The following is a 1,136,409-nucleotide window of genomic DNA, read 5'->3' on the forward strand; positions in this document are numbered from 1 at the left end:
CAACTGTAAATTGAAGTTCATTACAGGCATATTTTATTGCACTTTGCAGATATTGTTTTTGTTGTTGTTTTGTTTTTTTTTTTTTACAAACTGAAAAGGTTTTTGGCAACCCTGCATCAAGCAAGTCTTCAGTAACATTTTTCCAACAGCAGGTGCTCACTTGTGTCTCTGTGTCACATTTTGGTAATTGCCACAATATTTCAAGCGTTTTCATTATTATTATATCTATTATGGTGATCTGTGACCAATGATCTTTGATGTTACTATGTATAACTCTTTTGGGGTGCCACAAACTGCATCCATATAAGACATGAACTTAATCAATAAATGTGCATGTTCTGACTGCTTCACTCACTGGCCATTCCCCCATCTCTCTTCTACTACTTGGGCCTCCCTATTTCCTGAGACACAACAATACTGAATTTAGGCCAATTAATAATCCTACAATGGCCATTAAAGTGTTCAAGTGAAAGGAAGAGTCGCATGTCTTTTGCTATAAATTAAAAGCTAGCAATGATTAAGCTAAGTGGGGAAGGCATGTTAAAAGCTGAGATGGGCCAAAAGCTAGGCCTCTTGTACCAACAGCCAAGGTGTCAATGCAAAGGAAATGTTCTTGAAGGAAATTAAAAGCGCTACTCAAGTGAACATATAAATGATAATAAGATGAAACAGCCATATTGCTGATATGAAGAAAGTTTTAGTAATCTGGACAGAAGACCAAACGAGCCACAGCAATCCCTTAAGCCAAAGCCTCATCTAGAGCAATTCTATGAAGGCTGAGAGGTGAGGAAGCTGCAGAAGAAAAGTCTGAAGCTATCAATAGTTGATTCATGAGGTTTAAGTACAGAAACCAATTCCATAACATAAAAGTGCTTCTTATGGATGAGCAAAGAAAGTGACTTCTTGAGATGAAATCTACTCCTGCTGAAGATGCTGTGAACACTGCTGAAATGACAAGTGAAGCAACAAGTTACTGATGCAGAACCTGCAGCAAATTATCCAGAAGCTCTAGCCAAGATAATTGATGAAGGTGGCTACACTAAACAACAGATTTTCAATGTAGATGAAACAGCCTTATACTGGAGGAAGATACCATCTAGGACTTTCATAGCCAGAGAGGAGAAGTCAATCCCTGGTTTCAAAGGACAGGCTGACTTGTGTTAGGGGCTAATGTACCTGGTGATTTTAAGTTGAAGCCAATACCTAATTACCATTTCAAAAATTCTAGTGTCCTTAAAAATTATTCTAAATCTACTCTGCCTGAGCTCTATAAATGGAACAAAGACTGGATGACAGTTTACAACATGGTTTACTGAATATCTTAAGTTCACCACTGAGGCCTGAAATCAGCAAAAAAAAAAAAAAAAAAAAAAAAAAAATTACTTTCAAAATATTACTGCTCATTGACAAAGCATCTAGTTACCAAAGAGCTCTGATGGAGATGTACAATGACATTAATGTTGTTTTCATGCCTACTAACACATCATCCATTCTGCAGCCCACAGATCAAGGAATAATTTCAACTTTCAAAGTCTAAGTATTTAAGGAATATATTTTGTAAGCTATAGCCGCCATAGATAGTGATTCCTCTGATAGATGTGGGCAAAGTAAATTGAAAATCTTTTGGAAAAGATTCATCATTCTAGTGCCATTAAGATCATTTGTGGTTCATGGGAAAAGCTCAAAGTATCAACATTGACAGAAGTTTGGAAGAAACTGATTCCAATCTTTGTGGATGACTTTGAGGGGTTCAGGACTTCAGTGGAGGAAGTAACTGCAGATGGAATGGAAACAGCAAGAGAACAGAATTAGAAGTGGAGTCTGGAGATACGACTGAATCGCTGCCATCTCATAAAAAAAAAAAAAAAAAAAAAAAAAAAAAACTAATGGAAGAGGAGTTGCTTCTTATGGATGAGCAAAGAAAGTGGCTTCTTGAGAGGAAATCTACTCCCGCTGAAGTTGCTGTGAACATCGTTGAAATGATAACAAAGGATTTAGAATATGACATAAACTTAGCTGACAAAGCAGCAGCAGAGTTTGTGAGGAATGACTCCAATTTTGAAAGTTCTCCTGTGGGCAAAATGCTATCAAACAGCATTGCGTGCTACAGAGAAATCTTTCATGAAATGAAGACTTTCATCTATGAGGCAAACATCATTATTGTCTATTTTAAGAAACTGTCACAGTCCTCTCTCAACTTCAGCAACCACCACCCCGATCAGTCAGCAATCATCAATATCGAGGCAAGACCCTCTACCAACAAAAAGTTTACGACTCATTGAATGCTCAGGTGATTGTCAGCATTTTTTAGCAATCAAGTATTTTTAAAATTAAGGTATGTACATATAATTTTTTAGACATAGTGTTATTGCACACTTAATAGACCTAGTATAAACATAACTTTTATATGCACTGGAAAAACAAAAAATTCATGTGACTTGCATTATGGTGATATTTGCTTTATTGTGATGGTCTGGAACCAAACTTGCAGTAACTCCGAGGTATGCCTGTGTAATAAAATATCATCTGGAAATAGGAAGATAATGGACTTTCTCATCTCTAAAGCAAGAAGGCATGTGTCCAAATAATCCAAAAGTGGTTTCAAATTACTTAGATACAGGTTAAATTCAAGGAGGGCCACGGTTTGGCTGTTTTATGCTTAATATGCTTTCTAATCTGTGTGAACACCAGTTTATTGATCTGGACTTTCTAGGTCATGCAGAAGTCTGATTTTAAATGAACTGGGATTCTATAATGAACTCATACAACTAAACCTCAAACTACTTCTTGTCTTCAAAATCAAAGCTTGAGAGATCACTTGAAGCCACAAACATTTTTTTAAAACAAAGTTTATTTTTCTAATTATAAAATAGATGTACATTATCAACAATTTAGAAAATAAAGAAAAAATTAGATCATTTTTTTCTCCAACTTTTAATTTTGAAAAATTTCAAATTGACAGAATACAGACATGCAGGCAAAGGATTCTGCCAGTTACTAAGGCTGAGCCACAAATTTACTCAAAAGGGAAAAACAGCAAGTTATATAATTCATAGTGCCCATAAGGGGAAAAACACATTAGTTCCTAAAGTGTATCGTAACATCTGGCTCAGAGAGAAAATTCTCTTCTGTTCATCTTAAGAACACAAAGTAATGCCACACATACAACAGCAATAACCCTACAGCAAAAGCACTTGTGAGTTCTGTAAGCTACTGTCTCTAGAATCCCTCAATTTAGACAGAGGGTATGTGGTGTGAGAGGTGAGCAGCCTGGGAGTTGAGAGCATGTACTTTAGAGCCCAAGTACCTGGGTTTGAGTCCTGGTTCTCTCATTTATTGTATGACCTTGAGTAAATTACTTAACCTTTCTGGGCCTTAGTTTCCAGATGTATTAAATGCTGTGATTAACAGTATCACTTAAATGAAAGGGATGCTATGAGGCTTATAGGAATTAATGCCCATAATATATGTAGAGCAGTACCTGGCACACAGTTAGCATCATAATTATTACAGTAAATGCTAAGAGAAAGGTGTGCACATGATGCTAACAGTACAGAAGAAGGGCACTTAAACCTGCTGAGGAACACCTGAGGGAAGGTTTCCAGGCGACAGGATGCTTATGCTGAGTCTGAATCTTGGCCTACTACTTAACTACTGTAATGATCTTGGCTAAACGTCTTAAGCTTTGTCATTGTAAATTTTGTATCCTCTTCTGCTAAAACAGGTATATAATGTCAGTTGTTGATACAATAAGCTAATGTTTGTGATATTAAGTGAGACAATATATAAGGATTAGATGAGCAAATGTAACAAAGTATGGCAAATACAATAATAAATATTAGTTTCTTCTTGGATCTGGTGGAAAAGTAAATAAATTACTCTTGCATTAAATGTTTACTTATGTCCACTTCTTCCCAACTAATTATTTAGTTTAGAAAGAATTGTATGTAAATATTCATTCAGATTTCAACAAAACTACCTGGGAGAACTGTTAAGTGATCAGTTTAGCACAACTCCTTTGTCTTTTACATTCCCAAGGAAATGTTTTGGCCTGCTGTAATGTCCATTTTTTGAGGCACACTGTACCTATCTGATGGAATAGGTAAGTACACCACTTTGATTTCCATTAGGCAGAACTAAATGCTCCCTCACTGTAGTCCCATTTCACTTTATAAAGAATTCTATTATAGTTCCTTTAATTTATATCTTGCTTTATTTCAAGAAGTACTTATAGAATCTAGTTAGATATTTATATGTTTATCTCCCTTCCTAAATTTTTTTTTTTAATAATTGTGTTGTATCCATAGTCTCTGGACAGAAATTGACACATAGTATACTGACTCTCAATGTTTGGTGAAATGAACTGAGTAGAATTTGAAGTGTGCTATTATAAGCAAATGAATTTAATATAAAATTGGGGGATTATCTAGGAATTAATGTGAAAATGATAGACTCTCAGCCTGATCCTCTCCTTTGACAATGAAAACACGGAAGCCTAGGAAAGTTTAGTGATTTGCCTTAGGTTATCTAGCTAGTTAATGGCCAGAGCCAAGACTAAAATCTCAAACTCCCATCAACCAGTTCAGAAAACAATCTACTATATTGGCCTGCCTTTCAAATCCCAGCCATTTGCCCTCTATCTCCACTATATCATAGAAGGAGCTACTCTTGGTCACCAATCACTTTTATTGCTAAATCCAGTCAGTGCTTTTCAGCCCTTGATATATTTGACTCTGCTGACTCCCTCGCCATCTAGACATTTTTTCCTACCTTGGTTTTAGAGGCATTACACTCAGTTCTCCTTTTATCTCCCTGTCCACTCTTCCTGAGACTTCTTTGTGGGCTTCTGCTCATCTGCCTAGGGTTTTATCTTTGGTCCTGTTTATTATTTTTCTGTATTTTCTCCCTGCTTTATTTCATTCATGCTTATAGCTTAAATGACCAATTACAGGCTAATGTCTTCCAAATCTATTTTAACTCAGACTTCTCTCCTCATTCACAGAACTGTGTAATTTGATTGCTTATTGGACATTTCCGCCTGGATGTGGAGGTTCCCTCTATCAAGTCACATTCACGTTGTTGTATCTTTGAGTGATCCTAATAAATTGTACTTTTCTTTTCCACAGATAAAAAGAGAATGCAGCTGGAGACTAGATACCACTTTTACTACCTACTATATTAGTTTCAAATTACCACAAACTTACTGGCTTAAGACAACACAAATTTATTATCTTAGAGTTCTGACTGTCAGAAGTCCTAAAATCAACATGTTGGCAGGACTGCATTCCTTCTGGGGGGCTTTAGGAAAGAATCTGTTTCCTTGATTTTTCCAGCTTCTAGAGGCCTCCTGCCTTCTGTGGCTCTATCTTCAAGGCCAGCAGTGTAGCATCTTCAAATCTCTCTTTCTCTCTGACCTCTGCTTCCATCATCACATCTCCTTCTCTGACTCTGATGTTCAGCCTCTCTGTTATATAAGAATCCTTATGACTACACTGTACCCACCCAAACAGTCCAGGATAATTTTCCCACCTGCTAGGTCCCTTTTGCCATGTAAGGCAACATATTCACAGGTTCTAGAGATTAGGACGTGGACATTTTGGGGGCCCATTATTTGGTTTATCACAACTGACAAAGTTAGTATTGAATATTACTGCAGACAGAGAACTTCCTAATGTCAAACTCTGGAATTAAACAGGCTTTGTCACTGTATCACCCTGGATCAGGAATCCTCATCTCGACCCCCAGGCTCTGCTCGTAGAGAAGCAGAAGAAAACACCACAACAGTTCCCCGAAGGCAGCTTTCTTCTGAGAGAAAAAGACGGGGAATGGCTACATGTATCTAGTTTCTCCTTTTAAATTCACCAGTCAGGAAGTCACTCCTCCCTAGAGAGTTGGGTGCAGGTACTGGTGGGAGGTCAGGAGTATTATACTAATGGATGTTGTTCAATATGGAAGACGACGTCTTGAGTGGAGAAGTGTTTCCCCATCAAAGATACCCACATTTGAACTAATCATCACACCTCACAAATCTGATCATCCTTCTAGAAATGTCACCACCACCATCTATAACTTACATAAGAAACCTACAAATAACCTAGACTCATCTTTGTTCCCAACTTGCTAAATGTTACCACCATATACCTCAACACCCATACTAGAAACCTGGCCTACTCATTTAACTCCCACTTAGTGATGGCAATTCTACCACCCCAACAGCCCTCAGATCCCCTCCTCAACATTCTACTGTCAATGCCTTGGTTAAGGCTCTTATCAATTTTTGTCTGGAGTACTGCAATGGCTCAAAACTGATCTCCTTGCCTAAAGCTTTTATATTCGTGTCCATTTTCACTTCTGTGTCTTTATTCATGAAGCTTTCCTTGCCTGGAAATATCTTCTCAATTACTCCTCCACAGACACATCCCGGACCTCCAGCTTGCCCTAGCCTCAAGAAGAACTGACTAAGATCAGTCAGCGCCAGATTTGAACCCAGCTTTCTCTGACTCCAAAGTCCATGCTCTGAACTACTCTTGTCGAATGCCTTCTCTTATAATAAAGATACTTTAAAGTCTAATGGGCTTTTTAACGTACAAGGCACGTTTGCAAGACGGGATTATTCCCACATAAAAAAATTAGGAAACTGTCAGGGTTATTGGGCGATTTGCCTAATACCGTTGATGATAAATGCCAGGGTGGATCCGAATATCCAAATTCAAGGCTCTGTCCATCACACCCTGCTGCTAAATTAAGGATCATCTCTTAATGTATTAGCGAGTAACTTTAAAGGCGCACTCAGCCTCTCCTGGTCCCTCTCTTTTGATAAATTTCCTGCGTTTTGAGGAAGTTGCCGAAGGGGTCCCCGCCTGTCTGGATGAGGCTTCTGCTCTCTCCGGCACAGGCGACCTGGAACATCGCGGTGGCGATCACGGTGGAGACCTTCCCATCCGCAGTGACGCACACTGGTGGCGCCATACAGTGACGCGTGGTGACGAGACTTACCCGGAGGCAGGTCCCGGCAGGTTACGACACTCGAGGGCCCCCAGCTCAGGAGGGGCCAGCGGGTCTGGCCGGGGGCGAAAAACCGCAGAACATCGCCCAGCAGAACTTCCACCATCTAAACCCTCAGACCCTGCCGGCCCACGGTCGAGTGGTTGCTAAGTGACGCCAGTGCGCAGAAGCCGTGCGCGGCCACGGCGGTGTGCGTGAGAGCGGGCGCGCGCCGCGGCGGTGGCAGTGGCGGCGGCGACGACGACAGCGGCCGAGGGGGCGGTGGCTACGACTGGGGTGCTGAGCAGGCGGAAGAGACATCTGCGCCGGCGGCTAGGTCTCAGAGGAACTTAGTTGGGGTGAGTAGCTGGGGGTCTCGCAGGGGTGGTAGGAACTGACCGCACCTGCCACCCGGGCCCGCGATGCGGGGACGCGCGCCTGCAGCGTACCCGCGCGCGCTGCTCCACGCCCCTCTGCCGCTTTTTTGGGGGGGCGAGGAGGGAACGAGGACCGGGGCTGACGAGGGTCAGTTTCTGAGCCGGGCGCTCTCGGAAGCTGTAGCGAGGGGCCAGGGAAGATTCTGCCATCCTGGGTGGAGGGGAGGGAGTAAGGTTTGGGGGCTTTAGGGTGGCTTTGCCAGGCCCCCGACCAGAAGTTCGAATTGGGAGAAACCCGAATTCTTAGCAGAACCTAGCATCCTGCCCAAGACGTGGTTGCCCTGGACCGAGAGGAGGCGGAACGAGGGACATCGGGGTTCGGGTTCGGAAAGTTGGGGACTGTTGGGGCCTTCATCCTGGCTGAGCTCGGAGCAGAATCTGGTTGTTATGGAGAGAGTTGTGAATCAGTGCGTGCCTGCAGCGTTAGACACGCCCACGACCTGGGGAAGGCGATCTGTCAGTACAGATAGGCGGCCAACCTGTTGCCTAGTTTCCAACTTCACATGTATGTGCACGTGCTTAATGCACGCATAAAACTTTGTGTCACAGTGTTGCTACAGATTTTGAGGCCAAGGGACCGATATCCATCCTCATTTCTTACTTCCTCGTAGACTCGTCTGCTGTTTTATTTCTTGGAATTACTTGTGCTTTTGTCATTTTTAGGGCAAAGTGAAGTATGCAAGTTCTTTCCTCTTTCTTCCTCAAAGTAGTATAGATTTGCTTTTCGTTAGTCAGAAAATACAGATTATGTTCAACATGTGGGCTGGAAAATGATGATCATAGAAGCCTGGGTGTAAAGGTTCTGCAAGCCATCATCTCTACTCAGTGTACTGGACTCCATCATAGATAGATGTGTGGTGGTTGTAATTGCTATCCTCGCGAGGGAAGTGTTGGAGATAGGGAAGAAACCAGTCTTCTCATTTTCTGTTGATTGAGGCAACAAAGAGTGTACTGAAACTTAAGCATGATTTATGCAAGAAAATTGGAGAAAATAACTTCTAAGTTTTTATTCTGCTCTAAAATTCTGTAATTTAGTTTCATAATGAAGAATCTGTAAAATATGTTCCTAGGTTCTTACATCTTGGAACCATTAATAACTCTGCTTTGTAACGCTTAGATTTATTGAAATTCAGTGTCTCTTTCTGGACTATCGCAGCTGTGAGTACAGGAATCACATCTGTTTTTTTTTTTCACTGTTGTATCCCCAGTACCTAGAAAAGTGCTTGGCACAGAGTAGGCATTCAGTAGATATTGGTTATGTATCACTGTGCACAAATGGTATATCCATGTAGAAAGCATTTAGTTCAGTCCTTTATGTACTTAAATAAACGTGTTCCTTCTCTCCAGTATTCTGCTAGATGTGGGAGGATTGTAGGATTACAAATGACATAGAATACCTGACTTTTTTCCTCTTGGGACAAACAGTCTGGCTAGGAGAAACAAGCATACCTATATAAAAGAATTATGAAACCATGTAAGGTGATATGTAAACAAATGTCAAACTGTGAGGGCTATAAATGCAGTGGAAATTCAGAAAAAAATAATTGTGTTAGCTGAGTTAGAGAATTCTTTGGAAGAAGTAAGATTTGAACTGGTCTTTGAAAGAAGTGCAAAATTTGAAATAGAGAAGAGATAAATCATATGTTGAGAAAATGGTGTGAATTTGGCCCTTGGGGGTTGTACTGAAGGACACTTATCTATCAGGTGATTGGAGCAAAAGGTCTCTGATAGGGCAGTTTTGGAGAGATAAGTTTAGCAAGTTGGGAAGGGAAAGTGTTAAGGATTAACACAGGCTTCTCAGCATCCCACTCATAACAAAGATGGACCTCCATTCAGGGTGCGATGGGGTTTGCTCTACTCAGAGTAAAGTCTTAGATAAGAATAAGTGTTATCTTTATTTAAAATTAAAGGATATTTTAGTTGAACCAGGATCAAGCTGTTGTGTACTTTTGATTTCAACTGCTGATTGGAATAAATGCCTCACTAATGTGCAAGTATCTTATGTATTTTGTCAACAGTGCATGTCCTAGTTTCTAAAATCTACCAGATGTGCATGGGCCATTCTATTGGAAATTTATTGAACTGATGTCCCAAAGCAGTCAACCAACCACAGCTCAGTGACACAGATTTGTTGGGATTAATCTCTTATAGCAGCCTATGAGGTTTGTTGTTACTACTGACCCTGTAACAAATACAAATAATGCTATTGGGGAAGAAGTGTATCCGAAGAAGGGTACTCAAACATATTGACAGAGATTTGAGGATAATGAAAATGCTGCTGCTAAATTTTTAACTTTTGGTTTGTATTTATAACATCTTATGTGACAATTATTTTGGTGCGTAAACCTGAAATTGAATTGCTTACCTAAGACATTTAGCAATGTTGCATTATTTAACAATTCAGCAAATATTTTTCGGGAGCTGGTGATGGCTAGGAACTGCATTGGGTGCTGGGAAGAAGGTGAATAAGACACAGTATACCACTTGAGGTACTAAGTGTTCATCAGAGGAGACAAACCACTAACCAGTATGTGTTCTGATAAGAGTTCATCACTTTTGGAATGGACAAATTGCTGTGGGAGTAGATCACTTTGCTTGGGGAAAAATGGATAGAGTCAGGGGAAGGTTTGAAGAGAAGAGAATGGAACTTAACCCTGAGTTTTGCCACATCGTAAAGGGGAAGAAAGAGCATTCCAGGCAGAGGGAACAGCATAAAATGGGGTCTTGGAAAACCTTGAGCTGTTTCTTGTAGGCTTGTTGCATAACAGAAGTGACAAGGCAGGAAAGGTTTGGTTGGAGTTAAATTATGAGGGTGTCTTCTGTACTATTCTAAAATGTTTTAGACTCCTCTCCCCTGTCCTCCCCCATCCCCAAATAGGCAATGGAGAGCTGTGGAAGGTAGAATAATGAGATCAGAAAGTTAATGTGCAGAATGCATTACAGTGGAGAGACCAGCTAGGAGAGCGATATTGGGAGCCTGAAGAGGGACAGTGGGAGTGGATGGATTATAGAGATACTTTAGATGTTAAACTTTCTAAATTTTATGACCAGCTAGAAATGAGAGAGAGTTAGAAGTCAAAGATGGCATGTCTAACTTGAGTAACGGTATTACGATGACATTAAATTAGAAAATATGGGAAGAGGAACAGGTTTGCAGTGGAGGTAAGAAATAATAGCATGTTAACGTTAAGGTATAAATGGAGAGATAACTAGGCAATTGGAAATTCTACTCCAGGATTTGTAAGAGGAGCAGGAACAATTGTTATATAGGTGACAGCTGAGGCTATGACAGCAGTGCCATTCTAGTAGATAAGTCAGTATAGTGGTTAACATCGTGGGCTTTAGAGTCAGGAAGGCCTGAGGGCAAATCTCTGTTATGCCACTTATTGGCTTGGTGACCTTGGGCAAGTTATTTAACATCTCTCAGCCTCAGCTTCTTCTGAAAAGTGGGGTTAGTAATACTTGAAAGAATTGTTGTGGCGATTAAGTTAGATAGTATGTGTACAGTGATTAGCACAATGCCTAGTTTATAAATGCTAAATAAATGGCAGCTGTTGAACCTGCTTTTCCTCTCTTTCAGTTCCTTATCCTGGTGAATGGTACATTATTCATCCTTTCATCTAGGTCAACTGAACTTCTCACTCCCACCCTCATATTCTAACTCTTGAACATCCCTCATATCCATTTTCTCTTCTCCATTACTACTTCATTTAAATCCTCATGATTTCTTGCCTGGATGATTGCATTAGACTTCCTAACTATGGAGCAGTGGTTTTCAGACAGCACTAGCATCACCTAGGAACTTGTTTGAAATGGAAATTCTCGGGCCCCCGACCTACTGAATCAGAAACTGGGAGTAGGTCCCAACAGTCTGTTTTACCAAGCTCTCCAGGTGATTCTGATACATGTAATGTTTGAGAAGCATGAACATGGAGTATGTAAAATTGTAAAAGGAAAATATGTCAACACTTGGAGGTTTTAAAGAAATTAGTGGTTACCAACTTGGAGAAAGAAGTGAACAAGCTATGGAAAACAGTAACAGTTTAACCAAGCTGATCCAAGCACAGGTACCCCAGAAAAGGGAGAAAACTCGTTTCTTTCCCTCTTTGTCTTAGTATTTTGTCCTTCATAATCTTTGGCCCAGGATCCCAGAACTCAGACTGCTGTTCTCTCCTTCCTGAGTTCCAGCCAGCATAGAGAATGTCTATATCTTTTTATACTTTTACTTCTGTTGTCAGACATAATAGATATGCGAACAAGTGCATGGAATATAAACCTCCAGCTTAATGGATTATTTTAAAGTAACTTCCAAGTTCTTACTGCTCAGGTTAAGAAATGAAACCCCATCAAGTATCCGGAAGCCCATCAAGTGCCCCTTTCTAATCACAGCCCCGCTCCTAAATGTAACCACTGTCCTGACTTTTATAGCATTATTCCCTTACATTTTTTTTCTTTCTAAATTTTATCCCCTAAGTGTACACTGAAAAACTTATAGTTTACTTTGCTTATTTTTAAACTTCATCTAAATGGAATCATAAGTATGTATTCTTAGTATTAGACTTTTTAAGCTTAATTTATTTGTGAGGTTTATCCATCCTATTACATACAGCTTATGTTCATTTTCATTGTTATGTCATATTCCTTTTTATGAATATGCAGTTTATCTATCCTTTCTACTGTTAATGGCCATTTGGGTTCTTTCTGGGTTTCTGTTTTTTGTTTTTGAACTGTTACATTCTGGTACATTCCTGTTGTTGCACATGAGCACATTTTTCTGTAGGGTGTATACCCAGGAGTAGAGTTGCTGGATCATATAGTATGCAGATAATATCAAACTGTTTTCCAAAGTAGTTGAACCAATAAAACATTTCTATTTATTGTTGAAACTTTTTATTATCAGTTGAATGTCACTCATATTTATCAAGCCTGCTAATAAACATCCTGTAGTTTCCTGTATATCTCTTAAGTAAGTTCTAGAGATGAAAGGCAGCCTAACGAAGAAATCCGTGTTGTAACGTCTCATCTAACTTCACCTGGAAACCTTTTAATCATATAGAAAAATCATTTTTTTTAAGGAGCTAATATGTAAATGTGGTACAAAATTCAAAATAAGTCTCCCTCTCATCCCTTCATCACTGACATCTAGTTTCTCCTCTTGGAAGCAGCCACTGTTACTATTGATTCATTAATTTATTCAACAAGTACTTATTGAGTGCCTCTAAAATGCCAGTGTTTGGGGACACAGGGGTGAACAAAATAGGCTAAGATCTGCCTTCATGGATCTTCCATTATAATGGAGGAGATTAAAAGTAATGAAGTTTCTTGTATATTTTTCAGAAATACTCTGTTTATACTACATATTCTTATATTCTTTTTTTATTGAAGAAGTTGTAGGTTTACAGAACAATCATGCATAAAATACAGGATTCCCATATACCACCCACCACCAATACCTTGCATGGTGTGGAGCATTTGTTAAATTGTCGGGAGTATATTTTTAATTTTTATAATTATGCTATTAAAGTCCATGGTTTAACTTATGGTTCACTGTTTGTGAAGTGTAGTTCCATGGATTAAAAAAAAAAATTATTGTTACCATATATGCAATCTAACAGTTCCCCTTTTAATCATATTCAGATATATATTTCAGTGCTGTTACTTGTATTCACAATGTTGTGTTGCCATCACCACCATCAATTACTGAAACATTCCAAATAGGACCCCTGCACTTTTAAATCTCAACTTCCCATTTCCTATGCCCACCCCATGCCTTGGTAACCTATATTCTAGATTCTGACTCTATGAGTTTGTTTATTCAAATTGTTTCAAAACAGTAAGATCATACAATATTTGTCCTTTATATATATATTTTATTGAGATTGTTCACATACCATACAACTATTCAAAGATCCAAAGTGTACAGTCAGTTGCCCATGATACCATCATACAGCTGTGCATCCATCAATGCAATTAATTTTTTTTTCAATTTTTAGAACATTTTCATTACTCCAGAAAAGAAATGAAGACAAAAAAAGGAAACTCAAATCCTTCCATACCCCTAACCATGCCCCCCTCCATTATTGATTCATAGTTTTGGTATAGTACATTTGTTAGTGTTGATGAAAAAATGTTAAAATACTACTAACTGTAGTATATAGTTTGCAATAGATATATATTTTTTTCCTATATGCCTCTCTATTATTAACTTCTAGTTATAGTATCATACATTTGTTATAGTTCTTGAGAGAGATTTCTGGTATTTGTATAGTTAATCACATACATTGTCCACCACAAGATTCACTGTTTTGTACATTCCCATCTTTTAACCTCCAACTTTCCTTCTGGTGACATACGTTACTCTGAGCTTACCGTTTCCACCACCTTCACACACCCGTCAGCACTGTTAGTTATTCTCACAACATGCTGCCATCACCCCTGTCCATTTCCAAACATTTAAGTTCACCCTAGTTGAATATTCTGCTCATAATAAGCAACTGCTCCCTTCTTTAGCCTCGTTCTATATCCTGGTAACTTATATTTCATGTCTATGAGTTTACATATTGTAAGTAGTTCATATCAGTGAGACCCTACAATATTTGCCTTTATGTGTCTGTCTTATTTCACTCAATATAGTGCCCTCAAGGTTTCTTCATCAATCCGTTTGTTTTAAAATGTTTTTTTCACACACCATGTATTCTGTCCTAAGTAAACAATCGTTGGTTCCCTGTATAGTCATGTATTTATGTATTCAGCACTATTGCCACTATCTATAAAAGGACATCTCCATTTCTTCCACAAAGAAGGAGGAAGAGTCAAAGGCAGAGAGACAAAAGAAAAAGAAAAGAAAAAGAGAGAGAGAGAGAAAACAAAACAAAACAAAACAAAAAAACCAAAACAAAACTTGACAGCTAGAAAGCAACAAAAGGAAAGATAGCATTAACCTAAAGTAGAGTAAAGAGTCAGACAACATTACCAATGCCAGGAGTCACATATCCTTCCTCCATTCCCCACTGCCCCCTTATACATTTAGCTTTGGTATATTGCCTTTGTTATATTAAAGGAAACATAATACAATGTTTCCGTAAATTATAGTGTCTAGTTTGCATTGACTGTATTTTCCCCCAGTCCCACCCTATTTTTAACACGTTGCAATGCTGACATTCATTTGTTCTTCCTCATGTAAAAACATATTTGTGCCTTTTATTACAATTGTTGAGCCCGCTAGGTTTCCTGAGTTACACAGTCCCAGCCTTTATCTTTCGTCTTTTGTTCTGGTGTCCCACATGGTCCCAACCTTCCTCTTTGAACCATATTCACAGTCATCTTTGTTCAGTGTACTTACTTGCTGTGCTACTATCTCCCAAAATTGTTTTCCAAACCTCTCACTCCTGTCTTTTCCTTTCTGTGAGCAGTGCTTCCTTTATTGTTTCCTGTAGAGCAGGTATCTTGTTCACAAACTCTGTCATTGTCTGTCCGAGAATATTTAAGCTCTCCCTCATATTTGAAGGATAGTTTTGCCAGATATAGGATTCTTGGTTGGTGGTTTTTCTCTTTCAGTATCTTAAATATATCACCCCAGTTCCTTCTTGCCTCCATGGTTTCTATTGAGAAATCCGCACATAGGTGTTAAAAATGTATGATGGATCGCTTTTCTCTTGCTGCTTTCAGGATTCTCTCTTTATCTTTGACATTTGATAATCTGATTATTAAGTGTCTTGGCGTAGAGCTATTCAGATTTATTCTGTTTGGGGTACGCTCTGCTTCTTGGATCCATAATTTTATGTCTTTCATAAGATATGGGAAATTTCCATTGAGTATTTCCTCTATTTTTGCTTCTTCTCCCTTTCTCTTCCCTTCTCTTTCTGGGACACTGTTTTAGTTTGCTAATGCTGCCGGAATGCAAAACACCAGAGACGGATTGGCTTTTATAAAGGGGGTTTATTCGGTTACACAGTTACAGTCTTAGGCCATAAAGTGTCCAAGGTAACACATCAGCAATAGGGTACCTTCACTAGAGGATGGCCAATGGTGTCCAGAAGACCTCTGTTAGCTGGGAAGGCATGTGGCTGGCATCTGCTTCAAAGTTCTGGTTTCAAAATGGCTTTCTCCCAGGACATTCCTCTCTAGGCTGCAGTTCCTCAAAAATGTCACTCTTAGTTGCACTTGGGGTATTTGTCCTCTCTTAGCTTCTCCAGAGCTAGAGTCTCTTTTCAATGGCTGTCTTCAAAATGTCTCTCATCTGCAGCTCCTGTGCTTTCTTCAAAGTGTCCCTCTTGGCTGTGTCAGCTCACTTATATGGCTCCAGTAATTTAATTTAGACCCATCCTGAATGGGCAGGGCAACACCTCCATGGAAATTATCCAGTTAGAGTCATCACCCACAGTTGGGTTGGGCACATGTCCATGCAAACAACCCAATCCAAACATTCCAACTTAATCCCCACTAATATGTCTGCCCCCCAAGACTGCATCAAAGAACATGGCTTTTTCTAGGGGACATTATACATTCAAACCAGCACATTCCGCCCCCTAGACTCCAGAAAAACATATTCTTTCCAAATACAAAATACATTCATCCCATCACAGTATCACAATAATGTAAATCATTTCAGTAACAATAGTTAAGTATAAGATCCCATCAAAATCAATTATAGGCGTGGTCAGACCTAAGGCATAATTTTCCTTTAGCTGTGGATCTGTGAACTTAGAACAAGTTATGTGCTTCCAATATTCAAAGGAGGGACATTCATAGGATAAACATTCCCATTGCCATAAGGAGAAACTGAAAGGAAAACAGGGTTCACAGGACCAAAACGGTTCCTAAAACCTGCAGGACAAACTCCATTAGATTTCAAAGTCTGAGAGTCACTTACAGAATGATGTTGCATCCTTGGGGCTTGAGAGAGTGGGAGTCTAACCCTTCCCAAGGGCCTTCTCAGCAGCCATTTCCTCTCCAAATGCTGAGGTGAGTTCTCCAACATATCCACATTTTGGGGAGACTACCTTCTTGGCCCCACCCTCCTCAAACATTGGGGCAGCACCTGGATTCTCTTCCATCTCCGGGGCACACACTCAACCCGTTCAGGACAGTGTGGTGGCAGCCAGGCTCTCCCCAATTCCCTGGGAATGTGCTCCACCCTCTTTGGGACCTGGGGTGGCAAAACTCTTCCAGAGCATCGAGGCAGAATGCCCACCCTCGACCTCTGGGGCAAACTCACCCTTTCCATGCGTGTGGGCCACTCCACTCTCCCAGCCCAAGGCCTCTTGACTCCAGACTTCAATCTCCATGGCTCTGTCTTTGAAGACATTTTTCCTTCAATTTGTTCCTTGTCTGTCTCCTCCAGTCCAGACCGGCAATGCCTCTGTCTGTAAAGATCTTGCAAAAATTCTGTTGGCTTCACATGAAGCACACGGGGGTCAAAGCCATCAGACAATAGGACTTTCTACAAATCCTTTCTGCTTAACTCCTTTTCCAATCTTGGCTTGTATTGAAATGGTGGCTGGGTTCCATGTTTGGTTACATACTCATTTTGGGCTGTAGCTTCTGGGATTCCACTTCCTGGAAGCCCATAATTTTCCAAGCCATCAGCTTCTGGTTTCTTTGAACCCAAGAGTTCAGTTCTAAGTTTATCTCTCTCTGCTTGCATTTTACTATAAGCTGCAAGGAGAAGCCAGGGTACATCCTCCACATTACTCCGGAGATCTCCTCAGCTAAGTATTCCACGTTGTCGCTTTCAAATTCTTCCTTCCATCTGACACCAGAACTCAATTTTGCCAAATTCTGCCACTTTAAAACAAGGATCATCTTTCTTCCAGTTCACAACAACACATTCATCATTTCTGTTCAAGACCTCATCAGAAGTGTTTTTATAGTCCATATTTCCACAGTCTCTTCAAAGCAGTTTAGGCCTTTTCTGTCAAGCTCCTCACAATTCTTCCAGAATCTTCCCCATATCCATTTAAAAAGCCATTCCAACATGTTTGGTATTTGCAAACTCAGCAGCACAAGCACCCCACTTCTCTGGTACCAAAATCTGTTCTAGTTTGCTAATGCTGCTGGAATGCAAAACACCAGAAATGGATTGGCTTTTATAAAGGGGGTTTATTTGGTTACACAGATATAGGTTTAAGGCCATAAAGTGTCCAAGGTAACACATCAGCAATTGAATACCTTCACTGGAGGATGGCCAATGGTGTCCAGAAAACCTCTGTTAGCTGGGAAGGCACATGGCTGGCATCTGCTCCAAGTTCTGGTTTCAAAATACTTTCTCCCGGGACGTTCCTCTCTAGGCCACAGCTCCTCTTCAAAATGTTACTCTCGGTTGCTCTTGGAGCATTTGTCCTCTCTTAGCTTCTCTGGAGCAAGAGTCTGCTTTCAGTGGCCGTCTTCAGAATGTCTCTCATCTGTAGCTTCTGTGCATTCTTCAAAGTGTCCCTCATGGCTATAGCAAGCTTTGCTCCTTCTGTCTTAGCTTATGTAGTACTCCAGTAAACTAAACAAGGCCCATGCTGAATGGGCGGGGCCACACCTCCAATCATAGTCACACCCACAGTTGGGTGGGTCGCATCTCCATGGAAACACCCAAAGAACTATGATCTAATCAACACTGATACGTTTGCCTGCACAAGATGACATCAAAGATAATGGTGTTTGGGGGGATATAATACATTCAAACTGGCACAGACACCAATGACATGTACATTCTTGCTTTTCATTTTGTCCTTAAGTTCCTGGAAATGTTGCTTGTATTTTTCCATTCTTTTCTCTATCTGTTCTTTTGTGATAGGCTTTCAGGTGCCTTGTTCTCCAGTTCCCCTGTGTTTTCTTCTGCCTCTTGAGATCTGCTGTTGTAGGTTTCTATTGTGTCTTTCATCTCTTGTGTTGTGCCTTTCATTTCCATAGATTCTGCCAGTTGGTTTCTTGAACTTTTGATTTCTACCTTATGTACGCTCAGTGTTTTCATTATACGGTTCATCTCTTTCACCATATCTTCCATAAACTTTTTGAATTGACTTATTGTTAGTTGTTTCAGTTCCTGTATCTCAGTTGAAGTGTAAGTTTGTTCCTTTGACTGGGCCATAACTTCGTTTTTCTAAGTGTAGGTTGTAGTTTTCTGTTGTCTAGGCATGGTTTCCTTGGTTTCCCCAGTCAGGTTTTCCCAGACCAGAACGGGCTGAGGTCCCAGAAGGAAGAAATATTCATTATGCTGTTTCCCTGAGGGTGTGTCTTAGAAGATTGGTACACCCTGTGATGCCTCAGGTCACTGTGCTTTTCTGCCCAGCAGGTGGTGCCTTCCAGCCTGTAACTCCAGACTGTTGTAAGGAGGTGTGGCCCATGGCTGCTTTCCCCCAGGCTCTGGGGTCTGATTCTGAATGGAAGGCAGGTAGTAGAGCTGGGCCCCACCCCTTTCCTCTTAGGGAAGATAATCCCCCTAGGGAGTGGTCATTAGTATTTGAATAGACTCTGCCTGTGCTATGCCCACCCTTGTCTGGGTCAGAGTGCTGGGAACTGAAAATGGCTGAGGCTTTCTCTCCTGAGCTGAAACAGGGACAGAAAGCCCCCTTCAGGGCCAGCCCATGTCCACCCCCGAGCTTTCCAAGGTCAGTCATCACCCAAAGCCTCTGTCTGCTTGTTGGGGATTCATAGCGAGCAGTCCACACTTGTTAATTAAAACCCCAGTTGGAGCTCAGCTCAGCTGTATTCGCTTGCTGGGAGAGAGCTTCTCTCTAGCACCATGAGGTTTTGCAGCTCGGGCTGTGGGGGGAGGGAGCTCCTGGCTTGGATCTGCGGTTTTTACTTACAGATTTTATGCTGTGATCTCAGGCATTCCTCCCAATTCAGGTTGGTGTATGATGAGCAGATGGTTACATTTGTCCCTCAGCAGTCGTTCCAGATTATTTACTAGTTGTTCCTGGTTGTTAGTTAGTTGTTCTGGGGGGACTAACTGATTCCACTCCGCTCTATGCTGCCATCTTAGATCACCTCAATATTTGTCCTTTTGTGTCTGGCTTATTTCACTCAGCATGATGTCCTCAGGGTTCATCCATGTTGTCACATGTATCAGGACTTCATTTCTTTTTACAGCTGAATAGTATTCTGTTGTATGTGCGTATCAGATTTTATCCATTCATCTATTGGCAGACACTTGGGTTGCTTCCATCTTTTGGCAATTGTAATTAACACTGATACGAACATCAGTGTGCAAATAGCTATTTAAGCACCTGCTTTCAGTTCTTTTGGGTAAATACCTAGTAGTGGGATTGCAGGATCATATGGTAGTTCTATATTTAGCTTTCTGAGGAACCACCAAATTGTCTTTCACAGCAGCTGCACCATTTTACATTGCCACCAGCAATGAATGAGTGTTCCTATTTCTTCACATTCTCTCCAACACTTATTTTCCATATTTTTAATAGCAGCCATTCTAATGGATATTAAATGGTATCTTGTGGTTTTTATGTACATTTCCCTGATGGTTAATGATGTTGAGCATCTCTTCATGTGCTTTCGGACTATTTGTTTATCTTCTTTGGAAAGATGTCTGTTCAAGTCTTTTGCCTATTTTTAAATTGGGTTATTTGTCTTTTCATTGTTAAGGTGAAAGATTTCTTTATGTATTCTGGATATTAATCCTTTACTGGATGTGTGGTTTACAAATATTTTCTCCCATTATGTAGGTTGCTGTTTCACTTTCATGATAAAGTCTTTTTAGGAACAAAAGTTTTTAATTTTGATAGGTCCCATTTATCTATATTTTCTTTTGTTGTTTGTGCTTTGGGTGTAAAGTCTAAGAAACCATTGCCTAACACAAGGTCCTGAAGATGCATCCCTAAGTTTTCTTCTAGAAAGTTGATAGTTCTAGCTCTTATATTTAGGTCTTGGTTCCATTTTGAGTTGATTTTTGTGTAATGATATAAGGTAGGGGTCCTCCTTCTTTCTCTCAGCACCACTTGTTGAAGACACTGTTCTTTTCCAATTGAGTGGGCTTTGCCATTTTGTCAAAAATTAGTTGGCCATAAATGTGAGGGTTGATTTCTGAGCTCTTAATTTGATTCCATTGGTCAATATGTCTGTCCTTGTGCCAGTAGCATGCTGTTTTGATTACTGTGGCTTTAAAATAAGTTTTAATATATGGAAGAGTTTTAGTTTGCTAAGCTTCTGAAAGCAGATATCATAAAATACATTGACTTTAATATGGAAATTTATTAGCTTACAAGCTTACAGTAGAGAAGCCATGGAAATGTCCAAATCTAGGCATCATAAAGATGATGCTTTCTTCCTGAAGACTGGCTGCCAGTGATCCTGGACAGATCTTCTGTCAGTGGCAAGGCATATCGTGGCATCTGTTGATCTCTCCCTTTTCTTCTGGGTTTTGTTGCTTTCAGCTTCTTGCTTCTGTGGTTTTCTTTTTGTCTGAATTTCAATTGTCTTGTAAAGGACTCCAGTAAGATTAAGACACACTCTGAATGAAGTGAGTCACACCTTAACTTAAGATCCTGTTCACCCAAAGATCCTACTTAAAATGGGTCCATACCTGCAAGAATGGATTAACTTTAAAAACATACTTTTCTGGGGTACATACAGCTTTAAACCACCACACTCCTCCCTCTGGACTGCCAAAAGACATGTTCTTTCCATGTGCAAAATAAATTCATTCCATCACAAAATCTGAAAAGTCTTGACTTTTTCAGTAACAATATTTAGTACAAAGTCTCATCAAGATCGGTTATAGGTGTGGTCTGTCCTGGGGCACATTTCCACATAGCTATGGACCTGTGAAACTTAGAGAACAAGTTATCTGCTTCCAATATACAAAGGAGGTACATTCATAGGATAAACATTCCCATTTCCTTAGGGATAAATTAGAAGGAAAATGGGTCACAGGTCCCAAACAATTCCAAAATACTGCAGGGCATACTTGATTGGATTTCGGTAAGTCTAAGAGCCATCTATGGAACCATGTTTTCTCCTCTAGGCCTGATGGAGCGGCAGCCTCAGCCTTTGCAAGTGCTTGCACAGTGTCCATGGTCTCCCTGAATACTGGGATGAAGGCTCAAACATCTTCAAGCTTTGGGATGATGACCAGACTCTAGGCTCCACCCTTGTCAATCATTGGGGTAGCAGCCAACCTCTCCACAGTCCCCCAGGCCTTTGAGAAAACAGAGGTAGTGACACTGTTCCTGAACAACAGGATGGAAGGCCCTCCCTCTCCCAGTGCCGGGGCTTAGTCACCCTTTCCACATACATGGGTGGGTCTGCTGTCTTGGCTTGAGGAGGTGTCTTTGGTCCAGACCTCAGCTTCCATGGTTCTGCCTTTGAAATGATTTTTCTTTCAGTCTGTCCCTTTTCTGTCCCTTTTAGTCCCAGGAGGCACTGGTTTATGCAGATGTCATAAAAAAAACTTGTCAGTTTCATGTAGTACACGGGTCCAAGCCATAAGACAAAAGAACTTTCCACAAATCTTTTCTGGATAATGGCATTTTCAGTCTTCACTTGCACTGAAATGGCTGACTGGATCCATGTCCAGTTAAACCCTTACATGGAGCACTGTTCTCTGGGCACTCACTTTCCGGAAGCTCAGAATTTTCCAAACCATCAATTTCTGATTTCTTTTTGCCCAGAAGTTTAATTCTCAGTGTATACGGTTCTTCTCACATTTTTCTGTAAGCTGCAAGGAGAAACCAGGCTGCATTTTCCACATTTAGCTTGGAAGTCTCCTCGGCTAAATATCCAAGCTCATCTTTCAAATTCTCCCCTCCATCTGACATCAGAACTCAGTTTTGCCAAGTTCTCTGTCATTTAAAACATGGTCATCTTTCTTCCAGTTTGCAATGACACATTCATCATTTCTGTCCAGGGCCTCATTGAAAGTGTCTTTAGTGTCCGTATTTCTACCAACAGTCTTTTCAAAGTAATCTAAGCCTTTTCTATCAAACAGTGCACTATTCTTCAACCTCTCCCCATTACCCAATTTCAGAGTGTTTCCACATTTTTGGTATTTGCAATAGCAGCACCCCACTCTTCTGGTACCAGAATTTGTTGTAGTTTCCTAGGTTTCTCAAAGCAGATACCATGAAATTGGTTCGGCTTAAATAGTGGGGATTTACTCACTTACAGTTTTGAGGCTGGGAAAATGTCCAAATCAAGGTATCATTAAGGCGATGCTTTCTTTCTCAAGATTGGCTGCTGATGATCCATGTCTCTCTCCTCTGACACATGGAAGCATCTGTTGTCTCTCCCTTCTCTTTCAGGTTTCCTTGCTTTCAGCTTCTTGGTTCTGTGGCTTTCTTTCTCTCTGAATTCATTCCATTTATAAAGGACTCTAGTAAGAGGATCCTAAATGAGGTGGGTCATATCTGAACTGAAGTATCCTCATCACAAGATTCTGCTTACAATGGGTTCACTCCCACGGGAAGGGATTAAATTTAAGAACATGTTTTTCTGGGGTACATACAGCTTCAAACCACCACACTACTGTACTTACTGAATTACATCTTGCTTTTTTCTCATTTCTTGGAGACTGTTCCAGATCAGTACATAATGATCTGCTTCATTCTTTCTCTTTCTAAAAATTTTAATTGTAGAATATATTGAACACAAAATATCCCATTTGAACCACTTCCATGTGTACAATTCAGTGATATTACAGTCACAATATTGTGCTACCCTAACCACTATCTATTACCAAAACTTTTATCATCAAACAGAAACTGTTCCTAGTAAGCAGTATCTCCCATTCTTTCCCCACTCCACTGTAGCCTGTAATTTACTTTCTGTCTCTATGAATTTGCATATTTTAGGTATTTCATGTAAGTATAATCAAATAATATTTGTCCTTTTGTATCTGACTTATTTCAATCAACAAGATGTCTTCAGGGTTCATCAGTGTTGTAGCATGTATCAGAACTGAATTCCTTGTTACAGCTGAATAATATTTCCTTGCATGTATACCATATAACACATTTTGTTTATCCATTCATCTGTTGATGGACACTTTAGTGGCTTCCACCCTCATTCTCTTTTAACATTTGCATAGAATTCTATTGTCTGGATGTGTCAGGAATAATTGTAAGATTTTGAAATGGACACTGAAGATTATTGAATTCCTGTCTGGTGCACTTTTCCAGAGTATCTATATCTTTTATTGTTTTGGAGCTCTTTTATAACTCTATAAGTTGTAGAAAACTGATAGTAATATAGGTGATTCTTTTCCAAAATGCAAATTAATTTTGTCCATTGGAGTGCAGTCAATTATTGACCTGTGGATATTGACCACTTTTATATCTATTTGTAAATTCATTTCAACATCCCAGATTATCTGTAAATATGTGTGTATGTGTGTGTGTTTGTGTGTTGTTTGAATTCTTCTTGAACTGATTGTTAACATTTGTTTACTGGTTGCGTCAGTAATGAATTAAATAAGATCTTTGACATGTTTATTTTATATTTGTATGAGTCATGATTTTACTAGTTTTTTTAAAAAATTATCTTTTAACAGATATAAGTCCCATTTTGATGTACATCTCATTTCTTTGTAAAGTAGCTCATACAGTTTTAGACTATTTTAATCTCTAGAAAGACAGTGCTATCATAAAACTGTGCTTTGTGACCCTTAATCAATGAGATTAATGATGAGACAGTTTTGATAATTAATCCATCAAACATTGTGACACATCCCCTAACCCCCAAAGATTTTATTGTCCAATACAGGAGTAGAAATATCAGATGAAGAGTAGCAGGAATACTGGGGAATGCAAGGGAAAAATAAGTTTGTTCCCCCAAGGGTGGGAAAGAACTGCATGGATGTTCTCACATCATCTGCTTTATCTCTTAGGCCCCTGTCTGTGCTAGCTGAAGTAGAAATGCTTATCTCTATTTTTGGGAAGCTGGATCTGGTGTTCTTGTTTTATGCTGGCTGTGGAACTCTTAGTTTTCTTACTGAGATTTGCAGGTCAGGCCTTGGGGACTTGGGAATTCCATGAGTTAGCAGAGTCATTTCTCTGTTCTTACAAGTGGTGGCATTAGCAAGAGAGTATGGTGGCATCGCATAGTGGGTGTGGGGGTGATGTTAGTGGTTATATTCTAAAATCTGGACAAAATATAAAAATCAAGAACTGTTAGAATTACTTTAGAAGATCCTTTAATGCCCACAAAGTACCATATCATGGTTTTCTGAATACGGGCATGTCTCAAGATAGGCCAGTTTGGAATGTGAGAATTTAGTTTAACTGGCAGTTTTTATTTGACATTTCTCATTTTGCTTATGAGCATTTCTTCACCTCCTAAGTGACACCATTACCAGGCATTTCTGGGCAGGCCTCAAAAGCATCACTATGAAGCCATCTTTCCAGTTACTTAAATTGGTGGTTTGCAGAAATTCTCTCAGATAGTCTTAGTTGGCTGTTTTGTAATAGTAATATCTTATGTGTCATTTGCATTGCTTTTGCTTATTCTCTTGCTGTCTTTACTGTTTATGCTGCACCCCCCCCCAAAGGTTTAATTATCTCAGTGTTACCATATGCATACTTTGTTAACTACTAAAGTAATTGTATGTCATTTATTTCAATGGTAATTACATTCATTTGACTAGGAAAAATCAGCCAATGAGAGGTTTTAAGGAAAGGTTGATGCTTCTAAGGCGGGATGCCACTGTTCTATCTCTACCGCTTTAATTAATTCTTCGTGCCTCCACCTATTTATCAGTGAGAAACTCCTAAAATCACTCACACCTTCTATTTCAGACTTTATTGCAGCTGGGAGCATATAGTCATTTAGGGGAATGGTGGGTAGCTCCCACTATTTCTAACTCCACTTTCCATATAAATAGTTGAATTCACATAAGTTGAAGTTGAATATGATGTAAGAGTAGACTATGGTAGGAATTGATCTGATTCAAGTAGAATTGGGGAGGTGATGGCTACTCAGCCAGATGAAGGGCTTCCCTTTCATCCATGCAAACATGCATTGACCTCCTGTTATGTGTTAGGTTATATTAAGGTGCTTTGGGTACAAAGAATAATGTATGGTCCCTGCCCTCAAATAACTTGCAATCTAATGGGGGAGGCAGATTTAAAGGTAGATGCTTGTAAAATCATGTGGTAAGTGCTGTGATAGAAATATATTTAGAAGACAATTAGCTAAGAATTTATATGCCATGAATACTTAGCTGTCTAATACTTCTGAGGAGACAGCTTACTAAGTTCTGATGTTCAGGGAAGGTTTCCTGGAAAAGGTGACACCTCACTAGCCCTGACAAATAAATAGGCATTAACTATGCAGGGGGTAAACAGAATATGTATTTTAAGCAGAAAGATGGCAAGGTATGTCAGGCTAAGTGACTAAGTAATTTGGTGTCTCTGGAGCATAAAATGAGAGGCATGGAATGCCTAGAGAAGAGGCTAGAATGCTAAGTAAGAGTCTGTTTGAGGAGGGTTGTATATGACCTGTTGATGAACTTGTATACCAACTTAATGATAATGATCATTACTTACTACCTTCTGTTAAGCACTTACTATATGCCAGGAGCTGTATTAAGTGCAGTATAGGTTTTATTTTATCTAATCACAGCACTCTGGGACATTAACAAAGGAGAATATGAAGGTGCAGAGAAGTTGATAATGTGTTCAAGCCATGCCTAATGAGTACAGAGGGCAGATTCCAAAGTGCAGAGGTCTGTCTGGCTCTAGAGCCTTTATAATTGGGTAATCACTTAAAAAAAAAAAAAAGCATTAAACGGGAATAGCATGATTGCATTTTCATTTTAGATTGATTATTCTGCAGGCTAAGTTGGCATGGAATTCAGGAGAACAAAATGGAAGGCAGGGAGATAGCTGGCAAGCTGTTGAAGTAGTCCAGGTAAGAGATGATTAAGGTCTGAACTAGAAAAGAAATTTGTAGAATAGGTGTAGGAGGGATGAATTAGAGGAATAGTTAAGAGATGAAATCAGAAGATCTAAGTAATTGATTACATATGGTGGGGTCAGGAAAAGGAAGGTGGTAAGGGAGACATACAGGGTTTTAGCATAGATTATTAAATGGTGGTACCATTAATTGAGATAAAAGTACACTGGAGGAATAGATACATTAAGAGATTAGCTTGGTACTGGGTGTGTTGGTTTGAGGTGCCAGTGGAGAGGAATCATACTGCAGGTGTATGAATCTGGAATCTGCACATATGAATCTGAAATTCAGAGGAAGGTTCTGGGGTAGAGATAGAAATTTGGTGGTTATTAGGTGGTAAGTGAAACCAAGAGACTAGATAAATGCCTCACCAACTAAGGCATAACCCTGGGGAGCATGAAGGAAGACATTAGTGAAAGAAGAGACCCATAGAGGAAAAAGAACCAGAAGAGGGCAGTGTCACAGAGGCCAAGGGAGTAGAGAGTTTCAAGAAGGTCATGTTCAAGAATAGCACATGCTGCAGAGAGATTCAGGAAGGGAAGAATGGAAAAGTGACCATTAGGTATTCCAATTAAGAGGTCATCGATAACCTTGGTAAGAGTAGGTTCAGTGGAGTGGTGGGTTGATAGTCAGACTTCAGTAGACCGAGGAGTGAATTGGAGGTTAGAAAAAGGAGGCCAGGAGTATAATCTTATAAAATGTTTGAATAAAAACTAGATCAGAGATTAGAAGGTATGTGTGAAGCACACATGTTGAACAACTGGCGCTATACTCGGTATACTCTCAACCATTGAGAAGCCGGTTTGGGTTCAGTCCAATAAGTTGAAAGTCCTTGAAACCTTTGGGGAGTACAGACGCAGCTCATGAGATGGAGTCAGCTGCTTCCTCTGTAGCTTCCAGGTGAGACCTGTTCCCAAATGGAGTATAATTTGCTATAGTTTATTGCCAATGCAATATGCGTGTCATACAGGCGTTACCAAAGTGCGTTATCCTAAATAATATTTTGGCAAAAACATGAAGTGATGGTGGAGATTAGTGGACGAAATCTTGGGAAGGAAAACATGGTTATAAATTGACTGGTAAGTGTTAGGCACTGTACTATATATCCTGCTGTGTATTCTATTTTATTTTATTTTATCCCCCAAACCACCCTATTGTGGGGAGGGGTCTTATTCCCATTTTCTAAATGAGGAAATAGATTCTATAGTCTTTAAGTAGCAGAGCTGCAGCTGAAATCCAGGTCCATCTGATCTCAAAGCCTGTATGAGGAAATAGATTCTATAGTCTTTAAGTAGCAGAGCTGCAGCTGAAATCCAGGTCCATCTGATCTCAAAGCCTGTATGTTTTTTCTGTTCTACCATGACTGTCCCTCCTTTTCTTATTCCAGGTGCTGCCACTGAAAGGCTGTGCCCTTGGATAAGTCTCCCAGTTTCCTCATCTGTAAAAAGATGTAGTTGTGATCCTTAAGTCCTTTCTAGCTCTAGGGTGCTAGGGGTTTGTGAATTAGTACTAAATATATTTGAGCATTAAAAAAAAAGACTATTCAGGGAATTTACCCCCTCCTGATGTATTAATAACTTAATAGTAATATTGTTAGGTTGTCCAGACTAAATAATTTATTTTCCCATCACAAACTGAGTACCTGTGCCAGTTTGAGTGTATTGTGTCCCCCAGATGCCATTATCTTTGTAGTCTTGTGTGGGGCAGAAGTTTTGGTGATGGTTGGATTTGCTTGGAATGTGCCCCACCCAGCTGTGGGCAATGATTCTGATGAGATGTTCCCATGGAGGCGTGGCCCCGCCCATTCAGGGTGGGCCCTTATCGGTGGAGCTATATAAATGAGCTGACTCGGGGGGAAGAGAGTGCAGCTGGGAGTGATGTTTTGAAGAGAAGCAAGCTTGCTAGAGAGGAACGTCCTGGGAGAAAGCCGTTTTGAGGCCGGAGAAAGCCGTTTTGAGGCCGGAGCTTTGGAGCAGATGCCAGCTGCCTTCATAGCTAACAGAGGTTTTCCGGAGGCCATTGGCCATCCTCCGGTGAGGGTACACGATTGCTGATGTGTTGCCTTGGACGCTTTGTGGCCTTAAGACTGTAACTGTGTAGCGAAATAAATCCCTGTTTTATAAAAGCCAATCCATCTCTGGTGTTTTGCATTCTCCAGCATTAGCAAACTAGGACAGATTTTGGTACCAGAGAAGTGGGGTGCTTTTGCTGCTGAGTTTGCAAATACCAAATATGTTGGAACAGCTTTTTAAATGGATAAGGGGAAGATTCTGGAAGAATTGGGACGAGCTTGATAGAAAAGGCCAAAACTGCTTTAAAGAGACTGTTTATGGAAATATGGACTCTAAAGATACTTCTGATGAGGACTTGAGCAGAAATGATGAATGTGTTGTTGCAAACTGGAAGAAAGGCGATCCTTGTTTTAAAGTGGCAGAGAATTTGGCAAAATTGAGTCCTGGTGTCAGATTGAAGGAAGAATTTAAAAGTGACAACCTGGAATACTTAGCTGAGGAAATCTCCAGACTACATGTGGAAGATATACCCTGGCTTCTCCTTGCAGCTTATAGTAAAATGCGAGCAGAGAGAGATAAACTTAGAACTGAACTCTTGGGTTCCAAGAAACCAGAAACTGATGGCTTGGAAAATTACGAGATTCCAGGGGGTGGAATCCCAGAAGCTACAGCCCAACGTGAGGATGTAACCAAACATGGAACCCAGCCACCATTTCAGTACAAGCCAGGATTGGAGATGGAATTATCCAGAAAGGATTTGTGGAAAGTCCTATTGTCTGATGGCTTTGACCCCTGCATGCTTCATGCAAAGCCAACAGAATTTTTGCGAGATCTTTATAGACAGAGCCATTGCCGGTCTGGACTGGAGGAGACAGACAAGGAAAAAATTAAAGGAAAAATCTCTTCAAAGACAGAGCCATGGAGGTTGAGGTCTGGAGTCAAGAGGTTTGGGGCTGGGAGAGTGGAGCAGCCCACATGCATGGAAAGGGTGAGTTTGCCCTGGAGGTCGAGGGCGGGCTTTCCGCCTCGATGCTCTGGAAGAGTTTTGCCACCTCAGGTCCCAAAGAGGGTGGAGCACATTTCCAGGGAATTGGGGAGAGCCTGGCTGCCACCACACTGTTCTGAAGGGGTTGAGCGTGTGACCCGGAGATGGAAGGGAATCCGGGAGCTGCCCCGATGTTTGAGGAGGGTGGGGCCGAGAAGGTGGTCTCCCCAATGTGTGGAAATGTTGGAGCACTCACCTAAGTGTTTGGAGAGGAACGGGCTGCAGAAAAGGCCCTTGGGAAGGGTTAGGCTCCCACTCCCTCAAGCCCCAAGGATGCAACATTGTTCTGTAAATGACTCTCGGACTTTGAAATCTAATGGACTTTGTCCTGTGGGTTTTAGGAACTGTTTTGCTCCTGTTAACCCTGTTTTCCTTACTGTTTCTCCTTATGGCAATGGAAATGTTTATCCTATGAATGTCTCTCCTTTGTATATTGGAAGCACATAACTTGTTCTAGGTTCACAGATCCACAGCTAGAGGGGAATTATGCCTTAGAACTGACCAAGCCTAAACTGATTTTGATGGGATTTTGTACTTAACTTTTGTTACTGAAATGATTTAAGTTTTTGTGATATTGTGATGGAATGAATATATTTTGTATTTGGAAAGATAATGTCATTTTGGGTTCCAGGGGGTGGAATGTGCCAGTTTGAGTGTATTGTGTCCCCCAGATGCCATTATCTTTGTAGTCTTATGTGGGGCAGAAGTTTTGGTGATGGTTGGATTTGCTTGGAATGTGCCCCACCCAGCTGTGGGCAATGATTCTGATGAGATGTTCCCATGGAGGCGTGGCCCCGCCCATTCAGGGTGGGCCCTTATCGGTGGAGCTATATAAATGAGCTGACTCGGGGGGAAGAGAGTGCAGCTGGGAGTGATGTTTTGAAGAGAAGCAAGCTTGCTAGAGAGGAACGTCCTGGGAGAAAGCCGTTTTGAGGCCGGAGCTTTGGAGCAGATGCCAGCTGCCTTCATAGCTAACAGAGGTTTTCCGGAGGCCATTGGCCATCCTCCGGTGAGGGTACACGATTGCTGATGTGTTGCCTTGGACGCTTTGTGGCCTTAAGACTGTAACTGTGTAGCGAAATAAATCCCCGTTTTATAAAAGCCAATCCATCTCTGGTGTTTTGCATTCTCCAGCATTAGCAAACTAGGACAGTACCCATTATATATGTGGCCCCTAGAAAGCTACTATAAAATAAATCAAGTGAAAATAGGCTCAGTGACAGGCTCTCCATCAATTGTTACTGGCCCTGGGCACATGGGCAAATAGTGCCTGCAAGCTTGTGATGACTTTAAAGTGTGTTATTGGTTAAGTGCTAAGTATTTTTATTAATTTAGGAAGTACTTTGGCATGTGGTCTATAAAAACTACATTATTATATTATCAGAAATTTTGATAAAGGCAACAAAATGTGTTTACTATGGCCAGCTTCACAGCCGAGGTGAAATATTTCATAGCATTTATAATGAGCCACTAGATGATGGTGATTTTCTGTTCACATCTGAAAAAAAATCAGAGTTGGGAAATGAATTAGAAGCTTTAAAGGTCTATTTAATTGTGAAATTAATTTCAAGGTACAATGTCATGTGCCCAGTGAGTACTTAATTAATAATTGAGGAGGAAGAGGAAAAAAGGAAATTGTGAGGCTTTCAAACCTTCTGAAGTCCATTTTGGAAAAAGGTTGGAATAAAAATATAATGCTAATGTGACTTTCAAAGACATGTTTTACAACATCATGTATAAAGGAACAAAATTAGCAAATACTAGGCATTTTAAGAGTAAATATTCTCCCAAATTGGAGTTGATGTATTTTAGGTACACTGATCCTGGAAAGCAGAGGTTCTCAACGGATGTGGAATCTCCCTTTGGTGGGCATGATAAAAATTTGTAGGGGCATTTTTGTCTTCTGCTGTGGTTGTTGAGATACATATTATTTTACTATAAATTCTTTTCTTTTTCTTTTTCTATTATAGCTTCTGTATTAATTTTTTAAAATTTAGTGGTTTATAAATCTATGAATTTTATTTCAGAATAGTAGGGGACAATATTTATTAAAATATTTTTAACAAAACAAAAATATTTTATAACAAAATATTTGTTATAAAATGTGGGCATCGGATCTGATAGGGTTGATATGTAGTAAACTACCATAAACTTACCTTCTAAAACAATATCCATTCATTATCTCACAATTTCTGTAGGTCAGAAGTCTAGGCACAGTATAACTGTGTTCGCTGTTCCAGTCTCACCAGGATGAAATCCAGATATTGGCTAGGGCTATGATCTCATGTGAGGCACCTAGCTCACTGGTTGTTGACACAGTTCTTACTGTCACTTGGTGGTGGTCACTGTCTGTTCCTAGAGGCCACCCTTAGCTCCTAGCCACAGGGCTCTCTCACAACATAGCAGCTTTCTTCTTTCAAGACAGTGGGAGAAATTTACTCTGGTATGCTACAACAGAGTCTGTAATCTAACCTAATCACAGAGTGGCTATCCCATCATATTTATGGGTGCTGCCCCCATAAAGGGGGAAGGATTATGTAGGATGTGTACCCTAGGGGTTGGGAACTGTGAGGGCCTTTTTAGAGTTCTGCCTATCAAAGCCTCTATTATCAAATCTTTGTACCGATATCTCTTTACTATGTCAATGGAGTTCAGTTATTTGAAACAGAATACCACTAGCTATTTTCATACAGGTATTGAGTGCCTACTATATATCAGGTACTTTTTGAAGCACTGAGGATTCAGAGGTGAACAGGACAGAATCCGTGCTCCCATGGAGGTTACCTTGTAGTGATAAGTACAGGGACAAAAATAAAATGGAATAGATGGTTGGAAATGGGGTGGGAGTGGGTGTTCTTTTAGGGTGGTGGAGGAGCAGAGCCCTGAATGGGGAGGATCCAGCAGTGTGGAGGTCTGGGAACAAAGCATTCCAGTAGAAGAAAGGTGTATATAAGGACCCTGAGTTAGGTATACGCTTGACTGAGTTTAGGAACAGCAAGGCCAGTGTGGCTGCAGCAGAATTTGTGAGGAGAGAGTGGTAGGAGGTTTGTTTAGGGAGGTGGTTAGAGGATTACATGTACAAAGCCCTATAAACCTTGGTGAAGACTGATGTTTATTCATAGTGAGATATGGCGGCATTGAGGGTTTAAAGCAAAGGAATAAATGATCCGATTTATGCTTTCAGAAGATCTTTGTGGAGAAATGGCCTATAATGGGGGGTGGGGTGGATATGTTAACTACAAACAGAAGAATTTTGGGATGGAAAAAGAACACAGTCATATGAGTGCATTTGATAAAGGACCCTGGTTAGACTGAAGTCAAGAAAAGCTGCTCTACCTAAGTTGTACATGAAGGATGGAAGGTGAAAAGAGGAGGGGTGGTTACAGCAAGGGGACATCTATGTCAAGACCAGTAGCATAAAGGAGCTTGTCAAGTGCCAGGGACCTAAAAAAGACCGATGGCTAGTACATGTTAGGGGAAATGACTGTGGAGTTAGGCAAGGGTCAGATTCCATAGGCCTTGAAGGCCCAGTTAAATATTTTTACTTTACATTAACTGCTGTGAGAAGCTACTGAAAGATGATGATGATGATGCTGATGATTAGAGGAATTGTAGGTTTACAGAAAAATCACGCCATGTTTGCATATATCTGCTCCCATTAATATTTTGCTTTGGTGTGGTACCTTTGTTACAGTTGATGAGAGAATATTATAATTGTACTATTAACTATAGTCCATATATACTGTAGACTAGGTTTCACTGTGTTGTATAGTCTTATGGTTTTTTTTTTTTTTTAATTCTAGTAACATTTATACAATGGTTGTACTACCATCACCACTATCCATTAATAAAACTTTTCTGTCACTCCAAACAGAAATTCTGTGCCAAATAAGCATTCCTCCCCATTTCCTACCCCTACCCCAGCACCTGGTAACCTCTATTCTACTCTGTAACTCTGTAAATTTTCTTACTCTAAATTATTTCGTATCACTGAAGGATTTAAAGTAAGGGTAAGAGTCATGGAGGGAGGAGTTGAGAGAAATGGTTCCTAATCAATTTTATGATCTGACAAATTCAGTCTGGCTGTTGTGTAGAGGATGGTTTTGGAGGGGGGCCATAGTGGAAGCAGGGAGATCAGTTAGGAGTTGTGTGATGGGTCCAAGTGAGAGGTGAGGTGGTGTGGACTAGAATGCTGGCACAGAATTTGTGAAGACATAAATCCATTTGAGAGCTAGCTTAGAAGGTAAAATCAAAAGGATTTTCTGATGAATCAAGTATGAGAGGTGAGGTAGAGGGAGATGGCATTCTGGCTTCCACAACTGGATTGATGGCAGGCTCATTCGCTGATCTGGGAACACTGCGTGAGGAGAGGCTTGGGCTGGGTGGAGGGGGATGCAGATAGAGAGTATGAATTGAGTTTTGAGGTTCCTTGGGTTTTGAGATAACCAAATGGACATGTAAAGCAGGCAGTGGGATATAGGGCCCCAGAATTCAGACAAGATGTCTGTTAATAGCCATATACTGGACAGTGTATTAGGTGCTGGAGATGGAAAGATGAGAAAGATGTTAATCAGCATTTATTAAAAGCCTACTGGCACTGTGTCATGGTTATTGTGCTCAGCAAGCTTGTGAGCTTACATGCTTACGTACCAACTAGTAGCAGAGACAAGTCAGTAACAAAATCATAATATAGTCTAATGAGGCAGTGATGGAGGGAAGCAGAAAGTGATTCAAGAACATATAAAAGGGGCACGGCGTAGATATGCAGCATAAGGGCTGGAATCCTATTCTGAGCCTGGAAAGAAGAGGCAAAATTAGCCAGACAAGAGGCATGCAAGAATTTCCAGTAGTAAAAGTTCTGGAGGTGTGAGAGGAGATGATGATATTTCAGAAATGCCAGCATCTCCATATCCCTGGCTTTTACTATAGGTTGAACAAGTGGGAATGTCCAAGTCAGTAGCAGCATCTGTGCTTCGGTTGGATATTTTTATGGGGATGGGGTCAGGGAAGGACTCGATAGAGCCATTCTCGCTCTGTAATCCTTTTGAAAGGAGGCAAGAAGAGTATTAATCTCTCTAAGGGACATGAAAGAAAGAACAAACTGCCCCTTCTCATTTATAAATGAGATTACCAGTGACCAAAGAGGACAGTTGACTTGCTGATAGGAGAAGCAGGACCCAAGTTTTCCAGAGTCCAGGCTAAGATTCTTTACACTGCTACAGGAGTGACAGCACTCAACTGGATATTCCCACCTTCTCTCTGACAAGTATTAATATAGAAAGAGAATGTGGGAGAGAGCTCAGAGAAGCTAAGATACGTAATCCAGAGTTTGACCCCAAGAGAAGCTAAGACAGAAGCCCAGAGACTTTTTGGAGAAAGCCACTGAAACCAGAAGCTAAACTTGGAGAGGACCAACAGACCCTGGCCATGTGCCTTCCCATGTGACAGAGGAACCCCAGATGCCATCTGCCTTTCTTCAAAGAAGACACAGACAAAACACCTAGAAAAAAGGCAGAAATGGAGCATTGTGGTCAAATTCCTGATTGGTATCACCCTATTGTTCAGTGGAGTCACCATTATAGTGTTTGTCATCTTTGAAGTCCCGTGCCCTAGTCAATGCCTGGGACCCAGAGAACTGTGCCAATGCCAAAAGTTGTGGAGAAGAAAAAGGAAGGAAGCCAGCATGGAAACCCAGCAACCTGGGGCAGCTGAATCCCATCCTGGCTCTCCGCCTCAGAAGGAAAGTGTTCTCTGTGGGATTGACATCATTTGCTTGAAGAAAATGGGGTTAATAGATAAATGCTGAGAAAGAGAGAGAGGTGTTTCAGTTATGAAACAAATGTGGGTAATCAGTGTGTCAGAAAATATGCAGGTATTTGATGTTTTTCCAACATTAGTCCAGCCGTATCACAATAGAATGCTTAATGAAAATACATATTTCTGGGTCCAAGTATGCTGAATCACAATGTCCTGAGTAGGACCAGGAATCTTATTTTTAAGATTTTTAACAACCTTCATAAGTAAAGGTGGATTTACTATTAAATTAACTAAGCTTAAACTTCAGGGCTAATGGGACCACTCCAAGGCATTGTATCCAATTTTGTATTTTTCATATTTGTATGATTTTTCTCAAAATGTGTTCCCCCAAAGTGTAAGAGCTTCAGAACCTACAACATATGTATCCATCCCTGCCCCTAGGTTACTCCTATGTACAATGAAGTGTAGAAACCATTGCATTTGAACGCAGTTTGAAGACTCAGAAAACAATTTAATTCTTCCCTGACCTTGGATTATCTGATGGAATTATAATTAATAATACTCTATGGTTTCTAAAATAGACACTACCCCACTAACTAAGCATACCTGTATTAAGTCCAGTTTTCCCACAAAGAGTGGACTTAACCTTTGAGTACTAGAAACTAATGTCTTCTCTCATTCTCTAAAACATCTCCAATACTTCTAAAATTAAGAAGGTCTCAAAGATTATCTAGTCTAGGTTGGAAAATTCCTGGCACACATGCTACCACTCTTTAATCATATCTCTACTGTATATATCAATAATCAAGTACAGCACTCTTTCCACCCAGGCATGGAGTCAGAATCTTTCTCCAGGCACACACTATCAACTTATTTGGCGTCTTTGCTCTAGGTTAAGATTTTCTGTAATCCTATTCTAATATTGGATGATGAGCCCATGTATATGAGAATGATTTTATCATAAGATTCAGTTTTTTATTCTTTATTCTAATCAACAGTATCATTTCTATTGAACATTGGAAGAAATAGGTGTGAATGTCCTCTGGCAAAAGCAACCATTTGGGTAATTACAAATGCCAGTACTACTGTATTGTATTTTTTTGGTATGTACCTGCACTTTTTATTCCCTGCAGGTGCTAAAATGCAAATGCATAAAAATTAATGATAAATCTATGGTTTGGGACATACAGTGTACAAATATACTTTGTAACAAGTGCACAAAAAGGTGGGAGGACACAATGGTATAAGAATAGTATACATGTATGATATTGCAGTCAAGTTGGTATCAAATCAGATATGATTGTTATATATTTAGGGTGTTAAACTTTAACCCCATGGTAATGACAAGAAAAATATATGAAAAATACATCCAGATGGAAATGAGAGTGGTTCAGTATGGTAGAATACAAAAAATCAAATAATTTGAACATAGGCATTGATGGAAGAATTGAGGGACAATGAAGATATAAGACTTACAGTCTAAGTAGCAAAATGGGAGAAGAAAATCCTCCAATATCAGTAGTGACTTTAAATGTAACTTTAAAAGTGACTGCCAGTCAAAAGGCAGAGATTGGCAGAAAGATTAAAAAAAAAAAAAAAAAAAAGCATGACCCAACTATATGTTGCTTATAAGAGACTCATCTTAAATACAGAGACATAAGTAGGTTGAAAGTGAAGGGATGGAAAAAAATATACCATGCAAGTATCAACCAAAATAGAGCTGGGGTAGCTATACTGGTAGCAGAGAAAATAAACGTTAAGTCAAAAATTGTTATGAGGGACAAAGGCAGTCATGATATACTTAATAAAGTGATCAATTCAACAAGAAGACATAACAATTATAAATATATATGCACCTTATACAAAGAAATCCTACAACTCAATGACAATAGTACAGACAGCCCAATTATAAAATGGGCAAAAGATATGAAAAGACAGTTCTCTGAAGAGGAAATACAAATGGCCAAGAAACACATGAAAAAATGTTCAGCTTCACTAGCTATTAGAGAGATGCAAATTAAGACCACAATGAGATACCATCTAACACCGGTTAGAATGGCTGCCATTAAACAAACAGGAAACTACAAATGCTGGAGGGGATGTGGAGAAATTGGAACTGTTATTCATTGCTGGTGGGACTGTATAATGGTTCAGCCACTCTGGAAGTCAGTCTGGCAGTTCCTTAGAAAACTAGATATAGAGCTACCATTCGATCCAGCGATTGCACTTCTCGGTATATACCCGGAAGATCGGAAAGCAGTGACACGAACAGATATCTGCACGCCAATGTTCATAGCAGCATTATTCACAATTGCCAAGAGATGGAAACAACCCAAATGTCCTTCAACAGATGAGTGGATAAATAAAATGTGGTATATACACACGATGGAATACTATGCGGCAGTAAGAAGGAACGATCTCGTGAAACATATGACAACATGGATGAACCTTGAAGACATAATGCTGAGCGAAATAAGCCAGGCACAAAAAGAGAAATATTATATGCTACCACTAATGTGAACTTTGAAAAATGTAAAACAAATGGTTTATAATGTAGAATGTAGGGGAACTAGCAGTAGAGAGCAATTAAGGAAGGGGGAACAATAATCCAAGAAGAACAGATAAGCTATTTAACGTTCTGGGGATGCCCAGAAATGCCTACGGTCTGTTAATTTCTGATGGATATAGTAGGAACAAGTTCACAGAAATGTTGCTATATTATGTAACTTTCTTGGGGTAAAGTAGGAACATGTTGGAAGTTAAGGAGTTATCTTAGGTTAGTTGTCTTTTTCTTAGTCCCTTGTTATGGTCTCTTTGAAATGTTCTTTTATTGTATGTTTGTTTTCTTTTTGACTTTTTTTTTCATACAGTTGATTTAAAAAAGAAGGGAAAGTTAAAAAAAAAAAAAAAAAAGAAAAACAAGAAAAAAAAAAAGATGTAGTGCCCCCTTGAGGAGCCTGTGGAGAATGCAGGGGTATTCGCCTACCCCACCTGCATGGTTGCTAACATGACCACAGACATAGGGGACTGGTGGTTTGATGGGTTGAGCCCTCTACCATAAGTTTTACCCTTGGGAAGACAGTTGCTGCAAAGGAGAGGCTAGGCCTCTCTATATTTGTGCCTAAGAGTCTCCTCCTGAATGCCTCTTTGTTGCTCAGATGTGGCCCTCTCTCTCTGGCTAAGCCAACTTGAAAGGTGAAATCATTGCTCTCCCCCCTACGTGGGATCAGACACCCAGGGGAGTGAATCTCCCTGGCAACGTGGAATATGACTCCCGGGGAGGAATGTAGACCTGGCATCGTGGGACAGAGAACATCTTCTTGACCAAAAGGGGGATGTGAAAGGAAATGAAATAAGCTTCAGTGGCAGAGAGATTCCAAAACAAGCTGAGGGGTCACTCTGGTGGGCACTCTTACGCACACTTTAGACAACCCTTTTTAGGTTCTAAAGAATTGGGGTAGCTGGTGGTGGATACCTGAAACTATCAAACTACAACTCAGAACCCATGAACCTCGAAGACAGTTGTATAAAAATGTAGCTTATGAGGGGTGACAATGGGATTGGGAAAGCCATAAGGACCACACTCCACTTTGTCTAGTTTATGGATGGATGTGTAGAAAAATAGGGGAAGGAAACAAACAGACAAAGGTACCCAGTGTTCTTTTTTACTTCAATTGCTCTTTTTCACTCTAATTATTATTCTTGTTATTTTTGTGTGTGTGCTAATGAAGGTGTCAGGGATTGATTTAGGTGATGAATGTACAACTATGTAATGGTACTGTAAACAATCGAAGGTACGATTTGCTTTGTATGACTGCATGGTGTGTGAATATATCTCAATAAAATGATGATAAAAAAAAGGGTGGGATGGGGTGGATGATTTGGGTGTTCTTTTTTATTTTTACTTTTTATTCTTTTTCTGATTCTTTCTGGTATAAGAAAAATGTTCAAAAATAGATTGGGGTGATGAATGCACAACTATATTATGGTACTGTGAACAGTTGATTGTACACCATGGTTGATTGTATGGTATGTGAATATATCTCAATAAAACTGAATTTAAAAAAAAATATATATATATATATATATATGCACCTAACAGCAGAGCCCCAAAATATCTGAAGCAAATACTGACAGATTTGAAGGGAGAAATTGATAGTTCTACGTTAATAGTAGGAGACAAATAGTAATCAAAACAGAAAGTATGGTTGTGAAAACCTTGTGACTGACACTCCCTGCATCCAGTGTATGGACATATGCGTAATAAAATAAAGACAAATATAAATAAATAATAGGAGGGTAGGGGATATGGAATGTTTTGGGTGTTCTTTTTTTATTTTTTATTTTTTTTTGGAGTAATGACAATGTTCTAAAATTAATGGTGATGAATGTACAACTATATGATGATACTGTGATCCATTGATTGTATACTTTGGATGGATTATATGGTGTATGAATATATCTCAATAAAATTGCATTTATAAAATAAAAATTAAAAAAGAAAAGAAAGAAAGAGAATGTCCTGGAAGTGCCCAGAGTGCTGCTGTTGAGTAATGCAGCTCTCCACATGAGCTATGTCTTTGTTGGCTGATCTACCCTAATGTTAGTTCCCTAGCTGTATGGTAAAGTGGCCCTGTCCCTTAAAGGGTCTTCTCTCTTGGATGTGAAGGGAGCATTCCTTGAACTGCTTATGTTTATACCCGCTCTCCATATTTCCTTCCTACCCACTTGTGTCTTTGGCCATTTCTTTATCATATGCTAGTAGTGAGGAAGAGGAGGAGCAGGAGAGGTAGGAGGAGGAGGAGTGATACTAGTGGTGAATGTTTATAGAGCATTTATTATGTGCCAGGCACCATACTAATTACTTTACCTCATTTAATTCTACCAACAGCCTTCTGAAGTAGCATTTTATTATTAACATTTTATGGAAGAGAAAACTGAGGCTTAGAAAGAGGTTAAACAATGTTTTAAAGGTTACACAGATAGTAAATAGTGGTGTCAAGATTTGAACTCAGACTGTTTGACTTTGGATATTGCAGTCTTAACTATTACTCTGTACTGTCATTCCTAAGATAATCTTCTGAAGAAGAACTGACCAAAAAAATGCAGTGTGAACTAGAAATGCCAGCCATGTGTATAATTTAAATTTTTCTAGTAGCCATGCTAAAAGGAAAAGTTAAAAGAACCAGGTGAAATTAAGTGAATAATATAATTTATTAAGCCCAAGATATCTAAAATATTATCATTTGGACAACTACTCAATATAAAAAAAATCAGTGAGATGATTTGCTAAGTGTTTGAAAGGCGGTGTGTATTTTATACATGCAGCATATCTCATTTAGACTAGCCACATTTCAACTGCTCAATAGCCACAGGTGGCTAGTAGCTACTGTTTTAGCTTTTGAAGCTCCAAAGGGACAGGAGAGTGGATAAAAAATTCTGATGCTGCATTCTATTCTTTAGTTAGCCAGGGAGGAGGAAAAACAAAAAAAAATGAAACACAACCCTGCTGAAAATCAACAGATGAGGCAATTGAAAGGGAAGAAGGTAATATACTACTAATTCCTGGGTCTCACCCAGTGATTGCTCGGCTCTCCTTAGTCCTGACTTGAAGGGTGTTGTGGGCAGGGAGAGTGGTGGTGGGGTGGTGGGGTGGTGGGGTGGTGGAAAAGAATTTGCTCTCCTGTTGCCCTGCAAGTAGTAAGGTACCTTTTTTCTTCTCAAATTGAAACTATGTATTCCCAGATTGTTACTCATGGTGGATAGTTTCCATAGTACTTCCATTCCTTAAAGCACTGTGGGAAAAAAGTAGACATTTGTGGGCTGGCCACCAGATATTGAACATTGTTTCTATAGAAAATACTTCCAAATTCTAAGGTTTATAAATAACTTATTTTTGGAGAATCATCTCTTTATTAATAGTGGAAGGATAAGATTGGAGAAGTAGTAGTAATTTGCATTATAATCTTTAAATTACATCTGTAACAGCTCAAGGAGGAGAGTCATTAATTTTTTTAGTTGGTTTTTAGGAATCATGTTCATCATCAGTTACTTTCTTCCCCTGTAGCTAGACTTGTAGTAAGCCTTCACCAGTTGGTTGGTGAACTGATTATTAGTTAAGAGGAAATATCCCTAGAAGTGAGCTATGTGAATCATTTCCTTCATGAACTTACATTCTTAAACTCTTGCTTCCCTCTTTTTTTTTTTCTTTTTTTTTATTGAAATATATTCATATACCATTCAGTCATCCAAAGTGTTAACAGTTGTTCACAGTATCATCATATAGTTGTGCATTCATCACCACAATCGATTTTTGAACATTTTCATTACTCCAAAAAATAAAAAAGAATAAAAATAAAAGTATAAAGAATACCCAAAACATCCCATACCCCTCGTTCCCCATGTTATTCATTTACTTTTCATCCTAATTTTTCTACTCATTTGTCCATACACTGGGTAAAGGAAGTGTGAGCCATAAGGTTTTCACAATCATGCAGTCACACCATATCAGCTATATAGTTATACTCTTGCCTTCAAGAATCAAGGATACTGGATTGCAGTTCAACAGTTTCATATATTTCCTTCTAATTATTCTAATAAACTAAAAACTAAAAAGGGTATCTATATAACACATAAGATTTATCTCCAGAATGAGCTCTCAAATCCATTTGAAATCTCTCAGCCACTGAAACTTTATTTTGTTTCATTTTTCTTCCCCCTTTTGGTCCAGACGGTTTTCTCAATCACACGATGCAGGGTCCAGGCTCATCTCCTGGAGTCATGTCCCATGTTGCCAGGGAGATTTATACCCCTGGGAGTCATGTCACATGTAGGGGAGAGGGCAGTGAGTTTACCTGCTGAGTTGGCTTAGAGAAAGAGGCCACGTCTATTCCCTACCCTACCCCAGTCTGTGGTAACCTATATTCTAGATTCTGACTCTTATGATTTTGCTTCTTCTAATTATTTTATATCAGTGAGATCATATAATATTTTTCCTTTTGTGTGACTTATTTCACTCAACTTAATGTCTTCAAGGCTCATCCATGCTGCCACATGGATTTCAGGACAGAACACCAAGAAAGGTTCTGCATAATAATTAAGTGGTTTTGTAGGTTTAAAAATATTTGAAAAAATGAGAAACATTATGCAATGTGTGATAAGGGAGTATAATCTTGCTTATTGGCAAAGTGAAAATTAGGAAATCAAATACCTGCTAAGTATTAGGGAGAGGGGGAACTTTTTAATGAAAGCATTTGATTATGAATAATTGAGAGATTTTTCAAGATGGTCACATTTTTTAGTGAATTTTTTTATTGTGAACTTTAACATGTATATATAACAATGATAATTTTCAGAGTACGATTTAACAAATAGCAAATTTCAAAGAATGTTGTGGGTTATAGTTCCACAGTTTCAGTTATTTTCATTATTGTAAAATATAAGATACATACAGAAAGGTGTTAACTTTCAAAATACAGCTCAACAAGCAGTTATATAGGTAATTTCAAAAATTGTTATGGGTTACAGTTCCACAGTTTCAGTTCTTTCCTTATTGTGAAATTTGGGATATATACAGAAAGGTGCTAACTTTCAAAGCACAATTCAACAAATAGCTATGGAACAAATTTCAAAGAATGTTATAGGTTATTGTTCCATCATTTCAGTTATTTCCTTCTAGCTATTCTAATACCCTAGCATCTGAAATATATATATATATATATATATATATATATATATATATATATATATATGTATATAAAGTTTCAGTGTCCCTAATCCTTTATTAAATCCTGTCTTGTCTGTTGCTACCCCTTTCTCTTGTTAATCACTTTCTCGATCTTTAGGGGTGTCTAGGCAGTTCACATGTATTTTTACAATCAATTCCTGAGAATGACATGGAGTTCCACCTTTGTGTCCCCAACCTATACTTAGATCATTTCACTTCAATATCATATTGGTTTATTAAATGCTGTTCCTGTGGAACAACAGGGAGAAAGACTTAATCACTGCCCTCTAGGAATTTGCATTTTTGATGTATTTAGCTAATTATTAAAATTCTTTTATTAACTAAAATTCTATCCACATCAATATTCACTCATTTCTCCTTACTTTGCTTCTCAGTAAAGTGCAGCAAGTCAGATGTCATCTATGATGGTGTTTTCATCCTTTTTTTAAAAAAAAATTGCCTCCTTTTAATAAACATAAATATCTCATCACCTGTTAATAGTTTCTACTTAAAATATTTTTGAAATGTTGTTTATATAAAAGATAAATCAATTCTTGTTTTGAAAGAAGGAAACACTTCAGAAATGCATTGAGTTTAAACATAAAACTTCTCAACTTCATTCCCTATCTTCTCACTCCCATTCCCTCCCTAGAGGTTACTGTTGTTAAGTTTGGCATGTTCTTTCAGTCCTTTTTATGTATATGTGTAAATATGTGTATATTTACTTAATTAGTTCAATAAATATTTAAGTCCTTCCTGTGTTCTAGGCATACAAACACACATTTTGATTTACTGTGTTTTTTTTTTTTTTTTTTTTTTTGATTTACTGTGTTTTGAAGCTATTTCCAGGCTAGGTCATTCTTTTTAATGGCTATGTTACATGGATGCAGATGCAACGTACCTTATATCCATATTAATGGACATTTAGCCCCCCCCCCCAGCTTTTTGCTATTAGAAGTAGTCCTGAAATGAATAACCTTATATATTCCTAGAAGCAGAATAGCTGGTTCATAGGAAATGTGTATATAAAAATTTGACAGATTCTGCTGAACTGACCTCCAAATAGCTGAACAAGTTTATACTTCTAACATTGTATGAAATGTTGTTTCCTACTTATGATTTAGTTACAGAGTTTTAGAGCCTAAAGGGACCACAAAATCAACACCCTCACCCCACCCCTTTTCCAAGGTGGAAACAGTCTCAGGAACTTGAAATGATTTGTTCCAAAGTCATGTTCCAAAATTTCTCAGTCTCTAATTTTTGTTTCATTGGAGGCATCTTAGTGTAGACACATTGTATAATTTAACAGAGCTACACTGTGGCTTCGAGATTCTACAACGGTGTTTATCTGTTGTCTCCTCTTCTCTGTTGTCACTCAAGACAGACTTCCAAAACGTCTCACATTTTCCGTTACTGCCACTGAGTCTCCTGCCCTTGTCATCTTGTCTGCATGGGACATCTTTAATTTAATATCTTGCAAAAACCACCTTCTTCCATTATTTAAGACCCACCTTCCACAAGGTAAAAGGGATAACTTTAGATTTACCCATGGGTATACAGCAAAGGGAGTGTTTAATGAATTTTGTTTCCTCATCAACAGCTGATTCTACCGTTTGCCGAGTAGAACATAAACTTCTTCATTTATAAATTCTGAGAAGGAAATAGACTGCAGTTATTTGTCCTGAACAGCATATCTGTTCCATTTGATCATTTTATGTTCATCAGATAGTGTGAGGCTCTTTCAATTGCATGAAATCCAACTTAATAACATTAAAACATTTATTAATCCAATTTATATTTTCTCTTAGAAATGACTTTCAGAGAGTATTCTGCTTTTGAAGTATAAATATGTTATCTTTTTCTTGCAATCATATATTTATTCCTTAGATGCCTTCATTCTTGGCTTGTTTCTCTTATAAAGGTGTGGTCCTAGTATCTTTTCCTTGATGGGCTATGAGAATTTGTTGAGTGACATCCCGAGTTGGTGCTATAGGTGAGTTGGTCACATATGAAGATTGTGACTCTAGGTAAAGAATCAACTGATAAAATTCTAAGGAACCAAAGATCAGCCTTGATGCATATTTCGATCAGGATAAGGGAGATGGCATTCAATATTAGATGCGAATTAAATTCAGTCCTTAAATGTTGTTCAGAATTGTGAAGATAGCAATCTAATCATAAGCTCATCAATTATTCATTAGCATCTTGGGGGTATTAGTAAACAGAATACAGAAGATACTTCCACTACCCGCTAGAGTTTTTGTTCTGAAACAGAAGAAAGCTTACATTATTCTCTTTTTTATGGGTTTTATTCTCCCACTGTGTAAGTGAAGTATACATGTACACCAGAAGAGGGTGAAAGTTGGGTCACATATTTGCCTATTCCTGGGGCTTTGTGGAAGATTGGTGTTAAGATTAAGTTTGAAACGTGAAACGGTGATAGTTTTACAGGAAAAGTCAGTTTTCCTAATCTTAAGAGACTTGGACTTCTTGGAGAAACTATTTTTGCCTAAATTTTCTTGGTCCTAAAGTGAAAGTTATTTGCTTGACATGTGCATGTTTGTTCCCTTATTTTCTTACAGATACATCATAGATTTGGATTTGGAAAGAAATATTGATTAATTCAGTGGTCCCTTTTAGCTGAGCCGGTCAGTGGCTGTAGTTTTAGAGAGTAACTCCTAGATTCCATGAGAATAATTATCTCTGAGTATTTTTTTTTTTCATTGCAGTAGAGAATGGTATGTTGGAGGAAAAAAGAATGATGCTCATATAACTAAAAGGGGAGAGATTGTATTGGGGTAGCGGGGGACAAAAAGACTAGTATAATTTGTGAACATTCCCTTTAGATTATGTTCTGGAATGGCAACAAATAAACACATAAATCAGGATTTGGGGTGGACTAATTTCTCAGAGTTGCTCTTTTTTTTATTTCACAATTCCATAGAAAACAGTTAAGGTATAAAGGTTTGACAAACTGCATCAAAGTATGCACAGTAGAACATTTTTATAATATTCTGCAAATGAAAAGCCAGTTTCCTTTAGCAGAGACAATAATGCAATGTTCACAGTAGTTTTGCTACAAAGAAATTAAATTGCTGCAATTTATGATTCCACTGCTTTAATGGGAACTCATGCTATAATAACCTTTATTAATTAGGAAAATACCGTAATCTGGGCAAGAATATTACAGATCCATTAGTTGCCAACAAAGATATTAAACAGAAATGGCTTGTCCTACTTTTTCAGATATTATTACTACGAATAACCTCTGCACTTGTCAGGACTTTTCCATTGTGTTTTGGCTCTAGTCACATATATTTTTTTCTTCCCACCATGTAGTTCATGCAATTTTCAGTTGTCTTGGGACCATTAAGGCTGAGAGACTGGAAAGGGTTGGTTATGTAAACTGAGATTGCTGCTTCTTAGATTTACAGTCTGTCACTTGTCATTCTCAAATGGTCATTCTATTTTATAGAGGATTTCCTGAGGACTTCTGGAGTAAGGGTGAGGTGAAAGGACTAGAATGAACTTTTGTGTTCCTAGTGGTATGCTCTGTGGTGAACTCAACATTTCATGGTTGGGTAAAGGAGGTTGAAACAGCAAAGTGAGCGGAGATGGTACGGCCAGTGGGAGGTAGAAGAAAAACCTGGAAATTCATGTTATGGAAATAGAACAGCAGTTCAAGAAGGAGGAGTGTTCAGTAGTGTTGAATGCTGCTGAGGGCTCAAGAAAGATGAGTATTGAAAAAGATTTGCTGGATTTAGCAGGAACTGTTTTAGTGGGGTCATAGGGCTGGAACCAGATTGGTGTTGTCTAATGTGCAAGTAGAGTTAAGTATATGGAAATATGGAATATAGACACTTAAACTTTTGAAATGGTTGACTATGAAAGGAATGAGAGGGATAAAATGATAGGTGGGGAGGTGGTGAGTGATTGGATGGGAGTTGTTTATTTTATTAGTAGGACAGACTTTATCATTTGTAAAAGGAATCCAGGGTTTCCTATGAAGACAAATAATGGGGTGAATACAGATGTAAATAGGTTTGAATGTTTCTCTTGGGAATAAGGAGGGTTCCTATGTGATAGCAACTTTTTTTTTTTTTTTTTTTTTTCTGTCACGTGTGAAACTGAGGTCTTCTACTGAGACTGAGGGAATTGAAGACAGTTTGGAGCTTTGACGAGATTGGAGGTGATTTGAAGTAGTCATTTTGCAGAGTGAATAAAGAAACACAGTGCCAGGCTTTGTTGAGGGGTACATGTGATGTGGGTAATCATTAATTCAGAGAGTAATTAAGCTTGGTTGATTGGGTATAGATAGGAAAAAATCAGATGGTTGGTTCTTCCAAGGTTAGGATTTTCCAGAGGAGTATAAAGAAAACAGAAGGGCCATGGAGTTTAGGATATTGGCAAGAGAGTTACTGAAAAGATGTACTGTGAAATCTAAACTGGCTAAAGAGGGCCATGAAGAAATGAGCATATTGATGGATTAAGAGAAAGTTGAAAACTAGTGTCTTAGAGGAACCCAGTGAGGTTTAAGACCATTTTAAAGGAAGTAGTTGAATAAGCAAACTAGAAGGAAAGGAAGTTTTGTCCAGAGAGTGGAATATTTGAATGAGTGATTTTGGAAGTGGAGCAGTTATAGGTAATGACGAAGTCCAACATGTGCCAGGGATTGGGTGATAACACTGGAGTGGTAGAGGTCTTGAAGGATGAAGAAGATAAGGAACTGAGAGGCTCTGATGTATGGCTTCTAGCCTACGTGGATAGTGAGGTCATCTAGAATAGTATAGGGTTCAGGGGTGGGGAAGAGGAACATAAGCTAATTTAGTTTATTTTACTCTATGGAATCTCAACAGAAAAGAGAGGCACCTTCAAATTAGGATAATGTGAGGAGAGTTTATTTACAAAGGGGCTCCTTAGGTGTACGTGTGTGTGTAAGAGAACTACAAAAGGTAGTTAACCTGGAGCTAGGAGCAGCCGAGTTGTTATTACCCCTTGGCCTGAAGACATAGGACAAGGAGTGGTTACTAGAACCAGGAGAGAGAGCATTCTATCAAGTTGGTTGCCTCATGTGGAGCAGTGCATTCAGTTGAGAGATACTACCAATCCAAGGGAGGGAGGAAGGGAGAAAGAAACACCTTGACCTCAGTATCCTACCTCCTCTTAGTCTGCTACTGGTGCTTTTGGTTGGCCAAACCCAACTGTAAACCAAGAAGCCCTGAGCCTGGTTTCTGTAGTCTATTCAGGTCAGTCTCAACATTTTACTACAATAACAGGCCAAAGTTGCAGGCAGATCTTAGGAGGCACCGGGCTGTACGAGCAAATAAGAGCTAAGAGACTGGGGGCGGGGAGGGGCTTGTGGGGTGGTGGTTGTGGCTGGATGAGGTAGATCTAAACTGGGTATACATCAGAACATGGATGAATGGATGATTAAAATATGATAAGTCTTTGTACCTGATCCTTTCCTGAAGCGTAAGCAGGGAGAAGAAAGAAACTTCAGTTATTTCGGGGAACTTTAAAACGTAATAGAGTTAAGCTTACTTGGGTCATTTGATTTTTATTTTGTTCTAGGACAGCTGATTTGATTGCTTTTGTTTACAGGTATTCAGGAAAGGTTGTTTTAATTAGAGATTGGATCCAGAAGCACTGAAGAAGGCTTGAATTGAATAGAAAAGAAAAATGAAACAACAAATTAAAAATTGGGCTTTTTTTTTTTTTGGCCTGGGGAGTCTTAGATATTTGGTGATTGAATAATAAAGAAGTAGCTTCTCCTAGCCATCAAAGAATTAGATGTCATTGCCAAATTGATCCTGGAGCATTACCTGGTCTAGGAGAACATTTCTCAGAAGATGGCTTAAGGTCTCTGGTGGACCCTGATAAAAAAAATACTGTTAAATGACAGGCGATCTCATAATCTTTCATTTATATATATCCTTTGGCAACTTACTAATAATCAAGTGTTGCATTAAAGATGTGCAAATTGTGGCATTAATAATTCCATAGTAGGATGACACTACAGTTTATAAAGGATTACAGTTTATAAGAGATTCTGATTCAGCATTTTACCAAGAAATGCTTCTGTGCAATGTGTAACAGCATTGTAAAGCTCCTGTTCCACATATGAACTTGAATAAATTAGAACTATTGTAGATTTTTGGAAGGATATATGCCATCAGTATTGTATTGAGTTGGCTGTACTTTTCTGTTGTTTCTTTTTTTTTCATTATTCAAGAATTACTCAAGTAATTCAAGAATTACTCTTAGTTTGGCCTCATCATTATCAGTTTAATTTATTATAGGTTGTTCAGTTAACCTATAGTGTGTATGTATTTGTATTTGTATCAACAGTGTTCTTGGTCTGTGATTTTTTAGTAACTAAACTTTAACTGTGTTGCATCTCAAATATGAATTATTTGACCCATATTACTAAAGCAATATATAGATGTAATCACCAAAAAGTTGACTTGAAAAGTGGCACCACATTCTTTTGAGAAGTGGCATGTTTTACCTGGTCTGAATGGGCATGTTATGAATATTGGAGAACTGCTGGTTTAAGGAGCTAGTTGGTGGGTCTAGGAGTCATTCAGCAGCATTTCTGGTTTCTTCCACATCACTAAAGTATAGCTCTTAGAAGTGGGACCTTCGTAGACCTTGGTTCGAATCTGCTATTACTGACTGTGTTCTTGGACAAGTTACCTAATTTGTCTGTGCCTCAATTTCCTGTCTGTAAAATGGGGTTAAAAACAGTACTTACCTCATCCAGTTCTGTGAATATTAAATAAGATGATGTGTGTAAAGTGGTTAAGACTGTGCCTGGTATGTCGTAAGTCCTCAATAAATAGTCGTCAGTCTTAAAAGTTGAGAAGTACTTTCTGTGTCCCTATTGCAAAATGGCTAATTTGCCATCAGATTGTAATTTTGCTTTAAGCTTGTTTTGGGGTTAAAAATTCAACAAATATTTATCCAACAAATTTTTGAATGCCTTTTGTGTGTCAGGCCCTGTTGTAGGACTGGAGATACAGCAGTGAACAAGACAAATGAGACAGAGAGTTTACATTTTATTGGAGAGAGACAATAACCAAGTAAATAAGTGGTACAGGGTTAATACATGAACAAGATAATTGCAGATAATGATAAAAGATTTAAAGAAAAAAAAACCCAATTTGATTGGATAGAGAGTGATTGGGTATTAGTGGGGGAGGGGGCCTGCTTTTTATTGGAGATCAGAGAAGACCTCTCTGAGAAGGTAACATTTGACCTATTAGCTGAATGACAAGGAGGAGCTAATCATATGGAGATCTGGTGGCAGTCTCCCATACTCAAGGAATGGCTAAACTGAAGGCCCTGATTCAGGAACAAGTTCCACATATTGGAGGATAGGAAGACTGCAGTTTGGTTGTAGTGCTGTGAGAGAGGGGGCAATTGGTGTGAAAGGAGATCAGAGAGGTAAGCAGAGGCCAGATCCCATAGAGCCTTGCAGGCCATGAAAAAGTTTATCGGGTTATAAGTGATATGAGATGGGAAGTTATCAGAAGATTTTAAGCAGAATGATGTGACTTGATTTGTGTCCTTTAAAAAATTAGTCTGGTTGCTGGGTACAAAATGGATTGTAGTGGGATAAGAAAAGATGAAGGGAAACCAGGTTAGTGCCATCATCTAAGAAGCTAGACAAGATTGAATAGTGATGCTGGAGAGAAGGAGATGGATTTGGGATATTTGTTGGAAGAAGGTTGACAAGATTTGCTAATGAAATGAATGTGAAAGCTGAGGGAAAGAGAATGTGAGTTCCATGTGAGTTGGATTTGATTGGTTTTGTTCATGGTTCCATTCGTAGTGCCTAGAATATTGTGGCACTTAATCAATGCGTAATAAATATTTGTTGAGCAAATAAATTAAAGGTGCTGTCTAGGTTTTTGGCTTGAGTAACCGGGTATATGTTGGTGAAATTTACTATGATAGAGAATGTTATGGGAAGGAGCAGATTTTGGAAATGGGAATCAAGTTATATTTGGCTGTATTAAGTTTGCAGTGACATTAGGCATTTCAAGTAAGTAGGTGGTTGGATGAATGAGTATCTGGCTTGAGGGAGAGATCAAGGCTAGGAACTGTTAGCATTTGAATTGATTTTGAAGGTATGTGACCGGATAAGATCTGTTAGGGAGAGAGTGAGAATAGAGAAGAAGGCTTCTGATGATCCCTGGGGCACCCCTACATTTAGGGGTCCAGTGAAGGAGAGGAACCTGCAAGGGAGACTTGGGGAGGAGTGGTGTGTGCAAGTGGGAGGAAAACCAGGAGTGAAGTATCACAAAATCTCAGAGACCAGGTTTAAGAAAGAGAGACAGAAGCTTGATTGGAGTTAGATGAGAAGAAAATGAGGAATGAGGAATGAGGAAATGGAGATAGCAGCTACAGACAAGTCTTTCAAGGTGTTTCGTCAGGAAGTAGACAGAGACTGGGATAATAGCTGTTCAGAGACCTGGATCAAGGGAAGTGTGTGTGTGTGTGTGTGTGTGTGTAAGATAGACTATTTTAGCATATATTTGTATACTAATAGGATTGATCTTGTAGAAAGGGAGACATGGATCGTGCAGGCTAGAGAGGGTACAATTGCAGGATGGAGTACTTGAGAAAGTGAGAGAAGAATGGTTTCAAGCAACAGAAAAGGGTGACCTTTGAGAAAAGAAGGGACACATTATCCATTGTAATCACAGGTGTAGCAGAGATTTTCATGGCATTCCCATTTCCTCATTATGTCCTCTTCCCCATATTACTTTGGGTAATTTTGGAATCTCACTTAATCCCACTTATCTAGACATAATGTTTTTTGTTTGTTTGTTTTTTGTTGTTTCTCTTTTTTTTAGACATAATGTTTTGATTGGACACTTGAAGAGTTTAAAAATAAAAGGAAAAAAAAAGAGCCTGTACCTGCAATGTATGTCTGTTTTTATATAAGCTATATATTTGTGGCTGGAAGAACAAGTGTTTCTTCATTGGAATGTAGCGCATGTCTTTTGCTACTTATTAAGAAAACTCAAAGATGATACTAAGCATTTATTATTAAGTTTGGTGTAATTTTGTTAATTCTTGGTTTTGAGAATTACCTAACTTTAAGCATCACTTTAAACCTATAATTTTTTTTCTATGTGCTCTAAATGCTTAGTGTTTAAAAAAAATGTCTTCCTGTGTTTTATTTTATTGGCTAATGTGTCAAGGCACAGTATATACAAATATGAGGTTCATTGTTAATAATAGTGTATGTTTCAGATCTTGATTATTTCAAACTTGGGGGTCACCTTACAAAATCTGATTATTAGGAATAGAGTTGTCATATTGGCCGTTTTCTTATTGTTTGCTTATGTTGGCATTGTTACATTATCTTCAATCAGTGGTCTCCTTGCAGGAAACTTTTTAATCTACTTATTTTGTGAGTGATAATTAAGTTAAAACTATCAAGTTCTAACATTTGGAAAATTCACTCATGCAGGCACATGTAAGCCCGATACTTCTATGAACAGGTGAGAGGATGTTACCTTCAGCCCTGCCTCTTCATGGAATTCTTACTCTTCTCTCATGACACCCATTTACCTTATGAAACAAGTTACTGTTTTTGACATGCAGATCATGAGAGGTAGCCTGTATCTTTCCACATGTTAAATATTAGTAAAGCTTATTTTTTTTCTTATTTTTCTAGGTTAAAAATAAATATCAGTAGAAGTGTTAATGTTTTCTTCACAAATCTCTATGGTTGTTTTGCACTCTCCCTGGGATCTGAGCATCCCGTTTTGGAGAGCAAGTAGCCACTTATTTGAATAATAATTCTTATTCTGATACAAGAATATAACTGATAATTTTCTGAATTCTAGTTCATTTAATATTCTGTTTAGCATAGTTATAGTTGTTTTGGTATAGAATTTATGGAAGATAAGCGTATTTGACTTTATAAAAATTGTAAGAATTAGAGCTTACTAGCTATAGAATTGCCATTATTTGTCATCTAGTCCAGCCTTCCTCAGTTGACAATGAGTTCCTTGGTGTTGAGACTTTTTTTTATTAGTCGTAGTGGTTTTGTCACCCAGAACTGGATCTGTATTGTACAGAGAGCTCAATAAATCATTTGTTGAATTAATTGTATACAGATTCAAAAGCTAGTTTGTCTCTTGGCGAAGAAGTGGAGAATCAATGTGCTGATTGATGAGTGGAATTACATATACTCTCAATAAAGAGATCTTGGCAATTATTTTTGTTATGATACTGTTCTTTAGTGTTTAAAGCTGAACATATCTGAAAACATTTATTTATAAATATAGTATCATAGAATATGAGAAGATTTTGGAGCTGGGCTGGATGTTAACAATTATTTAATTTTTCCCAAACAAGGACATTTCAGGAATCCTGTCAGACTAGAAAATGTCTGTGAACTCCAGTCATGTTTCTCACTATAGCACTTTACTGCCTGTGTGATAATTACTCTTCTGCAAGGTTTAGAATTGAATTTGCAGAATATCAGAATCAAGGTTACACCTACCAGTGTGGTCAGTTTATTCAAACTTTTGGATGACAAGGGTAGAGTATATTTCAAAAGAAGTGAGGTATCCTTCTTGTGAGGAAATGGAATGAGATTTTTTTGAGAGTGTTTAAGATGCAGACAAGGCATCATTTATTTTCCCAAGTAATATTAATTTAAAGTATAAGGCATGCTACTTCAAATTACACACCACCTGGGTACCAAGAGCTGAAAGAAATTGCTAAACCATATGCTTGTAAATGCCATCTCTTTCCTCAAGAGAATGATCATTTATATTTTGTAATTAAAGAGCAGAAGGTCTAGTTTTCCCATAAGGCCCTTTAGTCAAGAAATACACAGAGCAGAGGGGTTTTCCCAGAGGAGATTTATACAGTGTTCAAGGACTTGTTGGCATCTCCACCTTGTGAACTTTGCTCTTTTGTCGATTTCCTGATTAAGCTCTGGAGAATAAATTTTAATTCTAAAAATTGTTTAAGACCATGTTAAAGTTTGTAAACAGTTCTGCTAGAAGTGAGCCTTAAGTAAATAAATTGATATTTAGGTCAACTTGGTTTTTTTCCTCCTTAAGTGGCAATCATACTATTATAGCAACATGAACTACGTATGGTGCTCTCACTTTATTGATGGACAGTGTTTTTTTTTTTGGTTAGAATAAACAGGCTTGAGTTTCTTACTGCATAATAAACAGTCAATAACCCTGAAGATTTTAGTGCTCCTGCTTTATTCATTTTTTGATTTTTGGTACATTCAAATACATGAAAGCTAACCAACCAAGAAAAATAATATACTTTCTACACCTTCATCACTGGTAAATAAGTCCACATGAGGTCTTGGAACCTCAACTAATATTTGTATATGGTACCATGAAAGGGATCATTGGGTATTCCTTCTCTCTCTAAGAGTAAGCCCTTGTCTTCTTACTCTTTTCCTTTCTCCCATTTTGAAGAAACAGCTTGAGTGGATAGATAACTCTTGTCCTGTCCTGAGGAAACAAACAGAAAGTTGAGACTCTCTGGGAATGTCAGAAATACCACATCTCAGGGCACTTTGTCTGCATTTGAGAAAATCTGCTTTACTTCTAGAAGAGGTCAGACTGAAAATCTCTAAGGTGAAGATCTTTAGTTGGGATGTATCAGTTAGAGTGTCCTAGTAGACCACACCACCCAGGTATATGATATTCATTATTTTTTGTCTGTCTTAATGTAATGAACTTTTTGTCCTTGCTGTCAAGTTAGTTAATTTTTATCGGTGGAGATAATATATAGTCCCTCTGCTTACCTTTCTGTCTTTGTCACTAAATCAGGTATTACTGATTGTGGCAAATTTAAAACACTTGTTCGCATACACCAACTAATTCATTTTGTAATTTTAGTGGAAAAACTTATTGAAATATTTGTTTATAGTTTTATTAGAAATAAAACAGGGCTATTATAAAAATTTAAAACATTACAGAAATACATAGTGCACTATTTAAGATTTTCAATCCATTTGGTTAGCCCTTTTAATTTTGCATATATTTCTGCTTAAACGTTTATTGTTTATTTATTTATTTAAACAAAATGGGATCTTACTATAATACTGTTTTGCAGCTTGCCTTTTTGCATGTAAAGACATGTATTTAAGATATTTTTCAGTGTCTAACTTTATCTAATAAGGTATCTAACTTTATTCTTTAATCACCATATAATATTCCATTGTGTGAATGTACCATTATGTGACCAATTCCCTTTAATTTGCGCATTTAGGTTGTTTCCAATTCTTTACTATTAGAGAAAGTGCTGAAGCTGATATCCATATGTATTTAGCTTTTTACTCTTGTATGAATATCCAGCTGTTCTGGTTTGCTAATGCTGCTGTTATGCAAAATACCAGAAATGGATTGGCTTTTATAAAGGGGATTTATTTGATTACAAATTTACAGTTCTGAGTGTCCAAACTAAGGCATCAACAAGAGGATACCCTTCACTGAAGAATGGCTAATGGCGTCTGGAACACCTCTGTCATCTGGGAAGGCGCATGCTTTCCTGCTGTTCCTTTGTGCCTGGGTTGTGTTTCAAAATGGTGTTCTCCAAAATGTCTCTGGGTTTCTTAGTTTAGCACCTCCAAACCTCCTCCTCTCTGCATCTCCAAGCATCTCCAAGTGTCAGCAAACATCTATTGGGGCATTTTGTCCTCTCTGCTCTCTGTGAGCTCCCTTTAAAGGACTCCAGTAATCTAATTAAGACCCACCCTGAATGGGCAGGGTCCACACCTCTACGGAAATAATTCAGTCAGAGGTTCCACCTTAATCAACAGTCTAAGCAGAGTGCCTCCACAAGATTGCGTTAAAGAATATGGCTTTTTGGGTGACATAATAAATCCAAATCGATACACCAGCTTACTTTTTTTCAGAATGGCTAGCCAATATCTTTTATTGAAAAATTCATATTTTCCCTCACTGAGTTGAAATGCTATATATATACTGAGTTTCTTTGTAAACTTGGGTTTATTTCTGTCCTAATATGTTCAAAGGATCTGTCTATTGTGACCTTGCTTTAGTTACTGTAATTTATAATTTGTTTTCATATCCAATAAGGCAGCCCCTTTCATATTGCTCTTCTTTTTCAGTTTATACTGGATAGCATATTTATTCTTGCAGTTGAACTTCCTTATCCTAATTTACTTAAAAAAAATTCTGTGGTGATAGTGATCAACATTACTTCTAATTCCTGGATTAGAATTTTGTTTCTCGGCTTAAAAAACACTCGTGATAAATATAAAACATTGACTTCTCACTCTCAATTTTCTAATATATATGTCCCTTTGACAGATCAGTGTATCTCTACCAAGAATGTTTATTGATTTTTGCTTTCTGAGGTTTTTTGTTACTAAGATTTTTTGTTTGAAATATAAAGTACAATAGAATATCAAATAAGCTTTTTTGTATTGATTTTTCAGTGTATTAGGGAGAATTGATTGCTTTACAATATTGAGTATCCCCAAATAACATGTATCTCTTCACTTAATTTTCTTAAGTCCTTCAATAGAGTTTTATGATTTCCTTTACATGTCCCATGAGTTTATTCCTAGGTATTGCATGTGTTTTCCAATTACAGAGTATAAATCTTGTCCTTCATATTCTCTAGCTGGTTGTTCTTGGCTTGGAAGAATGCTGTATATTTTCATATAATTATTTTATGTGGTTACGTTAGTGAACCTCCCTTATTTTATCTAATTTTTTTTTCAGTTGATTTTCATGTGGACAGATTATCTATAAATAGTGATTATTTTGTCTCTGTTTCTTAATCTATCTACCTTTAATTTGATTTTATTAATTTCATTGTCTTTTATTTCTGAAAAACGTTAATAGTTTTAAGAGTGGATATTCTTGTCTTATTTCTGAATTTTCTAGGAATGTTTCTGTGTTTTATGATTAACTAGATGCTTACAGTTAGGGTGTGTATATGTGCATATCAAGTTAAGGAAGTATTGTATTTCTATTCAATTAAAACTTTTTTAAAAACTTAGTAATAAATTTTTAAAAGGTATTTTAGTTTTTATTAAGATAATTATATGATTTTTTATCTCCTTTGATCTGTTAATTCAATGAATTAATTATTTTTCCTCAATAGTTCTCTGTCCTTCATGGAATTGACCCCACTTTTTTTGGTTATGAATCCTTCTGCTTAATTCTGTTTTCCAACCTTTTCATATAGGATTTTTGCATTTTTTGGGTGTGTGTGTGTGTGTGTGTGTGCAGCCACATCTTGGTCTCAGGATCACACTGGCTTCATAAGAAGAACTGGAAAACTTTACTTCTTACTATATATACAGGAACAGTTTAAATAACATTGGAATTATCTGATTTTTGATATTTTAAAGAAATCTGTCCATAAAATTGTTTGGATCTAGCATATTGGGTTATCAGGGGTCAGGAATGTGTTCAGACAGGTGAGGTGGGTTACTTTCTCAGTATCCCTTTGTTCTACCCAAATCTAAGATGAAATAAGTACATCAGATTGGTGGGTTTTTAGACTCTTTGTTTTCAGTGCTTTTGCTAGTGTTATTAGGTCCTCTGATTATTTCTGAAGCTATGCAGAAAAGAGTTAACATAGCAGGCTTGAACTGCTGTTTTTGGCAAGTCCAGTTTGTAAGATTGGCCCTTGGCTGGCTTCTGGGAACTTAGATTTCAGGAGGGTTCCCACCATTAACTGATAAGAGTGCCTTATTGTTCCTAAACTGTTTGTACAAACAATACAGTTTATGCTGAACACCTGCTTTCCTTATGGAAGTGTAGAGTTCGGGCATGTGCCAGGCAGAGGATGCCTACATGACCAGTCCCCAATAAAAACCCTGGGCATTGAGCTCTAACAGACTTTCCTGGTTGGCAACATTTCACATTTATTTTCACAACTCGTTGCTGGGGGAATTAAGTTTGTCCTATGTGACTGCATTGGTAGAGAGCCCTTGAAAGCTTGTGCCTTGTTTCCCCCGGACTTTGCCCCATGTGCTTTTTCCCTTTGCTGCTTTTCTTTATATTCTCTTGCTGTAATAAATCATAGCTATGAGTTCAATTAACTATATGCTGAGGCCTTTGAGTCCTCCTAGAAAATTATTGAACCTGGAGCTGGTCTTGGGGACTCCTGCCTGGCACAGCACCTGTAGAGTTTTGACTTTTGAATGGACTGAGCAGCTTTCAAAACTTTTCTTTTCTCAGAAAGTTCTTTTCCTGTAACAAGCTCAGTTACCACAACTTTTCTAACCAAACAAATAATACCTACTTTTAGTAAAAGGAATAGGAAACATTGTGATTTCAAATTGGGAAGTGATGGAGTGAATACTTTCTCAGCTTGTTATAGGTTGTGTCTTTATAATTTAAGTATAATTAAGTAAAATTTCATCTCATGGGAGATTCTCCTATGGACTAGAAGCTCCTGTGAGAACATGGACCTGGCTTATCTTGTTCTACATATATTCCCAGCTTTTGGCACAGTGCCTGGCTCGTTGTAGGTTCTCGATAAATATTTTAAATGAATGAACACAAAAAATGAATTTCAGTGTAAATTATTCTTTGATGATGTGCCTTGGAGGGTTGTTTTTTTTTTGTTTTTTTTTTTTTCCTACAGTTAATTATTCTTTGATATTCTATTTCAGGGTTTTGAAATCACATTGCTTGATGTTTTACTCTCTCCTGTGATTAGGTTATCTTTTTTTTTTTTTATCTTCATTTTATTGAGATATGTTCACATACCATGCAGTCATACAAAACAAATTGTACATTCGATTGTTCACAGTACCATTACGTAGTTGTACATTCATCACCTAAATCAATCCCTGACACCTTCATTAGCACACACACAAAAATAACAAGAATAATAATTAAAGTAAATAAGAGCAATTGAAGTAAAAAAGAACACTGGGTACCTTTGTCTGTTTGTTTGTTTCCTTCCCCTATTTTTCTACTCATCCATCCATAAACTAGACAAAGGGGAGTGTGGTCCTTTTATGGCTTTCCCAATCCCATTGTCACCCCTCATAAGCTACATTTTTATACAATTGTCTTCGAGATTCATGGGTTCTGGGTTGTAGCCCGATAGTTTCAGGTATCCACCACCAGCTACCCCAATTCTTTAGAACCCAAAAAGGGTTGTCTAAATTGTGCATAAGAGTGCCCACCAGAGTGACCTCTCGGCTCCCTTTGGAATCTCTCTGCTACTGAAGCTTATTTCATTTCCTTTCACATCCCCCTTTTGGTCAAGAAGGCATTCTCCGTCCCACGATGCCAGGTCTACATTTCTCCCCGGGAGTCACACTCCACGTTGCCAGGGAGATTCACTCCCCTGGGTGTCTGATCCCACGTAGGGGGGCAGGGCAGTGACTTCACCTTTCAAGTTGGCTTAGCTAGAGAGAGAGGGCCACATCTGAGCAACAAAGAGGCACTTGGGAGGAGGCTCTTAGGCACAATTATAGGGAGGCCTAGCCTCTCCTTTGCAGCAACCGTCTTCCCAAGGGTAAAACCTACGGTAGAGGGCTCAACCCATCAAACCACCAGTTCCCTATGTCTGTGGTCATGTTAGCAACCATTGAGGTGGGGTAGGCCAATACCCCTGCATTCTCCACAGGCTCCTCAAGGGGGCACTACATATTTTTTTCCTTTTTTTTGTTTTCTTTTTTTTTTTAACCTTTTCTTCCTTTTTAAATCAACTGTATGGAAAAAAAAAAATTAAAAAAACAAAAAAACAAAAAAAAAACAAAAAAGAAAAACATACAATAAAAGAACATTTCAAAGAGACCATAACAAGGGAGTAAGAAAAAGACAACTAACCTAAGATAACCGCTTTACTTCCAACCTGTTCCTACTTTACCCCAAGAAAGTTACATAATATAGCAACATTTCTGTGAACTTGTTCCTACTATATCCATCAGAAATTAACAGACCATAATCATTCCTGGGCATCCCCAGAACGTTAAATAGCAAGCATATCTGTTCTTCTTGGATTACTGTTCCCCCTTCCTTAATTGCTCTCTATTGCTAGTTCCCCTACATTCTACATTATAAACCATTCGTTTTACATTTTTCAAAGTTCACATTAGTGGTAGCATATAATATTTCTCTTTCTGTGCCTGGCTTATTTCGCTCAGCATTATGTCTTCAAGGTTCATCCGTGTTGTCATATGTTTCACGAGGTCATTCCTTCTTACTGCCATGTAGTATTCCATCGTGTGTATATACCACATTTTATTTATCCACTCATCTGTTGAAGGACATTTGGGTTGTTTCCATCTCTTGGCAATTGTGAATAATGCTGCTATGAACATTGGCGTGCAGGTATCTGTTTGTGTCACTGCTTTCCGATCTTCCGGGTATATACCAAGAAGTGCAATCGCTGGATCAAATGGTAACTTTATTTCTAGTTTTCTAAGGAACTGCCAGACTGACTTCCAGAGTGGCTGAACCATTATACAGTCCCACCAACAATGAATAAGAGTTCCAATTTCTCCACATCCCCTCCAGCATTTGTAGTTTCCTGTTTGTTTAATGGCAGCCACTCTAACCGGTGTTAGATGGTATCTCATTGTGGTCTTAATTTGCATCTCTCTAATAGCTAGTGAAGCTGAACATTTTTTCATGTGTTTCTTGGCCATTTGTATTTCGTCTTCAGAGAACTGTCTCTTCATATCTTTTGCCTATTTAATAATTGGGCTGTCTGTACTATTGTCACTGAGTTGTAGAATTTCTTTATATATGCAAGATATCAGTCTTTTGTCAGATACATGGTTTCCAAAAATTTTTTCCCATTGAGTTGGCTGCCTCTTTACCATTTTGAGAAATTCCTTTGAGGTGCAGAAACTTCTAAGCTTGAGGAGTTCCCATTTATCTATTTTTTCTTTTGTTGCTTGTGCTTTGGGTGTAAAGTCTAGGAAGTGGCTGCCTAACACAAGGTCTTGAAGATGTTTTCCTACATTATCTTCTAGGAGTTTTATGGTACTTTCTTTTATATTCAGATCTTTTGTCCATTTTGAGTTAATTTTTGTGTAGGGTTTGAGGTAGGGGTCCTCTTTCATTCTTTTGGATATGGATATCCAACTCTCCCAGCCCCATTTGTTGAATAGAGCATTATGACTCAGTTCAGTGACTTTGGGGGCCTTATCAAAGATCAGTCGGCCATAGATCGGAGGGTCTATCTCTGAATTCTCAATTCGATTCCATTGATCTATATGTCTATCTTTGTGCCAGTACCATGCTGTTTTGGCAACTGTGGCTTTATAATAAGCTTCAAAGTCAGGGAGTGTAAGTCCTCCCACTTCGTTTTTCTTTTTTAGAGTGTCTTTAGCAATTCGAGGCATCTTCCCTTTCCAAATAAATTTGATAACTAGCTTTTCCAAGTCTGCAAAGTAGGTTGTTGGAATTTTGATTGGGATTGCATTGAATCTGTAGATGAGCTTGGGTAGAATTGACATCTTAATGACATTTAGCCTTCCTATCCATGAACATGGAATATTTTTCCATCTTTTAAGATCCCCTTCTATTTCTTTTAGTAGAGTTACATAGTTTTCTTTGTATAGGTCTTTTACATCTTTGGTTAAGTTGATTCCTAGGTACTTGATTTTTTTAGTTGCTATTGAAAATGGTATCTTTTTCTTGAGTGTCTCTTCAGTTTGTTCATTTCTAGCATATAGAAACATTACTGACTTATGTGCATTAATCTTGTATCCTGCTGCTTTGCTAAATTTGTTTATTACCTCTAGTAGCTGTATCGTCGATTTCTCAGGGTTTTCCAGATATAAGATCATATCATCTGCAAACAATGACAGTTTTACTTCTTCTTTTCCAATTTGGATGCCTTTTATTTCTTTGTCTTGCCAGATTGCCCTGGCTAGTACTTCCAGCACAATGTTGAGTAACAGTGGTGACAGCGGACATCCTTGTCTTGTTCCTGATCTTAGAGGGAAGGCTTTCAGTCTCTCACCATTGAGTACTATGCTGGCTGTGGGTTTTTCATATATGCTCTTTATCATATTGAGTAAGTTTCCTTCAATTCCTACCTTTTGAAGTGTTTTTATCAAAAACGGATGTTGGATTTTGTCAAATGCTTTTTCAGCATCTATTGAGATGATCATTTGATTTTTCCCTTTTGAATTTTTAATGTGTTGTAATACATTGATTTTCTTATATTGAACCATCCTTGCATGCCTGGAATGAACCCCACTTGGTCATGGTGTATGATTTTTTTAATGTGTCTTTGGATTCGATTTGCAAGTATTTTGTTGAGGATTTTTGCATCTATATTCATTAGGGAGATTGGCCGGTAGTTTTCCTTTTTTGTAGCATCTTTGCCTGGTTTTGGTATTAGATTGATATTAGCTTCATAAAATGAGTTAGGTAGTATTCCATTTTCTTCAATGTTTTGAAAGAGTTTGAGTAAGATTGGTGTCAGTTCTTTCTGGAAAGTTTGGTAGAATTCCCCTGTGAAGCCATCTGGCCCTGGGCATTTATTTGTGGGAAGATTTTTGATGACTGATTGGATCTCTTTGCTTGTGATGGGTTGATTGATGTCTTCTATTTCTTCTCTGGTCAGTCTAGGTTGTTCATATGTTTCCAGGAAATTGTCCATTTCTTCTACATTATCCAGTTTGTTGCCATACAGTTGTTCATAGTATCCTCTTATAATTTTTTAAATTTCTTCAGGATGTGCAGTTATGTCACCTTTTTCATTCATTATTTTGTTTATATGGGTCTTCTCTCTTTTTGATTTTGTCAGTCTAGCTAGGGGCTTGTCAATCTTGTTGATCTTCTCAAAGAACCAACTTTTGGTGATATTTATCCTCTCTATTGTTTTTTTGTTCTCTATGTCATTTATTTCTGCTTTAATCCTTGTTATTTCTTTTCTTGTACTTGGTTTAGGATTGGTTTGCTGTTCATTTTCTAGCTTCTTCAGTTGATCCGTTAGTTCTTTGATTTTGGCTCTTTCTTCCTTTTTAATATATGCGTTTAGTGCTATAAACTTCCCCCTTAGCACTGCTTTTGCTGCATCCATAGGTTTTGGTATGTTGTGTTCTCATTTTCATTCGTCTCTATATATTTAGCAATTTCTCTTGCTATTTCTTCTTTAACCCACTGATTGTTTAGGAGTGTGTTGTTTAACCTCCAGGTATTTGTGAATTTTCTAAGTCTCTGATGGTTATTGACTTCTAATTGTATTGCATTGTGGTCAGAGAATGTGCTTTGAATAATTTCAATGTTTTTAAATTTACTGAGGCTTGTTTTATGTCCCAGCATATGATCTATTCTGGAGAAAGTTCCGTGAGCACTAGAAAAGTATGTGTATCCTGGTGATTTGGGATGTAATGTTCTGTATATGTCTGTTAAATCTAATTCATTTATCAGATTGTTTAGGTTTTCAATTTCCTTATTGGTCCTCTGTCTGGTTGATCTATCTATAGGAGAGAGTGATGTATTGAAGTCTCCCACAATTATTGTGGAAACATCAATTGCTTCCTTTAGTTTTGCCAGTGTTTCTCTCATGTATTTTGTGGCACCTTGATTGGGTGCATAGACATTTACGATTGTTATTTCTTCTTGTTGAATTGCCCCTTTTATTAGTATGAAGTGGCCTTCTTTGTCTCTCAAAACATCCCTGCATTTAAAGTCTATTTTATCTGAGATTAATATTGCTACACCTGCTTTCTTTTGGCTGTAGCTTGCATGAAATATTTTTTTCCATCCTTTCACTTTCAATTTCTTTGTGTCCCTGTGTCTAAGATGAGTCTCTTGTATGCAACATATTGATGGTTCATTTTTTTTGATCCATTCTGCGAATCTATATCTTTTAATTGGGGAGTTTAATCCATTTACATTCAACGTTATAACCGTGAAGGCATTTCTTGAATCAGCCATCTTATCCTTTGGTTTATGTTTGTCATATATATTTTTCCCCTCTCTCTATTAATATCCTGTATTCTACCCTTACCGAATCTCTTTAGTACTGAACCTTTCTCCAAGTCTCTCTGTCCTTTCTTTGTTTCTCTGTCTGTAGGGCTCCCTTGAGTATCTCCAGTAGAGCAGGTCTCTTGTTAGCAAATTCTCTCAGCATTTGTTTGTCTGTGAAAAATTTAAGCTCTCCCTCAAATTTGAAGGAGAGCTTTGCTGGATAAAGTATTCTTGGCTGGAAATTTTTCTCACTCAGAATTTTATGTATATCGTGCCACTGCCTTCTTGCCTCCATGGTGGCTGCTGAGTAGTCACTACTTAGTCTTATGCTGTTTCCTTTGTATGTGGTGAATTGCTTTTCTCTTGCTGCTTTCAGAACTTGCTCCTTCTCTTCCGTGTTTGACAGTGTGATCGGAATATGTCTTGGAGTGGGTTTATTTGGATTTATTCTATTTGGAGTTCGCTGAGCATTTATGATTTGTGTATTTATGTTGTTTAGAAGATTTGGGAAGTTTTCCCCAACAATTTCTTTGAATACTCTTCCTAGACCTTTACCCTTTTCTTCGCCTTCTGGGACACCAATGAGTCTTATATTAGGACGTTTATATCATCTATCATATCCCTGAGGTCCATTTCGATTTTTTCAATTTTTTTCCCCATTCTTTCTTTTATGCTTTCATTTTCCATTCTGTCATCTTCCAGGTCACTGATTCGTTGTTCATCTTCCTCTAGTCTTGTACTATGAGTGTCCAGAATGTTTTTAATTTGTTCAACAGTTTCTTTAATTTCCATAAGATCATCCATTTTTTTATTTAGTCTTGCAATTTCTTCTTTATGCTCTTCTAGGGTCTTCTTGATATCCTTTGTATTCTGTACTATGGTCTCATTGTTCATCTTTAGTTCTTTGAGTAGCTGCTCTAGGTGCTGTGTCTCCTCTGATCTTTTGATTTGGGTGCTTGGGCTTGGGTTATCCATATTGTCTGGTTTTTTCATATGCTTTATAATTTTCTGTTGTTTTTGGCCTCTTGGCATTTGCTGAACTTGATAGGGTTCTTTTAGGATGTGTAGACCAATTGAAGTCCTTATCTCTAATTTATCAGATCTACAGCTTTGTGGAGTACACTTTCTCTAACTAACCAGCAGGTGGCGCCCACAAGCCACCTGTTCTCCACAAGCCAGTTCTCCCCTGCTTTGCCTTTATGGTGAGTGGGGGAGTGAGTCTTGTGGGGTCCAATTGGTGTACCAAGCTTGCGTGTGTAGTTGGTGTTGCCTGCCCTGTATATGGGGTGTGTTTCTGGGCAGTCAGGGAGTGGGGGTGGCTCTAACAATCAAATCTCCCTGGTGATCCTGGAGTTTTAAAGCTGCTGCAATAGTCTAATCCTTCAGTTCAGTCCTGCCACAGTTTGTCTCTGCCACTGACCCACAAGTCCTTGGTATTGGTGTATGGCTCCTGAGACTTGCGAGTGGGTCCCTCTTCCAGGCCGTGCACCCACTGGCCCTCTGTTCAGGAATGACTGTGTTATGTCACAGGTGAGTGCCATCCCCCCAGGGTGGTTCTGGGCTCCTGGGCTGTGTAGGGAGGCTCCCAGTCTGCTGAAATGATGGCTGAATGGGGCTTTGTTAATTCACACTGCTCCACCTTCCCAACTCTGGGACAATCAGCTGAGGTTGCAGGGAAGGCTAACGTCCACGCCCAGTTTTGTGGAGTGTGCCTGTTATTTGAAGCACTTCTGTCACACTGGGTTGTGTGGGGCAGCTCTGGGCTATGGGTCTGGCGATGGGCAGGAGTGTTTCCTGTCCACCAGGATGGTGGCTGTGAGCGGACACCCCCCTTTTCTTGGGAAGTTGTGGTGTTTAGTGAAATTTCTCAGCCACTGGATTATTGCCTTTTGTCTCAGAGCTCTCTTAGTTCTGCTCTTGTCTTGACCTGCCCAAATTGCAAGTCTTTGAAGCTTTCTGTATTGGGCTTCTTAGAGTAATTGTTTTAGAAAAAGAAAAAAGGATTAAAAAAAAAAAAAAAAGGGCCCTCCTCACAGATCTAATGGGTTATTGAAATGCTAAGAGACAAAGCAATTAGGGCCATTAAGGAAAGGTCCACAGGGCAGAGAGATCAGCTTTTCTTCGGGATTTGCATATGAGCCTCAGGGCCTGAGTTCTGCCCTTCCCCTTTCTATGTTCACCAGAACTCCAAAAATCCTCCGCTTGTATTTTGGAGTTTTTCGTGGTGTTTTTTTCTATGTCTGTCTCCTCTCTGCTGGGCTGGCTGCTCTCAGATTCTCTGGTGTCTGGTCTCAGTCTATCTATGGTTGGAGTCTGGATCAGTAGAATGAGTTTCTGATAAGGGCTGCCACTGCAGTTCTCCCTTCTCCTTCCCGTTGCTGACAGCCCCTCCTCCCAAGGGACTGAGCCTGGCAGGGAGGGGCGCGGGTCCCCTGGCCACAAAAACGTACAGATTTCGCTGATCTCAGCAGTCCCACATTTTCATGAGTGTTGTATGAAGTATGCCCAAAGTCAGATTGCTCTGTGGTGTCCAGTCCACGCAGTTCCTGGCTTTCTACCTACTTTCCTGGAGGAGTAACTAAAACATAGAGCTCACCAGTCCGCCATCTTGCCCCGCCTCCCTTGGAGGGTTTTTAAAAAAAAATTTTCCCCCTTTTTATAGGTGACTAAGAGCTAACTCTAAAGTTTCTGTGGTATTAATTTTGGAATTACTGGCAATTATGACATTCATAAAGAAAATGAAATGTATTTCATGTAATAATTATTTTAGTCATTTATTGCTACATAAAGTTCCCTAAAACTTACTGACTTTAAATAACTATTTCATATTTCATACAATTCTGTGGGTCAGGAATTTGGATAGGACCTGGTGGGGATGGCTTGTATCTGTACTGTGTGATGTCTCCTAGGGTTGGAGTATCGTCATGTATATGGTCCTTCAACTAGGAAGCACAAATGGCAGGGATTGGGTTGGGATGGCTTTGACTGGAATCAGTATCCCTGGGGCCTTGGTTCTCAGTGTCATCTGGCTACCTTGATTCTTCTCCGTGCAATTTTGGGGCCTCTCTCTCTCCTTGTTACCTCTCTAGCATAGTCAGTGGCAACTCAGAGTACAAAAACAGAAGCTGCCAAACCTTCTTAAGGCTTAGTCTCAGAACCTTTTTTCTGTTGGTTAAAGTGATCCCAGGTCCAGCCCAGTTTCAAGGGAAGAAGAAGTAGATTCCATTTCTCAATGAGGAGGTGTCGTGTGTTTACAGGGAGGGAAGGAATTGATATAAAGCTATATTTTTGTTTTATAACTGAAGCATCTTGAATTCATATGACAGGCCAAAACAGAGATTTTAAAAGGTACTGTCAGAATTATAAAATATAATTTAAAAAATTAGCAACTATGACATTTTACAGGTATGTAAACAATCTAATAGAAGGTTGAAAATTTGTCAGAGATCACATATGTAGTTAATGACAGAATGAGTTTTAAAGCTGAGGAAACTAGTCAATAAAGTTTCACTCCGTGAACTTTAAAAATTTTTACTAATTTTATTGTTTATTGAATTAAAATTTGTGATTTAAAAATTAACTTTATTGATGTATGGTTTCTAAAACATGCCCCCCTTTTTTTTAAAGCAAGTAGGTGGTCTCCAGACTGTCAATTTGTAGATAAGCTAGCCCATCAGCAAAAATACTAATTTTCTGCATACAAGCTATGACATTGTTAACTTCATTAGCATTATTTGCCTCTTTGTAATACAGATGCATTATAGAATGACATCCTAAATGAATTTTCTCAGTGGATATTTTGTTTGTATACTTGTGCACCTGAATAAGGGATGTGAGCCTACAATAACTAGAGCCTAAATCATTGGCTCTTTTCCAGGGCTGCTCATTAGAATAATCTTGGAATGGCTTGAAAGATACCCATGCCTGGGCCCAATCCCAGACCAATTAAATCAGAATTTCTGGTGGGTGGGACTCAAGCATCTTTTCTTCTTTTTTTTTAAGTTCTCCATGTGATTCTAATGTGTAGCAAGCTTGTGTAGAAACACTGGTCTTCTGAAAGTTATTTCTATATGCCAATGAAAATATATTTTTTTCATACTAAGTGGCTGTTTTAAAATTTATCTGGAAATATTCTCTTTATGTTTCCAATTGGAAAAACATAAAATGTAAATTTAGCTAAATGAAACTGTAGGTGCTGAGAAATGAAGGTCTTGAGAACCTTCATAATCTTTATAGCCTTTAAAATGTAGTATTTATGTATATGATGTATCAGTTGAAGAAATCTAAATTTCCCTTCTGAGCTAGTTAACAAAAAATCAGTCATTATTTATTAAGTTATTTAGCCATTGATTTGTTTTTTTTTTTTTTGAAATAAATTCAAACTTATAGGAACAATTGCAAAAACAATACAAAACCCATACACAGAACTGACCCCCCCGATACCCCAATCCACCAACTTTAACATGCTGTCACACCGCTATTTCTTTCCCTCCCTGTCATCCATCATCTATTGCTCTGTCTTCTGAACATATGAGAGCTAGCTGCACCCATCCTTGAGCAAACACTGTAATTCACATATACAATTCCCATGAACAAGAAAATTCTTTTATGCAATCCCATTAAACGTGGCTAAGAAGTACAAGAGATTCAACATTGATACAAAGCTTACATTCTATATTTCCTTTTTTTTTTTTTTTTTCCCCCTTATGTCTCAACTGTATCCCTTTGAGCCTCCTGTCCTCCATCCTCAGATCCCATCCAGGGTCATCCTTGGCATTCAATTGTCATCTATTTAGATGGTCTTTTTTTTTTTTTTTTTTTTTCTCAATTGTGGAAACGTATATACAGCCTAAATCTTCCCATTCCACCCCTCCCTAGCATTCCATTGGTGGGATTAATCACATTTAGAATGTTGTAATGCTCTCTCTTTCCCACCATCCATTACTAGAAATTTCCCTTCACCTCAAACAGCAACCTTACACTCATTTCTTAACTCCCCATTGCCCCTTCCCCCATGTCTCTTAACTCATACTCTTCTTTTCATCTCTATGGTCATATTCTCTGATAATTTCTTTGTGTTTACTGTGGGGCTTAAAGTTAATCTCTTAAATCCCTAACAATCTTGTTTTTCTTTGATACAAACTTAACTTCAATAGGACATATAAACTATGTTCCTATACTCCTCCATTCCCCCACCTTTATATAGTTCTTGTCAAAAATCACATATTTTACATTGAGTTCAAAACCACTGATTTGTCATTAGAGTTTGTGTATTTTATATCATGTAGGAAGTAAATAGTGGAGTTACAATTCAAAAATTATTGACTTCTATTTGTGTTCCATTGTGGTTGGAGAATGTGCTTTGAATATGTTCAATTTTTTTTTTTTAATTTATTGAGGCTTGCTTTATGTCCCAGCATATGGTCCATTCTGGAGAAAGATCTGTGATCACTAGAGAAAAATGAGTGTCCTGGTGATTTGGGATGTAAGGTTCTCTATATGTCTGTTAAAATTCTCTATATCTCTTTCTCCTTTCTTTGTTTCTCTGTCAGTAGTGCTCCCTTTAGTATCTGAAGTAGGGCAGGTCTTTTATTGGCAAACTCTCTCAGCATTTGTTTGTCTGTGAAAAATGTAAGCTCTCCCTCAAATTTGAAGGAGAGTTTTGCTGGATAAAGTATTCTTGGTTGGAAATTTTTCTCTCTCAGAATTTTAACTATGTCATACCACTGCCTTCTTGCCTCCATGGTGGCTGCTGAGTAGTCACAACTTACTCTTATGTTGTTTCCTTTGTATGTGGTGAATTGCTTTTCTCTTGCTGCTTTCAGAACTTGCTCCTTCTCTTCAGTACTTGACAGTCTGATCAGAATATCTCTTGGAGTGGGTTTATTTAGATTTGTCCTATTTGGAGTTCACTGGGCATTTATGCTTTGTGTATTTATATTGTGTAGAAGGTTGGGGAAGGTTTCCCCAACAATTTTTTTGAATACTCTTTCTAGACCTTTACTCTTCTTTTCCCCTTCAGGGACACCAATGAGTCTTAAATTTGAACGTTTTATTTTGTCTATCGTATCCCTGAGATCCACTTCGATTTTTTCAATTTTTTTCTCCATTCTTTCTTTTGTTCTTTCATTTTCTGTTCTGTGGACTTCTAGGACACTGAGTCGTTGTTCAACTTCCTCTAATCTTGTATTACAAGTATCCAGGGTCTTTTTAATTTGGCCAACAGTTTCTTTTATTTCCATAAGATCTTCTGTTTTTTTTTTTACTTTTGCAGCGTCTTCTTTATGTTCTTCTAGGGACTTCTCTATGTCCCTTATATCCTGTTCCATGGTCTTCTTCATTTCCTTTATGTCCTTTGCCATGGTTTCATTCCTCAATTGAAGTTCTTTGATTAATTGTGCCAAGTACTGTGTCTCTTCTGATATTTTGATTTGGGTGTTTGGGATTGGATTCTCCATATCATCTGATTTTATCATACGCATTAAGATTTTCTGTTGTTTTTGGCCTCTTGACATTTGCTTTGCTTGATAGGGTTCTTTCAAGTTGTAAAAAAAAAATACCAATCTAATTTTTCAGAAATACAAGTTGGCGGCATACGCTTTCTCCAACTAACCAGCAGATGGTGTCTGCAAGTCACCTATACCCCTCGAGTTAGTTCTCCTCAACTTCATCCTTGTGGTATGTGGGGAAATGATTCTTGTGGGGTTTAGTTGGTGAGCTCAGTTTGGGTGTGTTGCTGGAGCCGTCCGCCCTGAATGTGCGGCGTGCGTCCAGGTGGCTAGGGAGGCAGGGCAGCTTTAATATTCATACCCCCCAGGTGTTCCTGGAGATTCAAGGCTGCTGCAAGAGTCTAAGCCTTCATTTCAGTTCTGCCCCAGACCCTCTGTCACTGACCCACAAACCACTGGCATTGACGTAGCGTCCCTGGGTTTTCTGAGCAGACCCCCCTTCTCAGCTGTGATCTTCCAGGACCCGGAAGACTGTACTACGTCACAAGTGTGCGCCGTCCCTCAAGGGAAGCCCGGGGCTGCCGGGCCGTGCAGGGGTGCTCTCAGCCTGATGCAAAGATGGCTGAATGGGACCTCTCAAGCCCCTGCCCCCAGACACACAGTTCCTCCTTTCCAGCTCCAGGACAATTGGCGTGGCTCTGGGCTGTGGGTACAGCCCCGGGCAGGAGTGTCTCCAGCCCACAGGGGAGCCAGCTGCAAGCAGCGGGGTTTCTTTCTCCTTGTGGCTCCCCCTCTGCTCCCCTAGCCCTGAGGGAATCTGCAATGGTCTATTCTCCATGCCAGACACTGAGAGGCCAGCTCAGCCCACTCCTGCTGTGCTTCACTGTGAGGTTCCCACTGTTGGAACTTCAGCCGCTCCTGGGTTTTTCCCTTTTTTTTTTTTTTAAAGAAAGAACCAGTCTGTCTCCAAATGCCAACCCCCGGCTTCCCCACACTGCAACGTGGCCACAGGTCTTTCAACCAGCTTACTCACTCGTTTCAGAATGCAGACTCCCAGTTTCACCAAGGGTACAGCCCCTGTGGTTCTAGCAGACCTTGTCTAGCTGGTGCATCACTGAAACCAGTATTCTGGGTCACCTTCTGTTTTTTATCTAGTATTTTTCTTGAAGATATTTTTTTGCCCTGTGTCACCTAGCCGCCATCTTAGGTTCTCCCCTGATTTGAGTTTTACCCGTGATCTGGATAAAAGTTTAAGAGGATGTTGTACCAGAGAATATATTCACTGGTATGCGTATTGTATCCTTTCAGCTAGGATAAGTATCTTTTGTTTAGAGTCACATACCATTATTTATATTGGATAGTGTTGTGAGAATTTGGATTGAAGAAAAATGGGATTTTTTTTTTCATTTTTATTGAGATTGTTCAGATACCATACAATTATCCAAAGATCCAAAGTGTACAATCACTTGCCCCTGGGTACCCTCATACAGCTGTGCATCCATCACACTTAATTTTTGTTCAATTTTTAGAAACTTTTCATTACTCCAGACAAGAAATAAAGTGAAAGATGAAAAAAGAAAAAAAGAAAAGGAAACTCTAATCCTCCCCTATCCCTAACCAACCCCCCCTCAATTGTTGACTCATAGTATGGCTATAGTACATTTGTTACTGTTTATGAAAAAATGTTGAAATGCTACTAACTGTAGTATATAGTTTGTAATAAGTATATAGTTCTTCCCTATATGCCCCTCTATTATTAACTTCTAATTGTATTGTCATACATTTGTTCCGGTTCATGGAAGTAATTTCTAGTATTTGTACAGTTGATCATGGACATTGCCCACCATAGGATTCAGTTTTATACATTCCCATCTTTTGACCTCCAACTTTCCTTCTGGTGACATATATGACTCTTAGCTTCCCCTTTCCACCTCATTCACACACCATTCGGCGCTGTTAGTTATTCTCACATCTTGCTACCCACACCCCTGTTCATTTCCAAACATTTAAGTTCATCCTAATTGAACATTCTGCTCATACTAAACAACCACTCCCCATTCATAAGCCTTGTCCTATATCTTGGTACCTTATGTTTCATGTCTATGAGTTTACATATTATAATTAGTTCCTATCAGTGAGACCCTGCAATAATTGTCCTTATGTGTCTGGCTTATTTCACTCAGTATATTGCCCTCGAGGTTTTGTCATCAACCCAAGAAAAATGGGATTTTGAAACAAATACCAGTAGCTTTCAGAATTTCATAACTGACATAGAAAGTAACCATGTTATTTTGAATATCAAATTTGGTGACTTTTCAGTTTGCTAATGCTGCCACAATGTGATATACCAGAATTGGTTGGCTTTTACCTTGGGGTTTTATTAACTTACAACTTACAGTTCTTAGGCCATGAAAATGTCCAAATTAAGGCCTTTACAGGATGATAACTGGACTCTGAAGAAAGGCTGCTGGCATCTGGGACACATGGGAAGACACATGGCTGGCATCTGCTGGTCCTTTGCTCCTGGATTTTGTTTCCTTCAGCTCTGGTTTCAGTCGCTTCCTCTCTGGGTCCTCTCTTAGCTCCTCTGGGGCCTTTCTTTCTGAGCTCTTTCCAAGCTTTTCTGAGTGTTTCTCTCTGAGCTCTCTAGGCTTTTTCTGTCTTTTATCTTCATATAGGACTCCAGTAAATGTTTAAGACCAACCTTGAATTTGGTGGGTCACATGTCAATTGAAACAACATAATCAAAAGGTCCTAACCACAAGAGGTCTGCACCTACAGGAACAGATTAAAGTAATATGGCCTTTTCTGAGGTACATAGCAGCTTCAAACCAGCACAGTAACCCAGCCAGAAACCAAAAAAAATTTAGTCCTGTTCTTTGTCTAGAGTAAGTCGATCTTTAATCATATATTAGACCAAGGGTCTATGGCTTGTGGGCCAAATCCAACTCTTTTCTATAGTTTTTTTGGAATGCGGCCATGCTCATTTATTTACTTATTGTCTTATTTATTTACTTATTTGTGCTTCAGTGTCAGAGTTGAGTCGTTGTGACAGAGGCCATATGCCTTCAAAGCCTAAAATATTTTGTTTGACCCTTTGAAAGTTTGCATCTCCTTTGTTAGGTTGCTCCATCGCGCATTATTTGCTGTACCACACATTGGACTATTGTATCGCTCATTATTTGCTGAGATGCCTGAATAGAAATGATCTTCTTAAGCTGAATTTGATCTTTAATCCACAGCTGACCAGAGATAATTCAGTTTTTAGGACTTTCAAATGGAGGCTGCAGTTGAGGGAGAGGGATTTGTTTTAGCAATAAGGGGGTGTGTTGCTAGCCCTCTGATGCTCCTCTGCTAGGTGATCAGGAGTTTGTTCACCTGTCTGGGGCAGCTCATCTTCTCTGTTTCCCTACATCACAGTCCTTGCTGTTGCTTTCTCTGTTGAGGGTAGCATGAACATGGGATAACAGGTAACTGGGGCAGACAGCTGGGGAACTAGACCCATGAGGAGATTTCACTGCAGTCATTGGGGAGAAAGACAGTTTTCCACTCACCTTGCTAATAATGGAACTGGATGTGGAAGTTTAAAGCTAAGGAGCTGCTCAGCCTTTAATCCTGGTCCAAGTGAAGACTTCAAGAAGTTGTGGTGGTCCAGAGGAGAGGGGATATCCTGGCTCATTTCCCCCTAGTCTGGTGCATCAGATGGGTGGCTGGCTCACCTCTGAGCCAACAGCCACCTCCCCACCTGGGGTACCTGAATGCCAGTAAAGGCTCTCATCCACTTGCTGGGTCACCTACACTGGAAAAGCAGTACCTGCAATTAGGGATTTAGAAATATTAAAATTTTTAACTTTCTAAGATCATAACTCTTTTGTAACATGTAAAGCTATTAATCAACTTTTATCCCTTTGATTTTCAAGTTATTTTTATGACTCCAGAAGATTATATAGTTTCTATAAAATATTTAAGATGATTTTTGACCAAACCCTATAAAACTATTTGAATTCTGCTGATTATTTAGTTTATCCTGTTTGTAATTTAGGTCTAACTCTATTGCTGAGTGACTTTTTAACTGGGTGTATTTGTACCAAATATATACATATTTAATAATAGATATATTAAGTATATCTTTGCTGGAAGAGGGGCTCTTGTGGTTGTTGATGTTATGTTCACTTTTTTGAGGTACCGAGGAACAAGTGGCCTGTATTTGGGTGCAATTTTCTAGTTTGTGGTGACTCGGGTGCTCAATTAGAGTTAATGGAAGCAGGTTAAATTGTGTCCCAGAATAAATGGGTTAATAAAGTTTCCATTGATGAAATATCTCTCATGATTTTTTTAAGCACTTCAAATTTTTTGTCTAGCTATGTTTATGGTATGTGATTTCTAAGTGTACTCCTTTTCCCCCACTAACTCTCATCTCTTCTTTATATAATAGATCAGTGACTATCATCTATACTACAAGATGAGTAACAGCCACCCTCTTCGACCCTTTACTGCCGTGGGGGAAATTGATCATGTACACATTTTGTCTGAACATATTGGTGCCTTGTTGATTGGGGAAGAATATGGTGACGTCACATTTGTTGTGGAAAAGAAACGCTTTCCTGCTCACAGGGTAATTTTAGCAGCCAGGTGCCAGTATTTTCGGTAAGTGTGTAATACATTTTTCAAGATTCAAGTCGCTTGTAGAAAATACTGCATTTTTTTTACTCTATGAAAAATATTTAACCATGCATAATGACAAATCCTAGGAATCCTTCAACTTAATAACATCTGTAAGACTTTTTGTTGTTTTTTGAGAATGACCTTTTCCATCAGGAGCTATCTTAGAATTATAGCACTAGACAGTGCCCAATCAACCATTTTTCAGGGTTTGGAGATACTTCTCTGGCTGAGTCTTTGTTGGCCCCACCTTCTCCTTACAGCTGATGACTATTGAGAGTTAAACTGATTTATTGGGCTGATTGGCTTCTTCTTGTATAAGTAGACTTACCTCTGAATTTACTAATGATGAACTTGTATACCTGTTGGTTTCAAATTACTGAGGTCTGGGACCTGTAGATAACCTAGCACATCTCTCTAAAGCATGAAGTTTGGCTATCCCAAATTAAAGGAGACAGTATTGAATGAGTTATATTAGTGCTAAGCCTAAACAAATATTTATGTATTTGATGTCAAAATCCTTCTTATATGCAGCTATTGTTTGTTACTCAAACCCTTAATTTCCAGAGTTGTAAATATTAAATCCACCTCTAATTACTAACTTCAAAAAAGTCATTGTAGGAACAGATATATAATGCAGTATTTCCCATGAATTATTCTACAGTTTAACTGAAATTAATTAAAAGGGATCTTCACTGAATTATTGATTAAATGGTAATTAATCCTTGATAATAGACCTTTTTCTGTGTATAAGGATGAGGATGGTTCAGAGTTGCTGATTTGCCCAGAGAAACTTGGTATCTAAAAAAGGAAATGCCGATAGCTCTGAGAAAATTTCAGTTACCTTCTAGTGAAACTACAGTCTGGTTTTTATGATCAAAATTAACCAAGACAGCAAACAGCTATACTTAGAATCACACACATTGTAGTCAAGTGTGTCTTTTGGAAATATTTACTCTTTAGCTAGAACTCTTAAGAGTACCTTTAAAACATTTCTTTCCGTTCCATCTTCTATGAATAGAATGTCACTGTAGATGATACCAGGAGTTTAGAAGAGAGAGAAGTTTGAGAGTTGTACCTAATGCTCCTCTCCTATTCTGCCCCCACCGCCCCCAGTCTTGATGTAGTCATTATTTGTTACCAACCTTCTGTCCTGTGTACACTTTCCTTTTCATGTTTCTTTTCCTTTTCTTACTTTTGGTCTACTTATTACTATAAAGTATTTTTTAATGTCCACCCTTTATTAAGTCAGAACTTCTTAGCCTTTTTAATATTTGTTAATATTTTATACCTTGCTCTCTCTCAAAAAGAATTTGAGACAACCTTGTGTGACTATCTTCTAGATGGTCAGTATATTCTTAAAAGAAACTCAAATCTACTTTATCTTTTTATTAATCTGAATCCTTTAGAAATTTTGTTATCCTGAGTGAATGGAATAAACTCCCCTCCCTTATTGACCTTGTTTTTGATGTCTCTGTGGATAGTACACTGTTGAATCTTTTTAATCTTTGGTGGCTTGCTAGGCTAAACTTAGAGTCATTACCAATGCTATTTTAGACAGATTCTCATTGTTGACACTGTTCTCCTGTAAAAGAACATTAACCGTCAGCAGTTGAGAGGCCTGATTAAGTGCTGCCATAAGAGCATATCAGTTCCCAGATAAGGACAACCTAAATGTACAGAAGGGAACTTTTCACACTAAATATCAAGCCTCTTTCCTTGAGTCCATGTCACAGTTGGGGATTCACATTTGGTGTTCTAGGGGAACATCATCAAAACAACTTTTAAATTGAGAATCTAGATAAAGACTGTGGATCATCCTGAAGTGAGAGTTAAGTCTTGTTGAGGACTTCCCAGGGAGGAGTTCTTTAATTTAGTAATTTTAAGGTCATGGTTGGATGCTCTTTGGATTAATGAAAACCTTCAAGGGTGGTTTTAGGCAGCGCATAACCCAGTGAAAGAGATACGCTCAGAATATTCGTGAATCTTTTCCCAATAAGTTTCAACTGTTTTCTTAAGGCAAGCAAGAATGCTGTGTTCTGGGGGAGGTTGGGTGAAGTTCCAGGTAGAGATGGAGAGAACCTCTGAAATGCCAGTCCTGCTCTGAAAATTTCAGGAACAGAGGGAGTCTTTTATTGCTCTCTTACTCTCTTGTTTTCACTTTTGCATGTTTTCTTTCTCACTCTTTACTCGTGCATCCCTTTTCTGCAGTCTTTCCTTCCCTGTCCTTCTCTGCACAACACTTTCCAAAAGGGCTGGAGGTTTAATTGGTTCATTTTATTCCTCTTAGAGTAATACAGATAAAAATTCAAATTCATTATCAGACTGTATTGTATAGTTTTCATTTTATTGAAAAATACTGAAAGACAATGAAAGGTCAAAAATCACCCATAATCCCATCACCAATTTCAGTTTTGATTTTTAAAGTAACAGATGAAAGTCTTTCCCTGGTAACCATATAATTCTATTCCCCAGAGGCAGCAACTGTTGACAGTTTGATATGACTTTTGCTTGATTTTTCTAGATTTAAGCAGATGTGTCTGTATATACCTATATTTACATGTGTATAAGTTTGTGACTGGATACTTTTTTGAGGCAATACATTTGGATCTGCTTCTTGACTTACTCACTTACTATATCATGGACATTTTTCCAAGACAGCACATGTTGATCTCCCTTGATGTTTTTAATGGCTGTATAGCATGTGTGTGTTACAATTTTATCAACCATGTTCCTGTTGAAGGACATTTGGAGTTTTTCCTAGTGTTTCAATATATATTCTTGTATATTTGTCTTTACCTTGCTATATTATTTTTGTAGACTTGACTCATAAAAATGGAATTGCTGATTTAAAGGGTATAAACATTTTAAATTTGAATAGATATTGCTAAGTTAGTTTCCAAAAAAGGTACCCACTTGCATTCTCAACACAGTACATAGGAGTACCTGTTTTTCCCATCGCTTTTTTCATTACTTTTTAATTTCTGCCAATCTGACAAGGGAGAATGACATCACTGGTATTTCACTTTGTTTGATTATATCTTTTCCTATGGAGTTTTAATTTTTAAACTGCTTTACTGACCTTTAACATCTTTTTATTGTTTTTACCTCTTCCTCTCAAAAGAGATCACTTTAATCTTTCTATTTAGTTTATTGCGTCTTGAGCTCTCAGAATACCTCATTAGTCCATTTGTTGATAGAGGCAATTCAAAGTAGTTTTTAAATGGCTTCTCTTGCTTTCTTGAGAGGACCATTTAAAATCATTAACTTTGCATTTCTTCACCTCGCTCTTTGTGTCATTGAAGAAATATGTTTGTATAATGTTGACAACTGTTATTTCATGTATTTTATAGGAAATCCTATTTGAGTTTTTTCTCATGTGTTTATTCTCTGATGTGCAGAGCATTACTGTATGGTGGAATGCGAGAGTCTCAGCCTGAAGCAGAAATCCCTCTTCAAGACACTACTGCAGAAGCATTCACAATGCTACTTAAGTACATCTACACTGGGCGAGCAACACTGACAGATGAGAAGGAGGAGGTGCTGCTGGACTTTTTAAGCCTGGCTCATAAATATGGATTTCCAGAGCTGGAGGATTCTACCTCTGAGTATCTCTGCACCATACTTAACATTCAGAATGTCTGTATGACTTTTGATGTTGCCAGTCTCTACTCACTTCCCAAGTTAACTTGTATGTGCTGCATGTTTATGGACAGAAATGCTCAGGAGGTGCTCTCAAGTGAAGGCTTCCTCTCCCTTTCTAAGGTGTGTCATTGCCTACAAGTAATTTACAGTCATGCATTGTTTTATTTATACATATACAGTAAAAATATAGCAGTAGACTTAGAGTAAAAAAGGAAAAATCATTGGTATAGAAAAGGTTTTCTGGTCTAGCCCACCTGCCTCTAGCTACTGGAACTCTAGATCACATAAGAAAGAGACAGATTGTTTCTATTTTTTCATAAAGTGCTTTTGGTAAGTTTTACATGCAAAAGAGCCTGTGTTGCTGGGTAATTGTTTATTATATGATGACACTCAAATAGGGTCCTTTGTAGTATTGCATATGGCTTCTGGTTTTGTATTTCTCTGGTGGAATGTGCAATTAATACCTCCCTATAGTAAGAGGGAAAATTCATAAAGTAAATCTGATGTGTCATTGGATGTCTTTAAGTCCTTGATTTTTTGGTACCTCAGAATTCACTAGTATATGGTGTTTTACACTGTACAGTAGCTAGAGTGAAACTATTTTGCAAAAATCTTTCTCTCAACCCTACATGCTCCTCCTTTCTTTTCTGTGCTCCTCCTAGGACCTGGACATTGCCAAAGAGGAAATCTATTGGTTTGAATATGAACTGTAATTATTATTATCCTACTTATTTTTTAGTTATGTATGGTAACATATATATTAAACATAACATTTTGTTTTGACTATTTTTTAAGTGTACATTTCAATGACATTACATTTACAATGTTGCTCTACTGTCACTGCTATCCAATATGGAACTTTTAATCTCTCCACACAGAAACTCTGTACTTGCTAAGCAGTAATGACCCTATCTTTAGCCACCGGTAACCGCTAATCTACTGTCTGCTTTCTGTGAATTTGTTTATTATAGATATTTCATATAAGTGGAATCATACAGTAGTTGGTCTTTTCTCTCTGGCTTATTTCACTTGGCATAATGTTTACAAGGTTTGTCCATGTTGTAACATGTATCAGAACTTCATTACATTGTGTGTGTGTGTGTGTGTGTGTGTGTGTGTGTGTGTGTATCACATTTTGTTTATCAGTTCATCTGTTGATAGATATGCTTGGATTGTTTCTACCTTTTGGCTCTTGTGGATAATGCTGCTGTGAACACTGGTGTGCAAGAATCTGTTTGAGTCCCTTCCTTCATTTCTTTTAGGTGTATACCTAGGAGTGGAATTGCCAAGTCATATGTAATTCTATGTATAACTTTTTGAGGAACTGCCAAACTGTTTTCCACCCTTAATTTTTAAGGGCAGGGGTCTTGGAGGTGTTGCTGGAGGACGGCATGGGGATCTGAGAACCAAAATTATGGCAGTGCTGTGATATAGAGGAACAAAAGATTTTGAATTTTAAATGATGGATATATGTTACTGACTCACAAATTTAAACCCCCATGAAGTACCCTTATGTATTGACAGCTCTTCACTTTACCATTGTCTTCTAACTGTTTTATTAAACATGGGAGCAAATGTGTTTGGAAAGACTAGATGTTTGATATAATGGTACAAGATGTCTGGGCAGGAAAGAAAGGTGCTACCGTCCTTTCTTGTTATTCCCACAGCCCTAACAGGCAGGAGAGTATATGGCACAAAGAATAAGGAAAGGAGAGGGTCAAAAAGAGTTAATTGTCTCAATTTAAGGGATACCTGCAGTTCAGTAAATATCCAGTTCTGATGGATCATGTGTGTGGTTGTGTACCATAGTAACTGGAATTTTTCCTTTCTCCTTTTTCAGACAGCACTTTTAAACATCGTATTAAGAGATTCGTTTGCAGCTCCTGAGAAAGATATTTTCCTTGCATTGTTAGACTGGTGTAAGCACAATTCAAAGGAGAATCATGCTGAAATCATGCAGGCTGTGCGTTTACCTCTGATGAGCCTCACTGAACTCCTGAATGTTGTGAGGCCTTCAGGACTGTTGTCTCCTGATGCCATTCTGGATGCTATTAAAGTACGATCAGAGAGCCGGGATATGGACCTTAATTATAGAGGCATGCTCAGTAAGTATCTATAAATCCTAAACCTTCCCAGAAGTTTTGTTGCATCTGAAACCAATTTCAACTACAGAACTCTAGCTACAAGACTATAGTGCAGATATACATGGTATGTATAGCTAAATGAACATATAGCTCTACTTCTTTTGGAATGCCTTTCCCTGTCATTCTCCTGTTAATTCCTCCTGAGATTAGCCTTTGTAGACCCCCAGATAGGTATTTCTTGCCATTCATAGACCAATTTCTCCAGCTGTTCTCTGGAATATCAGAAATAGATACTTTTCTGAAATCTTCTAATACCTTTCCTTTCTTCCTTCCTCACTTCCTTCCTTCCTCCTTCCCTCCCTCAAATCCGTACTGAATACATGCTGTGTACTTATTATTATTTTAGGTATCATGGACATGGATATTCTAATAACAACAATAATAGATAATACTTATGTAGCATTTCTTATGCTTATGTGGTAGTTTTGCTTAAAATATAAAAATAATAATTAAAACTTATAAAGTGCTTTCTGTGTTTCAAGCAATCTCCTACATGTTCATTTTATTCTTTCAACAAGGCTTTGAGGCAGGTACTATTATTGACTTTGTTTTACAAGTGAGGAAACTGAAGCACAGAGAGGTTAAGTAAATTGCTGAGAGTTACATGGAAAGATGTGGAACTGAGAGTCGAGCCCATGTAGTTAGGCTCTAGAGGCCATGTAATTAATCATGAAATTATACTGCATAAGTTCAAATCATAATCTCTGCTTTGATCCTTTTAATTTTGTGGAGATAGGATATACTCCCATGAAAAATTAAATGGGACAGAGTTCAAGTTGGGTACATGGCTGTAGAATTTCAGAAGAGGAGTGGTTTGGAATGATTGAGAGTAATTTCATTGAGGTTATGAAGCTTGAGGTGAGCCTTAGCATTTGATTTGGGTGGTATCAGGGTGGGGTGCATTTCAGATGGGAATACTGGTGAGGTTAATATACAGAAGTTAGGGTATTTGAGGAACTATGAATAGAAGACCATGACTAGAGTAGAAGGCTTGTCTTGGTTAATAGCAAAGAAAGTTGGTAAAAGTCAACTCATGCTAAATCATGGGAGTCTTTAAAAGCTAGATTGGATGCTCCCTTATATACAGTGGGAAGCTGATTTTGGAGAAGGGGAATAGCATGAGTGTGGTGGTGATTTTGAAATATTTGGAATAGGGAAAAACTAAATTCAGGAAGACCAGTGAGGAGGTTATTTAATCAGTGCACAATTGATAGAGCCTCAGACTTGAGTGGTGGCAGAGAAAGTGGAAAATATTGAGTGTTTACAAGAGATATTATGGGAAAAAAAGGATTAGAGATTTAAATGTTGGGATTAAGTTTAGGAAGAAGTTGTCATTTTTTATTAAATTTAAGAAACAAATTCTAAAACACAATATTAACTTTAGCTATCACTAAGAGAGGGAAAAATATTGCCAATTAAACACCATTATATCTACATTCCAATTTCAGAAATGTTAAAATTTGGAATTAATGAAATATAGCAGTTCTTTGGAGAAGATGCTGAGTTGTTTTTAGGTTTATTGACTCTGAGGGATAATGGGACATCCACGTTCAAAGTTCTGTTTCTTGCTAGTCATTTACCTGACTGATCTCTTCCTTGACCATGGCTTCAGACACTCTCTTGACATGCAGATTGATCTTAAATAAATGTTTTTAGCCTAGACTTTTCTCCTGACTCACCAGATCTAGAGTTCTATTTATTGGGCAGAGAAGAAAAAGCATGGTTTTTTGGAACCAAACAGATTGGATTTCGAATCCTAAATTCGTTACCTGCTAGTTGTATGTCTGGGTATAAAATTACTTAAAAAATTTTAACTTTAGTTTTCTTTCTATAAAATAGGAATAGTAATACCAGTCTCATGAAGATAAAGTGAAATAATGTACCAAATAATGTGTAAACTCAATACACGAAGCCATTTTAACATCATATTATCATTATTGATGTGTTCTTTCTCATCTGTGTACATCCATTGTAGGAATCATCACTTTGATCACATTGCTTTAAATATTTTTAAAATAATTTACTTGTCTTTGGTCCTTGAAAGCAGAGATGATCTTTGTACGCCTTATTGATCTTTGTATCCTCAATATTTAACACATTGAATACCAATAACATGTAACAGTTACTTCATGAATGAATGAAAGGAGAAATGTCTGCTAGAAAGTGGAAGCATGTTATTGATGTTTACGAAGTAGTTAAAGCTGGTACTAAAAGAGTTGAAACCTGGGCTAGAGTGAAGAGTAAGAAGAAAAGAAGCTCAGAGTTTGAGATTTGGAGAAGACATATTGCCAGGGAGCTGAAAGTAGAGAAGGAAAAATCAGATAGGAAGACAACTGGGATGGAGTAAACTTATAGAGGCCAACAAAGGAGAGAGTTTTTTATTGTGGGGGTGCTTAATGGTATTTAATGATTCTGAGAGGTCAAGGAAAATGAGAATTGAGAGGAGACTTTTGGATATAAATTGTAGTGAGTTGGTGAGTCATCTGGACAGAAACCTGCCTGCGCAAGGATTTAGGTCATGAATTTATCTTTGAAAAGATAGTAGATACAATGTCTTGACCATCTGATTTGTGAGTTTGGGATGAAAGGTGGTAGAGAAATAAATAGTGTAGTTGCTGGAGGGAACAACATGGTTGGGAGAGATCCAGGAAGAGATTGGAGATGCTAGAGAACAGGGTAGTTGAGGGTCGGCTGGTACAAAAAGTTGGAGTATGGAATGAGGAGAGGTAACAAGGTTAGTAATATAATTATAGACTTTAAAAATCCTCTTTGTCAGAGCCTCTCTTATATAAGCTCATGTTTTTTTTCTTCCCTTCTTACCCTGTATTTGGTTTGAGGTGCCGGTAGGTAGGGCCCTAGAACTGGATTTGTTGTAGGGATAGGCTTGGGACATTGCTATAGGAGTGAGGAGATGCTTTGGATACTTCACATAGTTACTGGTAGCTTGGAGTTGATCAGCTGGTCAGTGTAGGTGTCAGACCATGAGATTACTTGTGAAAGGGTGCAATTAACCAATTGATGCATTCTATTAAATAAATAGAATGAGGGTCTCTTTCAGCTCTAAACTTACTGTGACTATTGCTCATAAATGTTAAGTTCTTTATTTTGGAATAATTCAGTGGGAGCCCAAGGAAGAGATTTTAGAAATGTTTGGGATCTTTTATGTAACTTCTGAACTTGAGTAATGGTTAAATAGCAGGCTGTTTTTTTTTTCTATCTTTTTACTTATATGAGTAGTAAAATCAATAATAGCAAATAATAAAGAAGCAAATAATTTTTCTATCAGATCCTAAAACATAGGTTAATTATTTTCTAAGTAAATGTTATATAAACATATATATCATTTTCTTTTATCAAATTCCTTAACTGTTAGGAAAAAAAATGTCTGACAATTTGGAAGTATACCTGGGCTGGTAATATGGAAAGTTTGGCCTGCTCATTTTGAAATTATTGACAGAATTTGTTTGTTCTTCCTTGGGTGTAGGTTTTGTGCATCTGGGAACTTTTCATGAAATGTATAGAGGTTTTATCTTGGGATTAGGGACCTGAACAAAAATGCTTTTTCTCTGAGTTAGTTATCATAGGTTACTGGAAGGTTTAATTCTTCTAGCTGCATTTTTTGGGGGCCATAACCAAATTAGAGATTTTTTCTTCTTTAAAAAAATGAGGATCCAGAGGATGTTTTTGGCTTACCAGTGATTGATAGTTTTTCTGGAAAGATGGTTTAAACTAGTTTTCTCTACATATAATGATGAGTATTTGGTTGTACAACTGGGAAAAGGGAATTAACTTTTTTCTCTAATTATTTTTTGCCTTGGAATATCTGCACTACTTATACTCAGCTGATTCTCTTAAAGTTTACTTTTGCCTTAACAGTGGAGATACTTCTGCCTTCAAAGAAGTGTTTTCTTTATTCATGCTGAGATGTACTTTGTTTTGTGTATGTCAGGTTTTTAGACTTTGGGAAAAAGAACAGTATTTTCTTAAGTCTTGATGTTTATAGTAAGGAGCACATCACAAGTTCTATCCTTAAGATTTCTGTATTAAGTAAAAGTCAATTTGTATATAGGAACAGTAAGTTAAATTATTGCTTAATGTATAAGAGAGAGAGTGAGAGTGTGTGTATGTGTGTTTTAAATCTCTCCTGTTTACACTATTCCTATTTCCATAGTTTTCATTATTTCAAGCTGAGGGAGCTTGCCATTGTGCTATTATAAAGTCTGAGCTTTTTGAGGACTGTAATTGTGGCTCTTCAGCCTTGTTTTCCCAGCACCTAGCGCTGTGTCCAAATTTATGTTTTTACAATAAATTACTGAATGAATCTATCCCTTATCTCTAAACTAGAATTTAAAGTTTATCTCCCTTACCACGTTTCGGTTTGCTAAAGCTGCCGAAATGCAATATACCAGAAATGAATTGGCTTTATAAAGGGGATTTATTAGGTTATAAATTTACAGTTCTAAGGCCATAAAAGTGTCCAAACTAAGGCATCAACAAGAGGATATCTTCACTGAAGAAAGGCTGATGGTGTCCAGAACACTTCTGTCAGCTGGAAAGGCATGGGGCTGGCGTCTGTTGGTCCTTTGCTCCCAGGTTGCATTGCTTTCAGCTTCTGACCCCAGCGGTTTTCTCTTTAAGCATCTGTGGGGTTCTCACTTAGCTTCTCTGGGTTAAAACTCTGGGCTTCATCTTTTAGCTTAGCATTTCCAAACGTCTTTCTTTCTGCATCTCCACGTGTCTGGGTCTGTGTCGGCTCTGAGCTCTCTCTCTCCCTGAGCTCTCTTAAGGACTCCAGTAACCTAATTAAGACCTACCTTGAATGGATGGGGACACATCTCCGTGGAAATAATCTAATCAAAAGGTCCAACTCACAGTTAGGTGGGTCACATCTCCATGGAAACACCCTAGTCAAAAGATTCCACCCACATAAAGGATGATCCTGACTATGTTTTAAAACTTCACCTTCCAGGTGAGACCAAGGGAAAAGATGTTTATTTCATGCAGGATCTAGATTTCCTAAACAATTTAACTTGTACAGTTTGTTCAAATACCATAATTACATGGAACTTTGAATAGGAAATGAGACCTGGCAGGTTTGTATAGGTTAGTATAAAACAGCAACACATCCCGAAGTAATTTGGGCAGAGAATAAAAATATATATGCAGGTCCCCCCTGAGGAGCCGGGGGAAAATGCGGAAGTGTTGGACTTCGTCTCACCTGGATTGTTGTTGTTCTCACAAATATTGAGGACTGGCAGTTTGGTATACCGAGCCCTCTATCTTGGTGCTTGCCATTATGCTCATTACTGCAAAGGAGAGGCTAAACCTATAATCATGCCTGAGAGTCTCCCCCTGAGTACCTCTTTGGTGAACAAATGTGGCGCTCTCCCTCTAGCTAAGCCAACTCGGCAGGTGATCTCACTGCCCTCCCTACTACGTGGGACCTGACGCCCAGGGGTGTAAGTTTCCCTGGCAAGGCAGGATATGACTTCTGGGGATGAATCTGGACCTGACATCGTGGGATTGAGAACATCTTCTTGACCAAAAGGGGGATGTGAAATGAAACAAAATAAAGTTTCAGTGGCCGAGAGATTCCAGATGGAGTCGAGAGGTCACTCTGGTGGGCACTCTTATGTACTATGTAGATAATCTTTTTTAGGTTTTAGTAAATTGAAATAGCTAGAAGTAAATACCTGAAACTATCAAACTACAATCCAGTGGCCTTGACTCTTGAAGACGATTGTATAACTATGTAGCTTACAAGGGGTGACAGTGTGATTGTGAAAGCCTTGTGGATCATACCCCCCTTATCTAGTGTATGGATGGATGAGTAGAAAAATGGGGATAAAAACTAAATGAAAAATAGGGTGGGATGAGGGGCATGATTTCGGTGTTCTTTTTTACTTTTATTTTTTATTCTTATTTTTACTATTTCTGGTACAAGGAAAATGTTCAAAAAATAGATTGGGGTGATGAATGCACAACTATTTGATGGTACTGTGAACAGTTGAGTGTACACCACAGATGATTGTATGATATGTGAATATATCTCAATAAAACTGAATTAAAAAAAAGATCCCACCTACAGTAGGTCTGCCCCCACAAGAGTGGATTAAAAGAACAAAGTCTTTATGGCATACGTAACAGATTCAAACCAGCACAGCACATCACATCACACTAATAACAACAATGAACCTTTAATGCTTATAAAAACCTCTGACTTCTATTACTGTTGTATCTTCCCAAGTGTAGTTTAAGTCATGATGGGGGGAAGGGGTAGTCTTCATCTGTTTTTGTTTCTGTCAGATGGTAAAATCCTTGAGGGCTGAGTCCAGCACAGTGCCCAGTGCATAGTAGGCAGCTTAGGAATTCTTTTTAAATAAGTAGAATAAAGGTCCCTTTCAGCTCTAATACGTTTTCTTTCCATAATTTTTATAAATAACTTTCATTAAGTTACCGAGTGATATCAGTGCCTAAGTTGGAACGAAAATTGTGGTTTTAGTGCTCCTGCATAGGCCAGTGCTCTTCCATAGGTTTCCCTGACTGGGTTATTTTTTATTTCCATTGTGTGTGTTTGTGTGCCAGTACCATCAAATGTGGAAAGGAGGCTTGGAAACAGGGATGTTGGGGGAGGTTAAGACAAGACAGGAGCTGTTGAGAAAGTCATTTGTAAGGCCATGGTTGTTGTGGAGTATTCATAGGAAGGGAGGAGGACCCATGCATTCTTCAGGGAAGACAGAATGGACAGAAGATGATTTAGGTGAAAGAATTGAGTAATGAGATTGCGGTTGACAGAGAACTAAGTCTGAATCCAAATGATCCATCAGAGGTGAATGACCATCTCAGCTTAGATGTAATAGAGAATCTGGTAAAGTATGATTAAGAACATAAAGCAATTAGAAAAGAGCACAAGATAGTTAACCCAGCATCACTCAGATTTTGACACCATATAGCTAGGGGCAAGTTCTGCCCTAATTCTCCTTAGTTTTTCTTTCTAATAATCAGCTTGTTTCATTCTAGCTGTAGCCCTTCAAAGCTGATTCTTTTTTTCTTAATGTTTGTAAAATGCATCAAAGATTGCAATTGTGAAAAGAAGTGTTATTAAGTTCTCTACTGTCTTGTTTAATCCCTACCACCCTGTTTTTCTGAGAGCTCTTTTCTCTACTGATCAGCAAATATAGATTCTAAGAATATTTATGGTTTGAATTATTTTATTATAACTGGAATCATCACATGATCACTTTTCCTATTAAATTCATCACTTAAACTATTTTTCTCCAGTGAGATATTCAGATTATAGCTACCATGTGAGAATTTCCGCTTTCTGAAGTGGAATGTTCTCCATTTTGAAGTAAAAGATACTCTTTGGGAATCTATATCAAAAACAGAAAAATTCTTAAGTACTTTTGAAATAAATTGCAGAAGACTTAGATATGTGTTAGAAATTTCATTTCCAATTTAGACTTCAGTTACAATCATTTGAAACTCTTGTGCCTAATACCTTATTGCTACATTGATAAATGTTGAGAGAGAATCAAAGAATGGCATCAGTTTCTAAATCTGAAAGTGCAGTGTTTCCCTTTTGGCTTGGTGCTGGGCTAGTGGTATCAGAACTGGAGGAGCTGGCTTCAGTGATCAGCAGTATCAGACTTTGGAATCTCATGTTTTGTACCCAGCAATAAGGAACAAATGTTTACTTTTACCAAGTAGTTCTATATCACTGATATCTGAAAAACAGATTTGAAGCTAATCTCTGTAATGGCTTTTGTTTGTTTTCCTGTAAAGTGCTTCACCTCTAGACTGAGGTGTCACGAGAACAGGGCCTATCTCTGTCTAATTCACTGAGGTATTCCTGATGCTTCACACAGTACCTGGTGTAGAATGAGTCTTTAGGAAATGTCTGTGACTGAATGAGTGCTTTATATTTACACAGTACTTTAGCATTTCTTGTTTGTAGTATAATCTTTACAATAACCCTGTAAAGTGGGTTGGGCCAAGTATTATTATTTTTAGATGAGGAACTGATTCAGAGAGACTAAGAAGCCTCACCTAGGGGTAGTGAGTGGTAGAGCCTGAGTCTCAAACTTAGGTCTTTTCCCTTTAAGTCTAACATTATTTTTCACAATATCTGATTGGCTGTTTCTTTTCTGTGGGTCTTAGGCAACCATAGAGGAAATGGGATAGGAAGAAAGGAAAGATACAGTCATACCATCGGAAACCCCTGAGAAGTGTGGTGGCAGAGCAGGGCTCCTGAAACAGACTGCCTGGGTTCTAATCTCCACTCTGCTACTTGCTGGTTGTGTGACCATGGGCCAGTGAGTCCATCTAACCTGTCTCTGCCTCCACTTCCCAGCAGCTAAATGGATATAATAGTAGTACTTAACTCAAAGGATTGTTATGAAGAGTAAAATGAAAGGAATTAATATTTGTAAAATGCTTAGAGCAATGTCCTACACATACTATGCATGATTTAAGGTTTTCTAAATAAATGAACAAGTAAATATGAAGAATATGGATGATTATCACCATCTAATAGAACTTAGGAAGTTATGTATCTTTAGCACTTAGCCTTCTGGTAAGCATAGCTTTCATTCCACTGCTGAGTTGCCTGAGTCTTTTTCTAGTTAGCCCCCACCCCCAATATTTTTCAGCTGCATTTATTGTCCTCTTCTGGAGCCACTTTCATTCCCTTTCTTCATTTGAAATTTTTTAAAAACCCACATTTTCCAAGAATTGTGCAGTGATGACTCACTTACCAGCCTTTCCATGCAAGCCCAAATTTAGCTCACACTTGCCTCTATTCAAATCACATAACCAAGGTGTATATGAACTGTTAGAATTAAATATTTACTTACAGTCTCTAAATTGGCTTAGTACTCTTATTGTGTGCTTTTTCATAAATATTTCACAACAATAATGGCTGGCTTTCTTTAGAACTTGCTATGTGCATTACAAACATCTCATTTAATCCTTAAAAACAAAACAAAATAGAACAGCAGGTGAGAGATAGGTACTGCCCTATTGAGGAAATTGTGGTTCAGAGATGATAATTTCCCCAAAGTGATACAGCTGGTCCAGACATGGAGCCATTGTTTAAACTCTGACTCTGAAGCTCGAGCTCTTAACATCTGCTTTATGCTGCCTCTCGTCTCTCCATAGAGAGTATCAGTTTTAGAGTGTCAGTACCTGGAGTACATGTTCCATATATGTGAAGCATACTTTGCATAGAGGACTTCAGAGTCCCAGGAACAAATGGAACTTAGTAAGTCTATTTGATATTGGAAAGGGGAGGAGGGTTAATATTAACCATATTATTGATTTTGATGACAGACTGAATTTTCATTTTTAAAAATTCTAAAGTGAGGTAAAAGTAAATCTTTTAAACACATCATTGTTTTTTAGCTAGATTGATTCAGCATGTCCATATATGACTAACAGCTATGCTATATTGGAATCTTTCTTTTTCTGTTGTTTTATCATATGTCTGACCTGTCTATTTTGGTTTATATGGTGTCCTAAGTCCAGATAGCAGGTACAGGTCATCTTATATATTACTTTTGCCTAGTAGATATAAATAAAAGCTGCTAATAGAGTGAACTCAGCAGAGCTGATTTGTTTGTTCTAGAACATGTTTTTGTAGCATTACTAATTTTTTCTTTATAACATCAGTCCCAGGTACTTTGTGGCCATGATAGTGATATTAAATTTAGACTTTGGATGGTGTCTTAATCCTCATAGACATTCCGTATCTCTATCTCCATAGATCTGTCTCTGCCATTTTTAGATTAAATGCAGATACTGGAATCACCAAGAATGTTAACTTTTTATCTTTTCCCAAAAAATATAGACTCATCTCAAAGTAACCACTAACCTTGTCTTTTCTGTTTTTTAACTGTAGTACCAGAAGAAAACATTGCAACTATGAAGTATGGAGCCCAGGTTGTAAAAGGGGAGTTGAAGTCTGCATTATTAGATGGTGATACTCAAAATTATGATTTGGATCACGGATTTTCTAGGCACCCAATTGATGATGACTGCCGTTCTGGCATTGAAATTAAGTTAGGTCAGCCATCTATTATCAATCACATACGGATACTCCTGTGGGACCGGGATAGCCGGTGAGTTATTAGCATGACTTAGAGAGAAACTGACATTCTGTTTGATTGAAGTGATCTAACTTCGTGGTCATCTACTTTGGTTTTTACATATTTTGATGGTTTATTTGTTTGTGATCACTTTGCTGTTTTTCTCTTCAAGTTAAGTTCTGGGGCAAGAGTTAAAGGCCATTTTTCTTTAAAAAAAACTTTTTTTTCCTGTTTATGAAAGTAATGAATATGTGTTCATTTTGGAAAGGATGGGAAATATAGAAAAGTACAAAGGAGAAAATAAATGTTACTAGTAATCTTACTCATTATTTCCTATGTATATGTCTAACCAGTCTTTGTTATGCATAATACACACTCACAACAGAAACCTGCACCCACATACTTTTACAAAATAGAGATTAACTGTATAAAAAGGTAGCTTCACTTTTTAATTAATGCATTGTGAACTTTTTACCCTGAAATGTTACTTTGAATAGCTGTCTGGTATCCTACCATATGGATTACCTTTATTTATTTACTTGATTCCTTACTTTTAGATGTTATTATAACTTTTTAATACATTTTATCTTATAGATGAAGAAAAAGTTGTTTTTTAATGTATGGATAAATATTATCCTCAAAACAAAAAGAAATTTTTAGGAATACTTGGTGAACTTCAGCCTGGGAACCCACCCAGTTTAACAATGGCTTCAGGATTCTGCTCTCCTGCAGCCACTGTGATACTTTCACCCACTGCAGCTTCTAGAGTACAGTGATGATGGCAGAAGAAGTAGAGCAGTATGGGCCATAAAGACCTCTCTCTCATTACTGCTTATTGTTAGACTAAACTCTGCATACCCTGAAACTGGTGTATAGGGCTTCCTAGACCCAACTTATGCCTCTCTGGGACGGAGCATGAAGGACTTAATAGTAATGATGACGATACCCTGCACATCTTACAGAACAGTGCATTTCTTTTGTTAGCACAACTGACCACCACCCTGGCTTTTTTGGCCACTTGAGCCGAGGTAGGAGGGAGGCTTTATGAAATGGGAGCCAGTGTTTCCCATGTGCGTGGATGTTTGAGGGCCCCAGGTTATCTCTACTTGTTTCTTTTTGATTAAGAATGTATTTCCTGATTTCTATCTTCTTGAATATAATTTGATGTTTTATTGGCAAAATGGGGCTTATTCACATAATGTAATTTCCAAGAGTCTCTGATTAATAATAGCTGAATAATACTACTTATATAGCACTTTTCGCTTTTATATGCTAGACAGTGTTTGAATACATATATTCACTTAATAATGAAGTTATTATTTGAAAAAAGTTTAGTTTTTTTTTCAAACTGAAAGCAGTTATCATCATTTCCATGATGTTAAATATTTATAGGCCACTTTGTTTTAGTATGCACTTTACATTCATGGGACTTAACACTTCCACATAATGTTCTTTTCTCACAGAAGTTGTTATTCTAAGCAAAGGTGAAAAATTCAGAATCTTAAACCAAAAGGATTCTGACATGTGTTTTTAAATTATATCCTACATTACTGATAACCCAGAGAGGTTCAATAAAAGGTTATAACCAGTTTGAGACTGAGCGATAAAATGAATGGGAGTGAGGAGACAGGAAAAATGAGGGGGTGACACAAAATAAGCTGACCTTTCTGGCCACAACTGTTGTTTGCAGGCTGACATTTATGGTCACCTAAATCTTCGGAGATTGTTCCTGTTGATATTACAGTTCAAGTAATAACTGCATCTCAAATTTAAATTTGGTTTATGACAGGGGAATATGGGTTTGTTTAGTATGGGACCAGCATGTAATGGTCCAGGGCAGCTGACTAGGGGAGGATGATAGGCTATTTTCATTACTGCCAGATTATTAGCTGGCAAATTTTAAGTTGTACGCAAAAGTAACTTATATTATCTCTTCACCCATGTCATTTATTTTCCTGCAGGCTGCATGTATATATGGGGTGTTAGGAGACTGGAGGGAGCAAGAGTAAGCTAGCCTTTGTGGGGAATCATTCTGAGTTGGTTTTCCTCCTGAGAAGGATAGGGCTGAGCACCCAGGCCAGGGAAAATAGAGGGAAAAAGCACATTGCCTACATCTCTGTCTTCTGTTCTTTCTCAGTCATGGCTTTATTAATCTGTTAATGAGGTATGAGAGAAGCATCCTGGCCCTGTTTGAAAAGGAATAAAGGTCTTGCATACCTGATATGTGCCAAGCACTGTGCTAGACCCTGGGGATCTGATGCTAAGTATGGCCTTGTTCTTGTTCTTAAGCAGCTTATCGTTTAGTTTAAGGGAGAGAGATAATGCTGAGAGATAAGCTTGATACATTGAGGTGAATGCTACAATGGAGAAATTCAGCTTTCATTGTTATCAGAATTTGATTAATAAGCAAAACTGTAATTAGGGAATTTTATATTTTTGTACCTTTTAATGCTTTATTAAAGTATAACTTTGTATTATTTTAATATGGTAATTTTTCTGCTTTTTCACTTTCCATTCAAAGGTCTTATTCATACTTCATTGAAGTGTCTATGGATGAACTTGATTGGATCAGAGTGATTGATCATTCACAATATCTGTGTCGCTCTTGGCAAAAGTTATATTTTCCAGCCCGTGTCTGCAGGTTAGTTCTTATGGATACTACTAAATGATTTTTATTTTTATATAAGGAGATTTGAACTTTGAGAAACAGTGCACTTTTCTATCTCATGGAAAAAGAGTTTCTCATGGTATCAGTTGCCAAATATTTCTCAACTGAAAAAGTTAGGGAAGATTTGGAAAATTATGGTGGTTAATATTTAGTGTTCCACAGTGTATTGTGGAACTATTGATCCAAAATATTTTATGCCATATTTATGTAGTAGACATGTAAACGTATAAGAAAGAAACAGGGAACACTTGAGAATTGGAAAGGCTTTTCCATATTCCATGCTATACCTTGAAAACAGAATTATTGTTAGAGGGTGCATTCTTCTCATGAAAGCCAGGGGAGATGTTTCTGGAGGCTTTCCTGGAGGTTCTCAGGGCCAGGAGAAAATTTTTGGTTACTGGTATGTATGTTCTGGATATACGTGCTCTTTCTTTAGGTCAGTGGTTATTGAATGGGGTTTCACAGAGTAGTTGTTTTGAGTGGATTTGGGGTTGGGACAACGGAGGCTGTACTGGTGGGGCTCCAGACTCATACCCTCCCTTCAATCAGAGCCCCTTAGCTTTTATTGTTGTTATATGTTGCGGACCCATGTAAGATTGTTTTTTAAAAGTGCTGAAAAGCTACTGTTCTGATATTTCATTCTTCCTTTAGATATAAGCCATCTTTTTAACTTTCCTTTTGAAATTCTGCAAAACCTATATGAATTTATGAATTTGGGAGCTGGGAAAGGTAATTAAAGGCCTCTGAAATTCTTTTGTCTTAATCTTCCTCCTGGATGATGGATTTTGGCTTTTCACATGTGTTTTGTATCTTTGAGACCTGGAGGCACTCAGCTCATGTAACTTCCATGACCCCTATGGTGCTTCACCTGCAGCCTACACTTGTTTTCAGATGTCACCTCAGTTTCATTCTGCTTACAGAGGAGAACTCACAGGAGGCCCCTAGAAACTGCTCTCAAGTATTCTTTACCTTAAAGTCAAGAGATCAAGGACAGAAAGTGATCGGTTCATTTAGACACATGTGTTGGGGAGAGAAGGGAAGGGATGTGGTGGGTGTAAATCAGGGAGAACGGTTCTTGACTCATGACTCCAACTGGCCTACAATTGTGGCTGATTTGGAGAGATGGGGATGTTCTACACACTTCCTGTCTTGGTCAGAAGTCACCCTTCTTGTTACACTGGTGATCTGACAGGAAAAGGGTGAATTCTTACCCCCACCCCAGAAACTTCACAATACCTTTCAGCCTGTGGTACAGTAAAGAATGTCGCCTACATTTTTTTATTATGGGTATTACTGGACTCAATATTGTTACCCAGGGATCCTCTTGTGTGAAAATGAAGAAAATCAATTTCATTTTTCCAAAGAGGGACTAAAGTGTCTCAGGTCTTGCAGTTGCACTTTTATCAGAGGAATTTTGAATGGATTAAAATGAGAGAGCCAGGGAACTGAGTGAAGATTCTGCATCTCAGAGCTGCGTAGGGATACTTCTAGAGTGACAGAGGGGCCCTGACTTGGAAAAGAAAATTGAGTCTGCATCGACTCCAGTTATTATGGTTATTGCGGGTTAAAAAATGAAGCAGCATAACAACCAAAGCTCTGATGTGGAGTGACAGACTATGTTGTTTGTATTTAATTTGAAACAATAGAAACATGCCTCCCAGAACAAATCACCATGAATGTAACACCAGCAGGACAGGGTCTATGTACTTTATTAACCTGAAAGCACCAGTTGTGTGGAGGGAGATGAGTGCTCACAGTCACGATCTCTGGTTTTTAGAAAATATACTTTCCCCTCATTTATTAATGGGCATTATTTTTACTCCCTTATTTTTTCTCTCCTTTCTAGCCTTGTCTTTGTTGGTATAGCTTGTACATGTTGTAGAGCCTGACTGTATTCATGATGCTAGTTTTTGTCTTGGGATAGCGAGCTCCCAACTCTAGTCCAGAAAAATTGAGCAAAGATGGTATTAGAAATAGTGATGAATAAGAAAAGAAAGTATTCTTGATATCCATATTAGTAAGGATTTTAAAAAATTTATAACCACTTTAGCTTATTATATTGGTTACTACATTCCTTCATAAACTCTGCCTTTTGTAAAAGGTTGGAATTTTGATAATATTTTGAAAGGTAACTTAGAACAAATCTGTATTGATTTTCTATGGATGTCTTATACTTGCTAGTTCTTATCTTCACAATCATTTATTGACTACCTAAACAATGTTCTAAATGCACTTCTTTCAAGAACTTCACTGGACACATAAAAATTCTTTATTTTCTTAGCACCTAAGTGTTCAGTTTGCATTGTGTTAGTTAATTTGCACATTTGGATGTCACCTTTGTTCTTCAGTATCCTTTATGTGTTTGTCTTGCCTCTGAAACCAAAATTACGAACTCTTGGAGGCAAAGAATATGGATTCGAATCTTTTAGTATTCTTGGGCTATGGCTATGATCTTATATGCAGTAGGTACTCTATAAATGTTAGCACAGGTTTCAAGATGTCAAGGCATTGCCTGAATAATGAAGAGATTGATTTAACATTAATATGTACATATATTCAATGATACCTTTTATCAGTATACTTACTGGAAAACTCTTTGGAGTGGTAAATGGTTCCCTACAGTTTGCAAAGGTTACTTCCTGTTTTTACTTCAAGAAATTGAATTTTGAGGTTAATCTTGAAGGATATGGGAGTCATATTTTGAGGGAAGATTATATATGATATTTTCACAAAAGAAGATATACTCTATGAATTGGGGAATATGAGATTTTCTACCCTTCTCTCTGAGTCTAGGCTAAATTGCTTGTATATCAACATTGTATAGTAGAAAAACCACAGGCTATGGAGTAGGATAGAGATAGAGCTCTTCTCAGATTCTGGTTTCACCTCTTACTTACACTGTGATCTCAGTAAAGTTGTATCTCTCTTAGCCCTCATTTCTGTAACAGTGAGGGACAGGAATAACAAAATCCCCTCCTTGAGGTTTGCTATGAATGTTAAATGACATTATGTATATACAAGTACTGAGCACAGTGCCTGGTCTAAAGTAGAGACTCAGCAAATTGCAGTTTTTATTATTTTATTCTAATTTCTGAGTCTCTCTACTGGTCTTTGACCTTCAGAGAAAGAGAGTCATCCCTGCCCACCTCTATGGCCATGGCAACTCACTAGGAGGAAGCTGGCTGGTCCTTGCCCTAGAACCTACTCTTTTTGGTGCTTTCCATGTTGCCAATCCATACATAGCAATCTGAAACATGCCTGGAATGCTTTTCTTTATCTTAATAACCTGCTCATTTGTATGTTTCCAGATATGTATGGAAGTTACGTATCTTGTGGAATGTAACTCAGTCAGCATCTCACCTTGCCAAAGTACCCGGCATTATCTGGTGGCAATAAGGATACCGTCAGGCTTCAGAACAAGAGTAGTTGTTCCAGTCATCACTGTGAATGAGGGGAAATGATCTGCCCTGCCTTTCTGGGCTCTCTTTAGGAATTCATTGTAGGTTAACTGGGAACTGCTCTGTGTAGCCAAAGGCTTATAACAATAACTGTCCTCCACTCCCATCCTCTAACTAGGGTGTTCTAGTCTGCTAATGCTGCTGGAATGCAAAACACCAGAAATAGATTGGCTTTTATAAAAGGGGGTTTATTTGGTTACAGAGTTATAGTCTTAAGGCCATAAAGTGTCCAAGGTAATGTATCAACAACTGAGTACCTTCACTGGCAGATGGCCAATGGTGTCTGGAAAACCTCTGTTAGCTGGGAAGGCACGTGGCTGGCATCTGCTCCAAAGTTCTGGGTTCAAAATGGCTTTCTCCCAGGATGTTCCTTTTTAGGCTGCAGTTCCTCAAAAATGTCACTCTCAGTTGCTCTTGGGGCGTTTGTCCTCTCTTTGCTTCTCTGGAGCACAAGTCCGCTTTCAATGGCCGTCTTCAAACTGAATCTCATTTGCAGCTACTCTCTCAGCTTCTGTGCGTTCTTCAAAGTGTCCCTCTTGTCTGTAGCTCCTCTTCAAAATGTCACTCTCAGCTGCACTGAGTTCTTTCTGTTTGTCAGCTCATTTATATGGCTCCAGTGATTTAATTTAGACCCACCCTGAATGGTGGGGTAACACTTCCATGGAAATTATCCAGTCAGGTTAATCAACCACAGTTGGGTGAGTCACATCTCCATGGAAACAGTCAAAGAATTACAATCTAATCAACACTGATACATCTGCCCACACAAGATTACATCAAAGATAATGGCATTTTGGGGGACGTAATACATTCAAACCAGCACATAGGTATAAGGAAAAGTGATGTAGATTTCTTTACAATCTTTCACATGCCCTTAGAACCATGTTATGCCTTCTCAACCTTTTCTTTCTCAGGAAAGGCAATTTCTGCCTTACTCATAAACTCTGTTCCTCTGATTGTCTTGGCTCTCTAGCAAGCTTTTTCCAAGTTCTTTTCACAGCTATCTTCAAGTTCTTTCCACAACTTTCTGAGATATGGTGGATCCTAGATCTGAACAGAAGACACCAGTAAAGCATGGTCAATATAGAGTGCCTTGGGGGGTGTTTTAGACTCTGAGGGGTAGCGGTCTAACATCCTGGCTGTTTTTTCAAAATCGTGCTGGTAATTTGGCAGCCATATAATGTTGCTGACATATGAGAAGCTTGAAAACATGGGTGTGAGTTGGGTAGATGTGTATTTAGAGTCGGCTTATGACTGGTAGTTGGAACCATGTGTATGATCTTGGTGTAAAATCCAGGAGTTGAAGGAAAGGAATAGTGGGGCTAAAAGCAAAATCCTTAAGCATATGGCTATTGAGATAGGGAAGAAAGGCGTGGCAGAGGTATTTACTTCAGGGCCAGTCAGAGATGAGAGAATTTAGAGGAGCAGAGTTTACTGAAGACAGAGCCAGAAGGGGCTTTTAGAAGGGTGTGACTTGAATTACAATATGGGAAAGGAGGAATAAATTCAGTTAACACAAAGCTGAGCTTTTTTCTTTCCTTTTGTTTTTAGTTATGAAAATGGAAAAATGGTATTTTCTTCATCAAATTATAATGTAGTACATATTTTAAATATGGTTAAAGGTTGCCCTCTGGAAAGATTGTACCCAGTTTCTACCAGAAGCACATATAAATACCCCTTTCTCCCAACCCCCACCAGTGCAGGCTTTTGTCAACATTTTGCCAATCTGATTTATGATTTCTAAAAGAATGATGTCTTATTTTAATTTAAATTTCTTTGATTATCAGTGGAGTAGAGCATCTTGTAATATTGGTGATTTGTTATTTCTTACTTATGAAAAGCCTGTTTTTGTCCTCTGCATATTTTTTTTTTTTTTTTTTTTTTTTTGGCTTTTACAAGGGGGATTTATTAACTTACAAGTGTATAATTCTAAGCCTGAGAAAATGTCCAAATTAAGGCATCAATGGGACAATACCTTCTTTGAAGAAAGGCTACTGGTGATCTGGGACCCCTCTGTCACATGGCCAGGATGTCTGCTGGTCCCTCTCTCCAGGATTTTGCTGCCTTCAGCTTCTGGCTTTAGTGACTTCCTCTCTCAGCTTCTCTAGGTGTTTCTTTCTTCACTTCTATTCTTCTCTGCATATTTTTGTTTTTCTTTTTGGCTTGTGAGAACTTTATATAAATATATTGATATATATTTATATTAAGCCATTATCCTTTTGCCTGTCATGTATTGTGCAATTTGTTAGTAGTTGTTAATGATAAGGCACCTTTTGCCATAGAATTTTGCTTTTTAAAAAATGTAGTTAATGCCCTCCCCCCTACGTGGGATCAGACACCCAGGGAAGTGAATCTCCCTGGCAACGTGGAATATGACTCCCAGGGAGGAATGTAGACCTGGCACCGTGGGACGGAGAACATCTTCTTGACCAAAAGGGGGATGTGAAAGGAAATGAAATAAGCTTCAGTGGCAGAGAGATTCCAAAAGGAGCCGAGAGGTCACTCTGGTGGGCACTCTTATGCACACTTTAGACAACCCTTTTTAGGTTCTAAAGAATTGGGGTAGCTGGTGGTGGATACCTGAAACTATCAAACTACAACCCAGAACCCATGAATCTCGAAGACAGTTGTATAAAAATGTAGCTTATGAGGGGTGACAATGGGATTGGGAAAGCCATAAGGACCAAACACCACTTTGTCTAGTTTATGGATGGATGTGTAGAAAAGTAGGGGAGGGAAACAGACAGACAAAGGTACCCAGTGTTCTTTTTTACTTCAATTGCTCTTTTTCACTCTAATTATTATTCTTGTTATTTTTGTGTGTGTGCTAATGAAGGTGACAGGGATTGATTTAGGTGATGAATGTACAACTATGTAATGGTACTGTAAACAATCGAAAGTACAATTTGTTTTGTATGACTGCGTGGTATGTGAATATATCTCAATAAAATGATGATTTAAAAAAAAAAAAAAAAAAATGTAGTTAAACCTGTCAACCTTTTTTTTTAATGAGTTTTGATTTGGTATTATGAGGTCGTCCTCACTCCAACATTAAATAATTTCATATATTTTTCTACTACTTGTATTAATTTTTATATCTAAATATTTAATCCACGCAGAATATTTTTTGTATGTATTTTGAGGTAGGGATAATCAGCTGATTAAGATTTAAAGATCTTTTCTTCCTCAGTAATGTGAATGGTCATATTTGTCATATGCTAAATTCTAGCATATACTCTACTTTGTTTCATTAATTTCTGTGACTGTTGCTGAAAGTATCTTAATTATTGTAGTTTCCTGTCCTTTTTCTTATTTTCTTAGAATGAAAAATTGTAATGTGCCAAATACACCATGGAAAAAAAAAAGCATTATAGAGCATCTGCCAACTTGTCTTCTGTTGTCAATGGTCACATCAGAGGCCCTAAGTGATAAATATCTCACTAAGATGGTTTTGCTTTCAGTTTCAACAAGAAAGTTTGGCATATTTGACTACATAAGGAATACATTTTCTTCAGCTACTCACTTGTTTGTTCATTCAATATTTGCTCATTCAACATATAAGCACCTACTTTGTGCTAGGCACCACTTCATACTGAGGATGTAACACTGTAGAAGTCTGCTAAGAATACATTAGGTAATTTAAAGTGTTGTGAAGATGGTACTATAAAAGTCACTGGGGTTAGGGGAGGGGGGTGGTTATTTTAAATAGGAAGGTCAGAGAAGGCCAGAGAGGGGCAGTAGGTGTTTTCAGCTAAGATGAAGGGAATGACTTTTTCTTGTCATTGTTGTAGATAGTCTGGTTTTCTTTGGTGTACATTGAATGCCATACAGAAGTAGCTGGTCCATTATAGAGGCCTCATATGATGAATACTAAAACTGTACTGTTTTTGGTATAGGACACTTTAATCTTTTTTATTGCTGCCCTATATTCCAGGTACACGCTATTCCATCTCTGCTGACGTTAGATGCAGTATAATTTTGTTTTGCACCCATCCTCATTAGATTATAGTACCCATACAGTACTGTTGATCTGCAAGACAAACACATGAGCAAATGAGCATTGTTATTTATGGAAGCATTCTTTCCCTACCATATTAGCATTGTATAAATGCTTGTATATCTTCTTTCTTTTCTCTTTTGTTTATTCCCCCATAACTGGGCATTAATACATTTATTTACTTTTAAAGGCAGGCACTTTTGCATTATTCAGCAGTTCACTAGGATGTTTTAGAGTTTTAGATACAATTGTGCTGAGCCTTTGCTTTCTTTATATGATTGGAGAGCTTCTGAATTCAAGAAATGCTTTATTCAGATATAAAAGAAACAGGAGTAATTTCACTTTAAAAAATAATCATTTTAATTCACAGCTTAGTTTGATTGTCGACCTACAACTTTGATATCATAATCGAACTAGCATAGAGCAACCCTACGAAAGAGGAACATTTTCTTCTAAGAATGCAAGGCAAAATGTGGCCACATGGTGTCACTAAATTATAACAGTTTTACTTGGGCCAAAGAGAATTTAAAATTGCTTTTTTTATAAAATCATATTTAAATATAATTTGTCCCGAAGGCTATGATTTGTGAAATAACATGTGAAACTAGTTATACCCTTTAAGTCTTTCTACTGATAGGGAGCATTAAGTATAGCTAGAGTTCGTAGACGTACATTCAGGTACTAGTTGGCTCTTGTATATGGGATACTGTAGTGCAGGGATTCCATTTTGGACAAATAAGTAAGTTTTTTTTGCCCTCTTTTGGAATTTTGAAATAAATAGAAGAGTAATCTCAAAGAAGATAGATTCATTAACTATAATGAATCAGGGAAAGGAGGAATGAGGATGAAGAGAGACAGGGTCATAGGACCTCAAGAGGGATAGAGGACAAACACATTTTTTGAGCATCTGTTTTGGGCCAAGTACATGTAATTACCTTACATGATTCTCACAGTAGCTCCATGGGAGAAATACCACTATCTTAATTTTACAAATGAGGAAATGGAGTGTTTGAGAAGCTAAATTTGCAGTCAGGTCTGCTTGACTCCACAGTCGACATCACAGTCTTCCACTGCTTTTTCGGGATGTGATGTAAAGGAATAGCTCTGCTTTAGAGTAGGAGGAGGCATGGAGCCTGGATGAAGCTCCTGCTGCCTCCTTGGGTGGTGCATCCTCCAGGAATGCTCTAAGAGAGGGTCCGGTGTGGCCAAACTCTCCTTGTGCTGGTCACAGCCCCCTGGACAACAAGTATATGCATATTAATGTTGATGATGGTAGTAAGCTTTTGGGGGAGTTTTCGTTTCCTAAAACGCTCCAAAGGCAGTTTGCTTTACTAGGTGTATTTTGTCAGTTTGTCAATAGAGCTTTGAATTCTCCTGCCCCTTATCTCGATAAGATCAATTGAGACTTTATTATTATAGAGTGAACCTAATGTCCTTAACTCCTGGCTTGTTTTGCTTCACCTGTGTTTAGAAATAAATTCCATTAGGTATGGAATGTCTCTTCACAAACTCTCTTCACATCTTGAATTGATTTGTTTTGGGTTTTTTTTTTTTTTTTAGTTGAAAAATGTTCTATTTATCATTTTCACCTAGAATCTTCTTATTAGGCAAAAAAATAAAAAATAAAAAAATCACTATGTTTTTATATTTGGTAAGACCTTTGAGACGTAACTGTACTTGTTAGTCAGTTGAATCCAGGCTTCTTTGTTTTATTTTGTTTTGTTTAAAGAATAATAACATGTTGAGCTTATTTTGTGTTTAGTTGGATGATTGGGGCATGAGAAAATAGAACAGGGTGTCCTTTTCCTTTGCATTTTGTTTTATAATTTTAGAATATAAATTAGTGTCTTTTAATAAGCCTGTTGCATGAGATGATGTTAATAACCCTAATGACCTGTTATTATTACCACAACAGCTATTGTCTGTTTCTCATTTTGGAAGGATAAAAACCTCTATTTGGTTCTGCTCACAGTTGCCTCCCAAGCAGTTAGATCCAGGATTAAGTTCAGATAGTACCTCCCTAGTTATCATTGAACATCTTTTTTCTCATGCCTCTCTTATTCTCAATATCAGTTTGTTATTTATTAGATTTATTCATTTAGGCATTGATTCAACAAACATGTATTTAATACCAGCAATATTATAGGCATAAAAGGATGAGGACCTTCTAAAAATTAAGTAAAGTATGATAGATGCAATAATAAAGATATGTATATATATATATAAGAAGTGAGAAAACACAATTATGGGGATCCTGTTGAAAGGAGGATTTGAACTGACTTTTAAAGAACCACAGAGTTGAGCAGGTAAAATAAGGGAGAAAAGGTATTCCGTGTATATAGGACACTTGCCAAAGGCAGACTCTCTTTTGGACTTGGCCAAATCTAAACCCTTCCCTTAAGGTTCTTCATCATTGGGTCCTTCTGCTTTTCTAGCTTCATCCTTTGTTCTCACACACACACAAAAATGTCCTTTTGGTCTCACCAATCAAAATTATCTGTTTACCATCTACTTACCCATACCTCCCACCTGTGTCCCTAAGCTCAGTGAATGTACATAAATGACAATCTTCTCTCTTCATGTTACCTTTTGTAACTGTGCCAGGTGTCTGGGACTTACAGGTACTTGGTTTTTGTTAGAGCTGTGATTTTTTTTTTTTTTAACTTCCCAAGAAGTGAAGAAAAAGTCCCTCTTTTGGAGCCAGGATTTGAACCAGTGTGTTTTTGCTTCGAAAAATATATTTTAATAGGTACTTTATTCTTGGGTACACACTGCCTGTGAGGAAATTAATGTTAGCATCAGTTTTCCTGTTTGAGATCTCTTTTTGGAATTTCTGTTTTGACATTCAACTCTCCTCGTTCTTGTTTATGGATTTTAGGAAATTCTGAACCCAGAAGCCAGGTTCCAAACTATTGGGCATGAGATGGTGGGTCTATCAAGTAAACAACAAGGAAGGGATAGAATAGAAGGCCAGGTGAGTCTCTGGACTCTGTGGATTCCTGAGTGTGAGCCAGGGGCCACCAGTATGGGGAATGGGGACAAAAACAAGCTATAGAATGGAGGAATTAATGGAACTGATGGGGAAAAGTTTCTGGGACCACCAGCCCAGCTTCCAGAGTGAATAAAAGTACAAACAAGGCAATAAAACTTCATTGACTTTTCTTTTTGGAAAATAAAGATGGAGGGACAGCTAGTCTTGCAGATTAAAAACAGCAACAACAACAAAAACAAACAAACTTGGACACAGATTTATTTGTGAATTGCAGTCATTTTCTAATCCTGTTTTCTTTGGAAGTGGTAATCTAAAGAGGATAATGGTTAAGTGGCTAATAATTCTCTCAGTAGTGTTAGGCTGGTAAACATTCAAATTTCATTCCACACTGCCTAGCAGTGGTTGCTCTGAGCTTTTATAGGATATACAGTTTGAATCACCCAACATTGCCATTTGTTATGTATCATGTATGCTTCCCTAATTATTTTGTGGTTCCTGGACCTTACTTTATATTCCTTTTTTTAAAAATGCAATTTTATTGAAATATACTCACACACCATATAATTCATCCAAAGTCTACAATCAGTGGCTCACAGTATCATCATATAGTTGTGCATTCGTCACCACAACCAATTTAGAACATTGTCATTGCTTCAAAAAAAATAATAAAAATTGAAAAACACCCATAACATCCCATACCCCTTAACCCCCTCTATTATTTATATATTTTTAGTCTTTATTTTATTACTTGCTGCCCATACACTGGATCTAGGGAGTGTCAGTCACAAAGTTTTCACAATCACATAGTCACATGATAAAAGCTATATAGTTATACAGTCATCATCAAGAATCAAGGCTACAGCATTACAGTTCAACAGTTTCAGGTATTTCCTTCTATCTATTCTAATACAGTAGAAACTTAAAGGAATATCTATTTAATGCATAAGAATAACTTCCAGAATGACCTCTCAACCCTATTTGAAATCTCTTAGCCCCTGAAACTTTGTTTTGTTTTATTTCTTTTCCCCCTTTTGGTCAAAAAAGCATCCCCAATCCCACAATGCCAGGGCCAGGCTCATCCCTGAGAGTCATATCCCACGTTGCCAGGGAGACTTACACCCCTGGGAGTTATGTCCCACATAGTAGGGAGAGTAGTGAGTTAATTTGCAGAGTCATCTCAGAGAGGCCATATCTGAGCAGCAAAAGAGGTTCTCTGGGTGTGACTCTTAGGCATAATTAAAAGGAGGCTTAATTTTGCTATTGGAGAGATTAAGTTTCATAAGGGCAAGCCTCTAAATCAAGGGCTGGCTTATTAAAATGGGAGTTCCTTTTGCTTACAAGAATAGCAGGAATTCCCCAGGTGGGGGAGTTTCATATTTCCACATTTTCCCCCAGATCCTCAAGGGAACTTTGCAAACACTTTTTGATTTTCTGCCCAAAATATTGTGGGATATTTTAGGGTATTACATTAGCTTTTAAAGAATAACAAGATTTCATTCCCTATTCTAGATTCCATGTAATTATGTTGTTTAAATAATCTGACCAGACAGGTTAAATTAGATAGTGTGCCACAGAAAATACAAATTTTGTACCAAATAAACTTCTCACACTGAAGTTGGAGCTTTAAAATACAGTCAATATCATCCTTTACCATATATTCTAATTTACCTTAGTCCTAACCTTTACCTACCTAGATATATAGAGTTCATTCATATCTCTAATTGAAGTCTGATCTTTTTTTCAGCTTCTTTAACATTTCCTATATGGAGTAGTGCTGACTTTCAGAGCTGCAGAACTCTAACTCTGAGTCTCAGGTGTCTCACAGATATCCAGATTTCCAGGGAACTACCAGGCTGTACACAAAGAGCACAGCATCTCAGAATTTAGAAATAGCAGTTAAAACTCAGGAATAGATGTGACTGCTGTAAGAGCTTACAATCTAGGAACCTTTACAATAAGCCTGTTGAACATTTGTTCTCCCTAATCATCTGTTGCCCAGTTTTACTTTATATTCCTTTGATAGTAGTTGCTCATCAGATATCTTGTTGAATCTCTTTAGTGTGCTCACATCCTTGAATGCAGGTGTCTGGATAGTAATAAATTTTTTTCTGGAAAAATCCTTTTAACACTGCTATTTTATTTCCAGTATCAGAAGGAGATACTAGGAAATAAGATTTTATAATATTTCTATCCACAAAAAATATGTTTAAAGAGAACTGTGTGTTCAAGTCTGATGGTTAATAAAATCATTAGAGCTCTCGGTGATCATTACAAACAATACAAGTTCCCTAGATCTGTGGATGCAAGGTTAGCTCAGGGGAGAGTGAGCTAGAAGTGAAACCAGATTGTTGACTGCCAGAAATTCTGGGCAGAGTGCCAGACTTGGTTCACCTTCTAAAAGCTTGTCTCCCTGTATGAAAATAGAGGGCTTGATCCGTGCAATGAATGGTGGTAGAACAAATGGTAGGATTTCCTTTAACCCAGAGTGCTTCACTGATGCAAGGAAAGGTGGGAGAAGTGATCAGCATGGACTGGTGGCTCTGACCTCATTTAAGAACTATAATATTTTCTTGAGCAGCTTATTTCATTATGTTTCAAATTATAATTTCATAAGTTAATAATTGTTCTTTCAAATAATGTAGGTCATATATACATGAATATGTTCTGCCTGATAGAAAGCTATAGGTTTAATTTCTAATAGTCATAGAAATTCTAGGCACATTATGAAACAATTAGGATGTCACAGCTGTTTTAGTTCATTTCACCCTGCAAAAGAAATGTGATGCAGACTAAAATGATCAGTAATTATGTATTTTGAAAGCTAAACCTCCAGTTATAGAATGCTAATTTACACGTTAGATACTGATAAAACTATAGTATGCTATGAGTTTCAAAGTTAATGTTATCTCCTGCATAAGACTATGAAAGATAATCTGTGCCAAAAGACATTTTTTCCCTCTTTGAAATCGTTTGCATTACCCATTGTAATTTTGGAGTTTCAAATCAATAGTAATGAAAAACTGCTTGATATTTTTCTAAAGAAAAAAATTAGAAGTAATGTTAGAGGGAGTAGGGTTTAGGAGGGTTTCATTTTTTTCCTGTTGATCAGTGCCTACCATCTGTGATCCACTTAATGTTGTAGAAGCATGCATGCATTTCCCAGCTCTGAACAGATGATGTTCATGGTTTGTTGAGATATATGTGTATTCTGGATATGTGTGTGTGTGTATATACCTACAGTGCTTAAAATCACAGTTGAAGTGTAAAACAGATAATGAGTCTCCATTTTGGGCTAATCTGCATATTCAGCTCTTGTACACAAAACAAAAGACTACAATGACACTGATTTCCTTTTTTACTTCAGAATCCACACTAACCAGCTGTCAACAAATATTTTGATTAAACACTTTTCTTTATTGGGGAACTTTGGGGCGTATTCTTAGTATAAACATATTGTTTTCAAGGGACATATTTTCAGTATGATTCATGGATGCATCACACCGGTAAGCTGTCATGCACACAAAAATATTTTTTTCTGTAAATTTGCTCTTTAGCTTTGACTCTCTAGGGCCAAAATAGGGTTAAGAACAGAATATTCCAACTCAGGCTATTTGCCTGAAATTATGTAGTAAATAGATAAGCTTACATTAAGAAAAATGAAAAATTTAAAGTACAGATTCATAAACTTCGTTTTTCTAAGAAATTTTTAAAGATTTAACCAGTTCTTCTAATACATTTAAAATATGATTTGACTGCAGAAATTTTGTCAGTATTTTGATATATATTCATTAAATTGTTTGTGTAATCATATATATGCATATTATTTACAAAAATGGTATCAAACTATTTTGAAACCTTAAATATATATTTTTATATTCATTGTAGATGTGGTTCCATGTCACTACATAAAAATCTGCCTTATTCTTTTTAAAAATTAACACAGTATTCTAAATATACTATTGTTTATCTAACAAGCTCCCCTTTAGGATGTTTCCAGTTTTGCTGGAACAGAATAGTTTTTGCACACTGCTTTTCTCTTTACATGAGCAGAGTCAAGGGTATGATTGTCTTAAAATGTGAAACATTGCTTAACGGCCCTCCAAAAATATTGTACCAGTTTATTCCCACTAGTAGTTTCCCATTTCCCATATCTTTGTCAACAATGGGCATTATTATTTTTCATCTTTGTCAAACTAATAAGCAAACCATGATCTCTTGTTTGTTTTATTGTGGAGATTTTTTATTATTTGTGAAGTTGAACAACTGCACATTTGTTTACTGATAGGTATCCACATTTTCATCGAAAAGATGAAATTTGAATTGGCCTGAAAGGATGGGTAAAGTTTTGGCTAGGTAATTTTAGAGAGGTTTTCAAGTGAAGTCATAGGAACAGTGATTCTTAACTGGGAGCAATCCTGGTCCCCCAGGGGATATTTTATAATGTCTTGAGTCATTTTTGGTTGCACAGCCGGGGGTAGTGGGGTTGGGCATGAGGAATGTGCGACTGTCATCTGGTGGATCAAGGCTAGGGATGCTACCAAACATTCTATAATGCACAGGACAGTCCCCACAACAAGAATTATCCCACCCGAAATGTCAGTAGTGCTGAAGTTGAGAATCCCTGTTCTAAGAGAAGGTTGCAGTAATTCCATATGTTAAGAGGGCTTCAATTAGGGTGTCTGGTTAAAATGGAGAAAGAGAATTCTAGTTAAACTTGATGACTGACTAAACATGGAGGAAAAACTAAGAAGGTGAGTCAGATCTTCAAACTTTGGAACGTAGGTGGCTGGGAGATGGGGTGACATTGGTGGACAGAAGTTGTAAGGGAGCCAATTTGAGCTAGTTGAAGAATTATTACGTAAAGAATTAATGAAGGCACTCTTTGCTTGGCTTTTTATGTTTTGGCTTTTTATTTATTGAGATTTATATTTTATGGTTGGTTCCAGGATTGTGGTGGATTGTGGGTTACAAACTGGTACCAAACAGTTGGTCTCAAGCAGTCTCCTCTTCTGAATATTCTTCTCTGATCTCCACTTCTGAAATCTGGTCCATTCATTTAGCAAACTGAAATACATTTCCTTCAGGAAATCTTCCTTGATTTACCAAATGAAATCAAAGTGTTCTTTATTTAGTCAACAAATATTTACTGAGTGCCTGCCACATGACAGGATACTGTGCTAGGTACTATAGCTACAATGGAGTGCTTAAAACACACATCCCCTGTCCTTGTAGAGTTTAGTGGAAGAGCCAGATATTAAACAGTTATAGGTAGATGAAGAATTATAAGCTGTGATAAATGCAAAGAAGGAAAAGCACAAGTGGATATTAAAGGTACAACAGAGAAATACAGTTTAAACTGGGAGAGTCAGGGAAGGTCTTTTAGAAAATTTATATGTAAGTAGAGACCTAAATGATAATTAGGAGTTAGGTAGGCAAAGACAAAAGAGGCAAGCATTTGGAGCAGAGGCAGATGGAGAAGCTTTGAGGAAAGAAGAAACTTGGCCTACTTAAGAAAATGAAGACAGTGTGGTCGGAGAGTGGTGGCAAGGTAGAGGGGGGAGAGATAGATAAGGACCAGGTTGTTCAGGGTTTTAGGAGGCCATGTTAAAGAGCTTGTAGTCTGTGGCAAGCGTATTAAAGAAAGGTGGGACACTAGCTTTTTACAAGATCTTGATCTTGTCTCTTTTATGGGGAATGGATTGAGGTGGGTGGGAGTGGAAGCAGGGAGACCAGTGGAAGGCCTCTGCTGTATAGTTCAGGAGAAGTGTTGTGGTTGCTTGTGTAAGGATGTGGCAATGTAGTTAGACAAAAATGGATAGATTTGAGATGTGTTCTCCAGCTTATGTTATGAGACTCTAAAAGAGAGCTGTTAGATATATAAGCTTGGAGCTGAAAAAAAGAGATTTCAGGTGGAGATCTCAGGTGTTGTCATAGAGCATGATATTTGAAGCCATGAGAGTTGAGGAGATCCAAAAGAGAGCGTGTGTAGTAAAGTGTAGAGGAGGAAGAAAAGAGAACCTAGAACTGAGTTCAAGGTGCTCCAAAATCTGATCAGGTAGAAGAGCAGGAGCTGATAAATGAAATGGGGAAGGAGCAGCCAGCAAGAGAAGGACAATTAGTAAAGTCTGGTTTCAAGAAGGAGGTCAGCCACACCAGCTGAAAGATCAAGTAGATGAGATGAGGAATGGAAAGTATCCATTGGTCCTGGGAATATAGAATACATGGTCACCTTGGCAGTAGCAATTTCACTGACATGGTAGTTGGTGGGAGCCAGGCTAGAGTGGATTAAAGAAATAAATGTGTAATTTATAGTCAAATTAAAAATGTATGCATACATTGTTCCAGCAATCCTCCTTTTCGTAAAATTCATGCAAAGGAAATACGTAGTGAGGATGCTTGTTGCGGCATTGTTTGGACATCAAAAAAACTGTAAACTACCGAAGTGCCCATCAATAATGGATTTAATATTAAAAATGAATTAGTTGTATCCATATGAATTGCCCTAGGAGAGATTTCCATAAAAATTATATGAAAAACACATGTTGCAGATAGGGTGTTAATTCCAATGCTACTTTTGTCAACAAACAAAACAACCATATATATGTGTATAAATATTTGTATAGACTTATATGAGCATAGAGAAAAGTGTGGAAGGATACACATCAAATTGTTATTATTGAATCCTTCAGGAAAATGAACGAGGTGAGGAAATGGAGAAAGAATAGAAAACTCTTTTAAGAAAGTTTGCTGTGAAGGGTAATAAAGATACACGGTAGAAGCTGGAAGTGGATGTGGTATAGCTTTTTTAAAATAACAGGAATTAAAATATGCTTAAATGATAATTAGAAGGACCCAGGAGAGAGCAGTTAAAGAGGGAAAGGAAGGGATAACCAGTGGAATGAAAGACACCTTCATTTTGTGTAACAGGAGAGAAGAAAGAGAGGACAAATACAGTGTTAGATTGCGAATGCTAGTGTGATGGCTTCTGTTTTCTTTAAGATGTATGAAAATTATCAACTGAGAGTGAGACAGAAGTTGGGAGGTTTGATTAGAGTGGGAAAGGTAGGAAATATTTGTTGCAAATAATGGGAGAGTGACCTTACTAGGGAAACTGTAGCATGCCAGGCAGGGTTAATTGTCCATTTAGATTGATACATGTGGATTCATAGTGATTCCATCTGCCATGTTATGTCTGTGGTAAAATTTAGTTGCTTAGGTTAATGCTTAGAGAAGAAAGTTGGATTCAGCCAGGGTAGAATTTGGCTAGTCCAGTGCGAGAGAACATGAGGACAAGAAAGTGGAGAGTATTTGCAGAGACTCAAGAAGCAAAGTCTAGAGATAATGGCTACTGGGATAAAACTTTTCCTCCTTCTGAATATCAGTCCCCACACCTCCAAATCTTGTTTACCTTCTGACTTTGGTTTATGTTGGCACCATTGCATCTACCACCACTATTTAAAAATGCATGTAAAGAGCAGCTGTTTTGACCTGATTATTAACTGTAATCAAACTGTAGCTATTTTCTGGTGTTTTCTTGTAGCTCTTGAAAACAGAGGTCCTGGGGCTTATCTTTAGGTGTGAAAACCTGAGTGTGTGCCTAGAATCTAGAAAGAAATCAAACTAAAAAATAAGTGGCAGGTTTAGTTGAATCTGAGAATATGATTCATTGGTACTTACTGCCATTTTCCACATCCTACCTAGAATGTATTAAGGATGGTTCAGTGTTTATAGACTTTTCAGTTGTTTGGTCAATTGAGAAATTATTTCGAACATTGTCATTGAAGAGTACTCATTATTTGACTATTACACCATTGATTTTATCAGTTTTTTATTTATGTTGTCATCTTAGAGAAGACATGACCAATAGATATGACATCTTCAGAACAGGCCTTAGGAATGTGTTTTATTGCTGTCATAATGTGTTTTAAAATACACTCTACAAAATCTGTGTCTGAAGGAATCTAGCTCATATCTTGATCTTTGGAGGCTTTTTCTTTTTTAAATACAAACCATTGATGATGTTTTCTAAAAGGCAGTGTTTTGGTTTGCTAAAGCTGCTGGATTGCAATATACCAGAAATGGATTGACTTTTACAGTGGGGGTTTATTAGTTCACAAATTTACAGTTCTAGGGCCATGAAGATATCCCAATTAAGGCATAACAGGACAATACCTTCTCTAAAGAAAGGCCGATGGCATCTGGGGTTCCTCTGTTACATGGGAAGGCACATGCCCAGGGTCTGCTGGTCCTCCCCCGGATTTAGCTTATGGTTTCTGTGGCTTTCTCCAAAATGTCTCTGGGCTTCTGTCTTAGCTTCTCTTGTGGGTCCTTCTTGCTTGTCCTAAGCATTTCTGAGTTCCCTTCAAAATGCCTCTGCCTTTTATCCTCTCATAGAGGACTCCAGCAAGGAGATTAAGATCCACCTTCAATGGGCAGGGTCACATGTCCATGGAAAAGACCTAATCAGAAGTTCCCACCCATAGTAGGCCTGCCCCCAAGACTGGATTAAAAGAATATAGGCTCCTCTGGGGTACATGATAGATTCAAACCAGCACAGGCAGTATCTTTGGGGTGTGGGTAATAAGGATGGGCACCTTCACAGTACCAGATGCTTTTACATAAATTATTTTTTTTGTTCTTAAAACATCCCCCTTTTGGTCAAGAAGATGTTCTCCGTCCCACGATGCCAGGTCTACATTCCTCCCCGGGAGTCATATTCCACGTTGCCAGGGAGATTCACTCCCCTGGGTGTCTGATCCCACGTAGGGGCGAGGGCAGTGATTTCACCTTTCAAGTTGGCTTAGCTAGAGAGAGAGGGCCACATCTGAGCAACAAAGAGGCATTTGGGAGGAGGCTCTTAGGCACAATTATAGGGAGGCTTAGCCTCTCCTTTGCAGCAACCATCTTCCCAAGGGTAAAACCTACGGTAGAGGGCTCAACCCATCAAACCACCAGTCCCCTATGTCTGTGGTCATGTTAGCACCCATCGAGGTGGGGTAGGCCAATACCCCTGCATTCTCCACAGGCTCCTCAAGGGGGCACTACATATTTTTTTCCTTGATTTTCTTCTTTCTTTGTTCTTTTATTGTATTTTTTTTTCATACAGTTGATTTAAAAAAGAAAAAAAAGTTAAAAGAAAAAAAGGGAAAAAAAATATGTAGTGCCCCCTTGAGGAGCTGGTGGAGAATGCAGGGGTGTTGGGCTTCCCCACCACAGTGGTTGCTAACATGACCACAGACATAGGGGACTAGTGGTTTGATGGGTTGAGCCCTCTACCATAGGTTTTACCCTTGGGAAGACGGTTGCTGCAAAGGAGAGGCTAGGCCTCCCTATGGTTGTGCCTAAGAGCCTCCTCCCAAATGCCTCTTTGTTGCTCAGATGTGGCCCTCTCTCTCTACCTAAGCCAACTTGAAAGGTGAAATCACTGCCCTCGCCCCTACGTGGGATCAGACACCCAGGGGAGTGAATCTCCCTGGCAACGTGGAATATGACTCCCGGGGAGGAATGTAGACCTGGCATCGTGGGACGGAGAACATCTTCTTGACCCAAAGGGGGATGTGAAAGGAAATGAAATAAGCTTGAGTGGCAGAGAGATTCCAACAGGAGCCGAGAGGTCACTCTGGTGGGCACTCTTAACGCACAATTTAGACAACCCTTTTTAGGTTCTAAAGAATTGGGGTAGCTGGTGGTGGATACCTGAAACTATCAAACTACAACCCAGAACCCATGAATCTCGAAGACAATTGTATAAAAATGTAGCTTATGAGGGGTGACAATGGGATTGGGAAAGCCATAAGGACCACACTCCACTTTGTCTAGTTTATGGATGGATGAGTAGAAAAATAGGGGAAGGAAACAAACAAACAAAGAGACAAAGGTACCCAGTGTTCTTTTTTACTTCAATTGCTCTTTTTCACTTTAATTATTATTATTGTTATTTTTGGGTGTGTGGTAATGAAGGTGTCGGATTGATTTAGGTGATGAATGTACAACTATGTAATGGTACTGTGAACAATCGAATGTACAATTTGTTTTGTATGACTGCGTGGTATGTGAATATATCTCAATAAAATGAAGATTAAAAAAAAAGTCAAAAAAAACAAAAAACAAAAAACAACTCTGGGAGGTAGGTATTCATTATTATCATTTTACAGAGTCTCAGAAAGGTTATGTAATTTGCCCAAGATCTCAAAGCCAGAAAGATCTAAGATACTAATCCAGATATGTCTGGCTTCAAGGCCTGTTATATCATACTGTTTCGCTGAGAAAGAATGCATTCACATATCTAAAGAGCTTCTTCCCTCTTATTTATAAGGTTTGACAGATAGATGCTTGGGTCTAGGACCTTGTTGTTTGGAAGCTTTGTTTATAATACTGGCTTTATCAAAGGATTCTGACAAAGTCTGCAGAATGATATCCTAATACCTTCTTTCTTTTGCGGTTCATAAGAGATTTTTAGAGGCTCTCCTTTTTGTTTTGGAGGCTTACATGCTATCATAATGTCTGAAAGGAGGAGGAAAATTATTGTTTCTTAACTAAGGTGTGGTTTATAGCCCAGGTAATGCCCACAATGTGCCAGGCACTTTGAATATTTCATTTGGTCCTTACCTGGGAGGTCAGCATTATTGTCCAACTACTGTATTCACAGATGAGGAAACTGAGGCTGAGAGAGAATAATGAATTTATAATGACACAGCTAGAACAGAATAGCTGGGATTGAAGCCAGGTCTGTTTAAATCTAAAGGTTTATTTTTGAACACACAATGCTGTCTTTTCCATCTCTGTTTATTATCTTTTTTTTTTTTTTTGGTGAGGTTTCAGAGATATAAATTGTTTTATTTTAGACCTTGGAGTTCTGAAGTCATAGCTTTTACTTCAGGGTCATCAAATACATATGTGCACGTAAACTCAACACACAAACTTTATAGAACAGGGATATTATCCATGTGATGGTTAATTTCATGTGTCATCTTGGCAAGGTTATGAGTGTCCAGTTTCTTTGTCAAGGAAATGCTTGCCTGATTATTACCATGAGGTTATTTTATGGATATAAATCATTAGTCAGTTGATTGCATATATGGCTGATTATACCTAAAATCAACAAAGGAGATTGCTTTCAGCAGTGAAAGAAGTCTTGTCTAATCAGTTGAAGGCTTAAAGGGAGAACTGATGATGTCAGCAGTCAGAAAGAAAAATTTCTGTCTCTACTTCAGCCAGCTTCTCCTGTGTAATTCATCAAAACCTTCACTGGAGTTTCTAACTTGCGGCCTGCCCTATGGAATTCGTACTTGTCAGTCTCCATGTTTGTGTGAGCCAATTCCTATAAGAAATCTCTGATATACATACATATGTAAATATATGTATATAGATCCTATCTGTTTTGTTGCTCTGGGGAATTCTGAGTAATACAGTCCATGTGCTATATATTTTTGATCTTTTAAAAACATTTAGTAACCTTGGGAGGTCTGGATTCTGACAACTGCCAGATGCACATTTGGATGCTTAAATTAATCAGTCAAGATATTAATGGTATGGCTAGTGAATGGTGCCAGATTAAAATCATTTCCATTATCAAAGAGTGAGAAACATGCTAGGTATCATTTTATTCAGTCTACTTATACTATGATAGTGCATGCAGACATGCAATATTAAAATATAGAATGTCAGAAAATGCTTCTAGTCCCCTGAGAAACTTTTCTGGTTCCTGCAGACAGAAGCATTTCTGTGATGACTGTGGCCTTTCATATATGGGTTCCTTTGTTACCTGCATGTCTTGCATTTGCATAAAGAAGCAGAAGTCATAATATAAAAATGCTCACTAATGAACTGTCCACATGTAAAATTAGTACCCCTTCAAACATTCATCCGTGATGACTACTGTCCCTCCCTATCCCTTTAGTTATAGGGTTGCACTGGTTGTTGGGCAGATGTAAAATAACTGTATCCAATTGCAAAGTCAAATAGCAGATTTTGCAAAAATACAGGAAATAAAGATTTCATGAAGTCAAGAAAAGTGATGTTGAAGAACTGTAGACTCACTTGCAAAACCTTGGCAAATGAAGTTCTGATAGAGGTAGACCACAGAATGATTGAAGAAGAGAAAATCCACCAAAGTGATGACATTAAAGGCATTTCGAAAGAAGGGTCTGACTATTAAACTATTAAGGGAAAATTGATGATGTCTGGGTATTTTTGTGGTAATATCCTTCACTATAATTATGCTGGGAAGGTTAGTCAGGAAATGTTAGAAAAACTAAACTAATAATTGCTTATTATTATTATTACTACTACTATTTTTGTTAGCACATAGTTGCGTTTATTTAAATTTTGTTAAATAGAAGATAAAAAACTTATATTTGATCTCTGATTTTTAAAAACATAATAAAACACTTTTTTTCCCACAATCACAGTGAAGTTTTTGTCTCTATTTTAAATGAATTTGCTTTAAATGTCCTTTTTCAGATAACTATTATCCTTGAATATTGAGACTCTCTTGTAATGGTTTATATGCTTGTCTTTATATTTATCTATGTCTTGCCTCTTCAGTTATACTGTTGTAACTGGAGAGGAATAGAACCTTTATGAACAATAGTCTCTTCTACAAGAATGGTTAACCAACAGACTACACTTTTAATTTTGGAGAAAGGACTTCAGGTCACTCATTAAATCTGCTTCATACAAATAAAACTAGGCTAGTTTGGGGATGTTCAAGGGGAATAAAATCATATTGTTTTTTAACACTTTGCTTCTATTCAGTAGCAAGGCCCATGTTTTTGATGTTACTCAGATTCCAAGATGAATACATTTTGGAGCTTCCTTATCCATTTGAAAAGAAAAATGTGTTTGTAACTTTACCAGCCCTACTTTGGCCAGCTGGTGGACTTGGCAGGCTCAGTTGTAATAGCAAGAGTGGAGTCTAATTTACCCTGCTGGCTGCTCTCAAGACAGCAAAGGTTCTGGAAGCCCCGTGTCATCTGAGGATGACATTCCTTTTTGGAATTTTCTTTTAAAAGTCTTGGAGTCTGTGGAATACCCCAAGATAGTGGTGGTGTCAGAAATCAGTCCTTTATTGCTTTTAAAACCTGTGTAAAGACCATCAGTTGAAAGTATAATGCATAGTTGATGATTTTCTAGTAACTTGCAGCAGATATGCAAGCTTTGCTCCAAGCAAGTATCAGAAGATTGTTTTTTTTTGAAACCTGCACAGTAAATGTATACCTTAAAGCCATTTTCCAAATTGAGCTCATTCATTATGACCTCCATTTACATTCTTCCCTTAAACTTAAGCCAGAATATTTATCTGTGCTATTTAAGTAGCAGCATGTTAGTTAAGTGCTTGATTTAAAGTAGCTGCCATTTCAATTTATTTTTCTTTTATTGGAAAAGTTCATTCCTCTGAGAGGGGTTGAGTTTATCATTGTGTGGTTTAGATAAGTCCCTTGATCTGGGGACAAAACATTTATGTGATTTGTGGAGTTGTCTATAGCACCTGTGTGACATGCATGTCATGAATCTCTTAGTAGTTGTGAGATTGCTTTTCACTGAAAAATGTGATGTGTGACTGGCTCCTTCTCCTCCATTTTATGGCAAATTATGTAGCTCATATATCATGCTAATCATAAATCTTAATTTATATTTGTCCAAGGTATTTCAGTCTGAGATTCACCTTCTTAGAAACTGAAAAGGTTCAATTCCATATGGTTTTTTTGTATCAGTATGATTAAGAATGTATTTTTGTTTAATGGTACCATCTGTTCATTATTTTTTAAAAAAAGATAAATACATTGATATATCTACTTGTATTTTTTTCCTTTTAACCTCCATCTAATTAGCTTTAAAGAGTATAAACCTCTTAGATTGGATTATTTAGAAAAATTTTAGAAGGTTAAAAATTGTATGTATTAAAGCAATATGCTTGTCAAGGACAGATTTTAGCCATCTTTTTTCCCCACATATACCTTACATTAAAATTTCAGAAAACTTGTTGAATTGAAGCAAAGTTATCTGTAACCATGGTGTTTTATGTTATATTGTAAAACTATGGAAATATATTATCCAGTTGGACTTAGAGTCAGCAGACTGAACAATTGATGATTTCTTGTTTGTAGTCCAGTGCCTATTCCAGTATTGGCGATTGATGACTATTGATTCAGCTAATTAATTAATTAATTGGATCCTGAGATAATTTAATCTGATCACTAAATGAGATTTAAGAATAGCAATGTAATCTTTATTTTAATAAAGTATTATAATCTTGCTAGAATAGGACTTGGATAAAATTTAATTTATGCTAAGTTTAGAGTACTTATAAGGGTTAGGAAATCTTACCAAAAACATGATTTATTTTTTCTTGTATTATTTAAACCTCTATCTAGTTTTGCTTTTTTGTTGTTGTTGTTATTCTTTCTTTTGAAGCTCACAGATAACATTTTTCCTGCCTAAGTTCTCTCATTTAACACCTTTAAAAATCTGGGATTGGATATTCCTTTTCATTTATTCATTGAGCATATATTTAGTGGGTCAGGCACTATGCTAGGCATTGGGCAGTCAAGGGCAAGCAAACAATGAGTTCCATTCTCATGGAGTTTATAGACGAGTCGGGGAGCCAGATAATCAAGCAAGCATTCAGATTAATGTAAAATTCTAACTGAAAAGTGTTATGGAAAAGAGATACACAGAGAGATTTGACAGCCTTGGGTATGGGGGTGAGGGTGTGAGACGCAAAGCAAGTTTCTAAAGTCTCTTCCCCACAGTGCTGCCATGCAGGTTTGCATCTTGGACATGTCTGTCTCTCATTGCCCAATCTTGTTGGTTCCGTTCCCCTCCAGGATTTCCCCTGGAACTTCCAAGTTCTCTCTCATTAGACAGACCAGCTCTGCTATCCCCAAGTCCTTTCCTCAAATTAATTAATTTCTATAAAACACTCAATGCTTCTGCCAAAATTTCACTCCCAGATAAGGAAATTATTCTAAGCCATACATTGGCAATGCCGTTCATTTATTTTTTTTTTCATTTATTCTTTCATCAAATATTTATTGAGTGCCTGTTATGTGCAAGTTGCTCTTCTATGGGTTGGGGATATAACGCTCACAGAATTTACAGTTCAGTGGGGGCTGCATGCCAAGGCATATCAGAGGTTTCAGAAAAACAAAGAGCACTCAGTTAACTCTACTTAGGAGACAGTTGGGCTTATGAATAGCAAAAATATTTTTCTGTCAGATATGAAAGGCATATCACACGTATCATAGAGGCATCAGAATGAAACACACCAAAAACTCTGACTTTCAATTAAAACACATCCTTATGTTTTGTTGTAAAGTAAAATTTTAAAAGTTATATGTAGTTTAATTTTCCATACTTCTAATCACCAACTTTGTTAGGTAATATATAAATTATTTTTTCTTTATTTATGTGTAAACATAATTCTTTTAAAGAAGACTTTACTAGATTTGTTGTTTGATCATTTCTGACCAATCAAAATCTAAAGGAAATTAGGCAACTGCTCGGTTTGCTAATGCTGCCGTTATGCAAAATACCAGAAATGGATTGGCTTTTATAAAGGGGGTTTATTTGGTTACAAAGTTACAGTCTTAAGACCATAAAGTGTCCAAGGTAAGGCATCAACAATAGGGTACCTTCACTGAAGGATGGCCATTGATGTCCAGAAAACCTCTGTTAGCTCAGAAGGCACGTGGCTGGAGTCCGATTGCTCCCAGGTTGCATTTCAAAATGGCGTTCTCCAAAATGTGGCTTTTGGGGTGCTTTATCCTCTCTTAGCTACAGCTCCTCTTCAAAATGTCACTCTCAGTTGCTTTGAGGTCCTTCTGTCTGTGAATTCCTTTATACGACTTCAGTGATCCAGTTAATACCCACCCTGAATGGGCGGGGTAACACCTCCATGGAAACAATCAAAGAATTCCAATCTAATCAACACTAATACATCTGCCCCCACAAGATTGCATCAAAGAACACGGTGTTTTGGGGGACATAATACATCCAAACTGGCACAGCAATTTTGTTATAATTGGAAAGGTTTTTACATTCCTCGTTTCTCTGAATTCTCTATGTTAGTAAATTCTCAGTTTGTTTGCTATTATATATTTTTATAGGCAGATAGGCTGTATTAAAATCATTAACCTACTTTAATCTAAAGACATACTTCCTTGATAAGACAAATGACTTTTTCCAGAGGGATCATTTGGTGTGAGTGGTGGAAGGGGTAAGCCTATATATCAGAAAATTTGCCACTTAAGACGACTAAACTAGTAAACATATTTTGTTGAATGTCTGCCATGTGTCCAGTTCTAAGAAAAGTATATAAATCCACTGTACCAGACTCTCCTAATCCCAATGGTTTAGTAAATCATTTAGCTAGATTTCTAATGGAAAGTCTTGCCACTGTTTCCATTTCTTCAAGGAGGAAGGATTATTTCTGTTGACTTTCATGTCAGACAGCATCCTACATTATCTAAAATCTTTAAAAAATATTTTTTTCCTTGATCTTTTGGAGAGACCATTTGTTCTACCCCTCAATTAATATTAGGGACAATGGTGCAAGGTATGTCTAGTTTTTCCTTTTCCAACATTCAAAATGTCAGCCTTAAAGGTGTTAGAATTAAGATAAGTCTAGCAGAGAAGGGAATGCTTTCTTCTTTGGTCTTTTTCGGTGACTGGCTTACCCCCTCCAAATCTATTCAATACTGGGTGAAAATTATAGCTCCTTCAGCACCATCTTTGCATTAATTTTACTTTCAAATTGACATACCATGGTGTGGTGAGCCTCTTTGCCTTTTGCCCTCTTCATTTTCATGAAGCTTAGTTTCTGATGGCTTTTTCTAATATGTTAGCATTATGCTACTAATCTAATTGGCTAGAGTCTAAGCCATTAGACTGTATTTACCAGTGAGTAAGTTTGGTGGGTATTAAATAATCATGCAACCTTGGAATATTCTCTCTCTCATTTCCTTTATCTTGGGGATTGGGCCAGCCTTGCCTTCTTATTTTTCCTCTTTAGAGTTTGCTGCCTCCATGAAATAAACAAGTTCTGTCATCACTTTCTCTCTCTTGACTGCTTTTATACTTCCTCCTTCCATGTAGTCAGCATAGTAAGTTGATTCAGAACACTTTTAGCAACCCCAGGTGTTCATCCTATGATCATATTCTCATTTTCTCTAAACACAAGCCTAATTGTGCTAGGCACTGCTTCAGATTCCTGTACTGTTTGGTTAGCCTGAAGGAGAAATTTCAAGATACAGAATTTGAAAGGAAAGATAGAGGCCCTAGTTACATCTTGATCCTAAGCTCTAATCCAGCTGTACTAGATTCCTGCTTTGTGGCATTGGGTGCTGAACCACTGAACCAACTAATGATATGGTGGTACTTTGATTTTTATTCAACTTTATATAATATATATATATGTGAATGTATACATATATATGTAATTATATTTTTAAATGTTTGTATATATATAAACTGTCTAGGGAACCTATGAGGAGGGGGGTAAATTGTAGTGCAGGAATTCCTGGGTCTTCAATTACAACACTATCAAAATCCCTAATAATTTCTACATTTTAGGCATTTCTAGAATCCACCCTCCCTTCCTTCTTCTCCTTTCCCTAAATCTTGCCTTCAGCATCTCTAGCTTGGACCTCACTAATCTCTCTGCCCTTCTTTAATCCATTCTGCACACTGCTGTCAGAGTCATCTTCCAAAAATGCAAACTAATCATCTGTTTCCCTGTGTAAAACCTTTCAGTGGTTTCTCCTTGTCTATACCGTGAAACCCAAGCTCTGTAGCACAGATGCAATACAGTGTAATGGTTAAGTCTTCAGTTCTAGGAAGTCTGACTTTTAAAATTTGACCTTAATTTACTAGTTGAGTGACTTCAGCCATGTCACTTAACCTCTTTTGCCTCAGTTTTCACACTTGTTAAATGGAGATAATAGTGGCTTCTTTGTAGGACGAGAAGGATTGTTACGAGGATTGAATTGCTTAAAAATAGTGTAAAGGTCTTTAATGAGCTCCTGGCACATACTTAGTAAGTGTTAGGCCTGTCTACTTTGCTTATCTCACTTCCTAAAGCTCCAGCAAAACCAAAGTGAAATCTTAAGCTCCAACTAAATCAAACTGCTTATAGCTTCCAAAGGTTTACACTATGCCAGTTCATTATTCTATGTCTTTAAACATGATAGGCCGTTGCTTGGAATGCCTCTCATCCCACCTGATCTGTCTTTCGCATAGCCTGAGCATCACCTTCCCTATGATGATTTCCTAGTCAATCTGAATGACCATTCTTTTAACAAATATTTATTGAGTATTGTATGCATTGAGGATTCAGCAGAGGACAGATTATGCAATAATGTCTGTCTTAATGGAAATTATGTTCTAATGGGGAGAGACAGGCAGACAGACAATAAACAAAACAAATAAAGCAAGGATGAGAGATTAGGGTATTTATGGGGTGGGGTTTGCATTTTTGAATAGTTTTACACAAGGCCTCCATATAAAGGTGACATCCGAGTAACGACCTGAAGAAGATTAGGGGAGATGCCCATGTGGGGAAAGAGTGTTCCAGGCTGAGAGACTAGAAATTAGCCCTGACCTGGGAATGTGACTGGTATGCTCTTGGAACAGTGAGGAAGCCACTAGGTTTGGAGCAGAAGGGAGGATAGTATAAGGCAATCTCAGAGCAGAAATTGGGGACATATTGCATAGAGCTTGATTGAGTGAGATGGGGAGCCAGTGGGGGGTTTTGAGTAGAGGAACCATGTGGGCAGACACAGTCTAGTGTATTTTAGAATAATTCAGATAAAAGATGGTGGTGGCTTGAACCAGAGTAGAAACTGTGGAGGTGGGGAAAATGCTTTGGATTCTGGATGTATTTAGAAGGTAGAGCCAGGAGCATTTACTGATGATTTGATATGGGGTAAGAAGGAAAGAAAGGAATTAAGGACTATGCCAAGGCTTTTGGCCTGAACAACTTAAAGGATGGAATTGCTGTGAACTGAGGTAAGGAGGACTGTGAAAAGTAGGTTTTGGAGTAGCTCAGTTTTAACATTTTAAATTTGAGATGCCTTTTGTTTGTCTGGGAGGAGGAGATGTTGAAGGGGGGTTGAATATATGTCTGGAGTCCAGGGGAGAAGTCTAGGCTAGATGTATACATTTAGGAGTTATCAGCATAATATGCTTTTTAAAGCTGCGAGAGTGGATGAGATCACCTGTGTTAATAGGTTGACAATAGGAGGAGGATCTGTCCCGCAGGACTGAGAAGGAGCTGCTAGTGAGGCAGGATCAAAGTCAAATGAGGAGGGAGCTTGGAATCCAAGGTATGAAGTGTTTCAGCAGGATGGAGTGATCAACTGTGGCATGCTGTTGAGAGGTCAAGAAAGATGAGGGCCAATAATTGACAATTGGATTTGGCAATATGGCAATCCCAAATGCCCTTTAGAAGCAGTTTTAGAGTGATGGGGGTGAAAGCCTGATTGGAGTGGGTTCAAAAGAGTAGAGAGGAGAAGAATTGGAAACAGCTTGTATAGACAACTTTTTTGAGAAGTTTATGAAAGAAAGGAAAGAAGTAGGATGGTGGTTCCCTAGTTTCTGGAGATTTAGTCACACAGTCACCTCTGATATCAGTTGTGTGAGAAAATTTATTTTTGGAGCAACCCTGTTATTACCACTATGATTTTTTTCTCTCCTGACAGCTATCATTTGGGGTTGCTTCCCTCCTTTACTCTGATAATGCCCAAGTTAAGACCCACTGAAATCTTCCTTTCTTTCTGATCCTCAAATAGGAAGCAGAAATACTGAGTCAGCCTCTGGGTACAAAGATGTTCCCCTCCAGAGCTGGTTAACAGAAGTGTCAGTTTGGAAGCATGACATTTCCTAAGACTTGGGCCCATGCTGTGTGCACAAAGAAGAATAACTAATATTAATTGAGTGCTTCTTCTGTGCCAATACAGTGCTGAGTGCTTTCCAAGCATTATCCATTTAACCTTAATAGCTGCTTGGGGTGATACAACTTCATAAAGAAAATATCACAGGTAAATAACTGAGGTTTGTAACAACCTTCTTAGCATTGTGATTTATCTTATCAACTTTGATTGCTCATTGGAATACCCAGGGATGTTTTATGAAGATCTGGAAGTACCAGGTACATTTATGGGACTAGGTGCAAAGACATTAAAAGAGTCGTATTGTTGGGTTACTTTTAAAAAATATTGTGAACATCTGTTTGAAAAGATAACCTTCATTTTTTTTTTAAATTGAGAGGTTAGATTTTAGAAAAAACACCCCAATCCATTGAAAATCTTCCCAAAGATCTTAAATCCTAGAATTTGTAGGTCCCTTGTACCCATGGGTTCTGTTGTTCCTGATCATAACCCTTTCTGCAGTTATTGATTTTTCCTGATTCCTTTTCTGTCTGTCTGGCCATATCCATTTCTTTATGGATTTATTGCTCATCTTTTTAGCTTTCTCTCTTTAAAAGAATACTATGTCAAACTTTTATCCCTTCTGTCAGATTACAACAATTTAAAGGTAGATTGTGCTCCTGGCCTAAATTTGTTGACAATGACCCTTAACAATATTTGAATTATAGTGTGGCTTTCAGGTAAACATCTTAGTGCACTGTTTTTTTCTAATGTATGAACCTTACTTCTTTACTTGTTTACATATCTCTAGGGAAAGATAAATGCCTGAGTTGAGCAAAAAAGGAAATTTTGCTTTGAAATTCCTCTGTTTCTTTTTTTCAAGATGCCGTCTGGGAATGCACTATTTAAAAATTTTGAACTTGGTAGGCACATTTTCATTTTTAAAAAAGAGGAAAAATGACTTTAAAAAATATGTTGGCAAAACCTGAAGAGAAAGATCTAAAAAAAGAAGTTAGCCTGACAAGAGAACTGGAAGAAATGATTACCGATGATTTCAATTTTCAGTGAATTACAAAGCATACGTAATAGGCTTCGAAGAGAGACGATTCCTATAGTATACTTCATGCTGCCTTCATAGATAAGTGTGTAAATGAAAAGGAAATGAATTGTTTCGGCCTGGCAAATCTATACCGTTTTGGTGGAGTGAAAATGAGTGAAATTGAAATAATTCTATCACTCCTTACTGAAAATAAAACATAAATGTTTTTGATATATGTCTAAAGCTATGCATAGGTTTGCTGTGAAGAAACAATTTTGAATCAGAGGTAACTAAATAAGTATCAAAAATAAGGGTATAATAGTGTTTTGTATAATTTACATGGCAAAATTTGAAATATTACATGTGGCTAGCAATAATTTTTAACTCCTTAGAACCTCACAGATTTTTCACAATGAGGAAGAAACTTCATTCATGTATTCATTTAACAAATATTTATTGAAAGCCTACAACAGCCAGGTTTATTAATAAAGCAGGAAATGCCCCTACCATTACAAAGCTTATATTCTAGAAGAGGGGCCAGATAATAAATAATCACATAGATAATTATATCATTTTACTTATCATGTGATAAGTGCCATGAAGGAAAAGTTTAGGGTTCTTTGAGAAGTCCTCCCTGAGAAAATAATGTTTAAGCTGAGATCTGAGGAATGACTGACCGGGAGTCAGGGAGTGGAAAAGGGGTATGGGGAGAAGGAACAGCAGGTACAAAGTCCCAAGGCTTTTAGCAGGTTTGCATTTTTTAAAGATCACTGTGTGTATCAGTTAGGAATGCATTTGGGTACAAATCACAGGAAACCCTATTAGCCAAAGCTTAAATAATTAGAGGTGGGCAGACTGGTACAGAGGCACAACATGCCTTTTAGGAGCAGACTATTTCTGACTTTCCACTCCAATATCCTTAGTATGTTGGTTTTCTGTCCTCATGCTTATCTCTGCAGGTCACCAAATGGCTGCTCCACCTCTAGCCCCTTGAAAGTATTTCAAGGCAGGATAAAGGAGGATTAGTAGGAAGATGCAGCACCCATATCAGGAAAGAAAAAGCTTAAAGGCTAGAATTTTGATGTCAACCTACATTCCTTTTCCTCATACACCATATGTGATCTATCAGCAAATCCTGTTGGCACTACCTTAAAATATATACAGAATTGGAACCACTTCTCACCGTATCCATTGCTACTACCCTTATCCAAGCCACCACCATTTTCCAGATTATTGCAGGGGCCTAATCCCTAATCCCTTGTCTCTCTGCTTCCACCCTTGCACCCCCAAAAAAAGTCTATTTTATTGAGACATAATTCACATACCATAAATTCACCCTTTTAAAGTGTACAACTTAGTGGTTTTTATGTATTCACAAGGTTGTGCAGTCATCCCCACTATTTAATTCCTTAGGGTATTCCTTTTTAAACATAAGGCAGAACTTTCTCTCAGAACCTTTCAGTGGCTCCTCATCTCACTAAAGGTAAAAGCCTAAGTTCTTGAGCGGTCTGAAAGGCCATATATGATCTCTCTCCCCAAAACCTCTTGGACCTCATTTCCTACAACCCTGCCCTCCTTACTCGGCTTCATTCACGTTGGCCTCCTTGCCATTCTACCACAGACAAGCTCCTACTTTGGGGCCTATGCGTTGCTGTTTTCTCTACTTGGAACGCTATTATTTTTCTGTGTCTTCTTCCCTTACCTCCTTCCATTTCCCTTAAACGTCATACTTCCAGTGGGAGCTTTCCTGACTACCCTATTTAAAATTGAAGCCCCCCCCCCCCATACCAGCTGACACACTTTCATACCCACTTTGTTTACTCCATTCCTCCTTTTTGCTAGTCTTTATCACCCTCCAGGTCTGGAGCTTGGAAAACAGGTCTTAATTAGAGATATAAATTGAAGTTACTGACATATAAGTGAGTGGAAACTATGGTAGTAGATGAGATCAACTAGCGTAAGGGTTGAGAGAGTAGAAAAGAGGGCCCTGTGTCCAGCTTTACAGACATATCTCTACTCTCTTGATAACCATATCTGCTCTTTTCCGTATATATTCTCTCTCTCTAAACTTGTGGGTTAACCATGTAGTTAAGTTTATGTTTCCTACCGGAGAAAATAAATATTATTTTATCTTTTTAGTAAGTGTGCCTGTGATACTAGAAACCTCAGGATTTCTAATTTATAAGTTACTCATATACAGCTAGAAACAATGGCTTGTTTTATACGGAACTTTCTAGAAGCAGCGGAAGAAAGCAGGGTATTAACCAATTGTGAGTAAAGATTTCAGGGTGTTCATAGTTTTTCTCTGTGTACATGTGCCAGTTACAAAGTTCCCTCCTATTTGAATTTTTCAATCCTTCCTGTCCTCCCTCCACCCTTCTTTCCTTCTTTCCTTCCTTCCCCAAATATTTGAGCACCTACTTTAATGCAAGGCACTGTGTAGCCTCTGGTGATATAATAGTAGGCAATCAAACAAACATTCTTGTTCATTTTCACTAATAATATATGTTCAAAAAGTCTATTATTCTGGCATCCATTTTGTAATTTTTAATGTTTTTTATTGGAGTGGTGGTGGTGGGAAGATTAAAAATAAAAATCAGAATAATAGAAAAATATGCCTTTCACTTTAGGAGTCTTTCACCTGAAACTACCAGAAATATTGTCATGAAGTTTCTATTTACTCTGTCACCTTTGTCCACCAGTAAGATGGCTATTGTGTTTTTTTGACTGTGCTTCTGATCAAGCTGTGAATATATGTGAAAGAGAAGGACCCTGCTCAGTACAGATCACATGAAGGTGATGCTGTTTGCAAAGTATTACCACTTGAGCATTTGGCATCATAGACACAGCATGGAATATGCCACAGCTCTGCTTTGCTTTGGAGTTAAATTCAGAGTAATGGTCTTATTTTAAAATTATATATATATATATATGTACACACACAAACTTAAACCTTTAGGCATCTTAATACTCTCTTCCAGTGAGGCACCCGGAGTGCACTGAGGCTTTTTTGCTAGTTGGCCCAAGTCTTTGGTGTCCAGAGACAGCAGTGTTTTCTTGAGATAGACTTTATTTTATAAATCTTTATAAAGTTGGCCTTTTGGGTTGACCTTCAGATATAAGATTTACTGCTTTTGTTTAGTGCATAAAAAAAGAACAAAAAGCTAATCTGAACAGAGCCAGTCTTTTCTTTTTGTTCGAATTTTGTATCTGCTTTTATACCATGTGAGTGCCTGGAGGCATCTTAGGACGGACGTGATTTTATAAGTCTTAAAAAATAAATGCTTTATGGGTTTGGGATTTGTAAATGTATAATACGCTGTAAGTCAGATGGTCCGTTTTAATACAACAAGGTTTATTATAGTTCAAACCAGTTTCTCAAAAATATACTCCTGGATTACTACTTAATCCATAAAATGGGCCCCCACTGTGGAGTATTTCATGTTCATTTATTATACCTCCAACATGTGTATTATTACTTAGCACTTACTAAATGCCAGAAATTTTGGGATCACTGAAGAAAATCAGAAGATGGAACTTGACCTAGGCTAAAAAGTTGTTAGATGGTCTGGCACAGGGGTAAGGTAGAAGAAAAGATCTTGCTTTCTATGTGCCTTTTTTTGGTGACTGTGCCCTAGTGTATCTTTGATTCTTAAACTATTTCAGTTCTGTTAAATTTGGAGGATATTTAAAAATGCTCATGATCCATGTGTTCTGTTCATTATAGGTATTAATAAAGAACCTTAATTTTTAAGAGGAAAAGCACAAATAACATCAGCTTCATACCTGTTATTCTCTGAGAAGCCTTTAAGATTGTAATCCAACCACCTTGGGTTTTTTTAGAAATATTTATTTCCTTTAGCTTGTAAACTCTACTAGGGCACAAAAATTTTCTTTAGTTGCATCTGTATGAGTCTAATTCCATTTAGAGCCTAATATAGAATCTTGTTTTAAAATACTTTATTGTTAGTACTTGTAGTCAGATCTCATTTATCTCTTATGAGTGATATGCTTTCCATTCTATTTGTGGGGATTTTTTTACCTAGTTAGATTGATCCAACTACTGGTTTTGCTTCCGTCATTTGGCTTGCACCCAGGTAACACAATTTATTTTTCTTCTTATCCCAAGAAAAAGATAATCAAATAAATCTCTTTTAAAAATTAATAGACATTTCAAAGCCAACTAGAAGTGATTTGCTGGCTGTTTTTGATCATCTATGGTTCTGCATTCAGTTAATATAAATAATCAAAAGTTGGCTATGGCACAGTATAATTCTTGAACAGAACAGTGGTCATCTGGTTATAAATATTTTCACATCCAGCTATTTCTCCTAGAGAAATACAGGCACCAAAGTCTTCGATTCTTGACTTGATTCCTACCCATCTTGGAAATCAGTGTTAACTCAGAGTTCATTTGGTTGGAGGAATAAATACATTTAAGTAAGGTTGATGTTGGTAATATTGGGTTGAACCTTGCTAAGTTCAAATCTACAAAGATTAGTTAATGTTATGTTAAGATGACATTAGTTGGTTATTTGTTAAATGTGGTATAATGATCAAAAATTTGAAAAACAAGGTGCTGTAGACAGTATATTTAGATTTAAAAAAAACTGATCTAGATAATAATTTTGAGCATCGAAATTACCCCTGCTTGTATATAAGAAATGTTCAAAGAAAATTATATAGATAACACTCACGACTCATAAAATGTGTTTGGATTTCAGAGTTAAAATCAAATGTATACTTTTATCATTCCTCCCATCCTTCCCACTCCCATTTGCTTTTTATTGCTAGTTTTGACAATGCATATGTTCCTCAGAAATCCCTTAATTTCCCCAGAGTAATTTACAGTTTTTATCTCTTGGGTTTAATACTATGGACTCAACCATTACTTTTTTTAACCTTAAAAAACTGATAAATTCCTTGGCATCAAGTATATAGGAATAGATTCGTATTGGGTAATTTTTTCTGCCTGATTGATATCTCAGGATTAAGAATTTTCAAAGAGTATGGATTCTAATATGCAGTCCTAGTGCTTAATTTTTATCAGTATCTGTATTAGTAATGGTACAGATTAAGCTATCGCATCAAGGAGATCCAGTGGCATTGACAAAAATAGATCTTTTTCTCCCACTTAACAGTCTAGGGCCAGTAGGCAAACTCTCCCTCACAACCTAATGCAGGGATTCATACTGGCAAGATGAGTGACTTCCATAGGTCCTCTTGTTGACTCCATGATAATGGAGTAGTGCATGCCCAACATATTAACACCTAGGCTTGGAAGTGTTATATAGCACTTACTCTCACATTTATTGGTGAGAACTTAGCCATTTGGCCACACCTACCAACAGGGGAGGCTGGGAAGTGTAGTCTCAAGTTGGGTAGCCATGTGCTAGCTAAAATTTACTGAAGAAGAAGGGAGAAAAAATTCTGAAGGGCAGCTAGCAATCTGCCTCTCCATCGTATATCTAATGTTTTCTTGTGTATAACATAAAAGTCATAAACATTTTGTGAGAACTTCAGAGACAAAATGAAGCACTTCCCTAAAACTCTCCTCCATCCCCACCTCTCAAAAAGAAATTATGAAAGAGTTATGCTTGCCCTTGTTTTTAAATGGGAGATTAACCCAATATATTAGATCTGTAAAATCAGCAGAAATTGAGAAAATTGCTCCCTGCCCTGCAAGAATCTGTATTTATTTACATATCCAAAAAATATGTCAATCAGAAGGCCTATTGGCCACTTCTGAAAGGATAGTGAAAGGAAATTCACTGAGATAAATTCTGGAAGAGTATATCCAAGCACTTTAAAAGGAAGTGTTTTTTTCTTGTCTCAATAGCAAGGCCACTGTAGCTGATGCATTTGTTCATTTGAATCATCTTAACTCTTTTTTGGATTACAGACTCCACAGGCATCCTCCTGATCCTCATGCAGTTCTCTGTACACAGAGAAAATGTACTGATCATACAAACCATAATTATTTCTGATACCTGTGAAAGTGGTTTCTCATGTTAAAGAAAAAAAAAGTAGTTGGGAATCATGGTGATGTATTCCTTCCTTCCCTGGGAAGTTAGCTTCTGATTATGATTTTGACTTCTCTTAGAGTACCTTAACTAGAGGGATAGACGGTGCTGATCATGCTAGCATGTATGTGTACTTTCACCCATGTGACAAAATATTTTTATTATAAATTAATAAATGATTCTAGTGCTTACGTTACTTAGGATGAGTCCATCTCTCAGGTCTTGGCAACCTGGGCATGAGGGCCAGATTGAGCTGACTTTCTCTTTAGCTGACTTTTCTGATTTAGCTGAATCAGAGAGCCAGAGCAAGAAAGGGAGGAAGAGGCAGACAGAGCATGTGAGAAGGAGAATGGGAATGAATGAGAATGAGAATGAGTTACTTTGATCGCTGTTGACTTCTTTATTTTGGATTTTGAAAAACTTAGGTAGAGGGCAAAGACTACCTATTTGTAGTTGTATTTTATAATGTTCATTAAGCAAGGATGCCTTTAAGAAGTAACTACATTTGTTGCTTAAATACTGCCAAAATGAATATCAGCTCTGCCAAAACTGAAACCAGTTTCTAAATGCATAGAACCACATAATCTCATGTTATTTAGTCAATGTGTACATTTTTCAGAGGACTCATAATATTGGATTTATTAGAATGCAGATCTGCATAAAAATTGCGTTCTACAGGAGATAGTGTAAATGATTTTGTGGTCAAGGTAGCTCATTCATTTATTAAATAAGCACTGATCTAATTCTTGCTATGTGCTCTCTGTTCTAATACTAATCCATTTCTCTACTTTCAGGCAAGACTACTTAATTTTTCCTGGGCACTTTTTATTCCTAGGGATTCTAAGGAGAAGAGAAATTGCATCTCACAACATTTCATAATATATAACCATTAAAATATTTGTTGCTGATATTCCATGTAAATTATTTGTAGTTATGTTCTGTCATCTAAAGTGGAAACATAGGTGATGACCAGCTTTCTTTAAATAAACCTCCTGTACTTGGAAATGATTTGAAATCACCTCCCAGATTTTTAAAATATTGGCTAGATACTCTTATTTCTGTCACTTAAAAATAATGTTTATTTAATAAATATATAGACTAATATTTGTTGATAGTTATTAGTAGCTTTGGAGAAATCAAAGTAGTTTAAGGTTCATTCCCTGCTTTCTAAGAAATTAATCTAGTTGGAGAGAAAAGATACAAGTATGTCATGTTATCTCATAATTGAGGAGGTTTCTTAAAGCAGCTAACTGTCGAATTATATAGCCACAAATGCTAAAGGATTCTGGACAGGGCAAGAGAACGCAGCAGTTTAAGAGCACAGAGTTTGGAGTCACACTGTGTGGCTGTGAATCATGTTCCTCTCACGACTGGGCAGTTACTTTTTTGCACCTCAGTTTCCTCATCTGTTAAATACAGGTATTACTAGTGCCCACCTCATAACATTGTTGTGAGATTTAGATTAAATTAGTTAATACATGTAAAGTGCTTAAAACAGTGCCTGGTACACAGTAAGCAACATGTGGGAATATTAATAGTACCAGAAAGGGGTAAAACACATTGTAGATTAAAATGCTGTTGGATGACTTCATGAGGGATTAAGCTGAATTTTGAGGGATGTATAGAATTTGAATAATCTTAGAGGAGGAAGATACCAGTCCAGGCGAAGCAGGGAGACTCAAGAAGGTAATGAGCAAACTGATAAGCTTGGGACAGGGTTGTCTGAAACATGAGCATTTGAAGGGTGGACAGAAAGCCAGACTTAGACCCAACTCTCAGAGATGTTCAATGCCATTGTCAGTTTACATTTAATCTTTATAGATGGTAGGATAAAAGCTTAGTTTTAATTTTTAGGTGAGGTAGTTTGCTAGATTAGTGGAGACAGGTGATAAGATTTGTGGCATCATGACTAGTTAGGATGTTACACCTGTGATCTGAATTGGATGGTACAGTAAAAATGGAGAGAAAGGTATCTGCAAGAGGCATTGTTATGGGAAATTGAAAGGATTTGCCTGCCTCTATGTTTGTCCTCCTGAGTATACAATTTCCCCTCATTTGATATCTTTAACTACAGAGGGAAAATCAGAATAGAGATCAGTTTGTGGGTGGAATATAAGATTTTTCAAACCTGCTTAGATTGAAAGAACAGTTGGAAATGCTGGGCAGACAGTTGGAAATGAAGGACTGAAAATCGGGAGAGATGTCAGGGATGGAGCTAGAGATATGACAGTCATCTTCTTAGAGCTAATATTTGAAGCCATGGGAAGAGTCAAGGTCTTCAAGAGAGAATAGGGAAGAGCATGGGCGTATTACTTGAGGAACATCTGCTTTGGGGGAATGTGACAAACAGTCAAAATATTGGGAGCAGAACCAAGATGGTGTTAACAGTACTTACGTTAAAGAAGAGTTTACAAGTAAAGTGCAGGGTTAGACACTGCAGAGAATGAGGCCTAAAAAAGTTGTTGGTTTTGGCAATAATGAGCCCATTAGTAATCTTGGTAAGAGAAGTTGCAGCCGAGTACAGGAAACCAAAACCGGATTGTGGGACTTTCATTTGAGAAGTATGGATGTGAAAGAAAGAAGAAATGTAGGATGGCTCCAGTAAATTCAAATTTAGATTTTTTTTAAAAATGATAGGCATGTACATTTTCAGGCATAGGGAAAGAAGCCAGTGGAGAGGGAGAAATTAAAGATTTGGGAGAGAGAGGTGGAATGAACTGGCAAGGAGATAGAGCAAATGGGAGGGATAAGTTGGAACCTGCAGATTTAGCCTCAGAAAGGAGGAGGCCACCTCTCTTGGGCAACTGGAATGGCTTCTTGTGCCTGGGACTGTGCTGTACACCTCACAGGTATTTGGAAATACAACTGAAAGGAAGGAGGCAGACTAAGTGTAAAAGACAGATATTGGAAGTAGAGAGGGAGTGCAAATGAGTGGGTTAATACCTGCTAAGTTAAATTTTGTTATTAAGGTACAAAGCAAGATAATCAGACAAGGTGTTGATGAGGATGTAATGATGATGGTTAACATCTACCGTTTGTCAAGCACCAGTCTAAGTGTTTTATATATGTTATCTCATTATTCTTCAAACTAATCTATAAGGTAAGTACTATTTCTCTCATGTATAGATGGAGAAATTAAGGCAAGAAAGATTAACTAATTTGCCCCAAATCATTACAGGGGCATAGTGGTGACTGGAACTGAGGTAGTCTGAATTCACAGGTTATCCTCTTAAGGATTGGGCTACTGCTTCTCAGGCACCAGGGAACAAATGGAAGATTTAGAATATGGTGGGAATGGTGCCTGGGAAGCAAGCCATAAGAAATTAAAAAAAAAATCTTTAATAGCAGTGACTTTTTAAAAGGTGACTTCTTTTTTGATTATTCTATAAGTAATGCATACTTACTGAAGAAAACTTAGGAAATAAAAGTATAAATTTTAAACGAAATCATCCTAAGCCCACGGATCATCAATATTGAGAATTTTGTATATTTTCATGTAATTTTTTCTATTTTTTCTTTTTACAAAATTGTGTGTATATATGTATGTATATGTTTTATATATAGCACATATATAACATTTGTAATATAGAATATTAATATATAATTTACACACATACATATACATACATAGTTCTATGAGAGTTTCATTTAAAATTTTATCAAGACTGTTACGTATTGCCATCTAAAATATACCATAACATTTTTGCTATTTCTTTTTTGTTGAACAATCAGGTGTTTTCTAGATTTTGCTCTTATGAATAATGCTACAGTGGCCATCTTTCTTTGTCTACAATGATTATAATTACCTTGGGCTAGTATATTAGTAAGGATTCTGGTTGTAAGCGATAGAAATCCACTTTGAACTATCTTAGGTGAAAAACAGAAATTTTCGGCTTATGTAACTATTGAAACGGCAGGGTTGCAGCTGGGCCTCAAGGGTAGTTGGAGCCAGAGGCAATTCAGATACTTCAAAACCCTTCCATTCCTCGTTCCTAGTTCTTTCTGCATGTTTGTTTTCTGAAACAAGTTTCCTCCATACCCTGCGGAACATGGCCATGGATAGCTCCTGACTCATAGCTCACAGCATTGCTATCAGAGTGGGACTGCAACTTGCTTCTACCCCCACCCCACCCCCAACATTTTATTATGAAAAAATTTCAAACAGAAAGCTATGGTGAAAGAATTTTAGTGACTACCCATTCCCTTTACTATCTAAGTATGTTACCACTGCTTTATCACGTATCTATCCATCTATCTATCCCTCTATCCCTCAGTGCATCTTTTAAAAATACATTTCAAACTAAATTGCAGACATAAGTGGACTTTCCTCTAAATATTTTAGCATGTATATCAATTTAGAGCTCAGTATTTTTTTCTTTCGATGTAAAATTTACATACAAAGAAATGAACAGATCTTAAGTATACATTTGCTGAATTTTGACAGGTTCGTAAACTTGTGAAACCCAGTCCCTTATGAAGCTCACTTTTTATGATCCCAAGTTAAAAAATCCCAGGAAATGTCTCTGGCTAGCCAACTTTGGGTCCAGTGCTCATTCTTGAGCTCACATAGTTGGAGTGAAGGAAACAGCATTTCCCATAAACAGGAGGATGCTCTACTGGACAAACAGAGTTATAGAGACCTGAAGGAGAGAGCTTCCAGGAAGTTGAATTACACTAATTGAATTTGGTCTGCATGCCTTTCTGGTCTACAAAAAGCATGTGTATTAGTTTCATCTCCTTTAGAAAGCCACCTCTAATGTTCCACACTGATGATTTCTTTATTCCATGTGCCAGTACTTCAACGTTTTTTTCTTTAATTGATATATCACTTTTTATTCTCAGCTTGTTTTATATGTCTTTAAAAGATAGATTATAAGTTCTTGAGGGCAAAGATCGGGTCTTTTAAAATCTGACCTTAACCCTTATACAGTGGGACGTGATGGTAGGTGTAGGTACTTAAACGCTTCTCCAACCAACAAGATGTATGTATCAGTTAAGGTGCTTTTAGTAAATCGTAACTAAAAGAGATGTAAATAATAAGGAAGTATGCTTTCTTACATAAAATTCCAGAATTTGTCCTAGTTTTGGAGTTTGTTAATTTGGTGGCTTAGTGCCATTGTCAAGGACCCAGGATTTCTATAATTAGGCTCTGCCCTCATTAGTATATCAGCTTTGCCCTCAGGCTGGTTCCTTTCATGGTCGCTAGATGACTGTTACAGGTGCAGGCATCACACCTCGATGCAATGACGTTTCCTCCTTTCTATCCCTCAAAAGAGCTAGGAAACCTTGCCCAGAAACCTCCTAATAGACCTCCATATATCATTGACTAGAACTGGTTGAAATGATCAATCCCAAATCACTGGTGATGACAGTGGAACCATGGTGATTACTGATTTATCTCTGGATAGGGAATCCCTCCCCTTTCCACATGTAAAAGGAGTAGACATTAATAAAATCAGTACTCTACCAGTAAAAGAGAAAGAAGAAATATTTTTAGGGAACAGATAGTGCCTGTTACACAGCATTATTCTTAAGGAAAACACCTGATCTTGTCCTCTGAAGTTGTTGTTGTGGGCTACATTTAAGAAATTCTATATTTGACTCTTGTTGCTGCCTGAATGCTTTCTCACTTGGTAACATTTGATACTGTGTTGGTTCTGGTCTTTTAGGTTTTAGGTGCTTAATATTTCTTCTACCTGTTTCCAGGATTTATCAGTCTTTGATTCCTATTGTATTTTGAAAATGTGCATTTTAATAGTTTCTTCTTAATATCATCTGGAATCAATTCCTCTAAACCTAGTGTCTAGGGTCTCTGGAAAACAGAGCCTGAGGCAAAGATTAAGATGCTTTATTTGGGAGGTGCAGGTCTAGGTCCATAAGGGTAAGGGAAAAGGAAAGATGCAAAGAAATCAATTTGATGTATTATAAAGCTAGCTTTTGTGTCACAACAAGCTGTGAAGACCCATCACTCAACAAGGATATTCACTTGCCTGCAAGATTTCTCTGAAAGGTTTCAAGGAGGTACTACACTTGGAGTCATCCTTGGAAAAGAAGGAAAGGAGGGAATTTATCTGTCTGGTTTCTTCCTGTTTTAGTTGATCCCTCCTGTTCCTAGTTGTTCAAGGTTTACCCCATGGGGTGCTAATTCCTCTGCACTCCCAACCTGTATCATCCAGATCCATTGTGTCTACTCTGGACACTAGATTCCATGCACTGCAGTATGGTGCTTCATCCAAGTCCAAAAGTGATTTGGATGGGACACCAAATGAGGAAGAGACAGAGAGAGATGTAGGTGGTTTTAGGTGTCTGAGAGCATGTACAAGGTTTGTGTCAAGTACATTTAAGAAGGTTGATGTTGAACTTTTTGAAAGTATCATTACTTGGTATTTAATTATTGGGAAAACATTAGTTTCAGAAAGTAAGCCAGCTACTGCTTGTTGTTATCCAATGTGTTAAAGTTTAAGATAATCACCTTACGAAATGTACTTTTCTCTGGTCTAGGAATCCCTTATAAGAAGTGTTGGCAGTGTTCCAGAGCTCACAAATCATGTTGGTTTTTGTGGATCTGGGTCAACATCTGCTCTGTCTTAGTCATCCTGAAATATGACCAAGGCTGAGTAGAGTGGCTCTGGGCACCCTTATATTGTCCAGGCTCACCAAGTTTATCAGGATTGATGGGCTCTTTGGAACTCCGGATACTTGGAAATCCTCTGAGTATTGGCTTTGAATTCTGAAAGTACTTACAATGCCAGCTTCCTTTCAAAAAGAGCAATTTTTGCTTATACAGAGTGCAAAGAGAAAATTGCTTTGAAATGGTGGCAAAACAGACACAATCTGTTGGAATGAAGGAAATAATGCCTTCTTTGCCTTCCTCAAATGTGTCTTCATTTTCTTGTGTTAAGTGTCTTTTTTTTTTTTTTCCATTGTGTACTTTGCTCTGATCACTATGACTGCTTAATAGATATTACAGAGTAATGGTAGCTGTTTTTGTGTGGGAGATTAAAGGATGAGCACGTAAGAGGCGAATGTTAATTGGGTACATCTAATATGCCTAAGGAGACTTCCTGCTTCTATGTTGTCATAGGAACTGAGGCAGAGCATTCGGGCATTCCCTGTGTCACCAGCCAAGAGCTCTTGTCTTGTTTTGAATTGCCTTCAGCAGGCAGCACTGGCATAACAGAGTGGGGGGCCGTGTTGTCCTTCTAGCTGCATTGGAGGCATGAGGATTCTTTGCCATTCTCTGGTTTGTGTTATTCAGATTTTTGGAAGTGTTCTAAAAGAATCTGTGTTCTTTCACTGAACTTTAGTTATGGGAATTAACCTAGGGACATAAAGTCACATTAGTTCCATTCTATTGGTGTTCAAACACACAGTTCTGCGTCTATCTGGTTAGTTGAGCCCTTCTCCCTATTTTTCTTTTCTTTTCTTTTCTTTTTTTTTTTTAGTTCAGGGAATGGCTGAATGTAATTTTATTTAAGGTAACCTTGAAAATAAAGACTGTCTGTCCCCTTCCTTTTCCTAGTCCAGTGAAGATGATCACCTTTCTCTTCCACTCACCTTGGGCTCTTGTCGTTACCTGCCCTGAGCTGTGAGGCTACTTATAGGGCTAATTTGAGTTGAGATCTTTTCTCCTTTATGAGGCTCTACTTATGAGCTAGAATCATAAAAATTCAAGAATTGTGCCAAATTTTCTTTTGTTGATGACTGTGATTTAGCCTGTTATGTAACTGTAATGTATAATTTACACATCCTGAAGATCATCAGTCTCTGTACAGAATGACTATATTTAACCCTCACTTCTTTTGGAAAAAGAGAACATTACCAATTATCTTTTAAACTGTATTTGTGAGACAATGAACATTGATCCACCCTCTTTCTTCATTTTTAATTTTTGGTGTGTCAAGTGGTACTTTATGATTTATTCCATGCTTTTCTTGTGTAAAAATCTCAGAGGAGAAAGAGAGACTTTAGTAGCTGATGATGACTAGATCTTGAGGCCTCCAGTTGCTTATATTGTCTAAACCAAGAGCAGTAGACATAATGTCTCTGACATCCCTATTAATGTGCAGGTCCAGGGAGAGCAAAAAGGTAAATCTCTTTCCACTGTTACCTTTGGTTGCAGAACGGGAGTGGAGGGAGAGGATATTGAAATAAATTATTTAATGGTAAACAGGTAAATATGCTTAGAATAAGAGAGTAATGTTTTCTTTTTCTATACTGCAATGCTAGTGGTTCTGTGTGATTTGAAGAGTTTTTGAGAAAGAAAATGGTTTGTGTTCATGTTCTCATATCTTAACCCTCCCTTTTTTAAGTCAACTCCAGTTTTAAGCTCAAATTCTACAATCATGTCTTTTAAACATATTCACTTATTTACCATCCAGTATTTTTTTCTCATTGCCCTGCCCGAGGCTTTGTTTATATGAAGTTGTCATTGTATAGGCAATGATGACTATGTTCATCATATAGGAAATATTCCCTAAAAAAAGAAAGTCTTGAATAAGAAAATGATATTCTCATTAAATCAGCTCTTTAAGAGTAGGTGGGAGGAATTGCTATCAGTCTAATGGACTTAATAGTTCATATACAAAGTCTGTGGAATAGAAGTATTATTCTGCAGCTGAGTAACTGTAGATTAATTCATCTTCAGACAGAATTGCGGAAGCATCTGTAATACTGGAAAATTACTTTTCTTTCCTTTTTTCAGGCACAACTGGACTAAATGTATTTCCCAAATACTTTAGAATTAAATTATATCCACCTAAGTAGGTTTACTAAAAATTAATATGAAAATTTGAAATAAGATATTAATACTAGGTTCTTCTTGGCTACATTCACTCTGGTGCCAATCTGTTTGGAAGAGCTTCAGTGTTGAAAGGTAACTAGAGGTCACTTGTAGAAGTGCTTTCTTTGTTAGGTGGTTCTCTAATAGCTGGTGGTTGTCCATTTTAGTTTTTAGTTGGGTGAAGTAGTCCTTTTAAAGGGGGAGTTTTAAGGTGGATGGTGAAGTCAGACAGTTATGCTTCTCTTCAAACTCTCCCTTTGTCCCTTGGAAAACGTTTTTATTTTATTCCACCCACTGACAGCATATCATGGAGCCCTCCTTCTTTTGTCAGAAAAGGCCAGCCATTCCCTTTCCCCTCTCTGCCTTAATCTTTAATATATGGTTAGTTCTGGGTGTGTGTAGGGGCTCCCAGGACATGTGAGAATTTTATGAGTGACATTCTACACCAGAGGCTAAGACTGTTCATGTTTCATTCTCCTATAAACTGCATATTCCATTCATGCTTCATACCTGCAGGATATTCAATTATGGGTAGCATAGACTGTTTGAAGGATCTTCAGGAAATAAAAAGTAAAATAATAATAATAATAGTGACAACAATAATATTAACAACCACAACTCTGTTTTTCAGAAATGAAAAAATGCAGAAGAAATTGGGCTTTTTATAAAGTTAAAACTAAAAGTATAGATCCATATTAGAAACAACAACAGTGCCATGTGTTTCTGTAGAGCATGGCAGTTTACAAAGCACTTTTTGCACACTGCACCTGAGTTTAGTGTGGCCTTATGTGATAGCAGGAGGGTGGATTGGTTGGATTCCTGTGGGTTTCTTTAGCCTTAAAATCTCTGGAACTAAACCTTCACACCAGCAATTTTAATTGGCATTTTTGCTGCATTGTATTATTAGACGGGTTGAATAGTCAGAGTCTGCTATTGGTGGCAGCTCTTCTTCTTCATGTTTAATTCTTTCCCTCCTCTGCTTCTCTCATCACTGTCACTTTCCAGTTTGAAAACTAGAGCATATGTAGCCATCTTTATTTACTTTTGTTCTATGCTAGCATTTGCCTTCTACTAAATGAGGTTGTCCTTTATGAGACAGCTGGCAATTTGTATCTACAGTCAAGGCTGATATACTGCATTTTGGAACCTGAGGTTTGTTAGTAAGGCTACAGAAATAAAACTATCCATCTGGGTGAGCACCACACGTGCTGGTGGACTACTGACAATCCTCCCAACCCCCTCCCCACACACCCAAAAAAAAACCTACCACCTGAACATGTCTAGACAAGGCATTCATTGGTACTTCTGCGTGTCTACCCCACCTTTCCTGATAGTTTTACAAATCAATAGTGGACTTTGAGAATAGTTATAAATAGATGTGTATGTGCATGCATGTCTGTGCCTTCTTATTAATCTCTTTCTCTAAAGCAGAATCATTTCTTGGGTTCATTTTTATCAGCAATATCCCTAATTTGATTTTAATATCAGCACAAGGAGCTGGATTGTTGAAAGCATCGTGGAACTTTTTAGCCAAGAATGGGTAAACTTCTTAAAATGTGTTTTAATTAAATAAACCTTATAGGATAAATTCTGTAAGCTAGATAAACCCTAGCATTCCCTGGAGCCTAATGGGATCCATGGTTAACACATTATATTTGGACTATATGGTCCAACCTAATTAAGAACCACTGTACTTACTAACAACAACTTTTTAACTTGGGTCTTGTTACACATTTGTTAATGTTGGTTATTTTTAGACTACATATATTTAAACACCTTATTGTTTTTATATTTTTTGTATCATAATGTTAAACTTTAACATTAGGCTACATGGAAATACCTAGGTCTCTACCACAAAATTCTATCAGTTTGGTAGTTAAACATCTTTATATAAAGAATAATTTATATGTGGCTTGATTTTTAAAATCCGATCCTTCTGAGTTAAAAGAGTGGTGACAATATTTCCTGAAATGTACCAAATTATAAAATAATTTTGGTTGTTAAATAAGAAGTTTCAATTGCTGAGTGTCTCTAAAAGGGTTCTTTGTTTCTTTTATGAAGGGTTAGGCAAAGTCGTTTACCTCCCAGCAACACAGTCTGTTCTGTTATGGAAGCTTATAAAGATTTTACAGAGTATGTTATGTAAAGGTGTTAAAGAAAAATTCAGTTCCGTTCAGTAAGCCAGCTCTCACCCTGTGCTAGGCATTGGAGTTACAGTGGTGAGTGAGCCCACATCTCTATTCTTAAACAGCTCACAGTTTACTGGAAGAGTGATTTTTACGCAGGTCATCTCAGTTATGACACCTAATTGACATTCGCTGAATGGTGTTTGGAATGCACATGTTCCATGGGCATCCATGATTAAATGGTGGTGCAAAGCATACCATCCCTTCCCTTCTTTAAAACTTAGTGGCAATTTTTTGTTGCCCCTGGATTATGTTCAGAATTCCCATTCTGAGCTTTGAAGAGTGCCCTAGACCATTCATTTCATTTCCCTTTCCTCTAATTGCACACATCTAAGGTTCTGTATTGAAGTTTTTTTCTGGAAGTGCACCTTAGGTTTGGAATGTCCTTCCTGTCACCTATCCAATCAATCTTTACTCTTTACCCCTCTGTGTGAAACTTTTCCAGATCTATGAGAGAAAAGTGGATGGTTTCCCCTCATACTTTGAATTGTGCATGATGAATATGCAACAGGCTATCAGTTAATCATTATAATTTAGATGGGATTCAAATGACACTAAAGGAATTTACAACATACTATAGGAGCAGACCACAGAGGAGGAAATGATTAATTTTCAGAGAATTCAGAGAATGTTTTATAAAGAAGATAATATTTATCTAGATCTTGAAGGTTGAGTAGGAGTTTTCCAGGTGGGATGGTTATCTCAGGCAGAAGGAACAGAATTACATGAAAATTTATGGTGTCATGAAAGAACATGACATGTTTAGAGAATGTAGCTGGACTGTAGGGTATGTACATTTATTTGTTGGTACTGGTGCTGGGAGACAGTGCCACCAATAGGATTTGTACAAAAAGCTGTGAAATGCAAAAGGCAAACCCATGTGATTCTTTTCATATGTTGTGTACTTGTACATTACCAGGTGAGTTTAGGTACTTGATAAATATTTTTTGATGAAACATGTGAAGCAAGGGGCGGCTGTTACTTTGATCTGGAGAGGAAAATGTGAATAATCCTTTAAGAACCATATTCTTTCATTGTTTATTCATTCAACAAATATATAATGAGGCCGCTGAACTCAGGGCAACGAGGGAAACATAAAGATGTTTCTCTCCTGTTTGTGCAATACCTCTTCCCCAAATTCAGGTTTTTATTAGTTTTTTTCTTTTGAGAAGTGTTAATTCTGTGCCATTTTATTATGTTTTATGCTTGCTACTAAAGCACTGTGTAGTTATTACTCTCTCTGAAAGTTTTGGAACCATTTTAACCCACTCCACTGCTTTGTTTCAGGATTTCTCACTCTTCATTTTGAGGAGGAGTCTGACATTTTTCTGTGTATTGTGCCTTTCTAGCCAGTATTTATACGGCCAAGAAGGTGTAGCGTGCAGTATTATAGATGTGAAAACTGATTGAGTCTGAATCTTTTAGTCCTAACAGATCTTAGCTGCCATTCTTTACTTATGGTATGATGCAAAGTGAACATAGTTTAAATGTAGCAAAGAAAAACTAAATAAAATTGAAAGCAAATAGAAGCTTTATTCTTAAAGATTGTACTCTTGGTAATATGTCCTTTTATATCAAATGTGGAAGAATATTCAAACCTATTCTTGAAGTGTATTTTAAATTCGTTCTTTCTTTTCCCTTCCCTTCCCACCCACTGCCCTCTTTCTTCTTTCCTTCATTATGTATTTATTGAGTAACTTCCATGTGTCAGCATTTTGTTGGGTATAGGATTACAACAGTAAACATTCTTGATCCTTGTCCTCAGGGAGAGTACAATAGTTAATTTCAATGGAGGCATCAGTTATACCTGTGAGCTTTTAAAAACATAGATCTATGCTAGGGTTCCTGCTGTAAAGATTCTGATTCAGTGGGTCTGAGGTGGGAGATAGTATTACCCAACAAGTTAATAGGCAATTACAATTCTCAATAGTCGGGCTATAGGGTAGTTTGTGAACATAAAGGAGGAGCATCTAGTGTTAGCTTTGAAAGATCAAGGTTAGTGGAGGGGTGGGGAGGTTATGGATGCGGAGTGGAAGGCAAAAGCTTACTCTGGGCTTTGAGAATGACATGTATGGACTGCAAGAAGAGAGAACATGAGGAATTGATAATTTATTGTGGTTGGAGCATAGAGGAACAGGCAAGGAATAGTGAGAGGTGAGACTGGAGAGGCAAGCAGGATCTACATCGTTTGGATCTTTGTGAGCCAGGTCAAGAAATTTTATCTTGAAGACAATTGGAAACATTGAAGGGTTTTAAGCAGTGGAATGATAAAAGATACAGTATGTTTTCATGTAATCACTCCTAATGCTCTATGGAGAATGCTTTGAGTGAGACAAGAATAAAATTTAAAGACTTTTGCAAGAAGTGGCAGTAGCTTGAATCAAGGTAGAGGCAGTGAAGAGGAAGAGAAGTGGACAATTTTAATAAATACTTAGAATATACTGGACTTGGTTAAAAGTAGATGTGTGTAGGGGTGTGTGAGGGACATGACTGTATCAAAGACAATGCTTAGGTTTCTGGCTTGGGCTAATGAGATGGATAGAGATACCATTCACTGCTTTGGAGACACAGGTAAAGGGACAGATTTGGCATGGAAAGCTTACAAATTCAGTTTAAATGTTGAATTTGAGGTGTCAGTGGAACATCCAAGCAGAGATATTAGCTGAGTAGTTGGGCAAATGGTCTGCAGTAGGGAAGTAGATTTGGGAGACATTTACATAAATAGTAACTGAGACTATATGAGTAGATAAGAGGACTCTGTATGTGAAAGAGAGAGGAAAGACTGGGATAGAACCCTTAGGCACACCAACATTTTAGAAAGGAGGAGAAAAGGGGGGAGCTTAGAAAGAGACTTAGAATGAGAGGTTAAGACAGGAGGAAAATCAAGAGGATAAATTCTTATATAAAGGAAGAGAACTTTTTTAAGAAGGAAGGGATCACTCATGGGTTAAATGTCATAAAGAATTCAGTAAGAAATGCCCATTTGCTTTAACAACAACAAGGATGTTGTTAAGGACAGAGGGAAAAGCAGCTGCATGGTTTGGAGAGAAGTAGCTTTAAGGGTGAGTATGAGGTAAAATAATATATTCAAGAGTAGACAGTTGTTTTAAGAAGTTTGTGACAACAGCGAGAAGATGGTTGAGTTGTAACTGGAGGTGGAGGGGCTGAGGGAGAATTTTTGAAATAGGAGAAATTTGACTGTTCAGAAGGACCCTCTGTGAGCCAGACTCAACTATATGCTGAGAATAGATCCTGGTCCTCATGGATCTTTATTCTGGTGGAAGAGCTACTTAATAAATAGCAAACAAATAAAAGTAATTTGAAGTTCTATGAAGGAAATAAGCAGGATTCTGGGGCCAAGAATAGTGTAGTCAGTGAAGGCTTCTTTGAGGAGGTGTCATTTTAAATTGAAATCTGAAGAATGTGAAGGAGGAGAGTTGTAAAGGGCCTGGGAAAGAGTATTTCATGCACAGAGAACATCAGATGCATAGGTCCTGGTATGGAAAGGAGCGTGTATTGTAGGAACTAGCAGGAACAGAGGGGTTTTGTGGCTGGAGTGAGGTGATTTGGGGAGAGTGGTATTAGATATGCTGGAGAGGTAGACAGTAATGAAATCAGTTGGGCCAGGTAGGCCATGGTATTAGTTTATATTTTGTTCAAGAACAGTGGAAACCATTGGAAGTTTTTAAGCAGAAGAATGACACAATCTTATTTAAGTTCCAAGAAAGTCAGTATGACTGCTTTGTGGAGAATACATTAGAAATGGAAGTGGGCAAGAAGAGAAGCAGGGAGATTAGTTAGAACCAGTGGTTGCTTAGATTAGAGTAGTCCCATTAGAGGTAGAGAGACGAGGATGGATAGTGAAATATATTGTGAAAATAGAATCAGCATGATTTGGTTGGCCATTGTCTGAGGGGTCAAGGGACATGGAATAGGGAAAGTTGGCTTTACAGTATCTGGTTTTAGTATCTACATAAATGGTGACATCATTTACTGAGGTGGGAAAAACTGGGACGGATCCAGATTTTCCGTGTGGGGCATGCCTGGGGCACAACATGCAGAATGGAGTTCACATTCTATATATGCTAAAATTGAGTTGCAGAAGAGATTTTAAGTTGGTCATTGAATGTAAATATGTGGAGGTCAGAAGGGAGGTTTGGTTTGTAGATAGACATACAATTTTTTGGCATATTGATGTGTGTAAAGCTATGAGAATGGATGAAGTCACTTGAGAAGAGCATGCCGGACAAAGCCCTGAGGGGATGTCAGTGTTTAAAAGTCAGGAAGTAGACACAGAGCTTACAAAGAAAACTGAGAAAGCAGCTAATGAGGAAGGAAGAAACCCATGAGAAAGTGGTATCATAGAAGCTGAGAGAAGGGTGTTTAAGGAATAAATGGCGTAAGCAACTCTACACTGAATGCTTCTAATGAGAACATGTGTTTGGCCTCATCTGAAAAGCATTTTCAGTGTTGTGGTGGGAACAGAAGGCAACAGGTCAAAGGAGGCGAAGAAGTAGAGTTAACATCATGAAAACCCTGTCAGTTGCACTGGTATAGATCTAGCTCATTTTTACAAGGGCCATGTGTGATGGTCCATGGTGTGGTTCTATTCAGCCTTTCACTAGTGATGAGCATTTACTTTGTTTTCATTTTTGCCACTGAAAATAGTACTGTAATGAACATTTCTGTGTATTTTGCATGTGTGTGTGTATGTGTATCCATCTTTACACACTGGTGAATGTATTTATATAGGAGAGATTCTAGGAATGGGATTACTGGGTTGAAGGATATATGTATTTTATGTAATTTTAGTTGGTGTTGCTGATTACGTTCCCAAAAGGCTGTAACAATTCACATTTCACCATTAGTTTATGAGGGATTGATGCAGGAGGAAAGGGTTTCGCTGAAAGTACAAAATACTTGAATAAGTAAAGGACACGCTGGGGGATTGGACTTTGATAGCAGGTTGGAGGCTTTCTGCATTATAATTGGGGTGGGGGCAATTGAGGAAAAGATTTTAGAGGCCTGTAGTTTTGTAACTTTTAGTGGTAGTAACGTGAGAAAGTTCTATATAGTGAAATAAGATGAAATCATCAGTTGAAAAGGAGGAAGTCGGGTCAAAGTATAAAATGGTTCTCAGAAAGTAGAAAAGAGAGTATAGTAGGATTACTGGGCTGTGTTGAATTTAAAAGGAAGTCTCTACCTATGTACAGTTACTTGGATTTGTCCATAGAGAAGGAGGGTAATTGAGGTCACCTAGGGCTGGAGTTCACAAGGGAAATATGATGAAGAGAGAGGGACAAGGGAAGTAAGGGTACTCTGCAATGATTATGCAATAAACCATGGAATCTAAGCTGAATAGAGGAGGAACATGAGGACAGAAAGGAATTGTGACATTGTGGTGGGATCATTAGATGAGAAGCCTCAATGAGGAGGAAGAATTTTAGCAGTGGGGGTACTAAAGCACATGAACAGGAAAGATGAGAAGGAATGTTGGAGAGTGGGATGTTTGAATTTAGAATTTTGGGTGGGTATGATTTCCTTAGCTAGTCAAGGAATTGTCCATAGAGTTGGATCACTGAGTTGTAGTGTAAGAAAGGGTCCCTGGAGATGAGCATATCAGGGACCTGGGAGGCCAAGTCTGCAGAGTGTACATTATCATTGTCATGTGATGACAGGAGCAGGAGGAGAGGGGAACTGTAAGCTAAGGGTACAAGTTTTCAGTTTGGTGAAATGAATGTGAAACTGGTAGATAATGATTGGGAGGTGGTGGAGCTTGAGCTTCAAAAGAGCAGGAAGATTTGCAGGCAGAAGAGGGGGAAGAAGTGGTTTGGAGTAGTGATGGGGAGCAAGGATGGTTGTCTCTCCTACCTCCGACCCTGGAGTTTCTGAGCCATTGAGAGAAAAAGACAGTCACTTCTTCAGAGGGCTGCTAGGGATGCATGTTTAAATGCTAGTGATAAGGAACCAAGACAGAGGGGAGGGTCTCGGGGAGTGGGGACAGACGACTGTAGATCCTTAAAGGAGAGATTAACCTTCGCCTCCTCCTGGTGGGAAAAGGAGGTATGGCAAACCTGTCTGTGATTTGGGTAGCCAGAGGCTGGTGTTCCTCCTCTTCTGTGCAGAAGACAAAAACAGCTACTGAGAGTAAGGCCATAGGGGTCTGGGTAAGAAATATGAAAGGAATGGAGGGGGCTTGAAATAGCTGTGGAGAATGGTAGTGACACATAGAAGAACTGTCAGGATATGATGAGGGCTCAGCTGAGATTGGAGATCCTTGAAGGTGTAAACTCCCTTCCTTCCCTTCCCATTATGTATGTAATCTCTCTTTTTCTTTATTCCACTAGGCTGGATTAATTGCTTTATCATCTGTGTTTCCATAGTATTAAACACCTACTTTTTCTAGCACTTACCACATTGTATTACAGTGATTTCGCTGTTTCTTCTTTTGGAGTATGAGTTCCTGGACACTGTGGCTTATGTCTCATTCATATATCGTCTCTTCAAGATCACCTAGAGTAATGACTGGAACATAACAGCCACTCAGTTAATGTTCATTGAATTGAATCCAATTAAACGAGCCTAGTCATTTTATTTTCTAATAGTTCTTTTCATTGATCTGGTGCCATATATTCTAAACAACTTATTGGTTTCTGTGGGTGCAGTATGCCCAGGAAGGGCAAGCCAATTTATTTCCATGCTATGCAAGAGCAGGGCCTATGCAGAAGACTAAGATACCCCACTCATGTCTACAAACTTGACATTAATTAGTTTGCCTTGGGAATTTCTGTCACCAGAATGTTTATTTGCCTTGTTATTGACCTATTATCATTTGGCATAAGGGCTTTCTTTGAGAATATGGTGAATACCCATATTCCTCTGAGCTTTCTTCCCCCAGCAGTCTTTTTCTTCAGAGTACATGGTACTGTGCTGTGTGATCTGAAAGCTGTAGGAGGCTGGACACTGACGAGAGTTTTTCTTATAAAAAGAACCCAGCAAGCAAAATTGAAAAGTCAGCGTGCTTCTAAAATGTTGGAAATGTTATACGAACATGAAGACCATACAACCATGGAGAAGTATTAATTTGTCCATTAATGTATTCATATTGTTTTGTAGGTAGTAATATGAAGGTACATTAGGTATTATTCATATTCCATGTCAGCACCACAGCTTTGAAAGGAGGCTTCCTTAGATTCCCTGTAAGGTGGAATTGTAGAATCTAATGCTAGAAGGGACCAAAGAGAGCTCTGATTCAGTCACCCAGTCCAATATTTGAATCTCTTCTACAGCAACCCTACCACATAGGTGTCCAGCATCTTTTTATATATTTCAGGGCTCAGCAGAGTTCCTGAGAACAGAAACCAGATTCTACCTTGATACTAGGACATTGCAGAGATTGCTATCCCTATAACAGTGGTTCTCAAAACTTTTTGTTCTCATGAGCCCTTAACACTTGGAAAAATTATTGAGGACCCTAAAGAGCTTTTGTTTATGTGGGTTTTACTTGTTGCTATTTTTTTGTTAATTAATTAAAAGATACAATAATAAACCCATAAAATGTTAGTTAAAAATAATTATTTTTTTCCCCAAACAAAATAAATTTAGAGAGGGAAGACAATCTCCTTAATGTCTGATACAGTAAGTAGAAGGCAGGTGGATTCTCGTATCTGTTTCTGCATTCCATCTGTTGTGATATCACAGGTCATGTAGCTTCTTGAAAACTCAACTGTATAAATGTTGGATAATAAGAGTGAAAAGGGCAAATAATTTCTTAGAATTATTATGAAAATAGTTTTGACCTCACAGGCCCCTTAAAAGTGTCTCAGGGATACATAGGAGTCCCCAGACCACACTTTGAGAACTACTTTTCTATAAGACACCAAAAGACGGGATGAATTGGTGAAGTAAACTGCTAAGGAGTGGAATGAAAGAAAGAAAAGATGCAAAAGTGGGCAAGTATGGTCAATAAATATGGAGTACCCACCATAATGTGCTAACATATACATAAAGTTCAATTGCTAAGCACTGAAAATATTAACACTCAAATCAGTTCCCTGTCTTCTTCAGTATGAGGACTCATTTTGACATTAAAATTGCTTCAGAGCTCTAAATTCACAGTTTTACTTACAGTATCCATTAATTGAGAAAATGACAAAAATCTATTCTGAATTTAACTGTGGTTTTAAATAAATTTACCTTTTATTCACTGCAATAGTATCTGGACATTAGGGAATGAATATCATGTCTCTGTTTTATGCAGGCAGTGCTTGGTGCCCATGGGGATTTATAGAACCCTTGCAAATAATTCTGTGCCTTGGCCTGTGTAACCTCCCTACCACATGTGACCCACAGGCTGGGAACTATGGTTCTATGTGTGATTTTTTTTTTTTTTTCCTTCAGAAGTCATTTGTCAGTTTTTCTCAGCATCGCTAAAGGTATTCAGTCTTTGAAGTTGTTTGGGGGTTGTTTTTAAGCCATTGTGACTCATGGTGCCTTCAACTGAGATAGCAAGATATTATAAAGAAAAGCCAAAGATTAATGTATGTGCTCCTGGACCTCCTGGTTCTCTTCACTTGTACTTCTCTTGCCAAGAACAATGGATGGGCACTTGGAGATTGAGCACATGTCGCCTTCACTATGAGATGTAGCTGAGAGTTAATGGGAGAGAATTGTATTGAGAGAGTTAATATTGAGTTAGAGAAAAGTGGAAGTGTGGTAAAAGTGCAAGGGGAGGAGTGAGAAATTAAATGGTATCTTTTTAGAAGTCTGCCTTATTGCAGTCTGCATTGCTCCTTGGGGATTTTTCTACGGAGTACAAGAAAATCAGCAAGCACTTCTTAAAAACCCAGATGAAATTACTGCCATAAATTTTAATTTTTTTCTCATGGTATAAAACCCTTAATTTAGATGGGGAGGGTTTATTACCAGTGTTTTCTTGGCATGGCTAAGTTCAATTAATTTCAGATGACAAGCTCCAGCACAGTACCCCCCCGCCCCTTCCCAATATGGGGAAACAACAATTTGTTATTGGTTTGCCTTTGGCTCTGGAGATCTCATTAAGGACCTGAGAAAGGAATTCTATCTCTCTTTCTTTGACACCTTTCTGTTTTCTGCTAGATTCAGACCATCTGCATTGTCACATGGATAGTATGTGCCTCTGTGAGGGAAGATTAGCAGATGAAAGTGATGATGTTTATACCTTTTAAATATTGATTTGAAATGACTATTTCAAATTAAGAAATCATTACTACAGAATTCAGCTAAGATACGGAACTCATCTTAAGAGACGAAGTCTCTGAAAAGGATGTGGGCACATTTAGACAGGAAAACTTATTTAGCTGTTCTGACAGTTCATATGTAACATACCTGGTTGTTTGAAAGCAGGAACAAGATGTTAACAGAATGTCGTGTTTACTCACACTCCTAAGATGTAACATGCTGTTCCTTCAAGTTGTTGTTCCTATCGGTATACTGTGAGCATATCTTGCAAACAAGGGAAATAATCTATGGTGTTTTGTTTTGTTTTCCTCTGCGTGGTAATATAGAATCCATTATAGTGTGAATAAAAGGAGTCGCAAGAGATTCATTACTGTTTGTGAATTGTACTGTCTGTGGCTTTCTGCATGTGATTCTTTATTTTACTTACAAAGCAGATATAAAAATTAGAATTGAGGTGATAGAGAATATATATTGCATAAATAAGCAGTTCAAACAATAAGTTCTACCATTATAACAAATAAATACCCTACTTCAGGGGTTGGAGATTAGAATCCTGTAACATTAAATGCTTGACAATTAATTAGCTATTGCCTATAAAGTTCCCGAGATGACAAGTTACTTAAATACTATTATTAGGAGTAGCTGGATTAGTAATAATAATGTTTAAATGCCATTGGCAACAATGAGGAGATTTAAAAAATAAAGATAAATGTGTGTGATCATAGTCAAAGTGATTTGTGTGCTGAATGCAGAGCAGGCGGTCCTTGTGCGCAGTTGTTTTCTGAGACTGCAGTGGGGGAAAGTGAAGCAGCATTTGGCATAGTGTTCTGAGGAGGATGAAACAAAAGTGCTTAATTTTTAAATATTTTTTCTCTGCTTTTTGTATATTGCTTAACCCTTTGTCAAAATAGTGTTCACTTAGCATAATTAAAGAGAAAATAAGAAAGCTGACAGAAAATATTTTCGGCAAAAGGCCAAATATAAAAGATAAACCTCTAGCAGTTGCTGACAGGCATTGTTTAGACTTCAAATATGCTAGAATATTCATTGGTGTGTTTTTCTAAAAAGTCACATAATTAATGTGTTGGAATTTCACTAGATTTTACAGATTTTTGTTCTGTAGAGTTGATATTTTTAGGGTCCCCATCCATTTTGTGAAAAAGTCAACATGGAATCAGTAACTGGCTCAGTATCAATAATGGAGGGAACTTACCAAAGTCCATGGTAAATGTGGATCCTTATGGAAAGTGAAGCTTGAAAGAGTGGAGCTTTTTGAGCTTTATAATAAAGGAATTTAAAAATAGGATGGTGTGCCAAAGCATTCGTGCTCCTCACAGATTTCCCATGTGTCCTCTTTCTGTGAATGTGGAATGTGGATGACAGAATAGTTTGGGGAGTGTGACTTGTTGGTGATACCTCATATGAGTTCTGGAGAAACCTTGTTCTAGAAATACCGGGATAGGTTGAATTTGGCTTTAAATATTTTATGCAGGTGCCTCAGGCAGTCAAATTCATTCAGTATACTACTTTTATAAATAATGAGATTTCTGTCTCTGATATTTTGTTGGGAATCACTCGAATGTGTGTCTTGCTAGAGATTTTAGAAAGTAATTTTATAGTTTGTGTTTCTATAAAGCCAACAAACAATGTTGAGACTAAGAGGCACCTCAGCCTTAAATCCAGTCATCTTCAGCATGCTTAACAAACGTTATTCTTACTATTAACCTACCTGGGTTGGTTGCTTGCAGTTTGACTCTAAACCAGCTGAAGACTTGAAAAAATTACCTTTAGTGGTGCCTGAGACTTGAGAGAATAACTAGATCTGACACCTTGGCTTGCTTTAATAGTTGCTCAGCCTGGTGGTTGGAGTTTTGTTGCAACAAGATTTAGAAATCCTCTGGCATACAATGATTTTCATTGTAACTGCTCTAGTTGTAAGGGGTAGCCATCTGTATTAATAACAGTTCTTTCTTGATAAATACTTTATTCTTTTTTCTTCTCCTCTACCCTCTCCTAGACTTGCTTTTCCTCTCTCCTTCCTACTGCACCCCCATCTTTCTTCTCGTATACATGAACTGAGGAACTTGAAGAAAGAGCTCCATACTCCTGCCACGTGTGGGGTCCAGAATCCCAATCTTTTGACGAGCTAACCAGCTGTAACACTGTACTTAGGAAACCTTTTACTTAATGTAGCATCTTTTGTGAACGGTGAGATGATAAAAGAGGGAGTATAATTTGGGGGGAGAAAAAAGAGCTCATATTCTTGAGAGCTACCTTAGAGAATATAAATCACAGATTAACATGAAGTTCAGGTAGTACTTTATCTAGAAATTGTATGTGACAACAATGAGAGGGGGTATATTTTTTGAGAAATACATTGTTTTTATTTGGTACAGTTGCATATTCATTTCTAACAGACTGCGTCTTAAAAAGATTGGACTTTTATTATAGAATCTATGAATATTCAGAGTCACCCAAACCATACTTTACTTTATGTATCTAGACACTTCTGTGAGATGTGCCCTAGTTGCTAGAAGATCCTAGTTCTATATTATGGTATACTTTTTGAGAAAAAGGTATTTCCCCTATTGATGAGGGGAGGGAGGTATGCTGGTGCTTTTGCTGCCCAGGTTGAAAGTTACCACCCTCAGGGTAATTTTGGAGGGTGTGTGTGTGTGACCAGGCCCTACCCATTTTGGGATCTGGCATCAGCTCTCTTAAGCTTTTAGGCAGTTGTTTAGGACACTGACGCAGCAAGGGACAGCATGATGGCTTTTGCCACTAGTAAGTCACCAGGGTACTTGGCAAGCTGGCAAAAGCCTAGAAGCCTTATCCATTTGCATTTTAATTGACATGACCATTAGCCTAAAGCCTGAATTTTAAAAGTTGTCCCATGAGTCCTTTATCCCTGTCTGCCCCCTCATTTTCTTGAAGCTGATTTGCATTAAAAAAAAGTGTTTTCAACATTTTAAAACTCATGCCCTTTTGATAAGCTTAGAAACCTTACACATCCTTTAATATTATTTAGAACATCGATATAAAGGTAAAGATTGCAACAAAAGAATCAAGGCTGCGACACTCTCAGAAGCATGCTTTTTTTACTTCAGTCATGAGAGATTAATGTGAAAGTGGGGTCTACTGGCTTGTCACAGCATTTTTCCTGTTCCTGCTAGTGTCAGAGCACAGCATAGGGCACTTTCACATCAAGCTGCTTTGTTTTCATGGTCACAAGGGCAGGAAGTGCTTTGCAAATATATATTTTATTGTAATTCTGAAAACGCATTTTCAGACTACACAAGCTCCCACCCCCAAAAACCATTTTGGTGTGACTCCCATACCTCACTGCTTTAAATACTTAACTATGAAGAGAGAAACAGATGAAAGTAATTAAGATTGGATAAGTAAGACATTCTTATTCGTGAGCACATCATGTCACTCTGCCACTGTCCCCAGGGGGTCGTCTGAGTTATTGCTCCTCCTCTTTACTGTCCTCACTCTCCAAATCTACATTCATGGTCATTTGGGCCCTGCCCTCCAGTCTTAATTGGACAAAAATAAGCCAGCATCACTGATTCCCATCACAGGAATAATTCTGCTTTGTAGACCTGTGTGGTACCTTAAGTAATAAAATAATGTATGGAAAGGCTTGGTGCAGTGTGTATCATGTGAAGCACAAAACAAGTGCTAGGCCGGTTCATTTCCTTTCCTTTCCAGAATCCACATGCTTCTGTTTCCAGAATCATCTTTGCGTCTTCTAATATGTGATAGTAAAAAGAGACAGGATTTTCATCAGTGAAATTCTAGTGGGTTTTATTGATTAATCCATGTGACTCCATATCTCCTAAATCAGGTTTCAATCCTCCCTCTGATGAGAATAGGTCCTCTGCATTCTTTCAGTGGTAGGAATAGGTCAGGAAGACAACTAATATTCCTTGAGGGTCTCCTATGTGAATGCCAGGCACAGGGGCCAAGTATTTTATATACATCATTACACTGAATCCTTGTAACATTCCCATGAGGTGGCAACCATTCTCTCCATTTCATAGATGAAAAAACAAAGGCACAGAGTTGTCATTTGCCTAAATTGCTTGTAGTGGTGGAGTCAAGATTCACACCCAGGTGTAACTAAAGGGCTTCCTTGGTTCCAGTGAATGAAAGGAATGATCCTTTCAAACATACTCAGGCTTTTCTGTTCTTTTGGTAGGCAGCAGAGTTTAAAAAAAAAAAAAAAAAAAAGTTAGATAATCGTTTATTCTTTTGAAAATAACTACCTTATTCTATCTAGTGTTTGTTTGGTGTAGGATCTGGAGCAATGCTTTCACACCTTGAAGTTTTTATTGAGTAGAAAACCAAGAATATAACCATTTGACCCTATTTTCACTTACTAGAAATAGAATTATGACTGGTTCCCTATTCATATGAGAAATCAAGATATTTTCAAGAACAGAGGTATTATAGATTGGTTTAAGAGAGCTTTTTGATAACCCATAAGAGTAAATAGCTTTCCCTACTTCTTGAGAATAATATTTGGAGCTCTTAACATTGGATCCATTTTAATAGGAGTTGTAGTGATGAAAAAATAATGTACATACAATGAATCTTCTTTACTGTTATCTTATAAACAAAATGTTCCCATATAGAAAAAAATGAATAAAAGTTATTTCTGTAATTTTGAACTTGCCATGTGTGCTTACCATGTGTATACAGGCAAAATAGTTTCATTTTTATAATCTCATTCTAGAGTTTAGATTTTTAACACTTAAAAATTAGTAATTACCATCATCCTGGACTTACAGAGAAGAATTCAGTCATCATTGCAACTGTGTCTATGTAAGGTTTTGTTATTGTTGTTGTGTTTTCTTTTTTTACTCTCCAGATCATTTCTTAGGAGAAACAAATCAGAATTGAATTAAAAAAATCTAAATTTGGTGAGGGAAATTTGGCACTGGAAGAGGATCTGATGTTGAAAATATGTGCTGAAATAAACCATTGTAATATTTTTTAAAAAAGGTGGGCATGGGGTTAGATGAATTACTATCATTCTATATGAAAAGACAATTTGCTACTCTGGCCTTTGGAAATTGCATTTTGAACCTTTGGGCACTTGAGGGCACTGTGCTACTGTACAGCACGTGTTCAAGTCAGAAGTCCTCAAATCTCTTCATTGGTTCTTCTCACTAAAAAGATAAAGGATTTATATTCTTGTAATGCCAAATCAGTTCATACTTAACATTCAGCCTTTAACTGTAGAAACTAGTGTGAATGACAGTAATGGCTTCATTTCAAGTTATTTAAATGTTTAATGCTGTGTAATTTACTAAAATATGTGTAATCCTTTATTTAACTAGATGAAAATAATATAATGTTAACATTGTTTTAGCATTAATTAATGTGGCTAATTAAAGTTAAAAACACTAAAACCAACTTTCCTGTTTTGTTGCATGATTAGACTGTGGAGAGGTGTCCCTCTGGCCCCGGCTGGTCTTGGTTCAGTACTCATTTCCCCTCAGCCCTGATCACTGCCCCACACAGATCCACCCTCTCCCTGCTATTTTTGTAGTTAATTTGATTTCAGTATACTGACAGCTATTATTGGTAGCAAAACTGATCAACTGTAGATCCTTATTGTAATGTCTTTGCAATACATTACAATAAGAACTTCCTAAAGTTTTAAAATTTGTTATTCCAGAATGAATGTAACAATGACTGAAGTCACTAAATTGCTATAAATGTATAAAAAGAGAGAGAAAAGATGGAAGTCCATGTTGACATCACTAGTCCTGGCAGTCTGTAAGTCCTCATTTTCAGTAGGAAAAGGTGGAACCTCAGGAGTCCTGTATTAAGACCCCATCAGCACAGCTATTGTTATCATTGACTCACAATGATAATAAAAAACAAAACCAAAGCCCGTGCTGTTTTCAAAAGCTTTAGTCGGTCTTCTAAGTCCAACCAAGTAACGCATCTCTCCTTGTACCGCTGTGATGTGTTATATTAAAACTGCCCATTACAATTGTCTTTTTGTAGTCATAAATAATTCTTTCTTTTTAAACATTGCTCCTCCGGAGTGCCAAAGAAAGGAACATTTTCACCCATTGTAATTGTTGATAATATTCTAAACTCTATGGAAGTTTTGTCCATAATGTGGACAATAATTTAAGGGTTAAAGATGCAAAATATTTCATTGTTTTTATATTAAATTTTAGATTAAAATTATTGCCTTAATTAAAAAAAAAATCTACAAACAGAATGTGTCAGTTCCTTTTTATAGTATTTTATATCATGATGTAATCTTTATATGTAGTGGCACTATTTTATTTTGTGGATAAATTCTTAAATTGAAAGTTTAAATTTAATTTCATTAGCAAAATGCAATCATTATTTTTTAGCATGCTGGCTCTGGTTTATTTGTTTATCAACAAATTTTTAAAAGAATTTGTATATAATATTTGTACCACACCATAATTTTCCTCATCATAAATTTAAACATATTTTGATTTTCACACGTTAGTTATCTCATTTGTGTTAAACAAAATAATTGAAATCAAAAATTATGCTCATTCTTAAAATATATGCCATATAGCACTTTTAGGAGATGAAGTTATGAAATTCATGAATGACAGAGTGATTCAAGTTTAAAAATCATTATTTTAGTTGTTTTATTCTTCTCTTCTAAATCTATGAATAACAGGAATGCCCAGCACTTTGCAAAGAGTCTGTCTTTCCATTTGACATTTGATCCTTGTAAACACTGTATTAGAGACTGAGTGCAAATATTATCCCTATTTTATAGTGAAGAAAACAGAGGTTTGGGAAGATTGAAAATACTTTTCCAAGATCACAGAAATAGTCTGCGGTAAAGCTGGGGCTGAATTCCAGTTTCTTGGCCCCTAGTCAGTTCTCTTTCCTCCAGCATCCTTTGTCCTTCATATATTCAAGGTGCAGTCCTGAAGGGGTGCTGTTGAATCCCTGCAGGGAGTCAATGAGCAGAACAAGGAAAGACCTTTGAGCATCAGGGCTGGTCTTTATTTACCTGTGTATTATAGACTTACTTCAGGTGTTCAGACATGTTACCTTGTGTCATTTTTCTCATCTCTAAAATGAGATCTGCTTAGCCTATTTCCAGTTTTATCCAAGGCGAAGGAAAAAAATAATGGAGTTTTAATTTATGGAGAAGTTAGATCCTGAGGATAAAAGCTATTTGCAGTGTCATTATCTTCTTTGGTTCTAGAAAGGTAGGGTGGCTCTTTTTCTCTTTACATGAAAGTCTTTAAACAGGTTTGAAAAATAAAGTATTGGAAGTAATCAGGTAGAAGAAGCATGTTGTGTCTCCCTCACAGAAACCCAGGGCTATGTGACTTTATTCTTAACACACCGTGTTGGACCAGGAGGAGGACTAAGGATTTGTTTTTCTTCTTTCATTGCTTCCTTGCTTTGCCATTTCTTGTCACTGGAGAATGAGGTCTTTTGTTGTTGTTGTTAATGTATTTGTTGCTGTGTGATAATAAGATAGGCTGATTTCTTTAAGAGATGCAGAGTTATCAGTGTTTGACTGCTAAGCTTAAATTAAAACATAAATTAGAACACAACATTTCCTAAAGATATTTTATGTTTAATCAGTGCTCAGATGAAAAAGATAACTACTAAAGTAGTAATAAAATGAAGAAAATGAACAGGTGTTCTTAATATTATGCAAGAAAAAATAATTACTTGTTAAATATACATAAATAAATACTAGTCAGGGATGATAAGGTAAGGGCTTTAGCTCATTAATGTGATTTCTCATGATACTGTGCAATCTGGACTTGGAATTTTGTTGGTGGCACCCACAATACAATGCTAATATTCCTTAACCAATGGTTTGCCTTTCTTGCTGGCATCTTATGATTTCAGAGCATTTATTAATATTTCACATTAAAGTATTTGCATATATTTCACATGAACAGAAGACATCATTTCCATATCTGCTATAACTCTGTCAGTCTGTTCTTGAGACCATTGGCTGTCATATGCTTGAGATTCACTGTCTTTTGCCACTTTTTGTCTCTGTATCTGCCTTCGAAGGACTCACTTTCCACGTGAGGACCCTCGTAACAGCTTTTCCCCTTCCCCTCAAAACTTCCACCATTGTTTCTCATCCAAATCCCCTTTTAGGTTTTTTTGTTCTGATTTTTATGCTCATATCCAACACTTACAATCTCCCAACTATTCAGAGGAAACCATGCTAAGGTTACCTGGTACCTTCCCTGGGAACAATCTGTGGACTACTGTTGAGCCCTTTTTCAGCTTTGGTTCTCTGTTGCCTTTGACCCTACAGATCCTGCTGATGTAGTTGAAATGGATTTATATAACTCAAATGTTAAAAAAATTACAAGTTCTGTCGTCTCAGACACTGTTGTTCCATTTCTCACCTTCACTCTTCTCATTGACAGGTCTCTCTGAGGTTGTAGATTCTAACTGACCTTGCTAGTAACTGGTACTAATAGCTAGAACTAACATCTGGTACTGAGTTTCCTTCTTTTAACTGTCAAATCAGAATGAGCCTTATAACTGGATGTGGGTTTAGAGATTGTAGTGTCCACATATCTTATTTTGTAGATGAGGTATGTGGTGCCCAGAAAGACTGTATGATTTGCCCAGCAATCTGGGAGCAGGTGAGCCTCACTTCAGGCCTCCAGGCTCTTAGTCCTTCCGATAGCATTTCCATTCCATCTGGCCACCACTGAGCAGAACCTCTTTTGGCTCTGCAGATTTGGGGGCCTTACAGTGGCTGCTTTTTAGAGACTGTCTCCAGCTCCAACAGGTCATCCCTACATGGCTCCACATCAGCATTGGGCTACTACTCATCTATCAAAATCTCAAACGACAGTCAGGAGCAAAAGACTGCTTTCAGGAGACTCGGGCAAGATGGCGGCATAGAGAGGAGTGGAAGCTAAGTAGTCCCCCTGGAACAACTACAAAAAACCAGGAACAACTAGTAAATAATACAGAATAACTGTGGGGGGACAAACGAGACCATCCACTCATCATACACCAACCTGAATTGGTAGGAATGCCCGAGAACACAGCATAAAATCTGTAAGTAAAACCTGCGGAACCAAGTCCTGAGACCCCCTCCCCCATAGCCCGAGCTGCAAAGCCTCATGGTGCCAGAGAGAAGCTCTCTCCCAGCAAGTGAATATAGCTCAGCTGAGCTCCAACTGGGGTTTTAAGTAGCGAGTGTGAACTGCTCACTATAGGTACGCATCCCCAAAAACAGAGGCTTTGGGTGATGACTGACCTGGGAGAGCCAGAGGGTCACCTTGGACTGGGTCTGAAGGAGACTATCTGTTTCTTTTTCGGCTCAGTGGAGAAAGCCCCAGTCATTTTCAGTTTCCAGGGCTGTGACTTGGGGAAGGGTGGAGACAGCACAAGCAGAGAGCGAGACCATTGAAATGCTAATGACCTCCACCTGGGGGGTCTGTCTTCTCTAGGAGGAAAGGGGTGGGGCCCTTTCCATTCAGAACCAGACCCCAGAGCCTGGGGGAACACCGCCATATCTCCTCACACCAGTCAAGAATTATAGGCTAACAGGTGCCACCTGCTGGGCAGAAAAGCACAGTGACCTGAGGCATCAAAAGGTGGAGCAATTTTCTAAAACACACCCGCAGGGAAACCAGGTACTGAATATTTCTTCCCTCTGGGACCTGAGCCTGTACTGGTCTGGGAAAACCTGATTTGGATAACCAAGGAAACCATGCCTAGACAACAGAAAATTAAAACCTACACTAAGAAAAACAAAGTTATGGCCCAGTCAAAGGAACAAACGTACACTTCAACTGAGATACAGGAATTTAAACAACTAATGCTAAATCAGTTCAAAAAGTTTAGAGAAGATATTGCAAAAGAGATAGAGGCTGTAAAGGAAGCACTGGACATGTATACGGCAGAAATCAAAAGTTCAAAAAAACAACTAGAAGAATCTGTGGAAATGAAAGGCACAACACAAGAGATGAAAGACACAATGGAAACATACAACAGCAGATCTCAAGAGGCAGAAGAAAACACCCAGGAACTGGAGAACAAAACACCTGAAAGCCTACACGCAAAGGAGCAGATGGAGAAAAGAATGAAAAAATATGAGCAACGTCTCCGGGAACTCAAGGATGAAACAAAGTACAATAATGTACGTATCATTGGTGTCCCAGAAGGAGAAGAGAAGGGAAAGGGGGCAGAAGCAATAATAGAGGAAATAATTAATGAAAATTTCCCGTCTCTTATGAAAGACATAAAATTACAGATCCAAGAAGCGCAGCGTACTCCAAACAGAAGAGATATGAATAGGCCTATGCCAAGACACTTAATAATCAGATTATCAAATGTCAAAGACAAAGAGAGAATCCTGAAAGCAGCAAGAGAAAAGCGATCCATTACATACAAAGGAAGCTTCATAAGACTATGTGCGGATCTCTCAGCAGAAACCATGGAGGCAAGAAGGAAGTGGTGTGATATATTTAAGATACTGAAAGGGAAAAACCGCCAACCAAGAATCCTGTATCCAGCAAAGCTGTCCTTCAAATATGAGGGAGATCTCAAAATATTTTCTGACAAACAGACAATGAGAGACTTTGTGAACAAGACACCTGTCCTACAGGAAATACTAAAGGGAGCACTACAGGGTGATAGAAGACAAGAGTGCGTGGTTTGGAACACAATTTTGGGAGATGGTAGCACAACAATGTAAGTACACTGAACAAAGGTAACGATGAATACGGTTGAGAGAGGAAGGTGGGGAGCATGTGAGACACCACAAGAAAGGAGGAAAGATAAAGACTGGGACTGTGTAACTTGGTGAAATCCAGAGTATTCAACAATTGTGATAAAATGTACAAATATGTTCTTTTACGAGGGAGAACAAGCAAATGTCAACGTTGCAAGGTGTTAAAAAATGGGGAGGCATTGGGAGAGGGATGCAATCAGCATAAACTAGAGACTGTAACTAATAGAATCATTGTATTATGCTTCGTTTAATGTAACAAAGGGGATATACCAAGGTGAATGCAGATAAGAGGGGGGGATAGGGGAGGCATGTTGGACACTTGACATTGGTGGTATTGTCTGATTCTTCTACTTTGATTTAAGGTTATTTTTCCTTTTGCTGCTTCCTAGCTGTCATTTTTTTTTTTTCCTCTTTCTTTTGCCTCCCTACCTTCTTTGACTCTCCCTCCTGCCTTGTGGAAGAAATGTAGATGCTCTTATATAGATAGTGGTGAAGGTGGTGAACACATAAATGTATGACCATGCAGAAAACTATCGATTATTTACTTGGGATGGAATGTATGGTGAGTGAACAAAACCATATTAAAAAAATAAATGGGTTGATGACAAAACCTCGAGGGCAATATACTGAGTGAAATAAGCCAGACACATTAGGACAATTATTACAGGGTCTCACTGACAGGAACTAATTATAATATGTAAACTCATAGACATGAAATATAAGGTACCAAGATATAGGATGAGGCTTAAGAATGGGGAGTGGTTGCTTAATATGAGGAGAATGTTGAATTAGGATGAACTCAAATGTTTGGAAATGAACAGGGGTGTTGGTAACAAGATGTGAGAATAACTAACAGCGCCGAATGGCGTGTGAATGAGGTGGAAAGGGGAAACTCAGAGTCATATATGTCACCAGAAGGAAAGTTGGAGGTCAAAAGATGGGAATGTATAAAACTGAATCCTATGGTGGGCAATGTCCATGATCAACTGTACAAATACTAGAAATCGCTTCCATGAACCAGAACAAATGTATGACAGTACAATTAGAAGTTAATAATAGAGGGGCATATAGGGAAGAACTATATACCTATTACAAACTATATACTACAGTTAGTAGTATTTCAACATTTTTTCATAAACAGTAACAAATGTACTATATCAATACTACAAGTCAACAATTGAGGGGGGTTGGTTAGGGATAGTGGAGGATTAGAGTTTCCTTTTCTTTTTTCTGAGGGTACCCAGGGGCAAGTGATTGTACACTTTGGATCTTTGGATAATTGTATGGTATCTGAACAATCTCAATAAAAATGAAAAAAAAAAAAAATCTTAAACAAGAAAGGCAGGAAATTCAACTAGATAGAAATGTTACTTTTCTGGAATCAGAAACAAGTTTAAAAAATATTAAAAGACAGATGGCAAAGTGGGAAAATACAATATTTTTGATAGAAAAAAGGTTAAAATCTTGACTATTTGATTCTTATAAATCAAAAAGGAAAAGATGAACACCTCAGAAGAAAAATGGGAGTAGGACATGAAGGAACAATTCACAAAAGACGACATAAATAAGTGCCCATGTGAAGAAAGGATCAACCTCATTGTGAAACAAAGAGAAACAGTTTTGTGCTTATCAAATGTGAAAATATTTTAAGCAGTGATGGTGGTCAGTGTTGGTGAGGGCAGGGTGAAATATTCTCCATTACATGCTGTTCCTGGAAGGATTAGTTAACGGAAATTACGATACACACAACAATGGAATTGTATAACTATAAAAGATGTTTTAGGAGACTTTTATGTGATACAGAAATGCTCACTACAAGTTAAGTGCAAAAGAAAGGATACTAAACTAAGCAATAATCTAATTTTTAAAATGACATATGTGTATACAATTTTTTTGAAAAGAAAACTGTTAGGAAATATACCAAATGTTAAAAATGTTTTTGTGATTGAATGGAGGGATTATGAATGATTATTTACTTCTTAAAATTTTTGCATATTCTATAATGAATATGTACTACTTTTGAAGGAGAAAAAATAAACATTATTAACAAAAAGAAACAAATTAAAAAAATGTTTATAATAGTATTAGGACCTCACTGTCAGCCCTCACATTCTTCGCAGAGCTGCTATTTCTTGTCTGACCTTTAAAAAAAGCTGTCTGTGGCGCTTAGGTTTGCAGAGCATGTCTCTAGTATGGTAAAGGCCACATGGCACAGTGAGAATAGTCCTGGCCTAGGAGCTGGAGACTTGCCTGTGCTGTGCTCACACACTGTGGCCTGAGGAAGTCACTGCCACTCCCCTGGGTGTTTTTCATTTACAAAGTAAGGGCATTGGTCTAGAGTTTCTCCAGGGTCCCTTGAAGCTCGAAAATTGGGTAATTCCGCTTTTCCCCCAAACTCTTTAACATCTTGCTTTCCTTTTTTATGACCCCTAATATCTCATTGACCCTGTGTTGGGAGACCAGAACGACTTTTAAAATTTGATTCCAGGAAGTTTGTTGTCCATGATAAAGAAAATATCCCTATGGACACTTTTGAAAAACCTTTAGGTAGTTGCTATTTCCAACCTGGAATTTTATCCTTTAATTGCAGTGATTTCTTATTTTCTTCGTCCATTTTTAAGTTTGAGACCAGGAGTAGGCAAACTTTTTTGGTAAATGTTTTAGGCCTTGTGGGCCACATAGAGTCTGTTGCTTTTTTCTTTCTTTCTTCTTTTCCTTAAAAAATCCGTTAAAAAATGTAAAATCCATTCTTACTCACAGGCCATATGCAGACTGTAGTTTGCTGACCCCTATTCAAAATCTTAGAGGAACAAGAAATTATTTTCTTATGACTGGTGATACTTGCACAATTGATTTCTTTTCTTACATTTCTAAGACAGGTCTTCAGACTATAAATAAAATAGTCTGTCAGGATGGCAGATGGAAGTTTATATAATGGGTAACCAAAAGCATATTATTTTGTCAGTTTGCCAAATGTCCATATAACCAAAAGTTTAAAGATGGAATCTGCATTCAAAGACTATCATATGCTGTCCTTTACTCCTGGAAATTTTTAGAATCCTAGATTTGGGTGAAAACTCATACTTTCAGCAGAGTTACATCCAGTGCTTTAAACGCTCCCTTCTAAACACAGTGGTTACAAGCATAGGTTTTAGAGGCAAAAAGACCTGGGTGTTTGGTCCCAGCCTGTTCATTTATCAACTGTGTGGCTTTTTCAAGTTAATTAGTCACATATCTTTAAAATGAGGATAATAGTACCTATCTCAGAAGATTGCTATGACTATCAAACGAGATCAGGCTTGTAAAACACTGAGCACAGCTCTTGGCACACTGTAGGCATTCAGCTGATGTAAGATTATTATTATTATCCCTTTTTTGTTTTAAAAGGATATTCAGTACTCTTTCTCAGGAATTGTTTATAACCTCAAACAATAGACAATCCCAGCAAGTGTTTTCATAACTCTAAACCACTTCTCATCTACTTAGAACTTATACCCAAGCTATTGAAATGAAGTAGTAGTCCATTTCTTTTTATTGTATCCTCATTAGCCATAAAAACCAACTAATGATGACCCTCTGAAGAATGAAAATAAGACAGTTCTCCACTAACTTCAGATTATATATTCTAGTTCCATTAACCTTGTGTCATGGGTCTGATTTCCCTATGCGCTAGTTATTTTTATTTCTCACCTTTACCTTTCCCATGTCCTTATGCAGCTGAAGAGCAAAGAGCTGAACATAGTATCCTAAACAACGATTTCATCATTATTTCATACATCCATTCAATAAATATTTGCAGAACACCTCTAAGATGCTAAGTACTGTGCCTGGAGCTGGACATACAGCAGAGAAAAAGGCCTAGTAGGAGAGAGAAAAATGAGATGTAAATGAATAAATAAGATGTTTGCTGGTAGTGTTTTGAAGAAATTGGAATGGGGTAATGAGCTAGCAGGTGATTAAGCACATGGAAGGGGCACTTTAGCAGGATGTTCAGAGAAGCCCTCTCTGAGGAAGTCAGTTGAGCTGAGACTTGAAGTTGGGCATGCAGAGTGCTAAGTAAAGCATGGTCCAGGCTAGTGAACAACCAGGCTAAAAGCTGTGAAGTGGGAACTAGCTTGGGATATGAGAGGTAAAAAAGGAAGGACATATGTATCAGAAATATGGTGATTGGATAGCCTGTGGGGTGTGGAGAGGGAGGTATGGCTAGAAATGAGGGTGGAGATGTAGGCTGGAGCCTTATCCTACAGGCTTTTGTAGTGTGGAATTTATTCTAAGGACAATGGGAAGCCATTGGAAGGTTTTAAGCAGAGAATGAAAAAAATAAATAAATAGAACAGTTTATATTTTTGAAAGCTGTCTCTCTCTCTGTGAGGAGAATGGACTGTAGGGTAGCTGAGAAGTCAGATCGGTAAGGAAAAGCAAGTAGAAAAGACTAGGAAGGAGCCACAAGTGAGATAGGAAGAAAAGGAGAGAATTGTCGTAGAAGCATAATGAAGACAGACTTTCCAAGTGGGAAGAGGAGAGATGGGAATAGATAGTAGATGCTACGGAGAGGTCAAGATAGGTAATAAAAGAAAATTGACTAATGAATCTAGCAGGATGGAGCTTATTGTTGATTTTGCTAAGGACATTTCAGGGGACTTGTAGGAAAAGTGAATGGGAGGTAAGGAAGTAAGAATAACGATAAACACTGAAGACAAAAGGCGAATCACTGGGAAAGGGAGCAGAGAAATGATGACGTGGCTAGAGGCGGACTCGGGGTCAAGGGAGGATGATATTAAGGTATGCTTGTAAGTGAATTGAAATGCTCCGGTAGGGAGAAGGAGTTTGATAATGCAGGAGGGTGGAAAATTGTGGGGATAAGTCTGTGATTATGGGAGTGGGACCAGGATCCCCAGCTGAAGTGGGAGATTGGCTTTGAGTAAGGACAAGCTTGCTTGTTCCCTTTAACAGGAGAAAAGGCAGAGTATGTAGAACGGATGCATATGGATAGGTTGGTTGAGGCAAAAGTGAAAGCTTTACATTCATGTTCACAATCCTTGTATTTTGCTGGGTCTTTGTGATGTATATTGGCCCTCTAGTTCCCTTTTTTTTTTTCTTTCCATTTTACTGATTTATTTGTGCAATTTATTTTTTCTCCCTAGCCAGGACATGTATCTCAGATAGAGATCTGTTTACAAGTCTGTCTCCCCCACTAAACTGGCATCTCTTCAAGAAGAGTGCTTATCTTTATATCTGCAGACACAGCTCAGTATTTGGCAAGAACTGAGTTGAAGACATGGCAGCTACATTAGTTCAAAGGACTCATAATAGCTACACAAACATGCAGTAGAAAGGAAAGTAATTTGAAAGCATGAATAAAATTAAGTATTTATATTAGTTAGAAGACTTAGTATGATTTCTCTTTTTTAAGTTGAAGGAATTGTTGCTGTTCACCAGAGCTAAGGAGTTGCTAAGGATAAAAAAGGGATCACCTCATTACTACTTTGAAGACGTGGGATTTTAACAGCCCCTTTGAATAGGGAAGAGTCAGTGCTTAACAAGCTATAATGGGAAAGCACATTTCTAGTTTCAAGGGAAAGTGAGAAACCAGTGTGTACAGGAAAGGCAAATCCCAGCATGGTCCACTTGCTTGTAGGAATCTCGGAGCAGCAGAGGAGGTAGAGTGTTCAGGGCAAGGCTTGGGCTGAAGTGGAGTGGGAACAACTTTATAGAATGCTTAATTTTGGTTTGCATAGCTCTTTCCCAAATGCTTTCTACTTGGATTGGGAAAAAAAAAACACACAACAAAACAAAGTAGTCACTTTCCCCTTCAACATCATACAGCATATCTTAAATGAAACATGGCTTTCTGAGTTACAAGCTGCCCCTGGCAAAGAGGCTGGTTATATGAGCATAACCTCAATACATACCTTGAAATTAATGTTCCATGGGCATTCCAGATTTGTTTGACGTACTATAAATTATATTCAATCCAACTGTCCTTTTAACTGCCTGCGTTAAGTATCACAAAATCAGTTATCCTGAAAGGAACCCTCTGAATAAAGAAGCTTTTATGCCTGTATAACTCCTTTCTGCATGACCCCAGGTCACTGCTGCTGATATTGGGGTCTTCCTCTCTCACTTTTCACTCTTGCCTTTGGATGGATGGCAGGTCTCCATACCAAGATTTCTTTTCTCTCTTCTGTCATGTGCTGGTGAATGGTACTGGCATTCCCAGTGGGCTCAGCACTGACCTCTCCATCATGTCTCTCCCCTTCCCGGAGGCCTAAGGGATACAAACTGAAGAAAGGTCACAGTCAGAGTGGTCCACCCGCCAGAGTTCATTTTCTCCAGACTCATTAAAATGCTCCCTTCATCCTTTCCCCAGATTTTTACGTTTTGAAATGCTTTCCACTGTGAGCCTCATTTTACTTTATATAAGGCTGACAACCTAACATCCCGCCACGTATCAACTGGAAATACAGTTCTGCATTCACTGTGCTGTGCCGTCTTGCTAAGTTTCATCTTTGTTACTCAGCTCTCATTCAGAAAGGAATTAATTTGAATTACATGATGCAATGGTTGTCTCCTTGAAGAAAGCTAGATTCTTCCATACCTTGGGAAGGTATCTATTTGAGTCTACTTGAGTCTTCCAGGTTATGTTCCATTCTCTTCTCTCTTCTTCCCCTTTCTCATCATCATATTGTCCCCTTAGGTTAGCATTAAATCTTCCTATTTTGCTGCTTCTTACTCAGTGGGATTTCCAACGGCCTATTACTTCTATGTTCACTCCCTTTTACCTGAGCAAAGCTGATACAGTAGAAAGGCATTTTTGAGTTTAAACATAAAGTTACTGCAGTAAGAGAAGAGGGTTTTTACATCACTGATGGTGCCCAGGGATTAGCTTACTTCCCCGGAAGGATTTTGAACAGAGCTCAGATTTATACCCATATATCTTACTGTAGATGCATTGTCTCTCCTGTATGATGGCTATTTGAGATCTACCAACAGTATAATCTGTTCAGAAAGCACCAAATCTTGGCTATGCATCCTAAAGCTGGCACTGGAATCACCTGCTCAGAGGAAGAAGAGATTTAGGGCAGGTGGGGAGTAAATTAGAATAGGCAAATTATCAGACTTCTGTATAGATGGATCTCAGAGTACACTGCCATTCCATAAATGAGTTTGTTGGGGTTTCTGGCCTGTTCTGAACCTTAATTCCAAGTGAAACTGGAGCTTTTTACCTTTGTACTATTTTGCATGGAGACAGTATCAGGGCATCATTTATAGAACTGATTTCCTGAAAGAAGGTCGATGTTTCCAGTCCATGCTTATTTTATTTTATTTTGTTTTATTTTAAAAGGTATCTCATGGTTTTGGTTTGCATTTTCCTAATGGCTAGTGATGTATGTTGAACATCTTTTCATGTGCTTTTTGGCCATTTGTAAATCTTCTTTGGAGAAATGTTTATTCAAGCCTTTGGTTCGTTTTTTAATTGGGTTACTTGTCTTTTTGTTGTTGAATTGTAGGAGTTCTTTGTGTGTTCTGGGTATTAGACCCTTACTAGATTTATGATGTCCAAATGTTTTCTCCTATTCTGTGGGTTGTCATTTCGTTTTCTTGATAAAACCTTTAAGGCACAAGTTTTTAATTTTGTTGTAGTCCCGTTTATCAATTGCAGTGTTAGCTAATCAGTACCTTCAGTATAGAACTGTAAGCTCTAATTCAGGGCCACTTTTTTCATCTTGGACATTGTAAAATTTTATTGCAAATTCCTTTCACTGATTTTCTTGCCATTGTTTGGAATCTTAAAACCCATTATAACCTTATCCTTCCAGAAGTAAGTTTTCTCTTCATTAAAGATGATTTCCTGTACATGTCTTTTGTTCTTCAGTAGTCAACTAACCTGCTTGAGGATATTTAAATTGGCAGGGTTGGGGGTGGGTGGGTGGAGGGGAAGGTTTATCTATGCAGATAGACCATGAAATGTATAACCTTATACATCAGATAAGGTTACATCAGATAACAGGTTAATCTAGGTTGTTTCATTGGACTATGGTGTTCTACTTATATTCAGTATTATGATACTTTTCTTGGTCTGTGTTTTATAAAATGTTGTTAATTGTGGTATAATTGACATTTAATAGGTTTTTTCTTTTTAATTTTGAAATAGTGTGCAGGCATGTCCCTAACTTAGAAACCAGTAATACGGTTCTTTGGTCAACCCATAAAAGCCTACCAATTTCCAACACAGCTGGTAGAAAAGTGGCTGAAACATAGGGCTGCCTCAGCCAGATCTGGTTGGCTTTTGTGGGCTGACCGGGAAATTTAACTTCCACCCATCACATTGTTGCTGTAAGAAATACATTCCAGGTTGGGTCTTGGGTCTTTGAACATGTTCTCCCCATGGTGGCCACTTGCTACCTTGCAAAATCAAAGCCCCCTCTCTCCACCACTAAACTACGATTGTAAGAGGGGAGAGGGGCAGAAAAGTTTATAGGACATTCCCTAGGTTAGGTGTGATTTTACTAATATCCATGTCAACTTTACTTTGGTATAAATGCTCTGTCAATTTAATAACATTAAAAGCTTTAAATTAAAACTATACATGCTATCTATGTGCTATTTTGAATCAGTAAATAAGCTTATGCTTGCCAGTTTTATGTACAATTATCAGTTATATGAAACTGACTTTTGACCATTTTTTGCACTGTTTCCTATCTGTTTTTATAAAGTCTTATGTAGATATTGGTATTAGTTGTGCATTGTTTATGTTCTCACTGCCCTTGTTATTGCTGTAAAATGTTTTATATGTACTTTTACAGATGTGAGGTCTTTATTGTAACCTTTATTGTAAAAAAAATCCTTAGATTTCCTTGTGCAGTAAACCATTTTTTACAGAGAAAAAAAATTAAGGAACAGTCTTGCTTTGGAGACTTCAGGGTGTATGTGAGGAGATAGCTGACACACAAATTGCAAATTGTAATTTCTTTTCTTGCTCGTGCTTTTGGTATAAAGTGTAAGGAACCACTGTCTAACACAAGACCATGAAGATGTTTTCTTATGGGAATTATATAGTTTTGGTTCTTACATTTAAGTCTTTGATCCATTTTGAGTTAGTTTTGTATATGGTGTGAGGTACGGTCCACCTTCATTCTTTTGCATATGACTATCCAGTTTTCTCAGCACCATTTGTTGAAGAGACTGTCCTTTCCCTATTGAGTGGCCTTGGTACCCTTGTCAAAAATCAATTGACCATACCATCCTGGTAGGCCTCCTTTGCCATTTACATTTTTTTTATTCTTTTCCCCCAAAAGCTGTGTGCAGGTAATTCCATGTGCCGTTGTTGAAAAAAACAAAAAACAAAAAACTACTTTTTAGACTGGTGCTGGTGTAAGTAGCCGCTTTTCTCTCTTGGGTGTATATTTTTACATTTTTTGTTTGTTTGGTTTTTTGAATTAATGCCAAAAAGGAAAAGCATTATAATTTATAAACTTAATTATGTCTTATGTCTTATTAGCTTAGTAGTTGGAACCACTTAGTCTTTAGGTGCAAGACTGTTGTTATAGTACTAAGAAAAAAATGTGGTATGTGTTGTGAGACTGTACATGGTTTAAAAAAATAGCAATATGCAATAAAGAGACAAATTCATTGGGTGTAAAAAAAAATCAGTTGGTCGTAGGTGTGAGGGTTTATTTCTGAACTCTCAGTTCGAGTCCACCCTGCTTAATTTAAATGGGAGGCTAATGCAGAGTATGTGAATCCATTAATGCCCACATGACAGACAGGATTTTTGGAAGCCTCATCTACACTTTCACAAAAGCTCCTAATAAAAGTCTTATAAGAATACATGCAGGTCTTCTACTTTACTGCAGGAATGATAGAAATCAGCTACCATTTACTGAATGCCAACAAAGGGCAAGAACTCTGCTAGATATTGGATATACATTGTCTCATCCCTGAAGAAACCCTACAGGGGAAGGCATTACTACCCCCATTTATAGATGAAGAGGCCAAGTATCAAAAACCTTGTGCAGAGTCAAACAGCTGTTAAGAGATAGGTCATGGTTTCAAAACTACACTTATCTTGTTCTAAAAATTCTGTTCTTTCCTCTCTTTCCTCTACTCCAAATGGTATTTCTCAGACAAATCTTGCCTTTTTCTCTTCTGTTTCCCTTAGCATTTCATAGAAAGGAGAATTCATTTAAAGATTTTAGTATATCTTTATCATAATTTAGGACTTAGTTGTGGAAATGAAAATTCTTGTTCTGGAGTGTGTTGATAGAGCACTAACAGCATCTATCAGTGTGGCTTGCTGGCCCAGTCACACAGAACTGGGCCACTGTATTATCTGGTAATAGCAGTGATTCACACCTGGGCCTGGATTTTTAAATGTTGAAAAAAAATGGAATAAATGGCATATTCTTTTTCTCCACCTATTGGAATTATTTTGCTATTACACTGTTAATCACTGCCTCACATTTGCCATGTAACCAATTTATATTTTGCTAACATTAGGGATAATGTTTTTATGTTTTCTCCTACAGTGTAGATTATCAGATAAACTTAAATAGGAAGGTCAATGCTGGGTTTACCTGGATTTAATAACATTGTGTGGGTGGGTAGTGGTCCAGGTGGGGAGCTGGTTGGACTGTGTGTCTGAAGTCCTGTCACATTGATATGTTCCACATTCTGTCCCTTGTTGGCCTCTACTCGCCTTTCATTGCGTGTTTGGAAACCTTATAGCCAGAGCAAAAGCCCAGGGAAATCTCTACTCTTGCATTTGTGGTTGAGTTCTTATGGTTTCTGTCTCATAACAAAATAGTTTATAAAAGACATTTCAAGCTTTTTTGAGAACCCCTGAGACTTCCTTTGTCTTCGCCTTGAAGCTAGGATAATTGAACTATTATCTATAGTCTATTTCAGGAGCACTTCTTCAGGTAGAATGTGATACTATTTGGGATGTTCGGATAGACCAAAGGGAACATAACTTGTAGCTCTTCCTGGAGCTATAATTTTGGTTCTATACATGAAAACAAAATGGAATTTCAGCACAAAAAAAGCACACCAAGGCAACTTGATCATTATCCAAAAGCAGCCCTTCTTGTAATTTCCAAAGTCTCCTCTGGTTTTCAGTCTGATGGTTATTCATGCCCTTCTTCAAGGAAAATGGGATTCCTTAGTCCCTTCCTGAGGTTGCCAGAATAGATTCACACTGAGTTTGAGGGCAAGTGAAGTAGGTCAGAGCCCATGCCAAAGCCAAGAATCCACATTTCTTATCTCCTTTAGTCTTCTGCTTTGTCTACCTGTCCATATTTCTTTGTGAAGACAGACTGAAGATGGCCCTCTGAGAAGAGCATGGGAAGGAATAAGGTCAGATTCAATGATGCAGAAAAGAGAGAAAGTGTTTGTAGATGAAGAAAGAAAATTGGTGCCATCCTCGTTGCCAGCCATACAAAACTCAAAAAAACAAAAAACAAAAAAACCCAAAAAAAACAGGGAGACAGGATAGGGATAGTCAAATCATACTAATAAACCTATTTGTCAACCATCCACATGCCCAGAGAAGCCTAAAGATCCATAAATGGAAGTGTCAGATGATGTATGTGGGTATATTAATATGACATTCAAATCAATAAAGTAAAAATGAAATATTTTAAAGGTGGTAAGGCTCATGAGAACACAGTACTTACAAATATATAACCTTTGTCTGCATGCAGCCTTCTCCCTCACATATACACACACAAGTAGAAACTGGTAGTAAAATTTGAACCTTTGACCCCTCCCTGGTAGAAAGCAGTAAGCATTTGAGATAACAGAGTGGAAACAGTATGTATTGCTCATATGCTAGTTCCTCTTAGGCACTTGCTGTTTTCATTTGCTAAAGCTGCCGGAATGCAGTATACCAGAAATGGATTGGCTTTTACAATGGGGATTTATTAATTTAAAATTTACAGTTCTAAGGCCATGAAATGTCCCAGTTAAGTCATCAACAGGATGATACCTGGACTCTGAAGACAGGCTGCTGGCATCTGGGACACCTCTGTCACATGGGAAGGTACATGGCAACATCTTCTGGTCCTTCTCTCTTGGGTTCTAGTTTCAATGGCTCTCTCAGCTCCTCTAGGGGCTTTTTCACTCAGCTCTCTCCAAACTTCTCTGGGCATTTCTCTCTGAGCTCTCTGGGCTTTTTCTGTCTTTTATCCTCATAAAGGACTCCAGTAAAGGATTAAGACCTACCTTGAATTGGGTGGGTCACATCTCAATTGAAATAACCTAATCAGAAGGTCTCACCCACAATGGTTCTGCACCCATAAGAATGGATTAAGAGAACATGGCATTTTCTAGGGTACATAACAGCTTCAAACCAGCACACTTGCATATCCTTTTTTTTTTTTCTTGTTCAGTGATGTTTATTGCAGCACCTTTCAAATAGCAAAAAATTGAGGACAACCTAAATGTGCATCAGTTGGGAAATGGCTGAATGAACTATGGTGTAACCATGATATGGAATAGCTTTATAGCTTCCTCTACCCACTTTTTGTTTTAATGACATAGATTTTCTTGTACTTAACATGGAAAAATATAGTGATTAAGGTCACAGGCTCTGTAGAGTATCTGCCTGAGTTCACATACTGGTGCTATGGCCTTGAGCAAGTTACTTAACCTCTTTGATCCTCAGTTTCCCCATCCATAACGTGGGTGATCATAAGAGAATCTACCTCATAGGATTGCTGTGAGGATTAAATAGTACAGGTAAAGTGCGTAGAACTATGCTGGCACATGGTAAGCCTCTACAAATGTTATTAATGGTATTATTATGGAAAGAACTCCCAGACATTATATTAAGTGGAAAAGGCAAGTTACGGAAAAATACATATAGCAAATTATCACATGTATACAAAATGTTAGACATGATCAGGTCTTTTCCCTATGGAGAAGAAAACTCCTCCCTCTATCCTGCATTCCCTGCCATGCTTCTAGAAGAAAATAGTTTCTTTTATACCTCTTTATCCTAGGGACTGTGGATAGTGGGATAGTGATAATAATAAAAATACCTAACATTTATTAAGCCAGAACCCATGCTAAGCTCGTTTCATGGATTCTTTCAATTATTCTTCCCAACAAACCTATAGGGTAGGTGCTACGATTGCCTCCATTTATAGATAGGGAAAATGAGCTCAGAGACCTTAGGTTTAGAGCTAGCAAGTAAGCAGTGGAGCCAGAATTCATACCCAGGCAGTTAGAACTCCCATAATCCTTTACCCAGATTCACCAAAATTTTAAAAATGTTTATTATGGTTAACATATATACAACAAGAGATTTCCCATTTTAAACTACTTTCATGTGTACAATTCATGGATACTAATTACAGTCAGAATTTTGTACTACTGTCATCACCATCCATTATCAAAAATTTTCATCACTCTACACAGAAACTCTGTACCCACTAAGCAGTAACTCTCCATTCCCTCTACACCCCAGCCCCTGATAACTACGAATCTACTTTCTGTCTCTAGGGAATGTGCTTATTCTGGATATTTCATATGAGTGAAATCATACAATATTTGTCCTTTTGTGTCTGGCTTGTTTCACACAACATGATGTCTTCAAGGTTCATTCAAGTTGCATGTATCAGAATCTCATTCCTTTTTATATCTGAGTAATATTCTATGGTATGTATTACCACTTTGTTTTTTCATTCAAAACAAACTGGATTGCTTCCACCTTTTGGCTGTTGTGAATAATGCCACATGAACATTGATATACAAATAGCTGTACGAATCCTTGTTTTCATGTCTTTTAGGTATTTACCTAGAAGTGGAATTGGTAGCTTATATGGTAGTTCTATATCTAGCTTTCTGAGAAATTGCCATACTGTTTTCCACAACAACTGCACCCTTTTACATTCCCACTAGCAATGAGAATAGTGTGAGGGTCCCTATTTCTCTGCTAGTGCTTGTTATTTTTCATTTTTTAATAATAGTCATCCTAGTGGGTATGAAGTGGTCTCTCACTGTGGTTTTTGATTTGCATTTCCCCAGTGACTAATGATGCTATATATCTTTTCATGTGCTTATTGGCCATTCATATCTTACACATACTTTTTGTCCCACCCAATCCTGCGCAGCATCCCTGTACAACAGGGATATTCTCATTTTTATAGATGAAAAAACTGAAATTCAGAGAGGTTGCACTGTTAAAAAAAAAAAAAAAAATTGGTGGGGTAAGATTTCAAAAGCAGGTGTGCCTGAGTCCCTGACCCTGTGTGGATTCTTTTTCCACTGAACCATACTGCCTCATCAGAGACCCACTGATGTCTTTACTTGACGTATTGGTAGCATCTTTGTTTGGCTTTGAGTCACGTTAGTGATTCCTAAATGTCTCCAGGATAAGAGGACTTCCTTTAGAGGCTTTACAAAAAACAAATATCACCAGTTAGTATTGCTTTCATCCTCACTTTCTTAACTATAATCAGCATTGATTCTTTCTTATTCCCTGGTAGCATTAAGTTATGGTAACATTAGAGTGACAGAAAATCAAATCGGCAAATATAGCAACGCTCAGTTGATCAGTAAAATGTGAGAATTGGCAACGGTTAAGGTAGTAGGTCTTACCTAAAAAGTATGGGCAGAAATACAAAGCACAGGCTTTAAAAGCATTTTAGATAAAGGTAACTTTGCTAAAAAGCTGTTTTTAGGAATAAAGGAAAATATAATCTTGCTTCTGAGCATCTTATTATAAACATGATTCTGCCCCAGGTATGTCCTAAAGACGAGAGTTTGCTCTTCTAAAATAAGCCACAACTATTTTATTTTAATTCACACATTACATCTGTCACGCAGTAGGTTCAAAGTAAAGTCTAGTTGAACTGAATCAATCTTAATCCTTAATAAAGTTTCCCACGTTTTAGCTAATTCATTTTGCTTCTGTCCTTTTACCTCTGGATTGCTTTGCTTTCCTCTGATTTTGGCTATCATCCCTAGTGATTAGAGAAAGAGTACAGATTAAGATGTCTCTTTGCCTTTGCTCAACTTCTGCCTCAGTGGTGTTCATGCATTTCAGGAGCTCTTCCATTTTAGGAAAGGCATCTGTCATTGTCATGTATCCCCTGGACCTCAGCCTTTATTAATCATCTTCAAAACACCACCCATCCAGGTGTCACCTCGCTGAAGCCTGGATGTCATTGGCAGACTCCTCATATGGTTGCTGCTGCCCCCGCTCCCCATGCACATTTAAAAAAATCAGTTAAGAGTCTCTATTTAAAAGCTCCAAGGGAAAATTAGGTGGAGTAATAACATTTTCACATGATTATTTGCCATATTGGCATTGAGGTAGAGAAATCTGTTAGAAAAACTGCTCTTTTCCCATGTGTCCATATTGAATAATGTAGAGCTGGATATGTTGTCTCTATTCTGAAACTGTCATGTGTTGTAATAACTGGTTTGACACTTATTATCTTTTTTAATGCAAAGAGGAAATTGTCAGAGTTCCCAGCAGTAAAATAGATCCTTTGTTATTTGAATTATTTTCACTTGAAAAGTATTTCCTACCCCTCTTTGCCTTGATAAAACTGAAGTTTATGTGGTAAAAGACAGTGGCATGACATGAAATGCCAGAATTTGAACAGTATCAGAGTAGAGCAGGATTCAAATGAATCATTAATTGGTATTTTTTAGAACCAATGTTTATAAACAAAACTGCCAACTCAAATCACAGCCTAACTTCATAGGATCTTGGTGTTTTATCAGAATAATTAATCATCTGTGATTTTAATATGTCTTCTTGGAGTTGTTAAAAGCATTATGAGCACGTATCACACACTCTGACTTCCCTCAGACTTGCATTCATTCATTCTAGGGGTGTATGGAGGGGAAGATGTAGCTCACAAGTACACTGAATTAGGCTTTTAATTTTATATAATGGGGAGGAATTTGTGATCAGATTATTCTTGCCTGTGTGCTGTGCTGCCTTGAAAACAGTTTTTAAAGTGCCTAATGGTTAAGTTTGAAACCTACTTTCATCTACTTTCAATGAACCTTTGATATTCAACAGTTAGATTACATAGAGTGAAAAAGACAATGGCAGTCCTATTCAGGAAATCTAATGGGCATTTCCAAATTTACTTGCCAGCTTGCATTCTTTGAAGAGTTAGGAAGAAGGGCTCCCAGAGTAGCTGCCATTGGTTGGACTTGTGATAAAACCAATGAATCTGGAGCCATCGTGTTTGCAGGCTGGCTTTGCCACTGCCACTGCCATCCTAACAATCCTCAGAGAGTCTCTCTGGACCTTAGGAACCCAGTTTTCTCTTTTATTGATTTCAGGAGTTGGGCTAGACTCTATCTCAGTTCTCTTCCCTGCCTTAATTAACTGTTTGTGATTCAAAGTGGGAAGTATGGCAGCAGCTTTTGGCCAAAAAATAGACAGGGCCCAGGAGATCCCAGCCAAATACCCCTATATTGGAATAACTTCTTCATTCTGAGCAGTCAATAAATATTAATTAAATCCCTGTATAAAAAATGCTTTACTTGGTACTGTGGGGTAGGACACAAAGGGGGAAAAATCATAGTTAATTTGATAGAGAAGATGAGACTCAAAGGCACAGAAAGGAAATTGATGAGTCAAGGCAGTGTATGCTATGCCAGATGAGTGCTTTGAGTAGTAAATGTTGAGAACAGGAATTGGAATGCTCCAGGAGGCCCTCACAAGACTCAACGCTACAGAGCAGTCGTAAACGATATGTAGGCAATGGCACAGGTCCGTGGGAAACAGGGCCTCACAGACTTCTGGGCAAGGATTGGGAGGGAAATATGGAACTAGGCTGAAGAAGGGTTTTCCTTTTAAATGGAACCATTACTGGAACATTTTTTTTTCTGAGAATAAAATATTATTGTAGAAAAATTGGAAAATAGAAAAACATGTTGAGAAAGAAAAAATCACTTTTAACCTCACAATCCATAGGTAACTGTTGTGATACTTTAATCTATTTCTTTTTGGTCATAATGTACATTCTTTTTAGAAATGATCTTGAAATCATATTTTATATGTGTCATATCCTTTTTTTTCCTTTAATTTCTATTGTGTTCCCTTACATTATAAAATATTCTTTGAAAACATTTTTCAAATCTGTGTAATATTTCATTAAGTAAAGTTACCATAATTTGACTTTTCCTATATTGAATGCACATAGTTTATTTCAGTTTTGCTATTATGAATAATGCTGTGTGTGATGGTTAGGTTTATGTGTCAATTTGGCCTGGTGATGGTGCCCAGTTGTCTGGTCAAAAAAGCACTGGCCTAACCTTACTGCAAGGATATTTGTGGCTAGTTAATAAACCAGAAGGCTGGTTTATTAAATCATCAGTCAATTGACTGCACCTGTGACTGATTACATCAACGAAGGGTGTGTCTTCCACAATGAGAGAATTCAATCAGCTGGATTTAATCCAATCAGTTGAAGACTTTTAAGGGAGAAAGGGAGAACCTTCATTTCTTCTTCGGCTAGCCAGCGTCTCCTGAGGAGTTCCTCGAACACCTTCATTGGAGTTGCCAGTTCGCTGCCTGCCCTACAGAATTTGGACTTGTGCATCCCCAAGTTGTGTGAGACACTTTTATAAAATGTCATATTTACAGATATCTCTTGTTGGTTTTGTTTCCCTAGAGAACTCTAACTAATACACTGTGATTGATATGTTTGTATATAAATTTTTGTTTACGTGTCTGATTGAGATTTCAAAATATTTTACTTCTACTTCATATAGAATTTAAAGTGTCATTTAAGGAATTTGAACTTTAAGTTATAAGCATTAGATAACATCTAAATTTTATCATGACTGACTAAAAATTTGACTCTAGAAAATAAATATAATTAATATATCAGTTGGACTGAAGGAAAACCCTGGAGGACATCTCTATGTTGGGAGAGGTAGGAGCAACATGAAAGAAGAGCTGCAACTCTTCTTTTCTTTTCTTTTCCCCCTTAACTAATCCCTCAACTAGTTTCCACTCTTGTTCCTCCCCAATTTCCACCCCAGCAGCCATTGTGTTCTTTTTAAGACATAAATCAAATCATGCACATAACCTTTTAGGCTTCTTCTTATACCCAGGATAAAACCCAACTCCTCCATATGTTCTACAGAGATCACTTTAATACCATTTATTATCTCCAGCTTTCTGCCCTTTTTTGCACTTCTTAAATATGCCAAGTTCTTTCCTACCCTCAATTTCCTACGTGTTTCCTCTCTCCCTAGAATACTCTTGCCCCAGTCTTCACCTGGCTACCTCATACTTATCCTTTAGTGTCCGCTTGAATGTCATTACCTGAGAAAAGCCTTTGTGACCAGCATTACCCTTATCTTAATTAAGTATCCCTTCATACTTTCTCTCATAGAACCCCAGTCCTTTTCCTTGAAACATTTATCACATTTGTAATTATACCTTTCTTTGTATATGTATTTAATGTCTATCTCCCCCACTATACTGTTAAGCTCCATTAGTACAGGAACCATGACTGGATTGTTCACTCATGCCCAGAACCTATCACTGTCCTTGTCATATGGTAGGGGTAAAAGAATAAATGAAAGATAAATAAAAGAGACATAATCCCATTCTTTTTAGTGTTTATAATCCTGTTGAGTTTCCATATTGGTTTGGAGAGTAAGAGAGGAGGAGGAATCAGAAATGATGAATGAAGGCTTTTACTTAGATGGTTGGTAGGATAATGATGTAATTGACAGAAATGGTTAGGCTAGGAGGTAAGTCAGCAGGACAGAAATCATGAGTCCAATTTTAGGCATGTGGAATTTAAGGATGAAAGTGGGAGAATCCGTTGGAAATATCCAGTAAGCCAATACCAATCTCTTGCTTTAACAAAACACAGTCCTAATCCAAACTTCTTCATTTTTTATTTTGGGACATTATTCTTGAATCAAAGAAAGAACTCATACTTTTTAGAATGAGGCCTTGGAGCTTTTTTTTTTTTTAGAATATTACATTTACCCTTCTGAATTGCAGATGAAGAAATAAAAAGAATAAAGCTAGTATTTTATTTTCACTTGAAGACACTGCATTCTGCTCTTTCCTTTACTGAGCCCTGACACCTCCCTATTCTGTTTGGAGTGAAAATGAATTGGAACTTTTCTTTGCTTCCCAACCCCAACCCCCATCACCATCAACCCCTACTTCAATTAATTTTGGGAAACTATCTAAATCACAAATTTGGGGAGCTTCTGTAGTGTTTTCACATATTTCTTGGAATCTAACCGTAAGTATCAGGCTTTCTGCATTAGATTTTGAATATAGTTTTTCAAGTTTTGATATTTTGCAGAAGTGGAAAGACAAATTCTAATTGGAAGCTGATTTTTTTCCAAGAAATAATAGAAATATTCTGTGCTCTGTGAAATGTAAGTAATGCAAGAGTGGACTTGATTATGACTTGAGCATGATTATAGATCTTAGAAAGCCAAACCTAGATATAAGCTCATCTTTTCACATTGTAGGCCTTGCATATTTTTAGAAAATGAATGAAAATCTGAACCAAAACCTGATCTCATATAGATGCCTTTTGGCCTTGTATCTATAGAAGTTATAAAATTTTATCCCTGGCCTGACTGGTTATTTTTACTTGTTTTCAAGATTTAGGTTACCTTTGATATGTTAGTAAGGTCCCAGGTGGAGTTCATGCATAAGTTTTAAAAAGTTGTAAAAACCAAGGAGTTGTCTTTTGCTGCTTGGGCACCTTTCTTTGACAGTGCTGAGCTCTCCTTTTCAGTAACTGACTCAGCCTGACACAGTTGTACTTGCTGCTTAACACTCTGTAAAATGTTATTTAAATATTTCTAACTTATTGTTTCATGCTGGGTTTTATGGAACATAAATTTCTATTTAGTCCACTAATTTACAGTAGACGTTTGTTACTAATATCACTGCAGGCTCCATTCATCTAAAAATATTGCTCATAACCTATGCTAAAAATATGTTATATATTTGCACTGTATGTAAACAGTGTTGTGTTTTATTAGTGTGCGGTGCTTTGTCTATGGAAATGTTGGTTTTGCAGCATATATTTAGAGGGAATAGGGACACAAGTAGAGTGGAAAGAGTACAGAAAAGTGAATTCCCTGCAGGATGGGATTTATGGAATTTTCAGCACCCTTTGCAGAAAATCTGCATAGAATGCCCACATTTTCTACAAAGGCAGAGTAGAATCCTTCAGAATGTTGTAGGCAGCTCAGTTATTTCATGCATTCTTCATATTTCTAACTGGGCTATAGAGAATTGAAACTGTAAATAGATTCATCTTGAAAGAGGCTGTCATTATTGCTTTAATGACCATGTTTTTACTTTAAAAAATAGTTATTAAATGGATCAGAAGTAACATAAGTTGGATCTTCTCTAGACAAAACAGTTAACATTTAAAGGATTTCCATGTATATCATTGCCATAGTTTTGATAGTTAGGAAACATAATCTAAGGAATGACATTTTGTTTTCTTTTTCTAAGTGACCTTGAACTTGAGATGATTTAGAGGATGAAAGGTTTAAGATTTAGAAAAAGTTTCTTTGGGTCATTTAGAGTGACCCTCAGTTACTACAAGTCACTTAGTCTGGGTACCTGAAAGTATTCAATTCTGAGTTTTAATCCTGTCCTTCGACAGTATAAATAAAGGAAAGAAAATAGATAAATTGTGACTTAATCCTTAGTTATGCAGGTTATCTGTGTTCATGTGGTCCCAATAAGTTTGATTCCTGGGTGAGGCAAGCTGTGTGTCATCTCCTGGCTTTCACAGGAGCATCACTTCTGGGCACCACCTGGTGAATTGAAAGGTGGTACTTACTGACCAGTGGAAGAGAAGATTGTGCCTCAACAATAGACTGATTTAATTTGCCAATTCAGCTACCCAGAGCTATCATTTTCAAGGGTATGTTGAGATTTGATAACCATGTTCATAATTTTAAAAACCTATGATTTATTTTAAATGCATATGCAGAAAATTAAGGCCATTGGTTCTGCTGCAAAAGTAGTGATGCTATGGTAAGTTTACCATCCTGTATTTGCATGGTTCCCCAGAGCTCCAAAAGCCATCATCTGTGATGAAGATTTTTACAAACAACTCCCAAAGAATTTTAATGTGGCAAATGAATCTTAGAAAACTCCTTTCTTTCTAATTTATTACATAGTTCAGTGCATGTTAAAGAAGCAGCAGTGACTCATATAATTAAATGTGATTTTTAAGGCCTTTGGGGTGGCACTTTGCAGTTGGTACTCAGAAGCATTTTGCTTGGCCTGTGGACTGAGGCAGGAGGTCTTCCAAAGCTCATCTCCTCTGAAAAGCAGACCAAGTGTGCAAGGGTGCTTTATAGTAGTTAGATGCTGATAATGTTTTTGTTATAATCTTGTTCTACATAGGCACAAACTCCCCCAGCTCTTCTCTTCTTAGTTGTCTTTTACTTTGAAACTTCAAAAATGTTCATATTAAAATCATAAAGTATTTTTCAACTGTTGACTATTAGTTCATTAGGACAAATGGAACAGAATTTAAGTAACAAAGGTTAAACAGGCCCTTTTCCTGAGTTCACAATAAAATGACCTCTCCATTATCAACATTTACGGACCACGGTTGTCCTTCCATCTGAATTTGACCAGATAATGCCTAGCCCTGCACTGGGCATGTTGATAAATGTGTAAATTGTACTGCATTTCAAGGCCAGATTCTCCACTTTGTCATTTTCCCTCCTCCCCTGGTTATTTCTTCTGTTCGTATAGAAAGGAAAACAAAGCCCATTTAACAAGTGCAAAGCACACAGTCTGCAGAGGCCTTAAAGATTACTGCCAACAAAACATATTTATGTCTTTAATAAGGAATTGGAATTTACCACTCACTAAATAAATTTTCTCTCTTTTTTCTCTGTTCTTTCTCTTTGGAAATTATCAGTGTTGGGTGAAACAGTTTCGTCTGCAGGATATCACATTAATGTCTTGTTTTCTGGGGAAATATTTTATAGTATTTCCTGCTGATAATGAAATTTTGAGGCAATTCTAAATTCTGGTGTATGTTGGCAGTTTTGATTTAAATATTAAAATATATTTAAATTGTATGTATGACTTCTAAGGGTCTAAAGAATAGAAGAGTATATCACATAATTAATGCAAGTGGGTGTGAGAATTTGTTGAAAGGGCAAAGATGTGGCTGTGTATTATAAGTTATATACTGTATTTTAAGGTGAAAATTGAGTGATCATTTGTAGAATCCAAATAAGAGTTACTCAGATGAAATGCCTGTGCTGCCTTACAATGGGCCTCTAATAAAGCCTCTTAAAAGACTAGATTATGATACCGCATATCAGGCAGAGTATTTTAAAAGTAGACTCCTAGCTCTCCCTTTTCCATATTCCTCAGTATACATGGCCAAGCAGGTTTCAAAGACCTTATTTGGAATTGAGTGATCTGGAATCATTGTTGAAATTCAGTGACATACAGTTAGCTGGGCCATCCACTACTTTTGTCTCATTCAGAATATTTGCTTGTTAGCTGCTCAACCAACATTTCTGAATGAGCTTCTTTTATGGGGGTGGGGGGGGGTAGTTTGCAACTTTAGATTTCTGTGAAGGAAAGTAGGCCTGATAAATTAATGTTTTATTTTCTTATTGAGGAAAGGAATTATTTTCTTGATTTTTTTCAAACTTTGATAATCTTCTGAGTCCCAAATCCATCCTCTTGTATCTCCTACACATTCAAAGTTAAATATTTTGGTTGATATTAGGGGTGAGACAAGGGTAAGATTTGCTCAGAAAGAGGGAGTCATATAACCTTTGAGGAGGAATATGGAAGCTATATTTCTACCTTTAACTGTTCTTTTATTATATGCATATCTATATTGTGATTTATTCATTGGCTCATTTGCCAGATGTTTGAATTATCTTTTCTGGGCCTCTCCATATAGCAGAGGGTTCAGTATCTTTTCAGTTGAATTTCAAAGCACTATTCTAGGGAAGTTAGGAAGTTACAGAGGAGAATAAAACATGATCCCTGCCTTCAAGGGGCTTATAATTTGATAAGTGCTAAGTAACTCTAATAAAGTAGTACATATTAAGTGAGAGAAGAGAACTACAAAATGCTCTGGGAGTTTAGAGGAATGAAACCAGTAATTTGCAGTAATAGTCAGGGAAGGTGTTTGAAAAAAATATTTACAGTAGGCCTTAAAAGATTTCTCTTGATACATAAGGCAGAGAAATGTATTCCTGGCAAAAGTTGTAGGGGTGGGAAATGACAACTGCATTAGTTTGACTGAAATATAAGGAATATGTAGGGGGGATAGTAGGAAATAAGGTTGATACATAGGTTGGGGTCAGACTATGGAGGGCTTTGAGTGCAAGGGGGTTGAATTTCCGTGGCAACTGTTCCTGAAGATTGAAAATCAAGAACCTACCCAGTCAGAACTGTGCTTTAGCAAGATGCACTGGGAAGCCATGAATAGAGGAGATTGGAATGAGAGTAGAGGATACAGAGAAATTGGAACTGAGAAAGCCTGTTTGGAATTAACTGTAGAAAACTATGGTTAATACACTTAAGTTCAGTTTATTTTATGTCAGTTGTACTTCAATAAAGTTATTTAAAGAATAACAAACTAAACCAGGATAATGAAGTTTGAACTTTGGAGTATAAAGGAAAGGTCAGCTTTGAAAGGCATTTTGGATATAGAATCTATGGATTTTTGGCAATTGTGATTAAGTAGAGGGGAATGGATAATGATGAAGTAGGAGTCAAAGATGATCAAGATTTTAAGCTTGGGTACTTTAGGAGAGTTGTGGAGCCAGAACAGAAATAGAGAAGTCAAGAAGAGGGAGGAGAGGTGGGGAGTGTTTGGGTGTTTTTTTTTACTTTTATTTCTTATTCTTATTCTGATTCTTTCTGGTGGAAGGAAAATGTTCAAAATAGGTTGGGGTGATGGATGCACAACTATATGATGGTATTATGAACAGTTGATTGTACACCATGGATGATTGTATAGTATGTGAATATATCTCAAAAAAACTGAATTTAATTTAAGAAAAAAAAAGAGGGAGGAGAAGGCTTCTTTGATAAGCTGAGTAATTTTTTGGACACTTTGAAACTGAAATTCCAACAAGACATCACAGTAGCTTTGTCCAGGAGGCATGCGAAAATGTGGAGTGGTGTTGCTTAGAGAAGGTTAGGTTTTCAGTTGGCCCTTGCACAAACTGAAGTTATGTGTATGGATGAAGAAATTGCCTAGGAATTCCTTGTAACTCTAATTTTCTGTGACCTGAGTTAAACTATCCCTAGCATTCTTGGGAGTATGGCCTGATACTCTGTTGTAAGGGTGGAGATAGTTTCCTGGATTTCCACACTGGATTTATACCTGAAGTATTTGTATAAAGAGATACTAACATTTAGAGTTGCAAAATTCAGAAAACGAAGTGTTGTATTTTTCATGTGAAAATGACAGGTATCTTCTTCCCTACATGTAAGGAAGAAACTTTGAGGAAAAGAAGGGCCTGACAGTTACTGGAAACCAAAACTGAAAGGGACAAAAGTAGAATGAGATCCTTTTCCATGACATGCACTCTCTGTGGGCTTGGGAAATGATCTTAATAACTTTTACTACTTCTGTAACCCTTTTTCTTTTTCTTATCTTATCTTTTCTTTCTTTTTTTTTACTCATGACCTCAAATAGGAAAAGCTGTCATTTGCATTTGGTTTAATCAACTCTTTCCTTAGCACATTCTAATGTAAATGTTCCCTGATACTGACTGAATGGCTCCTGTGTGTATTTTGGCTGTGCATAGATTTGTTGCTGCTGTTGCTCTTGAAATTTGGTGCTTTTATTTACCATTAATAAAGCTCATTTGGGCCTGAGGGGTATTCCAGATTCCAAATATTTTTTAGTTTTCTTAAAAATGTGATTTAAAATGTCAAAATTTTAAACGAGTGGCAGATATTTATTTCTAGCTTTATTCGTTCAGGGTCACCAGTCTTTGTTTTGGATATTTGCACTGTTTTAAACTCTTACCTCTGTCTTTGACTTTTCTACCTTGATTTTTGTGTTTTTAAAATATTAAGCCATTTATGGGTACAGTGCATACCCCAAATTAAAATATTTTATCAATTTTTACAACTAAACTATCCTTATAAAGAAATATTTTGATATTTTAGTTCAAAGTTCACTATCACAAATGAAACAAAAACCCACTTGGCCTTCTTCAAGAAGGAAAAATAAGTGTGGCACTCAGAATTTTAATCATCCTGTGAGGAGTTATCACTTCAGATTCTACAGATATTGAAAGAACAAAAGAATATTATGAACAACTTTATGCTAATCAATTAGGCAACTTAGATGAAATGGACAAATTTGTTGAAAGATAAAAACTACCTAAGCTCACTCAAGAAAAAATAAATAACCTGAATAGCCATATATCTACTTCAAAAAAAAAAAAAAAAAAAAATCACATTTACAGCTAAGAACCTTTCCACAAAGAAATCCCAGACCCAGAAGGCTTCATTGATGAACCAACCCTACCACATATTTAAGGAAGAATAGAATTGATTCTATACAAACTCTTCCAGAAAAATTGAAAGGGAAGGAGTATTCCTAATTCATTCTATAAGGCCAGCATTACCCTGATACCAAAATCAGACAAAGAAATTACAGAAAAAGAAAACTAGAGACAATATCCTTCATGGAACATATGAAAAAATTTTAAACATAATTTTAGCAAATTGAGTTATACAATCCCTAAAAAGGATAATACATCATAATCAGTTGGGGTTTGTCCAAGAGTTGCAAGGCTGGTATAACATTCAAAAATTAATCAGTATAACTCATCATATTGATGTACTAAAAAAGAAAAATCATGTGCTCATCTCAATAGATGCAAAAAACCATGCTACAAAATCTGACATTCAATCCTGGAATAAATATGCAGCAAAGTAAGAATAGAGAGAAACTTCCTCAACCTGATAAAGGGCATCTCTGAAAAGCCTACATCTAACATTATACTTAATGGTGAAACACTAACTGCTTTCCCCTTAATATCAGGGATAAGTCATTTCACTCATAACTGCCATTCAGCGTTGCAGTGGAAGCTCTGGCTAGTGCAATAAGGCAGGGAAAAGAAATAAAAGACATCCAAACTGGAAATGAAGCTTCTTTCATTCTTAGTCAACGTCATCATCTTTGTAGTATATTCAGAGGAATCTACAGAAAAGCTACTAGAACTAATGAATATGTTTAGCAGCATTGCAGGATACAAAATCAATATACAAAAATCAATTGTACTGCTGTATACTGGCCACAGACAATCAGCAATTGAAATTTTTAAAAATAATACCATTTACAGCATCAGAATATATGATGTAGGGAGAAATCTGATAAAAGATGTGTAAGAGACTGAAAACTACAAAACCATGCTGCGAGAAATTAAAGAAGGCCTAAATTGGAGAGATACACTGTGTTTATGGCTTGGAAGATTCATTATTGTTAGGATGTCAGTTTTCCCCCAGTTGATCTAAAGATTCAACACCCCCCCTCCAAAAAAAAAAACACAGAAAGCTATAGGCTAATATCCCTCACAGAACATGTGAAAAAAATTCTTAACAAAAAATTTTAAATCCCTGCAGGCATTTTTGAAGAAATGGACAAGCTGATTCTAAAATTCCCATGGAAACACAAAGAACCTCTGGATTGGTCAGCAGTTTTATTGAGATATAGTCACATACTATACAATCCATCCAAAGTGTACAATCAGTGAGTGGGTCACAGTATCTTCACATAGTTGTGCATTCTTCACCACAACCAATTTTAGAATAGCACTACCTAATTTTAAGATATAAAGCTACTTTAATCAAGACAGTGTAGTATCAGTATAAAAATGGGCAGGTAGATCCATGGAACAGAATAGGGTGTCTGGAAGTAGTCCCATACTTACGGATAATTGACTTTTGATAGAGGTGGAAAGGCAATTCAGTGGAGAAAGGAAAGTCTTTTCAACAAATGATGCTGGAACAAATGGATATCCACATGCAAAAAAAATGAACTTCAATCTATACTTTGTACCATAGATAAAATTTGGCTCAAAATGGATAATTCACCTAATATTTAGCTAAACTGTAAAAAATTATAAAACTAGAAGAAAACATAAGAGAAAACTTTTGTGACCTTGGCTTAGGCAAAGATTTTTTTAGATGTACCATCAAAAGCATGATTCATGAAAGAAAAAATTATAAATTGGACTTCATCAGATTAAAAACTTCTAAAGACACTGTTAAGAAATAAAAAATATAAGTCACAGACTGGGGGAAAATGCTTGCAAAACTTATGTTTGATGAAGGACTTATATTCAGAATATATAAAGAATTCTTAACAAATCAATAACAACAAAAAACAACAGTAAAAAATTAAAGGGGCAAAAAATTTCAGCAGATACTTAGCCTATAAAAATGGCAAATAAGCACATGAAAAGATGTTCAACATCATTAGTCATCAGGGAAATGCAAATTAAACCCAAAATAAGATACTTCTACATACCTATTTGATTAGCTAAAATTAAAAATTAACCATACCAAGTGTTGACAAGGATATGGAAGAACTATAACTCTCATACTCAGCTGGTGGAAATGAAAAATGGTATAATCTCTTTGGCAATTTCTTAAAAAGTTAATCACACATCTCCATATGATCTAGCTATTCCACTCCTAGATATTTACCAAGAAAAATGAAGAATGCAAGACTTATACATGAATGATCATGGAAGCTTCACTTGCAATACCAAAAACTGGAAACAGCACAAATATCCATCAACAAATTAATGAATAAATGGATTGTGATTTATCTATGTAATGAATGCTACTCAGCAAGAATGAACTATTGATACCTGCAACAGCATGGATGAACCTCAGAATAATTGTGTTGATTGAAATAACCAAGCAAAAAGAGTATGCTATACTGTATTACTGATTTACATAAAATTTTAGAAAATTCAAAGTATAGTGCAGAAAGCACTTAAGATTGGAGATAAGGGTGGCAGGTGGAGAGAGATGGGAAGGAAGGTTTACAAAGGGGCATGAGAAAACTTTTGGGGGGTGATAGGTTCATATATCTTAATTGTAGTGTTGGTTTCATATGTCAAAAATGATTAAATTGTACACTTCAAAATGTGCAGTTTATTTCAGTGAAACTTCAATCAAGTCATTAAAAACAAACAAAACCCACTTTACCGTCTTTAAGAAGGGAAATTTTAACCTTGGAAGAGTTTTCCAGAATTCAAGGGTTGGTCTGAGTTGTCTGAGCTTTTTGTGATGGAGACATTGAGGTCTGTGGCTCTCAAGCTTACTGTATCATTCCTTCAAGCCAGAGGATGAACAAGAGTGAGGGTGAAAACGCTAGTCATGACTAGGAAGGTGATTTTCTAAAGCACGATATTTAATTGCTTTTATAGTTAGGTGACAGAATTAAAGATTTCATGAATTATTGTTATCCAGCTTTTTAAAATGTCATGACTGTGAATTGGTAACAAATTCCATTGGTGACTATCTATATGATATTTGAAGAAATTATTCTTTTTATTTATTATAAATTTACTAGGTATTAGTTTAGAGTGTACCATAGTTTTTATATTGCACTAATAAATTCTTTTTTCTTTTCTCTTGGAAGGGGAAATAAATATGCAACTGCAGCATGCATAAATATGTTCAGAATAATGTTACCAACCAAAAAACAAATAGCAGTGTGTTGTCAGCTTCCTGCATAGAAATGGCATAAGTGGCAGATTGGTTTTATCATTTCTTGAATCCAACTGTTTGATGATTGCTGTGATATTACTAAGTTGGTAAAGAAAAGAAAAATACAAAGTTTAAATACAAAGAGAAACTCATGTAGAAATAAGATCTTTTGTATTTTTTTTACTGTATAAGATTTAAATGCAGAACCTTGGAAATTAAGTATTGTAACCAAGAAGTCTGTTAACTTATGTGTTAATGTGTAAGAAACAGATTCTCTCTCTGAAATATTTTTATTAGCATTGATTTGCCACTCTATTAAATAGACTTGTTTTGCTAGAATTTTCTAGGAAAATATCCATATCATAAGCTAGTTTGAGATGGTCCTCCAAAGAAGATGAAACAAATGAAAGAACACAAAGCTAAAACTCTGTTCAAGGAATGATGCAAACCAATTCAGGAGGTAATGATAAGAAATAAAAAAAGCTTAAAAAAAAAAGTCAAAGACTTCATGTTGACTTCTACTTTGAAAGGATTGGCCTATGCAAATAATTAGACTTGCAAATTAAGTGTATATTTGTGCAGTATGAGAGGTGTTCTTTGACCAAAAATTAGTCCCTAAACTTATCTCCTCCATAATTATAAACATGATTTTCTGTAATTATGAACAAACTATCAAAGCCTGTTATCCATGATAGGCTAAGCTGTGCTGTAACAACAACAAAAAACAAAATCTCAGTAATTTATCATAACGAAAGTCTGTTCCTGGTTCATACACATCTGTGATAGTTTGGGGACTTAGGCCAGTGGAAGCTCTGCTACCTTATAGCTATGCCATCTGGAGGATGTGGCCTCCTTGGTCCAGTGCAGCAGGGGGAGGTAGTATTGGAGAATCACTCACTAGCATTTAAATTCTTCACAATGAAAGTGTGATGTGTTCTTTCACAGCCCATTGGCCAGGACCAAAAACAAGGCTCCACCTAATTGCAAGATAGCTATAAAAGTAGGGGGGAGCCCATGGACTAAAAAAGTGGAAGAAAAGGGAATCCTCAGAAAAGTTCTGGGTGAAAACTGACTTCTTTTATTTACAAAGAAATATTTTAATTTGCTGTTTTGAAGAGCTCACCTTTTGTTTGAAATATTAGTTGCCCATCGTGGACACTAAAATCCGGCACTGGAAGCTTCTTGTCTGGGACTACAATCTCTTCAGAGTTGCACATCTTCACCACTCCAGTAGCTTTGGACATTTTGATGTCATCTTCCCTCACACCCCATACTTCTGTGAGTTCTACAAGCACTTATTGAGCTCTCATTAAGTATCGGGCACCACCTGGACTTACTAGATGTGGATTTGAAAATACGTGATTTGTGCACTTGAAGAAGTTATAGTCCAGTTGAGGGAGAGAGAAATTTATTAACTGATATTTCAGTATAGTATTGGAGTGCTTAAGAGCTTGATTCCGAACCCCCTGCTTTTCTCCACCTATACTCTTCTTTCTCATCCCTGTATATGCTTCTAGCTCTTAAATTTCTCTCTCTCTTCCAAGTCTCCCCAGCTATTTGAAATCTCTACTCAGATATCTCATAGGCATCTTAAACTTCGCATATTCAAATGGAACTCTTGATTTTCACTCCTCCAGTCTGTTCTTCTCTGTCCCAGAAAATGACACTATTATTTACCCCATTTTCTTAGACCCCAAATCTAGGTCATCCTGATCTTCCCCTTTCCTTACCCTCTCCATTTCAGCTCATCAGAGAATCCTATTGAATCAAACTCTAAAGTACATCTTGAATCTGTCCACTGAAGTTCATTTGCACTGATACCATTCATCATTTCTTGCCTGGGCTACAGTAGCCTCCTAACTGATATTCTCTCCAGTATTTCTTCTTGTGGAGCCAGACAAATCTTCGTAAAGAAGAATGAGTTACTCTCCTTCCTTAAAATTCATCAATGGCATCTGACCTCCAAACTCCTCAAAGGCTTGCAAGACTTTTTGGTCCCCTGCCTCTGCTTCTCCATCCTTTTCACATATTTCCTTCTGCCTCCCTCGCTAAGTTCCAACCACAATGGCCTACCCTCTCTTCTTTGAACTTGTCATTAGGGAAATCAAATTAAAGCCATGATGAGATATCAAAACCACTGAGATCCCCACACTTATTAGAATGGCTAAAAATAAATAAATAAAAACAAAACTGATTAGGAGCATCTGGAATTCTCATACATTACTGGTAGGAATGCAAAATGGTACAGCCATTTTAGAAAACAGTTTGTCAGTTTCTTATAAGTATACACTTACATTTGACCTAGCCATACTATTCTTAGGTATTTACCTTACAGAAATGAAAACTTAAGTTTGCACACAAACTTGAATAAGATTGTTTATAGCAACATTATTAATAAGTGACAAAAACTGTACTCCTTCCATTGGTAAATGGATGAACAAACTGTGGCACATCTATATTGTGGACTACTACTCAGCAATAAAATGGAATGGGCCACAGCATGGATGAATTTCAAATGTATTATGATAAGTGAAAGAAGCAGTTTTCAAAAAGCTGTATGATTGGATTTGTCATTATGTTTAAAAGCAAAACTAAAGCAATGGAAAACAGATCAGTGGTTGCCAGAAGTTAAGGATGGGGAGAGAATTTGACTGCAAAGAGACAGTACAAGGGTGTGTTTTGGGATGATAGAACTGTTCTGTGAATGAGTACATTTGTCACTCATAGAACTGTGTACCAAAAAGAGTGAATTTAACTGTATGTAAACTTTAAAAATAGACTTCCAGTGAAAAAGGTCATGGGCAGTGTTTTGTATGTATTAGGTAAAAACCTTGATTCTGTATTTTTGTTTCATCATATATTGCATTCCTACAGCAATGTATGAGAATTCCAGATTCTCCAGATCTGGTGATTGTGCTATCAGGCCAGCAGAATTCAGTTTTTATTCTTCTTCCTAGAAAAGAAGTATCTGGTTACAGGAAGTGTTGGTTTCCCTTGGGCAACCCAGATGACAATTGCATTCTTTATGCTGATAATGCTATATTGAGTCTCCTCATTTTTAAAATTAGTTTGAACGAGGTTTTATTTTCTTATCATGAACTTGCATTATTATTTCTACTATTTAATTTTAAATATGCTTTTAAAATGTACTTGTAAAAACATATTTTTTAAACTGGCGCTTTCTCAAGACCTAGCACTCCAAATGTGAACTTTAAACTCTTTACCCTCAAAAATAATTAGACTAATAAGGTATATAATAAAGTGTTTTCCCCTGCTTTTTAATACATTGTGCTCATCTCTAATAAAACAGCTGCATCCACCAGAGGACATGAACAGTGAGTTAACATTTCTCAGGCAGTGTTTTGTATTCTAACTTCATTATATTTTGTCGCATTCCATTGTGCAAGTGTTAGGTTAATTATTTGAAACCCAGAGCTGCTTGCTTGAAGAATTTTCATTTTGAAGTACATCAGAGTCATTATTCACTACACCTTTTGATCGCCTTTGAAAAACCTCCCAGCATTTATTTTTCTGTTATCTCGCTTAACAAAAGGGGACCATTTTTTGTCCTGCCAGTATGTGACCTGTTGTATTTAGCTCTGTTTCATGTGTGTATAGAATACAGGGTTGGATTTGGAATGTATCCTAAACATTCCTGCACCATTTGAAACTCATCCCATTTTCTGATGTGTTATTCCAAAAAGCATCTTGCTTTATTTATGTAGCAGTTACTGCTGTTGTAGCATTTTAATTCCTTCTGTCGTCTTCCCTTTCCATTTGGGATGATATGCAATATGGGGCGGGGGCGGGGGGAGGGGACATTTGATGTTCCTGTAGATATCATAAGACAATGTTGAAGAGCTAAGTAGGGAATATTCTTCATATGGAATCTGTCCAGTTAACAGGCTATCCTTAATCACAGGGGTGGTACTATAGCTACATCCCCATCTACCTCATAACATTTCTTTTAAAACTTGTCATTTAAAAACTATAAAACCAAATATTTAAAAGCACTCTGAATGTTTACTTTGCTGAGCCTTACTGTTGATTGTTGCTTTATGGAATGCTGTAGAGGAATCCATTGTTAATCATGTCCTAACCCTATAAAATATGTAACAAGCTGCTGAACAGAATGATAACAGCAGACAGATAACAAGAGTTTTATTTGAATTCATGCAAATGTAGAGGTTTCCCAGAAAGCCATTTTTAAAGTATGAGCTCCATTTTGAAAATAAAACAAAGAATAGCGCCTTGGAGTAGAAATCTGTAATGAAACCCATAATAGCTGAAAGAGTACAATAAATTCTTCAGGGAGAGCTTTCCATTTTCTGTTCTTTTTCAAATTCTAATACTAAACTCTATTAGTAGTCAGTATAAAATAATGAGACATGAAACCCTGCTGGTGTAAAACTATTACTACTCTGTTACTTCGCATAAATTTTCACTCAAATGATTGTCTGTGGTCTTCTTATGAAGGACCTGTTATACGCTTTCCAGCTAAACAGATGAGACCTATTAACCATCTCCTTTGAATGAATGGTTCCGGAATTTGCAGGCATTGCACTTTTTACAAGTTGGAAAAAAAAAGAGAGATAGCATGCAAGGAACATGAGTATTTACTCCAATCAGAGATTATTTATTCTTATGTGACTTGAAGTCCTTTCAATCAGTTTTAGTGTCATGTTAAGGAAAGGCAGAAAGGCATTATTTTTAAGATAAGTGGTTATCTTCCTATATCTAGGTCACATAGTTGTTTTACTTTCAATAATTATAACAAGAAATTTATCATTTCCTCCCCTACAAATTCTGATCTTGGCCTTGTCTTTCCTGTTTCGGTTTATGGTACCCTTTTTTTTTCTCTTGGTTACACAGGTTTGTAATTTAAGTCAGCTTTGATTCTTTTTCTCTTACTTCATATATTTATGCAGTTGCCATGTTCTTTTTTTTTTATTATTAAATTCAGTTTTATTGAAATACATTCACACACCATACAATCATCCATGATACACAATCCACTGTCCACAGTATGATAACATAGTTATGCGTTCATCACCACAATCTATCTCTGAACATTTTCCTTACATCAGAAAGAACCAGAACAAGAATGAAAAATAAAAGTGAAAAAAGAACACCCAAATCATCCCCCCATCCCACCCCATTTGTCCTTTAGTTTTTATCCCCATTCCTCCACTCATCCATACACTAGCTAAAGGGGGTGTGATCCACAAGGTCTTCACAATCACACTGTCACCCCTTGTAATCTACATTATTATATAATTGTCTTCAGGAGTCCAGACTGCTGGGTTGGAGTTTGGTAGCTTCAGGTATTTACTTCTAGCTGTTCCAATACATTAAAGCCTAAGAGGTGTTATCTATATAGTGCATAAGAATGTCCACCAGAGTGACCTCTCGACTCCATTTGGAATCTCTCAGCTACTGAAACTATTTAGTCTCATTTTGCATCCCCCTTTTGGTCAAGAAGATACTCTCAGTCCCACGATGCCAGGTCCACATTCATCCCTGGGAGTCATACTCTGCGTTGCCAGGGAGATTTACACCCCTGGGGGTCGGGTCCCACGTAGGGGGGAGGGCAGCGAGTTCACCTGTCAAGATGGCTCAGTTAGAGAGAGAGAGGGCCACATCTGAGCAACAAAGAGGTACTCAGGGGGAGACTCTTAGGCACCATTACATACAACTTTAGACTCTCCTTTGTGGTAATGAGCCTCATAAGGGCAAGTCCCATGCTCGAGGGCTCAGCACATCAAACTGCCAGTCCCGATGCTCGTGACAACATCAACACCAGTCCAGGTGAGGATGTCCAACACATCCGCACCTTCCCCCAGATCCTCGGGGCTGGGGAGGGGGAGGCTGTAAATATATTTTTTATTGTCTGCCCAAATTACTCTAGGATGTGTCACTGTTTCACTCCAGCCTATGCAAACCTACCGTATCTCACTTCCTATTCAAAGTTCCATGCAATTGTGGTGTCTGAACAAATCGACTGTAGAGTTGCACCGTTTAGAGAATTTAGATCCTGTACCAAATAGATATCTATTCCCTTGGTCTCATATGAAAGTTGAAGTTTTAAAACACAATCAGTTTCAACCTTTATCCTTTAGCCTGGCTTGCCCTGGTCTTAACCAGACCTGCTTCATTCATATCACTAATTGAAGTTTGGGCTCTTTTTCAGCTTTTTTTTTTCTTTTTTTTTTTTTTGACAGTGGCTGTATGCACTAATACTGACATTCATATCTGCTGAGCTCTAGCTCTGAGTTTCAGGTGTCTCAGAGATATGCATTGTTTCAGAGACCAATCAGGTTATACGCTAGGGGATCAGCATCTCAAAGTTTAGAGATAGGCCTTACAATTCAGCGATAGAGTTAACTGCTGTAAGAGCTTACAATCTAGGGACTATTACAATTATTGTGTCCACGTTAGGCTATGTTCTAAGATTCAATTCTGAGTTTACACATTGTAGTTAGTCCATATTGGTGAGGCATCATCCCTCTCACCATGTTTTCTCCAACACTTTTACTCCTATATATATATTTTCCTACAATTTTATAGAGTTATATTCACATACCATACATTTATCCACAGTGTACAATCAGTTGTTTGTGGTATCATCATAAAGTTGTACATTTATCACCACAATCACAGTTGCCATGTTCTTTTGATTTATCTTTTTAAATGTCTCTTAAATCCATCTCTTTTTCCATTCTCATTACCTGCATCCTAGATGAGGCCATTATGGCCTCATGCCTAAATTATTACATCTCTGGTTTCCCATTCTCCATATGATTTCTTTCCATTCCATCCTGTACACCACCACCTAATTTACCTAGCTAAAATATAACTTTTCTTAAATTTTACCAATTTGAAAGTTTGGAAGTGATTGCAATAATAACTGAAGCTATTAGTGTTATGAAGAGACAGCCTAGTGCAAGTAGTGCATTGGCTTTGGAACCAAATAGACACGGATCGGAATCCCAGATTAATCCCCTGGTAGAGGTATGACTTTACAAGAGTGAGTTACTTTACCTTTTTGAGTCTCAGGTTCCTCATCTGAAATAGTTGTTACGAGGAGTGATCACAATATGTAAAGTCCCTAGCTTAGCGGGTTCACTATTATTATTTTTTTATAGTATAGGACAAAATGGAGAAAGGGAACAAAGTAGAGAATGGAACCAGGGGCAGTGCCCCCAATTAGAAAGCTTAAGGAAAAAGAGCCCTGCTACACTGGCAGATGCTTCTAAGAGAATGAGAGTTTTAAAGCATTTGTATTTCCTGTAATGTTTATACTCTTTATATGTCTAGGTCATCTCTCTTCAAATAGACAATAGTTTTGAATACAGGAACTAGACTTCTTTGCAGGCCCAAGGATCAAATGCCATTTGTTTTGATGGTTAGGAATTTAATGCTGATTTTCCAGATGATAGTCTCATATACAGCAATAGGTGCCAGATAGAAATGAAAAAGAAGGATGAATGTAAGAGAAATTATCAAGGATGAATCAAGAGAACCTGGCAACAAATGCCAGGAGTAAATTATGATAAGAAAATTGAGGCAGAGAGTGGTAGACCTTTTATTTGATAAACTTAGGGTGAAAAGAAGGAATAAAGTGAGGCAAAAGATGGGAAGCAACAGGGATAAGGAAGGCTTTTTTTCCACAGGATGGAGACATAAAATATTTAACAGAGAGAAAGGAACTAATGTTGAGGATTAGGGTGGAAGAGAGGACCACTGTGAGTGGGAAGGACAGATGATACTGTTATATTCTTACGTGGCACTTGGGCTGCTTTTTGCCGCTGTTTTCTTCGTGTGTGGTCACCATCCCATGTACTGTAGAGGAAATGGAGCTTGCCACTCATTTGCCTCTTTCCACAGCTCTTGATCATTGTAATCTTTGAGGAATCTGGGTTAAACTGCCATTTGCAGAACATTTTTGATATATGCCTTTAAGGGTAGTGGGAGTTAAAAGAAGTGATGGTGGGCACTAGATGATTTGTAGTCTGGTAAAATGCCTTAGTGCCTGAAAACTCAGGAAGAAAATGGCCATTACTCAGTTTAATTCAAAGTTTATCAGATGTTCTCATCTGTGCTAGGACCACAATGATTAGATGTGAGCACCTGCCTTCAAAAAGCTTATGCTAAGTAAAGGTATAGTCTGGTGAGAGAGCACAAAATATCCACAATAAAAGATATTCAACAATTATTTCTTAAATTTATAATACAGTGTGTGCCAATTTCTGTGCTAGGCATCAGGGATACAGTCGGGGCATGGACACAGACCCTCCCCTCAAACTGTTTAGAGTCTACAAGTATTTATTATTAATTCCATTTTGCAATAACAAGTTCCACTGGTGTAGTAAAAAGTAGCCATACAGGGGTTAAGTGTACTGAAGGATCACATGTGGTTAGAAAACCAGGAAAGACATCATTTATCATTTATCTTAACTGGATCTTGAAGGGGTAGATAGACCTTCAACAGGCAGAGACAGGATTAGTGAAACTTGACTGAGGTTGTTCTCAGAGGCAACAAAAAATAGGGAAACTATTTGGACAGCCTAAGTGATATTAGAGAATGAGTGGAAATGAAACTTCAGAGGCCACCTAATCTAGTTCTCAAGCTCAAGTGAATATTAGAATCACCTGGGGAGCTTGTTTAAAATGCAGATCCCAGGCACTTCCCTTTTCTGAGTCATGAAACCTAGATGGTCCAGCAACTTGCATTATTTTCTGAACTTAGGTTTTGAATAAGCACCTTGAGTGGTTCTAATTCAGTTTGTAGTTGAGCTCTGTTTAGAGAAACATTGATTTGGTCCAAAACATTCAGTCACTATCTAAACCCCTTTATAAGCATCTCTGGTAAGTGGTTGTCTACCCTTTGCTCTGTCTTTGGAGGCAGTATTCTGTCTTTGAATAGCCCTCCTGGTTAGGAAGTTTTTTCCTAGTTACTGAGCTGAAATTTCTCTGTCTAGTGTAGCCATCAATTTGCCTCCCCCTTTGAGGCCACAATAACAGGTCTTTTCCCATGTGGCAGCCCTTCCAATATTAGAAGGCCTCTCCTGTAGGCTGAATACATCAAAGTCCTCATTTGGATTGGTTTTGAATTCTTTACCTGTCCTAGATATTCGCCGCTGAATGCAGTCCAGTTTTTCTGTGAGCTTTGTAAAGTGTAGCACCCAGAACCAAACACTGTTACTGCAAGGTCTCTGAATTGTGCATGAATAGTACCCAGGTGAGCCATGTCATTTTATCAATTATTTCCTCATATGGTCCTCATAAATATTATAATGGAAACATGAGGACAAAGGCTTGTTTAGAATAACCTTTTATTTAGAGATTATATGCCACTGAAAAGAGAAAGGGACAGTAGCTGGCTTGTAGTGTGCTTGGTAGTTGTCAGACATTAAGTTTTGGGATGGAATAGAATGAAGTAGAATACTTTCCTTATTCTCCCTTCTTCCCTGTTAGGGCTTTCTTGCTCCCCTCCCCTGCTCTCTCTTCCTTTTCTTTACTTATTAGGAATTTTGCATGTTTCACGACAAAGCAGTTATCTGCTTTTGTCTCGTTCTTGATACTTAAAAGTAGGGTGAAACATAATACAGTCCAGGAAAGTTTTGGTGTTGGAGGGGGAACTTTGACAGGCAAGCAGAGCAAAGTTGGCCATTTCCATCCCTTGACACATCATGATTGTTATAGCAAGTTCTTAGGCTTAGGCTCTGAGGTTAAGTTAACCAAAACTGCAGCAGAATAAGATGAATTTAAATCATCAGTTGCTTTTGTGGAGGGTTATGTAAATCTAGGTCTCTAGGTCTGTTTTAAAGTTATTGAACCAGGACCTAAAAATTTTCTTGCAGGCTCCTTTCCTCCTGTCGCTACAGTTTTAACTCAGTTTTTGCATCCTGCTGACTTGTTTGACTTTACCCTCAGACAAGCTGAAATATCAGTTGTTTCAAGATGGGGTGCTTTTCCAACATGATAGCTAAAACCATATCCTATATCTTTCCTCCAGAAAACGGACTGGTGGGTAAGGAAAAGGAGAGGAAAGAGAAAGTATTTTCTCCTTTTCCTGAGGCACTCTATAATAATTTTTCTTGTTTTATAATCCTAGTTACTCAGAAAAGATGTTTAATAATTAACTCTTTTGTGTCAAAGTTCAGTATGACTGGGCAAAGTCTGTACTCTAGCATCCTTGAAGTTTTCCACTTTCCTGCTCTTAGCAACATGCTAACTTTGTTGATGACTGTTATCGTTCTTGTTTCTTCTCCCATTGGTGTTTTTTTCCTAGAATAAGGATACCATTCGGCCTTACATGAACCCAGTCACAGTTTCCAAATATTAAAAACATTTAAGGTTATTTTTTACTTTGTTGAATGATTTGCTACATTTTTTGTTTGTTGCTTGTTACGTGGGGGAATTGAAAAATTCCTTGAGCCTCTTCCTATCTCTCTGATCCCAAAATTGACAGCTGAATTGTAACAAATTCCTATATACATTGACTCAAATTCTGTATCTTTAGTTGATGGGTTATACATCCTTTCATGAATGTTGACAAGGGAAGAGTTATTGTTAATTTTTTAAAACTAAGGAGTTTTTGAGGTCATTCCTTGCTTTCTAATTAACCAGGAGCATAGGAATTTTTGCCTGCCCTGGTTTAATTTGTCAAGATTTGTGTGCAGAGTTTGACTTTAGGATTTTGCTGTATGTGTTGGAGAGATTAATTCTACTCTGCCTAGCTATTTAGTATAGTGTAGTGAGCAGCTGCTTCCATCTCAAACAAACCTGAGTTCAGCTATATGACCTTGAGTAAGATACTTCTCTAAGCCTCAATTTCCTTATCTATAGAATATAGTTAATACTAGGCCTTGCCTCATATAATTACTGCTGGAACTAAATGAAATTCTAACTGTGAAGATTTTGCTCAATGTCTAGCATAGAGTTAGCACTCAGGGTTCAGTGGTGAACAAGACCATTCCATGAAAATATAGTTCACTTACATCTGTGATGGAGACAGACACTAAATAAATCCTTATAAAAATAGTTAGCTAATTATGATTACCTGTGTGATCTAAGAAAAGTACAGGGTGCATTTAAAGAGGTAGGGACTTCTCTATAGAGCATTGTGATGGTTTATGCTGCCTGAGTGTGTTCTGCTTTCAGCTAGAAAAATACTTTTCTGCTAGAAAGGAGACAAGTTCACTATTATTTGAGCCATGTGAGTGGACCCCTCACTGTTCTCGTTTTTTTATTCATTCTAATATGCTTTACCCTTGGGTTCAGTGAGAACTTTCTAGGGAGGACTAGGAAAGCCTTTGTCAAGATGTGTGTGTGGGTGAGTGGGGCGAGCGGATAGGGTTTGGAATTGCATTTTAGGTGTTTAAGATACTCTTCCAAGTACCTTCTAGAACTGAGTTTGTTTGTTGTTGTTGTTTTCCTTTCCTTCTCTTCATCAGTGCTTTGCATGGTTTTCCTTATATAGGATCTCAGTAAATTTTTATTAAGGAAGAGATAGGCACATGGAAATGTGTATGGGAAAAATCTACATGTTGCATACTGGGGACTATAATTAATAGGAATACCTTACTAGTGCTACACAAATATTAGGGACAGATAATTAAGGGCTGACAAGAGCTACTAGATGTTTTGGATCATGAGAATTGTTTAAAATGGAGAGTGATGAGGATTGTACAAATAAGTGATGATAATGTGAGATATGGTTGGATTATCACAGACATAACATATGTTATGTGAACTTAGGAACCCCCTACTTAAAAAAAAGAGAGAGAGAGTGAGAGAGAGATCTCTTGTCCCTCGCCCCTTATCCATCTTGCCAGATTATATGGTAACAGTATTTATATAAGTAACTTCTGGAACTGTAAATTTCATGCATTCATCTCAAGATCTGCTGATATTTTTTACTTCAACATGTAGTCATTCATTTATTTTTCTTTATCTATTCAAGTGTCTGCATTAATGAAGAAACCATTGATGCTACAAATATCCCAAAAAGAGGGTTTAAAATATTGTCTATTTTAAGAGGCTTTTCACAGATGGATAGACAGCAGAATCTCCAATGTGTTTTGAATTTATAATACTAAAAAGTAATCAAATGATACTACAAAGAATGACTTCAAGGAGCCAAGCTAGATCCCTCCTAAAACTCACTATCAGCTGACACATCTTACATTACATTTATACCTAACTGGTCAGGCAGTATCTTTCCTGGTAGACTTTCACTTCCTCTAGCCTTTTCTTGACCTCTTCAGCTTGACTGCTGGTCAAGTATGGGGACAGTCTATATATGGATTTAGGACCAAGAGTCCTATCCACGTTTCTTCTCCTGTGGATCATTTGAGAAGGCAATAGCCTGCAGATAGCATATCAGTCAGGATAGGTTAGGTTATATTGTAGTAACAAACAACTCCAAAATCTTAGTGCTTGTTTCATGTTCATACAGCATGTTCAGTGAGAGTTGGCAGGGGGCCTTTCTTAATTGTAGTCACCCTGGCTGATGGAGGCGCCATCTCATTACATGCTGCCATAATCACAGATGTGGGGAGAGAGTTCCAGAGGGTCTCACTCCAGCAATTAAACATTCCAATCCAGACATAATTCATGTCATTTCTGTTTACAACTCACATGGCCCCACCCAGCCACAAGAGGAATAGGAAACTCAATCTTTTGTATGTCCAGAGGAAGAGGACTGTGTATGGATATCAGTGAGTAGAAATAATGACTACAATTAGGAATGATTGAATGAATCTTCATTTAGTTATTGAAAAGTTTTCCTTTGTGTGTGTGGTTAGCTTTCAGTACCGTATTTGACAAGCCAGACTGTTTCTTTAAAGCTGTTTTAACATTTAAATTATGGCATACAGATTATACAAAATCTAGTCATAATAACAATGGCTAACACCAACATGTCACCTACTCTGTGTGAGGCCCTTTCTAAGCATTTTACATATTTTAATTAATTTAATCCTCACAACAATCCTGTAAAGAAGGTACCATTTTTATCCCATTTTATAGATGAGGAATCTGAAGCATAGAAAGGTTAAATAAGAAGCCCCGAATCACATGACTAGTAAGTAACAAAGCCACAACTTTAACTCAGGCAGTCTGGCTCCAGAGTCCAAACTCTTAACCACTAGGCTAGTTTTTAACCATATGGTACTCTAAAATTCTCACAGAACATTTTCTTCAGATAATTGATATCTTAAATAATTGTTCTATGTGCCATAAACAAGACTCCTAGGACTAGAATGGGAGAATTGAGCTTTTGGGTAGGGGGTTGGACTAGGTGACCAAGAAATTTCCTTTCAGCCATATGATTCTTTGGTGGTTCTGGAGCAAGTAAATCTGGAAATTTACTGTAGTGAATAAGAAAAACATAGTCCATGCTGTCATGGAGCTTTTAGTTACTGTGAAGTAGACAGTTACTGAGGGAAAGCACAAAAAGTCCAAAGGAAGCCTATAGCTGGGGGATTTAACCTCTTCTAGAAGGTCAGCAAAGACTCCTTGAGAGAGTGTCATTGGAGCTGAGACAGACAAGACCTAGAGAAAGACATTGCAGGTGCAAGGTAGGGCATGTGCAAAGAAGGCCCAGAGCTGAGTAAGTGGTGGCCATGTGAGGAACTGGAAGAAGTCTGGTATTAGCAGAGAACAAAGACCAGAGGCAGGAATGAATTAAGCCACAGGGAGGCAGACCATAGAAACAGGGAACTATTAAGCAGGGGAATGACAGGAGCAGACTTGGATGTTTAAAAGACATTGGCAAGATTCAGAATTTATTAGAGGGGAACAAGAGTGGATCAGAAGACTAGTAAGGAGACTGTTACCTTAATACTGGAGAGAGATGCTAGTTAGGGGAAGAGGGTGGTGACAGCAGGGATGGGAAATGTAAATAGATTTGACAGATTTTGAAGGAAGCCTGGTTAGGACTTGATGATTAATTGTATGTGTATATGGGGAGGGGAGTGGTAAAGAGAGAGAAGGAGAGAGAGATCAAGGTCAATAGCCTCATTTCTGGCTTGGGCAGCTGAGTACTATTCTCCACAATGAAGCAGAACGGTAGAGAAGCTGATTTGGAGGGTAAAATGAGGAGGTAGAGTGTGTGCCCCCTGTAGTGGGAAATAGGAGTGGACATGCTAAGACAGGGGCAAAGTGAGATAGGGATAGGGTATGCATTATTATATGCATGTGAAAGCACAGGAAAGAAGCAAAGGGGAATAGCTAGGTAGTGACACATCTAATAGGACAGGATTTGAGGCAGGAGAATGTTGAGCCACGAGAAAAACACTTTCTCATCCCTTCACTTAGAAGCAGGACCAACCTAAACTAATTTAAGGTGTTTATGTATTTACTTTTCTGGTCATAGACAGTATTTGTAGATAATGTCAGGGTTTCAGTCTCTGTTGATATCACTCACAGGAGTCTAAATTCTTTATCTCTGAGTCTGTATTAATGTACTGTCCAGTCTTATTTGGGAAATTGTTCGTGTGGTCTTTTGTATCGCAAAGTCATACCACCATGATATATTTGTTTGCCAAGTAACTGTTTGCTGGACAAACAAAGCTGAAATTGGGATGATTCTGTCTATCCAGCTTGACCTCCTTACAATGTTCTTTTTTTTAAAAAAAAAAAAAAAAAGCCTTGATTCACCATCACAGGTGGGACTGTTCTACATTACTTTCTCCAACTTCCCATCTTCATAAGAGAGGGTCATCTGTTGCTAAGCAGAGCAAATAGGGTGAAGCTTCTGATGGCATCATATTAGTTGGCTTCTTTGTGTTTCTTCTTTCTCTCTAGGTATTCAGTGCTTTTGTCTTTATTTTGTATGTAGATACAACAAGACTCTGTTAATATATGAATTCAGATCTATTATCTTCTAAATCTTGTCCCCATGAAATAATGGTTGAGACTAACAAAAATCTGCTTCCCAATACCAGCATTATGGAAGCACTAGACTAGCTGTAGATGATTCTCTTTTGTCATGGTTTTGCCTGCCCCTTATGTTAGGAACTTTTGGCCTCTCTGGGGAATTTGGGGGAGGAAGGCTTCATGCTTAAGAGAGTAGCTCTAGAACCATTCTGTCTGTGTTATTTTCCAACTCTGTATTTTGGGCTTTGTAACTATGTACCTTTAACATTTGTTTTGCCATGTATAAAATTGGGCTGCTGATACCTACTTCATAGGTTGTTGTCAGGAATAATGAGATAATATATGTGAAACACTTAAAATTTAACACCTGGCACATAGTAAAAGCTCAATAAATGTTACTATTATTGCCTTCCTTTTATCTCTCATGATCAAGGTAAAGGGTTTTCCCTCTCTATAACTTTCTGTAGCATCTAATACAGGATTCAGTATTTAGAAATCTTCTGCAACTCTCTGTCTCCCCCTCCCCCAAATATTGTGGGAATTCACAGAGAAGTGGCAAGGGGCTAGATGCATTTAAAAGAACCATTATTGGTGGGGAAAGAAGATGGCGGCATAGAGAGGAGTGAAAGCTAATTTGTCCCCCTGGAACAACTAATAAACAACCAGGAACAACTAGTAAATAATTTGGGATAATTGTGGGGGGACAGACGTGATTGTCCACCCATCATACACCAACCTGAATTGGGATAAATGCCTGAGATTGCAGCATAAAATCTGTAAGTAAAAACTGTGGATCCAAGCTGGGAGCCCCCTCCCCCCATGGCCCGAACTGCAAAACCTTGTGGTGCTATCCCAGCGAGTGAATGTAGGTCAGCTGAGCTCCAGCTGGGGTTTTAATTAACAAATGTGGTCTGCTCAATATAAGCTATGAATCCCCAACAAGCAGACAGAGGCTTTTGGTGACAACTGACTTTGGAGAGCCAGAGGGTGGCCATGGACTGGCCCTAAAGGGGGCTTTCTGTCCGTGTTTCGGCTCAGTTTGAGAAAGCTACAGCCATTTTCAGTTCCCAGTATTCTGACCCAGACAAGGGTGGAGATAGCACAGGCATAGAGTCTATTCAAATGCTAATGACCTCTCCCCAGGGGGGTTATTTTCCCTAAGAGGAGGAAGGTGGTGCTACTCTCTACTGCCTGCCTTCCATTCAGAACCAGAACCCAGAGCCTGGAGGAAAACAGCCATGGGCCACAACTCCTTACACCAGTCTGGAGTCACAGGCTGACAGGTGCCACCGGCCAGGCAGAAAAGCACAGTGACTTCAGGCCTCACAGGGTAGACCAATCTTACAAGATATCCTCAGGGAAACAGGATACTATTCCCTCCTTCCAAGACCTGAGCCCATTCTGGTCTGGGAAAACCTGATTGGGGTAACCAGGGAAACCAGATGCCTAGACGATAGAAAACTACAATCTATGCTAAGAAAAATGAAGTTATTGCCCAGTCAAAGAAACAAACTTACACTTCAACTGAGATACAGGAATTTAAACAACTAATACTAAATGAATTAAAAAAGTTTAGGGAAGATATGGCAAAAGAGATTAAGCATATGATGAAAACACTGGGCGTACATAAGGTAGAAATCGAAAGTTCGAGAAAACAACTGGCAGAATCTATGGAAATGAAAGGCACAACACGAGATGAAAGACGTAGTGGAGATATACAACAGCAGATCTCAAAAGGCAGAAGAAAACACTCAGGAACTGGAGAACAAGGCAACTGAAAGCCTACACACATAAGAACAGATAGAAAAAATAATGGAAAAATATGAGCAATGTCTCCGGGAACTTAAGGACAAAACGAAATGCAGGAATATACATGTCATTGGTGTCCCAGAAGGAGAAGAGAAGGAAAAAGGGGCAGAAGCAATAATAGAGGAAATAATCAATGAAAATTTCCCATCTCTTAAGAAAGACATAAAATTACGGATCCAAGAAGTGCAGCATACCCCAAACAGAATAGATCTGAGTAGGCCTACACCAAGACACTTAATAATCAGATTATCAAACGTCAAAGATAAAGAAAGAATCCTGAAAGCAGCAAGAGAAAAGCGATCCATCACTTTCAAAGGAAGCTTGATAAGACTATGTGCAGATTTCTCTATAGAAACCATGGAGACATGCAGGAAGTGGGATGATATGTTTAAAATACTGAAAGAGAAAAACCACCAACCAAGAATACTATATCCAGCAAAACTGTCCTTCAAATATGAGGGAGAGCTTAAAATATTCTCTGACAAACAGACAATGACAGAGTTTGTGAACAAGATACCTGCTCTACAGCATACACTAAAGGAAGCACTGCAGACAGAAAAGAAAAGACAGGAGTAAGAGGTTTGGAAAACAGTTTTGGGAGATAGTAGCACAGCAATGTAAATACACTGAACAAAGATGACTGTGTGCATGGTTGAAAGAGGAAGGTTAGGACCATGTGAGACACCAGAATGAAAGACGAAAGATAAAAGACTGGGACTCTAACTCAGTGAAACCTAGGGTGCTTAATGATTGTAATAAAAGGTACAAGTGTGTTTTTACATGAGGTAGAATAAATGAATGTCAGCATTGCAAGGTGTTAAAAATAGGGTGGGAGTGGGGAGAAAATACAATCAATACAAACTGGAGACTGTAATTAACAGAAACATTGTATTATGCTTCCTTTAATATAACAAAGGCTATATACCAAAGCTAAATGCATATGATGTGGGATACATTGGGGAAGGGGAAGGGACTCCTGGCATTGGTGATGTTGTCTGACTCTTTATTCTACTTTAGTTTAATGGTGTCTTTCCTTTTGTTGCTTTCTAGCTATCATGTTTTTATTTTCTCTCTTTCTTTTTTCTTTTCCTTTTGTTCCTCTACCTTCTTTGACTCTTCTTCCTTCTTTATGGAAGAAATGGAGATATTCTGATATAGATAGTGGCGATGGTGCTGAATACGTAAATACGTGACTATACAGGGAACCAATGATTGTTTACTTAGGACGAAATGTATGGTGTGTGAACAAAACTGTCTTAAAAAAAAATGGGTTGATGAAGAAGCCTTGAGTACACTATATTGAGTGAAATAAGACAGACACAGAAGGACAAATATTGCAAGGTCTCAATGATATGAACTTATTATAATACGTAAACTCATAGACATGAAATGTAAGTTACCAGGATGTAGAACGAGGCTAAAGAATGGGGAGTGGTTGCTTATTAGAAGCAGAGTGTTCAACTAGGGTGAACTTAAACGTTTGGAAATGGACAGAGGTGATGGTAGCACAGTGTGAGAATAACTAACAGTGCTGAATGGTGTGTGAAGGTGGTGGAAAGGGTAAGCTCAGAGTCATGTATGTCACCAGAAGGAAAGTTGGAAATTAAAATATGGGAATGTATAAAACAGTGAGTCTTGTGGTGGTAATTGTCCAATATTAGAAATCTCTCTCATGAACTAAAACAAATGTATGACACTATAACTAGACATTAATAATAGAGGGGCATATAGGAAAAAATATATATACCTCTTGCAAACTATGTACTACAGTTAGTAGTAGTATTTTAACATTCTTTCATCAACAGGAACAAATATACTATACCAAAACTATGAATCAATAATAGGGCAGGGGGTGGTTAGAGGTGTGGGAGGATTTGAGTTTCTTTTTTTTTTTTTTGTCTTTATTTCTTTTCTGGAGTAATGAAAATGTTCTAAAAATTGAAAAAAAAGTTAATTGTGGTGAGGGATGCACACCATGGGCAATTGATTGTACATTTTGGATCTTTGGATAATTGTAGGGTTTGTGAACAATCTCAATAAAAAATTAAAAAAAATAAAAAATAAAAAAAGAACCACTATTACCAAGAGAAGTGAACACCAGCCTCTAAACAGGCTTCTTTTGAGTTGTGGGCTACCCAGGCTGGGTTGTGCAGCACTTCCTTGCTCAGGAGGCTTCTCTCTTACCTTAGTGTTAGCTCTGAGTTCTATACAGTAGTGATATTTACCCTTGGGGTTATGGACCTTTTCATTGACAGCTTCTCTTCTCCAAAGGATTTGCCTGGGAATCATGTGATAAAGTGGATATTTTCCTATAGGGAAAATATAAGTGTAAATTACTTTCCTAACTTGGGACTCAGTATCAAATAAATTCCACCTTTGATCAACACTAAGTCGGAAAAGTAAAGACACAGCAAGTAAAACATCTTTAGGTCCTTAAAATTGTTAAAAGTCACATCATATTAAGATTGTAAGGGACTTAGAATGACTGGTCTAACCCACTCATTTAATAGATAATAAAAGAGGCCCAGAGGTGCTAAACAGTTTCTACAACTTATACATATAGTTAAAGGGACACCTAGGATTAGAATCCAGATCACTTGACTCCCTGACCAATGTCCTACTACTTTATTATTTTATCTCTTCTTTAAAAGTTTTAATAAAACATGCTGTGCTGGTTTGAGTCTATTATGTCCCCCACAAAAACCATGTTCTTTAATGTAATCTTTAGTCTTTTGATTTGGGTGGAACCTTTGATTGAGTATTTCCATGGAGATTTGACTCACCCAACTGTGGATGAGATATTTGATTAAATTATTTCCATGGAGGTGTGGACCTTGCCCATTCAGGGTGGGTCTTGATTATTTCACTGGAGTACTTAAGAGAGCTCAAGAGCTGACACAGATGCTGACACTTGGAGATGCAGACAGAAGGATGTTTGGAGATGCTAAGCTAAGAGGTGAAGCCCAGAGTTTGCCCCAGAGAAGCTAAGAGAAGACATCCCAGATGCTTAGAGAGAAACACCCTTTGAGAATAAGCAAGAATGCACAGGAGCTGAAAGAGAGAAGCTAAGAGAGTCAGAAGCCCGGAGATGTTTTGGAGAAAGCCATTTTGAAACCAGAACCCAGGAGCAGAGGACCAGCACATGCCTTCTCAGCTGGCAGAGAGGTTATGGACACTGTTGGCCTTTCTTCAGTGAAGGTATCCTCATGTTGATGCCTTAGTTTGGACACTTTTATGGCCTTTGAACTGTAAATTTGTGACCTAATAAATCCCCTTCATAAAAGCCAATTCATTTCTGGTATTTTGCATAATGGCAGCTTTAGCAAACTGAAACATATGCATAGTATATATGGTACAGAAGACCCTAATGTAGTGGACATTCATATTATGTCATAAATTTGACAAACCTAAAAGTAATGTTAGCTATAATATACATTAAACACTTAATACTTAAGTAATACAATTTGAAAGGGACTTAATGGGAAGAATTTGGAGAGCTTGTCTCAGAAAGTTTGGAACTGCCTAGAAATGTTAAGAAAGTTGTCCAAAAGTTGTCCTTTTTTCTCTTAAATCTACTTCAAACAGGCTTCTTCTTATACCACACTGTCAAACTGCTCCTGTCAACATCACCTATTTCCACATTGCCAAATCGAGTGCTCTCTTCTTATCCTGATCTTACTTGACCTATCAGCAGTGTTTGATTGAGGTGATCATACCCTCCTCCTTGAAACACTGCATTTACTTGATCTCCAGGACACCCCTCTCTTCTAGTTTTCCTCCTCCCTCCCTGACTGCTCCTATTTAGTGTGTTTTGTGATTTCTTCCTTATCTCCCTAACCTCTAAAATTGAAGTGCCCTTGACTCTGTCCATGACCCCTGTTCTTGGTGATCTCATCTAGTCTCAGAGTCTCTAAACCATGTCTATGCTGAAGACTCCCAAATTTATATATCCAGCCCGGACGTCTCCCTTGAACTCCAGATTCATAAATTCAACTGCCTACTCGACACCTTTACTTGAATGTCTAATAGGCATCGACGCTTAATATAACCAGAACCATTCTCCTGAGCTAGCGTCTAAAATCCCCCTCTGCCTGCGATCTTCCATAGTTTGGTAAATGGCAACACCTTTCTTTTGCTCAGGCCAGAAACCTTGGCATTGTCTTTCTGTCATAGCCCTCTTCTAGTCTGTCATTAAGTCCCTTTAGTTCTACCTTCAGAATATTTCCAGAACATGATCTTTTCTCACCATCTCAAGAACTCCCATCCTGATGTAATCCCTCCTTATTTCTTGCCTGGATTATTATAATAACCTACCAATCAAGTATCTTAGTTTCCTAGCTGCTAATTTCCATTCAGATGGGTTGGTATCACAATAAGAAATTAACTGGCTGAAATTAATTTCCTCTCCTCCTTCGGGTCTTTGCTCCTGTGTCCTTGTCTCAGTAAGACTCCCTGACTACACTATTTTAAAAATTACCAAAAATTACTAAATGCCTATTTTTCTTCTCTTTCTTTTCTGTTTTTTCTCTGTAGCATTGATCATCACATGACATATAGATGTTACTAATTTATTTCATCATACTTAATTTGTTTATTGTCTCTCTCTTTCCTCACTAAAATGAAGCTCTGTGCCTGACACACGATAAGTGCTCAATAAAAGTACTTGACAGATTGAACTCTTACTAGTCCTTTGTAGTTTTCAACGGAAAGGGATCTGTTCATCTCATTGAGGCGTGAATGAAAGGTTTATTTTGTACGAGTGTTTCTATTTGAAAATGTCAAATTGGTAGACACAGGAGATGTTTTGAGTAGTAATTTTTGCTTGTTCTCTTATGAACTCATACCCTGTGTCATCATTCCCATACCCCAGGCAGAATAATTGGAGTTATCTACTTGCCATCTTAGTTTTGAAAATCTGTTAGCTCCCAGTCTGTACTTTGTATAGTGATCATCATCTCTCCCCTTCAACTGTTTCTCTGCTGGCCAAGCATACACTGAGCATTCAAAGTATGTGAAAATAGTTTTTAATGTACTAAATTGACATACAGATTTAAGACCGTAGTAGCATTCTTAAAGCCAGATCCTTTTACAAATGTTTCACAACTTCAAAATCAGTACTGTCGATGTAGGTGAAAATGTCCTCCCTTCTCCCTTTTGTCTTCCCATCCACTACCCAGAGAAATGGCTTAACTGCTGGATTTTTCAAACCTTAAACCCAGAGGTCCCCGTTTGAACATCGTCCCCTACTTGAAGTTGTATTCTTGGTTAATCCTCTACATTTCGATATGCTCTTTTTCCCTTAATTATTATTAATGAAACCATCTTCTGTATGTGAACTTTGTACTGAGCTGAAAGAGTAGAATCTTTCACATTGCAAGCACTGCAAAGTAAGACAGATATGGCTGGGATATCAGATTAAAGATGATTGCTTCAGAAAACATGCGGAACGAGTATTACAGTTTTCACAGTCCTTCTCAAGATGTCATTCTTTTTCAAAGAAATAACAATAAACCCAGAAAAAGAACAGGTTTTTTTTCCACACTTCTTCTCTTCAGTGAATAGAAGTAAAAATTAAGAAAAATGAGAAAATGACATGAATCCAAATAAATTTGCATCTTTCTCAATTTCTTTTTCTCCAAGCTATTGTGAACTTAAAGTCCTGCAGTTTAATAAACCCCAGAGCCATAGAGGACAGGGGTAAAAGGAGTGACCAGGTGCTGTGAGCCTCCCATGGTGGCCCTGGGACACCAGGGCATGTCCAGGAGAGCTGTACCATTAGTATCCCTGTTGCCCCGCTTACTTTGTGTCATGTTGACCTTCCAATCCTAAACATATACTGGGTGCTCATAGTTGACTCTGCATTCATGTATTCATATTCCTTAAGTCTTGGATTTGTTGTAATTTGTAGTAATTAAATGTTTGACATACATTATCACCAACCCAGCCCTTATTTTGTTTTGTTTTGCTGCTTTTGAAAAAAAAAAAAAAAAACTTTTTATTTTTAAATATTTTGAAACTCACTGAATAGTTACAAAAATAATGCACATACCGTATCCAAAACTCCAACATACCCCCCTTCCGCAGAGACCCAGACCCACCAATTTTAAAATTTTGCCACATTTGCCATTCCTCCCTCCCTTTTTCTTCCTCCCTTCCTCCCTCCCTCCCTCCATCTATCTATCTATAGATGTTTCACAGCTTCAAAGTCAGTGCTGTCAATGTAGGTGAAAATGTCCTCCCGAATCCATTCTCCCTTTTCTCTTCCCATCCACTACCCAGAGAAGAGGCTTGACTGCTGGATTTTTCAGACCTTAAATACAGAGGTTTGAACATTTTCCATCTTCTGAACACTTGAGTATATGTTTTATACATCATGCTACCTGAACACTTAATACTACCATGTACATTTCCTAAGAACAAGGTTATCCACGAATGTAACCACCTTAAGTGCAGTTATCAACTTCAAGAAATTTTACATTGATATAAAACTTACAGTCTATACTCCAATTTTTTTCATATGTACCACTAATATCCCTTTGAGCCTTTTTTCCTCTTTTGCTAGATCCCACTCTGGATCATGTATCACCTTAAAATGTCATTGCCTCTTTAGTTGCCCTTTCTCCCTACCTCCCTTCGTAACATATATACACCATAAACTTCTCCATCTCAACCATTCCCAATCATACTATTCAATAGGATTAACCACGTTCACAATATTGCAGTACCCTCACCACCTTCTATTTCCAAAACTTTCCTTTCTTTCCAAACAGAAACCCTATACCCATTATGCATTAACTCCCCATTCTCCCTGCCCCTGGCCTCTGGCAATCTGTACTCTAATTTTTGTCTCCATGAGCTTGCTTATTTTCTCATTTTCTTTGTAGTTACTATGGGGCTTAAATTTAACATCCTATATCTATAACAATCTCATTTGCTTTCATACCAGCTTAACTTCAGTAGTATACATACACTATGTTCTTATTCCCCTCCATCCCCACACTTTTATATAGTTCTTGTTACAGATTACATATTTATACATTAAGAGTCCTAAACCTCTGATTTATCATTATATTTTATGCATTTGCCTTTTAGATTCTGTAGGAAGTGAAAAATGGAGTTATGTACAAAAATCCAATAGCATTGGTACTTACGTTTACTCATGTCATTACCCTCACCAGCAGTCTTTATTTATTCATGTGGCTTTGATTTATTGTCTATTGTCTTGTCTTTTCAACCTACAGTACTCTCTTTAGTATGTCTTGTTGTAGGGCAAGTCTGGTGGTGACAGAGTCCCTTCAGCTTTTGTTTATTTGGGAACATTTTAATCTCTCTCTTATTTTTGAAAGACTTGTTTTGCCAGATATAGAATTCTTGGTTGGCAGTTTTTGGCTTTCATCACTTTAAAAATGTCATCCCAACCACCTTCTTGGCCCTATGGTTTCCGATGAAAAATTGGCACTTAATCTTATCAAGACTCCTTTGAATGTGACTTGTTGCTTGTCTCTTGTGGCTTTCATAATTCTTTCTTTATCTTTGGCATTTGACAGTTTGATTATAATATGCTGCCTCATGGGCCTATTAGGGTTTATTCTGTTTGGAGTTTGTTGAACCTTTTGGATGTATATATTCATGTCTTCCATTAAATTTGGGAATATTTTAGCCATTATTTCTTTGACTATTCTCTCTGCCCCTTTCTCTCCTCCTCCTTCTTGGACTCCCACAATGCATATGTTGGTACACTTAATGTTGTCCCACTGATCCTCAGGCTCTGTTTAGTTTTCTTCATTCTTTCCTCTTTCTTACCCTCAGACTGAATGGTTTCAGTTGTCTTATCTTCAGGTTCTCTGAATCTTTCTTTTGATAGCTCTGATCTGCTGCTGAATCCCTGTAGGGAATTTTACGATTCTCTTACTGTGGTCTTCAGCTCTGTTTGGCTCCTTTTCATAATTCCCATCTCCCTATTCTCTTTGTGTTCATGCCATCATTCTCCTGATTTCCTTTAGTTATTTGTCTATATTTTCCTTTAGCTCCTTGAGCATATTTAGGACCATTTTATAAAAAGTCTCTGTCTGGTATATTGTGCATCTGGTCTTCCTTGATGGTTTCTAAGGCTTTAATTTTCTCCTTCTCATGGGCTATCGCTTCCTGTTTCTTTGTCTGTTTTGTACTCTTTTGTTGAAACTTGGAAATTTTGATATATTCATGTATTATCACTGGAATTTAGACTCTGAGGTGTCTGTTCCTTAAACTTAATCCAGCTGGTATTATGACAGAGCTTTCCTTGAATGCCTGGAGCTAACAAAAAAAAAAAAAAAGAGAGAGAGAGAGAGGCAGCAGCAGCAGCAGGTAAAAAAGAAAGCATCTTTCCCAGTCTTTTCAGATTGCCTTGTAAGTACTCTCCTTCAGGGCTTATCCATACAGTGAGTAGGAATTAGCCCTGGGCCAAAAAATAGGGGCCTACTTGGTCCTTTCTGTGTATGTGTCTTGTTTTGGGCATGTGCACGTGTGGCTCTAGGAACTCCCCTGTTTATACAGTTCTAAATGTCCCCTCTACCGTAGCAAACAGTTTCCTCATGGTCCTGGTCACTGCATTGTATGTCGTACAGCCAGGAATCCCTTAGTGCAGGCAGCAGAACTTGACTGCTCTCCCACAGCATCCTATAGGAGAACTCAGAGAGCTGCCTTCTACAGGCAGGGCAACTGCTGTGATGCCAAGTCCCTCAGGCCACTACCAGACAGATTGGGCCAAACATACATGCTCCCAGTATGTGCACAAGGGCCACTTTGCTACGTCTGGAACTGGGACCAGGGATCACGCACTGGGAGTGTGGGCCTTCTCCACGATGAGCCGATGACGGGTCGGGTGGGGCTAGCCAGGGTGCAGGAGATTGTGCCACTTTTAAAAATAGCCCTTTTCTTGATTCAGCACTCGCCCTGTTACTGCAGTCCTTTAACTTCTTTCTGCAGGTTTGAGATGTTTCAGCCAGTCCCTGTTGTTTGTTCTAAGCTTCTGTGGTGGAATGGAGCCCTGAAGCATCTTATTCTGCCATCTTGTTCCCTCAACTCTTTTTGATACCACATTTGATTCTGCATCTTTGGGAAGATAAGGAAAAACTGGCTTGCTTTAGGTATCATAGAAAGTCAGGGGAAAATCTGGGTACTTGAAGAGTAATGTACATATTCCTGTGACTACAACTGCCATCACTGCTGACTTGTACATTATGGTACTTCCTGTTTACAGATACTGAGAGGGTTTCACTCTGTGACTTAAATAATGTTGACAGCAGAGTCCAACAGTCAGAGATTTTGGTTCTTACTGAGGAAAAAGCCTAGGGCTAGGGAGCTCCAGTAAGGCATCCAAACCTGCCCCCCATGACAATCATTTTAAAAGGAAAAACTCCATGAGAGAGAATGTTGGTGTTAACATATATCCAAATTAGAATTTGGGAGGATATTTTTGCTTCTTTAGTTTCATTTGGAGAAGATTATTCAGCTTTTACTTGTAATATGGGACAATAAAACCTTTGGAGGGAAGTGAATGGGTGATTTGGATTTAAGACTGGAAATTGGAATGTCTCTTTTTTGGTGTTCCCCACTGTACTGCTTATTATGGCTATGGACAGTTATCGTCACCTCTTTGCTTCATTTTTTTCCTTCATTGAAATGGCACTTCTATTTATCTACTTATTGTTACCAGGCAGAGATTCTGTGTAACTTTCAGTTTCAAGATACTTAAGTGAGTTATGACATTTAATGATTTTGCTCAAAATTGTTAACTTTATACTCAAAAAGTTAATGTTGAACATCTCCTTAGATCTATGGCTATACCAAAATACTCTTATACCTCAGTCTATTATTAGAAAGATAGAGTCTGTGGAGAACTTCAGCTCTAAATGTTGATTGTCTTTTGTGTGTTCTAGCTACATTTTTAAGAGTAAATCTTTTATTGTGCTTTTTTGTAAGGTTAAATTTTAGTAGTCATCTGTGTCTCATGCTTGTGAATGGCTAAGAGGAAAACTGTGTACACCATGAGGTGATAGCATTTCTCTGGGCTAACAGTGAGCCAAAAGAACTTATCCACTTAGTTGAGACAAAATAATTCAAACCTATGTTAAGCAGTGTATACATTCCTAGAACTTTTGGGATACAGAAGGAATAAAAACCTTATTTCCTATTCTGTAAAAGTTCTACATGGAGAGATAAAAATGTACATACAGGAAACAAGTAAAACAAAATTTAGTGTATAATCACAAACTTTCTGAGTGTCAGATTACTGGGGAGAGAGCATAAGAGAAAGCTATTTGAATTTGGATTCACTCATTCAACAAGTACTGATTGAGCGCTAGGCACTGTTCCAATCCCTGAGCATACAGCAGTCAACCCAAGAGATATGGTTCCTGTTGTTGTGAGCTTTTATTTTATGGTAGAGTAAGGAGAAACAATAAATAGACAATTAAATAAGCATGGCACTTTTAGATATGAGTACAAGATGAAAATAAAACATTGTAGATGGATGGGCAACTTAAAATTGGGTAGTAAAAGAAAGTGAAATTTGCGCTGAGGCTTAAATAACATGAAGGAATCGTCCATGTAAAAATCTCAGAGGGAAGCATTCCAGGGAGAGGGAGTACTCTGTGAAGGCCACAAGGCTGGAATGAGCTTGGTGTCTTCAAGGACCAGAAGGAAAGCCATTAGCCAGAATGAGGTGAGGCTGGAGATATTGCCAGGAGACCAATAAGGTAGGCATACCCCTGTAGGCTACGTCAGGGACTTTGGATTGTATTTCAAGTGAAATGGGATGCCATCTGAAGATTTTAAACAACTTTTAAAAACTTATTTTAAAATTTTACTCTTGTTACAAAGGAGATGTAAACAGATGAGTAGAAGGAGAAAGACTAGTAATGGTGCAGAGGAGAAGTGATGGTGGCTGGGCTTTGGGTGTTAGTAGAAGACATAGAAATCTGTGGTCAGATTTAGGATATATTCAGCATTTGCTGATTAAGTAGATATAGAGAGGGGAGGAGAGAAAGTTTTGGTTTGGACAAGAGAGTGTGTGCTGGTGAGGAAGAGCATGAGAAGGAGCAAGTTTGAGGGCTAGGAATCAAGAGTTTCAGTTTTGTTTTGTCCATGTTATGATGTTGAAATGCATAGTTTTGAGTATTACTAGCTGGGCATTATTTCAGTTTCCTCATTTGTAATGTGGGGATGCTAATAGTTCCTGTTCCGGTTTGCTATTCTACCAGAATGCAAAATACCAGAGATGGATTGGCTTTTATAAAGGGGGTTTATTTGGTCACAAAGTTACAGTCTTAAGGCCATAAAATGTCCAAGGTAAGGCATCAGTAGAGTACCTTCTCTGAAGGATGGGCCATTGGCGTCTGGAAAACCTCTGTTATCTCAGAAGGCACGTGGCTGGCATCTGCTTACTCCCAGATTGCGTTTCAAAATGGCATTCTCCAAAATGTCAGTTTCAGCTTCCAGTGGCCATCTTCAAAATGTGTCTCAGCTGCAGCTACTCTCTCAGCTCCTGTGCATTCTTCAAAGTGTCCCTCTTGGCTATAGCAAGCTTGCTCCTTCTGTCTGAGCTTAGTAAGCGAATCAAGGTCCCATGCTGAATGGGTGGGGCCACACCTCCATGGAAATTATCCAATCAGAGTTATCACCCACAGCTGGGTGGGACACTTATCCATGGAAACAATCAAAGAATTACAATCTAATCAACACTAATATGTCTGCCCACACAAGATTGCATCAAAGATAATGGCGTTTTGGGGGACATAATACATTCAAACCTGCACAGTACCTATGCCATAAATTTGACGTGAAAATGAAATGATTTAATACCCCTGAAGTATTTAGTAAGTTCTCAGTAAATTTTTGCTTTTGCTGCGGCTACTGTTGTAGTTAATATTATTATTTTATCAGTATTTGTAGTAATAGCAGAATATATCTAAGGAAGATGTTGAATAGACAATGGAATATGTAAGTCTGGAGCTCAAGAGAGAACTCAGACTGGAGATCAACCTTGGTAGTTATTAGTATGTAGGTGGATATTTAAAAGCATAGGACTAGGTGAGATAGCCCATGGAGAGAATAGAGAGAGAAGAGAAAAGGAGCAAGGACTGAGCAATAGGGCCCACCAACATTTAAAGGTCTGGAAGAAGAGCCAGAGCCAGCAGAGAAGAACTGAGAAGATGCTGTCAGGGGACAGGAAGGAAACCTGAAGGATGTGGCATCATGGAAGCAAAGTGTAGAGAGTGGTACAAGACTGAAGTTGACCATATCAAATGATGCTGAGAAGAGCAAGAAGAAGACAGACCTGACCATTGGATTTGACAAAGGGTAAATTGACACAAGAGCCATTTTAGTGGAGTGGTGATGGGAATGAAAGCTTGTTGGAGTGATGGAGGGATGGGGGGGTGGGAGAGGGTATGTTTTTTGAAGATTATTTTAATATGAGAGTATTAAGACTTGTTTATATGCTAATGGGAATGCTTCAGTAGAGGGGGGAGAATTTTATGATACAAGAAAGGGGATAATTGTAAGAACAAAGTCCTTGAATAAGCAAGAAAGGATAGGATCCAGAATAGACTTCTTTTGTTATTGTTGTTAGAAAAATCATGCAGAAAATAGAGAGTTCCCATATACCTGCCCCTATTATTAACATTTTGTGTCAGTGTGGTAGCTTTGTTACATTTGTTGAGAGAATATTATTGTAATTGTCCATTAACTATAATCCATAGTTTACATTAAGGTTCACTTTGGTGTGTACTGTCCTATAGTTTTTCTTTCTTTTTTTTTTTTTAGCTTTCTAGCACCTATTTATCACCTAACATTCTCCTTTTAACCACATTCAGATACATAATTCAGTGGTGTTGATTACATTCACAGTGTGCTACATCACCACTATCCATTACCAAAACTTTTCCATCACCCCAAAGAGAAACCCTGTACCAATAAGCATTAACTCCCCATTCTCTATCCCTGTCTCCACCCCCTGCACCCTCACTCCCCAACCACCAGTCCTGGTAACCTGTTTTCTAGTTTGTGTCTCTATGAATTTACTTACTCTAATTATTTCAAATAAATGAGATTATATAATATTTGTCCTTTTGTGTCTGGCTCATTTCACTCCACATGATGTCTTCAGGGTTCATCCATGTTGTTACATGTATCAGAATTTTGTTCCTTTTAACAGCTGAATAATATTCTGTTGTAGGAATATACCATATTTTGTTTATCCATTCATCTATTGATGGAGACTTAGGTTGCTTCCATCTTTTCGCAATTGTGAATAATGCTACTATGAACACTGGTATGCAAATATCTGTTCAAGTCCCTACTTTCAATTCTTTTGAGTATATACCCAGAAGTGGAATTTCTGGGTCATATGATAATCCTATACTTAATTTTCTGAGGAACTGCCAAACTGTCTTCCACACCGGCTGCACCATTTTACATTCCCACCAATAAACAAGTGTTCCTATTTCTCCACATCCTCTCTAACACTTATTTTTGTTTTTTGAACAATAGCCATTCTAGTAGGTGTGAATGGTATCCCTTTATGGTTTTGATTTACATTCCCCAAATAGCTAATTATGTTAAGCTTCTTTGCATGTGCTTTTTGGCCATTTGTATATCTGCTTTAGTGACATGCCCAGTTGAGAAATCAAAGATGACTTACATAAATGGAAGGATATTCCATGCTCATGGATTGGAAGAGTAAATATTGTCAAGATGTCAGTTCTACTCAAAGTGATTTACAGATTCAGTGCAATTCTAATCAAAATTCCAGCAGTCTTCCTTGCAAAAATGGAAAAGCCAATCATCAAATTGATTGACTGAATAGCAAAAGCCATCTTAAAAAAGAAGAATGAAGTTGGAGGACTCACATTTCCTGATTTTAAAACTTACCGCAGAGCTACAGTTGTCAAAACAGCATGGTACTGGCACAAGGACACATTTATAGACCAGTGGAATTGAATTGAGAGTTCAGAAGTAGACCCTCACATCTTTGGCCTACAGATTTTTCACAAGGGTACCAAGACCACTCAATGGGGAAAGAGTAGTCTCTTCAACAAATGGTGCTAGGAAAACTGGATATCCATTTGCAAAAGAATGAAGGGTGACCCCTATCCCATACCATATGCAAAATTAGCTCCAATTTTGGATCAAAGACTTAAATATAAGAACCAAGACTATAAAACTCCTTGAAGAATATGTTGGGAAGCAGCTACAGGACCTTGTGTTAGGCAGTGCTTTCTTAGGCTTTACATCCAAAGTACCAGCAACAAAAGCAAAAATAGATAAATGGTACTTCATCCAAATTAAAAATTTTTGTGCATCAAAGGACTTCATCATGAAAGTAAAAAGAAAATCTACAGACTGGGAGAAAATAATAGGAAATCATATATATGATAAGGGTTTAATATCCAGAATTTATAAAGAAATCTTATCACTCAATAGCAGAAAGACAAACAACTCAATTTTTAAAATGGGCAGAATAGGCTTTGAAGGGGGAGCAGGGACACTTATTTCCATTGTAAATGGAGGGAAGGCAGCATATATGCCCAGCTACAGGTAAAATGGTGGGTTTGTTGAGGGAATTATGGTAATTTTTGATAATTGCATCCTCTTTTTAAAATGAAGTATAGGTGAAGTCATCAGAGAGTAAGGCATAGGAAAGAGGACTTAAGGTATTCATGGTAAGTTGAGGATCTTGAAAAAATGCTATAGGGAGTAAAATTGATTTTTTAACAATTTAAAAAATTTAAAGCTACATTCTTAAGGGAAAAAAAGGCGGGTCGGGAGATAGTCGTCACCTAGGAAAGATGAGCCAATATTATTAATTGTCATTGATAAAACAAAATTATTAAACTCCTGCCTTACTTAATTTTTCCCAGTAAGGCGTTTAACCTTCAAACAGGAAAGGTAAAGACAAACATTGTTGCAGAAGAATTAAAGCCCAGAGTGGATAAGAATGTAAAAGGGAGAGTAAAGGAATACCTGCTGCTTTAAATTAATTCTCATCTCTAGGTTCTGCTAAATAACATCCCTGGGGCCCAAAGAGCTTTCACATCTGATTTTGGAATTTTCATTTTCACCATGATTTCTGGCCAGAAAGCTAAATACCATATATGATTTTTTTGTTTCCCAAACAGGGGAAATTTTATATGCAGAAGTCAGTAGGCTTGGCTTTTATCCCTGCCAAAATTTTAGAACCAGCAATTAGCCTAATGGTTTACGAACATTTAGAAAAAAATATATAACACTAGTAGCCAATTTGAGTTCTCCTAAAATAAGTTAGTTATTCCCAAGTAAATAGATTTTTTTTTTTGTTTTAGGACTTTGGTGTTGGAAAATCAGAACAATGCTGTACATGTAGTGTATCTTGATTTCAGCAAAATGTTTGATGGAGTTTCTTTCTTATGACAGTTTTGTAGATAAGGGGAAGGGTGGACTAACATTTAAGTACTTCTGTGCACAGGGTACTTGATAATATGATGAAATTAAATTCATTACTGGCTGTTGAATCAGTAACCCCTGTAAGGTAAGGTCTTTAGTGGGTATCACAAGATTCTGTTCTTAACTTTGTTCTGACCAACAGTCTTTTCAGAAACCTAGAAATAAACATAATGAGCAAGTGGAGAGAACTATTGCAGTAGATGATGAGTTAAATGAAAAATTATTTCAATAACTGTGTAAGCTATATTATTTTACAATAATTTGAGAACCGTCTCATTCATTGATTTTTATTGAGAGTGTGTGTGTCAAATACTGTTCTTGGTGTTAGGAATACATGAGAAAACAGAGAAATAAGTCATGATCCCTTTAAGTCTCCTAACTAATTGCAGTCATATCATAGCAAGTGTTAACATAGAGATGCATACAAAAGTCTTTAGGTTCATAAAGGAAAGTGTCAGTTCAACCAGAGTATGCTGTTACATGTGGTGCTGCTTTGTCTTTCATGTTTCCAACTCCTGCAGAAATATCATCACTTCAGGCTCTTCTACCCCTTTTTAAAAAGTCTAATATGAAGCACCTCTTGATGTTTAAATATCGAGGATGTATTTCATTAACCTTTCACCCAGTTCTGCCTCACCCTCATCCCCACCACTCCAGACTAAGCATCCTTCCAGAACCTCTAACCTTGGGAATGTCTGTTCTTTGTTCCTCATACTTTTGAAGGGCCCTGGTTACCTTTTTTTTTTATGCAAATATAGAAAAGTACCATCACTTATGCAAATGTTCAGCATTAACACTTCCTAGTGCCTAGAAGCAATGTTCCCTCGAACATTACACTGCTCAAAAGTAACAAACTATGAAGGTTAATCTTGTAATCAAATAAAACTTACTCTAGTTAACCCAACACACGTCCTAAAGTACCTCATCATTATTGTGCTGCACTGTAATTAGTCAAATAGAGAATAGTTGAACTAAGAGAATGCAGTTAGTATTTCTTTTATACATTTCTTTTGTACAGTGGAAATTGATTTTTGTGGGTTTTCTCTTCATTTTGTTAGCTCTGTTAACTATAATTATCTTTATCTTGACTGTTTTTCTTGAGACCGTATGATTTAATCTTTTATCTTACACTCATAAACACACACACAGATACTTTGAGACACAGGTTAGAAAAACTTGAGCTGCTGGATTCCCTCTTCTCCTTTCCAAGGAGGTATCTTTTCTGTGCTTGGGTAACCCTTATAGTATATGCTTGCTCTTGCTCCCCTGCTGTGGGGTTTTCTCAACTCCCATTGTACAATGGAATCATCTGGGGAGCTTTAAAAAATGCCTAAATCCTACCTCCCAGAGATTCTGACTTAATTGGCCTGGGGTGGTCTTAACATCAGTATTTTTTTTGCAAACTCCTTAGATAATTTCAACATGCAGTCAGGAAGTAGCACAACTGCACATAAGGGATGGAGGTACAGCATTTCTTGGCAATTTGTCTGGGTAAGGACAATGTGAGTGTTCTAGTTTGCTAATGCTGCCAGAATGCAAAACACCAGAAATGGATTGGCTTTTATAAAGGGGGTTTATTTAGTTATACAGTTACAGTCTTAAGGCCATGAAGTGTCCAAGAATTGGGTACCTTCACTGGAGGATGGCCAACAGTGTCTGGAAAACCTTTGTTAGCTGGGAAGGCACGTGGCTGGCATCTGCTGCAAGTTCTGATTTCAAAATGGCTTTCTTCCAGGACATTCCTCTCTGGGCCACAGCTCCTCTCCACAATGTCGCTCTCAGTTGCTCTTGGGGTGTTTGTCCTCTCTTAGCTTCTCTGGAGCAAGAGTCTACTTTCAACGGTCATCTTCAAACTCTCATCTGCAGCTACTCTCTCAGCTTCTGTGCATTCTTCAAAGTGTCCCTCTTGGCTGTAGTAAGCTCACTCCTTCTATCTGAGCTTATGTAGTGCTCCAGTAATTTAATTCATACCCACCCTGAATGGGTGGGGCAACAGCTCCATGGAAATTATCCAACCAAAGGTCTTGTCCACAGTTGATTGAATCATATCTCCATGGAAACACCCAAAGGATTCCAAAATCTAATTAACACCAGATTGCATCAAAGATAATGGCGTTTTGGGGGACATAATACATCGAACTGGTGTAGTGAGCATCAAGGTGTTTAGGGGCAGAGAGGGCCTGCTGACTTGGGGTGCAGGGTGGAGAGCATAGAGTGTCAACCTTGGAATTTGTGGAGACAGGGAATTGAAACTTCATTCAGTTATTTAAGGGAGTGTTGGAGGCTGATTTGTTCTGTCTCTTAGTACCTGGTCAAACATTCATCATTATTTCCAGCAACCCCAAGGAATAGTCTTCAAATAGCTCTAGACAGCCTCTCCTCTCCTTCTGGGAGTCCATCCTGATCCTTCTTAAAAAGTCACCAAGAATTCTATCATATTTAGCTTCTGGACTGGACTTACCATTAAGTATGGCATGATTTTGTGGGGCAAACTGGAACCCTCTCTCCCATTCCCCACCTTGGATACACCTAACACATAGAATACTAGAGCTTGAAAGGAATCCTAAGTCAACTCTCTCATTTTTAGATGGAACATCAAAACCTGTAGAACTTAAGCATGCAGCCCAATGTCACACTAATGTTATAAATGCTACAGCCAGAATGAAAACCACCTTCTCTTGGCCACAAGTTCATTGACTTTTCTAACACAACATACTGTCTCTTAATATATTCTTCTGAATATTTCCAGTACAGTAAAATCCTCCATTTTTTGAACATAAATTTATCTTTTGGAAACTGTTTTAACTCATTTAGGATTGTCATGGAGCCAGTCATTGGATGATATTATATTATTTATATTTGACACAGAATTTCTCAGTTACTTCAGAATTTCTTCCTTATAAACTGAATCAAGAGTTTTACATTGTGGGAAAGAAGATGGCAGCATAGAGAGGAGTGGATGTTAGTTAGAAACAACTGGAAAATAATCTGGAATAACTGTGGGGGGACAAATGTGACCGTCTACTCATTATACTCCAGCCTGAATTGGGAGGAATGCCCGAGATCACAGCTTAAAATCTGTAAGTAAAAACTGTGGACCCGAGCCGGGAGCCTCCTTTCCCCACAGCCCAAACTGCAAAGCCTCGTGGTGCTAGAGAGCATGTCTCTCCCAAACTGCAAACCTTGCTGTGCTAGAGAGCAGCCCTCTCTGAGCAAGCGAATATAGCTCAGCTGAGCTTCAGCTGGGGTTTTAATTAGCACATGTGGACTGCTCAATAAAAGCTATGAATCCCCAACAAGCAGACAGAGGCTTTTGGTGAGGACTGACCTTGGAGAGCTGGAGGATCTCTCTGGAAGGGAGGCGGAGCCCAGAGGACCAGGTGCTGTCTCTGGCTGACAGGTAAAACTGAGGGGGGCTCCAGACTGACCCTGAGGGGGGGGTCTTTCTGTCCCTTTCTTGGCTCAGTGGAGACAGCTTCAGCCATTTTCAGTTCCCAGCACTCATATCCAGACAAGGGTGGAGACAGCAGAGTCAGAGACAATACAAATGCAAATGACCTCTCCCCAGGGGGTATATTTTCCCTAAGAGGAGAGAGGCAGTGCCAAGCTCTACTACCCACCTTCCACTCAGAACCAGACTGCAGAGCCTGGGGGAAAACAGCCACGGGCCACACCTCCTTACACCAGTCTGGAGCTACAGGCTCTCAGGTGCCACCTGCTGGGCAGAAAAGCACAGTGACTCGAGGCCTCACAGGGTGCATCAATCTTCTAAAACACCCTCAGAGAGACCTGAAACTATTGTCTCCTTTCAAGACTTGAGCCCATTCTGTTCTAGGAAAACCTGATTGGGGTAATCAAGGAGGCCAGATGCCTAGACAACAGAAAACTACAACCTACACTAGAAGGGGTTGAAGTTATGGCCCAGTCAAAGGAGCAAACTTACACTTCAACTGAGATACAGGAATTTAAGCAACTAGTGCTGGATCAATTCAGAAAGTTTAGGGAAGATATGGCAAAAGAGATGAAATGTATAAGGAAAACAATGGGCATACATAAGGTAGAAATCAAAAGTTCGAGAAAACAACTGACAGAATCTATGGAAATGAAAGTCACAACACACGAGATGAAGGACACAATGGAGACATACAATAGCAGATCTCAACAGGCAGAGGAAAACACTCAGGAACTGGAGAACAAATGAAAGCCTACACACAACAGATAGAGAAAAGAATGGAAAAATAAGAGCAACGTCTCCGGGAACTTAAGGACAAAATGAAATGCAAGAATATATATGTCATTGGTGTCCCAGGAGGAGAAGAGAAGGGAAAGGGGGCAGAAGCAATAAGAGAGGAAATAATCAATGAAAATTTCCCATCTCCTAAGAAAGACATAAAATTACTATCCAAGAAGCGCAGCGTACCCCAAACAGAATAGATCTGAATAGGCCTATGCCGAGACACTTAATAATCATATTATCAAACGTCAAAGATAAAGAGAGAATCCTGAAAGCAGCAAGAGAAAAGCGATTCATCACATACAAAGGAAGCTTGATAAGACTATGTGCAGATTTCTCAGTAGAATCCATGGAGGCAAGAAGGAAGTGGGGTGATATGTTTAAGATACTGAAAGAGAAAAACTACCAACCAAGAATCCTATATCCAGCAAAACTATCCTTCAAATATGAGGGAGAGCTTAAAATATTCTCTGACAAACAGACAATGACAGAGTTTGTGAACAAGATACCTGCTACCTTACAGGAAACACTAAAAGAAGCACTGCAGACCAAAAGGAAAAGACAGGAGTAAGAGGTTTGGAACAGAATTTTGGGAGATAGTAGCACAGCAATGTAAGTACACTGAACAAAGTTGGCTGTGAGTATGGTTGAAAGAGGAAGGTTGGGGTGTGTGGGACACCAGAAGGAAAGAAGAAAGATAAAGACTGGGACTGTATAACTCAGTGAAACCTAGGGTACTCAAGGATTGTGATGAGAGGTACAAATATGTTTTTACATGTGGTAGAACAAATGAATGTCAGCATTGCAAGGTGTTAAAAATGGGATGGGATTGGGGGGAAAATGCAATCAATGCAAACTAGAGACTACAGTTAACAGAAACATTATATTATGCTTCCTTTAATATAACAAAGGCAATATGCCAAAGCTAAATGCATTTGAGAGGGGGGTTTCATAGGGGAAGGGTATGGGACTCCTGGCATTGGTGATGTCTGACTCTTTCTTCTACTTTGGTTTAATGCTGTTTTTCCTTTTGTGGCTTCCTAGCTGTCATGTTTTATTTTTTTTTTTTTCTTCTCTTTCTTTTTTTCTTTTTCTCCTGTCTCTCTACCTTCTTTGACTCTTCTTCCTCCTTTGTAGAAGAAATGGAGATGTCCTTATACAGATAGTGGTGTTGGCGGTGAATACATAAATATGTGACTACAGGAAACCATCTCTTGTTTGCTTAGAATGGAATGTATGGTGTGTTAACAAAACAGTCTAAAAAAATGGGTTGATGAAGAAACCTTGAGGTCACTATATTGAGTGAAATAAGATAAGTACATAAGGACAAATATTGCAGAGTCTTACTGATATGAACTAATTATAATATGTAAACTCATAGACATGAAATGTAAGTTGTCAGGATATAGAACGAGGCTAAAGAATGGGGAGTGGTTGCTTATTTGAGCAGAATACTCACTAGGGTGAACTTAAATGTTTGGAAATGAACAGAGGTGATGGTAGCACATTGTGAGAATAACTAACAGTGCTGAGTGGTATGTGAATGTGGTGGAAAGGGTAAGCTCATACTCATGTATGTCACCAGAAGGAAAGTTGGAGGTTAAACAATGGGAATGTATAAAATAGTGAATCTTGTGGTGGACAATGTCCATGATTAACTGTACAAATATTAGAAATATCTCTCATGAACTAGAACAAATATATGACACTATAACTAGAAGTTAATAATAGAGGGGCATATAGGAAAAAATATATACCTATTGCAAAGTGTATACTACAGTTAGTAGTATTTTGACATACTTTCATCAACAGTAACAAATGTACTATACCAAAACTGAATCAATAATGAAAGGGGTGTGGTTAGGGATATGGGAGGATTTGAGTTTCCTTTTTTGCGTGTGTCTTTATTTCTTTTCTGGAGTAATGAAAATGTTCTAAAAATTGAAAAAAAAATTTGACTGTGGTGAAGGATGCACAGCTGTATTATGGTACCATGGGCAAGTGATTGTGCACTTTGGATCTTTGGATAATTATATGGTATGTAGACAATCTCAATTTAAAAAATGGAAAAAAAAAAGAGTTAAGCTGTGCTTTGAATTTTGAATGGACTGTGCCATCTGCTTGCTGCTTGATGTTCCTTTAAAAGACAACAATTTTCCTTCCACAATTAGAGGTAAAGCCTTAAGATGCAAATACCTCTGGGACATAACCTCTCGAAACTCATTTCACAGTAAATTGTAATTATTCAATGAGTGAGTATAAAACTGGTACTAATCACCATCACATATTTAATTCCTGTTCGGTACCTGGCTCCTTAGAGGATTTGCATACTTTTATCTCCAGTAATTCATATATAAAGTCAAAGGTCAGTATTATTATTTCCATTTCATGGATAAGGAAACCAGGTTTCTGAAAGGTAACTTGCCCAAGGGCATGTACCAGTAAGTATAATAGCTGAATATGGCATGGTTCCTCTCATGAACTATTTTAAAAATATAGTTATTTATCCATATTAAACCAGTAGGACTGGATTGAAGTTTTAGGATTCCAAAAACCTTTTAAACCATTTTGTTATCTGCGTTATCATTTTTTATTATATAATTTGACTACAGAATCCAATAATTTGACTTGGCAGATTTAAAGTTCTGTTGCCATTTTGGCTTTAACTGCCTAAACAAAAAGGAGGGGTTTATTAATTCTGACCTGTTTGGTATTAAGAGTGTGTCCCCTTGTCATCTCATAATAATATAAAAAGAGACTGGTAGATTTTGATAAAATTAGTTAGAGTCCTAAAGGATATCAAGACAAAAAGTGGGCAGGTCATGACATCCAAAAAAGGTTTTCAAATGGGCATATTCTCAGTGATCACCTGGAGTGAGTTTTATTGTTAACAGAAGATCTGGTCTTAGAATATCAGATCCCTGTTCAACAGGTGAGGGTCCCACATCCTTATTTCATTGAGAGCATTGCTGTCATCCCTGTCAGACCTTACATTTTCTTTTGTTAAGAAATATTATGAAATGCCCCTAACAATACTGAAGTAAAATTCATAGAAAATATAACCTACCCTCACATGTAATTTTTAAAAAAATATTAATATAACCCCAGTGGGTTTTAGGCAGAATATAATAAGCCAATTCTCAAATTTATAGATAAAGAAGTGTAAAAGGGCAAGAATAGCCAAGTCATTTATAAAATAGAAGAATATGAGGGGAAGACTTGTTCCACTAGCTATCAAGACTTATCAGGAGGAACACATGAGGGACTTGTGAGGTGTTGGGTAGGAGTTTATTTTAAAATTTGCTAAGTTGTACCTTTATACTTGATCCATTTTTTTCTGGGTTTGTTATATTGCAAAAAAGGGAGGTTGAATAAATCAATATAATGCTCTAGCTGTGTTTTAGTTTCCTAGGCTGCTCAAACAATAACATGAAATGGGGCTGGTTAAACAATGGGAACTTATTCACTCATGGTTTGGGCTGGGAAAAAGTCCAAATCAAGATGCCATTAAGGTGATGCTTTCTTCTCAAAGACTGTGGTGTTCTGGGGCTGGCTGCCAGCAATCCTTGGCTCCTTTCTCACATGGTAAGGTACTTGGCAGCATCTCCTGGTCTTTCCCTTCTCTTCTCGGTTCTGTCCTTGTCCAGCCTCTTATTTCCTGTGGCTTTTCTCTCTATTTGAATTTTACTCCACTTATAAAGGACTCCAGTAATAGGATTGAGATCTATCCTTATTGAGGTGGGCCATACCTTAGCTGAAGTAACCTCATCAAAAAGGTCCTACTCACAATGGGTTCACACCCACAGCAATGGATTAAATTTAAGAACATGCTTTTCTGAGGTACGTACACTTTTAAACCACCATGCTGTGACATAAAGTAGAAATAAAAGGAAAGGATTAGACTAGAAGACAAATGCACTGCCATGTATTTCCAGAATGCCCTCTAGGGTGTGACCATCACCCTTGGAAAACTCTTGATTTAGAAAATTAATTTGGTAGGTAGATTTTTACAATTGTGCTTGATGGTGCTGGTTTTTTGTTAACAAATTGGAGAGGTTTTTTTTTTTTTTTTTAAAGTTGTCCTAAAGCCTTCATGCTACATTCTGAGCCTGTTTTTGCTGATCCTTAATGGAAACTAAGAGCAACTGATCATTATTTTCATAGGCAGATATGCAGATTTTTGAGCAAGCTTTCTGTATTTTATATTTGTACTCTGTTTATTTTCCTTCTTTGCTTCTTTTACATTATAGATGTACTATTTTGTACTTGTAATTAATGAACTTAATTAATTGTATTCTAAACATTTGTCTATTTTTAGCTTTGATAAGAACTTTTAGCATTTGGTTAATGCCTTGCAGTTTGGTGTTATCGCAGAATTCAGCAGAGCTTGCTTCTGATCCATTTACCTGTCATGGATGAAAATGTTAAATATATAGCACTGTTATGACTGGTCATATTACTATGAATCATTTATATTCTCTGCTCTATGTACCTTCATTCTGAGGCCATAAGCAGAAGAGGACATCTTTGGCATGAGCTGTCCCATCTGTAAAGCCGCAGCCCAGGACAAATACATGTAGAAAGGAAAACTGAAGTCAAGTTTTAAAACAGTCAAGTTCTTAAAGGATAAGAATGAAATTTAAAAACAAAAGTGTTCAAAAACAAATGAATACAAATAGTCTTGCCTTCTAATACTATAAATGTTTTTTAAAACATTTTTATTATTAAATACACTTTAAGCCATAAAAGAAGATAGAATTTTTAAAGTTTCATCCAATCTTGTCACTGTGACATTAAAAATTTTTTTTATCTTAGTCGAGTTATATATAAAGGCTTTAAAATTTTTTGTGCTTTTCTTCTTCTTACTTAACATTATTTTTTAAACATTTTCCAGGTAGCCATCACAGGTACCAATTTTTAGCCAGTGATTGAGCATAGAACCCTGCCCAACATAAGCATTTGATTGTCATCGTGTTTTCTACTGGTCCTTGGGTGCACAGTAACTCTTATAAAGTGATTACAGAAAAATACTCTTGCAGTCATATAAGTTCCTGGATGTTCTCACCATAGTGATGATGCAGAATAGCGTTCATTTTAGTGGGTTTATTAGTCCTAGTCTTCTAAATTGCTGTAGTCTTCTACTTGTAGGTTAATTAAAAGCCTAAAAGTTTAAAATTTTTTCAGTTTTATTTATGTGTCAGACAAATGAGTTGTTGACAGTGGTTTTTTAAGAATTTATAGATTTATAAGTACCTTGGGATAGATCAGTTTTGACTATTTAGGTCTAGTTTAACCTACTTGAATTTCCTTTGTTGTTGGGCACTTAGTTTGTAGAGAAGGAATATTGCTTTGAGCACCATAAAAAGTGTTAAAATATTTTCTCTTAATATTTTTAAACCAATATGTTTTAGAGTCTTCCAATATTAACATTTTTTTTATCTTTTTGGACTAGATCATACTCATTGTTTTAGTCACAGTAAATTTGAAATTTCAAACCAAATAAAAGGGATTGATCAGAGGGGCTCATAAATTGATGTCCAAACAATATTGAATTATAAGTACTGCTTTCTTTTGGAATAGCTCTATTGAGAAATAATTCACATACCATACAATTCACACATTAAAAGTATTCAGGTTAGTGGTTTTTAGTACATTCAAAAAGTACGATCATCACCTCAGTTAATTTTAGAACAGTTTCATCTCCCCAAAAAGCCTGCCCTTTAGCTTTCACCTACCAAACTCCCCATCCCCACCGTCCTCAGCTCTAGGTACCACTAATCTTTCTGTCTCTATAGATTTGTCTATTCTGAACATTTCATATAAATGGAATCTTATAATATGTGGTATTTTGTGACTGGTTTCTTTCACTTAGCATAGTGTTTCCAAGGTTCCTCCATGTTGTAGTATATAGCAGTATTTCATTCCTTCTTGTGGCCAAATAATATTGTATTGTATGGATGTACCACATTTTGTTTGCCTATTCATCAGTTGAAAGTAGGATTCTTCAAAAGCTTGAAATCTCTGACTTTAGAACTGATGGGGCTTACTTGGTAATATGAATGGAGGTTTTGCTCATAACCAACCCCCAGAGAGGATAATCAGTACATGGAGAGAGTATCCTAACCTTTTTTTTTTATAGCCCTTCCTGGGATCAGAGATTGCAGGCAAAAAATTAAATCTACCTACAACCTCCGAAAATAGAATCCCCTTGGAACATCTGAATGGTGGGAGGGGGAGCAGAGGATGTAGGCCTCTACATCAAGAAGGTATAATCTCAGACCTTAAGTAAAAAGACAGAGCCACTGTATAAAAAGATTATAAAATATATACATTAAAAGAGTTAACTAGCAGTATTCCTAAATAAAGGTAAATTTCATGCTTGAAATTCATCTGTTTATTTTCCTTAAGTGCAAACATGCAGCTATTTTATAATGGGCTTAGTCATTGTTGGCCTACCTTGCTTACAAACAGCATTTATCATATTCATATCCTCTTGTCCATGCATTCTCATCAGGTGGGTGAAAATTGGTTCTTGGGGTAAAAAAGAGCTTATGCTTTTTATGAATAAAGCACAGATGTATATTGACAGATATACAATATGGTATACAAACTTCATTTGGGGGCAATTAGGGAAAAAATGTCTAAAAGTGTTCCTTAGGGAATGATAATGAAAAAAAAGGTTGAGGAATACTGCCTTAAGGAGGAAAAATCACTGCTCTAGAGGCACCTGGGAAATTTCAAACTCCGTTTGGGGATTTTCCTAAGGATACCCTATAGGGAGCAGGAAATTCACTTGCTCACTCATTCATACTCATATAACCATACACTCTCCTCTCCTACCCCTTTTTTCCTTCTTTAGTTGGAGGGAGGGGCTAGAAATGGGGAGGAAAAATGGACCAGAATACACTTGGGTAGATAGTCCAGACTGTCTGATTTCTAAAAGGACAACCTTACATACCATTAGGCCAATTTCTGCAACTGGGCCTTCACACATTTACATGTGTGGTTGTGCAACCCTAAACACATTTCTCCCTTTACTTAGAGTCAGAAAGAGTGATTTTGCATAATTTATTTCCCTTGGAAGGCGCATCTCATGCCAACAGTTTTGTTTCATCAAGATGCTTTATATGTTTCCCTTAAATTTTCAGTGCAGTTAAATCTGACTCTTTATGAGCCATAAGCAAAGACATAAATGATAATAGAAAAAATGTTCTTCAATTATAGGAAGCAAGGAATCTAGGGTACATTGTTCAGCTATTTTCTTTTCCTGTGGTAGAAAGCTGGTAACAAATGACTTTAAAATGGTTTTCCTTTTTTTTTTTTTTTTTTAAGCTTCCCCTTTGGGAAAAAGTTAAGCTGTAGTGATCACTTACCCAAAACAAATGTTACTCATATTATGCAAAAATGAAGAATCAACTAAGCTGATATTCAGACACTTACTTGTTTAACAAATGTTTGGATTCCAATTATATGTTAGAACCTTATTAGGTATTGGGCCACAGAAGTGAGTAAGACAAAGCCTCACCCTCAAGGAGGTTACATTCTAGGTGGGGGAAATGGATTAAAAACAATCAACATTTATAGTTCCATGAGATAACTATAACAATAGACAGTGCACCTGGAAACATAAGAGATAGAAGAGGACACCTAATTCAGCCAAATGGAGCTAATTCAAGTTCTAATCATAAAAGCTATACTTACAGATGGATGAGGTGCTTGGGCAAAGGGTGGAACCAGGGTAACTCAGAGCGAAAGCGGGTAAGAGAACATAGCTCCTAAGTCTTTGACAGACCAGTTATTTGGTACCCTTTCTAGAAATATTGTTTAATATTACCCAAGGACTGTAGAGGAGAAGGACCGAGCCTTCTGGTGATTGTGTTCCAAATTGTAGAGCCTCTCCAGCCATGCTCTGTGGTTGAATGCATGGTGTCTTAGATAGCAATTCAACAGCTGTCTGTGCCACTCAAGCATACCTCTTGGGACCTTCACTGCATCCCACCCCACCCATATCCCAGTGACTTATCAAAAGTGTTTTCCTCTAATCTCATACAGTGCTGGAATTCTGTTAAGTGTAGTTTTCCTCCATCACTTTACATTTCTAATAGTGCTTAGTGCCTCAACAATGTTTCAGAGCTAATCAAATGGTTCTGACCAATCTCTTTGTTTCTGATAGGGCCTTATAGGCTTTCCTGGGATGTTTGAACTTTATCCTGAAGTCAGTAGCCTTTGAGTATGAGCAGGGAAGGGATGCTGTTTTTTTTGTTTGGTTGGTTGGTTTTTTTTTTTTTGTTTTTTTTTTTGAGGTCTCCTCTGCTGGACCACAAGGATGGGCAGTCAATGGATAGGAATGAAGTTGGGTAAGGATGTCATACTAAAGACAGAAAAAATAAACTAGGAAACCAAATCATAGTCTAGACAAAATAGGATGAGGTTGTTGTGGTAAAGGGGATGAAGAATTTGATTTGAAAGTTATTTAGGAGATAAATGCAGCCTTTCTTAGAGAATAACTAAAAGTAAAGGCTAACTCCCAGCCTTGGGTGTTATATTAGTTTCCTATTGCTATGGTAACAAATTACCTCAAATTTAGTGGCTTAACACACAAATGTATTATCTTACAGTTCTAGAAGTCAGTAGTCTGAAATGGGTCTCACTGGGCTAAAATCAAGGTGTCAGTGGAGCTATGTTGCTGGAGTCGGTAGGGGAGAAACCATTTTCCTGCCTTTTCCAGCTTCTAGAGGCTGTCCCCATTCCTTGCCTCATGGCCCCCTTCCATGTTCAAAGCCAGCAATAACCAGCTGAATCTTTCTTACATTGTATGACTTTGATACTCTCTGTCTCCTTCTTCTACATTTAAGTACTCTTGTGATTGTGTGGGGCTCACCTATATACTACAGGACAATCTTCCCATCTCTAAGTCAACTAATTAGCAATCTTAATTCCAGCTGTAATCTAACCATTTGCCATGTGACTTAACATATTCACGGGTTCCAGGGTTAGGATGTGGACATCTTTGGGGGACTGTTATTCTACCTACCACAGGAACCTAGATAGATAGTGGTGCTATTTGCTAAAATAGAAAAGGAGGGAGAACAGTTTGAGGTGGGGGCATTGACACAAAGATTTCTATTTTAGTTTTTTGGAGTTAAAGTGCCTGTGAAACTTTCCAGGGGAGATGTCTTAGGCAGTTGAAAATGTGGGTCTGGAGCTTAGTAATTATTAATTTGGCTGTTGTTTTATGGGTAGCAGCTGAAGTCATGATTATGGATGAAATTGTCTAGGATGGGTACATAAAGTAAAAAGAGAAAGTCAGGGTGACACCTGGATAACATCCATGTTTAAGGGACAGAATAAAAGAAGAGGACCATGTATAAAAGAAAACAATACTGATGAAGAGCATAGAAAGAGGCAGGAAGAATAAAAGTAGAGAATGTCATGGAAGAATGGGGTAGCCAGTCACATTAAGAGTGCACAGCATTAAGTGGGACTGAAAAATATCTGAACAGGTCCAGGTGGATAGAAGACTGATGGCAGCATGGAGGAATAAATGGGAAGAGAGAACATGGAGATCAATGGGAAGAGAAAGAGAGAAAGGGCAGTGGCCAGAGGAAGGATATAGGTTTGAGAAAATGGTGGCTTTTGTTTGCTTGTTTGTTTTAATAAATGGTTGGGAAAAGATGATGAATTCACATCAGCAGGGCCCTGTGACTTGCATTCTCCATTATTCAAAAAATTAGTAAAACTTATTGATAGCACCACTATTAGCTATTATTTTTGAGATGCCATGGAGCATAAAAGACAACTATGAAAAGTAGAGAATAGCTTCTGGATGACCCCAGTAATTATGGATGTCTTCCTATTCCAGATAGCAGGGAGGATATTACTTGCAACATATCATCAAGCAATCCACTTAAAATAAGCACCTTGACAAGCATGAGGCACTGAATAGCAATGACTCTATTTTTACAAATGGCAAATTTTACCAGTTCTTTAGTCTCTTTTAGTGATAGACCATGAACAAAAAGAGAAAATAGTAAATGCTAACACCTGAACATTGGTGAAACTTTTGGGGGTATTCTGAATCGTACAAATGTTTAGTGCACATCTAACTGGCATAGTAGCTGCAAAAACAGTAATTGTAGCTTCATCTTGTAAGTGCTATCTTTCTGCCAGGCATTGTGCAGAACACATTACGTAGTTCAAATCGTTTAATCTTCACAACAACCCCAAGTCGATACTATTACATAATGAGGGAATTATGTCCCTTTTTGATCTCTTAATTTTGAAAAGTGATGAGTAACTAACTGGCTCTGTAGAGAACAACAACCCAGGTGATTAAGTGGTTAGAAAACCAATTTAAATCAGAGCTCTGAAGCTGGAGGTCTAAAGAGGGGCATTTTTATTTGGCCAGTACAATATAAGGATCTCTGAGTTAATTGCCAGCTCTTAAAAATTAGGAAATTTCACGTAAAAATCCAAATCATTGACTGCTCTTGAAGAATACGAAACTTTGTCAACACTACATCCACATTCACCCATGGCTGCAGTGGGTGTAAGCCTGTGTTCTCCAGTATGCTGAGGTCCTCTACCCATGCCCCCCGCCACTTGGGCATTTATTAAGCACTCCTGGTTTAAGTCATGTGGCTGGAGAAGAGTCTAACTTTGGGAAAGGATGCTTTTCAAAAGAGGGATATTATACTTTTCCATGAAAGACTAGTTAAGAAAAAAGAAGGAAGGGAGGAATGAGAGAAAGAGGAAGGGAGGATGACATGCCAGGGAGGGAACTTAATTTGCAAATAAGAGTTTGGTAGGAAGAACTTATTTCCTAAGGGTTAGGCAGTTGATAGCAGGGCCACACATTGAACAACTCCAGTAAGCACTGCTTTTTAGTCCATGTGAAAGTCACTCCCTTGGGTTGTACATATCTATCATACACAACTCTATGCACAAGCCGGTTTGGGAATTTCTAAAGCAGGTTACAAAATTTCCAACTGAATTTTTTTATACAGCCCAAATGGCTACTGGCTCCATAGTTCCCTGTCAGTAAGTAACAAGCCCCTCTCTCAAATGCCTTCTACTTCCTACCTAAGAGGGCCTGTTTCCCCACAACTTTGCCTACAGAGTATGTTTTTCAAGCTTTTAGGTTTTTGTAGATCTAGTAAGTGAGAGATCTTCATTTCTCTTATCAGGAAAGAAGTTGAACGTATTTTCAAATGTTTTTAGGACACTTGGCAATTCCTTTTTCTGTGAACTCTGCTCAATTCTCTCTCCCATTTTTCTGTCTGGGCTTTAGTTCTCTATTTTTAGGAATAATTAATATGTGATAGAAGTTGCATATTTTTTTTTCTCGGTTTGTTATTTGTGCTCTTGTTTTGCTTCTGGAATTTTTTACTCTGTAGAATTTTATTTGTTTTATATGTAGCCAAATTTACCAGTCTTTTCCCTTTTTGCATCTGGATTTTGAGTCATTTAGGAAAGGTTTTACCATTCTCAGAATATAGAGGAATTTACCTATGTTTTCCTAGTACTTTTTTTTCTTTTTTTTTTACATTTAAATCCTTGATTCACTTCAAGTTTATCATTTATGGTGTGAATAATGGATCCAATTTTACCTTTTTCCATATGGCTATCCAGTTAACCCAACACAGCTTATTAAAAATTTAGTTCATCTTTTCAAACCCTGATTTGAGATGTTGTATGTACGTCAGCATCATATATACATTGTGTAATAAATTTTCATATGCAGTTGGGTCTGTTCTTGGATTTTCTACTCTGTTTCATTGAGCTATAGGGTCATGAGCCAATACCACATTATTTTATTTATAGAGGTTTTGTAATTTGTTGCAATATCTGCTCTTCTTTTTCAGGATTTTTCTGGCTGCTCTTGCTTGATTGCCCTTCCAAATGAATCTTATAATCAACTTATCTTAAGACATAAAACTGGTGGTACTTTTATTGAGATGATATTAAGTTTAAAATTAGGGAATAGTGACATCCTATGATGTTGAGTCTTCCTCTTCAAGAAGATAGTATGCTTTCCATTTGTTCAAGTCTACTTTTATGCCATGTTCTTTCTTATGGATGTTACCCTTCAGTTTTGGTCAGGTTGAATTTAAAGAGTTGGTAAGGGTATCCAAGTAGAACTACCTAGCCAGCAGTCAGAATGTGGGGCAAGAAGTCACGACAGAGAGAGGTGAGACTGGAGATATATGCTGGGGACCATTTTCATTAATAATATACTATTTCATGCAATACCGTTTTCCTGGTTGCATATTTGGTATCTTTAAGTTAGTCATTCAATAGCATTTTCTAAAGAATCCCTCATTGAAGACATTTAATTCATAGTTGATATATGACTAGGTAACATTTTCATGTTTTCTTATCAGTGAAAATAATAATTTAGTGCTATTTGTTTTTAAATTGTGTAGCAGAATTCTTCAGTTTCATTGAATAAAAAAATTGTTTTTCAGGTTGTTTCAATGACTAAATTTTTTTATTCTAATTCTAAGATAAAAGAAGGATGTTTTGGACTTTATCAACTACATAAAAATATTCAAATAAAAACCCTTGATATTGTTTAAGCATCATTTTCTTAGAGCAAAGGAAGTGACTGTGTTTTTAAATGAAAACTCATTGATGGCTGTAGCCCAGAAAATGTAATGGTTTAGCGTCAGAACTTAATAACTAAAGAATTGGATTCACCATAAGGAGATGACTAGACGAAATAGTTTAAATTATGCCTTGCTTTTGGTGTTATACTTAGGAAATCACACATGGATGCAGCCACCCATAAGGGCACATATTCTAGATAGTGCCTTTTCAAGAAATCCTTAATCAGGAAATTAAACAAAGTTTATGAAAGCCTATTTTTCTATATTTTAGAAATATTTTTATAGATTTGAAAATAAGAATTAAAAATACAAAAACTGGCAAAAGCTACTATCTTATGCATTATCTTCTATTTCAAACGAGGTAACAGGTATTAAACCTTTATAGACCACCTCAGGAAAGTGATGCTATGGTGGTACAGACTAAGCTTGTTTAAGAAATTTAGGTAATTCACTTTAAATTGTAGACCACTAACCATTTCTCCACTGGAGAGTTATTTAGGTGAGGCAGTTAGAAGGGAAGGAGGAAGGGGGAAATGACCCTAAAACCCATAACAAGAAGTTCCTTTTGGTATTAGCACCACTAGACCTCACTCCGGTGGGCACCCAACAAGAACCAGTGAAAGGTGCAACTTGTCAGTCCCTCATTAGCATAACCAAAAGGGGAGGGGCCCGTCCAAGTCCTTGTAATACAGGAATCCCAACCCGGTGAGTGCTTCTCCTTCCTTGAGAAATGCCTTTGCTCATTCTTTTCTAGCATATACTTTTGCTACGCATTAAACTTTTCTTGGCTTTACACACTGACTAGTCCTTGAATTCTTTCCTGTGACTAAGTCAAGAACCCTCATAGTGTCCATCCCTGGTTGAGGTCTCTACCTCTCCGAGAACTCCCAGGGGCCTACGGCGTCATAGGTGTCTATGTATCTATTTTTCTGTAACACCAGTACCTGCAGTAATACTTAAAGTTCATACCTGCTTTGGGCTCTGTGTGTATTGAGAATGGACTTGGGGGAAGATGGTAGGAATGCTACTACCTTTCACCTTAGTTTCAGAGAAAGAGGGGCAAAGACAATTTATTTGGAAGTTTTATTGGGAAAACTTGAGAAATAATAAAAGCATGTTGCCTTTTCTTTGCTTAAATCTCTTTTTTCTCATCCATTCTACACAGCAGCTGTTTTCTTTGGAGTATTAATAGCTTATGTGTTGAATGGTTTTCCAGGGATTCTTCTTGTTAAGCCAATATGCAAACAAAATGATCTTAACTATATTTCTTGACACGGGGCTAACATGGATATAGTAGTCTTAGAATTATTCCAACTCAGGCAGAAGGAAAGCAAACTTTGGTGGGTCCATTTCCCTATCCACATTGCCAAGTTTGTATTAGTCAGTCTTGAAGGCATTTAACCTTTGGTCATTAGAATAAGAGGGCAAAAGGAAAAAGAGCCTTAGATAATCATTGGATAAAAGAAAAAAGCTGGAAAAAGAGATGGGGTATTGCAGTGTCACTCAGACTACTTCACAACTTTCAACTAAACAGTGCCCCATGCGAAGAGAAAGATGCCCAGGTGGCAGTGACAGAAGTTGGCTGCTAATCCTGTCTCATGGGGCCACTGCAGGGAATGTTCACTCGCTGCTTAGGTGCCACGATTTCGATTTTGTCCTTCATGTGGGAATAAGTGAAAAGCTTACTTTCAGGTTATATAATAACTGTTTCATTGGGACCGCTTTTCTGAAAATAAATCACTTATCTCCAAAAAAAAAAAGCAGCAAGCAGCTTTCCTTTGATCGTACATCAGAGTCAACCCATTCAGATCCTTGAACACAAGGGTGCTTCAGTCGATCTGCATGGGTAGACAAGCATTAGTCATTTGTTAGTTTTCTAATTTGTTAGTCTTCTAATTTTATCAGTTTTCGTAATTTATTTGCATAGTTTTTATCTGGGTTTTCTATTGATCATCTTTGTAGTCCTGAACATAAGAAAACATTGTGAAAATAACCTGAAAAATGAAGCGTTGTTTTACTTCTTGTTGAAAACAACCCTTTGATTAATTTTATTCTGCTTATTTCCTTAAATTTAACCTTTAACTATTTTAAAAATTACATACCTTTTTCTATGTTAGAACTGAAGTCTACTATGTTGAGGAAATGACTTTAAATGAATGACTAGAATTCTTCAAAGCTCTAGCCACACTACACAAGAGGATTCTGCAGTTTGCACATGGGAGAACTGTGGCTAGTTTGCTCTTAGTCCTGATTCAGGTATAGTCAGGCTTATGCATAGGCTCATTATCAGAAAGGGTAAACATACTTGATAATTAATTGTTATTGAACATGAAATTTCAAAGAACCAAAACTCAAAATTGATTCCCCACGAAAGAGCTTCCTTTCTTATTACTTTGAAATGATCTTTCAATTTGCACTCATTCTAAAAGCTGCCATTTGAATTGGACTGGGAACAAATGTTCAAATTTACTGAAACTAACTCATGGCTTAATCTCTGGCAGTTTCATTTTATTATGTGGTCAACAGATGTGTCACAGGTTGGATTCAAAATGAAGATAAAAGTTTAAAAAGTTAAACTGTGGTCATCAAATAATTTTTCAGACCTGTAGGAAAATAACATTTAAAATCTGTTTGTAAAATACTCAGCTGCAACACAGATTTTTATTCCTTTCTTTCCTTGTTCACTCCATCTCCTCCCTACCACTCCTTCACTACCAGCCCCTGCCCAATTATGTGTGTGCATTCATTTGCAAAAGGCTATCGAGTAGTGAAAACAGAATAAGGAATTTGGATTCTCAGATTGGTTACTTAGCTTCCATGGACAAGATGATAGAAGTACTTTTCCTACCTCCCTCACCAGGGCTATTGATTTCAAATGAAACAAAATATTTAGAAACTTTAATTCCCCTAATGTCATCATTCTTACTGAGATCACATATCCAGGATCTGCCCTTTCATCTTCTGACACTATTTTGGGAGGTAGAGGTATCAGAAAACTATTTTCCCAATCCTTCTACCATCACTGGACTCCCTGGAATTGGGAATGCCAAGTCCTTACTGTAAGAAAATTTAATTCCTTATTCTAAGAGGTCTTTTCAAGTGCCTGTGCTAACAAGGAATTTAATGGAGTGATAATGTATATATATTCCCATACAGTGTGATTTGGAACTTGCTTAAACTTGCTGATAGTAAGGGAATTTGGAGACTTTTATCAATTCTCAGGCTGTAGATCAAAATTCTCAATAGTACTTACAACATGGCAAGGAATTTTGCCTATGGCCTTCGCTGATGCTTCTTAAAGTTACCCTTTTTTAAGACTCTAAAATGTTAGAACTGTTAGAGCTATGTAGGGCTGTGATTTCTAAGAAGGTGCTTGATCCCCTTCCCACAGAGTTGCAAACTACCTCTTTCCTTATCTTCCCCAACTACTTACCTAAGGCCCTATGAATGCTTGTTGAATCTAAGCTCAGGTTCTGGCTTCAGAAGCCTATTATCTAGCCCATTTTGAAGGTTAGCTTACTAGTAAATCTCTCTGCTGGTCCCGTAGCTCTTTGAAATTCTCGACACTATTATTTAGCTCTGAAACACTCACACTTTACCACCTCCACCAACATCTTTGCAAAGCTCTTACTCTCTCAGAGACTATTTCCCACTACCATTAGTTCTTTTCTTAAAAAAAAAAAAAAAAAAAAAAAAATTATTTACTGAGGTGAAATTCACATAACATAAAATTAATCATTTTAAAGTGAACAAAGTCAGTGGCATTTAGTATTTTCAATATGTTATACAACCACCACCTCTAATTCCAAAACATTTCTGTCACTCCAAAATAAAACCACATATCCATTAAATAGCAATTTCTCCCCATTTCCCCAACCCATAGCCCCTGGCAACCGCCAGTCTGCATTCTAGTTCTACAGACTTATCTATTCCGGATATTTCTTATAAATGGAATTATCATAGAATATGTGACCTTTTGTGTCTGGCTTCTTTCACTTAGCATGAGGTTTGGCAGTTCATCCACATTATAGCATATATCAGTACTTCATTCTTTTTATGACTGAATAGTATTCCATTGTATTTATATACTGCAATTTGTTTCTCCAGTGTTCTGTTGGTGGACATTTGGGCTGTTTCCACTTTTTGACTTTTGTAAATGGTGCTGCTAGGAACATGCATGTACACGTATTTTTGAATCCCAGTCTTCGGTTCTTTGGGGTATTTATCTAGGAGTGGAATTGCAGGGTCATATGGTACTTCTGTGTTTAACTCTTTGCAGAACTGCCAGACTGTTTTCCACAGTGGCTGTGCCATTTTATATTCCTACCACCGCAGAGATTTTTTTTTAATTTAATTTTTAACTGTTACATACCCCCAACATGTAGACTATTCTAGGTGCTGAATTGTTCAGCATCTTAAAAATCACTAGAGTATTTATGATTAATATGTAAACTCAAATAGGTTTTATGATTGCTTTTACTGATGATTGCATTAACGTCTACTTATTTGGGGATATTTGGTTTTTTAGAGAGGTTGGAACAAATCTGGATAAAATAATTTTTACGGTGTAGTCATAAAACAATATATCATTTGCACTGGGAATGCAACATTGCTGTGTTTTGCCTTTTTTTTGAGAAAGGCTTCAAGTATTTAATGCCTTTTTTAAAAAAATAAAATGATTAATATGTGTTTTTACAGGAGATTATTTCTCATTATAGCTTCAATATTGGAATAGAGATTAAGTTTCTGAATTTGAATCTGATTTTTCAGACTTTTAATTTCTGTAAGATTTTCTGTGCTGATGCAGGGTTGCTGTTTTTAGGTCATGGCTATTTGACTTCTCTAGAAGCTATTCTTTTACTAAGTGACTGACAGGAATCATTACTCTCTATGGCAAGAAACCAGAAGTTGGCAGGAGCCCTACAATGACTGTCCAATTGGATTTATTTTTTTTAACCGTGGTGCCAGTTTCCAAATTATCCTCAGTTATAGGGCATCTGTTTTCTTAAAAAGGTTCAAAGAGGGTGATATACATACAGTGACAGCCCTGCCCAAGTCAGTTGTGAAGGGACAGGCCCTTCCTCAGGCACAGACTTTCTATTTAGCACTCTGGACAGAAGCCAGAGATCACAGTACCTTGTTAAAATTGCACAAGTCAAAGCCACAACCATCAGGCAATATTTGTATTTGCTCCTGAAACTCTCACATTGTGACTTTGATTCCTACTGATTGTTTAGAGGTACAAATCTGACAAGGATCACTTTGTAAAGATTGACAATAAGCACTAAAAGTCTCAGTGATTATAGCAATATTTTTTTGTCTCAACTGCTTCCTACTATGAATTTAAAACATAGAAAAGGACCATGTCTCTAATCTCAAGAGATTTCTGAATTTGTCTCTTTTCTGAGAGAATTGAGTAGAAAGTGTTTCAAGTAGAGGCCACTCTGGAGCTCAGATCTACCATTTCACCTGAGGTAAAACAGTCCTGCTTTTATCCCCTGCTTTGCTGTCCAGAGCCAATTTGATAATAACAAGCCCAGAATGAAACACATCTGTTTATTTTCCCTTATCTGCTGGTAACAACTAGAAATGCTTTTGCTTGCTTGAGCTTTGCCTCCCCAGAATCTTGGTGTTTGTTTTGAATTTTGTTTTTTGGCAGAATGAGAGCCCGTGCATGCCAGGCAGGCTCAGGGATGTGTGTTTAGCAGTTTGGGGTTTTGTTTTCTATTTTTATTGACTGGCTTTCAGATTTAAATGTCTGACTCTTCTATTGTCCTAGCTGTGCTGTCAGTAATGAATGCGTCCTCTATTTTGGAACCATGCTGGATAAAATGAAATTTGTCTATCTTATTCCTTTATCAGGTGAATTTACCCAACTGGGCCTACTACCATTTAAAAATATTGTTCAAAAGACTCTCAAAATTGTCCTTTGTTAAATGAAGCATATTTGTACTCTAAGTCTCCTAAGGGGAGAAAACAAGCTAGTGCTCTAAAGGAATGGATTTATATTAGCTGCCCTTTTTTTGACTTTTAAAAATTGAGATATAATTTATATATCAGAAATTTCATAATTTCTAAGTATACTGTTGAGAGCTTTTTAGTATATTCATAATGTTTTGCAACCATCATCATCATTATTTAATTCCGGAACATTTTCATCATCCCGAAAAGAAACCCTATATATCCAGAAGCGCAGTCACTCTCTATCCCTCCTCCCCCAGCCCCTGGCAACCACTTATCTACTTTATAACTCTGCATATTTGCCTGTTCTGAACATTTCGTATCAATGAAATTATGCAATATGTGGCCTTTTGTGTCTGGCTTCTGATACTTGCATAATGTTTTCAAGGTTCTCACATATTGTAGCATGCATCAATACTTCACTCCTTTTTATGGTTGAATAATAGTCCATTGTACGTACATACCACATTTTGTTTATCGATTCATCAGTTGACATATGTTTAGATTATTTCCTTTTTTTGGCTATTATGAAAAACGCTGCTATAAACATTTGTGTATGAGTTTTTGAGTGGACATATGTTTTTAATTCTCTTGATTATATACCTAGAAATAGGATTGCTAGGTCATTTGATAACTCTATGTTTATCTTTTCAAGTAATCGCCAAACTGTTTTGCAATGTGGCTATACCATTTTACATTGCCATAAGCAATGTGTGGTGGTTCCAGTTTTTCTACATCTTGGCCAACATTGTTATTGTCCATATTTGTTATAGCCCTCCTAATGGGTATGAAATAACATCTCATTGTGATTTTGATTTGCATTTACCTGTTGGATAATGAAATTGAGCATTTTTCACATGCTTATTGGCCATTTTTGTATCTTCTCTGGAGCAGTGTCTATTGAGATCCTTTGCCCATTTTTTCATTGGGTTATTTATTCCTAGGTAGTTTATTCTTTTTTGATACTACTGTAAATGGAATTATTTTAAGTCCATATGTAGTTTGTTCATTGCTAATGTATAGAAATACAACTGATTTTTGTATATTGATTATATTAGCTACTTTTAAGAATGTCTTCTTAATCCAATATCCAAATATCCAAGAATATTGGAACCAATTGATAAAGAAGATTGTAGTCTTCCTTGGGATTCTTTTAAAGAAGACAATATGTACACTAATATTTATTGAGCACTTTTGTGTCATGCACTAAGTTACATGTGTTAAATGATTCATAATTATTCTACCCTGGAAGTCAGGCAATAAATTAAATAACATAGAAATATTTTCTATTCTCTAATTCTAGGCTCTTATATGGCTTGATCATTTTACTTTGTACAATGGTGATTCTCTTCTTCTCTGAGAAATTTTAATTTCAAAGAGTTCTTCAGCAAAACTGTGTTCATGGATTGGAAGAGGTTATGTCTGATAGCCTCCATTTTCTAAATGAAGTAGGCAGAAGGATCACCTCGAGAGTGAATGGGGCAGGAGTTGGATGGAATGCTTTGGAGAGAGGTAAAGATTTACAGCAGTTCCATGATGAAGAGAAGCCTGAAGAAAAAAAGAATTGTTGAACACTCTAATGGCTTTGCAAAATTTGGTATAACTCGGGGATGTAATCATGTGGTTTTTCTCACTTATCTGGTAGTAATTCACATTTTTATAATACACTTAATAATTTACACAATGCTTTCACATAGACTGTCTTATTCTGTCCTCCAGCAGTCTTGTGAACCAGAGATGCCTAGATGCTTTGTCACATCTTGATTTGTCTTTTGTTCTTTCTCATTTTTCTGACTTAGTATCTTAGTTTCCTAGGCTGCTCAAGCTAATATCATGCAATGGGTTGGGTTAAACAATGGACATTTATTAGCTTATGGTTTTAAGGCTAAAGGAGAGTCCAATCAAGGCTTCATCAAGATGTTGCTTTCTTCTTGAAGACCAGCCTTCTAGGGCTGGCTGCTGGCGATATTTGGTCCTTGGCTTGTCACATGGCAAGGCACATGGCAGCGTTTCCTGGTCTCTCTGTTCTCTTCCAGATGTTCAGTTTCTTGCTTCTTGTGGCTTTCTGTCTGTCTGAATGTCACTCTGCTTATAAAGGACTACGGTAATAGGATTAAGACCCATCCTGATTGAGATGGGCTGTACCTTCTTAACTGAGGAACCTCATCATAAGGTCTTTTACTTACAATGGGTTCACACCCACAAGAATGGATTAAATTTAAGAACATGTTTTTCTGGGGTGCATACAGTTTCAAATCACCACACTGAGAAAGTAGTCATTCATTGTACAAGTATTTATTTAGTATCTCCTATGTGCCGGGCACTATAAATTCAACAGCAAATAAAATAAACACAGTGCTGCCCTCTCCAAAATTAGAATCTAGTTGTGGAAGCAGACAAGTAAACAAGCAATTATAGTACAGTATAGTAAGTATTATGATGGAAATACAGGGTTTTATGAGACTACATAAGAAGGATACTGTATCAGTTAGAACTAAGTTTGGTTGCATATAACAGAAAACCCTAATGGCTTAGACACTCATGGTTGGCTTAGACACATCAAGGTTGCCTCCTTGTCCAAGATGGCTGCTGGAACTCCTGCTGTCATGACAGAATTCCAGACAGCAGGAAAGAAGAAGGGAAGAAGTGCAAAAGAGTGCATTCACTTCCTAGCTGAGATAGCTCCTTTTAAGGAACCTTCCTGGTGGTTTCACACGAACTTTCTGCTTGCATCTCTTTGGTCAGAACATAGTCAAATAGCTACACCTAGCTGTAGGGGAGTTTAGGAAATGTAGTTTTCATTCCCGGCAGCTGTGTGTCCAGGCAGCTTTTTTTCAGGGGGAAAAAAGTTCACTCTGTTACTAAGGAAGAAGACAAGAATAAATTCTGGGATAGTCAGCTAGCAATCTCTGTCATAGATAACCAAACCCATCTAGGGTAGATGATGAGCATATTCAGGGACTTAAAATTCTTTACTACTCGGTAGTAGCTTTATTTTACTGACAAGTAAGCTAATGCTCAGATTAAGTTTCCCATGATTCACACAGTTGAGTAGGTAGCATAGCAGTAACTTGAGTCTTCTTACTCCCAAATCTGGTATTCTTCTCTTACATCATTGCCTTTTATATGAATTTGTGTGTGTGTGGTATTTGTAGTTCAACAAATAGACAATTTTAAGATATAGAGCCTTACTTTCTGATATTCTAAATATTCTAAATCTTGATAGCATTAGATGCGTTATTTATACATCTAGAAAGATTAAGAAGTCAGTGCAATTTAGATGTGGTCCAGTGAAAAGCTTTTTATAATGGGTCTAATTTAGTTTTGATTCAGAAACTCAGTTGGCTTTTGAAACACAGTCATTTCTCAGTTTTTTGCAAAGTGTTTGCAAATTCTTCCCACTATAGGACGTGCTATTATATCATAATGAATACTGGTGAAAGTGATTCCTGAACTCCATTTTTTTTTTTTTTTTTAATCATCATTTTATTGAGATATATTCACATACCACGCAGTCATACAAAACAAATTGTACTTTCGATTGTTTACAGTACCATTACATAGTTGTACATTCATCACCTAAATCAATCCCTGACACCTTCATTAGCACACACACAAAAATAACAAGAATAATAATTAGAGTGAAAAAGAGCAATTGAAGTAAAAAAGAACACTAGGTACCTTTGTCTGTTTGTTTGCTTCCCCTACTTTTCTACACATCGATCCATAAACTAGACAAAGTGGAGTTTGGTCCTTATGGCATTCCCAATCCCACTGTCACCCCTCATAAGCTACATTTTTATACAACTGTCTTCGAGATTCATGGGTTCTGGGTTGTAGTTTAATAGTTTCAGGTATCCACCACCAGCTACCCCAATTCTTTAGAACCTAAAAAAGGTTGTCTAAAGTGTGCGTAAGAGTGCCCACCAGAGTGATCTCTCGGCTCGTTTTGGAATCTCTCTGCCACTGAAGCTTATTTCATTTCCTTTCACATCCCCCTTTTGGTCAAGAAGATGTTCTCCATCCCACGATGCCGGGTCTACATTCCTCCCCGGGAGTCATATTCCACGTTGCCAGGGAGATTCACTTCCCTGGGTGTCTGATCCCACGTAGGGGGGAGGGCAGTGATTTCACCTTTCAAGTTGGCTTAGCCAGAGAGAGAGGGCCACATCTGAGCAACAAAGAGGCATTCAGGAGGAGACTCTTAGGCACAAATACAGGGAGGCCTAGCCTCTCCTTTGCAGCAACCGTCTTCCCAAGGGTAAAACTTATGGTAGAGGTCTCAACCCATCAAACCACCAGTCCCCTATGTCTGTGGTCATGTTAGCAACCATGGAGGTGGGGTAGGCGAATACCCCTGCATTCTCCACAGGCTCCTCAAGGGGGCACTACATCGTTTTTTTTTTTTTTTTTTTTTCCTTGTTTGTCTTTTTTCTTTTTTTTTTTTTTTAACTTTCCCTTCTTTTTTCAAATCAACTGTATGAAAAAAAAAGTCAAAAAGAAAACAAACATACAATAAAAGAACATTTCAAAGAGACCATAGCAAGGGAGTAAGAAAAAGACAACTAACCTAAGATAACTGCTTAACTTCCAACATGTTCCTACTTTACCCCAAGAAAGTTACATACTATAGCAACATTTCAGTGAACTTGTTCCTACTACATCCATCAGAAATTAACAGACCATAGTCATTTCTGGGCATCCCCAGAACGTTAAATAGCTTATCTGTTCTTCTTGGATTATTGTTCCCCCTTCCTTAATTGCTCTCTACTGCTAGTTCCCCTACATTCTACATTATAAACCATTTGTTTTACATTTTTCAAAGTTCACATTAGTGGTAGCATATAATATTTCTCTTTTTGTGCCTGGCTTATTTCGCTCAGCATTATGTCTTCAAGGTTCATCCATGTTGTCATATGTTTCACCAGATCATTCCTTCTTACTGCCGCGTAGTATTCCATCGTGTGTATATACCACATTTTATTTATCCACTCATCTGTTGATGGACATTTGGGTTGTTTCCATCTCTTGGCAATTGTGAATAATGCTGCTATGAACATTGGCGTGCAGATATCTGTTCGTGTCACTGCTTTCCGATCTTCCGGGTATATCCCGAGAAGTGCAATCGCTGGATCGAATGGTAGCTCTATCTCTACTTTTCTAAGGAACTGCCAGACTGACTTCCAGAGTGGCTGAACCATTATACAGTCCCACCAACAATGAATAAGAGTTCCAATTTCTCCACATCCCCTCCAGCATTTGTAGTTTCCTATTTGTTTAATGGCAGCCATTCTAACCGGTGTTAGATGGTATCTCATTGTGGTCTTAATTTGCATCTCTCTAATAGCTAGTGAAGCTGAACATTTTTTCATGTGTTTCTTGGCCATTTGTATTTCCTCTTCAGAGAACTGTCTTTTCATATCTTTTGCCCATTTTATAATTGGGCTGTCTGTACTATTGTCATTGAGTTGTAGGATTTCTTTGTATATGCAAGATATCAGTCTTTTGTCAGATACATGGTTTCCAAAAATTTTTTCCCATTGAGTTGGCTGCCTCTTTACCTTTTTGAGAAATTCCTTTGAGGTGCAGAAACTTCTAAGCTTGAGGAGTTCCCATTTATCTATTTTCTCTTTTGTTGCTTCTGCTTTGGGTGTAAAGTCTAGGAAGTGGCCTCCTAATACAAGGTCTTGAAGATGTTTTCCTACATTATCTTCTAGGAGTTTTATGGTACTTTCTTTTATATTGAGATCTTTGGTCCATTTTGAGTTAATTTTTGTGTAGGGGGTGAGGTAGGGGTCCTCTTTCCTTCTTTTGGATATGGATATCCAACTCTCCCAGCCCCATTTGTTGAAAAGACCATTATGGCTCAGTTCGGTGACTTTGGGGGCCTTATCAAAGATCAGTCGGCCATAGATCTGAGGGTCTATCTCTGAATTCTCAATTCGATTCCATTGATCTATATGTCTATCTTTGTGCCAGTACCATGCTGTTTTGGCAACTGTGGCTTTATAATAAGCTTCAAAGTCAGGGAGTGTAAGTCCTCCCACTTCGTTTTTCTTTTTTAAAGTGTCTTTAGCAATTCGAGGCATCTTCCCTTTCCAAATAAATTTGATAACTAGCTTTTCCAAGTCTGCAAAGTAGGTTGTTGGAATTTTGATTGGGATTGCATTGAATCTGTAGATGAGTTTGGGTAGAATTGACATCTTAATGACATTTAGCCTTCCTATCCATGAACATGGAATATTTTTCCATCTTTTAAGGTCCCCTTCTATTTCTTTTAGTAGAGTTATGTAGTTTTCTTTGTATAGGTCTTTTACATCTTTGGTTAAGTTTATTCCTAGGTACTTGATTTTTTTAGTTGCTATTGAAAATGGTATCTTTTTCTTGAGTGTCTCTTCAGTTTGTTCATTTCTAGCATATAGAAACATTACTGACTTATGTGCATTAATCTTGTATCCCGCTACTTTGCTAAATTTGTTTATTAGCTCTAGTAGGTGTATCGTTGATTTCTCAGGGTTTTCTAGATATAAGATCATATCATCTGCAAACAATGACAGTTTTACTTCTTCTTTTCCAATTTGGATGCCTTTTATTTCTTTGTCTTGCCGGATTGCCCTGGCTAGCACTTCCAGCACAATGTTGAATAACAGTGGTGACAGCGGGCATCCTTGTCTTGTTCCTGATCTTAGAGGGAAGGCTTTCAGTCTCTCACCATTGAGTACTATGCTGGCTGTGGGTTTTTCATATATGCTCTTTATCATGTTGAGGAAGTTTCCTTCAATTCCTACCTTTTGAAGTGTTTTTATCAAAAACGGATGTTGGATTTTGTCAAATGCTTTTTCAGCATCTATTGAGATGATCAATTGATTTTTCCCTTTCGAGTTTTTAATGTGTTGTAATACATTGATTGTTTTTCTTATGTTGAACCATCCTTGCATGCCTGGAATGAACCCCACTTGGTCATGGTGTATGATTTTTTTAATGTGTCTTTGGATTCGATTTGCAAGTATTTTGTTGAGGATTTTTGCATCTATATTCATTAGGGAGATTGGCCGGTAGTTTTCCTTTTTTGTAGCATCTTTGCCTGGTTTTGGTATTAGATTGATGTTAGCTTCATAAAATGAATTAGGTAGTGTTCCATTTTTTTCAATGTTTTGAAAGAGTTTGAGTAAGATTGGTGTCAGTTCTTTCTGGAAAGTTTGGTAGAATTCCCCTGTGAAGCCATCTGGCCCTGGGCATTTATTTGTGGGAAGATTTTTGATGACTGATTGGATCTCTTTGCTTGTGATGGGTTGGTTGAGGTCTTCTATTTCTTCTCTGGTCAGTCTAGGTTGTTCATATGTTTCCAGGAAATTGTCCATTTCTTCTACATTATCCAGTTTGTTGCCATACAGTTGTTCATAATATCCTCTTATAATTTTTTTAATTTCTTCAGGATCTGCAGTTATGTCACCTTTTTCATTCATTATTTTGTTTATATGGGTCTTCTCTCTTTTTGATTTTGTCAGTCTAGCTAGGGGCTTGTCAATCTTGTTGATCTTCTCAAAGAACCAACTTTTGGTGATATTTATCCTTTCTATTGTTTTTTTGTTCTCTATGTCATTTATTTCTGCTTTAATCCTTGTTATTTCTTTTCTTGTACTTGGTTTAGGATTGGTTTGCTGTTCATTTTCTAGCTTCTTCAGTTGATCCATTAGTTCTTTGATTTTGGCTCTTTCTTCCTTTTTAATATATGCGTTTAGTGCTATAAATTTCCCCCTTAGCACTGCTTTTGCTGCATCCCATAGGTTTTGGTATGTTGTGTTCTCATTTTCATTCGTCTCTATATATTTAGCAATTTCTCTTGCTATTTCTTCTTTAACCCACTGATTGTTTAGGAGTGTGTTGTTTAACCTCCAGGTATTTGTGAATTTTCTAAGTCTCTGATGGTTATTGACTTCTAATTGTATTCCATTGTGGTCAGAGAATGTGCTTTGAATAATTTCAATCTTTTTAAATTTATTGAGGCTTGTTTTATGTCCCAGCATATGATCTATTCTGGAGAAAGTTCCGTGAGCACTAGAAAAGTATGTGTATCCTGTTGATTTGGGATGTAATGTCCTGTAGATGTCTGTTAAATCTAATTCATTTATCAGATTGTTTAGGTTTTCAATTTCCTTATTGGTCTTCTGTCTGGTTGATCTATCTATAGGAGAGAGTGATGTGTTGAAGTCTCCCACAATTATTGTGGAAACATCAATTGCTTCCTTTAGTTTTGCCAATGTTTCTCTCATGTATTTTGTGGCACCTTGATTGGGTGCATAGACATTTACGATTGTTATTTCTTCTTGCTGAATTGCCCCTTTTATTAGTATGTAGTGGCCTTCTTTGTCTCTCAAAACATCCCTGCATTTGAAGTCTATTTTATCTGAGATTAATATTGCTACACCTGCTTTCTTTTGGCTGTAGCTTGCATGAAATATTTTTTTCCATCCTTTCACTTTCAGTTTCTTTGTGTCCCTGTGTCTAAGATGAGTCTCTTGTATGCAACATATTGATGGTTCATTTTTTTTGATCCATTCTGCGAATCTATATCTTTTAATTGGGGAGTTTAATCCATTTACATTCAACGTTAAAACCGTGAAGGCATTTCTTGAATCGGCCATCTTATCCTTTGGATTATGTTTGCCATAGTTTTCCCTCTCTCTATTAATATCCTTTATTGTACCCATACCGAATTTCTTTAGTACTGAACCTTTCTCCAAGTCTCTCTGTCCTGTCTTTGTTTCTCTGTCTGTAGGGCTCCCTTTAGTATCTCCAGTAGGGCAGGTCTCTTGTTAGCAAATTCTCTCAGCATTTCTTTGTCTGTGAAAAATTTAAGCTCTCCCTCAAATTTGAAGGAGAGCTTTGCTGGATAAAGTATTCTTGGCTGGAAATTCCTCTCACTCAGAATTTTAAATATATCGTGCCACTGCCTTCTCGCCTCCATGGTGGCTGCTGAGTAGTCACTACTTAGTCTTATGCTGTTTCCTTTGTATGTGGTGAATTGCTTTTCTCTTGCTGCTTTCAGAACTTGCTCCTTCTCTTCTATGTTTGACAGTGTGATCAGTATATGTCTCGGAGTGGGTTTTTTTGGATTTATTCTATTTGGAGTTCGCTGAGCATTTATGATTTGTGTATTTATGTTGTTTAGAAGATTTGGGAAGTTTTCCCCAACAATTTCTTTGAATACTCTTCCTAGACCTTTACCCTTTTCTTCCCCTTCTGGGACACCAATGAGTCTTATATTCGGACGTTTCATATTATCTATCATATCCCTGAGGTCCATTTCGAGTTTTTCAATTTTTTTCCCCATTCTTTCTTTTATGTTTTCATTTTCCATTCTGTCATCTTCCAGGTCACTGATTCGTTGTTCAACTTCCTCTAGTCTTGTACTATGAGTGTCCAGAATCTTTTTAATTTGGTCAACAGTTTCTTTAATTTCCATAAGATCATCCATTTTTTTATTTAGTCTTGCAATGTCTTCTTTATGCTCTTCTAGGGTCTTCTTGATTTCCTTCATATCCCGTACTAGGGTCTCATTGTTCATCTTTAGTTCTTTGAGTAGCTGCTCTAGGTGTGTCTCTTCTGGTCTTTTGATTTGGGTGCTTGGGCTTGGGTTATCCATATCGTCTGGTTTTTTCATATGCTTTATAATTTTCTGTTGTTTTTGGCCTCGTGGCATTTGCTGACCTTGATAGGGTTCTTTTAGGGTTTGTAGACCAGTTGAAGTCCTTATCTCTAATTTATCAGATCTACAGCTTCGTGGAGTACACTTTCTCTAACTAACCAGCAGGTGGCGTCCACGAGCCACCTGTTCTCCACAAGCCAGATCTCCCCTGCTTAGCCTTTTTGGTGAGTGGGGGAGTGAGTCTTGTGGGGCCCAATTGGTGTCCCAAGCTTGCGTGTGTAGTTGGTGTTGCCTGCCCTGTATGTGGGGCGTGTTTCTGGGCAGTCGGGGAGGGGGGGTGGCCCTAACAATCAAATCTCCCTGATGATCCTAGAGTTTTAAAGCTACTGCAATAGTCTAATCCTTCAGTTCAGTCCTGCCACAGTTTGTCTCTGCCACTGACCCACAAGTCTTTGGTATTGGCGTATGGCTCCTGAGACTTGCAAGTGGGCCCCTCTTCCAGGCTGTGCACCCCGGGTCCTCTGTTGAGGGATGACTGTGCTATGTCGCAGGTGAGTGCCGTCCCCCCAGGGCAGTTCTGGGCTGCTGGGCTGTGTTGGGAGGCTCCCAGTCTGCTCAAATGATGGCTGAATGGGGCTCTGTTAATTCACACTGCTCCCCCTTCCCAGCTCTGGGACATTCAGCTGAGTTTGCAGGGAAGGCTAATGTCCACGCCCAGTTTTGTGGTGTGTGCCTGTTATTTGAAGCACTTCCGTCACACTGGGTTGTCTGGGGCAGCTCTGGGCTATGGGGCTGGCGATGGGCAGGAGTGTTTCCTGTCCACCAGGATGGTGGCTGTGAGCGGACACCCCCCTTTTCTTGGGAAGTTGTGTTGTTTAGTGAATTTTCTCAGCCACTGGATTATTGCCTTTTGTCTCAGAGCTCTCTTAGTTCTGCTCTTGACTTGACGTGCCCAAATTTCAATTCTTTGAAGCTTTCTGTATTGAGCTTCTTAGAGTAATTGTTTTAGAAAAAGCAAAAAGGATTTAAAAAAAAAAAAAAAAAAAAACCGGCCCTCCTCAGAGATCTAATGGGTTATTGAAATGCTAATAGACAAAGCAACCAGGGCCATTAAGGAAAAGTGCCCAGGGCAGAGAGATCAGCCTTGCTTCGGGATTTGCATATGCGCCTCAAGGCCTGATCTCCGCCCTTCCCCTTTCTGTGTTCACCAGAATTCCAAAAATCCTCTGCTTTTATTTTGGAGTTTTTCGTGTTGTTTTTTTTCTATGCCTGTCTCCTCTCTGCTGGGCTGGCTGCTCTCAGAGTCTCTGGTGTCTGGCCTCAGTCTATCTATGGTTGGAGTTTGAATCAGTAGAATGAGTTTCCGGTAAGAGCAGCCACTGCAATTCTCCCTTCTCCTTCCTGGAGCTGACAGCCCCTCCTCCCCCGGGACTGAGCCTGGCAGGGAGGGGCGTGGGTCCCCTGGCCGCAAAAACTTACAGATTTCGCTGATCTCAGCAGTTCCACGTTTTCATGAGTGTTGTATGAAGTATGCCCAAAGACAGATTGCTCTGTGGTGTCCAGTCCACGCAGTTCCTGGCTTTTTACCTACTTTCCTGGAGGAGTAACTAAAACATACAGCTCACCAGTCTGCCATCTTGCCCCGCCCTCCATTTATTTTTAAAACAAACCTTTCCCTAGAAAAAAATAAATGTTTCCCCAGTGTTGTGATATGTTTCATCCTAGAAAACTGATGGTGGAATGAAAGTAGTGTGATAACAAAGAAAAGGCTCTGAACAGATAAGCAGGGAATATGTGACCCTGGACAAGTCCCTCTCCCTGCCATAGAATAAAGTAAGATAACTTTTTTTTTAAAGGGGAAAGAGATAAGAAAATAAATGAGGGAAAAAATGTAAAGTGCTTAGACTTGTGCAGTTGAAATAAACAGATAATGTTAAACTCTATTTCAGCCATAGCTTGCTTTTCTTTTCCTTGTTGTTGTAATTAACTTGCTTGGTGGTTTCCTTTTCCCGACCTGTGTACCCATATAGGGAGGGTAAATGGGCATTGAAATCACTAAAAGCTGAAGAGCAGGTGGATGGAGGATGATTAAAAGGCCAAGGGTAGATCATTGCTTGATAATCAGCGTGTGACTTTTATTGTCCCTATAGGACAGTATAGAGGGTATTTACTTCTTTCTTTGTGGACATTTTTTCCTGAAAATGTGATAGGTTGCTGCAAAATGCACATTGTTTCCTTTGGCATGGCCTCATATTCCTAACATTTAGGTGTGCCATGCATATAATTACCTAAGAGTTGAGTGAAAAAGAGAGAAGGGAAGGGAGGAGAAGAGAGAGGAGTAAAGGAGAGAGACTTGTGAAACTGGCATGAGTACAATTTTATACTTTTCTCACCAATCATTTATCACAGACTGTTTAAATTTTAAGGCCTAGAGAAGTCATCTAGTCCAGTGGTTTTCAGATTGTGCTTCATGGAACCCAGTGATATATCATGATGAAGCGGATAGAGACTCCTTAGAGAAGGATGTACCTTAAAGAAAGTTATAAAGATTAAATGAGATCATGTCCCTCCTACTTAAAACCTTTCAGAGTGCCTCTCTTCCTATGGCATAAAGCCCAAAGTCCTTACATTACAATAACAAAGCCCTTCATGATCTGCCCACTCGGAGCCCATTCTGTGCCCACTCAGTTTCTTCTGTTCAATTCTTCATACTTTACATTCCAACAGTACCAGATTCTGGCCCCTTCCCTGAACTTGCCAAGCTGTTTCACAGCTCTCTGTATTTGTACTTCATGCTGCTTCCTCTCTTTGTTTACCCAGCAAACAACCTTGCTCCAGTTACAGTTATCTCCAAACTAATAGCCACCCAGCCTTTTCCCATCACTGTCTTGATTCTAGTTTATTTTCTGTGTAATACCATCATGATCTAAAACGATGTCATTAATGTATTTGTTTATTTGTGTCTTCTGCTTCCCTCACTCTGCATACTCTCCCTGGACAATCGATCTGTTGGGCTCACGTGGCATCAGTCAATCCCAGATCTTCATCTCCTGCCTGGATCTTTCTCCTGCACTTCTCAGCAGCACACTGAAGTGACCACTGCATGACTTCAGTAGGGTGGTACATAAACACCTCAAATTCCCAACAAAATGCCTCAAGCCAGCTAAACCTACCCAACAAGTTCCTCTTCCTATGTTCTCATCTCAGTGAATGATACCTAGTCGCCTTATCAAGAAAGCTGGGCGTCATATTTCATTCGTCTCCCTACCTTAGCCAGTCATTTCAGTTTTGATGATTCTTCCTTCTTAAATTCCTTCTAGGACATCCTCTTCTCTACATCTCTATTGCAGCAACTAGTTGCCCTTTTTCTTGTCTAAATTACTATCTTAGTCCAGCTCCTCTAGAATAGCACTGTCCAATAAAAATATTTATGATTTTAATAAATTTTCTAGTAGCCATGTTAAAAAAAAGTAATAAGAAGCAGGTGACATGAATTTTAATAATCTATTTTATGTAAACCAATATATCCAAAATATCATTTTAACATGTAATCAACATAAAAACATATTAAGTGGGTATTTACAATTTTTCTTTTAATACTATATCTCCTAAATCCAGTATGTATTTTACACTTACAGCATATCTCCATTTGGACCAGCCACATTTCTACATCTGAGTAGGCATCTGTGCCTAGTTGGCCACCACATTTGGCATCAAAGCTATAGAATTGAGACAAGGATTAAAGTGATAACATTTTCTTTGGCAAGTTCCAAGCCAGTGGTGAGGGTAAAGGAAAAATGTGTTGCAGTACATTCCCACCTCACAGCCACTGCAAAGACATCAGCAGGCACAGCTCCTTCCCATCTTCTGTTTCCCTTTGATCATGGGGAGCTCTGTCTTCCTACAACTCTTTCACAACTATACAGAAAGACTATGACATTTTATCCATGTCTCCAAGTAAACGAATGACTCATCAGGGTTAAATCAGAAATTTCAAGGAGAATGAGGGAATCTTAGAGACATACTAGGTTTACATCCAATATGCTGATTGAGCCTTTTGACTCTGGTTTTCTCTCTCTCTCCAGTACATTTTTCACACAGTAGCCAGATGTTCTTTCTAAAATGCAAACCTGATTCTATCTTTCCTGTATTTCGAAACCGCCAATGACTCCCCTTTGTTCTCAGGATAAAGTTCAACCTCTCTATAGTTCAAAGCTTTGCTTGATGTGACCCTGCCTACGTCCCCAGCTTCTTGACTCAACTACCTCCCTCCCATCTTGAATGCTATGTGTGTTTGTTATCTATTGCTGCATAACAAATTACACCAAAAGCTTAAAACCAATAGCTTAAAACAGCAATAAACATCTGTTATCTCACAGTTTCTGTGGGATAGGAATTTAGGAGTGGCTTAACTGGGTAGTTCTGGCTTGAAGTCTTTTAAAGGGTCAACCAAGCTATAGTCATCTGAAGGCTTGCGTTGGCCTGAGGGACTCACTTTTTAACTGAAAGCCTTTCTTGGCAGAGGCCTAATTTTCTCTTCTTACTGGTCTCTCTAGAGGCTGCTGGAGTGTCCTCACAGCATGATGGCTGGCTTCCTCAGAGCAAGTGATCCCAGAGGGAGCAAGGCATAGGCCACAATGTTTTCCTAATGACCTAGCCTCAGAAGCCACACATTGTCATTTCCACAATATCCTACTGTTTACAAAGGTTAGCCCTTTGTAACCAATAGGATATTGGTAAGGGAGGGAACTACACAATGGCATGAATAACAGAAGACAGTTATTGGAGGCTATCATGGAGACTGGTACCACAGTATGAAGCATCTATAGAAGTTCTTTAAGCCTCTTTGATATCCCCTCACCAGCCTTTCGGCATTTCCACATTTGTTCTCTCATACCACAGAATAATTCTCTTTCTTTCTTCTCTTCTCTTCGCTTTCCTTTCTAACTCTTATTTATCCTTCATGTTTCAATTTGGACATCACTTATTGTGAGAAGTATTCTTTCAACATGCATAATCCTCCCCCAACCACCACCAGCCGTGACACCCTTACTCCATGATACCAGAATACCTTATTTTTCCCTTATCAGCAGCCCTTAACACATTTGATTATAATTGCCTGTTTCCTGGCCTATCTCCCCCATGAGACTATCAGTTCATAAGAGCAGGGACCAGGTCTTTCTGGCTCATTTGTTGTATCCTTATTGCCAAGCCAGTGCTTGGCAGCATATTGCAGGTTCTCAATAAATAGTTGTTGGAAAGATGAACGATTCAATCTTTCAGTGATTGGTGAATGATTGACCAGACATTTTGTCTCCCACTAGACTATGAACTCTCAGAAACAGTGTCCTGGTCTTTCTGTATTTCCCAAGGCATAACATAGTACCCAGCAATAATAGACCCCTAAAATAAATATCACTTTCTCCTTCCTTCTCTTCCTCCCTGCTCTTTTTTTTTTTTTTTTTTTAATTATATTTTCTATTTATTTCATTAACAAGTGCATAGTACAAGCCCTTTATCCCAATCCAAGTACTCGGTAAAAGATCAACAATAAACCCTGGATGACACAGACATGATTTGTTTGGCATGATTAAACATTTAAAAACAGCAGTTAACATTTGGTACATCATATGACCACTTTTGCTTTTAACAAAGTAATCAGACATGGTAAAAAATACTTTATGATTTTTCATTTAGAAATATTTTAATGCTAAGACTAAAACTACTATTGCAACAACAAAAATTTAATCCATTAACTGTAAACTCTTCAATTTTCCCTCTTCAGGTTGCTGTGTTGTGTGTTAAGCTGAGCTAGTCAAATTTTAGCACGATATTCATTTAGACTGACAGGCTTTCATTTAGAGTGATAGACTTCCAAAGTTTCTTTAAAAATATAAGATATCTATAATTCGATAAATACTATCATATCACGTACTACAAAGACACGAAAAGTAACATGGAATAGGTGTACTCTAAAATATGACTTACTGACCATAGGATTGTGGTTAGATAGAAATATGATAAAATTTTTTACTAAAAACATTTCCAGTGTTACCTTTTTCCATATGGAAAGCAAAAGAAAAAAAAATACTTTGCAGAAAAGAACACTGAATGATTCAAAAGCAAAATAAGCTCTCAATGGCATTTGTGGAATGTTTAAGAGCCAAAGGTGATTTTAAAATGTGGAGCTTTATCTTTTTTTTCCAGGTTATTTTTAAAGGATTTTTGCCACAGTTGAGGTGAATGTTTACAAAGCCAAGTAATGATTTAATAGTGTTCTCAATACAAAAGCAACATGTAGAAACTTTATGTGCAGCACACTGTCTTTTCAGAAATGCAGAGAAATTTTACAAGCAAAAAAACAAGACAGCTATGATAAGAACTTTTATCACTAATTAGGTAGATGGTCCATATAAGAAAAGGCTAAAATCCTAGAAGTAATTTCAATTAAGTGTATGTGACAGAAATGAAAGACTAGAAATAAGAATCCAGATTTCCAGGTATCTAGTGAACACTAGACATTCTGTTTTCAAGATACAGCTAGCTATTCCTTAAGCCAAAACCAATTCTCAATTATCTGTGAGCCATAAAACCCCAGTGTATACATCAGTATTTCTGCCAGGGATTGACTCTCAGGCAGCTTAGAGAACAGACTATTAGGTTATAAGGGCAAGCGTTCAAAGTTCAGTGGGCAGGAGCAGAAAAAGGAAATGCTATTGGATTTTTCTCCATCTTAAGTTCCTGCCCTTTCTGCTTTAAACACTTTACCAGTATAGAGCTGGGAAGGCTTCCAGTAGGTCACAGCAAGAGGAAAAACCTTTCATCTGTGATGTTCTGTTCATTTACCAGGACCTGTTACCCTTCTATTAGCACAGTTGAGAGTTGGTGATATTATTTCAAGAAGTTGAGCACAAAGCCAAGATGCACAAGGAGGAATGCAAGCAGTTAATATTGGATTATGTACTGAAATGATGCCCTTATGTTTGTGGCCTAGAATGTAATCATAGTGAAGGAAAAAAACCTCCATGAGTGTTACAACTGTATCAAAGACTCTATTAAAACGGTACAATGATATAAAGAAGTTTATTCAATTCATACAAGTAATGTTTCAGACCTGTACAATGAAAAGCTAGACTGAGCTAGGGGGAAAAAATCCTTATATTGATAACAAAATATTTTCTAGCCCACGTAAGTAACCTGCGATCACTTGCTAGGAAAAACTTCCATGGCCACACAGGTCATGCAGATGTTTTCTATGGTAATTGTATTAACTTTTTTTTTTTCAAACTGAGCAAAACAATGCAACTTTTATTTTTTCTTGTATTTCAAAACTACTTATGTTAATTCTTCTTCCCATCTCAATCCATCCCATTACCAAGACAGAAATGAGATAAGGAATGAGAAAAAGAGCCTTGATTGTTTCTCATTTTCCTCCTTTTCCCTTAGAGAAAACTAATAATTAATTTTAAAAAATGTTAAAGTCAGAAGGATAACGAGATTCAAAATTTTTCTTGAAAATAAAAAGAATAAATAAGTAAATGGGCATTCAGATGTCAATAATCAAACAACCCCCCAATACAGCTTTAAGGTAATTTCATTTTTTTTTCTTTTTAATTTTTATTGGGATTGTTCAGATACCATACAATTATCCAAAGATCCAAAGTATACAACCAGTTGCCCCTGGTACCCTCATACAGCTGTGCATCCATCAGTGCACTTAATTTTTGTTCAATTTTTAGAAACTTTTCATTACTCCAGACAAGAAATAAAGTGAGAGATGAAAAAAGAAAAAGAAAAAGAAAAAAAAAAAAAAAAAGAAAAGGGAACTTGAATCCTCCCATATCCCTAACCAACCCCCCTCAATCATTGACTCGTAGTGTTGGTATAGAACATTTGTTACTGTTTATGAAAGAATGTTGAAGTACTACTAACTGTAGTATATAGTTTGCAATAGGTATATATTTCTTCCATATATGTCCCTCTATTATTAACTTCTAATTGTATTGTCTTATATGTTCTGGTTCATGGAAGAGTTTTCTAATATTTGTACAGTTAATCATGGACATTGCCCACCATAGGATTCAGTTTTATACATTCCCATCTTTTGACCTCCAGCTTTCCTTCTGGTGACATATATGACTCTGAGCTTCCCCTTTCCACCTCATTCACACACCATTCGGCACTGTTAGCTATTCTCACATCTTGCTACTGACACCTCTGTTCATTTCCAAACATTTAAGTTCATCTTAGTTGAACATGCTGCTCATACTAAGCAACTGCTCCCCATTCTTAAGCCTTGTCCTATATTTTGATATAAAGTAATTTCATTTTAACAGGGAAGTGTTAGAATAGAAAAGAAGCTTCCTGAGAGACACTCGTTTTAACAATAGATTATAGCTTAAATTATTATTGTATCAATTTTACCTAGCAATGGCAGAGTTAATTTTTTTCTTCCTTTCATGAACCCTTATAAGGCTAAAGTACAGTGGTTCATAAATGTCATATAATGGGCTGGTAAACATCTACCGTATTGATCCATCATGTTTATTTAAAGTTTTCTTAACATTAGACACTTTTTAGTGGGTGTAAAAAACTTAGTAAACAACCATTTCATTTCTTCTCTTATCCTAGTCACAGAAGCCAGTTATAATAAATGATACAGATTTCAGCTGTAATTTATGAAATATTCAAGAGCTGCCACAGTCCCAAGAACAAGAGAAAACTTGAACCCACAAATAAACCATCAAGATAAATGTAAATACAGTATAGTTTTAATTTTCATTCATTCTATCTCAGACAACTCCAAGTAACTATAAATACCTTATGCAAGAAAGTAATTTTTAAACCTATCAAAACTATTTGAAATATTTAAATTCAGAGATCTCAAATTTCCTTCAGTCAGGCCAGAAATCATCCCAAAAATTATGATCACAGTTACAAATAGAATGAATGGAATGTTTATATTTAGGACAACCAAAAAAAGCCCCATGTAACTTTTTATAAATATCGTTTACTCAAATATACTGTAAATAGGAATGGTGATAACACAGGGAGCAAAAATAAGCTTGCAATTGAAATTTCTATAAGCTCATGAAAACAATACCATCTCATACTGTAAATGCAAAAGGAAAAACAGTTATAATGGGGTTAACAGTACTCTAGTCATCTTTGTTCATTTGGTCGTGCAAAGTGTTTAATTATTTTCACTTCCCATATCACAAAGTTAGTCCACAGGAGGGGGTGGTGGATCTTGTCCATTATAAGGGCCCTTTGGCTTTCCACGTAGGTTGGATCCTCTTAGATTAGGAGGTCTCAGTAAGAACAAGGTCACTGCAATAACCACCCAGACCATTAAGCTCATAGTAATACTGATGCCATTATCCCCAGAAGGTCCTGGTAATTCCTGAAGACATTCTGTGTCTGTGCAGTAGGACTGGGACTGCCTCAACAGATTGATCAGCCTTCTCATCGCATGTTCATAAGAGCAAATACACTCACAGGGATCAAATCCGCCTTCTGCCATGATTACTCAGCTTGATTTAACTTGACTGTTAAAATCTGCCCAGACAACAACTGATGGGGCAGGGAGATTGGGGACTGGGGCCAAGGCTCGACAGAAAGACGGCTTGGAGCCTCCAGAACGCTGTGGCCATTCCAGATGCCACTGCCACTGCTGCTGCTTCTTGGAGCTGCCTGCTCTGTTTTTGTTTTTGTTTTTTTAATCACTTTTTTTAATGCAGTTTTATTGAGATATATTCACACAGCATAGAAACCATCCAAAATATACAATCATTGGTTCACAGTATCATCACATAGTTGTGCATACACCACGATCAAATTTAGAGTGTTTTCATTACTCCAGAAAAGAAATAAAAATAAAAAAGAAAACCCTAATCCTCCCATACTCCTTATTCCCTCCCCTCATATTATTGACCCATAATATTGGTGTGGTACATTTGTTACTGTTGATGAAAGAATATTAAAATATTACTGTTAACTATAGTCCATAGTTGGCAATAAGTATGTTTTTTCCCCATATACCCCTTGTTCCAGTTTACTAATGCTGCCGTTATGCAAAATACCAGAAATGGATTGACTTTTATAAAGGGTATTTATTAAGTTACAAATTTACAGTTCTAAGGCCATAAAAGTGTCCAAACTAAGGCATCAACAAGAAGATACCTTCACTGAGAAAGGCTGATGGCATCTAGAACACCTCTGTCAGCTAGGAAGGCCTGTGGCTGGCATCTGCTTGTCCTTTGCTCCTGGGTTGCATTTCAAGATGGCTTTCTCCAAAATGTCTCTGGGCTTCTGTCTCTCTTAGCTTCTCTCTCTCAGCTGTGCATCCTTGCTTGTTCTCCCAGGGCATTTCTCTCTTAAGTGTCTAGGGATCCTCTCTTAGCTTCTCTGGGGCAAACTCTGGGCTTCATCTCTTAGCTTCATATCTCCAAACATTTTTCTGTCTGCATCTCCAAGTGTCTGGGTCTGTGTCGGCCCCTGAGCCCACTTAAGGACTCCAGTAAACTAATCAAGACCCACCTTGAATGGGCAGGGTCACGCCTCCATGGAAATAATCTAATCAAAAGGTCTCACCCACAGTTCGGTGGGTCATATCTCAATGGAAACAACCTAATCAAAAGATCCCACCCATAATAAGTATGTACTCACATGATTAGATTAAAAGAACTTGGCTTTTGTGGGGGACATAATAGATTCAAATTAGCACACCCTTCTATTATTAACTCCTTATGATAGTGTTGTGCACCTGTTCTAGTTCATGAAAGAACTTTTTTATATTTGTACAGTTAACCATGGACATTGTCCACCACAAGATTCACTGTGTTATACATTCCCATGTTTTAACCTTCAGCTTTCCTTCTGAAGACATACACGACTCTAAACTTCCCCTTTCCACCACACTACTCCCTGCTCTTTTTAATGGACTAAAGATTCCAGCGATTCAACATCTTTATGGGTCTCATTAGTTGTAAATCTGATTATTTATGAAAGTTCACCTCTCGATTGTTTCTTATTGTTAAACATAGCTGGCATTCCCCTTTAAGTCAACATTGAAATAAGATTTCAAATAATTTATATTTTTGATGATAGGGCTTAATAACCCTGGCACTGTTCATTTTATATTAAGTGAGTGCCTTGAAGGGTAAAGTGGTGAATGGTTAATAAATTTAACATATCAATAAGTGCTTTTTCCTGAGTAACTAACTATGGCCATGTTACAGGTTGTGTGAGAAATGAATACTTTTCCTTGGAGCTTGATTTTGTTAACACAAGGAATTACTTACCAGCATGTAAGTTGAAATAAGTTATTTCTGTTTCCAGATTATATATTTAGGAGAAAATTGACATACTCCTGTGGCATTCAATTGATTTTAAGGCCAGTTCTCTTCAGTACTCTGTCAGCCATGTAAAAAGGCAGCAAGTGAAAAGGAGGCTTGTTGTCAACAGAACTGGCCCTGCCTCCTCCTCTCAGGGGTCAATTACAATTTCTTCTCAGAATATGCTGGGATGAAAGCAATAAGGGGATAAATAAAACATGGCTATGTATTCCCACTCTTCTAATTCCTTTCAAAAAATAGTCTTATTTTATATTTTTTCTTTATTTTTTTTTATACCTTGTAAGTTACCTGTACATTTCTTTTGAAGTTTGTTTTGTTTTGTTTTGTTTTTGTTTTTCCAAATTCCCTGAGAGGTTTATGAGCTTAGGAATCGAAGAGAACTACATTCAAATTCTGGCTGTTCCCTCTTCCTGGCTATGTGTCTTTGGAAAAGTTATGTTATATCTCTGGATCTTATTTTTTTTTTTTTAGTGTGTAGAATGAGAATAAAAATGACCCCATCATAAGGTTGTTGTCAGACTCAGTAAGATACTGTGCGTAAAGTGCCTGGTGTGGTCTGTGGCATATAGTAGATGCTCAATTGAGGTTAGGTAGGTAACCCCTGGTATGGTTCTCTGGCTGCTAAAGCAAATACCATGCAATGGGTTGGCTTAAACAATGGGAATTTATTACCTCATGGTTTTGAGGATAGGAAAAGTCCAAATCACAGGGTCATCAAAGCAATGCTTCCTTCCTAAAAACTGGTGTTCTGGAGCTGGCAGCCAGTGAGCCTTGGTCCTGGGCTCCTCTTTCACATGACAATGCACATAACAGCCTCTCCCATCCTCTCCCTTCTCTTCTAGGTTCTGTTGACCTTCAGCTTCTTGCTTCCCATGACTTTCTCACTATCAGAATTTCATTCTGTTTATAAAGGACTCCAGTAATAGGATTAAGATCCGTCCTGATTGAGTTGGGCCACATCTTAATTGAACTAATTTCATCATAAGGCCCTACTTAAAATGGGTCCATACTCACGGAAATGGATTGAGTTTAAGAACATGTGTTTAGCTCCAAACCACCACAACCCCTTTTCCTAGGCTGTTTTGCTTATCTTGAAAAGGAGTTTGCGCTGTATCTGGTGGTGATCAGAGTCATTACCCCAGGAATGGGTCACCATCAGTTCTGGAAGAGAGGTAGTTTTCCTGGGCCATCTGATGAAACCCCTAGTATGCTCCTTCTTAGTTCACTTTTCTTCCCAACTAACCAGAGTAGTGTGATCTGAATATATTGTGTTTTTTCTTTGTGTGTTTTCCTTTCTCTCCTTCCTTGGATTCTTTGTCCCTCTTGGCCCTGTTTTCTTCTTCCTTCCTTCAGTGGTGACTGGTATTTTTAGATCCTTGCTTGCTTCCTTTTGCTAGTACCACCAAGACTAGTTCCTTACCCCACTTCCCTTTCCTGTGCTGCAGAGTTAAGACTCTGGGAGAAGGATCTTCCTTTGCTCCTAAGACTCATAGCAGGGATTCGCTCCCTGGGCTTTACTTGGTGCCCTGCCAAGAAGTGGCTATTTGGATGATGTGTCCTCCTTTTTCTTAATAGGATCTTCGGTAAGATCTGTCTGGGAAGAATGTAATGGGCCCCCACAAATAGACTATCTTGGGGTATCCAGATCTTGAGTTGAGTGTTAAAACAGGTCTGTGTCAAAAGTGATGAATACTTTTTGTGGATTTTGAGCAAGTTGCCGATCGATCAGCTGCTATTTAATGAGAAAGAGGCACTGTAAGAGGAGCAAAAGCCCAGCTGCCTGTTCGGGAGCCACCTGCCTTTTCTCTTTACTTCATTTTCTTGCTAATGAAGGAACCAATTGGTTTAGAGCGATCAATGCTGACCTATTAGGATCAGACATTGTTTTGGCATTGCCAAGGCAATTAATTCAGCAGGGTTAGGATTAGAGAGAAAGGCGGTGAAAAAAGAGAAACAAGAAACTTCTTATTCAGAAACAACAATTCTGGTGTTAGAGGTATAAAAAGGATTAGTTAAAAAAAGAATTAATCATTAGAGCATTTTCTTTCTTTGTAAAATGACAAAAAGATTTGTTGACATTAGTTCATAGATTTAGGGAGATGGAAAGCTCTGCTTCACAGATCTGACTTAAGGTGTACACTTTTTTTATTGTCCTTTTTTTCCTATTTAAAGCTGTGACTTAGCCAAATAGCCTTCTTTAAGAGCTGTGTATTGTATAATAGGTACTATGACCTGTATGTGCTAGATTTTCCAAAGCAGCTCTGATTTAAAATATCCTGGCCCCTCATCACTTCTTTAATGAATGAAGACTTGTCAGAGAGGATAGTATGGAAAAACCTTGAGAGTAGGATTCATAGGCTAATCATCTTTACATGTACCCCTCCCCCTAATGCCTTTGGCCCAGCCTGGTGCCTTCCATGTAGATGCTCAGTAAATATTTGACTGACGAACTGACTGACTGCCTAACTGACTGAATAAGAGTTTGAATGAATCGAGCCTTTAAAAATGGGTAGGCACTAAATAAATAAATAAATAAATAAATAAATAAATAAATAAGTAGGCATTACTAGGTATATACTTGGAAGAACTGTAAGCAGGGGCACGAATAGACGTCTACGCACTGATGTTTGCGGCAGCGTTATTTATGATTGCCAAAGAATGGAGGCAGCCCAAGTGTCCATCATTGTTGAGTAGAAGGGCAAACTGTGGTGTACACATATGATGGAATATTGTGCAGCTGTGGGAGGCAACAAAGTCATGATGCATGCAATGATATGGATGGACCTTGAGGATATTATGTTGAGCAAAATAAGCCAGAAACAGAAGGACAAATATTGTATGATCTCACTGTTATGAACTAACCGTAATGAGCAAATTCGGAGTTAAATTTGAGAGCATAGGTTATCAGGAGATAGAAAGAGGGTGGAGATTGGGCATTTGAGGCTTAAGGTTGATTGTAAAGTTCAGAAATGGGTAACAATACTGTGTGATGGTAGCATGATATTGTAAGTGTAAGTAACAAAGCTGATTGTGAGTATAGTTGAAACAGGAAGCTGGGGTCATGTATGTCACTAGAAGGAAAGCTAGAGGATGAAAACTGGGACTGTATAACTTAAGTGAAACTTAAGAGTGGACAATGACGGTGGTTAATTGTACAAACATGGGAAACTAGAACAAACATACATCACTATTACAAGGTGTGAATATGAGTGCATAAGGGAAGAAATGCAATTAATGCAAACTAAGGATTGTAATTAACAGTAACATTGTAATATTATTTCATTAAATGTAACAAAGGTATACTAAAGTTGAAGTTCAATAATAATGGGACATAGGGGTAAGGGATATTTTGTTTGTTTTGTTTATTTGTTTAGCAAAAGAAATGAGAATGTTGTCATGAAAAAAAATGGGTGGGATTTGAAGACTTGTTATTCCAGTGTTAGGGAAACAGCAGGAACAAGGATATAAAATCAGGAATGAGTAGGGTAAGTTAGAGAGACCATATGGTCTTTCTAGGGTGTAAGGTATGTACTAAAGCAGAAGTTCCCAGACTTTTGGACTTCACAGACTGCTACAGTTTCCAAAAATAATTTTGCTAGGTAAAGATGTTGACTGTCACTGTTGTTCCATAATAGCAAAACGTAGAGTAGAAATAATTTTGGCAAAAAAGAACACTTCTTTAAATTGATTGTATCTTGCCATATTAAAAAAAAAAATCTGTGTAGTTCTTTCAGTTCTGTACCATGAAGAACTGTTGACACTGACACAGGCACTGGCCTCCAATGACTTGGTCCTTGTGTAGTGCCTCCCTTCAGAGTTGTCACTAAATTTGCCTTTCATGAACTGCTAATGATGTGCCAAGGAAATGACTGAAGTGTTGCCTTTGCCACCTCTTTGTGGTAAGAGTGGAGGCATGCCTCAGTTTAAACAGTGGTGACAGTGTCATTGATACTCTCCATGTTCCTCAGAGTTATATAATGTCCTTGATTTTGAGATGGTATATAAATAGACATCCATGTCTGGTTGATCTTTATCTCCTACTAGTCTCCTGTGCTTTGGGACTTGATTTGATTTATATGATTACATAAATAGTACTCCTTTTTTCTTGTCCATGAAGAGCTAAGTGTCTTGAAAAGGTGCTATTTTTATTTCAGAATGCTCTCTGGGGCTTTCATTGGACAACTGTCCCTGAAATTGCCAGAAAATTTTACACCAGTAGTCTCACAACTTTTTCATTAAGCACCCCATTAATAAAATAATTTCACACATAAAAAGCTGATTAACATCATTTGTCATTAGGGAAATGCAAATCAAAATCACAATAAGGTAACCACATCACACCCTGTGGGATGGCTATAATCAAAGTCTGGTAACTAGTGTTGGCAATGATGTGGAGAATCAGAACCCTCAGATATTGCTGGTGGTAATATCAAGTGGTGAGCCATGTTGAAAAACAGTATGGTAGTTCCTCAAACAGTTAAACATAGACCCATCAGTTCTACTCCTAGGTATATAGTCAAGAGAAATAAAACCATACATTCACACAAAAACTTGTACATGAATGTTTATGGCAGCATTATTCTTAATAGGCCAAAGATGGAAATAATCCAAATGTCCATCACCTGATGAATGGGTAAAACAAAATGTGGTGTGTCCTTACAATACAGTATTATTTGGCCATAAGCAGGAAAGAAGCACTGATACATGCTAAAACATGGATGAACCTTGAAAGCATTATTCTAAATGGAAGAAGCCAGTTGCAAAAAACCGTGTATTATATGTTTCCATTTATATGAAACATCTAGAATAGGCAAGCATATAGAAACAGAAAGTAGGTTGGTGGTTGGTTGGGGCTGAAGAGGTGGGGAATAGAGGGGTGCTAGCTAAAGGGTACATAGTTTCTTTCTGAGGTGATGAAAATGTTCTAAAATTAATTGTTGTCATTGTTCTATTCAAAACCATTGAAATGTATACTTTGAATGGGTGAATTGTATGGTGTGTGAATTATATCTCAATAAAGCTGTTACAAAAAAATTTCGAGTAGGCACCTCTGATATATTTATTTATTTATAAATTATGTACATATACTCCTGCGTTATTATGTACATTATAAAACATACAAAAACAGATACTTTAAAAGGGTACAATAAAAGTAATGGCAATAGAAATTCTAGTCTTTTCTTTTTGTAACCACGAATCAGAATCTTGTCAACCTCTGGGGCACATGCATCCCACTTTGGGAACCACTCTTTTTCACCACATGATAGAGATTAATGTGTGAGACAAACTTGTTTAGGAAGGCTAGGTTTCCCAAGTTCAAAGAGCCTGATCCAACTGCACTGTGAAAATCTCTGGGAGTGTCTCTACATCTCAAGAAGAATGAACACCTTTTGTACTCTTATAGCTAGCCCAGTACAGTCTAAGATTTGTGATGACACCAGCAGAAAGATATTTCCAACCACTTCATTATACCATCAAAAAAAAGTTTGAGTGGCATATGACTACAATCAATGATGACTCTGTAACCTCATATTTCATAATTACTACCAGAATATATTCAATATGTAAGTGAGACTCTGCAGAGAGAGAAAGGAAAAATCCTATTCCCAACTGCATGATATAAAGCTGTATTTTTATTAAGAGCTTTGATTGACAATATAAATCATAAATCACCAGCATGAAGCTTGAGGCACCAGAAGCCAGTAAGAAAATATTACCTATAAAATGTACCATTCTGATATAGTTTCATATTAATAGTGCCCAAGATTTGAAAATAATCATATGCCAAATTACAGAATATATTATTTTATTCAGTATTTACTTTTTTCAAGTGAGTTAGTCTGCTTGATCCTTGAGCATCATTTCTTTTCACGTCAGCTGACACTGATCAGTATGAGTATTTCTGCATTTGAATAATTGGTTCTGGGAAGAGGTGGTGAATAATTACAGCGTATTTTTCATAAAATCTCTGTATACTATGAAACCACTTTAAAGCACAGTTGGTTGTAAATTAATGTGAATGCCTCATGACATCTAGCAAGGTGCTCTAACTGTAGTGCAACTGTTTAATACATGTTTATTGGTGGTGATATTGATATCGAAGGGTTAAAGGGAGAGTATTTTGAAATTTCCTGGCTCTATTTGAAGTGTACCAAGAACATGATATTGCATTTGCTTGTTTTTTTGGTGCAGTAATGTATCATTAGCAATTTATTGTGGTGTATCAAGCCATGAAACAAACCACATCTTGAGCATATATATTTCTCTGGCAGATAAAGGTGCAGATTTTATGTAATGAGTTAAAGGAAATGAAACTTGCCCAGCAAGGGTAAGCAGAAAGAAATTTGGCCCTAGATATAATATATGTCTTTAAAACGTGGTGAAAATAAATTTAAAAGATTCTTTATTAAATCCTCACCTGTATTAATTAATCTCTAGGCTATCAATTATCACAGATTTCCTGCTAGTTAAAGTCATTTAAAAGATCAGGCAGAGAGTTTGATACATTACATAGTCCTAAAAATAAATTATAATTGTAATCTTGCCATTTTCCCCCTTTGTTTAACAAGCTCTTTTGCTAGTATAAAACCTGTGATCTAACACAACTCAGATTTCATTCTTGGGAAAGGACAAGACAATGCATGATAAAACACAATTTATGTAACCTCTTTAAAAATGTAGCTTTTATGATGACATTTTAATATTTCAGAAGTCATGAAGGTTTAAGTTAAGTTCCAGTTTAAATTATTCTCAGGTTTTTGGTATCAGTATTTATTAGAAATGGAGTCATTTCAAGGTTGAAGTTTAGAAACAGAATAGGTGTTTTATGCATATACTAAAAACTCCTCAGGCCAAAGGATTGATGGGAACTGCCATTTTGACACACTTCATTTGGAAGGGACCATGTCAAATCTCTAAATACACTGAATTCAATTGGTATATTCCTTTTTGGTAAATATGTGCTCTGGTGATACAGTGAAGAGAAAGAGAAAAGTTAATACACCATGTGCAGAAAATACACAGATAGCTCACTATTGCACAGCACCTTTTCCCCCTTCTCAGTGAAAAACATAAAGTTTTAAAACTAATCAAAATCATTATAAAAGTCTAGGTAGGATGTAATCATAACAGCTAATACAGGTATTAAGTTATACCATCTTTTTTTTTTTCTTTTCTTACAAAACAAAACATACCAGCCCCTACTCTTGGAGAGCTGACATTGCTGTCATCGTATGAGTCAAATAGGAGAGAGCCCTGGTTACCATCAGCACGGGCTGGCTTTAGCCAATTGAACTGTGAACTTCAAAGCAGTTTTACTGAAGTACACTTTTTGTCAGGGGTAGTTTTACTGGAAACATTTTCTTGGCACAAAGTGCACATCTGAACAGTTAAACCCAAATATGCTAACAGATGTCTCTTGAGCAAGAGCATCATAAAACCAGATTTTACTTAAGTGAGGGAAATAGTTTTTCTGTCATTTTTTATTTTTCACTTGGAGATTACATTTCACTTTAGACGATAGCCCTATGGGCTGTGATTAGAAAGGGTATGTGAGAAGATAGAATTGGTACATCCTGTCAGTATGAGGTGAGCACATGCATTTCAAATCAAAGCAATGCTGCCTAGTTCTGAGAACATGGAATGCTAATGAAATGGTCCGTTATTTTACTCTCTTGGTTTTCAGGCCTCTTCCTACTACAGATGTCTGACACATTGTGAATTTGCTCTTCTCCTTTATTATTCTACATGAACGTATTTGGCATCTGAGCAAGTCCTTCTCCCAAGATTTTATTGGAATAGCTTATCCATTGGCTGATTTCTTTAGGCACAGATGGAACAAAATGAATGATACAGTTTTAGAAGGTTTCTCTCAAGTCCATATGTGATATCTTGTGGTCATTACTCATAATCTCTGCCACACTGACCAGCTCCTGAGTAATGCATATTAGGTACATAATCCTTTCATATGGCTTCTGTCTTATAATTCCAGATTTAATGTAATCTCTCCCTACAAATTTGCAAAGATTTTCATTCAAAAACAGTAGCTGAAAAAGAAGCATGATTTGATTAATTTGAATTTCCTAGGTAAAGTAAATGTCCAAGAGAAAATTCTTAATAGCTTTTTTATTAGTTCTATCTATAAGTATCCTTTCTTACTACACATTATAGAGTTGCATCAAATACATGATTCGGCCAACTGGAATATTGAAGCCAAAAATATCACCAATATAGAATGGACTTTTGGGAAACAAGAAAAAAGTAGTAGTAGTCAGGATTTCAAAATTTGATTTGATGCAAGAATTCTCAGCACCATCACTTGCTAAATTGATTCTGTGAACACTATATTGCACATTTGTGATATTAGACATTCACTTTCAGCTGCACTGTGAGGAAGAGCAAGATATTTGGGGACAACTCATTTTTTTCTCTAATCCTATATTCCTTTCTCCATTCTTTAGGTATTTTTTCCATGTAAATTGACAATTATTGATCATAGCTATTGTATGCTATTTTGGAGTTTTTCCTTCTTAGGAAATTCTGAGATGACAAAGTTGACATTCTAACTTATCTTCACATGATGTGAAGATTTCTCAAATAGAATTGCTTCTTGGAATCATAGCCTAAATGGAATGAAATAACTAGAATGAAAGTTACAGTTCTTTTTGTTTGTTATGAATAATAGTAGACAAAAATAATGCTAAAAAGATTGGAATTATGATATTATTTAATCTCTAATAGTCTGCCTGGTATTATTTTTATTTTATAGGCATATGTTATTTAAAAAGTATATAATATTCTTCCTAAGGTATCTAGCAAATCCATTGTACTCTTCATATTTGCTCTGTTAATCAGTCTTTCTGTGTTTTTGATCTTTCCAATTTTTGACAATTAATTTTGTACATAAAATTTATAATTTTCGCACAATGATCATTATCATTATAGCATTTTACTCTTGCAATAATAATTACATATTCAAACTTAAGCTGACTACGAAAATTTCAGCATCAAAAGTAAATAAGGAAAAAAAGTACATGAAAGGTTTGCACCAAGGTGCAACTAGGAAGCTTACCTTTATTTGAAAGTGAATAAAATTGTTAGTAAGTCCCAATGCATACCTTGTTCATATTATTGTGTTGTTATGCTGATTAGATATGATGGAAACCTATGTGATCTCATGATCACTGATGATGATTATGTTCAGGGATGCCAGAAGTGACACTGAAGAAGACCTTAGGTTTTTCAGCCTTCCAAAGACAGATGGAAACCAAATCTTAGATAGCTGAGGTCAAAGCCATTCTGGGAGTCATATCCCATGTAGGAGAAGAGTGTAGTAAGTTTATTTGCAGAGTTGGCCTGAAGAGAGAGGCCATATATGAGCAACACCTCTCTGGAAGTGACTCTTAGGCATAATTACATGCAGGCCTAGCTTTGTCAATGCAGAAATGAGTTTCGTTAAGGCAAGCTTCAAGAATGAGGGCTTGGCTTGATCAATTTTGAGTCCCTAGTGCCTGAGAGAATACTGGGAATTCTCCAGGTGGGGAATTTTAATGGTTCCACATTTTTCCTCACTCCCTCAAGTAGAGTCTGTAAATTCTTTTTTATTTTCTTTCAAAAATACTCTGGAAGGTATCCAGGTTTTACATTAACCTGTACAGAATAATAGGATCTCATTCCCTATTCTAGGTTCCATGTATTTGGGTTATTTAAATAAACTGACCAGACAGTTAAATTAGATGGTGAACTTGGCATCATGGAATTGAAAATGCCTTCTTTACCAAAAGGGGGGAAAGATATTGAACAAAATAAAAGTTTCAGTGGCTGCAAGATTTCAAGTAGAGTCAAGAGGTCATTTTGGAGGTTACTCTTATGCAACCTGTAGCAGATATTGCAAATTACCCCAGTATGTGAAGCCCCAACCAGCAGTATTCTTGAAAACCCTAGGGAGTGCCCTGGACTTTATCTAAGTTTCTATAAAAGTTTTTCTTAGTAAGTTTACTTTTTTAGAAACTTAAGGCCTCCAGATTGATCCTATGTCAGATAAGCCCTGAAACAGAGAGGTACCGGTTTCTCCAAGAACATCAACCAGTTTCATGCCTCTACCCCATAAGGTCAACACCCCTTTCCAGCACAGTTAAAATGGTCATTGCTCAGATATCCCTGAAGATTGAGAGAAAGATAAATTAGAGGAAGGAAGTGTAACTGAGAAATTTGAACTTAACAAATGACTGCGAATACTGACTCATTATATAGATATTTATTTTAGTTTCTAGTGTTTTGGAATAGCCAGAAAGAAATACCTGAAGTTGTTGTAGCCTTGATCTTTGATAATGATTGTCTAACTATACAGAAAAAAAAAGTTGCCCATGTTTGTAAGGCTCTACTTCTGAATGTTTTGTTCTGTTCCACTGATCTATATATCTATCTCTGTCAATACTGCACTGTTTTAGTTAAAGTTCCTCTATTGTAAGTCTTAAAATTGGATAGAGTGCAATACTAGAGATACATAAGAGAGAGGGGTAAAGAGTATGGGATGTTTGGGGTCTTCTTTTTCTTTTTATTTATTTTTCTGGAGTAATGCACATGTTCTAAAAATGATCCTGGTGATGAATACACAAATATGTGATGATACTGTGAACCATTGATGCTTTGGATGGATTGTATGGTGTGTCAATATGCCTCAATAAAATTACGTTAAAAAAAAAAAAGCCAAACTTGGGTATACCCCTACACTAGCAGTGGACAGGACTTGGTTTTCCTTTGTTCAGATTCATGCTAAAAGAATCCTGAATATTTAGGCTTGATGTAGAGCAAGTGTGTTTTTGTCATTATATTCCATGAAGATGAGACAAAATTCCCGTTGGAGCCTGGAAATCTTTTATCCTGGGACTGTTTTTCTATTGAATTGCCACCGTATGCAAGCATTATCTTCCTGTGAAGTTTAGGTCATTTAGGAGTTATCAAATATACCCCAATCAAACTGTTTTCCAGTCTTCTGGGACCTGAAAGCCCTGTGGTTTTCCTTATCAACTGTGGGACTGTTAGGAAATACTGCTAATGAATACCTTCTAATATGTGCCTTTTGGAGACGGGTTATTCCAGTTTGTAAATGCTAACTGATCTAACTTTTGTGTGAGGTAAACAGACCTTTGTTGGCAGGATGCATTTTGCATATCTAGAAGAACCATTTGCCAAAGGCCTAGGCTCAAAAAAAAGATGCAAAGGGATTTGTATCTGACAGCAGTCTTTGTCTCTTTTAATACCATTTTACTGAATTCTTCATAAAGTGAAAAACTATTCAGTAAGTCTAAAGATATACAAATTAGGCCTAGAGAATCAGGTGTATTTGATGTTATGGCAGAGAAGCAGTAAAACTTATATTATGCAATGTGCTTCATTTCTATATAGCCTAATTCACAGTATCACAAGATATTTTACAAAATCAATTGCAAGCTTAAAAGAAAACGGAAACTTTTAAGGTGAGATTTAAGGACACTTATCTTGCAACTGAATCAGTCACTTCATCTTATGTGTTGCCATTAAAGTTAGTTTTAAAGGGTTTCCCATTGAGTCCTATGCTGTCTGCCTGCCAAAGGGGAGTATTGTTTGTGTGAAGAGGGGCGTCATGTTCCTGTGCAGCTTACCAGTTGCACAGTACAAAAGGTGCTGTCCCTGCTACAGCTCACTCAGTCATCCCTGGACTTGGCAAAATTCTACCCAAAGTTCATGATGTGATTTATCTTCTCCGTTATCAACCCATACCTTCAGATGGATACCAACTTCTTTGTCATTGTCACCTTTGTACCTTCTGATTTTATTGCAGTCCCTCTGCTATCACTAATTAGTGTCATGTGTACACATGTGTGTATATGAGTTTTTTCCCAAAACATTTAATATAAGACTCATTCTTGAATTTTTTAAAAAGAAAACCTCTTTAAACTAAAAATATCCCTTTAAAAGTTTCTTAAAAACAGCATTACCTAAACTTTAAAATTCTTTTGAAATCTAGCATACATAAATTTAGGAGATCAAACATTAACAGTACTTTTGGCATCTTTACAATATTGAATATTCCTATCTGCAAACATGGTGCATCTCTTCATTTATTTTAGTCTTCTTTACTGTTGCTCAATAAAATTTTATAACTTTCCCTATGTCTTGCACATCTTTTGTTAGTTTTTTTCCTGGGTAACTTGTATTTTAGTTGCTATTGTAAACAATATCTTTTAATTCAAAGTATTTCTCCCATTATTTTACAAAATATGTCACAATGCAATTGACTTTTAGATTTTGATCTTGTAGCTGGCAACTTTCTAAACTCTGTTATTTATAATAATTATTTGTAGATTCTTTGGGGTTTTTTATGTAGATAATAATTTCATCTGTTTCATTTCCCCCTCCCCCCCTTCTTTTACCCTGATGGTAGGACCTCAGGATAATATTGAACAGAAGAAGTGATGATGGCCATCCTTCTCATGTCTTTTTTTAAAGGGAATGCTTCTTTCATTTTAGCATTCAAAAAGACACTTGCGCTAGGATTTTGATAGATGTTCTTTATCAGGTTTAGGAAATTGCCTTAAATCCCTGGGTTGCTAAGAGTTTTTAACATTTTTTAATAGTGGTTAAATTTTATCATCTGCTTTTTTGGAGCTATTGAGATGATCATATGGTTTATCTGAATTAAAGTTAATGTAGTTAATTACATTATAGTATTTTCTAATGTTGCACATGCCTGGCATTTCTGGAATAAACCTCATGTGGTCATGATGAATTATCTGCTTTATACATTATTGAATTGGTTTTGTTAAAATTTTAAGAGTTTTGCATCTGTATTTATGAGTAAGGTCAACTAAAATTTTCTTGTACTTTTCTTGTCTGATTTTCTTTTTGAGTTTATATTGGCCTCATTAAATGTGTGACAAGTATTACCACTTGTTCTATACCCTGTAGGAACTTCTGTAATTTTAAAATTATCTGTTTCTCCCATGTTTGATAGAACTCAGTTATTGGGCCTGCTGTGAAGACTATTAACTACTGGTTAAATATCTTAATACTTATAGGTCTATTCTGATTTTCCATATCTTGATGAGTCAGTTTTGTAATTTATTTATTTCTGGAAATGTATCCATTTTAACTAGGTCTTCAAATTGGTTGGCTTAAAGTTTTGATAATAATTTAATATCTTTTGAATCTCTTTAACATCTATAATTATATCCTCTCTCTTTCTTATGCCTAATATCATTGACTTTTCCCTTCACTCTTCCATCTTGCTTGAATTTTGTCAGTCAGCCTTTTCAAAGAACCAACTTCAGCTTTCTTGATTCTCTATACTGTATCATTGTTTTCTATTCCAGTGTTTTCTGCTCTTATCCTTATTATTGCTTCTTTTTACTTTCTACCACTGTTGTTTTACTAATTTCTTGGTTGAATGTCTCATTCAGTAATTTTCAGTCTTCTTTTCTAATATAAGCATTTGAGGCTATAAATTTCATACCAAGAACCACATTAGCTATAGCCCACAAGTTTTAAAGTCTTTGTCTAATAAGTCCAAGGTCTTGGTTTCCCCTGGACAGTTTCTATTAATTACTGGTTTTTTTTCTTTACATCCCTTGTAAATTTTTGTTGAAAACTGGACATTTTGAATATTATAAGGTGGCCATTCTGGAAATCAGATTCTCCCTCTTCCCTAGGGTTTGTTGCTACTGCTTGTTAGGGGTTGTTGTTGCTTGATTGTTTAGTGACTTTTCTAAATTATTTTTGTCAAGTCTGTGTTCTTTGTCATGTATAGCCACTGAAGTCCATCGGCTTAGTTGTCAGCTAGTTTTTTTTTTAACAGAGTTTCATTTAATGCCTGAAGCCAAAAGCATAACTTAAAAAAAGAAAAAAGAAAAGAAAGAAAAAAGGGGACGGAAAAAAATTCTCCCAGTCTTGGCAGATTGACTCTCTATTGAAGCTCTGCTTCAATGGTTAGCATAATGTTTACAGTCTGCCTTAGTCTTCACTTCCTTCTTGCAAGCCATTGGTGAGGGCCAGGCAAAGGTGAAATAATCAGGTCTTTTCATACTTTTCTGCTCATGCATCCAACCCTGGGCATGTGTGTGACCTTTGCAATTTCCTGGTATACAGGGGAGTTTTAAAAAGTCCTTATTCCCCTATGTTATTTCTTTTCAACTTCTTTCCAGGCATTTTTTTTTTAATACAATTTTATTGAGATGTAGTCACACACCATATAATCCATCCAAAGTATATAATCAGTGGCTCACAGTATCATCATATAGGTGTGCATTCATCACCACCATCAATTTAAAAATGTTTGCATTATTCCAAAATAAAGAAAAAAATGAAAATAAAAAAGAACACCCAAAACATCCCATACCCCTTACCCCCCCCATTATTTATATATTTTTTATCATCATTTTATTACTCATTTGCTGATACACTGGGTGTTCTAGTTTGCTAATGCTGCGGAATGCAAAACACCAGAGATGGATAGGCTTTTATAAAACGGGGGTTTATTTCGCTACACAGTTACAGTCTTAAGGCCACAAAGCATCCAAGGTAACACCTCAGCAATCAGGTACCTTCACCGGAGGATGGCCAATGGCGTCTGGAAAACCCCTGCTAGCTAGGAAGGCAGCTGGCGTCTGCTCCAAAGCTCTGGCCTCAAAATGGCTTTCTCCCAGGATGTTCCTCTCTAGCAGGCTTGCTCCTCTTCAGAACATCACTCACAGCTGCACTCAGTTCCCTCTCTTTGAGTCAGCTCATTTATATAGCTCCACTGATCAAGGCCCACCCTGAATGGGCAGGGCCATGCCTCCATGGGAACATCTCATCAGAATTATAACCCACAGCTGGGTGGGGCACACTCCAAGCAAATCTAACCAGCATCAAAACATCTCCTCCACAAAACCACAAAGATAATGGCATTTGGGGGACACAATACATTCAAACCGGCACACTGGGTAACAGGAGTGTCAGTCACAAGGTTTTCATAATCACATGATCACATGATAAAAGCTACATAGTTATACAGTCATCATCAAGAACCAAGTCTACTGGATTACAGTTCAATAGATTCAAGCATTTCCTTCTAGCTATTCTAATGCACAAGAAACTAAAAAGGAATATCTATATAATGCAAAAGAATAATCTCCAGAATGACTTCTCAACTCTATTTGAAATCTCTCAGCCACTGAAACTTTATTTTGTTTCATTTCTTCTCCCCTTTTGGTCAAGAAGGCATTTTCAATCTCATGATGCCAGGTCCAGGCTCATCCCTGGGAATCATGTCCCATGTTGCCAGGGAGACTTACAACCCTGGGAGTCATGTCCCACGTAGTGGGGAGGGTAGTGAGTTTATTTGCTTATTTGGCTGAGAGAAAGAGGCCACATTTGAGCAACAAAAGAGGTTCTAGGGGTGACTGTTAGGCGTAATTATAAGTAGATTTAGCTTCTCCTTTGCAGGAATAAGTTTCATAAGGGCAAGCCCCAATTTCCCAGGCTTTTTGATCTTTTGTTCCAGTGTTGACCCTAGACCTAGACTGCTGTGGCCAATAATTGTGCCTTTAAATGTTTTCAGCAAAAGCCACCAGGAAGTTGCCCCAGTCCTGGAATGCTCCAAATCAGGTGAAACAAAGGTAAGCCTTTGCACTGGTCCTTCAGGGTGCTGCCATCAGGTCAAAACCCACAACCACAGTTCTTTGAACCCAAGGTCCATTTTGCCACTTCTGGCATTAGAAACCTGCCCCAGGAGTGTGAGCTGATATATTCATGACTGCCACTGGTTGGAGTGTGGGAGACGGTAGGCAGGCAAAGCAGTAACTTCTTTTCTTCACCAAGCCTTTCTGTGGTCATGTAAAATTTTGAGTAGGTTCCAGAGTTCTGCAAAAATTGACTCTGACAGTTTTTGCAGAAGTTCATTTGTTGATTTCATGGAGGGACCAATTGATGTCATCCCACAAATTTTAGTGTTATTTTCATTGTTTTTCTCATCTAAATATTTTCTAATTTCCATTTCTTATTTCTTTTGTTTTTCATGGATTATTTAAAAGTACATTTAACTTGCAAACTTATGTTTTTTTTAAATATACTTTTTTTTAACCATAATACATTTCTTTGTTTCTTTTTATCTGTTTTGAGGCCAGTTTAGCAAATAGAGGAAGGGGGAAAATTCATAAGCCAGAATTCTATCAGAAGAGCATGATGATCAGGAAACAGTATTCTAATCATTTAATTTACTTTTGAGGTGTGTATGTGTGTGGTTGTTATTGTTTTCCAGTCAAATTTTGTGGTCAGAGAAAATGATTTATGTGACAGTGATCCTTTAAAAGGTATTGAAACATGCTTGCCTAGAATGTAATTTAAAAACATACAGGGGGAGAGATCTAAGATGGCGGCATAGAGAGGAGTGGAAGCTAAGTAGTCCACCTGGAACAACTAAAAAGAAAACCAGAAACAACTAGTATATAATCCAGAATAACTGCAGGAGGACAGATGTGAACGTCCAATCATCATACACCAACCTGATTTGGGAGGAATACCGAAGATCATAGCACAAAATCTGTAAGTAAGAACTGCGGATCCAAATCGGGAGACCCCTCCCCCATAGCCCAAGTTACAAAGCCTCGTAGTGCCAGAGAGAATCTTTCTCCCAGCAAGCGAATATAGCTCAGCTGAGCTCCAACTGGGGTTTTAATTAGTGAGTGTGAACTGCTCACTCTGAGTTGTGAATCCCCAACAAGTAGACAGAGGCTTTGGGTGATGACTAACCTTGGAAGGCCGGAGGGTCTCCTCGGACTAGCTCTGTTCCTTTTTCAACTCAGTGGAGAAAGCCTCGGCCATTTTGAGTTCCCAGTTCTGTGACCCAGACAAGGGTGTGGCACAGGCAGAGAGAGACCATTGAAATGCTAATAACCTCCTCCTAAGGCATCCATCTTCTCTAAAGAGGAAAGGGGTGGGGCCCAGCTTTACTGCCTGCCTTTCATTCAGAACTTACACCAGTCAAGAATTATAGGCTAATCTTTGCATCAGGCAGACAGCGTCCCTGCACGGCCTGGCGGCCCGGGGCTTAGCTTGAGGGACGACGTGCACAGCCTTCCCTCAGCAGAGGTCCTGGAAGATCACAGCTGAGATGAGGGGCCCGCTTGGAAAACCCAGGAACACTATGTCAATGCCAGTGGTATGTGGGTCAGTGACAGAAAATCTGGGGCAAAACTGAAATGAAGGCTTAGACTCTTGCTGCAGCCTTGAATCTCCGGGAACCTGGGGGATTTGAATATTAAAGCTGCCCTTCCTCTCTGGCCACCCATACACACGCCCCACATTCAGGGCAGACGGCTCCAGCAACACACCCAAACTGAGTTCTCCAACTGAACCCCACAAGAATCACTTCCCCACACACCGCGGGGACAAGGTGGAGAACTGACTTGAGGGATATAGGTGACTCACAAATGCCATCTGCTGGTTAGTTAGAGAAAGTGTACACCAACAAACTGTGTTTCTGAAAAATTAGATTGGTATCTTTTTTTTTACTACTTGAAAGAACCCCATCAAGCAAAGCAAATGTCAAGAGGCCAAAAACAACAGAAAATCTTAATGCATATGATAAAATCAGACAATATGGAGAATCCAACTCCAAACTCCCAAATCAAAATATCGGAAGAAACACAGTACTTAGCAAAATTAATCAAAGAACTACAATCAAGGAATGAAAACATGGCAAAGGATTTAAAGGACATCAAGAAGACCATGGCCCAGGATATAAGCGACATAAAGAAGACCCTAGAAGAGCATAAAGAAGACATTGCAAGAGTAAATAAAAAAATAGAAGATCTCATGGAAATAAAAGAAACTGTTGGCCAATTTAAAAAGACTCTGGATATTCACAATACAAGATTAGAGGAAGTTGAACAACGTCTCAGTGTCCTAGAAGTCCACAGAACAGAAAATGAAAGAACAGAAGAAAGAATGGAGAAAAAAATCAAAAAAATTGAAATGGATCTCAGTGATACAATAGATAAAATAAAACATCCAAACGTAAAACTCATTGGTGTCCCAGAAGGGGAAGAGAAGGGTAAAGGTCTAGAAAGAGTATTCAAAGAAATTGTTGGGGAAAACTTCCCCAACCTTGTACACAATATAAATACACAAAGCAGAAATGACCAGCGAACTCCAAATAGGATAAATCCAAATAAACCCACTCCGAGACATATTCTGATCAGACTCTCAAATACTGAAGAGAAGGAGCAAGTTCTGAAAGCAGCAAGAGAAAAGCAATTCACCACATACAAAGGAAACAACAGAAGACTAAGTAGTGACTACTCAGCGGCCACCATGGAGGTGAGAAGGCAGTGGCATGACATATTTAAAATTCTGAGAGAGAAAAATTTCCAACCAAGGATACTTTATCCAGCCAAACTCTCCTTCAGATTCGAGGGAGAGCTTAAATTTTTCACAGACAAACAAATGCTGAGAGACTTTGCCAATAAAAGACCTGCCCTACTTCAGATTCTAAAGGGAGCCCTACCAACACAGAAACAAAGAAAGGAGAAAGAGATATAGAGAATTTTAACAGACATATATACTACCTTACATCCCAAATCACCAGGACACTCATTTTTCTCTAGTGATCACGGATCTTTCTCCAGAAGGGACCATAAGCTGGGATATAAAACAAGCCTCAAGAAATTAAAAAAAAAAAAAATAAAATTGAATATACTCAAAGCACATTCTCCAACCACAATGGAATACAAATAGAAGTCAATAATTTTTGAACTGTAACTCCACTATTTACTTCCTACATGATATAAATTACATGAACTCTAATGACAAATCAGTGGTTTTGAACTCAGTGTAAAATATGTAATTATAGACAACTATATAAAGGTGGGGGAATGAAGGAGTATAGGAACATAGTTTATGTGTCCTATTGAAGTGAAGGTGGTATAAAAAAAAAAGATTGATATGGATTTAAGAGGTTAATTTTAACCCCCACAGCAAACACAAAGAAATTATCAGAGAATATAACCATAGAGATGAAATGTAGAGTTTGGGTTAAGAGAAATGGGGGAAGGGGCAATGGGGAGTTAAGAAAAGAGTGTGGAGTTGCTGTTTGAGGTGAAGGGAAATTTCTAGTAATGGATGGTGGGAAAGAGCATTACAACATTCTAAATGTAATTAATTCCACTAATGGAAGGCGAGGGAGGGGGTGGAATGGGAAGATTTAGGCAGTATATATGTTTCCACAACTGAAAAAAAAAAAAAAAGTCTAAATAGATGACAATTGAATGCCAAGGATGAACTTGGATGGGATTGGAGGATAGAGGACAGGTGGCTCAAAGGGACACAGTTGAGACATAAGGTAAAGGAAATATAGAATGTAAGCTTTGTATCATTGTTGAATCTCTTGTATTTTGTAGCAGCGCTTAATGGGATTGCATAAAAGAATGTTCTTGTTCATGGGAAGTGTATACGTGAATTATAGTGTATGTTCATGCAGCTAGCTCTCATATGTTCAGAAGACAGAGCAATAGATGATGGATGATAGATAGGGAGGGAGGGAAAGAAATAGCGATGTGACAGCATGTTAAAGTTGGTGGATTGAGCTATTGGGGGAGGGGGGGTCAGGGTATGATGGAATTCTTTGTATGGGGTTAGTACTGTTTTTGCAACTGTTCTATAACTTTGAATTTATTTCAAAATAAAAAGAATTAATAAAAAATAAAAAAAACAAAAAAAACATGCATATATAAATATATATATATATATATATATATATCTCCAGTATACATATATAAATATATATCCTTTGCATGCTTGAAAGGAATATGTATTTTCCAGTTATTGGAAACATTATTCTCTTCATATCCATGTTATTTTAATTGTGTTGTTCATATAGTCTATATTTTTTCTGACTTTTGGCCTGGTTCGTCAGTTGCTGAATAGTACTAATTTTAACAGAGGGCTGTTACAATCTGCCACAGATAATGGACATTTTTTCATAATTTGTCACTTTTGCTTTTTACATTTCAAAGCTATGTTATTAGATTCATCGTGTGAAATTTTTATTTCTGGTAAAATTAATCTTTTATCAGTATCTAGTTATTGTTTTTCTTCAGTAATGATTTTGTTATAATGTCTGTTTTGTCTGTTATTATTTTAACGTTTGTATATATGCCTGATATTTCTTTTTCCATACCTTTAGTTTCAAGATATCTTTGTCCTTTGTTTCTTAGAACAATATATCATTGGAATTTATTTTTTTCAGTTTGGCTATCTTTGTCTTGTAAACTACAGAATTTAATTTATCTACATTGATTATGATGCCTAATACATTTGCTCCATTTCTACTGTATTATTTTCTACTATTTGACCCATTATTTCCTTTTAAATGTTTTCTTTTATCCTTTCTTGCCTTCTCTTATATTGATTTTTGTTGTTGTTTTAATTTTGTTTTTTTCCCATACCAGTTTGGAATTTACATATTTTGTTTACATTTTAGTTATTGCACTTAGTTTAATTTATTAGTCTGAGGTTAGTCCAAATCCTTACCCTCTTTTTAGACTCTGTAAGGACCTTAGAATACATTTATCTCCCATCACCTCTGATCTGACTTATGTGCTGTTCTTTTCCATGATTTTATGTATATCTTGATTTTTAACTGCATAAATTTATGACAATATTATTGTTCTACACAGTAAATGTGTGTTTAGTATTATCCACAAATATTTCGTATTCTTGACTCACCGTTCCTTCCTGCATTCAGATCTTCCTTTTGGGATTATTGTGCTTCTTCCTGAAGTATATCTTTTAAAACATATTGTATTAGGAATCTGTTGGTAATGAATTCTTTTTGTTTTTGTTTTTCTTTTCTTTTCTTTCTTTTCTTTCTTTCTTTTTTTTTTTTGTCTTTCACCCTATTCTTGAAAATATTTTCATTTGGTATAAGTTTACAATTTTTTTAAATCAAAGTTCTACGTCCATGTAATCGCATCTCAATCTCCCAATCTTTATTTTGATTTTTAAATTTCTTCTATCCTGTTCTTAATTATCCTTCTTTTAAAAATTGTCTTAAAGTTTTCTTTAGAGTTTTTTCCCTCCAAATTGCTTTTTTTCTGCTTTTTGTTTGTTTGTTTTTGCTTCTCTCTTCTATTTTAGAGCCTTTTCTCAGAAATGCTTGGTAATCTTTGATTGTTCTCTTGTCAATAACAGTAGAAGACTAACAAACTCATTGAAAGCTTTGAACATGACTTTGTGCTTCACTGTAGAGCAGTGGTTCTTAACCATGGCTGCACATTAGACTCATCTAGGGAGCTTTTAAAATTCCCACCTCTTGGGCCACACTCAAGACTAATTAAATCAGACTTGGAAGTGGAACCCAGCTATCAGTAGTTTTTAAAACTTCCCGGGTGATTCTCATGGGAAGCCAGTTTTGCCAGCCATTACTGTAGGGTGCCCTGGGCAAGCCATGTGTTACAGAATCACAGGCGTCAGTATTTTACAGTTTTTTCTCCCATAGGCTAGTCAGATTCCCCAGAGAGGAATCCTCTGCTTGGAGCATAAAAGCTTAGCTGCCAGTGTTCTAGGATCTGAGTAGGGGAAGAAGATTGGGTATCTTAGCATTCCTCTGTCAGTATGTATGTGTATGGTCACTTAATCCCTTCAGGTCAGTAAGATACCCATGCCTTCTCCTCCTAGGTCAACTTCCAGTTCAAAGACTGTTTTACATTCTCTGAAGGATAAGCCTCTACATTTTCTGCTGGGATAGGAGATGAGTTTACCTAAGGGATTGAAATTCAAATACACTTAACTGCTTAATCATTTAATAGCTTTCACCCCATTCTCATCTATCCTTCACCTCCAGTCTAAAAGGCATCAAGGGCTGCTGTTTTCTGAGACTTTTCAAGATTCTGCAACCTAACTTAGACTGATTCTCACCTACCCCCATTACTAATTAGGCATCAGCTTTCTTAGGTATGCTAACCCAGTAGCCATTTGTCCATCTGCTTTCTAGCTTCCAAAATTTTATCTTTTCTCCTTTTGTTCCAGTCTTTTTGGCTGTAACTATTTTTTTAAATCTTTTTTTTTTTTAAAAATGTGATTTTGGAGGGATTCCATTTTTGGTCAATGTTTCTTTTCCCTTCAGCTCTTTGGTATTATTTCACTGTCTTCCATGAAGTCAGCTGTCAGTCTTGTTGTATAATAAGCTTCTGTAGATATAATCTGTTTTTTTCCCCTCTGGCTGCTCTTTAGATCTGCTTCTTGGCTTTGATGCTCTGCAATTTCACTATTGTGTTTAGGTATGGACTTTTTTTTATTCTTTTTTGGTTTTCTTTGTGATTTCTGAATCTGAGGATTGGTGTCAACAGTTGTTCTGGGAAAATGCACAGCTATTATCTCATGAAATAGTGTCTCTGTTTCATTTTTTATATTTGTTCTTTTAGAACCTTGATTAGATGTATGTTCAATTCCCTGACTTCATTCTTCATATCTCTTAATCTTTCTTTCATATTTTCCATTTCTTTGTGTCTCTGCATGGCATTCTGGGTAATTTATTTTTGTCTTCTATTTATTAGTTCGTTCCAACTGTCTTTGACCTTTTGGTTAACTCACTAGTTAGATTTTAATTGAAATTACAGTTTTGTTTCTATGAGTACTGTGTGGACTTTTCCTTATATATGCTTTGTCAACTTTGTTAGTCTTGTATTGCACTATCAAAATTTCAATCTCCTCTTTACTTCTTTAAATCTATGAAGCATATTCGTTTGTATTCTGTATCTGATAATTCTAGTATCTGCAGTATTTTCTGGTTTGATTCTGCAATTTGTTATTTCTGCTGACTTGCACTCATTGTGGCTTGTTTCCTCACATTTTTAGTGATTCGTTTTATTGTGAGTTCATGTTCCTTGGAATTTTGTGTGTGGGGGGTGGATTATCTGAGGCTTGTATGTGTGTTTCTCCATGTGATTTGGTTAGATTCTGTCAGGCACCAGAGGACAGACTGAAGAGCATTTAAAAGTTTAAAAAACCCAAAATTAAAAATTATTTCATGTTTTTCAGGCTAACCAGATAGTATGGATTCTGGCCTTAAACCTGAATGAGTATGGAATTCTCAAATGAATTTTTTTTTCTTTTCTTTTTCATGTATATTTTTGTCCTGTTCCATTCAGAGTCAAGCTCAAGTTAAAAAAGTCTGTCTCCTTTTACAAGGCAGATTTTTTTTTTTTTTTAAGTCAACCACCTTGGGGATTCTGGACTTTGTTCAGAGGTCTGTAATGCAGCATTCTACCCTGCTCAGATCACAGGACTTTTCTCCTTCCCCCATGTATGCATGCAGCCTGTTAAAATCCAGGTTACTACCAGGGATCCACAAATGACCTCAAGATAGGGTGACCATATATCTTGATGTGCCTCCAAAAATATGGGTTTGTCACAGTTTAATTACTCATATTCAAAAGTGTCCTGGTTTGGGTTATAAATTATTTGGTACCCCTACCTCAGGGCACATACCTGTTCCATAACTTACTCATCCCTGAGGAGTGGTTCTTTTTCAAAGATTTTTGCTCCGAATTATTTCCTGTACTTTACGGTCAGCTTTAAAATTATGTTTTTTTAGATGCTTCTCATGAGGAGGGGTTTCTCTGCACATATAATCAGCTATATTGCTGGAAATGGAAGTCCTGCCTTTATCTTTTTAAGATTTTTTCCAAGGAGTCAGAAGATTTATTTTTTAGGTAGAACTTGCTGTACTCCTACCCTATACCACCCTATTATATATTAATAACAATTTTCCTTCGCAAATAGTGTAACGAAATTCCCGGAAAAGGCCAGATGTGTATATATGAGTGTATGTGTGTGGGTATGTGTGTTAAAACTAATAGAAGATGTGTATATATGAGTGTATGTGTGTGGGTATGTGTGTTAAAACTAATAGAAGATGTGTATATATGAGTGTATGTGTGTGGGTATGTGTGGTGTGCATGTGTCCTTGATTTTATGAAACCCAGAATGAAATGCACAGTGAATTGAGAAACGAAAAGCCAAAGTAGAGGTTACATCTTATTCCACATCTTTGGACAATAGATTGCTTTGGCCTGAATTCTAAGAGTCGTTTACCATCATTGGTTTCTGATATTCTTAAAGGGTGTCATAATAAATAATGTCTCTCCCTTCATCCCTAAATAGAGAGGATGATTTCATTAGGTTGTAATTATTTCCAAGGCTACTAGTTCTAGCCCCGGAAAAGCTTGCTTGCTGTGCCTGACATGGTTTCTTTGGAGAAGAACATATTAGACAGCAGTATATAGTTACATACTAAAAAAAGGAATAGGAAAGCAATATGTAAAGTGTTTACTTTTCATTTACCTACATATCAAAATGACTAGCAAAAAGTTCAACCAAAAATTTATGTACTTTCTGAACAGAAAAGTATAGTTGTAAAATAAAAATATTAAATTTAGATAAGTGAACTGGTGAAATATTGGAGCCATCATCCATCAACTCAGGAAATTGGTTTAGTTAAAGCCAAACTTGAACTTATCTCTGCCTCAGAAAGTAGCCTTTGGGTGGGGGAGGGAGGTTGTCACTGAAACAATAATACTCTTAAAGAAAATTATGACATAGTATATTTAGATGGCAGTCATTGTGATTCTAATTATTCAGTCTGCTAAAAGTACTGGATAGCTTTTTATGATTATCACCACTCCACACTCCAAGAAGGACAAATATAAGGTAATAAGCCTACAGAAGTATTGAGTAGCCACAGTGGATAGACTGGATAAAATGAATGATATCAGAATACATTATTAGCTTGTCTCCAATTTTCTTTGTACACAATTGCAGTAAAATTTGATGTGCATTGCAGGGTGTTAGGAGGTTTCTTAGTGGTTAGTGATTTACATAATGATTTTCCTTTTATCAGCAAGTTAATACAGCCCTTGTTTCTGGATTTAGAATAATTTTGTTAGAGCTTTCATGCTATTTAATGTAAATATCCATCTGCATGCATGCCTTCATCATTTTAGATGTGTGCATTTTATACATTAACCTCCAAATATGGTATTTATGTAGATTGTGGAAAGGTTCTGGTATTTAGGATAAATTTTTACCCCTTAATTTCATTCTCATTTTTCCTCTCTTCCCTGTTTCCTAACATACCAGAAAATACTACTAAAACAACAACAAACAAACAAAAAACCAAAAGCCCTCTTATTCCTTCAACATTATTTGTAGAGAGCAGCCCTTAGTCAGCCCTTAGCCCATACAAACAGTATGTACTTAACGTGTGATTTTTCTTCTAAACTCATTCCCTCTGAGCTTTTCTTCACATGCATTGCTTTCCATCAATTATCTTCCCTTTCTATAACATCTTACTTTCATAAAGAAAAAAAAAAGCCATGTGGGGAACTTTTCCTTTGTGGCTTCCCATGCTCATTAAGCACCAAGGTATAAATTGGAATTTGCTTTTTGCCCCAAATTTTGGGTATATCTTCTGGTTGTATTGAATGAGACATATAAGATTGCAGGCTTGGCTTTATTTTGCTGTCATAGTTACCTCTGCACTTTTTTTTGTTGGCTCAAGGTTAATTGCTTTGGAAAAGCTTTTACGCTAAGTCCACATTTACATTTTTAGTAATAAACTGATGTCCAAGACATACTACTTGTATTTTCTAAGAACCAGAGTTACTGCGTATATGTGTGTCCATTCCAAGTAAGCATGACAGAATTTTCCAATTTGACCTTTCCTATAGACCTTGTCTTCCTTGAAGAAGTCTGTTCAATAATTCAAATTGTTAAATTCTTCTGAGCAAGGAAAGTTCTGATAATCTTGCCCGAGTTCAAATATCTGGTAGCCCTTGAGGCAGTGGTTAGTGGTACTAGAAAACCATCTTGAAGACACTGTAACCAGCCTCAGTTCTCTCACTTTAGCTGCATACCAACTTCGTATCCTCTGTAGTTCCTAGATGCAGTGATTGGCATTTGGTGCTGCTTGAACTTGCCTGGATGATTGTAAGCACCTTCAGGATACAGACTTTCTAACTTAGACTAAAACTTCTTAATGCCAAGCCCCTAGCACAATAGTATGTATTTTATGATTGTTCAGTAAATATGTGATGCTAATAAAAAGCAGTATGCAAACAGTTGTTAGCTTTTTCACAGTTCCTGTTGAACATAATTTTGACCAAGTTAATGTTTTATTATTACATTGATGTTCAGTGCTTTGCACTTTGAGAAAGAGCTCATGTGGACAGCTCAACAGTATTTCTTCCATTAACTTTCCTGGTAATTACGAGTCCTGGTACATCCTTCCTGACTTTTACAGTGCTGGTTTTAACCGGGGACTTAGACGCCTGTATATGGAAGGAATATTGAGAAGTGATTCAGTCCATACTGATGCCTAAAGACTGCCTGTGTTTTTTGGACATTGTGTTCCAAAGATCACTAAAATGTCGCTGCTAACTGAATTGCTTTCCTTGTCATTGTAGACGGGAGAAAAAGCCAATGACACTTTTCTAAGACACAGTAGGTATATCCATAGGTCTATCAGTGCTTTCAGAGCCACATAAAAGGTATTGATTTATGCTGATTTCTATGCAGGGTTAGTTCTCTCTGTAGGTCTCTATTGTGTGTGGAGAGGGGAGGGGATATGTCTGCATGCATGCAGAACCTTTTTTTTTTTTTTTCCAAAAGAATTTGTTTTAAATCAAAAGCATTACATTAATTGGTTCATTCATTCTGTTAATTATGCTAAAAATAAGAAGTCTCAGGAAAACAGTTCAAAACATAAAATAACTTATTTGATTTTCAAATAACAGTATTTATGGTTATCTAGAAATTTCTGAGTATTAATAAATCTAGCTCTGGAGTTTACAAAGTATCACTTTTCTATGCTAACTCCTTTACCCTATGTAGTTTGAATCTTGGCAATTTAAAAGCTTATTTTTTAGAATGTTCTGAAACATACTAGTCAGTGAAGCAGAGTTAAATGTTGTTTACCTTGATATCTGTATATTCCTTTTCCAGTTTTGATTCTTAATGATATTAACTTTGAAAACTTGAATGTTAAACCAATATTAACAAATTTGTCTATTACTCCCAACACTACTTATAGCAAAATGATTTCTGAAGTGTGTATTTTATGGTCTCATTAAAAAGGAAACTATTACAATAAGTTTCCTTCAATATATATTGGGTATATAAGTAATGTACTAATAATATGGGAACTAAAGAAATGATTTAATCATGAGTACTAAATTCAATGAACTTAAAATCTATTAATCCAGGTCCAATAGAGAGAAATAGATCATTGCACCAGAATAACCTGTCCAAAAAGCAACAGACAGACATGAATAGTTTATAAGTAATTATATATAATACTACCTGAATGTATGGTCAGTCTGTTAATCAGGGCTTAATCAGGAACTTCTTGAATACTAAGTAATTTCATCATGGTGTCAGGGCATCACTGGAAATAGAAAAACAACACATTTTACTCTTTTTATCTTTTGTGGATATGTGGCTCCTGGGGAGAGTAGTCACCAGGGACCAATACCATGGTCCTTGTAAAATGGTGGTCCCTATTCTTGGTGCTGGTCTCCACACAGACAGCCAGTAGCCCTCAAGCTTCAGAAAAGCTATTAGGAGATCTAAGTCTACCTGCTCCCCCCAAAGAAAAAGACACGTACAACACACATGCACATGTTGCAGGACACACGGAAAAACCTAGAGATTGTGGTGGAGAAAAACATGGAGAAAGAAACAGGTGAGGAGTTTTCATAGAGTCTGTCAGATCTTTGCTATACTTTCTTCATGGCAAGTATAAGATTCTGTGGCTAGAGGGGAAGGCTTTGGGAAATACAGAAATCATGTCAATTTGGGGAAAGTTGTTAGAAAGGAAGACTGGAAGGAGGCTCTTTTGGTCTGCATGCAGAGTACAGAGGGGAAGGCCAGGTAGTCTGAGCAGTATGTTCTAGGATTTTGTAGCATTGGATGGGTGGGCCATGATCTTAATGCTGAAAATGCTAAGAATGTATCCCCTAAAAAGGAAATCAAACATAGAAAAATGATAAATTAGTCATTCCAGAAAATATTGATGAGAAGGGTTTTATCCTTTTCTGCTTTGTACTTTGAACTATTATTTTTTTCTTGAAAGATCTATGGATTGATGGAACAGGATTTTCTTCTAGCTGCAGTAGCACTGCTTGATTTTTTAAAAATGGGTTATATCAGTCCACAACAATCGACTATAACCCCAACTCACAGCTGCAGAAGTAGCCTGAGGAAATAACAAATTAGTGTACCTCTTCATACTGTGATTAGTCTTAGTGTCGTTTAATAATGAGTATGACTATGCATGGTGAGAGAATAAACTGGCAGTTTTTACAAAGATATGATCTCTAGGGAACTTTGGTAATATTTAAATTTTATTCACTTTAGATTTTGGGTTATATGTAAGCTGAAGCTATGGCTGAAAATTCTGTTTCAAGACCCAGACACCCTTGTTTCACTGTTGACACTTGTGACTGGTGGCCCAACAGATAGTGAATGGTGTGCATTGCATGATTCCCATGGGGAGGACGTCTAATTGAGATGCTGTATTAATGTTGTTGTTATGGATAAAATCAAATTTTGTTTTATATTTATATTGTCCAAAACTATGTATAAATCTCCCCTTTGGTTATATAAAAATTAGAAATTGACATTGAGGCCATAAAAGGTTCAAGGATTTTTAAATTTTATTAATTTTCACAATTGTAATTGCAAGTTCGATATTGATAAAACAGTTTGGAGACATTAAAGAAGAACAGCTATATCATATTTACTAGATTAACCATGGGTACATGCCTTATTTTGTGAGCTTACCTTGTTTACATTATTTTCAATATGCTGGTGTGCAGATTACAGAAAGATTGGGAAGCTGAGAGATTTATTATTTACAGAAGGTGGACAGTAGAGTCTATTGCTCTAGGAAAACACAAAGCTCAGAGCAGCCTGTTCAACATTAATGAATCATGGTGATAGCAGTGACCTTGAGAAGTCATCTGTCTCATTCTCCCCGTGCTTCTGCACAAGGCTGTGTCTCACACACACCCTGGGCAGAAAGGGTCTGTCATGTGCTGGGCAAGATCCCGAAAAGGAGGGCCCACAATCTCCCCCAGTCCTCCTGGCCAGTGATCATCTGGTAATCCTAAGTGTTCTTAATCTATCACAATCACACTGATTTTATTCCTTGCTGCCTGATTATTAGAACACTTTCAGAGTTAACTTTCCTTGCCTTTTGGAAAGATTGCCACGGTTAAACTCTAAGAAAATAAAAGGTCTCATCTGTGTGCGGTCGCAGTTGATTCATCTGAGGGGGGGGGGGGGGCGGCCGGTTGCTGAACCCTCGGCTATCGGCGTTGCTTGGAGGGTACCGGCGGCGGGGGCTCTTTCCCGGAGGCGAGGGCGAGGCGGGGGACTTGGCCAGGTCCCCGGCGGGAGGCGTGCAAGGTGTGGAGGGCGGCGAGAAGGGAAAGATAAGACACTCTTCCTCCAGTAAGGGTAGAACAAAAGGACTTTTATTCCGGGGTGAGCACAGGTTATATGGGCTGGCATAGAGGGCGGGGGTTGTTACAAGCCAATGCTGAGGGGATAAAGGCTAGGATTGGTTCTGAGAGGGTGCGGAGGTTAGGATTGGTTCTAAGAGGGCACGGAGGTTGTTCCAAAAGGTGCAGGAGTTGCTCTGGCAACGGTGTCTGGCAACAATGTATGCGCACTGGTGGTGATGGGAGTTGCATTGGCAACGGGGAGTGTACGGGCAAGATAAGGAAGTGGGGGAAAGGGCGGTTGGGGGAAGGGCAGTTTCCTCCGGCAAGCCTCCCCCACCGGTGGTATTTTGGGTGAGGAAATGGGGCCTGCCTTCGACCTCGCTTCCTTAGGTCCGGGGGGCTGTGGAGGACACTGACCGCCCGTACCCACTACCCTCCCTAGGGGTTGCGCAGGTCCCCTAGCCCAGACCTGGTAAGTCGAGGTATATGCTCAGTAACCCGCAATTCCCCTTTCTTTTCTAATTTAAAGGAAGAGGCTTACCGGAGAAGTCCGCTAAGGGTGAGGGAAGGGGGAGGTCGGGGAAGGGAAAAAGGGGTTGACGGTGGCTCAGCGAGGCTGGAGCTCAGTGTTGGTGTGGTGCTCGGGCGCTCGACAAGGGCTTTGCTGCAGCGGGCTGGGCGAAGGTGAGGGGTTTAAAGTTCAGGGGTTCAGAGAAGCTGGAACTCGAGGCGAGAGCGATGTTCAGGTGATTGAGAAGGGCCTCGCGGTCGGCGGGTTGACCGGTGGCGTTGAGGTCGCGGAGGGTTGGTTGTCATCTCGGAGTGGGGAGCGTCAGAGGTGGCGAGTCGCTGATACTGGATTTGCACGAACGAGGAAAAAATGGCATCCGTTTGTTTCCTTACAAGCTGGACAATTCTGCGGATGAGGCAGGGTCCTAAGGTGAGAGCTAGAATAATCATTAGTAGAGGGCCGAGGAGAGGGAGGAGGTATGGGAGGAGGGGGGTAAAGATGTGGGACCAATAGCTGGTGGCTTTACGGTCTTTTTTGCGTTGTTCCAGTCCCTCTCGGACCTTCTTTAGGCTGTCCTCGGCGAGACCTGTGGAATTGGCATATACACAGCACTCTTCTCCTAGGGCGGCGCAGAGGGCTCCTTCTTTGAGGAGGAGAAGGTCGAGACCTCGGCGGTTTTGGAGCACTACCTCAGAGAGGGAATTGACAGAATCTTTTAGATGGGAAATAGCGTTTTGTAGGTGACGAATGTCCTCGTCAACAGCCGCCCTGAGGTGAGTTAGGGCGGAGCCTTGACTGGCTAGTGCAGCGATTCCGGTGCCAGCGCCGGCAAGACCTAGGAGGGAGGCAATTGTGAGGGCGGTGATGGGCTCTCGCTTTTGCAGAAGGGCAGGAACTGCAGTTTTTTCCAGACGGAGGAAGAAGTCTTCTTCGCTGTGGTATAAGACCCTAGGGATAAGGACAATTAGGAGGCAAGTTTCTTTAAATTCACTGATGATATTTGTGCTGAGACAGGGGGTAAGTCCTGTAGAGGAGCAGAGCCATTGGGAGGAGTTATGAGGAATGAGAAATTTTGCCGAGCTGCTGGGAGATGAGTAGCTGGCACAGGCAGTGAGGTCGGGAGAGTTACTGGAGCGAGGGCGGACGCACTTTCCTGTATAGGAGACTGAATGAAAGGTCAGGGGGACGGCAGAGGTATTCCAATTGCATTCCAAGGGGCTGTCCTCTGTGTTTTCTGAAAAGGAGAGGTTGGAGGCAACGGGCTCGTACAGGGAGGAGGCGGTGGAGAGGCAGAGCCAGCAGGAGGAGGTAATATTGGGGTTGGAGGAGTTTACTGAGGTGAAGGCTGCTTGAATGAGGCTGAGGAGGGGAGAGGAATAACGAGAGGGGGGTAGAGGAGGCTGGGGTGGTGGGGTTTGCGATATAGCTGAGGTGCGGCTGGTTGGAGCTGAGGTGCGGCTGGAGGGTTGTGGAAAAAGAGGGTTTACTCGGACTGGGGTCTAGGCCCAGGTGTACTGTTGTCATCTGGTGCGTCACGCTGCGGAGCTGGCGGCGTTCTCGTCTCGTTGGACGCGTGGTTGCTGGTGGCGGGCCGGATTGCCCTTCCTGGGATCCATATTGGTTGTGCTGCATCATCTGGGAAAACACAAGCAAACCCGCGCCCCTGGACGAGAAGTGGGGAGGGACCTTTCCAGGTATTATTCTCCGGGTCCTTCCAGTAAACCATCGGGGCCTGGGTGGGCCTATACGAGGGCCCCCAATGTTTATGTAGGGGCGAAAGCCCTTCCTTATTGAATGTGAGTAGATTAAGGTGAATAAGGGCTGATATAACAAGGTCCCCTGGAGTTGCCTGGGGGAGCATTGCCCTTTCTTTTTCAATTTGTATTTTTAAGCGGCGATGGACTGCTTCCACAATGGCTTGCCCCTGTGGATTATAGGGGATGTTGAAATGATGGGTGATGTTATATAACTGAAGAAAAGCCGGAAAGGAGGCACCGCGATAGGCAGGCCCATTGTTCGTTTTTAGGTTCCAGGGGACTCCCATGAAGAGAATTCCTTGTCTCAGGGCCTTGATACAGTGTTTGGCCGTTTCCCCGGCGAGGGGGAGCGCATAACACATAGCTGAAAAGGTGTCAATTATTACATGTACATACTTAAGGTGCCCAAAGGACGGAACATGAGTTACATCCATTTGCCATCTAGAATTTGGTTTTAGGCCTCGTGGGTTGACTCCCTGAGGTTGCAGGGGGCCAAGCAGCGCAAAGGGCGCACAAGTTGTACAATTGCGGACAAGATGTTTACAGGTGTCTAGGGGAAGGCTACATAGATGATGCAATGACGTAGCCGAAAAGTGAAATTTAGAATGCAATAATTTAGCCTGGTTAACAGCGTCCCCCGGAGGGGCCGCTGTGTGAGTTAGCATAGCTTGGGTAGTTTGAGCTGAGACTGCTTGGTCTACTATACTGTTGCCATTAGCCAAGGGCCCCGGAAGGCCTGAGTGACTACGAATGTGGCCAATGAACCAAGGATCCTGTCGATGCTCCAGGATGCTTCTGAGGTTAGAAAGTGCTTTATTAATGGCCGAGTCTCCCGGGGAAAAAGGTGGAAAATGCAAGGACTCGGCAGACCTGATACGTGTAGAGGCTGTTAGTGAAAATGTTCACTGGGTGGTTGCAGTGGGCGTTTAGCGCGTATGACACCGCCAGAATTTCCCCCACTTGGACTGAATGAAGGTTGACATAACTGAATAGGCGGGGTTCTGGATGGTCCTGCGAATAAGAGAGGAAGGCGAAACGGGTTTTGGAGGCGTCAGTAAAGACGGTAGTGGCACCCGGAATGGGTGCAGAGGAGGGGAAAGGATGGAAGGGGCTGCGGAAGGGAAGCTTGGTGAGTCCCTGTAACAGCCGATGGCTGGGATAGTGGCAGCTGAATTCCCCTTGAAATCCTTCTAAAAGGATTTGCATGTCCGGGTTGTCACGTATAAGCAGGCGGGTTTGGCCTGTGTCTAGGGGCCAAACAATTTTTTCTGGCGGCTCTCCGAATACATGAACAGCCAAGGTAACTAGATCTGAAGCTAGGCTGATCCAGAGCCGCACTGCAGGGCAAATCTTCCTAAGTCGACTTTTAGCGGGATGCGCCCAAAGTAGAGGGCCCTCCTGCCACAGGCAGCCCATAGGTGTGCCGGGCGTAGGGAGGATGAGTGCTATAAGATTGCCCTCTTTAGTGCTGAACCTGTTGAGACAGCAGGCAGCGAGTGCCTTGTTAATTGCGGCAATGGCTTCCTTTGCCTCCTGGGTGAGCTTAATGCGCCGGGAGATTGCTAGCGGCGGGGCTTCGGGGACACTCAGTAGCATAAAGAGTGGTTGTAGCTGTGCTGTGGTGATCGGCAACGCAGAGCGGAGCCAATTGATCTGACCGCAGAGCTGTTGAAGCTCAGTGATAGTGACCCGGTTCGGTATGTCTAGCTGGGGAGCGGACGGAGCAATGGTTTTATCAATACTAAACCTTAAGAAGGCTAATGGTGGCACAATTTGAACTTTATCGGGTTGAATCGTAAGGCCGAGGTTAGCTAAATTAGTAGTAAGGTCTTTTAGGATTAGAGGAAGAGCCTCGGCGTCTTTAGAGGCCACTAAGATGTCATCCATGTAATGGATGAGCATGGCCCGCTTTCACAGGGGGGCCACTGCGTGATCAACATACATCTGGCAGATGGCCGGACTGTTACGCATCCCTTGAGGGAGGACTTTCCATTGGTACTTGCTAGTTGCGCCCGCGTGGTTTGGGACGGGGACTGTAAAGGTAAAGCGCGGGCGATCTCGCTCATGTAGCGGGATGGAAAAGAAACAGTCTTTGATGTCAATAGTGGCTACATGATAGTGAGCCGGGATGGCTATTGGATGGGGAAGGCCAGGCTGCGGGGAACCCATGGGAAGAATATGCTTATTGATTTCCCGCAAATCATTGAGGAGCCTAAATTTCCCTGTGGTTTTTTTATGAATAACAAATACTGGCGAATTATTGGGACTAGTAGAAGGTTCTATGTGGCCAGCATCCAATTGTTCTTGTACAAGGGCTTGGAGTACTACCAATTTATGCGTGGGAAGGGGCCACTGCTCCACCCATATAGGTTTCTCAGTATCCCACTGTAGAGGAACGGGTGCTGGAGGTGTTAAACGAGCAGTGGCGCTCATTATTGGGGGGGGCTGCGTGGTAAGCACTGCCCCAGAGGCGGCGAGGATGTCACGGTCCCATAAAATTTGGTCTATGGTGTGTAGAAATAACGGGCGGAAGGTACCTGAGTGGCCTTCTCCATCCTCCCACTTAATGGGTCTTATGGCCTGAAGAGAAGTAGAGGTACCAGTGGCTCCTACTACCGAGGGACCATCAAGAACCATGCACATGGTGGTATACTGAGCGGGCATGCAAGAGACTTCTGCCCCTGAATCGAGCGTGCCTGTGTACCATTGCCCCTCTATTCTTAACTTACGAGTAGGTTTTTCTGGAATGATGGGGACTGTCCAGAGAAGCGTTTTACTGCCGGTGAAGTGATTAGTTTTATTAGAACCGGCCGGCACGCTGCCTCTTAGGGGCGGGGCTGAGGCTTGCCCCACTTGGAGTTTAAAGCTTGCTCAGTGCTCTGGCGCTGACTGCCATCAGGGCACCAGGGATAGCAGAATTTTTTTAAATCTTTCTCGTTAAGGTCTCTGTGGCTGCTTTTGCAATCGCGCGCCCAGTGATAACCACGTTGGCAGCGCGGGCATGGAGTGGGAGGGGGGCGCCCATTGCGTTGCATGGGAGGCGGGCGTTTGACCTCTGTATTGGGGCACTCCTGGGCAAAATGACCGCTCTGCCCGCACTTAAAACAACCGGTGGTGGCGGCTAAGGTGGCAGTGACAGCGCCAGAGACAGCCTGGGCTAGGGACGCGGCAGCTGGGTCAAAGGCGCTGCAAGCGAGAACCCAGTCGTTTAGACTTTTTTCCCGCAATGGGAGAATGGCTTGCTTATAGGGGGGGTTAGTCCCTTCTAGAATGAGTTTCCGGGTGAGCGCTAGCTGGGCTTGGGGGTTAGTAACTTTTCTAGCACAGGCCTCTTCAACCCTGGAAACGAAGGTGGCAAAGGGTTCGTTTGGCTCCTGGAGGAGCTTGGTAAATTTGTCAGGTCGACGGGCAGAGCAGTTGGCAAACGCGCGTAAGGCGATGCCTCTGAGGACAGTCCAGAAGGTAGCAGGGACATTAATATAAGCAGACGCACTTAGAAACGCTCCAGTGCCCAAATAGGCTTCGGGGGGATGATAGACTCCAATGGCTGCGTTTTGCTCACTTTGCTTAGCTGCTTCCGCCTGGAAGTGAGCACGCCAGTTAACAAACTGACCGGGGTTAAGAATGGAACGGGCAAGCGAGGCCCAGTCTTGGGGGATGCAATAGTCCATGCCGAGATCCTGCAGTATTTGGGAAGCGTATGGGCTACCTAACCCGTCCTCCTTGACGGCCCTGCGAAGCTGCTTGATAGTATCTGAGTCAATGGGATACCAGTCATACGGTTTCTGTGGTGTGGGGGTAAGGTTAAGAGGAAAGCAGCGAAAAGCACGAGAGAAAGGAGGACGCGCTTGTAGAGGGCTTGGCGCGGGAGTGGGGGTAGGGGGAGCGTTGCCCCAAGGGTTGCCTTGAGGTGTAGAAGGCAGCCAGGGGTTGTTAGTCGGCAGGGTGGGAGGAGCGGCGGCAGTTGCCGGTAGCGGCTCCGAGGGGGAGCTTGTCGAAGGGGAAGGCGGAAATGGGAGGCCCCAAGCGTCGCAAGATGGCGGCGCGGTAGGCGTGGCCAAGACACAAGATGGCGGACCAGCCCCGCCCTGTGAAAGGGCGGGGTTCAAGGCACAAGATGGTGGACTAGCTCCGCCCCACGAAAGGGCAGGGCCCAAGGCACAAGATGGCGGACTAGCTCCGCCCTGTGAAAGGGCGGGGTAAAGCGCATGCGGTTTCCGGCAGGGCTTAGGGCTGATGTCATCACTAGAGCACTTCCTCCCCTCGATGGAAGAAGAAGGAGGAAGTTCGCCATCTTGGAGCAGTCTGGGGGGGCGGTTGCAAAGAGGCACAGGGCGCCAAACAAAGAAACAAAGACACAAAGGACTACAGCAAAGTAATGGAGGGGAAGAGGGAGAGCTACTGGAGGAAGAGTGTCAGGAGGAATGGGGGACATAGAAGAAAAGGACGAGAGGCAGCCGGGATAATTGGGGAAGGGAGGAGCGGCTCCGGAGCGGCGAGGGAGAGGCGGCCCCTGACACGGAGCGGCGAGGGAGGAGCGGCTCCGGGAGCAGCGAGGGAGAGGCGGCCCTTACCTTGCAGGCGAGGAGAAGGGAAGCTGGAGAGGCGTCCGGGCGAGCGGGTGGTTTTACTGGACCGCTGCGTGGAGAGGACTTTTAATTCCAGGGGCCCCACGTTGGGCGCCAGTTGCGGTCGCAGTTGATTCGTCTGAGGGGGGGGGGGCGGCCGGTTGCTGAACCCTCGGCTATCGGCGTTGCTTGGAGGGTACCGGCGGCAGGGGCTCTTTCCCGGAGGCGAGGGCGAGGCGGGGGACTTGGCCAGGTCCCCGGCGGGAGGCGTGCAAGGTGTGGAGGGCGGCGAGAAGGGAAAGATAAGACACTCTTCCTCCAGTAAGGGTAGAACAAAAGGACTTTTATTCCGGGGTGAGCACAGGTTATATGGGCTGGCATAGAGGGCGGGGGTTGTTACAAGCCAATGCTGAGGGGATAAAGGCTAGGATTGGTTCTGAGAGGGTGCGGAGGTTAGGATTGGTTCTAAGAGGGCACGGAGGTTGTTCCAAAAGGTGCAGGAGTTGCTCTGGCAACGGTGTCTGGCAACAATGTATGCGCACTGGTGGTGATGGGAGTTGCATTGGCAACGGGGAGTGTACGGGCAAGATAAGGAAATGGGGAAAAGGGCGGTTGGGGGAAGGGCGGTTTCCTCCGGCAAGCCTCCCCCACCAGTGGTATTTTGGGTGAGGAAATGGGGCCTGCCTTCGACCTCGCTTCCTTAGGTCCAGGGGGCTGTGGAGGACACTGACCGCCCGTACCCACTACCCTCCCTAGGAGTTGCGCAGGTCCCCTAGCCCAGACCTGGTAAGTCGAGGTATATGCTCAGTAACCCGCATCTGTGCACAGTATACAGAATGGTAAATTGTCCCAGGCATACTGGATCTCCTTTCAGTAAACTGATACTGCTGAGATCCATTAAAGCAGTGGGGGGCTGCCAAGTATTCACACCCTAGACTCATCAGGTTGCTTTTTTGCTGACCACTCCATCAGTCAGCAAGAACAATGCGATAAGTCTTGGATGATAACCGTGATTCTGTTGCAGACACAAAATGGATCACAGTAGAGAAGAAAAAATGTTTCAGATGAGAAAAATAAATGCCAGAAGCAAGTCCTTTTAGATTAGAGCAGGTCCTTTCTGATCCAAGAGAGTCTCGTTCCCTATATGGAAACTGGAAGAAAAAATATTTTTTAAAAATGTCCCACACCACCAGGTTCTCAACCTCAGACACCTGCAAGTCTGCAGAACATCCCAGGGAAACCCTTGACTCCATGGCATAAAGGCAAATTTCAGTACTTGCTTAATAGAGTAGAAACATTTGTTGCAATAAAATGCAGATCTGCTGTTAGTGTGAATTTATTGTGCTGCTAAAGCATCTTTATTATTTCCTATAAAATACAATTTGATTTAAAAATAACTGGTCCTATGACACTTACAAGGTTGAATCTGATGGGATGTCCATTTCAGATGAATAGCCCTATAAATAATTTATGCATTTTGTCACTTGTGTGTGAATTCTCTTAGATCTGCAGTAATTAGCAGTAAGTTCTGGAGTAAACTAGAGAGTGAAAGTACCAGAAAGTCATGTAGGTTAGTGAGTTGTATTGATTAGTTAAAATAATTCTATAGTAACGACCATGAGAAAGAGGCCAGTGTTTTTCCAGGTCTGATTAATAGCAGGTTTAATTCATAAGCCTTAAAGCCCAGAGCAAAGATTTATTTGTTTTCAATCCTGTTTTATGTTTTTTGGAGCATTGAAGCTTGGATAGTTTATTTAAATGAGGTACATTTATGACTTTTAATATGATTGCTCTCCAATTTACACAGAAAGTAATATATTATACTCAAAGAGGCAGAATGAGTGAGTAGTACTGGCTGTGAAACAAAAGATGACAGTCTGGATTCCATACTGGATACCACTTCCCCATAAAGCTGATATAATCAAGTCCTTTATATTGCAAGGAACAGAAATCTGCTCAGATCAGCTGAAACAAATAAGGGATTTTCAATTAGGATACAGGAATAATAAGTGGAACCATGGAGAGGACTGTGGTCAGGCCTTATTAGAGGCCAGAATAGGGACTGAAAAGTGGTCATGAGCTGATGTTACTTTTGCTGTCCTTCCAGGGCTGTACTCCTGCTCTCACCACTGCTTCCACCTGCAAACAGACTGTTACCTTCAGTGAGAACACCTAGCCAACCATGGTTGCTTTCATGTTGGAATTAATATCACTTCCCAATTCAAGAAATACAAACTGACTAGCCAAAATCCTCATTCCTAATTCCAAATTCCTGGAAATAGATTACCATTGGCCCAACTTGGTCAGGTACCCAAAGGAGTATGGCCAAGAGGACAATGTTACCCAAGCACTAGAAGAGCAGCAGAGCTAAAGCTCCAGTGTAACCCAAGGTGTTTCTTGTTATACCTCCTCCTTTTTCACCTCTCTTCTTCCTTGAGTGTTACAAACATTTTTAGAGTAACTACTTTGCAAGGTGCAGAAGGGGAGAAAAGGTGCAGGAGTTGTTTCAGGCAGAGGAAACAGCAGGAATGTGAAACTGTACAATATGCTGAGTGAACTGCACACAGTTTGATAGTAAAGCATCGAGTGGAGAATGGGAATGGCATGAAAATGAGACTCCAGGGGATGGTGATTTGGAGACTGTGTTAGGAATGTAGGACTTTATCTTGAAGGCCTTTTAGTTATTTGTGTTTTAGAGGATTGGTCATCAAAGGATTTTAAGCAGAAACTGAGAGATTTTGTATTCTCAGAAGTGTACTTGGACAGAAGTTTGAAGAATGGGTTGGAGAGAGGAGGGCTAGAGGAGAGGGAGAGATATTTGACTGTATCAAATGGGAGATGATAAGGGCCTGAACTAAGTGGAAGAAGGACAAATTTGAGAAATATTAAGGAGATACAATGGACCGGACTTGTTGATTGGATGTGAAGTGAGGAGAAAGGAATCAAAGAAAATCCAAATTCCTGTTTGGATAACTGGGAAGTTATGATGGCATGAACTGAGTTGGAATCCAGAAGCAGGTTTGAGTGGAAGCTGATGAGTTAGATTTGGACAAATTGAGGTTGAAGTACCTGTGGGACAGCTAAATGGCTGTGTCTAGCACCTTAAGCATCTGAGTCTGAGACTTGAAAGTCAATCCTCAGGCTATGATTGGGATTCAAGAAAACTTAGATGGTAGTTAGAGGAATGAAAATGTCTGTAGTCACCACAGGAGATGCTTTGACTGGGGTCCATAGATGGGCTCCAGAACTTCCAGTGAATGCTGTAGTTACATATAAAATTTTATAGAGCTTGCATTCTCCTTGTTGGTGATATTACCCCCCTAGGGGGCAAAAATTCATTTGTGGGTGTCGGTGGAAAAAACTCTTGCATTTTTTATGTATAAAGTACAGATATACCTGTAGTTCATTAACAGATATTCAATATGTCTTTGGTATTAAAATTTCATTTAAGGGGGCAGTAGATGAGCAGTGGGTTCTCATCTATTTTACTATCAGTGTCTAAAAGCTGAGGGAAAACAGAATCTATAGTTTTTATAGCTCATGTTAATATTGCTATACTAAAACTTTCCTCCTTTCTATTATTGCATCACCATCACCACCACCATCCACACACGTATCTACATACACCTTTTGAAAAGTTACATTATAGTGAGTTTAGTTTACTGAGGATACAGGGAGTAAAAAGAACAGAAACTGAAAACACTGCACTTTTCAATAAGGGTTTTGCTTTTTATTTTTTGCCATTTCTGGTACAAGATGATGCACACAATAGCTGTTACAATTTTCTAGAGGTAGCTCAATTTTTAACCAATCTTCCACATTAATAGATGTGTTTAGCTGTCCTGTCTGCTGACAGATAAAGAAAATACAATTTGTGGTCTGGGGGAACTAGAAGCTTCCAGGAATTGTACTCCCTTGGGCCTCTTCTCCACCTCCTCTTCTAGAGCTAATACTGTGTGCAAGACACCAGATCTAAATGAAGAGTAGCTTTACAGAATTCAGAGTGGATATGGTCCTGTCCTAGAGGAGCTTTTCTTTCCCCCCAAAGTAAAAACAGCAATTTATTTCAAGGCAAGCTTTTGCTGCAGTGTAATTGTCAGAAATCATGCTCTGAGTCCTTCTTCTAAAGAAAACCTTAAGTGTCTATTAAGGCTGCCACTTATACTGTGTAATGTACTATGCCTATTTCTAATTGTAATTCTTTTATAAGTTGCTTATGAAAAAAGATGGGCAAATTAACCAAATTTTACTAACCTTTCCATTATTTTATTTTAATATAAATTATTGGCCACTGTTGGGGCCAGAGCTGAGAGCAGCAGGTTTTGGAAGGGGAAAGCAAGATCAGCAAGTTTCTTACCACTGTGGTTCATTAAGTAAGAAATTGTTTATCTGCATTAACCCTTATTTTAAAGTGTTCACATTTTTAAGCATATGTGGGTGAGGGTTTTCGTAGAATAAGTGTGTCTACTTATGCACTTCAAGAAAAACATCTCAGCCCTCAGAACCTGTATTCATCTTGAAGCCTTCTTAGCAAATGGAGGTATCATCAGACCTCTGCTGTTAGGACATTGAAAGCATACTTTCTGTGCTTGCCTAACCTAACCAAGAACCAACTGCTGCCAAATTGCAATAGCAACAATACAGGAATGTTAGAAAAAACTGAGCATAAATCATTGGAAGGAAAGATCATTCTTCTTTCCACTCCTAGTTAATAGTCATGAGGCTCAAAGTCTTCTTTTTTCAGTCCTCCAAAAAGGCCCCTTAAGAGAGATCACCATTCATTTATCATTCTTTTCCACTTTCCTTCAGGGCATCAATCACAATTTTGTGCTTGAAAATGTTTAGAAACATTTCTGTGTTTAGCAGCTTCCAAAATATTTAAGTACATCTTTTGGTCTTAATTCATAAACCAACAATTTTGTTTTGTTAAGGAAGATCAGGCCTGTTTTACATAGTACTCTTTGGATCTGTCCAGTAATGAAGTGTACAGTATATACATGCTTTGTGTGACGTGCTTTGGGGACAGCTTTTCTTTCCAGAACCCGCTACGTATGTCAACTGACTGGCACCTGCAGTGCTGGGGAAATGGAGTGGTTCTTGGTGTTTCTATATAGCTGTCAGAATTAACCTGTAGACAGGAAAAGATTTTCCTTGAAAGGAAGCTGGGGAAACTACAGAGCAATGCCTGCAAATCATTCTAAGGATGCACTCATGCCACCATGGAGGGGAAGGAAGGGGTTACTTTTTGCAACTAGAACTGTGATCTTATTTTCTAAACAAGTGAAAATCAGAGTCAGTGCTTTTAAAAAATATTTAACTTACAAGTTCTTTACATTTTGATAAATCAACCATGTCCACTTATAAAGCATATCATACTCTTTTAATTCTGAAGAATTAAAAGCTGGCATTTTCTCACCCTTAAGCACTAGAGAACCAGATAGTTTAAGGAAGCTAAGAGCTGAAGTTCAATGCCATCTCTTCCTTTTGAGTGAGAAGTATCCAGTTAAGACAGAAATAAAAATCTGTGTTCTATTGTTCCTTCTGAACCTTGTTTCTGGAAATCTGCAATTGTCTAATTTGTGAACAGTCTTCCCATTTTTCTAAATACAGAAATTATTTTTTCCGTACTTTATGCTCAAATTACTCATTATGCAGCATACAAAAATGTTATAGATTGACTTGGCCAGAAGATTTGTAGAGTCAATTGTAGTAGCCTGTCACTCTTGCTAGTATAGTTAGCATAATTATAAGTGTGTCAGGTTTTCATTTTGTTTCAGTTCAGTTCTCATAGCCATGCCAATTAGATCAGGTCCATGGCCTGGGACTTTTGAACAAATGCAAGTTTAAGTTTAAAAAAAGAACCCTACTACTATTCTGTCCTGGCCATTCAGTTATAATATGTTGAAACATATGTCCCTTGCTGTTCAAGTGGGCTCAGAGCATAGCTCTTCATTTCCAAGCTTGTGAACTTGAACAAGTTAAACACTGCAATTGTGCTTCAGTTTATTCATCTGTAAAACGGCGATAGTGGTAGCACCTACCTCATAGGTTATGAGGATTTAATGAAATAAAACATAGAAAGTGCTTAGCATAGTGTCTGGCATAGACCAAGCACTCAATAAAGTTAACTTCTTTACTTGTCATATTATGACTACTTTTGCTTGTCATATTATCATAATGTTAGCATTTTGAGCCATTCAACATTAGCTTTGAGGTTAAAGTGTTTCGATTTAGCACATTGCTGAAAACATCATTGGAAGCTGGATTCTCACAGTCTTCCTCAAGTACTTTGGAATTTCTCTTGTCATAGGATTCAGATATGCTAGGGTTTGTTTCATTTACACAAAAGCAGTACCTTGTTGAATGATGTTAAGGACTTTCTGGGGGACGTCTTGAAGAAAAGAAAATCTTACTCCTCTCAAAATCTACAGGACCTTGTCTCATTCATCAGCCTATTTGACCTAGTTTTTCTCTAGTCTCTGTAGGTCAGTATTTTCCATTTCATCCTGTTAGAAGAGCTGAAAAAGAGTAAAGTTAAAGGATTTGCTTTTGGTTACCTTGGTATAATAGCAGAACTAGGTACAAAATCATTTTAACTGCTATTTGTGGATGTGATTTATTATATAAAGTCTTTCCACAGCTAAGGTAACATGCCATATCACATCAGCTGCTAAGGTCAGGCAAAGGAATATTGCAGTTTTTTATCTTGTGGATTAAATCACTTAAATGTTATTTCTAGACATTTTATCATAAATATTTAAAGCAAATAACCAATTTCCACTTAATCATAAAGCACAACTCTTGCTAGTCAAAGCATTTGCATGGAAAATTACACATCACTTTAATGTATTTTCTATCTGTTTTTGTGTCCCTATAAAAATAACAAACCACAGATGGATGATGACATCATCACTGAACCAAAGAAGGAAGAAAAGGAAATCATTTTCTGAGCTGGAGATTTAAACTATTCCCTGTCAGGTTATCTTAGGGTTTGTATTTAATACTAAATACAATATTTAATATTGTGCTTAATATTTTGGGAGGGAGTGCCTGTGTATAGAGTCACCTGCAAAACCAAGGACTGTTGACACTCATTCCTGCAAAATGAGCCCCAAATTTAAACAGTGTCCTCCAGATGTCCCTTGGCACCAATGAATGTGTGATTATTTTTAATGCTACATTGGGTTCTTTAGTTCATCCCATTCAGCTCCATTGCATATTCTCTAATGTTGTGTCCAATTTTAAATGACTTGAGTGATAGCTCTTCCATCTTTTACCTGGCCAGTGTAACCCCTGAGTACCCAGGATTCATAAGCCCCTATTCCCCTATGACAGCCCTACTGCAGCAGAACTGAGAAAGGGGTGGCAGAGCTCACAAGATTTTAACTGCTGCCTAATAGGCTATAGCAACCTGGACATTTTAATAAGGGGGCATTTAAAATTAGCATTATTATTCCAGAAGATGTTTTCACACTACAGTAAAAATCATGCTGAGAAAATGTCTGATATGCAACCAAATTTCACCATTTTCTTAATTTTTTCCCACTATTGCTAGTAGTGTACCACTCAAGCCATTTTGTTTTTTCTCTTTTTACTTTTCTGATTACCTAAATAATTTTTCCTCATCCCTTTGCCAATAGAATTGGAATGTATTACATGTAGACTTTTCAGAGTTACTCTTTTTAAAGTACTTGTTGATTAATCCCATAGAGGTAGGCAATATACACCTTCTCATAGCAGCAATCAGGATAGTTTTGATTTTTAAACATTTTTCCTTCTTCTCTTGGATCATTTAGTTCTATCATTTCTGGGCCACTCTCTCTTATTACTAAGACTCCCATGAGTGAAAGCCGGATTTCACTCTTCTTCTTCTAGAGGGGAATTTTTACCTCTCCTATGTGATGATATTTGAGTAACTCAGCCATCATATCCCATGGTTATTTAATTCTGTTGTATTTATAAGAAATTCTCCAACCTGCTGATGGTTGTCACTTAGAAACCTTACTGGTGGTGTTTTCCTTTACTCTCTTCTATACTCATCAAATCCTGCTGCCTCATTCCTGAAGCTGTACATTGTGATGTTATCCCCACAAGTATATGGCTACCTTATAAAATTGATTTTTTTTAAAGAAACACTTTCTAACTGAGATTTTTTAAAAATTATTGAGATGAAATTCATATAACATAAAATTATACATTTTATACATATACAATAATGTCTAGATGAATTATACCAAAATGCCTGTGAGTAGCTGTTTGGGGGTAGCAGGATTATGAAATTTCTTTTTGTAGTTTCTACTTCTCTGAACTTTTCAACTCATCTACAGTATGCCAATATGTAAAATACTTTGATAACAATAAAAAAATTAACCATTTTAAAGTGAAAAATTCATTTCATTCACAAAGTTAAGCAAAGACCATCTCTATCTAATTTCAAAACATGTCCATCACCTCAAAAGGAAACCGCATAGCAACTATAATATGCCAATTCTGTTGACATATTATATTTACGTATACTCTGAGGAAACATACTCCATTTCTTCTTCCCCCTTGCCCCTGAGAGCCACCAATATGCTTTGTCTCTGTGGATTTACCTAGTCTAGATATTTCATATAAATGGATTCATACAATCTGTGACTTTTTCTGTCTGGCTTTTTTCATTTAGCATAATGTTTTGGAGGTTCACCCCCAATATAGCATGTATCAGTACTTCATTCCTTTTTATGGCTGAATATACCACAATTTGTTTACCCATTCATCCATTGGTGGGCATCTGGGTGGTTTCTGCCTTTTGACTATTGTGAGTAATGCTGCGATGAACTTGCATGTATGTGTATTTGTTTGAGTACCTATTTTCAGTTATTTTGGTTATATACCTAGGAGTGGAATTCCAGGGTCATATGGTAATTCTCTGTTTAGCTCTGCAAAACCATCAAATTGTTTTCCACCATGGCTGAAACATTTTATATTGCCACCAGCAATGTACTAGGGTCTTGTTTCTCCACATCTTAACCAAACAATTGTTATTTTCTGTTTTGTGTGTGATTGTGTTTGTGTTTTAAAACTATTATAGCCATCTTAATCGAGGTGAAGTGGTATCTGTGGTTTCTGTTTGCATTTCCCTAATATCTAATGATGTTGAGTATCTTTACATGTGTTTTTTGGCCATTTGTATATCCTTTTTTGTGAAATATCTATTCAAATCTGTGCCCATGTTTTAATTAGGTTGTTTGTTTTTTTGTTGTTGAGGTATATGAATTCTTTTCAAGTTCTGGATAATAGATCTTTATCCAATATATGATTTGCAAATGTTTTCTCCCATTCTGTAGGTTTCCTTTTCACTTTCTTGATACACAAATGTTTTTTACTTTTGATCAAGTCCAATTTATGTATTTTTTCTTTTGTTACTCGTACTTTTTTAAAAATTAAATTCAGTTTTATTGAAATATATTCACATACCATACAGTCATCTGTGGCGTACAGTCATCTGTTGACAGTACCATCATATAGTTGTGCCTTCATCACCCCAATCTATTTTTTAACGTTTTCCTTACATTGGGATGAATCAGAATAAGAATAAAAAATAACAGTAAAAAAGAACACCCAAATCATCCCCCCATCCCACCCTATTTTTCATTTAGTTTTTGTCCCCATTTTTCTACTCATCCATCCATACACTAGATAAAGGGAGAGTGATCCACAAAGCTTTCACAAACACACTGTCACCCCTTGTAATCAAGATTGTTATATAATCGCCTTCAGGAGTCCAGACTATTGGATTAGAGTTTGATAGTTTCATGTATTTACTTTTAGCTATTTCAGTACATTAAAATCTACGAGGTGTTATCTATATAGTGCATAAGAATGTCCACCAGAGTGATCTTGCGACTCCATTTGAAATCTCTCAGCCACTGAAACTTTATTTCGTTTTATTTGGCATCCCCCTTTTGGTCAAGAAGATATTCTCAATCAAGATTCATTCCCAGGAGTCATATCATGCATTTCCAGGGAGATTTACACCCCTGGGAGTCAGGTCCCATGTAGGGGGGAGGGCAGTGAGTTCACCTGCCGAGGTGGCTTAGTTAAAGTGAGAGAGAGGGCCACATCTGATGTTTCTCATACTTTTTGATATCAAATCTAAGAATCTATTGCCAAATCCAAGCTTATGAATGTTTATGTTTTTCTTCTTTATGGTTTTAGCTCTTACATTTAGGTCATTATATTTAACTCTATATTTAGTGTGATCCATTTTTTTTTTCATATATATATATGTGGTGTGAGGTAGGGCTCCAAATTCATTCTTTTATATGTGGAAATCCAGTTATCCCAGCACCATTTGTTAAAAAGACTGTTCCTTCCTATTGAATAGTCTTGGCACCCTTATTGAAAAGCAGTTGGCCCTTGATGTATGACTTTATTTCTGGATTCTTAATTCTATTCCGTTGTTCTATATGTCTGTCCTTATCCCAGTTTCACACCGTTTTGATTAATATAGCTTTGTAGTAAGTTTTGAAATTGGGAAGTGTGAGTTCTCAAATTTGTTTTTCTTTGTCAGTATTGTTTTGGCTATTAAATGAGATCTATATGTAATAAGCCACTGCTGGAAAAATCTTTGTCTTTGTTCTATGAGAGTAAATTTATACTCCTTCAAGGAATAATTTCAGATAACTATTGTTTGTTTTGATGAATTTTAATATGTTAAAATTCTTAAATTCTTAAAAGTAGTTTTTATAATGAGTACCCTTTTTTATCCACATTGATTCGTTCATTCAGCAAACATTTGAGTGTATTCAATGGACTGGACACATACTGTATACTCTGAACAGGAAAATACAAGGTATGTTCTCTGCTTTCAGAGAGATCAGAGTCCAGTAGGAGAGGCAGCAAAGTGGACATATAATTATCATACAGTGTGAGACACACTATAATAGAAGTTATATGAGTACTGATGAGGGAGAAAAGAATACTTCTTGAGATGAATCCATACTCACAGGAAATTACATAAGGTATATGACATTTGAGCTGACCTTTACAGGGGAAGTAAGGCTTCACAAATAGAGTAAGGAGCAGAAACAACGTGAATAAGTCATGGACATCTAAAAGTGTGTTGTAGAATGATCCATGATTCAAACAGAGGACATATGATAGAAACACCTAGTAATAGAGCCAGAAAAGTAAGCAGAGGTCCGGTGAAAAAGTAATCAGCAGTCCAGTAATCCAAGAGAACACTAACCCCAAAGTAATTAATCTTTGCTTTTGGACTGTGTGTTTTTAATTACCTATAACTGTAGGTGTTCGTTATGATTTAGACTAATGATTCCCATCCCTGGCTGCACATTAGAATCTCTGCATCATTCCAATTAAATCAAAATCTCTAAGGGTAGGGCATAGGGATTCATAAGTTTTAAAGTTCCACAGGTGATTCCAGGGGCAGCCAGGATTGAAACCATTGATCCAGACTGTCTCCATACTTCACCACGTTATGGAGGCATCCAAGGAGGCACTGACTCATTACTGTTGGAAGGAGTGCCCTTAGAACCCACTCTACCCTTAGACTGGTTGGAAGCAGCAGCCTCTATTCTCTACTCACTGGTTCTTCCCCTGCAGCATTTAAACTTGCTCAAATCACTTCTATTTATTAATATATATTTTTTTAAATCCTTCTCTTGACTTTTTTTTTATTTTTTATTTTGAAATAAATTCAAAGTTATATGAATAGTTGGAAAAACAATACTAGCCCCATACACAGAATTCCATCATACCCTGACCCCCCTCCCCTGATAGCTCAATCCACCAACTTTAACATACTGTCACATTGCTATTTCTTTCCCTCCCTCCCTATCATCCATCATCTGTTGCTCTGTCTTCTGAACATATGAGAGCTAGCTGCACACATCCTTGAACATACACTATAATTCACGTATACGCTTCCCATGAACAGGAACATTCTTTTATGCAATCCCATTAAGCGCAGCTAAGAAGTACAATAGATTCAACAATGATACAAAGCTTACATTCTATATTTCCTTTTCCTTATGTCTCAGCTGTGTCCCTTTGGGCCACCTGTCCTCTATCCTCCAGTCCCATCCAAGTTCATCCTTAGCATTCAATTGTCATCTAGTTAGACTGTCTTTTTTTTTTTTTTCAGTTGTGGAAACATATATACAGCCTAAATCTTCCCATTCCACTCCCTCCCTAGCCTTTCATTAGTGGGATTAATCACGTTTAGAATGTTGTAATGCTCTTTCCAACCATCCATTACTAGAAATTTCCCTTCACCTCAAACAGCAACCCTACACTCATTTCTTAACTCCCCATTGCCCCTTCCCCCATTTCTCTTAACCCAAACTCTACTTTTCATCTCTATGGTTATATTCTCTGATAATTTCTTTGTGTTTACTGTGGGGCTTAAAATTAACCTCTTAAATCCATATCAATCTTGTTTTTCTTTGATACCACCTTCACTTCAAAAGGACACATAAACTATGTTCCTATACTCCTTCATTCCCCCACCTTTATATAGTTGTCTAAAATTACATATTTTACATTGAGTTCAGAACCACTGATTTTTCCTTAGAGTTTGTGTATTTTATATCATGTAGGAAGTAAATAGTGGAATTACAGTTCAAAAATTGTTGACTCCTATTCGTATTCCATTGTGGTTGGAGAATGTGCTTTGAGTATATTCAATTTTTTTTTTTTTTTTTTCTTGAGACTTGGTTTTATGTCCCAGCTTATGGTCCCTTCTGGAGAAAGATCTGTGATCACTAGAGAAAAATGAATGCCTGGTGATTTGGGATGTAAGGTACTATACATGTCTGTTAAAATTCTCTGTATCTCTTTCTCCTTTCCCTGTCTCTCTGCCGGCAGGGCTCCCTTTAGAATCTGAAGTAGGGCAGGTCTTTCATCGGCAAAGTCTCAGCATTTGTTTGTCTGTGAAAAATTTAAGCTCTCCCTCGAATCTGAAGGAGAGTTTTGCTGGATAAAGTATTCTTGGTTGGAAATTTTTCTCTCTCAGAATTTTAAATATGTCATGCCACTGCCTTCTCACCTCCATGGTGGCCGCTGAGTAGTCACTACTTAGTCTTCTGTTGTTTCCTTTGTATGTGGTGAATTGCTTTTCTCTTGCTGCTTTCAGAACTTGCTCCTTCTCTTCAGTATTTGAGAGTCTGATCAGAATATGTCTCGGAGTGGGTTTATTTGGATTTATTCTATTTGCAGTTCGCTGGTCATTTCTGCTTTGTGTATTTATATTGTCTAGAAGGTTGGGGAAGTTTTCCCCAACAATTTCTTTGAATACTCTTTCTAGACCTTTACCCTTCTCTTCCCCTTCTGGGATACCAATGAGTCTTAAGTTTGGACGTTTTATTTTATCTATTGTATCCCTGAGATCCATTTTGATTTTTTTTTTTCTCCATTCTTTCTTTTGTTCTTTCATTTTCTGTTCTGTGGGCTTCTAGGACACTGAGATGTTGTTCAGCTTCCTCTAATCTTGTATTGTGAATATCCAGAGTCTTTTTAACTTGGCCAACAGTTTCTTTTATTTCCATAAGATCTTCTAATTTTTTATTTACTCTTGCAATGTCTTCTTTATGCTCTTCTAGGATCTTCTTTATGTCACTTATATCCTGGGCCATGGTCTTCTTGATGTCCTTTAAATCCTTTGCCATGTTTTCGTTCCTTGATTGTACTTCTTTGATTAATTTTGTTAGGTACAGTGTATCTTCCGATATTTTGATTTGGGAGTTTGGAGTTGGATTCTCCATATCGTCTGGTTTTATCATATGCATTAAGATTTTCTGTTTTTTTTGGCCTCTTGGCATTTGTTTTGCTTGATAGGGTTCTTTCAAGTTGTAAAGAAAAAGGGATATCGATCTAATTTTTCAGGAACACAGTTTGGTGACATTCACTTTCTCTAACCAGCAGATGGCGTCTGTGAGTCACCTATATCCCTCAAGTCAGTTCTCAACCTCGTTCCCGTGGTGTGTGGGGAATGATTCTTGTGGGTTCAGTTGGAGACCTCAGTTTGGGTGTGCTGCTGGAGCCGTCCGCCCTGAATGTGGGGCATGAGTATGGGTGGCCAGGGAGGAAGGGCAGTTTTAGTGTTCAAATCCCCCAGGTTCCCAGAGATTCAAGGCTGCTGCAAGAGTCTAAGCCTTCATTTAAGTTCAGCCCCAGACCCTCTCTCTCGCTGATCCACAAACCACCGGACTTGGCATAGCGTCCCTGGGTTCTCCAAGTGGATCCCTCCTCCCAGCCATGCTCCTCCAGGAGCTCAGCTGAGGGAATGCTGTGCTACGTCACCAGTGCACGCCATCCCTCAAGGGAAGCCCCAGGCCGCTGGGCCATGCGGCAGCACGCTCTCAGCCTGAGGCAAAAATGGCCAAACGGGGTGTCTCAGCCCCCTCCTCCTCGCACAGTTCCTCCTCCCCAGCTCCGGGACAATTGGCAGGGCTCTGGGCTGTGGACACGGCACTGGGCAGGAGTTTATGCAGCCCTCCGGGGGGGCCAGCTGCTAGCTGCAGGGTTTCTTTCTGCTTCCGGCTCTCCCCTGTTCCCCCGGACCCACGGGTATCTGCTGCAGGCTATCTTCCCGGCCAGACACCGAGAGGCTGGCCCAGCCCCCTCTTGCTGTGTTTTACTGCGTGGTTCCCACAGTCGCAGCAGCTGGAGCTGCTCCTGGGTTTTTCCCCCCTTTTTTTTTTTTTTTTGAAAAGAGCCAGCCGGTCTCCAAACGCTGAACCCTGGCTTCCCCAGCCTGCTGCGCGGCTGCGGGTCTTCCAGCCAGCTTACTCACTCATTTCAGAATGCTAACTCCCGGTTTCACCAAGTATATGGCCCCTCTGGAGCTAGGAGCCCTCATCCAGCTGGCGCATCGCTGTAACCGGTATTCTAGGTCATTTTCTGGTTTTTAGCTAGTGTTTTTCACGGAGGCGTTTTTTTTCGTCCTGTCTCAGCTAGCCATCTTAGTTTCTTCTCTCTTGACTTTATACTCTCCCTCTAGCTATCATCCTGTGGTTCTCTTCATAGCTGCCCTATTTGCAGTTTCACTTTCTGCTCCAGTACAGCTCCATTTTCCCCACATTGCCCAAAGTCCTAGCCTTTAGGGTCTCACATTCCCAGATTTTGCACATTCTACTTTTCTGTCTGGATTTTCCTTCCCCACACATTTTTTCCTGGCATCCCTTCACTTATCCATCAGTAATCAGCAATGACATCTGAAAAGCCTTTCCTGGTCCTCCCGGTCTTAGTTATCTGCCATTCTTATATGCTACCACATTAATTTGTATATAATTTTTATAACAACATTTATCAATATTTGTTACAATTACCTGTCTGTATTAAAAGAGTGGGACTCTTAGTGCAATTGACTTACTCATATTTATTTCCATATCTAGTGCCTAGCAGTGTTTGGTATATAGTAGTTGCTTAATTTTAAAAATGCTGAATAAATTATGTTAAAAATATTAATTCACCATTTTTGAGCAACTCCTATATGTTAGCTACCATTTATTGAGCACTCTATATGTGACTGGTGAACTACTGAAGCCTTGATGTTCATATTTTAGTTTTCCAGCTGCTAAAACAAATACCATACATTGGGTTGGCTTAAATAAATGGAATTTATTGGCTCACAGTTTTGAGGCTAGGATAAGTTCCAAAATTGAGGCATCAGTGAGGTGATGCTTTCTCCCCAGTGACTGTGGCATTCTGTGGCTGGCTGCTCATGATCCTTGGAATTCCTTGGCTTTTCTGTCACATGGCAGGGCACATGGTGTCATCTTCTCTTTCTCTTCAGGTTCTGTTGACTTCCAGCTTCTGGCTGCTCCCCATGGCTTCTCCTCTTTTGTGTCTCATTTCTTTTGCTTATAAGGACTTAAGCCTTATTGGATTAAGGCCCACCCTCATTCAGTTTGGGCACACCTGAACTAATAACACCATGAAAGGTCCTGTTTACAAATGGACCACACCCACAGTACCAGGTGTTGGGACCTGAACATGCCTTTTGTGGGGGACATGATTCAGTCCCCAATGGCACATATTGTTTAATCCTATAACCACCACCACCCACATTAGGTACTATTATTTCTCCCTTTACAGATGAGGAAACTAAGGCTTAGAGAAATTAAGTGAATAAAGGCTTAGAGAAATTAAGTGAATAAATTAAAACTAAGTTGCTCTTTTCCAGTATCTTTCCCAAATTGGTATTTCACACTTAATCTAAATTGGGGGGTGGAGAGGGACTTCTTTCATTTAGGATGTAAAAATTTGAAAGTATAAAATATAGTCATTCAGGTATATTTATCTTGCATATTGGCAGCATTACCAGTTGTCTCTGGTGTTTGCAAGTGACTTTTTTTTTTTAGTCTAACATTAATTTTGCTAGCCTTCTGATGAAAATAGAGAGCCAGCAATTCATTCTATTTGATAATTAAATGAGACCAAAATGATTAAAATCCACAGCACCACCACCCCCAATTCCCAACTCTCTTTCCCCACCAGAGAACCTCTTAAACCAATAGTTTGAACATCCTCCCTAGAAAATCTGCTCGTATAAAGAAAATTGGTTAGTTCGACTTTCCCTCCTCCTTTCCTTTCTCCTGCTCCCTGCTAATGAGCAGTAAAGTGGCGTAATGACTGGTACAAGAGGAAGGGGAGACCGAGTAAAGAGCCTGAATAATCCACATACTGAAATATCAGCCCCTGTGTAATTGATTTTTTTTTTTTTTTGCTTCCTTCTTTCCACCGTTCAGCATTTTAAAGTTATTGAGGGATGCACTAGTTTATACAGGCACTGAGATGAGCCATGTTTTCAGTTTCTGCCATGATCATTTTTATTAAACAGTGTGTGCTACCAGGCCTGTGATTCTAACAGGACTCCAGAAAGGACTCTTGGAGAATTCCAAATGGCACAGTTCCCTCTCCCACTGAGAGTCAAACACAGAGTGGCCTTTTAATGCCCTTGTCTGTTGGACTGTACTTGATATAGGCTGAAGAGCGGCTATGGGGCAGGAGTGGCGCTGGAGGGTAAGGAAGGTGCTGAGAGGAAAATGAATGTAGTCCAGCTTCACATAGGCCCAGAACGGGAACTGGCTGCTAGCGGCCTAGGGTGACCAACTGTCCTGGTTTGCCCGAGACTGAGAGGGTTCGTGGCCTGTGCGTCTTTCCGTGCTAAACCCTGGACAGTCCTGGCAAACATGGATGGTCGGTCACCCCATGTGCTGTGCTTAACTCTCCTTAGCTTAACAAAAAGGTCGCAATCAGTTTTGAAATCATTTCCTATTGTCTTAAATCCTGTCTGACTCATTGAATGGCCCAGGATAACAAACAAACCAAAAACCTGAGAGTTTCTTTGGAGTAAGTAGTAAAATTGAATGGACCCTTGTTGAAAGCTTTCTTTCTACTCTGCCTTCATCTTGCCCTCCACTTGTCTGATTTAGAACCTTTGGCTGGCCTGCTCCCCCATGCCTATGAGGTATTTCTCCGTTCCTCCTGCCCCTCTATTTTTTTCTTTTCTTTTTTTTTTTTTTTTGCTGCGTCTGCTACTGCTGCAATAACTCCAAGGATTAAAGAGGATGTACAGTATGTACTTTCTCCTACTTCGGCACTAGCTTTCCATGGCTCTGCTTAGATGCAGCTGGCTGAGCTGGGGCTTTAGGAAGCCTCCAGGGGACCCACAGCTGAATCTATCAGGTCTGGCACAGCAGCTGTTATCTGAACCAACTGGGTTATACCGACAGCAGCAAAAGAAGAGTGCAGTGTGAGTGTGCAGGAAGAACACCAGACAAGCCTGTCTCTGCTCCAGAGGGTCTAAATCACCCATCTGCATGTGGAGCATGCTGATTGTTCTGAACAGAGCTGGAAGGGGAGGAGACGGCGTTTTTCCACAGACATCAAGATAAACAGAGCAGCCAATGCTGCCTCTGCAGCTGATTCAGTGTGAGGATGAGCTAAATTATTTTATTTTTACTCAGTGGGAACTAATGCCCACTCCCCTTTCTTTTGGAGAGAGGGAGACTGTAGCTAACAAAATCACTAGATGATTTGAATCTTTCTGCAGAATGATGGTAATTTATGGGATTGTCTAGACACATCTCTGTTTGTATATTTAATCAGTGAAAAACTCATCCAGAAGATAAAATAACTACATAATCTGAGACAACTGTGTGAAGACCAGGTTGAAGGAATGGGACAAGGAGGGGGATAGAAGAGCAGCAACAAGGTACTGAAGATGGAGAAGGAAATTAAGAAGAAAGGTTATTATCTCCTGTATTATTGTACCAAGCCAGACCATTGTAGAGGTTGTATCCTTGTGGTCTTTGCAGCTTGGAAGACCCAAGGTCTCAGACTCAGTGAGTACGTCCAGTAAAGATCTCTGCTTGAACCTTTATCCTTTCAGGAATAACCTACAGGGACAGATGGACTCTTGTGAAAAATTGTTAAGATTCAGGTAAAGATGGCAGATTGAACCCACAATGATTCTCACTACATTCAGAACAAAACCACTCTAAAATGACAGTAAAGGGATTTTCTTTTTGGCACAAAACCCACAAGGATAAAGAAAATGGGAGAGGAGGCAAAAACATGGGACAGGTAGCTGTAAAGCACCTGACTATATGATAATGATTTAATAGGCCCAAGAAAATGGGATCCTAAGCCACAGAATTTTCAAAAGCTTAGGAATTAGAGGCACCAGGCACTTCTAAAGCTGTGATGAATGAGGTGGGGAGAAAGGGGCTACAATGAAGAGGATTGGTTAACTGTGTGTTTATGAAAAAATTAAGAGCTCTGGGTCCTGTCCCCCACGTCACTCAACTTAGACTTCTTCTCTCCCACCCTAATGGAAAACTGGAAGTTTATTCTCGAATGAAGGTAAAACAAAGAGTCTCTAAACTGGGAGATACTATGTGCAGTTGAAGAAAGTAATACCAAACCACAGTAGGATTAAATGTTCAGATTCTGAGATCTACCTCTCAGTACTTATGCCCCCCCCCAACAACAACAACACACAGGCATCCCTGCCCTGTTTTGCCCCTTATGTTCTAGAACTCTGGAGTCGACCCATATTTTTCATGCACAGAACTAGAAAATCTTCCTAGGTAATCTGACCAGCCTAAGAAAAAAGAGGAAAGATTGTAAAAGTGGGGGTTTCCTGAGAGTTGACCCAAAGTGAAACTAAAAGCCTCACTGTATGCTCAGTTTCCAATCATATTTCTAGTTTTTTTCCCAATAACCTTCTTGATGACTAGTTTCTCTGGAAACTAACATAAAACATAAAGACCGAAACAATAGGAGAAAAAAACTATATAGGGAGAGGAAAACATTTTAAAACAATCATTGCTATCTTCAGAGGGATTAGAGCAAGTATAGCAATCCTAGACCAAGAAGATGATGCTATAAAAAAGGAATAATCAGAGAACAAAAAGAATAGTTGGAAATTTATGTTATAGCAGAAAGTAAAAACTCAGTAGAAAGCATAGATGATAAAGTTAAGTAACTCTTCCAGAAGTTATGACAAAATGACAAAACAGTGGCAAATAGAGAAAATATAAAGTTACAGATCAAGATAAGGAGGTCCAGAAAATGTTCAAAAATTGATTAGGGTGATGAATGCATAGCTATATGATGGTACTGTGAACAGTTGATTGTACACCATGGATGATTATATGGTATATGAATATATCTCAATTAAAATGAATTTTTTAAAAAAAGATAAGGAAGTCCAATGTCCAAAACTAAAGTTTCATAAAGAAAGAATAAAGAAAATCTAGGGGAATAAATCACTAACAATTATTCAAGAAAATTTACCAAAACTCAAGTACACGGATTTCCAGATTGTAAGGGCTTTGGAGTATGCAGTCCAGTGGAATAAAGTAGACTCACAGCAAGGGACATCATCTTTTCAGAATACCAGGAATGTAGAGAAAATCTGCATACTTCCATATCAGGACATGGTAAAAAATAAATAAATAAAGAAGATCACATGCCAAGTCAAGTATAATGGCAACGCATTTGAAGTTCTGAAGGAAAACTATTTCTAAATTAAAACTCTATACCCAGCCAAACTACCCATCAAATATTGAGACTGATAAGATATGTTACAAGAGACAAGGTCTTAAGAATTTAACCTCCCAGATTCCTTTTCTAAGGATGTTGGGAGATGTACTCCCCCAAAATGAGAATAAATCAAGAAGGAAGAAAGCATGAGATACAGGAGAGAGATGAAGGGAATCCCTAAAATGATGGTGAAGGGAGATCCTCAGCCTTAGAGGGCAACCAGACTTGATTGAAGCCAGACAGCCTGGAAAAACTGTTTCAAGAAGAATTTGCTGGGCTTGATGTATCTGAATGTCTCAAGAGGAGTGTTAGTCAATTAATGGAGAGTTGCAGTGGGGGTGAATAGTGTTGAGCTCTTACAAAACTAAGCAAAACAAAAGTAAAGACTATTTTTAACTTTAGGAAAAACAAGTTTTAAAAAAATGTATAAGAAAGGAAAATACTGTGTGGCTTAGTTTTGACTCACGTTTACATAATAGTAAAATAAATACTGAACAGAGTTACAATGCAAACTAAATGGGGGGGGGGATGGGAAGGTGCATGTAAAGAGAGGGGAGAGCTAAATCCTTGTCTTCCATGGTAGTAGATTGGTAGATAAGGGCTAAAACTGATATATCAAGAAATGCATTTGAAGCATGTTAATTTTAGATGTGAGAGAAATCCTAAAATAATGAACTAAAAGAGGTGAAAATAGTTGCCTCTGGAGAGGGGAGGAAATGGAACATGGTGGTGGTGGGGGGGCTGTTTTTTCATAATAAAACTTATTATCAAATAAATAAGACTATTTGACTTTTAAATAATATACATATGTGACTGTGATATTTTTCTAAAATGTAAAAGAAAAAAACAAAATAATTAAGCCACTTTTGTTTGTTTTTGCCGAAGAGGCCAAATACCACAGCAGTGGTAGTGGCTGTTGGTAATACAAAGAAATAAAGTAATAAAAGAGAATCTTCTCTTACAAAGTACACATTTTACTTTATGTCTGTTCCACTCATAAGTTTTTCTTTTCTTGAATTTCTGAAACAAGGGTAAGGATTGACATTTTCTCTCTGATTACTGCTTAGCACTAATGCCCTACCAGTAAAGTCTAGGTCGTGAACAGTTGAGCTCTCAAGAAGTTTGGGGAGGAGAAGAAACAACAGCAACAACAAAAATAAACTTTGCCCAGCTATTCTGCCGCCTAAGCTGCTTGATGCAAATCCACCAGAAATATGGACTGGGGACAGGCTTCAAAACTGAACTTCAGTAGTGCATAGGGCTCTTGACCCATAAGGTTTGGGTATAGGGAAATGTCTTTTAAACTGATTGGGCAGGCTGTTAGGTTTGAACCTGTCCCATGTCTGCCCAGCCCCTACTATAAGCTGTAGACTCTGCATACCACCAATTATGTCACTTGGAACAGCTTGCTTTTTTTTTTCCCCCTCTTGTGTCAGTTCTAACACGTGGACAGAGTTTAGCAGTAAAATCTCTTACACCAGTAATGCTGAAATTAGTGATCCTTCATAAACTATTTGAAAACTTGAATATAGGCTTCTGCTGTGAAATCAGTCATACACTACCAGCTTTAACAATCCCTGAGATAGTGTGTCATACTTATCCATAACAGATTTGGCACCCAGGACAAAGATACTTGTCTTCTTTCTCCTTTGTTATTGCTTCTATTTCCTGTGCTGTGGGTAGTGAGTTTCTATAGCAATGTTATTATTTACTTTAACCTGGTTGGTAACTTTGTACATAGTAATACTGATGCTTGAATTATATGCTAAGTAAATCTCTGGATCTTTTTTTTTTTTTTTTTTTTAAATCCATTCTCTAGTAGATGTCTAGAATTTCCCAAAGGGAAAAAGAGGATTCATGAAATTTTCCGTGAGCATTGAAGCAGTCTGGGGATAATACATGACATTTATATGTGAAACCTTTATGGGCTGGGCTTGTTTTCCCCAAATACATTTCAGTTAATTCTCTGAGGAGCTGTTAACCAAAATCTAGATTTCTTTATATAGCTTGCAATTAAAAGAGAGGCTTTGAGGGCCAAACTGAATTTCCAGCTTAACGATCAAGCTATATTACTATTTAATTGGTTGATTGGCAAGTTATGAGTTTTCCATTAAAGGAAATAATGCATGAAAGTTTCTCAGATTGTACCAGTAGTTATTTGAGTTTGTTCATGTTATACCTGTTGTTATTTGAGTTTGTTTAGATTATACAGTTTCCAAATTAGTTCTGGGACTGACTGTTCCAGAGATGATGGAGAAAAAGTGCACAAATGCTTGTCTCAGAGTTTTGAATACCTGCCCCACTGTTGTCTGGGGCAATGGAAATGGACTCCTAGGTCATGTGAACACCCTCTCTGAAGATTTGCAGTTGCCTAGAATAAAATTTGTTACCAGCTGAAGAATATTCCATTGTGTATATATACCACATTTTATTTTTTCATTCATCAGTTGATGGACATTTGGGTTGTTTCCATCTTTTGGCAAATTGTGAATAATGTCACTATGAACCTTAGTGTGAAAATATCTGTTTGAGTTCTTGGTTTCAATTCTTTTACCTATATACCTAGCAGTGGGATTGCTGGGTCATATGATAGTTCTATACTTAGCTTTCTGAGGAACCGCCAAACTGTCTTCCACAGTGGCTGCACCATTTTACATTGCTACCAGTAATGAATGTGTGTTCCCGTTTCTGCACATCCTCTTCAACAGTTGTTATTTTCCATTTCTTTTAAATGCAGCCGTTCTAATGGGTGTGAAATGGTATTTCATTGTGGTTTTGATTTGCATTTCCCTGATGGCTAATGATGTTGAACATCTTTTCAGGTGCTTTCTGGCCATTTGTATATCTTCTTTGTAGAGATGTCTGTACAAGTTTTTTTGCCCATTTTTAAATTGGGTTGCTTGTTTTTTTGTTGTTAAGTTGAAGAATTTTTTATATATATATTGGATATTAATCCGTTATCGGGTATGTGGTTTCCAAATATTTTCTCCCATTGTGTAAGTTGTCTTTTTACTTTCATGATAAAGTCCTTTAGGAAAAAAAAGTTTTAATTTTGATGAGGTCCCATTTATCTATTTTTTCTTTTATTGCTTGTGGTTTTTAATGGTTAAGACACCATTGCCTACACAAGGTCCTGAAGATTCTTCCCTACTTTTTCTTCTAGGAGTTTGATAGTTTTAGCTGTTATATTTAGGTCTTTAATCCATTTTGAGTTGATTTTTATGTGGTTTGAGGTATATGGTTTGAGGTAGGGGTCCTCCTCCTTTTTTTTTTTTTTTTTTTTTTTTTTTTTTTCCACAATTGGAGAGCCAATTTTCCCAACACCATTTGTTGAACATAGTATTCTTTTCTAATTGGCTGGTCTTTGCCACCTTGTCAAAAATCAGTTGGCCATACTCTCTCTCTAGCTAAGCCACCTCGGCAGGTGAACTCACTGCCCTCCCCCTATGTGGGACCTGACTCCCAGGGTTGGAAATCTCCCTGGCAACGCAGGCATATGACTGCCGGGGATGAATCTGAACCCGGCATCATGGGGTTGAGAACACCTTCTTTACCAAAAGGAGGATGCAGAATGAACTGAAGTGAAGCTTTGGTGGCTGAGAGATTTCAAATGGAGTCAAGAGGTCACTGTGGTGGACATTCTTTACACACTATGTAGATAACCCTCTTTAGGTTTTGATGTGTTGGAGTGGCTAGAAGTAAATACCTGAAACTATCAAACTCCAACCCAGTAGCCTTGACTCTTAAAGACAGTTGTATAGCTTACAGGGGGTGTAATGTAGCTTACAGGGGGTGATGGTGTGATTGTGAAAACTTTGTGGATCACACTCCCTTTGTCCAGTGTGTGGATGGATAGGTGGAAAAATGGGGCCAAAACTAAATGAAAAATAGGGTGGGATGGGGGGATGATTTGGGTGTTCTTTTTTACTTTTATTTTTTATTCTTGTTCTGATTCTTTCTGGTGTAGGGAAAATATTCGGGGATAGATTGAGGTGATGAGTGCATAGCTATGTGGTGGTGCTGTGAACAGTTGATTGTGCACCGTGGATGATTGTTTGGTATGTGAATATATCTCAATAAAACTGAATTTAAAAAAAATCAGTTGGCCATAAATGTGAGGGTTGACTTCTAGCTCTCAATTCTATTCCATTTGTCTATATGTCTGTCCTTATGCATGCTGTTTTGATTACTGTGGCTTTGTAATAAGTTTTAAGATCAGGAAGGGTAAGTTTTCTAACTTCATTCTTGTTTTCAAAGATGGCTTTAGCTATTCAAGGCCCCTTACCCTTCCCATATAAATTTGGTGATTGTCTTTTCCATTTCTGCAAAGAAGGTTGTTAGAATTTTTATTGGGATTGCATTGAATCTGTAAATTGCTTTGAGTAGAATTGACACCTTAATGATATTTAGTCTTCTAATCCACACATACAGAATATCCTTCCATTTATTTAGGTCTTCTTTAATTTCTTTTCGCCATGTTTTGTAGTTTTCTGTGTACAAGTCCTTTGCAACCTTGGTTAGATTTATTCCTAGATACGTGATTCTTTTAGTTGCTATTGTAAATGGAGTTTTTTTTTTTTTTTTCTTTCTTTATTTCCTTCTCAGATTGTTCATTGCTTGTGTATAGAAATATTACTGATTTGGGGGTGTGTCTTTTACCCCACCAGTTTGCTTAATTCGTTTATTAGCTCTAGGAGCTTTGTTGTGGATTTTTCAAGATTTTCTGTACATAGTGTTATAGTATCTGCATATAGGGAAAGTTTTACTTCTTCCTTTCAAATATGGATGCCTTTTCTTTCTTTCTTTCTTTTTTTTTTTTTTTTGCCTAATTGCTCTGGCAAGAATTTCCATTACAATGTTGAATAACAGTGGTGACATTGGGCATCCTTGTCTTGTTCCTAATCTCAGAGGGAAAGCTTTCAATCTTTCACTGTTAAGTAGGATGTTAGCTGTGGACTTTTCATATATGCCCTTCCTCATGTTGAAGAAGTTTCCTTCTATTACTAATGTTCTAAGTGTTTTTATCAAGAGAGGATGCTGTGTTTTGTCATATGCCTTTTCTGCATCAGTTGAGATGACCATGTGATTTTTCCCCTTCATTCTGTTAAAGTGGTTTATTACAGTAATTGATTTTCTTATGTTAAATCAACCTTACATACCAGGGATAAATCCCACTTGCTCATGGTGTATAATTTTTTTAATATGCTATTGGATTCTGTTTGCTAGTATTTTGCTGAGGATTTTTGCATGTATATTTATAAGACATATTGATGTGTAATTTTCTTTTCTTATGATATCTTTATCTGGCTTTGATGTCTATATCATTTATCCTCACTCTAATATTTATTATTCCCTTCCTTCTGCTTACCTTGGATTTAGTTTGCTCTTCTTTTTCTAGTTCTTTCAGTTTTGAGGTAAGGTCTCTGATTTGAAATCCTTCTCCTTTTTTAATGTAAGCATTTAGACCTATGACTTGCCCTCTCAGCACTGCCTTTTCTGTATCCCATAAATTTTGTGATGTTGTAGTTTCATTTTCATTCACCTCAAGATATTCCCTAATTTTGCTTCTGTTTTCCTCTTTAACCCATTGGTTGTTTAAGAGTAGTTGTTTAATTTCCACATATTTTAAAAATTTCCATTTCTCCCTCTGTTGTTGATTTCTAGCTTCAGTCCATTGTGGTTGGAGAATACACATTGTATGATTTCAATATTTTTAAATTTATTGATAATTGTTTTGTGACCCAACATATGGTCAATCCTGGAAAATGATCCATCTGCACTCAAAAAGAATGTGTATTCTGTTTTCATTTGGTTCAGTGTTCTATATATGTCTTTAGGTCTACTTGGTTTAGTGTATCATTCAAGTCCTTTACTTCCTCATTGATCTTCTGACTAGATGTTCTTTACATTACTGAGAGTGGCATGTTAAAGTTTCCCATAATTAAGGTAGAACCATCAATTTCTGCCTTCAAATCTGTCAGTATTTGCTTCATATATTTGAGGGGCTCTGCTTGGGTTACATCTTCCCATTGAATTGCCTCCTTTATCAATATGTAATGTCCATCTTTGTCCCTCGTAACTATTTTTTACTTCAAGTCTATTTTTTTTTAATCATCATTTTATTGAGATATATTCACATACCACGCAGTCATACAAAACAAATTGTACTTTCGATTGTTTACAGTACCATTACATAGTTGTACATTCATCACCTAAATCAATCCCTGACACCTTCATTAGCACACACACAAAAATAACAAGAATAATAATTAGAGTGAAAAAGAGCAATTGAAGTAAAAAAGAACACTGGGTACCTTTGTCTGTTTGTTTCCTTCCCCTACTTTTCTACACATCCATCCATAAACTAGACAAAGTGGAGTTTGGTCCTTATGGCATTCCCAATCCCATTGTCACCCCTCATAAGCTACATTTTTATACAACTGTCTTCGAGATTCATGGGTTCTGGGTTGTAGTTTAATAGTTTCAGGTATCCACCACCAGCTACCCCAATTCTTTAGAACCTAAAAAAGGTTGTCTAAAGTGTGCGTAAGAGTGCCCACCAGAGTGATCTCTTGGCTTGTTTTGGAATCTCTCTGCCACTGAAGCTTATTTCATTTCCTTTCACATCCCCCTTTTGGTCAAGAAGATGTTCTCCATCCCACGATGCCGGGTCTACATTCCTCCCCGGGAGTCATATTCCACGTTGCCAGGGAGATTCACTTCCCTGGGTGTCTGATCCCACGTAGCGGGGAGGGCAGTGATTTCACCTTTCAAGTTGGCTTAGCCAGAGAGAGAGGGCCACATCTGAGCAACAAAGAGGCATTCAGGAGGAGACTCTTAGGCACAAATACAGGGAGGCCTAGCCTCTCCTTTGCAGCAACCGTCTTCCCAAGGGTAAAACTTATGGTAGAGGGCTCAACCCATCAAACCACCAGTCCCCTATGTCTGTGGTCATGTTAGCAACCATGGAGGTGGGGTAGGCGAATACCCCTGCATTCTCCACAGGCTCCTCAAGGGGGCACTACATCTTTTTTTTTTTTTTTCCTTGTTTGTCTTTTTTCTTTTTTTTTTTTTTTTAACTTTCCCTTCTTTTTTAAATCAACTGTATGAAAAAAAAAGTTAAAAGAAAACAAACATACAATAAAAGAACATTTCAAAGAGACCATAACAAGGGAGTAAGAAAAAGACAACTAACCTAAGATTACTGCTTAACTTCCAACATGTTCCTACTTTACCCCAAGAAAGTTACATAATATAGCAACATTTCAGTGAACTTGTTCCTACTACATCCATCAGAAATTAACAGACCATAGTCATTTCTGGGCATCCCCAGAACGTTAAATAGCTTATCTGTTCTTCTTGGATTATTGTTCCCCCTTCCTTAATTGCTCTCTACTGCTAGTTCCCCTACATTCTACATTATAAACCATTTGTTTTACATTTTTCAAAGTTCACATTAGTGGTAGCATATAATATTTCTCTTTTTGTGCCTGGCTTATTTCGCTCAGCATTATGTCTTCAAGGTTCATCCATGTTGTCATATGTTTCACCAGCTCGTTCCTTCTTACTGCCGCGTAGTATTCCATTGTGTGTATATACCACATTTTATTTATCCACTCATCTGTTGAAGGACATTTGGGTTGTTTCCATCTCTTGGCAATTGTGAATAATGCTGCTGTGAACATTGGCGTGCAGATATCTGTTCGTGTCACTGCTTTCCGATCTTCCGGGTATATACCGAGAAGTGCAATCGCTGGATCGAATGGTAGCTCTATATCTAGTTTTCTAAGGAACCGCCAGACTGACTTCCAGAGTGGCTGAACCATTATACAGTCCCACCAACAATGAATAAGAGTTCAAATTTCTCCACATCCCCTCCAGCATTTGTAGTTTCCTGTTTGTTTAATGGCAGCCATTCTAACCGGTGTTAGATGGTATCTCATTGTGGTCTTAATTTGCATCTCTCTAATAGCTAGTGAAGCTGAACATTTTTTCATGTGTTTCTTGGCCATTTGTATTTCCTCTTCAGAGAACTGTCTTTTCATATCTTTTGCCCATTTTATAATTGGGCTGTCTGTACTATTGTCATTGAGTTGTAGGATTTCTTTGTATATGCAAGATATCAGTCTTTTGTCAGCTACATGGTTTCCAAAAATTTTTTCCCATTGAGTTGGCTGCCTCTTTACCTTTTTGAGAAATTCCTTTGAGGTGCAGAAACTTCTAAGCTTGAGGAGTTCCCATTTATCTATTTTCTCTTTTGTTGCTTGTGCTTTGGGTGTAAAGTCTAGGAAGTGGCCTCCTAATACAAGGTCTTGAAGATGTTTTCCTACATTATCTTCTAGGAGTTTTATGGTACTTTCTTTTATATTGAGATCTTTGGTCCATTTTGAGTTAATTTTTGTGTAGGGGGTGAGGTAGGGGTCCTCTTTCATTCTTTTGGATATGGATATCCAACTCTCCCAGCCCCATTTGTTGAAAAGACCATTATGGCTCAGTTCGGTGACTTTGGGGGCCTTATCAAAGATCAGTCGGCCATAGATCTGAGGGTCTATCTCTGAATTCTCAATTCGATTCCATTGATCTATATGTCTATCTTTGTGCCAGTACCATGCTGTTTTGGCAACTGTGGCTTTATAATAAGCTTCAAAGTCAGGGAGTGTAAGTCCTCCCACTTCGTTTTTCTTTTTTAGAGTGTCTTTAGCAATTCGAGGCATCTTCCCTTTCCAAATAAATTTGATAACTAGCTTTTCCAAGTCTGCAAAGTAGGTTGTTGGAATTTTGATTGGGATTGCATTGAATCTGTAGATGAGTTTGGGTAGAATTGACATCTTAATGACATTTAGCCTTCCTATCCATGAACATGGAATATTTTTCCATCTTTTAAGGTCCCCTTCTATTTCTTTTAGTAGAGTTATGTAGTTTTCTTTGTATAGGTCTTTTACATCTTTGGTTAAGTTGATTCCTAGGTACTTGATTTTTTTAGTTGCTATTGAAAATGGTATCTTTTTCTTGAGTGTCTCTTCAGTTTGTTCATTTCTAGCATATAGAAACATTACTGACTTATGTGCATTAACCTTGTATCCCGCTACTTTGCTAAATTTGTTTATTAGCTCTAGTAGGTGTATCGTTGATTTCTCAGGGTTTTCTAGATATAAGATCATATCATCTGCAAACAATGACAGTTTTACTTCTTCTTTTCCAATTTGGATGCCTTTTATTTCTTTGTCTTGCCGGATTGCCCTGGCTAGCACTTCCAGCACAATGTTGAATAACAGTGGTGACAGCGGGCATCCTTGTCTTGTTCCTGATCTTAGAGGGAAGGCTTTCAGTCTCTCACCATTGAGTACTATGCTGGCTGTGGGTTTTTCATATATGCTCTTTATCATGTTGAGGAAGTTTCCTTCAATTCCTACCTTTTGAAGTGTTTTTATCAAAAAGGGATGTTGGATTTTGTCAAATGCTTTTTCAGCATCTATTGAGATGATCAATTGATTTTTCCCTTTCGAGTTTTTAATGTGTTGTAATACATTGATTGTTTTTCTTATGTTGAACCATCCTTGCATGCCTGGAATGAACCCCACTTGGTCATGGTGTATGATTTTTTTAATGTGTCTTTGGATTCGATTTGCAAGTATTTTGTTGAGGATTTTTGCATCTATATTCATTAGAGAGATTGGCCGGTAGTTTTCCTTTTTTGTAGCATCTTTGCCTGGTTTTGGTATTAGATTGATGTTAGCTTCATAAAATGAGTTAGGTAGTGTTCCATTTTTTTCAATGTTTTGAAAGAGTTTGAGTAAGATTGGTGTCAGTTCTTTCTGGAAAGTTTGGTAGAATTCCCCTGTGAAGCCATCTGGCCCTGGGCATTTATTTGTGGGAAGATTTTTGATGACTGATTGGATCTCTTTGCTTGTGATGGGTTGGTTGAGGTCTTCTATTTCTTCTCTGGTCAGTCTAGGTTGTTCATATGTTTCCAGGAAATTGTCCATTTCTTCTACATTATCCAGTTTGTTGCCATACAGTTGTTCATAATATCCTCTTATAATTTTTTTAATTTCTTCAGGATCTGCAGTTATGTCACCTTTTTCATTCATTATTTTGTTTATATGGGTCTTCTCTCTTTTTGATTTTGTCAGTCTAGCTAGGGGCTTGTCAATCTTGTTGATCTTCTCAAAGAACCAACTTTTGGTGATATTTATCCTTTCTATTGTTTTTTTGTTCTCTATGTCATTTATTTCTGCTTTAATCCTTGTTATTTCTTTTCTTGTACTTGGTTTAGGATTGGTTTGCTGTTCATTTTCTAGCTTCTTCAGTTGATCCATTAGTTCTTTGATTTTGGCTCTTTCTTCCTTTTTAATATATGCGTTTAGTGCTATAAATTTCCCCCTTAGCACTGCTTTTGCTGCATCCCATAGGTTTTGGTATGTTGTGTTCTCATTTTCATTCGTCTCTATATATTTAGCAATTTCTCTTGCTATTTCTTCTTTAACCCACTGATTGTTTAGGAGTGTGTTGTTTAACCTCCAGGTATTTGTGAATTTTCTAAGTCTCTGATGGTTATTGACTTCTAATTGTATTCCATTGTGGTCAGAGAATGTGCTTTGAATAATTTCAATCTTTTTAAATTTATTGAGGCTTGTTTTATGTCCCAGCATATGATCTATTCTGGAGAAAGTTCCGTGAGCACTAGAAAAGTATGTGTATCCTGGTGATTTGGGATGTAATGTCCTGTATATGTCTGTTAAATCTAATTCATTTATCAGATTGTTTAGGTTTTCAATTTCCTTATTGGTCTTCTGTCTGGTTGATCTATCTATAGGAGAGAGTGATGTGTTGAAGTCTCCCACAATTATTGTGGAAACATCAATTGCTTCCTTTAGTTTTGCCAGTGTTTCTCTCATGTATTTTGTGGCACCTTGATTGGGTGCATAGACATTTACGATTGTTATTTCTTCTTGCTGAATTGCCCCTTTTATTAGTAGGTAGTGGCCTTCTTTGTCTCTCGAAACATCCCTGCATTTGAAGTCTATTTTATCTGAGATTAATATTGCTACACCTGCTTTCTTTTGGCTGTAGCTTGCATGAAATATTTTTTTCCCATCCTTTCACTTTCAGTTTCTTTGTGTCCCTGTGTCTAAGATGAGTCTCTTGTATGCAACATATTGATGGTTCATTTTTTTTGATCCATTCTGCGAATCTATATCTTTTAATTGGGGAGTTTAATCCATTTACATTCAACGTTAAAACCGTGAAGGCATTTCTTGAATCAGCCATCTTATCCTTTGGTTTATGTTTGCCATATTTTTCCCTCTCTCTATTAATATCCTTTATTGTACCCATACCGAATCTCTTTAGTACTGAACCTTTCTCCAAGTCTCTCTGTCCTGTCTTTGTTTCTCTGTCTGTATGGCTCCGTTTAGTATCTCCAGTAGGGCAGGTCTCTTGTTAGCAAATTCTCTCAGCATTTCTTTGTCTGTGAAAAATTTAAGCTCTCCCTCAAATTTGAAGGAGAGCTTTGCTGGATAAAGTATTCTTGGCTGGAAATTCCTCTCACTCAGAATTTTAAATATATCGTGCCACTGCCTTCTTGCCTCCATGGTGGCTGCTGAGTAGTCACTACTTAGTCTTATGCTGTTTCCTTTGTATGTGGTGAATTGCTTTTCTCTTGCTGCTTTCAGAACTTGCTCCTTCTCTTCTATGTTTGACAGTGTGATCAGTATATGTCTCGGAGTGGGTTTTTTTTGGATTTATTCTATTTGGAGTTCGCTGAGCATTTATGATTTGTGTATTTATGTTGTTTAGAAGATTTGGGAAGTTTTCCCCAACAATTTCTTTGAATACTCTTCCTAGACCTTTACCCTTTTCTTCCCCTTCTGGGACACCAATGAGTCTTATATTTGGACGTTTCATATTATCTATCATATCCCTGAGGTCCATTTCGAGTTTTTCAATTTTTTCCCCCATTCTTTCTTTTATGCTTTCATTTTCCATTCTGTCATCTTCCAGGTCACTGATTCGTTGTTCAACTTCCTCTAGTCTTGTACTATGAGTGTCCAGAATCTTTTTAATTTGGTCAACAGTTTCTTTAATTTCCATAAGATCATACATTTTTTTATTTAGTCTTGCAATGTCTTCTTTATGCTCTTCTAGGGTCTTCTTGATTTCCTTTATATCCCGTACTATGGTCTCATTGTTCATCTTTAGTTCTTTGAGTAGCTGCTCTAGGTGCTGTGTCTCTTCTGGTCTTTTGATTTGGGTGCTTGGGCTTGGGTTATCCATATCGTCTGGTTTTTTCATATGCTTTATAATTTTCTGTTGTTTTTGGCCTCGTGGGATTTGCTGAACTTGATAGGGTTCTTTTAGGGTTTGTAGACCTATTGAAGTCCTTATCTCTAATTTATCAGATCTACAGCTTCGTGGAGTACACTTTCTCTAACTAACCAGCAGGTGGCGTCCACGAGCCACCTGTTCTCCACAAGCCAGTTCTCCCCTGCTTAGCCTTTTTGGTGAGTGGGGGAGTGAGTCTTGTTGGGCCCAATTGGTGTACCAAGCTTGCGTGTGTAGTTGGTGTTGCCTGCCCTGTATGTGGGGCATGTTTCTGGGCAGTCGGGGAGGGGGGGTGGCCCTAACAATCAAATCTCCCTGATGATCCTAGAGTTTTAAAGCTGCTGCAATAGTCTAATCCTTCAGTTCAGTCCTGCCACAGTTTGTCTCTGCCACTGACCCACAAGTCTTTGGTATTGGCGTATGGCTCCTGAGACTTGCAAGTGGGCCCCTCTTCCAGGCTGTGCACCCCGGGTCTTCTGTTGAGGGATGACTGTGCTATGTCACAGGTGAGTGCCGTCCCCCCAGGGCAGTTCTGGGCTGCTGGGCTGTGTAGGGAGGCTCCCAGTCTGCTCAAATGATGGCTGAATGGGGCTTTGTTAATTCACACTGCTCCACCTTCCCAGCTCTGGGACATTCAGCTGAGGTTGCAGGGAAGGCTAATGTCCACGCCCAGTTTTATGGTGTGTGCCTGTTATTTGAAGCACTTCCGTCACACTGGGTTGTCTGGGGCAGCTCTGGGCTATGGGGCTGGCGATGGGCAGGAGTGTTTCCTGTCCACCAGGATGGTGGCTGTGAGCGGACACCCCCCTTTTCTTGGGAAGTTGTGTTGTTTAGTGAATTTTCTCAGCCACTGGATTATTGCCTTTTGTCTCAGAGCTCTCTTAGTTCTGCTCTTGACTTGACGTGCCCAAATTGCAATTCTTTGAAGCTTTCTGTATTGGGCTTCTTAGAGTAATTGTTTTAGAAAAAGAAAAAAGGATTTAAAAAAAAAAAAAAAAAAAAAAAACGGCCCTCCTCAGAGATCTAATGGGTTATTGAAATGCTAATAGACAAAGCAACCAGGGCCATTAAGGAAAGGTCCACAGGGCAGAGAGATCAGCTTTGCTTCGGGATTTGCATATGCGCCTCAATGCCTGAGCTCCGCCCTTCCCCTTTCTGTGTTCACCAGAACTCCAAAAATCCTCTGCTTTTATTTTGGAGTTTTTCGTGTTGTTTTTTTTCTATGCCTGTCTCCTCTCTGCTGGGCTGGCTGCTCTCAGAGTCTCTGGTGTCTGGTCTCAGTCTATCTATGGTTGGAGTTTGAATCAGTAGAATGAGTTTCCGATAAGAGCAGCCACTGCAGTTCTCCCTTCTCCTTCCCGGAGCTGACAGCCCCTCCTCCCCCGGGACTGAGCCTGGCAGGGAGGGGCGCGGGTCCCCTGGCCGCAAAAACTTACAGATTTCGCTGATCTCAGCAGTTCCACGTTTTCATGAGTGTTGTATGAAGTATGCCCAAAGACAGATTACTCTGTGGTGTCCAGTCCACGCAGTTCCTGGCTTTTTACCTACTTTCCTGGAGGAGTAACTAAAACTTACAGCTCACCAGTCTGCCATCTTGCCCCGCCTCCACTTCAAGTCTATTTTATCCGATGCCAGTATAGCTACTCAAACTCTCGGTTACTGCTTGCAGACAGCATATAGTTGGGTCATGCTTTTTTATCCATTCTGCCAGTCTCTTCCTTTTGACTGGAGAAACTAATCCATTTACATTTAAAGTCATTACTGATAATACCAGACTTTCTTCTGCCGTTTTGCTATTTAGCCTTTATGTGTTTTATACCTTTTTTGTCTCTCACTTCTTTTAAAGCCTACTTGTATATTTATTTGTTTTCTTGTGTTGTACTATTTTGAGTGCCTTTTCATTTCTATCTGGTAATGTTTTTCTTATATTTTCCTTATGATTACCATGGGGTTAAAATTTAGCGTCCTAAATGTATAACAATTATATTTGGTTTGATACCAACTTAACTTCAGTAGCATTCACATATACTTTTTTTATATTTCCTCTGTCCCCCCACTGTTTTCTTTGTACTTGTTACCACTTATATCTTTGTACATTATATGCCCCCAAACCTAGATTTATCATTATTTTTATGCATTTGCATTTTAGCACCTGTAGGAAGTAAGAAGTGGAGTTACATACCTAACAATACAATACGATAATACTGGCATTTATAATTACCCAAATGGTTACCTTTACCACAGATCTTTATTTCTTTATGCTGCTTTGAACCACTTATACCCACTCATTTTTCATTATATATCCTCTACCTCTCATTTTCTCTATATATAATCCCTTCACAATTACAGTCTGAAGAAAAGCAAAGTTAAAAAGAAAACTAAACCATGAAATAAGTCATTTTTTTCTGTGAATTCAAATCAGTTCCTCTTTCCAGATCCTAAGAGTCCATTAATTAGATTTTTGCATATGTCTTATTCAGTATCTATAAGCAGTTGTACTTATATACTACTCTTTATCTATGTTCCTAGAAAGTGCTAGTTGTGCCTTCCCATTTGGCCCTTTTATTCTTTCAGGTGGAGATTTTATAACATTATACTCCAGTTTAGCAAGTGTGTCCATAAAGTTCTGCTTTAAGTAGGTTAGCTACCAACCAGTGGATGTTTTTTTGATTTTTTTAATTCATTGTCTATTTTCCCAACTGAAATGTAAGTTCCATGGATACCATTCAATCCCTTATCACCAGCACCCAGCATCAGTAGCTGTCACGAAGTAAGTGCTCAGTTAGTATTTGTTGAATTAGTGATCAATTGTGCATGGAAAGGGGGAGGGCTGGGGAAAACAGTTATTTCTCTTTTAGCCTGGTTTGTTTTCTTTTGGACGTTGAAGCAAGAGCAGCTCACAGGGAGGTCTTTTAATATTCATATTACTAAATTCAATGTTTTAAAGTTACACTACCATATGTAAATAGGTAATGAGCTATCAAGTAACTTTTCCTCCCCACTACTAACAATGAGGAGACTGAGAATGAGAGAAATCAAGGAACTTGCCCCCAGTTTTATATCTAATGCTTTGTGAAGCTCTGTCCAGACTTAGGTCTTTCTTTTGACTCATTTCTGTTGAGTTCAAAAGAACTCAAGTTTCTTTGGTTCATTTCTGTCAAGAACCATATAGCTTGATGTGTTTTAGCCTTGTCTTCCCTGCACTATAACCTTCTCTGGATCAAGGTTTATGTCCTGCCTTTCTGGAACTTTCCTCACAGTGCTTAGCACAATTTCCTTTCCCAAGTAGGCATTTGGTAAATCTTGATTAGTAACTGATTAACCCATTATACCTACTAAGGCTATTGACTGGTAAATGTACAACCAGGAAATTTAAATGAATTAAATAAATTTTAGAGCTTATATAATTTTTGTATGGTTTATATAAATATTATAATTAAGTCTTTTTGTGATATCAATTCCAAATATAATTTCATAAGTTGAAGGCATATTATTATGGCAGTTTTTAGCCCATATTTGAAACAGAAAAATATCCTACTGTTCAACATTCACTTTTCCCTCAAATAAAAAACAACACAAATATTTATGTCTAATGTTGGAATGGCTTTCTGTGAATTCTATTTTGGGTAGCATTGGGTTATTATGCATTAGTAATTATTTACCCATCTTTTCCCCTCCACAAACTTGTTTCTCTGAAATACACGATGACTTCTCCTTTCGTTTGCCCTTCAGATTGAATAGTGCAGGTGCTGGAAAGTGAGTACTCCCTCTGCAGGGCTAACGGTCAGGCAGCATTGGGGCTGTTCATTGAGACAGTGGCCCCTAGTTAGTCTAACTCTGCACACAGTATTTAACCTTTTAATAATTCTTCCGCTCCCAAATAAGCAAATGCTGCTGGGGCCCTTTGCTGAAGTCAGTAGAGGAGAATCTATGGCACCACAGATCAACCAGAGGGAAGGTTTTCTAAGAGTAACAAATCTTTTCTGTTGCAACATGCTTTTTAGAGAAGCTTTTTGTCATTCTGGCAGTAAACTGTTTTCCACTTGCTGCCTTAGCAACAAGACCTGAAGTCACTCCCCTTCTAGTCTGGGGTTTGATTGTAAGAACACTAACATTGTACTGGAACCAGAGGAAAATATCCTACCGGGGAAGCCTGCAGACACTATCTGCTACTTGGGTTAGAAAATTATTTATGTACATTCTTAGTATCCCCTTGGGGAAAGGTCAAATAGGAAATTGTGAATCCAAACCCCAGGTGGCCCCATGTCTGTAGTGAATGCTATTGCTAAAGTTCTTGTTAGGTGACTGCCTCTGGCCACAGCAAAGAATAGTTTTTCTCTTTAAATTTCTCTATGGCTACCTCTCAGGAAGAGCAAAAATATTGAGGATCTCTGCTTGTGCACCAGTCTTATGGTAACTATAATTTTTCAAGATTCTTTATTTAACCCAAAAATATAAAGTTCAATTTGAGAATAAAATTTTGTTTACCAAAGAATATGATTCTGATGGATTTTGGCGTTAGTTGTACCCTTGAGAGCTCATTTAAATATTTCTTACTCTTTGATTTTATCTTATAGTAGAATCTTTTCAAAAACTTTTACAAAAGTTAACTGGTCACATAACTGGAGGCAAAGGTATGGATTACCTATAACCACAAGTAAGCTTGTAATTTGCCAGAACTAAAGACTAGTGAGTACCAGGGGGTTAAAATGTGAATATACAAGTGGCTGTTTTTCTGAATTTTCTTTAATATATTAAAAATGTATTATATGTGACTTAGAAATAAAATATGGTAGCATCTTGACAAGAAATGGTGGAAAAATAGGTTAAGAATCAGGATTTGTACCTTCCCAGAACAATCAGGGAATGCAGTGAAATCTGCAAAGCATAATCTCTAGATCATAGCACTATGATGCCTCTCTATAAGGAAATGCTATTTTTTCTTAAGTTAAAATTCCAAACTTCCAGGGTTTGCACAAAAATGAAACTTCTGTTGAGTATGGCCCTGACCACTCTACCTGGACTTCCCTTTCTCCTCCTTGCTACTTATGATGCCTCTGCCAAGGAAGAAAGCTTGGGGCGGCGGGTGAAGGGCAAAGATATGGGCAAAAGATTCTTTCCTTGTTACCTCATGCATAGTTGAGACAGGTCAAAAACATTTTATAAATACTAGAGGCTTAAAACAGGAAATACCATAGTGCCAGGTAATCTACATTCAGAATATGGATTGCTTTCTTTGGACCACAGTGTCTTTACTGTGGTGCCCTAAGAGGAAGGATGAGACCCTGCATGGGTCCTCTGAAGTCTGTCAAAAAGTGAAAAAGAAAAAAAAACTTTCCCAAAGTGACACAGCTAATAAGTGATGGGGCCGGTCTACACACCTGGTTCTGTTGGATTCTAAAACCTATGACCTTCCATAATTCTATAGTACCTTTCCATTTTAGAGGGCTAGCCTTGGAGAGTTTAGGTTTTATTTTATTAAAGAAGATGGTCTCTTTTCACACAAGATTATTGCTCCTAGAAACTTCTGTATTAAAACATCCTCTTCTGAACAGTGTTCAGGAACCAGTCTTTGCCAGCAGCAAGAAGACAGCTAACATAGGGAAGAGAGGAGAATGTGGGAAACAGGCTATAACTAGGGCTCATCCTCATCAGAAATGGCCAGTCTGTTGCCTATCTGCCTTCCTCAGCACTGTTTAAGTTTTAATTATCTTCCAACTGTCTGAGCTGCTGTTGGGGACCTCAGAGAGAACAGAGGATATCTGTTGTATTTTTCAGCAGTGTCCCTTTCTACACACTGATGAAGTCACTAACTGGCACTGACTGCCATTATTATCAGATTAAATCCAAGTCTATGCATTTGAGAGGTGATGCTGAAAAGGAAAAGTATTAATAATAATAATAAATCTTAAGCTTTGCCTCTTATTCAAAATCTCCTGTGACAGAGACAATATGATATCTATTTCTCCTATTCAGGTGTTGTGACCAAGAATCAGGTTTGCTTTGTTTTGCAAAAGGTAGAGAAGACTCTCCTCTGTTCCCATCCCTTGGATTTTCAGTAGCTTGGGTAGTAATATCTTCTACCTCTGATATGTTCCATTTTGAGCTCCATCAAGAAAATATGCTCATAATCATTGGTGGTACCTGTGCTGCCTCCCTCCTTCCAGACAGTGCTCACGGGTCGGGACATTCCTTCCCCTGAGCTGGACAAGGCCTCTGAATTCTTAACCCAGAGCTCCAGGCTGCCACCAGACATCCATGTTGGGACATTAGTTGAAGCCTATCTGCCATTTCTGATCTAGATTTTTGGTACAGCAAAGAGGCCAGGCTATCTACATCTTGGCTTGAGAAAACGGAACTTCTTTCTTTTGACTTTGTTTACCATTTTTTTCAATGTATATTTGAGTAAGGACTTTATGCCATTTTTATACATTATGCTGTAATTTTGTGGAGACTTAGAACGTATTATAGAAATAGGATAATTAGACTTGTTTTGAGCATTACATACAACAGGCTATTCAAGATGTGTGATACACAGTGGGGAATTGCTAATTTGACCTCAGGATTATGCAGCACAGATAACATTATCTTCATTTATTTAGAGTTTCTTTATCTGGAGGCCTCTCTCAGTGCTTTTACAACCATATATATTATCTTGTTTGTTATCACAAACACTAGCATGAGGCTTTAAAATTCCGGTATTCCAGTACAACTTATTTTCAATTGCTTAGAATTTGGGGGTAGGGTCTTTATTTGTGCACATTTCTTCCATTCCTGATATTTTTACCAGGGTAAAATTTGGGAAATGATGTTATCGAAACTTGAAAAGCCGAGTTCCATATTGTGTTTAAAAAAGAAAGAAAGGCAGGAAAGAATAAGAGACGGAGGGAAGGAGGGATCATTACTGCATCCTCTTATGTCAGCTGGGCTATTAACCTGAAGAGCAGAAAACAGGGAAAGGCCCTTCAGTCACTCCCTGACCCCTCTACCCTTCACAGCAGCCTGAGAGCTGTCTCTCCTTTGGTAGACACTCGACCTAGAGAATGAGAAAATGATCTGATCAAATTCCACCAAACCGCATTCCCTCCATTCCCTCCAAGGTTGCAGACAGCAACATTCTGGCTGTCATTGCCACGTGTAGTTGAAAATGCTATGCTGGTTGAGTTCCTGTGGGTTTAAGGAAATTGACAAAATTAGATTCAGGCCAAGCTGCCAGGTTTAACACACCCCTTCCCTTCCAGAAAGCACCAGGGAGATTGTCACCACCAATAGTAAAGGACAACACAATCTGTTCTACCCAGATCATTAAGATCTTATTTTAAATGACTCCCCTTGCCCAAACTGAATAAAATCAGCACCTTTTCTTTGCCTTGTGGGCACAAGAGAACAGATCGTGGCCAACTTCCTGCCTAACCAGAGGGCTTTGGTGAGTCCAGCAGTTTTCTGGTCTCTCCACATAAGAAGAGTGGGTTTGAGCACACTGAACAGCCAGTCCAGGAGATTGCATTAATATTGGTTATGAAGATGAGTGATCAGCTCATGTCAAGGAGGAGATGGCTAAATGAAGTGCACAGGGAATGCCATGAGATTCAGGCTTGAAGAAGCAGGAGAGAAAGCAGCCCATAATATAAAAACCCCCAATATAGTCTCCTTAATGTGAATTTTTAAAATCAGCGTTTACATTGTTAACTTGGAGTGATGAGAAATGTAAGGAAATTACCAAGTTAGTGAACAGAGATTAACACAGAAGTAAAATTATATCATCTAAGTCAAAGGATGTTTTACACAGCAGAGGGAGGATATTACTAAAACCTTGCCCAGTCTGTCTCTCCTAATTGAAATCTGTTCATTTAATATGCCCCATCCTTCAGTGTGCATAGTTCATAATTTTGGAGAGTGTTATTAGTTAATCTAGTTATTATTCCTGGTTCTTCCTTTGAATTCCAGTAAGATGGTGTGTGGCACATTTCCTGTGGAATTTTGTAATGCCTCAGAAGAGTGAGTTTGTCTGTTCATTAACCTGTGACCTGTCAGGTCCCTTTGGAGAATGAAAGGGGCAAGTCGCTCCAAGGTTAATGCTTATTTGTCGGAGGTACAGCCTCCAGGGAGATAAAAAGAGTAAAAGGTCGAGATGCTCAAGACCTGCCTGGTGAGACTCTGTGCTGTGTGCAGATGCCAGATCCGTGTGGCGAGGAGGGAGGCTGCAGAGCAGGCTGGGTCATCTCCACAGATCACTTCCTCTGGTCAGGAGAAGGCTTCCCAGCAGTCAAGTGGGTGACTGGCGTAAGTATATAGGGTTAACTTCCTAACAAAGATTTAGGAACAACACTAAAGTAAAATAAACTGTGGAGTGGTTGTTCAGTAGTTTCTGAGGATTTTTTTTTTTTTGAACAAGAAAGCAATATTGATTTCATGGTTTGTCTCCAATAGATGAAATCTTTCATTGAGTTGAAAAGCATTTGATTTTATGTGTGTATGTGCAGATGTGTACAGGAACATTCCTAACCACAAGGTGAGGGTGGAAGCTGTTTGTTACTCTCTAGTATAAATGTCTCATGGACATATAATTATACTGACATTCAGGGACTGAACAGTGCCTGGTTTGATTTTCTAGGTAAATCACATCTAAGTTCTACTTAACTCCCCGGAAAGTGGCATCTCCCTAATTTTGTTGTAATTCTTCTAGGCTCAGTTGCAGCTATTCCTCAGGAACAAATACAGGGTCTGAAATCAAGGTCAAAGTTTCTTTTAGTCCATGACTTAGTACACTGTAGGTTTAAAATACATGGTGTATTTTATTCTTTTATCCTTGGATTGGTTGGGATGGAAGCTCATTTTCTTCATTAGATTTTCTTTACTTTTCACCCACAGATATATTCGAATAGTTGGGACTCACAACACAGTGAACAAGATTTTTCACATCGTGGCTTTTGAATGTATGTTTACAAACAAAACCTTTACTCTCGAGGAGGGGCTGATAGGTAAGTATTACAATATATTTTTGTATATATAATTAGCTATTTTATCTTCAAACCTTTTGTTTTTCCATCAGCTCATTGTAATTCATCTTATAACCAGTTTTGACTAAGAACTCTGATTGACTTGAATGCCTTAGGCTGAGTGACACAGGGGATGATTTATATTTTTATAAGTAGTCAAAATAATAATTCCAGTAAGCGTAAAAGAGTACAAGCATTTTGCTAGTAGTTAAGAATTGAAAATATTTTAGTGATTCATTCAGTCTTGCCCCATGGGGAATGCTTGTGGTAGTTGGGCAAAGCCTTTTCTTCCAGAGGTTTTTCTATATTTAATGATAGGTAAGATCAGGGAGGAAGTCTGTATAATATTGATCCAATGCTCATGCTTTCCAAGGCTGTGTCTGTATTTTGGGTTTTGATTTGATATGGTTTGCTCAGTTGTGAGAGTGTGTTCTTTTCATGGACTCATCAGTCCATATTTGCTCTGTTTAGCCAAGTTCACCTCAGGAAAGTGGCTGAAAATAATTTAAGTAAGACCAGAGTGACTGAATTGTCATTGCAGAAGTCAGTTTAAATATTGCCTGGGAAACACTTTCTAATGTCTTGAAAGATGATTCTTGATTTTGGTTTATTTGTTTGTTTTGTTTGCTTTTGTGATGTTCTATTTTTTATTTTTGTTTTTGCTAATGTTTAGCCTGAGTATTGTGTACCACCCATCCCAGACCTTGACTTACTAGTTATCTTGGGTGGCTTTTCTCACCCAGACTGCTCATTCCTCTTCTCTTTTTCCCAGGCCCACAGGTTTTTACCCACCTTCTACAAAGATCATAGACTAAGTAGATCCTTAAATCTGACTTTACTGCAGCTTCCTTTGTTAGGGACTCCAGATGTTCAGCTGTGGGGGGATAGGATGCCCTTTTCATGCTCAACCTAAAATAGAATTCTGTGTCTCTACAAAGGGACTTGTTTCTCCTCTCCTTTTCAAGTCCTGTTTGTTCTGGTACACATAAAATATTGACACATAAAAATGTGGTAATGACTAGAATGGGAAAGATGAATGTAACTTGCAGTTGTTTACAAATTTTTTGAATGGCTAGAAGGCTAAGTTTCCTCATACCTGCTCAGTTCTAAACATTATCCTTTACTTAGGGAAATTTAGGAGAGTAATATTAATAAAGTATCAGGAGAAATCATTCTAATGTATAGAAAGCTTTTAAAGCTCAACTAAAATACATACTTTGGTTTTAACTTTTGTTATGGATATAATTTTTAATATTAAATATAAATGTTAATCATTTTTGTGACTTTTACATAATTTGGAAGTTAAGAATGCTGAAGCATTACCTGATACCATCAAGTTTTTTAATTCTGTAGGATCTATAGGATTATTGGATGGAGGGGTATGGGAAGAGCATGCCTTTTCACCTGCTGCCCAGGTTCTTCTGTAACCTTAGGCCTTGCTGTATAAATGATTTTGTAGCTGGAAAACTGTTTCTGAGGATCTCAGAAACTAACCACCTTCCTATTCATAAAGTATGTAACATTTGGCTGCTCATTTCAGCATTCTGGAACATAGTGCATAGAAGGCACCATCTACTTAAATCACTTCCCCCTCCTCATTGGAAGAACGGTCTTGTGAAAACTGTAATTATCAAAGAAACAAGCCTATCTTGCATGAAAGTCCATTACAGGAATGAAACTCAGGATTAGTTTCAGTGAGGGATGTTGTTGTTGGTCTGCATGTTTTGTCCAAACTGAACTAGTCAGCATTATCACAAGCCAAGATAGTCTGGGACACGTCAGGGAATGAAAGAAGATTGCAGAGATACAAGAAGTGTTTTTGGTGTCTGCTCAAACACTTTTCCTCCAGCCCTTTTCTGTAATGCTCACAATTTTGACTGCAAATAGCATCACATCATCTTCCTGTCATCATCCCTCAACCAAATGGGAACAGTAGTGCAGGTAGTCAGTTATGTGTAGGCACTTGCCAGCAGATGGCCTGTGGTGGGATCTCTTCTGGCCCTCCTGGAAACTGTCTTCACAGCTCAGAGCTCCCCCATGCTGTGGGCAGATAGAGAGGTGGTGTGAGTAGTAAAGGAGCACAGGGGGCTTTCATTATCCTCTATCAGAAATTGCAGCTCTGCTCAGGTTAAAGGGGAGTTTGAAAGCTTGAACTGACCCACAAAGCTATAGCAATGGCCAGCTTTCCATCTTAGGTGCTTTACAGTTGCCCCCAGACCTTCAGGCAGCCTACAGAAACCACCCTGAAAGGGGTGGATACCTGTTTCCCCTGTTTCCCATTCATTCCTGTATCCTGTCAAATATATACTACCTGCTTGAGAACCACTGATATAAACTCCAGATTTTCATGAAAGGAAAAAGAAACTTAAATAATATCATCATGAATAAATAGTAGCCTATCAAGCCTACTTTTCTGATTTTACATATTCAGAACTCCTTTCTTTCACAGTTCCTGATCTTCCTTTCCCAGTTCAGGCTACTCTATTTATTCTCCTTCTAGGCCTTAAAAAATTATTTGAAAATATTTGTATTTTTTTAATTGGAAAAGTTGTGGGTTTATAGACCACTCACACATCAAATATAGGATTCCCATATGCCACCCTATTATTAATACCTTGCTTTAGTGTGGTATATCTGTTACAATTAATGAAAGCACGTTCTTATAATTGTATTATTAACTACAGTCCGTGGTTTAACCTAGGGTTCACTGTGGTGTGCAGTTGCATAGATTTAAAATTTTTTTTTGTTCTAACATTTTTAACCTAACATTTTCCCTTTTAACTATATTCAAATCTAATTCCTTGCTATTAATTATGTTCACAATGTGCTACCATTACCACCATCCATCACCAAAACTTTTCCATCATTCCAAATAGAAACTCTACATTTTAAGACTTAATATGCCTATCTTTGTGCCAGTACCATCCTGTTTTGATTACTGTTGCTTTGTAATAAGTTCTAAGATTGAGAAACGTGAGTCCTCCAACATTTTTCTTCTTTTTCAGGATGGCTTTGGCTATTCAGGGCCCCTTACCCTTCTGTATAAATTTTATGATTGGCTTTTCCATTCCTGAAAAGAAAGTTTTTGGAATTTTTATTTGGATTGCATTGAATCTGTAAATCACTTCAGGTAGAATTGACATCTTAACAATATTTAGTCTTCCAGTTCATGAACACAGAATATCCTTCCATTTATTTATGTCTTCTTTAATGTCTTTTCATGCAATTGTTTGTCACTTTCTATGTGTAAGCCCTTTACATGTTTGGTGAGATTTATTCCTGGATATGTGATTCTTTAGTTGCTATTGTAAATAGAATTTTTTCCTTGATTTCTTCTTCAGATTGTTCGTTATTAGTGTATAGAAACACTACTGGGTTTTGGATGTTGATCTTGGACCCCACCACTTTGCTCAAGTCATTTATTACCTCTAGGAACACTGTCTCAGATTTTTGAGGATTTTCTGTACATAGGATCATGTCATCTGCAAATAGGTAGTTATACTTCTTCCTTTCCAATTTGGATGTCTTTTATTTCTTTCTCTTGCCTAATTGCTCTGGCTAGAACTTACAGTACAGTGTTGAATAACGATGGTGACAGTGGGGCATCCTTGTTTTGTTCCTAATCTTAGAGAAATCTTAGAACTCTCTTACTCACCATTGATTATAATGTTAGCTGTGGGTGTTTCATGTATGCCCCTTGTCATGTTGAGGAAGTTTCCTTCTCTTCCTATCTTTCAAAGTGTTTTTATCAAAAAGGGGTGCTGGATTTATCAAATGCCTTTTCTGCATAAATTGAGATGATCATGTGGGTTTTTTCCCCCTTCGTTCTGTTAATGTGGTATATTACATTAATTGGTTTTTCTTATGTTGAACCACTGTTGCATACCTGGAATGAAACCAACCTGATCAGCGTGTGTAATTCTTTTAATGTATTGTTGGATTTGATTTGCAAGTATTTTGTTGAGGATTTTTGCATTTATATTCGTAAGAGTTATTGGTTTGTAATTTTCTCTTCTTGTAGTTTCTTTATCTGGCTTTGCCATTAGGGTGATGTTTTCTTCATAGAATGAGTTAGGTAGTGTTCCCTCATCTTCAACTTTTTGGAAGAGGTTGAGCAGGGTTGGTATTAATTGTTCTTGGAATGATTGGCAGAATTCATCTGTGAAGCCATTTGGTCCTGGGCTTTTCTTTGTTGGGAGGTTTTAGATTACTGATTCAATCTCTTTACTTGTAATTGGTCTGTTGAGGCCTTCTTTTTATTCTAGAATCAGTGTAGGTTGTTTGTGTGTTTCTAGGAATTGGTCCATTTCATTTAGTTTGTCTAATTTGTTGGCATATAGTTGTTCATAATATCCCTGTGGGGTCAGTAGTAATGTCCCCCCTCTCATTTCTGATTTTATTTATTTGCCTCTTCTCTCCTTTTTTCTTTGTCAGTCCAGCTAAGGGATCCAACTTTTGGTTTTGTTAATTCTCTTTATTGATTTTTATTCTCAATCTCATTTATTTCTGCTCTTTCTTTTTTTTTTTTTTTTTTTTTAAATTTCTGTCCTTTTTTTTTTGCTTTGGGATTAATTTGCTGTTCTTTTTCTCGTTCCTCCAGGTATGCAGTTAGGTCTTTGATTTTAGCTCGTTCTTCTTTTGTAATGTAGGCATTTAGGGTATAAACTTCCCTCTCAGCACTACCTTTGCTGCATCCCATAAGTTTTGATGTAGTGTTCTTGTTTTCATTCATCTCGAGATATTTACTGATTTATTTTGCAATTTTTTCTTTGACCCACTGATTATTTAGGAGTGTATTGTTTAACTTCCCATGTATTTGTGAATTTTCCAGTTCCCTGCTTGTTGTTGATTTCCAGCTTCATTCCACTGTGGTCAGAGTAAGTGCTTTATATAATTTCAGTCTTTTAGAATTTATTTAGACTCATTTTGCGACCCAACATGTAGTCTATCCAGGAGAGTGATCCAGGGACCTTGAGAAGATTGTATATCCTGCTGTTTTGGAGTTCAGTGTTCTGGATATGTCTGTTAGCTCTAGTTCATTTATCATATTATTCAAGTTCTCTGTATCCTTACTGATTCTCTGTCTAGATATTCTGTCTGTTGATGAGAATAGTGTATCGAAGTCTCCAACTGTTATGGTAGAGGTGTCTGTTTCTCTCTTCAGTGTTGCCAGTGTTTGCCTCATGTATTTTGGGGCATCCTGGTTAGATGCATAAATATTTATCATTGTTATTTCTTCTTGATTGATTGCCCCTTCTATTACTATATAATGTCCTTCTTTGAATCATAACATTTTTTCACTTAAAGTTTATTTTGTCTAATATTAGTATAGCTATGCCAGCTCTTTTTTGGTTACTGTTTGTGTGGAATATCTTTTTCCAACCTTTCACTTTTAACCTATTTTATACATTCTGTCAATCTGTCTTTTGACTGGGGTATTTAATCCACTAACATTCAATGTTATTACTGTAAAGGCAGTACTTAACTTCAATCATTTTATCCTTTCATTTTCACAAGTCATATCTTATCTTTGTCTCTCTTTTTACCTTTTTAGTTACCCTTACTGACAATCTTCATTTCTACACTGTCCTCCAAGTCTCTCTCTCCTGTCTTTTCCTTTCAGCCTGCAAAACTTTCTTTAATATTTCTTGTAGGGGGCAGGTCTCTTGTTGATGAATTCTCTGTTTCTGTTCATGTATGAATATTTCAAACCTACCCTCATTTTTGAAGGACAGTGCTCTAGTTTGCTAATGCTGCCAGAATGCAAAACACCAGAGATGGACTGGCTTTTATAAAAGGGGGTTTATTTGATTACACAGTTACAGTCTTAAGGCCATAAAATGTCCAAGGTAACACATCAGCAATCGAGTACCTTCACTGGAGGATGGCCAACGGTGTCTGGAAAACCTCTGTTAGTTGGGAAGGCACGTGGCTGGTATCTGCTCCAAAGTTCTGGTTTCAAAACGGCTTTCTCCCAGGATGTTCCTCTCTAGGCTGCAGTTCCTCAAAACTGTCACTCTTAGTTGCACTTGAAGTATTTGTCCTCTCTTAGCTTCTCTGGAGCAAGAGTCTGCTTTCAATGGCCATCTTCAAAATGTCTCTCATCTGCAGCTCCTGTGCTTTCTTCAAAGTGTCCCTCTTGGCTGTAGCTGCTTGCTCCTTCTCTCTGATCTTATAGAGTGCTCCAGTAATTTAATTCAGACCCACCCTGAATGGGCGAGTCAACACCTCCATGGAAATTATCCAATCAAAGTCATCACCCACAGTTGGGTGGGGCATATCTCCATGGAAACACTCAAAGAATTACGATCTAATTAACACTGACAGGTCTGCCCACACAAGATTACATCAAAGATTATGGAGTTTGGGGGGGGACATAATACATTCAAACTGGCACAGACAGTTTTGCCAGATAAAGAATTCTTAGCTGGCAGTTTTTCTCTTTCAGTGCCATAAATATATCTTACCACAGCCTTCTGACCTCCATGATTTCTGATGAGAAATCAGCATTTAATCTTACTGTGGTTCCCTTGTATGTGAAGAATCGCTTTTCTCTTGCTGCTTTCAGAATTCTCTCTTTATCTTTGGCAGTTGATATTCTGATTAGTATGTGTCTCAGAGTAGGCCTATAGGGTTTATTCTGTTTCGAATTTATTGCACTGCTTAGACATGTATATTTGTATCTTTGGGTCATCATTTCTTCCAATATTCTTTCCCTTTTCCCTTCTGTTCTCCTTCTGGAACACCCTTGACATGTGTATTTGTGCATTTTGTGTTGTCATTCAACTCCCTGAGACCCTACTCAACTTTTTCCATTCTTTTCTCTACCTGTTCTTCTGTCTGTAAGATTGCGATTGTCCTATCATATAGTTCACTGATTCTTCTGCCTCTTCAAATCAGCTGTTGTATGCCTCTAGTGTATTTTCATCTCTTCTATTGTGCCTTTCATTCCCATAAATTCTGTTATGTTTCTTTTCATACTTTCAAATTGTTCTTTATGCTCTCCCGGTGTCTTTTTAATATCCTTTATCTCTTTAACCATGTTTTCCTTCATATCTTTGAATTGTTTTGGGAGATTTGATTAAACATCTTTAGTTGTTCCAAATTCTGTGTCTCCTCTAAAATTTTAATTTATTCCTTTGATTGGGCTATATCTTCCTGTTTGTTAGTATGGCTTGTAATTTTTTGCTGTTATCTAGGCATCTGATTATCCTGGTGATTTTTCTGTGAAGATCAGTTTCTCTCTTCTTGCTTGGGGTTTTATTATTGATTGACTTTGTGTTAAGGCTCTTCTTTGACACTTGATTCAACTTATTCTAGACCATTTGAATTGCCCATTTTTAACTGATGGTTTTTTTTCCAGCTCTTCTTCATCTTATTCTTGCCTTGAGTATGCAGTACAGTTTTTAAGATTGCACTGTGCAATTGTTTCATTGCCAGGAAAAGCTTCGTTTCCTTTGTACCTTCTCTGGGAATCTTGATCTTTTTTGTTTGTTTTTGTTTTACATATATATATATATATATTTTTTTTTTTTTTTAATTAAAAAAATTTTTTTTTTACTCTCCTTTCATTGCGCTTAGCTTCTTTTGTCTGGAGGACAAATTCTGGGAGAATGATTAACCTGGAGAAGACTTTCCCAAGTCAGTATTTCCCACCCAAAATAGGGTCAGGATCCCATGAAGGGATGTAGAGCTGTTCCAAAGAGCTGTGGGGAAAGGGTCAGGAAAGACACCAAAAAGTCTTTTTGATGGTTCCCTGAAGCTGCACTGTCCTAACCTGTCCAGCAGATGGCACTCTTTAGCAAACTGTTCTTTGCAGCCCTAAACATGTCCTGCATCTTTAAACCTCCACTACCTTCGCTCTGTCAGGCAGGTGGGGGATGGGTTGGAACAATGGCTGTCCTCAGAGCTAGATCCCCAGTGATCCAAAGCAGCTGTTCATGATCAGCAATTGACCCGTGCCCGCTCTGGATCTTGGTGAGGCAGATTTTTATGTCCCTTTTTGACACCAGCAAGCTATACCAAGAGTTGGATCCCACTGCTGCTGGCCATGAGAGTGGGGTTGGTTAACCAGTAACCACAGCAGAGAGAGTAATTTACCAATACTTACTGTGGTTTACCAGCCTCTTCCTCCTGCTCTTGCCTGGATGCTGTACCATGTTGTACTGGATTCCAGAGTTTCGAATTGGTTGATTATGGTAGTTGTTGCCTGTTTAATAGTTGGTCTGACAGAAGGACTGATTCCTGGGGCTTCTTATTCTACCATCTTCCCACAGTTCCTCTCTGTATTATTTTTTTTAAATCAGATTTTAATGTTATTACTTAAGGTGTATAATGATGCCGGAGAATAACATAAATAAAAATAACCACATCAGCCTCTGGTTTTGCATTTTTGTTGACAGTATATCACTCTTCATGCTGCTTAATGTGCTCAGAATCACAGAGAAGCTTTGGAGTCCTTCAGGTTCATATGTCCATGGAAATAAGCTCCAGTTTGACCACAAGACCCAGAGCCGGGCTTCAGATTTTACCCACAGCACTTTTTCCACCTTAGTTGCTTCTGCCCTGCCCCCCACAGTCACTTTGCAGTTGGTGGTTGCTTCTGGATTTTGTTGTGATGTATTCTCTCCTTGGAGAGTTGCCGATGATGATGGCTTCCTCTGGTGGGAGGCATTTGTAGGAAATCCTAACCCATCTTAGTGAATTGTAGAAAGAATAATTAGATGTGACTGGTATTTTATAGGCATTTAACCTCTCCAAAATGTGTTTGCTTTGCCTTGGGACTCCACTTTGTGGTATATACATAGTATTTGCCAAGTCCTTCCACTTTTAATAATTGCAAAAATCCTTCTTTTCATTTAATCTTGTGTTTAAATTTACCTCTTTGAATACCATACTGGTTATTTACATAGAGAAAATAGTACCCATCACGCTGTTTAAAGAACTGTCAACTCATAGACAACCTAGTTTTATCTGTATATGACCTACTTCCTCCCATCAGAGTATTTTGAAGCTAATCCCAGACATTTTATCATTTCATCCATAAATATATCAATATGTATTGCTAAAAATAAGACCTCTTTTTTGTAGCTATAATACCATTAAAATACTCCCAAACTTGAACAGTAATTCATTAACGGTCAGTGTTCAAATATCTAATCAGTGTTCATATTTCCCTAATTGGCTCCAAGTTTGGAGTGAGTATGTGTGTTTTTTGCAGATTGTTTAAATCAGATTCAGATAAGCTCCATACTTTGCAAATATTGCCATGACCCTTAAATCTCCTTAAACCTATAGGTTTCCATCCTTGTGTTTCTCTATCTCTGTCTCTCTTTTTCTCTCACTCTCTCTAATTACAATTTATTTGTTCAAGAAACTGAGTTGTTTTCCCTGTAGGGTTTCTTACAGTTTGAATTTTGGTGATTGAATCCTTGAGGTAGCATTTAACATGTTCCTCTTTTGTATTTCTTGTAACTTGGTTATTAGATGCTTAATCTGATTCAAGTTGTTTTTTTGTAAGAATGCTTCATAGGTGGTGTTATGTGTGTCTGTCAAGAAGCACAGAAAATCTCTGGAGACTCTCTCTTTTGGATGTTCACATCCATAGATTGTTTCCTAGATCCGTTATTTTATTTGGAATTACAAAATGGTGATATATTAATTCTGTCATTCCTTCTTCATTTAGTAGCTCGAAAATTTCCTGCATCATATGATATAATGAACATTTGACTGGCCTTTGTCCTCAGTTTCTACAGAATCAACCTCTTAATCCTTGAAATTTCCTGTGATAGGAGTGTCTTTTGTTCTTCACGGTGGGCCCAGTACCAAACCTGAGAGTTACAGGACAGGGCCAGTCACAACTTCAGTCTTAAGGTAGGGGACTGGCCTCACCAGAGAGACCGACCGTTTGATTAGAATGTTGGGGCATTAAGCTATGTCACGTCAGCCCATGTTAGCCCACATCAGTCCACCTCCCCAACATTTGGAGATTGATTTGGAGTTTGGAGTTTGGGTTTGGAGATTAAATTTAACCACATGGGCATAATTCTATCAGTCATGCCTACATAATGAGACTCCGTGTAATGTCAGGACACTCAAAGAGCCTGTGAGCTTCCATGATTGATACGAAACATGTCTGTGCCAGAAAGGTGATGCTTTCTGACTCCACGTGGAGTGAACATGGAAGCTTGTGTTTGAGATTCTCCCTGACCTCACCCTGTACATCTCTTCTTTTGGCTCCTTATTTTTATCCTTTTACTATAAATAAACTATAATTCTAAATATAGCATTTTCTGTGAGTTCTGTGATTTGTTTTAGCCAATTATCAAACCCAAGAGGGTGGTGGGACCCCCCTAAATTTTGTAACCAGTTTGTCAGAAAAGTAGTGGCCTGGCCTCCCAACCTTGCAACTGGTAACTGAAGGACAATCTTGTAGAGGATTGTACCTTTAACCTGCAGAGTCTGGCCTAACTCCGGGTATTAAGAGTCAGGATTGAATTGATTGAGTTACTGCAGTATTTGCAGTTGGTGTCAGAAGCTGGTGTGGAAATTGCAGAGTTATTGATAACCTTTACAACCTTCAACATGTATTTTATAATCTTTTGATGTAATTTGTCTAGGAAAAGCAGTCTCAGTGAAGATTTCTTTCCTTTATTTACCAGTTTTCAAAATAAAGGCTTGGTTCTCTAGAATCCTGCAAAGGTGACCAATGAGTTTGGTTTGTAGATTTCATTTTGGGGGCGTTGGGGCGGGGGGAGTATGCATCATTATGAATTCATCGGTTTGACACATTTGACATCTTGTAATCACTTGCAGTTCTAACTACTGATATTCAAATTGTCCCCATCTTTAGCTAGTAGGAACCTTTTCATATTGGCTTTTCAGTTCTTTTTGACATGACCTCAGTAGTCTTCAATAGTTCTTTGTTTACTGGCATGATCAGGTGTGCGAGGTTCATCTCGTATATTTCCTGCCATTGATCTGGAATCGTACTTTCTTCAAGTAGCCCTGGTTCCATTTAAAGGGACATGACATTTGGAAATAAATAATCTTTGTGACTGGGTTGGTCACTGTTTCTAGGATTTTCAGTGAATAAAACTAGGAAATATGTACTCATATATTTAATTTATTTTGTATATCATGTATTTAACAGATAAAATATTGTATGAGTCCATGCTGACACTTGTAATTCAAATTCAGTTCTATAAGTTTTGTTTAATCTTTCAATCTTTCATCTCCTTTTTCTTCACTAAAAATCTTGTTTCCCAGTGATGCAACACAATGATTCATTTGTTGTATCTGGTAGTACATTCAAAATAGCCTCAGAATAACAGTACCAATGCTACCATGAATCATATGATTACTGAAAATAGTCTAAGGTTATTTTTTCTATTTTCTTGGGGTCTTTAGGACATATTCCACCAGAGATGAGCAGTAAAATTACTGTTTTTTAAAGTCATTCAAATAATTATCTCTGTATGGTTTTGCCACCAATTCAGTATACAGTTAGGTTCATTTGTTGCATTTTGATTTCAATTTTTAGAGATTATTTTTAAAAATTTTTAGTTTTATAATTATGTAAAATATATACATGGTTCCAAAAGAACTATATTCAGATTGTATCCCCCCCAATCTTCTTAAATAATTGGCAGTATATTTTACATTATATATTCATTTCTTCACCTTGCTTTTTTGTTCCAACACTTAGCTATACAGAGAAATATTATTCTTTTTTACAGCTGCATGGTACTTATTAGTCTAGATATACCATACTTTATTCAACCATTTCTATACTGATGAATCATTTGGGTTGGTTTTGGTCTTACGCTGTTACAAATAGTACTGTTGCCTTGTGCACAATTCTTTTCCTCCTTTTTGCCAATAGGTCTTTGGGATGGATTCCTAGAAGAGGGATTGCATGGTCAAGGGGTAAATGCACGTATAATTTTGCTACATATTGCCAAATTCACCTCCATAGAGATTTTTATTCCTACTGGCAATATATGATAATGCCTTGCCGATGGACCATATTGTCAAACTTGTGAATTTTTGCAAATTTATTGAGAAATGGTGTCTCACTGTTATTTTAACTCAACTTCTCTTATTATGAGAGAAGTTTAGTATCTTTTCATATGTTTAAGGATCATTTACATGTCTTTTTTTTTTTTTCTTTAAGTAGCTCCTCTCTTATGAGTCTGCTACATTGAGAATATGCCTTTAGTAAACCTTGGTGGAGCAGTAAACACTTTTAACACTGACGTGCGAATGTAGCCTTTAGTGTGACAATACTAGACAGTAGTCTAGTGTCCCTTCTTAAAGTCTACTTATTCTTCCGGCAAACATAAGCTCTCATAAGTCCCTCTCCATCCTTACCCATAGCTTTACTTCTCTACTTAAGAGACAGTAACTAGAGCATGGAGCGTGAGGCTCAAAGATCAAGGTTCTTTAACCCTTTCAAAGAATGGGAAGAAGATTCCATTATCAGCTTTAGGCCTTTAAGTGTTACTTCTTTGTCTGCCAGGAAGATTGGTGGCCTTTTTGTTCTAATTTCTTATTAGTAATTGATCTAGGGCAACTGAAGTAGGCAGCAGTAAGCATAGGAATTCTGTGTTGGCGAATCTGTGGTAACCCTTACTGCTGTGTCCTCCACTGAAACTGCTGTTTGAGCAGGAGCCCTGGATCCCATATTCATCTGCTGCTGCTGTTACCTGCAATACCACCAGGAACAGATAGAAAAGAAAACTGCTTTGTTTCTTCTTCCCATCTTCCAGTCTCCCACCAGTTTCTTCTGTTGGTAGAATCTCACCAGGAGGCAAGCTGGCAAGGGGGATCTGGGAGTGTAGTTTGGAGAGTTTTAACCTCTAAGATACACTATAGAGCAAGGGAGGGCATGGAGCTGAAAGCAGACAGATGACCAGTACAAAGGCAGAAAGATAGGTAATGTGAAAGGGGCTCCTGCCATGGGGAAACTTCACATCTGATTCAAGGTTGCTGGATAAGCAAATTGGCAAAACATGGAAGTATGTGGACAGGAGAGCAATACACTAAGGCACAAACAAAGTGGGGGGAAGGTTAAAAGTTTAGATGGACTATGAAGGAACCCATTGTATTTTCCTACCTGGTGAAATAAGGCTTAATGAAGAATGATGTTTTGAGCTGGCCTTGAAGCATTCAGTAAATATTATAGAACATTACAAAAGTACTAATTTAGATAGCAATAAAAATGGATGACACTTGCTCCCTTAGGAGGAGCTGGAGGGAGGAAATAGAAATAGAAATATGGTTGCTTTGTCATTTAAAAGTATTTTGAAATTGTAATAATATGTTAGAATTTTGTAAAACTTCTCAGAAAGTAAACAGAGTTGGAAATCTGAGCTGTGAAGAACTTCTGGCTGGCATCCACTAAAGTAGGGATATAATGTGACTGTGCTTGTTAAAGAAACAAACTTGCTGCCTTTGTAAGAAGGGCCCTGAAGGCCTTAATGCATGCAACTTCCTAAGACACTCCTGGTGAGTCTGGACTAGTCTAGACCAGGAGAGTATGCTTTTCCAGACCTATTTCTCTAACTAGATGTTAAGACTGGATCTAATTGTCAGTGACGTTTAGTTTCTTTATTCACTGTAAATTATTTGGCATTAAGCAGACTTGTACTAAGAGGCTGCCAAGTGTATGTTAGGCACTGGGGATAGAAAGATACATGCGTGTAGTTTCTGCCTTGAAGGATCGAATGGGCTAATGGAGGAGAAAGTCACTTAAACAGAAGGTGACAATTCAGTAAAATAAGTTGTGTGTTGGGGGGATTTCAGCAGATGCCGTAGGGATGTTGGAACAGGGAGTCTTACCTCAGTTGGGGGAATGGTATCAGGAACGGTTTCCCAATGGAGGTGATGAATGGGCCAGTAATTAAGGAGGGGGATGCTGGAGGGTCAGGAGAGAATCACAGAAATGGTATGTGCAAGGCTTATCTCGCACTCCAAAGCCAGTGACCCTTCCAGTGGACCAAGTTGCATCTAGTAAAGGTACTGGAGCCAGAGTTATAGGTATTTTTAGTTGCTTACTCTTCTGTTTCCTCCCTGGAGAAGATTAAGCTTTATTTTCTCCCAAGATCTTAAAGAGTTCAACAGAATTCAAGTAAATACCTTATAATAATGCATACATGAATATAATACAATTGATGTGTGATTGTTTGGCTCCCACTCTAGGGAGCCCCTGTTGTCAAACTAGAAAAGGCTACAGTTCTTATGTGGACTATAGGTTGGTGGAATAGTTAGAAAGTGACTTGCTCACAATTGTTTGAGATTCCCAGTTTACTGTGTGGTTAGTTGTGTACATTTAAGTTTAACTATTCTTTATGCTTTTTTTTTTTTTTTGAGAGTAAAGCTGAAAAATGTTTTTACTACTTTCAATAATGCATCCCTATATTTAATGTTATTGAATTTTTTGGACCTTGCTTACAAATTCTATGCCCTCCCCATTATGACAGGGATATACGAATATAGTTATGTGTGTTTATGTATATCTAGGCAAATGTAAATGTGCACAGCTTATTTTTAAATGGGGCATCTTGAAGTATATCCGCAATATTATATGATAGTAATGCTTTCTCACAAACCATGGTTCTGCCTCAAACTGGCATAATGAATAGCCAGGTTGTAAATGGCAAAATCTGACACATACTGTAGAAAAGATATTCTGGTGGTCAAGGGGATGTAAAATCTAATTTTCTTGGTCCAGTCTCTAATCCAGTAACCCCCAATCCTCCAACCCAAAGCCTGCTAGGTAAATTTTTAATTTATTATTTTTAATACATTCACATGATTCAAAAATAAAATATATATATGAATATATAACATAAATACTATTATTATGTATCCTTGAAGATATATCTTATATATCCTTGAAGAGTTTGATATATGCATATACGAATACAAATATACATGCTTATTTAAACTTTTTATTAAAAAATATCACATTCACACGTTCCATATCTTTTTTCAATTAACAATGTTTCTTGGAGATCTTTCCTTATCAGTGCATACAGAGCTTTCTCCTTTTCTTCATGTGTTCAGTATTCCATTGAATGCAAGTACCATAACTTATTTAACCAATCCTCTTTGCTGGACATGTAGGTGTTTCCAGTCTTCTTCTGTGTATCAGTAACCGTTCTGTGATGATCCATTGTATAAATAGTGAGGTTTAATTAGAGGCAGTTCTAACAAAGCCTAAAACAAAAACCCATACCCATATGACCCCCAGGGCCAGCTACATATTTTGTGGGACCCAGTGCAAAATGAAAACATAGGATCTCTTGTTCAAAATGCAGGGGAAAATGCCAGTAAGGGTTCTAACATATAAGCTTTTTTCTTCCTTTCTCTTGACTTGGCCTGGTGTTTTTTATTTGCTATTTAATGTCATTCTAAGAAGAAAAAATTCAATTTTTAAATTATTAGCATGGATTTTACCATTCATCTTTATATTAGGCAATGGCAGTTTAAAATGCAAATATAAGAGCATTTATCTCATATGCAGAATCATCAAAATTACACAGTTTTCACTTTGTAGCTCATTCATATATAGTATTTCACTCTTACCAGGGGAGTGGGAAATGCTGCAAGAAACTAACTCAACTGTTTTATTTCACTTCTTGATACACCTATACTCTACCAGTATGCTCTAGCTTTGGTTTACTGAATAAGTAAGGAAGGATTAAAAAGAAAAGGAACCATGGGTTGTTCTGTCTTTCCTTTTTCTTCTATGCCATCATTTTCAGCATAAGATGTTGGCTAATACAGGGAAATAACGTAAGTTTAAAAGGGTATGATATAATTCCCTGGTCATTCGTGTTTTTTAGAACACCATTGCATTCCTCCTGCAAAACAAGTTCTGATTTGAATGGCAAGTGTGGCTTCTCCAGGCTGTCAGCCCCTTGCTTACTCTGTCATGGACATAACACGGTTACCTTATACTTGCTTTGAGTCTCATTCAACTCCCACACATTGTGGGTCCACTGGAATTCTGTGCTTCTGGGCATTGTGAATGCTATTTGCAAATTGGGGGTGGAGGGCGGGGTGGGCAGCAAGAGGTGGAGGACACAAATATTTTGCATCTCTCCTCTGCTCACAGCTTGCTCCATTGTCCTGTTGGGCTTTACTTGCAGAACATGAGTTCAAGGATAAAATTCTTAAGAATTTTAATACAAGAACAACAAGATATGAAACCAAGGGCATGTCTCTTCTAAGTGTAGGGCCCTGTGTGACTACACAGGTAATATGCCCATGAAGCATGATCAGATTACCAAGTTCTATGGGAAAACTTCAAATAGTGAAGATGTTGGTTCTTCCTATCTTAATCTACAAATTTAACGCAGGACTACTCTGAATCCTATGTGTGGGTGTATGTTTTAACTTTGACTAATTTATTTTTAAAAATTTCCCAGGAGAATAAATAAATGGAAACCCCCCCCCCCCCAAAAAAAAAAGAGTAAAGAAAGAAAGAAAATGAAATGACGGGCCTCGTACCACCAGGTATTGAAATTGGCACTACCTACCAAAGTAGTACTACACACCAAAGTAGTATGATATTAATGCAGAAATTAACTGCAGAGTCTAAACTCTGATTTAGATCCAAATATATGTAAGACTATAGTGCAAGATGAAGATGACATTTCACATCATTTGAGAACGAAAAATAATACAGCAAGCAAATGGTGCTGAGATAGTTGACAATTGAAACCAATTATATGAGATTCTTTCCTCATACTGCATACCAAAATAGTTTCCTGTTAAAGAGTTAGATTTTAAAATGTTACTCCAAAAGAACTGTAGAGAACTATTAATTAGTCTTTATCTGTTCTGAAGGTAGGGAATGATTCCCTCAGCATAAAAGCATAGGCAGAAACCATAAACAGAATTCAAAGGTGTTTGACAAACTGATAAAAAAATAATTGCAACGTACATGACAATGAGTTACTGTTTTTAATATATATGTAGTACTTGCAAATACAAATGGATCCCCAGTAGAAAATGTATACAAACAGCAATTTATTTTAAAAAAAAAAGAGAAGAAAAGAAACAACTAGTCAGGAAACTTGGAAAGAGTTTTGCCTCATTAATCGGAGAAACACAAATTGAAACAAGATACCAGTTTTTTACCTATTTTGTTGGCAAATATTTTTAATTTTAAATTTTTTATTTCACGAGTAATTCAACAGTAATACTTGTCAAAAAATAAATAATATGGAAGCACATACAGTCAAATAAAATGTTGCTGTTTTAACTTGCATTAGCCTAGTTATTATTAAAATAGAATGTCTTCTTTCTCGATGTTTTCTTAGCCCATTCTGTTTTTTATCAGTTATCTTATTTTTTGCCAGATTTTCTTTCCAATTGCTTGCCATTTTTATTATTAATTTGTAAATTATGGTTATTCTTTCTTTAATCTCTTCTCCCAGGCTGTTAGTTACCTTTTTCGTTTTTCCAATCTGTCTCACATGAGGAAATAGCTTTTTTATTTTTTAATTTTTATTTTGAAATAAATTCAAACTTACAGTAATAGTTGCAAAAATAATACAAACCCCATACACAGAACTCCACCATACCCCAACCTCCTTCCACCGATACCCTAATCTACCAACTTTAATATTTTGTCACTTTACCATTTCTTTCTTTCCCTCCCTCCCTGTCTGTCATCCATCATCTATTGCTCTGTCTTCTGAACATATGAGAGCAAGTTGTACACATCCTTGAACAAATAATATATTTCACATATACATTTCCTATGAACAAGAATATTCATTTATGTAATCACATTAAGTGTAGTTAAGAAATTCAAGAAATTTAACATTGATATAAAGCCTACGTTCTATATTTCATTTTTTTCTTATATCCCAATTGTGTCCTTTTGAGCCTTTTCTCCTCTATTCTTGGATCTCATCCAGGATCATCTATGGCATTTAATTGTCATTATCTATTTAGACTCTCTTTTTTTTTTCAATTGTGGAAACATATATATAGCATAAATCTTCCCATTCTAACCCCTCCCAGGCATTCCATTTAGTAGGGATTAATCACATTCACAATGTTGCATTGCCATCACCTTCCCACCATCCATTACTAGAAATTTCCCTTCACCCCAAACAGAAACCCTACATTCATTTCTTATTAACTCCCCATTGCCCTTTCCCCCACTTCTTGTAACCCATACTCTTCATCTCTATGATCATATTCTCTGATACTTTCTTTGTGTTTACCGTGGGGCTTAAATTTAACATCTTAAGTCTATAGTAATCTTGTTTTCTTTGATACCAACTTAACTTCAATAGGACACATAAACTCTGTTCCTGTACTCCTCCGTTCCCCCACCTTTATGTAGTTCTTGTCAAAAATTACATATTTTACATTGAGTTCAAAACCACTGATTTATCATTACACTTTATGTATTTTAGATCCTGTAGGAAGTAAAAAGTGGAGTTACAAATAAAAAATACAGTAGTATTGGTATTTATATTTACCATATGCTCTTTACTGGAAATCTTTATTTCTTCGTATGGTTTCAGTCAATTGTTTAGTGTCTCTTCCTTTCAGCCTGCACAATTCCCTTTAGCATTTCTTATAGGATTGATCTACTGGTGATGAAGTCCCTCAGCTTTTGATTATTCAGGAATGTTTTCATCTCCTCCTCATTTTTAACCTCCAGGTATTTGGGAATTTTCTAAGTCTCTGATGAATATTGACTTCTATATGTATTCCATTGGGATCAGAGAATGTGCTTTGAATAATTTCAATTTTTTTAAATTTATTGAGGCTTGTTTTATGTCCCAGCCTATGGTCTATTCTGGAGAAAGTTCCGTGATCACTAGAGAAGAATGTGTATCCTGGTGATTTGAGTTGTATGTTCTATATATCTGTTAAATTTCTCTCTCTCTCTCTCTCTTTTCTTTGTTTCTCTGTCAGTAGGGCTCCCTTTAGTATCTGAAGTAGGGCAGGTCTTTTATTAGCAAAATCTCTCAGCATTTGTTTGTCTGTGAAAAATTTAAGCTCTCTCTCAAATTTGAAGGAAAGTTTTGCTGGATAAAGAATTCTTGGTTGAAAATTTTTCTCTCTCAAGATTTTAAATATGTTATGCCACTGCCTTCTCGCCTCCATGGTGGCCGCTGAATAGTCACTACTTAGTCTTATATTGTTTCCTTCATATGTGATGAATTGCTTTTCTCTTGCTGCTTTCAGAACTTGCTCCTTCTCTTCAGTATTTGACAGTCTGATCAGAATATGTCTTGGAGTGGGTTTATTTACATTTATTCTATTTGGAGTTCACTGGGCAGTTATGCTTTGTGTATTTATATTGTTTAGAAGGTTTGGGAAGTTTTCCCAACAATTCTTTGAATACTCTTTCTAGACCTTTTTACCCTTCTCTTCCCCTTCTGGGACACCAATGAGTCTTATATTTGGATGTTTTATTTTATCTATCATATCCCTGAGATCCATTTTGATTTTTTCCCCATTCTTTCTTTTGTTATTTCGTTTTCCGTTCTGTGGTTCTCGAGATTGCTGAGACATTGTTCACCTTCCTCTAATCTTGTGCTATGAGTATCCAGAATCTTTTTAATTTGGTCATCAGTTTCTTTTATTTCCATAAGATCTTCTATTTTTTTATTTACTCTTGCAATTTCTTTTTTATGCTCTTCTAGGGTCTTCTTCATGTCCTTTATATCCTGTGCCATGCTCTTCATGTCCTTTATATCCTGTGCCATGCTCTCGTTGTTTGTCTTTAGTTCTTTGATTAATTGCTCCAAGTATTGTGTATCCTCTGATCTTTTGATTTGGGTATTTGGGTTTGGGTTATCCATATCGTCTGGTTTTTCCATATGCTTTAAAATTTTTCTGTTGTTTTTGGGCTCTTGGCATTTGCTTTACTTGAGAGGGATCTTCTAGGATATGAAGGATTATTCAAACACCAGTTTCTAATTTGTCAGATCCACAGCTTGGTGGAGTACACTTTCTCTAACTAACCAGCAGATGGCATCTGTGAGTCACTTATTCCCTTCAAGTCAGTTCTCCCCAACTTTGTCTTTGTGTTGTGTGGGGTCTGGTTCTTATGGGGTCCAATTGGTGCACCAAGTTTGGGTGTGTTGTTGGTGCTGCCCGCCCTGAATGTGGGGCGTGTGTCTGAGCAGTTAGGGAGGTAGGGCAGCTTTAATAATCAAACCTCCCAGGTGTTCCAGGAGATTTAAGGCTGTTGCAAGAGTCTAAACCTTCATTTTAGTCTGGCCACAGATTGTGTCTGCCACTGACCCACAAGTCCTTGGTATTGGCATAGGGTCCCTGGGTTTTCCAGGTGGGTTCCTCTTCCCAGCTGTGCCCTTCTAGGGCCTTTGCTGAGGGAAGGCTGTACTACATCACAAGTGTGCGCCATCCCTCAAGGGAAGCCCTGGGCTGCCGGGCCGTGCAGGGGCGTTCCCAGGCTGCTGTGAAGATGGCTGAATGCGGCATGTTAATTTCCCCTTTTTCACACAGCTCTGCCTTCCCAGCTTTGGGACAATTAGCTGTGGGTGCACGAAAGGCTATTGTCCATGCCCGATATTGTGGTGTGTGCGCGGTGTTGCTGGAAACACTTCCCGTCACACTGGGTCCCTTGGTGCGGCTCTGGGCTGTGGCTCTAGAGCCGGGCAGGTGTGTTCCCAGCCCGCGGGGAAGATGGCTGCAAGGGGGCATGGTTTTTTCCCCCTTTTGACTCAACTCTGCCCTCCTTGCTCCAAGACAACTAGCAGTGGGGCGGTGGGTGTGTGAAAGGCTATCTTCCATGCCAGATATTGAGGCGTTTGCACAGCCCCTTCCTGCTGTGCTTCACTGTGTGGTTCTCGCTGCCATATCTGCAGTCGCTTTTGGGTTTTTTTAAAAAAAGAACTAGTCTGCCTCCAAATGCCAACCCACAGTTTCCCCACACCGCAGTGTGGCTGCTGAACATTCAGCCAACTTACTCACTCATTTCAGAACGCAGACTCCCGGTTTCACCAAGTGCACAGTCCCTGTGGATTTAGCAGACCTTGTCCGGTTGGTGCATCGCTGGAACTGGTGTTCTGGGTCACTTTCTGGCCTCTATCTAGTATTTTTCATGGAGGTGTTTTTTTGCCCTGTCTTTCCTAGCCACCATCTTAGTTTCTCCCTGTTAGTTACCTTTCAGCTTTGTTTATGGTATTTTTGTTGTACAGAAATTTTTCATTTAGTCATGTCAGTTATTTCTTTTCTTTGCTTCTACGTTTTGTGACTTGCTTGGAAACTTCCCACCCAGCACAAAATTTAAAATTTACTTTATGTTTGGTCTGAGATAGGAGTTTTACTTAATTTTTTTCTAAAAATACACGGCCAATTGTCTTGAAATTCTTTATTCAATTATTTCATCCTTTCCCTCACTGATTTAAACTGTTATATATCATGGATTTAATCTTTTCCAGCTTCTGTATCACATTATTTATTTTGTGTGTGTGTCATATCATTTAAATCACTACAGCTTTATAATCTATTTTGCTATCTAGGACTGCAGATACCCACATAGTTATTCTTCTAAATTTTCTAGACTATTCTTTCAAATATTCTTTTCCAGTGAACTCGAAAATCAGCTTGTCACATTTCATTTTAAAATCCTGTTGACAAAGATGCTTTAAATAACAATACTTAGTATTGATGAGGCTAGCAGGAAGCGGTCAGTCTCAAACACTGCTGTAAGTACAAGTTTTCACGATGGTTGTTTGACAATATGTATTAAGAATCTTAAAAATACCTTTTAATCTACTACTTCCGTCTTTAGTAATTTAACCTAAAGAAACACTCAGAGAGCAATAGCACTTTTTCTTCATGAATGTTCAGCATGTTATTATTTATGATAGCAAAAAAGGGAAGGGACTGAAAATATCCAGTGATAGGGGCCTAATGGAGTAAATTATGGCAAATTCACACATCAAAATTTCTGTGTAGTCGTTCATAAGAAAATGCCCATAATTTACTGTGTGGTATGAGTAGTCAGATAGCATCTTTATAGCCAGGGGGTTATCCCGTTTTTTTTTTAATTAAAAATTATGTATATGTTTATATATGCACATAAAAAAGCTATGAAGAAGAACATTAAAATTTTAACAGAGGCTTTGTGGATGGTGGAATTACTAGTGATTTTTACTTTTTCAGTTGTATGTTTTCTGCATTTTATATATTTTCTTCAGTGGACATAAGTTACTTTATATTAAAAAAAAATTAGATCTTTTTCAAATACAGGTGTTTCTACATTGCCTGACTGTCCTAAGTGAGAGATAAGGTGGAGAGGGCAGGAGCAGCAGCTGTGCCCTCATGTGCTTCAGCACTCCATTAGCTCCCCAGTTCAGCCCACTAAATTAAGAAAAGTTTTACTTCCAGGTTAGGTAGAGGAGTTTCTTCATGAAATACAGTTATTCACCTGATGATTCCATTGAATAAACCAAGAGCCTTGGGGTATCTGGATGAAAGATGAGAGACACAAAAGAATATGTATACTGTATAATTCTATTTATAAACAGTTCTAGAAAGTGCAAACTGATCTATAGTGACAGAAGCAGATCCATGGTTGTCTGGGACCAGAAGTGAATAGAAAAAGGGATTACTAAGGAGCATGATGGAACTTTGGGAGGTGGATGGAAAGGTTCATTATCATGCTTATGGTGATGGTTTCACAAGTATATACATATGTCAAAACTCATCAAATTGTATGCTTTAAATATATGCAGTTTACCGTATGCCAACTATGTCTCAAGAAAGATGTTATAAAATGGGAGGTGTGGGGGGGGGCAAGACTGAAAAGAAAGATTCGAATAACCTTTGGGGCATTACAATATTATACATTTATTAAAATAGTGATTTAGGGGCTATGATTTTGTGAATTGAATGAACCTTTTAAGATTTGGTGACTGTATGAGCAGACTGATATATGAAACATTTGGGAGGAGGCCCTTAACCTGATAGCCCCTTCCAGTCTCATGATCCAGTATAATAGGGCTTGGGGTCATCACTGATTTGAATGAAATGAAGTGATTGTTTGATAGTGGATGCCTGGTAGGTGAGCCAGTCTGGGATGCAGCAATCTTTTTGAGTTTTATTGGCTCATTAATATTGTGAAGAGAGGTATGTTTCTTTTATAGCTGCATTAGATACTTACCTTTTTAAAGATAGGAATCAGTACAGTGCTACAAGACAAAATGTACTTCAAAATCCCAACATTATCTTTGGTAAAATTATCATAAAAACTACCTAGTTCTCAAGCAGGGAATTATTTCAATTCTCCCCTTGTAATGACAGGAAATGGTTGTCGGGGAGGTTGTTTTCCATGAAGCTGTGATGAAATCAACTAAAATGGTAATAAAATGGAGTGTAAAAGTAAGGGACTCAAGTGAGATGTAAAAGTGCTGCAGAAGGTGTTAAAACATTCGAATTGGAACCTTCAGGAAATTATTCTGTAAAATATCAAATATGAATCGATTGAGTTCACTGTCAGCAGTGAAGGTAGGTCCCATGGCAGAGGAGGTGGGCCTTCCCCCTCCACCCCAGGTGGGCAACTACCATTTTGCCAAGGAGCCAGAAGACAGAGAAATGATCTTTGGTGGCACGTAACAGTTTAGGAAAGGGCTTAGAGCCCTATTTATTTTCCCTTTTTGCCCAAGCCAGGAAACTAGTCCCCTTGGGAGCCTTATCATACTTTTTTCAAATGATCCTTTGATATATTATTGTTCAGTAAATGCCTGTTATAAAAAAATTGGAAGCATACCACAGAAACCCTCAGTGAGCTGTGGAAGCATACTAAAATATTCATGATCAAAGATTTTTATATTATGGGAATAATTTTTATTTTGATATTATATTCCAAATGACAGATCTGTCCCCTTTTGCCACCCCTGCTGCTACTGCCAAAGTACATGTCAATACCATCTCTCCTGCACTGGTGACATAATTTGTCTACTCACTGTTCTCTCTGTTTGTCCACTCACTATTCTCTTGGCCTTCTCTTAAGCTCTTTTAATTGTTCTCCGCACTCCAGCCAGAGTAATCCTCCTTTCTCAGAATCACTCAAAGGCTTTCTGCTGTTTTTTTTTCTTTGTTTGTTTTTTTTAATTAAATTCAGTTTTATTGAAATATATTCACATACCATAAAATCATCCATGGTGTGCAATCAGCTGTTCACAGTATCATCAGATAGTTATGCATTCATCACTCCAATCTATTTTTGAACAATTTTCCTTACATCAGAAAGAATCAGAATAAAAAATAAAAGTAAAAAAGAACGTCAAAATCATCCCCCCCATCCCACCCTATTTTTCATTTAGGTTTTGTCCCCATTTTTCTACTCATCCATCCATACACTGGATAAACGGAGTGTGATCCACAAGGTTTTCACAATCACACTGTCTGTCACCTGTTGTAAGCTACATTGTTATACAATCGTTTTCAAGAGTCAGGGCCACTGGGTTGCAGTTTGATAGTTTTGGGTATTTACTTCTAGCTATTCCAATACATTAAAACCTAAAATGGGTTATCTATATAGTGCATAAGAATGTCCACCAGAGTGACCTCTCGACTCCATTTGAAATCTCTCAGCCACTGATACTCTATTTCGTTTCATTTCGCATCCCCCTCTTGGTCAAGAAGATGTTATCAATCCCATGGTGCCGGGTCCAGATGCATCCCGGGAGTCATATCCTGCGTTGCCAGAGAGATTTACACCCCTGGGAGTCAGGTCCCACGTAGGGGGGAGGGCAGTGAGTTCACCTGCTGAGGTGGCTTAACTAGAGGGAGATTTCCACTGTTTTTAAAATAAAGTTCAAAGTCTTCACTGTGGTCCTCAAGGCCCAGCATGGTCTTGTGCCTGCATACTTGCCTCATCTTATACTAATATCCACCTAGCTTTTTTGGTTAGGACCACCAGGCCTTCTTGCAGTTCCTAGAATGTACTGTGCATTGAGGGCTTTGCTTTTGCTGTTCTGGAATGCCCCCTACCCTTGCCTCATCCTTACTCTCACCTTATCACACTCCACCCCCTTTGTCTAGATAACCTCCTGGTGAGCCTTTAAATGTCACTCCTTCAGAAAAGCCTTCCCTGACCTCTCCTCCCAGTCTAGGTCAAGTTTCTTCGCATGATACTCATAGATCTGGGTTCTTTTCCTTCAGAGCTCTTAATTTCATTTGTAACTATGCACTTATTAGCATGGTTTCATTATAGAAGCCATGGAAACAGGGGGGTTGCATCTGTTTTGTTCACTGCACTTGGAATCCTGACATCCCATACCTGTTTACTGAATGAATGAATGAATGAATGACTAAATGAATGAAATAATGTGTTGCATTCTGAGAACCAGATGTTCAAGCCAGTTTCTGATTCACATTCTGCTGTTGATTTACTGTGTAATAGATAAGATACAACCTCTTTGAGCCTCACCTTTCCCATCTATAAAAAGAAAAAACTAACCTAATAATCTATTTGTTTGTTTTTATAAATAAATATCCCTTAGGTGTAGAGAATTGTATTAATCATATATCTAAGGTCACGGTACACTCCGAGTCTCAATCTCAGTGCTAGAAAGAAATTAGAACATGTGACATTGCTATTCAGATATCTCCCGTTCTTGTTAGTAGTGCATATTACTTTAAAGTATAATAGTAATTTTCATATCATATTGTTTTTATTTTGCAATTGGCCTGGAATACAGTACCCACAGAGAAGATTATTTGTCAGACAGTAACTACCTGGCATGCAGTGTACATAATGGCGGTTAAACTGACATCCAGAGACTGACAAACAACCTATAAAAGCTAAAAGGCATGATTTCTTGTGGTTGATAGGTTATAATAATTTTATGTCTCAGTGTTTTACTTATGTGACATTTTGTGTAATAAACAATTAACTGCCTGCTTTTGACATTTGAAAGTTAATGTGAAGAGAGTTATAAAACAGGCACTGTAAACATCACCTCCCAAATTGAAGTGGTAAATGGCTCTCAGCCTCCGAGAGGGTAAGACCTAATTATTCCTCACAGTGCACTCTGTACCCTTTTCCTACTGGCTTGTGTTTCATTGTCTTTGATAAACAAGATAATTGATATAAATGAAAGTGATCCTGTGAAACGGTTCCCCAATTGCAGATTCTCATCCTGGAGGTATAATTTTCCTTCTGGCACATTACTGTTAATCTTTAAATGGGTAGGTTGCTTAATATGCCTTCCACAAGAAGACTTATTGAGTCACCCCTTCTCAGAGCTGACAAAAACATTGAGTGTAACTAGGACACATGAAGAGATGACTAATGGTCGCATTAATGCGCAAGAGTGTGGATTTTTGAATGGGAGGTTTCAAGTTGGAAATACAAGAAAAGTGTCTTGGAGATAGAGATGCACTCCCCTTCAGGAAGAGGACAAAGGCAGTGATTGTGTGGTGAAAAGGAAGGTCTTGCCACATTCTACTTTCTCCTCTCCTTCCCCATTCCCAGCTCTTACAGCCAAAGCATTTTAAACAAGGAAGCCTTAATTTGCTTCCTTCTTGTTCGGTGGAAAAGGGCTAGGGCTTTGCAGAACTGCCATACCTTAGTCCTAATAGTACTCAGCATCCTCGATCCTCTCTAGGAGGGTTCTCTTCAGAGAAAATGTCAAGGACATTTTAAGTTTGCACCCAGTTGGGAAGGCTGGGTTGAAATCATTGGCAGTCTGCTTTGAAGAACCTGTTTCTCTTTATATGTAAGTTACAGCTAAGAAGAAAGAATACACAAGAAAGTGGGTGAAGACTAGAAGAGTATAAAATGGCATTTTCATGACTTCCCTCAGGGGAGTGTCACGCTACCTAGCACTTGGCATCACAGTGGTTAAAAAAAGTGATAATTGTTAATCATTTACTTATCTAGGGGACTCTAATAGTTATAAAGTCTAATCTAAACACATGGCAAGGAAAGACATAGTGAAATGTGATTTCTCCCAAGACAGTTCTTTCTGTCAGTGTTATCACACAGCCTTTCAAAGATCCAGCAAGCTAAGAGTGGTTTGCTGACCAGTTTAATGTCATCTCTTCACTGAAGGGATGAGCTGCCTCCCTCCCCCTCGCCCACTCTTGAAAGGTTAGCCTTTCTTCAGAAGAGTACAGGTTTTTCCAGCAACATCTGTCAGCTTGGCAACGAGTACACCCTAAGGAAATTATGAACATTTGAAGACCATCTGAATACTGTAGGGAACTTTCGTCTCTCTCTTCCTCTCCCTCCCTCCCTCCCACCCTCCCTCTCTTACCTCTTCTCCCTCCTGCCTTCCCCCAAGAAGGAATAGGACAGTGACATGGCATTTACCACGGTCAGTTTCATGGATAAATTATAAGCCCATTTGTGTCTGTGATTTTTTAAAAAATGTGTTTTGATTTGTTCGTTCCATTTTGATAGCTCAGGAAGCTCCAAAGCAGTGTGACTGTACTAGAAGGCAGGCTGTGGGCAGACCTCTTTGTGTAATGAAAAGAGACCCCTAGCGACTGTACTGTTAGCACAAAGGCTTCTTTGGTCTAATGACTCAGATGATCTTGATCTGATTCAGTAGATCAGAAATTGCTGTCCCCAGCAAGTATCGACCAGAAGGAACTGCTTTCTCTGTTAATCTGAAACTGCCAGCTGCATATTACACTTGCAGGTGCTCATAGTTTTCTGCAAGTCAGTAGAGTTGTTTTTTGTTCTTCCTTTCCTTGCCCCTATCCTTTTACAGTTGCAAGGTAGCCGGTGAGAAAAAAAGTCTTCTATCTTTGTGTCCCACCCAGATATCTGAAAAGCTGCTCCCACCTACCCACTTCACATGAAGAAAAACCTGGGTCTTCATAGCTGGAGAAGGTTTCTCTGAAAATCTCAATATTCTGTCAATGTTCATAAGGAGGTAGGAAGAAGAAGGGATTATTCTCTTTATTTTACATGCCAAGAAACTGAGTCATGGGGAAGTTAAATAGCTTGCTCGATACTGCCTAGTAAATCAATGACAGAACTGAGGTCAGTTCTTGGGTGCCTGCTTTCCAGTCCACTACCTTGTCCAGTGGTCTTTAGAGCTGGAGGCAGGAGGGGGAGAGTGAACATTTCCCCCCTCAGAATTAGAATTTGTAGACATGATGGAAAAAGAGCTAGAACTCAGAAATACAATACTTCTTAAACAACAGATATGAAACTATTTATAATAAAGTACCATTTAAAAATACTTATATCCATTTTTCATTTCCCAAAACACTAAGTGTAAACCATCAAAAGAATAATTAATTGAAAATAGTAGCAAAAGATTCTTTTAATTACCCTTTATTGTATTTTAGATGGGACTTTTCTCATCAAACTCGATAAGTCTATTGAAAACAGCATGATTCTACTTCATCAGTCTAGATTAACTTCAGTCTTCAGAAGGTAGTGTAAATTGTATGTTTTTGCTGAGCTTTTTTTCTAACTACAATCACTTCAGAAGTATGAGTAGAGTTGTTCCATACAGCTACTTGTTGGAAGGCTCTGGCTGTCCGTCTTTGAAGCTGGGTAGCCAAATTTCCCCAGGTACCCCGAATTCACCCCTCAGGAGGCACCACCTCCATCACACACAGGAGATTATTTGACTCACCCTCTGCCAGGGACCGGTTCCACGGAGTGTGAACATGCTCAGGGAGGCGGGCTTTTTCCCTCAGGCATCCCGTGTGGTTTGGTTAAGGATCTCACTCTGCCATGCCACTCTTCAGATGTTAAGATTCATCTTGACCTATATGTTTCTTCTAAAGTCTAGTTTTGCTTCCTTGAGATCCTTAGGGAGTCCTTCCTTCTCACACCACTCAAATAGGATGATTTGTGGGGGCTAGCACACAGGGAAATTTGGTGTCATCTCTAACCTTCTCCTTTCTGCTCCAAAGGCTGTGGCAGGAAGATGCTACCAAAGTGCAGTTGTGCGAGCATATTCACCACCCACAGATCTGATTGAGACATTTTCTGTCCAGTGTACACAGCTCCATTTAATGTGTGGACACCTCACTATCAATACTGCTTTTAGTAAAAACTCCAATTTTATAGTTATTGATGCATTTTAAAGAAATATTATTCAAGGTCTTAAGACTCAAGGGTTATCCATGATCCCAGAATCAATCTGACTTAACATCATTAAAGATTGGTTCAGATGCTTCCAGCTTAAAAAAGAAAAGAAAAAAAGAAAAAAAAAAAAACTTCCTTGCAAAAAAATATTAAATAAATCCACTACTTCTTTAGTGGTACTTTTAACAGCCTTTTACACATATTTTGTTCTATGTGAAACATGAATAAGAAATATCCCTGAAATTACGGTGACTTCTCTGCTGTAGGGTCACAAAATTTTTGTGGCCTAAACTGACAAGACCTTTAAGACAGTAGAGTGGAACAAAAATAACTCTGTTGATTTCAAACCTCTTTCAGGACATAATGGAAAAATAAATCCATGTAAAACTCTTAGGATTCTGCTGATAGAAAAAGATGCTCTGTACATCATAACTTTTTCCTTTTTTGAGTTTCCAAAATTTGTAAACCCAGTTTCAGTGACCGTATGTTAGGTTTTTGTTTTTTGTTTTTTGTTTTTTCTCTCCTGTATTAACATGAATTTGTCAGTATGTGTTTAGGGGATAGTTGTAGTGTCTCTTTCTCTGAGAAAAGAAAAAGAAAAGAAAAAAGAGAAAAGAAAAAAATCACCTCATTGAGATATTGTCTGTTGGTTCAAACACAGATATCTTTTTTCTTAAACCTGGAAATGCCTTGTCCTAAGTTTCAAGGCTTGCCTACGGTGAATCCTTCATTTATACATTGCAGTGGTTACTGCTATTAAACATCTGATCTTAATTGTTTGACGCCTTTTTGAATTGAAGGTTTTCTCAGCTAAAACCTCCAGCATTCCAACTGCAGTATTGCTGAGCTACATATAAGAGGGTAATCCACATAGTTAGTTCTGGGAAATGCTTTCCTTCAAAGGCCCTAGTGTAAGGCAAAGAAGTCACTGATCCTGATGAACTTTCTAGAAAGAGGGCCATTTCCTTTGAAGTTGTTTCGGAGCTGTAGCTTCATGAGGTTTGCCTATATTTGGAAGGGGAGAGAACAAGCACTGGAAGTTTGGGAAAGCGTGAGCTTTTGCTATCACTGGCTAAATAGAGCCCAGTGTGATTGTCAAAGTCTCAGGTGGGGTATGATTTGGACAACCTTGGTGATACCAGAATTGGAGTAGAACAGAAATGTTCAGAACCCTGAGATTAATATGAATTAAAACAGACGATAAACTAAAAGCAAAGAAAGAAAGAAAAGAAGCCCAGGGGAAAAGGTCAGCATTCAAAAGACATGGTCTGTTTTCTGTGTTGGGTTTCCCCAGTAGGGACAGAGAGGTGGTCATGACTGAACCCTTCGGAATTCTATTAGGAAGCAGCCCTCATACAGAGGTTGGAACTGGGGAAAGCTTTTGGGAAGGAATAGTTTAAAAGTTGTATTCATATATAGTCGATGGGTTTTCTTCAATGATGTGATGTAATATAAGACTGAAAAGTGATTTTTCTACTTACCTGATAGATAAAACTAGGAATTAATGTAACTTTGTGCCTATGTTATATAATACATTCTTGCAGCTTTTTGATAGTTTCCATGAAAGATGGGCTTGTGCTCTAATTAGCTATTGTTCTTTTACAGCTGTTAAGATCTAACAGCTGTGGGTATTTTTTTTCCTTTAGAATGACTTGACAGAGATTGGATTGCAATTGGGTTGGAAGCTTGCCTGGTAAGTAGCAAGCTCACATGTAGGCCTGGGGTTAGTCCCTAAAGTGCTTCTTTCTTTTAAAACAAACAAACAAAAAATAAATAAAACAGCTGTGTAGGTCTTTGGGAGAATATCCAGGTTTGATCTTAAGTTAATAGTCCTAACTGTCTTTGTGAAGGCAATACTGTTTCTCTTTGAAAATCTTGGCAATAAAGAAGAAAGTGCTCCAACAGTTAATAGTAATAATTTAGTAGATAATAGTTTAGTAGTAATAGTTTAAGTGGACTTAACCACTGTGCTGTTAGAACCACTGTGCTGTTAGAAACCAATTTTGTGATTAAAAACAACCAGGGAAGCATTGAAGAAAGCCCAAAACAAGCACACTCAGTTTTGAAGATGCCAGTCCTCTGTAAGTGCTAAGTGTCATTTCATTTTTAAAAATCTGCTTCAAGTGGTTTTTTTCCCTACCTCTCAAAGGTGATCTCTGGAGACATTTAAATAACATGTCAGTCTTATCTTTAAGTATAGCTGGTACAGGTGGCCCTCAGGTCATGTCCTAGTGAAGTAATACCATCTTTTTAAAAATGTATTGTTCCTGAATTAAATTTACTGGTAAGTTATTGGCCACTTCTGGTATAGCATAAGAATGGAGGAACGGAGAGCAGTAAAATTGTTTTCGGATCACTTTTTTTTTGCAGTTCCCACAGTTTGAGTCATCTCAATGATCATATACTTGCAAAATGTATACACTGTGTTAACATGCAACTTTTGCATTCAGAAGCAGCAAATTAGATTTGTCTGAGCAGAACTGCTATGTGCACAGAGGGGAAAAAGTAATTTCTGCCCAGGCAGTTTCCCTTTGCCTTTTGCTCATAGCACATGCCGTTTAATAGGTATGTGGTTGAAGAATAGCAAATGAAAACCAGAAAAAGACAGACGTGAGATGCTGGCAGTATGCTTTTGTAAACAAAGTGACACAAATTGGGGTAGAAATTCCAGTGGGATAAGAGAGGAAACTCTGGAAGACTGGAAATACAGCATAAAGCTGAGTCCCATCCAGATGGTGTTTTTAATAAATTTATCAGATGCATATGAAAGACCATAATGAACATTCAAAATGGGGAGTGGCCCAGTCCCTATGGGGAGTAAAACAGTATGGCACCTTCTGTGCATTGTAGTCAGTTAAAATCACTTTCTAATTTTTCCCAGTGAAAAGACCACAGAAATTATTCAAACCGTTGAGCAATTATTAGACAGTCCAATTAGGCATGTTTGTGTTTCTAGGAAAAAGAATTAATAACTGAATTATTTCCTGCTGAAATGAAGAAAGTGGCCTATATGTGTTAGCAAACCCAGTGGTGACATTTAGGACAAACCTCTTCCATCAGAACTCCTGAAATGTGACTAAAGCAGATAGATATAAGATAGCTTTTTATGTTCTTTAAAGTCCCATTGTCATCTATATTCTCTACCCTCCTCTGTCCCCCCAAATGGTTTCTCTGTCAAAAAATATTTTAGTCCACCATGAGTGACCAAACTTTGTATAAGTGGTACATACTTTTAGCAAGAAGTTCAGAGAGTAGAGGTTGTATGCAGTGCTTATGTAGCAGCTCTTTTGCTGTGGGCATATTTGTTTTCTTTTTAATGTTTAGGTCAAGACCCAGAGATTGATCATATTTTAGTTTTCCAAGAAAACTTTTCACCAAGAAAGCAATTTTTTTTCTGCTTTATTCAGTACTTCTAGATTCTCCAGCTTTTGGTAAGGAACTGTTCTAAGCAAGGTTACATGTCACAACCTGCAGAGGCATCATTTTCCAGCTCTGACTCATTTATTAATTCAGCAGATATTTATTGAGCACCTGCTATGTACTAGGCCATTTCTTGGTGACAGGAATACTGCAGTGAACAAAAGAAACAAAAGTTCCTACCTTCATTAAACTCACATTCTAAATCTCTCATTGCTTGTTTAGATCAGATTGAAATACTGATTTGGATATTAAGAATTGACACAGTACTGGAATAATTTTCTCATCTTCTTATTTACAGAAAGTCATTTGATCCATTGGGTTTGTGTCCAGGTCTCTGTCTTCTCTTCTTTCTGCTTGTTGGTATCATTTGATCAGTATAGGAATTGACTGATAGGAAATACTTAGAATAAGCAAACTTACGGAGTCAGAATCTAGAATATAGGTTACCAGAGGATGGGGTGGGGGTTGGGAATAGGGGGTTAAAGCTTTAAATGCACAGTTTCTATTTGGGACAATGGAAGAGTTTTGGTAGTAGATGGTGGGGATGGTAGCATAACATTGTGAATGTAATTAAAAGCATGGAATTATATATTTGAATGTGGTTAAAAGAGAAAATTTTAGGTCGTATAAAAAAAATCAGAATGAAAATTGAGAAAGGTGATAATCTTTTGACATTGCATCTTATTAGTAGAGTTCTAGAAAAGGCTATTCCTTGAAAGGAAGTTTGGGATTTGGGGTGGATTTCACTGTTATAGTACATCTCTGTGCATGTGTGGTGTGTGTGTGTGCATACCATGTGTGGATATGTGCTAGGGCAACCTTTGTAGATCCAGACTTGGAATAATAAATATTAATGAACAATACGTCAAGATTAAAGTAAAAACCATGCTATGCTTTTCTTCAGCACATAGATATAATATTCCTTATGAAGAAGGCTAAATGCTTTAATGTAGCAAATATTTTAGACTACCTCAAGACTCCATTGAGTCAGAGGGTGATATTACTAGGGCAGTTTTACTTAGAGAAAATGTTAGCAACTGAAATAATTGCCTTTAATAAACCTTTTTGTAAAGTTGTTCGTAGAAAAGGAATTGTGAGCACTTATCCCAGCCTTGTTTGCCGAGGAGGTTGGAACCCTATCATTAATGATTTTGTGATAGTCTCTTATGATGCTATGTTGCACTAAATGACCGCTAGTTAAAACCAAATTCTCTAAGGATAAAGCTGTGAAGATGTAAGATAGCTTAGGTAGAAATTGACAAACTCAGCAAGAGTCAACAAAGAAACCTTTTAAGACCAGTAGATGCTACAGAGGCTATCAGTGTCAAAAATAATCATAAAATGTTTTATCCTTTCAGAGGACTACCATCTTTCTGGTTTTCATAAAAACAATGCTAAAAATTTGTGAAAACTTATAAAAAACCCCAGCATTCCATATATGCAAAAGAACCTAAATAACAAATAGGTGAAGTTTGGAGAGTAATACTAAAATGAACACTTGCCTGCCCACCGCCAAGCTTTAAGAAAGAGAACATTACCAAACCTTTGAAGCATTTTGTATTTCTCCCCCTAGTTGCATCCTGCTATCTTGCTACCCAGAAGTAACCACTAACCTGAATTTTGTGTTTACTGCTCCTTAGCTTTCCTTTATGTTTTTCACCACACATGTATGTATCATTAAACAATATAAATGGTATCATAATTATATATTTTTCTGTGACTTGATTTGCTTACCCAACTGTCTTTATGAGATTGGTCCTCATTGATACATATATATAGCCCTAGTTTATTTTCAAAACTGTATATTTTTTGTTTAGTAATGAAATAAATAAAAAATCAGTGAACAAGGTAAACAGCAGATTAAACATACCTAAAGAGAATTAATAAACACAAATAATGATCTTAAGAAATTACCCAGAATGCTTCAATGAGAGATAAAGAAAAAACTAAAGGAAGATTAAGATAAATGGAGGATGGAATGAAAATGAGTCTAAAAGGAATTCTAGTAGGAGTGAAGACAGAGAATGAGGGAGAATTAATAGTCAAAGAAGCAATAGCCAACATTTTCTAGAACTGATGAAAGCTGTAAATCCTCACATTCAGGAATCTTAGTCTCTGAGCAGGATGAATTTAGATATATCATAGTAAAATTGCCTAACACCCATGCCAAGGAGAAAAACCTTAAAATTAACTGGAGAGAAAAAACAATCACAACACATGCTACAATATAGATGAACCTTGAAGATGTCATGTTGAATAAAATAAGCCAGATACAAAAGGACAAATACTATATTATGGCACTTACAGGAAATATGCATATTCATGAAGTCAGAAACTAGAATACAGGTTACCAGGTCCAAGTTGGGGAGGGGAATGGGGAGTTAATTTTAATTGATATGGCGTTTCTGTTTGGGGTGGTGGAAGAGTTTTGGCAATGGATGATGGGGATGTAGGCACAACTTTGGGTATGTAATTAACACCATTGAACTGTGTATTCAAAAGGGGGAAAAAAGGAAATTTTGGATTGTATATAAATTACCACACACACACACAAACCCCTAGAACTGTATAACATAATGAGTGAACTCTAATGTAAACAGTGTGCTAGAGTTAATAGCATAATTATAATAATGTTGTTTCCTGAATTGTAACAAAGGAATCACACTAATGCAAAATGTTAATAATAGGGAAAACTGTGTGTGAGAGAGGAGGGGGATCTCTGTACTTCCTGTATGTCTCTGTAACCTACAACTGCTCTAATAAAAAATAATAATAAACAATCACAACAGTTAGTGGTATAGCAGACTTTAGCAGATATAACAGTAGAGGCCAGAAGACTATGGAATAATATCTTTTAAGTGCTTTAGAAAATTAACTTTTAACTTTGAATTCTCTACACAATTACATTATTTTTCGAGAGTGGTGGCAAAATAAAGATACTTTCAGACAAAGACTTTTCTGATTACAAACAAATGTGTCTTCGAAATAAGGACATTGAACCAAGAAGAAAGGAGAATATTTATTTATTTATTTATTTATTTATTTATTTATTTATTTATAAAGTAAGGATGAACCATAAAACTCCTATAAGAAATGTAGGGAGACATCTTCAAGATCTAGTGATAAGCAGTATTTTCTTAGATTTTACACCCAAAGCACAAGCAAAGAAAGGAAAAAATGGGTAAATGGGAACTCTTTAAAATCAAATACTTCAGTGCTTGTGACTTTGTCAAAAGGGTGAAAAGGCAACCAACTCAGTGGGAGAAAATATTTGGTAACCACATATATGATAGGGGTTTGATATCCAGAATATATAAAGACTCCTACAACTCAACAAAAAAGACAACGAACCCAGTTTAAAAATAGGTGAAAGACATGAATAGACATTTTTCCGAAGAAGAAGTACAAATGGTTAAAAAGCACATGAAAAGATGTTCACCTTCACTAGCTCTTAGGGAAATGCAAATCAAAACCACGATGAGATATCATCTCACGCCTACTAGAATGGCTGCTGTTAAACAAACAGGGAACTACAAGGATTGGAGAGGATGTGGAGAATTAGGAACACTCTTTCACTCCTTATGGGAATGTAAAATGGTACAGCTGCTGTGGAGGATGGTTTGGCAGTTCCTCAGAAGCTAAGTATAGAGTTGCCTTATGACCCAACAATCCGGCTACTCAGGATTTCAGAAGATCTGAAAGCAACGACACAAACAGACATTTGCACACTGATGGTCATAGTGGCATTATTCAAAATTGCCAAGAAGATGGAAACAACCCAAGTGTCCATCAACTGTGAATGGATAAACAAAATGTGGTTTATACATCCAACGGAATATTATTCAGCAGTGAGAAGGAATGAAGTCCTGCAGCATGCAACAACATGAGTGAATCTGGAGGACATTATGTTAAGTGAAGTAAGTCAGACACAAAAGGGCAAATATTGTATAATCTCACTGACATGAACTAATTATAATATGTAAACTTATAAACATAAAATATAGAGTATAGATTACCAGGATATAGAATGAGACTACAGAATGAGGAATAGTTGCTTAATCTGTGCAGAATGTTTTACTCGGTTGAACTTAAAAGTTTGGGAATGGACAGAGGTGATAGTAGAACATTAATGTGAGAATAATTAATAGTGTTGAATGGTGTGTGAATATGGTAGAAAGGGCAAGTTTAGAGTCATGTATGTCACCAAAGGAAAGTTGGAGGTTAAAATATGGGAACGTATAACACAGTGAATTTTGTGGTGGACAATGTCCATGATTAACCATATAGATAATAAAAAGGTCTGCAATGAAATAGAACAAATGTATGACACTATTTTTATAAGAAGTTAATAATAGAGGGGCATATGGAAAAAATGTACCTATTGCAAACTATGGACTATAGTTAACAGTAATATTTTAATAATCATTCCTCAGTGGTAACAAATGTACTACACCAATACTATATGTCAATAATGGGGTGGGAGCTAATGGGTGTGGAAGAATTTGGGTTTCCTTTTTATTTTTATTTCTTTTATGGAGTAATGAAAATGTGCTAAAATCAATCATGGGGTTTATACACAACTATGTAATGATACTGTGAGCCAGTGATTGTATACTTCAGATGGTTTATATGTTATGTGAAGATATGTCAATCAAATGTCATTAAAATTTTTTTTAAATAGACTAGAGTCAATTTAAGGTAAGGAATATAAGGTAAAATGTAAGAGAATATCTTTTTTCTTAGGAAATGAAATGAAAGCATTATGTGTTCAAGGAGCATGATGTATACGAAGTAGATAGGTAGATCGATGGATTAATAGATGATAGATACAGAAAATGTGTCAAAATGTTAAAACTGGTGGATCTGGGTATGGGGGGGTATACTGGAGTTCACTCTATAGGTTTTATATTATTTTTGCAGCCATTCTGTGAATTTGAAATTATTTCAAAATAAAAAGTTTAAGGAAAAAAAGTAATGGTGAACAAACAAAATTGGTGAATGCAAATAAATAAGTCTTGACTGTTTGAAATAATAATAATGATAACTGATTTAGAGAATGTAAAACAAGGTGTAATTAAAATGTTAGATAACAATATCAAATAAGATAGGAGGTGATTGTATTAAAAAATGTTGTCTTTAATTGGAAATATGTAATTTTTAATTTTAGACCATGTTAAGTCTGGTGTACATGTAGAAGAGTAAAAGAGTACAGATAGAATATATATTTCCACATCAACTCAAAAGTGGTGGGATAGCCAGTGGTGGGAAAAAAGGAAACTGTCAGTCTGTTAAAAAACAGGAGCAAGGTGAAAAGAGAAGTGGGGAAAGCAGCAAAGAAAACACTTGTAAATAGAAAGTAAAAATTAATCCAAATATATTAGTAATAACAACTAATGTAAGTTGGATAAATCTACCAATTAAAAGACAGAAGACACTGAAGTTTTAAAATTTTGGTTATATGTCATTTACAAGAGACCAGACAAATGAAAAGTAGAGTGACACTAAGGAAACAGCTTATTGAAATAATTATTTGAATATCAGACAATATACCCTTTAGGGTAAAGACATTTTTAGGGATAAAGAAGGACACTACATAATGGTAAAAGAGTCACTCCACCAGGAAGATATAATAATTCTAAAATGATACATATGAAATGGCATCATTTCAAACCAGATAAAGCAAAAATAGAATTATAGTGAGAAATTAACAAATCTACAATAATAGTGGAAGATTTTAACAAATCTCTCCCATAGTGAGTAGGTATATAAGTGATTTGAATAACACAGTTATAAAAGTTCGATATGATAAACATATATAGAACCATACATTCCCAAACTAGTACACGTCTTCAGGCACATGTAAAATATTAATAAAAAATTGACCATGTACTAAGTCCCAGAAAAAATCAGTATCATACAGACCATACTTTTTAAAATCTACATTGCAATATAATTAAAAAACAGTAACAAAAAGATAACTTAAAAAGCTGTATTTGGAAAGTTAAAAATATACTTCTACATAATTTATGGGTCAAATAAAAGAAATTATAATGAAATTTAAAAATATTTAGAAGTCATCAACTTTTAAAATACTATATATCAGACAAACCCAAATTGAAGGATATTATAGACACTAAAGATCAAAACTTGAGAATAAAGTTAAAGTAGACTTACAGATAAAAACATTAGCTTTAAACCATTTATTAGAAAAGGAGGATTAAGTATTTGCTTCAAGTAGTTAGGAGAAAAAAAGAGTAAAGCCAAGGAATAAAAGGAAGAAAATAAAAAGAAGAGCAGAATTTAGTGCAATAGGAAATAAAAGAAAATCAACAAAACCAGAAGTTTTGGTTTTGAAAACACTAATAAAATAGACAAACCTGTATAAGACTGATCAAGAAAGAAAGAAAAGGCACAAATGAACAATATTTGGAATGAAAAAGAGGACATAAGGACATACTGTGAAAAATCTTATGCCAGTATATTGGAAGATTAAACAGAATGAAAAAATTCCTGGAAAGTGCCAAGAATATCTAAGACAATTTTGAAAAAGAAGAAAAAAGGGAGGTGTTCACTTTATCAGATTTTAAGATAACTGAAAAATTACAGTAATAGAACAGCATGATAAAGGCACACCACTAGGAAAATCAATCAGTGAAACAATGCAGATTTTTTTAAAAGATGCAAATACATATATGAAAACTTTACATGTGGCTAAAGTAACAAATTAGTGGGGGAAAGGATGGACTTGTTCTTTAAATGGTCCTGGGGAAATTGGCCATCCTTATGAATAAGAGATGAAACTAAAACTCTGTCTCACAGTAATGCAAAAATAAATTCTAAATAGATTAAAGGATGAAACAGGAAAAGCAAAATTTGAGAACTTTTAGAGGAAAATAAATTTTTGTGTGTGTGAGGTCAGAGTAGGAAAGAATTTAGCAACACAGGGAAAGCACAAATCATTAAAGAAAAGATTAACTATTTCAGCTGAATACATTGACCAACAAAGGATTGGCACCCAGAATATTTAAAGAACTCCTACAAATAAATTAGAAAGACAGTAGAAAAATGGGCAAAAGATAAGGATAGGCAGTTTCTTCTTTTCAGAAGGAAGATGGAGAATGGTTCCAAAGGAAAAAAAGAAAGAAAAAAAATGTTCAACTTCACCCAACAAGAAAATGAAAACTAAAACCCGCTTGAGATACCTTTCACACTCATCTGTCTGACATTTCCAGCAGTTGGTGAGGATGTGGAGCAGTGACATGGGAGTGTAAATTTTTACAACTGCTTTGATGAATAATTTGGCAATATTTAGGAAAGTTGAAGATAACTAGTAACTAGTAGCCATGAGTGTAATTCCATATCTCTATCTATCTATCTATCTCTCTGCCCCCAGACCCCCCCCGCCCACCTCTCCTTTAAGAAACTGTTACCAATAGATGATTAAGACTGGGACTGTATAACGTGGCAAAAACTGGAGTGGCCAATGACTGTTACTAAATATACAAATATAAAAATGGTTTTGCATGTGGGAAAGCAAATAAATGTCAACCATGTAGAAATTTGAAAAGGGGATGGTATTCAGGAAAAAACATAATCAAAGCAAACTGGAGTCTATGGTCAACAGTAACATTGTAATATACCTCCTTTAAATGTAACAAAGGCAATATGCCAATGCTAAATGTATATGAGGGGGATATAGGGAAGGAATATGGGATTCTTGGTAGTGGTGTTATTTGCTGTCCTTACTAGTGTATTGTATGTATGACATGTTATTTTTCTTTTGATCATTTTTTTCTTATTGCTAAAAAAAGAAAACAATTTTTCTTGTAGTAATCAGTATGTTCAAGTGCTGATTGTGGTGATAAATGTACAACTTTATGATGATACCATGAAAAACTGATTGTACACTGTGGATAAATGTATGGTATGAGAATATAACTCTATAAAATTGTAGGAAAAAATATATATAGGAGTAAAATTGTTGGAGAAAACATGGTGAGAGGGATGATGCCTCACCAATATGGACTAACTACAATGTGTAAACTCAGAATTGAATCTTAGAACATAGCCTAACGTGGACATAATAATTGTAATAGTCCCTAGATTGTAAGCTCTTACAGCAGTTAACTCTATCCCTGAATTGTAATGCCTGTCTCTAAACTTTGAGATGCTGATCCGCTAGCATATAACTTGATTGGTCTCTGGAACAATGCATATCTCTGAGACACCTGAAACTCAGAGCTAGAGCTCAGCAGATATGAATGTCAGTATTAGTGCATACAGCCACTGTCAAAAAAAAAAAAAAAAAAAAAAAAAGCTGAAAAAGAGCCCAGACTTCAATTAGTGATATAAATGAAGCAGATCTGGTTAAGACCAGGGCAAGCCAGGCCAAAGGGTAAAGGTTGAAACTGATTGTGTTTTAAAACTTCAACTTCCATATGAGACCAAGGGAATAGATATCTATTTGGTACAGGATCTAAATTTTCTAAATGGTACAACTCTACAGTCGATTTGTTCAAACACCACAATTGCATGGAACTTTGAATAGGAAGTGAGATACGGTAGGTTAGTATTGGCTGGAGTGAAACAGTGACACATCCCAGAGTAATTTGGGCAGATAATAAAAAATATATTTACAGCCTCCCCTCCCCAGCCCCGAGGATCTGGGGGAAGGTGCGGATGTGTTGGACATCCTCACCTGGACTGGTGTTGATGTTGTCACAAACATTGGGACTGGCGGTTTGATGTGCTGAGCCCTTGAGCATGGGACTTGCCCTTATGAAGCTCATTACCACAAAGGAGAGTCTAAACTTGCATGTAATGGTGCCTAAGAGCCTCCCCCTGAGTACCTCTTTGTTGCTCAGATGTGGCCCTCTCTCTCTCTAACTGAGCCATCTTGACAGGTGAACTCGCTGCCCTCCCCCCTACGTGGGACCCGACTCCCAGGGGTGTAAATCTCCCTGGCAATGCAGAATATGACTCCTGGGGATGAATGTGGACCCGGCATCGTGGGACTGAGAGTATCTTCTTGACCAAAAGGGGGATGCAAAATGAGACGAAATAGTTTCAGTGGCTGAGAGATTTCAAATGGAGTCGAGAGGTCACTCTGGTGGACATTGTTATGCACTATATAGATAACACCTCTTAGGCTTTAATGTATTGGAATAGCTAGAAGTAAATACCTGAAACTACCAAATTCCAACCCAGCAGTCTGGACTTCTGAAGACAATTATATAATAATGTAGATTACAAGGGGTGACAGTGTGATTGTGAAGACCTTGTGCATCACACCCACTTTATCTAGTGTATGGATGAGTAGAAAAATGGGGATAAAAACTAAAGGACAAATGGGATGGGACAGGGGGATGATTTGGGTGTTCTTTTTTCACTTTTATTTTTTATCCTTGTTCTGGTTCTTTCTGATGTAAGGAAAATGTTCAGAGATAGATTGTGGTGATGAACGCATAACTATGTTATCATATTGTGGACAGTGGATTATATACCATGGATGATTGTATGGTGTGTGAATGTATTTCAATAAAACTGAATTTAATTTAAAAAAAAAAGAAACTGTTACCCATGTACATAAGAAGATATGTGTGAGAATGTCTGTAGCACATTTGCAACAGCAAAGCAGAAAAAAATGGTAACAATCTAATCTAAATGTCCCTCAGGGCACTATATATATAACTTTTGGTATATCGTACCTGGAAATACGTTATGTGACTGAACTAGATTTGTCTGTCTATTGAATATTCCTTCACCTTGGTTTAATATTTGTGGTAGATGTTCATATTGTTCACCAGATGTTTCATGGCTTTTGCCCAGCACTTTTCCCAGCACATAGTGGAATTGCAACTTTCCCACCCCCTTTGAAATTAGGTAGGACCATGTGACTTGCCCTGGTCAATAAAATGTGAGCAAAATGATGTGTGTTACTTTTGGGGGAGAGTTTTAAGAGCCAGTGCCCAGCTCCCTCTCTTCCCACTGCTGCAGTGATTGTGGAAGCTCATGTCAATGTCTGTCCCCTGGGTCGGTCGTTAAGTGATACAAGGAGCAGAGCTGCTTACCTATCGTCACTGAATACGTAGAGTAAGCGAAAAATTGTGTGTGCTTTGTTAAGCCACTAAGAGAATCAGGGGCTGTTTCTGCAGCATAAATTATCCTACAGTATTTTTTAATGTCTCAACTCTGTTTACGTACACCTTGTGCCACTTCCTTAAGTTCTCTCTCCCAAATCATGGAATACTTCCCTATTCCGTAACAAGAGAGAGAGATACCATAACTTGCCCTCTAAATATAGTACTTTCATCTGTCTGTTTCTAAAGTCATGGGAAACTTCTCTCTGAGCTCCTTCTCTGCCAGGAGACTGTCGTTAGAGTTTATTTCCCCAGTGTTTTTGCTTGTTGCTTTGGAATTAAGCTTCGGAGTCAAGAGATTCAAGACCAAAAGGTCTGTCCATCCTCCCTCCCTCCCTCTCTTCCTTTCTTCCCTCCTTGTTGACTTCTTTCCTCATGTGCAGAAAGCAGAACGATTAGTGAAGTTATATAACAAGGGCTCAAGTACAGGCATGTCCAACTTTGGAAAATAAATTCATTGCTTGGAAGATGCAAATAAGATTTTTTCCTTCATATTGGATCTTACTTATGTTTTTACAGACCTTCATTATAAAGTTAGAAATGTTTTGGCATGGATGGTAGTATTGCTCACCTTCTCCCTTTCAGAGTATAATGTTATACTGAAAAGAACAGGTCTATATATATAGTGAGAAATTGTCTCCATCGCCCTATCTGTTTTTAGATTAAGCAACCATAAACTACAGATTTTGAATGTAAGTAGCTAGGGTTAATTTTAGATTTGGGCTAAATAGTTTAAATATCTGAAGAAAACCCCAGTACTAGTAAGTAAACAGAAGAGGTCCCTGGGGACTTAAAAGGCTCTCACCTTTTATCATTCTCTTCTCATTGTTTAGAGAATCTACATCATTTTTTGACAGCCATGATTTTGTGGAAGCCCTTGACTCTTATAAATGAGCAGCTTGGTATGGGCTTGAAGTATAGAGAAAGACTCAGAATTAAAACAGAGCTGGTGTTCAAAATATAGCAGTTAATGAACAAAGGGAAGCGCATATGCATTGAAATGCATATAATAGTCAACCAAAATAAAAAAAAAGGAAGGAAATTAGTTATGGCTTAGGGCCACAGTGTATTTTGAAAAGGAATTGGTACCATATCCTAAGTTACTTTCCTGCTTTATGAATTCTAGAATACTAAATTTATGTTACTTTAAGCAAATTTTCTGAATAGCAATGTAGTAAATATTAGTAAATATGTATTGTACAGTTTAGAGAATGCCAGTAGAATAACTGCCTATGTACCCATCACCTAGCTTAAGATACAAAACGAGACCAGTACTTTTTTTTTTAATATGTGTGTTGTCATTTTTTTTAAATTCAGTTTTATTGCGATATATTCACATACCATACAGTCATCCATGGTGTACAATCAACTGTTCACAGTACCATCATATAGTTGTGCATTCATCACCCCAATCTATTTTTGAACGTTTTCCTTACACTCGAAATAATCAGAATCAGAATAAAAAAATAAAAAGAAAAAAAGAACACCTAAATCACAACCCCCCCCCACACATCTCACCCTATTTTTCATTTAGGTTTTGTCCCCATTTTTCTACTCATCCATCCATACTTTGGATAAAGGGAGTGCAAACCATAGGGTTTTCACAATCGCACTGTCACCCCTTGTAAGCTACATTGTTTTACAATAGTCTTCAAGAGTCAAGGTACTGGGTTGGAGTTTGGTAGTTTCAGGTATTTACTTCTAGCTATTCCAATATATTAAAACCTAAAAAGTGTTATCTATATAGTGCGTAAGAATATCCACTGGAGTGACCTCTCAACTCCATTTGTACTCTCTCTTCCACTGAAGCTTTATTTCCTTTCATTTCGCATCCCCCTTTTGGTCAAGAAGATATTCTCAATTCCGCGATGCGGGGTCCAGATTCATCCCCGGGAGTCATATCCTGCATTGCCAGGGAGATTTACACCCCTGGGAGTCAGGTCCCACGTAGGGGAGAGGGCAGCGAGATCACCTGCCAAGGTGGCTTATTTAGAGAGAGGGGGCCACATCTGAGTAACAAAGAGGCACTCGGGGGGAGACTCTTAGGCACAATTATAAGCAGGTTTAGCCTCTCCTTGCAGCAACAAGCTTCACAGGGGCCAGCCCCAAGACAGAGGGCTCAGCATATCAAGCCATCAGTCCCCAATGTTTGTGAGAACATCAGCAACAATCCAGGTGAGGAAGTCCAACACCTCTGCATTCTCCCCCAGCTCTTCAGGGGGGCCCCGAATATATATTTTTATTCTCCACCCAAATTACTTTAAGATGTCTTGCTATTTCATTCTAATCTATACAGACCTACTATAGCTCACTTCCTAGTCAAAGTTCCATGTAATTGTGATGTTTGAACAAACTGACTGTAGAAGTTATATTGTTAGAAAATACAGATCCTACACCAAATAAACATCTCTTCCCTTGGTCTCACAGGGAAGTCAAAGTTTGAACAGAGTCAGTTTCAACCTTTACCCTTTGGCCCCATTTGCTCTAGTCTTAACCAGATCCGCTTTATTCATATCTCTAATTGAAGTCTGGGCTCTATTTCAGCCTTTTTTTTTTTTTTTTTTTTTTTTGACAGTTGCTGTATGCGTTGATACTGATACTCATATCTGCCGAGCTTTAGCTCTGAGTTTCAGGTGTAACACAGATACCCAATGTTCCAGAGACCAATCAGGTTATACATTAAGGGTTCAACATCTCAGAGTTGGAGATAGCCATTAGAATTCAGGAATAGATTTGACTGCTGTAACATTGTAGTTAGTCCATATTGGTGAGACATTGTAGTGTTTGCCTTGGTTTCTGGCATACGTCACTGAACATGCTGTCTTCAGGATCCATTCATCTCATTGCGTGTCTCACAGCTTCACACCTTCTCGTAGTTGCTCAATATTCCATTGCATGCATACACCACAGTTCACCATTCTGTTCCTCACTCAGTGTACCCTTAGGTCACTTCCACCCATTGCAAATCATGAATACTGCCTCTATAAACACCAGTATGCAAATGTCCATTCATGTCTCTGCTCTTGGATCTTCCAAATACATACCCCATAATGAGGTTGCAGGACCTTATGGCCCCACATACTTAACTTCTTATGGAGCCACCTCAGTGACCTCCAGAAAGGCTATACCATTCTGCCTCCTTGTCAACAGTAAATAGATACATCCCTCTCTCCATCTTTTCTCCAGCACTTTTACCTCTATTTATATTTTTTCTTACAATTTTATAGAGATATATTCACCTAACATCCAACCATCCACAGTGTACATCAGTTGTTCACGGCATCATCACATAGTTGTATATTTATCACCACAGTCAGCACTTAAACATATTATTATGAAAAAAAATTTTTTTCAGTGAATAATAAAAAAGATAATAAAAAGAAAAATAAAAGTGTCATATAGTATAATAGTAAAGACAGAAAACACCACCACCACCAAGAGTCCCACATCCCTCCCCCATATCACCCTCTCATACACATTTAACTTTGATACATTGCCTTTGTTATGTTTAATGGAAGCGTATTGGAATGTTACTGTTGACCATGCACTCCAGTTTGCTTTGATTATGTTTTTTCCCAAATACCATCCATTTTTCAACACTCTGCATGTTTGACATTCATTTGTTCTCCCGCATGTGAGAACATTTTTATATTTGTACACTTAGTAACAGTCAGTGGCCACTCCAGTTTTTGCCAAGTTATACTGTCCCAGTCTTCATCATCTATCTTTACCTCTGGTGTCATATATTCCCCTATCCCACCTCTTTCAACTTTACTCACGGACATCTTTGTTTTGTGTACTTACAGTATTGTGCTACCATTACACAGTGTTATGCTATCTATTTCTGGAGCTATACAGTCAATCCTGCTGAACATTTCTGTAATCTTTCAGCATCAAATGCCTGATCTCTACCCTCTTTCTATCTCCTGGTAGCCTGTGTTATCAGCTTTTAACTCTCATAGTTTGCTCATTAATGTTAGTTCTTATTAGTGAGCCCATACAGTATTTGTCCTTTTGTTTCTGGCTGACTTCACTCAACATAATGTCCTCAAGGTTCATCCACATTATTATATGTTCCATGTCTTTGTTCTGTCTTACAGCTGCATAATATTCCATCATGTGTATATACCATAGTTTGTTTATCCACTCGTCCGTTGATGGACATTTATGCTGCTTCCATCTCTTGGCAATTGTGAATAATGCTGCAATAAACATCGGTTTACAAATGTCCATTTGTGTCTTAGCTTTCAGTTCCTTTGAGTATATACCTAGCAATGGAATAGCTGGGTCATATGGCAAATCTATACTTAGCTTCCTGAGGAACCTCCACACTGCCTTCCAGAGTGGTTGCACCATTCACATTCCCACCAGCGATGAATAAATGTGCCTTTTTCTCCACATCCTCTCCAGCACTTGTAATTTTCTGTTTTTTTGGATAATGGCTGTTCTGGTAGGTGTGAGATGGTATCTCTTTGTGGTTTTGATTTGCGTTTCCCTAATAGTCAGTGAAGTTGGACATTTTTTCATGTTTTTGGGCCATTTATATTTCCTCTTCAGAAAAGTGTCTGTCCATGTCTTTTGCCCATTTTTTAATTGGGTTGTGTGTCTTTCTGTTGTTGAGTTGTAGGATTGCTTTATATATTCGGGATATTAAACCTTTATCTGATATGTGGTTTCCAAATATTGTCTCCCATTGTGTAGGCTGCCTTTTTACTTTTCCAACAAAGTCCTTTGATGTACAAAAGTGTTTGATTTTGAGGAGATCCCATTTGTCTGTTTGTTCTTTGGTTACTTGCGCTTTGGGTGTAAGGTCTAGGAAACCACTCCTATCACAAGATCTTTAAGATAGTTCCCTGTGTTTTCTTCTAAGAGTCTTATGGTCTTAGTGCTTATGTTTAGGTCTTTGATCCAATTAGAGTTAATTTTTGTATAAGGTGTGAGGTGGGAGTCCTCTTTCATTCTTTTGGAAATGGATATCCAGTTCTCCAAACACCATTTATTGAAGAGGCTGCTCTGTTCCAGTTGATTTGGCTTGACTGCCTTATCAAAGATCAATTGTCCGTAGATGTGAGAGTCTCTTTCTAAACACTCAGTTCAATTCCATTGGTTGGTATATCTGTCCTTATGCCAGTACCATGCTGTTTTGAGCATTGTAGCTTTGTAATAGGCTTCAAAGTCAGGTAGTGTGATACTTCCCACTTGTTCCTCTTTCTCAAGATATTTTTGGCTATTCGGGGCACCTTGCCCTTCCAAATAAATTTGGTTATTGGTTTTTCTATTTCTGCAAAGTAAGTTGTTGGGATTTTAATTGGTATTGCATTGAATCTATGTATCAGTTTAGGTAGAGTTGACATCTGAATTATATTTAGTCTTCCAATCCATGAACACAGTATGTTCTTCCATTTTTTTAGGTCCTGTTTGATTTCTTTTAGCAGTTTCTTATAATTTTCTTTGTATAGGTCTTTTGTGGCCTTCGTTAAGTTTATTCCTAAATACTTGATTCTTTTGGTTGCTATTGTAAATGGAATTTTTTTTTAAATTTCTGCCTCTTGTTGCACATTACTTGTGTATAACAACACTACAGATTTTTGCATGTTGATCTTGTAGCCTGCCACTTTGCTGTGTTCATTGATTAGCTCTGATAGCTTTGCTGTAGATTTTTCTGGATTTTCTACATATAGAATCATGTCATCTGCAAACAGTGAAAGTTTTACCTCTTCCTTTACAATTTGGGTGCCTTTTATTTCTTTTTCTTGCCTGATTGCTCTAGCTAGAACTTCCAGCACAATGTTAAATAACAATGGTGACAGTGGGCATCCCTGTCTTGTTCCAGATCTTAGAGGGAAAGCTTTCAGTCTCTCCCCATTGAGTACAATGTTAGCTGTGGGTTTTTCCTATATTGCCTTTATCATATTGAGAAAATTCCCTTCTATTCCTATCCTTTGAAGTGTTTTCATCAAGAAAGGATGTTAAATTTTGTCAAGTGCCTTTTCTGCATTGATCGAGATGATCATGTGGTTCTTTTGCTTTGATTTATTGATGTGATATATTACATTAATTGATTTTCTTATGTTGAACCAGCCTTGCATACCTGGAATAAACCCCACTTAAGACCAGTACTTTTGAAGCCCCCAGAGGGAGATTTCATGTCTCATCTCCGCAGACAGAACCGTAGTACATTTGGTGCAGTAATTCCATGGGATTCCTTTTTAGGTTTTGTGTTTTTTTTTTTTACATTTATATATCCCTAAACAAAGTGTATTTTTAGTTTTGCCCTTTTTTAAACTTTGTGTAAATTAAGTCATACTCTTTATGTTTTTCTGTACCTTCCTTTTTTCCCTCAACATATTTTTGAGATTCAGTTGCATTAGCTGTTATTCATTTATCTCAATTGCTACATAATTTCCCAATGTAATAATATTCCACAATATCTTTATCTGTACTATACTTTATGGGGTGTCATATTTCTTTATAATAAAATGCATTAAGGTTAATTGCTACATGTGGCTTGATTTGCTCTAACTTTAGGTTCAACCTTTTTAAAATTATTACTTAGCTATTTGGCATGGAAAATATATTCACGTCTTAAGATAATCAAAATGTTCTAATTTCCCTTTTATTGTTGAATTGAGATAGTGATTAATTTTGTTCTAAGCATACTATGGGGATATATTTGGCTTCTCTTATCCTGATGTTAAACTTTGTGTTGGGATTCACAGTTCCCATGGAGAATGTTGCAACAATTGCTGATTGTGCCAGTGTGATTGAAGGCGTCAGTCGGAGTCGAAACGCTTTGCTGAATGGAGACACCAAGAATTATGATTGGGATTCTGGCTACACGTGTCACCAGCTAGGAAGTGGTGCAATTGTGGTTCAACTGGCACAACCATACATGATCGGGTCAATACGGTAAGAAGATCCCTTTTCATTCATTACTTTTAGAATGGAAGACATAACTGCAAATTATATCTTGGTAATATGATGATCCCAATAACTTCAGCAATGAAACTGCACATATTCTTTGCTTTAGACACCATTAGAGGAGGAGAGAAAGAGAGGCAAAGAGACATAGGAAGCTCATTTGGATTTTCCAGTGGGGAGCTCATCAAAATTGGACTTGTGGAGGGACTAAATTACAAGCCTTTCTCTATATATGGCTTACCACCTTCCAAAGTCTCCATTGGATTGGTTAGAGGCTTACAGGATAAGTCAAGAGAGGTTTTATGGAATGAAAATTCCTTTTCAACATTAATAAATGGCTTTATATAAGAACCAAACAGATCTGAACATGAAACCTGGTTCTAAAAGATCTTCTTATTGATCTTTATGGCTTAGTTTTTGTTTGTTTTGTTTTAAGATTGGAACTTTAACCCAATGTTGCTTGATTTATAGGATTATATAATTTTTAAATGTATTACTGGTAGTGACATTCCCTAGAGGATATACTTTTAGTTCAAAACAGCAGCTGGGTCTTGAGTACACTGATTTTGTTGTTGTTGTTGTTGTTGTTGTTTAAAGGTTCTAAGAAGGCTTCTGAAGGGCTAATGTTAAAAAAAAAAGACAAAAACCTTAGCCTGCCAGGGATAGAGGTGTTGGAAGTATATGGCTGCCTTCCCCTCATCATGCTTGACCATATTTGCTTTGTTGCTTCCTGTTCTGATTTTAAATAGTCAGTATGTATACAGAAAGAAGTAGCAGAAAATATAAGATAATACTATTCCTATAAAAGAGTTTATTGATATTTAGGCTAATGACCACAGAGCTTAATACTGCTTGCTGGTTCCCTAGGACACCCTGAGGAGTTGATACTGAATTTCTTGAAGAATTCAGACTGTGGAAGTTTTCATTTAAATTATCAACCCCTTTTCTTAAAGGGCTGTATTGCAGGCCAAGAATCACAGGCAACAAATCACAGCCAGAGAAGCCTTGAGTTCATTCTGCAGACTAGACAACTCACTGTGTTTAGGAAAGGGGAAGAGAGAAGCCGTAATCAGTCTGGACAAGCTACCTGTACAGATAAACTTACACCAAATAGTGCGTGCAGACACACACACACACCCCTTTCCTTTTTCTGAACTGCATGCTTTAATTAAAGCACTCATAAACCATCTATTTAATAAGCCATTCTAACATTTTTGTCATAGGTGGTAAAAAATTTATCTGCATATTATGATCTATCCCTCTTTGTGTTAAAAATCTGGTGAACAGTTTTCCTTCTTTTGTCTTTTGACACTCCTTATAGTCCCCACAACTTCTTGAAGATTACCAATCGTGTCTCTGAGATTACATCTACAATTTCTTTCAGCAGGCTTTGGGGTGTAACTCATCTGAGCCAGGAGACTTGAAATCATTTAAATTGACTAGATACTCTATTTCACTTCACCTATTTGGGTCTTCAGTTTTCTCTTTATTATGTTTGTTCTGCTGTTTCTAATTTGAAGACCAGTCTTCTTACCAATGAAGATGGAAGCAAACTGGCAACTCTATAGCTCTGCCCACTCTCTTTTAATATTTCCTATATTCTGTCTGCTCATGTGGGCTTCTACACCCCCCCACCCCCACCACTAAATGGTGTTCCTCAAACCAAGATGTCTGAAATGGAATTCCATTATCTTCCCCCTCTCCTGTCTAAATTGCCTCACTTTATGATTCCCCCATCTCATTTAGTCATACCACCTGGGCCAAAAACAACAACAATTCCTAAATTCCTTCCTTTCCCTCACCTCCCCCGTTAACCAGTCAGCCATAAAGTTCTGTCAGTACCACTTCCTAAATGTCTCACAAATCCAGCCCCTTTCCTCTATCCCCACTGCTATTACCATAGTTTCACCTTTGTGGTTTCTCTTTTCTAACTGATCTTCCAGACTGCAATCTGTCCCTTCCTTCCCCACCTCCATCCTCCACACTGTTACCACAAATCTGGTGAGGTCAAGCCTCTTCCTCATAGGATTCATGGCTACTGCTTGCCTCCAGGAGAAAGTTTAGAGTTAGCCATTTACAAAGGATTTGTCTATAAATCCTTGTGTCCTGCTTGTCCTCCCCCTCCTCATGCCAGCCACACAAACACATACTCCGTCCAGCCTATGCAGTTACTTAGAGTTTTGCACATGGGCCGCTCCCACTTTTACCCCCATACCTTTAAATCTTTGAATGTGTTGTTCTCCTTGCTTATGTCTCTCACTACCCTACTCACTATCCCCCTTTTCACCTGGTTCTTATTCCCCGTGCAAGACTCCACTCCTTTGGGTATCCTTCCCTCGTCCTCCATCATCTCCCAGGCTGATTTAGACAACCCTGTATGTAATGCCTATCAGAGCATTTATCACACTTGTATTATAATTGTTTACATGCTGCCTCTTCCCAGCTTCACCTGATATGTAAAGCCTGTGGCAACTCAGAATAAGCTTCCCTTGGCCAACTGACTGTGGAGATGAAGTGGTCTGTCAAAATAGAAGGGGAAATTATAGTGGCTACAGTTTAAGATCTAGAATTTTAGATCCAGCAGGGACCTCATGAGGTTGTTGCCAAGGTGACAACTCAGAAAGAGACCAACAGGCTGTTCGTGTGGCAAGGCCACATTAGCGTCTTACTCTACCCAAAAATCAGAGATGTTGAATCCGACTCCAGAATAAAAGGTGTCATTGGGGCTTAAAGCAAGGGAGAATAGTAGCCATTTGGTTTTCTTTGAATGAGGAATGAAAATGGTTCCCCCACACAATTTTTCTTTTCCTGACTCAGAGGGGAGATGATGAGCATGAACACAACCTAAGGCAGAAATATGTATCTCAGCACAGTGTGACGCCTTCAGCTTCCTTAAGCCCAGCTATTGTTTTTGTGATTAAAAAAAAAAAAAATCCATGCAATTGAAGCCCCTGTGTAACTGGCTGAGTGTTCAAAGAGACACGTTTCTGTGAAACTAACATTATGTTGTCAGGAACTGCATTTGCCTCTTCTGTGACATGATTAAGAGGAAAGGGAGAGAGATTTCTTAAACACCAATGGCTGTGGATGATGCTGGATAGCTTGGCAGGCTGTGGTTAGCAGCAGCTGATGTGCCCAGATAGACATTTATTGATAGGAAACTAGATCAGTGGCACCTCTTCATGGGGATGGGTAATTGACCAATGACATGTTGATTAGTCGGTGACATTTGACCTGCAGCTTCTATTGCTTGTGATGACTGACTTGCTTTCCTAGTCACTGAATCTGAAGAAGCCCAGTGATTCTGAATCGACACCTAGAGGGAGAGCATTACAGAGACGAGTGACTAACACATTTCGGAGAGCATTACGGAGACGAGTGACTAACACATTTCCCAGCCAAGGGGGAGGAGATGTAGACAATCTGGAAACTCTTCCTCTTTCCCTGTCTGAGGTGGGGTCTAATCATGTGGAGTACTGGTTTTTAAAAATCAGGTTTCTTTGTAGTTGGTGACTACAAAAGCAAACATTTCAAACATGAACTGATTTATCTTGGTCATTGCATTCTTTATTCCTAAAAGAAGACATAATTGTTTAGTGGATGGGGGTTTCTTTTGTTGGTCTGTTTTGTTTTCATCCCCAGAAATCATTTCTTCCTTTCCTGAGAGTTACCTGCAGCTGGATAGGTGAGCAGAACCTTCTTTCTTGACAAAAAATGCTGGATCGGAATCGTAGCCAGCAGGAGCCTAATCCTCCTTGTGTGTGTGGTGCCAAAGCCCTCATAGTGTCCTGTATCCTGGAGAAGCTGGGCTTGGAACATGATCTCCGACTCCCCCACTCCCTCTCCTACCCCCCATTTTCTTTCATCCATTCAACAAATATTTACTGAGCCTTTTACTCGGTGCCAAGCACTGTTCTAGGCACTGGGGATACAGCAGTGAATAAACAAAACAACAATTGGTGCCCTCGTGGGACTGACATTTTAGTCTGGGAGATAAACAGTAAACAGTATTTGTAAGATATTTTGATGTGCTATGGGAAAAAATAAATCAAGGAGGGAAGACTGGGGCTGGAGAAACAATACAATTTTAGATTGTGTCATCAGGGAAGGTTTCACTAGAAAGGTGACTTTCGAGCAGAGCCTGAAGGATGGGAAGAGCAGGCCATTCAGGAACCTGGGGGATGAGCCTCACGGGCAGAGTTCCAAGGCCCTGAGGTGGGAGTGTGCCTGGCAGGTTGCAGACACAGCGAGGGGACCAGTGTGGTGGGGGCGGAGTGAAGGAGGGCCAAGTAAGGGGCATGGCCAGAGAGGCAACTTTGAGAGGTGACAGACCTGAGATGTTTTGTTATTGTCTCTATATTCAATCATCAGTTCCCCCAAACCGTCCTCCCCCTCACCACAACCCTCATCCCGGTGTTTCTTTAGCGCCATAGAGGAGAGTTTTCTTTCCTGAGGGTAGGGTACTGGTGCAGGAAGGAGGAATGGGGATGGGGGAGCCAACATGCCTTTAGAAGCCACCTTCTCTCTGCTCCTGACCTGACTTGATCCATCCAGCCCCTGGAAAAGAAACAGCAGGAAACACCTTAGTCCTTGCAGATTAATAGGAAACTCGCCATCTTTTGCTTTTTTTTCTTTTACCAGAGCAGGCAGCATAACTGGGAAACAAGGAGTTTGTTCTTGTTGTTGCTATTTTTACAGGTACAGCAAAAGTTATTTATTTTATTTGAGAGAAACTACCTGGAATGTGCCTTAAAAGTGGGTAGTTGAGTGGAATATGACTCCCGGGGAGGAATGTAGACCCGGCATCGTGGGATGGAGAACATCTTCTTGACCAAAAGGGGGATGTGAAAGGAAATGAAATAAGCTTCAGTGGCAGAGAGATTCCAAAACGAGCCGAGAGATCACTCTGGTGGGCACTCTTACGCACACTTTAGACAACCTTTTTTAGGTTCTAAAGAATTGGGGTAGCTGGTGGTGGATACCTGAAACTATTAAACTACAACCCAGAACCCATGAATCTCGAAGACAGTTGTATAAAAATGTAGCTTATGAGGGGTGACAGTGGGATTGGGAATGCCATAAGGACCAAACTCCACTTTGTCTAGTTTATGGATGGATGTGTAGAAAAGTAGGGGAAGCAAACAAACAGATAAAGGTACCCAGTGTTCTTTTTTACTTCAATTGCTCTTTTTCACTCTAATTATTATTCTTGTTATTTTTGTGTGTGTGCTAATGAAGGTGTCAGGGATTGATTTAGGTGATGAATGTACAACTATGTAATGGTACTGTAAACAATCGAAAGTACAATTTGTTTTGTATGACTGCGTGGTATGTGAATATATCTCAATAAAATGATGATTAAAAAAAAAAAGTGGGTAGTTGAATAGCAATTATATCATTTTTATGCCATTTTGATTTAAATAACAAGAAATCTTTAGAGGCCTGACCACATAAAAAGACCAGGGTAGAGTCATAATAACTAGCCAAATTTACCTAATGTCTTCGTTTGTAGTCTCTCTGTCGCCTTAGTTTAGGACTTACTATCATTCTACTTGCTAATCACAATATCCTTTTAAGTGTTTTCAGGTTAGTATGAAAAATCAAATATGCTATGCTTTAAGTGTGCCTGTCACCCAGTCTTTTTCAGCTAATAAATGACAGCACTTTGTTGAATCCCTAATTATAAGATAATCAATTAGATTAACTTTTTTATATTAGCTTGAAAATGATGGTTTTGTAATTGATATGTGCAGTATTGTAAATAAAATACCCATAATGCTTTAACTAACAAACCTAATTGTAAATAAGTCAGCCGTCCAAAGATGAATCAGTGCAGATATGATACGGCTAATTAAACCCATAGTCTCTCTGGGTGTGATGAGGCTTGAGTTAATGACGCAAAAATATTTTGAATTCCTCCTCTGGAAAACATATGAATACAATATGTTAGAACAAAATGGGTTTTACTCCAAAGTATGTTCTTGATGTGTATCCATAATCTCTTTAATGTGTAGATATGAAGCTCTTTTTATTTTACAGTAGAAAAAGAACAATTCTACCACTTAAAAAAGTTAATGTGGCACAGAATTCCTGAACTGCAAATCAGTTTGTCTTGCAGTTATTAAACAGAAAAAAAGGAAGCAATAGTAAGTTTATTCTTAAAAAACAAACATAAAAAAAAAAAGAATTAGATATGCCACTGTGGTCCTTAGTCATCCCAGCATATTTTTCTTTCTCTGGGAGCTGTCAAGCCCAGGCCGGGTTAGTTGCTCTTTCACCATTTTGTGGCTACAACCAACTCAAGATTGTCTCTTCAGTGTGTAAATTACCAAGCTCCTTTTTGACGGCTATTTTTCCTTCTTCCTGCTGCTTACCACCCTGCTAAACTATTGTTCATCCACTTCCTTCCCAAAGGATAGGCACAGAAAAGGAAGAGGAATCACAAACCGTTCAATTTTGTTTCCTATTTAATAGCTCTAAAGGAAGATTTCATCAATAAGGGTGGGGAAATGAATTGAAGCTAATGACTCAAAGGGTTTTTTGTAATTGTTTGAGTATTTTTTACATCTGGGCTGCCTTCAATCTCTGGTAGAACTACAGATAATCTCAGGTTAAAGATAGTGATTTTGCAGTATTGAGCTGGATTTAGGTCTTTGCAGAGGTTTCCAGGTGCTAGTACAAGATTCTACTCTATGAGTACTCAATAAACACTCATTGACTGAACTGACAACATAGTATGTTTGTGCAACTAAAGGGAGTTCTATCTATCAACTAAATTGAAGGTTATATTTGTTCAGTGTGTCTGATCTAAGCATATGTGAGGAAACTGTTAAAGATCTTGGCATCCCCATCAAATGACTGAGATTAAGCTCTGGAGTTAGACGCTGACAGTAACAGAGATGGGGTGCTTGCCTCACGTGTTCCGTGCCACTTCCATTTCATTCTGTCTGAGTGCTGCACAGGCAAGCAGTACATCTATTTACATTAAGAAAGCCTTCTTTTCAATCTAAAGAGCCAGAAATTCCTTTTTACTGTCTAAAGAATACAGCAAACATCTAAATATATGACTCCTCTGGCTTGGATTAAGATTGCCTATAATTCTAGTCAAAATCGGAAAGATATTTTACAAAATTTGCTGCACATCATATCATGCTGAGTGTCTTCTGTCACAGCCCTGAGCCAAGGAATTCTTCCTTGTCTCATGGATCCATGATTTATTTACTAAGTGTTGTTTCTCTTTTGAGCCTATCTGCATCACACTGAAGTTTTCTCTTATCACCCTCAGACCTCAGAGCTCTGGTTCCCAGAAAAATCGTAGAATAAAAAATCCATATCCTTTGTTTCCAGTAGACCCTGGAGTCTGAGCTGTGTGAATGCTAAAGGGGCCAGAAATCCTGGAGCCTAGAAACAGATAGCAGAGTTGGGGGGCATGGTAAATACGCTGCAGCCAGTTTCATCCTAGGGGTATTTCAAGACCAGAAAGTATTGCTATGGCAACTAAATTGTGTGTTAAAAATACAGGAGAGGTGCTAGAATTCAGATGTTCTTCAGAAAAACAGGAAAGATTAAATGCCAAAAAAAAAAAAGAAAGAAGGAGAGAAAAAAATTTGTTCATGTGTTTGTGTGTGTGATTTACCTCACATGTCAACCATTTATTTTTCCTGAGTGATTGGGGAACTTGGCAACTAGTCATCATAAAATATAGCTGGATACATGAAAAGAAAAATCCTTGTCACTTTCAAAGATTAACTCACCATGAAGGCATTTTTACATAGAAGATCAGCCTCATTTGACCCAGTATTTCACACACAAAAGTATATACTTAGTGATTATCCATAATTGTTATATAAGAACACTCTAAAACAAATACTCAATTCACCAATAGTGATTTAAACAATAATTTTAAAAATCAGAGTCATTCACCTTGGAAGCGCAAATGAATGGAACGCATCAGCCTACTCTGGTTTTTACTTTGGCAAATGTTTTACACACTGCTGCCCCCGGGGTAGGCCAAAACAAGGTCTGAGAAATGTAGCTGTTCTCATGAAGGCTAAAAGAAGCATTGTACTTTCAGCAAAGTGACTGAAATATCTACAACTTTGGTACATCAAATTGCTTTAATATGTCTTTTGAGTATTAAGTGAATAAAGTTATTCTGAAAACTGATTAAAAATCAGTCATTTAAATTTAATCCTTGAATTAAGCCAAAGCAATAATCTACTTTTGAAAATCTTCAGATTCCCCAGCTACCCTTAAATCAGAGATATTTTTTCCCCTGGGAGCCCAATTTTATTATCTTTTTAAGGTGCTTTTGGTACATCTTAGTAGCACCTGATATCTATCTGTCTGTCTGTCTCTCTCCCTCTTTTTCTCTCTTTAAGATTCTCCCTTAATAAACTGGTAATCACAGGCACTTGACCAATACATTCTTGTATATCTAGTTAAGAGCAAGCAGTAGCACTGAGATCAAGAAAACACTCTTCTGCCTCCCCTTTACGCCCATCCCCTCCATCCACTTCCGTTTCTGCATCCTTCCTCTAGAAAAAATGTTTATGATGACCGGCTAGCTGATGCCCCTCAAGGACTTCTTTCAGCCACTTGACACTTAGGGGCTTAGCTCTAGCTGAGGAATCATTTTTTTTCTGCTGTGCTGCCTCTTTCCACAATGTATCAGATTCAGTAGAAGGCGTATTGGTTACATAGCTAAATGCCAAGTATGCTTTTACTTCTCCCTGAGTTGTCTTTCCTTGTAGCTGATAAGACCTAATGGTAAGGATCCTCTTTAGTTTTACCTTAATGATGCCTGAAACCCTGTCCCTCAATGATTATGCCATTACCAACCTTGCCACATTATTCTTTTCCTGTAACCAAATACCAGTCAAGACTGTTGAGATTTTCCATACAGTGACTAATGGTCCTTTTAGTTGCCACATCTTACAGTAGTTCTGGGGCTTTTATTGCTCCCACTATCTTAATTTCAGAAATAAAGAAAGAAAAGTATAATTTGAGTTCCTTCTTTTGCTCTCCACCATGAACACACCGATGGAACCAGCTTAAATTCCAGCTCCAAGGATTCCAAGTTATAGCATGATCCTACAGAGCCTCCTATGGACTTAAACCCACCTTTTTTTCCTAAAGCCATTGATTATAGAAACTTTTGTTAAATGCTGCAACTAAGACATGACAACATAACTCTTATTTTTGTTACCAGCACTCATTTGCTCCACAGGAAACTATCAAAGTTGCATTTGACTGCAAATAAACAAAAGGCCTGACTAAGAAAGACGTTTTCTACGGTTTTATTTTATTTTATTTTTTTGGTCTCACATAACAAAAAGTCCACAGGTGGGTGGTTGTCAATATTGGTTTTGCAATTCAGTGCAGTTCAGAGCTCTGCAATTTTCTTGGTCTTTTCCACATGTATTTCTTCCTCAGAGTAACAAGATGGCTGCTACAGCTCTACCATGTCTGCATTTTAGGCAGGAAGAAGGGAGAAGGGCAAAGAGGTAAAAGGGTTAAGAGCCCTGCCAGCTATGTCTGTCCCTTTCTATTAGGAAAAGCCAAAGCTACACTCAAAATTCTACCCAGCAGACTTCCACTCACAATTATTAGGGAGATCCACGTCATACAGTCACCCCTAGCAAGGTTGGCTGAGAAATTGAGGGCTGTGGTAAGGGTTTGGGCCAGCCAGCCAACAGCATCTGCTACAGTGCCCTCCTTTTTGTTTGACATTTCACATCTGCTTTAGAATTTTTATAGATTTCCATATTTCATTTACATTCCATTTATTCTTAAATGATACCCTTTAAGCCTACAGCAATGTGATATATTTTATGTTATTCTCAGCTTCAAAAATGTTCAGTAAATAAATCTATGTCTGCTTATTGAGCCATTCTGACCCCAAATGGGAGGTATTACTGATTATATGTGTTTGATTTCTTATTCATGAAATTTAGTTCTTTGAAAAAATCTGTAGGTTTCTGTCACAACCTGTTACCTAGCATTTAAGTTGTTGGTATTCTGTAACTAGTCTTCTGTGCTTTACCAGAACAGTGATAATCGATGTGCAGAAGGAATTTAAGAGTCGGGGAAAGATTTGAAGTACCTTCTGACAGATCAAAGACAGAATAAATTTTATCTGATATACTTTTACTATAGTTAAGTTTATCACACGAATTCTTTTAAAATTGGCAAACCATATGGACCACCTGTTAACCAGAATTATTTGATAAACCAAAGTATCTCATTACCTACCAGGTTATAGAGAGTTGGCTATTCTTCTATACTTATAAAATCCCAATATCAGAAGCTTCACTACATATCCATATTATTTTGTAGTAGCAGATTAATTATGTCAAAGGCCAGCTAGAAATAACATTCTCAGTCCTTAAGATCTGCAGTTAAAACAATCATGTCTATCTGCCCTTAAGTGAAATGACATAAAAAGACCTCTACATTTCAAAGGGATATTGGCCAATGACATTTTCATATCACCTCCAGTCTTTTCCTCCTTTAAGTTCTTGTATAATGTGGTGTTTTGTTTTGTAGTATTAACAGTGAGCATTTCCAGCAAGAGCTTTTGGGACACTTGAAATGAGACAGTGATTTGAAGGGTGGGTAATTATAATAATAGCATGACTTTAAACCTTGGGAGAAGAAATTCAAATACTCTCTGCTTTTCCTTCCAGCATTTCTTTGTGCTTTCCACTACTTCCATTTTCACTTCTCCCCAAAATGGTAGCATGGTCAAAGCATTTAGTTCTTCTCCAAGGGAGATGTTGAGCAGTTTGGTCATTTTGCAGGACTCAGAGTGGCCACAGTTCAGTGGAATCAGCTCTCATGTCTCTTTTCTCCCACTCGGCCCTAAGTGGCACGGACCAAGACCACAAATGCTTAGGAGGAAACCCTGCCAGATTTCTTCCCTCCTCAGTCCTACCTTTCCCCCCATCTATCCCCTCCTCTTCTTTCTTCTGTCCTTCCAGAAAGCAGACCCATCCTTTTCTCTCCTTGAACATTCTCACTTCCTCTTTTATCTTTTGGAGCAGGAGGCTAAGGTTATTGTCTCAGCCCAGGGCCAGCTCAGTGCTTGGCACTAGGAGGGGACAATATGTTCTCCCATAGTCACTGTGTTTCTCTTGCACTGGAATGTGCATTGAATTCAGCCTTCCTTAAATTATACTGGAAAAACCAGGTAAGTTTTAGGTGTTGGAGAAGTGATAGAGTAGGTCTCTTGGCTTGCTTTGGTCTGATGCTGTTAATGCATTACCAGTTTGGAATAAGGGAGTGCCCCGTATGCTATGGCCTTTTGCATTATGGTTTTGAATTAAAAATTCTGCTAGTAATAAAGGGTCCTTTTGCTTCTTATTTTCTGGGATTTTCTTCAGGATATACTTATCTCAAGAGCCTTGTGAGAAGATGGTTGTGATCTAGAGTGATATACCTTGGGTATTCCTAAGTCCCTTCAGCATATACCATCTATATACACAATATCCCCTGATTTTTAATGCAAGCCCTCATCGTTCCTTTTCTTGATGTCTAACTCCTCTGTATTCACTTCTTCCATAAGTTCAAAAATTAATAAAGCACATATTATCATGTACTGTCTTCACTGGAAAGTACATAGTAATCTTGCTAGATACAAAAAAGCATTAGCTGTAGAGAATTGTTTGAGACTTGGTGGCAACCAGAAAACCAGTATTTGTTGATTTGGTCTTCCTGGTACAATAGGAAAATGGTTTTGTGATTATTTTGTTCACTATAGTAAGAGTTTAGCTATACATGTTAGACTCAGAGCCAAGTAGAGAATTCCTGAAGGAGGTTAGTTGGAACTATTTGGGAGGAAAATGTTACAAAGAGTCATTCATATAAAATTAAAGCTTAATTTTAGGATCACTTAAATTTTAGAATTTTAGAATCACTTAAAAATTCTAAATGAGTAGTTCTCCTAAAATGCCAAGTACTATGAGGTTTTTTTTTTCCTTCTGAGAGTTTTATGGGTTTTTTTTTTTACTTTTATTATTTTTTTATTCTATTTTGAAATAAATTCAAAATTATAGGAACAGTTGCAAAAACAATACTAACCCCATACACAGAATTCCATCATACCCTGACCCCCCTCCCCCGATAGCTCAATCCACCAACTTTAACATGCTGTCACATCGCTATTTCTTTCCCTCCCTCCCTATCATCCATCATCTATTGCTCTGTCTTCTGAACATATGAGAGTTAGCTGCGCACATTCTTGAACATACACTATAATTCACGTATACACTTCCCATGAACAAGAACATTCTTTTATGCAATTCCATTAATCGCAGCTAAGAAGTACAAGAGATTCAACAATGATACGAAGCTTACATTCTATATTTCCTTTTCCTTATGTCTCAGCTGTGTCCCTTTGAGCCACCTGTCCTCTATCCTCCAATCCCATCCAAGTTCATCCTTGGCATTCAATTGTCATCTTGTTAGACTGTCCTTTTTTTTTTTTTTTTTTTTTTTTTAATTTTCAGTTGTGGAAACATATATACAGCCTTAATCTTCCCATTCCACCCCCTCCCTAGCCTTCCATTAGTGGGATTAATCACATTTAGAATGTTGTAATGCTCTTTCCCACCATCCATTACTAGAAATTTCCCTTCACCTCAAACAGCAACCCTACACTCATTTCTTAACTCCCCATTGCCCCTTCCCCCATTTCTCTTAATCCAAACTCTACTTTTCGTCTCTATGGTTATATTCTCTGATAATTTCTTTGTGTTTACTGTGGGGCTTAAAATTAACCTCTTAAATTCATATCAATTTTGTTTTTCTTTGATACCACCTTCACTTCAATAGGACACATAAACTATGTTCCTATACTCCTTCATTCCCCCACCTTTATATAGTTGTCTAAAATTACATATTTTACATTGAGTTCAAAACCACTGATTTGTCATTAGAGTTTGTGTATTTTATATCCTGTAGGAAGTAAATAGTGGAGTTACAGTTCAAAAATTATTGAGTTCTATTTGTATTCCATTGTGGTTGGAGAATGTGCTTTGAATATATTCAATTTTTTTTTTTTTCAATTTCTTGAGGCTTGTTTTATGTCCCAGCTTACGGTCCCTTCTGGAGAAAGATCTGTGATCACTAGAGAAAAATGAGTGTCCTGGTGATTTGAAATGTAAGGTACTATATATGTCTGTTAAAATTCTCTTTATCTCTTTCTCCTTTCTTTGTTTCTCTGTTGGTAGGACTCCCTTTAGAATCTGAAGTAGGGCAGGTCTTTTATTGGCAAAGTCTCTCAGCATTTGTTTGTCTGTGAAAAATTTAAGCTCTCCCTCAAATTTGAAGGACAGTTTTGCTGGATAAAGTATTCTTGGTTGGAAATTTTTCTCTCTCAGAATTTTAAATATGTCATGCCACTGCCTTCTCACCTCCATGGTGGCCGCTGAGTAGTCATAACTTAGTCTTATGTTGCTTCCTTTGTATGTGGTGAATTGCTTTTCTCTCGCTGCTTTCAGAACTTGCTCCTTCTCTTCAGTATTTGAGAGTCTGATCAGAATATGTCTCAGAGTGGGTCTATTTGGATTTATTCTATTTGGAGTTTGCTGGTCATTTCTGCTTTGTGTATTTATATTGTGTAGACGGTTGGGGAAGTTTTCCCCAACAATTTCTTTGAATACTCTTTCTAGACCTTCACCCTTCTCTTCCCCTGCTGGGACACCAATGAGTCTTAAGGTTGGACGTTATTTTATCTATGGTATCCCTGAGATCCATTTTGATTTTTTTGATTTTTTTCTCCATTCTTTCTTTTGTTCTTTCATTTTCTGTTCTGTGGGCTTCTAGAACACTGAGATGTTGTTCAGCTTCCTCTAGTCTTGTATTGTGAATATCCAGAGTCTTTTTAATTTGGCCAACAGTTTCTTTAATTTCCATAAGATCTTCTATTTTTTTATTTACTCTTGCAATGTCTTCTTTATGCTCTTCGAGGGTCTTCTTTATGTCACTTATATCCTGGGCCATGGTCTTCTTGATGTCCTTTAAATCCTTTGCCATGTTTTCGTTCCTCGATTGTAGTTCTTTGATTAATTGTGCGAGGTACTGTGTTTCTTCCGATATCTTGATTTGTGTGTTTGGAGTTGGATTCTCCATATCGTCTGATTTTATCATATGCATTAAGATTTTCTGTTGTTTTTGGCCTCTTGGCATTTGTTTTGCTTGATAGGGTTCTTTCAAGTTGTTAAAAAAAAAAAAAAAGGATGTCGATCTAATTTTTCAGAAACACAGTTTGGTGACATACACTTGCTCTAACTAACCAGCAGATGGCATCTGTGAGTCACCTGTATCCCTCAAGTCAGTTCTCAACCTTGTTCCCGTGGTGTGTGGGGAAATGATTCTTGTGGGGTTCAGTTGGAGACCTCAGTTTGGGTGTGTTGCTGGAGCCATCCGCCCTGAATGTGGGGCATGTGTACAGGCGGCCAGGGAGGAAGGGCGGTTTTAATATTCAAATCCCTCAGGTTCCTGGAGATTCAAGGCTGTCGCAAGAGTCTAAACCTTCATTTCAGTTCAGCCTCAGACCCTCTCTCTCGCTGACCCACAAACCACCAGGCTTGGCGTAGCATCCCTGGGTTCTCCGAGCGAGTCCCCCTGCCCAGCCGCGATCCTCCAGGAGCTCAGCTGAGGGAATGCCGTGCTGTGTCACCAGTGCGCACCGTCCCTCAAGGGAAGCCCTGGGCTGCCGGGCCGTGGCGGCGCACTCTCAGCCTGAAGCAAAAATGGCTGAACAGGGCATCTCAACCCCCTCCTCCTCGCACAGTTCCTCCTTCCCAGCTCCGGGACAACTGGCGGGGCTCTGGACTGTGGGCACGGCCCCGGGCAGGAGTTTATCCAGCCCTCTGGGGAACCAGCTGCTAGCCACGGGATTTCTTTCTGCTTCCGGCTCTCCCCTCCGTTCCCCCGTCCCCAAGGGTATCTGCAGCAGGCTATCTTCCCAGCCAGACATGGAGAGGCTGGCCCAGCCCCCTTTTGCTGTGTTTTACTGCATGGTTCCCACTATTGCAGCTGCAGCCGCTCCTGGGTTTTTCCCTTTTTTTTTTTTTGTAAAAGAGCCAGCCGGTCTCCAAATGCCAAACCCTGGCTTCCCCAGACTGTTGTGCAGCTGTGGGTCTTCCAGCCGGCTTACTCACTCGTTTCAGAATGCAGACTCCCAGTTTCACCAAGTATGCGGCCCCTCTGGAACTAGGAGACCTCGTCCAGCTGGCGCATCGCTGTAACCGGTATTCTGGGTCACTTTCTGGTTTTTAGCTAGTGTTTTTCACGGAGGTGTTTTTTCACCCTGTCTCACCTAGCCACCATCTTAGTTTCTCCACTATGAGGTTTTTAATTGTTCTGTGGTCATATACTGCCCTGGCCAGCTATCTTGTAAAATGTTTTTTTATAATCACAATAGACAGAGTTGGAGAGATGGCAAGAGGATAGATCCATACAAATCCATTTTTTTCCTGGTGACCAGTAAACACTGTCTGCCTATCAGTGTGATTTAGTCTGTGGTGTTATCTTCCTTTATAACTGATGTATTATAATTCTGCTGTCATATTAGCTGCCTTATCAATGACTATATGGCCTTTTTTATGGCTGTATTGTTTACTGACTTTAAAAGTCTCTATAACTTCTTCACCCTACCCTGTTACTGCCATCCCCTTTAGTAGTGATCTGGGACGTGGAGGTCAGTGACTATCCTATTTGCACATGTCTTCAATCCGAGAGTCTAACCCCTGAGCACTTCATCAGTTCAGAGAATAGGATGGGTTTGGAGATGGTTTTCATTTTTAATTGGAGTATTTTTCTTTTGGGTCCCATTCCCTTTCTAGCTCTTCCACTCCTAGGGGAAATACCATAATTTGGGGTGAAAGGCAAGCTAAGAATTGTCAGTACAGTTGTCACAGAAACAAAGATGGGACTATAACTATAGCAGAATCTAAAAACTCCATTTGGAATTTGCTACGTGAAAATCTGTAGAAACACATTCAACAGAAGAGAGAGATTTTAGACATTTCTAGGCTAAGCTCAGCCCTAGTTTAAACCTTACCTTTATTTCTTACCTTGGTGCTGTAACACTTTACTGCTCAGTAAGAGCAACTTTCATTTCTGTCTGTACCAGGGGTCAGCAAAGTTTTTCTGTAAAGAGCCAGCTGTAAATATTTTAGGCTTTGCAGGCCAAAGTCTCTGGTGCAGCTACTCAACTCTGCCAAATGAGCATGACTGAATTCCAATAAAACTTTATTTACAACAACAGACAGCAATGGGGCATGGTTTATCAATCCTGATCTATTGCTCCTTTCCACACTCCAGTCTGTATACATTTTCGAAAGTGAAGAGTTAAGGAAATCTAATTTGCCTTTCACAGTTCCAGAAAATGTAATTGAATAATACTTGTAGGCCTGTTACTAAAAGATGGTATTGAAAATCAGCATTTCGTTTGGGGACAAGATACATACCATGACCTAGTGGTTTTTCCTAAAGTGTTTTCTGGTGGATGAGCCTCGGGGGCTGCCATAAGGAGTGGCCAGTAGGAAGTCCTAACAAATGGTGCTTCAGCCCCGAATTCTGACCTCAAATAGAGCAGGTCTACTTTTATCTGTTAAATATGAGGCTCTTGTAAGATGTTGTTTGTAAAAAGGGTTCTGCTATTAAAGAACACACTGGTTTACATTTTTTGCAGTTACTGATGCCTTTTCATAATGGACACTTTATAAGAAGTACCGTGTATTGCTTTGTAATTAATAGGAAAAAAACAGGTGAAATGTTTAAAAAGGAACTACAAATCAGCTAAATTAAAATTCATGTCCCTTTGTTTCTCTACTTCACTCCCCCTATCATACCCCCTTTAACAGATTATAACTCTGAGGGTATAAGGTACAAAGCAAGACAGAGGCAGAGTCCTGTTTCTCATATGATGCCGCTGCTGGTCATTACACCACATTACCTTGAAATGTCCTTGTGACCTTCGGAAGCTGAAGGAGTCTTTGGAGCCCCTACTGGTTTGATAACCTCATCCATCAGAATGTCACTGAAGCCTCAACATTTTCTTCTTCACCTGCTCATGTTCCCTCTTCCCTTGGCTCCACTCTTGAATGCCCCCAAGCTATTAGGGTCTGAGCTGTGCTTGAAGTTGGAACAGTTCTAGGAGTGGCTCCCTGGAGGTTACCTCAGGGAGGTTTCCCAGCCCCTGACACCCAAACATTGGCTCTCTCAATAGTGTTGGCTACAAGTCTTAGATGTAACCCAGACAGGCTGTTCTGGTTCCTGAAGAAGGTGCCATTAGGCAAGTCCTCTTCTGTACATCAGTATAAAGCTCGGTGTTGGCTCTTGGGGATTCAGTGCCAGAGTGGGAGGATTCAGAGAAATCTGAGTTCTTACCCAGCTTGGGCATGATTCCTTCCCTGGCTTGTGAAAATTCATAATCTTTTCTGTCTGTACCTTTCAGAATGTGAATTAAAGCAGAGGGGTGTAGTGTGTGTGTGTGTGTGTGTGTGTGTGTGTGTGTGTGTGCGTGTGCGTGTACACGTTGGATTCCTGCATGGAGGCAGGATGCCCATGTAGATTTATCAGCCAAAATAAGGACATAAAAAGGAGTCCCAGCACATGGGGTAATGGGCATAGGGGAGATAAATGTTGTTTTTCTTGATAGAGAAGGGAGAGCCAGCTGAACAAAAGAAACCGTTTAATTCACAGAGTGAAGTATTCTAATGAAGTCTTATTTTGTACCTCTCATTCTGTACTGAGTTGATGTGGAAAGGTCTAGCCTGCAGCAGTGCCTTAGCCAGATACGAGTGATTTATTCATCACTGCCTCCTTCACTCAGATTTTCTCCTTTCAGCCATCCAATATCCATCACCAGAAAGCCTAGTTTCTGTATAGGAGTTTACCCTGGTAGCTGGCCTGGAATACATTTTGAAGGATTAGTGTACATGGCATGGAGACTGGCCCCCGTGCCCAGCACGCTCTGGTGAATATTCATGTCGGCACCTGAGAGGGTTGTTTCTGAAAAGGCAGCTTGGGCAGAATGTGTTCCAAAGAGGGAGTGTTTTTCTCTTGCCTGACAATCCTACAGCCAAACAAATGTGGGAGGAAGGGGAAGCTACTCTGCAATTGTGAGTATTCATGAGACGGAAACTGCATCCTCACATATTCTGCAGCAGTGGGGAGAATTATGACCCTCCAGGGAGAATAGTATAGGTGATTCCAGAAGGAAAAAAAAAAAAGGCAACTTCCTATTTAGCCTTTGGTCCTATAACCCACACAAGTTTAGTTTAATTATGGCCATTTAGCAGTTAGGAAAGTTAAGAGTTATTAATGTTCAGCTGAAAACGTTTGAATTAAAACTTGTGATCTCAGCTTTGAAGACCTGGATCAAGAAAACTGTATTGAATGGCCAGTGATCAAAAGAATTCCATTGAAAAACATAATTAGCCATTTTTCCCTCTGTTACCAAAAGTTACATAAAACCTTGCTTTTTTCACTTGCTTTGCACCATTCTTCAAAAGATTTATCACACAGTTACATATTAAATTGATTAATTATCTTTAATTTATAAGAACTTATCATAGTTAGGATTTTCACCTTTTATATTTGTGGTGAAAATGTTGCTATAATTATTCTCAATGTTGTCTTTATTTTAAAGGTAAGCTATGTATTATATGGAGGATTAGGATTTGTCAGTCACTTTACACTTCAAATAGAATAATCTACTCCAAGAGTCTAAATTTTATGGCACTTGCAATTTATTATAGTTTTATTTTTCTGTTTTAGAGGTTGATTGTTATGTGAAAGCCTTCATAGAAGAATTTCCTGAAGCAAGATCATTGGAGAAGGGACGAAATTTAACACCAGGTAGATAACAAACAGACAGACGGATAGACTAAATTTCATGTACAAGAATGCAAGGGAAGGAGGCAGTAACTCAGTAAAGAGAGAACCCAAAGAAGGAATGAGCGATAGGTAGCACAGATCGTACTGCTGAAGGAGGATGAGGTCTGAATTGGATGGGTAAATGTGTTAGAATCATTTTCAGCAAGAGTTGAGGACTTTGTAGATTGTGCCCTGTGGGGAAAAGAAGATGATTCAAAGCTGGAGCAAAAGTTGAAACCCAGATCTGATTTGGGTGAAAAGGTCAGGCCTATAAGAAAGAGAAGGAGGTGTAGGAAAATCATACTGGCTGTGTTAAGAGAGACCGGAGAAGAGATTTGGTAGGAACAAAAATAGAGATTACGCGATTGAATAGGAAGAGTTTTGCCTTGTAGTTCATCCCTGCTGGAATGTTCTCTTGCCTGTAACATTCAGAGTTGAGCCTTCTCACCTTGTTTTGCCCTTCCATTCTCTCCCTTTTTCATCAGGTTGATAGAATACAAAGATCTGCCTGTAGCTAAATTGTGAATTCTCCCACAGTCACAGATTCCTATGAAACTTGACCCAGGGGAATAGAAGGGAACTGTGGAGCTTATTAAATTTCTCTTTGGCTCTGCTTCTTGGTGCTTTGTAGGCTGTGTGCATGTGGGCACATATTGGTATGTGGTCAAAGGAGGAGCAGGAGAATAAACTCAAGAAGAAATGGTGGTCAAAGTTGATTCATTTCATAAATTATCAAAATCATGTGTGAGACGGGGTTGGAAGACTAGCTGGATAGTATTTTTGGATTGAAGCGTAGTTGAGTCTACGGAGCATAAAGATGCTGTACTGGGATGAGCTACCTGGGTTTTGTGAGACAGGTGGTCCCCTCTCCACTTTACATCATCTTCTCTTGTTCTGCTCCCCATGTCTCCCTCAGTTCAACTCAGTAGAGTTAGTTTATGGTGTGTAAGGCATTGTGCTGGGGCCATGAGGAATACCAAGACCCTCAGCCCATGGTCCCTGCACTCTGCTTGGTCAGGGTGGCCCCTTCTTACTGAACTTGATCTTGAAAGCTGAAGGAACGGATCACTGGAGGGTCTTAGGCAGGGAACCTGCAGCCAGGTGACTTTACTCCCCCAACCTATTTGATGAAGGCCCACATTGGGGCCATTTTGTTCTGTTGGAGTCATAAATGTATATAAATGTATTTAGAGACCCAAGAAGTAAAATTCCTAACCCTGAGCTTATCTATTAGTGACCTCTGAGCTCTTTAACACATCTTCTCACCCTCCTTATAATTTCATAAAATTGGGGGAAACAGAAAAGCTCATGCAAATGCATATTGCTATCTGCTGTTAACAGAAGAAAGAAATTCTGGTCTTTTTCTAATCACAGCAACCCCTAATTGCATTCCTAGCAAATGAAGCTGAAAGTGAGCTGGGCTTGATACCTAAGGAGCTAAGCCCTGTGGTCTGGGCAGGACCTCACCATTTCTGCTTCTTACGCATCCTTTACTGATCCTGCTGGCAAGGGCCGGTCTCACTGATTGTGTGTACGCATCATGGTGAGGGAGCTGCTGAGATCAAGGAAGATAGCCTTGCTGCGGAGAGGGGAATTGATGATGCCAAATTTAAACACAGGGAAAGATCAGTAAAACCTGGCATACCTGCTTTGTGTGTCACTGCTGAAAAGGTCCGTAAGATAATGAGACTTTACCTTTTAAAATATAACAAGACCATTTGAATGGTTCCCAATATTTTTGATGCCAACATTTTGCTTAAGGTAGGGGCTATATTGGAAAGAGTCACCTTGAAAAATATAAGAAAGCTGCTTTTCTTCTGAAAGGCTCTTTGGCCTGGACAAAATTTTCTCATACATCTACATCAAATGCATAAAATGAAAGAATTTTCATCAAATTCAACTGCATAATATGAAATCTAGATTATAAACTGGGCCAAAACTTATTTGTTAAAAAAGCATATGCCAAGTGATTGAATAATCTGTAAAAGATTGCTTGGGCAGTGAGTGCTTAGCCCAAGTAAGAAGATTTGGTAAGTAACTTAGAAAAATAAATTTGCATTGAAAGCAGGAAATGTACTGATTATAAATTGTTGTTTTTTTTTTTTTTCCAAATGTGATAATGTATGCAAGAACATTTGGAAACAGTAAGGTCTTGTGAATGTGAGATAGGATTATGACTAGTTGTTCACCATTCATTCCATACTTGGTGTTTATCGAATATTGTGCCAACACCCATGCCATTTGGTACCATGGTGTTAGCTTTTATGTGATCACATAAAACTTGAAATGAAAAACTTGATCCCTTTAAGGAGTGAAAAGATGGCCTCAGTTAACTGTTAAAAGTTGATAGTTTTGTATTGTCTCAAAGTTTTGGAAAGTTTTGTCCTATCCAGCTGACCATAGTTTATCCTGCAGGCATGTTCTCCATGGACATATTTTCACATTCAGATAACTTACCTGGATTATATTGTACCAAATGTGATGAAGAGAGAAAACACCTCTTTTTCTTCATGCCCCCTTTCTCAATAAGGCAGCCTACACAGTGGAGCTCAAGTTTATACCTTGCCATCTTCTTACTTTTTTTCCACCTTATGTTTTAGTGACTGAATACGGAACCTACACATTCCAGACAACTGAGAGCTTGAGCTTGCCTTTTCCCTGGTCAGCTGGAAAAGAGTATTGTTAACCAGTGCCATTGTTTCTTCCCTCTTAGGGAAATCACCCTCTATGTCCTAGATATGGGAGATTAACAAATATCAGACAGTATGTATACTTTCTGATGTCCTCTAACATATTTCTCAAGAACCCATTCCATCTGGTGAGCAGCCTGTATTTCCCTGCTGGAAGAAGGCTGGCATTCCTTTGTGCTGAAAGGTTATGGCCCACTTAGAGGAAGGGCTCCTGTGGTGGCAGCTCCTTGGGAGATCTCATGTCTGGAATCTTCAGGGCAGCCACCTGGTCCACTTTACAACCTAAATAAAACAATGTTACCTGATTCCAGTCTCCTGCTGAGCAACTCATTTTGCGCTTGCAGTTCTTAGTTTGACCTTGCTTCTGACCTGAGAATGAAGCTACGTAATTGAACCCTGTGACAGCTGGTGATAAGCATCCTTCTCATCTGGGAAAATCCCAGTTTCTCACCAGTGAAGTTGTTTCTCTAAAGCTGTATTAATTCCTTCTGGCTGCTGTTAGGGTCCCTCCTGCCTCCTGATAGCTGAGATTAGAACATAGCCTCTAACATGTTGTTTGTCTTTCTGCTCCTCATTTAGCAAAGTGAGAACTGGACAGGCACAGAAATCTCCCTTCCTGACCCCAACTTCTTACCTTTCTTCCTCACATTCATGTCTATCAAGTCTGTTCCTTTGCTTCATGACCCTTGCTCCTTCCTCTCTATTCCGAGAGTTAGTCAGCCCCTCTCTGAACCCACTTAACTTCTCACCAGCCTACAACTGGCCAAGAAGGGGCCCCTTCTTGCTCCCAAGGTGTCCCTGCTGTGGAGAGTTGTGAACTATGCTGATTGTTTCATCTCTGCATGGCCCCCTCCCAGCAGCTGAGCAGGTCCCATTGAGCCTATTCCAAGGCCTGTTTTGTCTTTCCATCCCCACATTGCATTACTGCCACTCTCAGCTTCTAGGAAGAATCTTCTTTCATATGTGAACAAAAAGATTGCCTTCCAGAATGGGCTCCCTCACCATCCCTGTTCTCCACCTCACTGTTTCTCTGGTCCTGTAACTATCACATTGCCATTGCCGTCCTTACTCATCATCGTTCTAGCTACTCTTTGTTGAGTGCCTTCTCTGTCTCATGCTGCTAGGAGCTTGTTGTAGGCCCTTTTGCTCCAAGTGGCAGAAGCCAAGTAAATATGGCTTCAGCCATAAATAGTGACTTTATCGAAATAATTGAGAGACTTCTGACAGAACACTAGGGCAGAAACTCTGGTGGCCCTAGTCTGATGAGACTGAAACCAGAGGTTAGAATCCTGTCAGGGTCCCAGGCAGTCCTCTCTAGGGCCACACCATCTGTCTTTTCTGCTTCTTACTACAGGTGACTTCCGTTGCTACTTTGCGCCTATCATGAAAGAGGATATGTCCAGAAAGCCTATATTTCATCATCTCATTTTAAATGAACAGGGCCAATTAAGCTGGACGCACTCATAATTCTAAGTGTTTGAGACAAAAATCTGATCAGCCCAGCATGGAACATGTGTTTTCCTTGAATGCACTCAGGTCTGCAGGACAGAGAGCAGGAATCTCCCACCTCCACTTTGAGAATAGGCCAAGAAACAGTTCTCAAATGGTGTTACTGTGTAATGGACAGAGACTCCAAGAAAACCTCTACTGCATATGTTGTCGCAGAGAATTATAAGATGTTAGAACTGGAAGAGCCCTTAGAAATCATCAAATCGAGACCTTTAATTTCACGAGGGATGTAACAGGTACAAGTAAATTAAGTGACTTGCCTAATGTCACTCAGTAGGGTCTCAGTAAATATTTGTGAACTGTTGAATGGAAGAACAATTATTTCTGAAGAGCTGAAAGATTTTTAACACCGAACAGTCTATACAAATTTTTGAGGTCAACAGTATCTTTGATTTGACTGAGATATTAGAAATGGATTTGATAATAAATTATTACTATATTACTAATATCCTGGCAGTTGGTCTTCCTTTAGTTGTCTGTTTTCACCCAAATGAGAAAGCAGTTAGTCACAGCAGCAGTTGTGGCCCCAGGCCTTCCAGTGGAGTCTCCCACAAACCATGGACAGTTAGAAACCAGCAAAACAGACACTTACTCCTGGTCTAAAAGGCACCGTTCAGTGGAGAAGCTGTTGATCTCAACTGTTAAGCCTCGGCCATTGTTCACAATCCAGCACAGAATTAATCCCTTAAGAAAGGGATGAGAAAAATGCCATTCAGCACAACATAGTTTGTCATCGCATGCATAATGCAGACTTTCCAATTAGAATGCTACAATTTGGAAACTTTCTTCACAGACTGATGAGAGAGCAATTATTTTAGAGAAGGGAAAACAGTCCACAGGGTTTGCCTCAAGTCACTTCTGACTCAAGCCACATAGATGAGAGTTTTGAAAACATATTTGCTATTGAATTTTGTATCAAAACACCAGCAAGGAGAGCAATTAGTTGCTGTAAACCGAACCCCTGGTAATCAATGGTATGCAGCCAGCCAGAGCATTTATGGAAGATGTAAGCAAAATCACATCTGCTAATCAATTTTAAAATATCAACACTTCACTGCTTCTAAGGGAAACTCCACAATGAGGGTAAGGGAAGATGGAGGAGACAACATCACCAGGCATTTCGTGCAGGGTTCATTAGGTAGAGGGGTTTGTGGCAACAACCAAACACAGACTGGCTCTGCATCACTAGATCTTGGCCAGCAGCTTCCTTTATTCAGCCCCTTTTGAGAATGGCTTCTGATGTACTGATGGAGGTGTGGAGGTGTGGAAGTCAGAGGGAGTGCATCTGTCCTGGGCAAGCTCACTGGGCAAACATTCCCAGCCAGGCTGAAAATCATAAATATCCCTGTGCTGTTGCAGGTGCAAAGACATAGGAACATGCTTTGCTGACACAGAAAGAAGTGAAGGAATTGGTGGGTTTTTTGGTTGCACCTGATTAGAACAAAATTCTTCTCTGGGGGCAAGGGAGGTGGGGAGAAGATTGAACCAGTTTTTTCTTTAGTTTCCTTCAGTGGCACTTGCTTTTCCTAGTTGCACCAACAAAGGGATTTTCATTCCAGCCTATCTAAATTCCAAGCAAATATGCATCCTGGCACATAAATTAGAATCCCTCTTAAAAACACTGAAGTGTTGGTGAGTCTGAGCCCTAGGCTTGATAACTTGAGATCTATCAGTGTCCCTTTTCCACTCAGGAGTCACCACGATCCCACATTTCAATGCCCTGGGGGCCCTTAAGAAGAAAAATAAAGAGGAAATGTCTCAACCAGTATGCATACTTGGCTGCTAGTCAGAAATAAATTCAGGCCAGGAGAAATTATTGAGGTAAAGATCAATAGACTAAGCTAATAAAAATTAATATCTTCAGCATGCAAACTATGATAGACAGTGGATTAATATCCTTTAACATAGAGGGCATTTTGTAAGTCATTAACAAAAGAATAAATATACTAGGAGAAAATAAATGAAATGTTCACATTCAATGATGAATAAAAGACTTCAAATTACAGCAATGAGATTTATTTCATCTGTCAAATTGGTATTATTTTTAAAGATGGTACACAGTATTGGTGATGCACAGAAACAGGCATTCTTATACTGATGGTGGTCTGAGTATAAAATGGTACAGACTTTTGTGGAGGCAATGGTGTACAACTATTTGGCAATGCATATCAAAGCCAAACAATGTTTATATGTTCTGCTCCAGAAGGACATGTAAACTTTCTAAACTTTAGAAACTTTATAAAGCAGTAGTCATAGAGTTAGCTTAAGAATGTTCATCGCAGAGTTCGTAATAATGAAAGATTATTAACTACCTACATTTCCAATAATAAGAGATTGATTAAATAAATTAAGGGACATTCATACAGTGAAATACTGTGAAAAACATTTGATGATACAAAAAGACATTCATAATAGATACTAATCAAAAGAAGCAAGTTACAAACCATGCACCTATATATGTGTTTACAAAATTACTAGTATAGGTGATTTTCATTTTAAAATAATAATTTGTGTTAAAACAAATTGGTTGACTATATAGAATTAACTACTATAAAGTATGATGTGCACAACTTTACAAATTCTTTTAGTATCTTATCACTCCAAGAATCTCTACTAGAGTGTTTATGATACTCATTATTGGTCTTCCTCTTTCATCTTCTCCTTATCACAGATCTTCAGGGAATTATTTTTCCATGAAATATTTTGAGATATAGTAGAGTTCTATCCCAAAAGGGATTGTTTATTTTCATTTGGATACGCTGGTAGAAACAATAATTCATGATTATCCAGAAGGAAAAAGGGGTCTGAGAAACCTGGCTCTCTACAAATAATCCAAAATCCTGTTGGGGGAAGAGCCTCAACATTGTTTCACAACACACCTGCTACCAGACCTGTTAAACGAAGAGAATAGTTAAGTTTTTCCTGGTTTTAATCTATTCTGGGAGAGTTATGAATAATTTCAGCCCAGAACATATACAGAACATATACCATGAACAAAGCCCACATGTTTGAAGTAGAATTTTGAAAAAGATAAAGAGCAAAGGTCTTTCTCAGAAGGCTTATAATCAAACTGACAGCAAGCCCATAGCACAAGCAAAAAATACATTTTTGAAAGTCACTCATAATAAGTATAAATTAGCATAGGATAACTGCATAATAATGCTGAAAGGCTCTAGAATAATAAAGAAATGACTAATGAGGGAAGTGATTCACTTTCTTGTCAAGCAAGCTGGTATAATCTAAGAATATTATTATTGAACACTAAAAAACAATAGGGCAGAATCCTGTCTGTTCATTCAGAGCAGTTTGAGAGATTAAATACTCAGTGAATAAAAGGACAGGTGTACTCTACTTATGCTTTCCAAAAACTTTTAGCAATTCTCTCTATTCTGCTCTACTTAAATGATGAATCTTCAAAATATTAGGTATTGTGGGTTTAGTCACTGAAAGCAAACAAGATTACAGTTGAAAACAAAGGAACAAAGGGTAAGAGGATAGGGGAACACAGGGTGGCATAGGTGTATAGGTGATACTAACTTGAACTTGTGCAAAGGATTTTCATTGATAACAATTGCAAGATTAAGAGAAAATAATACAAACTACTTTTATGGAGCAATAGGTTACAGGCTGTAAATTATGGCCAAGGTCATGAACTGGGAGTAAAGGAAACATTTGGCAGAGCAAGTACATGAATGGGCTCTGGGTCAGGATACCAGAGTTGGAATCTTATGTCTGCCACTCATTAGTTGAATGAGTTTAAGCAAGTTACTTAATAGCTTTAAGTTTAACCTTCTCATCTGTAATTTTCTGGGAATTATAGTGCTCCCTAAGAGGAGACTTGGACTTAATAAGATAAATTATATAGAGTACTTAACACAGGGCCTGGTACACAGTGAGCATTAAAAAAAAATGTGGACCACCATCATCATTGTATCTGCTCAGCAAACATTCATTTGAATGTCGGATCTGTGTGAGACACAATGCCAAGTACTGGCTGTATTAAGATCAAGAAACACATAGGCACTGCCTTCACAGAGTTCACTATCTATTCTAGCAGATGTAGGAAGCAAGTGCTCACAGCCAACTATAAAACAATAACATAGTTATCTGGTATGGGAAGGACTTCAGAGGCTGAAATCATAGTATACAGTGACTTGTCTTCCCTGTGGCCTTGTCAGAAGTAAAGCACTGGCGTATTTAAATCACAAGTCTGATCCTGTATTACAGTGCTTAGATTTATTATTATTATTAAAATTGAAGGATAATATACCTATAGTGCACAAATCTTAAATGTATAGCTCAATGAATATTTACATGTGTTTATACCCATGTAATTGCTACACAGACCAAAATTAGAACATTTTCAGCATCCTCATACCACTTCCCAATCAATACCTCCCTCAGCAGTAACCGCTATTCGTATTCCTTCACCATAGATAAATTTGTCTGTTTTTAACTTCATGATGGAATCATACAGTCAATGCTTAGGTTCTTATCTGGGCAGCAAAAGGGGAGAAGAACAGCATCAAAGAAAAGGATCAAGGTAATAAATCCCTAATAATGAATAAGAAAGTTTGAGTAATGAATATATGTTTACCTGTATATCCAAATCAAATCATCTTACCAAAGTTACGTAAAAATTCTGGTGAAAATGAAAAGGAGCCAAAAACATGATGATAAAGGTCGTGGGACATGTAGTTATCACCAGTAGAAAGCACAGATTCCCCTATGAACAGTGGGCCCAAGGATGGTACCTTTGGTGAGCCCAGCCAACTGGAGATGAGAGCCAGAAGAATCAGGTATAAGGATTTGGAGACAGAGGGTGCCTGGGATTGGGTGACTTGTGAAATAAGCACCTAAAGAAACAAGCCTCCCACTGCAGCCTAACACCACCTGTCCTTTGTACCCTTCTTGGGGATTCACTTTCGTTGTCTGGTACTAGAAGTGTTGTGGGACAAAGAAGGCAAGTGGGAGAAGTAGAGTAGGTAAGAGTCACTCAAATCTACAGCCTCATGAAACAGCCAGTTGGAACATTTTACAGCATTCTTATGTTTTTCTCTTTGGTCAGGTTATTACTTTGGGACTGTGATGATCGAAGCTATAGCTACTACATTGAGGTTTCTACCAACCAGCAGCAGTGGACCATGGTGGCTGACAGAACTAAAGTCTCCTGCAAGTAAGTTACTTCCTTTCAGGAACTTATCCCAGTTGAAAAGACAAAGTCTTTCCTATGGCTTCAGAAGATTCCAGTAAATATTCATGCAATCACCAAATTATATATTTGGAGGTTGAAAATACAGTCTTATGATCTTTTCCTTTCAGTTTTGACTATTATTTAGTTGAGAATGTACTTCATGTGACCAAACAAGCTTTCCCTATCTCGTGGTTTGAACTTGAACTTGAACTTTTGAAAATGACCTCTGTACCTAAGCATGGGAAAAAGATGCTTTCCTTATATGGTCCTCTCTTGGGCAACCTCCCCTGAATCCCACACTACCCTTTACGACTTTTCTCTTCCTTAGAGAAATCTGCTTAAGTGATACATACTGTAGTAGTTATTCTAGGACTCTATCCTACTTCCCACTCTCAGGTAATTCTCAGAATTAGCTTTAAATATTTATCTCATCTCAGTGGTTAGCCAATCTGTTACCTAAATTAAGGAAATGCTTTGTGCCTTAGATTCTCTACAAGCAAGCAGAGACAGTTAATGCATATGGCATTGGGCCTCTGGTTGAGCTCACCTTGTTACAGGGGAAGCTAGGAGGAAGATTCTGTGGGTTCTGACCGGCTTAGGATGATGATATATGAAAAGAGCTCTGTGTCTTTTGTGTAGAGCTAGATTCTCTGGTGGGCAAGATTATAGCAAATAGCCAAGATTTCTTAATAGCGTTGATGGTGGCTTGTTTAATGCAATGTCTGGCACCATCAACAGAAGGAGCCACCTACTATTAGTATAGTAATTATCATTTGGCATATTTATATTGGTTAAGATAAAATTAGCTGCTGGAACAAATAAGCCCCAACATTTCAGTGGCTTAACATAATAGCTTATCTCTCAGTCATGTAACAGTCTAGCATGGGTATTCCTGGTTATTAGGAGGCTCTTATCTACAGGTAGATAGGAACCGGAACCCGGGCATCTTCTTTTCTGTGATTCTGCCATTGCCTGGGACCTCTCCTTCTCATCATCTGCAACCAGCTGGCAGATGGGAAAGAACATGGTGAAAGTGTACCTGCTTCTGAAAAGCCTCAGCCTGGGTTTGGTGCACATCCCTTCCACTCACATTCCACTGGAAATAACTAGTTATGTTGTCACACGTAGATGCTAGCAGGGCTGGAAAATGGATACTCCCTGGCTGGGAAGCTGCTTCCCAGTGGAGCACAAATCTTATGGCCATTTCTGCCTTAGCATGTAAGAAAACTAACAATTATTCAGTAACTAGTATTTTAGTAGTTTTACATATTTTATCTCATTTTGTCTTGAATATAAAACACCTTGTGGGATATTATACTCGTTATATAAAACAGAAAATGATACTCAGGTTAAGTATCTTTTTTAAGGAGCAGAGTAAGATTTAAACCAAGGGCTCTTTCCCCTGTATAGGCATGCCTCATTTTATTGTGCTGCACTTTATTGTGCTTCGCAGATACTGCTTTCCTTTTTTTTTTTTCAGTGCCATTTTTTTCGACAGCATGTGCTCGCTTTGTGTTTCTTGTCGCTTTGTGTTTCTCTGTCACATTTTGATAATTCTCTCAATACTTCATACTCTTTAATTATTATTATATCTGTTATGGTTATCTGTGATCAGTGATCTTTTATGTTACTATTGTAATTGTGTTGGGGCACTACGAACTACACCCATATAAGACAGCAAACTTAATCGATACATGTATGTGTTCTGACCGCTCTGCCAACTAGTCATTCCCCCATCTCTCTCCTGCTCCTCAGGCCTCCCTATTCCCTGAGAGGCAACAATATTGAAATTGAGCCAATTAATAACCTTACAATGGCCTCTAAGTGTTCAAGTAAAAGGAAGAGTCGCATGTCTCTCACTTTAACTCCAAAGCTAGAAATGATTCAGCCTACTGAGGAAGGCATGTCAAAAGCTGAGATAGGCTGGGCTGGGCCTCTTACGCCAAACAGTGAGCCAAGTTGTGAATGCAAAGGAGGAGTTCTTGAAGGAAATTAAAAGTGCTACTCCAGAGAACACATGGATGATAAGAATGTGAAACAGCCTTATTGCCGATATGGAGTAAATTTGAGTGGTCTGGATAGAAGATCAAACCAGCCACAACATTCCATTAAGCCAAAGCCTAATCCAGAACAAGGCCCTAACTCTTCAATTCTATGAAGGCTGAGAGAGGTGAGGAAGCTACAGAAGAAAATTTTGAAGCTAGCAATGGTTGGTTCATGAGGTTTAAGGAAAGAAGCTGTCTCCACAGAATAAAAGTGAAGTGGCAAGGGCTGATGTAGAAATTGCAGCTAGTTCTCCAGAATATCTAACTGAGATAACCGATGAAGGTAGCTACACTAAACCAGATTCTCGAGGTAGACACAATAGCCTTATGTTGGAAGAAGATGCCATCTAGGTCTTTCATAGCAGAAAGGGGAAGTCAATGCCTGGCTTCCAAGCCTCAAAGAACAGACTGATTCTCTTGTTCAGGGCTAATGCAGCTGGTGACTTTAAGTTGAAGCCATTTGCTCATTTGCCATTCCAAAAATCCGAGGGCCTTAAGAATTTTGTTAAATCTGCTCTGCCTGTGCTCTCTAAATGGAACAACAAAGCCTAGATGACAGCACATCTGTTTATAACATGGTTTACTGAATATTTTAAGCCTACTGTTAACACCTACTGCTCAGAGAAAAAGATTTCTTTAAAAAATATTACTGCTAACTGACAATGCACTCAAGAGCTCTGATGGAGATGTACAAGATTAATGTTGTTTTCATGCCTGCTAACTCAACATCCATTCTACAGCCCATGAATCAAGGAGTAATTTCAACTTTCAAGTCTTATTATTTAAGAAAGATATTTCATAAGGCTATAGCTGCCATAGTGATTCCTCTGATAGATTCTGATAGATCTGGGCAAAGTCAACTGGAAAATCCTTTTTTGAAAAGATTCACCATTCTAGATGCCATTAAGAATATTTGTGATTCATGGGAGGAAATCAGAATATCAAGATTTTTAACGAGTTTGGAAGAGATTGATTCCAACCCTCATGGATGACTTTGAAGGGTTTAAGACTTCAGAGAAGGAAGTAACTGCAGATGTGGTAGAAATAGCAAGAGAACTAGAATTAAAAGTGGAGCTTGAAGATGTGACTGAATTGCTGCAACTTCATGATAAAACTTGAACAGATGAGTTGCTTCTTATAGATAAGCAAAGAAAGTATTTTCTTGAGATGAAATCTACTCCTAGTGAAGATGCTGTGAACATTGTTGAAATGACAACAAAGGATTTGGAATATTACATAAATATAGTTGATAAAGCAGTGGCAGGGTTTGAGAAGATTGACTCCAATTTTGAAAGACATTCTGCTGTGGGTAAAATGCTGTCAAACAACTTCACATGCTACAGAGAAATCTTTTGTGAAAGGAAGAGTCCATTGATGCTACAAACTTCATTGTTGTCTTTGTTTAAGAAATTGCCACAGCCACCCCAACTTCAGCTACCACCACCCTGATCAATCAGCAGCCATCAGCATCGAGGCAAGACCCTCCAAGGGCAAAAAGATTACGACTTGCTGAAGGCTCAGGTGATTGTTAGTATTTTTTTAAATAAAGGTATGTACATAGTTTGCTTAGACATAATGCTATTGCACACTTAATAGACTACAGTATAGTGTAAACATAACTTTTATATGCACTGGGAAACCAAAAATTTTGTGCAACTTGCTTTTTTATGATGTTCACTTTATTTTGGTGGTCTGGAACTGATCCTGCAGTATCTCCATGGTGTGTCTGTACCACATTACCTCCTAGCATCCAATGCATTGCTAAAGAAGGCTAAACCACGCTAGAGGATGAAGAGGGGAAAATGAAGGGCTAACTTATTTCCAAGTTCCTGGGATACTTTTTATACAATAGGAAGGCCTTCACAGCCCATAAACAGCCACCCATTTGTCTTTCCAGAGTCTTTTCTTGGGTATACATCTCACACACCCTCTGCTTCCTCAGAGTTCATTATCTCTTACACATATTACTGTTCCCCACCACCCATCTTTTCTGTCATTTCATATGTATGAACTGGATTGTAAACTCCTTCAAGAAAAGACTGGATCCTCCTTGTCTCTTTTATTTTCCCTCTGTTGAAGGTGCTGTACAGTGTGGGTTTTTAACAAGAGCTGGTTGACTAACTATTGACATATAATAATGACTTTGCATTTAGTTAAATGAGTTTTTTTTCTCTATTAAAAAACCCATTCAGTCATGGATCCTCTTCCAGGTGATTAAGTCATCAATACCTTTTTTCCCCTCTTTTTAATTTTTGTTTCTTTTAACTGGTAGATTTAAATAATTTGTGTGTTTTTAACTTTGTATTTTAGCACTTAGATGTTGTAGCAGTGTTTTACAAATTAATAAATATAACACATTAGAAGTACAAGAAGGCAAGTAAGTGCCTGTTAATCTCTAAGAATCAATGGAACAAAATGTTATGATTTCGTGTTTACAGGAATAACCTGAATATGTCATGCCCCCCATTTTCTAGATAGGTCTTGAGAAATATAATAGAAGATATGCAGATGATAAAAGAAGAACACTTTTCTTTTTTAACTAATATACTGCAGAGCAGACCACAAGAGAGAATTCTATTAACTTTGAGAATTGTTGCCTGTTCTTTATTGAAATAAAGTATGTGAGTCATATTATAAATGAAATTATGTAGGCTCTTTAAAGAGCACAGCTCTGCCTCTTGACAGCATTCTACCTAACCAAGACATCAGAGGACAGATTCTTGCTGTCCTCTGAAAAAGCTCTAGGGAATGAGATTTTCTGGTGTCTCCCTGTAAATCTGCTCCAGCGGAGGGATGTTTTCCTTTATATCTATCCTGAGTCCTGAGCTATTGTTGGAGCGTCTTTTGTTTTACCTTCAGAGAAAAGGGTAATTTTCTATTGTAGATAACCCTGTTGTTTTATTTATTCATTTAAAAAAATCTTTTTGCCTCTCTTTATGCACATAAAGTAATCCTGTATCCTTTACCCATAGTTAAAAAGATGTCACTTGAAATAAACTATGTGGATACTGTTTTTATATTAAAAAAAAAAAGACCTCACTTTACAATCATGCTTTTTTAATATGAAAGTAAAACATGCAAATGGAAAATTAATTTAGGCAATACAGGAAGACATGTAATTCAAAGTAAAATATTACCTTCCTATCTTTGTTCCACTCCTTTGAGATTACTACTTTTGACTTTTTGTTTTAGTTTTCCTAAACTTCTCAACTATAAATAATATTTTATGCCTTTATTAATTTATCAACTTTACTAACTCTTTGCATAAGGAATTTAGCTCACTTAATCATTCCCATTGTTTGCTTTTTTTTTTCTTTTGGTTCTTTTATTTACCTTTACAAATGAACAATTTTTCATTTAATTTTTGATACTTCTTTTGTGGCCAGTATTTATTTATTTATTATTATTATTTTTTTTTTAAAGCAATAGCTTTTTTTTTACTTCATCAAAAACTAAAAAAAAAATTCAAACAAAACAAAGGATTAAGAAAAACAGATAACCTAAAATAACTGCATTGCTTCCAACATGTCCCTACCATACCCCAAGAAAATTAACAGACCTTAACAAAACAAAGAAATAAGAAAAACAAATAACCTAAAACAACCACATTGCTTCCAACATGGTCCTACCATACCCAAGAAAGTTTGCAGACCATAATCATTCCTGAGCATTCCCATAACATTATTACCCTTAGTGGCTTATCTGTTCTTATTGGATTATCATTACTCCTTCACTAGTTGATGTCTATCTCTATGTCCCCTACATTCTACAATGTAAAATATTTATTTTACATTTTCCACAGAGTTTACATTTAGTGGTAACATACAATATCTCTCTTTTTGTGTCTGGCTTTCTTCACTCAGCATTATGTCTTCAAGGTTAATCCATGTTGTCATATGTTTCATGACCTCGTTCTTTTTTTACTGCTGCATAGTATTCCATCGTGTGTATATGCCACATTTTGTTTATCCACTCGTTTGTTGAAGGACATTTGGGTTGTTTCCATCTTTTGGCAATTGTGAATAATGCCGCTATGAACATTGGTGTGCAAACACCTGTTTGAGTCACTGCTTTCAGATCTTCTGGGTATATACCGAGAAGTGAAATTGCTGGATTGAAGGGTAACTCGATATCTAGTTTCCTAAGGAACCACCAGACTGTCTTCCAGAGTGACTGTACTATTATACAGCCCCACCAACAATGAATAAGAGTTCCAATTTCTCCACATCCTCTCCAGCATTTGTAGTTTCCTGTTTGTTTAATGGCAGACATTCTAATTGGTGTGAGAGATCTCATTGTGGTTTTAATTTGCATCTCCCTAATAGCTAGTGAAGCTGAACATTTTTTCATGTATTTTTTGGCCATTTGTATTTCCTCTTCAGAGAACTGTCTTTTCATATCTTTTGCCCATTTTATAATTTGGCTGTCTGTATTATTGTCGTTGAGTTGTTGTGGTCAGTATTTCTTGATTTCTACTATGTTAGTGAAGAAATTACCACTCCTTACCTTCTCCTCTATCTTTGTCCTTTCTTCTTCCCATCTTCTGTTAGCTGTCCCACTACATTGCCATTGTTAAGATTTATGATACTTCTGTTCAGTTCTGTGACTTATAATTGCTTTTTTCATGCGTTAATTATAAATCGATCTTGAAAAGGGAAACCACTTAGAACTTATTATAATATTATGGTTATATAAACATTGTTTACTCCAGATTCAATAATTTGTTGGCTCTGAAGTGAAGGAAATGTTATTCCATGTCACTAAACTTGTACCCCACTTCAAAGAATTGTGCAGTGTCAGATCCAAATACATTAGATTTTCTCATCAGTACTCAAAATCATTCCACACATTAAATAGCTTTGTATTAGCCAGCTTTTGGGGTTTCCCAGAATTATTAGTTGCCTCTTATTCCCGTTAGAGAAGTGTCTAAAGAATCCTGTTGGTTCATTGATTAATATGGAACAGACTGCTCCCAAGGTCTACTCTATAGCTGGGTTCCTAAAATTTGTTTTTCTTTCCTGTCTAGGTTGGTTCCATTATTTCTTGGATTTCTTTTTCTTTTTTATGGGATATAGCTAAAAAGTTAACAAAATCCTTTCTCTTTGTGTGAGAAATTGATTTCAGGCTGTTACCTTTATAGACCTGTTCTCTTCTCAGCTGTGCTTTAGGCAACATGGCTTATGGTAAAATTTGGTAAATTGCATATGGCCTGGACGGATTATTAATAAACTGTAAATGCCTGGTGGGACACCATAGCTTTGGACTTCCCTAAGTACAATGACTTCTGTAACTGGTCATGTTCCTTGTGAAGACTCTAAAAGCTATGCTTATGGAGCTGTTACAAGAAATATTAGTTTCTTTTTGGGATGTCTGGCTTCTAAGCCAGAATGACTTCACACCTGCCAGTGTGTGAGTCTTGTATGCTCACATAATAGCTGTCACCTAGGGAGCAAAAAGAGTAGCTTCTGAATGGTTATATAGACTGCTGTAAGAACTCCCACTGAGGAGAAATGCCTGATGGGTGAATCTGAAACAAAGTATGGCTTAGTTGGGTCTTTTGAGTTTGAACACTTAGTTAAAAAGATCCCTGGTGGGCATTGCACAGAGTAAATCTCTAAGGGATTTTTTTTTTTCAGAAAAGGTTTGTAGAATGCAATTTTACAGAATTCTTACATGTCTGAGTCATAGTTTGGCTGTAGAATTCAGTTACTTCAGAATTTTTTAAGGTTGGATCTAGATCTAGTGTCTCTGATGAGAAGTCTAATATTGATCTGTTTCTTATTCTTTGTAATCATTTATTTTTCTCTATAGAAGCCTTTAGGATCTTCTCTTCATCTTTGGTGGTCTAAACTTTCCCAAAGGTATAGCTAGGAGGAGTGGATTTTTTTTTTTTTTTTTTTTGTCCTGCTCGATTTGTTTCACTATGAAAATCTGCCCAGTTCCCCTCATATTTGTGAATGAGTAATATTTCATCTGCCTCCCACTTTCTAGAAATTCACCAAAATCTGTGATTTGTTAATGTCCTTCCCTCCAGTTTGCAAGACTTAATAAATGGATTCCCCTTTGTACATGTTTGATGTCACATCAGTAGTTACCAGGAAAGGAGAGAGGTAAATATGCTTACAGCATCTGCCATCTTGAACTTGAATTCCCGAAAACACTACTGTATGGGCTGACTGGTAGTCAGCTATTGATAATCTTCACTGACCCTCAAGTCATTTTCCATTCCTTCCTTGAGCCTTCCTGTGCTTCTTCTATGTTATATAGCTATCTTATTTCCTTCCAGACTATACTTCCTAGTGTATTGATCTCTTCCTATTCATTTTTTGAACCATTTCTTCATTTTGCAGGGTCTCATTGAATAATGATGTTAGTGAACTTGACCATCATCTGTCCAAGATTGTGCCCTTGGCAAACATTTTGACAAATGCAAATGATAAGATATAAAAAATTGGATGATACTGCAAATTTTATTTTTCCACTTGAGAACTCTTTGGTCATAATCTAGAACCTAGTATTTTTGGCTTTTAGCTTCTGATTTTCTCACAACTTTCTATGTGCCAGCCAGATATATCATCCAGATTCCCTTCTGAATAAGTTTTTTCTCCAACCTAAGTATTTGTTTCAAAAGGCATTGGGAAAAAAAAAAAAAAAAGACATTGCAAAGTATTTTTAATAACTTAAGAAAATGCTTATATAATACAATTTTTAAAAGCAGGATACAAAATTTTAGAAGTATTATCACAAGTACGAAAAATGTTAAGGAAGAAGGAAATATGCCAAAATGTTAATACTAGTTGCTTTTGTGTTGTAGAGTTATGGAAATATTTTCTCATTTTCTACATTTTTCACCAATTTACTTGCATTCCTTTTAAAATAGGAAAGAAAACTATTTGAAAAGTTTTCTTTCTTGCTGCAGCCATAAATATCTTGTGGATGTTTGTCCTTGCCATTATTTGCTGGCAGAATGGCATGGTTTACTCACTGCCAACAATAAATCAAAGAAATTAAATAAGTGCTGTACATAGCAATATCCCAGTAGCTTTTCAAAACCTTGATGCCACTTACCCCAAACACAAATTGCATTTCCTTGAAAAGGACACCTGAGCTACATTTTCCTTGTACCTTCTCCCCCAGGGCCCCTTAAAGCTCTATAGCACTTATTCATTTTGCCTTCCCCCAGGACCTCAAAAGTCCTTTTCCATCTGGATTTCCTATCTCAGAGCATCCTGGCCTACTTGAGAGCTTGGATCACCACCTTGGAGCAGGGAATTTCTAAAGCATTCCAACTTTAAAAAGGTTCTCTCCATGCCTTCCCTGAGAAGCACTTTGACAATCTCCATGTCTCCTGAAGAGGCCTCTGTGGGGTCACCTGTCTGCTCCCTGGTCTTCAGCCTGGCTGTATTCATACCTGAGAAGCGCTGTGTGCCCCCTTGCTGAATATAGTGTCATTTAATCCTGGATAAGGACAGTGTTCTACTCTGAGGTCTGTTTCTGTAATTGGTGCTATTTTTTCACCAGGAGTCTTAGAATGAGGACATGTATCTTATTTCTAAGTGCTGCAGTGGCTGAGGACAACAGGATAAATTAAAGGTGGAGAGTTACAGCCTCAGTAAACTCTTCCAAAGTATAGCAAGATTGAAAAATGGGACATTTAAACCTAGACAATTTACTTTGCCTCTGATTCTGTGCATCTTCTTTGCCATTGTTAAGTGATAAGGTTGAGAAAGCTTTCTTTCTGCTGGCATTGTTTCTTAACCTGACACTTAACAAAACTAAAACCTTGGGTCAGTCACAGGGCTTGAGATCACTAATGTGATGTACCAGAAATAAAGTGGGGTTCAAAGGAGGAAATTTATTCACCATTAATACTATTGAAGGTGAAGTTCATATGTAGTGTCAAGTTTTAGTTTCCAGGGAAGGATTGTAGCTCTTGAATGTCCCATAGATCCTGTATCAAAAAAAACTTACTATTTCTTGCAGTTCTGCTTAGGTAACATACCATGCTGCTGTCCTCAGACTTCCCTTTCCTGTGAGGTTGGAGGAACATGCTTGCTTGTTCCGTCTCAAAGTGTGAGCCAATTAGTAGGCTCTGGTTGTGTAATTGTCACTTTTTAAATGCCCAATGATTTTATTTTTCTCTTTTCATATTTAATTCCATTTTTCTACATGGCATTTGACAGTAATGGAAAAACCAGCCGTGTTCTTTCCTGTTTTATTTTTTTAAGGGCAAACGTTGGTGTTAAGTTTGTCAAGAGTTTTAGAATTTGAATGATAAAGAAACATGTACCTGTAAGAGGAATGGCAAAAAAGAAACAGAAAAAAGTAACAGAATTCAAATAACACACACACACATGCACACACACAAAGGGGTCAAGTCTGATAAAGGCAGATCCCTGTGTTAATGATGAGATATCAGAGTTTTCCCAGTAGAAGGCTTCTATATGTTGGGCCAGACTTGGAGACAACTATTAACTCAAACTGCTCTTTATGGGGCTGTGAAGTACCATGAGTAAATGAATATTCTGGAGTAGAAAACTTCAATTGGGAATCAGTTGTATCTTTTGTATTGAAGAAAGTTTTTAATGCAAAAATGTGCCCCTATGGTGGAAGCCATGTGTAAAGTAGATTTTGATACTAAGAATGTGAACTGAGTTCTAAATTTATCAAGTATCAGCAGGTTCTGTAGACCACCAGTGGAAATGGCTCCTCTCTACCCAGAACATTTGACAGATGCAGAAGCTGGAAGAAAATGAAGTCCCTGTGAGTAGTAAATGATCAGGAGAGAGCAGCTCCCATTTCCCTCTTCCTTGCTTAACCCAGGCACCAAGTTACTCTGTGAGCATAACAACTTTTTCTACGGCTATTATTGAAAAAAAAAAAAAAAAAAGAAGCAGCGGCATACCTCAATAAAACTTTCTCAGTGAAGTATGTGAGCACACTTAAACTGCACATGGTCAGAAAGATTTTTCTTTTATGGAAACAACTTTCATATTAATGTCATATTCCAATGACATAAATCTGTGAAGATCACACTAGTCTAACTACAGTCATCTCTCTCCCTCTCTACCCAACTCTAACTGGCCTCTCCATATTCTCTCTGTACTCTCCCTCAAAAGTTTACTTTCCCTGCTATAGCCAGAGTGCCATTTTTCAGGCACAGCCCTGGTATTTTCCCTGCTTAGAGTCCTTCACTGGCTTCTCTTTGCTCTCTGGATAAAGACCAGAATTCTTAATATGACCTAGAGTGTCCTATACAATTTGGGCCCCTCCTGCCTCTGCAGACTTATCTTGTATCTCTCTCCCCGTGCTCTCCATTTTCACATCACCCTGTCTTTCTCTCATTTGCCACCATGCATTATGCTCCGTTCCCTCAAAGAGCCTTTGTCCATGCTTTGGCCTCTGTCTGGTTAACCCTATGGTCCTTGAGTTCTCAGCTCAAGGGCCACTTTCTTAGGAAAGTCTGGCCTGACTCCCTTCTCAATCAGATCCCTTTATTATTTCCTCTCATAGAACCAAACTTCTCATCTTCACAGCCCATATTGCAGTTTGTAATGCCTCATCCTTAGTGTGGTTATTAAATTACTGTCATTCCTCCTCTACTAGACTGAAGTCCCATGAGAGCAGGGATTCAGTCTGTTGTCTGTAGTAGCCTAGCAAGTACCTAGAACTTTAACAGGTGCTCAGGATCTACTTGTTGTCTGAATGAATGGATGGATAGGTGCAATCACTGTCTCCAGTCATGCATACATATTGGCTTCATTTGTTATGCTTCTGTTTGTTCTAGAGCTTTCATCATCACTGGAGTCAATCAGGAAGTCTGTTCATCCTAGCTCAGATTTTGTCACATGGAGCAAGGAAGAGTTTGTGAGAGAGAGAAAAAGAGGTGACCTGGATGACCCAATCCTTGTGCACTAGGAATATATCTTCCCAAGTTCCCTTTATTCATCCATTATAGATTTGTCATCCTTGATTCATTTGAAGCTTTAGTCCATAGTTTTGGATTTATTCATTGCCAGAGGTTCTGTCTTTCCTGGTCTTTGTATCTGTCCTTGCCCCTCAAGGTGTAATGACTTTGATTCCCCAGTAGCAGTTTATCATTTAAGGCTGGTTTCTGGCTGGAAGTCCATTACCTTTATTTTTAACACTCTTTGAGAGTAAAGTTTCCTTTATGGAGGGGCCAAGTGCTATAAAAACTGTTTGCCAGCTGTGCCCCTTTCACTTCGGAAACTGATTTGATTTAAAATCCCAAGTTTGTCAGGTTAATATGTTTCCATTGCTTCTCTGAATTTTCAAAGTAGAAGATTAAAAAAAAAAATCTGGCCTTAATCTTTGGTGGGGAACTCTAAACCACTTGCCAAGGCATTCCCTGTGCCTCTCCTAGTAGGGCAGAGTCTGTCCAGCAGAACAGCTCTCACTGTGGATTTCTGGTACTCTGAATTCCTCCCTCAGTCTCAGGCTGGCTGCAGGAGTCTGGCTCCAGCACTGTCCCGAGAGGTACTCAGTGGGCATCTCTTAACCACGACCAAGCCTTGACTGACTTGTCTGAAATGGGCATGGCTGATCAAGCATTGCAGACATGGGACCTGCCCCTCAGGCAGCCTCTAGAGGGTGTCACATAACCTGAAGGTAGGTAAGTAAACAGAAGACTTAGAGCCAGAATGATGATTGTCATAGCAATCCATTTTTAAAAACGAATAGTCAGCATGAGCATCTGCAAAAAATGAAGGCAAAACTTACTTGTTGATCAGTGAACAGAGGCAGCAGGAAGGAGAGACATTGTGGTTTAGATCATGTCTTCCTAAAGTGACCTGCCTCAGTTTACCAAAATTACAGCGAAGAGTCAGCAGCCGGTCTCTGGTCTCTAATGAGAAGTATCCTGCTCTCTTTCAGTCTGTCCCAATTACTATTGTCAAATGAGGTCATGCTTTAAATCAGCTAATTATCTCTATTCCCACTGGCTCATCTTTAAATCTCTACCCATTCTATCTTCCCTTCCAGACACAGCTAAATGCTCTATGAGTTCTTCCTTGATTTTTCTCCACCCAAATACAAGTGACTACTCCTTTGTCTTTATGCCCACTGTGATTTGTTTACATATAATTCAATTACATTCACTGTTTCTTGGGTCTTTTTCAGAGATGGGAAGAAATAAGAGGCTAGGCTGCCAGCAGGCCTGTTTTTAAAAATCTAGACATTTTTTTCAAGGTACACTGGGACTTACCCCTTGGAAGAATGAGGCCAGATTGTCCCCGAATAGCCTCTAGCAGGTAGTGGGTGTGTAACCACATGCACAGCCCAAACAACTTTGATTCAATTAATACTTGAGTCGAGCGGCCCTAGTTGGTGGAACCTCATGCTACTTTTGAAGAGAAAATACCAAGGAGACAGGAAGGCATTTTTCCCCACAAGGAATTTTTAGGTAACGCACAACCTCTAAACATTTGGGAACCTTTACACAAGAGGTATAAAATACAAACTAGGATCCTAGAATCATAAAGTTCTATAACCTGAAGTGTCTTGGAAATCATAGTTCAGGCCCCTCATTTCACAGATGAGAACAAATTCTCCAGCAGGAAGATCAACTGCCTTTCTCAAGCTCTCATCTAATGGCAGGGCCCAGATGAGAACCCCAGTCTCCTGATTCTGAGTCCCCTTTTCCCAGAATCCTTCCTGGTCTGTAATAGTATAATGAAAAGTTGACATATAAGTGCTATAAGAGTATAGACAAGACTAGAATGTGGCATGGAGTTAATTAGAGACATTTTTCTGAAAAGATGCATTTTGAACCTGGCCACCTGCTACTGGTCCACATCATAACTGGGAAAACTGGTAATTTTTCAACCAAAGAAACCTATGAACTTCAGATTTAAAAATCACACAGAGGTACAGGTCAGAAATAGACTCACCTTCCAGAAGGTATGATGAAGTCTTTGGATTTCAGAGAAATCCAGTTATATTTTAATATAATTTCCTACCTTGCTATCACTATTACTTTCTCCACAGAATATTAATTTGTCCAGGCTTTTAGAAATATAATAACTCATACTTTAAAAATTGGTTTTAAAAGTACGGCCTCTACATCAGTGGTAAGTCTGGATTCTCTAGGGGTTCATTATCCAGGTTGTAGAGTATATTAGCCTCTGTTTTTCTTCCTTTTAAAAAAATCATTATGCTGTTCATTAGACCATTTATTAGACTATTTCCTTCCACCAGAAAAGACATGCATGTGTGTGTGTGTGTGTTTCTGTTTTAAACCCAAGATCCAGAAAACAATATTTTCTCCCCAGTTGACATTTTCTTCTCGCAATCCCTTGAAATGGAATGTAAGTGAATTTTACATGGTGTTGTAAATTATGTCCTGAGTATCAGCAGTAAACATTTCTTACAAAGTTTTAAAGTGTAGTTTCAGAGTGGTGATCATCTGGAATTGCACACATTTACCAGCTGCTTTAAAGGAAGTTACTGAGTGCTTTCTGCTCATACACTTTTCAACTTTTTATCCAAATTTATACAGCAGTACCATGCTGATGTAATAAACAAACCAAGACAGGAATGTTCATACTCTTAGTAATGTGGCCTTAGCAATCCTGATCTGAAAAGGGTGGTGAGAGAGAAACTATGTTCATCCTTCTGCCTCCAGGCAGAGTTGAACATTAAAATTGTCGCAGAGAACTCGTGGTTTTTCTTCTGGTAAAGAAGACTTGCTTCCTCATGTCTGGTCCTCAGAGCCTTTAGTGTAAGTTTCTGATGTGTGGGTGATGCTCAGGGAAAGGAGGACAGTGCTTATCTGTACTGTTGCTTTTGGATGAGAGTAACTTGTTTATACTGTTCTTTTTCCTTCTTTATTCTCTAGGAAGTTACTGAGCTCTCTGTAGGATTTGGAGTGGATATATAGGCTTAATAGAAATTCTGGCTGCTGGCACTTTGAAATGGATAGTCTTTTCTCCAGGATATACTGTCGGTAAGGGAAGGAGGGGCTCATGGAAGCGTGTTTGTTTCACATTTCTTAATCTTCTGAATTCATTTTTGTTTGTTTCACATTTCTTAATCTTCTGAATTCATTTTTTTTAAATTAAAACAAAAACCCAAGCCTATGCTAATCTAGTGTTGAGATCACAGATTAAAGTAACAAGGGGCCATAACCCCCAAGTTCAAGTTCTTACAATACCATTGAGTCCCTCACATGGCAGCCTCTGCCTGTTTAAAGGTGCTTTGGGTAGGCTAACTGAAATCCCCAAGTGGCACAGAGATGTTATTACACTGCCCTGTGAGGAAGGGAGCTGCATGTCCTATGTGTTCACTGGCTGGGGCTATCAGTCAAGTTTTTAGTAACACATGACATATACTGTGCATCTGCAATTACAAATGCATTCATTTTTGGATTTCTAGTCTGATTTCAAATTTATACCTTCACATTGCACTAACTAACATCAATATTAGTTATGTGATAAATATTCTCAGGAGATGAGAAGGAAACACAGGGCACAGTCTTCCAAGCCTTTCGTATTTTGAGGATAGAAATACTGATACTCTCAGGCACAATTTTCTCCTTTAGTCACTTTCTTAATTAAGTTTTTCATTCAAATATTGATTCATTGCCCTGCCAGGAACCAGTTTGTGGGGCACAGACCTACATTAACTAAAAAATGTGTTGTTCATCCATTCATTCGTTTAGCAGACATGTGAGCAACTGCTCTGTGTCAGGTGCTATGCTGGGCACTTCCCCACTTGCATGAGCTCACTAGTTAAGCTTTTCCCGTCGACCCAGGGCCAGTTGTAACTAAGGGGACTTGATCCATATATAAATTGAGACAACTATGGATTCTGATATGCTGGACCAAATCGTCTCTGAGTGAATCAGTAGGGATAACAATTATGGAAGCAAACAGCTTGCTAAATTTGGAAGCACACTTTACTTAAATGGGAGGAGGCTTGGCCTTGATGGATAAATCTCCCTTCAGCCTGCTGGAGGCAAGATCAAGCGTGCCTTTGGGCTCGGAAGATCTTCCTGGAGATGGCTGGATTGCAGCCTGCACACTCATCAGTCAACTTCTTTATTACCTTTTGTGTTGGAAACAATAACCTCAGCCTTAGAGAGGCTTAGTGAATTGATTGTGTTTTGTTGCATTCCTGTGGCGGTATCCTGGCCACCCTCCCTGATGATAAGTGTGATGTGCAGTTTGTAATGAGCACTTGCAGTTTCTATAAACTGTGTAATACTATATAAAAAGCAGTAATTTTCCACTTATCCTTGATAATGGGAGGTTTCTGCTTAGCTTTTATCGATAGCCAAAATGTGGGGGTTTTTTTGTTTTTGTTTTTTTTTTCTTTCTCCTCCTCTCACCAATATGATGACTTTTCAGAGATATATTTGTTTTTCACAAGATAGTTAGACAAGCAGTTTCCAGAGTTTGTCTAAAATGTTTAATGGCTAATTTTGCCTTAAAGAAAAGTCAAAGTCAAATAAAATGGGTCTAAAGTAGCCATTTATAATAAAAGAACTATATTTATTCTTAAGCTCTTTTTAGCTGTCTCCTTGCTGTGCTTTTCCTCAAGGGATTAGTATCTTGAAGCTTAGCTCGATAGCTTGGATGATAAAACTGCCAGGATCTCAAGTTATTGTTTTAAATTTCCTATAAAAGATTATATCTTAAGTATAAAGTGAACTCGCCCTAGATGGATATAGAACACCTTGGGATATTCATTATGAAATCATTGGCACAATGAAAAATACCCCATAAGGATACAAATAACTCTGGATTTTATACTTAGTAAAATTTATTTTCAAGTGTGGTCACGCTGATTTCTTCTCTTTCACAATAGACTTAATAAAGATTCTCTGAACTAGATCCAGAATTTTCCTCACCTCCGCCCCTAAAAAAAACAATTCGATGTTTTTGCTTTCTCATCAGATTGTCTTTCCCCCTTTCCAGGACATGCCTTGAGCTGTCTATTCATTCTTCCATTTCTGAAGGCCTCTTGATAACCACTTACCCTTAGCAGTCAACTAGCAGCTGTTGACTTTGGGCTATCACAAAGTCTCATGAATCATGATGATGGGAGCCTGGTACTTCCATGATTGCTGGACACTGACGTTTATCTGCCACAGAGCCAGCCTTCCCACAGACTTCCTCCCTGGCACTTCAGTGCCTCTGATGTGCTACAACCAGGGTTTTAGTGAACTATGGCATTTAAAGTGGTGCAGAAGTTGTTTGAGCCGACCTCACATCTAAGAGATGACTTTGCTTTTTTTGGCATGAAAGGTTGGATTTGTTCATCATAATGATAGATTGAGCTCTGTGGGTGGAGCTCTGTGTAGGGTTATGAAGAAAAGACAAGACAGACTCCTTGCTATCAGGGAGCCGGTTGTCAGGTTTGAAAACAAGATATATGCTTCAAAAAAAGACTCTCGCATCAGCTGACTGTTTCTAAGCAATCTGGAGTCGAATGATTGCTTTCTGTGTCTACTTAAAAATTCTTCCACATCGCAAAAGGACAAGTATTCATTTTATGAAAACAGTTTATCAGATTCAAAAGGAAAGTAAGTCACACCTTTACAAAGTTAGACTGCTGGTCAGTGAGGCATGATGAATATGTGCTTGGGTGGAGACAGGTTTCCCATGGACCCTAGCATTTACAGTGTTGTCTAAGAAAGTGCTTCCCATACATTTGACACATCATCTTTTTGTGGCCCTTTGTTTCCCAGATCCAAATCTGGATACACCGTCTCAATTACTCTGGGGTTTTGGGAGCTATTGTTTCTTCTTCCTCCAGCATTTTCCATTGAAAATGCTATTCTGTGTGTAGAACTGAATCCACTCTACACACGAAATGCTCTGACCAAGGTAGAAGCAGATTTTTAATCAAATGCCAATGGGACAACCCATTTGCTTATAAAATCTCCAGAATCTCAGTATCAGTGGTGCCCTCATTTTCCAGTTTACTGGGATTTGATTTCTAGCCCAGCATTGTTGTCTTTTGGGTTTACTTAAATCATTTAATGAATTTAGGATATATAGTTCTTGTGGTTCTTGCAATTAGGAATTTCACATAATCTCCTGCTATTGATATAACATTGCATGTTGGCAGATAGTTATAATCAGAATGAGGGCCTTTCCTTCAAAGCTGAAGTTGTAGGCCTTATGTTTGATTTGGGTGTTATTGTTTCACCTCTGTTAGGATATTGAGTATTTAGATTTCAAGTTTGGGGGTTGCTTTCCAAATTGTTTGAAATGATGTCACAGACCAATGTTCTTCTTTAGAAATGATTTGTTAATTTCACTGCAATCAAAAATAAAGTGGGGCGGGCGGGGGTGGCCATGGAAGAATTCAGTATTCTGTTTTCAAAGAAGGGACCTAAAAATCTATACCAGAGTTTCCAATTCCTGTTCTCTATTTCGTTTGGGAAGGGGGCTGAAGAGGAAAATCATATAACAGAGATAAGAGATGGGGAAGAGGATGTGGTGGAGTGATGTAAAAGCCATTGTTGCCATAGTTATTTTTATTATTTTGTTAACGGAGACACTCCTTTCCTATATAAAAACATCTAACTTAACATTTTGTTGAGAAATAAGGATTCTGTCTAGAAAGAGTTCAAAAGTCTCAGGTTCCTGACTCTGAAGTCCTGCTCCATGCAGCACTGTTACCCAAATGACGAGGTCTGTCCTTTTTCCCTCAGGCCAGGTATTTTTCAGTATCATTATGTCCGATGAGTCTGTGGATAGAACTGTACTTCAGTGTCTTTGCTTTCTTGGTAATCCTGTGTATTTTATTTTGTGCATTTGTAAAGGCTATTCTGAGAAGATCCAGATTCACGGAGATCCGTGAACAAAAAAAGGAAAGATTTAAGAGTCAGATTAATACTCATTTAATAAAACCTTTGGCTAAAGCAGACATTTCTGTAAAAATAGGAAGTATCAGTTATGGATGCCTTTGTTATTGTGTTATTCCCTTACCTGGTTTCTAGTTGATTTCCTGTGACCTTTTCCATCTGGCTTGCACCAATAGTCTGGGCCGTTTGCGCTAAAATGAGTACGTCAGGCTCATGTCATGACCTCTCCATGTTAAACCTTGAAATGTGGTGATCGCATTTGTCACACGTCAGCCCGCAGTGTAGGAGCCAAATGGAGTTAATGGTGAAACCCAAACCCTCCTCACCAGGCTAAGATTTCAGAATCATTTCTCTCCTTAGAGCTGCTTTTGGGCTTCATTCTGCAAGCTTGTTCTAAAAGACCAGGGCTGGAGAGATGTGGCCAGCCCTCAGCTTCCCTTTAGCTTCTTGTTCCAGCCCTTGGGTCCTGCCTACTTTTTTCAGGACTCCCTTTTTGCCAGCAGGAGAATACAGTATCTCCCTGTAGGAAGCATGCGCAGACCTTTATCCATTCAGTCAACCCATTTTTATGAAGTACCTACTATGAGGTCAGTTTGTATCAGGAAAATGTCTGCCTGACCACAAAATTAAAGAGCCCATGGGAGCAGGCTGCCCTGGGTGACTGCCAAGAGTGGAAAGGGCAGGCTCACTGTGGAAGAACTGCAAATCCCCTGTGGTTCAGCAGGAGTTGACTGTGCATCTCCTGTGTTCAAGGTGCTTACCTAACAGAATTTCAGAGCTGTGGAAGTCTTGGTCCCACCCCAGAAAAGTATGGACTAGTTGATAAGAAAAAGCATACACATAAAGTAGAAATCCACATAGGAATTGTTTATGTTTAATGTAAAATTATTTGATCTTAGCCTGTATATTAGAGATTACGTTCTTGAAGTATGTACCAGTATCTTGCCACCAGAAAGAAAAGTATGAAATACAGCAGCATTAACTGCACATCAATGAAGTAAAACAAGTAAAATCAGGAGGCCTTGATACTGCCACTGACTGACTGGGCATCCTTGGATTGGTCCTTTATTTTCCCTGTGCCTCTGTCACCCCATTTGTAAAATGTCATTCCTATAACAAGGCTTGATACTAGGTTCTGAGAGGGTATTTTTATTAAAATATTACAGTGTAATGTTATGTTACCAATGAAAACGTTCCATAGGTCAAACATAAAATATAAGAGATTTACCTCTAACCTCCTTCTAATGTTTATGTACCATGGTTCTAATGTGCTAGATAGCATGTTAGCTAGAGAGATGTACAGATACCCACATATATGTATGCTATATATGTAAAATATATATGTAAGCTTTTAACTCTTACACATGAGATAAAACCAGCCTCTATACCTGCTTCTCTCCATCTCTTTGACCTCTTAAAACTACTGTTAACTGTCATGTACTGGGTCCAAGCAGATACAGGATGATAACTGTACCCCCAGAAAGAAGCATGCTACCTTAGATATTCTAATTAGGAAACTAAAAAAGAAGAAAGAAAGAAAGGAGAGGGGGGAGGGAGGAGAAAAACTGAAATATATTGAACACCTTGAGCATCCTGAGGATGAAGCCTATAACATACATAGTTATAAATTTGAAAGAAAAAGTCTTATAGAACAACAAGTTAAGATGCTAAAGCACAAGGATAGATTATTTTGTATTTAAAGAAGGATCAGGAAGTTAGCCTTTTCCTTCTAAGATTACAAAGTGCATATCTCATGACTGGAAGCCTTTTCCTAATGAAATATTAACATCCATTAGATGTTGGCATTAAGAATGTTGCATTACGAATGTCTTAGCATTTGTGTTTTTAGCATGGACACAGTAGTATCAGTTAAAATAATTAGCCCTAGTCTGTAATCTAAAAACCTTATCTCTTTACTCTTACTTTTTTAGAAGGCAGATGTTTTAAAACTGATTTGAAAATCAAATTTGCCCTTCAGTGATTTCATTTGGAAGAAACAGAGAAGTAAACATTATAAAGAAGGCCTTTTGGCACATTATGCATGCAAATGTGGTAGCTGATTTCAGGTTCACAAGTGGAGGTGGATGACTGTTCTGGTTGAGAAAGGTTAAGTTGTTAAATGAATACAAAGGTCATCGACCCTCAGATTGTGCTCTCCTGTCATTTAGTAGCAGAGCTATTGCTTCATGTTAAATTCTCCCTGACAAAAGGTAAAAATTGAAAGGCTCTGGCAGGCACAAGGAGGCCATAATAACTGTGCTTTGGCTGTATTTAAAGAGTGAGTCCGTAATACACTTTTATTGAGTCTTTGCTCTCTCTAAACCTGTGCTGGATGCAGTAGAATTGGGGTGGAGGGCCGGGGGGAGGTTCCAGAAAGGATGTTATGTACTTTCCAGAATACTACATTGAGGTTGAGAATCTGAAGGCCATAGTCACAGAAATTAAATGTTTGCTATAAAGAATCTCTCTGATATATTTTATTTTCAAGTTTGTCGAATATCCCCTTAAGGGTCAGAGACCACGTCTTGTTCATCTTTGAATCACCAAACCTCAGCACAGAGCCTGAAATGTGGTAGAAGCTTAAAAATGACTTTGTGGACAAATGAATGAATGAGATTACATATGAGTGAATGGTTATATTTTGGAGACAATTTATTTCATTTTTAAATAGAATTATGATAGATTTTCTCAGATTTATAGTGAGTTAGGTAAAGGTTATTACTATAGAAGAGCAGAAAATGAGATTTAAACTAATCCAAGCCAAATTCTTGATGTCTGTCCTGAAGATTAAAAACTTGAGCCCTCTTCTAGAGGTTCCTAAAAGAAGAAGTGTCCCTCCAAGGAGGTGTGACTACCCTGCCTAAAATTTGAATTAAAAACCCATTTGGTGGACTAGTACTTTCCTTCTCCCTCAATTCTCACACCCTTCCTTTCCAACCTGATCCTGGCACAATGGCTCCCACAAAGAAGGGTGGTGAGAGGAAGAACTGTTTTTGCCATTGATGAGGTGGTGACCAGAGAGTACACCCTCAACATTCCACACACACATCCATGGAATGGGCTTCAAAAAGTGTGCCCATTAGGCACTCAAGGAGATGCAGAAATTTGCCATGAAATGTGTAATGACACCAGGCTAAACAGAGTTTGTCTGGGCCCAAGAAATAGGGAAAGTCCCATATTATATCTATGTATTGTTGTCCAGAAAATGTAATGTGGATGAAGAGTCGCCAAATAAGCTCTATACATTAGTTATCCATGTGCCTGTCACCACTTTCAAAAACCTACATAGAGTCAATGTGGATGAAAGCTAACAGCTGATTATTAAAAAAAATTGTAAAATAACAATAACAAAAACCCAGTTTGTTGTTCTGGCCAATAAATATATGGAATATTGCTTGGCATCATTAGCCACTAGGGAAATGCAAGTCAAAACCACAATGAGATACCATCTAACACCCACTAGAATAGCTATTATTAAAAATAAACAACCAACTATATAGACAGATAGATAGATGGGTAGATAAAGAGTACTAGTGAGGATTTGGAGAAATAGGAACTTCAGTACATTATTATACATGGTGTGGCCATTGTGGAAGACAGTTTGGCAGTTCCTCAAAAAGTTAAACAGAGAACTACCACATGACCTAGCAATCTCCCCCTCAATATACCCAAAAGAATTGCGAGCAGGGAGACTCAACCAGATATTTGTACACCAATGTTCATAGCAGCATTATTCATAGTAGCCAAAAACTGGAATCAGCCCAAGTGCCAGCAGATGAATGGATAAGCAAAATGTGGTATATAAATACAATGTAATATTATTCAGCCATAAAAAGGAGTGAAGTTCTGAAGCATGGTACTACATGCATAAACTTTGAAGACATCACGTTGAGTGAGATTAGTTAGACACACAGATATTGTATGATTCCACTTACATGAAATAACTAGAAAATACAAATTAATAGAGACAGAAAGCAGAATGCAGGTTACCAGGGGCAGTGGGAAGGGGAATGAGGAATTAATGCATAGTGGGTAAGTAGTTTCTGTTTGGGGTGATAGGAAGGTTCTGGTAATGGATGGTGGTAAGAGTAACACAACATTGTGAATGTTATTAATCCTACTGAATTGTATACTTGGGAGTGGTTGAGATGGGAATGTTTATGTTGTATATATGCTTCCACAATTAAAAAAAGAGAAAGACTAAAGAACAATGGCAATTAAATGCAGTACATGATTGTGGATTGGATCTAATAATGGAGGAGAAATGCCCAAAAGTACGTAATTGAGACATAAGAAAAAATTGGAATGTAGACTGTAAGCTTTCAATGTTACATTCTTGAACTTGATAACTGTACTTTAAGATGGTTACGTAAGTGAATATCCTTTGTCTTAGGAAATGTACATGGAAATATTTGATGTTCAAGGAGCATGATGTATACAACCTACTCTCAGATGTTTAGGGAATAGATTGATGGATGTATGGACAGAGGGATAGATGGACGAGCTGTGGGAAGGCAGGCAGATAAATAGATGGATAGAATGATATGGCAAATGTGGCAAAATGTTAAAAGTTGATGGATCTGGGTGTTTTGGAGTTCTCTGCATGGGTTTTTGTACTGTTTTTGCAACTATCCTGTAAGTTTTCAAAGTGAAAAACGAAAACAAAGAAGAAAACAGTTGGCCTAGCTCCTCTCCTCAGTGGGTGGATTCATGAAATGGACGGTTCCCAGGGCAAGCAGAGCATCTTCCAGGAATGGCTTGCTGCCTTGGGCTGGATTCAGCCTGGGCTTTAGGAGGAAGCCTGACCTCTTTATGTGATATCAGTCCTTTATCCAGAAAGGCTCATTTAAAGAGGCTTCATTAAATGAACTGCAGCTAAAAAGTCTAAAGACAATCCTGAACCTTTTGGGAAGAGCATTATGCTACGCTACCTTTCTTGTATCTTTTATCTGTTTTCTGTTTGAGGTTTCTTAGGGAATGTGAGGAAACTTTTCTGGGCCCTTCTCGCCTAGTTTCTACACCCCTTTCCTGTTTGTTCCATTCAGATTGGGTGAGAGGCTTGTTGCATTTGGAGCTCATATTCCTTCACTGTTGGCTCCTTGGAGTGTACTCATGCACCTGGGCAGGCAAGATTGCTGTCGCCTCTGGTTTTGAACTGCTGCTGATGGATGGCTCACAGACTTTTTCTTACTACATCTAACTAAAGCCATTTATGTATCTCTAATCACTGGAGGTTATAAAAGGGCGATGGTTGGACAACGTTGTGCATATAATTAACATCACTGAATTGTACACTTAAAAATGGTAGCAAAGGGATATTTTGTGTTAATAAAAGTTTTAATTAAAAGCCAGAGGGAACTTCACAACAAGTATTTGAGCACCCTCTGGATGTGAGGCACTGAGCCCGTCACACATTTGTACTGTTCCCTTGATTGGGTTGAGGATTCAGCTGAACTCTCTCCTGTGTCCTGGAAAGTGATTTTCTACCTCCCAGGCCTTCCTGGGAAGCCTTTGGTAGGCAAGACGCTGAGCAGCCTGTTAATAAATGAACAATAATGTCAGATTTCACAAAAATAGTAAGAGTTCCTCTCTGGCTTTCCTAAAATCCTAACCATTCAGGAAAGAAAAGGAGGAGGGAGAGTTTGGGGGTGCCTGCCAGATGCATGGATGAGGAAGTAGAAACTATGCTCTGTGTCTCTCAGGATCTGGAGTGTATAGAGAGATGGTGAAGAATACCTCACATGGTTTCCTTTAAGATTGAGTCACTCTGGGGAGTATGCTCCAAGAGAGGTGACACCAGTCTTCTCCATGTTACCCTTGTCTATGAAAGGTGCCCCCATCACCCAGGGACAGTGGCAGCCTGTGGGGTACTTTAATTCCAGAGAGAGGGGATCAGTAAACCTCTGTGGCTAGCTTCACAAGATGACCCATAGTATCTCCTAACAAGAAGCTGTCTTACAGACCCCTCAGACTCAATTCTTCCTAATCCCCTTCTCCTCCACCACATGCACAAGTTAATGCCTTTTTCTGTATTCACATCTGTTGGGGACTGAATTGTGTACCCCATTTTGCACATGTTCTTGGTCTTGGTCCATGTTATGATGGGTGTGGACCCACTGTAAATAACATCTCTTTGGGATGTTACTTCAGTTAAGTTGTGACCTGACTGAATCAGGTCAGGCTTTAGTCTGGATTACTGAAGTCCTTTACAAGCAGAGTGAGAGTCAGGCAGAGAGAGAAGCCATGGGAAGCAGCAAAAAGTTGGAAATCACCAGAACCCAGAAGAAAAAGAAGATGCCACTCTGTGCATTACTATATGACAGAAAAGCCAAGGACGAGGGATCACCAGCAGCCAGCCCCAGAATGCCACAGTCTTCTGGGAGAAAGCACTGTCTTGCTGACATCTTTACTTTGGACTTCTCCTAGCTTCAAAACCATGAGCCAATAAGTTCCTGTTGTTTAAGCCAACCCATTATGGTATTTTAGCAGGTAGGAAACTAAAGCAACATCCAGTCATCTAGTCATTCTCAACAGTTTTCCTCCATTATTTAATTCCAGTCATTTTGCTTCTGTCCTCTCCACTGCTCCTGCCTTCAGTCTCTGTTCCTTGGATTACTATGATTAACTCTCAGCTGGTCTCCCTTCAGCCTCTTCCTCTACCTCCAGTCTCTCTTCCATTCTGCCTCTAGCGTTAGTTATAAATCAGACGTATTATGTACACAGTCCAGATACCTCAGCCTGCCATGCAAGGTCTTAGACACAGTCCAGCTTCAAGCTCTGTATCTACCACATCTCTTCTTGCTTTTGTATCTGCTTTCACTATTGTGGATTACTTTTTCTCAGGATACAGACTCTGCTTTCTCATCTTTGTGAACTAATGCCCCCACGTAGAATACTGGTCTCTGTTGTCCATCCCACTCTCTGCCTCTTCTCTGACTGGTGAATTCTAGGTCATCCTTTAAGCCCAACTCTAATGTCACCTTCTCTATGAATATCATCCTGACCTCTGTAGAATAAACTTGGAATAGCTGGAATTCCCAACTCAGGCTAAATATGGAGAAGACCTTCTGATCATCCCTGATCCTTCTAGAACCTGGACTCATGGACTTGGAGGGCTTTTCAGGGCCTGGATAAAGGACAAAACCACTTATAGTTTCAAGATAGGGGAAGCATTTCAATTGCACATCTCTTCTCTGGTGATCAATTACACACCTCTTTTCTGGGGGCAAAGTTGGAATTGGTTCTGTTTGTTCACCACTATATTCCTGCTGTTTGGTTTGAAGCTCAGTGCATATTAATGTGCATGAGTGATGGTGAGCCAAGAGATCATCTGTTTCCTAATCCAGAACTTCAGATTCACAACTGGAACTTGAGGAATTCATGAATAACAATCAGTAAAAAGAAACTGTAGGACCTAGCAATTCTACTTCCAGGTATATACCCAAGAGAGATGAAAACATATGTCCTCACAAAAACTTGTACATGAATGTTCATAGTAACATTATTTATAATAACCAAAATTGGAAACATCCCAAATGCCCATCAACTGATGAGTGGATAAACAAAATATGGTATATCCATACAATGGAATTTTATTTGGCAGTAAAAAGAAATTAAGTACTGATGCAAGCCATGATATGGATGAACCTTGAAAACATTATGCCAAGTGAGAGAAGTCAGACACAAAAGGCCACATAGTGTATGATTCCATTTATATGAAAAGTCCAGAATAGACAAATCCATAGAGAGAGAAAGTAGATCATTGGTTTTCTAGGGCTGAGGGAGGTTGGGGGAAATGGGGAGACTAGTGGGTAGAATGGTTTCAGTTTGAGGGGATGAAGATATTCTAAACTTGGTGAGTGATGGTTATACAACTCTGTAAGTATACTAAAAAATTGAATTGTACACTTTAAAATGGTGAATTTTATGGTACAATATATGAATTATATCCTTATAAAGCTGTTATTTAAAAAAAAGAAATGAAAAATGAAACTATGGGGCATTGCCAGACCAGGGCTGAGAAGGACTCTCCATGTCAGGGACCAGGAACAGCTCTGTGCAATAGAAAGTTATTTTGTCCTGTTTTGTTAATATTTTGTGACTGCTCCAGATTACAGACCCTCTGCAGCTTCTGGCTCACAGAAGAGCCCCATTGCTACTGGTGGTGTTCTTAGCTGTTGAGGAAGAGGCTAGGCTAAAACTTTTCTCTTCACTACGTTTGCTCTGTCTTTTCCTTACGATTCCTTTGAGAGAGAGGAAGAGAGACATGGTTAACAGATTGACTTTTCTCTTCTCCCTTGTTTCCTTCCCTTACCTCACCTATTCCTCATTTCTCATGGCTCTCTCTCCACAATTGTGTGGCTGGACCAGGGATTTAATGCATTTTTGATTGATTGGTAAAATATACATAATATAAAAATAATTTAAATCATTTTGAGTGTACAATTGTGACATTAAGTATGTTGAAAATGTTGTGTAACTTTCATTAAGCAATAACCTGCCATGCTCCCTTCCCTCCGTCCCCTCAGAACTACTATTCTGCTTTCTGTCTCAGAATTTTCATATTCTAAGTATGTCATATAAGAGAAATCATACAATATTTGTCCTTTTATGTCTGGATAATTTCACTCTACATTATTTTAATTCCAAGTCCAAAAATTTACATTTACATTTCCAAATCCAAAAATTTCCTTCTGGGGATTTTGAATGACGGGAGGGGGGCAAAACAGACCAGAATGTCCTACTGTCATGTAGTAAAAAGAATGGTCCTGTCTTCCTCATGTGTGGCCAGGCTGCAGCAGGCCGTTGGGAGCCACTGCAGGCTCCAGGGAGTCAGCTCAGTGCATTGGGGTTGATGAGCTGCTGGGCCCTTGATGGGCGCTTCCATCCCCTTTCATAGCCCACTTTATGTGCTCACCACTAGGTCAACAGCATGAGTTCTTACTGTAAATAGAGACTTACACTGAGCATTGTAATGAGATTTTAAGTCAATAAAATTCTGATTTTGAGTCAGAATAGCTCATGTCCTTATTGTTAAAATGTTCATAAGTAAAAGTTAAATGTAGAAGTTAAAGACATTTGCATGAATTTGACCTAATTGAGCCACAGCTCTCAAATATATCTCCTTTAATATGAAAACAATCTAATATTGTAGCCACAAAGCTGCATTTTAGCTGCTAGTTCTGCTCTAGCATCATGGAGCTCTGTTATAGGTCCGTGGATTTTAAGTAGTTTGTCCAGGTTTTCCCACATCATGTATTTTTACTACCAATTATTGTCTGACCTAACTCGATGCTGGTAATTCAGTTTGATTCTTTGATGACACCATAAAATGTTGATAACAAAGTATTTCATAATAATGGTATAAGAATGGAAACAATATCCATTTTAATAATGCAAGTGAAGTCATAGCAAATATATTTGATTTCTCCTGATTCTATATTGCTCATCGTTGCTCATTTATGAGCAAATAATAATTGAGCACCTACTAAGTGTCAGGTACTGAGGCTATACTATTTAATAAGGCAGGCAAGATCCCTACTTTAAATCAAGTTTACTTCCTAGAAATAGACAGTAACAGAATAGATAAATAAGAACACTTCAACTATGATATGAAAACAAAAAAGGCTAGTAGGTAGAGGGTGATTAGTTTGTGATGTATATGAAGCAACTGCTTTAGCTTACAAAGACTTCTCTGAGGAAGTAACATTTGAGCTGAGGTAAGTGATAGAAGCCAGTCTTACTAAGGCTTAGGGAAAAAGTTTCAGGAAGAGTTAACTGCCATTGAAAAGGCCCTGTGTGCGCAGAACAGAAAGATGGTTAGTGCTGCTGAGGTTTGGTGAAGGAGGCAGAGAGTGGTACAAGATGAGACAGAGAGGCCAGTAGATCTCAGATTATATATCACCTTTAGGTCGTGGTAAGGTGTGTGAATTTTGTTCCAAGAGCAATAGAAGTTATTGGAGTGTTTTAAGCAAGGAAGTTGTATGAACTGATTCTGCTTTGTAAAGAACACTCCAACTTCTCCTTGGAGAATGAATTGTAGGGGATTAATATGGAACTGGGAGATCATTAAGGAGGCTCCTGCTATAGCTAAGAGATGACAGGGACTTGGACTAGGATGGTGACAGTGGAGATGGTGAGGAGTGGTTGTCTGTGAACTGAGTTGGGGGCCAGGGTAGGGCTAGGGAGGGCAGCGGGAGGAGGAGAGAGGTCTTGATACTACCTGCCTGGCTTTGTACTTGGTCCTGGAAATAGCAACATTTTGACATTGTTATTAATGGCCTGAAAGAAAACGTAGAAGGCATGCTTCTCAAGTTTCTGGATGAGAACAAAACTAGGAGGAGTAACTAATGTGATAGATGACAGACATGAGATTCAAAATGATCTCTCCAGTCTCTAATGTGGGACCAAAACCAACAGGATGGGATTTAATGGGAATAAATGTGGTATGCTCCATTTAGGTTCAGAAAATCAATTGTACAAGGATAAGATGGGGGCAGTCAAGCTTGAAACAAGTTTATGTGAAAAAGAGCTGTGGTTTTAGTTGACCACAATTCAATACAACCTAATAGCTAGGATGGGACTGCTACAAATCTTGGGCAGTCTTAATCTACACTGGTTTCATAGGGTCCATATGCCCATGTGAACTTCCTTTTGTGCTCTGTATTGGTCAGGCCATGTGTGGGCTCGTGTCCATACTTCAAGAGATACATTGAAGGTGACCAAATAGAGTTCAGGAGGCTGGGGGTGGAGGTGGGGGTGATTAAAGGAACTAGGAATAAAACAAGACCCAGGTAAGATAATACCAAGATAATGGGGTCATGATATTTTTTTTAAATATGTGTGGAGCTGTCTTGTGCAGAAGACCCTAAGTCTGTTAGCTCCAGAGATTGGCACTAATAAATGTTTTATTCATACTTTCAATACACATTAATGAGCACCTACTTGGTACCAGTTACCATAAAAAATGGTCCCTAAACTTATGGTCCATATATATAATAAATAATATATGATATGTATATAATAGATAATATATATGCTGCTATAGAAGTTTGTACTGAGTACAGTGAGAACACAGTGCAGGGAGTGACCATTCTACCTGAGAAGGTTTGAGAAAGGCCTCACCACTTATGCTGAGCTTTGAAAGATGAATAGGTGTTGGTCAGGACATGGGTTGGGTAAGGAAGGCATTTGAAGGCTCTTCAGGCAGAAAGAGCAGCATGTGCAAAGACATGGAGGAGTGAAACACCTTGGTACATTAGGATAACTAAGCATAATTTGACATGACTGGAGAGCTGGTGGGAGGTCCAGGGACCATCCATTCTTGGTTTCAGGGTGAGGAGAATTTGTCCAACAGTGTGTCCTGGGCAGCTCATGAGATATAGTGTGCCAAAGAGGAAGGGGCAGGAAGGAAGGCTAGAGGGGCAAACTGGGACCAGATAGTAGAAATCCCTCCATGCTATGTCAGGAAGTTTAACCTTCTTTAGGCAGGGAAGAGGAGTGATAAAGCTGTGCTTTATATAGTTAGATTGTTCTGGCAATGATAAGTAGGATGAATTGGTGGTTAGAGATTAGAGACAGGAAAACTAGGGAGAAGTTGTAGCTGAGAGGTAATGAGGGTCTAATCTAAAGCCAGGGCAATTGGAATATAAAGTATTTCCAGGTGAGACACCAAAGTGGGTGGCCCGCTACTAGGAGGGTAGGAGAAACTCGGTATAACTCTGGGGACAGATAGATGAGTTGAGTAGGGGCAACCCAGCTGCAGGCTGAACAGTGGAAGGCAAAATGATCAGAGATAGAGGGGTTTCTTCTGAGGAAAGTACCACATGTCATTCAGGAAGTGCCAATTGCAACAGAATCCACTGATCTCAAGTCTTCTGCTAATTAGAGCACAAGGTGACTGCATTCTCAGCATGGAAAGACTGGCAGCCCCACACTAGTTTTCTCCATTATACTCTCACTCAGAGCTCTGTCAGCAGTGCAATCAGCAAGCGCTAAGGAAAACATTACCTCTTTTTATCTTCAACATGGAACTGCAACTTTCTGAAGACATCTTTTTGGCCTGTTGTGAAGCACTCTTGAACCTATTTTTCAACCAGCTAACTCAGCCTGTGAATTGGGCCAGCTAGCCCTACTTGTCTTGGCTGCCTTCTGCTGTTGGATCACTCTCCTTCCCTGCCACATCAGAGCAGAGGGGACAAGGACAGTAACCTGACATGTTTATCTGGGGCTTGGTAGCATTCAGCCAAACTTCATTGTGTGGCTCTTTATTCTTCAGCTATTTTTGAGAGGCTCATTGTTCAGGCTTTCAAGAATCCTTCGGTTAAAATCTGAGAATTTTGAAGCCAAGATATGAAAGAGTGTAAGCTATGAACCACATAAGAAATATGTGCCCTTTAAGCAACGTTAAGTGACAGCACTAATGACTACAGCCAAGACTTCAAAATACAAACCCCAAACACAGAAATTTCATGTGGAGAGAAATCAGAACCCCAGAATTGTCTGAAAACTTAAAGAAAGGACATGTCCACCCCTCTTCTCTAGATGATGTTCTGCATCTCCTTGCAGCATAGCATTGGATTTCTGTTAGTGACTATTAAATGACTTTGCAGTGGGGGCAACTTGAAACACACCCTGGATGAGAAAGCCACTCCAGGACACATTTGTTAAGTAACAGGTAACCCTCACACTGCCCAGATCTCTGTCTGTCTCAGCTGAGAACTCTTGGGTTAAACTGTGGTTATAAAGTCAAAGGCTTCCAAAGCAGACCTCCTGCTTTTGGGTGTTTGTTTTATTCAGGGATGCTCTGTCAGCTGCAGGCCTACCTTTGATGGGCCACAGCAGTATTTTTCATGTCTACCTAGTGTTTTAATGTTTTTGAGAAACAGTGGTTAATTGGATCCCGATGGTACCACAATTGGATTTAGAAGCCTCATGTCAGGAAAGGTAACTCTGACTCTGTGTGTGTTTGTATACATTTGAGCTCACTCTTGAATAAGCACCTTGAGATTTAAGTGTTTTTTTGGCCCAGATTTCAGGTTTGAGGGGTTTAATACTAGTTTTTCCAAAGTAAAAATCTTGGCATCACCCCTAGATTCTTAACCCATCTCCTCACCCACTCTTTTGTTGTATGTGTTGTTCTGGGGCCAGTGGGAGCTGCATAGCCAGATTGGTCTTGATCAGTGTCTAATCCACATTCTTGGATCAGCCATGAACCTCTACCATCTTGTTGACTGCTTTATGCCCTCCAGTCCATTTTTGCTAACTCTCCTTTTGCATGGTTGCAGCAGCAGCAAGAATCTCCCTCACATCTCACTGAGCTCTGCTTAGTCACTATGAAGGCTTCCGAGTGTCTACCACTTCCGTTGTTCCATCCTGGGAAGGGTGGCCATGCTTTGAACTGTGCAGTCCAACCACCTTGGCAAGTGATGAGCATTTTATTAGTTCTCCACAAAACAGATGGATTTGCACTCTCAGTCCCCTTTCTGAAACCAGAGGAAACCTATTCCAAGTATCCTGAAAAAGCCTAACCAACATTCCTCTGGATGGAGCAGATTGTAGATTAGGGCAGGTGTTTTTCTAAGTGAATAGTCAAGGCACAGAAGTAGCCAAGTACTTTGGGAGCAAAACAGACTAGTGTGCCTTAGGATTTGGGGCCCAGGAAATAGAAGCTAATCCACATCTAGTCTTTAGCCTCATATTCTGACCTAATGTTCTGTCCTAACTCGTTGAGCACTACTGTTGTTAGTCTTTTCTTTATGTGTGTGTCATTTCTTCCTCAAGGGAATTGGTGCACAAGGAATTAATTTCTAAGTGGCAAAACTATACAATATGTCATTTCACACCCATTCAAATGGCTGCTGTTAATAAAACAGAAAATAACAAGTGTTGGAGAAGAGGCAGGGAAATCAGAACACTCATTCATTGCTGGTGGCGATGTAAAATGGTGCAGCTGCTCTGAAAGACAGTCTGGCAGTTCCTCAGAAAGCTAAGTATGGAATTACTGTATGACCTAGCAATCTCACTACTAAATATATACCCCAAAAGAATTGAAAGCAGGGACTTGACCAGATATTTGCACACTGATATTCATAGCAGTGTTATTTACAATTGCCAAAAGATGGAAGCAGCTCAAGTGCCCATCAACTGATGAATGGATACATAAAATATAGATTATATGTAAAATGGAATATTTTTCAGCCCTAAAAGGGAATGAAGTCATGATACATGTGACAACATGGATGAACCTTGAAGACATCATGTTGAGTGAAATAAACCAGACACAAAAGGACAAATATTATATGATCTCACTGTTTTGAAACAATTAGAATAAGCAAACTCATACAGAATCTGGAATATAGGTTATCAGGGGATGGGTTGGGGATAGGAAATGGAAAGTTAAGGCTTAAAATGTAGATGGCTCCTTTTTGGAATGATGGAAATGTTTTGGTAATGGATGGTGGTGATGATAATACAACATTTTTAATGCAATTAACAGTACTGAAATATATATCTGAATATGATTAAAAGGGAAAATGTTAGATTGCATATATGATAACAATAAAAAAATTTTAAAAACCCATACAATGTAAGACATCATTAGATCTCTTCAACTAAAGAGTAGGTACCTTGCAGTCACAGATTGTACCTGATGCTTCTTTGTACCCTCATAGGTAATCCCTAGTAATGCTGTCCCCCTAGGAGGTTCCCAATGACTGTTTATTGATGGATTCATTGGCCTGTGCTTTTCTCCATTCCAGGTAATTACCCGACTCAACTGCAGCCTTGTTCTTCCTCTGAAGGGTGATTTGATCATGGCTTCATATGCCAGGAGGATTAGGTCCTTCTTTTATAGAAGTTTCTCTGCTTCCTTTTCCTTCTTGTGACAATTTCTGAATGGGCAAAATTCTCCAGGTTATTGCAGTATACATCAGACTAAAATACCCAACTGCATCACCCACTCCTCAAAGCTTCTCCTTTTCTAATGGAGATGATCATTTGATTTGAGAGGTCAAAGTAATTTATCGGAGATCACAAAGTTAGAAAGAGGCAAAAACAAACTTAAACTGACACCAAAGCCCATGAGTATTGTTCACTTCTAGAAAAAGCCCCCATCCTGAGTTTCACATCTATATATTCACCTGCCTAGATGACATATCCACTTATACATTTCATAGACATCTCAAATTGAATGTGTCTATAAAAGAACGAATTCTTGAACTTCTATCTGAAAACTGGTTCCCCCATCCCAGGTATCCCCACTTCTACTGACCTCATCACCCACCCAATATCTTAAACCAAAAATTCTCGAGTCATCTTGACTTCATCCCTTCTTTTCTCCCTTCCCCCACCCATATCCAACCCCTCTCCTAGTCCTACCTCCCACCTTTTGATTCTCATCAAAAATAGGTCTCAAATCCACCTACTTCTCTCTGCCTCCATTGCCACCACCCTAACCTCACCCAGCCCTAACACCACCTCTTATCTGCACTACTGCAATCGTCTCCTGACTGGTTTTCCACTTCCACTTGACTCCCACCACTCCATCTTCCTTCCAGCAGCCAGCGAGATCTTTTAAAATGTAAGTCAGCCCTCTTAATGTTCTCCCATTTCACTGGGTATGAAACCGCATCAACTCCTTGCCACCTTGTGAGGAGGCACCATGTGGTCTGGCCCTGCCTCCGTCCCTAGCTCCATTGCTCACTACTCACCCCTGGGTGGCACACACTGTCCTTTTTTCAGTTATCTGATGAGCTACTTCCCATCTCAGAGCCTTAGAGCTTTCATATGTGTTGATCTTTCTCTTTGGCTGGCTGATGACTGTTCATCCTTCAGACATCAGTTTAAATGACCCTTTCCAACCAGTTTATAGTTGGCTTCTCCTGCTGTTCTCTCTCATATCACTGTGTACTTTTTTTTTAAACACCTGTCATAATTTGTAATGGTATATTTATTTGTGTTTACCTATTTATGTTATGTATTTCTCACTAGATTTTTAAGTTCTGTGAAAGTAGGGACCATGTCTGCTTCATTCATATCTCCATTCCAACACTCATATTATTGCCTGGTACATATTGATATGTTTTGATTCGCTAAAGAAATGGTTCCCCAGGAGGAAATTAGAAATTAGGTAAGTTTAGGGCCAGACAATGTCCCTGTCCTCATAGATCTTACCAACAGGAAGCCATTGGCTTTCACCTTCAAGTTCTGCTGCACTCGTTTCCAGACACGTCCTTGTGCCTTCTGCCTCTTCCCATTACCTGTGAATTTGCTGGTGACTTGGTTCAAATGACAGTCTCAGAGCCTCTGTGCCACATCACTGGCAAGAGGTGGCCATTATCTTAGCTGATTTGTTCCTGTTCCATTTGTGCATGGTGTTGTAAGACAATATGGGAACGAATGCCAAGGTTGCCCTGGGAGGGACCCAGAGAGAAAGCATGGCCTGTCCCAGCTTTCTGTTCATGGGATGATGTGTGCTTCTCTCATAGGGGAGCTCTCTAAGCTCCCAGGTGCCAGCAAGAATTCCATCAGAGATTAGTTACCTTTAACTAAATGTGATTTTCTGACCCACTTTATGGATTTACCCTAATTATATTGTGGAAACGCAGTATCACGTTTCATTGTTACCTTGACACTACAACTTCATTCTGAATGACCAAGCCATGTTTACATTACAAAGCAATGTAAACACCACCGAAATAAACTCTGAAATAAACTCTGTGTTAAGCTGTAGGTTTGTAATGGGTGATATTTGGATAACTCTGATTAAATATAAAATATGAAAATCGGTGTTGGGAAAAAAGTCAGTTCTGTGCTTGAACCAGCTACATTCTAGTCTTTGGCTCAATAATGGATTATCTGGAGTTCTCTTTCTTGGAGATCTTGGTCTTAAATAAACTTTTTCTGTTTTGTTTTTACCTTTCTTATATGCTACTCCCTTCCCCTGTTCAGACCTTCCAGTAGACAGAACTTCTCCATTTCTCTGTTTACACCTTGTGTGTGCTGTGGTTGGTAATCTCTAAAAGGCTTTGTTTGAGGTTTTTAAGTATTTTTTAGTCCAATATTGGATTTGCCCCAAGGATCCTATTCCTCCAAGCAGTGGCATTGGATTTGGACAATTCTTTTCTTTCTCATCACTGTGAGATGGCCCATGTCCAAAAGTATACTCATGGCCACACCCAAGATAGGAATATTGCTCAGAAGGCCAGGAGTTTGCCAGCTGAGCCAGACAGATAATTCCAAGAAGAGGAATGACAGCATAGAAAAAGAGGAGACTAAAATAAATCTTATTACTGAGTAAGTAAGAATTCATACCTCAGAATTTCAAAGAATCTCCAATCACTCCAAAAGATTGTAGGAAGAAATAAGCCCAGGGTAGGAAATTCCAAAGCTAGATGAGAAATCGAGAGAGTTTGGGGATGATGTAGTGCTGGATGTAACTGATTAAAAAAGGGAATTAACAAAAACAAAGGAAGAAGAAGATAATGTTTGGCAAAAGTGATAAAACTGAGCAGGACTAGTGTGACAAGGGTGAGAGCAGACCTGCGAATGGATGAGGAATTAGATAGGAAGGAAGAAGACTGAATATCAAAATTCAGAATTCCTGTGTGGGAAAACCTTCCACGTTTAGAAGGACGATTATTTGGTGCTGTAGTTCTTGGGATTCATTCTTTTTTTTTTTTTTCCCTTTTTTTTTTTTAAATTCAGTTTTATTGAGATATATTCACATACCATACAGTCATTCATGGTGTACAATCAACTGTTCACTGTACCATCATATAGTTGTGCATTCATCACCCCAATCTATTTGTTTGAACAGTTTCCTTGTACCAGAAAAAGTAAAAATAAGAATAAAAAATAAAAGTAAAAAAGAACACCCAAATCATCCCCCCATCCCACCCTATTTTTCGTTAGTTTTTGTCCCCATTTTTCAACTCATGCATCCATACACTGGATAAAGGGAGTGCGATCCACAAGGTTTTCACAATCACACTGTCACCCCTTGTAATCTGCATTGTTATACAAATCATCTTCAAGAGTCAAGGCTACTGGGTTGGAGTTTGGTAGTTTCAGGTATTTACTTCTAGCTATTCCAATACATTAAAACCTAAAAAGTGTTATCTATATAGTGCATAAGAATGTCCACCAGAGTGACTCCATTTGAAATCTCTCAGCCACTGAAGCTTTATTTCACTTCATTTTGCATCCCCCTTTTGGTCAAGAAGATGTTCTCTGTCCCGGCCCGCGGGACTTTCAGCCGAGGCTCTAACTCCTGCTAGGGAAGAATGGTATAGGACAAGAGACACGAAGAATGATAGCAAGACAGGTTTCTGATCAAGCTGCAAAACTTTATTGAAGAGGCAGGGTATATATGCCCTGGAGGGAGAGGGGGTGGCTAATAAGGACAGGTAGCGGTCTGGGATTGGTGATTGCTGTTGCTAGGGTGGATGGCCAATGGGTGGCTACTGTTTAGGCGCGAACTAGCTACTGCTTAGGCGGGAACTACTGTTACTTCCTTGAAGAAGGCTAATTATAGCTTAAGCTGTTCTTGCATCAGCCCTGGCGGCCATGTTGCATGTTACCGGTATCGCTGAAGGTGAATATTATATATGCTACCTTAATTGTCCCCAACAGTTCTCGATCCCACAATGCTGGGTCCAGATTCAACCCTGGGAGTCATATCCTGTGTTGCCAGGGAGATTTGCACCCCTGGGAGTCAGGTCCCACGTGGGGAGAAGGCAGTGAGATCACCTGCCTAGGTGGCTTAGCTAGAGAGAGAGAGAGAGAGGGACACATCTGAGCAACAAAGAGGCACTCGGGGGGATACTCTTAGGCACAATTATAAGCAGGTTTAGCCTCTCCTTTGCAGTAACGAGTTTCATAGGTGCAGCCCCAAGATGGAGGGCTCAGCATGTCAAGCCATCAGTCCTTCTTGGGACTGATTCTTAGCATGCTGTTAAATTGTTTGTTTTGAAAATCTGCAGCTCTTCCCTCAAACTCAAAATTAGAACTTCATTTCTGCTGGTTTACCACATCAGATCTTTAAAAAAGAAAACACGTACACACAACTAGCAAAGGAAAAATAAGCAAAGAAAGCAAGGGGAGGAAAGCTAGAATGGAACACTGGAAAGAGCACGTGTGGCCACACGCCTGTTCACGTGTTTGGAAGGTGTGGAGGTGTAAATGTGTATTTTACATGTCTACCTGTCTTCCTTTACATTTGATATATGTGGGTATTTCTATTTTTGAAAGACGGAGATGAGTGTTATATATTCTTCACCTGGAACTTTTACATGTTCAGGGTGGTGTCCCACTGTATTAAATAATACATCTCATTTTGTCCATTATTAAAATCAGGCTTTTTTGTTAAGTAAATAAACTGAATGAATTCTCAATGCTAATTTAGCCCTTTCTCCCTTTATCAGTGTGACTTTTGAGCATTTTTATTAACACTTTTTAGCGGTAGTGGTACAGTTGAGTGGCTAAGAGCCCTGTTTTTTAAACAAACCTTATATTTATATCAGATGCGTCTGATTCATAGTATATGCTCAGCCGGGCTTTTACCTTCTCTGGGCTTCGTTTCTTCTTCCAAACAAGTAATTGCTCCAGCTCCTTCCTACTCTCTAGGGATATTTGAAAGGTAAATGGGACCACATCTCTGACGGCATTGCCTGTTCTTTGGAGGAGATTTGCAATATTGTTATTAGGTTGTTTTTATTGTTTTCTTCCAAATTGCACCCCATTTGATGCTGGTGGCACCCAGTGTCTGGCTGTGCTTTCACTGATACAATGGTTTAAATGCAGTGGCCTGTCGTGGCTGAGCTCCGTGTGCACTGTGACGTGTGGTGTGGGCAGGAATTTAGCAGTGCTTTTGGCCTGCATTATCTGAGCCCCCGGGACACTGGGTTGTCTGAAACTGGAGAGAATTGGTGGCAGTGGCTTCCGGGGAAGGGGTGGCTTTGGAGTGGAGGTGGCCAGGTGATTACAGGAAGGCAGGTAGGTGCTGATTTACCTTTTTTCCAGTTTATTTTCTTTTGGGAGGTGGTGTTTCAATTTACTGCATTCCTTGGAGGTTTGACATGTCAATTAGATGTTATCGACAGTAATAGAGGGGCAGTTGCTGTAAATGTGAAGTTTTTACTGGTAGGCCATGAAATGACACCCCAAGGGACTGTAACAGAGTGGCGTGATAAAAATCATGTTACCTGCACACAGGCAGAGGGACTGATTAATAGGGAAGGATGATTCTGTCTCCTGCACTAAAATGTTATTTATTCATTTGCTGTCAATCAAACCTTCTGTTCTAATTGGCTGAAATATGAAATCATCAAGATCTGCTCATAAACCAGGTTAAGGTAGGAAGAAAAGCAGTGCTAAATCACAATCAGCAGCTTGTTTATTTACTGCATTACTGCATCCATATGACCTTGGAAAGCCTCTCTACCCTTTGGTTGCAGTAACAGCCCTGAGCACAGGATTCCCGCATGGGTGGAGGGAGCTGGAGGGAGGTGTTTGCCATGCCTGGTGGCGTGGCCGGAATGTGAAGAAGGCATTGATAAGCTTGGTATGACATTGCCTTAGCATATTTAGACCACTGCTGCTGTTTTTGCTGCATTTCTTAATGCATGGCTCTTATATTGCCCAGCACTTGTAAAAAGAATAATTCTTTTTGAAATGACAAATGTATTTCCACACTAACAGTTTTATCAAGATGTCACCAAATATAGACATGATTAAATCACATTTTAAAGGCAGACTTCTCAGTGTGATAAATCTGCGTTATCAAGTCTCATTTCTGAAATGAATCATGCATTGTAAAACTTTATGAGAGTTGAGTAAAAGATCCCTTGTTGGCCAGTACAAGTGTATATTGTCAAACTACGCAGAAAGGACAGCTTCAAATTGCAGTGAAAACACTGATAGGGTTACACCCCTTTCTTAGGAGCAGTATTTCAAGTGCAGGCTACAATTGGGTGGTAAGGAGCTTTTCTTGCTGCCAAAACAGTTTATTCAGAGAAAGCCAAGAGTAAACTCCCATTCAAAGAAGGGTCTTTTTACTTAGCTTAGAGCTGTGAGAACAAAGCTTGCTCTTCAGTGGTACTGGTAAAGGTTAGTACCACAGAGCTGTGGTGCTGAGGAAGGAGGGGCCATTCCCTGACAGGGTGTACTCCCTGACTAGGATAATTTCCCCGCCACACATACTACCTCCTGCCCCATGCTCACAGATGCCCACCTCCCACCCCAGGGAGGCAAAACACTTCAGCCTAATAAGTGGGCTGCTTTTTTTATAATCTTGATTTTTAATAAATTTGCTCCCTAGGTTTTTTATTTGAGGACTTTAAGCATAGGCAACCACACCAACTCATGAATCTGATATACATATATAAAATAAATTAGCCAAAGAGGATCTATCTAATTGCTGGCTCTTTGCAGAGCATCTCTTTGAGGTAAGATGGCATAAACGGCCGAATGCCTTCCTGGTGTTTGAAATTATTTGAATTTTTGTATTTATTTTACGTCATTACCAGGAATGAAGTAAGAGCCAGTTCCTAGGACCCAAGTACACAACCAGAGCAGCATCCAGAGCAAGGCTCACCAACTGCGGGGTTATTTCCTGTTTCCCCTTACCAGGGACGAAATTGAACCTGGGTCTCCGGGTAGAGGCAGCCTGCGACGGGGGAAGGTCGAATGAGTCCTGGAACAAGTAGGAAATCCTCAGGGACATGAGTGGTGCCCAGGGTGAATACCTTCCATTTAGTGCTAGAGTTAGAGTTAACAGAGTGCTTTCATGGTCCTCACCTCATTTGACCTTTACAGCTACCTACAGGATAGGCGTTTTGCAGAAATGAAACAAAAACTCTAGAGATCAAGTGACTTGTCCAAGGGCACACACCTAGTGAGTAGCAGAAACTGGGCCAAAACACAGATGACATGCTTTCTGGTCCTCTGGATTCCTGTCTCCACCGCTCCTCTCCCATAGTGGTCATCTGAGACCGGCACACCTCTCCACTGGAACAGAATAGCTGTATTTGGAATCTTCCTGCCAGCAGTATCATCTCCACATCAGTGCCTCATCCTCACTGCCACTAAAATTATCTTCCTAAGTCTTCTTGATTCCCTTGTTCTAAAGGAATCATCCCTGATTTTTCTGACTTGCTGCCTTCTACCTAGTGGGTCACAGGCTTGTCCTGTTTGTTACAGCATAGAACAGCGGTTCTCAAAGTGTGGTCCCTGGGCCAACAGCATCACCTGGGAACTTGTTAGAAATGCAGATTCTCAGGCCTAATTCCAGACCTTCCGACTCAGGAACTCTGGGGGTTGGGCCTAGCAGTCTGTGTTGAACCTGTCCTCCAGGCCATGCTGATGTGCTCAAGTTTGAGCTCCTTGGGAATAGAGCATCAGAATTTGTTTCAGGCTCACTTTTGAACACAGATCTCCCATGTAGCCCTGGATTAGAGCATCACCTCTGTTCTCTCTGGAAGGTGGTACTGTCTTCTTCCCTGACTATAAAGGTGTTAGTGACAGCCACAGAGCAGTTTGTTGTATACTGGGGTTCTGTTATGAGGACCACTGAGAATTTCACTGTGATGGCAAATTCTTCAGATGCTGTCACCAGCTGCTAAGCACTCCTATATTAGAGGGAAATAATAGACCTTTAGGAGTATGGGCCATAAACCTGCCATGATACATGCAGAAAAACAACTTATCCAGGCACAGGGGAGTTCCATCATCTAAGATCTTCAGAGGGAACCTAGGGTCCCCAAATGCCCACATTTCTGTAGAATACATAATACTGCATCTAACTAGACTTACCTCACTGCAATAAGAGGTGCTAGACCAGGACTGTCAGCAGTGCTCTGCAGAGCCTATGCCAGTACTCTGGTTCCCAAATCACCTGCCAACCATGATGTTTTGACCCAAAGTTGACAACGATGATCTTTCCCACAGAGTTTATAAAATTGAAGGTGATATAAAACTAAAATGGAGATCCTAATGACTTAGCCATTCTTCCATTAGAGTAAAGCCCCAGTCACATGCTGAGTCAACAAACTGTACAATGTCCAAGTTACAGTCTCAGTTTAGAGTGGTTTTCCTTCATGATGTGTTGTCACAACCTGAAGAAATGGTTCCAAAAGACATGTCATCTTTAGTTATAGACTAGAACAATGGTTCTTAACAAGGGATTTAAAACAGGTGACAACTGACATGAGGCCCCTAACCCTAGGGCAAGGGATGGAATTGTTAGTAGTGGTGGTGGTGGTAGTGATAGTTTGTATGTGTGTTTTTAAAAAAACTAATCTCTAGTTTAAAGGCTCCTCAGTGCAGAGTTACAGATCTAGAGTTCTGCTATCTTGATGGGGAAAACAAAACAAAACAAAAACAGCTGAATGATAGAACAGCTGAAATTTCATCCTTTTCTACATCTCACACCCCACAGTCCTTCAGACTGCCTGGCAGAACACCAGTGCACTGCTGATGGCAGCAGGGCCATAACAAAGGGAAAAATCATGTAGCGTGTAGCAACTTTAGGAAAACCTACTTTGTACTCTCACACACTTGGTTGAACTTTTCAAAAATATTGAATAAACAACCTGCCAGCTGTGGTTTCCAACAGCTCTATTTGGCAACCTTTGACAGAAAGCTAATGGGCAGGTGCAACGTCCTCTAGCACTAACAGGGCCTTCGTTAGAGGCCTGTGAGGGGCTGAGCACTTTCCAGAGCCCGGAGTGTGGTTTCTGTCCCCTGGGGCTATTCTTTCTGCCATGGTAAACTGCTGGCCTAGTGAGCCCAGAGGCAGACAAGAAGCCTGCCCATACTTCTCTGTCACTCTGAGGGTTTTTATGTTCCGATCTCCAGGAACACAAATAATGTTCTTTCTAAGCTGCTCCAAAATACAAGTGATAGAAAATATCATGGAAAAGGTGAATTGCCAGACAGTAAGCCCTCATGACCGAGAGCTTATTCATAAAATGATGACAAATTTATTGCACACATTCACTGCTTGACTTTCTGAGATTAATAGCTGATCTATCCGATTTTAAAGCCTGACAATGGAATCAGAAGGAGTTACTGGTCAGTTTTCACTCCCAGCTCCTCCATCCAGCAACCCCCCACACCAAGAAATAATACAGGAAAATAAGCTGATTTAGCTTCAGCAGCAGCCTTACAGTACTTTACTGCAGGAGATTTTCAGGTGCCAAGGATAACTTTTAACCTTGTTGAATGCAATTTGACTTCTTGACATCTGCCTTCAACTCTGCAAAACCCTCGGGGCAGATGACCAGGGTGAACAACTAGGGGTAGATTGAAACACAACCTGAAAGGAAGTCACATTTTCCTGCTGTTTCCTGGCTTCTTGCTTGCTGTAAAGTAGTAAAGTCATTGTTTGATGTCTTAGCCTTGGGGCCATGAACCAGATTCAAAGCAGTTGTTAAGAAATACATGGCATCAAATCTGGGGCACACAAACACACATACATTAGAAGCCTAGGTTCACAAACTATGGGTAAGAAGCTCTGGGGTTGCTGACCTGAGAGGAATGAGGATTCTTCACAAAGAATGCACCTGTGCCTCCCATACAGCCTCTTTCTCCCTGTTTTTGTTCCTATGACTAATTAAAATGACCTGATGATTCCTCCACTAGCCATACCTCCAGCCTCTCCCAGTGCCCATTACCTTTACCTGTCTTGGCATCTGAGTTTTGTGTCATAAATTATTTAAATTATTTCACTTCCTTTACGGATTGAACACATGCGCTTGTTGTCACCTGCCCTGTCCGCCTTGCTTTGTGAGCTTGGTGAGCCTCCTGCCACCCCTGTCCTTCCTGCCCTGTGGCGCCAGCCTGGTGCCGAGCAGCACCCTGGCCAGAAGCCCTGAGGTGTTGCGCAGAAGCAGAGTTCCTTGAAGGAAGCTGGTTCCTGGTCTGCCTCTGGGCCAGCCACTGCAAGATCAGGGGAAAGGGCCAGAGAGTAACTAGATACTAGGAGATGATGATGTTTCGTGAAACCCAGCCGTGAAGAGTGAGGGGCCTGCAAGAAAACACAGTCCTTAGTAAGTCCTAACAGAGGGCTGGGCCAACAAGGTGGGCCCAGAAAGCCATTGACACCAAGGTGGGTGGTGAGGGGGTGGGGTTTAAAAGAAGTGCTTGAAATGAGGAAGAAACGGTCTTTTTAAAATTTACCTTTATTGACAGAAAATGTCCCAAAAGGGAAATTGTTACATGCAAAGTACTTCCAGAAATCAGCTTGTAGATCATTCACTGTCTTGAGTGTTCCTATCGAGTGCAGTGTTTTAATTGTGTTGAATGTGGCAGTTAATGCAAATTCTGGAAAGGGCCTTTATGGGGCCTGCCTTTTTATTACAGAACTCCTATTCAGAGATTCCTGTGCGTTAAATGGCTCTAGGCTAATTTTGGGTGGCCCCACATTAAGAGTGATAGTTTTCATCATAGAGAAACATTTTTTTGGACTCTGGAGATTTTTAAAGCTCCTCCAGTGCCCCCAATTTCTTTTCTGTTCAGCTGCAAATACCAGTCCCTTAATGGCTGAGGAGGAAGACTCTATTTTTAAAGTTTATACTGAACATCTCCCCGGTGTTAGGTGCTGAATGGACCTGGCATGTCATCAGAACTGGAATACCCGCAGGGGCTTTGTGTAATTTTTAGGTATGAAATTGGTTAGGTTTGATTCACAGAACGTTCGGTGGTCTTTCTGGAAGGCTACTTGCTTGCTTAGCTGTGTGTGCTGTCGTCCATTTCTGAGGTCAGGGCCAGGTTTTGTCGTGCATTGGCTTTTGGCATACATTTTCATAAAAGCAAGCTTTTTTCCTAAAACCTGAAATTCAGGGGGCATTTAGTCCTCATTGTGTTCTAGGTCCTTGGTATTTAAAACACCAGGAAATGAAATTGCCAAGTTCTTAACATTTGAAAATTGGCTTCTGCACATGCCTAGTCCTCACATTTTCAGCATGCATCTCTGAGGTAGTGTGCCTCCTGGGGAGAAAAGGAGGTGGTATTGGACAGTCATGTGGAACCAAAGAGGAGGAGTCTCTGTCTTTGGAGGTGACGGTCTTGTCAGAGTGAGCCTGTTCTTACAGACTGAAGGGAGTCACTTAGTCATTAAATCAAAAATTCTGTTGAGCATCGTGCTTGCTGGGGACAAGGAATCCTCTGGGTAATGGCAAACTGAGTTTGCCCTCTCCCCTCACCAGCCTCCAGAGGCTGCCTGTTGTCAGAGAGTGGGCTGAGCTGCTGGCTCTTCCATTGCTATTAAGTGGAGACCTAGACCCAGGTTATAATTGTGTTTCAGGCAAATATCTGCAAAATTCCCAAACTCCTGGACTAGGCACTGAGAGATCAAAAGTGGAAACATCCCTAATGAACAACACAGAGGAAATCAAGGTATTTTGGAGACTGTGCAGGGCCGTATCCCATAGCTTCCTTCACCCCTTCTCAAACCCTGCACTCCTACCACGGGCCTAGCCTATAGTAGCCCAGTCTGCTCTGAATTGGAACGCCACAACCTGTGAGGCCACAGCACGATGGGCCCTTCAGCATTGACGTGTCCAGTGCAGTGGTCCAGACCCTTGTGCCCAGCTGCCGTCACTGAGGGAGGTGAACCCACACCCCATGCCATAAACTGAGAGCCCTTGCTCTGAAGTCATCTTGTTGAGGCTTCTTCCACTCTCCTTGGCTCTGAGGGAGGCTTGGGCCTGCACTCTTCTCTGACCTCACCAACGCAGGGCTCCACAGCCTCCCCTCCTCACCAAGTGGAGTGATTTGATTCCTCTGGTGGGCCAAGAGGTTACTACCTGGTTGCCAGGATTGATGAGTTGCTGGCTTCCCTTGTGCACATCAGTCAGTTGGGGGCCCCAGTCACGTCAGAAGGGTCAGCTGGTTCACTCACAAGGTGGTAGCAAAATGTTGGTGTAGACACTCTGCCTAGTCTGGTCTGAGAGTTTATTTCCAGGGACAGCTAGGAATTTTGACTTTCCAAACAAGTGGCAACAAAAGTCCCTTTATTTGTTAACAACAGAAACAAACCCCCTGTTCAACTTCTTCCTGCCTATTCCACGCTAGTGCAGGGACTCCTTGGTGGTATTTATTCTTCAAGGAAAAAAGGGAAGGATTTTTGTCTCTGATATGGTCCTAGACCATCTGAGTAATTAATTTTGTTTGAAGAGGATGAATCATCTTCAGCCAGTGGATGATCTTCAATATCAGACAAGATGGAGCCAAAGTGTACTTTTTTATAGAGTAAAATTCCTATTTACTGGAGCTTTTGAGAGTGCCAAGGACATGGACAGAACCTGGGGAATTTGGGGGTGCGGGTTCCCCAGCCTGCCATCTCCAGACTCTACCCTGTGAAATGGCTTGTTGAGAGAGCTGTTAGGTTAGGGACTCAGACGGCAGGTGGCCCGGTTGGTGTTTGGGAGGGTCTTTAGGGACCCCAGACAGCGTGCAGCAGCATTCGTGAGACTCACTTTCCCTCAGAAGAGCCCTGGGTTTCTCTCTGGTATCAGATGGTCTCTTGGAGGAGGCAGATAATAGGTGAGGGTAAAGGTCATTAATTATAAGATCCAAGTGTGACAGAAACCCTATTAGAATGAGCACAGCTCTTTAGAAGACTTACCAGACATTTAGAGCTATTTCAACAGAGCTTAAATTTGTGAGGGAAACTATTAAACCTTGTAAGAGATAAATGCCAGAGCAAGAAGGGGCTTTATAGACACTAATTTGATTGGGCCTCCCTTGTTTCTACACCACACAAAAGCTCTTGCCCAGCTGCAGACCTACATACACACACACCAAACCAACTCCCACTACCAGCTGTGTGCAAACATAAATACACAGACAGGAAGAAACATGAATTCTCTCTTTTTTTGCCCGATACTCAAAACCATCGCACTTCTAGCACAGCTGTTGCTACAGGAGAGGGAAAAGCACTTGGCCCTGGAGTCTGTTTATGTGTTTGAGCCGAGAAAGCGATTTTTGTTGCAAGGAGCTCTAAATGAGACAGACAGAGTCAGAGAATAAGAGAGAGAGAGATAATTATCTAAATTATGTTCGTGCTATTATCGAAGACGAATATAGTTAAAATGTAATTAAATATGACTGGCTAGCAGGATGTAAGCCAAGCTTTAGAATGCTAATCATCAATTACTGCATCCCCTTAGGGGAATCAAGGAGCTCTATACGGCAAGAGTGGGAGCAGGGAGCTTGGGGATGAGAGGACTGAGGGAGGTGCGGAGCATTAAAGCAGCCCCCCCTTCTCCTTCTGTCTCCCCCACATACTTATTCAAACCCTCAGCGAATCTCCCCGGGACAGATCCCTTTCTCAAGCTGCCACAGGGGTTAGACACTTTCAGCTCAACTCATACGAGGTGCAGGCGGGAGGGTCCTGACCTTCTCTTTGAGAGGAAACTCCTGTAAAAGGGAAAATTATGCTGTGAGCTGGGAAGATAAAACACAAGGCCAGCCCATATTAGAGCAATAAATGCATGTTCATTTGCTCTGCCAGAAAGTGTAAAATACCCACCTAGATCCGGAGATCACCCAGACAGGGATGTACTAGGGGGATTGAGGAGGGGAGGCTACTCTGGACTGTAGTTAGGACAGAAGACGACACATGTTCCCCCCAGTCCATCTGCAGCCCAACTCTGGCTGCACTTTGGAAACACCTGAGGAGTTTAAGAAGTCCTCATGCCGGGGCTCCACCCCCAGAGATTGTGAGATTCGTGGCCTGGGCATTGGAATTTTTTAAAGCTCCACAGACAATTCTGATGTGCTGCCAGTGTTGAGAACCACTGGTCTAGCTAGAACTAGACTTCTCTTAACCATAGCCAAAGGGAAGGCAGTGGCAGCAACTGCAGGCTGGATCAGCTGTTCCGGCCTTCCATGCACCTCGGCCGTACCCTTCTCAAGGCATGAGGGCCAAGAAGGAAGCAGTGGAAGAATACTTTAAAGCATAATTTGTGTATCAGTTCGGGTGTTTGATCCCCAAAGAATTTTTTAAGGTTGGGGGATTCCTGTGTAGGGGATTCCTGTATAAAAAGATTAAAATTTTAAATCATTCCATTTTAACGCCCATGAGCCCTGTCTGGGCTGGGCTAGGAATGTGGTCACCTCCTTGGATGAGGGAGTGAGCGAAGCAGGCCAGAGCAGGCTCCAGGAAGTGATGGAGATCACCAGAAGCTAGAGGGCCTGGGTCTGTAGCCTTCTCCTTGGTTCTAGCTAGCAGTGCCTTAAAGGAAAGGGGGTCCAAGGACACTAGATCTTCTGATATTCAAGAGAAGCCAGAAATCTACATTTTTACATGAAACATCCAAATTTTTAAATGGCAGTAACTCAAATTAAAAAAAAATAATAAACCAGCAAAATACGTCTCTGAGCCTTCCATTTGCAACCTTTGATCTCCATAAGCATTCAGTGGTACATGACCAAATGATTACTAATACTCATGGCCCCTACCAAGCTGTTTTCCTACTGTCTCCAGTATGCAGTAGGTTAGACAACCCTGGCGCCATTTTTCCTAAGCCTGGCACACGGAGGCCTCTCAATGAACAGTTGTTGAATGGACAGACAGGGTGAATGGAGCAAGCCCAGAATTCCCTGTAAGTCAGGGCAGTGAGGCAGCTATAAAATCCAGTTCATCCTGCAGAACAAAAGAACTTATTCCTGGCTTGTCAGATTAGACACTGAGACCTGCATGCCTAGGCTTCAGTTTAGACTGCATCAGAGATCTGGGGGCAAGGGAGCTTTTGGGAAGGGCACAAACAGTGTCTCTGCCAACCGTGTCTGCTGCATGGGACACCCTCTCTAGCTCAGCCTCCAGGCAAGTGAGGGGGAGTCCCAGAGTGTGGCAGACTGAAAGCCAGACCAGGAGGGACAAGCAGAGCCCAGCTGAAGAGCTGTTACAACCCAGCGTGGTGGAAGACACCCTCTTCCTCGCACCCCGGTCCATAGATCATCTTTAGCTATGATTAAAACAATGAATGTGGTCCTTGGACCATCACAACAAGGAGGCAGACAATGAGAACAGCATGCTTCAAGGGCCAGCAGGCGGCTGCGGTGTCAGCGTGAGAGGTGCACTCATAAAGAACTGTCAAGAGGGATCGTCAGGCAAGTCTCAGTGCTCACTCAAGGCCTTTAATACCTGACACGTCTCAGTGCCACACAGCTCAGAAAGGGCGCCACCGTCACTGCTGTAAGCTCAATTGACAGGGGACTGCCTTTATTATTTCCTCCCTTTTCAGGAATCTTTTCCAAAGGTTCATGTCTGCCTTTTAGTCCTGCTCCCAAAGACTGAATAAATATGTCCCCCACGTGCCCTTTCCAGTCCTAGACACCACAGGTCTCTCTCCCTTTCTTGGCTCTGCTTACTTGCTTGCTTTTTTTAAACTTTAAAGGTTTTTGGGTTTGTTTGTTTGTTTTTTCCATTTTTATCAAAGTTGTATATGTGCATAGTTTTAAAAGTCAAGGAGAATCACAAGGCTGGTAATGAAAAGAAGCGCCCCCCTGCTTCACCCTGCCCTATCCCAAGTCCCCCTCCCCACTGGCAACCACTGTCTTTTTTTAAAAAATAATAAATATTTTGAAAAGATAATGTATCAAAAATAACATATTCCATATGGTGTAAAAATTGAAAGCTATAAATAGATATAGAAATGTCTCCCTCCAACCTTCGTCATACTTCTTCCTTCAGATATTTTATGCGTAAAGAAATGTGTGTGTATTCTCCTTCTGTTTTCTTCCTTTTTTTACATACAGATTTTTCTATACCTTGGAGTCTCCTGAGTCTCTCTCTCTCTGACAACTGCATAGTCTTTTATCACAGAGAGAGGGATATCCCATAATTTACTTAACCAGTCCCCTAGAGAGGAGCATTAGGTTGTTTCTATTCTTTTGCTGTTTGAACCATTCTGCAATGCAACCCTTGTTCCTGCTGCTTTCCCGTGCTGTGAGTATATTGTAAGCTAAATTAGTATAGGAGGAATTGCTGGTTCTAAGGGGGTATACATTTAAAATTTTGCTAGTTAGGGAGTATGTCAGTTTACACACCCTCCAGCAGTGTGTGAAAGTGTCATGTCCCCTTACCATGTCCAAAATAACCTGTGAGCAAACTTTTAGATCTTGAGGCAAACACATTGTCTTTATCTTCATATTTCAAAACCATATGCTTATCTGCTATTTCTTATTTCCATTACTAAATTATTAGGTGACTATTTTTCTTTGAGTCAGTATTTATTGTTGGCATTATCATGACTATATCAGTACTTTTCAGCACTAAGCCATGTATATACTGTGATTACCTTTCTTTTTACTATCATTTGTTTTTCCTGGAGATAAAAATTATTTAGTTTTCTATATACTTTTCATTCATTTAATTTTCTATGTGCTTATCACTAATTCTTCCCACTAACTTTTGTCAATGCCACCCAAATTCTCTAACATCTGGTAAATCAGTTTCTTTTTTTCCTTTGAGACATCCTTCTTGGAGCTGCCAGCCCCCTTCTCCAATCCAGACTGGTTGCTTTCTAGGCCTTTTGCACAGTTGTCATCCCGGATCTCTTCTCATCATCCTGGAATTCTCCTTGTCTTTACTCTGTATCAGACCCTCTGTTTTCTGGATCTCACAATTTCCTTTTTCTTAGTTTAGTTTCTATTTTTGGTGGAGGACATTTTCTGATAGTTGCCTTTGAATGCATGGAGGTAAATTTTTTACGGTTTTTGCCTGAATGAAAGTTTCTTTATTTTGCCCTCACCTGGTTGGTAGTTTGGCTGGGTATAGTACTCCAGGTAGAAACTAATTTTTCCCTCAGAGTTCGTAAGGAAGTGCTCCATTATCTTCTAGCTTCCATGGTTGCTTTTGAAAAATCTGAGGTCTTTCATATCTTTGTGTTGAACTGCTTCCCTACCCACTCACCCACCCCCTCAGAAGCATTTAAGATCTTCTCGATTTTCTCAATAATATGTTTTGGTGGGGGTCTTCTCTCATTTACTGTGCTGGGCACTCAGTGGGCCCTTTAATGTGGAAACTTGTATTCTTCATATCTGGGAAACTTACCGTGCAACTTTGGTAATTTCCTAGCTCGTGTTTTCTCTGCTCTTTCTTTCTGGAACATCTATTAATTGGATATTGGGCCTTCTAGTTTGAGCCTCTAATTCCCTTACCCTTTTTCTTCTATTTTCTATCTTTGTCTTTTTGTTTGACATTCTGGGAAATATCTTCAACTTAAACTTCTAGCTCTTTTGCTGAATTTTAAACTTTAGCTCTCATAATTTTAATTTCCAAGAGTTCTTTCTTGTTATCCAATATTCTTTTTTATATCTTCTTATTTTGAGGGTGTAATAATACTTTCTTTTGCCTCTCTGAAGATAGTATACTTTTGTTTTTTCCTTTCCTGAAGTTGTATTCTGCTTACTGAATTATATTTATTTTCTCTGAGTTATTTTTCTTTTCTACTTGCTTTTGGTCTCTGTCTTTCATGTTAGAAGCTTACTTGGGCATCCCTTCACTGACTATTCACCTTTAAATGTTGGCATTAAGAAAACTGGCTGAAAGCTCTTTGTACATAGCCGGGTTTATGGGCTTCACTGAAGGTTATCAGGAAAGGATTAGGCCGTTTCATTGGGAACCCTGACTACTCCTGATCCAGCCACCCTGGCTGGCTTCTGTTCCTTCTCACTGTATCAGCACGGCCTGTGTCCCCCATTCATGTGGGTCTTAGCTCAGCTGTCACTTTACCAGAGAGGCCCTCTTTAAATCTGTTTTCTAAAGAAACATGTTCCTCTCTCTCTACTTACACTGCTTTATTTTTCTTCATAGCCCTTCTTTCAATCTGATAAGTGTGCTTAGTTTGTCTCTCCCACTAGAACATAAGTTTCCTGAGGGGAAGGACTTTGTTCTCTGCTCTGTCCTCAGGATCTAAAACAAGTCTATTCCATGGTAGGCACTTGAGAAATATTTATGAAAGGACAGAGGGAGGGATAAAAAAAAAAAAACAGATCAGTATCTCTAGGTTTTTTCTCTAGGGCTGGTCAGATTCTCCAGCGATTGGCAGCCTCTGATCTCCTGCCTGGGAGTTGAGGCTGGAGCACAGTGGTCTGAAAGCTGAGGGAGGAAGCCACTGAGAGTCTCACCATCTGAGTTATTCACTTCCATGTAATCCCTCTGCTCTCAGCCCTTGCAGTATCCCCTACTCCTCTGGGCTTGGTGCCCCCAGAATCTAGAGATTCTCTAGTTCTACTTCTTCTCCAGAATGAAATCCATGTCCCCTGCCAAAGTGGAAGAGGACTAGCCCCTGGCTGCCCAGGAAGAAGGGGAGGGGATTTGGGGAGTCTACCAGCTCCTTTTACCTGCTTTCCACCAGTCTTCTTAGTTCAGCCCTCTGCAAACCCCCACCTTCAGAGGTAGCTGGTGACTCAAGGCCCTGAGCCTTTCTAGGGATCTGCAGTATAAATCTGCTTGCTTCCTCTTTGTATGCTCTCTGCAGTGTGGATACAGAAATGACAACATCTCTTCATCCTTTCTCTTTGTTTTGTGGTTATATGTATATGTGTTTATGTGTATACATATATAATGTTTAATATGAAACATATATTACATTTCTTTACTGCCTTTTTAATGGCGGGAGCACATATTAACCCACCCATGTTTAAATGTCAATCTAGCCCTGGCCAAATACTTTGTAGTCTCCATCTCCAGGGTTCAAGAGGTCTGGTACAGAAAGGTTCTGGCCTTTCTGTTCTCTATATAGCACTTGCGGTGGTCACATAGTTTCTGGAGCTGAAAAGACCGGGCATCCTCAACATTGGATCCATATCCCTCCCCAGCAGGGAGAGGCTTAGGATGGAAAGCTGTTCTCAGCTGAGCTCTGTTGTCTTCCTTTCTCCCTTCATGCTTAGGGCCTGTGTGGTGGTCTTTGTCAATTCAGAGCCACTTTGCAAACCTGCCCAAACAAATGGCGATTGCACACCACCTTCCTCCCCCACCCAGGGCTGCTGTCCTATCTTCTATTGGCATAGACAAAAGACACAATCGACCTAAGCCAGCAGCGCCACCAAGCAAATCAACATCCCCTCTGTGCAACTAACTCCACCTTTTTGCTAATTTTTACATTTGCAGTTTAGTTAAGTCCACCTCCAACAAATTATTTCTCACATAATTAGACACTGTTTTAACCTCCTTCTTCTCTTTTCTGTTTATTTCAATAAGTGTTTAAAATACAGAAAAGAATAAGAAGGAATATAACATTCACTCACATATTTACCCTCTGGAATTGACCCTAGTTAATATTTTTCCTATACACTTAAAAGTCTTTTTATTTTAATCAAAGAAACACAACAGTTAATGTTTGAAGTCTCCTTTGTTCCCAGCACCTGTTCCATTCCTCTCCCTCCCCCCAGAGACAACCACTGTCATAAATTTAGCATTTATCCTTCCAGAACATAGTTTAAATATTTTACAAGCATACATGTTTTCATGAATAACACGTGTACTGTTCTGTGTGTATACATAGTCCTCCATTGTGTATCTTGTCCTGTGACTTGCTTTAGCAGCCTTATTTTTTTGTTTTGTTTTGTTTGTTTTTTTATCTTTCTCCATATTGATCTTTGAGGAGAGAGAGAGCAACTGCTGGGCCTCTTCTTTTTTCTAGTTTACCATATGTGTACATCAAAAGATACCCTCAACATATAATTATGGTAGCCAGCAGCTACCGTGCTTTTACCATGTGCCAAGTTGTGTTTTCTCATTTAATCCTCACAATCCTAAAAGGGAAGTGCTAAGCTTTTCTCACCCCCATTTCACATGGGAACCTGAGACCCGGGGCTATCATTTGCCAGAGGTCAGCTCGTGATCCACATGTGTATGTGATCCCCATGTTTCTGGCCACTGTGCTCTCCCCAGTCATAACAGAAACATATAAGTGAGGTGTTAGTGATATTCTAGGACTCAGGCAAATGGAAACCCGTGTGACAGTGAATACTTAGTGCCCCAGCCTCCAAATCATTTGACAGTTCCTCGCTGTGCCTGTTGGTGGAAAAAGCACAAACTAACAGTCATTAAATGTGGCTTCTGTTGTTGACTACACCTGGAAGCTCTGGGATGTTTCACAAATTGCCTGTGTTCTCTCTGCCACAATTTCCTCAACTCTGCAATGGGACTGGAATCGACTCCCTACCTTACCTGACAGATTGTGTGTGGAACCAAATGAGATAGATCAGGATTGTGAAGCACTTTGTAAACCACACAGTGGCCCACAAATGGAAGAGGCTTTTAGGATGACAAGTCGTGGCCCACTGTTTTACTCTCCTTATTAACAGACCACCTACCATGCTCCAGCTACAGTGCCATGATTTTATATGCATCTTCAGTCCTTAAGCAGCAGCTTGAGAGAGATTGTTTTAAATCTCTTGTTTTTCTGATTTGTTTAATTACTACTATGGCAACAGCATGATTTTTTTCTTCCTTTCTTTTAATTTCACATATATAGCATTTCAGCCTCATTATGGGTTAAATTGAGTTTTATGGGGGAGCAGAGCTTGGAACCCAGCCAAAATTTATAGCTTTAATTCTCTTGAAGAATTGTTTCCAAGCTTCAGCCAACCAATTGTGAGGGAAGTTCTGGAGCATCAGTTGTAAGTGGGGGCTGCTGTACTGTTTGCATTGTTCACTAATTGGCTCGTAGATGGAGAGCTCATCTCCCCATTGAGATTATAGACTTCTGAAGGGTGAAGGGTGGCACCACATCTTGCTTGGATCTCCCATTTGCAGCAGGTGCCAGGCTTGTATGTATATTCCACAAATACCTGTTTAATTCCTTCAAAGTTCAGCAGCCCATTGACCTCAACGAAGTGGCTGCTGATGGGAGTGCCTTGGTTGCCCCTGGAAACCTCTACCTTAGTAAGTCATCCAGCGGCAGGTTTGAAGGCACCTGGAGATGATGTGGTCCAGCTTCCTCCTCTCCCAGGTGAGGCCCAGAGAGGCACAGGTCTTGCCTGGGTTCAACCGGCTGAGTGGTAATAGTGGTAACTACAATAACAGTTCATTTTTTTAGCACTTAGTATGTGTCAGCACTGTTACAGGTGTTTTACATTTGTTAATCTATACAAAAAAATTTAGTTATTTTTATTATTCCCATTTTACAGATGAGGAGACTGAGGCCCGGAGAGGTTAAGCAACTTGCCAGAGTCACACAGTTGGTAAAAGTGGCAAAACTGAGAGTCAAACCCAGGCAGCATGGCTCCAGAGCCCATGCTGTCAGCCACTGTGCAAACCGCACCCAGTCAGTGAAACAGCAGGATTAAAGCCTGTTGTCTTGGCTGTCATCCCAGTGTAGCAGTCCTAGAATCCAGTGATCCCCACAACACAGCAGGAAACAGTTTGTATAATAATATCCTAGTGCTGGCATTTTCATTGCTTCATCTCATATGATCTGTATTAAATCCTTGGATGGTAGGCAAGATAGGTAGCTTTTTAAAATGCTTATATAGACATCATACTAAATTCAAACAGTACAGAAAAGCACAAAAGTAAATAAATGTCTTTTGAAATTCTTCCACTCAACACTAAAATCTCTGTCAACATTTTGGCAAAGGTTCTTAGAGACATCTCTCTCCCAGTACATATTTACAGGTGACATAATTGGGCCCTATCCGGGTGTATTTCTCTACCAAGGAAGGTGGTGGTATACCTGCCGGCAGTGGACAGTGAAGGGGGCACACCTCAGGAGAGGGCACTGAGAAGCGCAGTGCAGGGCCAGCGAGTGCCAGGACTGGGGCTTAGATCCTGAGTGCGGTGTTTTGGTTGTGTTTTGTTTTGTTTTGTTTTGTTTTATTAAGCTCTCGGAGCAAAGCACCCATTTGTCTTTTGGCACCCATTGCTCGTCCTGGCTCATCCTGGCTCTGAGCTGACTGGGCTGCCAGGCCTCTGATGCTCCATTTTCTTTCCAGCAAGTTTGGCCTCCTGAAGAAGAGGTTCTAGATACTTGGGGAGTCGGAACATTTATTGTGGCTACTGATGAAGCTCAACAGAAATGGCCATGAGCTTTTGCATAGACTGTGTGACGGTGGTGGTTTCCTGGCTGTGTGAAATCTCTCCTGAGGCTGAGCCCCTGGAGGGTGCCCAGTGATTGCAGATGTGGTTGGTGCCCCTGCCACCTCATCATTTCTCCCTCGAGCAGCACTTAGAGCTGTTTTCAGGAAGGTCAGGGCAAATGGAATCTGATATCTGGGGAGGGAGAGATAGATGTTCATTATCTTGTTCCAACCAACTTTCCTTCATCCTGATACTTCAGTCTGAGGGTTGGTATCCAGTTTTGCTGAAAATGAAATCATATATTCCAACTCTCAGGCTGCGTTAGTGAAAATGAACTCTAATGTGATTAGATATTAATGCCATATAATGGAAGATTGGTATTAAATTGAGACCTTCTGATCTTATTACCTCACAAATGCTCCCTCCTGCTTGGGCGCCACACTGCCAGCCCTGCGTCCCCAAGCGGGCTTGAGCTCCCTGTGGAAGGCCTGGGCTGGGGATGGCAGGAGAGGAGCAGAGGGGGAGGTGGCGAGAGAGTGAAATGAAAGATGGGAGTGTGGGGTTCAGGCCCCAGCTTTGCGCAGGACATCCCCCAGTGAGGACCTCACATCCTCTGCTGCCTTGAGTCTCCTAATTCAGGGGCCCCCTGCGCTTCAGAGCTGCGAGTGTGGTGTTGCAGAATGTGCGCTTACGAGTATACATTTTTACCTTTATGTCCAGAATCACTTAAAGACTTGTTTTTTTTTGTTTATTTGTTTTTGTTGTTTGTTTGTTTTTTGGACAGGCATCAGGCTAGAAAGCTAAGAAGAGCAAAATCTTTGAACTATATCTCTTCCACTACCCCCCTCTTCACTCCAAACCTCTTTGTGACTTGAACCTAATGATTGTCTCTGGGTGTTGTCACTTATTATTTCTGTTTCCCTTTCCTGGAAGGGGCCTGAGCAGTGGGCTGTGGACGAGGCCAGCTTTGTGTGTGCTTTGGCTTCTGGTGGGAGCAGAGCTGGGCCTGCTGCACACACAGTGTGAACCCCGGCGGGAGACAGCTCCCCGCACTCCCCTACCTGCTGGAGGCAGGACGGGGTCTGTCCTCAGTTACCCGCTTAGCCTGGACGTGGTATCCAGGTCTGTGGAAGCCCCCGGGGCCTTGAGGACTCCCCCGGCCCACAGGCTATGTTTCATCCCACAGACCCAGGGTGCTTGGGTGGGTCTGGGCAGAAAACCATCCCCACAGGAAAAATGGGCCGAGAGCGCAGGCTCCATGGGTGCTCAGATGGCCTCGCCCTTGTGAAGGAATAATAGCATTTTAATAAAGGGAGTGATTTTTCTTATTCTCTTTCCGGAAAACTGCCTTCAGAGGCACAGAGTTTGCACAAAGGCTGGTAACGAGTTTTTAATGACCTTAAGGGGACTGGTGTCCAGCAGCAGCGGTGACTTGCTCTCAGTGGGGGGTACATCGAGAGAGAGAAGATGGAACACCTGAAACCAAAGGGGGAAAAACAAACCACAAATGCATATATTTTCTTTGGTAGCATTGCTTGGTAATTAGACAATTACAGGAAACAGCTTCCCAGCAGCTGGCATTTCACTGTGTGAGCGGAGGAGGGATGGCAGCAACTGTGAACTCCTCACATTTATTATAGAAAATATTATTGGAGTTTACAGTCGCGGGTGCCGTGCACTCCTCCGGCGCATCCTGATGAGCTGCTGAGCAGTAAACCAAGAGTGGCGCCCCTCCTCGCAGGGCTGCTTTAGGGCCTGCTCCGCCGGGTTTTAAATGAGCCAGCCCAGCCCGTGCCCATCGACGAGGAATCACCTTTAAAACATTTGGGGCTGCTCTGGAGCCCGCTAGTGACTGGCTGGTCCTGGAACAGACCGTGTGGGTGGGTGTATCTGGAAGCAGGAGAGGGAGGGACACAGCCTGTGGGGAAACAGCCTCTCCTTCCCAGGGTGTTACCACTTGCAGGGGGCACAGGGAAGGGCTGGGCTCTAGGCCTGGAGACCCTGGGGTGCAGGCCACAGTGAGTGGACCCCGCTTCTCCAAAGGCAGCCCCCCCAGCCCTGCCCAGCCCACCTTCCTGCCCTACTTCCAGAGCTCCTCCTGCAGAAGCCCCCGTACACACGTCCCCTGGGTGATGTCGTTCATTCGTCCCCACGGCCCTCATGCGGGGGGGGGGGGGTGGTTGTTTTATAGATGAGAAAATGTATTTTATGCACTCTAGGCAACCCTGATTACTTTTGTATTTAGCCACACTCTTGTCAATGTGAAGCTAGTCTGAACTTTGTGCTGGTTCATTGAGGGCTTTATAAGAATCTGAAGTCACTCTCAGGCAGGTGGGAGTGCCTTCTCTGTGAGCGTGTAGGCTCCTACATGGGGACTCTGGATATTTCCTGTCTCCCTCAGTCACCTCTGGGGAGAACCTGGCTCCCACCCCGTCCCTCCAGGGTACCTCCCCAGCTGTGTCCCTGGGGCAGGGGGCCCCCTCCTCAGTGAACACAGCTCCCCAGGGCTGCGCTGTCAGCGGGGGCTGTACTGCTAACCTGCAAACGGTTGTGCTTCCCTCACAGGTCCTGGCAATCGGTGACTTTTCAAAGACAGCCTGCCTCCTTCATCCGCGTCGTTGGAACACACAACACAGCAAATGAGGTAAGGCTCTCCTTTGAGAAGAGTTGCTGTGGTATTTCATGAAGTACAGGTAAATGCTACATCCCGAGTTAAGTGGAACTTTGTTTGACCTGCTAATGGTCTGTTGTTCAGACAGCTTGCTACAGAAGAAAGTCCTGCTCTTGCACAGTGGGGATATCATTATCATTTCTGGATGTTTCTTCACTAGCGAATGAAAGCCAACCCTTACTGCTTTGCTCATTCCTACCAGCCTCTCTATGGAATCAGAGACCACGGAGACCTTGAGAGGTCAAGCTCCCTGCCCCTCGTCCCTTTGGCAGAGTCCCAGCCCTCCCAGATGAAGCTGTTTCCAAGGTTCCTCAGCCCTCTGGGTGTGCTGTGTAAGGACCCAGCCCACAGGTGTGGCTGTGCTGCATGGTGGGTGGTGGGCTCCGTCTGCCCAGGCACAATCCTGGGCCAGCCTGCACGTAACTATGTGAGGGAGCCACCTCCTCCCAGGCCCAGCTCCCCAGGGCAGCAGTCAGCCGACTGCACAGTGTTGTTGGTACAAGTTCCTTCACCTTGGGTTTCAACAAGGGAATCGGGGGAGGCATTTTCCCAGCTCTGTTGGTAGCACGTGTGAGACCAGGCACCCAGGGGCAGGGCGGCTGTCACGGGAGCTGCTCAGTCCTCACACGTCGCCGTGCTGCTGTCTGAGGGACAGAAATGGCTCTGAGGGAACGCACTGGGTTCTTGTGGATCAGAAAAGGGAAGAGGAGAGAAACCGAGTTTACTGTCCAGACCAGGACACCTTTGCGTGGGAAGGAGGGTGCTGCTAGTCACTGCCCAGGACTGTGCCAGGCAAGCCTGGACGCGCCGTCCCCTGGACAGCCCCGACCCGCACTAGGCTCACAGAAGCCTCTCAGGGTCCATGCCCATCATTTAAGGCAAGAATAGCATCTGCTTCAATTTTGAGTTTTAAAAAAAATCAATCCATTAGTTATTTGCCTTTTTTGTTCTTCCAGTAGCTCTTGAGTAAGCACTAGTGGTGCAGGGCTGGAGAGGCGTGGATGGCCATGCTTGGACTTAGCTCATCTCTCTCTGGCTTGTGTAGTGTCACACTCTGTGCCCCTGAAGGACCACTGGTTCAATACAGGAGACGCAAGGAGCAGTAAGGGTGAAATTCAACAGGCAAATGAGAAGCATAAAAACAGTAACAATTTCATGATCTTTCTCAGCTGTGCAGGGCCTGCTCTGTGGACGGGTGCTCAAAGCACTGCAGGGGGCCCCGCACCAGGGAGGGGGCCCTGCACTTGGGATTTAATGCTCTGTGATCACCATCTTGAAGTTCTTAATAATTTTGTCTTTGAAGTGCATTTTATAAGTGAAGCCCCATGTGGTTTCCGCTCCTGCCACCACCTCCTTGCTTCCTGGGACAGGCTCTCAGTCACCCACTCCCAGACCCCTGGTGCCCCCGCCCTGCCTGGCCTCCCGTTCTCACCCTCCCCACCAGCCGGGGCCCGCGTACTGGGGAGGAAGGTGTGGAGTGTGCACCCCCGTGCCAAGTCTTGGGCCTCAGGAGCATCTGCACCTGCCTGGGGAGTATACCTGTGCTGAGGGAGCAGCACCTTAAGTTGCAAATAAAAAGCACCATGACAAGTCGAGAGAGTGTGGGAGAAGGGGACAGGTTTTTTCCTGCTTTTTAACGGGAGCTCCACAGGTTCAGTTCGCACCGGGCCCTGCACGTTCTGTAGCTGGCCCTGGAGTCATATGTGTATTTGTCTGATCAGAATTTTTGGAACATAGCCAGGTATTTCTGGTGTTGATCAGATTTTACCAAGTGAAAATTTTGTAATGATTTATATTTATTTGCCTCTTTATTTAGAATAAAAATGAGCCACACCCACAATGTGTTTCTTGAAGAGATTTTCTTAAACAGAAGCCTGAAACTTTTTCTCTTATCTCCTCATTTCAAAACAAACCTGAAAATTGTAAAAGTAAACCAACTGATTCTTTTAAAGGACAAAATTCAAGAATTCTAAACATCAGGGCATAAAAGCATTTTTTCTTTTTCTTTTTTTTGATTATGAAATGTAAGTACATTTAAATCGGCATTTTAGTATACATTTCATCTCCAAACCAAACAGCCTATTTTTTTATTTTGCCAATAAATTCCAATTGTTCCTACCACTTAAACTACCTTTAATTAATTATATATGTACTACTTACTAAATTGGAAAACAATTAAAATTTATCTTTATATAATATATTGAGCTAAAATTTAATATCTATCATTTATAGTCAATTATTTCTTTTATAATGCATCAAAAAAAGATTGTTGTTTTTTAAAATTTCTAAATGGGATTCTGAAATTGTTTATTACAACAAAAGTAATTCTTGAGTCAGAGAAGGTTGAGATGTGCTGCAGTGAGTGTGTTCGGGCCCTGCTCCCAGGCCTACTCTCATTCCCAGCCCCCAGTGACCAAATGATGAAAGGAAGAGATCCGACATTTTATTTCAAAAGCTATTTTAGACATAGACTAATTTCCCACTATGGAACTTTAAAGCTGGAGTGCAAGGTCTCTCTCTCCCTGACAAGTTTCCCAAAAATGTCCTCAAGGAGCCCCAGCCACTGTGGTGGAGATCGGACCAGCCAGATTGACTGGCTTGGCTCGTAGGTCACTGATTAACTGGTGATCTGTTGCATTTGGCTGACTAGCAACTTGATCAGCTGCCTTACTGGATCAGTTATTCATCAGGCATTTTAAAAAGCCCCAATGTAGTGTTGTCAACTGGGAAACATCTTAAATTGTAAGATAAATAATGAACAGCATTATAAGGCAAGATCCATAAACCATATAATTCTCAGAGCATACAAGAAGGCATAAAAAGTTGAATTTCACTGGATGTGAAGAATGTAGCCACCCTGCAAAGAGAATGTTCTTTACTGCAGATTGTAACGGGTCCCAGCACATCATTTGGAAAAAGCAGCATCACCTGTCTTAGCGTGTGGTGTGTGTGCACTGTGGAAATGTACAGCACAGTGTAGGGGGTGGAGGGACAGGGGTCACGTTATGGGAAGGAGGGTGACTCGGATGTGTTGGGCAGAACTCCTGGGGAGGCAGCTCTTGAGAACCGTGGTAGGACAGAGCGCAGGGTGCTTGCCACTTCGTGTGTAGGTGGCAGCCAGAGAAAGGAGCTGGGGCTGAGAGTCAGGAAACCAAGACAGCTGGCAAGTCATAAGACACTCCCCAGGAGCCAGAACTGTGTGTCAGGAACAGGGGTCAGGACACCTGTTCCTCACAAAAGGAGGAGGGCAGGGTGGAGAGCATGGCTGGCAGGGGGATCCCTCAGGCTTTCCCTGCTTGCCCAGGGACATTAGTAGCCTTCATGTTAGTCAGAGTCAGGGCCTGTTTCCCTTTGGCTACTGAATGTTAGCATACCCAGAGACCTTTTGCTAATTTCTAGAAGCATGGAGGAAATTGGTTTTTAGCATGGAAAGGTGAAAATGTCTGTGTATATAACAGCAATAGAAATTTGGATGAATGAACTCTTTAGTCACACCTCCCAGGTAAGACTTGTCTGCAGGTGCTGGCCCAACAGTAGAAGGGAGGTTAGAGCGGATGAGAGTGGGGAAAGTTGGCTTAGAGGGGCTTCTGCGAGTTTGAAGAAGGCTTCAGGGGAGTTAGTGGCTGCTCTATTTTGGCAAAAGGTGGAAAGTAGCTTGGACGGTGTGTGAGCAGCCAGAGCTGCGGAATATTGAGAGCCTTTAGTGAGTCGCCGCGCCAGCAGCCAAGTGAATTGACAGCTATGCAGCCGTGGCAGTGAGAAACAGCCCCGACCTTCAAGCATCCTGGCAGACATCCCTGCTGCTCTTTGAATAGCAGAGGGTGGGAAACAAGGCAACAAACGAAAGCAGGGCCTCCCAAGCTTAACAGATTCAGGTTTCTTTCCCACTGTAGCTATGTATCTTTCTTCAGTCTGCCAGGCAACCCTGCATCTAAAAGGCTCAGCAGCTGTGCTGCATGTTAATTTTCCCCGCTTCTCTCTGATTTGGGCCAGCTCTCAGGTGATGGCTGCCTCGGCGGTCTGTGGAGGTTCAGATTTCTTGATCACCTGCTTCGGCACGCTTCTCATTTCCTGCGGCGTTTCATCCCTCTCCTCTGGGAAGCGGATGTCTGCTGCTGGCATCTGTCTCTCATCTTCCTCTATGAGCACCTCAGCAATGAATTCATTTAATTTTTTAGCTACGATTACAACTTCTGTCAATAAATTCCCCTCATGCTTACCTCTTAAAGACCCCATCACTTCCTTCAGTGACCTCCAGCTCCTCGTGTACCTGGCATCCTCCTTACCGTTTATCTTAACTTCTTAAGAACATTTTCCTTTCGTTTCCCACCAGTGTGTGTTTTGTCATTCTGGATCCCTCCTCTCTTTGCTCAGTGGGCTCCCCTGTGCTTGGCGTGATTTTCACACGTCTCATGTTTCTCTCCTTTACCCTTGGACACTTTTTCACATCCTCTCCCTGCCCACTCACAGGACTTGCTTTGTCTTCCTCTCATGCTTATCACTAGATGGCAGACATAGTCAGTTTGTCTTTAAGCACATCCAGCCTCGCGTCTTGCTCTCCTTCAATTGTTTGCATTCATCTCATGCTCCCCAGTGCCTTAGCCAAAGAGGTCCATCTCCAGGGCTCCTTCCTCCGTCTCTCTGTGGTGGTCACAGTGGCCGACTTAGCTCACTTGTGGTGGTTCTGTCGTGGTGGCTCCCTGAGCCCCTGTGAGGCAGACACTGCTCCCCTTTCTAAGCTGCTCTTGCCTGAAAAGGGTTAGAAATGGCCTCGTCGACAAGACTGCAGATGTCAGCCACTTTATTTCCCTGCCGGATCTTAACTTTCGACTCCATGACTGTGCTGCCCAGCTGTTCTGGTTCTGATGCGGCCTCTCGCATGCACTTGTCTGCGTGTTCCCTCATCACCTGTTATTTTTTCACACCAGTAGCATCCTGGGCCTTCGTTACTTTGCTAAGATAATTAACAAAAATAAACACACACCTAAACCCTTGAAGAATTCAAGTTGGTCTAAATGAGACCATGTCTGTGGACTTATGAAAATCAGTGCTATTAAAAGAAATAAAAGTTGTGCTTGCTTCTTTTTATGGTTTTTATGAAAACCTGGGTTTGAGGGAAAGTTCTGGAATGGTTTTTCAGTGGGCACGGAGCTCAGGGGCAGAAGCAGTCCCAGGTTTAAAAAGGACTTTAGAAAAATGAACTGTCTGCAATATGGAAAGACCGGGTCCTGCTCATGAAAACCTGCATTAAAGTTTTTGCCAAGTCAATGACACAGACCAAGAATGGCATCGACAGTCTGTAGGCAGCTCTCAGGACTGCATTTTACTTACTGAATTTATGTAGTTGAGAAGAGGCTGCATCTTACTTGTGGTTGTATCCCCTGCGCCTGGCATGGTGCTGGCACCTTTGAGTATGGACTACTTGCTGGCTGAATGAATGAACCATTCAGTCTGTCCATCCATCCCTCCCTAGTCAGTCAATCAAGTGAATAAAGGACAAGATTTAATAAAATAACTTTTCATCATGGAGAGACCATGGCATTCCAAGGCAGAGCTACTGTAATCTATTCAAGAGTTTCTTAAGCCAGAACCCAGAGGGTTTTGAAAATGGAAAAGCATGTTTACCATATGTCTCAGCGTCTCCTAGCTGCGGACCCTTATAATAACAACTTACTGTTATAAATGATAATAGCAGCTAATATTTGCTGAGCACTTCCTGTATGTCAGGCCCTATTCTAAGTCTTTATTATGCCATTTACTCCTCACATATGAAGTAGGTTCTACTCTTACCCTTATTTTAAAGATGAGGAAACTCAATACCAAGTGTTGGCGAAGAGGTGGAGCAATGGGCGGCTCTCATCGTCTGCTGCGGAAGTATAACCCGACACGGTCCCTTTGGAGACAGGTGGCATTTTCTGCAGACACCTGCACATGTCTGCCCCACGATGAAGCACTTCCACCCCCGTGTGTTCCCTGAAGACACTCTCGCAGGAGGCCAGGCTGCAGGAGCGGGAATGTCCACAGCAGCACTGCCCATAACAGACCCAGACGGGAAGCCCACACCAGTCCATCCACAGGGACGGAGCAGCAAAGCGCGAGGGCATCCCACGCACACCACGGTCAGCACGGACAGATGCCAGAGCACGCTGAAGGATCGGAGCCAGACGCAAAGGAACACAGAGTAGATTCCAGAACAGGCAAAACTAAACTGTGATGTTTAAGGATGCATACAAGAGTGGTAAACTACTAAAAAATGAAACAAAACAAAAAGCAAGGGAATGCTTATGATTAAAGCCAGAGCGGTAGTTTCCGAGGGGTGGGTGTCAGGTCGGGAAGAGACCATAGAGGGGCACCGGCACCGGCCGTGTTCCTGGTTTACGTGGGTGTCGGCTTTTTAATTATTCAGCAAGTTGTACATTTATATTTTATGTACCTTTTAGTGTATAGTTTTCACAATAAAAATGTGGTTTTTTTTGAGTAAAAAGGAAAAAATAATGAAACAGAAGCTGAGAGACATTAATTTGCCCTAGGCCAGTTCACTGTTGAATGGCAGAGCTGGGATTTGAATGCAGGCAAACGGGGCTCTTATCTTCCAGGCTGCTATGGAAGACATAGTAAATAGTAACACCACAGATTTCAGCCCAGTTCCACCCTGGCCCAGTCATCTGAGTCAGACCTTGAGGAGCAGATGGTTCCTGTGGGCTTCGTGCACTGGCCCGTGCTCGATGCTGAGAGAGAAGCCAAGGCCAGTCCCTTCCCTTCAAGGCACTGCAGCTCCACTGCCTGATGGGAATCAGCCCACATGAAAAGAGATTCAACTGTATGTAACATTTCGAATAGCTGTGCCAAATCGATCGTAGAGACATAAGTGCAGTGGAGTGAACAGAAGCGGCACGTGATGTGGATGGATGCAGGGGCTGGGCCCAGCAAGAGAGCGCAAGCTTTCCTCATCTACAAAATGGATCAAATGATCCTGGACTCTTGGGATTGGGCAGAGATTAATGAGTTGATGTTGTGGAGGTTTGGGGGTGGGGGGTTGCAGATCACGGTGCACACCTGATACTTGCCGAGTTGGGAATAGTAATTGGCCCCTGTGTTTGCCTCAGGAGGGTGTGCGCAGCCTGCACCAGCAGGACAGAAAGTCTCCAAGTGGCTGCTTGAGCTGCCCTCCAGGACCACTCAGTGCGGGGCCCGGAGTGAAACAGAATTTATTTACAGGCTTCTGGCAGGCCAGTGAGTGGCTGTGGGCTCCTAGTGCCATCCTCGTTCCCATAGCAACATGTGGCTCTAGTGAAAGAAAAAAACAGGGGAAAAGACTCTGTAAAAACTAAATAAATACTCATTCCTGGCATGGTGATAATTATTTCCCAGGTTTGCTCCCTCAGGCCAGATCACACCCTCTGGTTCCCTGAGGATTTTCCCTGCAGCATCCTCTGGAGGATCATCATCCAAGCCCAGAATATGCACCTCAAGGCTGTCAAATGCTGGCTCCCAAGGCCCAGAACTCCCTGTCAGTTACAGTTAGCTCCAGGGATGAAGCACATCTCCAGGGGCAGAGCCACAGAGAGAAACAGCAAACGGGGAGGCATGGCCTCCGTCTGAGAGCTCATCAGAGGAGGAGAGGGACACAGTCCCAGTCTCAGAGCTCCCACTTTTACTGGGAGAGAGAACCCCACCGTGCAGGGGTTTCCCATCCCAGGATTGGGAATGGGAGACACATAAATAAAACCTTCACAAGAAGTTAAATAACTGCAATGATCCTGGTTTCACATGGCACCACAGATGACCCATGTAGTATTCATGAGGCAGAGGTAGCATTCACAGGGGGCAGGACTAGGTCCTAGGCCCTGGAGAAGGTAAACACAGGAGCAGCAGGGACCTGGGACCTGGGGACAGTTGTGCCTGCAGGCAGCCTGCCCTCTTCTCCGTGTGTAGTAACAGTCCTAGCAGGACGCTTTGCTCTGGGGCCTCCACTGCCCTGAAGTGCTCGAGGGCAGAGACCACCACGTGGTTCATCTTTGCGTCCCCAGCAGCACCCAGCCCAGCGCCTGGCATACAGTAGCACCTCCATAAATCAGACCAAGGACCAGAGCTTTGGTGCAGGGTTTTGAAGGAAGTCACCTCTCAGGACTCACTTGTGACAACCCAGATTTGGGGAACAAGGGAGAACTGAAGATGGCACCAGGACTGTAAACTCCATGTCCTTGGAGATGGGTAGAACTGGTGATGGTTAGGAAAAAGTCTGGAGTATTTATTTGCAAGAAAATATAGGCCAGGCAGGAGGAAAGCTGAATTATCCAAGCTTATGGATTTCAGGGTTACATAAGCAGATAGTGATCAAGGCCAAGTGCCTCCGAAGAGTCAGGCAATTGGGAAGAAGGGGTGAAAGGCTCTAGAAGTAAGCTCTGAGGTAGAGCCATAATGCATGCAGCAGCGAGGTGGGGAATGAATGGAGGAGGACGGAGAAGTGAGCTGAAGGATGAGTCGGGCCTCGTCACGTGCAGACCAGAAGCCCCAGCCGGGGAGGCAGGCGGCCTCGGCATTGGTGCCAGCTTCACCCCCAAACAGCCGTGCGACCCCCCAGCAAATCACTTACCTCCCAGCTCTCAGGATATTTGTTTTAAAATAAGGAGAATAAACTAAAACTTCCCAGTGAGACAGGAAAAAAGCAGGAAAATATTTAATTTGTCACCTAATTGTAAAAGAAGATCTTTTTATGGGCATCTTTATGCTTAACTGTCTATTATGAAGGATTTTATTGGAAAGAAGAGAGGGAAAGTGACACCACATTGAGCACAAGTCATTGTTTCAAACACTCCCCAATCTTTATACCTGTTTTACTGGAGCGGCACCAAGCAGCTGGCTGGGAGAAGCATCCACGGAACCTGAGCAGGGGCGCCCAGGAGCCGTCGAGCAGGGAAAGGAACAGAAATGTCCAGCTGTTGAGGATAATCGCAGACGGTGTCCCATTGCTAAACTCGTCAAGACACAGCACACACCCACTGAGCCTGGACGAAGTGAAGAAATAGCCAGGGCAGCCGGGCCACACGGGTACTGCGGGGAGAGCAGGGCCACAGCCAGGCTCGCTTGGTGCCTGTCCAGTGGGGAAGGGGCATTGGGTAAAGCCACACCCTTCAGTAGGGGAGATTCAGGCACCCCAGAAATCTTGAAACGGAAACATTTTTCCTTTGTGTGTTTCTTTCTTTTTTTGAATAACTGAAAGATACCTTTTATTCTAGGGCCAAATTAAAATGAGAGTGTGACTCACTCTCTGGATTTCTGGAGTGCACACATAAAAAGCAGCAGTCAGGAATTCCAGCGCTGTCTGGGGTGATACACAGCAGAAAGGCTGTTTTTCCAGAACCTCCCAGGCAATGATGGTTCAGTTATTTTGGGGTACTGGACCTACATGGATATGAGAAAGTGAAAGTGAAATTGTATTTGACGTTGGAAAGTTAAAAACTTGCCATATATAATCACTTTTACCAGGAAACTTACTTCTGTCCCTACTAGGGGTAAGTACTTGTAGAAGACTATTTGGCTATCATATCGTCCCTACAGTAATACTGAAAAATTATTGCTGAAAATTGGGAACTGTCGCCCTGGCTTCCTTACCTGAAAACAATGTTTCAGGCTGTTCGGATGCACATATATTAAAACCTTGGTTTATAAAAAGGAACATTTTCCTGGAAGCAGTCCTTGTTTTTAAGGAAACACAAATACAACATTTCCGTAGTCTGTGGATGAACTGTTAACTCTTTGCTCCTGAGATGAACATAAGAGAGATGTTAATTGTCCCCATTGTCGGGACCAGTTAATATGTATTGAACACTGAGTGGGTGTGTGATGCTACCACACCAGACACTGTGAACGAAAAACAGGAACTCTTCGGAGCCATATGATTTAGAAGCCATGTCTTTGTGTCTAACTCACGGGCAGATCAGTGAGAGGTGGGCATCTATTCTATAAAGATGCGTCACCTTGTAAATGTAAGTTGAAAGCTTGGCTGAGAATTCCTGTTTGTATTGGTTGGCACAGAAGCAGTTGGTGAAAATTAGGAGAAACCAGGAAAGCAAGGTAAAGTCATTGATCAACATTTATTAAATTTTCCCAATTTCTGGTACAATTCGTGGTGGACTCTCATGCCAACTTGGGAAAATTAGCAGAGGCTGCTGCTTTTAAAAACCTTGAAGATAGTCGAGCAAATAGTGCTTGGGGAATCCTTCTAATGAGAGGTGGCAGCAGCAGCCAGCTGAGGCATTAGGCTGATCATGGAAAAAAGGCTGGCATGTTTGCTTGTGTCCTTTCCAGGGATCAGGGAGAAAAGAACATCCCAGACTGTCTCAAACATGTCAAACATTATGGCTCCCAGAGAGGAAAGGCAAAGTGACAATAAACAGCAGCTACAAAAAAGGACACCCGGATTGTGAATAAGGCTGCATGGGATTTGTGTACACGACAACACTCCAAATTAGCCAGTTCCTCTCGGGGGAAAGATCCAGAGGCCATTGAAGATGGTTGAGCGAAGGTGCCCCTTTGTGAGCAGTGGCAATCAAACCAGCTAATGGGATACATGATTGCTGAAAAGGGGAAGGGAAAATGAGGCGGCGACTGTGGTAATGGTTTTGCATAAATCAGCGGTACGTCTCTGCCCTGTATGCCTCTTTCACTTTTGGTCACATCCTTTCCGAGGAGTATTGCAGTCTTGGGAAGATTCTGAGGAAAGAAATTGAATTACCCAAGCTTCTGAGCAAACAGGAAACTCTGGGCTTGGCTGTTTCAACTAGAGCCAAGGTAGACAAGGGAAGTGGGCTGATGAGCTTGGAGGTGTGGTGGGGCAAATTCGTTACACTTCCAGATGGCCACACTCCCCTGGGGTGTTGATAATGTGTACAAGCAAAATGAGCCAGTGACATTCCCCAGTTTCTATGTGAAAAGAGCAGAGACATCACCCTTACACACCTCTCCAAGGGTTGGAAGGCAACTTCAAGCCAGTCCCAACAACATGGCACCAGGGAAGGAGCCAGATTCCCCAAGACAGGCTCGCTTCTCACCCGTGATCCAGAACAGTGTCATGCCCATCTACAGGCCCCTCTCTGGATGCCCTTTTGCAGCCTCAGGTACTGTTCTAGTTTGCTAATGCTGCTGGAATACAAAACACCAGAGATGGACTGGCTTTTATAAAAGGGGGTTTATTTGGTTGCACAGTTACAGTCTTAAGGCAATAAAGTGTCCAAGGTAACACATCAACAATCGGGTACCTTCACTGGAGGATGGCCAATGATGTCTGGAAAACCTTTGTTAGCTGGGAAGGCACGTGGCTGGCGTCTGCTCCAAAGTTCTGGTTTCAAAATGGCTTTCTCCCAGGATGTTCCTCTCTAGGCTGCAGTTCCTCAACGGCTGTCTTCAAACTGTCTCTCATCTGCAGCTCCTGTGCATTCCTTCAAAGAGTCCCTCTTGACTGTGACTCTTCTTCAAAACATCACTCACAGCTGCACTGAGTTCCTTCTGTATGTCAGCTCATTTACATGGCTCCAAGTGACTCAACTTAGACCCACCTCAAATGGGCGGAGCACCACCTCCATGGAATTATCCAGAGTCATCACCCACAGCTGAGTGGGCACATTCCAAAGAAACACTCAAAGAATTACAATCTAATCAACACTGATAATGTCTGCCCACACAAGATTACATCAAAGATAATGGCGTTTGGGGGACACAATATATTCAAACTGCCACAGGTACATTTGCAAGTGCCCTGGGTCCCAAGCAGAGAAATCCTAGCCTTGCACATGATGACAATGGTGAGGTACTAACAACAATGGTATTTATTAAGCGCTTGCTATGGTTCAGAAACCGGGCTACATGCTGGCTTTGCATTATTGCCATGTTAGGTTCAAGATGGGTGTGCTTGGATTCTCAGTGAGATGATTGAGCCGGGCACTGTTCTATGAAGGGGTGACGCCAGGAGGGAGCTACCAGGGCCCAGACCTTTACCTGGAAGTCTTCCCTGTGTCCCCTCTGCTGGGAAGACCACTCCTCACCCTGTCTGTGTCTCAACTCTTCAAGCCCAGGTTATGTGTACCTTCTTCTCTGTAGCTTCCCCTAACATCTCCCATCCAGACAAAATTAATGTATCACACACCTCAGACATAGTGCTGACCACAGGCTGTTATATAATTATGAGGGATGGAATGCCTGTGAAGCAGGCGTTGGGATACCGTGGAAGTTGGAAAGTGTCCCGGCTTCAGAGCTGATGAGCCCTGAAGTTGGATCCCAGCTTCACCATTCTCTGGCCCCAGGCAAGCCCTTTTCTCCATCTGTTGAAAAGCAAATACCAACATGTGCACACACAGCACCCAGCACAGCGCCTGGCTTTTGGGGTGTGTCAGTAGCTGCAGCTGGCCCCTGCTCGGCTGTGAGGTCCAGACAGTGGGGACCGTGTGGTAAACACACCTGGCAAATATTTGTACTCGGTGAGTTTGCTGATGTTAAAACAAGCAAACAAACAAACAACAGAAACAGTGCAAGGCCCTATGAGGAATCCTTGGCAGAAGTGCAGGGCCCTGGGTGGGACTTCGTGGCTGCAGCTGAGTCACCCGTGCCCGGAGCCCACGTGGACCCTACTTCCACCACCTTCCTGTAACCCACAGTCTGTCTGCCTCCCTTTCTTCCCAAGAATCCTTAGAGTCCTGGTGGATCCTTTTCTTCATCAGTCTTGATCAAGTCTGTTATCAAGTTCTGTTGTCTTTTTCTTTAAAAATGACGCCTTCACATTTATTCCATACTGCTAACAGTTTTAACTAAGAGATTTCAAGGTTTTAATAGTTTATCTTCTTCTTCTTTCTTTAGACATTTGTATTATTTGTATTTGTCACCACAAGCACATGACCTTTGGTAGTAATTTTTAATTTAAGAAAGAATAATTTTTAAGAGTGTCTTCTGTCCCGACATCCCGGCTCCCTGCCCTGTCCTGGCCCTCACCGCTCCCCACGGGGGCCTGGCCTCTGGCCTCTGGCCCTTCCCCAGCTCACCTTTCTTTGCCATCACTCTTTGGCTTGAGAATCTACAGGGTCCTCCCCTCTTTCCTTCTACAGCAAGTCCTCACTCTTGTCTGGCCCCTTCTTGCCTGGCAGCCTCACCCTTCCAGACTTGGCTTGGCATCTCCTCCCCAGAAAGCACCCCCTCCTCCGTCCCTCACGGCTCCCTGAATACCCGGAACCCTTTGGCATGTGCCACGCTGTCCATTTATGTGACTGCTGACCTCACGGGATGTTGGGCAGGGAGGGTTGCCAGAACCTTGCACTTGGGGCCTGTAGGAGGTGCCTGGTAAATGTTTGTGGAATGAATGAATGAATGAATGAATGAGGGCATCGTGCATGCACGCGTGGAGGTAACTCAGAACTTGAACCCTCCTCACACAGTCAGCCTCTTGTCCCCAGTTCCTCTGCCGATGCCTACTGCCTGCCTTTCCCAACTTCCACGGCCCTGGGCTGCACCCTGCACAGCCGACTCACTCTGACACCCAGTGTGTGCTCCGTCCCATCACTGACTCCAGGCCTCACCCAGTTTTCTCTCTGAAAAACACTCCTGTTCCACTAGAATCTTCACCACAGTTTGTGACTTACAGTTAACTGTTTCCTGTGTGTTGCCTTAGAATCTGCCAAGTCTTCTTGGCTCTTTGGAGATGCTTAGAGAACTCACATTAAATTTAGTTGGTCCTTGGGACTTCGGGGTCACAGATGGAAGCCCAGCTCCAAGCCACAGGACGCCAGGTCCTTGGTGTTGTCACTGTGCCCTGGCCACAGCTCCTTCCCCTCTCCCTGGAGCCACGGAGGAAGCTCAGGCAGGCAGTTAGCAGCCGCGACTTCCAGGGCTTCCAGTTTTGCCTTAACTTAGATGGAAAACTCTGCCATGATTTCCGTGGTGTCAGGGAGAATAATATTTATGATTTCTCCAGAAGTATCCATAGAAGAACATGGGAAACAACCAGGTGAGAGTCAGTCAGTATCGTTGGGTGTGTTGGAATTGCCAGCCAGTTGCATTGTTCTTTAAAAACAGATTGGTTGATGGGCTGAAGAGGGCTGGATGGTTAACACCATCTGTTCTAGTTTGCTAATGCTGCGGAATGCAAAACACCAGAGGATTGGCTTTTATAAAAAGGGGGTTTATTTGGCTACACAGTTACAGTCTTAAGGCCATAAAGTGTCGAAGGTAACATATCAGTAATCGGGTACCTTCACTGGAGGATGGCCAATGGCGTCCAGAAAACCTCTGTTAGCTGGGAAGGCACGTGGCTGGCGTCTGCTCCAAAGTTCTGGTTTCAAAATGGCTTTCTCCCAGGACGTTCCTCTCTAGCAAGCTTGCTCCTCTTCAAAACGTCACTCACAGCTGCACTCAGTTACTTCTCTCTGAGTCAGCTCATTTATATGGTTCCACTGATCAAGGCCCACCCTGAATGGGTGGGGCCATGCCTCCATGGGAGTATCCCACCAGAGTCACCTCCCACAGCTGGGTGGGGCGCATTCCAAAGAGACACTCAAAGAAATCTAATCGAAACTGATAACGTCTGCCCACACAAGATTACATCAAAGATAATGGCCTTTGGGGGACACAATACATGCAAACTGACATACATACAAAAGCAAGTTAGAGAAGAGATGAGTTCAGGCTGGAAGTGGGAATAACAGTGGGAATGAAAACAAGAGGAGGCACCAGTCAGGTCAGCGAACACTTTTCTGTGGCCTGAGTGTATCTTCCCAGCTTCTTACCAGCCCAGTCTGAGCCAAAATCCCCCTCTGCCTGCCCGGGGCACGACCTCGGGGCCCTTCCTTAGGTCAGAGGCAAGTTCTGAAAAACAAGCCACTTGTCGACACCTGACCACACTGAGGTCTTTTTAACTTTACTTTTCAATCCAGGATTTTTATTGATTCGTTTATTGTTGTGAAGAATCTAAGAGGGGGAAAGGATGACAGACTTGGTCCTTGATTCAGATCGGAACTGATGGGTCACTTGACAGGGGTGGGGGCCGAGGGGCCCAGGGGAGGGGCCTCCTGGAGGCTGGAAGAGCTGGGTAGAAATTATGGGGACAGAAGAATGAACCTTGCAAGAGCAAAGGGAGAGAAAAAACATTCAATACAGGAGGGGGAAAGCTTGAGAAAGGGTAATAAGAAGTAGGACAAATGTAAGTCAATTCAGGGTTTAGTATCAATCTGGGGCTCTGAGGAGCGGCCTCCCGAGATATTGACAGGGAAAGAGGAGAGCAGGATTACACAAATAACCGATTAAAGAACATGATAGGGCAGGATAAAGAGCTCAAGTGTCAAGAACGAGGAAAGGTGGCAGTAAAATCCAGCATGTTCTGAAAATTCTTTGTTCAAAGAAGATGGAGACACGGGCAGTGGGAACAAAGAATGACTTTGGGCCATACTGAGAAAGAGAATAGAATATTCAGTTATAGGAAGTTTGGGGGAATCTTGAGTGAAGGAAGTGGAGTTGTGTTTTCTTGGGCTTGCCCTGGCCACTTAGCAAAAGCCTGCCAGGCACGCCTGCCTGTGGGGGTCCTGAGTGACCCCATCCTGGAGAAAGGGGCACTGCTGCCGCTGTGAGCAGCACACGCCCAGAGCTTGGAAAGAGGAGGGTTCATGAAGCAAAATAAACTAAATGGTTAACCCACCAGAAGATGTTTTTTTGTTTTGTTTTGTTTTGTTTTTTACTTAAAAAGCTCAAAAAAATGTTAAGCTGATAGAGAAAAGGAGATTAACTGTGGCCACTTAGAAGGATTTTCAAATTTACCATTTGGCTTAGGTCAGAGCCAATGGCCCAGGTGGTTTTTTAATCTCTACCAAAAGCCTCCCGTCTAACCGCGCCCCTTCAGGACACAGGTAAGTGCCTGCGGACAGGCCCCAAGAGGCAGATTTCCTATAAAAAGAAGGGAGGAAGGAAAGGAAAATGAAGGCTCTGCAGGGGGCTGACAGTGCTACAGCTGCGGCCCTGACGCCTGTGGCAGCAAGAGGTCCCAGGAAGCCTCGGAGGCGGGGGTGGCGCCCAGCCCCTGGCTGCAAGGAGAGGCAGCAGCTCACTCAGGCTGATGGCCCCCGCCAGAGTGGAAGAGGGTGGGCCGGGAAAATGCATGGTCTCAGTTAGTCTTCATATTAGAGTTTGAAATGTGAAATTTGAAACAGTGGTAGATAAATGAACAGAAGTGGGAATACGGGAAAAACAGTGTTGCAGGAAGGTAAGCATGGAATTTATACTTGAAATATAATTCCAAAGTTGTTACTGCATTTGTCGTCTTCTCTGTGAGCTTGATTCTGAAGTAGAAGGGGGTACGTGCATGTGTATGTGGGTGGGGGTGGAGGAGTGGGCTCCTCTGGAAGAAAGCAAGCCAGCACCTCCACCCCCAGGGGCTCCCGGCCACAGCCGCAGCCGCAGCCGCACCCCTGAGCCACCGCCGCCTGGTCTTCCTCCAGGAGAGTGGTGGGTGGCCAGAGGCCCACACCTGGGAACAGACTCACCAAACATGAGCAAGTCAAAGCCCTGGCCAGCGGGCCCCTCCCCAGGGGAGCGCCGGGGAGGCCAGGGGAGGCCAGCAGAGTGTCCCAGGAGCACAGGCTGCTCCGCAGAAAGGACCAGAGGCCCCTGCCTTGTGGCGCTGAGCATGGCCATGCTCCGGGGCAGCGTGGCCTGCTGTGCTCATCCACTCAGGCTCCTTCCCAAGCCCATCACTACAGATCAGTTACATGCTTGTGATTTAACCTCAGCATTTAACCCAAGTTCAGTGATGGTTTTGCAACATGTTACTTCATCTTACTTACAATCTAGGGCCTTTGACTAATTTAGGAGAGGTCCCGAGAACAAAGGGAGAAGGCCCTGGGACAAGGCACATTGTCTGGAGAGCCCAGCTCTGCTGGGGTGCTCAGAATCCAGCCCTCCTGGTCACTGGTGGTCACCTGGTCCCCCACCCACTCCCTCCCAGTTTCTGTCACATCACCGACCCAGCACACCCGTTTCTCTGAGACCATCTTGCACCATCAGAGCCCTCAGGAACCGAAGCCCACCCTAAATCCACTCCAGCAGAGGCCCATCTGCTCTCTCTCTGCCGCCAACCTTATGACCTTAGCCCGTGCTGGAGCTTCACCCTCTCGCTGGAATCCACCAATGCCAGGCCTCTCCAGAGCCCACAGTCAGCCTGTGCAGCCGCCCCCCAGCCAACATGTCTCAGCCTGCAGCTCTTGAGCTCTCTTGGATTTGCCCCACTTCTTTACACTGCACCTCTAGCCAAGGTCCATATAATTTTCTCTTTGAGCACGTCATGCAGCATTACTTCCTCTTGGTCTCTGTGGCCATCCTGTCAAGGCTGTCAGCCCCTCTCCCACATGACAGTGTTGGCCTAAGTTGATCGCCTCCATCCAGGGCCCTCTGTCCCCAATTCCCCTGGCATCTTCTTGCCAGATTAATTTCCCCAGGAGCCTGCTACCACCCATTCATGCCAGCGCCGTGGGGCCAGGATCTTAGTTGTTCATCTGATGTGCAGGCGGGGGAGCAATTGGGGGGAGCACTCGCATCGTTTAGTGAATGAGCAGATCCTTTGTGCTCCTGCCCAAAGCCCTCACTGGCCCCCTCCACTGGCCTGCCCTTTTCTCCTGGCTCTCAGACCCACTCCCAGCTCCTTGCTTTGTTGGTGTTGTGCCCCTCCCCCCTCCTCAGACCCAGTCTTTCGGCCCCAGGGTCTTCTCTTCTATTATTCCTCTTGCCTGGGACACTTCTTTAACCCCAAAATGTCCTCCCTTCAAACATTTTTTGTTTGCATAGCCCCTAAAAGAGCTTTGAGGAAAAAAACTTAATCCTTTGAACATTTTAAGTTGAGATGTAAAATTTTTCATAAGTTTAAGTACAATTTTTTTTAATATGACATGACAAAAGAAAATAAACATTTTACAAGGTGGAAGAAGATAAGAATTGACTAATTATTAGAAATAAATTTTATGACATGTTTTGGTGAAATAGATTTTAACTACTTCATTGAATACGGCACACCAAAACTTAAAGTAACTATGGAACAATTTTGTCCACAGGTTTTAGACAGTGTATCTTGCAAATTTTTGATAATTCTGGAACAATTATAAAGAATCCACATCATTTCTACAGTTAAAAAAAAGAAATTAAAGAGATAACAATTAAATGTAATACATGATACTGGATAGGATCTAAGAATGGAGAGGATAAGGCTCAAAAGGACATTATTGCAACATAAAAAAATTGGAATATAGACTGTAAGCTTTATACCAATGTTAAATTTCTTGTACTTGATAACTGCACTTAAGATGGTTATGTAAGTGAATATCCTTGTCTGTAGGAAGTGTACATGGAAGTATTAGGTGCCCAAGGAGTATGATGTGTGCAACTTGCTCTCAAATGTTCAGAAGATAGATAGATACATAGATAGATAGATAGATAGATAGATAGATAGATAGAGGATAGAATGATATGACAGAGGTGGCAAAATCTTCAAGTTGGTGGACCTCGGTGTCTGGGAGGGATGGTATGTTGGAATTCTCTGTATAGGGTTCGTATTATTCTTGCAACTGTTCTGTAAGTTTGAAATTATCTCAAAATAAAAAGTTAAAAAAAAAATCAGCATCAATCATCCACTCCAGGTATTCTCAATTCAGAACCTCTCACTCTGGCCCAAGCCTCACGCTAACGGAAGTGTGTAAAATACAGGCCAGCGAACCATTTTGGGTGGGCCCCAGATCTTGGCATGAGGGAGTCTGTATGCTCCAGAGCCACACACTGTGGCAAAAGGGGGAGACGGGTGAGGCATCTTCCTTTTGTGAAGTGGGAGGAGGCTGTTGTGAATTCAGGCATGTTCTTGGACTGAAAATACAGAAAATACAGAATTTGAGGATCTGGAAGTCGATTCCCTTAGAACTGCCAGCTCCTTGGAAAGATGTGCACACCCCAGACAGACCACCCCTGCAGAGGATGTGATTCTCCCATCAAAGAACTGACAGGCACCCAGCTTGAGGGAGCACCGGGCTGTTACTCAGCAGGGGGGGGCTCCCCATGTGTGCACCGGGAGGGGTGTGGACCGGGTCCCTGAAATCCTGCCTCCAACACAGGCTTCGATGAGCCCTTCTCTTCTGAACCCCCACAGCTCACAGCTCAACAGTCACCTTCTGTTTGGTGCCATGCGTGTTAGTCTCACCTCCCCCAGCCATATGGGGTGTTCCTAAGGTCAGGGCCAGGGCTTGCCCATATTTGCTGCTTCTGGTCAGTGTTGGGCTATATCTGCCTGGTGGCAGCACTGTACTGAGCGTCCACATTTACCTGGCTGGGGGCAGGGTGGGGATGCCTCCTCCAGGCTGGTCCGAGCTGTATTTGGTTGCAGGCCCCGCCCCAGCACTGCTGCCCAGTGGGGTCTAGGAGGACCCTGAGGGCCAGAGGGAGGAAAGTAACCCTCAGGAGCTCCTTTTCCTTCCTCCTTCCTGACCTGAGCGCACAGGAAGGCTGGAAGGGAGCTCTTTTGGACCCCGTTGACAAGCCTGGGTCCTTGAGGGAACATTTTTAAGATGTTCCTCTCCTGGGGTAATACCCTGTTGTCTTTTTAAAAATACAAAACAGCTTTATTGAGAAATAACTCACATAGCATACAATTCACCCATTTAAAGCATACAATGTTGTTTAGTATATTCATAGAATTGTGCAACCATCACCACAGTCATTCCCTGTTGACTCTTACCCCAACTGCCAAATGGAAAAATAAAATCTTAAAGAAAAAAAATGTCCATGGGATAAAAATAACAAAAAATAGAATAATCCAGTGAGAACATTTCACAGGAATCCATGTCATGTTATCTGTAACTTTCAGCTTATCATCCCATCTATCTTTATTCTGACTGATCAAAAATGTTTACAACCTTCTAGATGCCATGACAGGCAGGGAGGGGACGCGGGAGGGACTTTCTCTCGTGTGGTACCCCCACCCCAAAGCAGGGCCAGACAGTGTCCTCTAACGCGTGGCAGCTCCTGGGTCGCACGCTGACCTGTTGTCACTCACTGGGTCTCCTCCTTCTCTCCCAGGTGTTCCACTGTGTCCACTTTGAGTGTCCGGAGCAGCAGAGCGGCCAGAAGGAGGAAAATGGCGAGGAATTAGGGGACCCCACACTGGCCGGTCAGCCGCTCGACCCACGTGCCCTGCAGGCCCCCAGCGGCAGCTCATTTCCACCCAGCCCAGCGTCCTCCTCGCGCCCCCCAGGCCGGCAGCACCAATAAAGGAGGCGGCAGATGTGGAGGGACTTGGGTGGACCCCATGGCAGCAGGATGTTGTGTTTTTCTTGAGCAGGGATCTTTGTTGGCCACCCTCTCCCCCCACTTCCAGAGTGGAGCAGGCCTGGCTGAGAGAAACAGACACAGAACAGGTTTTCTCCCAAGGACAGAAAGGGACTGCTTCGTTCTCCTCCATTTGTTCAAATCAGGCTGGTCTCCAGGGGGAGAAAATGGGTCTTCAGTCTTCATCAAGTCCACCATTAACACCCTACCTCTCTAATCTAACCCAGGCCAAGGGAGCAGAAGGAAGTAATAGGCCCGCGCTGGAATACAAAAGTGGCCTGTGAACACTAGCATGGAAGGAGATACATTAGGCCTTTATTACCAGGAGGCTCCCTTTAGGAAATGGGTTTCGGTAGAGTGTTTACTTTTATGGAACATATTGCCCTGGCAACTAAATGATTTTTTATTTCTTTTAGTTATTCTCCATTTGCTGAATCATAGGTGTTCCAGGTCTTTTTGAAATGCTCAAATGGCAAATCACTTGTTTTAATCCCTTTTGACGCTGTAATTCTTCCTTCGCTGTGAGCGGTTAAGCATGGGGTAGAGGGTGGCTGCTAAACGAGACACAGATGCAGCTCATCATGGCACCTGGTCTGACACAGAAACTCCTGTGAGGAAGTTCAGCAAAACACACAAGCAAATCAGTCTGTGGACACTGGAGTTAATAATCACTCGAGTTGCTGAGTTATTAACCTGTCATTCTTGAAATGTATCCAGAATGGGCAGGTGCTTTTAAGTTTGGGAGGCTGATGAGGAAATCCTTAGGCCACCTGCTAAGTCACTGTTCAGAAGTAGGTGGATACAGGTGTTTGCAGTTCACTGCCCGGGCACCGCCCTTGTCCACCCCAGGCAGAGCAGGGCCTCCCCCCGCGCAGGTCGCGGGTGCGAAGTGGGCCTTACGGGTCGCTGGGTTTTCTCTCGGACCATGGTACTTAACTGGGGATTGAAAAACATGCAGTTATAAGAAGCTTTTCTCCTACTCATCATCAAAATGATCTCATTTGACTATTGTAGCTTGATGTGGCTCTGTTTTTATCTCCTTAGTAATTTCCATTCCGGTATCAGCTACCCTTTGTAACTTAATCAGATTACTGTCTGCATTTTTTGCTTATCTCTTGACTTCTCCCACTGCCCTAATCAGCCTTCCTGAGCCTTCCTGAGCCTTCCTGAGCGGCACAGCAGCTGCTAGTCATTGTTGCTGGAGTATCTGCTTGGAGAGAAGTCATTTCGAGACTCTGCCAGTCATATGACCCCACTTAGAGGAGGGGTGTGGGGTTAGGGAGCTCTCTTTCTGGTGTCTTAAAAACATCAGTTGGGGGTGTTGAAGGAGCCAGTGGGTCAGCTAGCCGTGCTCCACCAGTATTGAAATAGGAGGATAGTAGGGTAGGAGCAGTTTCATGACATGGGAAAACAGGTCAGCAGAAGCAGAGGGTCCCCAAGGCAGAGACATGGATTGTGCCAGGGGCAGAGAAGCCACTGGGTCCCAGCAGTGGTGGTCTGGACGGAGGCCAGCAGTTCTCACTGCCGATTCCCGTCACCTCGGCGAGGCCTGTGTCTGGCCCCTCTCCGCCCACTCCTGGGCCCAGCCCCTGATCTCCATTCACTTTCCTGTTGTTTGGTGCATGTGGAGCCCTGAGGAGGTGCCAGGCGGTTCAGAACATGAGACTCCTCAGCAAACGGTGCTGCTGCTCCCCCACGGTGCTGGCCGCCCCCTGCCTGGGCTCCTGCCTCCACCGCCCCAGGTGCCAGTTCGCACAGGCACTTCCCGTCCACTCAGCACTGCATCAACAGTGCATCCACTGCCTAGATGGGGGACAGAAGTCACCCAGAGAAGTCACTTCAAGAGTGGAGTCCAAAGATTTTGAAAGTATCTACATAAGGGCCTCTTTTGAAACATTAACCTGTCCAGAGAGAAGCCCCTGGGCCTGGACTTGAGGAAATGGGAGGTGGGCCAGTAAAGAAGCTAGATGGGAAGAGATGATGCCACCAGGCCTGTCAGCCCCACAAGCCACATACGGCCCTCCCAGGCAGGGGTGAAATGCGGGGTCAGCGGCTGGCTTTCACGCTTTCACATCTGAAGGAAGCATCAAGACCAGCTCTGCGCTGGAGTTGGATGGCGTCCTCCTCCCTCCCCTTTCCCTGTGAATTTTCTTTAGTTTATGCACCTTCCAGATCTCTGCCCTGATGTCTGGCCTGAGAAAATGGGGTTTCTCTCCCTTCCTCTCCTCCAGCTTTCTAGATGTCATTTATCAGATAAAACAAAAAGAACAGGAAAATAGGGCAGTGATCAAAACAAATGTCAGCGTGGAGGGCTGAGGGCAGGGGTCTTGCACCATGGGCTTTCCCGTGCCCCTCCCCCAGCACAGCTGTGGGCAGCGCTGCCCTCCTGGCCATCCGGCCGTCCCAACCCTGCTGGGTGCCCTGGGGCGGCCTCCCCTGGCTAGAAGTCACTCGGCGAAACCTGGTGTGGTTACCTCCGGTTCCGAGACCCTGGCTGCTCCTGCAGAGGACTTCTTCCCCGGGGCCACGTGAACTGGGTGGGACCAACAGAGCTAAAGGTGAGTGCAGGTAAGACGGGCTGGCAGGCAGCCAGGGGGCCACTGTGTGGCGAGGGGGGGGAGACAGGGGACCACCTCCCACTACTGGAACAGCCCTGGGGGTGACACAGTGAAGACCCAGCCCCTGCTCATGGATGGTCTGCTCTGAGGTGAGGCCTGTGTCCCCTGGCCCTCCAGGTGAAACACCTGTGTAACCACCACCATGGTCAAGACACAGAGCAGTGCCAGAGCCCCCGCCCTTCACTTCAGAGCAGGTTGGGAGAGTGGAAAGAAAACTTGACTGGTCAGGGCTTTTGTGAAAAACCTTCAAAGTCACCTTCCAGCATCTCCTGGGCAAAGCCAGGGGAGGCCACCCTGCCCACGGCAACCCTAAAAGGTGGGGCTGGCTGCCGAGCACTTTGGACTTGAAACAGCCATAAGAACAAAATGCCCCCCCCCCCACACACACACATAGGTTTCCCCTATTCTCTGTGCTTTTTCTGTTTTTCTTCTGATTTTAGTTAGAACTGCGAGCCCATGATGGATGTGGAACTCTTCTCAATTGCTCTTTTAAATTGTCACTTTTTTAATCTTATTAAATGAAGTGTCAATTCCCGGCAAATACATTAAAAGTCTTTCATTCCTAGAAGAGTTGAGAAAAGAAATTATTTTCAGCAGAGTTGGGATGTGTTTGTTAGACTGATTCCTCAAACAAAAAAAAAAAATGAGTTTTCGAATTGTGCAAAAAATTGCTCAGTAGTTAAGCTGTCACCCCAGTTGTCACACTGCTCTGCAAACGGCTCCAACCCAGTCAACTTCACCTTTTTTTTTAATTTAGAAGATAACAAAATTGTAATGCCAGAGGGGAAAAAAAGGAAGGTATAATCTACGATAAAAAGCAGAGCATCCTTTGTGCCAAGGCCACTTGGTAATAAAGAAATGGCACATTCCCCATCATGGACTTCAATTAAAGGAAAGAAAGGTGTCAAAAAGAGGAAAAGAAAATTAAATTTGTCTCCTTCCAGGAGTTTTTCCTCGTTAGGGTTTGCTTTTCAGTGTTATTTTAATCTTGTCTTCTGTGCGGGTGGCAACTTCCTCTGATGCAGTGGTGGACAGATTAGCAGGCCAGGCAGCTGTGGCTGTAGCAGGCCTAGGCCATGCTCCATTTATTTTTGCGGCTGCAGCCATCGATTCTGTATATCTATCCTGACAACAGTTCCAGCAGGAGTTCAGTACTCATTAGTGGCCCTAGGAATTTAAAATGCAGTTCGTGGTTCTGAACCACCATGGTTTTTATTATTATAATATTAAATTAAAAGTCATCCTGTGCCTGGTGTTTGCTCAGGAGTTTCTGGAAGAGGGGAAGGAACAAGGTTTGGATGGCAAGCAGGTTAACTAGAGCTGTTCCCATTTCTCCTTGAAGTTGATCCATTCATACCTGGATCATGGATCATGAGGTCCTGGCTGTTCAGAGAAGTGATAAAGGTGACCAGAAGGGTTTGACTGTGAGGTGGACCAGCTTCCAATTGTATCCCAGCCCCACCCAGAGCAGGGTTTTGGGGGGCTGAGAGAGGCCTTGGCGATTCTGCTGCTTCCCACTTGGCTGGCACGAGAAGCTGAGACACCGGGCCCTCCCAAGCTCCTGGGCTTCACCCCTGCAGACATGGGAAATTGCTCAGATGACTGGAGCGCCCCCATCCTGTGCCTATGAGGGCAGCTCCAAAGACTTTCTGCTGGTCTAATGCAGCTGGGACCTCTTGCCTCCATTGTATGGGTGCAGATTGTGTGGGGGCAGGTGCATAGAAAAGCCTGGAAGAGCCCCCAGATGATTCTGCTCTAGCACACCTACACCCCCACTTGTTTAAAAATCGCTATTCTGTCTTTAGTCTTTTTTTTTTTTTTTTTTTTTTTTTTTAAGTATAAAAGTCACACCTGCTCATGGACTAATGCTCCAACCTAGCAGGGGGGCAGAGTTTCCTCTGAGTCACTCCTGACATGGAGCCTGGGTGGTGGTAGTGGCTTCCTCTGTGGCTCGGCCATCATGCCTGGCCCCTCCTCACCCTGCAGGAGGACCCCAGCTCCAGGGCCCCATGCCCACCTCTGCCTGACACCCCGGCCTCTCCCAGGGCGCCCAGCACACTCCCAGCCAAGCCAGGCCATAAAGGGGCCCAACCGCCCTGTCAGGTTACTTTCTTTTAAAGAACTGTAATATTCCCCCAGAGGCCTCATGGCCTAGAGACTCACAATCATCCTCCTGTAATTTATGATAAATGTCTTGGAGCATTTACATTTGCATCCGTTGAGTATTTATAGCCCTGGAGCAGAGAGGGTGGAGGAGGCAGGACCAGAGCCCCACATCTGTCTCCCTGTGGTCTCTGCTGGGCAGAGGACCTCAGGGTTCTTCCCAGAGGCCGTCACTGCAGCTCTGACAGCTGAAGAATGCCACCTTTGGAAGCCAGTGAACAAATGGTCTGTCCTACCTGGAGCAGAGGCCCCATGGACCCCAGCGCAGAGAGCCATGCTGCCTTGTGGCCTGGGTTTCCATGGACACTGGAACTTCGTGACATAGACTATTACATTCTGCCCTTCTGGTCACCAAATACTTAGCCTCCTCCTCTCCACATGAGCCCCAGAGGGGTATGGCCCCGGGATACTGAGAGCACGAGTCCTGCGTAGCTTCAGGTTAGATCCTGCCCCGACAAGGCTGGCAGCCCCAGCCTGTCCAAGGTCGCCTGTCTTTGGGGGAAGCTGGCATCTGCTTACTGCCTGGGAGGCAGGGGCCGGCTTGTCCTCCACCGGTCCCCCCAGAGTTCCTGGGTTTATCAGCTCCACCTCCTCCCACCAGGGTCTGATGGTGGGGACAGCGCCCCAGCCCTGGCTTTTACAGGCCATGTTTCCCGTACCTGCCCAAGCCAACGATCTTTCCGGGCCCCTTACCACTGCCACAGCTACCTGAAGGGTGGTTGGGGCAGGGCACTGGATGGTGAGTGCTGAGAAGTGGCCTGTAGGAGATGAGAGCTGGGAGGACACAGCCCCACTGACCAGGCTAGGACCACTCAGGCCTTCTCCAAGTGCAAAATGAATCAATGCTCTTTCTGCCAGGTGGCCTGGGGGTGAGGTTACATTACATCCTCTAGGCCTAGGAACCCAGGGCTTCGTGGTCTGGCCTCTCACCAAGGACTTCTCCCAGCCTCCCTCCCAGAGGCGACTCCAGTTCCCGGAGTCCCGCTCCAGAAGGGACCATCTAAGAGGCAGCACCTGCCGAGAAAAGCCATGAATCTCCCCATGCAGTGCTTGGAAAAGCAGGAGAGGAGAGTGGGCTGGGCAGGGGTGACAGGAGCGCTTCAGGGCTGGCCATGGTGCATGGGTCTTAGCCCACGAGCTGCCTGAGTTGCCCTTGCCAAGCGTGTGTATTTCCCGAATTCACCAGAGAACTTGAACCTTCTCCGCCTTTGGGGTTTCTGGACCTGTAAATAGTTGGTAGACCCTCCCACTTTTCTTTCTGGCCTCTTGGCTGTAGAAGGGTGGGGACCATGCCAGGCCTGGGTGGGGATAGCGCTTTTAAGACATCTGTGGAGTCTAGGAGCTTTTTCCAAAACTCTGAAGCCCAAAGGGTAGTGTTACTATTTGAAATGTGTATTCATTTCTGAACAGGACATGGCTCTTTCCTCATTTTGCAGAGCAACCTAAGTGGGCAAATATACGGTGTTCAAAACCAACCCTTGAATCCATGTTTGTGAGAATGCTGTGGGTTTCCTTTTAGAAATAAAGAGCTGCCTTCCTGTGCCTGTGTTTGAGCGCCACTCTCTCCACAGCTGCCCCCCCCCACCACACAGCCCCTTTCCCGGGATAAACACAGGAAGCCGAGGCTGGGGTCAGCCACCCAGTCCCCAGTTCTCATATGCACACTGGACCATCTAGCTTGCTCTCTGCAGGCCCCGGGGCTACAGAGGAAGTATTTAGCCGGCCTCTGTCTAGCTTTCTCTACCTCTCTGTTGGAGGAAACATCATGCAAACTAGCACTGGCTCTTTTAATCCCTACAGGTCCTGACAGTGTGGGTCCAGTTACAGCTGCGGTTACGCGCGTAGACGCCAGGCCTGGAGAGGCCAACTTGCTGTAGGACGCTGGGTCAGGAGGAGGAATCTTGGTCCATGCTGTCACCACAGCTCCATGGTGCTTTCTTGGAGTGGAGGGCCCTTTGAGGTCTTCCCAGCATTCCGTGCACTGAAGACCCCTCCTGTCACAACCCTCATCTGGTGTCATTTTTGGTGGGAAGAAAATCTGTCACCTTGAACCCAGGTCCACTTCCCTTTTCATTTCTCCTGCTCTTAGCTCTGTCCCGGTGACTTTCTTCTACTACACAGCAAGCCCACTCATACATGAATGTGGGTGTCATAACCCCTCAGTCTCCTCCGATTTGCGCACACCCCCCTCAGCTGCCCACACTTGCCTGGCCACCCTCATCCAGCACCTGCACCACCGCCCATCACCCCAGCATGATCTGACACCCACAACGGTGCCTCGGCCCCCAGGTGGACTCTGACAGTGGTGTGTAGGGCCTGAGACTCTATGAGCTGAACACTGAAGACAGCACTCTAAGGGTCCTTCACCACCTCAGGCCTTGGCTTCATATTGAGCTTGTTGACACTTAAAAATCAGGGAGATGTGTGTTCCCATTCAACAGTATTTCTTTTCTGAACTTAAACTCAGAACTTTACATTTATCTTTGTTAACTTCCATCGGTTGGTTTTCACCCAGCATCTGTGCTTAATATCAAGGCCATTATGAAACTTGACTTAGGTATTGTCATGTTAGCTAACCCTCCCAGCTTTGGATCATCTAGAACTGACAACTTGTTTTCAACAATTTGTTGATATAAATGTTGAACAAGATAAAACCAAATATAGAGAGAGCTGAGGTTTACCTGACGTTTCCCTCCAGGTGGATACAAACCACCCACCTAGCCCATCCCACATTCCTGCATTGCTCTCATCTTTAATATGCATGGGTATAGCACCTGCTTTTCTAAGTGCTGGGGACATAGCAACGATCAAAAAGAACAAAACAGACACACATCCAGGCCTCAAGGAGCTGAGATTCCAGAAAACATAAACGAGTGATAGGTGGGCCTGGGGTGCCTGGGATGTGCCCGTGGAGGAGGCCGAGAGTGGCAGGCAGGACATGCAGGGTGGAATGGGGGGCCAGGAAAGCTTCCCAGAGGGGGTAAGGGACAGAGACCGTGGCTCCCGAGTTGCAGCATGGCTGGGTGTTGGAGTAGCACGAGGAGGGAGCCTTGTGTGAGCAGACTGAACAAGGGAAGGGGTATTGAGGTGGGGGTGGGGGACACTGTGGATCATTACAGAACTTTGGGCTTTTCTCCGAGTGAGATGGACCCCTGGGGCAGCAGTGGTTAGAACCTGGGGGTGAGGAGTTGGCTGAAGTGGCTGAGAACACCCCCTTCCCCAGGAGGGCAGGATGCACTGATGGCCAAGGAAGATGAGGGAAGGTGGAGAACGGACCTGGGACTTCCAGTGCCTGATTCTGGGGAACCATCAAGCAGGTTTCTGGAACTGACCACTTTTGGGAAAGTCCCTGAGGCTGCTAGTGAACTTGTGTGAGCACCTGGGACGACCACTTTCCCTTCTCAATGCCGGACGTCCTGCTAACACACTCTTCTTTCACTGTGCTAGGGATTGACGGCAAACTTCAAGGATAGCCTCTGCCTGCCTCTAGAGTCTCAGTATTTCTTCCATTGACAAGATTTTTCCACCAGTTACCGATAGTTGTCTTGCCCTTGTTCTGTTGGTGCTCACTTCTTACTTGGGCAACATGTGGCTTCACTCTGAGCCTCAGTTTTCTCATCTGTCAAATGGAACTAACAGTAGTATTTCCTAGAACCGTGAGGATTAATAATTATGATAATGTGTGAAAAGCCCCAGAGACAGGGCCTGGCTCTTGGTAGGTGGGTAATAAACACCAGCGATCCGTGTGGAAACGAATTCATTCCTTTGTGGCTTTTCATATCTCACTTTTCACGATCGCTCAAATGGGGCCACAAAAGTCCCAGCAATCCTAGGGCATCTCCTGTTTCAGTTTTCCACTGCTGCAGAACAAACTACCCCAAAACTTACTGGCATCAAACAACATCTACTTTGCTCACACATCTGCAATTTGGTCAGGGCTCGGTGGGGACAGCTCATCTCTGTTCCACTGGGCGTCAGCATCAGCTCCGAGGCTGGAGGCTGGGTGGTACTCACTCATGCATCTGGTACGTGGGCTGGGAAGACTCCAACAGCTGGGCTCCCATGCCTCTCTGTGCCTCAGTGCCTCAGTCTGGTCTCTCCACATGGCCTCTCCAGGATGGTGGCTTAAGGTAGCCAGACTTCTTACACGCTGGCCCTGGACTCTCGAGGCCCGAGTCACAAGAGAGAGCGAGGAGGAAGTCATCACCTTTTAGATCTAGCCTCAGAGTTGCAAAGCATCACTTCTTCATTAGAAGCAAGTTACCAAGTCTGGCTGGTACTCACAGTGCTCACAGGGAGGGGCCTCCACATTTTGATGGGAGGAGTGTCAAAGAACTTGCAGAGATGCTTTAAAATCATGACCCCTCCCTTGTCCATTTCTCATCCATTCTCTCAGGCCAGTGCTCTGCTGTTCAAAGTGCCAGGTGGTGACAAGGTAAGCAGTTAGCACCAGAATATAAATCAGGACACCTCTTCCTTTATCAAGAAAGTGTTGTCAGCTGACCCAAACAGGGTGCTTGGCTGCATAGTTGATTTACACTGGGAGACAAGTGCCCCTCCTCAGCCGGGGAACTCAGCTCGTGGGTGCACGGCCTCCTTGGACCAACACCGTGACCCCAACTGATCACTTCACACCCCCACTGCTCCCACGTTTTATGGGGCCTGAGGCTTATACGATTTAAGAATAAGAATAAATGAGAATAAACAGTTTAAGAAAACGAATAAAAATTATGACTACAAAATTAGGTTCAAAAGTGAATATGAAGAATGAGAAATCACGAGAAATCACACATTTTAAAAATCTTGACAAATACTCAAACATCACAAAAATCCACATCAAAAACATGATAATTTCACTGATTCTGACACACCTTTGCACCACTCTGTTCCTACATTTTTTGGCTGTGTAGTCTTTGATCACCCTTTCACATGATAATGATTTTAGTGTATGAGAATAGAAAAATTAATCTTTCCTCTAGTATAGTTTTGAATTATTGATATTTTAGAAAGTTTCTTTCATCTTTACAACTCATTACTGGTGCAATCATGTAAATTTTTAGAACTGTTGTCAAGTGTGGGGTAAACGTTTTCAAGCTTCTTTCCTGTACGAGCTGCCAGATTCCAGAAAATGTCAAGCCTTCCTAAACTAATCTTAAATACTCTTTGCACTGAACAGAGAATGGTGCATTTATAATTGTACATGCTGCACTGCTGAGCATATTCCTGACAAGAGCAAACTTCTGTTTTGAGCAGGCACTGATGAGAACGGATCCTCCTCTTACAGGTTCACACCTTTGATGACTGAAAAACTTTTCCACAGATTAGCTTCTGGCTCCATGCATTCCAAACTGAGCTTCTCCTCCACGACCCACATCCTGCCTGTGCCAGGTTCTGCAGGACATGCTCGTATGGCAACACAGCCTTGGCCCTGCACCTTAAGTCATGGCACTGGGTGACTGGCAAAGTGGGCAGGATGACCAGCAATAACCTAAACATGGATGTGACTGTGAACCACGCAAATATACCCCACTAAACCCAATCTAAATGTGTCCTCAACTCAACACCCCCTCAGTCAGATCCCCAAAATGCCCAGCAGTCTCAGCACCACTCTACAGGAAAGGAAGTATGATGGAAGGGAGGCTGGAATGGAAAGAGGGCACAGTTTTAACCAAATGCTGTTAAAGGATCTTACTTTAACAACTTTTATAAAATTTAGGAACATGAGAACATATTGCCAATGCCCATCACAGGAACCTGGAAGAGGTCTCAAACTTAAATTTCATTAGCTTCGTGGTAAATCCACCTCAGCGCTCACAAATCTTTAATACTCCTTTATCCAACCTCATATGCAGCGGATGACCTTACTTCCTATTTTCATGAATAAACAGATCAGGGAGACCTTCCACCAGCTCCCACCCACATGCCCGGCCTGCCCCGTGTGCCAGCCCCATCATGGACGGTGCTCTGGCATTGATCCCCTCAAACTCCTGCATCATCCATTCTCCCTCTCTCCTGGTCTTTCCATCATCATAAAAACAAAGTAATTTCTCCCTGGTTTAAAAAAAACTCTTTTGCCCCACAACCCCCTCCACTACTGCCCTATTTCTCTGCTTCTATACAGCAAAACTGCTTGAGGTATTATGTAACTAGGCTTCCCAGTTTCTCCTCCCCTCCCTACAGCCAGTGCCCAGGCCAGTCCCCTTCCTGCTTGGCCCTGAGACACTTTTCACACAGGTGGCCACTCCCTCCCAGCCACCTAGTCAGGGTCTGGGCTGGAAGGTCCCCTGATGGGGCTCGCAAGGTGTGAACAAGGAGCTCCCACCACTGGGGCCTATGCCCTGGTTGCTGCCCCTTCCCAACCTGGGCCCATGTCCCACCAAACAGCTCCCTCTCCTCCCACTCACCCCTCAGCGCACTTGCTGTCTGGCGGAGCTGGTATGTGGACTCCGAAGATTACTCCAGCTCCCCCCTGCCCTGCTCCCCCTCCCCAAGGGGTAATCATATTCTCACACCTGCCGCTGTGGCCCTCCTGCTCCCAAACCCTTCAACCCAGCCCACCCATCAAGTCCACCCTCAGTGCAACAGCCCAGCTCTTCCCACCTCACAGCCCTTCTTGCCCACCCTCACCCCTCACCCCCCACCCCCAACCCCAGGCCTTTGCTCAGCCTCCTGGCTTCACCAGCCTGGGACACACAGGTGTCACCTCCTCCATGAAGCACACCCAACAACCCCCAGGACCCAGGCACACCCAAACATGCCCACCCCTGTTCCCAAATTGAGTATAATGACAAAGGGTTCCCCCTGGAGACACACCTCCACCCTGGGGCCAAGCCAAGGAGCAAGTCTCTGGCAGAGTCAGTACCCGGCAACTCGAGTTCCAGACCTGATGGCCTCGCAGGGCAGAACCACCCAACAGAAACCAGGGAAGCAGTCGTTTAGCCTGGACACTTCCTGGATAAGTCATTCCCAGAGGTATCTCCCCACACAGAGTCGCATCCCTTTCAAGCCCTGGCCAGGGACACATTTTAGTATTTTTTCAGTTACCCAGGTAGACTGATACTTGGGAGAACCAGTGTTAACAGAGAAATCCAAACTTTCATACGATTGGTTTAATTTTTTTTTTCAGCAGGAGAAAAAAGAATAAAGTTACAAGATTCTTTTAATATTTTCACAATGTTAAAACTAAAACTGAGCTCCAGGCTATGTGTGTTAAGTAAATCTAGAACACAAAAGGGTTAAATAAGATTTTCTCTTTTAAAGATATGAGGATTTAAGCTTTCCGTAGGTTTAACAAACTTCACAGAACAGATACCGCGGGGAACTAGCCCTTCCTCCCCTGCCTCCCCCAGCTCTACCATCAGCAAGTGAACCTGGGCTGTGATCCCCGTGTGCCACCCGGCTTCCTGGAGAGCCTTCCCTTCACCGCCCTTGCAGCAATCGCCTGTGGGGCTGGAGGAGGGCCAGGAAGGGCTGGGGGTGGCCTCTTCAGGATCAGAGCTTGGCAGGGTCCTAGGTGGGGCCCTGGCCAAAGGGCCATGAGTGGTAAATGTGGGGCACACATGGCCCCTCTGCCCTGGGCTATCCTAGAGCGAGACACCAGTCTGGGTCCTCAAGCAAGAATTAAGGCTGGAGATTTTGCAGCGGATTCCACTCTGGTGGGGGGTGGGGGGTGGGGTGGGAGGAGGTTGGAAAGAGCATGATTTCCTATTTCAGTATTTCAGATCAAAAAATATTTGTAATTGCAGGTGTTCAGCTGTTAGTTTGCAGACAGAGTGGAACTTTTGTTGTTTTATAAAAAGGAAAGTTGCTAAGCTAAGTAATTCCAACAGCCTAGGTGTGGGCAAGATCCAAAACTGCCTCTGCAGGAGCCTCTTACCCTTACCTACCTAGATCAGATGGGGGCTTGGGTGGTGGAACCTCTCGCCCCAGTTTAGGCTTTCAAGATTAAGGGAATCCCAGTCCTGTCTAGCCCACCTCCTACCTTACTGTCAAGGATTTGCTAACATGGGAAACTGACCCATCTCCACCCTTCCCTGGCTGGCCTGTACTACTGCAGCTCCTGAATCCTCTCTCCCCACATGAAGCACAGACTGAGAACTATGCCCTCCCTACCCTGGCCAGAGAAATATCACTCTGGGAGGTGGCCATGAGCCACTCCCACTGTCCCGGTGAAATATGCTGCCTTCCCTTACTAAACTTGCTGCGACAGCTGTGGGCGAGCTGTTCCTGAACTAGGGGCTGCACAGTTGCATGAGGTGGAAGCCACAGCATCATCCTCCAAGCCCCTGGGAAGGGCTGAGCAGGCTCCGGCTGGAAAGGGCAGAATCTGTGGCAGCAGCTTCCCCAGTTGCTCCCCAGTACTTCTGATTCCTGTGGGCTATGAAACGTCTTGTTAAAAAATTCCCAATATAGAAATCTAGCTGCAGAGGCCAGTGTGTAGACCCCAGCTGCAGCCGTTGTGCTGCAATTAGCCTTATCTGATCAATTGCCAGATCCCTGCACGTGGAAAATGGCAAACCAAGCCCGTGGGGTCAGGGTGTGCTCCTGGTCGCTTCTCATGGTCACGGATCCTGTGTAGAAAAGGTGGGTGTCATTCGTGGACTAGTCTTGAGTGCAGCTAATTTTCGAAGTGAGGTTATTGTTTGTCTTCTGGCATGATGAGAGAGTTTTTTCATAGCAAGTCAGATAAAAAATTTTCATAAGAATCTTCCCTCCCACCCCACCCCGTTTCCAGCTCTGTGGCAGAGCGAGGCCACCACCCCAGCCCAGCCCCATGGCCAATCTCAACAGTCTCCTGTGGCCAAGGCACACGTGGCCATCAGGTATCCTGGCTACTGGGACTAAGGATAAGTGAAGAGGTGAAAGGCTGAACATTAAACAGAGTTTCTGGCAAAGCCAAGTGCGTCGTGGGAACTAACACCAGCTTCCACTCCTCCATTAACTCAGAGTCTCCGTCTGGAACACCATCCGCTTAAGGCTTTTTATAAGTTTGACTCCAGCAGTGACAGGTATGTGTTTTAAATCCACTAGCCATGCTCAAAAAAATATTCTTCATGTTTTAATTTTATACAATGGCTAGCAGGCACCTTAATAACCAGCCAGAAATCAATTTCAACCACCATCAACCCCTAAACTACAGTACCAGGATGGCTGGCTAAAGAAAGGAAACGGACTGGCTGTAGTCTGACGCGTGCCCAGTACAAGGTGTCTGGCTGACTTTGTCCTAAATAAGGCTAACATTAGTGAACTAAGAACAGCGTCATGTGGTGGCCGCACCTGGCCTTCAGGAGCACCCCTCCCCAATGCGCTGGCAGGAGCGCCCCACTTTCCGGTCCAGTTTCACCATTTTCATGATGGCTTCCTCTCGGCCGCGGCCCATGTGGTCAAACGTACAGTCATGCTGCTCAGGGAGGCGGTGTAACATACAGAACACGTAACCTGCAGCAGCGGGGAGAAGCAGAGGAGACAGGCTGTTAGGGTGGCCTCCAAATGCCCAAAGCCTGCTCTCACCCCTCCAGAGAATAGAGGTGGGCATCTCCGTGGCTGGAAAATAGTCATAGAAAAAGCTCCTGCTGCTGAAAAGAACTTATTGCAACAGCCCCCGACCCCTTAGTAAGAGGGGCCATCGCTTCACATTCCACAGTTCCTCCTCACCCCAGCTGTCTGACATCCTCTGAACAAGAGCTTGTCCCTGCCAAGGGTTGTTGTTCATAAACATTCCATGCTGCTCCTTCCTGGCCTCCTGAAGGATGGAATCCCAAGCTGACCACTGCAGCAAGACACACTCCTTCCCTCAGAAATGAGCAGACTTTGAGTCCCTTCTCCCCAAGTCACCATGTGGGTGGGGAGTGCAGAGCTGCCAGCTCAGCGCTTTCCCTGGCTATGGCAAACAATAATATCTACCGCAGGACACACCATTCTAGGAGGCAGAGGAGGGAAGAGAAATGATTATGGCTGAAGTTACATTCCCCCTCCTGTATAGCCAGAACTGGTGGATGGCGGGAGTGATCAAACTACAACCCACAAGTGTGTGGGGGCTCTCAAAGGAAAATGGATTACCTGAAGTGCTGGAAAAGGGTATCACATATAAATACCGGGAAGAACAGGCATGTTGAGCTCTAATCGCTATCCCAAAGGAATCTGATGCCTCTAACTCCACCTGGCAGTGGGAGGTTGAGGTCCCCAAACTCAGGCCCTGCCCTCCCAGAAGTGGAGGAGGCTACAGGGTTGGTCCTCCCTTGTTGCAGAGAAGACCAAGGGAAACACTGATCTGGCAAAGAGAAAAAGACCAGTGAGGATGCTACAGACACCTGAAGTCTGCTGGGGCTGTGTGGCCCTCTCTCCTTTCAGGTAAAGTGGAAGAAGGTCTGGGCTAGGACAACTGGCAAGGCTGGCTGAGGACTGGCCACACCTCCAGGCCCACAAGATCAAGCCTTTAGATTAATCCCAAACCTTTCCTAAACCTCTCCCTGTGTACTGGAGGAGTCAAGAGCAGGAGTCCCCATGGCAGGCCTGCCAACTCAATGCTGTCCTCACTCATTATCTAAGCAAACAGCATGTCTGCTCAGAGACATTTCTTTCAAGCCCAGATCCAGGAAGCCAGAATGAATGGGCTGTCACCTTTGCAAGCTGTGACTCATACATCCCCACATCCTAATTTCTTTTCTTTTGGGAGATAAGGGGTAGAGGTTGTGATTTTAATAGCAGAACTTGAAGCAAGGACCAAGTAGCAACAGAAAGTTTCAATAGCCTTAACTTTTAAGATTAACTTCACCCAAAGAAGACTACATACAGCATAGAGATCCAGGGGAGTCTAAATTCCTGAGAGCACTGGCCTCAAGGGCTGGGCTGACATTTGTGGCCCCCTGGTCCTGATGCCCTGAGCTCTGGCTGTGTGCGAGGCCTGTGCTCACAGCAGGGGTGGGGAGTGGGGGTGTGGGGCTGGGAAACTAAGCTAAGTGAAGACCATCCGTGTTGTGAGAAAACACATTATTAACTGTTTCCCAGGGAGAGCAGGCCAATATTTTTTACTCTAAATTGGGATTGGGTTTAAGGAAAAGAACAGAGGTGAAATTTTTGTCTCCGAGAAGCCAAGCTCCCACTTGGTCCGAAAGCAAAGTTAAGATTAATGAGCTCATGTGTGTTTTATTTACTAATAAGTTCATTACTCGGCGATATGGGACACCAGTTGTCTTTTTCCTAAAGGATTTCACAGCAGAAGCATGGATAGCCTCAATATGCATCTTCCATCTAACAAGCAAAATCTTTTCAGAGCAAAGCCCACATGGCAAGAGAGAACCTACCTGCCAGGTAGGAGCTTGGGGTGAGGGCAGCAGCAGTATGGCATTGAGATTTGTCTGCAGTCATTTTTGGCACCAACTCCTGACCTATTTCCGTACCTTCAGAGTCTGTAATAAGGGGTGGGAGGACCCGTGCTGCCCCTTCCCTTCCCTTTCTTGAAGATACTGGGATGATTCAGCAGAGAAGGTCCCAGGGGCTCTTCTCTACTTCTGCTGAACGTGCTAGCTGAATAAAAGCAGCAGGAAATGGATTACGGCTCCTGGCTCACCTTAACACCTCATTAGTCAAAGGCAGACTGGGGTGGAAGGGGTAGCTCCAGTCTTGTCCTCTCCATACCCCCTCACCAACTTTTCTTAGCCTGCCTTCCATCAGCCAGGGGGCAGCCATTTAGACGGATTTGAGAGACCCCAACCCTGTCTGAAAAAGGAAGCAGGAGTGACAACCATAGCAACTCATCAATATTCAGTTCACCACCCCCAAGGATTCTCCAGTCAGCCCCAAACACCTTTTTTCTCTACCCAAGTTCTATACATTTCTGTTAAACACACCTTCACACATGGCTTTGATATTTGAAAGATGAAAACAACAGCTAGATTTCCAGAGTAGCATTGGTAACAATTAGAATATACAGAATTGTTATTCACTAGGGAAAATTTTGGGGGGAATTTTGGAAGGTTAACTTCCCAAGTTGCTGCACTGAGGTTATTAGATGGCATAAATTAAGCTCAATTCCCTCTCCTGTCAGAATCACTCACCAAAAGGAAGTTACATGCTGGAACTTGTCCCAGCTGCTGAGTAGGTATTATACACTGACAGCAGCCAGTGGCTAAATGCATTTCAGTGTCAGTAGTCAGGAGTAGTCCTGGATACCGAGGCCGGTGGGAATGATTGGTGGGTGGGATGAGTCTTTATCCTCTTTTCTTGGTACCCACAGATCTATTTTCAAAAACCACTGCAAATATCATGAATTTTGAATTACTCTGATTGAATTCTAGAAGCCAAACTGGATATGGAGAGAGATGAGTTCAGGCTGCTGGGGAGGATGATTGTTCATTTCAATGATGAACAAAGTTTTAAAGCACAAGGGGATTTATAGACTCCTCCTCGGCTACGCTAGTCTCAACACTTCCACCCCACCATTCATTAGAAACCAGGCAGGGAGGGGCTTTCCAGAAAGGGCCAAACAAGGAGCCCAGAAGGGATGAAAGTTCAAAGGACACAAAGATGATGAATGGAGCTGTATGTAATACCTGGCTCTAGTATGACTCACCCAGGGTACCATGCAATTTTTTTTCCCTCCTAATTCTAAAAAGAGTTATATATTAAAATCAAATTCACTCACCCATTTACTTACATATAAACCCATGCCTATACTCTCCTTACAGCCCTGTAGTTCAGCATCATGTAACTTTCAAAACAATTTCCACGTACTTTTGTTTACTATACCATAGATGCTTTAGAGGGATAAGGGGTAGAGGAATATGATTAAAAGGATGCTGATCCCCAACAGAGAGGAAAACACCTAAGGCAAAAGCTTTTGAAAATATGATCTGCCTGCTAAATGTGATTTAACTTCAGCCCTTTCCTCTGCCAAGTCACATGACTGGTTGCCTTGCTCCTTGGAGCCCTGGATTACTGGATTTCCATGAAATACTAGCCCAGGAGGAAGCCACAGACCTCCTTTAAGGCTGCTTGAGTTGTTTTCAGTAAATCTGCACAAAATGCTCAAGAACTTATGTGGGTGTTTCTTTGCTTACCGACACTAAAGAGCAATTTAGAACGAGCCCTTGATTAAAAAAGGAGAGTGAAGAAGCAGCTTTTTAAGAACTTTGTCCCAAGCCCCACCTTCCATGCCCCATGGGAATGGAACCTTTCTTTACCTACCACCAACTGTCTGGGCATGGGAAAGGGAGAGGAGGCACCAGGGAGGGGACCTGACCACATCATACAATACCAGTCACCACCCCGTGAGCTGAGCTGGAAGGTCTCCAGAGGGTCTCCGCAGCTACTCCCTCAGTTTGAAAAGACCTTCTTCAACTGAGTAGGCAGCATCAGGAGGGGGCACCCAGAACAGCAAGGGAAGAAGATGATGCCGCCCCACACAGCCACGGTGGCTGAACCACCTGGGTATGTCACAGCCTGCGGCTGTGGACAGCAAGTGGGGGAGAAGCATGGGGAAGCAGCTTCCTAGACTCTGCCCACAACCAGAGATGCAATATTATGGCATAAGGCAAAAAAAACATAAGTTAAGACTTATCTAAACCTCTGCCCCTAAAGAGTACCACACAAATGAGGAATGCAGAAGGCAGCATTCTGGTCACCCACCCTGAATAGAAAAGCCTGAGGGTGCTTCATTGTGGAAATGGATATTTTCAATGGAGGCCATTCATGGGTATTAAACCAGGACATGTGGACTCAGCCCTCCTGATGTCGACATGGGGCCTGGGGCCCCAGTGAGCCATATGTCTCCCTTGAACCACAGAGCCTTGAAGACACTGAACATATGAAGGGTCCTGGAAACACACTCCCAGCAGATAACTGAATTGAGGCTCATTCTTCTAAGACTCAAATATCTGACATGCAGATTTCTAAAACTGCTCATTTGGTGGGAAAAGAACTTTGGAGCTGACCCTACAGGTTTTCACACAATTTATTCAGATACTCTCATTCACAGCTAAACCTTATCTCTACTTAATACAGGGAGGGATGTGGGTATTTTGAGACTAAACCCCCATAATTGAGAAGAATTTACATAAATGCCATCATTAGTCAAAAAAGACAAAACACCCAATACCAAGCTCCAAAAAACTTCTAACAATATTTCCTGTTTCACTAAAAACAAACAAACAAAACCAACAATCACTGCCCAAGAGGAACTCTCAGAGGCCTCACACCTCATGCTGAGGAGACAGGGTCTGTACTCTGTCCCACTCAGAGTGTGGGCAGAAGGGCAGTTGAGCCTGGCTACCAGTTCCCTTCCCTCCAACTGCTCCCAGGGCCCACATGCCATGGGGAATGGTCACCTTATTGGGGGGTGGGATGGGGAGTGGAGCAGGGAGCTGGAGGGCACAGGGAAGGATCCCACTTTCCATACTTGGCTGAGGCCCCCAGGCCAGCACTTCCCTCCAGGCCCTAAGAACTGAGCAGTGGTTGGTTCTGGTTGGCCCTTTCCTTGAAATTTCCTGAGGGATATAATGCAAGTGATGCCAAAATTCACAAAGTCTCTGTCCTTGACATTTTTATTCAACCCCTGCCAGACAGAAATATTTCTTATCAGCTAGGGAGTAAAAAGTACCACTTAAAGTCGGCAAAACTGGGCAGGCTCTGGATACTTTTGGACTTTAATTAAAAATTTTTTTGCAGAGCCCCCACTTAGAGGCTCCCCAAAAGTGTCATTTTTATTAAAGCCACAGCCCTCTGTACCAGGGCAAGCCTCAGCTCCAGCTGCTTGGGTGTTTTTACCTCAGTTACATGAAATGTTTTACACTTTCTTGCTCATTTGAATTTCAAATTCTCAAACGTTCAAGCAGAACTTAAAAATACTGACAAGCCTTGGGGACTGAGGTACTGTAAAAAGGCTCAGTTGGTATACAGTCTTGAGATGATGGTGCATGTGTGCATGCTGGCTTCTGCACAGACATATCTGTCCTTGCACACCTGCTCACAAACCCTCCAATCCTGTGCTGCTGAAGCATGGCGATAAGGCCCACGCAGATATATCCAGTTATAAGGGAAATTGGAAACTGTTCCTACAGATGCACCTGGGCTCCAGGAAAGAGAATCTACCCTAGATCAACCAAAGCTTACTGGGATACCTCAGGTAACTGATACTCTAAATCTCAACTTATCAATAGCTATCATTTGGTATCTAAAGTGTCTATTTTAAAAATAAATGACATAAAAAAAAAAAAAGAATAGGACAAGCTCCTACGAAAAAAATTGAAGAATATGAAAAAAAAAAAAAAAATGACAAATATGCCAACCCTTTTATCTGAAAATACCAGGCTAGCTCACTCAAAAAGAGAATCACATTTTTTCAGTGAGGTACAAGTTTCTTAAGGCTCAGGACAGTTAACTGACCTCATAGCTCATTTGTAACTACATGTTGGGAACAGCAGGTGGTTACAGGAAAGCTTGTTGGAAAGCATTAGCCATTTATACTCCCACCAGCAGCAATCCCTAGATTACACCATATCCACTGACCCAACGCCCAAGGCAGAATTTGTAGCACAGAAAGTATTAAAGGATCTTAATGCATTTTATTTCATCAGGCCACAGTATAGGCAAAGCAGCTGCAGGTGTTTCAGGAATGAAATGTGTCTGCTTTACATTCTCCTCCATCCCTGGCTTCACTTGGTAGAGGGAAAATCATTCCACTCCAAGAAATAGACTGTATCCCCTGTATCCCTGGTTCACGGAGTTGTCAGACATGGAGCTATGCTGGGCTGGGGGCAAAGAACCGGTGATGGACAGAGCTCAGCTGCCCAGGACACCCTGGAGCCAAAGCCACAGTGAATCACCAAGCTGGGAACCTGTTTGCCTGTTTTCCAAAAGGAAGGAGAATTTGTGATTTAGAAAAACCTGCTCAACATCTTAATAAAAACCACTAAATCATACAGAGACAATTCTAAAACAGAAGCAATCATTTTTGCCCAAATCAATTAAAATATCAGTTAGATAGAAACTAAATGTTGGAACAAAAAGCAATGTGATAGATGGCAAAGAAACAAGTTTTGTGCAAAGAACTTTAAAAGTAACTATAGATTCATCTGTGATCTAGAGCTTTCCCTTGGTGTGTGCCATCAAACTGCTCTGAGAGAGCAGTCAGCAGCGAAGGGAAATAAAATCGTGTCACAGCCCAGCTTAATGAAGCTCCCAATGCAGTTTGCACACACATCATTTTAAGAGTATTAAAAATTCACTACTGTTGATATCCTTCATCATAGTCTCTTCAGACAGCCCCGCTCTTGCAACAACTCTAATGACCTCCTTCCTCTCCTCTATGGCAAATGTTTGCTCTGTCCCAGTAATGTCTCCTTCTGTCACCCAACTCAAGCAGCTCTCACTTTACAGCTCTCACAGAACAAGTCTTCACACCCTTCATTTTTGCTTTCACCTGAGAAAAAAAATCTATTTTTGCAAATGCGGTAGTGTGTGGGTGGAGGTAGGCAGGGTGCCCACACCACAAAGGACAGAACTACTGTGTGGTCAAATCTGACTTGTGAGAGCTCTTTAACCCCAAGCAAGCCCTTTAACCCCCAGTGCATAAAGAAGAGGGGATTGACTGCAGGTTCATATTATACTAGATGAACATATTTTTAAAACTAAGAGAAAATGGCTCAAGGCAGTTTTGCCACAGGAATAATGACTTGCTCTGTCAAACATCATTTCATTTCAGTGGCTGAACGCAAGAAGCATTAACCCATTGATACCTGGGGCAGTTTTTAGTATACAAAAAAACCCTAAGAGGTACTTGCACTCCTGGCCTTTTCTCTGCACGCTCACACCCCTCCTACCTCTGTACGGGTCTCAAGAGAATAATGGTTTGCTAGCAGGAAACTTAGATGAACTTATTGTCTTTTCAGCAAGCTCCTGATAAGTTTGGCTTTCTCTTTTAGCATTTCCTTGTCCTTTAAAAGATTATCTTCTCAAACTGAGCAGTCTCTTAGAAATCCAGCTCCAAAGCTGCAGTGGAGGCGAGGCAAGAAGCCACACTCATCCCACCCAAGAGTTGTCAAGGTCATGGCCTGGGTCCATGTAGCATCTCAGCTGCCAGGCTCCTGGCACGTGGCTCCCCAGGAACTGTGGCCTGTGTAGCCATCCCTGAAAGTACCTTTGCAAGCAAGGGCCAGTTCTTTCAAGTCAAAGAATGTCCAAGTGGCATTATAGTCAGGGGGAAGCAGGCTATAAATGCCACACCACACATCTCTCTCCAGAGCAGCAACTGGAAAAGAAAGGAGTGCTCTGCCCACCTTCCTCTGCTGGTCTTTTGATCCACACGCTGGGACAGCAGGGGGATACAAAGACCAGAGACCAGGATCAGGAGAGACTTGTCACTCAGACCCACTCCTGCAATTGCAGGTCCCATAACAAGTGACTATCAAGTTCTCTTTCAGGATAATCCAGTGAGGAGCAAATACTTAGGAGCCCAATTACTGGATTCAAATTCTGGCTTCACCACATTGACGGTTGTATGGTCTACGGTAAGTCATTTAACCTCTCAGAGCTTCAATTGTCTCTCCTGTAAAATGGGGTTGTTGCAGGCATTAAAGAAAATAACGCACATGAAACACAGGCACATGCTCAAGGAAGAGATGCTGTTACTGGACACTTTTAGGTATTGGCATCCTTTTTGCCCTCAAAGTAAAACAAACACAATTGGTTTCAAGGCTGTGATCCCCTCTTCCTCAGTCAGGTTTCCTCAGGTTTCTTCACCCTCTACCCGTATGTCTTTCTTTCTGTTCTACCCTCTTTTACCTCTCAGTGTAGACTTGGACTCCCTTCTCTTTTGGTGGTCTCACAAAATCCGTTCTCCTTCAAGAAGTCACTTCTAGACACAAGGAGAATGAACATGGAAATCTCTTTCCCCTGAACATGTCATGCACAGGTTTCTCTCTCCACAAATCTGTTTGTATGGACTATAAATGCATGCTAAGTGACAAGCTCAGTTACGACTTCTGTTGAAGATACACAAATTCTAGAGAAATCTGATTTAAATATCAGAAGACTGCACAGGGGAGGCTGGTAAGTACTCAGTGGCTAGGGACGCTGTGAAACGAACATGGGAACTTTCCAAGGATAGCAGAGAACGACTTCTCTCCTCCTGTGGGGCTTCTCCACAGGTACAGTTGAGACTTCTGCAAGCTTCTCTCACAAGCAGAGGCAGAGAATACATGTTTACAAATTTGGTCACGTACTGACAGGTTTCAAAGTGTCTTGTGTCTATTTCCCTGAGACACTCTGGGAGTTGCAGTGAAAGGAAAAGCAAAAGAAAGGAATGAGTTGTAGACATTCCGCAAACAATCAATGTTTTTACCCAAAATATGCTAGCATCAGGTGCAATTGCTTTATGTGCTTCTTTTATGAACAAAAAGTCTTCCTACATGCTTCTTGTTTTCACCACAATAACTCAAAGATCATTCTGAAGAGCTTAGGAGTAAACGCATGCTGTTCTCTATGTCCACAAAAGTGAGCTCTGAGGTCACAAGTCCCGCAGCTTCTGCTGTCCACTGTTGCATGTGTGTATGTGTATGTGTATGTGTGTTTACCCAAAGAAGCTGTCTTCCTGGTTCTCCATGTTTCAAGTTTGTTTATTTAAACATCTCTACTAGAGAGGAAGAGACTTAATTCAGTGACAGAATAATGTTCTTGCCGCAGACCTGAGTTCAAATTTGAAGTCAGACTAGAAATAGTGAAACTCCCCAATGAATGGACAGTTCAAACTTCCTGTCTGGATAGGAGAGGAACTAACCCCGTAACTCAGTGAGTTTTATTTAGGGGGTTGGTGGGGAGGGGGCTCAGACATGAGGACTTCACCAAATGATTGCAGACTGGGTATAAAAACCACCCCTTGAATGGAGCCTGCAAATTGCTAAATCCAATAGACCCATTTCAGTTCTCATTTACAGCATCTGGAACAGCTGGTCACTCCTGGAGACTCTGACACCTACTCTCCCCATTTTCCTTCTCCTTCTCTGGTAGTTCCTCCTTTAAATATTAGAATAACTCCGTGTTAGACCTTCTTTATGTTTCACCCTGTACTCTCCCCCAAGGTTTAAAATTCTAACCATACATACTAACAACTCTGAAATTTCTCTCTCTGGCCCAGATTCCTCTTTGAAGCACCATGCTTATATAGTCAATTACCTACCTAGTTGGTATCTGGGGTAGCTCAAACATAGGACGACCAAAATGGTGTTGCTATTTCTCCATCAACCTCCTTCTCCTTCACTGTTCCCCATTCTACAAGAACGAGGCTACCTTGCAGCCAGTGGCTGATGACAGCCTGGAGTCATCAGTTATCATCCTCACTCTTCACCTTCAATTACCAAGTCCTGTTGATCCCATTTCCAAAAATGAAATCCATCCTCTTCTTTGCATCTCGACCACAGAAGCTACTGCAAATAGCCTTCTCTAGGTAGTCACCCCACAGCAAACCCATCTTCCTCATACCAAAGTGCCTTAGTTACACACCCATCTGTGATCACCTCACTCTTTACTTAAACCTCTAATGGTTTCCCACAGACTACAATAACAACTTCACCATCCTTAGTATGATTCACTCCCTAGCACTCAAACTCAGCTCTCAACGAAATTCTTTCATATTCTCCACCCTCAGCTTCAATGTCTCTTCCTCAGGGAAAACTTCCTAGGCCCTCAGACGACACGAGGGCTTTCATCTCGGACTCTTCCTTCACAGCATTCATCACAACTGTAATTTAAGGTCATTTATATAATTTTTATTTAACTTGACTCCCTGACTAGATCTCATGAAGGGAAGGACCATGTTTCTGTAATTTACTTCATATCTTTTATGCCTAGAACAGTGTTTGATTCAAAGTAAGCAGGTACTCAAAATATTTTGGTTGAGTGAATGAATGAGAGGTTAATTACAGACTGTTCTCTGAACCTCAGAGGACAAGTAGGGGTCAATCAAGAGCTCAAGTGGCCAAATCCAATATCTTCCCCCTACCCTCTCAGCAGCATTTACCCACTTCTCCCTCTTTCTTGGAATACTTAACTGATTTGCTGCCCACCTTACTGGCTGCTGCTCCTTGGAATCCTTCACTGGTTTCTCCTCTAAAAATCACATTAGAATGCAGTCCTCCTGCATTTTCTCCTTTTATATTCTCTACTTTAGACCCAAGGCTTTAAGTAGAATCTAAATGCTAATGCCTCTCAAATTTATATTTCCATCCATGAATTCTTCCCATAAGCTCCAAACTCTTATATTCAATTGCCTACTTGACACCTCTGCTTGACTGGCTAACAGGAATCTCAACCACAACATGTTCAAAACAGAACTTTTAATCCTTTTGACCCTAATTACATTAGTTAATCTCCTAATCTACCCTGATTCAGTAAATGGCCCCATAGTCACCAACCTGCTCAAGCCAAAGCCTGCACTCATTCTTGATTCCTTTCTTTCCCTAACTCCTCACAATGACTTTATTAGTGGTCTTGTTAGATTTAACCTGTAAATGGTATCTTGAATTCCCCCTGATTTTCTCCATCTCCATGCAAAAGTCCTCTAGCAGGAATGAGGTGAAACAGAAAGAAGGCCAGCATGGCTGGAACACAGTGGGGCCAACCTTTCATCATTTCTTGCTAGAGCAAGAAATGAGTCACTCTGCTTCTGCTTTTGCCACTTGGAATAGGTAATACATAAATATAATAAAAATTCAAATTATACAAAAGGATATTCAGCAAAAAATAAGTCTCTCTTCCATTCCATTCTCTCAGTAACCCTGCCCAGAGGGCAAAGTAACCATCACTATCAATTTTTATGTATTCTTGACAGTCTATGCATATACAAGCATTCATGTTTATTGCTCAGAGGGACATTTCAAAAATGTAAATCAGATCATGTCACTCCTTTGCTTAAAACCCTCATATGCCTTCCCACTATGCTTAGAATAATATTCAAACTTCGTGCAAAAACCGACAAGCCCTCATCCCAACAAGTCCCCATTTGGTCCTTGCCAGCCTCTCCACTATCCTCAAGCCCCGTGCTCGAGCCACACTGGCCAGCTCCCGATTTCCCAGTTATGCCAGAGCTTCTTTCTATCCTAGCTCTCTGAATGGCTGGATCTCTCAACTTCCACATCTTAGTTCAGCTTCCACCTCCAAATTAAAGGCCTTCCCTGACCATCACATCTACAGCAGCCCAGATGCCGGCCTCCCCAGCCTCGCATCATTCTCTGTCGTTCTATTACATTGTGGCAGTTACTCCTATCAGAAATTATCTTGTTCATTGCATCTCTCCCCCAAAGAATAAAAGCACCATGAGGTCAGGGACTTTGTCAGTTTTATTCCCTGCTGTTTCTCTAGAACTCAATAAAGATTAGTAGAATACACAAATAAGTACTTTGAGTCTACATTTGATTCAAAATAGAATAAAATTATTTCTAGCAATAAAAGAATGTTTAATGCTGATAACTCTTTTTGTCCCTCACCCCCACCAGTCTATTGGAGAGGATCACCACCAGTTTACTTGCAATTACTTGGGCAAGCAGGGGGCATCAAAACCAATCTAAAAACAATTACTGCCTGGCTACAGATGTATCTTGCTTTCTGTAGTAGCATGTTTACTTTCCTAATTGTGCTTTCTATTGCCATGATTAATATGAGCCCATCTTCACTGAGCTCACTCTGAGAAGCAACCCAGAAATGTCCAAGATGGCATGAGATGCTCTTCTGGAATTAGAACTTTGCTGTACCTCATGATTACAAATGACCTGAGTACAGATAATGAAGAATTGAACACAATCACACAGGTTCCCACTGATATTCATTTCCTACTCTACCCTGGTATTTCATCAGTTACTCCAGATTCCATGAAAAATCAATCCTGGAGTAACAGTTCAGCTCAAGGGAAGAACAATTTAACTGATGCAAGAGTGTTAGCACAAACTTGGCCCTTTAATTTGTAAATCCGGAGTTTCCCCCTCCCTTTCTGGAGTAAATATGTTAACACTGCACTGCATAGCCCAAGAGAGAACATGTCATCCTATATATTAATCACAAGAACATGCAAAACCCATTGTGTGCTGATGCATGGCACTTCTCTCACCTCGTCCATCTCCTGGGGTTACCAGGCAAACATGATTCGAGAAGGAAGAGTTTGAATGTGTGCAGAGCAGTGGCCTGCTGCTATACAGCAGGTGCCCTTATAATCCAGAGAGGAAGAGGCTGGGGCTCATCTCCTTGAGACACAAACAGGGCTATTGCTAGACTAAGCCTCCTTGACTCACAGGACTTGTCTTTAATGGCAGTAGCCACTGCCTGCCACCTGCCATCCCATGCCCTAAGAAAAATCCATTTCCTGGGCATCAAAAGCAAATATCTTGACTAATACCTAACAGAAAATGTTAGCCAGAGGAGAGCATGTAACATCTGCATGGTACAGTCTCCCAAGTTTCCTTGCAGTTGCAAAGTACTTTTTTGGAGAACCCGTCAGAAGTGCAGTGATTTCTGTAAATAAGGCAGGCCTGTCTTTGATGACGTGAAGCTGGAGGCCACTGTGGAAGACAGCCATCAGGTGGAGTTCACCACAAGTCAGTGTCAGCTGTCTTCCAGGCATCACCAGACACTGTTCATATCAGCATGTGCGACAGCTGGTGAGGCCCATGATCATGTACAAGGAGGGAACCAAGGTAAAGAAGGCCGTCACTATCACCCCCTCCTTCCTTCACTGAACCAATGCTTACTTGATACTGACCATGACCCAGGCCCTGTGCCAGGGGTATGGCAATAAACTAGACAGTACAGGTGGTTTACCTCTCAACTCCACAGGAGGGGCACAGAAAAAGAGAACACCCTTTGGATCTCACAAGGGAATAAGCAGTTCAGGGACTGACAGCCATACCCGAATGTCACCACTGGACAAATGCTGGTGGACTTCCCATACTCCACGATCATGCCTCTGTTTTTACCCTCCTCCCATTTCCTTGTATTATTAGACCTTCTCTACTTTATTCCCTTTCCCTTTGTCTTCAACTCTTTTATTCCCATAGCCTTAGTAGCTATGGCTGCCTTAACTCTTGATCCAACAGTGGAGGGCATCTTCTGTGATTGCAGGCTCACGAGCAGGCCAAGTTTAGTAATGCTATTGCATATCCACACCAAGCAGCTTTTATGTGTGCACCTCTCAACTGTCTGCCAAGCTCACAGGCCAAGCTCTGCCTACCCATGAATGGGAGGTGAGGGGAATAATGTCTGCACAAACAAGGAGACAGAGAAAAGTGAGAAATTTCCTAGAGGAGCCAGCTAATCCAATTATTTTAGGCACATCTCCAAAGAATTACAGAGTTGGCTCATTCACCATTTCCAGTTTTTTGAACTTTGCTCCAGTATTTCACAGTGCTGACTACCCAGATGTGAAGTATGGTATATCTTTTCCCATTAGGTAGGAGAGGCCTCACTCAGCACCTGCCTTCAGCCTGCCCAGGGCTTGCTCCTTTTGAGACTCCAGGGATTGACCACTTGTCATGTCCTTTGTGGGTCCTGCTAGGGACTCAGCTCCCTTGGAGAATAGTTTTGACTGGGCAATTCCAGTGCCCCCTGACACCAGGTAATGTGTGACAGTTGACAACCCATGAATGTTTTGTGCATGGGGGTCCCATTAGTGGGCCGATTATGTTGAGCTCTAAGGCATCCTTCTCCACATCTGCCTTCCAAGAGATGGCAGTGCCCCTTAAGTGCAAGTCCTGTTTTTGGAAAACTAGCTACAGCATCAGCCAACACCGTCACAGTCTTATTCAGGGGCTCACTGCTGGCAACAAGATAGCATAACTTAAAGTGGAGAGGCTTTTTTTATAGTGTCTATCTCCAGGTCCCACGAGTTGAGGAATAAGGTCTACTTAGGTAGACCTTTCCAGAAGCAGAAACAAACCAGATTGATATGATCTCTTCAGAGGAAAGGTGCTACAGAAATCTCATCTAATAAACAAAGGATTCAGGCTCCAGCATTGGGCTGTCAGTCCAGCAGGGGAAAGAAGCTATTAGGCTCAAGGAGTCAAAAGTATTTATTGGTCATCAGTGCAGTATTTACAGAGCTCTATGCTAGGGGAAGGGTGGGGGAGAAAGAAAGGAAAGAAGTCACTGATTCCTTCTGTTAGAGACAGCTGGAGATGCACAGAGAAGAAAATAGGTGAGCGACCCAAAAAGCAAAGCAAGAAATCAACTTTTAATAAAATCAATACAGTCCAGCTACATGTAATAAATTGGGGGCACAAAGGAGAGGACAACTGCATAAAGTATCCAGGAGGATGTAAGTGTTCAAGGAAACTGAGGACATGATTACCAGTCAGGAGAAAACGGAATGTATATGTCACTAAGAATGAAGTGCCACTGTGTCCCACATTAACCAGGCACAGTGGGAAACAAGAAGGTGGCAATGCTGTGGACCCTGACCTCTTGAAGCTTCTTGTCTACATGGGGTGACAAGTGGCACATGGAACATAACTAGAAACAGTTATTAATGGGGGACTCATTAACACCATCTCTAGCGGTTTTCACACAGTAAGTCACATAAATGTTTATCATCAAATGTTCAATAAAAAGTACTTCCAGAGGAGGCAGGGCAAGATGGCAGACTGGTGAGCTGTATGTTTTAGTTACTCCTCCAGGAAAGTAGGTAGAAAGCCAGGAACTGCATGGACTGGACACCACAGAGCAATCTGACTTTGGGCATACTTCATACAACACTCATGAAAACGTGGAACTGCTGAGATCAGCGAAATCTGTAAGTTTTTGCAGCCAGGGGACCCGTGCCCCTCCCTGCCAGGCTCAGTCCCGGGGGAAGAGGGGCTGTCATCTCCGGGAAGGAGAAGGGAGAACTGCAGTGGCAGCCCTTATCGGAAACTCATTCTATTGCTCCAAACTCCAACCATAAATAGACTGAGACCAGACACCAGAGAATCTGAGAGCAGCCAGCCCAGCAGAGAGGAGACAGGCATAGAAAAAAAACAACACGAAAAACTCCAAAATAAAAGCGGAGGATTTTTGGAGTTCTGGTGAACGTAGAAAGGGGAAGGGCCCTGAGGCACATATGCAAATCCCGAAGAAAAGCTGATCTCTCTGCCCTGTGGACCTTTCCTTAATGGCCCTGGTTGCTTTGTCTCTTAGCATTTCAATAACCCATTAGATCTCTGAGGAGGGCCCGTTTTTTTTGTTTTTTTTTTTTGTTTTTTGTTTTTTGTTTTTTGTTTTTTTTTAATCCTTTTTTCTTTTTCTAAAACTATTACTCTAAGAAGCCCAATACAGAAAGCTTCAAAGACTTGCAATTTGGGCAGGTCAAGTCAAGAGCAGAACTAGGAGAGCTCTGAGACAAAACGCAATAATCCAGTGGCTGAGAAAATTCACTAAACACCACAACTTCCCAAGAAAAGGGGGGTGTCCGCTCACAGCCATCATCCTGGTGGACAGGAAACACTCCTGCCCATCGCCAGCCCCATAGCCCAGAACTGCCCCAGACAACCCAGTGTGACGGAAGTGCTTCAAATAACAGGCACACACCACAAAACTGGGCGTGGACATTAGCCTTCCCTGCAACCTCAGCTGATTGTCCCAGAGTTGGGAAGGTAGAGCAGTGTGAATAAACAAAGCCCCATTCAGCCATCATTTCAGCAGACTGGGAGCCTCCGTACACAGCCCAGCAGCCCAGAACTGACCTGGGGGGACGGCACTCACCTGTGACATAGCACAGTCATCCCTCAACAGAGGACCCGGGGTGCACGGCCTGGAAGAGGGGCCCACTTGCAAGTCTCAGGAGCCATACGCCAATACCAAGGACTTGTGGGTCAGTGGCAGAGACAAACTGTGGCAGGACTGAACTGAAGGATTAGACTATTGCAGCAGCTTTAAAACTCTAGGATCACCAGGGAGATTTGATTGTTAGAGCCACCCCCCCTCCCTGACTGCCCAGAAACACGCCCCATATACAGGGCAGGCAACACCAACTACACACGCAAGCTCGGTACACCAATTGGACCCCACAAGACTCACTCCCCCACTCACCAAAAAGGCTAAGCAGGGGAGAACTGGCTTGTGGAGAACAGGTGGCTCGTGGACGCCACCTGCTGGTTAGTTAGAGAAAGTGTACTCCACGAAGCTGTAGATCTGATAAATTAGAGATAAGGACTTCAATTGGTCTACACATCCTAAAAGAACCCTATCAAGTTCAAGTTCAGTTAAAAAATTGAAAAAAAATCAGTAGAAAAATGGGAGTAAAAACTAAATGACAAATAGGGTGGGATGGGGGGATGGTTTGGGTATTCTCTTTTTACTTTTATTTTTTATTCTTATTCTGATTCTTTCTGATGTAAGGAAAATGTTCAGAAATAGATTGTGGTGATGAACGCGTAACTATATGATCATACTGTGAACAGTTGATTGTATACCATGGATGACTGTATGGTTTGTGAATATATTTCAATAAAACTGAATTAAAAAAAAAAAAAAAAAAAAAAAAAGTACTTCCAAAATGGGGAAGTGGTTTAAAAATGGGCTAAGTACTATATGGCTGGAAATATGGACAAACCATGCTGTAGACACCTCCTCATGTGTTTCTTCCGTTAACTGCACAGTGTTGCCCCCAGATTTGGGGACAGGAGAAAAAAGCAGTGGGATTCTGAGAGCTCAACATTAACACTTAGCTCAAAGCTTGAGTTTTCTCCTCTGTGAAAATGGAGGTACCATTTACTCAAAAATGCCTTTATAAATGCTATAAGAGAAGTGTAGACACCCAGCAGAGTCTGGTATATAGTAGGTACTCAACAAAGCTGGGTTTTTGTTTTTGTTTTCCTTTACCCTGAGGATCACAACTCCAATGGTACAGGGTTCACACATTCATTCAAAGGTTTACTAAGCAACAGTGCATATCAGGTACTGCAGCAGGAGCTGAGAACCCCCAAAGGATACAATATGGTCTCTGCACTTTGGTCCTCATGATCTGGGAGGAAGGACAAACATGTGGAGAGAAAATTTCAGTATGTTCTGAGAAATATATCAACAGAGGTCAATCATAGACCTCACAGAAGACTTCTAAGCAGTCTTGGAAGAAGACCAACAGGTAAAGAGTTTTGTTAAGAAAGACACCAGTTTGGTGACAGCCCCTGATGAGGAAAAGTATGGAAACAAATACAGAGCCCAGCCTAGCATTTTTGTACTTCGCCCTGTCCTTGATGTTCCAATATCAGTTCTTTAGTCCCTGTGAATGGACTGGAGGAAATGGGGTACTAGAAAGCCAAAGCCACTGTGTTCAAATATCTGAAAACTGGCTTGCAGAAGAGAAAGATTTGTGACGAGTTGCTCTGAAAGGGCAAGGCAAGGAGGAAGGAGTATGTTATATAAACAGGAAGGTTTTGGTTTGATGTCAGTCCAGCAACAGACAGATACCATACTCCCTCCATGCTGGAAAAGCACACAGTGGTAAGACTACTCGCCAGGGAGGCTGCTGATATGGTTTCTGTACTGGTTCAAGGGGCTGGACTGGCACCAGATAGACGACTTCTGAGGTCCCTTAAGTACTTGTATTCTACATCAAAGAGTAACAGGTTTGTTAGGCAGGAATGAGAGGCTGGTGATGATGAGGGTTGTGTGGTCAAACAGTCTGTGGACCCAGTAGCTTCTGTGACCTCCAAAGAGCCCTATTTATTTATGCTCAAGATGAAACACAGGCCTTATCTATGCAAATACAACCATCCCCAGAGTTAAGAAATTAATTAAAACCATAAGCATGTCAAATAATTTTAATTAAATCAGGCAATCAATGCTACCCTATCTGATGTAGTATACATGTCTTGTCTGATTTTTCCCCCTCACCAATAAAAATTCAAGGCAGACAAAAGTATGTAAACATAAATAAATAATGCTACAGTTCCCTATCTAGACATTATTCCTTCTGCCAAATCTTCCATTGGGATACCCTGAAGTTGTACATGTACCTTGAGACTAAAGAATTTATCCAGGGATTGGCCCAGACATGGTCCTACTAACCTGGTTGGGCCTGTCCTCAAATGCTGCGCCACAAGGGCTTTCTCCTAATGGTAGCCAGCAGCCTCACCAAAACATTGCATTTGTTTTAACTTTCAATTTTTTCTTGTACATTTTTTCTTGTACATTATTAGTCAACATTGACTGGGTACCCATTATAGGCATATACACAGGCCATGTACACTATTAGTGTCTGTGGGAAGTTACAGAACCACAGCAGGTCCTAGCCCCTGGGGGTGTTCTAGTCTAGCAGGGGAGAGGAGTGGAAGAAGGCATATATTAGGCACTCACAAGATGTAATCTCCAAGTAAAAGAGAATGGAGTTGATTAGAACTGATATAAAAGTTCATTGAATTGGATCCTACTCACCTGAAATTTCTAATGATCCTATTTGATCTCAACATTAGCTTTTGTGTTTCCTATGAAAAAAAAATCTATTACGAGTAAAGAATATTTCCAACAGTTTATCAAACTTTGAGGTACACTAGAATCACCCAGGAAACTGCATTTTTACTTTCTAAAGAAGGAGCATCTCTTTTGTCCAGAGACTCTGAAGTGCTGGTCTGAGGCCCACACTTTTTAGAAGCACCGCTAAAGAGGGAATCACAGTAAGAATCAATTAGGAACAGACAAAGACTGCCTAGTATAGCAGATGTTTGCATACAATGTGTCAAAGCAAATTAGTTTTAAATATTCATTAAAGCCATGGAAAAGAAATCTCTGGCAAAAATTTGGGAGCAATTTGTCATTAATTTGAAAGAAAAACTTTTTTAAAAGTCTACTTTTCTGGGTCTTAGTTTCCTCATTTATAAAAAATAGGTTTGGGCTAAATGATTGTTAAGCACCTTATAATCTGATGGTATATGATTCTATCGTCTATCCTCAGATTTTTATGAATTTGTCTCAAGGTAACAGCATTTAATTAAAAAACAAAACAAAACAAAACAAAACCTGGAATTGCATCTTTGGTGTCTGTTGTGATGCTGGTCTAGGAGAAAAGAGGGCCATTCTCAGGTCACGGGCTTACCATTCCATCTAGATAGACATATTACATATGACTATGAACTAACAGAACATGTTTCAACCATAAACAGAAACAAATCGATTGGATGGCAAAGCTCATTAAAATCACAGCTCTGCTGACCTGTTATAGGCTACAGAGTAGCTTATATGGAGAATGTACTTGAACATTTCCCATGTTTTCCTAGGTACATCAGGTACAGCTATTAAAACTTGCCGGGGGATGGAAGGTGGGGTGGGAGTCAGCTATGAAAAACTTAACACTAAATCATACATAATGGTAAAAGACTGAATGCTTTCTACCAAAGATCAAGGAAAAAGCAAAGGTATCTACTCTCAACACTTCTATTCAACACCATGCTGGAGGTCCCAGCCAGTGCAATAAAGCAAGGAAAAGAAATAAAAGGCATACAGATCGAAGAGGAATAAAACTGTCTTTGTTTGCAGATGACATGATTATATAGAAAACCCTAAAGAATCTAGAACTAATATGTGACTTTAGCAAGGTTGAAGGAAGAAAGATCGTAACACAAAAAAGCAATTGTACTTCTAAGAGGCTGCAAAGAACAATCTGAAAAATCTAAAAATTCCATTCACAATACCATCAAAAAATTAATAAAATAGGAATAAATTTAATAAAAGATACACACTGAAAAGAACAAAATACTGATGAGAGAAATCAAAGAAGACCTAAATAAATGGAGAGACATTGTACTTATGTATTGGAGGACTTCATATTGCTAAGATGGCATTTATGTAAATCTTTTTTAAAAATGGGCAAAATATTTAAAGTATGAACAGACCCCCTCATAAAAGAAGATATACAAGCAGCCAAAAAGCATATGAAAAAGATGGTCAACATCACTGGTCATTACGGAAATGCAAATTAATATACCACAATGAGTTACTGCCACACACCCACTAGGATAGCTAAAGTTAAAAAGATTGACAATATTAAGGACATGGAGGAACCAACACTAATACCCTGCTGGCGGGAATGCAAAATGATACAAGCCACACAATGAAATGCTACTCAGCAATAAAGTCGAATGAACTACTGATATGTAATGTTATGGATGAATTTCATGCTAAGTGAAAGAAGCTAGACACAAAAGACTCTATACTGTAATAAGCCATTGACACTAAAATTCTAGAAAAGGCAAAACTATAGGAACAGAAAGCAGATCAGTGGCTGCCTGGGGCAGGCACCAGGGAGAATGGGGCTAATTTCTTTGGTTTTAGACTAGAACTTATATATACTAAAGATTAAATGGGAAATACAAATAGCACACTCTTGTTTAGGGAAAAGTACAGTGAGAGTGAAAGAAAGACAGTACCCAAAGAGGAAAATTTTCTAAGAACATGCCTCCAATTACCCTCATCTCTCACACACATAATAATCTCATCAAAGGGCTTTTGCTTTGGGGAGGGTTGGCAGGACACCTGCCTTTTCCTTCTCTTGAGTCACAGGTAACATGCATCCCTAAAAAGAGTCAACAGCCTCCTTGGCTTCTCTGCCTGCTTAATTAAAAAAAAAAAAAAAAGATCATGTTGCTCCTATTCAAAATCACTGATGGCTTACTGCTGCAAATCAATGTCCAAACTCCTCATCCTGAAATCTGGAATCCCTTTCTTCCCTTTCTAGCAATCTCTCTGGCACCTGACACCAAGGCACCAACCAGCTGCACAGAAGTTGTCTCCAGAATGCGAGCTTTGTCTAAGCATTCTCTCTTCTACCACATCGTCCTAAGTCCCACCCTTCCTTTAAAGTTGCAATTGCAGAAGCACATCCTCTAGGGCAAATTGTGAGAAAGCAATGCTCCAAGAAGCCTTTCTAGATTCTTCTAGTTGGTATTAATCTCTCCCTCCACATATTGCAATAAAATATGGCTTGTACTTCAATAAAACTCTTTCTTACGGTAGGCTGCCCTGGATGCCAGTTATTTTATGCAGGTGTCTGTATTCCCCTCAGATCCAATAAATCCCACATTTTGGCCACACATTAAAAACGTGTAGAGATCCTTGAAGAAGTGGCTGATTCCAAGACTGGGGCAAAATTAAGTACAAAACATATCTGTACATGTTGTTATATCAGAAAGTAAGAAAATGTTCCAAAAAAGAAAAAGAAAGATGGAGAACAAGTCATAAGGACACAGGAGGCAGACTGAACATACCTTCCACTAGCCAAACCCAGGACAATTTGAGCAACAAAATAATTACATACAGTAATGAATTATAAAACACTGAAAAAAACTAAGAGCCTGTAAGTCCATACCAATAATAAACAAACAAACAAATGTACATATGTGTGAGTGGGTGAAAGACTGAATGAATAAATAAATGGGGAAGATGGGAGACAAATGGTAAATGTGGTAGGACATCATTTTGCAATCATCATAGTAAAAATTGGTTCAGGCAAGAATCATCAATGGATGCTAAATCTAGGCAGAAATTTTGCTGAGTAGGATATATGCACATGTTTTCCACAGATTCCTTCTTAGTTGCAAGGGAAAAAAACAGTAATTATATAGTGGAAAAACTGGCCAACATCCTAGTGGGTGATCAAAATTAACATCAGCAAGGAGGGACTGATGGAGATCTGCACTTTCTGATGTGAAATCCTGAGAAGGATCAACACCAGTTATGTAGCATTCTGGCCAGGAACATATAACCTGATTTTAACCATGAAGAAATACCAGACAAACCCAAAATGAGTATTCTATTAAAAAAAAAAAAATTGTGTTTGGGGAGGGGTTAGAGGGGCTGTATTCTTCAAAATTGTCAATATCATACAAGACAAAGAAAGGCTGTAAAAATTTCCAGATTAGAAGTATCTAAAGAGACATGACAACTAAATGCAATACCTGATATGGACTGGATCCTGGACTGGAGGGGGAAAAAAGGCTTTCATAAAGGACATTGTTGGATCAACTGACAAAATAGGAATATAGACAGATTTGGTATCTGTAATGTAGTTATATAAAATAATATTCCTATTCTTAAGAAACATGCACTGAAGTATATAAGGGTAAAGGGTTAAGATGTTTGCAACTTATTCTCAAGTGGTTCAGGTTAAAAAAATATTTCCAAATAAAAAGTTAAAAACTGGGGACTTTTTCTGATGTAATTATTTAAGGAAGGGGCCTAGACATCCTAGTTTTAAAAAGCTTCCCAGGATTGAGAACTGCCTAGAGCAATGGTTCTCAAAGTGTGGTGCTTGGGCCAACAGCAGCAACATCACCTGGGAATTTGTTAGGCACGCACATACTTGGACCCCCTCCTGACCTACTGCATCAGAATCTCTGGGAGGTGTGATCCAGCAATTCCTGTTTTAACAAATCCTCCAGGTGATTCTGATGCCAATGAAGAGAACCACTGACCTAAACTACGAGCTCCTAGAGGAGCTTTCATCTATATTCCTCAAAAAAACTAGCAAAATGCTTTGTGCATTGTCTTATCTCAATAAATGCTTGCTGGATTTGATTTAACAGTGAATGATAAAAGAGAAGTGACTACTGAGGCATTTGGGGATGATAAACTACTCCAAAGGCCCCAGCTAATGCATCATTCTGATTTTTTAAACTGAAGAGAAAATTTATTTTGAAAGCATTAAAAAAAGTCAGAGTATTCAGGAAGTTAGTAAAAGCACTGTTGTCCCAAAAGGGAGCATGTCTGTGTACAGTTTAAGTCACTGCCAATTGAAAAAATGCAGCAACTTATGCAAGGTCTCAGACTAGTGTTTTAAAAATTAATTCTGTGGCTCTGGAAAGCAATGCACAGTGACTAAGAGGCCATGCTATGTGTATCAAGCAAGATCTGCTTAGAGAACACAGCATTCACGTGGCTTTGATGTGGCCCCGAGCTGATATGGAGAGCCAGATTTTAGAAGAACATCCTCTAGATGGCATTTGGGGAGACAAGGCTCCTGCAATGAGAATGAACTGATTGATTTGATTTGCCTACTGAGTAGAAAATGAAACAAATCTATTTTTATGCAACTGTTTTCTATTTTGAGACATTAAACTGCTGAAGATGCTCTAGGATACAGAGTACCATCCCAGCCTTACCACACACCTTTTCTAATTGGTACCCTTAAAGATTTCACAGGAAACAGGTATTACTTTGGTATTGTTGATTTAAAGGTTATCCAATCATAGTAAAGCAGTGGGGAATTCATCTTCAAAATTCACTGCCATATTGAAAGCCCATGGAGTGTCTTTGCAATTAATTCCTATCACCTCTAGCCGTTCTCTATGTAAGAAGGCTCAGAACTTGCCTAACAAATTGCTCTTTTGAAGATCAAAGGAAAGCTGAATGTGTCTGTGTGTGCTCTCAATGAGACTGCAATTTAATGGAATTTTTAGAGAGGGCTTCACTGGCAGCAGTTGGATGACAGCCCCAGGGCGGAGGATTCAGGAGGGCTTGGCCACTCTTCCCTTTGGAGCATCTTCCCTGCCTTTAATTGACACCTCATTAGAAATTAATGAAAATGACATCCTCTGTTCTTCCTGCTCTAGGCATCAAATGCTACAAAAAGGCCCATCACAATTCATAACACATTCAATTTATATAGCAATAGCTCTTAAGCATTATTTATGAGATATGAATTTCTTGTCAGCAGTTAATAACCTATATGGAGTGGAAGGGGAATGGAAAAAAAGATTGTGGATATATATATATATATATATATATAAAGATTTTCTGCAGTGGAGAAATGTTCCGTTTCAGTAGTAAATTACTGCTCCCCCCCCCAAAAAAAAACCTTTCAGGGCAGTTAAATGTCTCTGTAACACCATGCATCCTCAAGGAAACAGGCTACACAATTCACTCTTTCCTACAGATACAAGCAGACAGGCAGGAGGAACACAAGAGCTATTTGTCAAAGACAGTCCCAGAGGTGTAGTCCTATTGCTGTCCTTCATCTTTTAAAGTGTGGCGGGTGACTCAGTCATTTTTTTTCTGCATACACAGGTGTAATGCTTTCAGTGGGCCAAAGTGAACTTCCAGCTCTATGAAGCTTACCTCTGGATTGACTATAGAAAGCTCAGGGCTTTCTTATCTTCCCCAGTGAAAAAGTCAAATCTCCTACAAGTAGACTCTCAGAATTGGGCACAAGCCAAGGAACTACATGTCATATCATTTAAAAAGAATGTACACCTGTGGCAAACCCAATGTAATAAGCATCTAGAAATCCAGCCTTCTACCCAAGAGGGTGAAGAGCATAGCAGAATAATCTGCACTTCACAAAGAAGGTCAAGTTAGACTCACTGAGGAGTGCATGAAGTCATCTAACACGTCTCCAGATTTTTTCAGCTGGGTACTTAAGACCCTAGGAAATTAGGTAGTTTGCACCAAAGCTGAAGGGTAAACTGGGAGACTTGGTTACAATACCTCTGCATCTCTCAGTGCTAAACTGAGAATTTACATTGCTTGCCTGACAAGGAGAAGAGGTATTAGGCACTGCAAGAGGCAAGACAGATATTTGATGGACCAATTGCTTGATTCACTATTCACTATGGCAAATCCCGTATTAACACCCAGGATTCAGGTACTCTCAAGATGGAAACAAGAACATAAGGTAGCGGAAAATCCCACAATTCTAATTTAGCAGCAACCAAAGGAATGCATTGTAGAAGTGACAGGCAAAACATCCAGGGAGGATTCACAACAAAGGTAACAAAGTGAACTGCTGTAATCCCCCAATAGTGCATGGAAGACTAAAGCAAGAATTTGTGAACCACAAAAGACGAGACAAATCATTCAGTCTAGGACAAGGCTGGTCAGCCATCAGACCTCAGAGTTTCGTTGGCTAAGCATAGTATTCCTATCTACCTCAACAAAAATTCCAAATTACCCTGAAGGGTTCTACTGATCAAAACACAGCCTAAGAATAAGGTTCTGGGTTCATCTGGTCAATCCCCCACATGCACAAATACAACTGAAGTCTGAAAACTCTGTTAACAGCTCTTCTCCCACCTCTTATTCCTAACTCTCTTCCCACTTTCCCACAAGCACTTCATAGTATAACTAAGGCCAAGCTAAAAAAATGAAAATTTCTCAGTGACATGTGGACTCCCTATGCTAGTATCCATTTCTGCAGTTGAATATAAACTTCTAATTTTGCTGAGTACCATACACACAGTGTGTGCAACAAATAGGTATCTGGTCATGACAGGAACAGGAGTTCCAACATAGTTTCCAAGAGAAGCTGATACTCCCTCCATTCCTTCTTATTTCCAACAGGACAGATTCTTCAAGGATATGTGCAGCCAAGGCTGTCTCTTCTGAAGATAGAGGACTTCCAGTGACTACAACTTTACAACTGCTGAGTGAACTAGATTATCTACTCTTGACTGCCAGTAACAGTACTTGTAGGATATCTATAACTATCCCAGAGGCAAAAGGGGGAGTCCACAGCTGACTCCTCAGTGAGGACAAAGGATATAGGATTCTCAGAAGCTAGAGCCAGGCCTCAAAGTCTCTCTGATGATGGCTCTGTCCCACAGAACAATTTTAAAATACTAAGCTTTAAAATCAAGAAAAGAAAACAGGAACAGGAAAATATAAGTCAGCCTAAAATAATGCAGTTATACAACTTTTATCTTATGTGATATGATCTATGGTCAAGGGGAGAGAAAGGATTGGTCTAAGTTTTATTCTGCTGTGCATAGGCATAAAGTTTTTAAAAATACATCTCTGTGCAGCAATTTCTAAAAGTTGATATTACACTGGAGAATAAAGAAGAAAAGGTTACTTTTAAGGTGTTAACTGAATGGATTACGGTTCAAAGAAAATAAATTTCTAATCAAATTTTAATTTAAAAGGGATATGGGGAGAAATCTTTCATGTATCATAAAGAGTAAAAGGCTCATTCCAAATTAATTTAATATCTGAATTCAGCTGGTTTGGTTAATTTCTACATAAGTCATCAATGGGAGGGAACCAGAGTAATAGGCAGTCGGGAGACATTGAGAGCAGTGACAAATGACAATGTAACTCTAGAAATGTGTATAAGAGTATTTGGGGATGTTTTTGTCTCTTTTGTATGTGTGAGAAGAAATAAAGGGTGTTAGAGCAAAAATCCTCTACTCCAGATTTCTCAGGCTCAAAATATACAGCTTTGCAGTGAAGTATTCAGGAAAAAGAATAAAGGATTTCAGACTCTTAGGAATAATTTACAAAGCTATGCTATGGGTGAGATGCTTACCGCAGCGACATGATCCCAGTTCCTGTTGCACAAGCTCCAGTTTGGTTTGGCACTGGTAGCACCGACGTCGACTCTTCTGTTTAGATCGATTGGTTTCCTCAGACCGTTCAGTAGTCTCCAGTAGTCGTGGTCGTTTCACTGGTGAGGCCTCATTCTCAGACTGTAAATCTGACCAAAACAACATATTTGGGGATCAGGGTTAGTACTTGGCCTGGCAAGCAGAGATGATCAACATACTGCCAGGCATTCTCCCACTGGGCTGCTGCCATTTTCCAGGAACTGAACTTGGGTGAACAAGAGAACAAGTCTGACTCCCCTGGTTTATACTGCACCAACTGTGACAAGTGTGTACCTTTAGGTCTGACTTCTAACAAGTGAGGCCCGAACTTGGAAAAGAGGGTGAGGGTGGCTCAACAAAAATCAGTTCCATGTTGTTGCTTTCAAAAATAGCTAAGTCTCCTTGAGGACACCATCCAAGCTACAAACAAGATCCTGGCTTTCTCTGTACATTCCACTAGGCCCTAACTGTTTACTATTTACAGTGGTTATTTACCTCTTCTTGGGTATTTTCTTGTCCTCAAGTAAACTGTAACTCTTTAGAGAAGGGACTATGTCCAACGTTTCTTTACATTACCATGGTCAGGACAATTCCACATCCAAAGCCAGTGTTTGCTGACTAATCCATAATCTTTCCTAATAAAATACTTATGTTTCTACTCCGAAACACAATTAAATACATGAAAATCAGTTATAAAGTGGAAAATTCTTTCAAAAGTGAAGGAGTATTTGCTTGTTCACAGCAAGCTGCCCCACTGGCCTCCACAGAGGCAGCACTTGGCACGACATGCCCTAGAGATGGCACCAAACTGGCAGGTAGTAGGAGGTATAGTGTGTGACAACCAGTGTTTTTCATAACCTTATAAAAATAACGAAAGTCCACATTACAAGCAGGCTGTAAATAACTCTTGCTTAAACAAAACAAAAAAGGCAGGACTTGGGGGCTCTGTATTTCTGGAATAGCAACCATTGCATACTGAGAATGCACCCTCTGATTAACCAAGGCTACACCAAGATTTCAAAGTGGTTTGTGCCCCCTGAAAGGGATCTCTCAAACAATCTTCAAAATAAATCCAGGATTCCACCACTTCTCACCACCTCCACCATTACTTACCTTGGTCCAAGCCATCACCATCTCATCTAGCCTAGTACAAAACCCTTTCAATTGGTCTCCCTGCTTCCCCGACCCCTTGCCCCTACGGTCTGTTCTCCACGTGGCAGCCCAAGTGATCCTGTTAAAAATCAAGTTAGAATCATGTCACATATCTGTTCAAAACCTTCCAATAGCTCCCCATCTCAGAATAAAACTCCAAATACTATGACCCTCAAAAGTCCCTGAATGATTTGCGCTCCACCCCCAACCCCATCTCTCTCACCTCAACTTCTACTACTTTCTCCCCACTGCTCTATTCATCCTAGCCTCTTCCTTACTGTTTCTTGACTCAGGACCTTTGCACCTTCTGTTCTCTCTGCCCAGAGCACTCTTCATCCAGAGCTAGATGGGATCTCATCTCTTTTAAGCCTTTGCTCCAAAGTCACATTTTCTTCCCTGACCATCCTATCCAGACCACCACTCCTTCCCATTCCTCTAGCCCATCCCTTCTTCTGCTCGTTTTCCTGCTTTATATTCTTCCACACCACTTATCTTTTAACATTATCCTCTAGGAGAATGTAAGCACCAAGAGGGAGGGAAGTTTCATCTGCCTGTAAGTCAATGAATATTTCTCAAATGAATGAACCTTCTCCTAGGCAGTCCTGATTTTCTACTTAAAGTGGCTGTAATGATAATCCACTCTGTTGGATGTATTTTAGTGAAGGCTGTTTTCCCAGCCTCCCTTTGTGTGAGGAAGATGATGCACTTCACCCAAGAGTATCCAGGGGTCCCAAGAGTGATGCAGGAAGGAGAGGCTAGGCCTCCCTATAATTGTGCCTAAGAGCCTCCTCCCGAATGCCTCTTTGTTGCTCAGATGTGGCCCTGTCTCTCTGGCTAAGCCAACTTGAAAGGTGAAATCACTGCCCTCCCCCCTACGTGGGATCAGACACCCAGGGGAGTGAATCTCCCTGGCAACGTGGAATATGACTCCCGGGGAGGAATGTAGACCTGGCATCGTGGGACGGAGAACATCTTCTTGACCAAAAGAGGGATGTGAAAGGAAATGAAATAAGCTTCAGTGGCAGAGAGATTCCAAAAGGAGCCGAGAGGTCACTCTGGTGGGCACTCTTACTCACAATTTAGACAACCCTTTTTAGGTTCTAAAGAATTGGGGTAGCTGGTGGTGGATACCTGAAACTATCAAACTACAACCCAGAACCCATGAATCTTGAAGACAGTTGTATAAAAATGTAGTTTATGAGGGGTGACAATGGGATTGGGAAAGCCATAAGGACCACACTCCACTTTGTCTAGTTTATGGATGGATGAGTAGGAAAATAGGGGAAGGAAACAAACAGACAAAGGTACCCAGTGTTCTTTTTTATTTCAATTGCTCTTTTTCACTCTAATTATTATTCTTGTTATTTTTGTGTGTGTGCTAATGAAGGTGTCAGGGATTGATTTAGGTGATGAATGTACAACTATGTAATGGTACTGTGAACAATCGAAAGTGCGATTTGTTTTGTATGACTGCGTGGTATGTGAATATATCTCAATAAAATGAAGATATAAAAAAAAAAAAAAAAAAGTGATGCAGGAACAGTTGCTAACTGTTCCCCCGTCCCATAAAATTGTGCACTGACATACAGAAGGCATGCACCATTCTCAGCAACTGCAAACTTCATTTTTCATCTCATTTAATTCTTCCAGTCCTACATGACATCTTCCCCCAATACGACCAACTAAACAAGGACTTTGATGAAAACGATTGAAAGCAAGTTCAGCTTATCTCCCAGCTCTACAAGTGAAGCTACCCACTTGTAGCTACCCACTTGTGGTGACTGAGGTAGCCACAGACATGCTAGGCCTCCTCCCTCTTCCTTTACAGGAGCCAACAATCTAAATGTAAATGATTACAAAGCAGCCAGCCAAAGGAACATGCCTTGTGTGAGCCACATTGCTCTCTGGGGGTCCTGTTTTACAAACCAGCTATGGCACTGTTTGTATTAATCACCCTATTTAGATATACTTTTTTTAAAATTTTGTAACAAAAAGAGAAAAATTCTAGAATAAAAGTCATAACAAAAAACAATATTTGATCTCAGACAAGGTCTTAAATTTGGAGCATCCTTGTAAGATATAACTCCCCTTCTGGGGGAGGGGAGGGGAGGGTGGGAGGGTTCCACACAAGTTGAAGAGGCAATTGAAGTCTTTTCGTTACTAATATTGTTAAAATCTGGAGAATCCTAACATGATGCTAGCACAGTTCTAAGGTAAAAGAGGACTACTCAGACCCTGAGCCTCTTTCATTCATACCACTAGGCTAACAGATGTGAGTGTGTGTCTGGAAATGCAGAGTTCACATTCAAAGCTCTTTTCCATAAGTCTGTCACAAACTCTTCAACATGCTGTCTACCTGCGTAGTACCCACCCGTTTCCAAAACAAACCTTTACTACGAGGAAAAAACAATTTAATTTCAGTGTGGCAATGCTACCAATAACTAATTATTCTCAAATAAGAAAGGGGGTGATATATTAAGAAAACATTTTAATGTATCATTGGGAAATAGCATTCATATTTATGTACTCATAACCATTATTGTTGATCTTGGGAACCACAAGAAGTTAGGAGGCCAGTCCAACCATGACCTCTTTTTCTCTAATTCCCATCTTATCTGATATATCAGTATTCAATAACAACACTAAAGAATAGGTCTACATGGTCCCATACTGAGGGTTTTTTCTTTATCCATTCTACGTTTTATATAGAATTTATATATATATATATATATATATATGCCACTGAATTCTCTGTTCTGGTAGGAAGTAGGCATGGGCCATTCCTGGAATAATGGTTTCTAAGGGAGGTTTCTGATGCTACCCACAGCTTCTGGCTGCACTACACTAGTCATCCTAAAAGAACCCAACTCAGTCCTCCAAGAGTCAATGTCCTGGCATCTGTATAAGTTGAAGCCCAAAGGCATCCATATACAGAATATCTGAGCCCCAAGAAGCAGTCTTAGACAATTCTAAAGCAAGACAGACAAAACGTCTAATGGAATGTGTTACTTTTAGAATCAAGAAACTGTTCTCAGACATTAAGGGATCTACAAGTTTTTAAGTCTGGAATATGCCCACTTAACCCTCACACAGTTAATGGTGTAGTAGAAGGAAAGCAATCCTTTGTGCCCTCTAATGCCCTCTACTACAAAGAGGGAAGGGAAATGAGTTCCCTAAACTCATGTTGCCATCCAGGAGGATGACTGTTATAAATATCTTACAGTGAAGCAAACCATTCTTTGCCATTTTATCACAAGTCAACTTAGTGTTTTAATTAGAAGCTAATGAAATAGCATTCTGTGGGATCATCATCATGTCTGCATAAGAAATTTACATCTCCTCTGCTAATTGCTTAATGAAAGCTTGTGCCATTGGGTAAGTTGCCTGAATAAGAGAAACAGATGTCCAGGGCAGGGATTCTAATGGCGTAATAATGAACTAAATAATTCAATTATTCAATTATAAATTTTATGTCAATTAGAATAAGACTATCAAAAAGAAAAGACCAAAACATGACAAATGCTAAAGGATCCCTCATTTACTGTCCATTTTTAAATAAATTAAAGTTTGATTATTTACTTTTTGTTCACAAATATCATTCATCATTACCCCAAGGCATTTTCAACTTCCTAAACAGTGATGAGAAACACTTAACAGTCTACTTGCATAATCTGATCTTGGGAAGTAAGGGTTAAATGAGGAGAGAAAGGAGAAATGAAATAATTCTTACATGCAGCTTTAACTGTCAAAAGAAACAAGTCCTTGCAAGGAGCACGCTCATTAGCAGCAGGAGAAACTGTAGTGGCAAGCTAGAAACTGTTCCCACCCCAGGAGTTAAAAGTGACTTCTAATTAAGGTCCTTCATAAAGGGCCAACGAAGCAGATTTTTTTCAGGTATGCTTTTTCTTGATAACATGCTCTAGCCTGGATATACCCACACTTCCATGCCAGGTTCACAATTCTTGGTACCCACCAGACCCTTCTCCCTTCCCCTGCTAATATTTAATAGAATGAGAAACATATTACATGAGATCTTTTAGTCAAAGGGAAATCAAGAATAATATATGATTAAATGAGGAAGGGAAGTAATAAGAAAAAATATTTTACCTCTCAGCAACCTGTGTTTGAGGGTAACCTCTGCTTAATTTGTGACTCAAGAAACTAATTTTAAAAACATATAATCTTATGAAGATAGAAATTCTCCTAATTGTACTTTTCTAGTCAATCTCAGAAAGTAGTAGTAGGACTTTCAATTTGGGACAGAGTTTAACTGGAAAGCTTAACTGGAGACAACAAACATAGCTACTTCTTTTAAAATTCTTTTTTGTCTATGACAGAAATTCACATTTGTTCTTACTGTCACTGTTCTTGTCTTTATTACTCATGTCTCTCCTGAAGATTTCCAAATAAATTGTGTCAGGCCTGTCAGAGCTGAATCCCAACCTCTCTTAATCTCCCGTCACTGTGGAGTTGGCAGCCTCTAAACCCTAGAGCTGCTAACCATGACTGTGGCCTTCTGACATCTCAGGCAGGCCCTCAGTCCTCTGTAGAAGCCTACACTCAATTTAGAATAGGAAAGCGGGAGAAGCAAAGTGGCATCAAAGAGAAGGAAGCCTTTTTTTATTCCCTTCACCCACACCTTTCCTTACTTCGAAGAAAAAAAGATGAATCTGTTTAATCTCAGGCTCTGTGACAGCTTTTGAGGTACTCAATCAGTTTTTTTAGAACATATCACAGATTTCTGACAGACTGACATTTATGATCCCAACAGCCAGTGCAAACTTCAGTAAGAGCAATAATTAATGAATCCTCATACATCACTGTTGTCTCTCTTTTGACCATTTAAAAGGAGCTTAAGCTGCTAAAACCTCTGTCCACAAAAAAAAAAAAAAAAAAAAAAAAAACCCACAACCTCACTGGAAAAACTGATAGCAGAGACGTGAAGAAATCTGTTTCACAGGCACTTGCTCTCAGTGTTTCTCCCCATGCTTTGCTTTCAGAATGTATGCAGGGATTACAGTCACCCTCTCCTGGCATTTTACTCTCTGTGCCACGAAAGACTTCAGGAGAGAAAACTCCTTCACTACCAATTTTAAAAAATGGCTACCCACTTTCCTTGACCTCCTCTCTTAACTTGCTAAGGCTCTAGAACAATTTTGGAAAGACCTATCTGTTAAAAAGAGATTACGCAGAGAAAGAAGTTCAAGTCTTTGGTAGAGGCTGATTGTTAAAATTATGTGGAGAATATTGTATTTTCATTTGATATATGACAAGCAGATGAATCTAGCTTGAAATACTGGTAATTATACCTAAGGCACCATGGTTTAGATCATAACCATCTTAAAGATATTAGTTGCTCTCAATTGCCAGGTACTACTACTCTTAAGGATTAGTCATCCCTTCTTGTTCCCCCCTCCCCTCCCAGTTCATTTTCTCTGGCTCTCCTTTGCTATTCGAGATATCTCAGGGCAGTCTCCTTCTCCATCCAAAACTCAAAACTTAAATAAGCACTTGTTTAAATTCCATTTAGATTCAGTAATTGTTAACATCTGCCACACTGCTTCTCTCTCCTTCCATATTTATGCATCCCCCGCCCCAAATCAACCGAAAATAAGTTGCAAATATCAAAATACTTCGCCTGAGAACATAGACATCTCCTGAAAATAAGAGCATTTCCCCCAAATGACCAGAATATTACACCCAATATAATGAAGACTAATTACTCAATGGCATCTAATGTTCAGTCCATATTCAATCATCACCATTGTCCTCAAAGGCACATCAATTTAAGTTTCATAAGTTACATTTGGCTAATTCTTTAACCTGGAACAGTATGTCCCTCAAAGTGTTCATTTTTTCATTCACTCATTCATTCATTAATTTAAATGACATGGACTTTCTGAACAGTTCTGGTTAGTCTTCCTGTAGAATGTAACAAATCCTAGATTTTACTGTTTTGTTACGGTATCATTTAACTTGTAAAGTAGGGAATTTTTAATCATCTATCTCTTCTGTTACACATTCAGGACCAGTAATGTAAAACTTCCAGCAGGCCCAAATGGTTGGAGGGTTGGCACAAGTAAAGGCAGGTGAAGGGCAAGTACTGTGGAATCAACCCAGTTTCTACTGCTTGTAGGCAGTGCGGATAGGAATGTTCTTCCTCTTAACTGCTCTTACTGCATCTCGGCCAGATATTGTCAAAGAGTGTATACACAGGCAAACATTAAGAGATGAGCTAGCTACTAGTACGTAAACCCCATGATTTCTTATAGTCTGATGGCATTCCCTGTGACTCAGGTTGGTCTCAGAAGGCCAGATAAGTCATTCCTCCAATCATCTCCTTTCCAGTGGCCTTTTGGCCTTTGTCTAATTGCCCTTCCTCTTCTAACTGATTCTATACTATTGTTAACAGTTGCTATAAGGAACCTCTTCATTGCTGAATCAATCAGTTAACTCTAAAATTTGTCCTTATTTTAAACCTAAGGAAAATATTCACCAGATTAAAAAAACCAAAGCAAAAGCCCAGGAAGTTTTATTTGCAAAAATAATCACAAACTCAAATAAAATAACATTCTCAGTTTACTTGATCTCTTTAATTATATGGGCCCCTAGACTAACAAGCACTCTGTTCAGGGCCATGACAGCAGTCACTATTTTCAGTAATTATTTTTCAAGTGCTTACTGTGTGCCAGGCACTGGTCTTTGCACTGGCAAGTCAGAACTGAATATGGCAGTGATCTCTCCCCTCAAGAAGGCCACAATCCAGAAGAAAAGACAAATAAACTAATAAACCTACAGCATAGTAAGTGGCATAATAGTGAAATGAGCAGAGTGCTATGAACACAAAACACAGGAAGTGATAAATTCTGCTGGAAGGGTGGTTAAGAAGCAGAAAAGGAAAAGGTCTGAAAAGGCTTGAGGAAAGGTACATCCTGATCTTAAGAACTATATGCAATGTAGACACAGATGATTTCTAGCTCATGTTTGTCATCCCCACATTCTTTTTTCTTGGGCCTGTTTTTTCAAAATCTATCTGTATATGAGTTTTTGCTCATCTACCTTCTTCTCTTTATTAAAAACGGTTATCAACTAAAAGACCATTTCACAGTCTGGGGACCAAAGACACTTGCAGGACACCAGTTTGATGGGCTTGGGAGGAAATAGAGCTGCTGTTTATGTTTCCCTTCTCTGATCCCAACTGGTTCAATTTTTTCCCTGGGGGTTCACGAATATGTCACTAAAATGCCAATGGTCAGTTTAGTTTTCCTTCTATCATGTTCAGTAAACTTAATATTGGTCCATCTGTTTACTATGGCATATACGTGGCTTTCACTGTCAATTTTTCTCTATTATTGAAAGCAATCAAGTCAGTAAGGAATCTTACAAGCCCATTTTCTTTTGTTTCTGGTGTTTTGAGCCACCATGTTTGTGGTAATTTGTTACAGCAGCCCTAGGAAACTAATACAGATTTTTGGTACTGGGAAATGAGGTACAGAAAAAGCCTAGATTGCCCTGAAGAGATGGTTGGTGGAAATATAACATTAAAGGCAATCAGGCAGGGCTTAGACAGAAGTGAGGAGCCTGACAGAGAAAGCTTCTATTGTCCTACATAATACATACATCATCATGAAAAGAATATGGTAGAAATATGAACATTAAATGTACTTCTGGTGAGGTTTCAGAAATAGACAAAGGACAGTGGAGGAAAGGCAATACATTTTATAAAGTGGCAGAAAACATGGCTGAATTGTATTCTACTGTTGGGTGGAAAGCAGAGCTTGTAAGTGAGGAACTTAGATATTTCACTGAGGAGATTTCCAAGCAAAGTGTTGAGAGCGTGGCCTGGTTCTCCTTGATGCTTATAGTAAAGTGTGAGAGGAAAGAGGGAAACTGAGGAAGGAATTGTTAAGCAAAAAGCAGCCACCACTTGATTTGGGAGATTCTTGGCTTATCCAGGTTGCAAAGGATAGGTATGTGACTCAATCCAATCAACCATCTCAGCAGAAGCAAGAGATCCAGATGGGGTTATCCAAGAAGGATCTGTGGAGAACCCTTTCATTTAATGGCATGGATCCCCTTGACATACACTGGAGACACACAAGGTTTTTGAGAATGTTATACCAGCACAAACACTGCCACCTTGGACTGAAAGGGACAAAAACAGTACAAAATGAAAGAAGGCTGTCACTCTTCTGGGATTCTACAGGCAGGAAACAGGCTGATAGAACTACTTGGTTACAAACACGTACTATCCACTGCCCTTCAAAGAAGAGAAAGAATGACTCTGAGGGAAGAGCCATGGATGCAGAGGCAGAGGCCAGAGAATCAAGCAATAAAGGATTATTCTCTAGCCTTGAAACTTAATGGAATTTTCCCTGCTGGGTTTCAGACTTTGTTCAGGACCAGTGACCCCTTTATTCCTTCCAATTTCTCCCTTTGGGAATGGGAATGTCTATCCAATGACTGTCCTGCCATTATATTTTGGTAGCAGAGAAATAATTTCACAGGTCCACAGATGGAGAAGAATTTTATCTTAGGATGAATTATACCAACAGAGTCTCACCCATATCTGATTTAGAGGATTTATATGACGAGATCTGAGTATTTGTGAGTTGATGATATTTAGATGAGACTTTGGATTTCAGAGTTGATTCTGGAATGAGTTAAGATCTGGAGGAATGTTGGGATAGAGTGAAGGTATTCTGCATGTGGGAAGGATGTGAAGTTTGGGGGGCCAGAGGTGCACTACAGTGAATTGAATAGTGTCCTCCCCAATTTCACATCTGTCTGAAACTCAGAAATGTGACCTTCTTTGGAAACAGAGTCTTCGCAGACATAATTAGTTAAAGACCTTGAGATGAAATCATTCTGGTGATCTTACAGGTGGAGAGGACACAGAGATGGACACAGAGCAAAAGGCCATGAGAAGACAGAGACAGAGACTGGAGTGATGCAGCAAACAGCCAAAGATCACGAGCCACCAGGAGCTGGAAGAAGCAAGGAAGGCTTTCTCCTAGAGCCTTCAGAGGGAGCGTGGCTGTGCTGACGTCTTGATTTCAAACTTTTAGCCTTCAGAACTTTGAAAGAATAAATTTCAGTTGTTTTAAGCCACCCAGTTTGTGATACTTTGTTAAGGTAGACCTATGAAATGCAGTAATATTTTGAGATACCTGTTAAGTTCATAAGTAGTTTTAAGAAATAATACAGACTGAACTCTTTTACCCTTCACCTAGTGATAAGATCTGGCAAATCTAGTATGGTATCTCAACCAGGATATTGATACTGATATAGTCAAGATACAAAGCATTTCCATCACACCACTCTCATGTTGCCTTTTACATCCATACCTAATTCCCTCCCCCCACTACTCTCATCCTCCCTGGCAACTTCCATTTCTATAATTTTACCATTTCAAAAATGTCACAGAAGTGGAATCATACAATGGGGAACATCTTTTCCAAGCCCATTTTTAAGGCCACTCATCACAGCAGGTAGATATGACAAAATCTTAAGTTTCAATAATATTAACAATGAGCACTAATGCAAAGCACTTATTCTACACCACACACTTTCTAAATGCTCTTACACGTTAACTCATTTAGCTTTCATAACAAGGCTCAGAGGACAATACTTCTACTATCCTCATTTTACAGATGAGGACACTAGAGCACAGGTTAAGTGAATTGATACAGCTAGTAAAGTAGGTAAGCTGGAATTTGAACCCAGGCAGCTTGGCTTAGAGTCCTTGCTCTTAACCACTATGCTATTCTGCCTTCAATGGCTGTTACGCTTAAAAATTCCACTTCTGCTCTTTCACTAGAGCACCTGATCATGAAGAAAAGCTAATGCTACTTTTCATGTATACAGAGACACAACTTGTCTCTGAGGTAAGAGTGGGAGTGAGATCCTGGGCCAAGTATAAAAATGAAAACAAGCACCAAAGAGTTTGTTTCACATGGAATCCTCTTGTCCAAATATGACTGTGCAATTTCTCTAGGACATATCTCTGTTGACTAAATCTCAATCTGTCCTCTGCTCTTACAATTTGATTTATAAGACTTACTCCTCACACCGTTTTCTTCCCACTCCTGATAACTCTGGATTTCTGTGGACTGTAATCATACTGTAGCTAATTTATATAAAAATCAGCTTTTTAAAAAACTTTCTTTTTTGATGTGCTAACTTTGTTCCATGCTGTCATATCTTGGGCTTAATCTTCAATTTAGATACTCTCATGCAATTTAAAAAAAATCTGTCTACACAAAACACTAAAGTTTTTTTACTTTTTGCAAGATGACACATAAAATAGGTGTTTTTTCTCCCAATAGAAAAAAGAAAAGTTAGGTATTTTCCACTAGAAACTTTAATTCCTTTAATGGTCAAAAAGGCAAAACATGTACATGGGACCCCATAGGAAGAAGGTAGAATTTCCCTGATAGCTGTCTACAGCTCATATAACAGATCTCTTTTAAAAAGGCACAGACAAGGGTGGGTAGCCCATGTGAAAAACTGCAGCCACTATCTCCGTTTCTTAAGTGCTATTTCTACTGAACTATTTACTAAAAGGGCATCATCTAGAGCTAAATTCCAGGGAGAAACAGCTGGTCAGTGGAACCTGTCTGGCCAACAATACAGCAGTCATCCTTTGAGGCTGGTACTTTGCCTGGCACCACTACCCTGTTTTAGCTTCTCCATTAAGACCTGTCCACCTGCCCAATTAACCCATATTACTTTTTCCAAAAGACTTTGCTGTTACTCATTATAAATGACAAATTACCTTCAATAGGTGATCTTGGGTGTTTTAGAGTTCAATAACATTACATTTATAGCTTCTGTAGAGGACAGAATAAGCTAGAACTATTAAGGTGAGACAAAACGGAGAGAAGCAAGATTATGACACCTAAGAGAAAGATCTCCGTCTCAAAGACCACATGCCCAAGTCCTCTAATTTCTGTTAACTGACCATAAGTCATCATCTACGACCATGAGAGTTCAAAGACTCTTACAGTGCTAAGACGAGTCCTGAACTTTTCTTCTACTACCTTTTCCAGTATTACCAAAAAGTTGGGATCAGACATGATTTATTGTCATCTATCCAAAGAAAGAGAAGTTTGAGAGTCCATGAAATATCTGTGTATCCAGATTTATCTTCACATACCTCTATAAAACATGGACAATATTATTTTATTTAGTTTCTTAGAGCACTCATTTAAAAGTTAAACTGCCTATAAAGATACAGAATAAATCTTCTATTTGCTATTATCTAGTCTTCACCTAGTACTGTGAACCTAGATGCTCAACGATGACTAGTAAAGTTTTCAAAATTAAGCTTTACATAATAATGCAACTGCTTTGAACTACTGGGTACTACATGTGACTATGATGGAGAAACCATTGCAAATCAACAGTCTCTCACAGTTTTTCCAACTATTGAGTGATATGTGAAGAGGCCTGAAGGGAAGAGCCAGGCCAGAAGTCTTCAAATAATGTGGGACTCCAATATATTATGCTCCAGCACATAAATGACTTGCCCAGGGGTTAAAATGATCTGGTTCTGGATCCTTTGCCAAGAAGATTGTGCTGGTTTGAAACTGTTATGTACCCCAGAAAAGCCATGCTCGTGTGTGTGTGTGTGTGTGTGTGTGTGTGTGTGTATTTAAATGCAATTTTATTGAGATACAGTCACATACCAAATAATTATCCAGTGTATAATTACTTGTTCACAGTACCATCATGTAGTTGTGTATTCATCACCACAATCAACTTCTGAACATTTTCATTATTCCAAAAATAAAAATAAAAATAAAAGTAAAAAAGAACATCCCCAAACATCCCATCCTCCCGTTATTCATTTACTTCCTTGTCCCAATTCTTCTACTCATGTGTCCATACACTAGATAAAGGGAGTGTGAGCCACAAGGTTTCCACAATCACATGTTCACATTGTATAAACTACACATCTTTGTGGGTATTTTTTAATACTTCATTTATCAAAAATTAAAAAAAAAACAATTCAAACAAAACAACACAAAGGAATAAAACAAATAACCTAAAATAACTACACTGATTCCAACATGTTCCTACTATACCCCAAGAAAATTAACAAACCATAGTCATTCCTGAGCATTCCCATATCATTAAGATTACTCTCCATATCTTATCTGCTTTTATTAGATTATCATTTCCCCTTCACTAGTTGCTATCTCTAGGTCCCCAACATTCTACAATATAAAACATTTATTTTACATTTTTCACAGAGTTCACATTAGTGGTAACATACAATATCTCTTTTTTTGTGCCTGCCTTATTTCACTCAGCATTATGTCTTCAAGGTTCATCCATGCTGTCATACATTTCACGACCTCATTCTTTCTTAACTGCCGCACAGTATTCCATCATGTGAATATACCACATTTCGTTTATCCACTTATTTGTTGAAGGACATCTGGATAATTTCTATCTCTTGGCAATTGTGAATAATGCCGCTACGAACACTGCTGTGCAAATATCTGTCCATGTCACCGCTTTCAGATCTTCTAGGTATATACTGAGAAGTGAAACTGCTGGATCGTAAGGTAACTCAATATCTAGTTTTCTAAGGAACCGCCAGACTGTCCTCCAGAGTGACTGTACCATTATACAGTCCCACCAGCAATGAATAAGAGTTCCTGTTTCTCTGCATCCCTCCACCATCTGTAGTTTCCCATTTGTTTAATGGCAGCCATTCTAATTGGTGTGAGATGATATCTCATTGTAGTCTTAATTTGCATCTCCCAAATAGCTAGTGAAGATGAACATTTTTTCATGTGTTTTTTAGCCATCTGTATGTCTTCTTCAGAGAAATGTCTTTTCATATCTTTTGCCCATTTTATAATTGGGTTGTTTGTACTACTGTCATTGAGTTGTAAGATTTCTTTATATATGCAAGATATCAATCTTTTATCAGATACATGGTTTCCAAATATTTTTCTACATTGAGTTGGATGCCTCTTCAAATTTTTGATGAATTCCTTTGAGGTACAAAAGCTTTTAATTTGGAGACATCTCCATTTATCTATTTTTCTTTTGTTGCTCGTACTTTGGGTTTAAGGTCTAAGAAGCAACCTCCTAATACAAGGTCTTGAAGATGTTTCCCTACATTATCTTCTGGGAATTTTATTGTATTATCTCTTATATTGAGGTCTTCAATCCACTTTGAGTTAATTTTTGTGTAGGGTGTGAGGTAGGGGTCCTCTTTCATTCTCTTGGATATGGATATCCAGTTTTCCCAGCCCCATTTATTGAAGAGACTGTTATGTCCCCCCAGTTCAGTGGGTTTGGGGGTCTTATCAAAGATGAGTCAATCATAGATCTAGGGGTCTATTTCCAAATTCTCAATTCGATTTCATTGATCAGTAAGTCTATCTATGTGCCAATACCATGCTGTTTTGACTACTGTGGCTTTAGAGTAAGTTTCAAAGTCAGAAAGTATAAGTCCCCACACTTCGTATTTCTTTTTTAGAATGTTTTTAGCAATTCAAGGCATTTTTCCCTTCCAAATAAATTTGATAACTAGCATTTCCAAGTCTGTAAAGTAGGTTGTTGGAATTTTGATTGGAGTTGCATTGAATTTGTAGAGGACTTTGGGTAGAATTGACATCTTAACAACATTTAGCCTTCCTATCCATGAACACAGAATATTTTTCCATCTTTTTAGGTACCCTTCTATTTCTTTTAGTGAAGTTATGTAATTTTCTATGTATAGGTCTTTTACATCTTTGGTTAAGTTTATTCCTAGGTACCTGATTTTCTTAGTTGCTATTGAGAATGGAATCTTTTTCTTGAGTGCCTCTTCAGTTAGGTCATTTCTAGTGTATATGAACAATACTGACTTATGTGCATTAATCTTGTAACCCACTACTTTGCTAAATTCGTTTATTAGCTCAAGTAACTGTGTCGTTGATTTTTCAGGGTTTTCCAAATATAAAATCATATCATCTGCAAATAATGACAGTTTTACTTCTTCCTTCCCAATTTGGATGCCTTTTATTTCTTTGTCTTGCTGAACTGCTCTGGCTAGCACTTCTAGCACAATGTTGAATAACAGTGGTAACAGTGCGCATCCCTGTCTCATTCCTGATCTTAGAGGGAAGGCTTTCGGTCTCTTGCCATTGAGTACTATGCTGGTGGTGGGTTTTTCATATATGTCCTTTATCATATTGAGGAAGTTTCCTTCAATTCTTACCTTTTGAAGTGTTTTTATCAAAAAAGGATGCTGGATTTTGTTGAATGCTTTTTCAGCATCTATTAAGATGATCATTTGATTTTTCCCTTTTGATTTGTTACTGTGTTGTATTACATTGATTGATTTTCTTATGTTGAACCATCCTTGCATGTATGGAATGAACCCCACTTGGTCATGGTGTATGATTTTTTAAATGTGTCTTTGGATTCGACTTGCAAGTATGTTGTTGAGAATTTTTGCGCCTATATTCATGAGGGAGATTGGCCTGTAGTTTTCCTTGCTTGTAGCATCTTTACCTGGTTTTTGTATTAGAGTGATGCTAGCTTCATAAAATGAGTTAGGTAGTATTCCACTGTCTTCAATGTTTTGAAAGAGTTTAAGTAAGATTGATGTCAGTTCTTTTTGGAAAGTTTGGTGGAATTCCCCTGTGAAGCTATCTGGCCCTGGGCTTTTATTTGTGGGAAACTTTTTGATGACCAAATGGATCTCTTTGCTTGTGACTGGTCTGTTGAGGTATTCTATTTCTTCTCTGGTCAGTCTAGGTTGTACATGTGTTTCCAAGAAATTGACCACTTCCTCTAAATTATCTAGTTTGTTGCCATATAGTTGTTCATAGTATCCACTTACAATTTTTAAAATTTCTTCAGGACCCGCAGTAATGTCCCTCTCTCATTTATTATTTTATTTGGGTCTTCTCTCTTTTTGATTTTGTCAGTCTAGCTAAGGGCTTGTCAATCTTGTCGATCTTCTCAAAGAACCAACTTTTGGTTTTATTTACTCTAACTTTTTTGTTCTCTATATCATTTATTTCTGCTTTAATCCTTGTTATTTCTTTTCTTATACTTGGTTTAGGATTAGTTTGCTGTTCCTTTTCTAGCTTCTTCAGTTGTTCCATTAGCTCTCTGATTTTAACTCTTTCTTCCTTTTTAATGTATGCATTTAGAGCTATAAATTTCCTCCTTAATACCTCTTCACTGCATCCCATAAGTTTTGATATGTTGTGTTCTCATTTTCATTTGTCTCTAGATATTTAGCAATTTCTCTTGCAATTTCTTCTTTACTCCACTGATTGTGTAGGAGTGTGCTGTTTAACCTCCAGTATTTGTGATGTTCTAGATCTTTGATGGTTATTAACTTTTAGTTGTATTCCATTGTGATCAGAGAATGTGCTTTGAATAATTTCAATCTTTTTAAATTTATTGGGGCTTGTTTTATACCCCAGCATATGATCTACCTGGAGAAAGTTCCATGAGCACTAGGGAGGAATGTGTATTCTGGCAATTTGGGATGTAATGCTCTCTATATATCCGTTAAGTCAAATTCATTTATCACATTGTTTAGTTCTTCAATTTCCTTATTGGTCCTCTGCCTAATTGATCTATCTATAGGAGAGAGTGATATATTGAAGTCTTCCATGTTTACTGTAGAAACATTTATTGCTTCTTTCAGTTTTGCCAATGTTTGTTTCATGTACTTTGGGGCACCTTAATTGGGTACATAGGCATTTATGATTGTTATTTCTTCTCGTTGAATTGTCCGTTTCATTAGTATATAGTGTCCTTCTTTGTCTCTTATGATATCCTTGCATGTCAAGTCTATTTTATCTGAGATTAATATTGCTATCCCTGCTTTCTTTTGGCTGTAGCTTGCATGGAATATTTTTTTCCATCTGTGCCAGTTTCAATGTATTATGTCCCCCAAAGCGCCACTATCTTTGAAGTAATCTTGTGTGGGCAGATGTATCAGTGTTGATTAGATTGTAATTCTCTGAATGTTTCTGTGGAGATGTGCCCCACCCAACTGTGGGTGATGACTCTGATTGGATAATTTCCACAGAGATGTTACCCCACCCATTCAGGGTGGGTCTAAATTAAATCAGTGGAGCCATATAAATGAGCTGACAAACAGAAGGAACTCAGTGCAGCTGAGAGTGACATTTTGAAGAGGAGCTACAGCCAAGAGGGACACTTTGAAGAATGCACAGAAGCTGAGAGGGTAGCTGCAGATAAGAGACAGTTTGAAGACGGCTTTTGAAAGTAGACTCTTGCTACAGAGAAGCTGAGAGGACAAACGCGCCAAGAGCAACTAAGAGTGACATTTTTGAGGAACTGCAGCCTAGAGAGGAATGTCCTGGGAGAAAGCCATTTTGAAGCCAGAACTTTGGAGCAGATGCCCACCACATGCCTTCCCAGCTAACAGAGGTTTTCCGGACACCACTGGCCATCCTCCAGTGAAGGTACCCTACTGTTGATGCATTACCTTGGATACTTTATGGCCTTAAGACTGTAACTTTGTAACCAAATAAACCCCCTTTTATAAAAGCCAATCCATCTCCAGTGTTTTGCATTCTGGCAGCATTAGCAAACTAGAACACCATCCTTTCACTGTCAATTTCTTTGTGTTTCTGGGTCTAAGATGAGTCTCTTGTAGGCAACATATTGATGGTTCATATTTTTTAATTCATTCTGCTAATCTATATCTTTTAATTAGGGAGTTTAATCTATTCACATTCAATGTTATTACTGTGCAGGCAGTTCTTGAATCAGTCACCATATCCTTTGGTTTTATTTGTTAGATGTATTTTTTCATCTCTCTATTTCCTTTAAGGTACCCTTACTAAAACTCCTCAGTTCTGTGCCCTTCTCCAGACTCTCTCTCCTTCCTTTTTTTCTCAGTCAGTAGAGCTCCCTTTAGTATTTCTTGCAGAGCAGGTTTCTTGTTGGCAAATTCTCTCAGCATTTGTTTGTGAAAATTGTAAGTTTTCGCTAAAATTTGAAGGAGAGCTTTGCTGGATAAAGAATTCTTGGCTAGCAATTTTTCTCTTTCAGAATTTTAAATATGTCATACCACTGCCTTCTTGCCTCCATGGTGGCCGCTGAGTAGTCACTACTTAGTCTTCTGTTGTTTCCCTTGTATGTGGTGAATTCCATCTCTCTTGCTGCTTTCAGAAGTTGCTCCTTCTCATCAGCATTTGATAATCTGATCAGAATATGTCTCAGAGTGGGTTTACTTGGATTTATTCTATTTCAAGTTTGTTGGGCACCTATGATTTGCATATTTATGTCATTTAGAAGAGTTGGGAAGTTATCCCCAAGAATGTCTTTGAATACTCTTCCTAGCCCTTTATTCTTTTCTTCCCCTTCTGGAATGCTGATGATTCTTATATTTGTGCGCTTCACATTGTCCATTATTTCCCTGCGATCTACTTCAAATTTTTTTTATTTTTTTCACCATTTATTCTTTTCTGCATTCACTTTCCATCATGCTATCTTCAAGTTCACTAATTCTTTCCTCTACCTCTTCAAATCTGGTCTTACATGACTCAAGAATCTTTTTAATTTGATCAACTTTTATTTTCATAAGATCCGCAATTTTTTAATTTACTCTTGCAAATTCTTCTTTATGCTCTTCTAGGCTCTTCTTCATATCTTTTATATCCTGAGCCATGGTATTGATGTTGGTTGGTGAGTTATTTCTTTGACTAGTTGCTCCAAATTCTGTGTCTCCTCTGGCTTTGTAACTTGGGCATTTGGATTATCCAGATCTTCTGGTGCCTTCATATGCATTATAATTTTCTGTTGTTTTTGACCTCTTGGCATTTGCTTATCTTGATAGGGTTATTTTAGGATATGTCAGCTTAAGTGAATGCTCATCTATGATTTGACAGAGCTACAGCTTGGTGGAGTGCACTTTCCCTGAGCTATCAGCAGATGGCACTCCTGAGCCACCTCTTACCCTCAAGCCAGTAGTCCCAACTTCATCTATGCACTAAGTGAGGGTCCAAACCACGTGGAAGTCCTATCAGTGCACCAATTTTCCATGTGCAGTGGGGACTGCCAGTCCTGTGGGTGGGGGGCGTGCCCTAAGCAATTTGGCAGGGAGACCACTTCATGACACCGTGATCCCAGCCTTTCCCGGGGCTGCAGGTGGCGTACCCTGGGGCTGCAAAACTGTATGTCTCCCCCTCCAGTTCAAATGCCCTGCAGTCCCTCTCTATGGTGTGCCCAAGAGTCCCAGGGATTGGGGGAGGATTCCTGGCACTTCCGTGCAGCACCCCTGCCTCTAGGCTGTACAAACCATAGGCTCCCGCAGAGGAAGCGTGGATGCTGTCACAAGCCCAACATATCCTGAATTCCCTTAAGGAGGCTTTCGGCTGTGGTGCTGTGCAGGAGTGTCTCCCAACTAGCTGCAAAGATGGTTGCAGGGGGAGTGGAGGGCTACCCTCTTCCACTCTCCTCTGCCTGCTGCAATGGCCTGTCCCTGGCATGGGGGTTCTTGGCCATGGGTCCACTCATCTGGGGCTTGGCTGCCAGTTCCCCTGGTGGCTTTCCAGGCCGGATCCTCACCCACTCATCTATGGCTCAGCTCCCCACTCCCCTGCTCGTCTGTGGCTCGGCTCCCCACTCCCCTGCTCATCTGTGGCTCGGCTCCCCACTCCCAGGCAGCATTCTAGGCCAGACACTCACTTGCTTGTCTCCCTGCTGATATTTCTTCTCTTTCTTCAATTTGGCTTTTGCAGGGTCTTTTTCCATTCTATATCCTCCTCTAGAGTTTCAAACAATTCAGAATTGCCCTTTTTTTGTTGTTGAATCTCTGGAGAGAAGGCTTCAGTAGCTGTTTACATTGCCATGTTGATGACATTACCCCAGCCATGCTCTTCTAATCCAATCTTGTGGGTGTAAGACTTACTGTGGGTGGGATCTTTTGATTAGGTTGTTTCCATGGAGATGTGACCCTGCCCATTCAAGGCAGGTCTTAATTAGTTTACTGGAGTCCTTAAGAGAGCCCAGGGAGAGAAAGAGAGAGCTCAGAGCAGACAGACCCAGATGCTTGGAGATGCAGACAGAAAGATGTTTGGAGATGCTAAGAGATAAAGCCCAGAGTGTACCCCAGAGAAGCTAAATGAGAACCCACAGATGCTTAAAGAGAAAGCCACTGGAATCAGAAGCTGAAAGCAATGCAACCCAGGAGCAAAGGATCTCTTCCTAGCTAATAGGGGTGTTCCGGACACCATCGGCCTTTCTTTAGTGAAGGTATCCCCTTGTTGATGTCTTAGTTTGGATGCTTCTATAGCGTTAGAATTGTAATTTGTAACCTAATAAATCCCCTTTATAAAAACCAATCCATTTCTGGTATATTACATTCTGGCAGCTTTAGCAAACCAAAACAAAGACTGAAGGAAATGTCTTTTATGAACAAACAGTGAGTTATTGGGATGATGGGTGTGCCAGTTTGAATGTATTATGTCCCCCAGAAAAAGCCATATTCTTTGATGCAATCTTGTGGGGCAGATGTTATACTGCTGATTAGACTGGAATCCTTTGAGCGTTTCCATGGAGATGTGACCCACCCAACTGTAGGTGATAACTCTGATGAGCTAATTTCCATGGAGGCATGGCCCCACCCATTCAGCGTGGGTCTTGATTACTGGAGCAGTATATAAGCTCAGACAGAAGGAGCAAGCTTGCCACAGCCAAGATGGACACTGAAAAATGCACTGGAACTGAGAGACGAGCTTCAGCTTACAGAGACATTTTGGAGACGGCCTTTGAAAGCAGACTTTTGCTCCAGAGAAGCTAAGAGAGGACAAACGCCCCAAGAGCAACTAAGAGTGACATTTTTGAGGAGCTGAGGCCTAGAGAAGAAAGTCCTGGGAGAAAGCCATTTTGAAACCAGAACTTGGAGCAGACACTGGCCAAATGCCTTCCCAGCTAACAGAGGTTTTCCAGACGCCATTGGCCATCCTCCAGTGAAGGTACCCGATTGTTGATGCCTTACCTTGGACATTTTATGGCCTTAAGACTGTAACTGAATAACCAAATAAACTCCCTTTATAAAAGCCGATCCATTTCTGGTGTTTTGCATTCTGGCAGCATTAGCAAACTAGAACAATCCGTAAGGAAGAATGAGACACTAATTGAGTAATGTTTCTGGCTTTTTGAGTTAAAAACATACATACAGACAAAAAGTCAAATATTTCCAGGCAAATCATCTCACCCTTATGAAGCTTAGCTAGTCTCCCCTGTGGGTGTTTTTAATCTTCCAATGGTTTTGTCAGTCTTATTTATAATGCAAGCCTCTAGAGCAAGGGCAGAATCAACTATTTAGTACTTCAGTGGTGCGCAACAAAGTAATAGTAATAATAACAATAAATACCTCTATAACAAGTGACAAGTTCCTAACGATGGTAATCTTTCAATGAGAGACTGTCACTCTGTAAGCTCTGCATTAGATTTAACGTAAGGAAAAAAATGTTTGAATGTTTATATTTTGTTATTTTAAAAATCAGTATGAATGTGTAACAGAGTAGAAAATAAATAGCCGTTTTGTTTTATCCTATCACTTAGTTTCTTCCACCCAAAATCTTAATCTTCTGACTCATTACTCCCTAGGCATACCCTTAAGCTTATAAATAAACACTTTTGTTCCTCATTTTAGCTCCTTCTGATAGGAGGCTAAACGAATCTAAAGTTAGAAAGATGTCTTCAAGCATATGATGACCAAGAATGCCTAGAGAAAGACTTGTATTTTATATTTTTCTTCTGAATGAGTAAGGTGTTCCTTACTCAGGGATGTATCAATGCTGATGTATGTACTACCAAGTACCAAGAGGGGGTAGGAGGGCTGAAGGAGGCTGCCTTAAGAAAATGGCTTATGAAGGAGAGAAATAACCCCCATTTACAAAATGAGCTGCTGGAAAATCAGAGGCAATGACTTCTGCATATGAATTTTTTTATGAAAATTGTCTTCATTCCTATTTGAAACATGAGAAGAGTGAGTACCTAAGATTTTAACCTTAATTCAACCCATTTTGTTCAACTCTCTTCTCCAAAAGAATTATTATCAAGATGTTCATGCTATAAAACAACTATACTCAAAAATCAACTATACATTGTATCAATGTTAAGTTCTCAATTTTGAAAATTATACTGTAGTTATGTAAGATAATTCCTTGATTTTAAGAATTACATACTGAAGTATTTACTATAAAGGGGCATCCTGTTTATATCTTATTCAAATGGTTTAGGGTTATGGATTTAACATACATAGATCCAGACAGAGAGATAAAGCTAGTGTGGTAAACATTAACATTTGGGGAATCTGGGTGAAGAGTACCTGAGAATTCTGTGTAATAATCTTGCAATTTTTCTGTAAGTCTGGAGTTTTGTTTTTGTAAAAAATTAACTATATACCAGAACAGATATACTTGGAGATGACTGGCAAGAGGTCTGCTTAATTCTTTCCCAGAAATGCTGACACTACTTAGGTCTGATGGGGAAAGGTATGATGAAATGGTGTAGCAGGTAATTGACTATAAGGTCGGAGATCTTGCTTATCCAGGTCTGTAGAGTAAACTGAACACTTAAAACATTTAAGAAGTGATTTTAATCTTCAGAAATGGATTTATCAACAGGATGCCAAGGAAAAAGTGGACTTTATCATTTACAGAAACTGTCAGTTAAAATAAATGCCAAGCTAGAAAAACTCTGCTGCAGACCAACCCCTCCTAATCAAAATGGTAACACATAGGTTCAAAAGCCATCCTGCATATTCAGATATATAATTCAAGCTATAATGTAACAACACTGTCTATGGAGAAGAGTTTTTCAGTTTCCATAGAAAACAAGAGGCACCTATTATATCTTTTCAAGTAAATATTGGCCCACATTCAAGGTAAAAATCTTACAGATTCTCTGCTTTAAAGATGGTCTGTTGTATTCTCTTTGTTTATCCCTTGATAAATTAACAGAAAAATTAACACAATCTGAGTTAAATGCTTTATTTTCTTACATATATATGTATACACTTTTAATAAGTTTTGAAAGGGGGCATAGATGTGGGAAATGCATGGCCTATAAATAATGCCCTTGTCCATTGAACTAATAGAGATGTGGTTTATTTAAAATTCTGAGCTGTGGTTTTGCTATTTGGGAATGGCATTCTGAAACTGTGGGTGGATACTGGTAATGAAACAGAGAATTCAGAACAGCAAGGAGTGTAAGGCCAAATAAGCTTTTATAGGAAAGTGTGTGTATGCCCTAAAAATAATTATACATATGTAGTGGAAGGCTGATTAACTGAGCCCACAGAGGCACTTGACTGTTCAGATAACTAATCACAATATGAAGTCCCTCATGAAAAAAATGCTTCCAAGGTTAAACTGGCTGATTTTTAATCATAAAGAAGTGAATTTATTAGCTAATGTGTCTCCTTATGTTGTTGGTTTGGATGCAACAGCCAGTCTTTTTTACCAAGATTTTAACCACAAGAAAACAATTAACCTATGAGGCCCCTAAATTGTGATTTGCCTCTGAAAAAAAGAGTTCTCAATTACAGGTATAAAAGTTAGAAAGGAGCTCAGGAAATAAGAGTATTTATTTTTGTAAAAGGCAAGCTTGTGACACCTCTGTAAGAATTATTTTCCACCAACATGCACAGCAAGATTTTACTTTTAAAACAAGGCCAAAAACAAACAAAAACAAAAACAAACCAAAAAACCACACACACAGAAGTTTGATTTCCCTGGTTCTGGTGCCCAATCTTCTCAAAAAAGAGCAGAGGGCTGAGCTTCCTCTTGTCCTTCACAGCTCTCACCTGTTCAAACACGGGTTGCTAACAGCTCCCTCTTCTTGACTCCACTGATGTCGACCTCCTTTCCATGTAATCTGCTTGGCCTTGGGTTCTTATTACCAGTTTCCAATTCCATCTCTTTTTCCAACCAGAATATCTGGGTGAGATCTTTCTCAGTTTCCTTGACACTCCCTCAAGCTTTCATTTGGATCATCAGATACCATCTCTGTCCACATTTCTATTATTTATTGAGCATTTACTAATCATTATGTTAGGTACTTTAAATGCATTAGCTCATTTCCTCTTAACAACACCATACAGTAGTTGGGTATATTAAGTCCTTTTTACAGAAAAGAACATCAAGGATCATAGGAGAGGGTCAACAACTTCCAGTTATGTGACTGGTAAAAGATAGCAAGAGAATGTGAACCCAGGCAACCTGGCCTCTATAGCCCACACTTCCAACCACACTCTACTTCAGTCCCTCCAGGATTAGGGGTTTTAACTAGGTGGGTATATTCTCACCCCCTCAATTTCCCAAGAACCACATCTTCCCTTCGAGGCTATCCTTTTGTCTTTCACCATTGATTAAATCAGAAATCACAGTCCTTTGCCCCAAACAACTTTTAGTTCACTTACATTTTCCTGATTCCTCCCCAAGTCCCACTGAAATGAAAGCACAAAAATAACATGAAGACTGAACCCAATGTAATAAAAATAATTGTTTGTGTGGCACACTTTTAACATAATAAACAAGAGATTTTTAAACAAATTTCTAAAAGCTGACAGTGGTTATGAGTGGGTTGAAGCTGAGACCTGGAGGCTACAGAAGTCACAGCGAGTGTGTGTAGAAGCAGAATGAGAAGCAGGACAGAAAACAGGAGGATCCACCAAAGGTGTATTTGTAGAGTAAGTGCACTAGACTGCACCTCCCACCCTTGGTAGCTAGCCCGTATTTACCTGGTAAAAATTTGGATAGCTCTTCTCTAAAGAAACTGAATCATCTGTTTAGGCAAGGCTGTTTCTATGGTCCCTAATAGTCAAGTATTCATTCTGAATTGGAGAGGTCTGACATCAGGCTCCCCACCTCCTCACAACAAATTCGGCCAATCAACACCTCTACCCTTCTCCATCCCATACAAAGCCCCTTGTAAAAGTTTCCATTCAAGAAAGGGACATGGTAGAAAACAGTCCTACCCTCCCCAATCATCCAACAGAAAAATCAAGCTTCTAGAGGCAAACGAGGAGTACCAGAAGCATGAAGACAATGATTAAGATAACCAAAAAAACTGGCCCCAAGGCAATCACAGATAATTCAGCAAACAGAAGAGCACAACAAATCTCACCACTAATTAATATACTCAGAGAAGATATCACCGTATTATTATTATACGTATACACAGAATAGGATACTATGTAAAAGAAATCTTCGGAGAATAAAAGTGAGTTCAATGAAAGTATGATTGTTGAAATAAAATCAAAAGAAAGTTTGGAAGACAAAGTCAACAAAAACACCCAGAAAATAAAAAAGGGATAGAAAATCTAAGAAAGGAGTTAAAAAAAAAACAGTATCATCTAGCAAGTCTAACACCAGAGTAATAGCCAGAAAAAGAAAGAAAATTCGGTTGAGGACTATCAAAGACCTTCTGAGTTGAAAGAGGGCACCTTCCAGCATCTTGAAATAAAAGGGAAATAAAAGGATGCCCACTAGACACTTCACTATAAAATTTCAGAACACCCAGGATAAAAAATATGATCCTAGGAGTTCTATGTATGGGGTGGGGTGGGGGTGGAGAACCAAACACCTAGATACATTACTTATAAAAGAATGAAGATCAGTGGCAACTGATTTCTCAGTAACAACACTGAATGCTAGAAGACAAGGGAGCAGCGATTTTAATTCAAGAACTCTATACTCAGCCAAGCTTTCTATCAAGCTGAGGACAAAAAGACATTTTCAGAGATGTGAGAACTTTGACATTTCTTCTCATAGGCAGTTACTTGGGGGTGTATTCCAGAAAAATGGAGTAAAAGAAAGAGAGGGCAAGGAAGGGAAATTATGGGGTGACAGCATTGGTTGTGAACCAACATGGAAACACAAAAAACACACATTAGACAATAAATTATATAATATTACACCTTTAAAAAAAGTCACAATCCAAATAGAAAGTAAACTAAAATGCAGCATGATTTTTGAGCATTGATAGACTATCACAAGAACTAATTTGGCTTTGATGCAGAAACATTCTACTTCAATGGCCCATGGACTGTGACATCAGACTCATAGAAAAAGAAATATATTCCTTGCTTATGACTTGGTAGTCTGGCATGGAACAACATTTACAGAGCCATAATAATATAAATGCTATCTACTGGCTTTCAATTTTCAGAAACAACCTATGCGTACGACATGGAAAAATTGTTTGTGGTTGTAAGCCCAAGTGCACATAGTTAACAACTGTGACAACATAAAAAGTTCAAGTGTAGCTGACAGGAGGTACGATAACGAAAGTGAAAGAAATATTAGAGGTGCTAATATCCTCATCAACAGATGGTGCTGCGTGTTGATTGATCAGGAAAGGGAAGAACGAAAACCAATAATATAAATACTGAAATGAAGAAGAGCTAAGTCTTCATATTTCATACTAGTCCAAAAAGTAGGGATACAGTTACAAAGGCAAACTATAGAATGAAAGTGCTAAAACAGAAACTGTCAAGAAAGGCTGGCTAGTTCTGTGGAGTGGGACTGTCTCTAAGACATAGCCTTTTCTCATACCACTCTTCCGTGGTATGATGTGCTACCATGGATTACTGTTGCAAAATGAAAATTCATTAATAAAGAAATGAGCACCACTTGTTCCTTCTCTCTATTTTTTTTTTTTCTGGACTAAAGGGCAGCCAGAGAAAGTCTCACTTTGGCCCATCATCAATTTAAACTATTTAATGACATCTTGGATTGGCTACTTGGTAATCTTAATTTTCCCTCTTCAGTCTACAATAATTCTTTTTACAACCTCAGTTTTCTGCAACTAATAGCTCATAGTATCATCTACTTCTTTATTCAGAAAATGGTGACCTTCTAAAATGAACTCATTTTGCTCAGCTAACTATCTATTCATTAAAAGAGAAGAAAATCTATGTCTGTATCCCTTTCCTTACCCTCTTGGGGGAACTAATGCTTCTGGGGTACTACCACTTTCTTCCCCTAAAGGATCTTGTTTCTGTACCTTTCCCATTTCTCCTCTAATATTTTCATTTTTATTCTCTTTGCAGGCTCCTTTCCTTTGTTTACACACCTTAATGACTCCCACACCATAAAGTACACTAAACTTGTTTCTTCTGGAACCACCACTACTTAATGGTTTTTAATGACTCAACTAATTCCTTAGCTGAATGATTTCTGTCTGCCGCCCTCATTTCCTTGCTATCAAGCACCTCTATAATGACCAGCCATCAAAGCTTTGGTTTTCCATCACATTACAGAAACTCCTTTCACATTTTCTAATGACCTTCTGCTACCCTTGGTCCTTGTATTTCCTGAACCCTCTTCTCAGGCATATCATGATCCTGTATGAAACAGTCTCCTTTCTTTAGCTTCCCCAATACACTGGTTCCTTTCTCTTTCCTGACCCCCTAAGGTACAGTCCTTCTGTATTCACTACTTTAACCACTTGCATAGCTTTAATCATTGCTTCTAGATTGATGATTTCCAAACAAGGTCAATTTTTCTGATTTTCTAAAAGGCTATCTAAAGAAACCTAAAATTTAGCTCATCAGAAACTGAAAATAGTTTCAACCAAGTTTTCTTCCCACTCCTTCCATGCCATCAGTCACATGTCGTCCCTCAGTTTCCCAGCTAAATCTAATCAGTCATCAAATTCTGTCAACTACTCTTTTAAAACATCTTTCTCTCTTCATCCATTTCACTGGCCCCTACACACAGAACACTCTCTGAATAAAGGGGATACACAGAATTGAATTTTTGGTAAGTCAAGTATTACATTATATGCAAAAGAAAAATCTACTTACATTAACCCAATGGCAAGACAATTTACAACTGAAAGATCCTTCAATAACATTAATTCTTAGTTTATCTGGTTTGTATACATTAGGATTATGATGTATCAGGCATCCTTAAAGTGAGGCACACCTATGCATAACTTAAGGTATCAAAGAACTCTCTAGAAAAGTACAATTCTCTAACAGCAGGAAATCTCCTGATAAGTGAGTTTTGAAGGCACTGTATAAAGAAGTGTATTCATTTAAAGGCACAAGTGACAAACAACTGAACTACCGGTGTGCTCATAAACTCCTGGATTAGACTGGTAAGCCCTTTTCAAAAGCAATCCCCTGTGGCTCTGCTAGAGATTTCTCCTATCTCAAAGGTCTAATTATGCCAAGTTAGTGAAGTTGACTGAACAAAGTTGAATAGGGCTGTATCTCAAATTCCCAAGTATTAGCTTATGTGCTACTCTAAGGCATTGCCAAATCATACAACTTTCCAGCCCTACTGCTAAGACTTTTCTTCCACATTCCAGTATCTCTCATCAGTCTTATTAATTCCAAAGAACTAAATACAAGACAGTTCACCAGGAAGATAATTCTTTAAAAGAAAAAGGCCATATTACATTCCTAACGATCAGTCTAGTTTGTTCTCCCTGCCCCAACTTTTTGAAATAAACATTACTTATGTTTCTTGCTCTCTAAAGCTGGTATTAGTTGTATTTATGTTTGTAGACTTGTTCTTTCTCTTTATGATATAAGCTCCCAGTGGGCAAGAAGCATGTTTATTACTTCTTTTGCATGTTCCTATAGCATCTACTACAGGACTCCATCACAGTAATTTTTTTTTTATTAAATTCAGTTTTACTGAAATACATTCACACACCATACAATCATCCATGGCATACAATCCACTGTCCACAGTATGATAACATAGTTATGCGTTCATCACCACAATCTATCTCTGAACATTTTCCTTACATCAGAAAGAACCAGAACAAGAATAAAAAATAAAAGTGAAAAAAGAACACCCAAATCATCCCCCCATCCCACCCCATTTGTCCTTTAGTTTTTATCCCCATTTTTCTACTCATCCATACACTAGATAAAAGGGGTGTGATCCACAAGGTCTTCACAATCACACTGTCACCCCTTGTAATCTACATTATTATATAATTGTCTTCAGGAGTCCAAACTGCTGGGTTGGAGTTTGGTAGTTTCAGGTATTTACTTCTAGCTATTCCAATACATTAAAACCTAAGAGGTGTTATCTATATAGTGCATAAGAATGTCCACCAGAGTGACCTCTCGACTCCATTTGAAATCTCTCAGCCACTGAAACTATTTCGTCTCATTTTGCATCCCCCTTTTGGTCAAGAAGATACTCTCAGTCCCACGATGCTGGGTCCACATTCGTCCCCGGGAGTCATATTCTGCATTGCCAGGGAGATTTACACTCCTGGGAGTCAGGTCCCACGTAGGGGGGAGGGCAGCGAGTTCACCTGTTGAGATGGCTCAGTTAGAGAGAGAGAGGGCCACATCTGAGCAACAAAGAGGTACTCAGGGGGAGACTCTTAGGTACCATTACACTCTCCTTTGTGGTAATGAGCTTCATAAGGGCAAGTCCCATGCTCGAGGGCTCAGCACATCAAACCGCCAGTCCCAATGTTTGTGACAACATCAACACCAGTCCAGGTGAGGATGTCCAACACATCCGCACCTTCCCCCAGATCCTCGGGGCTGGGGAGGGGGAGGCTGTAAATATATTTTTTATTATCTGCCCAAATTACTCTGGGATGTGTCACTATTTCACTCCAGCCTATACTAACCTACCATATCTCACTTCCTATTCAAAGTCATCACAGTAATTTTTTAATAGAACGCTGGACTGGGTGACCAACCACAGTGTCTTAGCTGGTCCTATATTCCACCTAAGCAATCATTTCTGAAAATCTGTGATCTACAGCCATGACAACGGTAAAACAATAAGATTATGGCTTTAATCGGCCATAATTATGAAATATTTCTGAAGACCCTTCATGAGTGGAGTGTCTTGGAAGCAGACACAGGTATGAGGAATAAATGCCTGCCTACCTACTGGCAGGAGAGGCAATGGGACGGTCTTTTCAGATAGATGAGCAAGCAGGAAAACAGATAACATGACTTGTCTTGGAAGCAAGCAGCAAGATGAGGCAGTAAAAACCCATCAGCATATATCATCCTATCATGGCCTAGTGTCATCCCCAGCCTCTATTAGCCTTCGCTGCATCAGCGCAAGTCCCAGACACTTTATCCTGTTTATAATTGCTGATGAGCAGCAATAAGGCCTCCATGCCTCAGCTCCGTCCGTTCCACTTCAGCACCCACCTATTAGGTAATAACTTTTATTTACAGCCTTGCTTGATGCGCTGTTCTATTAGTACAGCCAGAAACTGAGTAGGGCAGAAAAAAAAGTCTCCTTAATGGGCAGTATCATTGCAAGGCTCAGATGATTTATAGCGGAGCTTTGTGGCTGTTCTATCTTGCTCCTTTTGGTAACTCTGCTTTGGGAAGGCTACATTTCTAACACACTGCCCTCCAACAGGCACAAACATGCCTTAGAGCAGCACCTGAAAGGCACCCCCAGATCTACCAAATACACACACACACACACACACACACACACACACACACATCCAAAAGTTTCAAAGGAGGAGAGGGATATTAAATCCCTTGGTAACCTTTTTAAATAGTGTTGGCTTAGGCATTTTGCCCCAATGGGAGCAATAGAACAGCTAATTAATGGAAGATGAGGGCTCTTTCTCCATGGTAAGTGTGCAAGCTATGATAACACAAAGGCAAAAAAGAAAAAAAAGAAAAAAAAAAAAAAGCTGTAACTGCAATCAAAGATCCAAGCAAACTGAATTTGCACAAAGTGTGGTCCATGGGCAGCCCAACACCAAAGCCTAGGCTTCTCTGCCTCTCTTGTTCTCACTCACACACACACATTCACAATAGCAACAAACCACCTTATATTTCCCTTTTCTTTTAATACTGGGGTGCATTTTTATCTTTCATGTGCAAAAATTCCTCTTGATAAGACTGGCACCTTGGCTTGATATTCATTTATCTGAGCCTTTTCTCAGAGGGGAGCTCCTGCTTCTCATAAGTAAAACCCAAACGAGGCCTTTGAAACAAGCCTCTGACTGCAAGTCCAGCAACCTTAAAAATTATAAGTCTTGCTGGCCTGTAGTGCAAACACAGTGATTGGTAGTAACAGTACCTAACTTTCATTTACAGATACAATTAAAAAGAATAGTAAGCTTTCCCTGACCTTTTCTGAGATCGCTACATTGGATAAAATGCTTTTCAACTCACCTGCTTTATTTACATATTGAATACCAAATCATCTAATTATATAGTGCCTGACCCCATCATTTCTATTCTTAAACATAAACAACAGTTCAGGAAGACTGATAACATTTTTGCAGAAAAATATCACCCACTGAATGGCCAAAAATACAAGTACTGTCAGTAAACAGCCATTATGGCACACCATGATAACTTGTGGTGAGAACTACTTTTTTTCTTTTGTAAAACATGGCAAGATGGCACCTCAAAGATAGGAGAAAATTCTGCAATCTTGCCAAATATTCGGTATTCATTTTGTCCCTCATCCTGGGAATCAAATGAACTCCTTCAGGGCCCATTTTTTTAATACTTTTTTCCTTGCCATGACAGATTTAGTGTTTTGATCTTTCTTCAATGGTTACATTAAATGCTAATAAAAAATGAAAGGTTTATATCTTCCCTAATACTCTCCTGATGGGAACTTGCATATTACATAAGTAGGTCAAATTTCTAATTTTCTGTCTCAAATGCTAATACTGCAGACTTGAGAGAAAGGGTACACCTGAAGGACCAAAAAGAAGGAAAGAAAGAAGGAAAGAGAACCCAATTACACAGTTGAACTCACACCCAAAGCCACCTTCCTTTAAACCTCCAAAGCAGGCGAGTAAGCGAAATCCTTACAAGAGTCACCTATGGTGTGTAATACTGACCAAGAGTTTGTAGTCACTGATGCAACTCTATAGGTTTAAACATGCTGGTTGGAATGTTTCCATGAATATCAACTCTTCCAGGAGATAAAACTCACAACTGTAGATATTTCTAAGATTTACAGGGCCACTTCTGATTTAACACAACCACCCTTTAGTTTATGAATCAATTCAAAAGATCTCTTTCATGTTGGTAACACAACAGCAATGAAACATTTCCCTTTAACTAGTTTCTGAACACTGAAGTGGAAGGTGTTTAGCCCATCAATCTCTTAACTCCCAGGTGAAAGGGGGTTTCTTCTCTATTCTTTGTAAGAACAGACAATACCTTCATCAGCAGGCTACCCAAGAGGAGTCAAGAAAAGGTTTGGGAGGTTAGAAAAAAACAAAGGAAACAATGAACAATACAAGGCTATTCTAGTACATGTCACTGTTCTGTTCATCACATTTAAAGGAAAATAGGTGACCTAAAAGAATAAACATATGCTTTTCTTCCTTCCTCCCTCCCTCTCTTTGTAAAAAAAAAAATCTCATTAAAGAAAACATAGCAGGTACCAGATATACCAATAAACTGAATTAACATGCTTCTTAGAGTGGAAAGATGACACTTTCTGGAAAAACCACCTTGATGTTTAATGGGACAGTTTCTAGTCCCGCCTCCTTTAATTTCAGGCAGTACTACAGGTCCCATATGTTCCCATGAATGGTTATTTTACTTGCTACTCTACAAATTATAATCACATTTTAAACACACACACAGCATTTTTTAACCAATCTTTTTCAAGTCTATCAAAGAGACTTACTCGCATTTCTTAAACGCTGTAACTTTGCAAATAAATCTTTTGGAGAAAGGTCACATAAACATGTCTTTTAAAAAGAAATCCTGAAAAAAGGCAACAAACTTCCCTCCTTTCCCACAAGGTACTTTAAACATAAAAACCTCACGAAGATATCCAGATACTCACCAAAATATCCAAATACCTTCCAAATAACAGAAATGTCTAAAGGAGATGACCACAGATCAGATCACAATATTCTGGCTTAAGGTGTAACTGGATGTTTAGGAAAAATGAAGGACAAAGGGAATGTTCTGGTGGTTTGTTGCCAAGGAAAGTAAATTCTTTTCTTCACGATATATTTGTTCTTGGCAGGAATGTTGTATTAACAAGAGAACACGTGTAAAACATTCTGACCTCTTTGAAGAAATACAAGCACTCTCTAGTAATGTGAAGGTGTGATATGCTTTAACTCTTACATTCTAACCAAAAGCACCTGGGACTTCACAGAGCTTTTCAACTCTTTACTGATTGTAGACATCAGGGAGGTCTAAAAAAGGGCTGAGGGTGGGGAGCAGAGGGTGGAATGGGAACAACCAAACACAACTTCACTAAGTTTTTCTCTGCCTTAAATTCCAAAATGAATGTGGTGCTGCCATTTTTATTCTATCTAAAGACTGCACTGAATTTGTTAATATTTCTTTGTAGCTAAAAGCCAGCATCTAAAGTCTTTCCCGCCTAGTTCACAAATTGTAAATGACCTTCCATTTACCACTGCAACTACTTTCGGCAATTCTGCTTCTTAGACTCACAGTTATCACAAAGCAATGTCTTCAAAAGAGCTCCCCCTCTCATGTTGATAAGCTACAGACCAAACCCTCTATACTGCTGACCACCTTTCTGAATTAAGACAAAATCCCCTTCCTGATCAAAACAGTAGTGCATTGAAATATAAATGCAGACTTATTGATCAACCACTCAGGCATACAATCAGACCTCTAAAGTCACATAATATTGTGTCTAATGCTAATCTTTGATATATTTTTCAAAGTTCTAAAAAGAAAATGACTTGGATACTGAAGATTACAAAAACAGTCACTAACTGTTTTTGATTGCAAATAAAAAACTGATCAATAAAAAATTAAGCCATAAACCTTTAATATATATTACACATATATGCTATTTATAAACTTTATGTACGAGCTAATATGTAGTATATATTATGAAATGAATCTGTAAAACAGAAATTCTAAAAGACTGAGATAAACAGCTTTTAATGTTTTCTCCCCCTATCTCATAGACTATACATTGCCTTCTTCAGGGACCACTGACTAAAAGAACCATATCATTCTAGTCTATTTATCCTTTTTCTAACACACATAATTATTAAGCTCAAGGCTGCCTTGTACAGATAAGGTCCAACCTCCTATGGATAAATTGGCTGGGAGGGAATCAGTAAACTCTTATTCAGAGGGGCATTAAGTCTCCTAAGAAATGACACTATGTAACATAATAATTTATTGATCATCTATGCCTGAAGCCCTGTGCTCTGGAGATCCTCAGAAGAGCTATTATTGAAGAGCCTCTCATGTTAGAAGCATCACAGAACAGTGTTAGAGGCAAGGGTCTATTCTTGCTGAACCTAGACATAAAGACCACAAGGAACACTCCAGCAATGTAACAATAATTGGTGACAATTCATAAGAAAAATGCTCAGAATTCCCACCATGGGTAACCTGCTGATTCCAGAGCAGAGAGAAGTACAGAGATACAGCACTGTGGTTCTCAAAGTAAGCCATTTCTCTCTCAAAATGAGGAAGCTCTCCTATAAGGTCAGGACCATTCTTCAAGTTGAGGATGTCTGGCTAGCCCAAGGAGCCTGAGGGGGTACAGAACAGGTTTCTTAAAAAGAAGTACAGCAGGCTGAACTTGATGAACTTTAATGTCCAGGCTGAGAAATCTCAGCTTTCCTTCAGGCTTTTTAGAAGCTGGCCTGCAAAATGCATTCATTTCCTTCCAAGCTAGGAATTCTTAATCTTTTTCTAGTTAAAAAGTACATACACATATTCACTTAAATGAAGGCCTGGAAATGTGTGAATGAGAGCATCAATGCCTCTCATCATTTCACCGGCATAGACCTAAAACGTTATAATCAGTTCTTACTGCAACACTGCCATGCAAGAGAAGACATGATTAATATAAAATCAAATTAATGAAATTCAGTAGGCGATAAGTTCTGGCATTTCTAATTTACCCTTCCTTTCCCCTAAAACCCCTACTGATGTATTTACTGACACCCATTTAATTGGTGCACTCCATACACACATAACCTTTAGTAATAAGATTATAATATAATAGCTACCATTTATCAAGAGTCTATTATGTGAACTTCATGTATATTATTTCTTTTCTTATATATAAAACCTATGAGAGTTAGATTTATTATTCCATTTTACAGATGAAGAACAAATTTGAGATGTTAATTTATTTGCTTAAAACCACATAATTTGAAAGCAGATCTGATTCTAAAACCCACATTTTTAAAACTTCTTCACTACATGCTGTATTTCCAAATCTGTTTCTTTTTCTCCATATTTCATTCAATTCTTTTCCACTGTCTGATTAGGAGTAGAAATAATTACAATAAAATGTGATAAGCAGTAACATGTATAGTGGAAAAGAATATAGGCTTTAGCATCTGAATGATCTGTCTTCTAGCAATATTACCTCAGAAAATATGATGTTATTATTTTTAGATACACAAATAGCATGGGAGCAGAAAGGAGGAAACAGATATGCCTAGAAGACAAAAGACATGAGTAAAGGATACTCAGGAGAATCTCCTGCTAGTTTCAGTGCCTAAATTGAGCACACGAGTCCATTTCCCAAACCTCTCAGAATGACCTGAGAATCTGCTTAAGAGGCTCACTTCTTGACTGCTTGCTACCTGCACACATTGGTAGTGCTAAGAGTAAATAAACCTGCCCTGCAGGCCAAGGCTGGAAGAAAAGAAGAAAGACTAAAGCTCACTGTCCATGTGAGGTGTTGGACCTGAAATCAAATGGCTCTGAAGGTTTTCAAGCTTCTGGTTGGAACGGGTAGCAACTTGCTCTCAAATTCCCATTGGCTAATCAGGACAGTCTGATGACTCTGGAGCATGGTTGTCTTGTGCCTAAATCAGAAACTACCTACTGGAACTTGAGTACTGGGCACAGAAGCGAGGTTAGCATTATAGGACTCTCTCATACACTCCTGCCTCAAAGTCGGTCATTTGGGATAGAAGAGTAAAATTAAGTTCCTTAGAAATCAATGCCTGGACTTTACTCTGAAACTGTGCAAAGGCAGGCCTATTCAGGTTTAACATCAAAATATGAGCATTTAAATGGACTGGTATTTCAGTGAAAGTCTATACATGGAAACAGTTTTGTGCTATTTCTACTGGGGAGTTAAAAGGATTTTTTAAGTTATGAAAAATACTTTGACTGTGACCTTTAGAAAAACAATATAATTATTTTGACTCTACCAAATATAATCCTTGAGATATTTTAAATAGCAGGGAACATTATTAGAAAAGGCAAATATTGTTTAAAATAAATTAAGCTATAGGCTAAGGGAGCAATGGGCATTCTGACTGCTATTTAGAGAGCTACAAGATTCATGACTTCATGTTTAATAAAAATGTCACAGATGAACAAAGATGTTTTTGGAACTCCATAGATTTGAAAAGAATGATTTCAGCATACCCTATAGCTTTAAGACAAATGAGACAAAATAATTTTCTGAAACTACTAGAACATTACAGCAGTCAAGTTAGAACACTGATTATCTGAACTATAAGATCTTTCACCCTCCAGACTCTATAAAAGATTTTTTTCAGTGGGTCCAAGACTTTGACAAATTAGCCACATGTTAGAAAGTGGGCAATGGTCTGTGTTTTCTGTGCGCTTCATAGCTTAATATTCTTCAGGCATTACAGAGCAGGTAAGTTTTATTTAATATCCACCTCCTCAGTTCCAGCTGCCAGCCAGCATTCAGTCAGTCAAGCTGACCTCCAAGAACACCACTCTGACATCTGCTCACTCTCTCCCCAACGCTAAGTACATAATACACAACAGTTCACAACTGATGAAAGAAATTAGAGAGTACCCTGGCAAGGATGCCAAGTTAGAACCAGTTACTAATTTCTGTGAAGAATTCAGGTAAGAATGAATTCAGATAAGGATGATGTACGTACCTGCACCACAGGATCTTTTGGTTGGTGTGATTAACGAGACATGAGCTGCGTCTGTGCATGGCCCACCTAGAAACAGAAAGGCAGGCTCATCAGTATGGACATATCCTCTACACGCCCACAGTTCCTATCTTGATACAGAAAAACCTAAAAAAGGGTCACCCTGCAAATATGCATGAAAGAGGGTAGTGGGAAAGGTGGTGGTGGTGGTGGTGGTGGTGGTGTTAATTCTAAGGACCTAATTTTAGTTCAGCAATTTAGTCTATAGCTCCACAGTCTTTCTACATTATAATATGATTTTCATTAAAAAAAAAAAAACAAGAGTCTCACATAATGTTAAGAAGTTAAACGATACAACTTTACTAGAATTCAGATCCAGGTGACAGAAATTTACCTGTAAGTTTAGGGAAATGAGTTTCTCCACAGAGCAATAAGCAGGACTGATATCTCTACAGTTGACCTCAGTGATCACCCTATCTTTGAATTTATTGCAAAACTCTAGGCAACAGAGTCCCCGAGGGGACAACAAACTACTTGACAGAAGAAAAAAAAGATCATTTTAATACAGAAGAAAGTGTTGCTGACCAAGGAAGAATATCTAAGTTTAATGATAAGAAGTATGATTTGAAGAGGACCTTCATGGAATCTTGGTGGGGCCAGAAATCTGATGAACAGGCATAATTCAAGAGTTTGCAAGAGATAAAATTAGTCAATGGAAGGAGGCTTTACAAGCAATAATTAAATTCTGCAGAAACTGGGTGATCAACAATTCTGAAGTTGATATTGATACACACCCCCATACCCTCTACTGGCCATGCCTTACCCTCTGAAATAGGAAGTTACTCTATAAATAAGAAAACTAGCAGTTCTCAACATGTGCCTGGGAGGGGCAGTGGTGATGGTAAGAAAGGAAGTATAACACAGACAAATGGTTTGCATGCATTTGCAAAGACTCCACAGGTGACTATGACTAGCAAGGGGGGAGCACAGTTATTTGGCAGAACTATATATCACCTATAACAAGGCTTCATATCATTGAAGTTATTCACTGAAAAAGAAGGTAAGATGAAAGTGCCCTGGACCTTTCCCTAGAGTTTATGCTGCTGAGATACATGGATTCAGAGACCTGGAGATTCCACCTAAGAAATTCACCATTAGCCCACTCTTTCCCATGCCAAGGCCATAACGGCAGAACCCTCAATTAGTGTAGGAAGACAGAGAGAGGAAGAAAAAGGAAAAGGAGGAGAAACCAAGTAAGTACACCGTTAAACTTCAAAGAGCACTTAGTAAATACTGTGTGCCATAAGTGTTGGTCCCACACTCAGGCAGCTTATAATTTTGTTAGGAAGACAAAATTTAGGTACATAGGAATACCACACGACAGCAAAAAAAGAACTACATGGAAAACAATCAAGTGACAAAGAATATGGTACAGGTAATAAATGCTAAATGTAATCAGGAAGAAGGAAGTTCATCATTGGCTGGCATTACTTGAAAATGCTTCACAAGAATTTCAAGATGAGGCAGGAATAAATTGGGGAGCTCAGAAAGTCAGGAAAGAAAAGCAGGACACTTCAACTGAAAATTTTTCTACAAATGTCACATTTACCAGAGAAAGCTTAACATGCTAAAAAAAATGGGCAACCATGATATGGGAATACGCAACATACAGGCTTTACAGAAGACGCCATTTAAGCCCTGATACCACTCCCTACTTTCTAAGTAATTCTGGATAAGTGATCTTCAGTTTCTTTAACAAAAATGGGGATAGTAAAAATGCCCAGAGGTCACAGGGTTGATGAAATCACCTATACAAAGAGGCTTCAGAAAGTATAAAGCTTTATGTTATGTATCATTATCATCTTCTCTTCCACCAGATTCTATGCTTCCAGGAATCAAGACCCACATTTTCATCTATTTCTGGGTAATGGCTGTATAGACTATAGGTCCTTAATAATGTTCACTTAATAAGTTACCACTGCAAACTGTTTAAATGAATCCGGAGAGTAATGTATGTTTAAGTTTGTGTTTGTGTGTGTGTGTGTGTGTGTGTGGTTTAACATACAATAGAATGAATTACTAGAACAAAGTGCCCAAATTTAAATGCACACCTTGAGGGATTTTAACATACATGTATACTTGTGTAACCACCATCAGATCAAAATATTAGACATTTACAGCACCCAGAAAGTTCAGGGGAGCATTTTAAAAATACATATCCCCTGGCCTGCCTCTTGAAATTTTGAGGCAATATTTTGGGGTGGGGAATAGAAAGAGAATAGTGTGAATTTTTAAACTAGCATTTTTCAAACCACAATGTAAGTATCAACAGCCCAGTTAATTCCAATCTCTAATAACATTTTCTTTAACCTCCAGCTCAATATCTGGCCGATATCACTGAGTTCCCACATCATAGTTAAACACACAGAGCATGAAAGTCAGTAACAGCTTAACTACCAGAATCTTTTTTTAAAAGGACAAAAAATAATTCATCCAGTAAAATTTTGAGTAGGGAGAAATCATCAAACCCCCTAAAGAAATCTGACTGGGACTCATGAATTACCATTCTCATGTTTGTAAATGTCCTAGGTGATAACTAAATAAGAGAATATTTATCTCAACCATAGGTTGAGAATTTATGCTTTAACTCCTAGTGAATGGATTTCTGTAGGTTTTGGCAAATACGCAAATAACTTTAAGGCTACCTAGCATATCTCAACATGCATCATCACCAAAGTGTTCCCCAGAGATCTTGTTAAACTAACAATCCAATCCAATGTATTCAATACATTATAGTAAAGTACAAATAGAACCATAGTTGAGCCAAGACAAATTGACAGCAAGAGTAACTGGCAGTGATAATATATCCTAGCTTTGATAATTGGGCAATATTATAAACAGAGAGCTTGGAATTAAGTTTGGTCTGGCAGACTATACACTACAAACCATTTTAAAATCCAGGACAGAAGCATGCAAGCATAGCACATAAATTCTACACTAATTGCTCTGTCATCCAAAACTCCTATACTCTCAAATAAAAGGAATAGCCACAGAAGATTATAATATCTACTCTTATACAATTCCAAATCAACCCCATTAAAATGAATGCAGGAAACTAAGGAACACTCAAGGGGAACTTTTTTAGGTTTCTGTCCAAAACTTAATAAAAATATTGCATGGATCCCATGTGGTTATAGCAAATAAAATAATTTTGAGAGCTGATGGTAAGGGTCAAAGTCAGAACATCCGCTTCATCAAAGAAATGAGGTTGGCTTTTCTTTTCTTTACTACCTTAAGTCATGTGGGATCTGAGAGAGGAGTTATACATATGAACCCATAAACCATTGTAAACTCTGTTCCCATTTTTGGCTTTTCTTTCCCTTCTTTCCAAGCAGCAGGGCAGAGCTGAGAATAACTGGAGAGTGAAGAGAGGGAGACTCCCATAGGTGAACGTAGTATGGGGTGGGAGGGGATCAGATTGGGAAAATAAATGTTTCAAAGCACAGAACAATTCAAACCATTACCCTCTAGTCTACATTAGTAGCAACAATACATTTTGGGTTTTTAGATACATTTTTAAAAAATCATAGTTAAAGTTCCTTGCTCAATATGACAGGCTCTCTAGGGATTCTGAAGCAGATGATATCAAGATTAACCAACCTGAACTAATTTTCAGTCAATTATCATAAGTACTTTTTGCTTTCTTTTGCTAAAGCAAATTAAGTGCCTGTACTCCGCCCCCCCATTGGTTCTTCATTATTTGGAGATATTTAATAACAGACTATGATCTTGCATTTGATATTACATTCAAAGGGCTTTTTCCTGAAATAATGTCAAGTTTCAGTAATTTAGAGTTTGGAATCTGCAAGCAAATAATGCCTGTGGTTGCTTGTGCTTTGTGACCAGAGAAGTCTGCATACCCTACCTTTTCTTCTTGGAATGTCTCTATTTTTGTATTATTGGCGTCACACATAATGCAACTCTATGGATCACACGTGCATTTCCACATGAGAGCCATAAAATGAAATTTTTCAACTCTATTCCCAAAAACTGTTATTCTTTATAGCGTTTGCAATTAGATCATGGAATTTCCCAAGAATCACTGATTTCAGCCCTGTGAAGTTGAAGACGGGTCAAATTTGCATACTAATTTCACTGTAATCTGTAAAAAAGAGAAGACTAAATAAAGGTATCTCATTAACCATCAACACTCACATTTCAAGCCTACGTACAGAATTCTTAAGTTTTCTTTTTCAATTGAGTTACTGAGCATGTCAAAAAAACTCAGAACTACCCATGAAGTAGACAACCCCATAGGCTGGTTGGAGACTATGACTCAAGGAAAAAGTAGAGAACACTGATTCGGAGGACAGCTGCATTTAGGCGGGCAATCATTCCAGGCACTCAAAACCTAAGACTGTGTAAATATAGAAAAACAGTATTTACCCTTAATCTTGAAAATAGAGATCAATAATCTACTCAGAAGGGTTTTGTTAGAACATCTGTGATGACCAGTTATTTTTGGCTTCTTATTCCACTAGCCCTCAGTGGCTGCAGTTACATCATGTACTAAAATCCATCAATAAGGAAAAAACAGATTGTCAAGGAGTCAGTCAGCTACAAATTTCCAGAAGCTCAGTAATAAAATAAATATTCTACTATCAGCCCTTTGGTAACTGCAAAACATTAATACACAAAAATAGCCATTCCTTTTTCAGATTTATAACACTTCAATAATTTTGCTTAATTAACATGACATTTACATAATAGCATCTAATTAATTTCCAACTAAAGGGACTGTGGGCTAATTAGAAATGCATCGTCCTTTTTTAACCAGCTTGTCAATTATATACCATCACAATCTGTACATTGTTTACCTTTGCAGCATCTCACTTTTCCAGGATCACCATTCTAATGATTTCGGAAACAGATTCAAAAGGTACAATTCTCCTCTCTTGCTAGAGAATAAAAATATCCTATCAAGAGTTTCTTAATGAGGCTTCTTAAAAAAAAAAAAATCTATGCAATGGAGATCATGAAATAAACTCCACACTGTCTTCTGATACGGCCTTGCTAAGAATGTAAAATGATCTTTCAAAAATATTCAAAGAATCTCTATTTCCTCAGCAGTAACTTTCTCCTTCTTTAAAAGTCATCAACATACATGTGGAGGGGATTTAAAAGAACAAAGCATTAACAACAATAAATGAATATCAGGGACAGATCAGAATGCATAAAAAAAAAAGTCATCTCTTCAGAAAAGAAAACCCTATCCCTCCAACCTCACCCTAAACCTGCAATTTATGAAATGATTTATTCAGAAAGAGCACACCTAATCTGTCTACATAATTAAATTTGAAAAGTACCATTGATTAAAAACAAAAATACATAAAGATATAATGAGTGGGAATCTAAATCTACAGGAAATCTTCAGCACAGGTAGCAGCCTTCCCATTTCTCCAAATGAAACTTCCAAATTAACCTGTTTACAAAGCCTGTCACGGAATATAATAACATTATTCTCTTAGTTTAGCAGCTCTAATCCTAACTCACTATATGATCTCACACCATTTAGATCAAATTAGAGAGTCATGAGAAGGGGGTATACAAAGTAGGTCAAAACTTGCTATTTTACTCATTAAGTCCTTCTCTACAAAATTTTATTACCTTCACTCCCCTAAGTAAATAGAGTGATGGGCAGCTGTGCAAATATTATGGTTATACGTGTGTATGTATATGCTTATTAGCCCATTTGCTCAACAGAAATAAAATATAAATTGTCCCAAATCACCTCCCCTGGTAAACAACACTAAGAGCAAAATGAAATCAGGAACGCTTTCCTTTTGCCCTCACTGACGGATTCTGTATTCTTTTAAGGTCTACGATGATATTCCTGCTGGGGCAAGGGGATGTGTTTTGGAAGAAATGCTTTCTCCTCACCTAGCAATGGCATTAATGGAATGAACTCTGAGGACAGGGACAAAATCTTACTCATTTTGGTAACTTAGTACATTAGAGTGTTCAAAATATGTTTTTCACTATTGAATGAAAATGATCAAAGCAACCTTGAGGCCAAAAGCAATTACTGGACATACCTAGTATATCTAGTATCTCTAGAAAGGAAATGAAACGATGAATAAGTACAGGTGATTATCATCATATTTAGAGGGTGCTAAAAGCACAGCAGTTTTTATACTTTTTTACACTTAAAAATTATTGAGGACACTAAAGAGCTTTTGTTTGTGGGCTAAATCTATTGATATTTAGCCTACCTGAAATTTAAACTGTCGAAATTTTAAAATATTTATTCATTTCAAATTAACAAAATAGTTACATGTCAACATAAAAATAAATCCTGTTAGGAAAATTAACTGTAATTAAAAACAAAAACAGCAAGAGTGGACTGGCTTAAAAGATGACATCTGGATTCTCTTATCTGCATCTGCATTCAATCTGTTAAAAAGTGTTGTTTATATGAAGAACATCAAGAAAAAAACAGCTTCATACAGATACGTAGGTGGAAAAGGACCTTACAGACCCTTCTAAATGTAACTTGGGGACGCTGATGTGTCCTTGGACCACAGTTGAGAACCATTGGTACAGATCAAAACAGTGAACCTAAAAGTTTATGCAATTTCCAATTTTCCCATACTTTCCTCACAGCTCAAATAGCTTATTCAGGTCTCACAGAGACCAAATGATGCACTAGTATAAGTAATGGTAGAAGGTTTACCCACTCTCAACAAAATATTAATATTCAAGTAAATGAAGTCAAGGGATAGTGGCCTAAACTCTACAATCATAATTTCAAACAAAGACATTCTATTTTTGTTACTTAATATTAAACACATGCTTCATGGAACTCATGATTCTGGGCAAGCAGCTAAATTTGTTTGATTTTAGTTTTTCAAACATAATCTCTCACCTGGAGCCCTTATCACCAAAACAAAGCTTCTGTATATTAAGACGCTGAAAAACATCCACCACCAAACTCTAAAATGTGATAAAGCCCAACAGCAATTAACAGTGAAATTCTAAGACATCACCATGTTGGGGATTAAAACTGGAACCCTTTCTGAGGAAGTCAAAATATCATCTGTCTGCAAGGTGTTAATAATAGGGTGGTATATGGGAACTCTATTTTATGCATGATTGTTCCATAAACCCGCAACTTCTCTAATTAAAAAAATAATTTTAAAAAGTTGTTCAAATCATCTAATTAAGGCAGCTCTATTTTCAGACACTATTTTGTTTCTCTCTTGTGACAAAGCATATTAAATATGGATATGAAATCAGTAGCTGTCACTTCTTTAATTCATACTTCAGTTCTATTTACAGCCTTAACTAAGTACTAACTTAGATTTCTGTATTTGCATTTTATCATCAACACGAGCATGAGTCTCCTAACATTAATGGAAAACCACTCAGCATTGGAAGAGCTTTTCTCTTTTGACATGCCAAATTTCAGGTATGAAGAGCATTCTCATAAATCTTGGCCCATGTAAACTACTGAAAGAAGGCTGCAATGCTTTCCTCAGAAAGGTAGGTAGTTTGCACCTGCCCTTCATGAGAGCTTCAGAGAAAATGGAGACAGAAAAAAAAAATTTTAAAAAGACATCTATTTAGGCAATAGATACTGTCTTCTGGTCTTTTAAAAAGAATTTTGAACATAGGTGCCCTTTTTCGGTGCCTCTTTGCTGAGCCTCTCCTAAAGGTAGCCGCACCACAGCTGGCAACATATTCAGAGTTGACACTGAATAGAAGGTACCTCAGCCCAACCTTCTTGTTTTACGGAAGTAAACATTGGCACATTTTACTAATAGAACCTCTCTTTGCAACTAATAGTTGAAAATGTCATAATTTGAATAATGTAGTGAAGGGTTTATATTGGTATTTTGGAATTTAAAAGATCCCTTACCAAGGCAGCATTCTATTGTATTTATTAAATCCAAAGAATCTTTTTTTTGATGGATCGAAGAGTGAAATGGTATATGAAATACTAGAGCACATGAATACAGAATGGAAAGTTATATACAGTCATTTTTTTTGGTATTGACAGCTCTGCCTTTTCAGAGAAGTTCACAAACACAATTAAAATATATTCATGTAATGTTAAACTGACTACTTCTAAGACACTCAAATAGATGCCCCTATTATAATGATTTTTTTCAGCCAAACACTTCTGTCATCATAAAGTTGAGATATAGTTTATAATCAGCACAGTGTCACCCATTACCCATATCTACACTAAATAAAAACAATATGACAACTGCAAAGGGCTAAAGCTGTGTAAAGTGAAGTTGTTCACTCTGACCTTTACTTTCACAGCCACGTACATAGCATTAAATATAATAAGAACATTTAAAAAAAAATCTCATTTGCAAGGTGAGGGGAAAGGATGATGTTGCCTCAAAGCCTAGTCTGAATATCAAAAATTCCATATTTTCAAAGGTGCCTTTATCTGTCAAGGTTCTCCAGAAAAACAGAACCATCAGGATATATGTGTATGTATATATGTGGGTGTGTATTTCTAGAACTGGCTTAAACAATTATAGGTCCTAGCATGTCTAAATTCTGTAGGACAGGCCAGAAGCTGGAAATTCTAGTAACAGTGATACTGAAGTGTTGAGTTCAAATTCCTTAGAATGGAAAAGGAGTGGAGGATGCAATCTTGAGGTAGATTTTTTTCTTCCACTCCCATTACAAGGATGATCTTTAAAAGTCAAATTATTAAAAATGCTAATCCCACCAATAAAATATCTCCACAGAAACACCCACCAACAAACATCTAGGCCAGTGTTTTACAAAACAACTGGACACTATAACCTAGACAAGTTATCATATAAAATTAACCACTGTAGAGCTGGGGAAAATCTTTATAGGAAACCAATCTTTCCTATGTGCAGACTTTTTAAAGGACCCTTGAAAATGAGTGCTAAAAGTTTGCTAGTCTTTTCTCTTGTCCCAGGGGAAATTCAGGTGATAAAAGAACTATTTATGAGCAAAACTTATTTCAAAATAGGAAGTGGCCACTTGAAAGGTGGAAGGAAGGGAGTCGGAGAGAAGGAGGGAAGAGGAAGGAAGGGAGGAGGGGCAGAAAGGAGGGAGGGAAGGAGGGAGGAAAAAAGAAAAAGAAAAAAGCAGTAGCCAATCATTCCAAAGGTTCTATCAAAAAAGCTAAGTTTCACCACATCAAGACAACCAAATTTCAAAATTTGGTAGGAACACTGCCTTCTTTAGTTCCTTCATCTTGGGATCACTGTATGTCACAGAAAATAATGAAAAACATCAAGTAATTGCTCAAAATCAGGAATAGGCAATGAGAAGCCCCTATTTAATTTATCAAAATATATGAAGTGGGTTTGCAAAAAAGAGAAATTAGAGATGAAACTTTTCTGAGTATTTAATTCAGTAAGCATTTACTGAGTATTGCCTTGCCAAGCACTGTGCTGGGTGCTCTGGGCAGGGCAAAACAGCATAAAATGAAGCCTCTGTTAATTTGGGATTAGCCTCAAAATGGGTACAAAGGAAAGATGACATTCTCATGTCAAAGAGGTAACCAATACAAGACAATATGTGCTTAGATGTTACAGGTAAGAAGTATAGGAATTCCTTGGAGGAAGCAATTGGTTTTGAGCAGCTGGGCCTCCAGAGGAATGAATAAAGATGGTAATAAGAGTGCCACTGTGCCTTCTGGGGACAGCAAGGGTCTGGTTTGGTTCAGAGCAGAGCATCAGTGCTGGGAGGAACAGGCAGGTCAGACACAAGAATCCATAAGGAGGATGTCTAACACAAGACTAGGAATAGGAATCCGGCTGACCAAACAGGCAATGATGAGTGAAGGGAAGAATTTCCTTTTTTGTCAGCAGGGTATTACTGGGAGAGTCATCTGATAGGTTTATGGAGTGAGAAGTGATAATGTGGATACTATGGCTATAATCCTGTGAAAATACAGTGAAATGGTACTGACAACTTTCCAGGTCTTTAATATTTTTCCACTGAGCTAACTAAAGGATCATGAACAAAGACAAATTAGGAAATACAAATAAGTCAGAGTAACTAAGAATGAGTTTCAGTTTAGTCTATTTGGTACAATATATATTCTGAAGTTAAGGGCACATTTAAAGGAAGAAATTTAAGAAATATGAACACTAAGTATTATTTTATTCCAATAAATTTAGAAATCAAGATGAAATGGATGTCTTTGTAATAAATATTAATTGACATGATTAACTTAAAATAAGGTATAAATATGAATAATCCAAAAATTATATAGGAAACCAAAAAGGTTTTTACAAGATTTATGTGGAAAAACTATATTGGGATAGTCAGTTTTATGAATAAGTTCTTAAAACTTCAAAGAATAGTTATATTACATAAACAATGTCAGGGCAAAAGAGGAAAAGCTGTCAGAGCACAGAAAAAGATGAAACACCTTCTATGAGATTAATCTAACTGATACAAAACTAGACCAGTAATAGCATGCCCCCCCCCAAGTAAACATACACATAGTACACAAAATTAACTCTCACTTGAATCCAGCAATATACTGATAGAATTAATAGGGTTTATTCAAGGAATACAAAGATGGTTTAATACTAGAAAGCTATTAAGATAAGAGATTACATATTAAAGGAGAAATACCATGATAATTTCAATAGATACTGAAAAGGCATTTGATAAAACTCAACTAGCAGAATTTGATTAAAAACAAATCTGTAAGCTAGAAATGAGAGTTTTCTTAACCTGATAAAGAACATAAACAAGAAACCTATAGCAAATATTGTACTTATGAAATACTAGAAGTAGTCGAGAGTCAGGAATAAGAAAAGGAAAAAAAACTATTAAGCAAGAAATGTTTAAGGCCTACATTAATGATCCATCTATTTTTAGTCAAGACTATATAAGAAGGTTTGAATAAATGAAGACAATCTATATTCCTATGGGAAGTCTCAATAGTATAAAAAATGTCAGTATTCTCAAATAAATTTATATATTCAATATAATCGTAGTCAAAATCAAATAGCAATTTTTAATAGAACTTGACAAGCTGAATATAAAAATAACCAAGAAGAGAAAACACATAAGAACAGTCAACAAAATTTAGAAAAAGGCAAGCTAAGGGGGACTAGCTCTATGAGATATCAATATAGACCATGAAGTAATATTCCAGATCAGGAATATACAAACAGGTCAAGAGCTTAGAAAAAGACCTATGTTTACATAATAACAGTGGAATTTCAAATCGTTGGAATATTCAATGAACGGTACTGAGATAACTGGTTATCCGTTTAGAAAAAAATAAAGGTAGATCCCTATACCTTATATTATATACCAAATAAATTCCACATGGATTCATGAGTTAATGGAGAAAAAGTTAAACTAGAAAAGTATAAAACAAAATGGAGAAATATTTTTATAATCCTGTGATGAAGAAAGCCTTCTTTCTAGGAAGACACAAGTCTAGAAGCTAAAAGGCCAATAAATTTGCACACACAACAATTTAAAACTTCTAATGGAAAACAAGATACCAAATCAAAGTTAAAAGCAAAGTGACATACCAGAAGAAAATACTTGCAATATATATAACAGACTTATTATACAGGATATATAAAAAATATAACAATATACAAAACAATAAAACAAAACAATACAAAAAAAGACAGTTAACAATAAAAACAGTAAGTGAAGAAAATGGATAGGCAAATCACCAGAACCTATAAACAGCTAACAGATACATGAAACAGTATGCAATTTCACTATCAGCTATGTAAGGAAAATGCAAGTTAAAATGAGCTATTCTTTTGCCCAAGTTGTGGAAAAAAAGGAGAGAGACAGAGACAGAGAAAGAGAACACCTAACCTTAGTAAAGGAATGGGAAACAGTCACTCTTAAACACCATTCTTAGAAGCATAAAGTGGTACAATCATTTTGAAGAGTAATTTGGCCATGTATATAAAAAAATTAAAATAAGCACATTTTGACTTATTAATTCCTCTTCTATGCATTTATCATGGAAAAATAACATGCATCATTAGTCAGGTGAAGAAATGCTCATTTGACATGCTTTGTAGCAGTAAAACATGAGAATATCCTGAAGAAGAAAAAGTTTAAAAAATAAAAAAAATAAATAAACCACAATGTGGAATACTATGCAACAGTTTAAAAAGAATTAGGCAGATCTCTGTGTGCTGACCTAGAAAGATCTCTAAAATATATTGAGTAAAATAGCAAGTTATACAGCAATGTGTCTAAAATGCTTTCATTTATATGAAAATAAATAAAACCTTATATGTACGTAAACATGTACATAACTGCATGGAAAAAGAGATAAACCCCAAAATGAATAAACAGTGGTTATCTCTAGAAAGAGTGGGAATTTGGTGGTGGTAGTTGGAGGGTGGTGTTGAAGGAGTATTTTTTACCTTTTATTCCATATAATCTACATTTATTTGTATTAAAATATATAATGTAGTCACGCTTTACTTGTGTACTTAAAAATTGGATTAAAAACTGAGAAAAAGAAAAAAAAGTAAACCAAAAAATGAATAATTAAAAAATTATGGTTTTGCTTTTTCCTGATCCTTCTTTTGACTACAAGTTGAAGGTCAGGTGACACTACAAGTGCTTGAACAAGTTCCTACCCAAATAACATAATGGAACAGAAATAATTTCTGTTATGAAAACAATGTTGAAGCACTCAAGTCCTTCTGCATTTTCACAGGGATTAACTAATGTTCCCATACATTGATTCCTGGTGAATTTACAACCATTCAATTCAATGCAGTATGTAACCCTATATCTTTATACTATACATAGCAAAATATCTATCTTTTTAGCATATGGCCCTAATAAAAGCAATATGATTTACAGATGAGCTTCAAGATAAATAAAGGCACTTTAAAAAAAGGGGGGGGGGCTTTACATTAAAATCTAAAGAGACATTTAAAGTTTGGGCATTCTTCATCATAGGAACAAATCTTCCACTTTGAGACTATTATATATCAGAAAAGCTCTATCTGTTGTATAATTATCTCTGATAAACGACCTGATGCTTTGAGCTTCATTAGAGAAGAGAAAAAAGAAAGACACTCACACGGAGAGAACTGTAAATAAATCTCCACACCATATTTCACTTTCAACCAGCCCAGCAGGAAGTCATAAAATATGGTTTGAATAGGTAATATTTTCTAAATGCTCAACTAAAAGGGGCCACTTATTGTGTCCAAACTCTGGTCTCCTGAGGCAGGCATAGTCTTAAAAAGAGAAAACAAATTTCTAATAATCCTTAAATGAAACTAAATTGATACAAACAAACAAAAAGTTTAGCTACTTGGTGGCAGTGATGTTAATTTTCTAGGGGACAGAGAAGGACTTGTCAGAAAGGAATGAAGTCTTGTAGCCATGAAGACCAATGCATGTTCAAAGACTCAAGGACATTCCAGCAAGAATATTAAAATATGCTACGAATTTTTTTTAAAAATCCCTGGGGGAGTTAGGGTATAACCAGGAACCAGTTTCCAAGGAAACAATGGAAATCTATTTGTTCAACCAAATTAACCACAGATAAAGGAGGCTCGAAATTTCTGTTTTGGAAATCACTGACACAGTAAAGAAAAACCCAGTCAACACTAAGAAATGAAGTTTAAATCATTAAAAATGTTCACTAACATTGTTGTTAGTATGGTTCTCCCCTTTTCTTCAAATTTCCTTTTTACTAAAACAAAAGCATCTCTTGGGTAGATGCAGCAGAGAAGAGTAGGAGAAAAACACAAGAATTATTAATGAAAAAGGTCTAACTGAATTCTAGCCCTGCCATGCGACTCAAGGCAGGTCACCACCCAAACCTCCTTTTTTCTCCTCTATACCTATCTCATTGTCAGGGTGATTGCAGGAACATAACATTGGTCAAACTGCTTTGTAAAAAACGGGCTGACAATTTTTTTTTTTTTTTTTGTATAGGGCCATTTCAGTCTCTGTCTCATCTACTCAATTCTGCTGTTATAACACAGAAGCAGCCATAGACAATACGTAATGAACGAGGGTGGCTGTATTCCAATAAAACTTTATTTATGGACACTGAAATTTGAATTTCATAAAATTTTCACATCACAAAATATCACTCCTTTTGATTTTTTTCAACTATTTAAATATATAAAAACTATTCTTAGTCCATGGGCCATACAAAAAGAGGTGATAGGTTACATTTGCCTCACAGGCTGTAGTTTGCCAAACCCTGTCCTAAGTTGCTATTTATTTCTAAGTATGCGCTCCACAGGCTCAGAAGAATGTTCTGTATGAGGTAGGCCTTTTGTAACTGCTTGATTAGAATTTCGGAATAAGTGAAAACAAGCCCACTTCCTAGCATTAATCTTCTCTAGTAGCAGGTAGAGGTTCTTTCCTTCTCTTGCCCAGAAAGAAACACACCAACCAACTCCCCTCTAGCACTGTAATTTCCACCCAATTTGCTACTGGTATTGGGAAAAAAAAACAACCTGGGTAGGCATGCACATCATATAACTCCCAAAAAAAAGCATGGTTAGGAATGCCCAGGCCTTTAAAAGCACAACAGGAAATCTGACATAAGAGATGAAGAAGAGGAAATTTTCTCATCTTTTAAGACCAATCTGAAAGGAAACAGAAGATGGCGGACTGGTGAGCTACACACGCAAGCTTGGTACACCAATTGGACCCCACAAGACTCACTCCCCCACTCACCAAAAAGGCTAAGCAGGGGAGAACTGGCTTGTGGAGAACAGGTGGCTTATGAATGCTACCTGCTGGTTAGTTAGAGAAAGTGTACTCCACGAAGCTGTAGATCTGATAAATTAGAGATAAGGACTTCAACTGGTCTACAAATCCTAAAAGAACCCTATCAAGTTCAGCAAATGCCACAAGGCCAAAAACAACAGAAAATTATAAAGCATATGAAAAAACCAGACGATATGGATAACCCAAGCCCAAGCACCCAAATCAAAAGATCAGAAGAGACACAGCACCTAGAGCAGCTATTCAAGAACTAAAGATGAACAATGAGACCATAGTACGGGATACAAAGGAGATCAAGAAGACTCTAGAATAGCATAAAGAAGACATTGCAAGACTAAATAAAAAAATGGATGATCTTATGGAAATTAAAGAAACTGTTGAACAAATTAAAAAGATTCTGGACACTCATAGTACAAGAATAGAGGAAGTTGAACAATGAATCAGTGACCTGGAAGATGACAGAATGGAAAATGAAAGCATAAAAGAAAGAATGGGGAAAAAATTTGAAAAAATCGAAATGGACCTCAGGGATATGATAGATAATATGAAACGTCCAAATATAAGACTCATTGGTGTTCCAGAAGGGGAAGAAAAGGGTAAAGGTCTAGGAAGAGTATTCAAAGAAATTGTTGGGGAAAACTTTCCAAATCTTCTAAACAACATAAATACACCAATCATAAATGCTCAGCGAACTCCAAATAGAATAAATCCAAATAAACCCACTCTGAGACATATTCTGATCACACTGTCAAACACAGAAGAGAAGGAGCAAGTTCTGAAAGCAGCAAGAGAAAAGCAATTTACCACATACAAAGGAAACAGCATAAGACTAAGTAGTGACTACTCAGCAGCCACCATGGAGGCAAGAAGGCAGTGGCACGATATATTTAAAATTCTGAGTGAGAAAAATTAACAGCCAAGAATACTTTATCCAGCAAAGCTCTCCTTCAAATTTGAGGGAGAGCTTAAATTTTTCACAGACAAACAAATGCTGAGAGAATTTGCTAACAAGAGACCTGCCCTACTGGAGATACTCAAGGGAGCCCTACAAGACAGAGAAACAAAGACAGGACAGAGAGACTTGGAGAAAGGTTCAGTACTAAAGAGATTCGGTATGGGTACAATAAAGGATATTAATAGAGAGAGGGGAAAAATATGACAAACATAAACCAAAGGATAGGTGGCTGATTCAAGAAATGCCTTCACGGTTATAACGTTGAATGTAAATGGATTAAACTCCCCAATTAAAAGATATAGATTCGCAGAATGGATCAAAAAAAATGAACCATCAATATGTTGCATACAAGAGACTCATCTTAGACACAGGGACACAAAGAAACTGAAAGTGAAAGCATGGAAAAAATATTTCATGCAAGCTACAGCCAAAACAAAGCACGTGTAGCAATATTAATCTCAGATAAAGTAGACTTTAAATGCAGGGATGTTTTGAGAGACAAAGAAGGCCACTACATACTAATAAAAGGGGCAATTCAACAAGAAGAAATAACAATCGTAAATGTCTATGTACCCAATCAAGGTGCCACAAAATACATGAGAGAAACACTGGCAAAACTAAAGGAAGCAATTGATGTTTCCACAATAATTGTGGGAGACTTCAACACATCACTCTCTCCTATAAATAGATCAACCAGACAGAAGACCAATAAGGAAATTGAAAACCTAAACAATCTGATAAATGAATTAGACTTAACAGACATATAAAGGACATTACATCCCAAATCACCAGGATACACACACTTTTCTAGTGCTCATGGAACTTCCTCCAGAATAGATCATATGCTGGGACATAAAACAAGCCTCAATAAATTTAAAAAGATTGAAATTATTCAAAGCACATTCTCTGACCACAATGGAATACAATTAGAAGTCAATAACCATCAGAGACTTAGAAAATTCACAAATACCTGGAGGTTAAACAACACACTCCTAAACAATCAGTGGGTTAAAAAGAAATAGCAAGAGAAATTGCTAAATATATAGAGACGAATGAAAATGAGAACACAACATACCAAAACCTATGGGATGCAGCAAAAGCAGTGCTGAGGGGGAAATTTATAGCACTAAACGCATATATTAAAAAGGAAGAAAGAGCCAAAATCAAAGAACTAATGGATCAACTGAAGAAGCTAGAAAATGAACAGCAAACCAATCCTAAACCAAGTACAAGAAAAGAAATAACAAGGATTAAAGCAGAAATAAATGACATAGAGAAGAAAAAAACAATAGAGAGGATAAATATCACCAAAAGTTGGTTCTTTGAGAAGATCAACAAGATTGACAAGCCCCTAGCTAGACTGACAAAATCAAAAAGAGAGAAGACCCATATAAACAAAATAATGAATGAAAAAGGTGACATAACTGCAGATCCTGAAGAAATTAAAAAAATTATAAGAGGATACTATGAACAACTGTATGGCAACAAACTGGATAATGTAGAGGAAATGGACAATTTCCTGGAAACATATGAACAACCTAGACTGACCAGAGAAGAAATAGAAGACCTCAACCAACCCATCACAAGCAAAGAGATCCAATCAGCCATCAAAAATCTCCCCACAAATAAATGCCCAGGGCCAGATGGCTCCACAGGGGAATTCTACCAAACTTTCCAGAAAGAACTGACACCAATCTTACTCAAACTCTTTCAAAGCACTGAAGAAAATGGAACACTACCTAACTCATTTTATGAAGCTAACATCAATCTAATACCAAAACCAGGCAAAGATGCTACAAAAAAGGAAAACTACCGGCCAATCTCCCTAATGAATATAGATGCAAAAATCCTCAACAAAATACTTGCAAATCGAATCCAAAGACACATTAAAAAAATCATACACCGTGACCAAGTGGGGTTCATTCCAGGCATGCAACGATGGTTCAACATAAGAAAATCAATCAATGTAATACAACACAGTAACAAGTCAAAAGGGAAAAATCAATTGATCATCTCAATAGATGCTGAAAAAGCATTTGACAAAATCCAACATCCCTTTTTGATAAAAACACTTCAAAAGGTGGGAATTGAAGGAAACTTCCTCAACATGATAAAGAGCATATATGAAAAACCCACAGCCAGCATAGTACTCAATGGTGAGAGACTGAAAGCCTTCCCTCTAAGATCAGGAACAAGACAAGGATGCCCGCTGTCACCACTGTTATTCAACATTGTGCTGGAAGTGCTAGCCAGGGCAATCCGGCAAGACAAAGAAATAAAAGGCATCCAAATTGGAAAAGAAGAAGTAAAACTGTCATTGTTTGCAGATGATATGATCTTATATCTGGAAAACCCTGAGAAATCGACGATACAGCTACTAGAGCTAATAAACAAATTTAGCAAAGTAGCGGGATACAAGATTAATGCACATAAGTCAGTAATGTTTCTATATGCTAGAAATGAACAAACTGAAGAGACACTCAAGAAAAAGATACCATTTTCAATAGCAACTAAAAAAATCAAGTACCTAGGAATCAACTTAACCAAAGATGTAAAAGACCTATACAAAGAAAACTACACAACTCTACTAAAAGAAATAGAAGGGGACCTTAAAAGATGGAAAAATATTCCATGTTCATGGATAGGAAGGCTAAATGTCATTAAGATGTCAATTCTACCCAAACTCATCTACGGATTCAATGCAATCCCAATCAAAATTCCAACAACCTACGTTGCAGACTTGGAAAAGCTAGTTATCAAATTTATTTGGAAAGGGAAGATGCCTCGAATTGCTAAAGACACTCTAAAAAAGAAAAACGAAGTGGGAGGACTTACACTCCCTGACTTTGAAGCTTATTATAAAGCCACAGTTGCCAAAACAGCATGGTACTGGCACAAAGATAGACATATAGATCAATGGAATCGAATTGAGAATTCAGAGATAGACCCTCAGATCTATGGCCGACTGATCTTTGATAAGGCCCCCAAAGTCACCGAACTGAGTCCTAATGGTCTTTTCAACAAATGGGGCTGGGAGAGTTGGATATCCATATCCAAAAGAATGAAAGAGGACCCCTACTTCACCCCCTACACAAAAATTAACTCAAAATGGACCAAAGATCTCAATATAAAAGAAAGTACCATAAAACTCCTAGAAGATAATGTAGGAAAACATCTTCAAGACCTTGTATTAGGCGGCCACTTCCTAGACTTTACACCCAAAGCACAAGCAACAAAAGAGAAAATAGATAAATGGGAACTCCTCAAGCTTAGAAGTTTCTGCACCTCAAAGGAATTTCTCAAAAAGGTAAAGAGGCAGCCAACTCAATGGGAAAAAATTTTTGGAAACCATGTATCTGACAAAAGACTGATATCTTGCATATACAAAGAAATCCTACAACTCAATGACAATAGTACAGTCGGCCCAATTATAAAATGGGCAAAAGATATGAAAAGACAGTTCTCTGAAGAGGAAATACAAATGGCCAAGAAACACATGAAAAAATGTTCAGCTTCACTAGCTATTAGAGAGATGCAAATTAAGACCACAATGAGATACCATCTAACACCGGTTAGAATGGCTGCCATTAAACAAACAGGAAACTACAAATGCTGGAGGGGATGTGGAGAAATTGGAACTCTTATTCATTGTTGGTGGGACTGTATAATGGTTCAGCCACTCTGGAAGTCAGTCTGGCAGTTCCTTAGAAAACTAGATATAGAGTTACCATTCGATCCAGCGATTGCACTTCTTGGTATATACCTGGAAAATCGGAAAGCAGTGACACAAACAGATATCTGCACGCCAATGTTCATAGCAGCATTATTCACAATTGCCAAGACATGGAAACAACCCAAATGTCCTTCAACAGATGAGTGGATAAAGAAAATGTGGTATATACACACGATGGAATACTACGCGGCAGTAAGAAGGACCGATCTCGTGAAACATATGACAACATGGATGAACCTTGAAGACATAATGCTGAGCGAAATAAGCCAGGCACAAAACGAGAAATATTATATGCTACCACTAATGTGAACTTTGAAAAATGTAAAACAAATGGTTTATAATGTAGAATGTAGGGGAACTAGCAATAGAGAGCAATTAAGGAAGGGGGAACAATAATCCAAGAAGAACAGATAAGCTATTTAACGTTCTCGGGATGCCCAGGAATGACTACGGTCTGTTAATTTCTGATGGATATAGTAGGAACAAGTTCACAGAAATGTTGCTATATTAGGTAACTTTCTTGGGGTGAAGTAGGAACATGTTGGAAGTTAAGCAGTTATCTTAGGTTAGTTGTCTTTTTCTTACTCCCTTATTATGGTCTCTTTGAAATGTTCTTTTATTGTATGTTTGTTTTCTTTTTAACTATTTTTTCATACAGTTGATTTAAAAAAGAAGGGAAATTTAAAAAAAAAAAAAGGAAAAAAAGATGTAGTGCCCCCTTGAGGAGCCTGTGGAGAATGCAGGGGTATTGGGCTACCCCACCTCGATGGTTGCTAACGTGACCACAGACATAGGGGACTGGTGGTTTGATGGGTTGAGCCCTCTACCATAGGTTTTACCCTTGGGAAGACGGTTGCTGCAAAGGAGAGGCTAGGCCTCCCTATAACTGTGCCTAAGAGCCTCCTCCCGAATGCCTCTTTGTTGCTCAGATGTGGCCCTCTCTCTCTAGCTAAGCCAACTTGAAAGGTGAAATCACTGCCCTCCCCCCTACGTGGGATCGGACACCCAGGGGAGTGAATCTCCCTGGCAACGTGGAATATGACTCCCGGGGAGGAATGTAGACCCGGCATCGTGGGATGGAGAACATCTTCTTGACCAAAAGGGGGATGTGAAAGGAAATGAAATAAGCTTCAGTGGCAGAGAGATTCCAAAAGGAGCCGAGAGGTCACTCTGGTGGGCACTCTTACTCACAATTTAGACAACCCTTTTAGGTTCTAAAGAATTGGGGTACCTGGTGGTGGATACCTGAAACTATCAAACTACAACCCAGAACCCATGAATCTTAAAGACAGTTGTATAAAAATGTAGCTTATGAGGGGTGACAATGGGATTGGGAAAGCCATAAGGACCACACTCCACTTTGTCTAGTTTATGGACGGATGAGTAGAAAAATAGGGGAAGGAAACAAACAGACAAAGGTACGCAGTGTTCTTTTTTACTTCAATTGCTCTTTTTCACTCTAATTATTATTCTTGTTATTTTTGTGTGTGTGCTACTGAAGATGTCAGGGATTGATTTAGGTGATGAATGTACAACTATGTAATGGTACTGTGAACAATCGAAAGTACGATTTGTTTTGTATGACTGCGTGGTATGTGAATATATCTCAATATAATGAAGATAAAAAAAATTAAAAAAAATTAAAAAAAATTAAAAAAAAAAAGACCAATCTGATAAGCATGTGACTAAAGGTGACCAATCATCTAATATCATTTAAAAACAACAAAACTGACTCTAGTGTTTTAACTACAACTTGAAGAAAGTTGGGTCAAGAAACTAACTACAAATCATACTTTACAGCTCCCCTAGGAAAAACCTGGACATGGGGAGAACAGTTAAATAAATAGCAAAACCAGAAAGAAATGTTTTGTTCCATTTAAGTATTTGTCCAACGGCTCTTCCTCTGTATAGTGTATATTTGCATGCAATGTTCTTTAGACTGTAAATCACTATACAGGTAGGCAGCTATGATGTGGTAGCAAAGAGCCAGCTCAGGAGCCAGGCTGCTCTGTGATCCTGGATAAGATACTGGCTCACTCTGTTTCCATTTCCACATCTGTGAAATGTGTAATGGATACAATAATCTGTGAAACTGACACGATACATACCATTAATACAGTATTTAAATGCTGTAATAAGTTCTTTAGTTACTACTTGAACTTTGTTCACATTTTATTTTTTAATTTCTTTCATTTTTAATTGTGGTAAAATATCCATCTAATAAAAATCATTTTAACCATTTTAAGTAACAATTCTTTGACAGTAAGAACACTGATAATAGTAACTTTCATTACTATCTATTTCCAGACTATTTTTATCAACCCAAACCAAAATTCATACACATTTAGAAATAACCCCCCATTTCCCTCTCCTCCCACCCCTGGTAATCATTACTCTGCTTTCTCTCTCTATGAATTTGCTTATTCTAAGTATTTCATACTTGTCCTTAAGGGTCAGACTTACTTCACTACATGGTGTCTACAAGGTTCATCTATGTTGCAGCATGTCCCAGCACGTCATTTCCTTTTACGGTTGAATAATATTCCACTGTATGGATATATCACATTTTGTTCATCCATTCTAGAGTTGATGGACACTTCTGTTGCTTCCACCTTTTGGTTACTGTGAATAATGCTGCGATGAACAATCTGTGTAAGTTTCTACTTCCAATTCTTTTGGGTATATACCTAGGAGTGGAACTGCTGGGTCATGTGGTAATTCTATACTTAACTTTCTGAGAAACCACCAAACATTTTTCATAGCAAATGCACCATTCTACTTTCCTACTAACAATATACAAGGGTTCCAATTTCTCTGCATACTCACCAACACTTATTTTCAACTATTTTTTTAACAATAGCCATCCTAGTGGGTATGAAGGGTATCTTGTAGTTTTAATTTGCATTTCTCAAGTAGCTAATGCTGATGAGCATCTTTTCATATATTTTATTGGCCATCTGAATATCTTCTTTGGAGAAATGTGCATACAAATCCTTGGTCCATTTGTTAACTGTTGTCTTTTTGTGGTTGAGTTGTAATTCTATATATATTCTGGATATTAAACCCTTGCCAGATACACGGTTTCTAAATATTTTCTCCCATTCTACAAGCCATCTTTTCACTTTCTTGATAATATTCTTTGATGCACAAGAGTTTTTAATTTTGATAAAGTATATTTCATTCAGTTTTTCCTTTTGTTGCTTCTGCTTTTGGTGTAACATCTAAAAATCCATTGCCTACTATAAAGTCCTGAAGATATATCCCTATATTTTTCTACAAGAATTTTATAGCATTAGATCTTAAATTCAGATCATTAATCCATTTTAAATTAATTTTTGTACATGGTGAGAAGTAGGGGTCCACATTCATTCTTTTATATGTGGATTTTCAATTGTCCCAGCAACATTTGTTGAAAAGATTATTTCCCCACTGATTGGACTTGGCATCCTTGTCAAAAATAAAACGGCCATAGATGGGTGGATTTCTCTCTTAACTCTAAATTAACTCTAAATACCAATGGTCCATCTGTTTATCCTTAAGCCAGTAGCAAACTGTTTTTTTTTTCCACTTGTAGGAATTTTATTCAACAGTGAATCCTTTTGTAAAAATTTCATTGTATAAGTACACACACACACACACAATATGACTGAACAAGGCTAATAGTGTCAATAACAAGAAATATTTCACTGTTTACCCTTAAGCACCTTTTGAATATTATGAATGTATTATACACACATAAAAATGTTTAAAGGAGCAAAAACATATTCTATATAGCAACATAATGTTAAAATATTTCTTGATACTTTTTCTGTAACGGAACTCTAATAGTAATTTATATGGAATCAATACATAAAGGAACATTTTAATTGGAATGGATGGGAAAACCTCTTCTTAAACCCAACTCATAAAAATTAGCAGCAGCAGCCACTTTTTTGGGAAACCCAAAGCCCAGAATCCAGAAATTCCCATTTATATTCAAGAAAGCAGGCAGCACTGAGGTTGATTAGGAAACAACACAGCAATCATTGGGATGCAAGTCAATTTAGCTACGGGCTCTTGACCATTTGCTGTTTATTAAAACAACGCCCATTCAAAAAGAGAGACGTTGGTGTGTTCAAAACAGATCACTTCTCCTTCCCCATTAGAATCTTTTCATTAACTTCTTATTCATCTTCACATATTCAGGGCACAACATATTATCTTCCTCATCTGCAAATGCAGAAGTACAGGGTGAAGAGAGAGATCATCCTGTTGGGAGCATCAAGTACCAACGCCTGTCCTGCACGGAACTACAGATGAACCCAACCCTTTGTGTCTGCAGGGAGAACTCTGCCATGGACCAGACACCATCTGGCATTAGAGGCTTGCAGCAAAATGTCTCAACAGAAGTAGGAATGGGACATGAATTAACAGTCTTAAGCTGAGCTGCTCTTGCAGCAATTCTTGTCCATGATGCCAATATTGCCTCCTGAGCTGAAGTTATCACTTCAAATCTATTAGTCATTTCTTCTCTCTCCCTTCTCTTACCACTTTTCTGATCCTTTGCTATCTTGGTCATCGTCTTGCATTTCTTTGAACACGACTGCACCTTGGCTCCCATGGTGTGTCAGGAATATCCTGTTCTTACTCAGGGTAAGCATGTTGCTGGAGCCTTAGTTAAACCTCTATTTTCAGGCCATCGGTTCTCAAATAAAAATGCTAGCATCACTTCCAAAAAGTGTTCCCAGTGTACTTTATTAACTGGAGGCAAAATGGTCTCCAAAGAAATCATTGGTACTTTAGGTTTTGTGCAAGCTTTGAATTGCTCATTCATTTGAGGAAGATGAAATTACTCAACTTACCTCCAGCTTTTCATTATTTATTTCATCTTGAAGTCCTCATTATTGGCCCAGGTAATAAAATCATTCTAAAAATACTTATTCAATGCCTTGATACTAAATACTTTATACTTTTTCCTAGACTTCTTTGGTTTAGCTTGTGCAGTTGAAGTACCTGGTTCCATTTGATGCTCCTCTTGAGGTTCCTCTTTTATTGGAACTATGTGATTATCACATGTTCCTCCTCTAATTCCTCCTTTCAAAGACATTCTTTTTCATTCAAACCTAAGGGTGAAGAAACCCCGTTCCAGTCCTCACCACATTGTTTTAAATACTATTGTTTAGTAGTAAGTTTTGAAATGACAACGTGTGCATCCTCCAACTCTGTTGTTGTACTTCAAGGTTGTTTTGGCCATTTGGGGCCACTTGTGATTCCATATGAATTTCTGAAAAAAAGCTGCTGGATTTTGATAGGAACTGCATTGACTTTGTAGACCACTTAGGCAGTACTGACATCTTAACATTAAGTCTTACAATCCATGAACATGAGATGTCTTTCCACTTATTTGGGTCTTTAATTTCTTTCAGCAATGTTTTCTGGTTCTCAGGATCTAAGGTGAAATATATTAAATATATTCATAGGTATTTATTCTTTTCTATACCATTATAAATTGAATTGTTTTCTTGACTACATTTTCAGGTTGCTCATTACTGTGTATAGAAACTGAACTGAGTTCTGTGTATTTATTTTGTATCCTGCAAATTTGCTGAATTCATTTATTAATTCTAGTAGCTTTCTTGTGGATGTTTTAGGATATTTTACATATAGGATCATAGCATCAGCAAATAGGGACAATATGACTTCTTCTTTTTCAATTTGGATGCCGTTTATTTCTTTCTCTTGCCTGACTGCTTTGGCTAGAACTTCTAGCACAATGTCGAATAACAGTTGTGACAGCAATGGCATCCTTGTCTTGTTGCTTATCTTAGGGGGAAGGCTTTCAATCTTTCACTATTCATTATAATATTTGTTGTGGGTTTTTTATAAATGCACTTTATCATATTGAGACTATTCCCTCCTATTCCTACTTTTCAGAGTGTTTTTATCATGAATCAATGTTAGATTTTATCAAATGGTTTTTCTAGATCAATTTAGAGAATCATGCGAGTTTTTTCCTTCATGCTATATGTGGTGTATTACATTGATTTTCTTATGTTGAACCATCCTTGCATACCTAGAATAGATCCCACTGGGTCATGGTGTTTAATGATAGTGTTGGCTTCAATTTTCCAGGTAATTTTTTTTTTAGAATTTTTTCATCTATATTTATAAGGGATATTAGTCAGTAATTTTCTTTTTCTTGTGCTGTCATCAGGCTTTGGTGTAAGGATAGCACTGGCCTCATAGTACAAGTTAGGAAGTAATCCCTCCTCTTCTATTTTGTGAAAAAGTTTGAGAAGAATTGGAGTTAGGTTCTTTAAATGTGTGGAAGAGTTCAGCAGTAAAACCTGGTCCTGGACTTCTTTTTTGGGGAGGTTTTCTGTTTTGCTTTTTTTTAAATTCAGTTTTATTGAGGTATATTCACATATCATACAATCATTTGTGGTATACAATCTACTGTTCACAGTACCATCATACAGCTGTGCATTCATTACCCCAGACTATTTTTTTAACATTTTCCTTATGCCAGAAAAAGTAAAAGAATAAAAAATAAAAGTAAAAAAGAACACCCAAATAACCACCCCCACCCTATTTTTCATTTAGTTTTTGTCCCCATTTTTCTACTCATCCATCCACACACTGGATAAAGGGAGTGTGAGCCACAAGGCTTTCACAATCACACTGTCACCCCTTGTAAGCTACATTGCTATACAATCGTCTTCAAGAGTCAAGGCTACTGGGTTGCAGTTTGACAGTTTCAGTTATTTACTTCCAGCTATTCCAATACATTAAAACCTAAAAAGGGTTATCCATACAGTGCTTGAGAATGCCCACCAGAGTGACCTCTCCACTCCATTTGGAATCTCTTAGCCACTGAAACGTTATTTTGTTTCATTTAGCATTCTCCTTTTGGTCAAGAAGATGTTCTCAATCCCACGATGTTGGGTCCAGATTCATCCTCAGGAGTCAAATCCTGCGTTGCCAGGGAGATTTACACCCCTGATAGTCAGATCCTATGTAGGGAGGAGGGCAGTGAGTTCACCTGCTGAGTTGGGTTAGCTAGAGAGAGACAAACACATCTGAGCAACAAAGAGGTACTCAGGGGGAGACTCTTAGGTACAATTATAAGCAGGTTTAGCCTCTCCTTTGCAGTAATGAGCTTCATAAGGGCAAGCCCCAAGACAGAGGACTCGGCATACCAAACTGCAGGTCCTCAGTGTTTGCCAGAACATCAGCAACAATCCAGGTGAGGAAGTACAACACTTTTGCATTTCCCCCCAGCTCCACAGGGGGGCTCTGCATATATATTTTTATTCTCTACCCAAATTACTTTGGCATGTGTTGCTATTTCACATTAACCTATACAAATGTACCAGGTCTCACTTCCTATTCAAAGTTCCAGTTAACTATAGTATTTGAACAAACTGTACAAGTTAAATTGTTTAGGAAATATAGATCCTGCACCAAATAAACATCTCTTCCCTTGGTCTCATATGGAAGTTGAAGTTTTAAAACACAGTATCATCCTTTACCCTTTGGCCCAATTTGCCCTAGTCCTAACCAGATCTGCTTCATTCATATCTCTAGTTGAAGTCCAGACTCTTTTCCAACTTTTTTAACAGTTGCTGTATGTATTAATACTGACATTCATATCTGCTAGCTCTAGCTCTGAGTTTCAGGTGTCACACAGATACCCAAAGTTCCAGGGATCCATCAGGTTATACACAAAGGGATCAGCATCTCAGAATCTGGAGACAGCCATTACAATTCAGGAACAGATGTGACTGCTTTAAGAGCTTACAATCTAGGAACCATTACAATAAGCAATCCCCTGATAAGCTGTGCTCTAAGATTCAATTCTGAGTTTATACACTGTAGTTAGTCCATATTGGTGAGGCATTGTAGCATGTGCCTTTGCTTCTGGTGTACTTCACTCAAAATGCTGTCTACAGGATCCACTCACCTTGTGAATCTCACAGCTTCACTCCTTCTCGCAGTTGCTCAATATTCCTACATATTGGATGCACGCACTATAGTTCACCATCCTGTTCCTCAGTCAATGTACCCTTTGGCCACCTCCACCCATGGCAAATCATGCATACTGCCTCCATAAACACCAGTGTGCAAATGTCTTTGGGAGGTTTTTGATTATTGATTCAATTTCTTGTTACAGGTCTGCTGAGGTCTTCTATTCTCTTCTTCCATCAGATTAGATGATTTGTATGTTTCTAGAAATTTGTCCATTTCATTTTAAAATTTATTGGCAATTAATTGTTCATATTACCCTCCTGTAATCCTTCTTATTTCTGTAAAGTTGTTATGCCCCACTTTCATTACTGATTTTACTTATTTGTGTACTCTCTCTCTTTTTGTCAGTCTGACTAAAGGTTTGTCTATTTTACTGATCTTAAAACAAAAAATTCTTCTAGTTTCATTGAGTCTATTGTTTTGTTTTTTCCTCTATTTCACTTATCTCTTCTCTAACCTTTACTATTTCCTTCCTTCTACCAACTTTAGGTTTAATTTGCTCTTCTTGTTCTAGTTTCTTAAGGTGTGAAGTTAGCATATTGATTTATGATCTCTTCTTTTGAAATATAGGCAATTAGAGCTACAAATTTCCCTAGGCACTGTCTTCACTGTATCCCATAAGTTGTGTTATGTTGTGTTTTCATTTACATTCATCTCAAGATTATTTCCTAATTTGCCTGACGATTTCTTTCCTTCTTTGACCATTGGGTGTTTAATGGTGCGTTGTTTAATTTCCACATCTTTGTAAATTTTCCAGTTTTCCTTCTGTTACTGATTTCTAGCTATATTCCACTGTGGTCCATGAACATTTTAAAATCTATTAAGATTTTATTTGTGGCCTAACGTGGTCTATCCTGGAAAATGTCCCATGTACACTTGAGAAGAATGTGTATTCTGCTGCTAAGAGCGTTCTAGATTTGTCCCTTAGGTCTAATTGGTTAATAGCGTTGTTCAAGTCTCTATTTCCTCATTGATCTTCTGTTTAGATGTTCTACCAATTACTGTAAGTGGTGTATTGAAGTCTACAACTATTACTGTAGGACTATCTATTTCTCCCTTCAAATCTGCCAATTTTTATGTCATATATTCTGGGGTTCTGTTGAGGGAATATATGTTTATAATTGTTCTTCATACTGGATTGAACCTGTTATCAATACATAATACCCTTCTTTGTCTCTTAAAAGACTTGAACTCTATTTCATCTGAAAAAATTATAATCCTTTCTTTTCATTACTTTTTGCATGGGATATCTTTTTCCACCCTTTAACTTTTAACCTCTCTGCGTCTTTGTACCTGAAGTGATTCTATTGAAAACAGCATGTGTATAGAGCACACTTTTCCACCCAATCTGCTAATCTCTGTCATGTAATGAGGGAGGAGTTACTGAGAAGGAAGAATTTAATTCTGCCAATTAACTACTTGTTTTCTGTATGCTTAAATATTTTTGTTCCTCAAATACTCTATTACTTGCTTTGTATTTAGTTGCTTTTTTGAAAATATCATTTTGATTCCCTTCTTCTTTCCTTTTCTCTGTATTTTTTTGTTATTTTCTTATTAGTTACCTTGGTAATTACAATTAACATCTTAGATTACTAACAGCCTAGCTTGACTAGTACCAATATAGATTCAGTATACACAAACCCTATACTGTTACATATCTCCATCCCTCCTCATTTATATTACTGTCTCAGACTGTATCTTTATACATTGCATGCCAATTAACTAAGATTTTAAATATTATTTTACACATTTGCCTAATAAGTCAACTGAGTTACCAGCCAAAATTACAATGATACAGGACTTAATGTTTATCTACGTAACTACCTTTTCTAATGTTACTTATTTATTCATGTGGCTTCAAGTTATTGTCCAATGTCCTTTTATTTCAGCCTGTAGGACTCCGTTTACAATTTCTTGTAGAGCAGGTCTTCCAGTAATGAATTCTATCAGCTTTTGAGTATCTATTAAATGCCTTAATTTCTCCTTTATTTTTGAAAGATAATTTTGCCAAATACAGAACTCTTAGTTGACAGTTCTTTAGGAACTTTTAAAAAAGGCCATCCCACTGTCTCCTGGCTTCCATGGTTTCTGATGAGAAATATATGATTAATCTTATTGGGGATCCCCTGTAAGTGAAATGTCCCTCTCTCTTGCTGCTTTCAAAATCCTCTTTCATTAGATTTTAACATTTGTGCTACAATGTGTACTGGTAATCTCTTACTTGTCTTCAAGTTTGCTGATCCTTTCTTCTCCCTGTCCAAATCTGCTGTTGAATCTAATGAGTTTTGCATTGCAATTACTGGACTTCACAGCTCCAAAATTTGTTTGGCTCATTTTCATAACTTTCATCTCTTTATTTTCTTCACTCTTTTCCTGATTTCCATTAGGAAATGGAATGTATATGGATTCCTTTAGCTCACTAAACATATTTAAACAGTCGGTTTAAAGTCTTTGACTAATACCTCCATTGTATGAATTTCTTCAGGGATAGTTTCTAGCAAATTCTTTTTCCTGTGAATGGGCCATCATTTCATGTTTCTTTGTGTATTTTATAATTTTTTGTTGAGAAGCGCACATTCTGAGAATTCTGTTGTTACAACACTGGATATAGAGTTCTCCCACTTCTCTGGGGTTGCAAGGCTTCTGTTGTTGTGGGCTGAAGTAGTCAATTTGTGACTTTTCCCAAACTATTTCTGCTCCCAAATGGGGAAGGGAAAGAGAGAAGGGGGATGGGGGGCGTACTGCCTCTTAAGAATCCTCTGCCACTTTTGCCAGGGTGGTGGGGAGGGTGGTGGTGCAGAAAAGTGGCTGCCCTCAGCAATCTGAAGTAACTGACTGTCCCCTGCCCCCTCTGCCCTCCCCACCCCCAGCAATCTGAAATAACTGGTTAAAACCAGTGATCAGCAATCAGGCCACACACCTGCAATTTTGGAGGGCTAGGTTCTTATAGCCCACCCTGGCACCAGCAAGCTGCACCAGGAACCTGGACTACAGTCCCCACTGATGCCCACCACATGGTTGTGGGAAGGGGGATAATAGCCGCTTCACTGAGGGTGTATTGGAAGGTGAAATTCTCTTTTATTTACCACACTTTTCCAGTCTCTTCCTCCAGGTCATCCCTAGATGCTGTACAGTGTTCCACAAGACTCCAAAGCTTCAAAATATTAATTCAGACAGTTCCTGCCAGTTTATTAGCTGTTTTGGTGGCGAGACTGACTCCTGAGCTTCCTACTCCACCATTATCCCCAATCCTCCTCTACAGAGTTGTTTTTTAATCACTTAAAGTTTTATTCCAAGAGCCTACTTGTTATTTCAAGCATTGTGTTCCATTTGACGTAGCATTTCCATTCACCACCTAGGACACCTTCCCTTTTATTTGAAAGTAACATTTATTTACAATAAGAAGACTAATGACTAATGCTTTCGTTTGCACTCATGCAAGTCCAGTTCTAACATCTGTGGATGTATGAAATTTTAAGTATTTACATGGGGTGCATTCTGGTATAAAAGGTATAGTGGTTAGAATGGTACACAGTAGACAATTAAATCCTTCTTTAATTTGCTGTGAATGTTGCCTGACAGATTGTAGAAAAGAGCCATAAAGTACTATTAACTTTCAGGTTACCTACTCACAAATGTTTTATCCTTTATCTCTTGATGCATAGTATTCCCATTCATCTTGTCTGTCTGACAAGTGCATTTCCTCAAAATACCAAAGATCCATTATATATTACTTAGGGTAAGAATGGATTTATCACATCTAATTTTTTATGGGTTTTTTTTTCTCTATAGTTTATCAGAGAAATGGTTATAAATCATTTTCTAGGATAGACCACATGTTGGGTCACAAAGTAGTTCTCAATAAATTAAAAAAGATTGAAATTATACAAAACATTTCTTGGACCATAATGGGATGAAGCTGGAAATCAATAACAGGTGGAGGGCTGGAAAATTCACAAATACATGGAGGTGAAACAATACACTCGTAAAACAACCAGTGGGTCAACGAAGAAATCATAAGAGAACTCAGTAAATATCTCAAGGCAAAATGAAAATGAGAACACAACACATCAAAACTTATGGCTGCAGTGAAGGAAGGGCTGAGAGGGAAATGTATTGCCTTAAACACCTATGTTAAAAAAGAAGAAACAGCAAAAATTGAGGATGTAATTGCTCACCTGGAGGAACAAGAAGAATAATAAACTAACCCCAAAGCAAACAGAAGGAAAGAAATAGAGATTAGAGCAGAAATAAATGCAATTGGGAACATGAAAACAACAGAGAGGATAAACAAAATGAGAAGTTTGTTCTCTGAGAAAACCAATGCATTTGATGCACCATTACCTATGTTGACAAATTAAAAAAGAGAGTGGATGCAAATAAGTAAAATCAGAAATGGGAGGGGGTACATTACTACTAACCCTGTGGAAATAAAAGAGATAATGGGAGGATACTATGAGCAATGTATACTAACAAATGAAACAACTTAGACAACTTCCTGGAAACACACCAACAACCAACAATGACTTGGGAAGAAATGGAAGACCGCAACAGCAAATCACAAGTAAAGAGATTGAATCAGTCATCAAGAACCTCCCAAGAAAGAAAAGCCCAAGACCAGATGGCTTCTCATGTGAATTCTACCAAGCATTCAAGGAAGAATTAGTTTCAATCCTGCTCAAACTCTTCAAAAAAAATGAAGAGGAGGGAAACTACCTAACTCATTCTATGAAGTCAACATCACCCTAATACCAAAGCCAAACAAAGATACTACAAGAAAATTACAAACCATTCTCTCTAATGAATATAGATGTAAAAATCCTCAACAAAATATTTGCAAATCAAATCCAGAAGCACATTAAAAGAATTCTACATCATGACCAAGTGGATGTTATTCCAGATATGCAAGGCTGGTTCAACACAAGAAAATCAATTAATTTAATGCACCACATCAACAAATCAAAGGGGAAAAAACCACATGATCATCTTGATTGATGAAATTCAGCATTCTTTCTTGATGTAAACTCTTCCAAGGATAGGAATAGAAGGAAACTTCTCAACATGATAAAAGGAATATATTAGAAGCCTACAGCTAACATAATACTCAATGGTAAAAGACAGAAAGACTTCCCACTAAGATTTTGAACAAGACAAGGATGCCCACTGTAACCACTGCTATTCAACATTGTGCTGGAAGTTCTACATGGAGCAATTAGGCAAGAAAAAGAAATAAGAGGCATTCAAATTGGAATGGAAGAAGTAAAATTTTCACTGTTTGCTGATGACATGATCCTATAGATAGGAAACCCAAAAAATCTACAGCAAAGCTATTAGAGCTAATAAACGAGTTCAGCAAGTGGCGGCATACAAGTTCACCATTCAAAAAATCAGTAATGTTTCTGTACACTAGTAATGAGCAATCTGTGGTGGAATTCAAGAAAAAAAATTCCATTTACAATAGAAGCTAAAATAATCAAATATTTAAAAATAAATTTAATCAAGGACATAAAAGACCTATACACAGAAAACTACAAAACATTGCTAAAAGAAATCAAGGAGGAGCTAAATACATGGCAGGACATACCAAGTTCATGGATTGGAAGACTAAGCATAGTAAGAGGTCAGTTCTCCCCAAAATGATTTATAGATATAATGCAATACAAAACAAAATACCAGCAACTTACTTTGCAGAAATAGGAAAACCAACCGTCAAGTTTATTTGGAAGGACAGGGTGCCCCGAATGGCTAAAAACATCTTGAGAAAGAAAAATGAAGCTGAAGGTCCAACACTATCTGACTTTAAAGCATACTGCAAAACTATGGTGGTGAAAACAGGATGGTACTGGCATGAAGATAGACATATTGATCAATGAAATCAAATGAGAGCTCAGAAACAGATCCTCTCGTCTACGGACAACTGATTGTTGACAAGGTGACCAAGACTACTCAACTAGGACAGAACAGCATCTTCAACAAATGGTGCTTTGAGAACCAGATATCCATATTGCAAAGAATGAAAGAGGAATCCTATCTCACACCTTACACTAAAATTAACTCAAAATGGATCAAAGACCTAAACACTAAAAAACTCTTAGAAGAAAATATAGGCAAACATCTTAAATATTTTGTGGCATGAGATGGTTTCCTAGACCTTACCCCAAAGTATGAGCAACACTTCAAATGCATCAAATGACCTTTGTCAGGAAAGTGAAAAGACAGCCTACTCAATGGGAGACAATATTTTGCAAAAAAATTTCCAATAAGGGTTTAAAATCCAGAATACATAAAGAGATCCTACAATCAACAAAAATAGAAACTACCCAATTTAAAAAACTGGGCAAAAGAAGAAATACAAATGACTCAAAAGCATATGAAAAGATGTTTAACTTCACTAGCTATCAGGGAAATACAAACAAAAACCACAAGGAGATACCATCTCACAGCTACTATAGTGGTCATTATCAAAAAAATATATAGAAAACTATAAGTGCTATAGAAGATGTGGAGAAATAGGTACATGTATTCAATGTTGGTGGTAATATAGAATGGCGCAGCCTCTCTGGAAGGCAGTCTGGCAGTTCCTCAAGAAGCTAAGTATAGAATTGCCATAGGTTCTGGTTTGCCAAAGCTGCCAACCCGCAAAATACCAGAAATAGATTGGCTTTTTTTTTTCAATTTTATTGAGATATATTCAAGTACCATACAATCATCCATAGTGTACAATCAATTGTTCACAGTACCGTTATATAGTTGTGCACTCATCACCACAATTTTTGAACATTTTCATTACCACACACAAAAAATAATAATAAAAGTTAAAGTAAACAAGAACATTCAAAACTTCCCATACTCCCTCTCTATAATTCATATACTTTTTGTCAACACTTTTCTATTCCTCTGTCCATACACTGGATACAGGGAGTGTGAGCCACAAGGTTTTCACAATCACACAGTCACACAGTATAAGATATATAGTTATACAGTCATCTTCAAGATGACTACTGCGTTGCAGTTCAACAGTTACAGGTATTTCCTTCTAGCTATTCCAATACACTAAAAACTAAAAAGGGATATCTATATAATGAATAAGAATACGTCCAGAATTACCTCTTGACTCTGTTTGAGATCTCTCAGCCACTGAAACTTTGTTTCATTTCTCCTCCTCCCCGAAACTATATATGTCTACAGAGAAGTCTACGGAATTTTAATCATTAGAAACATTTTCAAAAAACAGTGTAGGAGAGAAAATGGCAGCATAGGGAGGTGTAGGATTTAGTCCATCCTTCAGGGCAGCTAGTAAATAGCCAGATGACACAACTGGGGGACTTCTAAGACCAGATGCACATCAGACACGAGCCAGGAATGACTGAAGAGGAGGACTGATAAATTGCAGCAAAGAGCTGTAAGCAAATCCTTCCGCACTGTGAAGGCTGGTGCCCCTCTCCCACTGGCACAGCAGGCTGACTTCGAATCACTCCCTGGTGGGGAAACAGAAGCCCTCCCTACTAAGGAAAGGGGGCTCAGCCAGGCTCCAACTGCAAATTTGATTAACAAATTCAGACAACTGAATATCAGCTCCACACACAGATAAAACTACAACTCAAACAAGAAACAAGGAGTTTTTGTTTCAGTACCATTCTCAGTAGGGAGGAAGCAGGGATGAAGAAAGAAAGAAAGAGGAAAAAAAAAGACAAAAAAAACAGATTTCTGGAGTTGGCTGAGCTCACATTGCTGAAAAAGGGCTGTGACCCAAGAAAAGGGGCACACAGAGCCGGGTACCAACTGTAGCTGTTGACTGGCAAACCTGGGGGGGGGGGGGCAGGGTCTAAGAACAGAATTTGTTTTAAACAGCCCATTAAAGAAAGCAGCCAGCATTCTCTGTTTTCATCCCCTGAGCAGCGGTGGAAGTAGGGTTGAATGAGAGACAAAGTAACTGTGGAGGAGATAGTTCCCTAAAGGGTGTATCTTCCCCAAGAAAAGGGGAGCAGGGCCCAGCACAAGTGGTTACTCTCACTCAGAGAATTTACACCCCAGACACCAGGATAACAGCAACAGTTTCGCCCTACAAAAGGTGGAGCCCAGAGTGACTCAAACAGGCTGCAACAGGTGCATAAGTGGGGCTGCTTGAGAGCCCTGTAGCTTTTCCAGCATGCAGGGAACGGGGGCTGAAGAGTGGCTTCTCCCCAAGAACACAGGGGGCAAGGCCCTATACAGTGATGACTGTTATTTACAGAATTTAGATGCCAGGTGCTGGAAAAATAAAAATAGTTTAAGCCTTCCCCTCAGCCTCTGTCTCAACCATCCCCTGGCAGTACCACTTTAGGCCTATAGGGAGCAGTGGGCTGACAAGCACCATCTGCTGGGCAGGACAGGAAAAGCACAGAATCAGGAACTTCACAGGAAAGATGGACACCCTGCTGAGTCTCATCCCCAGGGAACCTCGATACTGATCTACACCCGTTTCATGAGTCCAGGATCTGTCTTGTCTGGGAAAAACGAACTGGAGTAGAGTCAATCTGGGGGGACCCTCCTCCCAGAAACAGCCATCCAGGTAAAATATGCTAGAATTAATGAAAGGAGTGTTAAAAACAAGGAGGCAAAACAAAACAAAAAGCAGCAGAGCAACATTCCCTGAGGAGGAAAAGGAAAGAGAAAGCCTTTTCCTAGGGGTGAAACAACTGCACAAAAAAGGGCAATCTCAAAACACATTCCACATACGCAGGGCAAGAATCAGAAAAATAAGAGCAGAAACAATTCTGATCAGTCAAACTGAAGCTATGCTAGAGGTCTAGAATAAATTGAACCAAATGTCAAAGAACACTTAAAGCACAAAGCCAACCACAAAGAAAACCCCAGGCAAAAGAGAGAAAATCTCCTCCAGAATAAACTAATCTAGAAAATCTGATGCCTAGACACCAGCAAAAAACCATAATCCATACTTGGAAGCAAGAAGATATGGCCTAGTCAAAGGAAAAAAGTAAAAGAAGACTCTGGGTGACCATAAAGAAGAACTTGGAAGCTTGCATTAAAAAAAAAAAAAAAAAAAAGTCAGCACTTATGGGAATGAAAAGCACAATAGAAGAATGAAAAACACAATGGAGACATACAACAGCAGATTTGAAGAGGCAGAGGAAAGGATTAGTGAACTAGAGGACAGATCATCTGAAATCCTACACATAAAAGAACAGATAGAGAAAAGAATGGAAAAATATGAGCAGGGTCTCAGGGAACTGAATGACAATATGAAGTACATGAATATATGTGTTATGGGTGTCCCAGAAGGAGAAGGGAAAAGGGACAGAAAGAATAATTGAGGAAATAATTGCTGAAAATTTCCCAACTCTTAAGACATAAAATTACAGGTCCAAGAAGTGCAACGTACCCCAAACAGAATAGATCCAGACAGACCTACTCCAAGACACTTACTAATCAGATTGTCAAATGCTAAAGACAAAGAGAGAATTCTGAAAGCAGCAAGAGGAAAGCAATCCATCACAGACAAGAGAAGCTTGATAAGGCTAAGTGCAGATTTCTCAGCAGAAACCATTTAGGTAAGAAGGCAATAGTATGACATATTTAAGATTCTGAAAGAGAAAAACTGCCAGCCAAGAATTCTATATCTGGCAAAACTGCCCTTCAAAAAAGAGAGAGTTCAAAATATTTACAGATAAATAGACATTGAGAGAGTTCATTAACAAGTGACCTGCTCTACAAGAAATTCTAAAGGGGATGCTACAGGCTGATAAGAAGAGACAGGAGAGAGACGTTTAGAGGAGTGTAGAAATGAAGATTATCAGTAAGGGTAATTAACATGGTCAAGAGAGAGAAAAAATATGATGTGACATATAAAACCCAAAGGACAAAATGATTGAAGAAAGTGCTCCCTTTACAGTAATAATATTGAATGTTAGTGGAATAAACTCCCCGATCAAAAGATATAGACTGGCTGAATGGATTTAAAAACAAACAAACAAACAAAAAAACAGGATCCAGCTATATGTTATCTACAAGAGATTCACTTTACATCCAAGGACAAAAAATGACTGAAAGTGAAAGAATGGAAAAAGATATTCCATGTAACCACCAACCAGGAAAGAGTGGGGATAGCTATACTAATATCAGACAAATTGGACTTTAAATGTAAAACAGGTAAAAGAGACAAAGAAGGACACTATGTATTAATAAAAGGAACAATTCATCAAGAAGATATAATAATCATAAATATTTATGCACCTGGTGAGAGTGCCCAAAATACATGAGGCAAACAATGGTAACACTGAAGGGAGCAATAGACACCTCTACAATAAGAGTTGGAGACTTCAATATATCACTCTCATCAATGGATAGAACATCAAGACAGATCAATAAGGAAACACAGCTCTTGAATAACAATAAATGAACAAGACTTAACATTTACAGAACAGTGCACCCCAGTGCATTCTCATGTGCAACCAGGGCCAAGACTTCCTAGACTGGTTCAAATCTCACCTACCTTGACAGTTAATATAAAAGACAAGCCCAAGACAAGCCATATGCTTACAAAAGACAAGGGAGGCCCCTATCCTTTGGCCCTGAGCTATTCTAAATTCAATGTATTGATAACCCTGAAAGAGAGCTCTTGCACAGATCAATCTGAAAAGAATGGGAAAGGTGTTTTCTTTCTTTCCTTTTTTTTTTTTTTAACTTAGCTCCTGACATTCTAAGAAAGCTCTGTCATAACAATAGCTGTCCACAACTTTCAAGAATGGATGACTCACAGACTAAATTCAAGCACTAACATATTAAAGTATCAAAATGTCCAGGTTTTAACAAAAGATTACAAAACATACAAAAACACAGGAAGTGGTGGTCCAGGCAAAGGAGTTGATTAAAACATTAGAAACCACCAATGAGGAAGGACGATACCTAAGATATGTGAGACAAAGACTTTTAACAAAAAAGGTCTTAAATATGCTCAAAGATCTAAAGGAAAACAAAAGCATGAAGGGTGACCCCATCTCATACCTTATACTAAAATTAATTCAAAGTGGACCAAGACCTAAATATAAGAACCAAAACTATAAACTCATAGAAAAAAATATAGGGAAGTATCTTCAGGACCTTGTGTTAGGCAACAGTTTCTTAGATTTTACATTAAAAACACAAACAACTAAAGAAAAAAAAAAAAACAGATAAATGGGATTTCATCAAAATTAAAAACTTTTCTGCATCAAAGAATTCATCATGAAAGTAAAAAGACAACCTACAGAATGGAAGAAAATATTTGGAAATTATATATCTGATAAGGGTTTAATATCCAAAATTTATAAAGAAATCTTACAACTCAACAACAAAAAGACAATCCAAATAAAAAGTAGCAAAAAGACTCTAATATTTCTCCAAAGAAGATAAACAAATGGTCAATAAGGATATGAAAAGATGCTCAACATCATTAGCCATGAGAGAGATGCAAATCAAAACCACAATGAGATATTATGTGGCTACTAGAATGGCTACTATTCAAAAAAAAAAAAAAGAAAGAAAACAGAAAATTACAAGTATCAGAGAAAGAGAGAGAGGATGTGCAGAAATAGGAATTCTCATTCATTGTTGGTGGGAACGTAAAATGGTGCAGCCACAGTTGAAAACAGTAGTTTGGTAGTTCTTCTGAAAATTAAATATAGAATGACTATACAAACTGGCAATCCCACTTCTAGGTATAAACCCAAAAGAACTGAAAGCAGGGACTCAAACAAATATTTGCACACTGACATTCACAGCAGCATTATTCATAAGTGCTAAAAGATGGAAGCAATCCAAGTGTCCATTAACTGAGGAATGAATAAATAAATGAGGTATATCCATATAATGTAATATTATTCAGCTGCAAAAAGAAATGAAGTGCTGGTACATGCTAAAACATGGATGAAACTGGAAGACATCATGTTTCATGAAATAAGCCAGATACAAATGGGCAAATATTGTATGATCTTACTGATAAGAAATAATCAGAATAAGAAAATTAATAGAGTCAGAAACTAGAATACAGGTTACCGACATCCAGGATGGGTGTATGGAATGGGGAATTAATGTTTAATTGGAAAGAATTTTTGTTTAGGGTGATGGAAAAGTTTTGGTAATGGATGGTGGTGATGGTAACACAACATTGTGAATATAACTGACACCACTAAATTATATATCTGAATATGGTTAAAAGGGGAAATTTTAGATTGTATATATGTTACTACAATAAAAATTAATAAAAAACAAAAACAAAACACAGGCCTAACAGTGAACCCTAATGTAAACTATCAGCTACAGTTAATAGTACAATTACAATAATATTCTCATCAGTTGTAACAAAGGTACCAAACTAATGCAACATGTTAATAATAAGAATCAATATATGAGAATTCCGTATTTCCTTCTTGATTTTTCTGTAAACCTACAACTTCTCTAATAAAAAATTTAAAAATGAATAAAAAAGAAATGCTGAAGGGAGTTCTACAGGTTGAGGGGAAAGGAAACTACACAATTAACTGAAGCCATATGGAGAAATAAAGATCTCTGGTAAAGATAAAGAGATGGGTAAATATGAATACCAGTACTATTTTTTTCTTAATTTGTAAACCCAATTTTTCTTCCTACAGGATATAAAGTACAAATGCACAATGCAATGAGAAATCAGTAGTTTTGGACTCAAATTATAATCACGTAATTTGTGAGAACTACATAAATGTGGGAGGATGGAGTGGTATAGGAACACAGTGTGTGTGTACTACTGAAGTGAAGGTGGTTTTCAAAGCAAATGAGATTGTCATAGATTTAGGATGTTAAATTTAAGCCCCATAGTAACTACAAAGAAAATATGAGAGAATATGCAAACTTACAAAACACAAAGTAGAGTACAGGTTACCAGGAGTTGGGTTCAAGGGTAATGGGGAGTTAATGTCAGATCAGTGTAGAGTTTCTGTATGGGGTAAAAGGAAGTTTTAGTGGTGAGGGTTCTACATCATCGTGAATGTGATTAATTCCAACAAATGGTATGTTTGGAAAGGGGTGGGATGGGAAGATTTATGTCGCATATATGTTTCCACAATTTAAAGAAAAAGGAGAGAAGCTAAAGAGCTAATGACAATTAAATGCAACACCTGATAGTGGATGGGATCTAAGAATGGAAGAGAAAAGGATGAAAAGGACATTATTGGGACATAAAAAAAATTGGAATAAGAAATGTAAGCTTTATATCAATATTAAATTTCTTGAACTTGATAACTGCATTTAAGGTGATTATATAAGGGAATATCCTTGCTCTTGGAAAATGTTCATGGCAGCATCAAGGGTTCAAGGAACATGATGTATACAGCCCTACATTCAATTTTCAGAAAATAGACATACAGGGAGGGAGGGAGAAAGGGGAAAAAAGGGAGGAGGGAGGGAGGGAAAGAAACAGCAAATATTTGGTTTCTGGTGGATCTGGGTACCTGGGGGGATAGGGGTATGCTGGAGCTCTCTGTATAGGGTTTGTTTTATTTTGTAAGTTTAAAAGTATTTCAAGATGGAAGAACATGGTGGCATAAAGAGGAGTGGATGCTTGTTTGTCCCCCTGGAACAACTAGTAAACAACCAGGAACAACTAGTAAATAATCTGGAATAACTGCAGGGGGACAAACGTGACCACCCACTCATCATACACCAACCTGAATTGGGAGGAATGCCCAAGATCACAGCATAAAATCTGTAAGTAAAAACTACGGATCCAAGCCGGGAGCCCCCTCTCCCCATGGCCTGAACTGCAAAGCCTTGTGGTGCTAGAGAGCAGCACTCTCTGAGCAAGCAAATATAGCTCAGCTGAGCTTCAAATGGGGTTTTAATTTAAAAATGTGGACTGCTCAATACAAGCCATGAATCCCCAACAGGCAGACAGAGGCTTTTGGTGACGACTGACCTGTGTTATCTGACTGGGGTAACCAAGGAAACCAGATGCCTAGACAACAGAAAACTACAACCTACACTAAGAAACTAGAACTACACTAAGAAAAGGAAGTTATGGCCCAGTCAAAGGAACAAACTTCCACTTCAACTGAGATACAGGAATTTAAACAACTAGTGCTGGATCAATTCAGAAATTTTAGGGAAGATATGGCAAAAGAGACGAAGCGTATAATGAAAACACTGAGCGTACATAAGATAGAAATCGAAAAGTTCGAAAACACAACTGGAAGAATCTATGGAAATGAAAGGCAAAACACAAGAGATGAAAGACACAATGGAAACATACAACAGCAAATCTCAAGAGGCAGAAGAAAACACTTAGGAACTGGAGAACAAAAGCCTACACTCTAAAGAACAGATAGAGAAAAGAATAGAAAAATATAAGCAACATCTCTGGGAATTGAAGGACAACATGAAATGAAGGAATCTACATGTCACTGGTGTCCCAGAAGGAAAAGAGAAGGGAAAAGGGGCAGAAGCAATAATAGAGGAAATAATCAATGAAAATTTCCCTTCTCTTATGAAAGATATAAAAATTACGGCTCCAAGAAGCACAGTGTACCCCAAACAGACTAGATGTGAATAGGCCTACGCCAAGACATTTAATAGTCAAATTATCAAACTTCAAAGATAAAGAGAGAATCCTGAAAGCAGCAAGAGAAAAACGATCCACCACAAACAAAGGAAGCTTGACAAAACTGTGTGGATTTCTCATTAGAAACCACAGATGCAAGAAGGAAGTGGGGTGATATAATTAAGATACTGAAGGAGAAAAACCACCAACCAAGAATCCTATATCCGGCAAAGCTGTCCCTCAAATATGAGGGAGAGCTTATAATATTCTCTGACAAACAGACAATGACAGAGTTTGGGAACAAGATACCTGCTCTACAGGAAACACTAAAGGAAGCACTACAGACAGAAAGGAAAAGACAGGAGAAGTCTGGAACACAGTTTTGGGAGATAGTAGCACAGCAATCTAAATACACTGAACAAAGATGTCTGTAAGTATGGTTGAAAGAGGAAGATTAGAACCATGTGGGACACCAGAACGAAAGACAAAAGATAAAGACTGGGACTGTATAACTCAGTGAAACCTATGGCGCTCAACGATTGTAATAAAAGGCACAAATATGTTTTTACATGAGGTAGAACAAATGAATGTCAACATTGCAAGGTGTTAAAAATGGGGCGGGATTGGGGAGAAAATACAATCAATGCAAATTAGAGACTATAATTAACAGAAACACTGTATTATGCTTCCTTTCAGATAACAAAGGCAATATACCAAAGCTAAATGCATATGGGAGGGGTCGAGGGCACAGGGGAAAGGTATGGGACTCTTGGCATTGGTACAGTTGTCTGACTATTCTATTTTAGTTCAATGCTATTCTTCCTTTTGCTGCTTTCTAGCTGTCACGTGTTGTTTGTCTCTCTCTCTCTTTTTTCCTTTTCTCCTGTCTCTCTACCTTCTTTGACTCTTCCTCCTTTGTGGAAGAAATGGAGATGTCCTTATATAGATAGTGGCGATGGTGCTGAATACATAAATACATCACCATACAGGGAACCATCAACTGTTTACTTAGGATGGAATGTATGGTATGTGAACAAAACCATCTTAAAAAAAAAATGGGTTGATGAAGAAAGCCTGAGGGCACTATATTAAGTGAAATAAGACAGACACATAAGGACAAAATATTGCACGGTCTCACTGATATGAACTAATTATAATATGTAAACTCATAGACGTGAAATATAAGTTACCAGGATATAGAAAGAGGCTAAAGAATGGGGAGCAGTTGCTTATTATGAGCAGAATGTTCAACTAGGGTGAACGTAATTTGGAAATGGGCAGAGGTGATGGTAGCACGTTGCGAGAATAACTAACAGCGCTGAATGGTGTGTGAAGGTGGTGGAAAGGGGAAGTTCAGAGTCACGTATGTCACCAGAAGGAAAGTTGGAGGTGAAAAGATGGGAATTATAAAACAGTGAATCTTATGGTAGACAATGTCCATGATTAACGTACAAATATCAGAAATCTCTCTAGATTTCTGAACAAATGTATGACACTACAACTAGAATTGAATAATAGAGGAGCATATAAGAAAAAATATATATACCTATTGCAAACTATATCCCCCAGTTAGTAGTATTTTAACATTCTTTCATCAACAGTGACAAATGTACTATACCAATACTATGAATCAAGAATGGAGGGGGGTGGTTAGGGTACGGGAGGATTGGAGTTTCTTTTCCGTGTGTGTCTTTATTTCTTTTCTGGAGTAATGAAAATGTTCTAAAAATTGAAAAAAAAAATTAATTGTGGTGATGGATGTACAGCTGTATAATGGTACCATGGGCTTGATCGTACACTTTGGATCTTTAGATAATTGTATGGTATGTGAACAATCTCAATTAAAAAATAAATAAAAAGTATTTCAAAATAAAAGGTATATATATATATATGACTACCTCCTTGGAAGACCTTAAACTCCATGGAATGGCTGAAACTTGTTATCCAATTTGCTAAGCCTGAATCCTTTATGTGAACACTTATCCTAAATTAAAAGAGTGGCTATCTTTTTTTCTGGGACTAGACATCACCAAGAACTCGTGATATTGTCTTGGGCTGCTTTCCCTATCACCTCACAGGATCTGGGCACTTACATTCCTCTTTACTTGGCGAAGTTACATTCAGTTCTGTCAGAAGTGGCTGCTGGCTGGGACTAAGAGTTGGCGTGGTTATCGAGGTATTATTGTTGTCATTGGTGGTCTCTTCAGAAAACAAATCTGATTGGCTGTCACTTGTACTCGGAGCAGAATCATCATCTGGTTGTTTCTTTTGAAAATCTAAAGAAAGAGTGAGAAAACCAGTTTAATAATTAAGGCGCTTACTTCCTCACTTATTAGAAAACAATGTAAGTCAGAATAAAAATTAAATGCAACACCAGTAATAATAAAGATTAATGGATGATTAAAAAAAGGAGATGAAAGTAAAACAATGGTCAAAAACATATGACCCATTAACAGAGCTTCAAAATATGTAAAGCGAAAATGGTGGTATTTGTGGAAAACCAATAAATTTACTATCCTATTACAGATTTTAATATATTTGTCTCAGACAAAGTTATTAGTAAAATCAGAGACAGTTAAAAAGCATACATAGATCTCTGTACCCAACAATTAGAAAGTGAATTCTAATTGGGATATTTGTAAAAATTCATTAGATTCTGGCTAAATCTTGACCACATAAAGGCAAGTCTCAACAAAAGCCAAAGAATGAGTAAAATACAAAAAAAAAAAAAAAAAAAAAAAAAAAATCTGAGCATAGAGCAATTAAGTTAAAATTGATAAAAATTTTTTGTATTTGGAAACTTAAAAAGTGCACTTTAAATTTATGGGTCAAATCAGAAAGTAGAAAATATTTATAATTAAATGATCCAACAACACAACTACATGTCAATATCCAGCAAAGATAAAGATGCACATGTACTTCCTACAATCCAGTCATTTCATTCCTAGGCATATACCTGAAAGAAACTTAATACATACATTTAAGGTGACATGTATAAGGATGTTAATTATATTACTGTTTGTAATAATGGAAAAATCAGAAACAAACTAGAGGTCCATAAATTGTGATACATTCAAACAATGGAATAACATACAAAATGAAAACAAATAACTACAGCCACATACACCAATATGTATGAACCTCAAAAGCATAATGTTGAATACAAAAAGCAAGTCACTAAATAATATAGTAAGATTGTACTTATATAAACCTTCAGAATCTTAATATATTGTTTAGGAACATGTATATTTAAACCATAACAAAAGTTAAACACAATTCAGGATGGTGGTTACCTATTAGGTTAAGAGAGACAGACATGATGGTAAGAGGCATACAGAGATATTCAAAGGTACAGGTAATGTCCATTGGCAGAAAATGATAAAAACTCTATGTTCACTCACATGCTGTATGAAGTAAATGAACCAGAGTTACAAACCTAACAGATAAATCACAAAAACAGTGTTGAGAGAAAAGCAAGCTACAAAAGGACACATATCAATACAATAACATTTATGTAAAATTTTTAAAATGTAAAATACCATATACAGTTTATGGATACTTAATTTCAGTACAAAAATATGGTATAGAAATGATACACCGAATTCAGAGTAGTGGTTACTCTAGGGGGTTGTGGGAAGAAAGGAACAGGTGTCTTCAAGTCTATCCAACTATTTATTTCTTCAGCTGGTGGTAGGTATATGAGTGTCAATATTATTATCTATATTCTCTTTATACCTTAAATATTTCATTTTAAAAATCTAATGCTAGTCTGTGAGATACAGATTACATGCTTTACAATATCAATATAGAGAAGGAAAACACGATTCTGACAACTCCACATTCTGAACCACAAAGAAGCTGTTGCTATTATGCTCTTTAACCTCATCAGAATCATTGTATTTTGACACACTACAAATAATAGCTGCATTTATGATGCATTCACCACATGTCACTTGCTGAACTAAATGTTTTATATATATACAACTCATTTATTTTAATTCTCAGGACACAAATCTAATAAGGCAAGTATAATTAACATCATTTTATTGAAGAAGAAACTGAGGCTCAGAAAGCTTACGTAATTTGTTCCAAGTCAACAGCTAGTAAGCAGCAAGGTCAGGATTTAAATACAGGTCCATCTGACACCAAAACCATGGTTTTCAATCAAAACTATGGGGAGAAGAATGGTGAAGCACTGACTGGCCCAAGGGAGAGGCCTCAGTGCCAAGCCTCTTCCCATTTCCAGCGCCACTGATGAATGAATGGATGGAACCAGTCACTAACCTGCTGGGCAGATCAGTAATCTAAAGTACAGATCAGTAATCCAAAGTAAAATCTGAGTACTTTTTTTTTCTGTGTATTTATTCCTCCTACTCACTTTCTTATTCTTCAGTGTTTTGACATTTTAAAATTGCTTACTATCTCAGTGTTATTTGTACTGCACCTTCAGAGAAAAAGGTACTATATAAATGGAATGAAAATACTGCAATAATGCTTTTTTTAATGTCATGTCATCTCATTAGCTCTCCTATGTCAATAATCATTATATCCCTCCGGTAACCATCTGTCTAACCTTTAATTGAAAATGTTCTGAGGTCCTAAAAGAACTGAAACTGAATCATCATTGTACCATCTAGCACAATTTCCCATGCCTTGAGACAGACACATACAAACTCAGTAGGCACAGTAACTCTTTTTGAAGCTAAATGTTCGTGTTGAAAGACAATTACCAACCAAGTCCCATCCACACAATCTCCAGCCTATGCTTGCCATGCTCCTTTGATGCTCAGGTGACTTTTTTTTTACCGTTTCTTTTGTGAATTTGTGGTTGATACAATGTACGTTCTTTTAACCCATCTTCCACTATACCTTTTCTACACCTCCACTAGGTAATTGTTTTATAAAATCATCAGGCTATCAGTATTCATTACAACTGAACTGGCTAAACACAAAGAGAACAAGCAGAAGTTCTAAACTTTCTCTGCTTGAATTCCATAAAGAACCCAGGAGTCACAGAATTTTATAACCAGAAGTGACTTTAAAATCCAGCTCAATTCTTTCACCTCACAGTTAAAACAGGAGCCAAGAAAGTTAACATAAACTTACAATTCATGCAGTTAGTCCTAACAATTTCTAACTCCCAGGTCAAAGTTAGTAGCTTGCACAGTACAAGCTTTACAATTAGAACCAGATTTTGATATTTACTGGGCATATGGCTAAAAGCAAATTATTTAATCTTTTGGGGCTTTGCCTGCAAAACAAAGGGAAGGGATGATTGCTACCTCTCAGGATGATGTGGCTTAAGTAAGACAGTGTACCTAAGTATGTAGTACATAGGTACTCAACAAATGACAGTCATTAAAAATAAAAGGTATTTTGCTAGTTTAAAGAAAGGGTCACTAAATAAGAGCTATCTCTTCCTTCTGGCCGATGTTTCTGTATCATTAGTTCTTTCTCTCTTGTCCCGTCCTTTGTGAATCATTCAGCATTCATCTTTTGACAACTGCCATCCACTGCTCCCCCCCCCCCAAAATCCCAGATCTCTATTCCAAGGATGAAAGGGGGGTGGGGCAAATTTATATCACACATAAAAATGTAAAGGAGAAAGTATGAGGCAGAAAGACTGCTTCCCATCACTCTAGAAAGCAGTGAATATAAAGGGTCCAGAAACTTTCACTTCATTTGATCCAGACCTACTTGTTATTGTATAGTTCTCAAACAAAAGGGAAAACTAGCAATCTCCAGGCTTAACCATGTCTATAAATGAGGAAAAAAATTAAAATAATGAGCTGTTTTTATAAATTGGTAGAATTAATGGTATATACAAAGGTATAAAAACTCTTCTTTGAATAATGTTGTGAGTCTGACAGAGGTTTATGTGAATAAAGTTTTCAAAAACAAACTTAGGTGTAAAACCTGAGTAAAAACCTTTGAACTTTATTGGGATTACTGCTCAAGAGTGAACAGCACACAAGACCTTGACAGCTTACCTTATTATCAACTAAGGAGGAAAACAATTTTTCAACAAACTTACTCTTGGAACCTGAAATATCCAGAAATGGGATGTTTCCACAGGGTAGAGAAAGTGACCTGATGGTGCCAGCTGAGTCAAAATGGCCAGGGAAGACCATCAGGCTAGCTGCCCACATACCCACTGGACATATTTTTCTCTGCTTTTCAGAGTGATTCTTCCCAGGTCAATCTTCTTTCTACCAAATCACCTCAAAAGGCTCAGAGCACCAAGAAAACACCTTTCCCTGCTCCTGCTGCAGCCCACTCCTTAGGGCAGCCTCATTGAGACCATGCTCTGCTCAAAAATCACCTTTGATATGCATATGCCCCATTCTTTATTTCTTCAGTATACTATATACAGTTTGGCAAGATTAAACATTAAGCTCACTTTCTTTCTCTTTGAAAATAAATTAAGTCATCATTTTAACCCTGTTGAGTAATCTGGCTTTTTTCTTAGCAATGCATCAAGAATATTTTTCTTTGTCAAATACAGATCTCTGTGATCACTGATGGCTATGAAGTTTGTCCACTTACAGATATGTCACTGAACTTCTTTAACTTATTTCTTAGCAATATATCAACAGGGTAAGAGAGGGTACACATTTTTAAAGCACTGTTTAAATATTGTCATATTCTTTTGGCACAACACCCTGTGATTTCCTAAACCACAGGAATTAAGAATTAATTAAGTGTTTAAGAATTATCTTTCACTTCCCAATCTCCCACATTTTACAGTGGCCAGGACAAACACAGTCTCAGTAAATGTTAATTGGATGAATAAGTGGCCAAATATTTTTCTGTAGAAAGCGCATCACTGGATAACATTTAAAAGTACTATCAACTGTTATTTTAAATCTTTCACAAATTAGTTTGTGTGTCATTAAGGGCATGCGCCGGTTTGCTAATGCTGCCCTTGCACAAAACACCAGAAATGGATTGGCTTTTATAAAGGGGGTTTATTTGGTTACACAGTTGCAGTCTTAAAGTCTTAAAGTGTCCAAGGAAAAGCATCAACAATCAGGTACCTTCACTGGAGAAAGGCCGCTGGCATCCAGAAAACCTCTGTAAGCTGGGAGGGTACATACCTGGCGTCTGCTTGATCCTGGGTTGCATTTCAAAATAGCGTTCTCCAAAGAAACAGCTTTCAACAGCCATCTTCAAAATGTCTCTGTGAGCTACAGCAGCTCCTTCTGTCTGTGAACACTCACTCTCCAGTGATTCAATTAAGACCCATCCTGAATGGGTGGGATAACACCTCCATGGAAATTATCCAATCAAAGGTCTCGCCCATAGTTGATTGAGTCACATCTCCATGGAAACATCCAATCAAAAGGTCACATCCTAATCAAACAAGATTAATCAATCTGCCCCCACAAGATTGCATCAAAGAACATGGCTTTTTCTGGGGGACATAATATATACAAACCGGCACAGGGCACCTGGGTTGGCATTTCTAAAACATGAAGTACTCAATACCTCTGAATTTCTACTTTCACAATCAAAAAGCAGATAAGAAGTTCAACTGCACTTATTCCAACACTCATTAAATCCATTCAGCTCATTAACAAGGTTTCTACATATTTATTAGAGATATTGAAGTTATGTATAAAGAAAACCATATTGTTTCATCAACTGTAACAGTTAACACACTAATGAAAAGTGCTAATAATAGGAAAAACTGTGTGTGTGTGCATGTGTGTGTGAGTATAGGGCATATGGCATGATTTTTCTGTAAACCTACAACTTCTCTAATAAATAATTTAGAAAAAACAAGAAAGAAAATCAAATGGGAAATGAAAGGGCAAACTAAGAGATGTTAAGCACCTACTATGAGCAGGGTAAATTTATTAGGGACTTCACAGTCATTATATCATTTAATTCTCAAAATAAACTGGATAATACACGTCATCCGCACATTTCAGCAGAGGACAATGCGGCATGGCGAGGCTGGACAACCCATCCCCCTCCTAACAAGAGCCAGTGTGGGGATTTGACACCTAGGTTTATCTGACACTAATATATGAGCTTTTCCCACTGTGGAATGTACCACTGAAGCAACCCACCCAGCGTGCCAAAAAGAAAACGCTTGCAGCCTGCAGGTGGTACTTTTCCAGTCCCCACATTCCCATTTTCAGTCTCCAAACCCTACCTAACTTTATATCACAGATTACAACTCTATGTTGCCAATGGAAGCTTTAATTCAGTATTTCACTTAATTAAAATACTTCATGTTTCAAGTAGTCAAAGTAAAATGTAAAAGTTGCCAAGGCTTTTGATTTTTAACCCATTTATCAATAAAAACTCAATTCCAATATCAGAGTTTGGTTCATGCAAGGCACTTTATAAGGTCTCCTTTAAAACAACAGGATTCTCTCTCCTGTTCTTTATTCCTGCTACTCCCAATTTAAGTCCATAATAGGCTACAGGCTTCATTTATGGCTATTTCTAGGTTTACTGAGCTCTCCCATCCCCTCACCCCCTGAAAAATCACAAACCTTGGTTTATTTTTAAAAGCTACAAAGCCATTAGCAAAGGCCAGCCAATTCATAAACTGGACTTTTAGCCTCCTGGTTAAAATCTTAATAAAATTCTAGTAGTTGAATGTTAACCTGGGTTAATAGCCTCAGTAAGAATGAACTGGTTTAAACAAGAGTTAGCAGGTACTATTAAAACTTTAAAATACATTCACCCTGGATCCTAGCTTATGAGAAAAACCGATCTACTCATTGTGGCTCACTGTGACTTTTTTTAAGTGGCTGGGTACATTTAAACTTCCTTTCACATTTAATCTCTCCCCCTCCCCCTCCCCCTCTCCCCCTCCTCCTCCTCCTCTTTCTTCTTCTTCTTTTAATGGAAAACTTCATGAATTTGCATGTCATCCTTGTACAGGGGCCATACTCATCTTATCTGTATTATTCCAATTTTAGTATATGTGCTGCCAAAGCAAGCACTGCTCTAGCTTCTAACTTTAAAGAACAAATACTCTACCAGATTTTCACCTATTGTCTTACGATGATGTACCTATTCTTTAAAAACTAGACTGTATTCGCTAATCTCAGATAGACTGAATGACCCTGTTTTTGCTATTTTCTTTCATACATTTAAAATACATACATTATATACACACACAAACACACATACCACATATGTACATTCAAAGAATGAAAAATGACAAATTACTCCTGTCCTGTATTCCCTATCTATGTCTAGAAATCTGTGCACTTTGAGGTATACATAAAAAATTAAAATAAACTTCATCTTCTGTCCTATCCACACCAAGGTTTGTGCTGGTTTGAATCTATTATGTACTCCATAAAAGGCTGTGTATTTTTAATCCAGTCTTGTGGGAGAAGACCTATTGTAGATAGGACCATTTGATTTGATTAGATTGTTTCCATGGAGTTGTGACCCCACCCATTCAAGATGGGTCTTAATCCTTTACTGGAGTCCTTTAAGAGAGCTCATGGAGAGAGCAAGCTCAGGGAAGCTGAAAGAGACATTTTGGAGAGAAGGTAAGGTATGTAACCCAGAGTTTGTCCGTGGGAGAAATTAAGGGAAAGGCTAAGACGGAAGCCCAGAGAAATTCTGAAGAAAGCCATGGAAATCAGCAGCTGAACCTAGGAGAGGACCAGGTGCCTTCCCATGCGACAGAGGAACCCCAGATGCCATAGGCCTTTCCTCAGAGAAGGTATCTTACTCTTGATGCCTTAACTGGAACATTTTCATGGCCCTAGAACTGAAAATTTGTAAACTAATAAACCTCCATTATAAAAGCCAATGCAATTCTGGTATATTGCATTTTGGCAGCTTTAGCAAACCAAAACAGGGTTTGATACCAACATCCAGCCAGAGGCCGAAGCCTGAAAGTCATCTCGGACTCTGTAACCATCCCTTCCTTAATTCTACATCTAAAAAATCACCATGCCTCTGAATCCATTCACTTCTCCATTACCTGGTCACGACTCTAGTCTAAACCATGATCATTGTCAGATTCCTTCACAGCATCCTAACTGATTTTTTTGAATTCTCTCATCTCACTCCAACCTGTTCTCCACACAGCAATCAGAGTTACGGCATAAAAACAAATTTTGACACCAGCAAGGAAAAATTCCAAAAGGAAACTAAGCCAACAATTTCATTTATAATAGCAACTAAAAAAAAAAAAAAAAAAAAAATCAGAATAAATTTAAACCAAGGATGTAAAGGGCTTGAACACAGAAAACTATAAAACATTACTGATAGAAATTAAAGAAATACTAAATAAATAAAAAGATATTCCATGCCTATGGACTGGAAGACTTAATATTGTTAATATGTCAGTAATACAGATTAAACACAATATCAATCAAAATTCCAACAGCCTTCTTCGCAGAAATGCCAAAGTTAATCATCAAATTCATCTGGAAGGACAAGGGACCACAAACACCAAAACCATCATGAAAAAGAACAGAGTTGGAGGACTTACCATTTCCCTATTTTAAAACTTATTACAGTAATCAAAACAGTGTGGTACTGGCGTAAGAACAGATACATGAATATGGAATAGAACTGAGAGTGCAGAAATAAATCCACACATCTATGGCCAACTGATTTTTGACAAGGTAGTCATGTCTACTCAAAGGGGAAATAATCTCTTCAATAAATGATGCTGGGAAAATTTGATATCCACATGCAAAAGAATGAAAATGGACTCCTACCTTATACCATATACAAATATTAACTCAAAACAGACTAATGATCTAAATATAAGAGCTAAATCCATAAAACTCTTAGAAAACAGGAATATTTTCAGGACTTCATAATAGGCAATGGATGTTTAAACTTTACACTGAAAATCACGAATAACAAAAGAAAAAAACAGATAAATTGAATTTCATCAAAATAAAAACCATATATCTGAAAAGGGTTTAATAACAGAATATATAAAGAACTGCTACAACTCAACAACACAAAGACAAACAACCCAATTTAAAAATGGGCAGAAGATTTGAACTCACATTTTTCAAAAAAAGATATACAGATGGCCAGTAAGCACACAGAAAGATACTCAACATCATTAGTCATTAGGAAAATTGAAATTAAAACCACAATGAGAAATCACTTCATTCCCACTAGGATGGCTATTATTAAAAATACAGAAAATAACTCTGTTGATGAGGATGTGGAGAAACAGGAACTCTCACACTTTGCTGGTGGGAATGTAAAATGGACAGCACTGTGGAAAACAGCTTGGTGATTCTTCAGAAGGTTAAACACAGAATTACCATATGAACTGGCAATCCCACTTCTAAGTACATACCAAAAGAACTGAAGGCAGAGGCTCAGGTAAGTATCTGTACACCAATGTTCACAGCAGCATTATTCACAATAGACAAAAGGTAGAAACAACCAATTGTCCATCAAAAGCTGAATGGATAAACAAAATGTGATATATACATACACTAGAATACCAATCAGCCATAAAAAAGAATGAAGTTCTGATATATCTACAATATGGGTGAGCCTTAGAAACATTATGCTAGCCAGACACAAAAGAACAAATATTGTATGATTCCATTTGAATCATAATATTTCAGTTTTATGAAATACCTACACTAAGCAAATTCAAAACACAAAAGAACAAATATTGTATGATTCCATTTGAATCATAATATTTCAGTTTTATGAAATATCTACACTAAGCAAATTCAAAGAGACAGAAAGTAGGTAAGAGATTGCCAGGGGCTGGGGGAATGAATAATTATTCCTTAAGGGGTAAACTGTTTTTGTTTTAGGTGAAGAAAAAATTTCTGATAATGGATGGTGGTGATCGTAGTACATCACTGTACATGTAATTAATGCCACTGAATTGTAAAACATGGGTAAAATGGCAAATTTTGTTCTACATATATTGCCACAATAAAATAAAATTTAAAAATTCTAATGTCACTTGCCTGCCTAAACCCTTGAATGGCCTCCCATTGCCATTTTGATGAAATCCAAATACTTAAATAAGGTTTTGACATTATAGAAGTCCCTCTAAAAACTGTCTCCTAGCTATCTCTTCAATCTCATCTTAAGCCACTGCTCCTGTCCCTCTTTCCCTGTTTCAGCCATTTGGGGACCTTTTTGGTCTCTCAAACAACTCCATGGTCTTTCTCAACCTGGGGGACTCTTTGATCATGGCACACGGGACACTATTTGTCTTTATACTGATATTTACTTTGGTAACTCCTACTCAACTCTGAAGTCTTAATGTAAGCACTACTTCCTCAGGGAAGGCCCTTAAGAATATCCATAAAAAACATTTAATACAAACTTGTTAGATGAAAAGATGTCTTATTCATTGTATATCCCAGCTTCTAGCAAAATGCCTGCCATGTATTAGACAATACTAATTTGTTAAATTTAACTTACTAGATACTGGCTAGAACTTACTAGATACTGGTTAGATAACTTTTAAGAACTTATGTTCTTTCTTAAGATATTAATAAGCTTTAAATTCTTGTAACATTTATTTATAGGCAGCAAGAGTACTTTTACATACAGTATAAAATTAAGTAGTCCTGTCAATAAGTGGATGTTTGAATTTTATAAATTACTCCTGCATATATTAAAAATTTTCTTCCTATTTTACCACAGGTAACTGTTCTTGATAGCACTCAAAAGCTCTCTCAGGTCACTCACTATTTGCTTAGATTCTGACCACAAAGCTGTAAGCTTTTATATGAGACTAGAGATAATATTAACAAACCAGATTGTCTCCCAAAAGCCTGTCCTCAAATGCTTCTTGCAAAAATAGTCAAGGGAATACATGAAGCTGACAAGCTTACAGCAAAACACTTAACAGTTAATTAAGCTTATTTTATAATCGGGTTTATCACTGAAATTATACAGTCTCTAGATTCTTCACACCTATAGAGCCTACTCCTCAGAAGTGTGAACTAGCAAAAAAGTTATTTGGAGGAAGGCTTGTTTCTTATGTAGCATTTATTGTGCAGACTACACAGTATTCCCAGTAATAGTGTCTCATATTCATTTACAGGGCATAAATTAATGTGTTAACATTATAGCAATTATCTAACCAACCATTAGCACTACAATAATATGCACAAGAGACATATTTACCTCATTTCAGTCTAACCACAAAATGTGCCAAAATTTTTAAAAATTGAAAACATGGAGAAGTTTTCTGAATGTTGTGACGTTAATCTAGTTTGAACAAAATGAGCATTTGATTATGCTCAACACACAGCTCAACCATCAAAATTACGAAGGTTAAGAGTCTTGTGGCAAAATTAGACAAAGCTAACAAAATAAAATACCAGGCAAGTTAGAAACTAATAACAAAACAAAACAAAACAAAAACCTCTGACCTATATTTACAGCTGATCTCTGGTACCATTTAAAGACTCCCCCTTTAAGTCATCAGTTCTTAACACTACTCATGAAATCACTGAATCATTCCAAAGGCACTGGTGCCATACAAAGGTTAATTGCTAAAGAAGCTGGGGCCTGGTAGATTTTTTTCAGCCCATATCCAAGATTTTAAATGCCCCTCTTCAATGACAACAGAATAGAGAATTAGAAAAGTTTTTATGAATAAACTAGAAAAAAATAGCCAAATTACCCCCTCTTTAAGTCACCGATTGGTTTTATAGATACATCCACAGGCTTCATGCTACTTAGGCCTACATATTATCATGTAGAAGTGATCAGAGAAAAGACACCACCACCCCACCCCACCTCAAAAAAAGCTCCAACTGGCATCTCTCTTTTTTAGAGGGAGAGGAAAGGGCAACATTCCTAACTGCCCACTGATAACCTTGCAACTTTCCCTACTTTGCCCTTGCTTCCCTCTCTATATGAGGTCAGCACTTGTCTTTAATGAGCTGTCTCCAACCCTGATACTCCATTTCCACTCAGTTCTCAAGCTCACTGCTTCATACCAGGATCATACACAATCAGTCTTCAGTCCTCCTGCATATAAGCCCTGTTGCCAAGATGACCATTTCATTTCTTTCAAAAATTCAACTTGGGATGGTGGTGTTCCCTTTTTTTTTTTTTTTTTAATGTATAACTCTGCAACATTACGTATATTGACAATGTATAATTTTCTATTACCAGAACACTTCCATCACCCCAAACAGAAATTCATACCCATTAAGCAGTAACTCTCCATTCCCCCCTCCCCCGCAGTCCCTGGTAACCACTATTCTGCTTTCTTTCTTCATGAATACTTATTCTAAGTATTTCACATATGAGAAATCATCAATATTTGTCCTTTACTATCTGGCCTGTTTCACTCAAAATGATGTCATCACAATTCATCCATGTTATGTCATGTGCCAATACTTCATTTCTTTTTATAGCTGAATAATATTCCACTGTATGTATATACCACAGTTTGCTTATCCACTCATTTCTTGTTTGGCACTTCAGCTGCTTCCACTTGTCAGCTATTGTGAATAATGCTGCTAGAAACATTGGTATACAAACATCTGTTCATGTCCCTGCACTCAATTCTTTTGGTTATATACCTAGAAGTGGGATCGCTGGACCAAAGTTTAACTTTCTGAGGAACCAATAACCTGTTTCTCACAGTGCTGTACTATTCACATCCCCATCAGCAATGCACAAGGTTTCCTATTTCTCCACACCCTAACAGTTAATTCTAGCTTTTGGGGGTGGGGGTGGAGAGAGAGGGTAGGGGTGGGAATTAATAGCCAACCAGTGGGTGTGAAGTAATAACATGTAGTTTTGACTTGCATTTTCCTAATGACTAATGATGTTGAGAATCTTTTCATGTGCTTACTGGCCATTTGTATGTCTTCTTTGGAGAAATATCTAATTCAAGTCGTTTCCCCCTTTTTTTAATAGTCTCTTCAACAAATGGTGCTGGAACAATTGGAAACAAACCACATGCGAAACAATGAATGTAGACCTCTCTCTCTCACCATATACAAAAATTAATTCGTAACAGTCAGTGATTTAAATATAAAAGCTAATATTTTATAACTGTTACAAGAAAGCAGAGATATATCTTCAGGACCTTGTAGTAGGCAGCGGATTTCCAGATTTTACACCAAAAGCACCAAAAGAAGAAATAGATAAAATGGACTTCATCAAAATTTAAAACTTGCGCAAAGTACATTATCAAGAAAGTGAAAAAGACAGCCTGCAGAATAGGGAAAAATATTTGGAAACCATATATCTGATAAGGGCTGAATATCCAGAATATATACAGAACTCCTACAACTCAACAACAAAAAGACAAACAACCCAATTTAAAAACAAGCCAAAGATTTGGATAGACATTTCTCCAAAGAAGATATTCAAAAGGCCAACAAGCATAGCAAAAATACTCAGTATCATTAGCCATCAGGGAAATATAAAAATTAAAATTACAAGATATGACTTCACACTCACTAAGATGGTTATTTTTTTTTCATTTTTTTATTGTGGAATATAACATATATACATAAAAGTGATAACTTTCCAAGTGCAATTTAACAAGTATTTGGAGAGCAAATTTCAAAGAATGTTATGGGTTATAGTTCCACAGATTCAGATATTTCCTTATTGTGAAATATACCATACATGCAAAAAAGGTGGCAACTTTTAAAGTATGATTTAACAAATAGTTACATAGGAAATTTCAAAGAATGTTATGGGTTACACTTCTACCATTTCAGTTCTTTCCTTCTAGCTATTCTAATACCCTAGCAACTAAGAAAAAGAAAATTATATAGGTTTCAGTGTTCATAATCCTTTGTTGAATTCTATTTTGTCTGTTGCTACCCCTTCCTCTGGTTTAATCACTTTCCCGATCTTCAGGGATGTTTAGGCAGTGACCACCCTATTGTCTATTATTTTAAAAACTGAAAATAACAAGTGTTGGCAAGGATGTGGAGAAATGGGAACCCTCTTATATTGTTGGTGGAATGGAAAATGGTGCAGCAGCCACTGTGAAAAGCAGTTTGGTAGTTCCCCAGAAAGTTAAATACAGAATACCATATGATCCACCAATTCTACTTCCAGATATATAACCAAAAGAATTGAGTGCAGTGACTTGAACCAATATTTGTACAGCAATGTTTATCACAGTATTATTCACAATAGACAAAAGGTAGAAGCAACCCAAGTGCCTATCAATCAATGAATGGATAGATGAACACAATTTTCACAAGATCCAAGGATCAGGCCTAATTAACTAAATTTTATCCAACAAACACAAGGCAGAAGAATATTTGGGGTTTATATATTCCTAATACATAAAAAGCATCTTCCTAATAGCAGAAAGAGTATTCTTTTTGAAGAGCACTATGACCACTATAGAAAAGCAATGCAACAATATAAGAAAAAATGTCTTTTTCACATAAGTTATGGATATAAGAGATTTCCCCTCTGGTGAGAAAAGTTTGTGCACAGGTTCTCCAGGGAAACAGAACTGACAGCAGTTAGATATACATAATGTAATATTATGATATTTATTATAGGAATTGGCTCACATGATTGTGGGGATGGGCAAGTCCAAATTTGGTAGGGCAGGCCGCAAAAGCCAAGAACACCTATGAAGGTTTATGATTCATTCCCTAGGAAAAGCAGGCTTACTGAAGCAGAGATGGAAATTCTCTCTTCTGACTGCTGAAATCATCAGCCCTCTCTTTAAGGCCTTCAACTGATTGGATGAGACTCCTCTCATTGTTGAAGGCAATCTCCTTAGTTGATTGTAGACATAATCTGCCATAGTTGCAGTCAACTAACTGATAATTTAAATCCACAAGATATCCTCACAGTAACAATCAAACCACTGCTTGCCTGACCAAACAACTGGACACCATAACCTAGCCAAGTTGATACATGAACTTAAACCATCACAAGGAGTGTGGAATCAGACTTCCTAAATTCAAGTAATGGCACTACCTCTCAATAGCTCTAAAAATGAGGATAATAACAGTATCCACCTCAAAGTTATCGTGTGGAATATATTAGATAATACATTTCAATGTCTTAGAACAGTGCCTCGCATGTAGTAATTCTCAAGTTAACCAGGATCGTTACTGATTCTTCTTTGTTCTCCTTGCACACAATCATAAAATTTGCTAGCTTTAGTCTGTGGCAATGAAAAATAATTTCTCTGGTGTCAATAAATGGGAATTACATCTAAGTCCTTGGCTTCATTAAAAATGTGCATTAATAAACCAATCCTGGGATTACAAACAGAAAAAAATTTCAGGGACCATGCAGGTATTATGAAAGTGTGAAGTCAGCTAGCGTAAGACAATAGGGAGTGTTGTTTATTGAGGCTAACTAGCAAGTGCATGCCTCTAAATTTCCAATTTAAAAGCAAAAATGAAAACCTTCAAATATAACACATCTGTGCCCTGTAAGCCAATACTGTAAGACCCCTGATTTAACCCAAGGCAGAAATATTTTTGTACATTAATTATGCAAAACAATAAAGAAATGATTCATCAGATATATGTGAAATGGATGTAAAGAGTAAATAGGAAAGTACAGTGATATAATACAAACAAGAATCAGACAGTACTGTTTGAATCCTTGCTATGCTACTTATAAGCTATGTGACCTTAGAAAAGTCAATTTACATTTCAGTTTTCTCATCAGTAAAAATGGTAATACCTACATTCTAGGGTGGTTGTAAAGATGCGAGATAATGTAAAACCATATTAAGCTGATACTGGCTTATTGAAAGTAAAATGTTATCTAAAACAACTGTGACTCCCAGGCAACTCAAGATCCTACTCTATAAAATACCAGATAACCTGACCTTAATTCAAAATTTTGTGCTTTAAATTAATGTTTATTTATCTTTTACTGATTCCAACTCCTGAGCCTGAGAATCAGGCTTACTCCTAATTCTCAAATGGACACAGGCTACTAAGTCTATTTTTGCTTTGACTCCTAGGAAGCCCAGATCTCAATCTGTACTCCACTTTTAATGATTATTTATAGATATTTAAATAGTATCTATTTAAATATCTTGAATTCCCCTTGTCTTCATACTAATCATCCTGAGTTTTTTCTCTGTCCTCATATTTTCATTTAAAAAGAAAAGGCTTACTGTAGTCTACTTGTTATTTAACTAAACTACCATTTTTTTTGAAAGATGTAGTAATGATCAAATAAAATAAATGCCATAATGTTATTTTGTATGTGGGGATTTCATAAAGATAAACATTTGTAAACACTATATATTTATATTAGTATATTTAAGTGAAGGCTACTGATATAATCAAAAGAGAGGAAAATTACTAGTAAAATGTATGAATATATCAATTTAGGAATAAAATTCTACATGAACTGCATTAGAATTTCTATATGAGAAGACCATATTTATGGATATATATTTTTTTTTCATTTTACCTTTCAGGGCAAAGAATTCATGCAGAAGAAATATCAACTAAATAGAACCAAACAGGTTTTAAGGCAAGAATGCCAAGTCTAAATAACAGATCTAAAAATGTGAAGAGGTGAAAAGTAATGGACAAACAAAAATGAACAGAGAATGCTTATAAGGTTAGCTACAATATCGCAAAGGCAGTATAACAATTTCCCCTGCAGTTTATATTTGAATTGTCTCAGCACAAATCTTATAAACCTAAAAGAACCTGCTCAGAAAAGAATAATTATGTTTGCATCTTCGAATATGCTTTATCAAGAGTATAACATCACCCCAACACAAAGTTCCCATTTCACCAAATGATTCACCACTTCACTTGGTCTATACATGAATAAAACTGTAGTGCAAACTCAAAGGAAAAAGGCTGGCATATTAAGGAAGGTTGTAGCACATTCCCAATTTGTTTTAATACTCTATTTATCAATTTGATCGATGTTAAATTGCATTTTTTCTCCTGAAAACTAAAAATGAGACTGACAAGGAAAATTACATTCTCTTAAGCAAAGTTCTTGCTGAAGCATTAAAGATGAAAACACATCTAATCAAGAGTGAACTGTGACTCTAGCTCTCAGGAGCTCAAGTTCTTTTGCAAGATGTCTAAAGGATGAGCTTTTGTTTTACTTTTCATTTCAGATGAGGAAAATATTACAGCAACATTATTCAGCCACAAAGATAATGTTACCTCTCACAAATGTAAAAATGAATGCCAACCATCCATCCTTATTTTCAATCAAATTAAAATCTAGCAATAAGATTTTCTCATCTTTTTTTTTCCATTAACCAGTTAGTCATGGCCAGAAATAAAAGCACCACAGGTAGTGATTACTGTATTGCTATGGGGAGTGGGGGTAGGGGTGGGGGGGGTGCTGAGGGCCAATTTAAGGGGAAAAAGATAGCAAAACTGGTTTATACTAGCAATGATTATAATGAAAGGGACAGAGTAAGGATTTTAGATGTGTTTTTTACTGTATTGGTTCTTGTTGAACTGGTCACATCTATACAGGAGGAGCTTTAGAAGAGCTTGTTCTTTGTGACTACACCCGACAGACCTTGCCCCAAATCAGTATTATTTTTCAATCAGTCATTTAAAAATAATTTCATAGAATACACACATATAACTTCAGAGCTGACAAGCTTTTAGAAATAATCCACTACATGGTTTTTTGATTTAAAATCAGTTTCACAGGCACCACTAGCATTTTAAAGTAATAGAATAGAGAAGAAAATGGAGTACACTAAACATAGTATGGTTAAATTTTGTTTTATAAAACTTTTAATTTCACTATATATATTTATTACATACATGCATATGTGTATGTTGGATCACAATGTAAAATGTGTTTCTTATTGTGGGTTGTAAACAAAAGGTTACAATACTAATGATCTAGTACAATACCTTGATTTTAAACACAAGGAAACTCAGGCACAGAAAAGGGAAGAAACTGACTTGATCTAGGCATCTCAATCACTATGGCAGGAATATGAGAGGGAAACATACAGAAACGTCCGATCCTAGGTGGAAAATGCCCTCCACCATGGATGCTAATCCATAACATTCCCAAGTAGGCTTTTATTACTTAATATAATATATATTCTGTTCATCATCTATTCTTTAAAATATACCCTAAAAGCCTGGTTCCACCATTCAGATAGTTTTGAACTATTAGTCGTGAAGGGCACTGAAAGAAAGATAACCTCTTCATCTTCAACTCCCCTTCTTGTAGATGTTTCTTGTAACTGGGAGTTAATAATGACAATCTCTCCATATGCTTCTTTAAAAAGCAGCTCAGGAAATATATATCAAGTTAAAATGTGAATTTTTTTTTCTACTGGCCCAGAGGTGAGATTTGTTTAGTTCACCAAGTATTTCAAACACACATATTTTTTTATCCAGCAATTCTACTTTAAGAAAATTGTTTTAAGGAAAACATAAAACAAGTACAAAAACATATATTAAAAAAAGGAGACATAACAAAAACACACAGAAATCACCTTGAAAGGAGTTCCAGTGGCCAAATCTGGGACAATTTCAGCATCAAAAGAAATATATAGTACTGGATTATAACTTATTGAATAAAATAGGAACCTATGGGTTCATACTGATATAATTAAAAAATGGGAGAGGGGAAAGCGTTTCATTACATTGCAAAGCAAACAATAAATACAGAAGAAATGATACGGTTGATAAAAAATCAATGAATGCTAAAACCAGTGGGTGAAATTCTGATGAGGAACAGGCTATTTATACCAGTTTCAAAGCATCTCCCCACAAATTCTTTAGTAATTACTAAAGAAATATAGTAGTTTTACAGTGGAGTCCTGGAGACACCACTTTAATCACGTGCCTCCTAATATTATGTAACAAGGACACAACATCATTTTGGTAATTTTTCTCTCAAAAATGTGAAATTTGAATCTAATCACGAGGAAACACCAGACAAACACTAACTGAGAGACATTCTATAAAATAAATGGTCTGTTCACTTTACCAATGTCAAGGTCCAGAAAAGCAAACAAACAAACAAACAAATGCTGAGGGACTATTTCAGGCCAAGGGAGACCAAAGAGACCTAACAACTAAAAGCAATGCATGAATTAGACCCTGATTCAGAGGGGTGTGGGAAGAGCTATCAAGGATATTACTAGGGAAAGTGATGAAATTTGAATACGGACTATGGATTAGATAATAGAATTGTATGAATATTAGGTTTTCTGATTTTGATAATTGCACTGTGGTTATATAAAGAATGCCCTTATTCTTAAAGACATACACACAAAAGGGTGCAATGTCTCCAACTTATGCTCAAATTGTTCAGGCAAAGATGCACCTGTGTGTATGTATACATGTGTGTACATACATACAGAGAATGATAAATCAAATGGGGAAAAAGGTAAACCATAGATGGAGCTGTATAAAAGGTAACGACATTCCTGGTATTATTTTTTGCAACTTTTCTTCGTTTGAAATTATATCAAATAAAAAGTTTTAAAAGACATGTACACAGGAAATATTACAGTCTTTTCTAGAACAGAGTGTTAACAAACAGAATGTCCTTTAAGAGGGAATGAGGCAGACCTTTATGTACACAGTAAGAAAAAGTGAAAGAAAAACAAGCTACAAACTATGTTTAATACACATTTGTGTATTAAAATAAAGTTTTTTCATTCTTTTATTCATTCCCCCTCCCCTCAAAGTCTCAATAAAGATGTACCATAAGTTCAAGAATGGTATTATCTATGTGATGGAATGAGGAAGGCAAATACTGTTTTCTATATTTGTGTTACGATTTGCTTTGTTTTTTTATAATAAGCATGTACTTTTGAAAATATTACAAACAAAAGGATTACAAATTTTTTTAAAATACTTTTAAAACAGAGGATTGTGGGAACATGGCCAAGTAGGAAGGTCCAGGAATCTGTCTCTCCACTAAAGTAACTACTGAACTGGCAGGAGCTTTCTGAATCGACCACTTTGAAACGTCAGAGTCTTAGGGAACACCGTGCAGAATCCAGGGAAGAACAGGAAGAAGAGGCTGTAAATTGGAAAAAGACCAGTGTGTTACACCCTCCCTGTGGCAGCTTGCATCCCCTTTTCCCCAGCCTCCTAGCAGGCATTAGTGAAGAACAGAGCTCAGGCTCTTGATACAGCTAGCTGGTACCAGAGTAAGACATAAAGAATAGTCCTCCAAACTCCGAAGATGTCTGATTCCAGATCTCTATCTTTGATCAGATACTTCAGATCGCTGGGGGCCAGCTGTGAGGAAGCCATTGTTCCAAACCCAGTGAGGCAAAGGCTGCAGAGGAATCATAAAGACAGTAACCTTCCTGAAAACTATGGAAAACAGTTAAAGAACTGCATTAATAGGCAAGATGCACCTGGAGCCACTGCTAGCCCCTCCCCCACCCATCCACAGTATAGGGCAGGGCCAGCTTGCACTCACATTATGGGTCCCTGGCCATGTTACAGAGGGAGCAGTGTGGCCCCAGCGTGCATACTGGGGTGCATGTATGCCAGTGCCAATCTACTGGGTAGAAGTTTGAGAGAAGGAGCCAGGGAACTTGTCTCTGGGCTCACCTTCCTCGAGTTTAACCTAAGGGCAGGGAAGTCCCTTACAGGCAGTGTGAGAAACAAGTTGAAATGGCCTGGGGCAAACAACTATCTGCATTAAGTCACACAAGAGAGCACTGAGGGGTGGGAGGAGGTCTATTTCAAAGGTAGTAGACGGATTGTTCACAACAACTCCTGTAAAAGGTAAAAAGCAAGCACAGGCCAGGAAAAGAAGTTGGTTTCCAGGCTCCAGCTCCAGAGGGTCAGATAAGACAGAAAGGACCCCACACTCTGCATTTGACTCAGTCTGATTTTGATAGGAGGGCTAAGCTCTGAAGGACACCACCAGTCAAAGCAGAGACAATTTGCAAAGACAATGAAAGGTGCTTTTTGCATTGGTTGGTTGTTTTGATTAGCTACTGTAATTGAAGAAAATCTCTGTCATATCACTAGTTGGATTCAAACTTAAGGGACAGCCCAAGGACTAAATCCCAGAGTTAAAACCTAAAATACTAAAATGTACAGGGTGCAACAAAAGATTACCAAACAAAAAAAGGGGCAATATTGGCCCATCCAAAGGAACAAGATAAAAATCCAGAAACCATCAATGAAGAGGAGGACCAGACTTTGGAATTACTGAAGAGAGACTTTAAAATAATGATCCTCAATATGCTCAAGGAGATCAGGGAAAACTGGAGAGAGAACTAAAGGACATGAGGAAAACAATGAATCAATAATATGGGAATCTCTCCAGAGAAACAACAGAGTTGAAGAACACAATAACTGAAATGAAAAATTCCCTAGATAATTTCAATAGCAGATTGGAGTTGGAAGAAAGAATAAGTGAACCTGAGCAAGAAAACTGAAATGATTCAGGCTGAAAAACAGAAAAATAAAAGATTAAAAAAGAATGAGTAGAGCCTAAGAGACCTGTGGAGCACTATCTATCATATGCATTACGGGAGTCCCAGAAGGAAAAAGAAAGAGAAAAGGGTGCAGAAGGAATATTCAAAAAAAAAAAAAAGGCAGAAAATTTACAAATTTAACAAAAGACATGAGTATGCACATTTGAGAAGTTCACCTAACCCCAAACAGGATAAACTCAAAAAGAACCATGCCCAGATACATAGTAATCAAATTGCCAATGCCAAGGACAAGGAGAGAGTTCTGAAAGTTGGAAGAGAAAAGCAACAAGTTATGTACAAGGGAATCCCAATAAGATTAAGTCTGATTCTTCATTGAAAACCATGGAGACAAGAAGGTAATGGTACAAAATATTTAGTGTTGAAAGAAAACAATGACAAGCAAGGATTTTATATCTGCCAAGAATTTCTTTCAAAAATGAGAAAGAGATTAAGACATTCCCAGATAAATAAAAGCTGAGGAAATCTGTTACCAATAGACCTGCCCTAAAAACAATGCAAAAGGGAGTCCTTCAGACTGAAAGGAAAGGACGTTAGACAGTGGATCAAAGCAGCATACAGAAATAAAGACCTTGATAAAGGTAACTATATGGATAGTTATAAATGCCAGCACTACTGAATTGGATTATTTGTTACGAAACTCCAGTTCTTGCTTCTTAAAGGTGCTAAAATGCATATGCATTAAAAATTTGATATATCGATGATTTTGGACATACAACATGCAAATACATAATTGGTAACAAAAACAAAAAAAGGTTGGGGGGGTGGAGGGACAGAACAGTGTATGTATATGGTATTGAAGACAAGTTGGTATCAAATCAAACATGATTGTTATAGATTTAGGATGTTGAATTTAACCCAATGGTAACCACAAACAAAATACATGAAAAATATATTCAGAAAGAAATGAGAAGGGACTCAAAATGGTACAATACAAAAAGCCAAATAAACATGGAATTAGGCATTAACAGAAGAACTGAGGGCCAAAAAAGTTATGCAACTTACAAACACAAAACAGCAAAACAGGCAGAAGAAAACCCAGCATTATCAGTAGTGACTTTAAATGTGAATGGATTAAACTCCCCAGTGAAAAGGCAGAGCTTGGCAGAAAAGGACAAAAAAGCATGACAGAACTACACACTGTTTATAAGAGACTCACATTTAATTCAAAGATGTAAGTAGGTGGAAAGTGAAAGGATGGAAAAAAATATTCCATTCAAGTATACTCAAAAGATAGCTGAGATAGCCATACTAGTATCAGATAAAATAGATTTTAAGTAAAAAAAACTGTTACAAGGGACAAAGATGGTCATTATATACAGATAAAGAAGTCAAACCAACAAGAAGATATAGCAATTAAAAATATGTATGCGCCCAACAGCAGAGCCCATAAATATATGAAGCAAAAACTGACAGATTTGAAGGGAAAAATAGATGGTTCCAAATTAATATTGGAGATTTCAACACATCACTTTCAAGAATGCATAGAAATATTCTAAAAATGATCGTGGTGATGAATGCACAACTATATGATGATACTGTGAACCACTGTTTGTATACTGTTCCGGTTTGCCAATGCTGCCATTATGCAAAATATCAGAAATGGATTGGCTTTTATAAAGGGGGTTTATTTGGTTACAAAGCTCCAGTCTGAAGACCATGAAAATGTCCAAATTAAGGCACCAACACAAGTAAGTACACCTTCACCAAAGGAAGGCTAATGGCATCCAGAAAACCTCTGTTAGCTGGGAAGGCACGTGGCTGGTGTCTGATGATCCCAGGTTGTGTTCCAGCTCCTCTCTCAGCTTCTGTGCATTCTTCAAAATGTTGCTCTTGGGGCATTTTGTCCTCTCTTAGTTTCTCCAGAGCAAATTCTGGGTTAGCATAAGTCTGCTTTCAATGGCCAACTCCAAAATATCTCTCTCAGTTGCTCTCCAAAATGTCACTCACAGCTGCTCCGAGGTCCTTCTATTCATGAGCTCTTTTATGGGACTCCAGTGATTAAATCAAGACCCATCCTGAATTGGTGGGGTCCATATCTCCAGGAAATAATCCAATCAAACATTCACTCACAGTTGATTGAGTCACATCTCCATGGAAACAATCAAAGCATTCCAACCTAACCAACACTAATACATCTAAACCAGTTAGACTTAACAGACATATATAGAACACTTCATCCAACAGCAGCAGAACACGTATTCTTCTGTAGTGCACCAGGATCATTCCCCAGGATTGACTATAGGTTAGGTCACAAAACAAGTCTCGGTAAATTCAGAAATATTGAAATCATACAATATATCTTCTCCAACCACAATGGAATGAAACTAGAAATCAATAACGAGGAAGAAATAGAAAATTCACATATATCTGGAAATTAAATAACATATTCTCAAACAACAAATAGGTAAAAGAGGAAATAACAAGTGAAATTAGAAAATTTCTTGAGGCAAATGAAAATAAAACCATAACATACAAAACTTATTAGAAGCAGCAAAGACAGTGCTGAGAGGGAAATTTATAGCTCTAATTTAAAAAGCAGAAAGATCTCAAATCAAAGACCTTACCTCAAAATTAGAAGATCTAGGAAAAGAAGAACTAAGCCCAAAACAAGCAGAAGGAGGACAATTACAAAGATTAGAGCAGAAATAAATGAAATTGAGAATTAAAAAACAGAATCAACAAAACCAAAAGTTGCTTCTTTGAAAAGATCAATATAACCAACAAAATTTTAGCTAGGCTGACAAAGAAAAAAGAGAGTATACAAATAACTAAAAGCAGAAATAAAAACAGGGACATTACTACTGATGATACAGAAATACAAAGGACTTTAAAAGGATACTATGAACAACTGTACGCCAACAAATTGGATAAACTAGATGAAATCATCAAATTCTTAGAAACACACAAACTACCTATACTGACTCAAGAAGAAACAGAAGATCTCAACAAACCAATAACTAGTAAAGAGATTAAATCAGTAAACACCTAACAGAAAAGCCCAGGACCAGATGGCTGCACAGGGGAATTTTACCAAACATTACAAGAAGAATTAACAGTCGTCCTACTTTGAGTCTTCCAAAAAATTGAACAGGAAGGAACACTCCCCAACTCATTCTACGAGGCCAACATTACCTTCATACCAAAGTCAGATAAAGATACCACAAGAAAACTACAGATCAATATCCCTTATGAATATAGATGCAAAAATCCTCAATAAAACAGTAGCAAACTAAATTCAACAATACATCAAAATAATTATATACCATGATTAAGGAAAATTTATCCCAGGTATGCAAGGGTGGTTCAACATAAGAAAGCCAATAAATGTAATGCATTACATATTAACAAAACAAAGGAGGAAAAAAAACACATGATCATCTCAATTGATGCAGATAAGGCATTTGACAAAATTCAGCATCCCTTCTTGGTAAAAACACTTAGGATACTGGGAAAAGACATAGGGCATATATGAAAAACCCACATCTAACATCCTACTTAATGGTGAAAGACTGAAAGCTTTCCCTCTGAGATGAGAAACAAGACAAGCATGCCCACTGTCACCACTGTTCTTTAACATTGTACTGTAAGTTCTACCTAGAAAAATTAGGAAAGAGAAAGAAATAAAAGGCATCCAAATTAGGAAAGAAGAAATAAAACTTTTACTCTTTACAGATAACATGATCCTATATACAGAAAATCCTGAACAGTTTACAACAAAGCTACTGAAAGTAATAAATTCAGCAAAACAGCAGGGTACAATATCAACATAAAAAAATCAAGTGTTTCTATGCACTACTAATGAATAAACTGAAGAAGAAATCAAAAAAAGAATTCCATTCACAATAACAACTAAAAGAATCCAATACCTAGGGATAAGTCTAACCAAGGATGTAAAAGACTTGTAAATGGAAGACTACAAAACATTGCTAAAAGAAATCAAGAGGATCTAAATACATGGAAGGGCAGTCCATGTTCATGGATTAGAAGATGAAATATTGTTAAGATGTCAATTCTACACAAAGCGATTTACAGATTCAACATAATGCCAATCAACAATCCAATAGCCTACTTTGCAGAAATGGTAAAGCCAATCAAATTTATATGGAAGGGTAAGGGGCCCCAAATAGTCAAAAACATCTTTAAAAAGAAGAATGAAGTTGGAGGACTCACACTTCCTGATCGTAAACCTTATTACAAAGCTACAGTAAGCAAAACAGCATGGTACTGGCACAAGGACAGACACACAGACAAATGGGCTCAAACTGAGAGTTCAGTAATCAACCCTCATATCTATGGCCAACTGATTTTTGACAAAGGTGTCAAATCCACTCAATGGGAAAAAGTCTCTTCAACAAATAGTGCTGGGAAAACTGGATGTCCATGTGCAAAAGAATGAAGTGTACTCTTACCTCACACCACATACAAAAATCAACTCAAAACAGATCAAAGACCTAAATATAAGAGCTAGAAATATCAAGCTCTGAGAAGAAAATACGGGAAGCATCTTCAGGATCTTGTGTTAGGCAATGGTTTCTTAGACTTTAGACCCAAAGCACAAGCAACAAAAGAAAAAACAGATAAATGGGACCTCATCAAAATTAAAAACTTTTTGTGCAAAGAACTTTATCATGAAAGTAAAAAGACAACCTACTCAATTGGAGAAAATAGTTGGAAACCAAATATCTGATATAAGGGTTTAATATCCAGGATACATAAAGAAATCCTACAACTGAACAATACAACAACCCAATTTAAAAATGGGCAAAAGACTTGAATAGACATTTTTCTGAAGAAGATACACGAATGGCCAAAAAACACATGAAAAGATGCTCAACATCATTAGCCATTACAGAAATGTAAATCAAAACCACAATGAGATACCTCTTCACGCCCACTGGAATGGCTATTATTAAAAAAAAAACAGAAAAGTTTTGGAGAGGACATGGAAAAATAAGATACTCATTCACTGCTGGTAGGAATATAAACTGGTGTACCCCTGTGTAAGACAGTTTGGCAGTTCCTCAGAAAGTTAACTACCGAATTACCATTTGACCCAGCAATCAAACTTCTAGGTATATACTGAAAAGAACTGAAAGTGGGGACTTGAACAGATATTTTCACACTGATGTTCACAGCAGCATTATTCACAATTGCTAAAAGATGGAAGCGACTGAAGTACCCATCGATTGTTGAATGGATACATAAAATGTAGTCTGTACAAACATTTCAGGAATAAAGTTCTGATACATTCAACAACATGAATCAAACTCGAAGAAATCATGTTGAGTGAAATAAGCTAGGCACAAAAGGACAAGCATTGTATGATCTCACAGATATGAAATAATTGGAAAAAGCAAATGATAGAGTCAGAAGCTAGAATATAGATTACCAAGGGCTCAGATGGGGCTAGGCAGTGAGGAGTTAATGCTTAAATTGCACAGAGTTTCTAGTTGGGTTGTTCATAATGTTTCAGTAATAGTGGTGACAGTAGCACAAAAGGGGAAATTTTAGGTTGAATATATGTTACTAGAATAAAAATTTTAAAAAAAATTAACATAGGAGTGTAGAACACAAACAGTGAACCCTACTGCAAACAATGGACTACAGTTAATAGTACAATTATAAAAATGTTCTTTCCTGAATTGTAACAAATGTACCAAACCAATGCAAGGTGTTAATAATATGGTGGGAATTCGGAACTCTATTTTATGGATGTGATTTTTCTGTAAACCTACAACTTCTGTAATGAACAAAAAAGAGGGTGGGGAATGAAGCACAGAGAGAGAAAGACAAATACCTTCATTTTCACCACCCAGAATTAACTGTTATATTTGTCATATTTGGGTTGTGTATACGTATAAATTTTTTTTTAATTTTATTTTGAAATAAATTCAAAGTTACAGGAACAGTTGCAAAAACAATACAAACCTCATACACAGAACTCCAGCATTCCCTGATCCCCCTCTCCCAATATCCCAATCCACTAACTATAACATGTTGTCACACCACTATTTCTTTCCCTCCTTCCCTCCCTCCCCCCATCTATCATCCACCATCTATTGCTCTGTCTTCTGAACATATGAGAGCTAGCTGCAGACTTCCTTGAAAAAACACTATATTTCACATATACAATTCCCATGAACAAGAACATTCTTTTATGCAATCCCATTAAGCGCAGCTAAGAAGTACAAGAGACTCAATAATGATACAAAGCTTACATTCTATATTTCCTTTTCCTTATGTCTCAACTGTGTCCCTTTAAGCCTCTTGTCCTCCATCCTCAGATCCCATCCAGGGTCATCCCTGGCATTCAAGTGTCATCTATTTAGACTTTTTTTTTTCCTAAACTGTGGAAACATATATACACCCTAAATCTTCCCATTCCATCCCCTCCCTAGCATTCCATTAGTGGGATTAATTACATTTAGAATGTTGTAATGCTATCACCTTCCCACCATCCATTACTAGAAATTTCCCTTCACCTCAAACAGCAATCCTACACTCATTTCTTAACTCCTTGTTGCCCCTTCCCCCATTTCTCTTAACCCATACTCTACTTTTCATATCTATGGTCATATTCTCTGATAATTTCTTTGTGTTTACTGTGGGGCTTAAAATTAAACTTTTAAATCTATAACAATCTTGTTTTTCTTTGATACCAACTTAATTTCAATAGGACACATAAACTATGTACCTATACTCCTCCATTCCCCCACCTATACACAGTTCTTGTCAAAAATTACATATTTTACATTGATTTCAAAACCACTGATTTGTCATTAGAGTTTGTGTACTTTATATCACATACGAAGTAAATAGTGGAGTTACTTCACTATTCAAAATTTAAAATTCAAAAATTATTGACTTCTATTTGTATTCCATTGTGGTCAGAGATTGTGCTTTGAATGTGTTCAATCATTTTTTGTTGTTTTTTTTTTTCATTTATTGAGGCTTGTTTTATGTCCCAGCATACAGTCCATTCTGGAGAAAGATCTGTGATCACTAGACAAAAATGAGTGTCCTGGTGATCTAGATGTAAGGTTCCATACATGTCTGTTAAAATTCTCTTTATCTCTTTCTCCTTTCTTTGTTTCTCTGTTGGTAGGGCTCCCTTCAGTATCTGAAGTAGGGCAGGTCTTTTATAGGCAAACTCTCTCAGCATTTGTCTGTGAAAAATTTAAGCTCTCCCTCAAATGTGAAGGAGAGTTTTGCTGGATAAAGTATTCTTGGTTGGAAATTTTTGTCTCTCAGAGTTTTAAATATGTCATGCCACTGCTTCCTCGCCTCCATGGTGGCCGCTGAGTAGTTACAACTTAGTCTTCTGTTGTTTCGTTTGTATGTGGTGAATTGCTTTTCTCTTGCTGCTTTCAGAACTTGTTCCTTCTCTTCAGTACTTGAGAGTCTGATCAGAATATGTCTTGGAGTGGGTTTATTTGGATTTATTCTATTTGGAGCTCACTGGGCATTTATGCTTTGTGTATTTATATTGTGTAGAAGGTTGGGGAAGTTTTCCCCAACAATTTCTTTGAATACTCTTTCTAGACCTTTACCCTTCTCCTCCCCTTCTGGGACACCAATGAGTCTTACATTTGGATGTTTTATTTTATCTATTGTATCCCTGAGATCCTTTTTGATTTTTTCGATTTTTTCCTCTATTCTGTCTTTTGTTCTTTCATTTTCTGTTCTGTGGACCTCTAGGACACTGAGTCGTTGTTCAGCTTCCTCTAATCTTGTATTATGAGTATCCAGAGTCTTTTTAATTTGGCCAACAATTTCTTTTATTTCCATAAGATCTTCTATTTTTTAATTTAATCTTTCATTTCTTCTTTATGCTCTTCTAGGGTCTTCTTTATGTCCCTTTTATCCTGTTCCATGGTCTTCTTCATGTCTTTTTTATCCCATGCCATGTTTTCGTTCCTCGATTGTAATTGTTTGATTACTTGTGCCAAGTACTGTGTCTCTTCTGATATTTTGATTTGGGTGTTTGGGATCGGGTTCTCCATATTGTCTGGTTTTATCATATGCATTAAGATTTTCTGTTGCTTTTGGCCACTTGGCGTTTGCTTTGCTTCATAGGGTTCTTTCAAGTTGTAAAAAAAAAAAAAAATACTAATCTAATTTTTCAGAAATACAAGTTGGTGGCATACACTTTCTCCAACTAACCAGCAGATGGCGTCTGCAAGTCACCTATATCCCTCAAGTCGGTTCTCCCCAACTCTGTCTCTGTGGTATGTGGGGAAATGATTTTTGTGGGGTTCAGTTGGTGAACTCAGTTTGGGTTTGTTGTTGGAGCTGTTCGCCCTGAACATGGGGTGTGTGTTTGGGTGGTCAGGGAGGCAGGGCAGCTTTAATATTCAAACCTCCCAGATGTTCCCGGAGATTCAAGGCTGTTGCAAGAGTCTAAGCCTTCATTTCAGTTTTGCCCCAGATTTTCTCTGTTGCTAACCCACAAACCACCGGCATTAATGTAGTGTCCCTGGGTTTTCCGAGCAGGCCCCCCTTCTCAGCTGTGATCTTCCAGGACCTCTGCTGAGGGAAGGCTGTGCTACGTCACTAGTACGTGTCATCCCTCAAGGGAAGCCCCGGGCCGCCGGGCCGTGCAGGGGCGCTCTCTGCCGATGCAAAGATTAGCCTATAATTCTTGGCTGGTGTAAGTTCTGAATGAAACGCAGGTAGCAGAGCTGGGCCCCACCCCTTTCCTCTTAGAGAAGATAGACACCTTAGGGGGAGGTCATTAGCATTTCAATGTTCTCTCTCTTCCTGTGCTATACCCTTGTCTGGGTCACAGAACTGGGAACTGAAAATGGCTAAGGCTTTCTCCACTGAGTCAAAAAAGGAACAGAGCTAGTCTGAGGCGACCCTCAGGCTCTCCAAGGTCAGTCGTCACCCAACGCCTCTGTCTACTTGTTGGGGATTCGTACCTCCTAGTGAGCAGTTCACACTAGCTAATTAAAACCCCAGTTGTAGCTCAGCTGAGCTATATTCGCTTGCTGGGAGAAAGCTTCTCTCTGGAACCACGAGGCTTTGTAGCTCAGGCTGTGGGAGGAGGGGTCTCCCGATTTAGATCCACAGTTTTTACTTACAGATTTTATGCTGTGATCTCGGGCATTCCTCCCAATTCAGGTTAGTGTATGATGAGTAGATGGTCACGTTTGTCCCCCTGCAGTTATTCCGGATTATTTACTAGTTGTTTCTGGTTTTTTTTAGTTGTTGCAGGGGGACTACTTAGCTTCCACTCCTCTCTATGCCGCCATCTTAGATCTTCCTTCTAAAATTTTTAAAAGTATCATCAGCAAAGTTGCAGTCCTCCCTAGTCCCATTCTGCTCTGTAGATAAAACCATTATTTTGAATTTAGAATGTCTCCTTGTAGGGCATGAATTGATACTTTTCGTACCCCCAAGAAATATATAGTATAGTTATAGTATTTTACATAAATGGTCTTATACTGCATGTCTCATACTGTAACTAGTGTTTTCCTCAATGTTAGTTTTTGCAAATATCCATGATTTATTCATTTTAACTTCTACTACTACTTCTTTTCTACCTCCTTCTGGAGCAAATTCCTGGAAAAATTCTATAAACCCTTGACAAAGTTAGCATGAAAGTATGTATGGAGAAAGTTAAAGAAGGAGAGTAGCCAATTAAGCTCTTCCATATGTGTTCTGAAGCTAGCTATGGACATTTTTTAACCAAGTTGCTAGGAATCACTGGCATTAGATAAAACCCTGGAATTCTATACACCCATGGATGTTCTCATTCTTCTCAAATCACCTTTATAGTCTGATAAGATTGTCCTTTCCTAAGTGTTCTAGTTTGCTAATACTGCCAGAATGCAAAACACCAGAAATGGATTGGCTTTTATAAAAGGGGGTTTATTTGGTTACACAGTTATAGTCTTAAAGCCATAAAGTGTCCAAGGTAACACATCAGCAATCGGGTACCTTCACTGGAGGATGGCCAACGGTGTCTGGAAAACCTCTGTTAGCTGGGAAGGCACGTGACTGGCGTCTGCTCCAAAGTTCTGGTTTCAAAATTGCTTCCTCCCAGGACATTCCCCTCTAGCCTGCAGTTCCTCAAAAATGTCACTCTTAGTTGCACTTGGGATATTTGTCCTCTCTCAGCTTCTCTGGAGCAAGAGTCTGCTTTCAACGGCCGTCTTCAAAATGTTTCTCATCTGCAGCTCCTGTGCTTTCTTCAAAGTGTCCCTCTTAGCTGTAGCTCCTCTTCAAAACATCACTCACAGCTGCACTGAGTTCCCTCTGCTTGTCAGCTCATTTATATAGCTCCACTGATCAACTTAGACCCACCCTGAATGGGCGGAGCAACACCTCCATGGAAATTATCCAATCAGAGTCATCACCCACAGCTGGGTGGGGCACATTCCAAAGAAACACTCAAAGAATTACAATCTAATCAACACTGATAACGTTGCTCACACAAGATTGCATCAAAGATGATGGCGATTGGGGGACATAATACATTCAAACCGGCACATTAAGGAAGCAAATTTTAAATTGTATAAGATACTAACTTGTAGAACTAAGGCCCCCACATCTTACTTTATTAACAAAATACTAGGAACACTAAGAGAAGGGGACAACTGGCAAACTCCTTTAGGGAAGGGTTTCTCAAACTTGTTAAATTTTTGGAACACCGACAATAGTCTTGTTGATCTCAGATTGATATCTTTGTTCTAGGTTTTATTTCTACCCTATCTTACCAAAAATAAAAAACAAACAAACAAAAAAAGCAGTACTATAATGTATGTAGTTCTACTTCTATCTCAAAAGTAAAAGCAGCCAGACACAAGTCAGCTGTAGCTTCAAACCAACCAGCCTTCAGGATACTAGCCAACAGCTTCAGGAGAAAATGTTGTCCCAATCAGATTACACAGTAGAGTACTTTCAGCTCCTTTTTGGTGTGCCTTGCTTTAAAAGATTTTTGAAACCTTTCCATGTAGAATGACATCTGAACATCTGAGACTAATATTTAACCAAGACAACTGATGATGAAATTCTATAGACACTGAGAAGGTACAAGTGACAATCCTAAATCTTCTAAGTCTTGTCAAAATCACTTTTTTTTTCCTTTTAACATAAAAAAATTAACAGCAGCCAGTGGAAGGAAACGACTTTCAGCTGACTTCTGTATGAATGGTCTTTAGAGACGCTACCTCAAAATATCCTCCTGGAGGCCTAGGATAAACCTCGCCATTTAAAAAATATCCCATTCTACTTATAAGGTAAGTAAAATCTCCTTGATTGCACTCTAAACGCTGCACTACATTATCACCTCTGCCTTTACTGTACAGGAGAACGGTAACAGCCTAGATAGAAGATAGTAAAGCTTTCTGGGAGAGCTATTTCCACTTCTAGGTTCTTCTATAGAGCAATAGAGGAGAACAATACAGGATGAGATAAAGGCCAGAGGACTCTTACCAGCTGATAGACGGCAACTGGTCGAAGCTCTGCTTGGTTAGGCTACAGAGCAGCTCTGGAACCCCCTCCCTCATGTGCGGACTCCCATGGGGAAGCAGAGTGTGGCCCAGTCTGCTTTTACTCCCGACCCTCTCCATTCTTTGGCACATGCATTAATCAGCTCACACCCTTCCACACAACCCCCTCATAGGTAATGCATATCAAGATCATGCAAAGGAAAAGTCACTTCCTGCAAGAAACGATTAAGGATGTGTAGCCTGTGAAATTAATCTTTAATTCACTCAATTTGGCAGTAAACATTCAGGAATCTGCTGGCGTTGGTATCAGTTATTTGCACTTGGTGAACAGGCAGCCACTTGGCTGGTCTCCAGAACAGGTGGGAGGGGATATGAGAGTATAACTTTCACATCCTTCTTCTATACACCTTCTTAAAGGACCCAAGGAGTCTTCATCTAATTAAGGATTATTGGAATGAGGAGGTGGGTCCCTTGTGGTACCCTGTGTGGCCCCTCCCCAATTAAAGTGCTACTGTGGCCCCTGCTGTGAGCATGGATAATTTGTTTTCTTTATTTACATTAAAGCATATGTCCCTCTTGACAGTCAGCTGATGCCTTTCAGTCAACTATGTTATCAATTTCATCCAACTACATGGGCAACTTGGATTGTGGAAAAATTCTTATCAAGAAGTTATTTAAGCACCCACCTCTACAATGGTGATGGGTTGTTGGTTATAATGTTTATTAAACAAGTACCGTCACACTCCTCTTAGAACCAAATTATCTGAAATTTAGAACTGAATAGCGTACAATCACGACATACTCTAAATTCTTCTGGGAGATGAATGAATATTGAGCCAGTTTAAAGGAAAATATAAATTATTACACTAATCTAAGGATGAAAACGTCAGGACACAGTTCACCTATGAGACCAGGACACAGAGGGGGAAGAAAGACTTTAAAGGATATGCCTTTCCTCTTTAATTAGCTGGAGTACCCCAATCACAGTTATTGTGGTCAGAATATTATACTTCATGATTTGAAAAACCTTAGATAAGAAGGTGGTAAGAAAACCAGTGTTTACTGACAACCTAGGAGTTAAGTTCCACTCAACTATCCTTGCCAGAAATTCTATTCTACTGAAACCCAGCTGGCCCATCTGGCTTCCTTGTCAGATATCAGGCAGACCACAGCAGGCAGTCTACACCAAGGTGTGGCTACCACTCAGATAATACGGAAAACAATTTCTACTCATTTCCAGATATTTTATGTAGTGTGCACTTACCCATTACTCCTAACATCCTTTCAAGAGATTTCTAACTTAGAAATGTTATGGGACACCTATTATCTGTTTGCTAAAAGATCAAGTAGCTCAATGATAAACATGTTTAGCAGGATATCATAAAGCTGAATTTAGGTCCTGCTCCTTAGATTAAAAAACCATATTTTGTTTTGCGCAAGCTCTGAAACAACTTAATGTCCTATGGAATAAGCAGAATTAAATTGAAAAGATTTCTCTGACCAAGTACACATTATACAGAAGATGAATCCTGGTTACACAGTTTCTAGGTATCTCATCAGATAGTTTAACTTTTAAAAATATATTCATATATTCAAATTTTACATGTCAAAATTTGCTTAGTAGCCTAATTTCTAAACTTTCTATTTCTATTTGACTCATTTTTATACTTTCTATCTCTTCATTAATAGTTTATTTGATGAGTCATTGTTATCATACCTTTCCTTAATTCTTTAAAATGGTTTCCTTCAGTTCTTTAAACATATTTATAATAGCTGTTAAATGTCTTCATCTGTTAAGTCCATCATCTGGGCCCCACAAAGGCAATTTCTATTGCCTACTTTTCTCCCTGTGTATGGGTCACATTTCCCAGTTTCTTTCCAGGTCTTGTAACTTCTTGTTGAAAACTAGACATTTTAGATAATATATTGTGTTTCTGAGAGTGATGTTATTATTTGGTCATTTGGTCATTTGTTTATTTGGTGACTTGACTGGACTATTACCCCACAGTGTACAGCCTTTGATGTACCAGCTCAGATTTTTCCCCTTGTTTTTATCTTTTAACCTGGCATCCTAGAGGCTGCCCCTAGGTCCATATAAACTTTTGCTTATTGGTTAAAGGTTGTGTTCACCCTTTACAGTTGAACATGTGTGTGGCTTGGAGACTACAAAATTTTGCCCCACATTTAGTCAGGGACTAGTAGTTGAAGGTTTTCTCTCTGGTCACTCCTGAAAAGGCACAACCTTGGGCATGCACATAGTCTTTCAGACCACCAGGGATGAATGCGACTTTATTTTTCAAGCAGGGCTTCCTAGGAGTCACCCTGGGTCACAGTAGGTTATTGTTCAGTGTTTGTTCACAGACTGTACTTAAATCCCTTGAGCCACTAAGACATTTTGCTAATAGATTTGTGTGTGGCTTGGAAAATGCTTTCAAGTTTGCCTCACTTCCTGCTCTAATTACTCCTGAGTGGGTACAGCCTAGCAAATGTGCATAACCTTCCAGACCCCCAGGGAAGGGAATGATCCTAGAAGGGCTCATACTAGTTGTCTTCCTGGTTTTCTGTTAAATTTCTGAATTCACTACTATTATCAAGGAGTCACCAGTCCCCTCTTACTGCTCACTCCCAGATCTCCCATTTTCAACAAGGCCCTTGGGCACAAACTTCTCCAGGGTCTATTTCAAATAAAGTCAGTATCTTCAGAACTATTGTACACTGCAGTGGCACTGAGGGTAAGGAAAGCTGCTTGCTTCTCTCCTAGTTACACTCTGGTTCTCCTGAGCTTGCCCCTCCCAGCATAGAACCTCTGCACTGCGAGCAAGCTAGGGCAAGGGTAATTGGGCCCCAGTCCTTGCCCTACAAGTGGGAGGTGGCTCAGGGAAGGAAGCCCCAATTCTCTCACCAACCATGCCAAAAACAGTGCTTCTGTAATACAGGGGTAGAGGTGGGCGGTGAGGGGACAAATATAAGATGCTCTCAGTTCCTGGGGCGAAATTATACTCCTACACTAGGAACTGGGAGGAAAGAAAGACTAGTATTCCTGGCCACACCTGCCTTGAGTAGACCTTCCTTTACAAAGAGCTGGGAGGGAGAGTGAATAGGAACACTTCAAGATTCAAATATCACAAGCATTTGCTGTTCTTACTAAGATTTAGATTTTCTTGACTGTTTCTCCATTTGTTGTGTGCCCTTAGGACAATCTCCAGAGACTTTAAATGGCTGGTCTGTTTTGTTTATAACTTTCACCAGTTAACTGGTTGCTTCACTGGGGAGAAGGTCTACCAAGCTCCTTCACATACTGCCATTCCAGAAATCCCTATCCTGAACTCTAGAAAATTAAAACATGGATATGAGATGACAAAATCTGTACATATCTTTTCTAGATTAGAAATGTCTTTTTTGCGTTCTTGAATGATTCAACACTGCTTGTACGATAGTGTATAACACAGCTAAAGAAAATGAAGAAATCCCTGCAAAGAGAATTATATTAATAATAAACTCTCCTATGCTAATAAGCAATGTAAGTTTAATGCTTTGTTTGTGTCTAAATATAAATATTATGTAAAATGCAGGATGTGGGTACATTAGAAAAAGCACCAGCCTCCCCTTTTTGAGGATTGTTTTTAAGGATTTTCAAGATAAAATTCACTATCACTTAAATGTTGGACATATATGCCCAGCCATGACCACCTTGGTTGCTCAGAAACCAAGGAGGCATGTGGCCTGTATAAGCAAAATTAAATCAGGAGACAGAAGGGACCCTTTGTTAAAAAAGATGTTCAGAGAAAAATCCCTTGGCTATGATCACATATTTTGAAAATGAAACTGCAAAGTAAACAAACATAACTGGAGGTTTAGGATATCACACGTGATGACGTCTTTTCAAGCAAAAACACTTCAATTCTTACTGCTCTTGAGTTGTAATTCACCAAGGAAAAAGGACTTTAATGCATGTACAAAATTTCCATAATCCCATACATCAAAGTGTCAAAAAACCATCAAGAAAGAAAAACTGACCTATATTTATGAACCCCCAAAGGTCAATGTGAAACCAACTTTTCATTAGACTCAGGAGAAGTAAAAACTTGAGTCCACTCAATTCTGACTATTTAATAGCATGAATCACACATAGGCAACCCATCAACAACCCTGTTTCTTTAATAGGAAATCTTAAACCTGATTATATTAAAAATGACAAAAGAAAAACCGCAAAGAATGAAGTGCTTCTAAGCACATAGAGAAGGCATTTACTTGGGTCGGCTCCAGTTTATATTATCCATGAAATACCTACCACATTTAAATTTGATTTTTTTATCTATGCAAAGAGTGATCTTTGATAATTAAATTAATTCAAATTCTGATTGTTAGTATTCATTCGCTCATTCATTCATCCTGTTAGAATCATTCTCCTTTCAAAAGATATACATACAAAACAAAGAAAAAAAAGAAAAAAAGAAAATAAAAAAAAATAAAATAAAAGATATACATGTGGCCAGGTTTAAGGGTTTAACATCCTCTGAAATAAAACATAATGAAAAATAAATTGCAAGAGCAAATCGCCAAAGCAAGGATTCCTCACTATTATCTATTCTGTTCTATTGTAAAAGGAGAGGGGTAAATGATTTTTAAAGTTATCAACAGTTACAGTTTCTGTAGTTGATAGGAAAATTATTTTAGAAACCAGTAGAAAATATATACAATTCAAAAATTCCTAAGCATAGTCTCTCAGAGATTTTTATGGTTCAGTTGTTTGTGGGCTACAAATCTTGGGAGAAGTATAAAATTTGCAAATGAGGACCAGTTTCCTAGATGTACAGAGATCAAACAACAGGAGACTTCTGGATGTTCTAAAGGTCAGGAGAAAGACCTGTGTGCTTTCTTTGTGGATAAAAGTGCTGTCTTCATACTATAATTTCTACTTATATTTCTTGATCATTTTTAAAAATACATGAATCTGAAATTCCTGAGAAAATGAAACACTTCCTTTAAAAGATTCTCTTCTATTTTAACCTAATTCTAGAGCTAGAGAAGTTGTAATTAGGGTCCAATCTGGCTTCCTGTTGAGTTAACACATGTAAGGCACATAAAACAGTGCCTAATACACAGTAAGCCCAATGCATGGGAGCTGTTATCCTCATCCTGCAGACAACCTCCCAAACGAAAAAGTCACCAAAGACCTTCACCTTACTTCAATTGACATTTACCCTCCATTTCACTTCAGCTACCTGTTCCCAAGGGCATAACCTGGCTCTCAGGACCCCAAACATCCCTATTTCAGGAAATCATAAACTCACCATCCCATACTCTAACCACAACCTACCTTCCTTCCATTGTCTGTACTCTCTATTTCTACTCTTCTTGCTTTTCTTCCCTCAGTTCCTCTCAAGTGATCAGCCCCCAATCTTAATTCCTTATCATATCCAGCTCAGCCTCCTATGGTCATTATTTCAACGACTGTCATCAATCCCCTCAACTCCCTTGACAGGCATGTCTCGTGTTCTATAAGCCTTACAAACAAACCCCAACCCTGGACCAATCCCACAATATGCTCCTAATCCAGACTACCAAATCCTGTTGGACAGACTCATACAATAAGGTATATACTAGGGTCACTTCAAACCAATCACCCCTCTTCAACTCTATGTGCTGTTTCCTTACCCTCAGAATATAAATATGCTAGAATCTATTCCCTGACATGCCAAAAAACAAACAAAACAAAAGCCCTCTTTTGACCTTTGACCCGACAGCTATCACTCTCTCCCTTTCCCTTCTAATTCAAGATTATCAAGACATATATTCTTGCTTGATCTAATCTAAGGAAGAGTATACACAGTGTAACAACAATATCAGAACAAGTAATGCCTACATGATGATGATGAACAACTCAAAATAACCTCTATCAACTGTTCACTGAGTAATTAATTACTGAGATTCAAGCACCGTAACTAGTGGCTTTACCCTATTTTACAGATAAGCAAACTGAGGCTCACAGAGATTAAGTAATTTGCCTAAATCATATAGCCATTAAGTGGCAGAAACAAGATAGTCTCCAGGAAGCAAATAAGGACTGAAAGAAATAATACAGGAAACAATACTGGGAAGGGAAGCATTCATACAATCCTCAGAGAGCTGAAGTTCCTCATTGTGAGAAACTGGCTTGGTAACACTGGTGAAGAGAGGTAAAATTTCTTCTCTTAGTCAGTGCCATGCTTAACTTACAAGGTTTGGTTTTAAGTGAATTTAGCAATAAATATGAAGTATTGCAAAGGCAGTTGTTTTCCTTTAAGAATCAAGATACTAAATTGTAATCTGTCTTGTTACAGATTGTGTGTTACACTCAGACACACAATTTAAAGATTAAATTCTTAGTTAAACCATGTTCATTATTCCATAATACTTTTATAAAAACTATTTTTAACGGAGTGGTATAAAGGCAATTGTATTTATCAAATTAAATGCTTTAACAGTAAAGTAAATATCATTTAGTGAACAAACTACAATTCTTGGTGGTTGTTCCAACTTAATTCCTCCTTAAAAAAAAGTCTAGATCAATTTTGAAAAATACCTATCACAGTCATTCTATTTTGAGAACCATTCTTTATAACTGATAGTTTTTAATATTCTTGAAGTCAGTCCCACCTGGGGGAGAAGACCCATTATCAACTTTTGAAAGAAATTTATTTTTTCTTCTGGTTTTGTTTGATATCAATTTTGAAACCACAATGAAAAAATGATATTGTTGTTTACTTTTATTTACTTTGGCCAAAAATCTTTTAAACGCCACTGCATATTTCTCAGGACAATCTCAACACACACAGAATGTGCTCCCTCTGCTGGTTTTACAATTCTTTCTTAAACCTTACCAACTTTAAGTAGAAATGCAAAATACCCTTTTCCCCCTAATAAAATGTCTAGAAAAGGGTGGCAAATGCCATTATATTATATCAAGTGCTCTTCCAGCAAACCAGATTTAGCAACAGTCTATTAAACCAATCCCATGGACTTTCCCCTTTCCTATTCTGGGTTATTTTCTTGGGTTATTTAACATCTCCATTTCTCACATGGGCTAGACAGGGTTTAAGGCCTCATACAAAGAGAACGGAAGAAACTAGTTTACTCCAGCAAACAAAAACATTGAAGCATGCAATTTGACACATTTGGTTTCACACAGAAGCTGAAACTGATGCAAAACAGAACAGGTAAATGCAAATCTGTAAAAAAAAAAAGGAAGAAATGAGGAAATCATTGCTTCATTAACAAGCCCAACTTTGTATTAATGTCTTTTCAAATACCAAAGGAGAAGGAAAGGTTAGAAAATTGATGCACAAACTAGAAAATATTCATTATAAGTTATATTTTTTAATTCCTAGAATTTTAACATTTATTTGCAAAATACTTTAAAATTTATTTCAAAACAGTATCTGAAAGTGCCCTTTTAAACAAAGGCTTTAACTCCACTTGCTTAACTATCTAAGCTGTTCATTTTAATTGTTTTGCCAAGTGCCATTAGATGAATGTCACTAGAGTTGTTATAGAAATGTTCTGCGGTTTGACTGATTGAACCATCCCTGAAAGGCTTCTAAGGAAAACATGAAAATCTACCTTTTCTTGGCAATCAGTAAAATAAAAGATAAAAAAACTTTCAACTTAAGGCACAGTTGCTAATTGTGTAATGAGTATAGTGAATTACAAGCATTTCCAACTGTGGATTGCCATGTAAAATTCAGTACAAATAGAGAAATGTGAGTAAATGAAAGGGTGAAAAATCCTTCCAGACAGAGCTGAATTACTGCTTTAAGCTACTGGCTGTCAAACACATGCTGTTCTAACAACCTGAGTAAAGCAACCTGCAGACCATTCCTGTAAGCTATGACAAGCTTGGTCTCACAATAAAGGAAGGAAGGAATACTGCAATAAATACACATTCCATTAACTAGATCAAACAGGCGGCTGGTGTAATGACATCAACTCTAGCTAGGAAAACATTTCAACTTGATTTACATATAGAAAGGAAATATTTCCACCTTTAAAAAAAAAATGAAGACTGGAAATGTTGGATTAATAGTTTCTCACTTATCCCCGATACCTAATGGTTATATGGCAAGGTTTTCTAGGAAATTCTCTTTTTACCCTAATCTGTGTCCCTTCTCATTATGGATGAGTCTACATTACATGAAGTTTAGTTTCTATAACAGTAAACTTAAGCAAAGTTCTTTCCTATCTTGTCATATCAGATCCAAATAAATTATTACAAACAGTTTTCAGGAATTTAGCTTTTGGGTAAGTGTTCACTTGGAGCCATTTTTGGCTAAAATGCTTAAATTTTAGGTTACCAAGCTTCCGTGTCTTTTTAGAACGTTTCTCATTGGCTTTATACCAAAAGGACACAACATTCGCCAACAAAGTAACTATAATAGAACAGCCTCTGTGTTAGCATTTTGAGGTGACAATCAAGGCTTAAATCTTCAAAGAACACCAACATGGTCTCTGCATAGCAATTCATATTTACAAAACAAGGGGTGATCTTCACTTTCTAGTTTCTAATTTGAATAATAATAATTCAATTCAGAACATACATGTCAAATGTTGACTATAAGCAAATTAGTTTGCTAGGTACTAGGAGCACGCACAGCTCCTGCTTTGCATGTACACTTGAGCTCAACAAAGTTCAGGGACTCTTATGGGCTTTGCCTGGTCACCTTTTTCTTCCACAGTTACTAGAAAGGCAACTGCTCTCAGTTGCCCTTAACTGTAACCTTTAAAAGAAATGCAGATATTTATCAGTCACCTTTTGAAAACAACACAGACCTCTTCTTTACCCAGTAAATTTTAGGAGAAGTGGGTAGTCAGAGTACAGATCTTCTCTTTTGGGTCCATGTCTCCTCACAAGTTATTCTACCACTTATGGCCATTTCCATCATACTTCTGTGGCCACTGAGAAGAGGCCAAACATTTCTAAAACAACTTAACTGTTACAAAGATATTTTGACAAAGATGTTTCCCCACAGGATTATTCCTATTAGTGAAACTTCAAACAACTTTTTTGCTAAATAACAAAATGATTAAATTAGAGCACATCCACAGCCTTAATACCTATACCTCCATTAAGAACATTTTCAAAGATTATCTTTGCTATAAAAAGAAAATGTTATAGCTATTATACTGGTTATATTAGAATATAATCTGTAATAGAACTATAATAACACGGATAATGCCCATGGTACGTTACATCAAAAAAAATGCAGGATACAAAGTGTAAGTAGGATTCCAATTATTTAAAATATACATGCAAAACAAAGGAGATAAATTAAAATGTTAATTATGATATCTATAGGTAGGAACTATATTGAGCAACTAAATATTTTCTCAATTACCAACAGCTCCTTGAAGTTGATATAATTATCTTCATTCACAATTGGAGAAACCGAGGCTCCTAGAGGTTAGGAAACTTGCTCAGAGTCACAAAGTGAGGAAGTGGCCAAGTCATGATACAAGTATCCAAGTCTGTTGGATTCCACACACCAAGGAAAGATTCCAGAATTGACATAGGTTTGCTACTGGACCTTGAAATGAGAACAGGATTGAACATGCTAAGGAGTTTATGGTGATTCTGGAAGGGCGAGATTAAAAAAAGATGGGGCCAACCACGATGGGATCAAAAGACAGAAGTTAGGTTTGAGGCATAAAACACAGATCCACTGAAGAGTAGGACAACAGCTTGTTAAGTGTGCTGGCTTGGAGTGGTTATGTACCCCAGAAAATACCATGTTCTTGTGGGGGCAGATCTTTTGTGAGTGGGACCTTCTGATAAGATTGTTTCAATTGAGATGGGACCCAGCCCATTTAAGATGGGTCTTAATCCTTTACTGGGGTCCTCTGTGAGAGGATAAAAGACAGAGACATTTGGAGACAGAGCAGAGAGAGAGAGAGAGAGAAATGCCCAGAAAAGCAAGAAGAACCCACAGGAGCTGAGAGAGAGAGCCACTGAAACCAGAATCCAGGAGAGAAGGACAAGCAGATGTCATCATGTGCCTTCCCATGTGACAGAAGAACCCCGGATGTCAGCAACCTTTCTTCAGAGAAGGTATCCGCTTGTTGATGCCTTAATCTGTACATTTTCCATGGCCCTAGAACTGCAAATTGTAACTTAATAAATTCCCATTGTAAAAGCCAACCCATTTTCTGGTATACTGCATGGTGACAGCTTTAGCAATCCGAAACAATAAGAATAGTAGTTACGAAAGATAAATCTGAAATTATAATATTGAGGTGAGTCAAAATGTGCGCAAGAGTTGTGGTAAAATCAAGGTATGTGATTACAGAGCAAACTCATATCATTTTTAGGTTGCACCAATAATGGAGAAGAAGAAAGAAAGGGGAAAAAGCAGGGGGGGGGGGTGTCAAATAGATCTCTAAGCAGTGAAAAAAAGCATCAACTACAATATGGAAAGACCTAGGTTCTGTTCTGGCTATATAACCTTGGGGAAGAAAGCTCTTTGCCTTGACTGCACCCCTCACCTATTATATCCTTATTCAAATTATTCTTTTCACCCAATTTCAGCTACTGTTAGAACCTTAGAAGGCTTTTTATTCCATTTACAGTAACTGTCATCCATTTTGTCCTATATCTATTTTAAACTCTAGAAGACACTAGAATTATTAGTTTTTTAGAGTTGATACTCTTTTTTGTGTCTGGCATTTTCCCCCTATCTACCTGAAAATCAGGTTTTTTATACTTCTTTTAATGAAGGTATGCTGGTGACAGACTCAATTGGATTTTGTTTGCCTGAAAATGTCTTCTCATCTTTATTTTGGATTAATAAATTTGATTTTTTTGTATTTGAATAATAATTTGACAATGATTTTCTTTCTGCCCTTTTAAAGAAACTACTGAATCCCCCTGCTTTCTGGATTTCACTATTTCTGTTCAGGAATCAGACACTGATCTTAATCTTATTATTTCTTCTTTGAAATGTGCCCTTTTCTCTGGGTATGTTGGTTTTTAGCAGTTTTACCATAGTTGTTCCCTAATTCTCTGTGGTTCCACAAAATCAATTTTACTATGATGAACACTGGTGTGGCTTTCTCTGTATTTAATGTTTTGACAACAGATCTATAGAAATAACCCAGATTGAAACACAATGAGGAAAGAGTGGAAAATAAAGAACAGAGCAAGCATGGGCAATGCAACAACATTAAACAATCTTACATGTGTGTAACTGTAATACCATAAAGACAAGAGAAAATGGGGCACCAAAAATTTAAAAAAAAAAAAAAAGTCTAAATAAATAATGGTTAAGAATTTGCCAAAATTGATGGACCACAAATCCCAGTTGCAAGAAATTCAGAGAACACAAAGAAAGATAAACAACATGCACACATATACAACCTAGGCATAAGTTATTCAAAGTTATGAAAACCTAAGATAAAAATAAAATCTTGAAGTCAGAGGAAAAAAGACATTAAAGAGTAAGACAAGAAATAGGGCAGACTTGTCTTCAGAAACTATGAAAGTCAGGAGAAAATGGAGGGCTACGTTTAAAGTGCTGAAAGAAAAAAAAGAAACATAACAAAACTCAACACTCAATATTCTATACCCAGATAAAATATATTATAAACACTAAGGGTGAATAAGGGCTTTCTCAAACAAACAAAAACAGGGGAGAAAATTTACTATAAGCAGAATTACATGACAAGACATGTTGAAGGAAGTTTTACATGCAGAAGGAATTTGATACCAGAAAGGAACTTGTATTTGCATACAGAAATCAAGAGCACTAAATATAGAATAATTTAAGGTAAATATAAATTTCATGTTTTTATTACTGTATTTGCTCTAATAAATGACTCCTTAAAGCAAAAACAATAGCAATATATTGTTTATAGCATATGTAAAAATCAAATGTGACAACAGTTCACATTCCTACCAGAAATGCATGAGGATTCCTGTTGCTCCACATCCTCACGAACACTTCATATTTTCTTTGCATCCCCCTGATGACTAACTCATCTTTACTGACCAGATGGATATCCTTTGTAAATTTTTGCCCATTAACCTATGGCATTGTTGTTTTTTTTTTTTTGGAAGGGTGGGTCTCTTCTTTTTTATCAATATGTAGGATTCTTTATATAATCTTGATATGAGTCCTTACTTTAGTTATTGCAGCAGAAATTACAACAATAATTGTGGCTTCTATTTCATTGGAATTAAAAAGATCCAAATAGTACTTTAAGAGCAAGGGACAAAAACGTCAGAAAGATATTTCATTACAATCATTTTAGCACTCTACTTGTTTCACATTTAGCAACAAAGAAACTAATAAAGTAGAGGTAAAGGCAAAAGGCAAAATTAAAATCAGAATTACTACCCTTCCTAAGATCCAGAGGTTAAAAATTCTTAAGTATACAGGATGACTGTCAGCCCAGGCACCCTGAGCTCCGCTATCAGAAAGAGAGCCACCACCTGCAATAATCTATGGCTGTTCTGGTTTGCTAGAGCTGCTATTATGCAAAATACCAGAAATAGATTGGCTTTTATAGAGGGGATTTATTGGGTTCTAAACATCAACAAGAAGATACCTTCACTGAAGAAAGGCCGATGGTGTCCAGAACACCTCTGTCAGCTGGAAAGGCATGTGGTTGGTGTCTGCTGGTTCTTTGCTCCCAAGTTCTGGTTTCAAGTTGGCTTTCTCAAAAACGTCTCTGGGCTTCTGTCTCTCTTGGTTTCTCTCTCTCAGCTCCTGTACATCCCTGTTTGTTCTCCCAGGGCATTTCTCTCTAAGGGAGGTTCTCTGTTAGCTTCTCTGGGGCAAACTCTGAGCTTCATCTCTTAGCTTACCATCTCCAAACATCTCTCTGTCTGCATCTCCAAGTACCTGGGTCTGTGTCAGCCCCTGAGCTCTCTTAAGGGCTCCAGTAAACTAATCAAGACCTGCCTTGAATGCGTGGGGTCACACCTCCATGGAAATAATGTAATCAAAAGGGCTCACTCACAGCTGGTTGAGTCACATCGCCATGGAAACAACCTAATCAAAAGATCCCACCCATAATAAGTCTGCCCTCAAAAGACTGCATTAAAGAACATAGTCCTTCCTGAGGTACATAACTGTTTCAAACCAGCAAAGTGGGTCTATATTTTCAAAATAACTTTAAAAACCATACTGTTTAAAGATGAGTTCAGAAGCCTGAAAAAACTTTAATGGCTTCTTCTAGAAGCCCCAATTTTCTCAAGCTAGGAGTTCAGAACAGAAATAACTAGCCAAGTCCAAGACTAGAGAGTTCAGTCCTACTGACTTCCTAGTTCCTCTACTGGCTATTAAGCAAGGCTCAATCAAGCCCTGTCAAGAGAAAATAATGTGTCTGTGCTAAGAGTCAAGGCCTAGCTCACTGAAAACACATTTAATCAGAGATCATTAAAACAAGTCCTTAGAAGTAGAAAAAAGAGCTTGATTTGGAATGAGCTGTTCTGCTCCATGCTGTCCCCATAAAGAAAGGAAAAAGCCACAAGTCATCTCTGTAATGGGATTCTGTATTGGACATATGAACTCTACCATGATAAACCAGAAGCCAGGACAAGATCCCACAGTATCAGTTAAAGCCGAGATGAAAAGGTACAACTCAGAATTTAATCACTGACACATTAACTTTGACCTTATTGTGTTGCCACAAAGAGGACGTCAGTCAATGGATTCTTTGCTACTGTACTATCCTAAGTCAGAGGAGCTTTAGTTGCAATGGTACATCACCTTTCTCAACCTAATCAAACACACCTGCAGTTACCTGAGGACAATAACTCCCAAAAAGGTCATCTTACATAAATAGTAAATACAAACTTAGAATACAGACCATTGTACTTTCAAATAAATAGTTTAAGGCTATCCTAGAATTATGTAAAAAGGGGGAAATAGGGATAAAGCAAGAGAGGAAAAAATGGGGTTGTTTCTTTTTTAAAAAACTGTAATGCAATACAGAAAATCTGGTGTACTATTTACCTAAAGCTCTTTATAATATCTCTACCACACAGATACTTAGGTCCTAAACCCTACTGAAAATTTCTAACAGAGTCTAGAAACCTATGTTCTCTGATTCACATATATCATTATCTTGTAAAAGACTGCAATATATCTGTGCTGTTAAACCTAAATTTCAATACGAGGCACAAATTACAGAACAGAGAAAAAGAAAGGAAACATCTCAGCCTATTGTTGGGCTTGGTGGTCTTTCTAGGATACTGGCTAAAGGAAGACTTTATGTCTCTGTGCATAAAAACTGAGGACAAATTCCAAACACTCTGGTAGCAAATGTGCTCTCCTAAAAGAAGTGACAACTTGGGAAGAGCAAACAATGCCCAGGGGAATGCTGGCTAACAACCTTTAAGGCTGGCCTTGGAAAAAGCAATGTCTTCCCAGTTCCTGCAACAAGAAGCCTGTATGAGTCATGGAAAAAAAACAAAGGAAAGTCCCAAGACAGGAACAGCCATGAGTTTCAGGAGTACTGGCACTGAGATGCGGTGCTCTAACGGTGAACTAGTGTCAAAGGGTTCCCTGAGATGTTTTGCTGAGTTGGTCTTCCACTAATCTAACACACCTCCCACCATCCTAAAATATCCAGCTTGGTTTCAAAGCCTTTGCTGAGAGCATCAGCCTTTTGTACAAATATTAATATTTTATACCTACCAAGGCAGCCAGCCGTGAAGAACAGTTTTTCTTCAAAATTTTGCTTTGATTCCTTGCTACTCTTTCTGAGGTACTGAAAGCTAGATAAGTTACACACACACTGCTGGGTTTTTCAAGCCTTAGTACATTCATTAATATTTTATAGACTTAATTCCAAAGCAGCTAAACAATATATTCTATTAAAAATGCTCTATTAAAAATGAGGTAACTTCAGAAGGGTGCGGTCGCGGTTACTGCTTCTGGGGGGAGTGGCGGCCGGTAGCGGAGCCCTCAGCTCTCGGGGCTGCTTAAAGGGTACCGGCGGCGGGGGCTCTTTCCCGGAGGCGAGGGCGAGGCGGAGGACTTGGCCAGGTCCTCGGCGGGAGGCGTACAAGGTGTGGAGGGCGGCGATAAGGATAAAACACTCTTCATCCAGTAGGAGTATGCGCCAAAGAGAAGGATTTATTCAGGGGTGATTACAGGTTATATAGGCTGGTAAGAAGGGCAGGGCTGGAAAAGAGGTGAAGTAGCCTTAAATGGCAATACTGAAGGGAGAGGGGCTAGGATTGGTTCTGAGAGGACGCAGGAGCCGTTGCAGCGGGAGGGAGTTGTTCTGGCCACGGTGCATGCGCGCTGGCGGTGGCAGGAGTTGCCTTGGCACAGGGGAGTGTGCGGGCAAGATAAGGAAGTGAGGAAAGGGCGGTTGGGAGAAAGGCGGTTTCCTCCGGCAAGCCTCCCCTGCCAGTGGCATTTTGGGTGAGGAAAAGGGAGCTGCCTTGACCTCGCTCCTCAGGCTCGGGGGGGCTGCAGAGGGCACTAACGCCCGTACCTACTACCCTCCCCAGGGGGTGATATCAGGTCCCCTGGCCCAGGCCTGGTAAGTCGAGGTACAAGCTCAGTCACCCGCAGAAGGGCAAGATGCTTCCTAAAATATACTTACAAAAGGAAAAGTTAACCTTGAAAAATATATTTCCATGTGCAGTTTAAAGCTCCTTTGCTCTTTGAGGAGACCTTAAAGATGCCATGAAAATCCAGCATGGAGCTTCTGACTACTTGTCAACCATGAAGCCTTTAAAAACGATTGCCAAATTCATATTTGAGAGAAATATTCAGAAAGCAGGAGGTAGAATGACATAGAAGAAAATCACTATAATCTGCTCTAACTCTCCCTTATCAAGGGAAGAACAGATGTTTGTATCCACATGACAACACCCTTTGGCTTGAGCTAATTATTCATTATCCATCACTAATCCATGTCCTTAGAGCCCTACAGGTTCTTGAAGGCCTCCTCCTTCCAAACAGTGAGGACTGGGGAAATATTTATGAAATGGGATAGACATTTACTTGCTTTCAAAAGAAAAAAAAGTCAGTAAATCCATTCCTTATTTAGCAAACACCAATCAATTAACAAAAAACTTGGACCTTGAATTTCATCTGTAAGAGCACTAACTAGCTAATGGGCAAACAGGAACTGAAACTAAACGTGTTTCCCAAATAGAGTGCCCATCTTCCGACAGATGTCTAGTATGTGTGTGTGTGTGCACGCGTGCGCGAATTGATTTATATCATTAGAATGTAAAGAGCCATCACACTCACCACTCATGTTGTATAGAGAAGTTCACTGTCAAATTTAAAAAGCATTTTAACCTCACCTGAAGATAGATCCTAAAATAATAAAAATAATAAATGCTAATAGAATCCATTATGCAATACAGAACTTGAAAGCAGAGTAAGCTGCCTCTGAGTTCTTATGTAGTTACTAAGTATTTCCTGATGGCTTCCGTAGGTAAACAAAGCCCCTGACCACAGTGGTAAAATAGCGTACAAAAGAAGTCCTGGGACTTGAACTGGAGAAGCAAGATTCATAAGAAAAATTATAAAATGTATCAAGTATAAAATGATACAGTATAAATTGGATATATGAGTGTTTAAGGCACTAGAGATTAGATGGTTTCCTGGAAGAACTGAGATTTGAAATGGAACCAGAAAAGTATTTATCAATAATTTATCATTAAGGGGTTGCTTTGGGGAGTAACAGCTTTATTGACATATAATTCACATACTATAAGAGTTAACCCATTTAAAATACATAATTCAATGGTTTTTAGAAAATTCACATAGTTGTGCAACCATCAATACAATTAATGTTAGAATATTTTCATCGCCCATTTCTCTCCAATCCCCCCAGCCCTAGGCAACCACCAACCTACTTTTTGTCTCTGGAGACTTGCCTATTCTGGATATTCCATATAAATGTGATCAAACAATATGTGGTCTTTTGTTGGCTTCTATCAGGCAACATCAATGTTTTTAAGGTTCATCCTCGTTATAGCATATATCAGTACTTCATTCCTTTTTGTAGCTAAATAATAACATTCCACTATACGGATATACCACATTTTGTTTATCTGTCAATCAGCATTTGTTTTTTTTCCATTTTTGGCTATTACGAAGAATTCTGCTATGGATATTCATGTACAAATCTTAAACAGATGTGTGTTTTCATTTCTCTTGGGGATATACCCAGGTGTGGAATTACTGGGTCATATGCTAACTGCATGTTTAACCTTTTCAGGAACTATTAGACTGTTTTCCAAAGAGATTGAACCATTTTACATTCCCAGCAGCAGTATATGAGGGTACCGATGTCTCTACATCCTTGTTAACACTTATTATTGCCCATTTTTTTTATTATACCCATCCTATTAAGTATGAAATTGTATATCATTGTAGTTTTGATTGGCACTTCCCTGACAGCTAGTTAATGATATTGAGCATTTTTTCATGTGCTTATTGGTCATCTGTACATCTTCTTTAGAGAAATGTCTATTGAGGTCCTTTGCCCATTTTTAAATTGGGTCATGTCTTTTTATTGTTGAGTTGTAAGAGCTCCTTATGTATATCAAAAATAGGATACTAGTGCCTTATCAGATATGACTGAAAGTATTTTCTCCCATTCTGTGGGATGTCTTTTCACATTCTTGATAGTGTCCTTTGAGGCACAAAAGTTTGTAATTTTGATGAAGTCCAATTTATCTTTTTTCCGTTGGTGGTTATGTTTTTTGTGTCATATCTAAGAAACCATAGCCTCATACAAGACCTAAAGATTTCCCTCCTATGTCTTCTTCTGAGTTTTATAGTCTAGCTCTTCTCTTAATTATAGGTCCATTTTGAGTTAATTTTGTGTGTGGTGTGAAGAAGGGATCCAACTTCATTCTTGCATGTGAATATCCAGTTGGCCCCAAATTATTTGTTGAAAAGACTATTCTTTTCTCCATGGAATTGTTTTGGAACCCAGTCGAAAATCAACTGATTGTAATGAGGGTTTCTGGACTCTCAATTCTACTCCATTCATCCATCTATCCTTATATCACTACCACATTATCTTGATTACTGTAACTTTGTATAGTAAGTTTTGAAATTGGGAAATGTGAATCCTCAAATTTTGTTCTTCCTTTTCAAGACTGTTTTGGTTTTTCTGGGTCCTCTGGATTTCCAAATGAATTTTCAAATCATCTTGGCAATTTCTACAAAGAAGCCTGTTGGAATTTTGATAGGGACTGCACTGAATCTGTAGATCAGTTTGGGGGATACTGCCATCTTAGTATTAAGTCTTTGAACCCTTAAACATGGGATGTCTTTTAACCGTACTTTTAACCATACTTCATTTCAATTTAAATGTGGTATTTCAGTCCTATACATGTAATATACTGGGTTTTTAATTTGATATCAGGATATTTTGTACTTTAAAGCTTTATTTTTGAAAGACACTATCAGTGAAGTAGAACACAGTGACAAGATAATGTTCTTTTGCTCCAGTCCTGAGGTATATGGCCCCCTCCCTTTAGGCCCACAACTCCATTTCTTGTCCAATGGGGTCAGAAAGAAACCTGCAATTCTCTTTTGGCTTGTGTTATAATGTCTGTAGAAAGGAGATGAAGCCAGAATTGTTTTGGTGTTTTGTTTTTTTTTTAAACTAGAAAAACTTAGCTTGGAATAGTATCTAATTCACATAGTCTCTTCATCACTCCAAGCCCTTTCTACTGGACTTTTCATAAATAAAAATTTAGCCCCTCCTGTTTGAATCTTCACATTCTGTAAACAATTCCCAGAGTCCCTGACAAGTCATCAACCTCTGCTCAATATTACATTATGACTTTCTCGGATTATGTCATCACACAACTGTATAAGAATTGTGTCTGAGAATGTTCAAATCACTAACATACTTTTGAGATTGGCTAAAAGATGAATAGCAAAGTTATTTGTCAGACTAATCTTCTCTTTAAATGCTAAAGTGTTTGTAGTCATACATACCATTAATTAGGCATAGCTAAATATTTCATAAGAGCAAAAGAGACAAGAATGATGAGTTCACAAGAAAGAGGCAATGATATTTACATGTATATTTTTTGTAACTTGACCTCAATGTTAATTCTAGTTTTAAAAGATAAAATAATATATTCAGAGAAAAATTCTCTCCATTTGATGTGTATTACTACCATTTTTCTTCCTTGACTTCGATATTTTGCCCACTGAAAGGGAGATGAAAACAAATCACTTCTACTTAAGACATAAAAGCTTCACAAGTAATTATGAAAAATGAATCCATGTGACCAAAGGAAGTCCTCTAACTCTCCTTAATAATGTCCACTCCTAAAAGTGTGTGAACTGTGGATTCTTGGAGGGCAAAACATTTTTAAATGCTGCCATTTTTACAGCACTCAATTAATCCCCAAGCTAGAAAATGGAAACATTTCTAAAAAGATTTCTAAAAAGCAAAAGAATGTAATGAGTGGGGTCCAATATTAAAATGTACTAATTCAATATGTGAAATCTGATAAGGGCATCTCAGAACATCATGTGACATGTGAACGCATACCAGATACACTAAAGGATTCACCCAAGGGAGAGATAATGAATAATATGCTTTTGAGGAAAGGAATACCGAATACAAACAGTGAGTTTTACAATTGGCCCATATCATTAACCTGGGGGTAGGGGGATGGATTCTGTCCCCTCCCCCCAATAATGGAGTAGCTTAAACAGTGAGAAAAAAAATACCAGAGACTAAACTGAACAGCTTGCCTCTGAAAGCCCCTTCTAGTTTTAGTCATGGTTAGAGATTGTTGAAAGGTATTACCAATCACTCACCACCCCCACCCCCCAGTAAATTGCTAGTTGAGGAATTCACAAAAGATAGTACATTCTTGTAAGCAGCAAATTTGATTTTACTTACCACCCTTAATAAACATATCTGCTCCTTAAAGTTTACAAGGGAGAAAACAAGGCCACAAAAATAAAAGATATGTCATTGAGACAGTTAAAGGCAAAGCTGTACTAGAATTCAAATCTCCCAAATCCTGGTCTAAAGCTGTTAACGTTGAGTTGTGTTGTGCCCTATAAAATCAAAAGAATACTAATCCTAAAGTCAAGTATTACAAATTAGTAAAATCTACACATTTCACCTACCTGCTCTTAGATAAATTCTTACCAAATGGCAGGAGGACAGAATAGCACGCTGGCCCAAGGCTTTGGACTCAAACAAATTCAGGACTGAACCCCAGGCATTAGTATTTAGAAGCTACGTGACCTGAGCAAGTCAGTCACATTAACATTCTCTAAGCCTATTTTTTCACTTTAAAAAAAGGAGAGGATGGGGAGTATGATGTGTGCAATGTGCTCTCAAACGTTCAGAAGAAAGAAAGACAGATATACAGATGGACTGATAGAATGATGAGGCAAATGTGGCAAAACGTTAAAATTGGTGGGTGGGTTACTGGAGGGAGGCATGCTGGAGTTCTCTGCATGGGTATTATTGTAAATTTAAGTTTGAAATCATTCTAAAACTAAAAGTTTAAAGAAAAAAAGGTGGGGGCAGGAAAGTGTTGCAAGGATTAAGTCAAGTAACTTTATAAATTTAGTATAGTGCATGAAACACAGAAAACAATAAAAACCTAGTTTGGACAAAGTGAAAAGTACAGTAGATGCTGATGTGATGAGGATGTTGCTGGTCTGGAGACCACACTTTGACGAGCAAAGTTTACAGGATACCACATTAAAAAATAACAACAACCAAACAATCTAACTTTGAACCTGATATTTGATACTTGATTTTCAAACCACAGGATTAAAATGTTGGTGATGCCATCATAAGTCTGCAATGGACCTATGTACCTAAATAGTGATGGTTTCTTAAATACTCATCTAAATCAGCCTTTCCCTACCAGGATACTACTTCAAACTGCTTCATAACAGGTGCTAATACTACTCTCCCTGCCTCACACAGAAGGTCTCAGAAAACAGAAGCACTAGAGGCAGAGTGAGGATGGCAGGGCCTTTCTTGGGCAGCACTAATGAAGCAGGGAATCGAAGATTATAACAGCAGCCAGTCTGATCTGATCTTCAATGATACACATAAGGAGTAAAGAATGGTATTTCCTGTACCACCACTAATTTTTCACCCATTCACCTCCAAACATTTGCCCCAAGAAAATAGACTGTGGTACTACAACTTGTCCAGAGAAACGGGAAGAAGAAAACTATATCACCAACAGGAAAAAAGAAATGATAAACTTGATTATATAAGGAAGGTGTTTTATCAATCCCTCCTTCTTTCAGGTTCCACCCTATTTTTCCCTAGTCATTGAAGAATCCTAGTCCTTGGGGATATAATTGAAATTTAAAACTTCCTTGATTTTCTCAAGGGAAAAAGAGCTAGAGAATCACTAATTCAAATAAAGAAGATAAGCATTTGGCTGTGAAAAGCATGGGTCTTTTCTTCTTCCCCCTCACCTTTCTAAACCCCACCCCTTTAAAAAAAACATCCCAGTAACGAACTTAATGCTCACTGGCTTTCACTGACAAATCATTAATCTTCTCCACTTTACTTATAACCAGGACTAGGATAATGTTTGCTCTAATCTAACAGATTTTCATTTCAAAACCAATTGTAAAGCTCAGCAGGGTGCCATAACAACTTTTAATGAGAGCTTCTTACCTAGACTCAGCCGATACGTGCTTGTTCAGAGTTCTTGAATTTTACTGGTAGAGGTTGTAGAATGAAGCAAAGGAAAGGTTAACCAAGAAATAGAATTTTAAAATTGAAACTCATTTCTTTTCATAGCTTTTCTTTACATATAATTGTACAATACAAATAAATTTGACCCAACTGATGACAAGATTTATGTTTAACTTTACTGTGCTAGCTAAACCAGCTCTATGTAATTCCTGTATAAACAGACCCTTTTGCAGTGCACCCAGCAGCTCCCTACAATTAATGCAGAGCAAGGGAGTAGCTCCTTAACCTGCTGACAACTGTTAACAGGAGAGGGAGAAAGTAGTGGCTGTATGAGCACTTAATGGATACACAAACACCACAGTCATCAGCCTGAAGTGATTCTGGCAGAAAATTAACTTAGAGATACAAAACTCATTTGGTGAGAAGACCCACAGCAATCTGGACAATATTGGACTCTTTAATGGAGAAAGGGGCAAAATAAGATGTGTTTTCTTAATTTCCCTTTAAGGAGGAAGAAGCATTACAAAAAAATTATTTTCACATGCCACTGTGTAGCATTCTTGCTTTAACATATAAACCAGCAAATGTCTCCTCTTTAGGAAGCAAATGCTATTTAATTATAAATGATGCAGTAGACAGAGTATGTCAGAGACTTGTTAATACCAAAGTCTCACTAAACTATACCATTTTATGTGATAATCTAGAACATGCTTTTATCAACAACTGATTCTACTTTTAAAAAAATTTTTCCATCACTGTGACTTTCAGGTCAGAGGAAAGAAGAGAACTAATATTTATTGGCCTACAAATGGCAAAACCCTGCTCTAAGAATATAATTAATACACATATATCTTTTTCAATTTTTATAACTACTCAACAGGGAAGTACAAAATTATCTTCATTTTACATTAAGAGAAAACAAGAGACTTAGATACATTACTCTTTCTGCCTCACATAGCAGCAGTTAAGTAGCACAGAGCTATGATTTGACTATTATTTGGATCTATAGTCTATGTCATATGTGCCTTCCTACAATGAAATAGCAAAGGCCATTATAAGAAAACCAAAAATGGTGTTTTCATGTTAGCATTTGAGATGTCTTATATTGTTAAAGATGAATCTATTTAAACATAAAAAACAAAATAATAAAAGTACTCAAAGAAAACATTATTTAAAAATTTCAGAGTAGGGACAGCCATTCTAGCACAAAACCCAGAAGCCTTAAAAGCAAAGACTGATCATCTGACTACTTAAACATTTTCTACATTTCAACATATTCCATAAATGCTCAAATGACAAATAACTAACTGGGAAAACAGTATAACACATGATACAGAAAAAGAACTCATATCCTTAATATGGAAGGATTCCCCAAATAAAAAGGAAAAGTCCCAAAGTCAAATAGAAAACAGGCAAAGGATATGAACAGACAATTCACAGAAATAAAACCTGTGTCACTGTTAAGTGTGTGAAAAGATGTTCATCCTCAGGACATACAAACTAAAGCAAAATAAAATATCATTTAAAAAATGTATTAGATTGACCAAGATCAGAAAGTTTGCTCTCTGCTGCCAAAAGAGCACTGCTAGTGGGAATATAAATTGTTACAACCTCAACCTCTATGGAAAGCAAATTGGCAATGGCAAAACAGAAAGTGTATATACCCTTTGACCTGTCAATTCTAATTCTAGGAATTCATTTTATAGATATAATCTGACATATGCAAAAGGACCTATGTATACACATAACTGTAAAGTTGTTTTATTAAAAGCCTGGGGGAAATCTAAATATCCAGTAATAGGAAACTCATTAAATAAATTGTACTATAATGTAAAACTAGGCTGCCACAAAAAAGAAGTCAACTCTATTTGCACTGATATGAAATGACCACCAGCATATATTGAGTGGAAACAACAAGGAATATTAGAATATGTAAATATGAAAAGCAACATGAGTATACACAGGAGGAAACAAACTGTGTGGAGTTAGGAGTGGGAGAGGTACTTTTCACAATACACTCTCTTGTACTGTTTTTTTTTAATTTTGTAGAATGCGTGTGTCTCCTATTCAAAATTTAATTAAATAAGCTTTTATATTAAAATCATTTAAAACAGCAATGCTTTGAAAAGATAGTGAAAAAAAGAGAAACATTATTTGAGATAGCTTAATTGCAAACATTTTTGAGGTGTTTTAAGACGTGATAGTTTAACATTCTTTGTACTTCACTTCAAAATACAAAATAAACTCAATCATTTTTTCATTTATTCATACTTCATATAAGGATATATTAAAAGAATATTTAATGTCCCTGGATCCCTTTTATAACAGTGATGGTTTATGACAAGACAACCAACTACCTTATAACTGCTACACTGTTTCGATTTATTAAGGAGTCAGGTTACAGGGGACATTGCCTGACTTATTTTATTTCAAAAGCCACCTATAAACATGCTAAATTAATATTATATTAAGATAATTGGCTCCAGAGACTGTCTTTCCTCAGCTGTGATAGTGAAATGTCTGAGACCAGCAACAATTCTCCAAGTTTGCAAAAGGGTAAGAGAAAATAAATAATTACAGATAGTTTTCTAGATAGAAAAGCACATTTTGGAGAATAAAGGGACAAAACCCCAAACCAGATCTCAAAGAATTCAACCTATTATTTTGTAACTATGGTCTGAGAAAATATACTCAGTTAAAGACTATTCCATAAAGCAAATGCACAGATGGGGAAAAACAAAACAAAACAAAAGCAAAAACAAAAAAAAAACAAACAAACAAAAAAAAACAGGGGCATTATCTTTGGCTAGGAAGGTAGAATATGAAGGGACTTCCCAGAAGACAGAAACATATACGCAGAAATACACTGTGCTTTTCTTACGGGTGGAGGGGTATCCATCTTCAGTAAAACGCAAAATACACACGTCTTCCCCCTTTCCCAACCCTTAAAGTGTCAAATACAAAAATTCTAAAATGTATATTCGCTTTGAGAGTGCAGCTTACTTGCAGTTTAATATTCACAAAATGAAAAGACAAAGCTCTGCAGAAGTGCCATCAGAAAAAAAAATATGAATGGTAGTTTAGTGGAACTAAGCAAATCAGGCTTTCTGACTTGATTTTAAAAAACACTGAGCTTCCTTATGAATGCATGGCTCACTGGGTACACTAATAACTAGTTTCAAATACCAGTTGAAGTCATCGTGGAATGGAAAGGCAGTACTCCTAACTGAATGCCAAACAGCCAGTCGTCCCTCCACTGCTCTTTCCTACTATGCTTTATCTTAACACTTCCTGATTCTCTGGGTGACTTACTTCTTGGGCTGGTGCTTCCGGAAATGATCAACCCACTGGGAGAAACTGGTTATTAGGAAGCTGTTCTATTCTACCTTTTGGCTGGGCTCAAAAACAGCATTCCTTCACTCCCCTGGCTATGGGCCAAACATCCACAACACTAAAATACCTATAATTCTTTCATTGGGGGCACTCCTAAGATGAAATAAATTTTCTCAGATATCAATATTATGGGAAAATTACAAGCAACTCATTTCTTTTTAGGAGCCTTTTCTTTTTAAAAAGTAAGGTTACCCAAGAGGAAAGCACAATAACAAAGTTAACCTCAATGATTTTTCATAAATAAATCTGTAGGTGAGACTCAATACAGAAATACAACTTTAATGTGTTCTATAGGTTCTGGCATGAATTTTGTATTTCAGAAACTTCTGATTATGACAGTCATATAGGAAACAAGCAATACCGCCGCATAAGTGATACACTGGACTCCTTGAAACCAGACAAACTTAATTTAGGTGGTTAAATCGAAGTGTAGCTATCAAGTATAGAGTGCTTACTATCTGTGGCAAACTTTTTTTTCCTCTTTTAAAACCTACCCCTAGGAGCTAATTTGATTGTCACTACAAGGATAAGCCTAAGGTTGGACAGCTAACAAGTGGATAAGCTGGGGTTTTAACCCAGATGTATTTGACTTCAAAACCTAAGATCTTATCCATTGCATTTAGTCTCAGGGTTACATTCCAACAGGTGATCTGCTGTTCTACATTATTACTGATGACTGAATCTGTGGCATCTTACAAATATACTACTCTGAATGTATCTAGTCACATATATTTTAAATTATAGAGAATACCACAATGAACTGTACCTACTATCTACCTTTGTCTAATCTTAACATTTCACTATATCTACTCCAGAATCTTTAAAAGAAATAAATTATTACAGGTCATGCTGAAGATCCATGTGTACTCCTCCTCCAGTCTCAATCCCTTCTCTCAGTCTCTATCCTAAATTTGGTTCAGGATTTGTGTTCCTGTGTAATTTTTTATACAAATTATACAAATAAGTATCCCTAAATAAATGGCATGATTTTGGATGTTTTTCAAACTTTGTATATGATGTATCATACATATACATCATTCAAAAACTTGCTTTTTTACTCAGCCATGTTTTTGAGATGTATTCCATTAGTGATAGCTGCACAGCGTTCCAGTGTATGAACAAATCACAATCAATCTAATTCACCTGCTGCTGGATAGTTAGTGTGTTTCTAATTTTTTGCTACTACAAACACTGCTACAATGAATATTCTTATAACTGTCTCTTTTGCACGAGCATTAGAGTGTTTCCATGGTTTAGACTTAGAAGTGGAATTTCCAAGCCAAAAAGAATGCTACTTTTACCAAATGTTGCAGAGTTGCTTATGCAGGTGATATTCAATTCCTATTTCCACCAACAGCATACCTGTGGCATAAACATTCTCATCAATACTTGGTATTTCCAGACATTTTAATTTTTGCCAATAAAACGGTTGTGAAATTATATCATTTTAATCTGCATTTCTCTGATTAATAATGAGATTGAATATGTTTTCATAATTACTTGCCACAATCTTTAAAAAAGATGCTAAAACAAAAAGAAGCTAAAATAGTACAATTAACTGAATAAGCATCAAGGGCACAGATTGGATGCAATAAAAAATGTTTTTCCAAAAGTAAATATTCAAATGTTGAGTTCTAGATAAGAGACGCTGTGAAATACACACTCCCTGTCCCTATGTAGGCCTTACATAAAGTATAAGTTTTCATTCATCAGTCTTGGTTTAGTCACTGTATGGTAAAAAAACAGGAGGTTAAATTAAATGATCTCTTTAAGGTACGTTCCAACTAAAAATGTAATTTAAAATGTCACACCCTTTTATGGGATAACCATGTAACTGGATGGATGGATGGATGGATGGATGGACAGACGGACAGACAGACAGGCGGACGGATGGATGAAAGATACAGACAGCAACCAGCAAATTGTTTTGTGTTTTGAAAACCTCAATAATTATTTCCTGAATTTTCAGAATTGTATCTCTATTTAAGGATCTTAGAGTAAACAGTATTTTGTGTCTCTGAAGCAGGAAGAAGAAGGCAGAAGGAAGAAACAGAAAGAAAAGTGGTTTCATGTTCAATTAGATACCATCTTCCCTGTATCCTAGAGATGATAAAGGAAATATCTCCTTCCTTCAGGAAATGGGGCCTTAGAATTTCAGACATATGACAAAATGAAAAAGAGATGAATGAAGCCCAAAGAAAAAAGCTAGCTGCATTCTGCCCTCCCCAGTGTTTTTTAAAATTAGTGTAAAAATCTCTAATTAAATATTCTGCCAACTAGAGATTTATCAAGTTAAACTCCCTTTTAATAACTTTTTATTTTAGTATAATTTCCAACTTACAAAAAAGTTGAAAGATTGATACAAGAACTCCAATATAACCTTTACAAAATTAGCCAATTGTTTACATTTTGGCCCCTTTGCTTTATCATTCTCTCCCTCCCTCTTTCTGCAAATTCTTTGAAACCACTTGAGAGTTAAGTTGGACAAACGCCTCTATTAACAGCAAATTTCTCCCGAGGGAAGTTAAGCCTGTTAGTTATATTACTTATTTATAGGTCACTACTTGCTCCTGGCTTGGGAAAGTTATTTTCCCATAAAAGGCAAAGTTTTAAATGGCAGGAATTAAGTTTAACACCTATGCATTGTAGTTTAAATAGGGCAGTGGTTAATAAACTTTGTTGCACATTGGAATCATTTAATCACTTGGGAGATGTTTTTTAAAATGCTGATGCCTGGTTCCTATACCAAGCACTTTAACTGGTATAGGGTAAGATCTGGGCTTTGGGATTTTTTAAAAACTCCCCATTTTAAAATGTGCAGCACAGTTTAGGAAACTAACATCTTAGGGACTAGGTACTTATATACCATTTAAAGTACTATTTGTAGGAAATGTGTTAACAGTGCCAAGCAACTGATTAAAATGAACAAGGAAATCACAATCATCTTGCAAACTGAGGCAAGCAGAAACTCTCAATATATGGTTTCAGACAAAATGTTTATTGAGTGCTTTCCATGTGCTGTTCTGGGGCTATGGGATATAAAGAGACACAGCAAAACTGGGAAATAGGCAACACACATAAATACAGCAGAAGGCAGAAACGACTATATTAAAATATTTTAAGAATAATAGAAACACAGAATATAATTACTTTGGAGGCTCACGGGAATGGTGAGGGGTCCAGAAAGAAGGTGACATTTGAGATGGTCACTTGAAGGATGAAGCAGACTTGACCAGGCAATATGGCAATAGAGTGGAAGAACATTCTGGGAAGCAGCATCAGCAAGAACTGCATCACAGAAATGTTAAGAGAACGAGCAGTATTCCATGAAAACCCCAAACAGGGTTATTTGAGTGAAATACAGGACATACCAGATAACTCTTCCATATGGAAATCAAAGTAACTCAAATCTGTATTTTAAGGATTAGGGACTGATCTATATATCACAGCCTCATACATAGCAGATACACAGTAAATGGAGCTTTCCTGCCTCCAAGTCCCCTTTAAATTCTCTGGCTTAAAACAAACAAAACAAGAATTTAACTGAAATACAGGGAAAATACAGGGAAGAATAAACATGAAAATAAAGTCATCCATAATCGTATCCCTGAAGAGAATCAATGTTGATACTTAAGGTAACACCTTACACTGAAGTTATTTGTCAGTCCAGATTTTTTTATTCTATAACACAAAAAAAGAATTCTGTAGGAACAATGAAGAGCCCCACAGCTAATTAATAACTCTCCTAAAGAATACCAAAAGAGGATCAGTTAAAGTTGCAAAATTGCCAGAACAGCCACTAGAGGGTAGCCAAGTCTGATGCATCTATCATCTTCTCCCACTTTCTCAGTCAAAGACCCTTACTTGACACTCTAGTTATGATTCCTGGGTCCTAACATCTGATTACACAAAGATTTAAAATTACTAACAAACAGAAAGGAGAGACTCCCTCAGGGCAATGAAGTGTTAACAGGATATCAAATTTGGCTGCTCAGATATTTTTACCAAATTTCTCCCTCTAGTTCTTGGGAACAAGATGCAATTTCTCAATAGGGATGGGATTGCTTGTGCTACACAGCAAGCAGCAGCAGCATTCTACATTTCACCACTGCCTCCTTCTCCCCTCCCACCCCCACCATTTAATAAACTGCAGCACATTAGGCTAAAAGTCTCCATTCTAACTACTATTAGGGAATTTTTTTCAAAGTACCATACCAATGTCAACTATCAAATGTCAAAACTTAAGTACATCTTCTCATTTATATTTTAAACTTTCACATTATAGTTTTCACCCAAAAAAGTGGGGGGGGGGGGGATAACTTATGAAATGCAGCCATGCAGCGTTTTGTTAACTGAGAAACAGGTTAAAACCATTTTGGAAAGATTTACATAACATTTTATCTCTCCTAATTGATAGGTACAATCACAAAGAATTATTCTAATAATATAATCATTTACAGTATTTGATCACGTTTTAGGTATAATAGATTTCCAGACGACCAGGGAACCAGTTATACAAAAATAAGTATGCTGCTGCCTGTGGAGAATCATACAATGTTTTGAGAACATAAAGGTTACAATGCAAGATGGCAATAGAATCTAAAGGGAAAAAAAACACATCTTCCTATTTGGTGCTTTTAACACAAATGACACAAGTATAAAACCATATCCATTAAAAACAAACCTTAAAGAAATGCAAGTTAAAATCAAGAGATCACCACACACCAGCTGGAATGGATAATATTTTTTAAATGATTGATAATGCAAAGTGTTGACAAGGATGTGGAGCAACTGGAACTATCATATATTACTGGTGGGAGGGCAAAATAGCATAGCCATTTTGGAATACGATTTGGCAGTTTCTTATAAAATTAAGCCATATGCTTCCTATAACAATCCAGAAATTCCACTCCTGTGTATTTATGCAAGAAAAATGAAAACATATGTCCGCACAAAGACCTGCAGCTTTACTCAAAATAGCCCAAAACCCAAATGTCATCAACACAACAAATCATGGTAAACTCATACAATGGAATACTATTTGGCAATAAAAAGGAACTATTGATACATGGAACAACATAAATGAGTTGCAAAAGCATTATGTTAAGTGAAAGATGCCACATACAAAAATCAATATAGTGTATGATTCCATTTATATGCATTTTCAGAAAAGGTAAAACTATAGAGAATATAGAGATAGAAAGCAGATCAGTGGGGCTGGGGGGGAGGGGATTCACTACAAAGGGGTATAAGGATACTTTGTGGGGTGATGCAAATGCTGTATATATCAAAACTGTGTCACATGATTATACAACTATATACATTTACCCAACCTCATTGAATTATGTCTTTAAAATCAAAAGATTTTATTTTATTTTATTTTTTTTGTTTTTTTTTAATCATCATTTTATTGAGATATATTCACATACCACGCAGTCATACAAAACAAATTGTACTTTCGATTGTTTACAGTACCATTACATAGTTGTACATTCATCACCTAAATCAATCCCTGACACCTTCATTAGCACACACACAAAAATAACAAGAATAATAATTAGAGTGAAAAAGAGCAATTGAAGTAAAAAAGAACACTAGGTACCTTTGTCTGTTTGTTTGCTTCCCCTACTTTTCTACACATCCATCCATAAACTAGACAAAGTGGAGTTTGGTAAAAGATTTTATTTTATATGTTACATCTCAAAAAGCTGATTTAAAATTTCAAAACATCTGCAAAATAAACTGATTCTAAGACTTAATAGGTAAAAACAATAATCAAAAGAGGAAAGAAAAGAATGGTCAAACTGAAAACATACATAAAGGGAAATATTTTTCTCCTTTAAAGGATCCATAGTGAATGTTTACAGATTCCTTCATGTAAAGATATATGCATGCAAGACCCTTTTAGATGTGGTGATTAAATTACTGACTACAACATATTGCTTACCACATTAAGTCTGGAACATGTTTCCTTATAACATGGTCAGCACTACACTGGTCAGTCATGAAAACCTCAGGAACAAGTCCAACTTTCCTGCAAACTTTGGGTCCTAATCATAAGTAAAATACAAATGAGGGAGTGCATTCAATCCATCTCCAGGAACCGCCCTGATTACTGGGCAAAGCAACAGGGTACGGGAAGTACCAAAATGACCTGTTTTCCTACACGCTATCACAGTGCTTAAACCTTCACAACTAAAGCCACTCTTTTCTTTTTTTTTTTTTTTTTTAATTCAGTTTTATTGAAATATATTCACAAACCATACAGTCATCCATGGTATACAATCAACTGTTCACAGTATGATCATATAGTTATGCGTTCATCACCACAATCTATTTCTGAACATTTTCCTTACATCAGAAAGAATCAGAATCAGAATAAAAAATAAAAGTGAAAAGAGAATACCCAAACCATCCCCCCATCCCACCCTATTTGTCATTTAGTTTTTACTCCCATTTTTCTACTGATTTTTTTTCAATTTTTTAACTTTGTTTATCAAAAAATTAAAAACAAACAGGCAAACAACAACCAAAAAAACCCCACAACATTTCAAACAAAGCAATGGATTAAGGAAAACAAATAACCTAAAATAACTACTTTGCTTCCAATATGTTCCTACCATACCCCAAGAAAATTAATAAACCATGTCCAAACAGAGGAGTAAGAAAAACAAATAATCTAAAATAACTACATTGCTTCCAACATGTTCCTACCATACCCCAAGAAAATTAACAACCCCTAAGAAAACAAAGGAATAAGAGAAAAAAAAAAAAAAACCTAAAATAACTTTATTGCTTCCAACATGATCTTACTATATCCAAGAAAGTTTACAAACCATAATCATTCCTGAGCATTCCCGTAACATTGAGATTACCCTCCATAGTTTATCTGTTCTTATTAGATTATCATTCCCCCTCCACTAATTGGTATCTCTAGGTCCCCTACATTCTACAGTATAAAACATTGTACATTTTTCACAGAATTCACATTAGTGGTAACATACAATATCTCTCTTTTTGTGCCTGGCTTATTTTGCTCAGCATTATGTCTTTTTTTTTTTTTTTTTTTTTAATCTTCATTTTATTGAGATATATTCATATACCACGCAGTCATACAAAACAAATCGTACTTTCGATTGTTCACAGTACCATTACATAGTTGTACATTCATCACCCAAATCAATCCCTGACACCTTCATTAGCACACACACAAGAATAACAAGAATAATAATTAGAGTGAAATAGAGCAATTGAAGTAAAAAAGAACACTGGGTACCTTTGTCTGTTTATTTCCTTCCCCTATTTTTCTACTCATCCATCCATAAACTAGACAAAGTGGAGTGTGGTCCTTATGGCTTTCCCAATCCCCTTGTCACCCCTCATAAGCTACATTTTTATACAACTGTCTTCGAGATTCATGGGTTCTGGGTTGTAGTTTGATAGTTTCAGGTATCCACCACCAGCTACCCCAATTCTTTAGAACCTAAAGCCACTCTTTAGTGTTATTAAATGGTCTTCAAAAAGACCTCAACTATTGTGCAAATATGTGGTTAAGGATCCATGTTAACTATGATCAAATCAATATGGTCTAAGGGCATGGTGGTTTCTTTTGAGGGTCATGAAATGTAATAATTAGACTGTGACAATGGCTGCACAACTCTGTGAATATACTAAAAAACACTGAATTGTACACTTTAAATGGATGAAATTTTATGGCATGTGAATTAGATCTCAATAAAGCTGTTTTTTTAGATCAACATAGATTATCATGTCAGCTTAGAACTGGACATTGGAACCAGAAATTTTGGGAAACAAGTTTTTAATACAGCATAAAGGCACGGGTAAGGGTATATGGGTTAGTGAGTGAGAACAAGACAGATGTCACGGGTGCCTCAGTGAGCAGTGGAATAGGAAAATGAAGGAGCAGAAAGGAGAAAGCATGTATTCTCAGGGTTGGGAGGGTGGGCCTCAGGAAGGAAGGCTGAATAGATGCCTAAAGGTATTCCAGATCTGGTCCTGAACATCGTTGTCCTTAATACAAATCTGTTGCCTTTCTACAAAGTATTATTACCATTAAAGTTGTTTTTCCTTCTTCCCTTTCTAATTTCATAATTATCATCAGTTTCATTCTTTTCAATTAATCACCTACTGAAAATCTTCATTAATTTACTTCTTGATCAATGAAATTGCCCTGAACTATATGCAATAAAATTACAAGATCACATAATATTAAGGAACCTTAGATATCACATAGCCAACTTTCCTATTTTTACAGAAGAGGTATTTAATGCACAAAAGAATTGACTTGTCCAAGTTTATCAGCTAAAAACAGAGTAAAGACGAGAGCCATATTTCTAATAAAATGCTGCTAATATATACCATCGTATCACACCTATCTTAGAATTTCAGAGTGTAATAATTTCTTAAAATCACATAATCATGTACATAATGTATAAGAATTCTTTATACATGTAGTAAATGGGTTTTTATCTACCCCAAAAGAACTAAAAGATAAGTCAAATATAATCTTAGGCATATTCAATAGGCCAGTGTTGTCACTCCACTTAATTCAATTGGAAAAAGAGGACTTTGCTATCCAGTTGAAGACTCAACCACAGTGGAGCAATAAATTATAGGTCCATATTATTTCAGGATTCAGGGATGATCACAAACTATTATGTAAATATGTAAAGCATAGCCCAGAGTGTCTATCTTCAAATGTGGCCTTGTAACTAAGCATTTGCCAACTATCTTTTATATTCTGCATAAAAAGTATTTAGAGAAAAATTCAGATAAATTAAAATAAAACTGAGAAGTTAAAGAGCTTTTCAAAATCTATCGTTACTACATTCCCTCTGAAGCCCTAACAAAGGTATGAAAAGACTAACAGCTGCAGATGAAAGCACAAGGCACACCACCAAACCTGAATTAGTTTAATCAAGATGATGTTGTTACACATAAACTTTAAATTCCCAGTTCAAGTCCTGTACTGAGAGTCTGAGCTCTCAGGTAGCCTGCACTCTCCCGGCCAGCCATTTGATAGAAATGAAGCAAAGTAAATACTTTTAATCCACACATACACCCTCCAATATTCTCATTTCATCAGCAAGGCCAAAACAAGCGATCATTTACCAAATAAACTTTAATTTTACAGAAGAAAACAAAATTGTAACCTATTGTTATTCTGCCAACCTATTATACACTGTTTGCAACTTAAAAGGCAGTGGTAACTACCAGTCAAAACATCTGCTCCCTAATATGTGCACAAGTCAAAGCAAAAAGAGGTATGTATGTTGGTGTTGGCAATACAGGTTGAAGGACGAGACCTAATGTGACCCAGGAATTTCCTGGGAAACTCCCTACACAAAAGAAACTAAAACACTCCCACATTCAAAATGAAGTCTGAATGGTGTCTACATACTACAGGTTCATGGAAAATTCCTACAAAAGTTCAGAATACAATTTTCGCAGACTTGCACACTAACAGATGTATGAGAGAGACCCTTTCCTCTCTCCTGATATAAACCATTTTCATATATTTACACAAAGACTGCAAGGGGGGAGATAAATACTAGCTCTTTCAACTCCATATCCAGCAGTATTGGGGAAGTTTTTTGCTCTGGAGGGAGTAAGAGAAGAAATTTACCACCAAAACCGAAGAATGTCACTGGGAAATGAAGCCAAAAGCACTCATTCCTGGCAAAGACACCAATGAAACTTGTATTTTCTCCCTTTGTACAAACAGTGCCTGGCATCAGAGATCACACACATATTCTTAGTTGAGAAGCTTAGAAATTGTTTCTTTAAATTTAAATTATATTTTGTTTATTTAGTTAATATTTTCAGAGTTAGAAATTCCAAAGGTATCAAAACGTACATAATGAAGTCTCTCTCATAGTTAGGACCCCCAATCGTTCAGTTTCCATCCCCAGAAGTAATGAGGTACTTATATTTATAACAGAGGTATAAAGAAACCAATTCTAATAGAGGAGGAGAAGTGGGTCTTTGAATAATAAGCTTGCAGGCAAACATCCTTAAGGGGAGTCTTACTTACCAGGAGACCAAAAGCTATGAACCCTGTGTGCAAGCATAAAAGGAATGATTATATAGTTAAATATCTATTATTAGACATTCTTTTGTGATTCTTACAGATGATATTGCACTGAGCCAGTCTAAACCTGTGCCCTTTAACTCGACCTTGAAAGTGAGCTACACTCTTTAAGTACTAAGGAAGCAAGCCCTCAAGAAGCTTAAATTTAAGCCATCTAATGGGAAAACTATCCGAGGTGGAGGTGGGGAAAAGGAGGAGAGAAAGAAAAACTAGGGGTGGGGAAGCAGGGGAGGAGGATGGTAGGACAGAGGTGGGGAAGAAGGAGACGGGGTAAGGGGGACAGGATAGGGGGAAGAGAAAGAGAGAGACAGGAGGCATGGAGGGAGGAGAGAGGGATCTCTGATGCTCCACACTCCATAGTCCTCATGTTCAAACATCTCATTGCAAACCAGCTGGGCTGGGAATAGAGTGGAGTGGAGTAGATGACTTCTAAGGGGTTGTGATGGTTAGGTTCATGTGTCAACTCGGCCAGGTGATGGTGTCCAGTTGTTTGGTTAAGCGAGCACTGGCCTGATTGTTACTCTGAGGGCATTTCATGGACTCAAATCATCAGTAAATCACTTGCATCTATGGCTGATTACATCAACAATCAACAGAGGAGACTGAATTCAACAACGAGAGAAAGCTTATCCAATCAGTTGAAGGCTTTAAAAGAAGTGATTTCAGCAGTCAGAAGACAGAACGTCCATCTCTACTTCAACCAGCCAGCTTCTCCTGGGTTCATGTATTTGTGAATAATTCAGTATGGCAATACACACCGTCCAACTTTGTCAGAACCCACTGAAAATGAGTTGCTTTGTCAGTTGTATTCAAGTTTTTTATAAAGCTTCTAAGTTGTTGAACCTGAAATTATTTAAAATATCATTCTGCAAGAATGACCTTACAGCTTCTATAAGCTAACATAGTTTTTAAATTTTAATTCTTATGTTATTGTTCAAGATATGATCACAACAAAAAATTCCTAAATACTGGGCCATGGGACAAATGATGAAATTTTTCATTGTTAAATGAGAAGAGTGAGGACTTGAGTTTTTCATAAAGCTAAATATAATCAACACTGTTATATATTATGATTTACTTGTAACTCCATGTTGGTGATTTTACTTTTAAGTGCTCAGCTGAATAAAGCAGAAGGTAGCAATCCTAAGCTGGCTGCTCTTTTTTTAAACTGCTTAATGAGAACCACAAAATTCAAATGACTTCTCCATAACTTTCCCTTCTGTGAAAACTGGGTTGGGGATGCTGGACTGAAGCACTACTCTCAATAGTGTGTACATATGTGTGTGTACATTGGAACCACCTGTGGCATTTTCTCAACCCATCCAGCAACCCCCAGGTTAAGACTTAATTTACTAATAGAGCTGTGCTGTCTCTCTAAAGTGAGTCTGGATTCAGAGAGGTGGGGTGGTGGGAACAGTAATTTAAGATATTTAGACTCTATTGAAAAGGCAATTCTTAGGGCTCCTGGAACTTTGACAGCCTATGATTTCAAGGAACCCACACATTCTCTTCCTCCCTCCTCTCTGAACAGTCAAGAACTCAAGACATAAAACCATCAGTCAAACAAACCTCATCCTCTGCCCAGTAGTCTCAGCAAATTTCAGTGTTATCAGAAAGTTTTTCTCTTGAAAACAAGCATGTGGTTGAGTTTTGTACCCTGTGTCCTTAACAGAAAGAAGCTATGCTTTAGCTAAGTGCAGGTAGGTTACCTTGCATTAACAACACTGAATGAGGACTAATCACTCAGACCAGAAGACCTCCTAAATAAAGTCAAATTTATATTTAGTTTAGGAAGGACAGTCTTTTAATAAGGCAAATTTCACATATTCCAAATAAAAAAGAAACAATCAAAATTATATAGTGTGAAACAAAATCAAAGTGTGAAATTTCTCACCATCCCACATTCTATTACAGCAAATACAGAGACACAAAATAGCTGGTCAATTTAACTTAGGTCTTCTGTTATTAAACATCACCTCAGGTCCATTAAACTCACTCTCTTCCCCAAACCCTTAAAAAGACCACATATATAAATTGTATACTGTGTGTTATATTGAGAAGATGATGACCTTTCTCTGGGCCCTGATGCATCCTGAAGCTTTTGCTACAGGAAAATGAAAAAAAAACTAACCCATGTTCAGGATCTTCAATATAAGTCTCAGAGCTACACCACGCAAAGGAGAGTTGCTGAAACTGCTGGCTCTGACTTCATCTGAGTTCATTTTGCACACTATGAAAATACTATTCTGTCTCAATTATCTGTATTACCTAAATAGTAACTTTTAAAAGAGACTTCAAAAGACCAAAATTACAGGGTTAATAAAGCTGCCAAATGTCCATATATGTGCTCATGTGCCCTCAACATTATGTTTAGTGTAGTCTGGTAACACACAAGTAGTCTATTTTACCTCATATATAGTAAAAAACTATAAAACCAATACAAACTTTAATACAATTTTATTCAGATATATTCACATACCAGCTAATCATCCAAAGTGTACAATCAGTTTTTCATGGTATCATCATATACTTGTGCATTCATCACCACAATCAATTTTTGAACATTTTCATTACTCCAAAAAAAAGAATAAAAATAAAAATAAAGAACACTCAAAATATCTCATATCCCTTATCCTTCTCCCATATTATTTATTCATTTGTTGTCTTTGTTTTCTTACTCATCTGTCCATACACTGGATATAAAGGGAGTGTTAGCTGCAAAGTTTTCACAATTACACAGTCACACCATATAAGCTATATAGTTAAACAATTATCTTCAAGTATCGAGGCTACTGGATTACAGTTCAACAGTTTCAGGTATTTCCTTTTAGCTATTCTAATACACTAAAAACCAAAAAAGGATATTGATACAATGCATAAGAATAATCTCCAGAACGACCTCTCGACTTTATTTGAAATCTCTCAGCCAATGAAACTTTTTTTTTTTGTTTCATTTCTTTTCCCCCTTTTGTTGCAAGAAGGCTTTCTCAATCCCACAATTAGTGGCAGCTTCTTGAACCTTCCTTGGTCTCCATAGTCTCTAGGTTCAGGGTTAAGGGGGCAGCTGCGGCTTTGGTAGCAACTTTCTGTACTTTCCTGATTTCTGGGTGGGATTCTCCATCCTTGAACTTTGCTCCCCTACCCCTTAAAATGATTTTTTAATGCATTTTTTATTGTGAACTTTAACATATACACATAATAGAGATAACTTTTAAAGTACGATTTAACAAGTAATTAGAGAGCAAATTTCAAAGAATGTCATGGACACAGTTCCACAACTTCCGCTATTGCCATTATTGTAAAATATAACATACATATAGAATGGTGTTGACTTTCAATGTACAGCTCAACAAGTGGTTATCACATAATTTCAAGAATTGTTATGGGCTACAGTTCCACAGTTTCAGTTCTTTCCTTATTATGCAATATAGGGTATACACAGAAAGGTGGAGACTTTCAAAGCACAATTCAACAAGTAACAATAGGGCAAATTTCAAAGGATGTTATAGGTCACAGTTCCTCCATGTCATTTACCTCCTTCCAGCTATTCCAACAACCCAGCATCTAAAATAAAATGTATATTATATAAAGTTTCACTATTCATGGACCGTTATTAAATCTTATGTTGTTTGTTGTTACCCTTTTCTCTCAATCTCTTTCTTCATCTTCAGGGGTGTTTAGATAGTGAGCACGCTAACTTGTTCATATTGAAATGAGGTGTTGACAGTATGCGAAAAGGGGTTGCATCTGATTGCTGTTCTCAAAGAGGTGGTTGCCTCCCTCTGGGTTTTAGGACTTGTCTGGCACAGGAACACTTGGGAGGATTTAAGTTTCTGAGAGATACAACTTAGTGAGTGAAACCTTTATAGAATCTCAGGTAGGGACCTAGGTATTTGGGGACTACTTTTGGTAAGGAAATGGCATACTGTGGCCATTTGGGATGTCTAGCTGGAGCTTCTGTAAGAGATACCTCCAGGACAGCCTCTTGACTCTATTTGGGATCTCTCAGCCACTGTGACCTCAGCTTGTCACCTTTCTTTTTTGCCCCTGTTGGTCAAGTGGGCATTTTCAACCTCGCTGCCAGGGCCAGGCTCATTCCCGGGAGTCACGTCTCACGTCACCAGGGAGATTCACTCCCCTGGGAGTCATGTCCCTTGTGGACTTAAGAGAGAGAAAGGCCACATCTGACCAACCAAAGAGGTTCCCTGGAGGTGCCTCTTAGGCATAATTTTTATAGGAGACCTCAGCCTCCCATTGACAACCCTAAGTTCCACAAGTGTAAGCCTCAAGTTGAGGGCCTCATTTATTAACTAGAGGTTCCTAATTGCACTTAATATATATTCTACCCCAAGATAAACGGTCAGTTTCTCACATTATCTTCACTTAGTGGAATAATCATCATCACTGTCAACTTTAAAGAATTATCATAACATAATACATCCCAGAGCTCTTAACAACTGCTAATTATTCATCCCAAGTATTAGTGTAGTATTGGTAAGATACTCTTATCAAATATAATCTTTAATACGTAATGGGTAGTTTATCCATATGCCACTCTGTTGTTGAACCTCTACACCACTGTCATACCCTATATCATACTAACACTTAGAGGTTTGTGATGCAACTCTGTGGGTTACATGCTTTTAAACAACCATTTACAAACTTGTTCGCCCTCAATATGTCACCGATATTTATAATTCTACTAATGAACCATGGTCACACCTAACCATTCCCATACCATTAAGTTCACCTTCACTATCATATCTGCACATATTAGATTATCATTCCCCCTTCACTAGCTTCTGTCAATCTCTAGGTTCCCTATATTCCACATTATAAGACACTTATTTTACATTTTTCATGGAGTTCAAATTAGTGGTAACATACAATATCTCTCCTTTTGTGTCTCGCTTATTTCACTCAGCACTGTGTCTTCAAGGTTCATCCACGTTGTCATTTGTTTCATGACTTCGTTCCTTTTTACTACTGCATAGTATTCCATTGTATGCATATACCACATTTTGTTCGTCCATTCATCTGTTGAAGGACATCTAGATTGTTTCCATCTCTTGGCAATTGTGAACAATGAAGTTATGAACATTGGTGTGCAAATATCTGTTCTGTCATTGGTCTGAGATCTTCTGGGTATGTACCAAGAAGTGAAATTGCCGGATCATAGGGTAACTTGATATCTAGTTTGCTGAGAAACCGCCAAACTGTCCTCCAGAGTGGCTGTACAATTATACAGTTCCACCAGCAATGAATAAGAGTTACAATTTCTCCACATCCTCTCCAACATTTGTAGTTTTCTGTTTGTTTAATGGCAGCCATTCTTATTGGTGTGAGATGGTATCTCATTGTGGTCTTGATTTTCATCTCCTTAAAAGCTTGTGAAGATAAAACGTTTTTTCATGTGCTTTTTAGCCATTTGTATTTCCTCCTCAGAGAAATGTCTTTTCATATCTTTTGCCCATTTTATAACTGGGCTGTTTGTACTACTGTTGTTGGGTTATTGGATTTCTTTATATATGCAAGATATCAGTCTCTTAACAGATACATGGTTTCCAAATATTTTCTACCATTGCATTGGCTGCCTTTTCACCTTTTTGATGAATTCCTTTGAGGTACAGAAGCTTTTGATTTTGAGGAGTTCCCCTTTACCCATTTTTTCTTTTGTTGCTTGTGCTTTGGGTGTAAGGACTAAGAAGCGACCTCCTAATACTAGGTCTTGAAGATATTTCATAACATTATCTTCTAGGAGTTCTATGGTACTGTTTCTTATATTGAGGTCTCTGATCCACTTTGAGTTAATTTTTGTATAGGGTGTGAGTTAGGGATCCTCTTTCATCTTTTTAGATATGGATATCCAGTTCTCCCAGCACCATTTGTTGAACAGACTGTTCTGTTCCAGTTCAGTAGATTTGGGGACCTTATCAAAAATCAGTTGACTGTAGATCTGGGGGTCTATTTCCAAATTCTCAATTCAATTTGATTGATCAGTATGTCTACCTTTGTGTCAATACCATGCTGTTTTGACTACTGTGGCTTTATAGTAGCCTGCAAAGTCAGGAAGTATAAGTCCTCCCACTTCATTTTTCTGTTTTAGAATGTTTTTAGCAATTTGAGGCCCCTTTCCTTTCCAAATAAATTTTATAACTAGCTTTTCCACGTCTGCAAAGTAGGTTGTTGGGATTTTGATTGGAATTGTATTGAATCTGTAGATCACTGTGGGTAGGACTGACATCTTATCAATGTTCAGCCTTCCTATCCATGAACACGGAATATCTTTCCATCTCTTTAGGTCCCCTTTTATTTCTTTTAGTAAAGTTATGTGATTTTCTTTGTAGAGCTCTTTTACATCCTTAGTTATGTTTATTCCTAGGTACTTGATTTTTTTTAGTTGCTATTGTGAATGAAATCTTTTTCTTATATGTCTCTTCAGTTAGGTCATTTCTAATGTATAGAAACATTATTAACTTACATGCATTAATCTTGTAATCCGCCACTATGGGGAATTTGTTTATTAGTTCAAGTAGCTGTGTCGTCAAAATATATGATCATAAACTGCAAATAAGGACAGTTTTACTTCTTCCTTTCCAATTTGGATGTGTTTTACTTCTTTGTCTTGCCTGATTTCTCTGCTTAGATTTCAAGCAAAATGTTGAATAACAGTGGTGACGGAGCATATGCTTGTCTCATTCCTGATGTTAGGGGAAAGGCTTTCAGTCTCTCACCATGGAATACTATGCTGGCTGTGGGTTTTTCACACATGCCCTTTATCATATTAAGGAAGTTTCCTTCAATTACTACTTTAGAAGTGTTTTTATCAAAAAAGGATGCTGAACATGAAAGGAGTCAAGCAGATACAACAACAAAAAGATGCTGAATTTTGTCCAATGCTTTTTCAGCATCTATTGAGATGATTTGATTTTTCTCTTTTGATTTGTTAATGTGTTGTACTACATCGATTGATTTTCTTATGTTGAACTTTCCTTGCATGCCTGGGATGAACCCCACTTCGTCATGGTGTATGATTTTTTTAAAATTTGTTTTTTGATTTGATTTGCAAGTATTTTGTTGAGAATTTTTGCATCTATATTCATGAGGGAGACTGGCCTGTAGTTTTCTTTTCTTGTAGCATCTTTATCTATTTTTGGTATTAGAGTGTTGCTGGCATCATAAAATGAGTTAGGTAGTATTCAGTTTTCTTCAATTTTCTCAAAGAGTTTGAGTCGGAATGCTGTCAGTTCTGTTTTGGAAAGTTTGGTAAAATTCCCCCAAGAAGCCTTCTGGTGCTGAGCTTTTATTTGTAAGAAGCTTTCTGATGACTGATTGGATCTCTTTGCTTGTGATTGGTTCACTGAGGTCTTATATTTCTTCTCTGGTCAGTCTACATTGTTCATGTGTTTCCATGAAATTATTCATCTCCTCTAAATTGTCTAGTTTGTTGGCATATAGTTACGATTTTTTTAAATTTCTTTGGGATCTGCATAATGTCCCCCCCTCTCATTTATTATTTTGTTTACTGGGTATTCTCTCTTTTTGACTTTGTCAGTCTAGCTAAGAGTTTGTCAATCTTGTTGCTCTTCTCAAAGAATCAACTTTTGGTTTTATTTATTCTCTCTATTGATTTTTTGTTCTCCATATCATTTATTTCTGCTTTAATCCTTGTTATTTCTTTTCTTCTACTTGCTTTAGGATTACTTTGTGGTCATTTTCTAGCTTCTTCAGTTGTTCTGTTAGCTCTTTGATTTTAGCTCTTTCTTGCTTTTTGATATATGCATTTAGAGCTATAAATTTCCCCCTCAATACTGCCTTCACTGCATCCCATAAGTTTTCATATGTTGTGTTCTCATTTTCATTCATCTGTAGATATTTAGCAATTTCTCTTGCAATTTCTTCTTTGACCCACTGATTGTTCAGGAGTCTGTTGTTTAACCTCCAGATATTTGTTAATGTTCTAGATCTTTGATGGTTATTGATTTCTAGTTGCATTCCATGTGGCCAGAGCATGTGATTAGAATAATTTCAACCTTTTAAGATTTATTTTGCCTTGTTTTATGCCCCAGCATACGATCTGTCCTGGAGAAAGTTCCATGAGCACTAGAGAAGAATGTATATCCTGGTAATTTGGGATGTAATGCTCTATATATGTCTAAGTCTAACTCATTCATCACATTGTTTAGGTTCTCAATTTCCTGATTGGTCCTCTGTCTTGTTAATCTTTCTATAGATTCCACGATTACTGTGGAACAACTATTGCATCCTTCAGTTTTCCCAATGTTTGTCTCATGTACTTTGGAACACCTTGATTGGGTGCATAAACATTTATGATTGTTACTTCTTCTCAGTGAATTGTTCCTTTTATTAGTATATAGTAGCTTTCTTTGTCTCTTATGACATCCTTGCATTTAATGTCTATTTTATCTGAAATTAGTATTGCTACTCCTGCTTTCTTTTGGCTGTAGCTTGTAGGGAATATATTTTTTTCCATCCTTTCACTTTCAATCTCTGTGTCGCTGGGTCTAAAATGAGTCTCTTGTAAGCAGTATATTGATGCTGTATCTTCTAATTGGGAGTTTAATCTATTCATGTTCAATGTTATTACTGTGAATGCAGTTCTTGAATCAACCATCTTATCATTTGGTTTTCAGTGGTCAGATCTATTTTTGCCCCCACTCTATTTCCTTTCACTTACCCTTAATAATACTCTGTAGTCCTGTGCCCTTCTCCAGGCCTCTCTCTATCGTCTTCTTTTTTTCTCAGCCAGTAGAACTCCCTTCAGTATATCTTGCAGGGCAGGTCTCTTGTTAATAAATTCTCTCAGCATTTGTCTGTCTGTGAAAATGTTAAGTTCCCTGTCAATTATTCCCCGTCAATTTTTGAAGGAGAGCTTTGCTGGGATCAACAATTCCTGGCTGGCAATTTTTCTCTTTCAGAATTTTAAATACATCATTCCACTCACTGACTTCTCACCTCCATGGTGTCCGCAGAGTAGTCAGTATGTAGTCTTATGCTGTTTACCTTGTATGCGGTGAATTGCTTCTCCCTTGCTGCTTTCAGAACTTTCTCCTTCTCTTTAGCATCTGACAATCTGATCAGAATATGTCTTGGAGTGGGTTTATTTGGATTTAATCTATTTGGAGCTCATTGGGCATCTCTGATTTGCATATTTATGTCATTTAGAAGGGTTGGGAAGTTTTCCCCAACAATGTCTAATATTCTTCCTAGCCCTTTACTTGTCTCTTCGCTTTCTGCAACACCAATGATTCTTGTCTTTGTACACTTTATGTTGTCCATCATTTCCCTGAGATCTGTTTCAAATTTTTTTATTTTTTTCACCATTTGTTCTTTTGTGCTTTTGCATTCCATCATCCTGTCCTCGAGTTTGTTAATTCATTCCTCTGCCTCTTCAAATCTGCTGTTCTGTGTCTCAAGAATATTTTTAATTTGATCCACAGTATTGTTTATTTCCATAAGATCTCCCACTTATTATTTACTCTTTCAAATTCTTCTTCATACTATTCTAGGGTCTGCTTTATATCCTGAGCCATGACAATGATGTTTGTATGTACTTCTTTGATTAATTGCTCCAAGTTCTGTGTCTCCCTCTGGCTTTTTAATTTGGACGCTTGTGTTATTCATATCGTCTGATTTCTTCATACGCTTTATAATTTTCTATTGTTTTTGGCCTCTTGGCATTTGCTTATCTGGATAGGCTTCTTTTAGGATATACAGGATTATTTGAACATTTACCTACAGCTTGGTGGCGTGCACTTTCCCTGACCTACCAGCAGACGGCACTCTTGAGCCAACTCTTACCTTCAAGCCAGTTCTACCCCAACTTTGTCTATGCACTGAGTAGGAGTCCAAACCATGTGGAAGTCCAATCAGTGCACCAATTTTTCATGTACACTGTGCACTGCCAGCCCTTGGGCGGGGTGGGGCACCCTGCACAGTTTGGCAGGAAGTCTACTCCAGGACACAGTGGTCCCGGCTGTTCCTGGGCTGTGGGTTGAGTACTCTGTGCTCCAGAACTGCACTTCTCACCTTCGAGTTCAAATCTCCCACAGTCCCTGTCTGCTGTGTGCCTGTGAGTCCCTGGGATTGGGGAAGGGCTCCTGGCACTTCAGTGTGGCATCCTTGCCTCAAGCCTGTGTAAACCATACACCACAGGCTTCTGTGGAGGAAAAGTGCATGCAGTCACAAGCTCACCAAATCCCAAATTCCCTCAAGGAAGCTCTCGGCCATGGGGCTGTGAAGGGTTATCTCCCCAGACAACTGCAAAGATGGCTGCATGGAGCATAGAAAGCTGCCCTCTTCCACGCTCATCTGCCTGCTAGAACTGCCCGTCCCTGGCACGGGGTCTCTTGGCTGCAGGTCTGCGAAGGTTTGTCACTCAAGCCAAGTGCTGAGGAGCGTACCCAGAGCATGGAAGGCTGCTCCCCTCCATGCTCATCAGCCAGCTCCCACTGCCCATTCCCCGGTGGCGTTCCAAACTGAACACTCATGGTCTTAAATGCAGTCTCTTGGCTTCTTCAAGTATGTACTTACTTGGTGTAGAAATCCCTGCCCAGCCAGTGGAACCCTGGAACTGCTGTTCTAGAGAACTTTCTGTTCTTTATTTAGTGTTTTTCAAGGAGGAAAATTTTGCTCTGTCTCTCCTAATCTGCCATCTTTCCGGAAGTCCATAATAATATTTTGAATATTATTTTTTAACTGTTTTAAAACCTGGCAAACTAAGTTGTTCAGCTGCAATATTCTCTTGGCAAATCACACTTTATTAGATATGTAGGATTTAATAACAGTATAATAATTACAGTGATTTTTAAAACATCCATCATTACAAAAGTGATTATTTGATTGAATATATTCAGGTTCTTTTATAAAATTGTATAAATGGAAAGTGATTTGTCATAACTGGCAAAGGAAGCAAAATTATTCTGATTTCAACAGTTTCTGGAGAAAGGTAACTTATGTTGACACTTTTCTGCTTCTTACAATAAATAATTCTGCCACATATGCTGAAAACATACATAACCATGACTTATTTAGCATCAAGTAAAAAGGAACACAGTAGGTAACAGATGCCATACATAACCCTAAAATGATCCTAGCCTTAAGAAACTTCCAGCATGAGAGAACAGTTCCACAGAGAATCCAATTAGTCAAACAGGTACATTAACTTTTAAAATCTAGAATATAACTTTGACTTCACTGTAGATCCTTCCAGAAACCTATTTTAAATGCTTTTGGCTAAAAAGGATATAAGGGTGCCAAACCTGTTTATGCTTTCCTTTCCTTTCCTTTTTTCTCCTTTTCTGTCCTTTTATTTTTTCTTTCTTTTTTTTAAGAGAAAGAAGACACTGAGAAGCACATGACTAATTTTGAATCTAAAGGGAAAAAAACAACAGAATCAACATGGTATCTAGAAGAAAAAATAACACGGACTGGAACTCAGGAGACATGAGTTACACAGTCCTGAACCTGCCACTTACTAGCTATGCAAGACAGGTCTTGGGTTTTTTAGAATTCTAACATAAAAGAGTAGATAAACTGTTTATACAACTAATTTTAAACTACAGGATTTTTTTCCCTCCTCAGTCAGAAAATGGCCTTGGGACATCACCATGATCACAACTTCTTTAAATACTTAAATACTACTTTCAGAGTGCTTTAATATACACCTATATCATTTGATTTCCACAAGAATTCTATAATACAGACAGAATAGATGATATTGTCATCATTTTAAAAAAGAAATTATCTCTGAGTGATTAAAGGACTTGCCCAAGACCTCAAAACTAAGAGAAAAGGACAGAGACTTGTTGCTTAAGAGCTTCTTCTACTAGAGTACGTGACTCTCATCTAGAAAGTTGGGTGTGATTACAAGTATATTTTTGGCAATCAAGTGTTAGTTCTTTTTGGTAACAGAATAATACATGCATATATTCTTTCTATATACTGGCCCTATAAAGAAATTGAGGTTAGATTGCAAGAAATTATCCTATAAAGCATCTGTCAGTGACTGTCATCTTTTGACAAAGATATTAAATCCCATCTTTAAGACTTCAGATTCTCTTTCAAATCGTGCTTATATAAGTCTATCCAGTGGGAATAGATAAATACAATATGTCCATAATAGAGCCCAAAATAAAACCATCTTATGTGGAGCTCTTGGGGTTTGGAATGGCACTGAAGAAATTTATCAGAAATTCTTTGGAAATCTACCGAGTAGACTCTCATTTTCAATCTTGCTCATATGAAAATTTCAAAGGAACTACTCTTTCAGATGTTGATTAGCTCATTGAAGATTGTCCATCTCTTCTTGTTAAGGGCTTACCTCTTACACTTACCTCTTACACTTACCTCTACTAATTTGTGGGGCCAAGAAAATCACCAACTTTTAAAATTAGAAGGAACCATAATGATTTTCTAGTTCAAGACCTGCTCATAGGTGTTAGGTAAGCCTTGGGTGGTTAGTGACCAAGACCCCAACGGCAACAGGCACTCTCTTCCCAATCTGGTATACCTCCTACCATGTGATGCTGATCTGGTTTATAGCTAGACATTTAATGGTAGAGACAAAAGTTTTAACTTTAAATGGTTAAAAATAAAGATTGAAGATTATATCTGGATTTCATTTTTCCATACCATTCCTGTTCTATAGTAGAATAAAAAGCGAGGAGCTAAAAATTCAAGTTTTAAGGTTGTGAAGTTACTTATGTTGTACATCTAAATATTCAAAATTTTAAAATTATAGAATTAAGTTTTAAATTATAGTGAAAAAATTGTTACACTAAGTATTGTTCAGTTTCCTCTGAATGAACACCTACATATTCTTATCAAAGAGATAAAGCTTTTGCATGTACAGCAATGTACTGTCTTTATGAAGACACTGCTCCTCTAAAGCAGCCCTATCAAGTGCAAAAACAAACCAAACACAGAGGACAATATAACAGGCACTATAATACCAAGAGCAGATGTGTTGGAAATCAGATCCCTCCTTTGCTACAAGATTCTACTGTATAATCATTATCAGAAACCATCCTCATAATACACAAAAGTTTTCTATAAACCCAAGATCTCAAACTGAATATATCCACGTTCTACTTATATTAAATTGAAGCCCCTACCATAACCCCTGCCTATATTCTACACTCAACACTATCAATATTTCAAAACCAGAACTCCGAAATTCCTCCAAGAAACAGTGTAAAACCTAGAAAGCTGACCCCAGAAAGGCAGATGATAAAACTTGTACATTCCTTAGTCCAACGTGAACCACAAAAAAACTGAGGAAAGGTGAGAGAAAGAAAAAGTGAGATGCCACCCAAACGAGATACTGCTTATTGAACAACCAAAATGTAATGCCTACTAGGCACTATGTTAGATAATCCAGCATCTCACCTTCCAGGAAATTTCAATTTAGCAAACAAGTCAAATACAATCAAACTATTTCCTTCTGATTGTTGAACAATTTTATCTTTCAGTAAGTTTTGTTTTCACATTAATATGTCAATGATTTTAAATGGGAAAATAGAAATACCAGAAAATCAGCAGAATTTTAGCCATTTTAAATCAAATCTGAAAGATCCTGAGCCCTAAAATTTCAGTGAGTTTGAGAACTGTTCTTATCCAAATTTCAAATATGGAAAACTAAACATAAAAACTGGAGAGGCAAGCATAAACTTGCTCCGAAGTTTTAATCTGTTCCATTGTCAGAGGAGACAGAATTTGGGGCAACTAATCAAAGAAGTTCAAACAAATCTCTTAAGTAAATTCAAGGAGAGAAAGGAAAATATGGATACAGAGCTATAGGATATTAAGAAGACAATGTGTGAGCATAAAGAAGTTTGAAAGCATAAAAAGAAACATAACAGAAATTATGGGAATGAAAGGCACAATAGAAGAGATTAAAAATATACTAGGGGCATACAACAGCAGATGTGAACAGGCAGAAGAAAGAATCCATGAACTAGAAGACAGAACAATTGAGATCATACAGTCATAAAAACAGAGAAAAGAATAAAAAACTTGAGCAGTGACTCAGGGAATTGAGTGCCAGCAGGAAGCACACAAACATGTATCATGGATGTTCCAGGAGAAGAGGAGGGAACACCACCTAACTCATTCTATGAGGCCAACATCACCTTAATATCAAAGCCAAACAACAATACTATAAGAAAAGAAAATTACAGACCAATTTCTCTTATGAATATAGATGCAAAAATCCTTAACAACATACTTGAAAATTGAATCCAACAGCACTTTAAAAGAATTATACACCATGATCAAATGAGTTTATCCCAGGTACACAAGGTTTGTTCAACATTAAGAAAATTAACTGATGGAATATACCACATTAACAAAAGGAAGAAGAAAAACCACATGATAATCTCAATTGACACAGAAAAGGCATTTGACAAAATCCAGCATCCTTTCTTGATAAAAAATACTTCAAAAATTAGGAATATAAAGAAACTTCTTGACATGATAAAGGGCATACATGAAAAACCCACAGCTAAAATCATACTCAATGATGAAAGACTGAAAGCTTTCCCTCTACAATCTGGAACAAGACAAGGATGCCCACAGTCACCAGTGTTATTCAACACTGTACCTGAAGTTCCAGCCAGAGCAACAAAAAAGAAATAACAGGAATCCAAACTGGAAAGGAAGAAGTAAAACTTGCACTATTTTCAGATGACATGATACTACATATAGAAAGTCCCAAAAAAATCTTCAACAAAGCTACTAGAGCTAATAAATGAATTCATCAGTGGCAGGGCCCAAGATCCCCATGCAAGAAATCAGTAGTGTTACTGTACACTAGTAATGAACAAACTGAAGAGGAAATCAAGAAAAATATTCCATTTACAATAGCAACTAAAATAACCAGATATCTAAGAATAAATTTAACAAAGGATGTAAAAGAATTATACACCATTAGTTTTTAGAAAACTAAAAAAACATTGCTAAAATAAATCAAGGAAAACCTAAATAAATGGAAGGAAATTTCGTGTTCATGGATTGGAAGACTAAATGTCATTAAGATATCAATTCTACCCAAAATGATTTACAGAATCAACACAATCCCAATCAAAATTCCAAAAGCCTACTTTGCAGAAATGTAAAGGCCAAACACCAAATTTATTTGGAAGGGTAACGAGTCCTGAAGAACCAAAACCATCTTGAAAAAGAAGAACGAAGTTGGAGGACTCACACTTCCTGATTTTAAAGCTTATTACAAAGCTACAGTGGTCAAAACAGCATGGTACTGGCACAAGGACAGATATACTGATCAATGCAATCGAATAGAGAGTTCAGAAATAGACCCTCTCATCTAAGGGCAACTGATTTGGGAGGGGGTATGGGGGTTAAAAGTTTATTTCAACATAACTGTGCTTCCAGAAACAAACTCATATCGGGTAATAAAATGCAATTTAAATTTAACTTATGGTACACAATTTGAACTAAAAACTTGCTACGTGGTTTAAGATTTTTTAAAAAAGGAGGGATTTGCAATCAAGGTTGTTTTCATCTATTACAAATGTATAAAAGATTCCATTCTCACTCAAATGCTGCTGTAACAGATAGTAAGAACCATGAGAAATTTACCTTTGGTTTGCTTCAGAAAAATAACACATATTGCACTGTCAAAGTTTTAAAAATTCTTGTAATGTTTCATTGCCATCTTACAAAAATGGATGAATACGGGGGAAGGGGAGCAGATATCCTGTGCATACACGGTAAAACTGTAAAAAAAGGGGAGCAGATATCCTGTGCATACACGGTAAAACTGTAAAAGCTATCTGATTTTGCTAATGTTGTATATGGATTGCAAATCCACACAAACCAAGATTCAGTTAATTCCTTGAATCTGAATTAACACTATCAGCTCAGTTTATCTGCTGAGGTCAACAAGGAAACTTGGCACACTGACTGCCAAGTATTACTGATTAATACAAAGACAAAACAAAACAAAACAAAAAACAGGATTAAATTTCATCCCCAGCTTTTCAGTCCAGAACTGAAACTATTACTACAAGAAAAGTATTCCCTGCAGAATTGGGTGACATGCCATGGATCTACTTAAGTTCAAATTCCTATCAGCACTGATAATGCAAAGTAGTCCCCAACATTCCAAGATCACATGATTTCAGAAGTGACTCAAAAATTAATGGGCCTCTGTGCAAGGGCGGGGCAAGATGGCGGAGTGGTGGGGAGCAGAATTTTGTCTGTCCCCTAGAGCAGCTGGCAATTACCCAAGAACTATATGAAACAGTGTTTTCGGGGTCTCCAGTAACCAGTCACACATTGGACGCAAGGTTGGAATTGGAGGAAAAGCTGAGATCACAGCGAACATTGTAAGTTCCCCGGACCAGGGGTCTGGCGCCCCTCCCCATCCAGACCTCACAGACTGTCTTGCCTGCCGGCTCCCTGAAAGGGGGGGGGGGGAACAGCAGTCTCCTGAGGGCAAGAAGGGAGGCTCAACCCAGCCTCAACTGCAGAATTAATTAATAAATTAATTAACTAATTTTGGGAGCTGGGGTGATAAAGAAGGGCTCGGCTCCAAGAACTGGGGGCACGCAAAAGCGGGCACCCATTCCTAGACTCCAAAAAAGCCATTTTTTTTTCCCCTACATTTTGTCCCTTCCGGCTTCTGACTGATCCCTTATCTTTTTGCATGTCAGTAGCCCCCCCCAGGGGTGGAACTGAAGCTGTTGGAGAGTACTTATCAGACAATAGCCCAAAGCATGTCTTTAAATGCTCTATTCTCACACTGACAAAACTTCCACACTGAGGAAAGACTTTTAAAAGAGACTCTTTTTTTTTTTCTTTTTTCTTTTTCTTGTTTTTCTTTTCTATTTTTTTTTTAATCTAAAAGTAATATATGTGATTATTTTCTATTACAAAGCCCAGGTTGAGGGACTAGGCTGGGCTTGGGGGAGACAGAGTACCCACAGCGTCTTTGAGTTCCGTATTCACTACTGAAGGCCTCCACCCTGGACTTTAATTGGCAACTCAGGCTGACCAAGGAATCTACCTGGAGAGGCCCCAAAGAGGAGAGGGGAGAAGGGAATAGTGCCCCTGAGAGACAACTGGAGTTCTGAGGATTGGGAGAGTGGAGGGAGGTCCAGCTCAACTGGCAGTCCTCCTTCTGGGAACTCAGACCCCAGGGGCTGGAATTCAGATTCCCGCTTCAGTCAGCCACGCCCCCAACAGGATCAGAGTCACCAGGAGAACTAAAGTCCCCATACCCCCTTACACTGGTGGGGGAGCTGCGGGCTGGCAAGCACCACCTGCTGGACAGGAGAGGAAAAGCACCAAGTCTAAAGGCCTCATAGGAGGGTCTCATTCTCAGGAAAACTCCATACCCTCCCAATGAGACCTGGGCCTCACTACACTGGGAAAATCTGACTAGGGTCGACCATATCTGAGGAGACTCACTCACAAAAAGGTTACATACAGGCAGAGCAAGAAACAGAAAAAACAAGAGGGGAAAAATTCTGATCAACTAAATAGAACCTAACTTAGAGGTCTAGAATAAGTTGAACTGAATAACAGAGGCCAGAGAACAAAGCCAACCAACAAGAAAACCACAAGGTAAAAGACAGAAAACAAGCTCCAAAATAAACTAATCAAGAAAATCAGATGCCTAAACAACTTAAGATAACAAGCCATAGCAGGAAACACGAAAACATGGACCAGCCAACGGGAACAAACTAATAGCTCAGCTGAGACACAGGAGTGGAGGCAACTAATGCTAAATAAATTCGATAAACTGAAGGAAGATATGGCAAAAGAGCTGAATGATATAAAGAAGACACTGGATGACCATAAGGAAGAATTCATAAACTTAAAAAAACAAATGGCAAAACTCATGGGAATGAAGGCCACAATGGAGGAGATGAAAAACACAATGAAGGGACACAACAGTAGATTTGAACAGGCAGAAGAAAGGATAAGTGAACTGGAAGACAGGTCATTTGAATTCACAAGCAAAAAAGAACAGATGGTGAAAAAAATGGAGAAATATGAGCAGGGTATTAGGGAGCTGAGTGACAACATGAAACGCACAAATATACGTGTTATGGGTATCCCAGAAGGAGAAGAGAGGGGAAAACGGGCAGAAAGAGTAATAGAAGACATATTCACCAAAAATTTCCCAACTCTTATAAAAGACAGAAAATTAAGAGATTCAAGAAGTACAACGTACCCCAAATAGAATAGATCCCAACAGACCTACTCCAAGACACTTACTGGTCAGATTGTCCAATGTCAAAGACAAAGAGAGGATTCTGAAAGCAGCAAGAGAAAAGCTATCCATCACATACAAGGGAAGGTCAATAAGACTATGTACACATTTCTCTGCAGAAACCATGGAGACAAGAAGACAGTGGCATGATATATTTAAGATACTGAGAGAGAAAAACTGCCAACCAAGAATTCTATATCCAGCAAAACTTCCCTTCAAAAATGAGGGAGAGATTAAAACATTTTCAGACAAACAGACACAGAGAGAGTTTGTGAATAAGAGACCAGCACTACAAGAAATACTAAAGGGAGTGCTACAGGCTGATAGGAAAAGACAGGAGAGAGAGAGTTGGAGAAGAGTGCAGAAATGAAGATTATCAGGAAAGGTAAAAGGAGAGGAAAAAATAAGATATGACATATAAATTCCAAAAAACAAAATGGTAGAAAGTACTGCCCTTACAGTAATAACACTGAACGTAAATGGATTAAACTCCCCAATAACAAGACACAGACTGGCAGAATGGATTAAAAAACAGGACCCATCTATATGCTGTCTACAAGAAACTCACTTTAGACACAAGGACAAACATAGACTGAAAGTGACAGGTTGGAAAAATATTTCATGAAAACAACAAACAGAAAAAAAGCGGGAGTAGCTATATTAATATCAGACAAGTTAGACTTCAAAAGCGAAACAATTAAAAGAGACAAAGAAGGACACTATATATTAATAAAAGAGTCAATTCATCAAGAAAACAAAACAGTCATAAATATTTATGCACCAAGCCAGAATGCCCCAAAATTCATGAGGCAAACACTGCGATCACTGAAAGGAGAAGTAGATACCTCTACAATATTAGTTGGAGACTTCAATACACCACTCTCATCAATGGATAGAACATCTAGACAGAGGATCACTAAAGAAACAGAGATGTTGAATTGTATGATAAATGAACTAGACTTGACAGACATTTATAGAACACTACATCCAACAACAGCAGGATACACTTTTTTCTCAAGTGCTCACGGAACATTCTCTAGGATAGACCACATGTTGGGTCACAAAGCAAGTCTCAACAAATTTAAAAATATTGATATTATACAAAACACTTTCTCAGACCACAACGGAATGAAGTTGGAAATAAATAAAAGGCAGAAGGTCATAAAATTCACAAACATACGGAGGCTAAACAACACCCTCTTAGAAAACCAGTGGGTAAAGGAAGAAATTACAAGAGAAATTAGTAAATACCTCGAGGCAAATGACAACGAAAACACAACTTATCAAAACTTATGGGATGCAGCAAAGGCGGTGCTGAGAGGGAAATTTATTGCCCTAAATGCCTATATTAAAAGAGAAGAGAGAGCAAAAATTGAAGAGTTAACTGCTCACCTGGAGGAATTAGAGAAAGAACAGCAAACTAACCCCAAAGCAAGCGGAAGGGAAGAAATAACAAAGATTAGAGCAGAAATAAATGCAATTGAGAACAGGAAAACAATAGAGAGAATCAACAAAACCAGAAGTTGGTTCTTTGAGAAAATCAATAAAATTGATGGACCACTGGCTAGGCTAACAAAAAAAAAGAGAGAGCAGATGCAAATAAATGCAAGCAGAAATGGGAAAGGAAATATAACTACCAACCCTGCAGAAATTAAGGAGATAATGAGAAGATACTATGAGCAACTGTATGCTAATAAACTTGACTCCTTAGATGAAATGGACAACTTACTAGAAAAGCATAAACAACCAACATTAACTCAAGAAGAAATAGATGACCTCAACAAACCAATCACAAGTAAAGAGACTGAGTCAGTCATCAAAAAGCTCCCAAAAAGGAAAAGCCCAGGACCAGATGGTTTCACATGTGAATTCTACCAAGCATTCAAGAACGAATTAGTACCAATCCTGCTCAATCTCTTCAAAAATATTGAAGAGGGAAAGCTACCTAACTCTTTCTATGAAGCCATCATCACCCTAATACCAAAACCAGGCAAAGATACCACAAAAAAAGAAAATTATAGACCAATCTCTTTAATGAATATAGATGCAAAAATCCTCAACAAAATACTCGCAAATCGAATCCAGCAGCACATTAGAAGAATTATACACCACGACCAGGTGGGATTTATTCCAGGTATGCAAGGCTGGTTCAACACAAGAAAATCAATTAATGTAATACACCACATCAATAAATCAAAGCAGAAGAACCACATGATCATCTCAATTGATGCAGGAAAGGCATTTGACAAAATTTAACATTCTTTCCTGACGAGAACACTTCAAAGGATAGGAATAGGAGGGAACTTTTTCAACATGATAAAGGTAATATATGAAAAACCCACAGCTAACATCATACTCAATGGGGAGAGACTGAAAGCTTTTCCTCTAAGATCAGGAACAAGACAGGGATGCCCACTATCACCATTGTTATTCAACATTGTGCTGGAAGTTCTAGCTAGAGCAATTAGGCAAGAAAAAGAAACAAAAGGCATCCAAATTGGAGAGGAAGAAGTAAAACTTTCACTATTTGCAGATGACATGATTCTATATGTAGGAAATCCAGAAAAATCTACAGCAAAGCTACTAGAACTAGTCAATGAATACAGCAAAGTAGCAGGCTACAAGATCAACACGCAAAAATCTGTAGTGTTCCTATACACAAGTAATGTGCAACAAGAGGAGGAAATCAAGAAAAAAATCCCATTTACAATAGCAACCAAAAGAATCAAGTATTTAGGAATAAACTTAACCAAGGACACAAAAGACCTTTACATAGAAAACTATAAGAAACTGCTAAAAGATATTGAACAAGACCTGAAAAAATGGAAGAACATACCATGTTCATGGATTGGAAGACTAAATATAGTTCAGATGGCAATTTTACCTAAACTGATTTACAGATTCAATGCAATACCAATTCAAATCCCAACAACTTACTTTACAGAAATAGAAAAACCAATAACTAAATTTATTTGGAAGGGTAAGGTGCCCTGAATAGCCAAAAATATCTTGAGAAAGAGGAATGAAGTGGGAGGTCCCACACTACCTGACTTTGAAGCATATTACAAAGCTACAGTGCTCAAAACAGCATGGTACTGGCATAAAGACAGATACACTGATCAATGGAATCGAATTCAGTGTTCAAAAGTAGACCCTCACATCTACGGACAACTGATCTTTGATAAGGCAGTAAAGCCGAAGCAACTGGGAAATAGCAGCCTGTTCAATAAATGGTGTTTGGAGAAATGGATATCCATTTCCAAAAGAATGAAAGAGGATGTCCATCTCACACCTTATACCAAAATTAACTCAAAGTGGATCAAAGACCTAAACATTAGCACCAAGACCATAAAACTCTTAGAAGAAAATGTAGGGCAATATCTTAAAGATCTTGTGATAGGAGGTGGTTTCTTAGACCTCACACCCAAGGCACGAGCAACCAAAGAACAAATAGACAAATGGGATCTCCTCAAAATTAAACACTTTTGTACATCAAAGGACTTTGTCAGAAAAGTAAAAAGGCAACCTACACAATGGGAGATGATATTTCGAAACCACAGCGGGGTAGCTGGTGGTGGATACCTGAAACTATCAAACTACAACCCAGAACCCATGAATCTCAAAGACAGTTGTATAAAAATGTAGCTTATGAGGGGTGACAATGGGATTGGGAAAGCCATAAGGACCACACTCCACTTTGTCTAGTTTATGGATGGATGAGTAGAAAAATAGGGGAAGGAAACAAACAGACAAAGGTACCCAGTGTTCTTTTTTACTTCAATTGCTCTTTTTCACACTAATTATTATTCTTGTTATTTTTGTGTGTGTGCTAATGAAGGTGTCAGGGATTGATTTAGGTGATGAATGTACAACTATGTAATGGTACTGTAAACAATCGAAAGTACGATTTGTTTTGTATGACTGCGTGGTATGTGAATATATCTCAACAAAATGATGATTAAAAAAAAAAAGCTAAAGGACAAATGGGGTGGGATGGGGGGATGACTTGGGTGTTCTTTTTTCACTTTCATTTTTTATTCTTGCTCTGGTTCTTTCTGATGTAAGGAAAATGTTCAGAGATAGACTGTGGTGATGAACACATAACTATGTTATCATACTGTGGACAGTGGATTGTATACCATGGATGATTGTATGGTATGTGAATGTATTTCAATAAAACTGAATTTAATAATAAAAAAAAAATGGGCAAAAGACATGAACAGACATTTTTCTGAAGAGGAAATACAAATGGCTCAAAAGTGTATGAAAAAATGCTCAACTTCACTGGCTATTAAGGAAATGCAAATCAAAACCACAATGAGATATCATCTCACACCTACCAGAATGGCCATTATCCAAAAAACAGAAAATGACAAATGCTGGAGAGGTTGTGGAGAAAGAGGCACACTTATTCATTGTTGGTGGGAATGTAGAATGGTGCAACCACTCTGGAAGACAGTATGGAGGTTCCTCAGGAAGCTAAATATAGATCTGCCATATGACCCAGCTATTCCATTGCTGGGTATATACTCAGAGGAACTGAAACTTAAGACACAAACAGACATTTGTAAACCAATGTTTACTGCAGCATTATTCACAATTGTCAAGAGATGGAAACAGCCCAAATGTCCATCAAAGGAAGAGTGGATAAACAAATTGTGGTATACACACATGATGGAATATTATGCAACTGTAAGACAGAACAAAGACATGGATCATGTAATAATGTGGATGAACCTTGAGGACATTATGTTGAGTGAAGTTAGCCAGAAACAAAAGGACAGATTCTGTATGGTCTCACTAATATGAACAGACATTAATGAACAAACTTTGGGAGTTAAAAGCTGACAACACAGGTGACCAGGAGATAGAAAGAGGGCAGAAATCAGCCATTTGATGCTGAAGGACTACAGAATGTTTAGGATTGATTGCATAGATACAGAAATAGATAGCATAATACTGTGTGATGGTAGCACGGTATTGTAAGTACACTGAACAAAGATGTCTGTGAGTAAAGCTGAAAGAGGTGGGATAGGAGAATGTATGACACCAGAGGTAAAGATAGATGATAAAAACTGGGACTGTATAATGTGGCAAAAGCTGGAGTGGCCAATGACTGTTACTAAATAAACAAATATAAAAATGTTTTTGCATGTGGGAAAGCAAATGAATGTCAACCATGTAGAAATTTGAAAAGGGGATGGTACTCAGGAAAAAACATAATCAAAGCAAACTGGAGTCTATGGTCAACAGTAACATTGTAATATACCTCCATTAAATGTAACAAAGGCAATATGCCAATGCTAAATGTATATGAGAGGGGGATATAGGGGAGGAATATGGGATTCTTGGTAGTGGTGTTATTTGCTGTCCTTAGTAGTATATTGTATTGTATGACATGTTATTTTTCTTTTTATCATTTTTTTCTTATTGCTAAAAAAACAATTTTTCTTGTAGTAATCAGTATGTTCAAGTGCTGATTGTGGTGATAAATGTACAACTTTATGATGATACCATGAACAACTGATTGTACACTGTGGATAAATGTATGGTATGTGAATATAACTCTATAAAATTGTAGGAAAAAATATATATAGGACTAAAAGTGTCGGAGAAAACATGGTGAGAGGGATGATGCCTCACCAATATGGACTAACTACAATGTGTAAACTCAGAATTGAATCTTAGAACATAGCCTAACGTGGACATAATAATTGTAATAGTCCCTAGATGGTAAGCTCTTACAGCAGTTAACTCTATCCCTGAATTGTAATGCTTATCTCTAAACTTTGAGATGCTGATCCCCTAGCGTATAACCTGATTGGTCTCTGGAACAATGCATATCTCTGAGACACCTGAAACTCAGAGCTAGAGCTCGGCAGATATGAATGTCAGTATTAGTGCATACAGCCACTGTCAAAAAAAAAAAAAAAGCTGAAAAAGAGCCCAGACTTCAATTAGTGATATGAATGAAGCAGCTCTGGTTAAGACCAGGGCAAGCCAGGCCAAAGGGTAAAGGCTGAAACTGATTGTGTTTTAAAACTTCAACTTCCATATGAGACCAAGGGAATAGATATCTATTTGGTACAGGATCTAAATTTTCTAAATGGTACAACTCTACAGTCGATTTGTTCAAACACCACAATTGCATGGAACTTTGAATAGGAAGTGAGATACGGTAGGTTAGTATAGGCTGGAGTGAAATAGTGACACATCCCAGAGTAATTTGGGCAGATAATAATAAATCTATTTACAGCCTCCCCCTCCCCAGCCCTGAGGATCTGGGGGAAGGTGCGGATGTGTTGGACATCCTCACCTGGACTGGTGTTGATGTTGTCACAAACACTGGGACTGGCGGTTTGATGTGCTGAGCCCTCGAGCATGGGACTTGCCCTTATGAAGCTCATTACCACAAAGGAGAGTCTGAACTTGCAGGTAATGGTGCCTAAGAGTCTCCCCCTGAGTACCTCTTTGTTGCTCATATGTGGCCCTCTCTCTCTCTAATTGAGCCATCTCGACAGGTGAACTCGCTGCCCTCCCCCCTACGTGGGACCCGACTCCCAGAGGTGTAAATCTCCCTGGCAATGCAGAGTATGACTCCCGGGGATGAATGTGGACCCGGCATTGTGGGACTGAGAGTATCTTCTTGACCAAAAGGGGGATGCAAAATGAGACGAAATACTTTCAGTGGCTGAGAGATTTCAAATGGAGTCAAGAGGTCACTCTGGTGGACATTCTTATGCACTATATAGATAACACCTCTTAGGCTTTAATGTATTGGAATAGCTAGAAGTAAATACCTGAAACTACCAAACTCCAACCCAGCAGTCTGGACTCCTGAAGACAATTATATAATAATGTAGATTACAAGGGGTGACAGTGTGATTGTGAAGACCTTGTGGATCACACCCCCTTTATCTAGTGTATGGATGAGTGGAGGAATGGGGATAAAAATTAAAGGACAAATGGGGTGGGATGGGGGATGATTTGGGTGTTCTTTTTTCACTTTTATTTTTTATTCTTGTTCTGGTTCTTTCTGATGTAAGGAAAATGTTCAGAGACAGATTGTGGTGATGAACGCATAACTATATTATCATACTGTGGACAGTGGATTGTATACCATGGATGATTGTATGGTGTGTGAATGTATTTCAATAAAACTGAATTTAATGAAAATAAATAAATAAATAAATGGGCCTTTCTTATATTACAGCAGTATATCCACCCAGTTATAAGAAGACTTATCAAAAACAACTATCCCCTTTTGAATTTCAGCTCAAAAAAAAAAAAAAAAAGCCCCAAAGGAAGAAGCTCTGAAAAAGAGAAAAACACATGACTTAAAATATCTTGAAAAGCAATGGGAATATATGCTCAAAAAGTGGGTAAAAGAGACACATTTTGATAAAACTTAGGGTTATAATGTATTCTAATGTTTCAAGTTCTTGCTAGTTACTAAACATCAATTTACAAGCAACATGTTCATTTTTTTTGCTCTTTTATAAAAAAGGAAAATTCGGGCTTCAATTCTATGAGAGGGGAACTGAGAAAATTAAAACTTCCATACAAACATCGCATTTTTCAAATGGAAGAACCCCCAACTGGAACAGAAAGTTCATATTACCAATATACTTTTCATTGATACAATTTTCAGTTAAGTACAAATACACGGCATTAAGATCCAGAACCTAATATAGGCCTGACAATCAAGTCCTTATGTTCTGGAAGAAAGGCCTGAAGTCCTGCTCAATTTCCAGTAACAATGTTGTAACACATCAGTAATAAAGGGCTTGGTTTCCTGCATATTTTTATGTTTAACATCCTAGTCTAAATCTGGATTAGAAATTTGTCACATTCTTTGGCATTTCCCAGGAGCCAACATTTAAAATTCTGAAAATCATCCATAAAAACCTCTTCCCCAAACTGTGATTCCCAATCTCCAATCTATACATAAGATTAATCTTTTTATATATACTATACAAGGTAACTTAAGTAAAATGTACCCATTAACATCTAAACTAGTTGTTAGAAAGATTAAACTAGCTTTACAATTTTCATCTTTTAATATAAATATCTGCAGCTTGATCTTCCATTGGCAATGATTATCAGACCCTAGAACTCAAAATCATTTAATTCCCATTCAAACACGCAAAACACACACTATACCATGCAACTTAATCCTCATGTCTTTAGAACCTTCTGTTCCCTTAAATTTTTGGCCTCCCAATCAATTAAATTCAAACTAATCTTTTAACTAGAACTTCACTTTCAGATGTTTAACAGAAGTTTCTTGCCCATATTTCATCAATCCTTTTCCTAATCTTTCAAGTTGTACCGCCAAAATCAGAAATCTGTATCAAAGAGATCACCAAATTAAAAAGAAAGAAAAAAGAAAAGATAAATGAAATATTAAGGTGGCTATTCCAGAATAGGACATGGGAACTTAGAATTATTCAAAATTCCCTATTGGAATCATACTTTATGTCAATGAATGGCAAGAATTGCCAAAAACTCCTATGGTAGAGTCTTTCATATTCTTTGGTGACTGACTAAGGACCTTACAAAAAAGTTGAGAAATACAAACACTTTTTCATACAAAGTCCCCCTTAGAACACCGGAATAGTTGTAATTCATTTGAGGCCTCACCTGAAGAAAAAGGCTGTTATAGTTAGGAACAACCAGGATATCCACTAATTTGAGGAGAACCCTGAGAAAGTGTGATTTTTAAAATCTGAACTGTACTTTAAGATTCACCAGCCTTTTTCACTGTATTCATAGGAAACTGCAGTTGGTCTGCCAGCACTCATACTACCTCTCTCTCTTACCCTAGGCTTGACATGTAATAGCCATGGCTTTGGAATTGCAAAGGAGATATTATGTATAACTTGGAGGAATGATTATGTCTCCTAATTTCAGGTTTGCAGTTTTCAAGTATCACTTGCAGTCCCTTTCAGTTGAGTAGCCATATGGACACCAATCATCTATAAAAAAAGATTTACCTCAAAGATACGATTTAGCATTGTACAGTTGGAAGTAGCTGTACCATAAAAAGCAAAAAAAAAAAAAAAAAAAAAAATACTGATGGTTGGTATTTAAGATAAAAGTTCATTCAAAAAGAAAATATCCATTCAATATAGAGCCTAGTGGTTTATTTATTGCAAAATCAAAATCCAGAGTTGTAAGTTTACTACATCCATTCAAAATATATAAATTATATGATATACAGATTCTAGCACAGATATGTGAAAATCAAACCAATGGACTGAACCTGCAATGGCCAACTGATTTTTTTCAAAGCTCAACTAGGAAAGAATCATCTCTTCAACAAATGGTGCTGGGAGAATTGGATATCCACATGTAAGAGAATGAAAGAGGACCCTATCTGACACCAAATACAAAAATTCACTAAAAATGGATCAAATATCTAAATATAAGAATCAGAACTATAAAATTCCTAGAGAAAAATATAGGGAAGCATCTACAGGATTTTGTGTTAGGCAATGGTTTCTCAGACTCTACAGGCAAAGTACAAGCAATGAAAGAAAAACTAGATAAATGGTACCTCATCAAAATTAAAAAATTTTGTGCAGAAGACTTTGTTACAAAAGTGAAAAGACAACCTACTCAATGGGAGAAAATATTTGGAAACCACATAACCGATAAAGGTTTAATATCCAGGATACATAAAGAAACCCTACAACTGAATAAAAAAGACAGACAACCCAATTTAAAAATGGGCAAAAGACTTGAATAGACATTTCTCCAAAGAAAACATACAAATTTAAAATTAAAAAAAAAAAATGAAAAAATACTCAACATCACTAGCGATTAGGGAAATGCAAATCAAACCACAATGAGATATCATTTCACAACCCCTAGAATGGCTACTATTAAAAAACAGAAAATAACAAGTGTTGGAGAGGATGTGGAAAAATAGGAACACTCATTCATTGCTGGCAGGAATGTAAAATGGTGCAGCCACTGTGGAAATTAGTTGGGCGGTTCCTCAAGAAGCTAGTATATAACTACCACATGACCCGGTAATTACATTCAGCTACTTGGTATATACCCAGAAGAATTAAAGCAGGGATTCGAACAGATACTTGCATGCTAATGTTCATAGAGGCATTATTCACAATTGCCAAAAGACGGAAGCAACCCAAGCACCCATTAACCAATGAATGGTGTATTTAGTTAGGGTTCTCTAGGGAAACAGAATCAAAAGAGATATCTAAATATAAGATTTTATAAAAGTGTCTCACACAACTGTGGGAATGCATGAGTCCAAATTCTGTAGGGCAGGAAGCAAACCGGCAACTCTGGTGAAGGCATTTAATGAAATCCTCAAGAAACACTTTGCTAGCTAGCCAAAGAAGAAGAAGTCCTCTATATGTCTTGCTTAAAAGTCTTCAACTGATTGGATTAAATACAGCTGACTGAATTCTCATTGTGGAAGACACACCTTTGTTGATGTAATCAGTCACAGCTGCAGACAACTGACTGACGATTTAATAAACCAGCCTTCTCGTTTATTAGCCAGCTACAAATGTCCTTACAGTAATAGTTAGGCCAGTGCTTGCTTGACCAGACACCTGGGCACCATCACCTGGCCAAGTTGACACATGAACCTAACCATCACAAATGGATAAACCAAATGTGGAACACACATACAATGAAAACATTCAACAGCATGGATGAACCTTGAGGACATTACACCGAGTAAAATAAGCCAGACACAAAAAGACAAATATTGTATGATCTCACTGATATAAACTAATTATAATAAGCAAACTCATAGAGTTAGAATCTAGAAAAAGGTTACCAGGCAATGGACTGTGGGTAGAGAATGGGGAGTTGATGCTTAATTTGTACAGAATTTCTGTTTAGGTTAAGTGTCAAGTTTTGGAACTGGATGGTGGTGGTGGTAGCACATTATTGTGAGTGTAATTAAAGTACTGAGTTATATACGTGAATGTGGTTCAAAGGGGAAAATTTAGGCCATATATGTTACTAGAATAAAAATTAAAAGATAAAACATAGGACCCTAACTAATACACTATTCATTGGTTAATGGGTGCTTGGGTTGCTTCCATCTCTTGGCAACCTAGTGTAGACAACAGAGTATAGTTAATCATACAAGTGTAAGAATATTCTTTCATGAATTATAGCAAATGTATGATATTAATAGGAACTGTTAATAACAGTGTGGTACATGGGGAAAAAATACACCTAATGTGAACAATGGACTATAGTTTACAGTACAAGTTTAATATTCTTTCATCAATTTTAACAAAGGTACGCCACAAATTCAAAGTGTCAACAATATGAGGCAGGATAAATGGGAACACTGTATTTTTTAAATGATTTTTCTGTAAATGTACAACTTCTCTAAATAAAAAAAAAACGTAAAAAGGAAAAAGGAAGGGAAGGGGAGGGAAAGGGAAGCGAAGGAAAGAAAAGGGATAAGAACAATGCAGGCAAAAGCAACGCTTCAATTCTTTTGTGCTCAACTAGTTTTTATTCCCAGGAATAAAGAAGTTATCTTTAACTTTTATTCCACTGAGCTTCTCTAGAACTTGCTGGAAGCTATGGGAATGTACGAATATTACAAGTTTTAGCCATACTTCAAAAAAAGCTTTCAAAAACTGGACAAATCAGGTATCTTGCTATACCAGTTACATCATTAAAAATTTAAGATTGTTACACCTTCCTCCATGGGATGAATTAATGAATGAAAAAGAACAAGTGCTAATATTAAATCCTGTGATTTTATGGAGTGAAAAAATAATGCTATTGGAACTTTGAATAGGGAGTGAGATCTTGTTGGTTTGTACAGGTTAGTGTGAAACCCCGCTACATCCCAAAGTAATTGGAGCAGAGAATAAAAATGTATTTGCAAAGCCCCTCCCTGAGGGACAGGTGGGAAATGTAGAAATACTAAACTTCCCCACCTGGAGAAATTACTGATATTCTCACAAGCACAGGAGACTACCAATTTAGAACACTGAGCCCTCGATCTTGGGGAACGCCCTTATGAAACTTGTTACTAAAGAGGAAAAGCTAAGTGTTCTGGTTTGCTAATGCCGCCGTTATGCAAAATACCAGAAATGGATTTTATAAAGGGGGTTTATTTGGTTACAAATTTACAGTATGAAGGCCATGAAAATGTCCAAATTAAGGCATCAACACAAGTATACCTTCACCAAAGGAAGGCCAATGGCATCTGGTAAACTGTTAGCTGGAAAGCCACGTGGCTGTCATCTGCTGTTCCAGCTCCTCTCTCAGCTCCTGTGCATTCTTCAAAATGTTGCTCTTGAGGTATTTTGCCCTCTCTTAGCTTCTCCAGAGCAAAGTGTCAGCAAATTTCACTTTCAATGGCCATCTACAAAATGTCTCTCTTGGCTGTAGCTGTTCTGAGTTCCTTCTGTCTGTGAACTCTTTTATAGGACTTCAGTGATTTAATTAAGACCCACCCTAAATGGGTGGGAGAACACCTCCATGGAAATTATCCAATCAAAGGTCTCATCCACAGTTGACTGAGTCACATCTCCATGTAAACACTCAATCAAAGGATTCGAACCTAATCAACATTAATACATCTGCCCCCACAAGACTGCATCAAAGAACATGGCATTTTGGGGGACATATGACATCCAAACAGGCACACTAAGCCTACTTATAATTGTGCCTAAGAGTCACCCCCAGAGAACTTCTTTTGTTGCTCACATGTGGTCTCTCTAAGTCCACTCGGCAGGTAAACTCACTGCCCTCCTCCCTACCCTCTATGTGGGACATGACTCCCAGGGGTGTACATCTCCCTGGCAACATGGGACATGATACCTGGGGATGAGCCTGGACCTGGCACCATGGGTTTGATAAAGTCTTCCTAATCAAAAGGGGGAAGAGAAATGAAACGAAGTTTCAGTGAGTGAGAGATTTCAAAAGGAGAGGTCACACTGGAGGTTATTCTTATCCGTTATATAGATACCCCTTTTTAGTTTTTAGTGTATTGGAATAGCTAGAAGGAAATACCTGAAACTGTTGAACTGCAACCCAGTAGCCTTGATTCTTGAAGATGACTGTAAAACTATATAGCTTACATGGTGTGTCTGTGATTATGAAAACCTTGTGGCTCACACTCCCTTTATCAAGTGTATGGACAAATGAGTAGAAAAATGGGAACAAAAATTAAATGAATAATAGGGAGGGGATGGAATGTTGTGAGTGTTCTTTTTTACTGGTATTTTTTTTATTTTTATTTTTTATTTATTTATTTTTTGGGAGAGTAATGAAATTATTCAAAAATTGTAGTGATGAATTTACAACTATATGATGGTACTGTGAAAAACTGATGGTACACTGTGGATGAACTGTAGGGTATGTGACTTTATCTCAAAATTGAATTTTAAAATTCATATGAATAAGCAAACCTCAATATAAAAAAAAATAGTGCTATACTTTCTAAAATCTAGAGCTCTGAACCTCTGGCCAAAGACCACTAAAAAGTAAGACTCTAATATAGTTTATGGTACTATGTTCTGTGGACAAATCCAGGAACACAAAATAAAGCAGGAGAGAACACCAGGATGGAGATCACTTAGAACAAATACCACCTCGTGAGATACATTTGCATCAGTCCTTCAGTTCTCAGACAACTATAATTTCACGGGCACCTTGTACCTTCCAGAAGGTTGAATACTAGTGATAATGGACTTATGAACAGTGTGCCAGTTTTAGGATTAACTGAACTTTGTTTCTAGGGGGAATAAAGATATTATTCAACTTCAAGGTTGGTATTATCCTTCTCCAGGTCAAGAGTGTGTGATTTATTTAGGAAGAATGAATAAAAATGAATCAGAATGCTTTCCACATTAAGGCTCTGAGTTTACACTGGAGATTTAAAAACAAAAAACAAAAAAAAAACTCCCTTGCAAGGGATACATGAGCATTCTTGCATTCCGAAATTACACTGTCTTCTTCAACCTGCTCTTCTTTGAGTAGAATTACAGCAAACTTTGAGCTTTATCCAATGAATCAGAGGAAAATTCAGTGACCACAATTTCTCATTCACAAATAGAAGGTAAGTATGAGACCCAGAGTGAAAATCTAAGGACTTTCAGCTCTTTCACAAATTTGTTTGGGGGGCATGAGAAAACCAGTTTGTTTCTAGATTTCACAATTAGAAAAGAAGAATTTATAACTAATTAAGAAAGGTGCTTGGGTCTTAAAAGTGATAAATATGAGAATCTAGATCTCTCTCTTATTCAAAACCTCAAGAGCACCACAGGTAGATTTTGTTTGTTTGAGATCTGAGTTGGCCAGCTGGAGAGAGAGAGAGAGAGAGAGAGAGAGAGAGAGAGAGAGAGAGAGTGTGTGTGTGTGTGTGTGTGTGCGTGTGCGTGTGTGCGTGTGTGCGCGCGCGCGTGCGTGCAATATACATATCTCCATCTCCTTTCTCTGTTCCAAGATCCCATCCAGGATACCACACGATGTTTTAGTCTTCATATCTTCTAAGACTCCTTTTGCTATGACAGATTTTCATACTTTTCTTATTTTTGATGACCTTAACAGTTCTGAGGAGTATTTGTCTGGTATTTTGTAGAATGTCCATCAATTTGGGTTTTTCTGATGTTTTTCTCATGGTTAGACTTGGGTTACATCGGTTTTGGGGAGGAAGACCATGGAGATAAAGTGCCATTCTCATCACATCATATCAACGGTACTTACTATCAACATGACTTAACATTGATGATGTTAATTTTGATTGCTTGGCATATTACAAACATATGAAACAACCTCAATGAAGGGGTGGGTGGAAAAGTGCTAACCTCAGTAATTCTGAAAATGAGTGGAATCTCTAAGACTAGAAGCAAAAGAAATTCGACGTAAGTGCTGTACTCTAGTTGATAAAGTCGTTTCTCAGGAAGGTTCCAATTAGCAATTTTGATACCGCTACACATGTATACTGGACTTCAACAATTAAGTAAATGGCTGATGGGTGATGGGAACCAAGTTTCTCACTGACAAAGTGGAAGCTGACAGATAAGCAAGGGGAGGAGGCTAGAATGATTCATGTGGTAATGGATTAGAGTTGGAGACACCAGAAAGAACACATGTTCAGCATAATATAGATACAGATGAATATGGTTCAAAGAGGAAGGGTGGGATCATGTGGGACACCAGAACAAAAGACGAACGATAAAGACTGGGACTGTGTAACTCAGGGAAACCTAGGATGCTCAAAGATTGTAAAAAAAGGTACAAATATGTTTTTACATGAGGTAGAACGAATGAATGTCAACATTGCAAGGTGTTAAAAATAGGGTGGGATTGGGGGGAAATACAATCAATGCAAACTAGAGGCAAGAATTAACAGAAACATTGTATTATGCTTCCTTTAATGTAACAAAAGCAATATACCAAAGCTAAATGCATATGGCGGGGGTGGGGAATAGGGGAAGGGTATGGGACTCCAGGCATTGGTGGTGTTATCTGACTCTTTATTCTACTTTAGGTTAATGATATCTTTCCTTTTGTCACCTTCTAGATATCAAGTTTTTTTGTTTGTTTGTTTGTTTTTCTCTCTTTCACTTGCCTTTTTCTTTTGCCTCTCTGCCTTCTTTGACTCTTCCTCCGTCTTTGTGGAAGAAATGTCCTTATATCGAGAGTGGTGACAGTGCTCAATACATAAATACGTGACTATACAGGGAACCACCGATTGTTTACTTAGGATGGAATGTATAGTGTTTGAACAAAACCATCTTAAAAGAAATAGGTTGATGAAGAAACCGTGAGGGCACTATATTGAGTAAAATAAGACAGACACATAAAGGCAAATATTGCAGGGTCTCACTGATATGAACTAATTATATGTAAACTCATAGACATGAAATATAAGTTACCAGGATATAGAACGAGGCTAAAGAATGGGGAGCGGTTGCTTATTATGAGCAGAATGTTTAACTAGGGTGAACTTAAAAGTCTGGAAATGGACAGGGGTGATGGTAGCATGTAACGAGAATAACTAACAGTGCTAAAAGGTGTGTGAAAGTGGTGGAAAGGGTAAGCTCAGAGTCATGCATGTCACCAGAAGGAAAGCTGGAGGTTAAAAGATGGGAATGTGTAAAACAGTGAATCTTTTGGTGGACAATGTCCATGATTAACTATACAAATATTAGAAATCTCTCTCACGAACTAGAACAAATGTATGTCACTATAACTACAGGTTAATAATAGAGAGGCATATAGGAAAAAAATATATACCTACTGCAAACTACATACTACACTTAGTAGTATTTTAACATTCTTTCATCAACAGTAACAAATGTACTACACCAAAACTACGAATCAATAATGGAGGGGGGGGCCATGGTTAGGGGTATGGGAGGATGTAAGTTTCCTTTTTTTTTTTTTTTCTTTGTTTCTTTTCTGGAGTAGTGAAAATGTTCTAAAAATTGAAAAAAAAAATAATTATATTGATGGATGCACAGCTGTATGGTGGTGCCGTGGGCAAATGATTGCATACTTTGGATCTTTGGATAGCTGTATGGTATCTGAACAATCTCAATAAAAAAATGGTTACAAATAGATGGCTAAAAATAGATATATTTGTAGAAATGAGCCTATATGCAGGCTAGTATGCACACATATATTTCCTTGTTCTCTCACCTGAAAGGGCCTAGAAGCAACAACATCCCAGTTATAATGAGTATACCTAGAGTCTAGATATTGGTTTCTAATACCATTCTCCAATAAAAGGAACCAGGGCTCCTGAGAGAAATGGCTGATTCTAGTACTGGGGCAGGAAATATACAAGATGAGCCTGGAACATCTTGTAGTGCCAGAAAGGAAGAGGAAGAACTTTAAATAAACACCTCACAATATGTCAGAGAAGCAAAGGAACCAACTGAAAGAGCTCCCAGTGGCCAAAGATGGAACAATTCAAGCAACAGAATAAATGAAGTAGTAATGGATTATAACCAGTAGTATAAAATAAATATTCATGAGTCCAAATTTATATAAATAAATGACTGAATAAGTAAATGATGGACAAGAGACATACCTCCCATGCAGAAGAATTCTAAATGATCTATGTAGATCCTCCAACCTCAAGGAGGGATAGCTTAACTTCTTACTCCTTGAGTGTGAGCTGCACACAAGGACTTCATGCCAAAGAAGTATTGAACGGGGAAAAACAGAGTAACTTAATCGTGGAGAAATGTGACTCTAGTTAGCTAGTACAACTTTTCACGGCACACCAGCTAGCCACTATTTTCGGAGCTCTCCTAGAAATTTAATTCTAACAAATAAGCATTTACTAAGGGCCTCTAAGTTAGCTAGTACAATTTTTCACTGCCCACCTACTAGTTACTCTTCTCAAAAGTCTCCTGTAGATTCAACTCTATCAAATAAGCATTTACTAAGGGCCTAATATGTGCCTCACTTTTTTTTATGTTCTGAAATGTTTATTGCTCAAAAATACAAACGTGTTTCAGTAAGATAATTAAAAATAAATGCAAGATTCCAAAGTTCAATATGGCAAAGAGAACACTCTAATTCCTTTCAATGCCAGTAAGCAAGTATATCTTTGAGGAAAACAAAAGAAAACTGGGGACAATTAATTGGAATTTTTTGTTCATTTGTTTATAGAAGCTTAAACAATGCAGAAGTTTATTTTTCTGTCACGTTAAATCTGGATCCCAGGCTGAATGGTAACTCTACAATCACCATGGTTTCAGGCTCCTTTATATTCATGCTGTATTTTCCCTATATACCCCTCTATTATTAACTTTTAGTTACAGTATTATACATTTGTTTTAGTTCATGAGAGAAATTTCTAATGTTTGTACAGTTAATCATGGACATTGTCCACCACAAGTTACACTGTTTCATACATTCCCATATTTTAACCTCCAACTTTCCTTTTGGTGACATACATGACTCTAAATTTCCCCTTTCCACCACAATCACACACCATTCAGCACTGTTAAGTTGTTCCCACAGTAGTGTCCTACCATTACCTCTGTCCATTTCCAAACACTTAAGTTCAATCCAGCCATACATCCTGCTTATAATAAGCAACCGCTACCCATTCTTTAGCCTTGTTCTATATCCTGGTAACCTCTATTTCATATATATGAGTATACATATTATAATTAGTTCATCATCATTGAGATCACACAATATTTGGCCTCCTGTGTCTGACCCACTAGATCAGACACAGGAGGATTCAAATGACAAATGAAACAGTGGTCTTGGCCCTCAAAGACAGGTAGAGCACAAGGCACCACAGGAGAGCTTCACAGTGTACCCAAGCTTGCCCCAACAGCTAACTCTCCTGAGAATATGAATTGCCTATATATTTTTGAGTCTCTCCTCTTCTCCTGCCACTATGCACCCGAGGTGGCCTTTATTTGAAGCTGTCTGCAGTTATTAAATAAAACCACTATCATTTTTATCATCAAAGTCAAAAGGCATTCCTGAATCTTCTCCACCAAAGTAATATCATTTTTTTCTCCACCTCCGTTTTCATTATAGGGCCCAGAACCATATGCCAGCTATATTCCTGAAAATATAAAAATTACAAGACCACAGAGTGGCAGGATTTTTCCTCTATACTAAAGCTCTTCTAAGTACTACCCATACCTCTGCAACCTCTGCTTTCTCCAATGGAAGTAAGAAATAGCATAAATGGCTCAACCCCTTGTATTGTTTATATGCACACTAACTGGGTAATACCAAATGCCTTTATATAATGACTCTAATACATTTTTTTTCTGCAAATTTGTCTCAACCTAATCCTAGGCATGAGGATCAAGAATATCTCTGACCCACTTCTGGGAATTTATCCTGCAAATTCAACAACAGGAAAATACTCTATGCAGAAAAACATTCATTACTATACTATTCATAACAGTGGAAAAACTGAAAACAACCAGAACAACCCCAAAGTAGGGGAATAGATAAGTAAATGGATATTAGGTTAACGGCATAAAATTTAACAATTCAAAATAATTTCAGAAAAAAAGGAACTATGGGAAATATTTGATACAATGGCAAATGAAACAGAATATAGGACTGCCAATATATTTAAACTCTTCAAATATTATATACCTATGGAAAGACTGAAAGGAAATATACAGAAAATTATTTAGATAGGGGAATTAAAATTGGGAATTAACCAAATTTTCCCCAATTTTCTATTACAATAAAATTTGAAGAAAAAAAGTTAATGTATTTCTTTACAGCTCTGCAGGTTCTCCCAAACTATACTCAGCAGAAAAAAATTGAACCTACTGAGGGATAGTTGAGCCCAAGAAATAAACGAAACTAAAACATCTGACTGTCTTCTTTGAATCCAGGCTCTGACAGCTATTAGCTGTTAACTGTGGGGCAGTGACTAATCTCTGTGAGTTAGTCTGCTTATCTATAAAATGGGGACACTTACACTTGCTCTTAAAATTTTGTAATAAAAAAGATAAATGTATAACAAGTATATGATAAATATGTTTATTTCATTCCATTCATATATGTATTGATCAGATAAGAGTATTCAAGAAAAATATTGTGAAATTTTCAATATAATTTTAAAGCAGCTTATATTTTGTACTATTTGGTGCTGGCAAGACTATAACTTTTGAAAATCTGCTTTTAAAATTAAGTTTATTCTGAATGATAAGAACCCCACTGTTTAAAATTTTATGTTTAAAAATTTTGTTTAGGACAATTTATTTGATAGCAGTCTGTTAAAAAAAAAAAAAAAAAGAACCACGTACTGACTTTACTTGTAATTTTATTTTATTTTTTGTGCTCATTAAAATGCCTTTTAAAAAATAAACTTTCATTCAGGAAGAGGCTCTGCATTAGTCATCTTCATGTTTCACCAATACCAGGTACAGTACACAACATATGTAATCAACACTCAATATATTTGTCAACTGAATGCTTTAAACATTTTTTTATTCCACTGCAGAATTAAAGTATGCAACAAATTGTCTAAGGACTAGTTATAACTGCACATTCCTAATGTAATCTTCCAGAAGGAATTCCTATTTTATTCTAGATCCTTCATTAACAAAAAACCAGAAACAATGCACACAAGAAAGCAAGAGGATGGGGCTTTCTAGAATGTATTGAATTGCTAAAGTTAATTCAGGTTGAGAATTTAATGCTTGAAGACCTTAAGTACTCCTAAAACCTCTTCCCCTACAATTAAGAAAGGGACTAACACCCAGGATAAGTGTTTCCCTCAGCTTTTAAGAAACAGGTTGTCACCACTACCAGCAACAAATGTAGTTAGAACCGCTAACTGGAAACCACAGCTGGAGACCACATACTAGAACATGATTATTAGGATCACTCCTCCTTTTTGTATGAGACTTTTTTTGGGCAGGCCTTTACTGTACCAGTCCACTTGGTGAACCTGCTTGAAGACTATTCACTAAAGATGAATGCTTACAAAGCACAGAATAGCATCTGCAAAAAAACCAGCCTTATAATCTTGGCAAATCTTCACCGTTTCAAATTTCTCTAGTGAGCTACAAACTTAAGTAACAAACTGCTTAATCCAGACTGATTTGTAACCAAGAAGCTGTTTTATTGATGGAAATTGTAAATTAAGAGTTACAAATCACATATTTAATTTTATAAGGGCACCTACATTGTATTTGATAAATACAGGCATCCTGAAGAAGTAAAGAAGTACCTTACACCCTGCCAAACGCACAATGTCAAAACAGTGAAAATTTAAGACTCCAGCTCATAATTAGTCATTCTACCACTAGGGAGGTGATGGCAGGCAATTTCTGGGGGAAAAGTAATGTCTAAGCTTGCAATAAGCAGTGTCTCTCTATTGAAGAAGTGGACACTTAAGTACTGTTTAGCATGTTCATAAATATTACCATTCACTCAGAGACAAACACCAGGTATTCTACCCAATCTAACTGTGAGTAGAAGCCAACTTTAGAAAAATAAAACCAAAGAAAGAATAAAATGTTTTCTCAGTTCTAGGCTTCACCATGGGTAGTGAGCTGCATGTCCTCTGAGGACATTTCAGGATTTTTTTCTCCAGTGATTCAAATCTCTTTGTTTCACCTTTGGGATCATAACATCATAATCTTTGTAACAGAAGCCAACACACACATACAAACACACACACACAAATATGCATCATGAACTTGTTCTCTGAACCACAACCTCAATTCTACTAGGTAAATGTAAAAGTACAAGAAATTAGAAATTAAATTCTCTCACTGGTTAAATGACATAACATGTTTGAGCAGTAGTTTTATAATGATTTATCTTTACTGGTGCCATGCACTCTTTCAAGGGAAGATTTCAGTAGCTTTGCACAAAAAGTAAAATATCACAGCGAGCCACGTAAGTTGAATTCGATGCTAAATAAACATAGCAGAACAGTGTTATATCGTGCTCTGTGATGAAAATATATTTAAACTAATCATTACTGTGACTATTTTAATTTGGTTATGGTTGAAGGCAAGCTATAAAATATTTCAGAAAACTTTTTTTAAGTTAAATTCCTGAATTTTTAAAGGAAACTGACAGATCTGCACCAACTCGTAATTTTATCAGTAACAACAAACATCTCATATTACCAATAATCTTGGAAAGAAAGCCTCTTTAAAAATTAATTTTTTTTAAAGAATAACAGAAGTGAGCAAAGGCTGTATTTCTATATCTACAGTTTGATTATGCTCACAGTCACCGAACTGAAACAAACAAACAAAAAAGTGTCTTAAACCAAGCAGGGTTTTTAAACTAGATTGAAAAGATATTTCTTGACCACAAAAAATTTAATCCAAAAGCAAGCTTAGATCCCACAGATTAGATTACAGATAGGAAAATGTACACATACAGTAGAGATTCAGTAGTCAATAACTTTAAGTGATCAAATTTAACAGTAGCAAAAGTAGGACAATCTGACATGGAACTCCTGACATGATGCAATAAAAAGTACATGTCATATATAAAGTATTCTTGCCAACATAGTTTAAGCTGAACTTAATAATGAGGAAACCAATCAGATGAATCCAGAAAATGGGAGATTCCATAAAATTTAGACTTTTGACCAATGGTTAGACTCTTCAAAAAAAAAAAAAAAATCAGAATCAGGAAAAAACAAGGAATAAAGAAACATAATTAAATGCTAGAACCTTGACTGGACCCTAGATTTAAAATAACAATTAAAAAAAAAAAACTATAAAAGACATTTTAGAGGCAATTAGAGAAATCTGGAAAGGGTCTATATATCAGATATTATGGAATTGTTGATACTTTTCTTAGGTATGATCATGGTATTGTGTTTAAGTAAAAGAATATCCTTATTCTTAGGAGGTGTATGCTAAAGGACTTATGACTGAACTGTCAGGATGTCTGCAACCTGCAGCAATGCAGCAAAAAAGCAGAGGGAGGGAAAGCAAGGGAATGCAAATGTGGGAAAATAATAGTAATTGGCCCATCTAAGTGAAGGCTGTACAGATATCCACTGATCTAGTCTTTTAACTTTTTTATAAGATTTGAAATTTTTAAACTAAAAAGGTAGGGTTGGGGATGAGTGTGGGAACCCTACTTTTTTCACCCACTTGCAGTACCCTGGCTTTGCTTCTTACCCCCCAAAAACACTGAAGTCACCATTACTTTTCTCTCAGCAGCCAAAGATATTAAATTAAATGCTAGTAAATGATGGGTAGCACAGATATAAACTTCTTTTTTATTCTAAGCATAGGAAATACTGTATAGAAAAACAAATTCAGGGGAGAGTCCTTTAAGGGTAAGTGAATTTAAAAGCTTAGTCTAAGAAATAACACAGTTCCCAAACCTTATTACATAAGTTACAAGAAAAGCCCCAATCAATTTAAAGAAAGCCAGTCAGCAAGAATAGTAAAATATTTTTTTAACATGAAAATCATATTGCCCATTTATAAATTTAAAGGTATGAACAAACACGATTTATCACCATGGGCAAGGAAATCTTCACATTTCATTTGTTTATCTTAAGATAAATGGGCTGAGTGCAAAATGTATGCTGAATGAATATAAAAAGTTTAATAACCCGAAATTTTTTTCTAGTGGAATTTCATTATGCTGAAAAACTGAGAGCAATCTCTGAAAAAATATGAAACCAAAAAGAACTGTAAAAAATAAGAAAATGACAACAGGCACATAGTGAGAGCTCAAATATTTGCTAAATGAATACATACTTACATGCCTTTAAAATATGCTACTGTCCAGCAACATAGTGGCATGTGAAAAATTTCCCCTAATTAACATTACAATAATCTGATATACATATTATATACCACGGCAAAAATCTCAGCCAAACAAAAAAGTTACAGTGGCTGTTTGAAGAAACATATTTATTGAAAAATAATCACAATCACTGTTTCAGGAAAGCCATTTGGAAATCATTACTGACCTTGGAGATAAATTTCAAGTGAATACATTTATACACCATTCATCAAACTTGTGTGAAGGTTTAGGAAACACTACTGACACCTTATCAGTAAAGTTGTGTTGACTTCTGGTTAAAGATTCATTGTTTCTGTCCCTGGTCATTTGAGTTTCTCAACCATGTCCAGGAACAGATCCTCTCTCTAGGCCTTCCTCCATGGGAAGGATGTAGTCATCTGGTTTTAAATCCCACTATCTGTACTTATCACCAACTATAAGGGCAAAGCTTGATTTGCCACTGTGTTGTCCTTCTGTTTCTCATTTCTATAGGTACCTATGCACAGATTGGTCAAATGAACAAACAGCAACCATGCATGGTACTCTGTGGGATATAAATTATCCTTGGCTGTAATAAATTTTATAGTGAAGATCTCAAGGACTTGGTAATTTGTGGACCAAATCTCAGTCCAGATGATAAAAGTACCTTCAGTACCATTGGATGTATAGTACACTAGGTGTTTTCTTAAAGACCTTCTGGATCTGAGAACCAACTTCTGACCAGATGTCACACAAATACTGGGTATTCTGTGATGGGTGCAGAAAACTGCTTCCATATTTGAGTATCTCAGTTTGATGTCTTGACAGGAAAATGTTGAGATTCTTGGTTTTTTTCAAGGTCTCCTGGCTCTGCTCTCTTGCCATCTCTGAGAAGCACAAGTAATTGTGTGAATGCTAGGCTGCCTGAGTAGGAGACGCTGCTGGGACTAAAGGGAACAAATGTTATATGACAGCCATGCATATTGGCTCAAATGGCACTGTGATAGGGTTCAACTGTGACATGCCATCTGGGAGAGGTTTCTAGAGGCTAAGACCAGAAACTACTGCCCCCTTGCATGTTACTCTTGAAAACAAATCTTCAGGTGTGGATGAGATGGAAGAGACCTTGAAGATCCTGGTTGTATTTATATTTAGGTTGATCCCCCACTTTCTTGCCCAGGATATGTCAAGTTAATCACAAGTCCTTCTTAGATGTTCTGTAGAATTACGAGTCACATGCACATTAATTGAGATTTCAACTACTAAGCATCTGAGTGCAATGTCCTCTCTACCTTTTTTAGAAAGTAAGTAAGGCAAAATTGCAGGTGCATCTAGGGGAATGGGCTTTTTGCAGCTCACTGAAACTGAGGAAAGGTCCCAGTGATATATTGTTATTTTTATGCAGTAAATGTGGAACTCATATTTCTTTCCAGTTTCTGATTTGTTAAGCTCTCAAACATATCCCATTCTGTGCATAACCTTGCAATCTTATTCTAACATTATTTCCTATAATCCAGCTGCACATGATCTGAGCCATGTTTAATGGTTCCTTCGCTAATTTGAGCTGAATGTCATGTTTTTAAAAAATAATAATAATAATCAAAATTCTAAGGGAATTCCCCTTCACAACAAAGAGTCTCCACAGACACACAGGAGGGAATGCTCTTCTATGATCTTCTCTGGCCACACTACCTAAAATTGTACCCTCCTCTCCATGGTCTTGATACTTAATACACTGCTTTGAAGGCTTCCCTTTATTGGTTCATAGCATCCAATGTTGTTAACAAAGTCTGGTTATCTGATTCTCCTTTTGTCAGGAACCTGGTATGATATTTGCTCTGGGAGCTTGCTTGTTTTTTTGTGTGTTTTTTTTTTGCCTGTTATGAAATTTTATCAGATTGTATCTTGGTATGGGGTCTTACCCTATTTATCTATTTTGCTTATTACTTCCTTTGGATCTACTGACTTTGAACAGTTTAGTCTTTACCACTGGGAATTTCTGTTCCATTATTATTTTGACATTCTCCTCCCATTTTTTCCTTTCTGGAAATCCTGTTAGACAAAGTGTTTGAGGGAAAATAATTTTGAATCTAGATCTTTATACCCAAACAGGATTTACATCAAAGGGCAAAACACTGAAATTTTCAAACACGGAGGCTCTCAAACTTACCTCTTTGATCAAATTTTTGATGGCAATACCACCGGATGTTCAAAAAAAGTCAACCCCAGCAAAAGGAAGATGTGAGATATAAGAAAAAGGTGTGAGAAAAGAAAAAAGTTAAACTTACGGTTATGTCTAAATAATGGCTGCTACACAATATGAAAGAAAAAATATATATGAAATAGTCCCTGTATAGATATTGCTGATGTTTGTTTTGTAACCAAGATAACAGCTAACACCAAAGAAAGATGATTAATCAAAGATTTTTAGGGAACCATCTCCAGCCTAAAAGAATCTCAAATCTAACATATCTGAAACCAAACTCCTCATGTTCCCATCAAAACTGCCCTCTGGCAGTCTTCTTAGTAAAAGGAATATCCATCCTTCCAGTTGCTTAGGCCAAAAATCTTGAAGTCACCCTTGACTCTTCTTTTTTCTCATCCCATCTATCAGTAAATCTTGTTGGATCTACTTTCAAAGTATACACAAAATTCTAACAATTCTTACCAAATCCAAAGTCCTGGTCCAAGACACCACAATCTAGAACTTGAATTACTGCAATAGTCTCCTAAACGGTCTTTCTGCATCCTCCCTTGCCCCCATACAGGAGCCAAAGCAGCAATCCTTTTAAAATTAAGTCTGATCACATCACCCTTTTGCTCAAAACCCTGCACTGACTTCCCCTTTCATACAGAGTAAAAGCTAAAGATCTTAATGAAGTCTATAAGGGCCTGAATGACCCAAGTCTCTTGTTACTTCTGACACTATCTCTTACCAGTCTCTTGGTCTTTCACTCTGTACCAGCAATACTGGCTTATTGGCTGTTTCTGGAACACATTTTGGAGCATTCCAGTCTGAGAGCCTTCACACTTGTTCTTCTTTACCTGGACATTCTTCCCCCATATATCCGCATGGCTTTATTTTTATTTCCCGAACTTCCCACATGAAAAAGGAAAGCTGCACATATTCACATACTCTTTCCCTAGCACACTCTCTCCCCCTGAATTATGTTTTATTTTTCTTCATAGCCCTCATCACCAAATAATGTAGTATATATTATTTATTATATTATATAGTAGTATATTATTATATATATATATATATATATATATATATCCTTGTACATCTCTCCTCCCATAAGAATATAAGGTCCCTGAAGACAGGGACTTTACCAGTCTCATATTCTGCTGTATCTCTAGTGCTAGAATAGTACCTGATACACATTAGGTGTTCAGAAAACACCTTTAGAATGAAAACTAGATACTTAAAACACATGCAAACAAGCACACTCTTCAGGAGGTTGTTCATTACTCTATTTCCAGAGTATAAAAGGGTATCTGACACAGAGTAGATACACAAAAAATATCTGATGAAGGAAGGAAGGAAAGGAGAGAAAGAAGGAGAGAAGGAGGGTGAGTGGGTGGGAGGGCAGGCAGGCGACAACAATCCTAAATTAAGGCCTTAAATGAGGAAGAGAAACAAGAGCAGTTGTTAGAAGAAATATGCAGAAAAATCAGAGTCGAATATTTGTTTTATCTCAAAATAAGGCTGGCTTCTAAAGAAGAAAGGGGCTGAGAAAAAAGCATTTAGAAAGTAGTATATTTTAATTTTACAAACTAACAAAAGACCGTTAAGCTTATAGATGGAAACTGCATTGAGAGAGAATAAACAACTTGAATTACATGGGGACAACAAGGTAGAATGTCAGGAACAGAGAGACAAAATGACAAAATAAACTAATTTCAGAGCAATGACATTTCTGGCAGGGAGTGGGGAATATGAAACAGTTTGCAACAGATGTAGCAAGATACCACAGCAAGGACAAAGTTTGGCAGGCATAGAAAGCATGAAGGTCATAGACCACATATTTACACTGCTTACTGGGAAAGCAACATTGAAGTTCATACCCAGTGATACAGAAGGAATCCTATGTGCTTCTAAGATTATCTGGAAAAAGCATTAATCATACAGTACAAAGGGGTAATAATGCAGTTGTGTGAAGGCAAAGATAACGTTACTATGGGAACTCTGTTTCCAGTTTCTTCTATTTATTGGGAAAATTAATATTTTAATTTTAATGTAGCATTAAAAAATTTTACAAAAAAATTAACTTGTATGTTTTTTTCTCCCAACTCTAATAACCTTAGAAACTATTAGTTTTCGAACATACTCTATAAGGGCAAGAATATGCAAGTAATTAGAACAATCCCAAACTTGCCTAAGGAACTCAGAATTTCTTCTCCCAAAATAAAAAATCTATTTAAACGACATTATTTTAAAGGCATATCACGTGTCCAATAGTAATAATATTCCCTATTTAAAACAGACAGTTGAGATCAAACAAATTATGATTGAGGGACACTAGAAACAGCCAGTTTCCAGGGAGAAGAGTTAGAAAGTCACCCACGCTGATTGACTATCTGGCTCTTGCTCCTATCCTCCTCTCCTAACCCTTCAACAAAGTGGTAACAAATGAACTCTGAAGTTTTGTTTCAGAACAGTAGTGCTTACATAGGGGTTAAGATTTAGATTCAGTAAGTCTGGAGCAGGGTCTATGTATTTAAGAGTTTACTAAGATTCTGCAGTTAACTTTGAAGATACCATTTGAGAGTAATTTCTTCATTGAGAATGCTTACTCTTTTGTTAGGGTTTTAGGATTAGACTTTCAGGTTGTGTCTGCAGTCCCACTACCACACATGAATACAGATATCCTCATTTTTCTCAGGAGAATGCACTCCGGGTCATATTTTACATTTCAATAAAATGAATTCTATTTTTCTAACAAACATCCCACAATGGGAAGGATTCCCGTTTGATTATAAACTTTTTGGCAATGAAGATAGTTACCAATTGGAAGAAATGCTAAGTATTGTTCCTGGGAGAGCTTCTAGAGCAAATTCAAAACTCTGAACTATTTTTTCAAAATCTAGAAACTTCTCTGAACATCACCACCTGCAATCTCTGATTCCTCATATCCCAGAAATGAATTTCTCTCATGCTGAGAGGTCCACTGGCTACTCATTTCAAACTTCCCTCCTTTGTTCTGAGTGTTTACAATGTCTCCTAGAGGTGGAGTGAAATTTCAAACTTTGCCAGATGCCATAATCAGATGCCATAATCTGATTCAAAATAAAGCCTAAGTATTCTTGAATTCCAAGGCCACTGGTTCTCAGAGACAAACCACTACCTTAGATCCAGAAACGTTAAGTTTTAAACCTGATAAATCATGGGAAGATGGCGGCTAGGTGAGACGGGCAAAAAAACACCTCCGTGAAAAACACTAGATAAAAACCAGAGGGTGATCCAGAATACCGGTTACAGCGATGCGCCAGCTGGACGAGATCTTCTAGTTCCAAAGGGGCTGTATACTTGGTGAAACTGGGAGTCTGCATTCTGAAACGAGTGAGTGAGCTGGCTGGAAAACCCGCAGCCACATGGCGGTCTGGGGAAACCAGGGTTTAGCATTTGGAGACCAACGGGCTCTTATTTAAAAAAAAAAAAAAAAAAAAAAACGGAAAAACCCCGGAGCGGCTGCAGCAGCGATACTGGGAACCGCGCGGTAAAACACAGCAAGAGGGGGCTGGGCCGGCCTCTCAGTGTCTGGCCTGGAAGATAGCCCGCTGCAGATACCCTTGGGGCCAGGGGAACAGAGGGGAGAGCCGGAAGCCGAAAGAAACCCCCCGCAGCTAGCAGCTCACTCCTGGGAGGGCTGGATAAACTCCTGACCAGGGCCATGCCCACAGCCCACAGCCCAGCCAATTGTCCTGGAGCTGGGAAGGAGGAACTGTGCGAGGAGGGGGGTGTGGAGACACCCCCGTTCGGCCATCTTTGCATCAGGCTGAAAGCGAGCCGGCACGGCACGGCAGCCCAGGGCTTCCCTTGAGGGACGGCGCATACTGGTGACGTAGCACGGAATTCCCTCGGCAGAGGTCCTGGAGGATCGCGGCTGGGCGGGGGGACCCGCTCAGAGAACCCAGGGACACTACGCCAAGTCTGGTGGTTTGTGGGACAGTGAGAGAGAGGGTCTGGGGCTGAAATGAAATGAAGGCTTAGACTCTTGCGGCGGCCTTGAATCTCTGGGAACCTGGGAGATTTGAATATTAAAACTGTCCTTCCTCCCTGGCCACCCGTACACACGCCCCACATTCAGGGCGGACAGCTCCAGCAACACATCAAAACTGAGGTCTCCAGCTGAACCCCACAAGAATCGTTTCCCCAAACACCGCGGGGACAAGGTGGAGAACTGACTTGAGGGGTATAGGTGACTCACAGGCGCCATCTACTGGTTAGTTAGCGAAAGTGTACGCCAACAAACTGTGTTTCTGAAAAATCAGATAGGTATTTTTTTTTCCAACTTGAAAGAATCCTATCAAGCAAAGCAAATGCCAAGAGGCCAAAAACAACAGAAAATCTCAATGCATATGATAAAACCAGATGATATGGAGAATCCAACTCCAAACACACAGATCAAGATATCAGAAGAAACACTGTACCTCGCACAATTAATCAAAGACCTAGAATCGAGGAACGAAAACATGGCAAAGGATTTAAAGGACATCAAGAAGACCATGGTTCAGGATATAAGTGACATAAAGAAGACCCTAGAAGAGCATAAGAAGACATTGCAAGAGTAAATAAAAAAAAAAATAGAAGATCTTATGGAAATAAAAGAAACTGTTGGCCAAATTAAAAAGACTCTGGATATTCACAATACAAGCCTAGAGGAAGCTGAACAACATCTCAGTGTCCTAGAAGTCCACAGAACAGAAAATGAAAGAACAAAAGAAAGAATGGAGAAAAAAATGGAAAAAATCGAAATGGATCTCAGGGATACGATAGATAAAATAAAACGTCCAAACTTAAGACTCATTGGTGTCCCAGAAGGGGAAGAGAAGGGTAAAGGTCTAGAAAGAGTATTCAAAGAAATTGTTGGGGAAAACTTCCCCAACCTTCTACACAATATAAATACACAAAGCAGAAATGCCCAGTGAACTCCAAATAGAATAAATCCAAATAAACCCACTCTGAGACATATTCTGATCAGACTCTCAAATACTGAAGAGAAAGGAGCAAGTTCTGAAAAGCAGCAAGAGAAAAGCAATTTATCACATACAAGGAAACAACAGAGGACTAAGTTGTGACTACTCAGCGGCCACCATGGAGGTGAGAAGGCAGTGGCATGACATATTTAAATTCTGAGAGAGAAAAATTTCCAACCAAGAATACTTTATCCAGCAAAACTCTCCTTCAAATTTGAGGGAGAGCTTAAATTTTCACAAAACAAATGCTGAGGAGACTTTGCCAATAAAAGACCTGCCCATCTTCATATACTAGAGGGACCCCTACCAACAGAAAACCAAAGAAAAGAGAAGAGATATAGAGAATTTTACTGACATATATACTACCTTACATCCCAAATCACCAGGACATTCATTTTCTCCAGTGATCACGGATCTTTCTCCAGAAGGAAACATAAGCTGGGACATAAAACAAGCCTCAAGAAATTGAAAAAAAAAAAAAAAAAAAAAAAAAAATTGAATATACTCAAAGCACATTCTCTCAACCACAATGGAATACAAATAGAACTCAATAATTTTGAACTGTAACTCCACTATTTACTTCCTACATGATAGAAAATACACAAACTCTAATGACAAATCAGAGGTTTGAACTCAACATATGTAATTTTAGACAACTATAAAGGTGGGGGAATGGAGGAGTATAGGAACATAGTTTATGTGTCCTATTCAAGTGAAGGTGGTATCAAAGAAAACAAGATTGATATGAATTTAAGAGGTTAATTTTAAGCCCCACAGTAAACACAAAGAAATTATCACAGAATATACCATAGAGATGACAAGTAGAGTTTGGGTTAAGAGAAATGGGGGGAAGAGGCGATGGGGAGTTAAGAAATGAGTGTAGGGTTGCTGTTTGAGGTGAAGGGAAATTTCTAGTAATGGATGGTGGGAAAGAGCGTTACAACAGTCTAAATGTGATTAATCTCACTAATGGAAGGCTAGGGAGGGGGCAGAATGGAAGATTTAGCTGTATATATGTTTCCGCAATTGGAAAAAAAAAAAAAAAAAAAAGACAGTCAGAAATAGATGACATCGAATGCCAAGGATAAACTTGGATAAAATTAGAGGATAGAGGACAGGTGGCTCAAAGAGACACAGTTGAGACATAAGGAAAAGGAAATATAGAATGTAAGCTTCGTATCATTGTTGAATCTCTTGTACTTCTTAGCTGCGCTTAATGGGATTGCATAAAAGAATATTCTTGTTCGTGGGAAGTGTATACGTGAATTATAGTGTATGTTCAAGGATGTGTACAGCTAGCTCTCATATGTTCAGAACACAGAGCAACAGATGATAGATGATAGGGAGGGAGGGAGGGAGGGAGGGAAAGAAATAGCGATGTGACAGCATGTTAAAGTTGGTGGATTGAGCTATCGGGGGAGGGGGGTCCGGGTATGATGGAATTCTGTGTATGGGGTTAGTATTGTTTTTGCAACTGTTCCTATAACTTTGAATTTATTTCAAAAGAAAAAACTGAAAAATCACGGGCTATCTGAATGAGACAATGTCTTGCTCATCTTTCTATTCCCTGTGCCTGAAACATTTAGTAAACATTCTGAATTTTTTTTACTGACATAGTTGTGACCTAATTAGGTTTCTTAATCAAGTGTTGTGCATGAAACAAAATTTGCTTCTAACCATATAATAAAGGAATAAAGAACAATGAAGAAAAAAATATTCTCTTTTCTGGTTAAGTAACATTCCTGTTTCTTCAGTGTTGCTCTAATGATTAAACCTTCTTGGACAGAGACAGAAACGATTTGCCAAAATGCTAGACAAGATAGGTCAACGTAAAGCTGGACAGAGAATTCAGAGGTTTCTACTGATTAAAACACTTCTTAAAAATCCACTAATCTAAGGCTAAAAAATCTACATCTAAGCAATAGCCACTAGACATAATTTAGAGAAATTGGTAGAGTTCTTCACTCCCCCAAAAATCTTATGACAACTTACTAAACCTAATTTCTGATGCCTACAATGACACGTAACCACTGCCATCACCACGAAATCCCTTTAAATTCTCTCTTAGCTAGTAGCTGATGAACCTCATCAGAGCTCAATATTTAAGGGAACAGGTCATAAAAACAAATGTTTTTATGGACAGGTTGCTTATATGAACAAAGAGAACCAGGTTCAGGACAATATGGAGTGGTTGGCCTGTGGCAATCTCAAGGATGCCTACCAGTCTAAAGGAGCAACATCGATTCAACTCCAGCCAAGCAGAGCCATAGAAAAATTTTAAAAGAAAAAAAAAGGTACATTTTTCAAAAGAGAAGCCAAACATTTAGAATTTATATGAAATATCCCCTAGTTTTAAAACACTGCAGGCCAACTGGAGAGGCTGAGCCTACTTATAATTGTGCCTAAGAGTCTCCCCCAGAGAGCCTCTCTGTTGCTCAGATGTGGCCTCTCTAAGCCCATGCAGCAGGTAAACTCACTGCCCTCCTCCCTACGTGGGACATGACTCCCAGGGATATAAATCTCCCTGGCAATGCAGGATATGACTCCCGGGGATAAGCCTGACCCAGCATCGGGGATTGAGAAAATATTCTTGACCAAAAGGGGGAAGCAAAATGAAACAAAGCTTCAGGGGCTGAGAGATTTCAAATGGAGTCGAGAGGTCACTCTGGAGGGTACTCTTATGCTTTGTATAGATACCCCTCTTTAGTTTTTAGTATATTGGAATAGCTAGAAGGAAATACCTGAAACTTTGAACTACAACAGAAGGAAATACCTGAAACTGTTGAACTATAACCCAGTATCCGTGATTCTTGAAGATGACTGCTTAACTACGTGGCTTACATGGTGTAACTGTGTGATTGTGAAAACCTCGTGGCTCACACTCCCTTTGTCCAGTGTACAGACAGATGAGTAGAAAGACAGGGATAAAAACTAAATGAAAAATACGGTGGCTGGGTGGATGGAATATTTTGGGTGTTCCTTTTTACTTTCATTTATTTTGGGGGTGGTGGTAAGGAAAATGGTCAAAAGTTCATTCTGGTGATGAATGCACAACTATATGATGGTACTGTGAATGGCTGATTTGCACACTGTGGATGACTGTAGGGTATGTGAATATATCTTAATAAAACTGCATTAAAAAAAAAAAAACAACACTGCAGGGCAAAACAACACATTTGCACATAACTTCTACTTCTGTGTTTCCTTTCAAAATACAAATGCCCCTGGGAGAGTTATCCATTTCTAAGGTTTCTAAGGCTATACCAATGCCTAAGGATATCAACGCAATGAATTTAGCACCATAGGTAACTCAATAAAGGTTTGTTACATGGATGGATATATCTGAAATTACAAAATAATTCTGGCGTGTTAATACAGCCTAAAGAATAAAAAGCAAATTTCACATAGCTTCACAATTTGCACAGAGTTGCCTCTTCTGTCTTATATTCTTATACTCTATAGGAATATGTATCATCCTTTATATTTCCTGTATATTTTCCTATATCTTTTGCTTATACTTTGCTGTGTTGGTGGCAAGATGACCTAAGTACTAACAAACAATCTAAACTGATTTTTTTTCTTCATAATGTATATTATTATTGAAGTGTTAGAATAAGGGTTTCAAAATTAAGTTTCAAGATTTTTAGGGCCAGGATTGTGATAGTCATGTATGTATTTTCCAACTCCCACTTACCTACTCCTGGCTTCACCTAGGTTCTTAATAAATAAATATTTGCTAAACTGAGTTAGTTTCATTACAAAGATTCTAATATTTACAAAAGGAATTCCCTTGAGTATCATGTTTCTTTAGTAGCACCTTGCATTTGGCTGGTACTCAATAAATACTTGTTGCATAGTTTACAGATCTTTATTTACTAAGATTGAAGCTGAGGGAGATAAAATTAAAGCACTGGAAGTCTTACACAATTGAACAATAAGAAATGATACATTCCTTTTCAATTAATTTTCATTTGCAGCTTTTTGAAACTATGTTAAAAAAGAAAAACTGCTGCACCAGCCCTATAAAACACATATACCAAAGTCCTTCTGTGATAAATAATATAGATTAAGTTTAAGCTTCCATATCTTCAAAAGGAAGATGTGCTAACAGCAACTACAACCAGCTCACTGTCTCAGATGGGTTTTGCTAGACTTCATTTTAGCTTCAGCAAGAGCAGCTCATACAGGCTGGAGTTGTGCTGGATACCTGGATGCTGGGATGTGGAAGTCAACAGGACTTTAATAGAAGTTTTAAACTAATCACTCTTTAAGTCACACGTTTCTGCCAATTCTTCTTCAATATATCAGGGATAGCACTGTTGTTTTGATATTATGTAATCAAACACAATTTCAAAGTTGACAAAAAGTGAGCCCATAAGGAGACCATCAACTTTTAGTTTGTTTTCTGGCACCACCTGGGGGGAACACGGAAGCTAACGCTGCCCAAACCTGACCCTCCATTCCAATCCATAGTCCTGCCACTTACAATCCAATTGTATTTCACAATGGAAGACTTGGACAGTTTTACTTCAAGAACTCTAACTCTCAGTTCATCGGACCTGATGTTAGTTTTGAGATAAGTTTCTCAGCACAATACTATTTGTAAGGGTTGATATTTCATGTTTTTATTCTTTCTTTGAAGTCTTTGAAAGAAACTTCACACTCCATCTTACAATTACCATATGAGTATGTTGGACCCATTTATAAGTCAAAGATACATTATAGAAGCTAAGTGATCCACAGTTTCCCTATATCTTGAAACATTTTGCCATTTCATCATCCTGGGAATTATTTTATCATTATTCACCAATTATATCTAACCATGCTTAAAAAAAGACTGCAATAACAGGAGAAAGGAAAAATGATGGAATTGTCTACAAGGAAAGATGATGCAATGGGTGAAATAAATCATTAACCTACAATTTTCTCATTGCATTGCCCAAAGTATTTATATCATCTTTCAAGAAGAAATGAAAGACTGGAGAGACCATCTTTGTAGTCTGCTTTAAGCTTCCAAAGAACATTTTTGAGAATTCAGAACTTCTCATTTTCTGTCCATGATGGCAAACAGAAGAAAATTAACAGAGTAAGATGGTTCCCAATTATTACCCAAATCAAATGATGAATGCATAGAGATGGAAAGCAGCACTCTAAACTCAAAGAATTTAGTTCTAGAGACAAAAAGGAAATATGATATTCTCATCTAGTTAGTCATTTATCAAAGACTTTATCACCCAATATTTTACAAGAACACAGAACACCCCATTTTGCTAAAAGTACATGTGACAATATTCTCTCACGTTTTATGACATTCATGTGCCAAAATTGACTTGATAAAGTGATGTGTTTTATATCAACACTTATTAGGAGTTCTAGTAAAGTTGTTTTTCACTATCCTTTTGCTCTATAAAACAACTTAAAATATAAAAAATAAAAAGATACACTGCACGTAGATGGTAAATGGTGATTATTTTTCCAACTTACCAGAAGGTTCAACATCAACTTTCTCCATCCTACCTTCTATACTCATCCTCTTGAAAGGTGCTACACTGTTATCATTTACAAATACAAAAATGTATATAATTGGCTAAATTTGTAATATAACCCATATTGACTGTAGAAAAAAATCTAGAAAAGACAAAGAAAAAAATGTTTTAATAAAGTTATTTGCCCATAATTTCACCATGCAGACTCAATTTCTATACACATTTTGGTGTTTCACATCAGAAATACACACACACACAATATGTATGATGTTACATGTCACAATGTTTATGTGTGCATATATAGTTTTCTACAAAACAGAAACATTGAGCATGCTACAATACAGCTTGCTTCCTTCACTGAAAAATATAAACAAATATTTAAAAATACATTAAATTTGACAATTATTAAAACCTCTTAGAAATTCCATGATTCCTCCTTCAATAACAATTAGTTTTCCAGGACATCTACCTAACCATGAGCAGAAATCACCACAACACCCTGAGATCTCATTACTTAGGATACAGACATGAGACTGTTATCTGCTTCCATAGGAATGAAAATAACAAACAAAAAATTCACAGAAAAGCATAATTTAGTCCGAATTTTGGAAACAATAAGACCGCTCTTATTCCTGAGTCCTAATTATGATAGTAGCCTGATTCGTAAGTGCTGACTTCATCATGTTGAAGTGCCCCTAATTTCTCAGAATATGAGAGATGAGGTATTCCTACAAACATAATAAGAGTGAAAGTCAGCCCAAATTCTTCTACCCATACATTAATCACCACCAGCATTTCTATCACCCTCTAGGCTGGAAGCACAAGTTGGGTGTAATTCCCCCAGGCCTGGGCCCTGATTTTCTTATTTCCCTTTTTAGCAAGTCTGTGTACTTTAAATGTACCCCTTGTTATGCTCTCTTGGTATCCTTAAAAGTATATTCCAATTGTGCCTTCTTTTGTACAGAACAAGTAGAAAGCAGAGAAATAAATTCAGGTTATAATTTTTCCAGGAGGATTCTACTTCACCAAGCAAGGTACTACTTACCCTACAATTAATTTTAATACTGTAGCAGGTAAGATTTTTTTCTTTATGTTTTAATCTGGGAACTAGAACAAATTCAGCAATATAATGTCAACATTAATTTGAGGGGAGATGAAAAATGACTTAATAACACTGCAGCAGGATTAATATTGTATGATAGATCATAGAGCCATAAAACTCTTGACAAATTCATTTTTGTATCACTGTATATTCTTGCTAATAGGGCAGGGCATATCTGAAAGTTGTTAATACCTTACTGTACATTAAAATGTCAATCAAATTGCACTGAAAGGGGTTGTACTTTGCAGGAGGTGGGAGAAAAAGAATTGTCCTCATCCATCTGCAACTTGCATTTAAGTACAACATGTAGAACAATAAAAGCAGAGTGATTGCAAGCAGAAAGCTAATGCTTGCCTGAAATCAAGTGGTACAATTCAGAAAATGAGTTTACAGTTATCAGGAAATCTGCTTCCACTTCAAGACTCTCAGGCTGACGAAGTAGAGAACAGGTCAGCAAATGATACAAGAGATATTTTACCCCTAACACCTATAAACAAGGTGCCAATCTAATAGATGATATAGGGGAATCCTAGTAATGGTACCAAAACGCTAACAGTCCTTAAACAAAAGGAACAGGAAAAATATTTTCTGCTTCTGGCCAAGATGGAATAACAGGGACTGGATTTACCTTCCTGTCCGAAACAACAAACTACTCAGACAAAAATACATGAAACAAAGTTTTTCCAGACCCTGAGCATCAGGCAACAAACAAGGAAAATGATCCCTGAGAGAGGAGAATCTAGGGAGACAAGCCCTTCAATTACCTAAGCTTACTGCCTTGAAGACAGTTTCTAGACCACGAAAACAGGGAAGGGAATTTGAAGTAGAGCTCAGCTGTAGCACTGGCCTCACGGCCATCCAACCCAGGTAGTTGCAGCTCAGAAGGGCCTCGTGCTTGCAGGCTGTGTCGCCATCTTAAAATTCTAAAATAATTTTTGAGCAAAGGGCTTTGCATTTTCATTTTACACTGGACCCCACAAATTATATATCTGGTCCTCCCAGGCAGATGCTATGAGTTGAGGAAATGAGCTGAGAGTCCAGTGAGACTAACGCAGCTAGAATTCATAGGACAAAACAGCAGAGGCAAGAGCTGCAGAGAGAGAATACTGGAGATTGGCAGAGGGTTCCCCTTGAGTATTCAGCAGAGTACAGATCATCATATGAAAAAAAAAAAAAACTATGCACCACCAAGAAAAGAATTATCTGAACAAATTAGAGGGAACAGTGCCTGGCATGCACGCAGAGCTGATAACAATGCCTGTTCCCACAAGTCAGACCAGAAAAACACATAATTCAGAAGCATTGGGTAGAGTATCCGAGAAGGTCTTGCGCCTCAGGAGTGAGAATAATTAAGACTAGACTGAGCACCTCTCTGGATTCATCCAAGAATTCATAAGAGCAAGACTCCAAAAGATCAAATTGTTTCCAAGTAACTTTACTTCATCCCAAAACAAAGCTCCAGATGATTTGTATGTGTATAAAAACTTCCACCATCCAACAAGGCAAAACTGACAATACCTGGCATCCAAGTAAGTATCAGGCATATGAAGAAACAAGAAAACACAATCCATAATAAGGAAAATATCAATCAACCACAAATGACCCAGAACTGACACAGATGTTAGAATTAGATAAGAACATTAAAACAACATCAAAATTTATAGGGTGCCATCAAAGCAGTAATAAAATAGAAATTTATAGTATTAAACACCTTTATTAGAAAAGAAGGTCTCAAATCAATAAACTAAGCTTCCACCTTAAGAAATTAAAAAAAGAACAAATTAAACTCAAAGTAAGCAAAAGAAAAGAAATAATAAAGACCAAAGTGGAAAGCCATGAAATAGAAAACAGAAAAACAAGAGAGAAAAGCAATGAAACTAAAATGTGGTTCTTTGAGAAGGTGAATATAATTGATAAACCTTTAGCCAGACTGATCAGAAAAAAATAGAGGACACAAATTACCAATATCAGGAATAAGAGAGGTATCATCACTACAGTTTCTATAGATGTTAAAAGCATAAGGGAATTGTATTGAAGGAAATAAGCTGGACACAAAGGGACAAATATTCTATGATCTCACTGATATAAAAACAATTAGGATTAAGCAAACTCACAGAATCATAATCTAGAATAGAAGTTATTAGGGGAGAAGGAGTGGAGGAGGGAAGAGGGTGTTAATGCTTAAAATGTAGAGTTTCTACTTAGGATAATGGAAAAGTTTTGGTATTGGACAGTGATGATGGTAGCACAACACTGTGAATGCAATTAACAGCACTGAATTATATACTTGAATGTAGTTAAAAGGAAAAATTTTAGGCTGTTAATCTTAATAGACCTGTATCTACTAAAAGTAATTGCATTTGTAATTAAAAACCCTCCCACAAAGAAAACTCGAGACCCAGATGGTTTCAATGGTAACTTCTCCCAAACATTTAATGAAGAAATAATACCAATTCTAAACAAACTCTTACAGAGAATTGGAGGGAATACTTATCAATTCATTCTATGAGGTCACCATTACCCTGAAACCAAAACCAGGAAAAACCATTACAAGATAAAACTACAGACCAATAACCATCAGGAATATAGATGTAAAGGAGGTAGTGACAAAGACGGGAGATCAGTACCTACAAGAATAATTACCATTAAATAAATGGAATAATGGAAAGATAATGGAAGGATAATGGAAGACAGGTTACTCACTGTAAGAAAGGAACATTAAAAATTAGAAAGGGAGAAAAAATAAATACTGCAGTATTAGATTGGAATTATCAGCATAAATTCACAATGTTCAATATACTTAAGATATATAGAGAAGTAAATTGTGTGTATATGTACCCACTGAGAGGGTGACGAAGCAGCAACACCCCAAACAGCAATGAGCACACTAATCACCCAAATCTTGACTTCTAAATACCATTTTCCACTAAAAAGCACCAGAGCTCCTTGGAGAAATGACTGATTCCAGGACTGGGGAAGGAAAATTGTAAGATGAGCCTGGAACATCCTGCTGTGCCAGAAAGCAAGAAAATGTTCAAGAGTGATGGGACCATGCCAAAGAAGACAGAGAAGTCAGCCTGATGGGGCTTCCCATGGCCAAATCCAGAAAAATTTGAGCATCAAAATGACAGTTAACAGATTATATAACACACTGAATAAACAGGAAACTGAATACATACAGACATAAATTAAATAATTAAGTAAATAGAAAGTGTGATAGGAATAAAATATTTACAGTTTTCAATTTTTTAAAAAAATGTTTATAAAAAAACATTTAGTAATACAAAGGCAAGAAAAGTAACTCTACAGTGTCCAGCAGACATCATCTTAATAAAGCAAAGTAATCATCATTAGTAAATGGCCAAACTGAAATTGTATGCCAATTGACAGGGCACAGTGAGAAGGTAGCATCATTCTGTGACATTCCTCCAAAGGTGCATAACATAAATCATGAGGAAACATCAGACAAACCCAAATTAAGGGACATTCTAGAAAAAAGAGACAGTATGGGCACATACGCTATAAAAGACATTACTAAGACAACTGGTGAAATTTGAATCGGGTCTGAGGATTCGATTGTAGTAATGCATCGATGTTAATTTCCCAATTTTGAGCATTGTATTTTAGTTATATAGGAAAATGTTCTTGTTTTCGTAAGATAAATACTAAATTTTGGGGAACCATGGAGCATCCATCATCAGGTCAGCAAATTACTCTCAAATGGCTCTAGAAAAAAAGTTCTTTGCAATTTTTTTCTTAACTTTAAAAAAAAGAGGGGGCCGGGGAAGGGTTTCCCTGGACGAGCCGGCCCCTTTCATCCATGAAGTGAAAGCGACGTTGGGGTCAATGAAAACAAACACGGAGCCCGGTGGAAAGGCAAGCAGGCGAGGAGGACAGAAAGCCAGGGCGCGGACACGCAAGCTGGAGATCAGCCTCGGCTGCGTTGGAGTCATCGCCGCTGTCGCTGCGGCTCGCCTGGAGATGCCCGAGCTGGCACTTAGCAGCCCCCATACTCCACGCGGTGACCGCCATCCCGGCCTCTAAGGGCCACCACATCCCAGCAGTGCGAGCAGGCTGAGGGCAACTTGGTGCCGGCCAGGGGCGCCCAGGGAGGTACCTGGGTGGGTCTGGAAAGGCTGGCCTAGGCTCTGCGCCTTCATCATCACCGAGGCCGGAGCCGGGTCAGGAGGATGCGCAGCACCAGGCTCTGAAGCCTGGAGGGGGTTCTGTACAAGTGGACTAACTATCTCACAGGTTGGTAGCCTCATTGGTTTGTTTTAGATAATGGAATCCTGTACTAATATGATTCACAAGATGATGTTTGCAAAGGGAGCAAAGGAAGTATAAAGATGGCAGTTTGTGAAATTAAAGTCCATTCAGCAGACAACACAAGAATGGAATTAATCATTCCAGGAAAGAAGCATTTCTACATGAAAGCAGTGAATGCAGCTGAAAGACAGAGGTGGCTGGTTGCTCTGGGGAGCTCCAAAGCCTGTTTGACAGATACTAAGACTAAAACAGAAAAAGAAATAAGTGAAACCAATGAATCTCTGAAAACCAAAATGTCTGAACTCCACCTGTACTGGCATCTCCTAATGAAACAAGTTCATACAATTCAAGAATTTGTTCAACATGATGAGAGTCATTCATCTTCCATTGTGGAAAACATGAATGAAGCCTCCTCTTCGCTTAGTGCCACCATCATCACAACACTTGAGGAATGTGTGAAAATAGCGAATGCCAAGTTTAAACCTGAGATGTTTCAACTGTCCCATCCAGATCCCTTCGTTTCTCCTGTCACCTTCTCCTGTTCAAATGATGAAGTGTTCTGTCAGCCCCCCTGGTTCTTGCAGTTCAGAGAGGAGTAGCCACTCTATAAAAGAACCAGGATCTACACATCACCAATTATCCCAGCGATGCTGAAGAACCTACGCAGATACAGACTCTTGTAATGATATTCCCCTTGAAGACCCAGATAGAACTGTTCACTGTTCAAGAAATACACTTAATGGAGATTTTGCATATGTTAACATTCCTGAAGAAAGAGGATTAATGGCCCAAAAAAAATCTGATTCAAAAGATCCTCTTCCATCCTTCTCTTCCTGAGGAAACTGAAGTGCCCAACTTCCTCTAAGTATTGCTATGCAAAAGCTGGTATAACTAAACTATTGTTATAGGGAGTAGTTTTTCCCTTTACTTAGAATTTCTCCGCACTTTACAGACTATTGTAAAACAAACAATCCACATACCTTTGAAGTGTATTTTATCTTTATATAATTTTCAAGAGTATTTTCCTAATAACTTCACTGTGTGAATATGCATCTTTCTTTTCTTTTCTTTTCTTTTTTTAAACAAATGATGATGTAACATTTTGACTCCCTAAGGACAAATGTAGATATTTTTCTAAAAAACTGTGAGGGACTGACAACTTAGTCAGTGTGTATTTTAGCTTTTAAACATGAAATTGTATAAGGTTTCAGTTTGACAGAGTGTGATATATATAACTTGTGCCATGGACCAAATAAATGGTCACTCTACCCCAGCTAAAAGTGAGTTACAATAGCAGCCTGATGGAGATTGTATTGTGTTCCTTTAAGGAAAGAGGAATACTTAATGTTCTAAATATTTTAAACCCAAATAACATGACACATTGAGGAGTTTTTAAAAACCAGATCATGCTGTCTTTCATATATGAAGTTGACACTACTGATTTGTCAATATCAAATGTTGGGTTAAGGTATTTAATTTTTTTTTTATTTTTCTGTTGCATCAAAAAATGATTGCGTTCTAACTTTTGTAACCTACCAAATTTAAGATGTGCAGACACTGTTACTTACATTGTTTTAGAAAAGAGGTCAACGTGGTAGTGACCTTGCTCACTTACACCAGAAAAATAAATGACTTTAATGGAAAAGGATTTTAGTGCTTTTTTTTTTCTACAATAGATATTAAGCTGCTGTTGTAAGGTATTAATGTTTGCAGCTCTTTAGACTATCTAGAGACTTTTAAAAATAATTATTAATATTTAAACAAAAAAGAAATTGTTAAAGTGATTGCTCTTCATCACTTTAGAAAATGGCATAATTTAATGAAAGAACAAACAGCATTTTTTAGTAGTGTCTGCCCTTATCTGTTGTCAGTGTTTGCCTTGTACATTTTTTAATTCACTTTGGAGTGATGGTTTTGTCCAAGTTCTTGGATGAGGAGCACTCTAAAACAAAGTGGTTTGGTGTTTCTAAGTTAATCAGATGATTAATAAATATATGGTTTCTGCACTCAAAAAAAAGGGGGGGGGGGGTGCAGTGAGAAAAGAAAGAAAATCCACTTAACGGTCATGCAACCCTAGATACAAAATCACGTTCAGCCACTAACTAATCACAAGGACTTGGACAAGTTGCTTAATTTCTCTAATCCTTGTTTTTGCACTTAAAAAAAAATGGGAATCTACCTCATGATCTGTGAAGTGAGATATGTTTATAAAACACCTTAGCACAATACCTGTCATTTAATATGTAGTCTTTAACTGACAGTTAAAATTTCTTTGAAGATAAAACCTAATAATGCTTGGTTTGCTCTAAAATGTTTGGAAGAAAATACCCAATCCTGACTGCATCCTGCATTTTACAGATTTTTGGTTGCCAAACACAGTTGCTGTTTGTAGAGCCTGCTGTTTGCAATTCTGTACCACAGACCGATGGTAGGTCACCGCCTTTGCAGAGAAGGAAAATGTAAATGCCAAGTTCCTCTACTGCTCCCCATTTGTCCACAAGCATTCGGTCTGGTTTGAGGTGCCTTTTTTTTTTTTTTTTTTTAAAGAGAATTTGGGGTTACAGAACAATCACCCATAAGATACAGAATTCCCATATATCATCCCATTATTATCACCTTGCATTGGTGTGGAACATTTGTTACAATTGATGAAAGCACATTTTTATAACTGCACTATTAACTATCGTATTTGGTTTAACTTAGGGTTCACTATTTGTGCTGTGCAGTTCCATGGCTTTTTTTTTTAAATGCAATTCTACTCAGATATATACACATACCAGATAATCATCCGAAGTGTACAATCAATGGCTCATGGCATCATCATATAGTTGCACATTCATCACAATTTTTTAATATTTTCATTACTCAAAAAAATAAAAATAAAGAACACCCAAAACATCCCAAACCCCTCTTCCCCCATTATTTATTTATTTGTTGTCATTATTTTCTTACTCATCTGTCCATACACTGGATAAAGGGAATCTCAGTCACAAGGTTTTCATAATTACAGTCACACTGTAAAAAGCTACACGGTTATACAATCTTCAAGAATCAAGGATACTGGATTACAGTTCAGCAGCTTTAGGTATTTCCTTCTAGCTATTCTAATACACTAAAAATTAAAAAGGGATATCTATATAATGCATAAGAATAACCTTCAAATGACCTCTTTATTCTATTTGAATTCTCTCAGCCCCTGAAACTTAATTTTGTTTCATTTCTCTTTGCCCTTTTGGTCCACGAAGGCTTTCTCAATCCCAAAATGCCAGGGCCAGGCTTATCCCCGGGAGTCATGTCCCATGCTGCCAGGGAGATTTATACCCCTGGGAGTCATGTCCCATGTAGGGAGCCATAGATTTTTAAAAAAATTTTTATTCTAGTAGAAGTTGTTCTTTAGGGGATCCTTAACTTACAAGTTAAAGTGATTACTCCATCTCAGCACACAATGTAGCAGCAATACTGAGCATCCTACTTTTACCCACTTAGCAGAGCTGATTTGTCTAAGATAACGCATGCTTATCTGGCCTTCAGGGAATAGTATTCTTCTTTTGAAGATGAAGAGCAACTAGGGCAAAATTACATAGAGCAGAAGAAAAGAAAAGAATGACCACTACATCACATGTGAAGGCACAGAGTAACACTCACATCTGGAAAGCATACAAGAGGCTTCACATGGCACTCATAAACTACCCACATCAAGAAATGAATTTTAACTGCCAGCTCCTCACTATAAATGTCATACGAATGATTCTGTTTTGTTCCTACATATTGTTGTATACATATTCTGCCTTCTTTGAGATTGTCCATACACACTAAGACCATGCTACTAGAAGTATGATGCACAGACCAGTGCCAGTCTAAAAATTGTTACTGATCTATAATGAGATAAGTACAGAAATTAAGAATGAGCACTTTGAAAAATTTATAATAATTTGATAAAATAACTTTATGTCTGTTGAATATATCCATAAAAAAATGGGGGACATATTTTATGTCTTTGTTGATGGGATTTTTTAATCTAGTCATTCATTCTTATTGCACTTTGGATTTTGGATTGTGACAGATTTTGGATTGTGACAGATTTTGGATTGTGACAGATTGGGGAAAACGAACTGGTCTTTCATCATAGACAGTTTGAAAAGCAATGCACTAAGACTTTCACATCCTTCATTTGTACATTATAAGCTAACATTTATTAAGCACTTAGATGCCAAGTACTGTGTGCTTTACACATATTACCTATTAAATCCTCACAGCAAGCTAAATCCTTATTACTGCCTTTTCCAGATGACAAAAATCAAGGCTCAGAGAGGTTATGCAACTTCCCAAAGTTCCAGACTAACTGATACAACTAACTTCTGTGGGGTCTTGGAAACCATATAAAGCAGGAAGAGAAAATGGTCATCTTTCTTAGAAATCATGGAAAAAGAAATTCTTCAGCAGTTTGGGCCTAGGCTCCAATGTAAGAGAGTAATCCAATCAACTTACCTCAAGTAAAGGTGGGGTAGATGGTCACAAGAATACATACATTTCACAAGGATCTAATGGCAGGAACAGAGTCACTGTCAGAACCCAAAGCTAACCGGCTGAGACATTTCTCTCGGAGACTGTGCAGTCATCGGATAACGTGTGCTTCTGCTTTGTTCTCTCTGCCAAGGGCATCCTCTACTTCAACTGCACGTGATAAAAGATGGGCCAGCCCAAGCATCCCCACACATTACTAGTTTAAAATGTCCCTCTGCCTCTCTCAGAAATTCAGATTTCCCTGAAGAGGCACACAAACCAGAAGTTACTGGCCAGCGAGCTCATGAATCAGTAGGTTCTGGTCAAGTACCCTGGGCAGGGTAGTCAAGTAACACAGAATCTGGGTGAATCCACCCACCATAGCTACAATCAGGACAGCTTCCCTAATAAGATGGTGTATGCTCTCTCTTGTATGTTGGGCTGCCAGAGGAGGCTAGATAGGAACAGAAGAAATCTACTGGAGAGCAGGTAGATGACAAGTCAGGTATCCCAAAAGACCTAATGAAGGGCCTTAAGATCACAAAGAAGACCCTTATTCTATATACTGTAATAGTACCTTACTGAAACCCATTATGTACAGATGTGATAAGACTGTGATATTCAGGCCACATTTGGAAGAATAGTACTAGGGGAAGTGGTCAAATAGAAGGGATTCATATTAGGGCTTTTCTATGCTAGCCTCTTTTATAAACAACATCTCATATGCTTGGGAGAGATATATTACCACCATTACACAGATAAGAAAACTTGTTCAGAGAGGCAAAGAAGTTTCCAAAAATTCAAGTTAAAAGGCAACAGAAATGATCTGACTTCAAGGCCCATATTCTACCATATAATATTAGCTGGTCTTTGAGAAGATAGTAATAGATCATAAGGACTGCGGAAAGATTTGGACTCAAGGTAGTTTTTTTTTAAATATAGTTTACTGAGATACATTCACATACCCTACAATCATCCACAGTGTACAATCAACTATTCGTAGTACCATCATATAGCTATGCCTTCATCACCAGAAAGAACTTTCGAACATTGTTCTTACTCCAAAAAATAAAAATAAAAATAAAAAAAAACACCCAAAGCATTCCATCCCACCTTATTTTTCATTTAGTCTTTGTCCCCATTTTTCTACTCATCTGTCCGTACACTGGACAAAGGGAGTGTGAACCACAAGGTTTTCAAATCACACAGTCACACCCTATAAGCCACATAGTTATGCAATTGTCTTCAAGAACCAAGGCTACTGGGCTGCAGTTTGACATTTCAAGTATTTCCTTCCAGCTATTCCAATACACTAAAAACTAAAATGGGATATCTATATAGCACATAAGAATGCCTGCCAGAGAGACCTGTCAACTCTATTTGAAATCTCTCAGCCACTGAAACTTTGTTTCATTTTGCTTTCCCCCTTTGGTCAAGAAGATTTTCTCAATCCCATGATGCCACATCCAGGCTCATCCCCAGGAGTCCTATCCCTTGTTGCCAGGGAGATTTACACCCCTGGGAGTCAAGCCCCACGTAGCAGGGAAAGCAGTGAGTTCACCTGCCACATGGGCTTAGAGAGAGAGAGGCCACATCTGAGCAACAAACAGGTTCTTGGGGGAGACTCTTAGGCACAATTGTAAGTAGTCTCAGCCTTTCCTTTGCAGCAACAAGCTTCACAAGATTGAGGGCTCATCCTATGAAACTGTCAGTCCTCAATGTTTGCGAGAATATCAGTAATAACCCAGGTGGGGAAGTCCAACATTTCCACATTTCAAGGGTTTGTTTTATTTTGACAGACCTGGGAGGCAGGGTAAGGCATTGAAAAAAAAGAATGGAACAGAAGGAAGAACAGAATTGCTCAGGAACAAACAAGATTTGGAAAATCCAGGTCCAGAATTAAATGGAGTCCAAATGGAGGCAAGTTCTTCAGGCTTCCAATTTAAAATCAAAGCTAAAAACAGCTGACAATTCTTCCAGAAAAGGATTAGAAAGATAACAGAACTAACAGGAAAACATATAGTTATATACACACAGCAGTTATATACCTTGCATTACTGATGAATCCTGTTGCAGTACAGTAAGTAGAGTGCTATATACCCAGTACGGAGATCTTAGATAACAAGGTTTGACACCTGGATCAATAGGACAAGGCCATTAAGTTCCAGATTCAGAGGGAAAAAAGCAGAAAGTCAAAGAAAGAAAGGACTTGAGAGGGAAGGGGAGGCCTTTCCACATTCAGAAGCACATTAGACACCTTCATAGGAAAAACTTTCAGTAGTCTTGGTGAGGCAGGAAGGAAACCTAAGAATGAAAAAACAGCCACAACCTACACTTTTTTTTTACAAGAGAAGGGGATGGAGAAACTTTCATGACAGATGACTGTCATTTAATCTGGAGACCAATAACTTTGATAAAGGAGATTTCTGTAGCTAAAATGAGTCAACAAATAAGTGAACATGGCAGCCTTTTCTTATCTTCTAAAAAAGGGAAAGCATGCACATAGGAAGGTAGTCACAAGGTTCTGAGATCACTGTTTGAATATTAGTAGTGTGTACATGCTAAGCGGATGTAACTAGTGGAGAATGAGCACTTCCACAAAAGGAAAGAAGCTACGATGCTCAGGCGAATGTCACTGGTAGCACTCCCCATCGCCTTCTGTCCAAAGAGTGGAAAACACAGGACAACATGCTGGCAACAGAGACCCAAAACGTTTGTTACACTAAACATATGGCATTCAAGGATTTAACAATTGGTTTCAAGGTTCATTGCATGTCATAAATGATTTTGTTAAATATGAATTTGAATTGTCTGTGCTGCAGGACAGTTGTGCAGGCATGATTATCCAGCAGTCAGTGAGTTTAAGCAGATCAGGTCAGTGCGGTTTTACTGTTTTTATTTAACATACAACGTCAATTAATTCTTAAAACTGTTAGCGGTAAGGTATTATCACCCCATTTTATAGCTGAGAAAACTGAGAAAAATATATGTTACACTGGTATCTTGAAGGTTTCAGAACATATCACCCACAAATATCAAGGTTTTATTGTACTGCTATTTCAGTGTTTATGCCTGATCCTTCCAATTAGACTAAATTTGAGAGTAGGAACTATATACTGACTTCTCCCTACAGTGCCTAATGCTGGACAATAAACATGGCAATATTCAAGAAAATTATCTTTGAACAAATGTAATTTCCTTCCATATAGTATTCCTTTCAAGTTTCAGAGGCCCAAGTTACAGGAGTTCTCCTTAAGAATGGAATGATAGTTTAAGCTTAAATTAGGAAACCTGAAGAACTTGCTTCTATGTCATTAAAATATATAAAATAACTATGTTCTATAGATTCAAAAATGTAAGTAAAGATACAGAAGATATAAAAGACCCAAAATGAACTTATAGAGATGAAAACTGTAATACCTGAGATGAAAAATATACTGGATGAAATTAACAGGAAATTAGACATTGCAGTAGAAAAGATAACTTCAAGATGCAATAGACAGTATCCGAAATGAAACACAGAAAACAAGAACATTTCAGCAGTTAGCTGTGGGACAACTTCAAGCAGCTTAATATATGTGTAATTGCAGCCCCCAAAAGGGGACACGTGAAAAATATTTGAAGAAATATGGCCAAACTACTTCAAATTTAATGAAATTTATAAACCTGCAGATCCAAGAATTTCAATGAACCCAAGTATAAGAAACACAGAAAATTACATAAATGTATAGCATAATCAAATTACTTAAAATCAGTGATAAAGAGAAAATCTTAAAAGCTTCCAGAGGAAAAGAGGCACATTATATATGGAGGAACAAAGATGAAGATAACAGATTTCTTGTTAGAAAGAATGCAAGTGAGGAAACAGTGGATCAATATCTTTAATGTACTGAAAAAAGTTCAACCTAGAATTCTACACCCAGTGAAAACACCTTTCAATATATCTTTCAAAACAAAGTCTAAATAATTGTTCAAAGATGCAAATTGTACAAAGATTTAAAAATACAAAAGCTAAAAGAATTCATCACCAGATTACCCATACCAAAAGAAAAGTTAAAGGAAGTCCTTCAGAAAATGAAAATGATTAACAGATACAAATATGGATCTACTCAAAGGAATGAAGAGTACTAGAAATGGTAATTACATGAGTAAACAAGTTTTCTCACTTAAATCTCTTTACATGTAAATAGTTTAAATACCCTGATTAAAAGGCAGAGACTGTCAAGCTGATAAAAAAAGCAGAGCTCAACAACAGGCTTCTAACAAAAAACACATTTTAAATATAAAGACACAAATTGGTTAAAAAGTAAAGAATGGGAAAAGATATGCCATACTAACACTAATCAAAAGAACCCAAAGTGGCTAAATTAATCTCAAAGTATATTTCAGAACATTTACTACTATGCAGTAAAGACAGTCATTTTTATAACGATAGAGGGATCAATTCATCCAGAAGATAAAGAAATCCTAAATGTTTATGCATCTAATAACAGAGCTTCAAAATCCATGAAATAAAATCTGACAAAACTATAAGAAAAAATATAAAAAGCCATAATTATAGTGAAATATTTCAATATCTTTTTCTCAGTAATTGACAGAACAAGTAGGTAGAATATCAACAAAGACATAAGCTTGAACAACACTATCAACAAACATGAACCAATTGACATTTATAGAAACACCACCAAACAGCAGCAGAATGCATGTTCTTTTCAAGTGCACACAAGACATCATATTCTGGACCATAAAACAACACTCAATAATTTTAAAAGGACTGAAATGGTAGAAAGTACATTTTCTGAACACAATGGAATTAAGTTAGAAATCAATAACAGAACAGAATATTCCCAACAGAGGGGGGAATATTTACACAGCCATAATAATGCAAATACCGAAGAATTATTCAATCAAAAACTGGCCCATAAATATACTGGCAGGAGAGGATGGTATATGATAGCAAACACTTTATAAAAGGAATTCAAAATGGGTCTAAAAGTAATAAATCAAAAAGGAGCAGTATATGTATATCAATCATAAATTTGGAGATGCATAAATTCAGAAGAAACAGCCAAAAGAATTTTAAGTGGATGATTCTGAGGAAAATTGAGGAAGTAAGGATGAATGGAGTAGGAGTCTACTGTATTTTGTTACAACATATGCATTTTGGTTTTTTAAATTAAGTGTTTGTAGAAGTTTGACAAAACAAATATTTGTAAAAGAGACTATGTTACCTCATCATTTGATTCCCAAAGAGGGAGGTATGAATATCCCCCTTTGACAAATGAAGAAACATATTTGAGGTTAAGTACCTTATCAAAAGTCAAAGCCACTAACCCTTCTTTGCTTTAAATATACAGCATTTATCATTGCATCATTTACACAGATGATTAAAGAAGGAAAACAAAAACATTAAAAATTATTTTCAGCTCTCATTTTTATTTCTGGGAATATTTTCAGATTGTTTCCTCCTCTACTGAAGACTAGATTACCTTGTCACACAGGACAAAAAGGAATATTCACACTTAACCTTCAGTTAATAATGGATTATTAAAAACAATATGAAAAAGGAAAAAATCCTTGGCAAATATGGAGAACAAACTTGTACTCAAAATACAAAACCCAGGACCAAACACTAACACAACTCTTCATTTTAAGCTAGTTTCCAAAAAAGTGAAAACCAATTCCTTGATAATGCTGTGAGAAACTAAATACTAGTGAATTTCAGAGATACTAGTTTAAAAAAATGCCTTCCCCTCCTCACAACCATGATCTGGGCACAAATGAATAAAAAGAATAGGTCACAATTTTAAACTACTGAGCAAAGGTACCTTGGCACTATAAAAGTGCACAAAGGAAGGAAAATACCCTACTTTTGTTTTTGTTTTGTTTTGTTTTGAAAAATCCAAACAATTACTTCTCTTCTAAGGTTGGTGCTCTTTTATGTTGTGCAGCAAAGATCTATAAGGGAGGGCTTCTGTAAATGTAGACTGGGTCTTTATTTTCTGTTTTAAAGGAGGGGCTACACAAAGGACAAAAATGCTAACTAACAAAGTTGAATATTCACCAAATACTAAGTCATGGTAAATATCTTATAAATCAAAAGCAAAATAGCCTCCATTGAGCCATACAGAACTCAAGTAGGAAATAAATGAAACCTGACCTTTACAATATATTTTGAAAAGGTTCCCTTGGTTGCAGTTAAAAAATAGAAATAAATAAATAAATAGAAGGCTTGTTGTATGCATCTAAGTTCCCTACCATTCTCTCACTCTGAATCGCCACCCTGAAATCCTGCATTTATTTCCACTTAAAATGCACAAAGGGGTCCCAAAAAGCCTTAAAATGGGGCCTCTAAACACAAAGTGCACCAGCCCTTTGAGATACCAATAACAGCTCTCTGATTTTAGTATGGAGTTTGTTCTGCAAATTTTGATTTATAAAGCATCTCCTAAGCAACTGGAGTCACCCCCAGAATTTTAAGAAGACTGGTAACCAGCAATGCCTCAGGTATCCAGGTGTCTGACAAACTCTTAAGAAAGAACTGTGCTTTTCACAGGCTCAGAATATTAATGCCAAAAAAAAAAAAAGTCAGCTGAAAACAAAGTCAGGTATTTTAAATGACAATATGTATATAAAGAGTTTATGCAAGACATCCATGTTTTATAAAGGTTATATGCTATATTACTGTTTGGTGCGTCCAAAAATAAGTGATTACCACTGATAACTCAAATAAGACTATTTCAATAATCTTCCAATGCAAAATGTCTCATTGTTCAGAATTACCTGCATCTACTTGCTTTTTTCCTAGATACCAAATATTGGGGGGGGGGGGAGGGGGGACTTGAGTAGCCAGCATTGTCATTACGTAAGTTCTTAAACTGCTACCTAAGAATCTTCACTGCAAGCTTTAAGTGGCATCATCCACTGCAGGTCAAAATGTACTACAGCCATAGCCAAAGAGAAGAGAAATGGATTTATTACTTTTAATTTTCCTAAATGAAGACCAATTTTGTCCTGAGGGAAGCATACAATGTTTTTTTGTTTTTTGTTTTTTTTTTTTTTAGGGTTCTCCTCCAATAGGGTGTTTGGTGTTTTAAGAAACTTGAGAAAAGAATTTAGTCTGGTTTGTGATCTTTTAGAAACCCAGGCTACATGACAGAGTGATACCATCAAAGAAAATATCCACTTTCAGAGAGTATGTAGCTTTAAGACATGAACCATTTTATCTTGACTTGAAAAAATGTCATAATAAAGACTTTTTTCAAATCCAGGGGAATTACATTAAGGAACTAATGATATAGAACATTTTTAGGACATTTTGGTGCTTCTTTGGTTTAACTGTTATAAGGAATAAAATCCCATATAAAATGCAAGCAGCTTCTAGCTCAGAAAAAATTTTAAGTTAAAAAAAACTGTAATCAATATATTTTATAGGATACATACATACAGTTGACAAATGTACCAACTCTACTGAATAATGTTTATTAAATAACTTTGTAAAACAATCAGCAAATGAATTAACAATAAGCAGAAAAGAGCATATAACCCCCTAAAGCAGTAACCGCAAATAAGTGTTGCTGTCACTGTAATAGATTTCTTTCTAGTCTTCAAGATTACTATCATAGCACAGTCATAGAGCAAGGAAAAAGGAAACTGAGGTTGAAATAAACTAATAAAAAGTGAATAAAGACAAACCAATTTACCCCCATCACCTCAATGTACTTTGAAACTCGTGAATTCAGTAGACATTTGGAATATGCACTAGTGTGTTTGAACAGGAGAGCTCTAAGAATCCTTCTAGTTCAATATTCTATGATCTCCACTTCCTAAAAGTATCACCTGAAAATGAGACTCAAAACATTTCTAGACTTCCTAAAAAGTAACAACAAAAAAAAAAACGCACTGAGTAATTGTACGGGCATAGGAGAAATGAACAATCCAGTTTTCAGTTGTCAGTAGAAGCCTAGAACCTGTGTTAAAAGTTGTTTCCGACAATTTGTGCTTCAAGCATGAAGATTAACAACTACTAGATCCTAAACCATAAGAGTTAAAGAAAACACCACTGCCATTTTATACAATGGTGGCAAATTCAGTGATTCCTGAAGATATTGAATATTTTCAAACAAAATTATATGTCCTGGTCAATTAACTCAAGTAACAGGTTAGAACGATGTTAAGGAGAAGACAGCAGCAGATTTAAGCCTTAATTACCTTAATGCAGAAAACTGCTTTAAAACACACACACACACACACACACACACACACACACACACACAACTTGTACTGCAAGTCTGAACTATATGTTCTTCAGTTTACATACCACCAGATGAAGCATGAGGTGATCTAACACCCCCCACTCCCCATCTCTACCTCTAGAAAAAACAACACATATTCCCTATTGAACTTGAAGTACTATCAACTTGGGTATTCAGAAAAGGAATATGGGGCATTTAATAATAATATTATAATGACTATTTCTTCAAACCATCAATAGGGCTTCCAAGACTTTCATAGCACAGCATTGGAAATGTTTATGTTTAGTATAATTTAGTTCAATTAACCCAGCATCCTCTAAACCAGAGCTCGTTTTTCAAGAAATATTTTTTTCAATAGGGTATCCTTACACAATTTTTTATTGAACTATTACAGAGAAAAATATTCCCCTTATTCTCTATTGTTCTCACAGGTTAATAAATGCTAAAATGTGGACTAAACCCACTACCAAATCTTTATATGTGTTAACTTTCCTCTTGATGTCTTTATTTCAAGGCTTTTGACAGAGAACTATTTTTTTCTTCAAACTAAGTCCTGTGGAAAACAGAAAAAACACAAGCAACTTCCTGCTTCCTTGTGCCAACATGTCAGGATCTCCCTACAGAGCAAATTAGTAAATTGTTATCCTAAAAAGATCTACTGGAAAACATCTGTATTTAAATGCTTGATGAAAGTGAAGCTGAACTTCCAACTAGTCTTAAGTCATTGATGGCTCCAAAGTTTATCATCTGAAAATAAAATAATATCCACACAAGATGGCAAAACCTTACATTCTTCCTCATAACAATTTTCAGACTTTTGGAGATATTGATTTACATTTGTTCCTCACAACAACTTCCTGAGGTTGGTGATTTTATATTCTCCACTTTACAGACAAGGAAATTAAGACTCAAATGGATTAATTTCTCAGGAGTAAATAAATTTTAAAGTGAAGAACTGAGATTTGCTCTTAGGTGTTTAGACTGTTATTCTCCCATTATTCAGTGTTACTAGGAGTGAAGAGACACTTAGATGGGACTGAACTGCCCTGTGAGGATGTAGCAGTAGTGCTACTTTGCATTCATGGGTAGGTTAGGTGTATACACTTTTCTTGTTCTTTCTTCTTTTAGTTCAATTGCAGTTGGTCTTTAGATCTTGAGGGAAAATCTGACGAATAGTGCTGGAAGCCACACAGAGTAATTTGGGGAAAGGTGTGTGTATGTGGTGGTGGGCGTGTTTTGGTCTAATGCATTTTCTACTTTGGTGGTGAGCTCTTCATTTCTTAACATCTTTTTTTGTTCTTGTTCACATAACTTTTAGCTCATTAACCTTGGTCTCTGCATTGCATATTTAAGCACCATTTCTAATTTAGTCTCCTGTGTTTAGCTTCGCAAAAGGTTTTTTAAAAAAAAATGCTTGGAAGTGTGATTTAATTGCAGGGCTGTTTTTGCATTGTTAGTGTGAAGGCAAAGATGAATTACGTATTTAGACAGTGCAACCTATGGGTTTCATTTGTTAAACCTGCTTGTTGGTACTCCCATTCTTTCATACATGTGTGCATAATAGTGTTGAAGAAAGTCTTCTGTTTTGTTGTATCCATATTTAGCAATCTGGTTGAGTTATAGAAAAGCCTGTCCTCTGCCTTGGGCTGTATTTGCTCATTTGGAAACCTTGCACAGTTATAGAGACACTAGTGATTTGTTCCCTAGCCTCCCTGTGGATTTTGTTCCATATTACAATCTAATTCCACCTCCCTATCCCAAACTCCTGAGCCATTAATTTGTACATTTCAATGCAGTTTGTTTCATTGTGTGTTTTGTAATCCAAACTGAATGTAGCAAGCTTTGTGCTTTAGGGACCTGGCTTTGCCTTGCCAATTAGAACAAAGTGGTTAGTGAAAAAGAGCATGTTTTAAATAAAACATGGCACCTCTGAGTGAGACTACACTCATTTGGGAACAAAAGGGATGGCTTTACTCTTTCACTTACAAAGACTAGCCATTACTAAAGAGCAGCATTGATTTTGGGGGGAAAAGAGGGTAAAGGCATTTGTTTACCTCCATAAAATACAGTTCTGTAAAATTTCCTCATGTGATTAAATAAATTTATAAGTTTTTCATTTCCAGTCTATTATTTCCTTCATGATCATTTGAGGCATGTGTGAACAAAACTTCTCTTAAATTCTTGGGTGTTTAACCAATGGCTGCTACTGTTACTAAATTTTGAACTATTCATGTTTAGGAAGGTGAAGGTATACAAATCCAACAGCTTTGTTAGCCTCTTTTTATTTGTTTTAAATGTAGCTATATATACCAATAAGATTAGGTACATTATAAAAATTAACAAAAATGTTTAAAGGATGATAAAAAGAAAAATAAGTAGAAATTCTAACATTTTCTGTCCATGCCCCAATGTATGATCTTATGTACCCTCAGGAGACCACAGCTTTAGATCAACATGTGGGCAGAAATAAAGCCAAGTGATAGAGCCAAACTATTTAAAGGACTTACTGAATATTAAATTTCTTCCACATCACTTATAATACTCTGACACATGGTGGCAATTTTCTACTAAAAGCCTAAAAGAAGATGCGTTTTTGCTACTTACAGCACTTGAGCATTTTGTTTCACATTAAAAATGCAGGAATTATTTTTCACAATTTCCATAACAACATCATCTTCAACATGTTGTTCCATTTATCTTGACTAGCATAATAATTAACCACACTATTTAAGGATGCTTATTAGTAAGAAAGCAAACTGCTATAAATTAATAGGTCAGAAGAGGCTGCCAGAGTCCAGCACTGCTAATCAGTTAAGAATCTGCTGTCCTGGTCTTGATTTCATTTGAAAGCAAGCAGGCTACATCACAAAGAATAGGGTTTCTAACACAAAAACAGTGGGGGAGAGAGGGAGAGAGAGAGACAGCGCAAGAGAGCGAGAGAGGGAGTGTGCACACAAGCAGTTGTGGTATTAAAAAAAGTCATTGAAACAATATACAGGTCCATCAACAGCGAAATGGATAAACTGGAATATATTATAATGAGGATGGCCATATAATTTATCAACCAAACTGAGACTGTGAGGAGTACAAAGAGACACTATTACACATCCGTTCATAATAAAAAGGATAAATACATGGATAAGTAGGTTAACGGTTGTCTCTGAAGCAGGAAGAGGATGACTGGGGTAAAAGAGAACTCAACCTGTGAGATTCTAATTCCCTTTTTAATTTTATAAAGCAAAAAAAGAGGAAGGGGAGGGCAAACATTAACATTTTTACTTCTGTGTGGGCATGTAGATGTTTTTGATATTACTCTTTGTAATATTCTGAATTTCAGATATCCTCCAACAGACACAAGATGGCTAAAGAGAGAGTCCAATGAACTGAACTGTACCCTTCTTAACAAATACATGGCCAATGTGTGTATTATACTTGAGAAATCTTTCTTGGGTTTTTAGCTTTAAAGAAATCAAAGAATATACAACAGTAAACAAGTTAAAGTCAACAGCACTACAAAGGCAGGAATTTACCCTATTCAGACACATCCTTATAAGAGCATCAGCTGCCTTTCATTTGGGAAAAGGTGATTTGAAAAATGAAAGTCTGACAAGCTTACAAATTCTACTAGCCTACCAAAACCTCACCATGCTAAAATGACTTATTGGCATGAGTATTTTGTTTTACACTATTGTACTGATGGGTACAGGGTGCCCAAAATGAAACATACATAAAAGTTTTACATTTTTCAGATTCACTGTTTCTCCTACTGCAGATCCTCATTTTCAGCTATAACATACAAATCTTTCCTTTCAAAAGTGACTGGTATCAGGCCACTTCTACTCTAACATTCTAAGAGGGAATGGAAGCAGAAAAGAGATGAGAGTATAACTGTAAGAGTTGCAGGTTCATGAAAAAACAGTTTTATTTTACTCGCTATAAAATGGGAATTTTTTACCCTGTTCTAGAAATTACCTAGAAACTCAAGTTACTTAAAAGAAAAGTGCTGGCATTTTGGTTTGCCTACCATTTTACCCTATGCTTGGCATTACTGAAGCACTTACTTTGGATGTCAATATTTATGCTGCAAGCTATAGCCAGCTTTACTTTGCTCATTCCAGAAAGAAACTAATCACTATTGGAGTCTTCCAAACATAAATAAAATGCACTTTACTTTTTAAAAATTTGTAATTTTTACAATTACACTAATAATACATAAATCTGAAAACACAGATAAAACTAAAATTAATTAAAATGCCCCCATAACACCCCTAACAGGGGACTGCCAAAATTAGGTTTTCCATGTTTCTTCTTCCAGCTTTCTCCCGTGCAACTGTATACATATAAATTATGTTTAATCTAATTTAAAATTTGATATTACACATACTGCTCTATAGCCTTTTCTCAGTCAGCATTTAATACATGTCCTTATATTTAAAGTAGAAAAAAGATCCCAAACAAACTAATGGTATGTTAAAGAGTATAAATTATGGACTGTTAGTTCATAATCACTTAAGATTTAGACAGAAAATTTGACAGCAAATAAACAAACTTGGCAATTTTCAGATCGGGCTACAAATTATACACGCAGCTATGGGGAAAATGGAACTCTAATACTGTCTATCTTAATCCTTAAGCCTTCCCTAAAGTCCATTTTGAATGTAAAACAATAATTGCACAGTAATATGCAATAATAAAAGCAAAAATGAAATTACTATATAGAATTAATAGTTTTTGCCCAGCTGACAAGGGCTAGTAGCACAGACATATTAATTATAACCTAATATTTTCTCCAAAGTGAAATATCAGAGCCCAGTATCTAAAACTGATCATTTCAACAGATACCCGAAAACAGACTTCTACAAAAATAAACACATGGCTGGCTCTAGAGTCATACTAGGATATGCTTTTATATGACATATTATTTTCTTTATTGACAGCAATACTCTTCGTCAATTACAGGGCACACTAATTATGAAACAAAGATAAGCTTGCCTAACATTCTTCCCACTGAGAAAAATATATATTGATAGTTATATAATTGATTATTTATATATTTGAATTTATATATGAATTTAAATACATTTAACTGTATTTGAAAGTTACATTAAAACTAATTTCAGGAAATAGAATTAACTTTACCATTAGCTTATAACTTGAGAGGTTTTACTTGAATTTTTAATTAATCTTCAACTGACAAGAGACCCCTTTACACTTTAGTTTTTCTAGCCTTGTCTCTTTCTGAAATCAACACAGCAACAAATTAAAAGTATTCTGTTTTAAAGGAACTATTCTGTAAGGGGGGGAGGCTTCATGTACTGTAAATAATCATCTCTCCCCATGTGTCCAATTTTATGTGACTTGTGGAATATCAAATTTCTTAAAAGTCTTCTTAAATGGAACAATATGCTCAAATCATGAAATTGCATACTTAGGTTTCTCAAAGAAGTATTTTTGTCTAAGTCTATAAATGGTGGATATATTATTATCACATTTTTTTAAAAAGACATTACTGTTAAAAATTAAGTACATACAGGTAGTCCAAAGGACCAACTAGTTCTTTGTACTCTGAGCAATACTAGGTTTATCTTCTGATAAGCATAAGCTATCATTACTACTCAGAGACTATTTCACCACTTGGGACAAAGCTGCACACTTTTATACTCTTATCAAGTATAAAAGTGGTCAATGGATTAAAGCAGCTTCTCAGTCACAACATCATTTGTGGAAGATGATGCCACAATGCTGGAGTTTACCTTAGTCAATTCTTTAAAAATTTATTTTGCCTTTCCCACTTGCAAACATCCTATTTGAAGTTTCTGTCTGTCATCCACACTTCTTATTTAGGAGGGTAGCAAAACTATTTTGTGAAGAGCATGCTCTAATGACAACTGGGCTTCAATATGGTAGTACAGGAGGTCTTTGCTAATTAGGCACTTACTGTCTCTAAACATCAAACATTAGTTAATATCTGAGGAAGAACAACTCACAAATTCATGACTTGAATTTATACTTAAACAGAAAACAATACCATAAGCACTATCCTTTCTACCTTTGTAAGAGGCAAGACTACATGGTGGATGCTATGCTTGACCATTCATGTAAATTTTTTTTAACACAGCAATAGGAAATTCAGTTTTGTTCATGATTTCACGTAGAAAATCATGTAATTTAAATTAGTCAAGACCTAGCTACCCCTTGCCTTAAAACAAAAAGGAAATATTCTCTATTTTACAAAGAAAATGAGATCCCAAGTAATTCACTGACTTTCCAAAGTTACACTTCTGCAATAACGCAGTGGTTTTCAAACATTTTAACTAACATTCCACAGTAATAAATATTTACATCACAAATTACTACACCTTATTTATATATATGTGTATATATACATACATATACATATCTATATGTATATATTTTGTATATATGTATATATTTTATATATATATAAAACTCAAAGTTTTCAAAAACATTACCAACTCTTACTTTTTGCAATGCACAGTTATTTTTTCTATTCCACTCAGTTTTTTAAATGTTGATTATGACCCTTTAAATTAATTTCTCTACCCATTAATGAGTCACAACACCCCAGTTTGAAAAACTGCATTCAAAGGCAGACTTTCAACCAATTATCAATATTTATTCATCATATCAGAACTATAAACACCATGCCATGAAATTTTGTTGTTTTCTACTACAGGTATTTACTGACTCTTTTAGTAAAGTCATACACAAAACAATATAAAAATGGTTAATGACACTACTTCAACCCTACAGACTTCAGAGGGGGCACCCTGATTCAGACTTGTAGCCTCCAGAACTGTGAGACAATAAATTTCGATCATTTAAAAAAAAAAAAAAAAAAAAAAGGTTAATGAAAGAAAAGAATACTATGACAAACAGAATATTATCAAGAAGATAAAAAAAAGTTAAAAGTAGGCCAAAAGAAACCCTCAGACTAACTTTAGGAATCAGAAAGATCTGTGTGCATGCTCAATTGATATGTACAAGGGTGCTTTAAATGCCAGGCTTTTCAACAGTTTAGGCATTCTTTCCATAAATTCATATAAACTAAAAATGTGTTAAGCAAATCCTTTCTCTAGTAATAATACAAAAATAAGTAACAGTCTCAACAGGGAGGAATAAAATATCAACTCAACAGTAGAGGGATCCTTACCCAAACTGCACGTTTCTGGTTTCTGCTCAAAGAATAATTTTAGTCATGAGAGAAATACCCCTAAATTTCCAGACAAATGTATAGAATTTTGATTTGAGAAAAAAAAAAAAAAACAGAGCATGTGAAAGGGGGATCAATAGGGAAGATTAGGAAATACATACTTACAGAAATGGAGAAAAAAATAGTACGGTAAAATTAATTCTTGCATAGGCGGAGACTAAATACTACACATTTGTAAAGAAAATTTCAAACAGTCCTAAGTGATTTTAGCATTTAAAGGTAAGAGGTCAAATCAGAGGTCTTCCATGATAAGAGAGTTATTAAAAATAATAATAATAAATACCCTGTTTCAGAGAGAGGGATTTTAGTTTAACTAGAGCCTGCCTTTAGGAATAGCAAATCCAGCCAGGGTTGGACACATTCCTGCATGCATATAAATGGCCAAAACAGACAATTCTTATTCTAACAATATAGAGGGACACTGTATTTGGCATATAATTTACTAGCAACTAACATTTCAATGTTTTTTCCAGTAACTTGCCATGAACTAATTTTTCTACTTATTCCCTTCCTTTGACCTCAAAAAAACCAGGAATCTTTTATAAAGAGGAGGAAAATATCTGAAGTGACAGTGGCTTTAGAAGAGCTTGTGATCTCCATTTAGCAGAACATTTCATCAGAGGCAAACCAGCTAACAAAGTTAACCTTAAACGAGCACTCACAGCACTAACTCTGTACCCTACTATCTCAACAAGGCTTTAAAAACCTTCTTCTCATTTTATTCAATTTAACCTAAATAAGCTACAACAAACTCACTTGTTTACAACAGATTTATTTCCAAAGGGAATCTTTTAAAAAATTTCTTTAACCTAACAGTACACACTCTTCTAAAAGTAATTTTCCTTCTTGTATATTGAATATTTTGCAATATGCTTTAAAAGAGCATTTAAAATCACAATAGCTGTGGCCAAAGTAACTTTCATGTGGTCTGGCATATCTCAGTTCTGCAATAATGCATTTTCTATACTCTCTCTACCTTAATAAGGGGACAAAATCCACAAATAGATCTTTAATGTTCAATGATGCTCTTTTTTCCTTCAAATTATTACTAGAAGAACATAAAATGTCGCTTCAGCAAGCATGGGTGATACTAGTCATTTTACACAATTGCTGGAGGGAAAATTAGGTATCTAGCAACGCTGGAGGGAAAATTAGGTATCTAGATGTAAAGATTAAAAGGAAAGAAGGAGAGTATTTTCTTTATAAACTCAAAAAATTCCCTTAATATTTTTCAAAGCATAAATGGCAAAGCTGTATAAAGAGTAAATGCTTTAAAAAAAAAAAAAATGGACATAGATTGCCAAAGAGAAAATAAATAATTACAACCATGTAAAGTAAAACTTTAACAAATCCAAAGAAGCACAGAGACCATGGCTGAACTTTGGCTTCACTGGTAATTCTGAAAACTTTATATCCATTTAGAAACGAGACACTTCTTTATGAGAATTTGATGTGAGCCACCTTACTCAAAGATGTCTGGCCTTCTTCCAAAGCCATTTTTTATTGAACAACGAGGCTCTCTACATGGAGAAAGACATACACAATCTAACATATAAATATTGTCTCGCAGCCCCTTTTATCTCTATTATAAAGTTAAACTCTCATCAGTGAGGAAGCATTTCTTCATATCTATAACTGTAAATATGCAGAGTAAAAAAAGCAAAACTCATTCTTTTAGCATAGCAAAAATGTGTTAACAGTTGAATCAAAACCAAATTTATCCTTTTTTTTTTTTCTTTTAAAAATCTATTTGGAATTGTAACAAATATACCATACTAATGCTAGGTGATAATAATAGGGTGATACATGGAACACTGTATTTTATTTATTTTATGCATGTCTTTTCTGTAAACCTACAACTTCTCTAATAAAAAAAACAATTATAAATAAATACCCATTTGACAAATACCAAATTTTTAAAAGATACAAATTGCCAGCTTCCCCAACCCTTTCAATTCCTTCCCACCCATTCCGTAATTCAGGCATAAATGTAAAGTTCTACAACTTAAACTTTGATTATTTCCTTGCCCAAATAACATAATCAGTAGATTAAAATGAAGTAACAAAAAAGAAAGTTAAAAATATCCTAATGGGTAAAGTCTTAGCTTTTTAAGGAAGATCACTACATATAAAGTTTTAAAAATAACTGAAGGTTTCCACTTCACGAAGGAGTAATTTAAGGAGACAACCAATCAGCATTTTGGGGCTAGAAAGTACAAACATGGAGCCAAAATCCTTCATTTTACAAATGATAAATCTAAGATCCAAAGGAATTAAGTGATTTGACATGATTTCCAATGAGGAATTGGATTAGAAAGGCTAAGTCATCATGATTCTCTTCCTGACTCCACCATGAAAATATTCTTTCTCTTGTATTCTCATTGGTAAAAGCAACACTCACCATTAATCATTCAAATCAGGATCAGATATGTATATATATTACTCTACTAAAACAAGAGTTTTTTACAATTCCAGAGCACACCAACAACTGAAATTGAGGAAAGTGTGTTTAGTGCAAGTACACGAGACTACATTTCACGGTTTGAAGACTGTTTCAATAATCCCAAGCAAATATATGGATCCCCTTAGTGAGGAAAAAACTGCTTTCACACTTAAGCTAAGAAAATGAAACCCCATGCATAAACCCAAAGGAGGGCCAAATGATTCTGATAGTCTAAAAAGATAACCAAAAGAGGAAAAATAAAAATAAAAAAAGAAATAACCCTTTTTCTGCACTTACCAGCAAAGCATTTCGAACAGAGATTCATAGTCTTGCTGGACCTGGGGCAAAAAAAAAAAAAGAAACAAAAAGAAAAAAGAAAGAAAGAAGAGCTAAAAATTCAGTATTCACTCTAATCAAAACATAAGATATGTGAAATATAGGCAAAGACTTTCTTGGCCAGGCAACTAAACTAAACTAATGAACTAATGACAAGTCACTAGCCAGGTGTAACCCCCACCCCCAATAAAACAAAAACAAATAAAACACTTTTTTTTTTTTAATCCGTGTGTTAGCTAATACTTTCTTTATGGTGATGAGCAGCTTATTTAGCAACAAGTTCAAAGCAGTTACCTACAAATATTGTAATATGCCCAGAAGATGACACAGGAATCAATTTAACCCACATGATTACCACATTCTCTCTGCTCACTTGAGAATACACACCACAGTTATTACTATAAATGACAAAAAATTTTTCTCTAAATGGGGTAAAAACCTTCTCCTGGTATATACATTCATCTTTATAACATTACTTGAACTTATCTTTTCTTCTTTCTCCTCACATTTTATGACTTCAAATCATTTTTCATGTCCTTTCATCTGTTAATAACAACTACAATTCACTGAATACTAACTTGGATGGACACTTAACATTTATTATCTTATTAATCTCTCCAAAATCCCTGAAATGGCTAAAACCACATTGCTTTGTTTCTAAGATGCACTTTTTTAAAAATCACATCAACACTTCTGTAACCAGGAAATCTTACAATTGGCTACAAATGATGAATACTTTGATGAGGAAAAGCCTCATCATTCCAAGCAGCCTTAGAAATTAAGGACATACACTTTCAACCCCGTTTGATAGGTGAGCAGCTTGCCCCAGGTCTGCTAGGTAATCTGAGAGGAAGTATCTGGCGTCCAGTCTGTCTGAGATAACTCCAAAGGCCATTCTGCCACCTTTTGTTCACAACACAGCACCTGATACCACACAACAGCCCAGGTACAACATGGCAGGCAATCAATAACGACTTGTTTAAGTGAATCTCACTGCTGTCTGCCTTCCCGATCCTCTCCCAAGTGAACTCTTTCTTAGAGATCTTTCTTCCAAAAATCTCCTAGAATACTTCTTGTTGGGCAAATTGACCTATTTACAGCCTCATACCCTGAGCAACTATCCTCCCAGTATCTGAGCCTTTGTCCACTGCTGCTGTTACATATGGAATAGGCCAAACTTTCTTCTGCCCTCCTTACTAAATCTCACAAAATAAGCCTCTCTCAGGAAATATTCCCTGATGACTATCACTGTTTTCCAATGTATTAGAATCCAAGACCTAGTGGTTAGTAATTGTTACAGGGTGACAAGATGAGAATTGGAAGAGTCATTATTTCCCTTTCCCTAAAGAGATGTCCCATCAACAAGTGGATCTTCCTACAGGACTCTATGTTTAAAATGAACTTGCCACAGGTAATCAGGAAGCTTAAGTATCAATAAATGGATAAAAATGAATGAATAAACAGATGAAGAGATGTATAACAGTGGCATCTAATGCTCATGAAATGCCTACTATGTGGTTGGCATAAACACTAGATGTTTTCATCCCCATTTACCAATGAGGAAACAGAAGCTCCGAGAGGGTATGTAATTTGCCGAAGGTAAAAAAACTAGTGAGTGGACGAACCTGGTTTAATTAACTCCAAATTCTGTGTCTTTCCACTATGCCAAGCAATACAGAAGCTGAGAGGAATACACAAACCCTGAGTCAGCACTCTGGTAGTTAGGGAGAATGTTCCCAAAACCAAAGATGTAATGAAGATTAGGGAAGATTCTTTTATCTGTGGTAATCAAGTCAGCTCCCTGAAAAAAGAAACCCTCTATCTGGAGGGAGCACAATCCCCATCATCCCCTCCAAAACATATACACATATACACACACACACACACACACACACACACACACACACACACACACACACACAGAAAAACCCAAGTCTCCCAGCACTTTGGTCATAACTCAAGGGAGAAATGGAGAACTCCTTTGTTACTAGAAACCACTGCTTACAAGAAGCAGGTCCCCTTCTGATATGGTTGTTATCCCTTGTTTATGCAGTGTCATAGAGAGCAAGAGGTAACTGGTTTATCACCTCTGTTGCACCCCATTGTTTTGTCCAACAGAAATCATGGAAAGTACATAGAGAATAACTGAAGGCAGCTCAGTACTATACGTGCCAGTTTTAATATCTTTGTTTCATAAAGATGGTAAGAAAAAAAATGGCAAATCAGCTTTTTTCTCTGCAATCCCTTGACCTGTCTTCACATAGTATATGTATTTGAAATGCCCACTATACCTATAGATTATCTAATTGACAACCATTCCACATTCTGAAAAGGAATTTTTCAGCAACATGGTTATCAAACAGATTTCAAAAGAAATAATTCAGTTATTGATATTATTAATCAAAATAGATAGTAAGAGAAATAAACCAGATTTCAGCTATAGAATATAAGTCACTGCCAAACAATGCTAATGTGGATCATGTGGGTTAACAATACGGAAGCTGAAGGAACTGGCAGAGGCTTCTGAAAACTTTGTTCCTTTCTCATGGCCAGCATGTAAAACTCAAAATTAACCATAGGTACACAACTACTGATTGCCTAGGGAAAGGAAGTGAGCTCAATTTGCACAGTCTTGGGCAGGTAACCATTCTCTGCATTGTAGAAAGTATGAAAGGTAGACATGATTTTCTTATGTTAACCAGTGAAACTGATCTTATTGAGGTCCCCAATGACTACCATGTTCCTAAAACCAAGATGAATAATGGCCGTCCAAAAATACCAAGTCCTAATACCTGTAACATGCTAAGTGCTACCTTATTTGGAAAAAGAATCTTTGCAGATTAATTAAATTAAGGAATTGAAATAAGGAAATTACCCTGGATTATCCAGGTAGGCCCTAAGTGCCATTATAAGTGTCCCTATAAAAGAGGCAAAGTGAGTTTTGAGAGAACAGACAGAAAGTGATGTGAAGACAGAAACAGAAAATAAGAGTGACACAGCCACAGCCCAGGAATGCCAGAGAACCAGGAGAAGCTGGAAGATGGATCTCTTAGAGACCCCAGAGAGAGGCTAGCCCTGCTGTATTTTGTATAGAATTCTAACCTTCCAATTGTGAGAGAATAAATTTCTGTTGTTTTCAAGCCATCAAATTTGTTATAGCATCCTCAGAAAACTAATATGCAAGGTTTATGTCTCTGATATCATCTTACTCTGCCTCTTAGCAGTATTCAACCCAGATAACTACCCTTGAAACTCTTCCTTTTACCTTCTTTTCACTCTGGTCCTAAATCAAAACTAAACCCACCCACCACCCACTATTCCTCTCACCTAACCACCCCGTCTTAGCCACTTCTGCTGGCTTCCTCCTCCACTGCAAGACTGGAGGTCCCAGGACTCAGTCCTCAATCCTCTACTTCTCCCTTAGTGATTACATACCTTAAATACTAAATCTATACATCAAAGACCAGCAAGGCTTAACCTTCAGCCAAAACACCTTCACCTTGCTCCAAACTCATACATCTGACTATCTGACCTCTCAACATTCTACTCAACTTATCATTTCAAATTAGAGCTCTCAATATTCTCTTCAAATTTGCCATCCAATCTTCTCTACCTTATAAATGGCAACATTATCTTTTCAGTTGCTCAAGCCAAAATCCTAGGAACCATTTCTGATTCCCTTCTTTCCTGCATACAAAATAAAGGCATATCGTGTTTTATTGCATTTCACTTCACTGCACTTCACAGACATTGTGTTTTGTTGTGTTTTGTTTTGTTTTTTACAAATTGAGGGTTTGTGGCAACTCTGTATGAAGCAAGTCTAACATCATTTTTCCAACAGCATGTGCTTACTTTGTGTCTCTGTATCACATTTTAATTAAGACACGTACATTGTTTTTTTAGACATATGCTATTGCACACTTAAACTACAGAGGAGTAAAAATAAAACTTTTAGATGCACTGGGAAACAAAATATTCATGTGACTCGCTTTATTGTGATATATGCTTTACCACAGTGGTCTGGAACCAAACCCATAATATCTCCAAGGTATGCCTCTACTTAGCAGGATCCAGTAGCCCTACTTCCAAATTATTTAGACCTCAAATTTACCCACTTTCTCCCTCTCCACCTCTTCCATTCTGACCACAATTAACTCTCACCTAGACCAATGTGAATGACTTTTAACTGTTGTTCTCCCCACACTCACTCCTGATCCCTTACCATGATTTTCCACACAGCAACCACAATCTTTAAAAAAAATAAAAATTAAAAAAAAAAAAACATTTCATGCTCTTTCTTGCTTAATGTCATCCAACAATTTCCTATTGCATTTAGTATAAAATTCAAACTTCTTACCAAAGCCTCAAAGCACACTTGCGATCTGGCTCTGCCAATGTCCCCTCTTCATCTCTTACCATTTTGCCTCTCTCACCACATTCCAATCACAGTGGCCTTTCTTCTGCTCCCAGAATATGTTGTAGAGCTCTTCCATGCTGTTCCCTCTATCTCCAAACCACAGTTAAGACTGAATCTTTGTCACTCAGGTGCTGGATCAAACCTCCTCAACAGGCTATCCCCTAACCATCCAATTTAAATCAGTACTTTTCCTATTTTAATTTCTTCACAATACATCATTCTCTGTTTTCTCACATGTATAACAGTTACCTCCCATCACTAGAAGGTAACTGTCATAAGAGCAAAGACCTTCTGGTCATTCTTGTTTGGTGCTTATTAAGCACCAAATAAGTATTTGTTTAATGAAGAAATGAATCCTCTCTTAGAGTCATGAACCACGAAAAATCTAAACAGGTTTTCAAAATATATTTTGTAAAGGTCATTCAAATGCCACCTAGAGGACAGGACATTTCAGCTTGACACCTCTTAGGAGCTCTGTCATACTGTACCACCTACAACTGAAGACAATGCCATCCTGGATACCTGGACATGCACTGTCACTCAGAAGATAACAGGTAGTAGAAAACTGTCAGAAGTTTCTTTCCAATGGGATGGAATTAGGAAAAATTTAAATTTTTTTCTTCATTTACTATTTTCTGATTTTGAAAATACATGTTCCTCATATAGAATTTAGAAAAATAAAAGCAGCACTTAAGCAAAAACTAGACCATTTATAGTCTTACCTCCCCCAAATAAGAATTGTTAACATTTTGAAATTCTTCCTTCTCATGAATAGATATACATAATTAAGAATTTATTATATTTAACTGCATTGGTAAAGTTGTATGATAGGTTCACAAGTGTTCATTCTATATGCCTCATAACTTATACATTATGTATTTTCTTTTGTACATAGCCAATAGTTCCTAAATAAATGCAAAATAAAAATATATATATTTCCTATTTTTCACTTTACATTTAATGACATTTCCCATGACATTAAATAGTCTTCAAAAACACTTTTGTTTCTCTGTGATAGTCCATTACACATAATATTATAGTCACTTTTACTATCAGTCTTTTTCCTAGGATTTTTCTATTATAAATAATGCTATTATGAGCATATCGGGACATAAATATTTGTTCATAAATCTTTTTCTAAATGACTTTCTTTAAACCTAACTCTGAGAAGGGGAATTGCTACATGTTTTTGTAAATATTGGTTAAGAACTTCCAAATTACTTTCCAGATAAGTTCTACCAGGGTACAACTCTCACCAGAGGCATCTGAAAGTACTTTCTTCAATACAGCCTCACCAACAATGAGTATTTTATGACTTTTAAATCTGTGGTTGATGGGGGAAAAAGTTATTTTGCTTTAATTATGTGTTGCATCCTGGCTAATTCTAAAAACTTCTTATTTATAATATATTACTGACTACAAATCATCTCCCTCCCCCACCCAGGGAAAGTGGATGAACATATATACCACCCACCCCACACAAACACAGAAGCCAAGCCCCAAAAACCATTTTAATACTAATATGAAATACAACCCACCCCTGTCACCATATCAATGCTCCTCAACATTTTTTTCCCTACAATGAGGAAGAGCCTGGGACATAAGAAAAAGAAGAGGAGAACAAAGAAAACCAATACACAAATATGACAAGCCCTTCCAGTCTAATGGTTCCTAAAACTTCTCTAGGTTAGGCAAGGATCATAAAACCAAGAAATCTATTCTTAAAGAGGGAACCAATCTGTAAAAAGAGACTACTCACAGTTTCTAAATCAAGCTCCTTTACTAACTGTCCTAGTTGGCTAATGCTGCAGAATGCAAAACACCAGAGATGGACAGGCTTTTATAAAACGGGGGTTTATTTCACTACACAGTTACAGTCTTAAGGCCACAAAGCATCCAAGGAAACACCTCAGCAATCGGGTACCTTCACCGGAGGATGGCCAGTGATGTCCGGAAAACCTGTTAGCTAGGAAGGCAGCTGGCGTCTGCTCCAAAGCTCCGGCCTCAAAACGGCTTTCTCCCAGGACGTTCCTTTCTAGCAAGCTTGCTTCTCTTCAAAACATCACTCCCAGCTGCACTCAGTTAGTCTCCTCTCTCTGAGTCAGCTCATTTATATAGCTCCACTGATAAGGGCCCACCCTGAATGGGCAGGGCCACGCCTCCATGAGAACATCTCATCAGAATCATCTCCCACAGCTGGGTGGGGCACATTCGAAGCAAATCCAACCAGCACCAAAAACGTCTGCCCCACACAAGACCACAAAGATAATGGCATTTGGGGAACACAATACATTCAAACTGGCACACTAACCTAGAGGAAAAAAAGAGAAGGAAGAAAGAGAGGGAGGGACGGAGGAAGGGGAAACGACATGCTTCCTCCACTGTAAAAATAATCACAGTTGCCTTAAAGGTAAGATTAAGGCAATTTACTTAGATAAGCTAAGTAACAATCTGCCTGCCACCATTTACCCTTAAAACCAGGAAGTTTAACTTCTACAACAGCTAGGAAGCAACAAATAGTTCTACTAAATCATCACTCCCTGCTCACCCCAGGCAAACAAGAAAAAGGCCAGTTCAAATGCATTACATGCCAGATGGCAATGACAAAGGAAGCATTCAACAATACATCCAGCCTGTCTGAACAGTTACACATCACTCTAAATCATTGAGACAATGTCTTAATGTTTTCTTTTTAAGGAAATATTACAAAGGAAAAGATGGAGCTTTTAATAAAGATTATTTTCTAGAACGAAGTAACACGGGTTGCGCTCACTTTTTAAAATAACTTCAATGTAACGATTTAGATTCAGGTGAGGTATTTGAATTACTAGTGTCTTAACATTTTATAACCAAACTTAAGGACAGCCAAGGACACAGTATATATCTCTGATTTTCTTGTTTTAAGTCCCTGAACTAAAAAGACACACAGACGTAAAAAGTCACATTATCAACTGAGGCCCTGTACACATTAGTAAAAGCTTAGGCCAGCTCTATCTAACAATTAAAAAGAAGATGAGGCATGGTCATCTGTAAATCTGTCAAAAGAAGGAAAACAAAAATCAAAAGGTCAAAGGCCTTGTAGAAAACAAGAGAAAAAAAAAAATAACTGAATTATAATGTCAAATAGCTTTTCCACATGTGAAACTTGACACACTGTATATACAGTGGTTGCAGCTGTCTTACCATATATGCCCAAATACAAGTGGGGAATTACTTCCCCAAAATTATCCTTCAGAAAGAAGGAATTGCTTTACAATTGAAACTTTCATTTTGAGGTAGACGTCAATTATTTTACACTAAATATGAAAAAAAAAAAAGTGTCACAAACACTGAAAGTGAAAAATTCAATATCAAAAGAAGACGACAGTGTCAATGGAATCACTGTAAAGGAACATTTGTCTAATCAGTCTATCAAAGGTATTATTAGACAGTGAGCTCTTATCAATGGGCAGAAACACGGAGATCTAAAAGAAGCTCAAGCAGCACTAGTATTGGAAGCTCTGTCAAAATTTTTAACCAAAACAGGCTTTTTAAAAAAAGAGGAAAAATAAACAAAGATTTACCATTTAATTCTGAAGTATGATCTAGCAATTAAAAGAGATAGATGACACTGACAAAGGGCTTCTGAAGATCATTCAGAAATCACCATAAAAGACTTGGAATGGTAGAGACATTGCAAATGAAATCAAAATTGGTGCCAATTCTTCAAATGTTAAATGAATGAAAAATTGTGGCTTGGGATAAAATTTCCAGTAATAGCAACATTCACAGATTTTTAAAGTGCACAGCATTACACATCTCAAACAATGTGTAAGGAAGTGACTACAATGTCTTCTGAAAACCATGGCCAATAACAGAGAAGTTAAAAGCAACTAATAAAAACCCAAGCTAACTTCAAACTCAATGGTGAGAAACTGACGCTTTCCCTCTAAGATCAGGAACAAGACAAGGATGACCATTGTCACCACTGCTATTAAACATGGGGCTAGAAGTACTAACTAAAGCAATAAGGCAAAACAAAGAAATAAAAGGCATCCAATTTAGAAAGACAGAAATAAAACTTTCATCTCTTGCAGATGACATGATCCTGTACTTAGAAAATCCAGAATAAATGACAGCAAAGCTATTTAAGCTAATAAGCAAGTTCTGGGACCCAAGATTAACATGTAAAAATCAATAATGTTTCTATTCAATAGTAATGAGCAATCTGAAGAGGAAATCAAGAAATAAAAAATGTTTACAATAGCACCTAAAAGAATCAAATATCTAAGAATAAACCTAACCAAGGTTGTAAAAGACTTGTACACAGAAAACTACAAAACACTCCTAAAAGAAATCAAAGAAGACTTGAATAAACGGAAAGACATCTGTGTTCATGGATTCTAAATGTCATTAAGATGTCAACTCTACCCAAATTGACCTACAGATTCAATGTAATACCAATAAAAATTTCAACAGACTACTTGGCAGAAATGGAGATGCTAATGATCAATTTTCTTTGGAAAGGTAATGGGCCTTGAATAGCCAAAAACATCTTGAAAAAGAAGAATGAAGTGTGAGGTAACATGCTTCCTGACTTCAAAAGCATATTATAAAGCGGAAGTGCTCAAAAGTATGTGGTCAAAACTGGCATAAAGATAGGCATATTGATAGATGGCATCAAACTGACAGAAACAGACCCTCAGATCCACAATCAGTTGATTTCTCATAAGGCTTTCAAGTCCATTCAACTGAGGCAGAACAGTCTTTTCAATAAACGGTGTTGAGAGAACTGTATATCCATAACCAAAAGAATGAAAGAAGACCCCTATCTCACATCTTATTCAGAAATTAACTGGAAATGGATCAAAGGCACAAATACAAGATCCAGTATCATAAAACTCCTAGAAGAAAATGTAGGGAAACATCTTCAAGATCCAGTAATGGGCAGTAGTTTCTTAGACTTTACATCCAAGACACAAGCAACGAAAGAAAAAATAGATAAACTGGAAATCCTCAAAATTAAATACTTCTGTGCTACAAAGGACTCTGTCAAAAGGGTGAAAAGGCAGTCAACTGAAGGGAGAAAATATCTGGAAACCATGTATCTGGTAAGGGTTTGATATCCAGTACGTATAAAGAAATCCTACAACTCAACAATCAAAAGACAACCTAGATGCCAGTGTATGGCCCCATCCAGATGGCAGAATAGGAGAGGCTTCTCCTGTGTGGAAGAACTAGAGAAAAGGCAGACAACGACCGGGACAGTGGTTCCAGGGTACAAGAAGCCAGAGAAGGACCTCTACAATATATAGTGAGGGCTTGGATGAAACAGTGGAGAAATTAAGTCTGAATGGACGTGGTGAGTTTATTCAACTGGGACCGCTGCTGATGCTGGCAACTGCAAACTGGCTGGCCAAGCAGGGGAGGGAGGAGCTGTCCACTCCCAAACACCCATCTCAGCAATTAGCTGGGAAGATAATCTTTCTCAGCCTTGTGGCCTGGCGCTCCCATGACAGAAGTCAGGAACCAAGGGACCTGTACTGGCTGTACACAGAAAACTTGGTGCATTTACTCTTCCTCGGGATATACCCAGAAGATCTGAAAGCAGGGAAACGAATAGACATTTGCACATAGATGTTCACAGCAGCAATATTCACAATTGCCACAAGATGGAAACAACCCAAGTGTCCATCAACTGCTGAATGGATAAACAAAATGTCGTGTATATATATATAGGATGGAATATTATTCAGCAGTGAGATGGACTGCTGAAGCATGCAACAGGGATGAACCTTGAGGACACTATGTTAAGTGAAATATGTCAGACACAAAAGGACAAATACTTTATGATCTTAACTGATATGAATTAATTATAATATGTAAATTCACAGACATAAAATATAGAATATAGGTTAGCAGGATATAGAATGAGGATAAGGATTGGGAAGTGGTTGCATAATATCTGCAGAATGTTTAACTAGGGTGAACTTACACATTTGAAATGGACAGAGGTGACTGTAACATGTTATTTTGGGAATAATTAATAGTGTTGAATGGTGTGTGAGTGTGGCAGAAAGGAGAAGTTTAAAGTCATGTATGTCTCCAGAAGGAAAGCTGGAAGTTAAAATACGGGAATCTCTAACACAGTGAATCTTGTGGTGGACAATTCCATGATTAACTATACAAACATAAAAGAGTTCTTTCATGTCCTAGAGCAGATGTACAACACTATCACAAGGAGTAATAATAGGGGAGTAAATGGGGGGAAAATGTACCTAATGCAAACTATGGACTATAGTTAACAGTAGTATTTTAATACTCTTTCATAAACAGTATTATTCCACACCAATAATATGGGTCAATAATAGGGGGAGTAGGTGGGACAAGATTTCCAGGGATGTTAAGTCTCCCTAGAAATATGAGACATGACTCCCAGGGATGAGCCTGGCCCTTGCACTGTAGGATTATTTTCCCAAAAAGGGAAATAAAATTGCAGGGGCTAAGAAATTTCAAATAGCATTGAGAATCATTCTAGATGTTATTCTTATGCAAATTTCAGTCAGATATTGCAAACTGCCACAGTATGCCAAGCCCCAAACAACAGTGTTCCTGAAAACTCTAAGAAAAAAATACCCTGAGGTCAGTCTTGCTCCTGCTTCTGTTTAGACCATGTGTACTAAAATTTCTCATCCAGTTTGGTTATTTTTTTTCAGAGTAGAAGCCTTTCACAACAAATTCTTCCTTGCTAGAAGCTACACTCCTGTTCCCTAGACTCAACCAGCCACCCTCAATAGATTAGTCAGAGACTTCTATGCTCTCACAAGTAGGGCCTGCAACCCAGTGAGAGCTTGAAGCAGCTACAAATGGCGGACCATCAGTCCAAATTCCCTTAAGATTAAGGGGAGCTAGAGCTCTTTAAGAGGAAGTTGAGGCAGGCTTGAAATTAGGGCATGGCCGACTGATAAGCCAAGGGCAAATTTCAAGAAGCAATCAGGCAGCAAGGAGAAAAATATCTCTGAGAAGAGCAGCAATAAACAGCAACTAGGAACAATGGAACCCATGTGAGCCAGTCATCTATGATCCAGCAACAACAAAGGAGGGAGAAGGGTGGGCCAACAGACCCCACTGAGTAAGTCATCTAAGATCAAGCATCAAGTAAGGAGGAGAATGGGGAGAGTCATAAAATAGTTAATAAAAATTACAAAATTAAAAAAAATCTATAAAAGCAGATTGTCCCACAGTGCCAGGGCCTCTTGCCTCTTGCCTCTATCTTCTTGTGGGGATGCCCACGTGTTCTTTCACATCATGCATACTGCACTTAATGAACTTTCTGTCTGCTTACTAGAAAAAAATAATAATAATAATAATGGGGGGATAAGGAGTATAGGAGGATTAGGGTTTTCTTTTTATTTCTTTAATGGAGTAATGAGAATGTTCTAAATTTGACTGGGGGATGTATGCACAACTATGTGATGATACTGTGAGCCAGTGACTGTATGTACTCATCACATGGTTTATATAGCATGTGAATATATATGAATAAAATACATTTTTTTAAGAATGTAAGTTCCAAAGACATTGATACCTGATAAGATGTATAGGAAGCTGAATAAATCTGTTTGATAAAATGAGTGTGGAAAAGTAATATTTCTGAATTTATATTAGAAATTTATACAAATAAACATTTCTAATAATCAGTGATCTTAACCATGCATGTGTGGTTACTGTTGGGAGAAAATGGATGAAGGATATTCAAGAGCTCTCTGTATTATTTTCTTCACACAACCACAAGTGAATCTACAGTTATCTTAAAATAAAAAGATTTTTTTTAAATATGCATGTGCATTTAATTAGACATTTGACAATTTTATCTACACTCCTACATGTCTATATTTAAGTTGACAAAAACACCTTTCTTTTCCTTATTTAGAGATGGAGAATTGCCTGCTTTCTACAACTACTCAGATGCAAATATGTATGATATTTTAGGAAATTCAAACTATACATTAGACTGATGCTCAGCCAAATTCACTTTAGGAGTAGAGAAAATACAGGAAAAATAAAAGACTAGGTTCACTGTTTTCTACCTACCTAGAGAAATTTTATACAAGTTAATAATTAAATGATTATTAAATTTCTCATAAATTTCCCATTCTTTTTTTAAAAATATTTTTTTCAGAATTCTACATCAATGTAGGGCACTTTCTGGGGTGACGAAAATGTTCTACATCTGATCTGGGTAAAAATTACATAGGGTGTACCTTTGTCAAAATTTATTAAGTTATACACTGAAATTCATGTGTTTTACTATATGTAAATTATACCTCAATAAAGCAATGTTGGAATAAAAAACAAATTTTTAAAATTCCATACTACAATAAGTATTACCATTGGTCCATTAAAAAGTCATTGTCCTTTTCCCAGGAAAGCAACACACAGAAGATTCACCAACCATTTGGTACCATAAGAAAAGCCCAAAAACTAAACTCAGAACAAATAAGTTTCATGGAGAGACCACTGAGACATTACATGTCCTAACTTTACTCCTGGCTATCATGCTGCTGTTACAAAGGGGTAGGGGTAAAGGGATACTACCATTTATGGAAGTCAGTTTTTTTCACCAAATAGTGATCAAAATAATTAAATGGCTATGAAACCTCTGTAATGGGTTAACAATTCTTCTAAAGAACCACTTCTACTAAGGCAAAATACTGAGCTTTGCATTTTACACCATTTTTGCAACCATCATTACATACAAAATGTTGAGGAATTACATATGCACCTATCGAAAAAGTAGGAAATATTTCTGCTTCATCCTGGTAAAGTGTACATTCATCTCTTTTCATTATTAAGAATTTAGGCTTCCAGGCAGATGCATTCACTTATCCATATTTATGGAAAATCAGATGGAATATAGGATAATTTTAATGAAAGATGATAAGTAAACCTAGGGTATATCACTAGATCTTTCTTCATCAGAAATGACTCACGAAACTGGGAAATGATAGTTACTAAAGTTCAAGCTACAAGATTAACAGGCAAGCAAGGACAGCTATATGATTAGAAAGAAAATCACAAGGTACTTAATGATAGCTGGAAAACAGCCAAGAAAAAATAAAAGTACAAGATGCAACCTGTCTGTCAGGGATTGATTTAGGTGATGAATGTACAACTATGTAATGGTACTGTGAACAATCGAATGTACGATTTGTTTTGTATGACTGCATAGTATGTGAATGTATCTCAATAAAATGAAGATAAAAAAAAAAAAGGATGCAACCTGTCAGTTCTTGACACTCAGTTAAGATGCAAGTACCAACAAAACATCTACAAATCATGTAGGAGGTGTGGCAGCCCAGAGCCCCTTCAGGAAAGTAAACACTCCTCCCCCCGGGGGGATGAATGTTACAAAAGAATTGATTATATCTTAGTTTTAAACACTAATCTTAGTAAAACATCAGGTTTTATGCCCTTTTAATGATTATTCTAGAGATCTGTTTTCCTCATACTATACAGAATGTCTTTATCCTAAAACCACAAATTACTGCTCCCCAACACCACCCCACAATCCTATTCCTCACAGAGTACTAAACATCCAGATTGGCTACCACCAGAGAACCTGTTCTTAAGTCCCAAAAATCAATGTCTACTTCTGTGCCTGGTGTTAGATTCCAGAATAAGAAACTAACATGTAGAAGGAGTTTCTAACCCAAGGGCCCCGCAGCTTATCTCACAGAAAACAGGTGTCCCATATATTAAAGAATGAAGGCTGTTCAAAGCTGTTCAAGGCTGTTCCAGCCACAGTGGCCCCTCAAAGGGGGGTAAGGCAAGGTCAGATATGTCTATAAGATGAAAAACCAAAAAGGCCTCCTCTCCCTAGTTAGATAACGCAGCCGCTTTCCTAAAAAGAATATTGTCTCCGAACTCTACCAACCAATTAGCCCAAAACTAGATACACACTTACCCAATCGAGGCACAGAACATCACAGCAGATACCCTACCCAACGTGGGTTCCTTTTTTTCGTTAAAAAATGCTGCTCTCAGATAGAGAGCTGGAGCCATTTCTCTTTTCTTTCTTTTCTGCTGGCTCCCACCTGCTTTCTCTTCCTCTAATAAACCTTAAACTCTCTACTTAAACCATGACTCGCCGCATTGTATGGATTCTTGAACGGCTCCAGACCTATCATCTGGCATGTTTTTTGGACTCATAACAGCCCCAGCCTGTGCTCAGCACAAACTCGATATGGGCCCGAACAGAAGGAGAAGCCAATATCTAGTAAGATACAAAAACAAGAAAAATAAAGATGTGCAGGTAAAGTTACTGGAGAAGCCAATATCTAGCAAGATACAAATACAAGAAAAATAAAGATGTGCAGGTAAAGTTACTGATATTAAAAAACAAACATTGTTTGGCCCCACCTTCATCAAGACTGCAGAGTGAGAAGCTGATCAAGACAGGAGAGAAGCTTCAGGGTTCCTTCCCGCCATAGAGGCTTTGAAAAAAAGAAACAAGAACTAGCAGGAATTATCTTTCTCAAGGTTATAGAAAACAATCAAAGGATTGCAGCAACAAGGCTAGTATTGAAACAAATACAAAAAGCCACATAACAGAACCATGGTCTACCAGTGACATCATCAACATGGTGACGTAAACAGCTACTGAAAACCTCTCCCCAGAGATTCAGCAAAAAAAAAAAAAGAGGACAATTCGCACTTGTTCAAAACTCTGGAGGAAGGGATAAACTGAGAAGGATCCCACAAATGGTGAATCAAAGAAAGAGAAAAACATCAGGTAGGAAACTTTTGTTGCAAACTGGATGGTACACTCCCCTCCCTCTCAATGAGTCCCACCCAGCCTGGTCAAAGAGGCAGCAGCAGGATCCCTCCCACTTCCCACCAGGCACACAGACTATAAAATCTCTCAAAGCCATGAGACAGATCCCCAGCCATATCCAGACTCTAAGACACCAGCCCACAGAGACCCATGGAGAAACCTGAGCAACAAGGAACAGCAAAATACAAAAGGGCAGTAAGGAAAAGCTTTCAAAATGGAGGTATCAGGGAAGGGACTACAAAATCTTCCCTAAAAGCAGAAAAGAGCCAGGCAGAAACTATCCAAATCAACTGACCCAGGGGACAGGGGAAGACATTTCAAGGCCCAGATCAGTAAGGTATGAAGAGTCGGAGAAAACGTGGACAGAGACTGTGTGCATCTGGGTGCCACAAACCCACCCATGAGGGAAATAACAGCGGGAGGCCCAATCCTTGCCTGGTGGACAGCTGCAGACTGGGGCACTGAGGGAATCCTCCACTGCAAGTAAAGTGAGGGGCACAACCCCACACTGAACAAGATTTTGGCCTGCGAAGTGAAGGCACAAGAACCCCTGCCCAGACAGACGGGGCAAGAGCTCCAGGAGGTACACATCTTCTCAGGACAACTGAATCACAAAGCAGAGCCACCTGCTGGGCAGGCCAGAGAGCGCAGGGGAACTGCAGAACTTTTCTGAGCCTCTCCAGACCCTATCCCAGGCCCACTGGAGATGGTCTACATACACCCCTGCAGGGGTAACTGGCCCTGCAGTGGCTGAGAAATATGGACACCACAACTATCAAAGCAGTGCACTAATACAAACCCCAACAACTACTAAACCCAAGTCAAGAAAGAGAAATCATTCTTCAGAATAGAGCATCAAGATAATAAGATTACCAAATAACAGCAAAAAACCACAAGGCATACTGCAATCAAGAAGAAATGGCCCAGTCAAAGGAACAAATCAAAATGTCAGAAAAGATACAGAATCTGGAACAACTAATCAAAGATGTGCAAAAATTTCTCATTAATCAAGTCAAGTAAATGAAGGAAAATATACAAAAAGAAATAAAGGATATTAAGATGACACTAGAAGAGCATAAAAGAGAATTTGAAAGGATAAACAGAAAAATAACAGATGATGGAAATAAAAGACACTGTACATAAACTTAAAAATATACTGGAAACACACAATAGCAGATTTGAAGAATCAGGAGAAAGAATCAGCTAGCTAGAAGACAGATCAACCAAGTCTGAAGAGATAAAACAACAAATGGACAAAAAAGAGAAAACTTTGAGCAGTGTCTCAGGGAAGTGATTGACAACACCAAGTGCACAAATATATGCATCATCAGTGTCCCAGAAGTAGAAGGGAAAAGGGCCAGGAAAAATATTCAAAGAAATAACTGCTAACAATTTCCCTTAAAAAAAAAAACATAAATATGAAAATTCAAGATCAATGTATACTAAACAGAATAAATCTGAATAGACCTACTACAAGAATCATGGTAATCAGACAGTCAAATGCCAAAGAGAAGGAGAAAATTCAGAACGCAGCAAGAGAAAAGTGACTCACCACACACAAAGGAAGCCAAATAAGACTAAGTGCTAATTTCTCATCAAACACCATGGAGGAGAGAAGGCAGTAGTATGATATATTTAAGATACTGAAAGAGAAAAACTGCCAAAAAAGAACTCTCTAGCCAGCAAAACCTGATATGGAAAACATCCTCCTCCTGAGATCTGGGCCTTGTCTGGACTGGGAAAATCTGATTGGAGTTGATCATTTCTGGGGAGAGCCCCTTACAGAAAGGTTACATAGAGGCAAGGCAAGAACCAGAAAAACAAGAGCTGAAAAAACCTGGTCAACTGAACAAAAGCTATGTTAGAGGTCTAGAATAAGTTGAACTGAATACCAAACAACAGATAGAGAAAAAAGCCAACCAATAAGACAACCCTACGTAAAAGAGTGAAAACAAGCTGCAGAATAAGCCAATAAAGAAAATCAGATGCCTAAACAGCTAAAAGTCACAAGCCATACTAGGAAACATGAAAATATGGGCGAGTCAAAGGAACAAACTAACACTTCAACTGAGATACAGGAGTTGAAACAACTAATGAAAGATGTTCAAACAATTCTTCCAAATCAAATCAAGAAACAAAGGAAAATGTGGGGGGAAAAAAGGTGAAGAACATAAAGACACTGAATGACCATAAAGAAGAAGTCATAAGCTTGAAAAAGCAAATGGCAGAACCCACAGGAATGAAAGGTACAACAGAAGAGATGAAAAATAAAATGGAGACATAAAATAGTAGATTCGAAGAGGGAGAAGAAAGGATCAGTGAACTACAAGACAGATACTCTGAAATCATATGCACAAAAGAACAGAAAAGAGAAAAATGGAAAAATACAAGCAGGGTCTTAGGGAACTGAATGAAAAGATGAAGTGCATGAATATACATGTTATGGGTGTCCCAGAAGGAGAAGAGAAGGGAAAAGGGGCAGAAAGAATAATAAAAGAAGTAATCACTGAAAATTTCCCAACTTTTATGAAAGACATAAAATTAAAGATTCAAGAAGTACAACGAGCGACAAACAGAATAGTTCTGAATAGACCAACTCCAAGACACTTACATACATTTTATTTCCATACATTTTATGGAAAATGTATGGGAAGTCTAGTTCATTTACTGTACAACAGGATACACATTTCTCCAAAGTGCTCATGATCATTCTCTAGGATAGACTCATGTTTGGTCACAAAGCAAGTCTCAACAAATTTAGAAATACTGATATTACACAAAACACTTTCTCAGATCATAATGGAGTGAAGCTGGAAAACAGTAACAGGCAGAAGATCAGAAAATTCACAAATATATAGAGGCTAAACAACACACTCTGTGTTTAACCCAGTGCATAGGGGACGAAATTACAAGAGAAATTAGTAAATATCTTGAGGCAACTGAAAATGAAAACACAAAATATCAAAACTTATGGGATGCAGCCAAGACAGTGCTGAGGGGGAAATTTATTGCCCTAAACACCTGCATTTTAAAAAGAAGAGCAAAAATCAAGGAATTAACAGCTCACCTGGAGGAGCTAGAGAGAAAACAGCAAACTGACCCCAGCGCAAACAAAAGGAAGGAAATAACAAAGACTAGAGCAGAAATAAATGAAATTGAGAACATGAAAACAATAGAGATAATCAACAGAAACAGAAGTTGGTTCTTGGAGAAAATAAAAAAAAATCAATGGACCCTGTTCTGGCTTTCAAAATTGCTTTCTCCCAGGACATTTCTCTCTAGGCATCCGGGGTGTTCTCTTAGTTTCTCCCAGGCAAACTCTGGGCTAGTCTCCAAAGTGTCAGCAAAAATCTGTTTTGAGCAGCTGTCTCCAAAATGTCTCTCAGCTGCTCTCCAAAATGTTACTTTCAGCTGCTCTGACGTCCTTCTGTTTGTGAGCTCTTTTACAGGACTCCAGTGATTAAATCAAGACCCACCCTGAACGGGCAGGGTCCATATCTCCTTGGAAATTATCAAATCAAACATTTCACTCACAGTTGATTGAGTCATCTCCATGGAAACACTCAATCAAAGGATTTCAACCTAATCAACACTGAAAGGTCACCCTCACAAGATGGCATTCAAGAACATGGTGTTGGGGATATAACACATCCAAACCGGCACAGTCCCTTAGCTAGGCTAACAACAACAACGACAACCAAAAAAAGTGATGGAAATAAATAAAATCAGAAATGGGAAAGGGGACATAATTACTGACCACACAGAAATAAAGGAGGTAATGACAGGATACTATGAGCAACCATATGCTAATAAACTAGACAACTCAGATAAAATGATCAACTTCCTCAAAAAGCATGAACAACTAACACTGACTTGAGAAGAAACAGACAACCTCAACAACCCAATCACAAGTATTGAGATTGAATCAGTCATCAAAAATTTCCAAAAAAGAAAAGTTCAGGACCAGATGCTTCACATGTAAATTCTAACAAGCAATCTAGAAAGAATTAGTACCAATCCTGCTCCAACTCTTCAAAAAAACTGAACAAGAGGGAAAGCTACCTAACTCATTCTATGAAGCCAACATCAGACTAATACAAATGTCAAAAAATGTTACTAAAAAAGAAAATTAGAGACCAACTCTTTAATGAATATAGATGCAAAAATCATCAACAAAATACTTGCAAATTAAATCCAGCAGCACATTGAGAGAATTATACACCACGACCATGTGGGACTTATTATGCAAGGCTGGTTCAACACAACAATTAATGTAATACACCACATCAATAAATCAAAGCAGAAAAATGACATGATTGATGCAGAAAAGGCATTTGACAAAATTCAACATCCTTTCTTGATGAAAACACTCAAAAGGATAGGAATAGAAGGGACCTTTCTGAATATGATAAAGGCAATATACAAAAAACTCACAGCTAACATCATACTCAATGGGGAAAGACTGAAAGCTTTCCCTCTAAGATCAGGAGCAAGACAGGGATGCCCACTGTCACCATTGTTATTCAACAATGAGCTGGAAGTTCTAGCTAAAGCAACAAGGCAAGAAAAGTAAATGGCATCTAAATTGGAGAGGAAGAAGTAAAACTTTCACTGTTAGCATATCACATGATCCTATATGTAGAAAGTACAGAAAATTCTACAGCAAAGCTACTACAGCTATTAAATGAAAGCAAAGTGTAAGGGTACAAGATTAACATGCAAAAATCATCAGTGTTCCCATACACCAGTAATGAGCAACATGAGGAGGAAATCAAGAAAAAAATACCATTAACCATAGCAATAAAAAGAATCAAGTATTTAGGAATAAATGTAACCAAGGCCACAAAAGACCTATACACAGACACTTTTCTCAAGAGGAAATACAAATGGCTAAAAAACATATGAAAAGATGCTCAACTTCCCTGGCTATGAGAGAAATGCAAGGCAAAGCCACAATGAGATATCATCTCACACCTATACCTACCAGAATGGCCACTATTTAAAAAAACAAACAAACAAAAATTACAAGTGCTGGAGAGGATGTGAGCGAAGAGGCTTATCCACGGTTGGTGGGAATGTAGAATGGTACAGCCACTCTGGAAGGCAGTGTGGCAATTCCTCAAGAATTACGTATAGAACTGCCATATGAGCCAGCAATTCCATTACTAGGTATATACTCAGAGCAACTGAAAGCTGAGACACAAACAGACATTTGTAAACCAATGTTTACAGCGGCATTATTCATGAATGACTGTTGGAATCAGCCAATTAGCCACCGACAGATGAGTGGATAAACAAACTGTGGTATATACATATGATGGAATATTATGCAGCAGTAAGACAGAATAAAGTCACAACATAGATGAACCTTGAGGACATTATGTTGAATGAAATTAGCCAGAAACAAATGGACAAATACTGTGTGGTCTCACTAATATGAACTAACATTAATAATCAAACTTTGAGAGTTAAAGCTAAGAACAGCGGTTATCAGGAGACAGAAAGAGGGTAGAGATTGGGCATTTGATGCTAAAGGGGTTAAGAATGTTCAACAGAATTGATTGTATAGATTCAGAAATGGATACACAATGAAGTGTGATGGTAACAATATTTTAAGTACACTGAACAAAGATTACTATGAGTAAAGTTGAAAGAGGAAGGCTAGGGACATGTATGACACCAGAAGGAAAGATAGAAAATAAAGACTGGGACTATATAACATAGTAAAATACAGAGTAGTCAATGATGGTGATGAAACATACAAATATAAAAATGTTTTTACATGTCAGAAAACAAATGAATGTCAACTTTGGAAGGTGTTAAAAATGGGACGGTATTGGTGAAAGAAACATAGTCAACGAACACCAGAGTCTACAGTTAACAGTAACATTGTAATATTCTTCCATTAATTCTAACAAAAGTAATATACCAATGCATAACAGGGGGATATAACGGAGGGATGTGGGAGTTTTGGCAGTGGTGTTGTCTGACCATTTTATTTGATTTTTTTTTCTATTTTATTTTATTTTCACTTTTTATTTTTTTAATTATTCTTATTTTAATTTTTGTTTTTGGAGTAATGAATGTGTTCAAAGACTGATGCATAACTATATGATGGTATGGTGAACAACTGATTGTACATCATGGATGACTGTATGCTATGTGAATATATCTCTATATAATTGCAGAGGAAAAAATAAACAGATACAAGTATTGGAGAAGAGGTGGAGAGAGGGATGTACCTATTCACTATTGGGGGAAAGTAGATGGTGTAGCCCATCTGGAGGGTAGCGTGGGTTCTAGAAGAAGCTAAGTATCACACTGCCATAAGATCCTGCAATCTCATTATTGAGTACAGACTTACAAGAACTGAGAGCAGAGATACGAATGGACATTTGCACACTGGTGTTTTTGGCAGGAGAATTCATGATTTGCAATGGATGGAGGTGGCCTAAGACTATATCAGCTGATGAAGAGAATGGTGAACTGTGGGGTATGCATACAATAGAACATAGTGCGATTGCGAGAAGGAATGGAAGTTGTGAAGGCATCCAACTAGGTGAACGGATCTTGAGGACACCATTTTGAGAGAAATAAGCAAGAAACAAAAAGACAAACAATTTGGCGGGGCAAGATGGCGGAGTGGTGAGGAGCAGAATTTCGTCTCTCCCCTAGAGCAGCTGGCAATTCCCAAGAACTATATGAAACAGTGTTTTCGGGGTCTCCAGTAACCAGTCACACATTGGACACAAGTATGGAATTGGAGGAAAAGCTGAGATCGCAGCGAACATTGTAAGTTCCCCGGACCAGGGGTCTGGCGCCCCTCCCCACCCAGACGTCACAGACTGTCTTGCCTGCCGGCTCACTGAAAGGGGGGGAAAAAAAAACAAAAAAACAGCAATGTGCTGAGGGCAAGAAGGGAGGCTCAACCCAGCCTCATCTGCAGAATTAATTAACAAATTAATTAACTAACTTTGGGAGCTTGGGGTGCTAAAGAAGGGCTGGGCTCCGAGAAGTGGGGGCACGTAAAAGCGGGCACCCATTCCCAGACTCCAAAAAAGCCATTTTTTTTTCCCCTACATTTTGTCCCTTCTGGCTTCTCACTGATCCCTTATCTTTTTGCATTTCAATAGCCCCCAGCAGGGGTGGAACTGAAGCCATTGGAGAGTAATTATCAGACAACAGCCCAAAGCATATCTTTAAATGCTCTATTCTGACACTGACAAAACTTCCAGGCTGGGGAAAGACTTTTAAAAAAGACTCTTTTTTTTTTTTTTTTTTTTCCTTTTTTCTTTTTCTTGATTTCTTTTTGGCATTTTTTTTTCTTTTAAATATAAAAGTAACATATGTGGTTATTTTCTATCAGAAAGCCCAGGTTGAGGTACTAGGCTGGGCTTGGGGGGAGACAGAGTACCCACAGTTCCGTATTCATTACTGAAGGTCTCCACCCCCGTCTTTAATTGGCAACTCAGGCTGACCAAGGAATCTACCTGGAGAGGCCCCAAAGAGGACAGAGGAGAAGGGAATAGTGCCCCTGAGAGACAACTGGAGTTCTAAGGATTGGGAGAGTAGAGGGAGGTCCAGCTCAACTGGCAGTCCTCCTTCTGGGAATTCAGACCCCAGGGGCTGGAATTCAGATTCCCGCTTCAGTCAGCCACGCTCCTGACAGGATCAGAGTCACCAGGAGAACTAAAGGCTCCATATCTCCTTACAGTGGTGGGGGAGCTGCGGGCTGGCCAGCACCACCTGCTGGACAGGAGAGGAAAAGCACCAATTCTAAAGGCCTCATAGGAGGGTCTCATTCTCAGGAAAACTCCATAACCTCCCAGTGAGACCTGGGCCTCACTACACTGGGAAAATCTGACTAGGGTCAACCATATCTGAGGAGACCCATTCACAAAAAGGTTACATAGAGGCAGAGCAAGAAACAGAAAAAACAAGAGGGGAAAAATTCTGATCAACTAAATAGAACCTAACTTAGAGGTCTAGAATAAGTTGAACTGAATAACAGAGGCCAGAGAACAAAGCCAACCAACAAGAAAACCACTAGGTAAAAGACAGAAAACAAGCTCCAAAATAAACTAATCAAGAAAATCAGATGCCTAGACAACTTAAGATAACAAGCCATACCAGGAAACACGAAAACATGGACCAGCCAAAGGAACAAACTAATAGCTCAGCTAAGACACAGGAGTGGAGGCAACTAATGCTAAATAAATTTGATGAAATGAAGGAAGATATAGCAAAAGAGCTGAAGGATATAAAGAAGACACTGGCTGACCATAAAGAAGAATTCATAAACTTAAAAAAACAAATGGCAGAACTCATGGGAATGAAGGCCACAATGGAGGAGATGAAAAACACAATGAAGGGATACAACAGTAGATTTGAACAGGCACAAGAAAGGATCAGTGAACTGGAAGACAGGTCATTTGAATTCATACACACAAAAGAACAGATGGTGAAAAAAATGGAAAAATATGAGCAGGGTCTTAGGGAGCTGAGTGACAACATGAAACGCACAAATATACGTGTTATGGGTATCCCAGAAGGAGAAGAGAGGGGAAAACAGGCAGAAAGAGTAATAGAAGACATATTCACCAAAAATTTCCCAACTCTTATAAAAGACAGAAAATTAGAGATTCAAGAAGTACAACGTACCCCAAATAGAATAGATCCCAACAGACCTACTCCAAGACACTTACTGGTCAGATTGTCCAATGTCAAAGACAAAGAGAGGATTCTGAAAGCAGCAAGAGAAAAGCTATCCATCACATACAAGGGAAGGTCAATAAGACTATGTACACATTTCTCTGCAGAAACCATGGAGACAAGAAGACAGTGGCATGATATATTTAAGATACTGAAAGAGAAAAACTGCCAACCAAGAATTCTATATCCAGCAAAACTTCCCTTCAAAAATGAGGGAGAGATTAAAACATTTTCAGACAAACAGACACAGAGAGAGTTTGTGAATAAGAGACCGGCACTACAAGAAATACTAAAGGGAGTGCTACAGGCTGATAGGAAAAGACAGGAGAGAGAGAGTTGGAGAAGAGTGCAGAAATGAAGATTATCAGGAAAGGTAAAAGGAGAGGAAAAAATAAGATATGACATATAAATTCCAAAAAACAAAATGGTAGAAAGTACTGCCCTTACAGTAATAACACTGAACGTAAATGGATTAAACTCCCCAATAAAAAGACACAGACTGGCAGAATGGATTAAAAAACAGGACCCATCTATATGCTGTCTACAAGAAACTCACTTTAGACACAATGACAAACATAGACTGAAAGTGAAAGGTTGGAAAAAGATATTTCATGCAAACAACAAACAGAAAAAAGCGGGAGTAGCTATATTGATATCAGACAAGTTAGACTTCAAAAGCGAAACAATTAAGAGAGACAAAGAAGGACACTATATATTAATAAAAGGGTCAATTCATCAAGAAAACATAACAGTCATAAATATTTAGGCACCAAGCCAGAATGCCCCAAAATTCATGAGGCAAACACTGCGATCACTGAAAGGAGAAGTAGATACCTCTACAATAATAGTTGGAGACTTCAATACACCACTCTCATCAATGGATAGAACATCTAGACAGAGGATCACTAAAGAAACAGAGATGTTGAATTGTATGATAAATGAACTAGACTTGACAGATATTTATAGAACACTACATCCAACAACAGCAGGATACACTTTTTTCTCAAGTGCTCACGGAACATTCTCTAGGATAGACCACATGTTGGGTCACAAAGCAAATCTCAACAAATTTAAAAATATTGATATTATACAAAACACTTTCTCAGACCACAACGGAATGAAGTTGGAAATAAATAAAAGGCAGAAGGTCATAAAATTCACAAACATACGGAGGCTAAACAACACCCTCTTAGAAAACCAGTGGGTAAAGGAAGAAATTACAAGAGAAATTAGTAAATACCTCGAGGCAAATGACAACGAAAACACAACTTATCAAAACTTATGGGATGCAGCAAAGGCGGTGCTGAGAGGGAAATTTATTGCCCTAAATGCCTATATTAAAAGAGAAGAGAGAGCAAAAATTGAAGAGTTAACTGCTCACCTGGAGGAATTAGAGAAAGAACAGCAAACTAACCCCAAAGCAAGCGGAAGGGAAGAAATAACAAAGATTAGAGCAGAAATAAATGCAATTGAGAACAGGAAAACAATAGAGAGAATCAACAAAACCAGAAGTTGGTTCTTTGAGAAAATCAATAAAATCGATGGAGCACTGGCTAGGCTAACAAAAAAAAAGGAGAGAGCAGATGCAAATAAATGCAAGCAGAAATGGGAAAGGAAATATAACTACCGACCCTACAGAAATTAAGGAGATAATGAGAAGATACTATGAGCAACTGTATGCTAATAAACTTGACTGCTTAGATGAAACGGACAACTTCCTAGAAAAGCATAAACAATCAACATTAACTCAAGAAGAAATAGATGACCTCAACAAACCAATCACAAGTAAAGAGATTGAGTCAGTCATAAAATAGCTCCCAAAAAGGAAAAGCCCAGGACCAGATGGTTTCACATGTGAATTCTACCAAGCATTCAAGAACAAATTAGTACCAATCCTGCTCAATCTCTTCAAAAATATTGAAGAGGGAAAGCTACCTAACTCTTTCTATGAAGCCATCATCACCCTAATACCAAAACCAGGCAAAGATACCACAAAAAAAGAAAATTATAGACCAATCTCTTTAATGAATATAGATGCAAAAATCCTCAACAAAATACTCGCAAATCGAATCCAGCAGCACATTAGAAGAATTATACACCACGACCAGGTGGGATTTATTCCAGGTATGCAAGGCTGGTTCAACACAAGAAAATCAATTAATGTAATACACCACATCAATAAATCAAAGCAGAAGAACCACATGATCATCTCAATTGATGCAGGAAAGGCATTTGACAAAATTTAACATTCTTTCCTGACGAGAACACTTCAAAGGATAGGAATAGGAGGGAACTTTTTCAACATGATAAAGGTAATATATGAAAAACCCACAGCTAACATCATACTCAATGGGGAGAGACTGAAAGCTTTTCCTCTAAGATCAGGAACAAGACAGGGATGCCCACTATCACCATTGTTATTCAACATTGTGCTGGAAGTTCTAGCTAGAGCAATTAGGCAAGAAAAAGAAACAAAAGGCATCCAAATTGGAGAGGAAGAAGTAAAACTTTCACTATTTGCAGATGACATGATTCTATATGTAGGAAATCCAGAAAAATCTACAGCAAAGCTACTAGAACTAGTCAATGAATACAGCAAAGTAGCAGGCTACAAGATCAACACGCAAAAATCTGTAGTGTTCCTATACACAAGTAATGTGCAACAAGAGGAGGAAATCAAGAAAAAAATCCCATTTACAATAGCAACCAAAAGAATCAAGTATTTAGGAATAAACTTAACCAAGGACACAAAAGACCTTTACATAGAAAACTATAAGAAACTGCTAAAAGATATTGAACAAGACCTGAAAAAATGGAAGAACATACCATGTTCATGGATTGGAAGACTAAATATAGTTCAGATGGCAATTTTACCTAAACTGATTTACAGATTCAATGCAATACCAATTCAAATCCCAACAACTTACTTTACAGAAATAGAAAAACCAATAACTAAATTTATTTGGAAGGGTAAGGTGCCCCGAATAGCCAAAAATGTCTTGAGAAAGAGGACTGAAGTGGGAGGTCTCACACTACCTGACTTTGAAGCACATTACAAAGCTACAGTGCTCAAAACAGCATGGTACTGGCATAAAGACAGATATACTGATCAATGGAATCGAATTGAGTGTTCAGAAGTAGACCCTTACATCTATGGACAACTGATCTCTGATAAGGCAGTGAAGCCAAAGCAACTGGGAAATAGCAGCCTGTTCAATAAATGGTGTTTGGAGAAATGGATATCCATTTCCAAAAGAATGAAAGAGGATGTCCATCTCACACCTTATACCAAAATTAACTCAAAGTGGATCAAAGACCTAAACATTAGCACCAAGACCATAAAACTCTTAGAAGAAAATGTAGGGCAATATCTTAAAGATCTTGTGAAAGGAGGTGGTTTCTTAGACCTCACACCCAAGGCACAAGCAACCAAAGAACAAATAGACAAATGGGATCTCCTCAAAATTAAACACTTTTGTACATCAAAGGACTTTGCCAGAAAAGTAAAAAGGCAACCTACACAATGGGAGATGATATTTAGAAACCACATATCAGATAAGGGTTTAATATCCCAAATATATAAAGGAATCCTGCATCTCAATAACAGAAAGACAAACAATCCAATTAAAAAATGGGCAAAAGACATGAACAGACATTTTTCTGAAGAGGAAATACAAATGGCTCAAAAGCATATGAAAAAATGCTCAACTTCACTGGCTATTAAGGAAATGCAAATCAAAACCAAAATGAGATATCATCTCACACCTACCAGAATGGCCATTATCCAAAAAAACAGAAAATGACAAGAGCTGGAGAGGATGTGGAGAAAGAGGCACACATTCATTGTTGGTGGGAATGTAGAATGGTGCAACCACTCTGGAAGACAGTATGGAGGTTCCTCAGGAAGCTAAATATAGATCTGCCATATGAGCCAGCTATTCCATTGCTGGGTATATACTCAGAGGAACTGAAACTTAAGACACAAACAGACATTTGTAAACCGATGTTTACTGCAGCATTATTCACAATTGCCAAGAGATGGAAACAGCCCAAATGTCCATCAAAGGAAGAGTGGATAAACAAACTGTGGTATATACACATGATGGAATATTATGCAGCTGTAAGACAGAACAAAGACACGGATCATGTAATAATGTGGATGAACCTTGAGGACATTATGTTGAGTGAAGTTAGCCAGAAACAAAAGGACAGATTCTGTATGGTCTCACTAATATGAACAGACATTAATGAACAAACTTTGGGAGTTAAAAGCTGACAACACAGGTGACCAGAGATAGAAAGAGGGCAGAGATCAGCTATTTGATGCTGAAGGACTACAGAATGTTTAGGATTGATTGCATAGATCCAGAAATAGATAGCATAATACTGTGTGATGGTAGCACGGTATTTTAAGTACACTGAACAAAGATGTCTGTGAGTAAAGCTGAAAGAGGTGGGATAGGAGAATGTATGACACCAGAGGTAAAGATAGATGATAAAGACGGGGACTGTATAACATGGCAAAAGCTGGAGTGGCCAATGACTGTTACTAAATATACAAATATAAAAATGTTTTTGCATGTGGGAAAGCAAATGAATGTCAACTATGTAGAAATTTGAAAAAGGGATGGTATTCAGGAAAAAACATAATCAAAGCAAACTGGAGTCTATGGTCAACAATAACATTGTAATATACCTCCATTAAATGTAACAAAGGCAATATGCCAATGCTAAATGTATATGAGAGGGGGATATAGGGGAGGAATATGGGATTCTTGGTAGTGGTGTTATTTGCTGTCCTTAGTAGTATATTGTATTGTATGACATGTTATTTTTCTTTTTATCATTTTTTCTTATTGCTTAAAAAAAAAAAAATTTTCTTGTAGTAATCAGTATGTTCAAGTGCTGATTGTGGTGATAAATGTACAACTTTATGATGATACCATGAACAACTGATTGTACACTGTGGATAAATGTATGGTATGTGAATATAACTCTATAAAATTGTAGGAAAAAAAAAAAAAGACAAACATTATAATGCCTCGCTAATATGGACTAACTACAACATGCAAACTCTGAGAACTGAATCTGAGAGCACAGGTTATCAGGGGAAGGCTTATTGTAAAGGTCCCTAGATTGTAAGCTCTTACAGCAGTCACATCTATTCCTCAGTTGTAATGGTTATCTCTGAACTCTGAGATGCTGAGTTCTTTGTATATATCCTGGTCAGTCCCTGGTACTTCAGGAATCTGTGTGACACCTGAGACTCAGAACTAGAGTTTGGCAGCTATGAAGTCAGTATTACCCCATACAGCAACTGTTAAAAAAAAAAAAAGGCCTGAAAACAAGTTCAGAGTTCAATTAGGGATATTAATAAAGAGATTCTGGTTAGGACTAAGGCAAATCAAGTGGGTAAAGGTTGATGCTGACTGTGTTTTAAAACTTCAACTTCTGTGTGAGACCAAAGGAAGAGATTATTTGGTGCAAAAATCTGTATTTTCCAAAGAACACTAAATAGTTTAACTTGTATGGTCAGTTTATTCAAACACCATAATTACATGGAACTTTGAATAGGGAGTGAGATCTGGTTGGTTTGTACAGGTTCGTGTGAAACCCTGATACATCTCAAAGTAATTTGAGCAGAGAAAAAAATGTATTTTCAAAACCCCTCTGAGGAACTGGGGGAAAATGTGGAAATATTAAATTAGCAATAGTCTCGCACTGGGGACTAACAATTTAGAAGGCAGAGCCCTCAATCTTGGGGTTTGCCCTTATGAAGCTTGATACTGCAAAGGAGAGGCTAAGCCTACTTATAATTGTGCCTAAAAGTCACCCCCAGAGAACCTCTTTTGTTGCTCAGATGTGGCATCTCCCTCTAAGCCCACTCAGGAGATACATTCACTGCCCTCTCCAGGGCTCCCGGGGGTATAAATTTCCCTCACAATATGGGACATGAATTCTGGGGATGAGCCTGGACCCAGCATCATGGGATTGAGAAAGTCTTCTTGACCACAAGGGGGAAGAAAAATGAAATAAAATAAAGTTTCAGTGGCTGAGAGATTTAAATGGAGTTGAGAGGTCATTCTGAAGAATATTCTTAGGATAGATACCCCTTTTTAGTTTTAGTATATTGGAATAGTTAGAAGGAAATACCTGAAACTACAGAACTGTAATGCAGTAGCCTTGATTCTTGAAGACGATTGTGTAACTATGTAGCTTACATGGTCTAAGTGATTGTGAAAACCTTGTAGCTCACACTCCCTTTATCCAGTGCACAGACAGTTGAATAGAAAAATGGGGACAAAAATTAAATGGAAAATAGGTTCGGATGAAGGGGATCGGATGTTTTAGATGTTCTTTCTTACATTTATTTTTATCCTTTTTTTTTTTGAGTAACGAAAATGTTCAAAAATTGATTGTGGTGATGAATGCACAACCGTATGATGGTATTATGAACAACCGATTGTACACTGTGGATGACTGTATGGTATGTTAATATAGCTCAATAATACTGAATTTAAAAAAACTGAATTGAAAAAGAATGCAAGAAAAAAAATGAGGGAGAATTTAAAATATTTACAGATAAACAGAAGCTGAGAGAGTCTGTTAATAAGAGACTGGCCCTATGAGAACTACTAAAGGGAGTCCTGCCGGATGAAAACAAAAGACAGAAAAGAGAAGTCTAAAGGATGATATAGAATTGAAGAATATTAGTAAAGGTAACTTAAAAGATAGAGAGAGAAAGAAAAAACAGTTCTGACAAATAAAATCCAAAGGATAAGATGGTGGAATCAAGAACTGCCTTTACAGTAATAATTTTGAATGTTAACAGATTAAACTGACCAATGAAAAGACACAGATTGGCAGAATGTATTTACACATATGATTCTTCTCTATGCTGTTTATAAGTGACTCACCTTAGATGCAAAGATGCAAACAGGCTGAAAGTGAAAGGATAGAAAAACATATTACACCCAAGGAGTAACCAAAAGAAAGCTGGGGTAGCTATAGAAATATCAGACAAAATAGACTTTAAATGCAAAACATTATAAGAGATAAAGAACACTATACAATAATAAAAGGGGCAATTCAACAAGAAGAAATAACAATCATAAATATCTATGCTCCTGATCAAGGTGCCACAAAGTACATGAGGCAAACAATGGCAAAGCTGAAGGGAGTAATAGATTACTCTACCATAATACTGGGAGACTTCAACACACCACTCTCTCAACAGGTAGAACAACTAAACAGAGGATCAATAAAGAAACAGAGAATCTGAATGACATGATAAATGAACTAGACTCAACAGACATTTATAGAACATTGCAACCCCAAATAGCAGGATACACATTCTTCTCAACTGCTCACAGAACATTCTCTAGGATAAACCACATGCTGAGGCACAAAACATGTCTTTTAATAAATTTAAAAATATTAAAATTATGCAGAGTACTTCCAGATTCAATGCAATACCAATTAAAATTCTAACGGACTACTTTGCTGAAATGGAGAAGCTAATTATCAACTTTATTTGGAAGGGAAAGGGGCGTCGAATAGCCAAAAACATCTTGAAAAAGAAGAACAAGATGGGAGGTAATACACTTCCTGACTTTAAACCATACTATAAAGTCACAGTGATCAAAATAGCACGGCACTGGCATAAAGACAGACATGTTGATCAATGGAATTGTACCGAGAGATCAGAAACAGACCCTCAGACCAATGATCAGTTGATTTTTGATAAGCCTCCCAAGCCCATCAACTGGGACAGAACAGTCTCTTCAATAAATGGTGTTGAGAGAACTGGATATTCATAATCAAAAGAATGAAAGAGGGCCCCTATCTCAGACCTCATTCAAAAATTAACTCAAAATGGGTCAAAGACCTAAATATAAGAACCAAATACCATAAAATCCTAGAAGAAAATATAGGGAAACATCTTCAAGATCTAGAGATAGGCAATACTTTTTTGGACTTTACACCCAAAGCAAAAGCAAGTAAAGAGAAAAAAAATAAATTGCAACACCTCAAAATCGAATTACTTCAGTGCTACAAAAGAATTGTTCAAAAGGGTGAAATGGCAGCTGACTCAATGGGAAAAAATATTTGGAAACCACATATGTGATAAGGGTTTGGTTACTAGCATATATAAAGAAACCCTATAACTCAACAATAAAAAGACAACTCAATTGTAAAATGGACAAAATAGATGAACAGATATTTTTTCCAATGAAAAAAAATAACAAATGGCTAAAAAGCACATGAAAAGACGCTCAGCTTCACTAGCTATTAAGGACATGCAAATCAAAATGACAATGAAATATCAACTCACACCTACTAGAATAGCTGCTATTAAACAAACAGGCAACTGTAAGTGCTGGAGAGGATGTGGAGAAATTGGAACACTTATTCACTGACGGCAGGAATGTAAAATGGTACAGACATTGTAGAGGATGGTTTCTCAGTTCCTCAGGAAGCTAAATACAAAATTGCCTAATGACCTGGCAATCCCGCTACTCAGAATACACCCAGAAGATGTGAAAGCAGGAAAACAGACATATGCACACTGATGTTCATTCAACAGTAAGAAGGAATGAAGTCCTGAAGCATGCGACAACACAGATGAACCAATCTTAAAGACATTACGGTAAGTGAAATAAGTCAGTCATAAAAGGACAAATAATTTATGATCTGATATGAACAAATTATAATATGTAAACTCATAGAAATAAAATATAGAATTCAGGTTACCAGGATATAGAATGAGGCTAAAGAATGGAAAGTGGTTACCTAACATGTGCAGAATGTTTAACTGGAGTGAACTTAAACATTTGGAAATTGTACCAAGTTTCTATCTGAATTGAATGTAAAGTTTTGGTAATACATGGTGGTGATGATTATACAACATTGTGAATGTAATTAATGGCACTGAATTATATATTTGAATATCGTTAAAAGGGAAATTTTTAGCTTGTGTATATGTTAGAATAAAATTAAAAAAAAAAAGCCACATAGAACTGTGCAACCAAGAAGCCTATTGTCAACAATACACTATAGTTAATAGTAAACTTATTATAAAATGCACTTTCACAAAGTGTTAACAAATGTACCACCCTAAAGCAATGTGTTAAAAATAGGGTAATATATGGAAACTCTGTATTCTATGCATGATTTTTCTGTAAACATACAACTTCTCTAATAAAAAAAAGAAAGAAAAAAAAACAGGCACATTAGTTTCCCAAGAAAGGAAAAATTAATGTAAATTATTAAAAATCAAAACCATTTAAGCACCAACACCACCAAGCCCGCCAAAAGAAATTTTTTTAAAGCAGTAGCATCTTGTAGCACCCTGGCTGGCCCTTCTCCCACCCCTTATTGGCATAGAGCTGGCCCCACTCCCAGTGCAGGTCCCGGGTCCTGGTTTCAGAGGGATCAGAGTAACCTTTGTGTACACATTGGGAGCAAGTATGTCTGGCCCAATCTGTCTAGTGGTGGACTGAGGCTATTCATCACTGGATCACCATTCCAGAACTTGCCCTGCATATAGAAGGCTGCTCAAAGAGTTCTCCTACAGAATGCAGTGGGAGAACAGTCAAGTCATGGCTGCCTGGGGCAAGAGATTGCTGGATGTAGGATAGTTTATGTCCAGGACTGTGAGGAAATTGTTTCGTAGGGAAAAGGGAAATTCCTATCCATGTATCCTTGGGCCCCATGCACCTGCCGAAGACAAGACATATGCACAGAAAGGATTAGGGAGGCCCCTATCTTTGGCCTTTAGATATTCTTTAAATTCATTGTATGGATAAACCCTAATAAAAGAGAGCACTCTGCAAAGACCGCAAAAGGTGTTTTTTTCCTTCTATTTTTGTATTAGCTCCTGGCATTTAAGGACAGCTCTGTGATAAGAGATGTCAGAGCCTAAATTCTAGCAGTAACACTTTAAAAAAATCAAAATGTTCAGGTTTCAACAAAAGATTACAAAACATACAAAGATGAAACAATGGCCCAGGCAAAGGAGAAGATGAAAACATTAGAAACCATCAATACGGAGGATCAGATGAAGACTTTTATAAAAACTGTCCTAAATATACTCAAGGACCTAAGGGAAAACATGGACAAAGAACTAAAAGAAATCAGGAAAACGATAAATGAACACAAACAGAATATCAATATAGAGAGAAAAATTATGAAAAGAAACCAAACAAAGCTGAAGAACACAGTAATAAATTTAAAACTCCCTAGAGAGATTCAATAGCAGACTGGAGCTAGCAGAAGAATCAGAAAATAAGACAATTGAAAGTATCCAGTCTGGGAAACAGAAGGAAAAAAGAGTGAAGAAAAGTTAGCAGGGTCTGTGGAACCTATGAGACACCATCAAGTGTACCAGTATATGAATTGTGGGAGTCCCAGAAGGAGAGAAAAAAAAAAGAAAAAGAAAGAAAGAAAAGGGGTTGAAGAGATTATTCAAAGAAATAATGGCTGAAAACTTCCCAAATTTAAAAAAGACATGACTATACTTACCCAAGACACTTAACAAACTTCAAACAGGATAAACCCAAATAGATCCAAACCATACATATTATAATTGAATTGTCAAATGCCAAAGATAAAGAGGGAAATACAAAAGAAAGCCATATGTGACAAGTAACATGTCACATGCAAGGGTGCCTCAATAAGATTAAATGTTGATTTCCCATCAGAGACCATGGAGGAAAGAAGGCAGTAGAACGACATATCTAAATGCTGAAAGCAAAACAAACCAAAAAAAAAAGAGTCAACCAAGAATCTGCATCAGGCAAAACTCTTTCAAAAATGAAGAAGAGATTATGACATTTCCAGATAAACAAAAGCTGAGCAATTCTCACCACTAGATCAGCCCTACAAGAGATGCTAGAGGGTTCTGTAGATTGAATTAAAAGAACAATAGAAAAGAGATCAAAAATCACAAGAAGAATTAAAGCTCTCCAGTAAGGGTAACGACATGGGTAAATATAAATGCCAGTACCATTGTATTTCTGGTTTGTAACTGCACTTTTTATTTCCTACAAGTTCTAAAAAGCAAATGCATAAAGTGGAATGATAAAGCAATGGTTCTGGACTCTTAATATATAAACACATAATTTGTGACATGAACTACATAAAAGCAGAGGGATAGAGGGGTACGGAAAATGGTTTGTGTATGCTATTGAAGTCAAGCTGTATCAAAGATTGTTATAGATTTAGGATGTTAAATTTAAGCTCCATGGTAACTATAAAGAAAAGATCAGAAAACATGCCAGCTCATAGAGACAGAAATAAAGCATAGGCTGCCAAGGGTGGGGGTGGGGTGGGGGGGTGGGGGGAGGTGGGCAGGGGAAATGGGGAGCTAATACATGACAGACAGGCATAGGGTTTCTCTTTGGGGAGATGAGAAAATTTTAGTAGTGAAAGGTGGTGAAGGTACTACAACAATGTGAGTATGACTAATGTCACTGAATGTTACGCTTGGGAGTGAGTGGGATGGGAAAATGTACATTATGTACATGTAGCCACAATTAAAAAAAAAAAGAGCAACCAAAGAGACAATGACAATTAAATGCAATACATAATCTTGCATAGGATCTAATAAGGGAAGAGAAAAGGCTCAAAAGGACAAAATAGGAACAGATGGGGGGGGATAGAATGTAAGCTTTATATCAATGTTACATTTCTTGAAGTTGATAACCGTACTTAAGGTTACACAAGTCAGTATCTGTGTTCTTAAGAAATGTACATGGCAGTATTAAGTGTTCAAGGAGAATAATGTATACAATTTACACTCAGGTGTTCACAAAATGGACTCATAAATAGACAACCTGATAGATCGATGGACTGACAGATGGAAAGATGGATGGGTAGATGATGGATGGATGGATGGATGGATGGATGGATGGATATAGAGACCAACAGAAAGAGAAAGGAAGAGAAGAGAGAGAGAGACAGAGGGAGAAGAGTAGGCAAATGTGGCAAAATGTTAATACTGGTAGAGGAACTAGGCATCTGGCGGGGCTAGGGCTATACTGGAGTTCTCTGTATGGGGTTTGTATCATTTTTGTAACTGTCCTGTACATTTGGAATTCTTTCAAAATTAAAGATTTAAAAAGCAAATAAATGTCTTTTGTACTTCAATAGCACCTTTTATTTGTTCAAATTCCAAACACTTTATCAGTATACTAGGATATTCTCAAGGGATAGGTAAAAGGAGGGAAGGACAGCACATCTACATCTTGAATCTAAATGAAGAACAGCTCAAAGGTGACAGAAGAGAAATTGCTTTCCTTTCTCCCAGCCCAATATTTACTGACAAGGAAATAAGTGAAATCAAGTCTAAAGTTCAAAATTTCTATTTCCTAACTATTTTAGTCACTCAACAACAAAATGCAAGATTGACTAAAGTTAGCAAAGAAAATTCTCCATGTAATCAACCTGAGCAATAATAACCCTCAGGAGAAAAAGGGAAACAGAAGGAAACTCAAGAGTTCATCTGTTTTGTCTCTGTCTCAACAAGATTTAATCTAAATATCCCTGTTCTATAATATTTTCACTTTAAAAGAAGTTTCACTGCCTCCCAACCCTGTAGTTATGAATTTCTAATGCCTTACTTATATCCCTCCCACTATTACAAACTCCTTTATAATCCTGTCACCAGAATAAAAACACAGGCTGCAACACGGTTATTAAGAGCAGTGAGAGCAGTGATCTGTGAGGAAGGGGCCTGGCTTGAATGTATGAACCTGGGTCCAGGTTTTCTTATCTGTTAAAATATAAGGGGTTACTTCAATTAAGAGAACTACACAACTCTCCTTCACTATTTCTCGACTACATATCTACCAAAACATTCTGATAGGGGACTGTTTCCTAGGTTTTTTTTAATTTTTTGTTTTGCTTGAATTTTATTGCAGTAAAATACATATAACAAATTTTGCCATTTTAATTATTTTAAGTGTACAATTCGGTGGCATTAATTAAACTCACAATGTTGTGAAACCATCACAATTATCTATCTCCAAAACCAAAAGACACTCCAGGTCCACCAAGCAATAACTCCCTGTTCAACCCTCCCCCAAGCCACGGGCAACCTCCACTCAACTTTCCATCTCTATGAATTCTCCCACTCTAGATACTCCACATAAGTGGAATCATATAATATTGTCTTTTTGTGTCTGACTTTTTTCACTTGGCATTGTTTTCAGGCCTCATCAAAATTGCAGCATGTCTCAGAACTTCATTCCTTTTTATGGCAAAATAATATTATACTGCATGTATATATCACACTTTGTTCACACATTCATCCACTGATAGACACTTGGGTTCTTTCTATCTTTTGGTAACTGTCAATAATACTGCTATGAATATTTGTTTACTAGTTATTCCCTAGTTTTTCAAACAGTTTTCTCACCTAGAAACATTTTTCTTCACTGTATGCTTACATCGTGAAGGTCTAATGCTAAATATGATGAAGGGATGGCCCTGTGATTTCTGTAAGCTCCATTCCAGTTACATACCTTGTTGTCGATGGTTTTAAATGTAATAGCTTTGTTGACTATTTAACTGGTTTTCTTATCACCTTGGAATTGTCTGAACTACTATTTGTATAAAACGGATACTACTCCTATACTGAATTTCAGCAGCTGTCTACCTTCCATAAGAAAATGATCTTGCCCTGATATTGCTCAATGCCATTCATAGTATATTCACCAACTTTTCTAAATTATCAAACATTTTGAATTTTAATCCAGTTTTAGCCATCTATCCAGCCATTCATAAGCTTAATGAGTAGATACATTAAAAAGCACTGGATTCAGTACTGATCTGACAGAATTCGGCTTAGAGTACATCTCTTTACCCAATGTTGGAGACTGGTGCGGAACCACACCTAACTGTTCTAAAAAGACCCTGATGTTAGTTAGTCTCAGGTAGAAGTCATTACCTTCTTCTTGTCCCTTGTTACAAAAATATGGTACCTAAACCATCACCAAAAAACAAGACGAAAGGCCATTATCTGACAGAAAACAGACCCGTAACCAATAATCTATAGTAAGTACCCTAAGACAGTGAGGATGCAACAGCATCCTCTTCCTCAAAGAATATAACAGACACTTTCCAATCAATTGGTATGTTAACCTGTGCTCTTGAGACCCTCCAAAAACCATACTGACAGATGTCCACAGCTTGCCATATGCTCTCTGAGCCAGGAGACCTATTTTCCGATATACCAGGGTTCATTTCTGCTCACACTAGTTGAGCTAAATGCTTACCAAGAACCAGTTGTTTCTATTTTCAAACCTGTGTCTTATGTCTGTTTTGTTACTGTAATTATACAATTTAATTAATTACTACCTAAGCAAATGAAATATTATTTCTATGCTTCAAATGAAAGCATTATTTCTATGAAAACTACATCATATACTTTGAATGGATTAAAAGACAAACTGCCATTTTTTTTTAAATTGGTGCTGCCAAATCAGGCACTGGCAAGACAAACTTAAAACTTGGGAACAAATCATAAAAATCTAGAAAGATTGTCCCCAGATTGCTTCACAAATGTCTTTAGATTCTCACTCCACTTTAATGAAACCAAAACTGGACATAAATAAATTAACAAACATTTGTTTAAGTACTTTATGTGCCAGTCTCCAGCGGGATTAAATGAGTTAACCATTTTAACCTAATATGTGTTACAATTAATAACTCATTGCTATTATTATCCTCATTTTACACACAAGGAAACTGAGGCACAGAGAAGATAAAGTAACTTTCCTAAGTTCACACTCTAGAAGAGGCAGCCAGGGTTCAAGTCCAGGCATGTCCTGACTTGCCCAATATGTCCAGGGAAGCCATATTCCCATCTATCATAGACGATACATTCTTCGTGTGGCTTATATACGAAAATTTGCATGGCTGTCAAATCACTTGACTAAGAAAGAAAGCATCTTAGTCCTACATCAAAAAAATGCAAATCAAAATCATTTATGTTTTGAATTAAATTTTTTATGATTCCATGCTTTAACACATTCTTTCATTTATCAGCCTTATCAACTTGAATAAAAGACCTATATATTTCCCACATCTGGGGCAAGCTACTCACAACACACAATGATAGAGCAAATGGCTTCACAATAATTATTGATATTATTGACAAACCATATTCTCTCTTCCCAGGAAAAGGGGGAAAAAAGCGTTTACAAGCTAAACTGTAAAGTTTGAGTTTCCACCCATGATTATTCAGTACCACTACAAGCAATTTCAGGAATGCAGAGAGGACAAAACAAGCAACTCAACCAAAAAAAAATTTTTTTTAACCTGCAAAGAAAAAGAATTGGACTATAAATGAAATTCTTAACATTCAGAAACAAATCTAGTTTTATAGGTGAATTTAGATAACATGTAAGTCCATTTACCATAGAGAAAGCCTTACTTCTTACTGGATTTTGTTCATTACTCTACCACCTTGCTGAGTGCTAAACAGCAATCAAACATCACCATAAAATCTAAAGGAACACCTAAAACATAAAATCCATCTTCACACTTTATGTACTACTACAGTAAATATGTAAGTAAATTCCTCTCAAAAACCATAAGCACTAACTACAGTGCAAGCCAAGGAGACACTGAAACTGAAGGATAACAACGCAAGATTCCTTTTCAAGTATCTTTCAACTACTCTGTGACTTTCTCTACCATCTTGAGGAATGCTAAACTATAATCAAACATCAAAAATACAAATAACTGAGTTGGCAACAACTACCAGAAAGATGGTGGAAGAAGGAAAAGCAGAACTCACTCCTCCACCAAAAACACCTAGAGAATAGGCAGAAACTGTCCAAAGCAGCGATTCTGGAGCTCTGGAGACCAGGGAAGGACTACTGCAACACACAAGGAAGAGCTAACAAAGAAATGGAGAAACTACAATGGAGAAATTGTAGTAAGTAACTGAACTCGCCCATGGCTCCCAGCACCCATCCTCCGCCCCCAAGGCCAGCAGCTTTGGGGCAGCCTGGTTCTCACCCAGCTAGCTGCTACGGTCTGGGAGAGACAGAGAAGCCCTCCCCTGGGAAAAGAGGGGGTCTGATCCAACTGATGGCCAGCGAACTTGACCCACTGGGTCCTGCAGTCTTGATCCCTTCCAGGCAGGAGTCCAGGATGCCCACCACACCATTATTTCCAAATACAGAGAAACTGCAGTGACTGACAACTCCATGGCAGCTCCCTGCACCCATCCCCCACACCTGAGACCAGCAGCTTCAAGTTGGCCCAGACGCTGCCTAGTTGGCTGCTACAGACTGGGAGAGTCTGGTAAGCCCCCACACACAATAAAAGAAGGGGGCACGGCACAATTCTGAGCCAACTGTTGGTGGCCAAAACTGGACAACAGACTCCCACAGCCTTGAACCTTTCTGGACAAGCATCTGCAGCACTTCAGTGGCATATTATTTTTACCTGCCTCAGAAACAGAGGGGACAGAGAACTAAAAAATAACTTACCTTCATAGGGTTGTGGGGAATAGGTTGCAAAAAAAAAAAGGAGTGGCTTGGAGTAGAAAATTATCAGTAAACGAAAATTATCAGTAACAGTAACTAAAAGGATAAAGAGAGGAAAAAAACAGATCTCACAAATAAAAGTCAAAAGTAAAAATAGTTGAAGGACTGCTTTTACAGTAATAACACTGAATGTTAATGGATTAAACTCCCCAATAAAAAGACACAGACCGGCAGAATGGATTTAAAAAAAAAATTCAACTATATGCTGTTTACAATCATATCAGACAATGATTTAGACACAAAGATACAAATAGGTAGAAAGTGAAGGGATAGAAAAAGATACTCCACACAAGCAGTAAACAAAAAAAAAAGTTGGGAGAGTTAGTATATCACACAAAATAGACTTCAAATGCAAAAATGTCTTAAGAGACAAAGAAGGAAACTATATATAAATAAAATGGGCAAATCAGCAAGAAAAAATAACAATCATAAATATTTATGCACCTAATCAAGATGCCCCAACAGTACATGAGGCAAACACTGGCAAAACTGAGTAACAGATGTCTCTACAATAACAGTGGGAGATTTCAACACACAGTCTTCAACAGGTAAATTTGATAAGGAAAGAGAGAACCCAAATAGTATGATAAATGAACTAGACCTATGAGACATATATAGAATGCTGCATCCCAAAACAGCAAGATATACATTCTTCTCAAGTGCTCATCGTATGTTTTCCAAGATAAACCAATGCTGAGGCACAAAGCAGGTCTTAAAAAATTTTAAAACACTGAAATTATACAAAGCACTTTCACTGATCATAATGGAATGAATCTGAAAATCATTAACAGCCAGAGAACTGGAAAATTCCCAAATATATGGAGGTTAAACAACATGCTCTTATTAAACAATCAGTGGGTCAAAAAAAAGAAATTGCAGGAGAGATAAGTAAATATCTCTAGTCGAATAAAAACAAGAACACCAGATATCAAAACTTATGGAATGCAGCAAAGCCAGTGCTAAAAGGGAAATTTACAGCCCTATGCGCCTACATTAAAAAGGAAGAAAGAGGTAAAAATCAAAGACCTAACAGAACAACTGGAGAAACTAGAGAGAGAACAGAAAATAAATCCCAACGCAAGGAAAAAGAAAAAAACCACAAAGATTAGAGCAGAAATAAACAAAACAGAAAAAAAAAAAATAAGAGAGAATGAATAAAATCAAAAGTTGGTTCGAGACCAATAAAATCAACAAACCCTTAGCTAGACTGCTAAAGACAAGAAAAGAGAAGATGCAAATAAATAACCTACATAAATCAATCACAATGAGAGGGAGATCATTACCATGGACCCCAAAGAAATAAAAAAGATAGTAAGAATACAATATGAACAACTGTATACTGACAAACCAGACAACTTTAAAAGAAATGGACAATTTCCTAGAAACACATGAACAATCTACACTGACCAGAAAAGAAACAGAAGACTACAACAAATCAATCACAAGAGATTTAATCAGTCATCAAACACCTCCCTACAAACAAAAGTCCAAGGACCAGATGGCTTCACAGGGAAATTTCACCAAACATTCCAAGAAGAATTAACACCATTCCTGCTCAAACTCTTCAAAAAAACTGAGGACGGAAAACTACCTAACTCAGTCTATGAAGCCAACATCACCCACCTCATACGAAAGCCTGATGACACTACAAGAAAAAAACTGCAGACCAAGCTCCCCAATGAATATAGATGCAAAAATTCTCAACAACGTACGTGAAACTCGAATCCAACAGCACATTAAAAGAATTATACACCACAACCAAGTGGATTTTATTCCAAGTATGCAAGGGTGGTTCAACACAAGAAGATCAATTAATATAATACAACACATTAACAAATCGAAAGAGAAAACCCACATGATCATCTTGATTGATGTAGAAAGGGCATTCAACAAAATTCAGCATCCTTTCTTGATAAAAGCACCTCAAAAGGTAGGAATAGAAGGAAACTTCCTCAACATGATAAAGGGCATATATGAAAAAAAAACAAGAGCTAACATCATACTCAATGGTGAAAGATGGAAAGCTTTCCCTCTAAGATCTGGAAAAAAACAAGGATGCCCACTATCACCACTGCTATTTAACATTGTGCTAGTTCTAGCTAGAGCAATTAGGCAAGAAAAAGAAATAAAAGGTATCCAAATTGGAAAGGAAGAAGTAAAACGTTCATTATTTGCACATGATGATCCTACAGGTAGAAAGCCCCCAAAAAAAAAATTATGACAGAACTACTGGAGCTACTTAACAAGTTCAGCAAAGTGGCAGCATACAAGATTGACACACAAAAATTGGTAGTGTTTCTGTACATTAGTAATGCGCTATCCAAGAAGGTAATTAAGAAAAAAATTCCATTCACAATAGCAACTAAAAGAATCAAACACCTAGGAACAAACTTAACCACAGATGTAAGGGATCTGTACAAGAGAAAACGACAAAACATTGCTAAAAAAAATCAAAGAAGATAGTCTATGCTCATGGACTGTAAGGCTAAATGTTATTAAGATGTCAATTCTGCCCAGAGCTATAGATTCAAATGCAATATCAATCAAAATTCCAAAAGCCTCCTTTGCTGCAATGGAAAAGCTAACTATGAAATTTATTTGAAAGGGAAAGGAGCCTCAAATAGCCAAAAACATCTTGAAAAAGAATGAAGTGGGAGGACTCACACATCCTGATTTCAAAGCATATTATAAAGCCACAGTGGTCAAAACAGCATGGCACTGGCATAAAAATAGACATATTGATCAACAGACTCAAATTTAGAGCTCAAAAATAGAACCTTAGGTGTATGGTCAACTGATTTTTGACAAGGCTCTCAAATCTTCTCAACTGGAACACAACAGTCTTTTCAATAAAATGTGCTGGGAGAACTAGATATCCATATTCAAAAGAACAAAAGAGGACCCCTATCTCATTCCTTATACAAAAATTAACTCAAAATCAAAAATCAACCAAAGACCTAAAAATAAGAAACAATATCATAGAACTCCTAGAAGAAAATTTGGGAAACATCTTCAAGATTTGGTGATAGGTAGTAGTTTCCTAAACCTTACACCCAAAGCACAAACAACAAAAGAAAAAATGTATAAATGGGACCTTCTCAAAATCAAATACTTCAGTGCTTCAAAGGACTTTGCCAAAGGGGTAAAAAGGCAGTCAACTCAATGGCAGAAAATATTTGAAAACCACATAGCTGATAAAGGTTTGATACCCAGAATATACAAAGAAATCCTACAACTCAACAATAAAAAGATAACCCAATTGAAAAATGGGCAAAAGACATGAATAGACATTGTTTCCAATGACAAAAACACAAATGGCTAAAAAGCACACAAAAAGATGCTCAGCTTCACTAGCTATTGGAGAAATGCAAATCAAAACCACAATGAGATAATTTCACACCTACTAGAATGGCTACTATTAAGCAAACAGGAACCTACAAGTGTTAGAGAGCAGGAAGAGAAATAGGAATACTTATTCACTGAAGGTGGGAACATAAATTGGTACAGCCACTGTTGGAGATGATGTGGCAGTTCCTCAGAAAGTTAAGAGTTGCTCAGAATATACCCAGAAGAATTAAAAACAGGGAACACAAACAGACATTTGCACACCAATGTTCATAGCAGCATTATTAACAATTGCCAAAAGATGGAAACAATCCAAGTGTCCATCAACTGATGAATGATAAAATGTTGTATTTACATACAGTGGAATATTATTCAGCAGGATGAACCTTGAGAACATTATGTTGAGTGAAATAAGTCAGACACAAAAGGGCAAATCATCTCATTAACATGAACTAATTATAATATGTAAACTCATAGACAGAATCTAGAATACAGGTTACCAGAAGATAGAATGAGGCTAGCAGTTGCTTAATAAGTGCAGAATTTTAAACTAGGTTGAATTTAAATGAGTGGAAATAGACAGAGGTGATGGTAGCATGTTATTGTGAGTATAATTAACAGTGCTGTACTACGTGTGAATGTGGCCGACAGGGGAAGTTTAGAGTCATATAAATCTCACAGGTTTAAATATGGACTATATAATGCACTAAATCTTGTGGTGGATGATGACTGTGATTAACAATACAAATATGAAAAATTTCCTCCATGAACTAGAACAACTGCATGAAACTATTATACAGAGTTAATTATAGAGTGGTATAAGGGAAAAAAACACACCTATTGCAAACTATGAACTATAGTTAACAGTAATATCTTAATATTCATTCATCAACAGTAACATATGTACCACAGCAATGCTACGCATCAATAACAGGGGTTGGGATAAGGGGTATCGGAGGTTTTGGGTTTTATTCCCCTCACCCCCCTGGAGTTAACAAAAATGTTCTAAAATTGACTGTGGTGATGAATGCACAACTATGTGATGACACACTTACTGCATACTTAATAAGTGATGAGTCACTTATTGCATACTTTGGACAGACTGTATAGTATGTGAATGTATCTCAATAAAATGCATTTAAAAAAAAAGAAAATACAACTAATGAATTTATTTTTTGAAAAAGTGTTCTACACAACCCCCAATGTAGTAATTACATCAAGCAATGACTTTTGAAACCATTAGGTCCAAGGATGTTGAAGATCAGGATATCACAGTCTTCAAAGTATCATCCTACAAACTACTTTGTAAATACAATGAAAAAGTTGCAGTTTTACAGTCTGGCAGTCAACACCTTAACCAGGTGATCAAACATAGCTATAAAAGCAGGAGGACAACCTATTACATTCATTATTAGTCAATGGACATATATGTTTTAAATTAAAATAAAGCATTTAAGGTATTTTTCATGCTTTAACTTTTTCGCTTAACTACTGATGCATTAAAAAGTCCACAACCTCACCTATTAAGTATCCTTGCCAAAAAAAGTTTAATCGAAAACTAATCATGAAAAAACAATCACGCAAATCTAGACTGTGGGGACAACGGGCCAGTATTCTTCAAAACTTCACTGGCATGCAAAACAAAGAGAGACAGGGGAACTATTCTAGATTAAAAGTGACAAAAAGAAATGACCAAATGCAATCCATTATTATCTTCTGAATTTAAGATTAGAAAAGGGGATGGGGAGGGCCTACAGAAGACATGTTGGAGACAACTGAGTAAATTTCAATATGGACTGTAAAATAGTTGATATTATGAAATTATTGCTAATTTTCCTAAGTGTGATGATACGTGGTCATGTATGAGAATGTTCTTCTTCTTGGGAAATTTGTGCAGAAATACTTAAGAAGTAAAGTGTCATGATCTCTGCAAATGTCTGAAAAAAGCATATTTATTGACAATCTGTAGATAAAGCATGTGCAGAAAATGTTAATAATCGGTTTAAGACTAGAGGAAGGATTCACTGAACTATTTCTACCAAGTTGAAATTTTTCAAAATAAAAAGTTGGGTGAGGCATGGTTGTTCATTATTCCTAACAGTCAAAAACTAGAAACATTCCAAATTCCCATTAACTGGTGAATGGATAAATAATATGTGGGTCTATCATTATATGTGAATACAATTGAGCAATAAAGATGAACAAACTACAGATATGTTCTACAACAAACATGAAGCTCAAAAATATAATGCTCAATTCAAGAAGCCAGTTACAAAACACCACTTATTGTATGATTCCGCTTACATGAAATATCCAGAAAAGGCAAATCTATAGAAACAAAAAGCAGATCAGTGGTTGCCTGGGGCTGGGGGTGGGAGCAGGATTGATTACAAGTGACTCTGAGGAAATCTGAGAAGATAATGAAAATGTTCTAAAACTGGATTGTGGTAACAGCTGTAAAGCTCTATTAATTTGTTAAAACTCAATGAACTGCACACTTACAACAGGTGGAGTTTACGATATATAAATTATACCTTAATAAAGCTGTTAACAAAAAAGTTGAGGGGGGTGCATTCTATGATCTGAAAAGAAAAAAAGTCAACAGATTAAATAATGATCATTTAGAAAAGAAGAAATCTGGGCTATCTGCTAATGCAAAGTACAGGCTGGGAGGCAGACAGGCTAAGCTTTTTAATTAAAAGGAATTTAATTTTTATCCCCCAAAAAAAGATGAAATAAAACATTCAATATTAATTTTACTTTAAAAAGCAAAGAACTACAATCTCTCATCCAACTTACTTTTATATTCCCAAATAAAACCCTCAAAGAATACATAAATCAATTTTCACAATCAAAATACTGCCCTCTCTATAGTTAACAATAACACCGTAATATGCTTCCATTAATTGTAATAAAGGCAATACAACAAAGCTAAATGTCAATGAGAGGGGGCTATAATGGACAGGTACGGGATTCTTGGTGCTGTCATTGTTGTCTGACCTTTTTACTGTATTTTATTTTATCTTATTTTAATTTTTTTTCTTTTTTTCTTTCTTATTCTTCATTTTTTTCTCCTATTCCTCTTTCCTTGTGGAAGAAATGGAAATGTCCTCATAAAGATTGTGGTAGTGAATGGATAACTATATGATTATACCAGTAACCACTGATTGTTTAATTAGGATGGATTGTATGGTGTGTGAATAAAACTGCTTAAAAATTAAACACAGGCATTGCTAATGTTGCCTGACTCTTTATTCTACTTTAGTTTAAGGTTAAGGTTAAGGTTATCTTTCCTTATACTGCTTCCTAGCTGTCAAGTTTTTGGTTTTTTGGTTTTTTTTTCTTCTCCTCTTTCGTTTTTCTCTTTCTTTTGCCTCTCTACCTTCTTTGACTCTTCCTCCTCCTCTGTGGAAGAAATGGAGATGTCCTTATATAGATAGCGGTGAGAGTGGTGAACACATAAATTTGTAACTATACAGGGAACCATCGATTGCTTACTTAGGATGGAATGTATGGGATGTGAACAAAACCATCTTTAAAAAAAAATGGGTTGATGACGAAAACTTGAGAGCAATATACTGAGTGAAAAAAGACACACACATAAGGACAAATATTGTACGGTCTCACTGATATGAACTAATTATATTATGTCAACTCATAGGCACGAAATATAAGTTAATAGGATACAGAACGAGGCTAAAGAATGGGGAGTGGTTGCTTATTATGAGCAGAATGTTCAACTAGGGTGAACTTAAATGTTTGGAAATGAACAGAGGTGATGGTAGTACATTGTGAGACTAACTAACAGTGCTGAATGGTGTGGGAATGTGGTGGAAAGGGGAAGCTCAGAGTCATGTATGTCACCAGAAGGAAAGCTGGAAGTTAAAAGATGGGAATGTATAAAACAGTGAACCTTGTGGTGGGCAATGTCCAAGATTAACTATACAAATATTAGAAATCTCTTTCAAGAACCAAAACAAATGTATGACATTACAACTAGAAGTTAATAATAGAGGGGCATATTGAAAAAATATATATACCTATTGCAAACTATTAAAAAAAAGAAGGGATAGGGCAGGTTGTATGACATATTTAGGATGTGACATGAGCTTGGCTCCATGAATCTATCCATAATTAGCAAATACTATGGAATCCCACTTCATATTCTCTCACACCACCTCTTATTTCAGCCACAGCTGTGGGGACAGTTTGTGTAAGTTCATCTTGAGCTAATAGTGTCCACCTCAAAAGGGCACATTATATCTTTCTGCTTCTCTGCCCCAGGACTTTTCCAATGTCATGTGTGCCTGCTTAGCCCACTCACAGGTATGACCCACAAGTGCAGGGGAGCCAACAACTGTGGTAGACAGGAATCTAAGATGCCGCCAAAATTTCCCTCTCCCTTGTATACATGCCCCGCATAATCTCTGGGCATGTGAAAATGATGCGTTTTATAACCCTGATGGATTTTATTCCCATGGTTAGGCTATGCTATATGAAACAGCAGAACTTAAAATAGGGAGCTACCCTCTCTAACTGAGCCATCTCGACAGGTGAACTCGCTGCCCTCCCCCCTACGTGGGACCCAACTCCCAGGGGTGTAAATCTCCCTGGCAACGCAGAGTATGACTCCCGGGGATGAATGTAGACCCGGCATCGTGGGACTGAGAGTATCTTCTTGACCAAAAGGGGGATGCAAAATGAGACAAAATGGTTTCAGTGGCTGAGAGATTCCAAATGGAGTCGAGAGGTCACTCTGGTGGACATTCTTATGCACTATATAGATAACACCTCTTAGGCTTTTATGTATTGGAATAGCTAGAAGTAAATACCTGACACTACCAAACTCCAACCCAGCAGCCTGGACTCCTGAAGACAATTATATAATAATGTAGATTACAAGGGGTGACAGTGTGATTTTGAAGACCTTGTGGATCACACCCCCTTTATCTAGTGTATGGATGAGTGGAGGAATGGGGATAAAAACTAAAGGACAAATGGGGTGGGATGGGGGGATGATTTGGGTGTTTTTTTTTTCGCTTTTATTTTTTATTCTTTTTCTGGTTCTTTCTGATGTAAGGAAAATGTTCAGAGATAGATTGTGGTGATGAACGCATAACTATGTTATCATACTGTGGACAGTGGATTGCATATCATGGATGATTGTATGATGTGTGAATGTATTTCAAGAAAACTGAATTAAAAAAAAAAAAAAAAAAAAAAAAGACTCACCCTGAGGCAGGCCTCAGCTGAAATAACCTAATCAAAAGGTCCTGCCTGCAGTGGGTCTGTACCTACATGAATGGATTAAAAGAACATCACCTTTTCTGAGGTACATAACAGCTTCAAACTACCATACTATCCATCTATCTTTGGTGGTTTGGAACTGTATGTACCCCAGAAAGTCATGTTCTTAAAGCTGGTCCGTTCCTGTGGGTATAGACCCATTGTAAGTAAGTTTCTGTGAGGTTACTTCCGTTGAGGTGTGGACCAGGGTGGGTCTGAATTTTCTTACTGGACTCCTTTATAAATGGGATGAAGAGAGAGGGAGGGAGGGAGGGAGGGAGGGAGGGAGAGAGAGAGAGAGAGAGAGAGAACGCCACAGAAGCAGGAAGCTAAAAGCAGTCAAACCTGAAAGAGAAGGGAGAGACTAGTAGATGCCTTGCCATGTGACAGAGGAGTCCAGGATTGCCGGCAACCAGTCTTCAGGAAAAAAGAATCATCTTGATGAATCCTTGGTTTGGTCATGTTCATAGCCTCAACACTGTAAGCTTGTAAGCTAATAAATTCCCATTGTTAAAAGCTAAAAAAAAAAAAAAAAAAAAAAAAAAAAAAAAAAAAAAAAAAAATAGGGAGCTACCCAAGTGGATCTGACCTAATCCTATGAGTCTTTGAAAAGCACAGAGTTTTCTCTTGCTGGTGGCAGAAGAGGAAGTCTAGAAGGATTTGATGGATCATTGCTGGCTTGAAGATAGAGGGAGAAAGGAAATGGAATCTCAGTCCTACAGCTGCAAGGAATTGAATTTTGCCAACAACAGGAACGAACATGGAACCAGATGTTTCTCCAGTCTTCAGACAAGAACTCAGTCCAGCCGACATCCTGATTTCAGTCTTTTGATACCCTAAGCAAAGAACCTGGCCAGGCCAGGCCAAATTGTGAGCTAATAAATGGATGCTGGCTTAAAAAAAAAAAAATTAAACAGAGGGATACAAGCACTGGACAAAATGTGGAGAGACGGATGCATCTATTCACCATTGGTGAAGTAGAATGGTGCAGCCCACATGGAGGGCAGTGTGGTGGTTCCACAGGAAGCTAAGTATGGGGTTGTCATATGGTTCTGCAAGCCCATTACTGGGTATAAACTTGGAAGAACTGAGAGCAGAGACACAAATGGATATTTGCACACTGGTGTTTATGGCAGCAGTGTTCATGATTTGCAATGAATGGAGGTGGCCTAAGGATACATCGACTGATAAAAGAATGGTGAACTGCGGTGCATGCAAATAATGGAATACTCAATGGCTGCAAGAAGGAATTACGTTGTGGCTAGAAACTAAGATGGCGGCTAGGTGAGACAGAGCAAAAAAACACCTCCCTGAAAACCACTAGATAAAAACCAGAAAGTGACCCAGAATACCGGTTACAGCGATCGCCAACTGGACGAAGTCTCCTAGTACCAGAGGGGCCGTGTACTTGGTGAAACCGGGAGTCTGCATTCTGAAACGAGTGAGTAAGCTGGCTGGAAGACCCGCAGCTGCGCGGCGTTGTGGGGAAGCCAGGGCTTGGTGTTTGGAGACCAACTGGCTGTTTTAAAAAAAAAGGAAAAACCCAGGAGCGGCTGCAGTTGCGATAGTGGGAACCACGCAGTAAAACACAGCAAGAGAGGGCTGGGCGAGCCTATTGGTGTATGGCCAGGAAGACAGCCCACTGCAGACACCCTCGGGGCCAGGGGAATGAAGGGGAGAGCCGGAAGCAGAAAGAAACCCCGCGGCTTGAAGCTGGCTCCCCAGAGGGCTGGATAAACTCCTGCCTGGGGCCATGTCCACAGCCCAGAGCCCCACCAGTTCTCCCAGAGCTGGGAAGGAGGAACTGTGCAAGGAGGTGGGGGCTGACATGCCCGTTCAGCCATCTTTGCATCAGGCTGAAAGCGCTCCTGCACGGGCTGGAGGCCCAGGGCTTCCCTTGAGGGATGGCGCACACTGGTGACATAGCACGGAATTCCCTTGGCAGAGGTCCTGGAGGATCGCGGCTGGGAGGGGGGACCCGCACGGAGAACCCAGGGACACTATGCCAGGTCTGGTGGTTTGTGGGACAGCAAGAGAGAGGGTCTGGGGCTGAAATGAAACGAAGGCTTAGACTCTTGCGGCGGCCTTGAATCTCCGGGAACCTGGGGATCTGAATATTAAAGCTGCCCTTCCTACCTGGCCACCCGTACACACGCCCCATATTCAGGGCAGACAGCTCCAGCAACACACCTAAACTGAGGTCTCCAACTGAACCCCACAAGAATCATTTCCCCACACACCGTGGGAACAAGGTTGAGAACTGACTTGAGGGGTTTAGGCGACTCACAGGCGCCATCTGCTGGTTAGTTAGAGAAAGTGTACGCCACCAAATTGTGTTTCTGAAAAATTAGATTGGTATCTTTTTTTTACAACTTGAAAGAACTCTATCAAGCAAAGCAAATGCCAAGAGGCCAAAAACAACAGAAAATCTTAATGCATATGATAAAACCAGACGATATGGAGAATCCAACTCCAAACAAACAAACCAAGATAGCAGAAGAGACACAGTACCTCACACAATTAATCAAAGAACTACAATCAAGGAACAAAAACATGGCAAAGGATTTAAAGGACATCAAGAAGACCATGGTTCAGGATATAAGTGACATAAAGAAGACCCTAGAAGAGCATAAAGAAGACATTGCAAGAGTAAATAAAAAATAGAAGATCTTATGGAAATAAAAGAAACTGTTGGCCAAATTAAAAAGACTCTGGATATTCACAATATAAGATTAGAGGAAGTTGAACAACGTCTCAGTGTCCTAGAAGTCCACAGAACAGAAAATGAAAGAACAAAAGAAAGAATGGAGGAAAAAATGGAAAAAATCGAAATGGATCTCAGGGATACGACAGATAAAATAAAATGTCCAAACACAAGACTCATTGGTGTCCCAGAAGGGGAAGAGAAGGGTAAAGGTCTAGAAAGAGTGTTCAAAGAAATTGTTGGGGAAAACCTCCCCAACCTTCTACACAATATAAATACACAAAGCAGAAACGACCAGCGAACTCCAAATAGAATAAATCCAAATAAACCCACTCCAAGACATATTCTGATCAGACTCTCAAATACTGAAAAGAAGGCGCAAGTTCTGAAAGCAGCAAGAGAAAAGCAATTCACCACATACAAAGGAAACAACAGAAGACTAAGTTGTGACTACTCAGCAGCCACCATGGAGGTGAGAAGGCAGTGGTACAACATATTTAAAATTCTGAGAGAGAAAAATTTCCAATCAAGAATACTTTATCCAGCAAAACTCTCCTTCAAATTTGAGGGAGGGCTTAAATTTTTCACAGACAAACAAATGCTGAGAGACTTTGCCAATAAAAGACCTGCCCTACTTCAGATACTAAAGGGAGCCCTACCAACACAGAAACAAAGGAGAAAAAGAGATATAGAGAATTTTAACTGACATATATACTACCTTACATCCCAAATCACGAGGACACTCATTTTTCTCTAGTGAGCACGGATCTTTCTCCAGAAGGGAACATAAGCTGGGACATAAAACAAGCCTCAAGAAATTTAAAAAAAAAAAAAAAAAAAAAAAAAAAAAAAAAATTTGAATACACTCAAAGTACATTCTCCAACCACAATAGAATACAAATAGAAGTCAATAATTTTTAAACTGTAACTCCACTATCTACTTCCTATGTGATATAAAATACACAAACTCTAATGACAAATCAGTGGTTTTGAACTCAACATAAAATATGTAATTTTAGACAAGTATATAAAGGTGGGGGAATGGAGGAGTATAGGAACATAGTTTATGTGTCCTATTGAAGTGAAGGTGGTATCAAAGAAAAACAAGATTGTTATGGATTTAAGAGGTTAATTTTAAGCCCCACAGTAAACACAAAGAAATTATCAGACAATATAACCATAGAGACAAAAAGCAGCATATGGGTTAAGAGAAATAGGGGAAGGGGCAATGGGGACTGAAGAAATGAGTGTAAGGTTACTGTTTGAGGTGAAAGGAAATTTCTAGTAATGCATGGTGGGAAAGAGCATTACAACACTGTAAATGTGATTAATCCCACTAATGGAAGGCTAGGGAGGGAGTGGAATGGGAAGATTTAAGCTGTATATATGTTTCCACAATTGAAAAAAAAAAAAGACAGTCTAAATAGCTGACAATTGAATGCCAAGGACAAACCTGGATGGGACTGGAGGATGGAGGACAGGAGGCTCAAAGGGACAGAGTTGAGACATAAGGAAAAGGAAATATAGAATGTAAGCTTTGCATCATTGTTGAATCTCTTGTACTTCTTAACTGTCTTTAATGGGATTGCATAAACGAATGTTCTTATTCATGGGAAGTGTATATGTGAATTATAGTGTTTGTTCAAGGAAAAAAAAACATTCAATGCTATTACTGTAAGGCTGTACTTACTTCAACCATTTTATCCTTTGGCTTTTTTTTTTAATTTCCATTTTATTTCATTCCTTTTATTTTTATTGTGGTGACATATATACAATTCAGAATTTCCTTTTAACCACATTCAGTATAGAATTCAATGGTTTTAATTACATTCACAATGTTGTGCTATCATCACTTCCATCCATTACCAGAACTATTTCAACACCTGAAAAGAAATTTCCTCACCTTCCTCAGTTAACTGGTAATCTGTGATCTACTTTCTGTCTCAATTAATTTACTTATTCTAAGTATTTTATATAAGTAGACTCATAAAATATTTGTCCTTTCGTGTCTGGCTTATTTCACTCGACATGATGTCTTCAAGATCTATCCATTTTGCAGCATGTATCAGAACTTCATTCTTTTTAACTGCTGAATAATATTCCATTCCTTGTGCATGTAACATTTTATTTATCCATTATCTGTTCCTGGAGACTTAGGGAGTCGCCACCTTTTGGCTATTGTGATTAATGCTGCTATGAATATTGATGTACAGGTATCTGTTTGAGTCCCTGCTTTCAATTTTTTTGGCTATATACCTTGAAGTGGAACTACCAGGTCATATGGTAATTATATATTCAATATTGTGAGGAACTGCCAAACTGTTTTCCACAATGGCTGAAACATTTTACAGTCCCACCAACATTGTACAAGAGTTCCTTTTTTCTCTGTGTCCTTACTAGAACATGTTATTTTCCATTTTAAAAATAATAGTCATCTTAATGTGAAGTAGTATCTAATTGTGGCTTTGGTTTGCTTTTCCCTAATTGCTAATGATGTTGAGCATCTTTTCATGTGCATATTGACTATTTGTGTATCATCACTGCAGAAATGTCTGTTCAAGTCCTTTGCCTATTTTTTAATTGGGTTTGTCTTTTTGATGTTGAAACACAGGAATTCTCTACATATTCTGGATATTAAACCCTTATCAGATAAAAAAAAAAGAAGGAATTACGTTGTGAGGCATACAACTAGGCAAATGAACCTTGAGGACAGTATGTTGAGTGAAATAAGCTAGAAACAAAAAGACAAACATGTTAACACCTCACTAATATGGACTAACTATAATGTGCAAACACTGAGAATTGAATCCGAGAGTCTAGGTTATCAGGGGAAGGCTTTTTGTAAAGGTTCCTAGACAGTAAGCTCTTAGAGCACTCACATCTATTCCTGAGTTGTAATTGTTATTTCTAAATTCTGAGATGCTGAGCTCTCTGTGTAAAACCTGGTCATTCCCTGGAACTTCGGGTATCTGTGTGACACCTAAGACTCAGGGCCAGAATTAGGCAGCTATGAACGTCAACATTATCCCATACAGCAACTGCTAAAAGAAGCTGAAAAAGAGATCAGAATTCATTTAGAGATATGAACAAAGTGAATTTGGTTAGGACTAAGGTAAATCAGACTAAAGGGTAAAGGATGATATGAATGTGTTTTAAAACTTCAACTTCTGTGTGAGACCAAAGGAAGAGATATTTATTTGGTGCAAAATCTGTATTTTCTGAAGCACATTAAAAGAAAAAAATTTTTAAAAGGCTGCCTCACCAACACGAAGATTAACAACCAATAAAAAAATGGTTAAGGACTTCAATATACATTTCTCCAAAGAACAATTGGCCAAAAAGCACATAAAAAGATGTTCCATATCATTGGTTATAAAGGAAATGCATATCAAAACCACAATGAGATACCATTTGACACCCACGAGAATAGATACAGGGTATGAGGAAACTGGAACTCTCATATATTAGTAGTAGGAATGTAAAATGTTTCAGCCACTGTGGAAAGCAGTATGGTGGTTCCTCAATAAGTTAAACATAGAATTACCATATGAGCCAGAAGCAGCACCATTCACAATAGCCAAAAGGTAGAAACAACCCACAAGACCATCAACAGATTAATGAATAAACAAAATGTAGTATATATTCATAAAAGTTATTATTGGACCATAAAAAGGAATGAAGTAGTGATACATGCTACAACACGGATGAACCTTGAAATCACATGCTAAATGAAAGAAGCCAGACACAAAAAGCCACATATTTTATGTTTCCATTAATATGGAAATCCAGAGACATAAAGCAAAAGGTTGGGAAAAGAGCAGAACGTAGAGTAACTGTTGAATTGGTCCAGGGTTTCCTTTTGGGGTGATGAAAATGTTCTGGAACTAGACATGGTAATGGTTGCACAACACTGTGAATGTACTAAATGCCAATGAATTAAATGTACACTCTACAATGATTAAAATGATGAATTTTGTGTTATGCGGCATGCTAGACACTTTCTGTGCATTAGTTTAGTCAATCTGAAAAAACTAAAAGGCAGGTAGGTATTAATATCCCTAATTTTATATATAAGAAACCAGTGCTCAGAGAAATTAGCTAATTTTCCCAAGAGTGCACAACAAATAACAGGTAAAGCTGGGATTCAAACCCTAATTTTTAAAATTAACTCCAATTTATCATCTATAAAAGAAGAGAAATGGAATAAACTAACTGATTTCTAAGGCATCTTCTAGTACTACACCTCTAGGATATGCCACGGACAAAAAAAAAGTCATATCCTTCCCCAAACTGTCCTTATAGATTTCCCGTAATACATACAGAAAATCAACACAAGTCCTAAAAGACACCCCCAGTATGATACATGCTAGCATTTCTTTCCTTCTACCAGAATAAGACCAAGACATTGATCATTGTGCTGGTGACCACTTCCAGAGAACCCAAAAGGAACAAAGGCAATTGTTACCACTTACTACAAGGTAAGCTGCCGGGGGATGAGGGGGTAATGACTGGCTATACAGCAATAGAGCATCCAGGAAAAGAAATTTTTAAAAAATACAGATTCCCAGGCCCCACCCAGAGTTAGTGAATCAATCTTTAGGCTACTGCCCAAGTATCTTCATGTTTTCTTAAAAGTCCAGGTGAACAGCCAAGTTTGGAAATTGCCATAGAGCAGTGAAGTTTTCTAAACTTGAGTCAAACAGAACAAAAAAGGTTGGCCCAGTTAGCACTGGTTTTGGAGTACAGGATATACCTTATAATATCAGACTTCTACTGTACATTTAACATTTCAGAAGACATGATTCTACCCAAAATACAGTTAAATCTTTGCAATATTGTGATACTTAATGTATCACTTGTACCTATGCCACATTTAAGAAATCTTTTATTAAGTTGTTGTGAACGTATGTATACACATTATGTGGTATTTGCACATATATACACACATTATATTAGTAACCTTACAGAGCATTTAGCATAGTGCTTGATAATCTAGTCTCAAATACATTTCAAATAAACAAACACAAGCATAAGTAAGTCCATTAAATATTTACTGACACCTACATTAAATGCCAGGCTCTATGCCAGAAGCTGAGAACAAAACATACTCTCACAACATTTATTATTAGCAGGGATATCAGTCATTAAACAATCAAGAGGGCTATAAAGGTAATGAAAGGGTAGGTACAAGCTTCTGTGGAAGTATGCACCCCTTGTCAGCATTTTCCCCTATTTTACCTTTTAGATGTGAACATTTCACTTCATCCTTCCCTGGGGCACCATAAGAGTCTCACTTTGTCATATCAATATCTTTAAATTCCAGTTTTCATTTTACATGCCAAAAATGTACATCCAGGCAGCCTCTATTACTATTTCAAAGCAATTGGATAATCCCACTATCCACAATTCCATTGGGCTGAGACTTTCCAATATGCCTAATAATGATACTTTATGACCTAGAAGTTCCAATGAATTGGTAGTAAGAAAACACTGATCTGCTTCAGTGGCACTGTAATTGGAATGGTGATTAAATGCATCATGTTAAATTTACCCTGGGCCTTTCCCAGTGTGGCAAATATAAAATGAGCTATCAGCATCAGCACAGCCTAAACCTCTCCCTTTAAAATGATACTTCTCCTGCATGTCAAAGGTGGTATGTTTGAGCTTCCCCATTAACAATTAGGTAGATAACATGATAAACTGTATACACCCATATAGGCTTCAACAGGATGTACACTGCCCAACATAGTTTACTGTACTTAGCAACTTAGGACAACCTTATGTATGTCAGAGCAGTGCATCTGCACCACTATAGTTAATGGTCTGTCAGCATTTCCATTATAAAGCAATTTTCAAAGGTTTATTGCTCTGCTGAAGAATTTGCTCTGAGCTGAAATTTGGCATTCCAGAAAAGCAAAAACTGTAGCCCACAGTTGTTTATTCCCTTTCAAGAAGGCCAAGTAGTTTTTTTGTTTTTGTTCTTAAGTTAATCTGACCCTTTATTTCAGAATTTCTTCATATAGCCCTTTAGGAATATCCACAAAACAAAAACCTCACACCTCACAAAGGGGTTAGTGTTTGGTAATAGCAGCTAGCAACTTCGAAGGTTCAGAGCACAGATTCAAACATATTTATGGAAACCTTTTTTTTAATGCAAGCATTACTTTTGATGAACTGCAGGTTTAAAAACATTTATCAGTTCTACCTAGTTATGATTAAATTATTCATGCTATGAGTATACTGCCACTGAAATTAAAGTCAATGGATGACTTCAAAATTCTCACTGCTGGTTAAACCTTCTTTTATTCTTCCCACCCAAGAATCACTACTATTGACCTAATGTGAATTTACCTATCTCAGTTCCATCTTAACCCACTAGTGAGAAGAATTAAATGCCATCAAGTAAAATTTACGCAGCAAGAAGGGTTATACAATAAGGAGAAGCAGCTTTAAAGGTAATTTACATTAAGAAATTGATGATCAACCCCCAAATGACAAAGTTGACAGAAAACCAATTGTGGTAATCTAGAAGACTGGTATATTTGTAATAAACTAACAATTTTTATTCAATCCCTGGAAAGTATTCTGTTTGTCTAAAAGTTATGGTTCTTTTATATAAACTTCTAGAAAATTCAAACTAATCAATCTATAGTGACACAAAGCAGATCACTGGTTGCCCAGGGATGAGGGTGTGGGGAGGAGCAGGAGGGAAAAGATTACAAAGAGACATGAGGAAACTGTTAGGTGTGATGGAGATGTTCATTACCTTGATTATGGTAATGGTTTTTCAGGTATATAGAGATGTCAAGACTTATCATAATCGTATACTTGAAACATTTGCAGTTTATTTTACATCAATTTCTCAATAAAACTGTTTTTCAAAAAAAGATGAAGATTGCCTACTACAGTGCAGAAAGGAGGGTGTGAGAAAGGGCAGAGTGACAGCCCATGTGAAGCAGGTTCAATGAGTACCAATAAACTACTAACAAGGAGAAATGAACAGCTGCAAATACCCTAATAGCCAATGGTCATTTAGAGTCCTATGCCAATAGCTCTAGTCTGTATCACTGTTTAGAACAAACAGGTATCAATGCATTAATAACTGATGTTCTAGGTGTATGACCTAAAGTCAAAGTCAATATTAAGTTAAATTCCATTTACTCTGTTTAGAAGTCAGAGAAATGTATATTACAATTTGAAAGAGTTGAAATAAACATAAATTCTGATTTAAAATTCAGTTATGGATGCCATCAACATGGCAACATAAACAGCTACTGAAAACTTCTCTCCAGAGATTCAATGAAAAATCGGACAATTCCGAATTGTTTGAATCTCTGGAGGAGGATATAGACTGGAGAAAGACCCTGCAAATGCTGAACTGATGAAAGAGAAGAAATATGAGGTAGGACTCTTCCATCCCAGACAAGCTGGTCCTCTCCCCTCCCGCTCACTCAATCTCAGTGTGGGAAAGGCACAGAATCAGCAGACAAGACCCCTCCCACCAGTGACACAGCAGTGAGACATACCTCACCATCTGAAGACCCTGGGGACAGGGGAGGATATTTCAAGGCCCAGGTGAGTGAGGAACAAAGAGACTGAGAAAACGTGGACAGAGACTGTGTTTCCAGACCTGGGTCAGAAAGTCCTCCCCTGCCTTGAGGGAAGCAGAAGCCAACAGCCATTCCCTTGCCTTGGGGATGGTTGGAGTACTGGGTCAGCTGAGAGAGCACATTGCCACAGGTGGCGTCCCACATCAAGCCAGATTTTGGCCAGCAAAGTGAGGGCATAGGAATCCCACAGTTTCAGTTCACCTGTGAAGCCGCTCCCTGTGCTCAAACGCAAAGCAGCTTATGAGGACGATTAAGTTACTGAACAGTGCCATCTGCTGGGCATTCCAGAAGGTGCAAGGGAATTGAAAAACTTTTTTAAAAGATGCTCCAGACCCTTTTATAGGATCACAAGAGCTGCTCTACATGCCCTGTACAGAAACCCAGCCCTATTTTGGCTGAGAAATATGGAAGACTCAACTATTAAAGCAGGGATATAAAACAAACCAAGGTCTTACTGGCTGGAGGAAAACAAAGCATCACCAGAAGCCAGCAGAGTTGAATTACCACACAAAGCGAACTTGTTGGGGTGCCCAGTGCCTACCTCCCTTCCCTGTGGCAGGCCACAGTGGATGTCTGATTGTGGGGGGAAGACTTAGGGGCAGAGCCAATGTGACAACTGGCTAGAGAGAAGCAAAGAAAAGACAGAGATCAAAGACAACCAACAAGAAAAACCTAGGCAAAAGAAAGAAAACAACCTCCAGAATAAGCTAATCTAGACAGCAAAAAATCATGAGCCACACCAAGAAATACAAAGGTATGGCCCAGTCAAAGGAACAAACTAACACTTCAATTGAGATTCAGAAGTTGAAACAACTAATTAAAGATGTCCAAACAAATCTTCTAAATCAAATCAACAAGTTGAAAACAAATGTGACAAAAGAGATGAAGGATATAAAGAATACACTGAGTGACCGTAAGGAAGAATTCATAAGCTTAAAAAACAAATGGCAGAATTTATGGGAATGAAAGGCACAACAGAAAAGATGAAAAACACAATGGAGACATACAACAGCAGACTTGGAGAGGCAGAAGAAAAGATCAGTGAACTAGAGAACAGGACATCTGAAACCCAACACACAAAAGAACAAATAGGGAAAAGAATGGAAAAATATGAGCAGGGTCTCAGGGAACTGAATAACAATATGAAGCACATGAATATATCTGTTATTGGTGTTCCAGAAGGAGAAGAGACAAGGGCAGAAAGGATAACAGAGGAAATAATGAAAATTTCCCAACTCTTATGAAAGACATAAAATTACAAGTCCAAAAAGCACAGCCTACCCCAAACTGAACTGATTCAAACAGACCTACTCCAAGACACTTACTAATCAGATTTTCAAATGTCAAAAACAAAGAGAATTCTGAAAGTAACAAGAGAAAAACAATCCATCACACACAAGGGAAGCTCAATAAAACTAAGTGTGGATCTCTCAGCAAAAACCACAGAGGCGAGAAGGCAGTGGTATGATATATTTAAGATATTGCAAGAGAAAACTGCCAACCAGGAATCATTCTGGAGGTTATTCTTATGCACTACATAGATATCCCTTTTTAGTTTTCAATGTATTGAAATAGCTAGAAGGACACACCTGAATCTGAACTGCAGCCCAGTAGCCTTGATTCTTGAAGATGATTGTGTAACTATATCTTACATTGTGTGTCATGTGATTGTGTAACGCTTGTGGTTCCCACTCCTTTATCCAGTCTATGGACAGACAAGTAGAAAAACGGGGACAAAAAGTAAATGAATAATAGGGCGGGATGAGGGGATGGGATGTTTTGGGTGTTCTTTTTTTACTTTACTTTTTATTCTTATCCTTGTTTTCGGCAGTAATGAAAATGTTCAAAAATTAATTGTGGTGATGAATGCACAACTAAATAATGGTATTATGAACAACTGATTATATACTTTGGATGATTGTATGGTATGTGAACATATCTCAATATAACTGGAATTTTTTGAATGCTTTAATTCTTCTAAACAAATGAGGAGTGTTTTCATAAAATTGAATATTAACCCTTCAGGATATTTGCATTTTACTAATACCTTAACACAAGGAACTCAATACATTCATTATTTATGGCACAATGCCTTTTTGAGTCAAGAAGACATTTCCAGGACATATAAAGTCACAACCTCTAGAGGTAGGAAGCTGCCTCCTCCACGCCAATGATAAAACCAGACTTAGTAAAGGATGTCACACAACTTATTCTTTGGTTCTACAAAAGCTTATAAAATATCACCATGTTAAAAATGAGGACTTCATACTCATATTTCGAGTTCCAGGCTTTGCAGTTCAAGCATTAAACAGTTCTGATCATCCTATGTGCATGCAAAAGAGAACTGCAGCATGCAGATCAGAAACTTTAATTACATCTCACTAGATTGTTCATTATATATTGTGATACTTATCTCTTCCAGAATAAACAAGTGTTAGCTTCCTGCTAAAACACAGCTTTTGATGCCATCTCTGAATTTCTAACAAATCAAATCACCAGAGGGAGTAGGAGAAAGAAAGAGAGAGAGAGACACTTACAGGATTAAACAGACATAGTGCTCTTTATGTTCTGGGAAGTATTCAATTTGCAGATCTGCCATTTAATATGTGACTTCAGGTTCTGTTAAGGAATAAATGCAATTATATGTTCAAGTGCAGTATCTAATTCAACGCCTGGCACACAGGCAGACAATAAACAAACTTTTTTTATTACAGAAGCCATCCTTAAGATACAGTATAAAATTGTTAACACTTGAAACTATCTTTTCTGTGGTTAGAAAATAGAAGTACAGTTATTTCATTATTTATAATCCTGGATTAAAATTCTGGTCTATGTTATTCAGAGAGATTTCACAGTAAGTGGTTTTCTTTTTTTATAGCCATTTTGAAAAGCCACAGGCCCCAAGGGAATGGAAGGAGGAACACTCACTTGAATCAAGCATCAGGCCCCATCGCCAGATCAATCTCATGTTCTCAATCCTTCAGAAATAGGGAACCACATCTCCATGACATGACATAGAAAAATAAAAATTTGCAAGACAAAGCATATACCAAAGGCCTTCTTCAAGCACTGACTACATAGAGGTAGGGTAGGTACAGGTATAATTGACCTGCCTAGTCCATCCTATTCCCCAAGTCTTGTCAGTTTATGATAGTCACGGGGTAAACCCTATATAGTAACCAATTTGTGTTTGTATTAGCCAACTCTTCAGCCATATTACTTTTCCTTGACCATGGATCCAAACACATTAGACAAGCAAAAATCAGCCATTAACCTTCTGTATGGCCACAAATGTGACCCTCCCGGCCAGAAACTGACAAAAGGCCTTTTGAAAATACGACATGCAATGTAACACTGTGACTTAGACTCGAGAGCAACGATGTCTAAGAGAGCTTTCTGCAATGATGGAAATGCTCTGTATCTATACATGCTGCCTAACATGATAGTCACTAGCCACATGTGGTTATTGAGCACTTAAAATGTGGCTGTTTCAAAATGAACCGAATTTTTTATTTTAACTAATTGAATGATTAATTAATTTAATTTAAATAGTCACATGTGGCTAATGGCTACTATATTTTACAGCCCAGATCTAAAGTACCAAACGCTAAACTGAGAAACTATGGTAGAAATCCAGCAGGAGTATGTGCAAATTGTTCCATATCCTACAAGGAAGGAAATTCCACCATCCTGAGGGTTTCCTTTGACTTCTCTCAGTTAATCCACCTTACAGTCCTGCCAGCTATCAACTATCCACATTTCAGACATGCGAGGAATGAGACACAAAGAGGTTAAAAAAACTGAAAAAACCAGCAAGTGGGAGAACCAGAATTTGACCTCATATCTCTAACTCTAAATCCTTTTCTCTTTTATTTTCTATTACGTCGAATTTTTTATAAACAAAGGGGAAGAGAATGAATTTTAAAATATTCATAGGGGCAAAATTTAACAAGTTTGAAGTAAAAACTTATTTTTCTCTGTGACTCAGTTTCTTTATCTATAATAAGAAAGGATTTGAATATTATTTCTAAGGTTCCTCTAGCTTTAAATTTTATTAACCTTTTGGGTTTACTTTGAACACACTAGAAGCTGAGAAGAACCATCAAGATAGTTTAAACTATTTAAAAACAAAAATTAAAAATTCAATTTAGAATATCTTCTCCCACCCCAAAATGGCTGATGTTCAAATTCCCCAATTATCAGGAACTTCAGAATACCAGGACTGTGTTTCATCTTAAAATGAAATAAATTGATGAACAGTTTTGATTGGTGAATTAGCAAAACTTAAACTAATTTGATGGTGTTAGTTTAGTCGAAATTCAGATACTTTCCAGTACCCTTTAATATCTGATTCCTCTATAAAATTTACTATTAATAATAATACATATAAAACTGCATTTGTGAAATCTTTTAGAGGACCCATACTCTAACTTCATCCACACAACAATCCAATGAGGCAAAGCAATACAGCTGGCCTTACAACAAAAATCAATTGCATCTCAAGGAAGAAAATATCTTCTCCACAGCCACACAGTCAATAATGAAAACAGAAAAGGAGCCAGGGCTCCTGATCTTTCCATTCCACCCACACTCCTTCTTCACAGAGACCCAAGAAGCCCAAATACTACAATCAGGATCACACATCTAAGTATATCCAACTTAACAACAGTTAACAGTGTAGAGACTCAAACTAAGGTTCTGTTTATTTAAAAAAATAAAAAAATACAAAAACCAAAAACATATATTCATTAAACAAACTGTTAATTGGGAAAAGATTTATAAATGCATTCGTATAAATTTCTCATACAAAATTGTTCATTCCAGCCTGATTCCAGCACAGCAATGCTCGTATGTGTTGTCAGCTGAGATATGACTACAGCAGAATTATCACAATTTTTGCTATTATGGGCATCTAAACAAATTTCAATAAAATTTATCTGTTTTCCTTCTATCTAAAAGAATTGAGTGCTAAACGCAAGCATAACATAACAGAATATAAGGCCCTGTTGTTCAAATGAAGTATCATGAGACGTGCTCTGAAGACGATGGATGGAACGTGTCTTAACATGCCAAATCATTTCATTTTTCTAATACAGCTGCAAAAATAATCAGGGAAAAAACATCAAAATAAATCATTGTTTAAATTACATATTGTGTAGCTTCTAAAAATGAAACACATTTGAAAGTAGTAAAAATATATATTATATAACAAGGATTACAACAACAAACAAAAATATATTTCAATTTTTTCAAATCAAATACACTCTAGTCAGCAGGCAAATATATAGTAGCAATGCCCAAAGGCAAATTCCAGGCTCACCAAGAGGAGCTGGAGGGCAGAGTCCAAAATCAAGCACATTGGGTTTCAAAGGCGAATGCATTTACTATTTCCTCTCATATTCCTAGGTCTCTCTTAACTATAAAACAAAGAAATAAGTTATTAAATTCTAAGTTTGAGACTCTCAGGCTGACCTCTCTTCTCAGTGTGGGAGATACTTTTAGGATCCCCAGTTTCATCTAATGGCACAAGCACAGCATCAAAGGAGAAATCAAGATTGGTCTAAGTCAGTTTCGGCAATCCATTGTTCCTCTTTGCCAACAGCTGATGTAAATGTGGCTGTGTAATACAGCACCTCTGGCAAATGAGATGTAAAGGCACGTCTTTAGCGGGTGGGAGGTGGTGGAGGAGTTCCTGGGATAAGTTTTATTCTCTAATAATGTAGAAGACAACGCAGAAGGAAAGGTCCTCCTCTTTTACTCCTCCTTCCTTCCTGTTTCAAATGTCCTTATATGAAGGGGGATATGTGGAACTGTTGTAGTCATTTTGAAACTATACTAGAAAGGACAAACATATTGCAGAGATGCTGACACAGGGCCCTAACCTATTGTGCTGCTAAAACCTACCCTGGAACACTGCCTCCAGATTTCTTCTAGTTAATTGAAGTAATAAATGTCTGTGTAGTTTAAGCTTTTGCTACTCAAAAGGTGGTCTATGGACTGCTGCCAGTCTGTAAAAGTGTTTGTTACCAGCGCACAATAAGTACAGAAATTAACAGTAAATATTTAGAAACTTTATAGCAATTTTATATTGCAGCAAAATTTTTATATTTTATAAAATATGTCTTCAATGAATTAAAATTTTAAAAAAACTAACTGGTCCTTCACCACAAATAGTTGAAAAGCATTTGTTTATTTGTTTTAGGCCACTTTTAGTTGAGTACTAAGTCACTTGCAGACAGAAACATCCAGGGAATTGTCAACATCCAAGAGGATACCATTCCTCTTATACCTTTATCCATTTTAAGGGTAACCTTTCTGCTATCTGCCAAAATAAAACCTATCAGGTAAAATTAAATAAAAACAGAAGCTAATGATCTGATGTGGAGAATACCATTTTGGTCTTTTGTCTAATACTAAATTCCAAGATTCCAGGGCACTGGAAAAGGGGAAAGGGAAGTCATACAAGAAAATTCAATGCTTATATAATCCAAAGGACATGAAAAAAAAAAGAACAAAGCATAAATGACTGAATCGTTATGCATTCCTACTGATAATGTCATAATTATGCAACTACATTTCAAATGCTAATTCTCTTTAGAATATATTTTCTGATTTTGTTTGACTAGTTCAGAGCTCAGTTGAGCTGAACCATTACAGTCTACTTAGAGACTGAGCTTTGTGACATTTAAACTGCCAGTTTGGCTTTAAAGAAATCTTAACAGTGCACAATGGGAAACTATTTTTTACCCATCTAGTAAAACTTTTTTTCCTAATCACAACCTTCAAAGACTTTAAACATACTCTAATATACAGAAGTTGAAGCACATATAAAAAAAATTACAACTGTGGACTTAGAAATGTATTTACCAGAAAGATGTGATAAAGAAATTAAGATGTCATTTAAGAAAAGACAACTTACAGTTCCACCTTATGGTTTTTCCTACTTAGTAAACTAGGAAAACACATAAGGAGAAGACTCCATGAAAGCCTTCTTAATACAGTCAAAAAGGATAGATGCAAACATACAAGTAGAAATCTCAACACAATGAAAACCCCAACTGCATTTGAGACAGCCCAACTTTACAAATGTGTTTGCCAAGCCATTTATTTTTCAAGAGTCTATACACTAACTTCTCAAAGAATTATTCATATACTTTCTTCTGTAATCAGTGGCTAAAAAACTTGTCCCCGAATTATACATGGGGTAGTTAACAAACTTCTTCACAGCCTAATTAGATTACTCCCCATTGATTATTTAACTACCAAGTGAGGCAACCATACTTTTTTAAACAGCTAAGATACATATATAGTAATATTTGTGAGAGCTGCATCTGGCACCAAATAGAGTTCCCTAATCTAAATGGAAGAAAAAAACAAAAATACAATTTTTTATTCAAGTTGCCTTGGACTTGAAATATGTCAGACAAGATTCTTCCATCAGTGAATACAGTTTAAGGTAGGTTTATTTTTCTTTTTATCATAAATTTATTCCCAATACCAGAAGTTCCATTTGCTTATGACTCTTCTCATAACATGCATTAAAGTTCTTTAACTGGTTTTAAAAATAAGTTTTAATACCCTAATATAGAGCAAATGCTTTAATTGGTACAAAGGCCTAATGATTTTGATTTTAAAGAAGAAAGTCATGATAATCACACATATTTAATACAAATTCTTACACATGCCAAGAATAAAAACAATTCTTTTAACTAAGAAGTAGCTGATATAGTTTTACTTCTATTACTCTGCAATTTCACTGCTTTCAAATCCAGGAATAAAATTTATACCTAGAATAACATTTAAAAGAAAACCAAAAGGGGCTTCTTCTTTGACAACTTCAACACACTTTTTACTTCATTAAAACACACCTTTAATATACATTAATTGAACAATGCTACCAGATTAAGGAAGAGGAGTATGATGTACCACCAATAGCTTCTTGATTGTAATATACATGACATGAATTCTCACATACATGGATATTCATATGCCCATGTACTAAATAAGCTACCTTCTTAAGTTTTTAAAGGTAACGGCTTTACTGAAAAAAAAGTGTGCTGAAGAAATCAATGTATAATCAAGGGTCTTTTCCATGATATGACTGGAAATCACCAATCTCACCCAAACCATCTGTACTGTTTTAAGATCCAGCCTTTCATACCAACTAGAATCTAACACATGAAGCCCAACTTTCTAATTGTACAGACAAGGAATTTAGGCCCAGAGATGTTTAAGTGACTTGTCTAAGATCACACTACTTCCTCAATTTAACCCTAGGATTCAAGCATATTCTTTAGACTCAAAACTCTTCTTCAGCTGCTTCTACTCAGAACTGTAGGGACTTTTTTTTTTTTTTTTTTGCAAATAAACCTTTGCCCAATGCTATCCTTTAAAGAACTAATCTCAAGAAGTTATTCTGAACAATGAGGCCATTATTCAAAAACAAGGTTCTTCTATTTCAAAACTGTCTTCAGATCCACATTTATAAACCACGACAAGGAATTAACATGATTAACATGTAAAGGCCAACTACACACCAGACACTGGGGCTGTTTACTTACCTTTCTCTCATCAATCCCGTAAGACAGACATACTCTTGGTTTTAGAGACAAAGAAACCCTAGCCAAGCAAGGCTACACTAGAGCTCTAGGCCAGTAGCTGCAAAATTCCTGGACATGCTACCATGCACCTTTCATTGTTCTATAGTCACCTCAGTAGAGACTTGAAGTATTCTTCAACTTGATAACTATCCATCCTTTTATTCCAATCTTGTATTTAAAGAACTTGTTAATCATATCCCCCACCCAAAAGACACAGCAGAGCTCTTGGCAAGAAGATACGCCTCTGAAGACAGATTCAAGAAAGGGGGCCCTCAAGACATTTTGAGCCATGATGGCCCTGCTGGAATAATTAAAGAAGATCAAAGAAGGAGTTCTGAAAAACATAATCATGTGGATGTCTGTTATATGAGGCCTGTTAAAAAAACAAGTTAAGTGGAAGCTGACAGTGTAGGGATAATAAAGATGCAATAAAAATTTCTTCCCAAAAATTCACAGATGGATTTGGATACTTCGCTCTGGCAAGAACTGGAGTGACTGAACTATTATACATGTGCTCCATGCTACAGCAGTTTGAGGAGCCCACAGATAATTTTTTCGACATTCATTATCTCAGAAAAGTGTTCTGCATGACATCACTGCATAACTGGAATGACTCTACAATCCCATTTGCTTCTTATTAATCTTGTTTTCCCACTTAATATTTATAGTAAATGATTGGCTAAATGAACTGCTCAAGCAGCCAGAGAGATTTTCCTAGGTATCTTGGTCTCACATTGTTCTTTAAAGTATACTGATGAGGTCTAGACCCCGAAGCCATGCTAGAACTATATTCTAACAATCTCTTAAAGGACATGCAACATTTCTTGATGCAGTTCTCACCTTTGTGAATCCAGATACACTTAATTTTCAACCACATGTAAAGCCCTCATTGGTCCCAAACAATTTCAAAACATTCCGAACAATCTTGCACTTCTTTGTGATCAAATTCCAAATCAGTGTCTATCACAAGAGCAGGACATTTGCTAGAACTCTAGACTCTTTCTGTCCTTATGGGTTCTTAATGGCCTAAGCTCTTGGTCTTCCAAGGTTTCTCCACAAAGGCTGACTATAGCCTTTAGAAAGTCTAGCTAAAGGTTCCCAGGCCTGGCAAATAACCTGAACATTATGAACTACTTTAGGGGAGGGGGGGAGTATATACTGAAAGCAATACACCATTTCAGTATGGGGTAGATTTCTAATTAGCTATTTAAAAACATTTGCAAACAAGACTCATTTGTAATCTTGGTACTTCCTATGCTACCAACAGAAAAAAATATTTGAGATGGATATAGAAATTAGTAAGAGCAGAAAAATCCAATGTTAATTCTCTTCACAGTGACAAATAAAACTGCTGATACAATGAGATAAAATTATCCTAGGATGCACTCCCTCCAGATGTACCTAGTACACTGCCTATACTATTTGTGAATCAAATTGTTTTGACTTGTTATTAAACAAAACCATAAGATGTTTTAAATATAACCATATACTAGATGGTGCTAGTGAAACATTAAGGAACCACTGGAATGTCCTGAGCAGGAGCAAATGTTTCCGAGAAAAAGACAAAGAAACTCCCAAGTCCCACAATGGACAAATCTAAAGAGGGATCAAGGATTTCACTGCTCAACTACTCCCAGTTCTTCATCTTTAGATGTAGCCTAGATCAAGTACTGAGCTAAATCTAGTACTGGCCCTTTCTGATGGTAAAAAGGGGAACAGAGGTATAAACTCTCCATGCCACAAAAATGAGGGAGGGGCGGCGGATATGATATGTACCAGCGGGGTTGCTGTCTCTGGATTATACAGGAGAGAAGTGTAGAGGCAGGGAATGACACCTAGGAATAGTACAGAAAAGTGTATCTTCCATTGCAACCTTTCTTCCCAACATCAGAGGAACCTTAATCCTGGGAGCCTTAACATAAAAAAGTATCCCATCATTGGGCAGAGGGAGAGGGAAGAAATTAGGAGGTCTACATCATTCTTCCAGTTTAATCAATCCATGCCTCAGTAAAAAAAATTTTTTTTAATTTTTAAAAAAATTTAAAAACAAAACAAAACAAAACAATCTGAACAGCCTAGATTAAGTGGTTAATGTGGACCAGCTCATATCAATAAGAGAGAAACAAGTGCTAAAAGCTTTATACATTTTCATCTAATTCGGCATTAAAACCCAAGGCCCCTGTTGGTCATTTCCATTTCAGAGGAAGTTGGGCTGCTTAAGATATTACAAAGAGTAATATTTTTATTAACACTGACCCTACAGTAAAATCCTCCCCTTTCCCAGGGACCTGATCCCATATATGACGATTTTGGAAACACCCTAATGTCACAGCTACCTTTGCACTAGCCATTCTTTAGAGAACCTGGTAAATTTAACATTGGGCACATTCTGTTGTAATGCCAGCGAAATTAAATTGGCTATTAGGAAGTGAAAAAACAAAATTGTCCAGGAAAAGACCAAATGCTAAACCCTGCATCCCAGTGACCTATGATCCATATGTGATTATCCAGGAAACCCTTTTGAATTCATCGTACTTTTTTACCATATACCAGCATCCTCAGGAATTTTTTTTAACTGCATTTGTTGAATTCTAAATACAAACTCCACCCCTGTCCCCACCCTCACCCCTCTTGTCATTGCTCTCTTAACACCAACGCTTTTCTTTCAATCCTTAAGAAGTCAGAATAAAAATCTCTATTAAAGGCTCCAAAGGCTTAATTTTTCTTTATTTTTACCCTTTAATAAGTGCTATTGCTATATTCAAAATGCTATATAGATCCTTTTGGCTAGGGAGATATGAAAACAGCAAAGCCCCAGCACCCCAGCTGTTTTCTTTTCTAATTAGTGAAAGGGGAAACTGTGGAGGGATGAAAGATTAAGCCTTGCCCCAGAACTAACAGCCTCCTCATCCAACAGCAATCCTACCACTTGCTGGCCTAAGCAGAAAGAACAGACAACACGTCTAGATCTCTGGCATCACTTTATAGGGCATTACTAATGATTCCAAACAGCCACCCACCTAGTTCTTTAATCTAAAAGGCCATCATAATCACAGCTCTCCCTGGCAGACTAATTTTTAAGAGGCACTAGCACACAATAGTAGGGGATCTAATAATGAACTTTACAGAAAATACATGATAGAACAGTAATTTATGATCTAGAACTATATAGTTTCTTTAAAAAAAAATACTTTCTATGATTAAATACAACATTCATGAAAGATGTTTCTAAAGCACAGAACATACCTAAAACTATGTTCTGAATACATGATTCTAGGCAATGTTTTCTCAAAGCTTGTACTACAGACTTTTTAATTCCTTCTTACTTCTTAAAATTTTAATTCACCCTGGAGGACTTTTTCAGCTTGATCTTCAGATTCCAAATAGCTCATTCTAGCCACCTCTGGAACATCTCCAGCGAAAAATTCTGACTGAACTCCCTTAGCAAGTTATTCCATTGTCTAACTGACCTCACTGTCAGGCAAAATTTTATCAGGAGATTAGAACATTTTTCTTTTACAGTTCCAGAACAAAGTAGTCTTCAGATCAAAAAGAATTGCTGCAGCATCCCTGCTGACAATACGATAAAGCAGAGAAGAAAAACACTGGTTAACACTATTCAGCTACTGGAGAGTTTATTTCTAAAGCTGTGAATACAATTTTGAAATATGAAGTCTAAAGTAACATGGACAGCAAGAGTGTGTCGTTTTTGTTGCTTCATTTCAAAAATCAAATCCTTTAATGGCTATCGTGTCCATGCACCTTTCTTTTAATGCCAAGAAAGGAGAAAAGAAAAACATTTCATGTTCTTAAATGCTTTACTGACCTAACTCTTACATGGACAAAAATGACCCATATCTCACAACCTCTAAAGGCTTGTGAATTTTTTAAGTCAAATATACAGAACATCACACTCAAAGACTTTGCTTTTAATCCTTAGGATAGTACCGGGCAACTAAACTAATGGTCTGTCCCCATACACAGCCTACTACACAGTCCCATCAAAAAGTTCTAAATCAACATCTACAGGTTCTCCTGAAAATAACAGAGTTGTCAGTTTAAAAGAATTAAATATCAAATACACTTGGTTCCAAGTGCTATTTAGTTCTTTGTACCCAAAGCCACATTTTAAAGGATCTACAACAGGCAAAATCATACCTGTTCTACCAATGACGAATTTACTATCAACCATATTAAGAAGAAAAGCATGTTTGTTCTTCCACTTTATTCACTTATTGGAACACTTTTAAAATACTCTTTAAACAGGCAAAACAAAGTTTCACACATACACACATGTAGCTAATTCATTTAGTGAGGGCCTGGTACATGGATATAGATTAGATATAGATGATTAGATATAGATACAGATATATGTGTGTGTGTGTGTGTTAGTTACACATAGGGGAAAAGAAACATTTCAAAACAACAAGAAATAAATATCCCCTGTATGCAGATCCGTGAGGATATCAAAGACAATAAAGATGACTCCACTCAATCTTCCATACTTTCTAAAATCAATTCCTCCACTTTCTGTATTTGAAATAAAAATTAGAGGTTTAGAGACAGAACAGAAGCCTATTCTTACTGGACCAAGCAAGTCATCTATGAAGCAACACACAAACATAATTTTGAGCAAAGTGGTCCCAACCTACTATTTCTTTGCCATCCCATCCCACTCCACTCCCCACTGTAATTTCTCTGAGGTGTACTTTGTGAGGAACGTAAAACCAGCAGTTAATGCTGGTAACAGGAGTTTGGGTGAAGAATGTGTAAGTTACTCAGGCTGGAAGTCAACTACACATGGGCTGGTCATGAAGGGCTTGTCTCTCTAAACAACTGTGACCAACAATGGTGTTTGCTCCAAGTACAACAATGCTAAATCAATTCAATCAAACTCTGTCTGTAGGATTAATTCAAAGGACTGGGAAAGGATTATCCAGAACACTTAGCTGTCATGAAGAAATAATGACACAGTCTCCTAGCTATTTAAGAACTTTATCAAGAAAATAGGGTACTGGACACATACACAGGGACTGAAGCTAATTCTCATCTTACCTCTCCATTCATCTATGAGTCCCAAGTGTGTCTTCCTTGTCACTCTGAGAAACCTGACCAACCAGACCAGTATAAACCGTTTTCAGAAAGTACACTATTTTCCAAACCAAGTAGCTTAGAGTTGCTTTGTTTCCCTTATTTCTCCAGCTTCAAGAAAATCTGGGGCGTGGGGCACCATGGCAGCACAGGCAGGTGTGGGATTTAGTTCATCTTCTAGGGTAGCTAGTAAATATCCAAGAACTGTCTGGAACAACTGTTTGAGGACTTCAGAACTGTAAGCAAACTCTTCCAAGCTGTGGAGGCTGGTGCCCCTCTCCCACAGGCACAGCAGCCTATCCTGGAATCTCTCCCTGCTGGGAAACAGAAGCCCTTTACTAGGAGCAAAGAAAGGTACACTCAATCAAGATCCAACTGTGGATTTGATTACCAAATTCGGACTGCATACCAGCCCGAGCACAGATAAATCTATAGGGCTAAACACTAGGGAAACCAGGAAGAGTCTCCCAAGCAGCAAGGAAGTCAGGGGAGGGCAGTGCAGAAGCTTTTGGAGTTGGCCAAGCTCAGAAAACTGGAAAAGAGTTGTGCCCCAAGAAAAGGGGCACAGAGAGACTGGTACAAACTCTGGATCTTGGCTGGTGAATCCACAGGGCTGGAGACTGAATAGAAAAAGAACTTTTTTTTTTCCTTCTTCATATTTTTTTAATTTTTAGCAGGCCATGAAAGAAAGCAGCAGGCATTCTCAGTTTTCAGCCCTGCCTGAGACAAGGGTGGATCTAAGAAATGCCTGAGAGACAAAATAACTAATCAGGTGAAGGAGATAATTCACTGAAGGGTGTATCTTTCCCAAAAAAGGTGGGGTTGTGTAGAGGGCACAGAGCAAGTGGCAGCCCTCATTGAGACAATTAAGACCCCAGGGGCTGGGATACCAGCAATAGTTTCAACATACCAAAAGTGGAGACCAGCCTGTATCACACAAGTAACAGTTTCAACCTACAAAAAGCGGAACCCAGCCTATCTCAAACACGTCCCCAGCGGGGAGAAAAGGGGACTGCTTAAGAGATCTAACTTTTCCATCCAGCAGGGAACAGGGGACTGAGAAGTGGCTCCCACACACTACCCACCTCCCACAAAAGGGGTGGGGGGTGGGGCAAGGCCCAGCACCAACAGTGACTAATATTTAGAGAATTCAGATCCCAGGAGCAGAAACAGAAACAGTTTAAGCCTCCCTTCAGCCTCAGCCTCTGTCTCAAACATGCCCCTGCCAGGAACAGGGTCTGCTGAGAATTAAAGTGACCTTACCACTTTACATGGGTGGGGAGGAGCAGGCTGACAAGCACTATCTGCTGGGAAGGACAGGAAAAGCAGAGAATTAAGAGGTTTCTCAGGAAAGACTGGCACCCTGCCAAGTCTCATGCAGGGAAACTTGATACTGATTATACCCTCTTCATGAATCCTGGGGCTGTCTTGTCTGAGAAAATCTGATTGGGGTTGATCCTATATGGGGAGACCCTCCTCCCAGAGCCAGACTTCCAGATAAAAGTTGCTAGAATTAACAAAAGGGGTGCTAAAACATATAAAGGCAAAACATATAGAGGCAAAAAAGAAACCCACAATAGAGACATACAACAGCAGATTTGAAGAGGCAGAAGAAAGGATTAATGAACTATAGGACAAAACATCTGAAATCCTACAAGCAAAAGAACAGATAGGGAAAAGAATGGAAAAATATGAGCAGGGTCTCAGGGAACTGAATGACAACATGAAGCACATGAATATGTGTGTTTATGGGTGTCTCAGGAGGATGGAAAAGGGGCAGAAAGAATAATGGAGGAAATAATCACTGAAAGTTTCCCAACTCTTATGAAAGACATAAAATTACAGTTCCAAGAAGTGCAGTATATCTCAAACAGAATAGATCCAAACAGACCTACACCAAGACACGTACTAATCAGATTTTCAAATGCCAAAGACAAAGAGAATTCTGAAAGCAGCAAGAGAAAAGGGATCCAACACATACAACGGAAGCTTGAAAACAGTTAAGTATGGATTTCTCAGGACAAACCATGGAGGTGAGAAGGCAGTGGTATAATATATTTAAGATACTGAAAGCAAAAAATGGCTAACCAATAATTCTATATCTGGCAAATCTGTCGTTCAAAAACAATGGAGAGTTTAAAATGTTTACAGATAAACAGACACTGTGAGAGTTCATGAACAAGAGACCTGCTCTACAAGAAATACTAAAGGGAGTGTTGCAGGCAGATAGAAAAAGACAGGAGAGAGAGGTTTGGAGAAGAGTGTAGAAATGAAGAATATCCATAAGGGTAACTAAAAAGGTAAAAAGAGAGAAAAAATAAAGACGTAACATATAAAACCCAAAAGACAAAATGGTTGAAGAAAGTAGTGTCGTTACAGTAATAACATGAAATGTTAATGAATTAAACTCCCCAAAAGACAGACTGGAAGAAAGGATTTAGAAACAGGATCCATCTATATGCTGTCTACAAGAGTGTCTCTTTAGACACAACAAAAACAGGTTGAAAGTAAAAAGTTAGAAAATCATATTTCACTCAAACGACAACCAGAAAAGGGCAAGGATAACTATATTAATATCAGACAAATTAGACTTCAACTATAAAACAATTAAGAGAGACAAAGACACTATGTATTAATAAAAGAGACAATTCATCAAGAAGAAATAACAACCATCAATACTTGCACACCAAGCCAGAATGCTCCAAAATACATGAGGCAAACACTGACAAAACAGAAGGGAGAAGTAGACACATCTACAACAACAGGTGGAGACTTCAATACACCACTATCATCAATGGACAGAACATCTAGACAGAGGATCAATAAGGAAACAGAGATCTTGAAAAATATGATAAATGAGATAGACATAACAGAAATTTACATAATAGTGGATGCTACAACAGGATATACATTTTTCTGAAGTAATCATGGATCATTCTCCAGGACAGACCACATGTTGGGTCACAAAGCAGGTCACAATAAATATAAAAATATATGGAACAATTTCTTGGATCATGTTCCGGTTTGCTAATGCTGCCCTTTTGTAAAAACATGAGAAATGGATTGGCTTTTAAAAGGGGGTTTATTTGGTTACAAAGTTACAGTCTTAAGGCCATAAAGTGTCCAAAATAAGGCATCAACCACAGGGTACCTTCACTGAAGGATGGCCATTGGTGTCAGGAAAACCTCTGTTAGCTCAGAAGACATGTGGCTGGCATCCACTAGCTCTCAGTGGTGTTTCAAAATGGTGTTCTCCAAAATATTGCTCTTGGGGTGTTTTGTTCTCTCTTAGATGCAGATCCTCTTCAAACTGTCATTCTCAGTTGCTCTAGCATCTGGGCCTATGTGACTCTTTTTAAAGCACTCCAGTGATCCAATTATGACCCACCAATGGGTGGGCAACACCTCCATGGAAATTATACAATGAAAGGTCTAACCCACAGTTGATTGAATCACATCTCCATGGAAGCACTCAATCAAAGACTCCAACCTAATCAACACTAAAACACCTTCCCCCACAAGACTGCATCCAAGATAATGGCGTTACAGGGGACATAATACATCCAAACTGGCACAGAACATAATGAAATGAAGTTGGAAATCAATAATAGGCAGAAGTCTGGAAAATTCAACAATATTTCAAGGCTAAACAACATGTTCTTAAACAACCAGAGGGTCAAGGAAGAAATTAGAAGAGAAATCAGTAAGTATCTCGAGGTAAATGAAAATGAGAAGATAAATATCAAAACTTATGGGATGCAGCCAAAGCAGTGACGAGAGGGGAATTTATTGCCCTAAAATGCCTGTATTTTAAAAAGAAGAGCAAAAATCAAGGAATTAACAGCTTACCTGGAGGAGCTACAGCGAAAACAGGAAACTGACCCCAAAGCAAACAAAAGGAAAGAAATAACAAAGATTAAAGCAGAAATAAATGAAATTGAGAACATGAAAACACTAGATAGAATCAACAAAACGAGAAGTTGGTTCCTTGAGAAAATCAACAAAATCGATGGACCTTTAGCTAAACTGTCAGACAAAGAGAGAGGATGCAAATAAATAAAATCAGAACTGGGAGGGGGACATAACTACTGACCCCACAGAAATAAAGGAGATAATGAGAGGATACTATGAGCAACCATATGCTAAAAAACTAGACAACTGAGGCAAAATGGACAACTTCCTAGAAAAGCACGGACAACCAACATCAACTCAAAAATAAATAGAAGACCTCAACAAACCAATCACAAGAGATAGAATCAGTCATCAAAAACCTCCCAAAAAAAAAAAGTTCAGGACCAGTTGGCTTCACATGTGATTCTACCAAGGATTCAAGAAAGAATTAGAACCAATTCCGCTCAAACTTTTTAAAAAATTTAAGAGAGAACATTCCTAACTCATTCTATGAAGCCAACATCACCCTAATACCAAAGCCAGAAAAAGATACTACAAGAAAATTACACACCATCTCTTTAATGAGCGTAGATGAAAAATCTTCAAAAAAAATACTTGCAATTTGAATCCAGCAGCACATTAAAAGGATTGTATACCATGACCAAGTGGGCTTTATCCCAGGTATGCAAGGATGGTTCAATGCAAGAAAATCAATGTAATACACATCAAAATATCAAAGAGGGAAAACCTACATGATTATCTCAATTGATGCAGAAAAGGCATTTGACAAAACAGCATCCTTTTTTGATTAAAACACTCAAAAGGATAGGAATAGAAGAAAACTTCAACATGATAAAGGAAATACAAGAAAAAGCCACAGCTAACATCATACTTAATGGAGAAAGACTGAAAGCTTTCCCTCTAAGAGCAGGAACAAGAAAAGGATGCCCACTGTCACCACTGTTATTCAACACTGTGCTGGAAGTTCTAGCTAGAGCAATTAGGCAACAAAAAGAAATGAGGTATCAAATTAGAAAGGAAGAAGTAAAACTTTCACTGTTTGCAGATGACACAATCCTACAGGTAGAAAATCCCAAAAAATCTACAGCAAAGCTACTAGAGCTAATAAATGAGTACAGAAAAGTAGCAGGATACAGGATCACCACACAAAATCAGTAGTGTTTCTATACACTAGCAATGACCAATCTAAGAAGGAAATGAAGAAAAAAATTCCATTTACAAGAGCAACCAAAAGAATAAAATATATAAGAATAAATTTAACCAAGGACATAAAAGACCTATACACAGAAAACTACAAAACATTCCTAAAAGAAATCCAGTAAGACCTAAATAAATGGAAGGACATACCAAAGCTAAATGCCCAGAAGGGGATATAAGGGAGGGATATGCGATTCTTGTTGTTTCTTTTTTTTTTTTTTTTTCACATTTCCTCCTTTTCTTTCTTTGCAGAAGAAATGCAAATGTTCTCATATAGACTGAGGTGGTAAATGCCTAACTATATAATTATACCAGCAGTTATTGACTGTACATTTACGATGGATTGTATGATGTGTGAATAAAACTGTTTTAAAAATAAACAGAAAGATGTAAGTACTGGAGAAGATGTGGAGAGCGAGATACACCTATTAACTGTTGGTGGGGAAGTAGAAAGATGCAGCCCCTCTGGAGGGCAGGTGGTGGTTCTACAGGAGGATAAGTATAGGGTTGCCATGTGTTCTAGTTTGCTAATGCTGCTGGAATGCAAAACACCAGAAATGGATTGGCTTTTATGAAAGGGGGTTTATTTGGTTACACAATTACAGTCTTAAGGTTTAAGTAATTTAATTCAGACCTACTCAATGGGCAGGCCAACACCTCATGGAAATTATCCAATCAGAGTCATCACCCACAGTTTGGTGGGGCGCACCTCCATGGAAACACTCAAAGAATTACAATCTAATTAACACTGATAGGTCTGCCCACAAAAGATTACATCAAAGATAATGGTGTTTGGGGGGACATAATGCATTCAAACTGGCACACCATGATTCTGCAAACCATTATTAGATATATACTTGGAAGCACTGAAAGCAGGGACATGAACAGATATTTGCACACTGGTGTTAATGGCAGAATTATTCACGATTTACAATGGACGGAGGTGGCCTAAGGATACATCAACTGAAGAATGGAAGGGCAAACTGGTGTATACATACAACAGAATATTGGGTGGCTGAGGGAAGGAATCACATCGTGTGGCATCCATCCAACTAGGTGAATGAAACTTGAGGACATTATGTTTAATGAAATAAACCAAAAACAAAAGGGCAAATATTGAATGGTCTCACTGATATAAACTACCTAAAATGAGCAAACTCTGAGAAGTCAATTCGAGAGCATAGGTTATCAGGGGATAGAAAGTGGGCAGATTGGTCAATCGATGATTAAGGAGTACAGAATGTTCAATAAGGCTCACTATAAAGGATCCTAGATAGTAAGTTCCTACAGCAGTCATATCTATTCCTGAGTTTTAACTGTTATTTCTAAATTCTGAGATGCTGTGTTCTTTGTGTATAACCTGGTAGTTCCCTGGAGCTTCGGGTATCTGTATGACAACTGAGACTCAGTTACAGTTTTACAGCTCTGGAAGTCAGCATTACTCCACACAACAGCTGTTAAAAAAGCTGAAAAAGAGATCAGACTTCAATTAGAGATATGAATTTAATGGATCTGGTTAGGACTAAGGTAAATCAGAATACAGTAGAAAGGATGATATTGTCTATATTTTAAAATTTCAACTTCTGTGTGAGACCAAAGGAAGACATGTTCATTTGGTCCAAAATTTAAATTTTCTGTAGCACACTAATTTAACCTGTCTGCTCAGTTTATTTAAACAACCTAATTACATGAAGCCTAGAAGAGGGAATGAGATCATGTTATTTTGTATAGGTTAAGGTAATAATACCCCAGTACATTCCAGAATATTTGTGGCAGAAAATAAAACGGTATTTGCAAAGTCCCCTTCATGGACTGGGGGAAAATGTGGAACTATTAAACTTCCCCACCTGAGGAATTCCTGATATTCTTTCAAGCATAAGGGACTCTCAATTTAATAAGCCAAGCCCTTGATCTTGAGGCTTGCCCTTATGAAACTTATCTCTGCAATGGCAAAGCTAAGCCTACTTAAAAATATGCCTGAGACACCCCCAGAGAACCTCTTGTTCAGATGTGGCCTCTCTCTCTAAGTCAACTCTGCAAATAAACTCACTACCCTCCCCCCATACATGGGACATGACTCCCAAGGGTGTATGTCTTCCTGGCAATGGAGGACATGACTCCCAGGGAAGAGCCTGGCCTTGGCATCACAGGATAAAGAATGCCTTCCTGACCAAAAGAGGAAAAGAAATGGAACAAAATAAAGTTTTTCAAATAGAGTCAAGAGGTCATTCTGGAGGTTACTCCTATGCAAGCTTCAGCCAGACAGTGCAAATTGCCACAGTATGCCAAGCCCCAACCAGTGGTATTCCCAAAAACCCTAGGAATACCCTGGGCTCTATTTAAGACTCTATAAATGCTTTACATAGTAATTTTTTTTTCCAGAAACTTAAGGCCTCTAGATTCTTCCTATGCCAGATAAGCCCTGAAACCCAGAGTTACCAGTCTTTCCAAGAACATCAACAAGTTTCATTCCTCTAACTCATAAGGTCAACACCCTTTTCCAGCACAAAAAAGTTAAAATGGGCATTGTCCAGATATCCCTGAAGACTGAGAGAACGATTAAATGAGAAGGACGAGGTGTAACCAATAAATTAGGATTTAACAATTGATTATAACTATTGACTCATTTTTAGTTTCTTGTGTATTAGAATAGCTAGAAGGAAATATCAGAAATTGTTGGGCTGTAATCCAGCAGCCCTGATTTTTGATAACGACTGTACAGGGAAAAAGAAAAGATGATTGCCCATGTTTGTATGGATCTATTTCTGGATGTTTTATTTTGTTCCAGTGATCTATATATCTATCTCTGACAATACTACACTATCTTAGTAAATCTACCTTTATTGTAAGTCCTAAACTTAAGTACAGTGCAATACTAGGGATCAATAAGGGGGGTAAAAAGGTCATGTATGGAATGTTTGGGGTTTTCTTTTATCTTTTTATTTCTTTATCTGGAGTCATGCAAATATTCTAAAGTTGAGCATGGTGATGAATGCACAACTATGTAATGATACTGTGAACCACTGATTGTACACTTTGGATGGATTGTATGGTGTGTAAATGTATCTCAATAAAATACATTTTGGAAAGAAAGGAAAGGAAGGAAGGAAAGAAAGGAAGAAAGGAAGAAAGAAAGAAGCAATCTACAAAGCTAAGAACCAGGGAAATAATCAATATCCATGGTACTCTAAGGTTCATATTAAATATCTACAGAATAATGAAAGAGAATGCTACACATTAAGGATTTTTTCTTTTACAAGCTTGAGGAAAATACCAATGAGGCAATGCTCCCAAAAGAGAAGTGGAATGATTTGTTCATATTCAGGATAAACAATAAAATCACCACTTTGTTTATTCATTAGCGACATGACATTTTCAAAAATGTCTTTAGTATATTCATTGAACACCTATACATACCTCCTCCCTTCACATGCATAAAGTACATAAAGTGTCTGCATAAATACCCAAACGTTTAATACCCAGGATTCACGTGTCACTCAAGGAAATTTTTGCTGCAGGTACAGAATTAATTAATATATTCCCAGAGTTTCCACAACAGAGCAAGGGTACCTTCAAAGCAAAGGAATTTACTCAATGTGCTTAAGAAATAGCTAAACATCTAAAATAACTAATGTCAATAAGTCAACTTCTAAGTATGTGTGCTTTAATCTTAGAAACAAGGCAAAAAGATCATATAATAATGTCCCATTTCAAGCCAACAGGGGCATAGCTCTACAGAACAGCCTCCCATCAATTTGTGCATAAGACGTTCACAGCTCTTACTACCACACTCCAAAATGTCTCTTTTCTCTATCTTAAATAGCATAAGACATATACCGTAAATGACTGAAGTTCTTTAGTAGAAGTTAAGATGTACCCCAGGAAGGTCAATCCATTAACATTTTCCATCTTTCTTTCAGTTGCCCTTTGGTATCCTTCTTTTACTCTAAAAATTAGGTCAATCACAACTGTATCGCACCTACTTTCCAAAGCTACTGCTTGCAGTTCAAGTGAGAGAATAATTGTAAATGCCTCAGTAAAATATAAAATAAACAGATGAAAATTATAAAATTCCACCCACACACAACATAAATAAGTATAACAAATGATTTTATAGACAATAAGTTACATACTCCTGGATCATAAACCTTTAAGTCCATCAATGTTAGGAGAATTTATGTGACTGGTGAAACTAATATAAAACACCTCACATGACTGCCAATGACTGATCCAAGTCTCAGAACCACATAAATGATGCTGCTAAAATTCAATATGCCCTAGCAAGCAAGCAAACAAGTGATTATATAAGAATTAAGACTGCATTTACCTTATATTCTCAAACTACTAATTTATTGTCCAAATACTAGGGACCAGCACATGGTAAGACTGATAAATTACACTTGTAATAATGCCTCAGTTTCAAAACATAAAGGCTAACAACTCCCAATATTTACTAATTCAAAAACAAAGACCAATTAGGTATCATCACTTTGGTCATGATTTGGCAGTTGCTACTACACCTGAACAAATGCACACCCTATGATCCAGTAACTCAATTCCTTGATACATAACTTTCGGTTTACTAAAGCTGCCATTATGCAAAATACCAGAAATTGATTGGCTTTCATAAAGGGAATTTATTAGGTTGCAGATTTATATTTCTAAGGCCATGAAAGTGTCCAAACTAAGGCACCAACAAGAAGATACCTTCACTGAAGAAAGGCCGATGGTGTCTGGTACACCTCTGTCAGCTGGGAAGGCACGTGGGCTCGTGTCTGCTGGTCGTTTGCTCCCAGGTTCTGGTTTCAAAATGTTTTTTCCAAAATGTCTCTGGGCTTCCGTCTCTCTTAGTTTCTCTCTCTCAGCTACTGTGCATTCATGCTTATTCTCCCAGAGTGTTCTCTCCATGGTCTCTCTAGGCATCTGGGGTTCCTCTCTCAGCTTCTCTGGGGCAAACTATGGGCTTCATCTCTTAGCAACTCCAAACATCTTTCTGTCTGCATCTCCCATCATCTCCAAGTGTCTCTGTCAGCTCTTAGCTTCTCCTGGAAGCAAACTCTGGCTTAGATACCCTAGCTTATCTCCAAAATGTCTCTCTCAGCTTCTCTGAGCTCCTTCTCTCTGTGAGCTCTCTTAAAGGACCACAGTGCTCTAATTAAGACCCACCCAGAATGAGCAGAGACACACCACATGGAAATGATATAATCCAAAGGTCTCACCTACAGTTGGGTGGGTCACAACTCCACGGAAAAAACCTAATCAAAAGGTTCCACCTAATCAAAAGACTACTAAGTCTGCTCCCACAAGATCACATTAAAGACCAGGGCTTTTGTTGGGGGACATAATAAGATTCAAACCAGCACAATACCCAATAGGAATGTTTATGTATACCAAGCACCTGTTCAAGAATGTTCAAGCAAAAAAAAATCTGTGATAGCCCCAAAATGAAACTATTCCAAACGCCCATGAACAGTAAAAGGGATAGATTTAATTACAATAAATTGACATAATGAAATATTTCACAGCAATAACAATGAACGAACAACTCCTACACACAACATGGGATAATCTTCCAAAGACTAAAGCCAGCGAAGAGCAATAAATATTAATGATTTCATTTATATGAAGTTCAATAACAGGCAAAATTAATCTATGGTGGTAAAAGGAAAGTAGCTACTTTGGAGAGGCAGGTTGGGGTGTAAAAATTGGGAAGGGGCATGAAGAGGACTTCTCTAAGGTGTGTCACTTTGTGGTAACATATTGGGCTGTAGAGTTATGACTGGTGTACTTTCTGTATATACACATCATACTTCAATAAAAAGGTTTACAAAAAAAATTAAACTCTACTTCCAGCAGCTACTTTCTGAGACTGATGGAAGTAAAACTTTAATATGCTCCTATATGAGCAACTATCCCATATATAACAACTATGAACTCTGGATGAAGTACAAAAAGCAACTATCTGAAGGCACTGGAAAGTGACAAAAAGCAGGCAGAAGCTGTAAAGGAATCAATACAGAAAATGGGAATAGAACTGAGAAAGGTTCTCTTCTTTTCTTTAAACGGCTTTTTGCCCGAAGACAGGTCCAGTTAAGTTGTGCTAGGGGATAGAATCTGGATAGGAAGCACAGTTTTACTGGCATGCAAAACCAGAAAACAAAGTTTAAAGTCACCACAACAGGTGGAAAATATGGGGGGAGGGGGAGGCAGGAATCAAGGTAAGGAGAGAGCCACAAAGAGAGAGGTCCAAAGGCTGTGTTTAAACTTAGGCCAAATAGCCTTGAAATATGTATGCATGGGACAGACTCCATGCAGGCCCGATAAGACTAAAACAAATGTCTACTAATTCCAATACCCAGGTCATCTGTTTTAAACATCTTCATCCAGATTTTTCCATTGTTAACATCTGACACAACCTAGTACAACTATAAAACCCAGGAAATTAATGTTGATACATACTATTAACTATTTTACAGCATTCTGTGAATTTTGCCAGTTTTTCCACTAATATCCTTTTTCTGGCCCAGGATCCTATCCAGGATCCCACATTGCATTTAGCTGTCATTAACTTCTTACTCTCCTTCAACCTGAGAAAGTTCCTTGGTCTTTCTTTGTAGACAAGAACTTTACAGCAGCTACTATAACCATGCTCAAGGATTAAGAAGGAAAATCTCATAATGAGTGAACAAATAGGATATCTCAGCATAGAAACAGGAATTAGAAAAAAAAGAATCAAACGGAAATATGTGATTAAAAAATTATAATAACTAAAATTTTAAAAATCCACTGGATGCAGATTGGAGATTACAGAAAAGTCAGTGAACTTCAAGAAAAAAATAGTAATTATCCAATCTGAACAACAGAGAAAGGTTTTTAAAAAGTTATCCGTGGTACAGCAAGTCTAAATGTGTAACATGTTACACGACATATAACAAAGAATGTTAGAAAAGTACTCTTAAGAAATAATAGCTGAAAATTTCTAAAATGGTGAACAATGGAAATTCAGATTCTAGGAGCTCAGTGAACCAAAAGCAAAACAAATGAAGAGAAACACATAAGACATCAAAACTGATGACAACCAAAAATAGAGAAAAGTATTAAAACAGTCAGAAAAAAATGACAAATATTTTTTTAAATGCTAATTACTGCTAACTTCTCAACAGAAACAATGGAGGCCAAAAGACAATCAAAGACCATTTTAAAGTGTTGAAAGAAAAAAATCTGACAATCCAGAATTCTCCAGTCATCAAAAATATCCTCTGAGAAAGAAGACAATTATTTTCAGAAAAATAAAAGCTAAAAGAATTCATTCCCAGAAGATCTGAATTACAAGAAATGCCAAAGGAAGTTCTCCAAGCAGGGGGCAAATAATATAAGACAGAGACTTGGATCTTAAGAAACAAAAACACCAGAAATGGTAAATATGTGGGTAAATGGAATGGATAATTTTTTTCTAATTTATTTAAACATATATGACTTCTTAAGAATGTTTAACAGTGTACTGCAGAAAGCATAACTAACGTAGAATTCAATAAATGACAACTATAGCATAATGACTGTGGAGTGGTAAATAAACCTGTAAGGTTGAAAGGCTCTTTCATTTTACATGAAGGAGTACAAATTCAACTCTAAGGAGACTGAAAAGTTAAGGATGTATATTGTAATAAACCACAACTAATAATTTAAAAATACCCAGAAGTGAGACTTCCAGAATGAAAGAATAAGGAGCTTGAAGGACCCTCTCCCCATCAAAACAATTTAACTAACCACTTAAAATCTCTAGAAATTGTCCTAAAGGCACACAGCAAATGTAAAAACATTCATCAAGAAAATCTACTAAATCTTGGTAAGAAGAACAAGAGCCTGTGCCATGTGACCCAAGACCAGATTCATTATCCCCTCCTCAGCTGTGTTACAGAAGCTCTATTCCAAGCGCGTATAGCCAAAAAGGCTACATCACCCTTCAGCTTCCAGTCTGGAACTACATTTTCATCCTGAGAGGGGGAAGCTGCTAGTGTTTCTCACTCCACTTCCCAGTCCCATGTTGCAGAAGCTCAATTCCAAACAGACACAGCCAAGAGGACACACCAAACACTTTCACTGGGTAGAAGCTTTACCTCAGGCTCATATGGGTAATTACAGGCATACATTGTTTTATTGTGCTTCACCTTATTGCACTTCACAGATACTGCATTTTTTCACAAATTGTAGGTTTGTGGCAACCCCACATCAAGCAAGTCTATCAGTGCTATTTTTCTAATAGCGTGTGCTCACTTTCTGCCTCTATGTCACATTTTAATTAAGGTATGTACATTGTTTTTTAGACATAATGCTATTGCACACTTAATAGATTACCATATAGTGTATACAACCTTTATATCCACTTGGAAAACAAAAAATTAGACTCTCTTTATTATGATATTCACTTTATTGAGGTGGTCTGGAACCAAACCCACAATATCTCCAAGGTAGGCCTGTATAGCCATATAAATATTAACATGCCAAAGGGTTAAACAATCCAATCAAGACACTGAGACAGCCAGATAGGATTTCTTAAAAATCAAAATATATGCTGCCTAGAGGAGGTACATTTTAGATTCAAAGATATAAATAGGTTGAAAGTTAAGTAGAAAAAGAAGTAGCATGAAAACAATCATAAATGAGCTGGAGTAGCTATACAATATCAGACAAAAAAAGGCTTTAAAACATAAAAAATGTAACTAGACACAGAGATATTTCATAATGATAAAAGTGTTAAATCCACTAAGACACAACAATTATAAACAAATATATACCTAACAACAGCACCCCAAAATAGATGGAAATAAAAATTGACAGGATTGAAGGAAAAATAGACAATTCAATAAGAGTAGAGACTTCAATACACCACTTTCAATAATGGGTAGAATAAAATGTGGTAAATCCATAAGATAGAATATTACTTGGCAATTAAAAGGAATGCAGTAGCGATAAATGTTACAACATGGAAACATTATGCTAAGTATAAGAATCCAGGCACAAAAGACCACATATCTTACCATCCCATTTTTATGAAACATCCAATATCTTACCATTCCATTTTTATGAAATGTTCAAAATAGGCAAATTATAAAGACAGAAATTAGATAAGTGGTTGCTTAGAGCAAGGGTTGCAGGGTAAGAAGGAACGGGGAAAAAGAAACATAGTTTTTGGACATTTTTAATTTTTGTCTATTGTGATATTTTTCCCTTTCAATCCATAAGTTGTTTAGAAGCAGGCAAGACAAAAATTAAAAATGTACAAAAATTAGATTGTGGTGATGGTTGCATAACACTGTGAATATATTTTTAAAAACACTGAACGGTATCCTTTAAATGGGTTAACTGTATGGTATGTGAATTGTATCTCCATAAGGTTGTCAACAGGAAAGAGGAGGGGGGATGCTAAATTGCCAAGAAAAATTAAAATGGTATCCAAAAATGTTTAATTAGCCCAGAAGGAGGAAAACATGAGAAAAGGAACAAAAAAAGAGTTGGGACAAATATTAAAATGGTAGACATAAATTCAACCATATTAATAATTACATTCAATGTTAATGGACTAAACACTGCACTTAAACAGCAGATAGCAAGATTGAATTTTAAAAAGTTTAAGAAACAAATGTATCCTGTCTACAAAAGGCATACTTTAAAGATTCAGAAAAGTTGAAAGTAAAAGGATACAAAAAGATGTACTAAGCAAGCAATAAGAATAAGAAGGCTGGAGTGGCTATATTCGTCATGGAGTGCTACCAGGAAGAAAGCAGCAGATTTCATAAAGATAAAGGGGTCACTTTGTCAGGAAGAATGACAATAACAAACGTATATGGGCCTGATAGTAAGGCTTCAAAACACATAGAGCAAATATTTCCAGAATTTTAATGCCAGAAAGGCAAATCAACAATCATAGTTGGAGATTTTAATACTCTCCTCTTAGCAAATGGTAAAACAAGATTTTAAAAATCATTAACAATATAGAACATTCAAAAACACTATGGAAAATCTTGAACCAACTGACATTCAGGAAACAGATTATCCAACAACTGCAGAATACACATTCTTTTCAAAGACAGGCCTTACACTGCACTTTAAAACACATCTCCATATAAACTTCAAAATACAAAAATTTCAGCATATGTTCTCTGACCACAATGGAATTAAATTAGAAATCAATAACAATAAGATGCCTAGAAAATCTCCATGAGTTAAATAACATACTTCTAAACAACTTATGGATTGAAAGGGAAAAATATCACAAATACAATTAGAAAATATTTTGAACTGAATCAAAATAAAAATACAACATACCAAAATTTGTGGAATGCAGCTACAGCAGTACATAAGAGGAAAATGTATAGTTTTAAATGACAATATTTGAAGAGAAGAAACATACAAAAAGATCTAAAGTTCTGCCTCCAGAAACTAGAAAAAGGAAAGTGAACCCCAAGTACATGGAAGGAAATAAAGAGCAAAAATCAATGTAATAGAAAACAAATACAGAAAATGGATAACGGCAAAAGTTGTTTTCCAAAAGACAACAAAATTGTTAAATGCCTATTACCAATATCAGAAATGAAAGAGGCAACATGACTACAGACCCTACATATATTAAAAGAATAAATATTATGAACAACTTTAAGCCAATCAGTTTGACAACTTAGATGAAATGGACAAATTTCATGATAAATACAATTTATTAGGGCTGATAGAAGAAAGAATTTTAAAAAGATAACAAAATCCTTATCAAACACCTTCTAAAAAAGAAAACTGCAGACCCACATGGTTTCATGATTAATCCTATAAAACATTTAAGGAAAAACTAACACCAATTCAATACAAACATTACCAGAAAACAGAAGAGGAAGAAATATTTTTCAACTCATTTTGATACCAGTATAACCCTCATAACAAAGCCTGACAAACAAAACTATACACCAATATCCCTCATAAGCATATATGCAAAACTCCTTAACAAAATGCTAACAAATGGAATCCAACAATATATTAAAAAAACCAAGTGAGGTTTATCCTAGGTATGCAACATTAAACAAATCATCATCATCTACATTATATCACTGCAAAAGAGATCTCTGTATCACAAAAATCTCATCATATCCCTCACTTTTTCACCACTCTTTGGTAGCTTTCCATACTTGCATATAAGTCAGACACCTTAGCACAGCATGTAAGTCTCCTTTCACAACCCCACCCCTGCACAGCACCCACATCTCTGGCTACCCACCTCTAACACACACCCCTTATTCCCACCACAATGGCCATGCCCTCTGCCTCAGATGTGCCACTCCCTTCCTCCCTTCTACTCACAAATTCCAAACCTCTGAAAGCCTTCCTAACTTCCACAGGTTGACTTTGTTACTACTCTCTCTACATTCCCATTGCTCTTGTGTAACCTCAATTATATTAGATATTGTTATTTCTTTATTTCTCTTTCTATTCAACTATCACTCCTGCAGGAAAGGGGACAAACCTGTTAACCATTTTAACAGAATAAAGAAGAAACAACAAGATCATTTCCAGAGATACAGAAAAGGCATTCATGAAGGGGGAGAAAAAACCTCAGCAAATTAAGAATAAAAGGAGATTTCTTCAATCTAATAAAGGAATCTAAGAAAAATCTACAATTGGCATGTACTTAACTTTAAAGTAGCCCTAACCTCAGTAACAATATTCACCATTTGTATGTATTGAAAGAGTTTATAAGACATTTTATGTTGGTCTTCCCAACAACTCAGAAATGGTAAATGATATACTCAAACAAGAAAGCCAGAACTAGAACTCAAGTCTTTGACCTAAAGTACTTTTCCACTATAGCATGTAGTCGCTTATCTTCAGGCCCATGTCCTAATACGACAATTAGTCCCTCTCACAAGCCATATCCTCCCTGGTAGCTTTATCAAAGACTGAGTACTAGTCCCTGTGTAGCAATCCTTAACATTCTTTTTACAACACCACTGGCTGACTATAGCAAATAGCTAGTAAGCTATTGAAACAGTTATTATATTTCATTCATTGATAAATAGGGCAAATATCACTAACATGGACTAAAAATTTTTTAAATCCACATTAAGGTCCCATGGAAGCACCTAAAATATCCCTTCCTCAAAATGGCTGTGCCACATAGAGGAAAAAAGCACAACCACCAGTCTGTAATCCTCATCTTCATAGGTCTAAAATGCAGCAGATATGCAGGTAATCCTAGGCCTGACTTGAATTTTTATCTCTAATTTGCTACCTGTCAATGTCTTCATTGAGCAGCTGCCATCTGGAAGCTTAGGATCACAGCTTCATAACAGAAACAAGTGTGACATGGCCACTTCTACAATTCTGATTCCCATGAATTTTGCATGCAAGAAAATATGAGTGCTGCCTTAACATCTTTCCACCTGTAATATACCCACAGCCACCAAGTTCTGCAATGAGGTGGGATTTGCTTCTCTACTAGACAACATGCACTTCAAAGCACAGGTGGAAGTTCAAGTCTCTTCAAATAGACTAACAACAACTACAAAAATTAAAAAAAGATAAGAATTTTTCTTCTTTCAACTAGCTTTGTCACCCAGATGCCCATAGGCAAATCATTTCCCTGCATCTTCTTTTGCTTCCTTTGTGTTCCCTCAAGGTGAACATCTGATTTTGAGTCATCATTTGTCTAGAACAAAACATTAAACAATTAAGGTTTTTTTTAAAAAAAAAAAAAGCCACTTTCTCCACATATGGAGTTGTCTTCTGTGTGAACACCCCAGGTCCTTAGTAAAGCAGTCCATATGTTTAATGATTTTAAAAAAGAGTGCTCTTTATACATAAGTCCCTTTAAAAGGCTTGGCGAATTTCTTATCTGACCTTACTACTGTTGAAAGTCAGTGACTAAAGAGGTATTGCTGACATTTAAGGTGATTGAAGTAAAAAAATAAGGACCTTTTTCTTCAAGTGCAACAGAAAATTCAAAGGTCAATGGATAATACACTACCAAGTAGAGTGCACCAGAATCTCAGATACTTCTGTACTCAAAACATCTGCTTTCAACAAACAATATTTGGGAGTACCCTATGAAAACCACTGGGTAACCTAAATTTTTAATCAAGCAGTCAACAAAATAACTTTATTGTGGCTACTTTATAGATAAATTGAACCTAAAATTGTTCAGTTCAAAAAACACTTCAGAAACGTTTACACAGCGTCCTTAAAACTAAGGCGGCCTCTTTTCATTTAATTACTTTAATGTTAATCTGACACAAAAGAATATAAAATAGAGGTTATCAAGATAATTAATTTAGAACTCCCTCAAACAGCACATGATACAATGTTGAGCAAACTACAGACCTAACCCCTAACTTCACAATACCATCCAACAGTCTGATTTCAGGAAGAAGTACAAAAGGATCAAATCGAAGAATAACACCTCATACATTTTTTAACATCTTTCCTGCACTGACCAATCAACCCTCCAACCATCAGCTTGGGTTTGACATAGCTGCTAATGTATCAACAAACAAAAGGTTTCTATGTCATAAAAATGACATATACTAACTATTCCAGCCTACATGACCACTCCTGTACCTTTTTAAAAAGAAAAGTATTATCTATTTAATGAGTAGTGCCTATCAGCAATATGCAAATTAAGAGATTGCAAAACTTTTGTCTTTTATTTGGTTGGTTAACAATTACCCACTGGAGGAAGAGGAAGTCTACTGAGTTTAGCAAAGTGACAAAATTATACTTAAATGTTCTCATTTATTTCAAAGCTAATTTTTTTTTATACTAGTAAATTTATCACCATTCGTTTGTTCCCTTTTTTCATCTGCTCCACAAATATGTTTGCAATACCTACTATATTCCAGGGATTACTAATACAGTATAAATCAAAGTCCCTGACCTCATAGAACTTAGTATTATGTTATCAATTCAATCCATCCACTCATTTTAGACAAACAATTTCACCTAACAGGATTCAGGAAATTATCCAAACACCATCAGTCCTAGACTATTTAGTTTTTTGTCTGATTGTTTCCCAGAACAGATCACTGCCTAGCCCCAGTTAGGGTGCTGTTACAATCAAAGTCATGACTGCTTACCCAAATCAAAATACTATGATTCAGAAATCATGTGCATTAAACTAAATGGAAAAATGTGTGTAACATAGAACTTTTCAATAATAATGCCAAAGCAGGTCATTATTAAAATCAAAGAAAACAATGGATGGTGGGAAGATGGCAGAATAGGTAGCTCCAGGAATCAGTCCCTCCACCAGAACAACTATTATTCAGACAACAACAGTCTGAATCAACTATTACAAAATACTGTACAGCATTCAAGCAAGAGGAGGAGGAAGAGGTTGGTGAATCATGATAAGTAAACTGCTCTACCTGCATGATGGTTACCATCACCCATTCCTCACTCCATATCAGGCAGCAGTGGGGTCTGGCTCATAGTATACCTTCCCGCTGCCAGGAAAGGATATATAAATCCACTTTCCCAAGATCCAGGGTGAACACAGGTCAAAATCCACTTTCCCAAGATCCAGGGTGAGCACAGGTCAATCACTGTTCATGGCTTTTGATTAGCTACTTCAGACCTATGGGGGCCTGGCTCCGAGGGAGGCCATTGTTCAAACACACCCGGGTAAAGAAAGCAGGGGAAACAAAGACCAGTAAGCTTTCTCAGAGCTGTGAATGACAGTTGAAGAGCTGCATTTTCTGGGCACATCAAGAAAGCACAGCTTTGGAGAACCTTGGAAGAAGTTCCTGGAACCCTTCATGACCCCTCACTCATTCCCTCTCCAGGACAGTATGGAGCCAACCAGTGTTCCTTTTGTGGTTCCCAGACCTTGTTGCGGCTGGGAAAGACACACGGGGAAACTCCTCTCCAGCATGCCCTCCTCCCAGAATTTGCCCTCCAGGCCAAGGAAGCCTGAGACCAAAAAAAATAATAATAATAAGACAGTCTAAATAGATGACAATTAAATGCCAAAGATGATCCTGCATGCGATCTGAGGTTGGAGGAGAGGAGGCACAAAGGGACGCAGATGGGACACAAGAAAAAAAAAAAAAGGAAATATAGAATGTAAGCTTTATATCAATGTTGAATTTCTTGAACTTCTTAGCTGTGTTTAATGACATTGCATAAAATAATGTTCTTGTCCATGGGAAAGGTATATGTGAATTATATTGTTTGTTCAAAGATATGTGCAGCTTGCTCTCATATGTTCAGAGGACAGAGCAATAGATGATGGGTGTTAGGGAGGGAGGGAGGGAAAGAAAGAGATGGTGGTGTGACAGGATCTTAACGGTGATGGATTGGGGTATCAGGGGAGGGGGGTTGGGGTATGATGGAGTTCTATGTATGGGGTTTGTACTGTTTTTGCAACTGTTCCTGTAAGATTGAACTTATTTCAAAATAAAATTTATTATAAAAAAAAACACTTAGAAAACTGAGAATAGATAAAGGACATTTATGTAAAACCCACAACTAACATTACACTTAATGGTAAAAAACTGAAAGCTTTCCCTCTAAGATCAGGAATGAGACAAATATGCCACAAATATGCCTACTGTCATGACTGTTATTCAACATTGTGTTGGAAATTCTAGGGAGAACAATTAGGCAAGGAAAAAAAAATTAGGCAACAAAATTGGAAAGGAAAAAGAAAAACTTTCCCTATTTGCAAATTACACAATCCTATATGCAGAAAATTCTGAAAAATCCACAACCAAGCTCACAGAGCTAACGAATTCAGCAAAGTAGCACAGTACAAGATCAACATCCAAAAATCAGCAGTGTTTCTATGCACTCAGTAATGAACAACCAGAAGAAGAAATCAAGAAAAAAAATTGCATTTACAATAGCAACTAAAAGAATCAAATAACTAGGACTAAATCTAACCAAGAATGTAAAGGACTGGTAAACAGAAAACTACAAAACATTGCTAAAAGAAATAAAAGAAGACCTAAATAAAAGGAAGGATATTCTATGTTCATGGATTTGAAAACTAAACATTGTTAGATTGTTAATTCTACACAAAGCAATTTACAGATTCAACACAATCCCAATCAAAATTCCAACAACCGTCTCTGAAGAAATGGAATAGTCATTCATCAAATTCACATGAAAGGGTAAGGGAAGTAATAGATAAGGGCATCTTGAAAAGGAAGAACAAAGTTGGAGGACTCACATTTCCCGATCCTGAAACTTATTACAAAGCCACAGTAATCAAAACAGCATGGTAAGGCCGTAAGGACAGACATATAGACCAACGGAATAGAACTGAGACCTTAGAAATCAACCCTCACATTTATAGCCCACTGATTTTTGACAAGGGAACAAAGATCATTCACTTGGGAAAGAATAGTCTGTTCAACAAATGGTGCTGGGAAAATTGGACGTCCATGTACAAAAGAATGAAGGTGGACCCCTACCTGACATCATATACAGCAGTCAACTTAAAATGAATCAAAGACCTAAATATAAGAGCCAGAACTATAACACTCCTACAAGAAAATGAAGGGAAGCATATTCAGGATCATGTGGCAAGCAATGGTTTCTTAGACTTTATACCCAAAGCACAAGCAACAAAAGAAAAAACAGGTAAATGGGACTTCATCAAAATTTAAAACTTTTGGGCATCAAAGGACTTCATCAAGAACATAAAAAGGCAACCTAAACAATGGGATAAAATATCTGGAAACCACATATCCGATACGGGTTCAATAACCAGAATACATAAAGAAATCCTTCAACCCAACAACAAAAAGAGAAACAACCCAATTTAAAAGTGGGCAAAAGACTTGAACAGATATTTCTCCAAAGAAGATAAACAAACAGCCAAAAAGTGCATGAGAAAATGCTCAACATCATTAGCTATTAGGGAAATGCAAATCAAAATCACAATAAGATATCATTTCACACCCACTAGAATGGCTACTATTTAAGAAAACAGAAAATTACAAGTGATGGAGAGGATGTAGCAAAACAGGAATACTCATTCATTGCTGGTGGGAATATAAAATGGAGCAACAGCTATGGAAGACAGAGTCTGGCAGTTCCTCAGAAAGTTAAGTATAGAACTACAACAGGTCCTGGTGTTCACTTTTGTAAAGCTGCCAGAATGTAAAATACCAGAGATGGACTGACTTTTACAATGGGAGTTTATTAGGTTACAAATTTACAGTTCTAAGGCCATAAAAGTGTCCAAACTAAGGCATCAACAAGAGAATACTTTCAATGAAGAAAGCCCAATGGCATCTGTAACACCTATGTCAGCTGGGAAGGCACATGGCTGGCATTTGCTGGTCCTCTGCTCCTGAGTTGTGCTGCTTTCTCCAAAACGTCTCTGGGCTTCTGTCTTAGCTTCTCTCTCTCAGCTCCTGTGCATCCTTCCTTGTTTCTCCTAGGACGTTTCTCTGTAAGCATCTGTGGGTCCTCTCTTAGCTTCTCCAGGACAAACTCTGGATTTCATCTCTTAGCTTCTCTCCTGGTTCTGGTTTTAACAGCTGTCTCCAAAATGTCTCTCGGCGTTTTCTCTCTAAGTGTCTCTGAGCTCTCTCCAAAATGTCTCTCTCAGCTTCTGAGTTCTCTGTCTTGTGAGCTCTCTTAAGGACTCCAGTAAACTAAGACCTACCTTGAGTGGGCGAGGTCATATCTCCATGGAAATAATCTAATCAAAAGGTCCCACCCACAACTGTGTGGATAACATCTCCATGTAAACAACCTAATCAAAAGATTCCACCCAAAATAGGTCTGCCCCCACAAGATTAGATTAAAACAACATGGCTTTTTGTGTGGTAAACAACAGATTCAAACCAGCACACCTGACAATCCCACTGGTGGGTATACACCCAAAAGAACTGAAAGCAGGGACTTGAACAGATACTTACACACCAGTGTTCACAGCAGGATTATTCAGAATTGCCAAAAGATGGAAGAAACCCAAGTATCCATCAATGACAAATAAACAAAACGTGATATATATACACAATGAAATGTTATTTACCCATAAAAATGAGTGAAGTTCTAATACAAGCAACAACATGGATGAAATTTGAAGACATTAAGATGAGTGAAATAAGCCAGACACAAAGGACAAATTTTGTACGATCTCACTGATATGAAATAATTAGAATACACAAACTCACTGAGTCAGAATCTAAAATATTTAAAATATAGGTTACAAGGAGATGGGTTGGAGGCAAAGATGTTAAGGCTTAAAAGGTACAGTTTCTATTTGGGACAATGGAAAAGTTTTGGTAATGGATGGTGGTGATGGTAGCACAACATTGTGAAAGTAATAGCACTCAGTTATTTATTTGATTGTTGCTGAAGGGGGAAATTTTAGGTTGTATATATGTTACTAGAATAAAAAAATTTTTTATATCTATGGAACTATACAACACAAAGAACCCTAATTTAAATCATGAACTACACCTAATAGTACAATTATAAAAAAATTCACTTTTATCAATTATAACAAATGTACCACACAAATGCAAAGTGTTAATAATAGAGTGGTATATGGGTACCCTGCATTTTATTCATGATTGTACAATTTATTAACCCACAACTTTTCTAATAAAAAAAGGTAATCACAGTATAACTTAAAGAATTAAAATCACACAAAATTTTCTTATGGTACTCCATCCTTTAGAGCATTTTTAGAAAATAAGCACAATACTGAAGAATTCCGAGAACAAATTGAGACTTAACAGAAAAGAGTGCCATGAATCAGTGGAGGGGGGAGTGCAGAATAGGAAAACACACACAACATATTTTCTATCCTTACCAGCAACAGTTCAATAAAATTTTAGCAAACTCTAAAAACAGTGAAATATTAGAATAAAGTTTCAGTTACTCATCCTTGATGCCTACTAAGAAGTATTTCTAAATAAATTTTGCAGCATGTAAGTCACATATACCTATGGCCGCACGGTCCTGTGCTACTCTTTCAACAGTTTCAGCCAAGAGTACAGGCTTCATCTACAGCCAGATATACTAGGGTTAAAATCCCAGAACTTTCATAACTTGTAAATGGAAATGTTGACAAGATTTTTTAACTCCTAAAAGTCTTAGTTTCTTCATCTGTGAAAAGTAGAGAGCCACACCACACCTGAGGATTAAATTCAGAAAGTACATGTGCCGATTTGAATGTATTATGTCTCCCAAAATGCCATTATTTTTTATGTACTCTTGTGTGGGCAGATGTATCAGTGTTGATTAGATTGCAATTCTTTGAGTGTTTCCGTGGAGATGCACCCCACCCAACTGTGGGTGATGACTCTGATTGGATAATTTCCATGGAGGTATTACCCCACCCATTAAATCACTGGGGCCATATAAATGAGCTGACAAACAGAAGGAACTCAGTGCAGCTGAGAGTGACATTTTGAAGAGGAGCTACAGCCAAGAGGGACACTTTGAAGAATGCATTGGAACTGAGAGAGGAGTTTCAGCTTACAGACATTTTGGAGACGGCCTTTGAAAGCAGACTTTTGCTCTGGAGAAGCTAAGAGAGGACAAATGCCCCAAGAGCAACTAAGAGTGCTCTTTTTGAAGAGCTGAAGCCTAGAGAGGAACATCCTGGGAGAAAGCCATTTTGAAAGCAGAATTCCAGAGCAGACGCCGGCCACATGCCTTCCCAGCTAACAGAAGTTTTCTGGACGCCCAGTGGCCATCTTCCAGTGAAGGTACCCGATTGTTGGTGCATTACCTTGGACACCTTATGGCCTTAACACTGTAACTGTGTAACCAAATAAACCCCCTTTTATAAAAGCCAATCCATTTCTGGTGTTTGCATTCCAGCAGCATTAGCAAACTAGAACAGTATGTAAAACTTCTGGGACAGTGTTTTTCACTGTACCCTAAATAAATTACACTAATCTCTACTCTTATCTTTTATCATATGGTTTCCTCTGACCCGAATGTCTGTCCTTCTCCTCTTTCTTCTATCTAAAACACATCCATTCTTCAGGGTCATTATGAAGTCATTCTTGATGCGTGTCTTATCTTGATGGCATTCCTCATCTTTGAAACCCAGTTGTTTATTGTCTGTAACATTCATTATGTTGTTTAACTATATCCTGCTCTAAATTTTACTTAACATTTCATATAGTTAGATCCACATCTTAGGAGATGCTACAAGCTTCATGGAGTTTCTCATCCTTTTATGTCCACCTCAGTACAGAAACTAATCATTCAGTTAATAAATGTCAAGTGAATGACCAAATGAATGCACAAAAATTACAAGTTATTCTGTATGGGGGAGAAAAAAAAAAGGATGAAAAGGTAGCTGAGGTAAGTCCTTGAAAGCATAACAGTACATTTATGACACATGCTACAACTAAAATCTAGTTTATCTTTTTTTTAAAAAAAGCAGCTAAATGAACATCCTCTGGGCATTGAACACATTACAAAATGTTCTAAAAAGCAGTAACAAACGAGGAAAGACCTAATGCAATCAATTCCTTACTCAAAATGACACCTCCTATAACATGAGCCATTCTACAGAGAATACAAAATTTGACAGATACTCTCAGCACAAATTTAGGATTCTTTTTCTAATATATTTCCAAAAAGTCAACAAGCAGGGGGAGTGTGAGTTCATTAACACTGTAGTCAAAAATGTTTGTGAAGGACAAATTTTTGAAATTCTGGAATTAAATTTTTTTTTTTAATTTCTGAATTTTATCCCCCTGAAAAATCAGTAGAACCCATGTGTTTATAAGTGATAAATTTTTATAGTATTATTCCCTCTACACCACATAAATAATCCAAAAAATTGCCACTTCTTACTTCAAGTTCTTTTAGGATATAAATAAATTGCAAATAAGTAAAATATAAACATATATCATTTTCAAAGACAGAAAAATAAACCAATTGCATTTCAAATGACAATGCATAAAAGCTGTTACTTTCTAAAATATGACCCAAACTGGCTGTGGAATAACAAGGCCAGCCACATAATCCCAGCAGTCACTCATCAACACAGTCTTCATCTATTGTCGACCCAAAGCCTCCAAACTGCTGCTTTCATACCCCTCCCCCATAAGCAAACCTTATTTTCAGTCTGTAACTATAAGATTCATCAGAAAATAATTTGGACTCAGAATTACATATTTCTGAGATACAATTTAATGAGTAGCACATTTCTATTACAGACAAGCATGGCTACAAATGTTCATGGGGGGAAAGGGAATGGGAAGGGAAACAGGAATAAGAAATACTGAAGGTCAAATCCAAGTTGCCAAACATATAATTCTCAGATAAAATTTATTTTAAGCAAAAGTTAGCCAGATTGTCTGTCTTTAATAAAAAGACAACTAATGAGATGGATAGAAACTGAATGTAACACCCAAGTTTTCTTTGTTCAGCTTATAAAGTTCTTCTATACATATTATCATAGTTATCCTTACCACAAGCGTTTTATAAAGCAGGTATCATGCCCTTTTCACAGTACGGGAACTGAGATGTGGAGAGATTAACAGTGTTATTCAAGGTAACAAAATTAACAAGATGTGGGACCAAGATGTCAACTTGGGCTTTCTCACTCCAAAGTCAAAGTTCTTTGCATTACAACATAGTGTGAAGCCAGTGTTAGAACATTATGTGTACTGGAAATGTAGTTGACCTGCATGCACAGACACAGAATTTCTTTTTAATAATGGATATATGAATAGAAGTCAATTTGACATCACTAATGCTGGCCCTTGTAGTGTCTATTTATTCTTTCTAGCTCTTCTACTCCGAAGAAAGGAGAGTGTGGTGTCCTGGAAAACTCAAAAGGACAGTGCATTGTAAACACAAAATAGCAGATTAAGTATTAGCAATTTCTTAAGGAGTAAAAGCGGTGGTTTTCAAAGCACTAAGCAAACGATTATTCTAAAACAACAGCTTAACCTTTTAAATACCTTTTCTTTACCTCATTTAATAAAGTTTCACTCAAACTCAGAAAGTATTAAATACAGTGTTAGAGAGGTCAGACAGCATTACATGCCATTCGTGTTCAAATCAGCAAATACATATATGTAACAGGATGTGTTTTATAAATAATACCCTGCTTTGTGATCATTTATGTGGGAAAGTAGATTTTTGTTATAATATTTGCAAAATAAAAATTTTAAAGAAAAAGCTGCCTTCTACTTCCAGAAGTCATCCTCTTTGATGAGCCGAAAACCTTGGAAAGGACAAATTAAGAAATGGGGGAGAAAAAAAGACAGAGGCCTCATCAGCCAGAGCCTCTAAAATTAACTGACAGTCAAGAGTGTGTGACAGATTTCAAAGCCTTATCAGCCTCACACTCTACTCGAATGCTGTTTTTTTTTGCTTTTGTTTTTGTTTTTTAACCTTATCCAAAACCTTCCCGCACTTGAAGTCTAATTCTTCCCACCATCACATTCATGTTGGCCTTCCAGTGAGAAGTCTTGAAGACCCTGCAAACCTGCCATAACAACCTACAATCCAGCATCCTCCCTCCAGGAAAACTGCCCCAAAAGGTTCTTCCTGCAGAAAATTGTCTATATGTCAAGTGAAGCCAACCCTGCTATCTTGGTTGCTGCAGACTGAACTAGGGATTGTGCCCCAGCCTAAATTAGGCTGGACTGAATGGAAGCATAGGGTCAATCTTGGCCCAACAGGTGTAACTGCACATAGAATAGTGACAAACCAATCCAACAGATGCTATCACAGATACTAGGGTACAGAGAAGGCATATCACTAGAGCTTAGGCAGTATTCCAAGTGATTCTAAGCTCTCCATGAGGACTGCTCTATATCCTAATCTAGAAAGTCTTAGGACCCAGAGTAGGTACACAGTTAATAAGCAGATAATATCCTATTATCCTATAATACTATACACACCTCTCAACTAAGCTCTTTTTTTAATATTTAAGCTCAATAATTAAGCTCAATTATTTCTACAGGTAGTTCTCACAACCCTAAAAAGTCTATATATTACAAATGACCTACTGTTCTAAACATATCAGTATGTTTATTCATCACCCGTGTGATGGTTTGGCAGCTTTAGGGACCCCAGAAAGTCATGTTCTTAAAGCTAATCCATTCCTGCAGGTGTAGACCTATTGTGGGTGGGACCTTTTGACTAGGTTATTTCAGTTGAGGCATACCCCAGGTGGGTCTTAATCCTCTTACTGGAGTCCTTTATGAAAGGATGAAATTCAGAGAAGCACACAGAAGCTAAGAGAGAAAGGCATAGTAGCTCAGAGAAAAAGCCACAGAAGCAAGAAGCTGAAAGCAATGAAGCCCAGAGGAGAAGGGAGAGACTTGCAGATGCCACCATGTGACTTGCCATGGGACAGGTGGGTTCAGGTTTCATCCTGATGATGCCTTGATTGGGACATTTTCACGGCCTCAGAACTGTAAGCTTGCAAGCTAATAAATTCCCATTGTTAAAAGCCAGTCCATTTCCGGTATATTGCATTTCAGCAGCTTAAGCAAACTAAAACACCCCCATTGGACTTGGTGAATGGGCATCCAAGTCTTCACACAAATCATTACGCTCCTACGTAGGCCAGAGCAGCGAAGTTGAGGTTATCTTTCTCATTACCCACAATTTTCTTATTGCAATAATCCACATCCCTGAGCTTCTTTAAAACTCGTCTCCTCCAAGAAGACTTCTACAGTTGATCCAAACAGCAATAAATTATCCTTTGCTCTGTGACCCTTCCATTTTTTTAGTTTCTTCTATCACGTCATTTCAACGAACTTTTGAGATTCTACTATGGTTCCAAAGACATTGCCTTATGCTAAACAATATTTAAACAGAAACCTTTATTCCACATGGTTTGGCTGAAATGTTTATTTACCATTTTTTCCACAGTACCACATTCTTCAGTTTCACTTGTATATAGCATTTATCTCCCCACTACAAGGCAAATTAACAAAAAGTCTTAATCATGTCTATTCTTTTATATGTTCCCACAAAACCTGGCACAGTGTTTTACACCTTTAACACGTGAACAATTTTGTTGACAGACGTATTTATCCTAAGTATTCAAATTTATACTTGGTATTCAAATTTATAATTTAAGCTAAAAAAATCATCAGATTATTTTCAAGGGCACTTCAAAGTGCAATATTTCTATTACTCTATTAATCTGTATTTTCTAATACAGTTGCTCAAACATGTAGAAAAGATAATTATAATCATGAAATAATAATTATTTCATTTTAGACATAGTATTTACTAAAGTAAATTACCATTATTAAGTATACCCTCACAAGTGTGTTATACAAAATGAAAGATGTATATTTATAATTTACAAAGCACAAAGGTATCAGGCAGTAAACATAATGCATACTATCAAGAAGACAAAATCAAATTGTGCCCTGGAGAGTTAAAAACCTAAGAGACATCCTGAGATAAATACAGAATTATGCCTGTGGGGGTGGAAGATGCCCCTGACTAAATGGACAGAGAGATAGGGGAAGGTGGAAGACAGCAGGTGGTGTTTGCTTCATTGAACAGGTAGAATTTTGAGTGTGATCTGAAGCAGTCAGAAAAGGCTATCTATGTTGAATAGTCAAAGAAGCAGGTGTCTGGCATAGATAGAAATGGAACATCAGGTAAAACTTAAACAGAAAGGAGTAACATGAACCCAAGAAGAATGCTTTTACATAAAGCCATACAGTTTCACTGACAGGAAATAAGAATAGAGAAGAAATAGATTGAATACCAAGATTTATGCAAGGAAGGACTAGGTCTGAAAGAGAGAGGAAAAGATAAAAGAGTATCTATAATCTTTGTGTGCAATGCCAGAGTTCCAGAAGGGTATAACATATTTAGTATAATAATTTAGTATTATGCCTAAATCATGAACAATGTCTTTATTTTAAAAAGTTTCTATCCAGAAAGAAAATTCTTCCTAGTTAATCCTCAAGGAGTGAGGCTGCAACAATTACAAAGTGCATTAACTGTGCATACTCATAGTACATAAAGTTTTAGATATGCTCTCCTACTTTAAAATGCAACCCAGATTTTACATTAAGTCACTACAGCCAAAAAAGAAAAAAGGAGAAAAAGGTGTTGCTTTTCATCTTATCCACAAATACCCTTTCCTCTCTCTGAGCAAGTGGTTCTGTAGGAAAAAACTCCTAAGATCAAAACCAAATTCCTTTCCTCTTTCATGAGATCCAAATCGCTGTCAGAGAATTACTAGGGCCAAAAAAAATCAACAGTTGAATCAAATTATGAATACACATCTCAACTGCCACAGAATCCAAAGTGCTCCCTTAGCACAATCTTCCAAAAAGCAAGATTATTGATATCAGAGCAATCAGAAAGAAAAGGTAATTAATAAGCACCCATATCATAATCCAGCAAGATCCCAAATGCCTCACCAAAGAACTGTTATTTGTCTCCTACGAACCTCAAACTTGTAATAATTTTGCCTTCCAAATTGCACTTAATTATTTATTGGCTTTTGCTTTTTTAAATCAAAGACAAACATAAACTCAGAAGCTTCTGATTAGCACAAAACAACCCTAATTAGTGATGCAACTCCAACCTAGCTCACGCCCCACCAAAAAAAAAAAAGGCAAAAAATAGACTTGACATTTTTCGCAAGTGCAGTCTCAATAAAGAACAGTAGTTAAGAGAGACTCTAGAAACAAACACACCTGGTACAATCCTGGCTGTCTGATTGAACCAAGTAACTTAAATCTGAGTCTGTTTCCTCATGTATAAAATGCAGACATTACCAGTGCCTCTCTCATAGAGGTGTTGAGGATGAAAGGAGATATAATACATGTAATACTTTGAACAGTGCCTGGCACACAGAAAATATTTGGTAAATGTATACTATTATTATTCTCTAGGCTTTAAAATATATTAAAAATAACCTATGGACCTCCATTACCACTTCTGAGAAACTTTATGGAATACAGAGATCAGAGGTTTTGTATATCACTGTCCTAATATGTCCTCCACATTTTAAAATTAAATCAATAATATGCTTTTTACCTGAATTCATGCCTCCCTAAAGATAGTACAATCAGGAAAATGTTCTATCTGTTGTTGTCTCTGCCTGATGAACTTAAGAGTGGGCTAGCCCACTAAAAAAAAAGGACAAAACCCTTATCCTTGGATGTTTCCATTTTCTTCCCTGACTATGCATTACTTTTGTAATAAGAAAATACAATAGATATTATAAAATAAGTTTTTTCCAGCACTCAAGAATTCTTATACCATCTTCTTATTTATTCAGGTGCCTAATAAAATAGTTTAGATTCTTAGAGGCTTTAGAACTTTCTTCCTACTTCTTTTACCTATTAAACTGCTCACGAGCATAAGCTTGCAAATAAGTAAAACACATTTACTAAACCACAATATATAATTAAATTTCATATACCAGCAATTCCCTTTTGAAGTATAATCTGTTTTGCAATTCAGTCGTTTGGAGCTAAAAATTCATGTTCTCTTGAAACTAATGTTGTATATATGGTTAAAGCTCCCAGGTTAAATTAAAAAGAATATTTACCATGGTATTACTGAATTTTAGTAATAATAACTATTGGCCCAGGTTCTGAAACCCAGGGTCACAAGAGAAAGAAACAGAAGTTAAATGAGTCCAGCTTCTTTTTCCAGCCCTTCACAAAATTTTTAAATAGACAGTTTTTCTTATCCTTGGACTGTCCTCTAATTTATGCCCCTGGGACTCTCAAATTGTCCCTTGTGTCCCCATTACAACACCTCATTCAAGCCTGATCATCCATGATACAATCTTACCCAGTCCTCTTATTCCACCCTGTCCTATCAAAGAGTGTAACGGATCCCATTTAGGTATTAAATACAAAGTCAGACACGTGAACCAACTCAAACAAAACCCCTTAATTCTAAATTGGAGCATTTCTGCTCACATAAAATGAAGTCTGAAATATTCAGGCCACATCAAAGTAGACATTACTGACAACTCTTTCACAACTCTTCTCTTATTTTTCTACCACTGAATTTTGAAAAGTAGCAAGCATTCCCACAAAGACATCTATAGGGAAGAAAAGATTGGAGGCAGAGAGTGTCAACCCAACTGAGAAACTTTAAAGTTTAAAAGTGCACATGCGAACATGTGAAACGAAAGAACTGTGACTATTTAGTCTAAATTAACACCAAATGCTAAGGGAACACAAAAAAATTATGTCTTAAGAGACATTATAAACATATGAAGAGGAGACAAAAAGGCATTCCAGGAAGAGAGGAAATGAGAAGACATGGAATTTAGAAAGAGCAAGATATGTGCATGATGTGATAAAGAGACCACACTGGGATAAAAGAGGAAAAGAGTATGGTTTTGATCAGGTAGGTGTATGAAGCTAGGCATGAAAAAAATATTCAAACAACAGGTACAGTTTAGATTTGAAATAAACAAAAAATTAAGCCAAAGAAGGAGCCTAAGCAGACAGTATGGAACTTACACAAAAACATGAGCTGCCTCAGTGTTCTAAGAAGCCAATTTTTCCTAATTGCTGAAAATCTCTTCCTTCAAGTACCAGGGATTTTTTTTCCCAAGGTTTAACTCTTGGACAGAAATCTTTATTTTTATATATTGTCTTGCTCTCTTGAGCAGAGAATATCAAAGATAATTTAAACTCTATTTAGAGATTCATAGTAATTATGAAATCCATTCATAATTGTGCTATACTCTGAGATCTTCAGAGAATATTACAAGTAGGGAACATAATTATTTTGTATTGCTCACAGAGAATGTATGAGGAAAAAAGTGAGAAAGTCAGCTAAAGAAGGTAGTTTAGAGTCAAACTAAGAAGTCTGAACCGTTTCTCAAAGAATAGGATCTCATATACTCTTTGGGTGGATAAAGCACATGATCAGGTGTTTTTTTTTCAAAAATCACAAATAAATAGAATAGAGGGGAGAAAAGCTAGAAATCCAACAAGAAGCTTTATTAAGATGCAGTAGGCCAATAAGGAGACAGAGGCTCCCTAACCTAGTGATGGCAAGAGGGAAAAAGACAAAACATGAGTTATAGCTAAAAAACCAATTTGGTAAATGATAAGGTGGGAACAGAGAGACAGTGTCAAAGATGACACTGGCTTCTAGCTGGGTAGATGTAACTAAGACTGGGTATTTAATATAGTAGAGGAATCTAATTTCCAAAGAAAAAGATAATAAACTGGATTTGTGCTTTATGACCCAGGTAAGCTAGGCTTTACGTAAGCAAGTCAAGTAAGTTTCTATTTAAGTTTCATCCTCAGTGAAATGGGGAAAAATAGTACTCAACCAATCTATTTCTGAGGATCAAATAAGAAAATAAAAGCACTTTGGAAAAAAACCAGTCTAGTATAAGGAATGAGTATTTCTCCTTTTTTGTTTTCCTGGCAAAATTACCACTGATTACAATCTTTGCTGGGTAACTCCATTTCTCTACCACAAATCTCCATAATCAATACCATAAATCATTCACACTAAGGCCACCAATTATTTCTTTCTGGCCATTTCTGTTCTCTTGTCCTGATTTTTTTTTATTTCACCACCATCCTTTACACACCTCTCCCTTGACACCTTTACAGCATCTATTTCAAGAAAATCACACTTAAGGACATTAACCCTGGAAGTTTCTTTTCCGTCAACATATTCTTCATCTCTACCTGTTCCTTCTATTCTATTCTGTCTTCTCTATTCCCATTGCCCCAGGCTACCTAAATCTGCACTACCTTCAACAGTCTCACAACCTCCAACCTTTTCCCCAAGGGAAAAAAAATATACATATTCATCCACACAATCCCAACAACATCAACAAAAAAAATTCCTGGTGGCTGTGAAGACCTGACTAATTCAGCTGAAGGGGAGAACCACTGAGGTGACATGTGTGTTCCTCTTTGTGTTGAACCTCTTTTAGAGGAAAAGACTGTGGAAAATTGGAACACCCTACCTCCTCCTCCATAAAAGAACCTCCAAAGCTAACACAGATGTTGTGAAGAAAATTAGTTGCTTACCAAGGATAGGAAAGGAAGGGTAAGAGAAAAAGGAGAAACAAAGATAGAGAAAAACAGATGATTTCCAACATAAAACCAGCCATAGTTGGTTGTATGCTACACTGGGCATATTTCATGGCCTATATCTACCTTTATGCCCTTCAAGAGTAAGTGTCCCCCAGAAGACTTCCTGGTTGGATCAGTCAAGAAGATCTGACAACCCTATTGCAGAGGTGAATTATACAACATCCACAAGTAGTCAATAGATCACATAATCCCTCTAAGAAACTTAAGAAGGGACTAATTCTCAAACTGTGGTCCATAGGAGAGGGCATCAGCATCAATGAAGAACTTGTTAAAAATACAAATTCTTTGGCCCCACTACAGGGGTGGTGGGCCCAGCAATCTGTTTCAACAAGACCTCCAGGATATTGTGATACACCCTGAAGTCTGAGAGTCACTGCACTAAGGTAGACACATTTGCCTACTCCTAAAGTCCTCAGAGCCCCCTTGTATCCAAAACTACTTGACAGACTCAGCCTCAGAAGAACATAGGTTTATTAGGTGTACAATGGATCCTGCTCTTGGATTAATGTGAGATCTCTCTGTGGCCTCTGAATGCCTAGAATAGTGCCTGACAGAAACTATTTAATAAATGTCAAATGTCTATCTAATGAGTGAATGGACAGCCCTTCTCCGAAAAGCCGGTTTTTCTGTTTCCTGATTGTTCCTTAATAGCTCTCAATTCCTTGTCTTTTTGCATTTCAAATAGCCCAACAGAACCGCAAGGACTGTAGTCTATACTGGACTTTCCTTTTTCTTTTTTCTTTTTTTTATCTCTTCCTCTTTTTTTAAAAATAAACAATTCTAAGAAGCCCATTACAGAAAGGCTCAAACACTTGCAATTTCGGCCCAGGCAAGAGCAGAGCTAAGACAGCTCTGAGAGACAAAGCTATCAGTCTAGTGGTGGAGAAAATTCGCTAAAGACCATAACTTCCCAAGAAAAGGGGTGTGTGGCCAAGCTCCAGTGGCAGGCTCCATACCTCCTCACACTGATGGGGGAGCTGTGGGTTGGCAAGCACCTCACAGGAGGGTCTCATTCTCAAGGAAACTCCATACCCTCCTCCTGAGACCTGGGCCTCTCTGCACTAGAAAAACCTGACTGGGATTGACCATATCTGAGGAGACCCTCACACAAAAAGGCTACAGAGGCAGGGCAAGAAACAGAAAAACAAGAGGTTAAAAACTCTGATCAACTAAATAGAACCTAACTTAGAGGCCTAGAATAAGCTGAACTAAATACCAAAGGTTAGAGAACAAAGCCAACCAACAAGAAAACCCTAGGTAAAAGAGTGAAAACGAGCTCCAGAATAAACTAATCAAGAAAGTCAGACTCCTAGACAGCTCAAGATAAAGAGCCATACTAGGAAACATGAAAATATGAACCAGCCAAAGGAACAAACTAATAGTTCAACTGGGATACAAGAGTTGAAGCAACTAATGCTAAATGAATTCAATGAAATGAAAGAAGAACTAACTAAAGATGTTCAAACAAATCTCCTAAATCAATTCAAAAATCAAGTCAATGAACTGAGGGAAGATATAGCAAAAGAGATGAAGGATATAAGGAAGACAATGGATGACCACAAAGAAGAAGTCACAAACTTGAAAACACAAATGGCAGAACTTATGGGAGTGAAGGGCATAATGGAGTAGATGAAAAAGACAATGGAGGGATACAACAGTAGATTTGAACAGGCAGAAGAAAGGATCAGTGAATTAGAAGACCAGACATTTGAATTCAAACACACAAAAAAAGAGATGGTGAAGAGAATGGGAAAATACAAGCAGGGTCTTAGGGAGCTGAGTGACAACATGAAGCACACACATATACATGTTATGGGGGTCCCAGAGGGAGAAGAGAGGGGAAAAGGGGCAGAAAGAATAATAGAAGAAATAATCACTGAAAATTACCCAACTTTTACGAAAGACAGAAAACTACATTTGAGAAGTACAGCGCACCCCAAACAGAATAAATCCCAATAGATCTACTGCAAGACACTTACTGATCAGATTGCCCAATGTCAAAGACAAAGAGAGAATTCTGAAAGCAGCAAGAGAAAAGCAATCCATCATATACCAGGGAAGCTCGATAAGACTATGTACAGATTTCTCCACAGAAACCATGGGGGCGAGAAGACAGTGGTACGATATATTTAAGATACTAAAAGAGAAGAACTGCCAACCAAGAATCCTATATTCAGCAAAACTGTGACAAACAGACACTGAGAGAGTTTATGAATAAGAGACCAGTGCTAAAGGGAGTGCTACAGGCTGATAGGAAAAGATAGGAGAGAAAGGTCTGGAGAAGAATGTAGAAATGAAGTTTATCAGGAAGAGTAAAAGGAGAGAGAGGAAAAAGTAAGACATGACATACAAAATCCAAAAGACAAAATGGTGGAAGAAAGTACTGCACTTATAGTAATAACACTAAATGTTAATGGATTAAACTCCCCCAAAAATGACACAGACTAGCAGAATGGATTAAAAAACAGGACCCATCTACATGCTGTCTACAAGAAACTCACTTGAGACACAAGGACAAAAACAGGCTGAGAGTGAAAGGTTGGGAAAAGATATTTCATGCAAACAGCAACCAGAAAAAAAGCAGGAGTAGCTATATTAATATCAGACAAATTAGATTTCAAAAATAGAACAATTAAGTTGTGCCTAAGAGTTTCCCCCTGAGTACCTCTTTGTTGCTCAGATGTGGCCCTCTCTCTCTAACTGAGCCATCCCGACAGGTGAATTCGCTGCCATCCCCCCTACGTGGGACCCGACTCCCAGGGTTGTAAATCTCCCTGGCAATGCAGAATATGACTCCCGGGGAGGAATGTGGACCCGGCATCGTGGGACTGAGAGTATCTTCTTGACCAAAAGGGGGATGCAAAATGAGACGAAATACTTTCAGTGGCTGACAGATTTCAAATGGAGTCGAGAGGTCACTCTGGTGGACATTCTTATGCACTATATAGATAACACCTCTTAGGTTTTAATGTATTGGAATAGCTAGAAGTAAATACCTGAAACTACCAAACTCCAACCCAGCAGTCTGGACTCCTGAAGACAATTATATAATAATGTAGATTACAAGGGGTGACAGTGTGACTGTGAAGACCTTGTGGATCACACCCCCTTTATCTAGTGTATGGATGAGTAGAAAAATGGGGATAAAAACTAAAGGACAAATGGGGTGGGATGGGGGGATGATTTGGGTGTTCTTTTCTCACTTTTATTTTTTATTCTTCTTCTGGTTCTTTCTGATGTAAGGAAAATGTTCAGAGATAGACTGTGGTGATGAACGCATAACTATGTAGACAGTGGATTGTATACCATGGATGACTGTATGGTGTGTGAATGTATTTCAATAAAACTGAATTTAATAAAAAAAAAATAGAACAATTAAAACAGAGAAAGGACACTACATATTAATAAAAGGGTCAAGTCATAAAGAGAACATAGCAATCATAAATATTTATGCACCAAGCCAGAACACCCCACAATTCATGAGGCAAACACTGAGAACCCTGAAAGGAGAAGTAGATAACTCTATAATAATAGTTGGAGACTTCAATACACTGCTCTCATCAATGGACAGAACATATAGACAGAGGATCAACAAGGAAACGGAGATGTTGAATTGTATGATAAATGAACCAGACATGACAGAGCTTTAAAGAACACGACACCCCCACAACAGCAGGATACACATTTCTCTCAAGTGCTCATGGAACATTCTCTAGGATAGATCACATGCTGGGTCACAAAGCAAGTCTCAACAAATTTAAAAATACTGATATTAAAAAAACAATTTGTCAGATCATAACAGAATGAAGTTGGAAAAAAATAGCAGGCAGAAGATTGTAAAATTCACAAATATAGGGAGACTAAACAACACGCTCAGAAAACCAGTGGGTAAAGGAAGAAATTACAAGAGAAAATAGTAAATACCTGGAAGCAAATGACAATGAAAACACAACATATCAAAACCTATGGGATGCAGCAAAGGCGGTGCTGAGAAGGAAATTTATTGCCCTAAACGCCTATACTGAAAGAGAAGAGAGAGCAAAACTTGAGTAATTAACTGTCCACCTGGAGTAACTAGAGAAAGAACAGCAAACTAACCCCAAAGCAAATAGAAGGAAAGAAATAACAAAGATTAAAGCAGAAATAAATGAAACTGAGAACAGGAAAACAACAGAGAGAATCAGCAAAACCTGAAGTTGGTTCTTCGAGAAAATCAACAAAATTGATGGACCCCTAGCTAGGCTAACAAAAAAAAGAGAGAGAGAGAGAGCGTGGATGCAAATGAATGCAATCAGAAACAGGAAAGGAAACATAACTACTGACCTTGTAAAATAAAGGAGATAATGAGAAGATACTATGAGCAGCCATATGCTAATAAACTAGACAACTTACACAAAATGGACAACTTCCTAGAAAAGCATAAACAACCAACATTGACCCAAGAAGAAATAGACGACCTCAACAAACCAATCACAAGTAAAGAGACTGAGTCAGTCATCAAAAAGCTCCCAAAAAAGAAAAGCCCAGGACCAGATGGCTTCACATGTGAATTCTAACAAGCATTCAAGAAAGAATTAATACCAATCCTACTCAAACTCTTCAAAAAAAAACTGAAGAGGGAAAGCTACGCAACTCATTTCATGAAGCCAACATCACCCTAATACCCAAATCAGACAAAGATACTACAAAAAAGGAAAATTATAGTCCAATCTCTTTAATATAGAATATAGATGCAAAATCCTCAACAAAATACTCGCAAATCGAATCCAGCAGCACATTAAAAGAATTACATACCATGACCAAGTGGGGTTTATTCCAGGTATGCAAGGCTAGTTCAACACAAGAAAATCAATTAATGTAATACACCACATCAATAAATCTAAGCAGAAGAATGACATGATCATTTCAATCGATGCAGAAAAGGCATTTGACAAAATTCAACATACTTTCTTGATGAAAACACTTCAAAGAATAGGAATAGAAGGGAATTTTCTCAATATGATAAAGGCAATATAGGAAAAACCCACAGCTAAATCATACTCAATGAGAAGAGACTGAAAGCTTTCCCTCTAAGATCAGGAACAAGACAGGGATGCCCATTGTCACCATTGTTATTTAACATTGTGCTGGAAGTTCTAGCTAGAGCAATTAGGCAAGAAAAAGAAATAAAAGGCACCCAAATTGGAGAGGAAGAAGTAGAACTTTCACTGTTTGCAGATGACATAATTCTATAGGTAGAAAATCCAGAAAAAATCTACAGCAAAGCTATTAGAACTAATCAGTGAATATAGCAAAGTGGCAGGCTACAAGATCAACACACAAAAATCTGTAGTGTTCTTATACACAAGTAATGTGCAACAAGAGGAAGAAATTAAAAAAAAAAAAAATTCCATTTACAATAGCAACCAAAAGAATCAAGTATTTAGGAACAAACTTAACAAAGGCCACAAAAGACCTATACAAAGAAAACTACAAGAAACTGCTAAAAGTAATTGAACAGGATCTAAAAAAATGGAAGACCATACAGTGTTCGTGGATTGGAAGACTAAAAATAATTAAGATGTCAACTCTACCTAAACCGATTTATAGATTCAATGCAATAACAATTAAAGTCCCAACAACCTATTTTACAGAAATAGAAAAAAACAATAAACAAATTTATTTGGAAGGGCAAGGTGCCCTGAATAGCCAAAAATATCTTGAGAAAGAGGAACAAAGTGAGATGTCTCACACTACCTGATTTGAAGCATATTACAAGGCTACAGTGCTCAAAACAGCATGGTACTGTCATAAGGATAGAGATACCAACCAATTGAATCGAACTGAGTGTTCAGAAATAGACTCACATTTATGGACAACTGATCTTTGATAAGGCAGTCAAGCCAAAGCAACTGGGACAGAGCACCTTCTTCAATAAATGGTGTTTGGAGAACTGGTTATCCATTTCAAAAGAATGAAAGAAGACCCCTATCTCACACCTTATACAAAAATTAACTCCAAATGGATCAAAGACCTAAACATCAGCCCTAAGACCACAAGACTCTAAGAAGAAAATGTAGGGCAATTTCTTAAAGATCTTGTGATAGGAGGTGGTTTCCTAGACCTTACGTCCAAAGCGCGAGCAACCAAAGAACAAATAGAGAAAGGGATCTCCTCAAAATCAAACACTTTTGTACATCAAAGGACTTTGTTAGAAAAGTAAAAAGGCACAATGGGAGACAATATTTGGAAACAACATATCAGGATAAGGGTTTAATATCACGAATATATAAAGCGATCCTACAACTCAACAACAGTAATACAAACAACCCAATTTAAAAATGGGCAAAAGACCTGGATATTCACTTTTCCAAAGAAGAAATACAAATGGATCAAAAACATATGAAAAAATGCTCAACTTCACTGGCTATCAGGGAAATGCAAATCAAAACCACAATGAGATATCATCTCACACCTACCAGAATGGCCGTTATCCAAAAAAACAGAAAATGACAAGTCCTGGAGAGGATGTGGAGAAAGAGGCACACTTATTCACTGTTGGTGGGAATGTAGAATAGTGCAACCACTCTGGAAGACAGTGTAGCAGTTCCTCAAGAAGATAAGTATAGACATGCCATATGACCCAGCTATTCCATTGCTAGGTATATACTCAAAGGAACTGAAAGTTAAGATACAAACAGACATTTGTAAACCTATGGTTATCACAGTCATTATTCAGAATAGCCAAGAGATGGAAACAGCCCAAATGTCCATCAACGGACGAGTGGATAAAAAAACTGTAGTACATACACACGATGGAATATTATGCAGCTGTAAGGCAGAACAAAGACGTGGAACATATAATAATGTGGATGAATCTTGAGGACATTATGTTGAGCAAAGTTAGATAGAAACAAAAGGACAAATACTGTATGGGCTCACTAACATGAACTAACATTAATGAGCAAACTTTGAGAGTTAAAAGCTGATAACACAGGGTACCATGAAATAGAAAGAGGGTAGAGATCGGGCATTTGATGCTGAAGGACTACAGAACGTTCAGCAGGCTTGATTGTATAGACCCAGAATTGACAGCATAATACTGTGTGATGGTAGCACAATACTGTAACTACGCTGAACAAAGATGTCCAGGAGTAAGGCTGAAAGAGGTGGGCTAGGAGCATGTATGACACCTGAGATAAAGACGGAAGATAAAGACTGGGGACTGTTTAACTTAGCAAAAACTGTTCTGGTCAATGACTGTGACTAAATATACAAATACAAAACTGTTCTGGCATGTAGGAGAACAAATGAATGTCAACCATGCAGAGCGTTGGAAAGGGGATGGTAGTGGGGAAAAAATATTATCAAAGCAAATTGGAGTCTATGGTCAACAGTAACATTATAATATGTTTCTATTAAATGTACCAAAGGCAATATACCAAAGCCAAATAAGTATGAGAGGGGGATATAAGGGAGGGATATGGGATTCTTGGTAGTGGTGGTGTTGTCTGACCCTACTATTATACTGTATTGCATGATATTTTATTTTTCTTTTCATTATCTTTTTTATTATTCATTTAAAAAAAACTTTTTTTTCCATAGTAATCAATATGTTCAAGTGCTGACTGAGATGATAAATGCACAACTGTATAATGATACCATGAAAAAAAAAAAAAAAGCCAAATAATTTTTTTGTTTGGGTTTTTTGCTTTGTTTTGTTTTTTATTAAAAAAAGTTGTAGGTTTACAGAAAAATCATGCAGAAAATACAGAGTTCCCATATACCCTTATGGAGCAAAACTGAGGATTTAATGGCAGGGACAAGGAAATAATAGTTACAAGGATCAGTGATTTGACCTTGTGTAAGGCTCTGAGGCCAAAGCAGAAAATTACCATGCTTTTTCAAGAACCTATAAAGTTAATAAATAAGACTTCGACCTCTGCCTCAATTAGGAGTGACAGAAGTCTACATATCTAACAATTTATCCAATCTGTATGTAATTTATACCTTAAGATTCCATCGCACCATAAAAATAAGGTATGCTTTTCAATTCTGCTGTAGTCCAAAGAACATAGAAAGTTATCCTCAGAAATAAAAGCAACCAGGCTATGAATTCTAAAAGTTCTACCTTAGAAGCAGAATTCTACTTTTTCACTATCCTTTGTTGATATTCTGAATATTGACAGCAGAAATATAATCCAATAAAGTGAAAGAATAAAGCAAAAATAAATGAAAACTTTTTTTTTGGGGGGGTGGCTGCCTCTTTGGTCAAATCCCTTCATTCCAATCCCATGCATGTCACAGAAAAATTTTTCTTTCTTAAATACTCTATTAACAATATTTCAGTCCTTCAATGGTTCCCTACAGTTTCATAAATCACATTTTAACTACTCATCATGGGCTTTTTTAAGGGGGGGCATTATTCCACTTCTTAAAGACTATTTCCCATTATACCCCCATTATATCCTCTTCCCCCATTAAGTAACTGTATCACCCATGAGATGTATCACCCTCATGTAGGCTGCCTGAAGGTAAGGACTTGCTCTCTGTCCCCAGTGCCTAGAACCATGTCTGGCACAACGTAAACACACAATAAAATATTTGCTGACTGATTCCATTCTCCACATACAACTCACTTGCTCTTACTAAGACATTTCTCCAGGTGAGTCTCATTAATGCCAATCAATCCTTCTTCAGATAGAAAAACCTCACCTGTTCCACAAAACATCTCTTCACCGGCTCCAAAAAGCTTCAACTGACAAGAAAACCATCTTGCTTCTGTCAACACTTATTCACAACTATCACTGGTTATATGCTTTGATCACCTACGTTTTATTCTTATTTATCTCCCATTTTTGATAAGATATTTAAGGGCTAGAAACAAGCCTACTGCTGCAGTAAACCTCCTGGGACTATGCCCAGGGTGAACACAGTGTTCTAAGAATCCACTGCTGAACTTTTAATTAAACACAATATAGCTGTTTTACAGGTACCTGCAGTAGCAGTAACAGCACAGCACCAGGGGGCAGAAGGGAGCATACAGGAAGGGATGGTGGCAGAGAAAGAGACCACAACATGAGGGAAAAGGAAGAGGATGGTGGAATCCACAAAGCCTCACTTAGGATCATCATGCTTCCTCCCTCCAGCCATTTAAATCAAGTTAAAAGTCAACCAGCTGCCCTTCAAGACATTCTTCTATTATCATAACTATTTCATCTTAAACACATTGAAGTTGTAAATAAAATGAAAATACTAACAGCAAAAGCAAAAACTATAAATGAGGCAATTCATCTGAGGAAGATAAGTGTTTGTAAATTACTTCCCTCCCTTCCAAAGGAAGTTGAGGAGAAAGACAAAAGGAAAAAGTGAATAGCACAAAGTAACTCTAAAGGAGAGCTCTGGCTCTAAGATGTTGAGCACCTGTACCCTCCCTCCACTTTCTGTCCCACTCTCTTCCATCTTCACTCCAAACTTCTGGCCATCTGCTGCTACTACTGATGGGTAGTAAGAATTTAGAATCTGAGTTACAGTCATCACAACTTGCAAATGGAGTTTATTTTAATTATCCGAAAAATTCGAAACTATTGGCTGACATGCCTTAAGACTTCCGTCAAACCTTGGAGTTCATTTTTTTATTTAAAGATCCACTTCTACAGGAAAACATGATGTCGAAGAACCTCACTTGTCAAAACCAGATGAAAGTTACAGAAGTTACATGCAAAATAGAAGTTTAAAGAACGAAGTTGACAGCTTTCTCTTAAACAATTCTCTTATCCTAGTCTATAATTGGCTTCAGTTTCATACAGTACAAAACTGCCAGCATTAAAGCAGCAAACACACCTCCCTCCCACATTTTTTAAACGTCTTCATCAATAAACTGTCGCATTTTAAGCCAGATATCTCCCTCTCCAATTTAACAGTTCTGTAGCTAGTTTAAGTTACATCTCAAGCACTTCTATTTCTGCATTTCCTAGCTAAAAACTTAAGAGAGGAACAATTTCAACCAAAGACAGAAAGAGGTTAGCAGACAATAATGTAAGATGAGGTTAGAGAAACAAAAGCAGCACTGGATCCACACCGGTAGAATACTCAAGTTTCCCCATTTGTGTTGCAGCTCCAGGAATCTAATAATGCTTCATTTATTCAAAAAAATGAAAATGACAAATTTCCCTGGTGTTGGCAGCAGGTAAATTTTAACTTCACTGCTGCCTAACAGGCACCTACAGGCTTTACCTGGCCTCAATCTGTCCAGAGCGGAGGTGTCAATTAGTGCATCTTCTCAAAAGCATATCTCAGTGTAAGCCATTAAAAAAAAAGTACATTTCAAAGCATCAAATACAATGGATTAGTTAAGCTGAGCATACTGGAACAAAATAAAACCCAGGCACCCAACTCAGGCAGCAACTGTCAAAGCCAGGTGACAGAGAACATCAGACCAGAGCAAAGAAAGAATAAAATTCTAGAACAATTGTAATACATACATTCCTCTTAAATATAAAAAATACCGCAGCAATCTAATAAGTGCCTTCACTGATTATCTTGGCCTTCTCAAATGAGTTGCCACAGGAAAAAATGAGGCACTAATGTCCTAAGGCAGGGATGACAAACTCTTTCGGTAAATATTTTAGGTTTTGGCCACACAATCTGTCACAACTACTCAATTCTGACGGTGAAACAAGAAAGCAGCCATCAACAATAAGTTAAAAAATGAGAGGGATTGTGTTCTAATAAAACTTTATTTATGGACATTGAAATTTGAATTTCATATAATTTTCATGCATATAGAAATATTATTATTTATCTTCTATCATTTAAAAAGGTAAAAACCATTCTTATTTAAAAAAAAAAAACTACTAGATTGTTGGCCAGAGTTGTCCTGGGCAGTAGTTTTTTCCAACTATTCTCTGACACACCGTTTTTAATGTAATGGATTAACTTGTCTCCTGTTAGTACTATTCTAGAAAGAGAAACGGCATTGATTATGTATCATTCTAGGGAGAACTGAGAAAATAATCATTCAAATCATTTTCTGTATCCCTAACGGAGAGGTCTGAATGAATAGAATACTATGCCTAGAGTAAAGCTGACTGACCAGATTTGATTACTTGATAACTTGAGCAAATAACATCACACAGGTTTAAAAAAATCATTAAAAGGGAGAGGGGGTTCTCAAAACATACAAAAAATAAAAAAGGAACTTTGCACAACTAATATATTGCCAATGAGTAATATAAATCAAAATGCTGCAAATTAAATCCTGGTTAACGTATCACCAGAATTAATAAAGAAATTCATTAAGTAAAGCCAAGAATTCAACTATCACCTCTTGATTTATTTTGCGTCTTCAGATTTTCTACATCTTCTTAAAGCAGAACTCACCTGAATAAAAATCACATGTATAAATCACAGGATTCCCTCAGATACCTAAATACTAGATTTGAATCCCAGCTCCACCTCTTTCTATATGAGTGAGCCTGGGCAAGTTCCAGACTCTTTTTACTTAATCTGTTAAAGAGAAGAAATACTTGTAACCTTCCAAGGATAGTCAAAAGTACACAATTAAGCTTATGTGAAAGAACATGTATACTACATAGTACTATAGAAATATTAGCTGCCATTACTAGGTGCTCAATTTCTTTCTTCATGACTTCACATTAGAATTTTCCATTTTTAATAACACTTGCTAGATTCTGCTAAGCCTCAGGTTTGGTGGAATATCATGCACCTAGGAGTATATCTCATTCAACATATTTAATTTAAGCAAAGCATAATGTAAGGCACTGTAATGGAAATAAAGATGACTGAGATGGTCCCATCCTTCTAACAGCTTACAAAGAACTCAGACATGTATACACACTAAGTCAGTTCTGTAAAAGGAACAACTGAAGTCAACATGAGCATACTGGGGCGAACAGGAAAGTTTTAGAGGTATTTAACCAGGGCCTGCAATTTCAGGAGCAAAAGTCAGGGGTGAGAGAGCACGCTGTACATCCCAGAATCCAGGGCAGTTGCAAATTTCAAAGGAATTTCATTTCTAAAATCTAACCAAGAAAAGAAAAACCTTACCTTTAGCCTTTAAACCTCTAAAAGGTAAACATATTAAAGGATAAGCAAGGGCTCATTTGAAGCTCAAGATTTGGGAGTATTATGAACTATGCTGGTTTGATGCCATTTCATCATTTCCCAAAACACTCTACAAACATTATGTAAGAAGATACATTTTAGAGGGGGCTGAGTACAGGGAAGGAACATGTCTGGTCTAGCAACTCCCTGAGGGAATGGGACTGGGCATACTCAGCTCTCTTGATGGCATATGCAATATGCCAACTGCTTCAAGTGTGTTTTCTTAAATTCTGCAAATTATCACTGTTCTCAGTAAGAACATAGCAGCCTTTGAAATCTGTTCTACAGCTACTTGTTAAATTGTAATTTGAAAGTTATCAACATTTTTGTATATATGTTATATTTCACAATAAGGAAATAACTGAAACTATTGTGCTGTAACTCATAACATTTTTGGAAATTTGCTATATAACTAGTTGTTAAGTCATACTTAGAAAGATATTACCTTTTTGTATATATATTTCACAAAAAGGAAATAACTGAAACTGCGGAACTATAACCCATAACATTCTTTGAAAATTGATCTCTACTTGTTAAATTGCACTTGGCATGTTATCACTTCTAAAAATGTTATATTCTACAATAAAAAATAAGTTTTTAAAAAAAAGCTTTTCCCTAACCAAATTTTATTCACGTTTACTACTCTGCCAGCAATAACTCGAGCTATTCCTGGGCATAGTACATTTTAACCCAGAAGGAAATTCCTGGAAAAATAATGAGTGACAAAAAGGATTTACAACACATTATAACACCTAAATATGATAAAGGTCTATAATTCAGTTGTCCCTCCCTCCCAAGACTGCTACTCTACCAGTTATGCCACCAGAGGAAGATTTAAGATGGCCATGGGGAATTCCAGGGAAGATGGCAGAGTAGCAGACTCCAGGACTCAGTTCTCCCACCAAAACAACTACCAAACAGGCAGGAATGGTCTGAAACAACTATTTTGAAACTCCAGAGGACACTGTACAGCATCCAAGGAAGAGCAGGAGGAAGACAGAAATAAATTACTTTTAACTGTAATTTGCTCTCTCTGCACGGTGGCTACCAGTGCCCATCCCTACTCTTGCAGCTAGCCTCCACAGGGTCCAGTCCATGGCTAGCTGCTGATGATAGAAAGGGACATAAAAATTCTATTCCCCAAGAACAAGGGTGGGCATGGCTGATAGCTGATCACAGCTTTTGATTAGCAAATTTGGATTGCTGGTTCCCTGTTCTGAGGGCAGCTATTGCTTCAACATGCCCCAGACAAAGGTGGTGGCAGCCATTGCTTAACCCCACCCAGACAGGGGCAAAGATATTGGAGATTTAAAGACATAGTGCTTCCTCAGGGCTCCAGGGGTCAGTTAATTGAAGGGCTACATTTGCTGGGAAGGCAAGGAAAGCTCAGCTTCAGGGAGCAGTCGGAGAAGCTTTTGGAGCCCCTCCTGATCCCTTAACCAGGGCACCTTAGAGCTGGTCTGTACCCCCTTTATGGATCCCTGCCCTATTTCAGCTAAGAAAGACTGACTTGGGAATGTCCTCTCCAGGGTAACCCTCCTCCCAGAATTTGCCCACCAGGCAAAAGCAGTGTGAGACAACGAAAGGAGTGTAAAAAAAAATCTGGGACAGAGGCCTGCTGATGTCAAATACCCAAGAGACCGAGGTCTGACTCCTGGGAAACAGAGGGGACTACCAAACTCCTGTAAACAGGGGAACTCCAAAACAACTAACAAGCAAAACCTCAGGACAAGACAGAGGCCCAAAAAGGAAAAACCCTGCACATTGCATTCACCTTGGGCAGACCTTCCTGATAAAGAGGACTGAAGCTCAAGAAAATCTCTGCCTTATCACAAGCTAGTTACTAAAACAAGAAACAGAAATCCCAGGGAATAAATCCCAGCATTAACATTTTAAAATATTAAAATGTACAGTGTGTAACAAAACAGTACAAGACAAATAGGAAATGATGGCCCATTCAGAGAAAGAGGATAAAAACACAGAAAACACCAAAGACGACGAAAATGTGGACATACCAAACAAAGCCTTTAAAAAAAGTGACCTATAAAATGCTCATGGAGATGAAGGAAATTAAAGAGAAAGAACTAAATGATATCAAGAAAACAATGAATGAACAATATGAGACTCTCGATAAAGAGACAGAAATTTTAAAAAAGGAACCAAACGGAACTACTGGAGTTGAAGACCACAATAACTGAAATGAAAAATTCCCAGGACTGTTTCAAGAGCAGACTGGGGCTGGCAGAATAAAGAATCAGCAAACTTGAAGACAAGACACTTGAAATGAGTCAGGCTGGGGAGCAGAAAGAAAAGAAAAATATGAAAGCGAAAATAGCCTAAGACAGCTATGCGACACCATCAAGCACATCCGTACACACATTATGGGAGTCCCAAGGGGAGAGGAGAGAGAGAAAGGAGCAGAAGGAACAGGCAAAGAAATAATGACAGGGAACATCACAAACTTAGTAAAGACATAAATATGGGCATCCAAGAGGTTCAGAGAACACCAAAGGGGATAAACATGAAGAAAAATACACCCCATCATATATTGACTACACTATCAAATGCAAAGGAGAAGGAGAGAGTACTGAAAGCTGCAAGACAAAAGCAACATGTTACATACAAGGGAGTGCCAGTTAGACTGAGTGCTGATTTCTCATCAGGAATCATGGAGGCAAGGAGGCAGTGGGCTGAAATCCTTAAAGTGCTGAAGGAAAACAACTGCCAACCAAGAATTTTTTAATCGGTCACCCTCTTTCAAAAATGATGGAGAGATTAAGATAGTCACAGATAAACAAAAGTTGAGGGAGTTCATCACCATTGGACAAGCCCTACAAGCAATGCTAAAGGGGGTTTTTCAGACTGAAAAGAAAGGACACCAGACAGTGGTTCAAACCAGCATAGAACAATAAAGACCTGCAGTAAAGGTCCATTTGAGCAATATAAATGCCAGTATTATTGTACTGTATTGCTTGGTATGTAACAACACTTCTTACTTATTAGAGGTGCTAAAATGCAAGCATAAAAAGCAATGATAAATCCAGGTTTTTGGAATACAATGTACAAGGATATAAGTACTAGCAAGTACAAAAGAAAAACAGTGAGGGGACAGAGGGGTATAGGAAAAGTACATGTGCATGCTATCGAAGTTAAGTTGGTAGCAAACCAAATACTATTGCTTTAAATTTGGATGTTAAATGTTAACCCCATGGTAACTACAAGGAAAACAGATGAAAAATATACCCAACTAGAAGTGAGAAGGAATGCAATATGGTACAATACAAAAAAACAAGTAAATACAAAAGTAGGCTTTAATGGACGTGAGGGCCAAAAAAGGTATAAAACTTACAAAGGCTAAATAGCAAAAGAGCAGAAGAAAGTCCTAGTATTACCAGTAATGACTTTAAATGTAAATGGATTAAGCTTTCCAGTCAAAAGGCAGAGATTAGCAGAATGGATTTAAAATAAATTTTAAAAAAAAAAGGCATGAGGGTGAAAGTATAAAAAAAATACACCATTCAAGTAGCAACCAAAAGAGAGCTGGGTGGCTATATCAGATAAAACAGACTAAGTCAAAGACAGTATGAGGGACAAAGATAATCATTATATACTGATAAAGGAAACAATTCAAGAGGAAGATGTAAAATTACAAATACATATGCACCTAACGGCAGAGGTCCAAAATATGTGACGCAAATACGAACAGATCTGAAAGAGAAACTGACAGTTCTACAAATACAGTAAAAGACTTTAACACACCACTCTCAATAATAGATAGAGCATGTAGTCAGAAGATCAATAAGAAAGTACAAGACTTAAATGATACATTAATCAACTAGACCTAACAGACATATAAAGAACACAGCACTGAATGAAACAGAATACACATGCTTCTCAAGTACACATGGATCATTCTCCAGGACAGACCATTTGTTGGGTCACAAAACAAATCTTAATAAATTCAAAAATATCGAAATCATACAATGCATATTCTCCAACAACAACAAAATGAATCTAGAAATCAATAAAAGAGGGAGAAATGGAAAATTAACAAATAGGTGGAAATTAAACAACATACTCTTAAACAACCAATAAGTAAAAGAGGAAATCAGAAATGAAACTAGGAAATATCTTGAGGCAAATAAAAATGAAAATATAACATACCAACGCTTACGGGATGCAGCAAACACAATGCTAAGAGGGAAATTTATAGCTCTAAATGCTTACATTAAAAAAGAATCAGAGAAAAATGGGGGAAGGAGAAAAACAAACAAACAAACAAACAAAGGCACCCAGTGTTCTTTTTTACTTTAATTGCTCTTTTTCACTTTAATTATTATTCTTGTTATTTTTGTGTACGTGGTAATGAAGGTGTCAGGGATTGATTTTGGTGATGAATGCACAACTATGTAATGGTACTGTGAACAACTGAATGTATGATTTGTTTTGTATGACTGCATGGTATGTGAATATTATCTCTATAAAATGAATGTAAAAAAAAAGAATCAGAGACCTAATCTCAGAACTGGAAGTACTACCAAAAGAACAGCAAATTAAACCCAAGGTGAGCAGAACAAAGGAAAGAACAAAGATTAGAGAGGAGATAAATGACATAGAAGGGGAAAAAAAAAAAACGAGATTCAATCAACAAAACCAAAAGCTACTTCTTTGAAAAGATCACTAAATCGACAAACCTTTAGCTAGACTGACCAAAAAAAAGAGAAGGGATGCAAAAAACAAAATCAAAAATGAAAACGGGAACATTACTAACGACCTTGCTAAAATAAAAAGGACTATAAGTAGATACTATGAAAATAACTGGGTGCCATTAAATTACATAACCTAGATGAAATGGACAAATTATTAGAAACACACAAACTACCTACATTGATTCAAGAAGAAATAGAAGGTCTCAACAAACCAATTACCAGGAAAAAGATCGAATCAATAATAAAAAACCTCCCAGCAAAGAAAAGCCCAGGACCAGATGGCTTCACAGGGGAATTCTACCATACATTCCCAGAAAACTTAACCCCAGTTCTGCTCAAAGTCTTCCAAAAAATTGAAGAGGAGGAACACTCCCTAACTCACTCTACGAGGCCAATAACACCCTCATACCAAAACCAGATAATGATACCATAAGAAAATTACACATCAAAATCTCTTATGAAAATAGATGTAAAATTCCTCAACAAAATACTAGCAACTAAATACAACGGCATATTAAAAGAATTATACACCATTATCAAGTGGGATTTATGTCTGGTATGCAAGGCTGGTTCACCATCAGAAAATCAATTAATGTAAAACACCACAATAAGAGAATGAAGGAAAAAACCACATGAGCATCTCAATTGATGCAGAAAAGGAATTTGACAAAATACAGCACCCTTTCTTGATAAAAACACTTGGAACACCAGGAATAAAAGGAAACTTCTTCAATCGGATTAAGGGCATATATGTAAAATTTATACAAAGCCAACATCTAACTTAATGTTGAAAGACTTAAAGTTTCCCACTAAGATCAGAAATAAGACAAGAATGCCCACTGTTACCACTGTTATTCCACACTGTACTGGAAGTTCTTGCCAGAGCAATCAGGAAAGAAAAAGAAATAAAAGGCATCCAAACTGGAAAGGAAGAAGTAAAATTTTCACTATTTGCATGTTATATGACCCTATATACAGAAAACCCTGAAAAATCCACAACAAAGCTCCTAAATCTAATAAATGAATTCAGCAAAGTGACAGCATACAAGACCAACACCCAAAAATAAGTAGTATTTCTAAGCAGAAGCAATGAACAATCAGAAGAAGCAAGAAAAAAATTCCATTCACAATAGTAACTAAAAGAATCAAATAAATCTAACCAAGGAGGTAAAGGACTTGTGCACAAAAACTACAAAACATTGCTAAATGAAATCAAAGACCTAAATAAATGGAAGGATACTTAGAAGACTAAATGTCATTAATATGTCAATACTACCCAAATCAATTTATAGATTCAATGCAATCCCAAACAAAACTCCAACAACCTTCTTTGCAGAAATTGAAAAGCCAATTATCAAATTTATATGGAAGGGTGAAGAGCCCCAAATGGCTAAAGGCATCATGAAAACGAAGAATCAAGTTGAAGGAATCACACTTCCAGATCTTAAAATTTAAACAAAACCACAGTAATCAAAACAGCATGGTACTGGCACAAGGACAGACATATAGGCCAATGCAATAGAACTGAGAACTCAGAAATCAATCCTCACATTTATGGCCAAATCATTTTTGACAAGGTAGCAAAGACTGAATTGGGAAAGAATAGTCTCTTCAATGAATAATTTCCATTTGTAAAAAAAAATAAATAAATAAAATAAAATAAAATAAAAAAACAGGAAAACCCCCACCTCTCACCATAAACAAAAATCAACTCAAAATTGATCAAAGGCCTTAATATAACAGCTAGAAGTATCAAACTCCTAGAAGAAAACATAGGGAAGCATCTTCAGGACCTTATGATAGGCAACAGTTTCTTAGACTTTACACACAAAGCACAAGCAACAAAAGAAAAAAATAGATAAATGGAATCCCATAAAACTTTTGTTCCTCAAAAGACTTTATCATGAAAGGAAGACAACAGCCTACTCAACGAGAGGAAATATTTGAAAACCACATATCCGATAAAGGTTTAACATCCAAAATACATAAAGAAATCCAACAACCTGACAATAAAAAGACAAAAAACCCAATTAGAAAATAGACAAAAGACATGAATAGACATTTCTCCAAAGGAGGTATGCAAAAGGCCAAAAACCACATGAAACAATGCTCAACAGGTTTTCAGGAAGATGGCAGATTAGGAGAGGCAGAGCAAAATTCTCCTCCATGAAAAATGCTAGATAAAGTACAGAAAGCATTTGACAACAGCAGTTCCAGGGTTCCACCAGCTGGGCAGGGACTACTACACCCACAGTGAGTGTGTACTTGGAGAAGCCAGAGACTGCGTTTAAAACCAGTGAGTGTTCAACCCAGAACGCCGCCAGTTAACAGATGGTTGGAGCCAGCAGTTGAGCGCAGAGGGGAGCAGCCTTCCACGCCCCAGGCACACATCTCAGCGCTTGGCTCGGGTCACAACCCTTCCAGATCTACAGCCAAGAGCTCCCATGCCAGGACCTGGCGGTAGAAGCAGGCAGACGAGCACAGAAGCAGGCAGCTTTCCAAGCCCTGTGCAGCCATCTTTGCAGTTGGCTGGGGAGATGCCCCTTCACAGCCCCGTGGCCAAGAGTTTCCTTGAGGGAATTCGGGATTCAGTGGGCTTATGATGGTGTCCACTCTTCCTCTACAGAAGTCCACGTTGTGCAAAGCATAGAGGCAGGGGCACCGCACAGAAGTGCCAGGACCTCAATTTCAGGAACTCGTGGGTGCATGGCAGACAGGGACTGTGGGACATTTGAGCCAAAAGGTGAGAAATACAGCTCTGCAGCCCCAGAGTACTTCACCCGCAGCACTGGTAATGGCTGGGACCACTGTGTCCTGGAGCAAACTCCCTGACAGTATGTGCAGGGCAAGCCCCCCACCCACAGGGTTGGCAGCTCCCAGTGCACATGGAAAATTGGTGCACTGACTGGACTTACATATGGTTTGGACACCCACTCAGTGCATACACAAAATTGGGGGAGAAATGGCTTGAGGGTAAGAGGTCGCTCAAGATCGCCACCTGCTGGTAGAAAAGGACAGTGCACTCCACCAAGCCATAGCTCTGCCAAATTACACTAAATCCTGCATATACTAAAAGAACCCTATTAAGATAAGCAAATGCCAAGAGGCCAAAAACAACAAAAAATTATACAGCATATGAAGAAACCAGAAGATATAGATAACCCAAACATCCAAATTAAAATGCCAGAAGAGACACAGAGCTTGAAGCAATCAAAGAAGTACATGTTTCCCTAGCGTATGTTGTCACAGACATTGGGACTGGTGGTTTGATGTGCTGAGCCCTCAAGCATGGGCCTTGCCCTTGTGAGGCTCATTACCACAAGGGAAAGTCTAAAGTTGTATGTAATGGTGCCTGAGAGTCTCCCCCTGAGTGCCTCTTTGTTGCTCAGATGTGGCCCTCTCTCTCTCTAACTGAGCCATCTCGACAGGTGGACTCGCTGCCCTCCCCCCTGCGTGGGACCCGACTCCCAGGATTGTGGATCTCCCTGGCAACGCAGAGTATGACTCCCGGGGATGAGTGTGGACCCGGCATCATGGGACTGAGAGTATCTTCTTGACCAAAAGGGGGATGCAAAATGAGACGAGATGGTTTCAGTGGCTGGGAGATTCCAAATGGAGTCGAGAGGTCACTCTGGTGGACATTCTTATGCACTATATAGATAACACCTCTTAGGCTTTAATGTGTTGGAATAGCTAGAAGTAAATACCTGAAACTACCAAACTCCAACCCAGCAGTCTGGACTCCTGAAGACAATTATATAATAATGTAGATTACAAGGGGTGACAGTGTGATTGTGAAGACCTTGTGGATCACACCCCCTTTATCTAGTGTATGGATGAGTGGAGGAATGGGGATAAAAACTAAAGGACAAATGGGGTGGGATGGGGGGGTGATTTGGGTGTTTTTTTTTCACTTTTATTTTTTATTCTTGTTCTGGTTCTTTCTGATGTAAGGAAAATGTTCAGAGATAGACTGTGGTGATGAACGCATAACTATGTTATCATACTGTGGACAGTGGATTGTATATCATGGATGATTGTATGGTGTGTGAATGTGTTTCAATAAAACTGAATTTAATAAAAAAAAAAAAAAAAGAAGTAGTACATGTAAACATCATGGCTCAGGATATAAAACAACAAATTAGACAATTCAGAGAAATGGATAATTTCTTGAAAACACACAAACAACCTAGACCAACCAGAGAAAAAATAGAAGACCTCAACAAACCAATCACAAGTAAAGAGATCCAATCAGTCATCAAAAAGCTTCCTACAAATAAAAGCCCAGAGCCAGATGGCTTCATAAGCGAATTTCCCCAAACTTTCCAAAAAAGAATTGACACCATTCCAACTCAAACTCTTTCAAAAAATTGAAGAAATGGAACACTACTTAACTCACTTTATGAAGCTAATATCACTTGAATACCAAAACCAGATAAAGATGCTACAAGAAAGGAAAACTACATGCCACTCCCCCTAATGAATATAGATACCAAAATTATCAACAAAATATTTGCAAATTGAAATCAAAGACACATTAAAAAAATAATACATACACCATGACCAAGTGGGGTTTAACCCAGGCATGCAAGGGTGGTTCAACATAAGAAAATCAATTAATGTAACACAACACATTAACAAATCAAAAGGGAAAAATCAAATCATCATCTCAACAGATGATGAAAAAGCATTCAAAATTCAGCTTCCTTTTTTGATAAAAACACTTCAAAAGGTAGCAGTTGAAGGAAACTTCCTTAATGTGATAAAGGACATAAATGGAAAACCCACAGCCACCATAGTACTCAATGGGGAGAGAATGAAAGCCTTCCCTCTGAGATCAGTAACAAGACAAGGATGCCTGCAGTCACCACTATTATTCAACATTGTGCTATAAGCTCTAGCCAGAGCAATCCTGCAAGACAAAGAAATAAAAGGCATCCAAATTAGAAAGGAAGAAGGAAAACTGTCATTATTTGCAGATGAAATTATCTTACATTTGGAAAACCCTGGGAAACAGATGACAAATTCAGCAAAGTGGAGGGATACAAGATTAATCCACATAAGTCAGTAATGTTCTTATACACTAGAAACGACCTAACAGAAAAAGATTCCACTCACAATAGCAACTAAAAAATCAAGTACGGAAGAATAAACTTAACCAAGGATGTAAAAGACCACTACAAAGAAAATTACATAACTTTACTAAAAGAAATAAAAGGGGACCTAAAGAGATGGGAAGATATTCCGTGTTCATGGATTGGAAGGCTAAACATCGTTAAGATGTCAATCCTACCCAAACTGATCTACAGATTCAATGCAATTCCAATCAAAATTCCAACAACCTACTTTGCAGACTTGGAAAAGCTAGTTATCAACTTTATTTGGAAGGGAAAGGGGCCTCGAATTGCTAAAAACATTCCAAAAAAAGAAAAACAAATTGGGAGACCTTACACTTCCCGACACTGAAGCCTACTATAAAGCCACAGTAGACAAAACAGCATAGTATTGGCACAAAGATAAAAATACTGAGAATTCGGAATTGAGAATTTGGAAACAGACCCCCAAATCCACTAAACTGAGATAGAACAGTCTCTTCAACAAATAGGGCTGAGAAAACTGGATATCCATATTCAAAAGAATGAAACAGGACCCCTACCCCACACCCTGTACAACAATTAACTCAAAGTGGATCAAAAGACCTCAATATGGGAGACAGTACCATAAAACTCCTAGAAGACAATGTAGGGAAACATCTCCAAGACCTAGTATTAAGCGGTCACTTCTTAGACCTTACACCCAAAGCACAAGCAACATAAAAAAAAATAAATGAGAACTACTCAAAATCAAAACCTTCTATACCTCAAAGGAATTTGTCAAATAGGTCAAGAGGCAGCCAATGTAATGGGAGAAAATATTCAGAAAACATGTATCTGATAAGAGACTAATATCTTGCATATATAAAAAAATCCTACAACTCAGCGACAATAGTACAAACAGCCCAATTATAAAACTGGGAAAAGATACTAAAAGACATTTGTCTGAAAAGGAAATACAATGGGGCAGCCATCAGACTATGGCTCCAGCTTTCAGAAATCTCACCACAACAACAGCCAAAAAGTTGTTTCACTTTCAAAAGGAAATAAACACTTAGGAGTTTTAACTTACTGGGATAGGTTTTACACAGAACATGCTGTCAACTTTCACAGCATAAAAACAGCAAACCAAAGTATCCTAACTCCTCCTAAAAAATGTAAAGCAACAAAAAATATATCAGTCAAGTTCAATAAGATAGGGTTATGAAAAAAATCAAGTTCCTCAACTGAGTTTACCCAAGTGATGCCCTGGGGCCTGGGAGTTTAGATACCAAAAAGCAGTCATCTTTTCAAAGTAGTATTTGGGAAGGCCAGGATGGTAGGAGGAGAATGACAGACTTTCACTTTCTGCTTCTGAATTGTTTGAAATAAGCATGTAATACCTAAAAGTTTTTAAACGATATTTCCTTTGGAAAAGAGCAAGCCATTGTATAACCCTAACAACTTCTAAATTCCTTTTTGGCACATTAAGAATGATAGCAAAAGCCATTCTTATCTATGCATTCATAGTCTAAAGGATGATGTCAATCCCAAATGGATATCTCTTTTGTATGATGAATAGAGCCTATGCTCTAACTCGTGTCTCTTCCGGATCCCACCAGCCATGTGCTCCTGCATAGGGTAGAAATACCAGTTATCGCATGGCCACCAAAAAGAGGAGGACTGTAAGATTACTTTGAATTCCTTATTCCAAGTATTGAAAGGTAGTAGATAAGAGGAAAACAATTACACAATTCTTTCAGAGCTTCACCCCTTGTTTCCTTCCCCCTTACAAGTCAGACTTTATTGAGCATCATAAAGCCATAACCCATGGTGTTCGTCTCCTCTTGAGGCCTCTCCCACATTCCCAACCCCAAGAACATAAGCAAGATGGTCAGATGTAACATGAGAGTCAAAAAGATGAAGGAGAAAAAAGAAAGATAGAAGATCTCCTTATAGAATATCTCCAAGCTTTTCCGAAACTATCTGTATGTCTTGCTTTTTCTCTTTCAACCAATTCTTTACTCCTAGGAAACTATTAGAAGATACATAAGGAAAAGACAAAATTCAAAACACTTCATTCTGCTTTTGCTAATAATGTCGAGTAAAGAACCAAATTGGAAAGGAAGTCAACAAAAGGAAAGCTACAAAAGGCTTTCAAATTATCAAAGTGTTTTGTTTAGGTTGTTCTCGCAGCTATACACAGTTCCAGCGGCCCTTCCCAACCCTCAGTTTGTCAGATTTCCTAAAGCAAAAGAAATAAAGATTCACCAAGTTCCAACTACCAATATTTCTTACAAAACAATTTATTAGAGTCCTATGGTCTCAAATTCAAGTTTTTCCCTTTACTGAACTCTAACACTCCAATTTAGCTTCCATCCATCATACGGATATATAAATGAACTGATAAATCAGAAAGAGTTCTACAAAAACTCGAAAAAGAAAAATTTAAGTAAATTTCAGCAAATTTAGGTATAAAATATATCAGCTGGGAAATGACCAAATGATCAATCGTGCTGAATACACTAATTACAGAGCAACTTGAAGAGCAAGTGACAGAAGAGGGAAACCTACTGAGTTATTTTTAAAGCAGTACAACATATGCAAAGTTTAAGTAATGATTTTAATATATTCAGCATTAGTTAGATATCTACTAACTACTGGGATATGTTCGAATCAGTTTTTTGTTGTTTTTTTTTCTGTAGAAACTACAAGGATCCAGTGATGGTAGAAAAACTATCAGAGGGCTGAAAATGTTAAAAGAATATGAGGTACCTGACCCAAAAAAGAAAAGGAAAAGAGATCCCAGTTACCAGTGACTCTCAGGTATATCAAATAATTTTGTTTTTATGTGTTTTGTTTGTTCAAAGAAAATGCTGAGTAAGTACAAAAATAGGCTCAAACGTCAAGTCAGTAAGCAAACACCTGTATCTGAACATGAATGCAGTGGACCACATTGTTACCCGAACAATTCTCCTACTAATTCTCAATACTGCCTTCTGTTTGAGGAAGACAGACAGGATTTACAAAAGTGGATCATGAGTGAGGACAAGCACACTTTTGTTTAAAAAAAAAAAAGAAAAGAAATCACATTAATAGGGCACAGTGGCTAAGGGATTAAGATTAAAAAGACCATTCCCTAGAAGAAATCTATAAAATATAATGGATGAGGTGCTTTGGAACTGGGGTGCTCATGAGGCCAGGGTATCAAATCAAGGCAACTAAAAAAAAATTTTTTTTTTAAATCAAAGCAGGAATAGAAATTTATCTAAGAAAATTACAATCTATTCTAGATCATTTCCTGATGTCAGATAAAAATGTTGGCTAAGTGATATTTATATTGTGACTGTTATTATTTAAAAAGAAAATTACAAAACTGTGGTATAGTCAAACAATGGAATAATACTAAAAAATATCCAATAAAAAAATAATGAACTACTGATACACTGATGAAACTCAAAACACATGACACCAAGTGAAAGAAACTTTACACAACAGAGTGCATACCATATGGTTCTATTTATTTTATAATCTGGAATAGGCAAAACTAAGCTATGGCAGTGGGGAGGAAAAAAAGACCAGTGGTAGAGAGAACTGGGAAGGAAGCAGGAAGAGGAGGCAGCTTGACTGGGAAGGGATATGAGGGAACTTTCTGGAGTGATAGTAATATATAATACAATACAATACATATAATACAATAATAGTACATATGTTGATAGAGATTGGGTTACACAAATATACGCATTTGTCAAAACTCACTGAATGGTATACATAAATTTGTCACCGTATATATAGTTGTACTTTAGGAAACCAAAAACAAATGTTTAAATCTAAAAATCATGAATGCTGAAGTGGTGGTAAAATATACTGCAATTTATTTGGAAAAGAATCAAAATAATAAGATGGATTAATAGATGGATAGAAAACTAATAACGAAAAAGGTTGTATGTGAAATGGATGTACAATTCTTCCAGTTTTTCTGTTTGAAAATTTTCTTTGGATATTAGGAGTAAAAAGTAAATTATATACCAGAGAAACAGCATCTTCCCATTATTCAAGGAACTAAGACTCATCTGAAGTCACTTCTTTAGAATAGGGACTAGTAATTACTCTCTTCTGTAAGCAGAGTGAAACATTATTCAAGATCACAAATTCCATCTGTGCTGATTCTTCAATCACCAAATGACCTTCTAATGGATTACCAAATGTTTCTCAGGTATCTCAAAATCACAAAATGGATACTATAGACTGAGACAAATGTATAACAGATTCAACCATTTTAGCTTTTATCTCTGATTTTTACTACATTAACTGATCTCTTATGAGTTTGGTCACCATAACCACCTCTCCAAAAGTCTTAGGAAACCTTCAGCAAAAAAGTTTCTGGTTTTGGAAAGCAAAGCACCAGACCCTGGGCAGTGGTATCTGAAAATATAATACCAACTCTCTGTGAAGGCAGCAATGTCTGAAGGAGACACAGCCGGTTTTTCCTCATCTGTGAAATTCGGGTATCTTTCCTACCTACAACAATATTGTGATGATAAATAAGATAATGCACATGAAGACAGTCTGAAATTATAAAGTCTACAAAAGTATAATACATTATTATGATTCCATGATGTCTTTAACGACCTCTCGAAGCTACCTGTGTCACTGGACAAAAAAGGAAAAAATGATTTAAACAGATTACTAGCATAAAGGAACAGGTCACTTAAGAGAACTTCCAGTACAAACACTTGGTCTATAGTGACTAAGGTTGACTCATTTGGATACCTGTGTGAGTCAGAAACTACAACTCCCAATTTACCCAAGAGAGTTGTCTGTCTCATCCACATTCAAGTATATAAAGTCATGTTGTGGAGTCTAAGGGCTTAGTGGCATCCTTGTATGAGAACTATAAATACCTCTTGCATATCCAAGGTTTGTACACTAGAAAGCAATTAAAAAGGTCTTTATTCAAGCAGGTATCATCCTGTTAATTACCTTGTCCATTTTAGAAACCCATGAAGAGCCTCACCTGGGTTTTGAGAATAAATTTTTTTCCATCCCTATGGTTTCTAAGCAGATTCACCAAAATTTTAAGAGAATTCATTCACAAGAGAAATAGTATACTTGAAGATACAGTCACCTAGAGAATGCTGACATACTGACATAATAGAGCACTTCACAATTTCTTTCGCTTTCCTTTTTTTTATTAAGAAAGTAAGGAGTGAACGGGAAAAAAAAAGTTTAAGTCTGAGCCTAAAATTCTAGGCTCCACATTTACAACCACCACACACCTTGGACAGAACAGAAAAGAAAACAGGAGGGCTGACCAAAGCTTACTCCAAGGTCTGTAACATTCAATAAATGTTTACTGACTAGCACTAAATTGTAAAGGATACAAAAATGCTGCCTTTTTTGTACAACCCTTATAGTAACATGAATCTGGTAAGACACTTGAAATGCATGCTAATTCCTTTGGCCCATTTTTCAAAGGGTCAACAGAGGATCCTCTTTCACTGCCCCACAAACAACTGAACTATATAGAAAAACCAAAAATAAACAGGAAAATATTTAGAAACTTTTCTTCAACATAGCAATGACCTATCAAAAACAAGATTTAACTAAGTGTGGACACATATCATCCTTCATATTAAAATGTGAATACAAAATCCCCTCTAAAGCTGTTTCTTGATTCAGCAGAGCTTCCACAATACACGTGTTTAAAAACCAAGACTGGTTAGTCCTTTTAATATACAGGAAGAAAAAACTAAACCTCAAATTTTTAAGTAAAAGAAAGGATGAAATTCTACATTTAAATAGAATGTGGCAAGCATTAAGTTCATCCAAGCTCCTTCTACTGCCTGCATGCTTTGAAAATAAATATACTTAGCCTTCTATTCAAAGGAATCATCATTTCCAAAGTATGTTAGAATGGAAGTGTAGCATCCTGACTCTGAAGAGAGTCAGTCCTAAATCGACAGGCTGTACAGCCTTGGACAAATGACTAAGTCTCTCTTTCCTAATCTGTAAAACTGGCAACCCTTATTTCACCTCCACATAATTCCTATGAGGATTAAGGTAATAACATACGAAGTAACAAAAATATAGTAACTGGTAGCAATTATTACTGCTTCCAATACTAATATATAATTGAACTAATATACTTTCTTTAAAAAGATATGAAGAAATCAAAAGGGAATTAGAAAATACTATGAGATAAATGAAAAGGAAAAGATGACATACCAAAATTTACGAGATCCAGCTAAAGCAGTGTTAAAGAGGAATTTACAGCTATAAACACCTATATTAAAAACATGAAAATGTTCTAAAATTTATCGTGGCAATGAATGCACAACTATATGATGAAACTGTGAGCCACTGATTGTATACTTTGGATGGATTATATGGCATGTGAATGTACCTCAATAAAATTGCATTTTAAAAAAAGGAAGAAATAAATCAATAAACTAACATTCTATCTTGAAACAAGGCGGAGGAAGCTACACCTGAAGCAACTTGACAGAAGGAAACCAGTAAAAATCAGAGCAGAAATTAATGATACAGACAAGAGAAAAATAGAGAAAACAAATGAGGGAGGCGGGGCAAGATGGCGGACTGGTGAGCTGTATGTTTCAGTTACTCCTCCAGGAAAGTAGGTAGAAAGCCAGGAACTGCGTGGATTGGACACCACAGAGCAATCTGACTTTGGGCGTACCTCATACAACACTCATGAAAATGTGGAACTGCTGAGATCAGCGAAATCTAAGCCCAATACAGAAAGCTTCAAAGACTTGCAATTTGGGCAGGTCAAGTCAAGAGCAGAACTAAGAGAGCTCTGAGACAAAAGGCAATAATCCAGTGGCTGAGAAAATTCACTAAACACCACAACTTCCCAAGAAAAGGGGGCTGTCCGCTCACAGCCATCATCCTGGTGGACAGGAAACACTCCTGCCCATCGCCAGCCCCATAGCCCAGAACTGCCCCAGACAACCCAGTGTGACGGAAGTGCTTCAAATAACAGGCACACACCACAAAACTGGGCGTGGACATTAGCCTTCCTGCAACCTCAGCTGATTGTCCCAGAGTTGGGAAGGTGGAGCAGTGTGAATTAACAAAGCCCCATTCAGCCATCATTTCAGCAGACTGGGAGCCTCCCTACACAGCCCAGCAGCCCAGAACTGCCCTGGGGGGACAGCACTCACCTGTGACATAGCACAGTCATCCCTCAACAGAGGACCCGGGGTGCACGGCCTGGAAGAGGGGCCCACTTGCAAGTCTCAGGAGCCATACGCCAATACCAAGGACTTCTGGGTCAGTGGCAGAGACAAACTGTGGCAGGACTGAACTGAAGGATTAGACTATTGCAGCAGCTTTAAAACTCTAGGATCACCAGGGAGATTTGATTGTTAGAGCCACCCCCCCCTCCCTGACTGCCCAGAAACACGCCCCATATACAGGGCAGGCAACACCAACTACACACGCAAGCTTGGTACACCAATTGGACCCCACAAGACTCACTCCCCCACTCACCAAAAAGGCTAAGCAGGGGAGAACTGGCTTGTGGAGAACAGGTGGCTCGTGGACGCCACCTGCTGGTTAGTTACAGAAAGTGTACTCCACGAAGCTGTAGATCTGATAAATTAGAGATAAGGACTTCAATTGGTCTACAGATCCTAAAAGAACCCTATCAAGTTCAGCAAATGCCACGAGGCCAAAAACAACAGAAAATTATAAAGCATATGAAAAAACCAGACGATATGGATAACCCAAGCCCAAGCACCCAAATCAAAAGACCAGAAGAGACACAGCACCTAGAGCAGCTACTCAAAGAACTAAAGATGAACAATGAGACCATAGTACGGGATACAAAGGAAATCAAGAAGACCCTAGAAGAACATAAAGAAGACATTGCAAGACTAAATAAAAAAATGGATGATCTTATGGAAATTAAAGAAACTGTTGACCAAATTAAAAAGATTCTGGACACTCATAGTACAAGACTAGAGGAAGCTGAACAACGAATCAGTGACCTGGAAGATGACAGAATGGAAAATGAAAGCATAAAAGAAAGAATGGGGAAAAAAATTGAAAAAATCGAAATGGACCTCAGGGATATGATAGATGATATGAAACGTCCGAATATAAGACTCATTGGTGTTCCAGAAGGGGAAGAAAAGGGTAAAGGTCTAGGAAGAGTATTCAAAGAAATTGTTGGGGAAAACTTCCCAAATCTTCTAAACAACATAAATACACAAATCATAAATGCTCAGCGAACTCCAAATAGAATAAATCCAAATAAACCCACTCCGAGACATATACTGATCACACTGTCAAACACAGAAGAGAAGCAGCAAGTTCTGAAAGCAGCAAGAGAAAAGCAATTCACCACATACAAAGAAAACAGCATATTATAGTTGGGGGAAATTGTAGCACATTCATCCCCAATAATACCGCACCTAATGGAACTATCACCAAAGCCCTACAAGGCTTAACAGCCTTATTTCAGAAACTAGAAAAGAATTCTAGCATTAACAACCCACTCATAGAATAGTTGGAAAATTGGTTCGAGAAATGGAAAGGAATTGGAACATCTATTTTAATTTTCCTTATCATTCCAGCCACAATGTTTGTAACAGCTGGGTGCTACATAATCCCGTGTGCTCAAAGGCTAGTTCAAAAACCCATCAAAACTACTAAAATCAAAAATAAGAAAAATCCCTATGATGAGGAATGTGAAAAAGCCCTTAGCAAATTTGAGAATCTAAAATGTGAAAACTAAAAGTGTTTAAAAAGAAAGAGGAGGGAATCTGTAAGAAAGGAATAAGTTTTGTTTTAACATAGAGACAGCATGGAATAAGGGAAATGGAGGCAAAACCAGTTTAAACAAGCCCCAGACAAAGAGAAGAGAGAATCTGCCTGATGTAAAGAGACATGAGGTAGTATCAGAGGCGGGAACTCACAGCAAAAAAATAAAAATAAAAATTTGGGGGGGGGGATTGGCTAATCAGTTCAAAATCTCAATAATGAGCTAGTTGGCTCTCTGGGATTGGCTGTACAAATTAAAATCTCAAAAGATGAATTAGTTAGTGTTCTCGGATAGGCTGTAACCTCTGTAGTACCCAGTCAATGGGGAAACAGGGGAGGGACTTGTGAATTAGGAGTAGGAGATTTAAACATCGCCATTCTCTTCCTCTGGCGCGCCAGCCTTCCGCGTGTTTGGCTGGACGCCCCATCTTGCAAGATAGTAAATAAATTCTTTTCTCCTCCAAAAAAAAAAAAAAAAAAAAAAAGGAAACAGCATAAGACTAAGTAGTGACTACTCAGCAGCCACCATGGAGGCAAGAAGGCAGTGGCACGATATATTTAAAATTCTGAGTGAGAAAAATTTCCAGCCAAGAATACTTTATCCAGCAAAGCTCTCCTTCAAATTTGAGGGAGAGCTTAAATTTTTCACAGACAAACAAATGCTGAGAGAATTTGCTAACAAGAGACCTGCCCTACAGGAGATACTCAAGGGAGCCCTACAGACAGAGAAACAAAGAAAGAACAGAGAGACTTGGAGAAAGGTTCAGTACTAAAGAGATTCGGTATGAGTAAAATAAAGGATATTAAGAGAGAGAGGGGAAAAATATATATGACAAACATAATCCAAAGGATAAGATGGCTGATTCAGGAAATGCCTTCACGGTTATAACGTTGAATGTAAATGGATTAAACTCCCCAATTAAAAGATATAGATTCGCAAAATGGATCAAAAAAAATGAATCATCAATATGTTGCATACAAGAGACTCATCTTAGACACAGGGACACAAAGAAACTGAAAGTGAAAGGATGGAAAAAAATATTTCATGCAAGCTACAGCCAACAGAAAGCACATGTAGCAATATTAATCTCAGATAAAATAGACTTCAAACGCAGGGATGTTTTGAGAGACAAAGAAGGCCACTACCTACTAATAAAAGGGGCAATTCAGCAAGAAGAAATAACAATCGTAAATGTCTATGCACCCAATCAAGGTGCCACAAAATACATGAGAGAAACACTGGCAAAACTAAAGGAAGCAATTGATGTTTCCACAATAATTGTGGGAGACTTCAACACATCACTCTCTCCTATAGATAGATCAACCAGACAGAAGACCAATAAGGAAATTGAAAACCTAAACAATCTGATAAATGAATTAGATTGAACAGACATCTACAGGACATTACATCCCAAATCACCAGGATACACATACTTTTCTAGTGCTCACGGAACTTTCTCCAGAATAGATCATATGCTGGGACATAAAACAAGCCTCAATAAATTTAAAAAGATTGAAATTATTCAAAGCACATTCTCTGACCACAATGGAATACAATTAGAAGTCAATAACCATCAGAGACTTAGAAAATTCACAAATACCTGGAGGTTAAACAACACACTCCTAAACAATCAGTGGGTTAAAGAAGAAATAGCAAGAGAAATTGCTAAATATATAGAGACGAATGAAACGAGAACACAACATACCAAAACCTATGGGATGCAGCAAAAGCAGTGCTAAGGGGGAAAGTTATAGCACTAAACGCATATATTAAAAAGGAAGAAAGAGCCAAAATCAAAGAACTAATGGATCAACTGAAGAAGCTAGAAAATGAACAGCAAACCAATCCTAAACCAAGTACAAGAAAAGAAATAACAAGGATTAAAGCAGAAATAAATGACATAGAGAACAAAAAAACAATAGAAAGGATAAATATCACCAAAAGTTGGTTCTTTGAGAAGATCAACAAGATTGACAAGCCCCTAGCTAGACTGACAAAATCAAAAAGAGAGAAGACCCATATAAACAAAATAATGAATGAAAAAGGTGACATAACTGCAGATCCTGAAGAAATTAAAAAAATTATAAGAGGATATTATGAACAACTGTATGGCAACAAACTGGATAATGTAGAGGAAATGGACAATTTCCTGGAAACATATGAACAACCTAGACTGACCAGAGAAGAAACAGAAGACCTCAACCAACCCATCACAAGCAAAGAGATCCAATCAGTCATCAAAAAGCTTCCCACAAATAAATGCCCAGGGCCAGATGGCTTCACAGGGGAATTCTACCAAACTTTCCAGAAAGAACTGACACCAATCTTACTCAAACTCTTTCAAAACATTGAAGAAAATGGAACACTACCTAACTCATTTTATGAAGCTAACATCAATCTAATACCAAAACCAGGCAAAGATGCTACAAAAAAGGAAAACTACCGGCCAATCTCCCTAATGAATATAGATGCAAAAATCCTCAACAAAATACTTGCAAATCGAATCCAAAGACACATTAAAAAAATCATACACCATGACCAAGTGGGGTTCATTCCAGGCATGCAAGGATGGTTCAACATAAGAAAATCAATCAATGTATTACAACACATTAACAAGTCAAAAGGGAAAAATCAATTGATCATCTCAATAGATGCTGAAAAAGCATTTGACAAAATCCAACATCCCTTTTTGATAAAAACACTTCAAAAGGTAGGAATTGAAGGAAACTTCCTCAACATGATAAAGAGCATATATGAAAAACCCACAGCCAGCATAGTACTCAATGGAGAGAGACTGAAAGCCTTCCCTCTAAGATCAGGAACAAGACAAGGATGCCCGCTATCACCACTGTTATTCAACATTGTGCTGGAAGTGCTAGCCAGGGCAATCCGGCAAGACAAAGAAATAAAAGGCATCCAAATTGGAAAAGAAGAAGTAAAACTGTCATTGTTTGCAGATGATATGATCTTATATCTAGAAAACCCTGAGAAATCGACGATACAGCTACTAGAGCTAATAAACAAATTTAGCAAAGTAGCGGGATACAAGGTTAATGCACATAAGTCAGTAATGTTTCTATATGCTAGAAATGAACAAACTGAAGAGACACTCAAGAAAAAGATACCATTTTCAATAGCAACTAAAAAAATCAAGTACCTAGGAATAAACTTAACCAAAGATGTAAAAGACCTATACAAGGAAAACTACATAACTCTACTAAAAGAAATAGAAGGGGACCTTAAAAGATGGAAAAATATTCCATGTTCATGGATAGGAAGACTAAATGTCATTAAGATGTCAATTCTACCCAAACTCATCTACAGATTCAATGCAATCCCAATCAAAATTCCAACAACCTACTTTGCAGACTTGGAAAAGCTAGTTATCAAATTTATTTGGAAAGGGAAGATGCCTCAAATTGCTAAAGACACTCTAAAAAAGAAAAACGAAGTGGGAGGACTTACACTCCCTGACTTTGAAGCTTATTATAAAGCCACAGTTGCCAAAACAGCATGGTACTGGCACAAAGATAGACATATAGATCAATGGAATCAAATTGAGAATTCGGAGACAGACCCTCAGATCTATGGCCGACTGATCTTTGATAAGGCCCCCAAAGTCACTGAACTGAGTCATAATGGTCTTTTCAACAAATGGGGCTGGGAGAGTTGGATATCCATATCCAAAAGAATGAAAGAGGACCCCTACCTCACCCCCTACACAAAAATTAACTCAAAATGGACCAAAGATCTCAATATAAAAGAAAGTACCATGAAACTCCTAGAAGATAATGTAGGAAAACATCTTCAAGACCTTGTATTAGGCGGCCACTTCCTAGACTTTACACCCAAAGCACAAGCAACAAAAGAGAAAATAGATAAATGGGAACTCCTCAAGCTTAGAAGTTTCTGCACCTCAAAGGAATTTCTCAAAAAGGTAAAGAGGCAGCCAACTCAATGGGAAAAAATGTTTGGAAACCATGTATGTGACAAAAGACTGATATCTTGCATATATAAAGAAATCCTACAACTCAATGACAGTAGTACAGTCGGCCCAATTATAAAATGGGCAAAAGATATGAAAAGACAGTTCTCTGAAGAGGAAATACAAATGGCCAAGAAACACATGAAAAAATGTTCAGCTTCACTAGCTATTAGAGAGATGCAAATTAAGACCACAATGAGATACCATCTAACACCGGTTAGAATGGCTGCCATTAAACAAACAGGAAACTACAAATGCTGGAGGGGATGTGGAGAAATTGGAACTCTTATTCACTGTTGGTGGGACTGTATAATGGTTCAGCCACTCTGGAAGTCAGTCTGGCAGTTCCTTAGAAAACTAGATATAGAGTTACCATTCGACCCAGCGATTGCACTTCTCGGTATATACCCGGAAGATCGGAAAGCAGTGACACGAACAGATATCTGCACGCCAATGTTCATAGCAGCATTATTCACAATTGCCAAGAGATGGAAACAACCCAAATGTCCTTCAACAGATGAGTGGATAAATAAAATGTGGTATATACACACGATGGAATACTACGCGGCAGTAAGAAGGACCGATCTCGTGAAACATATGACAACATGGATGAACCTTGAAGACATAATGCTAAGCAAAATAAGCCAGGCACAAAAAGAGAAATATTATATGCTACCACTAATGTGAACTTTGAAAAATATAAAACAAATGGCTTATAATGTAGAATGTAGGGGAACTAGCAATAGAGAGCAATTAAGGAAGGGGGACCAATAATCCAAGAAGAACAGATAAGCTATTTAACGTTCTGGGGATGCCCAGGAATGACTATGGTCTGTTAATTTCTGATGGATATAGTAGGAGCAAGTTCACAGAAATGTTGCTATATTAGGTAACTTTCTTGGGGTAAAGTAGGAACATGTTGGAAGTTAAGCAGTTATCTTAGGTTAGTTGTCTTTTTCTTACTCCCTTGTTATGGTCTCTTTAAAATGTTCTTTTATTGTATGTTTGTTTTCTTTTTAACTTTTTTTTCATACAGTTGATTTAAAAAAGAAGGGATTCCAAAAATTTTTCCCATTGAGTTGGCTGCCTCTTTACCTTTTTGAGAAATTCCTTTGAGGTGCAGAAACTTCTAAGCTTGAGGAGTTCCCATTTATCTATTTTGTCTTTTGTTGCTTGTGCTTTTGGTGTAAAGTCTAGGAAGTGGCCGCCTAATACAAGGTCTTGAAGATGTTTTCCTCTTTGAAATGTTCTTTTATTGTATGTTTGTTTTCTTTTTAACTTTTTTTTTCATACAGTTGATTTAAAAAAGAAGGGAAAGTTAAAAAAAAAAAAGAAAGAAAGAAAAACAAGGAAAAAAAATGATGTAGTGCCCCCTTGAGGAGCCTGTGGAGAATGCAGGGGTATTCGCCTACCCCACCTCCATGGTTGCTAACATGACCACAGACATAGGGGACTGGTGGTTTGATGGGTTGAGCCCTCTACCATAAGTTTTACCCTTGGGAAGACGGTTGCTGCAAAGGAGAGGCTAGGCCTCCCTATATTTGTCCCTAAGAGTCTCCTCCCGAATGCCTCTTTGTTGCTCAGATCTGGCCCTGTCTCTCTAGCTAAGCCAACTTGAAAGGTGAAATCACTGCCCTCCCCCCTACGTGGGATCAGACACCCAGGGGAGTGAATCTCCCTGGCAACGTGGAATATGACTCCCGGGGAGGAATGTAGACCTGGCATCGTGGGACGGAGAACATCTTCTTGACCAAAAGGGGGATGTGAAAGGAAATGAAATAAGCTTCAGTGGCAGAGAGAATACAAAAGGAGCCGAGAGGTCACTCTGGTGGGCACTCTTACGCACACTTTAGACAACCCTTTTTAGGTTCTAAAGAATTGGGGTAGCTGGTGGTGGATACCTGAAACTATCAAACTGCAACCCAGAACCCATGAATCTCGAAGACAGTTGTATAATAATGTAGCTTATGAGGGGTGACAAGGGGATTGGGAAAGCCATAAGGACCACACTCCACTTTGTCTAGTTTATGGATGGATGAGTAGAAAAATAGGGGAAGGAAACAAACAGACAAAGGTACCCAGTGTTCTTTTTTACTTCAATTGCTCTTTTTCACTCTAATTATTATTCTTGTTATTCTTGTGTGTGTGCTAATGAAGGTGTCAGGGATTGATTTGGGTGATGAATGTACAACTATGTAATGGTACTGTGAACAATCGAAAGTACGATTTGTTTTGTATGACTGCGTGGTATATGAATATATCTCAATAAAATGAAGATTAAAAAAAAAAAAAAAAAAAAAAAAAAAAGACATAATGCTGAGCAAAATAAGCCAGGCACAAAAAGAGAGATATTGTATGTTACCACTAATGTGAATTCTGTGAAAAATGTACAATGTTTTATACTGTAGAATGTAGGGGACCTAGAGATACCAATTAGTGGAGGGGGAATGATAATCTAATAAGAACAGATAAACTATGGAGGGTAATCTCAATGTTACGGGAATGCTCAGGAATGATTATGGTTTGTAAACTTTCTTGGATATAGTAAGATCATGTTGGAAGCAATAGAGTTATTTTAGGTTTTTTTTTTCTCTTATTCCTTTGTTTTCTTAGGGGTTGTTAATTTTCTTGGGGTATGGTAGGAACATGTTGGAAGCAATGTAGTTATTTAAGATTATTTGTTTTTCTTACTCCTCAGTTTGGACATGGTTTATTAATTTTCTTGGGGTATGGTAGGAACATATTGGAAGCAAAGTAGGTATTTTAGGTTATTTGTTTTCCTTAATCCATTGCTTTGTTTGAAATGTTGTGGGGTTTTTTTGGTTGTTGTTTGCCTGTTAGTTTTTAATTTTTTGATAAACAAAGTTAAAAAATTGAAAAAAAATCAGTAGAAAAATGGGAGTAAAAACTAAATGACAAATAGGGTGGGATGGGGGGATGGTTTGGGTATTCTCTTTTCACTTTTATTTTTTATTCTTATTCTGATTGTTTCTGATGTAAGGAAAATGTTCAGAAATAGATTGTGGTGATGAACGCATAACTATATGATCATACTGTGAACAGTTGATTGTATACCATGGATGACTGTATGGTTTGTGAATATATTTCAATAAAACTGAATTAAAAAAAAAAAAAAAAGATTCAATTCTGAGTTTACACATTGTAGTTAGTCCATATTGGTGAGGCATCATCCCTCTCACCATGTTTTCTCCAACACTTTTACTCCTATATATATATTTTCCTACAATTTTATAGAGTTATATTCACATACCATACATTTATCCACAGTGTACAATCAGTTGTTCATGGTATCATCATAAAGTTGTACATTTATCACCACAATCAACACTTGAACATACTGATTACTACAAGAAAAATTGTTTTTTTCTTTTAGCAATAAGAAAAAATGATAAAAAGAAAAATAACATGTCATACAATACAATATACTACTAAGGACAGCAAATAACACCACTACCAAGAATCCCATATTACTCCCCTATATCCCCCTCTCATATACATTTAGAATTGGCATATTTGCTGTTCACTTTTAACTAACAAAAAAAAAAAAAAAGTGGCAGCTACAGAAACTATGGTAGAACTTTACCTGCTGTTCTGGTCCTGGTTGTACCCACCTTTGGCCAGTCACATACCTACTCAACAAACTTCCCAATAGAATAGAACTTACAGAATGAGAATCTGAAATCACTTTCAATATCCCCTACTACATGCTGACTACTTTATCCATTATTAAATGTAAAATTTTAATTGACAATTAGTATAACTGTGGATGACTTCTGATTTTGTTTTTAATTATGTGGATTGTGTTCAAACAATTCCAAAGTATGTTTCCTGATTTTGAGATATTAAGTGGTATAGCACAACTGTCACTTTACTGAATGTGTACAATAGTTCCACGAAGTTTATCAAGCATACCTTTGTATAGCTTCAGGTGCTAGAATGAACATTTGATCTGTTATCTTAAACACACACACACACACACACACATACACACACACACAAAACTGTACATAACAAGTTACCTAACCTAGATGAAATGAACAAATTCCTAGAAATACACAAATTACACATACTGACTCAAGAAGAAACAGAAGATCTCAACAAGCCAATAGCAACTAAAGAGACTGAATCAGTAATGTAAAACCTCCCAACAAAGAAAAGCCCAGGAACAAGATAGCTTCACTGGTGAATTTTACCAAACATTTCTAGAAAGATTAACACCAATCCTGCTCAAATTCTTCCAAAAAATGAAGAGAAGCAAACACTTCCTAATTCATTCTAAGAGACTACCATCACCTCATATGAAAGTCAGATAAAGATACCCCAAGAAAAGAAAATTACAGACCAGTATCCCTTATGAACATAGATATAAAAATCTTCAACAAAATAGTAGCAAACCAAATCCAACAGCACGTTAAAGGAATTATACACCAGGATCAAGTGGGATTTATTCCAGGTATGCAAAGGTAGTTCAACATAAGGAATCAATTAATGTAGTATATCACACTAAAATAGAAGAAAAAAAAGCACATGATCATCATACCTGGTGCACAAAAGACATCAGACAAAATCCAGCACCCCTTCTTGATAAAAATACTCAGCAAAGTAGCAATAGAAGGAAAACTTCTTCAACACGATAAAAGCCATATATGAAAAACCGACAGCTAACATCACAATCAATCGTGAAAGACTGAAAGCTTTCCCTCTAAGATCAGGAACAAGGTAAGGATGTCCACTGTAACCACTGTTATTCAACATTGTACTGGAAGTTCTTGCCAGGGCAAACAGGCAAGAAAAAGAAAAAACAGGCATCCAAATTGGAAAAGAAATAAAAAACTTTCCCTATTTGCAGATGACATGATCCCATATATAGTAAATCCTGAAGAATCCACAACGAAGCTCCTAGAGCTAATAAACAAACTCGATAAAGTGGTGAGATATAAGACCAACCCCCAAAAACCAGTAGTGTTTCTATATACTCTTAATGAACAAGCTGAAGAGGAAATCAAGAAAAAATTCCATCTACAATACCAACTAAAAGAATCAAATATCCAGGAATAAATTTAACCAAGGATGTGAAGGGCTTGTACATGGAAAACTACAAAAATTGCTAAAAGAAATCAAAGAAGACATAAATAAATGGAAGGACAGTCCACGTTCATAGATCAAAAGACTATATTGTTAAGATCAATTCCTTCCAAGCCACTGACATATTCAACGCAATCTCAGTCAAAATCTGAATAGCATTCGTTGCGGAAACAGAAAAGCCAATCATCAAATTTATAAGAAAAGGTAAGGGGCAATGAATAGCCAAAGCCATTTTGTAAAAGAAGAACAAAGAGGACTCACACTTCCCAATTTGAAAACTTACTTCAAAGCTATAGTAATCAAGACAATATGGTACTGGCACAAGGACAGATATATAGGATCAATGAAATACAATTGCGAGTCCAGAAATAAACCCTTGCATTTATGCTTTATTGATATTCAACAACAGTGCCAAGACAACTCAATGGGGAAAGAATACTCTTTTCAACAGATGGTGTGCAGACACAGTTGGATACCTACCCGAAAAAAAATGAACTTAGAACCCTACTTTACACATACCATATTCAAAAAGTTACTCAAAATGCATCAATAACCTAAACGTGAGAGATGAGCTAAAATTTGAAAACTCTTAGATTTAAAGAAAGGACTCAAACAGATACTTGTACACCACAGCCAGATTATTCACAATAGCCAAAAGGTGGAAACAACCCAAAAGTCCATCAACAGATGAATGGACAAACAAAATACAATATATCCATATGATGAAAAACTAAGTCAAAAAAAGAACTGAGAATCTGAAACATGCTGATAAATGCTAATATGAACATGGATGAACCTGAAAATATTATGCTATGTGAAACAAGCCAGAAATAAAAGGACAAATATTGTTCCACTTGTATGAACTATCTAAAATAAGCAAATTCAGAGAGACAGAATATGAGGTTAGCAAGGGCTGGGATGGGGGGTAGAATATGGAACTATTGCTAAATGGATAAAGAGTTTCTGTTTTGGGTGATAAAAAAGTTTAAGTAATGGAAGGTGGTAATGATAGCACGGCACTGTAAAAGTAATTAATGCCACTGAACTGTACATTTAAAAATAGCTAAAATGCAATGAGATATCACGTCACACCCACTAGAATGACTATTACTAAAGAAACAGAAATTAACTAGTGTTGGTAAGGATGTGGAGAAATAGGCACCATCACACATTGTTGATGGGAACATAAAATGGTGCAGCTGCTATTGAAAACAGTTTGGCAATTACTCAGAAAGTTAAATATAGAATTACCATATGACCCAGCAATCCCACTTCTCGGTATATACTCAACAGAACTGAGAGCAGGGGTTCAAAAGATATTGGCACAACAACAATCCACGGAGCATTATTCACAACAGCTGAAAGTTGGAAGCAACCCAAGCATCCATCAACAGACAAATGGCAAAACAATATGTGGTATATACACACAATGGAATATTATTCAGCCATAAAAAGAAATGAAGTTCTACATTCCATCTACTGCATGGATGAACCTTGAAGACATCATGTTGAGTGAAATTAGGTGGTTAGAATGAGAAATTTTAGGAGGTATATATGTTACCACAATAAAAATTAAAAAAAAAAAAACATAGAACTGTATGACCCAAAGAGTGAACCCTAATATAAACCATGGACTTTAGTTAATAATATAATTATAATAACATTGGTTCAACTGTAATAAATGTACAACACCAATGCAAAATGTTACCACAATAAAAGATAAGAGTCTAGTGTCTTTCAGCAATATGGACACACATCAAAAAAGACACAGCATACAATTGGAAAAACTTCAGAAAAGACATCCAAAATATTCACAGGAATGAATGTCCAGACTAAATAAAATGGACTCCTTTCTAGGAAAACAAAAACTGGGAGAGAAGGATTAAGTCTGTAAAATTAAGTAAAACATCAAGACATATAAGGTGAGTGCAATCCTGTCCACCAGAACCTAGAAAACCCTAAGGAGGAAGTGCCTCTTAAAACCTAAGAAACTGCAAGTTTGTTGTTATAAATCCACCCTAAAACTTTACACACCTTATTGCTGGAAGAGAACTGAGGCCAAAATTATTAAATAAATTCAAGAAAAGTTTATTTCAATCCAGAATGTTAGACTCATGGATCATTAATGGAAGTTGTTAATTTCTGGAACATATGGGATGTAATTATGGCAATTATCCATGGAAGGTACCTTGGTACCATGCTGTGCCAGAATACTGAGATGCACAAATATGACTAAAAAAGGCAATACTTAAGTTCTTCTAGCACCTTTCTACAGTAGAAAGTTAAGTCCTAATCATCATCATATCTGACTACTCCTTGAAGCATGACCCTACATTCCCTCATTGAGCTATCCCCTCCCTTGGTTTCAGTGACCCTACACTCTCATTTTCCTCCTCTCTGACCCTCTCCTTCCTAAATTCCTCTTTTTCTATTTGTGTTTCTCACGGTCTATCCTCAGCTATTTTCTCACTCTATACAGTAGATCTCAAAAGGAAAGTGGCACACAGGGATAGTCAGAGATGGGATAAAAAAAAGGCAAGAATGAATTGTCCAGACCCCACTAAACTGGGCTAGGACAAGCAGTAGTAACATGTTTCTTAGCAAATGCTCCCAAAGGGATTCTGACAACCCCATCCGTACACCAGAGAGAACCAATGGTCTAACAGCTCTTTCTGTGTGATCCACCTGATCCCTTGGCTTCAGCTATGACCTATGCACCCCTTCTCACCCTAAATGGTCTAGCCCTAAGTCCATCCTCTCTCCTAAACTTCATACATCTAAGGTATGTCTACACTTAGATGTTCCATAAACCCTGAAAATGTAACACACCTGACCATTTTCATAGCATAATAATACCCACATCAAGAGGGAACTAGATAACCCAGCTAAATAAAGTCTGGTACATCCACCTATTGGAATATTGTGCTGCCATTTAAAAGAAGATAGAAATGTACAGGCTGATATGGAAAAAAGCTGAAGATACATTAAGCAAAAAAGCAAGGTACACAATAGTGTGCAGGGCGCTACTATTTATATTAGGAAAAACGGATAAATACAGTATATACACAGGAAATTTTTGGAAGGATACTGAAGAAACTTAACCATGATCCTCACCAGAAAGGGGATTAAGGATATGGCAAAGGAGGGAGTCATCCCTTTCACGGCATACCAATTTTATTTTTTTACTATATTAATACATTCCTTTTCTAATTAAAAAGAAAAAGGAACTGAAAAACACTACAGAAGTATACAAGCACATTTACATGCTATCTGAAAAAGGGCTCATATCCAAAATATTAAAGAACACCTACAAATCAATAAGAAACATGGGCACAAGGCTTGAACAGCAAAGATTAGCCAAATGGCCAATTAAGAAAGGTGCTCCAGCTTATCATGGGAACATTCATTGTAATTGTCCCTAGACTGTAAGCTCTTACAGCAGTCACATCTATTCCTAAATCGTAATGGCTGTCTCCAAATTCTGAGATGCTGATCCCTTTGTGTATGACCTGAGCGGTCTCTGGAACTCTAGGTATCTGTGTGACACCTGAGGCTCAGAGCTAGAGCTCGGCAGATATGAACGTCAGTATTAGAGCATACAGCAACTGTTTAAAAAGCTGAAAAAGAGTCTCGACTTCAATTAGAGATATGAATGAGGCGGATCTGGTTGGGACTAGGGCAAATCAGGCCAAAGGGTAAAGGTCGATACTGACTGTGTTTTAAAACTTCAACTTCCATGTGAGACCAGGGAAGAGATGGTTCTCTGGAGCAGAATCTATATTTTCTGTAGTACACTAAGCAATTTAACTTGTACAGTCAGCTTGTTCAAACACCACAATTACATGGAACTTTGAACGGGAAGTGAGATCTGGTAGGTGTGCATGGGTTAGTGTGTAAGAGCAACATATCCCAGAATAATTTGGGCAGAGAATAAAAATATATATGTAGGGCCCCCTGAGGAGCTGGGGGAAAATGCAGAAATGTTGGACTTCCTCACTTGGGTTGTTGCTAATGTTCTCATAAACATTGAGGACTGACAATTTGGTATGCCAAGCCCTCTATCTTGGGGCTTGCCCTCGTGAGGCTCACTGCTGCAAAGGAGAGGTTAAACTTGCTTATAACTGTGCCTAAGAGTTTCCCCACGTGCCTCTTTGTTGTTCAGATGTAGCCCTCTCTCTCTAGCTAGGCCAACTCGGTGGGTGAACTCACTGCCCTCCCCCCTTGGGACCTGACTCCCAGGGGTGTAAATCTCCCTGGCAACGCAGGATATGGCTTCTAGGAATGAGCCTGGACCCAGCATCGTGCAATTGAGAACATATTCTTGACCAAAAGGGAGAAGTGGAATGAAACAAAATAACGTTTCAGTGACTGGGAGATTTCAAATGGAATCAAGAGGTCACTCTGTTGGCATTCTTATGCACTGTATAGATATCCCTTTTTAGGTTTTAGTGAATTGGAATAGCTAGAAGTAAGTACCTGAAACGATCAAACTCCAACCCAGTGGCCTTGACTCTTGAAGACGATTGCATAGCTATGTAACTTACAAGGGGTGACAGTGTGATGATGAAAACCTTGTGGATCCCACTCCCTTTATCCAGTGTATAGATGGATGAGTAGAAAAATGGGGACAAGGACTAAATGAAGATTGGGGTGTGATGGGGGGATGATTCGGGTGTTCTTTTTTACTTTTGTTTTTTATTCTTTATGGTGCATAGAAAATGTTCAAAAATGGATTGGGGTGATGAAGGCACAACTATATGATGATACCGTGAACAGTTGATTGTATACGTGGATGACTGTATGGTATGTGAATATATCTCAATAAAACTGAATTAAAAAAAAAAAAGAAAGAAAGGTGCTCAATTTTTACAGGCTGATAGCGCTGCCACAGACAAGGTGAACATTCCTAAAACCGACCAGACTTCCTGTAAAAAGTGCAACAAGCACCAACCACACAAAATCACAAAGTACCTAGAAAGTACAGGGAAAGCAGCCTTACTACAGGAAGCAGAGTGGCTACAGCGGGCAGACTAAGCCGATTTTCCAGAAGAATGCTAAAACTACAAAGAAGATTGTGCTGAGGCTTGAATGTGTGAGCCAAACTGCAGATCTAAGAGAATGTTGGCTATTAAGAGATACAAGCAGTTTGAACTAGGAGGAGACAAGAAGAGAAAGAACAAGTGATCTAGTTCTAAGCTTTGTCTTTTGCTTTATTATGACAATAAAATCTTGAAGTAATGGTTACTTAAAAAAAAAAAGGTACTCAACTTCATTAGTCATCAGGGAAATGCAAATTAAAACCAATAACCCTAAACACTGCTTAAATGAAAAAGACAATCAATATCAAGTATTGGAAAAGATGTGGAATAACCAGAACTCTCATACAATGATGATGGCAGTATAAATTGATACAACCACTGTGGAAAGGTGCTAAATCTAAACAAACATACATATACCTTATAGCCCAGCAATTCTTCTGGGTAGAATACCCATGAAAAATGAGTGCTTATATCCACCAAAAAACACAAGCACGAATGTTCAAAGCAGCATTATTCACAATACCCAAAAACCAGAAAACCTCAAAAAGTAGAATGAACAGTGGTGCCATATAATGAAATACAACAAAGCAATGAAAATAACTACTGATACACAGACACAGATGTATCTCATAGATACATGCTGAGGAAAAGAAACCAAACACACAAGAGTAAATACTATTATTATTCCATTTACTACATAAAATTCAAAAACAAGCAAAACTAATCTATGGTGATGGAGGTATCAACTGGGATACGGCACACAAGAGACTCCAGCTGGGGTACTGGAAATGTACTAACTATACATCAATCTATAGAGGTGATAATTATACAATTGAATATATATGAAAAAAATGACTTCATAGTCAAGATTTACATAAAAATTAATCAAGGTATACACTTGAAATGTATGCAGTAAACTAAGTTATGCCCCAATATAAACGGAGAAAAAAGATTTAAAAAGGGCATAAAGTTTTTAAGTAAGCTATGGTACTAGAAGTCAGGATACTGATTACCCTTGAGGAGGAAGGGGGCAGTGACTAGAAGTTGATAAGACGAGGGCTTCTGGGGGGGCTAGTAAAGCTATTTCTTGATATGAGTGCTGGTGATACGGGCATTCACTTTGTGCAAATTCATCCAGTTGTATATTGCATTTTTTCACTACGAATACTTCCATAAAAAGTTTACATTAAAAAAGATACAAGGTATGAAATGCTATCTAATTCATCAAAAATTAAATACATTCAAAGTAAATCTTCTCTCCCCCATAAACCCAGACATGTTCTAGCCAGAATTACTCTAACCTAAGAACTTCCAAAACATAAACTTTCTTTTAACTAAACTATGCACACCAATGACAGAGGGCATTAGTGGATGCTTCCACAATCTGTCCATATCAAATGAAACCATGCTTTCTCCCTTTTCCCTTACTACCTCATCTGCCACCCAGTATTTCCCTGTCTTATACTCAAGCTCTCCTCTTCGGTCCCCACTGCCCCAGGTTTCAGCCTGCGTGCATTCTCAGCTGCCCTACTGCAGCATTCACTCAGAGTTGCTTTTCCTACAGTCTACAGATCCAATGATTTATGGATAGAAGTATATTTTGATATAATTGGTTTCCTCTGTAATCAGAGGTGTTTTATTTTATGCATTATTCTGTTAAAGGGTCCACAGGCTTCACCAGACTGCCAAACTGATCCACGGCCCAAAAAAGTTTAAAACCTCTATAAATGGGCTCTGGTTCCATGCCTATACCCTCCAATTCATCCTCCACACTGCTGTCAGAATACACTTTTGAAACATATATATCACATCATCCACTTCCAGAATAGAATCTGAACTCACTAGCATGGCAATCAGAGACCTTTATAATTGGTCCCTGTTCATCTCCCCAGCTTCATCTTGCCTCCTGCCACACACTGCAGCTAACATCTTATACCAAGTTATGTGCAATTCTCTGAATTCAGCATGATTTCTCACGCCTCTATGCCTTTACACAAGATGCTCCCCCTGCCTGGAAAGCCCTCCCACACCATCTTCACATGGTTAATTCCTGTTCATCTTTCATAACCAGCACAAGTAGCATCCCCTCAGAGAAGCCCTCTTGGTCATCCGCCACTCATAGTCTAGTTAAGATGCTCCCCATCAATGCTCTCACAGCACCCTGCACTGATCTCCAATGGCACTCTCCTCATGGGTCTTTTGTCAGTTTACTGGTCTGCCTCCCCTTCCAAACTGTGAGCTTTCTAAGGGCAGAAGCCAGAGCTTGAATCCCCATGCCTAGCAGAGCTCAAGACACACAATAAAGTGCTAATGAATATCTGCTGAACAAAAGATGACTGACTCTAGAAACGAGCCAAAGGGGCTCACTCCCAGGCTGGTCAGAAACCTGATCAACTAACTACGGGGCACCAGTCTGGAGAGCACCATAAATGATGTGGAGAGCACCATAAATGCAAATTGCCCAGTCGAAGCAAGATAGTTCTGCATCTGTTAATTTGCCACCAATGGCTCCATCATTCAGGGTTGGGAAGTTAGTCCTTATTAAATTTAATTACTATGGCCAGGCACTGTGCCAAGGGCTTGAAAGGCATTAGAGCTCACTTAACCTCAGAGCAACTCTAAAATCTTCTTTTTTAAAGATACAGAGGGAGAAGTAAAGTGTCCAGAGTCAAGTAGAAAGTGGTCAAGTCTGGGTTTTAAACCCAGGTTTTGATTCCAAAGCCCATGCCTAGCCACTGAGCCCAGCTGGCTTTCTGGAGATAAGAGATAAGCATGCCCTTCATTCTTGGAAGAGTTTTGAAGACGACTGGGTTTGTTGAGAGGGAGCCCTATATGAGCCTCTGAGCAAATAAGAAAGTTGTCTCTTCCTCAGGAAGCACTACTATTAAGATCTTTAAGACTTAATATAACAAAAGGAGAGATATTACATGTTACCACTACTAGGAACTCCCTGAACAATGTAAAATCAGTGTCTTATAGTGTAGTGTGTAGGGGATGTAGAGATAGACCGAAGTTAGTGAAGGGAGAATGATAACCTAGTATGTTCAGAAATGTTTATAAGGATGAATTTAAAGGTATGAGAATGGATGGGGTGACGATTGTTCTTTAATGGGATTCTAAGTATCACAGCTGCATTGAAGGTGAACACGATTGAAAGGGGTTGTTTAAAGGCGTGTATCCCACAGATTAGCACTACAGCTATAAAGAAGTGCTTGCATGATATACTTCTAAGGGATGACACTGGTACAAAGAGTTAACAACAGTGGTATATGGGAAAAACTACCTATTGCATATTATAGACTATATTTAAGAGGAATATCTTACTAGTACCACACAAATACTAGGGATAAATAATTAAGGGCTGATAAGAGTGTTGGGGTGTTGTGGGTCATGAGAATCATTTAAAATGGAGAACGATGATGACTGTACAACTAAGTGAAGAGAATGTGAGACACTGATTACTTATCTTGGACAGAACATACGCTATGTGAAATTAGCATACTAATAAGTCAAGCCCTTGATCTTGAGGCTTGCTCTTGTGAAATTTATGGCTGTAAAGAGGATGCTAAGCCCACCTATAATTATGCCTAGAGTCACCTCCAGAGAACCTCTTTTGTTGCTCAGATGTGGCCTTTCTCTCTCTAAGCACAACTCTGCAAATAAATTCATCACCTTACCCCGACATGGGACAGGACTCCCAGGTGAGTGAGTCTCCCTGGCGACATGTGACACGGATCCTAGGAATGAGTCTGACCCTGGCATCAAGGGATTAAGAATGCCTGTTTGACCAAAAGGGTGAAAAGAAAGGCCCCAAGATAAGGTTTCAGTGGCTAACAGATTTCAAATATAGTCAAGAGGCTGTCCTGGAGGTTACTCCTATGCAAGTTTCAGCTAGATATGCCAAATGGCCACAGTATGACAAGCCCAAATCAACAGTAATCCCAAAAACCCTAAAGAATACTCTGGTTCCTATCTAAGACTATAAAAGTTTCACTCACTAAGTTTATTTTTCAGAAACTTAAATCTTCTAGAGTGTTCCTATGCCAAATAAGACCCAGAACCCTGAAGCAACAGCATCTTCAAGAACATCAACCAGATGCATCCCTCTTTCCCATAATGTCAACACCCCTTTTCAACATGAACAAGTTAGAGTGGTCACTCCCTAGAAATCCCTGAAGATCAGGAAAGTGATTAAACCAGAGGAAAGAGCAGCAACAGACAAGATAGAATTTAACAAAGGATTACGAATAGTGAGTCTTTATATTTTTTTCTTAGTTGCTAAGGTATTAGACTAGCTAGAAGGAAAGAACTGAAATGGTGGAACTGTAACCCATAACATTCTTTGAAATTTGCTCTATAGCTCCTCATTAAATTATACTTTGAAAGCTATCACCTTTCTGTATATATGTTATATTTCACAACAAGGAAATAATGGGAACTGTGGAACTGTAACCCATAACATTCTTTGGAATTTGTTAACTACTTGTTAAATCACACTTTAAAAGTTATCACTTTTATGTATATATGTTATATTCCACAATTAAAAAATGGAAAAAAAAAGTTAATATAACCTCCCCCATATGCGTGAGCTGTAAAATCTTTAAAAGAGAAGGGCTGTGCAAGTTGTTTTGCCATGAACAGCAAATAAAGCATAAGATGGGCAAGACTTTGTTGAACTCCCCACCAGGCTTGGAGGTGAAAGAGAAGAGAAATCCCAGAGAATGGAGTACATTGTGACAATACCAATAAAAAAAAAAAAAAAAGGTAGGTTAAGTTCCCATGGCCTGCTGCAAAGAGAGTCCATGGAGAACCATCCTTTAATTGGCTGAGAAAATGCCAACGGGCTCACCAGAAGAGAGATCCTGTGGGATTCCAACACATGAAATAGCAATTTTGCTCAAAGCTACTGCTATTTCCACTGAACTTTAATTCGGAATTTGCACCACTGATGTCATCCTGTGTGCTTTAGCACTTCCCTGTAAGACCCCAGGGACTCACATCCACATTTCAAGAAAAGATACAACTGTTTTCTTTAACCCCACCCACCATCAGTTCATATTAATTTCTCCAGCCCTTACAGATGTGGCTGCCTTTCATATTTTGGCTAGAAGATGGTAGCCACAAAGCATTTTCATTCACAGTTACCCACTTCCATCCACATTTCCCAATCCTCACCCCCTCACATTCTAGACTATCTCTTGACCACCTTCTGTGTCCTTATTCTTCCAACTTCCTTCCAAATCCAGTGTCTGACATGGATATGTCCGGTTACTTTTCTGTACCCCAAATTTAAACACAAAACCAACACAATCCATTCTTTATGTCCCTAGCTCCAACCAAAAACGTACAGTGTAAGTATCTAATTTATCTACAATGAAAATTATTCAAGTAATCTTAGGGAGCTGCCAACTATCAGATTAAAGTATCTAAGTCACTAGACAGTCCAAAACCACGACCAAGAAAATGTAGTCTTTAGGGATGTATTCCCATAGATCAGGTTTTATTGTGGCTATCACTTTCCAAACTAATCCATACTGATATACTACGGAGATCATAAACCCCTGAAACAACTCTAGTATAATCTATTCCATACTCTACACTTTTCACTCAAGATTGCTTCTGTCATTTGCAGACTTAGGCAGTGAAAAAAAAAATTAATATCACAAATAAAATGCTTGGTTTAAACATATCTTGGAAGTGCTACAGCACTGGGGGGAGGGGCCATGTGGGAAGAGGTAATTAAGTGACCTTTTCAGAGAAACAGAATATAGTCCTCAAAGATACCAAGAACATTTCTCCCCAGATTAACAAAAGAATAAATAATCAATCTCCCTATGCAAACATTTCTGTGGGTCAACATCCAAGGACATTACTCTACTTTTAAAGGTGAGCATACCTTTGTTTTATATTAAAAGGGAAAGGCAAACTAGACAGGACTGTATATGGTAAAGCCACACATTGTCTTCACAAAGTTTCATATGCACACACAAAGACTTGAAAAGCCTGGTTTTCTGGATTTCAGTAACAAATGAAGAAAAAGAAGAAAACTATGGTTAGAAACAATATTGTCCTAAAATGAAATATAATATCCACATCTCTCCAGGCATAGAACCAAAGAAATCATAAATCTAGACAGAAACAATTCATGTTGAAAGGCACCACACCTTCCCTCATCTCCAGATTATTAATATTTCTTACTGGTTAATACACTTCTGACCAGTTTAAAAATGACTGTATCACTCAATCTACTTTATGTGTCATTCATTATGTTAAAAAAAATTCTCTCAGGAAATAATTTTCCCAGCACATCTATCCACATAAGCACCCTAGAAAGGATTAAAAACCGAAAAAGGATGGCGTGAAAAAGGCAGAGATTTTGAAAGCACAGGAATGAATAGCAAAGCCCTCTGCCACCTTCTTTGTGTTTCCCAACTTAAGCTAAACCTCCTCACATTATGTCCAGGAATACTATCACCATAAGCCTGTATGAGAAAACTAAGTGCCTGGCCTAAGTACCTGACTGTAGGAAGAGTATTTGTGATGCTCTTGAATGGTCAAAATGCTTCCCCTTCCAAGAAGTGAGAGAGAGTGATTATTTTATACAAATGCACTTCAACTTACCAATGTTGTGCTGGTTTGCATATATTATGTTCCCCAGAAAAAGCTATATTCTTTAATGCAATCTTGTGGGGGCAGATGTATTAGTGTTGATTAGGTTGGAACCTTCTGATTGAGTGTTTCCATGGAAATGTGGCCCCGCTATTCAGGGTGGGTCTTGATTAGTTCACTGGAGTCCTACAAAAAGAGCTCACAAACAGGGACCTCAGAGCAACTGAGAATGACATTTTGAAGAGGAGCTGCAGCTGAGAGGACAGAATGCCCCAAGAGCAACATTTTGGAGAACGCCATTTTGAAACGCAATCTGGGAGCAAGGGATGCCAGCCACGTGCCTTCCCAACTAACAGAGGCTTTCCAGACGCCGTTGGCCATCCTTCAGTGGAAGTACCCTATTGTTGATGCCTTACCTTGGATACTTTATGGCCTTAGGACTGTAACTGTGTAACCAAATAAACCCCCTTTATAAAAGCCAATCCATTTCTGCTGTTTTGCATTCAGGCAGCATTAGCAAACCAGAACAAATGCGTATAAGAGTCTAAGAAATCGCTAAGACATCACAGTTGTTACTCCACACCACTTCACTTTAGCAGAGAGAAATAAGAAAAGGCACTCCCCAAAATGTCCCAAGTACAACACCACCAACCTCACTCTTTGCCAGGTCATTAAAGAGGCAGCAATGAGGCTAAAGAAAGCCCATCCACAGCTGGAAACACAAAATACTCTGGGTGTGGTTCCCACCCCCAAGGCCAGAGTAGAAGCAAGCAGCACCCATTCCTTAGGACCTCTCCCAGACATTCTGCCCTAATGCAAACTTGTGTCCACCCATGACAGAGGACATCTGGGATAGCTGAATGAACAGATGCAGCTAGCTTCCTCCGATTAACAGCTGCAGCCACAACTTATGGTGCTCAGCAATGACTGCAGCTCTGTTCTCTGCCTTCACGGATGACACAGAATTTTCATTCATTTCATGCCACCCCTCAGCCTGGTGCATACAGATCAGTTTGATTTGGCCTGCCACAGATGGATATTCCAATAAATTCCAACTTCCTCTGTATCTAAGTACTTGAATTACTAGAAAATCCAATGCACTCTTTCCTAATCATGCATCAGAAGCTGCCATAGGAGATTTACGTGTGTGAAAACAAACATGCTTCCTCTACAAAAGTCACTTAATAGCCCAAGGTGAGTACCTTCAAAAAGTCTCTCACTACAGAGAAAAAAATTGACTCTCTCTTAGACCAACCTCCTCCCTTTTATAGGACTCCGAGGTTGCCAGTTTAATACTGCTAAGAAAAGAGCTAAAATGATTCACTCAATAGCTAATGTGAAAAAAATGTTCACATTACAGGCTAACTCATACTGAATTTTTAATTCCAATAACTGGTCAAAGGAGCACTTACCATAATGTGGATTAACAGCACTGCTTTTCCCAGTGGAACTAAACTATTAGAGGTGGAAGGAAACTTGGAGCTAAATTAAACTTGGACCTAACTTTTAGAATATGAGAAAACAGAGGTCCAGAGAGCCCACAAGAAAACAGGCTTGAAACTCCTTGTTGCCTATCAGGTCAACGTTCCAGAACCATACTGTACAAAAGAACTTTCTGGGGAGATGAAAATGGTCTTTATCTGTGTTTTACCATAGGGTAACCACTAGTTATCGAGCTAGCAGGCACTTGAAAATGTTGCTAGTGCGACTGTAGAACTGAAATTTTTTTTTATTTAATTAATCTGAATTTATCACTGTGGCTTGTGGCTATCATACTAGACAGTGCAATTCTAGAATACTGTCTTAGATTCCGGTTATTAAACCCTTTAAATAACCTCAACCTCTCTTCTGCATTTACTATGTATAGGGAATTTCTTCCTTTTGTCTAAATATCTCATTCAGCAATTTAATCTTATTATATAAGAATCCAATTCAGAGCAAAATTAGCCTGTTTGTTAAAGCCCTGGTAGAAGTGAGTGACATCAGTGTCATCTACACAGTTGGACTGAAGGCCCTCTTTGGCAAACCAATCTGACACAAAGTCTCACAGCACCCAACAAGCCAGAATCTAGAGTATTTTTTAAGTATTTCATTAAAATTATATAATGTTGTATCTTGATCAGTCACTTCCTTCATTTCACTTGGTTAAGACACCAAACTTTACCTTTCTTTAAAAAGAGGAAAGAATTTTTAATCTCAGTCCTGATCTGTGATTAAGGGATTTCAAAATTTTGCATCACTGTGCATGTATCAACCCCTTTAAGAGCTAATAAAAAATCCAAATTAATTAGTTCCCACCCTCTTAATACTCAGCTTTAGGTAAACAATATTTAATACACTGTTTGGGGTGGTTGTTTATTTTAAAGGACTTTATTCATTTCAAAGAATTCTTACCCACTCTCCTGGTGTTTCCAGCTAGGAAAAGGTTAATTTATAAAAACTACTAACATCAATAGCATTAAGGATTATGAAGAGACTTTGGGTCAAAACTTCAGTACGATTTTTAGTCAAACTTGGCCGAGATCATAAAGTACTGGATTCTCCTCTTTTTGGGGAGAGGGAGGTATAATGGGGAGGAGAAGTGGATAATACCAAAAGAGCCATCTTTGTCCTATATGCTAACTAGACCTAATTCTAAAAAGTTATTGCCTCCAAACAAAGAAAACAAAGACCACTGTTTTCTTTAAAAATAATAAAAATAATTACAGAAATTTATTTCCCTGTACTAAATTCACATCAATGGAGTAAATTTCATATTTTTTTTTTGGATACCCCCAAACTGACCAGGAAAACAGGGCAAGGAGATAAATGTATTGATAGTGAACACAATTAAAATCATTTTATATCTTCAGATGTACATAATACTGAGAGTTGCCGATTAACTGCATAAACAAGCTGTTCTGTTTGTAAGGGAATGCTTCAGGGGGGTATACAATCAAGGGATAATTAGTGACATCACTGGAATGAACATTCTACCGATTAACTAATGACTCACGTTGAGTTTGCATGAACTTAACAGACAAGGTTAAGTTGGCTGAAGTGTGGCAACATGTTCCAATCGGGAGACTGAGGCTGAAGAAACATAGTAAGTGTGAGGGCCACACAATGCTAGGAGCCAAGCACCCTAGCCAGGTGATATACACAGTGACAAAAACAGAAAGAGATGACAATGTTCTACATTAATTCACAAAGACTGGCCTCAGAGAAAAAAAAAATTTATTCATTCTATTCAAGGTAAACTAGTCAGTATCTTGAGGTTGCCAGAAATAAAATGGAATAAAATAAATCATGTTTATATTTTCAGTCAACCTTCTACTAGTAACCATTTCAGGAATGGAAATTATTTGTGAGATTACTCCTTATCTCTGCCTGACTCCATCTTTACACAAAATACATATGTAATCTAGCAAATCTAGTTTTTAGGCAAAATGCTTCAACAGAATAGATCACTAAAATGAAATACTCTAAAACCTATTTCCCTAAAGAAAATGTATCTGTGTAATATTTGTTGGATGACATGATTCATTAGAAGAACTGCTTTTTCTTCATCAAAACAATGAATAGTTTACCCATAAGCCCTATATTTAAATACTCCATTATTCCCTAACTACCACAGGAACTGAATATTTATGTCTACTACACTTATTTATAAAAGAAACAGTACTTCCCAAGGGTTCCAAAATATTACACTGTGATGGAGATTGTCTCCGATTGTGACAGCAAAATATCAATAATAGTCATTGATTTTTATACTTAATAAGTACAAGGAAAAAAAATGTTTCTATCTTCCCCATCCTAATTACCCATTCTATTATCCTATAATAAGCTCAGTATATTCTTATTCTTTTGCTTTTTCCTGTCTTTTCAGTAATATTCTAGGTCTGAAATTTTTTGTGAAGAATCTATGTGCTTCAGTACATGTTTAATATCTAAACCATTTAAAATACAGCTTTAACTAATACTTCCTATAGCTGATAGTTTAGAAAATGCTTTTGTGCATATGTATATTTCAACTAAAGGAAACATTCTTATTTACTATCTTATTTCAGATTTGACAATTATAAACTAGCATTTTTTTGTATGATTACTTAACTCTTATATGAGCCAAGAAAATGTTCGTATTTCCCTAAGAGTTTTAAAAATTTATGTCTCAGAAGAAGAAACTGTTTCTTATGGTCATAACCCTAAAAACACTGTATAACTGTACAACTTCCAACGTCAAGTTAATATTACAAACGAGTTTATCTTCAACAATTTCCACAGAAGCAAATTACCAGTGGAGAAATGAGCTCCCTATAAAATCAGCAACACTTGTACACAATTAAATGCTATAAACCAAGAGGGGGAGAATCGGAAACTTTTAAGTGTTCTAAGCACTACACATTAGAATTGAATGTTCCTCTTGGCATTCTCCTTTCTAGCTGTGTTACCAAAAGGAAAAGACCTCAAAGCTCTCCTATTTAATTCACTGGTGTCCTGACTGGTCAGTGCTGGGCAGCAAGTTCTGCAGCCTGACTCACTGGAGAGAGGAGCAATCCTCAAGAAACTGCCTTTAGTCTGCTGGTGCCAAAACATTCTGCTGAGAGGCTTCTCTGCAATTGGGTGTGGGCCCTGGCTTGCTGACTTTATAAACCAATGGCCTCCACAGAGTACAATCATGCACAAGTTTGTAGAAAACATAACTTCATTTTCATGAAGAGAAAAGGCCAAGATATCTCCTGCGTGGCTTATCACATCCATCTACTTCCTTCCATTCTCCTCCCACCACCCAGTTCAGACCATCACCATCACTGGCTGGATTACTGCTACTGGCAGGCCTTCAGTACCTCCAGACTACAACACATACATCAAACAATAATACAGATACACACACTCATACCCACACATCCAGACCACTCTCAAGATTAACCAATTAATCTTTCAAATTAAAGATAACCACATCACTCCCTGCTCAAAGTTCTTCACTAGCTACCCACTACTCAAAAGTCCCAAGTCCGCAGCATTACCAATGGGGCCTTGCACCACCAATTCTTCTCCTCTCCCCTGCCTCATCACTAGCTGATTCCACTTCACCATCTACCAATCAACCCAATGAACTTTGAGTTTCTCAAATGTGTTAGCACTCCCTCTCACCTCCAGGCCTTCACTCATGCTAATCTCTTCGCCAAAAAGTAACACTCTTCACCCTGTGTATTTCCATTCTTTCCTCTTCTACCCATTCTGCAGGTATAGGCTGAAGACTCACTTCCTCCAGGCTACTGTTCCTCCATGCCCACCCCTGCTGAAGTAAGTGCCCCTCCCATAGCACCCTGTACCAATCATAGCATACTTTAACCATCAGTTGACTTCTCTATGCCCCCTGCTCCCAGAGGACAAGGTCAGTGTCCTCTTGTCCTCCATTATAGTACAGAAACACAAAATATTTGTTGAAAATATTCTAAGTTTACATAATAAACATAGTATAAACCTGGTCTATGCCACAGAGGAAACATGTTCAAAGTTGGTTATATGATGTAAACAAAGCAACAAATTCATTATGCTTTGTTATAAAATGCAAACTACACACATGCCTACAAACACACCCTTACGAAAGGCTAAAACATTAAACAGAATGTGTTCCACCACAAGAATATCTGTGTGTGTGTGTATGTGTGCTCACTACTATTAGGCAAATCACAGCTCATAAGCTCTGGTTGCTTACATTAATAAACTTCTCCTCTAAGCTACTACAATTTCTCCTGGTATTACTCAGTACCCTGATGGATAATTTAAAAAGCTATTGCTTTTCCTTAGTTTCTAAGCCTTGATATAACTTTCAATAAGGGTTCCACTCATGATAATGGTCCCAAGGACATAAACATGTTGCCAGGAAACAGACCTCTGATATCTAGGCATCAGACCTCTAAGTCCTAGGCATTAGTTGACATTGGCAGCTTCTTTCTTTGAGCCCCCAGCTTTTTATAATGAGTTACAATCTATTGCTTCTGACACCAGATTCTCCCAGGGCAGCAGACTGATGTCATAAACGTGATCATACTTAGCTCTCTAAAGAGAGCTCACCAGCTCCACCCTATACCCCCTGAGTGCCATGGGCAAGTTATCCACCCTTTCTAAAGCCTTGGTTTCCCCTTCTATTCATAAACAGATAATGGTTCTTACTTCATAAGATTCTTGTGGGAATTACACTGTCCATGAAAGCATTTAGCAGACCACTCTTTTATTATTTTCAAATCAAAATGAAAGGGAGACCATAAACCTAATATATTTTCATCCCTTAAGGACTTTTGGTAATGCCATAATTTATTTTTAACTAATGTTATTCATAACCTTGGAACTGACAAATACAGAAATCTACATTAAGATCCATTTTTTAATCTTTCTCTGCACTCCCAAAATCAAAGCCTTAATTTCTATCTTAACCATTCCTAGGACCTGAGAGATAAAATACTACAATATTTCTCCCAAAATCACACCAGGAATATTCATTTCCTTCCTGCCTTATGCCCCTCAGAAAATACCGAATCTTAAGAAAAAAGGAAAAAAAAGGCTCAATCACAAAAGTGGGCCTTCAAAGTCTCCAGTTTCCTTACTACAGTAACTATACTCATAAGGTATGATGGAGGCACCTGTTAGGTAAGAGGCACAGAAACCCATGAAAGTATTAGAAAGTATTAGAAGGAAAATTCAAACTAACTTTGGGGAAAAAAAGTAGATTTCACATTTTTCACCCTAACACAGGATGGCCAACTACCAATATCCACTGCCCAATGTGAACATTATCATTCTCATTTAAAAAATGGGTGAGGGGGAATGAGCCAAGAGAACAAACCGGGTCTCACATTCCCAAGCCAGTCTAACTTGACGTGCTTTTCACAAGAAGATTTTACAGATATTCTGAAACATGTTTTAAATAAAGATGAGCCCTCAACACAATCTTATAACTTTACCCCTAGCCTGGATACTGACCTCGACTTTTTAAAAAAAATGAGTGACGTGTGAACAGCTTCCTAAAAGCAAATGGGGCACTGGGATATAATTTAGGAAGTGATGATGCAAGACTCCGGGGGAAGGAAAGTCAGAGGAAATACCCTCCTAGGGCCAGGACACCAACCTATCAAAGCGGAGGGAGGGGGGTCTGGCCTCCATACGCCAAAGAAAGGGGACACCCCTGCTCCACCCGGAGGTGCCAATACCACCCCTCATTCCTCCCCCACTGCCCTGCCCCCCAAACCCGTGGCCTAGGCGGCCCCTAGAAGCCAGAGCCTCGCACAGGCTAGTCCCAGAGGGTGGGCAGCGCACCCCGGGCAGAGCCTTCTTTGCCCAACCCCAGCCCTTCACCCAGCACCCCTCCCCAGGATGCGGCCCCTGCACTATTCCGGTAGGCCCTGCTTGGGCCCAGCCCCTAGGGTCCCGGTCTCTCCGCGCCCCGAGGCCTGCCCCGTCAGCCCCGGAGCCCGCGCTCCCGCCCCCCACCCCACCCGGCTGGGCTCTTACCCCCAGAAGCCGCAGGGACAGCGAGGCGGCAGGCTGGGCGCTTTGCTGCGCTCGCTCCCGGCGTCTCCCATGGTGCTCGGCGGCGGTGGAGCTCGGCGTCGGCGGCAGCAGTGGCGGCGGCTGGGCCTGGGCCCCGCTGAAAAAAGGAGGCGGCGGCGGCGGCGGCGGCGGCGACAGGGGGCTCGGGGCGGGGGGAGGGGGAGGGAGCGGGCGCGCAGGCGGGCGCAAGTCCGGGGCTCCGAGCCGGGATTCCAGGCCGGTCAGCTGGAAGCGGGCCGCACCACTAGGCCTGCGGAGACAGGGGGGACGGGGGAGGAGCAGAGAGGAAGGGCTGAGGAAGAGAGGCGTGCAGGTGAACCCAGGACTGCAGGGTAGGAGGGAAGACCCGGCGCCCTCGGCAGGTCCCACCGCCGCTCCCCAGCCAGAGCGATGTCTTGTGCGGCGGTGTTGGGAAGGACCCGAGGCCCCCGCCGGCTCTGGATTAGCAGCGGCCGCGGTGAAATCCGCACCCCGCCCCCGTGCCCCTCACCCTGTAACACCCTCCCCTTCTCCGGAGGCTGCGCTGACCGGACAATAGCCGCTCCGCCCACTCCCCCTTCGCATGCACCCCTCCCAAGGAGTCACAAATGGTCTCGCCCGGGGGCTCCGCCGCTAAAGCCCAGCAGCTGATCAGCTGGGATCCGGGCGTGCCACTTTGTTCAGCGCTTCAAAGGAAGAGTACAGGGCCGTGAGCAAAGCCGAGAACATCAGACTATTACTCGGCGACGGGCCTCTGAGGCATTTGTATCGTTGGACCTTTTTTGAAATCTAAAACAAACTTACTTTCCTCGTGTCTGAGGAAGGGGAATATTTCTGAGTACTCTGGAGCGCGTTGTTTCCCCCTAAACGCAAATGGTACGCCCCAAGCGGGAGGGGGAGGAGCAGGTTAGTTGTTTAGGGTAAATTGGGCCAGTCCCAGAGCGGCGGCGCCGCGCTGCGCATGTGTCTGGGGAATCCCTTCCCTGGCTGCCAAGAGGAGCAAGGAGTACTTCCAAACCCGGAAGTGGGTCTCGGTCTTCCCGGAGCTGCCGAAATCCTCCACTGCTAGAAAGGTCCGTAACCCGGCTGCTCTCGTTCTTGAACGGTGCCGGGGAACATGTCTGGGGATCTCTTCCCAGCCTCTCCACACCCCACCCATTGTACTAGTTTCACCCGGAAAACTGGTCTCCTTTCGGAGAAATGAACTTCTGGGAAATGGGCTCCCTACTCCGCAATGACGGGGGACTGGGTGTTTTGGTCAGGATCCGCAACCCTCTTACCCCACCCGGAGCCCTAGAGCCGCAAGTTGAAGACGTTTTCCTAGTCTAGGAAAGCGTCTCATCTTCCTAGAGTTTGGGGAGGTGAAGGAGAGAGGAACTGTGGCGTAATTAGTGGTGGAAATCAGAAGTTTGGGCCACCGAAAAATGCGTCCTTCAGCTCTTCTTTTCCTTGATCCTTAACTCATTCTGATCCCCTGCCCATCGTGAGGAGTAGTCTATTGTTGATGACTAATGTCAACACTGAGGTTTTACGGGCCAATTTCTAAGGCCCCGCTTCTTATATACCTTCCCAACCCAGAGCGGATACGAGAGCCTCAGAAGGTATTACCTAGGATAATTTAATTACCAAATGTTACTACTTTATTCCTGTATATGCCAAGTCTCATTTCTGTTTGTTCATTCTCTGTAGATTTGTTAGATGATGTTTTCTTTTGGTTTCTGAACTTCTAAAGAGGAAGGATCACATTTAATTTAGCATCCTCCTGAAGATGCTAAGTGTTGATGGTGAAGACAATAATTACAAAAAGCAAGCCACTTTAAAGCCAAAGCACCCCCACTGTAAGTGCTGGGTTATTTTGCAGAGTATTTAGATTTTGTGGATTTTCACCAGCCTTCAATAAATATTTCTGTCAAAAGTCCATAAAATGAATGAAACCATACAGCACATCTAGCTCTCATTGGACTCATATTGCTCTTAAATTTTCATTTAAACTGACATGAAATTGCCACATTCATGGAAGACTTACAGCATTTGAGTTTAACAAAGTAAAATTAAGTGGGACTCTCTATTGGCATCTTAATGATTTCCTTTAGTATGTGGAAAAGGAAACCCTGAGACCAAAAGAAAAATTTAATATTTAAAGTTTGTCATTCTTGTAACCTGCTTGCCTACTTGCCTGTTTGCCAGTTACTCAACAACCATTGAGTACCTAATATGTACAAGGCATTTCCAGAGCGCTCTGGAGCCTAAAGGGATTAATAAAACATAACACTTACCAGCAGACCCAAACTCCCTATATATACAAAGTTAGACGATTTGGCTCTAATCTTCCTCTCAGGCTTCATTTCTTACTTCCTCCATGCACCCTGCGTTTCAGCCACTAGTTGCCATTCCTCAAATACACCTTGCTTTTTAACAACTCTGCTTTTGTCCCTCCTATTACCCTCTGCCCCAACTGCCCTTCCTTGCTTTGCCCCACACTCCTACTGCTCCTTTAGGAGCATGTTACCCCTTCAATAATAATGCCTTCCAAACTCTGACAAGGCAGCATTTAGTCAGCATAATCTCAGTTATTGAACCAGGTAATTTACATGCTTGTTCCCTCTCACTAAACCTAGTTTAAAAAGGACTGAGATTGGATAAACTCAGTCCTTGTTTGCTGAATTGAAGAACTACTCTGACAAAATTCATTAGCTTAGTCAAGCTAGTAATAGAAACCCACTTAAACATCCTCAAGCAAAAAAAAAAAAAAAAAAATTATTAAAATAATCTTATTGAACCCGAGGGCACAGAGAGCAAGCAACAAGATCTCATGAGGGACAGGAACAAAGACATAAAATATCACCAGGAAGTCCAGTAGCTATTGCCTCAATGTATCTTTTTTTTCTCTTTTGTCACATGTTCCATCTCTCCCCTCTACAGAGCTGCTTCATTCTTCTCTACAGACCTGCTTTCTCTGTTTTTCTGAGATCATTGTCATAAAACATGACTGTCCAAGCTTACCCATCCTCACATTGAGAAACCAGCAGAAGCTAATGTGTCTATGAATCCCAGTTCCCAGGAGAAAGAATCTGATTGGTCCAGCTTTTGTCAGATGTTCGCTCCTACTTTCAACTTTGGCCAGCAGAGACATACATGGTCAAGGCTTCTCGTTTTGTAATAAAACCTGGCTTCCTGGGGCCCATTCTTGTTGCCTGTAGTTCTCAAAGGTCAGTTATGTTCTTGTCAAAGATTGCAAAAGGTGTCTACACAAACCAAAAAGGAGTAAGTTGCAGCCTGCAACTCAAAAGCATAAAGAATGATGAACATGTTCAAGAACTTGGATTCACTTTCCAACTAATTCCTACTTAAATTATTTCAGGCCTAAATTTAAATGGCACTCCCATGGAGAAGGCTTCACTGACCCCCAACCCCAGTGAAAATTATGTTGCCCCATTATTATCTTACATGGTACCTATCACCCTTTATAGTACCTATCACAGTTTGTAATTAAATATTTGTGTATCTCCTCTCCAAAAATCATGTCTGCTTTGTTCATCATTATGTGTACAATCCCGAAGGCACATTTTATGTGAATTCAATAAATATTTGTTGAATGAATAAAAAGGCATGATAATTTGTAAATCAAGATGAGACCCATATTTGAATTGGCATCCTAATCAGACTATCCTGGGGGAATATCTAGGTTACCAACCAATCTTCCCTAGAAGACACTGAAACTCACTGCTAGCTTTTTCATCTACTGCAGTTGTGTGAAATGAAACCAGGTGTTCATTTACTTCCTCTTATGATGTTCCCAAGCCAGCTAACTGTTCACTCTTGGTTCCCAAGGTCTCTTACTGAAGAGCCCATGAACCAATTCCTATAATGTGCCCACTTAATTGACTGAAAGCTCAGAGAAGACATAAAATTTCAGGGCATCATCAAATTAGGAGATAAAAGGGTGGGGGTAATTGGCAGAAGTACATCTGTCATCATTGTCTTGACTATTTTCTAGTGTGGATTACATTCCAGAGATGACACTCTACAACCTGTGATGAGGCTCTTGGGGAAAGTTTGCAATCACCATTGGCCAAAAAGGAGCCATCCATGTGCTCAGTAGGGTCTAGTAAAAGGTAATATTAATACTTAAGCAGCCAAAGCTCTCGAGGTAGCAGTTGAGATTGTATGGGAAAGAGCCTGGTGCTACTCCAGGCAAGGACTCACAAGAGCTGCTTTTTTGCTAAGAGGACAAACAGGACTCTGGCCCTGGAAGACAAAAATGAGTCTGTAGAGACCTGAGAAAGAGAGCAGATGGTCCTCCAACTCTGATCCTAATCCTTACCCCACGACTCTTAAACCCAAGTTCAAACCCTTCCATAATTATAATTCTAACCTAATATTAGCCCCAGTGTCTAATCCAAAATCTGGCCTCAGTCTTAATCTTAAATTTAATGCTATCTGTAAAATTTAATCCCAGATCTCAAACCCAGTCCCAATCCTAATCCTATCTACTTAACAAGGACTTCTTGTCTTGCCACTGAGTTTGTTTTCCCCAGTTTTTCTTTCTTGTGACCCTTCACTCTGACCTGCTCTTTGTGACAAAGTACCCTATAATATCCTGAATCCTTGGGGAGTGTGGTTGCCAGTTTCAATAATCCTAAAAAAGAAAAGGGCCTTGAGCTTCCAGAGAAAAGAAGGTGACCTTTCCCAGTCATACCATTATACTGCTCAGCCTCTGAAGGTTCAGAAAAGATGCAATCCAGTTCACTTGTGAGAACTCAGAAATGTGTGTCACAGTTGGACTGGAGCAGATCTGAGTATAGTCCTAAACTTCCTCCACTTTGGGCCTTAGTTTCCCCTTCTGCAAAATGATAGAGTTAAATTAGATGAGTGGTTTTCAAACCACATTCTCAGAGACCAAGAATTCTGATTTTTGCTCTCCTCTCTCTTGGGTTTGGTTTTCCAAGGCAAAAAATAATAATAAAAATAAAAATAATTTTTTTTTGAAAGCCACTGAACCAGGACCTCACTCAGGTTCCTTCCAGCCCTTGAGTTTTCTGATGTGTAGTGGATTCTTTCAGGCACTTAAGGTCTAGTTGGCATGGATAAACTTTCAGAGCCAAGGGAAAATAAGGGCACTCAAGCATACCATCTCCAGCTCTTCTCGGGAAGCTAAAAATGAACTAAATAAAACGAAGAGTACAATGGGGAAGAGGGGAGGAGAGGAGAAAATGTTGCCATTTCACATCCCATCTTCCTCGTGTTCATAAAGCAATTGCTAATTTTCTTGCTGCTCACACCCATCTTGGTGTGAAATTCGATTTTACTGACTTTTAAATTTCTTTTCAAGAATGGAAATACTGTTTTTCCCAAAAGTACTTGACCTTTGTGGGGGAAAAATTCAAATAATAAAGCAGAAATTTTCCCTAATGTCGCGCGCGCGCGCGCACACGCACACGCACAAACACACACACACACACACACACACACACACACACACACACACACACACAAACCCCACACACCCCCGCCCCAAGATACCCTTTGTTAACTAGTTTGGTTATCTAAATAGGGGTCATGTAACACATAGTATACTCTAGAGGACTTTTTTGACTTTGAAATATGTCATAGACATCTTCCACATCTCTGCACATGGTTTCACAGTATATTCTTGTAGCTAAAATCACGGGCTTTAAAGTCAGGCTGCCTGAGTTTGATCCTGAGTTTTGCCACCTGCTATTTCGGAGATTTTGGGGAAGTTACTTATCCTGCCTGTGTCTCAGTTTCCTCATAGGCAACAGGAGACATTTGTAGTAGTCTGTGCTTTTCATCTGCCCAGTTTCTCTTTGGTGGTCCCATTTCTCCTTGCTCTCAGGCCTTCTCAGGGATGCATGCACTAACTAGGTTCTGCCAGGGTGCCCCATCCTTCTGACCATGGGAATCAGTATTGTTTCAGGGAGAGGCAAGACTCTTCCAGGGCTGATTTGCTAGCTTTGCCTTCTGAGCTCAGGTGTCCAAAGGATCGTGTAAACCCCTGAGCTGTGGGGGGAGGGGGGGTCACCCAGGAGCAAAGCTACCTGGGGATAGAGCCAATACAGAGGAAACATGAGTGATGGAGAGAAAGAAAGGCTTAATCCTCAAGACACTATTTGAATCCTTGAATCCAATTAAATCTGAAGTCAGAACTACCCTTTGGTTCATTCAGTTACATGAACTAATAAATTCCCTTTCTTTCCTAAGCTAATTTGAGTTAGATTTCAGTACGTTTCAGTGAAAAAAAGTCCTGACCTATGCATAATAGTGTCTACCTGTGACATACGTTTATTGTGAGGATGAAGTTATATAATCTGTGAAGAAATCTTAGCATAGTATGTAGCATATTGTAATAAGGTCACTATTCGTTTCTTTTTAATGGCTGCTGACCACTCTCCTGTTTAGGTGAGCCATTTAACAAATCCCATCTTGATTTCATGTATTCCACCATTCATTCATTCATTCATTCACTCAACAGACATTTATTGAGTACTTACTCTGTGTTAGGCACCATTTTAGACATTAAGGATTTTAGTGGTGGATGAGACAGATAAGGACACCTCTGCTGGCACTTATCCTCTAGTGGTGTAGGCAGGCAATTAAAAAGTTTAAAAAAACGTCTTGAAGTTCAGTTAGGTCTGGCTTTCCACTTCTATAAACAATTCTACAATGAACATTATTGTCTTGGATGACTTTTTTGGAAAAAGAACTGCAATATCATTTAATAATTGTTACATATGGTCAAACTATCCTCCAGAAAGGCTATACCAATTTACATTCCCTCCAACAGTGAATGACAAGGCAGATTTCCCCACACCTCAGTAGTTTGGGGCTATCATTACTCTTTTTAATTGTTGCCAATTTAATAGGTAAAAAAAAAAAAAAGACATCTCACAAATGTTTTAATTTGTATTTTTGGTTATTAATGAGGTCCAGATTATCTTTAGACCATATATGTCATTTAAATTTGAATATTTTTGTACACGTTATATATGTCCTTTGTCCATTTTCTACAGGGATTTTTTTGCTATTTAGTGTAAGATGTCAATGTTACATCTTTACTTTAAGACTATTAACCCTTTGTCATATACACTACAGTGTCATACACACTGTCATTTGTCTTTTAACTTTATTTAGCCTCTTGATTTTAAAATGCAAAGGAAATATGTGAATTAACCTTAGCTAATGTTCAAATTGTCAACATGGGTACTTTTTTCCTAAAACTTCTAGTTCCTGCTTTAAGTAAAAAGGAAAAGGAGAGCAGGGCATAAAGACAGGGAATTGCAGGGGGTGAGAGGCAGGCAGCTGAGAGGAATCCCATTCTCTTGGCTTGCCTTCTTTCCCCATCTCTGCTAGGCTCAGCTCGAGGCAAATGGCCCGGCCTCCGTGGGCCAGCCCAGCCTCTCTTGCTTGGTGCCAGCCCTGTGCTCCCTGGGGTGAATCATCCAGGACATTGTGTCCTAGCCTTCCTGATTTCCTGTCTGGAGGAGAAAAAGCAGCCAGAAACAGCAGCTCTGAAGCTCTGTCAGTCCCCAGGTATTGACCTGGTGTTTCCCATCAAGTCCGTTGCTCAATTTCTAGGGGTGAAATGGACTTCACTTAGCCAGGCTGGGCTCCAAGAACTGACCCAAGCAGCAGAACCCCAAGAGTATTTGAAGAAGGGGGTGGGGGGAGAAAGGGAGTTAGAATTTATTGTTAGGATGAAATTAGGGAGGGAGCCAGAGTGGGGGGATTGGGGTAGGGTGTCAGGAGTAGGCAGTTAGAATGCCAAGAATTGGTGGCTTAAAGAAATAGTTACGACTGAGGAAGAGACTTAGATGTCCAGGATGTGGTTGAAAGATTAAGGCTGGTATCTTAGTTTGGGTTCTCCCAGAAGCTCACCCTGAGACAAGGATTGAAAGGTACAGAGAACACCATTAGGAATGGCAAGATGCCAATAAAGTGTGTGTCATCTAGCCAGCTATCACTGGGAGCACTGGAGATCAGTCCTGTCGGGAACTCTGGGAAAGTTGTAAAATTACAACCTTAAAGTCATCCCACTGGAGGAGGCAGGCAAGGGTGGAACACCCACTTCTGTTGATAGCTGAGGGCTGCTCCTGGCGGCGGTTTATTCCCCAGCACTTCCAGCCTGCTTGAGGGAGGGCAGCCTTCCCTGATTTCAAAGTCCTCCTTCTGCAAAGACATGCAGGTGCTGGTAATTAGAAGTTTGTGGGATCACTCTGAAGTGGAAAGGCCCAAGGGATATGGACAGGGCACCTACAGTGTCTGCTATAGCCGGGGTCAGTGTGCATGTGTAATATGTAGGGTGTGATATTTGTTAAATTATCCAAGGGTTTCTTCCTAAGGCTGTAATTAATCAAGTAAGACTAATTGCCTTCTGATTAGGAGTTAGGGAGCAGAGTTAAATTTACAATTGGGATTAGAGAATTAGATTCCAATAGGTTCCATTGTGGTTCTGTTAGGGTTATAAAGCAGCAGGTGGTGAGCCAGAGCAGGATTGAAGCCTGGTCTGTGTTATTCCAAAGCCCATTAAGAATTGACAGAATGCAGTGTGGCCCAGGGAAGGGAGGGAAGTGGCCACAGGATCCTTGCCGCCTGCGGCTTCTTCCCCAGCAGCCCAGGAACAGGGCTAGGAGGAGGCTGTGCAGCTGCCATCTGTTCTCTTGGCTCGACTGCCTGGCAACTGCCTGCCCATGTCTGCTCTCTGCTCTGGAGGAGGACGCATTTCTCCACGGCCCATCAGGCAGGATGAGGAGCCGTGCCCTTGCCGGGGCTGCACCACATGATGGATTCAGTGATTATGACTTTCTGATGTGGGGGCTGCTCAGTCATGTAGCAGGCCCAGTCCCATCTGGTGTATGTTTCTTGAAAGAGCTGCTGGAAGGAAAAATCTACACACTACTCAGGTTGGTGGGAGTGTGTGCATGTATGCTCATGTGTGGGCATGTGTACACATAGGTATGGGTGTATACACAGGTGTGAACCCAGGCAGGTGGGGGGGCGGGTGCACACAGGTGTGGACATGAACATTGGGAGTTCAAAACCATGTAGCTCAATTTCTTTCTCAGATATTATTTTCTCAGAGATCATTTAACAAAGAAGACATTAGTAAATAGTAATGCTACCATTTTTTGACTACTTTCCATAGGCCAGTAACTGTAGTAGGTGCTTTACACATGTTTGTTATTGTATCTAATATAAATCTTACAACTACCATGCAAGAGAAATTTTATCTTTTCCAGAGCTGCCCAGGGAGTCAGTTGTCAGTGGCAGAGACTGGGTTTGATTTGAATCCTTCTGATTCCTTCATGCATGATATTTAATTTCCATCCTTCCCAAATCTTCTCAGAATGAGCAAGAGCAAGCTACTGATACACACAAAAATATGGATCAAACATACAAAAATAAGGTTGAGCTAAAGAAGCCAGACACAAAAGGTCAGAATCAGGCAGAACTAATCCCTGGTGTAGAGAGTTAGGAGAATGGTTACTCTTGCAGAGATCAGAGAATGACTGGAAAAGGGCACTGGGTGTGTGTGGTGGGGGGGGGGGTATGAAGGGGATTCTAGTAATATTTTATTTCTTGATCTGGATGTTGGTTATATGGGTACATTCGGTTTGTACAAATTCATCAGGCTGTCGTGTATGATTTATGCAATTTTCTGTATGACTGTGCCAGTTTGAATGTATTATGTCCCCCAAAACGCCATTATCTTTGAAGTAATCTTGTGTGGGCAGACATATCAGTGTTGATTAGACTGTAATTCTTTGAATGTTTCCATGGAGATGCGCCCCACCCAACTGTGGGTGATGACTTTGGTTGGATAATTTCCATGGAGGTATTGCCCCGCCCATTCAGGGTGGGTCTGAATTAAATTACTGGAGCACTATATAAGCTCAGACAGAAGGAGCGAGCTTGCTACAGCCAAGGGGGACACTTTGAAGAATGCACTGGAACTGAGAGAGGAGCTTCAGCTTACAGAGACATTTTGGAGATGGCCTTTGAAAGCAGACTTTTGCTCCAGAGAAGCTAAGAGAGGACAAATGCCCCAAGAGCAACTAAGAGTGGCATTTTTGAGGAGCTGAAGCCTAGAGAGGAACGTCCTGGGAGAAAGCCATTTTGAAAGCAGAACTCCAGAGCAGACGTTGGCCACGTGACTTCCCAGCTAACAGAGGTTTTCTGGATGCCATTGGCCATCCTCCAGTGAAGGTACCCAATTCTTGATGCATTACTTTGGACACTTTATGACCTTAAGACTGTAACTGTGTAACCAAATAAATCCCCTTTTATAAAAGCCAGTCCATTTTTGGTGTTTTGCATTCTGGCAGCATTAGCAAACTAGAACAACTGTTATACCACAATAAAAAGTTCAAAATGAAAAACAAGAATCTTGCCAGGGACTGTAAAGGATTCAGGAAAAGCAAGCACCACTTCAACTTCAGGAAGCTTCCAGGCTGTGGAGTGGAGATGGGTGTTAAGGGTAGTGAATGAGGACCAAGTAGATTTACATCAAGGTGGTACAAAGTCTAAACACCGGGTCATGAGAGAAGCTTCCAGAGGTAGTCAAGGTATAGTGACCAAAAGACGATCATGGCCTTTGGAGCCCAACAGACCTGGGTGTGACAGCGCCATCTCCACTAGCAGTAGAACCTAGAGAGAGCTATTTAGCCTCTCAGGACCTTGTTTACCTCCTCTGTGCAGTGGGATATTAATACCAAAGACTGCTACGAGGGTTAAATGATACATTTAAGATGCCTGGCACACATGGTACATGATTGGCATTCATTTAAAGGTGTATTTAGAGGGGGGAAGAAAAGATGATCCAGAATCTAAGAGCTCCCTCAAATATAAGAGGGGCTGGCAGATAGAAGATGCCTCACATTCATTCTGGGTACTTCATGGCCAGAGCAAAGTGATTTATTGTCCCTGTGGTAGTATCTGGTCTGTGGTGTACAGGAAGGTGCTATTGGTGGTGGTAGCTGGGACTGACTGATTTGCTCCCATCGAACTCCCCTTGAGAGAGATCCAAGAAAAGGGACCCAGGAAAAGGAACCAGGCTGGGACAGATGATGTCCAGGTTGGCAGCCCAACCAGAGAGGAACTTTTGGGGAAAACCATCTAATGGAGGTTTATGAAGCCATGTGCTGCAGGGTGAGAGTTCTTCCCCGATTAAATCATTTGGAGTCTACTGCTAAAAATTTTCCCCCACAAAATTCAGAGACTGATAAAGTTTGTTTTGAGAATTAGTGAAAGGAACAAGGTTGGCCAGACTGAGGGAGCACCAGCCCTCTAACAATACAGCTGGCAGTCGAGTTACCTAAGGAAGAATTTTACAGCTCATCTCCTAACTCAAATGCCGACTACTCCCAAAAGCTTCATTCCCTATTCCCCCATTTAGATTTTGCACTTTCTCTTCTGTGCTTCTATAACATCCCATACACACTGCATGGCCGATGGGACCTTCTGCCTGTGGTAGAGAGAGAGACTTGCGTGAGTTATTTTTCTGCTTAAAAAAGAAAACCCAAATAACAGTGATTTAAACACACACCAGTTTATTTTGGCTTCACATAAAAGAAGTCCATATAAACTCTGTGCTTCAAAAGATGAAGATTTTAAAAAAATGAAAAGACAAGTCACAGACAGGGAGAAAATATTTGCAAGACATGTATCTGATAAAAGACATATGCAAACTACATAAAAAAAACTCTTAAAATTCAACAGTAAAAAGACAAACAATCCAAATAAAAAATGGACAAAAGATTTGAATGGACATTTCACCAAAGATATATGAATAGCTAATGAACACATGAAAAAGACGCTCATCATTAGTCATTAGCAAAATACAATCAATCACAATGAGATACCATTTCTCATCCACTAGAATGACTATAAACAAAAAGACAGAGAATAGTAAGTGTTGGTGAGGATGTGGAAAAACTAGAACCTTCGTGTATTACTGGTAAGGATGTAAAATGGTGCAGCCACTTTGGAAAATAGTTTGGATAGGTTGAACATAATTTTTTTTCGACAGCTCAGAAATGTCCCTCCTAGGTATCTCCCCAAGAGGAGTGAAAATATATGGTTACACAAAGACATGTATGCAAATACTCATAGCTGCATTATTCATAATAGCCCAAAAGTGGAAACAACTTGCATATTTATTAACTAGTGAATGGATAAACAAAATATGGTATACCCATACATTGGAATGCTGTTCAGCAACAACAAGGAAAAACACACTGATACATGCTACAACATGGATGGACATCTATGCCGGTTTGAATGTGCTGTGTCCCCCAAAACGCCATTATCTTTAATGTAATCTTGTGTGGGCAGATATATTAGTGTTGGTTAGATTGTAATTCTTTGAGTGTTTCCATGGAGATGTGACTCACCCAACTGTAGGTTATAATTCTGATTGTATGATTTCTATGGAGGTGTGGCCCTGCCCATTCAATGTGGGCCTTGATTAAGTTACTGGGGCACTATATAAGCTCAGACAGAAGGGGCAAGCTTGCAACAGCCAAGAGGGACACTGAGGAATGTACATGAGCTGAGAGAGGAGCTGCAGATGAGACACAGTTGAAGATGGCCATTGAACGCAGACTCTTGCTCTGGAGAAGCTAAGAGAGGACAGGTACCCCAAGAGCAACTAAGAGTGACATTTTTGAGGAACTGCAGCCTAGAGGGGAACATCCTGGGAGAAAGCCCTTTTGAAACCAGAACTTTGGAGCAGACACCAGCCACAGCTAACAGAGGTTTTCCGAACACCATTGGCCATCCTCCAGTGAAGGTACCCGATTGTTTATGATTTGCCTTGGACACTTTGTAGCCTTGAGACTGTGACTGTGTAACCAAATAAACCCACTTTTATAAAAGCCAATCTATTTCTTGTGTTTTGCATTCCGGCAGCATTAGCAAACAAGAACAACATCGAAAACACGAGGCTCAGCAAAAGACTCAAAAAAGCACATATTGGAGGATTTCATTTATATAAAATGGCCAGGAAAGACAAATGCATAGAGTCAGGAAGTGGTTTTCAGGGGCTGGGGGTGGGGGGTGGAGGGAGCCAGAATGCCTAAAACGGGCACAAGGATTGTGATGTTGACCACATGATGCTGTAAATTTATTTTTTTTCCTGTTGTTCTAGCTTATTTTTTTTGTTTTTATGGAGATAGACATACAAAAATGTGCACAAATCTTAAATGAACAGCTTGATTTATGTACACACACACACCCCTGTGTAACCACCACCCAGTTCAAGATAGTGAACACTTCCAGCACCCCAAAAGGCCCCCTCCTAATCAGTCCGCCTTAAAGGTAACCACTATTCCAATTTCTGTCACCGTGGATGAGCGTCGCCTACGACACTCCAGAGGAGGCTCTCAATGAGTGTTAACCACCATTTCCTACTCTCGCATGACTCTTAACATTTGCCCCAAGCTCTTTGGCTACTGTCTTCTTATTGCAACATTTCTGCCTCACACTGGACATCACCCCTCTTTCTTCATCCCCTCAAAGCACCACTAACACATGACAGTGTTGATTTTTACTGAAAATTTGGGGTCAGTTGAGGGTAATTACAACACAGGGCAGGAAACAACCTACAATTCCTTGTTAGGAATCACAATTCCCAGAATCGTATCAGCCGTTCCCTATCACTGGCTGGGCCCCTCCCATGCCCCTTTTCTATTGTGGGATTGCTCACACCCATTTCCCCAGTGAAGATCACAAACTCCAAATCTTATAGGGGACAGGAAATTCATGTGCATGGGTGAAGTATGCCAGGTAGAGGAGGCACTGTGGTGAACTGTAGAGTACACCTCCCGTGAAATGAGGGCAGCCACATTTGGGTCCAACACACTGTTCCTAAAGCCGGAGGAAGAGCCATATCTTTGATCAAAGTGGCCTGCGTTCAGCCAGTTTGCACTGCCAGTGCCAGACCCTTCCCATTTTTCTCTCTTCTCTCCCTTTTCGGGCCTCCTACACCCCCATTTTTAGTCTACAAAGCAATTCAGTTCCCCCTTAGCCTCGCCTCTGCATCCAGACTGGGCCCACAGCACCTCCCCTTTCCCACCAAAACACCGTGGAGACTCGTCAAGGTGTTCCTAAATGAAAGAACCATCTGCTCAGAGGTAAAAGAGAATGCTTCAGCTCTTTAAACAATAACAATTCTTATTTTTTATAGTCCCATTTTACAGATGAAGATAATAAGACCCAGAGAGGTGAAATAACTTGCCTTAATCACAAAGCTGACTTGGTGAAACTGGAAGCTGAACTCTGACTCCCAAGAACATGAAGGTGGCTCAGTCATCTACATATTCCCAGAACTTGGCATAGTGTCAGTGCAATAGTCAGAGCTCAGTTAATGCCTGTTGTATTTGAATCAAATTAAAGGATGGCTTTGAGGAGGAAGGCATCCTAGGCCTGTGAGGAAAACTGGAGAGGAGAAAGTACAACTCATTTGAGGAGCTGATGGATGGCAGTAAAGGGAGGGGGGCCATAACCCCTGGCTCCCTGGAGTGGGCTGCCCCCTCATCGGTTCCTCCTGCCTCCTGCTCAGGCTTCGAGGGCGGCTGGCGCTCTGGGCAGAAGCTGCTGCCACCATTCATCAAAGCTTGGCAGCCTGAGGAAGCTCAGGGCCCATGCTGCAGGACACTCTCAATCAACTTCAGTTCAATTTATTCCCTCTAAATGACTCTGAAATGTAAATAAAATTAAATTAATGCTACTGTATTTGTCTCTGGTTAGGGCTGTAATGGGCTGCAGTAATGCCACCCCTGAGATCAGCTGTGGAGAGAGGGCCCCATCAGCAGTGGCGTGGGCAGCTTTGGGCTGCCCCCACCTCACACCACTGCTCTCTCCTCCCTCCCTGCTCTGGAAGAACAGGCCACTCTGTTCAGATTCCCCAGTGCAGGGAGGGGAGGCGATTGTGTCACTTCCACCTGACTCGGGAAACCCAAGACCACATGACTGCTCTCCACAGCCATTCCCATCCCTCCTGTCCCCCACCCCCCTCAGCTCACAGATTCCTGGAACCTTAGAACAGGGCAGAATGACTGTTTTCTTTGCCCACCAAGCCAAGGGTGTGTACTCCAGGAAGCCAGTCTATGAATTGGGGGCTCGAGAGACAAATGGCTTCCTCACCAGAATGGGCTCCATTACCCTAGATTGGGGTTTCTCAGCCTCGGCACTGTCGACATCCTGAGCCAGATAATTCTTTGTCATGGGGGGTGAGGGGTTGTCCTGTGCATTGTAGGATGTATAACAGCCTCCCTGGCCTCTACTCCTGCCAGCAGCAACCCTTGCCCTCCTTCCCCCCCACCAAGTGTGACAACCAAAAATGTCTCCAGACATTGCAGGGCAACATCACCTCGGGTTGAAAAACCACTGCTGCAAGGGAGGGGAAAGTGGGGACCAGAGGAAGGAAGGAGCAGGAGGGAGGGGTGGACTACAGGATCCTACAATGTGACTTTCCACTCCCTGCCAGTTTCATTCATCCTACCACCACACTATAGTTTTATAAAATGTATTAACATTGTTCTAATAAAAGTAACAAATGACTATCCAATCTTTGGACTAAACACCAGGAACCCTTGACCGCTTTCATCCAGAAGCTACCCTCTCCCACCCCAATCACTCAGTTTACCTAGCCCAGCCTCGACCGCCCACCAAGAAACCGAGAAAGGGGTATTCCTTTACAAGTTCTCCATTGGCAGAGATGCCCAGGCAAAAAAGTTCTCAATAGATTCGGATTCCCCAAGGAGGAAGAAATTTCTTGCCAAGAGGAGATTCCCCAAAGAAGAACATTCCAAATAGGATGTGATTTCTTATACTTCTTCCTGTCTGGGCTGCTGGAGCTTCTCAACATCTTCCTAGTATTCAACGGCCCAAGTCCCCAGATGGGATGGGGTGGGATGGGGGGCCAGCAGGAAGCTCTTCCAGAGTGCTATCCCCTCATTCCTGGATCAGGATAAAGCTGGGAAGGCAAAGGACCATTATCTTCCAAGGTTTCAGAGATCCTGGTAGCACAGGCAATAACAATGAATTTGCAGGGGCAGGGTGTGGGGGCCAGGGGGAGCAGGGGCAAGTTCCCACTCCTCATCTGCCCTCCCTCCTCTCACTTCAACCATCTCAATTTACTGAACCAAACTGTGAGAAAACAATCCTGTGATTTTAACTCTATTTTTAAGTCCCTTAAAGCTTTTATGTGGTCTAGAGAAAGGTCTGGCCAGAGCATTCCAGCTTACACAGAGGAAATGAAAGAAAATGGATTATAGTCACAGGACAAAGCCTGAGCCCAGAAGTACACCAGGAGCCTGGGAGACTTCCCTACCTCCTACTGGATTCATTACCACAAAAGAATTAAAATCCCTCCTCCCACCCTTATATTTCTTCGTAATCTGATTTGTGTATATGTGTTCGCTGTATTTCTATCTCTTGCCAAAGTCTGTTGCTGGCAGAATATCTGATATTTGAAAGTCAGTAAAAAAAAAAAAACCTCATCCAAAAATGCATTCATAATCTGGAGGATGTCCATCAGCCAGCTTCGTGTTAGAAGGCTGTTTATTTGAACCAGGGCTGCTGGGCTATTAACTTATCAAAATGTGCTGAGCCAGACTCAGTTGCCCTTGTGCTAAAAGTCTTCGGGCTAATCTGAAAAGTTTTCTGCTAATCCTGCTGTGTTAGGAGACCCTGATGCAGACGATAAGGAATCCACTGACAAGAACAGATGGGTGACCACTTCACACACCTTCTCATGGTTCCGTGAGCATGGCAGTGACACCTGGAATCCCCATTCGAGTGCCAGGTGTGCCAGAAGAGCTGCTTCGATCTCTGCACCGGGAACTCTGTTCCTCGCCTTCCTGAGGACAGATGGAAAGGAATGGGTTTAAAGTGCAGTGGGAACGATTAACATTCGCCCTTCATGACTCCTCCAACTCTTGCAAGGACTCTTTGTATCAGATTCATGGTTCCCAGGGCCTTTTTTTTAAATTCAATTTTATTGAGATATATTCACATACCATACAATCATCTGAAGTGCACAATCAATTGTTCACAGTACCATTATATAGCTGTGCATTCATCACCACAATCGATTTTTGAACATTTCATTACTGCCAAAAAATATAAAAATGAAAGTTGAAGTAAAAAACACCCAAAACATCCCATCCCCCATCCCTCTCTATTATTCACTTACTTTTTGTCCCCTTTTTTCTGATCATCTGTCCATACACTGGATAAAAGGAGTGTGAGCCACAAGGTTTTCACAATCACACAGTCACACCATGTAAGCTACACAGTTATGCAATCGTCTTCAAGAATCAAGGCTACTGGGCTGCAGCTCAACAGTTTCAGGTATGTCCTTCTAGCAATTCCAATACACAAAAACTAAAAAGGGATATCCATATAGGGCATAAGAATGCCCTCCAGAATGTCCTCTCGACTCCATTGAAATCTCTCAGCCACTGAACCTTTATTTTGTTTCATTTCGCTTCCCCATTTTGGTCAGGAAGGCTTTCTCAGTCCTGCGATGCCAGGTCCAGGCTCATCCCCTGGAGTCATGTCCTGCATTGCCAGTGAGATTTGAAGCCGGTTCCCAGGGTCTTTTACCTGCCTGCTCCCTCCTGTTCTGGATGGAGCCTTGCCCCGAGGGGCTGGGCCTGGGATATGAATGGACTCTGTGGCTCTCTGCCACGCTCCAGGAGGTGGCAGGGAATGGGAGCTGAAGTGTAAGGAATCCAGATCGTTTTCCAGAACCTGCCTGGAGAGCTGAGATTTAAATCTCTGCCTCTTTTACTTCAAAACCTGCTCAGGACAAGTGGGGTTAAATGAGATTCTCTCTGCCCACTAGGGCACTGCCCTCCTGGCTGTGGCCCCCAGCCCTTCTCTCACCTGCCTTCTCCTGCACGGGGCATTAGCACTTTGTTGGTTGCACAGTGCTTGGTTGTGGTGCCAGTTCTCCCTGTTTGACATTGATGGATGATGAGTAACTGGAGTGGGAAGTGTGTGTGTGTGTGTGTGTGTGTGTGTGTGTGTGTGTGTGTCTGTACTAACCAGACTGGGGGGAGGTGAGGCAGTCAGAAACAGAAAGGGCAGTGCCAAAAGGCAGGAGAGGAGGCCCACAGACAGAAACTGAGGAAGAAAGAAAGGGGAGTGGGAAGGCAGGACAGGCAAAATGGGACTCCAGCATAGTCCATTGGGTAGAGCAGAGGAGCCAGGGGAGTTGAGGTTATCACCTCCCTGTGCTCAGTTTCCTCATTCAATAAAGTAGCAGCTACCTTATAGGGTTGTTGTGAAGCTCAAATGAGTTAATATACGTTAAGCGTTTAGAACAATGCCAAGCACAGAATATATGCTACATAAATATTTGCTCTTATTATCATTATGATTACTGTTATCATCCTCACCTCTAGTTCCCAGCCCCGGGACACAGGATGTGGTGGGGGGAAAGACAGGCCTCCTTTGGCCCCTATCACCATCCCTCTCACTCCATGTACCATTCTTGCTAACAATACCCTCAGCCAATTCTTCTCAGCACCACTCTTTATCTCTGTTGGGGGACACCTTTTTCATAGAAATACTCAAAGTTCTCTCTCCTTTGCACTTTACTCACCAAATTGAATGAGTAGTTTTATTTATCTAATCTGTGCCTCTGAACAAATGGACAAATTGTTTGTATAAAGTAGGAGATAAGGCTAAATGGATGGTTTGGAATAAATGCTAGAGGGTTTCGAACGTTTTTCTAGAGTTTGGCTTTTGTTCTGAAGTAGATGGGGAGACATGGAGGGTGTTTGAGAAACAGCATGATGTGGTCTGGGCTAGGCATCCGTAGGATTGGTTTTGAAGAACTATCAAGAGCAGGGTAGTGTGATAAGCTCTTCTCAAGCATTTACATGCTGGTGAGAATGAGTTTCAAATACTTTCCTGGGAGCAGGATTGATAGGAGAGAAGGCACATGGGTTTGGGATGCTTCAGTCTGTGTGTTTAGACCCTAAACAGCCAATGCCAGGCATCTTCTCCTGGACACTTAACTGTAATCAAGGCTGGGTTAGGTGTCAAGTAGACAGTGGTGCACACCCAAGTTGTACCATATGTGCATGTGTGTGTATGTGGGTTGGGGGCCAAAGCTAGAACACACACGTTTAGGATACACAGTAGAATCTCCATAGCATTCTGGGGGTGAGGAGGTAGAGTATAATGGTCACAAAAATTTAATCTGATGCCATACTTCCTGGGTTCAAATCCTGGCCTCTAAATATGCAACCTTGACTAAGTTACTTAACCATTCCATGCCTCAGTATCCTTATCTGTGAAGTGGGTGTGATGGTAGTACCTACCTCACAGGGCCATTTTGAGGACTAAAATTAACACATTTAAAATGCTTAGAGCAGCACCTAGCAGAGAGTAAGCCCTCAAAATGGTATGGGTCTTATCCTTACCATTAGTATTACTATGATTAGTAAGACACCAAATTGACAATAAGGACATCTTGATCTCTCATCTTGAGATGTCAGGAATTCCTCCTCTGTGCTTTGGTGATGCCCTCTTCTTCTGCCAACTGGGCACTGGCCATGCTGTGTTGAATTGTCTGCTTACACATCTGACTCCTTGGAGACTGGGGAGTGAAAGTACTGGCTGCACCTTCTATTTCTGTATCCCCAGTGCCCAGCACAGCGTCGGACCCACTCTAGATGCTCCATGCTGGACTGGATGAGTACAGACTATGGGGCAGGGGGAGAAGACAGACGTTTATTAGCATTTCCTGTGTGTGCTCATCTCTTTCAGTAAGTTACCAGCCTTGATCCTCAGAGCAGCCTTGCATGGAGACATTATTGTTTCCATTTGACAGATCAGGAAATTGAGACTTAGAGGATATGTATCAGTTAGGAATAGATGCTGTTGCAAGTAACAAAGACCCCAAATACCAGTGACCTTAACAAGAGAGACGTTTATTTCTCACTCTGTGTAAGTCCAGAGCTGAGCTGTCCAGGTCTAGTGTAGAAGCTCTGCTGCATAAGGTCCTCAGGGTGCACTGCTCCCCCGTCCCTGGGGCATAGCCCTTGTTATCATGGTCCCAGATGGTGGCTAGAACTCCAGCCATCATGGCTTTTCTTCAAGCAGAAGATGGATGAAGGGAGAATGAAGAAGAGGGCAAAGAGTGCATGCCAGGGGACTTTTAAGAAAGGTTTCAGAAGCTGCCACATGACATTTCTGCTTCTATCCCTTTGGCCAGAACCCAGTCACATGGCCACCCCTGGGTACAAAGGAGGCTGGGAAATGTGGTCTTTATTCTGGCTGGCCATGTGCCAAGCTAAAATTTGGAGATTCCAGAACCATGGAAGAAAGAGGCAACACTAGCAGGCTTTGCCACAGAGATTAACTTACCTACAGTCACACAGTGGAGCAGTTGCCAGAGCTGAGACTCAAACCCATCTCTGCTGGGACATCACAGCCAGTGTTCCCTCTTGTAAACCATGCTACCTCCTACAATCAGGAAGATAGGACCAGGGTTTACAAATTTTTTAAAGGGAGGGTAGAGAATTTGGGGGTTGGCAATAAGGAGAGTTTTGAGGTCCAAAGCAAAAATAAACACATTCATCAAAATGCGGGTCTGAGTTTGGCCCCACAGAGAAGGACAACCTCCAGGTGAGGGGCTAGAAAATACCCATGATGCCTCTGGCTAGAGCTTCCCCCCAGGGGAGCAGTTTGGGTCAAGGCTTCCAGAAGGCTCCTGGAGACTGCGGTCATTTCCTGGGCAATGGCCTCTAGGTTCAGAATCTTGTAGCCCAAGCCCAGGCAGTACCCCAGGGAGGGTCTATGGGGACCCAGATTCCTTCATGAGGCTTGCAGCACTCCAGGGTGGGCCAGTGCTGGCTGTGGAGAGGAATTTATGACTGGGAAATTGCAGGATTTTGTTTCTAGAATTAAGCCTCAATCACTTCTCAAGTAAAGGCTTACTTTACTTGAGAAGTAAAGTAAGCCTTTGGTATTGGACGTGGTTCTGTTTCCCCAGGGGGTACTCTCCAGTCAAGGTGGGCACTCTGAAACCAGCAGGGACAGAGGGGACAAGGAAAGGTGCAGCTTCAACCATTGGAGGTAAAAGGGCTCCTTGCCTGAAGCTGGCTGCCGGGGGGAGGGTAGGAGCCTGGAGTGGACACAGCCACCAAATTGCGAAGTTGGGTTCCAGCGCACTTGCATCCTCTTTCAAGGTTTCCTACCACCCTTCCCTCCAAAAGGAGAATCAGTGCCCTTTCTAGCCATGTGACTTTGGGCACGTCACTTCATCACTTGGAGCCTCAGTATCCTCATCTGTGTTATGGGCAAAAATACTATTTTGAGGTCAGAATAGAAGTAACCTATGGGGGTTATGTGACTGGATGAAGCATGAGGGAGCCTTCTGGGGCACTGGAAATGTCCTGTATCTTGATCTGGGTGGAGGTAACACGGGTGTACCTATATGTAAAGATTCATTGAGTTGTATGTGCACTTAAGATTAGGGCACTTTTCTACATTTAAATTATACCATAATACAAAAGTAAATGAGCAGAAATACTGCCCCTAGTTCTCAAGGCTATCCTAAAGGGTGGTTGTGAGGAATAAATGAGAGAGTGGAAACAAAGCCTCTCCCACCGGGCCTGCCACTATCACGTCCTCTCATCCCCTATTGGCAACCCTAATGGATTTGTAAGACATATTTTCAAGGAAAGTAGCTGTCCTAAGCCCTTCTGAGGAAGCAAATTGGTTGTATGATTAACATCATTAATCAGCCAGGAAGACATCCCTGTTTTATCAAAATTTGGGCACAAACCCAAATGATGGATGAAACATCCTGGTTTTAGGCAGAAGTATCATCCCTATTTTGGAATTAGCTGAGGCATGGAGAGGGCAAGCGACTTGCCCAGGGAGGCCAGCATGGCCCAGCAAGGGCCAGCACGCAACCCCCCCAGGGTCCCAGTCCAGTGCTCTTCCCAGCTGGGAAATCACCCAGCGAGTTTGAAGGCCAGGCCCTGGCTCCTCCTCGCCCCCCTGTGGCCAGTCTAGGAACACTCTTTCTTTTCCTGAGTCTCTGGTTCTGCCTGTGCACAGATGGGTGAGGCAGCAGCTGCCCTTCCTCTCTGCCCTCAGTCATAACCCAGCGGTGAGTAATCCCAAAGGATGAATGAGCAGGAAAACAATCCCCACCTCTGGGGGATTCCCAGAGCAGCTTCCTCACCCTGCTGCACATTCTTTGCAAACTTCCTTGCCCAGCCCCTGTGCTTACAACAATGGCAGTGCTATCTCTGAGGTGCCCTGGCTGACCTCTTGACCCAGCCAGCTCCATGCCAAACCTCCTGAGCCCCCATATTTGACATGCCCTGGTGAGAGTTCCAGTCATTGCCCAAATGGCTACCCCAGGCTCCCTCGAGCATCTGCTCCTAGGACCCCTTTCCCTTCCCTGCTCCCTAACATGTACTCTCTGACTCAACCTTATTATCTACCAGGCCCAGAAAACCCTTCCTGGCTGAGGTGAGAACCTGTCGGTGGATCCGTTGTTTGTGACACCCATCAACCCTGTTGTCCAATCCCGATAAATCCCAATTGGTAGCCAGTCTAAACAAGGTTTAAAAGCAATTTTGCTGTGAATCCCCAATCCATCTGTTCATTCGCTCATTCAGTCATTCAAAAAACATTTATCAAACGCCAACTGAATGCTAGGTACTATGCAGAACACTGGAGATACAAATATATAAAGTATGGTCACAGTCCCTAATTTGGCGCTCAAAAATGTTACTTTCTACTTCTCCTCTTCCCTTCAAAAGCCCTGGTTCTGAGTTTTGTTGCTTCCTAGCTGTGTGACCTTGAGCAGAAAACAAACAAGGGAAAAAAAAACAACATTATTGTAGACGCCAAGTGCTATGCTAGGTGATTTGCATCTGTTATTTAATTCTCCTGACAACCCTACGAGGTAAATATTATTATTCACATCTTTCTAGATGAGGAAATGGAGGCACAGAGAACTTAAATAAATATGCTCAAGACCACATGGCTGTGGGTAGGAGAGCCAGAATTTGAACCCAGGTGGCTCAACCTCCCCAAGCCTCTGTTTCCTTATCTGTGAAATAGTGTCTGTGTCACAAAATTCATGCTAGATACAGCCAAGCAGGTTTTAAGAACCTTTTCTGCTTCTTCTTGCCCTTGGTTTCTGGGTCAGACGTTGGCCAAAGCCTTGGCTGTGCCAGGAGTGGCTGTAGTTGGAGCCACGGGGCCTGTCAGCAGTCCTGAGGCTGCCCTCTTCCACACCACAGAGCCGTGGTAATCTCAGCCCGGCATGGCCCAGCCCACTGGGAGGAGGAGGAAAGTGGTGTGCTGTTGTTTTTTATATAAAAGGTCAAGTATATATCTTGAAATAACATCACTGGGTGTGGTGGTTTGGACCTGTGTGCACCCCAGAAAAACATGTTCTTAAACTTAATCCATTCCTGTGGGCGTGAACCCATCCTAAATTGGACCTTTGGTATGAGGTGAATTCAGTTAAGGTGGGACTGAACCCAATCAGGATTGGTCTTAATCCTATTACTGGAGTCCTTTGTAAACAGAATGAAATTCAGACCGATAAAGAGGAAGCCACAGGAAACAAGAAGCTCAAGGTCAGTGGAATCTGGAAGAGAAGGGAGAGGCTAGGAGAGGCCACCACACACTGTACCATGTGACAGAGGAGCCCAGGACCACGGGTCGCTGGCAGCCAGCCCAGGATGCCAGTCTTTGGGGGAAAAGGCATTGCCTCAATGACACCTTGATTTGGACTATTTCCTAGCCTCAAAATATGAGCTAATAAATGCCCATTGTTTAAGCCAACCCATAGCATGGTATTTCCCTGAGCAGCTGAGGAAGCTAAAACAATGGGTTCATCAAAAGACAGGTAAAGATGTTCATGATAGCTTCATTCCTAATAGCCAGCAAAAGGAATCAGTATAAATGTCTACCAACAGGAGGCTGTATAGTGATGTATACAATGATTTATACAATGAAATGCTACTTAGCAATTTAAAAAAATTTAGCCACATGCAACAACATGGAAGAATATCACAGACATAATGTTGTATGAAAGAAGCCAGGCACAAAAAAATCACATACCGATTTCACTTATATGAAGTTCAAGAAGAGGTGAAACAAATTTAAGGCAATAGAAATTAGAATAGTGGTTACCTTTGGAGGGTTTTAACTGGGAATGTCATAAAAGAGCCTTTTAAAGTGCTGGAGTTTTTCTATAGCTTCATCTGGGTGGTGCTTACATTAGTGTATACATATGTAAAAATGAATTGATCTATATACTTGACACTAGTGTACTTTACTGCATGTATGTTAGATGTCAGTAAAAAAAAATTATTACTGTCTCCCAGGTGTTACTCATGCCCTGCTACTCCCCCAAATTCTGTAAGCATATCCATTTGGGTGGCCTCCTGAAGCAGGATAGCTAAATGGAAACGTTCCCTGAGGGAAGGATAGGGGAGTGTCTGGCAGGTGGGGAGAATCAGGGGCTCTCTCAGGGATCAGGATGGGCACCCACTTTTCCCAAACTCCTTCCCATTGCTCTGTGAGCAGGTATGTGTCCCCGTTCACCGAACCTTCCCCTGAATCATTTCAAAGGAATGTTGGCCTTGGTGTGTGTCCCAGTGTATCTTGGAGATTGTTCCAGTTCAGTACATATCAAGCATTTCCCATTTTTTATACAGCTGCATAGTATTCTCTTATGCAGATTATAGCAGATATATGAAGATATAAGCAAATTACCTCCTAACTGCCAGATACTGCACTCAGCACTGGGTTATAACAGTGAAGAAGCCATTCAAGTTTCCCGACCTCATGGAGTTTATAGTCAGGGGGAAACATGATAATAATGTGTAGTAAGCTTTGTAAATGGAGAACCGTGTTTTAAAATAGAAAGCCAGGGGAGTGCTGGGAAAGGCTTCAGGAGGAAGTGACACCTATAATGACACTGAGTGGACACTGAGTGGCAGTTTGTCAGATGGGGGTGCAGGCAGGGACTGAAGAGTGGTTTAGGCTGAAGGAACGACGTGTGTAAGTGGCAGACATGAGACATTTTGGGCTTTTCGTGATTCAATGTGGGGGTGGGTGGGGAAGGAAGCTGGTGAGGTCAGACAGCGATAAGGATCGCCTTGTCAGCTGCAGAAGAATTGAAGCATGTTAGATTGGGAACCCTAGCATTGAAGGGATTGAAGCATGACAGATGTGATCGGGCTTGTGTTTTGGGAAGATCCCCGGAGCTGCTGTGTGGAAGGAAGATGGATGGGAGCCGGACATGGGAGCAGCAGGGAGGCCAGCTGGGTACTCCACCCACCAGGCCCCAGGCCTCACAGGCTCTCTGCTCTCCGGCTCAGCAGCCTGCCCCGCACTGCGTGAACATGGGGAAATCACAGCCGTCTTCAACCATATTCCTCCACCTCCAAAATGAAGGGAAGTGGATTAGATGAGCCCCCAGCACCCCAGCCCTCATGACTACTGCTTCAGCTTCCTGCTGAGTAAACTGACTTCTGGGCTCCCTACTCCTACCCCATCACCCTTTCCTTCCTCTTTGCTTTTATACAGACTGGGTACTCTCCCTGTCACCAAACTCTGCAGTCCCTCATCTCTTTTCAAGTGTGTCAGGTGCTTGACACCTGGTAATCACTCAGTTAGCTCCTTCTCCTCCTCCTTGCAGGCAGACTTCATTTTCCAGGAAACCACTCACTCTTCCCTGGCTACTCAGCCATTTCTAGGGGGCCTAGTTCTAGCTGGGTTTCTCTGGCTCCCTGGCTGATGTCGGAGGCCAAGCATGCCCAACTTGGAGCCTCCCACAAGGCAGGAATTGGTGCTTCTTCCATCAGGCAGGACTCGAGTTCCAACACTGAGGGTTCTCCCCTTTCTCTCCCCTCTGGATTCCCCAGTCCCCATTGCCCCTGGGAGAACCTCCCACCCCATGCTGGTTATTCTCTTTTCCCCTCCAGATCCCCTTTCTGCCCTTTCACACTTTGCTTTGTGCCTGGTAAGGCTGACCCCTACAACTGTGTCCCTGGGCTCTCCTGCTACCTGGCTTCTACTTGGATTTGCCAATGTGAAGTGCTGGCAGGATCTCTGAGGCCAGGAGGAAAGAAAGGCCAGATATTTATTCCACCCCTCCCTCTCTGCCAGGCGGCAGGATGGGCAGTCACTGCACGTCTCCCCCAAGGCCGAAGGCGGCAGCTCCCATTGGGCAGGCAGCCAGTTTCCACAGCCACAGCTCTTGCCAGACTCGGGAAACAGCTCCTTGCCTTACCCGTTCAAGCATGGATGGTAACCAGCTCGGGGAGCTTCATTATCTCATTAGTTTCCCTTAGCCCTGCCCACCACTCTGTAAAGAATCCCTTCATTTATGCTCCTTCCATTAAACCTTTGTGCATGCCCATGTTTCCTGCCAGGACCGATGGATACACTCCTCTTCCCTCCCAGCCCCCATCACCCTCCCTCCATACTTTTGCTGGAGTGAAGCTAGTATGTGCTTATCTCCCAGGGCATGGGTGCTCTCTCTCTCTTTGACCTTGGCCAAGTTGCTCATGTTTTGTGAAACTCAGTTTTCTGGTGGGTAAAATGGGGATAATTGGAAAGCTTCATTCCTAGGGTGGTTGTAGACATTGAATGAATCTGCATGAGTCGCATGCCTAGAACCATGCTTGGCATATTATATTGTAACTGCTCGATTTCTTCCCCTTCGGGAAGTGGCTTCCCACCCACACCTGCCTCAAGCTGACTGGGTGGGAGGGCATTGCTTGGGGCGGGGTGGGGAGTGCTGGGCACACCAGAGAGAGGGATTTAGCAGCTGGAGGGAGTGCTCCCACTGACAGACCCTGTCCCCCAAAACCTGCTGTGTGGCTCCCATAACCTAGAGAGTGCTTCTCAATGCTTCATTTGCCTTTTAAATAAAGAGTGGGGTGTGTGCTGGGGGAGGGTCCGCTCATTACTGCAAGACCAGAAGAGGCCTCTCCCCCGCCCCAGGCCTGCGGGGTGCGCCATCAGTGCAGCCTGACCAGGCACTGCTCTCACTCCATTAGCCCTCAGGAATAAAAAGAACGATTTCTTAAGTCAAGAATAATTATTTCAACCAGCTTCCCCCTCAGCTTGCTGCTGCACTGGCTGGGCCGCGTGTGCTGGCTGACAAATTAATTTCTATTATTTATATTGGGCTAGAGAGCAACCACACATGGAGTGGGGTTGAGGGAGTAGAGGGCATCTGGAGAAGAGGTGGGAGATGGAGAGATAGGGAAAGGGAAGTGGAAAGAGGAGAGGGCAGGGAGAGAGGCAGAGGGAGATGGAAAGGATCAGAATACAGAAACAGAAGAAGAGGCAGTCAGGTAGTCTGATGAAAAGAAGCAGAGGATGAAGGCGCCAGAAGGAGAGCAGGTTGGGGTTAGTTTCAGGCTTGGGAGGAGGGCTAAGCTGGGTCCTGGGGGTGTGGGCGTCGGCGTCGGCTCTGCTCTCTGCACCTGCAAGGCAGCTGGGTTTGAGCACAGGAGCCCAGAGATGTGCTCGCTCCCCCAGGAAGATGTGCCAGTGAGCCGGCTCCAGGTCCACCCACTCTTGGACTTGTACTCGCATATTATCAAGCACTCAAGGCAAATGCTCTTCATGACCCATCAAAATGCACAGAAGGGTCTCATCGCCCCCGCCTCCCAGGCTCCCTGCAGCCCCACATCTCCTCCCTGGGAGGATTGAGAAGGTCTCACTGAACCTACCAACACTTAAGTCAGACCACAGGAGGCTTGGAGGAAATGCACCTCCACCAACTCCTTGTCTGCTCCTCTCCTCCCCGTTCAGCCTCCTCCTTCTCTCTCTTCCTCCCTCCTCCCTGCCCTTTCTCTCCTCGGATGGAGGGAGGCACTGACCTGGCAAACACCTCCAACTCCCTTTGGCAGGGGGTGCACAGGATGCAGACCGACCAGCAGCGTGTGAATCTGGGGCTTGGAAATACCCACCACCCCTGTCCTGCAAAGATTCAGGACCTCCCCCTCCAAAGAAAGGGAGATGGGGGGCAGGGTCTGTCTCCCTGTCCTCACTTCATGCCGGGGCATGAAGCCAGAGCTTACTTGGCTGCCTCATTTTGCCCTGCATCTTTTAAAAAACACTTTTTTTTTTTTTGATCAAGAACAATCTTAAGGGTACAGCACAACAAATTTCTGCATATGTATACACACACCATGTAACCACCACTTAGATGAAGGCGGACGTCTCCAACACCCCCGTAGCCCCCCAGTCGCCCCTTCATGCCCCAGTTCGAGTCTATGCCCACTCTTGGCCACCCCCAGGTAACTATTATTCTGACCTCTGTCACCACAGATTAGTTTCATATGAACTTCATACAGATAGAATCATATGGTATATACTTTTTTGTGTGTCTGGCTTCTTTTGTTCAATGTTATGTCTGTGAGACTCATCCATTTTGCAGCAGCAGCTCATTATTTTTCCTTGTTGTCAAGTCCTCTGCTGTATGGATATACCATAACTTATTGCCCCATTCTCCTGTTAAAAGGATCTGGGGTGTTTTTAATTTTGACTACTATGAATAAAGCTCTGTGAACATTCTTGCACCTGTTGTGTTCTGCATATTAAGAGCAGCGGGACCTTGGGCCAGCTTGCTGACTTCCTGGAGCCCCAGTCTCCTCACCTCTCAAACAGGAGAAAGAGAAGAGATTAACTATCATGTTAGGTAATCGTGAGGACTAAATGTGATGACACATGCAAAGTGCCCAATTCATTGCCTGGCACACAGTGGGTACTTAATAAACTCCATTTCCTTTATCCATAATAGACTTCTCTCTGTCTTGGGAGCTGGGAAAGGAGGCTGCAGTGTACAGTTTCAGCCTGGGACCTGGAGGTCAGAAAGCTATCTCAAGAGCAACCAGGACCACAACAAAATAATGCCGTTGATGCTCATATAACGTTTTACCGAGCACTCATGTGGCAGACAGGGCGCTGTATGCTTTTACTTGTCATTTCTGCCATCACATGGGGCTGCTCCCTGAGACCCAATTCCCCGTGGCTTTTGGGCTTCCCAGAACATCAGGTATGATTCCCATTTTACAGATGGGGAAACTGAGTCTCAGAATAATTCAGTTTGACCTGAGAAAAAGGACGTCTCTTTTCCTTCTGTGCCTTCTCACACCCAGCAGAGGGTCTGGCTCATGGTAGGTGCTCCTGTTTGTATAGATGGAAGCTGCAGCCCCTTCCGTGCCCACTCTTCCCTCTTGAGTACCCTTTTCCAGGCAAGTGTGGCTGCCCTCTTCTGCCCCATCTCTGCACATGATTTCTACCCTGAAGAGGCCTCCTCTGCCTTCAACTTAAACTGCTATGTGACAAACAAGGGAGAAGTTTTGTTGCCAGTTTTGAAAGTGAAATGGGTCCCCTCACTTGCTCTGGCTCAGCCTGTTGGAGAAACCCAGAGTCCTGGGCCTGATGAACAGCTCTTGGAGGTCATTGCATTTGGCCTCTGGCCTGGAGGTCATTCCCAAGCAGATCAGGGACTGCCTGCCTCCAACGCCCTCAGAAAAGGGTCTGCTTTTCCTAAGACTAGGGGACTAGGGGTGGGAGCAAAGACAACCTGGGGATGGGGAGATGGTGCTGAAAGCCTGGACATCTGACTCTAGTCTAGCTTTCCCCACTGCCCAGGTGGCCCTGAGCAAGTCACACATCCTTTCTGGGCCTTGCTTTCCTTACCCAGGATGAGGACCGGTCTGGATGAATACAAGTCTTCCAGCAGAAATGTGTACTTTGGAAGGGAGGCAGGGGCAGGTGCACTCCCTTTCTGAAAATTGGGGTGTGGGGAAGTCACTGAGTGGGTGGGGCCTGGGAGCAGTGGAGGCTGCAGTAGTTGTGCTCCGGGGCTGGGCCATGCAGGCCCCACACGACCTGCCGCCCTCCCAAGGAAGGGCCGCTAATTGCAGGGTGGAGGGCAGCTAATGAGCTCGCTGAGCACCTCAGAGATAGCTGTGATGGCGCTAAAGGGCTTCCCTGAGATTCCTTAAAAGCCCTGGTGGCAGTGAAGCCTCCATTAGCAGGAGGATTAATCGTCACGCAGATTTTGGTCACCTCTTCCAAGGTGCCCTCAGCCCCTGACCTGCTGGGCCCTCAAGTCAGAGAGCATGAGATTTGAGATGTAGAGACGTCCTCACCCACTACTTGCCCCCATGTGATCCTGAGTGAGAGGGTGAGCTGGGGGTGGGGGCCAGAGGGGCTGCACAAAGGGAGCAGGGTCAGGGGCTGGAGACAGGGACAGAGGCCTCTAGGGAGCACCTGCAGAGGCTTTGACAGAGCCCCAGGAGCATGCAAATGATATGTAAAATATGCAAACCATCAGTGATTAGTTGCAGGTCAACAGCTCCAGTTGCTCGTTTGAGTAATAAGTTGGCAGCTCTGCACTGCAAGTCCCTGATTGGACCCAGGTGAGGGTCAGGTGGCCTGACCTTGATGGACCCAGACCAGGACCTGTGACCCCTCAGGTCACCAGCCCTCCTGGGCTCCATCCTCACCCAGTGAGGGGTCCTGAGATGAAAGCTCAGAGAAAGCCCTGTTCATGCTGCAACCTGCTCCCACTGCCCCCAGACCCTAACCCCAGGGGTGGCCCTCCCCAGAGGTGCCATGCCAGCCTCACCCTCAGCCTTGCCCAAAAACCATCTGGCTTCCTGCTGGGCCCTAGGGTGCTGGTGTTTCCTTCTCCCCTCCCCTTTCATGATATGTTAATTTCCCTCTCCCTCACCCCACACCCCCTTCACTCTGCCTTTTCCCCTCTCGCCTCTCAGTCTGTGCCAGGTAACTTCCTTCTCCCTCTCTCTACTTGTTAGTTACTCCTGGCAACACTTCCTCGGTGCCCTTGTTGGGAAATGTACCAACCTCAATGCACTCGTGCCTCAGTCACTTAATTTGCACCTGGTTCTCATCTGATACAGCCCGCTCCATCCTCTCACTTCACCAGGGAAACCGCAGCTGCTGAGGGGAGCTGCCAGTCACCCCTGCCTCTGAGGGCAGCGAGGAGGGAAACCTGAGAGGGTACCCCGCCTCCCACCTGCTGCCTCCCACCCAGCCATGCTGGACGCAGGGAGGGGAGCTTTCTTGCTGGCAGGACCCAGGAGGGTCCCACGGCCTTCTGAGCACCTGGGCCTGCTCCCAGCAGCCCTTGAGGGGGACAATTCTTCTTGGAGTCTCTGCCACTGCAGAGTCCACAGAACCCCATTCTGTGCTCAGGGGCAAAGATGTGAATTAGTCAATGTTTGCTCAGCCCCTGCTGTATGCCTAGCAAAGTTCTGGGTACTGTGACATGAAGTGGGGGGTGGGGAGGGGGCAGCGTGTTTTCAGACGAACCACCATCTGGAATCCCCTTCCTCAAGATGCTCCCCCAGCAAGGGGAGGGAAGCAGACCCCAGCAGGTTCTGGGAGGTTCCCCAAAACATTAGTGGGGATGGGAGGCTGGGGATAGAAGCATTCCAAACTGAAGCCAGGAGAGGTGAGAATGGTATTTGGAAGAACTGGTTTTTAGCATGTCCTTTTCTCTCTTGCTGAGCAGGAAATCTGGAAGGAAGTGGAGAAAAAAGAAGCAACTTTAAATATATATATATCTATTATTTATTCATATATCATGTCATGTTCTAAGTGCTTTCTGGGCATTACTCATTAGTACTTGTTAAGCATGTACTCTGGAGCCTGTTTGCCTAAGTTTGAATCCCAGCTCTGTGGCTTACCAGCTGTGTGACTTTGTGCAGGTTACTTCATCCCTCTGTGCTTCAGTTTCTTTATCTGTAAATCTGGAGGTAAAAAAGGACCCATCTCAGACATACTTGTGAGGAGGAAATGAGTTAACCCAGGTTCAGTGCTTACAAGAGTGCTTGGCATTCGGTAAGGACACAATCAATACTGGCTAATATTAATTATTTTAATCTTCACAAAAACCGTCACTGCACTTTACCGGTGAAGAAACTGAAGCTCGGAGAAGTTAAGTAAATTCAGGTGGGAATCTGTGCCCTTGCTCCAACAGTGACAAGAGGCGGAGGGGCCGTGGTTGCCCAGCATGGCCTTCCCTCCATGGAGGGAAGCGGGGAGCGTCCCTGTCAGTGGGAACTTACTCTCTGAGCACCTTCAGCTATAGGTCTGTGGTGGGAAGAAAGAATGTGGGATGGGGTTGGGCCTCAGGAGGTCCAGTTTCTCTCTGGGATTTATGTCTTGGCCTCAGTTTGGCCTAAACGTCCTTTCCTATGGGGGCCAGGTGATGTGGAGCTGTAGGCTGGGACTACAGTGAGCTGGAGGCCTCTGTGTGTGGGAGTCAGAAGGTCGGGTCCTCACCCTGACTTCTTAGCTCAGGCCCTGCCCTCGGCCTTAGCTTTCCCATCTGTACAAAGAGGACCCCCAGCCCATGTCCTGGACTTCACAGCAGGTAGAAGGGGAGAATCTGAAAAGAGGGCCTCAAGCACATCTTCTCCCCAGATGGTATCCTTTTGTCCAATGGCTCCTCAGTAACTGTACTCCTAAATTTTCTGTGGGCAAGGGTGTATCTTCCCCCTCAGACTGGGAGTGCCCTATGGCAGGGAGGGGCTCCCCCTACTGATTGGGGTGCCCTGTGTAAGGAGTGTGTAGCCTCCAGCAGCCCCAGAGCTCCTGGGAGATAAGACCTGGCTGCTCATTCCTGTATCTTCCACCCCAGTTGTAGGTGGAAGACAGCAGGGGGTGGGCACCCTAAAATATTCACGCAGGCTCCCCCTCTGGGCTCCTATGCCAGCTCCACCAAGTGCTGACTCTTAGGAGGATATGCTGAGGTTGGCACTTTCTTACACAATAATCCTCGGAGCCAGTTCTTGATAGGGGTGGCGGCTGCAGTGTTGGTGTTTGTCCCTCACATGGCCCAGGGATCCTCACCTGTTCCCCAGTTTTCCCCTTCATTCTCCTGTCCCATATTTGAAGAGAAGCCAGGAGGCAAAGAGGAGGGAATTGGGAGAAATGAGGGCTCTCTGAGCAGTAATGAAAGGTGAAGGGGCCAAGAACCCTCCCCAGGGGAGTTCCCTCATCTGTAAAATGGGATTATCACGCCTGCCCCAGAGCACCAGATAAGAATGTTTAAGTGCTCTGGGGACTTGAAAATGTCAGGCAAGCTCAGGTCTCCAGTGCATAGCCTCCTGGGAGAACTGCTTTGCAGGCTCAGGTGGATGTATAAATTTTGGAGTTTGTTAAACCCACCATTCTCCTTTTCCATCCCTGGGGTCCCCTTCCTGAAACTTGATTACACCTGTCTCCACTGAGGGCTGTTCATTAGCTTCTCCCCTTCCTCCCTACAACCTCTGGGACTGAGACCCCTTTTCTCAGTCTTTATCTCCAGTTCCAATCCACACTGCAGCAGTCTCCTTGGTGACCTTGCTGGAAGGCCTGGGAAACAGACCCCTGGCTTCGGGGGCGGGGTGAGGGGGTGCTCCTCAGTATGTGAGCAGCATCAGCTTTCCAGCATCCTCCCCTGCGGTGGCCAGACACCCACTGGCTGCCCATGACCTTCAGGCCGTCCCGGGATCCTCTTTCATTTCTCCTCCACACTCCCCCCTACCCAGCCTCAGTCCTCCCTGCTCTGCTGCCAGCCTTCAGGGCCTGCTATCTCAGCGGCCCCGAGGGGGCATCAAGTGTGGGGGCGAGGGCCTGGCTCCTCCCTGGGGCCCAGGAGGAATCGACCAACTTCCCTTCCCTTCTCTGGCTCAGCAACCTGAGCCCCTCCTGTTAAACTGAAGGAGAGAGGTGTACAGCTGGGAAAGGGCCTGCAGAACTTGCTGGGTTCTGGGCAGCCTGAGGCCCAGGAAGCTTCACTGGGCTGGCCCTGAGGCTGGAAGGCGTTGGCCAGGGAGAAAAAATAGGCAGGTTTGAGATCTGGGTGCCTCACTCACCTCAGGCACAGAATTTAAGGGCTGCCAAAAAACAGTCACCAAGATAAATGATATTTTAATGCAATATTTAAAGAAATCAAAATTAATGCAAAAAATCCATGATTGTGGCAAGCAGAACAATGCCTCCCCCCAAAGATGTCTATGTTCTAATCCCGGGAATCTGTGAATATATTAGGTGACTTGGAAAAGGGGAATTAAGTTGCAGATGGAATTAAGGTTGCTAATCAGCTGACCTTAAAACAGGGAGAGTAGCTGGGATTATCCAGGTGGGTCCAAATGTAATCACAAGGGTCCTTAAAAGCAGCAGAAGAAAACAGAGGAGAAATGATTGAGGGCAGCAGGAGATGGACTCAGCCCGATGTTGCTGGCTTTGAAGGTAGAGGAAGGGGTCTGTGAGTCAAGGAAAGCAGGAGGCCTCCAGAAGCTAGAAAAGACAAGGAAATGGGTTATTTCCCAGAGCCTCCAAAAAGGAATGCGCCCTGATAATGCCTTGATTTTAGGCCAGTGAGATCCATGAGGAACTTCTGAATTACAGGACTGTAAAATAGTAAATTTAGGTTGGTTTGAAGCCACTAAGCTTGTAACAGCAGTAATAGAAAACTAATACAATGATGAACCAAATATCAAAATTTTCAATAAAGACAGGACCAGAGGAATCCAGGCTCCCGGTAGGGGGTCTGCAGCCCCTATTTCCCATGCCCACGAGGCCCTTGAACTGCAGGTGAGAACATGGAGGAACAATGGAAGTTCCTGGGAGTCACTGATGGGGAACTGTGTAGTCTTGGGGTGGGAAGCAGGAGCAGGAGGGACTGGAAAGAGGAGAAAAGAGTTGGGAAGAGGAATGAGGGACAAAAGAACTTTGAGGTGCAGCTAGAAATTGGCACAGAAGAGGGACCCAGGGAGTTAGGGCTGGAAGCAGAGCTCAGAGATTAGACGGTTCACGGACATTCTGTGTTTGGCCAGCATGTTAGTAATATATTAAAATTTTCAATTAATTAATGTTTTAAAATCAGACTAATGCAAGCACATAATTTAAAAAGTCAAATACTGAAAGCCTTAAAACAGCCCTTTCTGAGCTGGCCTTTTCCACCCTGCAGTCCTGTTCCTCCAAGGCAGCCACTTTTTAAAGTTTTAGTTTGTTTTTGTTTTTTCTAGTATTTGCTTTCAGATTTCTAAATAAAGCATGCTTATTTTCCTGTTTATTTTTCTGTTTTGGGTATTAACTATTCACTTCACACCATGGAAGTTTATTATACCCCACCTTCTGCTTTTTCTCCCTCATTAGAGTTTTATTACTTTTTTATAAAGTAATATTCCATGTTTACTTTGTTTAGATTATGTAAGCATTACTCATGGATGAACCAAATAGTGGACTTTGATTACATTTTCTATATCGTATTACTCCCTTCCCCTGACAGAGTTAATTACTGCCTCTATTTAAAAATTTTTTTTAGTCAATCACTAACTCAATAGAATTCTTTGATATTTTTAAACACGTAAGGCAACCTAGCCATTTCTTCTTCTTTTTGATGACATCTTTCCTGGATCCCTCTGTCTCCCACTGCAATCTGGGTAGGTTCCTCTCTAGGACTGCTGCTGCCCAGCTCTCACCCTGGGGCTCCCTTAACCCTCATCCTACAAATGTTCCCTGCCTTTCTCCCATGTTGCATCCCTTCTATCCTGGATCAGAAGTTTTTCTCTTTCTTGATTGACTTCCTTTAATAGTGGAGCATATCTTCCAAGAGCTTTCAGAGGAAGAGTCTATAGAATATACATATTTTGAGACTTTGCACGTCTGAAAATGTCTTTATTCTACTCTCCTTTTGGTGGATAGTTTTTTTCTGATATATAATTCTAGATAGAAAACCATGTCCCTCAAAATTTAGAAGGCATTTATCTATTATCTTCTAGCTTCTATTGTTATGGATGAAAAATCCAAGTCCATTCTGAATCCCTTTTTCTTTCTAAGTGATCTATTTTTTCTCTCTGGAAACTTTTAAGAGATCTTTTTTTTCACTAGTGTTTTGAAATTTCATCATGATGTGGCTTTATAGGAATCTTTTTCCAGTCATTGTTCTGGGTTATTTCAAGCATGTCTCTTAATGTTGGGAAATTTTCTTGTATTATTTGTTTTTCCCCCTTCATTAGACTTATGTTGGAACTTCTGGACTGATTGTTGAATTTTCTTAGTTTTTCTCTCTCATTTCCCACTACTGTTTTTTGTTGTACTTTATGGGAGATTTCTACGACTTTATCTTTCAACTCTTTTACTGAATTTCAACAATTATCCTTTTAAATTATTTTTCATTTTCAAGAGCACTTGTTTCCTGGATGTTTCCTTTTTATAGCATTTTATTTTGATTTCATGGGCACAACACAGTTTCATCTCTCTGGAAATAATTACTGTATTACTTTTTATTTTGTAAGTTTTCATCTGCTCCCTGCATGGTTCCTCTGATTGCCTGCCTTTCTGTTTGTTGGTTTTGGTTTCTGTCTTTCAGGTTAGAGACTTTCCATACAATGTTTTAATCAGGCTGTCTATTCATACTTACAAGTGGGTTACTAGGAAATCAGCGGAAAGCTCCATGGTCCTCATGGAAGGCTCATCAGATGGGGACATAGACGCTTCATTGGGGGGTGTCCAGTGTCAGTATATGTGAACTTTTTTCTTACACCAGTCACTTTCTTTAGTGAGATCTTCTCCAATTTTCCACCTCGGGGCCTACACCTGACTGCCAGCATGCTGAGAACTGAGCATGGGAAGACAGCTGGCAATCCCTCTGTCCAGAGTACAGACTTTGGCTTTAGCACCTTTTCCAGTAAAGTACCTGTAGTGGGTTAAATGACGGCCCCCCCAAAGAAACATCCACATTGTAATTCCCAGAACCTGTGAATAGTGTCTTATTTGTAATTAACCAATTAAGATGTAATTAAATTAAGTATCTAGAGATGAGATCATCCTACATTCAATGACTAATGTCCTTACAAAAGACACACAGAGGAGAGAAGACCATGAAGGTGGAGGCAGATATGGGAGTGATGTGGCCACAAGCCAAGGAATGCCAAGAGCCACAGGAGCTGCAAGAGACAAGGAATGGAATCTCTCTTAGAGCCTTGGAGGGAGTGCAGCCCTGCCTATACCTCAGTTTTGGACGTCTGGTCTCTGGAACTGTGAGAGAGTAAGTTTCTGTTGTTTAAAGCCACTCAGTTGTGGTGATATGTTATGGCAGCTGTGTCAGTTTGGATATATTATGTCCCCCAAAAGCCATGTTCTTTAATGCACTCTTGTGAGGGCAGATGTTAATCTTTTGAGTGTTCCCCTGGAGATGTGACTCAATCATCTGTGGGCAAGACCTTTGATTAAATTGTTTCCATGGAGATATGGATCCTGCCCATTCAGGGAGGGTCTTAATTAAATCACCAGAGTCCTAGAAGAGAGCTCACAGACAGGAGGAGCTCAGAGACACTGGGAGAGACTTTTGGAGAGACATTTGCTGACACTTGAAGATGCTTGGAGATGTTTGGAGATGCTAGCCCAGAGTTTGCTCCAGATAAGCTAAGAGAGGACCTTGAGCTTAAATGCACAGGAGCTGAAGAAGCTATGAGAGACTAGCCCAGAGACATTTTGGAGAAGGCCATTTTGAAATGCAAACCAGGGTGCTAACATGACCACAGACATAGGGGACTGGTGGTTTGATGGGTTGAGCCCTCTACCATAAGTTTTACCCTTGGGAAGACGGTTGCTGCAAAGGAGAGGCTAGGCCTCCCTATATTTTTGCCTAAGAATCTCCTCCTGAATGCCTCTTTGTTGCTCAGATGTGGCCCTCTCTCTCTGGCTAAGCCAACTTGAAAGGTGAAATCACTGCCCTCCCCCCTACGTGGGACCAGACACCCAGGGGAGTGAATCTCCCTGGCAACGTGGAATATGACTCCCGGAGAGGAATGTAGACCCGGCATCGTGGGATGGAGAACATCTTCTTGACCAAAAGGGGGATGTGAAAGGAAATGAAATAAGCTTCAGTGGCAGAGAGATTCCAAAACGAGCCGAGAGATCACTCTGGTGGGCACTCTTACGCACACTTTAGACAACCTTTTTTAGGTTCTAAAGAATTGGGGTAGCTGGTGGTGGATACCTGAAACTATTAAACTACAACCCAGAACCCATGAATCTCAAAGACAGTTGTATAAAAATGTAGCTTATGAGGGGTGACAATGGGATTGGGAATGCCATAAGGACCAAACTCCACTTTGTCTAGTTTATGGATGGATGTGTAGAAAAGTAGGGGAAGGAAACAAACAGACAAAGGTACCCAGTGTTCTTTTTTACTTCAATTGCTCTTTTTCACTCTAATTATTATTCTTGTTATTTTTGTGTGTGTGCTAATGAAGGTGTCAGGGATTGATTTAGGTGATGAATGTACAACTATGTAATGGTACTGTAAACAATCGAAAGTACAATTTGTTTTGTATGACTGAGTGGTATGTGAATATATCTCAATAAAATGATGATTTAAAAAAAAAAAAAAAAAAAAAAAAGAAAGAAATGCAAACCAGGAGCAAAGGAGCAGCAGACGCTGGCCACGTGCCTTCCCAGCTGACAGAGGTATTCTAGATGCCATCTGCCATTCTTCAGTAAAAGTATCCTCTTGTTGATGCCTTAGTTTGGGCACCTTTATGGCCTCAGAACTATAAATTTGTGACCTAATAAATCCCCTTTATAAAAGCCAATCCATTTTGGGTACTTTGCATAATGGCAGCTCTAGCAAACCAGAACAGCAGCCCTATGAAACTAAGACGGAGCTTCACCTCCAGCTGGCCCGGTGTCTGTGAGGCCAGAATCCCTTTGGTTTAAACTCTTCTGGGAATTAAACTTCTCCTGCGGTGGAGGCAGGGTAATTGGCTGAGTTCTGAGATTAGATCCGAGAGCTTTATAGTTTCTGCTAAAGACTTAACTAGTATTCAGTTTTCAGCCTCATCCCTCACTTCCACCTTCAGAGTTAACTGCCATCATCAGTGCTTGAGCCTGGCTGAGGTTCTATGGATGAATTGTCTGATTCCTCATTGGCACCCCTTCCCCCCAACTCGTGGGCCTAAGATTCTGCTTCTTTACAGTAAAAATCCATTACCACCCAGCCATCTGCTACCCAGCTTCCAGAATCTTGATGACATCTATTATCTGCTGTCAATTCTTCCTTTCTTTCTTTTCATCAATTTATGCCTTTAAAAATATTTTTACCTGTCATTTAATAATATTTCAGGAAGGAGCAGAAATAAATGAATATATTCAGTTGCTCTGTTTAATCAGAAGATTCATATTCTTAATCTTGATTATTTGAGTTTGTTTGTTGTAAGGAAGGTCATGCACTCTACAGTTGCCACAGGCCTCACCACTCCCTGCAGTGTTACACCTGGTCTGATTTGCACATTTGTTTTCCACCTGGCTTTCTCCTGCAGGCATCTACATGTGTCATCACTGCTCCAGGTACCCTTCAGAGATCAGAATTCCAGAGAACCACAGTGAAGAGGGTATTTGGCAGTACAGATTGTATTAGAGAGTTGGAGCAAGAGAGGGGGAATCAAGGATGACTTGTGTTGGTTTTGTTGAACTTCCAATTCCTTGGCTGTCCAACATGTTTTCTCTTGCTTTTTTCCCTGCCTCAGTTTTCACATTTGGATAATGGGCACAATCTTTTGTGCCCAGTGGAGTGAGTTTGGCATGATGAGATAAGACATAAGGAGCCTCAACAGAAGAAAAGCAGGGCTTTGCTACTTTCCCTGTCATCTGTAAGGGTTGTATGCTATCTGGATTGGCATTGAATTGTACTGTTCAGATACATCTGCTCCTCTCTCAAAACTAGGAGGCTATGATTTGGGAGTCCTGGTTTTGGAATTAGCACTCCCCAGCTGGGAGACCTGAACACTACACTCTCTGTTCCTCAGCAGGTTCCAGCCTCCAATAATGGAGGGCATAGGGGTCTATGGAGGGTACAGGGGGCTATGGAAGAGATAAAATGCAGAAGAGGGATTCTGGGAGGAGCTAGAGATGCAGAGATGGCTGAGGCCACAGTCACCTGACTCTGTCGGGGCTTTGTAGGGAATGCTGGGCAGTTGCTGCATGTGGGGAAGGGGAGCTGGAGGTAGACCTGGCTACAGTTGTCCAGTGAGGGCCAACTAAGTATTTGGCAAAAGACTCACCCCCTCCTTCCTCTCTCCTCTCTTCCCTCCTCCCTATAGCCCCCAGGGGCTCCAGCCCAGCCCTCCCCCAGGGTAGGGGTACTGACCAGTGGGAGTTGTTGGTTGGATTGAGTTGAAGCTCTGTTGTCCCAGGCTGGGACTGAAGGGAACAGGGTCCAGTAATACAGGCCACATCTACCCTCTCCAAAAGGTCGGCCAGGAGCAGCCCCACCGCCTCACTCGCCAAGGCTGGTTCTGGGGAGGGGGTCTGAGGGGAATACAGAACCTGATGGTCCCAAGGCCCTGCCACCTCTCCCCCTTTCATCCCTCTTCCCTCCACCTCTCCCCTGCCCATCCCTCTGTTATTCCCCAGGAAGCTGTGGACACAATCAGCAACTTTTTTTTTTTTTTTAATAAGAAGGCACTTTAGTTCTTTTACAGAGGAGGTTGAGGCCCATTAAGACACAAATTAAATCTTTGTGCGAACAGAGTGTGGATTCCCTGGGTGAGGAAGGCCCCTCACTGGCACTGCTGCCCCCAGCCCGAGGTTTCCATGGGCCTTGGGCTCCGCCTCCCTCCCTCTCTCCCTCCAGAATTCAAGTGCATCTTAGCAACTAGCGGGAAAAGTAATCAGTCTTTGCATTAAGTAGGTTATAAGGCTGGGATATAGAATGAGGTGGGAGGAGAGAGAAAAAAGCAGATGAAGGATTGGGCGGGTAGAGGAAGGGAATGGACGGGCACTGCCAGACACTATGTATTATTTCATTTAACCCTCTCACCAAGTGAAGGAGGGAATTATTATGCTAACCGCCATTTTACAGATAGGGAAAACTGAGGCCTGGAGAAGTTAACTGACATGACCAAGGTCACGCTGCTAATGTCAGCTGGGACTTGACTCTCATTTCAGAGGACAGGGGAGGAGAAAAGGAGGAGAGAGAGACACACACACCTGTTCCCTTCCCTCCATTCCTTCCACTTACCCCACTGCAGCATTTCTCTGCAGCTTGATCAGGAGGCAGAAGTCCTTCTAACCGCATTTCCCCAAGATCACTCGGTGACTCTTTGGGATCTCACAGAGAAGGGGTGCTTTATTTGGGCTGGGGGCACCAGAGCATGGGGATGGGTGGGCCCAGGAGAGGGTCTATTAGCCAGCAGTTCTGCCCCATCAACCCCTTGGGAGCTGTGTCAGGCCCTGGGGAGCCGGGCCTGGATTTGGGCCAAGGGGGAGGGTTGGGGATTGAAAAGCCCTTGGGCCTGGCAGGCTTTACAGTTAGGGAGTGGGAGCTGGTGGGCGGTTTGGGGTGGGGGGTGTAGGGAGGGGAGAGAAAGCACTGGGATCCCTTTGCCTTCCTCATACTTGTGCTGGTGCTGACCCGTCACTCATTCGCTCATTCAACAAATGTTTACGCGGCTCCTGCCATGTGGCTGGTGGGGGGTTAAGTGCTGCAGTCACAGTTAAGGAGCAATAAGAATGAGAATAATGTCATATTTCATCTTTCTAAGAAATGCATTTTCCCCACAACTTTAACAGTTCTGGAATCAGGATGAGTCTTACAAGCAGTGCATTTTACAGTTATTTTCAGTGTTTCATTATTCTTAGAGGCCCATAAAGTAATGGTGTGTCCAAACCAGGACAGCTTTAGATTTGATGAAATTTGGTAATAGCTCTGCTTGTAGTGCCAGGCACATGTGTTAACACATTAGGTCCTCACAACCACCCTGAGGTAAGAATTATTACTGACCCCATTTTAGAGATGGGGAAACTGAGGCACTGAAAGGCAAATTCACATCTCTGTCTTCAAGAACTTGACAGCCCTCTGGGGTGGGTGTTAGCCTGGCTTGTAACCACAGTAGGGCTGTGTACAGAGCAACAAAAGGAAAGCAGGAGAGGGAGCACAGCCTGGAAACCTCCCACCCAGAGCTGGCTGTGGGGGCCCTCCCAGGCCTGCCCCTCTGGCTGACTCGACCCTTCCACTCCTCGCCCTGCCTCCCCTCTGCCGTTCCCATTTCCTCTGTGTGCATGTCCAGTGATCAGTCATGGAAGCAGCTGCCACTCCTGTCAGCCCCACAGCTGTCAGCTCAGCCCAGGCCACACAGAGGGGAGGATGAGATGGGATGGGGGGCAGCGAGAAGAGGGAGGGGAGTCACATGCAACCAGAGAGCTGGAAGTGGAACTCCTCGTTGCCAGGTAGACCCCAGTAAGTTGTTTTCGGCCCTCGCAGGAGTAAACTCAGGGTTTCTCAGGGTTTGCATCTCTCTCTCTCTCTCTCTCTCTCTCTCTCTCTCTCTCTCTCTCTCTCTCTATCTCTCTCTCTCTCTCTGTCTCTGTCAAAGGCTGGAGGCACCTGCTGATAGGGAAGGTTTTCAGTAGGGAACAGGAAAGGGGAAAGAAATAATCAGAAATAACCAGAAATACCCCTCTTACTATCCACCTGCCAAAGCAGACTAAAAGACAATTTGAGAGGCAGAGGGCCTGGCATGTCACTTATCTCTTCACCAAACTTGTGACTCTGAGCAAATCTCTATGCTTCTCTAGGCCTCAGTTTCTCCATCTGGACAGTGGGATTAATTCTCCATAAGGAGACCCCAATGGGGTGGGGTGGGGGGCTAAGAAATGCTGATTCTCCAGGCTTCAGCAGCCCTTTGATCCCCCTGCCCCCACCCTGTGACCTCTCTCTCCCTGTTTTATCACCCTCCCACCCCCCTTTCAGTAATTCCCTCTTCCCAGCCCGACTCTGCCAAGTGTTGGGAAATAAAGACCTCACCTGCCAAGAGGAGCTGGGAGGGATGCCGTGGGCCCTGCCAGCAGCCTGGAGCTGTCAGGCTGACTCCTTCTCTTTGCCGGCACTGGAGGTAATTAATCAATCAATCCACCCAGGGAGGCTCACAGCAACCATTGCAGCGTCTCCTGGACACAGCACAGCAGACAGAGATAGCAGCAACTCCAGCTGGGTTAGGGCCTGGGGAGGCCCTGCCAACCATGCCAGGTGGATCTGGGGCCCTGCGATCTGAGAGGGGGCTGTGGGAGGAGCAGGAAGGGTGGTTCATCTGCCCAAGCCTGTGGTATCTTTTACTTGTTCATTCAACACACAGTATTGGGCCCCTATTGTGAGTCTTAGGACAGGTTCCCTGGAAGCAGAGCTTGGGACAAGGATTTGGGCACATGTAGCTCATTGATGGGTAGCTTGGTCTTTAGCAACATCTTGTAGAGGAAGGAAGGAAACAGGCAGGAATGAGGAAGGAGCTGAGCCAAAGTTTAGCCTTGGCATGATCCACAGGGGCTCTGGAGCATAAACCACACCTCTCCCTTTGAGAGGAGGGCCAGCCCTTTTTACCCCCTTCTCAATCAGTCATTGGCTGTGGGCTCTGGAGGGCTGGGTGCTTCCCATCAGCAAAGAGTGATACGTAGCAAGAAGGCAGCTGGGAGGCATTAGCAGAAATACCCAGAGAAGCTGAAAGATGGGTTCACCTGCCTTGTAAAAGGGGTTTGGGTGGTTCTACTACACCAAAGGTTCTATACACCAGCAGTATCAGCATCATCTGGGAAATGAAAATGTTCAAGTCCCACGTTAGACATCCTGAATTCAGAAACTCTGGGGATGGGGTCCAGCAAGCTCTGTGATTCTGATGCCTGCTCATGTTTGTGAATGGTATACTTTAGGGAACAGGGGTGAGCAATACAGACATGGCCCCAGCGTTCTCAGGACATAAAGTCATGTTGCCATACTGGCAGGGTGCATGTGGGTCTGTTTGTGGGCTTGTGGACCCAGGTCTGTGGCTGGCAGTTTAGCCAGTTTGACCAGGGTTCCCCAACAGTGGTGCTTCCCCCAAACATCCCCCCAAAGACTTTCATTTTCATGTAACTGGCCAGAGCCCAGTTCCACTCCAGGCTCAGGGTCTTGCTGTAGTAAACAATTCAAGGATGACAAAGGCCAGTAGCAGTAAGCAGTGAAATTTACTGAACAGATAGTACACACTAGAGAAATTAGCGTGGGCATGTTTGAGAGAGAGAGATGCAACTCCAGTTGATTTGTGTTTGAGGTTTTATATGCTGGCTTATTGCTATGCTATAAACTAAAGCTGGGCATAGAAATTCCCCACGCCCCGTCTTTACCCTGCCCCTCCCTATTTCCTTTCTCTGGTTGTTTTGACAGCTGTCAAGGAACAGGGTCAGGCTAATTGGGAAAATGGAGCAACATGTGTTTTCAGGATATTCTTGCCTTGCAGTGAAGTGGTCTTCTAGCCTTCTTGCGAGTTTGATGTTATCTTATACCTCCAGCTCTGCACCTGGGCTCTGGGTGTCTCACTGCTTCGGTTGACCTATCTAGCCTCAAATCCCCCCAAAAGAATTGTACATCCTTAATCTTAAGGGAAACTGAGGGGCGAAGGCCCATTTTCTGTAACTGCTTCCAGCTTACCAGGGGTGGTAGCCCCTACCTTCCAGGGTGTAAAACTCTGTTTTCCAGCTTAACCGAAGCTGGGATGGGCTAGTTGTAAGCCAGAAGGATCTGGTACTTGTGGGTGAGCATCAGCTTAGTATGAAACACTTGTAATCCATTAGAAATGAATTTGACCAACAGATTAAACATGCATGGGCCAAATAAGAGGAGGAGTTTACAACAAGCAGCTGTGTATGGCCCTGGGTATAGGGTTGGACAATCGGAGGGGTGGCCCTTGCTGGGAGAGTGGATGCAGAGAGATGGTTGTTTGCAAAAGTTTGGCTTTGAGTTACTAGTTTTCATTATAATTTGGCTTTCTACAGCTCCTGCTGTTCCCTGGGTATCTGAAGCCTCCAGATACCTTCCTAATCTGATGCCAAGGAAGGCAGGCCTGGTCAAATATAGTCTTTAAAGGAAGGGTATGAGACCTAGAGTTTAGGGAGGACATTATAATAATATATACAGAAGTAGGGAGTTCACCAAGAGATTCTCTGGGTCCCCTTCCTTTCATGTAAATGGGAAACTTGGCAAGCGGAGACAGAGAGACTGATGACAACAAGGGACCCTGAATGGGAGGAATGGGGCCCCCTTTTGGCTGCTCTAAAGCTGACCAGAGTATGGGCAGAATGTGGGGGAATTCGACCAATGGAGATTCTAGTTTGCTTTTATTAAGAGCGTGGAACTCCGTTAGGTTGAGATGGAGCTTGGGGATAAGTGCTGCTCTCCCCCAATAGGTAATATTGGCTGCCAAGCCATTGTGGACATAGAATGATTTGGACATAGCCAGCAGTGAGAGAGGTTGAGGTGATCGGCAGTGTAGTTTGATAGACCCTTTAGGGGATGCTCAGTTAGGGCTGGGGTGGTAAAGAGCATGGTCATGCTGAGGAGGAGAAGAGAAAGCATTGTACTTAGCTTTGTTTCTTAAATAGAAACTTCAATCCTTCTAAAGGCTGGCACTCATAGCTATTGTCTTGGTGTGAAGAGTTCACCAGCTCCTGACAAGTAAGATTAACTCTGGATAAATGAACCCAGCAAGGAATCCTGCTGACCTTGACCACTGTGGGACTGAAAGAATTATAGAGAAAGGTCCCTTCCACTTGGGTTCAAGCTGGGAGCCTGGCTGGGTTTAGGGTGCTACAGACCTGGATTTGGACGTGCTGTATCTAATAGTTGAGCCTGGTATTTTAGGAGCCTGTTGTTGGATAGCCACTGATGTTCTCTTGCCTTGAGAATGTCACTAACCTGGTGAGGTGTATACACTACTAGAGCTTGTCCCCATGTTAGCTTGGTAGCTTGTTCTCTTAGTAAGGCAGTGGCTCCTACTGCTCAGAGACAAGGTGGCATCCCTGGGCTGTGGCATCCAATGGCTTAGAAAAGTATGCTACTAGTTGGGGAATATTTCCAAGCTTTTGTACTAAGACTCCTAATGCTACTCCTTTCTTTTCAGTAGCCTATAGGTAAACATGCTTATTTAAATTTGGCAGGCCCAGGGCAGTTGGGCAAGAGTAAGAGAGTTCTTGAGGGAGGTAAAGGCAGCAGCCTGCTCTGCTCCCCACTCAAAGGGGCATTATCCAGCCCCCCCCCACCAGTGGATTCATAGAAATGCTGTGCTATTTCTCCAAATAGGGGTATCCAAATTATGCAGTACCCTGCCATCCCTAGGAAGGTTCTTAACTGTCTCTTAGTATTGGGTGGTGGCACCAAGAGTATAGTCTGAATTATCTCGGAAGACAAAGAGCATTCCCCAAAGACACAAACACTTGGACTCTGCAGTCAGAAGCAAAGGGAGGAGAGAGGGACAGAAAGAAGAGAGAATGTGCCCAAAATGGGGAAGGAAGGGGAAGGACTTAGGTGGGGAATTCATGGTGAGCAGCCCACTCAGTCGGGAGGAAGACAGAAGCCAATAAGAGTGATAAGAATAAGGAGGATGGCAGCCAGGAAAATAGAGATAAGAAGAAAAGACCAAGCAGAGAGGCAAGACTCAGTGTCGAGGGACATGACTTACAAAGCTCAGATCCCAGTGCCTTACAACAGAAAGCATCACTCCTGGCTGGCTCGCCAAAAAGATGTAACTGGCGCTCTGCCGATGCTGGAGCCAAGCTCTGCTCCAGGCTAGGGGTCTTGCCACAGGAAAGAATTCAAGAATGAAAAAGGCCAGTAGAAGCAAGCAGTGATGTTTATTGACCAGATAGAACATGCTAGAGTAATTAGTGCAGGCATGCTTGAGAGAGATGCACCTCTAGTTGATTTGTGTTTGGGTTTTTATACTCTGGCTTGTTGTTATACCGTGAGCTAAAGCTAGGCATGAAAAATCCCCACTCCCCCTCTCTTTACCCTGCCCCTCCCTAGTTCCTTCCTCTGAGTTATTTTAACAACTGCCAAGGAACACGGTCAGGCTAACGGAAGAAATAGGGCAACACGTTTTTTCAGGAACTTCTTACCTTGCATTGAAGTGGTCTTCTAGCTTAGTTGTGAGTTTTGATGTTATCTCAGACCTCTGGCTCTGCAGCTAGCCCCGGGGTGTCTCACTGCCTCGGTTTACCTGTCTAGCCTGCCTCCCTCACAGTCATCCATAGCCCAAGACCCCATCTCATTATACCCATTTTACAGTTCCCTCCCTTCATCTCTCCACCATGGCACCACTGCCAGGGGAGGGCATTCATAGTCAACCAACATGTATTGAGTACCTCTGGGTTCTTTGTCATAAGCCATTTTTTACCCTCCCTCCAGCTCCTACATTACAGATATTAGCATTCCCCACCTTATGGCTGAGGAAAACATGTCTCAGAGTAACTTGCCTAAAGTGTTGCTGTTAGCAGGAAGCAAACTGGAGACTTTTGACTCCAAGCTCAGCAAGTATTTTGCTATAAACAACTTTTGTAGATGCCAGAATAGTGGTTACCTTGGGGGTGGGGGTCAGACAGGGGCACACAGGAGTCTTCTGGGTATTGGAAGTTTCCTTATTTTGGTCTGGGTGGTGGTTGCACACATGTAAACACAGATAAAAAGTCACAGTTTTACATTAAGATTTATACATTTTATTGTATGCCAACTTTACGTCATCTTAAAAATGCAAATACAAAACCCTTGAAAATCTAGTTTTGGGATGCTCCATGGAGTCCTGAGGCCCTAGAGGATAAACGGCTGCCCTTTCATAGCACTGACTAAGGACTAACCTCCTGAATTATTGGGAGGAATTTTAGAATTCTTCTCAATTGAAGGGAAACTATCTGTTTTGTTTTGCTAAAGCTGCTGGAATGCAATTTACCAGAAATGGATTGGCCTTTTCAATGATGGATTTATTAGGTTGCAAATTTACAGTTCTAAGGTCATGAAAATGTGCAAATGAAGGCATCAAGTGGAAGGTACCTTCTCTGAGGAAAGGCTGATGGTATCTGGGGTTCCTCTGTCACATGGAAAGGCACATGCCTGGCTCTGCTGAACCTGCTCTACCGGGTTTAGCGTCTGGTTTCAGTGGCTTTCTCCAAAATGTCTCTGGGCTTTTGTCTCAGCTCTTGTGGGTCCTTGCTTGTGTTTCCTGGGGCATTTCTGTCTCTCTTAAAGGACTCCAGTAAAGGATTAAGACCTACCTTGAATGGGCGGGGTCACATCTCCATGGAAATAATCTAATCAAAAGGTCCCACCCACAATAGGTCTGCTCCCCCAAGAATGGATTAAGGGAACATAGTCTTTTCTGGGGTACATAACTGATTTAAAACAGCACATTATCCTTGCTAGGTGGTTTCCAACCTGTGTTTAAACACCTTCTAGCAATGCATGATAATGTTGGATTTTTAGAAGATGCAGAGAAGCCAAAGAAGAATATCTGTCTTTCTTTGCCTCACCCTATTAGAAAGTCCACTGTATTAAGCCCAGAACCCTGCCCTTTGGTCCCCTAAGGTCCCTCGCTGAAGGGCCATGGAGAATGAGTGACACCTTATACAGGACAGCTCTGCAGGTTTTTGAGGACACTGACTGTCCTCATCCCTGCCCTTAGCCCCAGTTTTCTCTTTTGCTGTTTAAACACAGCCATTGTCTTCCACAGTTTCTCAAAGACAGGTCCCTGGTTCCTGTCTGAGCTGGTGGTATTTTGTCTGCATCCCTTTACAGGGTCCAGAACTGAGTGACAGCCAGCTGATCCTGCCTGCCAGAGAAGGGCAGCTATGTCTAAGCATCCACTGATTGCCTTGTGTGGCCTTGGGGCCTGGTGTCACAACAGGGCACTGCCCTATCCTTCATTCATGTATAATTTGATGACTATTTCTGGAAGCTCTGCTATGCCAGGCCCTGAGGTAGGCCCTGGGGACCCAGAGACAAACAGGACAGCCTTTGCCCTCAGGGAGCGTGCACCATCTGCTCACAGAGTCGTGCCTGTAAACTAATAACTCCCACCCCATCCTCTTCCCAGGAAGCTAGCTTTTAGCCCCAGTCGCAGGGCCTTCCACAAATCAACTCAATTTTATCTTATTACATTTGCTCCACTTGGCCATTCTGCCAAAATCATTTTGGATCTTGCTTCTGTCATGCCCTGTCCTCCTCCCTGCAAGCTTCGAGTCATCAGTGAATGTGATAAGCCTGCTTGTTATGTCTTCATTGCAGTCCCTGGTAACAATGTTTGACTGCCCAGGCTGGGGACAGAGCCCGGAGACACTAGGAGTTTCCCTGCGGGTGGACACAGATTCCTTAACCAGCACCCTTTGGGGATGGTGGTTCAATCCACCTAATTACATGCTCACCCAGACGTATTCGTCCATCTTGTTCACAAGAGACCTTGTCACATCCAGCAGTGAAGATACGCCATGTCTGACACATTTTCTTTTCTCTTCTACCAACCCTGCCAAGAAAAGAAGAGCAGATTCTGCTTGCTAGCCACTGACTCCACACTTTTTTTTAAAAAAGCTCTTTACTGAAGAATAGCGTGCATTCATAAAAGGGCCCACATCAGTGACTCACCAGGTAATCAGCACCCAGATCAAGCAACAGAAAATACCAACCCCAAGATTCCCCTCATTTCTCTTCCTAGGCACCCTCTCCCCCCAAAAAAGTCACCCTTTTGTGATTGCCATGAGCTTTGCCCATTTCTGAACTTTGTATAAATGGAATCAAACAGCATGTATTCTTTTGTGTCTAGTTTCTTTTGCTCGGCATTATGTGTGAGATTTTTCTGTGTTGAGTGTGGTTGTAGATACTCATTCTTGTGGCTGCATCATATTCCATTATAATTATAATATAGCACAATTTATTTATCCATTCTACTGTTGGTGATTTGAGTGGATCCCAGTTTGGAGCTATTACGAATAGCACGGCTATGAATATTCTGCTATTTATAATTTGGTGTGTGTATGGATTGATTTTGGTTGAGTCTATACCTAGGAGTGGAATCGCTGGGTCATGGTGTGTATGCATATGTTCAACTTTAGTAGATGTTGCCAAACAGTCTTAGAAAGTTGTTGTACCATTTTTATTCCCACCAGCAATACAGGAACTTTCTCACCAACATTTGGTATTGTTGGTCTTTCTAATTTTGTCCCTGCTGTGGGTGTGAAGTGGCATCTCACTGAATTTGCCTTTCCCTGATGACTAATGATGTGGAGCACCCTTATGAGTGCTTATCGGCTTTTTGGATGGCCTCCTTTGTGAAGCATCTGTTCAAAATGTTTGCTCATTTTTCTATTGGGTTGTCTGCCTTTTTTTCTTACTGATTTGTAGTAGTTTCTTTTTATATTCTGGACGTGCACTGACTCTGCTCTTAGCCTCAGCCAATTATTTTTGCAAATGAGCACATTGAGTCCTAGGAGGCAGCTGGGGGAGAATGAGCATCCCTTTCCTGGAGTAGCTGCATCACAGAGGGGCTGGCGTTTCCAGTTGTCATGGTTTGCAATGAGGCTACCATCTTGTTCTTGAAAAGGGGTGGAAGCGTGTGTTTGTGTGTGGTTGTGAGGCTGTGCGGAAGATGAAATGATCCAGAAAAGACTTGTTGAGGGGAACGAGGCAGCCTTGGTGGGGTAGGATGGCAAGAGAGGGCATCGTAGTGTCGCAAAGTCCTAGTTGTTGAGATTAGTTGTTGAGGTTAGCTCAGGCACTGGCCTCATCACTTCTGGATATGTGATTTTGCACAAGTCACTTAGCCTTTCTGAGCATCTATTCTCTGAGAAAAAAAAAAGATACTAATACCCATTTCACAGGGTTTTCTGAGATTAAATAAGAATATAGAAAAATGTAACATTCTACACATATGCCATATGTCTCAGAGTTGGGAAGACCCTTCAAGTCTGGCTTAATATAGTAGCTTCTCAATAAATATGCATTCTTGAGTGCCTAATGTATACCAGGGAGGGAGTCTAGTGGTAAAGAGACTCTGATGTTGAATTGTTTGGGTTTATATTCTAGTTCCACAACTTACTAGCTGTGTGTCTATAGGCGAGTCAGTTAGCATCTTTGTCCTTCAGTTTCCTTATCTGTAAAATAGGGATGGGATATACTTGTCTCAGTTTGCCAGAACTGCTATAAAAATACCATAGACTGGGTGACTTAAACAGAAGGAGTTTTGGAAGCTAGAAGTCCAAAATCAAGGTGTTGGCAGGACCGTGCTTTCTGTGAAGTCAGTGGTGTTCTGATGCTGCCTTGCTGGCGATCCATGACTCAGTCTCTGCCTCTGTCACACAGCCACTTGCTTCCCTGTTTGTCTCCGACTGTGTCCAAATTTCCTCTTCTTATAAGGACTCCAGTCACATTGGATTAAGGCCCATCCTGATTCAGTTTGGCCTCATCTTAACTAACACCACCTTCAAAGATCCTATTTACAAGTTCACGTCCACAGGATCTGGACTTGAACATGTCTTTATGGGGAACACAATTCAATTTATAACCTCACCACATAGGGTTGATGTATAAATTAAATGAGATAATTTATGTAAAGACCTATTCCAGGCTCAGAGAAGATACACAAATGTTAACTATTACTGTTATTTTCAGGAACTTACATATATCGTCTCTCATTTTCACTCTAATAAAGCAGAGTTTGTGTCATCATCTCCATTTTGCAGGTGAGGAGAAGTTAAGTGAATTGTCAAGTTCACATGACCTGTAAGTATCAGAGCTGGGATTTGAACCCAGGCCTCTCTGGGGATGTTGTCGTCCAATGCATCTAATTGTACTGCCATGCAGTTCATAATCGCCCATCTTATTCCAAAGGCCATCAGGAAAGCCTTTGCCAAATGTTTCCTCGGATTTTTGGCATGGGAGGAAGGGACAAGTGAGACCTGAGCTCCTGGGTGCAGCTGCAGGGTGGGTTGGACATTTTTGGCCTTGGCATGCAGGGAGAGGCTGATGGAGTGAAGCTGGCAAGTCCATGAGCTCTGAGCTACAGGTCTGTCAGTGCTGGGAGCCCCACGTAGTGGGCTCTCTGGAGCCCCAGGCCCGGCAGCCGGGGATGGCACTGGAGCATTCTGTAATGAGCCTGCCACACAGCTGGACAGAGACTTATGACTTCTGGTGGCTGGGCCACCTCCTCCCACTTGTCCTCCCTGGTTATTTATCACATTTGTCCCTCTGGAGAGGCAGGGCCATCGCTTACACTGTCCAGAACAGGAAATGGAATAAAGCCAGTCCAACAGGAGGCCCCGAGCCCTGTTCCCTCACCGAGGGGGAGGGGGCCAAGAGGCTCCCCTGCTGGGGGTGGGGCACATCACCAGCAGCTATGCCAGCCAGAGTCCAGCTTCCCAGAAGGTCTCTGGCAGCACGGCCAGCACGGCTGCAGCGGACACCGGATCCCAACAGCCCTCACAGGATTCCCAACACCCACTCACACCATCATTCCTCACAGCTCCCCGGGTACTGCCACCGTCACTGAGACTAACATGGTCACTGACATCATCCTCATCTCACCAGGCAGTGTCACTGCACCATGGTCACCACCACTGTCATCACTAGGAAGGTAATTCCCAGCCTGGCTTCGTGACTCACTTCAGCTTGGCTCAGAGGAACAAGGTAGTAAAGATTTTCACCATAGATTCTGTCTCTACTCCATCCTGTCACCACATGGGAGCTCCGTGGGCCTAGAGGAAGCAGTGTCCTTTTTGTCTGGCTCCCTGGTTCCATGGAGGCAGACTGGGATCCCGAGGAGAGCTTGGCTCTAGATAGACTTGACCTTGGACGCTTCTGTGCTCCTCACTATATAAGTGGCTCGGAGCAGGTCATGGGCTTCCCAGAGCCTCAGTGACCTTATCTGTAAAGTGGGGATAGTAAAATTGACCCCACTAGGTTACTGTAGGGATACACTTTAAGTGTCTGGCACATGGTAATGCTCAATAAGTGGGCACATACAAGTATTTTCAGTGTTCGTCATTATTTCAGGGTGAAACTGCTCTCCTTCTAGACACCGACTTCCCAAGATGGCCGCCTCCTTGCTTCTGCACAGAGAATTTCCCAGGCTTCCCCTTCCACAGCCCCCAAGCTCAGGGCAGCAGCTTCTTTACCTGTCTCCCGCTGCCCGACCCAGTTTCTGTGAAAACCCAAGTTTCTCGCTGGGCGGAGATGGCAGAGTCACATCTACAGGTCTCATCGTCCTGTTAGGACTACATCAGAGTAAACATTAGTTATTCACAAACCCAATTACATTTTGATTGCTCTGACCCAAGGAAGATTGGGGTTATTCTCAATCCACATTGTATTTTTTGGCACAAGCTTCCTAACATGTGGAAAACAGCCTCCCTTCCCCTCCACAGTTCCCAGGCAGGAATCTTCTCCTGGGTTCCCTGATTTTTCCTTCTTCTTTACTGCCGAATGCAACAATACCTGGGCACTCCACCATTAAAATGGAGCACCAGAATGTCTTTAGAGTAGAAAGCCATTTCTCCTGAGTGCTCTCTCCCTCTTTTCAGCTTTTCTGAAGTCCACCCATCCTTGAAAGTCTAAGCCTTCCCTGCCTCTTCATCTTACGGTGTTCTCTTTCTTCCCAACACCCATAAGAACTTCTTGTCTGTACCTGTCATTTAAAAACAATAATCAGTACCAATAATTGTGTACTTCTTATGTACAGATATCCCAGATATCCACATGGCTTTTTCCCTCATCTCCTTCACTGTGCTAAGCCCTTTTCATATATATTCACAATCCTATGAGGTAGTTACCACCCCTATTTTACAGATGAGGAAACTGAGGTTTAGAGACTGAAGCAATTTGCCTCAGGTCCTACAGCTTGTAAGTGGCATGTTAGAACTTGAACCCAGGCTTGGACTCCAAAAAGCATGCTCTTTGTCACTCTGCAGAAGTGCCGCGTGGTATATATTTCCTTGTGTTGCTAATGGTATTTGGCATGTATGTGTTGTGTGTCCTGTGACCTCGGACAGACTGAGTTTTCTGACTGTATCCCTTTTTCATTTGCATGCTTCTCCAGAGTAGGGGTTGGCAAACTATGACCCGTGGCTCAAATCCAGCCCACTGCCTATTTTTGATAAATAAAATATGCCCATTCATTTACATATTGTCTATGGTTGCTTTAGTGCTACAATGGCCTGCAAATAGGCCTGCAAAGCCTAAAATATTTATTATCTGTCCCTTTACAGAAAAAGTTTGCCAGCCCCTGCTCTAGAGCAAGGCTGAGGCTGAAAAGATTGCATTTCCATCAAGAGATATCTTGGAGAGAGAACTGGGGATGTGTGATGGAGAGAGATGGTCCAGGGAGAAAGGGCAGCCCAACACCTTTGGAATGTCAATGAGATTGAAAGAAGGGGAAGGGGGTAGGAGAGGTCGGGAGGAGAAGCTGGAATGTCTTTGCGCAGCCAAGGAAACTCAGAGAGGAGCTGCCTGCATTTGGGGGTGGGGTGGCGGTTGACCTCCTAACATCTGGCCCAGTACGCCCATGTTCTAGGCTGGGCCCTTTCTGAAATATTCCACCTTTAACTCTGGATCTTACCCCCCAAACCTGTTTCTCCCAAAGTCTTCCTGAACTCAGTAAATTCTTCCAGTTTCTCAGTTCTAAAACCTTGGCGTCATCCTCAATTCCTTTCTTCCTTTCACTACAATCCATTAGCAAATCCTGTTGGCTCTACTTCAGAAAATATCTGGATTCTGACTATTTCCCTCCACCTCCACTACTGCCCTGGTCCAAGCCACCATCAGCTCTTGCTTGGATGACTGTAATAGTCCCCTAAGTGGTCTCCCTGTTCCATTATAATCTGTGCTCAACACAGCCAATAAAGTGATCCTTTTACATGTGTGTCCAACTAAGTCGCTTCACTGCTCAGAATGCTGCAAGGGATCCCCATTTTGCTCAGAGTCAAAGCCAGTCTTTAAAATGCTTGCATGCTTGCCAGGCCCTGAGCGATTAGGCCTCCTGCCTTATTCCGACTTTCTCTCTATTACTCCCCACTTCAGTCACTCTGCTCCAGCATTTCCACACTGTTCCCTGTGCCTGAAAATCTTTTCCTCCCAGAGAGGCACATGGCTTTTACCCTCACCTCCTTCAGATCTCTCCTACCAACGAAGCCATCTCTATCTGCCAGGTCCCAGCGGAAAAGAGATGGCACACTCAAATCCAGATCACCTGAGAGTTTACCAGGGTGTTTTTGGAAACCACAGTAATAGTGCAGTACCCCTAAGCTGTTAACAGTATGGGACTTTTACCATCCAAAGGTCAGATGGGGTGGGGAACTGGGGGTAGGGGAGGCAGCTGTTACAGAACCCTGAGGCTACGGACAGAGCAATCTGATAGGGGCTGAGATATTTGGTCAAGGAACGCAGCCAGCCCAGATGCTCCCCGCCTTCCCTCTGCTGTCTTGTGGGGCTCCCCATGGGTCAAATTTAACAGAAGCCAGGGGCAGGGAGCCTGAGCAGGTTGGCCTCCTGGGGCACAGAACCAGGTAGAGAAGAGTGGAGAGAGGATCTGGAGGGGCTAAGGGGGGATGTACAGGTCATCACCCCCAACCACTTTATTTAAACAGTGCTCCCGACACTCTACCCCTCTTCCCTGCTTATTTTGTGTATGCCACATATCACCTTCTAAAATGCTATATAATTTTTGTTTGTTTTTCTTCACCCACTGGATTGTAAACTCCATAGGACAGGGATCTTTGCCTGTTTCATCTACTTATGTATCCCCGTTGCCTAGAACAGCGCCTGGTATATCATAGGTGCTCAATAAATATGTGATGAAAGAGTAAGTGAATGAATAGAAGGAGAAAGCAGGGGGAGAAGGACCAGGGGCCACCTAAGGTGGCCTAAGGTCTCCTCATACAGGCCAAGATCCTTGGGTTTCACCCTGGGAATTGCCATCTGTAATGGAAAAAGAATGCATTTGTTGTTCAAGTAATTGTACTAACTGATGGTAATTTCAAGTAATTAAACACTAATTAATTCAATGAGTCAGTAATCTATTTATTTATGGTATCCGTGTTTGTTCCCTTATAAATATTGGCATTACTTTTGTCGAGTAATTAAAATCCGTTGGGGAAGTCACTGAGGTCCCAGGAGGTTATGGAAGCTCAGCTGGTCATGGGTCCAAAACGAGTGATGGACCAGGAAGGGTCGGGTGAAGGCCGGGCAGGAGCTCACGCCGGGTGGGGGCAGGCACAAGCAGGCCCTGGTGAGGAGCTTTGCGTGTCTTTGGCTGATGTTGGTGTGGGGATGGGATTTTAGATGCTCAACCACAAAATCCTTTCCAACTTCTCAACTCCGTCTTTTATTCCCCTCCACAATTCAAAAGTAATTTTTTAGGTTGGAATATATGCGGTCTGTGGGGGATACGGGGTATAGGAGGACCTTCCCTACTCTGACCTCCTTTTCCAAGGGAACAGCAGTGTCCCGAGCCTGTGGACCCCTGCCCTGAGGTCTGATGGAGGCATGAGAATGGCCAATTCTGGGCCAGATAGAAGATGGAGAAGAGGATGGGGACTACTCCAGCCCGTGGACCACGAAGGACCCACAACAGAACCCAAAGAGCTGGGAGAAGTGCAAGGGGAGAGGCTGAGCTCAGAAAAGGCAAGTCAGAGTTGCTGTGGGGTCAGGACAGTGACTTGGGGCCAGACAGGGGCAAGTATCTCAGTCCCACAGACAGGCTGTTGTGAAGGACATGGGGCAGTGGTTCCCACAGAAGGTCCTGCCCTCACCTTTCCACATTTCCAACCCACACCCCCCCACCAACACCTTCAAATTGGGGTTGTCAAGCCTTAGGCCAAAATGTCATCCCACTCCCCCACACCCTACGGTACTTTGTTTTTAATATGCTCCATGACCAGTTGGCAAATTATACTTATTACAGGTTAGGAAAATATACCAAATAGGCATAGAAGAAGAAGTGGGGGTTGGGGCTGGATTTCCCAAAGGTTATCATACAGAAGAGATCTTCTCTGTCTTCTTGAGCCCCACAGAACTGCCATCCCCCTTTCCTGTGTGACCCTTCCCCCCTCCAAAGTAGCAGAGGCGGGGGGTTAGGTAAGGGCTCTTGGATCAGACATGTGCAATGAGATTCTGGTTCTATCTCTTCCTTGCCATGTGATGTGCTGGACAAGTTACTTAACATTTCTGAGCCTAGGTTTTATCATTTGTGAAATGGGGATAATAATTATCCCTGTTCCATAGAGTTGTTATAACAGTTCAATACAGTTATTCACATAAAGCAGTTAGCCCCAGAGCCTGGCAGGTAGGAAGTGCTCGATCTACGTTAGTTATTAGTATGGCTGGCCCAGGTGTCCAGTCCACCTGCAACCCAACTTCCTCATTCCAGAGTGGCTGCATCTCTAACCTCAAGGAAGTTCATATCCCCATTGGTCCTGACCAGCCCTTAAAAAAAAAAAAAAAAAAAAAATTCTCCTTCCCACGACTCAAAGGTTTCCCCACTTCTTTGCATCCAGGTCTGCAGTGGGCATCTTTGCAGCAAACCTTTACTCCAGGTCCCCAAATGTCAGCAAAGCATTCCCTTTTCCGTGCCGCTGCATTTGCCCTGCTGCCCAGCTTCTGGAGTGGTCACAGCGCTAAAACTGCAGGTGTCTCCCTGTGGTTCCGTGATCCACCAGCACAGGCGGTTTTGCTGTCTCGCTGTCTCTGTCTCTCTGACTTTGACCCTGTCCTTCTCTCCTTCCCGTCTTCTCATGTCCCCTTCTCTCTCTGCCTGTGTCCACTCTGTCTCCCTTAATTAGCCATACTTTGAAGCAGAAGTGTGTTTTTATCATGTTTTATTTATTGAATGGCTTTATGTTTCCTGTTCTTAATTTAAGAGGCAGATCGATAAAATGCTTTATATTCCTCACTTAAAACCAAACAAAGCTAAGTTAAGTTGTTCTTTGTTCATGCAGCTCTTCCTTGCCTTTTTCTTTGTCCGTCAGAAGAAAAATTTCCTCATCCCCATTCTCTCAATTGACATTGGCTCATTCATGCCATTAATTATTCAGCAGTGATGTGCCAGGCACTGGGGTGGACTCCAGGGATATACAGACAACCAAGGCATTGTTCCTGACTTCAAGAGGCTCCCACCTGGCTGGGGAAACTGATGCGGCACCAATATGTGCCACAAAATGTTGAAAGTGCTATGTTGACATGTATGGGGATGGATGTGGCACAAGTGCTTGAGAAAGTCTTCCTGGGTGGGGAGCAACTTGGGCTGAGAATTCGATGCTGAGCAGATAGGATAGATGTCTTGATTTGGGCTCACCCAGAAGCAGACCAGACCTTAAGACAAGAATCCGGGTGTAGGAAGTTAATTTGGGTAGGGGGGTGGGGAAGAGAGACAAGGAAGTGGAGAAGTCGGTACAGAGCACATCAATGAGCAGGTTACCATGTGGGCAACTGAGGCTCCATCACTCTGGGGACCTCTGGGAGACTGGGTAGGGCATGGCTCATATTCGACCCAACTGAGGGTGAGGGAGCCGGGTACTTACACGTCAACTCCCATCAGCGATCAGTGAGGGCTGCCCCTGGGATCACTGATTCCACAGCTCTTCTGGCCTGCTGCACGGATGGCAAAGTGGGCTCCGGTGGCCCGAGAAAGCCCTTGAGAGAAGAAATGCAGGTTCTGACAGTCGGCGTAGGCTGGTGCACACTGAAGCGGTGAGGATGAAAGGGTGCAGCTGGAGCACCGACATCATCTGCTACAATAGGTGTTGGAGGGAGAAGGGTCCCACAGGTGGGAAAAGCATGAGCAAGTGCAAAGGGTGTAGTGACTTGAGAACCCCAGGATCTTGGTTCCAAAACCCAAGATCCAAGAGGTTTGCTTTTGTATCATCTGGGCCTCAGTTTCATCATATATAAGAAAGGTGATAAAAACACCTTTGCTTCCCATCCAAGGTGATGTGCACAGATCCCACCCCACTCCCCACCCCCAACATGGGCCAGCAGAACAGACCCCAGTGCAGCCCTATCCTCTCCACCACGCCTTCTGCCAGCCTCCGAGGCCCTGGATATGCGAAGCTATTGATGATGCCCTGTCGATACCCGTCTTGCTGGAGGAACACGCGGGTGGAGGTGGTAGAATGGATAGAGCCTGGGGCCCCATCCATCAGTCACTTGGCTGCAATCGCTAAAGAGATTTTAATTGAGAGCTCAGATTTACTCCAGCCATCAGCAGTCTCGCCTGCCTCTTTACCAGCAGAGAGCGGGGACTGTGGGCCCGCTGTGGTTTGCCAAATGCACGTCTTGTAGCAAAGCTGAGGAAATATTTGCTGCAGTGAAACAATGTGTCCTGGGGAAAGCAATCGCCCTAAATCGCCCCGACAGTCTGCAGAGCTCTACTTGGGCTCCTCCCACAATACTCACGCCTTCCATTCCAGAGCTGTACCCCTGCTACCTGCCCAAGGTACTAAGAAGACTGCCTCAAAGCTCAACTGGAGGGAAACTTAGGCAGGGAACACCACTCCGTCTCCTCTAGGCCATGTGGCAGAGGGAACAGTAGGAGAACAAGGTGAAGGGGTGTGGGAGAGGGAGCCCTGGGTTAGGAAGACCCAGGACCACCCTGGACAAAAGGTAAGATGGATTGATCCCCATGTACAGCTGAGGACACAGAGGCCAAGGAAAGTGGGGGGACTAGTGTGAGGTGGAACGGCAAGTTATGATAAAGTCAGGGCTGGAAATCTTGAGCTTGGGCTTTTGGGTTTTTCCATAAGATTTTGTTTTAATCCCTCAGCATCCCTTTCTGAACTCCCTTTCCCATCTACTTCCACGAGCTTATGCCTCAGAGTGGGTTGAAGTGATATCCATTTCCAGAGGTGGCCTAGGTCTTCTCTCATCTGTGGGGCAAACATGCTTGTATCCTAATAAAAACAAAAACCAGAACCAGAGCGAGGTGGTGGTGGTGGGGATCACCCAAATAAGGGGCCTCCTACTCTGCCTTCCTCACCCAGGCCACAGAGGCAGGTCTGGACTAAGTGCACGTTCCCTTTGACCCAGCAAATCCAAGTTGGGAAATTTACCCAACATTAATAAAAGCATGAGCCCACAAGAATCTGTGTACTTGACATCTATTGCCACATTGTTGGTGATAGTAAAAAAACAGAAACAGAAAACAAAACATGGAAGCCTGGATGCCTATTTATAGGGGAATGGTCGAATAAATCATGCTCCAATTTTGGATTATTATGAGACTATTAAAAAGAAGGTAGAGCTAATTGTTGACTCAGAAAATTGTACATTAAAAAATCAAGTGGCAGAGTAATATGTGTATTTGGATCCCATTTTAAAAAATCTTTGGATGTTTGTATTTTGAGGGTAGGCAAGGACAAGCATATGGAGGGGTCATATTGGAATTAGGCATAGCAGGGAATGACTGCAAAAAAGGCCACAAAACAATGGCGTTTAAAGCAAGATAAAGCTTACTTCTCTCTCACTTACAGGTCTGGAGGGCTGGTATGGTGGTTCTACTTTATGAAGTCCTCCAGGTTCCTTCTAGCCACCACAAGTGGCCTCCATTTCCAAGGCTACCTCATGACCCAAGATGGCTGCTTCAGCTTCAGCCTTCACTTCCACATTCCAGCCAACAGGAAGGAGGAAGGCACTGAGAGCAGCATGCCTCCTCCCTTTAAGGTGACTGTCACAAAATCACGTATATTATTTTTGGCTACAGTCCCTTTGCCAGAACCTTGTCTCATAGTCACACCTTGCTATATGACAGAGGAGCCCCAGCTCACCGGTAGCTGGTCTTCAGAGTCCAGGCATCATCCTGTTGATGCCTTAATTTGGACATTTTTCATGGCCTCAGAACTGTAAACTTGTAAGTAATAAATCCCCATTGTAAAAGCCGACCCCTTTCTGGTATATTGCATTTCGTCAGCTTTAGCAAACAAAATAGTAGTGATTCTTGACTATCAGGTGGCTGGGGCTGGGATCTTGCTCTCTTCCTTCCCTTCTTCAGTGCTCGCCCAGTCAGGCAGTCACGCTGCTCACATCCTCTGCCCAGCCCTGTGGTCAGGTCCCCAGGGCACATTAGGTGAGGCTGGGTCCATCCGACATGGAAGCTGGAGGCACAAGGGGAGGAGAAGGAGGACTGCACTTTGATGTCCTTAAGTGATCACTCCTGCAGCTCCTCCCAGAGGTCATGGTCTGTGTGGCCGCTGCTCCAGTTCCTTCCCATTGATCCGATAGGATGTTCTAACCACAGGACCTTGAGTCGCCCTCTGGGTGTGGGGTGGGGCACTGGGCAGAGGCAGCTCCCCAGGACCCTGGAGGAAACAGGCGCTGGAGGTGGGGAGAGACCCTTATCCTAGACCCCCAGTGCCATCCTCACCCAGGTCTTCAGGCACCCATCCTCTGGGCCTGCCACACCAGGAAGAGAGAAATCATCCTGAACTTGGGGGAGAGGGACACACTGAGGCTTCCCGAGCTGGCAGCTTCAGGGGAAGGGGAGGATTCTAGCATGCGTGTAGGAACTCTGCAAAGCTGGCCTGTAGATAATCTCATCATGGCCTCCCTGGGGGGCCCCTCAGCTCCTCTTGAGAGTTCTGTGTGATCAGAGGGCATCAAGCCTCTCACCCCCTCCCCATAATTATAGGCCATGGGGAGAAAAAGGGCTGCCTTCGCCTTGCCTTCTGGCTTCTGCGATGTCCAGAATCAGCTCCTCATTCAGTGATTCAGTGACACATTCCGTACTGGGTCAAGTGGCTGTCAGAAAACTGTAGAACCAGGCTCAAAATCTGGTTACACACACACACACGTACCAATCAACCAAATAAACAAACATGAGTAGAGGTTCTGGGGAGGCAGGAGGCCAGGGACGGAGCATAAAGGATTCTGGAAGGCTCTGCCGTGCCTCTCTCAGGTGGGTGGTAGGCCCTGCGGCTGTGTGCTGGGAGGAAAGCCTGGGGTTCACTCTCCTCCTTGTCCCATATGGTCTTCATGGGGGCAGCCTGGGCGACTTCTGGGTTCTGTGCCCCTAAACCCCGGCTGCCACACCTCACTGTCTCCTGGCAGTTGTTTCCCTGCTTCTGAGACTGGGTCCCAGTGGCTGAGCCTGAGGGTTCTGAGCCTGCTACCTCAGGCTGGATATGTAGAAACCTCAGCCTCCTCTGCTAGGAAGGCCAGAATCTGTGTCCTCCAGTAGATGGGAACTTAGCAAAGGCCAGGAGAGGACAGCTCCTCCATCACACTGGGCTTTCATTCCCAGAGATCGGGCTCTGCCTCCTCCATGGGCTGGGCCCAGGCTCTGGCCTCGCGGGGCCCTCAGCCCCGGTGGGGTGGTTTGGGCAAGAGGAGACAGGACCAGGCCAACTGCCTCTGTCCTCTGCCCCAGCCTCAGTTGCCTCCTTCACCTTTCCCAGGTTGTGTTTACTTTGGCCTCCTCCCCCTGCCCTGTTCTCCCAGCCGATCTGATTGCTGTAATTAGTTAATCAGTAACCGGCATAATTTCCCCCTGATTAATGCAGGAATAATCACCCACCAGGGCTGCCAGCAATTTGCTTATCAGAGTCACTTTGAAACAGCTTTGAAAATGAACGATTGGCACCTTCCTCGGGGTTAAAATTAGAGCCGGAGGAGGCCACTCTCCACTGTGGGCGTCTGGGAAGCTTGGGGAGAGGCCGGCAGGGGCGCCCCCACCCCACTCCCTTTTGGCCGAGCCTCTGAGGGGGTGGGACGGCGCCAGGAGGCGGTGGGGCAGGCCCTCAGGACACTCAGGTCTGGACGCGGCCTGGACCCTGAGCCGGCAGGGTCCCTCGGGGCTGCTCCCCGTGGTCTCCCGTTGGGATCTGGCCCAACTGTGCCCCGGGTAGCCGGCGGCCTCCTGGGCTGAGCGCCACCGTCCCCACGGCGTCTGGCTCCGTAAAAGTTTACTGAATGGATGGAGGAGAGAGTGCGGGAGGGGCAGGCGCACACCCATTCATTCACGCGCTTCCCCCCTACGTGGTCATTTCAGGACGCGGGGGAGGGGGCGCGCTGCGGCCGCGGCTGGAGCTGGTGGGTGGGGAACCCACCTTGAGACTCGCGTGCCAAACGGGGTGGCTTCTGGAGGTAATTGGTGAAGGGGCAGTGATCGGGCAGAAAGGAGGGGACTGCTCTAAGTAATAATTGAATAGAAGCCACACAACAACTATTTCTACCTTTTACGGAGTACAGAGCAGTGTTAAGTTCTTTACAAACATTATCCTATTTAGTCCACTTAATGACTGCTTATTCTGTGCCAGTACGGATTCTTTATTTTTATCTTTTACTTTTTATTATGGAAAATTTCAACAGACACACAGCATAGTAATAATGAACTCCCTTGTACGCCTCACCCAGTTTTTAAAATGTTTTTCTAATTTTGTTGCATCTATTTCACCCTGGGTCTTGTTGGCCTTCCAGTATTTTAAAACCAGTCTCAGACGTTGTATCCTTTCACCAGTGAAAGGAGATACAGGCAATAAGTTTCTTCCTCATAGTGTTGTTGCAACGATTTATTGCAATCATGCATCAAAGGCTTTATGACACATAATCACTCCAGAAATGTTGGTTATTATTACTATACAAGGGAGGAAGCGTTTGTTTACACCTGTAGGGTCCAGAGGAGATGTCAAAGAGAAGCAGGTGTGTGTGATTTCCAGGGGCTGCTCGGGTGAGGCTGGCTTAATTGTTATTAACATACCCTGCACATGTCAGTTACCTATGGAGCTGCGATTGGGGACAAGAGAATGGTCACAGAGGATGCACGGTCTCATGGCTGAGCTATGGCCTCCGGGGAGTTCCATTTGGCTCATTTCAGTATAGGCCTTTCTCTCCAGCTCTCTCCTCTATTGACTTGAAGAGCCGAGGGAACAGAGGCAGGTGGGTCATCAGAGGCCCTGGAGGACTAGTTTTAATTCTCTAAGGAAGGGACATCACAGCATCAAGTCAGGAGAAATCTGGGCCAGTCCTCCTGGTGTTGGGGTGTCAGGGGATGCTGTGTTATTGGATTTGCTCCCAGGTGCACCGCTGGGTAATGAGCGAGATGGGAAAGAAGTAATGGGAACCGCTGCCCTGACCACAAGAAGCCCAGAATGCCGTCGGAACCTGATGAAGTAAGCAAAGATCTATGAGGGGATGAGCATGATCACACTTCGGTGGTGTGTGATGGTCCAAATCAGTTCCCAGGCTTGGGTTCCTGGCCCCTGGCCCTGAGCATGTACATGTGTGTGCACCTGTACATGCATGTGTGTGCACACACGTGGGCTTACACTCCTGACTTGCAAATGAGCTGTCCTGTGTGCATATTGTTAAAGAGCACATGTCACCCAGAAGCTTTTTCAGGGTGAGAACTAATAAGTTAATTTAGAAATACTTCTCTGTCAAATGGGTGAGACAATGCTTAAATGAGTTTTAAAAATAATTTAAACTCCACAAAAGAATTTTAAAATGTTGTTTTCCATGCTCAGGCTGCTCAGCCAGTTTGCAGAAGGTATAGGCAAATGGGCTTGGTGGTGCAGGCATGGAGTGGGGTGGGGGTCCATATTTCTGAAGGTGAGGCTGCTGACCCCTGGGGTAGGTCCCACTTTCTGGGCCAACCTGTGGGCAGAAAGCTGGGCGTGTTCACTCGCTTTGTACCGCATTGATACTTGTTATCCATCAAGTTCATTTTTGAAACTCTCCCCTCCCTCCACTTTGCTGACACTGATCATTCCTCCCAGGTCCCTTCACAGCCCCTCGCTCTGCCCTTCCCTCAAATGCAGGCAGCATTGTGACTCCATTCCCAGCAGAGTTCACTTCGGGCACCACATGCCCCCACTGTGTGATTTCTTTGATCCTCTTGTCTTCAACTCCTTTATTACCACCAAGCAGAGAACTCCTACATAAATCCCTATCCCTTGTTCTGTGCTTTCTCCAAGATGCCGACCAGTGGTTCCCCTTGTGGACTGGACACTTCCATTAGACTCTCCTGCTGGAAACTCATATTCAGTTTGTCTTTATCAATTTATCAGAATCTTCCTCTGCAAATTAGATTATCCTTCTGCGATCCCTAAACTCTCAACTGGCACCACCATCTTTTTGAGGCAGGCTAGACAGGTCAACCCAGGCAGTGAGACACCCAGGACCCAGGTGCAGAGCTGGAGGTCTGAGATAACATAAGAAAGTAGCAGACCACTTCACCGCAAGGCAAGAACATCCTGAAAAAAACACAGTACCCCACTCCCCACCCCCCGTTAGCCTGACCCTGTTCCTTGGCAGCTGTTGAAAACAACCAGAGAAAGGATATAGGGAGGCGCAGGGTGAAAGAGAAGGGAAGAGGGGAATTTCTATGCCCAGTTCACAGCAAAGCAACAAGCCAGCATATAAAACCCGAGACACAAACCAACTGAGGGAGCATCTCTTTCTTGAGCACACCTGCACTCATTTCTCTAGCATGTACTATCTGTTCAATAAACCTCACCACTTGCTGCTACTGGCCTTCCTCGTCCTTGAATTCTTTCCTGCAGGAAGTCCCCGAGGCTGGAGCGGAGCTCAGCTCTGGTGTCGGTGGAGCTCTGGTTTCACTTTCAGTCCCTCACTCCAGAGACATGGGAGTCTCCGCCTGCCGCCACCAAAGCCAGAGGGTTCCACTCCTGAATGGCTCTTCCTTCTGCCCCCTCCTCACCATCTCCACGGACTACCCTCCCAGGTGGAGGCTCACACCGTCTCATAGGGACTCTGCCTCTCATTTTGTCCTCCTCCCATCCACCCTTCAGACCCTCACTGTGACATGACATCCGGGCCCTCCATGATTGGTCCTGACCAAATTCTTCCACCTCGTCTCCCTGTATCACCTCCCTCACCCTGCCCCTCGGCCCAACCGTCACCCCGGGTGTGGAGACTTTCCCAGAACACATCGGGCTCTTGCATACATTTGTCCCTCAGCCTGAAAGGTCCTTCCCTGCCCCCTCCCTCATTTCTACCTAATCTATTCCCCGTTCACTGTATTAGTCAGCATTAGGTTTAACTGCAAATAACAGAGACTCCAAATAATAGTGACTTATGAAGATGATGTTATTTCTCTTTTGTGTAAAAGTCCCAATGGAGCTCTGCTCCATGAAGCCCTCAGGGACTCCGGCTGACTGTCATCCCTGCCGTGTGGTTTCCATCCTCATAATCCAAGATGGTGGCTAAAGCTCTAGCCATCACCTCTGTGTTCTGGGCAGTGAAGAGGGCAAAGGGCATGTGTGGCTGCTTGTAGGGAAAGCTATCAGAGTCACCATGCTGCATTTCCACTTATATCTCATTGAGCAGCTGCAAGGGAGCATAGGAAATTTATTTTAAATTTTTATTTTGAACCATGTACCTGGCTAAAAATCTGATCAGGGTTCTTATGACTAGGGAAGGAGGGAGAGAATATTGAGGAACAACTAGAAATCTCTGACACCATCTGACAGAAAACTCTTCAAACACCTGCCCCTTTAAGAGCCTTCCTTCTCAGGTCCCCGGATGGAATGAACAACTTTCTCCTGGGCAGATCTTCTCTCTGCTATTGCATTTGGTTCTGGAATTGGTCTTCTCTCCTAGATTGTGAGCCCCTGAGGGGCAGGGACAGGTTGTTCTACAGCCTTAAGCCTCTCCACAGCCAGGTGCAGGTCGGGCAGAGAAGGTGCTCAGTAAATGCATGAGACCAGATTTACCTGAACCTTAAGCATCTCAGGTCCTTCATCCCCAGAACCAATGGTGTGGCTTTGGAGGTGCCTGGTTGCTGTTAGGATAGTAACCTGGAGTTCATACGCATACAGACTTACCCTGTTGCTCTGGTTTGCTTTTATGTAACAGCACTTTTTTGAAGTATAACTTATATACCTTACAGTGCCTTAGTCTTAAATCTATGTTCAATGGCTTTTTACAATTGTACATACCTGTGTAATCACCACTGAGTTCAAGAGAGAGAACATTTCCAGCACTGCAGAAGGCACACTTGTGCTCCTCTTAGTAATAGCCTGTTTTAGTTTCTTAGACTGCTCAAGCAAACACCATAAAATGGGTTGGGTTAAACAATGGGAATTTATTATCTCACGTTTTTGAGGCTAAAGGAAGGTCCAAATCAAGTCTTCATCAAGGCGATGCTTTCTTCTGGGGCTGGCTGCCTGTGATCCTGTGTTCCTCTGCCACATTGCAAGGCACATGGTGGCATCTCCTGGACTCTCCCTTCTCTTCTGGGTTCTGTTGATGGTCAGCCTCTTGCATCCCATGGCTTTCTCTCTGTCTCTGTCTGAATTTCATTGTGCTTATAAAGGACTCCAGTAATAGGATTAAGACCCATCCTGATTGGGCTGGGCCACACCTTCCCTGAAGTAATCTCATCAAAACGTTCTACTTACAATAGGTTCATATCCACAGGAATGGATTAAATTGAAGAACATGTTTTTCTGGGGTACATACAGCTCCAAACCATTACACAGACCCTGCAGAGGTAACCATTCTTCACATTTTTTGTGTGTGGCTGTGGTTTTATTGGTGCTTGGGTTCACTTCACCAACAACTGAAGCTCAGTGACTGTGAAGAAAGCATGAGCCCAGGTTGGAAGTCCTCTATCTCTCCAGCTCCAAGTCTTCTCCCACCTTCCTATGTGCCAATCATACTACTCTTTAAGTTCCTTTAACTCACTCAGCTTTCTCTGGCCCCAAGGCCTTGGCACATGCCATTTATCTTCCTGGAGCACTCTTCCTCCACACTTGGCCTAATTCCTGTTTGGACTTCCCCTCTCAGCTTAAACATGACTGCCTCACAAGGCTACTCAGACTGGTTTCTACACTCCCACAGCCTCTTGCTTATTTCCTTTTGTAACCCTATGGTGATCCCCCAATGAATTATATCCTTGTGTAATCCCCTCCCCTTGAGTGACGAAGGGAACTGTGACTTCCTTCTAATCAATAGACAATATCAGAATGTCAAGACATTTTGTAGTCTCAAATTAGTTGATTTTGAGTTAATCGAAAAGGAGGTTAACCTGGGTGGGCCTGACTTAATCAGGCAAAAACCCTTAAAAGAAGGAATGGGGCCATCTCTGAGGTCAAAGAAACAAGCCACCATGAGTTCTACAGCAGCAAGGAAATTAATTCTGCCAACCACCTGAGGGAGCTTGGAAGCTGATCTTTCTCTAGTCAAGTCTCTAATTAGAATGCAGCCCAGCTGACACCTTGCCAGCAGCCTTGTGAGATCCTGGGCAGAGGACCTAGCCAGGCATGCCTGGACTCCTGATCCACAGAAACTGTGAGATAATAAATGGGTATTGTTTAAAGCTGCTAAATTTAGGGTAATTTGTTACACAACAGCAGATAATTAACACAAATAACCTTTCACTCTGGACTGTGAGCAACTTGAGGGCAAGGACTGTGCTTTATTCTATACTGGGATATCCCTAGTCCCTAACACAGAGGTTCCCAAACTTCGTCAGTTCACAATGCCCTTACTGTCTCAATTTTTTTTTTCACCATGCCCCTTGGTCAAAAGAAATAACTAACCCTTCCACTTATTAAGTAGTTACATCCAAACAACTTGGTAAGTATTTATGACCCAACAATTTAATAGCCATTTGAAAAAAACAATGTACATAAATTTAAAGAAAAACATTTTTATTTCATTCTTATCACAATTTCATTTTTTAAATTTATTTTTTATTTATATTTTTAATTTCAGTTTTTGTAATTTCATTCTTAACACACAATTATTTACTAGTAGGATGTGTATACCTGCTGGGTGTTGCACAACTTCTCAAAACTTGGGATTGGAATGAACACCACCACCCTCATTTCCTGTTCTGTATTGATTTTCACATAGACAAAACCTCCTGTGATGGTTTGAAGCTGTTACATACACCAGAAAAGATCATATTCTTTTTTTTTTTTTAAGTTCAGTTTTATTGAAATATATTCACATACCATACAATCATCCATAGTATACAATCAACTGTTCACAGTATAGATCATGTTCTTTTAATCCATTCCTGTGGGTGTAGACCTACCATGGGTAGGACCTTTTGATTAGGCTATTTCATTTGAGATGTGGCCCACCTCATTCAAGGTGGGTCTTAATCCTCTTACTAGAGTCCTTTATAAGAAGATAAAAGCCACAGAGAAGCTAAGAGAAGAAATTCAGAGAAGCACACAAAAAAAGACACAGATGCTGAGAAAGGAAGCCACAGATGGAGAAGCCAGAAGCTGAAGCAATGAAACCTGGGAGAGAAGGACCAACAGATGTCACCATGTGCCTTGACATGTGACATAGGAGTCCTGATTGCCAGCATCCTTTCTTCAGGAAGAAGGTATCGTCCTGTTGATGCCTTAAGTTGGACATTTTTCATGGCCTAATAACTGTAAGCTTCTAAGTTAATAAATCCCCTTGTAAAAGCCAACCCATTTCTGGTATATTGTATTTCATCAGCTTTAGCAAACTTCATAAAGATATAATATCATCACAAGAAACGAAGCACAATCTCATGTTGAAACTGTGAACTTCTTCAAAGTATTTGGTTGCGTAAGTACAACAGATGTTGCTGAGTTTTCTTTGAAAATTTAAAATATCCCACAATGCCCTTGTAAATTTACCTTGGCATTCAGTTTGGGAACCATGAACCTGGTAAGTGGAAAGGACTCAATGGATAGTCATAAATTGAGTGACTGGCAAGATAAATGAACTGTGGTGGGAAGGGGAGCCCAGAGGCGAAGGCACTTTTCCTTTCAGCCAGCACCTGACTCTGGAGGTCTGTCAGTCAGAGTCCAAACAGAAAAGCAGAAACCACTCCAGGTGTCTCAAATAGAAGGCACTTAATACAGGGAGTTGGTTATACAGGTGGTGGGGGAGCAAAGAAGCCTAACAAGTGATGGTGAGGTAACTCAGGGATTAGTGAGAGCAGGAAAGGGCTACTACCCTTTGTCTGTAAAGACAAAGGGAGGATGGTGTTACCAGGCCTCAGGGGAGCCACAGCAGTTCCAGGAGCTGGAGCCATGGAGTCACAGCAGCTGCTAAAGAGACCAACCAAGGTGTGTGTGGGGTGGGAGCAGGGCACAAATATCCTGGCTTTTCCCTTCTTGTTGACTTTTAGTCTCTCACCAGGGCCTCCACTAGTCAAACCCAGCAGGAAGCCAGCAGGGGTACCTCTAACATAGAACAGAGCAGGGGAAGGGGGAGGAATGGAACTGGAAACAAACAAACAAACAAAATAGGCTTAAAGTTGCTGAATGAATTGCTTAAGGGTCAGAGAGCCTGGGCTGGGAGGAGGGTCACCTCACCCAGCCCTTAGTTAGTTTGGCTCGGGCCAAGTTGTCATCCTGAGAAGGGCTAGCAAGTCAGGGATTGGGCTAAAGAGACCCCTCCTCCCAAATCAGGACCTCAAGACCAGGCGCAGATTATAGAGCTTTGGTGACAGCCCTGCTGCCAACTAGCTGTGTGACTTCCATCAGGTCACTCAACCACTCTGAGTTCCGGTCTACTCACTGTAAAACAAGGGTTTAGACAAGATGACCTCTTGGATTCCTTCTATCTTCAGCATCCTTTGATGCTTGACTAAGCCAGACTTTGAAGGTGGAAGAAGTACCTGAAGGGCAATTTTAAGATGGGGGGGGGGGGCGAGGGAATGGGTGGGCAAGAAGGTGGGACCAGATTCTACCTATTTATCTAGTAAAGCAGGGTCTGAGGTCACCAACAGGTTGTATGTATCTGCACCTCCGGTTTTTACTGGCAGATTCTGGTGGAGCTGTCTGACGCCCAGAAATATTGCCCAGGGCCAGGAGTTTTCTCGGGAGGGGGGTGAGTCCCAGGACAATCTACCCCATGGCTTTGCCTCTGAGGAGGTTGAGAGGTTGGCTTCTGGAAGGAGAGGATGGTCTAACCCTACAAAGACCCCAGGGAGAGGAATTGAGATTGGGAGATAGATTCAAGGGGCCCCAAAAGGTTGGAGCAGGGATGGGGAGTAGTGAGCTGGACCAGAAGCCGTTGAACGACTCACAGACATGGAGAATGTCAGAACTAGTACAGGAGGCATCCTGACTCCCAGTCTACTTCTTTTCAACTGCACTATCTCCCATATCAAACCCAGATCAAAACTGACCTTTTTTGTGTCATGTTCTCCAAGGGCTCTGCTCTGGATTATCTAGAAAGTGATCTGAGAAGTGGATTTTCACTAAAATGTGGGTTTAATGTGTGGTCCTAATGGCAGCTCTACAAAGGTGGGGATTTTATCTGTTTTGTTTCCAACGGTATCCCCAGCATCTACAACAGTGCCTGGGATGTTGTAAGAGCTCTATAAATAATCCCACTTTGAAATCAGAAATCTGTTGAACATAATGGGTTAGATACAAAGTGCATCAAATGGTGGGCATTTTGGGCTTTGGTTGAGGGACTTATCCACTTGCCATGTTCATCCTGAGCACCCAGTCCATTGACCCCTGGGGAAACTGCTCTATCCTTTCTCATTCCCCGTCCCTCAATATTTCTCTGGCTGGATCTGCTACATCACAAAGAGTCTCTCCCCTCTCTTTCTCCTTCCTTCATCTAGTATCATGGAACCCCACGCAGGAGATTAGGAGAACGGTACAAAAGGCCTTCCTCCCCTCTTAGCCCTGGCCTGACTCCACCCTCATTGCTGCTTTTTGGAAGGGGTTATTTCCTAGCTTCCAGGCCACAGTCTCACATGCTACTTGTGCATCTCCTTCTTCATGATCTATTGGTACCCCAAAGTCAACATGTCCTAAACAGAGACAATCACCTACTTTCCAAACCCATGCCTCCTGCAGGTACCCTAATTCCGTTTGTGGCACCCCTCCTCACCTTCACCCAGGGTTGAAAAGTCTCAACTGCATCCTCATTAATTCCTTGGCAAATCATTGCCAAGTCCTGTTCTTTTACTGCAATCATCTCTGTCTTCTCCCTCTCCCTTGCCACTTTCTTAGTTTAGACCCTCACTCTGGACTCTCATAATCCTTGCTCTAATCCATCTCATAGGATTGAAGAATTAATTTTCTATAATATAGATATCATATGCTGTCCCACTGCCTCCTAGCTAAAAGCAAAAACAAGCAAAAAACAAAACAAAGCAGACAACCTTTGTAGTGGACCCTGCTGATGCCTGTTGGATCCCCTTTACCTGGCAGGTGCACTCATCCCCCTGCTGGGTGTTGATTGAGAATAACTCGTAACTTCTTCCTTGGCGAATTGTCCCGGGTCAATGGGAGCCACCTTGTCCAGGGGCAGCCTGCAGCCAATGATGGATTGACTTGGAGATACGAAAGGCCAGGCCCCTTGCCTCATATCAGGGTTAACTCTGGGTGCAACTCATGCTCCACAGCTCCCCGTGGGATCAGGATGAAGCCAGACTCAAGTGGAACCACATCCTTGCTTAGCTCCTTCCCCTTTCCCTGCCCTTCTTCCCTCCCTCCCTTTCTCCTGAGAGTTCTCCCTCAATCACGAGCACTCAAATTCTTGTCTCTCGCTCTGCTTCTAGGAAGCCCACCTAAGACAACACTCAGTAGAGCAATGGACTCCCTTAATAAGGTCTGTTCTCTCTCACTTGGCATCTGAGGCCCTCTGTGACCAGACACAGAGTGCCCACTTCCCCAACCTTGTCCTCCAGGTCCTCTTTCCTTTGCTCTATGCAGAGGCTGAGCGTAGTGGTTCTTTGAACTGCATACTGAGCCAGGGATGTGTTCCTCCATGTCCCACCTCTGAGGCTTTCCTATGCTCTTCCTTCTGCCTGCCCTGGAACTCGAGCTGGAAGCACTGTCCCTTCTCTCATCTCCCAGACCACTCCCCAAAGTCATCAGGTGCCAATTAGTCCACATCCAAAGTGAGGTGCGAGACCACTGCAGCAGGACTTACAAAGGAGGTGGCCAAGAGCCGGGGACTTGTTGCCAATGGTTTATTTCCAGACCTTGAGGCTGGGGGGCTAGAGGGCTGGAGGCCAGAAGAGGAGAGAGCTATTGGTGAGCTGAGGCTCATCTCCCTGAGTGTGGAGGGTGGGGTGTTTTCCTTTCCCCACTTCAAGCTTAGGGAAGGGGCTTCTCTGGGACACCTGGAGAGCCTGACATACATGTAGGAAGTTACAGGGGCTAGGTTTAGGGCAGTCTGGGAATCTTAAAGGGTGAGAGGCTGTAGCTGCTCTTTTGCTTTGCTGCCAGATAAGTCAATACGTTTAGAGGCAAAGGAGGCTGAGAGCATCTTGTGGACACCTGAGACCAGTTGACGTTGGCTTATCTTCTGTAATTTTTTGACCTGTTATTTTGAAATATGTTCAATTTATGGGATTTACAAAATTACAAAAATAATGCAAATCCCATCTAAAGAACTCCAGCATATCTCTATCTAACCTCCCCCAGATCCATCAATTTTAACTTTTGACTATACTTGCTGTATCTATTTATCTATCTGTCTATCTATAGCTATCCTTCTATCTTCTATTTATCAATCCATTTTCTGAACACTTGAGTGTAGATTGCATACATCATACTCCTTGAACACTTAATACTGCCAGGTACATTTTCTAAGAACAAGGATATTCACATATGTAACTACCTTAAGTGCAGTTATCAAGCTCAAGCAATTTATCATTGATATAAACTTACAGTCTATGCTCCAATTTTTTCCTATGTTGCAAAAATGTTCCTTCAAGCCTTTTTCTCCTCCCTTGCTAGATCCCATCCAGAGTCATGCATTGCATTTAATTCTCCTTGTCTTTTTAGCTAGACTTTTTTTTTTTTTTTTTTAAATTCTGGAAACATACAACATAGACTTTCCCATCTCAACCACTCCCAAGCATACCATTCAATGGAATTAATCACCTTCTATCATTACTAAAACTTTCACATCTCCCCACAGGGAAACCCTACACCCATTACGCATTAGTTCCCCATGCCACCTTCCCCCCACCCCTGGTAATGTATATGCTAACTTCTGTCTCTATGAGCTTGCTTATTCTCCAATATTTTCTTCGTGTTTACCATGGGGCTTAAAGTTAACATCTTAAATCTATAACAGTCCTGTTTGCTTTGATATCAACTTCAATAGTATACACAAACTATGTTCCTATACTCCTCCATCTTCCCACTTTATGTAGTTCTTGTCACAAATTACATGTTTGCGCATCATGAGCCCCAAACCACTGATTTATTATTATATTTTATGCATTTGCCTTTTAGATCCTGTAGGAAGTAAAAAGTGGAGTTACAAACTAAAAATACAATAGTACTGGCATTTATATGTACTCATGTCATACTCTCACTGGAGATCTTTGTTAAGTCTAATTCATTTATCACATTGTTTAGTTCATCAATTTCCTTATTGGTCCTCTGTCTAGTTGGTCTATCTATAGGAGAGAGTGGTGTATTAAAGTCTCCCACGATTATTGTAGAAGTGTCTATTGCTCCCTTCAGTTTAGCCAATGTTGTCTCATGTATTTTGGCGCTCCTTGATTGGGTGCATAACCATTTATGATTGTTATTTCTTCAGGGTGAATTGTCCCGTTTATTAATATATAGTGTCCTTGTTTGTCTCTTATGACATCTTTGCATTTAAAGTCTATTTTGTCTGATATTAGTATAGCTACCCCAGCTTTCTTTTGGTTGCAGTTTGAGTAGAATATTTTTTTCCCATCCTTTCACTTTCAGTCTCTTTGTGTTGCAGGGTCTAAGATTAGTCTCTTGGAAATAACACAATGATGGGTCATACATTTTAATCCATTCTACCAGTCTGCATCTTTTAATTGAAGAGTTTAATTCATTCACATTCCAAGTTATTACTGTTAAGGGAGTTCTTGAACCAGCCGTTTTATCCTTTGGTTTTCAGTTGTTATATCTATTTTTTCCTTTTCTCTTTTTTTCCTTTGAGTTACTCTTACTAATACTCTTCAGTTCTGTGCCCTTCTCCAGACCTCTCCCTCCTTTCTTTTTTTCTCAGCTGGTAGAGCTTCCTTTAATATTTCTTGCAGGGCAGGTCTCTTGTTAATGAATTCTCTCAGCATTTGTTTGTCAGTGAAAATTTTAAGCTTCCCCTCAATTTTGAAGGAGAGCTTTGCTGGATAAAGAATTCTTGGCTGGCAATTTTTCTCTTTCAGGATCTTAAATATGTCATATTTAAAACATATTAAAAGACTAACGCTGAGTAGTCAGTACTTGGTCTTATGTTGTTTCCCTTGTATGTGGTGAATTGTTTTTCTTTTGCTGCTTTCAGAACTTTCTCCTTCTCTTCAGCATTTGACAATCTAATCAGTATATGTCTCAAAGTGGGTGTTATTTGTATTTATTCTGTTTGGAGTTCATTGGGCATCTTTGATTTGCATGATTATGTTGTTTAGAAGGGTTGGGAAGTTTTCCCCAACTGTCTTGAAACACTCTTCCTAACCCTTTGCCCTCCTCTTCTTCTGGGACACCAATGATTCTTATATTGTTTGCTTCATGTTGTCCATCATTTCTCTAAGATCCATTTCAAATTTTTCGATTTTTTTCACCATTTGTTATTTTGTGTGTTCACATTTGATTGCTCTATATTCTGGTTCACCTATTCTTTCTTCTGCCTCTTCAGATCTGTGGTTGTGTGTCTCTAGTATATTTTTAATTTGATCCACAATGTCTTTTATTTCCATAAGGTCTGCTATTTTTTAAATTTATTCTTTCAGATTCTTCTTTAGGCTCTTCTGGGGTCTTCTTGATTTCCTGTGTCTTTAGCCATTTCAATGAAGTTGTTTTGGAGATTTGCTTGTACTTCTTTAATTAGTTGCTCTCAATTTTGTGTCTCTTCTGGCTTTTAAATTTGTTCATTTGGCTTGTTCATATCTTCTAGATTCTTCAAGTGCTTTGTGATTTTCTGTTGGCTTCAAGGCATTTGTTTGCCTTGATAAGATTTTTGGGGGTGGATGCAGGATTATTTGAGCATTTATGTATAATTTGGGAGAGCTACATTTGCTGGACTGCAGTTGCCCAATCCTACTAGCAGGTTGCCCTCTCAAGTCAGTCTTCTTTGAACTTCTCCTGTATGCTAGGTGGAGTCCAAACTAGGTGGGGAACCAATCAGTGCACCAGTTCTCTGTGTGCACTGGGGACTGCCTGCCTGGGGCTGTGACATGGGCCCTGAGCAGGTAAGCAGAGAGTCCACTCAAGGGCACCCTGCAGATCATAAGTGCCCGCTCCCTGTATGCCATGCACCTGTGAGTCTCTGGGGTATGGGAGGGGCTCCTGATCATCAGTAATGTGCTCTCTCCTTTCCCCCCTTCTTGCTGGTGCATCCCCCACCCCAGACTTCTGTGGAGGGGGAGCAAATGCTGCCTCCTGGGTTCACTCATGGGAGCTCCCAGCCATCTGGCTCTGGAGATCACCTCCCAGCTAACTGCCTAGGTAGATGCACAGAAGTGAGAGCCACTGCTTACTCCCTTGCCCAGATGTCATCTTGCCACTGCTGGCCTGGGAGGCAGACCCAGCTAAACACGCTCACCCTGTCCCTTGAGTTGCCTTCTTTTGCATTTTTGTCCACATCCCCTCCATGTACTATGGGGGAACCCTCTATGGCCAGTCACACCCCAAAACCATGGTCCTGGGTGTCCTCCAGCCCCTCTCTAGTTTCTTTCATGGAGAAGAAGTCTGTTTACCTCACCAACTCCACCATCTTCCAGAAGTCCCCACACTGGAGATCTTTATTTCTTCCTGGGGCTTCAATCTATTGTTTCTTGTCCTTTCCTTTCAATCTAAAGAAATCTCTTTAACATCACTTGTAGGGCCAGTCTGGTGGTGATGAACTCCCACAGCTTTTGTTTATCTAGGAATGTCTTAATCTCTCCCTCATTTTTGGAAGGTGGTTTTGCTGGATGTAGAATTCTTGGGTGGCAATTTTTTGCTTTTGGCACATTAAATATGTCATACACTGCCTTCTTGCCTCTGTGGTTTCCAATGAGAAATTGGCACTTAATCTTATGAGGCTCTCTTGAATCTGATATACTGCTTTTCTCTTGTGGCTTTCAGAATTCTCTTTATCTTTGGTATTTGACAACCTGTTTATAATACGTTGCAGCGTGAGTCCATTGGGTTTATCTTGTTTGGAGTTTGTTGAGCACCTTGGATGTGTATATTCATCTTCTGTTAAATTTTTATTAAATTTTGCCATTATTTCTTTGAATATTCTTTCTGCCCCTTTGTCTCTTTCTTCTCCTTCTGGGACTCCCAGAATGTGTATATTGATATGCCTGATGGTGTCCCATAGGTTCCTCAGGCTCTGTTCACTTTTCTTCATCTTTCTTCTTTCTGCTGCTCAGACTGGATGATTTCAATAGAGTCTTCTGCCAGCTTCAATCTACTTTGAATCTCTCTAGGGAATTTTTTTTAATTAAATTCAGTTTCATTGAAATACATTCACACACCATACAATCATCCATGGTATACAATCCACTGTCCACAATATGATAACATAGTTATGCGTTCATCACCACAATCTATCTCTGAACATTTTCCTTACATCAGAAAGAACCAGAACAAGAATAAAAAATAAAAGTGAAAAAAGAACACCCAAATCATCCCCCCATCCCACCCCATTTGTCCTTTAGTTTTTATCCCCATTTTTCTACTCATCCATACACTAGATAAAGGGGGTGTGATCCACAAGGTCTTCACAATCACACTGTCACCCCTTGTAATCTACATTATTATATAATTGTCTTCAGGAGTCCAGACTGCTGGGTTGGAGTTTGGTAGTTTCAGGTATTTACTTCTAGCTATTCCAATGCATTAAAACCTAAGAGGTGTTATCTATATAGTGCATAAGAATGTCCACCAGAGTGACCTCTCGACTCCATTTGAAATCTCTCAGCCACTGAAAGTATTTCGTCTCATTTTGCATCCCCCTTTTGTTCAAGAAGATACTCTCAGTCCCACGATGCCAGGTCCACATTCATCCCCGGGAGTCATACTCTGCATTGCCAGGGAGATTTACAACCCTGGGAGTCAGGTCCCACGTAGGGGGGAGGGCAGTGAGTTCACCTGTCGAGATGGCTCAATTAGAGAGAGAGTGGGCCACATCTGAGCAACAAAGAGGTACTCAGGGGGAGACTCTTAGGCACCATTACATGCAAGTTTAGACTCCCCTTTGTGGTAATGAGCTTCATAAGGTCAAGTCCCATGCTCGAGGGCTCAGTACATCAAACCGCCAGTCTCTCTAGGGAATTTTTAATTTCTGTTACTCTGCCTTCGGCTATGTTTGGTCCCTTTTCATAATGTCCGTCTCTCTATTGATACTCTCTTTGTATTCATCTATCATTTTCCTAATTTCCTTTAGTTCTTTGTCCATGTTTTCCTTTAGCTCCTTGAACATATTTAGGATCATTTTAAAAAAAGTCTTTGTCTGGTATGCCCCAGGTCTTGTCCCCCTCCCTGATGGTCTCTGATGCCTTAATCTTCTCCTTTGCCTGGGCCATCACTTCCCTTTTCTTTGTATGTTTTGTAACCTGTTGTTGAAACCTGGGCATTTTGATATTTTAATATTATTACCCAGAGAGACCATCAGTGGAGTATAAGACAATATTGGACAAGTAAGATCTTTCCTGCTTGGTGGGGCAGAAGTAGCCTGGTGAGCGGGGAGGGGAGGAGAACTTTATAGCAGGGGGGAGAAGAGAAGTGAGTGAATTGAAACATATCCTTCCCTTTCCCACACCAGGGGGCTGTCAGTCAGGCACACACCGTCCCTGGGTGGGCAGTGAAAGGGTAACTTCAACTTTATATGAAGAAGCTGCCCTGGCCAACACGTAGACTGGACTTAAAAAAACTTTTTTTATGGAAAATTTCAAACCTAAACACAAGTAGAGAGAATGCTGTCATTCACCCCCATGGACCACCACTCAGCCTCAGTAATTGTCAACACATGGCCCGTCTTGCTTCATTTGCACCCCTCCTCTCTTCCCCTTTCCCTTAGTGGACCAGACATTTAATTACCAAAATGAAACTGACCTTTTTTGGAACTCAAGTGAACAGAGGTCTTTTTATTACCTATTGGCTCTGTGCAGGCTCAGTGTCCCCCCTATGTGCTGTGGTCACTGCAGGATCACCCTAAGGTGCTCTGGGAGTGGTCACATGCTGGGTCAATGGGTGAGGTGGTGATGGCGACGATGATGACGGTTACCTAGGATCAGAGAGTCAATGGATGGCTTGTGGGTGCTGCATTGGTGACATGTGGGTGTGGGTGGCATGTAGCTGGGTGCTGGGGGTGGTTGGCATCTGGGTGGAGCCCAGGGAGGATGTGTGCAGGGTCTGGCCGGCCCACACTGGGCTCAGTGGTAAGTAATGATTTATCTGATTTGCCCTCCCCTGTGCCGTCTCTCCCAGCAGTGGCTGACTGCATCTCATACATACCAAGGTCCTTTTCACATCAAGAATTCATAATCATCCCAAAATATTCAATGGGGATATGAAATATTTACACACGAGGCGCCAGACGATGAAATAAAACAAGCCTGTCCCCAGACCCTGAAAGGAAACTCTCTTTTGCAGGAACGGGAGTGGGGGTGGGAAGGGGCTGAGTATAGCCAGGCCCCCATCTCTCCTCCCAGAGGTCCGGAGCCCCAGGGCACACACTGGGGGTCCTTGTTTGGCAGGGAGAAGCAGATCTCTAGCCTCCTTTCTGTTCGCCCCTCTCCGGCCCTCTCCATGAGGGTAAGGATGCTTCTACTTGACAGCATATGGCTGAGGGGGCGACATGACAGGAAAACCAAGGAGGGGGCTTGTCCCATATCATAGGATCCTGGAATCTTGGAAAGAAAGCACCCCTCAGAATTTATCCACCCTTCCCTTCCCAAAATGCTGCAGATCTCCTCATTTTTCTCCTTGCTTAATTCCAACAACAGGGGGCTCACTACCCTCATTAAATAGCTGACGACTCATGGTTAGAAATCTCTTCCTCATTGAACCGCAGAGACCTGCAAACTCCACTCACCAGACCTCTTCAGCTGACAATCCTTCAGCTCCCCCTGAGGGTCACTTTGTCCATCCCCCTGCCAGTCTGGGTCCACAATGCCCAACTTGGCATGCCTTGAGCACTGATGAGCCTCTGAGCAGCCCTAAGGGCCTCTTCTGTTTAATTAACATGCAATTAGCCTAATGCGTATCTTAATATCACACCAGAGCTGCTCATCAATCAGCTGGGAACAGACAGACAGTCTGCCTACAAAGTCAGAAGATCTTAGTGACTTTTCAGGGGCACAGCACCCCTAGAGGGTTTTGGAAGTAGACTGGAGAGCTGCACCGTGTTCAAAGGCCCAAAGGCCCACCCCGTGCCTTCCCCTTCCCCCAGTCTTGTCTCCTTCAATCCCCACAGCCAGTCTCAGGGGCTCAACTCCTAGATGGTTCCCAGACACAGAGACAGGCATTGTTCCTACCTCCTGGAGTGCTCCCCATGTGGTCAGCACTGAGGGGGGCCTCCAGGAAACCGAGAAGGGCTGAGGTCCGCCCAGCCTGGGGACAGAGCTCAGGGCTGGCAGGTAGGGGAGGCCTCTGGGATCCTGGCCATGGGGGCTGTCTCCTGTTCACTCCTCCCGGATGCTACCACTTCTAGGGCAAGAAAATGATGCTCAGACCTCAGTTTTCCCAATTGCATCTCCACCCTACTAGGCCCAGCAGAGTTGGCTGTGGTTTCCTGCTAGTAATATCACCTCCCCAAGGAGACTGTCTTCCCCATTAGACTGGGAGCTCTGTGAGGATAAGAACCCTGTCTTTTCTCTCCACCCCACCCAGAATTCCTGGTTAAGGTTATGATCCAAAACAGAAAGAGTACTCAACTGGAAGTCACCAAATGCGTGCATTACATTGACCGAGCCATGTCTTCTTCCAGAGTCCATTTCCACCCTGGTGGAGCGGGGAGAATAGAGGCTTGCAAGTTAGAGCCGTGTTCCATCCCAGCTAGCTGCGTGACCTTGAGAAAGTGTCTTAACTGCTCTGAGCATAGGGGTGATGATAATATCTACCTAGGGGGTTGGTGGGAAAATGATGAGTTAACACAGTGCTGGTACTTAGTAGCCCCCTAAGAATTAATGCTTTTCTCCCTCCCTTTCTTTTATTTCTGACTGTCCAGAATTCACGGGCTTCTTTGTAGATTCTAGCCAATTTGCTGATGGGAAGGTGAGACAGTGGATTCCTGGAGGACAAAAGGATCCTTATTGTCAGTGCTGGTTGGACCCGGAGTGGGGAGAGCTGGGGTTTGTGTGAGGGGTGCGATGTAGCTTTGGGTGGGTGAGGCAGGACGTTCCTGATTGACACATCTCCCATGAGGATCCACAGGAATGTGCCATCGTTACTGTTAGACTGTGAGCGGCAGAACATGGAGGAGCCTAAATATTTCATGGTCAAATTCATCAATAATGGAGACTGAGACTAAATTACATAACTGTCACCTTTCCGTTAAATAATATTTTCTGCGGGGGGCTGGGAGGGGATCATGGAGGCCTTTATTGCAAGTCATGAATGATTTAGACCAACAAATAAAAAGGAGCAGGAAGAGAAGGGGGAAGGGATTTTCTAGGATATCCCAACACAGCCTCTAGGGATGGCTGGAGGGAATTGGACAGGTGTGAGGGTCCTTGGAGGAGAGGGTGCCAGGTATACCTAGGGGGAGGATTTGGGGGTTGGAGACACACCTTCCAGAGCAGGGTAGGGTGATTAACAGGCCAATCCGAATCTCACTGTCAAGTTGTCCTTTTTACATGGGGATAGACAGAAAGAAGTTCTGAAACAACCAAAAATCAGGGGCTATGTTTCCCCTTCAAATAGAGAGTGGTACTCTGAGTGTCTCCCCCATCAGATGGGAGACTGCCTGAGGCAGGAGCTGTGTCTCCTCCATCAAAATTGGAGCCCCTATATGCAGGAGCTGTGCCTCCTCCTTCTCTCCCCCGCCCCCCACTAAACTGGGGCTTCCAATGTCAGGAGCTGTGCCTCCTCCAACAGACTCCCTGGGAGCTTGGGCATAATCTCTTGTCTGCCCCATCAGCTCTGGGGTCCCTGGAGGGCAGTGCTTCATCCTCCCCATCAGAGTGGGGGCCTCTTAGACAGAGTTGTGTCTCCTCCATCAGACTGGGGCCTTCCTGAGGTCTTGGCCTGTGCCTTCTCCCTCAGACCTGGGAGCCCCTGAGAGCAGAGGCTATGTCTCCTCCCTCAGACTGGATGCTCCCTGAGGGAGGTGCCTGGGTCCTTCTTCCTCACCTCTCCCCTTGCGCTCAGCGGAGGGTGGAAGGGAAGAGGTGAACTGCCCCGGTGTTCTGTGGCCTCAGCAGCAGCCCCCTCTCCCCACAAAGAGGAAGCCACTGTGGGCGTGTGTGCAAACTCACCCTTCCATGGGAAGGGTGAGGGTTGGGAGCGCAGTGCCCGCTAAGTGTATAATTACACAGTACTTGGGGTAATTTTCCTCTTCCTCAAGAAGCACACGTTGGCCCTGATTTTCCTATCTGCAGATTGTAAGCTCGTAATTAGCAGCAAATTACCCACACAAGTGACAAATTTTTGTGCTTTCAAGTAAACAGACAAAATACCCACAGTTCATAAATTGCCTCTCGGTGCAGCAGGCACCTGGCTCCGGCGCTGCCCAGCCTGCCCACATGTGTCAGGGAGGGGCCTAAGGGTAGACGGGGCTGCCCTTAGAGGCCATGCTTTCTGCTAACGGACCACCCCCAGCAGGTCGGAATCCTTGGTCCAGATCAGCTTCGTGGTCCCTGACATGGACCCGTCAGCTCCAGGGTGGCAGCACCAGGCTCACGGGCAAGAAATAAATCCCCATACCTCCATCTGTCACTCAGGAGCTCATCGACACTGGATCTGTGTCTTCTCTCAGCCTGTACCTCTTCCCAGGGGACCATTCGCCAGCAATGCACTGTCTCTTACTTGCCTTAAACAGAAGTTCGTCACCATTTTTTGTGCCGTGGCACTCTGGTGAAGCCTGTGGACCTCATCTCAGTATGATGTTTCAAATGCATAAAATAAAACCCTCAGGGCCACAAAGGAAACCCACTGTATTGAAATGCAGTTCTATCCTCAGAGTGGGAACCCTGCCCTAGAACAACTTCTTGCTTTAGTTCTAGAGGAATGCCTGAACTTCAGCATCAGATGGATTTAAGTTCAAATCCTGGCCCTGCTACTTTCTGTCTGGGGGACCTCAGGTGAGCCAAGTGACCTCTCTGAGCCTGTTTCCTCACAGGGAAAACAGAGGCAACAGCAGAGCCTCCCACATAGGGTTGTAAGGATTAACCAAGATAATGTATATAAAATTCTTAGCAGAGTGCTTGGTAAATAGGAAACCCTCCATTGATGTTATGTGCTGTTATTATTATTGATTTTACAGGTACATCAGTTCTTACTCCCCTTGCCCCTCCTCTTGGTGTCCATCCAGGTTGTTCCGCACCCCACTCACCCCACCCTAAATACTCATTTAATAAAAATGGATTTCCAGTGCCCCCGAATATCCTTAAGTTCTTCCCAATAACTACAGTGCCCCCACCCTCCTGGAGAACAGGAGGTAGATAGGATCTGAGGCTTACACATGGGCTACCTCCCCGAGTCTCAGTGTCCCCATCCTTGAAATAGGGTTAATAACACCTACCTCATTAGGTGGACGGTGGTTGGCCTGAAAAGGGGTGATATTTGCAGAGTGCCTGGCCCGGCACCTGGCACCCAGTGGGCACAATGTAAGAGTAGCTGTGATTAGCATACTGTCCCCAGCGATCTGCTACTTTGGTGGCCTCTAAGGAAGCACACCGCCCAGCATCCATGTCCTTGTGTACTGCCCTCCCAAACTGATTCTGGGTTGGCCCCCAAACCTGCCTTGATCCATAGAATGTGGCAGAAGTGGTGGTTGTGTCAATGCCTGGCCTAAGCCTTAAGGAGGCCTGGTGACAGCGGTGTGCTGGAGCTGGCTTGTAGTGGTTTGCAAGGGCTGACTGTGAAATTCTCAGGAATTTTTTGAGCTGGTGTACCTCAGGTTGGTAGCTTGAAATTAGGTTTGGTGGAAGTATTTATACTACAGAAATTGGCAAATACTACAAATCAAAGATCCTTCCTTCCTTCCTTCCTTCCTACCTTCCTTTCTTCCTTCCTTCCTTCTATCCTTTCTTTTCCTTTTTCTTTTTTTTCCCCGTAGAGCCAGTTCTTAGTCCATCACTGCTAGCAGCTTCTATTTTTGAACTCTGTGATCCCTGAGTCACCACGTAAGAAGTCCTGCTACCCTTCGGGAGAGACCACCACATGGGAAGGCCGTATGGAGAGGGAGAGGCCCCAAGACTACTTGGGAGGACCAGGGAACCCAAACCACGGCAGCAACTGAGGCCCCAGAGCTGTGACGGCAGTCGAGCCATGCTGGTCAGCCCCAGCCTGCTAAAGCCCCCCCAGCCGATGTGCTCCATCTGTGGGTGACACCTCAGGAGACATCGCATGCATCACAGATGAGATGTCCCTGCTGTCCACAAAATTAGATGAAATAAAGTCCTTGTTATTTTAAACCATTAAGTGTTGGAGTACTTTGTTATGCAGCAAAGGATAATGAACAGTCCTCCATCCATCTGGCAAAGGGCTGAATGGTTCCGTGCCTTCCACTGTGGTCTCTTCATTAGGTGACTGATCCTCTTCTGTGTTACCTGGATCCCAGGAAGCCCAGAGTGGAGGTGCCCCAGTTCTCCTCACCCCAACAGGGAAGCCTCGTTTGCATCTGAGCTACCTGATCGTCCAGGGATCTCAGGGGGTGCTGCTCCCCACTGTCCTCCTCTCCTCAGCTCCGTATAAGCAACAGGGACATGTGAAGTGAGGGGCTCTGCTGTGGAGCCCAGGGAGGAACAGAGACCCTTCCCTTCCCTGTTGACATTTGAAAAGGACAAAATTAGGAGGAAGGTAAATGTTACTCTTCTCTTCTCCCGAGGACCAGGGAAGAGAGGAGCAGACACCCACGGTGGTGATTGCTTCTAGCTGGCAAAGGTGCTGAGGTCATGGTAGAAGGCGCTGGTGGATGCTGTGGGGTTTGGCAGCCTGCAGCGGAGGTTACAGGGGCTGGCGTGGGGGCTACACTACCCTCTCCCTCCTTTCCGGTGCCCCTGCAGCTGGGTAAATCCCGTGGTCCCAACCAGGGGTGATGCTACTGGTCAATGAAGTATTTCCAAACTGCTGACAAATATTCATTTTCAGGATTTGGGAATTAGAAATTGGAATTCCTGGGAATTCTTGGAAATTTCTGAAAAAAATAATAAATTATTTTGTATTTTCCATTACATTTTGTGTGTTTTAAATAATAGTGTTTGTGTGTTTTAAAAAATAGTGAGTCAATATAAATAATAAACAGGGGATCATTTTTCTGTGATAAGGTTATATTGATAGCGTGGTGGTTTGAAGCTGTATGTACCCCAGAAAAAATGTGCTTAAAGTTAATACATTTCTGTGAATGTGGACCCATTATTAATTATTAAGCGGGACCTTTTGATGAGGCTACTTCAGTGAAGGTGTGACCCACCTCATTCAGGATGGGTCTTAATTCTTTTTCTGGAGTCCTTTACAGATGGAATGGAAAGAGAGAGAGAGAGAGAGAGAGAGCCACTGAAGCAAGAGGCTGAAAGCAATGAAACCCAGAAGAGCAGGGAGAGACTAGCAGATGCCACCATGTGCCTTGCCATGTGACAGAGGAACCAAGGATCTCCAGCAGCCAGTCTTCAGGGAAGAAAGCATTGCCTTGATGATGCCTTGATTTGGACATTTTCATGGCTTCAAAACTTTAAGCTTATAAGCTAATAAAATTCCCATTGTTTAAGCTGAACCATTTCACAGTATCTGCTTTAAGTTGCCTAGGAAACGAAAACAAATAGATTCAGAGGTCTTTGTTTTAAAAAAAGATATAACATTAAATGCCTGGTTTATTATTATTATGAACCAATATATTTTGACAAGATTATGTATTTCCATGACACATAAAAATTATCTCTACCTGATACAGACATTGGATAATAGAAAATATCAAAATAAGAGAACATTAAAACAAAATTAATGCCAATTAAAAATCATTAAAATTTGAGATAACACAAATATATAATATTTAAAATTTTTCATTCTTGAAGCGAAATATTTTAAATACACAAAGCATTAATTGACCTATCTGACTGTCGGTCTTGATCTTTGTTTTGCAACAAATATTCCAGACATAGGGAATTATCTTTCATGTTGACATTGGTTGAATCGTTAAGTGTGTTTGCAAAAGCATCTTCAGTTTGGGTGTTAGGGTACATTTTGCTTCATATAAGTTCTATCTTTTTTTTTTTTAGCACTGAAAATATTTTGCACTGATTTTCTTTTTGCCATTGAAACGGATATTGCTTTTGCTCATTCAGATTTTAGATCAGTTTCTGACTTTGTGTTTGAGAATCCTATAACATTCCCATTTTCTTTTCTTTGCATTTCTTCTATAGTGAATATTTAAACACTGGAAAATGCCAGTTCCCTGATTGGACAGTATTTGAAGAGTATAACATTCCCATCTCCTAGCACAGTTGATAGCACTATGCATGCAAAAATTGCCAATTTAAGGACTTGTTTTGCTTCCAAAACATATTTCTTGGAGTATCATTCAGAGGATTTATATCAAGTATACTATGCATGCAAACATATTAATATTTATTTTATTTGCAAGACTGACTCACCATTAGCAGCAGACAGAGCCACAAGCATACTTTTAATAATGGCACCAACTACAAGCAAGCCTGGCTAATTAGATCATGAAGTTCTCCTCTATGAACTGTTGTCCCAGTTCCCAGAAACATTGACATTAACCTTCAACTCTACGTATCAGTTTCCTGCTCTTGCTTTCAAGTTGACATCAGTTGATTCCTTCGATCCAGTAATATCTCTATTTTGATCATTAAGCTTTAATTCTCATAGGAGAATTAAACTTTTCCCCATTTTTCAGATTTCTTTACTGACTACTTGTGGAATTTTGGATTTGGGGAAAAAGTAATTCTTGAGAAACGCTGGGAGACATTCCTGCATGGTAACACAAGGTCTACAAATCGGCTTGCGGGACATGAGCTCCAAGGAGAGTGAGCTCTTGACGTGCCTACCCCTGGACAGGAGGGGATGTTGTTGCCCAGAGGTTGGAGCGGTCCTTGAGGAGCGAGCTGGATGGACTCTGGTAGAAGGGTTACCTGACTTCTCTGGCTCCCCCAAGTCCCCATCTCCTCTACTGGGCTCTTACAAGGCAGCATTCCCCAGGGACCTATCCTTGGCTATCTTCTTGTCTTTGTCTTTGTACTCTCTGGGGCATCCCATCCAAGATCTTGGTTTCAATGCACTGATGACACCCAAATTCAATTTCCAGCCCAGATCTCTCCCACTCTTATAGCTAAAGACCCATCTGCAAGTTTTTTGCTTCCTATGTACATACTGGTTTAGAAGTCTGAATAACCAAGGTAGAAAGGTTTCCACCAGGGGACAATAATGGCTCCACTGAACTGGAAAGTGAATTAGTCACCAGGCTCTTTTGGCTTTCCATGCAAAAAGGGAGATTACAGTGTTGGCTGGGGTGATTGATCCTTATTATCAATGAGAAAGAGGGTGGCTGCTGCACAATGGGGCTGGGAGGTATATGGGGCACCTACTGGTACTTCTAAGTCTTGTGGTAAAAGTTAATGGAAGCCCCTAGCAACCCCAAACAGGCAACACCATCAAAGGCTCAGACTTCTCCAGAAAGAAGGGAAAGAGCACCCTCCCAGATAAAGAACTCTGACCAACCAAGGTACTCATGCCGGGCAAATGGAACCTGAGTTGCAGAATCAACAATTGTAGCATCTACCCATATTGAAATCCTTGCTTTGTTATGGATATATTTATCCATTTTAACAAAATCTCCCTTTTTCCTCCCTCCCTCATTCCCTGTTATTTTTATATAGGGATGTTATTGGTGGCTCGTATTTGTGATTTATTGCATAGATTATATAATATCAAGATGGGATCATGATGGAATTAGAGGAAAATTGAACATCACCAGTTATCCTGGTGCAATTATTCATTCGAATTTTGAGTTGTCCCCCTTTGAGGAAAAGGGCAAGTAAGTTTTCATTTGTGTGAGGACTAATTACATTATATTAGGTGAAAGCAGGTTTTGGTGGTGGTGGTGGTGGTTGGGAAGTTTAATAATACAGCAAGAATAAACATTGAGGTTGGGCAGTCAAGAAGTGGTCTGTAGTGGACATCTATCATTGATCTTGGCTGCCTAGGGCCTATAAACCCTCTTTCTTTATTTGGGACCTCCAAACCTTGTGTGTCTGCCTTTCCCCTAAGTAGAAACCAGAAGCTCACTTTCCCAGGCTCTCTTGCACTAGGTGTGTAACTTAGGCTGCACTGAGGAGATGCACTCCAGAAAAGCCTCTGAAGAAGCTGTTTTAGTTCCCTAGGCTGCTCAAGCAAATTCCATGCAATGGGTTGGCTTAAACAATAAGAACTTATTAGCTCACAGTTTTGAGGCTAATAGAAAGTCCAAATCAAGGCATAATCAAGGCAGTGCTTTGTTCCCGAGGACTGGCCTTCTGGGGCTGGCTGATCCTTAGTCCTTAGCTTTTCTGTCACCTGGCAATGCACATGGCAGCCTCTCCTGCCTCTCCCTTCTCTTCAGTTTCCACTGATTTCAGCTTCTGGATGCTTCCTCTGCGGCTTTTTGTTCTCCCTGAATTTCATTTAACTTAAAAAGGGACTCCATTGATGGAATTAAGACCCATCCTGACTTAGGTGGGCCACACTTTAAATGAAGTAACCTCATCAAAAGGTCCTACTATATTGACCCACGGGAATGGACTAAGTTTAAGAACGTGTCTTTCAGGGGTACATACAGTCCAAAACTACCACAGAAGCACAGCATGAAATACATTTCAGTGAGTACAGCAGCAGAGACAACTGACTTCAAGAGAATGGCCAAAGTTCTAGGCAGTTCTGCCCTTAGACCGGGACAAGATGGGTCCCTGCTTTGGGCACAGCATCTTAGAGGGCCCTGCTCTGGTCCTCCTCTACCTCAGTCTGCCCCTCAGGGCCAGGAAACTGCAGGCCCAAGGAGCATGTCTACCCAGAGCCCTCATTCCCACATCATGCTTCCAGAACCAGGACCTCAAATTTCCTGTCCAAATGGCCCCAAGCCCAGTTCCTGGACCTGTGCAGTCCTCTTCCCTGGGTCTGTCTTCTGATGGTAGATCTGCCATTCGATATTGTTCTGGTTTGCTTAAAGCTGCCATTATGCAAAACACCAGAAATGGATTGGCATTTATGAAGGGGACTTATTAAGTTACAAATTTACAGTTCTAAAGCCATTTCTCGAGGTATTTATTTTTATTCAACTACAGGCAAACAGCAAAATTAACACCACATTCAGCAACTCCAGACTAGTTTGTCTTAACACCACTGAAGTTAACAGGCACAGATCTAATGGGTCCTGCCCACCTCCCACCTAGCACTGCTGCCTGTGGAGCTGGCCACGCCTCAACACCAGAAAAGCGACTCTCCTGGTACTGCTCCCGGAAGGGAGCCAGGGTGGAACAGTGGCACCAGCTGACCGTCCGAGGTGGACCATGATGGGGTTTGGCTGAGATGCTGGTCTCTGGCTTTCTTGGTGAGCCAGAGGCCAATATCGACAAAGGGGTACCTTCACTGAAGAAAGGCAGACGGCATCCGGAACACGTCTGTCAGGCTTGTGTCTGCTGGGCCTTTGCTCCTGGGTTCTGGTTTCAAATGGCTTTCTCCTAAATGTCTCTGGGCTTCTGTCTCTCTTAGCCTCTCTCTCTCAGCTCCTGTGTATCCTTGCTCTAAGACTCTAGGGGTCCTCTCTTAGCTTCTCTGGGGCAAACTCTGGGCTTCATCTCTTAGCTTAGCATCTCCAAATGTCTTTCTGTCTGCATCTCCAATCATCTAGGTCTGTGTTGGCCCCTGAGCTCTCTTAAGGACTCCAGCAAACCAATCAAGACCCACCTTGAATGCGTGGGGCCACACCTCCATGGAAACAATCCAATCAAAAGGGCTCACCCACAGTTGGGTGGGTCACTTCCCCATGGAAACAGCATAATCAAAAGATCCCACCGATAATAAGTCTGCCCCCACAAGACTGCATTAAAGAACGTAGTCTTTCCTGGGATACATAACAGTTTCAAACCAGCACACATATCCTAAGGCCCAAGGATGAGCCAAACAGTGTCTATTAGCGGAGGGTGTGAACAGAGTTTGGACGAGTGGGCTGGGGTGTCTGTACATGAGCACACGAGGCCCCTTGCAGGGCAGGATGGGGCTAGGGGGAGAAAGGGAAGGAGAATGTGTTGGGGGCAGGGACCCCAGGTTGACTCTCCCTGCACCACCCCCTGTGGCACAGTGTTCCAAGGAGTTTCATGATTCTAAATCTGAATCTGACCTTCCTGGTTGTTATAAACGTATATTTGTCAAGGTAGGAGAACATTCAGAAGATCTGATTTTCCAAAAATGCTCACGGCAGTATTTCCTGTCCCACTTGCTCTTTCAGAACTTTGCTTTTCCCTATCAAGAGTCGGTCTATCTCCCCTCCCTTCAGCTCGGGCAGAACCTTGTGACTGCTTCAACAAATAGAATGCAGCAGAAGTGACCCCGTATGACTTCCGATGCTAGATCATAATAGGCAATACAGTCTCTTTCCTAGGACATTTGCCCTTGGAACCCATTCACCACACTGTGAGGAAGCCCAAACTAGCTCACAAAGAGAGAACCATCCAGAGAGGGCTGGGGCCCCCAGCTGACAGCCAGCATTACCGGCCAGACGTGTGAGTGAATGAGCCTGCAGATGACTCTAGCCCCAGTGTTGGAGCCTTCCAGCTGAGGCCTTGGACATTGTGGGGCAGATAAGCTGTTCAGGGTCTGAATTCCCAAATCCACAGAATCCATGAGCATAATAGATGTTTGTTTTATAACACTAAGTTTTGGGGCAATTTGTTACACAGCCACAGTAACTGGAACAGATTTGAATGCTCCATTTAATGCATTGTTAGATTTATAACTTTGAAGTATTTTGAAATGTAGTAGATGGGCCTCCCTTTGTAATTTTGCCTGGGTCCCATAAATTTTAGAGACCGTACTAGGGTTCAGTGCCCAGTGTTGGCAGGGCAAGCTGCAGGCCCTGTGTCCAGTGGTGGGGGCAGAGAAGTGTCCACTGCAATAGGGTGTCATTTGGATCCTGTTCCAGGCTGGGTGGGTGGGTGGTCTCCAGGCCTTGACCCCCACTCCCCACCCCCTAAGATTCCACTACTATCCTTTGTGAATTCCTTTTCTGCCTATAGCAGCTAATGTGGTTTCTGTGGCTTGCAAGTAGAAACCCTGATAGAGACTGAAATTGGCAAATTGGCTCTAGGTAAGTTCACTTTGATTCAGTTCAAGAGACATTTACTAAGTGTCTACCACATGGCTGACCCTATTTTAGGCAATAGTGATACAAAGATAGACAGAGTCTTATTTTTAAATAATTATAGCTGTAATCAGTTCTGTCACTAACTACCTAGAGTTAGGTCAGACTTCACAGGTTGAGAGCAAATTGCTCCACAAGACAGTCTTCACTCAGACACCAGTTACAAGTTCAGGGGTTGCCAGGGCCGCTTTCACTTCTGACAAACTGGCAATAAATTGCCGGATTCCCACTACTCCCCCAGGTCCAACAATTTGCTAGCAAGACTGATAAAACTCAGGGACGCACTATACTTATGAATATAGTTTTATTATAGCAGAAGGGATACAAATAAGAACGAGCCAAAAGAAGAGATGCATAGGGTGAGGTCTGGGAGGGTGTCAAATGCAAAGCTTCTGTTGTCCTCTCCCTGTGGAGTCAGGACACATCACCCTCCTGGCACAGACATAAGACAACACGGAAAGAATATTGCCAACCAGGGAAGCTCACCTGGACTTTTGTGTCCAGAGCTTTTCTTGGGGTTTCATCAGGTAGGCATGATAGATTGAATCAGGGGGTCACCTGGTTAATTCAATCTTTAGCAACTCCTCCCTTCCCTGGAGGTGGGGCTGATGTCGTGCAGTTCAAAGTCCCATGTCTCTAATTACAGGGCTGGTGTTTCAGGCATGGCCAGCCCCCTCCCTAACAATACTGAACTAGCCAGCCCCCGCCTGGAACCATCTCACTAGCATAAACTATCAGCAATGGTGGTGGGGAGGGCCACCAGGAATAACAAAGGCACTCCCATATTCCAAGTGTTTAGAGTTTATTCCCCCAGGATCCAGGACAAAGGCCAGACCTCTCTTTAGGTGAGGCCATATTCCTTACCACACATTAGTTACCATCTATTGAGCTATCGGATTGTGCCAGACACTGTGCTAAGCTCTTTTCCTGCTGTATAACTATTCTCACAACTACTTTATGTGGTAGGTACTGTTGTTAATCTCCTATCGGAGACAAGCAAACTGAGACTCAGAGAGGTTAAGTAACTCACTCAAGGTCACACAGCTAGTAAGGGGTGGAGCTGGAGTTGGAACCTGGGGCCAGCTGACTCCAGTATCTGTGCTCTTAACCAGCTGCCTCCAGGTGACATCTGGGTTCAGTGGGGGAAACAGCTATACACCCAGATCATGTTATAATTTCAATGTGTTGAAATTAGCATTTAGCGCAGCCTGGGGTGGAGAAGCAGGAAGATTTCTGGGAAAAGATGTTCCTGGAGCTGAGTCATGAGGTATATGGGGGACTGGTTAGATGAAGGGGGACAAGCAGGGCTCTCCTGACTGGGGGAACTGCATGTACAAAGGGCTGAAGGAATAAAATAGCATGCTGAGTGGTCATATTGTGGTGTGTGGGGGAGCAGCACGGAGGAAGGCAGGGACCAGCTCATGCAGAGCACTGTGGGCTCAGCTGAAGAGTCTAAACTTGATCCTGGAGCCTGTGGAGAGCCACAGAAGGATTTTAAGTGGATTTAAGGTTCAGAAATTTCCTCTGGCTTTGTAGGGTGTGTGGGCTGGTAGCAGGGAGGTCTTTGCGTAATCCAGGTGAGAAATGAGCAGAGGACTTTCTGAAGCAAAGAGGATGCAAAGAGGCCGTGGATGGAGGGGGTGGAAGTGGGCGACCCTGAAGAGGGAGGTTCTGCAGGATTTGCATGTGGATTTTAAGGGGAAAGAAAGAGCTCAGGCTGAGGTCTGGTGACTGCCTAGGTGATGGGTGAATGGTGAGCCATTTACTGAAATAAGAATTGCAGGAGGAAGAATGGGGTTGCAAGTTTTAAGGAGAGAGGCAGGCAGCCTCGAAGAGTTCAGAGCTGAAGTTCCAGCTAATAATGACTAACAATTACTAAGCACACAATGCTCTAGAACCCATGCACGGGCCTCCCTCACAGGGACGTGGCAAAGGTGAAATGAGTTAATACATGTAAAGCTCTCAGAATGGTGCCTAGTGCAAAGTAAGTGCTCTGGAAGAATTTGCTATTATTATTACTATTAGGCTCATTTTTCAGACAAGGAAACTGAGGCACAGAGAGGGGATGTAGCTTGCCCAAGGCCACACGGCCAAGAAGCTGGCAGTCTGACTCCAGGGCCAGCTCGAGTCATGCTCCTGACCCCCTGCCACGCTGTCTGTGGGTCACAGAGAGCAGAAGTGACCAGAACCGTGGGGTGGGTGAGCTCACAACCACAGAGTGTGAAAGGCAGAATAAAGCAGGGACCAGGAGCCCAGGCCCCGGGGACACTGACAGTGCTGCCCCCAAAGACCTCAGCCGAACCGTGTGCCTCCTGGCCTCCCTGCTCCTCTGGTGCCCAAGCTCTAAAGTGCATATAGCTCACCTCTGGAGGGCTTTTAAACAATCTATTCCTGTGTCCATCACACCCAGCTTCAGTCCTTCTGGAAGGGCCGAGGTCCTGGGCCCACCTTGCGAGACTCTGGACCTCACAGAGAACTGCTCCAGCAAAAGGGCGATGCTGACTGTCCTCTGAAAAGGGAGGATAAACGTAGCATCCCCCTAAAGGGCTGTGGTGAAGATTAAATGAGAGAACGATGCACTTGCCCTCCAGAAACTTCACCGTTGTTATTATTGGTGTTTCTGTCAGGGTTTAAACACCACATCCGGAACTTATTGAAAACCTGTGCAATAAACGTCTGAATCGGAGCACCTTGGTTCTGGTTCTGGCTTCCTTGTTTGCTGGTTGTGTGACTCTGGACAAGTCCCTCAGAGCCTCAGTTTCCTCATCTGTAACCTGGAGACACCAGTCACCACCTTACAGGGTTCCCAGGATTAAATGGGAGAATAGGTGACTGTGTTTGGAGGTCTGCGGAGTGTTCTATAAATGCAGGGCTCAGTCAGGTGCCTTGTTTCCCCCTCCCTGGAGGTGGCTGGGGATAGACTGGGGAAGAAGTGGGCGGCTGTTTTGACCTGGTGGGAGGCTCAGTCCTTGTCAGACAAGTGGGGAAAGGTGGGCGGGTGGCTGGGAGGATGTGGCCCAAGCATGGGCTGGCACCGGCCCCTAGGTCCAGGAGGGATTATTGAGACTAATGGACTGTGGCCTCCCCCACGCCTGTCCTAGCTTATGTCTAACGGCTTGGCATTCAGTGGCATGGCACCCCACATTTATACCTGTCTGTACACGTGTGTGTGTACCTCTGTGGGCATGCACACTTAGGGGAGGCTCAGCTATCCCCCAGAGTAGGGAGGTGGCAGGTATGATGTAGTCTTTGGGAAGCCTGCTTCTTAGATTAATTCTATCCTGACCCCCTATTATGTGCAGTAGAGATAATTATAGTACTTGGAGTATTTGGGTGTGTTCGGGTGTCTCCCTGGGCATCTGTGAATCAAGCATGTGCATGAGTATCTGCATGGGCTGCCTAACAGAGCCAACAAGCCACACAAGGGTCCAGTGTGATGGTGGTGAGGACAGCCCTGGAGGCTGTATACCAGGGTCTACACTCGTGGTTACAGTGGTGGTGGTGGTGGTGAGGGTGGGTTGATGGTGGTCTCTTGGCTGTCCCCTTTCATGCATTATAGACATTCTTCCTGTACATCAGGCCTTTACTTGAGAAGGAATGGTGATGATGAGAAGGTTGGGAGGAGGGAGAAAGTGGAGGAGAGGCATCCTCATCTTTTAGTACCCAGCCGGTGTTCAACTAGAGATACCTCCCTGACAATCCAGTTCTCACAATATCAGTATTTTCCTCCAGCAAACAAATTCGCTTTTGCTGGTGTGACTGGGGAGGTAGCAGGTGGGAGCATCTCCCTGCTATGGCCCCTTTATCTAGGTGGAGTGAACACACACTGCCTGCTCCTCTCTCTGGACTTGAGCTCAACCAGCTCCCGTCATGCAGAAAGCCCTCCCTTCAGGTTGATATTTTACCTTTCTTTAAAGCCTCAGCTCAAATGCACTTCCTTCACCAAGTCTTCCTAGACTTCACATGATAGAATTAAATTCTCTGTTCTTGCTGTTTCCAGGTGGCAAAGACAACTGCATAGTCGTTCTGAGTGGTTCAGAGGCCAACGACACTGGTGGACCCTAAGTTGGGTCAGATTTGTGTTGTCTGAGACACCAAGCCTGGGACAGCGGTGTAGTGGTAAATGGTTAACAACTGGCTCTCTGGTTGGGTGGGGGCGGGGGCATGGGGAACCCTGATTTGTAGCACTTGCCAATTCCGTGGTATAAACACCCTCACCATGGCTGATTTAAAACCAATGATGCGCATAATCAGCTCTCGAGCTGGTTATGAGCTGGTTGCAGTACACAACTGCTGATTCCCGTCCATGCACCTTAAATGTTGAGTGCCTGGCACATAGTAGGCCCTCAATGCATCTTTGAATGAAAGAATGAAAACAAAGTAAATGAATGGATGAAGAGATGGATGGGTAGGTGGAACTAAATCAAGCAGCCAGAGCAGAGGTGACCCCGCCAGGTGACCCCTGGGGGTGGGGGGTGGAACGGCTGCAGACAGGGGGCTGTGTCTGCGATGGGCAGGAGCATTGGTGGCCGGCACCAGGCAGATCCAGGATGTCACATCCCCCACCCAGTGGGCCTTCCTTCCTCCCCCAGACTCTCTCCAGTGCTGAGGTTGCTTTGCATTCTCTCATAAATAACCTGTAATGCCGCTGAATGCGGTTTTCTTATTGGGGCTTTTGTTTCTTCAATCATGACAAAAGCAGCACTAATGAGTTATTGGAAAAACCAAGCCCCACTCAGGGCCTGGGAGGCTGGGGGAGTGCAGAGGGGGAGGTGTTGAGCGTGGCTGGGAGGCAGGGCAGGGGGCTGAGCCACTCCTCAAAGACAGCTCATGTAAGAGATGGAATTTAAAAAGCCCTAACAGTGCAAATGCATCCAGGGCTTCGCATTGACACTAACGATCTCAATGAATCCTCCTCCTCCATAACCCAGCTGGGTAAGTGCCATTAACATCCCGTCTCTCCAAAGGGTTCCCACCTTGGGGCTTTTGAACTTGCTGTCGCCTCTGCCTGGAATGCCCTTGCCCCAGATATCCACTTGGCTCACTCCCTCACTCCACTCAGGTCCTTGCTTGAATGTCACCTCCTCAGGGAGAACTTCCCTGACTCCCTTATCTAAAGGAACACCAACCCTTGCCCTATCACCAATCATAACCCAATGCCTTAGGTTGGATTTCCCCAAAAAGCAGACCATGAGGCAAGGATTTGAGTGCTAACAGTATTTGTTGACTCCAGAAAACACTGATAAGAGAGTGGGGGAAGGAATGATACAAGGAATGGAAGAAGGCAGCTGATAAATAAAGGGTGCATTATTAATCCACTTACCAGTGTGGGCAACTTGAGGTCAGTCCTGCTGGGGAACTCCAGGAGCTGGTGGAGAACACACACTTCAGAGATACCCTGCCTGAGGGTAATTATGCACCAGCTCCTGGGACTGGTGAGGGCTGATACCAGGCAGCTAGGGGGCCTGGCCCTCTGACTGCCACGTGGACAGGCAAAGCAGGCTCTGATGTGACCAAAGAAGCCCTTGGTCACAGGTATGCAGGTGGTGTCAGCAGAAGTCAGCCTGAAGGCCCTGAAACTAAGATGAGGAGTTATGGGCTGAGAATCAACAGCACATCCTAGACCTGATATGACATAGCAATTTTATTGTCTGTTTCACCCACTAAAGTGGAACCTCCATGAGGAAGGGATTTTGTTGTATTCACTGCTATATCCCCAGTACCAGAAATAGTTTTTGAAGGAGTGGGTGCCCATTTTACAGATGCAGGTGGTGAGGCTCAGAGAAGTGGAGGACTGGGTCCAAGATTAGATTCAGTCACACAAAAAGTATTTACTGAGCATCTACTTTGTGTGCAGCACTCCTGTTTGTGGTCAAGCAGGAGCAGAACCCAGGCTCTCTGACTCCAGTTCTTGAGCTTCCCCCTAGACAACCCCCTCCCCCAGCCTGGGTCCTAGGGAGAGGGAGGTGGGGCTTCCGTGCCTCCACCCCACCCCCCTCCCCAGCACATAAGTGTGCCTCTGTTCTCTTGGGGTGTCTGACCTGGTAGGGAGAAGCCTGAGAAGCCTTGAATTGAGTTTCAGGCATGAGATGAGCAGTCAGAATCTATAGAGCTGTTGTTCTGTGTTTTCCCATTTCTCTTGCAATAATGACAGACATTTTTCCCTTCTCTATCCAAAAAAGGAACCAAGGTCAATGGTCTGAGTTCAGGCTTTCTTGCTTTGAGGGAAAATGGATTTTGTTATCAAAACAGCAGGGACACCCCCAGCCAGTTTGGTTTGGCAGGTGGAGGTCTCTTGAGAGTGGCCTGAAGAAGGCTTGAGGAGAAAGTGAGAGAGAAGGGAGAAGTAGCTTCTTCAGCCTGGGAAGGGACAGAGGTTCGGGGGCTTTGTGTGGAGGTGCGTGTCCCTCCGGCCTGTAGCGCCAGAGGGGGATGTTTGTGGAAGCTGGACTCTAAGTACCAAGGCCTTGAGGGTCTCCAGGGCCCACTTGTGGTCAGCGAGAAGGCTGCTGCGGAGACTGCTCCGAGGCTACCCAGGGCAGCGGGGCCTGACAGAGGCCTGGACCAGGGTTCAGGGGCCATGGCGACAGGAGTCAGTTACCATGGCAACCACAAAGCCCAGGGCCTCTCTTCCTGGGTCTCAGATTCTTCTATGACCCTGAAGTGTCTCCCCAAACATAACTAAGGCTGATTACTCAGCACTCTGGCAAGCTGAGGCTTGGGACCAGAATTTATTTGACTCGAAAAAATAAAACAGTCTGACATTTATTGTGTGTGGATGTTGTGGAGTAAATTCAAACCCGTTCTAGTGCAGAGGGACATGAGGGTCTCTGGATGAAGGGGTCTGTCTGGGCTGAGAGGCATACATGGGCCCCGTGGCCAGGCAAAGCTGACTGCCCAGAGGACCGAGGAGGCCACAGGGAAAACACTGGAGGAGCTTTATTTATTTTAATGTATTTGGAAGTAACAGTCAATTTATTTCTGATTGTAAAAATAATACATGCTGCTTGTAGAAAATTGGGGAGAAAGTGAAACATATAAGGACGGAAATGCAAATCACCCATAATCCCATCACCCACGATAATCATTAAAACGGTATTATCCATCCATCTCATCCTTATTCTATACACACATTTTTACATAATTGAGATCATATTAATATTATTTATATAATTTATATTCTATCCATGGAGGACAACAGGTCCCTGAGCTCTGCATGGCGAACAAATGAGGAACATGCACACACACACACACACACACACACACACACACACACTGTGCTTATACATTAATTTGCACAGACAGTGAAGAATAGAACAGGGGAAAGAATATAGCACAATAATGAGTCCCAATCCTGCTACTAAATAGCATCATGACTCAGAACAAGTTACTTTACTCTCTCTGTGCCTCAGTTTCTTAATCTATAAAATGGGGTTGATGAAACCTCATTTACCCACCTCACAGCATCTGGGAGAAAGCCTTTTTTAATTGTAGTGACATCATTAAGCCTGGTGGTAAAGTGAAAAGAATCAAGACTCTCAGCTTTGACATTTAATTTGCTGCATGGCTTTGAGCCAGTCCCTTAGTTTCTCTGGCCTTTAAACACCTGCTTTAAATGAAGACCTGGACCATGATTCCTAATACTAAAACTGACAATTTTTAGGACCCTTACTATGTGCCAGGCCCTGTGCCAATCACTTTATATGCATTTCCTCATTTGATCTCCCTGACAGTTCCATGAGTTTGGCATTACTCTTTTTACAGATGAGGAAACTGAGACAGAGAGGTTAAGTAACTTGCCCATGATTACTCAGCTCGTAAGAAGACAGCCAAGATTAAAATCGAGGATTCTTGAGCAGAGCTGTCCAACAGAACTTCCTGTGATGACGGAAATGTTGCGCGGTCCAACACAATAGCCACTGGCAACGTGTGACTCTTGAGCTCTTGAAATGTGGCTAGTGAGATCAAGGAGCTGAACTTTCATTTTATTTTACTTGATTTTAAATTTAAAATCAGTTATGTGATTGTAACAAACGCTTCTTCAGATAAGCCCTGGGTTAGGGATGGGAAAGGGCGGGAGACCCGAGTGAACCATGGTCGCGGAGCGGAGTGGACGGGTGTCTTGGGGTCCCCCCTCCACGGCCCGGATCAGGCGTGCCTCCTGAAGCCTCCCTCTCTCCCCTCCACGCCGACGGTGGGCGTGGAGGATCCCTGAGGAGAGCCAGATAATGAGGCAAGTTAATCAAAAGAGCAGCGAGTCCCCAGGGCTCGACGCGAGTCCCGGACCGGGAACACGGAGCAAGCGCGGCGGGGGCGTGGCCCGAGGACCCTCGCTGGGCGGTCGGGGCTGGGGTGGCCAGGCCGGGCGCGAGCTGGAGGCTGAGGGCTGCAGAGGGGAGCTTGGGGCCGGAGGTGGTTGGGGGTACTGCGGAGAGGAGGAACGGAGGAAGTGAAGTCAGGCAAGCCAGCCTGCCCTGGAGTCAGGTCAGAACCGAGGGAGCACGATCGGGGGTGGGAGGTGGGCGCCATTCCCGTCGTATTTTATGGGAACGGCGCCCCCTGGAGTTTATGCCACGCGGCGGCTCTGTGTGCGCGCGTGTATTCCTCAATTCTACACCATCTTCAATTCTCCACCCCACATTTCCCGTCCCCCTTTACGTGGATCAAAAAGACGGTGATGGTTAAAGGAAAAATAAGTTGCTGGGAAGGATAAATAGAAAGGATTCAAGAACAATCACAGGCTCAGCCCTGCCACCCTCCCCTTCCATGACCTCAGCTCCACCCTTTCCTCCCTTCTCCCACTACCCCCCTGCCTGTTTTTTCAAGCTTGAAATCATTTGATCCCGTTCCCCTCCCTCGGAGCAGCCTGGGAGAAGGTGAGAAAGACCAGCTCAGTGAAACTTGATGCCTTCCATTGGGGCTGCTGGAGCCCTGGGGCAGATGCTGAAGGACAAAGCCACTCTCAGCCGGGCAGAGCCCCTACACCTTCAGGAAACACACCTGACCCAGACCTCCCCTCCTGGACTTCAGAGCAAGGCATGAGTCAGGGGGTCACTTCTCCCTGCCTCTTGTTTCCACAGAGACTTCCCAGAACTTTCTGCTCCTGTCCTGCCTACTTCCCTTCCCCAGGAATTTGTCTCCCCTCAGCCTGTACATAACTCAAACATTCCTTCTTATGTATTCATTATTTATATTTGTCCCTAATCTCCATATTGTCTGGATAATTTGGGCCTCTGTTACCCTGATAACTCAGGCCTTGCTCAAACCCCACGTTTTGAATTAGTCAATGTAGTCCAACTCAATTCAATGAGCAGACACCGAGGGGCTCGGCCGTACTGTGTCCACAGCACTGTCCTGTGAGTGATCCAAATATGTGTGCCCTTGAGGATACCACAGCACACATGGAAAGAGAGCACCAGGTAAGGATGCCCATTCTCGAGAGGGTGGTGGGGGGCGACACTCGTGAGGTTAGAGTGACAGGCAGGGGCTTCTGAGAGGAGCTGATCTCCAGGTGCTCTGCAGTCCCCTTAGCCAGAGGTGTCTCCCTAGGAGGGGCCAGTGGTGTGAGGTGGGGATGGGGGCTTCTTGCTGGGGTGGGGCCTGGCCCCCAGAGAAAATGGGTTCTCTTCCCCTGAGGAAGCGGACTGCTGCTTACTGGCTTCACAGTCTTGCCTTCAAACAGGCCTGGTTCCCAGGAATCCAGGGAGACATTTGCATTAGGATAAAATACCCCAATTAAACAACAGGCTGCTTCCCTTGGGCTTGGCGCAAACTCTGAAGCCTGCAGGCAACCAGGCTTAAAGGTTGGGAAACAGTCTTGCACTGAGTCAAGCAGCAGGAGCAACAGGTCAGATGCATTCCTTGTTCTCCAACCTTATCCTTTACCCATGTAATGAGCACTTTATTACTGTTACAGTGTATCTGTTCCTGGATCTGTAGCCCAGCTCCGTTTTTTATACCAGGAGCTACAACCCTGTAGTAGCGTCTCCCCACTCAATCTGGGGTTCCCTGAAGGCAGGGCTGTTTCTCCCCCTCACTCTGAGGCTCTTTGAAGCCAGGGCTTTGTCTTTACTTGCTGGATGTGTCCTCCATTGTGATGTGGTCACAGTGCCTGCCTCAATAAATTGTTTATTAAATTAATGAATAAACAGGAGAACCTGACTTTTCCAGCTCATTACCCCCTTCCTAGACTCACCCAATGGGGAAGCAGAGCTGGGTAAATCAGTGTTCCTTACACCTGCTCAGAGGGGTGTTAAAATTACTTTTGATCCACTGAACAGCCAGCTCAGAAAAGTTGAGCAAAACCTCCCCTTTTCCATCAGTGTGGATAAAGGGAGCGTAGGACAGCACACGTGACCTCCAACTGGAAAATGGCGGCATTCTGATGTCTTGAATACAGCTTGCAAGTCTTTGGAGTCTAGGTTGGAAGCAATCTTAGTTGGTCTAGGCCCATCCCCTCATTGTGGGAACGAGAATCTGGAGCCCAGAGAGGGGAGGGACTTGCCCAAGGTCAACAGTGAGGCAGGGCACAACTGGGACAGGGTGGCCAGGAAGTGGAGAGGGACACCTTTGTCTTTCTTATCCTCTTGCCGCTGCCATCATTCTAGAACTGGTATTTTCATTAACTCACTGTGTGTTCTGACAGCAGTCAGTGAATGTCTCTTTGCCTTAGTTTCGCATCTGTTAAATGAAGGGAGCCACATGTCTTACTACAGAGGGACATTTTAAGGACAGAGTAGGTAAATGGGTGTGGAATTCTTTGTAAAAGTTCAAAGATGAGGGCACCCATGGTGCTTGCTATAAAATAATTTACAAGAGAATCCAAATGAGTCTGACTTCCAAGTGTGGGCATGGTTCCCATCAGGCCTCATCAATATGCATTTGTCAGTTCATATGATAAGCATTTATTGAGCACCCACTAAGTGCCAGGTGCTGTGGCTATTCCTTGCACAGCAACCAGAATAAGCTTGTTAAGTTTAAGACAGATCCCATTCCTCCTCTGCTCAAAACCTTACCCTGGCTCCCCTCTCACTCAGAGTGAAAGTCAATGTCTTGCAATGACTCCAAGGCCCAACTCCAACTACTCTCCTCTCACTGACTCAGCAGCAGCCACACTTGCCTCCTCACCACTGTAGGGCCTTTGCACTTGCTCTTTGTAATGTTCTTTCCCCAGATACTGGCATGGTTAAACACTCCCCTCTTTCAGGTCATGACTCAGTTGTCAGCCGGACCTTCTCTGGACACTTCTTAATATGTCAGCCCCTCATATTTTCTACTCCTTTTCCAAGCTTTAGTATTCTCCTTAATGATTCATTACTATTTAATACTATTCATTTTCCTTATTTTTAAAGCCTATTGCCTGTCTCTTTGCTAGAATATAAAGCCACAAGGACAGAGATTCTTGTCTATTTTGATCACATTGAATCTGCAGTGCCTAGAGGAGTGCCTAGGGCAGTGCCTGGCACATAGTAGGAGCTCATTAAATATTTGTTGACTGACTGAATGGTGAACATACAGACAAGGTCTCTGCTCTCACGGGGGCTGCATTCCACCAGGAGAGGGACCCCCAGGGATATGAGCCAAGGGAGGGGGGTGTGGGCTGTAGATCCTGGGTGACTGAGTCTCTGGGGCCCCTCCTCTCCAAGGGTGTCATGGCAGGATTGCATTTTCACTAGTCTTGAGCATCACGATTTATAACAGGAGTTAACTGCTTACTAATTAGCAGCTGGAGCCATTAATTGGCTATTTGTTAGGGCCCGAATTAATAAACTGGTCTCTCAGCGGGTTCATAACTCTCCCCAGTCCTCCCCGCCTCCCCGCCCGCCCTCCCCACCCCACCCCACCCCACCCCCGCCCCGAGCAGAAAGTGTCTCGCCCTGAGATTGAATCAATACCTGCCACTGTATGATTTTCAGAGACAATTTCCCTTGCAAGACGATGACACCATCCCCGCGAAGACTTCCTCTCTCTCCCTCTCTCTCTTCAAGGCTCTGACTCGCTGGAAGCGGGAAACGAGCCAGCAGCAGGAGATGGGAGAGCTTTCTAGCAACGATCTCACAATAAAAGCCCACAGCTGTTCTCCTTGGCCAAGGTCTGGGGTTCCTGGCTCCCCACTGTGTCACTTGCCCCCTCGGGCAGCAGCTAGTTCCTGAGCCCTTCCTGGGATCCATGTGCTGATCTTTCTCTGGAGCAAAAGAACAGGGTTTTTCTTTGATGAGAAGTGTCCCTGTACCACCTTGGGTGGAACCCAAGACTGGGTACCCTGGTGCTGACCACTGGGCCTCCAGGCAGCTGGGCCTTACTCTCATCCTGTGTCCAGTGGCCCATCTCCTGGACACCTCAGGTCAGCTCTCATGACCCCCATACCTGGATTTGAGGTTCAGATAAGTGCTCTCTGAATGTGAAGAGAACAGGAAACACTTAGGAAAACATTTACTGGCACCTATGCCCCTTACATCTCTTCAGTGCAGAAAAGTGAGAAAGAGCAAGGGGGCCGAGCCAAGACACCTGGGTCAGAGCCCAGTTTGGCCACTTAGCCGCTGAGTGAGTCACTAGCATTTTTATGTCATTCTATGAGAACAGTGGTCCTATATCACATGGTTGTTATTAGGGTTAAATAGTTAACACACCTGAAGGACTTAGGACAGTGCCTGGCATGGGGTGTCAGCTTTCATTATTACTCCCATCTTTCATCCATTCTGTTAGGTAATTTCCCCCACTTCACAGCTGGGGAAACTGAGTCTTGGAGAGGTTAGGACTGGAACACAGGACCAGTGATCTCCAAGTCTAGTGGTCTTTCCCTTCTGGTGTCACCTATTGTCAGATACAGGGCCAGAGACAGCAGGTGGGGCACACTTGAGGGAGGAGATGACTGAATTTATGGGCACACACAAACAGGCTGTCAAGGTATTTACACTGCATACAATTAGCTGCAAAGTATTCACAAATGGATTAGCCACAGCAAATGTTCAATCCCAGTCTGCTCTCCCTTCCTCCCTGTCCCTCCCCCATTAAGAGTCTTCTTTCTACTGCAGACCAGCCTGAGCCTGTGTTCAGAGAGGGCAAACTCAAGAAAATGTCAGCTGGGAAATGTCAGTCTGCCCATTCCCCTCCCCCCTCCCCAGTAATGCACCCCAAAGACAAAGAGGAGTTATTAACTGCCAGTTCATTAGAACATAGGAAGGTGGTTTCCCACAACATGGATACCTGCTTACTCTGCTCAGAATGGGCAGCCAGGGAGAGCCATCACTGGTCATTCCCTGAGAGCTTCCTGAAAGAGGTGCGGATTTCCAGAAGTCTTTGAATAAGAGGAAGATGACAATAAAAGAACCTACTCATTGTCACATCCTTAATTGGATGGGAAGAGGCATGATATCTCTGTGTCTCTTAAGGCAGAAGAACAGAATTTTCTCTTTGAGTTAAAGATTTGGTGGGGGTGGGGCGTAGAAACTACCACTGCATTGGTGTTATCTTGGGTCTGTGGTGTCTGGCTTGTTCTGGGCATCATTCATTCATTCAACAAACCTTCAGCGGGAAGCTGCTGGGTGCTCAGTCCTGAAGTCGAGTCTCCTACCCTGATTCAGTCTGGGACCCACAAGGGAAGGAAAGAGAAAGAAGAGTGGGGAGGGGTTGAAAGGGGGTGTTATGGGGTAGGTAGGGTGTGGGCCTGGGAATCGTTAGAGACTTTGCTGAGGCTATCCCAGCTGACCGCACGTCCCCCAAGCCGCCGGGTATTTCCCGGCAGCACCCCCTCTCCCCCTAGTCGGGATGACGCGCTCCTATGGGGTCTGCCCCTGGAGGGTCACAGGAGGAGGGAGCTAGCAGGAAATAGGCCTAGGGAAGGCGTGGTTCATTACATATTTTTAAAATTTATGTTTTAATTTCCAAACAATAAAATTAACTCTTTTTTGATACGCGGTTCTGTGAGTTTTGACAAATGCATACAGTCGTGTAACCATCACACAACCAAGATACGGAACAGTCCCACAGAGAGGTGGGGGAGGATTTATAATCTCCCAGTTTGTTAGTTGCTGCGTTCGTCCGCGCTCCCACGGGCCGCTCTAATACAATCCCTTGGCCCACGCAGATATAAATAACGGCGACAGGTGGAGCAGGTGAGATTAGCAGCAACGGGAGCGGGGTGAGGGGTGGGGGGGTGGCGATCGGAGGCGCGGGGGAGGCCGTCCGTCTCCATTCCCAGACTACGCCCCTCCTCGCGGGCCTTTGGGAGGAGCGTGCTCCTCACCGCTGCTCCGGGTGGACCCCGCGGAGGTACAGGAGACCCGGAATGCCAGGGCCCCGAGGCTGAAGCGCGGCTCTGTCTTGGCTGCAGAAAGGGTGTGCGCTCTTGCGTTAGGGAGTGTCCGAAATCCAGAGTGGAGGCAGACGGGGCGAGGGGCAGAGCTGGGGAAAATGTCGGGTGGCTTGGGGATCTCCGGCGGAGGGGAACCTACGGGCAAACCTGTTGGCATGCCGTGGGCCTCAGCAAGGATCGGCGCTTGGAGCGCGCTCTCTCCGCCCCCGGCTACTCCAGATGCTCTGGCGGTGGCCCCAGCGCCCGACGCCGAGAGAGGCCGAGGCGATCGGAAAAGGGGCGGGTGTTTGGCCAGGGGCGGGGGGACTCCGGGCTCGCGTAGACAGCCTTGCAGACCGACAGCTGGAGGCCGGCTCGCGCGCCTGCAGGACCCCAGGACCTGCAGGCGCCCCGGCCTTTCCTTTAGACCCTCGCTTCAGTTCAGCTCCCCAAAGTGCAAAACATTTACAAAGTGTGCAATGCCCTAAACGCTTGGGTTCCCGGGGCGAGATGGATGCACGCCCTGCGAGCGTGCTGGGATCTGTTCACCAGGCTCCGGCAGCCAGCCAGGGGATGCAAGGGCGAGAGAAGAGCGCGTGTGCGAGCGCGCGCTGCAGAGCCCGCGCCGAAACCCAGGTCCCTCCGCCACTGTCCTCGGGATAGATGGATCCATTTCTGCTTTCTGACATTTTTCTTCCAGGGGGTGGGGGGACGAGAGGGGGAGGGGAGAGGCAAAAGAGAGAAAGAGAGGTAGAGAGAGAAAAAAGGAAGCAGGCAGTCTGCTTCCCCCCAGCCCTGTTTTGTTTTCTCTAATTGGTCCTGGGGGAGACGAGAAATTGGACAGAGGCTGGGCCGGGCGAGCTGGGCTGCCTTTAATTGGCTCCTTTTTTAACTGGAGGGGAATCAAACAGGAGAGCGAGCGACAAAGGGTGGGAGAGCGAGAGACCGAACGAGGAGACGCGAGGAAGAGGGAGGGGAAAGGGAGGGAGGAGGAAGGGAGGGAGGGAGGCGGGGGGAGCGCGGAATGAAAAGCTCCGAGGGGGGAGAAAGCAGCACAGCGAAGCCCAAGTTGCCGAACGAGCGGAGCGCTCCCGCCGCCCGAAGCCGAGCGGCCGCGGCAACCGGGAGCCCGTCCCGGCCCCACCGGCTCTGGGCCCCCGCTGGCGGAGGCCGCGGGGCGGGGGCGGGGACGGCCAACTTGGGGCGCGGCGCAGCTCGGCTCTTCCGAAAGCTCGAGCCCGGGAGCGCCACAGCGGCGGCCAGACCCCGGGAGCTGAGCGCGGCGAGCGGAGGCGGCGAGCGGCGCCCGCGCCGCAGCCCAGGCCTGGGCAAGAGCGCGAATATTTTTCAAACGACTCAAACTTTCCTCCCTTCGCCGCTTTCTGGGGTCCCTCTTGCCTGGAATTGCTCTCCTGATTCCCGCTGGGCGCCGGGGCGCGATTCCTTCTCTGGGCTCCTCCGTGGCTTGGCTAACTTTGCGGACCCAGAGACCCGTGGCGCTCGCTCCTCCGCCGAACCCAACCCACGCCGCTGCCCTGCTAAGGAAGGCCAGGGCCGGGGCTCCTTCAGCCCGGCCTCGTTGGGTCGGACCGCTAAGCCATCAGCGCCGGCCGCCTGCTCAGGACCCGAGACAGCGGATTAACCCGAGCCGAGTCCGGCCTCTTCGCCCCCGCTCTGCGGAGGGGCGTCCCCTGGGCGGGGAAACGACAAGTTTGTCAGTGGTCGGTGGCCTGTTGGATCCAAGCACCGCCGCCGCTGCTGAAGGGTCCCCGGCGCCCAGCAGTCCGTGCGCACAGCCCCGGGAATCCGGGGCTGCTCGGCGGCCAGGCTCCTCGGGTTGGGGCGCTGGCTGCTGGGCCGGGCGCGCCGAGGCACCCGGGGCCGGGCCAGCGGCCCCTGCGTCCCCAGGCGGGCAGCGGTCCCGCCGGAGGAGAAACCCAGGTCGCCGCCGCCGCCGCCTCAGTCTCCTGGTCGCCGTCGTCGCTGCCGCTTTCTCTGTCGCCGTTCGGGGAAAAGGGGGGACGAAGGGGGCGTCGCGGGGCCCCGGCGGATGCGACCTCCGCCGCCTCTCGGGCTGCGCCGCCTCGCGGGGATGAAGCACCGGCCGTGAAGATGGAGGTGACCTGCCTTCTACTTCTGGCGCTGATCCCTTTCCACTGCCGGGGACAAGGAGTCTACGGTAAGAGCCCACGTCCCGCCCCACGCCGACTTGGCCCCGCGCGCGGAAACTTTGCAAGCCGCTCAAAGTGTGCGCCGTCGGGGGTTGGTGGGGACCCCGGATCGGATTCTGGAGTGGAAGCCCACGTCCCCGCTCTATTCTGGGCGCGAGGAGACCGGGCTAGCTGCCTGGGAGTACGGGGAAGGGTCGTAGGGTCTGGCGTGATGCTGGGGATGCCAGAGGGAGGCACCCACTACATGGGGCGGCTATGCGTCCGGACGCTTGAGAGCGCCCAGTCGGCTCGGAAGACCGCGGCAGACCCCAAGCCCAGGGCTGGGGCAGTCAGTCACTTGCACAGAAACCTCTTCGGTCCCTGGGCCGGTCTCGGGAGTGGAAGCCGAGAGGTGCCCCACCCGGAGTTGCGCGCGCCTTAGGGGCGAGCCGGCTGCCAGCACCGCGGCTGGACGGTGGGCTCGCCTTCCTTTCTGTCTCTTCGGCTTTGTTTCTTTTACTCGGCTGAACGGATGCCGGCATCCCCTGGCTCCAGTGCCTAGGACCCCGACACCCTTTGTCAGAATCTCTCCCTAGCCAGTTCATCCTGTCCCCTTTCCCAAACTACAAAACCTCCAGCCCCACCTTCCTTCTCTCTGTGCTCACACACGGATACATTCAGCCACCGTCCCCAGGAAATGCAAACACGGCACGCACCTGCCGGTCTACGTGTCCGAACTCTGCCTCCTGCCATGCAGCTCTGCTCCCGTGCCCTGACGCCAAGGGGAATTGTGGCTACTCCATCCCTCATCCCTCCCGTGGGGTTTCCCAGAGAAGGACCCGGAGAGCAGGTATTATCCGTTCAGGGTCACTCAGGCACACCCCTCCCAGGGACCCTCCCTCCAGGTTTTCATGCTGTCTGCAGTGCCCAGATCCCATAGGGTGGAAAAGTCTGTCTCTGGGGTGCAGTGGCCCTTACTTGGCCTTTTGCTGATGACCAGGTGGCCTTTGTAGGTCACTTTTCAATGATGTGTGGCTGGGGTGGGGAGGTTTCTCTCTCCTACTCTCTCTCTGGGGCTAAGGGCCTAATTATTTGCCTTCAGATCAGGGGAGAACTTGACAAGCTCTGTGCAGGGGTGGCAGAGGCATTGTCCCCCAGGCTACGGGTCGCAGGTGCAAATGCTAAATGCTTCCTTCTGGAGGGTGCCTGGGCTCTCTGCTTGTGCCCGGCAGGAGGGAAGGATGTCCTGAGGGGGTCTGGGCGGTGACATGCTCCTGGCCCTACACAGCTATCTAGCTCCGGCTTAATTCCCTGGTGAGGCCAGCCCAGGCATCTGGCCAAACTCTGCTTCTTAATTAGTTTGTGTCTCTTACTGCCTGGCCCTTCACAGAGGCCAGAAAAGAAAAGGAGGAGGAATGCAGCAGGGACTGGGAGAGGCTGGGTTGTGGGGAGGAGGCCACTGAGCAGGTCTCAGAGGCCTGGGGCTCCCAGGGGACAAAGGAAGACACTGGGCATCTGTGGGTCCTTCTTTGTTTCTTTTCTCCAAGATTTCCCCACAGCTTTACTACCTCCTTAGAGGCTGCCTGAGAGAAGGGCTCCTGAGAGTAATGGAAAACCCTCCCTGTCTTCTGCTGTCCTCCACTCTAGACAGAGCTGGCAAACCCATCTTTTGGCCATTCCTTTCTCCATCCCCTCCAGCAACTCTAACCTTCCCCAGGGCTATATAGAGTCCCATCTTGAGAAGGTGCCTCTGGGCCTAACTTGGAAACCCTGGTAATGAGGGCAGGGGACAGAGGACAGGGGGCAGTGTTCTCCAAGGACCCTTATTTCAGAGTGCTTTGCACCAGAATTCATCCATAAGCTTATCTGCCTCCTTTTCTTTCTGTATTTTTTTCCTCCCGCATGTGCCCGGCCCCAGCTGCTCTCACTCAGCAAATCAGGGAGGGCTGGGTGCACTGGGGCTAACCCACAGCTCCAGGGAAGGCTAGGACCTGGGGAGTGGGGGTGGGGTGGGGGCTGCAGGGTGGAAAGACCCTACTGAGGTGGATGGAGGAGGAGGGCAATTGGCTCCGAGTTTCTTGTGATCCTAAAAGGTTTGGTTAGCTATGGCAGAAGGGAGTACTTTCAGAGGACTGGGACCAGTTTAGGAAGTAGTATGGAGAGCTGGAATCAGTTCTGTCCCCAGTTTCTCTCTATCTCAAAGCAGATGGAGCAGCTTGAGAAAGAGTGAGGGTCGAGTGTAGGGACCAGAGATGGTCACTCATGTCCATCTTCGTATCCTAGCACCCAGCATAGTACCTGGCACATGGCCTGGCTGAGGCTTGGCAAATATTTGTTGAAGGAATGAAGGGCCTTGGTTGGGGAAGGTTGAGGAGATGCTTCTGGAAATTCTTTGTTCCCAAGAAGTTTGTCTAGGATCATTTCTGGCAGGGCAGTGAGTCATTCTTTGTGGGTCTCTGCTTAGGGAGAGTCATGGACCCCTGGGCTGGCAGCCCTGGTGGATCTCAGGCAGGAGAAGAAAGGGGAGGGGGCTGGAAGCCCATTGCTGCCCTGGCTGTAAGAAGGGAGGGAGGCAGCAGATTGTATCAAGACCCAGGAGAAAAATGTGCCCTGGGGAGGGAGCCCCAGCCCCTGCCCCTCTGTCCTGAGGCCGATGTGGAGGCTGAGTTGCCGAGAAGGAAGAGCAGGGTGTGGAGGGCAACCCGGTCGAGATCTGGCCTGAGATGTGGGTCTCTTCTGAGGCTAGGAGGAGGCAGGAATCTCAGAAGTGTGTCCCTGGTGCCACTTTCTTGGTGTTGAGCGGGGTGTGGATGCTCTTGGGATTTTTTTACTAGAGTTTCCACCCCATGCCTTGAAACTGGCTGTCCATCCCTGGCAGTTCTCCTGGAGAAGTCTGGGAGTGTTTGCATCAGAAAACCCCAGTTTCCTCTGCCCCGCTCCCCTTTGAGGTTCTCTTGCCTTCTCTTGGGTCCACTGTCTGCAGTAGGGCCGGGGAGGCCTTCTCAGTCCTGCCAGGTGGCTTCGCTCTTCTTTGGGGCACAGATGCTACAGCAGCAAAGTGGTAGACCAGATGGTCCGTTTGGAGCCAGCACCCCCCACCCCCACCCCCACCCCTGCAATCTCCCAATCTCCTGGCCCAGTTTGTCCTCAGGGATGGAGCCTGTAATCTGCTTTCTGGCAGCCCAGGGGGATGGGCTGGCCCCAGAGGCCTGGTTCTGGGACAAAGGCAGTAAGTAGCCAGGCGATAGAGGAGGAATAGCCTGTGTGTGGATATTGTCAGAGAACTCCCTCTCTTCCACCCTGGCTTTCTCTCCTCCTCCCACAGCAGCTGGACTTCCAGTCAGAGGCAGGCTGATGCGATTCCTCTCCCTGACAAAAAAACCCACAACAACCCCTGGATTATTTAATATGCAGGAGTGGGAATTGACATTATCCTTAAGACAGGTTGTTTGCAACTTACTGGTGGAAGTCAAAATATTTCACCAAAGGTGTCATCAGAAACTACTATCCTATGCTAATTTTTGTGGGAACATGAAGACAGATGTTGAATAATTTGACAAGAGCAATATAGCTTACAGAATTATTACCAAGTCAGGTTTTTTCCCCTCCTCTGGTGGGTATGGAGAAGGAATCTCAGGAAGTGTGTCCCCTGGTGCCACTTTCTTGGTGTTGAGCTGGGTGTGGGTGCTCTTGGGATTTTTTTTACTAGAGTTTCCACTCCATGCCTTGAAACTGGCTGTCCATCCCTGGCAGTTCTCCTGGAGAAGTCTGGGAGTGTTTGCATCAGAAAACCCCAGTTTCCTAGGGCTGACAGAAAGGGCTAGGTTTTCTAAATGCCCTCAAGAAGGTCCACACTTTGATCTCGTCTTCCTTCTTGGCTATAGAAATTGCATGAGGAAGAGAGAGAGGGCCTTGTAGTCTCAAATCCAGGCTGTTTCATTTGCTTTGCCAGCATTGCTTGTCACCCCCTGCACCCCCGGTTGATGTCAGCCGCTGAGCCAGCTTGAGGGCGCCCCAGACCCTTGATGTCAGGCCGGAGGGCCTCCTTCAGATACAAGATCCGCAGAGGACACTCTGCAGCATGGGGATCAACCCTTCACGGATGGGTGGGGGCTTGTGTTGGGAGGAGGGGGTTGGTTAGAGGAGATTGTGTTACCCTTGAGAGGACGGGCTGGGGACCTGCAGATGGCCCATGTGTAATTGGCCAGGCCTAGCTGTGAGCTGCTGGGACTGGGGTGGCAAAGCCTCATTTAGAGCTTCGTGTTAGCTTTGCTTTGCTGAAACATGGAGGGATGGGCGGGGGGCTCCATAGGGAGAATGGAAGGAGCTAATCACGGCCGCCAAGACCCAGCAAATGAATGATGCAGGAAATCAATACCTGGGGGCGGGAGTGGAAATTCGGGCAGTGGTAGCAGCCCCCGCTTCTCTCGGCTGCCCAGGAGGCACAGGCGGGCCTGGGAGGAGGGAGACAGAGGCAGGAAGGTGGAAGAGGCCCGCTCCTTTCCCCCCTCACCCACACATTCATCCCCTTGTGGCTCAAGGAGGTGGGGCCAGAAGATGCCCCACCGGGCATAGACAGGGACATAGGAGATGAGACCTTGGGCTTCTCAGTCCTGGAAGGGCCCTGCCCGCTTCTCACCTGTCTCTGGATCCCTAAGCCTGGCTGATCCCCAGGTGCCGGGGCATGTGTCTGGGTGTGTGCCCCAGGTCTGGGGGCCCTGCCCTGTGCGGCTGGTTCTGCCGCTCCAGATGTGGCCAGCAGGGGGAGGGCTTGGCCGCCACATTGCTTCTTGCCTTTCCTGGCTCCCCTGGCCTCACTCCTGGCCGGAGAGACGAGTTATTCTAATTCTTCAGCCTGAGGCTGACTGGAGCTCCTTAGGATCTTCTGAAGAAGCTCTGATGTGCCTACCCCAGTGTCCCAGGGCACTCACCTGAGGTCAGAGCCATATTTCCAGCACCCTCAGTAAGACCCAGGTCTCCCTGAGGCCAGAGGAGAGCTCGATGGTGGGACTAAGCTGGGGGGCTCCTGCCCAGGTGGGACTGCATGCCCACTGTCAGGGCAGAGGGCTTCTGCCCTTGCAGAAGTTTGTAAATGTGGGACAGGACCCCTCTTCTGCATCTCCCTCCCGCGTCAGAAGACCCTCCTTCCCTGGCTGGTGTGATCACAAGTACCAGGTACTAAGAGGCCCCTATTAGTATTTAAATATTGGTGTGGGAAGCAAGAGCAAGGCTTAATTTAAAGGAATGCATCTTTTAAAAAACAACGAAATCTGCCCCCAAGACTGTAAGTAACAGGTACACTTTGCAAAATAGTTAAACAGTACATGAAAGTATAACGAAGAAAGTAAAACTCACTTGACCTCAGCCATGCATTTGGTGATGACGGTTCTTTCAGTCATCTTTCTGTGCAAAGAATAATGTTAGATTATAACAATATTGTAACCTCTTAGAGGTGTTTAAGTGCCATGAGCCTTAGGAAGCATTTTCACGCCCCTACCTCCTTTGATTTCCGTAACACCCTCTGAGGTCAGCACAGCGGATCCTATTGTCCCTGTTTAGCAGACAAGGAAACTGAGTTCTGAGAATTTCAGTGACCTGCTCTGGGTTATGTAGTCAATAAGAAGTGGTTCTGAGACTTGATCCCAGTGGATCTTCTGATTTGAGGGTAGGAAAGCAGCATGGCATCTCTCTAACTCACCATTCATTAATTATCAACTGAGCACCTCCCTAGAGCAAGGCCTGTTCGGGGCTTTGACAGGGCTACTGAGCTGAATAAAGTGGAAGTTCTGCCTTCAGGGAGAAGGGGAGGGAATCACATACAAGATGGTGGTTCCTGGAAGATCTTGATAAATGCCGTGCAGCAAGGGCAGATAAAGGGCCATAGGGATTTGAAGGAGACGAAATTACAAGGCCTTAATCTGGCCTTGACAAACAGAAGTAAAGACTGCAAAGGGTATCCCGGGCAGACACTAAAGGACCTGGGTGTGTGTAGGAAACCATGAATTACTCAGTTCAGTGGGAGGGTAGGTTGAAAGGCAATGGGGCAGTTAGGGTTGGAAGTAAAGGATAATTATAAAAATCACTAATGTTGGCTGCCCAGGCTGGGATCATGAGAATGCATGATCTTTTTCAGTCCTCACCACAACTACTTTGAGATATTCATTCTTCAGCCCATTTTACTGAAGAGTAAACTGAGGGCTCAGAGAGATTAAGTTGCTTGTCAAGGGTTAGAGCCAGACTTGAACTCATCTGCTGATTGCAAAACCTGTGCTTGGGGGGACCCTGAGTTTGGAAGAAGCTATTGGTAGGGTCTTGAGCAGGGAAATGGGTTGATGTGAGCCTTATTTCAGGCTGGTATACCTGTGCAGCTGAGTATTGGAGGAGGAGGCACAGGGAGACTGGTTAGAAAGAATGCCTTGTGGTTTTCCAGGAGTGTTGTAGAGAGAGCTCAACCTGGGGTAGTGGCTGTGAGAATGGACAGGACAGAGGGGTACAAGAACTGCAAACTCTGTTTGACATACTTGAGATATGCAGTAAGAAAAACCAACTTTCACTTTCCTGGAGTTTACATTCAAACTGGGAGTAGACAGGCAGTAAAAAGAGTCAACAAACGTTCAGAGTGAGTCATACGGTGGTGAGTGTTATGAAGAGAAGGGTAAAGCAGCTAAGGGGACAGGGAGTAGTGGACTGTGGTGTCAGTTCATATAAAAGTGGTGGAGGGACTTCCCCGAGGAGTTATCACCAGAACTCAGACATGAAGGTGCAGAGGGAGGAAGCCCTGGGGATCTGTGCTGTGGGAAGTCTATTCCAGGCAGGGGGAGTAGCCAGTGCAAAGGCCCTGGGGTCAGAGCATGCCGGATGTGTTTTAGCAAGGAGTGCAGTGTGGCTAGGGCAGAGTGAGTGAAAGAAAAAATAGTAGGAGGTGAGGTTGAGAATTAGTGGAGCTAGATTGTTTGGGGCCTCGAAGGCTAAGGACTTTGGGCCTTTTTTTTCGAGTGAGACGGAGCCATGGGAGGGCTTTGAGCAGAGGAGGGATATGAACCTTTTAAATGAAATTCTTCTGACTGCCATGCGGAGAATAGACTGTAGGGGGATGGCGGTGGGGAAGGGAGCCAGTTAGAGGCTGTTGCAAAAGGCGAGAAACAAGACTGTATGATTGTTAGGCTCTAGAAGCACATTGGAAAGAGCTCAGGCAAGGGATAGAAGATGAAAACGGCTGGAGGTTTGGAGGTGGGAGACTGGGCACACAGTGGCAAGCCAGGCAGGTTTACGGCAGTGTTGTGAATTAGTTAAGAGCCCAGAGTTCTGGGTAAGAAACCAGGGTCTGAATCCCAGCTCTGCCCCACTCCAGCTGTGAGAGTCTGAGAAGGTGCATCTGCATCCTAAGACACGGCTTCTCAGCACGTAAGACGGGGATAGTCGTACCCACAGCGTGGGTTTGCGATAAACACGTGGTGAGACAGTGCCTAGGAAGCACGGATCACCGTGCCCCATGCTTAGCCAGCCCTCCATAGATAGTTTTATTTTAATAACAGCGTGAGTGCGGCTTTGAACCTCACGGGATTCTGGTGCTGAGAGGTATGGCAGAGATGTTGAAGGGGCAGTGGACATGAGTGTTGGTGCTCAGGAGGAAAATCAACCTAAAGAGGTGGATTTGCAGATCTGGATTTATGTCCACAGAATGATGAGCAATGAAATCATGAGGTGGAATAAAATTGTCAAGGAAGAGAGAGACGAGGGGAGTGGGTGGAGGGGGGGGGGACTGGGCTGAGGCCTGAGCTCTGGAGGCACCATTGTTTAGGGGGTAGGGAGAGAAAGAGGAGACAGTCATCAGGGAGGTGGGCCGGGAGGATCAGGGTCCCGACAGCCAGGAGATGTGACAGAGTCTGCAGGAGGCAGGGCTGCAGAGACAGAGTGAGAAAGGGCCATGTGGGGATGTGCAGAGGGGCGGCGCACACAGAGGGGGGCTCCTCAAAGTTTCCTGTGCACAGGAATCCCCTGGGGGATCTTGTGAAAATGCAGATTCTGACTCAGCGGGGCAGGGGCTGGGCCGAGATTCTGCATTTCTAACAAACTCCTAGGTGATGCCGAAGCTCTGGTCCACGGATCGGAGTAGCAAGGGAATGAAGGAAACGGGACAGACTCGGGTGGAGGGCCAGGGGGGCAGCTTGCTGCCTCCGAGGGACCTTGGCTCCGTAGCCTCGCCTCTCTGAGCCTCAGTTTCCCTATCTGGAAGACTGGTGTAGGCCTGGCTACCTCTTGGGATTACAGAGAAGTCCAAGAGTGATAGCACCCTGTAAACCCCAAATGAGGTATGAGGACTCCATTTCACAAGAGCAGAGGGGGTGGCAGGCAGACGGCAGGGAGCCCCGGGTGTGGGTGGTGTGTGGAAGCAGGAGGTGCAGGCTGCGCTTTTGAGAAACGTGGCAGGGCAGGGAGAGCGGAACGGCAGTTCCCCGGACTCAAGTCTGGCCTCCTCCTGCCTGTAGGAGGCCGGGGTCAGAGGGGTGGGTCACCTTGGTGGGTGGGGAGGTGGCAGCTTGGGCAGGCGTGATGGTGCTGCTTGGTTGGCTTTGGAGACTCCACCTCAGGCTCCTCTTGGTTCCTTTTCAGTTGCAGAAACTCAGACCTTGATTATCTGGAGGGTTGGAAGCTGCGTAGAGAAGTGGTTCTCAATCCCGCAGCACATCACAACCACCTGGAGAGCTTTTCTAACAACAGATGCCTGGCTCCGCCCCAGACCCTCCTGAATCAGAAACTCTGCAGGGGGCACCAAGGCAGCTGTGGTTTTAAGAGCTCTCCAGTTGATTCTCAGGCACAGCTGGTGTAGACAGTGTATCCTAACAAATCAGGCCAAAACAGATGTCTTCTTCCCTTGAGTTTTCTGAGGGCATCTCTGGGTTTTCCAGGTCACTGTCCAAGCTCATCTGGACCCTGGGGTCTTTAAAAAAACTCCCACTTATTATTTTTAAAAATATGAGCAAGGCAACTTTCTATTTTAAAGACACCAACTGGGATGTCCAGGTCAGGAGCTCGGGAGACTGTGCTCTCTCCCCTCTTTTAACTAGAGATTTCTGGTCCCTAACCTAGAGAGACTGAAAGATAACTGCCTCAGAAATGCTCTTTGCTGGTTGTCGGCAGATAAATTCTGTTCTCTTTTGGAAATGTAGCCCTTTTGTTTATTCTCATCCCTGTTTGGTTTAGAATAAAATGGAATTTTTAGAGCTGGACCACATCATAGCAATTTAGTATAAATTAAGCAAGTAATTAATGAGTGCCTACTAAGTGTCAGGAAGGGTGGTGGGTGCTATGGCTGCAGAGGTGACTGTCTCCTATCCCCAAGGAGCTCGCAGTTCAGTGGGAGAATGCACAGTCTATTCCAGTGGCCTCAGGTTGGGTGACTTGCCCAAGGCCCCATAGTTAGCAGGTGGTGGAGCCAGGATTTGAACTCAAGCCTGCCCAGTGCCAAGCCTAGTGCCTGCCTACTGCCCCAAGTGTGAGGGTCCTGAGGTTCTCTGGCCTGTGCCTTGGGGGTGTGTTGCCCAATGGGAGCAGCATGAGGACCCCCCAGTACAGTATCAGTTATGAATCACATTCTGCAGCTAGAAACAAAGACAGAGTCTTAAACAAATTAAGGCTGACTTTCTTTCTTATGTAAAAGAGGTTGAGCTATCAAAGGTTGGTATGGTGACTTAGAGAACCAGGCTCCTTTCATCTACTTGCTCTGCTCTCCTTACAACAGTGGTTCTCAAACTTTGCTGCACACTAGAATTGCCGAGGAAGCTTTTAAACATCCCAGTGCCCAGGTCCTGCCCCATACCAATTAGATCAAGATGTCTGGGGGTAGGAACCAAACATCAGCATTTTCTTTTTTTAAGCTTCCCAGGTGATTCTGTTCTGCAGCAAAGTTTGGGAACCGCTGCCTTAGAGCATTTTGCCTCAAGGTCACTAAAGGGCTGCTAGGGCTCAGCCATCATGATGCATTCCAGGCAGGAAGAAGAGAGGAACTGTTAAAAGGGAACCGCCACCAGCCATGGCAGTTTCCTTTAAAGAGCTTTCCCGTAGCCCCCTCCCAATGACTTCTGCTTACATCTCCTTGGCCACTCTTAGATGCAAGGGCGGCTGAGAAATATAGTCCTTTAGATGGGCACATTCTCACCTAAGAAAATATGGAGCTCTTTTAGAAAGAAGGGGAGAATGGATTTTGGGTAGATAATGAGCAGTCTGCCACAAATCCCCACCTCAGGGTCAGTTGGTGTTTCTGGAATGAAAGAGGATTTAGACGGATATGAATTACTCTTCTCCTCCTCACCTCACTCCACCCCGCCAGCCTAATCCAGGTGGAGTTTCTGGTTGCTCTAAGGATGCCCAGAGGGGACCTTAGAGAAGACTGAAACTCAGAGGCCGTGAGAGTCCAGCCCAGCCTCCGATTTGCCAGTACACTTGTCTCCCCCATGACACTCTCCCCTCCTCAACAAGCAAGTTGAACTCTCCTTTCAGTCCCAGCAGCAGGAGAGCTCTCTGCAACCTCCTGAGTTTTAGGAAAAGAAACTGAGGGGCTGGGCCAGAAGCCATGGGCCAGAGGGTACTGTAGAGGTCTCTAGCTCATTCTTCTGCCTCTAGGCCAAATGAGACCAGGAGACACCACTGCTCTTTGCTCAGTGTTCTGGTCCTTCACAGTTGGAAAGTTCTTCTCATTGTCTGACCTTATTTCAGCTTGCTCCAACATTACCTCTTACCAGAAGGATTCAGGAGCTCAGGCCTCTGAGTCTCAAATATCTCCTTCTCACTGAGAACTTTTCCATGTGATTCTTTAGAAACTTTTTGTAAAAGTTTATTTTTAGAGCAGTTGTAGGTTTACAGATTTTTCACTATTATTAACATTTTGCATTCGTATGGTACATTTGTTACAATTCATGAAGCAATACTAATATAATTGTATTAATAACTAAAGTCCATAGTTTACATTAGGGTTCACTCTTTATGTCGAACAGTTCTATGAAGTTTTTTTTTTTAATTGTGGTAGCATATATACAACATAAAATTTCCCATTTTAACCATTTTCCAGTATACAGTTCAGTGGTGTTAATCACATTCACCATGTTGTGTTTCCATCAACACCATTCATTACCAAAACTTTTCCATTATCCCAAACTAGAAACTCTTAATGAAGTTCCTTTTCCCCAACTCTGAATCTCGGGGACATTGGGAGGGCAGGGGCTGAGGCTGTGACTTCAGTAATAGGCATCTGGGCCGTGGTGATGCTAGCAGTGGGGAGGGAGCTGAATCCCAGTGGCCTCACCTACCTGGGTTGGGTTTGCATTGGTCTGGTAAAATGCAAAGGGGCCTTGAGGAGGTCAGTTTACCTTCAGCAAAACATAGATATCCACAAGGCAAGCTGAAGACTGGGGGTCTGTGTTGTGGCAGGGCCTGGCCTCAGTCTCCTTTCTGGAATAAGGCTGCAGGGAAAACACAGAGAAGGCCATGGAAAGGGGCATGAGGGTGTGGCAGGAGTGAGCTCAGCTGTCAGTGACCCAGAGGCGGACCTTTAAGATTCAGTGCAAGAAGAGACTGAAACCAAAGAGGGGAAGTGACTTGCCAAGGTCATACAGCAAGTAGATACTGAAGCTAGAAGTTGGAAGCCATGTCAAGGACTCTCAGGTTGGATCCATCTCCACTCTCTTCTATCACCTCCCAGGCTCAGGAGAAGCCAGAGCCTGTTTGCATGGTATTTGTAAGTCCATTTCATGTCCACATGTCTATCATCCTGCCCTCTACCCCATGAACCCCATTTCTTATTTCCAGGCCTCATTGTACCCAGACTACGGGATCTGGAGCTCTCTCTGGGTCCAGGGCCCCTGGTTGGATATTGGACCCCCTTATTGGAAATGTCAGTGAGGCCCAGGAGGCCTCCCTTGTGGGTGGTGAGGCAGCCAGCTTGACGGTGTGAACTGGAAGTTGCTGCCAGTCCTCACTAGGTCCAAAACCTGTCACCCTGCCTACAAGTTAACAAGTTAGCCAGCGATACAAGGCCACTGTGTTCAGGTCACTCTGGGAAAACACGGCAGCCCTCAAGCTTCCTTCCAGTGGCCTAGTTTGGCTTATCAGATGAGTTTGATCTTCAGGCAAGATTTCCTGGGAAATGATGGGTAGAGGTTGGGGGATATTGTAGGGTATTTGACATGTGTGTGTGTGTGTGTGTGTGTGTGTGTGTGTGTGTGTGTGTGGTGGGGGGTGTTAGACAAGATACAGTCCCCGGCTATGACCATATGAGTGATTGCCCCTCCTCTCTGCAGGCACATTCTGTGTGAAAGTGTTGTCGGGGGTAGGTAAGGAGGGTGACAGTATTCTGTCCAGTTCCCTCCCCTGGAGCCAAGTTTCCCCTGTGGACTCCAACTGGGCTAGCCTGCACCCATGAGTACCCCTGGACCTTATGGGTCCAGCTCAGATGGCACTTCCAGCCTTTTGTGTATTTCTGCCTCTTCACTTCCAACTGAGACCTGAGATTATTGAAGGCATTCATCCAATATTTATTGAGCATCTACAGATACTGTTCTAGGTGCTGAGGATACAGCAGAGAGCAAGACAAACAGATGATCTAGAATCACAGACTTATGGAATGACATAGCCAGGAGGGATCTTAGGACAAATATAATCACTTGTCAGAGGAGAAACATGAGGCCCAGAGAGGGCAGAAGAAGCCCTCAGACCACACAGCAAGTCGAGGACCCAGCTTGGAATCATGGAAGGTCAGAGGTAAAGGGCTTTGTGGCCACCTGACCCCACCTAGTTGGTTTCTAGAGGCAGAAGAGTCATGCTAAGCTCTTGGCACTGCTCTGCCTGCCGGTGAGCACACACATCTCCCACGGCCACCTCCCAAGCCAGATCTGGGCTCTACTATACTGAGTGGGTGTGTGTGTGTGTGTGTGTGTGTGTGTGTGTGTGTGTCTGGCTTAGTGCAGTCTAGGGTGGCAGGCAGGAGAGACACTAGTGGCTTTCTCCTGACGAAGCCAGCTCTCCTCTCCCCGCCTGCCCCTACCCCCTTCCCCATACAGCCGTGGCCCCTGGCATTGCCCACTGGACTGTGGCCGAGGGTGATGCTGGGAGGTGTTGGATACTGAGGGATGCCTTTGCCGTCGTGTGCCTGAAGCACCGGCACCCCTCTTTAGCACACTCACTCAGCTTCTAGGGGCCAAAGGAGCTGTGAGGCTGACTGGAGAGCCCCACAGCCCCTCTTCCTCATTTTGTTGGAGCTGGGACAGGCATGGAGGTTGGCTCCCTTAGGCTCCCCTGCAGAATTACAGAGCCAGATTGAGGGTGAAAGGAGGTGATGGGGTGGGGAGCCCTGGCTGCTGGTGGAGATCGGTGAGTGTGACTATGTATGGAGAACTATTTGCATGAGATAAACTGCTCTCACTGGGTCCTGCAGCAGGAGCTGGAATTCATTCCCCACATTCTCTCTACCTTGCTCACATACACTTACCTGTTTATTTTTTGTGCACATATAACTATATATGGGCATGAGGGTGCTAGAGATGTGTATGTGCATGATGATGTTGCACATGAGAACATGTATGTGTGTGCAGAGAGCCATGCATGTACGTGTGGGAGCCAGCAGACCTCTTTGGGGACTTCTCTGGGTCCACCTTTATCTCACTGCCCCTCCAGGCATCCCCTGAATCACCCTTGCCTTGGTTGCCAGGCAGGGGCATCCAATGCACTGGGCCTTCTGCCTGGTGCTGGTGTCCAGCCTGGGTTACGGCGTCCCTCCACCCCTTCCAAGAGACCTGAAGTGTGGGGTGGGGACAGGCCGAGTCTGGCCTGGAGCTCCTGGCTAATTTTCCTGGTCTTCATCGATCCAGCAGCTTCTCCTGAGTCTATTAGCAGTCGGCGAGTGAAAATATCCCCCATCACGAGCCCTGACCTGAGACAGGGAGGAATCCATAGCAATTTGTTCAAACAGAGGAAAGCGTTTCCCTCTGATTTGTATTCCAATTTATTCCAGGCAGGACGAGGGGTCAGGGTGTGTGTGTGAGGGCAGTCAACCCTGGCACGACCCGAGCTGCACCCAGGCCCCTCCCCTCAGCCTCGCGGGGCGGCCAGGGTGGCAGCTGGTGCTCCCCATGGTTCCTGGGTGTGCTGAGGAGGGGGAGAGGGCCCCAGCAGGGGGACGGGAAGGGAGGCCCGCCAGCCTTCCCAGCAGGCCCTGCTTGGCTGGAAAACTCAGTTGTAGATTTGATTTTCACAGAACACAAAGCAGCCCGCTCGGAGCCTCTCTCCCGGGCACTGGGGCTGTGCCAGGCGTGCGCTCACTTGCTTTGCCCGTGCCAGCGTGGGGGCTGGGCTGGGTGCACAGAGACAGTGCCCCAGCTGGGCTGAGTGGCAGGGGGCCTATTCTTCTACTGAAGCCCTCCCCGACCAGCCTTGCAGGGTCAGTCTGCTCTGACTCAGAGGGGAGCTGGCACCTTTGAAAAGCCCCTGTGCAGAGCCGAGAGCCCCTTGCCTTGGGAGCCCCAGCCCGGCTCCCATGATTCTTCGATCCTGGTCTGAGCAAACTGGGGCTCCCTAGTGTCCTCAGTAAAGACGGTAAAGACAGTTCTGGCTGACGTTTATTAAGGACTCACTATTTGCTGAGCAGTGGGCTAGTGCTGCAAAGCACCCAGTCCTTGCCAGGGTCCAGTCTTCTTCAGAAGTCTCGGTTTCCTCAGGGGTGCTCCCGCCACCCTTCCACATACCTCCGTCACCTGAGTCACGCATTTATGGTCAGGCCTCCTTGCTTCTTTACCGTTCACTTCCTTTCCCCCTGAATTGAGGGTGGCACTGCTGACTGGGGTCTCAGGACTGATGCCTCTGCAGCCCCCCCTTTTCTGGAGGGACCCCATGAAGAGGCTAACTTCTTGCCTTCCGGTTGCTCCTTTGGCTCCACCTTGCCCCCCTCCTGCCAGGCTCCCCCCTCTCTGCAGAGGTGGCGTCATGGCAACCAGAGAGGAGGATTCCGGGAAGGGTCTGCCAAGTGGTCCCGCAGAGCCCCACCTCCCTGCCTCTGCTGTCTCCTTCCCCGTGCGTGCGTCAGCACCCCAGGGAGGGGAGTAACCTGAGAAGTTCTTCACACTTGAGGTGTCAGCGACTAGCAGCTCTGAGGTCAGCTGTCGCACATGACTTGCCAGGCTCCATGCTACCACCAAGGTCTAATTTCAGAAGCAAGTCACTAAATATATGAGGACTGACGAATACTCAACTCGTGCGCTCAGCTGGGAGTGTGGGGAGGCAGTGTGGCCTGAAGGAGAGGAGCGGAAGCTTCTGAAGCAGATCCGGGTTTGAGTTCTGCCTGAACCTCTGACTGGCTACGTGATCTTGGATGCTCTGTGCCTCAGTTTCCCCCTTACCCCTAAAGACAGAGATAGTCGTAGCACCTTCCTCAGAGGCTGTGCTGAAGATGAAGCGAGACCCGCGTGGCATGCCGTTCTTAGCCCAGCGCCTGGCACACAGCAAGTAAAGGGCTGTGTATATTCGGAGTGTCGCCAGCGCCTGGGGCCTGGCTCAGGAAGCTGTGCTGTCGCCGCTTATCACAGAGGCCGCCGCCAGGGAAATGGCACGTGAGGCTCCGTGTACAGTCATGTGACACAATTTTGCAGAGAGTGGAGTGAGATCAAGAGAAAGGATAGAATAATTCCAGTCCTCCTTCCTTGCCCTCTTAGGGACGTTTATAGCAAGCGTGTTCCCTTTAGCTACCTGATAGGTTGGAAGAGGAGTGTGTTTTGCATCCAGTCCGTTACTGCCACCCTCCTCACTGCCTATCCCAGGCCTCCCTTCCCTCCCCAGAGTCAGCCCCTCGTCCCGCGGCCTCAGCCCCCAGGAGAGCTTCTGAATAGCCTTGGTTTCCAGTCTCTGGCTGTGATGAAACTCTGGTCCAGATGCCTTCCCATTCCCAAGTTCTTCACTTTTCTCCCCCAACCTATGGGGTTTCAAGTTATTTATAAGTTGTTGAGAGGCACAGCATTATAATCAGATCCTACGGTGCATGCCACTTATGTGGTTTCTCAAGTTATAGCCGAAAAAGGAGAGAAACCCTTCAGTGATGAAAAAAGAGAGAGAGAGAGAGAATACTTAGGCAAGAGGGCAGATATTGCATTTTCTGATTTATAAATATACCTAATGCTAAAGAAAATATGTTCCCAAACTTTATGTTTCCTGAATTGACTCGTGAAAAAAAGATCGTTCATCCTTTTCAGGGATTTAACGTGCGTTCCCTCCCAGTGGTGTTCGCCTTTTGAAAAGGACACAGAAAGAGAACGAACAAGTGACTATTTAATATGCTGGGTGGTGGAGAGTGCTATGAAGAAAACACAAAGCAGGGAAAGGAGGTGGAAAATGATGGCGGGGTGGGGTGCTGTCTTCAACAGGGTGGTTAGGGAAGGCCTCTCAGCAGAGAGCTGAAGGGAGTGATGGCGGGAGCTCTGTGGACACCCGGGGAAGAGCACTCAGGCAGAGGCATTGCAAGTGCAAAGGCCCTGAGGTGGGGCTGGGCTCAGTGTACTTGAAAACAATGAAGAGACCAATGCGGTGCAGCAAGGGGAGGGCAGGAGGATGTGAGGTGGGGGTGGCAGCAGATGACAGAGGGCATTGGCTTTGATTCCAATGGGATGGGAGCCATGGCAGGGTACTGGGCAGAGGGGGAACTAGGATCTGATTTAGTTATAAAATGATCCCTCTGGTCACTTGTGGAAAACAGACTGTTTTCCAAGAGAGGAATTCAGGAGCCCTATTAGGAGGCTGCTGTAACAGTACAGCCTGGGGTAGTACTGCAAGGGGAGGATTTGGGATCAATTTTGAAGGTACTGCCAGCAGGATTTGCTGGTGGATTGGGTGTTGGGTGTGAGAGGAGAGGAGCAGGGATGACTCCCAGGTTTCTGGCCTACATTTGGACAGCAGGGGACAGTGTGTTCCCACCCATGTGGGGAGGGGTGAGGAGTGGTGCTCAGGCCTTGGGGATGTTGGCTTCCAGAAGCCAATGGATGGACTGGGGCAAAGCTATGCAGGCCCTCACATCTCTGCTCCTTTGCTTTTAAATTTTGGAGCTCTATCCTCCCACCTCTCTATCTGGGCCAAAGTCCCACCTGGAGGAACCTTAACTCCCTCTGCAGAGAGGCTTCAGGAGGTTTCAAGCAGCCAGGCAGAGGCACCCTATCCCCACTCTGCAGCTGGATGGGGCAGCTTTCCAGGAGCTGGAGCTCTGCCTGGGAACCTACAGTGGCACGCGTGTGTGTGTGTGTGTGTGTGTGTGTGTGTGTGTGCGCGCGCGCGCGCGTGTGTGCGTGTATGCGCGCGCATGTGTGAGTGTGTTTGCAGGGGTGGTGTTGGGGCTGGAAGGCCTTCCCAGAAACACCGTCCTTTCCTCTCCTCCTCCTTTGTCCTGGGGTCTCAGGCCCACCCGCCCTCAAGCTGCAAGATTGATTTTGCTTTCAGGGTTGTTATTGTTGTTATTATCCACTTAAGCAACTCCATAGAAAAAAAAAAGGAACCCAATGACCATCAAACATTAACTGTTCACTCTGAATTCCCTGCCCATAGCTGTCAATATATTTTTACGTAGCAGGAAAAAGTGGTCCATTCTGTTTTCTCAGCGGACTTTATCTCCTGCACACGTCTCCTAGTATTGACTGAGCCCTCAGACCTGTCACTTAATGACCACGGGGCACCCCCTGCATCGATGCTCGGGAGCTGGGTCGCCATTTCTCTCTGCTGGGTGTTTCCGTGGGCACCAATTTTCCTTTCTTCTAAATAGCTCTGCCATGAATATCCTTATGTGAATTACTTTTTCCTTTTAAATTATGTCCTTGGGGCCTATTCCCCAAAGTGAGATTGCCTACTAGGTCATAGGATAGGAACAGTTTTATAGCTCTCATTTCGCACTGCTGGATTGGGCTCCAGAAAGTTCGAGCCGGCGTAGAGCACAGCCTGGCCGACAATGGATTTTATCATTTTAATTTACTTTCATGGGTTTAATAGATGCATTATGACCTGTTTTTTAGCTTCCAATTTCTGCTTCCCAAAGCCATATTTGGGTCATTCAGCACCTAATAATAATAAGACCTTCTAACTACGCAGAACTTTACAGTTTACATGGCACTTTCTTATATGTCATCTCACTTAAGATACTGTGAGCCAAATATTATTGGCCTCAGTTTTATATGGGGAGATGGGGGGTTTAGAGTGGAGCCTCAACCTGGTAGTGTAAGTGTGGTTGCTTTTCTACATGCCACATGGAATGGATTCCCACCCACCTACTACCATCCCATTCTTACTTGAGGGTTCTGTGTCCCCAGATGCTCAGTTTTAGCCCAAATGCTGAGCCTAGCCCCATTGTCTCCCCTCCGCCCCCACATCTGGGCCTGAACCAGAATCCCAAGCTGTGCCCTGCCCTTCAGGGGTGCTCCTGGCTCTGTGGGGCCTGGAAGAATCCATGTTCCATCTCTTTGCCCCACTGGGCTACTGGAGCAGGTGGGGCTTTGGGAGCTCCTTATCCACAAAGCCGCTTTTCCCCCCATGTTCCCTGGCTCAGGACTGCCCCAGGCTCTGTGTTCTGGGTTGGGTACCTGGACCTGGCAATGTCTCTGGTCCCACCCAGGATGTGCCCCATCCCTAGTGCTGGCCACAGGTAACAGGAGCCCCTGACAACTGGGCCTCAGGCTCCCAGGGACAGGGTCACTCAGGGGCCTGTCAGGCTCCACTTGGAAGCCACAGCTCTGAGACTAGGAGGACTTTCTCAGGGCAGACACACCCTTGGCATGAATTTGGTTTTATTCTACTCTTCGCTCACTATACTTCTAGAGTATCTCCTACGCGGCATATGCCATAATCAGTAACATTCCACTCATTCTGTATTTAATGCTCACAATAGGAAATTGGTGCTCCCAATTTACATTCAGCAAACTGAGGCTCTGGACTGGAGGGGAAAATAATCTGTCCGAGGTCTTATAACAATTAGGGGAACAGCCTGGACTGAAACCCGAAGCCCGGGGCCATGTCTACTCTAGCCTTACTCCTTCCATGGGCTTGGTTCAGTAGGTGTGTAGGAGCATGGTCAGATCTAGAATCTGGGCTGCCGCTGGGGACCAGGGCCAAGTGAACTGTGGTGACAGGGTCCCCAGGGCTGCCAGAGCTTGGCAGGGCTCTGTGACTGGCTTCCAGAAAGGAAGATTTTCATAGAATAGCCCCATCTCCATGGGCCCTGCAGTTCTGCTCCAGGCAGGCTCAGGTCATGGGTTCTAGGGGCCATTCTCTGTCCTGAGGTGTGGTAGCCTCTCTCTCCCACCCACCATCACTCTGGATGTTCTCTGGGGAGATATTTCCTCCTAATGATGACCACTTTCAGCTCACCCTGATGTTCTGGTCTCTCAGGTTTATAGTCCTCAGCAGCCCCCCAAAGCTGACCTCCTCATTCAGTTTTAAATTTTCCTCTTGCAGGACTTGGAACAGGTTCCCAAAGTACCCCAGATTACATTATCAAATGGAAAGTGGACTGAAATTTGTTGAGCACCTACTAGGTGCTTTGTATCCAATGTGCATTATCTCATTTAATCCTAATAACAACCCAGAAGGTATTTCCACTATAGCCTAAGATGTATTGTTATCCTCATTTTGTACATGAAAAACTGGAGGGCTTAAAGAGGTTACACAGGTTGTCCAAGGTCACACAGTGATGAGTGACAGCAGCTCCCGTCCTCAGACCATCCTGTCTGGGCAGCTCCGCAGACTTGCCTTTATGGTCTCAGATCAACTGCCCAACTTGAGGCACACATCTTTCTTCTCTCTCTTATGTGAGTGTTCTGCCTACTCTAGTTAGAGCTAGCAGGGGTCCCCTCATTGCTGAGTCTTTATTCTGAGGTCCTGGGGGACCCATAGGAGAATGTGCCTTTATAGTTTCCCCCAGGGGACCTAAGAGTCATCATTTCGAGGGGTTTCCCAGTGGCCTGACCTGACATCCTGGAATTCTGTAAGTGGGTGTGCAGATGAGACTTTCATTGATACACATTCTGTGAGCATAACCTGGCTCTCAAAATATGTGTACATCCCAATGAGACCAGGGTGTGGGTGCAGTGATGCTGAACATCTCCAGACACTGGGGCACAAATGGACCAGCCACCACTTTCAGCAGAAGAGGGTTGCTAATGGTGCCAAGCTCTACCAGAAGCTTCAGGGTCTGCAAACAGTTACAGGCTCTGCAAACAGGGCTGCATCTGACTATGAAATCAGAGCTTGTTTTCATGCTCGATCATGGCGACAGGGGGAAGCTCCTGCACTGGTCTTTCAGCTATGGCCACTTGCCTTGGCTGGGGAATCAGCGAGGACCTGGGTCCTCTTCATCAGTGACAGTGCCCTTGTATCCAGAGGACAAAGATGCATACACTTGGGTTGGGGAGAGGTGTCTGTGGCCAGAGAGCAGGTCGGCTGAATATGGATTTTGTTTTGATGAGAAAAAAAGGCCTCTTGGTGCAGAGTGGACTTGAATGTGGTCTGAAGCAGGAGGAGGGCAGCAGTCCTTCATTGAGGTTGGGTATGGCTTAGTTGGCTGTGTATCCTGAAGGTAGGATGTTTCACATAAGAGGTGCACCGGAAGTATTACAGAAATTGTCAATGAATCAACAGCAAAATAAAAGTGATGGTGCCCTCTGAAGGGTTGAGAGTCTGGGGGTGGGTGTGTGCAGGATGGAGGGAGGATGGACAGGGAATCAGCGTGGACCTGGGTCAGATGACCTGAAAGAGAATGACCAGAGGTGGCGGGGACAAACTCAAGATGACCTGCATTAGGGGGGTGGTGTGGGAGGGCTGGCAGTGTTTCAAACTGGTTTTTGTGTGCAGAATTGGAGCCTCCCCCAGACTTGGAGCCCTCTGGTCCGCTCCCCGGCTGGCGGTGAACACACCGCAGGCTTCGGCCACCTCCACAGACAGCAGGAGCTGGGGTGAGGGAAGGGCAGCCCCATCTCCCCTGCCGCAGAGCGCACAGAACAGCAGGGCTAATTTTCCCGAGAGTCCACCTCCGACGGTCCGTGGTCCAGAGGAGAGGGTCCGAGCATCGTCCCTGGCAGGAGGCGGCCCTGTCCAGGAGTCTGCCCCAGAGAGCCTCCTCCCGGGCCCCCAGCCGCCATTCTCTGAGCAGCTAATTAAAACAAAAAAGCCTGTTAATATTTCAGGACTCTTAACTCCGCTAAATTATTAAGTGTCCATTTGCATTACATGCATAAAAGGATCGATAAACCAGAAGCTGGGAGGGTGAGGGGTGCCAGAGCGAGGGAGGGATGGCTTCTAAGGATGCTGCCCAGGACAGGCCCAGCCAGCGACTTGGTGACCGTGTCCCTGTTCCAGGCCCCAAGGATGGGAAGTAGTAATGGGGGGTTAGCACGGAAGTCCGGGAATCAGACAGACGCCATACGAGCAGGGTGTCTTGGGGTCACTTTCTTCACTTTACTGAGCCTCAGCTTCCTCATCTGAAAAATGGGAATAGAAAAGGGCTTGTTAAGAGCAATTAAATAAGAGAATAGATATAAAGCACTCGATACAAGGCTGGCACATAGTAAATTGTTCAATAAACGGTAGCTCTTAGGGTTATTGTTGGGGGTGAGGGGTGGAAGTAGGGAGAGACCTGAGAGAGACCACGGATCTCCAACTCACAGCACCCCCCCACCCCCTGCCCAGCTCCCCCTCTGCCCCTCAGCAGGGCTTTACATGTATCATTCTTACCCCAGCTCTTCTAGACTACACACTCCCCCATTGCAGGGTCTGGGTGTCATAACTCCCCATACCCTGAGCACCAAGCCTAGACCTCACACTGAATACGGGTTTGTTGAATGGCTGCCTGATGGAAGCCAGGATTAGAACTCAGGTCTGGTTCCCCATTGCCTGGCCTAGACCACCCAGTGATGGTTGGTGGCCTCTGCCCTGCCATCTGGTAACTGGGCAAGTAGAACCAGCTCCAAGGAATTTTGCAGCCTCTGCTCTTCTCTCCTTGCCCCTTCCCCACCCCATCCTGTCTGCTGGAAGCTCCTTGGCCTGCACTCCCACTTCTCCTAGAGAGTCAGGCAGAGGCAGGGAGCAGGGCAGCAGTCCCCACTTGGCCAAGCCATGAGCAGACTTTGTAAGTGGAGGGTAGGGAGGATGCCAGAAAGAAAGCTGGCAGGAAGTTTTTATTCAAGGTTTTCCACTCATTTTGCAGTCTGCCTGCCCCGACATCCATGTGCATTTGACAGCATCCCCAACTCCCGTCTGGCAGCCTTGGAGGAAATTCTCTCAGGTCCTTGATGAAATTTTCTCTCCAAGTTCCAGTGAGAATTCTCTTTGGGAACCTGGCACACAGGTTGGAATTTGCCTAAACATGGGTCCCTGAGCATTTGTGACTTCCTCAATGGGCCTACTGGGTGCTGGCAGCTCCCCCCCAACTTCAATTTGGGGTATACAGTTTTTGGTAAGGAAAGGAGTGAGCTGATGAGCCAGAAGCATTCTGCCAGGGACTTGCTATTTCTGCCTCAGTTGTTCTCATGCAGCACTGCCCTGTGGGTGACATCTGTCATGCCACTTTGATCTTCTCCACCAATGGACTGAGGAGGGGGTATATTACACAACCGCACAGCTGTCCGTTTTGTATTAAGCTTTAGATCAGCTCTTCTTTGGATCACTTGTTTTTCAGAACACCATTGTCGCTCAAGATGTTAAGAGGTATTTTGTGAAGAAAGGATTTTATGGCCAAATAAATTTGGAAAACAATTGGTTAAACTGAGTTTTACATGGTGTGATTCCTACAGGACTTTTCAGAGCCTTTAATAATATACTTTGGTGCACTGCAACTCTCCAAGAGGGAGAGAGAACACGCAGCATCCTTAACTTGGCAGTGAAAGTCTTCTGCTGTGGACTACCCATGAACGGTTTACGGCTCACAGGTTGGAAGACGCTCACAGATTAGGAGCTTGTTGATAGAGCTCCAGAGAGTGAAATAGGAAAAGTCACATAGACCAAAGATGAGGAAACATACTTGGGTCTGGAATCCTGTTTGGTTTTCTATCCATCAATGTGGTGTGAAGCAGAGATTATCAAATCTAACTGCCCTGAAATCCCTAGGGAGCTTGTTATACATACAAACTCGGAGGCCCTGCCCCTGAAGAGTCAGATCTGGGAATCTGCATTTTAACAACCTCTCCAGGTGATACAAGGTGGGAGGACTGGGACAGTAAACAGAGTCCCAAGCTAGTAATCCAAAGACCTGTGTTCAGGACCCAGCTCTGCTGCTGAGTGACTCAGTTTCCTTCTAAATACAATCTGCCCTCTCTGTCTCTTGGAGCTGAGGCAAGGAACCTGGAACTGTACCATGTCACCAGGAATGTACCAGCCCTCCTCAGCTGTGACTTTGAGCTACCCAGGCAATAAAGCAGGGTCCTTTCCCTCAAAAGGCTTGTGGTCTTCTCCAGGGGATGTGGGTTACTCAGAGGAGGGTGGGCTTATTGTAAAATAATAATGCTGGCTAACATTTTTAAGATTGCTTATTGTATCCCAGGCACTGTTTTAAACACTTTACAGGGTTGGTTTATTTCTCATAACCCTGTCTTACAAAGGAACAAACTAAGGCTCAAATAACTTGCTGAAGGTCCTGCAGCTCAGTGTGCTGATATTGTTAAGAGGTCTTCTCAGAAAAGCTTTCCATCCTTCCTCCCTATTTTCCACTTCCTCTGGAGCCTTTCTCGGCCCTCAACATGAATTTTGAACATACTCACAGAACATCCCTGTAGGTTTAATGTCCACTTTGAACACCTCCACCCTGTCACGTAGGTGGCCACAGAAGGCAGGCTTCTGTCCCCAGTTCTTGCTCGTATTGAGTCATCTCAGGAGCTGCTATTTATTGAGAAAGCACACCCTCTTTGCCCAGATATTTTACATATACTGTATGAAATCCTCACACCAGCCCTGGGAGAAGGCATTATCGTTCCCATTTTACAAATGAAGGGGCTAGGCTCAGCCAGATTAAGAAACTCGTCCAAACTCACCCAACTTGTGGGTAGCAGAAGCAGGAATGAGTCCCAGGTGATCTGATTCCTTAGCCTTCCTCTTTCCATCTCCTTAAGGCAGAGCTCTCCTCTCCTCACAGTTCCCTGTCACATCCCCCTGTTTTAGGGTCGTCCTAGCATTTGCCACACTCTGAAACCATCCTGTTGATTTGTTTCCTTGTTTGCCGTCCATCTCCCCAACGACGCTCTTTGAGAACTGGTCCTTGTTCGCTTTCCATGTCAGCATCTCCAGCACCTAACACTGCACCTGGCTCAGAAGCATTTGTTGTCCCACAGACTGAATGAAGGGATTATGCCCCGGGGCTTTCAAATCAGAAGGTGCTGCTGCTGGTGGTGCCTTCCTGGGGCTCCGTGGGCAGAGCCCTCTGGAGTCTGTGCCTTGGTGGCATCTCTGGTGGTCAATGTCAGAAACATGGTTGCAGCAGTCCCAGGGGAGGCCAAGTCAGGGAGGCTGACTCACGTTAACGGCACGTAGTGGGTGTTGGGCAAATTGACATGCCAAGGCTAAGGGGGCCGGGGTACTTTGCTACTAGTGAGTGCGTGTGCTAGAAGGAAAATCCACACCTGGAACCACTCAGTGACAGAAGTGGCTCGTCAAGCAGGAGTCAGTAAAGGGAGCTGGGTACTTGTCATGGTTAGTGTCCTCAAAGGGCACTGGATAATCTCAGTGGTTAATGTCAACAAAGGAAGGTGGATCCTCCGTCCCTCTCTCCCTGCCTCCTACCTTCCCTCCCTCCTCCCTCTCCCTCTCCTTCTCCCCCCCACCCCGTAATTGAGTTATAACCTAGCTACAGTAAAATTGTAAGCAAATAGCTGGATGTTTTTACCTGTGCATCCCCCTGTGTAACTACTGCTCAGATCTAGATGTAGAGCATCCCCCACTTATCATATGGATTCCACCTTCTCCCCAGAGAGTTCACTTGTGCCCTTTCTCTGTCAATAACCCTCCTCCCAAGGGCACCGTGGTGTAGACCTGTTACCATAAGATTGGTTTTTCCAGTTTCTGAATTTTGAATAAATGAAATCATACATTTTATACTCTTTTGGTTCTGACTTCTTTCACTCAAATTGTGCCTGTGAGATTCCCCAGTGTCTATCAGTGGTTCATTCATTTTTACTGCTGTGTAATATTCCATCATATGGATATGCCATAATTTATTTGCTCATGCTGCTCCTAATGGATGTTTGGGTTGTTTCTCTTTTTCAATTATGAATAAAGCTGCTGTGAGTGTCCTTGTACATATTGTTTGGTTGTCATAAGCACTCATTTCTATTGGGAACATACCCAGGAGTGGAATTGCTGTGTCTTGGGGTATTCCTTGTTTAACTTTATACACTTTTAGTAATGCCAAAATTTTTTCCAAAGTGCTTCTACCATTTTAGAGTTGGATAATCTTAATTAATTGGATCAAAGGGAACTGGATACGCCTACCAACATCATCACCCATGATGACCACTTGTGGCCCCTTCTCCAGTGAAGAAATGCACTTTCAGGTGGACAGAGACTTGTGTCTGATGACCAGGCCCCATCTTTCCTGGCCTGTGCTGGACATGCCTTGAGAAACTCCAGCTCTCCAGCTCATTTTCAATATTCCTTATCAGTCACCACATCCTCTGTCATTACAACACTGGCTTGCAACGGGCAGGCCACATCATCCAGGATTATAGCTTATCTTCCACTGGAGTCTGTTAAATCGATGTCTTCCTTATTGAGAGATACCCCAGGCCTCTTGCAGAAATCCATGTGGCCCCCTGGTCTTATAAGCAACTGGCATGCACATTATCTCTTGGTGGATTGTCTCCTGATGAGATTTCCTGGGGACCTTGGCCACAGATGGCTATCTTTTCCATGTTATGTGATTTTCTTGTATTTTCATTGCAAGGGTGACAGTTTCAGGCCCAGACCCCAGATTCTAGGGTGTATCTTCTATGGCACCTATGTGCTGATTACAAAATTCATACAAAGTACAAGCTGAAAAAGACCTTAGAGGTTACCTAATCCACTCTTTTCTTTTGGGTGGCGAAATTGAGGCCTAGAGAGGTGAACCAACTTGCCCAATGTCACACAGTTTGTCTCCTGACAACCATCCTAGGCTCAGTCCTCTGTGGCAGCCAGGCGGGTAGGATGGTCACCCCGACACTCAGATTCTGGATTGGTGACAGCTGCTGCTGTTTGCAGACCCCACTGTTATTTGCAGAGACCCTCATGGTTAAACACGCTAACGTCATCCTGATTGCAACCAAAAAGCTTCGTGACCTGCTGCCAGGCTGCCTCTGTGGACCCTACCTCTGTGATTACTTCATGTCTGTTCCACAAATGCTGGTGAAGAGACTCTTTGTCAAGTCCCTACTTGTGACAACTGTAGAACGTGCTACAGTTCTGCTAAGCACTTTTCATTTATTCTGTGTAATCGTCATATCCACCTTTGCAGGTTCTAGGGTTGGTTGCATTCTCTCCATTTTAAAGATGAGAAAACTGAGGCCCAGAGATCACTAGCGGTTTACCCCAGGTCATAGATAATGTTGAGCCTCTGCCCTGTCAACTAGCATAGAGGTCAAAGGAGCTTCTTTGCGGCTTCTTTGATGCTTCTTCCATGGAGTCTTCTGTAGTTCTTCCTCTGACAGGTGGTGATGTCCCCCTCCTCTGACCTTCTAGGGCCTTCTGCACCTCCCTTACAGTGCTTAACAACTTCACCTTGGGATATTCTGGTAAATTCACTCATTCAGCATTCACTGAGCACCCACTGTGCTGGGCATACTGCGATGAAGCTCACAGTCTGGGGGCCAGAAAGAAGAACCCTGAATTTGACAGACACAGGTCTGAGCCTTTGTTGCTGCACTGAGGGAGTGATGATCCAGGCTGGATGCAGAAGGATGGAGGGCTGGTCGGTCATGGGGTGCTTCCTGGAGGAAGTTACACATTTGCGGTACAGGTTCTGTCTCACCTCTGTGAGCTCCTTGAGGGCAGGGACGCTGTTTTCCCCCTTTGTATTCCCTCAAGCCCTGTACCAGCTCTCCCCACTTCCAGTCTTTACAGCTGAGAGCAGACTGGTCTGGCACTGGGCCTTTCCCTCCTTCCCAGATCCCACGCATTGGTGGGCTGGGTTGCCTGCAGGACGATGGGGCTGGACCTGGGCACTGTGAGAGAGGTCAGGGAGGAGCCACAGGCTCTTTATTTTATTGTATTTACATTTTTTTATTGTGAAATATAACATATATACAGAAAGGTGGTAACTTTCAAAGTACAGTTTAACGAATGGCTATAGAGCAAATTTCACAGAATGTTATGGGTTAATTTCAGTTATTTCCTTCTAGCTATTCTAATACCCTAACATCTAAAAATATATATTTATATAAAGATTCAGTATTCGTAATCCTTTTTGTTAAATCCTATCTTGTCTGTTGTTACTGAGCCACAGGCTTTTGAGAGCTCCACGGCCACCAGTGAGAATGTCTGTCCCCTGGGGAAGAAGCTGAGCACAGGCTCAGGGAGCATTGAGGGAAAATGACAGGCCTTTGGTTGGGGGAATGTGCAATCTGTGGTTCCGGGGCGGGTGTCTTGGGTTACGTTCTCTAGAAGCAGAGCCTGCGATGGCTGGAGGCAGGGGTACAGTTTGGCAAGTGATTTGCCCTCAGGAGAAACTGCAAGGGAATGAGGGAAGCAGCCAAGCAAAGATGTGGCTCAGCTGAAGTTTCGCCCCAGCCTGTTCTCCTGGGGAGCACTGAAGCACGAAATGCCCAGGGCAAGGGGGCTGGCCTTCAGTGTGCCTGTGTCAGTCAGTCACTGGGATGTGTGTGTTTCGGAGGGGGCGGCAACCTTGTAGGCATTTCTGGCCAAGGCAGCTGCTATTGGCTAAGGGCGGTTCTTTGGGGGAAGGTGAGAGAGAGCTGTAGTCCCTCAGGTGGATGGATACACCTGCTAGATATGGGGCTCCGGGTGGAGCACTGATAGCATCCACTGCCGAGGCACCAAGACAACGATGCTAAACCCAGTGCCAGCCAACCTGTGTGATTACAGAGTCTCCTCACACACATCAGCTCATTTAAGAGTACAAATCTCTTGCAAGAGGGGAACTGCCCCTTTCTTGAGTCCCTGGCTCTTCTGGTCTGGCCTGGGGACTCTGGGAAGATTCTTTCCTGAGCTCAGTGGGGACAAGCCTCTGAGGAGTGGCCTGGGGAGGTCTGGGCTGACCCCTCCCCCTGACATGCTCAGGAGGGAATCTCAGACCCCAATGGGCTGCGGTGCCTCTGGCCTAAACCTCCTCTCTCCTCGCCCGCCAGCTCCAGCCCAAGCCCAGATCGTGCACGCAGGCCAGGCGTGCGTCGTGAAAGAAGATAACATCAGCGAGCGTGTCTACACCATCCGGGAGGGGGACACCCTCGTGCTGCAGTGCCTCGTCACCGGGCACCCTCGGCCCCAGGTAAGACCGCCCCCCCAGCCTTGCTCGGGCCCCTCCTGCCCTTACCTTCTCACTCCTCACCCCCTCTCTGGGATCAGAGTTTGAGAAGAGGCAGCAGGAGCTGTGGACTAAGGAAGCACAACAGCAACTAAACAGAAGACAGGTGGGGGAAATAGCTGGAAACAACTCTGTGGGGAAGAGCTGGAGGCTGTGGGCTCATTCACCTGAAAAAATTGACAGCTGAGGGGGAAAATTGAATGTCGGTTGTTCAGTTCCACTCCATTCCCTGTATCTGTTGTGCAGACATCACTTAGATGCACCTCCAACCAATGTTTAAGGGCGGACCATGTGCCAAGCACCGTGCTGGGTTCTTTCTCAAGTGTTTTCTCTTTGAATCCTCAGAGCCATGCCATGAGGGAGGTCTTGGGGTCCCCATTTTACAGCAGAGGAAACAGAGGCTCAGGGAGATTGGGTTCTTCCCAAGATCACATGGCTGTTGGGATGGGGTGGGAGCAGAAGTTGAATCCAGAACCAGAGTTCTTTGTAGCTTAGCACACTTCCTCCCAGCATATCCATCTTTGGGTTAAGGGCTCTAGGAGTTAAAACCAAAATATAAAACAGTCTGTGTTTCAGGAGGTTTCCAATAGGCGAGTCCCATACCTTTTAGGTTAAAAGACATGAAGCAATTAGAAAGCAACTGCAGATGAGTGTCTGGAAATGGCTGATGAATTTTGTCACAGGCCCATTCTAGGGTTCAGGCAGGGAGGTGTTGGCTGATTATTCCTGAGCGCTGACGGCAGGAGGCAGGGGAGAGGTGGGCTGGAGGTCTGGGTGGAATTTGCTGGTGAGCTGCTGTGACCTTTAATAGCAGAAAAGGTTGCAATAGAAACCTAACAAGGACAGTGAAATACAAAATCCTCTTTTCTGGGTAATTTTGGGAACAGGCAATAGCTTTAGTAGGTCTGGCCTTGAGACAATCAGATGGACAAGGAAACCCCTAGTTCTTTCAACCTGAGACTGTTATCACTGCCTGCTCCTTCTCAGAGGTGTATTTAGATGTGGAAACAACACTGTGGGGCTTCAGGCTGGCGCTGGAGTCAGATACGACTATGAAAGGAGGGATGGCCCTCCCCAAAGCCAGAAGGGCCATCTTTCCCTTATGCTGTCCATCTGTGTGTGTCCCCTTGTGCATTCCATGTATGAGTCATTTGTGTCTGTGTCTGCATGTACATGCACTAGTTCTTCTCTTTCTATCAGTGGCTTTTCATTGTTCTTCTTGCCACCCAGGCTCAAAACCTCGGGCTCCTATTTGACCCTCTCTCATCTCACTCCCCACATCTAGTCAGCCTGAGGCCTGGGTGGGTCTTCTCCTCTTCATTCTCCATCACCACCCTAGGTCCTGTCTCTCAGACCAAGCAGTAGATCCTCACTGACCTCCCAGCCCCCCACCTCTCTCCCTCCAATCCACTCTGTACCCTGCTGTTAGAATGATCACCCCCAAATCTGCCACATTATATCACTCCCCTGCTCAGAAACTTCCAATGGCTCCCCATTATTTACCAGACCCAGTTCAAGCTCCTAGAGGTAGAACTGAAGACCTTCTACACTCTGGCCCCATCTGCCTTTCCTGCTTGATCTCCCACTGCCATCTTCCTCACGCCCTGTGCTCCATGCTCCAGTCCAACTCACCTCCTCTGTTCCCCAAGTACACCTCGTTCACTCCTCCTTTTGTCCTTTAGCTACCACTGCTTACCTCTCCTGAAATGCCTTCTAGCATCTCTTTTCTCATTTCATTACAACAAATAGTTAGTGAGCACCTGCTGTGTGCCAAGTACTGTGATGGGTCCAGAGGATACAGACACAGTTCCTGTCCTCATGGAGCATCCAGTCTAGCAGGCAAGAGAGGGAAGCATCTCAGAGGAGTCCACTTCGTGGTCAGGATGGGTGGCCGAGTGGGCATGGGATACTCCATCCCAACAAATAGCACGAGAGGGGGGATCTCTAGGGGTCAGAAATGAATCAGGAAATCTATAGCAATGACAGCGAGCAGAGGTTGAAGCACCTGGTCCATGGGGGGACTTGGACAGCACACACACCTTGGGGACAGCAGTATTAACACACACATGGGGTTGTCAGTTGAGGCCACAGGTCCATCGTGGCTGTGAGCTGGAAGTGGACTCTCCACCTAAATCTGGAAGCTTGACGAGAGTGGCATCACCTGTGAACGGGGACCAGATCTCTGTCCCAGAGCTCAGAGTCACAGCAGGGAGTGGACTCTCTGTTTCGGGGGGGGTGCCAACAGAGTTACCCATGGGTGATCATAACCCTAAGCCTGTACCTGTGTTGTACACCATCCGAGTGGTGAGGACACCCCATGCTAAGAAACTAATAGAAAAACTGGGTGGAACCTAGAATCCATATATCTTGGGCATAGGTAACCATAAAACCACCTGACAGACAGGCATGCTAGGGCCTAGGTAGGACTTTTGTGGAAGACAATTTACACTGAATATAAGCCTACACAGTAAAATTTTAAAACATATTTGAATATACATTCCCAGGACAACCAGTCCACAGACCCAACAAACTGTCTAATTCACACTTTAGGATCCAGAGATAATAGAGCAATCTGAAAGGATCTTTATAAGAAATATGTTTATTCAAAGAGATAGTGGAAGGCATAGAATCCATAAAACAGGAGATTATAAAAACTTGAGGAAAATCAAATAGGAGTCCTAGAAAATTAAAAAAAAAAAGGGGGGGGGAGTCTTTCAAAAAATGGCCTCAATACCTTAGAGACAGCTGAAAATTAGAGACTTGGATGACAGATCTGAGGAAACCAACCATAATACAGTATGGAGAAGACAAAGAGATGGAAAATGTGAAAAAGAAGTTGTGAGATGTGGAAGATAGGAATGAGAAGCTAGAAGGAGAAAATAGATAAAACAGAGAGTAGGCAATATTTAAAGAGATAAAGGCTGAAATGTTTGCAGAATTGAAGAAAGGTATGAACCCTCAAATGGATAAAGCACGCCAAGTCGCAAACAGTATGTGCATGAACCCCATGTAGATAGATCATGGTAAACTGTAAGACATCAAGTTTAAAAGGAAAAAAAATATTCTCATGGCCCTGTTCTTTCTCCAAGGCATTCTCTGACCTAAGTATAGATTGCCTAAGACTGTGAAACTGCCTCTCACCCTTCCCAAGTTTTTGTAACCTCTAGGTCCAAGGGATTAGAGTCAGGGTATGGAAGGGAGTAGAACAGCAACATTTTGGCCTAGAGTGGCCCCTCCACTGCCTGGCAAAGTCTGCCCTTTCATCTGCTTCTCCCCAATCTTATTTTATGGCCAATGGCCTGAGCTATATACCAGGATCAGAGTCTTCATCCTGTCTCAATAATAAGCAATCCTCCCCAACTTCAAGACTGAGGCTTCCTGCCCCTGCCCCACAATCCTTAGACTCAATTATCTGAAACTAATCCATTTTTCTTAAATCTCTGACAGCTTTGACTAGTAACTCAAGTTTCTCATGTGATATTTTCCACAATCTAAGGCAATATTAATAATAACGGGAATTTGTTAAGTGACTAATGTATACCAGGCACCATACTTAGGTGCATTACATTCTTTCTAAACATCACAATAACCTTGCAAAGTGGATGTTATGCCATATTAGTTCTCTATTGCTGCATAATAGATACCCCCAAATTCAGGGGCTTGAAACAATAAACATGTATAATCTCACACTACCTGTGGGTCAGGAATCCAGGAGCAGTTGAGCTGGGTGATTTTGGCTCAGGGTCTCTTGTGAGGTTGCAACCAAGGTGTCGGTCAAGGCTGCAGTTATTTGAGCTCGACTGAGGCTGGAAGATTAGCTGTTCAGTTCCTGGCCAACTGGGTGTCTCCATAGGGCTGCTCATGACATGACAGCTGGCTTTCCCCAGAGCCAGTGATTAGAATGGAAAAGAGAGATGGGTGGGTGGAAATCACAGTCTTTTATGACCTAAACTAGGCAATGACAGCCATGACTCCTACTGTATTCTAGTGGTAAAACAGCCCACCCTGGAATCAAGTGGGAGGGGGCTACAGAAGGGTGTAGGGTGCATTGGGGGCCATCTGGGAGTCTGCTACCATATGGACCCCTTTCACAGATGAGAATCTGAAGCTAAGAGAAGTTAACTTACCCAAGGCTGCTAAGCTAGTGAGTGGAATAACAAAAATTTCTAAAAATCAAATTTCTTTGTCTTCCAGGCACTAAGTATATACTCTTAGTACCCCTTCTAGGTGGGTAATATTCTCCTTTCAGGAATAAGGAGATGGAGGCAGGAAAAGTCAGGTAACTTGCCCACAAATCCATGCACTACAACCCCTAGATTTGGAGCCTTCTCCCTCTGACCCCAGCTTCCTGGCTTTTCACACTGTAACTTCCGACTGCATCTGTGCACTGCCACCAGCCTGTTGGGTTAGTTCGCTAGGCCGGTGTGTGCTCCACGTGAGTTTGGGAAAAGAGTATCGGGGCGAAGGGCCCTGTTTCAGGGCGTGTAGCTCTGATGCGCCCCCTCACAGCTGGGTCTGTATCCGCCCCGCCCGGCCCGGCCCAGGTGCGGTGGACCAAGACCGCCGGGAGCGCCTCGGACAAGTTCCAGGAGACGTCAGTGTTCAACGAGACGCTGCGCATCGAGCGCATCGCGCGCACGCAGGGCGGCCGCTACTACTGCAAGGCCGAGAACGGCGTGGGGGTGCCTGCCATCAAGTCCATCCGCGTGGACGTGCAGTGTGAGTCGGGGTGCTCCACCTCCCCGCCTCCGGGGGTCCTCCACGGCCCCCAGGACCGCAGTTGGGGAGGAAGAGGAGGACAGGGGACAATGGAGAGGCAGCATCTCCGTAGAGGAGGACAGTAGAGACTCTTCCGGGCTGCAAAGGCACCTCAGCTGTCCCTCCTATGTGTACCACACTGTACAGCTCACACATTCCCATCTGCAATCCCATGCGGACCTTGCAACACACCTGTAAAGTGGGCAGGGAAGGCAGGACTGGTTGAGTTACACCTATTCCACAGAAGAGGAAACTGGGGGACCAAGGGTGTGTGGCTTGCTCCTGGGCATAGGGCAAGGTAGCTACAGATCTGAAAGGAAGATACGGGCCTCTTTGCTCTGGTCCAGTGCCCTTCCCACAGGACTGCATGCATCTGTTTTTGTCCCCAGGGGCAACTGTGAGACTTCCTCCCCCAACCACCTGCAGAATCAAGCACCCTTCAGTCCTTTCTGCAGGTCACATGGGAAGGCTCCAGTCCCTACCTGCCCTCCATAGATATCCCCTTGCTCTCAGGGGCCTCTCTCCCTGCTTGCCGCTCACCGCTGCACCCAACCAGGCTGACCTGGGTACCCAGGGGCTGTGGGGCTAGGCCACCATCTTAATGACCAGACTGTATGTCGCCATTAGCCACAACCCTCCCCACGGGGGACCCTGCAGGGTGATGAGCAGTGGAACTTCACACCCTCTCTTCTGCCCCCATCGACTACCCAGGGTTCTGCCAAACCCAGGGGCTGAGGGTACTTCCTTGGGCTGTTGGTGTTGGAAGGGGCTGGCTGCCAAGCCGGTGCCCTTGGGTATGTCTCCTAGTGGGCTGTGGGAGGACAGAATGACAGGAAGTGGAATGTTGGAGCTGGTGCACCGCTGCCTGCACATTACAATGTCTAGGGAATCTTTTAAAAAAATACCAATGCCTGGGCCCCATTCCCAAAAGATACTGGTATAATTGATCTGGAGTGGGGCCTCGACAGAGGGATATTTTCTTAAAATTTTTTAAAATTGAGGATTAATTTATACCCAGTAAAGTACACTATGCTTAAGTGTACAGTTCAATGAATTCTTCCATAGCTGTGTGCATATGTAAACACCATCCACTTCCAGATAATAGAGCATTTCCAGCACCCTCAGAAGTTCCCTCATGCCCCCACCCCCGTAATAACCCCAAGAGAGAACTACTCTTTTGACTTATGTCACCAGCAGAAAGAAAATTCCCATGTGATTCTATTGTGCAACCAAGGGTGAGAACCACCAATCTAGTCCAATATATCTATGAGTAAGGTGAGGCCCAGAGAGAGAAGAGACTTAGGTCACACTATAAAATAACAGCAAGGCTGGGATTCGAACCAGGGCCTCCTGATTTCCAGTCTGCTTCCTCCTGCTGCTTCCTCCATCCATGATGGGAGAGCGTAAGAATGGACACACCCCATGCCGGTCCCTGGGGGAAGGGGCAGCCGGGAGGGAGCTGGGGAAGCCACCACAGCCAGTCCTGTCTCTAACAGGTTGGCCGAGCTTGCAGGGGTAGGCGAGCTTCTGACTCTTTGGAAGTGTCCCTTGAGGGTGACTCAGCTTTCCCTGAGGGCTGCCAGTAGCCTGAGCCCCCCACCACAAGGTCCCCCAGCCCTGACTCCATGGAAGCCATGCTCTTGCAGACCTGGATGAACCGGTGCTGACGGTGCATCAGACAGTGAGCGACGTTCGAGGCAACTTCTACCAGGAGAAGACGGTGTTCCTGCGCTGTACTGTCAACTCCAACCCGCCTGCCCGCTTCATCTGGAAGCGGGGCTCTGATACCCTGTCCCACAGCCAGGACAACGGGGTTGACATCTATGAGCCTCTCTACACCCAGGTCAGGATGGGCAGCTGGGCTGGTCTCCTCCTGGCTCACCCCACTTTCTTTCTCCCACAGCCATTGAGGGGGGGGGGCATGAAACTTCCTGAGCTGGATCCGCCCTGATTTCAACAGTTCCGTTTGGACGTCAGAAGCATGCATTTTGATTGCGGTTCAGAAAATCTGGGGTAGAAAATAATCTGGGCAGAAAGATCAGTGGGCAGTGGTGAGGACAGGAGAGTCCCCAGGGCAATATGGCCTCTAGGAAAGTTGTTCATCAGGAGGAGACACCCCCTTGGGCCAGCAAGTCATCCCTGCCAGCTGCTGGCTGGCAGAGTGTAGGGAAGCCATGGGCAGGCCCGGCAGGAGTTGGGGGACAGGGAGACCATTCCTCTTCCCAAGGGTCCCCCACAGTCCTGGGAGATGGTGATGAAGCCATCCTGTCAGGGAGGGCTCTCAGAGGTGGCTTTCCTGGCTGGCTGTTGGGGTCTCATGTGCAACTAAGACCCCAAGGGACAGCCCCACGTTTGTGTGAGTTGTGAGATAGAACATGAATCCTTCTGTACCACTCCATTTCCAGAGTGGGGAAACTGAGGCCTGATCCTGGCCAGTGTGCACTGAGACGAGACCCAGAGAAGCCCTTGATAAGATATCACTGGGGGTATGAAGAGGGCGGCACCCACCCCAGGCTCAGGCCCCTTGGGGTGATTGGTGTGAGTGGAGGCTGGGGAGACAAGAATTAGAATTCAGACCTGCTTTAGCCTCTGGTGCTGGGTGAGTAAGTGTGTGGAGTCCCCAGAGACCCAAGCAGGCCCCTTACTCCAGTGGTCCACTGCTACCCAGGGGGAGACCAAGGTCCTGAAGCTGAAGAACCTGCGGCCCCAGGACTATGCCAGCTACACCTGCCAGGTGTCTGTACGGAACGTGTGCGGCATCCCGGACAAGGCCATCACCTTCCGGCTCACCAACACCACAGGTACAGGCACTTCCCACACCCCTTTCCCCCTGGGTTGACTCCCCAGCCAGTGCCCCACCCACCCTGCGCAGGACCCTTGGCACCCCACCACTAGTGCACCTGGCCCCTCCCTTTGCCCCAGTGTCTGCCTGCTCCCTACCTTCTCCCCTCTACTCTCTCCCTAGGGCTTCCCCAGCCCCCATGGGTTCCTCAGGCCCCTCATCTCCCCCACATCCAACCCTGCCCCAGAGGTCCCCTAAGACCCACCTCCTTGTCCTCTCAGCACCACCAGCCCTGAAGCTGTCTGTGAACGAAACTCTGGTGGTGAACCCAGGGGAGAATGTGACGGTGCAGTGTCTGCTGACAGGGGGCGATCCCCTACCCCAGCTGCAGTGGTCCCACGGGCCTGGCCCGCTGCCCCTGGGTGCTCTGGCCCAGGGTGGCACCCTCACCATCCCTTCAGTGCAGGCCCAAGACTCTGGCTATTACAACTGCACAGCCACCAACAATGTGGGCAACCCTGCCAAGAAGACTGTCAACCTGCTGGTGCGATGTACGTGGGCTCCAGAGGGCCGGGGGGAACTCGGGAAGCAGACAGGGACCGTGGCCTCCAGGAACCCCCAATGAAATGGAAAAGTAGCCCGTCTGCTTCCCCTGGGTAGGTGAGGTATGCTAAGGAGTCATGTTCTAGGCACTTGGATTTCCCTGCAATTCAGTTGTCTGCCATCAGGTGGTGCAAAGACTAAAACTTGTGTGAAGTTTTATTTACAGTTTACAATCTACATTTCCAAACTTAACCTTCATAACCCAAGAGGCAGGAAGGGTTGGTGTTGATTACCCATGTTTGTTTTTTAAATTGGGGAAAACTGAGGCTGCGAGAAGTGGCCTTTCCAGCCTTCAAGCCAAATTTCCTGTTTTTTCCCCTTCCCAATGGTATCTACATGATTAACAAACTGAGTGACAGTGAAAATAACACACATCCCCACGTCTTATATATAAAACTTTATTAGTAAAGGATTTCAGTGAATCTGAAGATAATTGCTAAATGTAAACATGATATGAAATTTGAACTATGATATAAAGAAATACAAACACCTAGGAAGGATCTGATGTTTTCCTTCTAAGCCTCAGCCTTAGTAGTTACCATTAGTTACTTGATATGATCTTGATTTTGCTACTCTGCTTTAAAAAGAAAACTTTAAATTCTTCTGCTTGTGCAACTTCAGGTTTTTTTTTTAAAGATCTAGGCTTGTTTCCAGCTCATTAATGCTTAAAGGTAAAGTACAGCTTCTGCCAAATCCAACTGAGAATCTTCTGATAACTCGGACTCTCTTCTTTGTTCATCTCTTACTGATTAGTCAATCTGTTTCTGACTCTCAGCACAGAAAGAAACTAGCTCACTATGACTTTTTACTTAGAGTGAGAAAGAAAGTAGCAAGATTGTGGCTATCTGATGACCACTTTTCCCTACTATAGTACTTTTCCCAGAAGATTTTCGCCACCTGGTTACATTTGGCCTTTAAAACCTGGGTTGGTGAGGCATCTCAACTGACATCAAATATTAATGGTGAACTGCACTGCCTGCGGGGCCTGGCTAAGCCGCCTTTCTGCCTGTGTAGCCTGTCCAATTAGTGCCCAGCCTATTAAGAACTCTATGTAACTCTTGCCTTACTCTGAACAAGCTTCAGATTTTTTAAAGAGGCCAGACCCATTTCTTTTTAAACGCTAGGCTTTTAGGTCATTGCATGCAAAATGACTGTATTGGTCTTTTATTATAAAAATTACACAAACCTGTTGCAAAGAGTCAAACAGCACCAAAGGGTAAATGTGAAAATTAACATTGCCCCTCAGTTCCCCCTCAGTCTCACTCTCTAAATATAACCACTATGATATGCTGGTGCATCCTTCCAAAATTTCAATTTTGCATATTCAGGGTTTAAGACAGCAAAGAGAAAAACAAAGCAGCATAGTGGTTAAGGCCACAGGCTCTGAGTTTGAATTCAAGGTTTGCTACTTCCTTGGGCCAGTTACTTAACCTGTTTGAACACCCTCCTTTGTAAAATGATAGGTTCTCCCTCAAAGACTGTGGGATGGATTGAATGAATAAATCCATGTAAAGTGAAACAGTGCCTCTCACATAGTGTATGTTCAGTTAATAGTGACTATTATTACCATACTCACTTCTATGCAGTGAGCTTATTTTGAATTTTTAAAAAGACATCTGAGCAAGCAGAGCAATTAGAAAGCAGAGAAAAGTGATGGATTCTCCTGGGGAATTGTAGCCCCAGCTTCTAGGAGGGCCAGTTTGCGGAGAGCAGCTGGGTCTGGGGGGGGGGGGTGTGGAACATGGACCCTGGCCTCAGACCCTCCCTCCCCACCCATAGCCATGAAGAATGCCACGTTCCAGGTCACCCCTGACGTGATCAAAGAGAGCGAGAACATCCAGCTGGGCCAGGATCTGAAGCTGTCGTGCCACGTGGATGCGGTGCCCCAGGAGAAAGTGACCTACCAGTGGTTCAAGAATGGCAAGCCGGCACGCATGTCCAAGAGGCTGCTGGTGACCCGCAACGACCCCGAGTTGCCTGCTGTCACCAGCAGCCTGGAGCTCATCGACCTGCACTTCAGCGACTATGGCACCTACCTCTGTGTGGCTTCCTTCCCAGGGGCACCTGTGCCCGACCTCAGCGTTGAAGTCAACATCTCCTCTGAGACAGGTGGGCACCTGGGGGGTGGCACTGGGGAGGTGGAGGGAACCAGAGGGGCCCTCGGAGGGGAGCTGAGGGCAGCAGCTTGGGGAAGGGAGCTCAGAGTGAGGAGGTCACCATCTGTTCATACTGCACACACTTATCGAGCTCCTATTACATGCCAGGCACTGTCCTAGGTGCTGGAGTACAGTGGTGGGCAAAACAGGCTCTGGCCTCATTGAACTGAGGGAGGCATTTTGCAGATAATATAACAAATAAATATGCAATTGCAAATTGTGATACATGAGGGTCAGGAAAGAGTTCCCTGAGATAGAATGCTTGATCTGAGATCTGAGGGAGGGGCAGGATTTTCTTTGGCAAAGGGGAGCAAGGGAAGGTTGAGGAAAGAGCAATGCAGGCCAAAGGATCAGCATGTGCAAAGGCACTGAGGCAGGAAAGTACCTGGGACATTTGGAGAACTGAAGGAAGGGTAGAGGGGCTAGGAGAATGGAGTGAGGTGAGGGTGGAGAAGTCAGCAGGGGCTTGTAGACCATGGTAAGGATTTGGATCTTTATTTCGATAATAATAAAAAGCAGTAATGAAATAAATACTGGCTAGCATTTATTGAGTGTTTACTAGGTGCTCTGATGACTCTATACTTATCTAATTTGCCTTCATGATTTACTTGATGGGGTAGTTTATATTCCTATTTTACAAATGAAGAGAGTTTACCTAAGGTAACCCAAGAGTAAGTGGCAGATCTGGGATTCAAACCCAGGCTGACTGACTTCAGAGTCTGTCTCTTCATTACCATTGAAGGATTTACACTTTGAGAATGACAGGAGATTGGAGGGGATGACTTGGTTCTCCAGCATCTTGTCTCCAGGCCCCAGCACCTTGCACTGAAGAGCCGGCTGACTTTGGCTAAGCCCCTTCTCTGGGCCTCAGTTTCTCCTCCGTGAGAGATTGGACCAGATGGCCTTGGAGGCTCCTCCTACCCTGACATCTGTCTCTGTTAGGTGTGATGTGGTGGTGTGCACTGAGAGAAGCCCGGTGAAACCAGAGAGGTCAGGAAAGGCTTCCAGGAGGAGGCAGACTTGAGCTGGGCCTTGGGAGTAGACCAGGCTTCTGCAGATTCCACATATTCATTTTGCAAACTGTTGTGAGCCAGGCGCTGGGTGAGGAGCTGGGAATCCAGACAGAAAGGTGGCAGCCCTGTCTTTGATGGGTGGGAGTTGGGTGTGTGTGTAGGGTGGGTGGAGACAGACATATTGAGGGGTAGGTGGAAAACGGAAGGGCAAACCTTGGAAACACAACACAGGTAAATAAGGGGTCTGTCAAGGGTCCTGGGTTACTGGAGGAGGAATACCAGGTTGCCTGGGGAAGTCAGGGAAGCATTCTGAGGAGGGCTGCTCCATGTGAGCCAAGGAGGGGCCCCTGGCATTTGCCAGGTGGGTGGAGAAGCCCAGGAGAGGATTCAACAAGCAGAAGGAACAGGGGAAGCCCCCAATGTGTGTGAGACTTGGTGTGGCCAGGGAATGTGTTCCCTACAAGTGGATTGTACAGGACAGGAGCAGGGAGATGAGGCTGCGGGGTGGAAGGGTCTGGAGCCTGAGGATCTCCTTTGCAAATCTTCAAGGGGTTTGAGCTTTAACCTGAGGACAGTACAACCTCAAAGGGAGAGGCAGCTCTTTAGCCTGTGGGAGTGCAGAAGGGTTTGGAGCTGGGATGTTTTAGAGACGGGGAAATTGACTGGGCCCAGGACCATTTCCTCCATGTCTCAGAGGCCTGATGCCTAGGGCATGGAAGCTGTTTAAGGCCCTGTGGAAACTATTTAGACCTGGAAAAATAAATTAACTGGCTCCAAATACAAAGAGAAAACTGCAATTAAAGCCAATAAATGCATAAATGTTTACAGAATATAAATTACACTAATTAGACTGCTGGACCTCAGATTGCCTTGTAGAGTTCTGAACAAATTATATTTAATGTAGACATGGGTGCATTTTAATGTGTTTGATGTGATGCGGGATGAGACACATGGAGGTCTTCAAAAGGCCCTCCATTTGGGCAATGTGTTTGGTTGGATTAGGTCTGGCTGTGAATAAGAGAAAGATGCTAAATAATAGTGGCTTACACGAGCTAGATATGCATTTCTCCCTCATAAAAATCTGGAGGTGAGCAGTCCCACCTCATATGGTGGCTCAGCTTCACCAAGTCTTCAGGACCCCAGGCTGCATCTGTCTTGCTGTTCCATTGTCCTTAGCAAGTGCTACCTTGTCCATGATGGTAGTTCCAACTGCAGCCATCAGTCTACATTCTAGGCTACAGAACCTCAGTTTCCCTCATCTCCCATTGGCCAGAATTTAGTCACATGGCTACAGCTAGCCACAAGGCAGGCTGGGAGGTGTAGTCTTTATTCTGGGTGGCTCTGTGCCCTGCTAGAAACCAGCAATTCTATAACTTTAGAAGAAGGGTAAAAGATATAGGGGGACAGTCAAGTTTGTGATGATGCTCCAGGCAAAAGGAGATAGAGGTTTTAACTAGGGCAGGGCCAGTGGGCAGGAGAGAGGGGATTGAAATAGGAGATATTTAGTAGAATGTTTGAAGGGTAGAATCCCCAGTACTTAGTTATGTTGGGATAAGAGGGGAGAGAGAATAGGCTAGGCTGACTCAGGTCTCTTTCTGAATTGGGTGACAATGAGGTAGAGACCCCAGAAGGTGGAGAGGTTTGGGGGAGGTGAGTTCTGCTTTGGAGACAGGGAGGGACCAGTGGGATGTCTGGGAGGGGGGAAGGAGGCCTGCAACTGGGAGGAGGGAAGCAGGAGCCCAGGGGCTGAGGCCAGTGGGGGGCTCTAATTAGGCTTCTCCGCCCCCCTCACCTCCTGCAGTGCCACCCACCATCAGCGTGCCCAAGGGCAGGGCAGTGGTAACTGTGCGAGAGGGCTCGCCTGCTGAGCTGCAGTGCGAGGTGCGGGGCAAGCCGCGACCACCCGTGCTCTGGTCTCGCGTGGACAAGGAGGCTGCTCTGCTGCCCTCTGGGCTGCCCCTGGAGGAGACCCCCGACGGGAAGCTGCGGCTGGAGCGCGTGAGCCGCGACATGAGCGGGACCTACCGCTGCCAGACGGCTCGCTACAATGGCTTCAACGTGCGCCCCCGCGAGGCCCAGGTGCAGCTGAACGTGCAGTGTGAGTCTCATCGTCCCACCCGGGCTACCCTCCAAGCAGCCCCTCCCCGTTCCTGCCCCCTCTTCACCCTCACCCCAGTCCAACCCAACTCTTCCACCTACGGCTGATACCCCTAAACCCTTTTGACACCTCCCATGCCCAGGAACCCAGGGATCTCTGATCCTCGCCCCACTTTCACTATCAAGTGTCCCCCCTTCTTCATTCCCAGAAAGCCAGTGGGCAAAGCAATAATTCTGATTTTAACAAGTGGAAATGGGGGCTGAAGGAGGAGGAAGGATCAACGGGGAACACACGGTGTCTGATAGCATAATGAAGCTAACCGCAGTTCTCAGTGCGTTTTAATATCCTAACTCATTGAACCTTTGCAGCCCTACGAATAAATTCTGTTATTCCCTCATTTGTACAAACGAGGAAACCGAGGCATTGAGAGGTTAAGTAACTTGCCTAAGATCTCACAGCTAGTAAGTGGCAGGGCTGGGATTTGAACCTAAGCCATCTAGGTCCAGAGATGGTGCTCTAACCCCCTAACTTTACGCTGGTCCTCATTACACGGGGGCCATTTAAAGCGTGACCAGAGACCCAGTCTGCGGAAGCTTGGTGGGAGGAAATGCCCGGGAGGGGGTATCTGTGGGTCGCGAGGTGTGAGCGTGACTGTTATTTGAGCGTGCCGCGACTATGTACCCGAAGAGGGCAAGGGCGAGTGTGTCGCCTCCCCCGACTCGGCGAGCAGAGGCCCCGCTGACGGCCCCCTCGCCCCCAGTCCCGCCGGAGGTGGAGCCCAGCTCCCAGGACGTGCGCCAGGCGCTGGGCCGGCCGGTGCTCCTGCGCTGCTCCCTGCTGCGCGGCAGCCCCCAGCGCATCGCCTCGGCCGTGTGGCGCTTCAAAGGACAGCTGCTGCCGCCGCCGCCCGCCGTCCCCGCCGCCGCCGAGACCCCCGACCACGCAGAGCTGCGCCTCGACGCCCTTACCCGCGACAGCAGCGGCAGCTACGAGTGCAGCGTCTCCAACGACGTGGGCTCGGCTGCCTGCCTCTTCCAGGTCTCGGGTGAGCGTCCCGTCGGTCCCGCCCCACCCAACCACGCCCACCTGGAGTCAGGCCCCGCCCCGACCCCAGCCCGGCCCTGCCCTGCCCGGCGTGCGTCTCGGCCCCGAGGGTCTTGCCTTTCCAAGACCCGCCCAAGCCGGGCCTAGATCTCGCCCATGACCGCCTCTTAAGGCCCCGCCCCCTCCAGACCCTGGGCTCCACCCTCCACTTATGCCCACTTTTAAGAGAAGTCTAAGTTTACACCCGTCCTAGGCCCCGCCCATTACAGCTCAGCCCCTTTTCTTGGCCTCTTAGACCCCATCCCTTCCAAGCCTCACCTGGCCAGACCTAGGCCCCTCTAATCCCACCTGCACCCAGTCTAGGACCCCTCCCTTTCAGCCACACCCAGCATGGACCTCGCGTGCATAAGGCATAGGCTCCACCCCCTCCAGCCTCGCGGGATCCTTGCTTTCCGCTTCCAGCCTCTCCAGTAGCCGGCTGCCGCTTCACCCCCTCCAGACCTGCCCACTCAAGCCCGGGCACCTCCCCGTCTCAGCCATCACGTTTCTGGCCCCTCTTGCTTTTTCCTGGAGCTCTGAGGCTGCGGATAGAAGCGCCCTCTTTTCCCAGCCTCAGTCCCAATGTGAGGGGCGTGAGCTGCAGCTTAGAAGAGAGAAGACACCCCTCAACAGCTTCTCTTGAACGCAGGGGGTGGTCCTGGGCCAGTTAACACACATTTCCTGAGTGTCACCTCAGAGGTGCAGGCCCCTCGTGCCCAGAAATCCCTTGCAGTCCCACTCCCAACTCTGCACCAAGTCTTTTTTGGGTGGGTTGTTTGGCGCTACACATGGATCAAAAGGGGTGGAGGTCGTGCGAGGCCTAGGGGAACGGAGCTGGGCTACCAGAGTTGCCGGCGCCCCCTTCCCCTTCTCCGATATGTGGAGAGCCTCACTCCCTGCCAGAGCTGGTGGCAGTGCCCCTAGACACGCCTCTCCCCGGTTCCACCACACCCCCAGCTTTCCCAGCAGCTCCCAACTGCCCGCGTGCCCCTTCAGCTCTTGTGGGGATCCTCACTCAGCGGTAGGGTTCCAGCTAGGTCCGCAGGTCACCGGCCACCTCTCCAACCCCTCCCCATGCCACCCAGCCCTGCCAGCGAGAGGACCCTGTGACATTTCCCACCTCCTCTCCCTCTTCCCCTGTTCTCCCACACTTTCCCTGTCTCCCCACCTTTTTGCCTCTATCCGTCTCTTCTCTTTTCCTTCTCCTTCAATATCCCGATCAACCCTTCTTTGTGTCTTTTCCCCCCCATTCTCTTTCACTGTGTCTTCCTTAATACCCTTCTCTGTGTCTCTTCAAATTTCTCTTTTCTCTGTCTTTCCTCTGGAAATTTCCTCCCACCCCACCTCGCTCTCCCCAACCCCCTGGTTGCCCACCATGTCCTCTCCTCACAATTCCCCTCTTTGTCTCCTCCACCCCCCTCTCTGCTCTACCCCGTCCTCTCTGACTCCCTCTCCCTGTGTCTCCTCTCTCTGTGTCTCTCTCCATCCCCCCACCCTCCATGGCCCCATGCCCCCTCCCCACCCTCTCAGCCAAAGCCTACAGCCCGGAGTTTTACTTCGACACCCCCAACCCCACCCGCAGCCACAAGCTGTCCAAGAACTACTCCTATGTGCTGCAGTGGACCCAGAGGGAGCCCGACGCGGTGGACCCTGTGCTCAACTACAGACTCAGTGTCCGCCAGGTGTGCTGAGTGGGAGCAGGGGACCGGGCGCAGGTGGGGGGTAAAGGGGCAGACCCTGGAAACACTCATCAAGGCCAGGGAGGGGGTTGGAGACGGGCTTGAACACATTGGCCCTTTTATGGACTGAGCATCAGGGGCAGAGAGAAAATGCTCTGGACATAGCAGCAGGAGCTGGGAGGCTCTGGGGACGTGGCCCCTCTGGGTCCTTGCTCTGGGCATAGCTGAGAATTGGGCAGGAGTCTGTTAGGGTCTTGGGGCGCCAGAGCCAGCACTACTCACAGAACATAGTGTCTACTCTTGAGGTGGGGCATGTCAGTTTTTTGCCTACAAAAGACCAGAATCACTAGCTGGTCTCTTGCCCCATCTAATTTATTCGGTTCTGCCCAGCCCAAGGGGCACTTGGCATGGAGGGTAAGAGTGTGGTTCTAGGGCAGACTGCCTAGGCTAAATCCCAGTTCCATGTGAGCTTGGGCAAGCTATAAATCTCTCTGACCTCAATTTCCTTATCTGTAAAATGGGAGTAATGATACTATCCCACCTCATAGGATCGTTATTTTGAGGATGAAATGAAGTAATAGTGGCAGAGCACTTTGAGCAGTGCCCAGCACACATCACTTGTTCACTGTGCATTGCTGACACTATTATTGACTGGCCTGGGAGGATGGCATGGAAGGGATGATGGTCCCATTTCACTGATGAGGAAGCTGAGGGCCTGACTTCCTCTTTCTGCTGCCCCACGTTGCCCCCCAGGGCCTTGGGCTGTTAGCCTGGTGGTGAGTGTGGCCTGCTGGGCATCTGGAATTCCCTGTATCCACAGTTGAACCAGCACAACGCCATGGTGAAGGCCATCCCGGTGCGGCGTGTGGAGAAGGGGCAGCTGCTAGAGTACATCCTGACCGACCTCCGCATGCCCCACAGCTACGAGGTCCGCCTCACGCCCTACACCACCTTCGGGGCCGGTGACATGGCCTCCCGCGTCATCCACTACACGGAGCGTAGGTGGTAGTGACGACGATCGTGAGAAGGGTGGGCCCATCTCGTGCTGGGAGACTCCCCGCCAACCTCCCCACGTGGTTCCCAGGCTTGGGGCTCCACACTGCGCAGTCCGCCCCCTCACTGCAGGCCAAGCCCATCGAGCCCCAAAGTCTGGCTCTGAGGACCCTGTCCCCTGGTCCCAAGCCCAGGCACCCTCTGCATGTCCCCAACCTCGGTTCTGATTTGGTTTTCCCACTTGTTTTCTCAGCCATCAACACTCCGAACCTGTCAGGTGAGGACCTGCCCCCCCCCACCCCCTTCCCTGTACAGACACAAAGGGTCTCCTGGGGGGTGGGGCATTGGAGGGGAACCTGAGAGATACCCAGAGAGAAAATGATCTCTCCCTTATGTCTCCGTGGGGTGGGGCTGCCAGCCAGGAGGGGAAGCAGGAGGGAGCAGGGCTGGGCTTGAGGAGCTTTACGTTCAGGATTTATTCTGGGGCTTTAAAGGCAGTGGAGGGGGGTGTCAGGAGTAAAGTGGGGGCATCTCTAACTTGGAGCCCTTTGCCCTTACTCAACACCATTCTTGGCCTCTAACTCCTTCAGCAAACAGCCCCTACCATCTCAAAAAGAGAAACAAGCAAAGGCCAGGCTAATCCATACCCCCTCTTCCCTGGGGCAGGGGTCTTTATTTATGATCCATGGACCCCCAAGGGATCTGGATATAGAATTCAGGGGTCCATGAACTTGTTACCTGGTAGGGCATACAATTAATTCCTGATTTACCTTAACTTCTAGTAGAAATTTAACATCTTCAATGATGAATGTTGGCAACAAACCGTTAGTAGAAATTTAACATCTTCAGTGATGGATGTTGGCAACAAACCATAGTAATATAATCAGTACCTGTGGCTTTGTCATCAGTAGAAATCAGGTGTTTTCATATCACCTTAGAGTTGTTACAGATATCTCGAAATATTTATGTTCATTAGTATTTCAAAATCATGATAGTTGTTAGACCTAACACTAGAACTCGTGATTTAATTTGTTAATATGGGAAGCCCATTTATTATAATATTTTGACAACTGTATTTCAGTGTAATTCATTTCCCTTGTATGTGTTTTTTTTAATGCATCTAAAATCATAATTCTGAAGGGGTCCTTAGGCTTAACTAGATGCCAGAAGGGTCTGTGCCTCAAAATAAGGTTAAGGAACAAATTTATTCTGGTAACAAATTTGTCACATGCCCTGGTTGCCTGATTTCTCAAGCCCAGAAATACTGGGCCCATTGCTGGGATGCCTGGGAGCTGCCTCAGGGGAGGTTGGAAGGGTGAAGCTGTCCCAAAGGGGCTGAGGAGGATGCCTTTTGGTCTTATCACTACCCCTCCCCCATCGCATGCAGACAACACCTGCCACTTTGAAGATGAGAAGATCTGTGGCTACACCCAGGACCTGACAGACAACTTTGACTGGACACGGCAGAATGCCCTCACCCAGAACCCCAAGCGCTCACCCAACACCGGTCCCCCCACTGACATCAGCGGCACCCCTGAGGGTGAGGAGCTTGGCTTGCCACCTGGGATGGAGGGCTTCTTGGGGGAGGGGTCTAGACCTGGAGAGCCCTGTTCTAGGGTGTGGGAGATAGTCCCTGCCTTTAAGGAGCCTCCTTTCTGCTGGAGGACACAGCCCTGCCCCCAGGGAGCCCCAGTCTGAGGGGACACAGCCCTGCCCCCAGGGAGCCCTAGTCTGAGGGAGACGCAGCCCTACCCCCAGGGAGCTCCAGTCTGAGGGGAGAGACAGTCCTGCCCTCAGGGAGCCCCAGTCTGAGGGGAGAAACAGTCCTGCCCTCAGGGAGCCCCACTCTGAGGGGGACACACTGCTCAGCTCTGATTCCGATAGGATCAATAAGAAGACAAATTGCAGTAGAGCTAGGAACTCATGACTAGAGATCCAAACTCCCCATGCTGTGCCGGGAGGATGGTGTGGGATGGAGTGAGGCACCTTGGACTTAGACAACTGAGGTTTAGGTGGAGAGGGAAGTGGATGGAAAGAGGCAGGGGTGGGGTGAGGAGGAACCTGTTGGTTTATGTCCTCCTCCCCCACAGGCTACTACATGTTCATCGAGACATCCAGGCCCAGGGAGCTCGGGGACCGGGCGCGGTTGGTAAGTCCCCTCTACAATGCCAGCGCCAAGTTCTACTGTGTCTCCTTCTTCTACCACATGTACGGGAAGCACATCGGTGAGTCTGCAGACCTGGTGGTCTGTCTGAGGGAGGAGGAAGGGGGTCCACAGGAGGCCAGGGACTGGCCCAGGTGAGGCCGGGTCTTCCCAGTTTGGCTGGATCACAGGTCTTTGGAGGGGATGTGGGTAGAAGGTTGGCAAGGGAGCAAGTCAGAGCCAACTTCTCTGAGGTCTCAAAATTATCAGGCTCCCTGAGTCTGCAAAGGAAAAGGCTCCAAAGATGAGATGAAAGTCATGAAAGGGATGAAGGAAAATAAGAGGGTGCATGTAACTGCCAGGGGCTAGGTGATGCCCTGGGGGTTTTACACCTGCCAGGTAAAGGACAAAGAGGCCGTATTTTTACAAACTCAGGTTAAGAATTTGCCCAAGACCACACAGCAACCCAGCGTTGTCTGACTCCCCCAAACCCTAAACGTGGGATTAGAAGGGTGTGGCTATAGAAGCAGCAAGAATAACCCCAACTTTCTAAATGCATGGGTGAATGTAAGGAATGTCCTCTTGGAGGAGACGGCAGTGGCAGGCATGTCAGATTAATCAATGAACTCATCGGTTCAGCTGTGACTTCTGGCGCTCCTGCTCTGTCCAGGCTTCCGGCGCTGCAGTTAACAAGATGGATGAGTCTCCGGTCCTCTTGGCACTTACAATCAAGTGGAAGAGGAAGATATTAAACAACTAATTGCAGCAGACAGGACTATACCTTTCCCTGAGTTATTTCCTTTATAATGCTTACCACCAAGAGAACGTCAGCCCCATGAGGGCAGGGGCCTTTGTCTTGTTCACCGATGTAATCCCTGGTACCCAGACAGGGCCTGGCACAGAGCGGTGCTCAGCTGAGTGAATGAATGAATGACAGGGAGATCTGGGCTCCATGAACCCTGGCATAACCTCCAACCCTGGGTTCTGTGAATGTCCTTGACTGCAGTCATGGAAGAGTCTTCATTCATTCAGCATTTAATTATTGAGAAGTAAAAGGAATTTGACACAGATCTTCCCTTAAGGAGTCAAGTAGGGAGGAGAAGATGTGGGTCCCAATTGCTGCCACACCACAGAGCAGAGAGAATGGTCAGGGCCTGGGGGGGCTGCACCTTAAGGACTCTCAGAGTTCACAGGAAGGGTGGAGGCCTCCCTGCTCAAGCCCAGGAAGACTTCTTGGAAGAGGTGGCATCTCACAGCGGTCTTGAAGAGTGGGAAGGATTTAGCCAGGTGAACGTGGTAGGGGAGAATATCTCAAGCAGAGGGGGCAGCCCAAGCAAAAGGCCAGAGGCTGGAAAACATAGAGTGTTTCCAGGCACCAGCATACAGTTCATTTTGGCTTTGGAGGTGACAAGGAAGATAGGGAAGAATGTAGTGAGGTTGAGGGTCTTGGGATCTGGCCAACCCCTGAGAAGGGATGTCAGGAAGCCCCTGAGCTGGGGAACCTTGGAGTTGAGGAGGTCCTCAGAGAAGGGTAAAACAATTTGATATTTCTTTGAGTAGTGAACAAGTGGGGCTCCCCCTTCAGGGTCCTTGGGCTGGGTGGTAGAGGAGGAAGGAAATGTTTGGGGATTGAGGCTGGACCCCAGAGGGATATGGTAGGGGAAGATCTCCAGGAGGGGAAAGAAAGAGTAGTCCCTTTGGGGCAGGTGGAGACCCTGAAAGGCACTGGGGCTTGGGCTCAGCCAAGGCTGGAGTGAGCACCTCCAGCCCATGGGGTACATCTCCTGCTGGGGAGGGTGCCCCCTCATGCCTTGAACCTGGGGCTGCTGCTGGGGAGGGGGTTTCTGGCTGTCTCGGTCCCTCCTCACCCCCTGCTCCCATTCCGCCCAGCAGCTGTGGGTACCAGCTGTCCCTAGACCTTGTGTCTAGCTCGCTTTCCTTGGTCCAAGCCAACTCATTTCCTCCCAAGCAGGCTCTCCCCAACTGGCGTGGGGAGGGTCTGTCTATCTGGTGTCACAGATGGTGCGGCTTTGTCTGTGGGCATTGCCATGGAAATGCCAGCCACTGGGCACCAGCTCAGATTGATTCCCCTTTCCTCCAAGCCAGGCCTGGAAGAACAGGGGAGAGGCTGTGACATTGCCTGGATGCCCTTAGCCAAACCATGGTCCCCTCCTCTTCCAGTGCCCACCAGTGCCACCAGAAGCCCAGGCCCCTGTGGCTGGGGCAGATTGGCTCCGTGTTCCCAGGCTAAGGCCTCCGAAATTCCCACTTCACTCTTTTTTACCAGTTATGTAGCACATAAATCAACTTTTTTTGTTTCTAGCTTTGTCCTAAGCACCAATATTAGAGAAATCACGTGTTTGAACGGCTAGCTGTAGTCACCTCTCAGAACGCACATATTAAGTATTAAAAATGTTAAAGTCTGTTCCTGTCCCTCCAGAAATCATCTCATGTCATTTACTGCCAAGGGCACATGTTGTGCTCTTTGGGAATCCTGCTCTGTGCTCAGACTGGGCCCCGCGGCCTGGGGCACCTCCCCATGTAGAGGGGGAAGGGGGATCTGTGTGTGTGTTGGGGGGGGCTTGGATTTTGGTGGGGGCTTAGCTGATTAGCAGATGACAGCAAGTGTGCTGGACATCCTGGTGACCAGTCTCCTGCCACTGTCCTCTCCCTTCCCCATGCTCAGGTCCCCCTGGCCTGACGGGGCATCAGACCAGCCTGGGGGTGGGGAGGTTGTTCCGATGCCCATGCCCTGGGGCCCTCCCCTCTAACAGTGGTGCTGGGAGCAGTGGTGGGAGGGGGCTTGGTGGATGTGGACTGTGCTCTTTTCCTGACCTCACTGCGCACCCGCCGTGCCCCCCACAGGCTCCCTCAACCTCCTGGTGCGGTCTCGGAACCAAGGGGCCCCGGACACGCACGCCTGGTCCCTCAGCGGCAATAAGGGCAATGCGTGGCAGCAGGCCCACGTGCCCATCAACCCCAACGGGCCCTTCCAGGTGAGTCCACCGCCCACAGCCCCTCTCAGGCCCTCCCAGTCCTTGGGCAGTCACTCCGGCCCGCAGGCTTCAGCCAGGCCGAGTGCTTGCTCCTGGGAGCTGCGGAGAAGAACGGGCAGGGGACGGGGCAGGGGGCTCCAGGGGGACGGAGGGAGGAGGGTGCCGTGGGAAGGCCTCTGGTGCCTGGCAGAGCCTCTCCAGCCCCGGCAGCCTGCTCTCTGACCCCATCCCAGATTATTTTTGAGGGGGTTCGAGGCTCAGGCTACCTGGGGGATATTGCCATAGACGACGTCACGCTGAAGAAGGGGGAGTGTCCCCGGAAGCAGATGGATCCCAATAAAGGTGGGGGAGCGGGATCGGTCGGGGGTGAGTGGTGGGCACCCACCCGAGCTGGGTGGGGAGTGGGGTGCTTGTGTCTGCATGGGGGGCCCGGATGCATGTGTCTGTGCCTGTGTGCACACGTGCCTGCAGGTCGGATATCCACCTCAGGCCCTATCCCGACTCAGGATATGGGGTGAAGGGAGGGCAGTGAGACAACCCGGACCCTGCCCTCCTGTGGGCATCTGCAGCTGTGTCTGGGAACAGCTCTGGGTACCTGGGCGTCCAGGGGCAAATGCCTGCCCTCCTGCCGCTTGAGTGTACTGAGCCCTTACTATGTACCAGGCAAGGTACAAAACCTGCCTGTGTGTGGCCTCATTAAATCTCCACAGCAGTCCTCTGGGGTTCCTCTTCCTATTAGACCTATTTTACAGAAAGGACACTGAGGCCCACTGAGGCCGAGTAAATTGCCCAGAGACTTAATGAGCAGCAGAGCCAGGAACCCTGGCAGACTGACCTGACCACACAAATCCCACCCCATGTCTGGGCCCACACGTATGTCTGTGTACACCAGGGCAGGGGTGGGTGGTGCCCACCTTCAGGACCCCCAGAGAGATGGGGCAGGGTAGCAGGCCCCTCCCCACAGTCTGCTGACCGAGCCCTGGCCTGTCTTCCTCTCCCCCTCCTGCCATAGTGGTTGTGATGCCAGGACGTGGAGCCTCCCGCCGGCCCTGCCCACAGCTCTGGGGGCCCGTGGCCATCTTCCTCTTGGCGTGGCAGAGATGATGAGAGCTGTGTGGCCCCCCCACCCCGCCCCCGGCACACCAAAGTGTCTGCATCGTACCAAAGACTGACCCCCGCCAGCCGGGGTGCCCAGGGGCAGGGCCGGCCCGCCAGGGAAGGGGGCCTGCATTGGCTGTGATGACGAGCAGAGAAGGAGGACAGAGGCCCGGCGCTGAGGCCCTGGAGACGGTTGTCCACATGCGCACACACTCACACTCTCGCACTCTCACATGCAGAGATATATTAAAGCACAAGTTTCTATCCAACCTGCCAGCACCTTCTTTCCTGCAGAGACAGGGGACTCCGCCTGGATGGTGTCCGCCACCCCAAGGACCCGGGCATGACATGGGCCTCGTCCCGGCTGCATTTGTGGTGTGTTTCTGACCCTCCCCCTGCCCCTAACTCAAGGCCGAACTCCAGCCTAGTGGCTTTGCCGAAAGGGAGCCAGAAGTGGGGCAGGCACAGAGACTCCTCCCGTGACCTGGCTCTGGGACTCCCTGGGGTTGGGGAGGCAAGAGCCAGAGGAGGGCCAGGAGGGACTCGGCAAGCTCTTGGATGCCCCCTGTCCAGGGGACAGTGGAGAAGATGGGGCCTGCTACACGCAACTCTGTTTCCAGAGCGAAGGCTGGAGGATGGAGACCCCAGGTCACACTGCAGATCCCCGACTCTTCCTGGGATGCTCTATGTCCCCCTCTCACTGTGTCCTCTTTGAAGGGACCCAGCACTGGGCAATCTTAAGACTGACCCCGCCCACCACACCCCACTCCCACAGGCCCCTGGGTTCCTGAGAGCACAGCCCTGCCCTAGTCACCTGGCCTCAACTCAGCCCCCACCTGGGTCTCAGAGGAGCTGTGACAGTGGTGACCAGGCCGTTTTCTTGGGTGAGGCTTGACTTTGAGAGGGACGAAGAAGTCCTTGGGTGATTTTGTGCCCCCAAATTGTACACTGAATTTAGCGGTGGAGTGGAGCTCCGTTTCTTATATACTTGATATGAAAGGGATCCCCGGTGTGTGTAGGAGAGCTGCCCCTGCCTCCCGCCTGCTGCAAGGCACTGCCCAGTCACCCAGGGTTAGGGAAGGAGGGGCCTGCAGAGCTGGGAAAGGGGGCTGGGAGCAGCTGCCGGTTCCCTCACTCCTGGCAGCTGAGCCCCACACTCTGGGCTGTGAAAGGGTTCCCTGTCCTTGGGTCCTGGGTTGGTGGCTTGGGATTGGCACGATGGGATCTGGACCGCTCCTCAGAGTCACTCCTGAGCCCTTCACCCAGCCATCCGCGGAGGGGAGGCAGTCCAGCCCCTCCCAGGCTGTCGTTATGACTGCGTGTGTCTGTGTGTCTGTGTGTGTGCGTGTGTGCAGGTGTGCATGCCCATCTTTGTCTGTGTGCCACTGTGAGTACATCTCTGAGCAGGAGCATGTGCAAATATGGGTCCGCGAGTGCAATTATACAGATCTGTGTGCGAGGCTGTGACTGTGTGTGCCTGTGCATGTCAGCATGTATGTGCATCTTCATGAGGGACATGTATGTTTGTGGGGTGCTGGCCAAACTTAACCGCTTCTGGCTCCATCCTGTAGTCTCAAGCTGCCTGCCATGGCCTGAAAATCCACCTTTCATCCCGTGTGGATGACGGAGCTTACAGATGACCCTATTAAAATGCAAGTACTTTTGGTGGGGTGGGTGGGGGTGGGTCACAGGGCTCCTCCTGGGGCCTTGGGTGGGAGCAGCTGCAGAGAAGAGCCTGGAGCTCAGGCAGCAGTGCAGCACCAGGAGGCGGGCAGGGAACCAAGGCAAACGCTGCGCATCCCAGGCCTGTGTTATCATCATCACCAGCAGGTGGTGGGTGGCTGGGCCAGGGCTGGAGCAGGGCCTCCTGTGTTCCGGCCGACCGGAGTGGCTGCTTTCCTGGCCCAGCCAAGGCCTCTGTCCAAAACGAGTGGCTCCAGGTTCCCAGAATGCACTTCCATCGTGTCTGCTGGGTATTGTTCCTTAATTGTTCCATCTGTGCAGGATCTGTCATCCCAACTAGACTGTGAGCTCCTCCTCTGCGCCTTCCCACCCCTCTTCCTTACCTCCTGCTCATGCCCAGCACAGGGCCTGGCCTGCTGTGCTAATCTCTTGGCAGATTTGCCCAGTGGGATGGATGATATAAACCCGTGGTTCACAGCCCCTGCTGCAGAATACAACCACCAGAAGGTCTTTAAGAAGCACCAGATCTTGGGTCCCACCCCAGAGATTCGGATTTAAGTGGACTGGAGAGCAGCCCGGTGTCAGGAATGTTTGCAAGGTCCTCAGGAGAACCTGGGGATGGGAGCCACTGGCCTGACGCCTCCTGGTGCTTCCTCTGTGCCCCTTCCTGGCTGGGGTAGGTGCCGGAGATTCAGAGATGAATCACCCCAAGCGCTTCCCCCTTGGGGCTCCCATGAGGGACCCACGTCTGTAAACACAGAGCTTGGCGTGAAAGAGGTACTCAGTACACGTTGGCCGAGTGGAACGGCACGCTTGTGGTCCCCGAGTTCCTGGTCTGTTTGGAGACACGGGATGTGGTGGCAGGGACAGAGCGTGCAAGGCGAGGAAGCAGCAGGAGTGCTATAGGATGTCGGAGAGGGTGGAGGGCAGCCCCCCTGAGGATGGCTGGACCTGGGCTTTGGTCGTTGGTGCGCAGGCCTCTTTGTGCTTGAGATTAGCAGGGTGTCTGTGTGAGGCGCCGAGGTCCTTGTGTGTGAGCAGGTGATGGGTGATGTGTGCCACTGGGTGTGCAGGGATGGTGTCAGTGGATGCTAATGGATCATGTGCATGCTCAGGGGTGTGTGTGTGAGTGTGTGCACATGTCAGTGGGTCTGCAAGTCCTGAGTGTCTTAGTGTATCACTGGGTGACTTGTGTGTCAGTGTTCATGTGTCTTTGAGTCATTCTCCATCTATCAGGGTCTGCCTGTGCTGTATCTTTGTGTGCCAGTGTGTGTCAGGGTCTGTGTGTTGATGGTCCATGAAAAAACCCAGCCCGGGGGGGAGCAGGTAGGCTGGGTCCAGGGCATCTCCCCAGTGGCAGCCTCAACCTCTGGGCCAGGGTGGCTGAGGCATTTTGTGGCCTTAAAACAGGGAGTCCGGGGCCCGCCCTCCACCCTGCTGTGTGGGTAGAAGGGGAGTCTCAGCTTGGCCATCTGCCTTGAGATCACAGCCAGCCACCCATGGGTGCAGAGCAGAGCCTGCAGACCGATGCTCCTCCTGGGATGCTCCTCACACCCTTGCCCTCTCTGGAATAGGCCCGGCACCTCTTGCCCATTCATTCTCCTTCCGCTCTGCTCTGTCAGAGCCAAGGTGGGCCTCAGAGGTCCATCCCCTCATGGTGCAAATGAGGGCGCTGAAGCCCAGAGAGCAAAAGAGACAGCCAGTTGGGGTGGAGCCAGCCTTGGAAGCCAGGCACTAGACCCCTAGGGGTGTCACACACTGGCCTGTTGCCCCTGGGGTCTCCTGCCAGGCAGCAAGGGGGAGCTCGGTCAAACTGCCCCATCTCTGGGGAGCTGGTGGTGATGTCACTGGGCTCCTTTACTGCAGTGGGAGATGTACTGTTCCCTGCCCCAAATTCTGGCCTCTTGATTCAGGCCACCCCGGGGCAGGCCTGGGTGCTCTCTGGAGGCTGCTACCCTCTGCCCACATAGGCTGTGGCTCCTGCCTCTCTTCCTTGGCTCCCTGATATAAGGGACTCCGTTTTCCTCCCCTCTCTTCTGGGCTGGGAATGAAGGTCAGCTTGTCCTCATCCTGTTGTCTTCCCCCTAAGGACCAGGAGGGCCTGGCTGGGGGACATAGGGCAAGTCCTCATGTCTTCCTCTCCCAGGACAGCTCAAGGGAGTTGGGGTGGGGGAGTATTTCCGGGGTCTGTCCCCCAGGAATGGGATGGGAGCCCCTGCTCTGGGGAGAACATGTCATGCAGAGTAGGGCCATGGATTGAGATTTGGCTCTGGATTCAGGGGAGTCCTGTCTGTTTCCCAAGGCAGCAAGCACCCTTCTCTCTGTTGAGTCAGTGCCGTGTGTGTGTGTGTGTGTGTGTGTGTGTGTTGGGGGGCAGAAGGACCGTTCTTTCTTGGAGCTCCCTTGACCTTCAGAGCTGGAAGGGACATTCGAGACCATCTAATCCAGCCCCCATGGTGCGGATCAGGAAGCTGAGGTCCAGAGAGAATCAGCACCTGCCCAAGCCCCTCCCAGTCCCCGCCCTCCTGCCACCTGCATTCATCTCCCAGGGGCCCTGGGAGGAATGCCAGACCCTCCCCTCTTCCCAGCTGCCCGCATCGTCACCGTCTCAGTCCAGCTGCGGCGGCCCCTCGGCCCCCGTGGTCTCCAGGCATCTTCCCTGCCCCAGGGTGGCTGGCTCACCAAGGCCTTTCTCCCCACCCCAGGAGAAGACGCAGGGGAATGGGGGAGCTGCTCCAGCCTCGAGGCCTCAAGATGGGAAAAAAGCCAAAACCCCCCAGTCCAGGCCCACCTGTCAGACCACCCTGCCCTCCCCACCACCAACGTAAAAGCACAACAGGAGACCCTTTATTAATGGGTGACATGTATTGGGGTTGTCTTTTCAGTCACACGACCCCATCCTCACCCCTTTGCCTTGCTCTCTGTCTCCACCCCAGCCTCTGTCCCCATTTTGTCCCTAAAATGTAACCTCTAGTTGCGGACGCAGTTGTTTCAATCAATAAAGCTGCAGTGTTCCAGCGCCCAGGGTCCGGCTGTGTCAGCGGGGGCGGGTGGGGTGGGGGGACCAGGCCAGGCGGGCATATGGGGGCTGGGGGCTTCTCTTCAGCACCTGTCATCGTGGAGCCTGATGCAGGGAAGGGGTGGGGGGGGACCTGGGTCCTGGTCACTCCCCAGTGAACTTAGCAGTTCTCACTCATTCATTCATTCATTCAACAAACTCCAGCCAAATCTGTGGACCCATCTATTAAGAGGGGGGAGATGAACGTTAAGCTAATGATTGCGCCAAGAGGTGTATTATTATGAATACAAGTAGAGCTATGCAGGAAAATTGGTGCTGTGAAAGAAGATAAGAGGAGGGGGGATTATTTGGGTTGGGGGCTTCGGGGAAGACTTCCCCAAAGAAGAGTCATTTAGGAGAGACCTAGAGAATGATGGCGTTAGCCTTCTGGGGCCAGGGCAGGCTTCCAAGCAGAGGGAGCAGAATCTGCAGAGGCCAGGAGGGGTGAAGGAACTCAGGAGGCTTAAGGAGGGGGAGAAGGGCAGGGAAGGAGGGGTACAGTTGGCAGGGGCGGGGGGGATGCTGCTGGCAATGTGGATGGGTGGTCCCAAAGGCCTTCTGAGTCAAGGGTTCTTGGCCTCAGTGCTACTGACATCTCAGGCTGGGCAATTCTTTGTTGTGGGACCATCCTGTCCATGGTGGAATGTTTAGCAGCATCCCTGGCCTCTACCCATGGGGTAGATACCCTAGCACCCCACCCCCACCCTAATTATGGCAATCAAAAATGTCCCCAGACATTGTCTAATGTTCCCTTGAGGCAAAATTGCCTCTGATTGAGAAGCCCTGGTCTAGGACCTGTTCACTAATGAAAGCTAGATGAAGGCAGAGGTTTTAGAGGTTTTTGTCTGTTGGGTTGCACTGGATGTTTCCTAAAAACCTACAATACTGCCTGGTACACGGTAGGTGCTCAGTAAATGTTAATGGAGTGAGCAAATGAATGAATGTCGAGAATGCTGGATTTTAATCTAAGTGTGAGGGGAAGCCATTGAAGAGTTTTAAGCTGGAGAGTAACATGATCCCACAATACTTTCAAATTTAATTTTACCCGACTTTGAGAGAGGGAGGTGGAAACACATAAAACAGAAGGTGTTGCTACTTCAGATAAATGTTTCCTCACTCCAAGAGATGTTGGTTCTTTTAAAAAGCATATAAAAAAGACAATAGGGAACACATGTTAGAATCATTGTTTTTAATAAACTTTTTATTTTACAACAGATTTACACAAAAATTTAGAAAACAGTACAGAGTTCCCATATATACCATTCCCAGTTTCCCCTATTATATGAACTCTTACCTTAGTAAGGTACATTTGTCTCCATTAATGAACTAATACTGAGGCATTATTATTAACTAAAGTCCATACTTCACTCAGATTTCCTTAGTTTTTATCTGATGTCCTTTTTCTGTCCCAGGATCCCATTTGGGTCATTATTTTTATAAAATGCTGCTTGCTACTTTGGCAGTAACAATTGACTTCCTGCTTTCTGAGATGAGGCTGGGGGTTTGTACGTTCCTCCCACCCCCCTCTTTCCCTACCTCCCGGGTCTGGTTGGTTGTATTATTTTTACTTTGTCCAAGGACACAGTTTCCTCTGGGTTCCTCCCATCCTTCATGGGCTCAGGGCTCATCACCAGGCCTTTCAGTGGAAGCAGATACTCGGGCTGCAGCTGAAGACAGGACAGTGGGGGACAAAAGTGGGAGCAGCAAGCCCTGTTAGCTGCTTCCTCCTGCTATCCAGACCCCAGCCCCTGGAGGGGACAGGAGTCGGAGCTCAGCGGGTGCGGACCACAGTGGACAGGCCCACTCTTTCTGCTTTTCACGTCCTCGACACACAATTTTGCCCCTGCCTGGAATGTTCTTACCTGCCTCACCTGCCCAGCTCACACCTCCTCTTCTCTTGAGACTCTTCCTCCAGTGCCTTCTCTGGGAACAGCCTTCCCGGGGCCCGGCCCCAGCCCAGGGGTCTCTCTCGTTGGGGGTTTCTACCTGCTTCTCTTTTGGCATAAGCCTTCCTGCCTGAAAAGTGTTTTCTCATTGGCATCTCCACTCAACCAGATCCAATCCGCTCTCCGCCTCTGGTGCCTGGTGCTAGGCCTGGTTCATAGTCAGACTTTCATGAAGGTTTCTTTCAATGAATCACATGTTGATGTCAAGGAAGAACATAGACAAAAGTTTTGATTTGGTAAATGGTTTTCAAACTTTTCTTCAGGGACCCTCCCACTTGCCCCTTCCATGTGGCCCCCAAGGCTTCCCCATGGCACCCCAGGGACCCACAAAGCAGGCCCAGGCCAGCAGTTGAGTAGCTGCAGAGCCCTTTCCCCTTCTGGCACCCAACCCGACCACCCCCACTGCACACTCAGAGTTGCTCTGTGTTCCTGCCCTGGCCTCGTAAACCCCACTCTGCACACTACTCAGGCTGCCTCTTGTATTCACCACCAGCTAGCTGTCTACTCACCCCAAAATTATTTTATGTCAACCTTTCCCTTTATCCAGACCTCACAGAATCTTAAATTTCAGATCCGGGAGGTTCTTAAAGGTCACTTATTTCAACCATCTACTCGTACCTTTTCCTCAGGAGAACTAGGCTTGCCAAGATCAAGGTGGGGGGTTGGGGGGAGGGAGAAGAAATGGTGGGGAAAATTCTCTCTCCTGAGAGCATTCAAGAAGTGACCCCAGATCAAGGGCATGGGTGCCTGGGTATGAACCACAGGGAGATCAGGAACATGATTGTGCTACTTGGTTACAGTGGCTCAAGTAGCTAGAGCAGATATTTTTACTTCCTGTTGCATGGGGAAACCAAGGCTCATAAAGGTGACAAGGCCAGGGGCTTCCTACCCTGGCTTTATCCACTCACACTGAGTAATTTCTTTCTGCCACAACCTGAGATTTCTCTTCTAAGGTCTTGGGTCTCACCACTGCTTTAGGTTGGCTCATTGGGTACAAGGAATAGAGACCCACTCAAGCTCGCCCAAGGATAGGGATATTGTTATGAGGGTGCACATAGTGAAGGGGACAGACACTCGGAAGAAACCAAACACAGGTGCTATAATGGATGTTCTGGATTCAAGGCCGCTCTAGGACCCTCAGCTGCAGAAGCTTATGGCTCCTACTATGGTAGAGTAAAGATGGCCACAAATCCTTTGTTATCTCTCTGTAGAGAGATGGAATCTAGTTTCCTTCTCCCTGAATCTGGATTGGTCTTAGTGACTTGTTTGGCCAAAAAAAAATGTGAATTCTAATTTGAAGACATCTTGCAGCTTTAGCTCAGGCTTGGAGCCTTCTCTTTGGGAGCCTGAACCACCGTGTGGGAAGAACAACTCCCCTGAGACCACCATGCAGGGGATGCCATGTGAGGGACTCCGGCTGACAGTCCCAGCTGAGCCCAGCCTTCCAGCTGTCCCCCACCAAAGCACATACATGGGAATGAAGCTGCCTTGAACCCTTCAGCCCGGCCCGTCCACTAGCTGAATACCCCGCACCGATCCCACGTGGAACAGAATTGCCCAACCAAACTCTGCCCGAACTCCTGACCCACAAAGCCATGACCTATAATAAAATCATTGTTGTTTTAAGCCCCCGAGGTTGGGGGTAGTTTTTTACAACAGTCAGAGCTAACCACCTGCTGTGGTTCAGCCACTCACCAGGATCACCTTCTTTTTGCCATGGGACTCCTCTGCTGACTGGCACCTGCTGTCTCATAATTTCAGCTTTTCAGGCATAATGACCTGTTCAAATCCAACTCTCCGTCACGACCAGCAGGGGCAGCAGCTGCCAGCCTCTCTAAAGAAAAAAACAGTTGATCTGGTCCATTTCCTGCCCAGACAACCACTGGTTGACCTACTGATTGGCTGCCCTCTGGGCAGGTGCCACCCCGGATCCAATCAGCTGGTTGGAGGAAGAGGTCATGATATAAACCTTGGCTCTAGGGAGGTGGCAGATGGGCCCACTTAGGAGGGAGTGAGGGCTGGCAGGCCCCATAAACCTGCCTCCTTGCCTTGTCTGTCTCCCACCCCTCTTCTGGTCACCATCCACTCCAGGGGTGCAGTTGTGTGGTGTGTGCATCATGAACGTCTTCCAAGTGACCCCTTTCCAAAGGCAGGTCCCAGCGCCAACTATGCAGGTAGATGAGGTAACCTACAGGAATGGAACCCTGTGTTACTCATTTTGGATGACTCAGATAATTTTACTTTCATGTTCCAGAAACTGAAGCTCAGGAAGGTGCTGTGGTTACCCAGGTTCATAAAATTAGGGAGGGGAAGAACATAGAAGCAAATCTGTATTTTTGATTTCTGGTCCATTGTTTGTTCATGTCAGCCAGATCCTCTCCTCTTTTTCCCCTGCTTTTTGGGATTATTCTGCTTTTCTCATCAGCTCATCCTTACTTTTGTGTCTTTTCCTAAGGGCTGGGAGAAGCAGTGCCCTGTTCGGTGAGGCTCAGGCTCCAGCCGTCCACTTCAGATGGAAATTGTTTCTGGTCTTGATTTTCTATTTCTAGCTGCCTGATCTTTTTTGCATACGTCCTTTGTTGAAAGCTACTATAACACCTTTTTAGAAAGACATTGGATATAAATAAATCGAAGAAAAAAGTCGAAGCGCTTCTCCTTGAAGTCACCCCAACCCCAGGCAGAGACATCACTCCTTACGATTTCCCCGCACCTCCTGCTCTCAAATTCATCTTTCTTAGGCATGGAGCCCTGGGTGGGCACACAGCCCCGGGTCAGCACCCAGTGTGTCTTCCTGCTCTGAGATCATCTTGGCAAGTCCCCAAATGCAAATCCCACTACCGAATCCATCGCCCTACCTCTTCAGCTGTTTTGGTCTCCTAAAACATCCTCATCTTCCCGTTTCTCTCAGGTCCCATGAGGCCAGCCAAAGCTCAGCTGAGTGGACTCAGCACTTTGCAAGGCCCCATTCTGTCTAACCTGCTCCCCTAAGCAGAGCCCTGTTCTCAGTGCCCCCCATCCCCCAGAACAACCCACCAATTCACTCTCATCTGGAGACTGTGAGAAACAGAATAAAACATAACAGAGCGGCTGATGGTGCCAAACATCCACACAACGGGGGTCTCCGCTGCCAGTTAAAGACGTCCATAGTATATTGTTGAGAGATAAAGGCAGATTAGAAAAGAGCATATATAAATGGCAATCTCATGTTTTATATAAAAATATCTGTGTATATATGTGGTCATATGCATTTTTTTTTAAGTCTAGAAGGATATTCACCAGGGTGTGAACAGTGATTTTCTCAGTGGTGAAATTTCAAATGCTTCTGACTCACATCTTTAGACTTTTCTATATTGTCCGAATATTTTTATATGAACATGTATTCTTTTTAACAACCAGGAAGATCTATTTTCTTGAGTGAAGAAAAGCCAGAAGTCATGAAGGCCTATAGATTGGAAATAAAGGTCACTTCCCGTTCTTAGCATTATTTTGTAACTATACATCATAGATTATGGGAAAGGGTTTTAAATTTAAGCTTTGAAATCTTCTCCCACTGATTTATTCAAATAAAAATACTCATTCAGTTGGGAGGGGAGGAGCAAGAATCAGGTTAAGATGAACAGGGAAGCTTCCCAACAGGGGCGGATTGAGAATGTGGGGAGGTCAAGCCAAATTTTGGATAAGAGAAATCCCAAGGAGAATGGCATTACTTCCAGAACAAACTCTAACATTTGAGATACGCCCGATGCCCGTGCAAGTGTGTACACCTGTGAGAGTATGTATACGTGTGTGTATCTGTGTGCACGGATGCATATGTGAATATATATTTGCATGCCCACATCCAGGAGTGTAAACCTGCATGGCCCTGACTGGGTAATGAGGTGACCAGCTAACTGAGATGTCCTGGGTCAATGATCACTGCAGGTGAGGATGAAGGGGCTCCTCTGCCTTCTCTGCTCCTTGTCTCCCTACTCAACCTCTCCTGCTATTCCCTGATGCAGACTCAGGGCCCAGAAGGGGAAACTGAGGCATGGGGTGGGGGACGAGGAGATGACAACCTGGTTGGCTAGGACTCCTGCATTCTGTGACTTTAGCCCAGGGTCCCTCTAGCCCCAAAAAGCAGAGAGAGAGGGGGAAGAACTAGTCTGCTGAGGATCGAAATTTTGGGTCACTAGTTAGTAAAGTCAAATATCTATTTAAAAATAAAAGAATAATCCCTCCTTTTGCATGGCCTTGAAGTTTATACTGATTTCTCCTCTCATCTTTAGGGCAACCCTGGGAGGGCACCATTACATCCATTTTACAGGTAGGAAAGCCCAGGCTCACAGAGGAGGAGGGACTTGCCCAGGGTCACGCAGCTCCCAGGGCTGGAGCTGGGGCTAGGAGCTGGTCTCCTGCCCTCCTGCCCAGTGAACTTTCCCTAACTATCTTTCTACCTTTAAGAGGATGTTTCAAAAGTGACATTACACAAGCATCTCATGTTCATTGCAGGGCGTGCAGGGGACTCTGACAAAAGAAAAATGAAAGTCTGCAGAGCCTTGGGATGAATTTTTGGGACACTGAGACATGGTTGGGGTGGGGTGGGGTGAGGTGGCTGCAGGAAGGAATCACCCTCTTGGCAGAACCCAGGACTGAATTTTTCCTGGGGCTGGTCCAGGAAGGAGCTCTGGAGGGGGCAGGTGGGCCTTGAAGGGGCCATGTAGGCATGAAGGTGGTGGGGAAGAACCTAGCTAAGAGTGCAGGTCTCACAGCCAGACAGATCTGGATTTGAATCAAGACCCTTCCCTTTACTTAGTGGCTGTGTCACCACGGACAAGTTACTTAACCTCTCTGAGCTCTTTTTCCCATCTATAATACGTGGATAAGAGTAACTGAAGATGAAATGAAATAATCTATCTAAAACACTTATACAGCATCTGGCACAAAATAGTCAGCAATTCTTAATCATCATCATCATCATCTTTACGTTAGAAGGGCAACATTGAAAGCACTTAGGAATGCATTGCTGCATGTTTGTACATATGCAGAGCTGAGTGTCCATGGGCTAGGGGCAGGAGGAAACCTGTCCCCCCACCTTGCTGACTGGGACAATCTCCAAGGGCTTCCTGAAGGAGGTGTCCTTCAAGGTTTAGATAGAGAGAAGGGAAAGGAGTCAGTAGAGAAAGGACAGGAGCACAGGCTCAGGGACACAGCTGCTTAGCTTTAAGGGAAACCAGGGGTCCTGCTCCCCCTTCCTCTTTGGGTGCCCATGGCAGACTATGCAGCACTGGCATCACCCTCCCTCATGCGAGTGTGGGGCCATTTAATGAGGCCTCATTCCAGGTAAGTTGAGGGTGTGGACAAACACACCCCACCGTGAGGGGAGCCACAAGGGTTGGCCTATGCAGTCTGGGGAGGGCCTGGAGGGAAGGGGTAAGAACTTGGGCTCCCCGCTTCCCTGTCTCCCTGCGGGCTCTACTTGATTTTAAAAGTTCTCAAGAAGAAATGGGAGATTTCCAGAAGCTTTCAGGATCCCACACTCCTTTGTCTTACCACCTCACTCCTGCTAGGAAATTCTCTTGTGGATCTAACCTAGGTCCCTGCTGCTGTAGCCTGAGCAGATTTATTACAAGGAGCTCCTTCATTGCTCTAGGCATCCTCCCAACTGACCTTGACCCTGTCCCTCTGGGGAGAAGGCTGCTGGCTTCTCTGCCGGTGTGAGTCCTCTCTGCCCCTTAGGCTGTGGTCAGGATTAGGGTTAGGGTTAGGGTTAGAGCCCAGTACTGGTCTCTGCTGCTCTCTGCCTCAAGACTAGGGCAGGAGCACCAGGGTCCTGATTCCACGGAGAGAGGGAGGGGGTCTGAAGAGAGGTGGACAGAAACAGCGAGTGGAAAGGACATTGGACAGAGAGTCTGGATACTCTAAGAAAATTCTAGCTTGTGACATTGAATAACTCATCCCCGTCAATGAGCCTCAGTTTCCCTGTAAATTGGTGGTGTGGTTTGAACTTGAAGGTCCTTCCAGCTCCGGGACCCTATGAAATGCAGGGGTAGGGTTCCTGAGCCATGCAGAGGAGCCGCCCTGACAGAAGGGTGAACCCCGGCCACATAGCTGTGTCTTTTGGTAGGACTGAGCCTCCCTGTGTCTGTCCCCGCCAGCCACGCTGGGGACCCTGGTAATCCAGGCCTAGGTGGGAGTCAATTTGCTCCCCTGCCCCCCATCCTTGAGCAAGGAGCTACCCCCGCCAAGAGGCGGGCAGGTGGCGGGAGCCGTGAGCCGAGCGCTCTGGCGGGGCGCCCGGCGGGGTGAGGGCGCGGAGCGGGGACCTGCGGCCGGCGGAGCGGAGCGCGCGGCTGGAGGGGGCGGCGGGCTCTGGACTCCAGGCTCCGTGCCCAGGGGCGGGCAGCCTGCTCCGCGCTGGCGGCGTGGGGCCGGGGAGACGAGCTGGCCGGGGCCGGCGGGGATCGGGCTGAGTCCCAGGCAGGGAGCTCTTGAAGGGGAAGGACGGCAGGAACACGGGAGGGCACAGCCCAGAGCAGAGGAAGTAAGACGGACAGTCCGCAGGGGGCGGCCTGCAGGGTGGGGGGAGGCTGCAGGTGGACCCGGGGAGGGGTCTCAGAGTGGGGAGGGGGGAGGGCAGCGGAAAGGAAAGGGGGTTTCAAAGTCTGCCCTCCAGGGATCCCAGAGGCGTCAGAAAAGCCTGACCCTCTACCCTAGAGGTGGGGGTGGCCCGGAAAATCCAGAAGGTTCCTAGAGGTCGCTGGGGTCATCCCTTGCGTGGACCCCCTCTCTGGGAGTGAGGATGGAGGCAGGTGGGTGGAGCAGCCTGTGCTGGGTCTCAGAGATGTCCCCCCACACCCTGGACCCAGAGAGGGGACATGATGGGATACAGTGAATCCCCTTTCTCCTTCCCCCAAGATAGGAATTTAAGGTCCTTCTCTTTGTCTAAAACTTGAGAGGCAGAGAAGGTTCTGGATGATCAAATGTCCCACCTCAACCCGACAAGACACTCCTCCCCTGACAACTGGGCGGGGGGAGGGGGACAGCGTGCAGCGTCCCAGTGACTTCTGACCTTTGGATCGAGCTGGGAAGTTGTGTCCAGATCTTCAGTCCAGATCCCCAACCTCCGGTGAGCCGGCCTGGCGCTGAGGAAGGCGTCCCCCCTTCTCTGCCAGCCTTGACCACCCGTGCCCTCAGGGCCTGCCTGAGACACAGCCACACTTTTAGAGGCCTCTGATATGGCCAGGAAGGACAGGGCACCTGGGAGCTGGGCTGGGGTGACGATGGGGCAGTGGAGGAGGAGGAGAAATTCCAAAACCACTTCCACCTCTTTAGGTATTTGTTACAGCAGAACCTTACTTCCTGGTACCAAAATATGTGTTAGTTTCCTAGGGCCTCCATGACCACTTACCACAAGCATAGTGGCTGAAAATAACAGGAATGTATTCTATTCTCTCAGTTCCAGAGACTAGAAGTTCAAAATCAACGTGTTGTAGGCACTGCTCCCTCTAAAGGGTCTAGGGAGGGTGCTGAAGAATCCTTCTTTTCCTCTTCCAGCTTCTGGTAGCTCCTGGAAATCCTTGGCGTTCCTTGGCTTGCAGCTGCCCTACTCCAACCTCTGCCTCTGTCACCGCGTGGCCTTCTCTGTGCGCCTCTGTCTCTCTGTGCATGTCTCTGTCTCTCTGTGTCCTCCCCTCTTCTTATTAAGGACACCAGTCATTGGACTTAGGGCCCACTCTAATCCAGGATGATCGCTTCTTGAGATCCTTGACTGACTAGATCTGCAAAGACCCTATTTCCAAGGTTCTGGCGGGTGTGAATTTGGGGGGCATGAGTCAACCCACTGCAGTCATAAAAGGTGACACAGCTCGCCTGGATATGTTCCTTTCTCTTTCTTGGGATGGGACCCTGGGAACCCAGGGAGAAAGCATAAGCTGCATGGAGAGACCACATGTAGGTGTTCCAGACAAGGCTCCAGCCCACAGCCAACATTAGTCACAAACATTGTCAGTGAGTGGGCGAGCTTCAGGTGATCCCAGTCTCTAGCCTTCAAGCCACCCCACCTGATACCAGATGAAGTAGAGAGGAATTGTCCACACCAAAACCCTGCCAAAATTGCAGATTTGTGAACACAAATATTGTCATTGGTAACCGGAACAGCGTGGCAGATTTTAAATGGCCACACATTCTTGGCAGCTCCTCCCACCAAGATGGAATCTATTTCCCCACGCCTGGAACATGGGCTGTCTTTGACTAATAGACTACAGCAGAAGTGGTGTTGTGCAACTTCCAACTTCAAGGGCCTTGCAGCTTCTGCTTTCACTCTCTTGCAGCCCAGAGTCTGCCATGAGAAGGAGCCCGAGCTATCCTGCTGGATGCTGGAAACACAAAGTTTAGCCAATGGCTAATATCAGAAAAGCCATTATTGCAGCCCAGTAGAATAGCTGCCAGCCTCCCCCACGTGGAGAGGTGCCTTGGACTAAGCTCTCCCACTGGAACGTGGGAGGAAGGGACGGAGGCCACTCCAGGCCAGAGCCTGTAGGATGCTGGAGCTCTCTTTCCTCTTCTCTCCAACAGGAGAGAACCACACCCTAGGAGGTGGTGGAGAAACAAGATGGAAGGAGCTGGGATCTCTGCATCACCTTTTGGAGGGGAGACACTCACCAACTAAGACCTTGACTGCTATTGAGGAAGATATAAAACTCCATTTTGTGGTATATACACACAATGGAATACTACACGGCAGTAAGAAGGAATGACCTCGTGAAATATATGACAACATGGATGAACCTTGAAGACATAATGCTGAGTGAAATAAGCCAGGCACAGAAAGAGAAATATTATATGCTACCACTAATGTGAACTTTGAAAAATGTAAAACGAATGGTTTATAATGTAGAATGTAGGGGAACTAGCAATAGAGAGCAATTAAGGAAGGGGGAACAGTAATCCAAGAAGAACAGATAAGCTATTTAACATTCTGGGGATGCCCAGGAATGACTATGGTCTGTTAATTTCTGATGGATATGGTAGGAGCAAGTTCACAGAAATGTTGCTTTATTAGGTGACTTTCTTGGGGTAAAGTAGGAACAGGTTGGAAGTAAAGCAGTTATCTTAGGTTAGTTGTCTTTTTCTTACTCCCTTGTTATGGTCTCTTTGAAATGTTCTTTTATTGCATGTTTTTCTTTTTTGTTTTTTGTTTTTTTGTTTTTTTTTTGTTTTGTTTTGTTTTTTCCATATAGTTGATTTAAAAAGTAAAAAAAGGTTAAAAAAAAAAAAAAAAAAAACAAGGAAAAAAATATGTAGAGCCCCCTTGAGGAGCTGGTGGAGAATGCAGGGGTATTGGCCTACCCCACCTCGATGGTTGCTAACATGACCACAGACATAGGGAACTGGTGGTTTGATGGGTTGAGCCCTCTACCGTAGGTTTTACCCTTGGGAAGACAGTTGCTGCAAAGGAGAGGCTAGGCCTCCCTATAACTGTGCCTAAGAGCCTCCTCCCGAATGCCGCTTTGTTGCTCAGATGTGGCCCTCTCTCTCTTTAGCTAAGCCAACTTGAAAGGTGAAATCACTGCCCTCCCCCCTACGTGGGATCAGACACCCAGGGGAGTGAATCTCCATGGCAACGTGGAATATGACTCCCAGGGAGGAATGTAGACCTGGCATCGTGGGATGGAGAACATCTTCTTGACCAAAAGGGGGATGTGAAAGGAAATGAAATAAGCTTCAGTAGCAGAGAGATTCCAAAAGGAGCCGAGAGGTCACTCTGGTGGGCACTCTTACACACACTTTAGACAACCCTTTTTAGGTTCTAATGAATTGGGGTAGCTGGTGGTGGATACCTGAAACTATCAAACTACAACCCAGAACCCATGAATCTCAAAGACAATTGTAGAAAAATGTAGCTTATGAGGGGTGACAATGGGATTGGGAAAGCCATAAGGACCACACTCCACTTTGTCTAGTTTATGGATGGATGAGTAGAAAAATAGGGGAAGGAAACAAACAAACAGACAGACAAAGGTACCCAGTGTTCTTTTTTACTTCAATTGCTCTTTTTCACTTTAATTATTATTATTATTATTTTTGTGTGTGTGCTAATGAAAGTGTCAGGGATTGATTTAGGTGATGAATGTACAACTATGTAATGGTACTGTGAACAATCGAATGTACGATTTGTTTTGTATGACTGCGTGGTATGTGAATATATCTCAATAAAATGAAGATTTAAAAAAAAACAAAAAACCTCCATTTTATTTGCAATTTGGAGTCTGTCTGTTATAGTTTAGTTTAGCCTATTTAATACAGCCAGCCTCTCATGCAAGGTGGCCTGGAGTGGTTCAGTCTTGTCTACAGATGGGAGCTTGGGGCTGGGGGTGGGGGTGGGGTTTCTTCTGCTATAACGTCAGCTCCAAGACAGCAGAGAGACTTTTGTCCTTTTTGTTCACAGGTATGTATCCAATCCGATACTGGAAACACAACATGACAGACAGTAGATGCTCAATAAATACTTGTTGAATCAGTGAGTTAACCAGCACCAAATTAGTATTTCCTCATAATTCTGGGGACTTCCTAAGGACAGGGCCTTTTGTGTCCCCTCAGACTGAGGCTCCCCAAGAGCAGGGCTGTGTCTCCTCCTTCCTATACTTTCTCAGGCCTCTGGGCTGCTGAGACCACAGCAGTTGCAGACTCCTGGGTCCTTGCCCCTGTGACGTGGGCAGTGACTGTGGCGGGGCCGCAGATGGCATCCAGTGATGCCAGAGGGTGGCTAAGCACCCTTGGAATGAAGCTTCGCCTCATTACAGCTTGTTTGAGAGAAGAGCCAATTAAGGAAGCAATTTACCTTGAGCAGTCTGAAGGAGGAAGCAAAATGGAACCCAATCAGACAGGAAGCCAGCAGCCGCCCCAGCCTCGACTGGCCTGATGGAAACCCCTGCCCTCCTCCCTCTCTCCTCCCTGGATGTGGGCCTGTGAGTAGAGGGGCAACCAGGCACCACCCAAGGCCTCAGGGCTCCCGAGGTCTTCATGACCAGCCCCCTGCCCCGACGCAGCATCACACTATAAACACTCATGGGTCTAAATGCTCTCAGCTTCTAAGAGCCTCGTGTTGGGAAATTCTTCTTGATCACGAATTGCCCTCTTTGGGGCTGCAGTTTCTTCCTATTACATCCTTTGTGAGTAAGGAAAACAGAAGTACCCTTAAGAAACTCAGAGGCCCCCTTCCCTTCCCTTCTCCATCTAGGATGTCCTGTGCCTTCTGCCATTGGCAGATGCAGGTGAGATGGTTTCATGGGACTTCTGCACTGGCAAGGTCTCAATGGGGTGCAAACGACAGAAACCTGGCTTAAATTGTTGAACAAAGGCAAAAAGGATATTTATGGGAAGGATTCTGGAATACCTCTCATAATCAAAGGAAAGGAGAGGCAAGCAAGCTTCTAGAAGGGCCTTGGGAAGAACTGGAACCCAGGACCCAAATGCTACCACATCTGTCGCTCACTCACCCTCTGGTCTAGGACTCTCAGGCCCTCTTCCTCCATGTGGCAGGCAGTATGGCTGCTGGCAGCAACCAATACCCCCCCACACACACACACACGCACACAACTTCATACCATCTCCATCTGAAAGGAGCTGAACCTTTCTCCTGTCTCCAGTTTTAAAAGTCGCTGGAAAGAATTCTGATTCTAGTTTTGATCAGATGTCCACCTCTCAACTGATCATCTCTGGCCAAGGAATGGAGGCTTATAACCCCCCTACTTGAATCACAGAGCTGGACTTGTGGGAGAAAAGAAGGGTGATTTCAATCCCAGGAGAAGGGCTGGGGCTAGGAAGACCATGTAATAGTTATCAATTATGGGGGCAAAGCTGTCCCCTTCCTTCTCTATGTTCCTGGCATCCTGTCAAATATTTTATCTACCTCATCTCCATTATGCCTCACAACTGCCATGAGAGAAGTTTCTATTATTATCTTCCCCAATGTACAGAAGAGGAAGTTGAGGCTCAGAGAAGTTAACTAACTTGCTCCAGGTCACAGAGCTGTTAAGTGAGAGAGCCAGGACTTTAGCCCCAAATTTTGGTGGCAGATATGGGGGAGGGAGGGAGATACAAACCTTATGATGAAACAGAGCTTGGACATGTGAAAATGGGATTCTTCTTAGGGGGTGATCTGTGCCAAACCATCAAAAGCAGAGTTCACACAGAGTGGACAGAAGCCAGATCTAGGGGGCAGAGTTGGGCAGGCTCCAACAATCAGAGTAGGCTTCCTGGAGGAGGTAGCATTTGAGAGCATATCAGGATGGTTTGGGCTGCTTAGGGAGCGCTCTCAGGCAGAGATGCAGGTACAGGCAGTTGGAAGCTAGGCCAGCATGCCCTGCCAGGGGTAAGGATGAGGGGAAATGGGTGGGTTGGGCAGAATCCGCTTCCATAGCCACGGCAGGGGGCTGCATGACCCAGGTCAGAAACGTGGGTTGTGGAAACCCTGTGTGCAGGACTGGACATCACTCTGCTGGCATTAGAGCAATGTATATTTTGTTTGTTTGGTGTTATAGGATTTTAAATAGAGACACTAACAGGAGGGAAACAGCATTTCTGGAAGGTGGGCCTCAAATAATTATTGAGCACAACAGCCCACAACCTGGGCCAGAGGAGGGAAAAGTGGTGTGAGTCAGGGTCTCTGATCACTCTAATCCCCCATTCTGAGGTGGCACGGACCTGAGAGACTTGGAAGTGAACCCTCCAACTAGCTGAGGCACCTTGGAGGAGCAGCACCTAGTACGGCACCAGGAAATAGTAGGTGCTCAATAAACAGCAATAACTATTAGGCAGCTTAGCTGGGTGTAACATTGCCAAGACTACTCCATTAGACCCGGATGTTCGATGGAGGCCATGAGAGAGGACACTCGACTACTAAGCACCCACTGTATGCCAGCACTTTAGTGGTTCAAGGTACAAGGTAAGTCAGGAGAGCAGAGATGTCATCAGTTTGGCTCACTGCTCCATATACACCCCCAACCTAGAGTTGGGGCTCACCAGTAGGTGGGCCTCATGATCTCCATTTCACAAATGAGGAAACTGAGGCTCAGAGAATTAAAGGGTTTTGTCTAAGGTCACACAGCCAGCAATTGGGGGAATCAGTTTCTGCTTATTTCCCAAAGCCATTTTCTCAACCAGCGCCTCCTGTTACGAGTCAGCGGGGGTGAGGCAGAGGAGGGGTGGGGCTCTGCTCCCTCCGCCATCGGACCCACCGATGGGAGGTCTGTCTGCATTCTCCCTCCACCCGGGTCCCGGCCCTGCTCAGGGTAAGGGCCCTTCAACCTGGGCGGGGCCGGGGGAGAGATGGCACCTGCAGTGACAGCCCCGACGACCCGAGCCCACGCCCAGCGCCGGCCGCCTCCTGGGAGTCTGAGGGGGGCGGCCTGGCGAGCAGCGGGCAGCCTGCTAATTAGGACACAGTCTTTATGACTCACTACTCCGAGATGTCATTTTCTAGACTCGGGCTTGGGTGGGAGTGGAGAAGGCGCACACAGAGTTGTTTTTAATTACATTTGGTTTGCTAATTTCTGATAGAAAATAAATATTTACCGGGAGCCATATTTCTTCATTTCACGCCGGCTGACTCCCGACTTTATCGGGAGCCCAAACTGGCACCTCCCTCCCCCCCCCCCGCCCCCCCAAATCCCCACCTCCGCGCGGAGTCACACACCGGAGCCCGGAGGAGGAGGCGGGGAGAGGGGACAGACCGAGAGAGATGGGGAGGCAGAGGGCGCCGGGCCCGGCGTGGGCAGAGGGAAGAGGATCCGAGGACACCCGAGCCTCCCCCCATCCTCCCATGCCCCCCACCCCCCGATCCTCACGTTGGAGACTGGGGCGGCCCCAGTTCTGCGCCAAGGAGCCAGGAGCAAATCCAAGAAGCAAAAAAGTTGCCCCTTATCAAGGTGATCTCCGAGGACTCTTCCCGCTTTCACATCCTGAGATGAGGGGACTCTGGCGCTCAGAAGGGGCTCCCCCAGGACCCGCCTCTGAAGCTTTTTTAGGTGAATGGGGATGGGCAGGGAGGGCCTTTGCAAGGGAGTGGGAGGGAGGGAGAAGAGTAGAGGAAGGGGAGAGAAGAGAAGAGTGTGGGGGAGAGAGGAAGGGAGTGAGGAGTGACTTCCCCTGGGGGGAGGAGAGGGTGTGCCCCTACAGCTTGGAGAGGGCACGGGTGGGCAAATCTCAGACCCTGAGGCTCTCTTTGCCACCTGAGCCCCCTCACCCATGCCCCTTCTCCAGCCCCAAATTAAACTCAGTCCTTCCCAAAGAACCAGCTGGAGGCCAAAGCCACAGGGACCCTCCCCCTCCAACCTTCCCTCTTGGCCTGAAGTTTCCAGGAGGAGGAGGAGGTAAAGGTCTCCAGAGAAAGGAATCCAAGAGTTGGCCATCCCTTCCTTCAAGGTCCCTGTGAAGTCCTTGGGATAGAGCAGGGTTTCTCAACCTCAGCTCCACTGATATTTGGGGCCGGGTAATTCTGTGTGGTGGGGGCTGTCCTGGGCACTGCAGGATTCTTGGCGGCATCCCAGGCCTCTGCACAACAGAAGCCTGATCCTACCCCACCTCTTCCAGGAAGTCTTCCCTGATTGCCCCTGCTCTCATGTATTCCCACAGTCTTGAAGTACCCATCTACCCACCCACTCATGTTACTAGCTGCTATGGGGCTTGGGGTGGGGTCAGGGAATGGAATTGGGGCAGATGGGAAAAGGCAATACATTGTAGTTAGACACAGCTGAACTAAATTCCTGTGACACCTAAAAGCTTTGTGATTTGGGCAAGTCACTTAAACTCTTGTGAGACTCTGTTTCCTTGTCTATAAACTGGGTCTTAATAATACTCATGCACCCCATCTGCCAAGTTGTGACAATCAAAAATGTCTCCAGATGTTGCCAAATGTCCCCTGGGGGGCAACCCCCACCCCCCATTGAGAAGCACTGTCTAGGTTGATGGGAGAGTAGGAGAAGAAAGGGGAGGGAGCCTGGGACGGTGAGGAGAACTTGTGGGGACTCTGGCTGAGAAGGAATGTGGCCACTGAAGGATGGGGACTACATAAGGAGATTTGGAGTCTGGAGAGTGGAGAGGCCCCTGCCCCCAGCCTGATTTCTAAATCCATGTTGAGCCATGATTTTTTTTTTCCAGTTACATTTCAATTTAGCTCAATTACTTTTCCATTATTGTTTAAGTGACTTGTTTTTAATTGAAGCTGCTGGTTCTTATCTCTCATTGTCCCACAAAGAGGGGGCGGGGTGGAGAGCTGGGGATAGAGGGAACCCTGGCTGGTGACATTCTAGTGGCAGTGGGCATCTCCAGTAGAAAGACCAAGGCCTTGGGGGGCACACCCAGGAGCTTCTAAGGCACCCCAGAGAGGTCACATAAATCAAAAGGGGAAGCTACAAAAAAGGAAAGCTGGGATAGATAATTGCCAAGTATCAGGTGGTGGTGTAGCTAAGACGTATTGAATCCTTAGCACAATCCTATAAGGTGTGTACTATTATTGTTCCCATTTTACAGATGGAAGAACTGAGGCACTGAGAAATTAAGGAAATTGCCCCAAGTCATATAGCTGATAAATAGCAAAACTGGAGAGCAATCCAGCTGTCTGGCTCCTGAGTCAGGGTGCTTAACTTCAGGCTATACTCTCTCTCCCTCATGAAAAATTACACCCACTGGCCCATTCCCAGCCCCAGCCCCTTTTCCTCAGTTTCCTTTAGTGTTTGAATTTCTGTCTCTCTCATTCTGCTCTAGCCTTCAATGCCTGGCCCTACCACACCTCTTCCAGGGAGTCTTCTCTGATTGCCCCTGCTCTCATGTATTCCCACAGTCTTGAACTGCCCATCTACCTACCCACTCATGTTACTAGCTGCTATAGGGCTTGGGGTGGGATCAGGGAATGGAATTGGGGCAGATGGGAAAAGGCAATGCATTGTAGTTGGACAAATCTGAACTAAATTCATGTGACACCTCAAAGCTGTGATGTGGGCAAGTCACTTAAACTTTTGTGAGACTCTGTTTCCTGGTCTATAAATTGGGTCTTAATAATACTCACCTCCTGGGGGTAGGTGTTATGAGGATTAAATCAAATGAGGTGTAGTATGTAAAGAACTTGCAAATGGTAAGGGGTTTAAGCAGGGTAAGGGGTTTTCTCAGCCAAATCTTAGGTCAACCCTGAGACATAGGTATAGCAGGACTCAATCTCCCCACAGATCAAAACAGATCAAACAACCAAGCCCCAAAAATTAGCTCAGAGATGGGAACTGGGATCTACCTCTAATCCTGAAAATATCAGCCCTGTGACTGAAGAGATGGGTGTAGGCAGTCATGAACTCTCTAAGCCCCTCATGGTGGGAGGGGCCAGTGTTCCTACTTTCCCCCCAGTTTCAGTGGAGACAGAGAGGTGCGGCCCCTGTGACTCTGAGGGTGGGCTAGTGAAGGAGGTAAATGTGGGCAGGCCCCTCCGACACGACATTGTGGTGCGTGTATACGGTTTTCTCAGTTAAGATAAATGCCTTCCACTGGAAGTAATAGTCTATTAGATCAAAAGTGTTTTTTTTTTTTAAATTCAGTTTTATTGAAATATATTCACATACCATACAATCATCCATGGTATACAATCAACTGCTCACAGTACAATCATATAGTTACGCATTCATCACCACAATCTATTTCTGAACATTTTCCTTATATCAGAAAGAATCAGAATCAGAATAAAAAATAAAAGTAAAAAAAGAACACCCAAACCATCCCCCCTATCCCACCCTATTTGTCATTTAGTTTTTGTCCCCACTTTTCTACCTATCCATCCACACTCTAGACAAAGGGAGTGTGATCCACAAGGCCTTCACAATCACACTGTCACCCCTTGTAATCTACATTATTATACAATCGTCTTCAGGAGTCCAGACTGCTGGGTTGGAGTTTGGTAGTTTCAGGTATTTACTTCCAGCTATTCCAATACATTAAAATCTGAGAGGTATTATCTATATAGTGCATAATGTCCACCAGAGTGACCTCTCGACTCCACTTGAAATCTCTCAGCCACTGAAACTACTTCGTCTCATTTTTCATCCCCCTTTTGATCAAGAAGATATTCTCAATCCCACAATGCTGGGTCCAGATTCATCCCTGGGAGTCATATCCTGCATTGCCAGGGAGATTTACAACCCTGGGAGTCGGGTCCTACGTAGGGGGGAGGGCAGCGAGTTCACCTGCCGAGGTAGCTCAGTTAGAGAGAGAGAGGGCCACATCTGAGCAACAAAGAGGTACTCAGGGGGAGACTCTTAGGCACAATTATATGCAAGTTTAGCCTCTCCTTGGCAGTAACGAGCTCCACAAGGGCAAGTCCCATGATAGAGGGCTTGGCACATCAAACCACCAGTCCCAATGTTTGTGACCACATCAACACCAGTCCAGGAGAGGAAGTCCAGCACTTCTGCACCTTCCCCCCAGCTCTTCGTGTGGGGAGAGGGGAGCTGTAAATATATTTTTTATTCTCTGCCCAAATTACTTTGGGATGTGTCACTATTTCACTCTAACCTGTACCAACCCACTGTATCTCACTTCCTATTCAAAGCTCCATGCAATCATGGTGTTTGAACAAACTGATTGTAGAGTTATACTCAAAAGCATTTTTAAATGGTTTTCCTCTCATAGCAAAAAGCCGGGGGGTGGGTGGTTCCAGAGTTGGTCAGTGACCCAGGCTTTTCACAGACCCCTCCTCTCTGCCACCTTTGCATGTTCATTGTCAACTTCATGGTCACAAGACAGCTGCCAGAGCACTGCATTGCAGTCTCATAGGATGGCATCCAAACGTGCAAGGAAGGAGACACAAGAAGGGAATTCTCCTCATGCCCTCTCTCCTTTTACCAGGGAGAAAACTCTTTCACAGAACGGCTAGCAGACTTCCCCTACGTCTCACTGGGCAGAACTGAGTCATAGTTTGGGAAAGCTAGTCTTTGGCACCCTTACCCTAAGGGTGTACCCTTTAGAGTCCCTGCTTGATGTGGGAGGGTCTCCTGAAAGACCCCCCACCTCAGCCTTGGTGGACCTTGACTTCTGTCCCTCTCATCTCGAGTCTCCCCTGAACCGAAGCCCAAATGAGCAGTGTCTTTGAATAACCTGAGAAGCAGCTTTGGTGCTTACTTCGCTGGGTATAAGCTTTTATCCCCAGATTATCTTGATAGTCCCTGATGCCTTTTCATCTTTTTGAAACTTCCAAGTCTATTTTAAAAAAAAATCTATTTTATCCATTTTTTGTTTATAGAAGGAGGGTTGATCCAAAAGATTTAGCACATCATTATCTGAAACCAGAACTCCAGTATCTGGCAAAGAAGAAGGGGTGTCACGCTTGGCTTAGACCAGTGATTCACCCTCCGAGGCTGGGCACACTGCTGAATGCCCCCAATCGGGGTTCTCCGAGAGAAGGAGGGAAATGGTTGTGATGAAGGCAATCAGCAGCCTTCACCACAGTAGTAATAATTATTGCCGAAACTACTGGTCAGGGGACACAGGGACGGCTCAGGAGGCTTGCCTGTGAATTGTGCCTTTTTCCTTGTACTTTGAGATTTATTGACATTTTCCTTCAACAAGCATCTTATTTTTTTTATTTTTTATTTTTTTTAGACAATGGCATACTCACAGGAGAATTGGAGGTATGATACAAAGAACTACTTTTTTTTCTGAACCACTTGAGAATAAGTTGCAGACCTGATGTCCTATCACCCCAGAATACTTCAGAGTGTATTTCCTGTAAACAAGGGCATTCTCCTCCATAAGCACAACATAACCATCAAAACCAGGAAATTAAGATTGATATATTACTACCTTCTGATCCTCAGACCCCGTTCAAATTTCAACAATTGTCTCTATAATGCCTTTTATAGCAAAAAGATTCAGTCCAGAGTCACACATTGCATTTAGCTGCCATGTCTCTTTAGCTTCCTTTGCTCTTTCCTTGACTTTCACAACTTTGACACATTTGAAGATTGCAGGCCAGTCATTTTGTAGAACATCCCTCAATTTGGGTTTGTCTGGTGTGTGTTCATGATCAGATTTGAGTTATGCTTGTTTGGCGAGAATATCAGGCAAGTGATACTTTGCTCTTATTGCGCCCTATCATGTTTCAATTTGTCCCATTTCTGATGGTGTTCACTCCAACAAACATTTCTGAGCACATATGTATAAGACATAGATGGCCTTTGATTCTCAGAGTGCCCTGCAGCAGCTGCACACACAAAACAAACTGAGGCTACAGCAGCCCTGGGCTAAATTACTTATTTCAGGAAATTCCATGGTTCATTCATTCAGGGGAGAGAGCCATGTAGGCTCTGGTAATCAGGGAGGGCTTCCAAGGAGACATTAAATTGAGTATGGCCTCCAAAAATGGGGAGGAATTGGCAGGGGATAAAGGGAAGGCATTCCAGAATAGGAAGAAGAGTAAATAAATGCAAAGGCTCAGAGCTGAGAAGAGAAGGCATGTGTGACAGAGACAATGTTAGGTATTTAGTATTTCTCTTTGAGCACACAGAAGAACTACATTTTCCAGCCTCTCTTGCAGTTCAGTTGGGACCATGTGACTGAATTTTAGCTAGCAGAATAAGGATGAAAGTAATGAAGGCTGCCTCTAAGTTTTCCATAACTCCCCCTACATGATTCTCCACACTTTCTCCTTGACTTTCATAATAAACTTGGAGCAGGCATGTTGAAGAAGGTGATGTCACCAGTGGGAGAGAACCTGGGTCCCTGAATGACCATGTAGGACCAAACCCTAGCCCTCACCCACTGCCAAATATATCTGACTGTGACACGAGTGAGTAATTAACCTTGGTTGTGGTACATCACTGAGCTTTGGGGGTTATTTTTTTCGGCATCTGGTATACCCTGATTATATATTATGCCACAGAGACATCAGGGAAACCAGTCTGATTAGCAGAGCTGTGTGGAGGGGATTAATGTGAGACAAGGTAAGTCCAGTTTTTAGTAGAACCTTGAATGTCAGGCTAATGAATATGGATTTATTTCCAGTGGGAAATAGGGAGGCACAGAAGGTTTGTAAGTTGGAGAGAGACATGAAAAGAGTAGAGTTTAAAGAGAGGTGGTTTCTAGGACAGCTTAGATTGCAGTGAAACTGGAAGCAGGGAGGCCATTTACAGAGTCTTGTGGTCATCCAGGTAAGGGGTGGTGTTCCAGTTTGCTAATGCTGCTGTTATGCAAAATACCCAAAACAGTTTGGCTTTTATAAAGGGGGTTTATTTGGTTACAAAGTCAGAATTCTACAGCCATAAAAGTGTCCAAACCAAGGCATAAACATGAGTATACCTTCACTGAAGAAAGGCCCTCGGTGTCCGGGAAACGTTTGTTAGCTGGGAAGCACGTGGCTGGCATCTGCTTGCTTCTGTGTTGCATTTCAAAATGGTGTTCTCCAAAATGTCTCTGCATCAGCTTCTCAGGGCAAACTCTGGGTTAGTATCTCCAAACCATCAGCAAAAGTCTGCTTTCAATGGCCTTCTCCAAAATGTCACTCTCAGCTGCTTCTCTGAGCTCCTTCTGTTTGTGAGCTCTTTTATGGGACTCCAGTGATTAAATCACGACCCACCCTGAATGGGCGGGGTCCATACTCCACGGAAATAATTCAATCAAACGTTTCACCCACAGTTGATGGAGTCACATCTCCATGGAAAAAAAGGATTCCAACATAATCAACGCTAATATGTCTGCCCCCACAAGACTGCATTAAAGAATATGGCGTTTTGGGGGACATAATACATCCAAACTGGCACAGGTGGTATTAAGGATTAAACTCAGATAAAATGGACAGAAGTTCCCAAATAACAATGGTTAATTTGACACGAACATTTATTTTCCTCATGAAAATGAAGTCTGGGATATCTAGGATATCAGACTTGGGTTGATGCCCAGGCTCCTTCCATCTTGTTGCACCACCAGCCTCAATAGCTGACTTTGGAGATATGGTCTGAGATGGCTGCTTAACCTCCAGCAGTGTGTCACATTTACTTTCTAACCAGCAGAGAGAAGGAAGGGGCAAGGAAGGAGGTGCCCCTTCCCTGTAAGGACACTCCATAGAAGTTGCATGTAACACTTCTACTTATATCTTAGCGACATTTAACTGCAAAGGAGGCTGGAAAATCTAGTCTTTGTTCCAAATAGCTCCAGGTGCCCAGAAAAAATTGGGAATAGGGGGAGAATAGATTTGGGGGATAATTAGCAGACTTTGCCATGGTTGTGGTGGGGCTGAGGCCTCAGCGGTGGGACTGCAATTGGAGAAGCAAAGAGAGATCAACTAATGATGAAAAACTGGGACAAACAGTCCTGGGTTCAAATCCTGACTTTCCCCATTTTGCTACCTATGTGCTTTCGTTAAGTTCCAGAAGAATGATATACCATCTTCACAGCATTACTGTGAGGATTAAATGAGATACTAAATGTTAAATGTCTGGTACATAGAAGATTTCCAACAAATGGTAACTTATTTAGTCCCTTAGAGGCAAGAAAGGAGAAATGGGGCAAGTGGAGCCACAGAGAAAGAACTGAATCTTAGTGTCATTCATTAATTCGCTCATCCACTTATCCCTCCTGTATTGACTTGCCAGGTACAGTGCTGGACTCAGGAAATACACAGGGAATAAGACCTGTCCCTTTGAAGAAGTCCCCTACCCTAGATTCAGGCAAGTAAACAGGCAATTAAAAGATGACTTTAAAAAGCTCTGCCCCATAGGCTCAGCCAGATTTAGAGCTCTCTCAGCCTTCTCTTCCTCAGGACAGTGTCGGGAGCTCTCCAAGGTCCTGACTTAGGTTAACCTGTCATGCAGCACTGGCCCTGCCAGCCATCAACCGGCAGACGTAGAGTCAACCATGGGGTAAGAATGGCTTTGCCTAAACACAGTGGGGGAAGAGTGACCTCCTTTGTCCCAAGGTGGAGGGGAGACTTTCCCTTTCAATACACAAAAGGGTGAGGGAGGGGCAGTTTGGGGAAAGGGAGAGCCCTGGGTGTTTGCATCGTTATATTTGTGACAGCTTGTGCCTTGAGGTAGTTTGTTGGATGAGTTTCTAGGCATGGTGGTCCTTAGAAGTAAAATGACAAGATGGCTGCCATTTTGGTGGAATTTCAGACATCAGTGAAAGATGTTGGAATTTTCCTCTTTTATAAGAATTTGGGTTCTGGTTCTGGGGAGATGGAGTAAGCATACCCCCACCCTGTCTCTCCCACTGCATGAAACTATAAAATCCTGAGTTCATGGAGCTGCTCTCAGAGGGCTCTGAAAAAAATGGTGGCAAGTGGATTAAGGAAGAATTAGAAGCTCTGCCAAACTGGTCATGAGTTTACCATTTTCTCCCCCATGGTATAACTCATTCTGGATTCAATGGCAGCCTGAAACTCAAAGTGCACACCATGTGTGGATAGAAAGAACTCCATGAGAGCTCTCTGTTTCTGGACCAAGGATGGGAAAGTATGTCCCTATGGGTTAGAGAGAGTAGGGGAAATGTTTTTTCTCTTTTCCTTTCTCTCTGGCCCAGCTTCCAGGCAATACTGTGGTGATAGCTGCACACTGATTTCAGTGCCTGGGCAGGTGGCTAAAGCTTTGAGGGAGAGAAGCCTTATCTCTGGCCAGAGGAGTTATGATTCCAAGAGCATAGGGTGAAACCCCACTGCTTCTTTCTTTCTTTTTTTTTTTTTTTTTTTTTAATCATCATTTTATTGAGATATATTCACATACCACGCAGTCATACAAAACAAATTGTACTTTCGATTGTTTACAGTACCATTACATAGTTGTACATTCATCACCTAAATCAATCCCTGACACCTTCATTAGCACACACACAAAAATAACAAGAATAATAATTAGAGTGAAAAAGAGCAATTGAAGTAAAAAAGAACACTGGGTACCTTTGTCTGTTTGTTTGCTTCCCCTACTTTTCTACACATCCATCCATAAACTAGACAAAGTGGAGTTTGGTCCTTATGGCATTCCTAATCCCACTGTCACCCCTCATAAGCTACATTTTTATACAACTGTCTTCGAGATTCATGGGTTCTGGGTTGTAGTTTAATAGTTTCAGGTATCCACCACCAGCTACCCCAATTCTTTAGAACCTAAAAAAGGTTGTCTAAAGTGTGCATAAGATTGCCCACCAGAGTGATCTCTTGGCTCGTTTTGGAATCTCTCTGCCACTGAAGCTTATTTCATTTCCTTTCTTTTTTTTTTTTTTTTTTTTAATCATCATTTTATTGAGATATATTCACATACCACGCAGTCATACAAAACAAATTGTACTTTCGATTGTTTACAGTACCATTACATAGTTGTACATTCATCACCTAAATCAATCCCTGACACCTTCATTAGCACACACACAAAAATAACAAGAATAATAATTAGAGTGAAAAAGAGCAATTGAAGTAAAAAAGAACACTGGGTACCTTTGTCTGTTTGTTTGCTTCCCCTACTTTTCTTTTTTTTTTTTTTTTTTTTTTAATCTTCATTTTATTGAGATATATTCACATACCACGCAGTCATACAAAACAAATCGTACATTTGATTGTTCACAGTACCATTTCATATTTGTACATTCATCACCTAAATCAATCCCTGACACCTTCATTAGCACACACACAAAAATAATAAGAGTAATAATTAAAGTGAAAAAGAGCAATTGAAGTAAAAAAGAACACTGGGTACCTTTGTTTGTTTCCTTCCCCTATTTTTCTTTTTTTTTTTTTTTTTTTTTTTGAATGTATATGAATTTTTTTTATCATCATTTTATTGAGATATATTCACATACCACGCAGTCATACAAAACAAATTGTACTTTCGATTGTTTACAGTACCATTACATAGTTGTACATTCATCACCTAAATCAATCCCTGACACCTTCATTAGCACACACACAAAAATAACAAGAATAATAATTAGAGTGAAAAAGAGCAATTGAAGTAAAAAAGAACACTAGGTACCTTTGTCTGTTTGCTTCCCCTACTTTTCTACACATCCATCCATAAACTAGACAAAGTGGAGTTTGGTCCTTATGGCATTCCCAATCCCACTGTCACCCCTCATAAGCTACATTTTTATACAACTGTCTTCGAGATTCATGGGTTCTGGGTTGTAGTTTAATACTTTCAGGTATCCACCACCAACTACCCCAATTCTTTAGAACCTAAAAAAGGTTGTCTAAAGTGTGCGTAAGAGTGCCCACCAGAGTGATCTCTCGGCTCGTTTTGGAATCTCTCTGCCACTGAAGCTTATTTCATTTCCTTTCACATCCCCCTTTTGGTCAAGAAGATGTTCTCCATCCCACGATGCCGGGTCTACATTCCTCCCCGGGAGTCATATTCCACGTTGCCAGGGAGATTCACTTCCCTGGGTGTCTGATCCCACGTAGGGGGGAGGGCAGTGATTTCACCTTTCAAGTTGGCTTAGCCAGAGAGAGAGGGCCACATCTGAGCAACAAAGAGGCATTCAGGAGGAGACTCAGGCACAAATACAGGGAGGCCTAGCCTCTCCTTTGCAGCAACCGTCTTCCCAAGGGTAAAACTTATGGTAGAGGGCTCAACCCATCAAACCACCAGTCCCCTATGTCTGTGGTCATGTTAGCAACCATGGAGGTGGGGTAGGCGAATACCCCTGCATTCTCCACAGGCTCCTCAAGGGGGCACTACATCTTTTTTTTTTTTTTCCTTGTTTGTCTTTTTTCTTTTTTTTTTTTTTTTTTAACTTTCCCTTCTTTTTTAAATCAACTGTATGAAAAAAAAAGTTAAAAAGAAAACAAACATACAATAAAAGAACATTTCAAAGAGACCATAACAAGGGAGTAAGAAAAAGACAACTAACCTAAGATAACTGCTTAACTTCCAACATGTTCCTACTTTACCCCAAGAAAGTTACATAATATAGCAACATTTCAGTGAACTTGTTCCTACTACATCCATCAGAAATTAACAGACCATAGTCATTTCTGGGCATCCCCAGAACATTAAATAGCTTATCTGTTCTTCTTGGATTATTGTTCCCCCTTCCTTAATTGCTCTCTACTGCTAGTTCCCCTACATTCTACATTATAAACCATTTGTTTTACATTTTCAAAGTTCACATTAGTGGTAGCATATAATATTTCTCTTTTTGTGCCTGGCTTATTTCGCTCAGCATTATGTCTTCAAGGTTCATCCATGTTGTCATATGTTTCACCAGATCGTTCCTTCTTACTGCCGCGTAGTATTCCATCGTGTGTATATACCACATTTTATTTATCCACTCATCTGTTGAAGGACATTTGGGTTGTTTCCATCTCTTGGCAATTGTGAATAATGCTGCTATGAACGTTGGCGTGCAGATATCTATTCGTGTCACTGCTTTCCGATCTTCCGGGTATATACCGAGAAGTGCAATCGCTGGGTCGAATGGTAGCTCTATATCTAGTTTTCTAAGGAACTGCCAGACTGACTTCCAGAGTGGCTGAACCATTATACAGTCCCACCAACAGTGAATAAGAGTTCCAATTTCTCCACATCCCCTCCAGCATTTGTAGTTTCCTGTTTGTTTAATGGCAGCCATTCTAACCGGTGTTAGATGGTATCTCATTGTGGTCTTAATTTGCATCTCTCTAATAGCTAGTGAAGCTGAACATTTTTTCATGTGTTTCTTGGCCATTTGTATTTCCTCTTCAGAGAACTGTCTTCTCATATCTTTTGCCCATTTTATAATTGGGCTGTCTGTACTATTGTCATTGAGTTGTAGGATTTCTTTTTATATGCAAGATATCAGTCTTTTGTCAGATACATGGTTTCCAAAAATTTTTTCCCATTGAGTTGGCTGCCTCTTTACTTTTTTGAGAAATTCCTTTGAGGTGCAGAAACTTCTAAGCTTGAGGAGTTCCCATTTATCTATTTTCTCTTTTGTTGCTTGTGCTTTGGGTGTAAAGTCTAGGAAGTGGCCTCCTAATACAAGGTCTTGAAGATGTTTTCCTACATTATCTTCTAGGAGTTTTATGGTACTTTCTTTTATATTGAGCTCTTTGGTCCATTTTGAGTTAATTTTTGTGTAGGGGGTGAGGTAGGGGTCCTCTTTCATTCTTTTGGATATGGATATCCAACTCTCCCAGCCCCATTTGTTGAAAAGACCATTATGGCTCAGTTCGGTGACTTTGGGGGCCTTATCAAAGATCAGTCGGCCATAGATCTGAGGGTCTATCTCTGAATTCTCAATTCAATTCCATTGATCTATATGTCTATCTTTGTGCCAGTACCATGCTGTTTTGGCAACTGTGGCTTTATAATAAGCTTCAAAGTCAGGGAGTGTAAGTCCTCCCACTTCATTTTTCTTTTTTAGAGTGTCTTTAGCAATTCGAGGCATCTTCCCTTTCCAAATAAATTTGATAACTAGCTTTTCCAAGTCTGCAAAGTAGGTTGTTGGAATTTTGATTGGGATTGCATTGAATCTGTAGATGAGTTTGGGTAGAATTGACATCTTAATGACATTTAGCCTTCCTATCCATGAACATGGAATATTTTTCCATCTTTTAAGGTCCCCTTCTATTTCTTTTAGTAGAGTTATGTAGTTTTCTTTGTATAGGTCTTTTACATCTTTGGTTAAGTTTATTCCTAGGTACTTGATTTTTTTAGTTGCTATTGAAAATGGTATCTTTTTCTTGAGTGTCTCTTCAGTTTGTTCATTTCTAGCATATAGAAACATTACTGACTTATGTGCATTAATCTTGTATCCCGCTACTTTGCTAAATTTGTTTATTAGCTCTAGTAGGTGTATCGTCGATTTCTCAGGGTTTTCTAGATATAAGATCATATCATCTGCAAACAATGACAGTTTTACTTCTTCTTTTCCAATTTGGATGCCTTTTATTTCTTTGTCTTGCCGGATTGCCCTGGCTAGCACTTCTGACAGCGGGCATCCTTGTCTTGTTCCTGATCTTAGAGGGAAGGCTTTCAGTCTCTCACCATTGAGTACTATGCTGGCTGTGGGTTTTTCATATATGCTCTTTATCATGTTGAGGAAGTTTCCTTCAATTCCTACCTTTTGAAGTGTTTTTATCAAAAAGGGATGTTGGATTTTGTCAAATGCTTTTTCAGCATCTATTGAGATGATCAATTGATTTTTCCCTTTCGAGTTTTTAATGTGTTGTAATACATTGATTGTTTTTCTTATGTTGAACCATCCTTGCATGCCTGGAATGAACCCCACTTGGTCATGGTGTATGCTTTTTTAATGTGTCTTTGGATTCGATTTGCAAGTATTTTGTTGAGGATTTTTGCATCTATATTCATTAGGGAGATTGGCCGGTAGTTTTCCTTTTTTGTAGCATCTTTGCCTGGTTTTGGTATTAGATTGATGTTAGCTTCATAAAATGAGTTAGGTAGTGTTCCATTTTTTTCTATGTTTTGAAAGAGTTTGAGTAAGATTGGTGTCAGTTCTTTCTGGAAAGTTTGGTAGAATTCCCCTGTGAAGCCATCTGGCCCTGGGCATTTATTTGTGGAAAGATTTTTGATGACTGATTGGATCTCTTTGCTTGTGATGGGTTGGTTGAGGTCTTCTATTTCTTCTCTGGTCAGTCTCGGTTGTTCATATGTTTCCAGGAAATTGTCCATTTCTTCTACATTATCCAGTTTGTTGCCATACAGTTGTTCATAATATCCTCTTATAATTTTTTTAATTTCTTCAGGATCTGCAGTTATGTCACCTTTTTCATTCATTATTTTGTTTATATGGGTCTTCTCTCTTTTTGATTTTGTCAGTCTAGCTAGGGGCTTGTCAATCTTGTTGATCTTCTCAAAGAACCAACTTTTGGTGATATTTATCCTCTCTATTGTTTTTTTGTTCTCTATGTCATTTATTTCTGCTTTAATCCTTGTTATTTCTTTTCTTGTACTTGGTTTAGGATTGGTTTGCTGTTCATTTTCTAGCTTCTTCAGTTGATCCATTAGTTCTTTGATTTTGGCTCTTTCTTCCTTTTTAATATATGCGTTTAGTGCTATAAATTTCCCCCTTAGCACTGCTTTTGCTGCATCCCATAGGTTTTGGTATGTTGTGTTCTCATTTTCATTCGTCTCTATATATTTAGCAATTTCTCTTGCTATTTCTTCTTTAACCCACTGATTGTTTAGGAGTGTGTTGTTTAACCTCCAGGTATTTGTGAATTTTCTAAGTCTCTGATGGTTATTGACTTCTAATTGTATTCCATTGTGGTCAGAGAATGTGCTTTGAATAATTTCAATGTTTTTAAATTTATTGAGGCTTGTTTTATGTCCCAGCATATGATCTATTCTGGAGAAAGTTCCGTGAGCACTAGAAAAGTATGTGTATCCTGGTGATTTGGGATGTAATGTCCTGTAGATGTCTGTTAAATCTAATTCATTTATCAGATTGTTTAGGTTTTCAATTTCCTTATTGGTCTTCTGTCTGGTTGATCTATCTATAGGAGAGAGTGATGTGTTGAAGTCTCCCACAATTATTGTGGAAACATCAATTGCTTCCTTTAGTTTTGCCAATGTTTCTCTCATGTATTTTGTGGCACCTTGATTGGGTGCATAGACATTTACGATTGTTATTTCTTCTTGCTGAATTGCCCCTTTTATTAGTATGTAGTGGCCTTCTTTGTCTCTCAAAACATCCCTGCATTTGAAGTCTATTTTATCTGAGATTAATATTGCTACACCTGCTTTCTTTTGGCTGTAGCTTGCATGAAATATTTTTTTCCATCCTTTCACTTTCAGTTTCTTTGTGTCCCTGTGTCTAAGATGAGTCTCTTGTATGCAACATATTGATGGTTCATTTTTTTTGATCCATTCTGCGAATCTATATCTTTTAATTGGGGAGTTTAATCCATTTACATTCAACGTTAAAACCGTGAAGGCATTTCTTGAATCGGCCATCTTATCCTTTGGATTATGTTTGCCATATTTTTCCCTCTATTAATATCCTTTATTGTACCCATACCGAATCTCTTTAGTACTGAACCTTTCTCCAAGTCTCTCTGTCCTGTCTTTGTTTCTCTGTCTGTAGGGCTCCCTTTAGTATCTCCAGTAGGGCAGGTCTCTTGTTAGCAAATTCTCTCAGCATTTGTTTGTCTGTGAAAAATTTAAGCTCTCCCTCAAATTTGAAGGAGAGCTTTGCTGGATAAAGTATTCTTGGCTGGAAATTCCTCTCACTCAGAATTTTAAATATATCGTGCCACTGCCTTCTTGCCTCCATGGTGGCTGCTGAGTAGTCACTACTTAGTCTTATGCTGTTTCCTTTGTATGTGGTGAATTGCTTTCCTCTTGCTGCTTTCAGAACTTGCTCCTTCTCTTCTATGTTTGACAGTGTGATCAGTATATGTCTCGGAGTGGGTTTTTTTGGATTTATTCTATTTGGAGTTCGCTGAGCATTTATGATTTGTGTATTTATGTTGTTTAGAAGATTTGGGAAGTTTTCCCCAACAATTTCTTTGAATACTCTTCCTAGACCTTTACCCTTTTCTTCCCCTTCTGGGACACCAATGAGTCTTATATTCGGACGTTTCATATTATCTATCATATCCCTGAGGTCCATTTCGAGTTTTTCAATTTTTTTCCCCATTCTTTCTTTTATGCTTTCATTTTCCATTCTGTCATCTTCCAGGTCACTGATTCGTTGTTCAACTTCCTCTAGTCTTGTACTATGAGTGTCCAGAATCTTTTTAATTTGGTCAACAGTTTCTTTAATTTCCATAAGATCATCCATTTTTTTATTTAGTCTTGCAATGTCTTCTTTATGCTCTTCTAGGGTCTTCTTGATTTCCTTCATATCCCGTACTATGGTCTCATTGTTCATCTTTAGTTCTTTGAGTAGCTGCTCTAGGTGCTGTGTCTCTTCTGGTCTTTTGATTTGGGTGCTTGGGCTTGGGTTATCCATATCGTCTGGTTTTTTCATATGCTTTATAATTTTCTGTTGTTTTTGGCCTCGTGGCATTTGCTGAACTTGATAGGGTTCTTTTAGGGTTTGTAGACCAGTTGAAGTCCTTATCTCTAATTTATCAGATCTACAGCTTCGTGGAGTACACTTTCTCTAACTAACCAGCAGGTGGCGTCCACGAGCCACCTGTTCTCCACAAGCCAGATCTCCCCTGCTTAGCCTTTTTGGTGAGTGGGGGAGTGAGTCTTGTGGGGCCCAATTGGTGTACCAAGCTTGCGTGTGTAGTTGGTGTTGCCTGCCCTGTATGTGGGGCGTGTTTCTGGGCAGTCGGGGAGGGGGGGTGGCCCTAACAATCAAATCTCCCTGATGATCCTAGAGTTTTAAAGCTGCTGCAATAGTCTAATCCTTCAGTTCAGTCCTGCCACATTTGTCTCTGACACTGACCCACAAGTCCTTGGTATTGGCGTATGGCTCCTGAGACTTGCAAGTGGGCCCCTCTTCCAGGCTGTGCACCCCGGGTCCTCTGTTGATGGATGACTGTGCTA

General features: G+C 40.2%; 4 protein-coding genes, 1 long non-coding RNA gene, 1 other non-coding gene and 1 pseudogene across 10 annotated transcripts; 3 read left to right on the forward strand and 4 right to left on the reverse strand.

The window, feature by feature from the left end:
• Window positions 1-7,052: 7,052 nt before the first annotated feature.
• Window positions 7,053-502,423, forward strand: BTBD9 (BTB domain containing 9). The gene is made up of 11 exons (XM_037843174.1): window positions 7,053-7,343; window positions 74,682-74,893; window positions 78,310-78,673; window positions 80,394-80,658; window positions 90,596-90,815; window positions 93,304-93,423; window positions 344,071-344,180; window positions 393,551-393,740; window positions 421,911-422,018; window positions 480,517-480,595; window positions 500,708-502,423. The coding sequence occupies exons 2-11, from the start codon at window positions 74,709-74,711 to the stop codon at window positions 500,897-500,899; spliced, it is 1,833 nt and encodes a 610-aa protein (XP_037699102.1). The 5' UTR covers window positions 7,053-7,343; window positions 74,682-74,708; the 3' UTR covers window positions 500,900-502,423.
• On the reverse strand, window positions 257,499-307,941 carry LOC119539530. The gene is made up of 3 exons (XR_005217898.1): window positions 307,776-307,941; window positions 293,835-293,919; window positions 257,499-257,631 (listed from the first exon to the last, which is right to left on the reverse strand). It is a non-coding gene; the product is annotated as an uncharacterized LOC119539530 (long non-coding RNA).
• On the reverse strand, window positions 264,326-264,640 carry LOC119539528 (small integral membrane protein 14-like). The gene has a single exon (XM_037843180.1). The coding sequence runs from the start codon at window positions 264,623-264,625 to the stop codon at window positions 264,326-264,328; it is 300 nt and encodes a 99-aa protein (XP_037699108.1). The 5' UTR covers window positions 264,626-264,640.
• ZFAND3 (zinc finger AN1-type containing 3) lies at window positions 491,322-940,054 on the reverse strand. 5 transcript variants are annotated; one of them, XM_037843177.1, is made up of 7 exons: window positions 939,598-940,054; window positions 773,343-773,383; window positions 623,138-623,320; window positions 579,036-579,101; window positions 541,982-542,149; window positions 515,014-515,175; window positions 491,322-491,338 (listed from the first exon to the last, which is right to left on the reverse strand). In XM_037843177.1, the coding sequence occupies exons 1-6, from the start codon at window positions 939,666-939,668 to the stop codon at window positions 515,021-515,023; spliced, it is 684 nt and encodes a 227-aa protein (XP_037699105.1). In that variant the 5' UTR covers window positions 939,669-940,054; the 3' UTR covers window positions 491,322-491,338; window positions 515,014-515,020. The 5 variants fall into 5 exon arrangements, with proteins under 5 accessions (XP_037699105.1, XP_037699104.1, XP_037699103.1 ...); XM_037843176.1 differs by lacking the exon at window positions 491,322-491,338 and adding an exon at window positions 498,988-501,892; XM_037843175.1 differs by lacking the exon at window positions 491,322-491,338 and adding an exon at window positions 512,832-514,307.
• LOC119541070 lies at window positions 629,901-630,007 on the reverse strand. Its single transcript, XR_005218199.1, has one exon. It is a non-coding gene; the product is annotated as a U6 spliceosomal RNA (small nuclear RNA).
• On the forward strand, window positions 737,949-751,447 carry LOC119539622 (annotated as a pseudogene).
• Window positions 940,055-1,083,177: 143,123 nt separating the features above from the next.
• Window positions 1,083,178-1,099,530, forward strand: MDGA1 (MAM domain containing glycosylphosphatidylinositol anchor 1). Its single transcript, XM_037843603.1, has 13 exons — window positions 1,083,178-1,083,436; window positions 1,083,699-1,083,968; window positions 1,085,800-1,086,129; window positions 1,088,991-1,089,287; window positions 1,090,048-1,090,332; window positions 1,091,901-1,092,052; window positions 1,092,870-1,093,047; window positions 1,093,296-1,093,319; window positions 1,094,430-1,094,582; window positions 1,095,133-1,095,267; window positions 1,098,051-1,098,181; window positions 1,098,415-1,098,523; window positions 1,099,194-1,099,530. The coding sequence occupies exons 3-13, from the start codon at window positions 1,085,802-1,085,804 to the stop codon at window positions 1,099,283-1,099,285; spliced, it is 1,884 nt and encodes a 627-aa protein (XP_037699531.1). The 5' UTR covers window positions 1,083,178-1,083,436; window positions 1,083,699-1,083,968; window positions 1,085,800-1,085,801; the 3' UTR covers window positions 1,099,286-1,099,530.
• The last annotated feature ends 36,879 nt before the right edge of the window (window positions 1,099,531-1,136,409 follow it).

This window comes from Choloepus didactylus, chromosome 7 (assembly GCF_015220235.1).
Source record: "Choloepus didactylus isolate mChoDid1 chromosome 7, mChoDid1.pri, whole genome shotgun sequence".
NCBI lineage: Eukaryota > Metazoa > Chordata > Mammalia > Pilosa > Megalonychidae > Choloepus > Choloepus didactylus.

What these genes read in the sequence shown, in the direction of transcription:
- BTBD9 (XM_037843174.1), top strand. Translation starts at nt 74,709, where the DNA reads ATGAGTAACAGCCACCCTCTTCGACCCTTTACTGCCGTGGGGGAAATT. An exon ending in GCCAGGTGCCAGTATTTTCG is followed by an intron (nt 74,894 to 78,309) that starts GTAAGTGTGTAA and finishes TCTGATGTGCAG; the next exon opens with AGCATTACTGTATGGTGGAA. An exon ending in TAATTATAGAGGCATGCTCA is followed by an intron (nt 80,659 to 90,595) that starts GTAAGTATCTAT and finishes TTTTAACTGTAG; the next exon opens with TACCAGAAGAAAACATTGCA.
- LOC119539528 (XM_037843180.1), bottom strand. Translation starts at nt 264,625, where the DNA reads ATGGCAGAAGGCGGATTTGATCCCTGTGAGTGTATTTGCTCTTATGAA.
- ZFAND3 (XM_037843177.1), bottom strand. Translation starts at nt 939,668, where the DNA reads ATGGGAGACGCCGGGAGCGAGCGCAGCAAAGCGCCCAGCCTGCCGCCT. An exon ending in CAAAAGATCCTGTGGTGCAG is followed by an intron (nt 542,150 to 579,035) that starts GTACGTACATCA and finishes TGTTTTGGTCAG; the next exon opens with ATTTACAGTCTGAGAATGAG. An exon ending in ACTGGGATCATGTCGCTGCG is followed by an intron (nt 515,176 to 541,981) that starts GTAAGCATCTCA and finishes CCGCTGCTGCAG; the next exon opens with GTTACGTGTTCTGTATGTTA.
- MDGA1 (XM_037843603.1), top strand. Translation starts at nt 1,085,802, where the DNA reads ATGAAGAATGCCACGTTCCAGGTCACCCCTGACGTGATCAAAGAGAGC. An exon ending in ACAGACTCAGTGTCCGCCAG is followed by an intron (nt 1,092,053 to 1,092,869) that starts GTGTGCTGAGTG and finishes CTGTATCCACAG; the next exon opens with TTGAACCAGCACAACGCCAT. An exon ending in CGTCATCCACTACACGGAGC is followed by an intron (nt 1,093,048 to 1,093,295) that starts GTAGGTGGTAGT and finishes TTGTTTTCTCAG; the next exon opens with CCATCAACACTCCGAACCTG.